This window comes from Calonectris borealis, chromosome 22 (assembly GCF_964195595.1).
Source record: "Calonectris borealis chromosome 22, bCalBor7.hap1.2, whole genome shotgun sequence".
NCBI classification, from domain to species: domain Eukaryota; kingdom Metazoa; phylum Chordata; class Aves; order Procellariiformes; family Procellariidae; genus Calonectris; species Calonectris borealis.
The window spans coordinates 5,804,283-6,955,344 of NC_134333.1; the positions used below are offsets into that span (position 1 = coordinate 5,804,283).

At 46.9% G+C, this 1,151,062-nt stretch overlaps 12 protein-coding genes and 1 long non-coding RNA gene across 23 annotated transcripts in view; 9 read left to right on the forward strand and 4 right to left on the reverse strand.

Moving 5' to 3' along the window:
• The first annotated feature begins 472 nt into the window (after positions 1-472).
• Positions 473-2,570, forward strand: LOC142091845 (uncharacterized). Its single transcript, XR_012676891.1, has 3 exons — positions 473-581; positions 1,835-2,007; positions 2,084-2,570. It is a non-coding gene; the product is annotated as an uncharacterized LOC142091845 (long non-coding RNA).
• A 1,615-nt stretch (positions 2,571-4,185) lies between these two features.
• Positions 4,186-17,015, forward strand: LOC142091844 (alpha-2-macroglobulin-like protein 1). The gene is given in 36 exon segments (XM_075171239.1): positions 4,186-4,625; positions 5,064-5,253; positions 5,657-5,819; positions 6,100-6,152; positions 6,786-6,806; positions 6,976-7,129; positions 7,278-7,362; positions 7,462-7,579; positions 7,664-7,778; positions 8,498-8,607; positions 8,762-8,926; positions 9,080-9,286; positions 9,612-9,669; positions 9,753-9,898; positions 10,177-10,326; positions 10,503-10,706; positions 10,963-11,059; positions 11,298-11,475; positions 11,655-11,880; positions 11,957-12,083; positions 12,372-12,493; positions 12,675-12,726; positions 12,975-13,049; positions 13,202-13,378; positions 13,570-13,651; positions 13,788-13,944; positions 14,087-14,161; positions 14,348-14,504; positions 14,634-14,851; positions 14,952-15,167; positions 15,241-15,365; positions 15,463-15,553; positions 15,730-15,798; positions 15,902-16,004; positions 16,164-16,205; positions 16,666-17,015. Coding segments are annotated over 36 exon segments (4,551 nt in total). The 5' UTR covers positions 4,186-4,434; the 3' UTR covers positions 16,698-17,015.
• A 679-nt stretch (positions 17,016-17,694) lies between these two features.
• FTSJ3 (FtsJ RNA 2'-O-methyltransferase 3) lies at positions 17,695-24,769 on the reverse strand. Of its 3 annotated transcripts, none has more exons than XM_075171235.1 (22): positions 24,481-24,769; positions 24,042-24,165; positions 23,838-23,943; positions 23,577-23,623; positions 23,310-23,389; positions 23,061-23,160; positions 22,715-22,909; positions 22,520-22,635; positions 21,870-21,974; positions 21,592-21,692; positions 21,436-21,516; positions 21,188-21,346; positions 20,702-20,837; positions 20,403-20,608; positions 20,167-20,287; positions 19,976-20,069; positions 19,557-19,704; positions 19,379-19,455; positions 19,133-19,235; positions 18,842-19,025; positions 18,647-18,741; positions 17,695-18,383 (listed from the first exon to the last, which is right to left on the reverse strand). In XM_075171235.1, exons 2-22 carry the CDS (start codon positions 24,106-24,108, stop codon positions 18,194-18,196), a joined length of 2,511 nt encoding a protein of 836 aa, XP_075027336.1. In that variant the 5' UTR covers positions 24,109-24,165; positions 24,481-24,769; the 3' UTR covers positions 17,695-18,193. The 3 variants fall into 3 exon arrangements, with proteins under 3 accessions (XP_075027336.1, XP_075027337.1, XP_075027335.1); XM_075171236.1 differs by lacking the exon at positions 24,481-24,769 and adding an exon at positions 24,366-24,473 and having other exon boundaries at positions 20,424-20,608; XM_075171234.1 differs by lacking the exon at positions 24,481-24,769 and adding an exon at positions 24,366-24,472.
• Positions 24,770-24,850: 81 nt separating this feature from the next.
• On the forward strand, positions 24,851-28,798 carry PSMC5 (proteasome 26S subunit, ATPase 5). Its single transcript, XM_075171238.1, has 12 exons — positions 24,851-24,987; positions 25,476-25,547; positions 25,999-26,068; positions 26,227-26,324; positions 26,707-26,763; positions 26,865-27,095; positions 27,307-27,433; positions 27,607-27,797; positions 27,879-27,977; positions 28,085-28,195; positions 28,273-28,359; positions 28,685-28,798. Exons 1-12 carry the CDS (start codon positions 24,949-24,951, stop codon positions 28,736-28,738), a joined length of 1,236 nt encoding a protein of 411 aa, XP_075027339.1. The 5' UTR covers positions 24,851-24,948; the 3' UTR covers positions 28,739-28,798.
• A 61-nt stretch (positions 28,799-28,859) lies between these two features.
• Positions 28,860-44,287, reverse strand: SMARCD2 (SWI/SNF related BAF chromatin remodeling complex subunit D2). Its single transcript, XM_075171237.1, has 13 exons — positions 44,057-44,287; positions 36,107-36,291; positions 33,913-33,955; positions 33,201-33,323; positions 32,957-33,076; positions 32,690-32,785; positions 31,812-31,913; positions 31,396-31,557; positions 31,043-31,140; positions 30,617-30,752; positions 30,369-30,491; positions 30,177-30,278; positions 28,860-30,070 (listed from the first exon to the last, which is right to left on the reverse strand). The coding sequence occupies exons 1-13, from the start codon at positions 44,216-44,218 to the stop codon at positions 30,017-30,019; spliced, it is 1,506 nt and encodes a 501-aa protein (XP_075027338.1). The 5' UTR covers positions 44,219-44,287; the 3' UTR covers positions 28,860-30,016.
• A 73,174-nt stretch (positions 44,288-117,461) lies between these two features.
• Positions 117,462-624,961, reverse strand: LOC142091846 (acid-sensing ion channel 2). 3 transcript variants are annotated; one of them, XM_075171243.1, is made up of 11 exons: positions 624,383-624,961; positions 167,281-167,431; positions 138,960-139,087; positions 125,941-126,091; positions 125,453-125,509; positions 124,730-124,883; positions 123,912-124,003; positions 122,052-122,131; positions 118,947-119,015; positions 118,557-118,731; positions 117,462-118,186 (listed from the first exon to the last, which is right to left on the reverse strand). In XM_075171243.1, the coding sequence occupies exons 1-10, from the start codon at positions 624,944-624,946 to the stop codon at positions 118,630-118,632; spliced, it is 1,548 nt and encodes a 515-aa protein (XP_075027344.1). In that variant the 5' UTR covers positions 624,947-624,961; the 3' UTR covers positions 117,462-118,186; positions 118,557-118,629. The 3 variants fall into 3 exon arrangements, with proteins under 3 accessions (XP_075027344.1, XP_075027343.1, XP_075027342.1); XM_075171242.1 differs by lacking the exon at positions 624,383-624,961 and adding an exon at positions 221,531-221,632; XM_075171241.1 differs by lacking the exon at positions 117,462-118,186 and having other exon boundaries at positions 118,498-118,731; positions 624,383-624,946.
• Positions 624,962-678,746: 53,785 nt separating this feature from the next.
• CRHR1 (corticotropin releasing hormone receptor 1) lies at positions 678,747-707,069 on the forward strand. The gene is made up of 13 exons (XM_075171853.1): positions 678,747-678,794; positions 687,051-687,135; positions 696,116-696,235; positions 697,449-697,534; positions 698,623-698,729; positions 699,115-699,235; positions 699,505-699,658; positions 699,911-699,971; positions 701,205-701,277; positions 702,426-702,511; positions 704,313-704,448; positions 704,651-704,692; positions 706,929-707,069. The coding sequence occupies exons 1-13, from the start codon at positions 678,747-678,749 to the stop codon at positions 707,067-707,069; spliced, it is 1,260 nt and encodes a 419-aa protein (XP_075027954.1).
• A 62,852-nt stretch (positions 707,070-769,921) lies between these two features.
• On the reverse strand, positions 769,922-770,257 carry LOC142091789 (reprimo-like protein). The gene has a single exon (XM_075171145.1). It carries the CDS (start codon positions 770,255-770,257, stop codon positions 769,922-769,924), a length of 336 nt encoding a protein of 111 aa, XP_075027246.1.
• A 4,051-nt stretch (positions 770,258-774,308) lies between these two features.
• ITGB3 (integrin subunit beta 3) lies at positions 774,309-795,851 on the forward strand. Its single transcript, XM_075171254.1, has 15 exons — positions 774,309-774,550; positions 779,896-779,981; positions 784,279-784,471; positions 786,519-786,771; positions 787,710-787,872; positions 788,502-788,663; positions 788,822-788,917; positions 789,124-789,213; positions 789,599-789,733; positions 790,214-790,643; positions 792,894-793,116; positions 793,311-793,411; positions 793,533-793,652; positions 794,743-794,909; positions 795,656-795,851. Exons 1-15 carry the CDS (start codon positions 774,493-774,495, stop codon positions 795,722-795,724), a joined length of 2,346 nt encoding a protein of 781 aa, XP_075027355.1. The 5' UTR covers positions 774,309-774,492; the 3' UTR covers positions 795,725-795,851.
• Positions 795,852-810,603: 14,752 nt separating this feature from the next.
• METTL2A (methyltransferase 2A, tRNA N3-cytidine) lies at positions 810,604-823,997 on the forward strand. The gene is made up of 9 exons (XM_075171253.1): positions 810,604-810,711; positions 812,533-812,624; positions 816,612-816,973; positions 818,314-818,363; positions 818,835-818,895; positions 820,091-820,230; positions 821,011-821,117; positions 821,330-821,395; positions 822,747-823,997. Exons 1-9 carry the CDS (start codon positions 810,623-810,625, stop codon positions 822,896-822,898), a joined length of 1,119 nt encoding a protein of 372 aa, XP_075027354.1. The 5' UTR covers positions 810,604-810,622; the 3' UTR covers positions 822,899-823,997.
• Positions 823,998-834,428: 10,431 nt separating this feature from the next.
• Positions 834,429-878,529, forward strand: TLK2 (tousled like kinase 2). Of its 7 annotated transcripts, none has more exons than XM_075171246.1 (23): positions 834,429-835,102; positions 837,203-837,288; positions 839,123-839,188; positions 845,934-846,005; positions 848,522-848,591; positions 849,655-849,698; positions 850,379-850,474; positions 853,197-853,364; positions 853,938-854,033; positions 857,001-857,093; positions 858,565-858,675; positions 860,059-860,195; positions 861,589-861,741; positions 865,566-865,632; positions 867,508-867,605; positions 867,932-868,013; positions 869,659-869,750; positions 870,723-870,812; positions 871,300-871,469; positions 872,973-873,111; positions 874,251-874,362; positions 875,348-875,455; positions 875,829-878,529. In XM_075171246.1, exons 2-23 carry the CDS (start codon positions 837,208-837,210, stop codon positions 876,000-876,002), a joined length of 2,319 nt encoding a protein of 772 aa, XP_075027347.1. In that variant the 5' UTR covers positions 834,429-835,102; positions 837,203-837,207; the 3' UTR covers positions 876,003-878,529. The 7 variants fall into 7 exon arrangements, with proteins under 7 accessions (XP_075027347.1, XP_075027346.1, XP_075027349.1 ...); XM_075171245.1 differs by having other exon boundaries at positions 834,430-835,102; positions 837,200-837,288; XM_075171251.1 differs by lacking the exon at positions 834,429-835,102 and adding an exon at positions 835,438-835,452 and having other exon boundaries at positions 837,200-837,288.
• A 2,591-nt stretch (positions 878,530-881,120) lies between these two features.
• MRC2 (mannose receptor C-type 2) lies at positions 881,121-913,119 on the forward strand. The gene is made up of 33 exons (XM_075171084.1): positions 881,121-881,153; positions 884,977-885,075; positions 895,810-896,003; positions 897,293-897,372; positions 897,721-898,119; positions 898,382-898,555; positions 898,788-898,952; positions 899,134-899,247; positions 899,973-900,116; positions 900,652-900,840; positions 902,017-902,171; positions 902,443-902,550; positions 904,957-905,072; positions 905,228-905,376; positions 905,499-905,716; positions 905,959-906,101; positions 906,508-906,610; positions 906,725-906,863; positions 907,163-907,198; positions 907,513-907,673; positions 908,051-908,118; positions 908,354-908,454; positions 908,575-908,720; positions 909,020-909,134; positions 909,217-909,380; positions 909,584-909,692; positions 910,172-910,410; positions 910,498-910,666; positions 910,841-910,990; positions 911,272-911,391; positions 911,786-911,965; positions 912,349-912,375; positions 912,899-913,119. The coding sequence occupies exons 1-33, from the start codon at positions 881,121-881,123 to the stop codon at positions 913,117-913,119; spliced, it is 4,728 nt and encodes a 1,575-aa protein (XP_075027185.1).
• A 79,961-nt stretch (positions 913,120-993,080) lies between these two features.
• Positions 993,081-1,151,062, forward strand: part of TANC2 (tetratricopeptide repeat, ankyrin repeat and coiled-coil containing 2) — a 245,472-nt gene continuing 87,490 nt past the window's right edge. The window contains exons 1-8 of the mRNA XM_075171255.1: positions 993,081-993,200; positions 1,024,102-1,024,164; positions 1,033,946-1,034,045; positions 1,084,125-1,084,196; positions 1,089,682-1,089,861; positions 1,115,677-1,115,787; positions 1,133,094-1,133,242; positions 1,140,572-1,140,758. Coding sequence (XP_075027356.1) covers positions 1,033,979-1,034,045; positions 1,084,125-1,084,196; positions 1,089,682-1,089,861; positions 1,115,677-1,115,787; positions 1,133,094-1,133,242; positions 1,140,572-1,140,758 — 766 coding nt within the window. The 5' untranslated portion in view covers positions 993,081-993,200; positions 1,024,102-1,024,164; positions 1,033,946-1,033,978. The remainder of the gene's footprint in view (positions 993,201-1,024,101; positions 1,024,165-1,033,945; positions 1,034,046-1,084,124; positions 1,084,197-1,089,681; positions 1,089,862-1,115,676; positions 1,115,788-1,133,093; positions 1,133,243-1,140,571; positions 1,140,759-1,151,062) is intronic.

The window sequence follows — 1,151,062 nt, forward strand, 5'->3', positions numbered from 1 at the left end:
CGTGCGGGTGGCCCTCCACCCGGCGAGCAGCCACGGCATCCCCAACGTCACCCTGGAGGAGCAGGGCAGCGATATCCTCCGGCTGAACTCCAGCTTCTCCAACGTGAGTCACGGCCCCTTGGCAGGGCTGAGAACCTCGGGAAGGGGTATCCATCCCCTACCCACTGCCAGAGCCGGGTTGGGGGCACTGGGAGGGGACATGGGGTCCATCCTGGATAGGCAATGAGTGAGGTGAAGAGTGGAGGGACATGGGGCACGTACAGAGACCTTGTGGGCTCTATCTGCGTCATCTTCCCATGCACGCCAATTCCCTGGTGCCTTCATGGAGTAACGGGGTGGTCACGGTGGGGGATGGGTATGATGTCTCACTGGCATCCAACATAAAGGCTTTGCATTTCTGCTGTTTCCCCGGGGGAAGATTTCTACCCCTCCTGCAGTGATCTACGAGGTTGCACATCTTCACGTCTCCATCCAGGGAGCTTCCCTGCAGGTCTCTGAGCAGAAGAAAGTACTGGTGAAAGCCCTGGAGCTGGGGACCTTGGTGCAGACAGGCAAGGATGTCTACAAGCCTGGACAAACTGGTGAGGGGCAGCCCTACCTCACACTCCTCTTCCTCCCAGGGAGGATTACTCAGGGTGCTGGGGGCACCCGGTCCCTCACCCAGCCCATGTCTGTGCTCACAACCATGCTCTTACATCGCCCAAATAACACGCCCTGCCCCTCGCTTTGCCGGCCCGGGACAGACACGTGAAATGCATCTGTCCGTCCAGGCACAGCGGCATTTCGCAGGGATTCGCTAAGCTCTGCTCTTCCCATCACAAATCTGAGCTTGGAGTAAACAGCAGAGATTGGCCTGGCATTCCCCTGCTCTTCTGGGGGCGGGTGTCTCCCACTGGCAGCAAACCCAGGGACTATTTGGGAATGGAGTGGGCAGAGCAGATACACCAGATCTTTCCCAGCTCTCCCCGGTGCAGCAGCTTCCCCTGGCACAGATATTCCCCTCCTGCACTCCCGTTGCAGCGTGGCGGGGGGTCCTGATCTTTGGGAGCTCTGTTCTGGCACGGGGCTTTAAGCGCATGTCGATTCCTTGCTACAGAGAGGGATGGAAAGGCATTTCGGTATCTCTGGGCTTCAGCCTGGTGCTATTCTCTCTTCTGTCATGTTTCGGGATGCAAGTTTGAAAACTGTCACCAACGCTCAGCTGGGATGCAAACATCCAGTTCCAAAGCTACCAACCCCCTTCATACCCCCAGGGCGAGTGGAGAGAATCTGTGACCGCCTCCCTGCTGGCTGCAGGACGGGTGGGGACGTTCTGCCTCTTTCCATCCTTTCTGGCAGCACGTTCAAGTCGTGCCCCTGTTTGCAGGAGCAGGACTGGAGGAGGAGGAGCAGGCGGGTGTCAGGCAGGACACAGGGATGCAGATGGATTTCTTGGGGACGTGGCTGTGGGAGCTGGTCTCTGTGGGGTGAGTAAGGAGCTCCAGCAGACCTCAAACCAGGGGGCTGCCCTTACTGCATCACCTCCACCTCTGGGTGCAGCACCCAGACCTCCAGTTCAGTGTCCGTGTATCCAGGAGTGACAGTGAGACATGTCCAGCCCCTTCCCTTGGACCTCAGCACCGACCCCAGGAGATACCGGGGCAGTCTGTCCTGTAGGCAGGGGATGCCCTAAAAGACAAGAGCACTGATGGTACCTCTGCCCATCTCCGAGCGTGTGATGGCCACCAGTGGTCCCTAGGACCTAAAGGAAGGAGGTTGGCATGCTCCTTCTGCTGGCTCTGCCCATCAGACCCAGCCTGCAAGATCTGTCCATCTTCCACTGCCCTGCAAGCAGAGGGGCTCTGCGGAGGTGATGGTGCCCGACGCCATCACCAAGTGGGAAGCCGGGATGTTCTGCACGGCCCCGCGGGCAGAACCTTCATGGCCTTCAAGCCCTTCTTCATGGAGCTGGCGCTGCCCTACTGCCTCGCAGCCACCATCCTCAACTACCTGCGGCAGTGCCTGCGGGTGAGCGGGGCTGGGGAGGGGGCCCTGGGTCTGGGGTCTGGCAGGGGCTGATGGAGCTGTGGTCGTGGTCTGGCAGGTTCGGGTGGCACTGGTGGAGGCAGAGCTGGAGGTGTCGGCGGGCACGGACGGGGCGTACAGAGGCTGTGTTTGCACGGATGAAGAGAGGACCTTCCAGTGGAGCGCGTGAGCCTGTGGGTGCTGCAAGGTGCGGAGAAAGCACCAGCACCCAGAGCAAGGGGAGAGTCTGTGTCCATGCTCTCCATCAGTGGGATGGTGCCTTCCCTTCCCTTTTGGGGTGAGATTGGTAGATTTGAGGCGGCTGGCTGTGTGATGCTCAGTTTGCTCCCCTCATCACACCGTGCACGGGGCTGCTCCAAGGACAGCCTGGCTTGGCCCGGGTGGTCCTGAGCTCTTCTGGCCCATCAGAGCCGATGGGCTGCTGGTGGGGATGGGTTCCAGGCAGGGCGTTTGTCGGAGGAGGGGAGGCGTTTCTGGGACAGGGAAGGGCAGGCTGGCTCTGATCCTGGTCTCATACATGCTGTATTCCTGGTTTTAAAGCCTCCACAACCGACGTGAAAGAAAATTGCAGCTGCCTGGTTGTCCCTCTGCTCCTGACCCCGTCGTACCCCACAGACAGCCACGGTCTCGAGGGCTGGCAGCCTTTTCCCATCCCTTCATCCCCTTCGCCTGACCCGGTAGGAGCCTGAGGCAACATGGTTGAGACGAGGACTCTGAAACCCAGCAGCTCTGCCATCCCATGGGGGTCGGGGGCTGCCCAGGGAGCCGCCGCTTTGCTGCCCGCTGCGGAATTGTGGTTTCCCTTGAGCTGATGCCAGTGCAGTCCCTCGGAGAGGGCACCAGGGCAGGTGAGCTGACCCTGGGCTGACAAAAAGCCTTGGGAGATCAGTGCAAGCCTGATGGCTGGGCAGGGAGAGGATGCTCAGGGCTGCCCTGAGTGCAGCCCTGTCCCTGTCCCCGCTCAGCCAGGCAGAAAAATGAAGAAAAATGCAAGTGGCATAAGGGAAATGGAAGCAGCAAAATATTTTTCTCGCAAGAAAACTCCCATTCTTCAGGCTCTTTCCCACCATCCCAGACCAAAGCCAGCCCCATGTCCCAAAACACACTTTGTGTTGGGGGCTCAGCGCTCCTGTCTGCCTCAATGATGTGTAAGAGGGGCCGTACCTTCACCTTGCTTTGCTGAATAAAAAGCTGAGACCAAACCAGAGAGAGCATTCATTGCACAGGCAACAAGGCAGCAGAAGAAACAGCACAACATGGGGTCAGCGGTGCCTGGTCAGGAGGGGCTGGGGGACAACGCACTCCAGCTCCTGCTCCGGAGTCACCAGCAGCGCCGAATGACAAATCCTCCCTGCAATATTTCCCTTCAGCAGCCCCACAGGCACCAATCGGAGAGGCAGAGGCCCCCCATGCTCCTGAATCGATCTCCCCTTGGCCCCCACTGCGTCCTGCCCCGTGCCCTGAAGGACTCGGTGTGCTGATGGCCCCGAGCTCCTTGTCACGTTGAACCGGCCCCGGGATGCCTGTCGGGGCACTGACCCATGCCCACATCCTGGGGCAGCGGGATGGGCTCGGGGCCATGTTCCTGCCTCGTGTCCATGGGGGTGGCGGGGACCAGCCTCCTCCGGACACCGACACCGTGTGGGGCTGCTCCCAAAGGGCAGGGAGGTGAGCACAGGGCTGTATCCAGTAACACTCGAGCAGGACAGGCATGGGGACAGCAGCCGTGGTCATCCGAGAGCCCACGGGAAAGAGGTCAGCTGCTTCCCGCAGCACTGCCGCTGCCTCTCCCCAAAGGGAAGGGGACTGCAAAATCCCGGAGCAGGGGATGTGCTCAGGACACTGTGTGGCTCTTGTGGAGCTGCCTCAACTTTCCTAAATTCCCACCAGGATAGAAAAAGGCAGCTCAGCCCATGCCCTGGCTGGTGTCTGGCTCCCAGGCGCTGTGCACAGAGCAATGAGAGCGCGTGGAGCTGCCACAACAGCCCAACACCATCCTGCTCCTGTGCCCATAACTGATTTGATGAAATTGGAGGAACCTGGGCAAAAAGACAGCCTGAGATCTGCCATCAGCCCAAATAGCTACTGTTTGGCTAAATTTGAAATACCTGGAAGCAAGCCCTTCTGCGAAATTGCCACCAACTCAGACTGTTCTCATGATTTGCTGCCTACTTTCACTTGGGGAACTCGTTCCCACTCCCTTCTGCCATCATTTCCCAGCAAACCTGTGCGTGGGTGGGTCCTGCCCCCTGGTTTTGAACCTCTGTAGCCTATGGGAACCTTTCCTCAAATTGCAAAAACCCGTCAGAGCCTTGAACCCAGGAGGCTGTGGGCAGATGGTAAACATTGCCTTGGTTATATCTGCAGGTCCACGCTGGATCCCTCTGCCAACCCTTGTTTGCTCACTGGATGGAAAGCAAAGATCTCATTTCAGAGCCTGCAGCAGAGCAGACCTAGGTCTACAGCAACCCAACACCTGGAGAAGGAGGCTGTGGCCGTCCCCAATGTCTGCTTGCAGCTGGAGACATGAGGTCCCCAGCTGCCCTGCCCATCCTGCTGCTCCTCATCCTGCACCTCGCAGCTAGGGCATCTGCAGCACCGTAAGGCCTCTCTGTGTCTGTCTGCCTGTCCATGCCTGGTGGGAGGGCATTTAGTCTTGGCTCCTTGGCAGTACGTAGTGGGAGGTAATCCTTCCCGTGCATGTCATTGTTGGCTAGGGGGGAAATGCTTGGGCTGGTGGGTTGTCCCTGCCCATGAGCATCGAGGACTTGACAACCGGGAGCTGCTGGGGCTGGTGGCTCTGGGATGGTTTATTGTAGGTGCTGCCTCACTTGCAGCTGATGTGTGAGCAGAGCCTTTGCTTTGCTGAGCTGAGAAGTCAAGGGGAGCCCAGAAGCAGAGCGGGGAGGCTGGGGGAGATGGCCCTGCACCCCAGCACAGGTTTCTGTGTACCCAGGAGCTCTTCAAGACCTCTGTGGGGTCTGTACCAGGATGTGGCTCATCCCCATGCCTCTCATGTCAGCAATTCTCCTTGCCAGGAGTTATGTGGTCACGTCCCCAGCTGTGATCTACCACCCCCACACAGCGATGCTGTGGGTCCATCTCAGTGGCCTCCACGAGCCCGTCCAGGTGACCATCCAGCTGCAGAGAGCAGACAGGACCCATAACATCACCCTGCTGGAAAGGAAGGTCCAGGAGCCTCATCTGTACCTGAACATCACCTTCCCCGTGAGTGTCACCCCACGCACAGCTGTAAGCGTGGAGGGGGATGCCCTGGACACCTCGCTGTCTCCAGGCAGAGCAGTTTCCACTGGCTCCCCTGAGTGTGGGGCTGTGGTCCCACGAGGGGCTGGGAGCAGGCGTGACTTCCCCATCTTTTGGTAGGGTCTCATCCCCCCACACAGGCAAAATGACTCTAGGCTCAGCCCAGTTATTTGGTGGCTGAAATAATCTCCTGGTACCAGACCTGCAGACTAGGGCAGGGTGTTGGGGGGACATTTCTTCCCACTCCCTGGCTTGGGGAAGGTGTCCCTGTGGGTGAGGAGTGCTCTGGGACACTCGGAGTGAGCAGAGCATCATGGCCATGGCATATCCCTCGTCCTCACCCGGTGCCTGGTGTTGCCCCTGACAGGCTCCAGCCCCCGCCAAAGGGAAGGAGGAAATTGTAGACCTGCACATCTCAATCCAGGGAGATTCCCTGGATGTCTCCAAGAAGAAGAAGGTGATGCTGAGAGCCCTGGAGCCTGGGATCTTCATACAGACAGACAAGGCTGTCTACAAGCCTGGACAGCAAGGTGAGGGGAACAGGATGGACCACCCCGCTCTAGGCTGAAGGACCTGGTGGGAGAGGGGTGCAGGAGGCTCAGCCTTGCTCCTACGCTGCGTGGAAATAGGAGGGCTCATCCTGGGATGTACTGGGACTCCCAGCACCGGCCCAGGACGATGCCAGGACACGCTGGCAGCGCTGGAGGCTGTGCTGCTTGGGGGGCAGTGCCCCACTGCAGGGCTCGGGGAACCCCCCGCCCTGCGGATGCACCCACCACTCACTCCTGCATCCCCGTTTGCTCTTTCCAGTGAAGTTTCGAATTGTCTCTTTGGATAAAGACTTCACTCCCAGCAATAAGAAGGTGAGAGCAGGACTGGGGAAGGGGGGAGGTGACAGGGCTCCCCTGCACTGCCCTCCTGCCGTCTTGGCAAGCCATGAGAGAGGTGTGGGAGTCAGCCAGCGCCTTTCCCCTTGGGAATCCTGCCCCAGCCAGCTCCGGCTGTGCTCCCCAGGGCCAGAGATGCCCTGTGTTGTTCACACAGACTTCAGCAGGCTAAGGAAAGAGAAAGCAGAATTGCACGTGTGACATGGGAACGTACCCACTTAAACTTCTGGTTAGGGATGTAGCGATGGCGAGTGGGAAGCAGGGAAAGTGCTATCAATATCCATCAAATCATCAGACGCCAGGATTGCAGGCGAGTTCAGTCTTTGAGCAATCATCTGGGTCTCTGGAAGTGCAGGAGGTTCCCAGATGAAATGGTTGATGGCTTCTTGCGAAGGCACTAGGAGATGCCAGCTCTCCATGCCACGCTGGCAGTGTCCTCGGCTCATCCCAAAATCAATCCCAAAGCAAATTGAAGGGTTGGAAGTTCACAGCATCCCACAAATAACCCTCACTCTACTCCACCCGTGGCTCCATAGATGTCCCCACCCTGGTGAGACCCCAAGGAAGGCTCTGAATTGCTCCTCTAACCATCTCCTCTTTGCCTTGCAGCTGCCCCTTGTGTTCCTGAAGGTCAGTCTGAGAGATGGAGGGAAGCTCCTGGGCGGCGTGGGCTTGGGAAGGCAGCGTGGCTGGGAGAGGAGAAGCACAACGCAACCACGGGCTCTTTTATCCCGGGGTGCTGGGGTCCCCGGGGTGCTGGGGTCCCTGGGGTGCTGACACCACGTGTCCCTGTCCGCAGGATCCCAGCGGGAACCGCATCGCGCAGTGGCGGGAGGTGAGCCCGCGGCAGGGCATCGTGGACCTGTCCCTCCCGCTGGCTGCCGAGCCGGCCCTGGGCACGTACGCCATCGAGGTGGAGGGGAAGAGACACTCCTTCAGCGTGGAGGAATATGGTACGTGGGGACCGGGAGGCGCACGGGGGGTGGGAGCCCCACCTCGGCATGTCCCTGTGGGCAGCATGTCTTTGCCCCCCTGACCACCCCGGCACTATTGCCCTTGTCCTGGGAGCGACAACCCTCTCTCCTTTTGTTTCGCTATCAGTGCTGCCCAAATTTGAGATGACCATTGATCTCCCCGCCGTGGTGCTGGAGAAGGACAAGAAGTTCCAGATGGAGATTTGTGGACGGTAAGCCTGAAACAGGCTACGCCGGGAAGAGGGAGCGGATGGAGGGATCCGATGTGATGTGGCCCATCAGGCACACCCTCGCCACCCTCCACCCAACAGGTACACCTACGGGAAGCCCGTCCAGGGGAAGGTCCAGGCCACCTTGTGCCAGACCTTGACACACAGATTTCACAGTGCCCTCACGAAAGAGAGGAACTGCATCGAGGTTGGCGGGCAGGTGAGCGCTGCCAGGGAGTGTGGGTGCCACTGGGACAGCCCCTTCCCGGGACTGCTGCTAACGGGGTTGACTCTGTCCCTCCAGACTGAGAAGAACGGCTGCTTTTCAACAGAGGTTTTGTTGACTGCCTTCAGCCTGACCAGCCACAGGTATCAGAAGCAATTCCAAGTCCAGGCATCGCTGGTGGAGGATGGGACAGGTAGGGACGTGTTCTCCTGCTTGGGAACGGGCATTGCCGCTGGTCCATGGTTTTGCATTCATCCCCGTTGCACCCAAATGCACGTGGCACGGGGGTATTGGTCTTCCCCGGGGAGGGCCAAAAGCAACGCTGTGGTTTAGAGGTGCACGTGTGCAGGGACCGGGTCGAGGTGGGGATGTGAGCCAGGTCGGCCAGGCAATACTTCTAATTCTGACCAAAGAAACGGTCAGGAGGCAAAAACACCTTTCCAAGATCCAACAACTCTCCCGATGCTATGGCTAGCAGCGAGTCAACTCCTTGCGACACAAAGTAGTGGTTTCACCCAGTCCAGTGGTGTGGCTTCATTCTTTGAGATAATCCACCTCCACCTTGGTCCCACCAGAAATGACTGCCAGTGGCTTGGCTTCAGAAAAAAAGGAGAAGACCACGTGTTGTCCCAGGCCCACCGGCATCGAGGTGGCCCTGCATCATGGTGCTTTGGTGAAGGACCTTTTGTGAAGTCTCTGCAGCCAGCTGTGCCTTGGCTTTAGGTCTAAAACATGCCGTAGGGGTTTTGCTCCTCTTGTAGGAGGTGCGAACCGTGCTCGAAGCTGCCGGCTGCAGAGGGAAAGGCTAAAATGTCCAGGGACCTTATCTGCACCATGACGGGGGAGCTGGCAGCAGCTAACCTGTGCCCTGTGTCCCTGCAACACCCTCAGCTCCCCGCTCCCTCTCCACAGGGCTGGAGCTGAAAAACACCAAGAGTTGCAAGATTTTACCTGAAATCCTCACCGTCACCTTTGAAAACACCGATGATTTCTACAAGCCCGGCATCCCCTACACTGGGACGGTAATGCGGGGGTCCCCACACCCCGCAGGGCTCCCCTGCACCCTGCTGTGCCCAATCCCGGTCCCACTGACCCCGAACACCACTCTCCCACCCCTGCCCTCTGCCCCATGCCTGCAGCCCAACCTGGGGCATCTCCCCTTCCCTGCCGGTGCAGATGCTGCTGAAGGGAGCCGACGGTGCCGTGCTGCCGCAGAAGCAGCTCTTGCTCATCGTTAGCCAGCAAGAAAAAGATATGAGACAGACCTTCCTGACAGACAGACTGGGGAGAGCCTCCTTCGAGCTGGAGACCTCTGGTTGGAATGGCACGGTCTCCTTGCATGTAAGTGACCCATTTCCCACTCCTCGGGGGTCCCTGCACTGCTTTCTCCTGGGCACCTCTCCAAGTCAAGAACCTGCATCAATGGTGCCTGGTGATGGGACCAGCACCTCCTTGGATGGCTTCACCACCTTGATTTCTACCTCCATCACTCAGGGTCAAGTCAAAGACAGCTCAACACTCAACTACCAAAATGCCTACGCGTACCTCAGCCCCTTCCTTTCGGCGAGCAGGAGCTTCCTGCGGATCCGCCGGCTGGAGAGCGAGCTGCCCTGCAGCCAGCCCCAGCAGCTCTGGGTGGATTACATCTTCAGCAAGGAGGCCTTGGGGACTCAGCTGGAGAGCCTGGATGTGGTATTCCTGGTGAGCCCCGGCCCGGGGAGGGAGGGCAGCAGGCATTAGGGCAGTTGTGTGTGAAGGTCCACATCTACACGCATGTTCACGGTTGTGTCCCTGAAGACAAGACAATGAGCAATCTGTCCTGGCTAGACCGAGGCACCTATGCCTGTTGTAGAGGTGTCTGATGGCACTGTTGGACCTGCATGACAATTGGAGATGTTGGGGGGGCTGGAGACTGGGCAAGGTCAAAAACCGTCCTGACATTCTTGCCCTTGGGTCCATCCTCCATCAGGACATTTCGGTTCCCCACTCGGCATCGGTTTCATTGTTCCCATCTCCTTCTCTGTAGGTCCTGGCCAAGGGGACCATTGCCTCCATCCTCAGGAAAGAGCTGCCTGCAGAGGCTGGTAGGTCCTGAGGCATGGACGGGCTGTGCAGGGCTCTGCTTTCCATGCCTGGTCCTCATCTCCCCTCCTTTCCCATGGCCCAGGGCTGAGAGGCTCCTTCTCCCTGGAGCTGCCCATCGGCCCCGAGCTGGCGCCCACGGCCAAGGTGCTGGGCTACACGGTGCTGCCCAATGGCGAGATGGTGGCTGACAGCACCAAGCTCAAGGTGGCCAAGTGCTTTCCCAACAAGGTGAGCGGAGGCTGCTGGAGATGGGGGAATCGCTCCATGGCTTGTCCATAGCTGCATGCCCTGAGGTCCATCCTGCTCCAGATGTATCGCAGTGTCACAGTCTCTTTAACCCTTGATTCCTTGATCCCCAAACCCTTCATTCCTTGATCCCCAAACCCTTCAGCCTGATTTGATCCTTGTCTAGAAGAGATCTCCATGTCCGTGGCTTGGTCCTGCTCCTCCATGGGAGGTGGCTCCCCCTCCTGCCCTTGCCCCCTGATGCCCCTGTCCCTCCCCAGGTGAAGATGGCTTTTTCGGAGGACAGGGCTCTGCCCGGCTCAGCGCTGCGGCTGGAGCTGGAGGCTGCCCCAGGGTCCCTGTGCGCCATCCGTGCCGTGGACCGCAGCGTGCTGCTCTTGAAGCCCGAGGCTGAGCTCAACACGGAGGCGGTGAGTGGTGGCACTGCCCAGGGCCCCTTCTGCAGCCCCAGGGACCGGCCGGGGATGGGGAGGAAGAGATGACGTTGGCTTGGACCTCCCCTACGGGGACTCGGTGCCACGGTGGCTCCTAGGCAAGGGGTAGGCACCTGGCTGGTTTTGTACCTAGTACACATCTTCATTCCCAGGTCTACAAAGTACTCCCCGAATTCGACTACCCTGGAAGCATTCAGGACCCGCATCCCTGTTCAGCATTTTTCTGGGACTATCCCCCCGACTTTGAGATCCCATTTGTACTGAGACAGCGAGACTTCTTTCGCCCTCCAAGGAGGCATCGCTCACCTTTCCTTTTTTGGAGGAATTCCCAGATGGACACCTACAGGTTATTTCAGGTAAAGGCTCTGCCCGCCTGTGCCTCCTGGTTTCTCTTCATCCAGGAACCGGCTGTGGTTTGCTCAGGGTGCCGAGAAACCACAGCAACGTCCCATGAAAGCCTCACTTGTGGCAAAGGTCTCTCCCTTTCCCACGGATGCCAGGCTCTGGTCCTTCTCCACTTCTGCAGCCCTGCAGAGGCCCTGACTCTCCCTGCTGGGATGGAGATATTCCTGCTGGGTTTTGGAGATGGACAACCTCTTTTCTTTTTCACAGAATGCAGCACTGAAACTTTTCACCAATACCAAGACCAGCGATGTTTGCAAAGAGAAGATTGTCTTGCCTGGGATGGCAGGTCCCTCAGGTCCCAGAGGTCAGCACAGCCCTCAGCTTCCTCGCTCGCTCCGCTGAGCCCCCTCGGGAGAAAAGAGCAAAGAGCTGCTGCCTGGTCCGGGCTCCCGTGTCCTCAGGGGGACTCGGAACCGTCCTGAAAATACACTCGGCATCAAAGGGATTGAAAAGGATTTTGGCCACCTTCGGGCTGCCTGCAGGCAAGGTCCAGCTGAGATGCAGAGACCTGTGCACCCTAATTTCTGCTCTGCCTTTTCCAGGTCGCTTGGACTCCCCTATGACCTCTTTGTGGAAAGGAGCTGCTGACCCAGTAATAATGAGACTTAGTGTCCCAGAAGTAGTGGGCCATCATACCCCTGTGGCCTCTGACCAGGAAGAGCCACCAGCACCCCGGACGTATTTCCCAGAGACGTGGCTGTGGGACCTGGTCCCCGTGGGGTGAGTGAGGATGGTCCCCGTGGGGCTGGTCCTCTCCCCACCTCCCCTCCTGCATGGAGGGAGGTTGAGGACCTCAGGACAGCTCCTTCTCTCATAGGGAGAGAGCCAGCCCAGCTGGGGATGACACCAGCTGTGGGTGAACGTGGTGGGATGACCTCATGATGTTCTCCATCCCACAGGGAGGGGGGCTCTGTGGAGGTGACGGTGACGGTGCCCGATGCCATCACTGAGTGGGAAGCTGGGATGTTCTGCACGGCCCCGTTGGGCTTGGGGCTGGCCCCTGCCACCACCCTCACGGCCTTCAAGCCCTTCTTCGTGGAGCTGGCGCTACCCTACTCTGTGGTCCGCCACGAAGCCTTCACCCTCGTGGCCACCGTCTTCAACTACCTGCGGCAGTGCCTGCGAGTGAGTGGGGCTGGGGAGGGGGTCCTGGGTCTGGGGTCTGGTGGGGGCTGATGGAGCTGTGGTCGTGGTCCGGCAGGTTCAGGTGATGCTGGCAGAGTCGGCAGAGCTGGAGGTGTCGGCGAGCACGGACGAGGCGTTCAGTGGTTGCATCTGTGCAGATGAAGCGAGGACCTTCCGATGGGGCGTGCGAGCCACCAGCCTGGGTATGGGACACCGGGACCACGGTAGAACCCCCCTACCCTGCTGCTTGGGGACCCCTCGGAGGTTGGGGTGGGCAGGGAGGATGGGAGCAAATGCAATGCCACCTGGAAAGCTCTCCTCTACTCCACTCTCACCCTTCAAATTGCCTCCCAGCACTGCTCCTCAACCTGGTCACCCCCATCCCAATCCAGCCAGCCCCACCCAAAGCCCCAGGGCTGATGCAAGCCCATGGGGCTGCAGTGTGGGTTGGGGGGCTCCGTGGGGACTGAGTGCCCGGCTTGCATCTGCAGGGGAGGTGAACATCACCATCAGCACTGAGGCCCTCAGCTCCAAGGAGCTCTGCGGCAACGAGATGCCCGTTGTGCCAGCCCAGGGCCGCGTGGACACCATGATAAAGCCCTTGCTGGTGCAGGTCAGATGGGTTATGGAGGAGGAAAGTGGGATGGGTTTGGGGACAGGGTCCAAGCAGCCCTCAGGGTGCAGCAGGAGGACCGGGAGCAGGACAGCACCCAGCCCCGAGCCCGGGCTTCAGGCATGACCCTGGGGAACATGGCTGGTCCCTTCTCACTGACTCTGATGCTGCTTCCCCACAGCCCGGGGGGATCCTGGTGGAGAAGGCGCACAACTCCCTGCTCTGCCAGGAAGGTAGGACAGGCTGGAGGTGTCCAGCAGTGCCGTGGGGATGTGGGGCAGGGATGCTTGGCCACTGGTAGCAAGGGCCAGCGGGCAAGAAGAGCCAAGGACCAGGGTCCATAGAAGCTCTTGGCTGAGATGCCCCAACCCAGCCTTGAGCCCATGGAGGGTCAGAGCAGGAAGGGGGTGGGTGAGGGTGCCATGGGGCCGGGCCGGGAGGAGCTGGGCATCCCCACTGTCGTTGCCCTCCATCCCCACAGTCGCTGAAGAAATCTCCCTGGAGGTTCCTGCAAACATCTTGGAGGGCTCCCAGCGAGCCCACGTCACCGTGATGGGTAAGGGACAGGCAGGGAGGGTGCACAGCTCCATGGCCCAAGCTCAGCAGGAGGTGGGACCTCCCAAAGCTGAGATGATGGGAGGAGATACGGGGTGCTGGTGGCAGGGGGGCTTAGCCAGTGACGGTCCTCCCCATATCCCCCTGGGGCAGGCGACATCATGGGCAACGCTCTGCAGAACCTGGACCACCTCCTGGCCATGCCCTACGGCTGCGGGGAGCAGAATATGGTCCGCTTCGCCCCCAACATCTACATCCAGCAGTACCTGGAGAAGAGCGGGCAGCTGCACCCCGACATCCGCGCCAAGGCGCAGGGCTTCCTGCAGAGCGGTGAGCGTCCCCAGCCCCCGCCTCTCCCTGTCCCACCCTGCCTGGCTGCCGACGGACACCACCGCCCCATATCCCCCCTCCCTATTTTCTACCTGCTCCTCTGGGTGGGTCTGGGCTCCAGGCTGCCTCTGGGGTCCCCCGAGGGTGTAAAGACCACCGTGTGAAGACTCATCCCCATCTCCTCCCTGCAGGGTACCAGCGGGAGTTGCTCTACAAACACGACGACGGCTCTTACAGCGCCTTCGGGAAGAGCGATCCCAGCGGCAATACCTGGTGAGGGGCTGCACGGGGCTCAGGCACGGCTGTGCAGCGGCATCCCTCCGGGCACCGGCCGTCCCGGGGCTCCTCCTGCCACCAAGCCTACCCCAGCCCCAGTCTCCCATCCCTCTGACGTCTCTCCGGCTCGTAGGCTGACAGCGTTTGTCCTCAAGTCCTTCGGGCAAGCCAGAGCCTACGTGGCCATCGAGGAGCAGCACATCACCGACGCGCTGCGCTGGCTGCGGAAGAAGCAGCGGGAGACGGGCTGCTTCCGCAGCGTGGGGAAGCTCTTCAACAACGCGCTGCAGGTGGGTCGGTGGGGTGGGACATGGGGACACGCGGCTAGAGCCAGGTTGGTCCCAGCACATCCCTGGTGTGTGGTCTAGGCAGTGGGGGAGTCCCTGTGCCGGTGGCACGGCACGGCCGGACCCTTTGCTGTCCCCTTTGTAGGGTGGCGTCTCGGATGAGCTCTCGCTGTCGGCTTATGTCACAGCTGCGATGCTGGAGCTGGGGCTGTCCCCCAAGGTGAGGATGACCCCATCTTCCCTGGAGGGGCTGGTGGGGTAGGGACGGGTGCTGGGGCAGGGAGTCCGGCTGTTCCAGGCCACCTCCTCGCCCAACCTGGGCACAGCTGGTCTCACTGGGCAGAACTGGGGTCTCTGAGCGATGCCCGTGCCCGTGGGCTGGCTCCTGACTCTGCTCCCGTGCCAGAACCCAAAGGTGAGCTCAGCCCTGCAGTGCCTGGAGGCTTCGGCCACGGATGACCCCTACACGCAGGCGCTGCTCGCCTACGTCTTCGGGCTGGCGGGGCGCGGGGAGCAGCAGCGAGCCCGCCTGCAGAGCCTGGCCCAGCACAGCGTCAGCGCAGGTACCACCCGGTGCAGGCAGTGGCACCTCCGGGCAGTGCCACCCTCTGCTTGGGTCACCCCATCCCACCCCCCAGTCCCCCGGGACCCCTGGAGCAGGAGGGCTGAGCTCCCACCCCCTTCTCTCCCAGAGGGGCAGCTCTACTGGCGGAGGAAGGGGAAGGCTCTGCCCCCCTCGCAGCCCTCCTGGGCTGCCGCCGCGCCGGCAGAGGTGGAGATGACCGCCTACGTCCTCCTGGCCTACCTCTCCCAGCCCCACGTGTCCTCTGCCGACATGGGGACTGCTTCCCAAATCGTCCGCTGGCTCAGCAAGCAGCAAAACCCCTACGGGGGCTTCGCCTCTACGCAGGTACCGGCACCAGGGTCCATGCGGGTGCTCCAAGCATCCCCCGCCCCGTATCTGCAGTTAGGGGTGACCAACCCTGGCTTGGTGCTTTCTCCATGCCCAGGACACGGTGGTGGCCCTGCAAGCCCTGGCCAAGTACGCCGCCTTGACATACGGCAGCAACGGGGACTTCACGGTGACGGTGACGTCCCCGACGGGCACTGCGCAGGACTTCGTGCTGCACGACAGCAACCGGCTGGTGCTGCAGCGGGCGGCTCTGCACGAGCTGCCGGGGACGTACGGGGTGCGAGCCCGCGGGCAGGGCTGCGCCCTGGTGCAGGTGGGTACGGCCCGGGGTCCCTGTCCCCGCGCGGTGCCCACTCAGTGGCTCTAACCCTCCTGCGTCACCCCAGGTGACCCTGCGCTATAACGTGCCACCCCCTCCGAGCACGGGGATGTTTGACCTCCGCGTGGAGACGGAGCCTGGGGAGTGCACGGGGGACGCCAGCGCCCGCTTCCACCTCCTCCTCAGGGCACGGTAGGGGCTGGGGCTGCCCCCTGGGTTTGAGGGGGGCCAGGAGCAGCCAAAGAGGGAGGGCAGACCCCAACCCCACCCCGGGACTCTGCCCTTGCAGGTACACCGGGGAGCGTCCCGCCACCAACATGGTTGTCATCGAGGCCAAGCTGCCGTCTGGCTACATCCCGGACAAGAGCTCCATGGTGGAGGTGAGAAGCCCCCGCTGCCCCCAGGACCCCCTCTGCCCCACTGGGGCACCCACCCTGCCACTGAGTCCCTGCCCCTCGGGGGCAGCGGGGCATGGAGGGGGACCCACTCGGGGTGCTGGGCCTGGCTGGGGCACCCACCGAGCAGCTGTTGCCCATCCTGAGCCGTGTCTCTCCAGCTGAAGAGGCAGAAGCTGGTGAAGAAGGTGGAGGTGCAGCCCGACCAGGTGACGATTTACCTGGACCAGGTGAGATGGGGCACGGGGACAGGAGCAGGACCCCACGTGCTGGGGCGTGGGGGTGCTTCCCCATCGCGGACGGTTGCACCTCACCCTTGGACCGTCTCCACAGCTGACGAAGGAGGAGGAGACCTTCGCCTTCACCACCACGCAGGACTTCCCGGTGAAGAACCTCCAGCCGGCCACCGTGACGCTGTACGACTACTATGAGACGGGTGAGCCCCGTTGGGGACATGGCCCTGGTGTGCCTGGCCCCGCTGCCACCCCTTGCAACCCCAACGGCTCAGAGAGGGTCTGGCTGAGCTTTCAGTTCACACTGATGAGCTTTGGCTCGTTAACCCTGAGCCCATTGGTCACCATCCTTTCCGTTGCAGATGACCGCACGGATGCTGCCTACAGCGCACCTTGCAGCTCAGGTAGGGGCCGAGCCTGACAGGGCAGAGGGGTCACCCCAGCATTGGGACCCTGATGGGGACCCACTGACCCTGAAGGGCCAATCCGGGCTGTGCTGAGCCCCTGGACCTGGGGGAAGGAGGGCAGGGAGCGGGGATGGAGGAGCCCAGCCAGGAGCCTGGAGCCCTGAATTGATCGATGGGGACTTGCTGGTCAGAGCTTGGGGGGGCTAGAGGTCAGGGAGGACCCAGGCGTCCAGGTTGTGGGGTGCAGAGAGGAGCTGTGCCTCTTTGAGGGGGCTCAGACCCCCATCAGCCCTGGCCTTCCTCCTGCGCACCTTACGGAGCTCCCCATCCACGGGTTTGGGATCCCAGGGAATGAGACACTGAGCTCCCAGGGATGGAGCTCAGCTGGAGGGACAGGGGCAGCCAAGGGTGGCGGCGGGGCTCTCCTCCCACAGCACACCCCTTTTTGATTCTGAAGAGGCTGACGGTCAGGAGCAGGAAAACTTCTAGCACAGCCTGAAGCCTGGCAGCTGGTCCCCTCCGCTCGCCCCGAGTCCCCCACCACCGAGGACCGGGACAGCCAACAGTCTCTGCTCCCACCCTGGCCACAGCCCCGACCCTCCACGGGGGCAGAATGTGGCCCAGAGATGCTCACAGCACCACCGGCACCCAGCACGGCACGGCTCGCTCTGGACTCAGCCACTTCTCCCTGTAGCGCAGCTCCCACCCCACCAGGGCCCAACGGAGCCCCGGGCTGAGACATCTTGCTGCTCTGCGAGCCCCTGCCAGAGATTATTTGACTTTGGTTGAGCCGCCAAGGGGTGGCTTTACAGGGACACCCTGGTACATCTCCCCCCCTGCCACCCCAGGGGAGCTCTGGGGCACCAGGGCTGGCCTCTCCACTCCCCACGGCACGTGAACGGGACCAAGACCTCCTCCCCCCAGACCGACTGTCCCTTCCCCAGCACGTCCCCACCGCCACTCCCCCCGTCTTGCTCTCCCTGGGAGTCCTGGTGCTACCCCGGCCCCCTCCCCGGCACCAAGACGGTGCCACTGTCACCAAGCCGGACCTGGGGACACCTCCACAATCCCACCAAAACAGCCTCAGGCACTCACCGACGGCGAGAAGCCGCAGTCGCCCCAGCCCCTGCCCTGGGTCTAAATAAATACATTTCCTCAAGTGCGTATTTTCTCTTGGTCTTGCTTTTCTTAAACTTGCAGGGTCCCACACCTGGGGGGTGGTACGGACGGAGGGGCAGCAGGGACGGGGTGGCTGCTGTGGACTGTGTCGGCTGGGGCAGGGAGGGAGGACGTCAGGCAAGTCAGCTGCTGCTCAGCTTCTTGGCCAGAGGTAAAAGGAGGCGGGCCGAGGCAGGAGGGCTCCCCAAGGTGTCAGCTGAGGTGCGCAGACCCCATCCACCCTACGCTCCTCTCTCTACCGAAGAGCGCATGAAGGGACATGGCAGCTCGCAGCGCAGGCCCCTCACCTCGCCAGACGCAGGACACGTTCTGGGGCAGCCTCAGGCCCGCGTTTAATTCTGCTGTATCCGAGGAGCTGTTCTGCGCAGGCCACCGACACCCGCCTGCCTCAGGGCTCAGCACCCACCATCCTGCGATCTCGGTGACAAATAGGGCCCAGGGAGCCGTCCCCCTGAGGGACAGCGAGGGCTGGCGTCGATGCTCGTGCCATCTCCACAAGGCAAAAGTCTTCCAGCAGAGCCAGCAACGGTGACAGACGGAGACGCGGCCGCACAGTGAGCACGGGAAGGGGGTCGATGCCACAGGGCTGTGGCCAAATAAACCCTACCTGCCCCACCGGAGGACAGGAGGCAATGTCACATCAAGGCACTAAGAGGAATCTGTGGCTAAGTCACAGCCTTGTCCCCACAACGGGGGAGAGTGGCAGGGCGAGCCAGCTGCTCCCGAGGCCGCGGTGGGAGGACAGGAGCCAGCCCTGCCCCGTGCCCCAAGCAGAGTCCCTCGCTGAGGACGGAGCCGGTCCCACATCACTTATGGTGTTTTTTCTTCTGTTCTTTGCGCTTCTGAGCTCTCACGTCCTTCTTCAGGCGGCTGTCGACGACCTTGAACTGGCCCTTGACGCCGGGAGGACGGCGCACGCGGGGTCCTACGCCTTTCTTAGCCACCAAGTAGGTGACCTGCCGCTTCTCCTTGGCCAGCCCAGCCTTCTTGTAGATGCTGCGGGAGAACGGCAAAAGGTGAGACCGAGATCCCAGCACCCCAGCCCAGCTCCAGCCGTTTGGCTTTGGGACGTATCCAAAGACCAGTATTAGGTCCCACCGCTGGGCCTTTGTGCCCCAAGACAGGGCTCCCTTGCTCGCTCTCCCACCCCTCAGCCTACACCCGGATCTAGCCCAGCCCTGCCGGGTTACGGGCAGGAGCTGTCCCCGCAACGAGCCCAGGACGACACGAAGGATCTGGATCCCAGCTTCACCACTCACCGCCGCAGCTGGGCCACCTTCTCCCTCTCCGAGATATCCACCGTGCTCACCACGGCCTCTGCTTTCTTCTTCATCTGCTCCATCTTCTTCAGCATCTGTGGGGACAGCGAGGGTGAGGGACATGGGGGATGGGAGGAGGGACGGAGCACCTGGAGGGGGAACAGAGCACCCGTCCAGGACCACAGCCCCACTCACCCGCCGCTTCTTGCGGGCCTTGGCCTCCGCCACCTTCTTGATGGGGCGGGCATTGATTTCACGCCAGCGCTGCCGATACGCCTCAACCGTCTGCCGGTCCACGGGTATCTGCTTGCGCCGGTGCTGCTTCTCCTCCTCTGTGAACCACTCCGGCAGCTCTCCCTCATCCTCGTTGAAGGAATACCTGTGGGGGGGACTCAGGTGAGTTGTGAGCGGGACATGGGGTCCCCACACCAAAACATCTACCACCCCCGTGGCCTGTCTCCCTCCAGCACCCACAGCTGCAAGTACCTGTTGAAGGAGTCATCAATCAGGTCCCGCCTGGCCTTTTTGGAGGTGGCGATGACGGAGCCGAGCGCCAGGCCCTCTGCGTCCAGGACACGGGCTCTTTTCACTGCAGCATATGGACAGATTAAAGCTTGGCCTATCTGCAAGCAGTCCCTCCAGCCCAAGTAAGCATGGTCTGACCCTGTCTCCTGTCCCTAAAGAGGGACCCACACCGGGTGCACGTGGGTCCAGACAGTACCCCCCACTCACCTGGGTTCTCAATGGGCACCACCTCAAAGCCACACGGCTCGACACGGCCCCGCGTCCTCCCCACCGGTGTCAGTGGCCTGCGGAGAGGAGCGGTCAGGGCTGGGGTCCTCACCTCCCCATTCTCCAGGACTGTGGAACCGGAGGAGAACATCCAGACCGCCCCCCTCGCAGCCCTCACCTCTCCTCGTCGCTGCTGCTGTCATCATCACTGCTCTCCTCATCCTGCGCTTTACCAGCGCCGGGTCCTGTGTCTGCGGCAGGCGGGGGCTCAGCTGGAGCTTCCTCCTGGGGTACCTTCTTCTTCTGCCCTTTCCTTGTTGCTTTGTCTGGGGAACGGGAACCACCGGCTGAGAAAGGGTTGAGGCAGACCCCACTGCAGATCACTCCTCTAGAGACCCAGCTCATTAACACCACACTAATGGTGTTAATACATTATACAGCTCGTTAAGTGTATAATGACACAGGCTGGAAGCAACCTCTGGAGATCTCTGGTCCTGCTCAGAGCAGCATCCACATGATGGTCTGATCCAGTGCCGCAGACCGGGCCGTGGGGCTGTCCCCCCATGCCCCCCGCCAGCGACGCAGCCCCCCACTGACCTCTCTGAGACTCGCGCTGTCTCTCAGCCAACATCTGCGACTGCCCCAGCTCCAGGTCCTCATCCGCATCGTCCTCGATGCCAGCAAAGGCGTCCTGGGGATGGGGAGCAGCGGGTCAGGAGACGCAGGGCAGACCTGGGGAGCTGCTGGGGCCGAGGCTGCCCTATCGTTTCTGGCCCAGTAGGACTCACCTTCCCGAACCACAGGCTGGCCTGTCGTTCCTCCAGCACCGACTTCTCCTCCAGGGGCACCAGCAGGGGATTCTCCTCTTCCTCCCCTTCCTCCTCCTCTTCCTTCTGCTTAAACTTCACCCTGTGACAGCGGCAGGATCAGTGCTCCCCAGCCAGGTTGGGGTGGGCACACTGCTGGACTCCGGAGCTGCTCCAAAGGAAGCCCCTGCCCCAGGGAGGCCTCTCCCGGCTCTCACCTCTTTGCACCCTGCTCTCGCCTTTCCCGCTCCAGCCGGCGCTGACGGGCCTCTATCTCAACCAGCTCCTCCGGGTCTAGATCACTGGCCAGGGACACATCATCCTCTTCCTCATTATCCGAGACATAAATGTCATCGTCCCCAGCTCCTATCTCCAGCAGGGCATCTGCCGATGCCATGTCCCCCCGGGTCACCTCGTTCAGCAGCTGCAGCGCAAGGGAGATGAGTCACAAGCTACAGTCTGTCACTGTCCCAGCCCCGATGGCTCCAGGAGCCCGGCCTCCCCCTGCCCCACATACCGGGGTCCTGTGGATAGTCTGGAGGGAGAACATGCTGGTGTCACCGTCATCGGCAATGGAGACACCAGGGAGGTCCATCTTCAGCTCCACACGCTCACGCTGCTTCCGCTGTTCCTTCAGGATCTTCTTCTTCTTTCTGGAGAAAGAGGCAAAGGAACGAGGCTACACTGCCCCGCTCCCCACACACACATCCCAGCGGCTCATCCGCTGCCACACCGGTGCCAGACCTCCCCCAGGCCTGGGGGCCCAGCGGCACTCTCATCCCTCTGTGAGGCGTCCCCAACCCAGGGACAAAGGGGGCCCGAGCCAGCTTGGAACAGCTGCTTTACCGCAGACAACCCCGAGGACCCCAGACCCACAAACCCCACCCGCTGTCAACAGAGGGACAGGCTCTGACACAACCACCCTCTGTCCCGATGGCTAGAACTCCCCTGTGCTCTGCTGGCCCGGTACTCCCCCATCTCTCCTCATCTGAGCTCTTTTTACCTCTTTAACTCTGCCAGCTCCTTAGCCTTCATCTCTGCCAACGCCAGCTCTACCTCCTCCTCTTCCTCTTTCACCACCTCATCAGCTGCAGCTCTTGGCGACATCTTCTTCTCCTTTTTCTCCTCCTCTTTGCCTTCCTCCTCTTCACCGGAGCTCAGGCTGCCAAAAGGAAGGAGCTCAGACCGTCTCTCCTGGCGGCACACCCATCCCACCGCGTTGGTGTTCTGGGGCAGCCCTGTTGCTCCTACTTGATATCCAGCTCCTTTGCCTGCTCTTTCAGTTTTTTGGCCAAAAAACGCCGCAACTTCGTCCTCCAGTTCAGCAGGGCTCTGTGCGGGGAGGCAAACTGTTAGAGACACCCACCGAGCCCAGCAAAACGCCCTGTCCCAGTTCCCCCCCAGTACCTGAGCTCTTTGCGTCCCAGCACGCGGATGTCCTTGCAGCACTGACGCAACTCCTCCGTGGTGGAACTGTGATTCTCCAGCTCACCGTCCCCCAGCGTGATCTAGACAGAGCAGAGGGAAAGGGCTGTTACGCCTGATGCCCAGCTCCTGCCCTGCCTCTCCTCCGCAAGAAGAGGAACGGGGCCATTGCTGGAGCACCCGGCTCCCCCTGTTCATCGCTCTGTGCTCCTGGGGACGTCTCAGGGGCCACCAAGGTCCCCCTCACTTCAGGCATTCACCTCGTTGGCCTTGGAGAGGAAGTCCACAGGGTTGGGAGCCTTGAGGAAGTCCATCAGGGTGAAGCGGTGGTAGAGGGTCGTGTCGCCATCCGTGTAGCCTTCTGCCTACAGGAGGAAGGAGCTGTACGAGCTGTAGCAGGGCACGTGCTTCAACCATCCCTAAAGGATGAACGGTGTCACGTAACTCATGTCTTGCTGCAGTGTCCACCTAAATGTGCCCACACGACTTAAGAACGAGGGCAAGTTACCAGGCCCAGCCTGCCAGCTCCACAGCGTTTCCCAGTCCCACCTCAGACAGAGAGTGACAGCAATAGAGGTTTGTGTCAGATCCATGCCCAGTTGAGGCCCCTTGACATGGCCTTTGCTGTCCTGTGTCCTGAAGACACCTCACAAAGACACAAACCCAGCAGCCAACCACTGTAGGGAGGGTTTTACCTATCCATCCCCAGCCTCACAACTTGTTCACCACATCCCCATCAGTAAGCACCTTCTAAGGCTGTAAACCTTCCCAAAACTGGCTCTTCCACCACTTCGCATCCCCAGATCTTTCATTTTCCTGAGCAACTTTGCTTATTACAATCTCCTTGGCCCCAATCCCCAGCCCCTTTAGTGTGTGTTTGGCCCTGCTGCCCAGTGAAGCAAGCTCATACCTTTGGCTTCTTTTTGCTGACCAGCTCGCTAACAGACTTAGTCTGAACCTCCACCTCCTTGAAGGCGTATTTTGGGTCAAAGAACTTGCTGTCGATTTTGTCCGGAGCCTGATAACCTGGAATGGAGGAATCGGAGACCTCAGCAGGTTTTTCCCAGCCCCATCCCAGCGGCTGCAGGTCCCCACGGCCGCTCACCCTGGCACACCACAAAGATCTCAGCGGACTCGTTGCGGGAGGCTTGGGGCTTGGTGGCCTGGACCTTGTGGAAGAACTGCTGGAAGATCCAGAGAAGCGGCTGGTAGTCCCGAGAACGAAAAACCTTGGTGATGAACCAGCCACCTTTGCAGAGAAATTCGCAGGCCAGTTTCAGGGCCATGAGGGTCAGGTTGGCTAGAGGGGGAGAGAAGAGCAGTCACCAGTTGTCACTGTCCCCACCGCCCAGCTCCCCGTCCCACAGCGCACACCGCTGCCACCCTGCCCTGCCTGCCCTCGTACCCCCCAGACCGTGCCAGGCCACGCGCCAGCCCTGGGCGGGCCCCACCTTGGGAGTAGGCATCATGCACCCAGCTGGCTCCCACGTTGGGTGCTCCGTCGTTCAGCACCACATCCACCTTCCACGTCTGCAGCTCCTTGCGCAGGGCCTGAGGGATGGGGACACACGTTTGTCCCACTAAGCCCTCTGCAGGAACCAACAGGCAGCACCCCCATCCACGTCAGCTCAGCTCAGCCCCCTGCCGTGGTTCTACCAGAGCAGCACGTGACACTCGGGGCAGGGGAGACGGGTTCTTACCTGGCGGCACTTCTCGGTGGTGATGTCCTCCTGCAGCGTCACTACGTTGGGAATAGGCTTGATGGGGACCAAGTCCACCCCTGGCGTAAGGAAGAGATGTGAACACCACAACCTCTCAAAACTGGGCTCCAGCCCATCCCACATGGCTTCCCCACCTGCCCTCTCCTCCTCCCAGAATCCCCAAATCCACGATTCCTTTCCTTTGGCCTCACCCGGGGACTGCGGTGAAGGTTCTTGCCCCCAACCCACTCCTCACCCATCACTCACCAATGATCAAGCTGGAAACCGGCATGAATTTGGAAGCCACCTGCAGCCTGGAAACAACAGAACGGATCAAAACTACAGCAGGATCCCAGGAGAGCCCCCCAGCCTTAAACTGAGCTGCCCGGCTGTTTGGGATGAGCTTTGGCAGCGAGGACAGAGACTGAGATGAGCCACCACAACAGCAAACACAAAAGCCACTTCGCAATGAGGTCCCAGAGCAGCTGGCGGCACTGGGCTGTGACCTGTGGCCCTGACACCACTCACCACCCGCCGGGGGCCGCACACAGGTCCAGCAGCGCCCGGGCCTTCTGCAGGAACTGGAACTTCCTATTGAGCTGGAGAAGCTTGAAAGAGGAGCGGGAGCGAAAGCCTGTGGGAGAGAGAGCCACGGGTTACCGATTACCGGGGTTACAGGTTACCGGGGCCGCAGCCCCGCCCTGCCCCGCAGCGAGCAGGCAGGCCCCTCACCTGTCTCCTTTGCGAGGTGGTAAAACTTGTCCCTCCGGCTCTTGCCCAATTTGCTTTTCTTGCCCATGGTGGCGCCAGGGGGGGCCCTCCGCGGGGTCGGGACCTGCTGTCAGCCGGCACGGACCTGGGGGAAGCAGAGGGGGTGAGCTCGGGGCGAAGGGGAGGGACGGCCCGGTGTCCCTCCACGACCTCCCCAGGCGAACCCCAGCGTCCTCTGCGTGTTCCCCCGCTGCCCCGGCCCCGTGTTCCCCCGAGGCCTACCCGGCCCCGTGTCCCCCCGAGGCGCACCCCGGCCCCGCAGCCCACCGAAACCTTCCGGCCTACCCCGGCCCAGGGTCCCCTCAGCCCTGACACCCCGGTCCCCCTTCCTCCGCCCGGGCCGCACCCCCAGCGCACACAGACAGACAGACAGACAGACAGACAGACAGACGATCCCGACCCTGTCGCCGCCGCGTGCCCGTGCCGTCTTCCCGGCGTGCCTCACGCAAGCCACTTCCGCTTCCGCTCACCCTCAGCGCCATCTTGGGAGTGGCGCGTCCCTGCCGCCGGGTCGAGGCGGGCTGCCGCGGGCGGAAGAAGGGGGAACGATAACGAGTCCCCTCGGAGGCGCGTCTACGGGCCTGTCCTTGCACCTCTCGTTCTTCGTGATACGGAGAAATCACCTTTGACCGCACCAAGATGGCGGCAAGGGCCCGACCCGAGGGAGCCACTCTCGCACATGCGCACTTAACCCAACCAGCTCCGTGCTGCGCATGCGCTCTCCGCGGCTCGGGGCGAGAGGGTGTTCCGCGCCTGTGTCGCGGCGGGGAGAGGAAGTGACGCCATCACGCCCCGCGCGCGGAGGGCGGGCAGCGGAAGGAGGGCGGCGGCCATCTTTAGTGCCGGCAGCAGCGGCGCCGGCGTCCCGATGCCGGCGGAGAAGATGGCGGTGGACGGGCCCGAGCAGGTGCGGCCGGGCCGGGCTGGGCCGGAGCGGGGTGCGGCCGCCGGCCGGAGGGTGGTCGGGTCGCGCCGTGCTGCCGCAGGGCTCTGCTGGGACCGGGTCTGGTCGGGGCCTGGCGGGCGCCGTGACTCGGCGGGTCTCGCCTCAGCATTCCCCGAGGGGGCAGGGGCTGACCGGGGCCTGGGGCAGGCCTTGGGGGGTGCGGGACGAGGCTCTGGGAGGGGGTGGGGAGGCGGGGGAAGGGGCGTGCGGGTGGGAACGGTGAGACCCGGGGGGGAACAGGCGCTTTGGGGCTGTTGGGCACCGGCCCGGGGAGGCGGAAGGTGGATGGGAGGGAAAGCGGGGACCCAGGGGGAGGTCGGAGGGGGGAAACGGAGACCAGAGAGTCAGCACAGAGACTGACTGGGAGTAGAGATGGTTTTCGAGGCCCAGGGTGGAATGGGAGGCCCCTGGGGCTAAGGCCCGGGCTGCTGAGCTCTGCTCTCTCACAGATGGAGATGGATGATGGCAAAGGCGGCACAGGGCTCCGGCAGTACTACCTGTCCAAGATCGAGGAGCTGCAGGTGAGCCAGTCCTGGCTGCACAGGAGATGCCCAGCCGGCCTGCCCCAGAACGGCATCGCTGTGGTTCCACCTGGGACTGTGTGGCCGTGTCCCTACGCCTGTGCTTGCCTCGAGAGCACCCACAGCCTTTTCTGTGCTCTGGGTGCCCTGTTCTGGGGTGCGAGGAGGAAGCAGTGCCTCGGGGTGGCATCTGCAAGCAGGACCTGACTTCTGAGTGGTGCGGGTGTGTGAGATGAGTCTCAGTCCTACGAGCTGACAGCGCTGCTGTGTGTGTGCGAGGTGTTGCACAGCCCTTGGCAGTGGGGTTTGGCTGGCCACATCCTGCTGGGAGGGGCTGTACCCCTCCAGGTGCCTGTCCTGAGACAGAAGGCGTTGTGCTGCTGCCCACGCTTGGTTGATGTGAGCGCTGCGTGGGACGTGGAAGACTCAGCAAAGCTTTTCTCCCCAACAGCTCATCGTGAACGAGAAGAGCCAGAATCTGCGGCGCCTGCAAGCGCAGAGAAATGAGTTGAACGCTAAAGGTACGGCTCGGCTCCTCTCATCTTCCTCGCCCGGGGCTCTGGGGCTTGTCCTACCTGCTGGGCTGGTGGCTGCTGGCCACCGTGGCGAGTGCTGCCCCTCCGTCGTGGGCAGGGGATCTGGGCGTGGGTGCCTGCGGCTGACGTTTCCCTCTCTGCAGTGCGCCTGCTGCGGGAGGAGCTGCAGCTGCTGCAGGAGCAGGGCTCCTACGTGGGAGAAGTGGTGAGAGCCATGGACAAGAAAAAAGTGCTCGTCAAGGTACGAGGCTGAGCTGTCCCGAGGGCGACCGGGGCTGGGGTGAGTGGGGTGGGGTCCGACAGACCCCCCTTTGACCCCACGGGGGTTGGAGCAAGCGTGAGCATGAGTTCTGGGGGGATGTAACAATTAAAAGACATGAAGTGAGAGTTCTTTCTCCAGAGGAGCACGGTATGGCAGCTCTCCTGGGCCCAAACCTTCCCCAGGCTGGTGGGAGGCAGCTGGCTTAGGGCTTCCTGGGGGCAGGAGGGGCCGCAGGGTGTTTGGTGGCGGCTGAGCTCTCTGGCTCCTTCCTCCCGCTCCGAGCAGCCGGTGTGGATATCGGGCACGCAGCAAGGGACTTCTCAGAGAAATAACTCTCACGGTGGCAACTGCCGCCTTCCAGGTGCACCCGGAGGGGAAGTTTGTGGTGGACGTGGACAAGAACATCGACATTAACGACGTGAGTGTCCTGGGGATGCGACCGCTCCCTCCGGGCAGCCGGGAGCTGCCTGCCCCCTTCCCTGCGCAGGGATGCTGAGCTCCCCTCTGCTCTCGCTGCAGGTGACCCCAAACTGCCGCGTGGCCCTGCGCAACGACAGCTACACGCTGCACAAGATCCTGCCCAACAAAGTGGACCCTCTGGTGTCCCTGATGATGGTGGAGAAGGTTCCGGATTCCACTTACGAGATGATTGGGGGCTTGGACAAGCAGATAAAGGAGATCAAGGAAGTGATCGAGCTGCCGGTCAAGCACCCTGAGCTCTTCGAGGCGCTGGGGATCGCCCAGCCCAAGGCAAGTGCTGCCGCTGTGGGTCTGCGGTGGGGGTCAGCATTCGGGGTTCTGCGGTGCCGCTGTGATGCTACCTGTGTCACCCCGGGGGCGTCCCCATGTCTCCTGTCGGGGTGTGGCTGCCTGTGCGGGCACGGACAGGGGTGCTGGGCACGGACAGGGGTGCTGAGCCTGGCCCGGCAGCGGTGCTGAGGTCTCCACGTGGCCGTTGCAGGGCGTGCTGCTCTATGGACCCCCCGGCACAGGCAAGACCTTGCTGGCCAGGGCTGTGGCCCACCACACCGACTGCACCTTCATCCGCGTCTCGGGCTCCGAGCTGGTGCAGAAGTTCATCGGCGAAGGTAAAAGGGCGCAGGGAAGGGCGGCTGCTTGCGCCGGAGCCCCAGCGAGGGCTCTCGTGGTGCTGGGTGGCCTGGGGACAGGCCCCTCGCGTGGTGTCTGGGGCAGACGGAAGCGCTGCGGCTGTGCCGAGCTGCGCGCGGTGCCGGGGCTCAGCCCTCTCTGCTCCCCGCAGGCGCCCGCATGGTGCGGGAGCTGTTTGTGATGGCCCGGGAGCATGCTCCCTCCATCATCTTCATGGACGAGATCGACTCCATCGGCTCCTCCCGCCTGGAGGGGGGCTCTGGCGGGGACAGCGAGGTGCAGCGCACGATGCTGGAGCTCCTCAACCAGCTCGATGGCTTTGAGGCCACCAAGAACATCAAGGTAGGAGGGTGCCGTCGCTGCCGGGGGACGGGGCAGTGTCCTGCTGGCCCTGTGCTGGTGACAGTTGTTCTCCCCGTGCAGGTGATCATGGCCACGAACCGGATCGACATCCTGGACTCGGCTCTGCTGCGCCCTGGCCGCATCGACAGGAAGATCGAGTTCCCTCCTCCCAACGAGGAGGTAGGTGGGGTGCCCTGGTCCTCCCTGAGGGGAGCGCCTTGTCCCCAGCCCTCTCCGGGAGCCCTTCCTGTGGCTCCAACCCTCGCTGTGCTGCTGCTCTCCTCCAGGCCCGCCTGGACATCCTCAAAATCCACTCCCGGAAAATGAACCTGACGCGGGGCATCAACCTACGGAAGATCGCGGAGCTGATGCCAGGGGCGTCGGGCGCGGAAGTGAAGGTGAGCCAGGGGCACTGCGGCGGCACCGGGGCTGGCAGAGGGGGAGCGGTGGTGAGTGACGTCCCTGTCCCTCGCAGGGGGTGTGCACAGAAGCTGGCATGTACGCGCTGAGGGAGCGGCGGGTGCACGTCACGCAGGAAGACTTCGAAATGGCTGTTGCCAAGGTAAGTGCTGGGGGGGGGAGGCGAAGAGGGGGGCTGCTGGCAGTGGGGCGCAAACTGTCCTGGGCAGCATCTGGGAGCTGCGAAGCTTGAAGGGGCTCAGCTCTGGGGACAAACGACAGCGTTAAGGGGGTCGTCCCCAAGTTCTTAAGCTGTGACTGACGTGGAAGAGGCCGGGGAGGTGACGGAGACCTTTCCTGGGGCTGTGGTGGAGAGGGAGGCTGCGGTGCCTTCCCCGTGCTTGGTATCGGGGTTGTTTTTGGGGTGATTAGTACCCAAATGGGGGGAGTAGGAGCTCGGAACCAACTGTCTGCTCCTCCCTGCGCAGGTGATGCAGAAGGACAGCGAGAAGAACATGTCCATCAAGAAGCTGTGGAAGTAACGGTGAGGCTGGGGCTGCTCCTCGGGCTGCGCAGTCTCTAATAAAGTGCTGCTATGGCCACACCTGCGCGCTGATTTGGGGAAAGGGCTGGGCTGTGCACGCACACACACACACACAGCGCTGCTGCTAACTGGTTTTATTAGAAAATATCCAAAATAGACAAAAAATGGTTACACAAGAGGCAGAGCAGGCACCCCTGAGCCGAACACCCTGGGAATATGTAAACGCCCCCCTCCCCTCTGCCTGCAACCCGCCGGAGGAGGCAGAGCTGCTCCGGCCGCACCCCGAGGAGCGTGCGGGCAGGGGGCCAGCGGGGTTAAGGCACTTCAGCGGGTCCGGCGGGTGGTGGCACCGTCCCCTCAGCCCAGTGCTGTGGTCCCCTCGCTACCCAGCGGCTCCAGTTCTCTCGGTGCCCCGCTGACCGGTGCGGCGCGCTCAGAGCCCCGGTGACCCCGCTGCCCGCAGGCTCCTGGGGGCAGAGCTGCCCCCCGAGACCTCGTATCGCTCACAAGACGAGTCCCTTAATTATGTAAAACAGCAGGGGGGGGATGGAGTAATCAACTGATTGTCAAAAACTTAACGCTAAAAAACTTGGTTACGTATAAAAAGAACAGCTTGGGCCGAGCCAGCCCTCTGAGAACACCACGAACCACTGCATAGATTGAGGCAATGAGTGCAGTAAGAGGAACTCAATATATTAATCAAATACAAACCCACTGTACAAAACGCTTCCTTTTTTTTTATAAAACCTGTTCACAAAAATAGTGCAAAACGTCGGGCACCAGCGAGGGAGGGGGGCTGGCGTTTGGAATGACAAAACTTTGGTTGAAGAGGGGCAGGGCCGGGCCTGCCTTCGCGGCGGCTGGGAGAGGCTGGGCTCGGAGGGCTGGCAGGGCAGGCAGCGGCTCCCGGTCGGCACGGGCAGCTTTTCCCTGCTGGGCAGCAACTCCAGGAGGGCTTTTGGCCAGAGGAGGGGAGCGAGCAGGAGGGCTGCGTTCAGTGCTACGGGGAAGAGGCGAACGGCACGATGCAAAAGCAGGACGCGTTAATGCAGCAGAAGGGCTGCAGCGGGACTTTGCGGGGAACCGGGGGACCCTCCGCTGTGCTCTGCCTGGGGCTAGAGCTTCCTGGCCGAGGGGAGCCCAGGGGTGCTAGCGGCTCCGAATCCCTCCAGGCACGTCGGGTTTGTGCAAGTGCTGTATTTGATTCCAGTAAGAAGTACCGTCAGGCTCAGGCAGCAGGGAGAGGAGAAGGAGCTCCCGAGCCCCCGCCGGCCCCTTAGGTGAGGCGGATCCCGAGCACTTGTTCCAGTTCCTGCCGACGCTGCTGGACCTGGAGGAGACGAGGGCAGTCAGGCAGGGAGAGGGGGCTGCCCCGGGACCCCCCGGCTGCCACCCCAACCCGCTGCAGCACCCCCGCGGCACGGCACGGAGCCCACCTTGGCGAAGATGTGTCTGCCCACAGCCTCCTGCGCCCAGGGCTGCTGGTAGAACTCGGCTCGCCGCTCCTCCTCAGGGTTCCCGATCACATCCGTTATGATCTGAGCAAAACACAGGGTGGGGGGGACATGGGGTAAGCGCCAGGGCTGGACCCCTCCGGCTCCTCGCCCTGCCCAGCCCCAGGGTTTTACCTTGAGGTCCCTCCTCTGGGATTTGATCCATTCTTGGATGAAATCCTGCGGGTTGTTGCTGAAGCTCAGCATGAAATCACGCTGCGTCTTCAGCTGGTTGATGGATTCGATGGTCTCGTGAATCTAGGGAGATGACAAGGGGTGAGAGGCAGCTGTGTCCCCCCCAGAACAGGACACCAAGCTCCCCCCAGCTCTGTGGTGCAGCCTTGAAGTGCCACCCTGCTGCCACCCTGGCAAGGTCCCCGCACCTTGGCGTCCAGGGAGGCGATCTCCTGCTGGTTGGTGGTGGAAGCCAGGAAGTTGCTCATCTGAGCTTTCAGGGGATCATCCACCTCCACATCGATGTCGTAGCAGGCCGTCTTCTTCTGGTCGTTGGGGTCCACGCTGGGAGGAAACAGGGTGTTGGGGGGGACGGCCTCCGCCTCCACCCTGCTGTAGGGGTGAATCGACTCCCCCGACAGCAGCACGAGTCCCCCACTGACTGCCCCGAGCAGCCCCCAAATTTGTTTGGCTGATTCTTCCCCTCCTAAGTGACTTGTGCTCGCTGCTGCTTTGGGCAGCCCCTGCAGGTACTGCCCTCCCCTCCCGCACCCCGCTGGGGAGGTCCCTGCCCCTCCACCCCACAGAGCCCCCCGGTCCCGGGGAACGCTGCCCAGCATGCCCTCCACCCCTACCTGATGGTGTGGTTGATGATGATGGGGTCTGGGTGCTGCAGGAGCCCCGCCAGCTTCATGGGGATCTCAGAGAAGCGCATGCGGACGCAGTTAAAGATCTGGAGGGGCAAAGCAGAGCGTTTGCTGCCCGTGGCAGGGGCTCCTTCCTCCCCCGCAGGAGGAGGGGACTTGCCCAGCCCTGGTTTGTGCATGGCAAGCTGATGGATGCAAGCCCGCGGGGAAGGGGCATAAATTGAGAGTGGGCAGTCTGGAGTGTCTTGAGCCAGAAAAGATGCTTTTGCTGGCCTTACTGGAGGTGGGAAGGGTGCTCTCCTCCCAGCAAAGCGTGCTGGTGCTGCGGGGCAAGGGCTGACCTGGCGAAAGTAGCGGTTGCAGTTGATGTACTCCTTCTCGTGACTGTCCTGCAGCTTGTTGTGCTTGATGTAGAGCCAGAGCGCCTGCATGATGCTGGCGCGGGTCTGGGTGTGCACCCCGAGCAGGCGAGCCAGGCGAGGGTCCAGTTTGTACTGTGGTGGCTGCAGGGACAGGCAGGATGAAGGGGGTCTGGCACTTGGAAGGGCCCCTCCTGCGGGCATGCTGCCCCACACGGCCCTTGTGTCACCGCAGGCTGCAAGGTCTCTGCCCGGAGCTCTCTGTGCTCCTTTCCAACCCCACATATTAATGCTCTGCTCCAGCCCAGGCCCGTTCGGCCCCGCCGGACCTCCCCGCACAGAGAAGCCGTGCTGGAGGAGGGGCTGCAGGGTACAGCCAGCACCCGCGCGGCCCCTACCTGGTGATCCAGCATGAGCAGCAGAGTGCATTTCACATTGACGTCGCCGGGACGCTTCACTTGGAAGCCATCGGTCTCCTGGGTTGTGGGCAGCCGGTGCCACTATGAGAGACCAAGGGGACACTGGTCAACTCCAGGACCATGACAAGCCACCTGCTAACAGGCTTTGGGGTCTGCAGCCAGGAGCAGAGAGCGCCAGTGCTCGGGCTCTGTGCCGGGGTCTAGCGGAGGCGGACAGCCCGGATCCCACCCCTCCCTAGGAGGGAGGCTTCAGCTGAGACCCAAAAAAGGTTGGATCCACTCACAGGCAGTGCTTAATATCCCCACAGACCTTCCAGCCAGGCAGTGAGCTGAGAGGCAACAGGGGAGACCCTGCTCCCCGCCTGGCGCTGGGACGCACAGAGGAGCCTTTCTGTGCCATCACCACCTGTGTTGGGCCTCACATTTGCAAATCTGTGGGGCCCAGAGCTGCCCAAGCTGCCTCCCAGAGCCAGGTCTCGCTGCAGCCCCACACCGCTCGGCTCTAGCTGCGTGCTTGCGGGCATGAGGGGGTTAAGAGCCGAGGGGGCAGCGGTTGCTGCCTGCCTGGAGCTGTCAGGCCACCAGCCAGCACCAGGGAGGAAAACGCAGCTGTAAACTTCAGCCTGGAAAGCACAGCAGGGTGGTCCTCCGGGGAGGGCTCGGCACCGACGCCCGGCACCCAAAAGCACTTTACTCAACCCCCTCTCGCAGCGGGACCGGCGCTGGGCTGGGGTGCTGAGTGCCTGCAGGGTGAGCGGCGGGACCACCTCCCATCGCCGCTGGGGTTAGCGGCCCTCCCCGCCCTGCCCGGGGTGCGCAGCCAGCCCCGCAGCGCGGCGGGGGGCCTCCCATCTCACCTCCACCAGATGGTTGTCCGGCCCGTACAGCTCTTTGTCCAGCTCGATGACGAGGCTCTTGAAAAAGGAGGAGAACTTCCTCTTCTGCTTGCTCGGCTGCAAAACAGAGCCGGAGAGGCTTGGCCTGACACCACCAGCCGTGGAGGGCCCCAGCCCAGACACCGCCTCCAGCACCCCGCAAGGGCCGTATCCACCCCAGCCAAGCTCTCAGCACAGAGCACCAGCGCTCCTCCCACAACCAGTTCGGCCCTGCCCGTATATCCTTACGTCCTCCAGCAGTTTGCCCTCCACACGTAGCTCCCAGGAGGCCACACGCTCGCCACCCTCCCCTTCTTCTTTGGCTGGGGTGAAAGTGTTGGAGATGTAAATCCTCAGCTTCCGCTTTTGCTGTGGAATAGGAAAACGGAGAGGGGGGGGATGCTTGGAGTGAGAGGGTGGCTGGCAGCACCCACGGTACACCCCCACCCCACCCAGCTGCTCGCCCTCCTGGCCAGCCAGGGCTGCCACGCACCGTCAGCGGTTTCTTAATGGCCTCCTGAATCTCCATCCTCTTCCGAGCGATCGTTTGGTCCAGCTTGCGCTCAAAGGCGAGGAGGTCCATGTAGGCCTGGGATTCTGGGACCAGTTCCCGGATCTGTCAAACAGAAACGATCAGTCCCTTGCGTGCTGGGATGGGGCTGCGTCCCCCACAGCAGCCCCAGCAATGCTACCGGTGCTGGGCTGACACGCCAAGGAGCCACCGAGTGACGTGTCCAGCACAACAGCACCAATTCATCATTTTAAATGAAGACACCAGCCCTGCAAAGCTCTCCCCAAATCACAGAGTGGTACCGTGGACCCCAGTTTGGAGCCTGTCACTGTGCCCAGCAGCCTGCCCGGTGTCACAGGCAGGTAACGGATTGTTAAGAGGGACCCCCAGAAGAGGCTTAGGGTCCTCCTGGGGTCTCCACCCCAAACCACCGCTGCTCCTTGCTTGCCCGAAGTCCTGCTTGTCCAATTTGTGCACACCCCAAACCTCTCCTGCCACCCCACAGGAAGAGACAGAAAACTTCCAGGTTGGTTTGGGACTGAGCAGAAACGCCCGGGGGCAGGAGGTGGCTCAGCAAGATCCTCCTCCTCCTCGCGGGGACCCCATCACCCCGGCTGCCCTGGGAAGGCAGCACGGATGCACCACCTCCCTCCAGCAGCTCAGCTGCTTCCCCACGCACCGAGGCAGCACTCACCCTCTGCGGCAAGACCTTGTCGGCCATCTTCCTCCTTTTCACCCTGCAAAAAGCAGAGAAACAGGTAAAAAACAAACAAACAAACAACACTGCAGCTCTCGTAGGACATCTTGCTGCTGAGCCCTGCTAGTACACAGGAGCCCGGTGCCTCTTTGGCCCCATCCAGGCCACAAATGGGGCCAAGCTCCAGGGAGGGGAGTCACAGTGGCAGTGCCAGCTGCGTGCCACGTGGGTGGCTCAGTCCGAGCCAGGTGTCGAGGCTCCCGCTGCAGCGAACAGGTCTGGGGGAGCAGGTCCGCTTTTGGGGCTGCTCTGTGTGACAGGGACTTTGGACTTGCAGCAGGGGAGCAAAGAAAGGCTGTAAGAGCATCGAGAGCACAAGCCCTTGGATTAGCGCTGGAAAGCAAATGTGTCAGAAATTATAACCCGGTGGGCGAGCCAAGATGACTCCAGGGGGGAAGGTGCTGGACATCTAGAGCCTATCACCAGGGAAGGAAATCCAGTCCCTGGGTCTGGTTTGCTGCCGCTTGCTAAAGGTGCTGCAGGGCAGGAGCAGGGAGAAGGTGGTACAAGGCAGAGCTGCGGCTGCAGGCATGCTCCAGCTGATGCAACTGCAGGACAGTGCTCCGGAGTTTACTCTCTGGAAGTGGCCGTCATGTTCTCCCAATGCTACCAAAGCCCAATTCCAGAAGCTCGCTTAAAACCAGTTTAAAACAAATCAACCTTGCCATGGTGGGGCTGAAATTATCATGGCTAGAGAAAGCAGAGGGGTCTCTAGAGCCACGGCATGGCTGCAGCCTTGCTCAGAGCCATTTTAGCTCTCTCCAACCTTGCAGTACCCTGTCACACCGCAGCGCCCTGGGCTCTCCTCCCCTCCTGCACGCTGCAGGCTCCCGGCCCCCGTCAGCCTGAACCCACGCTGATGCCCCGTTAAATTCACGCTCAATGCCTGGATGCACAAGGAAATGCTCTCCTCCCATTCTGCCGCACACGTGAGTAAGAGACGGGGCAGAGTTCAGCAGGCAAAGGGAAATCCCTTTCCCTTGGCAGCATGTGAAGCAGCGGGGCAGCAACCGTGGGCGTCACGCTGCCATCACGAGGTGTCCAAGGTACGCCGGCTGCCCCACGGCTGCTCCCGCAGGAAGACACGTCGGGAGGGCAGCCCTAGCTAAAAGGGCACTTCTTTGAGTTCTTCTTGCCGCATTAAATGCTTCCTGCCCTGCAGGGTTTGGCCACCCCATTAGCAGCTGGCAGGTCCTGATCCCCTGATCCGCAGCCAGCCGGGTGCGAGGATGCTTGACCAGCCGAGCACGGCTGATCCCACGCAGCCAGCCCCCGGGAATGGAGCCGCAGCCTTATCTGGCCGCTGACGTCCTTGCAAGCTGCCCCTTGTCCTTAATCCCCAGCTTGCTCTGGAGCACCGAAGGGATGCGCAGCCGCTCTGCAGGGGCTGCGACTCCCTGCGGAGGGATCACGGAGCCAACCAAGCTGTTGGCCGCCGGCCCTGCCACACAGCCAGGGCAGGGAACGGGAGCTGAGTATCCATTAGGACCAAGGGACCCTGCCCTGAGAAACAGCCTCCAGTAATCAAGAAACCCTCGCGGAAAACAGAAACGGAGCAAAGGGATTAGCAGCGTGGTAAACAAGAGAGGAGCTGCTGGCAGAGCCTTGCCTGCGGCTTGCTGAGAGCAGCCCCGATGAACAGTCCTACCGAGACCGCAGCTCCGGGGAGCGTCTCTGCAACCTGCCACCCCCGTCCCCCGTTTCCACCCACGTCTGTGCCTGCCAGCGCCAGCACGAACCCTGCGAGAAGGGGAAGGACCCCGAGGAGCCGGTGCTGGGGCCTCTGGCAAGCACAGACAGATGCAGCGAGGCTTTTTGGTTACTGGTGTGGAGACCAGAGACTCAGCTGCAAGCTGAGTGATCTCTGCCCCCATCCCTGCCCCACCGTCAGCACAAAACGTGCCAGCCCCGAGCTCTGGCAGGTTTCCACTGCTGGCAGTGCCAGCCGAGGGGAGTCTGCAGGCAAGCCGTGCCAGCTCCCGTCTCGCTGCAGGCTGCTCGCCCCTCTGCAGCAGGGCAGGGAGCCGCGGGTTTCTGCGGTGAAGTGCAACTGGGACCCAGCGGGTCAAACCAACCCCCTCCAGCCTGCTGCAGGTGTCCGTCCTGGAGCGGGAGGGTGCCAACCCCTTACCCTCTCCTCTGGGTGGCCAGTGGCGGCTGTGCCTGGGGGGTCAGCAGGCGCTTCCTGAAGGGGTCCATCATCGACTGCGGCAGGCCAGGTCTCATCGGGGAAGCTGCTCCGTAGGGGGGGGCTCCCGGTGGTCCCACCTGCAGCCCTGCCATGGGCATCCGGCTGCCCGGCGGCATCCCGGGACGCTAGCAGGGAAGAGAAGAGAGGAAGAGTGTGCGTTAAACACCACCCTGCGAGGGGGCCTGACCTTTGCTGAGGACCAGCGGATGCCATCCGCCCTCTTGCTTCTTCCCCGGGAGAGATTTCTGAGGCCATTCCCTGCTCCGAGGTGTGGGCGAGGGACAGGGCAGGGAGGAGGGAAGGACATCAGGAGTTGTGGCCTTCCTCGCAGGAAGAGTGACGGGAAAGCAGAACCGGGACAAGCAGAAGCCACTGACTGCAGAGGAAGCCCGGCGGGCCAGCCGGCACGGAGCCGAAGCTCTGCATGGCCCCAAGCCACCGCCATGCAGCAGGAGTCATCAGACCTGGAGCTGTGCGAGACCCCATCACGAGGGTCATTGCTTGCAAAGCCTTCACCCTGGGGACATCAAGGGCTGCGGCGTGGGTTGTGCCATGGGTTCCTCTCCAAAAAGCGCCAGCGCTGGCAGATGCAATGCCCGGGAGGGGAGCGGGGCAATCCCACTTCCTAATGGCACCGGTTATGAGGCAGGAAGGAAGCCGAGCTCCTGGGCGCGGAGGATGGAGGCAAGAGCTCACCCCCGCCAGCACACCAGCTCCCGCCGCCGTCCTTCCCCCTCCAGGGACCCAGAACGGGCATTTACAAGCCACAACACGAGACCTAACCGTTCCTGCACGGGGTCCCGACCCAGGGCAGCACTCACAGCCCCTCCCCACCTCCTGGAGCAGAGCAGCTTGGCAAGCCAGCACCCGCACTGCCAGCTCGCAGGTGCCGCCAGGTCTACACCCCACGCAAACCCTCGACAAATGGTCGCAGCACCCCACGACCCACCGGCCAGCCCTACGTGCTCCAGCCTGCTTCACCGGCAGTCCGAGCCAACAGCCTCACGGGATCCTTTGATCCTCAAGCTCCCTACTGCCAAGATGCGAGGCTGGGAGAGCCACCAAGCCAGTAGAGCAACATTTCTCCCCTGCTGCAGGCTCCTTGACATGCCAGGACATCCCCCACAGCTCCCCTCCTGCCTCCCTGCAGGTGGAGCCAGGGTGCACGGCTGTGCCGTGGAAGAGAGCTAACGAAGCCACCTCATTATCCCAAAGGAGCCCGGCAAGGCCACACTGTGAGCTGACGAGCTTATCTGCTTACAGGAATTAATTTCAGCGCAAACCCCGGGTGCGGGAGGGCTGGGGGCACGAGACCACCACCAGCAGCCTGCCTGTCCTCCGCAGCTTTTACAGGCAGGCTTGGAGCTGCAGCAGGGAGGTTGGTTTGATGGCGGCGGGAGCCAAAACCCACTCACCTCCTCCCCGAAGAACTAGTAAACACAAAACCAAGAGCTCGAGTGGCTCCTGCTCCGGAGCCTGAGGCCACGGGCGCCTCTGCAAGCAGAAAATGTACCAACTGCTGCATTGAGAAGCATATTGCAGCTGGGAAGTCAAGCAGCAGCAGGCCACGAGATTAGTGCCGCACATGGAAGTTCAAAAACAAGCGCACGAATCGTGGGCAGAGCCCGTTACACAACCAAATGCTGTCTCCACCTTTGCTCAGCCTCTGAAGGAGCACCTCCAGAGCCTGGGCTCGCTACCCTGCCCTTGCTACAAGGCAGGAGCCTGTTTCTTCCTCCTAACAGTGCCCAGTTTCTCTCCTTTTGATCGGCCACATTTATGAAACTCCTCATGACAAGCGGGACTGCACTGCCATCTCCAAGAGCCAACCATGGCCAGCAGTACCTCCTCTCTTGCCAAAAATCACAAGGCAAGAACCCAGTTTCTCCGGGTTTATCAAGAAATCATGGCAGGGCCGGGAGGAGAGGCAGGGCCAGGAGGAGAGGCAGTACCGAGATCCACACCCTTTGCAAAATTAAAAAAACCACAGGCAGTGGGTAAATGCTGTTTGCCAGTGCAGCGCGGCTACAGGAGGACCGTGCTCCCATAACCGTGCTGACTCACCTGCGAGGGCTTCTGGAGAACAGATAAGCCATGAGAAGAGGCTATGAAACTCTTCATCAGAAATTTGGCAGCCCCAAGAAAAGCTGCGTAGTGCCAAGCCTGCGTGCAGTCACCTGCAGCTCCCTAGAGCCACCAGAAGCATGGAGAAGACAGACGGCTTTTGAGGAAAACCTTGCCCCTGGGTGTTTCTCAAGCCCACGCAGGTGGCAGTGGTCTGTGCCATGGGGAAACCTATCTGAGGTCAAGCAGGTTCCCTACGTGACAACATCCAACACCACAACCCCTTCCCAAAGCACGCGGGCGGGGGAACGCTGTCAGCAGCTTGCTTGGACTACGAGGCAGCACGGCCATGACCAGCTCCTGTCCTTCGGGCAGGGCAGCTCTCACCACCACCATGCCCTGAGGTCTCTCCTACCTCCCTCTGCCACTCCATGGGTCACATTTCTGATCTATCCCTGAAATGAGAGATTTGGAGGCTGGTTGAGTTGGTTGAGAGGGTCTTTGTCAGCTCCACGTGAGTGACAGCATTTTGTGTGAGATCTCCTGTGTGTCCATCTGCTCTTCGGAGGGCCAGAAACTGCTCGGTTACAAGAAGAGGAGACACCTCTGTCAGCAGGGAGAGATTCAGCGCAAGGATGAATGGATCTGACATGCTTAAGACTTTAACGTCACCTCCACAAACATCTGAGAACTATCAGCCACAGTTAAGTTGCCAGGGGAGCGAGCTCCAGGCCACCAGGGACCCACATTTGATCACTTGGCCAAGCAAAAAAAGGGAAGGCAGAATCCTCCACGTGGATGTTTTTTTCCCCTTAGTTCACCATCAAGATTTGCAAATTGCTAACGGAGAAGCCTCTTGGCAAAGCAGGGCCAGCCTCTGCCTCTGTTCAATCAGTGCCTGTATCCCTGTCCGGGGGAGCCTCAGCTCCCTGAAGGCTGCAGGCTTTTAAGACTCAACTCACGCAAGCACGGCACAGCCTTAAATCTCCGGCTAAGCCACGAAGCAGAATTACAGCCCCGGCGGGGTGAAGTCAGCATCCAGGCCCCTTCAGAAGCCCTGGAAATCAGCAGGATGCATGGGGGCTTAAATTCAGGAAATTTTATTAGACCGGCTCAAACCAAGGAGACCTTCCTTAGCTCCTTCACGGCTAACAGAACCCCTCGTCCCTCCACCCACCCCTCTTCACCCAGGGCAGCCCTGCTGCCCCATCCCCTCCGGCTACGGCCTCGTCCTCCCCTCCCTGCCCCACTGGCAGGGGCGGACAAAGGGCAAACCTCGCAAGCTCAGCTCCGAGGAACGAGCTGGACCGCATGCAGCCTTCCCTGCAGAGAGCGAGCAGAGCCATTTGGAAACAGGACAGAAAACAGCTTGTTTCTGTTCCCTGCCAAAGCCGAAGGAACGAATGGGGCTGGCTGCGGTTTAGTGGTTCATCCCAGGTCAATGCACAGGCCGCTTGCGTTTGGGGAGCTCTGTTGAGAGTCAGCTTCAGTTGAATCCAACGGGAGGCTGGAAGGCTTCCCGATGGACATTCGTTGGCATGACAGGAGCCTCCCCGCCTGCCAAAGGCCCCTTCTTGAGGAAGGGCAGGCCAGAAATCGGAGGCTGGTAGCAGAAAGGAGAAACAAGGGGAGCGATAAATTGCAGGATGGATCTGCAAGAAGCAGCTTGCTGGAGAGCAAGCTTGAAGAAAAGCAGCATTTCAGAAAACAGCTTGAGAGCCTCTTCATCTTCCTTCCAAGACCGCAGCTCTTTTCCTGCAGCTCCCGACGAGGGGCGAAAGGCTCTTCCCGACGCACGTCCCGTTTTGCTCCGTCCAGAAAGGCGCAATCTAACTTTGTACACACTAACAGCCAGGGAGCGAGAGCCCACATGCATCCTCGCCTGGGGCTTTGGGAGCAGAGCCCTGGACAGACGCCAGGCGACGACAGCTCTTCCTGCAAGTTCCACCCCGCAAGCCCGGACGGCAGCGCTTCCCATTAGGAGAGATGCAAAAGCAAACCCTGTTCAAATGGGATTTGAGCTCCACGCCAGGCTGGTCTCAAGGAGAGCTCAGCTGCCTAAAGTCACCCCTCAACCTGGGGCTTTGCATGGCTTGGAACCAACCGAGTCACCCCCAGCACACCCCAAAACAGTGCCCTTCCCCTCTTTGTTCGTTCTTATCTGTGAGCAAATCCCTCTTGGGAGGGTGCCAGGAAGAGCCTGGGTTTCTGCTGGCAGAGATCTTCATCCGGGAGGTGGTGGTGTTATCGAGATGCCATTGCATGCTGCAAGCTCTTGAGCAGCACCTTGCTCCCAGCAAGCCCCCAAACTACCCCAACACAGCTCGTCATGCTTGGAAGACCTGCCGTATTTTGATACAGGAGGAGCTCCAGGAGTCAGATCGCTTCTCAGCTAAAAACCATAGACGAGGAAGTAGTAAATTAAAGGGAGAAGGGCAAAGCAACAGGCAAAGACACTGAGCAGATTTAGGACATGTGCTGGCAATGTTTCAAGCAACAGCGGAGATGTTTGGGTCCAGACAAACCTGCCCGTCTGCGGCCTCACATCTGAAGCCGCAGATGTTACAGGTCAGAGAAAGGTAAGGTCACGGGGATTCAAATCATAACACGGGTGCTAATGCAAGCAGGAACAAGGAACAAAGGTCTTGGGTTCCCTCTTGAAAGAAAAACTCCGGCAGCCTCTAACGCAGTGTGGAGGCACGCACAGGAAGAGCGGAGATAGGTGCCTGGTGTAAAACACTGCCTTTGGTGCTGCTGCAGTGCTAAACTGCCCAGGGAACGGCTCTGAGAGCTCCTGAGAAGGTCCTGTGGAGGAAGATGGAAGTGGGGGCCTTCAACAGCAAGGTCTGGAGATGTTTTCCACCTGTTTTCCACTTTACTGTCACGTTTCCCCAGGAGAAACAAAGGGTGCCGTGGTCTCCATTGTTGCCTTCCTCCCTCTTGCTCCAAGAGGACAGCGTTCATCTGCTTTGTATCATCACTTAAACTAACTCGAGGCCCAGCCTGTGATGAAACCTGCCTTGGAAACCATCTCCCTTGGGAAGGGTGGGGTCACTCAGCCCAAGCAGCATCACAGCTTTCTGTGCAGCTTTCTGGTGCAGCTCCAGCCCTGGCTGTTGTCCCCAGGCCCCCTTCAAGCCAACCCCAATCACCCGATAAGCAGGAACACTGTTTTCCTCTGCTCCCACAAGATCGGGGGGATCTCTCCCGTGCCGCACTACACCCTCTCCCAGATGTCCAGGCCACTCCATCTTTCACTTGGCTCCATACCAGCAACCCACACTTCTCCGGCTCCTCCGTCCCGGCTGCCCGCACGGGTTTTTCCACGAAGCACGACTCTGCTTTCCTTCACGTTGCCGCCTGCCCAGGGACAGGATCACCGAGCCGCAGCTGCTTTCAGGGTTAGGAGTTGCTTGGACTGCAGCAGCCCTCCTATCCCACGGAAACCAGGCTCCTTCTCGCCACAAGTGCCAATGAAACCCTTTTAATGGGGCACCTAACGAACACTGCTTTTTGCCACCTCTGTGCACCAGCGTGGGGTAACTTCGAGGCCGGAGCACTGCTTTGCACAGTCCCATCTCCACCACGCAGAGCCAAGCCCGCTCCCTGCCACAGCATCAATCTGATAACTCAGGAAAAACCTCTCCTAAGCCCAAAACTAGCACCTGAATAAACAGAAGGAAGGTTCCTTCTCGCTGAATTTACACTGGCCAGCACAACCTGGATGCTGGGGGTTGGGACTCAACCTTGGCATCCGTGCTGGCACCACCACAGCTACAGGGACCAGGACGGGGGCTCTGCCCACAGACCCACCGCAAAGCAGCCTAACAGCTCAGCTGATCATTCTCCTCCCGGAAAAACCCCTCGCCTTCCTGCTCTGGGCACGGCACCGGTGCCTGGCTGCTCTGGAAACGTCAGCTCCCAAAAGGGTCCCAAATCGGTCCTAAAAGGAACTCCCAAAGGGAGTCGTCGTCTTGAATTTCCTGCTTGAGCCACCAGTAAATAACCAGCAGGCATGCGAGGATGTCAAAAGGACAAGCATATGTGTAATAATCTAGTGATTAAAGAGCCCCTAAGCACTTGCTGACATGGATGAGGGCCGTTGTATCTCCTAGTGCCCAAATAATGAAGTTCTTCATTAAGTCAGGGCATAACGGAGCAGAGAAGTCCTCCGGGTACGGCAGGGATGGCCACCGGGAGGGGAGGGGCTGCTTTCCTCAGCCTGGGAATTGCAAAACAAAGGGCAGACCCTCTGGATCGTACCCACTCTCCCCTCCCACGCGCAGGCAGCCCTGCCAGCGCGCTGCCAGCCAGATGCAGCTCACGGCCAGATGCGAGGCACGGCACTCGCCGCCAGCCTCGGGGCTCAACCGGCCCCGCCGACCCAGCCAACTCCTGCACTGGCTTGCCGGTGCCAGATATCGCGGTGACGTACACTCGGTGTACATCACCCTACGCCAGCCGTGCGCTCCCAACACCTGCTACCATCACGGCGTGATGGCCAGCAACCGGGGGAAAAAAGCAAGCATACGTTAGCCTGTTTACCCGCAGCGGTGAGCGGCTCCTGGCTGCTCCCATCAGGTTCCAGCTTCCCGGCTGGATTTTGCAACCTGCCGCACGGAAGGTCAGGACAAACGATCGAGCGCCCGCTCGGCCCGAAACGCCTCCGAGTCGAGTTACCATCGATTCACGCTCAGAGCGGCCTTGGCTGCGCCATCTCAGTTTTCAGAGTCGCGTTTTTCAGTGTTTTTAAGGCTACAAGGGGAAGTTGTTTCCTCATCTTGTATTAATGAAGCTTACAAGCTGGAAATTCTCTCGGCTTGATTTATTTCTCAAGTTTTAATTCATGCAAATAAGGCGGCAGCTCTGGAGGAGGCGATCAGCGGCGAATGAGAATGTGTTGCACAACTGGGCTCCTCCATTTCAAGCCTGCCTGAAAGATTGTGCTTTACACCAGAAACCAAAACAATCACCGTGCGCCTAAAAGCGAACCGACAAGCTGCGGGTGCAAGGGGGAGGGGGAAACTTGGGTGTGTGTCAGAATATACTTTTTATAAGAGATGTTTAGGCTGGAAAATGAGAGATTTCTTTTGCTTTTTAAGGGCTGCTCCCTGTTCAGATTTACTTTCCCCCAATATTAGCAAGCGCCTGTTCTCCTCGTCCACCACTTAACCATCTCCCAAGCTGCTTATTGAAGATATCCACCCACAACGCCAAACGGTTACCGCCACCTTTGCCAAAGAGGCAGACAAACAGGTTTCAAGGCAGCTCCGTGCTAGGGGAAATGGCTGCGGAGCCGGAGCCGGGCACACGGCTCACGCTTCCTCCGCTCCGGTCCCCGGCAGGATCTCACCGGATAACGGGGCCAGGCACGCCGGCTCCTGCCGGGCGGGCACCGACCGTCGCTGCTGTGGCGGCGGAGGGGATGTGCTCGGCGACGCTGCCGTAACTTTTACCGGGGTTTTTTTTTTTGAGAGGGTGGGAAGCGAGAGCACGGGAAGACGGAGCGCGTGGAGGTATCCTAACTGAAAACGGCAGGAAAATAACGTTATCCGGGGTTTAGGCCGGGAGAACTGCTGGAGGCTGGGCTCCTGGGTGACGGACACCCCGGGGTGATTGCGGGAGCTGGCGGAGGCCCGGCAGCCGCTACCCCGGCCCGCCGCGGGCCCTGAGGCGCAGGAAGGCCCCAACGGCCGCCCCAGCGCCCTCCACCCCCGGGGCGGCTCCGGGCCGGACGGCGGGGCCCTGAGGCGGCCTCCGCGACCTCCCCCCCCCCCCCCAACCGCCCCTCACGCCGCCCCCCCTCCCATCCCAGGGCCGCCTCACCTGGTACTGCGCGGCGGCCGGGCCCATGGGGCGGTAGCCCGGGGCGGCGGCGGCGGCGGGAGCCGGGCTGGGGCCCCGCAGGATGGCAGGGCCGGGCCCCGGGGGCGGCGGGGCGGCGGCGGGGGGCAGCGGGCTGAGCGGGAAGGCGCCGCGGCCGGCCATGGCGGGGGGGCGGCGGGGGCAGCCCCCGCCCGCGGTGTTTACTCGGAAGCGGCGGCGGCGGCGCCCGGAGACCGAGTCAGCGCGCGGCGCCCGCTGGCCCCTCCCCCGGCAGGCTCCTCCCCCTGCGCAGTGATCCCGCCCCCGGCAAAGGCTCCGCCCCCAGGCACGGCCCCGCCTCCCCGTGTGCGTGCGCGCGCATATACCTGTGCAGGCAGGTGGGCGTGCAAGCGCGAGTGCTCGCGTGTGCAACGGGCGTGCAGGCGCGTGGGTGCGGAGGCGCGTGCGGGCGTGCTGGCATGCGCGCGCCTTTGTGCGTGCGGGTGTGCGCGCCCACGGGTGTGAATGCACGCGTGCGTGGGTGTGCGGCCGTGGGGGTGTGCAGGCACGTCTGTTTACAGGCATGAGTGCGAAAGCGCGCGCGTGTGCAAGCAGGCACGCGCGTGTGCGCGTGAGGTGTGTGCGTTTGCAGGTGTTTGCACGGGCAGCACGTGCGTGTACGGGCGTGGGTGCAAGGGCACGCGGGCGTTGGGGCACGCACGTTCGCCCGTGCAGCGTGTGCATGTACACGCGCGTGCGGGTGGGGGGGTGTGAGGGCGTGGGCGGGCCCGTGTTCGCGCAGGAAGGCGGAGGGGGGCGCAGGCGTGGGGGGCGCGGGCACACGCGTGTGCAGGCGAGCGCACACGGGGGGCGGCGGGTGGGAGGCAGGACCCGGGGGAGCCCCGCGGGGGCGCAGCGCCGGCTCCGCGGCGGGACCGCCAGGGGGCGCCGCAGGGCCGGGCCCGGCCGCTCGCTCCGCCCGGTGCTGGGAGGCGCCGGGGGACCCGGCCTGGGGCGAGCGGGAGCGCGGGGCGGTGGCGCAGGGGCAGGGCCCGGAGTGGGGCAGGGAGGGAGCAGGGCCCGGTGTGGGGCCTGGCGCGGCTCACGGCCTGGCGTGGGGCAGGTCCCGGTGGGGCAGGGCAGGAGCAGGGCCTCATGTGGAGCCCGGTGTGGGGCAGGTCCCGGTGTGCGGCAGGGCAGGAGCAGGGCCCGGTGTGGGGCCTGGTGTGGGTCACGGCCTGGCGTGGGGCAGGGCCTGGTGTGGGGCAGGGCAGGGGCAGGGCCTCATGTGGAGCCTGGCGTGGGGCAGGGCCTGGTGTGGGGCAGGGCAGGGGCAGGGCCTCATGTGGAGCCCGGTGTGGGGCAGGTCCCGGTGTGCGGCAGGACCTGGTGTGGGGCCTGGTGTGGGTCACGGCCTGGCGTGGAGCAGGGCCTGATGTGGGGCAGGGCAGAAGCAGGGCCTCATGTGGAGCCCGGTGTGGGGCAGGGCCTGATGTGGGGCAGGGCAGGGGCAGGGCCTCATGTGGAGCCCGGTGTGGGGCAGAGCCTGGTGTGGGGCAGGGCAGGGGCAGGGCCTCATGTGGAGCCCGGTGTGGGGCAGGGCCTGGTGTGGGGCAGGGCAGGGGCAGGGCCTCATGTGGAGCCCGGTGTGGGGCAGGGCAGAATCAGGGCCTCATGTGGAGCCCGGTGTGGGGCAGGGCAGGGGCAGGGCCTCATGTGGAGCCTCCGGGCTGGGTGCAAGGAGGGCTGCAGTGGGCAGGGTGATGCCCCCCCAAAAGCCGTCGGGGTCCTGGAGGAGACACCCAAGGCTGGCTGGACGGTGAAGAGCTCTCTGCCCTGCCGCGGACCTCCCTGCTTGGCGTGGAGGCTGCCGGATGTCTCCTGCCATGGGCAGAGCTGGCCCTCCAGCCCCGGCCTGCGGGGAGCCTGTGTGAGTGCCCGGCTTGCAGGAGGTGTGTGGGGCCAGTGTCCCCCGTTCTCCCTCAGCACAGACCCCCCTGCGAGTGCCCAGCCCATGGGCCCGTGTCCCTTCCCCTGCCCCAGCTGCGCAAAGCCTTCATCCCGCGCTCCGAGCTCGTCATCCACCAGCGCCTGCTGCCCGCTCTGTGCCAAGGGCTTCAGCTGCTGCTCACACCTCACCCGCCACCAGCGCACCCATGGACCTCGGCTCCCCGCCGCCCCCCACCCTGACTGGGGGCATGGCCCTGGAGCTGTCGTGGTCCCTGTCCCCCCCGCCTGGGGTGGTCCCCCAGCCCTTGCAGCCTTGAGTGCCACCACTCGGCCCCGAGGGCTTTCTCTGCTCCTACCTGGTCAGGTAGAGCCCACCTAAGGTGGGATGAGGTTTGCTGCCCCTCTGGGCTTTGGCTCAGCCCTTCTCTTTTTTTTTCCCCCCAGCTCTGGCTGCGAGAGCCTCAGCTGCAGCTGACCCACTCCGTTTTCTTGCTCTTTGCATCCTTTTTCTCTCCTTTTTTCCCCTCTCGCCCCTTGCTGTTCCATTTTCATCACTGGAATAGTCATCTTGTGGCCACTGACCCTCTCGACCAGGCAGACGCATCCCCCCTTCCCTCTTTGCCACCACTGCTTTTTGGCCAGGCAGGACACAAGCGCTCAGCTCCGTTCCCCAATGACCTGCCCCAGCCAGCACTGGGGTAGCAGGATGCCTGCGTGTGCCCAGTTCAACCAGTCTGGCTGCCCATGTGGGGACTAGGACAAGAGCAGGGCTCTGCCTGCATTCTCCTGGCAAGCCGTTTGCAGAAAATGTGTGGTGCTCTGGGGTGTTCCTGTGCCCTCAACGCGTGTTGGGTGCTGGACGGTGGTTGGACCGCAGAGCATCCCTGTATCTTGCTGTCTTGAGTTTATTTTTTGGGACCAAGAAGCGGTGGAGGACATGCTGTGATGGGGAAGGTGATGCCTACCCCATCCCGCAGACGGGATGCAAAGGAGACTTTTTATCTTCTGGCATTCAATGAGGAGTAATAAAGTAGAAATTGAGCAGATCTTCAGCTGAAGTCGCAAATTAAAATGGGCACCCCGAGGGGGATGGGGTCTTCCCACAGCTCCCAGCCCTGCTGCAGTGTAGGGGACCCCATGGCTGATCATGGGGTGGCCTAGAAACCCTGCAGCCCCTTGGTGTGGGGGGGCTGCATCCACGCGGATCAGCCCCAGATGCTACCCGGGGCATCCCTCGGCTTGGGGATGCGGGTGCTGGCTCTGAGCTGGGGTGCACAGGGCTCTCTGGAGGAGCCCGCTGCATCCCCAAACCGCCCTGTGTCTTGCCAGCTTGCCCTCTGTGGCTGCTGATCCCCCGTGCTGGGGATGTGGAGCTGGGCTGGCACGTCTGGGCTTATTTTTGGGTTTTTTTTCATCCCATGAGGCTGGGAGCGGGGTTATTCCTCCCCAGAGGCTGGGACAAGCCAGGCCTGCTCCCCAAGGGGAGCAGAGGGGTACGGTGTCTGTGGACAAGGTGGTTTCCCTGGGGACGGGTTCCCAAAAGGGCTTCCGAAGGTACCACTGACACCTGTGTCCCCTTCAAGCCTCGCTCCATGGGCACTAGATGGAGCAAAGCACCAAAAAAGTGAATTTTCCTGTTAAATTACATCTCCTGCATCCCTGTTGTTTGACTCGGTCCCAGTGGTGACCCATTGGCCGGGATGAAATGAGGTTTTGGGGCAGTTGGTGCTGGGGATTGCCCTCACCCGGGTTTCCAAACCATCTGTCTCTCCCTCCCCGCCTGCACACTCCCACCGCAGCTTTAAACCATCATTAAATCACGTATCTTCCCTCCAGAAGCGCTGACACTTCATTAAGCAGAACATGAAACCCAGCTCTGGTGGCGATCACAGAGCCGCTAATAACCCTTAATGAAATCCCGTGAAAGGCTGAAATACTGCTCCAGCGCGGGAGTTTCTCGGGGGTGGCACAGGGCAGTGAGCAATGCTTGGGGACCGCGCTCCGTGCCTGGCAGTTATTCCCCTGATGAGTCGATCTCTGGGCTGGCATCATAACCTTGCTGCAGATTTAGTTGCTGTCTGCTGTGCCAGCAAGTCTGCCAGTGGTTTTGGGGAGGTTTCTGGGACTTTGGGGGCAATCTGAGCGCCGTGTAGTCCCCGTCTGTTTGGTGAAGGCAGCAGGATGGGCAGTAAAAGTGATGATGTTTTTCCCCTCCAGCGGCTTCACCCGAGTGTCCCAGGCACCGGGCACAGGCAAAACCCATCTGAAGACGATGGTGAAGCCTCTTTGCATCGCACGTGTCACTGAAGATCTTCCCCTGAGCAGATTTCCTACATATAAATGGGTCAGAAAAGGCTCCTTTCAGCCCTTTCCCTCTTACAGGGCTTAAGTCCTCAGTGGGACTTTGTCCCAGTCTCATTCCTGGTGGCTTCTCAGCTCAATGGGACGGCAGCGACGATGGGTGTTCATTCCCATGGAGGACACGCATGGCTCTGCCGTTCATCCGTGCCATCGCTGAGATGATTTTCCTGCTTTGTTTCAGACCGGGCTGCGCTGGGCACCGCTTCATTTTCCCATAGGAAAACCATTCTCCAGGGTGCAGAGCTGCTTTTCCTACGCATAGATAGGAAAGAAAGCTAAACCAGAGAATCCTCACCTCTTGTTTTTTTTATTTTTGCTGAAATGTAAGAGATGCTCCTAAACCCAAATAAACTTCTGGAAATAAGGTAGATAAACAAAAGGCTTAAGATGAAGAAATGCCAGCACAACAGCAATTTAATTTGCCTGTGTGTGTGCTCTGCAATGCAGTCCGTAGGTACAAGGCATCCTGCTGCGATGCTGCAGGGCCCTTGCAGAAGCAATGGGCTTTTGGGGAAAGAAGGCAGGGATTGTGAGGATTAGGGCTTTATTGCTTTTCCAGCTCCGTTTTCGTTCCTGTCGTCTTACCGTGAGCGCACGGAAATCCCCAGGGCTTGGGGACAAGTACGGGCCAGCAGCCAGGACGCCGGGTTCTTCCTCCCGTCCCTGGTTTGCTGAATAACCTTCAGCAAGTTGCTTCTTTTCCTTTCTCCCCGCTTTTCCCACCCCTGTTGCAGGGGTAAATCCTCCATCCCAACCCGCCTGGTCCCACTGCTGCCAGCGGGAGATTTCCCTGCATGGGGCAGAGGTGGCCAATAAATCCCGGCACCGGTTTCCCAGCAGGAAAGCAGAGCCAGGCTGTGCGGGAACATCTCCCCGGGTGTTTCCAGTCCCTAGTGGGTGCATCCTTGCAATCGTTTTGCTGCCCGAGAGCTTTGGCAGCTTTAGCAGTACCTCTCCGTTTCAGTCCATCTCCGGGGATCAGCAGGCGCTTGGGAAAAATCCTACTTTCCTTTTTCCCTTAATGGAGGAAGTCTGGAGCTCCCGGGAACGCTAGGCACCACACCATCTTCTCCGCTTACTCAGATGCTGTTTTTAATCTCCTCTTGTGACATTTTCGGTGGTGTGGAGACCCCAACGATTACTTTGCTGGAGTTCCTCTTAAAATTTTGAACTTTTCCAGCATCCCACCGGGTGCCAGATCATTAGCACGGGGGTCAAAGCCCAAAGGATGCTGATTAAAGGACCTTCTCTTTGTCAGCTAGGAGCAAACGTGGTTACTCTGGTTCTTTTCCTATTATGTGGCACAGGCTGATGCCTAATTAGCGAGACGCTGTTCATCAGCATAGGTGAGGCTCGGTGCCTCTCTGGAAAGGCTGCCTGTTCTCAGCTGTTTGCACAGACCAGGGGGAACTTCCTCTCTGGATGAAAAGTCAGGAGCATCCTTTGCATATTTTTTAATTAAACCTCGTTTTCTGGAGGTCAGCGCAGTCCCTGGAGGCAGATACAATTAACATATAAATTGCAAATCCATGCCGGTGACCAATTCATGCTTTGGGGATGGAAGGGAGATATTTAGCTTATCACAGTAACGCTTCTGGGAGATGGAAAAATCTCCCAGACAGACAGTCGGGGGTGGCGGAGGAAGGCTGCAGGGAGCAATATTGTTTGATGAGCAGCCTTGACAATGTCAAGGAAAGGCACAGAGCCCCCAGGCCAAGACGGCTGCAGAGTTCTCTAAAAAAAGCTGTGCTCCTGAGGAAGAACCAAGGGGAACCACTAGGGAACCACCAACCAAAGTCTGGATTTTGCAAATTCCACCATGGTTAGGTTTTATTTCTTGGGGGATTGAAGTAGTTGGGCTGGTGGAAGCTGTGGACGTGCTCTCTGTGTGTTAAACTTCTTCCCAGGCACCACCAGCTACCAAGAGCCCAGGAGTGCATTAAAGTTATTGGAGATACTGGGATGGAGACGGCTTTGGTTCATGACTGGTGCAGAAGCCTGGGTGGTAGGGACATTTCACAGCAGAGAACTCAATATATGAAGCCCACTCCCACCACACGTGGGACCGCACCACCACCAGATATGACCCTGCAGTGCTTCATCCCACCAACAGCCTCCGGCTGTGACCACGTTGCATCTTGCAGATGTGTTGGATGTGAGCCTGCTCTGCCTCTGGGCCATCCATCAGCCCGTTGCTTCCAGGATAGCTGCAGCCTCAGCCCACGAATCCATGGACAGCTCCTGGTTTTCCCTTGCTGGCAGAGTGACATGGCTAGGGATGATTTCCCAGCCCAGCTGTAGGACCACTGGCTTCTTGGTGCCCCTCAACATCTCAGGGCTCCACAGCTTGAGCTGATTGCTGATGGAAGTCTCCCAGTGGTGTGGACGCTGGTCCTGGGGTGAGCTGATGCCAAGCTCAGAGGACATCGCTCCCTTCACCTGAGCAGATGTGTTTCTCATTTTGGAAGGATGGTTGCTGCTTTTTACGTGATCCTTAGACCGGCTGCTGCAAAATCTTCATCCAACCATGAGTCTTTGCAAGCCCACGCTTACCCCAGTCCATCCTAACTCCATCTGGGTCCACCCATGACACAGTTCTGCCTGCCACCTCACATAAGGCACACGATTAAGCTTTGAGTTATCAGCCAGATAATTCCGGTTTTAAATTATTTACCTGTGCAGGGAAGGTTTCCCTGTCGGGAGGAGTTAAAGCGATGCTGGGAAGACGGCTGCTGTTTAACCTTCTCTGAGCTGTAATGAGATTGAGTTTGTCATCTCACCGCACCGTTATCATTTGGCAGCTGCAAGCTTTCAGGCTGACTCTGGAGCCTGTCAGACTCCATCCACCGCTAAAAGGTTGTGCGATGGGCTCGGGATGGGTTGTGTTGCCTGGAGGCTGGTGACAATCCCTCTTGGTCCCTGCCATCCCCATGGGTCAGGTGGCAAAGGCTGGGCTCGGAGGGCGGATGACTTGTGTGGCATTTGGTACGACGGGACAGAGCTGAGACAAATCCCGTGTTTTCCAGATACTTTGAGGGAGAAGGGAGCCGCGGAAGAATCAGCTTAAGACAACCTGTTAATGCTGAAAATCCCGGATACACCATGCCAGGAGGCTGCACCCACGCTGGCAGGTGAGCCGGGTCTCCCAGCAGATCCCCAGCATCGTTTCCAGCCCCATCGCTTCCTCCCGCGCCTCTCCGGCCGTGACGGGCTGCCCCGCTGTGCCATCTTCACAGGAGTGACCCCGAGTCCCCCCTGCCTTCCCGGCTATGGGCGACTTCCCTCGTGATTCGAGGCACGTGGTATTTAAAAGCATTAAACCTAATTTTGGTGTGGTTTTATCTCTTCATGGGTTTCAGGCATTAGGTCAGGATCAGGGGGATCCTGATGCTAATCCTGTGCTAAGGGGGTTGATCCCGGTGGAAAACCTTCTTTCCTCTTCCCAAAACCACCGAGGAGACCTTCGCATCAGCATCTCTCCAGGCTCAGCCCCTCCACAGACCCTCTGTGCTTGGGCGCAAGAGGGCACTGAAACACCACGGCGATCGGACCGTTCCTGAGCGCAGACAGAGCTGCGGGAGCCGTAAAGTCCCTTCTGCACCTTCCCCCTGCCTCGGCAGGGTCACTGTTCACGGAGGGGCGAGCGGACATATCCAGAGGATGCTCCTGCCCTTCACCGTGGTGTGCGTGCCCATGCTGTGCCCTTCCCATTGAATTACGTTGCTTTAAATGAGGGGAGCAAGAGCCAAGCGGAGCCAGCACCTCCTCCTGCGTGAGCAGACCTGTTATTTCTGGGGCTGGGACCGGCAAGAACAACAAAATCCTTTGAGTTTTGCGCTTGTTGGGGTCAAACACCTGCTTGCTGCCTGCAAAAAACCCAGCCCCTTCACCTGGTGGGGATAGGGGAGGTGGAAATCACCAGTCAGCTGCGCTCTGCAAACCTGGGAGCGCTTAACTGATATTAATCTCATCAATGCAAATCCTATTAGCTCTCCTAGAAACACTGGGCCTTTACCAATAGCAACGCTGACTATTCCATATAAATCAAATTTACCAGCCTATAAACATTAGTACATCCCACAGACATATTCACCCTCATAAAAAACATCAATTGCTGCCTGACTATATTAGTGGAAATAAATTACAGAACTTTATCTATCTGCCGTGATTATGGGCAAAGCCACATAAAAGAGACACTTGGAAGATGCTTTTGTGTCGATTGTTACAGAAGTTGCCGATGCTGTTCAGCTTCTTCAAACCACTATGAATTGCATATAATTAAGGGATTTGAAAACCTTCAATGACTAAATGATAAAAATGTCCTTTTCGCAAGCCCTGAAACATCTGTGTGAGCAATTTTTGTGCAGGTGAGGTGAACAAAATCAACTTACGAAGCATTGCACTTTGGGAGGGGGTGCAGGATAGGTCCTTTTACACTGTTTTTTTCAGTGATGGGTGAACAGGAGAAAGTGTCTGATAGGGGAAAAAAGAGTTCGTGTTATTCAGCGCCTCAAAAAGAAGACTCTGAGGTGGCTTTGTGGAGTGTAAGCGTCTCTGGAAGAGCAAAGCACCCAGTGGAATAAAGGTCCAAGAGGGAAGCAGCGGCTGGGAAGGAACTGGATGAGAAATGAGGCTCGTGCTTCAAGCAGGCAGGGTGATTAACTGTGTGAGCAAACCTCTTAGGGAAAAGGTGGATTTTCCTGTGGAGACTAGATGGTTTGAGAGGTGCTTTATTCCCACGTGAGTTATTGGGGAACTGGGGGAGATGAAGTGGCTTCTGGTGCCGAGAAGGTTGGTCTTGATGATTGAACATTGGATGTGCCCGTGAATCTGTGGCGGGAGGAATGAGGAGTGAGGTGGGGAATAGGAGACTTCAAAGCCATGGGATGTGTCTGCAGGTGTCCCCATGCCAGGGACAAGCTTTATCTTCCCCAGACCCTCCAGGGTACCTATGGGTCTCAAACCATCCTTCCCTCACCACATTGTTACCTTCTTCCCTGCCCTGGACATGATGCCCAGGCTGGTTTAATGTGCTCTGCAGTAGATGAGCTTGGGGACATCATCTCCTTAAGTGTTGGCCAACCTGTTGGCTTTCCTGCTGGTTTCCCACCCAGTGAAGTCACACTGGAGTGCTGCAGGTGGTCCTGTGTCCGTCTGTCCCTCCTGAGCAGGGAGGAGGCTCCCAGCAGAGCTGATCTGCCTCTCGCATCTCATCTGCTTTCTCTGTCCTTGAGTGTCCTCACTCATCAGCCTGGGTGATGGCACGCTGCCTGCTCCCAGCTGGCAAGGGTTAGAATAAGTCTCCTGTTCTTCTGCACCTCACTGCTCTTTTTATTGAGGTCTTCTCCTCCAGGTCTGTCTCAGGTACCTGGTACTCCCGTTACCATAGCAATGTGTCTCACCATCTCACAGTCTTCAGCACATTTATCCTTGTAACATCCCTGTGCAGGAGAGGAGCAATTTTGTCCCCACGATGCTTGTGGTGGAGGGAGGCAGTAGGATGAAAAGCTCAAGGTAGGGACCAAAAAGCCCTTGAAAGCCTCGCAGGCTTGGTGTGGTCACCCAGGTGGTGGACAAATGTCCAGGGCAGAGGTGACCATCCCTGGTTGCTCATCTTCACCCTTGCTCAGCCCCATAGCAGGGTTTTTTCTCTGGCTCCACCACTGATGATGCTTACAGCCTTCCCCTCCCTCTGTGCTCAGCGACAAGAAGTGATTAAGGGGTTTAATAATTTGGATTTATTCTTTGCTTCTGTCCGAGGCTGTTCAAAGAACAATAAAGTGACTCCAGCGTGATTATGGCTGAGTACAAGTGTCCAGGGACGCTTCCCTTGGCAGTGCCTCCGTCGGTGTCTTAATATCTGCGAGGGCAGGACGCCTCCCCAGGGGGACGTCTTTGGGTACCCAGGATGGGCTCAGCTTGGGCATGTGTAAAACCTTCCCGGTGGTTTGCAGTGAATTTGGGATTTTTCCTTTGGGTGAAGTCAAATGCAAAAGAGATGCACGTGCCGGACAGCTGGGCCATGGAGCCTTTCGTACCTCGGAGGTTATTCATCGACAGGGTTTGTGTTTAATGCTGGAGCCAGGCTCCAGCCCAGCCTCTTGTGATGTCTTAATGCTGTGTCTGCCCTTTGGCAAGGAAAGCGTGGAAAGAAAAGTGTGGAAACCTGCACTGCTGCAGAGCAGAGCATGCGGAGGGGCAGGGAGGATGGGGCAGGGCTGGAGGGCAGCGACCTTCCCTCTGGGAAGCTCAGCTTTCCAGCAAAAATGAGACTCCAGCACTCGTAATCGGGGCAAAAACCCCTCCGTGGCAATGGGATACGAAGGCAGCTGCATGATACTGCAGAGGGCCCGAGGTCACAGCTCAGGGAAAGGTCTTGAAAGGGTGTGAGCATCGTGTGACATCGAACCTTCCATCAGCCCAGATTTGCCTGGATCTGCACCCAAATGTGTTGTCAGCCTGCAAAAGCTGACTTCTCTCTCAGACGAATCCAGCTTTTTCCAGGATGAGATAAATCCTCCCCTAAAGTGTAGCTGGGGCAAATGCTGGTGTAGATGTGCTCTGGCTCCTGCCTATGCATGGTCCACCAGATCCCCCCAGGCAAGTCCCCACCAGTAAGTCGATGGGAATGGGATGCTGCTGGTCCTTTATCCCTATGCCAGCGCTCCCCCAGAGCACCCAGGGCCCCAGCACGTGCTTTAGTCTAGCACTGACTAATTACCGGAGCGGTTGCCAGCTTGGGTAGCTGGACACAACCTAAATCCTTCTGTTGAATCTGGACTTTATGGGCAGATTGGAAAAAGCAGGAGGTAGCCACCATCGGGGCGATGACCCGCCTGTCAGCTCCCCTCTGTGGACAGGCACTGGTTTCAATATCAACTCTAATTGACTTATTGCTGATCTTTGCAAATCGCCCTCTTAATGATAGTTACAACTCCAGCATGTGCAAATTACCCTGCTAATGACACTTACAGATGTACTAAATGCTTTGGCTTATTCCTATAGCCAGGGAGGGAAATCATCTAAAGCCGAAAGGTCAGGAGCGAGCGCGGGATGGCAGAGCATCATCTCCTTGGCAACTGCTCGGCTGGACCCCTTCTCCGAGGGGCTGTCCCCAGCATCCCGCCAGCTGCTGCTCCGTCCTGCTGCTCCTCCTCGCCGGGCTCGGATGCGGGACACGCTCTTCCCGTGGAGAGGGAGCAAAGCATGGACTTTCCTCCCGGGGAGTCCCGGCACAGGGATGCTCCTTGGAGCAACGTGTGGAGGGGATGAGCTCGTTTTCTGTGGTTTGATAATTGCAAAGCTGAACTAGAAACCAAGGAGAGGGAATTTGATCTCTACTGATTTAATATTTTGCCAGGCAGGGGCTGTGGTAGGGGAGGATGTTTTCTGAGCCATCTGTGTTGCTGGTGGAGCCGAGACCCTTTGCATCCTCTCCCAGCCCCGTCGCAGCAGCCAGCGCCCTGCACCACGTCCTCCTCACCAGCAATGCAGTGGCTGCGTGTGGAGCTCCCGGACTGGGGGATGTGAATGGCTTTCATGCCTCAGAAAAGCCTAATGACTTTTTAATTGGACCCCTCCATGTTACCTGCGTGTTAGCGGCTGGTTTGGCTCGTGACCAGAAGCAGGGCCAACCTGGGCTCATCGAAGCTGCTATTTCCATGCGAGGTCTGAGTGAAAGCACTTTTCTGGTGCTTTGATGACTTGGGTTTATCACCTACCAAAACGAATCACCTTTTAGAGCTGCAGTGGGTGGTGTGATAAGCAAATAATAACGCAGTGTGATAAGCGAATAATAACACAGCTTAAAAAAGCACCATCTTTGCCGGCATGCCAGCAATCCTTGGGACATGGGGGGACAAGGACAGCATGTCTCATCCCTGTCCACAGCATGGTCTGAGGGCTGATGGAGATCCTACAGCTTTTGTGGAGATTGTTGGGTTAATAGAGAAGAGGGACTCAAATTAATGCCTTGTCCAAGAGGAAGGTGGGCAGCACTTGGCCATGAGATGGTGAGTTTGGAAGTAGCTGGTTGTCCAGCCAGCAAGGTGGTGGTTTCCTCTTCCTCTGGAGGACACGGGGAGGAGCTGATATTACTGTGGGATGCACATTTAAGGGACTGAGCACACTAATGCATGAGAAATCAGGCTCTCTTATTTCCACTGTTCACAGAATATCTTGGTTATCTTTTTTTTTCTTTGATATAACTCTGGATTTTCTTATTATCTGCATAAAATGGTGATCCCTTTTTAAACGCTGCCAGATGATATATGATGGCAATGAGTTTCAGAGGCCAAGTGTGTCACGCTGTTACGAGTTTCTCTGCTGAATTTTATTTAGCCGTTTCAATCCCTCGCTCCTGCTGTGAAGCTTCAGAAGAGCACGATCCTTCCGACGGCGTGGGAAGAAATGCAGTGATGGGGCGACCCATCAGGAAGTCGTGCTCAAGGTGGTCTCGAGCACTTCTTCATCCATTGGCACATCTTCAGCTACATCCAGCCTCAGCTTTAAAACATCCGTAATTAATGCCTCTGCTGAAGACAAACAGTGTTCAGGAAGATTTATCATTTCTTCTCTTGTAATTACCTGTCAAAATTAAAATAATGGCCTTTTAGAAGGAATGGGGGGTTTTTTTCTTTAATTAATTAAGTATGCAGCTTGTCATGCAAAATCAAGGGCATCAAGATTGAGATGAAGATGACTGCCCCACTAGCGCTGCTCTTCTCACAGCCCAGCACTGGGGGAAGAGTGGGGGGAAAATATTTGAGGAGAGCGGAGGGGGTTTATTCAAGCATCTAGCTCCTAGTGGACCTTAATGAGCTGAAACTATATTTTATGTATACATTATTCCCTGTGCTGGAGACCCATCAGCCTGTGCACCCTGGAGGAGGATGCTTAGAGGAATCCGTGCAGACACAGACCAAGACAAGGTTTGCCACCCCCGAAACGTGGCTGAGACCCGCTGGCTTTGGAGCTCCTCTCCTGCCAGTCTGCAAGAAGTGTTGTGAGACCTGGTGTCACCATCCAGCAGCCCAGTCCCCCCTTATAGGTGAGGAGCATTGACCTTCTGCCAGGAACAGGCGACCAGGCGGTGTCTCACGTTTCAGATGTCCTAAGTGTCCCAGGAACCACCTGGCACTGTGTCCTAGTTCAACTGGCCTGAACATCCCTTGTTCCTGCTGCATGAGGGCTAGCTCCTCTTGGAGAAACAGGCGGTAAGCTCTGGATAAAACCGGCATGTCACGGAGGCATGAAACAATCTCCAAATGGAGATACTCCCAACCGAGCCCCGAGGGGCACAAGGGAAGAGGCACGATACTGTTAGCACGGGAAGGATGGAGATCTTGCCCCATTTTCCTCCATCTCCATCCCTGCACATCCTGGGAGGTGGACGTCCCTGCTCCTCCTCCCAGTCCCATCATTTTTGCTTTTTGGGTGGATCCCAAAAGCAGGTCTTCAGTTTTAGCAGCCTGTGGCTTTTCGATCAAGACCTCTGGATCCCTGTGCTTTAAGATGCTCTTCTCTGGGGAACCGGCGAGCTGGCTGTGCAGGCTTATTTCGCTCTGATAACAGACTCTATTAGCATGAAGTATTGCTTTCCGTGCTCCAGTGAAAAATGTTAGCTTTCTTTGTGAGAGGTATCTATTGGGTTAGGATTACACTGCCCATAAATAACAGAGACAGGCTCAATTCCAGGCGCTTTCCCAGCCCATAATTGGAACACCATTATAAATTGTAAACATCTACTTTGTGCTATAAATGCACCTTTAAATGCATCAGAGTGGGGAACGGCACGAAGTGGCTGCCAGGAGGAGAGCAGGGAGCAGAGAGTCCTCTGTCACCGGCTCCAGGTGGTGGGGAAGGGGGCTGCGGACTGGCTCTAAGGGGGTTTTGGGGCAGATCATCAAAATGTGTAAATTTTGCTCTGTTCACGGAGAAGCTCACAGAGATGGATGCTCTTGGGTTTTCGGTGCAGAGAAGTAATCCTGCTCCCGCATCTTGGCCTTGAAGCTTGGCTCTGGGCTTTGTCCCTTGCTCAGCTGCAACCGGAGTCACCCACTGCCTCTAGGCTTGGTCTCAGCATCCCCTTCCCCATCCCAGGCTGGGCATCTCTGAAGCCTCTAGCAAGCACCAGGCTGGACGTGGAGAGTGTCTGCAGAAAATGTGGACTTTTAACAAGAAAATAAAAGGACTTCGGAGAAACCAAGACCTTCTCCTGTAATTTGTTGTTGGATTTTTTTTTTTTTTTGCTTTGTTTTCTGTGCATGTTTTCATCCTGCTGCAATGCCAACTTTCCATCAAAAAAAAGCCATTTGATTTAAATTTTCCAGCCGTCCCTGCCTTTCTTTTCAACTCTTCTCTGGAGGTATTTAAAGGGAGTGATGAGAGTCATGCAGAGGTGACGGGGGCAAACAGCTTGTTTCGTCTCCCCTCACAATACGCAGTGACCTAAGACTGACATTTATTTTAATGTGTTATTGAGCTAATGATTTGTATAGACAAGAGCCTTTTAGCCATCGATGTGTTTGATTTCTCAAACAGAAATACATCTCTAAAGGAGCCAGTGACCTTCTGCTGGCTGCCACAGTTCCAAAGATGCTCAAGGAGACTTTTTTCGCATGGCAGCAGATGGAGGGACCCTACGTTACGGTCATGCAATGGTGCAGGAGAAGACCCAGGAGCCCAGGTTATGGGATCACGTCCCCATGTGGGGCATGGGACAGAAAACAGACGCACATCCATAGGAAACCAGCTTCCATGGTGCACTTCCTAAAAGTGCCTGGGGCAAAGGCTGTTTGGTGTCTCAAAAAAAAGAGGATCTGGAATAATTTCATTGCGGTGCTTAATTATCTTCACAGGGAAAACACAAGCATTAAGGGGTGAGAAGAACAGGGCAGGCAATGTTCATGATCTCAACAAGAGGTGCTATCTCGGAGCAGGAGATGGGGAGGACGAGGCTACCAGATGTGATGGTGTGGAGGTAGCCGGTGGCTCGAGAAGTCCCCAAACCACTGACAGCCACAGGGTGACAGACGGAGTCAGGAGAAAGATTGCTGGGGACATCCTCCCTCTTCTCCTCTTCCCCAGGTAACATCTGCTGCCACGGACCAAGGGGACATGGGGGCTTTGGTCCGAGACACGAAAGCAGCTCTGGTGTCCTCTGACTCTTCGTCCCTTCTTGGCCTGAGGATGTGTCGGAGCTTCCCTGCCAGCATCCGCATGGCTGCGCTGGGAAGCTGATGCCTGCTCCCGCAGAGGGGAGCGGTGGCAGAATTAATTAGCTAGCAAAGTCTGAGCGCTGGGTGCTGCTCATTTTCTTCTACTTGTGTATTAGTATTGTTTATTAATTAGATCATACATACAAGTTTATATGAATCTTATTTCAAATCCCAGCAAATTTGCTGGGCAAATATTAATAGCTATAAACACCAAGAGGATAGCAGAACTGCGAGCAGCTCAGGTTTATTAAGAACAAATCATGCTAGACAAACTTAATTACATTTTTGATAGAATTGCTAAATTAGGGGATGAAGTGAAGACGGTAGACATTCATATATCTTGATTTTTAGTAAAGCATTCAACTTGGCCAAGTGTGAATTGCTAAAAACGTCATACAAACTGGCAGGGAGTTGACTTGTCATGGGAAGAGTGGGAACACTGCTGGTGAAAGGGGATGGGTGCATTGCTGCTGCCTGTTTGTCCTGGTGCTGAGACGCCTCGGTGAGCTGGGCTGTCCCGTGCCGTGGTGGCTTCTCCTTCAACCCACAAGTGGGTCACAAGCCCCCAGATGTGGTGTACCAGTGGGTGTGGGGCTGGTTGCATGGAGGAGGGGATGCTGGGCATGGTGATGCTGGAGTGGGGCAGAGCTGGAGGAAGGCAGAGCCATCCCAGCAGCTCCATCGTCTGCCACCCTAATTTGCCCTAAAACTGCAGAACCTGAACACGATCGTGTCCCTAAGAGGGCCACGAGCCGGCTGAAAATGCAAGGGCTGTATTGCAGCTTGGTGGATTGATGGCTGCAATGCTTGGCAGCTCCAGGACCTGCTGCAGGGCTCTGGAGTTTCTCTCCCTCAAGCACCATCGATTGCAAGCAGGGGAAGATCGGGGTGGATATTAATAAGGGTGCAGTGCCTTGTTGGCAGCAGACTTGTTTTTCTCCTCACCCCGGGCATGGGCAGCTTCCTGCAGTCGGAGATCAACATGTGGTTGAGCTCCACCATCAGCAGGAGAGATTTTTTTTCTTAATACAGCCACTGGGACTGCTGATGCTCTATGGGGGATAATGCTGTAATGCTGGTATCAGTATAACTCCGTAAGAGCTCCACCAGCACGACTGTTACAAAGAGAGTAAGAGACACCGCAATAAGCGCTCACCCTTATTAAGACCATAATCCCAGCTCTGGTTTTTTTTTTTCTTTCTCCCCAGTAATCATTTTGAACATTGACAGAATAAATCGTCAGCTTTATATGTTGATTTTCCACTGCTTCATGCTCATCTCAGGTCACTTACGTTGGAGCGAAGCAGAAAACAGGACACTGGGAGGGCTCTCGGCAGTGGGGTTGCGTAGGCAAGTTGGGATGATATCAGAGGGGTCCTTCTCAATTAGATGGTATAATTTGGGCTCTCCCATCTCCTGCCCACGTCCCTCACCTCTTCCTACCTACATCAAAACACCCCTGCCCTTGCTTCGGTGTTGTACACCCAGGTGGGACTGCTAACAAAGCAGCAGATGGGGACAAGCCACCAAATCTGCACCATGGGAGCAAGAGTGGCATCCTTCCACAGGACCAGGCTTTTGGGATATTTCCATGCTAGCAAAAGTCTTGCAAAAGATATGATCGCTTTGCATGGCCTGGATCAGCTAAAAATGGAAAAAGCTGTTTCCCTGCAATCAGACCATGCTTTGGGAAGAAGAACGTTGCCACCAGCTTCACCAGGAGCATGGTGACAGCAACATCCCTTCCTTAGTTCAGCAGCTACCCCCAACATTGGGAACCATCCTTGGGGCTTGTTGAAAGCTCCTTGATGTGCCCTCGCTGTTTTATCGTAGGCGCATCAGCTTCATTAAAAAGCTGCCATCTGCGCTTGTCTTGTTCGGTGTAATTTGCTTTGTTCCCAGCCAGGAGGACGCATTTGATCACCTGGAGTGGCAGTTCCCTGGGTTCCACAGACGCATGTGCTTTAGCAGGGCTTTCCTTGAAAAGACAGATGGGTTTGAGAGGGAATGAGAGCGCTGCATGCTGCCTGGGGAGGCTTTTCCTGGGATTTGCGCGTTTACGTTGTATTACTGAGGCCATGAGCTGGGCACCTTTGAAAAAAGGTTTGATTCCCAGGAATGGAAATGCAGTCATCGAGTTTTTTTTTTCCTTCTATGCTGAGAGAGGGGAATAGTGTTGGTGCTTGGGAACGAGCGTAGCCCCCATCCACCGTGGGCTGCAGGACCAGCTCCATCCCGGCTCTCTCGGGGTTGCTCCGCTCCCACCGTCCCTGAGTCCACGGCCACACAGAGATCGGGAGCTCAGACCCCCGGATCAGGACACGTACTTGAAAAGCATGAGATTTTCCAAAGGGGGTGTCAGGTCTCTTTTATTCCTTCATTAGATCTAAGCCTTTGAGTGCTGTTTCAAGGGTGGTTTTTTTTTTCTCTGACTCTAGGAAAGCTGGGAACCTGCTTAAAGTAAAAATGAGTGCTGATGTTCCCATGAAATAATGAAATTCTAGGAACTGGGGTTGCAAGAATCAGTCTTGTTTCCTCAGACTGGTGTCAAAGCTGTGAACCAGCAGCCCCGTGGGGGGGATGGGTTCAGCTCCAGTGCCAGGCCAGACGTTCGGTGGGGTCTCCTCTCCTTAGTGGCACAATTAAATAGAATTACCACCACGGGACTTTCCAAAACAGGTCACTGCTCTCCTCCCATTATCAGCAGGATCCCAAGAAAGTAGTGGGTGCCCTGGAAATGGGGCAAAACCAGAAGCTTTTGGTGCAACCTTATATAGGTTTTTCCCTCCCTTTCTTCAAAATACCTTGGTTTTGTCCATTGTTGTGATGATTTTGTCCATCCTCAAACATGGTCATGCCTAAACATCTTCAGCTCACCTCTGCTTTTGCCTTTTATGTCTTAGGATACATGAATGGGTTTATTTCTGATTTACCTTTGGGTTTTATTAGTCCTCTGCTGTTCACAGGGTCGAACTCTGGTCAAAGAGATGCAAAAGGCACAGGCTCTTCCCAGCTCAGCGTGCTCCGGCCACCAACACCTCTCGTGCTGTCCTGGAAGAAGCAATCTCACCTTGCACGGCTGGATTTACACTAGCGACCAGTGCTATACCAAAGAGGGGAAAAACTCTTTGCAAAACAGGGGTTTAAGCCTCGAAACAGCTGAGAGCAGCTGCTTGCAAAATAACTGGGTATAAAGCAGGTCGTGAGATACCTGCATTTTTGAGGGAAGAAAAGCATTTGTGGTGAGGGGCTTTGCGATGTGGTGGCAGAGAGCTGGGTAGATCTGTGCCACCTGCCCGGGCAGCAGTTAGGTTTTGCTCTGCTGCTCCTTTTTTTTGTAGCTGAACGTAACCCAGGTAAAATTGATTCACTGCCTGGAACTTTATAACGAAAATTAATGTCTTTGGTGCATAGCTGTTGTCTTCAGGGTGCATGCAAACAAACAACCAAAAAAATGTAGCGGGGTGTAAAATCGGGGTTATGTATGCTTTGAATGCTAATGTTTTTTAAATTGTCTTGATTTATGAAGTGTTTCTTTACTGAATTTCCCTGATATTCATCATGATTACTGCAACTTTGCTGGAAATCTGGATGAAGTTAATAAAAAAAAAGAGACATATAGCTGGACATAGCTTTTTCGCACACTGAGATACCGTGTGTCAGTCACAGCATGGCTTTGCAGAGACGGGATCACGAAGATGGGATCACAGCTCTGTCTTCTGATGGTTTCACACACATCCTTCAGGGCTAGACATTTCTGTCCCCAGGGATATAAGAAAGAAATTTTATTACATTATCTAACAGCTTTTGGATCTCGCACCTGATCAGGGGGCAGGTAAAGACCATAACCTCTGTGTCTTGAGTAGCATCAGCCAGAACATCACATCTGGCCACAGCTGGAGTCAGCACATCACAGTTCAGATATTCCCATTGAGGAAACACCATCCACACGGAGAACCGAGGCGGTGGCAGGAAGGAAAGCTGAAGGCACCACTGGAGATGACGCTATGACCAGAGGAGCAACCCCTGGATGTAGAGTGCCTTCAGAGTAGCTCAGGCAAACAGCAGCTTGATTGCTTTGGGCCACCAACTATGGAAAGGAGTTTGCAAAGTGTTTTAGGACCATTTGAGCTCGAAAGGCGTTATATAAATGAGAATGAATTGCTAATCCCCTGAAGGCCTCCAAAGGGCTCTCATAAGTGCTGGCAGATTTGTATAGATCCAGCTGGAGAAGTTTAACCTCAGGAGTCAGTTTATGCAGCAAAACTGATTAATTTCTTAGTAAAATCAGTTAATTGCATGAAAACTCCCCGGTGACTGTTTGAGTTTCCATCCACAATAAACCTTATTTGATAAAATGCATAATAATGAAACTAATCTGTGACCCGAGTCAGCTATTCCGAGGAGTTCGTGCCTCACATGAGGATGTGAAGATACTCACTGGGATGAGAAAACAATAAAAAATGAACCGACCTTTAGCACAGAGGGCTGGTAGGTAGGTCATAACAGAAAAGGAACCATTTCTTTTGGAAGACAACAGAAGACAATTAAACTTTGGGTTTACTAGAACATAAAGCTACTCCTATTAAGCCAGCACTCAATTACCATAGGAGCAGGGTATGTCCTCAAACTGCACATCTTCAGGACCGTTGCTGCCCCTCAAAGGTTTCCCTGGGGAAACCTGGGTTTACCTGCTCCCTGCTGCAGCAGGTTAAGAGCCTGGGCTTAGTTTTCTCTTCCTTTTCCTCTTGTCTCTGTGCTGAGGTGCAATCCATGGCTGAAACCTGTCCATGATCGAGGACAGTCTCTTATGGTGACCGGTCCCTATAGTGGCCATTAGCTGGCTCTTCAAGAGGGAACACAACAGGCAATAACAGCCAAGACTTCGCTATTGCTCTGGATTTCCCAATAACCTTATTGAACGGGCTTTCCAGAGGATCAAACCTGCCCGTTGTGGTGAATTTATCCCTACAGGGGTGGAGAGGTGCCTAATTCCCCTCGGGGTACCAAACAGCACGCTAGGGATGATGCATCTACCCCTGGGTTTCCTGCTGATGGTGCTGCCTGTGCTGTCTCTAAACCACTTGTGGGGTAACAGGGTATGGATGTTTTGGGGCTGGCTGGGTATGGATGTTTTGGGGCTGGCTGGGTATGGATGTTTTGGGGCTGGCTGGGGCAGGCAGAGCAGAAGGAGAGGAGGAAAAGCTGGTCCTGCTCCAGGGAAGACAGCGTGTAAGCTGGGGCTGGGAGGAGACCATGGTCTTGACTCATGAGGGAAGAGCTTGGAGAATCCTGTTGAGTACCAGGACTCAGCAGGCTTCACTCTAGAGGTAATTGTCGTTAGCTCTGGCAATTATTTGTTCATCGGTGGGGGCTAAAGGGAAAAAACCTAAGAAACAGCCCTTCACGCACCCGTGCTGAACCAGGCATGGACCAGCTCAGCCTTCAAAGCCAGAAGGGATCCAGTCTGCAAGCTGGGGAGACTGGGTGAGGGGGAGGTTTGAGCATTTATTTCTCTACATTTAATAAAATCAGTTGGGAACACATTTCTGTTCTTCACACTTCCATAGCCGAGTCCCTTTAAAGCTAACAACTTCCCACCACAACAGCAAGGTGAAAACAGCAGGGAGAGGGGGAGGTTGAGCACATCAATATTATTCCTCCATCCCTGCCACGAACGTCGGGATGGGAGCGACGGGGATGCTAGCAGAGGGTTTGTCAGTACACGGGAACCTCCTCTTGCTTATGAGTGTCCTAACCTCACCGGCGGGGACCAGCACCCTGCAGGAAAGGACAGCCGTAACATCCATCACAGCCTGCTGCGAGCAGGGCAGGATCGTGCCCTCTCCTGTCTCTGCTGCTGGAGATAAAGAGACAGCGGAGAGCTGCTGTGAGCATCCTTACAGCAGGGGAGGGAGGGCTGCGTTAATGGTGCGAGGGCGTCCGGCTGCTGAGAGGCTGCACGGCTGCGGCCAGCTGGGCTGCAATTTAAAGCGGTTTGCACTGAATAAAGTGCTCCGAAGAAATATTTCTCTTTTATCACATGCATGCGCACATGTGCACACATTTCTTTCTACTTTCTTTACATTGGCCAGCCCTGCACGCTGTAGGTGAGGTTCATCTAACCTGCATCTTGGTCCCTGCGATGCTGATTTGGGGGCTGAGCTCATGCCAATCTAAGGTGGCCAAGCAAAACTTTAGGACCCTGGTGGCCTCTTGGAGAGGTTTCTGTGGCCAAAAGGACAGACCCAGTGCAGGAGCGTGCAGAGACAGGGAACAAAGCATAGTCCATCCTCTCTTTTCCTTGTTCTGCCTTTCTAAATCCCAACGCACTGAGCTACCAACGTGTCTCTGGCTCTCACCCATGTCCTCATTGCTTGGAAAGTCTTGGCTCCTGGCTGCTCTCACTCTACCACTGACATTATGAACTTTCCAATGATTTTTTTTGTCTTGTTCCTGGCCTCAAAAGTACCATTGCTCCTGCTGCTGAGGCATCACTTAAATTGCACTGGGAACAGTCCTTAATATTTCCCTTGGCTACATGAATCTTGCAGATGATCCTCATTAAATATAGTAGAAATTTTTTGGACACCCTTTTCTTGAGTTTTTGCAATTAAAAATAGTTCCAGGTGACTGGGTGGATGTTCTCAGAGGTTTGAGGGAGGCAGGCTGAGCAGAGGCAATGCCTTGTGGTGGGAGAAGGACATGGCTCACTCTACCCAAACACTGCAGGTGCAGAAGGACTCCAGATCCAAGCTGCCCTTTCCCCCTGCAATACCCAACTGCTCACTCAGTCCAATTTGCTCTTTTTTAAAGACTTTTCTTAAATAACTAAAAGACTTGTTCAAATGCCCCCATGAAATTCATCAGAACAGAGCCACGAGTGTGGCACTTTCTACAGGAGGGCCCGAGGAAGCAGAAACTTCCCTGCCAAGTTCCCATTTCCCTTCTCCTTGGGGATCCTGATGGGATGGATCCACCTACACTTACATTATGCATCCAAGTAGCTGCTTGAAGATTTTATTACAGTGGTTTTAAGAGTGTGGGCTTCGCCAGTCCGTTGAACATCTCCGTACCACCAAGTCCCAGCTCCCCAGCTTGGTCACGCCCAGCCCTTTCAGACAAACTTTGTCAAGGTCCATCCATCAGTGAAGAAAATCACTGAGGCTTTCAGCTTACTTTTCAGCCAACAGCAAAATGTGGCCAAGGAGATCTCTAGGAAAGGTTGGTCCACCTCCCTACGGACCATGCTCCCATGCAGCCCGGCTCCAGTAATTGCCATCTCTTTCAGGGAAGGATGGTGGTGGTCACCTTGGCTGGCTTGCAGTGGTTTTCTTGGTATCAGCCTGCATCTGATGCCTCCTTCTGGCTCTGCCCTTTGTGAGTATGAAGCTATAGGTGGGATTATCCCAGGGCCCATCAGGAGCATCTGTTCCTCTGTAAGTCCCAGTATCTCTGCTGGACCCCTCCCAAACTTTTTGGACAACTCCAGAAGTAAAGACGTCTTCTCTTTATTACATCCTTTAGGGTCTCCTGAGAACCATAAGCTCTTGCAAACAAGGGAATTAACCAAAATTTCCAGTCTTTTCACGTGCTAACAGCTCTCTTAAAAACGAGAGCCTTAAGACACAGACTTTCATAGCGAAGTCTGATGCATTACCCGCTGCGCTGCCAGCCCTGTGGGCAGGTGGGATGAGAGCTTCATGGGGAGCTCACCGCTTATATTTTCCTATACTCCTTTCTTTCTATTAAAGTGCCAAATCGTTAGCGCCACGCTAATGAAATCCATTCACTTCATCTGAACTGTCCCCTAGTCGCTTGATAAATCACTTGGTAGAGGAGTAAATGAACCTGGCTGGCGATCAGTTGATATCCAGCATCAATGCAGCCGGTCAGCAGCACTTCTCTTCCCCGGGGTTACCAGCTGAGATGAACGGAGCTGCCTCCACTTCTGCTCGCTCCTAAAATACCCTAAAAAGCAGGAAAGAAAGGAGTCTGTGAGGCTGAGCACCCCCCCCTGGGTCTCGTGCTCAGCCTCAGGATGTGGGTGAGCGGTGTGTGCAGGGATATAGGTGCTGCTTCCTACCTGGGAGCATGCTTTGGGAGCAGAACTGTTGGTTGGCAACGTGCAGAGCAGGCCTGGGAGGGTGGGAGATGGCTGCTGGGGTGGTCTGATGGATGCTTTATGCACAGCAGAGTAGCAGGATCCTCCCCATCCCACGGGGAGGAGGGTGTAAGTTGTTACTCTCAAAAAAGGGTCCAATAGTTTCACCGTTGTAATGGAGTAACAAAGGGTTGGACCTTAGACCCATGAAAAAATGCCTGAATCAAGCTTAAATATTACAGTGTGAGTCTGAAGAAGCCCCCAATATCTCTGCTGGACCATGCATTAGGTGACTTCTGCCTATTTAGCTGTGAAAGACTTTCTCTTCTCCTACTGAACGTTTGGCTTCCTGGTGATGGAGATCAAGGGTATCAAGGTCTGCGCTTCCCAAAGGACTTCAGAGCACAACTAAAACACTGCTTATTAAAAAGAAACCTGTAACAAACCCAATCCTTACCTTATTCTGGAGATTGCTTTAATAAAGCATGATATATCTACATTGCTCCTCCATTTCTTGCAGACAGACAGCAATCCACATCAGTGCCAGTGACTCTCCATATCAATAATGGGATAAATCTGGGAATTGTTTTTATCCTGCTTGTCTGTTCTGCCTTTGCTCATCTCTCCAGGCTCTCAGGTACCTTGAAGGGAGTCTTACGCTCTGTTCGCCAGGTTTTTCTCCCACCTGTGCCCTGAAATTTATTTGTGCATCCCAATTCTTGGTGGAGCTGACTTGTGTCATTGAGGATGAAACCAAAACCTTGGACTTTCTAGTCCCGTGGACTTTCTAGTCCCTTGAAGGGAGAGCTGATCTCCCTTTCCATGCTCTTCAGGGGGCAAAGTCATGTTCCCCCAGAAGGTGCCCATCTCTCTCCTGTGAATTCAGAGAGGGTTTAAGCTTCTTGAGCACACCGAGGTGCCCAGCTCCTCTGCCTGCTGTCCGCGGACAACGTCCCATCCAGCCGTGGCTGTGTGGTTGACGAGGCTGACTGGCTCCAGGAGAAAACCTGTCTTGGCTGTATGGCTAAAACTGATTTTTCACTTCTTTGTGTGGCCACAAACTCTTGTGTTCCCACTTCCCTTGCTCCTTGGTTTTCATGCCTGTCCTCCTACCACTTTTCCGCATGCTTCTCATCACTCCCTGGCACTTTGTGTCTTTGCCTGAGGCTCAGCGCTACCAGACAGACCACACCTAAGCCATCAGGGTGCATTTTCGTTACACAAGCTCTGCAGCTGCCACAAAGGCATCCTTGAATTGAGAAACAGCTCTTCCACACCACTCAAAGAAACCTTTCCTGCTCTTAATATAAGCACTGTCGGCTTTTCCTCACAATGCTTGGTGTTATGAGAGCTTCTGAATATTCATCTGAAAGCTGGGCACCTGCTGACTTGATGCTCTCTGCTGCCATCCTGCAACACTTTTATTTCTGTCACCCCCCCTCCCTTGCTCCTTTAGCTCTGCTGTTCCCCCTTGCTGGCTCGGCAGGGCTGGAAGCCATAAACAATTACATTGTTCTGCAAGAACAATTGCTTTTCTAACTAAAATATCTGGGAAAAATCTCTGGTTGAATACGAATGAAGATGCATTTGTTTATTTTTCCCTCGCTGAAAGGAATTAATTATTTTGGGCAGAAAAGAAACTTTTCAGTTTCCGTTTGGGAGTCGGGAGATGCAAGGTCCTGCTGGAGGTCTGAGGTCAAGCACAGTCATCGCACAGCCAGAGCAAAGGATTCACGTGAAACTTTCCCTCTGCCTTTGGGCTACGTGGCCTCCGGTGGGGAGATGCTCTCAGGCCGTTAAGGACCAGCACTGATCAATCCCATGTGTTTCCAATGAGGCCAGTGCTTTTTGGTCACGCCCCAAAGGGTATATAAGCCTTGGGCTGGGTAGTCTCTGTTTGGTGGGGTTGGGCTTTTGCTGGAATGGAGGGGTTTTTTAAGTGGATCTCCTTGGTCCAACGTGGACGAGAGGAGTGAGAAATGGTGCATGTGTTTGTGGTGGTGAGGAAGCTCCTTGGGGAGTCAGGGCAAGGATTGCTCTCTGTTCAAGGGGATGTGTAAATGCTTTTTGCAAAGTGGAGCTGCAGCAGAGGCAAGAGAGAGTGTCTCCTGCCACCCGTGAAGCACCCTCTCCAGAGAAGAGCCCTTGTGGGTTCGACCCCTGCCTGGTGGAGGAAGAGGTCCCATGCCAATGTTGGAGGTAGGTGCTTGGATGATGAAGCAGGCTGTGGTGTGGGGGTGTCCAGGGGTGCCCCAAACTCTGCCCTGGGTTTCCTCTTCAGGGCATTGGCAACTGCAAGTGCCCAGTGTCTGAATTCAAGGCTGGGCATGGATGAAGCAAAACTCTGCTTCTTTTCAGCTCATCCCTGGGTCTTTCTCTGAGGCTTTTATTTGTCTTTCTGGGATTTTTAGCCCTTGGCATATACACATTACTTTTCCTGGCACCATAATCATCTCCCCAAGGAACTGCTTGAAGGTTGTGTGGGTTTTTTTACTGCTACATCTGAAGGCATTCTGGTCTTTATAATAAAGAGCCTTGTAAAATCTGTATTCACAGGTCTGGCTCTCTTTTAAATCTTTTACAAACTCCCTTTCTGTTTCTCCCTCACTCTGTTCTCCTCCATCACAAATAAAACTTAGGGAACCATCCTCAAACACTTTGATTATTTCTCCAGATCTTTCTGCCCCTCCCCAGAAGCTTTGGATGTACCCATTGCACTTGTGCCTGTCCCTGCAAAGAACAGAGCAATCATTGCGCTGTCCTGTTCCTGTGCCCCTGGGGTTCATCCATCATGGACTGCCATGCAAACCCTTCCTCTGGGCTGGTGGGGGATTTATCTGCAGCTGCACTGGTTTCTCCCAGAGTCATTTAATGTTACAGCTCCCAGTAAGTTCTCCAATGCTCTGTACCTCTGACTTCAGCGACTCTGTTAAGCAAGATTGATTGCAAGAGACGCCTGTTATTAAGAGCTGAATCGGTGGGTGAAAGCAAGGTAAAACATTTCCCAAGTTTCAGCTGCATCCCGCGAACGCAGGCTGCCCTTTGGTCTTTTCTTTTATTCCTCTGTGCTGAAAACACACAGCGGCCTCAAGCAGAGCATGCACGGAGGAGTAACTAGGGAGCGGCTGAATTTCCTGGAATAATTTGCTTTGTAGCCTGTGTTGGAGGCATAACTTTGGGTCTTGAAGCCTTTTGACAGTCTGGCCGTGGGATTAGCAGTGGAGCTGCAAATGTTGCCTGCCCTGTGTGGTAGGATCTTGGAATGAAGCAGATGCTTTTTTTCTTCTTTCTCATTAAAAAAAAAAAAAAGACAAAATAGAGCAGATTGTTTAAAACAACCTTGTTCTGTTTGAGTTTTTCTGTTTGGGGACTCTGCATGCATCGCTCCAACCTCTGCACTTCTTGCTCAACCTATGATTTAAAAACAAAAAACAAAAACAAACCTACTTTTGTTATGTTAATTTTCCTTTTGTCTTGGATAAATTTATCCTGCCTGAACCCAAGGCAGGCTGCTGGCAGGTTTTTTAGCTTTTGCGGTTAGCTTGATTAAAAAAGTAGTGATACAAATGCATAGACTGAATGTCTTGTTTGGTAATAACAAATAATACAACTCAGCTGTCTATTTTTCCCTACCAGGCAAATAAAAAGAAGGAAAATAAAAGGATAGAAATATTATGAAAGGAGCTTTTTCTGCATTCCTGGAAGTAAATTAAAATTCATCAGGTGTTTACAGTGCTTTCACCTAACGGTTGAAATAACCTCCTTTGTGGAGGAGGCAGTAATGAAATGTGTGTTGGTATGGTATTACAGATACAAGTCTCACAGTGAATCTTTTCCAAAGGAAGAATTGGCCTGGGCATGGGGTTTCAGCTGAAACTCGTGTTAACTGATTGCCGGTTAAAGCAGGCAGAACTTCCACTGAACATTTCTTAAAAGCCCCAATTTTCTATTAAATAATATTTTTTTCCCCCTAGAAAGTATCTGTTTGTTTTGCTGGAAAACTGAAAAGTCCCAGGCTCCTAAAACATCGGAATCTGCTTCTTTAGATGACTTGTCATAACTGGAAGTGTAAATCCAGGTGCTTCTCTTTATATAGAGATTGAGGGGCAGTAAATTCACCCACGGTATTGTGGGCTCACCTGTAGCACCTCAGTAACTTTTCCCAAGGCTTTCTGAGTAATGCAGATGTTTCCAGCAAGGCCAGCTCACTGATGCATTTTATTTCTAGGCCTTTGAGGATAAACCTTGGACTTTAGGACATTCATTTGTTGCAGGATGCTGACTTTATGAAAATCCTATATTTATTTGTGCAGTAGATGATGAAAGATGGACCAGAAAATTCAGGTTTTTCTAGCACAAGGAGATGGTAAGACCTTTCTGAGAAAGGCAGATGTTTTATGCAGCTGTTGATTATTGATCATGGCAACAATAGATTAGGCAGTAGATCATCTGGCTCAGAAAGACTGGGTTTATTTGGCACTTGGAGTAGAGAAAACCAACAAAAGCTTGGGGTCAGGGCTGTGTGGACCTCCCGATAACCTCTTTTCCTGGAAAAACTGGCTTTCTGCAGAAGATCTTGACTTTTTGAGTAAAAAAAGTGTGTGTAAAACCTTCTACCTGAATTTTCCTGATTATCTTTAAAATTATAAAAAGGTGCAAAACCATGACAACATCCCAGGAATGAGCACCACCCAGGGCTGCTGGGCCCTGGAAGCATTTCCCAAGGGGTTTAGGTGCTACTCCAAGCTCTTAGCAAGGAAATATTTGATGTTGATTTGTACCTCGGACATGGTGCCCTACCTGGGCAGGGGACAGCAGTCATGATGCTCTCCCAAAGCAATTCCTCAAGGGCTGGAGGAGGGTTTCTGAGCACTGGTGTGAAGGACGTGGACCTAGGTGTGCTTGCACAGTGTCCTGCTGTTTCTTGCTTGCGTGGAGGTGCCTCTGCAGGCACAGAGCTCTAAGCACTTAACCCGCGGGTTCCCGTCGAACAACAGATGGGAGAGTGATACAGAGCAAATGAAATATGTATATTTGTCAATAAACAGATGAAGATTACTCCAAGGCAGGGAGTGCGTGCTCCAGGCAGGGCTGGCTCTGCATCAGGGTACCAGCGTAGCTGCAAATGAGATAAGAGGTTTTATTTGTGTGGCCATAAAGCGAAGAAACACCGCAGATAACAATAACAATAGGCACAGCACCGCTGCCTTAGGGTCTTGCTTGGGTGGGCTTAAAGTTTGGGCTGAAGTTTGCAAGCAGGAGGTGAAATGTGCAATAAATCTATAAATCCAGGCATGGTACAGATGAGGCTTGGAGGAAAGTGGGGTGTTAAGGGGGGATGGTTATATAGGGAGGGGGTGATGAGGTGGGTGACCATCACTGTTTGGGTGGGGAGTGGAGGTGACCTGAATAACGGACCAGGGTCCCCATGGGGAAGTGAGGGGGAATTGGGGGCAGTGACTTGAGGAAAGGGTGAGATTGCTAATGGGGAAGAGATTTTGGTGATGGGAGCAGGGAAGGGAGCAGCTGCTTCTGTCGTGCATGCAAGCAGAGGAAGGTGGTCCCAGGCTTGAGCCTCCAAACCCCCAGGGAGGTTCCCTTGCAGCAACAATTCTTTTTTCTTTTCTCCCTTCCCTGGCAAAGACCAGTTTTCCCCAGAGTGCTGCATGCTGCTGGTCCGATGTTTAGGAATAAACACAATCCTGGTTGTAGCCTCCGGCTTGCAAAAGCTTGCCTGCCTTCGGAGTGTGCCCTGCCTGCCTTGCTTTGGCTGCTGCTGGGATTTTTCTGTAGCTAGCCCCAGGTGGCATGTGGCATCTGTGCAGTAATTTTGCTAATGGCTCTCTACAGACAGCAGTACACCTGTAGCATCATTAGCAGAGATGTGGTGTGAGAAAGATGATCCCACCAGAAGGATGAGGCTGAGCCAACCTGTACTGGTGTAAGTGGCCATAAAGGCAAAGAGGGGGAGCCCAAGTGAAGGGTTTTGGGGTTTTGGTGGGTCAGAAGTGGATTTGCATAGTGCATGTTGCAACTTGGGAACCAGGTCATGGCCATAGGGAGCAAAATCCCATTTCACCTGGATGTTTCCAGTAAGAAAATGCTGGAGTTGTGGCTCCTGGGACACAGGGTTTGTTTCCTGCCCATCCTCTGCTTGGTGCCACCCAGCCCTGCTCATGACCATCCATGGCCCAAGTATTTGAGACCTCATCCATCAAACTGGAGTGGTTTTTTTGAGTGAGTTTCTGATTAAACCGCCTGATGGGACTCCAGCAGAGGTAGGGTGCAGGCGAGCTCCTGAGAAATGCCTGCAGCTTCTGGTTGATTCAAATCAACTTGTTTCAGTGGAGAAAAGTTTTCCCTGAAGGTGCTTCTCCAGCATTTTTACTGGCATCACATAAGTGAAGGTGAGAGAAATGTTTAAGGCAGTAAAAAATAAGTGGAAAAAGGGTTGTTAGGCAGATCGGAGCTGAAGATGAGGCTTCATTTAAGCAAGAACACAGGTGAAATGAAATTTAAGCTGTGTTTTATGGGAAAAGCAGTAGCGAATAAACTCTGCAGATCATCTTATTTCATTTACTGCTTCCCCTGTAAATTGTGCTGACTGTCAGTGTATCGGGCAGAAGTGGGAAACCTGCAGGGTTTTATAACTTCAGGAAAACCGGTGGATTTTCAGTGGGTTTTAGCTCTGGGAAAGGCAGCTCCTCTCCCCTTTGGGGCACAGGGAAACCTCTTGGTTTTCACCAGCTCTCTGCAGCATCACCTCTTCTGGCTGGGAGTCCGCAGCAAAGACTTCCCAGACCAGCAGAGAGAACTTCATTAACATACCAAGCTAATTATATTTATAAACAAGAGCCGTTGATTTCTATCCCCATGGGAACACCGGCTTTGGAACTCGGCACAACCCATGGAGCCGGTGTGATGTGAGGGGACCCTGTGGAGGGAGGTGACGCAGCCGGGGGGGGGGGGGGGGGGGGGGGGGGGGGCAAACGCTGCTCGCCCACGCTTCCCTATCGCTGAATTGCTGGTGATGGAGGCAGATTGCATTTCAAGTGTGATGTATAATAATGCCGCTGGCAGAATTACGCTGATCCGTTAGCTCCTGAGCTGCTTTGAGCTTCCTCCATCACATGCGGGTCGTGGCGAGCAAGTGCCGCCGCATGCTAATGCAACTGCCATCGTCGCTGGGTGATAAAGTTTGTCCGCTATTGGATTGTTCGGCATTAGCTTCTTCGAACGCGGAGTCATTTTGCAGCTCGTGTTGTTGGACTATCTGGGGACAGGAGATTCATATCTGTTTGTGTGGGAAAGAAAGCGCTCTGTCCTTAATCAGATGAAAAGAGAAGCAAGTAGCGGCTTTTTTCATTGTTTGAGAAGCGCGTGTATGGGGTTCCCCCCCCCCCCCTTTTTTGTTTCTTTGGCTGCGTTTCAGCGCTGGGCAGGGGGTTGTACGTGGGATGGACTGCAGATTTGTAAAGTGCTGTTGGACCCACTTGGGTGTGACACAGCACATAAATGCGGGATCGTTATAAGAACTGATTGCTTGGAGGTAGAGGGGAATAAACAAACATCCAACATGCTTCTGAAAGAGAAATGAGTTCACTAAAAATTCTGGGTAATAAGTTATGCTATGGAAAGCAAAAAAAAAAAAATCTAAGCCTATACAACATTTAAAGCATCGTACTCCAGTCACTTGGAGAGGAGTGATGGCTCTTTCCTTTCTTTAATTATGCTCAGTCATTAGTTCTGAGGGAGGAGGAGGTCTGTAACTTTGCTGTAGCAGCAGGAAAAGTCCGTGCATCTGTGCTGCCTGGAATAAGTGGATTTCTTAGCAGTTTTAGGAGCACGTCTTGTCTCTCAAGGCTCTCTGAAACACCAGTTTGCCAAAAATCTGGTCTGCTGCATGCATGTGGTGTTTCACCCCAGGCTTGGCAGCCCCTTGCAGGCTCCTTATGAAACGGTCCACGGGCAGAGCGGTGCCCTGCGCTGGGCTGGATCCGTGCGTGGACCAGAGCAGCCGCCTGTGCTCTCAACCTGGTGTGGGTGTCCCCAGGATTTGGGGACCAGAGCTCCTGGGTCTACATCTTGCAGCTCATGTGGGCAGGCTCAGCACCCTGCCATGGCCATGCTTGGACCATATTCAGGTCTCAGTGGGTCAAGGTCAGGGGTTTTAGGTGCTTTTGCATCATGCTGCATGCAAGCCCTGGTCGGGGTTATGGGGGCCAAGCAGCACAGTGGGCTCCCTAACATCACCTACTGCTAAAAAAAGAGACTGGGGGGGTCTTATTATTCTTTCTGCTTTTATTTTCTCTTCCTTCCAGTTGCCCACACTGACCCTCTGTGGGATCACAGCTGCATTTGAGATGCCCTTTAGTAGAGCAGCCTCCTTTGAGCGGCTTGTCCTGGCAGCCCCAATCCCCTCAGCGTTAGATCTTCTGTTTAAATGACACTTCCAAATGTTGATATTCTTTTACTTTTAGCAAATTACCATATAGCCACTAATATGATGTGAAGCAGCATAAACATTTTTATGGCTAGCAATAGTCATGGATAACAACTTCATATTTAAACTTCCCAGCCCATTAGACCTTCTTAAATAATTCATGTTATATCATCATTTAAGCTTCTGTGGCATTGCTTTGAGGTGATTATGGCCTGTAACAAACCTCCACTGAGAGTGGTGATGTTAACACAAGTTACTGGTTTAATATAGGTGTTTTGCAAATGCTGTGATGCTGCCTTGGGGTTAGGAGGGGTGAAGTTTGTTATCCATGGCTGGGTTATGTAGTAGGGGTCTGATCAAGCCAAGATGCTGTGCTGGGATGGATGAGGAGGTGATGTGGGGCTGGAGGCGGGAGCTGAGGCCATTGGTGCCTGGCTTGGCAGAGCTGTGCCCATGCCATCGGTGCCACTGATGATGTCTGGATGTATCTCTGGGCTGAGATGCTCTTTTCTGTTAGATGTTTGCAGAGGGACTTTTTCTTGCCCCGTTGCAGATCTGTGATGTGTGCAGCCAGCACAGAGCAGCCTCCCTGGCCGCAGGAGCAGGGCTGGGGTCCCAAACAGGCACAACCTCATGGAGAGAAGGTGGGACCGCAGTGTACCCCAATTGTGCATCTGCTCTGGGGCTGATGGGGCTCCTACGCAAAGCTGAGGAGGGTTTTTTGGTCCCAGATGGTCCAACAAACCAGCTCCACCAAGTGATGGAGGCTGAATGTCTACGTGGTGCCTCTCTCTCCTCCCTGATGCTCTCGGTTAGTACCAGCATTAGTTTTGCTTTGCGGAGTTCTCCTGATCAACCCTCGTGTTTAATGGATGAAAGCCTTTCGCTCCTCCCCTGCCACAGACTGCAAATGGAGAGCTCTGCTCTGACAGCAAATTCCTCCCAAGGCAGATGGAAATCTTACTGGAGTTGTAAAGTTGTCTTGGCGGTGTCAAGTTGGCTGTAGAAAACTAAAATATTGAGCTATTCTTCCCCACAAAACCTGAATAATTAGCTACACCGAGTGCAACAACAGAGGGTGGCTGATGTTTCCATAAGGTCTCATCTAGCTGCTGGGAAGGCACGCACTTTGCTGGCGAGAATTGCTTTGTGTTGTCCAGGTGGAAGATGGTTTTAGGAACTCAAGGCTGGATGTTCCCATGTTGGGTCCTCAACTTATTCTCTTTGGAGCTGAGCCCTTGAAAACATGCTTGTGCTCTTTGGAAACCTGGTACTTGAAGTGCCCTGTTTTAATATGGTTTTACCCCAATTTTCTAAATTGCTCGTCTCTGTGTAGAGAGCTCCAGGATGGCTTCAGTCATGGTAAATAAGGTAGATGAAGTTAGGACTCAAGGCACGTAGAAATCTGCTTATTTGTCCCTAACCTGAGCAGTAATAAAACTAATGTCCCATACTCAAGAGGCACCTTGGCTCTTTCTATCCTGATGATCACCCACAGGAGAAGTCCACAGCTGCTCTTCCCCTCTCTGGAGAGGCACAGCAGGATTCAAAGCCCCATCTTGAGCCCAATCCTGCTCCACCAGCCGCAGCATCCCAGGCAAATAACCAAGACGGCTGATCCGCTTGCGCAGGCGGAGGGAGGTTTGCCTCTCCGAAGCAGCACACGTTGCAGCGAGGCATGCACAGTTAACACCCACACACCTCCAACAGCACTTCACCTGTGAGTTACAGCTCCATTTCATTCATTTCAGGTAGAGGCGCCCACATGAAAGCTCTGACAGTCCCCATTTGCACTTAGGTTTCCTTGGGAGCTGTCAATTTTGCTTCGCCTTCTTGTAGTTTCCCGAGTTAGTTTGGTCAGTGAACAGTAATGGGAAAAATAGATTTTTTTTTTTTTATGAACTTTGGGGTATTTTTGTTATTTTTAAAGTTTCAGGTAAAACAAGCAACCGGGGAGTTTTGCCGTGCCTGGAGTCAGGGAGCACATTCCCCAGACGGCTGCTGCTGTGGCCGAGCTGTTCCTCTGCCCATGCTGCACCTCCCATGGTATCGTTACCATCCGCCGCCCTGTGACAGATGCAGCCTCGTCTGACCCGCAGAAGGACTTCAGCTTGCACAAGACCTGCTGTCGACATTTCCTACACAAAGCTTTGTGCCGAGGGGTCACCGCGTCATTATATCTCTTACAGCAAAAATCAATTCCTCCCACGGGGAGCAGAACCCTCTGTGTGTCTCTGGAGCAAAACGTGTTTTTTCCTGGAGAATGTTTTCAGCGTGTGACTTCAGAGTTTTTGTGAAATTTGGACTGTGGAGCATTTCACTGGGGATTTCCCAAAGGGACGAGAGCTGATCCCAGCAAGCAGCTTTGCTGCATGGGGACCCCAAGCTCTTGGGTGCTTTAACCTGGGTGACCAGCTCCAGAGACCTCGGACGTGTCCTGGCTGATGACAAGTCTCCCCCATTGCCCAGGAATTTGGGCAAATCACCCCAAACCCCTTCCAATCCTTGGAGCAGCGTGTGGGAGCGGCATCACTGCTGTCCATTGGAAGGAGGTTGAGCAAAGTTTTTGGACAGCAGAGTCTGGCCCAGGGACTGAGCTCCTGAGCTGCCCTGAGAGCTTTACAATTCAACTTTGCTTTGCTGCAGGGCTCGGAGCCCCTTGCCGATGGAAAGGAAGGGAAGAGCTAAACTGATTAAAAGATTTAGCAAGATGCTGTCTCCAGGACCAAATCTTTCTTACAGCAAACAACGAGGATGCGTGGTCCATCCTCACCCTTCCCATGTTGTAACCTTTTCTCTTCTCCCTGACTCATCAGTGACCTGGAACATTAGTCCAAAGCTTGAGATGAGAAATCAGATTTAATTTTAGAGTTTCCCCTCTGCCCATGCATAAATCCCCTGTGCAGGGCTGTCTTGTGTTATACCATCCCTGGTGTTTTCCTGAGCTCTGACAAGGGTGGCTTTTCAGGGGCTCCATCAAACATTTGCTTTATAATAAGCTGTGCGTCGACATTTGCCCTGAGCCCTATGGCAGTGCCTGAGCGGCTCTGCACTTGCGTTGGGACTCTCCGAGATGGATGCCTGCAGAGATGGGGTGTGATGTGTTAAACCTGTTTATTTTTATTGCACAGGAGTGCTCTCTGAGGAAGCCTGGGTCTGCAGCTGGGCTTGTGTCTGATGAACAATAAAGGCAGATTTTTGCCAAGACCGGGCTGGCAATTCTCAAAGGTCAGGGTGTGATGGCAGCAAGTTTTCTGCCACTGATGATGGTTGCATCAACATTTTCTTTCCTGGTCCCTTCCTTGGAGGCTCGTAGCTCACATGGTGCAGCCTGGTTGCGGATGCTCGGGGCTGTCTGCAGTGGGAAGCAGCAGGATTTAGTTTTCCACCCAATCTCCAGCTCTGCTTGGGTTCCAGGAGGGGCAGGGAGATACGGGGAGAGCAGCATTAGGCAAAAGCTGCAGTTCCTTGTCCTGAATGTCTTTGCTGTACGACTGAAGCTGTTCAAATGGAGGACCTCTGGTGATGGCATGTCTTCTGGCCGCCAGGTGAGGATGGGGCTGGGGACCAGCAGCCAGTGCTCTGGGTCTGGAGATCAACCTGAGCAGTGGGACCAAGAGCCAACAACCTCCCTGCTCCAAGTACCCATCCTCCATGTCCCTTCGGCTGCTTCCCACCAGCCAGGACACGTTCCTGTCCCAGGTCTTGCTTATCGGTCGCTCTGCAAATATCTAGGGTGGCTTTGCAGCAGGGCTATGTTCTCTTTAAAAAAAAAAAAAAATTGAAAAAAATAATCTGGAGATAGAAGTAAGGTGGTACGTGAGCAATATCGGCACAGAGGAGACCTCGTGGCACGTTTCTGCAGCACCCCCAGCCCTTCCCCGGGTGGGGACCTGCCACAACTCACTCATCTGCGTTCATCCAGTGCCGTGACTCCCTGGGCACGGTGGGGATGTCGGCTCTTTAATCTCAGCTTTGGGAAGAGAACGTCTCTAACCCAAGGGAGGGGATTGTACATCCAGGGTTTAGTCACTAGAGGGAGGGATGCCCGTGGGCACTGGTGGATTTCCAGGCAGAGTCGGCAGCATTTTGGGGGTATAATTTTTTTTTTTTACTCACCAATAATATGCTTCACATCCTTTTTGTAACGAAGCTTAAAACTTTATTTTCCCCCCAAATGACCGTCGTATGTGGGACGGTTGGTCTCTGGGAGAATAGCGGCGAAGTTGAAAATGCACAAATAGCTTCTTAATTCGGGGCTCAACAAGGTATTGCCGAGAGAGAATGCTGGCGTTTCTTGCCTCATCAAAAAACAAAGGACTGGTGGCACTCCCCATGCCAAAACCCCCAAGAAACCTTCTCCATCCCCAAACCAGACATGAACACCAGTTCGTGGAGGAGCAGATCTTGGTAATATTTAGGGGTTAAACAGTTGAATCGGTTGTGCTGGGTGCCTGAATAATAGCGATGGTATCTAAGGATTTGAGTCTGGGCCAGTTGCAGGTTTTATCCTCCATCTCTGCCCAGTTTAACCAGTAAGACAGGGCAGAAAGCTGTGTTTGGTGCCTTACACAAGCACCGTGACCTGCAAGAACAGAATTGCACAGAAGAACAGCTGATTCCTGTTTGCATGAAGTTTTGGAGAATTCTCTATTGAATTGGAGAACTTTGCAGCATGTTCTTGATCCTCCCCTGCTGCCGTTGCATCAACCAACGACCTGTTCACATCCCAGCATCTACAAGTGCTGCCGACATCCAGTGAGGAAAGGGAGAGGTCTGAAAGCCTGAGGTGAAAAGTAACAAGCCCCCAGACACCAGAAAAGTCTGAAAATCATGAAGACTTCTCAGCCTTGCAGATTTAGCAAAAGCACATAAATTCTTCCAAATCATTCTGCTTTTCTTCCCATGCAATTGGAAAACAGCAAGATGAAGGGGAAAGTAGCTTTGCTCCTTGGAGGACATTGCTTCTCCTAGGCTTGGCTGCTCTTTCTCAGCAAGAAAGGATGTTGAGTTGAGGCAGAAAAAGACTAAGTGAGGATGAGAAGCAGGAGAGTGCTTCAGGTTTCCTCCGAGGTAAGTCCTGGGAGCTGTGAAATAGCCAGTATAGTGCGCAATCCTTGTTATTACAGACAAATGGGGAAAATTTTCCCCCAATTTTCCTCTAGAAATGGAGCACAATTTTTGCAATTTGGCCAACTTTTCCCCAATTTTTCATTGACCTGGGATGCTGCCTTGTGATCCTCTATCAGCCTGATAGCAGTGTGTACATCTGCAGTTAATGATTTCAAATTGCACGGCGCGAGGCGGCCGCCATCCATTTACTCAGCTAAAAATGCCTCCAGAAAGCAAACAGCCCCATCCACGCCGCGATGCTGATGGCCAAGCCCAAGCACATCCAAACAAGCCTCTTGACAGGTAAATCGCTCAGGATTACTCCAAATGTCATCGCTAACAGCTCCTGGGCCGTGGGTATTTATTTACTAATCAAAATAAGAGAAGAGAAAATGCACTCTGGCTGGTTTGAAAAGCAAGACAAACTTTAAATAAAGCTTTAATGGTGTAATTGCTAATTGATGATGAGCACAGAGGAATCAAAAAGCCAGACTTCTGGCCACTCGTAAAATGTGCTGCTCCACATTGGAGAAAATGGGGATTTTTTTTTTCAAGGTTTTATTTATTTTAGGTTTTCATCATAAAGGAGAGAAATAACATGGGGATGTGGACCTTGTTGGCATCCTAGGGGGTGAAATCTCACCCCTGGGCACTGGTGACCAGTCCGTGCTTACTCAGTTGGCAGTGTCTCTTCATGCTTGGTCCTTATAAAAATGAAAAATCACTGGAAGAGGATTTTGGACCCTTCTTTTCCAGCTGTGGGCTGTAACCACAGCGCTGGCAGCTTTTGGGGAGCTTCCTCTCCGGCTCTGACTTGCAGCTCAACATCAGCTCCCAGGTCTTTTCCCCGAACTGCGATTTCTGTGCCCTTGCAAAAAGCTTGATTTCAAGGAAGTGACCTTTTCTATAAAATTTTCAGACAAAAAAAGCCTTTCCCTTGTAGCCCCTGGACTTCAGCAGACATCGCTGGGGGAACTGATGGGCACCTGAAGCCAAGGGACCGCAGGACCATGCTTTGCCCACCATGCCATCTCCATCTCCTCCATCCAGCTCCACGGGAGCTCTACATGGTGCAGGGGCTCTGGGTGCCTCTGCCATGCCCAGGGACCTCAGTGCAGCCCCAGGGTCCACAAGAAGGACATCAGCCCAGGGTGGGGGTGAGTAACACCGGGTTGCTGGCACCTCGGTGGTCCCCAGACAGAGAGCGGTCTGTTCTCAGCGCTGGGAGCAGGTCCCTGTGCCAGGGAGTCTATAGCTGGACTTGGCATCGTGGAGATGGATTAATATACTTGTATGTCTTCAACTCCAGGGGAGCAGAGATATGTGCAGGTTAAATCCTGGATTAAATGAAGGCACAGAATGATGGTGTTTAACTGAGGAGCTGAGCTGCTACAGGTCCCTTTGGATGGAGGGAGGGATGGAGGGATGCAGGCGCTTCCCAAGGGCAAGATGGGTGCTTGCAGGAGCTGCGCTGCGCTCCCTGATGGCTGGAGCAAATGCTGGCTGAGAAGTGAAGGAGCGCGTGGGTTGTCTGCTGATGGCTGTGAGTATTTTCAGGCTTTGGGAGAGCTGTAGCTTGGGGCAATATGGTGCTGGAAGTGGAGAACTCTTGGTGCTACCAGTGCCTTGCATGACCCAGCGCAAAGCTGTGTTCAAGCAGTTGTGATGCTCCCTTCATTTTAGCACAGTCAAGGCTCACTCTGGCAAAGCCAGTGACCCAGGGACCTGGAGCTGCAAAGTGTGATGGTAAAGGGGGAAAAAATTCTCCTCTAGCTACCATGAAGAGCTGGGCAGTGGGTCAGCTTGCTTGCAAGTCATGGCTGCTGGGAGAGGGGTGCTGGGAGGAGAGGTAAAGGGCAGAGCTGGGCTCGCCACACACTCTCTTTGCAAGAAGGTTTCTCTCGCTGGTGCTGTTGGGTACCCAGGAAGCATTCCAAGAAGTTAATTAATTTTCTCTCATCAGCAGCCACAGCGCCAGCAAACACAGTCTGGAGGAGAGAGGAGAGCATTGCCATTTTGCAGCGGCAGCTCTCCCCTAAGTTACAGTGATAGTTACTTTGTCTTAGCAAAAATGAAATGTCAAGTGGCGACAGAGAAAAATATTCTTTTAATGCTGAGCAGTAACTGGGTTTCCAAAGCGCTGGGCTCTGGGGGTAATGGGGGAAGCTGGGACCAAGGCAGCTGGGACCACACAAGATTAATTCGGACTCCAAATGAGGCTTCATACATGATGTGTTGCACCATACATCACTGTCACGCAGACAGCAGTAGATTCGGCTCAGAGCTCACTTCTTTGCTCCTGGACCTGCTTCATCCCAGCATGCGCTGCCAGATGCAGTGGTGGGGTGTCACGGATGTCTGCTGCCCACCCTTGCTGTATTTTGGGTAGGAAACTTAGGAGGTGAAGGATACAGGGAGCAAAGCACAGAGCTGAAGCAAATTCTGCCCAAATGGATCCAGGACAGCACGGCTTAGTGGGACATAACCCTGAGGGGGACCACAGCCACCGTGTATTGACCCATATTGTCCTATCTGAGGCCATCACATCATGATACACAAAGCCTGGGGTAGTAAATACTCAGCAAATACTCGTAGATAGCCTGCCTTTTCCCAGAAGCTGGGTCTGGGCTCATGGGTAATTTTCAGATAAATAAGGACTCCGCTTCCTAGATGGCTTATTTGCAAGGGATAATTCAGACAGTCGTGGCCTTGCTGGTTTTTTCCCTTTTGAATTGTCAGGCTGGCATTGTAAGTGCCATACTTTCATTAAAGTTTAATTTCCCTGAAGAGTGAAATATTAATGAGAATAGGCTTAATACTGTCAATAGGAAACAGACCCAAACAGATAATTTGCTAATATAATGACTTGGGATTTTATCTATTTCAAGCTTCACGATTGCTCTTCTGCTATGATCTTGTGCAGGTAATAACCATTGTCGCCTCTGTTCAATGAGAAAACTTAATGAGTTTAGAGCTAAATCACTATTTTGCACATTCACATCCCAGCGTACCCATTACTTCCACAGCCCCTGCTCCCCTGCCCTCTGCGTGCTTCATCTTGCACCCTTGGGTCTGGGGGGACGCTTATTATTCAGGTTGGAGAGAAGCTGAAACAAATTTGGGGTGGAGATCCAGGGCTTTAGATCCATTCAAGCATCTCCCTCAATAACTTACCTGTGACCAGGATCCCCAAATACCCTTGAGGCTCCACACCCTGGAGACTCCCACCTTAGTGGCCATGGTTGGGTGCTGTGCAGACCTCTGGGACCCCAAAATCCTCTCCCTTTCCCCAGCACCGAGAAGCATCTGCTCCATCATGCTCCACCTTTTGGTTTTAACCCAAAGGTCACGTTTAAAGAGCTGCTCTCTTTAATCTCAGCTGCTTAAGGAAACAAAAGGCCGTGAATTACCTGGAGCGGTTCCTCGGTGCCTTGGCAGGTAGGATGTGCTGTTAACTGAGAGGTGCTACAAGAAGGTGCATGAGAAAGCAGATGGGGCGAGGGGCTGGGGTGTGACCTAGGGACAGCCTGACCTGCTCAGTCCAAACGGACATCTGGACCAGCACGGGCATCTTCCCAACGTTTTGGGAAGCGTATAAGAATTGGAGAGCAAGCTGTGATGCTCTCCCAAAATGCTTTCCCAGCCCCACCAGTTTGTAGAGCAGGTGCTTTCCAGGACAGACCTGTTTGCTTTGCGTTTGATCTTTTTAAAATGTTTTTTCTCTTGAAATTTTTCATCACTTTTTGAAGTTGCACATCTTGCAGCAAGGGGCTCCACAGGCATGGTATGAGAACTACCTTGTTGTCTGCAGCAAGTCTGGCTTTTGCTAGTTCCCTTGTTTCCCACATTTTTGCCTTGGAACAGACCATGAACGATTATTTTCTGTTCCCTTTTTCTATGCCATTCGGGGTTTGATGTACCATATCTTCTTTTTGGTAATCTTTTCATTTTGGACTGGCTTTTTCTACTCGATTGCTCCTCATCCAGAAGCTGTGCCAAGCTTTTGCTCGCCCCCGATACCACGCGCTGAACCTTTTCCAGTCCTGCTGTACTCCGAGATGGAAGACCCAAGCCACACTCAGCATTCAAAATAAGCACATGGATTTATACAGTGATTGGAGCTGGTTTGGAGACAGATTTTATTCCCCTGGAGGTAAGTCCCCTCATTTCTTAGTGCAATTCTGCTGTGGCGAGGAAGGGCATCGTGAATGGAGTCTATGCCCAAGAGCTGCTTGTTTTCTCGAGCTCCATCAGCAGGTCTCGTAGAGGATGCTCTCCCTCTCTCCTGTTTCTCTTATCAGCTAAAAGGAAGATTATATCTGGTGCACCAGCTTTCATTCCTGATGTGTTTGCCAGCACCTGGGGCATCCAGCCACTCCAATAATACTACTAATAGTAGCAGTAACAGAGTCATTTCCAGACCGCATTTCCCCGTGGAGGCCAGGAGGAGTATTTACACCCATCTCCAACAGGTCCATGCATTCAAAGCATTGAAATTTCCCCATTACGGAGCTTTTCTGAGTAGCTTCACCCAGCTGTCCCTAGTAAATAAAACACTGTGGTTTTGGTGTTTGGAAATGAATGCAGATTTAGCTGGTTTCGGAGCTGAGCATATGGGCTGTGTTTCAGTGCTGGGAATGTGTTTGCTTGTGATTTAATAATACTGTGAGTCGTGACTGTACCTTCCTCCCAATTACTACCCTTGCATCTCTTTGTTGTTGAGTGGATGTTCTGGAAACTCTGTTTTCCTTGTAAAATCAATTACGTTCCACCCTTTATTATCTGCCAGGTCTCATGCTGTCCCTGCTTGCCAAGAAAACCTCCACAACAGCTCGGGTGTGAGCTGCGGCAGTGATGCTGAAGGCAGCCCAGCCAGGAGGTGGGTCCTGGGGCCAGGCCTGGGAGCTCCAGGGTCTTGCAAAGCTCATTCCCTCCCCCATGTTGCTTGGCTGGAGCAATCCCTGGAGTAAGGGATGCTCCACCGCTCTGATTTCTGCACACCTCTGACCCAGAGGGCTGGCAAAACCTAAACTGTATTAGCTACAGGTTTTTCACTACAGCAGAGCATGATTCTTTCTGAAATGAAGTCAGATCCTCCGAGACTTCAATAAAACTTTAAAAGTATTTAATTAAAAAAGTATAAAGCCTGGGAGGATCAATCCAGTGTTAATGACCTGCAATGGTGCTGTGTGTAGCTTGTTCTTATTGACCCACAAGTCGGCAAGGAACAACTGTGCAACCTGAGGTCTCTAAATCAGCCTCGCTGGGGCTGTCCCAGCCCGCAGGAGAAATGGGAGCTGCCTGCTTTTAATTGCATCCAGACAGCTCCTGATTAAAATTCAGGCAGCACTTGAAAACGGATGGTTTTGGAGGCCACAAGAGATGTGGGGCTCTCAGCAAGTGGCCAGCTGGTTTCCCCCCAGCGATGGGGCCATAGGCGTGTATCTGGGTGGAGAACTTGGAAAACTAGAGTTTGCATGTGAGAAAGGGCTCCTCTTGCTTTGGAAAAATCAACTGAGTGCAGGAAAGCGTAAAAACAAAGTTTTAGGACAGGAAGGTTCTTTCATTTTTAAATCAAAAGTTTGATGCAAGAAAAACAAAGCGGAATAGTTCAAAAACTTGCAGCTACGGGATGGAGAAGGGCTAGAGAAGGAGATAGCTGCTGTCAACAAACATCTCTGCAAATAGCCGTGACGTCTTTCTTGGAGGAACGTATTTTAAAAGACAAGAAAGTGGAGAAGAAACAGTTCCTTTTATTTCCCTCCAAGTCCATCCCTTTGGTCTTGAGTTAGTAGAAAACATATTTTTGTGTCCAGAAAAATGTGAGAAACGTTTGTGGATGTGTGTGTCGGAAGAAAAACCCTTCGTCCCCTCTAGCGGGGAGGGAAAGGAAACTGCTACAAAACTGGACCTTGAAGGGACAGAGGGAGATGTGGGCGAGGGCAGAGCTGCCATTTTAGACTGAATCCTTCAACAAAATGGAAGGGAAGGACATTTTCTACCCGGAGCAGCAGAAGGGGAAACGGGAATGTTTTTCTCAGAGTAAGTGATCAAATATGTCAGAGAAAAGCAGATGTTTTGGGCAGACATTTGCATGTAATCAAACCCTCCGTTTTTTGATTGAAAAAATTGGCGGTGGCAAATTTCCAGCCAACACCCTGTAATCAAAGAAGAAAAAAGCTTGTCAATGGAGAAAAGAGAGCCTGGGAGAGACCTGGTCATGGCTCCCCACCCCGACTTGCATCAGGCTCATTAACCTGGGCCTTCCCAAGCTGGGCTTTGGGGTGCATTTGCCCACTGGGCACGTCCCCTCCTCTGGGCACCTCGTCTTTGTGGTCGTGGTCCCTCAAGACCTCGGGGACGGTGTCTTTCCTATCCCTCCAGCAGCTATGCAAGGCTATGCTGCCCATGGCAAGGCTTATGCAAAATGTCCTTAGGACGTGGGGAGCCAGTGCATGACCCATAACTGCCCAGAAAATGTATTTTTAAAGCTGCATGTTGCATCTTTCTGGTGCTGAGGACGGGTGTCTCTGCATGCCCGACCTGCCCCTTTCACCTTGCGCGCTCTCGGGGGACGGCATCGCACAGGGACTGGTGGGTCCCCAGGGAGGTGGGGGTCTGGGGGCCGGGCTGGGCAGAGGGGATTTTCTGTGTCTCTCCGGGGGAGCTCACTTTGCACCACGGGGATGTTTTTGTCCGCAGCCCAGCTCAGGGATCGCACTGCTTTTGGCTGACTTACACTCTTTTTTATTGGACTTGCAGCAGCCTCCGAGCCAGCGATAAAATGCGTCCTTCTTGTCTGTAAGAGGGTAAATTATTGACATACTTAATAAGCATAACTTATCATTAGCCATAATTCGTGCTGGTGACAGAGATACAGCTGTTCCTGGAAAGCAGAGTGGCTCTGAATTTCAGATTTCCGCAGGCCGGGCTCCCGCTGCAGCTCCGGAGCAGCGACACAGATGTCACTGCACATGGTCCCTTGCCCTGGTGCTTGCCATCCCAGGGCTTTGCACAACGTTCAAGCTCTGTCTGTGCTGGGAGGAAGATGAGGTTGGACACCGTGTGCCTCTCCCCAAGTCCAGGGATTGGTAATGCAATTGAATGAGAAGTTCTTGCAGAGCTGGCAGGGAACGGAATGTCCCTGGAGGCATCCAGCTTGCAGCCACGTGGGGCCAAAAAGCCCTGGTCGAGGACAAGGTCTCATGCTTCTCCTTGCAATGCGCAGCTGCAGCCCATGCTGCAGTGCTCAAATCCTGGCAGGGTGGTTGCAGCCAGTACAAACTTTTTCTCCTTTAACTTCTCTCCTCCGTTCACCCTGGTCCCTAATGTGATAGGAGCGGGGAGGGGATGTTCCCACAATCTACATTGCTTGCAAATGAAGAGCAGTTAATCATTTGTAGGGATGGAGAAAGCCCTGAGCCACTTGTCAGAAGTTTTCAGTGCATTTGTGGAGGGAGAGGAGAGACTGAAGCCTCCCAGACTGAAGCTGGGGACAGAGCACGGGGTCTGGGGCTCTTACAAGTACTGGGTGAAGTTTGATCACTAGGGTGGGAAACCATGCAGGGTGACTGTGTCAAAGATGGGACAGGCATGTGAGATGGGGTCTGGTGTTCACTGCTGTCTGGTGGATGGGTCCAAGCCGATCTCCGTTTCCCTGGTCAGACAGGGTGCTCCCAGCTTCCTTCCTGCCCCTGGCAGAAGGAGAGGAGGTTCCTGGTCCTTGTCTCCCAGGTGGGACCTAAGGAGGCTGCTCAAGGCTGGTGCACACCAGGGAGGATCTGGGGGGTTATTTCCCACACTCATTCATTCTCTTCCAAGCTGCTTGCAAAAATTTGAGCTCCGGTTTGGTCCCTAGAGAGTGACGTACCCCCAGGTGGGAAGCTCACCCCTCACCAGTCTGGAGACAAACAGGTGATGGAGGTGTACAAGGGTGGACAGCAGGAGAGACTATGTGTGACCCTGTGTACACCACGAAGTGACAACGCACCTTCTGAATAACCAGCAAATTCCCGAAGCTTCAGGGTACCTCTCAGTAAAAGCATCCCCTGCTCTTTGCACCCGTGAACTCAGCCCTGGGTGTCAGCCTGGCTTTTGGAAACCTCTCCCAGGAATCCTGGCATGTTGGATGTCTGCAGCGAAGTGCTTGTGAACAGCTGAACATCAGCGCCGGCTGATTCCAAATAAAGAATCAGTTGGGGAAATATCGCTTTTTTTTTTTTTCCCCAGGCAATTTGCAAGAAGTGAAGGCAGTGGAAATCCATCAGGCGATGGCTGCCACGTTGTATATTCGATTTGCTCGATGGCTTGAAGACATCGGCATGTTTTACAGTGACACCGATTTCCAAACCACCCCTCTGGCTCGGTGGCTGCGGGAGCAGGTAAGGCAGACGCGGGGCTGTCTGAGCACGCCAAGCGTGCCTCGCAGCATGTATTTCTCCACTGCTCCAGGGAGACACACGCATTGCACGCTCCCACGACCGAGGATGCTTGCTCGAGGCCCGTGGTGCTTAAATGGAAGCAGCAGTCAATGCAGGACATTTCTCCTTCTCCTCTCATTTCCCTTTCTCACTGGTGCAAGTGTTGCTTGCTGTCGGCTCTCTCGGTGAGGAGGGACTCTTGCTGGATCTCAGAGGATGTTGGATGTTTTAAAACAGTTTATAAAACAACTTTTTCCCAGAGGGGTTAGCCTTGCAGCAGCTGGAGGAGCCAGGTACCCATGGCTGTACTCTTACAAGGGACAGGGAGAGAAGAGGGTCCTGCACTTTGGCCACAACAACCCCAGCAACGCTGCAGGCTTGGGGAAGAGTGGCTGGAAAGTGCCCAGAGGAAAAGGACCTGGGGGTGCTGGTTGAGAGCCACTGAACATGAGCCGGCAGTGTGCCCAGGTGGCCAAGAAGGCCAACGGCATCCTGGCCTGTATCAGAACTGGTGTGGCCAGCAGGAGCAGGGAGGTGACCGTGCCCCTGTACTGGGCACTGGTGAGGCCGCACCTCGAATCCTGTGTTCAGTTCTGGGCCCCTCACCACAAGAAGGACATGGAGGTGCTGGAGCGTGTCCAGAGGAGGGCAACGAAGCTGGAGAAGGGCCTGGAGCACAAGTCTGATGGGGAGCGGCTGAGGGAACTGGGGGTGTTCAGCCTGGAGAAGAGGAGGCTGAAGGGAGACCTCATCGCGCTCTACAACTGCCTGAAAGGAGGTTGTAGTGAGGTGGGGGTCGGTCTCTTCTCCCAAGTAACAGTGATAGGACGAGAGGAAATGGCCTCAAGTTGCGCCAGGGGAGGTTTAGATTGGACATGAGGAGAAATTTCTTTACTGAAAGAGTGGTCAGGCCTTGGAACAGGCTGCCCAGGGAAGTGGTGGAGTCACCATCCCTGGAGGTATTTAAAAGCCGTGTAGATGAGGTGCTTAGGGACATGGTGTAGTGGGCATGGGGGTGTTGGGTTGACGGTTGAACTCGATGATCTTAGAGGTCTTTTCCAACCTTAATGATTCTATGATTCTAAGAGAAAGGGCTTGAGCAGCCCATGCTCTGCTCATTGCGCCCAGCATGTCCTTGGCCATGCAGGGACCTGTGTGCATGTGCACAGCCTGGACCGTGCCCTGAGGGACAGGCAGGCCATGTGTGACTCCCTGCTTTTACAAACAGTTCACTTGAGCAGAGGATGGGCTGGTAGACCCTGTTCTCCATCATGCCATGGTCCGGCCATACCAAAACCTGCCTCAAAGATGCTACGACGTGCTCTAAGGTGGCCACATCTAGATGCACTGCACCAGCCCAGGGGCTCCTCCTAAGGGCTCTGTGGAAGATGTCCCACACCAAGTTCACACGTGCTCTGCAGCAACTAGCCCTCAAGCAGTCTCGTGCTTTCAGGGGGAAATGGAAATGGGCCAACACAAGCTGGAAAGCTCTGGAGGTGGTGAGCTGCTTGCATGGGTGTGGGGGAGCCCGAAGGTGGGGGTCTGTCTTGGTCCATGGCTTAGGCTGACAGTCCCCCTCACCAGCAACACAAGGCTAAGAGCATCTCTTCTCCAAGTGCATGAAACATCACTTTCTTTGGGCGGGGGGGGAGGGAAATTAGAGAGCCACTTACAGCATCTCCAATCTGCATGGCTGGTGAAGTGCTGTTGCTTGAGCTCGGCGAGGGGGTATTAGTCATGCCTTATTGCCTTTAAATCCTACAGTAGCAGAAGCGCCTTCCATTTGCTATTTTAAATAAGAATCAGCCTGATGGAGTGTTCCCAGCACAGTCTATCGGCTTCCCCGTTACCCAGCCAGCCTTTAAAGGATTAAGCTTTCATCTTGCCTCTTTCCCTGCAGTTTGTAAAGAGCAGCTCTGCTTCCCGCGTCTGCTGTTTATAAAGTGCTGTTTGCATGAAGGATCCCCTGCAGAAAGGTGAACTGGTGAGAGCAAGGCCAGGCTTCCCCCTCCCCGCGTCCCCTCTTCCTCCTGCACGCACAAGGAAGGCTCTGAGGTTGGTGCAGCCCTGGTGCCATGCCTGGAGATCTTGCATCAGGGTTTCCTCTGTCGTCTCGGTTGTGCGTGGGCTGGGTGATGCACAGGCAAAGGGATGGGGCTGGTGGGAGGAAGATCTCTGACCCCTGGGTCTGGAAGGAAAGAGGGAAAAGAAAATAGGACATGATGGCAGAGCAGGATGACCAGATACTGCCAGGATGGTTTCAGCTGCCTCTTGTGCAGAAAAAGCCTTTGGCCTCTGGGCCTGCCCCATCCTCTTAATTGGGACTGGGACACGGTGGCATCCAGTGCTGTCACCCCCCAGTGTCTTCGCAGCTTGTAGAGTCCCCAGCACCCAGGAAACCTTCACTTTGGCCTTTCTGTATTTTTCAGCCTTGTCTCAGCATTGAGTCTGGTGGGGCTTTTGCATGCTGAAACGCAGTGCTTTCATTCCTGTTTACCTACTTAAATTATTGATGGAGATCTACAACTTCCATTCGAGCTTAACAACTCCTTTTTGCTGGGGTTTGTTACCAGGATCAATCAAATCATACCCTGATGGCTTAAAAATGTGTTTCCTTCTCCCTCGCATTGTTATTTGCTTGTTTATTATTAGGAAAGACAAGTTTTGGCTCCGGGAGATTTTGCTAGCAGTAAACAATGTCATTAAAACCAAATCAGCGGTCCCTGCTTCGCACGGAGCCGACCTCTGCGGAGCACCCTGCGCTCAGGTCCCTGCCTGCCACCGATGCGTTGGCCAAGGCATGGGGATGGGTTCACGGCCAGGCACATCCAGGTGTTGTCCTACAATTGCTTCCCTGTGGATTCACAGGTTTTTGCCCAGATTTGTGTCTCTGACTCGTGTCCTTGCTGCTCTAGCGGGGGCTTCTCCACCCTGGATGTGGGGTGCTGCGTGGTCAAGAGGTGGCTCATGATTTGGGGAGGTCGCTGTCACCCAGGTCTTTGGAGGCTTTTGGACCTGTCCTCCTGCTTGCAGAGGGACTGAGCTCCCTGCGTTTTGAGGCTCTGAGCTCTCACCTTGGGGCTCATTCCTCCCTTCCCACAAGGAGCAATAGCAGGGCTGACCTTGGGAGGTGGGATGTCACCCATTTGTGATTATAGAGGGGTTCGTGGTGATTTCAGGACTACAGGGGCTGAGGGTGGGTGTGAAGTGTTGCAAGTTTAGAAAACACCATCTCTTCACCCCCAGGGTCCTTCCCAAACAGCCAGTCCACCCTGCGCTCCTCATCCCACTGTCACCACCCTGCTCCCAGCCCTTTCCCCAGGTCCAGCCCCACAGGGGAGCGGAGCTGGCCGTTTCCTCTGCTGAGCATCATCTGGGGGAGCTTCATCTCTCTCTAGATCAGGCTTTGTAGCACTCTGGTTGCACAAACACACAGCCCCCCAAAAAACCACCAAAGCCCAGGTGGAGCGGGCCAGGAGGAGGTCTGCCTGCCGGGGGGGGGATGCGGCTGCCTGTTCCTGAACCTGGGCCACCGCGGTGGAAGGGGTTTTGCATAGCCAGGGTGCTGGGAGAACCGTGGTGCTCTTCATAACTGCCAGCCCAGCTCACAATAAACAAATTGAAGAGTGATGGGGAAGATAAATTGCTTGTTGTTTTTTTAATGCATGCAGTGAAGGAGTTTATTTTTAAACCCGCCTGTGAGTGATGCCTGGTTTGATCTTCTAAATGAAACTGATTTATTCTATTTGCACTGGGGCTTGGGAGAAGAGGGACTGAGCTGGATTTAATTTATGCATTTAACTTCGCTTGGCAGAACCGTGACAACAGCAGACAAATTGAAGCTGAGAAGCTCCCTCCGGTGATCCCAACGATGCAAATGATTTCTCTGGTTTTGTCAAACTATCTTGAGTTGCTGATCCCAGGTTGCCATTTGGGGCAGATATGAATTTCATGGCTCTTGGGGGAGCTGGCAGAACCGGGGCTGGGCCACCTCACAGAGGGCTTGGGGACTCCTGAAGCAGATTTCCACATCTAACCAAGAAATCTGGTCTCTTCTTCTTCATGGACCTGATTTCCCAGCTGACTGGTCTTTCTTTCAGCAGCTCTGCCTTGCAGCGTGTCCCTCTAGAGGGGGTCGGGATAGGACACAAGGACTGGGTCTACTGTTTCATTGGGAATTCCATGCACGGAGGGATTCACAGCCTTTGCCATGTTCCTCTCCCCTGTGGATGTCAGGGAGGGCTTCTGGGCTTGGCCCCGAGGCAAAAAAGAGGTGACAAATGACTTCTGCAGTAGATCGATGACCTTCAGTCCTCCATCCCCCTCAGCTCTTTGCGGGATCGTTAGTGAAACCCTGCCGAGCAGATCTCGGTGGTGGCGGAGGCTGGGGTCTGCACCGCTGCAATCCGTGCTGAATGGAGGCCGTAAAAATCTGAATTACTCTCCTCAAAGTCTCCCTTAAAAAGGATGTGAGCGTAAAAGCGAGTCTTAAACCAGGCTAAATGATGAAGTCACTGGCGTGGAGGAAAACAATCATTCAACACCGCGAAGCCATGCATCACTTGGGATAATTATCAATTATTATAAGCAGAGCAACTCCCCTCCGGAAGCTAATGAAATTTCACATGGAGCACACTCTGAGAGATGGATCGTATCGGCCTGGACAAGATTCATCTTCTCTAATGTGCTGCTTATTCCTGTTTATGCATCTTAAATCTCCATGTGCAAAGTACCTTCCTGCTGGGAGGGATGAGGACCCTGGGACGCTCTCGCCCGCAGGCGGCTGCACCAACCGCACTGCTTGGTTTCCGATGCATCAGACCCCAGGTGGGTATTGGTAGCACTGGGGAAAGGATCCCTTCCTCCCTCCCCCTTCCTAATCCCTGCCTTTTGTGGCTCTCTGCCTCTCCAGCCTTTGGGGATCTGTTTGGCAGAGCTGGTGGTGGGCTCTGGGCCACCTTCCACGGTGCCTGGTGGTCCTCCCCATCCCTTCTGGGTCCCTGCAAACACTTCCCCCTTCCCGAGCACCGCCAGCCCTTATAACCATTTCGTGGTCCCATGTGGGGATGCTCTACCACAAGCTATCAAACGCAAATGGGAAATAATATTTTATGTACAGTTCAGCTACAAATGGGTGCCCGTTCTGGGTTTTTAATGTTTTTCCTAGGTCCTGACACAGTATTTGCAAACCTGCGTGCGAGGGGAAAAGCCAGGAATCTTATCCAGGCAAAAAGGCACTTACTTCGCTTCTAAATATTTAATCTGCAACCCATATGACAGACTGCTGCTTGTAAATAGAACTATTATGCCTTATTTTGTCATACATAATTGAAATGCTGGATCCTGTACTCAGCAAACAAACACGTAGTTTACAAAGATGCTTTCCTCTGGATCCTTCCAGTCTCTGTAGCAGCTTCTCTCCCCCTCAGGGCTGGTGGTAGATAGTGGTGGGGTCCCTGTTGGGGAAGATCTTTCCATCTCCGCTGCTGGAGAAGTCCCTATTGGAGGTGGCTGGAGGTGTCCCCCAGGCTCTGCCCTTCTCCCAAGGTCCTGCTCCCACCCCTCCTGGTTTCTACCTCCAACACCTACTCACCAGGGCCTGGGGCTGCTCTTCTACTTTTATTTTTGCAAATGAGCGTGACTGCACCGAGAACAGACCCGGCTCGTAGCTCTGCTGCTGAGCTTGCAACCAAGGCAACCCCACTGCCCATAGCGTGCTGAGCATCGGGCTGCTGCCCCATCCCCTATCTGCTGCTTTACCATGGAAATGGGCTCCAGCGCTCCTCCCACCCAGTCTGCAAACAAGATCTTGGCACTCTTGGTGCTCTCCGAGGTCAGTGATCACCTTTAATCCCGCTTCGCCTGCTGGCAGCACAGTGCATCATTTATTAATGAGCTGGGGGTGGGCGAGAAGGAAGGTGGCAAACTTTGCAGCTCCTATCACTTATTTAGATGAATCATGATCGAAAAAGGCTCTGGGGAGCTCGGGAAGCACCCTGCCAAGATAGGTGGATGGGAAAGGTGATGGAAAATGAAATTCATGCTTGTCAAGTGAAAATAATGTATGTTGGAAGGAACACTTTTAATTACATTTACAGGTTATCAGGGTCTAGATTAAAAGTAGCTTCTCGGTAGCTTCCTGGGCAGTATGTTTAGCTGGGGACATCCAACTATGACTGGAGTCCCACTGCCCCGGGGGGGCTCAGAGGCTGGTCCTGGGGAGTGCGGGGATTTGGGAGAGGGTAACAACCATAGGCGTGCAGTTTAGAGGAGAGCTTAGGAGCAGAGTGATGCATTGAAGTAAGTGGTCCCTGGGGGCAAACTGGGCACCCCCCTGGTCTGTCGTCTTGCCCAAAGACACTCGAGAGCACTACATCCCTGCTCCAAGCTGTGAACCAGCAGAAGATGCTGTCATGGGGGTTACAGATCAGCCTTAACCGAGTGGGATTAAGAAGAAACATCCTACACAGATCATTTCAATACTGATTTATTGCAACATTTTGTGAAGTAGCCAGTGGTGCACATTGCGGGAGGCAGAGCAATAAGCTGAAAGGGCTATAGTGTCTCCCAGCAACCTGCACTCATTAATAGTCCCAGTGTTAGCCAAGCCCCCAGCCTTTGCTCCGTTCACTTTTGTCTGGAAAGTTGTGGAAACCTATGGAACAACCCTGAGCTTGGCTCAGCTTTCTAGGAGAATCAAAGCCCCTCGCATGGACCACACCACCCTGTCTTTCATTACACCTTTATTTTGAGGCCAGATTGCTGTGGTCTTCCCCTGTAGCTGCTGCCTTCTATTCTGGACATGCCCATGCCAACCCCCAAGCCGTGCATGCCCATGATGGGGTTATTCTTGTAGGACAGCAGACCCTGTTGATGGACACAGCCCAGGATGCTCCTGGGTCTGAGAGCAATGATTTAGGGTTGGTGAAACTCCCAGCTGGGCATTCAGGCACTGCAGCATTACCGTTAATAACGCTAATGAATAAAATCCACCCAGGGGACCCACAAGGGAGACTCACAAAAGCCCACAGGAGCCTTTGGGTGACCAGCGTCCTCCACAGACTCTGGCAGCATCAGGGCAAACCTGCATCTGACAAATCCCAGCCCTGCAAATGGTCTAAAGACAGTGTCCAAGAAGAGCCAAAGGTGAGATCCTCCCCATCTCGGTGTTTATCCAAACCTTCCTCATGGCCAGCTCAGCTTTCCTCTGCTGCGCAGCCCGTGTCTCATGAAAGCCGTTTTGTTCTTGCAGCCCGGACCCTGCCTCCACCCGTCTCTCAGGTTTGGCTTATTCGTTTGGTCAGCTCAGCTCTCGCAGCGAATCTCTCCCTGGCACAATATGCTCCACGTCCCTCGCGTTAATTGGCATGGGTTGGTGCCTTGCATCGGGCTCTCTGCCGGCCACCCCGCGTGAGCCCATCACGTCCGAGCGCATCAAACCTCATGCTTGACAGACGGCCTGGCAGCTTCCAGCCGGGGAGGCTGCCGCAACAGATTGAGCGGCTCTGCCAAGGGCTGGGAGCTGGGTCCCGTGCCGTGGTGGGCTGCCGGGTGCGGGGGCTGCGAACGCTGGCCGGGGCTGGCGGGCACCCATGTGTCTTGGCACACTGGTCGTGTTCCATTTTGCTCTTCTGCCACGTTTTTCTGGGGGAGGTTGGTAAGAAAAGGGGATTTCTGGTCCTGCAAAACATCTCTGCTTTTGACTGTGTTTTCCCTGCTCTTTGCCGAGTCCCTGGGGTGACCGTAGCCACCGGCACTGGGAGTCTCCAAGCAAGGACATGGATCCTGGAGGGGACCCAGCGGGGGTTGCAACCAGACTGAGAAAAAGAGAAGATACAGCACAGAGTGGGAAAAGACATGAGGTGCTGCGCATCCATCTCGGACGTGTGCTGAACTTCTTATCCCTCAACGGAGCCACCCCTGCCTTTCCCTTGGGGAAGCCGCCACAACTGACGCAGGAGCACAAGCTGAACAGTCTCCATCGGTGTTTGCAGCGGGAAAACGGAGGAGCAACCTGGACTGCACAAAAATGGAGGAGCCGCCTGTCCCCCTGAAGGGACTGTGGCATGCGATGGCCGTGACTGGGTGTTCCTTTGTGGGACATCAGGGCCCGGGGAAGCCCCTGGCCCAGCCGCCCTGGATGTATCACAGAGAGCCCAGCAGGCACAAAGCATCTTCGGCATCTTCGGGCAAAACAGTGTCAAGCCGCAGCTGCCAAGGTCTCTGGAAGACCAGAAGGAGAGAGAGAAAAAATTATTTAAAGTAACTGAAATGGCAAAGCGGTTTTGCAGCAGGCAGCGAGTGAGCCTGGGGACCCACTGTCCTGGAGAAGCCAAAATCAGGGACAGACTGCAGGAGTGACACAAAATTAAGGAAACAAAAGTGCTTGGAGGGCTAGAGAGGGCCAAAATACAACTTGTGATCAGGAAGTCTTCAAACCAGTGTCCTGAAAGAGGTCCTCTTCCCTGTCCTACACCACTGCAGGACCCACCACCACCTCTGACCCCAAAGTTCCACCAAGGCAAGCACGGAGATGTGGCTGAGGGCTTCAGTGCTATGGTCCTTCAGGGGCTGCAGGTGGGGTTAGCCTGATCCTCCCTATGCCCAACCCCCTCTGCAGCATTTCCCAGATGAAATGCAGTGATGCTGGCTCGCTCTGGTCCGCGGCCAACGCAGCGTGTGTGCTCTGAGCGTGCCGGTGGCAACTCGCTGCTCCTTGGCTCAGGGAAGAGCAGGAAACCTGCAGAGTGTCAATATTTTTTTTTTTAAGGAGGCTGAAAAATATTTCAGTATCTGGAATAACAATGCAGAGCCAGGGAAACACACAGAGGAGGGGAGGAAAAGTAGCAGCTTCTGATGGTGTAAACCTCCAGTCAAACATGAAACATTAATGTTCATGCGCTTAGATACAGCCAAAAAAACCAACAATGTCTGCAGCTCTCCAGAAATGCTCTGAGCTCTTGGACTGCCATCAACAACTGTGGGGTGGAGAAGGCAAGGAAACCTTCAAAAACCACCAAGCTGTGGGAGAAGCGTTGTAACAAGCAATTCCCATAGGGCTGCGATTAGGCTTTGGCTCTTTCTGTCCAAACTAACACAAAACAAGGACGGTCTTTCTGCTAAAAACATGAGTCTAATTGCTTCTAATTGATCTCTTTGCTGGCGATCTCTGGAGGGAGGCATATGTTGAATGGACCATGGAAATGTACTTTACAGTTTGTGATTACCAGGAGTGATAAAGCATTGGTCCTCAGAGCACCCGATGGGACAGAGGAGCTTTGTGCATGCTGGAAAGGAAGCTGGTATAGGGGAGAGGGGGGTTTCTCTCCACCCTGGTCTATGTGGTTGGGTCACCTTGAGCATGTGGCCATGAAATGGAGGCAAGAGTGATCCTTCTTCCAGTGGGGATGCTGGCCTTGGGCTGCTGATGTGCGACACTGCTGGAAGATAGCAAGGGTTCCCCAAAAATATTTGCTGGATATTTTTCTGGTCCTTGTGGAAACGGCCTAGGAGGCAAAACAGCTGCGATGGCTGGTCAGGGCTATGTTGGCTGTGCTATAAATACAGGGGGTGTGCTCTGTCCTGGAAACGAAGCATCTCAATGCAAAGCTGAGCTCTCTTATTCTCCAAAAGTGCAGCTGCAGTTTAGAAACTGCCTGTTGGGGCTGGTTCTGGTCCTGCTTTTTCTCCTTAGGCGTTTCTGGGCTTCCCATGGGGTTCCCATGGGATATTGCTCATTGTCCCAGGCCTGAGACCTTGCCGCACAGCACAGATGGTCCAGTGCCCCGTGCCTTTGCCCTGTGTAGCTACAAGGGGGGCTGTCCCCTTGGATGCCAGTTCTGGCTTTGCTTTATGAGCCTGTGTGTTGAGGATGACTTTACCGAGCTCCTGCTAGGCCAACCCCCTTGTCAGTCCCACTGAACTTCACATTTCCCCAGCTCTTGCATGGGGGTTTCATCTCCCACGATGACTCTTGATGTGAGGAGTCTGTCATTTTTGACATCAGGATCTCGGGTGTCTCAGAAGGTGACGGTTTGCAGAGATGCTTGGCAGGGCACGGCTGGTGTCTCTCCGCTTTGCTCTCCCTGAGGCATCTCAGATGTAGCTTTGCAAACTAGAAAAAAAAAAAATTGCAGATGCAAGCTTAGCGTTGACTTTATGAGCAAAACCTGTCACCTTCCAAAAGCTTCTTTTTGAGTGGGAATCAGAGAAGCAGCTCCTCATTTGAAAAGCAGAGCACAGAGTCTGGGTAATTTATCAAGGACACTGATAGACCTGGGACAGCCCTTGAGCCAAAGGGCTTGTCGCTGTTCCTCCTCCACTCCCACAACTTCTCCTGTCCCCTCAGCCGTACAGTTTGGAGGGAAAAACAAAAAGCCCTGATGCTGATTCACCTGATCTGTTGAAAAAGACCCGTGTAAGGGCCAGGCTCTGCAACCCTGTGCTGAAGTGGTTGCAGAAAACTCTGTTTAATGCAGTGTTGGTAGGATGAGAGTCCACGCCCCCATCCTTCATTTTGATTGATGGTGTCTCATTTTGGATGGAGTGGCTTGCTGCTCCTCGCTGTGAGTGTTGTCTTCATCACCCAGTAGTGCCCTCGTCATCAGGGTCCCAGCTTTGAGGAGTCCCCTCCTCAAGGGGATGGGGGATGAAATGAGGCTCAGGGCCCAGAATGGGAGACAGCGACACTGGCCACCATGCTAGCAGATGTGGGGATCATGGGATGGTGTATGCAACCCTTGCTCATGCTGCCCCTAGCCCTGCTGGAGGCATCAGCCTTTAGGCTACCCCTCAACCTCCTTGGTCCCTGGTGATGGGGCTACCAGAGCTGAGGTCCCACCAGAGCTACCCCCAGCTCACCATCAGAGGTCAGAAGAGGACACGGTGTTCAGTCAGCAGTGTTTGGTTTCTGAGTTTGCCTTTATTCAACATCAACAAATGGTCACAAACGTCTTTGAAAATTCATAGTTGGATGTAGTTGAGCAGCACCCCAACCTTGGCTGGGAGAGGGACCCTCTTTCTCCACCAAGTCTGGTAGAGGAAGACATTCAGCCTTAGTCTCTTCCTGCGACACCGTGCCACTATAGTCAAGCTATGTTCTTGCTCTCCGCCGCATCCCAGAAAAAGCATTTCTGGACCTTCAGCTGCAAACTTGCTGCACTGAAAAAAACAACCTTTTTTTACCAAAGTTTCACCTACACAAAAAGTGTCTGAGCAGCTCTCCTGGCAGTCCTTCTCATGTTTCCCACTGCCTTCTACTGCTGGAAGAGTGGAAACTCTGACCTGTCCTCTTCACCGAGACCTCCCAGAGACCTGGATTCCTCTGCAATAGGTCTAATCCAGGCATTACAACTTTACGAAGAGCTCAGCTGGGACGAGGATGAAATGGCTCGTTGAAGAGGCTCATCTGCATCGCTCAGCGCTTGTTGCCACTTGGATGACATGCTCACACTCAACTCTCCTGCTGGTTTGACTGGCATGTTGGCTCTGCCGGGCACTCGTGTTGGGGTGAACTGCCAGGGCCTCTTCTTTGGCAAGATGTTTTCTCCTCAACATTGTTGCTACAGAAGGTGGAATTACCTCTGCATTTTGCGAGCTTTGCCAGAAATAGTTGCATCAGCCACAGCTGAGCCTGGAGCAGACACGGAGCTGGCTAAATGCCACGTACTGAGCTCCACACAGGTCAGAGCAGGTCAGGTGTAAGATGGTGGATCTCCCTGTGGTGCTCTCTCTGTCTTCTGTTTGGTTCTGACTGTCAGCTCAGGAATAGAGAGAATTTAAAATTTTTATCTTCAGGGCAAGCCAAGAAATTTCCAGCAGTAATTATACCTGGTACAAGCCAATAATTTCATTTTCAGCTCAGGTCTTCCAGAGGTGCCGTCCCACCTGGCTTATGGCAAGTGGTGGGGAACGCGGCACTTCCACTAGTCAGTTGGTCCAATAACTAATTAAATGCCTTGTTAGAAAAATCTTAGAAAATGTTACCGCTTTGGCTTTGTCTGGCTACAGCTTGACCTTGTTTCATCCTTATTGCCTATAGACTTGTCTACAATCTCTTCTAGTGTAAGATGCCTGTCTTCCTTGGACTCCCTCTGAGAAGTTCAATATTGTCAATTAGTTGCTCGCTTGCTGTTAGCAACTATGATATGCACGTGGCCGTGAAATGGGCCAATTGGAGCCCAGCAATGACTTAAACTTCACAGAGATATTTCTAGATCTTGGGAAAGATTAAACACTTCCATGTGAAATACTTCCCACTGCGGACAGGGCAGAGGATGAACTTTCTTTTAGAGGTGCCCTTCCTTCCACTGGTGGGAAATGCCTCGATGACTCTCAGACTGGAGGCTGCACTTCCAGACAACAGGAATTAGGCACAATGAAGGTCCCATCTCCACTCAGAGTGCTGGGTGAAAAGCATCAGCTTCATCCAGCTGCAACCACCACCGGTGGCCCCTCAAACTGAAAACAGCCTAGGAAAGGCTTCACTGGGATACCAGGAGATCTGAACACAAGTTAAAACAACCTGAGCGAACACAGGGATGCACTTTTCACCTCCGTAATTAATTGCCTCCGTGGGCTTGGGAGGCAAAGCTGTGAAGAGGAGAACTGGGATCATTCAGGAAGCAATTAGAGACTGTCCTCAGGGAAGAATGATATGGAAATTGATATGCGTTGATGGGACAAGTGGCCGTTTCTAATTCCTAGTATCCATCTGTTTATTTAATGTGTGAGTAAACACCGTGGTTATGGGATATAGCATGTGTTGGAGCTGCTGCCCGCAACATTAACACGCCAAAACCAGCACTTTATGGTAGGAACGTGGCTGCGTATCATTAGAAAATTGAGCCCAGAGGGAGCAGAGTGGTGTAAACTGCTCATGTGCAGCAACACTCGTGCCAGCAAAGTGTCAGTACCTGGCAGAACTTGGTCTGAATGTGGGTGAGACGACCTGGATGGATCTGGGCACGTGCCACCCCCCTACCTGCAACCTGCCATCTGTGCAAGCACCAACCCCCAGACGTTGCTCTGAGCCCAAGCGCTGCCCGCCCCCGCTTCGCCGGCGTGGCTTCACCACCAAATGGTGTCTGCGTGGGGTCCTCCCCACCGGACTTGCAGACCAACGCTGCCCACGTGAAGATCTGCACCAGGAAACGTTTATTCGCTGAGCAGGATGCTTGGGCGCGGACCGGAGCTGTGGGTGCCGGCTCTGCTCACAGCTGGTGCACGCGTGGCCACGGCGGTGTGTGCAGGCGTGTGTAGAATCACAGAATGGTTTGGGTTGGAAGGGACCTTCAAAGCCCATCTAGTCCAACCCCCCTGCATGGGCAGGGACACCTTCAACCAGATCAGGGTGCTCAGAGCCCCGTCCAACCTGACCTTGAATGTTCCCAGGGATGGGGCATCCACCACCTCTCTGGGCAACCTGTGCCAGGGTCTCACCAAAGGGACGTTGTGCCTCTTCGCCTGTGCCTTTACTCATGAGCCCCTCCACATGCTGGAAAACCAGCTGGATCTCCATTTATTTGGGCGTTGGGGTCTAGATGCTGCGAGCGCTCGGATCAGCTCCTCTCCCTTGCTCAACCAGTTGCCCCACTGGTCTCTTTGGCTCTCGAAAATACAGATAGCAAAATTTCAGAGTGCCTGAGGAAGCAAATACACCACATAAAACCCCTTGCCAGGGAAAACATAAGATGCACATTTAGCATCACGGGCTCCCGAGGAGATGGCAGTTGCCTGTCAGCCCCCACGCCGAGCAGCCTGCTTGCGATGTTTGAAGTTAATACCTCCCGACGCAGAGACGAGAAGACCTCTGAAAGCACAAATTAATAAGAGCGACATGCCAAGAGGAAGCGTGAGCGTGGCGGTGACAAGGAAGAGGCTCTTTGATGTTATCAGAGCAGGAGAGAAGGCAACAGAGGAGGATATTAAAAAGATGAGAGAAGAGCTGAATTTGACTGGATGGGGACGATGAGGATCAAAATGAGTTGAGATTTTTTACAAGGGAAACTATACGAGAAATAAGTTCTAGCAACTAAAATTAACCGGAGGAAAACTTCAGTTTCCTGTAGACAAGCCGGCTGTATGATGTACAGAGAGAATTTATGCCTCCTGGAAAATCTCTAACAGTTTTGGCGGGTGTTTAAAAAGCAATGCTGAGAGAGGGAAGAAATTGGAGCATCCAGAAAGCTGGCTGTTGGCAGGAGCTAGATAAAACTACCTCCAAAGGTTTTTTTTGTACCTGCTGGAAAAAACTTCTTTGATGAAAAGAGAATGCTCAGTTTGAAGGGGTTCCTCCTGAGAAAGGCTGGCTTAGAAACTGCAAAAAAAAAAAAAAAAAAAAAAGGCAATTGGGATGGCTGGTCTTCCCAAACTGCGAGGGAAGCGTTTCATCTCAAAGAGGCATTTTATCTGGAGCTGAGGTTTGTATTAATGGGTGCATAAAACAGGCTAAAAATCAAACAGGATGGTTTAGTTTTACTGAACTCAACTCTTTCAAATGGCCCCAACAGCAGATAGCAGGAGAGAAAAGCTGCGGTTTATGCTCCTTCCCCTCCATTGCGGAATGACGAACACCACAAATTTTATGGCTTTGGAAAGGAGACTCTGAGACTGAACCCGTTTTGCTTGGGTGCACCCAGAAAATGCTGCAGAGCCTGCTGGTGCTGCCCTGAGTCAGAGAAGGGAAAAATCAACAGGGAGTCACCAGCCTGAGCACGCTGCCAGCGTTGTCCCTCCGTTCTTGTACGTGTTTTGAGTCAGACGTGGTGCGATAGCAGCACTGGCACTTAGAGCTGGCATTTGGGCATCCAGCAAAATGGTTCAGACCAGGGTGTCATCACTTTACTATTCTGAGCTCTCACTTGCACACAAACGCCGGAGGGAAAGATGCGACAGACACACGTGTGCACATGTGCTTTTTAATTTTTCAAGACTTGTCAGCTTGAAAGGGAAGGAACAGCTCTGTCATGTTCCCTTATCAAACCCACAGCAGTGACCTTCTCCACTTTTATATCAATTACATCAGCCGAACAGCACATCTCCATCACGTGCTGCGTCCCAAGAGGGGCTTATTTTGCCTTAATGCTGCGGGGGTCGCCGGGAAGGTTGAGAGTTAGCAGACGAGCTGGCTGGAGGAGGAGGGACGGTCCCCCGGGAGATGCACTGGTGATGAGAACAGAAACCTGTGGAGAAGAGACAGTGCTGGGGGTGGCAGGAAAATGGCAAAGCTGCAACTCGAAGCTGAGACCCATCAGACAAGTCAGCATCTTACCGCAGGACCACGCCAGCGAAGCGCTTCAGAGACTTTCGGGGGGGCTACTAGTGCATTGCAGGGATATTGCATATTTGGAGGGGTATCTTGGCATGCTAACGAAATCCAGAGGCCATGTGCAGTAATTAGGCCACTTGACAGCCATGCGCAACCACCTTTGGCTGCCACAGGCAGCCTCTTCGGCTGCATTAAGTGCTTTTGAGAGAGTGGCATTGCTCTCTCGGGGCAGAGGGAAGTAGGCAGCCAGGGCATCCCGTCGATATTTTATTCATGCTGCCTTGCAAGTGGGAAGCGGCTGAGCTCCAGCATCTTTTTCTCTGTTTGTTTATGCCTGAATTTGCTAGAGGATGCCCATCTGCCTGCTGGGCAGGAGGCAGTGCCCAGCCTGCACCCTTGCTAGCCCAAGGAGTTGAACCCAACGCCAAGGCAAGACAGTCCCGTGGGCTAATACACCGCAGCGGTGCTGAACCCACTGATCTGCACGTTCAAGATCGTGGTGGATCCAGGACATGTTGTCTCAGCTGGGTATCTTTGCCCTGCCTTTGTTAAGGCAAACGGGCCATATGCTTCCCAAAACATCGGCCTGGGGAACACAGGTCAGCAGGGCGATGCACTTTTATCCGGCTCTTCCAGGGGCAGGGAAGGGATGTCCAGGTTTTTCACAGGAGAGCTGCAGCACCAGGATTGAACCAGCTTCTCCCACACTTATAAATGGGAATGGGAAACCTCCCCATACCCCAATATTTTCTGCATATTTGCTGTTTTCGTCTGGGTGCCAAGCAGGGAAGGTGGCCATGGGCAGCCACTTCAGCACACCGTTCCCCAGCTCATTTTCTGTCCTAATCTCTGTTTTTTCATTTCTTTGTCTGCTATTCCCACTCCTCCCAGAGCCAGTAAACAGCAGGAACGCCAGCTCCCAAGGTGCTGCAGGCATCAGAGACAGGACACAGCATCATGGGGTGCAGGTCTGAGATATGAGGATGGAACATGTGGAGACCTGCAGATATTTCTCCTGATCCTAACGGGAAAGGACAGATGTTGGATGGGAGGCAGAAGTGGCCACATACTCAGAAACTGCTGGAAACGACCTGGATAGATGGCCAGGCGCTTCCAGATATCTCGAAGGACTCCCCCAGGCATGGTTTGGAGGCATCTTCATCTGGATAAGAAATGTATACATGTGGCTGAAAGGAGGAACCTTTCTGAATGCAGGATGAACTGAATGGACAGCATTGGCCAAGAAAAGGGAAGTATTTGATAAAGCATAAACAAAAAACTTATTCTGACATTTTCAAAGTCAGTACCCTTTTTCCTGCAGTTTGCAGCTGGCTGATTTTAAAAAGAGGAGGGAGAGGGTTAAAAAACCCATCACAAAGAAATATGTTCTGGGCCACCTGAACTGAGGGCTTTTTTAAAGTCCTTGTTTGCATTCATGCAGGAATTGTGCAAAAAGTAATAAATCCTCTGATATGAGGCAAATCCTCCCCCCTGTCCCACAGCCCCTGCCTTGCTCTAAAGCCCTGAGAAATGTTGTCAGAGCAATAGTGCAGGATTCATATTTTTTTTAGAACTGTTTTCCCCAGGAGCTCTTGTTGCAGCTCCAAAATTTCTTGCCGATCTTCTCTGCTGGCTCAAGCCTTGTTTATCGGTGCCTGTGCTCTTCAACCCTCCTTTTGTCTCCCCCAGCCCTGCCCCGCTGGTGGGCTGAGCTCTGCCCGACTCATGGTGCCCCTGTGCCACCTCCAACACCAGCACTCATGAAATGTTTATAACCTGGGCCATGCCAGCCATGGGATGCGACCGAGTAGAAAGATATTTTTGCTTTTGAATTCATACCCACTGAGGGCTTCTTCCACCAGTTCCAGTCCCTGGGCATCTCTCGCTAACAAACTCCTCCCAGCAAGCACTGGGGTTACCTGCAGGCTCCGCTTCGTACCTTTGTTTCTGCCTTTGTAAACCAAGAAGAAAGGTCTTCGTTTGCTTTGTGGAACCCAGCCCTCGTATGAGCAGCTGGACGAGCGAAGCTTGGCTCTTCGGGGCTGGACCCTCCGGTGGCTGCCCAGGGTGCGAGCTCTGATTGCCCCAGCTGGGGCATTTGGGGCATCTCCATCCTATTTTGTGCTTATTGACCTTTCTCTGCATCCTTTCTCTCAACGTGGGAATAATGAGGATTTCTCATCTCTGTGTTGTCCCTAATTTCTTAATTCTGCAGCCAGGGCACCCAGTGAAGGATTGCACAGGGAACACGCTCACATTGACTCCCTTGGGACCCATGGGCACGTACCAAGCCCTGACCCAAGGGGTTACGACCATACAGGTTTCCCAAAAGCCCTAAAATACCTTTTCACTGCTCAGCCCTGTCCAGAAGGAGCTGGACAAACACTTTTGGGGAACATCTCCCTTTTCCCTAGCTCTGGACACCACCAAGAGCTAAACTGTCTCAGGCTTGGTAGGAAACGTGCCACCTCCGAGCATGTGCTGCTCCGAAAATCAAGCCGTGAGTATCTGTAAGATGTAGACAGGGCTCGTCTGCAGAGACAACTGGGACTGGGCTTTTGGCAGAAATCTCTCCCTGCCAGAAGCAAGAAACGTGCCAGAATATTTTTTTTGAAGTTTTATACCTACTGGGCTTTGCCCGCTTGCTAAAAAGGCTGGGATGCTGGTTGGGAAAAAAACTCCCATTGAAATTTTTTTTTTTTTTTAAAGTGTTGATTGTTTGTTTGTTTGTTTTTTTTAACTCAGGATGTGGAAACATCTTTATTCTTCTTTAAAAGTTGAACCTTTCATACCCAAAATTTTGGGCTGGAAAACAGTTTTGCTCTTTCCAGCTTTCACAGCAGAATGTGTATTTTCAGCTGGTGAGAACAGCAAACCGGTTCCTCTTTCCCTTTCATTTGCTTTTTCCTCCAAGTGCTTCCATTTTCAAACAAAAGCCTTTGCAGAGACTGAACCTGGAGGTGCAAGGACCTTTCCCCGAAGCCGACGGGATTTGCCCTCAGCCCGTGGCCAGGCTGCTGCTCCCACGCCCTGGGCTTTTCTGATGTCTGGGCTCCAGCTGGAACCAAGCAACTTCCAGCCACTTCTGTCTTGTAAATACAGGAGCCTTTGACTTCCCAGGCATTTAAAGTGATTTATTGGTCCAATGACTCCAACCATGTGGCCTGGAGTGTCTATCCATCTTCCACGAGTTTGCTGATGAAGCCTCGTGAGCTTTTAATGCTTCTCTTGGCAAAGCAGCCTCTTCTCCTGCAGCTTCAGCTCCCGGACTTCTGACTTGGCCATCCCCATCCCTCCCACATGTTTTGGCTGAAGTTCATTCACAACTTCTGTTTTTAGCCACTCTCTCGTGTTAATCTCCTCTGACTTTTCAGACATTTCAGCCTTTGTATGTTTTACCCCATGGCAACTTCAGCCTGTGGTATCTCGTTTTGGTGGCCTTCGAGTGTGTTATTTATTAGTCTTGAGAGTCTGGTTTGTGCACCGAAAACCCTGCTCTTTACCTGTCCTCCAGTAGACACCAGAAGATCCTTCTGAGCTGAAATCCACCTGAAGGGTGGTCAAACAAAGACCAAACAAACCCCATCTCACGCTGCAATACCTGGTTGGTGGGGCCAGACTTGGTCCAGAAGATGCAACCCATACAAAACATCAGGGAGCAGCAGCCACAGCAACCAGCATCTCCTCCCATGGCGGAGATGGGAGCTTTGTGAGCTGTTCTAAGTCCCCCAGATGCCTTCAAGGTGGATTTCAGAGAATCTTTTGCAAGAGCTGCTGGAGCATCTTGTGAAGTCTATGCCCATCTAAGCCATCACGTAAAGCAATCCTGACTCCTCCTGCTTTGTCCGCTCACACTCGCTGCAGCTGGATCAGCCAGTGGCTAAGAGCAAAGAGGATGATGTCTCCAGGAAGGAGGCAGGAGATATGAAACCCCAGCTTGCTCTTTAGCAGCTGCTGGTAGTGCAGAGTGGGGCCATTTCAGCTTGTTACCATCAAGCAGGCCAAGAAGATGCAGGCTGCTTGGGTTTTAACAACACACAAAACTCCATCTTCCTTTTAATCTTTTCTTTTTTTTAATGCATGAGGGGAAAAACCCCACTTTGCTGCACTGTAAGGTGGTCCCTACGGAGCTTGGATGTGATCTAAATTTCCATACTCGTGTCCTCCAGAGACGTGTGACTGCCCAGCCTTCAGCTGGCTGCAGTCCCTGCGCTTCCATGAAATATCCAACAGATGAGATGCTTCAATAAAAATCGTGCTGATGGAATCAGCTCAGGAAGAAGTGCAGCCACAAGATGTTTCTAAATCCCCATGCTCTTAAAAACAAAAACTTACCCAGGAAAAGTTTTACTGGGTCCAGGCAGCAGGAGGCTGGTGCCCACAGACTTTCCCGGCGGAGGCTTTCTATGCTGTAGCAAATATTAATAAATAATCAGGAAAGTTGTTTTTCAGGGAAAGGGTGCGATTGCCAAAAAAGATGCAGCCACCTGAGATAAAAATCTGCAGAAGGATCGTACGCCGGCAGCACAGACCTGGACGACCTTCTTTTCCAGCTGGGGAAAACAAGCTGCTGCAGAACAGCCGTCACCTCTGGTCCCCTTCTGCAGACAGCTCAGCAGACTGAATGCAAAGCGTCTTGCATTGTATAGATATATCACAACAATAAATAGACAGTAATAGGGTAGCGGGGATGTGCCGCACCGTATCTTTTACATTCCTTTCTCCTTCTGTTGAAATGTGCTCTAAGCCAGCACGGGGCTAATTTGCAGCAAATAATTTATAAAGTGCTTAGGGCTGCCCTTTTTCCTTGGCAGATCTTCTCACGCTTCAGTATAGCTCTTTTCTCTGCTTGCTCAGCAGGTTGGGTTTGGATGTTTCTTTTTTTTTCTGAAACCCCCAATAATCCCAGCTTTTCTTGATCTTTAATCACCACCCTTTTTTTTCCTGAAAAAAGGACTATTAGTCCCAACAGGCAACGGGGTTTTGCATTGGCAGTGCAGTGTCCTTCCATCCCACCTTCTCCACCGGGGCTGCAGGTCCCTTTTCCAGGGACATCCTCAAACCCTCGGCTGGCTCATTGACTTGGTTTCGTGAAAATTTTGCTGAAGAAAGTGGCCATGCCAGCCATGGGATGCGACCGAGTAGAAAGATATTTTTATTTATTTACTCTGCTGAAGAAGTGGCAGAGCTGCCACTTGGTCTCTGGACCCAGGAATGAAGCCACGGCCAACATGGTCTTGTTAAAGGGGAGGACTTGAGTGGATGCACTTGAATGTCACTTTATTTTCTTGTTACTCTTTTGAGCCAGTTAAAGTTGATCGGTAAAGGAAAAGGTGTAATCACCTGCCAGTGTAGCAATGCTCCAAAAGTCCCAGCCCCAGCTGTGTGGAGTTTCACAGAGCTGCTCTCCCTAAATCTATCTCTTGGTGGAAAGTAATTGCTCCTTGAGCAGCGGCATGAAAGAAATTTGATTTCTTATGGCTTTGTGCCCTTTATCCCCCCCAGTCCACTTTGCCTTCACCGATGTGTGTGCATCCCCCGCCTCCTAGGACAATGCTTCCAGGAGAAGGCAGCAGATGCTGGGAGCAGCTCGGAGCCACGTGCATGGTCCATCAGCCCCACCGCTGCTTGGGCTGTGCCTGTCTCCATCCCAGCAGAGCCGCCAACTTGGTTTCTCCTCTTCTACTCAACCGGCGGTACTCATGTAACGGGCAGGACCTGAATTATTTCTGAGAACCCACTGCCAAATTTTCTTGGAACGGGCTCGTGGGTTTGAAAGCTGCCGGGGGTGATGAATGAGCAGACAAATGGGCTGACAACAACCTCTCATAAGGCGTTTCCTCTGGAGACGGGGTCAAAGTCATGATTTTCTATTGCATCCTTAAAAAAAAAATAGCACGGCTACAATTCCTGGCTCCTTCATCACTCCATCCAGGCGCAGCACATCTGCGCCTGCCGAATCTGCTTGCAGATCTTGGTGGGGGTGAGGACGAGAGCTAGAGGAGAGCCAGGAGGCTGGTTACCGGCTTGAGGAAAATCCTCCAGCGTGCCACGCCATGGGCTTTTAAAATGGTGGGACCATGCTGCCAACCCTTGCGAGCGTACCCGGAGTCTCACCAGCTCCTCGCCGTGCGGGTGGGTGGACGCAGAGGATTTGTGTGAGAATCACAGTTTTCTTTGCATGTTTCCAGGCTTCCTCCTGAGCGTTCGAAACTGTGAAGCGAATGTCACCTTTCTCGCTCGGGAGGTGGCAGGAACAGGAAGAGAAAACAAGACCCAATTTGGATTTTTTTTTTTTTTTTTAATTTTAGAGAAAATTCTCATGATTGTTTAAGGTAATCTCGTGATTTTGGGGTGGTTTGCTCTTGGGTGTTGCTCTGGGGATACAGAGCAGGGGTGAGGATGGAAAAATGCCCAGCTGTTGAATAGCTTCCAGAAGGGGTTGAAGAGCTCCTGTCTGGTGACCACAGCACCGAAGTGTCTAAGCCCTCACGGGATGATGCACCTTCTCATGAAGTTTCTCCCACCTCTCTTGATTCAGAGCTCCAAGATCTGAATACATGATCACCGGGATGCCAGGAGAGGGGATGTGAGAGAATCAGGAAGCAGAGAAGAGCATCAGGATGCAGGTGTGAGGATCAAGAGGTGGGAAAGAGCATCAGCGTGAGGGTGAGAGCATCAGAGTGAGGGTGAGAGCATCAGGGTGAGGGTGAGAGCATCAGAAGAAGGGTGAGAACATCAGGAGGTGGGTGAGAGCATCAGGAGGTGGGTGAGAACATCAGAAGAGTGGTGAGAGGATCAGGAGATTGAAGTGAGGTTTTTTGTTTGGGTTTTTTTTTGTTTGTTTTTTTTTTTTCCCCCCAGCAACTGTGAAACAAAACACATTTCACAGCCTGCAGAATTTGAGCCTCACTTATTTTTTGACATCTTGAAGGGAGAAACACCACGAGGTTTCTGTGCAAGGGGGTTTTGTGTCTATGGACAGCTGTAACACATGGCGCAGTGCTGGATGGGAGCAGAGAAGGATTGCAAAGAGCTTTTTAAGCCCAAGAATGGGACTTTTCCTCCAGACCTGGGCTCTGCAGCTCCTACGAGCGTGGTGGCACTGGGAGAGGTGATGGAAGATTTGTCACCCAGGGGCACAAGCAGGGAAGCAGCAGGACGTGGATCTCTGCTGCCTGCTAAGGAGAACCCAGAGGAACGAACCAGCTCCTTCACTTCCCAGCACCCACGGGCACACAGCGGTCTGGGCGTTAGAGCAGGAGAAAAAACAGGTAAAAATGGGAAAAACTGATCTGGACAGATAGGAGGAGAACAGGGAGAGCAAAGCGAGGGCACACTGTGCTTCCAGAATGACACCAGTGCTCAGGCTGAGGTTTTAAGGCAAGTGTTTAATTTTTCCTTTAGCCAGCTCAGGAGTTTACGTTTCAAGGGCCATACCCAAGGCTTGCGGGTCCTGTGTCACCATCTGAAGGCAGCTCTCCTTCTGGAGGCTTCATGGCTGTTTCAATCCCTGTTTTACAGCCCGGACAGGAGTCGTGGGTTGATGTGCATTGCCTACCCCGCACCACGGGGGCTTTTGCAGCAGCACCAGCCTCCGGGCTCAGCCCAGCATCACCCCATCGTGCCCTCCCGCCTGCTGCCGTTGAGATGCCACTGAGCACAACGGCCCCTAAAAGCTGAGCTGTTTATTAGAGCTTATATTGGTGAGAGCGGGCAGGCATGTCCTCGGCCACCCTCAGGACATGGTATAATGTTCCCTTTCTTCCAGTATGAATTTGGCTTTGCAGCTGATAGATAAGACAGCCGAAGTCAACACAACGTGCGTTGCCTCTAATCAATTGACACGTTAGATCCTTGACAGGAAAACACTTTGTACCCAGTGATAATTATTTGTTCCCTGCCAGTCTTGGAGATCTCACCACTTTCAGTGTGATAAGCGACTGAGATACAGACTTCTTTTTAAAACCACCCCTCCGAGGCTTAAAGTCAAAGACATCAAACAGAGAAATAGCCAGGAGTGCAGGAGTGACTCTGGTGCAATGACCTGTCCAAGCTCTTGTTGTGAATTCCTTGGAAAGACAAAGGTTTGTGGATGTCTAACAGGGAATTAGGTACAAGTCCAACTTGCTAAGGGTTCGGGTGAACAGACACCAACAGGCTCAAATGCAGAATTTTGGGGTCTTCACTTCTAAAACCTTTACTACCAACCATCTGCAAGGGCTTCTCCATAAGCCAGCCCAGAGAGTGCTGCAGGGATGGGGACCTGCTCTAGGAGCACATCTAGTGGAAGAGGATGTCCTATCTTGATTTAAAGACTTCAAGGGCTGTGGGACCATCCATGGTCCCAGGCAGGTGCTTTCATTTGAATGCATTTAGCTTCCCTCTGTCATGACCTTCCTCTCCCTCCCCGTTCTGGCTTTGTCTGCCAGATTAAAGAACCCTTTATTAGAAATCTCTCCACAGAGGAATTTATAGACTGATGGAGCCACCTCTTCACCTTCCCTTGGTTAAACTAAATAACTTGAACTTTCGTCTCGCTGGCAGGCAGCTCGCCAAGCCTCACGTCCGCCCTTGCAGCTCTTGGTTGAACTCTTTGCGATGCACCAGCATCCCTCCCAAGATCCGCTGCCTGAACGGAGCCCGGCATTGCGTGGGACGGCTGCGGTCCGCAGGGATATGTCCTGCCTTAGCGCAGCGTGAGGCTTAAATTTGGGATACATTATACTGACCACCGGCAAGAGATGGCGTGTTTTGACTCCTCCACCCGCTTCCTCCACCACCCATCCCCTCTGCTCCCCAAATACAGGCTCTTCAGGCAGGAGAGGGCAGGCAGCTAAAGGGGAAAGGGTCCTGAATCAGCATGAGTGCTGAGAGCCTGTCCGGGAGCCAAGGTGGCTCCAGTCAGTGCTGCCTCTCCGGGCTCAACGGGCACATCAGGAGCCTTCCAGCTGTGGGCTTGCAGAGAGCCGGGCAGCACGGGCCATCAGCGTCGCTGCTGGAAACCCCCCGGGGCAGACCCCGTGGTAGGAGGTGGGAGCAGGGGAGAGCTTCTAGGCAAGTGTCCTGGTTTCGGCTGGGGTAGAGTTAAGTTTCTTCCTAGTAGCTGGTTTTTGGATTTAGAACAAGAATAATGTTGATAACACACCGATGTTTTAGTTGTTGCTAAGTAGTGTTTACCTTACTCAAGGACTTTTCAGCTTCCCATGCTCTGCCAGGTGCGCAAGAAGCTGGGAGGGGGCACAGCCAGGACAGCTGACCCAACTGACCAATGGGGTATTCCATACCATGTGACGTCATGCTCACTACCTAAACCGGGGGTTGGTCAGGGAGGATGATCGCTGCTTGAGGATGGGCTGGGCATTGTTTGGCGGGTGATGAGCAATTGCATTGTGCATCACTCATTTTCTATATTCTATCATTATTTTTTTTTTTCTTTCCCTTCCTTTTCTGTTCTATTAAACTGTCTTTATCTCAATCCACAAATTTTACTTTTTTTTTTTTCCGATTCTCTCCCCCACCCCACTGGGCTGGGGGGAGTGAGCGAGCGGCTGTGTGGTGTTTGGCTGCCAGCCGGGTTAAACCACAAGAGCAAGCATAAATCCAGCAGTGTTAAAGCTGCCAAAGGCTGTGAGTGCCCCAGTGTGACCCACCTTACCTGGAGGGATGGAAGACGTCATGGCTAAAAGAAGTTCACCTTTTTTCCACCCTCTGCTGCCCTCCTTGCTCAGAAGGGCAGGAGGCAGCCAGAAGCTTTACAAGCCACCAGCGCGGCTGGTTTCTGGGTCAGCTGGCTTTCAGCGTGGGGCAGTGTCTGTCCTTCCATCTACCCGCTACGCTGTCCCAGCCCTGTGGATGTAATGCAGTTTGGTGGAGATCCCTACGGTGCCTATGGGGCTTTTTTTGGGTCAAGATACATGCTCAGTATTCAAAGACCTCTTTTAGTACAAGGCGTCCCCACGAATTTAGCAAAGTAGCCCAGGAGCTGAGATTTCTAGATTTGCCCAGTCTGGTGGTATCTAGTCCAGGCTTAGACGTCAAATGGTACCAGCTTATCTGCTAGGGACGGGCATTGTCGGCAGTGTCTCCCCCCATCCCCTCTCGATACCCACACTCTGTTGGTGAGCGGCTTTTGCATTTGAGGGGCTGGATCCTGTGAAGTCCCAAGTCCACCCTTGGACTCTCCAAAGGTGGAGACACTCCTGCTCCTTCAAGCACAAAGAAATACAGTACAGAGGTCCACCATGGACTAGGGACACCCCCCACTCCCAGCCATTAATGAGCATGAGGGATAGAAAGACCAGTTTGTACGAGGAGCCCGACCAGGCTGGGCTTTGATGGCTGGTTCAACCCCATGGGCATGGCTAAGAGCCTGGAGATGTTGCAATGAGTCACCTTGAGCCAGGCCTGGCACGAATTCCCTCCACTGGTCCAGAAGGGACTACAGGGACCAGGCTGGCACAGGGGGTTGGCAATGGGAGTCGGAGCATGGCAGCTCCGCAGCTTTGCGGCCGGGCTGTCGATGAGCACTTGTTACCAGCTGCTGGGCATCCTGCGGATAATGAACGTGTGGCCAGCGTCCAGGTCTCAGGAGATAATGAAAACTGGTTAACACAAAATGAGCTCTTCAGCAAGTCCCTTGGAGAGTGTGCTCTTCAGGAGCCATCAGAGATGCCAGCCCTCTGCCCGCCTCCCCGTTCAAGTGGCTTTCCTCTATAGGTGGGATCAGCAAAACTCGTGGTGTCCCACCTCACCAAACTTCAGCAAAGACTTCCAATGACTCCACCAAAATCTCTTAATGGAGATTTAATAAATTGCCAAGTGGGGAAATTTATATGCATGGAAATGACTCGTGGAGTCACTGTCACCCTTAACCTCTGGAGGGCACACATCTCAGCACACACCCTTCTCTGCCAGCTGGAGAGGATCGTATTGAAACCCATCTGCTGCTCCTCAGTGTCTGAAAAAACTCTGCCTGTCTCCTGCTTGGTGAAGGTTTTTTTGGGGGTGTTCAAGCCCACAAGCCAGCTATTTTGTTGGGAGCCTTACTGGTTTTATTTTTGTCTCAGGGAGAAAAATGTTGAGGGGCTGTAGACTACCTTCTGCTGTAGAGGAAGGCGAGGAGGAGATTGCAGCTAAATAGCCTGTGGGATGTGTTCATGCGGCTCCTTGGTGCCACAGCTCGTGTTTACTTCAAGGAGGACCCTGCTGAGCAGGGGAGAGCTTTGGAACAGCCAGTGAAGACACCCCAACCCAGCCGCTGGAGGAAAAGCCAAGAAGAACCACGTCCTATGGGCTTGGGGAGGCCATGAGCACTGCTTGGGAGGATGAGCTTGGGCTGGGCTCCAGCCTTTGGTGCTGGGACAGCTCCACAGGGCTGTCTTACAACGCATTGCATTGCTGCTCACGGCTCGGGCTGCTGTGATGGGCAATTCTGGATGGCTCGTGCCATGTCTGTGAGCTGGGTCACCCTCGAAGCAGCTGCTCAGGCTCGGTGACCAAGTGCAGAAGGGAAGAGAAGGGCTTCAGGCTGCCCTTGGCGGACAGTGAGCACGGCGAAAAGCCGGGTTGCGACCCTGCCCCACGTTCTCGCCTCAGCAAGGCTCTCAAGATGCAATCAGCCAACGCCACGCCGAAAGCAGGGAGAAGAGCCAAAAGGGGGAGGACGCATGGCAGCTCCACGGCAGAGGTTATTTTGGGCAGCCGCAGACGTGGGAGCGTGGCAGGGAGGGCAGTGGGGCTCAGGCTGGTGGCATGGGATGGGGGGGGACATGATTTGGGCTTTGCAGACAGGACCGGCCTTTCCTGAGTCACTGCACTGAGGTGGTCTGGGCACCTGCCCCGCTGGGACTTCTCTCCAAGGACAGGGAAGCTCTTACTGAGGTAGCCCAGGACAGACCCACCCTGAGCACCCTTGGCTGGCTGCTTCTTGACATTGCCCTTGGGGGACGGTCTAATCCAGAACGAGCGACGGACTGGACGCCCTTTGCACCATGCTCTGGGCAGCAGCAGGATTTGTCCCAAAGGAAAGCGTATCTGCATGAACATGGGTCCTAGAGATAGGCCTGGAGGATGGATTTGCACCTTCTCCAGGACAAAGGGATGTCCTCAGTCCCTCAGCCGGCCGCAGACCCCAACTCACCTCCTGTCTGCAGCATCCCCTGCAGGTAAATCTGGGCTGACCTCCACTCCCTGCGGTTGGTTTAATGCCCTCCCAGGGTTTGGGACTCCATCAGCTCTCCCAAAACAACTTTTCAAAGTCCAGCTGTGAGTCTCCCTGCTGTGGCCACCATGTTGGTGAAGGTCACTGGCCATACAGCAGCACCCAGCCATGAGCTAGCCGCGGTGCAAACACCCCCTGCCCCGCATTCCACTCCCATTCCTCCAGGCTACAAAACCAGCAGGGTTTGGAGCTCCAGAAAACTCGCCTTCTCTCTTTATTGGGGTAAAGCAGCGTCATTCTGACCCAGTTCTATTTAAACTCCTGGTCGCTAATAAATGAGACTCCAAGAGACAACCACAAGCCACAAAATCAGAGCTGGCCCCACCATCACGGAGCAGACCGGGGACGTAGCTGAGCACAACAGGCTGAGCCCGGCCAGGACGTCACGGCCACCTGGCCAGGAGGAGCGTGAGGACGTGGTGGAAGAGGTGAAGGAGGGGTGAGGGTGAGGAACAGCCCCGGGGCAGCCCCTGGGATGGGCTCGTCCTGGCGCCTGCCCCTCGCCCCGCACCAAGGCTGCGCCGGGGGCTCCAGCTTGGGGTGGGGGGACAAGGCAGAAATGACACAGCCCGGCCATTTCCACAAGACCAGCTTTAATATCAGTCATGAGAACGAGGAGAAAGCACAGAATCCATTAACGGGAAAAACAAAAAATTAAAAAAATTAAAAAAAAAACCCAAAAAAACCAAAGAAACCCACCGCCCCGTGCCCACCCGCCGCAGACGGACTATCCAGGCGCTGCCGACGGAGGAGCACGACACAGCAGCCGGGGGGGACGTTCCACCGAGAGCCACCCGGTCCGGCCCCGCTCCAGGGATGCTCACCTTGGGGTGACTGGTAGCGCTGAGGAGCCCCGGCGGTGGCCCAGCCTCGGGGGGACCCGGCTTAGCTTAAGATTCATCACAGACTGACACGAAGGACAAGAACGTAAGAAGAATCCAAGAGCTGCGACTTTTTGTTTCTTTATTCTAATTCAGCCTACGACGTTAGTAATGGTGATTTCAGGGGATGGCTGGGCCCGCGAGTTCCTTCTTGTAGTGAAAATCAGAGACTGTAAAGAGGAACAGAGCTTATAAAGACAGATAGGAATATATTGCCATAAAAAGAACTGGCATGCAAGTGCTTTATACATTTGGCAGTATGTGAAATGGCAGGGCTTCGGTTTTGGTTTTGGTGGTGGTGGTCTCTTTGTTTGGTACAGTTCAAAAAATGAGCTGCTGCCTTCACGTCTTGAAGACAACCCCCCCACAGGAAAGGACAACACAAGTCAAGTCCAAGGCGCCTCTCGCTTGGTTTTGGCAGAGTATATATATATAATATATATATATTTATTTTTTTTTTTTAATGCATAGCGATTTTCTTCCTTTTTTTTTTTGTTAATTTTTTTTTTTAATTTATTTATTTTTTCCCCCGTTGCAAACCTGAGCTCGGTCCCTGCTTTCCTGTGCAGTTTTCCTTCCTTAGGTGTTGGCACTGTGGAGCGGTCGGACGGTGTCAGCAGGCGATCTCCTCCAGCGTTCCCAGGGTGGCCTGCAGCGGCACGTTCACAGTGTGGCTGATGGTTTCCGAATGATTTGGCATGGGGTCGCAAGTGCTCTGCGGACGGAGAGCAGGGGACAGGGTTACCCCGGGGCCGCTGGATGCTCCCTGTCCCCCCGCCACCGCTATCTCCTTTCTTTGGCCGAGCCAGAGCATCGATCCTTTGGAAATAACTCAAGCTGGGGCCGAAGGCTGCATCCGTATCGAGCGACTTCGCCCGCCTACGGAGCCGACCGCAGGGACATCTCCTCTCTCCCAATGGGGCTCCTTACCACGTTTTCATCATGGCTCCCTTCCTCTTCCTCCTTTCCAAGTAGGTCTAATAATTTCTCCTTGATCAGCTGCAAAAGAGGGAGGTTGGGTTAAGGTGGGGAGGAACAGGGCAACGTCTGCCCTGCCTGCGTGGGCATCCAGGAGGCGTGGGGCAGCCCCAGGGGATGCGCTGGGTTTGGAGGGCACCCTCCGAAGGACGTGGAGGAGGAGACGATCTTTCCAAGAAAACCACCCCATGTGTCAAAGCTGAACTCTTCACGTGGGAAAAAGAAAAAAAACCCAAACCCTCAATTTTTTAAATCTATTTGGGGGTTTATTGAAAAACGGCAGCTATGTGAGCGCCGTTTCCCTTCACAGCCACATTATTTCCCTGTCAGCCGCTGCTGCTCAAGAACGTATTTTCAAGGGAAATCCCAGAAAGGTTGAAAAGCAAGTGTTTTTCTGAAAAACTTCCACTGGAGGAAAAGAAAAAAAAAAGCAGCAAGCTAAAAACTTGAAAAACTGGGTCAGTTCCTAAGGAAGCGAGGTGGACGCTGGCTGGCGTGCAGAGATGCGTGGTGGGGACTCGGGACCCCCCAGGAGCCCAACTCTGCCCTGGGGCAGGACCAAGAGGAGGATTGCGCTGAGCAAACGATGCAAAAAAACCATCTCTAGGGTCAATATTTTTGGTTAACCCGCCGGAAAAGAATAGTTGTATCCGTTTGCTGGCAACTTCGAAGAGTTTACAAACGCTTTGGTTGAAAACACAATGAGTTTCAGGGTGCGCTGAACCCCACTTTGATGAAACCCTGAGCAGATTAGATCAACCGTGTAGATTAGGCATCGTTTAAGATGTTTTATTCCTTTTCTTCCTGTCTGGTGTGGGTTGAATATCTGTCACGGGTGATCATGAAGATGCCCCGCACAAGGCATAGCTGGGTGAACCTGCTGCTGCATCCCCAGGTGTGCACGGGGAGCGTCTCCAAGGAGACAGGATGCTCTCTTAAGCCATGTTTGCCCAAAAAGAAGAAGAAAAAAGGAAAAAAAAAAGAAACACCAGCAAGAGGAAACTATTTGCCAAGTTTTATAAGCAGATGTCAAACAAAGGAGTAAAACAGAGAAGAAAAATCCAAACTTTGCGAGGTTTCTTATTACCTTCTTATGAAAGAGCCCCAAGAAAGCCGGGAACAGGCGATTTTAATGAAATATTGTGTGCATTCAGCCTGAGATATAAACTGAGGCGCAGGTTTTGTCTGCACTCCGAAGCCATTACGAGCTTTATGCTTGTAATTTTCAATATATTTTATTGCAGAATAATGCCACCAAGTGCTAACAGCTGCCCAGAAGGGACTGTGATGGGGAGTGACTGTCTTAAAACATAAAGCCAGCATCCTAACTTTAATAACATTAAGAGGTTTTTCAAGATGTCCCAGCGAGCTCGGAGCAGAGACCGTGGTTGCCTGCCATCCCACCTGGCTCGGCATTAATGCAACAGCCACGAACGAACCCTGACTGCAATATCCCATGGGATTAAAAATCCCTGGTCCCATCGTGATAAGGGGCTGAGACAGGGCTATGAGAGCGCTGGACTGTGCACGTCTAAAATATTGCCTATTTGGGTGCAGGGAGCCCAAAGCCATCGCATTAAAATCGCCAGGCAATGAATAGATGAGCTGAATTAGCAGGAGGCACCTTCCCAGGGACAAAGGCAAAGGACTTGGGCTGGGATGTGCCAAATTTGCTGGGAACTGCCTGTGTCCATAGGTGTTTGCATCCTCCTTGAAGCTATCCCAAGCCATAAACTCATTCTTTCCTGCTATAGAACAGGACATACGCTTGCGTGTTCGGGTCCCTGGGGTCATCTTGGTGCAAGATGCAGCTTGCATCCAGCTGCAGCCCCTCTCCCTGCCTCAATTTCCCCTTTTATAAACAAAAAACACGAGCCTGACCCCCAACACGAAGTCTTCTACAACGTGGCGATGAAGGCTAGGAAGGAAAATCGATGACTGGTGGGGAGGATGCTCCAAGGAGGGTTATTTTGGACCGTGGTCCATTTAGGTGAAAAAACGGGGTGGAAAAAGTCCAAATGGAGGGCGCAGAGAGCGGCTGGAATCTGCCTCTGCGCTCGCAGGGGCAGTGGCGGAGGATGCTGGAGGGACGATGCCCCCAAGCAGACTGTGACAGCATGGGACCAGCGAGGCCTGTGTTGGCACCGTGGCATAGAAAAGCCAAAATCCCCTGGGAGATGCTGGGCTGAGACATCAGCGTTCACTGGGGGAACTTGCTTAGGCAAAAAAAAAATTAAAAATATACAAGGGTTCATAACTCTGCTGCTGGAGGGCAGGAGGAGGGAGGGCTGCCCGAAAGCAACGTCCCCTCCGGACTGCTTATTGCAATAATTCCCATTAAAGAGGGCTTGCGCTTTTCTCCGGAGCAGCTGCTCTCGGCCACCGCGGAGCCACAGGACCACGCTCAAGCTCGTCTCGGTGCTTCCTAGAAAGCTCCTTGCTCCAGGGCTGCTGGCAGAGCTGCAGACAGCAGAGAACAGGGACTGGGGTTTTTCCGCCCCCCGGCAGCGGTACAAGGTCTGGCCTCGCTGCTTGTCCCGCCTGATGGCTGGATTGGGACTCAGGTGTTAATTAAAGGAGTTTTTATGAGAAGATGATAACGGTGTGCTGCTGGGAGAAGCCCAACTGGGGACAGGGACAGGAGGGCGCAGCAGCAGGTCCCCAGCCAGCACCCCGGAGCCACTGCACCTCGGGCAGTGCGAGATCCAGGGTGGGAAGCAGCACAGCCACATGACTGGTGGTGCTTAATTAGCCCAAGCGAACAGCAAACCTCGTTAGCAGAGGCAGGGTGCCAAGCGAACCTGGCTATGCCATGCCATGGCTGCATGCCAGCCCCCCCCCACACGGAGAGCCCCCGCTGATGCAGGGATCTTTGCGCCACGCTGCATAGCCCTGACCGACCAGAGCATTAATTATTTAGTATCATTGAGTAAAATTAATAATCCACGTGGACACATAGGGCATGGAGGGTCCTGGTCCATGCCCACCCCAGCCTGGCATCAAGGCTGGCAAACCCACCCCCCGCCAGAGGAATAAGGCGAAGGGCGAGGGTCTTACCTCGTATATATAATCGAAGAGCTCTAGTATAGTGAGGATGCTAGCACCGATAAATAGCCCCATCTGGCCTCCAATGTCACCTAGGAGAGAGAACAACACGCAGGTGGCTTTTACCCCTGGGGTAAATGCTCTTAGAGGCACCCGTGCCACCGCGGTGCAGCTGCTGTCCCCAAAAAGTGGGGAAATGCATCACCCCCAGGAACACCAACAGCTCTAACGGCATGAAGAGCATCCCGGGAAGGATGTTGCCGGCCACCAAAGCGTTTCTCCTGCTAAGGAGGCCATCAGCTGGAAGCCTAATGAGGATGCGATACCTCTGTAACACACGCACTGGCATCCGAGGAAGCTATCTGTCAGAGTTAGAGAGGTTCCATCCCAGGAATCCCACAGCCCAATTCCCAAACTGGGCGGGGGAAGGAGAAAGATGCTGGAGAAGAATTAGGTAACATCCCCTGGAGCTGAGAAAAAAACCCCAAACCTGCCAAAGAGAGGAAAGGGAAAGGGAAGATGGCCTGCTTTTTTGGGGGAGCATCTCAAGGCTGTCTCTGCTCGAGTCCTGCGATGCCCCAGGGCCGGGGAAGGGCTGCGGAGGAGGCACCCTGGGGAGAGGAGACTTCCAGGGATCTGCTGGGAAGATGTGAGACGCTGTGCTACGCCAAACCGTGCGCTTCAGGGAAGACAAACCTCACGGATTTTGCTGCAAAATGCCCGTGTTTCAACTCTGTTACTGCTCAGAGCAAAGGCACCCGCGGGTGGAGGGGCTACGGGACCTTTGCTGTGGGTGTCCGTGAGACAGAGACAGAAGAAAGAGAGGAAAAAGGGTGCTTGGGGGCAAAGCGCTGGTTCAAAAGGGGCTGAGGACTGGGGGAAGATGAGACTCGCAGTGTCCTGGGAACGAGGGTCATGCAAGGTGATGCTCTTGTGTCAAAGAGCCTTCATCACCAGCCTCCTCTTCCTCGCTGCAGCGCTCTTGGGGAACCCACTGCAGGTGCAGAAGGGCTCACGGCGTGTACGTTTTGCAGAGCTACCGCTGCGGGGTGACGTGGGGGCACCCAGTAGGACATGGGGTGCTCTGCTCCCTGCGGTGTCCCTCGTGCCGGAGCAGGCTCGCAGCACCCAGCCCCACGGGATGGCCCGGCTCCAGCTTTCAAACCAAGGTGCTGATCGCTCCCTGCATCCCAGGAGGGATTTGGGGATTCGGGGTGGCACATGAGGGGGCTGAAGGCTGAGCGTGGGCACACAGCATGCTTCTTCTGACCGAACACCTCCACCTCAAAAACCCAATGGGTCCCAAGCACCCAAATCTGTAGCCAGCACCCATAAAGCTTGACCCGATTTGAGGCTGAGCAACCCAACAACTCCTCCACCTTCTCCATCAAGCTGCGGGGCACCACCCAAAGGCTCAGGGTCCTGGCTGGCCTCCCTGGAAAGGAGGACAGGTTTGGAGCATGTAAGAGGGGATGGGTAGATGGTTTTAAGGGCTGTCTTCCTCCACACACTACCATTCCAGCACCAGGGGCACCACAGAGGGCATCCATCACCCGCTCGGCCCCGGCATCTCCAAATAATAGGGCCCTGGCAGCAAGCTGAGATGGAGCAGCTCACGTTAACCTTTCACGGGTGACACAGGGATTAGCTGTGGTCCCTGGGACATTCCTGGGACGGCTTGGTGTTGGAAGGAAAATAAGGGATGGGGTTGAAAGCGTGCTGGCCTGGAAGGTGGCTGGACCTTGCTGGGATTTTCAAGGCAATGCACATAAACTGTGCACCCACTCGTGGCATCTGTCTGTCCCAGAAACACACACGGACTCCAGCAAAGGCTCACACAAACTCCAAAACGCATCCCCGATCTCTCCTTACCAAGTAAGGCTGCCACTTCATAGGCTTTCTTCTGCTCAATTGTCTCATAGTTGAGCGCTTCAAAAAATATGTCCAGCACAAGAATATTCTCTCTGTAGAAAGAGGACAACAGCATCAGCCCATCAGCCACCAGCAGCCTCACGTGCTTTGGGACAAGAAAAAAAAATGGGACTCTCGGGCTTTATTCCCCTCTCTGCCCTGACTGTTCTCTTGCTGAGGTCCTCAGCAACCCACAGACACTTGGACCTCCTGGAGACCAAGACCATAGGGCACCGTTAGGACTCTGGCAGTCTTAGAAGAAGCTGGAAAATGTTTCGCCAAGATCTCTCAGGATCTGAGCTCTGGATCTCACTTTGATGGTAACAGCAAGAGTCCAAAGGATGCTTAATATGGAATAACTCTTGCTGCCTCCACAAGGCAATAATGTGGCCAGGGCTGGGACAGGTCCAAGACAGCGGCTGCCTGAGGTCCACAGCCCAGACTTAGGTAGAGAGCAGCCGTATCTCAGACAGGGCCAGCAAGACTGGGCTTTCCGGTCAAAATAAGAAGAGTTTTTGCACTTTTTTTGGTGGGTATGGAGTATGGTCATGAAGACAAGGAATAGAAGGAACACACAGTTGTCTGGAAACACGTCTACTGAGAAGAAAGCAACCTCATCTCTTCAAGGGTTTCACCCTAACCCTCCCTGGAGGATACCTCTGTTTGGTGATGGAGGCACTGGCAAGGTCTGGTCTTAGCACAGGTTTAAACAGCCAATGGGGCTTTACAGACCCTCTCCCCCCATAAAGCAAAGGAGATCTGTTTTCTGCAACACTCACGAGATATATTTTTCCGACTTGTTGAACTTCTTCTCCAGGTACTTGGCCGAGGTCTTGCTGGGGATCTTGACCATGGAGAGCTCTTTGTTATATCTGGTCAAGTTACAGGGTGTCCTGCAGATGCAGTAATTGCTGTCCTTTTCAGCAAGCAAACCTGGAGAAGGTCACAGAGTTAGATCTCATGGCGTCAGGGACACACAGCAGATGTGGGAGCAGAGGTCATGCCACCCAGACCTCTCATGCACCTCTCAAAAGAGCTGCAGGAAACCCAGTCCTGGCCATTTCTCTCCCACTTCGTTGCACGGCCACCCCCACCGTCTTGGAGAGAGGCCTTTTGCTGGAGGCTACACTCTGTTACCAGCATCTGCTCAGGGAACGCGTGGTGATTGAGTCTCCTAAATCCAGACCTAGAATGGGTCCCTCCATCCCAAACCCAGACCCAAACCCAGACCCAGAGGTGCTCCCCTCCTACACATCCTGCGGTGCCCGTTATCCCGAGGGTTTCTGCGCTGACGGAGCCCCATGCCCGACGTAGAACCAGAAGAAACTTTACCCCAGGGTGCACAAAGCCCTTCCCAACAAGTTGGATCTCATCACAACCCACTGCCAGGTTGCAGCTGCTCTTAGATCACCCCAGTCCTGCCAGCGAGGGGGACACAGGCTGCTGGAAGTCCCTCCAGCTTGGGGCACCCGTGGTACTCAGGAATATCTCTTGGTACTCACCAAGCGCAGGCTCTGCGCATTCCTTATACTGCTCTGGGGTACAGAAGGGAGCATCCCCTGCATGGAAAGGACACATCCATCAGTAGGCACCAGCACCGCTGCTGCAAGGGAGCTGGGGACCGCTGGGCTCTCCGCCGGGGACCACAAGGACCTCCCTTGGGCAAAGTGAACCCAGGTGGGAATGGGCAGCAGAGGTTTTGCAGCCTCTGCCCCACCTCTGCCTGCCGCGGGGGACTTTTCTTGCAAACCAAGGAGGGGGCTGCTGGAAATACCACCCAGGGGTGTTAAATAAGGGGAAATCAGACCCGTATCCCCCTGCCACAGCTTGCCCCTATTTCAGGGCATTTTGCAAAAGCTATTAGCATCCTTCTTTCCTTAGGGAAAGCTCCTTTAATCCCTGGTTCCTTTCCAGCTCGTTAACCCTTAATGACCCAGGCTGGGTGGAGGAGGGGGTCCCTGCCCCCCCCCCCCCCCCCCGGCACACTGACCTGGCATGTGAACCATTTTGCAGTTGCAGTTTTCCACAATATACCGGGTCTCGCAGTCGATCCTGCAAGCCGTGATACTGTAAACGGGAAAGAAGTCTAAGCCCATATCCGACGAGCGACATTCACCCCACGGCGGAGGCAGGTACGTCAGCTGCAAGAGAGGGAGGAGCGGGGTGTCAGGGGACGCTGGGGACCGGCAGCGAGGAGCGGGGCACGGCATCTCCCTCCTCTCGCCCCAGGGGAGCCCCCAGAGCACAATTTTAATGATGCTTTTAATAAAAGGAGGGGAACCAAGCGGTGTTGTTGCAAGGAAAGGTCACAGCAGGATTTTTGCCAAGTGAGAGCCTTTAGCAAGCTCTTCTGCTCCTGCGTCCCTCCAGCCCAGCATCTCTAGGAGCAGAGTCACAGCAGGATGGGGCACTGGAGACATGCAGCACCGGAGGTTCTCCAAGACCAGCTCTGTGGTCTTTCTTGCACCATCGGGAAAATCCTGCCCATGCAGGGACTGAAGGGCAGGCTCCGACCTGCAAATCAGCTCCGACTTCGGTGAGAGCAAAGGTGGGGTCGTTGGCACTGGTGCGTCCATAGCTCCCATCTCCGGCTTACTCTAATCTCCAGGTTGTGCTACTACGTGCCACTCATGGGGACAATGCAGGCAGCACTGGTGACACTGAGGAGCAGAAAGGGGTGGCAGTGAGATCCTGGCAATGGCTGTGATTGCTCCGGTGTGAGCAAAGCTGCCACATCTGCACCGTTCCCTTCTTCAGGCACTTTTCTTGTTGATAAAAAATGCAGCAGATCACGACCCTCGGAGAGGGCCAGGGACTTGGGAAGCACATGGAAAGCACCAAGAACAGTTCAGCAACTAGAGATTGCTGCAGAAGGTGAAAAATGCCAAGGAAAGGGTGCACCGGTGCCATAAGGAGCCTCCAAACCTTCATGCTCCCCATGGAGGGATGGCTCTACTCAGAGCAGTGCTACCATGGGAGATGGTGCTGGGCTGCAGAGCAGTACCTCGCCTCAGAGAAGTCAATCATGTCCTTTTCCGAACACTCATGGTCAGGGAGAGCCCTGGGGAGCTAGATACACGTTATCCGCACTCCTGGCACCCCACGACGATGAGGAACCCGTTGTCTTCTCCTTGGTTTGCACACCACCTCGCTTGAGACTCATAAGTTGCTCTGCTCAGGGCCAGTCCAACGCAAACCCTTCTGCTGTTACCCCTTTATTTAACACAAATGCGAAGATAAGATAAGCAGGACTCCCACAATCCACCACAGCAACCTTAACTCAGAGCCCAGAACATGCTGGAGGAAAAACGGTCACTCTCTGGCCGCCACGGCCAAATCTACCTTGTTCCTCTTCTATCTGCAGCTTGGCAGCCTTTCCCGTTTCTCTTTATCTTTGCTAAATGCTCTGCACTACTCTTTGCTAGTGAGCAGAAAATAGCATTCTCCTAACCCCTCCTTCTTTGTGTTTTAAAGCGGCATCCAATTTGCTTTGCTTTGCTCCAAACACAGAACGTCTTGTGCTGGCAAAGCACGTTGGCTGAACAAAAACATTCCTTTAAAAACTGTAGTAACATTAATCACATCCTAAAATAAATATGTAAACATATGTTGATGGGCTATGAGCCTAGGACCTAGGGGCAAGGCTCTACGGTGCTCGTTTTGGGTCTCTTCTGGAGATGTGTGGGAAAGGGAGGAGAAAAGAGATGACCCACGAAGTGGAGGCACGCTGCAGATGCTGTTGGATGAATAACGACCCCATGAATCCTTCAGGCATGGACCTGGGGTAACTACGACAAAACGTAAGGCGTTTGGAGCCCACACTCTGCTCTAGGTCTTCCCTGCGAGATCTGCAAGAGCGGAGCTCCAGTTCTCCAGTGCATCCTGTGAGAAGATGTTCACCTTGTGCACCAGCTTGCAATGCTGGGGTGCTGGTAAATCTCCCCATGGCTTTGACTTCTGAACCACTCAGGAGTTAAAAAACCCATAATGAGCTTAAATTGCAGCCAGGAAGAGAAAGATGAGATGTTGGGATGAACGTGTCTTGTGGTGAGGACAGCTGGGTATGGGAACAGTCTGCCTTGGAGGGGCATGAAACCTGGAAGCTAAAGGAGAGTTTGGGGAAGGTGCCAGGCTTCAGAGAAGGTGCTCCTGCCCTCTGGGGCTGGACAAGCTCTCAACTCAGCCAAGCCAACGTAATTCCCTCCCTAGGAACAATTTTGCTAGGAACAGTTCCCATCCAGGAATCCAGAGGTGCTTTGTTTATTCCAGCACTTTGCTTGCTGCATTTATGGGCACTATACTGGTTCCCAGTAACTTCTGTCTCTAGCAGGACAATGCAGGTTTTACGGGACCAGCTGGAACCATGGACTTGGCAGCCCTGTGGCATACCCATCTCCTAGACGAGCCGCAGGTCCTCCCCACGATGAGATGGTAGTTCAAGGTCTTCCCTTGCGTGACCCCAAGGAGAGACCTGAGAAAAGCTCAGACCCTGCCTGCCCAAGGGTGAAGGGGGTCTCCACGTAACGGTGAACCCTTTTTTGGCTCTGGATCCTCCACCAGCCAGGGAAGCAGGGAATCACCAACTCCCTTCCCCTGCTCCTGGAAGCATCATCCCTGGTCTCAAGTGCCAACGAGACAGAAAACTTGGCGGTGATGTTCAGCCACGGCAGATCTGCGTGGTCTGCTCAGCGCCTCCGCGTCCTGGTGTGCACGTGCAAAGAAATAGGATGCTATGCAATCACCCATGGGTGCCCGGGCTGCTCGCTGAGGGACGTGAGCTCTGGCATTCCCAAAATCTGCCTCAATCCGTGCTGCTGCTCAAGCTGCTTTGAAAAGCAACAGCAGCGAGAGCTGTTCAGCTCCGATTTCTGTGCTCAGCGGGTCCGACCAGCAGACGATATCCACAACGGGTGCGAAGATGCAGCAGGCGATGGAGGGATCCCATCTGCAGGGACCAGCTGAGGCATTAAGGGAAAAAAAACCCAGTTCCCAGCAATCTCGGCATCCTCCGAGAAGCAGGCCTGGCTCTGAATGGGACGGGTTTGAAAGTCAGCAAAGCAGCACCTTGGAATGAAAAATATCAAGAGCGCCTTTGTGACAATAGCAAAGTGCTGTTTGAAGGGGATCTCTTCTCATTTGCTTTACACTTGCAATATAATCGAGTACCAGATGCCATCATTTAGTCATCCGCGGTGGAGAAGGGGGCCCATATGTTGCACGTTGTATGATAAAGGAGAATAAATAATCGCGGTCTCAGATGGAATCAGCTCTTTTCCAAGCACAGCTACGCACAAATCTTTTAAGCCCTTTAAATTTTATTCTGAATGTAGGTGATGGGATCAGAAAACGATGGAGTCGCGATCAGATATTTAGCTTACGCACCTTTTTGCCCAGCCAGCGTTGGATTTGAGCCACGATGCTCACAAACTGGCACCGCGGCTGCAGGAGGTGCACGGGCTGAATGATTAATTAAACCCTAATCAATGCAACTTCATTACCAGAGTTATGGCCTGTTTCGTAGCCGGTACCGTGAGCACCGACTACCCCCATACTGCGAAGCAAAGCTGGTTTGCATCTCCCCAAAAGCATGGCGTTCCCCGGGGATTTGCTGCCCTGCCACGCACACAGCCCCATGCACACGCTTGCACGCGCACAAGTGCAATTCACTTTTCTCTGGCTTCCTAAAACGGCAGGAACAGGGGCGACACATCCCCCCCCGCCACGCGCCGAGACTTCTGCTCTCCCCACCACTCCCTGAATCGCTGACGCTTAAGAGCAGAAAAAGCCTCTTGGTACATTTAACACCAAGGTGAAATGTTTTTTGCTCTGCAGTATAAAGGCTTTCCCTGTTTTGGAGAAAAGTCGTGTCTGGGACTGACAGGAGATTCCAGGGAAGCTCCAATTTTTACTTTTTAAAGGAAATTTCCCCAGTGAAACTCCTGGCCACGGAGCAGAGCCCTACGGGGCGCGACACAGGCACCTCGCTGCTGCCTTGCTTTACGTTAACCCCCACCTCTTAGGTCTCTATAACTCAGGGCAGGATTTCTTGCTGCTGGCTATGCCTCCGAGCAGAACCCCGAGATGCGGCGGCCGTAACCAAAGCATCTCCCCCAGCCGGGGGACCGGGGATCCACGCGCTTCCCCCTCCATCGCCGGCTGGGTGGGAAGCAGCGCTGCGGCAAGGGTTCAGCTGAAGTCTGACAGGCAAATCTGGGCTTCTTCCTTACGGGCGAGATTTTAGAGACAAATCTCCCGGGGCTGGCAGGTTGGACCTTCCCTCCCTTGAGCAAGTCAATGAACTCTTCTCTCTCCAAGGGGCTCATCAAGGGCTATTACCTGGAGCCTCCATGGTAATTACAGTTTGAAAGACTCGTTGCTTCCCTCGTGCTCTGTAATTTGTAATCAGAAGCAAACTCTCGACTGATCAGCAGCCAGATACAGATGTGGGACCTCTCTGGAGGAAGAAGACCCATCATTAGGGACCGGGCTCTGCAGAAAATAGGGGAGCCACATTTCCCAGATCCTGCCTCAACATCCAAAGGTCATTTGGTCCCGGGAAAGCTCCCTTCGCCTTTCCCAAGTGCTTTTGGTGAACAGGCACCAATGTACCAAGTCTCTGATGTAGTCCCCTCTTGTCCTGACCTTTTATTTCTGAAGGCAGCTGCTCCGTTACCGTCTGTGTTTGGAGCCACAGCAGCATCGCTCGCAGGTACGAGGCGCCTGCTGGGTCGCATCCTCTGAAACGCTCCCTGTTATTCTTCAAAGAGGAGACCATCCGGCCCCAGGGCCGGGTATGGTTTTACCCATCAAATAGTAAACCTCGCAGTGAGAGACTTAACCCGAGGGGCCAAACTCTTCGCAGCCCACGGCGGGTTTCCTGCCCTGAAGTGCAACGGAGCTGGATCCGGAGGTTCTTCCCTCCAGCCCCCGTGGCTTCTCCCCCCCGCAGACCAGCCCCACCCATGCTCCCGTTGTCTCTCCTGCCTTGGCACAGGAGTCCTGATGCCCTGCAAGCCCTGGGGTCAATACAACGGTGAACCCACCTGTAAGAGCACCCCTTCTTAACCCCCTCCTCACCAACACGTGTGCCTTCTCGGGGCAGCAACCTCAAGCAAAGCCTTTACATCCGAAGCGCTCAGCCCCGGAGAGCTGCCCACGCAATTCATTTTCGATGTTTGACATTTGAATTGCCTGCCCACGATGCTAACGAGGCCGCTGCATCGCCTGGAAGCGCGCACCGGGCAGCCAAGCCCCCCTCGCTAGCCAGCGAAGAGCAGCGCGAGTGATGGAGCAATCCCGCAGACCACGGCCACGTGAAAAACGTAGACGGGAGAGACGCTAATTGGATTTGATTCCTCTCCCCTGCAGCCCCTCCTGGGCGGCCTGCAGCCACGCAGAGGTCTCCTCCTCTTGAGAGAATTGCTTTCCCCTCTTCCAGTGATGCTAATTTGGGGTTGGCGGGAGGGCTCCGGCGCTGGACCAGCGGAGGCTGCCCAAGGATGCTGAGCCGCTCCGCTCCAACCTCTGCTACCACCAAAGATGAGCTACTTCTTTTTGAAGCTGGAGGGAAAAAAACCCATAAAAGCAAAAGGAAAAGCAGGGGTAAAGGCAGCAGGGACAGTTTCTGCCCTCGGTTCCTGCAGCAGAAGAGCACTGAGCTCTAATTCTGCTCCGCTGCCGTGGCAGCTTTCCAAGGGCTGCCCGCACACACCCCTCCCCGGCACCACACGGTCTCACGCTCATAAAAATTCAGCTTCAGCCTCTAATTGAGGTTGACAAACTCGCGTCCTTGCGCTTTCACAATTGTTAATACTTAATTAATTCATGAAATGCTTTTTAAATTCTCTCGATCCCGGCTATTGGGGATTACGACAATCAGTTACGAACTGGCAGGCGCCGAAAGGAAAAGGAACAAATTGACTTGTCTCCTTAAAAGCAGGATGGATCTCGCTTGCCCGAAAGGCAAGGAAAGGAAGGGCTGCCCTCGGCAAGCGAGGCGAGAAGCGGGTCGTGGCGGCGGGGGCCGTTCAGCTCAGCCTCCTCCCAGCACAGCCCTTGTTCCCAGCCCCGCTGCTGCCCTTCGCGCGCTGCTCTTGGCACCGAGCCTCCCGATAACTGCCAACATCTGTCTGCAGCCGGAGAGGTCTTTTTTTATAATTTATTTTACGTGGTATCTCTGTTTTTTCTGCGTGTTTCATTTTATGCAATACAGAAGATGTGGAAATGCGGCGGCGATGTTTCCAGCACGGGGCTGGGGCAGTTTCAAGCCCGGTTCGCAGCTGGGCTCTGCGATGAAGCCGGCTTTGGGGATGCATCGTGCATCGACTCGGCTCTGGGCTCCAGCTCAGCCCCTCTCCTGCCTCCCCCAGGTGTGGGTCCCCACCTGATGCCACCAAACTTCAGGCAGCGATCATCAAGGAGGGATGCAAACCTCGCCCTGAACATCGCAAAATCTAAACGGAGTGTGTTTGCATTTGCTCTAAATGAAATAATAACCAGAAACCTCCGTTCTTTCATGAGACATCAAACAGCATCAACTTAACAGAATTTCAATCCCAGGCAACTTTAGCACTTGTAAAATGCTTAAAAAGCTCGGCGTACACACAGCTCGTTAGCACCATCTCCCAGTTAATGATGCTGGAAGTTGCCTATTTGCCGTCTACCTTTGCTGTGCCGGGTGCGACGCGGCTGTTCCTTCTCATTTGCTCCCTTCACACAAGCACCAAATAAGTTGTCTTTAAGGACAAGAGTTTAACCCTTCCAACATCTGGAAGGTCCTGAGCAGAGCTCGCAGAAGTTATACAGCCCACGAGTCCCCCGGTGCTGGAGGTGAGCGGGCACCAGAAGGGAAACATGATTTTGGAGCTCCAGGCTCCTCCAGATCCCCACACCCTTGGAAATAATTTTGCAAATCAAATAGCAATATCGAAACCTCCTGTGGCTCCCCAAAGAGCCGAGGGCAGCCCCTTCTGAGCCTCATCCTGGGTTTGCTCCCAGGACCCGTTGGACGGGTGCTCCTGGCGTCTGCTGCGCTGACCATCTACAACTTGCTTCTAGCACCCCGCTAAACGGGCTGGACCCTTTGCTCACATGCAAACTCTGTCTTAAATTGCAATAAACTCTACCCTCTCCCTCCTGGTCACCTCCTTGGCGTACCTATAGCCAGCAAAAGTATTCCCCGTCGTTCTGCCGGATGCCATTGTATTTGTTGGACTGCATTGGCCAAACTCTTCCACGGGTGCCCAATTTGGGGGGTGCACGGTGGGACTTGGACTCTCTGAAGCTCTCCTGTCCTCAGCGAGCAGCTTTCCATCTTTTTTAAAAAAATCCTCTTATCCATATAATACGGGGAAGGGTTAGCAGGAGCACCCAGACCGTTACTTCACCTACACCCCTGACGTTTCCTCTTACCGACCTCCTTCCTAAGCGAGCCCTTTCCAGTCCCTCCCCATCCAGACACACCGCTCCCAGCCCCAACCCATCTCCATCACTTGCCTCCACACCCAGCTTTTTACAAACAGGCTGATTCACTCCTAACGCCGGTTTCCAAGCAAAACCACTCTGCTGCCCTACAAAAACAGCCACGCAATCCTTTTCTTACATCTCCTGCTTTGAACCGCTCCTGTGCAATGAGGTTTTCTACGCGGCTGGCCACCGCTGCCTGCCAGTTTGCTTCTGGTTGTTGAATTAATTCAGAGCCTGACGATATACTGGAGGAAATCAATTGGGAGTGGGATTGAGGGAAACAGAAAGAAATCAGAGAGTGAATGTTTTTCCAGGAGGAGGTGTAAGACCATAGGTAGGAGAGGATGCTCTGAGCGAGGGTTAGGAAACACGGGAAATGCTATTTAATTGCTCCCAATTTTCAAATGCTACTGCCTACACCCTGTTTGGAAATAGGGGCTTCAGAGCGATGGCTGGCAGACCCCGAGTCCCGTTTTCCTGCCTCTGTAATTACACTTCTTGATACTGCGGTTGGTGGTAGCTGATGCTCTCTGTCCCATGCAAGCGTTACGAGGGGATGAGTCTCCAAGGCACACTAGAGCCCTATTAAACAATATTGCTCCATCTTTGAACCTGTTGCTTAATTGAAGCCTCTTAAATTTTTATTGCCAAGTTGGCAGAAATTGCCATTTTTAGTGCGCTTTTCATCTTCTCTAACGTGCCGTGCCGACGGCGTAGCGGGGAGCAGCCGAGCTGGGGAAGTAACATTATCTGATCCCATCCGTTATGGGAGAGGCTCGGGTGATGCTGCCGAGATGCGGCAACGATGCTGTAAAACCCTGGAAAAAGGGGATTAAAAGGAGCAAAATCCAGGAGGAATTCGTCTTTCTCCAGGGGATCAGCCCTTCGAAATAGAATTTCCAGTGTGTCCGCCCATGCCTTGGTGCCATGGTCCAGTGCAGGGGGATGGGGGGATACTGCAGCCTCCCCAGGGCCATGCACAGCAGAAGGTCCGGAGAGGCTTGTTATAGCCCCGGGCCCACCCAAACCAGCCAGGAAACGGGAAAAACTGAGGTGGATCCCTCCAAAGCCAGGAGCAGTGGGAGCTGAAGAGCACTGCCCTACTCGGGGTGGTCCTGCCCTCCCCTGGGACCCGTCGGGAGGGTGACGGCACGCCGTGCCCCGAGCCAGCTCCCGCGCAGCTCAGGGTTTTGCCCATTCATGAGAAAACAAACCTCATTCATTAGACTCATCAATTGCCATGGAAACCGCACCCCTGCGAGGTCAGAGCATCTCTCGCTGCAAGGCACAACGGGGCCGGCTCTCCCCGCGTAAAACCATGTGAAAAGCCTAGAAAACAGCAGCTATGGTCTCGCACGTCCAGGTAAACCGCTCTAGCTCCCTTCACGTTGCATTCAGACACAGCCACTGCCGTGGTGTACGGAAAGTCACCCAGAGCGGATGTTTCCCACCCTCCTCCATCAAGACACCCTTGTTCTAATTGCAACCGTCCACCGTGTGTTGCCTTCTGCTGCGCCACCTCCCGGGCTGCTTTAGGGAGCTCGGTCCCGGCTCCCCTTAAACTTCAGGGGATCGCTTCCATCTGAGGTTTCAGACAGAAAGCATCTCCCTTTAGGCACGAGTCCGCAGCGAAGAACCGTGGCCTACATAACCCAACAACCACGTTTTATGGAGGAAACCTCCTGTTGGCATTGCCTTTTGCAGGTTTGCTTTTGCTGACTCAGCACACGCAACCGAGATGCGTGCAACGTCCCTCTTACGAGTGCAAACCAGCACGACATCGTTACTGCATGAACGATGCAGTTCCAAAACCAGTAAATGTATCTTAAAAGTGTCACCCTGCAGGAATCAGAGGGCTCAGCCACTGCAGAAGGAGGAGAAAAACGGATTTTGTTCCTTTTTTTAGACTGACAGCTAATTTTAAAGGGAGATTTAATGAGATCACGCACCATCACGGAGCCAGAGTTTGCTTTTGACAAGAGGCTTTTGGAAAGCTCTCGGTATAAAGATCCAGGATTTATCACCCCGGCACCAAGACGCAAGTCCTCGCTTGCGCTAAGTGGCTGCACACCTGGAAAGGCAAGAAATCCGTAAGTAAAGCCCAGTAAATACTCTTATTTCCAGACTGGGGGGGGACGAAGGGATAGATTTGAGCATGGCCACAGGGAATAGTAACAGAGCCACAAATAAAGCCACGAGCCACGAATAAATCCCCTTCACCCCAAAGCCCGTCTCAAAGACGATGCACGGCTCCCACCGTCGCGCCAAGGCAAGTCTGCCCGATTCCACACCTATTTTTTTTATCGCTGGGAGAAGTGCTTATAACTAACACAGAGGCTGCTCTGAGCTGGGAGATGTGAAACGACCTTCTCTTTATCTTTTATTGCTATTCTTCTCCAGCTGGAGGATCGTTTCATTTATGTTTCATGGTGTAAAACACATGGTTTAGGATGAAAATAACTGGCCGGATTCAGTCCTCCGGGTGATGTCCATGGGCTTTTCCACCTTTTGCTCTGACTTATTGAAGGAGCAGCACGTGCCCGCCCCAGATGTAGAGATTTAGTAGAAAAAAACCAAAAGACTAAATCAGGGGTCTGAATAAAAGATGTGTGTTCAGGGCTTGAGAAGGTGGGTGATGCCCGGCCGGTCCCTGCAGGGTGATTAGAGGAGGCAGTAGCATGTGTATGCCGTCATGGTTGTAATTGGGTTAAAAAATGACCTTATGGAAAGGAGGGATCGGGGTGGGCAGCCCGGGGAGCTGAATGCTGCTCCACGCAGGCGGCTTGAAGAGCCCCCCGGGTCTCCTCGGTAAAGGTGTCGCAGCATTTTAAACCAGTTACAGAACCCCTGGCCCCGAGCAGAAACGTGCCCTTCCCTCTCCCAGCACCAAAGCTCTGGCAAAACCTGCAGAAGGGGGGACACACTCGAGCTAAGAGTCCCCCCCGATCTGCTTTTCTTGTCATCTTCTACATCTTCCCTGCCTGGAAGGAGGGACGTGGGGAGGGACGGGTTTTTCCCCTCTCTCTCAGCTGGCTGTCTTCCTGATAGGAAATCTAATTTTTTAATAGAGATAATGAAATAGTTAATGCTGGCAATGGGATGGGGAAGATTTACAGCAGCTGTCTTAAAAGTCTCCAGCATTGACGCTCTTTCTATCTTAAAACAAAGTCCTTGAGATCCTCGCTGCAGGCTCCAGCTCCCAGCCACGCTCCCAAATCTTACTGAAGCCGGGATGTTTAAGGAAGACAAATCTTTCCAATTACCGCTCGCGCTGCCAGGCGAGTTCGATTCCAGGAGGTGTTGCCAAACTCCTTCAGCAGCAGGCGGCTGCACCGCGCAACACCATACCCTGCCCGGCGCTGCCCGCCTGCTAACGGGGCATGCGAAGTGCCACGTAAACGGCTTCTCGATCGCCAGCCTCGGCATCTCCGCCGTTAGCTTTTCTCCAGAGCTAACGCGGTCTCGCTAAGGGGGTGCTGATTCCGCCGGAGGTATTTTTCACAGCTGACAATTTGCTAAACAAAAATCCCGCTCTTCGCTGCTGAGAAAAGAGGAGAGGGCTTTGCTCGAAGCCGTGTGCATGCTGGGGATGGAAATGCAAGACCCCAACATGGGACCTTCTGCTCCGACATAGAATCATAGAAGGTTGGACGGGACCTTTAAAGGTCATCTGTCCAACCCCCCTGCCACGGGCAGGGACATCTTCAACCAGATCAGGTTGCTCAGAGCCCTGTCCAACCTGACCTTGAATGTTCCCAGGGCATCTACCACCTCTCTGGGCAACCTCTGCCAGCATCTCACCACCCTCATCCTAAAAAATGTCTTCCTTATATCTAGTCTGACACGGGACCCCCTGCTCCGACACTGACTTCCTCCATGACCTTCGGCAAGTCCCTTGTCCCCCCTGGGGTAACCCAGCATCTGCGAGCCGCCTGCCAGCTGCTGGCCCGGGAAGGGCCCCCGCGTGCAGCCGTTGGGGACAACCAGCCGCTGGCCCTAAGCCCAGGGCCGTAGCCAGACCCCACCGCTCTGCACCGCCTCTGCCAACGGCAGCTACGGGCACAGGGCTGAGCCCAGCGCTGCCGCCGCGCTGTGCGGAGACCCCCAGGCTTCTCCAGGAGACGCCCCCGGGAGAGGGGATGGGTAAGGCATTCAATGCCCAGTAATTAGCTGCCAACAGCAATTAAGCACTTTTCCATCCTTCCAGATTCTCTCCCTCGCAGCACGCCCCACGTAAGCAATGCCGACCGCTGCTGGGTCCCCTGGGCCGGCAGAAAGCAGCTGTGGAGCGAGGTGAGGACCCTGGGGACACGTGGAAGGGCTTGTGCCAAGGGAACGGGCGTGAAAAATACCCGCGATGGGTTTCCAAGCCCATTTCTGCTTCGGACTTCAGCAGCTGCTGCCTCAGCCCCTGAGAAGCCCTTTCCCTTTGCTGTTACTAAGGTGTTACCCTCCAAACGAGAGCCCTGCGCGCTAATAAAGCTGCTCATTTTCTCCAGCCTACCGGACTTCCCACAAGATACGAACCGACAACAGCAAAACATTTCTCTGCTTTAATTGAGAAGTTTCCACCCGGCGCTCGCCCACCGGGAACCCACGCCGTTCGTTATCTCCTGGATGATTACACGTAAGCGCGCCGTAACGAAGGAGAGAAGATCTGCATCCAGGCTCGCTGAGATGCAGCATCTTCAGGTGTATTTTTGGTACCTGGTGGCCATGGAGAGATGCCTTAACGCTTGGTTTTATATATATATTTTATATATATATATATATTTGGTGGTGAATTCCTTGCGTTGCTCTGAGCTGAAGTGTAATGACTGCGGCTCTGATCTCCACGGAGGTTTAATCAGAGCAAAGCCTCCAACAGCTCGTGTTCGCCTTCCTCAACTTGATTTATGTCTCATTTGAGGGTGGATGTAAGAGCAGGGAGGAAAATGAGAGAGGCAATGAAGCAGGAGGGCTAGGAATGAAAGCACCGGGGCCAAGCTGGGGGAAAAAATTATTCTGCTGGCCAGCTTTCCGAATGCCTCATCAGGATTTGGGTCTAATGACGCTACGTCACATCGCATCCATCTGCCCCGTGATGATGTGCCACCGTCAGGGAGGGTGATGCATCCCGAGCCATGAGCGTCCCACCACAGGTTATAATGAATACCATGACTATTTCTGTGTTACCTGAAAAGATTCACGCTGATCTACATAATGAAACACTCTCCTCTTGTCTCTTTTTATATCCTTGGAGTGTGAGAGCCTTTTGGCAAAGAGCATCCTTCCTCGGCGGGTCGGAAGGTACCCGACAGCTGAACCATAACCATGGAAGAGCAAGGCAGGGAAACTACCAGGGATAAAGTTCCTTCTGCGGCCAAAATTACAAGGACTGTGGGCAACGCAAGGGAAGCGACGCTGAAAAAGCTGCCCTCATCCCAACCAATTTGAAGCAAGGCATAAAAATAGCTGTTCACGATGAAGGTGCCTCTCAAGGGGCAACGTCTCATATGGACCCACTGGAGGGATCTTGGGGTGTAAATGAAATTTAGGACTTACCCTTTGCTCTTGGGTGGCCACAAAGGTCTGGAATCCAGGGGCCACCCCGAACCCCAGCTCCTGGACGAAAGGCGGCTCAGACTGGCTGTGGATCTGGACTTTGACTCCAGCCTCGAACGTCGTCTCCTCTGGAAGAAGAAGGGGGGAGGTTAGTGGGCTGTAGTGGGTGGGATGGTGTCCACTGGCGTGGGCATGTTTGTCCCTCTGTGGAAGAGTCTATCTGGTCAATCTCTGCTGCTCCAAAGCAGGAGATGAGCAGTCGGGAGTGCTCCACCTGCACGATCAGACTTCTGGGCATCAAGGAAGGAAGGCCAGCAGCAGCGTTTGCCGTGAGCAGAGCACAAACAGGCTTCAGCCCAAATCACCACTGCTGCCCGTCGGGACCAAGGGCATCTGGAGGCTCCTGGTCCTTACACTGCTGCTTATCCCAAGGGCTCACCTCCCTGGCAGGCAGAGATGGATGACTTCTCCAGCTTGGCCCGTACTTCCACGCTACAGAAAAGAGGAGGTGACACCTACTTTCTAGCTGATATTTCATTACAGAATTTTAAAGGCATTCCCATATTACTAAAATAAATAAACTCCTCCTTCCCCCAAACAGAGACGTTTCTACTATCCGTAAGGTCTCCAATGCCGAAAGCATGGGTGCACCCCACGTCCGCTGCCCTGACGCAGCCTGAGGCCACTTGAGGTGATTAAATAACAAAACAAGTGTGTTAAATTCAAAGGAGCTCATGTTTTTGGCAGCTGAAGTTGCTCCAAGCCGGACAAAGGTATTTTGCAGCGCACGGGCTCAGACACATCACCGAGTTATGGGTGACGCGAGGTTTCCACATCCCAAATCTGTGCTGAACACCAAGTGACTCGAGGTCAGTCCCCCTCTTCCCCTAGAAGCTAAAACCAACTCAGAAGAGACTTTCTGAAGCAGAATTATTGGGATGCAAATCAGACCCGAGTGTGGTATCTGAGCTCTTTGGGTTCCTCTATCACACAGGCATCTTCACGCAGCTGGGGCGCGTAACCTCTCCCTCTTCAGCATTGCTGCTGATCTCACATCCCAACAAACCAGAGGCAGCGTATGGGACTAAGGGGTGGGGGGCTGATTTGCAAAGGAAGTCGTTAACTGTGCATAATTTGGCCTAAAAACTGAGTTACCCACTAATACGAATCCATGCCCGCGGCCAGCAATGCCACCTCTACATCTAAAGAGCTTCTGTTTAAAAACGAGTCACCCTTTATTTTCTTTGCTTACTATTCCTTGGTATTTTTCTACTATTTTATGATGCGTTTCAATTTTTAACAGCGTTGTATTCAATCCGAAGCATTGGAAACTCAGCACCAAGGAATCACAGCCGCAGAGCTGTTACGCCAGGGGCTGCCCAGCAGAAGACAACAGCAGCGACACCAGACCATGGGGTGATACGGGCAGAGAAGGACCAGGGAAGAACAAGCTGATACCGGCTGACATGAGGTTTACAGATCTCAGGAACCCAGCGCTTAAGAGGATGCAACTCTGCTGACTGAATCGGGCAGCGAAGGGATCAGCCTTCCTCTCCCGAGAGGACTTTCTTGAACCCAGTAGCTCCCAAGGCAAACGAAGCCAGAGACTGCACGGGTGGGAATGGGTTACGCATGGATTCGTCAGGCTAAACGAGAGCATCCGCAGTGCTCAGATCTACCTCCTTTACAGCTGACCATCCTCCCAGGCTTCACCACTCCGTCACGGCCAAACCGACCAAGTGTTGGTCCAAGAAGGTTGAACCAGAGACCTCCAGAGACCCCCAGTCAGCCATGCTGCTGTCACCTTCATCCCCCAACTGCGCAAACAAACCCTCCCCGCCAACCGCAAACCCAACCACCCATTTAATTCAGCTTTTGGGAACAAACACCACTTAAAAAGCCCCGCTCTGACCGCGAGGCTGCTTTCCGTGTCGGCCACCTGAAACTTCATGCTCCGCGCCCGCAGTGACGTGTCCACCAGCAGCACCTCCACATCTCAAGCATTTTATCTCAGCAGCCTTTGCAGACCGAGCCGCTGGAGCAGGCTATTAATATTTAACCTTTTAAAGCCCAGCTTTTCTATCTAAGGCACAGGAAAACTACTTGGAGATAAATAGGATTTATTAAAACAGTTACGTCCCCAGGCCTTGCATACCCCTGCGAAATTTGCAGGGGGGGGAGCTCTCCACACACTTGCTCTGGGCTTAGCTCCAACCAGTTGGAGTTGGACTTTTAACCAGTCAGAGACGTATCGATCTGCAAGGCTCGCTCTTGAACACACACTCCCATCGACCGACGCCTCCGGTGCCCGCGCTAATCTGCCTGCCTGTGCATTAGCTCTGTGACGCTCCACGCAAGGTGATTATGTATTTTTGCCTCCTTGTGACGAAAGTGCTCTTGGTATCTAAATAACGTCATGCTTTAGGGCATGCAGCATTGCTAATTGCATGGGGTGGCATGCGGTGGATGCGGAGCATGGGTGCATCCGAGATGTGCATCTTCTCTATGGGACACCGGCACAGACGGGTGGGAGTTTATTTTGGCTTTTCCCTATGCTGAAGCCTCCTGGAACAAGACTGGCATTGACCACCCTTGCTTTTGGCCTCCATTTCTGCTCAAGACCCAACAACCGTGACCTGAATCACTCCCCACCACCCTCCCGTGATGGGGGTTATGGTGAGGAACGCAACCCTGTTACTGGGACCCACCATGACAAAAACCTGCCTTGCCTTTGCCTTCCTCGGCCATAATCGGGCTCCTCTCCCTCCAAGAGATGTCAGATGGATGTCGACATCTCCAAGCTCTCTCGCTCTCTGCTCAAGCCCTGCATCTGCCCACCCACGGGGGTCCCATTTGAGGGTCTCCTCCCTGCCAACACCTCCCCAGCGCTGACCCTCCAAAACACCCCGGCACTGAGGGTGAAGCCAGCTTTCCCCAAAACCTCTGGCAATGCAGAGCGTCCCCATCCAATCTCATCGCTCCTTGTTATGGTTTAACCCGGCAGGCAGCCAAACACCACACAGCCGCTCGCTCACTCCCCCCCTGCCCCGCAGCGGGATGGGGGAGAGAATCGGGGGGGGGGGGGGGGGGGGGGGGGGGGAAGTAAAATTTGTGGATTGAGATAAAGACAGTTTAAGACAACAGAAAAGGAAGGGAAATGATGATGATAATCATAATAATAATAATAATGATGATATAATACACAAAATAAGTGATGCACAATGCAATTGCTCACCACTCGTCGAGCAATGCCCAAACAGCGATCGCTACTTTCTGGACCACAGCTCTTATTTATATACTGAGCATGACGTCACACGGTATAGAATACCCCATTGGCCAGCTGGGCCAGCTGTCCCAGCTATGCTCCCTCCCAGCTTCTTTTGCACTTGGCAGAGCACGGAAAGCTGAAAAGTCCTTGACTAGCAGGGTACTTAGCAACAACTCAAACCATCAGTGTGTTCTCAACATTCTTCTCACGCTAAATCCAAAACACAGCACTAGGAAGAAATTTAACTCTATCCCAGCCGAAACCAGGAGGACACTGCTCAACAGCACCGCAACGGCCCTGGGCTCCGCAGCCAATTCAGCACCCAGGTGCCCAAACCCCATGGGCCAACACACACCAGAACGGGTTCAAACCCTCTCCCGAACACCCACCAACGCCTCCAATTTCAATCCGATTCTGTTATCCCCCCGTGACGCCCACTCCTACTGATCCCACCCGGCTCCATCTCTTTGCCTGGTGTTGATCCCCTTCCAACACTTCAGAGGAGATACCATATGCTTCCTGCAGTAATTACCTGACAAGTTGGAGGAGAAAGCTTCTATTTAGTCTAACTTGTCGGGCAACGGGAACTGTTTTGTCGAAACATTTTCCATCCAAAATTATTCTGCCCGTTTCTGTACCCGCCCCGGGTCTGTTCAGCTCTGACTTAATTCCACGTATTTCCCACGGTTGGGTGCTGTGCCCCTTCTGTGGATAAAGCCCTGTATGTCCGTGTCAAGCAAATAAGATATAGCCTGCAAGTATCCATGAGAGACTTAAAAGCAACAGGGTTTGTAATTTTAAATAGAAAATTCTGGCATGTAGCCAGACAGGGAGGGGAAGGCATTTTCTATGCCACAGAAGAACCTTTGGTTTTAAAACACACAGTTATTAATTTTCATCATCGATAATAACAAGAAGAGCAACATAAACAGCATTTTTTTAGAAAAGCTGCCAAAAGCCAGGCAGCATTCCTTGTTTTTCCTGCAAGAAACACATGCAAGGATGAAACTATAAACATGAAACTGGCTTTGAAAAACTGTCACTTCTCCTAAAAATCCATTTTCTACAAAATAGCTGTTTTCCGCTAAGAGAGAAAAATTAAAAGCCCAGCTACAAAACCCTTTGATGGAATATGCCTGGACCAATCCTCATTAGCTGCATCTTAAACGATTCCAAGCTCCACGCTGGGGCTGAGAAGCATTAGCGTGGGTTAAGTATTTGCTGCAAGTGTCAGGAAAAGGAAGGTCTCGTGGGACCCAGAGGCACAAAACCGTCTGGTTTTGGGTGCATTTAGCTTGCTAAAATGAATGTCCCTGGGCAGAGCAAACCCAAAAAGACTCTGTGGCAAACCCTGTCTGTCACCCTGAGACTGGAGAGGTGCAACCAGGGGTGTGAACATCCACAGAGACGCATCCCGGCCATGGTTTCGCCAGTTTTTGCAGTTTTAGCATCATTTTGATGGCTTCTTCTAGCGGTGTCTCCTGGAGGCACGGGGCTGAGCGCCGGTCCGGGCTGTCGCTGCTACTCCGTTAAGCCTGTTTCTTGTAATTACCCATCAACGGGGTGAAAAATAACCCTGAAAACCCTTTGATTGGCTCAGATGCCAGGGAAACTTTAAAAAGAAATTCCAGTGACTTGGGGTTTGGTTCGTACCTTAGGGTTTTTAAACTAACTTTGTGACGTTGGGAAGCCCAACCACAGACCTCCGATCAATCTCCAGTCCCACTTTTCAGAGGACAGCGCCTGTAAATTCATTTCTTCGTGCATCCCAGGTTGGCAATAGAGCAAACACTCCTTGATGATTGCGTTTTTACACACATTAATATATATTACCGTACACAGGACAGTGTTTCCAAACAAATCCTGAGCTGCTCTTTTCACTGAAGGATTAGAGTAGCGTTAATTAAATTGGGGATTAATTCAGCATGTGCTTCAAGCTGGCTGCAGAGCATTCTATGTTGCGGATTGCACAGCTTTCTATTTCTGGCGATGGCTTTCCATGACTTCGCTGGGGCTTTCTGCTTAGAGCATCGCTCGAAAAATCTGAATAAAGCTCCAGCTGACCGTACGCTCGGGTGCGGGCTACGAAGTTCATCCCTGTGAATATGCAAGAAGCTGCAATTAAAATAAGAAATGCTGCCAAAGACTCGGAGCCACCCTTCTCCCCCTGCCTTATTATGTCCAAACTGATTCACTTCCCTGTGGCAATTAACATCTGAAGCTGTGCTTGGCACTAATTTATTGGGAATTGAAGATACAGCCTGAGTCGTGGGTCGTTTCTAGCCGGAGCCATCACCTGCCAGCTCCGCCAGTGGCACCGGCAGCTCTGCGGAAGCTACTCCTGCCCGAAGAAAACCAAAACCAGATCCCACATGGCTCAATCTGAGAAAAGTAGATGGTATTTTCTCAGCTGGTTCACGTTGTGACTGTATTAAAAGGTGGCCTGAAGGTTTATTTTGGGTAATAAGCCTTATCACGCACTGTGCAGAAAGATGGACAGAGCTGGGAGGTTTGGGTTCTCCCCAGACTCTTGTTGTCCTTTGCCTCAGTTTCCCCATCTGTAAAATGGGAGCAATGTCGCTACTTAACTCATTGGGCTGGAAGAGTCACCCGTGCGTCTTCTACCCTCTGCAAAGCGCAATTCAACAGCGACTAGCTCATGGGGACAGTGTCCTTAAGGGACACGGGCAGCACCAAGTGCAACATCTGGAAGGAAGCACAGATGTTGATCCCTGTGCCGGCTCCACTGCATCCGTGAAGGATATGTCGAGACCATGGTTTCTTGTCTCCCTCGGGGAGGAAGGCTCCCCAGGAGCAGGGGGGTTGCCGTGGCAGCACAGACATGCCCAGAAGATGCTGTGAGATGTCGAGGTTCATCTTTAGTTTTTACGGCATCCTTTGCTCAGTATCACCATGGAAACGACGCGCATCAGAGCAAGCGTTCCTCCACCTCCCGCCTCGGCCCCCGGCTGGGTTGGCATCCCCGGCACCGGGGCCGAGCACCCCGAGTTGCTCTGGGTGTGCAAAACAGCATGGCCGTGTCCCCGTTCCCACCAACCCAGCGACACCCTAAATCCCTCCCGCATCCCTCCCACGTAGCTCAGCAGCACGTGGGACCCGGCTGCGTGTCCTCAGATTACCCGCCGGGGTCTGTGCCCGCAGCTCAGCGCCTCCTGAGCACGTCGGGCTCATCACACCAGTGGGGTCCCACAGCGACCCAGCAGACGTGGCTTGTGGTCCCGGACTTGGGGAAGTCCATGGCCGCTTCAACCGGACTCCACCTGTGCAGAAATCTTCAACAAATGTGTAACATTCACATTTTCCCTAGACAAAATTTATAGATCAAAAAAACCCAAAACCCCTAAATCACCATGGAAACGTAACTATAGGAAAGCAGGACCGGCAAGCCTACCGCGAAAAAAATGTGGAATTATAAAGAAACCAGTTTAACGCCAGTGAAACCAGTTTTGCTCCCCTGTGGGTGCTCTCATTTCTGTGGAAGCATCGTGTTTTGCTTCACTTAAAGTTGCTTGGTAACAGGATTAACTGAAGCTGAAATAAGAGTATTCGCAACAGCGTGCGGGCAGGTTTGCTAGCATCCGTTTGACAGGCGACCGAGTCGACGCAACTTTCCCCACTAAAAACCAGTCGCTTGCAATTTGTCCTGTGCATTTTGCTATTGCGGGCTGTGCTTTGGCTGCTGTTTTGGGAGCAATCGGGGACTCCGAATTTCCCCGTGGATGAAAATGAGATGTCTACCATCGCCTCGGGCAGCTGCCGGGAAAAATACCATGTGTCCCGCTGGGATGGGGCAGGAGCGAGAGTTCCAGCGGGGCTGTGCGGAGCGTGTGTGATCCCAGTCTGGCTGCTCACCTGCACTTAAGAGGGACAAATTAAATGTATAGAAGCCACCGTGCAAGGATGGCCAGGGGAGTGGGGAGTCTGTCATGGTCTTGTCCATCCAGCCAAGCTTCGGAGGGGTCCGGCTGCTCCTGAGCGTGCGGTAGAGCCAGCGCTGGCCCAAGGGAATGGGGATAAGTTGATGCTGGAGAAGACAAAAATGTCGCCAAAGCAGCTGGAGAAGAGCCCCTGTTGTAGAAGGGAAAACCTCACTAACTGCTTTCCAGGATATTGCATTTAGGGTGGGGGTGATAGGATGGAAAGTCCTACAGTCTACAGGTTATAGTCCCATACAGAGGACTGATGGAGACCACCCAGCCCTTCATTCTTAGGGACAGGTCCCTCAACCTTGTCCCCTTTCTGCTGGGAGCCCAACAGGCAGAACATCACCTCCAGGGCCGTTCCCCTCTGTAACCCTTTGAGCACACCAAGGAACGTTGTCTTTGCTCTCCAGCGTGATCTCCTTGCCTGGAGAACTCATGGTCCATGCCAGGGTCTCGTGGATGCTGCAGTGACAGCCCTGGGGTCCCTGCCGCTGCTGGAGGACTCACGGCTGCTGCCAGCAAGCCCTGTGCCCAGCTCTGGACACTTAAATCTATTTTCAGGCTTCTCCTGTCATCGAAGGAGCGAGGCAGGCAGCTCCAGAGTGATTCATCCCACCCCAGGGAGATGTCTCCAGCAGGATAGTCACGTCCAAGGTGCTGCAACTTCACTGAGCCAAGGCAACTCCTTAATCTCCGCAAGCAGCTACGATAGGATCCGATAAGCACAACTGAGCCCCAACGGGAAATTCAGGTGTTCCCTTTTCAGAGCCAAGGTAAGCAGCTTCTCCCTCTACAAACCCTTCCCCGCAGCTCTGAAATCAAACCTTGCTGCTTCAAAGCGCTGCTGACAACCTGCAACAGGGACTTCACGTTCCCCTGCTCCTCTCGAATAATCAGTGTCGGGATGCAACGGGGGGAAAAGGATCGTTTCCTGGTGGACCAACTCCTCCTCTCTCAGAAGTGATCTGAGACCTCCCCCCCAGACATCGCCCAGGAGCTGGACAACCCAGGTAGACATGGCTCCAGCACACCAGTGACGATCTCAAGGCTACTGGAGGCCTTGATGGTGATGGAGAGCAGATGAAGAGCAGCATAGAAGCACCTTGCGACAAGCTCCACTATAGCAAGTCATGAGGTACTTCATGTGCGAGGTTAAAGATTTATTCTGGGGAAAAAAAAAAACCAAAAGCCCCGCGCCTGAAAGAGCTACCGGTGTGAAAGGCCACCAGCTTGTGTTAAAGGCAAGCTGGTAGTATTAGCCACAGAAGTAAATCAATTCTTCCTCTTTATCTCTTGGGATACAGTCAGAGTATTTCAGAGATTTTGGTTTTTTTTTTTTTTTTTTTCCCCTTTTTCTTTTTTTTTAATGAAAGAATACTTTGAAAAACCTCATCTCCTTGTACGTGAAAGGTGCAGACAGCCCGGCGCTCGGGGCTGCGACGGGAGCACGGAGGGCGGCTCCCAGGGGCAGGGAGGGGAGCACTGCTGTCACCCGACCGTCACCGCGGAACGGCACCTCTGGTTTCTCTTTGCTTTGGCCAGAAACAGCGGCAAGAAGGGATCTGCACAAGGAGAAGAGAAGAGGAAGGAGAGGAGGAGGAAGGAGAGAAGAGGAAGGAGAGGAGGAGGAAGGAGAGAAGAGGAAGGAGAGGAGGAGGAAGGAGAGGAGGAGGAAGGAGAGGAGGAGGAAGGAGAGGAGGAGGAAGGAGAGAAGAGAAGAGGAAGGAGAGGAGGAGGAAGGAGAGGAGGAGGAAGGAGAGGAGGAGGAAGGAGAGGAGGAGAAAGGAGAGAAGAGGAAGGAGAGGAGGAGGAAGGAGAGAAGAGAAGAGGAAGGAGAGGAGGAGGAAGGAGAGGAGGAAGGAGAGGAGGAAGAGAACTCTCTGCCTGCAGAGCCTGCAAGAGGGAGGCTGAAAGGGAGATTTGGGAAGGGCAGGAGATGGACCTCGCATCCTTCTCTCTCTTCCCATGGCCCGAAGGCTGGAAAAGCAGCAGCGAAGCCTCTGCTGTATAATCCCAAGGGATGAGGGCACAGAGCCGATGCTTTCACCTGGCACCGCTGGGATTTAACCTGCAATTTCTACAGCGTAAACTGGGATAATATATACGGGATATAAATCCCCCCACACAAGCCAACGCTCCAGGATATAAGGCAACAACTACACCTAGCTGGGACCCAAAGCTTCCCCATCAGCAATTCATTACTTAATCCCCCACTGAGCATTTCTTGGGGTATCTTCTACTTAATTATCCGGTCACGGTGCTGAGGAGGAAGAGGCAGGAGACGGGACACGACCGAGCTCCTTCACTACAAAAGGCAAGCCCGGAGCAGAGGTTTTTGCCTGCTCACTCCCTTCCGAGCTCTCTGTAAAGCGCAGCCGCGATTCATTACTCACCAAGTAACAGAAGGTGTTATAACAAACTACATTAAGCATATCCGCTATTTTTAGTTAAGCATATTGCATTTGCATACTAAATCTGAGGGGCCATATGTCTCAACATATATTATTAAAAAGCTTCTTACATAATACACGGGGCAGGAGAAACCGGCAGGTCTCCAGCAAGCCGAGCCCAAAGCTGTTAAAGCGGTTTTGCTGGACAGCGAGGAGCCAGCAAATGAATATTTCAGTTCCTTGCTTCTCTCCTATTAAGCTTAAGCTTTAATCATTAAAGTGGGGAAACAAGTGTCTCGTAACCTGCTTTACTGGCGGGGTCATGCCAGGGCAGGGAGGGGTCCCTCCATAACCTTATGCCTTATACGATCGCTTCTTGGTGGGGAAGGAAAATAAATTCCCTTCCCACCTCAGCATCCTTTGGGAATCACGTGTGGCAGGGAAGGGCGACCGCCCCAGGGAGGGTAGCCAAAAAATCAGGGGAGTGGTTGGAGCCACCCCGGTATCTCCTCCGTCCCCGGGAGCTGCTGCCAGAAATACGGAGCGAGGAAGAGGGAGATATTCCCTCCGGAGGGGAGAAATATTCCCCGCATCCAGAGCCGGGGGTGCCGGCCCCCCGGGCCACCCATCTGCCGGCTTTCGCTTTGGCAAGCTGCTGCCACCGCAGGGACAGAAATGATTAAAAAAAAATAAATAAAAATAAGAAAGGACACATTTTAAAGGCACAGAAGCGGTTCTCGCACATCCCTCCCCCCCTCCAGGAGCTTCGCCGCTTCCCCCAGAACATCTTGAAATATTAAACGGTGAAAGAGCTGCTGCTAATTTTGGCTGGTAGCAGAGCCAGATGGAAGCAGATTTCCCAGGGCCGATGCTGGGTCCTGGCTCTGCTGCTGCTCCTTTCGGGGCGGACGGATGGACGGAGGGGACCGGGACACCTCGGAGGCTGAGCCCAGGGGTCCAGCCAGCTTTTGGCATTGACAAAAGGGAGATGTCATCTCCATGCACTTGGCAGAGGAGTCAGCAGGACGTGGTTTCTCAACCTGGAGGTCCAAAGAGGTGCCAGGGAGATCTTCCAGCGCTGAGCATCGCTGGCCCCCAGGAAGCCCCCCTGCATCCCGACACCTCTCCAGGAATGTGGGTCCCACAGGAAGGCACAATAGTCCCGAAGTGGGACAGAAGAAGACGCCTGAGGTGGGTCACCACCCCAAGATGGTGGGTCACCATCCCAAGTGGTATCCATCACTGTCACCACCCTGACCTGCGGTGAGAGCCTCCATGGGACTGCAAGGTCCATGCAGGTCATCAGACCATCAGATCCAGCTCCTCCGCAGGATCTAGGCTTAATTTTCCAGCCCGGAGGATGCTGTAGAGCTCGCACCAGTCCAGCACCACCAGCAGATAACCAGGATTTGCTCCTGCTGGACCTTTATCCTGCAAGGACAAGAGTTCCCTCTCAAGCCAAGCTCGTGCCTCCCCATCACCCACCTGCTTTTCTCATTCTGCAGCCACTCCAGCGGGTAATAACCCCTTACAACTATTTCTTTTCTCCTGGTCCCTTTCCAGGACACAGAGCTGGAGGCTGAAGCACAGAAGTCCCCACGGGCAGGAGGTCTTTGCTGCCAGAGTCCAGCTCCAGAGCCGGTCCCATTTGCTTCTGCATCCTTTCGGAGAAGAGCAATTTCTCTCTGAATGCAAAGCCGGGCTGGAGGGAAAAGCTTTGGAGTTAGCGTGCAATTAAATAAAATCACTGCGGGTACAAGGACATCTGAAGACAGGCGGCGGGCAGAGAGGTTTCCACCATTTCGAGAAATCTTGACTCCGTGCCCTGCCTGAATTGCACTGACAGCTGTGGTTATGTCTATTTAATTTGCATCGCCTATAAATGTCAGTGTTTTGAATGATGTAATTTCGAAGCACTTTGGTGAACTCGGCAACTAAGTAAACACTTATTTGAATGGAAAAGGATGCGCCTCAGATGCGGTTTATGATTATAAAATGCCCGGAAAGAGCTAGTCTATCAGAGTGGGAAAAAAAACCCCAAGTCTTTTAGTTACATCGGTGAGGGAAATGCTTCTCCTGCTCGTGCATTTGTTGGAGATTTCCAAGTGTTGTCCGGTAAGGACCAAGATAGACCTGAAATCACCAGCTGACTTTTCTGGAGGTGGGAAAAAAAAAAAGGAAAAAAAAAGATAAAAAGAAACCCCAACCCCCTGCTGTAACTCAGAGATACAAGGGTGTAAGTCCTGGTCTTGCATCCAAAGCAATGCTTCAACAACTGGGATGCAGGATATTTTAGAGAGATTGTCCACACATTTCCACAGGAAGTTTCAGTTCCTCCATGTTTCCTTAGAAAACTCCCCACCCAGTAATTTTTACCCCTAGCAGCCAAATGGATTTTAGACCTTAACAGAAGAAAAACTAGAAGTCTGCGGGCCAGGGGAGTGGAGAAGTTCATACTGCCTATTTGTTAGCTTATTTCTGATATCTTATTTTATAGCGATTTTTCAGGATTAGGGTTACCAAAGCGGGGAGAGCGGGTGGCCGAAGCAGGGTCCCTTCTGCTCCTCCAATCTCAGTTTCCCACCCGCAGACCTTCTAAGATGCCTTCACCACTCCCATCAGCCGCACACCAAAACCGAACCCTTTTTGCACCAGGAAAGGATTTTCCCCTCTCTCTATATGGCCCATCTTCAGCCCAAAGCATCACTGCTTCCTCGCAGCATCTCCACCTCCCTCCCTTTGCCCCCCAAAAGCCCCCGGTGTTCCCCCCCCCCAGCCCTCTCTCCTCCCGCCGTCCCCCAACACCGCATATGGAGGATGCTATATATAAAAATATTTGCATTGTGTTGTAGTGCGCTGCCCACGGTAAGGCCGGTGGGGCACAGACAGATCTCATATGGCAGCAGGCAGTCTAATATTTTCCTCTGATAAAAATAACCTGTGAAAATTACATCTAGCGCGGCCTGCAGTGCTGCAATGAATTTTGCTGGAGGGCGGAAAAAAAGGAAGAAAAAAAAAAAAAAAAAAAAATTCCATCGGCGCTAACCTGGAGATTTATGCAGAAAACGGCGTCGCTGATACCGGAGGTTGCTTCTGCGTTTTCGCAAGGCGCAGGGAGAGAACGGCAGCACGCGAGACCGGGCAAGAGGTGAAATACGGCGACGGGATGGAGCACAAGGCATAGCTGGACCCTGCTGAGATTTTGGGGAGATGAGGGGGATTTTGCAAGAGAGACAAAGTGAGGGAAACGTTCGGCTCCTCGTGTTTTAGCCATCTCAGAGTTGACCATCAAGTCTCAGGTGGTCACCAGAGTCCCTCCACAGCCCACGGGGAGGGATGGGTGATTATCCACCCCACCCTTTGAGGGCTGCTTGACTTGTTTAGATGAGAAACCTCTTTTCAATGGGTGACGGAGGGTGGGATGGCTCCGCTCCAGCTTTCAGAGCTCGGTCACCCAAATCCACCTTCTCAAGTGCCAACACACAGAAAGAAATGATGCCTGCAAGCCAGGGGACTCCAGGAGTCTCAGTAGCGAAACCTCATCTGACACATCGTCATGGTTCTGGTCACTGGAGCCTGGTCGACGGAGACGGGGAAAGGAGCACACCAAAGCTGCCGGGATGGGAAGAGGAGCGGGGAACCCGGCATCTGGGAGGAGTCCAACACAGCTTGGGTTGTGTATCGTCTGGCGAGACGAAGGCTATGAACCCTCTCTATAAATACATCAAAGGCAAACACCAGAAGGGAGCCCAGCGTTTCCACTGACAGGAAATTATTTGTTAAAAAAAAAAAATCCAAGCTAGGATAAGCTGATGGTGAATAAGTCTAACCTGGAAATCAAAAGGTCTGGAGCCAACAACACGCAGCCGCGAAGAAAGCGTATTGCTTAAACACCACGCTGCGGCACTGGGGCCAGGCTACCATCAGCTGTCCTTCACGGAGAAACGTTGCCCTTTCAAAGCCCAAAGCAATTTTGGCTGCAAAGGCTCACGGACAGCCCCACAGCTCACTTCCAGGCTGTACGGCTCGTGGTGAAAGGTTGAGGTCCTCCATCCTCCATCCAACCATGCACGGCTGCACCCGCTTTTGCATCCAGAAAGCAAAACCATCGGGGCGGCGGGCGGGGGAACATACCATCGGGGTTATGAGGAAACAACGGCTGCCTCCCGCATCTCCCCACCCTCACCCGGCCCCAGAGACCTGCATCGTTACATTTCACGCACCCCAACGCCAACCCCAAGGAAAGATTTTGCCTCTGGAAACCTCAATTCTTGCCCCACGCCGAGGCACAGCGAGAGGGTCCTTGCACCCATGGGACCCACTCAGCACCCTTACGGCAACAAGCCCTGGGCTCACACAGGCTCCTGCGTGTCAACATCCCGCCCTGGGGCAGCAAAATGACCAAATCCAGCCCCAAAGCCTTGGTCCACTCCTGTCCGAAGCCCGGCCCTGCTCCCTTGGCCGCAGCGGCGCGGGATGGAGCTAACAGCCAGAGATGCAAGCGTTCCTGCTTTTATGAGTTTTCAGCTTTCACGAGTTCAATATTAACTTGCATCCCAGCAATAATGCTTAATTATTGGTTTTATTATTGAAATATTTATGGAAGCCCATGCAACATTATACAAACAACCCCATGAGGCCATTACTACCGTTATAGAAATAAATATCTGCACTGAAGGGCATTACAATGAGACACGGAAGATAAATTGTTCCTGGCTCCCGGGATGGAGTATAACAAACTGCTGCGTAACATTAAAATGTGTCAATTTTTCCCTTGGGAACACGCTCGGATGAGAGCTCGGAGCGTGAGAAATGCATCTCAATCAGGACATCACTGCAATAAAAAGGATTTTTTGCCATTTTTTCCCCCAGAATCGGCTCTGACATTCCTCGTGCTGTGGCTACACCACAGAGCTGCTTCAGCCCTAGCCTGGAATTAGATGGGAGTCAAACCTCCACGACCTGGATGGCTTGGAGGAAGAGGCTGGCGAAGTGATGGAGAGAGGCCACCAGTGGAACAGCCTGGATCATCGAGGAGCAAACTGGGGGGACCTTCTGCTCCCCCATTGGGACCGGCAGCCTGGGCTGGATTCAGACCTTGTGGCAGGTGCTGAAATGTCGCAAAATAAATTAGTTTGGGGAGGATGTTGGCTGGCTAAAACATCATCACCTGGTGCACAGCTCCGTGGTGCTCAGGACCGGTGGAAAAAGGGTTTCTTGCCTGAAAGTGAGCCTTCAAAACCAACGTCCCTGCGAGCTGATCGTCTCTTGCCCTGGACCGAAGGTGACCAGATCACAAGGAAAAGCAGAGCTGGCTCAGAGCCCTTTTCCTCCAGGCTCCTGCATGAATCCTTTGCTATCTTTGGCCTTTCCCCATAAAGAGAAGGACTTCTGCCTCCAGCTGCCCAGCACATTTCGGGCTGTATACTGGACTGTTTAATGGCAGAAACCTCTTTCACATCCCCGCTTCCAAAGATGCCTATTTTGCTTTTTTCACGCTGACCTTCCATTGGAAGAAAAGAGACTTTTCCTTTTGAAGAAAATAGCCTTTTCCTTTTGTACGGCTGTATTGGAGTGAAGGCACTTGCAATCACTTCCCTTCTCCGCTGTTCACAATCTCCAAAACATCTGAGTTAACGGCATCATGTAGTATTATTTGTCACTTGGCCAAACTCTGCAGATGGCATTTCCCTCTCTTAATCTTTATAAGCTTCTCCTTAAATAGTAGCAGTGGAAGTAATAACCACAACAAAAATATTAAAATTAATAAACAAAACACAGTCACGGTCCTTTTTTCTCAAGCTCCCCAGTTTCACAAGGTGTTTGGTAGCGAAGTATACATCGGTGGTGGCACCGTGCCAAAACCAACCCTAGACAGCCCCCAAATGCTTGGGTTTTCTTCCCCACAGCGGTGCCTCTGCGTACCGCGCAGCTCTAAAACAGCTCGGTTTTTATTGCTATGTGGCTTCGTGATCTCACTCTGCTGTCACTGAGCGGGAAAGTCATCCAGCCCCGTCAACAGTCATGACCTGGCACGCCTCACCTTGCCAAAAAATGAGAGCAGCCATCAAAGCATTAGAAACGTGTCCTGAAGAAGCCGAAGAAAGATGCCAACGTGGCAGCAGCACAGGTCACTAGTAACATCACCCACACATCGCCCTGCAGGGCAGGCAGGGCCAGCTCCTGCCAGGGTCCCCATGGGCACCAGGTGACCTGTCTTGACAGCCGGAGCTGGAAGAGCCCTGGTGAGACCATCAGACCCAACCTCCTGCCCCAGGGCTGCATCACGGCAGTCCCAGCCTCCTCTGATGGACCGTCATCTAACCTGTCCCTAAAGCCTCCAGTGAAGATGGGTTGCCCTCATTCCATTATAGGCACAAGGGACAACAGGAGGAGAAGACATCTTTCCAGGGCTTCACCCAGTATCCTACCTACCACCTAAGTCCACTCATCCTTCACCTACCCACCACGGCTTGTCCTTCCCTTTCTCTCCAGCTTAGACTTTCCCATACCTGAAGACTTACCAGCGTCTCCCCTTTGTCCCCTCTAAACCAGACAGTGTCAACTCCTTCCCCATTTCAACCACCTCAAGAAAGGCCAGCACTGCTGTGGCTAAGTCTGCGCAGCAGAAGACCTCACAAGGCAGCAAGTGCCACCACCGTATCATTGCAACGGCTGGAGCTCCAGCAGCACAGACACAGCAGAGCCGATACAGACTCTGCAACTCTTCCTCCCTTTTCATCTTTCCTCCACACATCCAACCGTCACGGCTCCAGTAAATACAGCGGCAGAAATGCACTGCTCACAGGCTGATGAGAGAGGAGCTTTGACTCTTTCCTGCCTTCCTTTTAACCTCCATAAAAGCCGAATAATTAATCACAATTCTTTTTTTTCCCCCCTCTGCTCTTCTGTTCTGCTGAGATAATCTTCACCTGCTCTCCAGCCATCCAGAGGCATGCTCTAGATGCTCTTTGCCATCTCTGATTCCTCTGAGCTCTTTGCATGACTGCAACGCGACACGGTACAACCAGACAGCTGTGCTCTTCGACAGAGATGCCCAACATGGACCGCTGGCCATTTTCTCTTGTAAACAAGCAAGGAGAGAGCCGTAACTGAAAGGACAATGAAAATTTGGTGATGCTGCCTGATGATGAAATGAGATGAGGTAAGGAGCGGCCACCAAGAGTTGCAGGAAACCCTCCCGGAGCACTCCTACGTGGTGCGTGGGCATTGGGGCGCCTCGATTTCTTTCACAAAGTCCTGCATTATCTCAGGAAAGACATATTTTATTTGCTCCATATCTCAGGAAAAGCAGATTATTTGCTCCTTCAGACCTGGCCAAAGCAATGATGTTTTTAAGAGAAGACTGTCGGGCTCTACTCACGTTGCTCAGTGCAAGTGAAACGCTTCCAGAGCATCTACGGGAGGGGAAAACCCTTCCACCCTCACCCTCAGCACAGCTTCACACCGCCCGGGGACTACAGCAATTCGCCTTAGGAAGCACTTGGGAGGCCTCAAATATCAGAGCCCATGTCGCTACAGGCTGGACAAAGTCAGAGCAAAATGATGATCCCTGCACCAAAGAGATTAATACAATTAAATTTAATTAGCACTTGCAAAAGGCTTTTATCTTCAAAGCGCTTTCTAGCCATAAAACCTCCTGGTACCTCCACGAGATTGATTAGTATGTGCTGAGCTCTTCGTCTTCCAGGAGGGAAACGAAGACACTCGGGGAAGGGTCAAGACCAGACAGGGGGGGAATGACCTGGATCATCCTCACGTAAAACCGGTGCATGCAGAGAGCATCCCAAAACCTCACCGGAGTCACCCATACCTCAACACCCAGCGCTCAGAAAAAACAGCAATAAAAATCAGATGTTTGCAGGCACCTTTGCAGCTCCTGGGCCAGCAAAGGCTGAGGCTGCAGACAGCAGCCCCCAAACCTCATCACCTCGGTGCGAGCCACCCAGGCACCGGCCGTTGGCCCCAACGTTGGCCATGCCAGGCTCCTTCTCATGTCTCCTTACTACCCCACAATTCTCGCTGTTTTGAGCACTCACATTTCAGCTACGGACACTTAACTCTACACACCAGCCTCGAGGACTCAAATGAAAGCTGCAGCATGAAATGCATATTTAATTTTAATGCTGCATGGCATTGCTGTGTAACGTGTAACTGTTGATTTTAGGTGCCTTATCTCTGCTTTACCAGATTTCCCAAAGCCAGCTTCTAGTTTTTGTTCCTTTAGTTTTGCCTTAAATGAACATTTCCTGACTTCGGGGCTTTTTTCTTTTTTTAAGAAAAGCTTTTGAAGCATCTACATCCCTTAAAAGATTTTCTCATTAAGCCGGGTTAAATCACGACAGTCATTGATACGTATTTACAGCCTTCGGTTTAACAACATTACGTGACTGGGGACGTCTGACTGTGCCTGCTAATACCAGTCCTACAGAGGATAAAGCCTTGCTGTCACAGTAGCTCAAGCGGGACCACAGGAATAGGAGCAGCTTTCCCAGCCACGTCTTCCCTGCTCTGCACGTACGTGTCTGTATAGGGGACTGGGTGCTGGGAAAGGAGGAGATGAGATACCTGCAGCAGGCAAGCGCTGTGATTTTATTTCCTTTTTTTTTTTTTAATTCTGGGTGTCTAACTGCCAAACCGGCACAAATTGGACCTAGAGGATGTTGCATGATGTGCTGATTGCACTAGGATGGGCTGAAACGCGCTCCTTAGACAAGCGCACGGGCCAGGACCTCAGCATCAAGCTCATCCTGGGGACCAGAGGGGTTGATGGACGAAACACGGGGATGCTACTGACTCGCCTGCGCTGCCCGGTGAGGAAATCCATTGCAAAAAGCCCACAGGTTTCAGGCTCGTGTTCGCTTACCAGCTGCCAAAGCTGTTGAGATGTTCTTCTTGATGGCTAAAAAAAGCACATGTTTTGGGCTCAGAAATCCAACAGCTTAAAGACTGGCTACAAGTGAGCATTTCCCCCTATTTATTAAAACCAAACAACCATCTGATTCTAATACCAAGTTGAAATCTCTCCCCCTACCAGGTCCTTTCATTCCACAAGATGCGTTGGATGGCCAACATCAAACCTTGGGGCGATCCGAGCCTGGCTCAGCCCCTGACAATTTCCTGGGCGCATGGAAACAGCAGTACCTGCTACATCGCAAAAGAGAAAAAAGAGCTTTTTCAACAACTGCGTTGGCTCTCTCCAGCTCCACAATAACATCGAGAGGCCCCGGAGAGCAATTCACCACAAACGGGAGTATATCGGTTATGTGACAATCTTAATGACACAGTCCAGACACAAAAACCCGAGTAACCTTTGAGCTGCCTCTCTTCACTCCGGCGCTATTGATGAGTGTGCTCAGGCAAACATAATTAATTTTTAGCAGCAGCCTAATTTTGTGGATGCTCTGGTTGTCAGGGGGCTGGTGGAATAACGTTGACCTTTTCTCCCCGGGAAACCTGACTAATTGAATGAATTCCTGCTCTCATTAGGAAAAGGTCCAAGATGCAGCACATTTTACGCCTCCCTTCAGGTGACACCAACCATTCTCCTAAAGGTCAAGCTGCCTTTGATGAGTTGATGCGAGATCAGAGTTTCCTGTTGCAAAAAAGCAACAAGTTCTTCTGGCCTGAACCCCTCAGTGTTGTTTATGCTCAAGGCCACCGCTGCTTTATAGGTCCCATTTATCTCTTTGGACGTTCAAGTCTTCAGAAGGATGAATCAACCCTGCGTCATTGGGGCTTGGTGTTTTTCTATTGCCTTGGTTAATTATTGCTGCCTGGTAATGCCAAACCTTCGCATCGTCTCAAATAAAGCAGCATTTGACAGGACAAGGGGGAATGGTTTTAAACTAAAAGAGGGTAGATTTAGACTAGATATAAGGAAGAAATCTTTTGTGATGAGAGTGGTGAGACACTGGCACAGGTTGCCCAGAGAGGTGGTAGATGCCCCATCCCTGGAGACATTCAAGGTCAGGTTGGACGGGGCTCTGAGCAACCTGATCTGGTTGAAGATGTCCCTGTCCGTGGCAGGGGGTTGGACAGATGATCTTTAAAGGTCCCTTCCAACCCAAACCATTCCACGATTCTATGATTCTCCCTTTGCAGCACTGACTGTGGTTCAGCAGAAGTCATTTTGTGGTAGCACATAGTAGCTTATATTTAAGCAAGAGGAGATTTATGCACAGAAAGCTCTACTTCATTTTGCAGAAAGGGACATAAGCAGCGAGGATAATTTGACTCTCTAAGGATGAGTTTGATGTCACGCAACAAATTACTATCCTAGCTCAATCTTCTTCATCGCTTTTACGGGCTCTCACTGCAGAGTGTAATCTAAAGTATTTCTGGCACGGAGGTGCCTGTGCAGGGCTCTGAACACAGCCATCACCACCAGGCAACCTCGCGGTTTCATAAACAGCCGACACACGAGGCTCGTCCTTGGTGATGGGGGAGGCTTGTAGCTCCTTGACTTACTCAGATTTCCATTTTGTGCCTTTCTGGGGCTCCATGCTCTTGCAAAAATTGAAATCTGATGCCAGCCAAAATTCATTGCTCTGCTTTGGCTTGCTGGGAGCCAAGGTGTTGGGTGGGAGAGGAGCCGAGGAGGGATGTCCACCACCACACGACGTTACCAAATCCGTGCATTGCAAACGGCCAGGAGCCAACAGCTCGCAAAGCCCCACGCACAACTGAGGGCCAGGTAGCGCACTGCCACATCCCCTAAAGACCACAAATAAAGCTTCAGCGAAGATGCCGGTGTGTCTTATCCGGCATTCCTTAAGAAAAGATTAGCTGAAGCTCATCAGGAGGGAAAGTTGTTAATTCAGGATCTCTGAATTTTGTAATAACAGAGGGCATTAACCCAAGCGTCCCGGTTAAATGCCAAGCAAAGCCATCCCCTCCGGGCTCCCCAAGTCCCCGCTGCAGTTTCCAGATAAATTCAGTATCATTTTCTCCATCTTAAACCATCACGTATTCTTATTGTGAATAATAAAAGCCTTTTTGGTCTTTCCTCCTTCCAGAGGGAGCAGCATTCCATCCGCCCGCGCTGTCACCCGCACACACACGGTTTGTTAACCCGCTGGTGAAAATGCTCTGGGCTGGAAAGTGCTGGAGAAGGCAAGTTACTCTTACACACACCTTGCCCTGCCTGTCTTCTTTTTGTTTTTTTTTTTTCCCCCTTTCCTTTTTTATTTTAATTAATAAATGAAATTGAGAACCAACCCTTCCAAGGCAAACAAGAGTTTCATCTGCAAAAAAGCTGCCCGCAGGCAGCCACGTCTGCAGGAGGCAACTGCTCGCAACATCCCCCGTAATGGAAAAGAAATTGCAAAAGCTCCGAGGAGCCCTGGAGTCAGCACTAACACTTTTAGGAAGCGGTTTCCCGTTTTAAAACTTGCTCAGGGTTTTGCACGAACACCTGTACGGGATATCCCCACGCAAGCCATCACCAATCCCTGCCGTTGCCCACCACCCTACCATGGCGTGTCCCTGCTGCTACCCATCACTTCTTCCATTCCCAGGTCATTTCCTACTTATTTTGTATTTACAGATGAGTTTTATGTTAATTATAATTATTCCACTTCGAACTTCACAAGCTGTGAATGAAGCAGATGCACCAACCAGCCCCTTGTTTCCTTTTTCCCAAACTCTGCGGTTAAAATCAGTGGCTCAAAGCCTGCAGACGATTCCCCGTGGTGTAAATCCAAACCAGCCCCTCGGAGCACACCAGGAGCCCGGCGGGTTTGCAGCCGTGACCTGGGGGAGCCCAGGCTGCCTCCTCCACCGCTTGAATTCAGATCTTTTGTAAGCAAAAGGAGGCCTGGATTTATGAAGAACTGCCACTAATCATATTAATATGCAGCCGTAAATGACAGCGAGCGCTTTCTGCCTCTCCACAGCTGGCAAATCAAATGCTCCAGGGTTTGGGGTTATTAATGCGCCGTGCACAGAGGCTGCACAGCTGGAGAACGGAGCGCCGGGGCTGGGGAAGCTTTGGGAAAAGCGGGGAGGACATCTGACCCCTCAGCTAAATCAACTGTCCCCCCTTGCTGTAAAACTCCTTGCGATAAGATGCTGCAGTGCAGCAGGAACCACGCTCCGCAGACCCATCTCAGCAGCACCGAGATGCTGTTTAAATCTGGTTTGCTTGGCATGAAATCCTAGAGGGCAGCGGGGGGGGATCAAAAAAACCCCATGGAAACGCTCTCAATTTGTGCCCGCATCAGTAAACTTTTGCGAGATGAATTTTCAGGGTTGGCAGCATTGGTCTTCAGCCACCCCCACCTGCCCGGGGTCATCCCGCCTCCTCCAAGTCCTCTCCGCAGCGGCTCGGCTGCAGGATCCCAAAAGTTATCAGGGCTTTTGTGAGCGATGAGGAGGAGCAGCCCTGTCTCGAGCCAAAAGCATCGCCGTGGCGCTGGCTGCAAGGAGTGAATGTGGATGATTTGCGCTGCAAATCCCTTTGAACTGATACCTGGAGCATCCCAAACCTCTGGCAGGTCCTGGAGATGCTCCACTACAGATCCCAAAACCCAAAGCAGGCAGTAGATCCCTGACAACCTATTCTTTGCCCAAAAAAAGCCACCAGAGAGACACCTTCTCTAAAATACAACCTACCCAAAGCCGTGCACAAAGCGAGGCAGCGAGGCTCGTGCCGGTGTTGGTACGATGTCCCGGCGCACGTTTCTGCTCTGCAGCATCCCACCATGCGCTCGTCCCTGGGGAGATGCAGCCAGAGGAAGGTCAGGGCTGGCTGGGAAGCGCTGCTCCTCACAGCACGGATGCGACCACCGCCACTTTTCCCCCCTTGCCAGACTCAAGGAGGATCCAACCAGCCCTTCCCAGGACAGCCAGCAGCCACAAACGAATCTAAGCTAACTTCTTGTCCTGATTTCGGCTGGATACAGTATCAGGGCTTGCGTCAAGACCCCGGTTCAAAATTAAAGCCACCCTAATTCAATTTATCGAAATTCGATTTGGAAATGCAAAGAGATCAGCGGAATTAAGGCGGCTTTAATGAGGAAGAAAAGCAGCGGCACGGAAATTCAATGCTACCCAAACCACCTCCACCTCTGGCTAATTGGGATTAATGCTACAGACATGCCTCCGCTCCCCCCGTAGCGATGCCCGGAGGGAGGGCGAGCATCCAGCGCCTCGGGCACGGCAGAGGTTGGTCCCCGAGCTCCCTCCACACGCCGTCAGCTTTTCCTTTTCCCAAACCACAAGTCCCGGGAGAGGGGCTTTCTCCGGCCACCAACAGATGGTTTTCCACTACATCCACCATTTGATGGCAGGGGTTGGTACCCACCACTCCGTAACAGCGTGGAAAAACCTGGCTGTTCTTCCATGGAAGCAAAAAATAAATTGCAATCAAAATGGGTTGGGTGTGAAGGAAACAGGTTTGAGATCTTTCTCTGCGTGACCTAGATCAAAAGTCTTGCTCGTAGCCTGTTTTTTATCGAGTTAAATAATAGCAGCCCATAATACTATGCGATAGTCTCCTAAGTGGATTGAAGCCTCAAGCTTTAGAGATTTCATGCTTCTCCTTAGCACAATTTTATAGTGTGTTTCTCATCCCCTTTTTTTTTTAATTCAGCGCGTTACTTGATTAATTGGTATGAAATGTTCATCTTTATCCAACAACTCCTGAAACACAAACGCAGAACTCTCCAATTGTATTTCTTATTTACAGCCCTGTGGCCTGAGTGATTTCCAATTTACTGTGTTGCTATATTAGGTCAATATATAATACCTTGGGCCACTCCAGAAAGATTAACCAGAAGTGGATTCCCTTTCCAATCAAATTAGTCACCGCTATAAATTAGAGTTTCTTTTACTACATTTCATTGCATTTCTGCCACTTTCCCTATCAAGTGCAATAAAACAAACACCCTCCGCAGCCCCGCCACTCCCCGACGCCTGATCTTGTGAGACAAAGATGCGTAACCGCAGAATTTGGGAGACTCCGTGCCATATGTACGACTGGCTGCGGCTTCCACCCACGCTGCTCCCAGCCTGTGGTTTGCTGTTTCCCCCTTGGTTACTGGAAAGAATTTTCCCTGGTATGAATTTTTTTTCCATCTTGCATTTTACCTCCATGCAGGATTGCTAGGTTTTTTGTTTGTTTGCATCGTGATTCCCACCTGGAATATTTAAGGCTTTCTTTAAAGCACAAAGGTGATGTGAAGACTTCAGTCACAAATTATTTTCCCACTCTTCATGTCTAGTATGCTCATGGTTAAAGTAAAATGCTAGAAACCATAAATTCTAGAAGTGCAAAATTCACAAGACAGAGATTTCCAGGCTTTTTTTTTTTTTTCCCCATGCGCTTCATGATTTTGACAGTCCTGACACAATATTTTTGCGCACCCAACGATGGCAAGGCTGCCTGATGCCCTGACATCCAGGCACAGTCAAAATATCCTTTTCTTTGCAGTTGAAAATCAAGACTGAAGCAGTCTGTGTACACTCGCTATTCCAAACTTAGACTGCACATAAATTTAACATGTTCAAATAACGGGCTTGCATACGCAGTCAGTCAAGCAAAAGGTGTATTTTTCTACTACGAGCAACTTGTTAGCCAAGATATTTCAGCTTCCCAAGATATTAATGGATACTAAGTAAGGTCTTTTTAGAATGACAATAAACTTCATTTTGTTTGCCGAGTCAGTGACAATTAAATCACTTTTTCTATTACAAAGCACATGCCAACGTGACGTGGTGGCAGGAGCTCCTGGAGCAGCCCTATCCCAAGCTACGAACCGGTATTTTCCTTCTGCTCTTCTTATTTGAATTGCAAAGAACAGTTTAAAAAAAGCAAGCAGAGATCCTGAGGCATGCAGCCAGCAGCAAAATGAGGATTTTTGAGTCCATGCACCAACTATTTTCACGTGGGGCTGTGAAGGAGAACGTGATTTTATGGCATCTCCAAATCTGGAGCAAAAAGCAAAGCAGCTATGGGACTAAATACAGAATAAGATGCTACCGTTTGGAACTTGGCATTGATAAAAACCAGCCCTGCATCCAACAGAACCACAACTGCCCTGTGCCAACGAGGGTCTGAGGGACTCGGGGTGCAGGAGGAAAGGTCCTACGGGGTGTCCTGGCCATAGTTGGGATGGAGAGACAGTGAACGGGGGCCTGGAGGGTTCTTTGGGTGGCTGTTTTCTATGGGACAGACCCTTGCAGGAAGCATGAGCCAAGGCCACCACAATGGGCCAGAGAAATGCATTATTTTTCCAAGTGAAGAGCTCTCTGTGGTGATGGAGGTTGGTCCACCTTCAGCATCTGTGAAGCCCTAATGGGGTGCAAACACCGTGTCTGAGACAGGAGCTCGGTGGGGACAGCTCCAGATAGCTCTGGGAAAACTTGGATTAACATGGGACAACCAGCTGGGAAAGGAAATGGTTTGAGCAGCCACGTTTGAGGGATGCTGCAGAAGTTGGAAACTGGAGAAAAAAGGTCAAGTAACTCAACCACACAAAAATCATTGCCTAAGAAGCAACTAGAAGAGCAGCTGCTGGGTACAGGATGGCTGCTGGGAAAACGGAGCCGCAAAACCAGTCTGTAAAAGTGTCTGAAGAGTTAAAGATAAGGAGAGAACAGAACAGCTCAAGTTATAATGGAGATATGAACTCACTGGGAAGAAAAAATTCCACTCCTTCCATCCTGGAGGTATCCCCGTGGCTGGACCTCGCCGTGCCTACACGTGGCTTTGGCACTGCAACGCGAAGATCTCACCTCACGTCCGCCCCCATCCCTCTCCATAGCAAGGGCTGAAGTTCACTACTAAGAGCTGCGTGTCCTTGACAAAGCTTTTCATTGGAAAGCCAAGTTTGTGCAGTCCCAGTGGTAGCGGCTGAGGAGATTTAATTCCAAACACGTTTACGTTATTACGCAAATATTTGGAAATCATCAACTCCTTCACTTACCTACTAAGAGCTGAGTTAAGTGTTTCCATGGGAACAGCAACTATTAACCACTATAGTTAATATTTTTATTCTGGTAGTGTCCAGATTGCTCAATGAAGATTGAAGACAGCTTGTACAAGGTGCTGTACGAATGTGGAGGATGAAAAAGTCTCTTGTTGAAAGGCAAAGATTAATGTTTTATGAGCTTCAAAATCAAGTACCGGTTTGACCTGGACATGTAAGAACATGGCCAAATTTGCTTGCAACGAGTCCAGGAGCCTCTCCTACACCATTTAACCAAATCAAGAGCCCTATTTATATAGTTTGGCCTTGAATCCTACAGCATTTCACTGTCCGATAGAGATCTTAATAACTATCCCAGCGCAATCCAGCTCCATAATATCAACCCAGGTCTAGGGACGTGAGAATCCCTCCCTATGCCTCTGACCTTTAGCTGAGTACAAATTTAAGTTAAATACGCGTGAGATTAGCAGTGGTGAGGTCATGGTGGGGGGAAGGACGTCATCAGAGGCATCTTGAAAACCAAAGGGGTACATTGCTGCCTTCCGCATGTGGTCAAAAGTCAAGTCTGGACTCAAAAGACCCTAAAAGCCACAAGATTTTTGAAAAAAACGAATGCACTTGGGGTTGGTTTTTTCCCAAGTCCACAGCCATGGCCAGGTTTCAACCACCTTTGCCACATGCAGGGCTTGAAAGTTGTCTGAAGAGAGAGTGACCAGAGCAGAAGCTGCCATCCCACCTAACCTCTGGATGACGGTGACGGTCACAGACGTGGAGGTACCAGACTGGAAACCTCCTCTCCACTGCCACAGGCTCTCCTGCCCAGCCTCCCTGCCAGACGGCAAGAACAAGACTCAACTGATCCTCCTCCCGCATCTTTTGTCCGCCCAATTTATTTCTCCACTTGCTTCTTTCTTCTTGCCTCCTAGGTAATGAGAGCCTGGTTTACCCAGTCGAGACTGATCCACCTTTCCCAGCATCGCAGCGATAGAAAAGCACAGCTCTAAAGGCAGCGCCTTTCTGGATGGGTTCCTCCTAAAGATTCTCCAAAAGGCAGCTCCAGAGAGCAAGCCTAAAGCACAAGGGCTGTGTGTCCATGGGGAACCTCAGAGGGGTCCAAAACCCAACAAAGTTGAACATACAGAGCTTGCGGTGGGGTTGTCCAAGCCTGCTCTATCTCCAAGCCATCAATGCGGTGGTTTCCTGCCCCCACGGGCTCCCCAAGGCAGTCTATAAGTGATAAAGCATCAGAGGTAGAAGATGCACTTCATCTTCCCACTCTGTATTGTGAGCCTGTTTTGCCTTTAAAAGGACAAGACTTCAAACAAATGCAACAAGTCAGAAATGATTATTTCAAATCCCCGTCTCCTCCCCCACACCAGATCAGGCTGACTTCGAGTACGAGCTAAAAACTGGAAGGCAAAGCTCTTGCTATAAAAGCCTGTGCAATTTTAAATGATTGATGGGACCGTGGGAATCTGTTTAAATCGTAAGAATCAAACATCACACAAATAAATTTTTGAATAAAGTTTTGAATGAATGCAACCAACTCTCCTCTTTGCTATTGAGCAGAGGTTTGAAAGGTGCTCGAAGGGACTCATTTGCACAGGATGAGAGAGCGACGGCAACACAAAACCTTAAGTGATATTTGCTCCTCTCCCTTTCCTGCTACCCAAAAATAAACACAGACAATCTCATCCTGAGAAACTCCCACTGCAACGCTCTGCCTTGCAACTGCCAGAGAAACGGAGCAGCTGGCAATTTTTCCAACACTTTTTTGGATGTTTTGTTTCAAATGTCAATGTGGGTTCATGAAAACCGCAGCCACCACTGCTGAAGAACTGATAAGGCTTGCTCTAAATGGGTGGCTTTGGTGGCAGGTGTCACTCCCCATGCTGTCCCCTGCCCGTGCCACCCCTCTTGCAGGGTCCAGCCTCCCACCTGCCGTTTTTGCGGCAGGGTTCATTAAAGAAACTGGCACCAGCGCTCCCAGCAACTTCCACCGCGGCAGCTCGGTCGGGATGGCGGGAGATGCTGAGCTGCCCTGGCAGAGGCAGCGTTTCCACGTCCACTCCGAGTGCTGCCATCCCAACCCACGGGACCTGAGAGACAACACACAGCCCCAGCCTTTCTGCTCAGCACCTTCTGCCCTTCTCTGTGCCAGGACTAGAGGGTTGCAGGGCAGCACACTGGCTCTTCAGAAGATGCCCGACCCAGTTGGGTTTGTCAGGGGACAGATGCCATCCATCCCAAATCTCCGAGTGCAATGAGCCGAGCCCTTGGTCCACCCAGGCAGCACTAACCCACGCAAAGACAACAATTAGGGCAACGAATGTCCCCAGATTTCAAGGAGGAGGAAGACACAGACAGCAGCTGGAGGTCCACCTTGAATGTGGCCTCCCAAAAATGCCTTTCTAGGGAAGAGGGACGTGCTGGAGCATCTGAAGGAGACACCACACCTCTTGTCACCCACAAGGGCCCACCCTTGTCCCAGGACAGGCGATGACACTCCTGTTAGGCATCCCAAACTTTGGTGCCGAGACACCCAAGTCCAGCACTCACTGATGAGCTGAACTATAGAAATGCTGGTCCCAACTGGCAGCCGCGGACACCGAGAAGAAAACCAACTCGTTTCCGTACAGACTGGGCTCCTCGTGCTTTCAAGAGCTATTAGGTTTAGACATTGGTTGGGAAGGATGGGATGGGATGGTCTTTCCAAAAAAATCACCAGTACGTGCACGTTTGCAGGAAGAAAAAAAAAGGTCTTACCTGTTTCTCCCCATATTGGCAAATATTCATCCTGCTGTATGTCTAGCATGATTTCCAGTCCATTGCCTGTCCCACCCTTAACCGTGGTAAGAAGAGGCCGTCCTTCTTCTCCTGAGTTAAACATGTAGCATTTCCCATATTTTGTAAACACCTGCAAGGAGAGAAGAGAGAAATAATATAATATTTCCCATATAATCAACGCTTCTTCCCACCCGAACGCTGGCAGAGGGATGAGAAACGGCCACGCGCCACAGCTCCAAGGGAAATGTTTGCAGATAAATCTAATCCGGTTTAATCATTTAGTGTATTGTGTTCTCCTTACAGAAAATAAAAGATGGAACAGAGGAAGGGAAAGCCGTTTGAGAGCAGCAAACAAATGTCTTCAGCGGCTCGCCAGAGTCGTATCATGTTAAGTCTCTGAGAAACACACGTACACGCTGTGTTTGAGCTTGTACTAAAACATAACCCCATGCCTCGGTTTCGTGCGAGGGACCTCGGTCCACCACCGCTGCGTGCTGGGGGCTGCAGACCTAGAGGTGGGCTCACCCCCAAAGGATGGAAGCGCCAGGACTGAAGCCCACGCTTACTCCATGCTCATCCAGTATCAAACCCTGTAGGCACAGCTCCTGCCCACCGCTTTCCACCCAAAGGCAGCAATGTCAACGATGCCTGTGCTCTCCCCACACAAAAAATCGCAATACCCCGTTCATTCCTCACTCCACCTCTACTTGGCAAGTAATAAGAGTTAAAAACACTTGGGCACATGAGGAAAGATTTCCTCCATTGCTTTTGCTCTTTCTTTAGTCTCATTTTGGTGCATCTCTTGAAAGAAGCTCTGGGCAAAGTCCAGGTGGGGGCTGCCAGGCCACCAGCAGCTCTGCGATGTGGGCGGACATGGGTTCCCAAGTTGGGTGGACACAGGTTCCCAAGTGGGGCGGACACGGGTTCCCAAGTGGGGCGGACACGGGTTCCCAAGTGGGGCGGCTCTTGGTGGGCCAGCAGAGATGTGAGATCTTTGATCACAGTGGCGTTGACAGTCTCGGGCATTGAAAGTCCTGTGGCTCAGCCTTCCCCTGAACTGGGAGAACATATGGAAAACCAAAGATTAAAACACAAGAAGTCCCTCCTATGCCTTGCACTGACAGATCGGGGGACGTGCAGACGTGCAGACCTTCTTCCTATACTAAAAGAGGATAAAATGGCTCAGAGTCATTTAGAAATCCCCTAACCATTGCACATGGTGACTCCTGACAAGCACCAGTGTGAAACGGGCAGCGTGAGTCGTCTTCGGGTCACTCTGCTGCTTCACGGCTCTGGAAAGTCTGGGTTTCACAATCAGTAAGCAACTGGCGAACACTGGTAACGAATATTCAGAGGGAAGGGAGCCCAACGCCAAGCGGCACGCTGGCTGCAGTCCCATCAGAAATCACAAGTCGCTAATGCGGTTGCTGAGATCATACGACCCCAAGATGATTCATAAAACTAAACAGAAGCTGGAGTCATCAGCAATTTATTCCCCTCAAATATTGACATATGCCTTATAATCACAGCATCAGGGAAGCAGGTGAGAAAAGAGAAATATGAAATCATATTCAAGTTAAAAACCTCCAATCGGAGCAAAAGGGACGCAGAGAATATGAAATGTTTGCAGGGAAAAAAAAATATGCCCTTTAAAAAAGATTTTATAATTGAAGTGAAAATCCCATTCTAGTAATTGACCGACCTATTAAACCATTCCAGCTGGGAAGATAAGCTGAGCAACAGCAAGCCTGCGTTAGCAGCCAGGGCCCGTAGATGGGTTTTCCCAGCGAGGCTTTGAAGGTGGAAGTCAAAAATACCTAATTAGGATAGTTTAAAATACAGCAAGAAGAAAACTTGCATTAGTGCAAATCACGGGACGAGCAAGCTTGTATCGAAAGCAACAGCGCAACGTAAATGCTGAATAAGGATTTAGATGCTGATGTACCCAGCGCAGTCTTTAGCCAAATAAATCCAGGCAATTTTAAGGGGCTTTTTACAGGGCCCTTTGCAGCTGTAAAATTTTAAGGGTAAGACCTCCAGTTAGGGCATGTTTATCCAACAAACAAGATCTAAAGTGACAGGGGCCCGCGGCTCACTTCAGCGGCATGTCTGGGACCCCAATCCCAGAACAAGAAATCAAATGGTGACCTGAAAAGGAAGGGATGTTCCTCCATCCCCTCCACTCCACCCTCAGTAAGCGACCGTCAAAGTCCACGAAAGGCTGCTGGCCATGGCTAAAAGCTTATCTGCTGTGACCTTGGCAGATGTTTCTCTTGCCCAGCAGAGGAAGATGGGAAACCTGTCCAGTCATACGCAACATGAGATGTGTGAAGACACGCATGGAAGAAACGCAACTGCTTCCCAGCCCCACATCTGCTCCTGAGCACCTGCAAGGCCAGGGGACTGAGACACAGCTTCAGTCCAGGTGTTGCTGGCATCATCTACGTCACTCCTAGGACTCTGAAGGAACCATTTCCAAGGAAGCTTGGTGATTTTCTGCTGCTCTTTAGGTCCACCAGCAAGCACAGATCCTCATTGAGGCTCCTGGTGGGTATCCACCTTTCCGTCTCTGCAAATCAGGCAGCTACTTATGGCTTTGTATAGCCAAATACCACACCAGAGCCATGACTGTGATATGATGGAGAACATGAACGCTTGTCCTAACGAGGAATCAGGCACCGTTGCTGAATTACCCAGAGCTAGCAAATGGCATGAGAATTTTGGGGTAGGATCACCACCAGGCTTAGTCGCTAAGCAAAGAACTGGTGTTCAAGAGGAGACCAAGAAGGGATACATCAGCAAACAGCATGGACCAGAAGACCTATAGAGCAAAACAGCTGGGGAGGAGGACCAAATGCTAGACTTGATTCAGGGCTTTTTATTCCTTTGGACCAGCTCAAGCCCCGTTTCATGCACTGGGTGCCCATTTGGGCACATCTTTCCACTAAGTTTCATCCACAAGGAATTGAGCCCAACTGCTCCAAGACAGCTCCTCAGTGCAACCCAAAGCATGGTAAGTGGGGACAGTTGGGAGATTTCACTCCCAAAGCACACTCCTGATCCAACTAAACCCCACGTAGATGCTTCCACTCGGGGTTTGAGCTGGCTGCCCGCTGCTCCCACAGCTCACCTCCAGCAGCCCTCACTGGGCGAGAACACCAGGGCTATGAGGACCCAGGCCTGAAAGCACAGAGAACTGAAAATCAAAGAGAATAAACTGAGGAGGAAGAAATGAGAGCCTTTCCCTGCAGGACAAGGTTGCTCGCAGGGACCCTACGGGAAAGGCAGCCACGAGCCATGAGCAGTGTTAATGCGAGGGGATGCCTTCAGGAATCTTCTGCGAGGCTTAGCCCTGCTCCCAGGCAGAAAGGAGTCACAAATACATCAAACAAACAAACAAACAAGAAAGACAAAGAAAAGGGGAAAGGAAGAAGGAAAGGAAGGGAAGAAAGTCACCCTGCTCACTGCAGCTAGAGACCTCCCTCGAAGCCCCTAGAAGACCTCTTGCTAGCTCCTGCTCTACAGTCCCGGCAGTCACCACCCTCCTATACACAACATGCCCACACATCACCGCAGCTTCACCTCTACGTACAACCTCTCCACGTCCCAGAAAACACATCCGTCCCGCTCCCCACCGACGCTGCATGGAGCCAGCACCTTTCTGAGCGTGGACGTGGTGTTTAACCTCAGCTGGAAAACACCAGCGGCCGTTCCACAGTGATGAGGGCTTTGAGGCCAACAGCCTTGCTTAGGAGGGAGTTGTGGAGAGACAGCAGGCATTAAAGAAAGCCCCGCAGACTTCATTTTTTCTCCACAGCACAGGTCCCATGGGATGCCCATGCCCCACTGCCAGCTACCTTCTCCCTCAAACCCAGGGCAGGTTCCCTCCACCTCCTCTGCTGGGAGAAACCCCAGGCAGCGCGTGCCTATACGGACAGTCTCCTACCAAACCATATATAAATGCCATATATATATGGCATTCCCATATAAAACTTGCCTGCACGCAGCCGAGCCGTGCACAGCAGGGCTTAGCCACGGTGCTCAAAGCCCAACCGCGGCGGCAGACTACGGCACGGGACAGCCGCGGGTACCGCCCTCTCGAGCCTCAACCACAAGGCTTTCCATCTTTCCCTAAGAAGCTATAAAAGACTATTTATAACAGCATTTTAAAAGACATTGCCAAGTTCAAAAACCCATACGCATTCATTTCAACTCACATTAAACTATGAATGATTATTTGGGAAGATATAACTGTTTTTCAGGGGATCCTCTTGGTTTCAGACTCTTTTGGGCTCGGGAAGGATTCAGAGCATTCTCAGATCATCGGGATAAAAGGATAGAGCTATTCGGAAAGGGCAACATCAGTATATACGAACAGCCGTGATACACCTGAGACAGTAAACACGAGGCAAAGCAGAATGATTTAACCTCAGTTTATTTGTCTTAGGGGAAAACAGCACTCCTTGCTGTTCGTAACGCTTTAACTTGCAATAAAAAGAAGGTCCAGCACAAGCCAGAAACAAAAATACAAACATGTGCCTTGAGAATAGTCTACAAAAATACCAATTTTTTTTCCTTCACGGATCACTTGTTACTTTTGACAGCTCCCCTGAAAAATCCCCATTTAAGTACAAAGGTAAACATGTTCAAAACCTGTGAAATACTACTGGAGTGACACAATGAGCCCTTCTTTAGCACGTAAAGGGAAAAATGCGTATCCTGTGACATTCAAAAGCAGAGCATGGGTATCTCAAACAGACTCCATGTACACAACAGAAGTCACCACCATCAAAAGCGCCGAGACACCAACGCGTATCCCGCTGTGCGTCAAACCAATAGGGCAAAAAAGACCGATAGTCAAAATGCAAGCAAGCCTGACCAGAGTAATAGAGAAAAAGGTATTTCACAGTTTATAACCATACACAGGACAAGCGTATCTGCTGATAAATGATCCTTTCAATACGGAGCAAAATGATGGTAAAAGCAAGTAATTTGAAGTCTGTAAATTACTTTTCTAAATCCAGACAAAGACGCAGGCGAGAGCTCAGTGACAAGGCAAGACATTAGTTGTCAGATTAAGGTACTAACCATTGAAAAGAGAGCAAATTAGCATCCTTCACAACCATTTTCTCCACAATTGCTGTACACAAAGGTTCAGAGACACATATCCTATCAAGCCACGTCCAACAGCATCATGGACAACAGAGCAAAAAGAAAAACGAAGGAATTTTCCAGACAGGTCCAGGAGAAGGGGACCTTGAAACTGAAAGGGCCTGGGGAGAACGGAGATGGGTTTGGGCAGGAACGCACAGGAGATGATGGGGAGAAGATCCTGTTTAGGAGGAAAGAAGACCTTATTTCTGAGTTTTTGGCACAGCGATACATTCCCAAGCTACCAGCTCTCCCGTGGCACCTGCTGAGCCAACGGTGGCATCGAGCCATGTCATTACTTCACCCGAGGTGCAAGGAACAGCACGGTCCGGTTGGCTCCATGCAAGCACATCACGATGGTCCATTTATTCACACCCTGGCAGGAGGTAGCGGTACATTATTTAAAATGAAATGATGGCTGCGAAGAGCAAATCGCAATGGATGCCTACAATAAACAGGTTTCTGAAGCGTCAAATCCCAAGAGGATCTCTTTCCAAAGGGGAATAAGACGGCAATGACAGCTTGGTGAGGAGGGAATTCACACCTAATGGGCAGAAAGGACTTTATCTCCCTTCCAAAGCGAAGTGCAGAAGGAAAGAAGGAATCGAGTCCCTATCCCACGCAGAGGGGGATGCAAGCCTAACCAGGGCGTCCTCTTCGTTGGAGAGGATTATGTGCTTCAGTCCTACAAAAACACTGGGGGAATACAAAAAACTCACAGATCCACGTATTCAAAAGGTGACTTGGTACGGCAAGGCACGGCTCTTTCAAACATTAACATAAAGCAGGACGGAAAACGCATGCCGATGACATACTTTGGTATCTTCTCCCCCTCAAATGGATTTCTCTTTAAATTTGTGTTTGTTTTGTATTATCGGAAACCTGGCATAGAAGCATGTCAGACAAGCAAAATATTATCCATCCTTCACGGTGTCAGATTTAATCTCGCAACGGAGAAGAGTAATGGGGATGGAGCTCCGGAAAGCAGAGCCATAAAAGTTGTCAGAGATGTGTTTACAAGGACAGGGTTTTCCTTTCGGCCTCCAAGAGTGAGATATCCCAGCGGGACCTGTCAAGCCACTCTGCAAGGCGAGGCAGGGAGATGCTTCCTTGAAATCAGTTCCGTGTCTGCCCGCACCCCTGGGCATCGCTGTCGCACGACGGTATGGGAACAGCAGGGACGTCAGCTCCGGTTTTATACAAGTCTGCTGTTTTTAAATAAGAAATTATCGAGGTCCTAGGTACCGCCTGAGGCTAAGATAGTCTTGTGCTGGCGTTAATGTTATTTCTTTTACAAACCAACAGCGGCCAGCATCCCAAATGTAATAGTCTACCATTGCTGACAAGCCGCTACATAACGCATAACGCTCCTAATGCATCGATAATCCGTCTTCAAAACCAGTTTTTGCCACGGGACAGGACCAACTCTCTTTATAATTTATTTTATAGGATGACATTAAATGTCGCCCAGTGGATCACAAATTCATACCCCTATATTCTACCCTTCGAGAAGAGTTAAACTCTAGCAGCACTAACGCAGAGGCACAACCGGCTAACACATTTAATTCACTAAGAGATATTGCCATTTTCTTCTTATTTGTGCAATCAGCCACTCCCTGTAATGGCATATTGGCGCAAGCATTTGTTTGAATGGTGAGTACTTATGGAGGGTCCTTATAGCTGGCATAAATCACCTCCACAGCGATCACTGCAATTTAGCACTGGTTGAGTGGATATTTAAAAAGAAATATAGCGCTAATATTCTGGCAACAAATGAATAAACTATAATGGTGAAGCTCCAAATATTTGAGAATTATGTTGGTCCATAAACTAAGAAAACTGCTACCCTCTCTCTGATCCCCACCAAGCCCTAATTACTTCCACACGTAACAAACTGATGCAGAACGATGCGACAGGAGCTCTGTCCCACCAGACCGTAATTTATTAGTCGTAGGAAACAATATCTGCATGTTCCCACAAAGGTTCCTCTCCCACATGAACGCAAATTAACCCATGAACATCTCTTAATTTCCCAGGACTCGGTTTGCACGACACCATCCACCGGTCCTTCAGTAACCCGATGCAGAACGCCATCCTCTGCTTTTTACCGGTTTGGGGTTTTTTTGAGGGGGAGAGGGTGGGGTTTTTTTTCACAAAAAGTTTCTCATCTTATGAAAACCAATGCCCCAGCACAAGCATGAGGCCACTCGGCATGTACAAACACGCATCGTACACGGGTGAAATGAGGTCGACGGCCCGAGACACGCCAGGGGAGTGGGATATCACCGGACTCGGGTTGAAGGAGGTCAGACAAGACAACCACCTGGACGATGCCCTTAGGGAGCAGCAGATGGTGTGGAAGGAGGAGAAGGGCGGGCGTATTGCATTCCTGCTCCGTGACCACCAAGGCTGTCCCTCCACCAGCAGCAACCCGCGGACGAGCTCTGTGCATCCCGGCGGTAGGAGCCCTGGAGCCTTTTAACAGGTGCCAGCATACGGCTTGAAGGCCAGGATTCATTTGGATAATAATTACAATCTGTCTTCCTAACCTCTCCCCACTGATTCATTTAATGAATTGTTCTTCATTACCCTTGCTGAACTCCCTACCGAGCAGCAGCTGCAGCTCCGGGACTGACAAGGGCAATATCGCTGTAGGCCCTGCCAAAAATACCTCGAGAGCGTGCCGCGGGAGCCCACGGGTCCCCCCAGCACTCACCCACGTGAAGATACTCATGCAGGTGCTATGGAGTCTTAGCAAAGAGGGTGGACAAAACAGCTGGACTTGAAATGCCAGCGTCAAACCCAAACCCCTCCAGCTAAGGAAGGATATCACGTACCAAATGAGTTCTCCAGAAAATGCTGACTGACTGTCTTCAGAACTCCCGTGCACCTTAAAACCATCAGGCAGCACCCCAAAGCCAAAGGAGGGATGGGGAAATGCTGTGAGCTGGTCCGTCCCGGTCATCCAGGCTGAGTTTGGCTGGAGACTCCTCAGCCATGACCTTCAGCCCCTCCACAACCCCCCCGAGATACTCAGAACCCACACGACGGTTCCTCCCCAGGCAACGCCAGAAGCGTTTGCTCCTCGCTATAAAATTGTTCTCATCTCTGGAGTTTTCTGGGCCATCCCCTGCCTAGAAAGCCCAGCCTTTCCGCAGAGCCGGCACAGGAGAGAGGTGTCAGCCTCATGAAAAGGACAAACAGCTCCAAATACTCCCAGGGAGACAACTTCATCTCATGCCTTTTCCGAATGAAAAGCGGCAACCGCTCCCTCGTCCTTATGCAGAGGAGGTAAGTACTAAACGTCGTACTGAAAACAGCATTTCTCTGTAGCCAGCGAAGCTTCAAACCCCGGGAGGCTTTTCCTACTTACAGCCCTGAGTGTTACAGCTTCTGCCTGAAGTGAAATATTTGGGGCACAAGAAAAAGCAAAGCCTGTCCTCAGGCAGCACAGGGCTTGGGGTGGAGCTCAGGACCAGCCTGGCCACCACGGCCAGTGGGAACGGCCGCGGCCGTATGGTCAGGTGATGGTTTTACACCCCTTGCACACCAAGGGATTTGCACTGCAGGTTTTCACCAGCATATAATCAAGCCATAATTCAGAGCACCACCATTTAGGCTCTTAAGTTCTCTCTACGGTCAATTGAGAAAGATTTTTCCATAACGCACTTCCCGTTAGAGATGCTCAAAAGTTAGCACAAAGCGCTCTTTTCAACTTTCTTGTGATGAAACACAAGATCTGTGGCTACATCATTTGGAAGAGCAAATGTTGGGGTGCCTGCATGCATGGCGTCTTTCTTCTTGCACCCGTTGGCTGCACATAGACCTCCCAGCAACGTCCCGGTGCTCTCCGGTGCAGAAAATCCCAGCAAGCCAAGCTGTTCTCCACTGCTCGTGCACGCAAAGCAATTCCCCATCACTCGTGCATGCACAGCCACGCTCCATCACTCCTGCACGTGCCATCAGCGCGGTGGGGAGAGTCTCATCTCAAGGACTCCCTTTGGGTGCGTGGAGCAGGCAGGACAGGTAGCCGTCACGTTTCTCACCTCCTGTGGGGAAAAGGCAGCCTGTGGACAGGTAAAATAGGGATGTTGGCAGTGCCGGACTCCGCAGGAGCATGTGAGGACACCCGCGTTCACACCTGCAAGGTGCTCGGAAATGATGGTAATATGAGTTGTAGCCATATTTATACCATCTCGTGCCGAACATGACAGTGGGAGTGAGCTCGATCAGGTCTAATTAGGTAAAACGCTATCGCTTTCGACACGCTATCTATGCCACCGCTACCTCGTAGAGCAAGACAACCTCCAAGCACCGGCTCACAGGAGGTGGCTGCTGCGCTGGTGGAGCAGAGCCATCCCGTGCTTGCTCCCGGGACCCAGCACGTCTGATCCCATCGTTCTTCGCCTCTCTGCTCCCTACCACGCGGACGCGTTATGGTAAGGCAGGTTTTCATCACCCGGAGATACCACAAACGAAGCAGCGTTACCTAGAGTAAGGTGTCGGCAGGTCTATCCCCAGCTGGAACTAAATTATTCCTAATGACACCTGCAAAACAAATGGTCCCCTTATGGCAGGGAAAATATGAAAATTTTTTCCCAGCTAAAGTGGATTTATCCCACCTAAATTCAGGCTTCCACAGTAAAACACGGACCCAAATCCTGCTACCAAGACTCCTGCAATCAGTGGAGAAAGGCAAAGCAGGGAGGGAAGTACATATGGAGGTATGTATATGGGTACAGACAGACATAAACTGTAGCCGTCACGTTTCTCACCTCCTGTGGGGAAAAGGCAGCCTGTGGACAGGTAAAATAGGGATGTTGGCAGTGCCGGACTCCGCAGGAGCATGTGAGGACACCCGCGTTCACACCTGCAAGGTGCTCGGAAATGATGGTAATATGAGTTGTAGCCATATTTATACCATCTCGTGCCGAACATGACAGTGGGAGTGAGCTCGATCAGGTCTAATTAGGTAAAACGCTATCGCTTTCGACACGCTATCTATGCCACCGCTACCTCGTAGAGCAAGACAACCTCCAAGCACCGGCTCACAGGAGGTGGCTGCTGCGCTGGTGGAGCAGAGCCATCCCGTGCTTGCTCCCGGGACCCAGCACGTCTGATCCCATCGTTCTTCGCCTCTCTGCTCCCTACCACGCGGACGCGTTATGGTAAGGCAGGTTTTCATCACCCGGAGATACCACAAACGAAGCAGCGTTACCTAGAGTAAGGTGTCGGCAGGTCTATCCCCAGCTGGAACTAAATTATTCCTAATGACACCTGCAAAACAAATGGTCCCCTTATGGCAGGGAAAATATGAAAATTTTTTCCCAGCTAAAGTGGATTTATCCCACCTAAATTCAGGCTTCCACAGTAAAACACGGACCCAAATCCTGCTACCAAGACTCCTGCAATCAGTGGAGAAAGGCAAAGCAGGGAGGGAAGTACATATGGAGGTATGTATATGGGTACAGACAGACATAAACTGAGACACATGTTTTAAGCCTAAGGCTGACGATGGGCAGGATTCATTGCAACCAAGCATCTATTTCCCCGGGATGGATCCATCCATTTAAACCACCTGGGACAACAGGCACAGCTCTACGCAGCCACTGGTTTATAGCAAGGTATAAAAAATCCTGTGCTTGAAATTTAGAGTGGATTTATTGCAAAAAGAGAATTAGTAACCATAGCCCTTCTTGCTCAGTTGACTGTCTATAGGAAGTCAAGTCTTTTTGCTCTTTTTCCCCACTTTTAGCTGGGCAGAGCCAGCACGGCTGGGGGCAGCGGCAGCCCCGTTTTCTGGCTTGTGTTTCAGCCGCAAATACTCACCCAGGGGTGCAATTGCAGTTTTATATCATCATCATTGCCGAGGACACGACAAACTTAACTTTCTGATTCCAGGGTAAATTGGTACCGGCAGGCGGGGGGGGGGGGGGGGGGCGGGAAATTCATGCTTGTAAACGGGGCAGATTGGATCTCAAAATCACTGAGTGGCAGTAAACCAGGCACGATACGTTGGTATTTTTACAGTCGCTTTTTAGAGCAGAGCAGCGCTGGAGGAGAGCGCGGGATGCGGTATCGCAGCCCAGCACGGGCTGCACCCCGGCATCGCGGTCCCCGCCGAAGGTCGTGTGCAGCGAGATCTCCAGCCACGACAGCAGTGGGGCAGACAACGCTCTCGGCAAATCCACTTGACTCCCGCTGGGTTAATATAAACCATTCCTGATAACTTTCTATGTGGGATTGAATCAGATTTGGACTATGGAGTATATATACTGATATAATCAGGCAAGCAGCAACGGGCAGGCTCTGCTGTTCACAGCAGACATACATGTAGCACGTTTGTTGCATGACAGCTTTTTGGAGATAGCCTTATAAAGACTGTATGAAAAGGACTGGAATATTTTCCAGGGGAAATTAAAAAAAAAATAAAAATACAGCAACAAAATTATTTTGCATTCTGTATTCCCAAACCCCCCCCAAGTACCTGATCCACAGCCTCTGCAGCCAGACCGGCACAGACACTCTGTAAGCATCCTTTGGCTAAAGGATTAACCTCAGTTAGCCTTTTAATTTCAATTACTGCTGAAGTAGCCGATTCAGTGAGAGATTTTAGAGCCGCTATTTATTATTTGCACAGCCACAGCTCCGTGGCTGTACAGAAAGGCGGTGGGACACAGAACCCCGCGGCACAGAGCCGGTGCTTTGAGTTGCACGGGGGATTTTAGGAACTACCTCCGAACGGCTCGATCGAAGCTCAAGGACCAGGCAGAGCCAGCGAAACCCCGGCTCTCGCCACGAGCTGGGGCGTTAATGGATTTGCTGTACACATCCCTCAGCTGAGCAGCAGCAGGTATTTAGTGCAAGACATGAAGCACCGGCCAGGCACAAGCATCTCCTCCGGGGCTGGGGCAACCCTGCTCCATCACTGATGATGGATCAAAGCCCCGTTAGTCCAAAGGCAAGATTTTTTTTTTTATCCCTTAACTCCTTATTCGACTCAAAACCTTCCCAAGAGATCCCGATACATGTGGAATTTCAGGTTAATCATAATGACACTCGCGATCCCGCAGGGAGTGGCGTTGCCCGAGGATGTCCCCAAGCCCCGGGACAGGGACAATTTGCTTTGTAAATGCCAGTGTGAAATGCAGCAAGGCAAGAGAAAGAAAGGCAGATCCCTTCATTGCAGCAAATACAGGGTGTAACAGGACACAAGGGAGCGGGCAGCTCGTCTGCATCCCTGCTTAAATCCAAACTCAGATATTTTTGGTGGAGACCTCCGGAGAGTCTATTTATGGTCTGCTACAGTCTAAAGTCTATCTACCCACTACCGAAGGGCAGGCTTAGGTATCCGCCAGCTCCTTTTTCACATTTTTACAGCACGTTTCACACTGGAGGGGGACTCGAAGCTTTTTAAGCACAAACATAGTTTCCCAGATCATCCCAGATGTTTGTTTGTTTGTTTGTTTGTTTGTTTAAATATATTGATATAGATATATTCCAATATGCACCGCCTGCTACTTGGTGCAGACGAGACACGGACCTGACAGCCTGAACTAGAGACAGACCCCAAGCTTTAGGACATAAGAAAAAGTGCAATTAAACTTTTGCTTGATACACACCATCCCTCAGCTCTCTGGAGCACCCTCGAGCCAGAGATCTGGTACCTGGAGCTGAGCACACGTGAAAACGAAGCCAACGCGGCCCATTTCAGTGCTTTTAGTTGCTTCCAGCTCATAATAACTTCAGAAGATATTCATAACCCGGGCAAGGAAATGAGTTTTTTCCAGCGCACACAGCATGGTTTTAAAGTAGAAAAATATCATTTTAATTAGCTTGCCAAGTGTGTGTGTGTGTATATATATCTATATGTATCTATATATAGAGAGATCTCTCCAGCAGAACCTGCCAGCCCCTGAAATGCGCTGCCTCTTCCAGCTTCAAGGCTGAGACGAGGGTCTTACTCGCACCGCAAAGACCCTTTCTGCACCAAGCGCCAAATCCTTGGTCCAATTACCCGTTCCCCCATCCAAACTACACAGTTTGATATCCAAGCACCTACAGAGACTTCTCTTTCTAATATAAAGGCAGAAGCACATTGCCTCTGGCCAACCCTATGCTGGGAGGGAATGGTATTTGTCGGACAAACCCCACCACCCTGCTGTAAAAGCCATCGGCTGCTGCTGCAGAAGCAGGAGATGGCAATAACGCAGAATTTTGAGAACCTGCACGCAAATTAAATGTATATTTTTATTTCCAAGCACTCCCCGGGATGCCGCTTGACAGCATCGCTTTGCCCTCGCTCCCATCTACTGCAGTGGAAGTTCACGGTGCAGCGACTGAAGTTGCTCCGAAGAAGCCCCGATGCCACCAGTGGTGGGAACGTCCTCTGACCCAAATGTAGAGGACCCTAAAAGCACACTGCAAAGGCTTCCAAAAGCAACTACATAAAATGTCTTTATACCTGTCCTCTTTTTGCCTTTTATTTTAAATTTTACGCAAGCAGCATGCATTGGTTCCTGCCCTCCTAACTAATAAAAGCACCAAAAAAAAACTTTCTCAAAGAGAAAATATCCACTACAAAAAAACCCAGGACCAAAACACCTGAACCCTCAGCGTGTGCGCTCCAGTCGGGCCCCGAAATTACAGATATCATGGCTCCCTTAACAACTTTCCCCGGCCTTATTTTATGGTTCGGTTCGCAGGAGTAAGCCTACAGTAATCATGAACAAAATTCAACTCTTAAAAATGTAAAACCCAGCTGTTCAGAAATGTAAAGGCTTTATTTTGTAATTAATTTGACACTAGCTCCTAAAAGCCTCGGCTCTTTAGCACTCCGTTCGAGCGGCTCACTGAATAAAGATTTTCCTTCTCTCCATTTCAAGGAATTTATTTGATGCAATTTCTGCTCCCGACGACATCCTACACATCCAGCCCATAAACGCACGCAGCTCTATTTGCTTAGCAGCACTAATAAGAAAGACTATTTCATAAATTCCTGCAAGTGGACTTTAGAGAGATTTTGACACCAAACCTACCTATAAAAAGGAGATTTTAGGTTGAGCCGTGCAATTCCTATGCAGGAAAACCAAGAGTCGGTGCACGGCAGCACCCTGCAGGCAGCGGGGAAGGAGGCAGCACCCTGCAGGCAGGCGAGGGGCTGGGAGCTGCACGGAGCTGCGTCGTGCAGGTGCTGCGGAGGGTGGGCGATGTTGCGGAGGGTCAGGATGCTGCAGGGATTGCGCTGGCCGGCACGCTGGGAATGCAAAGCTGCTGCGGCAAGGGACCTGCCTGCAGAAGGATGCAAACGGGGAGCGATGCTCGGCTGCAGCAGAAACTCTTTTGGCAGCCAAAACGGGCTGTGGTTGAAACGAGGGCTCCAAGGGACGTTGCACTCGAAGTAAAGAGCTATTGCGTGACCCAAACGCCAGGTTGATTAATTAAACAACATCGATGGAGACCTATCTCTAGGTAAACAATAGGAAACTCTTAAAATGCAACTTTAAGAGAAAAGCTTTTATGAACATCCTGCTATTGGCAAAGTAAATCCAAGCGAGTCTTTGGGGGCACGCGCTCTGTCCCAACGGGCCAGGAAAAACAAGGGGCAAGAAAAAAAAAATGAGCATCACCGAAGTGGCTAAACCCAGGAGCCCCCAGCCCAAAAACCTTCCCTCGGGTGCTTCGGCAGAGCGGGGATGGAGCATTTCTTGCTGGAGCTTTTACCAGAAATGACATTTCTTTTTTCCTTCCAAAACCATTCATTGTTGTAACTCCAGATATTCATAGTTACCCGCAGAGCCTCCTTCCACCCCATGAAAGTTTCAGCCTTGCCAGGGAAGTACGTGACAGCTTCACAGGGCTCTGTATTTTTAACACAGTCCGTTTTCCCTTTCTTCCCCCTGACTTTGTTACCCTGCAGCTGCCCTGAGCAGTCCCTCGGCCGCGGGCGAGTGGGCACGGTCTCATCACCACCGTCCTTCGCAATGAAATAAGAAATACAGACGAATTTCTGGAAGCTCTCTGCACTTTCATGTCTCCCCGGTGACTTCTTGAAAGCGTCGCCAGATCCTGGAAAGTCTCATATGCTCTGGCAAGGGCTTTTGCAGCTACTTCTTCCCAAGCAAGTCAGCTCTTCAGAGTCAGCCTTGGAGATATTACGTGTCTGAACTAACCTGGCCTCAGCTGGCACGTTTTGGATCACGGCAGCTTTCACAGCTGACCTGTCCCAGACGCCAAATCAATATAGAAAGTAGTGAAGGGAGTCGGCGGAGGAAAAAAATAGCTAAAAGGGGTAGCATGGAGGGTTTCTTTGTGCGGAGATGGTCCTGCATCAACGGAAAAGGCTCTTTTTCCTTTCTTAGCTTTGGCTGCCAGAAGGCAAAACGGTAGCTCATCCTGAAAGACCATTTTGTGATGTTTTCCCCATGATCGCTTGCCCTGCTTCTGCTTTCACCTTTATCGAGGGTAATCCCTTTCTCCACACTTAGATCTACACCAGTAAGGAATAAAGGCTCCAACTGACCCTGCTATGAGACTGATGCGCCAGCGTGAGCTGGCTGCAAACTCCTGAGGCAGGGATCACCCCCGTGCACCTCCAGCTCCAGCGCCGTGGTCCGAGGCTGGGCTTGGAGCCATGCTTTCATGAAGCAAAATGATCAAGTCCTGTAGCCTCAGTCCTGGCCACCGCTGTGGTTTCCATCACAGATAAACCCCACTTCCCAGCCTTTTTTGGGTTTCAGCAAGAAGGGACATACCAAGCATGCTCCGAGCTGCGCGATGCAGCGTGGCATCGCAAACAGCCCAGCGTGGTGGGGCAACACGTGCTCCTCACTCCCTTTGGTTTTCCTCGATCTCAACAGCTTAGCGGGTCTTGGCCAACCTGTCCTGTACCCTGTGAGGAGAGGTTTAGCTCCTACACCAGTTAGGTGCCTGTAGGAAATAAGCTGCTCCATATACAATATAGGCATATAGATCTATACGTCAAACACAACACAGTTATGGGAACCATTTACCAAGGTCTGAAATAACAATGAGGAGGGAAAAGACCAGCTCCAGGGACAGGAGCGTTTCCTTCATCTGCAGCAATATGAGCCAAAAGCAACTCCATAGAAATGGATTGTCAGAAATGAAACCAAAATGGGACCTGCCCTTCAACCAGCGAGGAGATGTCCTGTGTCTCTACCAACCTCCATCTTCAGGGACTAGCAATTATTAGTCAATTAAAAGCAAAGCAGCATTAGGCTAGAGCAGCTGTCTGAAATGCTAAAAGCTTCTGTAACACAGCGTAATAACTCAGGTCATTGTTCCCTCCACACCTTATAATTTTGTTAGTCACCGTATTGGGTTATTCCCCTTGGCTCCTGGGCTCCTTGGCTGCCCTGCAAAGACGCGTTATTCCAGTAACGCATCTGGTTTTGGCTGGGATAGAGTTCAGTTTTTCCATAGTAGCTTGTACGGGGCTGTGTTTTGGATTTGTGCTGGAAACAGTGTTGATAACACAGGGATGTTTTAGCTCCTACTGAGCAGGGCTTACACAGAGTCAAGGCCTTTCCTGCTCCTCACCCCACCCCACCAGCGAGGAGGCTGGGGGGCACAAGGAGTTGGGAGGGGACACGGCCGGGACAGCTGACCCCAACTGACCAAAGGGATATTCCATATGGCGTCATGCTCAGCATAAAAAGCTGGGGGAAGAAGAAGGAAGGGGGGGACATTCAGAGTGATGGTGTTTGTCTTCCCAAGTCACCGTTACGCGTGATGGAGCCCTGCTTTCCTGGAGATGGCTGAACACCTGCCTGCCGGTGGGAAGGAGTGAATGAATTCCTGGTTTTGCTTTGCTTGCATGCGCGGCTTTTGCTTTACCTGTTAAACTGCCTTTATGTCAACCCACGAGTTTTCTCACTTTTACCCTTCCGATTCTCTCCCCCACCCCACTGGGGGTGAGCGAGCGGCTGGGTGGGGCTGAGCTGGGGTTACACCACGACACAGACCTGGCATAGAAGCAAATTACCAATTGCAGAGGCAACCGGCCGACCCCACACAAGCAAACTTGAACTGGAAAATGAGCAGAACTAAACAAATCCCCGCCACCTTCTCCTTCTGACACATGCTGGGATGAGCTGTGGCCAAATCCACAAAGAGCTGAAATTGTAGTGGAAGCAGGGAAGTGAAGCATGGATTTCTCTCCTGAAGTTGAAGGCTCCACGGTGGGGTCATTACATCATTATTTGCTGATCTGCAGGACCTGGCAGGGTGGAGATGGATTTTGTTAAGGCTTCTCTGCCTGGAGAGATGTTCAGGCTGAGCCTAGAGATGGTCCTGACGTGAGGTGCGGGGGCAGGCTGTGCCACGGTGGGATGCTGTTGGGTTTCATCCCAGAAAGCCACGCAAAAAAAGAAGCTTGGGCACCTCAGGAGATGGGTGTGTTAAGGTGAGCAGCCAGGGAAGAAAAAAAATTGAAGATGGTGGGGACGTCTCAGGTTTTACTAGAGGCCATGGAGGAAGAAAGGCTCAAGAAGCAAATGCAAACTTATTTTCAATTTCTACATCACTAAAAGCAACAGGCTCAGCAATGCCACCGTGCGCAAGTCCGTATTTTAGGGACATGGCGCACATCAACTTCAAACCCATGTCAATTAAGCAGCCGAACTGACCTACACTTGGAAACTACACATGCCATTTAATTTAACAGAGGACACAACACAGACCTGGCTCAAACAATGTTTGCTTCTCCATAATTTCTTTTGTCCTTTTTTTTTTTTTAAAAAAAACAAACCACCTGTTTTTGACTAAAAAAAAGGGAAAATAAAATGAAGGAGAACTCCAGTCTACAATATAGAGACCTTAGCTCCAAAGGACTCGGACCGCCAGCTTCTGCCACAACGCAATACAGTAAAAGCAAAACACGAGCAGAGAACAAGCGCCTGGAGTTGAACTTGGAGTGACTGAATCGGACAACAACCGCGAGCGTTTGCAGAGCAGGAGGTGATGTCAGAAGGGACATCAGACGCTGGCCTCCCCGCGGCGGGCACGGAGAGGGTGGCAGTTTGCAGAGCAGTGAGCTGTGAGCGTGAGATAGGGCACGCAGAAAATTGCATTATGCCATAAAAGCAGTATGTTTGCTGAAGCCTTTTATTTCAGAAGCCCGTAGGGTTGTGGGTTTCGGTCCCCAGGAATAGTTTTTGAGCTGTATTTGACACCTCTGCCTTGTCAGCTGCGGGGTCAGGGATGGTTTGGGGGCTCTATAAAATGCTCCCGTCCTGAGCGCTGGAGTTATTGCTGGGCCACAAGGGTTTGGTGGTGGTCCGTGACTACCTGATTTGGAAGGAGATGCCAGGATGGAGGATGGCACTGGCCGAGATGCACCACCCAAGACCGGCATGTCCCTGCCCAGTCTCCCAGTGACGCGGGGGACAGCGCTGCTTTGAAAAGCTCCTTTGCCTGTGGAGATGGCAAGCCACAGACAATCCCCCAGCACGAATCCACTCCCTACTTGGAGATTTAAAAAAAAAAAGTTATTACTTTGAAGACTTTCTATCCAGAAAGTTTTTTTTAAGATTTCATTTTAGTAGCTCGAGCTCTCAGCGCCAGCCAGCGCTCGCTGCCAAAGGGCTGCGGCGGTGGCACCTCCGCCTCCCCGACCGGGATGCCTTCGCTGTGCCGCTCTCTTTTATGTCGCTATTACATCACCCGTCATTTCACGACGTTTATGAGCTCGGATGGATCCCATTAGCTAATCAGTGTTAACGGCCACCTGGTGTATCTTATCCAGGTCAATGGGTTTTGAGGAAAGCAGATTGATGTTTAAAGACCTCCAGGTCTAATAAGTCTTTTAATAATCCTCAGATGCAAGTAGTGGATACGCAGGCACTGGATCGAACAGTAACGCAATGAGCTGCCTTTGGGGTCCATCTCCCCGAGTCTCCACTTGGCCCCATGGGTTCCCCGTGGGGGGGCCGCTCTCCCCTGCATATGGTGGCCGTATGAAATGACTCTTTTTATCCAGAAACGGGGACTAGAAGCATGAAAAACATGGTAAGCCCCCCTGGGTAAGCTTTCTAGGTGCTTTATACATCTTGAAGAGCGACGGGGGTTAAGACAGCAAGAACACAATTAATCTCACTTAATGTTATCTATCAGCAACGTGCCAGGTACAACAACGGATGCTGCAAGGACACAAGGCGCCCGTTCCCTTCCACGTGCAGGATAAGCTGAATTATGCCCGCGTAGCTCTAACTCTCTTTGCTAACCTGTGGCTCAGATATTCTCTCCCTGTGTGCTGCTAACACCCCAGGAGCATCGCTTTGCTTTTATCAGATTTTGCAGATTTTATACCACAAAAATCAAAAATCCCTTGCAGACGTTAAAATCTTCCCCGAGGAAGCAGCAGGCGTTTGGGGCTCCCGCTGTGATGATGCCTTTGGTGCACAGCGATGCTCCACACCCCTTTCCACCGCCCTGCACCTAAATCAACCCCCCGGCGCTGGGCCGTGGGTGGGTACGACGGAGCCAGATCCTCTGCCCATCTTTTCTCCGCCAACTTGTTTTCGGTGAGCACTAGGAATGAGTCACCTGCTTTGTAACTTGTTGCTCAAATTTCAACTCCTGCGCTAACCCCAACCACCCGCTGCCCACGCATTAAACTCAACCAAGTTAATTCAGAAAGGTAATGTCCCCGGCTCCCCAGCCTCCCAGATGCATGGATCGTTATTTACTTAGGAAGTGATTTTTGCAAATCGTGACCATCCAAGGACCGCAGCAGCAATACCAAGGCATGGCAAAAATGGCCAAGTTGCTTTTGCTTCAGAGCACAGGGAATTAATTTATCGTCTCCGCAAGGCAATACCATAGCTGGGGTGCAACCGTGCTCCTAAAGCGGGTATCTGAGATGCAGGAAAGCCTTGCCCTAACAAACTGCATATTATAGCTCTATTACATATATCACAGCTTGAAAAAATATACATGAAGCAACACCTTAAATAGCAATCGCTTCTGCGCTGTACCCATCGTCTTGCCTCCCGCAAGCTCCTGGTGGGAGCTCCATGCCCCGTCCCACACCGCCGCTGCTCCGCCGGGAGCCGCAGCTCTCTCCAAAGGGCTCGGAAGCCGATTTCCCCACAGGTCTCGAGAGCGTCTCCGAGTTAAAGCTCTTGCGTTCTCCACGGCAAGCTGCCGCCCCGCAGGCGAGCGCACGAGCCCTCCCACCCTGCGCCGCTGCTCAGCCGAGGGATAAACGGATCCTTCTGGTACAGCTGTGACCAGTTTTCTTGCTTTTCCCCATTTCTCATCTGAGATTTTTCTAACCAGGGTGACAGGCAACAGCGCTGACATTTAATACACCTGCTTGTTTAAAAGATTTCCAAAATGAAGTCTTAAACTCAGGAACAGAGCAGCCTCCTCACTGTCTCCACCATCCCCACACAAGCAGGCGCTTTGCAAGGGCTTTGAAGGCAGGTCTGCTCAGGGACATTTCCTTTGCCAAATTTCAAGGCACTCGTTTAAGCGTTTCAAAAGCGGACTCCAGTCCTGTGTGTCTTTCCTACTAGGCAAAAAAAAAAAAAATAAAGTTGTTTTGCTTCTTTTTAATTTTTTCCCCTCCTTCAACAGCCCATTGCCAGTCTCCACTTGGGGCAGTCGCCAAGAAGAGAATTTCAGCTCATGAAAAGAAACCTTGGAAGTTGAATCCAACTGACACAAAGACCCTTTACGCCACCCTGACATACCTGAGCATGAGCCTAAAAGCCACGAAACTGCCATCCCTCTCCATGCTCTGCCACAGACTCCCCGCAGGACCTCGGTCATGTCACTTGTCTTACGCGGTCCCCACCCCACCGGTGAACCCCCGAGAGCACCCACGCGCCTGCTGCTCTCACGCTGGAACTCAGCGCATCCTATTCCCATCTGCTATCGCCTGGACGTCTGCAGAACAAAGTTCTAATCCCAAATCCCTTTTGAATGTACGCTAAAAATAAATCAACTACAAGCACTGACCAAATCTGAGTGTTTGCCATGGCGCGAGCGATGCTCTCTGCGGTACAGCTCCTATTTAGCCTTTTGCATCACACCCTACCAGAAGCTCAGGAGGTATCGTCCCGCAACCGCCCGGCAAGCTTCATAGGTAATAAATCCATCCTTCTCCTCCACGAAGGAAAGGGACTGTGTGGCAGCGGGTGAAAAAAATTGGATGGGAGCAAAGGCAGCCTGCAAGGATGGGGGCTCATGGCTGCACTCCAGCGAGGTCCTTTTGCAGGTGTTTAGAAGGAAACAGGGTATTGGCTCAAGACTGGGCTTCATAGGTGCTACATGAACAAAAAGGAAAAGCTCCAACTCCCTAAAGCCAAAATTGAGCTGGAAATAACTGGAAAATTCGAAGTGACAGAGATCATGTCGTTGTCCGGGAACAGGGGAGTTAGGCTTTAAAGAGATTGTAGGATGGACTCAGGTACAAGGTGGCTACGCTCCCCCAACCCACTTTTAATCCCGCCCCAGGATTAGCAGCTGTCAGATCTGAGAAAAAACACTTTTTATGCTCAACTCTTTGCCAAAACCTACCAAAATCTGCATTAACCGCTCTGGCCCACGGTGGCTGTCAGAAGGAGCGCGCTGGCTTTATCCTGAAACTTGGCACAGACTTGCCTGGATGCGCACGCCGCATCAGCCGGCGAAACAGCGAAGGGAATTTAAAGTGCATTGATAAAGTGCATTAACCTCGGAGTGAACCATCCCTTCCAGTCCTGCCATGGCCAGACTTGGCTTTGAATTTTAACTAAACAAGGTTAAAGCCTCTAATTCCAGAGAGCCGTCTCATAGAGAGCTTTAATGTGCTTTAATGAGCTTCTCTGAATCCTAACATAATTTTCCACTTGCAGCATAAACTAAAACATTGAAATCATAATAAAGCATGAAATTAGCCTGTGGATGGGGAGAGAACATGGTGCAAAAATGAAGCTTATTATTATTACTTTGAGTTGTCAACAGTCCCTGCAAAACACCCACTACAAACGGCCGATGCACGGCCCAGCTCTGGGCACGCGTCCCAGGTCTCCTCCTCTAACCAGGTCAGCGCGATGTACGGGCTCTACGGCATCTCTCTATTTAATCTCCAGTTTAAAAACAATAACAGGGAAAGCGCAGAGAAATGTAGTTACTCAGCTGAGAGACGTGAGCCCACGAAGGCAGCGAGGAGAAACGTCCTGGGCCAGCATCCCCCAGCCTGGCCGGAGAGCTGCTCCACTCCGCCTGGGAGATGGACGGGGAAACCGCTGCTGGGGAAAGCTTTTCCAGCAGGAAAACAAGCTGGCCAAGCACCCAGGGCTATAAAGACAGATAAAATGTTTAATCAAGCCCAGCTACTACATAGGTTTCAGTATGAGGCTTTCTATACACCCTCCTTCACGCACCGTAGGGACAGAGTCTCGTTGCAAGCCGACCTGCAGGTAAATCCAGCCAAATGCGATCCCAATTAAACACGGCTCAAAAAGAGCTCGCGCAAACGAACTGCGGGCAGAGGGCTGTTTACCGGGGGCAGCAGGCTTTTCATCACCCGCCCGCGGCAGGAAAGCCTGTAACCGGAGCTGGAAGGAGCTGTATTAACAAGGAGGACGACGATGTGACAGGCACACGTGCTTTGCTCTTAGTCACCCCGAACCAAGGACACAGGCTATAAATTGGGTAACAAATTGGCTAACGGGACGGAGGTGGGAGGTCACCCCAAGCAGACGTGGGTCAGCGAGGCCCCGTTAGCTGTTGGCTTTCCTTATTAATGACTGGGCTAAGTCTGTCGAGTGGAAATATTAATACCACCGGTGCCACAGATTGTCTTCAGGATGACTGAAAGCCACACGACGAGCAGGCACTGGGAAAAAAAAAAGGCGACAGATTTTTGCATGAGTAAGTCAAGAAAGACATGGTTGGGGGTGGGGAAATAAAAACACCAAAACACACCGAGCAAGCAACAGCCTCCCCCGCGAGCCGGTAGCGAGAGGAGGAGAGAGGACTGGGAGCACCTGGGGATAAGCGATTTTTCTCCCCGGGATTGCAGCGATGATGGTGAGCTGGAGGAGAAAACCACCGGACACACATCAGGTCACCTCTGGACTAGTTTTCCTCTTATTTTCTCATTCTACAAGAAAACCCTCTAGCCCTTAAGGACAGGGAGGTTGCTCAGGTCCCCGTTTCGGAGCTGTCTCTGGCAACAAGGCTGAGAAGCAGCACTGAACATCAGTGATTTTCCATGGCGGGTTCCTCTCCTTTTGGGTCACCACGGAGGAACAAGGAGGGACCTTCAGAGTGGTCCCTGCTACCCAGCACCGTAACACGTCCATCATCCCCCCAGCAGCTGGCACCGCTGTTTGCATCGGCCGCGGAGGTCGCTCCCCGCTCAATCTGCGGGACGCAAAGAGCTCCCAAATTCCTCCTTGAACCCAAACCCACCTCCCAAGGCAAAGATGGGCCAAGGAACATCACATCAACCCAAAGCCTCCCGCTCCCATCCATGGACGGACACGAACCGCCTGCGCCTGGTCAGCAGAGGATGCGGCTTTATTTAAAGAGCAGAGGACCGACGCCAGCGACATCTCATCCCTCCCGAATTCACACCGTTTCTGCTGACATTGAGAAAATCGGCCAACACTGACTATGGGCAGATGTAGCATCACTCCGGCTCCAACGCTGCTGCCGAGACAGAGCCCAGAGCGATGGCTGTCCCCTTCTTGTCACTAATGTGTCTAGATAGTCACCAAAACAAGCACGCGATGCATTTGAGCCGCAGGTCTTGGACTCCAGCTCCCTTTCCTAGTTCCTTTGCAATTTAATCTACTTTCTGAAAGTTTGGTTTTAAAGAGCAGTGCAAGGAGATACCTGAAAATGTTAATTTAGAGACAGCACATTTCCAGTTCCTTTGAACAGAAGAACTAAAGCAAGCAGAAACCAGGGACAAGCCAGTCCCAGCCAGAAGCAAAGATCAGGGTGCCTTAAAAGAAAAGCAACTCTAAGACTCCAACAAGGATTTTGCGTGAGAAAAGAAAAAAAGAAAAACAGAGATGTTCAAGACTTATTTTGCTTTGCTCCACAATTGCTATGAAGCGCTGAGAACCGTGCAACCTGCCACTGAAATAACGTTTTGTAAAGAGAAAAAGAAAATCCTAATGAAGGTGAACTTCTCCCTCGTCCGCCCTAGAATCGTGTTTATGGGATCCACGCTCCGGATCCAGCCCCGCGCAAGCCTCGGCAGAGCCGTCCTGCCCAGCAACCCACCGCCGCGACAACGGAAAAGCAGAAGGGAAACCATTGCTCGCCTCCACGAGCCCCGGCAGACGGCTCGGTCTTCCCCTGCAGAGCAGCAGCTCCAGCTGCGCAGCAGAGACCGCATCGTACAGCAACCTGGGGAGCCTCCTACGAATCCGGGATTTGAAATTAAAAGTCTCCAAATAGGGTTTTTCTCAAATTTTTCCCAACCGTTTGGACAAAATTCAAAGAGGTGTTGACTCAAGAAGCAAGGAGTGGGTGTTTTTTCGTGGCACCACTCCACGCAAGCGAGAACTCCCCCAGGCAACGGCGGTGGCTGAGGTGAAAACCCAACCAGACCACCTGGGCAGGCGAAGGGCTCAGCAAGAGCCGCTCGGTTGGGGACCGTCACCGCGCACAAGGGCTGAGCACCGGCAAGCGTGAGACACCGGCCGGACGCAACGACGAGGGGACCTTTGTTCTGCCGAGGCGAAGTGCAAGGTGGAGCAGCCCACGGGGGATAAGATGCTGGAAACTGGGAGCACTGGGAGCAGAATGGCCACCCATCATGAGTTACTTAGACCCACAGCGAGAGAAATGGGATGCTGAGCACACGTTTTAGAGCCACAGCGCAGCCCGGGCCGTGCAGAGGTAAGTGTAAGTCCAGACGTCCCCCGGACCCACGCTCTCCAGAGGTAGCATTAAAGTACCTGGAGGTGGTTTAGGGCTGCAGGAGGGTCTAAGGCAGCTGGATTACAAAATTTGAGGCCAAGGAACGAGCTCTTACATCACATTTGAAATTAAAAACTGAATCCCAACAGGGTTGCACCTTGCCTTAGCACAGACACCCGGTACGGAGGCACCCACCTCTCCAGGGCTTTCTCTGCCTTCCTCATTGGAAACCCCAGGTACCCAGCAGCATCTCAAATAATGAGGTTTAAATATGAAAATCTTGTTGTCATTACCACGTGTAAGGAGCTGCTGGGACACACAGCTACACCAACCGAGACCGGTAGGACAGATCTCCCCTCCGGAGCTTCCTGGCAGTATAATCTGCCATCTGAAACAGCTTATTCAGTGTCTCCTTTAATGAATATATGCTGGTGCTTTGTGCTGGCAGGCTCTGCACATGGCTCTGCAAGGGTCTTTCATTTCAGAGACCGTATCTGCCTTGTACGTTTTGCATTTTATCCAAAATACATATATCCTGCCAGTGACATTTATGGATAAACTACAGCTCCTACAACACGAGAGGACAGTAAAATCCTTGAGACCGATGCACTTCTCTTTGCTTTCCAAGCTAAGCCAGAAATCCTGGTACAGCTAAAGGTAAATAACACGCTTTGATGGGTTTTGTGGGCAAACAAACAAATCATCTGACGAAACATCGCTTCTATTTCTGGGCTCCAGTCCTGGGGAACCGTTTTGCTCCTTGCAGGCTCCGAGAGGCGAGCATCTCCAGCGCTCTCATTAATCAACTTTTAATTGAAAGCAGACAAAAAAAACCTCACACCTAACGAGGAGGTGAGGGAGCCTGGCAGAGACGCGCGCTTCCGATCATCCCTCGGCAATAGGAAGGGTGGATTTCATTTTGAGAAGCAACCAGAATGCCCTATTAGCTCAATGTTACGGATATACTCTGCTGCTGCCAGTGGCACGGAGTTAAGCACAGATGCCCTCGGGGTTTGCATCGCAAAGGATTCGCCTTCGTAGCATTAATACTTTGGGCTTTGGTGACCATCCCTACTCAGAAGACACGGTGCACATCATGGAGCGACCAAAGGCAGCAAGCCAGGCAGATAACCGTACAGACCTGCAACATTTTTCAGGCCATGCAACAAAAGGCATATAAAGAAAAAGTTTTCCTGCAGCTCCGTAAAGCCTTATATTGCCTCGGGCTGAACATACGTGTGCCAACACCGAGTCCCTGTGAGTCCCCGGTGCTGGTGATACCCCAAGGGATTTGTTTTACAGACCCTTTACGTATCTGCAAAGCCATTCCAGGCAGGCAGATGACTTTAGGTGCGCTGCCTTTAAATGCTGGTGGTGTTTTGGATGGAGCCAGGTCTGCCCCTGTGCCGTATAGGACAGCATCTCCTTATTGTGGAGCATTATGGTAATTTCTGCAGCAAAACCTCATATAACTCCTGCAAGCACAAGGAACACCTCTGCCCAAGCAGCTCAAATTCCCACTTTTTCATTGTAATAACGTCTCTGTTTTCGATGAGTCTCCCATACTTTGAAGCAGAGTCCCTTTTTCTGCCACAAACCCCTTTTTTTCTGGAAAATGGGGGAAAAAAAAGAACAAAACAAAAAAAAATATCAAAGTGAGCTGCAGAAGAAGGAGAAAGAGCAATCGAGCACGGAATTCACCCTCCTTCCCAAAACTTGCTGCTGCAGACATTTAAGAACAGCCCAGACACACAGACATATACAGACATGTTATCAAGGTTAATTAATTAAAAAGCATACGGAAGTTCGGGTGAGAGCCCAAGCATCAGCGTGAAACACTTGTGCAGTCTTTGGGGTGTATCATTTGCTAGGAAAGCGCATATTTCTTTATTTAGAAAAAAAAAGAAAGAAAACGACAATTTGCACATCACTTGTCTCTAATGGCAGCATCTTTAATTAAAACATCCTCGGAGCTGGCAACACTGATTGTAGCTCTCAAGGTTTTAAATGCTATTACAGCACAAAGCCCTCCAAAATGCTGACGGATTTCGGCAAAATGCTTAATATTCTCAATTTCACCTCTGGTCCATGCAAGTCCATGCAGATGCCGGGTATTTAATCTGATTGGCCTCACCATCAAATAATAAAATAAAATAATAAAACCTGGCAGTGAAGGGAAGCTCCTTCTCTTCGGCTTGGAGAATAAAACCAAAATGTTTCGGCATCATGAGCGTTTTTTGGGGAAAGGCTGGGATTTTTCTTTCTCTCTTCACTTTCTCTTTGCAAAAGAATTTTGAAAGACATCGTCACGATGCTCATTTCCTGATTCTTTGCTCCCAAAATCATCAGGCTCAAGTGCCCAGAGCTGCAGCAAGTGGGAGGAAACGCACAAAACTCATCGTACAGCAGGAGCGGTTTCAGATCGGGTATTTTAGCAGTGGCCCATCTCCAGAAAAGAGACCAACTGCAGCTTTCCAGAGGCTAGAAAATCATCCCAAAAGTTTAAGTCCAGCATTCAACAAGTGTAAAACATCAAGCCCTTACACTCCAGATCAGCCACAGGAATCGGCTCAAATTGAAGCGTGCGGCTGCAAAGGGAGAGGAGACACATCCTGCGGCACAGAAAGGCGCTGGGAGGTCAGACGTCCCCACACTGTTCAAAACATAACTTTGGGATAAAAGCCTGAAAGTGTTCAAAAAACCAGCAACTCTTTACAAAGAGGTATTTATTTTACCTCCTGGTTGCCCACATGCAGCATCTCCCCTGGGCTGGGAGTAGGGCTGGGGAAGCCAGCGAAGTTTCCTCTCCTTCAATGCAAAAACAGTTACCAGTTAATCCCAAGCCTTTCAGTGACCTCAAAATGCAACACTTAAGTTTGCCATGAAGGTTTTCACGCTGAAGAAAGTTTTGCTTTTTGCTTTTGTTTCACCCAAATGCAAAGGATAAACCAACTTGAGCAGCTCTTGCAACGCAAACAGCACATGTTGACTTCTGCAGCTCAAAACCCGAGCTGTCCTCTTCTCCATACCCCAACAGCTGGAGTTTTAACTCAAAACAGGCACCCTCTCCACACTGCTCGGAAAAACTCAGTAAAATGAGAATATCCTTTTTTTTTTTTAGCCCTGAGATGGGAAGAAAACACATCTCTCGTGAGCACTGTGGGTTTCCCATGCTGGTTGGGACCCCCCAGAGATGTTCAGCAAAGGACGAGCCTCACGGTGCCTTTCCCAACCCGCTCAGCTTAAGCATCTCCCACCTCCGGGTCAGTAGGTGACACCAGCTTAGGACCCGTAGAAAGAAAAGAGCCCCAGGGGTTCAAAACCTGACTCAGTGTGACAGTGCTCGAGTGAGGCATGGATCCACGACCCCCTTCCCTCTCTCCTGAGCCAGGAGCATCCCTGGACGTGAGCGATATAAGGTACCCGTCACCTCCTCACCCAAGAGGAACCTGGTTGAACGCATCAAGACCAGACCTGTGCTGCAAAATCAACTCCCCGTAATAACTCATAACCCGCCAAGTGCCAAAAAACCGAGGTGCGAAGGTGTCTTAATGCCAGCTCTCGCACCACGCCAGAAAGCTGTCTTCTATGGCAAAGTAATGGTCTCGTAGTTCTAAGGTGTAGCGATGCTAAACGATGCATGTGAGACAGAAAAAAGGTTGGTGCTGGGATGGTTAATGAAGCCTTGGTTGTGATCTCCACCGCTGAAAACACTTGGGAGTGTTATTTTTGTTTAGGGAGCGCTTTAATGCTATATCTTCTGAACAGCACTTAGCAGCTTTAACTGTAACTTCATTATTACCGGTAGTAATACAAAGCTGATATCATGAAGGCTAACAAGTCATATTAACGTAGTTATTATGCGATCCAGCCCAATCATCTTATTCAAAAAGTCTCCACTTGGAAATTGCCTCTAAATATATATGTTATTTAATGTAGGAAGGTGAAGAAAGCCTTGTTGGTAAACGACAGCTAGAGAGGCTGGACGGGAAACCCGTGATTAATTGAATTGCTTAGCCATGTCTGTGCTTTCGTTTTCTCTTCTAAGTGCTCATGATTATATGATACACAAGGAAATGAAAATTAATAAGTATATCCTAACCCACACAAACATTCTGGAAAAAAGATGTGCTGCAGCACAGCCTGTCTGCTGTGACAAAGTTCCTTAAATATAAAACACGGAGCTGCTTTTTTAATGTTTTTCAACAAGATTAAGTAGGAAATTACACTCTCAAAGCAAACGCAGCTCAACACGCCGACGCTGGCACGCGGTGCTTGCTGTCCCACGACCCAGCACCCGTTCACTCCGAGCCGGCGCCTGCTCCCATCAGCTCCGCTCGCCATCGCTCCACGCTCCCAAAAAGCAAATCGCTTTATCCGGGAGATTATCGCGGCTGGAAACCTGCGGCAGCCTGAAGCCCCGAGCTACAGGGAGGGACCACGGGATTCCCGAAATCGCGTTTTGGCTAACGCGCTGGTGGAGCTGAGCCCAGCCCAGCAGGGAGCTTTGCCTCCCCTGCTCCGATGGAGCCCAGGGTTTTACCATCCAGCTTCTGGGCTGCGTGAGGACAAGTCCATGCCACCCACCTGGCTACATCCCCAGTAGCCCCTCAGCTCTGCGATCGAAATAAAAAGGCTCCTATGTTCCCCTCTGCACCTGTAACCCCAACATGACATTAATCCCGGCAGCACAATCCCTCCCCTGCCAAGTCCAGACCCTCTCAAGAGCTCCATTTCCCATCTCCATGTCCCACCGATGCCTTTCGCAGTCCACAATTGAAACCCCCCACCGATGCTTACACCGCAATTTTTCTCTGCTTCAGCCTTTCCCCCCCTTTTTTTTTTTTTTTTTTGCACAAATCTCTCTAAACTGGAGAGGTATGGATTTGGTGGGTGGACTGTCCCATGGATGAGGAATTGGTTGGATGGTCGCACCAGAGGGTAGTGGTCAACGGCTCAATGTCCAGATGGAGATTGGTGATGAGTGGTGTTCCGCAGGGGTCCGTACTGGGACCAGTACTGTTTAATATCTTCATCAGTGACACAGACAGTGGGACTGAGTGGTGCACCCTCAGCAGGTTGGCAGATGACACCAAGCTGAGTGGTGCGGTCGACACGCCTGAGGGACGGGATGCCATCCAGAGGGACCTGGACGGGCTGGAGAAGTGGGTCTGTGTGAACCTCATGAGGTTCAACAAGGCCAAGTGCAAGGTCCTGCACCTGGGTGGGGGCAACCCCCGGTATCCATACAGCCTGGGGGTGAAGGGATGGAGAGCAGCCCTGCCCAGAAGGACTTGGGGGTGCTGGTGGATGAAAAGCTGGACATGAGCCGGCAACGTGCGCTCACAGCCCAAAGGCCAACCCTATCCTGGGCTGCATCACCAGCAGCGTGGCCAGCAGGTCAAGGGGGGGATTCTGCCCCTCTGCTCTGCTCTGGTGAGACCCCCCTGCAGTGCTGCGTCCAGCTCGGGGGTCCTCAGCACAGGACAGACATGGACCTGTTGGAGTGGGTCCAGAGGAGGCCACCAAAATGATCAGGGGGATGGAACAGCTCTGCTGTGAGGAAAGGCTGAGAGAGTTGGGGTTGTTCAGCCTGGAGAAGAGAAGGCTCCGGGGAGACCTGATTGCAGCCTTGCAGTACTTCAAGGGGGCTCCTAAGAGAGATGGGGACAGACTTTTTAGCAGGGTCTGTTGCGACAAGACAAGGGGGAACGGTTTTAAACTAAAAGAGGGTAGATTTAGACTAGATATAAGGAAGAAATTTTTTACAATGAGGGTGGTGAGACACTGGCACAGGTTGCCCAGAGAGGTGGCAGATGCCCCATCCCTGGGAACATTCAAGGTCAGGTTGGACGGGGCTCTGAGCAACCTGATCGAGTTGAAGATGTCCCTGCCCATGCAGGGGGGTTGGACTGGATGGCCTTTAAAGGTCCCTTCCAACCCAAACTGTTCTGTGATTCGATGAAATGCAAAATTCCCTCTGCATTCACCCGGGGGATTTACATCCCTCTTCTCCCGGGCTTAACGCACCAGCCCAAAAGCCGAGCACTCCACTGCTTGTTCCGGGCACTGGGAGTGTCTTAGCATCCCTACACCAATACTCGAAAATGGAAATGACTTTCCAGAAGAGCCTGAAATGACAGGAATTAATTTGCTTCTAATCTTTCAGCACGCCTTTTATTTTGCACGGCGATGCCGATTTACAGTCTCCTCAGGCACCCACCTGGCGGGTTTAAATTAACTCGCTAAACAGGCGGAAAAGAAACGCAACGAAGAACGTTCAACCTTTCCAAAAGGCAGCAGAGACCTTCTGAACCAAAGCGCAATGGCAGGCGGACGAGATGAAACCGGGACTCGCTCAAAGAAGAGAAAAAACACCAAATAACCGGAGGAATTTCTTTCTTTATCACTGCGGCTCCTCATTAAATAGCAGGTTTGGGCCACGGCTGCCGGCAACACAGCCACAACTTATTGGAGATTTTTAGGCATCTGTGGGGACTGATAAATATTGAAGAGTTATTATTACTATTTTTACTTTAATAGTGGCCAAAATAATTCAACGGCAGGATGCGAAGCCCCTTTCAAGAGCGGGGGTGTCAGGGACACCCTTCTGTCCACGCGTACTTCATCTGAAGCTCCTCGCAAACCAAAGCTGGCGGCACGTCGGTGCCAGCAACAGGCACCGGCAGCGCCCAGACCCAACCACGGACTTTCCTCTCCCATAAAAAAATATATTTTTTTCCTTTCTCAAATATTTCTCTCTGGAATATTTCTCTATTTTATCATAAATAGTACAGTTTGGATCTTGTCTAGCCGCTGCCTTCAGTCCTCCCAGCCTGACTCCTCAACCCCCCACTCCTGCACTGAATGTGCAAGTGCTCAGCCCCACGCTGCAGCCATCGGGAACTTAGAAAACGAAAAAAAAAAAAATCCCCAACCTCAGCTGCAACCAAAAAGCTGCTTGGAGTGACCTTCAGGGAACGACTGCCCCTGACCCGTCCCCAGCACACGCCTGCAAATCCCATTAGCATTAGCTGGGCTTAACGAAGGCGCTGCACGGAGAAGGGTCCTGATGGCTTCGTGCTGCAGCAGAGCTTGTATCAACCAGCGCGTTGTATCGATGAGAAGAAGAAATCTTCCGCCACGCAGTGAGATTATTAATTACAGCCCCAGGGCTCACACGGAGCCATTCTCGGCGCAATAACCTGCTTTAAACTCGGTGCCCGCTGCTACACACAGGCAGCAACCAGATCTTATCATAGACCTGCAGATGCCAACGGGGCATCTGCAGCCCCAAGGGTTGGTGGCATCGGACGGGGAGGACTTACAGAGTTATCTCCAGCTGGGAGAAATCAGGGTGAGATCTAAGGGTGGAACTTTTCCTCTTTGACGGTGAGGAAGCAATGATCTCAGCCTTCCCGTCAGGCAGGGGCGAGATGCTGCATTTCCCTGCTGACTTAGCAGGGGCTCAAAGCTGGCAGCACGGACAAACGGCTGCCCGGGCAGAGCTGGCGTTAAAGCCTGGTATAAAGCAGCTGGTCAGGTCGGCATTTCTATGACTCAGAAATGCACTTGCTGCTGTGCTTTTTAATCAGCCAAATAAATTGCAGCGAGACCTTCAAGTACATGGCAGGAGGAAATGAGAAATTCTGCTGCGGGTGTCGGGAGAGGTCAGCAGGAGATGCTTTATTTGTCCCTTCCCTGCATCCTCGCGCCGCCCGTTCAAGCAGCCCCTTTTCTATCCATCAGCCCAGAGCTGCGGCTTCCTTCTCCCTCCCGGGCAAATCCAGGAGAGCAGCTTGCGGAGCAGCTTGTCATTGCCATAAATTCACATGGCGGTGTATGAAAGCAAGGCACCTCCATCCCATCAGCAAGGGCAAGGAAAGGCTTTCGTTAAGAGACTCCAAGCGGCGTTTCAACTCGCCGTGTTCTATTAAATAGGTACAACTCCCCAGCCTCCCTCCTCCTGCTGCACACACCACAGGCTGAACTCACCAAGGCGTAAAATAACTGCACAGGTGAGCTATTAGCAAACGTGTCAAAACCCTTCCTTCCAAATCTATTACGCTGGTAACTCATAAGAAAGTACCATTACAGCTGGGGCCTATCACAAACACACACCAAAAAAAAATAGGTCAAGCGAAAACGTGCCTGAACAGCATAAACAGGGAGTGGAAGTTGGAGGGGCTGCAGCAAAATCCGGTCCGTTGTCGGTTGATGCCTTGCACCCTCACTCTGCAAAAGACTGAAATAATGCCACTATTTATAAACTGCCCTTTAAAAATAGAAATGTCAATCTTCCTTGCTAGGAAATTGCCTGATTTTTTTTTCCCCTCAAATACAGGTGAGAGGGAAGGGGAAAAAAAAAAAAAAAGTTATGCATTATACATGGCAAGATTCATTTTTTATTAGATTTCTTGCAGCTACATCATCGCCGCATCATTGCGGAGTAACGAAGTAACGGTGCAGCATCTCTGGAGCGAGCAGCCTCCTGCAAAGCCCGCAGCTGGGGGTCCCTCCCGCAGCACGGCAGCCCCACCAGCGTGAGATGGAGCCACCATCCCCAGCATCAATCACAGCCGCTGTCCCGGTGTCAAAGGCAGAGCAGCGATTTACACGTCACCAACTCAACACAGGCACTCGCTGCCAAGTTTCCACAATGTCTTTATGTCCTTATGCCACCAGCCTCTGCCTTCGCTTGCAGCAGACGGCTGGTTTAGAGATGCCAGACCCCAAACTGGGAGCGATCCATACCCAGCACAGCGTAAGCACCCGAGCATCCCCCCAGCAGCGCGCAGGACCGCAGCGGGGCTGCCACCGCCTTCCCCTCCACTTCCAAGCCAGGTAGTGCAAAACCCCTGCAGAGCTCCTTATAGCACATCATAGCCCCCATAGGCAGAGCGTTACCGTGCCCAACCCCTGCAACCGCTGCCGCTTCCACCCTCCGCTTGACCACGTTAAGGGTTTACCGAAAGCCGTGCAGGAGCAGCTTTGAGGAGCTAATTAGGGGCTCCAGCACTCGGCATCGGTAATTGCCAATGTGCGAGATGACGCACATAGGAGCTTGTTTTGAAACCCAAGCAGTCGTGTGAGCTTTGTGTTAACAGGGAAATAGCGACCGACCTTATTGCGACTGGGGAACAGACAGAAAAGGGCTGTTTGATTGCTTCCAGGCTAAACCCCCCGCGCCTTTGGTACGAGGCAGGCGGAGGAGACGTCTGCCAGGCCAGGTTATAACACCATCCCGATAGAGCAGAAGAGTAAATATGCAAACCAGAGGGATAATATAAGGGACTGAAGGAAATGAATGTGTGAAGTAGATGAATAAGCAGATAAAATGACACGTTTAACTGGAAGAGCCGGGAGCTGTTTTCCCAGAGATGGTATTTTCTGCTCCCGTTAGTCATCGGGTACAGCAGGGGCAGCAGCCAACAACTGGTTTTTCTGCTGCGAGGCTTCGCTTTGACTGTAGCAGCCCAGAGAAATCACTCACATCTTGTTTGGGGTAAGCATACACATTCCTATACTAAGAACACCTCTGCGACTGTAAATAAAGACGCCAGCAACCCTGCCTTTCCTTAACAAACAGCTTTTTGGCTGAAAGACCAGAAGTTTTCATCAGCTGCTCATCTACCTCCGGACAGGTACCCGCACACGCGAACACAGGCACAGCATCGGTGCTCCCCAGCACAGGGCTGCAGGCAAACTTTAACCCTCGTTAACCCCCAGCTGCAGCTCACGAAGAGCAGAACCCCCAGGAAAACACTTCTCTGGTCCAAATGCCCAACTTCGGTTATGCGTGTCATGAGCAAATCTCAGTGGATTCCTTTATTTATTGCTAAATAAATAGAGTAAGTCCTCCTTTGCACGCAGACTTGGATGTCAACACAAGTCTTTAGCTTCATTTAATGCTTATTAACTTCCGATGTCCGATAGCCACGTGAGCCAGGAAAGAAAACAGCAATTCCTCGCTGCCAACGGCGATGATGGCAAAGAAGCCGCCACGCACGTGCGTGGCATCTGCAAAGCCTCCGTGGACTCTGCCAGTCCCCTCGTAGATGCATCTGCGGAGCGGGAGGGCCACGGTCGTTAAGGTTAAATTAAAGCAGCTTGCAAAAATAAGCTTCATTTATTTCCTGATTTGTTCTTCCCTCAGGACATTCCCAAAAGCCAAATTTTTTTAATTTTTTTTTTCCTCCCCTCCACTTGTGAGCCTTACCAAGGATTAATTTGCTTGGAGTATTTGAGTCATTACGGTTTGGTGATTTTTGGAAAGGAAGATAAATGAAACACAAAAAGAGGAGAGAGCAACAGAAACTCTGTGCAAAAGCAACAGTCCCATCTCCATCTCCCTTTTCCTTTTCTTTTTGAATAAAAAGACCCTTTTTAGAAAGGCTCCTGGGGCACAACAGCTCAGCTTTGAAACACGCAGTTCGATCCAGCAAGAGATTATTTAAACCCAGATGCCCAACTTTGCTCGGGAAGAAACTGGGTCTGCTTTCGCCAAGCTGTGGGGGTTCAAACCTCGGAGCAATCCGCAGCAGAGCTCATTGCTCGGGGCCCTGCTGAGTCCGGCGTCAAGGCGAGGAAGAGCTGAATGAACCGAGCCCTACAGCAGCCCCGGGGCAGCCCCCGTGCGTGGGCTCAGGTGCAGTGGTTTTCCCCACCGCTTGCCACCCAGCCACCCCAAAGCCAGGGGAGGGCACACAACGGGGCTTGTAGCCATCAGACCTGCTCCGCGTGGGCTTGTTTTCCCCTGCCAGCCCCTGGCAATGAGAGTCTTTGTGCCTGGTAACAGGCTGGACCTGCCCAGCCACGTTTGGAGCAAATCCCACCAGGAATGGTTGGGAGGACTACGAGCAACTCCCACAACCGCATCTGTTTTAACACTTTCAGAACCAAGCCTCGCAGACAGATATCCTTCAAGATATCCTCCAAACGCCCGAGTCCAAGGTTTGTCCAAGTCCTGGCCCTGCAGCTCAGGTTTATTAATCCAGCAAGAAAAAACTGGGGCAGGAACCCACAGCTCTGGGGTGCCACCGGGGGCCAGCAAGGAAAAGCTCCGCAACCTCCCCTGCGCAACACCTCCAAAAATATAAATAAAAACACAAGGCAAGTCTTCTGCAAGCTTGAAAATCAGACGCACGAACTCCAAGATCCTAGGTCAGCCCTTCAAGGTGTCTGCAATTGAGGGGCTTAGACTCTATCCCGGATTCATTTCCACCCGGTGAAGCTGGCAAAAATCCAGGCTTTGAACAACTGGGACAAGCACCGTGTTGTAAAAAACCCTTACTTTTCCTCCAGAAAGCATCTTCATCTCTGCCAGTCCAAACGGGCACTTGAAGTCCCTGCACGTCCCGTTCTCCCCAAGATGTGCTGTGCCATCCATGTTTCCTTGCGGATGTGGGTAGGGCTGGGTTAGAAAAAGATTTGAGAGAGACTTAAGTTCTCCAATGAATTCCCCAGCCTGCCTATTAGGAGACAAGGGAAAATCGCCAGGCTAGAAGTGTTAAAAAAAAAAAATCTCCAAATTTTATTTGTGTGTATATACATCTCTCCCCAAATTATATCTATAAATTATAATACCAAACTATCCACAAAAGGACAAGGAAATAGAACCACTTGCACTGATGCGTCCTGCCCATCAGTCTTGAAACCATTTATTCCAACCCCTCTCCACCCAGTTCCCATTAAAAATCAACTTTGCAGACGCTGAGCTCATTGCGTTACTGCTCCACACCACGGCAGCCTGTTCCAATAGCAACTAATTGCTAACAAGCTCATTACAAGATGAAAGCAGCAGGAATGTAATGCTGGAATTTTTTTTTTTGCCTGTCTGCAAAGTGAACAGCTGGCCACCAAACCTAGAGGACTAATCTAATTAAACAGTAACAAAAATACCTACATCAATGGCAAAAAAAAAAACCCTTTCACTCAGATATAAATGTTCTCTCCTCAAAGTTCATCAGAACTTTGTCAATTCTGAGACCGTTTCCGACCGTTGCACTCGCAGGGAGACCGAAGATTCGTGATCTGAGCCCAGCTGGGTGCTGGGAAGAAAAAAAAATAACGTGAGGAGGCAAAGCAGATGTTGGCAAGGTAACCTTGCTGTAAGAACACGGAGTCACCGGGGGGTTGGTGCAAGGCTGCTCCTTTGGAGCCACGTTGTCCAAGCGAGGTTCACTCCAGAGCTAAACCAGTTTTGCCAGAAAATTGAGGAACTGCACGATCTGATCAGGTGTTTGACACGTAGGTATTTCTTTTTGCAAGTTCTCTTACTCAGTCATTGCTCTTTGTTTTGCTCTGTGTCATGCTGGACATCGGGGGTTCTACCTACCCCAAACACCCTCTGCCATGGACAACAGCAGAGCAGCAGGAGGGACGTGGGATAGCACCCACCCAAGCACAGCCTGGTCTATCCCCGTTTGGGGGAAGCGTGTCCTTGAGCGCAGGGGGAGGACCTTCGAGCAGTTTTCCACCCACCTTCCCTGCAGCTTGTCACTGCTGCAACACGGTCCCTGGGGAGTTGGACTTGGAGCCCATGCTCACGTGCAGGATGCACGTAGAGTGAGGTGGAACCCAAGACCAGCTCCTCCATCTCAAGGTATAACGGAAAATCAGGGCAGAGATAACGAAAGAAAATTATGAGCAAATCTACAACCGATCACCCCAAGCCTGGGCTGAAGCCCTTGTGCCAACACCCACAATCCCACCCCTGCTCCGCCACGAGAGAAACGCCGAAGCTCTCGCTGATCCATCATTGAAGCTCACGAGCTGCTAAATATTCACCTGCTTTATCACATCACGAGCAATTTGTTTTGCAAAGTTTATGAGTCTCCCCTCAAGGGCCTGGGTTTTACAGCGTTTGTTCAACCAGGATTTTGCAGGCCTGCAACAGCACCAGCTTGCTGCGTGGTTTGAGCTGGGTTGTGCTCGGCTTTTGAACCAAGTCCTCCAACCGCCAGCGCCTCAACGCCCGGTCAGTCCATGCAACAAGGACAGTGAAACACCCTCCTTCAAGGCTTTCCATGCCAGTGTTGATACACTAAATAAAGCAATTTTTAAAGCACTAAAGACACACTAATTCCTGCATCACGGACACCCAAGGCTTCCAAACAACTTACTCAAGAGGCAGAGCATAAACTAACCCACGGCATATCCCAACCCGCTGCTGATCTTCTTCCAAAGCAGCAGCACGTCTTCGTCACGATGAGCTTTAGCCTTATTATACACCAGCTTTTCTTCCACCCATGATTTAGTTGCTGCTGCGTTTTATGTTTAAAAGGTAAGGAAGTATGAATTAGCAAATGAGCTCTGTGCATAATGCAATCAGCCTGCTACAGGCGGGCTGTATCCCCCCACTCCGGCTGGGATCCCCAAATCAGCAGACAGGAGCCTGTTTTCGTGATGTCTAACATCAAAAGGGCATTGCCTTTCCGAACCCAGAGGAGAGCAAGATGAAAACCGAGCAAGTGTCAGACTAATGCTAACAAGCACTGATGTCTCAGGAACGACTTCTAAAACAAACAGGTTGCCAGATATCAAGAATTTTGTCGGGGTTTTTCTCCCTCCTGTTTAGTTGCTGGGAAACCACCTCTTCTGAGGCATCTCAGACCCTTTTGCACTTGTTCCTTGTTCCCCGACAGAAGTCAAAACTCTCCGCGCGAGTCCCTCCAACGCCACGGGGAGGTGAGACGAGACTGTGATCCTTCAGATGGGAAAATTAGAGGTGAAGACCCAACCATGGCACGGCCGCCCCTCGGTGCTGGGCTTTTTAAGACCAAAAAGTCAGCAGTCCCACTAATAACCTGCCTTAACACAACAGAAGGGCTCACGCACTTGGCACTGATGGTTCCGTCTTCCCTTCATCTCCACTGGAGCTCATCTTTAATAAGACAGGCAGGAAACAGAGGCCAAAGAAGCAAAACTGCTTCAAAATAGTGGAGGGGAACCAAAACAAAATGCAGTATTTTCCACGGGAAGTGGAAAGCAGCTCGTGTGCCCGGCTGTATGGAAGGAGATCGCACCGTCTTGGTGCTGCTCGAGAAGGCTGGTTTCTCCAGAGTCACCCAACGATATCTATTTATTAATTTTTTTTCCATTTATTCGTTTAACTCATCTGGTAGCTCCAGCCATGCTCCTGGAGAGCACCCCCATTCACCCCTCGCTGCAGAGAACTCCTCACGCTTGCGCTGCAGCCAGGCTTGCTGCCCTTAATAACACATTTAAAAGAAAGAATAGCCGTTCTAGCACTTTTATTTCACCTTCTTCTCTTAGAAATGAGGTATTTAAACGTTTTGGGTTAGTAGGCCACAAAAACCTCTGAGCATTGCGATGATCATACAGATGAAAACCCTCTCGAGCTACTTTCCTCTCCCCTTGCACGAGCCGCCCAGCGTCACTCAGGGGCACCTGCATGTTTTAAAGTTGCTCCCGTACTTTATTTCTCTGGTTCTTCCCCTTATAGACTCTTTTCCTCAAATCCATCCTCCTCTCACATCGTCCTGGGAGAGACAGCTCGGGGCTGAGATCTCCATCAGCTGCAAGAGGTGAACATGGACTAGATGAGGTGAACGTTGGACTAGATGATCGTTGTAGGTCCTTTCCAACTGAACTATTCTATTCTAACATTTAAAAGCAGCCAACGGTGCCCTCAGTTCTGACCTTCTCCCTACCAAGGGATAATTACTGAATCAAACATTTCCATTAGCCCCATATAAATACCCACCTCCCCGCACCGCGTATTCTGGATTGCGGCACGAACCACCCACGTCAACCCGGAGTTTTAAGCAATGAGCTGAAAGAGGGAGGGGGAGGGAAAAAGAGACAAAAGGAGACAAGTGGGAAAGGTCGGGGGCTCACGAAAGCTCGCCAAAAGCAATTGCCATCGCAGAGATGCAGGCAAGGAGGGGCCCCCGGCCCCTTTCGGAGGTAAGGGAGGACCCCCAGGCTCCCCTCATCCTAGCATGTATTTTAGGATGAGATGTAGACTTTCTGTAGGGATCCCTCGCTGTTTTTTTCCTTATCACACAAAGTTTAACTTTCTCTTTGAAGCCGAGGGTTGTTTTCCCTTTCCCTTACATATATATTAACAGTTATGATTGTGTAGGGTGCTGTAAAGGAAAATCCTCCCCCTTTTCCGAGTCTCTTCTCCATCACTCGCTCCTGGAGCGCACTCGGCAGCACTGAGGCACATCCCACCAGCACCTTCCCCAAGAGGCAATCACCACCCAAGACAGGATGACAAGCCAACAAGGAAGATCCCCAAAACAACGACGCCCACCATGCTAATAAAAAGGTAGACCGATGACTCAGTCAGGCTGAGAAACGCGGAGAGGAGTGCATCACGCGCTATTTTTAATGTTTGGATAGCACAAATCCCACCACCCACCTACCGCAAACTCAAAGCTCTTCCCCAGCGCTTGGCATTTTTCTGCCGGTCTTATCTGACCGTCTGCAAACCTCTCCAGATGTTTCCAGCATCAGGAGAGTTGTTGTAACAGATCAGAGCAGCTTATCAAATGCACACCGCTTCTCTTTGTGCGAGGCAAAAAATAAAGAAGTCACCTTGGCAGATCCTATTGGGATGTTCAAAAGAATCCAATATTTCCTACTAAATCCCACACTTTCTCCAGCCCTAAAGCCAGTAACTTTTTTTAGGTGACCACATCATTAAAAACATGTCCAGACATCACAAAATGACCCCGGGCTTTTGTGGCACCCAGCCAAACCCCTGGACTGTGTAATCCCACAGTACCCGATGTTTAAAGGCCAGCACTAAGGACACCCATGAAAACCTCTATTTTGGGGCGGATGTTTTTTAAATTTAAGTGCCTAATCCTTACAATTGTAAAGGAAAGCTTGGAAATTCCATCTCTAGGAATACCCAAGCCAGAAGGCAAAACACAACTAAGAAAATCTTTAACCCTCTTAAAACGATATTTTTATTAATCTTCAGCCAACTATCAGGATTTGCTCCTGCTCAACCATTTGGTGCATCTTCACGTGCAACAACATCCTCTCCTCTGCCAGAAACTGCAACGGAGTTGCTTCTACCCAGCGTACCAGTCTGTGCAAAGCTACAAAACCTGCAACTCATGGTGATGGACCTCATTCCCACGTACGTATTATCTTTCCCAAGAGGTGGCAGATCTCAAACCCAGGAGTCACTCTAAATGTAACCTCCCCAACCTTGGGAAGCATGAGATGTGGTAGGGAAAAGGGACCTGTAATTTCACCATAGCGCCAATGCTACAACCAATTACTTGATAATGATGGTTTAATTCGGTGGGAGTAGAAGAGCACTGGATCAAATTCTGTTGAAAAGAAATAGCCTCTTGTGCAAAGTCGAAGTTGAACAGTTTGACTTCGTGAGCGAGAGGTCTTTTGAAAAGCAGGAGATATTCATGCGGTAACACTTGCACATCCCGCAGCTATAAATCCCCAGCAGCCAACACAGAGAAACACCAGGAGTCGAGATGAAGCTTGTCCAAGCAGCAAGTCACGCTGTCACAGGACACTAATTAATTTATTGCACTTCCCTACCCAGCTAAGAACGTTATTTATACCTGCCTCTTCCAATGGCTTTGCTACGCGAGTGTCTTGGACACACTGGCACATGCAATTAATTTAGCACAATTAATTTAGCACAAAAAAAGTTAAGCCAGAAGAATCGACACAAGCAGTAAAGCGATGGGGAATTGTCCATCGCTTGGAAAAAAATCAAAGGCAGAGGACTTTCTAGAGCATGGTAGCACTCAGTCAAAAGGTTTTTGTTCAGTATTATGGGGAAAATACTGCTCAACCAACAGTGGGTTGGGCTCAGGCAACCAAGCAGCAGCACAGCCGATGCTCAAGCACCAACCGGCAGCCAAAAACCGGGGATGGCAATGGGAACAGGACGATGGGAAACGCAGCAAGAGCAGCAGGGAGGTGATGGAAAGGAGAGGGAGGACCAGGGAAAGTCACCCGGAGTGATGCAGAGCACCCAGGAAGGAGCCTTCTCCAAAGGCTGTGCCAACGCCGGGGCACGCACGGCGCTCGGGAGCGGCTGGGAGCTTGCAAGCAGGAGGAAAAAAAAAAACCAAACCAGCCAACACAGGAGCATCCATCTGTCCTGTCTCTCTCCTCGCTCCGCTTGCCTGGCAATAAAGCCACCACAGAGCCTCTGCCCTCCAGCGTCATGAAAACATATGATCTTAGAGTCCGGAAGATCATACTTTTAATGCCTAGAAACTGCATTTTAATTATTTAATGAGAGCGCAGCTAGCAGAAACCGTGACACTGAAATAGCCTCCTACAACCACAAACCCACCCCTGTAAAGCAAGGAGCCATTACCTCATCAAAAGGTTGGGGACACTTATGTCCCTAACCCCAGGACAGAGAGGGAAAGAGGGCGTGTGAGAGCAGAGAGGGCAGGAAGGATGGAGGATTATTGCTTCCAACCACATTTGGAGACTGATAAACCTGGATGGAGGGAAAGGATGAGGGAAATCAGAGCTATGTTCAACGCAGGGACAGAGAAGAGGAGGCAAAGTTTGTAAAGATAAAAAGCAAATGCACTTTTCAGAAGAAAACCATCAGCCAGCTTTGCGTGCATCCTTGGCTGGTTGCTCCATCGAAATATATTGGTGGAAGCACGAGAGCGAGTATCGATAACCGCTAATAAAATGCACAGCACAGAATCCAGCCGCAGCCCTAGGTGCAATAAGTCATCCAAGACTTGTAGGAGGTTTCTACAGAGAGACTATATGGATGCAGGCATTATTAGAAACAGAATGATTGATGTGTTTGATATGGAACGTGTTGATTTTATGACGGTGTAGATAGCTGGGATTATGTGCATGCAACGTCTGGATTTGTCACCTTATGCAGTAAATATTTTCAGTATTGTTTCGCAGTGAATAACTCAAGGCAGGGTGATACCTTATGTTGAAAATACACTCTCTGGAAGGAATGCATTTTTGCATTCAGCTGAACATAAACTGGTTTAGAGACCAGGAGATGCTTAATTACCACCCAGTGCAGGGAATTAGCTGGTTATCTTAACTGTTCCACTGCAACTGCTGCTCCAGCCGCAAAGAGGTAGTCCCAACCTCAACGCTCCCACATCCCACCATGAGCAGCATGCACATTTCCATGCATTACGCCAGGAGATGGTAGCACAGGGGGAAGACAATAGAGGGTAAAGACTATTAATCCCTTAGAGAATCCATTGCTATTGCAAAATATTTGTTATAAAGTTATGTGCACCTGGGGGAACCGTACGATACATACTGGTGTGCTTTAGGGAACATTTAGGCTGCTTTCCTGCTGTAGTACGGCAAAACACTTGCCTATTTTGCACTAATTTTGGAGGCATTTGGTAGCTTCTACTAAATTTAGCAAGGAAAGAAGGTCTGAGAGAGATGAAGCCCCACAACACAAGCCCCCGGGGAGCAGGCTGGTGACACGGTAGCTGGTGTCCCTGCGCTCTCCCATGGGGTTGTGCAGGGAGAAGCAGCCTCAAGGGCTCGTTCCCGCTCCCCGTGGTGCCACCACGGAGGTGTGCGAGCACACCCACAGCTTGCCTTGGGACCCAGCACCACCCTCAGCATCCAGCCCTCCTCAGCTCCCCAGGTGCAAAAAGGGGAACCCCTCTCCCCCAGCTCCCGAAGGTGATGGAGGGGCAATTCCCAAGACGAGGGCCATACCCAGAGCAGGCAGGGAGGAGGAAGCAGCAAGCAGGGAAAGGCGTTCCTTCTAACACTCGGCAAGGCCCCAGCTTCCAAAAAAAAAACCAAAACACAACAGTGAAAACAGGCTCACAAGCCACACTGCCTTCCAGACCGCAACAGGAAAGACCCGTTAGACCTCCCGAGCGGCCACCTCTGTCACACAGCCCACTCCATTCTCTCTGCACTCCCCTCCCAGCACCTTGAGAAAGGGCTGGTGAGAAAGTCCACTTAAATTTCACTTGCCGTTTTGCAAGTGATTTCAGACCCGTTTTCCTGGCTATTTTGGCCACTGTGTTTGCCCTCAGGCAGAGTCGGAGAGAACTACGTCTCTTCCCACCGCCTGGTTGAAGACGGCAAGGAAAGAGAGGGGTTTTCCTCTCTCACAAGCACACGCAGAGGAAGTTTTCAAACACCCCATTCAAAAACAAGAGGCACAAAACACCTACGATCTACACAAAGTATCTCTCATTGATGTTGCTGCCTGGATGGAGAAAAGCCAAAGACTCCTGGTTGGAATTACAAGGCTTTAAGGAGCACAAGCTCAGGAAGGACCTGATGCACCCAACTCCGTATGACTTTGGATGAACCCTGAAGCATCCACCCACAAGAAACACAGTTTAAGGTCCCCAGCCCCAAGCAGCAAGCCCTCTAAGAGACCACAAAAATCAAACACAGCCCCGAGCAGACCGCCAGCACTGCACATGGAGATGTTTCCAGCAAGCCCTCAAGCCAGAGGGAGATGCTACTCAGCTTCACCATTTCTCCAACCGCTTGCAAAAAATTTGACATCTCTGAAATCTATGCTGTTTTTCAAGCGGTTTGTAGCTACAGGAATACAGCTCTAAGGTCAAGTTGCCGATGCTTTTGCTCCTGCCCACTGCTCAGACAGATCGGGGTCCTTCCGCAAGAGTGAGCTGGGAAGCACTGATGCATTAAGTCTAATAAAGCTACAAAATGAGGTTATTTATTTTTGTCAGTAACATATGTTGGGAGCCTATAAAGATTTACATGCCCCCAATGAGACACTTCCGATCATTATATAAATTCATTACAAAATATGGAGTGAATTCCCTATCACAGGTTTTCCTTGGTTCCAGTTGTTGAAATGTTTTTAAAAGGCAAAAAGGAAAGAAAAAAAAAAACCTCAAACCGCAAAGGTTTCAGTCTTTTCCAATCATATTATGCAACTTTTCCCCCACGCTGGCGGCAGTAATTCCTGCTTGTGAATCACAGCTAATTGTATTATAATAGGCCGTTCTTCTCGATTTAATATACCATATGAGAATCAGTACGTGAGCGGGTGTGGTCACAAGATTAGTAACAGCTCTAGTTCTTAATTTACGTTCACACTTTTTTATTGAAAAATTTAAAGCTCAAGGGTGTTGAGGAGGATGTTTTGCTGGAGTTTGTTTTATTCCAGAAGTAAATTACAAAATTGGGGGAGAGGGGACTGGAACAATCAAAAACAAATTACAAATACCTGCTCCCACTGCATGAAATTACAGCGCTCTGAGTGAGGGAAAAAAACAGAGGAAGAATTCCCAGGACTGCCTGAGAGCAAAATGAACCAGCTGCATTATCACGGAGGTTTGCAACAGGGTTCCCCATTTTCAAAAAGACAGAAGAAAAGTAGAGATAAGACCATACTCCAAAACAGATCAAGATGCATGGGTGACTTTTGGCTGGGTTACAGAATAGCAGAGACAGGGGACCAGGAAAAGGAAAGGAAATTAGAGAAGGGTGAAAAAGTGGTGAAAACTGCAAAGAAGGTAAGGCAGAATGCAGGAAAAAAAAGAGAATTGTAATGAAGCAAACAGGCAGAGGAGAGCAAAGGAAGAAGAAATAGCCCCGCTGCTAAACCCTGGCCAAGCCTGCCTCTGTGCTTTTATGCCTTTCGGGGCCAACACGTGTCTTTTGAGTTTGATTTTTATTTTTTAAAGCATGGGCAATCCATTCCAGGCAGGATTTCCCCAGCTGGCTTCACGCCCCACGTGCGCACACAGCGACCGCGGTCCCTGCGCTCGGAATCAAGGGCACTGCACCACCCTGCCCTGCAGCCGGCACCCGCGCCGGGGACCGGTGCTACCCGATGGTCGGTGCCCACCCCAGGCTGGCCTCTGCCTGCACGGTCAGGGAATGGAAAATGTGACCTTGGATGGCATCAAGATGCAAAACCTACGGACGAGCAACAGCCCCGCACGCAGGCTTCGCCCTAACCAGGGATAAATGTATTTTCAGTGATACCCCGCGATCCGACTGGAGCAGTTCTCCTCCATCCCGGCTCAGGAGGCAGGAAGCCTGCAGCCAGGATGGAAAAAGCAAGCCCAAAAGAAAAAGCTCATCTCGGCTCCAATTTCAGCCATCCCACTGGGAAAAGTGACTGTTTCTGGAGCCGGTCCAGGATGCTACAAAGCCCTTACGGCCCCGTGCAACGCTCCAGCCGGGAAAAAGCTCGGGCAGCCCAGGGATTTTGGGATAAATGCCATTACCCTGAACTACACCCAGAGTAAAGGGCAAACCCCAGCAGCCTCCGGGGGCTAACAGGCTCCCCACAGCCATTTTCATTAACCAAACTCTCAGCAGCATCTCGCCAGTGCGTGGGGGCAGCAGGGAGCCCGAGTCTGTCTTACTCCCACCCTGCAGAAGACCTGGATTTCTGCTGCATTTATTTAACCTCCCCACACCAGCTTCCTTTGGTACCTACGTAACAATACGAGAATTATTATTCTTTGCGTTTGGTACGTATTAGTAGATGGTCGGTGGATCCTGAAGCAATTTGCAAATATTAATTAAGCCTTAGCAGAATCCCTGAGTGGTAGGTAACTGTAATTATGTCCCTAATTATATTAATTCTGCTGTAGGGCGGCAAGTAATTATTTGGAATCTATTATATAACTAAACCAAATCTATGTTGATGATTACATGTTTAGCATGCGACTAACTGGTATTTCGTTTCCTGACTCATGGCTTCAGCATAAATGGGAAAAAAAAAAAAAAAAGAAAAAAGCTTGTAGAAAAAAACCACACAGTAAAGTCCTGCTAAAAATCCCTCCTCTGTTTCTGCAGTCTGATTCCCCTCTCCCAAACACACTCGTCCCTCCTCTTGACAAACAGCACATCTCCACATCCCTACGCGAGCAAAGGGGTTTGGTCCTGTGCTCCAACCCAGCGACAATATAGGACCAGAAACTGGGAGAAGCTCTGAAGTTTCATGGCGGTAGTGGGAAAACCTTCGCTGAATCCTTTCCCCACTGACCAGATTTTTTTTTCTTTCCTGCCTGAAATAACAGTCCCCATAGTTTTCACCCCAAACACTGGCCCAGATTTTGTTAAAACCTATCAATGCACAAAGTTTAAACGCTTGCATCTGAACCCAGGTCAAGTGGGCTCCAAAGCATGGGATGCAAAGGATCCAGGAGCACGTACCAGCACAAGCACAACCCTCTTTCCAAACCCAGTGAGCCAAGAGGTTACAATCCTATCCCCCTTCACAGCCACACAATCCACAGCACATCTGCCCTCCACCAGTCCAGCAAGGAGCCCCAACGCAAAGGTCTCCTCCTGCTCCAGACCTGAGTTTTGGCCAAACCCAGAGGAAAAATGACCCTAGTGCAGCCCCCCCACCAGAAAGACATTTAGTCTTCAGAGATCTCCTCCACACCAAGCACTTGCAGTGCAGCGCTACCCAGAAATACAGACCAAGGGGCTGTAAAACCTTAAAATATAAAGAACCTTCCATTTTTTTTCCCCCTAAATTAGCAAGGCAGAGTAGGTGTCCCTGAACACCCCCATCCTACACAGTTCACGACAAGAACCCGGGCGGCACATCTCCGCATCAGCTTGAAAAATTTCACCGTGGCCTTCCCGGCGCAGCGTATTGATGGAGCTCGGAGACTTAGTGCTGACCCAGCAGCGAGGTGCATTCCTCAGATCAGTTTTATGCCAGCCTTTAAAACCCAGTGTCATTTTTCAAATCAAAAGCAAAAAAAAAATAGAGGCGAAAGTCAGAGCAGCTTTGCTGGACCAAGCTGATTATCCACAAGGCAGTAAAGGATTGTTCCCCGCAGCCTGTTCCCGATAGCCTGCGTCTCCATAGCTCTACGTCCCCCGTAGACGACGGATTTAGGCAAGTTTCTATCCACCCTCACCCCTGAATCTTCTCAGTCCCTACTTCTCTGCTCCATCCCAAACACATCCTTGTTAGAGACTACCTCCTCAAAGATGCACATCCAGCCCTCACAGCCACCCTTGGCTTGGACAACCTACACAGCTCCTTTGGTCCTGCCTGATAAATCAATGCCCACAGTCGTACCTCTTTTATTGCCATTATCCTGCACGCTCTCCTCAATTTGTCAATTTTTTTTTTTCTTTCAAGGAGATACTCCAAAGATAGAGGGTTGAAAAATACAGTTTTGTGGCAATTGCGTATTATCTTCCTCATGTGTGGAAGGATACTGGTCTGCACTGTGTTGAAAGGCACCTCTATCTAAAATCTGTTTGAGCAAGAATTGGCTAAAAATGTTCTGACAGAAGAGTTTTCAAAGCATCTCCATTTTTCCAATGGAAAATTATTAAAGAGGTCTGCTGCGACTATATGGTCTACACTTAAGGAGAAGATGAAAAGTCAAGAAGACGACACCAAACCAAAATGTTTGCAGAGTTTTACATCATGAAAAGTTCTAACATCATACCTATTAAAAAAAAAAAAAAAAAGGTCAAACTAAGTCCCCCAGGAGATGGGAGCTCTGAATTCCAACCAGACCTAACCCACCTCCTGAAAGCCAGAACTGGGAAGGAGAACCAGCCCCTTCCAAAACAAAACGTACACCTTCGCCACGCCAGATGCCAAGAAGTGCAAAGTGCTCTGGCAGACGGCCACGCTGATGAAGATGAGCACATCAAAGGGCTAATTCCAACCCCGAGGAACCATAAATAGAGATGAAAACGGCAACCCCTTCACATCAATTGGTGTCACTGTCAAGCCAAGCTCCCCGCACCGCTGGGTTGATCATTTTAATTCCCTCCCGTTCCCTGGACTGTCCTGCTCCAACACTGCACCCACCACCTCCCTTAGCTAACCCCGTGCCACCCCTCCAAACACCACAGCAAACAGCCCTTACAAATTCAGTGCCAGCACCAAGGTGACATTTGTCCACTGGTGCTCTGCTGATGTGGTCTATCAATCCCATGAGACAAGATAAATTAGGCTATCTGCTGCAAAAAAAAAAAAAAAAAAAAAGGACTTAGGTACCCACATTCCAGCCACATCCCATTTCAGACTCCTAAATCAAAAAGACGCTGTAATAAAAAGCCCTGCAGAGCTGCTGGCTACTGCCAAAGGAGCCGGTTCTCTACAAGCATTAAGCTTGTAGAGATTAAATAAGGTGAGAGAAGAAGCCCACGACCCCAGATCACACATGCTGCCCAGCTTCTCTTGCTCCATGGATTTATTTATTAAGTTATCTCATAACCTCTCCAGAGCAAACCCGCTTTGGAAGGGCTAGTGCAGCACCAGCCAGGCGATGCTCCTTGGTCCCCACTCTTCTCCTTTAGCAGCTCAATGCTCATCCACAATCCAGCAATTAAGCGGCAATCTCCAAGCCAGCTCATCTCAATTTTTATTCCCCAGCCTAATTGCAGTCACAATCACCTCCACAACCAACTCTGCAGGAAAACAAGAATACCTAACTTCAGTGCAGGGACCAATTGACCCAAACATACATTAAATCGCCCCAAACCCCTCTTCGGAGCCAGCCCACCTTTCACAGCGAGCATCGTTTTGGGCAGCACTTAGTACAGTTCAGTCCTAATTTCTCCTTGGATTCGTTGATGCTAACTAACACAACATTAGTAATATTACTTAATGCCGCTGCAGTCTGGTGAGGAGAGCACGGACTTGGCACTGCTGCTTTAATGAGCGAGACTGAATCCAACTGGCTCCACTCGTAGCTCCCTTAAATGGCAGTTGTACAAATCGGGAGCATATTTAAAGCTTCAGCCCCACATCAGCATAATTAAACGCAACCCACTTCCCTTCCAAAAGCAACAGTAACAGCAAGCCAGCTTTAAGTTATGTTTGGAACTGGTGCTAAAAAAAAAAAAAAAAATAATTAAAATAAAAATATAACAGAATAGGGATCTAAAAAGGAATTGGGTAAAACAGTTTGTTTGCAGTAGAGTGAGCAAAATCCCCAAACAAACAAAACCACACACGCATGCTGCAATTACTGTGCAATTAGTTATGGTGGTGCTAAATATGATGCTTACAGCTACTCCCAGCCTCGGTCCATCCAAGCTGGCAGCACAGCGTTTCCCATCTCAGTCACAACAAAAGCTGATGCGAACCCAGTGCTGGCAATGTCTCATTAATTTAGTTTGATGAGTGTCAGCTTCACATTGGACACGGCTTATTATCTGGTGGGGAAACAGCAAAATAACCCCCCCACCCCGGCATTCAGGAATATTTTTAAAAATGCACTTTCCTGCAGCAAGCAGCACCCGGATCTCTCTGCAACTGTTACCCCATAAAATCTCTGTTCTGGGAATAAATAAAAATGTTTTAAAAAAATAAATGGTGAGCAAATAAAAACACTAACAGGTACTGACTGCAGAGCCTTCGAAGCAGCCCCATAAATCACAGCCTTCACCAGGGCTCGTTTCAGCGAGGTGCAATCAGGGTGGAGACCGAAACCTGCCACCCCCCCCTGCAAAGCCCATCTCTTCCCCTCGCAGCGGGCAGGTCGCGAGCTATGGTTTCCCAGGCAGAGCCACAGGTGACAAGTCTTATTTGGGAAGTTATTAAATCAGGATGAGGTAATTAGCCCATAAATCCCAACTCGTGGGATGCATTAATAACTTCCTCAGAAAGAAAAAAAATTTAAAAAAAAAAAAAAAAAAAGAAATCGATAAGCACAGGACAGGACAACCGAGATAAATATTTTGGAAACACAGAGAGCTCAGTGGAATAAATCAACACCCGAATTCAAGCAATGCAGAGCAAAGCAATCGTCCACTTAATCCTGATACTCAGTTACAGACAGATGGGGCCATTCCTGCAAGGGAAAGCAAACCCCATCTTCAATCATTAAACTGCCCAGCTCTGACAGTTTCGTATTAGAAATTGGAAGAAGTTTCTGAAGGACACCAACTGCTGAGCAGTTGCTTCCCTTAAAGCCTCTGAATCAAGGCGACAGTCGAGCACGTGCACAACCATCGCCTCGTGCAACGGCCGGGCTTTTAGGTCCAGCCTATGGAGATAAGTAAACCCACATACATTGACTGAGGGGTACCAGACTCCTTCTCGCATATACAACCATCCCCATCCAGCTGCAAAACGCTGCACACAGCCGACAAAACCTACCTCGCGCAGGCAAGAGAATAATTCAAAACCGAGTGCTCGTAAATAAGGTAAACACGCCCAACTAAATCGTTTTAGTCCTGCAGCACCGAGTTCCACAAATCAGTGCAAACCCCCTTACATTTACATACGTCAGGGAATAAAAAAGCAATGCTACCTACACATTGGTTTTGCTGTGCTAATTCTCAAGCAGCCCTTTGCTTTTCCATGTTACAGAAGTGCAGTTGCCACCGTACCCCAATGGCATAAAGAAAGCGAGGCTGAAAGGAGAGGCAATCTCTTGTATGAGATGCACTAACAGAGTTGGAAACAATAAAAGGAGACCAGCTCTCCCATCCAGAACCTTTTCTTCTGCTTCAGATCTAAGGAAGGACTTGTTTGCTCAAAAACAAGTCTGGTCTGGCCTTTTTTTTTTTTTTCCCCAATGAAAGATGTAACCCTGCAAGTATTACCTCGCTCTTGCCCTTCGAGACAGAAAATGCTCTTTGAGCAGCTGAGCAAGTATAAAAACTGCAAAATACTCTTTACGCTATCATTTATTCAGTTTGCATTTGTTTTCTTTCACCCACTTTGCTTCATATCTGTGCCCAGTTCAAGCCACGCAATTTTCTTGCCCCTCCTTGGTGCTATTTTCCTCCCAGCTCAGGAGGAAAAGCAGAAGCTTCAAGTAACCCAGACCCAAAGGGATGCCTGGAGCTGCTCAACTCTCAACCCTCACAGCAAACCCCAAGCTCTGCGTTTGGTACCTCGACCCCAGACCACGGGCCCCGGGAGCGAGGACACACGCCAGACCCCAGAGAAGTTGTTTCCAGCATCTCCCCCAGAAACATCTCTCTTTACTAGGGATTCACAGGTGGAAAAGCTCCTCAGCCTTTACTCAAGGACGACGCAGAGGTCACTCCCTTTTGCTTTAAAACAGAGAGGAGGAAGGCCGTGCGGTGACGGAGGGAGTTGGCACTGACCCCCCTCCCCCTGCTTCACGCAGCAGCTCGGTGCAGGGAGGGCAGATCCAGTTGCTTCCCCTGGCACGGAGGGCTCCCACCTCCCCCCACCCCAGTGTCCCCCCCTGGGGCCACACACCCCTCAGGATGGGAAGAAGGGGAAAAATTCCCCTGTATTTTTCCTATTTCCCCAGCTGAGCGATTCCACACGACGGCACAGGTCCGACAGGAGAGATGGGGAGCGCTCCCCTGCGCCCCGGGCCAGGTCCTGGCGTGCTGCGAGCTCCCAGCAAGACTCTCTGGGCTGACACACACCCACCTCCTTCCCTCCCACCCTCCAGAGGCAGCTTTTCAGATCTGTGCAGGATGGTTCCTTAGCCCTCCTCGGTGATATGAAACAGCTGCTGCAGAGCATTTAGCAACCAGTCACAGCAAACAGACTCTGCCCTTAACTCCCGCATCACTCCCCACAGCATCCTTTGCCCACGTCAAGCCAAAGCAGCGCTCCAGGCTTTGTGTTTCCTGGGACAACGTGAATCGTGTTGGCTTGCTCGCCGCAACTTGGAACAAGAGTTCATTAAAACCTGCAGTCAGGTCCTACTGATGACTAGCGAACATCATCACACTTGTAAACTGGGAAACGGGAAGAGGGAGGCACCTTTTCATAGCCCAGAGGCTGAGTGCCTGCTTCTGCCTATTACTCCCAAATTTCCTTATGCCACTGTACTGGTTTGCAGACTCGTCCTGCTAGAAAGGTCCTGTCTCAGTATGATTTTTTTTTTTTTTTTTAAAGCGTGCCATTTCTGCTCATTTTCGCAGCAGCAGCATATGCTAACTCAACAGTCCTGCACGGCTCACTTCATCCCGCAGGGATTTTCTCTGTCCTCCCCTTTACAATTCAGCAACCAGCTAGGCTGATGTGACAAGCCCAAAGAGACAATTTCTTTTGATTTTAGGTATGCATCTCAGGCAGCACTTACAAAACAGGGAATTAAACTCCTCTCCTGCGTGCGGAGCAGCAACAGCTCAAACTAGTTCTCTCTCCCTACAGACACCAGCACCACTAACAGCAGCAAGAGGATTTAATCACAGTGTATGCATCTCTCTCCTGGATATCTGCAAAGATTAGAAGAGCAGAATATTCCAGCACAATAAACATCCAAGTGCTATCAATGAAGTACGAAAGAGTCATTCAAAAGAGTCGAGTTTCAGCTCTCATTTAGAGCTATTGCAATTCAGTATCTCCTCTTACCGCTTGCAAACAGTCCCACAGGAATTTTTTCAAGCAGAGAGACTCTTGGTGGTTTGCAAAACACTGCCCGAAGTTTAGGGGTTTGATCCCATCTCAGAGTCCACAAGCAAACTCCTGCCTGGTGCATCAGCACTCCCACAAAGGGGGCCGGGGGCCTTCTAGAAGGTAAAGGCGGCAGCTCCAATTAGCAGAGCTCATCATTTGCAAACCAAATCACGCTGCACAACACCACACAGCTGCGCAGGGTGCAGCTCAGCTAACCCACGAGGAATTCACTGGGCAGCAAAAGGAGCAGGCAGCAAACTAAGTGCCCGAGCTGACCCCCGGCAGGCAGCCCGGGAGGGGCCCGGCCGCCAGCCCCCAGCTCCGCGGGGCAGAGCTCAGCCCAGGCCTGCATCTGCAGCCAGGGTTCACCTGAGGAAACTTTGCCTCCCAGCTGGGGATGGAAAAAGTCGAGATGCAACTATGCCGAGAGCAACAGGGAAAGCGTGACAGAAGTAGCAGGAATGGCTGCAGCTTTTTTTTTTTTTCCCCAATTAAAAAATAAGGGAGCAGCGAGCCCCTCACCACCCCACTGCTGACGGCCAGAGTCACTCTTAAAACAGAAAGCATCAACTTTGGTCCAGAGGAGAAATAAGCATTCAGGCGCACAGCTCTGCCGGGGAGCCCCTGAGAGGGGGCTGCAACGGGAACTCGGCAGCTGCTGGGGCCGTTCGCTGCCCCGCCCGGCGATGCTGCACCCCGGCCCCCGCCGCCCCCGCGCAGGGACCCGCCACCGGCCCCCAACGCCCCGAGCAGCGGCACGACCGTGGGGAAAAACACGCACCCAGCGGCGCGGAGAGCCCGGGGCGGGGGGTCCGGAAAGGGGGGGGGCGAATCGGGCCGAGGGGAACCGGGGGCTTCCCCGGGCGCACTCACCGCGGAAAAGTTGTGGGGCCCGCAGAGCTCGCCGCGGTACTTGCAGGAGAGCAGCATGTCCTCCAGCTGGTGGCCCAGGCGGTCCATGAAGTCGGCGCTGATGCCCTCGTAGTGTCGGGGGGGCAAAAAGAGCCGAAAATCGGCCAGTTTGGCGAACCACCGAAGCCGCGCCTCGTCGCCGCGCAGCAGCTCGGTGAGCAGCGGGCGGGCGGTGCGGTTGGGCAGCAGCAGCCCCAGCCAGTGACCCGCGTAGTAAAGATCCCCCTTGGAGAGCCGGGGGAAGCGGAGCGGGTTGTTGTTGCAGAGGGTGACGGCGGGGAAGGGCAGCTGCCGGCTCCACTCGGTGCGCACCTGGGTGTGCGAGGGGAAGGAGAGCCAGTGCAGCAGGCGGTTGGAGGACCAGGAGAGCAGCAAGCCCAGCGCCGTGCAGAAGGCCAGCACCCACAGCGCCCGCCGCGGCAGCGCCGCCCGCCGCGAGCACATGTGCCGCAGCCCGTGCAGCCGCGTGCGCAGCGGCGGCGCCCGGCGCCCCCGCGCCATGGGCGCTCCCCGCCGCCGCCGCCGCCGCCGCCCCGGGATCAGTGCGAGCAGCGCCGCGCCATGCCGGGCCCCGCCGGGCCCCGCGCCGCGGCCGGCAGCGGCCCCGAGCGGCGGGGGGAACCGCCGCGGGCAGCCCGCCGCGCCGGCACCGAGCTCTCCGCCGGGCAGCAATTCCGGCAGCGCGGCATGCCGGGCCCCGCTGCTGCTGCCGTTGCCGCCGCCGCCGCCGCCTCCCCCCCGCGCCGCGGGGCGGCCGCACCCCGCGGGGGGCAGCGGGGCGGCCCTGCCCGCGAGCCGGCCGAGCCTCCCGCCCGCCCGGCCGCGCCGCTCACATGCTGCGGCGCCGCTCCCCCTCCCCGCCCGCCGGCACCGGGCGCCGCCCGCGGGAGCAGAGGGCTCGGCGCGCCCCGGGCTCCCCCGCAGCCCCGCGGGCTTCCCCCGCCCCGCCGCGCACCGACGCCCCCGGTACCACCGGGCTCGCGCCCAGGACCTCCGGTGCTCCCCGACACCAACCGCCTTCCCCGCCCCGGCGGTCGCTCCGGGACCCCCCCGGCGCCGCTCCGCGGGGCGAGCGCTGCGGGACCCCCCCCACCCCCGGGCGGCCGCCTAGCCCCGATCCGCGCCCGCCCGCCCCGCGCTCCGCCGGCCCCGGGCGGCTCTCATGCTGCCCCGGCCGGGATGCCGCTGCCCTCCGTTCCCCCCGGGAAAAGCCCTCCGCCGGGCGCGCCCCGTCCGCGGGCGAGGAGGAGGAGGAGGAGGAAGAGCGGGGCGAAGCTTTCCCGAGGTGCAAGTCCCGGCTGCGGCGGCGAGCCCCGCCGCTCGGCGCCAGCCGCGCTGGGGAGGAGGAAGGAGGGAGGGAGGGATGCTCGGCCCCGATCGCGTCGTTCTTTCACAGGAGTAGCCCCCTCCCGCCTCCCCGTTCCTCCCCCGGCAGAGCAGGGGGGAGCGCAGCTCCCGGGCCCGCTGCTGCCGCCGGCCTTGGCCGGGGTTTGGGGAGCCCTCCCCGCCTCCCTCCTCCAGCCGGAGTTTGTTTTGCTGCTTTTCAACATCCCCGGGGGAAAACATCATCTCACAGACACAAGCAAAGCCTCTAGAAATACAGGCAAGATTTGCAGCCTGCTGTTCGTAGCGGTTGTTTTCTGGGGAAAGTGGTTGATTGGTTTTTTTTTTTGGGGGGGGGTTGCTTTTTGCTTTCCGTAGCAAAGCTGCTCTATCGTCCTCCGCTTCCCTGAAAGACGAGTGGAAGCACGGAGAAACGCATTCACCAAAGCATCACCCCCCTCCCCGACCCTTGCTACCCTTTTGCCGAAGGGTCATGCCGAAGCCCAGAGAGCCCTTTGGGGGACACAGGGCTCATTTTGCCCTGCATCAGATACATAAAAAAAGCCCTTTTCCCCAACACCTTGACAAGACGGCAATAACTTGCGATATATGTTGGCATCTCATCGGGTTTGCTTAGCTCTGATTTCTGAAAAGCAGCTCGCTGTTACCTTCATTTTGATTTCAAATAGTACCAAGAAGCATTCCTATAATTGTGTCCAATTAAGCTGTAAGTGGCAATAACTGCTTTGAGTCCCCCCTGATATTTTTTCTCCTCTGAATTCATTTTCCATGTGCATTTTGATCCGTTGTGTATTTTTACCCAATAGATGGAGCCGTCACAGCCTGGTTATCTCCAGCCTCTTTCAGAGAGTTTCTTTTTCACTGTGGCAAAGCTGCAAACGTGCAGCAAACCCCAGCAAACCCCGAAATCCCACTTCTGGCCCTGGGGCCACGGGGAAAAATGTGTTTGGGGGGGGCCCGAGCTTGTGCCCCCGTCCCCCGTGCTGGAGGTGGTGGCAGCAGTGATTTGCACAAACACGTCAACGTGGGCTCAGCTTTACTCCCTCAGATAACTTTGACGATTTGCAGTGCCCCTGCTCGCGGCGTACTTGTGTCCGCGCTCTGCAGAAGTTTTATCATTTTTTAGCACTGCTCATAAGTGTCAAAACCTTTTCAAACTCAGACGGATGGCCGTGACCTTTCTTAAACCGAATGGGAAAAGGCCAGAAATTACTACATTCGTTACAAAGTGATATCTAGTCGCTCCCATTGAGCCTCTCAGCCTGGTTTCAACGCAGATCTCAGCTTTTTTCCTGCCGCCTGTTGAACTCAGTGGCAGTTTTCCCCCCTTGGCTCACTCACAGGATAATAAACATCCAAACCACTTCGCCACGAGGTGGTCTGAGATTGTTATACCCATGATATATTGACACAAACCCGAGGAAATAAAAGGTGCCTGACTATAAACATCCTCAAACATTCCCTCCCCCACAAACCTCACCGCTACCTTGCAGCAAAGACACCCTTGGATGGTGCCAGGTTCCCTGGCAGTGCCTGGGCTGTGGGTTGTGCCTGGCTGGAGAAACACAGCGCAGCCCTGGACTTTGTCCACGTGTTTATTTTCAACCTCTTCCCCTTCTCTAAAGGGTTTTCACTTGTTTTTTTGGATGGGGGTAGCTTGGCAAAAGGGGATTGTAAAGGAAAGTTTGCATGGAAAGCTGCTTTTTTCCCCTTAAATGCGCCCACTCCAAATTATCTGCTCAAATCTCCAGCTTGATTCATCACAGGGAAGTGACTTTTCTTAATTAAAAAAAAAAAAAAGCTGATGGTAAATAGGAGTATGACCAACTTCATCCTGAGCTGAAATTCAAAAGCTTCCCCATGAAAACTTTATGAAGGCAAACCAGACAAAACCTGAGCATAAAATTCAAAGCCTGCATCAGCTGGTGTCACGTCTCGCCCTGCCGGGCCACCCACCCTTTGTAAACCCATTTCCATTTTTCAAGTTATTTGAGAAAGCAGCTCCCGTTACCCACTCACCCTGTGCACTTGCTTAATTGGAGTCCTGGTTAATTCTTTACGCAGCCAGAGCAGCTTAAAAGCTTATTGGGCTTTATGCATGGAAGGAATAATAGAGCTGGAATCAATAAATTGTCAATTATAAATAAATAAAGTCAACAAGTCAGTTTTAAAATTATTCCTCGGGGTGGGTGAGTTTGCTACTTCTGTTGGAGAACAGAATTTGAATGGAAAGAAAACTATATGGGAGAAATTCAGTGAATCATTTCGGGTGAATCCTGCCATTCTGCCCCCCAAGGCGTAACCTGTGTGCTCCTGAAAGGTATGGAAAAGACAAATATTCTGAATTTTTTCTAAACCAAAAGCATTGCCTTCTTTTGAAACTTCATTTTCACTTCAAACATCAACTCAGGTTAAGACAAAAAGGATTAAATAAAAGCTTTAAAACCCCTGGAAAGTAAATCATAATACTTTGTTCCAGCTGGACCCTTTTATTATTATTATTTAATTCATCCCATAAGGGAGCAAAAGGAGTGAAAGCTCAACCCCAAACACTTTTTCCTCTGGACTCGCAGTGTGACTGGCAAGCTGAAAAACCCACAAAACCCTGTTTGCCAGAGCCCTGCAACCCCCCGGGAGAGCGAGATGCTGAGTTAAAAGCTCAGGTCCATAAATGTGAATTTGGCGAAAGAGTTTCTGAGGTTTCCAGGCTTGGCTCGCAGGGCTGCAGCGTCACTCCACCCCTGGGAAGGGGAGTGAGTGCATCCCAGGGGATTTATGGGATTTATTCCGTTGCTCGGTTCTGCAGAGCAATTCCTGGTGGGTGTGGGCAGCAGATTTATCCCCGGTTCGGCACCACGACGACTTACGGGTTGGTCGTAACAGCGTGAGCGTACCCAGGACGTGGATCAGCTTCGCAAAAGCTGCGATATCGCCTGGTTTATAGCGGTTTTAGTCCCTAAAAGCAGGAGGCGAGATGACAGGGATGGGATCAAAGGGTGCAGGACTCTGATCAGCACCTTGCAGCATTGGTTTTTGTGCTGTCAAAGCCCCTGAAAAACGAAGGGCTTGATTTTAGCTCTCGGGAGCTCAAGCCAAGGAGAATGGGGGTCAGATACTAAAAAGCCGGTTGTCCCCAGGCAGGAGGTTCAAGTCACCGTTGGTTGGGAAAGGGACCCTCATTCCCAGCACAGAAGCATCCCCCGGTGCCACTGGAGATGCTGGTGCAGAAAGCAAAGGCTGAGCACAGCTGGGCACCGCTGGCTGGCAGGGCAGCCTGCAAAGCTGCCGGCTTTGCTGGGATAGGATTCGGGCACCGACGCACAACCAACCGCCCCGGCGGGGCAGATCTAATGTTGCAGCCCAGCAGGTTGGTGTCTCACCAAAAAATGAGCGTGCTCCTCTGTTGTGTTCTGCAAACACCAATCTTTCCAGAATAATCCTCTGCTTTGCTTAACTGCTGCAAAAACAATTCCTGCTGAAGACACCATGTTATGAGAAAGTCATAAAATACTTGGAAATAGGGGTTTCCATGGAAGCTACCATCTCAGCCTTAATTCTATTACTGCTGCCTCAAATCCCATAGTATGCGACAAACCCGCCCTGGCGCAATCCGAGACCAGCGCAGCTTTGGGGAACCTGCAGGGTGCTGCCACCCCACGAGCAACGCCTTTATGCCAAAGGGGGTTTGTTTTCTTTGGTTTTGTTTTATTTTCCTTGAAAGTAAATTATTGAGCTTCCAGCTGTGAAATTCGCCGAATTGATTGAGGATTCTCAGAGCAGAACCCTCCTAGGTACAGCCCTGCACGGCATCTGTTATAGGGATTTTTCTGGGTCTGCAGTGTTCCGGGGCTGTGTGTTTTTAATGTAGGGACGCAAAATACTTGATCCATAATAAAATATTGAAGGCACATAAATAATATGTCAGTAGCCTCTTTCTTAATCTGCTGCATGCATTCTAGCATCAGTAGAGTAGTAAAATGGTTTGCAGTTTATAACTCTGCTTTCAGATCCAGAAATAGGGAAACTTTTGATATCTCATCTTCCATGCCTTGTGTGTTTGATCACCCAAGAGTGATCAAACAAATGCCCGAGGGAGTAAAGATGCTGCTGCTCTTTCGGGGATTACGCTGGGACTTGCAGTCTCTGAAAAGCAAATAAAAGCGGGGTTTGCTAGGGTTATGCAGCAGGCTGCTAAGGATTAATTAGAAAGACTTTAGGAGGAGCCACATCTCAGCTGGGGTGGGGGACCCGGCTGTGACTCCCCTGTAGAGGTGTCACATTTACAGCGGCTGGGATGCACATTCGGGGAGTCCCCCGTTCCCAGACGTTTGAAAGGTCTTACTCCTCCTTCATCCCAGTTTTTTGGAGGGGACACGGAGACACGTGGCTGGAAAGGGCTGGTCCGTGGGCTTGAAATACATTTGGAAACCAACGGCAGATTTTCAAAGGTCCTATGCAATGCCACACATGCCAGGGCTGTCCCATGTCCTCTAATTAGCAGAGTCGAGTTAAATTGGCATTTCCTGACATAACCATTATTCACGAACTTTCCTTAAAGGAGCAAAATGGTAATATATACATATATATATGCGCCTGTGTATATATATGTATATATATTTTTCTTCTGCAGGAAGAGGAATGATTGTAATCTATTTTAAACTTCTCAGCTGGCATCCTCCCAATTATCTCCCTTTTTTTTCCCCCCATTTTCCATTTCGCCACTGAAGAAAGGAGGAGAGGGAGTGAAACAAATGAAAATACCTCTGGATGTCTTGAGAACTAATTTTAACATGCATTCTTTTGAGCAAATTAAAAAGCAAAATTCTCACAGCCTCTTAATATCAGTAAGCTCCTTTTCTGCTGCACTCAGTAAATCTGTCATCGAGCATGGGGCATCTTGTACCTACGGCTACCGTGGTCACAAGGGAAGATGGGGACAACCCACCTCCTGCTGCAATGCTCCCCATGCATTTTGGTGGCCCTGTGGCCACCATCCTGCTGGCCAGAGCTGTCAGGGCTGACCAAGAGCCTCCCCTCCATCGCTGGGTAGCCCCAACGCTTGGCCAGCCGCAAAGTTTTAGCTCGGCCGTGGTGAAACATCGCGCGGTCGTGCTGGGCAGGAGGGGGTCTGGCAGCACCCTGCGAGCTGGAGCAGATCACTGCTTCTCTGTCTGGGGGATTGTAAGAAAATGGAGAGAGCCAGCCAGAAGAGGAGGCTGGTACCCGATACCCGAGCTTTTGGTATACTTCTCCCACGTTAACTGGCCCTCCCGGAGTTAGCCTAGATCCATCCAACCCAACACGAAGCACAGATATGAAAAAGGAGAAAGCAATGCCTTTAAAAAGGAGCCCTGCAAGACTGCAGGGAAGGGGGGGGGGCTGCATGAGACACAGCCACAGGCTGGGGAAATTATTCCATCTTCAGGAGGACAAAAAAGAAAATTGAATATTATCTCCTTTTTGGAGAGAAAGCCTGCGTCTCTCAACTTCAGAGCCTTGGGGCGGCTCTTCACAGAGCGGTGCTGCAGCCGTTTTTTTGTGTTGTAATTTCTTTTTCCTTTTTTTTTGGTTTTTTTTCCCCTGTATATGAAGGGCTGAAGTTTGCTTGGAGTCGCCTGGCATTTTGCTGGGTGAGCTCCTGCTATTTTAGCTCACGTCTTTATTTCTGATGGGCTGTGCAGCGCGGGAGCAGGAGCGATGTTGTCGCTGCTTCACTTGGGTGTTTAATCACGCTCCAAAGCTTTTTACCGCGTTGTGTACACCGCCACAGGAGATGTTCTGGCTTAATTAAAAAAGAATCTAGGGAAAGAAAAAAAAAAACTCTATTCAAATCTGTGTAATTCAGTGCTTTGGTCCTGGACTGTGTGGCCATGAGCTGATCCATATGGGGATTAGACGTCACCTACACCTTCATATATGGTAGTGGGATGCAACAGTGGGAAGCATGGGAGGGAGATCCCGGCTCCCTTGTCTTGGGGGGATAACTCTGGATGCTACGTGGGCATGAGCCTGGAGTGTGAAAGTGGGTCTGGAGGCTCTTCTGGACCTCACCTGGCCTCAAATGTCACATCCCAAGCAGCAGTAGCACCTGGAAAATGGGAACCTGGAGCTTCCCGCTGGACATTCGGGGCTGAGCATGGCACCAGCACACCAGCCCCTGCGGTCACGCCAGGGTCAGGGGGAGTCCTGGTGAATATTTCATGTCACCTCCTCCGTCTGGAGAGAAAATTCGCCGGCTGTTTTAATTCCACCCTTCCTGCCTCTGCTGAACCCTTTTTTCTTAGGTTAAATTTACTGGACCTAGCAAATACAGAGGAACGCTGCTCTGTGTTTAGATGCTGAAAATTATATCTCTCCCAGGGAGTTATGCTTCTAAATCAAGTTAAGGGAGCAATTTCTTAAGTTAATATTTATTCTTTGTCTTTCCTAGGTATTTGAAGACTCTTCTGGGAGCCAGGTGGGAAATAGCCCTTTCTCCTCTTAAACCTGTTGCTATTGTCTCAAATACAAGCGAAGGCAAAGAGGCTGCCACAGCCCTGTTCTTTATAGCAGCAGGGAGGGAAGCAGGAGAAGTCATGCTTCAAATACTGAAATACGAGCAGAGCTCGGTCGGGAGAAAAGGGGACGGTCACCTCTTGCGTGAAACAACATCAGACTTTCACCCTGCAGCACTGGGGCCACGTTCAGAGGCTGCTTTATTTGCTGCATGAGGGTCGTCTGCTGGAAAGCAAATATTTCACTCTCTGGGCCAGTTTGGGGTCTCCCCACAGAGGCTTTGGCCAGAGTTTTAAGGATTAAGCAGCCCTGAAGCGGTCCCGCAGCCAGGATCTGACCCAAAAGCTGCCAATGAAACCTTCCCATCTCCAAATCTATTTGCTACTGGGAATGATTTGTGGCACAAAGAATTGCACCATCATTTGCTGCTGCAAAAATTCTAGTTTAGGGGTTTTTTTTCTTTGTTTGTGAGCAATTGGCTCTGCATGGAGAGCAGACATCAGAGGTCCACAGCATGAACCGTCACCTGGGGATAGATGTCTCGAGGACGGGGAGAGAGGCACGTGCACGGGTTGGTGTCTGGGAAGGGTGCGTCTCACATACGCACGCACACCCTCATGCTTGCTCGCAGACCCGTGTGCTCTAGCTGAGCGCAGAGGTCACACTGGAAGAAATCAATAAAGGCAATTATTAGAAAAATTGCCGGTGTACCTGAGGGATGTATGGAAGCATACAAGGGCAAGTCTCCAGCAGATTCAGCTTTGACCTAACTCTGCTCCGGCGCGTTCACCCTGCGGCGCGGCACCTCCCAGGGCGACAGCGGCTGTTTGCAGATACCGGGGGATTTTCAGTGATATTTCCCAAGGGAAATAAGCCCTTTCTGCACAAGGAAAAGACTCCCCCTCTCCGTCAAAAAAACTTCAATTCCCGTCAAAAACTATTTCAAAGGAAACATTTTGACAGCCCCAGAGTTACACGCTTGCTCCAATTCCCTTCAAATTCAATGGGAATATTGCCGGGTATTTCAGCACGAGTTCTTTGAGGTGATTCCCATCCGTGGAAATCCCACGTCGCTGCAAACTCTCCCGACTCCAGCGGCTGCTGCAGAAGGAGAGTTTGGGGGCTTTTACCTTCTTACTGGGATTTGGCCAGGACTAGAGGACACTGGGTCGGTGTTAAAAGACTGTCCCCGTTAATATTCCCGCTGTCCTTGGCAGGGTGAAGCCTGTCCGCAGGAATGCCGGGCAGCACGCGAGCGGGGCTGGCTGGGAGGGCAGGTAAGTGCTACCTGCTGAGCTGCCAAACAGAAAGGATCCGTCTAACGTTTCTTTGGCAGGCTAATGGGTGACAGCAGTTGTGTGGGAAGACTAATGGAGAAAAGGTTTGATAAAATAGAAGCACCATCCCTAAGTTTTTCTGATGCTTTTTTGCAGTTATGTAATTTTAAAATGACATTGATTTAAAAAAAAAAAAACCAACACTGGGAAACTTTGAACACTTAGGGCTGGATTCCGCTCTCGCTGTCAGCAGAGAAAGTTTGGGTCCCTCCCTGTGAACTTCAGGGGAGTTTCAGCACTTTTTTCCAGGAGGGGGAATGAGAAACAGGATTTGGCCCTGCACCCTTGATAGCCTCTAAATGCCACTGGTGCTTGTACAGGGAAGAGAAGAGGGGCTGAGCCGTCACGCTCGGGGAAGCGTCTGCAGTTTGCATCCAGCCAATCCTCCCTGTGCATGTGGTCACTGCGCCCACTGGCACCAGTGCAGACCGGGATGCGCGAGGGGTTTGCACCTCGCAGGGATGCGGCACCGTCGTCCCTGCTGCGGGGTCCGTTTGCGGATGCTGTCCTGGCCTCGCACGGACCCTTGCAGGTGCCTCTTGCAAAGCCACCCCTGCGGTTCCCGAGGAGCTGTGGAGGATGCCTAAATCCCACTCACCCTACTGGATCCGGCCTCGGGGCTCGCTTGGAAGGAAGAGTTGGTGGCAGAGGTTAAAACCAAGGATGACCGCATGGGAAGGAGCAGCAAGCGGTTGGACGGCCAGCAGAGCTGTGAGCTGAGCGTGAGACCCACAGCCCTGGTTCACCACGGCCTGGGTGTGCTCAAGGCTGGGGGCAGCCAGGGGAAAGCCGGGAGAGCACCCCAAAACCCGGCCGGGCTCACAGGGCTCTGCTGCAACACTTCGTTGGGCTCTGAGCTGCCCCCAGCCCACAGGGAAAGGACACTGGGGGTGTCACGCCTCCTCTGACATCCGAGGCTGGACGCCTTGCTCTGTGCCTCAGTTTCCCTGCCCAGCTCTCCTGTGTAGACCAGCAGGTTTCCAGGCACAGGCTGGTACAGCACAAAGGACAATGGGACCTGGCTCAGATCCTCTTGGCCAGGATCCAGCCCCTGGCAAGCTGTCCCCTCTCCCATCCTAGCCAGTCGGGACTTTTTTATTAATGCTTCCCTGTAGGCATGAGCATTTGGCTCATCTGATGGCTGATGACTTTTTTTTTATTAAGAATACCTACTTGCTTCTTCCTGTGGGAAGCCAAAATGAAGGGAGCTCTTAGATGGGAAAAAACCCAAAGAAATAACTAAAACCGCAGCAGAAAGAAGGTTCCTCCAGGAGGGACCTATGGACTGACTCTGCCTTGACACAAAGACAGATGTTGTCAGAATTAGTTGCCCCGAAGAAATGTTGTCAATGCTTTTTGGGAATTTTGAATCGATTCTCTTATCCCTCTGAGAAGGGTGGTTTTGCTCCAGGTATATAATAAGGCACAAAGGTGAAGATTCCTGGTCTTGTTTATTTTCCTCTATAGCAGTCCCCATAAATACTGCATACATTTATATTCAGAATTCCCTTCCCCCACTCTCTCCTACTCTTAAAGTCGTTGGATGTGGCTGGGTGAGGCGGGTGCATGCGGTGCTTTGGTGCTTCTCTGAGCAATGGTTAACGGACTGGATCATTCTCCGAGATGGCACGTCAACGTTTTTTTCTTTTTTGTCTCTTGAGTTGATATTTTTTGTCGCTTGAGTTGCCATTTTAACACAATACACCTGAAGGTGTAAAACCTCCATGGAGAATTGAGAAAGGTTGATTGGAAATGCACCTACCAAAGGCTTTCTGATCTCCTCCGCGCCCTCCTTTTGAGCAGTCCCCTCCGCTTTCTCCTTACATCTGCAAGAATATGAGTTGTTTTAACAACATCACGTGAGTTTTTTTAATTTTACCGTTAATCTTGTAAACAAGATGCTCCAAGGAAGCAATTGCTCTTGTGCCAATGTACCAGGCTTTAGAATCCGGGGAACAAACACATCCCCATCTTCTTTCCCTGCTTCGCCAGGATCAATTCCTTGGTGCCATGAAAAGTGATGGCAGTCAAGAGTCTTCAAATAAGAGGGAATCAGCAGCTGGAAATCTGCCAGTTTGCATATCGCACTCCAAAAAGCCTTCCACGAAAGAGAGGAAAAGCAGGACTGTTTATTTTCCTTCCAGCTACTCCTAAATATTAGTGCAGCATCCTCCCACATTCCCCAGTTAGCCCCTGGAGACAGTGACACATCGGGTTTATCACATCTCTGAGACAGACAGAAAGGGACCGAGATGAGATATTTCCATGTGGACACTAAAAAACCTCGAATGTGTTCCTCGCGGTGGGTGTTTTTCATGACAATAGAGGTTTTTTTTCTCGCGTTCATTGACATCACATTATGCAGTAAGTCCCCAGGGAACGGTTCCCAGAATAATTGCACAAGACAAATAATCAGTATTTCCAATTTATTTTCTTCTGCTCTTCCGGATGAAGTAATGTGGTGCTTCTTGGTGATAATTGGAAACACCTGATGCTGACCTTAGAAAAAAAAAAGAATTCAAAATATTGATCTTAGACCCAACTTAAAGGGAAAACTGGCATCTTGTGCTTGCAAAGCTTAGCCTGGGACAGCTTGCATTGTTCTCCACGAGCTCTCGTGCAGAGACTCAGCTTTTGGGCAGCAAATCGCTGTTGGGGGGGCAATCCATTTCTTGGCAATCAGACTGGCCACCCCCTTGACTGCAGGTCTGGGGCTTACAAGTCTCCCTGCCAGTCCTGCTCAGTTATCTCCGCCTTTGCTTGTCCAGAGAAGTTTACTGTGATATTGTGTTATTGCTTCTCGGTGCTCAGCAAAAGGTTGGTTTGGATACCAGTATCACCAGTGCTAGGATCAGGGGAGGCATCATCCTCTCTGGCCGATACAAACTAGCATCCCTTCTGAGAGCACCCGGAGTCTGGAGTGTACCCAGAAATGTCAAATAAAATTAGCAGGTAGGGTTCAAAACAAGCAGAATAGTGTACTGTCCGCATCATGCATGGTGAAAAATCAGTTGAGGGCTAGCAATACAAAGATACACTTCTGGCTTCGATAGACTGATAGAGATCAGCAGAGTATTTGGGGGAACTCTGTTACACGCTGTCCTCCTTCTTATCCTCTTCTCTAGGTATATGTTTTTATCAGAGACAGGATATTGGAGAAGATGGACTCTCAATCTGATTTAATACAGCTACTCGCATAGTCTTGTGTTACGCTCCTGACAATCTCCAGACCTTGCAAAGTGGGACGTGCCTGAATCCAACAGCTTCCCATTAGGCTGCTGGAAAGCAAACGGATTTCGGCTCAATGACAACTTGGTAAAAACAAAATGAACCTGCGTTTCTCTGCACGGGGACCTTCTCTGCACCTCTAAAACCGAGACCCACGGCGTTTGCCAAAGGCAGCTGTTTAGCTTGCAGCAGAGCACGTAGGAACTTGCATTGCTCAGTCACCTCTTGGGAAGGAGCAGAGGGCGAGCACAGCTCCCGACATGCCTGCGACACCGCTTGCGGCAACAACTCTCCTGCCTTTCACACAGACTGGAAAGGGATTCATGGACCCAGGCATAAACGGAGAGTTTATGAATAACCCAGTATCAACCACATCGTTTAAGCATTATAAAGATTTGTGTACTTTTCAACTGATATCGTATAAAGATACATAATAACGAATTTTTTCGAAAATGCCACCAATCAGCTGCTTGTTATCTGCTTATATCTCTGCCAGCACCTCGAGCAATCACCCACCACAGCCCAGTGAAAGCTTTCTGCTTTACTGGATTTACTGGACTAAGGAGCTGGAGGAACGGCGCTGCTCTGAGCAGCGTGTACCAGGCAGAGCACAGAGCTCGTGCAGCACAGGGAACACGGGAGCAAGGAGTCAGAAATTGCTATTCTGAGCAAAAGCTGCGCTCACCCAAACTTCCCAGCGCAATCGGTGCTGGGGCGGCCGCAGCGCTGCCAGGGAGCGTGTCCTCGGACTCCTCGAGGGTTTGCATCCACTCAACCTTCGGGACGCAGCAGCTCATGAATGAAACACGGATGCTATGCTCTGCCTAGTCTAATACGGCTGGACCTCCTCACATGGGTCCCTTTAGACTCCTCTGGCAGTATAAAAGAGGCTTTAGAGGTAATACACGCCTAAAGCTATGTGGCCTCAGTGCGACCCGGGATCATCTCATCTCCAATAGGTTTCCCTAGATGTGGACCAGATTCCCTTCTTGCTGGTGTAAACTTAATGCACCCACACGAGCTTGGTGGTGAAATTCAGATGAGCACATGGCCCGGAGCTACTATCATGAGTAACAGCTTCATGCATCTTAAAAGGGACTGAATCAGCTACCAGAATAACTCTGGGCTTCTATATCCAGGCAGCGGCATATCCGCCCCAGATTCAACCACGCTTCCTGAGAGTTAGGTTTGTGTACACACGCCGTGCTTGCTTTTATAATTATAATTCCTTGGTTGTTTTACAAGCAGGAGTCGCCTTAAGGGTGATAGTCTGAGCAAATTCCCCTGTTTGTTAAGAAAACAATACGGGCCTGATTATGAGCTGAGATCTACCTATTGCTAAGCCGGATAAATGCGCTGAGTTCAGGAGCGTTATACACATGCTCAACTGGTGGGGAGAGCGCTCAGAAGAAAGGTTGGTCAGTCAAGATTTAGCTTTAAGCATTTTCTAGGCGTGAACCTTTCAAAAATGAGATGCGATTGCAGAGAACCACTAGTTGCTTCCCATTGCGCTGCGCTGGAGGGCTGGGGAAATCCATGCTGTGCACGAGGCTGCATTTGCTGCTCCGGCAGTTGCAAAAGCCTCAACGAATGCAGATGGGCTGAGCAAAGCTGGGCGAAGACGGTGATTTCCCCACCTGCAGCAGCTCCAACCTGGAACTGCTCTCCCAGAGAACCACAGCCCCAAAACACGAAGGGACGACCCTGGTGAACCGCGGGGCAGGTGTTTAAATAATTCAGAATTAACCCTCTTTTTTTTCCGTTGCCCAGCGCTGGAGGATTGCCAGATCACCCTTGGGAGGCTGTTTGGGATCACACCACGGCCTTGCTGAGCCAATAGCGAAACTCCCTTTTGCTTTCCCGGTCTCAGGGTTTCACCCTATTAAAAGGTAGACACTAAACAACAGCTCAGCACAGCCCTCAGCACCCCAAGACCATTTGGCTGTAGCAAGCAATTTGGCGGCTCAGCCTTTCCGAAATCAGGAGTTACATCCTCGCATTGGGATGCTTTACAAGGAGGTCTGGCATCACCACGGATGGAGAAGAGTAGGCAGGGCTGGATGGGAAATCACTGCCCCGTGCTGTGAATATAGCACCTATTTTAAAAATACTTGGGATATTTGGGCTAAGTGTGTTCGCGTGCCCCTATGGATGGACACACGCACTGCTGCTTGCTTTTGGGGAGCCCGGGTTTGGGAGACTTGGTGGCCACACCTGTGTGTTTGTGTGCCACCATAACGCAGGCTATAATTGTTGCTGCCTCTCTCACCTACACCCGCTCCTGCTCCTGCCACGTGTGACCCTTTGCAATGCGGACCCACGGCAATGCCCGTCCCCGTCACTGCAGGGCTTGCTGCAGCCCCTGCATGGGAAGGGCTCTCCATCACTAATTGCTTGATTGCCCAAGGGAGCAGCTCTTAATTACGCCTTGCCTTGCATTGCACAAGCATCCATACAAGCGGTCGGGGGAAAGCCGTTGCTTTTTCCCAGCCCATCCGCAGAGGAGAACCAACAGCTCCGGGGAAGGAGGTGGCGTGTGGGGCTGGCATTCAGGATCAGTCCTTTTGGCATCTCCCCGAGCCGCGTCCCACACCGACAGACGTGTGCCATCAGTGTAGTGGCTTTCAGGAGCAGTTTGCTGCTTAGCCCCAGGAGGGCGGAGGTGGAAATGAGATGGATCGAAATCAAAGATTTCCTTTGCTTTCAGACTCTTTGTCATTTTCTTGTTTGCCTGATGTTTTCTCTGTGTTTGGTTAGAGCCCCTCAGTACTTGAAGAAGGCGTGACACGTGGTCATAAATAATCATTAACTCCACAAGTACTTTCTAGTTTAAACATTTTAAATAAATAGATGTAAGTCTCCTGAAACGCAAACTTTTACATAACTGTATTACATTCGCATGCATGCTGCTTTCAACAAGAAACCCCTGCTGAGAAACAGGACTGGCATGGGCTAGATTGGTATTTCCCGATCCACAATGGGAAGAGAGACTGCTCTGTCACCGCGAAATAAAACGGCAAGATCAAATACCAGAATATTTTGTTTTGCTTGAAAGTGAGCCCTTCGCACCATGAACTGATTTTTCCGCTAATAAAACTGGCTGCAGACTCACAGAGTCGCATAACGTTCGACAAGGTGGTGCTGTCAAAGAAATACGAACTGGTTTTGGCTGTGGGATTGAATGGGGAGGGGGGTGGAGAGATCAGACCCCTCTGAAATGCTCGGCGGGATGTCCTGGCCTGCCTGGGAGCAGACAGAGCTCCCTGGAAAAGGGGGGTGAGCCATAGAGGGTAAAACTGGCAGTTATTTTAAGAGTCCAGCGGGGAGCTGGTTGTGATATTAGCAGCCAGCTCTACTGATCCAGGTGGAAACAGCCCCAGCGATGCCCTGGTTTTAGAGGCATGCCAGCTGATGGAGTTTTCTACGGGATTTGACTTGCTGAGTCACTTCCATGGACGGCCTCATTTCTCTCCTCTTGTGACGAGCATTTTTAACCTGCCTCCTTACCGTGAGGACGTCTGTGTGCCATCGGTGGCACCAACATTTGCATTCATTGGGGTCAAGTTTTCAAGACTGGGGCACTGAAGAAAAGCCAGTGGTGAGATGGTTTTTGCTTTGGGCACGGCCCAAGCAGGACCAGCTTGTGGCTTTGCTGGTGTTGGCAAAGTGGGAGCTGAGTTGAAATTGTAGCTGGGAAAGCCGACTTTCCTGGGCTTGGTCCTGCTGTGACAGTGGGGACTGGCCAGGCCAGAACACGGACCACTGATGCCTTTGCAAAAAGGCAGGGAGCACGCTGCTACCCCAATGACGGCGGGGTGAGAAGCTCGGGGGTGCCGAAGCCAAATTGTTCGCGTCACGCGCGGCAAAGTGCCTCAGCCGCCTTCCTCTGCAGCACGGCCGAGCAGGAGCTCGGCGTTAGTCAGAGCAGACACAATTAGCCAAGAGAAGCGTGTGCAATTAGCAGGGCGCTGCTGGGTTCATTCTGGTTGAGCTGTTTAACAACCGCAGCAAAGCCCTCTGTCAAGACAGAAGGTTAAGCCCAGCGAAAAAAAGGATGCTCACCTGGCACACGGGAAAAGTCACAACGAACCAGAAAATGCTGATGAAGAAAACTGGGTAGTGGTGATGCAACGGGCTACACCACACCGGCGACGGGCAAAAACAGGGCTGTGGAAAGGAGGCAGAGCCCAGCCTGTGCCCGGTGGGCTCCCGGATGCCACCCGTGGCTCTGAACCTCTGCTTTGCTATCAGCTTCTCCAGGCACCAGCAACGAGCAGGAGGCAGGGGGATGCAGGCAGGACACCAGCCCTCTGCGAGCGTCTGCGAGGCCCTCACACATCTGAGGGGCTGGAGCGGATACTAGAGGGTACTAGATCAGTGTCCGTTAGCACTTGGTGAAGTGTAAGAAAGCAAGAAAAATAGCAGTTGCCATAAAAACATGAAGCGAAGTGCTGCCCTGCCATGGTGCGCCCATAGCAGGCCTCTGCCCTACATGGCAAAAACCAGTTTGGCTGCAAAGCGAGCCAGATGCCACTGAAATAAGTGACAGGGAGGCTCAGAAAAAGGAGTTGCTTTACAAACCCCGCGTTTTATCAGCATGACCAGAGTAGCTCAGAGAAACAGCCCTCTATTTCAGCCTATTTCAAGCCTTCAGGGCTTGGTGAACTCCCAGAGCAAAGCAGAGGAGATGGCACCAGCAAAGTCCGCGTTGGCACAATAAAAACGTTGGTGGCCTAAAGAAAGACAGTGACAAAGCAATCTCTGCAGGAGACGGAGCTCAGTCTCTCAGCCACTTTGGTAAAGACTTGTTTAATTTAGTGCACGGTGGTCAAATTAAATATTTCTTGGCCTTATTAAAATAAGGATTTACTCCCCATTCTATTATTCATGGGGCTGTACAATAAGTACCAGCCAGTCGGAGCGTAATTAGCAAGGAATTATTTACAGAGATGAGAAACTGTTACTAAACCCAAGCAAATAGTGTCTCCGTGCTCTCCCGGAGTGGCCTGGCAGCGGGACGGCTGCACGACACGACCCGTCGGGGCAGCACCTCTGCAAGCAAGAGTAATGCTGCCTTCAGAGGCAGGCACGGGAGTAACTCACAGAAACAGCAAACATGCAAACTGTCAGCATGATTCACTGAGTAATTATAGAATAATACAGTGTAAACTATTAGGAGATAATAACAATAAGTCAGGATTGACTCGTCTGCTTTAAAACTTCAGGCGGCCTCCTCGTTATTTGTTATCTCTCAAAGCCTGCTGCACGCTTGAGAGGAGAGCTGAAGGGTGCTGCTGCGCGGGAGCCTGCGCAGGCGCCTTCTTCTGTAGGCTTTGATAGCAGCAAACTTCTGGAGGTGGAGCCCATAAATCACCTGGGCTGATGCCTTTGCCAAAGGTGGATGCCTGCGGGAGGCATCTGGAGAAATGGTTGTGGAAAGGACGGCACTGGGGCACGTCTGGTAGGACAGGGAGTGACGGGGTTATCAGTCCTCCTGCTTCGGGACAGATGAAGCTGGGGGTCAGGGGGCAGTTTCATCTGACCTTTTTTACAAAGGCACCTGTAATGTTCCCTGGGTGCTGGTATTTGCTAAAGTTTGCCCAGGCTGAACTGTTTTTAATAAAACTGCACCCAGAACCCAGCTAAGGGGGCAGCTGAACTCAGCTCCCATCAATCCCAACGCTACATTTTGATAACATTGACGTGTTGGGTTTCAATTTTGAAATGTAACCTTTTTTTCTTCCCAAATATAGTCACCGGGTTCATTTAAATAAATTTTTATTTAAAAAAAGCACTTCAGACTGCAACTTTCTACTCTGAAAATGGCGAATGGAGCATTGAAATAACTGTGAACTCCGTTGCTGCCTCTCTTCTCTCTGCACCAGCTGTCTTCGGGGTGGGATAGTTGTCAGCTCCAGCCCTCCACTACAAGCCACTTTAGTTAGATGAATGACATTTTTAGTGAAAAAACTTAATCCAAATAGCCTCAGTTGGCAGCTCTTGGTATTGCATTGCCGAATCTCGCTTACTATGGGAAATCCTGTGTTCCAGAAAGATTTTTACAACAGGCAATGCCTAAATAGTGTAAAGTGTGGGTGCCATGTGAGGCTTCTGGGGAGCAGTCACTCTGCTCATAAGTAGGGGTTGAGGATTAGACGTGAATGTGGGGTGCAGATTTGCATGCGTGTGCAGACACACATGCATGTGCACACACGTGTGCAGAGCCACGTGCTTCTGCAGGGGGTCAGGCCGGGCAGCCTGGGGGCCCTGAGGCTCCAGCAGCTCATTCTGCCTGCCCAGCACCAGCAGAAACGCTCATGCATGGTATATGGTGACAGGTCTCTGGAACGGGGTGGCGTAAGTTTAATTTTGTTGCAAGGAATGACCAAAATGTTACATTTTTTGGTAAATCAGGCCATAAAAAGCCATTTGTTTGGGTCTGCTGAGCAAGAAAATAGCAGACAGTTTAAGGAGATCTCCTGAAACGTGTCTCCAAAGCCATGTCAGCAGGGCAAGAGTGGTGACCAAGACCAACGTTTTTTGGGCTAATAGCCACAGAGGATGCTTGGCGGGTGGTGCACGGACATTTTGGGTACCACACATCCCCTCCAGGAGGGGCTCAGCTGGCAAAAGACTTGGGCTGTCACAAGAAGGCTCGCTCCTGCCGGCAGCGCGGTATTGCTGTGCTGGAGAGCCCTGTGTCAACACTCAATCCATCACTCGCGGTTCTTTATTAGGGCAGGAGAGCAAGCGGCAGGCGTAACTGTGCTTCGCCGTTAATCAGAAGGCGACACAGCAGGAACAGCTGTCCATCAGCTTGAAACTCAATTATCCAAGCTACAGCTCTCCTCTGTATAGGTGTAATCAGCTCCTTATAGGTTATATCATGCATTCACCTACTGGTTATCATCCTCTATCATGCACTTTCTAGACAGTTCATTACTTCTGCATACACTAAGCAGATATCCTTCCCCTTAATGGGACCTGCATTGCTCCCGATCGATGCCAAACCCTTTTTCCCGCATTGAAGGGCGTCCTACGGACAGGGAAGCAGCTGGTGGGGCTGCTTGCAAGGACCTGGCAAGAAGGTGGCAGCATGGACCTAGGAGAAGCCCTACAACCCTTGCAACCTTTGGTTATAAAAGCCTGTGGGCGTCTGTGATTGAGACCCGGAGGCTCCGCTCTGCACTTAACAGCGGTTCTAAAAGAGGGAAAAAGTAGGCATGGCCCATTCATTTTTTTCACTCCTTCATGATGTTTCCAGGAATATGACTCCAGGCAAGTTTGCAGCTTGTATTCACAGTTGAATTCTTCGGTGGCAAGAGCAATGAGCAATGATTTTTGTTCTCTGGGCTTCAATACTCATAACATTTCCATTTTTATGGCATTTGATTATGTATTAGACATTTAAGATGCATTTATAATATTAACCTCTCAAAAGAGGCCACTCCTAAAGCAGCTCTGTTTGCCTAGTTAAAATGCGACTCTCGCTGTTGTCTGTACCTCAAGTGGTCTGAGTCGATGAGTCAAAGATCTGAAATGCTAAACCAAAATATATATGTGAAAAAAAAACACAGGGGGGAAAAGCCTTCTTTCCTAACAAATGACCTGTGCTGTAACATCAGCCACTTACTCATTTGTCAAAGCGCTGCAGTTCTGCTTAGCTGCACCAAAAGTTGTAATTTGCAAATCTGAATCCAATTTGATGCTTTGTCATCTTGTGCCACCGCGGGGCGGGAGGAGGTGACTCAGTGCCGCTCACCCCGCACGGCTGGTGGGAGCTGTGCTGCCCTGCCCTGGTCTCCCCCAGTCAGGATGGGGCCAGGCAGGGGCGATGCACCCAGCACCCCGGGTTGTGGGGCTTTTTTGAGATCTGGCAAGAAGGGAAAAGCACCAAGCAGGTTGTTCTGCAACTGGAAAGAGCCAAAAGAGGTGAAGGGGTTTGCTCAAGACCCTAGTGTGAGTCCAACTAAATACAGAGCCTGGAGCAGCACCAGAGTTTCCTCACCCCCAGGCAGTCGATGAGCCATTTGATCATCCACTGCCCTCCCCTGCCCTCCAGGCTGGTTCGGACCTTCATTAATTGCTTCGGTCTCTGTCTGTAAGATATAATTTTGTTTGTGTTGTAGAAGCAGCTCAAGATCCTACCGAAGGACACGGACCTCTCGGTGCTGGGTGCTGCCCACCAGAAAAGAGCTGTGACAGCGCAAGGCTATAAACAGAGACTGCAGAAGTCAGATGGCTGAGACAAACACAGGGGAGAGTGAATATCCATCGCGCAATATAACACAAAACTGTCCCAAAATCAAGAGTTGAGAATCTCAGATTGCTCTGAACAGCTCCCTCCTCCTTCTCTCATCTCCCATTACCCATTACAGGGATAAGGATGTCATCTCCTTACACAGTAGTTCCTCATGTTTGCGAAATGCTTCACACAACTTCGGTGAGAACTGTAGAAAAAACTCGGGAGATAACGACTGTCTTTTTTTTTCCCCTAATAAGCGCATAAGGCCTGAGAACCAACGCTGAGCATAACGACAGAGCCAAGGTAGTAAATCCGCTCTCCTTAAACGAGCTCTGTCCATCCTTGTCTGGTACAGGCAGGAGTCTTCCTGAAAGCAGTGTGAAATCATGAAAATACAGACAGCATCATAACTCACATGAGAGGTGAAGAGTGGAAATGATGAATGAGGAGTGCAAAGCGTACCTTCTATTCCTCATATCCGAAGCATTTCATTTTGCAGCTTTAATGAAATTCTGGGGTTTTTTTTTTCCAGCTCTGTACTAAGTGTGTGTACCGTACTCAGGTTTATATTTAACAGTACCAATCATAACCAAGACCAGTGCACAAGCCGTACGACTCCAGCAGTGATGCTAGAGGAACCTCTAGGTTGTTCGTACCCCGCTGTTTGTGCTGTTACACGCAGGCTGAAGGCAGTGTCGTTATCTCAATACACATGTGCTATTTTGCTAGGCAGTGCGGGATCTTAAAGTATGTACACTATAATTACTTTTAGTTGCTCCCTTCTCTTTTATTGTAATTTGCTTGCTAATTATCGTTACAGAATCTTAACTCAGTTGTTCCCATTAATCTTAAATTAATTATAAGGTAGTCCACACTAATTTAACACCAGGGTTGTTTTTTTTTTCTTTTAATCACATGTTTTTAGGCTTGTTGCTGATGTGCTAGAAACACTCGTATTGGAAGAGCAGCTCTGTCCTGAAAAGTGATGTTGCAGAAAACACAACTGCAACCCAGGGGGGTCCTCTTCTGTTTCAAGGATTCGGGACTAAACAGGCTTCATCTGACATGAGAAAAGAGTTGCTTTCCCATCTGCTCCCCGGTCCACGCAGAGACCGCATTCATTTCTTCAATTTTCAGGTGCCGTAAGTGTTTTGACACAAGCCTTTGAGACGACCGGCCTCAGGAGGTAAGGACTAAAACCCGCCAGAGTTGAGCTCCCACCTCCCAGAGGTTCTCTTGCAAATCTCCATCTCACTTAAGCATCGTATTAACGGTGCAGGAACTTAAAAGGACTCGTCAGCCTGCTGGCCTTCAGGCGGTAATGGGAGAAAAAAGCCATCCTCTAATGGATCTACACCCCGGGGGACAGCGTATTTACCAAGCCTCCAGCGAGAAGCATTTCTATTCCTGGTTAGCTGTTAGAGGACCAATATTTCCGGATGAAGGATTTATAAGAATGCCTGTTTTCAATAACACTGCAGGTTTAAAGCTGTATTATTGCACCTATTATATCTCAGCTGGGTAACGAGCTTTGGCTGAGACTTTCTTTGGTAAAAAGACGGTGACTCGGTGACACCAAGGTTTTTACTGAATTCATGTCAGTTGGTAGTTTTTCTCCAAAACCAGAAATATCCCCAGACCCTCCCCTGAGTCGAGGCACTTTCCTTGAGGTATCGTCAGAGTCGGTGGCTCCATGTGACCCCACTGCTCGTCTCCCAGCCAGACATCCACGGCTCAGCGGGCTCCGGGGTGGGACACGCGTCCTCCCCCCACAGTCAGTACAGAGCCAGCCCATACTCCAGGGGAGATCAGGAAGCCACGGTGACTTGCCCACATGCCACTGCCTACCCCAAATGACGTGTCCAAATTTTTATGATGAAGTATTTTGGCCTTTTCAAAATGTCACGTAAAAGACATGATGAAAACTGGAGAAACTGTTTTCTTTAAGTCCAAACAGGATGCTATAGCCATCGCAAAATCATTTCCCTTAAATTTTTTTCAGAATAGTCTATGAGTTGGACAAAATACCATATTTTTCCAGAGCTCCAGTCCTACTTCATGTCACCCCCAGGTGTTTCAGCGCATTTGGAATAAAGTGCTGCATAAAGTTTGCTGAAAATGCTGATGAAATCAGTAAGGTCCTGCAAAACACTTCTATTTTTTTGCAATACGATTGTGTCAGATAAATTTTGGCAAAGTCTGCTGCCCCTCACATCATGGCTAGTTTTTATGTACCTGGACTCTGCCCCAAGCATTTTCTGGGTACTACCGAAACGCCAAATAACAGTGCCGGAGCTGAGAGCCCACATGTCCTCCCAGGCCAGAGGAGCTCCAGCGCTGGGTCAGACTCCGCAGCACGACATGCTCTGTAAACACGTAGAAACGGGACAGTCCTCTGTCCAGCGGTGTACGGTGACTGTCAGACGGAAAATAACAGCTACCTATAGCCAGCTCAAGAGAGAGGCTCTTACAGAAAGAGCGAAGCAGCTCTGATCTATACTATGTATAAAACCATGGGATGCTTAAATAATATTGACTTATTTATAGACAAAGCAGGAACATGAAAGGATTGGGGAAGGATGAGGCTTTGGCAATGGGATTAAACTAGATGTTTTCTAATGCCGTTATGAATTTTGGTTTGGTTTGGTTTTTCTCCTAATTTTGGAGAGCTGCTGCTCTCACGACCCTTGGTTAGGGTAAGCGCAGGATCAGGACGGCGGCGTGCCGAGGAGTTTCGTGCCCCAGGAACACCTCTTATCCGACGCTCCCTTCGCTGGCAGCCACACGTTGCGATTTTATGTCTCGTGGAAGAAAATCACTCTGGTTTTTGGAGGGGAATGCCAAGGACCGCCTGCCCGGCATGCCCCCGACCCAGAGGCGGGCGCGTGGCACGCCAGGCACCACCGGCGGCTCACGGCAGCGGGGTGGTATCGGAGGAGCTCGCTTTGCTGACAGCTGAGGAACCGTGGCCGCTCGATTGCAGCATATTATGGACTCTGAGTACTTCACTCTAAATCTCTTCTGGCTCCAGTGAAATGTTTTATTATGAAGACGCCCCAGTAACAAATTCAGAGGGCAATTGTGTTTCCTCCGGAGTTTTTCTGAGAGATATAAATATATCAGAGGAAACACTATATATATCATCTACAATATTTTTCTCCTTTTCCCTGAAGTCCTCAGTGTGCCTCCGTACCTTTGGGGCCGTGGAGGACTTGCTGTTGCCAATAATTTCTCAGCATCCTCCTCCGAAGGTTGCAATGGGATGCGAGAGAGTGAGTTAGACACAAAGCTCAGCTTTTAAAAATATTCATCTAGACGCTGCTGGGGAATGGCCTTGCTCTGTGTAAATGGTTATAAGTGCAGGGATACTCGCCCCTCTCCTTAGCAGAGCCAGCTGGGATCTACCTAGCACTTCATTTAGAAGAAATGGGGGGTTGTGGCAATACTGCTTGCAAGGCGTGCACAGGACCGTGAGCCCCGGCAAAGGCAGACTGCGGCGATGCCGGGGCTGGAGGGTTAATAAACACTACGAGCAGCCCATAAAATACCCCTTGCCTTCCCCGGCTGCCAATGCACAGAATGCAAATCAACCCACCTGTTAATGTTGCAGCATAAATAGAGGCTGAAGGATATTCATGCCGCTTACCGCTAGCTAAAATGTCTCTCAGGGAGCTCTCAATTAGCCTCCTGTCTCCGAGCCTTCGCTTGATACAGTCCTCGTTAAAAGATACTGCCAGAGCATTGTGATTTTGGATGCTTAAAGAAATAAAGGGTAAATAAAAAAATAGGCCTGCTTGCTAAACTGTGCTGATGGAGGGAAGGAGAGAGGCTGAGCAGGCAGGGGAGAGGGCTGGGCTCCTCTTTGGCACGTGCTCCTCACTCCAGCATCCCCAGGACGTTGCCACCTTTGCGTTTCTTTCCAGAAATTTTCCTCTGGGCTAAAAACTCATTTCAGAGCTAATCAATACAGCAGATGACATGTCACTGGGGAGCTATGCCCAAGGGAAGCCCATGCCCTGCCTGCCGGGGGATGCCAGCTGAGGGTGGCACCTCGTGGGCCAGGATGTTTCTTTGGCCAAGCTGGGGCTGGAGAAACCTTCCATGAACAGCAGCATCTGGATGAGCGGATCCAGGTGAGGCACTTCCAGTGCACGTATGAAAAAACAGACTTTGTCTCCCTTCTGTTTTCTGCATCACTTTTCCAAGCACTTACTCTCCTCCGCCTACCTTGCTTGGGGTCCACGTCAGGCACCCACGTAGGTCCCACGACCTTTGCATTAAAACCCAGGGGGAGGTTAGGTGGCAAATGAGCACAAGCTTTCAGGGTCATGGTTTTGAGCTCAGAGTCCTACCGTCCCCCAACCAACCATTTCAAAGCCTGTTTTAGTACTTTATCTTCATTTCCACTATTACCTGTGTTTATTTTTTAGCCACTAAAAGTGCTCTGCATGTGTTTGCATCTCTGTGTTGTGCTGTGGTGTGCGGGGGTGTATTTGACTCAGGCAGTGTCTCTGGCTACTATTCTAAAGCAAGCAATAATAAATAAGTCTACACCACACTGTGCTAATTAGGGAGCACGGCTGACAGCATTTTGGACATCCTCATTTCAAGACAGCCTGAGATGAGGGCCTTCCACAGCTCATGTCTATAATGGGAATCCACCAGGCCACGAGTCTGGGCTAAAAATAGCCATCATAATTAAAAACAGAATTCAAGGCACAAGCAGAGGTAGCACAGGCAGATGTATCTCCTTGTAAATACAATATTTAAACACCTAATAAGCATTCAGCTTATCACCAAGAAAGAAGTTAGCAGAAGGTCAGTCCTCCTTCTATTAGTTATGCAGAGAAACAGAATGTATTTGATTTGTTCAATATATGTCAGATCTTTAATGGGACTTTCATTTACCTGTAGTATTTATCATAAACTGCTTTGCAAGAGAAAGGCTGGGTGGAGGGCTCTGGCAATATATCTGCAGCAGAAATGTCTTTGTGCCCTCTTTGCTCAGATTTTCTCTTTGAGATGTTCCTTGGAGGAGCTCTGCCAGGAGGAGAGCAATGAGGTTTGAAGCCACTCACGCCCTGACCAAAAGAAGGAACTAAGGACTCTCTGTAAATGGGTGGTCATAAATGTGAATGCTGAAGCCAGCAGGGAAGTGTCACTGTTTGCAACTGCGTGCTATCGAGTAGAGATGTACATCGTGGTCTCAGTCCTACCCAGGCTGTGCTAAATAAGAAGTCACTTTTACTGAACATTTCTCTGAGACTGAAGTTCTAGCTGCTGTGCAAAGCCTTCCTTGTAGGGACACGCCGCAAGGCTTTTGGGGACAGAAATCACCTTTTTCTCCTGTTGATCTCTTGTCTTTGAGGAATCTGAGCTGCCTGGATCTAAGTCAGTGCTTTTCTCACCCTCGGGCACACAGACATTACAGAATTTGCTGCTATGTGCAGTTAGCAATCCCCCACAGAGCTGTCATTGTCCGGACAGTGGTCCTTAGACCACGGGCCACCTCCAGCCCAGGATGACAGATTTGGCACCATGTATTTGGAGATTGCTTTGTACCATGTTGGACTTTCTAGCCAGTAAATTCATCCGGACAGGACCCTGAGCTCTTTTTAGTGGCTTCTCTCTGTCCCAGCATTGCATGAACCTGGGCCACGGGCAGCAAAGCAGCACTGCTGCCTTTATAGCCATGACCCCAGGAGCAAGAGGAAACATTCTGAGGTTCTCCTATGAGCTCATCTGGGGCAGCACAATCTGCTAAAAAGCCAATGTGTTGGTTTTTTTTCCTTACTGCATCCCTGCTGTGTCAGGGTCACTCTCTACTTCTTTAATTGGGGACTAGCAAAAAGTGAAGGCTCCAGATCCAAGACATACATCCTCCTCACTGCCTGCCCAGAGCCCTGCAGATATGAAGCCAGCTTGTTTGCAGGGCAGCCTGGTGCACAGTGATTAGATCACAGCACAAACGAGTCTGAAAATGATGAGTATTGACTTGGGAGAAGTCCAGGAGCAGAGAGACTTCTAGTAAATACTACCCTGAACCTCAGGACTTGGCTCCATTTTCATGTCTTGTCCTTGGTGTACGAGCCCGGGGCAGCGTGCCTGGTGGATGCGTTGGATCGATGTTATCCCCGGGCTGTAACTGTTCCGTCACTTGGAGGAGCAGGCTGCATGGAGAATTGGGGTGCAATGGCTGAAGGCAGGGAAAGGGGATGCTTTGCTTTCCAGCTTACCCTTATTACTTTGCTGATGCTGTCAGTTTGGCTTCCCCAGCTCTGTTACTACTCATTAAAGTTTGCTCTGGGTGGATTTAGGATTCATTTAAAGCCAATGAGAGAGGGGAAATCCACTGGAGTCGGTGGAGTTACACCGCGAAGAGCACAGCAGAGATGCTGGTCCTGGCCCACTGTGCCCATGGTTACATGTCTTCATCAAAGTGACATTTCTTGCCGCTCGCGGAGGGAACAGCTATTATCTCGCTGTCTGCTGCTAATGAACTTCACCGCAGTGAGCAAAGTCCTTTGGTGGGCATGACTGGTGCTGCTCGTTCCAATTAAAAATGCACAATTAACATCTCGCTCCATCCTCTCCAGCAGAACAACTGTCCGAAAATGTCCCTGATCCTTTCTGTTGCGGGATGACCCTTGTGCTGTCACTTATCCCCGTGCCTGGCATGCTGTTAAATACCTGGGGGTTAGCACCGGGTGGCTCGGCCACCCCCCCGCCTCGCAGCCTGGGTGACGCACCCGTCACACGCCACGAAGCACAGAGAAGTCGGAGTGGGAGATATTTCAGCTGAGAGTAGAGACGGCTTCCAAAAACCATTGAGAGACATTGCGAGTCGTTGCTGAGACGAACAGCAGCGGGTCAGAGGGACACCGTAAGTGCTTAGTAGATCTTGTAATCGGCACTGCCCAGAGATGGCTTCATTCTCAGAGGATTTGTCCTTTTCTCTCATTTTTGTTCCCCTCTGGAAATAAGAATTGATATTCTGTCATTTCATCTGGATGTTTTCACATCCTGACAAGGGATGGGAAGGCTCAGGAAAGAAATAACAATTGCTGTTTTTTCTCCAGCTGGGCTGAGCTCTGTCCTTGCTTCAGCAGGAGTGGGTCTGTGTGCACGTCCGTGTGCGTACGCGTGGATGTCTGTCCATGGGGCTGCAGAGGGACAGGGTGGGCTTCAGATGCCCAGACATGGTACCTAGCGATGTTCAGCACGCCCCAAGGCATCCCAGGCAGGCGTGGGACTGCCCGATCACTCACAGGACCTACAGATGCTGGAGGCCAGGAGGAATCTGAAACAGACCCTGGACATCCACAGTGGCATCAAACACCGATGTGAGGGCTACTGAATCCTGCCCAGCTGACTAAGGAGCACTAAAACTCCTAAGGATGATACAGGAGAAGGAAATCTCCACTAGACTTGCTGGAAGAATTACTACTTTCCCTTGAATCTCTCTCTCATTCATAAAGAAATGCAGCTACCAAAGCACCCTCAAAAAGCAAGGCCTGCAGAGAGGGTGGTGACACCGTCCCAGGAGGGGGAGAAGGAGGAAGGGAGCCGCTAATGGACGCTGTCAGCCTGTTACTAATAACTCTGAGAATTAAAGAACCTGCAAAGAATCAGACACAGAATGGCAGATTAATTAATGATATATAGAGATAAAGAGGGAACAGGGTCTCTGATGCAGAGGGAACACACACACATAACCTGCATACACAAGGAAGAGGGAACAAATGTTCCGAGTCCTTAAGAAATGTGTTTTCTCCATAAAATCAGGCATGGGAGACTGCTGCTGCTGTTTCACTTTCTATATAACCCGAAATAAAATGTCTCCTTAAATAAAAATCAACCGTAGATGCGTGTGTGTTTCTGTGTGTCCTGAGAGGCAGAACAAGAACATTATCCTCACCAGGGTGGGGAGAAGGCGGCGATGAATTTTCTGCAAATGTTCATTCATCTTTTCAAATGAATTTGCTTTGTCTGGGTGAGGGTCCGTTTTGGCTGTCCATTCACTAGCTGTTCTAACAAAGGAATTTTAACAGCCCAAAAACTGTTGCCACTGCTTTTACCTGGCAGGCAGGATCTCCACGGTTCATGCTGGAGCGTTTCTAGCCTGCAGTTGGGGATAGAGCTGCTCAGATGAGAAGCCAATTTGTTGAGCCTGAAATACTTAATTTGAAATATCTTAGCTAAGACTCCCTCTAATCATATTCAAAGCAAGTCACTACCAATAGCATTTGGCTGATCTGACTCATATTGAGGGACTGGGATTTTCAAAGACACGTGGTCCCCCGACTTTTTTCTGCAGGTCTGATACACTGCCATTTTAAAGCCCTGCAAAAACATGGAAATCTTTGAAACTGGTGAAATTCCCAAACTCAAGAGCAACTGCATCGTCAGGGCTTTTGAAGCACTAGAGCTAGACAGAGCCCTCGAAGCTGGTAGAGATAAAGTCGGGGAGGATTTGGCTACTGGTAATCATGATGCAGCCAGAGCAAGCCCTGACTCTGCACGCGGGTGAAGAGATCACCCTTAGATTTCCTGCTAGAAACCTCAAAATGCAGCTGTAGATACAACCCTTCTCCTCTGATGTCTGAAGGCAGACTTAAAGGGAGAAAAAAAGTTTAAAGGAATATTTCCTTGGGAGTTCCTGTCTATTATCACGTACCATTCCCAGAGGGCTGAAAACAGAAGGTACCACTTCATCAGTAAAGCCAAAGATCTTCCCTGTGCTGCCTTTATTTCTTCACACTTGGCCCCGGGAGTAAAGCACAGTGAGTGCCACAAGGAAGGAGCTTCCTTCTCCATTGATTCACCCCTCGCTCGCACAGGTATACGCATGCACACACAGCCCCTTCTTTCATCTCCCACCCATAGTCCATGATTTAGTCATTCATAGATACTCATGTAGGACGTTATGGGAAAGGTTTAGTTCAGTGCTTTGGCAGCTTTAGCAGAAAGGTGAATTTATTTAGGCTGATAAGCTGCAACTAAACATTCACCCTGTGCTCCAGGTCCCTTGACACAACTTAATGTCTTTAGGAAAATGGTGCTGAGGAAGCCCGTAAGAAGAGGTTGCTCCTGTTGAGTAAAGTTACTTGGCTCAGCATCAGGCCAGTGTTGCACCAGCACATCGGGTACATGCTGTCCACCCATTGGGGAGACAACTGAGCTCCTTATAACTATGGAACAGCCTCCAATCACCTCCAAAGGTGTAGGACCGGGGCTTTCAGGATGCAGGGGACACGTGATGGTGAACGCCAACGCCACATTGGTACGTAGAAGCATAGAATCATAGAATCATTTAGGTTGGAGAAGACCTTTAAGATCATTGAGTCCAACAACATGGCTCTGTGTACACCGCTGGAGACCTTCAGCCACCGATGTAATGGTCCTCTCTACACCCACAGGCAGCAATGCCTTGAAATGCACTGCCAGATCTCATTGCTGCCACGCTGTCCTCCCCAGGGGTGGAGGGAAATAGAGAATCACATTCATAGGATGTCTCCAAATCACACCCTTCTCTTTTCCGAGGGGACAGGATTCACTTGCCGTTCTTTACTCCTACCAAGAGGTGGCAATAGGCAATTCTGTATCGGCCTCAGCAAGTAAGAAACCCTGAATTTTAACTTCCACCGATCAGTGACACACGTAGGCTCTCCACCGGGTATAGCGTGAGCAGAGTTCCTGGACTGGAAGGGGGAAAGGGAGGGGTGCTGCAATAAAAGCAAAAAAAGGACATTTGCAAAGCAAAAATGACATTGATTTTAAAGAGCAAGAGCAAAACTGCCATTTGCAAAGGGCAAAGCATCTCCAGGGAAAACTGGAGAACATTATTGATAGATGAATAGTTTGGAAGGAGCACAATATAAGAAGATTGTTTAATAACGAGGCAAGGAATGCTCAATTAGCACATGCTAAAAAAACCTCCCATAAGCGACTGCAGATGATGGTAAAGCCAAACACAAGACTTAGAAGATCGTAAGTCAGCTCCCTTTTCCCCTGGGTAGTGATACTGGCTAAATATTACGATACTATCATCAGATGTGCATATATATGTGCAAACATTCATTTCTTTTTCATTTGGCTTCTGAACCTTGGAGGATGCTTGCAGGTCACATTTGCACAATACAGAGGGCCAGAAGCTTAATACAGAAGAAAAAGAAAAAGCAAGAGGTCCTCTCCCACCACATGGCTCCAGCAGGCAGGGATGGATAAAGCTAACAAACGCTGTGAGAGTTGCAATGACACGGAGAGGGGTGAGCAGGGAGCACTGGAGATCTTGAGGGATGCCTCCATCGCTTGCCCACTCAGTCACTGCTCTTTGCAGCCAACTGGGGCTGTTTCTGTTGTGTGTCATGGATATTACCAAAGCTGACTCCTGTATTGCTGGGTTCCTGGGGTAGCAGCACATCATCTCCTCCCTGCAGAAAGCCTATGGGCAGTCTACGAGGACAGTGGGTGACCCCTGCTTGGGCACATGGGTGCTGAGTGCTCCAGTGAAGACACTGTAACCCTGCCTCTGTTTCTTTCTTTGTGCTCACCATCAGCCTAGGAGGTATCTCAGAGGAGAGGGGTCTTGCCCCTTCCACTTATTGACCCTTCACTCTGCAGCTTCGTGTTATGAAAAAGATCCGTGTTCTCCAGGAGACGATGCTGACGTACCAGGAAGATTTATGAGACCGGTAATCAATTCCCCATCCCTCTGCAGCAACAGCTTTCACATTGTGGACTCTACCCAGCAATTACACTCCTGTGCTGACCTTTAAATCACATCTGCTTTCCCTGGAGAGCACTGAGCTGAGAGGTCACAGCCGCACCACGTGTATGCACTGAGGTGCCTGACATTTTGGGAGGAAACATAAAGGCGATTTCAATCTTCTTGTAGCTCCAAGGTGCTATTGAAATAATACAACATGAAATAACATCTCTTCAAGGCCCAGCTGCAGCTGCTTGGTAATGGAAGTATGGGAGAGAGATTGTTCCAAGGGATGGCCCAAGACCTTAGGTGAAAGGCTTGTTAAGTCCAATCTTAACAAGTTTGTCCCCTTGAGCACAGCCCTTTCTTGCCTGCAGACAGCAGAGACGTGGGATGGATGCAGGATGCTGCAGCTGGTGGCATGGGCTGTCTGCTCACCGAACAGGACCAGTATATGAGCCCAGCATTGGAAGAGACAATCCAGGACAGCCCTGGCCTCTGGCAAGGTCAGGATGGGGCAAATCTGTCCTGAGAAAGCTCCACTCCTCTGCACAGACCGGCACCTCCAAGGAGTCACTCAACCCATCCAAAAGCAGCTACATGGGAAAGGGGAGCTGAAACTCCCTTGGGAGGGCTAATTCCTCAGCTTAGCTGCTTGGTTGCAGTCATGTACTGACATTTCAGGTGATTACAGTTCTGGAGAGGGACCTCCCTTCCAGCTTGAGCTGTCCATGCAGCATACAGCATACCAGCTGCAGATGTGGCTGGCTTTGGAGAAACGCACGTTTCCAAGCTCTGTTTGCAAAGGGGAAATCACAGGTATGAGCTGTGTGCGCGAGAGCTAAGTCAAAACCACCTCGGGGACGTGGTGTTGTAAAGCAAAGCTTGTATCAGTTGTGAGACTGCAGAAATCTTGGGCTCTCTGTTTAACGAAAGGTGTTTTTTCTGCCTCGAATCCTGAATTTCCTCCTTTCCTACTTCTATTCACTATGCTGAAAACCCCTAAAGCATTCATAAGCAAGTAGCTAACCAAACACAAGTGCAGATTAGGAAAGCAAAGAGGATTTGTTGGGCTTTGAGGCTACAGATGTCCTCACTGGGCAGCTGCGTGTTCCTCCTTGCTTGTGGCGGGAGGTCATTTGAGAGAAACAGCTTTAGCTGTTTGTTATAGCGCACGAAACCCTGCCGGTTGTGGCCTCCCTTTGCAATCAGTGGAAATCTGCTCCAAACTAGCAATGATTTGAGGTGTGATTCCCAAGGGAGTTGATGACCCTTCCTCAGATGAATCCCAGCTCCATAGCTGGGGGAGATACCTTGACCCAAAGTGGCCTACCCAAGTGGGATCTTTTTTGTGTGTCAGTGCCTTAAGTATCTGTGTAGACATCTAAGGGAGAAAAAGGGCATATATATTTGTGTTCTGAACTGAAATGAAAGAAAAAATTACTGCCCTGGGTTGCTTTTTACTACTCGCAGTTATGGGAAACCACAAGCGCCGCTGAACACGATGTGTGCATTTTTCCTGATGTGTTTCAGTGCAGAATCAAGCAGATTAATTAAACCTCTGCTGAAGGTGATCAAAACTGTTCTACCTTATTTTGCAATGACCTCCACAACCTCCATAACCTTTGGCTCAGAAAGCCTTTGAGCTGCATATGCCTAGGGAAGGAGATATTAGCATTTTTCTACACCTGACCTGTACTTACACTCTTCCCTTAAGCATCCTCTACAAGCCATTATCAGAGATGGGATCCAGGTTTTTGATACATGAAGCTTATTACAGTTCTGACTGAATCTGACTTATTACACTATTTGTATTTGAATGGAAAACTGGGGGCAGTTAGAGGACCACAAGCAGCGGATGGTGACTTCCAGATGAGGTCTCAGCCTTAACAGCTGCAGCTTCTAGCTTCTTCAGCCCCACCAGCAAGATTCACCTCATGCACCCTTTGCAGCAGGGTTTTGCATTCCCTGGCAGTAGCTAGTCAAGCAAATTGTTTATCGCACACGTTAGGTAGGTACATCCTAGGTAGAACAGTGTAAATTGATTTTTTGCTTCACTGGCAATTTCAAACAAACAAATAAGCAAACAAAAAATTGCTTCGGGTCAACTTGAAATTCAAATCCTTGAAATATTTTTGGTCAATCAGAAAGTTGGAAAAAATAAGCTTTGTGTTAAGTGGAACATTTTGTTTGCCCTAATATAAAATGTTCCATTTTGAAGCCAAGTATTTTCTTTAATCATGGTGTAAATATAACTTAAGGAGGTTTCTAACCAAAGACTGTTTTGTTTGTTACATTTTTACCTTTTCTGATGTTTTGTTTGTGTGTGTCACAGGCAATTCTGCAAGGCTGAAATTCATCCAGGGAACAGTTTGCTGCTGCTGAATCTCTATTTTTTTTTGAGACAGAAAGAGTTGGCAAAATATTTCACTCAGGTGAAGCTGTAGCTCTTTAAGAACCTTCTCGCTTATATTCTTAAATCACCTTGTACCCAGCAGACTTGGGACGTATTAAAATGTCTGGTTTACCTGTGAGCAAAGTAGGTGAGACCTACCCTGGGCAGAAAGCCAGCACAGGAGCTATTTGCGGATAAGCCAGGACAGAAGTAATGGGAAGCCTCATTTTCCTCTTGCAGGAAAGGCCTTAGAGTGCAATAGGGAGATTTTGTGCAGTTTCAGCTTCACAAAAAAGGATTCCTGAAGGACCTGAATTGAATGATTTACTTCGATAATGCTGTAAAACCGAGGATAATACCCAGATCCTTATGATCTGTCTGGTCTCTGTGATCTCGGTAACTCAGTTTTTTGTTTCTGCACCAGCAAATTGTATTCCTGGACATGCGTGTTATGGTAGAAAGCGTGCCTTATGCAGCGATCGTGCTGCTCCTTCCACTCCTTCCCCAACCTTATGATGCCAAGATAACACACTTGGGCTGGTCTTGTTAAAGGTCATGCAAAGAGCCACTGGTGGAGTTGATAACTGAACCCAAGAGACCTGACTGGTTGCATGTTTCTTAGAAATAATGTTTACTGTGATATCTGAGTGCCATTACATCAGCCCTTGTTTCTAAGCACTAGATATAAATCTTCCCCACAGGGACAAATAGCAGAGAGAGATAGAAGAAACAGAAAATTCAGATGTAAAAGAGTAGCTGACAGTTTAAAAAATGAACTAAATCCTCATTCTTCTCGTGTTTGTATCATTCCAAACTGAGTCTATGTAAGCCTGAAATGAGAAGATCCTATCAAAGCATTTGGAGATATCTCATCCAACGCTGCGTGAACAGCGAAGTCACCCCCCAACAAAACCACTTTTGAACTCTATGCAGCAGCAGCCTGACTAATTGCATTTCAGATTAATGAGTCTTTCACTAAAGTCCTAATTGCATAATGAGAACCTTATAGTTCACTTTTAACTACTGAACTGTTTCCAAATTAACCAGGCAATGCACATGCACCCAGTGCAACCTGTAGTTGGGCTGATTTGCATACGATAATTACAAGCGTTTCGCTTTATAAGTGGCTCTTTGCTTTCTCTTACAGAGCGTTTGTTTCTGCACCAGCAAATTGTATTCTTGGACATGCGTGTTATGGTTGAATCGTGAGTGGCGAAAAGACCGTGAGTGTTGTTTTGAACTACCTTCAAGCTAGAGCACACAGCTAAATCGCGCTGTAATTGTTCCCTGCCAGCTGTCTGTGTGGGATGAGACCACGCTCTCTTCTTGCTTATTTAAAGGCAGCAAGTCCCATTCTTCCAAGCTGGAAAAGCTTCTTCCTCGTCCCTCGGTCCCGTTAGGTTCCCCAAAGGTTTAGTGATTATGCCCGGTCCTGCTAGTCCAGGTCTTATCAAGGCTCTTGGATTGATTGGGGGAGGAGGGCTGAGCATGAACTGGGATCGGTGAAACGCTGCTTGGCAGGGGAAGGGATGTGGGACGGGGCTGTGGGGTTGGATGGGGAAACAACCGGGGGTTATGCATCGCATTGATCCTTTTTTCATGTATGATAGTGTGGGAAAGAGAAACCGAGAGATGAAGAGGATGTGGCACCTCTCTCCCCATCTTGCCCTGGCCACCTCTCTTCCCAGTTCAGTGGGAAAAGCAGAGGGCATAACGTATTTGTTTTCTAACTACAGCAAAATGAGCATTTCAGTTTGAAACTTTTTTTTTTCCCAAATCAGTTTGATTTTGTTTGCTTTCAATAGTAAACAATGCAGTGGTAAAATTTGCGTTATGAAAACAGTATCTTCCCTAGAAGAAAACCTGTCCTTTCAAGGCTTCTTCTCAAGAGTAATATTTCCAGATTTCTGCATTTTGCCATAATAATTGTCATTTATAGAGAACATTGCCCAGCTTCTTCATCCTCCCTAAACCAGACGGCCCGTTACAAACGCTGTCTGCCAGCCCTTCTGCAAGGCGGGCCATGCACCGGGGTGCACCATGAGACCCTGAACTTCTCTACCACAGCTGGCAGAGCGACTTATTTCTCTGTACCGCTGCACTTATTCTTTCTTCATTCACTGGAAAGTCCTGAGGGGAAAGAAACACGTAACCTTTTTCCGAGGGCCATCGAGGTATCTGTCATTGCATCTGCATTTCCTCCACGGGCGTTACTTCGATGTCAAGCAAAGCGGAACCATCACAGTCCCTTTGCTTTCCCCAGATCTCAGCCCAGCTGGCAGCACAGCAAATTTCTCTCTCTCTTGTCCTTCAATATCACAGGCCTTTTCCTCATTCCAGAATAATTATTTTGGCTTGTCTCAGCCGCTCCTCTCCATTGCCTGGTGCTATGGCTGATTGATTGCTGTTTTCCTCTTGGTCTGTCTTGTCAATACAGGGAAGTCATTTTATGTCATAGACAAAGAGCTCAGGTTTGTTCCCTATCCTGTTGTCTAGGCTGTAACGTGAAGGACTCCCCGCTTTAAAAAGAAGCAACTTAGAAATCTTTTTAGAGACATTGCAACTGCAGATGGCCTTGCAGGTGACCCCTCCAGCTCCTCGTTGTGCAGCCTCAGCTCCTCCTTGCGCACCGGGGTCTCATCCTGCTCCTACGATAGTTTCTCATCTTTAACGCCACATTTTTCTGCCTTCCCCCATCTGCAGTAAAGCTCAGCCTGAAAGGGCTCTCCTGAATTCTTTTTGTTCCTTATCCCATTTTCTGTCTCTTGTCCTTCTCAGCTCCATTGCCAGCCCAGTTTGCAGAGTGAGTGACATTGTGTCCTGCAAATATTAAGCCAACCTAGAGCAGTCCTATGTCCCATCCGACCGCCGCTTTTACCCTGTTGCTCGGCCCAGCAAAGCCTCTCTCCTGCTCCTCTGCTAACAGCAGAATAAGCCTGATCACCCCATCACACCGAGCTCCCGCCTCACCACCCGTTTAGCATCGCTCGGGAAATGCACCCTCCTTAAAACCAGAAGGACAACTTCTTCCTGCCACATCAGCCCGTGTCCTGACTTGTCCGATGGGGAAGTGGGAGGTACAAACTGCCCCACTGAGCCTCCTTTCGGAAAAGACTACGAGTTTTTGAGGACACAGCGTTTTCCTGAGGTACAAAGGGACACCTGCCAGCACGATAACAAATGGACCTTTCATAACATACTCCTAACAACAATAATGAAAATAAGAAGAATGATGTTTGAATACAAGGAACAATGGTAGAGAAAGGCGGATTTTATTATTGATAACTTTACAGTTGAAGAGTGATGTTCCTGGACAATAGTGTATTTTAGTACAATTCTTCCTGGCTGGGAAGCAGATTGCCTTCCACACCCATGTTGTATAGATGGGACAAAGGCTCTTGTTTCTATTCAGTACAAAGAAAATAGAATCCGCTTCCTGCGGCCAGACAGACATCTAATTGAGCTCGCTTGCTGCTGTTTGGGATTGCAGGAATTCTTTGTTTCTCATTAGTGTTAAGTGTTGCCCGCGCAGCATATGACACAAGCACACACTCACAATCATCGGCGCACACAGCAGACTCTGCTGCTTCAGAGGTTAAAAAAAAAAAAATCTCACAAACGCTGCAAATAAGAATCCCATTTCCAATGTTCGGGGTTTGTTTTGTGTTCAGTAATGATGGGCTTTGCATTATGCGGGGGTCCTTTGTCCTCTCCTTTCCTTGACAAAACAATGATGGTAAATAATCTTACACCCAGTATGTGAAGCACATTTTTGCAAGGGGACAAAAGAATTACTTGATTAGACACCGGCGTTTTTTCCTTCCTCTCATGGTACATATTCCTCCTCCGCCATTAGGAATGGAGACATTGTATAGTAGCAAAGACAAAGAAACTTAAATCAGTTTACCCTCCTTCAAAGTTGGGCTATATCTTGCTATATATATATGCACAAATATATATCCTTTCATATCTATTAAATAAATACATATATACACACACACACATTTGGATGCATGTATTCGTGCATGGTGCACGATCACCATTGTGGGTGCTCAGAGGACTCTCGTTAGATTTTACAGCTCAGCCTAACTAAGATGAATCTCCCCTCGCTGAGCAGGAGCCGGTGAAGAGGAAAAAAGGAAAAGCTACTCAGGCAACTCAGAGCTTTGAGGTGACCAAACACCTCAGGGGACTTATTGCTGCCTAAACGTTGCAAAATATTCCTTTTTTTACCCCTCAGGGGGTTGTCCCTTCCTATGGAGATGTGGTGGATGCTGCTGATGCTCTCTTCCTCCTGCCTGCTTTAATACAGCTGCTGCGGGTTTAACGGAAGAGTCTGTTTTGCAGTTGGGGTCAAATTGCTCAGCCTTTGCAGAGAGAGTTTGGCATGCAGGAATCCAAACAGAGCTCTGCAAGTGTTTTTTGTTACTTCTCTGCCCGTCTGTCTCTCACTCTGCCCCAAAGGGGGATTTTCCCTCCTCCTAAGCAAGCTCTAGCAAGATTATGAAGAATAAAACCTCTCATTTATTCTTTACAGACACAGCTTGGCACTCACAGCCCATGGGAGGCGTATTTGGCTTTGTATACCTCGAGACAAAATTCAAACACCTTTGGATTTCAGTCAGTTGAAAATCTGTATTTTGTTTGCTTTGTGAGAATAACTATCAGGATAAAATTCATCTCCATTCAAGAAGGACTTTATAGCACTAAAGTCTTGCTAGCAAAGAATACATTTACCCTGTAGAGAGCATTTAAGCCTATAAATCCCGGAGCCATCAAACACTCACAAGTTCGCTTCTGCAGTTCGATCTAATAGCAACGTTTCCCAGCAGGTTGGGGAAACTGAGTCACAGCACCGCAGAGGGATGTAGCCAAGCAGAAAGGATTGATGTGCCATTGGAAAAGCTCAGCCGGACAGCCCGATCGAGGGACAGCACACGCTGTTCAGACACCAGTCCTTACAAGGCAGGAAGGAATTTTGAAGGAATTATTTTACCCATATGCAACATTTCAGGTTTGGCTATTTTGCCCTGAGTCCATGCAATGACATTTTTGCAACAATTTTCAAGAAAAAGTCCTGGGTTTTCCTAGTTTTAATGTCATGTTTTACCTTTTAAGCCTGAGCAGCCTTCGTTGCAGTTGAAGGAAAACAGCTGCCAGGTGAAAGAATAAAACACCGATTTCTGCAAGAGCAAGCACAGCGTGTCTGTCGCGTTAAAATGACAGCTGCCCCTTGGACACAAAGACGGCTTTGGAAATGTAATACAAGAACGATCGCAAAATCTGAAGCAAGTTTCATAGCTGTCTAGATTATGCAGCCTTCGACGATTTTTGTGGGGATTTTGCTCTATCTCATTGAGAATTCCTTTCTTCAAAACAGTTGCTTCTTTGGGCATGATGAACTCGAACATCACAGCCTGCTTTACATCTCCCCACTTTGGGATGGCACCTGGGTTTTATTTTGGGCTTGTGGCATTTCCGAGTGGATGCCTTGGACAAAGCAACCATGGAAAAGATTTTTCCAGAGGAAAAAGAAATGCTGGAAAGAGCTAGCAAGGAAACCAGAGGCATCGAGTCTTATCAAATCAACCACAATGTGGCTCGAGAAACTCTTTGCTTCAAGTTAGTCCTCTCCTGAAGCTGAACTTTGGGGACAACACCACGGTCCTGGAGGGCTCTCTAGCTACTGATACAGCCCCAGTAATGCTGGCGCCAGCCTGTCCCCTCGCTGTGCTGTGTTTGTCATCTCCTGTCCGCAGTGCCGTTGCAGGGCTCACGTTACGTGCACTCACCAGCCGGCTCCGAGTGGATTTGACAAGCTTGCTGTAAGCCACAGCCCTGCACGTCGGCCTCTCTCGGACCCTGTGGCAACACTACACGGCAGAGCAGCTTTCCAAGGAAAGAGAAGCAGCTCTCTGGGAGGTGTCTTCACATGCATCTCATTACCACTGTATTTATTTATCTTGCTCGGGCCAGGATGAGCTGGATCAAAAGTGCCTTGACAAATACATCAGGCACTCCTGAAATTCCCAGCGACAACCCATGTGGCAGCAAGTCCCTTTTATGCCAGCAAAAGTCTATGGATGGGAAAAGCTGTCTTTGCAGCAGCAGGATGACATTCCTGAATCCGTCTCCCATGCATGGCTGCAACCCGTGAGACTGCGCTCTTCCACATGTATTTTTATTCTCTTGCTGGGCACTACAATGCTTTCTTTCACTGCAGATTCTCCCCGACTTGTGCAGCACTGATAAAAGTGGATCCACTTCTCAGAAATGTCTTTGTCACGTTTTCAAATGCTCCTACAGGCATTTCTGAAACACTGCCTTCTGCATCACGCTATCCTTTTTGTCTCAGTCTAGCCAGTTTGCTAGCATAGTAAATTTTCCCCAAATTGAATTGCATTACTTTTTGTCCATGGTTTACAATTAGAAGCCTTGAAAATACAAGAGTGTATAGTGCTTTGCTTACTGCTGGTACCTTTTGCATTCAAAGATATCTAAGTAGATAATTGACTACACAAATGACTTTCTAACAAGAGTTGGAACTGGATGAGCATTTGGGGATTCTCAGGACAACCTTTAAACCAGCTCACTGGTGAATTTTCCTGCAAAAGCTGGAACACCTCTAGTTTTCTATACATGCCTATAAGTTACCTTTGATAAGTTATCTTTGCTCTACATGCACAAATCCCAGCACTTACAGCCCCTTTGTGAAGCTGCCCTTCACACGGGGGTGTGCACACAGCCCATGTTGTTAGCCATCACGAGCCAAGGCAAAGAATTTAGAACAAAGATTTGGGGAAAAAATCTGGCTGTGTGTAGACAATAGTAACATACTTCTAATAAGCGCAGCAATGAGGAAAACAAACACTTTCATTAATAATAATTTTGCAATCAGCGTGTCAGCATGTATCTAATGGTCCATTCCCCTTAAACGGAGATTAATTGGTGGTATGTGATTTAAATATGATTTAGGCTTTGCTTTGTCGGTGCATGATTGCCATAGAGCATCTCAGAGGAGCACAGAATCAGCACATGGGATCGCTTAGTGCTGCGTCCCACAGCTGAAGTTGCATGAAAAGTTGTGGTCGACTTAGTGGAATTGAAAAAACCAACATTTCTGTGGCTGTTTCCAGCCTGCTTGGCAGAAAACACGATGCAAGATTTCCCTTGCGGGAGGAAGATGCTTTATCAGCAGCTGTTGAAGTTGGAAGTGTTGCTTCCAACACAATCAGTCTCATTTTTAATAGCCATAGGTGATGGCATTTTTATAGCATATTGGAGCCCAGTCATGGACTAAGATCTTACTGTAAAAGTTACTATGCAAGCGTCAAGCAAAAGACAACCTCAGCTACAAGAAAAATGAAGTCCTGTAATTAATCCGTGCTCAAATCAAGCCATTATTCAGAGCTAAGTGATCAAGCACTCCTTTAAATGACTCTTGGGGGCTTGGGGTTCTTTTCTTTTCATTGAATTTCAGAAGTCCTCAGATCAGGGGAGACAGGCCAGGGTAATCTCTCTAATCCACATATCGATTCGTCATTCAGTGGAGATTGGAAGCAAAATGCAGTTCAAAGATGCCTTGTCCCTGCAGCAGCTCGGCGTGTGATCCTCTGGAGCCCACAGCCGCCCAGGGATGGCTGCCACGTGGGTCCTTGCTCTGCTTCAGGTTCATCCCAAGCTGTTCTCTACATGAGTTGCTCTGGATGTTGGAAAATTGGTACAAATCTAAGCTCGCTGCAACCCCCCCCCGATAGATCGATGCTGGAATCAGGATCTCTGAGCAAAACATAGCAGCATGGGCCAAAAAGCCCGAGCTACCTAATGCACGTGTCCCTAGGGCAGCAGGTAGCTTGGTGACCTACTGCTGAGCACAGCCTTGCGTCAGCAAAGGATGTTTATTCTGAACGTCAGGGCTCAGAGCAGTTAAAGCCCTCATCCAGGTCCAGCCTGGGGCACGGCTGCTCTGTCAGTATAGAATCATGGAGTCATAGAATAGTTTGGGTTGGAAGGGACCTTTAAAGGTCATCTAGTCCAACCCCCCTGCATGGGCAGGGACATCTTCAACCAGATCAGGTTGCTCAGAGCCCCGTCCAACCTGATCTTGAATGTCTCCAGGGATGGGGCATCTGCCACCTCTCTGGGCAACCTGTGCCAGTGTCTCATCACTCTCATCACAAAAGATTTCTTCCTTATATCTAGTCTAAATCTACCCTCTTTTAGTTTAAAACCATTCCCCCTTGTCCTGTCGCAAGTATGAAAAGTTGACATTTGCATTTCCCTTTCAGAAAGCTCTAAAAGAGACGTGTCTAAGCTGAAAAGCCATCCCTTCCTCCAGAAATGTGAAATGGGATGCTTTGGCTATTTGGAGACTTCCTCTCAAGAAGCTTTATTTCAGGAGATGCAAAAACTCAACACACTAAGTTTCTGACCAGAAGACATTTAGCTGGAGATTGCCCAGCTCTCTAGTAAATAAGAGACACGCTAAATATGTAGCAGGTCACTAACAACCTGCTGAATTTAATTGCCTGTCATGTCCACATGTTCACATAACTCCGGGAAATGGGGATTTAAAGTGGAAGAAAACATGCTGTGATACAATCCAGTGCTAAGAAACTATGAAATCATGGGTAATGTGGCGCGTATTTTATAGCTTCTGGACAGCTAAAAAGAACTGAAAACAATGTCACTCTTTTTCCCTACTCACCCACTTCTCCCATATGGTGCTTTCCCTCCTCCACACTTCCTGCGCTCAGCTTGGCACCATCTGTCCTGCCCGTGCCTTCCCTGCGTCCTCCCGTCCTCCTTCGCCTGGCACCCTTCCTGGCACCGCCTTCACCCAGGTTTCCTCCGGCAGCAGATCCTTCCCTAGGCTCTGCTCTGGTTTTGCTCCTTCTCTGCTGGCATTTGTGTCTCTTGAGCTGGGGTTGAAGGGGGACATCCCCTCCCTGCGTATCTGATCATCTCCTTGCTGCTTTACAAGACATCAGGAAGGAAATAGGAGGCAAGAATAGCTGGATTTATTCATTTTTTCATGCGGGGCTTGATGTGGGGCTCAATCCATAGCCAGACTCAGCAAGTGTGCCGTGCAGAACGGGCCGATGTGCTGTGCGCCCTGCGAGGATCAGGATTTACGCCATTCCTTGGCGGAGGCTGGAAAGGTCTCAGCAAAAGGCACCACAGCATCCTGCAGGTTCCTGCTGGCCCTGGGACCTCGCTGACCTCCAAAGGCAGAGCCTGGGGCAGGTTGGTGAAAACTCAGCCGTGGATTACCTCCCCACCTCCTCAAAGCTCCTCCACGAGCCAACACCTTGCAATAATCTTAAGGAGGAAAAATCAGACTTAAATTCTTGTAATTTCCACCAGGTATTACTGATGTTCCTTCCCTGACCCCTCCCCTCACCAGGCTTCCAGGAGTGTTCAAAGCATCTTAATGCCCAAAGCAGCTTTCTGCTGCATGAGGCAGCAGGGGAATAGGAAAAGGAATCAAATCTCTGCCATGCAAAAATGATTTCTTTATATTCAGTCACTCTTTACCTTGACAGGAGCTTCAGCTTACAAAATCAGAAGAGGGTATGGAAATAAGATATCTTCTTTAATGCATTTGTTAATGTAGCCCATCTCTTCTCCCTCTAAGAGAAAGGCCTGGAGATCAAATCCATGGGGAGGCAAGCAGGATCTGGGGAGAGAGCCCACTGCCGCCTTCCCTCTTCATCAGGCACTTTCTTTTCTTTCTTTTTCCCTCTTTGCTAATAAAACTCATCTCTCTCCTCCCTTTAATATAGCCATGGAGGGCACTCGAGAAAGCAAACAGCTCTGGTGTGTAGCTGGAGTCCATCCCTGTGATTTCTCTGCGTAATTACTGCCCCGAGGCACGGCGGGCTGTTTGGCTGCCGGTCGCTGACTGAGGCTCGGCACAGCTCTCCGGTGGCACCCCGGCTAACGCCTTCCACATTGTCGAACCGGTGTGTGATCCCGACCCTCGTCTACCGGGTGGATGCTGAAAGTCACTGAAAGTCAATGGTCCCTTTGGAAAAAGGCAGTAGCTCCTTTCGATGGTCAGAGTACATCAAGTGAAGAAAAGGTTTGGAAATACAGATGTTTTCAACCATATTAAATGTTTCATTGGAAAATTTGAGAATTTTGTGCCGGAAGGTATATTATTTTCTTTTTTGTGCTGTTTGCATATCATTTTATGATGCCAAGAGTAGTCACACAGAGGTAGTGTATAACCACGACACAGCCTAACAAAATGCCTGCAGCCAAGGTCATAATATGGCAGGGGGCTGGGGCTGAAGTGCTGCAACGTCTCATTCCTGCCTCAGAGCCCGTGCTTGTCGGCATCCTCCCCGCGGCGTTCACTCCTGCAAGCTGCTGCCTGTAATTCTGCAAACGCCATGTCTGTGTCTCGCCATCCCTTCACAGCAAAGCAAAGCTGGGAGGTGTAAAACGTACGTGGACCGCGGACACGCGGTGATGGGACTCGAGGCGACGGGGCTGAGCCCGTGCCGTAGCTCTGCAGGATCCTGAGCCTGGTTCCCATCAGCGGCTAAGGGATGCTCAGCACACGGGAACACTTGTCTGAGAGATCCTAATGGGAGGAGGCTCTGATTGCATTAATCATCGTTTTCTAAGAGGACACAATTCCCCGGTACAGCACACACTCTGCTATATTAGGAATATCATTTATTCAGAAGATAAACTTCCATCAGCATCAGAGCATTAGTGGGTTTAAACAGCCAAGAGCTGAAAGAGCTTCATCAAAAGAAAAGGATGAGGGTGAACTTATACACCACCCTTAACACCTAGACATCGTGGGCTTTGGTTTAAGGGGGAAAAGGAACAGTTTTAAGATTGGCGGTGTTATCTGCAAACCCTGAATTCAGAGTGTTACTCCAAATACGACCGCACGGCGGGTTGAACCGTGATATTCCCAGCGCAAGCCCTAACCACATAGAGAATTTCTGGTTTGAGATTTCCTCTCCGAATCGCCTGCAGGACTTGAGGATATTTTTTAGAAAAACCAACATATTCCCAGTTGAAAAGAAACAGAAAGTCAAAGTTCTGCGTTTGGTGAATCAGCATTTCCTGATGAAGAAAATATTGTCCAAATCCCCCATGGGCAGCACCTGCCAGGGCACCAGTCCCCGTCGCTGGGACCGCAGGCGTGTGTTCAACACAGCGCGCTCGCTTGGTATCGGCTCGTTCTCAGCACCTCAACTAAAGGACTTTTTACGGTTTCCTGTGAGAAATTAATTTATGGAAATACAGTTCACTGGCAATTCTCCGTGGTGTTTGGTGCAGACGCTCCCTTTCTTAGCATTATTGCATTATCCCTAGTTAGAGCTCCTTGAATTACCTTTCCTTTCCCTCCTTACAGCGTACATACTTTGCATACTTATTAAAAAATTAGTATTGTAATTTAGTCGTAACTGAACACGTCCCTTAAGCACCTGACTCCATTCCTCTGTTGTTTTTTTTCAATTAATCAACACTTACTGTGGTTTCTAGGACTGCAAACACCAGGTTAGGTGGAGCCTCACTGGTACTGCAAACAGTATTACCGCAGGGATCTTCTGGAGGTTAATTCTAATCATTTCTGTTGCCTTGGCTTGATATTGCGTAACCCTGAAAGACAAAGGATTGCTCGGCTGGTTTGGTTTTACACAGAGATGAGGTTACCTTCCGGCCGTCACAGCCCTGGCACCGTCAGCGCCAGCATCACTTCTCCTATAACCTCCTTTAAAATCTCCTCTCTTCCAAAAATAAACAGCTGAAACTGTCATTGTGCTCCTGTCATTTAAAAATAATATAAAATATAATCCAATGCCAATATATTCCCTCTTAAAGAAAAGAGTTAGTAATTACTACGACTCTGAGCTTTTTAGGGCTGCAAATATGTCACATTTCAGAGCTGTTAACCATTCGAACCCTCAGAAATGTTGGAAATGCCCTGAGGGGAACCCAGTCTGTTGTGCACATACTATTCAAATATATTTTTATAAGAGCAGATTGTGGTTTTGTTTATTTAGAGCTTTTTCTCCCTGCATATGCTTTACTATTTTGGGTTAGTCGATGAAATATTACTGCCTCCAGACTTTGGCTACTGCATCATTGTTACCTACACTAAATGTAGGTGTTTCAGGAGCATTATGAAATAGGAGCTAATCTAATTTAGTGGGAGAAGAGGTGGTAGTCACATTTTTCAGAGTTAGAGCCACAGAGGAACAGCGTACTGGGAGGGACTACCAGCACCCCCAGGTCTAATTTCTTCTGTTTCAGGCACGGGTGCGACAGAGATTTAGCCTGGAAAGTCTATCAGCCACAAACACTTCTCGGGGCTTTATAACAAACTTAAAACCTTTAGTGGAAGACCAAAAACCAGACATAAAATCCCACTGTAGAAGAGAGATGAGTTATTTGCGTTTGAAGCAAGTGGTTTACTAGTGAACGGGGTTAATTAGAAGGGGTTTGCCCAACCAGTTCAGGACATTAATGGAACGGGATGGCTCCTATCTGAGTGGGTGACGTTCGTTCGGGTCACAGCAAGGAAAGGTGTCTGAGGCTGGAGAATTACCGTGGGTGAGCACCACAGCGTGAGCCACACGGGGCACTACTTAAGGAGAGCTTTGTTAGAATGAGAACGGCAGTTTAGCAGAAAAAAAATTGGTCTGGGACAGTCGCATCTGGGACAAGGTTTGGAAAACTCATCTGGCAGGATCACGGAGGAACAGCAGTGGGGCAGGTCAGGATGGGAAGGTTTGGAAAACCTGTTCTTGTTAGACACGGCAGCATGTGGGTATTTCTGACCTTGGCTGAGGACACAGGTCCTTCCACAAGCAATTGCTCTGCTACCTAGGCAGCCTGCTCCTCCTCTCAGTAGTCATTCGGGGGCTTTCGGGAATCTCTGCCTCCTGCGCACAACTTTTCATTGCAAAGGAGCCTAATCCTATCTGGCTTACTTGGATCAAAGATAACTCCACAGAAGGAAATGAAATGACTCAGGTACTGAACTGGTGATAAAAAGGTAGTCAGTCTCCAGGGACTCTCTAGAACAGATATTCCCAATAAAACAATGAATTGTTTTATAGAAGGATGGAAAACAGTTAATTAAAGGAATAAAACAAGTTTAAAAATAAATACAGGATGTTAGCTGGCTCTAGAACTTTGCCAAAGTAAATCCTAATTAAATCCTAGTTAAATCAATTTTGTGGATGTGCCTGTATCTAAACCAGGACTCTTTTTGTTATGCAGCTATCTACATAATGAATAACGTTATAAAAGCCTTTCCTCGCACACCACTTGAAAAGACGCCTTTGGAAATTGAGAACTGATTTAAAGCAAACAACAAAACCTGCCAAGCGAGTTCGTCCCCAGCACATGACAATAATCATTCCCACCCAGTAACAAAGCACTTGTCTCTGAACGATCAACACAAGCTGCTGCTGGTAACTTGTCTAATTACCACTTTCAAAAATGATATATTATTTTTAATGAGAATGCATTTCTCCTTTCTCTCCTGCTTGTTTGCAAAAGGTCAGAAGGACGCTTTCATGTTCAGGCTGCTGGAGCCGCTTTAAAAAATGCCAAAATAGCCTCCTTAGAAATTGCTTCAGAGAGATTCATGAGACTTAGAAACAGCGTTCTCGGAGTTATTCCTGAAGGTTTCTTAGATGTAGCTGTCATTGAGTTTCACGGAGAGGAATTATTAAAATCAACCTTTTTTGTTAGTAGCAAATTTGGATTTGGAGACTAATCCTCCTTCCTCCGTCCTGCCGCGCAACGGGTGTCAGCGCATCCACTGTACAGGGGCCTCGGCTGCCTGCCTTCTGCTGTGGGTGAGGGAGTCAAGCCCTTTCCTGAGAGCTTTTCAGCTCGTATTAAAAATGTGGGGATTTTTAGCTGCAGATGTCTGCCTTGCCTCATGTTTTTAATCTCACGTTCTGGGTGGGTTTTAAAGAGCCTGTTCAGTCATTTCTTCGTATGAAGAATTTTTTTCCCAGGGAAATATTGTTTTGAAAAGGAAACACCCACAAATAGGTTCCTGCTTTTCTCAATTTCTGTTCATTTTTAAGACTTATTTCTCCCCCACAGATGGAGATTCATAGCCAAGAAGCATCTTCCCACTTCTCTTCCCTAAAGCCAGATTACAAAAGCCGTGAAGAGCCGCCTCAAGAGTTTGCAGTGATGTCCCTGATGACAGTGATCCCATTCCCGATTTTTTCCCCACAACAAAATATACTCAAATAAGGAATCAATACTCTGCCTCGCAGCTCAGGGCGCACAGAAGATGGTCTCGACGCACATGGAAAGCGTGCCGTTGGGTGGGCTGTAGGGCTGAGCTCAGTGCCTGCCTGAGGAGCGCCGGCAGCTGAGGCAGGAACACGGGCACGTGGCATCAGCAAACACATCCTCGCATGAAAGCTTGGGAGGGAAGAGATTTGCTGCTAAGAGAGGATTAATTTTATGAGTCATCAAAACCTCAATTGAGATGCACGGAAAAGGATTGAAGAGAGAACATTGCAGTGAATGAGATTAGAAAACAAGGAAATCTATCACAAACTCGCTCAAAGGTAGGGAGCACGTTCTTAATTCTTCCTTAAAGGCACCATTCCTTGTGTCAATAGCTCAGTTAAAGATTAACTAGAGGCCTTGTCCATCTGCATACTGAAGAAGAAGCTGGAAATGCTCTTGAGGGTAACTCACAGAGACAGAAATAAACAATTGCTTTTTAAATTTCACCTGCAACAGTTTTAGAAAAAGAAACCATGTCCTACTTTTTGGAAAACTCTGCAGGTAACTAGTCCCTGCAAAACAATCCATCCCGACTTCTGGGAACAGGGAAAGTCTTCTAAAGTAGAAGTTTTGCTTTCTCCAAAGCATGAAAAGCCTCAGACATACAGAAAAAACCAGCCACCGTGTCACACCAGGCTTGAATCACAATAAGTGCTCCCATTTTTCAAGTCAAATGCCCTTGGAAGTGTTAAATTTCCTGACAAATGAAGCTCGGGGTCTCTCAGCACGAACTTCAGAACTGCTTGATTAAGCTTTGCCAGAGCAGACTACTTGTGAAAGACACTTCATCACCGTGTCCTGAAGCTGGCTCTCCAATATGCCTACACTGAAGTCTTCACTTGCGTTTCTACATATGTTTTACCATTTCCCTTCTCTCTCTGCCAGTTCCACTTATTCAAAGCCCTCCAGTACTAGACTGTTTTACTTCGAACCTGAACCTACAAGCTTAGGAATGTGGAAGGAAACCTAAGTAAAAAACCCACCTACTCTGGAGTCAGGTCACCTCAAGGTCCTTCCCATGATACCTTCTGAAGCCTTGATGCCATCTCTCAGTTGATACCATCAGGAAAGGACCCCGGAGCATCCCATCACACGGAAGCAGAAGAGATTTGTGGACACATCTGGCAGCAAGGAGCCTCAGCTCAGGGCTCTAACTCCCACGCAACTGTCCAGTGTGGACAAACTTGGGTGCAAAGTTTTGCCAGATGACAAAAATCTAAATGTTAGAGGTGGAAAAGACCTGAAAGACCAGCCTGCACTCCCCCATATGTTAACAAGTTCTATTTTCCCATCTGATTTTAATCTTTTTCAAGCCCCCAGGCTCTTCCCACCCCTCCTGGGAGATGCCTCCGCAGTCTGGGAGCTTTTTCTGCTGGATGGAGGGCTCTCAGCTTGGTACAACACTATAAGATCCCACCTGGGATTTTACAGCTTGATTATTCCAAGTTGAGAGGATGCAAATTCTGTTGCTGAAGTCACTGGATGCTCAAAAGCTCTGAAAACAATTACTTTTCTCACTGGCATTTCAGGAGATCCTAATGGGAGTGGAAATTCAGAGCAAAAAGTTGAGTTATCTGTTCTAGAAACACTTTCACACCCCTCGGACACTCACATCCTTCCAGGCAATAGAGCCACGACCATCTCTGCATGCCCAGGCTGGACGCAGTTATGCTCTGGAGCGTGAGGTTGTGCGGCTGATACCCCTTCACGTGACAAAAACACTCTGTGTCTGATGATATTGAGGCGGAGATGTCACCTCCTTAGTGCTTGTGATAAATCCCTGCCCAGAACTAGCTAAATACTGGAACTAGGTAAGAAATATGCAGGCTGAGTGTCTATATGTTGAAAACTGTATTTCACTGAAATGCGTTGGGGAAAGGTATCATTATATACTAAATGTTGGGGTTTTTTTAAGAGGGAAGGCAAAGCATTTTGATGATGTCGAAACATTATGACAATATCATAATGGAACATTTCAATTTCTCATTTTGGAATACTTCTATTTTGCTATACCATTTTACAAATATATACCAGTAAAAGAATATGAATAACAGTAAATATCAGCATCAGCAGGAAATTTTTACATTTTATAAGAATGAAGTGTTCAGGTCAATCCTACTATGAAACTGTCTTCAAAATAGGTATTTTCTTAAAATCGTCTTTGTTTTGCAATTTCTCTAAATCTGGATATTATTCGTGGTGTTTTTTTTCACATGTTTTTTCATGAAATGAAACTGTCTTGGCCTTGTCCTACTCTGAGTGTTTTGACACACCCAGTCCTCCCCTCTCCTGACTCTTAACGTTTCAGATCCCCCAGGTTCATCGCGAGCTGTTTGGCTGTTCGCACAATTTGGATGCAGTAGCTGAGGGCATTACTGCATGCACCCCCGACCAGCTGTGCTTCGTGTCGTCTCTTTGCCTTCGGACAGCTAGGTCTGAATCTCACCAGGACTCATCAGCCTCTTCATTTGTCATCAACTGCCTGTCCAAGCCCTGGCAATATAAAGTCTCTGCAGAATTCATAACTGTTAGCCAGCAGCTGCTAATTAGCAGTAATTTCCTTAATATTGGCTATGTAGAAGACAATGAGAATAAACACTTCCATTGATTGCTGTGAATGCCCAGATAAATTTGCCCATCCTTCTGGCCCTCCCGTTCCCCAGCCCTTCGCCGCCTACAAAGCCACGGCTGGGTCGTGATCACTGAAGCCAGCAGTGGCCTCTTAGCACAACGATTTGCAGAAGAGCAGCGATGAGCCAACAGCATTTTGTAGCCGTGTTTATCACCTCCGTGTGAATGACTAGCAGGGCCATGACTGTGCTATGTTCATTTTGAATAAAGAGACCCAGCTAGGAATGTAATTTTGGACACAAGATGTCTGGATACACCAAACTGAACAGTGTGAAGTTAGGGGAAAACTGCAGCTTTGGGATACATTTGGCTGTGGGAATGAGGCCAGGTCAAAGAGTTGCTGCCCATTCCCATTCAAGCCACTCATTTGTCTACACACTCCAGGACACCAACCTCCTCAACATGTTGCAATACCTGTTTGTGTAGCCATGGTGTAAAACACAATAAACTGCTCTGTGCTAACACAACTCTCCCATCAATGCATCTCATCAATGTCTATCCATAGCAGAGTGAGAGTATTCAGTTCATAAAATGCAGAAGATGCACCTCCAAGATCCAGAAATTAGGAGCGACCTGCATGAAGTCCCCAGGGCAGCTTCATTATTGTTTCCTTGTGCACGTCTGTTATTGTTAAACCGGGTATTAATGGTTTTGCAAAAGCCTTGTCTCAGTCAGTGCCCAAGATGGAGCTCCTTTAGAGAAGCAATTGTGGCTGCATTGAGAACGTGGGTTTTTGAAGCCCTGGAGGGAATGAGAAGGTCTTGCTCTGCTGGGACACCCAGGTGCAAGTACAGCCCTTTATTTCTTTGCCATTAGATGGAGAACCTGTATAAAGCGACAGTTTCTCCTCATGCATTCCTCCTGGAGCTTTCCTGCCTTCAGAGCAGTCCAGACTTCCTGCAAGAAGCCAGTTACATGGCTGGTTTGTGCTGTGCCTTGTTTTTACACTCACAGGTCCTGATTCTGAAATAATCTCATCACAAGCTCTTGATTAAAGGGTATCTAAAATGCAAGTAACATTCTGATGAGCAGAGATCACTAGACTGCATGTAGACGCTGAGGGCACTTCTTACTGCGGCAGAATCACTGAAGTGAACATTTTAGATACTTGTACTTCTCACGTGCTGCTATTCTCAGAGATTTAATCTTGTGCTTGTCACAAGAATTGCTGGTTTGTCCCTCTGCAGCAGTGTCAGAGTCACTCATAGACCATGCTCTGTTCTCCACTTGATGGATAGGAAATATGAAGCCAAAAACTTTCTTAATACAAGAGCTAAGCCCTTCTGGATTTCTACCTAGGGATGAATTTACACATTTCAGCATCGGGTTTTGTCCCAAATGGTGGGAAGGGGAGTTGAAATTGTAATGTTCTATTTTCCTTTGTGGAACAGACTATCAAAACAATTTCAATTTGGAAATGTCAAATGTCACTTATCAGGTGAAATATTTAGTCACTTCTGAAGCTGATGAAAAAGCATCTTTGGTTTCCAGCCACTATGGCTTCTATAATTTAACTGGTGATACCTTCCTTGGGAAAGAGCGGCTGGTCCCTGGAGCAGGGCCCAGCACATGGGACACTGTGCACAAATGCACGTCAGGACGGTCAGGCCCCTGTGCGTGCTGGCCCCAGAGATCTTGCATTTCTTCTGCACAGTGATGCCCACACTGCCCAGAGCAGCGGGGAAGGGCAGAGAGCCACGCTGCTGAGCCCTCCCAGGTGGCGGCAGGTATCAGGCAGCTACGGGCAGGAGTGGCCCTGGAGATGCTTTAGCTCAGGCCAAGTAGAAGAGCTCTAAGTATCCGAGTGGGATTTCTGGCACATTGTGGTCACAGAGAAGACCTCCAGGTGCTTCTAAGGCACTGACTACCCCAAAGCAGCTTTCTTCTCTCTATTTTCTGTCCATCAAAGTACCTAAGATAGCAAACTACAGAGAAAGACGAAATGTCTTTTCCAGTTGCAGTTGCAACTGCAAAGTCTGCCATTGCTCTGCTTGCAGGTCTTCCCCCCTTCTCCAACTACACATTCCCAGTGACGGCACGTCTGCAATGAGTTGGTCTGGCCTTGGGATCTTTGGGTAGCTCATGTAATGCCCAGTACAAAACCATCACAGCAATATACCTTCCCTGGCAATGTCCTGTCCTTGGGAGTGCTCCCTCCACTTGCAAGCTGGACACTTAATGCTAACAAAGAAGATAATTCTGTGGTAGTGGGGCCCTGGATTTGCAGACTCTTCTGGTTATCTGGTAAAATAACTCGGCACACAGAGGCGGCTTCTAAGCAACAGGACGGCACGGGGGGCTGATAACTTTTTCTATTATGTTCAGGAGCATCTGAATCTCACTTGTGTTATCTAGAAGGGAATTATAATGACAACAATTGTGTCTAACTGAGACCAGGGAAACACAAAATGATCTTAAAGCACTATTAGTAGCAGGACACTTAGAGGAAAATGTCAATAATTTTACTTCCCCTTTCTAAGGTGTTTTTTCACCAAAAGCTCTCACAGCTCTTTTTAGTCATTAGCTAAGCAAATCTCACAAGCCTCCTGCAAGAAAGGCATTAAACTATTTTACTTTTTAGTAGTGCGAAAGAGGGGTGTCGTGGTTTAACCTGGCAGCAGCCAAATACCACGCAGCCGCTCGCTCACCCCCCCGCCGGGTGGGATGGGGGAGAGAATCAGAAGGGTAAAAGTGAGAAAAACTCGTGGGTTGAGATAAAGACAGTTTAATAGGGAAAGCAAAAGCCGCGCACGCAAGCAAAGCAAAACAAGGAATTCATTCACCACTTCCCATCGGCAGGCAGGTGTTCAGCCATCGCCAGGAAAGCAGGGCTCCATCACGCGTAACGGTTACTTGGGAAGACAAACACCATCACTCCGAACGCCCCCCCCTCCTTCTTCTTCACCCAGCCTTATATGCTGAGCATGACGTCATATGGTATGGAATAGCCTATTGGCCAGCTGGGCCAGCCGCCCTGGCCACACTCCCTCCCAGCCCCCTGCACATCTGGCAGGGCATGGGAAGATGAAAAGTCCTTGACTAGCGTAAACAATACCTAGCAACAACCAAAACATCAGCGTGTCATCAACATTATTCTCACACTACATCCAAAACACAGCACTATACCAGTTAATAGGAAGAAAATCAACTCCATCCCAGCCAAAACCAGGACAGGGGTCAATAAGAATGAGCTTAAAGACAAGGTCGCTGAGAAATGACCACGGAATATGTGTGAGGAAATGTAGTCCTGCTGTTCTCCTCCATGAACACATTTAGTAATTTTTTACTGGATCTTAGACATATCCCTTCTCTAATGACAGCTTGACTGGAGTTCAGCCTTTCTTATGCCAAAATTATCCTCGTGGAAGAACCTATTGCTTGTCAGAGCCCTTGCGGTGGCTGTCTCAGCTGCGATGCTTACAGGTAATTCGCAGGCTGAACATTTTTACCTGCCAGAAGTGTGTCCTGACGGCCCCTCACAAAGGACATTCCAAGAGTGACAATGGCAGTGGCCAGAACATCACAGCCACCTCCTACAAGCCAGCATCACACTGAGACGTCCTCCAGATGCTCATGACCTACAGCGTCTATGGCAGACAGTAGAGTCCTGGAGCACCTAGCTACGTATACCTGATCTTAGTCATCTGCTGGGCAACTTCCAGCCTGTTCTCGGCTGCTTAAAGGTTCCCAGAGAGGAAAAGGAAGACAAAAAGAAAGGGTAGAGCAGGGCAAAAAGGGAAGGTAGGGAATCAGGCAGGGAGAGAGTACTACGTGAAGAAGTACTTGCTGTCCCTTGCAAATTAATTCATCGCAGTGTGAGTCTCTGGTTTTCCAGACTCCTGACCGAGGCTGTTCCCAACGTGTCCTGACTGAGGCTGTTCTAACAGCTAAAATTTGCCTTTGTAAACAACCCCGTTCTTATCTCAGGTGCTGAGATTCTCCACGTGCCCAGGCACATGCCTGCTCCCACGGATGTCAACTCTGACCCCAACCTGAGTGTATTTGTACAAAAAAGTGTGTAGAAGCAAACCCAAATCCTACAGAAAAATCCAACTTTGCAATTTTCTTCCCACCCTTATTAAGCTTAATGATTTATGCCTTGTAATTGCCACAAATGGGCAAGAATCCCTGAATCTTAATAATTCTAAGTATGCCAGAAGTAAATTTTAAAATCCTAAGCAAAAATTAAATGACCATAAAATGTGTGTTCGCCTCCCAAGAGACATTTCTGTTTCAACAAGACAGCTTAATTAAAAGCTTAGTAAATTGTCACAACATTTTTTCATAAACAGTCTTTGTAGACAGTATGCAGGAGAGAGACGGTGCTTGTAATGCAGCAGAAGTAGCTGAAATGATCGGAGGTCCCCATTCCTTTGATGACCTCTGCAGTAGCTAAAATCAGCTTGAACCACTGCTAGGGGGAAGCTGAGGCAGATGAAGAGCTGGAAACCACATTTATACTCCACAATGACCACTCAATGCAAATTAACACATCACCCAAATTTAACTACATGGGAACGCATTTGAAAGTTTTAAGGTGTGGTTGTGTCTTTGAAGCTTCAGTGCTGGGTGTGTGACTGGTTCCAGATGTTCATCTGAGGCTCTGATTTGTCATGCTGGGAAATATTTACACCATGTCCCATTGGTTAGAGTACCTGGAGACTTGGAGATGGGCATTCCTTGCTCCCAGGATAGTTCCCTCCTCCCTAACAAGTGTGTAATCACCAGGCTGTCGGTGAGGTTGGGCAGTTGGGGCCTGGGGTTGGGAATGCCCTTTGTAAAGGATTGCCACACATCCAGGAGCCTCCTGGTCGTTCTCACTAACCTCAAGTCCCTTTTCAACTTCAGGATGCGAAAAAAAGAAATTTGGTTTCAAAATCACCTTCTGTTTTATTTATATTGAAACACAAAATACCCCTTGGCCACTCAAATGAAATGTTTCATTTCAGGAGAAATGCAACACTTCATTCAACCTGAAATGACTTGTTCTTTCCCATCCAGAAGAGCCAGCGAACCAAAAAATTGGTTATTCCCTCAACTCTACTTGTTCCCCATCTCCTAAGCCAGATGGCCCTTTTATAATTTCATCTGAAAACACACGTCCCAGGTCCCTTTCTCGTGCATTTAGTCTACACAGTCACCTGCGCAGCCAACTCACGCTCTTACCACATCACACGAGCCGCTTTGCGTTCCATCTCTGCCATAGCATTGAACCTTTCAATTATTTGTTTATCTGATGTTTCTTTTCCCTTAGTTTAGGGTTGCGGGAGGAGGTCAGGTAGTTCAGAGCTGTGAAGAGAAAGAGCAAGAGCTGCCTCTGGGATGCTCCTTCCCCGCAGCATTACGGGACTCGCTGCAACCCTGGAGGCTGAGTCCTTTGCCCAAGTCCTTTGCTCATCTCCAACTCAAAACTACGCGAGTCGAGGGCTGGGACAGTGCCCTGTGAAGCAGGGCTGTCCCCTCTCTCTCACACATATGAGATGTGATGGGAAACCCCGCTAAGATATTTGCTGGGCTGATTTCCACCCGTTGCAGAGTCACTTGCCTTTGATCTTTCTCTCTTCTCCGCTTCTTTCTTTTCTGAGAGCAACACTCAGATCACAAGTCCTCAAAAAATGAAAGACAAAACTTTTAAAAAATCTCTTCTGTAAATGGTGTCACTCTTCCTAACACTCTGGCAAGAAATCAAACTAAGGAGCTGGTGGCTTCCAAACCTCCTGACTTTTTTTTTTTGCAGAAGTTATGGAAATTAACTTTTCCATCCAGGCCAATTTCATTTGGACTTCACAAAGACATTGAACAATCACTGATGAGAAAAATTCAAACAGAACATCCCCAAAGAAACCTCAGGGTGGGGTTTTGTAAAAGATTACACAATTAATTATGAAATCTTTGTGAATACCCTCCAAAACTCTCCAGAACCAGTTTAAAGACATCTTGCTACCCTTCGCACCTCCACCTACTCTTACAATTCACATCCGATCAGTGATGTACAAGTGAAAAGAATTCATCCATAACACTGTGTTTAACTAAAAGTTGGAGAAAATTTTCTCAATATCCTATTGAGGACCAATACTGTGGACCAGCATATGTTTGTGGATTCACATATTGAAAGGCTAACACAGTTACCACTGGATCTTCAGTACAGCCACCCATATAATTCAAGTTAGAGAATTTTTTCCTCTATTGAGTCTACCAATCTGTAAACATGAAGATGAAGTTTCTTTCAAAAGCTGACTATCTGGAAAGAAGCTATTCAGTTAAGATTTATGAATCATATACAATGCCATCAGGATTGGCTTGCAAATGATTTACTAAACAAAAATGGGGCTGAGTTCATAATGGATGTTACTCAAAAGAAGAAATTTGACTGGCGCTATATATTTCATCTATTGGACATAAAATGCATTTGCTGTAATAAAGTGAAGATATAAATGTTAAATATATTCTTTTTTTCTTTTTCCCCACATGTGGATTTGTGCTTAAGAATTCTTCTCAGCTGCTGGAACTGTGATTGATAACAGCCTTGCTGAAAGCTTTGCTAACACCAGTTCAGTGTTGGGCAAATTTGCTTTGGAGTATACTTGCCTCGAACAAATATACTTTGGAGTCCATTAAAACTGTTTGTGAATTTGGGTTTGAAGCCTTCAGCAATTTCAGCAGCCCCAGAGCTTTCGGGAAGATGGATTGTAGCATCTGCTGGTTCATAGCTCCTAAACCACTGATTGCTTGGCGCTGGGAGGGGTCAACTGGGAAAAGGACTTTATCCTGCTCGTCACCACTGCTGGAGTTGGGGTGCTGAGTTTGAATAGCTGGTCCTACAGCTTATTTCCTAGACTGAAGAGACTAGACTTTGCCTGTGCAGAATTCAAAGACATCCTATAAAAATGATAACAGCAACTTGTCTTCTCCCTTCCCCAGCACAAACATCCCAGGGGCACTGCACAAATTCAACCCCACCCTGAAATCCACTTCGGACAAAAGCTAGTGAGATATTGCCATCATATTTCTGCTGAAAGTCTTCATTTAGGCTGTTCTGCCCACTGCCGCCGATGCTGTGCCCTTTCAGGTCACAGTTTCACAGCCATGCTAAGTCTACAGAGGTGCCAGCTCCTGACACAACAGAGGTCCCGACCTTCCCAGTGGCTGGCACACGTTTCTCTTCCATCCTTGTGTCACCCATACACCCTCATGGGCATATCAGAAATCATCCCGTTGTCATCGTTGTTTTAAATATTATGTTAGAGACAATGGATTTTTTTTTGCAGTCATTTCCACATTTCTGATGGTCTCAGCCTCTTGGGGGGGAATACGAAAAGGAATCCAGTGCCTTTGATGCTGTGGACACAGCTGGATTATTCATCACCTCGGTACAAACAGGACTGTACCAGGAACGCTACCTGCTGCATAAATGATGCCTGAAATGGCCGTACACCCAGATGGACCCACTCCAGCTGCCCCAGAGGCTGTCTGGACAATGCTGACAGCCGTCTTGCTGGGATATTTTGACTTACACATCCTAGAACAGGAATACGTCCAGGGATAAGATTTCTGTCCCATGAGGGACAATCCTGTGCAGCCCACAGCTCATCAGGAGGAAGAGGACCTGCGAGCATCTCTCCACACTGCACTACAGCAGCTCACAGAGTCCCTGTTTAACCTCACACTGCATTATTTTATGGGGCTTTTCAGGATGGCTTCCAGCCAGCCAGGGGTCTGGAAGTGATCAGAGCTGAATCCGAGCTCATGGGCTCAGACATACCCTATATTTATTTTAATCACAACAGAACATCAGATTCTTCTCCTTCAAAGAAAATTCTTTAATGTTTCCCTTTCGTGGGATTCGGAAGGCTTCTCCTAAAGTCTCTATATTTCCAACAGGACAGAAATTATGAGTTTTGTCCAGCTTGTTGGAGAAAATAACTCCTACAGCCCCCACACCCTGGAGGCACCCCCCTACCAGCGTGCCTCCCACAGGGGATGCAGGATTGCCTCGTACCCGAGGGGCCGTACGGTGCTTGCAGAGGAAGCCTGCTCAGAAATCCCTGATCCGCCCGGCTTAAGTCCTGATGCTATTTCATTAAAGGAAGCAATGTTTTCAAAGACCACGCACGATATCACATCTCCAGGTTTGGCCTCAGACCTCTGGAATCAAAAAAAGGAGGCTGTGTTGCATGAGAATGAGATACTAATTAGCTAATAATCTCTAATGGCCAAAGGAAAATGAATATGACTAGCTGTCATTAAGTTGGTTTCGAAAGCCTTTCTTTAGTGTATAAAGCACATTAAAAATGATTTCATGATCCATCATGCCGTATGGTTTCTACGGCATAAAAGAGGAATTATCGGCAATCATAAAGCATACAATGATCATCATTTAGCCTTGTCGTTAACTGCAGCAGCGAGTGAATCAAACTGTGGCTGCAAATAAAGAACAACTTGCTTGTTAGTCCCTAGCGGTTTGCTTTGTCCAGCCTGCGGGACCACATTTCACAGCAACCTCTTTTCACGGATGACAGCTATATGGGATTCCTTCCATGGCCTTTTCAGTCCTTGCAGGGACCGCTGCAAAGTGGCCCAAGGCAGTTGTACTCGGGCCAGAGTCTGCTGCCCATCCTCATGAGAGGAGGGCTGCACCGCTAGATCAAACCTAAATGTTCACAAGTCCTTTCTGCCAAGCGACAGCCCGCTTCTTCCTTGCAAGTGAAGAAATGGGTGTCCTGTGGTTTAGCCTCATTCTGTCTCCAGCCTCTCTCAGCGCCGTTCCTGCCAGACAGCTACAACACAGGTTACCCGACTCCAGTTTGCATCCAAGTTCACGAAGGAATTGATAGCGTGCCAGGCTTTGGAGCCTACTGTCTTTGATAACTTGGGGCCAAGAACCGTCAATGAAAGTGTTTCATTTTAGACCGTGAATACCAAAAATCTCTCAATGCGCAAGAAACAAAGGAAAAAAAAAAAGAAAGAAAAAGAAAGGTCAATGTTTCCTGCAAAAATCCTTCAAACGACACTGGTCCCCTCTGCTTTCCAGCACCAGCTGTAAACTGACATTCAGAAGGCTCCAAACAGCATGAGAAGATCCCTGTGCAAAGAGTGGTCAGTTTAAATAAATCACGCCTTTCCCTGAATCAAGGCAGCTGCAAGCGTAAGCAGCCACAGAGAGCAACCGTGCTCTCTGCTGACAGCAAAGTACCCAAACACAAATGATTTGGTGGGCTCTGACAGCTGCTTTTGCAGCTGAAACAAGTTAGAAATACATCCTATTAACTCAAGGTTTTGGTCTAAAGAGACTTGTTATTCTTCCTACAGCATAGGCAAAGGGATAACAGCAATTGTTGATGTAGCTGTCGGCTCTTTTAGATTGATGAATGATAAATATTGCTCAGGTCTCATCGGCAGCGCAGCCACAGTGACCCTGGGAAGTAACTCCACCGGGATTTTAGCAGCACGGCTTCGAGGAGCAGCTTCCAGAAGGAGCCACCCAGCCCCACGCGGTGCTCGCCTCTTGCAATGGTGGCTATAAGTCACCTCTACAGCCCCATCCCTGGTGGTAGGCAGGCCAGGCTGAGGGCAGCTCTCCTGCCTGCTGTCCCCTGCTCCAGCTTATGCTGGGAGGGGAAGGCAGGTTCCCACAGCAGTACTGGTTGCAGTCACAAAACTACTTTAATTATCCAGGGGGTTCCCTGGCTAAGAGAGTCCCTGGGGGGGACACTCTAGGGTTGATAACAGATGCACTGCATAAGTCCTTGCTCAAACTGTCACCTTCCAGAGTCTGATCCAGTGCTAAATCTTGAAATGAGAGATAAATCCCCATCAGCATGGAAAATCCCATGGACTGGCCCAGCCAACGCTCCACTAAACTTACACAGGCTGACAGACCTAAGAGGAGTACTGCAAGTATCTCAAGGTCAGAAATGCTTTTCTGCAGCCTTATTTTCTTTTATTAGGTCTTTTAGCCCTATTAAAATGTACTAGAGAAGCTTTTATGCAGGAAGTAGCAAAATTTTAAGTCCAGTCTTTTTCTATTACTGCAACTCTAATGACTTCTTTGGAGTTATCGCTAAGCAGAAAGCGGGTTAGTCTACTGCTCCGTTACAAACAAAATAAACCCCAAAGCCATCATTATGCAAATCAAAGAGGAAAAGAGCAATTTAGCTACATTAAAGAGAGGACAGACTTACAGGCTAAGTCTTGGAAGAAGAGTCAAGAGCTTGAAAAAGAGCACCTTGCCTTGCCAGCAATCAACTCTGCAATGCTTCGGATGCCATTAAATAGGGAGGGACTGCGGCTGGGGCAATCATGGGGAAGGCAGCTCAGGTGCTGATCCCGGCTTGCAGAGGAGGAGCAGATACGTAACACCTGAGTTACAGCTCCGAGCTGGTACTGGGGCACCTGGAGTGGGCAGGGCTTCATATCACACCGCTGCGAAAGAAACTTGTGGTTTGGCTCTTGCAGTTGCAAAATTAAAGTATTTTCACCGATCAGTTCAAAGGTCTGCGTTAATGTTTCTCTACATCACCTCCCTTTCATCTCCAAGCCCCCTAACACAAAGAGATCCCCCAACCCAGCTGAAACACCACTTCTCTGCATTAACAGTTTAGACAATAATTTTTTCAGCGCAGGGCACATCATTGCCCCGTACGGTGGATTTTGGGACCTGGGAACATGCAGAGTCTATGGGAAGACTTGAAATGAAACCTCTGCTGATGCACAGCAGTTTGTGTTTCCAGGAGAATATTTCTCTGCTGGCAGGAGAGGACAACTGCAGCTGACTCAGGGCCCACGGGCAGAAGGGGCTGCAGAGGTGAGCATAAGCAGGAGGCAGGGGCTGGAAGGGGTTCACTTCCATGCTTGTGCCCAAGCCCGTGAGCACAATGCTGCACAACCACCTCAGCTGCCGTAAAGGAGTGAGATTTGCACCTGCTGTGGTGTCTGCTGGGGGTCGTCTTTTTTGCCTTTTGCATTCTTTCTGGGGGGTACATCTTCTTTCTCAAACCTTAAAGATCAGACTTTCAAAGATATTCTGGCTCTGCAATGACTTTGAAGATCTGGCCCAAAGCCTTCCATCAGGGGATACTGGAGTGAAGAGAGGAAAATACATTCATTCTGCAGGGGATGAAAAAAAAATCACCTTGCGTTTGCTCTGCTCTTCTGAGCAAATGAAGTGTTGTCTCTTGAAGCAGAAGTGTGAAAGGAGGTAGGGCTGGGCTGGGCACAGGGGTGGAAAGGGAGGAGTGGCATGTCAGGGGAAGGTTACAGATCTGATAGCGCTGGCAGCATGCCCCCAGCCCAGCTCTGACACGTGAAAGAGGATTTTATCCAGCTTGAACACATTGCCTGCAGCCTCAGTGCAGATCACGTGGATTAATGGCTTGAAATTAAACCTCTGCTCATGCAAAAGAGCAGTCTGAGTTTCCAGCAGAACATTTCTCTCCTGGCAGGAGAAAGCAACTGCCGTGTGGCATTTACACAGGGGGCTGCTGGTGGGCAGGCATCTACGGAAGAGCAACTAAATCATTCCTTTCCCAGCTGCAGTAATATTTCTCCCCACTGCATGTTCCAGCTCCTCTGACTCCCACTACAACGGCTGAAACTCAATGAAGACGAACAAATCAAGAAGTGCCTGCTCCGTGCTGTCACCCAGATGCCAGAACAGGTCTACCCAAGCCAGGATTAGAAAAGATGAAACTTCGAAGACCGGTTCTACATACCAAGATGTTCCAGAGCTTCACCTTTCTGCTCTGCTAATGCTAATGCCTCCTGGAGCAGTAAGGCCACAGGAGAAAGAGTAATTACTCTATACAACATATAACAACAATGGATCTTGAGTTGGAGAAACCCAGTTGTGTCCTCCTGCTTCTACATGTCAGCTTTTTTCCCCTGGTATCTGCAGCAAAAAATGCCCACGGCTTTCTGGATGCATCAAAGGTTGGTAGGGTGATGGCTCAGCAAACGCTGCCTAAACAACTCAAAAGGGTGCTTGTCTACCACAGCCAGGGAACAGTGTGTTTGCAGTAGTAACACCCGTCTGTGCCATAACTCACCTCTGTCCTGGTCTGCAGCGCCCAGGACAGAGGAGCAACCAAGAGACAGGGAGGAAGGGAGGGTGAGACTTGTCTTTCCCAGCCCAGTCAGAGACAAGGTGAAGGATCTACCTGGAAACACAGTTTCATGCTTGCTGAACCCTGAAAGGGTCTCCAGGCACCAAAGACTGTAATACAAAGCTCTTCTCAGCTTTTTTGTGGTTCAAGCAGGTGGTGAGGAGTAGCAGAGATAGGAAGAGGTGCAAACCCAACCCACTGAAGCAGTTGCTTGGCCCTTTCCACACACTAATGATCCCAGAGAGGCTGCCTCCAGCAAGAGAAGAATCTCACAGTGTTTCTTAGCTCATCTAAAGTAGCCCTAAACCCCAGCAATAAGCATAAACTGCAGGGGCCTGAGCAGGGGCCTGAGCACTGTAAGCAGGAGCCCGATTTCTCTTTCACTACTACGACTCAAAACCAGTCCCCAGAAGCCCGTGGTGGGAAGCCAGATGCAGACCTGTGCATCTCCTCAGCTGCTCCTGCCAGGCCACTGAATAAGCCTAGCTGGGGTATTTAAAAATAACTGCAGGGTATTTAAAAACCACTTTCAGTTAATAAATTGTGAGGTGGAAGCGCCTGTGACCAGCACTCGCTGCAGAACAAACAAGAAGCTCTTGCTGTTCCAGAGCTGAATCCCAAAGGCAAGAAGCAACTGCAGGCTCTATTCAGCAGGAAGAAATGTCTAATAAGGAAGAACACGCATGATCATCTGGACGCAGTTAAAAGTGTTTTAATAGCTTTCCCCAACACACGATTTTTGCCCAAGGCTGACAGATTTTCTCTTCTTGTCAGACAGAGGAACAACAAAGTAGCCCGAGAGAGAGGAGACTCCACCTCCATGAACTTGCAGAGATGACTCTCCTCTGGCTTACGCCAGCAACAACCAGAGTAACTCTGCATTTTCAGACCCAGTGATGATGCCTCTGCGTTACAGTAAAACTGCAAATGTGTTTTTGCCTTTTCATGGAAGAAGAATAACCATATTTCTGCCTAATATCTTACATTTTCTGTTAGGACACACCATCCTAGGTGCCTGTCAAGAAGAGAACCACGCAGTCAGCACAGCTCTGTAAGCACCGGCACGGGGTTCTTCTCCACTCCCTCCTCCTCTCCACTGGCTGGGATGCAGTCAGATATATTTCTGTTATGATTACCTTAATTTTGCTTTCATCAAAACCAGATGAAAACCCTTCCCCAGAGGCTATTGGCAAGGATAGAAATGGGAAATGCAGATGCGTGGTATCTACTAATAATTACACTGCATTTCCCAGCTCGTGGTTCCCAGTTGCACCACGGAGCCGCAGAGCCAACAAGCTTAGTTCTCAGGATGTGCCTGGGCTGGGCAGTTGCTGTTTAATGCCTGGCTATCTCCTCTCTGCTTGCAGCGGTTCGTTTGGGGTTTTGATTATTCATTGGTTTTGAACTCCAGGGATGAGCTGGGCGTTTTTTGTTTGTTTGTGCTGGGGGGGTTATTTTGGGATTTTTTTACAGATTTCATCTCTGGGATTTAGTGTTTTCCCCAATGACAGGTCTCTTTTACATCAAAAGGGATTTTTCCGCCTCTCTGAATTTATATACTCTGAATCTATTGACTCAATACAGCTCAACCAAGGAGGTCATCCTAAATATTTTTCACCTTTTCCTCTTGCAGAGGGAGAATGAAATAGCAATCAAATATTTATTTTAGATCCCAGCGATCTAACACAGGTGCCTCGGGTTTACCGGGGGCTTTCAAAACCCTTCTAAATAAACTCCCAGATATTTTCTTTTTTTTCCCTCGTTGTATTTGGAAAAACAGAGGCATATGCAGTCCTTTTACAGCGGCACTTCCCAAGCTGTTTCTGACTGTTTACTCTCCTTGTGAAGTTTCTTAGCAATGAGGGCATTATAAAACCTCCCTCCATCACTTCCCCCTCTTCCATTCCTTCTTCCCTCATCCCACCTTCCCTTCACTTGCAGATGCCTCAGAACAAACCGTATATCATGCGTTTAGTGGCTCTGGGCCATTAAAACCCAGATCTGGTATTAGTGCTGTGGAAATGGAGAGCTTTCATCGCCAGTCCAGAATGGTTTTTTTATGGGTAATTGATGGGAAGCCACAGACGGCTGTTGACAGTGCAGAGAGATTAAGCAGTTTACTGCGCAGGGGAAGCCTGGCCAGTCCATCCGCCCTGCTTCAGTGGCCAATCTCTAAAGGAATAAATGATGCTCATAAACACATCATTTTTCTCCAAATCATTATGCACTTCCTTGCTACAGCACGGTCTGCAGGCAGGGCCTGACGCAACACTCACGAAGCCCATGGGAGCCGTTCCTGCCAATCTGGCACAGATGCACAAACCATTTAGAGTCAGAACTACTGAAGAGTGGAGGTGCCCAGGGAGGAGATCGGTGAAATTTAGACCCTCAAATGCAAAATTGCAATTAGAAAATGCCAGGTGTTCGGATTAATCCTCAATGTGCTGGACCATGATGTTCCCTGGGCATCTGAAGTTGTATCTCTGTGCTCCCAATCCTAGTTTCGAGCTCACTTCAGCCCCTTCTCGGTACAGATAGGAAAACAAAGCTGGAGGGACAGTTACCTTCTTTTGCCAGGGTACCCTACTGCTACGAACACCTGCAGAACCAAATCCAAGATCATCTCCTGTTCAGTGAAATTCATACTGCATTTCCTACCAGAAATACAGAGGATGTTTTCCCACCTCCCCTTTTGCTGAAGTCCTGTCATTGTGCAGAAAAGCTTTTAACATAATCAGACCAGAGGAAGACGGAGCAGAAGAAGAAGCAGGACTCCAGTGCTGGGTAATTGGGGCATGCAGGAAAGCCACCCTGTTCTCCTCAGTTTTATTTTATTGGCTTTACTGCTGCTGCTCATTTAAAGTCATGTTAGAAATCAAAACAATAATAAGAAAAAAGGAACAGTGACAGATGCAGACTCTGAAGTGCCAGGGCAGATTTGATGGGAAGCTGGATCACAACAGCTCTGCAGGATTTGGTGCCTGACTTATCTGTGCAGGATGGGGTTCACTGGGGACTTGTAGAAGTTGGGACCTGGTAGAGGTTTAATGAACAAAGGAGACAAATTCAGCCTCTACAATCCTTTTTTTGTCCTCTGATAAATATTGCCCTTGAATTTCATGCTATGCACTCAGCCAGAAAAAAGCTAATGATCCAAGATGTAAACATTTTATTTCCTGTCTCCAAAGCTGAACACAACTTTAACCCTTGCCCAGCAAGCATCAGCAGCTGTCAAGAAAGCTTTTATGGACTTAAAGGGCAAGATCCTGGCCCTGCTGAAGTCAGTGGGACTTTTGTCATTGCCTTGGGGCATTTTTGGAAAAAAGGAATGAAGAAACCACCAAGGACAGAAACAAAATTGTTATTAGATACTCCCCCCACAGTAGATGCAGGCTGCAAGCAGAGACCCTGCAAGTCAGGATGCCCGAGACATTCAACCTGCAGTTACATCGAGACACGACATCCAAACTGAATTAATTAATTTATCAGGCATTTTGTCCTCCAAAAGTGGGCAACCTAAGAGGAAGCGGATGCTTTGGATGGAACTGGGAGGATGTTTAGAGGGGAGATGCCTTGCCTGAGCAGGGCTTCTTTTAAGGTCCGCAGAAATCAATTCAAAGTCAATCCTGTTAACGGGGTCTGGTGCAATTCATCTCGGCCTAAAGCGGATGCCTTCAGTTGACCAGATGATTCCCACCCTAAACTCCACTGCCTATAAAGGCAGCTGAGGGTGACTAGCTGAGATAGCCTTTTATGTCTGTAATGGAGGGATTTTGATGTGAAATGACCCTGACCCTTTGGGGAGGGGGGGAATTAAACCCGATGTTCAATAGACAAACTATGACCACTTTAATTTGTCACTCCCTTTTTTCTCTGTAACCACCTGTGGATGAAGGGGCTGTGCCAGCGATCATGCAACCAACTGCTTGGAAAAACATTCTTTGGCCTTGGCCAGAAGCCACAGCACTTAGTTTAACCCTGAATACGGGATAATGCTGTTGTTTTCACCCTTTCCCAGGCTTTCAAGGATTTTCAGCACATTGGAGGTTTCAGCAGCTTGTGTGTGTACACATTATGGCCATCTTCCCTCCGTCTGCTGTTCTATTCTCAGAGACGTCTGAGAGCATGAAGGATGAAAAATGAGCAGCCAAGCCATTTAATTCAGTCCCAATCATCATAAATAGGAGAAGGGGGGGAAAACTGCCCTTGTATAATTTAAGCAACCGTTTGCTTAATGTTTCTGGTCATGACATGAAAGCGTACGGTTGATTATTCTTAGTAGGTGCAGGATTATTTTTGACCTGAAGGCTTTCTTGCATATTGTGCAACCTCTGTCTCAAGCACTAAGTCCTTCTCTGCCTGTCTTATCCAGACTCCTTTAAGAGATGCAGCCCAAGTCAAGATTGAGCAGCAATGTGTTTTTGTTTACTTGGCCAATTAGGGTCAAGTTAATGAAGCATTGGGTGGAAAACAGGATCTCTTGTTATGTTGCCACAGCAGCAATTACAGTTCTCTTGAAAGAAGGTTAAGGAATTAATTGCAGTGCTTCTTTACATATAAAAAATAAGCAGAGGTTCTGTCTTAGCTGGTTTGAGGAACTCACTAACCTGTCTGGTTTTGTGGGCAACATTTATTGACAGTGGAATAAGTTCATTCTTTATTTAGAATGCTGGTGTTTGAGGGAGGACACATGTTGGAAAAGCAGGCAGCAGCCCTCAGAAAGACAAGTTCTGGTAAAGTGATGGATGTGCTTTCTGGAGCTTCTGGCCCTTGGCTGCCCAAACCTCAACAAGACTGATGGCCTGCTGAGTAAGAAACGCCACAAAAACAGCCTGAACGATTTAGAGAGCAAACCCAGGATGATCATGTCCTGGCCCTTCAGTGACGGTCAACTAACCAAGGGGAGCAAACAGGTGGAGCAACTCGGAGAGCTCTGCTCCATCCTCTCTCTAACCTCCCCTGGAAACCTGGGCTGCTTCAGCTACACCACTGGAATGAAATCAGTGCAGGCTTTACCCTCCCCACCCGGGGTGCATTTAACTCTGATGCGGGTGGCTGATGGAGGAAGCGTAGCCCTGGCTTGATCAACGGCTGCTGCTCAGCTGCTGCTGACAAGACCAGACTGCTCTGATTTTACTGCCTGAACAAAATGCTCTATTGAATTGGAAGTTGAGCTAAGAGTTCGTGTCAGGGGCTTCCAGGTGAACCAATCTTATGGGACCATTTTAATTAGCAAAAAAATGAGACATCCTGGAAATCCAAGAAATTAAAATGGAAAAGAAAAGGCATCATCTGCAGAAGTAAAAGTAATTGAGATGCCAGGCCAAGGGCCAAGGGCAGGAGTCTGGCACACTGGGTGGTGATGCCTTGAGGAAGGGAGATTCCCTAAAAGTTGTTGAAAGTACCTGAATTATGCAGTGCAAGTTTACCCTCTACCCATAGGACTTATCCACTTGTCTGCTGACTTGAATCTTGGTGCCAGATTTGAAGGAGAGGACACGGGAGCAGGTGAGCTCTCTAACCTGGGGAGTTTTTACAGCCAGCAATGAAAAGTCTTCAGGAGAATCCCCCAAAATGCTGAGTGAGACAGTGAGAAGATCAAGCTATCTCATTTTAAACTTTAAAAGTACATCGCCTAACCTGGAACATTTGCAAAACTCTTTGTAGAGATTGGCACCAGAAAATTTTACCCTGCAGGCAGCTTTAGAATAGATGAAAAAGCTACACTGTCAGCCCTAAATTACGTTTTTCTTCTTCCATCAGTGAAGTCACACCACAGCAGTCTTCCAGGGTCACTTAAAGCACGCTGGACGTTGCCTTCACAGAGAAAACTTAACAAAACTGGCCTGGTTTGATTTTGGATTTCTCTGCTCTGGATGATTCTAACTCAAGAATGGTGGAAAGGGGTATTTAGAAGGGTTCACTAGGGATTCATGACCTTAAAAGTAGGCTTTTTAAAAGTATTTTTAGGTAGATGCCCCAAATTGCTAAATCGCTAGCTACTTGATAAAAAACCAGCATTGTGGCTAATTCTGAGCTTCAGTCCAAAGCCCTTGAACTTTCTGTCCTAGCCATCACAGCTAAAGAGATGAAATTACCTCTGTGCTCTTTGCAGTAGCCTTTGTAATATTTAAGGACTGTTAGAAAGTCCCTCCTCGGTCTTCTCTTCCTGCAGCTAATCAGCCCTGCTTTGGGGAGGGTAAGAAAGGAAGCAGAGACAGTCTGTATTTCCACCCATCACAAAATACTTCATTAAACAAAACAGGCTCCGAGAAGCAAACAAGCAAGTGAAGTGCCATGGGGTCCAGTGACTTCATCCGAGGCCCTTTGTACCTATTCCTGAAGACAGTCATTAATTGTATCATCATATGCTATTTTTTCCTCATGGTTTCTGACTCAGTGCACAAGATGAACCTACCCTGGGCAGTGACGGCAGCTGTGGCCTGCAGGATTCTCTTGCATTAAAACAAACAAACAAACAAACAAAAAAACCAAGAAAAGAAATAAAAAAGGCATGTTCGAAATGGAGGAGATATTTTTGAGCAACTGCAGACAATGTTCTCCCCTGCTTCCTCCTGCCACTCAATGCATTATGAATGCGCTTTCTCTGCCGAATGGATGGGGAAAGCAGCCTAAGTCCTGCTGAAATTAATGGCCTGTGTGGTTTACTTTTATCTGGCAGGTTTTGTTTTTCAGAGATGGATAGAAAACAATTCATTTTAAAATTAAATAGATAAAAAGACATTTCTGAGTTGGGATCAAAAGCTGTGAAAAAGAAGATTTGCACAGCATGGCCACAGAGATGACCTTCGTCATTTCTCATGTCCACTCCTTTTGTTGCTTATCTGACTTCATAGTGTGTTAAACATCCCTAGGTACCTCTGCAGTGACCTTCATGGCCTAAGCTGTATCAGTCATCTGCGACAGGGACTAACGTTTGCAAGCTTCAGAGGTGAATCCTCACTTTCAGCTTTCCTCCTCTCTCCCCAAGGAATAAACCTTCTGGGTAATTTTCATAATCATTATATTCTGCTGGAAAATGGTATGTAAATAAAATTTCAACATGCTTCGCAAAGCGTTTATTGATGTTGATGAATTTCTTGGGGAGTGTAATATTTCTTAAACCAAATATCCATTTCTCATTTCTGTTGTTCATTTTCATTCTGATACCGAAGGAAAACCTTCCTCAGGATGGAAACCCCGAGCTTAGGTCAGCTCCATGTGCAGACCCTGCTCCCCTCTCTGAATCTCCCCTTCTCCCGTGAAAGCATCCCTCAACAACCGGCCTCCCTGTCTTCCTGGAGTCTAACTTCACTGCCTCCACCTGAATCCCTCCCAGACCATGGCCTGATCCCATAACTGGTCCACTCTCACCTCACTCCTACTCTACATCCTCATTTTTACTATAGAAAATCCCATTGCTCCAAATTGCCTCCTGCCACTAGGCTCACGCCAGCACCGTCGAGAGCCTTTGGTCAGTTTTAAACACATCGGATGCCTCCTTCCAGAACGCTCTGAGCAACTTTGAAATAAGATGTCCCTCCTGCTGGATTTTATTTTTTTGAAAGAAATCGATCCTCTCTTTCCTTTCCCGCACTGTTCTTAACAGAGCTTGAAATTAATGCACGTCTCTGCACTGGTCTGTTGGCTTTCTCCTCCCCGCTCCATGCTGTGTCGCAGGCTCAGAGGGACCAGATCTCCTCCTGGCTCCTCGGGGTGCCCAGCACAGGGCTCTCCATGCACCGTGGTTGTCTCAGCTGCGGGGGGACACCTCACCCTGCCCGTGGGATGGGAGATCCTATGACCTGGAGCTTCCAGACCAGCTGAGATGTGTCTTGAGGATACCTTCTCTGCCCTAAAAGCCCTTGAGGACAGCAAGGCTGCTTCTGTGCCAACAAACAGCATGGTCCTGGGTCTCTTTTATGGCCTCAATGTGCTCTTCTATCCAGCGGGAGGTGGCTTTGGATGCTGCCACAAAGAGTCACCCCTAGTAGCTCCCGCTTTAGTGCATGGGGTGCACGTGGTCCAGCGAAGGGACCGTGACCGGGATGCACCTTGTCTCAGCCACTGAACCTGCCCAGGGAAACACGCGGGCCCCAAGCTTTTACTGAGAACCCAGCTAAGCAGGGATCCCCCAGGCGGGATAAACTAAATGCAGAAGAGGAAAGGTCAGTGATAGAAGGAGAATATTTGAGTAAAACTCCGCAGGAGCTGCTGGAGCAGATCAGAATAATACCAAAAAATGCAATTTTCCCTGCAGGAATGACTGTCTGTACAGGAGCATTTGTGTGCCAAAATACACCCTGGTGCATCGTTTACTCTGCAGTAGTCTTCAAGAGAAAGCACCAGCGTCTGTCCGAGTCGCAGAGCTGGGGAACATACTAGCTTCCTTTGGCCTTGCCAAAAAATTATATAATAAGGGGGAAGAAAAACAATTTTCTTTCTTATGACAGGGAGCATTTCACAGTGACTTCCCTTCCTATAAGCCAGGTCTCCCCAGCTAGGCTGCAAGTCCCATGATGTGGTCTGGCCATGCTCCCCGTTAATAACTGCTGGGGGGCTGGCTACGGAGCAATTGCCCTTTTGGCTCAGAGTGGTGGTTTTAATTCTATTTTGAAAGAATGAAAAGCCTTCTCAACCAAACAGTGCTCTTGACCATTTTTAAAACCAAAATAAAACCAGGAATAAATTGGCTGGCAATACGAAGTAGAAATTTTCAATTTTCAGGGAAAAAATGTTCAATCTTTCATTTTAAAAATACCTTGGAAATGGAAACATTTAGCTGAAAACACAAAAAGAAGGCCAGAAGATTGTTTTTCAATCTTTTTTTCTTTTTTTTTAACAGAACAAATTAAAATACAAAGAATTCTGGGATAGTCTCCGAAAATACTGGCTTTGCAGAGCTCATACACCGATGAGGACAAGAATGTTATTTAGAAACAGGAAAACATGAAAAATTTCCCTCTGAAATGCTTCACGTTGCCTTCCCTAGACCTGAACATTGCTGTTTTGTTTCTTTTCACATCCTTTGCTGACTGGTTGGGTTGGTAACCTCCTTTGGGGGAAATCATCATCCGATAAGGTCGCACCCCTTATGCCTCCCTTGGCTGGGCAGGTGGCCGAGCGGCCCGTGCTGCGCGGGGATGAGGCAGGGTGCCCGGGCACTCGGGAGCTGCAACCAGAGGGAGGGCTGCAGTGACGCAGGAGATGAGGTTCACTGAATGGAAATAAGAAACGACCCAAACCCATCTCCTGTGCAACACGGCAGCGCACGAAACACACCCGGATTCGTGAAATGAAACGTTTCAGTTCAGGGTTTGGTGTCCTAGGACTCCCACAGCCTTCCGCAGCCCGGGGAGCAGGAGGCGTGTTGGCAGGGAGCACCCTTCCCTTCGTCCTTCACTCTTGGAGGGTGTTTGGCTGGCTTGCCATACTCCCATGCCTCTTGCCCTGCCACTAGCAAGGACGCTTGTCACAGGCTTGTGATGCACAAGCTCCTTCCTACCTCCCCCCGCTTCCGTTTTCCCCTTTACAACCTATTTTCCTTCGCTAGGCTTCAGCCAAGAATTTAATGCACTGACATTTTTCTGTTTGTTTGAGTTTACTGTTCCAATCTGTTTACACTTCTCATTGAACATAATGGCTTGAGAGATTAGGAGAGGAGTTAATCAGACCTAGGTCCCCAAAAAATCTGCTGAAATGCTCCAGTGAGTTCATCGAGTTTGAAGTATGGATTTTAAAGGACCACACCAAGCTGTTTGCTTGAAATGTGTTTGTGATGCTGAGTTCACTTCCAAGCAAGCACGTCTGAAATTGCTGGATGCACTCAGCAGGGGACATGTGAAACCAGTGGGGAACTGATGATCAACAGAGCCTACCTCAGAAATATCTGTAGGCTAGATGCCCAGGTTCAAACGTCTTCATCAAAATACAGAACAGATTTAATGGCGTAAAAGTGGGCACAGAGGCAGCTGGGATCTGAGGAAAGCGGAGAGGTTACAAATGTAACTGCATCGTGTTACCCAGGATGTGTAACAGACTGCACGTATTAATTTGAAGGATGAATGGAAAAGCAACAAAATCCCTAAAATTCCTCCCCTATGCCCCCCAAATTAGTCCATACCTGAAAAACATCGACTTTCACAATCTACTCTAATATAAGAGGGTTTTATTAGCAGACAGACCGCCACTTGGACACTTACATCAAGCCATGCAAGTTGCCCCCCCTTTGCTTTATCTAAAAAAGATTGTTTGTTTTAGATACTTTTTATGCAGACTTTTTTCTTGGCTTGAAGAAGTGTGCCATAGCAGCAAGTTGAAAAGCAAGCATTCACAAACTCATCACGTCCTTGAGCAGAGAGACACTAGCTGGAGATGGCCAAAAAAGCAAATTTGTAAGAAATTCCTTTTTTTTTTTTCCTTTCCCTTGTTGATTTTCGTCCAAATTGAACTGAAACCAATACTATTTTTTTAAATTTATCACAGAGTAGAAACTCCCACAGTTTTGCAGCTGCTCCCGTGAAACTACCATCCCCGTCAGCTTCACTGAGGATAGAAATGGGCAAGGCTGTGAATGGCACTGAAACGCTGGTGGGGAAGATTCTGCACACCCCCAAAATCCCTGGTGCTGCCGCAGACCTGCCTGGCCCGGTGGCTACCAGCCCGCAGCTCCCTGTACTCCTGGCCCTTGAGCTAACTGGAAAGACATTTCCCAGAACCTGGCCTTGGGCTTGGCCAAACAAATTTGAAGCTCAGAGGTGTTAAATGAGGTAATTAGTGCTGCATGAAATGATGTTTTTCATGAGGATACTTGGTTTTGCTGGAGAGTTTTTACTGGCTCTAACGCGAGCCCTGCCATTGCCAGCTGGGATGAGACTAAACTGGGCTTTTACAAGCAGCTCAAAGCACCTCGTTATGAGAAAGATTGGAGTGAGATCAGAAAAATGGGAAGGAAAAATAATTAAAGCATTAGTGGGACTGAGTTAGGAGGGAAGATTAAACGAGCGGAATACCTACAGTGTGGCTAAGCAGCAAGTAGTTTGGAAAGGTGAGAAGAGAGAAATCTGTGCAATTGAAGGCTACGAGTACACAGAAGGGAAGATTGATTTGGCAGATGCTCCAGATCCTGAGGGTGAGGAAGAGGAAGGGCATCTAGAAATGGGGGGGCACAGGGTCAACTAATAAGCGGCTCTGGAAAGAAGGGACACCATCTCCAGGCAGCACCTCTTCCTCTTGATGCATCTTGGGAGATGTGGCAGCGTCCATCCCTCTATGCCAGGCTAGGGCGGGTGCCAGAGAAAGGAGTGCTACCCCAATAGCTCTTCCTCATGGCTTCAAAATTAAAGACTTATGGAGAGATTCATTACTGGTCTGGTTTACATCTGCTTGAACACCTGGACTTGCAGTTCCCTGTGCTGCAGGGATTTTGCAACAGCATAATTCACCCGCTAGCTGCACGCTGTCTGCTGCAGGAAACCGGGTCCCCATCTGTCTCTTCCAGGCCCACCTTAAGGCTCCACCACATCCCTCTTGTCCATAATAATTTCCTGATATTTCCTAGTTAAATGTCAAGCTTGACTTTCCACTTGACAGTATGTTTCCTTCAGGTCACTTTACCTTAACTGTGTCACCCGTGGCCAGCACGAGCCTCCCTTTAGGGGAAGCGTGCTGGAGAAGCCACGTGCCCTGCTCATCCTTCCAACAGGGCTGCAACTCCTTCGCTCATTAAACTGCAATAGATCCAAACACAAAGAGAGTGTGTGCATCATTAGAGCTAAATATGTTTTCTTCTTTGGTTTTGTTTTCTAAGGGATGTGTTTGGGGACTTGTATAATGAGGAGCTCGTTGGCAGGGCAGTTAGAGAGCTAAAGGCAATGAGGCAAAGAGATATAAAAAGAGAATGGATCAACAAGCAACATCCTTCCTGTACAGGAGTGTGGTGATGTCCCCTCACACCTGTACACATAACAACGATAGTCACAAGAGGTCACAACAACCCGTCTTGCTTAACTGGCCCCATTACTATGGTGCCTGAGCATCTCCCGATCCCTCATGTACTCACGCGGGGTCCTGGGGAAGGGCAGTGCCGTTAACTTGAGCCAAAGGAGAAACTGAGCTTTGTCCCAGGAAGATCTCGGTACCAGTGAAACGTTTTTCTGTCTTGAGCTGTGGCAAAAATGGTTGTGAATTAAATAAACCCAATGCAATTCCTCTTCCTGTGGTGCAGGGGGAGGGATTCCAGCAAGAATCAATCAAAATGCTGCGGTGTGTTGTGGTTTCAGCTTCTTAATTTCTTTTTCCTAGTCTAAATAAACTGAAATTTTTGACCAGAAAGCCCCCGACTCAATGCCCAGAAACTCCTTATTTAAAAACTGAACTGTTTGGACTATGGCAGCATTTTTCTCACAACCAATTTCAAGTCAAGCAAGGCTTCAAATCTGCCTCTTATGGGTGTCACAAACTGGCACTTTTTGGTGTTGACAAAAACAACAAAAGAAAATTCACTGAAAAATTTCTGGTGGCCACAGCCTTCACTTCCAGTCTGTGACTGTTGAATGTATCACAGTCATGCAGAAGGTGTGTTGCAAATGTAGAAGCGCTGGCGTTTAAATGATTAAGGAAATGCTAAACATAGATTAAAAAAAGTCCTGAACACTGCCGTGTCTTCCCCTTTTCTCCCAGTGTCCTGCTTCATGCCAGGGTGCTGCTAAACACCTTTGGTCATTTGTAGCTAAAACTCATTTTTAGAAAGATGGAAGCTGGTGTGTGACAATCTGGAGCAATGTCAGCAGTTCCCACGAGCCGAAGTTTATCCCATGTGCAAGTGGAAGTCTGTAGAACAAGCAGCAGTAGCAAAAAACTGGATTGAGGCATCACACTGTAAAACTTAATCTCCCATGTAGAGACTTAGTCTACCATAAAAGAAACAGTGCTGGAGGACGTAAGAAAACACTAGACCTTAGGGATGATTTAATGTCCTAAAGACATAAAGACATAAGCCACAGCAATGCAAAAATGAGCTCAGTAACATAAAGGCTATTACATTTCAATTGGTTATGTGTACTCTACATAAAACACAATCAAAACACTTGTTTTTAAAGGATGTAAATGTCTAAGGCTGAGCAGAAGCAGTGTTACTGATCTAGAATCTTAAATATCATTTTAGGCTTTAAACTTGAGTGATGCTACCTCCGTTCAGCCAAACTGCCCAGTGAATCTGGAAAGGACCGTGCAAACTTTGTTTCAGCAGCATTAATAGGAGACCTGGCAGCTAAGTCAAAGGAAAACCAGGTTCATCTTCTGCTATAGACTTTGTGCGTAGATTGAAAAAAAGCTATTTAATCCCTGGCTGCAGGTTTATGGGCTTTGCTGGCTGGGCGCTGAGTAACTCCTGGTTGTCCTGCTTGGAGGCAGGTCCTGTGTGGATTATCCTACATGTCTGGAAGGTTTCTCCAGGAGTTGAGATGACCAGCCCCAGGACTGTCTTTCCAAAATGAGCAAGTTGCTCATTCAGCAACTTTGAGCCCCGCGGCCTGTGACCTTTCCAGCGCAGAGTTTGCAAAATTTGTCCCTTTAAACAGTGGTCCCTGGTCTTCTGTTTTTTTGGTGGGGAAGGACTCCTCAAGAAAGACAGGTGATGAGTCTCCATGGAGGGCCTCTAGGCAAGGAGTTTAGACTTAGAAAGTTCAGCAGTAGTTGTTGAAGTTAGGAAAGAGTAAAGCCTCTCCCCTCTTCTCCTCCTTTCCTTGATCACCCCATATCTAAAATTATAAAAACAAACCTCCCATCCTAGGTGAACATTTATGAAACCTCTCGCTGGGAGCACTGAGAAGGACTGTACCTATTGCTACAACCTGGGAGGGATGTGTAATGAAACAGTATTTCAGGAAAAAAGCCTTCTTTTTCCAAAATGGGAAGATCTAATGAGAATGAGTCACCCTCGGAAATGGAAATAATCTGTAGTGAAAATGGGGCACTTAATTTCCAGTTTCTTGTTTGATTTAACTCTGGTTTTACGCTATTGTTTTAATGTAACACAGTGAGGTGTAATAAGAATTTAAATAATACAGAATGTGATAAATATTTTATAGGTGTTTAATATTTATACATTACATTTGCTTTTTCAAATCATCCTGCTTCAGTATTACAGAACGAAGCATTTCCAGAAGGGGGTTCTGACATTTCCAAAACGACATTTCCGCTTGGTGAAATATTTCTAAATTTCCCTTTTCATTCTGATGTGAAGGGAAAATGAATTTCAAAACGTTGAACCTCCCCAAAGAGAGGAGTTGTATTTTGTCTCTCATTTTGTAACACTGCCCTTTTCCAGCAGGCTTTGAGAGAAGCCGTTCTCTGTATGGTCAAGGCTTCAAGAACACCTTCGGAGGGCTAAGCCAGAGCCATGAGAGATGTTCAGTTATTTAATTGCCATAAATTTCAGTGGGAGAGGGCTGCCTGAGCGCCTCTGTGGCTACAGCAGTATGAAAGTACTGATCCCTGCCTTTCTACCTTCTAGTGAGGCATCAGGTTTACATTTTAGCTCCTCTACCTTCCTACATCACCAGGCTCGCTCAAAGACCATGAATCCAGCAACATTTTGGGCCGTGTTCGCATAGGGCAAAAAGGTCAGCACCAACTATATTCGTCTCCAGCCTGCAGGGTTTCTGCTCCTGCGGCTGCAGGGAAGCAGGACGGGTTTGCAACCTCTGGCTGCTCAGCACGGAGCTCTGCCACCCTCTGCCGGGGACCCGCTCAGCCCGGGGCCAGCAGCCCTCTGAGCACAGCAAGGCATCCTCCTCTCCCAAACCAGCTGCAGATGAGCTGGTGTCGTTCAGACCTGTGCCAAGCTAAATCCTCCCCATGTGCTGCCTTTTGCTTACCCACTGCAGCTCTACGTGGCCAGGCTTGGTCTTGCCTTACCAGAGTGGCATCAGTTTTGGTTTTGGAGCTGGTTTGTACCGCAACGGCATGGAGGAAGGGCACTCCCGCACCATGAATAGCTGTGCCAAAAGCAGCTGAACTGCCACGGCTCAGGGAGATGGCAATCGTGCTCAGTGCAGGAGGTGCAACCTCGCACCCTTGAGCAAGCAGGTACGTGAGGACGGCAGACCACAGAGCACAGGCCATACCCTTAACTCTGCCCCACAGGAGTACCGGCTCCCTCGCACCTCCTTTGCTTTACTGCCCCTTCCAAGTAGCCCCCACACTTTCTTTCCCTGCACTCGCCATCCAGAGCCAGTGCTGTTACTAGTACTGAGTCATATTTATTTCACCTTCTGGAGCTGGCTTTAGTCAGAAAAGAATAGAAATAGATGGGCTTGCGGGGCTGAGCGGCACTCTGTGTCCCTCAATTATTGCTCAGTCCCTAATTTTAACAGCCTCAGCATCCACCTCTATCTGCTGCTCCCAAACACATGAGAAAGACAGAGAAAACATTGAGCAAGGAGGAAATCTGGAAGAAAAAGAGTGATTAGTCCCCACAGCGAGTTAGGAAGATTGGCTGTACCCCACAAATCCAAAGAGTCAGCAGAGACCCCAGGGAGCAGATGGGGAAGGAAGAGCAGGCAGCGAATCTGAGTCCTGGTCTTGGCAAAAATTGTTCTTGAATAATTAAACAGCTAGGAAACGCCTTCAGAGTCGGAGGAATGACCCAAACCTTGCCATGACTATCTGCCTTTTTTAACATACCCCATCTTAAACTTGGCAACCCCTTCAGACACAGCGTGCATCATTTCATCCATCAGCAGCACTACAGATGGGGACAGGAACCAGCTGTCAGCCCTGGCCACGCCATCGAAGCTCTGCACATGCGGAGCAGGCAGTGATTCACTTCTGATGAGTGTAAAAACCTGCCACTGCAGATTCCTGCCTGGGGAGAACTTCTTCCCTTCAGATCTTTGTCTTCTGGAGGATTTTGTTTTCAAATCAAAATGCAATAAGCTTAAGCTGAAAGATTAGCCAGGCTCTGGCTCAACCGAGAAGGAATTGCTGACATTCTGGGAAGTTCAGGGAGGTTCAAGTCGCAGCAAACCTCCTGCCTCTGACTGCTCCAGGACCAGGCTTTTGCTCCCAGTGTGTCACATCCATCACACATCTCGGTCTCCATCATTTTTGTTATTAGGACCTTCTGTACAATGAAAAGCTCCTGGATGCTTGTTCTGAAGACACCACAATCTCCAGGGAGGTCAAGATCCTCTCCACCCACGGCCTTAAAGGATTTCCCCAGCCACTAGCCAAACTGGATTTATTTATGCGGAAAGAAGAAAAATTACAGGAATTAGCTGCGTCTGGGGTCCAGCAATGGAGGTGTCTGGGCTGTAACAGAGGATGCTCTTAGATGCTTTACAATCCTTCCTGAATAGATGGGTTATCTGAATTACCGGTTTTTTCCATGACTGAAATTACACATCTGTTTGCAGGAACTGCTTGCTCCGTTCTGCAATACCCAGCTCGTCATTTCAGTAAGGAAACGCTCTTTGTAAATCACTCCTTCATTCTGATTTACGTCAGGCAAATATTTGATTTCCTTCTTTTCAGAAGTAACAAAATGCATTAGCGCATGTGGCAGAGGATACAGGATGACTACAATGGAGCAGTAAATAGATGTGCAGCGCTCAGAGAACGGGAATGACAAAGCTGCATTTAGGAGCTAATACAGATCCCAGTCAGCTGGAAGAGAGCTCATTTATGTTTATCTATTTTCTGGATGTTTTGTGGGATTCTGGAGAATTTTATATTAATGGATTTCCCTTTGTATTCCAAAACTTGGCAAGCAAACGAGAAACGTGAAGAAAGGGAGAATAATAAGTCAACAATGAATTTGGGATTTCAGCTTTTCATACTCCTAAGAAAAGTGCAGAAAGCAGAAACCAATCCTTCTCTTCTCAAGCCTGAAGGCAGTCTCTGCTTGAGGGTATTTTCTATGGTTTCTCTTGATAGAAAAAGGAACATTTCATCATTTCTGAGCCCAAGAATCTGCTGCTGCATATTGTCAGCTTGTGGCTGCCTGTCTCTGCCTACAACTAGCCACAATCTTAGAGCTGCAAAATCTTTTCATTCCTGTGCTTTGACTTATTTTTGCCAGAGGAAAGCAGCAAAAGGAATTTGCTATCCTGTTATTAAACATGTTTATTACAAGAATGCCTAAGGATCAACCAGGATTAAGTCCCTGTTGTGTTCAGTACTGTACAGCACAGAGATGTAGGAAAAGGTATTGCACAAAGAGCTCCTCTTCCTGGGTTTGCGTTGATGAAGCAATACATTATGCAGCCCCTGTGGCCCATCCTGTATAAATGAGCTTTGAGGTAGGACAAGGAGCAGTTGGCTTAATTTCTAACGAGAGATTTTGGTTAGACATCGGGGAAAACTTTTTTGCAATGAGGCCAATTAAATACTGAAATAAATTGCCTGGCAAAGGTGTAGCAACGCCATTTCTGGAGTTGTGCAGAATGGATTAGACATGCATCTCTCAGGAAGGAACAACTGGATGCTCCTTTCTTTGGCAAGGCAAACACCACCTGAGGTCCCTCCCAACCAAAATTTTCTCTGATTTTAATGACTGTTATGATCAACGAATGTTTATGCCTTTTATCCTTCATCCTACCCCTGACTTCCCAACATTGTGAAATCGTCCTGGCTGAGCCAGGCTTAGCAAGACCATCTCCAACCTTCTCTGTGCGTTTCCCCATGGAGGAACACACCACAAAGCTCACATTTTTGCTCTGTCTATGCAATTTATTAAGCAGATCTTCGTCTGTACCCATGTCCTGCTTCCTTATGCCCAGGCTCCAGGACAGATGGGAGAAAAAGCTTAGCCCCAACCCCTGGCCCTCCTCACTGGATGTTTATAGGCTACCTGGCAGCACAACACACATCTCCACATTTTTGTTAAAATAATCAGTTTTGGCACCTCTCATTTGTGTTCCTGTACAGGGACGCTCCATTATTTGCACCATAGCCACAGGAAGGGTATTCATCCTCCAGAACTGCAGTAGGGATCAGGGTGGCTTTCAAATACGTGTTTCTGATTTTGGATCAAAGAAATAAGGCTGTAGAAGAAATTACCAGGTCAGAATTTATTACAGTTAATGGGCTGATGAATTTGCAGGATTGCTGAACATCTGGATTCAGCAACCACCTAACGGCAAGCAAGTAAAAATGATCCCCAAGGAATATGAACCTGCAGATCACAACATCAGCATGGCCATTTGAAGAGACTGACCTTGCTTTTTTAATAGCATAGAAGAGGACAGTTTCTGTGCTGGCGCCTGTGCAAAAGAGCATAGAAAGAACACACAGGGATTCTATGCGCGAACACAACTGGTCACGCTCCGAGCTAATACTATGGGCCAAGCCAGTGTGTCTTGCAGACATCCACAGGAGCTGTGCGTGCCAGGTAGGCTTGGCTGTTTGCAGCATTTTGTTCGAAGCAATAAGCAGGTGGAAAACACGTTTCTGCCAAAGCTGCTGTTCTGCTCCCGAGAGGCCGTTATTGAAATTCAGAAGACAAAAACTGTATTTCAGCCCTGAGATGCAAAATGTTGAAAAGTAAGTGGCCTCCAGTGGCTAAGCTCTCAAAACCTCATCTCTGCTATCCTGACTACAGCAAGTGCTGGTGGTTTGTTATTCCAAAGCCTGATGCTGTCTAAGGGTTTAACCTCACCCTCCTCTCTGTGCAGGAAGCAAAGCACTAAACACTTTGAGAGGCTCAGAAGGTACAATCAAACAGAGCTTGGTCCAAGAGGGAAAAGCAATTCCCCCAGGAAAGAGGTATCCAGCTTTGCACTGATTTAAAAGGCCTCTGATCTTGTCTATATTAATGTGTGGACCCCTGTCCATCCCAGCACTGCAGCATGACTGGTCTGGGCTTTGAGGACATGGAGAAACACTTTATCCAGAAGGCTAAAAAAGTCACTTTCAAAGCCAACTAATCAAAGGTAACTGTCTATTTTAGGATGAGATGACTTGTGCCTCTGAAGCATGTAAATCGTGCTGATAAACTAAGGGACAGCAGTGGATCAAGGACAAAAAGTCATAGTAGAAATCAGCTGGCGATGTGATGTGACCACTTCTAAGATTTTTTTTTAATTAAAATAAAGGAAGAAAACAATGACAGGTGGAAACAGAGCATTCCCTCCCTCCACACCTTACCGAGAAACAGCTAATTAGCACTTCCTACCTGCACTCAAGAAGCGTGCATTCAAACCCTGCTTTTACTTAGATCCTGACTGCACATCTGTATTAGTAGAGTTCAAACATTTCCAGGGACTGCCAAACTATCTAAATGGTCCTTTGCAAGCTTTGGGCCCATGGCCATTGGCACTCTCCCAAGAAATTCGCAGGCACAGATCAGCAGATGGGACAGCCCCGTGATGATGCTCGCAGGGCAGTTTGCATTCAGCCTCCCTGCTATGAGGGCTGTGAAGTCTCCTGGCATATCAACCTCGTAACGACCCGTCTCAATGTTGGACAATATTCCAGGCACATCAAATGTACCGACATAGGCAGAGCCCGTATGTGCCCAATGGAAAGCAAAGCCTTTAACCACCACGCTAGTTCAGATGTTTTCTTTTTGGATCCAGAAATGCCAGTCTGGCTATGAGGAGTGGTTACTTAAAATTATGCATATGAAGGAGAAAAAAAAAAAATGTTTTCAAAGAGTTAGCATTTTGGATGGAAAAACTTTTTCTTCTTTCAAAAATGCTCTACTTACTCTCCCGTGCTTGTCAGCTCTCCAAAGAGTGCCCTCCAGACAGCAAGCTAAGATGTAGCTTTCAGAAAGATGTCCTATTCTCATGGAGCAATTTCAGGAGAGTGTTTTGCAGTTCAAGCTAAGCTTTCGAGCTGGCTGAGAGCAGGCAGACGTGCAGTGTCTGCTGCAGATGTGTCTGCTACTCTCTGGGCAAGCCTTGAGCATGATGTTTACTGAGCACAGCTCTTGTACAAACAAGAAATCTTGTTGACTTGGGTTGGATTGCTTGTGTACACATGAAGATTCGTATCAGAGAAAGGAGAAAACTGCCTTCTCCACTGGGTGATGTTATTATTTTTTTCTCCTACTCCCCAAATTAAAAATCCACTGATTCTAGGTAGTTCAATTACTTCTCTTTCTAGCATCTCAGGTAGGGAAACACACATGTCCAAACGACTGCCAGTCATGGAAAAATCAGTTAACTAGTTATTGTCTTTTAATATTTTCCCTGCCTTGTCAAAGTGGTGATACATCGCACCACTGAGACAGCGTTTCTGTACTAAACCTTTGTTGTTGGTTGCTTAAAACAGTCACACCAGAAATACCTTTATTGGTTTGACATTTCTCAGATGTTTTCTGCATTTCAGAAGAACTTAATCAGCTCTTCTTGAGTTACGTGATCATAAAAAATATCTACAGCCCTTCATTTTTTTTCACATCCTTTTTGTGATCAAGTAGCTAAAAAACCTCTTTGTTTTGAATAGAGCTGCTTGTAAAATGTTCCCTCCTACCCCTTCTATCACTGTAGAATTTTGCCTTTTTGTTAAGAGTTATTTGGGTTTTGACTTCAGGGTTTTCTGATGAATAGTGAAGAACATAAGAAAAGCAGGTGCTTTTTCCAGAAATATACAGGAAAATCCAAAACCTGATTTTCCATTTCAAAAGTTTCAGGTTCAGTTGGGGTTTTTTTAATCTGTCTTGGGTTTGAACTCAAACTCACTTTAGAGATAAGTATCACATCAGAGTCTTAAGCTATAAATCATTTCTAACTGCCTGTTTCTTCCCCACAAACTGAATCAAAGCCTCCGCCCTTAGACAGCCATTTGCATGCAGAGATATTTGAAACTAGACCTTTGTATGTGGTATATGGTACAAATGGACTAATAGCCCCAAAATCAAGGAGACTTTCTACATGGACGACCATCTGCTGAAGAGTACATGTTCACTAAAGACGGTGCCAAACTGCCAAACACCGCCATGATGTGACACTTAATTTTATGGGATGTCAGCATGGCGCACTCTCTGCACCAGCCAGGAACAGACCAAGTCTCCTTCTCACTCCAAAGAGCTCGTTACCAAATCGACGTTGCTAAATTCCCACAGGCAAACTGCCTGTTGCCAGCAAAGCTTGACTCATGCTAAATCTCAGCAGTGGCCAGGACTCGGGGAGGGTGCCATGCCAGGGAGCATGCCAACGACATCACTGTGAGGACAAGCACGTTTTGGTACCCAAAAATGTTCTCTGGCAAGGTGTTATCTACCAATATAGATTTAGCCAAAGAAACTGTGTGGTGCCTATAAATTCTCCTAGTTTCTATGGCTACGAGGATGTTGTAAGTACATCAGAGAGAGAGATTCGATTGCCCCAGTAGAAAACCTACAAGACAATCACCGTGATTCTTGCTGGCTTTAAAATCAATTAGTCTGTTGTAGCAGGAGGTCTGTAGGGCAGACCTTAGCAAGCTGCCCGGAGGCACAAGACTGAAGCAAACGGCTCCATGTGCAACCCCGGCAGATGAGCTGACTCTAGCTCGTAGGTCAGACTCTCCCACCGCAGCGCTGGCTCCACAGGTCTCCTCGGAGAAAGTAATACATGAGCTGCTCTCGCTGTTGAAATCGAGGAGCTTTGATTCGGCTGCAGCCACCAGGGAGGAGAAGGGAGAGGACCGCGCTGGGGAGGACAGGGGCTGAGCAGAGCAGCTGGCTGGTGGCCGCTCCACATTGAAGCCCTACTTCACCCTCAGCCTGTCACTAAATGTCAGTCGAGTACCATCACAGTGGACATGAAAAATGGTTCTCTTTACAAAAAGAAAAAAGAAAAATAAAAAGCAAAGAAAGTGCTCAGGATGCCCTGCCAGGAGTTGCAGAGCAGTCATATGTTGTTTGGAGACTTTTATGATCAAAGAGTCCTTCCCAGCCTCTTTCTTCTGCCATCACAAAGTCAAGCCCTTTTACAAGACTAACAATACGCAGACATTAAAACTGTGATACAGAGGAAACAGCAAGGATTATGCATTTGATTAATCTTTACATTGTAAACCTAAAGGGTAGGATATGCTGTTTCTCCCTGCCTGAAAAGCCCTGGCTACTATTGGCTCTGAAAACTATAGATTTTTTCTACTCGTTACATTTCCATTAATAAGAAAGTATAACAGACTCTGCAAACATGGCTGTTTTTTCATGCTTTCAATTCCTGGTGTGATCGCTTCAAAATCCCCTGATCTTGGTAGTGCTACTTAAGGCATTGTCTGTACCAAATGGAAGACCAAGCTCAGACCAGTAAAGAGACTGCCTGGTTTCTGATGACCTTTTATAATCTTTAATACAAATATGCTGGTCATGTAAAACCAGCTTTCTGGCAAACAAGAACTGCATATAAAATAACCCTGGATCCAATTTCTCATTCCAAGACTCCTCAGCACAGAAGTCTCTCTGCATGACAGCTACAGGTAATAAATGTACTGACTCAGACAAAGCTGAGCTGTACTGAAACGGTCTGGTCTCATTTAGTCCTCTCCTATTAGGACAAGTTAAATTCAAGCTTAAAACTAAACTGAAGAAAAGATCTTAGCAACCTAAACATGAACCACACCTCTCGAATAACTGATCTCAAAGTCAGCAGAAATAGGCTCAGCTTTTTTGCTGATTTTGCAAGAAAGTCCAGTTTTATTTTAAGGGCTCTTTCAGAGTAGAATTTGAAAAATGAGGCCCTGCCTACCTTGCCAGCACCTTGGGAAAGCTTTGTGACCAGTTTATGTGAGCAAGCAGAGTTTTATTTCCCCTGTTCTGTCCGAACTCCCATTTGGTCTCCCTCAAGGAATATTCGCAGGCAATTCCACCCAAGAAGCAGTTGCATCTCAGGTTCTGCATCTGAGCTTTGCAGAATTTCATAGCCAGGATCCTCATATTTGAGCCCATACAAATACCGAGTATTAATACAACAGCCTTGACTGTTTCAAGCAACTGTCCTGAGCCTTCACCAGAAATCCCAGAGATTGCTTTGGAGGAGATCAGATTTGCACGAGGGTCCACCTCTGGAATTGGCAGCACCGCTGGTGATTTTACCATTAAACCAAGGCTCCACTCCAAGGTTAAGCCAGAGCATCCTGTCTTTCTCCAAATAAGACAGGACTGTTCCTACCCGCCCCTTTATCCCCTTGCTTTTTTTATTACTGGCTTATCTTTCTGCCCATTCAGCGAGCTGAGTCAAGGAATACCCAAGGAATAAGAGCTTGTACCTTCTTTGTGCAACAACAAGATGGTAGATTTTTTCAGCCTAGCTCAGGGTTTTTCTACACTGGAGCTAGTCGAATAATACTCAAGACCCAACCCTTATTTTCCTTATTATGAGCTTAACTGTACTGATCCATGGAAATAATTTGTGGGGGGCTGCAGAAAAAAAAACCACAGGATGTTCAATAAAATCTTTGCAAATAATGGTTCTTGTCTTTGTCTCATCTATCATCTGCCCCTCCCATGGTCCATTCGTGATTCAATATCTTAAACATTTTAAGGAGGCAAGAAATAAAAAAGAAAAGGCATTTCCAATTCTTCTCCAAATATAAAACCTACACACAACAAAAACTCAGCTGCATTTATTTATATCGATCGAGAAGGTATTTACTTCAAGCACTGAACAAATGTCTCTGCAAACATCAATATTGGTATTAGACTCATAAATGTCATCTATATTTCATAATGCGAGAAGCAATGACTTTTGGGAATGCTCAGGCCCTTCATTCATTCCATCTTCTTATTTATTTTTTTCCTCCCTTCTCTGGAAGGAGGCTGCAGGGCTGTGATATATTTAGTCCCATACTTCTGAGTTTGCTGCCATGGCTGCCAGTGAATTTAGAGTTAGCCAGTTGGCTCAACCCTGAGCAGAGTCTGTTTCAGGAAACGGATGGTGATTTCAAAGGTTCCAGTGCAGTTTCACTTGGCATTAGATACCTAGCCCACGGAGGAAATGTAACAGTCATGATACTGGGTTCTTCCTAACTTTCGGCTTTGGGACATTGTCTGGGTGTCTTTGCTCCAGCATCCCAAAGCAAGGGGCATACAAGAGCTCATGCATCATTTCCAGTCTACAAAGGAAATGGAGGCTCTAAAATTTAAGTAGCTAAATTTGTGGTCAAGAAATTAAATAGGCACTTCAGTAGCGGCACCAGCTCCAACAGCTTCTATCTTCAGACCAGTTTCTCTCCAAGATCCCATTTCTTTTCCCCCCATTCCTTCCTAATTTACCAAATCACTCCTTGTCTTACAGCATCAGATCTGAAGAAATACTGACACAGTGGAGGTGAGGCTTGGGCAGAGAGCTTAAGCAGAAGGTACAAACACTGATGTCCTCAAAGCTGTCCTGGGGACTTTGTCTATTGGGTGTACCCCAAGCTTTCCTGGCCCAGCTGGTCGCAGGCAGGCTCTTTGCCACCACTTTTCTTCACACACTTGAGAAAAGCAGAGTACCATCCCTTTTATAGTACCATCCCAATCTGTTGTTTTAAGAGCTGGATAAATCTAGTCCTCCTAAATGCCCACCTCTAAAGCTGCCAATGCCTTTGTCCTAGCCTTATTTTCAAGTTAAACTGCCTGAAGCAGCTTGGGGAAGTGCTTGGGACCCCAGTGCAAGAGCCCTGCCTCAGCCTGCGCTTCCGTGCCAGTCAGGCATCCACCTTCGAAGTGCTGGAGCTGAAAGGAAGAGCTCCCCTGCACACTTCAGAAGCGGTCAGCCAGAAATGAAGGAGTATATTCTATTTTTGGGGGCACACAACCATCTTCTAGGCCATGAAAAGAAAAAATATGTTAATTCAAAAAAAAAAGGGGGGCAGGGGGAGGACACGATTCTGGTTTATTTCTTGCATTGCCTCGAGAGAGAAATGCCATCTTTCATCTTCTTTCTCTCTTTCTTTTCTTGGTATTTTCTTGCCCTCCTTTCCTACGAGTTTCTGAAGAATTAGGAACAGCCATGCAAGTATCAGCCTGGCTGTGATGTGTCCCAGGGGAACAGGGATGACACGTGGCCATCCAGGCCTGAGTTGCAAAGGCCACATCAGGCCACGAGCAGGGCTATTCTACTCTGTGTCTATCTCAGAGGATACCTGAGATGACAACCATGGCTGCCCTTACGTTTCATTGAGAGTCCATGCACTGACTTCTCCAGGCTCATAAGGGGCTCAGCTTATTAACGATAGTCAAAAAACATGGGCAAGATCCAGTTTCAATCTCTGAGAGGCAAGAGAAGGAGCCTAGGGAGGTTTTTCCCCACCAGAAGGTCCTGCAGAGCTCAAGATGCCATGGGATGTAGCTCAAGTCAGACCATTGCCTCGCCAGGGGAGAGAGCAAAAGCCTATCTCTGCTTAGCTGAGATTATCCTCTTGAGCAGTCATGCTCACCAGCTGCAGAGCAGGCTGGTAAGGTGCGTTTGATGTATGCAAAGTGCTTTGAAATCCTCAGATGAAAGGAGCTTGGGAAGCGCAAAGTATGATTTTGACGAGGTGTTTCAATAGCTAGCACCAAGCACGGAAATTGGATGGGCCATGCTCCGACAACACCGCACACATGAACGCATCCAGCGCTGCAGCTCAGGCTGCTTTCTGACTGGTGCCCAAGGATTTTTGTACAGGGTCTGGGGACTCTGGGATGTCTGTGTCCATGGATGAGAGAGGAAGGCCATGAAAAAACATGGGAAGTCATGTGCCTCAGTTTCTTTCCAGTAAAATGAAAATGATACCATCTTCCTGTGTAATCTACTTCATATTCCAGCCAAGAATTTTTTAAGCCCTATGACTGCCCTCACCTCCTCTCATCTCTATCTCTTCAATTGTCCACATGAGCGTATCAGGACATTGAGCTTATTACATATTCCTCATACTCAGAGTTGGAGAATGACAGCTTTCCAAGACCATATTACAGTCCTTATACTCTTTATACCCTTTACATTCCTTATAAAAGAAGTGGATTAAATGACCAACAAACAAAACTGAAATCTCAATATTATTTAATAGGATTGCCCTTTGATATCCAGAGAAACTTAAAGCTGGCAGAAAAAACAACATTAAAAAATTTAGGAGAAGGCTCCCTGAGCTGATTCATGTAGTCAGAGATCACCTCTCCAAGTTTCATTGGGAGTTGTGGAGTAGCTGTGGTTTTATTAAAGTTTCAAGACTCAGAGGCATCTGATGAGATTCAGCTTTCAGTTCAGTAACTTCCAGCACTGCTGATAAAACCCAGCAACTTAAAAATAACACCTCCCCTCCAGCTTCAAATCTCACAAAATAAGTTAAAAAATAAGCATCTGACAAATTTTCCATTTAAAAAGTTACATGCTTCAAAAGAGACAATCTCCAGGTTTTTTAGAAAGTGACTTCTGAAGTTTTGGAGGTTGCAATACTTTGCAGGTGGTTCTCAAATGAGTGATTTCAGGCTCTGTTTCCCTAAGCAGAGGCCAGCACAGGGGCAAAGTGCTTCCAGGAATCCAGGCTGCTGGAAGGTGGTGCTCCTGGGAAATAGTTGTGTGATGTAGGCAGAGCTGAATGAGGAGTTCTGGATGTTTGGACTTGATAATACCGAAGAAAAAGCAGTATTATTACATCATTGCTTCCTTCAGCTTGGGCTTGCCTTCCCCCACTCCCTGGTGTTTCAACAGCTCTGCTACTCCCCATCGCTGAAGAACGGAGACAGTCAAACTCCACAGAAGATCATAAGAAGGACACCTAAGAAGACTTCAGGTCCAGCTCTGGATCTCCAATACATCAGAAAGCAGGGGAGGTTCCTGGCGGAAACAGCTCCTCCAGCTATGCACACTTGGAGAAGGGGATGTTCTAGTTTCTCAGTACCATGAAAACGCACGCCTTCGATCCCTCACTCATAAACAACAGCCATCGTGCTTACCCCTGCTGTGGGATACAAGAGTTTCCCCATCAGGGAGGTTTGCCGGTCTGTGGGTTTGCACCTATCCTATGGGTCCTCCTTCTCATGCTCCCAACATGTCCCGACTCTGCACCTGAACACAGGCTATGTTCAGGGGCAGTGAGAAGTATCTGCGTGTTGCCATTATGTGAGCAGATACTGGTATTGCAGCTTGCAGAGGACAAAGGGACAAACCAGAACTTCTCTCTCTTGAGACAGGAGCATGCTTTGTCCTGCGCAGAGATGAGAAATGCTCAGCACTTAGCTAATAAAATAAAATGGAATGGAAAACCCACAGCCCTGCATGTCATTAGGCTGCAATTCAAAACCCAAACACAAATAAAACAATTTCCCTGTTAAGTGAAGCTTGCAGAATGAGAGTCCTGGGCAGGTTTGCGTATGCTGTGGCTTCAGATGAAAAAGAGAAGGAAAAAAAAAACCCTCCTTCTAAAGGGGTGAAATAATTTTTCTTTGTAATTTCTGTAACTTACATAGCGACAGAATGCGCAGCGAGGTTGGCATAAACGGCAGTACAAAGAGCAAGGTTGATTGCATCAGGGCATCTCATGATTTTTAGCCTTGCAAACCTCCCCAAGAGCCTGGTCTAGTCAGACTGTGTCCCCTGTGAGGAGGTGATGGCAGGGAGACCGCTCAGAGGATGCTCGAGGAGATGCCCCCAGCGAGCAGCTGCGTGGTCCTGCCAGAGCTGCAGCCGAGAGGCTGGGCTGGGGCGAGACGGGGCTGGGGCGACGGCGAATCTCCAGCAAACACTGCTGGCACCAGCACCTGGGAAAGGGTCCTGTCCCCACCACCCCAACCTTCAGAATTAACTGATCAGAGGAACTACAGATACACGAGGTTTTGGTGTAAAAAGTCCACTCCAACAACCACAATATTCAGCCCTGTTTTATAAAGAATAATGACAATAATTATAATCTAATGATTACTCATATAATTATGAATAACTGCAGATGTCCAACCTTTTCTCCAAATAAAATAACAATAATATTAATATCTGATTGTTATAACTAATGACAAATATATGTGTGATGCAATAACAAGCAATTAACACAATCTGTAGGTTATTAATGTCTCTGTTTTCACTGATGTTATTATCATGTGAAGAACATTTCAGGAACGTTCATTTTTCAGAATGACCCAGGACCTCTTTTAGGAAATTTTGTTTGTTTTAAGCTGAAAAAAAATGACAATTTCCACTTCCTGTACTGAGTTCTGGCTTTCTGAAATGGGCAAATCTTTTAGGGTTTTTCAAGCTTTTATTTTTTTGCATGGAGATACGGTCTTGGCAGCTTTTGAATATAACCAGGGCGGCTCTGCATTATGCAGGAGAAAACTCAACTATTTGGCCTCTTGGCCTGCTGAAAAATCTATTTGTTCTGACTGGAAAGCAAAATATGGCAATCAATGTGATTTGGTGAAACTGGTCAGGTTTAACAAAACCTTTTTTATTAAAATAAATCCTCCCTAACTGATTGTAGCAGCGAGGGAGGCTGGAAAACGCCAGCTGTGAGAGAAACATGCCCATGACGCACGGCTCGAGGAGGGCAGAGGAAGGGGAACGGCTGGGGCACGTTTTTCTCTGTCATTGTCCGAAGGGGATGGCCTGAACCAGCTGCTCCATTAGCTCCGACCCGGAGCAGCCCTCGGGCCTCTGCACTGGGAAGCTCAGGTCCCGGCAGCTGCTGGAGGCGAGGATGAGGCTGAGCTCTGCTTCCTCCGTGCTTCAGCCAACGCTGCAGTGCCAGGCAGGCTCTGATCCTGGCTGCTCGGTGGCAGGGCACCCCGGCGAGCCCTCAAGGGACGGCACCCAAAATTTGTCACAAGGCTATGCTCACAGCCTGCTGACCCTTTCTAGATGAAGTATCTGCAACCTCATTCCCATTCAAGGAAGAGGGCTGCTCTCCTTTTACTACCTGGCCATGTCCTTTTACCAAAAGATCTGTGAATGTGATTGTCATTGGAGAAAAAAGGATGTGGCGCCTGCTCCGAACAATTAATCCACCTTGTTTCTCATCATTTAACTTGTTCTTTCTCCCCCACTGGGAAATAAAAGAGCTGATTATGCACGGTCTATCTGTGCAAACATAAGACATCAACTGGAGTACGTCAACTAGGCATGAAGGAGAAACAAATTCCTGGGCACTGGAAGGCTTTCAGTCAATGTAACAGAGGAGACGGAGGAGGAAGCTGCTAGATAAATTGTCAAAGCAAGTAGTTGGTGCAACTCTGCTCCTCTTTGCAGTACATATTCTTCTCCATTTCCATTCACACTTGCAGCTTAAAAATAGCTGCAAGGGACAGAGTCTCTGTCCCTGGCAAAGAGGTGTCACCCTCAGATGTTAGATTCACTCAGATAACACAGCCTCTTCCTGTGGAAACAGTCCTCTCGGTGTGTTTGGAAATTATAAGCTCTCCCAAGGAGTCTATCTGAACTAGAAGATCCTCTAGAGAGGCTCAAAACCTACTGCCTGGCCCCAGAGGTCCCTTGGGAACCTGACTCCTCCATCCTTGCTCAACTTCACGGCTCTACTCTCTGCTGTCATGCCTGCTTTCCCAGAGGTAGCATGAACCGGACCTAAATCTGACCATAACAGGGAAGATCCACCTGCAGATCCAGTGTTTGAGCCCTTCCTCTGCTTTCCATAGGAAGCTGAAATGCCACTGGCTCACTGGGTGTTTGCAAGAGTCCCTCCTTGTCACCGGCATCAACTTTGCTGTCCTGGGGGTCCGTGTGCTCCTTTCTGTCACCATCCCACACGACACTGCCCTGCGAAAGAGCCTGGCCTGGTTTGGCCCTGGAGGCACCTTTGGCAGCATCAGGGGCTGGGATGGCAGTTCTGCAAGACAGGACAGCAGCAGGCTGGGAGGCAGAGCGCTCCTGCCAGATGCAATCGCATTGTAATGAAAAATGAAGCATGAAGCTAGCTGGGAGGGATGTTGGCTTCTGGCACTCCGGTCCAGTGCCAGATCTGCCGGCAGAGGATGAGGAAGGCATAAAAGCACCTGAAGGTGTCACACAATGAGCAGCTCGGCACCCAGACTAGAGGAAAGCTTGGCTGGCTGTAAGAAGAAAATTAGACAGGGAGAATGAAAAAAAGACATCAGGTTTTGCTGCAGGTTAATTAACCTGGGAGGTCATCAGTACCTTGGCTGAGTTGTCTTCAACAGCTCATTAAGAGGTTTTTGACAAATCGATTCCTCCTTTGTTCTGTCTTTCTTCTCAGAATGGGAGAAACCAGCTCCTGTCCAGAGTATGGGGTGTGCCCCGGGGCTCTGGCCAGCCCCTGGCCCTGCCCGGTGCTGCCCAAAAGGGCCCTGGAAGATCAGAGGGAGCAGCAGCAATGGGAAGAAGTACTCCGTTTAGATGAAAGTAAATGGGCTTTTCATTAACAGCTCTAGTTCTTGATGAAGAGCTGAGGGAGGGACTCCTGTCAGCTAAATGCACATCGACTGCCCCGTGTCTTTTCCAGCCTCTTCTTGCAACTTTTTCTCCATGCTCCAGCTCTCAAGCCGGCTGCAGTAGGAGGAACCAGGCGCTACGATCGCTCATCGCTCTCCTCACCACAGGGCTTGACTCCCCTCTCTTTGCTTTCTGTCGACTGCTGAAGCTCAAGTTGATACCATGGTCTTCCTCATCTGAAGGGATCCTGACTTTGGCATTCCCTGTTCATGTTTGCTGGTGCAGCCCTACTCAGATGGCTTCCCAGGCACAATGCCAGTTTGCTTATTTTATGTATCATTTGATGAGCAGCTATGAGGTTTTTTTCCTTTAATCTCTGTAATTAAAGCCCCCAGCTGCCACTGCTATAGAAGCGATACAAGTAACAGCAATCTAATAATACTGCATAATTCATGCCCCACCACCTTCTTCCTCTCTCCTTGCCTCTCTCTCTTTGTTGATGCTCTCAGGTGCAACACTCCATCTGGGTGGTGGGACTTGTGAGGGAAACAACAGACCTTTTGCTGGTCTAGCCCAATTCCAGGAAAGTCACTGATACAGTGGAGACACCCGCTGAGCCCAGAGAGAGAAGATCTAAAGGCAGAGTCATTTAATTTCTGTGTCTGATGAGTTCGTTTGTGCCAGGATGTATCATATCTCCAACAGTAAAAATCCCTTCTTTCCCAAACCTCATCAACAGCCACAGATCAAGCAACACGGGTAAAGAAAAGAAGTGATGAAGAACCAGAGCTGAAACTATAGTGACACAGGAGTCAGCAATTTAATGAAATTGGTTCATATGGCTTTGGAGCCATTCTGCTGGTCCAAATGAGATCACTCACTCTCCTGTCCTTTTACTTTACTTCTTAATGAACTCAGTGTTAATCAATGGAATGATGTGAGTGGAGTATTACTTCTGCATGGTTCAAGTGATACGGCATGTTCACTCTGTTCAGAAGTTATCTGATGGCCAGGTCTCTGGCTCAGAAAATATGAAGAAACCTAAACTCTTCACAGGAACGCAGTGGGGCCAAAGGCACACAATAATTTAACTGTAATTTTATGATGAAGCTGTTCCTTTGTTTTCTGTCGGCACGGAGGAACAAGGCATTCATCTTCCAGGCAGAGGAACGCCAAGCAGAGATTGAACCCATGTGTCCCACAGCCCAGATAATGCAGGAATGGAGAGGGAACAGGAGCATATGATGCTGCGGCACGGTCCGGAGGGACAGCAAGGTTATTAGACAGCAACGCTCAGAGGTGTCAGCACTATCCTGCAACAGGCACTGCTGCCCTGCTGAGGCTGCCTGCTTCAGGCTGGTCCCAGGACAAGCAGCACTTTGCAGAGCCGTACGACGTGGCTCTTACTGCAGGGCTGCAGTCTGACAAAATCCTATTTCTTTCCCCCAACTTAAGTTCATAACCTTCCTGCCTTAACGCAGCCTGTGGTTCCCTGAAGGCTTCTTCCCTTTCCCTCTGCTGTGAGATCTGACATTTATCTCCTGTCTCTCTCATAAGGAGGAAAGGATCAGAAAATCTCCCTAGCTGGAGCAGGAGTCCTGCAGGGGCTGGGATATGCAATGGCCAGCAGCAGAGGAAAATTTGCGGCCTTTCCTTGTGTACTGTCATACACTTCACTTCTTTTAAAAGTTTAAGGGATTATTTCTCCTTTAATCCTCTGGGTGAAGAGCTGAGTACGGACCTGGGAATGCTGATAAGGATCCAGCTCTTCCAGGTGTTCCCACACAAGCAGCTCAGGAGTGGTTTCTGCCCCTCAGAGGCATTTCACAGTTTGGATGGTTTTCTGTTCAGCCTCCACATCTCAGTGAGCAGAAAATACTGTGGTCTCGGAGGTCTGGCAGGCTGGATGAGTTTGAACATCTTTTTTAAAATGTCCTGCTAACACGGACTGGGAGACACAGCACAGCATCACCCTCAGCTGAGCTGCTCCTGCTGCTGCTGTTAAACAACGGAAAGGACAAGGATGAACGTAGGTGTGTGTGATAAAGAAATATGTCTGGAGATAAGGCTTTAATAGGGTTTTATAGTGCTATTAAAATGCCCGAACATCGCCTATATTATAATCCTTCTTCCACTACCCTAAATAAGATTTCTCTAGAACTGAATTATGGGGGTTAAGTTTTACTAGAGCAGGTCTTTATATCGCAGAGAGAAACGGGTCCCGGGGTGAACGTATCAGGGAAGAGAGCTCCTCTCTCAGGAAAGCACTTTCTGAGCAGGGGTTGATCCTCGGTCTTAGTTTAGACTATCAGTGGGAGCCCAGGAGCCCCCATCATCGCCAAGGAGCCCAAAGGCATCAACCTTCTTTTGCAATAAATACAGACAAACCAAACCAAGTCATCTTCATTTTCAGATGCACCTTTTCTGTTTTCTATTTTATGTATTTTTAAGAAAAGCACACATTTTCAGCAAAGGAGAAAGTTGTTCTGGTAAACACCTAATTCAACTCCCCCCGCTCCAATTAGCCTTGAATCAGCCTTAGAACTCTTAAACATTCTGAATATTTCTTCCTCCCAATCAGCTCCAAACTTTTCTGCTAATATCTACTTTGGTCTGAAACCACCACCAAGTTCTTTCTCTTGTGTCATTTATTTTCTCCGCTTATTGTTTCTGCTTTCTTTCCATCTTTTTATTACACATATGGCTCTGCAGATTACACAGGGACATGCTAGGAAATGCATCACAAGGGAGACAAATGTTTTTGTTTCATCCCAGAGCAGCTCAGCTAGCTGGAAGAAACTTTAGTGCTTTTCCTTCCTGGAGAGAGGCATCACTGCAATTATCACTAAGTTTGATACAAATACGCGATGTCACATATGTGACTGGCTGAAGTCCTACTTCATTTACAGAAATGATCTTATTTCAAGCTCAGGGTTTCCTTTGGGGGAGGAAATTAAAAAAAAAAGGAATGAACAAATAAGTAAATCATAGAGTTTTCATTCCAACCTCCAAAAAAATCCAGAACGTTGGAATTTTCTGCTTCAAACCTTTTAAAGCATTTCTTGACTCTGCGCTGGCTTAAAATTCTTGTTGCTTTTCAGCACAGTAATTTTGCATTTCTAAATCCGATCATCTTCATAAAGGCAGCCACATCCTGTTCTCTCTGGTAGTGCTTTTTTATTTAAGTAACAATTTCAAACCGATTTAATTGAATGTGTAATGAGCAAAATAATTGTGCCAAACTATGCATGCTAGTGATAGGCTATACATGCATCATACCACATATCCAAATATTTCTTGAGTTCTTTAAAAGCATCATCAGCCACCAGCATCAAAACACGCATGTTTGCTTTATTCAGCTTGGATCTGTCAAGACAAAGCTAATGACTTTGGAGCAGTCCTTGCACGAAATTCGCAGGCACATTAACCACCTGGCCTTAATAACCAAGCAGCCACGGAAAAAGGCAGGTTTGTTCCTGGCTGCCACCCATTTCTGAAAGCCTCCACCCTGCGGGTGAGCGGTCCTGACACCAAGCATGGCCTTGGCGTGGGTAGGGAAGGATGCCATCACAGGACAGGTCGGTGGATTCAATGTCAGCACCCAGAAGAGAGCTGAAAAATGCATCAGACAACAGTGGTTGCTGGCATGGAAAAAGCTTCCCTGGATTCTGGACCCCTCCATAGCTGAACAGATGAAGGTACCTCCTCTCTTCTCCTCAGCCTTAACATATGTGATCTTTTAGCCATTGCCAGATAGAAATTTCACTTCCTCCACTCTTATTTCTCCACTGGTTTCCCCTTTCTCTCCACCTCAGTCATCCTTCCTGAACTACTCCTTCCACCCCAAACCCCAGATCTCCTACGGGCACCTGCACCTACCCAAACAACAGAGAAGGAATAATAGCAGTAATTTAGCCTCCATACAGGGCATAGAAACTCTCAAAAAGAGCCGGGATACGTGCAAAGAGCATCCAAGAAACCCAGCGCCCTCCCTCAGTGGATCAAGGCTTCCAATTATTTTTCAATGAAGATTTCTACCAGCTGCAAAGAGCTTTACATGCAAGAATGTCTTTACAATATCAAAACCTAGTTAAATGCTGGCAAGAAAAAAAAAATCTCACCCAGACAGAGCCTTCTATAACTCAGTGCTGTCTTTGTGCCTATAATCCTTACATATATACATATATCTTAATTTACTGCCACTAAAAGCCTTTTAGGAAAAAGAAAAGTCATTCCAGTCTCTTTGTCTATTTTTGATAAGTGCATGAGTATATACATTAGCAAAATTACCAAAAAAAAAAGAAACGTTTTAAAATTATTTTAATTAAAATGTGATCGTACAATTGTTTAAAGAGATAAAAATAATCCTCATTAGTTTTAATTAGTCTTCATTTTTGCATGCCTGGAGCATTTTCTCCTATGCTGGGGCCCTTGAACAGCCCTCTAACTCCTCCTGCCTCTCTCGTCCCCACAGCTCCTTCTCGCTGCCCCTTCACAAGAGGCAAGAATGGGAATTTGGGGCATGGGCAATACAGGCAGCACAAAACGAGGAGAATTTCTCTGCCATTGAGAGTGAAACTGCTCAGTCTATTTGCCACACTTGTAACTGCAGAAAGATGGTTGCAGGTGCATGTGCTGCAACAAAGAAAAGAAGAAAATGGGAGATCCACATCTGGACATGAAGGATTGTGTTGTTGCTGCGAGGGAGCAAAGGGGCTGAGCAAATCCAAAGGATTTGTAGGACAGCACTCTGGGTTTTGACAAAATGGTTTTATTTGGAGAACAATGCTTTGTAGAAACCGCACCTTTGCGCACAGCCTCACTGAGGCAGGGCTCAGGATCTCTTTCTTTACTGGGAATGGGATGTCTGGGAAGGAGAAGGGCGGTAGCATCAGTGGGCATCAGAGGGGAGCAAACTGTGCAGCTCGTGTGCGGCTCAGAGAACCCCTCCATGACAGAGGCTGAAGGCTCCAGTCTGCCTGGATTTGAGGGTTGGGAGTGCGGGGGGACCTGTCTGAGGAGCCTGCCCCTAGACAGTCAAGGTCCAAGCATGTTGCATTCAAAGGCTTTGACCCACTTAGTTCCAAAGCAAAATCCTTGGATTTTGTTACAAACCTGTAACAAACCATAATCTTTTATTAAAGACACAGAAGAAGAGAAACATGCACAAGCATGAAAAAGCAGAGCATTAAGGCTTCATTATGAACAATAACCCTTAATGCCTCTTGCTTTCACAACAGAATTTTTAAGATAAGAAAACATTCAGGTTTGTCAGTCTGTTAGCTGAGATGAGCAATTACTGCTCTTTTTACTGGACAAAACTAGAGAGCTGACATAGCTGCCAGGTCTGCTGTCTGTTGTTATTACAATCTGCTCCTGCTTCACAGAAAACATATCAGGGAGAAGAAAGAATCTGCCAAACTGGACAACACAGCCAGGCAGCAGGACAAAAGTAACGGGGAACATCTCGATAGTCTGTGCAACAAACTGGTGCAGGTACTGGTAAGGAGCACGCACGGGCCAGTACAGAGCAGCCTGTCAATAAGACTGTTATGATATCTCTGATGTCAGATTATTTTTTTCGTGGCACAGCACTGTTCAAGGAGTGGATAAAAATGCAGTTCTCTGTGGCTGCCCAGGAGAGATGCTCCACAGTCTGGAATTTGCCATCCTTCTGTCACCGCCTTTCACACCTCCTCAGACGGCTTTCTTCGGCTTTGTGCACGGAGCTAATGGCACTGGGATCTGCATGTATCTCAGATGATTTAACAAGTTGCCAAGTACCTTATGCAGTAGCCACATGATGGGTCCACTTCATTAATGAACTTAGTGCCAGCAGGATATTGCTTTTGCTGGGATTGAAACTGGAGAGTCGGTGCACTGAGAAAAGCGATGCCCAAAGAGCACAACCCTCCCGCGGGTGCGATCTGGGGAGCCTAGGCTGGGATTTCAGTCTAAAAAATCTAACCATTTCTAACTAGGAATTAAATACTTGCTTTCAGGTGGTGAGGACTGCATTAGTGGAGGGTCTTCGGACTAAATACTCCCACTATAAACAAGGACTGTAAGGTGCCAATGCCACAAAAGCTATTGCAAACCAGGCATCTTGTTCAAAGTTCCTGTGTCTGAGTGATGCCTGCCTGGGCTGGAAGGCTCCCTGAGGCATCCATACCTGAGCCAAGACCATCTTTCCCAACAAATCACCCCCATGTTTAACTCAAATTGGACACAGAGATAATAATGCCCCCCCGTTCCTGGTTATGATGGTTGATTTTGTAGTTCATATTCCCCTTTCTCAGTGGGCATGTTAGAAGCGTTGTAGGAGACAATGAAGCAATAATTTATTCTCCAGGTGATGTCTTCCTGTGCCATTCTCATTTCTTTCTGTTCAGAGCACCGCTCCCCACGACCAACACAAAATACTGACGGGCTTTGCTAATATCAGTAAAATGGCAGTACTGCAGACCTCCCCTCCCACTCCGATTTAATTTCTCAAATCATTCTCCCCATTGCAAATATTTTCTGGTTTGTAACAGCTGAGGTTTGAAAACAATGCTATGTGCACAGATATAACTTCTTTCTCTTGTTTGCTTTTATTCCACTGGATAAAATAGAACTGATTCATTTATTTATTGCATATAAATTAACCAACTGTTTGACTCTTCTTTTTTTAATTACTGTGTCGCAAAAAACCCACAGTTTGATTTTTACAAGTTTACTCATTACTTACACTTGTTAACCAGGATATGTGAACACTAAGGTGTTACTCATTTATTTACTAATCATTAATCTTCACTACAATTTCTCATCCATTTATTGTGGCATTATTTCCGCTTCTCAATTTGATGTCTCAAGCTTTTTTTTAACAGGATAAGGACAAATCATTAGTGGTAAATAATAAACAATTAAAGATAATTGTCCTTGTTTTCAAAAGTAACTTTGTCCTTTAGCCAGAGTCTTTATATTGCTTTTCTTTACATGAAGAACAGCCACTCCCTTGATATAGAGACATACTAGTTTTTATTCTCTGCTCAGGGTGGTGGGGTGACCCTCCCCATGCTACTCGAGATGACTGCCTTGAACCACTGTCCCATCGGTAGATATCCCACTCACCTCACACCAACTTTTTCCATCAGATCCCTCCCATTCTCCTTTCCTTCAAAAGCTGCAAGCCTGTGCTCACCGTAAATCACTCCCTATCGTGATCCCCCCAAAGCAGTTCACCCTGCAGCCCTGCCCACCCGCGGTGGCTTGGGCAGGGGGGCAGCGCGGCAGGGGTGGCCCCGGCACACAGAAACGCAGCTCTCCTCCTCCGCACGGGGACCCCTCCGATCCACCTCAGCAGGGAATGGCTGGGAAACGAGAATTGCCCTTTGCAAAGTATTGTGAGGATTTACACTTTCATTTTCACTCCCCGCCGATGTGAAAACAGGACCCTTCAAAACTTTGATCAAAAAGCTCGAAAGAAAGAAGCTGTTCACCTGCCTGAGGAGAGCCCAGCAGTCAGGTCATTCCACCAGAAAAGTCTTGATTCAGGTTCATACCCTGCCTCTACGGCAGCACGTCTTTAAACAGATACCCCCGGCAGCTGCTCACGCTGTCTCCTGACCATTGCCAAGTAAGTTCATAGCTCTCTACCCACAAGTTCAATCCAAATCCCAAAAGCTTCACTGAAAGGACTTAATTCTATTTTTTTGAAAAATGGTCTCACTCATCAAAGCACCATTTATTGCTGTGTAAAAAAAAAGGGTTGGCTGAAAAGTTGCCAACTAGCTCTAAGAGGGATTGCTTAGAAAGTCTCCGCCGGGATGGCCTGGCAGGGAATGCCTTTTCTTGGGGATGCTCACTAAACTGCAACAGTCACTGACTCAACCAAGGAGTGGGGAATAGTTCGCCTGGACCACGACGGAGCAGAGGGGCGATCAGCCAGGAGCTCTCACGGCAGGGCGCATCACCAGGGCTAGGTGTGAAAACAGTCTCAGCCTTTAAACCAAATGGGCTGGAACAGCAGCCATCCCTATGGTGGAAAATGAGCACAGCACTGGGAAACCAGCAGTGACTGTAACTATTGGTCCTGGGTTGAGCAGCACAGAGTGTGTCCTCCTGGATAACTGCTCCAGCAGGAGCAAGAGATGGATTTCTGGAGGTAAATGAGGAGTAAAAGTGTCTCTTCTGTTTTTCCATAGCCCTTGTGCATCCAGAGTGAGTGGGGCACCTCTTACGGGTTGCACAGGCAGCAGGGAGTCTGTGGAAGTGCTTCACCACTGGGGTATTTGCGACATGGTTGGTTAGATAAGCCAAAAGCAGAGATTCCTCCCACCTCCTATCATGGACCCCATCACAATTCTTTTCTACTCAAGCTTTGCAAGTCAGGGATCAGCACAAGTCTCTTGCACGAGGTATCACTGTGAGTTCACCATTGAACAAGGAAAATAACCCTTGAGTTCTGCATTACTGCTCAGAGCTGCACCCCAAACCCTTCCTCATACAGCGCTGTTGGCAATCTCTTATTTTTCCTTTCTCATTCAGAAGTTGCTAATATCCACACCGAAGCAAAGAAGTGCTATTTCACCGAGAAACCTCATGTGTTTTATGAGATGACAGTTCTCTCTTCCTCTGCAGCGAGGAGCATTCAGAAACACCCCCGGGTTGTAATTTCCTAGATGACCCCGCGTTTAAGTGTCTCCATTGCTCACTGTCCTCAAGCACAATTATCGCCACCCATCCGCAGACACCGGAGGCACTTCTGGCTATAGGTTTTCATCATTGCACTGAAATCAGAGAGAGATCAGCACTGCTGTCACCCTCTGCGTGGAAGTGATGAGAAGGGAGAGACATCTCTGGGTGCCCCCCCGCTGCGCTGGGATCAGTAGCGGGCCCTTCCTCGCTAGCTAGACCATCACATTAACCTTCCTAAAAAGCGCAAATGCATTACTGTGGCATATTCAGGAAAATAAGTGACTCACTGATGGCTATTCCAGAGCGTTTTGTCCATTTCTATGGGAACAATGGCTGTGACCAGCCTCACCTCCCACAGCAGCCAAGAAACCCTGAAAATCTCCCAGGAGCGATGCATGGAGCACAAGGCAAGGAAAAGGCCCATTACTGCTTTTTGTGTTGCGGTATGCAGGTGTTGGTAGTTAGGGGAGCCAGTTCAGGCTTTTATCAGTGAGGCAGGGATCGGTGTTGGATTTGCAGAGGACGAGGTTTTCATGCATGAGGGGTTTGCTGTCTGATTCCCACTGAGAGAGGGACTTTAGTGGGAGCCAGGAACTGGTTAGTGAAATTGTAGCCAGGTCTGGGAGCCTTTGCTCGCTCACCACGCTTGGTCTGGTGAGTCGCAACTTCAACCCCATGGACCATCAATCATGAAGGCGACCTTGCCACCGAGGTACAGCGTAGATGTTTCCATTGCACACACAGGCGACATGAAAGCTTGCAGTGCTGCACAGTACTGCTACCTCCATGGGGCTGGGAAAAGGTGGTAAGTAGGATAAGTAGAGCACCCCACTTCAGAGATTCAGCGAGGAGAAATTCAATAGATTATAACGCATCCAAGTATTGTAGAGCGAGCCAGAGAAAGCCTTGCAACAGCACATTTTCTGATTACATTAATGAGAGCGTGTGAAGCAAGAACTAGCCTCGCATCATGAAGCTAATGTTTGTTTTCACAATTTGCTATTGAAGGCGATGTCTGAAAGACATGAAGGTCTCGTGTCCCATCACGCTCCCTTCCCCCTCATATGCCGTGGAGACAGAGTTAGATCATGTCTCTCCCGGACACGTGAGCTTTGTGACTCCTCCCAGAGCAGACCCAGACGCTTCCTCACAGCACTGGAGGGGCTCGTGCTTCTCATTTTCAACAATTCATCATCTCTGTTTCTTCACCAGGCAGCCCACAGTCGCTGGACCAGAGCAGGGGGAAAATGCAAGCTGGTGGGTGAAGCCAGACCACAGAGACCCCGATACGCCAGGAAAAAGGAATATGGTTTCCTCTGAACTTAGGTCAGCTCAGGGCAAGATGGGTGGGATGAAAATGAATGGCTCGGGGGAAGACAGAAGGTAGAACTAAGTAATTTCTTTTTTATTTTTGTTTCACTGCATGCCTTGGTGAATACTGCCTTTGGCCCCGACCTGAGAAAGGCAGCTGCCGTGGGCCTGAAGAGTCTGGATCAGCATTGGCTAGAAATTTCAGCTGAAGAAGAAAAAAAAAGAAAGCAGAAAGGGAAATTCTTTCTGTTGTTTCAGTTAACGAAACTCTCCAGGGTTTGTTTTGAAATGACCCAACATGAAGCCTAAGCACCCAAACAGAATATAAATTATAATGCCTCTGTTCAAGGGACATTTTAATTCAGTGCCTACCATAGTGCTTCCAAGGATTACTGGGTAAAGGGAACAAGGTAGGAAAGAAACCTGCCTTAATTAGAGAACCTAGAGTGTCATGTGGAAAAGGAACTGAAGAGCCTTTATCCCAATTACCTGGCTTGTGTGATTAGATTTATAAGGATGGGAGAACTGGTGGAAGGAACCGGGGGACTTGGGCTACAGGTGCTGCGGGATGGCTGGTCTCTGCCGCCTGCACACACACACACAAACGTGTTAAATATAAAGCTGTGGACTACTCCCAGATATGTGCTGGAAGAAATGAGAGAAGAGCAGAACAACAAGGAGGGCAGAAGGACAGAGAGTTGGGACAGTTCACCTCTTTTCCTGAGCTCCCATTGAGTTTGCAATGAAGTCCTACAAAAAACAATTTCCCGGGAAAATGCCTATCTTGTCCAAAGATTTCGAAGGGGAAAAGAATATTCAAAGGCAGATTTCCAGCCAGTTTTTTTACTGGATAATGAGACTGTCTCAATAATAGGATGTAAAGGCAGGATTTCTTTGGAGTTTGTATATCAGGAAGACCTTTCCTTTCCTGCTTGGATCGAAGAAAATCTGTGTATCAGGGAAGGAGCAGCTCTTTCCGTCCCCTGTCCCCAGTGCAGGCTGTGTACGTGTATGCTGCACGCACACAGGATGGCTCTGCCTCGCTGGAAAACTCCAGCTTGCCATCAAATGGAAATATCGATAATGACAGAGAGAAAGAGGAGGAGGAGATTGAGCAGAGGATTTCTGCAAGTATGATTAAATGACTGTGGGGCTGGGAAAATCTCTCCTGGTCTGAGATATCTCCAGCAGATAAGAAGCCAGCCCTGATGTTTTCTATGTGTGTAGTGAATTCAGTCTGGAAGGTGTGGCACACAGGTAGGGTCCACCACTGCTCAGCTAATCATTTAGTAAAGGGGTAAACTGAGGCACAGAGCGAGTCAGAGGTGTATCCTGACTTACAGGGAGTCACAGCCAGTTCCTCATCGCAAACTCTGCAGGAACTATGGGAATACGATCACGGGAAGGTGCTCCCAGCCCCATGCCAACCTTAAGCAACGTTATTAAACCCGGGGGGTTAGCCCCCTCCATACCCTGGCCACCGCCAGCGTGGAGGTGTACATCACGTTTTGCAAGGGCCCCCAAATCACCTCGGGCTCATTACTGCGCACTGTTGACATCTCTTCTGGAAAGTTTCTTAGCAGGGAAGTAACACAGAAATGCCAATCACCTCCCCTGTTGGAACAGATATTGAAATGTTTTTCCAATCTGTCAAATTATTCAGTGCTTGTTAATTATACATATCAGAATCTGCTCTCCATCACAGGCTCAGGCCACTGAGCTGAGAAGACTGGCCCTGGCAGGGTCTGGACTAATGAAGCCTTAAAAATCCTGTCTGCCTACATCTTTTGTCAGAAAATAATTCACCTTCATATCTTGACTAATTACAGGAGTTCAGAATGGCTGGGCTGGCTCAGATCCAAGGCCTGTCTGCAAAGGAAACCCTCTCTCCAGCTCCAGGCAGTAACTGAGACTTTGGAGAAGGGACCCAACCCCGCTTTACATCAAGCTGCCTTGGGGTGAGACCCTCAGAAGGGACAACATCTTTGGGGTTGATGCTGTGTCCCTGATACCAGGCAGATGGGGCATCTTCAAGGCCCAGGGTCCAACCACAAATAAATTAATCACATAAAACTTTAGGGAATGGGCTCAACCCCATCTAATTTCCAGGCTCTCCACATTCAATGTCTACCTGGGAATGGGACTGAACATAGCTTAGAAGCTCTCATTTCTCTCCCCGGTGAGTGTCAAGGGGTCCCAGCCACGCTGCTGAGAGGAGAGCCACAACACGCACACCCATGGCTGGGAGATGGCACTCACAGCTTGCAAGGGGGGAACCGAAATCAGGACAAAGTTCTGTAAAATTTATGAGTCCAAGGCATCAGCTGGTAACTTCACTGATGCGAGCAGCACTTCATATTAGCAAGTAAAATATTAGCATGTAGGTAGCCAGAGTCTCTTAGCAGGGAAATGTACTTGTTTCTTTAACTGCCTTCTCTACTCTTTTTAGGATTTATGATCTGACAGAAAGTACACTTTTTGCTACACACCAGCAATTTTCAACTAAAAAAGTGAAAATAAAGAACAGGCAGCTTGTAAATAAACATCTACCTTAAATTTAAAAATTACTTAGATAGAGAAAATCATTATCAAATCAAAATCATTATTTTTTTCCTAGCTCAGTAGCTGGCCTATTGAGCTTCACAGTCTGTATACTTTTGCACAGGAGTGTGCCAGTCACCAAGGAGAAACAGTATATCGACTTAAGAGATCAATCACACCGTGAGAACAGTGGAGAGATGAACAGGGAGAACTGGAAGCCTCAGGAAAGAAGTTGTGAGAAAATCTACAGCCTGAAATACATTCCCAGCAGCCACACTTCAAAATAACAGAAGCTTGTGAACACGTCAGTGAAAAGGAGAAGTCATTTGCCATGATCAGAGAAAGTGGCAGAAAGGACTCAGTAAGTGCTTTGCTTCAGAGAGCTCACCTCGCTCTATTAAAGAGAAAAAACAACTTACAGTATCACTCTTTAACCCCAGCCTTCCGTTTCAGCAGGGAGAGGCAGCCTGGCTGGCCAGAGCAAAGCTGACTTCTGTTGTCCTACGTGTGAGACCCTCACACACAACAGAGCGCTGAGCCATGCGGTCCTGCTTGAACCAGGCTCTGTATCAGACATCCACAACTACCTCTGACTGCTGCAAAGCTTCCCCAAGACCTAAAAGCAAATTCAAACCCACATCTCAACCCAGGGCTTCTGCTGCAGCACATAGATAAAAGTTTAAGCAATTATTGGGTCTTAATGAGTTACCACCTCCAGCTGAACTGCTGTGAGTGATTGGACTTACGTTGTATGGCTTCATTGCGAACGCAAGTGAAACCTTCAGCCAGAAGAGATGCAAGCTGATGGCTTCCACTGGGCAAGCAAGTTGTCCTGAATCCTAGTCCAGGAATCTGATTCTTCTGCAGTTGAGATTTAGGCATCAAATTGAGCCATGAGCATTTTGATTGGGTAAGGTTGAGCTGGGCATTGGGGAAATGAGCACCAGTCTCTCAAACCCCACTGTAGCTACTACCTACCAGGTTGGCCTTATCAGCTGCCAGTTCCAATCAAATATGTTTCCCATTTTAAGCGCAAAAGGACCAGCAAGGTGAGGTACCCAGCTCACGGATGCAGGTTTGGTGAATCCTGCAAATCTGGCTTAGCATTCAGGAGAGGTGAAGAGCAATAAGTGCCTTTATGCTGGCTGGCTGGCTTTTCTATTTCCCTGGCAAAGGGTGCCTGGAAGGATGCTGCAGGCCCATGTACACTTCCCACCTCTGACATCCCTGGGTAATTTAGGCTTTGATTGACAGCGGTGGGGACATGGGGACCTCTGCCGGTATGTGCCCAGACAGCGCAGCCCCCTTAGCCTTGCAAGAGCCAGGCAGGAGGGAGGGAAGTGCTTTATTTAGCAAAGAGCCATGATAAATGACCCTGTCTCTGCAGCTTGATTATCCTAGTGACAATGATTTGTCACTGCAGGATCCCAGGTGGAATCTCCGCGTTGACAGATGAAAGCTTTCACGCCTCTGATGGGGTGGTGGGGGCAGATCTCGCTTCTCCCCTCCCTTGCCCAGCACTGGTTCTGCCATTACCTAAGGATACGTATCTTAGTGGGTGGCAAGGAGATGCTGCCTTCTTTCATGAAAAGCTAATTTTACAAGTGGAAAAAAAGAGGAAAAAAAAAGCCTTCACAAAGCCTTTTCTCGTGATTGCTGTGGTGGTTCAAAGCAGAGGAAAGGCCTTCAGGGCCTCAGTTGCTCAACTTGAAAGGCTGTGTCTTCGGGCTGGCGGGAGGCAGGAAAGCCAAAGCCTTCTGCTCCCCAAGACTCACAAGCGGGTGCTTGTGGGACCCCAGCAAGGAGGCAGGGCAGCGGCACGCATAGCACATCAGGATAATGTTAGCGATTCTACTAGCCCTGGTTCTCTGCTGGATTTCCAGCACATCACCCCGTGCCTCAGTTTCCCCGTCTGTAAACCAAGGCTTGGTGACATTTCATTCCTCCCAGGCTTAGCTCCAGCCAGCCCTTCAGATGGCACCTCACCCTCCTTCCCAGGGGACCAGGGAGGAATGAAATGAAAAGCACATCCTGGTAAGGTTTGCCCCAAAGTGGAGCTGCTCTTGCTTTGGTTGGGGGCTGAAATTTTTAGCTGAAGCAGCCGGTTCTGCTGGAAATCAGCATGTGTGAACGATGCATTGCAAATTTTTGCAGCCAAATATTCACTCTGAAAATGGATAGCATGCACTCCCAGCCACGGATCAGAAATGATACCTCGGGCTTATCAGAGCAATCATAGCTCAGCAGCAGAGCTCAGGTTTTGAATACTGCAGACTACAAACATGATTCAAACACAAGGAAGGAATGAACTGGAAGAAATTGCAGTCCAGAGCAAATTTCAGCTACCAGAGAAATTATTGTTGTGAATTATGCACCATCCCCGGGGCTGACAGATCGACAAAGCCCTGGGTGATCTGTGCTGGCTGGGAAGAAAGTACTGAACCAGTATTCCTCCTCTGCATTTGGAACATTTGGCTTTCCCTTCCTGTTTTTGTCACCTGCCAGCTGAATTACTGCAAGAAAGGGTTTCAGTGTTTTAGATGAGGGCCACAGACCCCTGGAAACATGTTGAGCAGCAATGCAGAGGCAAAGATCTGTACCCTCATAGCCCTGAAGCACACGCAGCTGCAATCCCTCCTTGTCACTTTGGGAAATCCTCCCCTACCTTGGCCCTCAAGCCTGTACAGAGTTCAGCTGCCACTTTAATAAGAAACATGTTTTAGCATGACACAAGGAGAGCTTTTCAGCAGATTTGGGTGGGTTTTTTGATGGAATTAAAGAAAAAAACAAATAAGTTTCGACAGAATGTGTTAGTCTTCCTCCAGACCAGTGGGAATTTATTTCTGTTGGAAAATTGACTTCTCTACTCCCACAGCTCATCAAAATCATTCATTTTCAACCCAACACATACTTGGATTGGGTTTTTTTGTTATTTTTTGAAAAGACTGGGTTTCAACAAAAATTGACACAGCTGCAAATGTCAAAGGAAATACTATGAAGAGGGGAGGTGTTTGGGGGCTTGTTTTCCACAGAGGCAACAAAAAATTCCAGCCTTTTGTAATACTTCCGTACTCTCAAATCTTCTCTTGCTCTCAAGCTGCTCCCTAATGCAATTCAAAGTGCTAGCATCCACCTCGGCACCAAGTGTAGGGGATTGGCCCCAATTCAGCAAGTTCTCAGCCACATGTACCATCATCATATTGATTTTCCTGGCTTGACAGCATAGGCTAAATTCTCTGCTGAACTGAGGTCTCTGCACTTTACCCACTTACTTAGTCTCAGGCAAGTCCCTTCCTCTCACAGTCTCAAGATTCACACTCCGCTGGGAAATTTTACCTGAATAAAGACTTTGGGTTTTGAGTCCATAGTACCTTGGAGCATTCATTACCTCTGCAGGTCTCTAGAAAGGCATCGCTCCTCGCCGCACACCATTGAGCCTCTCTGCATTTCTTTCTGAAGATAAGGAGCCCCGAAGAAACCCAGGGTGGGTAACCAGCAGTGAGCAAGTTGAGGAGAGTAGGAGCGATGGAGAGTTTGCAGGGACCTCGCTCGAAGGCACAGCAGGGGTTATTGAGAAGAGACAGGAGAGGAGGAAGGAGAGGTGGAGTGGACTGTAGGGCAGTATTTTTGGGCTCGCCGTAGAATACAGGCAGCCACCAGGCAGAGGTTGCACTTTCTGCAGGCAATGGGCAGAGCAGTGGTAAAACATTTTGCAGTAAGCTTTTTCTGGTGCTTCCCTTCATCACCTGAGGAGTGTTCCCTTCCCGGCTCCTTCATCTTCCTCACATTGCAATTGCCCCCCTTGCACACCGCATATGACTATTGCTTTCTGTGCGACACATCTGTAATGTTTGCATACAGCCAGACCGAGCTTTCCTGAATTTCAGCAGCTTCTCAGCTTCAGCAGTAAATTGTCAGCAGGACCAGCCATATTCTCTTATCTGCAAACAATGTATCTATATGGATGTTTCCCTGTCTCTTTATCAATAGCTCCAAAATACATCATTAATGAGATCTGGAAGAATAAACCTGAAACATGTGTCAATGATTATCTTATTTTTCCAGCCATACATTGCCTCATCCCCTTTTTGCCTCCATAAGGGTGACATGCAAGACACTGCACATTGTGTCCTACTAGATGAAAGGCATGTCAGACTTAACCTAGTGCACTTTAAAAATTGTACTGAATTAATTTCCCGTAGGTTGGCTCAATGCAGTATGAACCTGTCTGGAATGCAAAGCAGCCTCGAGTTTGCGCCGAGAACTAAGAAGTCTGGGCAGAAAGTGATGATCAATTGAATTTCCTCTTAAATCAGATTGAAAAAATATTATGCACTGCAGAGTGATCATTAGCTTGAGTGATCAGGGAGAGCAGTGCAAGGAGCCAATTCTCCATGCCCAAGCCACGCTGTTTTGTTAAGCCTTCCCTGGGAAAGAAGTGGGTATAGCGAATATATCAAGTAGGGATTGATAGTAAAGTCAAAGACTGTAGTTTGGCTCCTCTTCCAGAGCCCAGGCTGCCTACTTTCTAATCCCAGATGCTTTATATGTTGCTATAGAAATAATACAAAGCTCTTCCTGAGTCTTGCATTATATATCTCCCCCTGCGCTCAGACCTTTTGGGTTACGGTGTGATGAACTGGCACCTCACAACAGCCTTGCCAGCCCCTGCCCTCCCCTCCGCCGGCACTGCCTGGCCACTGGCAGCTCCCCCACAACCTTCAGACAATTTTCCTCTGCTTTTCCTCAAATAAGCCACAAAAAATCCTGCCTTCCTCACCCCAGGAGGAAACTCTCCAGGAGCACTGGTCTGCAATATATAACAGGCATTTTTCAGCCCTGCTTAGTGACATATTTAAAGTCCTATTATTATTATTTATTATTGGATCTTGCAAACACTCCCCGTGCGGAGCCACTGCTTTATGTGCCTGGCATAGGGGGTGAGTACTCCCTTTCCAACGGTGCATGCAACCTATGTCCAAATCTTGCAGAATATGAGATATTGTACCTGAAAATTGCATTGTAATGTGACAGCAGCTTCAGATCACTTTTAATTCCCAGCATTTATCACTTCCAATTTTTACTCTCCTCTCCAGACCCACAGAGTTGCACTTGGCTCTGGGAACCCTTGCTTAGCTTGCAGGAAAGAAAAAAGTAGTCCTATTAAAAAGAATAAGCCCAAAACTCCCAACAACCCTAAAACATTTGATGCATTTCCTACATCCCTTCAGGAGACTACGTAATGTAAATAAGTTATGAGCCGGGGAGAGTTTATTATTGCTGACCGGGAAATGATTCTTAGCAAACATTACTGTGGCTTTAGCTATTGCAAGGAGGAAGGGATCCCAAACTCAGGTGAATGAACCATCCCAGCCACGACTGCGTGCATGTCTGTGCGTGTGTGTCCTGTGAGCACATGTCCGCACCCTGAGGAACATGCAACGTGGATTTGGCATTTGGATTTGGCGGACCGCATTGCCTTGGGAAGTTGTATGAAGCCAGAGAGGGACTGATCTTTACATGAACAGTGAGAATAGCCAGAATTGTAATAGTTAATGACAGACAAGATATCAGAAGTCAGAGTAACTCCACATCTCGAATCAGTTGTCGGTTGTAAAGGATTAAGAAAGTGGAAAACAGATTATTTCCCATTCGTTTGTTGATGATGAAGCGTAGCCTCTCTGAGCTGCAGTAATGGTCTTGATGGATCTTAGGTCTAATCTAATTTGACAGTCCTTATATTCTCAAGTGAAATCTCCAGAAAGTTTGGAAAAATATCCTCTTACACCTTGTGAATTTTTCCACTGTATCATTCTCTGGTTGGGGAAGGTTGCTGCTTCCCTTAGATCCCGGGCAGTTGCTTGGAGTCACAGCTAACAAATATTCAATATGACTTTACCATCCACTTTGACTCTCATTATATTATAATAGAAGTTCTTCATCTGGGCTTTGCCCTCAAGTAAATGGGTCACTAAGCAGTTAATAAGCTTCTCCAAAACTTAATTAATGGTCAGATTAGATGATCCTTTCTCATCCTCTTTATTTTTTCCCTTGCTGGAACCAAAAGAAACACTTGCTCACGTGATTTTTTAAAATAATTGCTCCTACTACAGCTTCACCTTCTTGTTTATAAAACAGTATCTTACGCAGGCAGGAACACATGCATTATTAAAATGAACTATTCATTAGAACCACTTTTAAAAGCTTTGCATTAAACACATGAATTATGTGAGCATTTGATGTGGAAGAGAGAGACAGAGATCTCCATGGCCATGTGTCAGCTTGAGACTTCAATAAATCTATCTGGAGTCCCTGCTCTAGCTGGAGGAATCTGGTTGATGTGTGCTTGGTGCCTCGGTTTCCCTATTTGTAATGCTAAACTTACAAGAACATTAGCATTCCCTTAATTCTAAACTTACAAGAGTAGGTTTATAATTAGGACTTTTGCTAAATCCCATGAAAAGCAACTTGCAGTTGTTGAACTGTGGCTTGGAGCAGCACAAAGAACTGCAATGTAACACAGTGATTTCTTTTGTTATGAAGAACAAAATCGATCTAGACTCAGAAAGAAGTGGTAGCTAAAGACTGAATGATTGAGCAATAGGAAAGGAATACTGTGTGCAAAATGAGCATAATTACTGGATCGGAAACAGTATGCTGTTTATTAAAACACAATATTGTTACCAATTCTGCACCTGAGAAGAGAGGACAAGAGGATTTGATGCTGGCATTTCAAAAAAGAATGGACAAAAGTATTACTTCAAACAATTCATTTTCTTCTGTTATGAATAAGTCAGTGGCTTAATGTGCAGCTTAATTTCCCCGGAGAAAAAGGAAAAAAAGTCTTAGAAACAATTCTGTCCTTTTTAAGCTTTAAAATAAAAATCTGATTCTGTTCAAACTGCTCTTTTTTTATGGTTTCCCATTATAGTCAAAAAACATCTGTGCAGTCTCCAGCTATATCACTTGCTCCTGCGTCTAGTTAAACCCTGCCCTTCAGAAAACCATCCATATTACATGTCTGTGTTTGCTGTAACTCTCCACTGCACAATTTAAAAACTGATTAACGGATTTTCTTCCAATGGGATCTATTGAATGTTCTAATTAAAAAAGAAATTGCTATCTCAGGAGCTCCCACTCAATCAATTGCCCTTGGTAATGTTGGTTACTATTGCTCTGGCAAAAATCAAAAGAAAAAGAGACCAACAGGAAAAAAAATCTAATTATTGTAAGACAAATACAGGCAGTTGGGAAATGCAAAAAGTTCAGCAGAACTTTTGTAAGAAGACATTAAAAGAGCTAGAAGTGTGTGATGTAGTGAGAGCAGTATCTTACGGCTGCCTGATGTGAGAACCATACATCTTCCTCCAAAACATCTGTCTGCTCTTGGGGTGTCTCAGCTTCATGTGGGTCTGGGTCCACACTAAAATGTAGATAAACTCTCAGTCACAACATTTACGTGCTGACTTAGCTCAAACCTAGGACCAGATAAGTGATTCCCCTGGTCTATGGTTTAGGCAACTAAAAATTATTCTCCACTGACTCTAAAGGGTGCCCAGCTCACATCTGGATGTCTGCATGCCTTCAGCTGGGACAGAAGATCCTTGAGGCTTCAGATTCCCTCTGTTGTGTGGATGGACTTACGGAAGGCTGGATGCTACCACCTCAAATATACCCAGAGTTTAGCTGTTAGCAGAGAGCAGATGTCGAGAGTGATGTCCAGCCAGCGTGGACAGACAACAGAGTGGCCCAAAGGCACCTGGGCTTGGACTTGATAGACTTATTTCCCCCCTGGGCCTGCACTAGATTTAATTACAGTGGCTGTATATGGTGATGTCCACTTTCATCCCATCTATCAAGCCCTGCATTCGTACAATGGCAAAATGAGAGCAGGTCACCAGGGGACACAAGCAACAGCTCAGGGGAGGGGGACTCTGCTGGCGCAGGGCTTAGGTGATGCACCAGAACCAGGCACTTCCCTGCTTATTAGAGTTTCTTTGAAGGGTGTGACGCTAATCCTGCTATAATCCTTTGCAAAGAACTTCTTTGCTTTGGGATTTTTGCTGAAATCTGTTAACCTAGGCTTCCGTGTACTTCCCTGTGGTCAGGGCTATTTGGAAATGCCAAGAGGGGAAGAAGGTACTTTGTGAAAAGGAAGGCGGACTGGTTAGTGTTAGCATTTAGCAGCTACACCTGAGAGCATCAGCTGCTTTGTCAGCTTACAGCGCAGTTGTTCCCAAGCCACATGTGGATGGAGAGACAGCCTTTGTGCTCCTCTAAGAGATGCAACTGCACAGTCACTGAGAGAAAGCCCGTTAGGAAATGGGATCTCTACTCATAACTTTGATAACCTTGTAATACAACCCACCCGGCAGAGATACTCCAGACCAAGGTGGGCAAAACTAAGAGGAGAACCTGTGCTTCAGTGCCAGCTTCACCACCACAGGTTTTTTTTAATTAGGTCATGACACATACTATGTTCAGGACATTGCAAGACAGCTTGCTGGATGAGACAGGCCACTGAATACATGCTCTTTCTCTACAGGTGCAGTGTGTATACGGTTTTTTATTTGGATCAAGCTGAGACACTGACATGAAGATGCACGGTAAGACGTGGCATCATTCCCAGGCCTAAGGTCCTGATTCCTTTTCTCATGTAGTCTCAGTGACTTCAGTGCCATCACTACTAATTTACACCATTGTGAACTAAAAAAGATTCAGGCTTAAGACTCAATAAATATTCACGTCTCTGGAAAGACTGGGGACCAATTAACTCTTGAAAGGAAAATCATTTTTGGAAATGAACCTAACAGCCTGTAGCCTTGAGAGGAATAGGTTTTTGAAAGGATCTCTCTCTTAATTTTTGCTCAAGCATCCAGGGAATCAGACAGAGCTTCCAATAAAACACTCTCCGGAGTATTCGGCCCATCAATCGATTCAGTATTCACCATTCTAAGTGCTATTTAGACTTAATTAAATTGTGCTGGTTTCTGAATAAGAGAGAATTGACTGTTCAATATGTGCTTCCCTGATTCATTTATTTCTATAGTAATCAGGCAACAAATATATAGAGTGCTCATGCGTTCCTTCTTCATTAGCAGAGTTACTGGGAATCTCCCTGTATTCCCTTGGGTCTTTCAGCAGTGGTAGTTAAGAAGCCATAAGCAAATGCGAAGTTCCTACCCTGCGAGGCTCAAGGATAGTTGTGGGAGCAGTCTGCATTCCTCATTAGCAAGCATTTGTCGAGCAAGACTTTTCCAGAGACTTTTTATTCAGAAATAAATAACACAGCTTACTGGGAACTGTGGAAACCAGGAGCATCTCTGCTCCCATTGAGACCTTCTTAGTTATAATCATGCAGTGCCTTTTGTCACTGAGAGAAGACACAGAGCATCAAATTCAGTGGGTTTTTTACTGAAATCCTTTTTTGTTAAAAAGGAAACAAAGGAAAAGGATTCGATCTTGCCCAATAATAGAAAAGACACTGAGCACATCTGCTGAATCCGGGGTAGCCACGCACCGTTCACCTCCCTCTAGTCAGGCCAAAACCTACAGAACACCCTCAAGAGAACCCCATGTCCCCAACGTCACAAAATAGCCCCTTATCCCACACTGTTCTGCAATGCTAAGGCCTTCGGTGAAAAGACCAAAAGTCTTAAAAACTCCAGTATCCCAATGGGAGAGAAAAAGCCACACAAGCTGGTCACTAGAGCGCAGAGGACCTGGAGAGGTGGAAACACCCAGATGGAGAAATGTTTCTAAGCTCTTGACTGCATGGGGAAATGAGAGCAGCTCAGGGATCCAGGTCCAGCTCTACCGGTAAGGACCGCTGTCTGCATAAACACACTGGATAACAAGATCTTTTTTCTTTTTTCCCTTCAGCTGAACTAGAGTGAAAATGAAGGTTGCATTCACACCTTCACTTCTAACAAAAAGCTATAGCCTGTAAACAGGACATAAGCCCTTCGGCGAAATTTCCTCTTATCTTACGCTGTTCTTGCCCTTGGAAGCTGTCTCTTTCTCAGGACCATGTTGAGGTCAAAGCCAACTGCAACAGCTCTTTTTTTTTTTTTTCTTTTTAATTATAAAAGAGGGCCAAATTCATCCTAAAAAGGCTACATCCTTCATTCTGGGAAAACTTGTTTACTCATGGAGTACAACCATCCAGAATCAGGCCAATGGTGCAGGATGGGGCAAGGATTTTCCACTGGATAATTTTGCTAGTGGGAAGTGCCCATTTTAGGCAATCAACATTTTCTATGGGCATTTCTCAGAGGAGTTTTTAAGGAGATATGACTCTGGGGAAAGTTTCTGGAAAACAGGAGAAAATTGTTTCCAAGCTGGAAGGAGAAAAAACAGACAAAAATCCAGCACTTCAAAGTGGCTTAATTTTTAATGATCTCCTTCCTCAAGAATACATTTACGAATTTTCTTCATATGTTACAGAAACATGCTGAGTAAAACTCACAGTCCACCCAGTTTCCAAGACAAAATAAGAGGAACACAAAGACATGTAAAAGGTTTGATTTGAAAAAAAGGTCCAAATTTAGCTATACCTGCTTGGTTCCAACTGCGAGACTGCAATGAAAAGAAGAAAACAGTCCCAAGCCAGGGCAGATCCACGTCCCTTGTCTGAAGCTTTGGCAGAAGCTCATCCCCCAGGAGTCTTGTCCCTCCGCAGACGGAATAGATGTATCAGCTCTTCAGAAATCAATTCCTCCTCCTTCATATAGCCTCTTCCAGCCAGACTCTGCCCTTTGACTATGAATCAGGTTTTAATCTCTGCACAAGGCCACTAGATACTGTATTGTATAAAAAGGTTTTGTCATGTGGTATTTTGCTATTCTGCTGAAGATTTTCCTTTTGCACTTCTTTGTTTGCTCGTCCTTGCAAACTCAAACAAAAGCCATTCAAACCAGAAGATTCTCCTGCCTTTCTGCATGTGGGGAAATTCAGGATTAGCCACACACACAACCCTCCCCAAAGCCATAAAACTGACACTGGGCACACGTGCTTTTGCAAAACGAGAAATGTGTTGATGGCATTTCTAGGCTGCAAATGGACATCAGCTGATGGAGTGTTTCTAACTACATGTTGAAACACTAAGGAAGCCAGTGCTGCGACTTGGAATCCTGACACAGCAAATTGGACCACGGATTAAAATTGAATCTTGCTTTGGAAGCAGTAGTGATCTGAGCAGCATATTGCCGTTCTATCACACACTCATTGTAGGCTTGTTATGTAGAGTCGGGGCCTGTGAAAACAGACTGCCCAGAACCTCTGAAAGGAAAAGTTAAGAAACATATTTCCCCATTAAAAAAAAATTCAAAACCAACTTCAAAACTGAACAAAAAATGAAAAAAATCTCTGCTCATTAAAAGTTTCCCACTGTTGAAAAAGTTGTGAAAAACAGAAATAAAGGTCCTTTGATGCACGCTGTCTGAGAATTGCCTTTTCCCCACATTCAAATTAACATGTGGTTCTTTGGATGCCAAACAAAAAAGAAAATTTTGAGTCCCAGGAAAAGTGGTATTTTGGACTAGCTGCTGTTGTCTGAGAAACATTTCTGATTCTGGGTTACTTTATTGGGAGAGTTTGAAGCACAGAGCTGTTGGGGAACTGGCCACAGCAGGCACACAGCGCATCCGGCTCTCCGAGGGCATGGGAAGGCTCGCGGGGAAACTTTTAATTCTTTCACTGGTACTGTGCAGATTGCGAAGGGAAAACCTTCGCAGTGATGGAGTGTGCTGGGCTGAAAAGAGATCTTCCAAGGACAGGTGTGGGGGGCAAAACAACACCCTTCAGTTATTTAGACTGTTACATATAAACCTGGCTTTAAATTTTTGTTTAGACACACGCTATTGAATTCAGGGATAGCAATAGTAAAGTTTTAGTTAAAGCAGGAATTAGAACTGGCCAAACCTTCCTGCTGCCCTGAAATCACACAAGGAAAGTGGGATTTTTCTTGTAAGGTTTTAGGAGTAGAGACATCTCTTATGCTGCATTTCTAACGGGTCTGCTACAATGGGTAGTAAGTTTGATTAGTGCTTCTTTAGTAGAATTGATTATGGTTATTAACCATACTTCACAGTGACATTTTCCCTACCATTATGTCACTTACAATATTTACTTTGCTTAGAGAAAATTAATGGCATATGAGATCTTGACAACAGAGTAAGACCTACATATTTCAAACTGCTTCCAGGTACAGAACATGTTGTCATAGTCTTTTTGCAACCCATCTCCCCTCCCAGCAATACAATTGCCTTGTTCTACAAAGAGCGGTCATATAATTTCCCTGAGACAGCTTCATCAGCAACTTACAAAATCTAGATTAAACTCTTCTAGCTTCTTTTAATGACTTGAAGTATGACTGGGAGCAGTATCATGTGTCCAGAGAGCGCCTTATACCAGTTGCTCAAAAACTCTAGATTCACTTTCAAGATGCTTTGATAGTGTGGGGAAGACAGTTTTAGACACATCCCACATATTTTTCCTGATCCAAAGATGCTCTTTTGCTAAGGTCAAGATGTTGTCTGGTTGAGGGAGATACCTCACCATGGTATAAGTCCCCCATAATATGGCTGTCAATGTTGCCACATCTCATGACACAGTCTTCAGGCTACCCTTTGTTGACATCTGTGGCAGTATTTGATTGCCAACATCCCACTACATGATTGGGAAGAAGGATGAAATATCGTTCCTGACAGTGTCCAAAGAGCTAGAATGAGGAGTCTTTGATCCAGAGCCTACACTAGTGGGAGAAGAAACTTTAGGATCTGACATTATGCAAAAGTTGTAGTAGTGAAATGCCTCACAGCGAGCACTGGCTCCTGCTCGATTCTCCCGGCACTATCCCACTGCATCCATGTTGTCATGCCGCCCTCATTGCTGAGTCCAAGCACTCCCACACTGCTGCCTTCAGCAACACAACTAACATCCGTCTGCAAATGAACTGACATGTGGCCTTGAAGAGCTCTGCTTTGGTGAATACCAAATATCCCCGACTCTTGCCAGTTGGGACAGAAGGAAAAAAAAGGAGTTGAGTTTAATATGGGGTCTAAGTTCTTTGAAAATCTGGTGAAGACATGATCTGAATGTGACCAATGGGCTGGAGAGGAGTTTGCTGCATTCATGCTATGGAAAGCATACCCTAAGAGGCTTTTGACCTCCTGGGTAAAAGAGAGAACAGCCCTGACTCATCTCAGTTCACACACAGTACAGTGGGCTGGCTGGCTCCGTGTATGTAAAGCAGCTGCAGCAACATTTACTTAGCTGTAAATGATGAAGTTTCCCAGTGCTGTGCATCTCCCACCACTCCAGGGTCTTTGGGGAGCTCCATAAATAGGACTTTGTCAACGCTGCAGCAGGGATGAGAGCAGGCAGCTAGCTAGAGGCAGCATGGAAATTCAGCTGGACTGCCAGCTCTCATGGAATATTTTCTAATGACATTTTTTTTTGGCAGAAAATTGATGCCAAATATTGGTGATTAAATATTGGTTTTGGGGGGCAATTTCTCCAGAAAATACAGAGTTTATTGTTTGTTGCAGAACAGTGCAATGCCAGCAATCAAAGCTACTTCAGTGGACACCAGAGTGGTCCAGTTTGGAAAGACCCGGCAGGAGCGTATAGAAGCTGCAGCCTGGCTGTCCCTTGACCCCAGTCTTTGCTGCAGGGAGGCTCCCAGCCCACATCGTGTTTGCCATCATGCAGCAAGATGAGGAAATCCCACGATCCCCTTCTGCTTTCCAAGGCAGGAGGCGGTGGCATACCGCGGGAGATGCGAGATGCGAAGGCAAAGAGATGAATGTGACGTCATAACCGTAATTCTTTTGTGGACTGTTAAGAGGAAAATATTTCAGCAAATCCGTCTTGTCCCTGCAAGAGGACAGGAAAGAGGCCATTACAGCATGCCAGGATAAACCTGGGCCATCGATAACTTACTGCCCTCCAAGGTCCAGATGGACCTTTGCTCTTTTTCTGTATCATTCAGACACAGCTGAATGGCGGACACGGGTCTCTGTCCTCCGGCAGACGCCAACACCGCCCTTCCCGAGTAACAGCACCGCTCGCGCCAGCCGAACCAGCCGACTTTCTTCCAAATCCCCACACAAAAGCTTGAGAAGCAACCAATTACTCTAACGGAGGGCGTGGTAATTAGCACAGAGGTGGAATAAGCTAGCAGGCTGTCTGCAGCAAAACGGCAGAAAAGCCCATGCCCGCAGAGAGACTCGGTGATTGATACTGGGACTGACGATAGCACCATCACGAAGGCGAAGACTGTGAAATGACTGATGCTGCTTTGTACCGTAAATTTCCCAGATATATTTTATCTAGAGCCAGGCCTGCTTTTGCCAGCATAACCAGTAGCAATTTCCCTGATAGATAGCAAGGCCATACGGTGAATGTCTAAAATCCGTCCGACAAAGAGACAAACGCTAATTAATGCGTTTCAAGAGCTTCTAAGAGCTCAGGCAGCCCAGGCCTGGAGGTAACCTTGTGCAAGGAGCACTTTCAGCCGCGGATGGGAGACAGGACTTATCAGAGGCTGCAACGCCGGGGAAAACACTGGGGCTTATTTGCGTGCCCATGGTACAGCAACTACACTGTGGAGCAATCTTTAAGTAAGGAGTCAACCTGCTACAGGACATTTTAACAAATGTAATTAAAAGGAACTATTTTTGCAGAAGACAGTCTCTGGAAGGCTAATTAAAATATTGCTGGCCCCTGCTTAACTTGCTCAGCTTTCTTTTAAGAGCTAATGAAATGCAAAGTACTGCTCCCTGTTTTCATCTGTAAGAGAGTTCATTAATGTACCTTTCTGCACTGGATTAAGCCAAGTGCTCAGAAAGAGAATAAATTGAATCTCAGTAATTGAAGACTAATATTTTTTGGCTGCAATCCGATATTGGAAATGAAATCCTAAAAAAATGGAAAAAAATGGGACATCCATGTGTAAAAAGAAATGTTGTGACTTTGGTTCCATGGAGAAAAACTGAGCAGTTTTGGGGCAAGCAGACACTTCCTTCAAATTTTATCTAAAAAACTAAGAAAATTTTCATGAAAAAATGTTTGGCCAGTCCTTCAACAGGCACTTTGGGTGGAGAAAAGATTTTCTTTGTTTCTTATTTTTCAGCGTTAGTCCTGAGGATACATAATATCATGCACTGCAGGAGTGGATGCTCACTGAGCAGAACAGTTAATGCTTAAGCTAAAAATATAACCTATTAATATAAGCAAGTAATTTTTTTTTGCTGTGCCAGTGGTTTCTAGGAAGTTGCTATACTCTTCAAGCCTTGCACTGCAATTCAGATTTGAAAGTGGGTCTTGCTTTGGATTAGAAAGCAAGTAGTTCCTAGAACAGCAGAATAAAGCCTGGTTTTCAAAGCTGTTTCTTGTGTGGACTCTTTGGTGTCTATGAGGAGGTGAGCTAAGAATATTTTTTCTTCTACAACCACATAAACTAGCGCATCTTCTTGGAATGTTGTTTCCACTAAACCATAATAGCTTTGATTCCTTAACCACGAGGTCAAATTTTACAGAAATTGGCCAAGGCCTTCAGAAGTGAAGGAGGAGGACTAACAGACACACATGCACACACATGTGCACCACCGTTACACAAACGATGTTCCTTTGGAAACCAGGCTACAGACAAAACGATCCCCCACCAAATCCAGCTACATTCAAGCAGTGGAGAAACTTCCTGAAACTGGTAAAAGATTCCAAAAAAGCTCTTGATATCCAAGCTGCCATCTGTAAAAGTCTAGGTCTCATGTTTGGTGAAAGTTGTATGTGTTAATATATGCACAGGCAGTATACATGTCCACGCCTCTGCTGTGCCACTTCTTGGCACAAAGAAACTTTGCTCTTATTAGCAGCATCTTATATCACATTCTGAGCTTCTGTTGCAGCTTTATCTAGGATTTTTTTCTTCATTATTTTCTCTGTAAGGCCACAATCCGCAACTGATAGCACAGATTTTTGCAATGATTCCAATTAATGACAAATAAAACCAGCGAAACAGATCACAACCAGCTCTGGAGTCTGTATGTTAAGCCTTTTTCCTTGGAAATAAGTGTCCATGAAAAAAAGACAAAATTTCTAAATTTGTTGCTCAAAACCAGTGTTGCTCAACAAATATTTCCCTTTAAGTATAACTCTTGAACTGGACACCACGAGTTCTTTATATTCGTGAGACAGTATGTCTCTGTAGTCATCTGCTGTTATTTTTCTCTCTTATTGTGTGGTCTCACCAGACTTCAAAATATATGGAAATATGAATGTGATTGCACTAAAGGAACAAATATGGAAAGTCTAGAGACTGTCTGATTCGCAAGGGCAGAAATAAGGTTGTAGGAGGTCTTAAATTTTATTTCCATACTCTCAGATTGTTATCTTGCTTGTAAATCTAACCAAACTCTGAATTTCCTGGAGTATTACATGTTAGCTCAAATCATTCCTGCAGCATTCTCCCAAAACATTTTTTGACTAGGTTATTGCATTTTGCATTCAACCTTACCTCCAATTCAATAATTTTATTCTCATTTTGGATGGGGATTTCAAAAGATTGTCAACCTAATTTTATTTCCAGCTAAAATAAATCTCATCTTGTGATTAAATGAAGCTTGTCCCACCGGGCATAGGTCACATCCTGAAAAAACTACCAACCAGAAAAAAACATCCGCTGCTGCCAATGTTTCTGCCAAAGTGAATGAAAAGATCCTGCAAAGACAGCTAAGCAGAACGTAGCCCAGGAGTCACCAAGTTATTTGCAAATAATTTTTCTCATTGTGCTGGAAATGTTAGCTTGGATAAATAATTCATACAGTGAGTTTGATGTTCAGATCACTCCTGTAAGCTTAACTAATTACCCTCAGGTGCTGTCTGCATTTAGCTTTCCTTCCCCACTTAATGAACAAGGAAACTGAGGCGCGGCTGTCAGGAGAGTATAATAGGTTGGAGCTGAAGAGCTTCTTGAGCTTTGGAGAGCCTTTTAGAAAATAATTCCTAGTTAATGGTACTTATTAGTTTCTTTTTGACATGCAGCAGGTTGGATGGCACTTTATGATCTTAGGCATGCTGTATAACCCTTCCTGCTCCTTCTCCCCTTTGTGTGCATCGGTAACAAGCTCTTCTGGACAGAAGAGGCAATGGCACCTTTTGACTTAGAAAGAAGGAGAAAACATTTTTGGTGCCAGGAGGGGTCAGGGAGCAAAGGATCCGTTTGCCTTTTCCTTCTGGAGGTGACGCTGCTGGATATTCACTGTGCCGTTCAGGCTGGAGGGGCAATATTAGGTTTTCTGAGAAATCATATGTGACAGTCCTGATTTTCTCTGGCATGCTTCAGTTTATGCACATGTCAACTTCAGAGTTAGGGGAAATTTTGAAGACAGATAATTTACATGCCCAAACATACCAGTGGAATTCAAAATGGACTGGAAGTAGCTGCATATTTGTGCTTACTCCAGGAAAGCATTATAGAAAACCAGGAAAAGGCAAGAAAGAGGAAAGCTTTGGGGCTGGAAGGTGGGATTGAACTGGGAGAGAGTCTTTCAGCCCTCGGTGGGCTGCCTTGCTCCCCTGGTGACTATGTGAAGACAAACACCATACGAGGGGACTCAGGCTGGGACTGTCATTTTGCACACAGGGTCGGGATGAGGCAAGAGGAGAGCAGCGAGGAACAACGCAGATGAAGCCTTGAAATTGGTAGGGCCCTACAGGGAAAAGCCTACAAAGTGCTGTCTCTGTGCTTGCCAGCTGAAAGCCTGTCATGTGCAAGATGCATCATCACTTCCTCGGAGACAGAAGCAGCCCCTGTCAGCTATAAAACACCCCTCATCCTTCAGCAATAGCCTAACTCACTCAGCATTATGCAGAGCTGTGGTTTCAGCTCATGACTTATGCCTCTCCAGCTGAGGGTGAAGATCCATAATGGGGTCAAGACCAATTATCTCATCCTTCAGTTCTTTGTGGAGGGCCACTGACAGGATTCAGTTGCCAGAGGAAGGGAGGGGACAGGCATATCCAAAGACTAAATGCTCCTGGGAGGTGATTAACCCTCTCCAGCAGGGTGATGCAAGTGAGCAAAGCTCCTAGCAGAATCCTCTGCAAGGTCTTGGCCAAAGGATGTCCCTCAACCTGGTCCCTGGGGCTTAGCAAAGATGTTGCAAAAGGCCTAACGTGGGTGGAAGTGAATCTGATTTGGCAGTTGTGGGCACTGTGATTTGGGAAACCAGGCAGCTTTTCACCAAAGCCTCTGTCTCTTGCCAGGATGGAAAACAGGTTGCAACAGCCTGTGGTGAACTGCAAACATGATCCATGCAGCTGGGGCTGGCTCACCAGTACTCGCGTCGCCCCAGCTCTTTCTCATCTCACAGTGAGTTGGCATGAGCCAGTGAATTACAAACAAGGGCAATTAGTCAGACAGGCTGCCATTTACTCTGCATCCCCGTTCTCTTGTATGCATATCTCTCTGCCAAGCACAGCCGGGCTCATGAAAGCAAATGAAAAGGAAGATGAGACAAAGTTCCTCTGATGAATTCTTCTCCCTTTCTCCAAATGCTACCCGAGTCATTTTTCAGCCATTGGAAGGGATCATGATGACAACGCCTCCTTTAAATCACCAGTACTAATGATTTCTAGCTTGAATGGGAAACTTGTAATTGTCAGCAAGGACAGATAGATAGCAAGGAACAAACTCTACCGAGAATTGTCCCAGTACAGGTCTCTGAAATGTCTTGCTTTTGGTGGAGTGCAGTAGTCATCAAAGCCTTTCAGTGTAACTTTGTAGTCCAACTTTCCTTGTCTGACTGAGCAGGAAACTACTAAGCACGTTAAGCGCTTTAGAGCCAGAAACAAGGCTCCTGCCTACCTGCCTGCCTGCCTTTTTGTTGGCAGCCAGTATTCACAGAGAGTGAAAGAAGAGCTGTTTCAACGTCTGCCAGTGGTCTTCCATGTATCTGGGGAGCTTTAATGCTGGCAGAGGTCTGTTGTTCTCCTCGGGGTATTTTCTGAGGTCCAATTTATTCCTTCAGCCATATGGTGATCAAGTATCTCTCAGTGCCTGCAGTGCTTTCAAGAGCTTGGCTTTGTTCTGTGACTGGTTCTGGCCAGCTTTGCCTAAAAAGTTCTCCACGGCTGCTCAGCTGGATGCCTGCAGATGGTGTGACACTGCCTGGCTAACGAAGCCGCGTCGCGTAACCAGCTCCCATGCCCGGGACAGGTACACAGCCCAGCACTGGCCTCTCGGAGCCCATCCTGCTACCGCATTCACAGAACATGCTTCCTCCCTGGTGACTTTCTGCCACAGTGCTGTCAGTACAGAAAGACACCGAATTGTAATGCTGAATATGACTTCATCTTTCCTTGCCTCTAAGGTATTTCCAAGCTCTTATCCTCAGCTCTGATTATTTCTCTAGCAGTTCCCATTTCCGAAGATGTTCACTCTTGCTCCTGCTCTTCAGCTCAGCTGTCATTGCTGTCAGCCCATCTCCAATCTACTTGCTTTTGCTTGTAGCGGAAACAACACTTTGGAATCACACAGCGAACAAGAACCCATTTTCCCCTGGGAGACCCATCCTCATTGGCAGGAACCACAGAACATTAGTCACACACCACCAAGCCGGGAGGAGGAGAGGGGAGGGCTTTGCCTGTTACCACTGGCTGCTTTCCCTCTGTTTGTTTTTGGTGAAGGGCGCTGGTCCCTGAGGGACAGCGTGGGACAGCGCCCAGCAGGACAGAGGGCAGGGTCCTTGGTTGTATTTCCCTTGCACGCTATCTGCCTCTGTCAAAGGGACTGCTGAAATGCAACCTGGCTCCCAAGCTACACAGCATCCATTCCTAAGGACTAGGAGAGACCATAACTTCTCACCAGGCTGATCTCCTGTATGTCAGAGGCCCTTGTGCTCCTCTCCTGACCATTTCCCCCGCACAGCTTTCCTGCTGTGTGACCTGACAGCCACATGCACGTCTATCCCACACCAGAAGTGTGTCCCACCACTTGATGGGAGCTGTGTGCAGTTTTTGTCATAAGACCGCTCTACTCCTGGTCAGAGGATGAAGCAGGGAGGGAGCTAAACAGACCTGGAAAGAGGATGAGAGAAAATGGCTAATGGGTCAGACACAATGTTCTGCTGATCCACAGGTGGTTTGTAAGGTGTAGGCTGAGTACCCTCACTCCAAATTGTCTGTTGCTGCCCGCTCTTGGAGACAGCATCCTAAATCAGCCAGCTTATTGCCCTGATCTGGTGTTTCCTCTAGTCCACAGTTGTGACAACATCAGCGTAAATCTGCACCTCAGCCTCTGTGCAGTATGGACCTGCTAAATTACTAAACACTGGCAAAGTGCAGTGGAAATAGAGGGCTATAATACACCACTGGGGCTTGCTGACTCTCAGCCTGCTCCTGAAATCATTCTAGAGGTCCATTTATTCATGTGTATATATATATACTTAAGTGTGTTTGGGGGTGCGAATACGTGTGTATGGGACGGGAAACGAACAAGTGTATTGAATAATGCATGAGAGAAATGGCAGATTACAATGCTTTTTCTAAAATAACTAATAGCAGCAATAAAGCAAATGCCTGAAAGGGCTGTCATCCCATTTGTCAGCCTTGAGACAGATTTTTCAGGCCTGTACACAAAGCTCCCTCATTGCAGCCCACAAATAAATCACTGCCTCGCCCCGTCCCCCCTCCCCACTTCTGCCTGTTCTGCCTGCTTGTGCTTTGCTGTCCTGCACCCTATAGCTGCCTCTCCTGCTTCAGCCAGCTGGGTCCTGTGTTTAAGAGCAGGATTTCTGTCTACATCTCCACTGTGAGAGGGAAGGTCGGATACAACACTGTTTTCTCACGCGGTGAGCTCGCTCTCCTGCGCTGGGTGCACCAAAAACCCACGCTCTGCTCAGAGACCTACTTACAAACACGGATCAGCAGCTAGATCTCATGCAAATGGATGGGAGTGGTCAGAAAACCAAGGTGGTGAGTTAAAACACACTGTTAGGCGAAAAAGAAATAAATGTCCTTAATGTGCCAAAATACAGACACACACACGGAGAGATTCTGTAACCAGCCAGTGTGAACAGGAGAGCTGGAAAGACAAGGACCGAACACAGAGGGATAAAAGGCAGGTTCAAGAGATGATTCAGACAAAGCACAAATCCTTCCAAATTTAGAAAATTCAACCTAATAAGTGGGCATGTAAACTCTTATGCTGGTCTTATGTGTGTTACCCTCCTCAGCCTGCAAGGCTGGGTCCCTTGGGGACCACACTCCAGCATGCCGGCACAGTCTGAAAGGCCCCCAAAGGCCTCCAGAGCAGAACGGGAAGACCCAGGGGCTCTCTAGCAATACGTTCAAAGCTGATAGGGCAGACCAGTAAATGGAGGGATGGGAATTGGTCCAGTGTATAAATTACGATTCTACTCATGCACATTTTATAAAAAATTAATTACTGATTAACGGATAAAGCTGCAGTCACAGAAATTTAGGAGGAAATGTGTCAGTAATGCATGAGTGTCAACAGATGGAGCCTGGGAGAGCGAGAAGAAAACGTGCTCTAGTGTGCAGATGGCACATCAGTGCCCCCCGGTCTCCACATCAGCTAGGGAGATGGATGGGGAGCACCATACAATTAGGAGAATTTAGTGACCTATTGATAAGAGGTAACAATTTAAATGGCATTGAACCAGCGCTTCCTGCCCAGATTGATGGAGGATTCACAGCAGAGGCCGCACTCCCGTACTCTTCGGTCACCTGCCCTTACTATTACGCTGTCCAACAAATCAGCCACACGTGGTTGTTCCTAAAACTCCTGGTCTAGCTTTCTCGCTAGCAAAATATCTCTTCCCCACACAATGCCAGTTTGTTGAAGCCAAAAATATCTGTGAGAAAGGATCAATTTGATGAATCTCCTGCTGGAGGAAAAAAATGTTGAAAAACTGTTGAAAGCCTATTTTATCATTTTCAACAAAACCAATATTTTTTGTTTGGAATAACTTCTAGCTTAGAAATGTAACTTAGTTTACACTACAAATGTTTTTTAAAGGTCAAATGGAAATAAACAGCTTGAAGACCCAATGTTTTTACTGATTCAAGCTTTTCCTTCCTCAGTTAGTGATAAAAAAATTCAGATTTTTGATTCTTTCTTCCAGTTCAAAACAGGAAAATTATTTAAAGATTCTTTCCAGATGAAAAGACTGTTCCCATGCAGCACAAATTCCACCTGAATTTTGTTTTAGGGCAAAACACAGCACAAATAAGAAAGGATGACTATCATTCAGAGGTGGTCCACTGAGAAACATGGTGTTGCAGGCTTCCTTTCAAGAGACCTGCCTAATCAGAAGGACCAAATCCTTTGTTTCAAAATATCTGTGTCTGTGCAGAAAGAAGTTTCCCAGAAATTTCAGTGTTACTGAAGAAGGAAAAGAAACAAAGCTAAACACATGCCCTCAACCAGTCTGCTAGAAGCTATGAGCCCACACAAATCATCCACACAAGTCCGGCCCATGCCTGTGTCACCCCAGTCACCCATATTGTGTGGATCACCCACGTGGTGTGATCCCACAGTCCACATCCACAGAGGGCTGGAGCAGCTTCATCTCACGGTAGGTGCCTACAGCACAGCGGTCCATATGAATGACTCCTTTGTGTAATACGTATGTGTACTCATATGAATGAGTACAAGGCTCTCACAGTACGGCCTGGGGACCATCAGGAATTAAAAAACTTTTCCCTGGGAATCTATGTTTCTGTGTGAAGTGGCATTTGCCTGTTTGGTAGAAGAAGCGGTGAGAATGTCAGCAGGAGGATGAGCACAACAGCATCTCTAGGGAAAGTGTATGCCCTGGGAATTGTACTCTGCTTCCTCTAAGTCCTCATCTTACGGTGTGCATGTACGTGTTTCATACATGTATGTATGTATTTCATATGTGTATAAGGTTCTTTTACTATTCTTCAGGTCAGGATTTTCCTCCTCAATGTTTTCCATAAGCCACTTGTGAGTGAGCGGTGGATAGGGAGGATTCGGGGCGTCAGTGTCACAATAATGTTTCCTCAGTGCCCGGGGTCAGCGCTGCCATCCCTTTCTCATGCTCTGAACTTCTTTGTTCCAAGTAAGGCACGGGCTTCTCCCCTCCAAAGAGCATTGCCTGGGAGACATCATTTTTACAAAGCATGTTTGCCTTTTCCAAAGAGAATTGCTACGGAGACGCAGCCTTTCCGGAGGAATATGTCAAGCAGTATTGTCTGCAGAAAAAGAGCCTATCTCCTATCTGTGGAGTGGGCAAGGGGCAGGTGGGACATTTCCCAAGCCCTTACAAACTGCAGTTTTCTCTCTGCAGCCCACGTACATGTACGCACGTATCCTGAATAGGCAGCTGAAAGACTCGGGGAAAAGCACCTACCATGACAGTACTTCCAAGGCTTCCAAGTTTCTGCTCAGTTTACCATGGCAGTAGGAACACGACACACAGCCACAACCTGACGTTAGTCCCTTGCCCATTTTGCCTGGAGCCTTCAGTGGTGGAGGCATTTTGCTTAATACAATGAGGTCTTCCTAAACAACATCTTTTGCTTTCTTTTTTCCCTTTCAATCAGCCCATTCTTCTGCAGGTCTGCCATTTATTTCTCCCCTCAAAGAAGGGAGAATTCAGCCTGATCTCTGAGAGCAGAGTCCCTTTATGATGGCAAAAGGCCATATAGAGAATAGAAGATACTTTAAATATTAATGACAAGAAAACAAATGGAGACTCATTAAACAATGTCACTATCACAGCGAAGCCTTGGCTACAAAGCTCTGCAATAATTAGCTGTCAGGAAACAGAAATACAGTTGTATTAGGATTCACCCTAACCACTTATAGACCACTTCTCTTTCAGAGGTCTGCCAAGCTCAGCTTCCTAGAATTGGGGGATTTTTCTCACTTGCCCCGAAACACTCTTGGTGGGCGACGCTCCACCCCGAGCAGGTTGCTGAGCTCAGCGAGTCAGTGAGTCATTCACTCCTAGCAGGACGGGCAGCTCTCAGTGCTCGCTTCCCTGATGTGACCCCTCCACCTTGGCCGCTCATGCCTGCAGCTCGAGGACTGGCCATCCCACTGCTACTACCATATCCTCTTCCTACTTTTTTGGTTCCTTTTTTCCTAGTTTATAACTTGCTAAAGGAAATACAGGAGGTTTGTGCAGATCTTCCAGGGGCAGCTGTGTTCACCCCTGCAGCCTCTAAGCCACTCTTGTGTTCTGTAAAGTCGCTGCTTTGTTTTAGCTGCAAGAAGCTTTTATTACCCACAACCCTAAGTAGTAAATAACCCAGAGGAATTTGCTTCCACCCTGCCTGGAACAGAAGAAGATGCTTTACTGGCTTGGCATGTTGTTGCATCTTTCCTTTTGAGAAAATGAAAGCCTTTACCGGGCTGCTTATAAAAGCCAAAAAGGAAGTGGGAAGGATCCTTGAGGGAGTTTGCAGCTTAATCCACATTGAGAAGGAACTCTTTGAATGGTCAATGAGAATTCACAGGGGTACCACCAGAGCCCATTCTTTAAACTGTCATTTTATGTGATTTTGCTATTTAGGAATAGAGGGTTTCAGTGGACAGCAAAGTATTTTTTGTCAACCAACAATGGAAAAAGTGCAGTGAAAGATCAAACTGCAGAGGTTCAGTTGTAGTTGTTTGAAACCTACTCCTTTGCCTGGGTGAGAAAGGAAAATTTTTTTGTCCCAGATTTCAGTGGGAATATTTTCATCAGAAAACAGCTGCACAGAAAATTCTGCTCTCTCTTGAAAGGTCTTCACCAGTGGAGAAAAAATGAACTTCACTATGATGAAAGACAAGCCATGGGCATGTATAAGGAAGTCACAGACTTTACAGCACGAGCTTGGTGAGGGATCCCAGGATCTCCTGCCCTTGATTACACCAGTATTTGGATTGAAATTTCTCTTCCAGATCAGCCTAGACTTTAGTCTCGCATCAATCAGTAGAACTGGGAGGTTGTGGCTGCTGTAGCCATTTCAGTTCACTTTCTGGATAGTTGATGGGAAGAAAGCACTGTGGTTCAGGGTTACCTTTCCTTTTGCTGGAGGAAGTGTTAGAGCTGAAGAAAAATTGTTCCAAAGTGTCCGGCCTGGGAGTCACACATAGCAACACCATGTGGCAGCAGCTGCTGTGCTCGTGGGGAGCATCTTATCTGTGCTGGTATGTTAACCTGTCCCTTCTCCAATGCTCACGTGAGCAAAGAGAAGGACTTGTTATATGGTTACACCAACTGCTTTTTCTTCCTTCATATTTGGTGCCTGCTGCCCAAGATCATCTCGAAAGTAAGTGTTGTGTCCGGATTGAGCTGCACGTCACATGCACATGTCCTCTGAATTGGTCATTTTCTACTTCACTGTTCTGGAGCAAAAATGGCCCAGACTCCTTTGTCCACTGTGCAAAAAAACCTTCCACATGTGCAGTGTAGGTTGAGGTGGAGTGTCCATACCAGTGCTGGAGGAATGCATCTCCCTCCTCTGCCTCAGTTTCCCAACTTGGGAAACTTCCAGGTTCCAGTCTGAGAGCGAGTCCACGGTGCGAAAATAGTAAGTTACTGGGAACTTTGGGTTTGAACACAATCTCAAGCTTTGGGCATGGTAAAACAGCCACCTCGGGAGAGGAGTTTTCCTTCATAAAATCTGCGTCACTCCTGTGACTAATGAACACAAGTTTCAGCAGCCTCAATGAAAAGAATACAAATACAAGATGAAAACATAGGCCACTATTTCCAAAACCAACCCAGAACTTTTGTTTTTTAAATAAGCACAAAAGATTCACAGTTTTGTTTGCTTGCTACAAAACAACCGAGAAAGATCTTTGCCCAGATATACTCTATTTGCTGCTGGGCTCCGCTATTTTGATAGAGAATCTAATTCATTCGTTTGCCTGGAGAGAAATTCAATAGAGAAGAGACTTGTGATCAATACCTGAGCGGGTGTTGGACCAGCACACTGCAGACAGTCTATGCTCAAAAAGAATGAGGCTCAAAGCAGTGGGACTCTGAGCTTCCAGAGAGCTAGGCAAAACAGCTTGTAGCTTGTGGGTGTAGTTATTATAGTTGCCAGTTATTTATATGATAAAGGTCTGTGAGTCTACGACCCAATTGTGCCAGGTGTGGTACAAAACACAGAAGAAGGATGAAAAGATGGAAAGGCTTTGCACCAAGGCCAACAGCTGGCTACAGCAAGGGGAGAACAGCGAGAGAGCAATGCAGCAGAGCCATTCAGCATGGCAGTAATTGTTCTCTGCTGATTAGTAACTGCTGTCAAATTATTTCACAGATGCCGGGAAAAGGACTTCAGGAAAGGAGGGTTTTGGGAAGACTCTGAAGGCTCTTGGGGTACTGAGCTTGTCTGCGTAGAGTTCCTATCATGTGTAAGGAGCAGCACGGGAGGCAGCACAAACACCCTTGGCTAAAAATCTAACAGATGGGTGATGGGGCATTGTGGACAGGTCTCCAGACGGCACTGAAATTGTCTAAAGGGAATAAGAGATGATGGTACAGATCCCAGGGTGGGTCTCGTAGGCCCATAAAGCCAAGACAACTTACGCTTGACCCAAGAGAGGAGGAGCCAGCACATACATGTGCAGAGACTGGGGAGAAAAGCATCCAGGACAGCACAGCCCTGCAAAGTGAAAGCAAAACACCCATTTACTTCACTGCAGGCCCTCATTATCCACGACAAGCATTGCCTCCCTGTTTACATGAGAGACCATCCTCAGTTACAACAGAGTCAATTGTTTCTTCCTTAGTCTAGCACAGATTAGATTGGGCTTTGCATTTATGTACCCATCTCTCAAATGTGTTTGCAATGACAAAGCAACCACAGACACAAGCCGTTGGTTTAAAGCCAGCTGTCTCCACTCTGAGCCTTGGACAAACAAACAGACACCTCTGCCTGAAATTATCCCGCTGCAGAATACAGCTCTAGCACCAAAAGAAGCTTGCAGGAAAGTCTTCTTGAAGAAAGGAGTTAAGACATAATAACCTTGTTTAGAAGTAAATGGCTGAATAAACCTGGAGACCAGTTTTGCTGAAAGTCTGCAGGAAAAAAAAAAGGGCTAGAACAGAACAGGACACTCCATCTTCTTTCTATACCCACTCTCCCACTTGCCTTTCTTATGTTGCCTTTGTTTGTAGATTATTTTATTCCACTAGAGCTGAAAACCTATGGGTATGTCTGTCTTTCAGTACAAATTTATTAATACGTAAGTATCTCCAGCAATTTCTTTTTAAAAATCTAAGAAAACGCTCGCTCTCTCCCTCCCTCCCAAAGGCTTCAAGTTCAGTACAGACAAAAAACAGACCACAAGAGAAAATCTATACAGTCTTCAAAGAAATCACTTTGCTGATACACAAAGCAGAAGGCAATAAATAAATAAATTCTAGGCATACGTAAGCAGATTTCGTAGAAATACTGGGAGCAAAATCTCAAGATTAACAAACAATCTGGCAATACTTGTGAATGCATGGCAGTGCGGTTGCTGAGTATGTGTCAGAAAGTACCTTGGGGCAAGACAAGAGTTTGTGGGGTATGTGAGTGTATGGAAATACGTATTTCTGTGAGAAAATTAAGTTGCATTTATGGTGAAATGCCTCATGTCCTAACGTCAGTGCTTATACAGAACTGGAATGCGGATATCTGGTTTGTAGGTATCTGAGGTCAGAAGGGAGGAATCCCACTCTGGCCATCTGCCGTCTTGCCTGAAGGTCTCCTCTCTCCTGTTCGTCTGGCATCTTCATCAGAAGACACTGGACATGGGTGGTTCCCTACGTATCCCTACTTCTAGCAAGTCCTGGTGAGCCGGGTTATGGGAAGGCAGCACTGCCTGAGGCTTGGCCAAGAGCAGCCCAGTTACTGCTGCCCGGGACGGAAGTGCACTGGTCTGTGCAAAATCAGAAATGAGAACAACACACACACCGTAGGCCGATAACTGGAGCAGTGACTGGAGGAAGCTGCATGCTTTCTCCAAGGCTCTTGAGTTGTTATCATTCCTTTGCTCTCTCTTGCTTCCAGGAGAATTCACTCACACTCTTCAGAAAGTGAAAGAGGGAGATGACTTGCACATGGAAATTCTATCTGTGCTGCCTTTAATATTTATCTGAAACATCAGAATAGCTGAATCTATAAATTGCTTTCTGCAGCAATTTGCCAGACACTGAAAAGACTTCACAGGGAACAGGAACCTTTCCTGAGATGAGAAGAGTAAATAGAGTTTGGAGGCAAGGAGAAGAGGTGGCTCCACTCCCCCTAATATCCATGTATGCCCATTTTCCTTGGGCTGCATTCAGTGCTGGCGTTCCGTGAAAGGTGGAGAAGCCCAGCTGTTTTGCCATCCCAACTGCCTGCTATCACCTTTGAACTTCCCTCTGTTAAGTGTAATGCTAATTTCATTTATAATACTTCCAAAGCAACGTCTTGGGGATTTTAGAGCACATTAAAAATTGATCTCAAGGCATGCTCCCTAAAGGAGTCTTTACAAAAACCAATAAACACACTCAAAAACAGTCTTCAGAAAAGCCCTTACTCTTACTCCATATGCACCTTCTCTGCTGCTATTTTGCCATATTACCAGACCTGATCTGAAACGGTAAACAAGCTTCTCTGGACACAGCATTTTACAGCTCTGTGCTTCAGTTCCTGCATTCGTGTAACTGGGTATAAAACCACAGACACATCCACCTTCTATCTTTCATTTCTTACTTTCCCTAACACTAAATGCCAATCAAGATCCTGCAGAGAGCTTTGGGCAATATTGCACTGATAAATACTCACCTATTCCTTCTATTTTTCTTCCTCCTGATTGCTGTTCTTCTTGCTAGCCATATTTGCATGAAATAAGGTCTTTATTGCTTATGTCCCTGGCGTACTATTGCATTTAGACACTACAAAGATTATAAAAACTACAGGTTATGAATAAGCCACTGGAACACATGTCCATAGTAATTAAAAATGTGGGAATGTTTTCATCTGTTAAATATAGTGCAATGGACAGTATTGTTTCTAAGCAGAACCTTTCCTGTGAGCTGCTCACAGAGATCATGTGCCTCATACGGCTGTAGTTTCTCAGGGTAGTAAAACCTGTCTGGCTTTAAGGTGGCAGAGATGGATCTTCTAATTTCAGATCCCTCTGCCCCATGTCGGCTTCTCAAGAGCTTGGTAGCCATTTCTGAGTAAGCAGTTTCAGCACAGTGAGTGCTGTACGTGAGACTCTCTTTTTTAAGCACCATGAACTTAGTCCAGCTCCAGCTCCCACATTTTGCCTCCCTCGCTCCACTCACCGCCAGCCTCCTCCTTCATCCCTCTATTCTCATGGCAAGAGCCTCCGTTGCAGCTCCCTGTGCATGCTCTTTTCATGTTGTCGTAACTTTTTGCCAAGTTTCAGGCTCAGAAGGCCTCAGCTGTTAAATCCTAGTGCCTAAAATCAAAGGGCTTGTGATCCTGCCTGTAAAACGCGTACTTGGACTGTAAATTGTTCAGGAAGTAGTGTGTCTTTCTGCATATGAATACTGTGCCTAGGTAGTACAAGAACGTGATTTACAGAGCCCTTAGGCAGAGCCCTAGGGTGATTAATGACACTCTCCTCGTTTCCTTTCTCTGCCTGTGATGAGCATATTGGAAATGCCATGATCAATATAGATTACAGGGATCAAGTCTTCATCTCCTTTCAAATCTGGTCTATAATGTGTTTCCTCTACTTTTGTTGAGCCTTTAAATGCCTGCCTTTTTCCTTCTGCTTTAATTATTTATCTAACATCGTTAGCTCCCAAGTATGTTTTGGATGGCATTTGTTTGTGTTGCAAGACACAGACTAAACTAGCATTGATTTTGAATGCTACTTCTTCACTTGGAAGTAACTGTAGACAAGTTATACAGTCTAAAAAATACAGAATTTGACTCTGATCTTCTCTACATAGACACAGTTCTTCTGTTCTTCATTATCGGCGGTTTTGTTGGAAAGGGAATTGGCCTGTGAAACTTTTGTCCCACTTCTCCACTTGAGGCCTTTTATATGCTCTACTTTTGAGACAAATCTGAGAGAGGCATTGGGTACCGGACTTATTAGCACTAATTGCCTCCCAGGGTAAAATCAAACATCCAGATCACTAAAATGTCCTGCTCTGTTTTCATAATAGCCATTTAATTCAATGGGCAGAAGTGCAGGGAACTTTCCCAGGTAAAGGTAATACATGTAAATTGAAAATGTAATGGGATATTGGGACACATTATACCCAGCAGGTCTGCCAGATGTGATTAAACTCGGTTCCTTTATAAAAGGATAATAGTGCTCATTGTAGATCAGCAAAATAAAATCCTCAGTTGTTCTTATGTTAACACTGAACCAACCCTGTATGATGGTACTGTCCAAATCAAAATTAATCTTCTGTCTCTTGTTTCTAGTGCAGGAAGATCCAAGGCAATAGAATGTGATTGCTCTTGGTTTCCAATGATCCATCCTGATTGAAAGTTTTATTTTGCTTTTGTTTTATTCCTGATATCTGATAACCATCATCTGAAATTACTTACACTGGCACTACCCACTCAGAAAACATCGGGCAAGTGCTGCATTGGAGTTACGCTGGTTCTGGAACATTGTATAGCTAGAAAACGCCAATAAACTCTATGAAGAGAGAGGGTAATTTGTTTTATGCTTCTCCACTGTGTCAGCTTCTTCTGGAAGCCCAAGCAAAGTCCCCATATATCAGTTCGATATCTTGCCCCATGCACAATTTAGTGGCAATGCCAATTTAGGCACAAGAGCAAAACTGAAACATATCCACCACTTAAAATGAGGCATGGTAACCTGAAAGTTTCTTTCTCCTCAAGGATGTCAACCTGAACCTTATCTTAGAGGTCCCTGCAAGAAGCTGCCTTGGGAAACAAATCACAGAGCCAGAAGACAGAGCAGGGATGGAGCCCCGAATATGGCAAACTCGTGTTGCAGAGGAATTGCCTTCAGAGGATGACCAAGGCTGGTCTGGCACTGCAGAAAGGTGCAGCCTGGGGTAGGAAACACCAGGACTGCAACTGAGGAGCCAGATCAGGAATTGAGCAGTGGGGTGGGCAGGGAGCAGGGAGGAATAGGCAGGAATCCAGGCTGTGCAGAGGCAGAATGCACACCAGGAGGCTGCTGCGGGGAGAGCCTGGAGAAGTTTGCCAAAGGAGGTGTTCAAATACCAGCAGAAGCACAGTATTCATGTGATCACAGAGCTGTCACAGTGTGTAGTGCCTCCTTGGGAGAACATTCACAGTACCCCGAGGGAGTGGGGAAGGAACTGATTAGCTTTTCCTTACATCTCCCCCTATTCCCTATTAGCTTTAGTTCAGTATTATCACATTTTATACTATGGACATATGTATTCAATGCTGCTGGATCCAGACCTGCTGCTGAAACCAATGCTTCCCACTTGGCTGCCTTTAAACCTTCCAGTAAGCACAACACACAAATAATAAAACCAGGAACATCACTAGAAGAATCTCAGTGCCCCTGTGGGCCAATTTCCTCCTGGTTTGTTTCCTTTGCACAGTCTGGTTAGGGTAATCAAACAATCTGAGGCTTGCTAACGACCCAGCTTAATCTCTCCTACCAATGCTGCAGGCATAAAATACCATGTTCTGAATCAGGCTAAATCTCCTTAGTTTCTTGGCTTTATCCTCCATCTTCCAGGCTGGATGCAAAGCCAGTGGCAGGGGCAGCAGAACATCAGTTTGAGATTCTGAACACATTATTTCTCTATCTTTGCGTCTTTGGCTCTGTGTATTCACGCCAGACAAAGAGCATAGAGATGCAGAGGCCTTAGGAAAGGTATCAGACTGCTTGTCCCGTTAACATGTTAGGGGAAACAGAAGAGGAAAGGACTATGTTGGTAAGAAGACAAGAAATATTGACATCTATTTACAGCAGAAAACTCAGCACAGGTATCCAGCTTTGCAGGTTCTCACTATTTTATAAGGAATACAGCAACACTAAAGCCTCAGTTCTTCAGCCTTGTGAAATTCTCAGGTAGCATTAAACAAACAAGAAATCTAAATCTCGCAGCTTCTGAGGAAAGCTCTTAAATATAGCCTAAATGAGCCATCAGGGCCCATAAAGCTGGAAGGAAAAGACAAAAGAAACCCTAAAATATCATTAAAAACAAAAATCTCATTATTCTTTCAAGACTTGATTCATATTTTCAAATTTGGGCCAGGACAGGAGTAATTCTCTCCCTTTGGTGCTCTGCAGCAGGTTTGCAATCATTTTGAAAACTGTAGCTCCAAAGGATGCCTCATCCCTCTTGATACCCTGATTTTATGTCTGGGAAAACATAACTGAAAGTCACCTCTCAAGCCTGAGATCTCTGATTCCCTGCACCAGCCTTCCTCCCCGCAGCAGCATCTCTCTCCTCCAAGCACACAGCAATTGGCATCATTTCTGGCTCTGCTGTTTTGGGGGTGTCACTCTTCAGGCCTGTGCTGGTCTTGACTGGGATAGAGTTAATTTCCTCTATAGTAGCTAGTATGGGGCTGTGTTTTGGATTTGTGCTGGAAACAGTGTTGATAACACAGGGATGTTTTAGTTCCTGCTGAGCAGGTCTTACACAGAGTCAAGGCCTTTTCTGCTCCTCACCCCACCCCACCAGCGAGGAGGCTGGGGGGCACAAGGAGTTGGGAGGGGACACGGCCGGGACAGCTGACCCCAACTGACCAAAGGGATATTCCATATGGCGTCATGCTCAGCATAAAAAGCTGGGGGAAGAAGAAGGAAGGGGAGGACGTTCGGAGTGATGGCGTTTGTCTTCCCAAGTCACCGTTACGCGTGATGGAGCCCTGCTTTCCTGGAGATGGCTGAACACCTGCCTGCTGGTGGGAAGCAGTGAATGAATTCCTGGTTTTCCTTTGCTTGCGTGCGCAGCTTTTGCTTTATTTATTAAACTGTCTTTATGTCAACCCATGAGTTTTCTCACTTTTACTCTGCTGATTCTCTTCCCCATCCCACTGTGGGGGGAGTGAGCGAGCGGCTGGGTGGGGCTGAGCTGCCGGCTGGGGTTACACTACGACAAAGCCTTAATGTAAAAGAGGTGCCGTCTCTGCTGTTTTCTGAGTTGTGTTTCACCCTATCCAAGGTTGCTACATGTTTCGGTACCATGGGAAAAACGAAGTTCTCATACAAACAATTACCTGCCCTGTATGGAGGAAAACATCACTGATCCACAGCCATCATTCAAGAGAGTTCTGAATTGGGCATGTATCACTCCTGTGGATATTTATGGGATGATATCTTCAATTGCACACACCCTGGAGGGACCAGTAGAGGGCTGTTTTGCCGCCAGATATCGGGTAATTTAATAAAGGTAAGATTATTGCCTCCTATTTTACATCAAGAGACCTTTTACGTTCACAGAATGGGCAAATTCTTCTATTAATAGGTCCTGAGAAAGTCAGTATCTCCAAACACTTTTCATGTGGACACCAAGCAGCATTAAGCTGCATTTTGTATTCAGTCCAGGGGAAGTGGCTGCTCAAGGGAACTTTTTGATAGAAGCAGCAATGCTGGCTCTGAAGGTGATAATCACACATGAAATTCAGAGCCCTGCAAGGTGCCAGCCCATCAGATAACAACTTTTTAGTTGCAAATGTGGTAATTTGGGGTTTTGCAAAAACTCCCTTGCTCTCAGGACAGGCTGGTGCTGGTACACGTGGCAGGTGCAGCCTTGAATTTCCAGCTACAGAAATAGGTAACATACCCATTTCCAGGTGAAACCAGGCGGCTTTCCCCAGTCGGAACAGGTCAGGCACTGAGACAAATTCCCTGGAAACAAGTGGCCAGTCTGTTTGACTTGGTCAAAACCTGCCACCTGCAAACCCCATCAAGGATGGCATGAAGCTCCACGGATGAAGATTCAGAGGCAAGGGATGCATTAGGCTTGTGTTGGTCCACAACGAGTTTGACAGTAGATGTGGATGGGGTCAGAGGAGCCTTTTTATAAAGCATACAGTTCAAATAATTTCTAGTATGTAAAGAATGATTATGATGAGAAACTCTTTTGTCTCTATGGGAGATGGGGGAATTGTCAATGCAGTCAAATGAAGGCCAAGATGCTATTTATCTCATCCTAAATTGTCTGTGTGATCTGAAATGCCTATCAGCCTGCGAATATGAGACACTGAGAAAACATGCCAAGAGAAGGCAACTCATCTGACCCTTTTTTAACACCATTTTCCAGCTTTAGTCCAGATTTCCCAAACAGTTTCCCAAAACACTACCAACTGAGGCAAGGCCAGGAAATGAATGAAGAATCATCATGACCAAGAGGTCACCTCACTCCTCATACTTCATGCAAGATGCAGCTGGTGGAGGCAATGACTGGGAGAATTGCAGGGCTGGTAACATGGGTATGGGTTTGAGAACTCTCAAATATCAGACTAATGAAACTGAGCAGCTATTGGAAGAAAAAGCCATAAGTGCATTTAAAGATGCAGTGAAAACCCATGGCAGAGCAGGACATTAGATCCAGACCTCCTGATTCTTAGCAGCTTTCAACTAGAAGCTCCAGCTGGACAAGCCCTGAAAGAGATTAATCCTGGAAGACGGTCTAAAAACCACTTTCAGCACATGCCTAAAAGAAGCACAAGCTGCTCTACAAAGGCTCTATGCTTTCCTCATCACTGCAGGATCCCAGCATCTCTCGGCAGTGTATTAAACAGCGTGATTACCATTTATCATGTGGCATTTTTCTTGTAGCTGGAGGGAAAAGTAGTATCTGGCAGAAAATGCCCTTTTGTTAAGTGGTATTTTGCTTCTCAATATATAGCAGCATTGCTTGCACTTTCAACAGTAGACGGTAGAGCTTACAATGGTCCTTAGCCGCTTGAGGCCCACGGTATATTGATACTGCTTATAAGGAGGGATCTTGGGAGCAGCTGTGAGCACAGCATGTTCCCTGATGTGTCCATCTCCTGTTCACACAAGGGCCTGGCAGACACCCCACAGAGTGCTGGCACAAGGTCTGAGGACAGCCTGGCCAGCAGTGTCTGGCAGCTGAACTTAACTGCAGAACAGCAGAGTTTGCTGCTGGGGAGCAGGTGGACACCCTGAGTGCCACATGCTCCTGATGGTGTCCCCAGCTGTGTCTCTACCCATGCCTGCAGCTGTAACCTGGGCAGCCAGACAATCTCTGCTTGTTCCATGGGAAGCTTAGAAAAAAACACCTGAAATATATTGACTGACCTAACGCCCAGGCTGTGTTTCTGAGCACCATGCTCAGGACCGGGGCTTCACAGGCCAAGCTTCTTAGTGCAGTAGAAGCAGAGGGATTTTTTGGGAAACCTTTTATTTGTTGCTCACTCAAGGACAACAGCAGGCAGCCAGGGAGAAGTGTATGTGTGTTCAGCGCCCTAAAGGTATTGCTTTGTTACTCCAGGCAGATAAAAAGTTCTCAGGAGAAGGGAATAGTGACTAGAGGTTGAAATTCACCTTTAGGCTATGTTGGTTTGTTGTTCTCTTTTCAAAGGAAGGCTCCTGGGGAGAGCTAATATCCTTTATTAGACCAACAACCCTCTTTTCAGCCCTTCCTTGGACAATGGGACTGATGTTGTGCTACTATAAAGTAGCCTCATGCAAACCAGACTCCAAAAACAGCAAAACAGCTTCCCCCCTCTCTCTCTGACTTCTTTCTAGTGTGGCTTCAAGAGGAAAAATGCCTGAACACAGAAGAAAAAAGGAAACAAGATAAATTGTATAATCCCACTTCAAAGGCTCTTTTAGCTGAGTTGCACTGGATGGGAACAGCAGCCTGACAGATGCATTTTAACTGTTTGTAGGGTGTGTTGCACCCTGTCTGTGTGCCATGCGCCAGGCAGCCAGGGTGGAGGGAGCAGGGCTGCAGGTCCTTACTTCCAAAGTCTTTTTGTGAAGAGGCCACGCTTACTGAATTCTTTCTTCTTTTTTTGACTGCATGTTAATGATACAATCTTTAGTCCCCTGCCGAAATCGGCATCCTCTCTCTGGACTATAACCTGTAAGTTGATGTGGGTCTAACCAAAAAATCATGTGTAACACCATAGCTGGCAGCTTTCTAGAGGATGACTGTCACATTCACGGGGAAGGTGTGAGATAGGGCAAGACAGGGACCTGGGCCTGGAGATGACTCATGTCCACCACTGGCTTTAGTTTAATTTCCCCAGTTCTCAGTTTCTTTATCTATAAAATGGGAATAGTGTTACATTCCACTCTGGGAGATACAAGTGGAGAAAGTTAGGTAGGAATTAACAGCTTTTCCAAATACCATGTCGCTAAAAGCTTTTGAAGGGACATAGAAGAAGATTTATATTTCAGTGTCTGAGAAACAGAAGAAAGGATGTGTCTGCTAGAACTGCTTCCACCATGCTTTCATTTAAGCAGTAAGAAAAATAAATGGTGCTTTCCAAAGATCCCAAAGGAAAAAAAATAGAGGAGGTTAGGCACTACAAGCTTGATGTTCCCAATGAGACTGGTCAAAGATTATCCATCAAAATGATTTTTTTGCGTACAAGTGGAGCTTTTTGTGATAAAAAAAAAGTTCACAAAGTGTGAGTTGTACCCAAGCAAAGTTTTTTTCTGAGCATGAAAAGCCATTTCCTGGCTGAAGAGTGGTGTTTGGGGGTCAAAAAGCTGTTGAATTTTTGATAAGGAATCAATATTTCCAGTGAATAAATCATAACACCAAAAAAAAAAAAAAAAAAAAGGCAAACAACGAAAATCTCCAAATCCCCATCAGAGCAAAGGTGTGATGTAGAAAGAACACGCGGGGGAAAAAACCCCAAAACCACACAAATATCCTCAAATTCTAGATAATTTCTTTCCACAAGGAACTAATTTACCAGAAAGCAGCGATATAAACCAATCTGGAAAAAAGACAGGAATACAGCCTTCACTCCCCTCTCACCCATTCTGAACTAACTAACTAACCTCTGCACTCCCACCTTCTCTTGGTGAATATAGTGATCTCTCCTTCTTTTGCAAAACTTGCAGACCATCTACATGAGAAGGATATCCGCCCTTTCCACCACGTTCTCTTCACAGGCAGATAGATGCCAATGGCATTCACCTTGCCTTGGCTAGTCTGGAATCTAGATGCTCATTTCCTCAGTTTACCAACAAAGATGAGTCCTGCAGTGGAGACGGGGGTCCGGCATTGAGTGTCATGTCATGGTGAGAGGGACTACCACCAGCGGTTATTTTGCATCCTCTTTCATTGCTATCTTAAGCAAAGCTGTGCTGAGATATGTCTGATGTGTCACAGTTTTGCCCCTGTGATGCAAAGCCAAAATGGCCTAAAGTGAATTCCGCTGAGCATGATGGAAACTAATTTTCCAGCCTAGCTGATCAGGACTGCACTGACAACAACCAGGAACCATGATACAGAAGGTAAATTACTAACTAATAAATGGCAGCTAAAGGGTATCAGCAAGGCAGTCAAGGCTGCTTGCTATTATTTATCACTTGTATTGCAGCACCACCTACACGTCCCTGACACAGAGCACAACTCTGTGGCATCAGGTCGTGAAGAACCACAAAATACAAAGGGCGTTTGGGGTGTGTTGCAGTTCAAGATTAAAACACATAAATGCAAATGTATACATATGAGCTAGGGGCTTGTCTGAATTGCTGAACCTGAGCAGCATGCCATTGGAAATGGCCTGTATCACTCCTGATTTCCAACATCCACGTAGGTCTCCCCCAGGCCTCAGGTCACAACTGACAGCCTCGTGCAGATATCTCGATCTCAGATGGCGATGTTTGGGCAACTCAATCAAGCCCTAGGTTCTCTTTGGCTGTGGTGTTAGCCTAGGCATCAGATACGCCTCTTGACCCTTACACGTGGCCAACATATGTTTGGGTGTCCTCTTTGGAGGCTGAACCTATCTGTTCTGCCCTAACGAGTTTCTAAAAGGAAATACAAAAGCAGATACACAAAGGTTCAATTCTTCTCATTCAGATTTGGGGATGGGGATCATCTGAATAAATGTCAGACAGACACATGCAGAGAGAAGTGCATTTCATCTCTTTCTAAAAATGACACCTATATTTAGACAGATGGATCGTGTTCCGTCATCCATTGCCTGAATTCAGTGACCACCAGGGAACTCAGGACAACTCACTCATTTGGAGACATACTGTAGATACACTCAGTGCCTGAGATGAATCCCATCCCTTGTGAATTCAGACAGAGGGATGGAAAGGATCAAAGCCACAATGGAATCATAACTGTCAGCTCAGTATAAGCAGTCTTAGCCCTCCACGTTTCTTTTCATTCAGATTTGCTGCCTTAGGGGCAGCCTGCCTTGGGGAAGACAAGTTTTCTTAGAAAGGAACTGGACAAATATATCACCCCAAAAGATCAGGATCGATCCGTTAAAAAGAAAAGAAAAAGAGTCAGTTCAGTCAGTTCTCCATAAAGAAGATGAAGATGAAACTTTGAAAGTTAAGTATTGGCCCAGTCATGATGTTCTAAGCCTTATGCTGGAGATGCTATTAATTGTAATCCAATTGCTCTAGCGCTGGGTAGCAGCCAATGCTGTAATGGATTTTAAAGACAAAATAGCTGCTCTTTTGTGTAAGCGATGCTGGCGATGCAAATTGCCCTAATGGCATAGTGGTTAACCAGGATGCCGGAAAGCTCAAAGAATGATTTTACCCTTACAGGGAGTTTTAACATTAAAGAAGCTGTTTAGAAAGTAGCAGCAGTGGAAAGAACGTGCTTCAACTAAGGCAGCCTTGAAAGGTCAGGGGTAAAGCAAAGGTACTCGTGAGAGAAGGGAGAAGGACAGAGGAAGATTGTTTAACAGCATGAATATCAAGGCAGAGAAGCAAAGGTGCCTCTAAGTACACGGAGAATTGTTTGGACAGAGTTCTTCCAGCTCACCAGTTTTCCCATTCAGGAAAAGAAGTAGCATAACCATCTTCCGTGGTCAACCTGCTTCTGGCGTGTCAGAGAGGGCAGGGGAGCACTGGAAGCACTGCCTCCTCTGAACGGCCCTTAGAACTCAGCTGGGGAATGGCTTGGAGGCATTGCACAGAGGGATGCATCTTCAGCCCCGTCTCCAGGTGTCCAAGGCTGGGAGAAGTCAAAGAACACCCTGAAAGTTGAACACAGTGAGAGATGCGCCAGCATTAGGGAGAAGAAACCTGCAGCCAAGAATATGGAGAAAGCATTGATCTTGTTCCACTCAAATAAAAAACGTATTTGGACGTGGATAAGGCATCTAGCATTGCTTCATAGCAACCATTCTTCTATTCTTTGGAAAAGAAAGCCCTTAAAGGGCAACGATGGAACAAACTGCTCCAAGGGCAAGTAATATTAAATGTGAGCCAGATCCAGAAGTCTCTACCCATGCCTGGGAAACATTCAGCTTTAGCTAATGAGCTGTTTGCAAGACACCAGAAACAAAGGCAAACAAATGTAAACAATGGTCTCAAGCTACAGCTTGTAGTGAGACATTTTGTATCTGCACTCCCAGACTATGAAAGATAGATCTAAGGTTATAAGCAGATCACTATAAACTTAAAGTGTTAGTCCCAAAGTTAAGTTTTCTCTTCTCTTCATACAACCTGCCAGTTTAAAGCTTTTTTACAGCTTCTGCTTGATCTGTGCTTCAGTTGTGCTCTCTGAGTTTTTTCATTACTTGGGATTACTTATTAAATTCTTTGTGTGAGCAAAATTCCAACTGGAATTGAACTGTGATTCTCTGACTGCAGGATATTGTGCTTGGTTATAAACTGTAAAAGGAGGCACATTGAATAAATAGTTGCGATTCTGAAATTCTAAGAATTCGAAGGAGGAACTCTGGGCAGAGCAGACCTATGAGATGTGATGATATTTTCCTCAAGGTTTTTCCAATAGCTCCATGAATAGAGCATAGGATTAGGACATGAAAGCCCTAAAGCTGCTCTGTCCTGGGAAGAATAAGGACTTGAACTGTACTCTGTCATTGCAGGTGAAAGATAAAACATTGAAAAGTTATCTCACTGTTCTGAATCACTAGACAGGTGCTTCTCTAAGCAAAAATCCATCTGGACCCATTAAATATAAGACTCCAAGGCCACTGGTCTCAAATCTGGCATCATATGCTCCCATACAGCCATTATGACTCTGATTCAAAACCTTCTCCCAGATCTCCTACTACTGAGTTTATTGCCAATTTGACCATGACCAAAGAACATATTTTTCTAACTAAGTGTATACTAGCCGATAGTGCTATTCCCTCCATATAGTCCAGAGGAGCTGACTTCTCCCTGTTCTCTCTGGCACAAGGCAGGTAGGATCTGATCTGACCTGGTGAAGTCCCCTATAGGTAACCACAGGAGCACAGTAAGGTCAAAGATGATTAGAACTGGCGAGGGAAGGGTGATACTTCTGCAAGGAGCAGTCCCTGGAGCCCAAACAGAGAGGATAGGGCAGATGCTGCAATGGGCAGATAGGTCACCTAAGTCCACGTGTTGTTGAGAGGGATCATAGGATTGGGCCAGACCTCATCCCCTCTGTTTTTCACAGTCTCTGGGCTTTGATTAGAGACTGTTATAAAGCAGATGGAAAATTGTAGGCATATAGGTATCTCCACTGGAGCCAATCTTCTTAAAATTGCCCAGGCTCTTCAAATGCAGTCTATTTTCACAGGATTAATCTAAATGTACAGCATGAGGGGAAACAGGATTCATCCCACTAACACTGCTACTTGGGCCTTTGTGTGTGAGATGTGATGGAAATCAATAATCCCCCTGGACTCCAAAAACTCCAAACTAACTGAGCATCTCACCTCTACAAAGGACATTCACCGTGTTCTGTTATGGTGGCTTTCCTCCCTCAATGTAATGGATAGATGCCTGAAGTAAACACAGTGTCCATATTCCTGTCACTAGGACACTAGTAGAATCAGCATGGGGGGCTCCCGCAGGTTCTGAAGTGACCAGGGAAGTCTTATTTTCTTGAGAGGACAAAAGAGGTGAATATTTATACATTAACATACATAGATATAAATAACAAATGAAGCATGCAAAAATAGGAATTTGTTAGTCACGAAGCAGAAAGGAATACACATTTCATGAAAACAGTTGCAATTTTTTTGCCTTCTATTTTTTTTTAATTTGATTATCTCTGCTGATTAGCTTTTTCCGTGGAAGCCAGAGAATGGCTGGGCTTGAAGGCTGACCTCCTGTTCATCTCAGCAGAAGGACTGCATTGACTCAGACTGGGCAAGAGGCAGGAAACTAGTCCTGTCCTTACTTGACCTATTTTGTAAGCAGAGGACATAAACCTGCAGATCTTTTCTTGGTATTCTTTATTACCCCGAAGGATTCCAGATTAGAAAGAGAGGGTTTTGTTTATTTTGCCCTGCTGAGAAATCCTCCTTCCTGTAGTATTTTATAATCAGTTTGCTCCTAGAAGTGCTTTTGCCCAAAGTCAGGCCCAGAAGACACAAGGTAGAAGAATAAGCTGCAAGCTTAGTGGTGGCTAAGACATCACCTGAGGGAGACCTTCACTGCTAACAGCTAAACTGAGAGATGTTAAATTCTTCCTCAACTTTTATGTTTGTAATCTAAAATTATGTTGCTGAAGAGAGTCTGATTTATGTGTCTAGAAGGGAACATGATTATTATTTTCCAGAAGCACCTGAGATGAAGCAAGGACCAAACAAAACTGCTACATCAGAAGAATTAAATTGTCTCTTTATTTTAAAGCGTCACAGTAAAATTAGCAGGCTTTGAAATTTCACTGCTGTAAAGAGATTGGTTTCTTTCTTTAAATCTCCCCAAAGATAATCTGGATAATACATTTTTTAAGGATACAAAGTAATCTAGTTTCATTTCCTACTCACTGGGGGGAAAAATATGTTTTTAAATGGAAAATTATCCATTTTGAATGGAATCTGGATACAAAGGCCAGTTAAGCCCCTTCAGAAATAATCAAACCCATATTATTGTCAACTCCTTTAAAGAGACACATTTCTACAATAATTTCTGAGTGATATTCTTTATCCCTTTCTCGTTGCAAAGCCTTTCTTTCTGTTGCTAAAACCCATGAGTTTTGTGAGTTATGACGGTTCTTTGCTGGGTGTTTTATGAGATAAATGCATAGTCCTGTGCACGCTGCAACATTTTGGTTGAATCATTTCTGTACAGGCGGCACATTCAGCATTGTGTAATGTCTTTCAAACCAACCTCACATTGATGAAGCTGTCATAAATCACGGTTTGGGCTATTAACCAGGTTCCGTTTATACGGCAGTTCAACCACTCCACATGACACAGAGCCTACAAAATAAACTTAGCTCTTCCTCTCTGCTTTCTAAGGCACTCCCCTTCCCATAGCAGTATACAATAGACAGAAGTGGAGACATCTTAGCTTCTTGTGGATTTGGGATGCTTGAGGAACAAGGCTAAGAGAAGGAAAGGAGGACAATTTTCCTACTAGGAGAGAATTAAAGCTGTGGTGGGTCTCTGTGCTGTGGCTGGTAATGGATCCAGAAATCCAGACCTGACCTGGAAAACTCAGCTGCTTGACAAACCATTAATAATTTCCATGACAGGAAGGAAGAGTCCTCCAAAAACGTCCTCAGCTTTCTCCATCCTCCTTAAATCTCTCTCCTCCTATAATGCCTGCGAGGCTCAGCAGTCCTCAGTGCTAAGGAGCGTGGAGGAAGTCCCAGTCATTAGTATCTGAGCTCTGACTGAGCAGGATAGCAAAAAAGGAGTCTCCAGATGACAAAACGATTGATTCCAAGTGCCCCTAATTTCTGTTAAAGGCCTAGTTCCTTATATCACCTTCTCCTGCACAGAAATAACAACTGTCAATCAGCATTAACATGATACTCACTGTCAAGAAAACACAGTCAAGTAAATGAGTAAGTCACCCACCTCCGAGGTGCTCTGAGCTGTCATACAGAAGGACAGGTCTTTGGTGTGACAGCAGCACTATTATTGCTAGGCAAAGCTAAACCCAGCAATTCTGTCTGGGACATGCTCGGGGAGTGAGTGGTTCAGCTGCTGTTACTGCAATCTTGTCGAGACTTCGTCAGGAGGAACGAGCTGTTTTGTTTTGGTCTCCTCACCCCCCTTGTCAGAGCTGGAGGGAAGGTTCCCTTTTTCCCTGAGGAACCGTCTCTAAGGTACCTGTCTCATCTTACTGGAGTAGCTTGTCTTGCAAAATCCCTGCTGTTTGCAGCCATTCCTTCCCATAAAAGGGATTCTCATCTGTATTTTTCTGAAGTGCAGGGTAACTCTCAGACCCCCAAATCTTCCTTGACATATTTGTTTTCCCATAGCTGTCTCCTTATACATCTGCAGGCCTCTAACATCAGTTTACAGGGAATCTCATATCAGAGAATGTCCAACCTTTTTGTTTACAGGTTTCTGCTAAATAAAAAGCCATCAGGTAGCAACTAATATGTCAATGATGATGTCCTCAAATGTATTAATACAAAATCCAGATCAGAGTATGATTCAATGCCTTTTGATTTTGATAGGGAGCAGGTGTTATGTTAAGTGGAGGTAAATTCACTTGGTCTACTCCTTATCTTGGACAAAATGAGGAGTCATCCATCTAAGGGTAGATGTCTACAGTATAGGCATCTTCACTGGAGCCAACCTTGCTAAAAGCACCACATAGTCATTGGAGATCTAGTCAATATGGTCAGCTGCACCTATAAAAACGAAGTCAGATAACCCCATGCACTGTGCTCTCTATGAGGAACTCAAGCCCTTAAAATTGCAAGGCTGGTTCTTCAGCTTCACAGATTTGTGACTTTTGTTCCCCATTTTCGCCTATCTTTTTTCACTCAGTCTGAGCCATGCATTTCATTCTACCTATAGTGCAAAATTCCTCAAATTCCTTCTACTGCAGTTTCTCTATTAATTTTCCTTCTTGAGACAACAGAAAGCTACTGCAAACAGAAAGTGCTTCAAAATGATTTGGTGTCAGAAAAAAAATCTTCCTCCTACCATCTTCCTTCCCAAGAGAGCCTAAGTACAGCAGGTCTTTTCAAGGATGAGGAAGGGATCTCGTGCTCCACATAGGCAATGCATAGATGGTAGCTGAGGGAAGACAGACTCAGTTAGCCCATCACACCAGCTCCTAGGACCATCAGCTGCAATTGCGGTGGTGCGTGCTGGGGCAGCACCCTGCTATCCCTTACGCCATACTGGGGCACAACTGACCTTCTACCACTCCGTTGAGTTACACTGACTGCATGGGATTTGCTGGGCCAAGGAATGGGAAGAAAGAAGGCAATTTTGCTCTGCTTCCTGAATTGACCCAATTACAGCCTGATCTGGATGCCTTTATTCTGTGTTAAATATACCCTGAGGCACTGCTGAGATGAGCGTAATGCCTTCCACAGGGCATATACCACCTGAATGAGGAAAGAGCTGAGATGGTTTCTAATCAGTGACCATTACATTGGCTTGATTACCTATGGATAAACCCTCTTCAGTCCCTGGCCTCCAAGCTGAAAAAAAAGGCAGAGATGACCTTTAAAAGCTGAGCTGAGATTACAATAATTGGGCAATAATATGAAACAGCAAATACGAGTCAAAATGATCCTTTTGACTTCAGTGAGAGGAGTAGCTAATGCATTTGGGAGTGTTCTCGTTATTTCCACTTGGCATTAAGATTTTAACTACATCTGCTCAACACGTTAGGCTGTTAAGTGGATCACTCTTTCATACAAGGGAGTAACATCACCTGTGAACAAGAGCCAATCAGTGTGATTGAGGCAACCAGATGTCTGGAGTTCTGTGATTAGAGCTGTATAAATAACTGATGTTTCAGTTCACTGACCAAAACCCCCCAAATGGGAAAAAATATTCTTTTTTTTTCTTTCTTTCTTTTTTTCCTGGTATGATAAGCTCTTCAACAAAATTTCTTTCAGGTCAAATGAAATATCCTGTCTGCAATGAATTATTTCATTTGGCTTTCAGATTGTAGCTTCATTGCTTGCTTTCTGTTTTCTCATGTATGAATGGGAGGACCTTGGACACCACCCACTCAAAATATTGTTTAGAAAAGGCTGAAATGGGAAGTTTCAACTTTTAAGTTTCTTTTTCACTGAAATAGTCAAATGAATTTAACACAAATGTGCAGATGCATTTAATCATTCCAATGCCTGAATTGTTACCAAACAAAATACTTGAGCTATTTATTTCTCTTTGTTTTTTGCCTTCATTTTTGTCTGATCTCTGTTAAATTTCCAAATTATTTATATTTCTAGATGAAGAGTTTCATCTCAGGACAAATTGCCATGCTGAACATCCTGAAGGAGTGATACAAACCAGATAAACATCAGGTCTCCATCGCATGATGTCTGGAATCCAGACCTCTTTGCTTCATCTCTGCTTGTCCTACAGCTTAATCTTACTGAAAGAGCCTCAGTGTCAAGGTCCTCCAACACTAACCCGGCTACCCCTTGCCATTGGCAGGCATCTGGAACAGATCAACTACCAACTCTTACAGCATTTCTTCAACTCCAAATCTTACTAGAGTCTCTTCCACGCAGAGACATGATGGCACCAGCAATAACATTTTCAGGCCCAATCTCAGTGAGGTGCATTCAGGGTTGTGGCATCTACATGTCAGCACTTCTATGTGTTGGCTTGAAATATTGGTAGGCTTCACGCATGCTTGATCCTATTTATTCTTACCCTTTGAAAGTAGAGGGACCCTTTGTTTTGTTTCTTGTTCACCAAACCATTTAGAGGGAGAATTTTGAATGACTGACTGCAATGCCAAATGTGTGTGGCTTTTTAATGACAATGCAGTCATTACTGAGGCCATTTCTCTTGATCTTTTAAGGGTAATCCATACTGAATCAAGATTTATGACCCTGTATGTGCAAACACATAATCTAATCATCATATACCTTTAGTCTCCAGTGAGTGCATCTCTTTGGTTCTGAGCAAATAGGCAGGTAACTGAAAGTGTTGCAAAGTTTCGCCTTGTAGGACTGAAATGATATTCTTCCAGACAAGGACCACTGTGTTTTATTACCATGAAGGCCTCTGGTTCATTGGGTGACCTTAAACAAATCGTTTAACAACTTATGTGTTTGTGAACCCAGCTGGAAAACTTCAAGAAAACCATCCAGCAGGCAACTTGCAGCAAGCCACATGCCGTGCTTGCATTTGAGCTTTCCTCAGGGAAATAAAGCACAAATGAAAATTGCAAACCATCATCAACCCATAATAAATGTTTAAAACATATGCGGGAGTCAAGAGAAAAGACTGAAATTTAAACATGAAGCAAGCCAGATTATCAGTTACTTTTTTTAATTTTTTTTTTCCTGTAATTTAGCCCCACTTAAGTCTTCTTGAATCTCAGTTTCTGCACGCATGCTTGGTACTTTTTATATTATGACCATATGGGTTGGATGAACTAATTGATGAGCTGACAGCAAGCTGCACCATGTTCCCCATCTTAATGATTTTAGCCTGATATATCTGTCACCTCGAGGCTTAACTGGAACAACCCAGTCCTTCTTTTACTGAAACAGGAGAGAAGGGCACACATCTCAGCACACTCGCTGACCTGCACCCAGCCCTGGCGCTGCTGTCTTGGCACAGTGCTGGCATGGACCCAGCAGGCTGGGTAGAGCATCAGGGTATATCAGCTTTGTTTGGCTTGATGTTTTTGTGGCTCCATGGATCATGTCAGCCTGGAATATATAACATGGATGTGAGCATAAGATGGCAGATGTTCCCAAAGTGCTACTACTTTGAAGAGACATCAGGATTCCCAGTCCTGTCTGATTACACTTAATTTTTGGCATTTCATTATATGGCAGAACTAGAGACAACACTAGAGTAGGCAGCAGAATCGATTTCGCAGGGAGAGGCAAGACCAAAGGACCACATAAGGATGGGCAAGAACCATATGATAGTATTGGAATGCCGAAGAGCTTGAAGTTAGCCCAGCAGTGGACATCTGGCATTCCCCCTCAATTCCTTAAGTGGGGACTTGATGCATGTGTTAGTTGCATGCTGGTTCTGACCCAGAAGATTCACAGTGAAGCTACAGCCTAGTGCAAGTAGGGAGGGGAAAAGAAAAGATGTAGAAGAAAAAAAGCCTTTATGATCAGAGATTAAGTTAAATACCAGAAATAGTCTGAAAATACATGTTAAAGGATGTCAAGCTGGGGAGAGTGCTCTTAAGGTAATGAAAGAATGAGTACAAAACGCAAACTAATAATGAGACGTTTTCCCCAGAACCCGCCCTGACGAAGAGCTGGTGAAGTGGAGAGTTGTACTTTGTCTTCCAGGGATAAACCCAGAATCAGATTTCGGGTTCAGGACAGATCAAAAGGTAATGCAGAGAAGAATTCATCAGGGAGCTCAGCTCCCAAGGAGGTAAATTATCTGCTGAAGAGGCAATGGAAGAGAAATCAGAGAACAAAAGGTGAGGCAGCTTGCTAAAAATCAGGGACAAAATGATAAATAAGAAAACATTAGCAAAATACATGCTATTCTTATTATGTGCCAGGCAGGAGGGAAGCCAGTAACCTAGGAGTCACTTTTAATTTAGCACAAGATACCAAATTGTGCTAAAAAATGCATCAGAATTCTTTGATTTTTTCACAGCAGAGGCAGAAGCTTTGAGCAAAAAATAAGAAAGAAAGCCTAATCTGAAGTGAACAGCTAATGGCCAGTAAATGTTGGGCCTTATTCAAACAAAAATTCTATTAGATGTGAAAGGCTTGCTTCAAATGCATGTGGGGTTCTTCCCTCGTTATTACTCATGGGAGTCAGTGGATTTGATCTGATAATTTGAAAGAAAGGGATTGCAAAAGTACCCAAAGCAGTGCTTGTCTCACACCTGAGAGTCTGGGGAAACACACCACCCAACCGTCATGAGTGCAGTAGCACGTGTGAACGCTAACCTAGCAGGTCCTGCTGAAGAGTTCAGACTGAATCTTTTTTTTTAAAATTGAAAACTGGATTTTTGCTGATTTGTGTGTAAAATACCTCTTCTCCCTATACAGAATGACTTTCTACATAAATCATAAAATGGCAAACACAAATAAGTTTCTTTTTTTCTTACTGAGGAATATTAACAACAATCATTGTGTGGTAGTTTGAACAGAACATTTGGGAATTCTTATGAAACATTCTGGAGGAATCAAGGATATGTCACTCTTTCTACAGGCAGTCCATCATTTCCTGCTCAGTTCTGTGGTACATATTCCCAAAATAAGCACTGCTGAAACCCAGGCAGTGGGAAGGGTATTGTCTTCACTGGCAAGCTGATAAACGAAGAGGCGAGGTTGTGAAACTGTGCATGGATAAAACAGTATTTAAGGCAGCATGAAGACAGCGGTGAAATTGTTTCCTGCAAAGCAGCAATAGGAAATAAAACAGGACACCAGCATGTGAATTACCCAGTGATACATAGTGCAGAAATTGGGTTTCCTCTTTCTCCAAAGCATTTGAAGAATGGGAAATCAAGTTTGCAGCCCCTACCAGCAGCAGGAAATCTGACTAAACATGGATCAAATGGAGATATTGATTTGCAGCAAGCCAATCGTCACCACTAACATTTCCGTGCTATAAGCTATCGGGCTATAAGCTATCTCCCTCCATTTTTCTCCTAGGAGATAAGCATGCTATCACATCTGTACCTACAACTAACATCCACTCTACTGCATACCTACCACCTACCTTTTCTTTTACAGATGAACTAACTGATACATCTCTAATTAAACTCTGAGCAATCATCCTCAACTTGTATTTAGCTTTCAAATCTGATGCTTCTATTCCAGACCTGAATAATGGCAAGTGTGCCTGAAAGCTTCTCTGCTTTTTCCAACTATACTTGATCTAATAAAAGATAATACTTCTACCTAAAAATCTGGTCTCACTGTAGAAAATCAAACCCTTCATAAAAAGCATTATAGTTGCCCCTGTAGTTTTAGTTAGCATGCTTGTACCTATTAAAATCCATATGGCAATGGGACAGTAACTGTATGGCCACTGAAGACATAAACAAAGGACCAATGTTTCATGCCCTGAGGTCTAAGAAGTTAACAGGCTTTGTTCTTCCAGGGGATTTTATCAAAGTGATCAGGCCTCAAAGAGGACCTCAGATCAATGATCAGCTCAGGTTAGACAAAGCTAATCTGTTCTTGGCCACGCATGTACTCTGGGGTACTGCCACTTCTCACTGTCCAACGATGCACCAGCCTCTGCCATATTTGGCTCAGTAAATCCTGGAGACAGATGCCCGAAAGCTGGTCAGAGCTGCTTGGTTTTCTGACCTTGTCCAGGGTGAAGCTATCTAGCAACGGCTCTAAGCTGAAGCTGACAGTATTCAAGGAGACCATTTATCAGGTGGCTAATTTAGAGGCTTCTGTGCATCAGCACACATCCCCCTCTGCCATACAACACCTGAGAAGGGGCATCTGTAAGCAGGTTAGAGCCAGCAGAGTGGCAGGTACTACTCACATGCCTGGTGCAGTCTGAACTCCAGCCAAAGGGGTACAGATCTAAAATGGAGAACTCACCACAGAAACAGTGATAGGGGTAATAATCAAAGTTAGGGAAGTCTTGGGGGAAAGCTCTCAGCAAAGGGAGACAGAGGACTTCAAACTGCCCCATTGTGCCTGGGAGCCTTTGCTTCCCAAGTGTGGGGAAATGTCCTTGTGACAAAGGCAAACCCCAATCTTGGTGCTGCAGACGGGTGTAGAAGAGCAGAAACAGGCTGGGAAGAGCTGATTTAGGAAGCTCGTGCCCCTGTTCTCGCCATCATGGTGCACTTAAAGCTCTCAGTACACTGTACACCCTTGGGGTCCAGAATCATTCTAGTGAACGGAGGCTGCTCCAAAGACGAGGAGCCCCCAGAAGACCAGAAGACTTCTTGCCTTGATAATGTTATCATTAAGCCTGCCGCAGGGTTAACTGACCCTGAGCACAGCCAGCATTCAACTGCACCCATCCTTGACACCCTGTCATAATTACTATGATGTACTCAGTGCCTGGACAATGCAACAATAGAATGCATTTTGTAAATTAACTCAATTAACGTGCTTCTGATCAGGGCTGCATCTCACTAGGCTGTTGGCCAGAAGGGCTTTCTCTGCCGCCTCCTCTGTAGGAACGGCAGGAAAGACTGTCCTTGCACCAACTGCTGCAAGACTGTTTCACAAGGCTTGTTCTCCAGAGCTCCAAGTCCAACGTGGAGCAATACAGTTCCTGCATTTTCTCTGTTAGACTAACACACAGTGTAATTGCTTTCCCATTGAAGTTATTTTCCTTGCAATTATACTCCGCAAAGTTTCTCCTGTTATTCTTTCTTGTCTCACTTCAATCAGTGACTCCTCCACCCCTCTGTACTCAGTGTATCACCCTTTGAATATAAGGGATGCCCTGTGAAACATAATGAGACTGTTATTCCCACGCACTCCATAGCAGGGCTATCAGTTTCATTCAAACTCTATTAGCCACTTACAATTGCTCTCAGAAGATTTTCTGTAATGAATTCACCCACCTATTGAGAAAGATTCTACAGAACTCAATTTCCTTCCACATACCTTTCTGTCAGCCTACAAATTCCTCTCCCTGCCCATTTCTGCGTTGCCTCATTCATTTCTGCAGAAGGGCAATTGGGAACCCTGCAACCAAACTCCCGTTAAGCACACGGACTAAAGGATTCTCAGCCTTTTCTGGTGCTCAGCTCACTAATGACTGTGAGCCCTGGGTCTCTGCTTCCGAATGCCTGTTCACTAATATCCCCAGCACTCGGCACTCAGCACCCTGCGCTTACAGCACCCAGCACAGCATTGGTGGACAGTGACTCCTCCAGAAGCGTCCAAGCACTGCCAGGGCATGCGGGAGCTGGCAGGCACGGAAGAGGAGTTTGCTCTCCAGGGTTAATCATTCCTTGTTCTCTCTGCTGTGCCTCTCAACAAGGCCTAGTGTGGGGGCTGCTTCTCTGATTCAGCTCATCAGGAACTATGATAGGGCCACTGCTCTCTCCAGCTGGCTCCCCAGAGCAGGCATGAGATAGAAATAACTAACAGCCGTTTATCGCAGCAAGTCACCTTCAAACCAGTGAACTGAAGAAAAGCCCTCCCCTACCAATACCCTTGCCTTGAGCCTTCCAGGCTCTGCTGATTGTATTAATTTCCTTTAGAAATACAGTAATGTCACCTGACATCTCTTAGGGCAAACAGTGGGAAACAATTTGAAGTTTCACTCCTAATGAGAAGCAAATTGCTGTCTCCAGCCTGTGTTCTGGACTAATGATACAATCACATCAGGCACAATTCATAACTTGGGGGAGGAACAGACAGACAGCTAGAGAAAGAGCCACTGAGAAGCCAAGCGTGGTGAACTGTACATCACTGCACCCATTACGCGGTGAAACTGGATTTAGTGAGTGTAAATCACAATGTCAGCTTTTCCTGACAGATGAAGAATGCAATTATCCCTTCACTAAACTGATACAATTTATTCAGCGTGGGTTTACCTCCCTTTTTTCAATTTAAAACTAATTTGTTTGAATGGATTTGATTACAGGCACAAAGATTAGGGCAGAGCTGTAGAGAAGCAGCTGCTCCAGGTGAATACTTCCTTCCACGCAAGAAGGGGAATTCGGATCTCAAAATGCCAGGCCCAGCAATGTTTGACAGGCTTCCCAGGAAGCAAATCCTAACCCTTTATAATCCCTTACTAACGAGCGCTGGTTCTCGCCAACCCTCAGCTCCTGATGCTTTTTTCAAGACAAATGGGTAGCCCTGTCTCCTTGCATGAGTGGGAAATTCAGGCATACAGCAGGGGAAAGACTTGCCTGTGGCCAGAGCCAGACAGGATCAGTGATGAACTAGGAACAGAAGCCAGGTCTCCTGAATTTAACTATTGGAAATTGCTTTCTTGTTACTAACATTTCTGATTAATTGTACGGTGCCACAAAAGAGGGAGAGGGGGTTCATTCCAGATGCCTGTAGCAGTTTATGTATCGAAGCATGAGATTTGATTGTCTTTAGCTCAGCTACCGATTCTAATAATGAGAAAATCCAAGGGCTATATTTAACACACTGCTTCTGGTGAAACTTGTCACAGCTTCTTCCTTTTTGCTGCATTCTCCGTTCTTTTGCTCAGCATTGCTCAACAAAATATTCTTTGGATTTGGTCTCTTCACTTCTACGATGCCTCTGTTCTCTGCCTGCCCTCACCCTGCTCCTGTTCTGGCTGAAGCAGATATACTTCAGGTATACTGTATCTTTATTTGAAGGGCTCACCTTCTGGATCATATTGTCCTGGCCCAATAAGTGACCATGAATCAGCACAGAGCTGCTACAGTGTGCAGTCAGCCTGCAGGATCTTAGGTTACGTGAAGTTGAACTTCACCACAATCCCTCTGAAATAAATGTACCCTGTGAAAAATGGTGTGCTTGGAGCGAGAGGATGCCTGACTAATTAAGAAAAAGCAGTTTGTTTAATGTACTGCAAGGAAAATTCAGAATCAACCTGAAGTTTGGGAATATTCCAAGCAAACATTTCATGAGAAATTTTGCATATTGGCAGAGTTGAAAGAATAGAAGCTGCTCTCCATGAGGTTAGGATCATCCTTATTTTACACAGCCATGCCCTCACAGAGCAGCAGACCTGTTTCCTTGGAAGATGAGGTCTCAGGAGACAAAGGCATCTTGAGCCCATCTAGTTCCTCTTTATGAAGACAATTATTTTATGATTGTTTCCAGATGTTTCCTGCCATATCACTATTGGCAGCGATGAAGCTTTGGACAGACCCCGTGGGAAAACATTACATTCTTCCGATGTCACTTTACTGTTAGGGTACCTTACTAGACACACATCCATCCCTACTCAAACCAGTCCTGTAAGCGAACATTGAGGGCACGGGCTGCAGAAGAGCATGCAGGTGGGGGTGGAAGGAAAGGAAGACCAGCTGCACCGCCAACATCCACATCATTCATCCTGAAACCACGCTGGCCTCGGAGCTGCTCTCTTGCTGCAAAGAGCAGCATCAGAAAAAAGGTGGTTTGGTGGCAGATACGAGTGCATCCCCTCCTAGAACAAAAAGCCCTGATTTTAGGGCCTGCGGGCACTGCAGAAATGAAAAAGAACTCCCTTAAAATTAGACCACCGGCTGTTCTGAGATACAGGGATTGGTTCCTCTCCAACAGCTCACAGCCTTCTCTGTTTTCTCTACCCCAGCTTATTTATTTTGCTTCAGCCACAGCCGCTAAGTAAACGACTAAACCAACCAGAGCTGAACAACCAATTAAAAATGGCTGCTCCAGGCCACAAGCAGCTTTTCAATTATTCGTTTGTTTACACCCCTCCCCCCCGACCCTCTGGCATTGCTTTATAATGGATAATTTGTTGAAAACAACCTCCCAGACTTCAAATCCTTAACAGCAAGTCGGCTGGAAAAGCAGAACTTCCCACAGCAGCTGGTGCCTCTACGGCTGCTGTGAGCCCTGTGCTGGTGAGGAGGACCTGGGGACTCTCTTGTAAAGCTCAAGGACCTGGGGAGTGGGTGGGGGTCATTCCTTGAAGAATATTTGTTTTGTCTCTGTTTAATGAGTGTTGTTGCAACCAGTATCCCTGCTTCATCTACTGGGTGAACTGGGACCATTCACATAGGATGTCTAGCATATTATTTTGGTTGCCATCCAGCCCATGATGGGTACCCATCTAAAGGATGATGCCCTCAGCATGCAGAAGGTGGCTGACAGTCTGTCACAAGAAGAAGGCTTCTCCATTTCCACATTTGGACCAAGCCAACAGTATTTGCTTTCTGTCTTATTAGTAAGGCCAAAAAGTTAAGGGTCCACCTCTCAGTGGCGGATATTGGACAAAATTCCAGCAGCTGCAGTCCAAGAAAATCTCAGAGCTCTGCCAAGCCATGGTTTTAGGGAAGAGGTGGCGTATGGGCCACTTCAGAGATGTCATGAAACCCCATGCAAAGTGTATGGAGATCACATCAGTGATGAGATATCCCAGATTATGGCAGCTCCTCAAAAATCAGACCAGATAGCCAGAGCCAGGACCCAACAAGAGGTCAGAGGGAAACCACGTGTCAACCACAATGCACCTTCAGTTACACCAGGGGCAAATGCTTGTGGAGCTGTGCTGTAACCCAAGGCTGGGAATGGACCTAACTTTCAATCAAAGATACAACTGGAGATCTGGGGCACGAAAGCACAGGGAGAGATAAAACAAGTAGAGGAGGCACAGATGAGGAAAGAGCAGAAATACGCTGTTGCATGTTGTGACAGTGCAACCCTGGCTTTATAGAAAGTCCAGGAAAGCCAGTGCACAGCTGCAAATTCACTGACTGCCCAGAGCCCAGTATGATCAGTCAGTCAGGTAATTAGAGGAAGAAGCTGTCTAAGTCTGAAATACAATTTAAATTACCATCAGCTTAAATGTTACCCTGTTGAGGGCTCACTGGCAGCAAAATGTGATTGTGCATTCTGGGTCCTATGATCAATTGGCCAATACTTCCAATTTTAAATCATTTGTTCTGTTAAGCTAATTTAGAGCCAACATTTTTATGAACCAGTGGTTGGCAGGGAAGCTCTCCTTTGAGCAAAGCTGGGACTCCAAACTTAGCTCTGTGACAGTTCACATGCCACAAAACCTGCCTTTTTTTACTTTTTTCTTTTGACACGTTCTGTGTGTGTTCAAATAAAAAGTTTGAACTGATGCTATCTGAAGGGATTGGAGGTCCATAGACTTAAGCTCCTTTTCATAATATCTCAAGATTCTTCTACCGATTTGGAGTTATAACAAGCTAATTATTGCCAGGGACTTTGGCAGGAATGTCCAGTTCAGGTTTCAGGAGCTTTTGTGATTCCATTAATGGCTTTCTTTTATGGGACATTAACTAATTTGGATCATAGTACAAGAAAAAAAAAGCAGTAGCATAATTTCAACTTCTGCATCATAAGTTAATTTGATCATTAGTTCTTTTTAAAGTTATAGCCCAAGCACTTTGGAAATTACTCATGAAATACCATTTCTCACTCCTATTTCTAGATTCTCTGCTGATGTAACCTCATTGACTTCAAAGCATTTTACACTAACAGTGAATTTGGCCATGCAACGAACTGAAGAAAAAAACCCTACTTTGATATGGACATTTTGCTCTATTACTTGACCCCTAGGGATCATGCCTCTTGCGTATAGCATGCCTGTGGTGCTGCAAAACCCTGAATGAGAAAGTTTTCCCAGAATTAATTTCTGAAATGCCTTCCCAGATGTCATAAGCAAGCTATAGAAAATGGTGTAGAACAAACCAAGGCAGAAGGGTGAAAACATGATGAGACTCTTACTTAAGATATAGTTTTCAATGATTAACCATCAAAATGAAAGGATGCATTGACTGTGTTTCCATGTGGGTCTGTGCTGGGCACCATATTTAGTATCTGTCACGTAACCAGGCGACAGAGCAGAGAAGAGGCTTGTGAAACTGCTAGCAAGCTGAGAAACAAAAGGAGATGGTTCTTCATACAACAGGTAATATACCTCTGAAGCTTCTTGCCAAAGGTGTAGACACAAATCACAAAGGCTCAGGAGATACTCAAGAAGCCAGGGGCTGGGAAGGCACCTATGGAAAGTGTCACATACACTTATCCTTTTCTCATACCTCCCCAGTGTGTGGCCCCTTTTGGAGGCAAGATACGGGGCTGGAGTGATCCTCAGTCAGAACAGAAGAGCATTTCTGTTATTTTCAGGAGAATATAGGCACTCCAGAAGGATGTTTTTGAAAAACTGGAGAAATTAACTTAAAAAAATCAGGATGACATTCAGTAAGAAGTTGTCCTAGGTATTACTTATGCTTAGGCTGGAACATCAACTGCATAAATATGTGCTAGATAAAACTTGTCAGGCAGCAGTTCTGCACAAAAGAATCTGAATGGTTTAGTGCATCCCTAGGGGAACATAAATGACAATGCGATGCTGTTGTACCAAAGGCAAAAACCCTCCTGGGAGGCACCAACGGGAGAACAAGGCAAAGAGCAATCTGTCTGTCCTTCTGCTGCATCAGCACCAAATAGGTCTGAGCCAGAGTCCGAGGTGTGGTACTGGGCTCTACTCTCATGAAAGCTGTGGGCTGGCTGGAGGATCCAGAAGAGAATTGCATGAATTAGCAGGACCCTACAAACCAGCCTACAATAAAAAAATGGAATGAAATTCTTTAACATAATAAAAAGAGAAGGGCAGAGATAATAACAGTCTGCAAATATATAGGGAGCTGCTACAGAGAGGACAGGAACATGCTGTACTATGTGGCCAGTGAATAGGACAAAAAGTTGCAGCTAGAAATATTAGGTTAAATGTTAGGAAAGCATTAAATAATTTTACCAATAAGCACTGGAGTAGATTGCCTGGGGAGATGGTTAGTCTCCATCATCACAGGCGTAAGCATAGACTAGATAAACACATAATGATTCAGCACAGTCAATCCTGCCTTGAGTAGGAAAAAGAACTACACAACCTCTATGGGTTCCCTGCAAACCTTTGAACACTGTTCACAATTTTCCAAAGCCTTGTGCTGACCCTTTCTCTAAACGCTCTCCATGCACTACAACCTGCCATTTTCATGGGTAGGCATCTCTGCATAAAAAGCTTTATAGTGTTAACTCACAATTAGTTCCGGTAATGAGGGTGTGGGTTGAAACACGCAAAGCAAAATACTTATGCCATGCAAAACATATGTAAATTAGGCTGCAGCAACAGATTGAGCACATTCACCTTTGAAAAACTTCTGAAGACATTAACATGGCAAGTGGGAACAGCTTTAAACACCAGTCAGCAGACCAAGAGCTGCAGTAAATTAAATGTGCTCTACAACACAGCTGCTTTGAAGCTAACCTGTTACCATAAATGCTGGAGGAAAACAGGGCACAAAGAAAACACCACATGGACACTCCACCTAGGGATGAAGGATATTTTGATCTAGATGCATCCCACAGAGTATTAGACCCTTAACTGAAGTGTTTAAATTAGGAGCCCTGTTTAGATTTGGTGTCTGAGCTCTGTCCATAGACAGTGGAGAGAGTGAGGTCCTTCCAGAGGGATTTCGGTCTAGACAGAGAGAGCCACCCTCTGTCCCTGGCTTGTACAATGATTCATTGTTCCTTATTTTTACCAGGCTTCTCACTTAGGTGCTTCAGTTACAAGCATTAAGTTAGGTGGGATGTGTCCAGACCTTCGTGACTTCTCCTTGGCTCAGAGCCTAGAGTTTTCAAGTCTATGACATTATTCTAGCACAATAAAAAATAATAACTAAACCACCTGTTCTAGGGACCATCTGTCTCAGGGGAGTAGTACAAAACATGATTAATGAAGAACTGGAAAGGACATTCCAGCCGACTGCACCCTGAGAACCATTAATACCATTTTATGAGTCTACCAAAATTCATTTTTAAATTATATGTATTTCTTAATTTCTTCTGCTTTGGTCAGGTAGCTGTTCCACAACCTCCTTCTCATTTTCTATTAGTCTATTTGGGGTTTTTGTGCAAATTGTGCAAAGTGTCCTGTAACTATAGGAGTTCCCCTGCCAGCCTGGGGCCTGCCCTGCAGTGTATTTATGAAGTTGATCTTATCTTCCTCAGCTGGAAACAGCTGGACTCACTCTTGCCTCTTCTTGCATAGAGTTTTAAGAGAGAAGCCAGATGCTAGAAAGGCTGTGCGTCTTTATCTCTTGGTCTTAGTTGTGTCTCCTTGCACACAAATAGTGGTGATATCTGGAGGTGACACTTTCATGGCACCCAATGTTCAGCAGCTAATAGTCCTGCCTTGCCCGCTGCCGATCTCCACCCCACAGCACATACTTCATGGGCTAGTCCGTGAGCTGCATCAGGCAACTGAACTGGCATAAACAAGAAAAGAACATAAAAACAAGAGAATTATTTCACCGGCTGGTCTGCGATGGCTGGGGCCGCATGTGCAGCATGGCACGGGGGGGTGAATGAGCGCTGAACAGGCAAGAAGGCTGAGCGCCGGGGGGGATTATCTGAGCTGGGATTGAGTTGAATTCTTCACAGAGCGAAACCACAGCCTGAGATGTATTAGTGGCTCCATTACCCAGACTCTACCACAGTTGCGTATCCCAATCCACCCAGCAGGAGCCAAAGTGAGTGTAATAGAATGCAAATTATAGTCAGACCAGCAAAGAGATTAAGGTTAAAGATAATTGTTGTATATCGATCCAGTTAATGGCTTGGAAATAGAAGTTTAGAGACACATGAACAGTTTTCTGCACAAAAACAGTGTTGAATTTAATAGTTGAATCCTGGAGATGACGTGGTCCTTAGCAGGCAGGCCTGTCTGCAAGGGAGCCGACTGCTGGTGACAGCAAGGAGCACTCTGAGCCTGCCCTTGGGTTTCACAGGTGACACAGTCACTACAGGATCACTACGCCTGTTCCCCAGTTTGCTCCCAAATCTGGTCTGGGCCTGATCTAGACCTTATGCTGGGACTGGGGCCATGCTCTGGCAGTATCTCATAGTGTGGCTGTTCCTGCCTCTCTTGCAGTCTTTCCGGAACGAGGAGCTGGCTCTGGTGGGGTGGGGACTGCACTCAGTCCTGGGATAAACTGTAAGCGAAGAGTGGGAGATAACTAAAGGAAGGGTACCGCAGAGGTGAAGGCTCAAGCTGATGTTCCTGTTCCCATCCAAAGCTCTTCTGGGTTCATGTTGTAGCGACACAGGAGGGAGAGCTGAGGTGCTCTGCCTTGGCTACAGAGCCAGTGGGGCTCCTCCGAGGCCTCTGGGCCAAGTGACAGACAGTTAAGGGTAACCCCAGCGGCCGTCTCTCTGAGGCTGACTGAAGTTCTCCCCGCTGTGAAGAAACTTCAAGCTAGTTCTGATCAAAGGGAGTGGATTTGGGCTGAGCTGCCTCAGTCCCCTGAAGCAGGAGCAGAGCTCTGTGGCTGACTGTAGGACGGAGATGACTGATTCAGCGCCAGCATCTACGCATGCTGTAACCTGCGCCTTGGACTCTCTCCTAACGAGAAGAGCTGAAATCAGCTCCCTGGCTCCCTCTCGCAAGTCTAATGTCACGGGCTCTCCTCCGCTCTCTTGTGCTTCTGTCACCACAGGGATAATTCACTAAACCTGAATTTCCAGCTGGTAGAAAAATTCACAGTTTCTGTCTGTTCACTGAGTTTGTCATTGTGTGGTATAAGCTTAATATTAAAAAGCAGTCTTGGGAGCTGGGCGGCACTGGTAAAGCAGCACAAGGCTCCGACTTACTGGTGGAGAGTGTTGGGCTCATCAGGATCATGTGGTATTTTGCAGCACTGAGTCTCTGTCACCCAGATTTTTTTGTCTCTACCAAAAGAGCCTCTGTGAAAAGCAAAAGTCAGCCAGCGAAAGGCCACACCATACAGCAAAGGCTTTTTTTTCTGCTTGGTCTTTTTCTAACCTGCAGTTAATTGATAGCCAATTAACTTGCAAAGCTGGTCACTCCCTGCACATTAATAGCAGAATATAAATGCATGCACTCTGCCCTACAGAGACATGAATGTTCCTTGCCTGGAACAAAAGTTAGGGGGAGGACTGCGCTCAAACTAACCTTTATAAATGTGCTATTAACCATCTTGAGTTAATTGGTTACAAATTAACTCAAGGTCAAAACCCTGCACCTGAGGGCCTTAAGACAAATTTTTTGAACGTTATTCTCAACTACCTGGGGGTGAAGAAAGATAAAATACAATGTCACCAATATGGCTGCTCTGGCATTGGGACAAGCAAGGAAATGCACCTTCTATCCAGCCAACGACAGGATCCTGCTCCCTGATTTCCTCTTTGTACCCAAATGCCTGTGCTCTCTTTTGCCACGTCCCTCAACATGTATGGTTCACACATGCAATAGGCAGCTGCACACCCAGGGTACTTGGGCAGACACAAGAAAATCAATGGGCTTATCACCTTGCAGAATTGCCAGATAGAAAGAGCAACTTCTTCAGGTGGGAGAGTGGGTGTGCTGCGAGTTTTTCTCTTCTCACAATGAAAATGGTGTGAAGAAATTATGTGGGCAAAGGTAGGATGGCAATAATAATAGCGCTACTATGCCTGCAAGGCCTGCCTACTTTTACACACATATATACACACACTTTGCAGTTTTGGCTTGTTTCTGAATCCTGGAGTACAGTAAACACCACTAGAGAGTTCGTAAACTTTTTAAGAAACCATGTGTTAGTAAGCATGCGATACATTTATTTCTATGGACAAACAAAACCTAAATTAGGAAGGCCTCTTCAAGATGTCTTTAGAAGAGTGCCTTGCAGTATTTCAGGCCATGTTGGCCTCAACATGGTCTTGAGGGCTGCTGGGCATCCCCTTCAGCATTTGGGAAAAATTCATCATGGTTCTGCAAACCACTTACAGCAATTCCTCAAACTACTCATCAGAGGGCTATGGTTTAGGAACCACTACTTTGGAGACATCTTCAGCCTTCCCTAACCCATGATCACAGCACTGCTGAGCAGGACTGGAGGAAGCAGAAGAATTAATGTCTTGCCACCTTCCCCATAGAGCCTGAGAGCTGGCCAGAAGTCCTCCTTGTACTGTCTATAAAATTATGTCTGTTCCAAATAAGGACTTTAAGGTAAATAGTTTACAAAAATGAACTTTCAGAGGTTTTTTGGGCAAAACTTTCTTCAGACCAGCCTCTAAATGATGCTATTCATGTAGGACTCTGTAAAACCAAAAAGGAGCTGTTCTCAAGCACGTGGGAGCCTGGCTTAGCTAGTGCCCAGTTTTCTCAGGTTATTCCAGTCCTTGTATTCCTTAGGGAGAGGAACCGGCAGGTTTTTTAGAAGCCAGTATATTGGACCACTTGTACTTCACATACTGTGGAACTACTTATCCATTCTTGAGATCTATTTGCCTGCATTGCCAAGTCGATAATAACCAGTGAGACACAAGAGTTAAAAATGTTTCCTTCCATCACCAGCAACATCACAGGTGGAGGAATGAGAAAAGAACAGATTTGCAAGTAACACATTTGGCAAGCAAAAGATACATGCCTTGGCTGAGCTACAGTGGTTGATATTTGACCACTGGTAGGGTTGAAAACAACTTTAACGTTACTGTGTTAATGTCCAAATAGTTCCAATAATTCATCTAAGAGATAATGGGGCCAAGTCTTCTCAGGAGAGACAACAGTGCTCTGCAGAAAACTAAATCAGATAAAATTACCTGTGAACATAATGGTAAACAAACTCTAGCTCAGCTTTCCTGTTGCTTAGTACTGTTATAATTTCTGTCTAGGAGCACCGCAGCTGCACCAGAATCCCACTGCACTAGATGAACCACTTTCATCCCTAGCCAAAGAGTTTTGAATCAAAGACAACCGACCCCAAGAAAGCAGATTGCAATACCGGTCAGCAAAACACATTGCAACCCCGTCCCCTGGGGTTACAACTGTACACCTTTTAAATCCGCGCCACCGGAGAGACCTATTATACAGAGGTAGTCACTCTTTGAGATAATCATTGCCATGGGAATGATCAGGCCCCCGCCACCTTATACCTAATGGCTCCCCAGAGCTATAATTCGCCTGCCGCTCACCCCCAGGTTGTGCCCTCCCACTGCCGTAATAAGGCTTCTAGAGCAAACAGAGGAAACTCGATACAACACGGTGCTCAGTCACGATGGCTTGTATTTGCTGACAGCTTGCAGGTGATACAAGGCTTCCAGTGGGAATGAGGAGGGTAGGGAAGAAAAGGAACACATATCTGCACAAGCCCTAATTGTTTTGTTGATGGCTTCTTCAATGAGAAGAGCTATTCTTGTAGAGGGATTGTTTAATTTGCAGATGCAACACATTTTGAAGAACCTATTGGGTCAAGATTTTTATAACAAAGCTAGCTTAACACCTGTTTTGTTTCACATTGGGGTTTTTTTCCACAAGAAAATCAGACATAAAACTGTTGTTCGTGGGCGGGAGGACACAACTTACAATGAAACTATTTTCAGAAGTTTCTGAGATATCCAGTATAGAAAAGAAAATAAACCAACAGCATGAAAACACAATAGAGAAGCATGCAATTTTACATGGTCCAAAATGAAATGTTTCATTTGGGGTTTCAGCGTTTCAATACTTTTTTCTTTTTTTACAAATTCAGAGTCTATTTTGAACAGAAATAGAAAAATTGAAGCTTTCTCTTTTGCAAATGTCAACAGAAAATATTGTAACTTCTTCAATCTTTTTTATTTCATTCCTGAGGATTTTTTTAACCAGATAATCCATTACCGACTTTTTAGTTGAGAGTTAAAATGCTTTGCTCAACCTAAATATGAGGCTTCCAGGGGAAAAAAAAGTTAATCTAAAAATATCATCTACCTCTGAAAATAAAGTCATGTCTCATTCTCTCCCCTGCAAAATGTCTTTCAGTCTCCTACAACCTCTCTTTGGGCACTGTGTCCAGTCACACTCCAGGCCCATGTGGACACACAGCAGAGTCCACCGCTCCATTTCTGTGACGCTGGGAATGCAACCTCCCTACCTCTGTGTGAGGAGCGGTTGTGTTGGTGGGGCTCCAGTCACTTCACATTCAGTATTTACAGAGTAGATGTCCTCGGCTGTGCCTCTCAACTCCTTTCATGACCAGGAGAAAGAAACAGGCAGAATTCATCTAAGTGAGTTTAGACATCTACTTAAGGAGGAGCTAAACATGCCCTGGAAGTGCTAGCATCTCTCCACTGACCATGAAGGGTGGTTGGCACACAGCCCTGTGTGTCCCAGGTCCCTTTGCCCACTCATCGAGCTGGACAAACACAAGCCAGCTCCCATACAGAAGCACTTTATATACATTATTACAGCAAGCTGATAAAGCCTGGTGCAGTATAGGTCTAGCACCCCGAGCACTGCACCATGCTGGTACAGCCACACAGCTTCCACATCAGAGCATCCAGCATCTCAGATGAATAAGCTTGTGTCTGTCTGACCACACTGATGTGGCACAGATCCACCTGAAAACCTTGTGGCACAATGTGTTACGTGGAGGAAAAGGTCCATATTGCTTAAATAAATTAAATAAAAAATTTATAAATCTTTAAAACTCCAGCTCCCACCTCTTTCTCCTTCTCCTTCACATACTTGACATAATAAATTGCCATTTCCAGAGGATGTGGAGTTAAAGATCTTGGAGAACAGTGATTTTGGTATATAGTGAATGTTAATCTATTCCTTTCCTAACACATCAGTGTCTGTGAATTTTAAATGAACTCTATTAAATATTGATTTCCTATAGCTCTAACTGTGCCTGAAGGTGGGTATATCCTGAGGTGATCCACAAATGTGACAGCACGTTTCTCAGACACCCCTTCCCCATGCTCGTGGTGCCTTCTCTCCATCGGGTGTAGGGAAGAGAGCGTGCTACAGCACAGAGAGGGTCTCCCAGGGAATTCAAGGGGTCTCGGTTTCTAACCCATAATTGCCACCACCTTAAGCAGTTCAGCTCACTCATCTGTTCCACAAATTATTTCCATCTGTACAATGGGAATACAAATAATGAATTAGACATAACTTCTGTTTGCAGAGTTGCTAGCCTCAACATGAAAGGGTAGTTAATATTATTCCAGGATATTCCATATTGTGAGCAGAATAATTTGCTAGAATAAAGTCCTGAACAGTCTATACATAGGCACAGCATTTATTGCTGGACATCCTCTGCCAGACCCATGCTGGTCAAATGCCCCATACAATGAGAATGCTGTCCAGGCTGTCTATAAATGAGCAGTGTACGTGTTATCTCCTGAGAAGTTAGTCTCAAAGTGTATCTAATCTAATGAAAGTAAAGGCAGGATGGGACATTGCACTTTATTTATTGACTAATTTCAGCCTCTTTCTGTGATCATTACCCGAACTGTTCCTTCCTTTAAATCAATTGAAATTGCTCTCTCATTGCAAACTGGAACCAATGCAATTCACTTTTTCTATTCATCTAGCTTTCAAGATTTAAAAAAAAAAAAAACAAAAAACATAAAACAAGAAAAGAAGAAAATCTGGGAAAAATGGTAAGGGTTTTATTTGTGCACATATAGGCAATAATTTACCCTTGGTTTAACCCCTGAGAGTCACCACGCTGTGTGCAGAGATGGCAGCTGTCTCTAGCTCACACAACAGCTCAGGCAAGCAGAGAGCGTGCAAGCAGTGCACTTCCAGAGTAGAAACTTTCCACACGCCTGTGTGCAATGTGGTCGGGAGAGCTGCTCTAGCTGGAAAGTCACCTCCCCCTTGTTCTTCCTTGAATGACAGCTAAATTGAAAATGATGTCTGAGGATGAAGTTCTGCTGCTGAAAGGTTATTGTCACCTTCAAAGGGAGAAGGGAGGAACTGAAGAGTGTGACAGTTCTCTGGCTCAGGGCATGAGTCTTTCTATTCTGACAATAGAGCACAGAGAAATTAGAAATGGAAGTTGTTGGCTGGGAATGAAAGCAGGATTATTCCTAAAGGCCTGTTCTCTCAGGCCTTCTACACTCCAGCTTAATGCAAAGCAAGCAACAGAACCTCCCTACCTAGTGTCCATGTACAGAATTCACCTGGACCTGTGCTCACAATGAAAGGTACCACCACTAGAGCTGGGACCAAGAAAAAGAGTTCTTCATTTCCTTTCCTTCTGCAACATATTGGGCCAACCCTGTTTGTTTCCCACTGCAGGCATCCACTAGGATTTTGGGATGTATGGAAGCCTCTAGTGAAACACCTAACTTCTTTGCCCACCATCACTTTGCATCACCTAAAGGTACATCTAGAATTTTCAATTTTGCTTGGCAGTTTCATGCTGCTCTTGAGTTTCTCCTTTCAGCAGGATTTCAAGTCCTGCTGAATTGCTCAGTCAGCTCCTAGGACAGGGACCAACATCACTGACTTATGTTAGTATTGGTATCTGACATTCATAGCAAGAGAAAGGAGCTGCCATAAAGCATATATATAGCTTTGTCAGGTACCTTTTGCCAGATTTACACTCTGTTTTCCTTGGGCACTCAGCACAGAGTGCCTCCCTTCAGAGAGCTTGTCATATATCAGTGCAAAAAACACCTTCATTGTAAGAGCAAGGGGAAAACATTTAAGCACATGGACATAGTGAAATGCAGCATGATTTCCCACCCCTTCTTCCAGGTATCAACACAGGGCATGACATAGCTCCCAGAAAATATCATTCAAAATATTCTGAAGTGCAAATGCTCACAGGTAAGCTTTATATTACCAGGCTTCACATCAGATGAGATACTGCCCATCCTTCTGCAGTCGCTCTATAAAAGCCTAACAACACACAAGCAGAGTTGAGTTCTTCTGTACTTCAGCAGGCAGAACCTGTAGCCGCAGGCAGAACCCATAATCCATCGCGCAGCTGGACAGCAGGGAAGCCTCTCTCTTTAGCCTAGACCACGACGCTGTTCTTTGAACAAACGCACTATACAGATCTTCATCCAACTCTTTCCAGTTTTCTCATCAATTAGCTCAAATCCTCATACAGATTTGGGAAAAAACATACATTATTTTCTCACTTTTAGAACCACACACAGAGGCAGAGTTGGAACTGAAGCATCGAAGATGGTGTCAGCTTCCCATTCACTCAGTACAGCATAAATTAGAAAATTAATTTCTTCAATTTTCTTTAAAAAATAACCCTGTTAAAGTGGATTGTTCTGAATTTTTATTTTAAAAACCTGATTTTAGGTTGTCTCTAAAGCAAATCATGTGCTTGTTCCTGGCAGACTGCCAGGGCTAAATTAACTTGATCATTTAATGCAACTGCAAGCTAATAGGCAGTCTGGTCTTCTGTCGAACCTATGCAATCTTTTAAATGTTTAATCAAGAAGCAAAATTAGAACTTAAAAATCCATTGCTTCCAGCATTGTTTTTCTTCTAAGTAAGCAAGTAAAAATTTAAAAAGCCTTCTGCCAGGGCAGCACTTTCTGTGATGCTGAAGGCATCTTTCTTTGGTCAACAGGATACAGTGCTGGAGAATCAAATGCACTGAGACAGAGGGGCAAAACTATGCTGACTGCTGTGGGTGTGAAATTCTCCTTCCCAAGCCAGTATATCAGAGCTTGTGATAAGAACAGACCCAGGTTCCGTACTGGGGATGAAACAAAGAACCTGTTATATATCTGTCTAAATATACATAAGCACACACACACATACACACTCATACATGTAGCTCTGTACATGCTGCAGCCTCCTGATGCGCCAGACCCAGTCTCCAGCCCAAACCTGCTACATCCCTTGGGAGTCAACCCCTGGCATTCCCACATCCTGCCCTGGTAACACCCTCCACTCCCAGCTGTGAGTTCCCCCCTGCACTGTTAAAATGTTGGGCTTCCACGAACATGCTGCCTCCAACATTACAGCAGGATTAAAATGATGTGAGATCTCAGAGCCTATATGCATTGCCATGCCTTTACCCTCTGGACCTGGGTCTCTCTATAGTGTAACCAGAGCAGGGATTTCTCTTGCTAAGAGGTATCATTACAGTATTTTCTTTTCCCTCTCACACATGACAAGAGTCTTGCCTCCTCCAGCAGCAATATAACAAAGCAATAACATAGCTAATATTATGCTCCAAATCCTCCTCTAACTCATTTCAAATGTTCGCTGAAGCCCAAGGGAAGCTTTGTCTTTTTACAAAACATATTAACTACATGTGAGCCTCAGTACATCCCATGTGGAACCCCAAGAGAGCAGCATAAATGTTTCTCAGTCATCTTTCAAAGAGAAAACACAGTAATATCTCCTGGTAAAACCAGAAACACAGGAACAATATATATCCAATAAACTGCGTTTGGGCTGCTGTGGATCATGTTTGAGCAAGAGTTGGCAGGCAGGGGTCTCTCGGGGTGTCTTCCCTGCTTTGTTGTTGTAACTGCCACATCTCAGGTTTCAATGTAAGAGCTGCACCTTGAGGCTTTAGCATACACCTACAAACCAGTTTCTTTCTGCTCTTTCTTCAGGGGTGGGATGTCCATCTTTGCAGCATGCTGTGCAGGTTCTCTTACCTGAAGTTCTCAGAACATGAGAGAAAAGCAGCATCTTCACCCTTTACAATGTTTTGGTAACCTGCCAGCAAACAGGCTGGGCTCTCACAGCCCAGAGGTTAATAACTCAGTAGTCCTCGGCTGCAGCTGAAAAAGCGCTCTTCAGTTTGGAGCCAGTGCTTTCAAGTTCACATGGCTATGGGCACAGCTGGTAAACGCAGGATAAAAACCACCCCCACCACTGAGCAGCAATGAAATGTGGTGGCTTTTCACTGTGCTGGAACCTCATCCTCTCCCGTCATCATGCCCCCTAAGCAGAGAGCTGCTGCATGGCTCTTTCTTTAACCCGGGGATCTTCCTCCCTCTTTAAACTGCAACATGCTCACAAGATCCTATCATGGGGAGACAGGAGACTGTGCAAGAACATGCCCTTGGGAAGGATGCACTGGAGCTTCACTAAGAACAAGTTCTGGGAGGCACTTACAGAGAAGGATGTTATCTCCTGAGATCTATTACAAATAGGATGCCCGGCAGACTTCAGGAGGCAGATGCTCTCTCTTCCCTTTTCACAACGTGTAAAAAAATCCCCAAATCCTGCCTAAAAGTTTCCTCTGGCATGCTGCTAAATTAAAGTGGCATTACTTTTCAGGGAAGGGGCTGGAGATGGATTGTTCATACTGCAGATCTGGATTTGGCAAGCAATAGTAGTATATGGACTGGGTGCAGAGCTCTCCCATGGATTGGGATGGGAAAGATGCACAGAGCTTCCGCCTCTAAGACTAAGAACAAAGTTTTCCATTTGGGAAATACCTTGGGGCCCTCACTTTGCAAAAACTCAATTCTGAACAAGCAGTGGGAAGTAAACTCTGAAAATTACCTGAATTTGCTATGATGACTTAGTTGAAAAGAGGACTGAATTCAGACCAAATAGGTAAAGAAAGTTATCCATTAAAAAAAATTCTGGATTCTTTCACCTTTCCTTACCACTCGGGGTGGGCGGGGGGAAGAATTTGGTATCCAAAGCCAATTTGATAGGACCATCTGCCCTGGCTAATATGACACTGGCAAAGGGGTATTCCTCACAGCTAATTTGTTTTTGTTTTTTTTTTATCATGGCAACTGAAATGAAATGTGTCAATACAAACCTGCTATGGTTAGCAGGAATAATGTCATAAAGAGCAGACACTCTGACAATCTGTGGAAAATCCTTTTTACCCCGGGGAAGACTTGACTATTACATATCATCCCAACAGCATCTGCAGAAGTTGTATTATGGCTATAATTTCAGAGAAAATACAACTAACAAGTTAGAGGAATTGTTTCATACCAGAAGGCAAATAGATTTTCTAAGTCTCACAGCAAACCTCCATGGTTCTGAGTAGCTTGTGTTAGAAAACAACCTTAGTCAAAGCATAAGTCATAGAGCCCCTGTATGCCTTTGCTTTATTCAAGTTTTCTCTGATTTCACTTAGGCATTGGATATTTCCAAGAGCTTCCTGAGCTAAAATGCAATCCCTGCTTCACCACTTACGGTTTCCACTGACTGCAAGAAAATTTCTCCTCCTTAAAGTGGGAGAAGAGCTGATTCACTGGGTCTCAAAATGCCGTGTTTGATACTGGGGCAGATGGAGGATGGTACAGAGACAGGTCAGGATAGTGGGGATTTACTCCAAACCCCTGGAGCCTCAAAGTTCCACCTTGAAGTAAAAAACTCATCTGAAAGCCATGGCTCAGTCCATGCTTCCAAATAAACATCATACAAGACATGCAGGTTTTAAAGAGTTTTCATGATAAATTGAGACAATAGAGCTTATTCATGCCTTTTTGGAGATGACATGCAGAGACACAAAGGGTGTTACGTCATGTAACATTAGACACCTAATTGCTAAATGTCTCCATCTATGCAAGTCACCTGTCCTCCACCACACAAACACACTTTTAAGCCTGTATGTGGGAGCACTAGATGGCAGTTCATCTCCAGGTGTCTCAGATGTCTGTCTTGCAATGGGCTGTACCACCCCTGAGGCATGCTTGTTTCTCTTGACTAGAGAGGAGCTGAAATTATTGTCTTACACATCTGCTCAGCATCTAGATCTAAGGTGACTCCAACTTGGAGCAACTTGCTCCTGGGCCTATTGCAGGCCAATGGAACAGCCAAGTTTTGAACTATTTCTCCAGCATACTATGCCTTAAACATGACAGCATCCTTCCTCCACAGGCAGTGAGAATAACCCATTCACTGCTGGGTCGCTGTGACTCAGCAGTGGGGGATGTGCCAAACCATCTTTAAAGGTCAGTAAGTTCCTCTGCCAAGGCTGAAAACAGCGGCTTGGCCCTTTCATCTGTCAGGTCTGTTTTATATCATCTGCCAGCTGCTGGCATCCCATCCTAAAACAACTCACTTCACCTCTGTTTCCAGTCTCGCAGCCCATCAGGCTGTTCCTACCCTGTCACCTCCTATTGCCCTGTGTCACATCATGGGCTTGGTATGACATGACAGGCTGAGACACACTGAGCCAGGGAAGCCGTAATCATGGTTCAACGGAGAGAAAGAGAGAGGACAGGAGGGGTCAGAAGTGCAATTAAACAGACCACATTTGATCAGCACTCTAAACTCACAACAGACGTGTTTCCTTTCAGCGTCGGGCAAAGTATTTTACAATACTTTATCCCTGAATCATGCTAGTTTCTTACAACTCCCAAAGGCATCTTATTCTACTCTTGCATTGATCATAAAAAATCAAAGAGAACAGATTCCCTCGGCTAGTTTGTGTGGACAGAGCTGCAAGGAACAGGATGCCTCTCAGCCCTCCAGAATGTTTGTATCACAACAGATTTCAAGAATGAATAAACAACTTTATTCTGTAAGGACTTCTTTGTGCCCGATTGGAATGACAGAGCAAATTGGACAGCTGCTTTAGCATCACAAGAAAAGACTTGTAACAGTGAATGCATACTAGGGCATTGCCTTAACCCCTTCCCTAAAAAGCCAGTGGGGTAGCAGTACAAAGAGGTGGTGAAACTCCTGAACAGACACATCCCGCTTTACTGCAGGCTGAAAGGGGCAGTTTACATGTCTTGGGCTGATCAAGAGACCTCATTTGTTGCTAAATAACAGCGTGGATGTTATTTAGCATCAAAAAGCATCATCAAAAATGCATCGAAGTAGCATTTAGCACCAAAAGCTACAGAACCCTCTTTCCCTCCCTCCAGAGACACACTGTTAACCTTCATTATAGGGTGTTATTAATAATTAGTAGCTATGGCAATATCATATGCATGTAGAAGTCCAATAGCTCATAAATCTTGTGAAGAAGTTTAAACTGGTAGATGAGGTTCTTGGATACACTTGTACAGTAACATCTACACTGATGCAGAGAGCTTGAAAGAATGTCTGTTACTCGCTTTGCAGACATGTCACACGGGGAAGGATTTATGCGATGCCCACAAGGCAGATACTCATTTGATGCAAGGAGACAGTTACCTGAAAGCCAGGTGATCACCTGCCCTTCAAGGTCCGAGGGAAGAATGTATTGTGCCCTTGGTTTGGAAATGCCAGATGTAAAGGAGAAAGGAGTGGAAAAACCTGTGTATCTCTACAGTTTCTGTGAGGACAGATGGCTTTGCATGCTCCTGAAAGAATGATCCTCTTCCTTATTATCCCAATCTTGCTTTTTAAAATATCTCATCTTTGGCAACAGGTCAGGCTCACTGGGCTAGCAGAGGAAGCATGGTGCTGCAGCATGGTGCTTCCTTCACAGGATGGCCACTGGGAGAAGGAGGGAACACTCACCCCCTGCACGGGACGTGATATCCCCGTGTAGAGCACAGCCTTCCTTAGCCAGGATAGAGGCACGTTGGCATGGGCAAGAACTGACCCCCTTAAGGATGCACCTCGATCTTCAGCTTCCTGCCCTGCAATAGACTACTCTCAGGGTAGAACTCCCATGACAAAGTGGCACATTAGGGTTTTCCTGTTTCAGCTACGGGCTCTGCTCTATGCCATAGTGCAGCTCTCCTTCTGTTGTATTGTGAGCTTGTACATTCAGCCACAGCAGGAAGAAAAGATGTTTAAAGGTACGCAGGCACTTCATTTGCCTGCTGTGATGTAGGACTGACAGCACTGTTCAGCTTCACAGAGTTGTTGTGAGTACCAGCATTAAAGAGATTAAATTGATGGAGGCCTTACACGGATTGCAGATAGGCAGAGATGCTCTCCTTCAAGCCTGTTGCTACTGAAATAACCAGTCTAGTGCTATGCAATGATGTCTCCCTTCTGCATGATTAGAGATTGCAACCAGGAGATGTCTGTCTCTTGTCTGGTCTGATAGGCTTTAGCAGGAACAGAACATCAATCTGTTTCTTGTGGTTAGCGGCTTTGTCTGTTCTACCTTATCAGGTGTCTTCTACAACCTTCTCCTTGAATGGATGATAGATTTCCAGCCAGTGCTTGCATGTTAATGAGGCCAGAGATTGAATGAAAGCATGTATGCCCCTGCATGCAGCCCCCTGCCCCTGCAGGCACTGTGCCCTATCATCCCGTTTTTACTGAACCCTAGCTTAAAGGTTTCGTTTCCAAATGCACTCACTTTGGGCCAAGAGCCGCATCCTGCAGTCAATCAGAAGACCCTTTGAGTAATTTTTGAAAGGACATTCACTTCAGAGCTGTGGCTGCCTATGAACCACAACAGTCCTACACCAAGCCTTGCTGGCGGAAGGTGTCTTGCTACAGGTGGCCGAGCTCTGCTCTCGCAACCCTGATGGCAATGGACACAGCACTCAACAGCCAGGTGAGCTCATGAAATGAATAAGCTGTGCACAAATCAAACAGATGCAAGCCCCCACCTCAGCCCCAAGTCAGCCTCCCAACTTTTGCGTGGGCCCAACACACTGGGAGCAAACTGGAGTTATTCCAGTGTAAATCCAGTGCAGTTTGCTGGATATATATATATAACTGGAGTTATACCAGCCTGTGAGAGTACAGTCTATACAGACAGTGAAATACCTCCAAATTCCTTTTGTAGTGTTTCTGGAGCCCTGTACACGCAGGCTGCGTGGTTGAGGTCAAGTGCTCCTTACAAGTGTGGTTCCTTTCCCAGAGCTGCTACTGGCTTACTCTGGATATGAATAATGCTGTACATTAATTAACAGGCCTGTGGCCTGGATGAGAAGTACAGCTGGTTGCTCAGAGCCGTATCCAGCCGGCTCTGAGTGTTACCAAGGATGGAGACTCCACAACCTGTCTGGATATCCTGGCCCAGTGTTCAGCCATCCTCACAACAGAAAAGGTTTTTCTTATGTTTAAATGGAATTTCTTGTGTTTTAATTTCTGCCCATTGCCTCTTCTCCTTTCACTGGGCACTGCTGAGAAGCATCTGGCTCTGTCTTCTTTACTCCCATCAAGCATTCATTCCCATTGATAGATCCCCTGAGCCATCTCTTCTCCACACTGAACAATCCCAGTGCTCAGCCCCTCCCCATATTTCAGATGCTCCAGTGCCTTAAACATCTTTGTGGCCCTTTGCTGGACTCGCTCCAGTATGCCCACGTACTAGGGAGCCCAGACCTGGATGCAGCACTGCAGATGTGTCTAACCAGTGCCGGAGAGAGGGGAAGGATTACCTCCTTTGACCTGCTGGCCACGCTCTTTGTAATGCAGCCCAGGAGGCTGTTGGCCTTCTTTGCTGCAAGGACAGATGCTGGTTCATGTTCAGCTTGTTGTCCACCAGGACTGCAGAAGTCTTCCCACTGAGCACTTGGACAAATGCCCCCATACTGATGTCTCAGAAATGCAACTTTGATGTAACTTCCACATTTACACTTCAAAAAACACAAGCTCAGCACAGTACAAAAGGGTATAATTACCATTTCAGAAAAAAATAAACGTTAATTTGACGTTGTGTGTTATGGCTCTGACAGCTCCTAGGCTCTTGTGAAATGAGTGTCAAAGAGACGTTACGAACAAATACAGAAGTGTTTATTTTTCCTCTTCCTATACTGAAGAGAAGGATAGGGGCCAAGCTGAAGCAATGAGTGGAAAAATCGTCTGTTAAAGGAGGAGGCAAAGTAATTACAAAGCAGTCTCTGATTTTCAGAGCAGGCAAGTGTGGGAATAGTTCTTGTTTTGCAGGCAAATGGGAGCTAAAGCCCTTGCAAGAACAGAAGTGATCACACATACAGAGAGATGACTCCCACTAGCAGGAGCTGAGTGCCTCACTTGTTCCTAAAAACCATCTCATATGAACAACCAAAGTCTGCCCTCAGAAACAACTCTCCTCTCCTTCTTTCTCCCATCAGCTTGATGGGAGCAACATTTGCTCAGTATCTGCAGAACAGCATTAGAAGAAAAATGTAGGAGTGATTCTTGGGAGTATTCTATTCAAAGGGGTCTATTTACAAGATAAAACTTCTTGTTAAGGCCGGGCTAAATGTTTCCCTTTAAATTTTTCCTCTCAATCAGAATATTGTTTTTAGAAAAAAATTGAGGTGTTTTTCTTTCCTTCTTTCCACAGGAACTGCATGCTTTCCATGAACACACAGTGCAATCCCAGCCACTGTAGGGTTTGGTGAAGGAGCTGGACAAGCACCATCAGGAGTGGTGCACACGGAGCTGTTTTCTCCTTGTGAGAAAACAGAGACAATCCAAGGGTCCTTCTGACACTCAAGCCTATGATTTTTGTTTATTCATTTTTTGTCATAAGAACTCCTTAATTTTTTTTTTTTTTTGCTTTTATCACTCTAGACCCCCTCTAAGAAAAAAAATAATTTAGAGTTCAGGATTTTCAGCAAAATGATAAAAAATGTCCATAAGGGTGAATCCTTGGGTTTTCCCAACCTGATCTTCTTCCTAGGGAAGAAAGTGCGTGGCACAAAAAGCAAACACATTTGTTTTGCTGCTGAGAGCACATTGACTTGAGTCTAAACATTTCAGACTGAATCAGTTCCAATGGGTCCAGTACTAGACAGGATGGAAAACTAGCCTTGCAACACAGAACAAGCAGAAGTAGTCAATAAATATTTCAGTTCTGTATTTGGAAAGAATTTGGATGATGTATTCATATCCTACAAGGATAATGAAGTACTTCACTTTCCAATGGCCCTAAGCAATGTTTGATTGCATGGAAAGAATTCAATATAATTAAAGAGGATGTTAAACAATAGCTATTCAAGTCAAACATTTTAAAACCTGCAGCTCCAGATCATTTACATGTAGGAATATTAAGAGAAGCATTTCAGGAACATTCCAGAACTTGTTACGATTTTTGAGAAATTGTATATGCAGGATATCTGATTCAGGCACAAGATGGCTTTAAACCTGGATTTTTAGTCTCCTAATGGAATGCCCTGATCAGCAGATTCTTGGCTCTCTTAGCGTGATGCTGACTCATCTTTCTGCCTGATATCACATTTTTTCTGTCTCTCTCTCCTCCTTTCCTCCATCACCCAACTAGACTTCTAAAGGACTGGCCTGTGTCTCAGACAGAAAAGACATCCGTTATCAAAACCTGCCCCTCTTTTCTCCATTGGCCAAGTCCTTGCACCAACCAGGCATCCTAGAGGGAAGAGCCAGGGATGCTGCAGACAGATGCAGCACATCTCAGTCAAAGAGCGAGAGTGGGAGAAAACCTGCACAAGTAGGGTGAGCTGCGTCTTCCCATCTCATACCAGGAGGAGGCACTGGCTGGAAGGGCTGAATGTACAACACATCCAGGTCCAGTAGCTGAACCATGTCAAGAAAGCCACAGACGCTATTGCTGGAGGGAGGCATGTCCAGATGGGGATTCACTTGAAGCCTAGACCGCGACCCCAGCACTGACTTTTCCTTTCCTAGCAGGGTCTCTTCCTCCAGTTTGGACAAGGCTTAACTCAATGAATATCCAGAGACATTCACAATGTGCTTACTTTTGTCTGCTCATGAGCTGTTTGTCTCATGAGCTAGGCTGTCATGCCAACCCCTCTGTATCCTTCTCCAGACACTCCTGCCCTGTATCTGATCTCCAGAGTCCCCCCCATCCTACCCCACAGAGACCCCCCAGCTCTCTCATGTCCTGACCACTTGTTTCCTACTGCATAGAATTTTTTCATGCTTGGATATCAGTCAGTCAGCAGCATGTTTAAATAATTTCCTAGCTTTGTTTAATTCAGGCCCTCAGTGAGTAATTTATTAAACAACTGAGACACAGTTCAGGTGACCTAGATGAACTTTATTAACATAGTACAAATAATTCAAGATTTCTAACAAAAGAAATGGGCCTTGGAAACACTCATTTTGATTCGTAACCTGCTTTGGTGTAGCTGCCACATGGGGTGACACAATGACCTTTTTAGGGGAGTTGTAGGCTAGGGCAGAGATGTCCCAGATTTCTTCTGAGACTGACCCTGAAAGGATAGAAACCTGACTGATGAGGCTAGGATGGCTGTGGGGTCACTGCTCCTGAACTGCTTGTCACTCAGCTGCTGAACAGAGGCACAGCACAGGCGGTGGTAATTCACTATAAAACACTGTGCTTTAAACTACACCTGCTTGGGACAAAACTGACAAGCAGCTCAGGCATCTCAGCAGAGGAGAAAGGCAAGCAGGGGGTTTGGCACCTTCTCAGGTCTGCGACAATAATCGGTCAGAGTCCCAAACCTCACAGTTATTGGTTCCTGAAAGGGAGCTTTCCTTTTTCATCCTTAGGGCACAGACTGCCTGGATGGAGGACAGTCAAAAGATGTAACGTTTCTACATGGAGGGGAAAGCTTCCCAGGCCCAACATACTTAAGCAAGACTGAATGGGAAGTCAGACCCTTATGCCCACATCAAGGTCAGAGCAGGGTGTTCAGGGAGTTTAGTCTTGGAGTTTGATTTACACATGCAACTAACAAAGCAAGGCTTTACATAAAGCAGGATTATCCCAGGTTGCATTCACTGAATGAGCCCCTTGAGCACTCGGAAACCTAATTAAGTAGGTAGAGAAATACTAATAATTTTGTTGGGAGCTACCGCCTCACTCCTGGAGGGAAGAACCTCAGGTAGATCGTGCTGCAGAGCAGCTGACAAGCCAATGTCAGCTATACAGCCCAGAGATAAGGAACAACGTGCATTACAGATGGACGCTGTCACCAACAAGTGAGCCTGCAATGACAGAGGGACGTTGATGTTCCAATACCCCAGCAGCCAATCAATAAGTAATTAGAATGATTCAGTGAATTTACTACACAGAGCAATTGATAAAATGAATTAAAAAATGAATATATAAAGTCCATAGGACAAGTTAACCCTTGTTGGCTCCCATACTCCAACTCCCACTGCTTGATGTTTCATATATTTATAGATTTTTAAGGTACTTAGAGCATCTAGCAGGAACTTCTGCTCCACTCAGGCTCTGAATGCAGCTAGTAACTCCAGCATTGAGCCTGATACCATGAAGCCAAAGACAAAAGCATTTCTTCTAGTCCTCATGCAATAAATTATATAAGATGAGGAAGATGCCACTTAAAATTAAGATGATTTTTTTTTTCTAATTCCAGGGGGGAAAAATCGAGATTAAAAAGAAAAAAAAAACCTTCTTCAAAACAGAAAGGAAAACTGAAGAACTCATAGATTAATAGTGGAAACTATAAAATGTCCCTCCCAAATACACTAATATTACTCAGGCATAAATTACATATTTTATACCAATGATTTTGAAGAGCTTCATTTCACTTTTGAACATTCTAAAAAGCTTTTGTCTATTTATGTAACATGCCAAAGCAAAAAGCTTTTTTGAATGGAAAACCTGAACTTTGTTTTGAGAGCACTGTAGATTTTTTTTTACTTTTCTCTTTCACAAAAGAGAAAAATGACCTTTTACTTTGAAAACCTAAATTGTGATGCATTTTTATTTTCAGTGCACAAAGTTCTAATTGAGAAACGTCAGGGCACTCTAACTACATTTACCTTGTTAGTTTGTTCCAGCTAGGTTAATCAGCCTGACTTTTAGAAATGTGTGATTTAATTCTGTTAGGACTTTGTCTGGCTCTCAGTAACAGGGCTAATGAGAATATCACACTGCAGGCTGCATAAGAGAAAGGTTATCTTCTCTGACATATCAAATCCAGCACATGTAATAACACATTCTCTATTCCACTGATCTGGAAGTTCAGCATGGCAAAAGCCTGGAAAAAATAGTAATATTGGGTATGGCTGGGAGCAGCCGCTGGAAAGAGCGTGATCTGGGTAGACCTGGGTGAAACAATAGGTGTTTTTGGCAATGACTATCAGAACATCTTCTCTGAGCTGGAATGGCAGTAAATGGCTTCAAAAGATACATCTGAGCCTTGTTAGGTATATTATTACCTTCCAGGTCTAAGTCAGTGTGAACGGCTCGTCTCTTTTCCAGGCAGCTGTCCACCAGCAATATGTTCGGCCTGGTTTTCTGTGAAGCAAGAGTTTTGGTCTGGTTTTTTCCCCCCAGAGACAAACTTCAATGGTAATCCGAAAGGAGGATATTTGAACATTTATTTCAGAGACTATTCCATTCCTTTTGCAAGCAAAACCCCTATTTTAATTCCCTTTGCTGTGAAGTTTTGTCTGTACTGCTCAAGTAAGATGCCATTCATATTACTTGGATTATTAAGAATTACATATCCTTTTAACATTTTGGAACACTGACCTATGTTTCCAAAATAATACATCTTTACTGACTCCAAGTCCACCTTTCTCTACTTCCTCAAGTCAGCTACTACTCATAAATATTTGTGGAACTCAGAGCTACAGAAACAGGTGTCAGCTATTACTTCTGTTACGTTAATGATTTGCTAAGCATTGTAGCTATCAGAATTCCTTAAGTATTTTTGATACACTTTTAAAGTAGATCTTTTAGAGAAGCCATTATGGCAAAACAGAATTTTCCATAGACATTTTTTCTAGGAGAAAGTTTCTCAAGCACCATGTGGATTTCTTCGTTAAAATTCAAAAAGACACAGCCTTGAAGAGACAATAAAAAAGTTCAGTCTGTTCACACCGGGGACAAGATTGTCCCTGGCAGATGTGTGTTAATCTGTTCTTAAAATTCTCCTGATCATTTGAGGTTTATAGAAAGGGGTGGGATATAGCTCTCCAGGATGGTGCAGGAATAGTTAATCCCGAGCAGGTCATCCAGATAACACCTTTGGTGTCCTTCCAGCTTTCTGCTTTTATGCTTTCAGCAACTTTGGGTCTCTCTCAACTCCGAGGAGCTTTTTGGCTAGAAGACTATCAGCACTTGCAGACTCCTGCGTTGAAGCCGTTCCACACTCCACTATTCAGAGCAGCAAGTTCAAGGTGTATGTGCCATTTTCCATCTGAGTGCCCTAAATTATCAGAAGATCAGGTGCCTCTCTGACTTTGTTCTTACTGCACTTTGTACAGGCATTAACTATTCCTTGGGGTAGAATGTGTAACTTTGTCAGGCTGTGAAAACCACTTCTCACCCAATTCCTGTGAAGTCTTTCTTCAGAGATCGCACAACGTGACTTTAAAAACAGCATACAATAACAAGCCTGAAGCTTAAGCTCAGACTAACCAGAAAGGCGAAGCTCTTCATCCTTCTTTGAAATTTTGATTCTGTCTCAGATGCAGAGGCTCTTCATTGTCTTTAACTCCAAGCAAAAATTAGGTATCTTGTAAACTATACAAATTAATTAATTAATTAATTCCTCATAACATCTCCTTTCACAAGAAGGCTGGAATATAATCAGAAATATGTTAATGTGCCATTTGCTAATTTCACTCTTACTCCATCTGGGGACAGTAAGATCTTCTCCTCTGATATGTTTTCAATGTACTTGTCAGAATTATTAGATCTTGAAGAAGAAATAAAGTTTCCTACATTTTGCAAGGATTTTTTCATTCCTATCCCTGAGTCCTCACATGAGGCAAATGAAGATAAACTGGGTTTTTTCCCTAATTAAGCCAAGACCATTTCAGGTGCTGCTCATGCTCTATCCTCTCTAGATATCTGGAGTGAATTTTATTGTTATTTTTCTTTCAAGATGTTCTCTTGATCATAATTGGATTCTAAAATTAGCCTGAGAGAGGGACAAATTCAATTTTGTGACTTTAAATATTGGTCCTTCTAACCATAGGTTTCATTACTGCTGCTTATAAAAATAATACTAGACCATTACCTAACAAGAAAGAACTTAAGGGGTGAAAGATACTGCTTTATGACCATTCAGTCCCTTCTACTGCTCACATGCAGAGAAACACATTCTAGCCTAGGACTAATTCAGGTCTTTCAGCCTGCCAAGTCTACACAAACACAAAGCCCGTACCCAGAAAACAATCACCTTGGTCTCCTGGAGAGCTGCTACTTATCCTCTCTGAAACCATGGCAGAGTGCTCACACCATCTGCCATGCTAATACAAGTGGTTAATTTTCCCTGATTCCTCCTACAGTCACTAATGAGAGATTGGCTCCCCAGATGAAGATTCAGAGCACCTGAATTGGGCTCCCACTCTAAACCACTTCCAGAGAGGCTGTCTCTCTTCACTGGCTACAGACAGAGACAGCGAATGAAGTCAGCTGGCAAAGCACCTACAGCCTCCCACACTTCTCCAGTACCAGCTAGTATTCAACTAATACTCCCAATCTGAGATTGTCAAAGTCCCCAGATTTGGGCTGTATGTCTGCCACAATGTTTTCAGAGATTTACATATGCCTCTGGCTCCTGTTCTCCAGGCAACTAGATTACTTTGATACATTCATATGTATTAATTCATAGCCCCGACCATGCTTCCCTTTTCAAACAAGATGGAGTAGCTAATTAAACGCTCTTCTAAATCATTGGAGATCTCCCTGCTGCAGAGAAGGAGACAATGGAGAGATGCTTCTGATTATAATTTTTCCCTTTCTGTCTGACAATTAGATATGTGGAGGCCTGCCCCCTACTTCTGACCTGCTTTGTTAAATTCTCCAGGAGTTTGTAAGTGACGTGTGTGCTACATGCAGGCGATATTGCCTAGGGACTGGAATAGTGGATGTCGATTCAACAGTCAGCTCGGCCACTGACTTTCCATGTGACTTTGGGAAAGCCACGCTTTTCTGTTTCCCATTTCTAAAATAGGGATAATGCTATTGGTCTCCTTTCAAAGTGCCTGTCGGCTATGAAATCAAGACTTTAGTGTTCTTCCTATTTTAATACTTCAGCATCTATTTACTCTTCTATTTTTGTTCTGTTCACAATACATTTTCAAGCTTGCTATCAGCAGAGATATACAATAAAGTCTTCAATATTAGAGGGAATTGATACTGATGGGAGCCCTGTTACAATTTGTTAGGTTTTTATGTTCCATGTAAAAAAAAATTGATGTGCTCAGAATTGGTGAAGTTATTTTTCAAGGGTTTAGTGGAGCTTAAATTATGCTTTGGCCTTGTTCTTCTCAGGGCTGGATTTCACCTGGGGTGAAACAGAATGGCCTGGTTAGTGAGGATATAGATTTCAAATAGTAACTCCTACTGCTTAATGATCACTTAAACTTGTGCTATCATGATACATAACGGCTATTTCCCTTGAAGGTTTCCAGAACAGAATTCAGGTTACCTATTACAGAATTGGGAGGGAGCATAGACGCTGAAACTGCGTAAAGGTAGAAAGGAAATAGAAGCTCATATCGCATATTACAACGTACGAACAACCCTCATACACCCCCATGGTACACTGAGATATTAGCAGTTGCTTTGACTGTGAAATGATGGGGGGAGCATGTCCAACTGTGCGTCACTATTGTGTTGCTTTTTGCCTTGACAGAAGCACTAATTAGAGCCATGGGCTTTGCTTTGTCCAATGTCATTCTGAATAGACAAAAGAGATTTCTCCCACCAACCTACGGAATCAGAATCAGCTGGGAGGAAAAGACTGATTTTTCAGCAACACACTTTGAAGGAAGTGAAGTTTTGCCTCCCTTTTCCCTCCAAATCACAGGAACTTCAATTTCAAACTTCTTACTGAACTAAAAATTGATCACTTGTCCATCCATTAAACTCCCCATTCTTTTACATCCTTATGTGATCCACTATATCTCTTAAGAGGAGGGAAAGAGGGGCATAAATAAATAAATAAAGCCAAAATAAAGAGAACAGTTTTGTTTTGACAGAAATCAAAACATAATTTTTCATTCTGATGACCCAATCAATAATCATGAGCAATGTGAAATCTCTTTAAAGAAACTTTTGCTGGCAGACAGTTCTTGCCCACCTGCCTTCCCACTGCTGTGGTGGGGGAAGGCAGCTTTCCTGGAGGGGAGGCTGACAGACAAGCTGATTTGTATTTTGTCTTTCTATCCTTTCTGTTGCTTTCTTTGTCTCTATCAGATTTAATGGCGTTAACTCACTCGTGCAGCTATCAATCTCCTGGAGTGACTGCAGAGAGCTGCCTTATCTGGCACACTGTGCTGCAGGGGCTCACAGTTTCCCTCTGCATACTCAGGACAGACCATGTATGCTCAAGTGAAAGAAATTTTTGGCTAACTTCAGTCTGTACGAGTCCAGTAAGCACATTTCACCAGTAATTGATTGGTGACAATAGCCAGCCTCCTCTGCAGGAGGCTTCAGTCAAGAGGCCAGAAATAAAAGGACAAATTTCCTTTGGAGAAGTGGGGTCAAGGGACTTACCATGGAGGAGGTTGGAAAACACCGATACAGAATCTGGGGGGTTTTGTATATGGTACGTGAAAACGAGCAGCCCCCAGAGCTGTTCATCTGGAGTAGTGATTTCTTATTGCTTTAGATTCAAGTAATGAAGGACATGTATTTGGGGACTAGGAAATTCTCTTCTTTGTTTTTAAAGCAGTTCTATTTTTTCCCAACTTATTTTTGAGTGTGCCTGGAAATATTTGCTTGGAAGCCCTTAAAGAAAATCTTTACCAAAAGTGTGTCTGCTTCCCACATACATTTTTGTTATTTTTCTTCCTCCTGCCCTTTGCTGCCAAAAAGCAATCCTCAACACAGATATGTATCCTATGGAAAAAAATGAAATAATTAAAGAGTAAAATGGAATATTTCTAGTGACAATGCATGGTATTGCCACAAGGAAGGTGTACGTTGGATGTGAGATGCTCTTTTTTTTTTTTTTTTTTGACTGGAGACTGGCCAAATATCTGTCCTCTGATACTAGACCTGGGGACCTTTCTATTGTATGTCTACCTTCCAACTCAGAGAGGAAGCAGCTGCTCATCACAGCAAGCACTGGCCCAAGGTCCAGCTCATCTTTGTTTAAAGTTTTCTTTGAAAACCAGCTCCTGTTGTCAAAGTAGCTCCAGCTATTTGAACAGTGTAATCCAGCACTGCCTGCTCGCAGCAGCCCACCCCACAGCATGGGTGACACCCCGAGCAGGACATCAGAGCCACCAGTGAATTAGCCCGTGGTGAAGCCACGCCCTGCAACAGTGTCTTGGTTCTCAGCATCAGTTTCTGCAGTGTATTTGATGTTTTGAATTTGTTGGTAAACTCCCCATTCCAATCAATACAAATGCATCTGAAGAGCCAGGCAGCCTGCTGAGACTTGGAGGTAATGCCATTTGGATGGGAGGAGAAGGACAATTTCCACCTTGTGCGTCTCTGCAAGGTGTCCTGCTGGCCATGGGAGAAAGAGGAGGAAAAAGATGCCAATGCCGCTTCATTCTCCTCCAGGATTGAAAGGATCAATAAAAAGCATCAAGGATGAAAGAATTAGAGGGGAGGGAAGCCAAGACGAAAAGAGAAGAGACTCATTTTCATTCTTTAACTGAATAAATGGCACACCTGGCTGCTGCTCCCACATGTTTCAAACAAAATGCTCCACACTTCTTACTCGGTTTCCTCAGAATACAAGGAAAACTTTGAATGAAACCACACTTAGATTAAATCATCATTTGCTTTGACTTTCAGCCTCAAAAATGAGGGCAGACCACTGGCAATAACATGAGCTCTGTGCTTGATGCTTCCACCTCAGCAAGAAGTACGACCAGCTGCGTCCACATCTCTTGCTCACTGGGAGAACCAAGACTCACCGTTGCCGCAAAGAGCATGAGGGGCTGCGTACCTGCACAGCGCTGTACGATGCTGCTGGGAGAGCAAACAAGAAGAGCCAAATCTCTTTCCTTCTGTTCATGCTATAGATGAGTAACGCTGGGCCAAGCGGCAGCACACCTAACGGCACAACATTTCCATGCTGAATTGTTTGCTCCACAAATGTGAGTCAGAGCCCACACATAACGCTGAGAGCTGGACTTCGAGTAATTTACAGCATTACTCCCAGGAAAGGACTTCTGCCGATTATGAGGGTGGCAACTCAGAAGCTTTTGTCAATATTTGTGTTTGCTTGGCTATCATTTCTTTTAAAGGAAGTAACATTTCCTGAGACTTTTTTTCTCTGCTCAATGTTGCTCCTTTCTCCTTCCTCCCAATGCTTGAGTTAAATTAAACATCTAATTTTCAGCTATTTAAAATCTTTAAAAATCACTTTGGAAAGCTAAATTTCTAGACAAAACACTTTCAACAAGTGAATTCAAAATGATTCATTGCAGAAACATCAAAACAAAATAATTTCAGCTTCTCAAAAAGAAATCCCACTCCCATTCCTGTATATGTTTATAGGGGTCAGAAATATTTACCAAATTTGAGATGAATTCTTCACTGAGTCAAAACAAATGCACACGCAGATTTATTTGCTTCTAAATGGGAAATCTGGCACACAAACTGTTTTGTCCAATCCTAGTTACAGGTCACTCAAACCCTGCAGAGACTTCAGGGCTGATATGTGGCTGAGCGGACAAAGAGCCCTACCTGTGTTCCATCCCCAGCTGGATGGAGGGCTGCATGCTGTGCTGGTGGGTACAGACCCAGCCATGGTTTGCAACTTTTAACTCCAAGGTTGCTCATTTCATTACTCAATAGCCAGGAAGGAAGGCAACACGCTCTGAAAGGTTGTATATTAAGGAGGAAAAGACACAAAAACTAGATCAAACTCAGGATCTTCAACATATGGTGGAGTTTAACCACCATACAGTACTCTAAAGAGGAAGAAGTGCAATCACATGACTTGAATGCAAGAATTTGTGCAAGAAGTAGGAAACCACTGCCCACATTGCCCACAGTTACTCTCATATCTCAGCCCTTCAGCCTGAATTTGTCACATCCTGAGACAAAAGGGTATTACAGCACTCTTTGCTGAAAGCACACTCAACTGGCAATGCCGTTTTCTCCGCCAGTGAAAACAGTTTAGTTTATTACTTTTGCCTGTAACAGACAGATGCTCAGATACTATAGCAGTGAAGTACGTAACTGTAAATAAGACAGATAGATAGACTGAACAAAAGAAATAGATAGATAGGTAGGTAGATAGACAGACAGATAGATGGATGCTAAGTGATAAAATAAAACAAGATGTAGAGTCATATTCAACAAAGAAGAGATAAAAGCAGGTTCTTCCAAAGCCAGCGACAGTGAGCCTCTGACACAGAGCTACAAGGTCAAATCCCTTGATAGATGAGCAGAGGAGGAAGACGAGATTAGAAGAAACAAGGCTTTTTCAGATTACCAGATCATGCTCTCAGAAGAAGTGTGGGTGACCCTAAAAATGTCCCCTGCTAGCCCTGAGTTACATGCAGCCACATGTCCAGGTGCTGGCAGGAGCGTGTCACACTGTCTTAGTCACCTTGTCTTTGCAGGAGGTTTCTGTGGCTGACCCATCTGTTTCTGATAAAAGACTGGAGGAAGGCAGTGAGGCCTCTTACTTTTTGCTCTACTTATATATATTTTTTTCCCTACTAAAAAAATCCTACTTAGGTAATAGGCTCCAGAAAGGGGAAAAATGTCCCATTAATGAGGAACCAATAGAGACTTTTCAAAGCACCTGACAGGGCTAAAGCCATAAATTCTCTGAATTAACTAGAGTGGAGTTATGGATGCAAGTGGGAACTCAGCCAGGAATGAATTAAAAGAATTCAGCCTCAAATTCATCAATGTCCTGGTTAATATTTTAGCCTCTCAGTGGTCCAGAAATGATGAGGGAGAGAACAGAATTGACAGTAATAACAAGGCTGTTGAACACTCTTTGTGGGTCTTATTGGCAAGGAGATTGGTGAGAGGTGTAACAGCTCACAAAGTGCCGTTACTCCTCCCGGGAGTCTGTGATCACTGCCTGCAAGCAAGCCTCTGTCCTCCACAAGCAAGTGCTGCTCCCTCTCATGCCTCGGTCTTTGCTGGAAGAGAAGAGTCTTGGGGCCGTTTTGCTCACAGCCCATGGGAGAAATACAAGAGCCAAGGCAAACGTGCATGTGTCGGACTGCCCAAAAGGCTGTTCTTCTAACGTTTGTTTTTATCCACAATGAGAACAGGAGGAGACAGATGTAAAACATTAACAAAGATGTTTCAAAATGGACTATTAAGAGAAAGCAAAACACTTTGCCGTGAAAGGTGGAAGTTTTTTGTTTACAGCCCAAGCACGTCAATCATCCCAGCGCAGAACTGTTTGACTTCATTTGTGAAATGGTGCTTTGGCCAGGTGGACTGAAATGTTTCATTTCAATTTTTCACCATGATAAATGACCCTCCATCATTGTTCCTTACATTTAATTTAAATGCAGGCCCATGGTTACACATCCAGGTTTCAACAATATATTAACCCATCTGTGTTAAAAATGTATGATATATTTTACGTATTTATTTATGTAACTTAGGAAAAAAATGTCAAACCACTTATGAAAAAATAAAGATTAGGGAATTTTCTTACAGCCAGTTCAAGTGGGATCCTTCACTCATTGGTGTGGTGGTCCAAAAATGTAAATGTTCCCTTCTGAACTAATTATGTGTAGTCTCTTGAAGAGACAGGCAGCTCTAAAGCATGATTTACTTCACGCATTTCGATACTGACCCCAAGAGAAGAAAGAAGACGTGCCTATTTCTTTCAGCTTTCAAATAAGACACCAGACAATTGGTGCAGACTGAACTCCTACGCTACAGACATCTAAACTTAGATTCAATGACACCCCTCTCTTGAGACTGTTGCAAATCTTTACAGGTCACAGGGCTCCAGGCACAGAAAAAAAGCAAACTCTGCTTTTTATTCACACAAATATTCTCAGCTACGTCACCAGACAATTCAACCAGCTCTAATGAACACTTGCCTTTTTTTCTCAAAGAAAGCAGGCTGGGATGTAATATGCAGCTCAGTAAATTCACTCAAAGCTTTTAAGGGAAAATAATTTGAGTTTTTTTTAAAGTGTAATAACAGGCTCATCAGCTCTGAAAGCGTAACTGACATTAAGCGTAACAGGAGTGGAGGTTGAGGCGGGGAGATCAGCTACAACCCTTACTTTTTTACAAAGAAGTCGCTGTCTTAATTAAAGAAGTGGCTGTCCAGTGTCCCATCAACAATTCTGCTTGTGTCTTACTGATTCCTGGCCACAGTGGAGCAATCCATCCACCACCTGCCATTGCTATTCACCAATATCAGAAGTCAGAAGGCTAGAGGGAGTATCCACATGCTCCCACAAGGCTTTACAGCCTGGGCTCGGCGCAGTTTCCAGGTTTTCATCTGCACTACAAACATCAACATTTGTCAGATGAATCTCACTTTTCAAGAGGTTAAATAGCTATTGAAAATTCCAATTTCCCTTCCAATTCTGCATTTCACCCAGCATGCAGAACTGGAGCCACAGTAAACACATCCTGACTATCTTTAACAGACTTAGGTACCAAGAACAGCAGGATGGACTTCAGCCCTGCCTGAATGAGCCCAGATAGCACCAGATAGCAATTTAGAACACACACACATGCACGCTCCTGTCACTGGAGATGGAGTCAGAGTAGTCAGCGCCTTGCAGGCATGGCTCACCTCACCACATTTAGCTGTGTAGTTACAGCTGAGCAATCTGTGTCTCATCATCTTTGCTCTCCAGTGGTTGCAAAGGGAATCTAGACTTTGGCGTGGACACTTACATTGCAGACAGCGTAAGTGTGGTGAGATGAATCGAACACCTTTGTCTCCCAGCTTCTTTACTTACCAAAACGGTGCCTCCCTCTCCCATTACCCTGCCTGGCCTGTTCTCACTGAAAGCTGCCTGAGCTATTTTAGGTGGGTTTGAATGCCTTGGGCATCCCAAGGGATTTCATTCACCCTTGCACAAGGAGAAGCCCAGGCTTGAAAAGGGGGACACATCCTTGCTTGTGAATTCAGCTTATTAGCAAGAGATCCAAGCTCTGGCGTATGACAGGACCCACCCAGGTTTCCACAGCACACAACTCTGCTTCTACTCTAGATGTCATACAAACGTATCTGCACACAAATTTCACTCCACGCATTCCCACAGGCCATTCTTCAGGCTGGTGCAGCAGTTTCTGTTTGGATATAATTTCCCCCCACCCCCTCTCATTCTAATCAATCCTTCAGATTCTGTACCCAGCACCCTAATGCTGATGGCTCTCTGGTACGTCTAACACCGTAAAGATAAGATAATGTTAATATCAGTAATGATGTATAATGTTGGCTCTTCTGCTCTAGGATCCAGTTTTATCTACCTGTTTCCCTGCTCCAAAGAATTATCTATCTAACATCCTCAAATGTGTTTTGTTTTGTGTCTGCTCTTGATAATGCTGACAATGACAGACAATGTAATTTCTTCTGCAAGCTTCAAATACAGACTTACCAGAGCTGGCACCAGGCATCTGCCCAAGCATATGACTTGTCAGAGCTTCACTGCAGGAACAACAAATTGTTTCTCATTGATTTTAGCTCCTTCCCTAGCTGGGGATTTAAAATTGGAGGAGGATATAGCTAGAAAACATGTTCCTCAGACTCTAAAGGACAATTACCACTTGGTGGCCAAATCCTGAGGAGCAAATACGCACTCAGATATTTCAGAGGTAAATAAGAGATAAGTACCTAGAGACATAGACTAGATTATGTTAGAAATAGTTGTTGTGGTTGGGTTTGTTTAAGAACCAGTAGTGTAAGCATAAATACACAGAATCATATGCCAGGTCCCGCGCCCCTGTCCAGCAATCAGGATGCTGCCTGAAAAATCATGAGGCCTTAGGGGATGTTTAATAATACATTTTAGGCTCCATTCACTTGGAATCTGGTTTCTGGCCATTTGGAGGGTATATACTTCATGTTGCCAACGTTTTCTCCACTAGCATTTAGAAATGTATGGAAGGGGAGAGCCCCTCTGAATCCTGGAATTAAAAGATATGGACTTTAAAACAAACAAACTATTCCATATTATAAGATTGATAACAATAATCAAATTGTAACTGGCAACTGTGAAGAACTGATCTAAACTTTTTCCATTAAATTTAAGCTCAGTGAAGTCTAATAAAAATCTAATGTAAATAATACCTTTTATCTGAGAAAATAAATATTAAAAATATGTCTGTTGATTTCTTTCCTAACATGAATCAAGGACACCTTGAAAGTTTAAGTTGGTCCTTGCAAGTTTTGGGACTCTTGTTAGCTATTTTATCTGTCCTTAGTCAAAGCAACATCAAGGTGAGGACAATGTGACAACAGTGAATCGCGCAAGCCCTCAAGATAAGCTACAATAATAACAAAAATTATTACAAAATTTCCATTAATTTTGGGGATGAAGAGAAGAGAGAAGGGAGGAAGTTAGGGATCAAAATCCATATTTAAGTAGGTAAGTTATTAATTGTCCAGATATAGATCTTAGTTATTTGATGTCAGTCTTCCAAGACTGAAAATAGGGCCCTGTAGCATTTTATTTCATGTTTAAGCCAGCTCAATGGGAATTCATTTTCACATACACAGAGGCACTGGGTGTCTTAGGCAGAGACGGATTTTTCATTCCCTTCTTTTTTTCTTTCCTTTTTTTTTTAAGAGAACTACATCAGTGCCTCAGAGCTAAAGGAATGTCAAGGGCCATAAAAAAACTTTATTTAAACTCCGCCTCTTTCTCCAGGGAATGTGTCTAATCCTGGCTCTGTGACCTCCCATTGCACGGTACCAAGAGAAACGGTGACAGCTTACTCTTCTAAGTTTTCATTTCATAAGAAGCTTGCACAAAAGATCAAAAAGAGAGCACCCCAGATAGAGAGAAAAGCCAACAGACAGAGGAAACTGATACAGTAGTTCTCTGTCCTGCACTGAATCCCTGAAAAAAAAATCCTTTATATTAGATTTTTTCCCCACTAAGCATCTTCTTGGTGATTGATGTTGCTGGCAGCCCTGGAGACAAGAGCTCCCTCTTCTCTTGCAGCAAAAACAACAAGATGATGTATTTCACTGGTTTTTTGGAGGTAAGGCTCTTCTGTGATGAGGTAAAACAATAATTCACTTTATTTTACTGGGAATAAAGGACTCCGGCGGAGAGGAGTGGACAGCCCAGGAGAGCAGGCATCTTTCCCTGAGAAAACTACCTCCAGTTCTAAATTCTACATCTGTTGAGAACTTTGGCCCTGCAGGAACGAAAGGTGCCACCCTGCTGTGTGGCTTCTTTGTTGCTCACAGCATGGCTAAAGAGACTAGATCCTGAGGTTTTAGGAGGGGAGCAATAATTCCCTTGAGCTGTCTGGAAAACAGCTAACAGCATTCCTTCCTCTGGATGACAAGGGGGGGCAAAACACTTTTTTGGATGCAGTAGTATCATACACTGAATGTATTCAATGTGCCTTGTGCACAGAATGGGGAAAACAGGAGACATAGTTAAACCTCAGGGGGACTCTAAGCCTGCATTTCCACACCAGCAATAGCCGAACAGATCCTACTGCCTCTCTCTCCTCCCCTTCCAACCCAAAACTTACATACACACATATACGTTTACGTATATTTATGCCATACCAGGGCCACAACTCAGCTCTGCACATTCTGTGCATCCTTGAGTCACAACACGAAGCCACGTGCAGATGCTGAAGAGAAGAAACAAGTTCCCACCTGCCTGTCCATTCCCACGGACACAGCCCTTCCTCTGCCCGCACCACCAGATCGGTGGCGAACCTACGGTGCAGCGACCTGGGAACTGATTCAGTTTAATCAATCATTTCTTTTTTCACTGGGTTAGTTTTAACCTGGATCGGTTCTCTGTGCATCCTCACCAGTGCCTGTTGGCACCAAGGAGAGGGCTGCGCCTGTGGCAGGAACCTCTGTCGTGGGAATAGGGGGTAAAAAGGAGCTTTTGGGGCTGGTGTGAATCTGCATTTATCGGTGACAGAATTATAGCTATAAGAATGCCCTGAGTCTAAATAAACAGATCCCAAACACCACACAGCTCAGTTGGAGAGCTGTGCTTAAAATCTTGAATTGTTCATCTCTATCACGGTACTAAGTATAGCTCCAGATTTAAATTACACTAGAAAGCCTTTTTTCGTACACGTACACTCTCACCCAGAATAAGATACACTGTCTGGTTGACATACCCATACACACCAACACCCATGTACACACACACTCTTGCAGACTCAGTCCGTCTTTCATGTTCTCTCCTTTCCTTACCTTTTTAGATTAAGGCGCTAATTTTCTGTAACTAATATGGATGCTTACAGAGCAAAGAGACAGGTTGTCTCTCTCTTACAGATTATGAAGAAACTAGTAATATATGTTTGTATGTAGATGTGTGGTGGGTTTGGAGATAGGGGTTTTTTTGCCACCTTGCTGGTTTGCTGCTGTTTGTGTATGTCCATTTACACAGTGTCACACATGCAGTGATCTCTTTTCACAGCCATTTACCTCTGTGCCATGCCTGTCCATCATGGAACCTCCTTCTTAATTAAAACAATGTCTCTCAGATTGCTTTCTAAACACGGAAACTCAAGCTTAGCTCATTGGAACATGCTTTGAGAGGCTTGGCAAAGGAGAGAGAGGGTTGCAGAGATGACCTGATTTTCTCCTTTACCAGTCCTGTAGGATGAGACCGCAGGATGCCCAGATCTCAGAAAAACTGCTGAGGCACAGGGAAGTCCTGACAGTATATTCTGGTCTGTTAACCTGGACGTGGCTATCCTTCAGTCTGAATCATCCAGGCAGCACAAAGCAGCTGAAATCACAACCTTGACCTTAGGAATTTTTAACTTCTCCTAAATGAATGGCCATGGTAACTCCTCCATGGCTCATCTGTGGATCCAAATCTGGGAAACTTTTCTTTAGACCATCTAACAAGTTCCAAGGGAAAAGCACAACAAATTTTGCTGGACTGTCTAATCTCCATGAGATGGAAGGTTTTCCCAGCCAAGAGATTTGCCTGAAAGTAGCTTTTGTCCTCCAGACCTCATCAGAGACATGGTAGCCAAGCCAACATGGTGAAGTATCACACAGTGGAGTATCACAAACACAACACAGATTTGTGTGAAAAGAGAGAGCTTCTCCAGTGGCCTCGAAGCTCTCTCTAATGATATAGAGAAAGGAAACTGATGGCCCCACCTGTCAGTCTGGGATATTGTGCCTGAGATTATGCTTAATCAGGCCTTGACTCTGCTCCCAGACTGCCTCATGGTTGTTGCACAATACTATGAAAGAGTCCAGCTTCCCAAGGGCAATTTCCTTTCTAAACAGTAAAAAGGTGCTTTGCAAGAGCCTCCAGAAAGAGGCTTTCAGGGGAGGATGAGGAAGGCTTGAGGGAGCAAAAGGTTCTTCCAGTGCAACTGGAATCTTTGTGCAAGGAGAGTTTTCACGAGAGATGTAAGAGCACAGTGCCTTTTTGCCTCCTGCAGGTCTCCTGTGAATGCCCGTCCCAGTATGCTTGCAGAACCGAGGAGCTGTGCAGGGCTCCTGGCAGAGGAGGAAGAAGGGAAGATGGTGCCTCTGTGCTGTGTCTCAGGATACATGGCCTTCCTCCGAGCCAGAGTAGAGGCTATGAAGATGATCACCACATTGGCTTTTGCCTGGTAAGTGGGACACAATCTGCCTGCTAGCAGCAATGGACGGGGGTATTTTCTAGTGCAACAGCCAGCGAGGTGTCTGGCCAAGAGTCCAGAATGAGCTGTAGGCTATAGACCAGCTTAATCACCAGATGGCCAAGGCCCTTGGTAGATGTTATAAATTACTGTCTTCACAAGCAATTTGCACTCATCATCAGGTACTGAATGTAGTACAGGAATGTACTGTGTATTTGACACAAGAGATGTGAAGCAGCATGTTATCTCTACCCCGGAGACTAGCACTGGGAACGTTTTCAATGGAAAGAAATGGAATTATCTCACTTCATATTTCCTTTTGCTCTTTTAGTATTTTACAATTAAACACTTCATTTTAAAGTTCTCTCTTTTTCCTTCCTTCATTTTCTTTCCTTTGAACTGCCCCTGCCTCCACCTTGTATTTCCACTTTCTCCTCTTTTCTTAAGGGGAAAAAGAATGAGTGAGAGAAATCGGGGCTGATAGATAGTCCCACACCTTTCCACTGCGAGTCAGAGGAAAACTTTTCTTTTTCTCCTTCCTCAGATCACTTATTTTTTATTTTCCTCTTTTCTGGATCTGTCCCCAGTGTGATTAGCTCAGAATCATTTTCTTCTCCCGCCCCTCTTCTTTCAAGGAAACTTTGTTGCACTGGGGGGAAGGGGCGGAGCGAAGCAGCTTTTGCAAAAAAAAAACCCACCAAAACAACCCAACCTGTTTGATCATTCATTCTCTGAAGATTTTGTTCAAGTTTGTTCTGCCAGACCTCTCCCAGGCTCAAGGAGTGGACAGGGAACTGACACTTCCCAGTCTCTAAATTTGGGGCTTCAGAGAAAGAGGAGCTCTTTTGGGTGACTTCTAGGGAAAGGAGCTCATCTGTTTTCCAGCTGTTCTCTTAGTTCTGTCCACCTGTGACCAAAGACCTTGTGAAAAATGAGAATCCACTTGTCTCCAGAGACTTGAAACAGAATTTACCATACCCTCAGCAGAAATCTGGTACCCACCAAAGCACCAGGTGTTCCCAGTGTATCAGAGGCCGGCTAGCTTACAAGTGAAACTCAAATTCTGCCTTTCTTCCACAAACTTCTTAATTTGCTAACTATGCAATTAGGTACTCAGCAGCTGCCTTCTAATGTGGCCTAGAGATGTAGTGTGTCCCAGCAGCTGACAATTTTGCCAAGTATTCACCCTCTCTGCCAGAGTGATGAATCAAATGAGAAAACTTCTGCACTCCCCTCAACTGACCTGATGTGCTTTGGAGGTGAAATGCATGTCAAAGAGGAAGGCATCCTGCTGTGAATGGCCCACGCATTTCCTTGGGGAACTAAAATAAGCTCCTTTTGTTCTTTATGTGAGGGATAGCAGAATGAAAAGCTTTTCCTTGCGGACCCCAGAGGCACGGGCAAATGATGTTTCACAGTGCCAGCCGGATGTACGGGAGTCTTGGCTTCTCATTAAGTCAAAGGCATTTAATGTGAAGAGCAGATGATTGATTTTCCAAGGGTCTTAAAACTGAGGGTAAAACTCACATTTGCACTGAGATCACCCTCTGGGGCTGGGCATTCCTGGAGTCCATCAAACTCCCTCTACATTACAAAAGGGTACAACTTTGGTGAACGCTGCAGGACCAGTAAGTGTCTTGACTTCCACTGGGCCAACACATAGTCTTATTTCTGCCACCCTTAGCTCCTTAGCTATTATTCAGTTATTTCAGCGTCTTGGGGGTTGGTGGGTTTTTTTAGAGTGAATTTTCTTCCCATTTTTGGAGTGAATTTTCTTTCCAGTCCCTTCATACCATCTAGTGGGGGATTTGGGTAAAACACATCAGTAAAAGATGAATGCTTAGAAAATACCAGGTGGTGCTAGACCACCTGATATTAACATTTCTGCACCTCTAATTAAATGCAATGGTGATGAAGGTGATAAGTAAAAGGCCTTCAGGTTATACAAACCGATAATCGCCTTGGTCTGGAGATGGAAACTGAGGGGAAACTCAAAATGTCTGGTGTTTATTCTTGATTTGCAGGAGGAAAAGCAGAAACATGTGAAATGTAAAATGAAATAAAGATTGGAAACAAAACATGAGGGTGAAAAGTGATTTTTGGAAGTAAGTGGATGTATTTGATCTGGAAATCGTGAAAAAAACACAGACCCAAAAGGGTTTTTAGTCCTAAGATTCAGCTTCATTTTTACTCCCTGTGCACTCTGGAATATTGGTGCTTAAACTGTATAAATACACTGTGAGAGATGATCCATATCTTCAGAAATCTTCACCATAGATAGAGGAGAGCAAAATGGTCCTGACTTAAAGGCAGAGATGGAAGTTGAGGCACAAACAAAAATAACTAGTAAGCTTTAACTCATGCAGAAATCAATCCAAGGCCAGAATGTGAAACTTCCAGCTGCTACTTTTACCATCAAATTCCATTTTCCTTTTATTTTCTGCTCTTTGAATGGCTTACAAAGCAATCAAATCTGGACTTTGCATAGCTACATCCAAAAACCGTGGCTCTGTCCAGGACTGCCAGAGGAGCCAGACCCTTTCTGAAGGTTTTTGAGAGCTTGTGTTTTGGTGGTTTGAATGATGCTTTCCATGGAGGGCTGCATAGCTATGAACAACACAGGGAAAACAGTAGATCTGATGGAAATCGTTTGACAAGTTTACATGACAAAACACAGAATATTGTCAAAACGGCTATTTCCTATAAGAAGACACTAAGCTAAAGCTTCTGAATCAACATTTTGAAATTTCAATCTGTCAAAAATGACATTTCTCTGAAACTAGGTATTTATTTTGCTCAAAACAGAAGATTTTCAGGTTGCTGTTTCCAAACCAACATTTTCCTGAATAAGTTTAATGCCACTAAAATGTTGATATTTTGGCTTTTGATCCAGTTAGCAGACAAAAATGAATGCCAAAATAATGGAACTCCTAGTCAGAGAAAATTTCTCTGTTTCTTCTAGAGAGTGAAGGAGCTGCCAGTCTGAGGACAGATACTTTCCCTTAGGTGGTCAGAGCTCCGAGCAGGGCGGGTCTTACCAGCTGCTGGGCTGCAGAACTAAAACAGAATGAAATACAGCATTAAAGAAAATTATGGTGGAAATCGTGTTGTCTGAAAGTGGTGGAGAAAAGCTAATTTTCTGCCTTTAGAGGAACAATTCAGTCCCTGGCTAATGACAATTTTACTTTAGATTAAAGGAATTCAAACAAAAAGGCAAGGGGGAGGCTGGTGTATTGGAGGCAATGTACCTCCCATAGTCGCACCTCATGCTGTGAGAGGTGCTATGCTGTTTTCATCACAAATCCAAAACATTGCACCATACAAGCTACTATGAAGAAAATTAACTCTATCCCAGCCAAAACCAGTACAGATGCTAACCTCTACTGAGACTTCATGTTCCAGAAATATCAAAGACTATAGACAGAAGCAAACAGGCACTCAAATGCATCATTACATATTATCCACCCACTAGTCTGAGAAGATAATTCAACAGTTCCTTTCTCCGTGCTTGGGCACCCAGCAAAGAGGTGGGGAGCTTAGAGCATAGCCACTGTACTGGTAAACACAGGATTTCAAGCCAGAGACACAGAGAAACATGTGCAGAGCAGATCATCTGTCGCATCCTTAATTTCTGAAACGCCATTACTTTTTTTAGGTCCTCAAGAACTTTATAAAAGCAACCATTAGTCCCATTTCTCACTTGCACACCAGAAGCCATGTTCAGACCACACAAAGCGAGCTGCCCAACTTGTCATCGCAACCGCTCTCTGTCCTCTGTACAAAAAGGCCACGGCTGGCAGCCTGGGCAAAGAAGCACTGTGAATCCTTTATTGATCTCATGACCTCAGATGTCATGAGTACTCATGCCAGCAGGGTTTGGTTCCTACAAAAGATGGTCAGAGTCTGACACTCAGGTGACTAACTGCTCTGGCTGATAAGCTCTGGCAGCTCTAGCTACAGTCGTTTAAGTCTTTTCTCCCCCATCCCACAGCAGAGCTGACAGCAGGGAATACGTATGTGTACTACAGGCCTTGCTGTTCTCAACCCAATGTGTTAGCTTAAACTGCTGAAGAAAGTGAATTTATCAAGTATTTCAGACAGAGCTAAAGCAATGTCATTTCTGCCAGTTCTGTGACGAAGATACGGAGAGAGCAATAATTTCTGACTCAGAGTTGGAACAGACAGTGGGAGAAAAGGAAAATCTTAAAAACATCCCAGCTGATTGCTTCAGGGCATGTGAATCAGAGATGCAAAACCTGAAGCCATTACATGAGATTCTCAAGAGTCCAAGTCACCTTGAAAACGCATCCTAAGTCACTGTTGGGGATTTTACTCCACACCTCAAACCTTTCAGCATATTCCAAACTGACACAATTTATTCATGAATGTACTCTAGCCACATCACCGGGGCATGATGTCCTGTGGCCGTTTTCCCATCAGATACTATGAAACTAATCCAACATAGTGGCAAGCATCAGTAAATATGGAAATAGGGACAAACCAGAGCCACTGAGCATTTTATTGGCTAGTTTGGGGACCAGAGCGGTGAAGCCATATGCTGACCCACTTCTTTGGTGACTTAGAAAGTTAACTGAAGATAAACTGTAACTAATGGGTAAATGATTGTATATTGTTAACCCCTTTCTAAGACAAACCAAAAATCAAGAGCAACCATAGTTTTATAAAACAGCTTTTAGCAAGGCCTCTGAAATTCTTTTTAATCTTAACTCATCTAGCCCGCATGCTAGAGGCGTTGCCATGCTGGGAATAGCAAAAATTCTCTCTAGATGAAAAATCTTTCTTCCAAAGTCTGACACCAAAATGCTCTCAGGGGCCCTTCTTCAGATCAGATACAGCACCAGAAATTTTCCAGACAAAATCTTACTATATGTTGCCATGACAGGGTAATTTCAGCAGAATCAAAGATGATTTTGCTCTTTATGCTAAATTACTCCCACAGAAACTCACAGCAAACCATTTAGTTCAGATCAACCCAATTGAAAATATTTTATTTTGGGTGTCTGAATACCAGTTTGCCCAGTACGTCACAGACAATTAACTTGGTCATCCCTCAGCCACCCTTTGCTCAACCTGGTTTCATGTTAAGGTAGTTCCTTTCCAAGAACAAAACTATATGGGAGAAGCCACCGCTGAAGCTGTGATTTCAGATACAAGGGAAGAGGCCCATCTACCTACATTCCTGCAACCCTTTCTAGACATGAGGGAGTTCAAATGGGATCTAGACGTGAACAGGCTGCCTTGTTCCTCCACAGAGACAGCAACTCCTCCTGCACAAAGCCCCCAGCCAAAGAGAAAATCAACCCCCAGCAGCCCTCAACACCCTTTAAGGAGTTGGGCACCTAAATTTTTTTTAAAGGCTCTTACCTGCTGAAAAGTTAGGGCACAGACAAGGAGAAATAACAGGGAGAGATGGGAATAGGTAAGGCAGATGGCTAGAGAGTGCAGAGGGAAAGCTGGAGATGTGTACAGGCAGATGTGTAAACTGTGGGACAGACATGTCTCTTCAGAAGAACAGCCAGTTGGTACTTCTATCTCATCTGTGAATGTGCTGTCCCAAAGGATTTCTGTAACACTGTGGTAGTTAAAAGCAATGTTCAGGTAAGCTGATCAAAACCAGACATGAGTATGTGGTGCCTTAAGGTTTCTGGGAGCATCCTTGGGCTTTGGTGTGTGGAATCAGTTCTATGTAATGGTTTCTGAAATGCATCCTGATGCTTATGTATGGTGTCCTAGAAACAAATGGGTTTTATTCAGTGCCTTAAGAAGTGTAACATTGGGGCTGCATTCTAATACGGCTTTCTGTATGACAAGCACACAGCTCCTGAATCAGCATTCCGCTCTCACACATTTCCAGGTTAGGAGAAAAGTGTGTTTTTCAACTTAATAAATGCAGGGGGCTGTTCTGGGTCATAGCAGGAAAATACAGGGTATTGGGGCACTTGGTGTCACTGGGGAGGGCACAATTTGCTGCCCAGAGATGCTTATCTTCTATCTACAGGATACAAGAATAAGCATTTCTATAGCAGCAGATCACGTAGACACACACCAGCTTGCTGAAAAACAGACAGCTTGGTAATACCATGCACAACTTTGTTAGCTATCAGGATTTTTTTTGCCACAGAACAAAGGCAGTCAGAAAATTACCATGCAGACTGCTTTTCATTAGGAACCAGAGTTTTTAACTGAAGAAATCTTTTGGCCAAAAGTTTCAAAGATCCTTTGGAAATTATAAACAAAACAACTCCCCAGATGTCAGAAAACAGAAAGAAATTGTTACTAGCTTAAATACTGTGATTTTAAGATGCAACCAGGTTCCCTTACAGGAATTACAGCTGTCTCCATCCCTTCATTTCTTCTTCACAGTCCCAGCACAAATAAATAGCCACAATGCACAGCGTCCCTCAGTGAAATGTTAGTAAGTGGTTAGATGCAGTCCAGATGCATATCAAACAAGAAGCACAAGCCAACCAAATTACTCCCTATTTCCATTTTAACTTCAATCCCTGCTTGACCTGTTCATCATCAGCCCAGATTGTACCTCTCTATTACCTAGCCTAAAATGCCATAACGCCATCTCTAGCCACGGTCAGGACCAGACACTTCAAAAAAATGCAAGGAATTTCTTCTGAGAGAACCTTCACTTTAAAAAAAAATCAAAACACCTCATACCCAATTGTAATTTTTTTATCTGCTATTTCACTTATGTGTTTAAAGACTCCTATCTGATCAGAAGGACATGTTCTCCTTTGCAACTTTACTCCTATCATATCCTGTTTCCTTTATGTGATTTAAAAGTTAGTTTTAAGCAGAATTTCCAACGTTCACATACAGACCTCCTAATTTTGTTTTTAATTTCCTGAATTTAATCTTAATTTATTGAATAATTGCTTATTTGGGAAGCAGTTCAGGCACTTGAATCTTAAGAACTATCAGTATTATTGTTGACTGATCCAGTATCTGACAGAGTTAATGGAAATCTTTCCACTGGAGACTTAGTGACATATTCAAAGGTCTAGTTAGCATCTCTATTTCTCTCTATATAACTAAAAATACAGCTGAGCTTTGATGTGAGTACAGCAGTGGCTTAGTCAGCTTTGACTACCTACATCTGCCCCAGTACCTGCACTTTTACCAGTGCCCTTCACCACAGGTTGCACAGGAGGTTTTTCTGGTTTTGTTTTGTTATATTTCTTCACGAGAAAATTTCCATTTATTCAAACCAAAGCTTTTCTTCAGTGAGGTTCCTTGCATCAAAGGGAATTTCATATCAACAGTAGGAAACAGAGAGAGAATGAATCAGCAGTTTCAGGCTGCGTTTCTGGTCAGACGATTTCCCTCTTGAGATTTCTCAGTTCCTGGTATTGTCACTGGCCACGGAATGGGGTGGGAAATGAGTCCAGTTAAGGAGTCAGCAGCACAGAAGTGTGGGATTATTATACAGACAACAGGTCACATAAACTCAGTAAGAGATACGCATCTCAATTTTAAGATGTGCAGTGTTCAAATGAAAAATATTTTTAAAATTCTATGGCAAACAGACACTCACAAATTTAACCAAAATCTCCATTTTATGTCAAAAAGCAGTTGAGGAGGGAGAATATTTACCCAGCGTTAGTATAAAATAGGTGACATAGAGTCGTGAATGGCTCTTGGCATAGGCACTACTTATAGCTGCCTAAAGATTTGGGTAAATGAGCCTCTGGGCATAGCATTAGCCATTTCTCCAAGCAAATGCAGATAACCACTTAAGATACCTGCATCATGGCAAAACACCTAGGAAGGCATTATACAGAGCTTGTTTTCCTAAGGCACAAACAAGGCAAACATGGGACTGCAGAGAAGCTGAATTCCCCATTTTCAGTTCTCTGCTGCAAGCAAAATAAAATGCAGAGTGGGAACTGGCCCGGCCCTGCTCAGGTACAGAGGACCAACTCCCTCCGGCAAGATCTGCAGACACAAATGGACATGAGCCCCAATGGCCCCTGGATGGTGCTATTGTTTCACAGCTGGGTTTGCTGCCGGGAGAGCAGTTTAGAATTTGCACTCTCAGAGTTTTGTTGTGAAAAACTGAAAAGAGCCAGAAAAGTATTAGAGGAGGCGAGGCTGTAAGATAGCAAGGGAACAATCTGTCTTGGTGCTGAAATTTACGGATCAGCCAGCTCAGCACCTGAAATTTGTGATTTCTCACCTTAGAGATTTCATACTGCCAGAAATAGGAATTGCTGGGTCACTAGGTAGGATAAGCTAACACCTGAGAGTCGAAGACTTTAAGTGCCATATTGTTGGGACTGCCACCCTTGCCTGCCAAAAAGCGGTTATCCAAACTGGAGGCTTGGGGGACTGCAAGAAGGTCTTTTCTCACTTTTATAAGCAAGGAACAAGCAGTAAGTGGAACTGGGCTCCCAGAAAACTCAATCACACATCAAAGCAAAACAGAGACTTGGAGACATTTTCACACAAAAGAAAACAAAACCCAGCAAAGAATAGAAAACAGGAGTTTTGTAAACACAAGTAGTCAGACCACTTCCCTGAGAGGTGACCATCTTGCTTCAAATATGGCCTAATTCAGGGAAATAGGAAATTAAGCTTATACACTATAAACTCATCCATAGTTAAATTCAGTTCTTGCCTAACAGCTGCCCTGGATAAGCCATTTTTAGGCTTCCCTTTAAAGCTGTTGTGCTTTGTAGGCATCATCAAGTCAGAGGAAGATGAGGTTACTGGATAAGTGATCAGGGCACTGGGATGGGCACTGGAAACATGCTTTATATATATAGTTTTTAGAATTATACATATTTATAAATTTTATATATAATTTTTATATATAATTTAAATCCATGATAGAGTAAAGCAACTGTTTCATTGGTAGAAAGACAGGTAGCTACCATGTGTCCAATCTCTTTGAAATAGAGCAAATTGTACACTTGGCACATTTCATTCTCCTTTATAGGACAAGAAGCCTGTCTGCACCCTGAATTCCTTCTTTGCCTATGTATCCCACAGGCAGGAGGCTGTCAGGAGAGAGCCCTGGCTACAGCAGCCTCTAAGCCTGCAACATCTTTGAAATTCAGCTGAGGCAGCTGCTTGGAAACAGTCTTCAAAGAAACTTCTGCTCACTATTCTTCACCCTAAAAGGAAAGGGAAAAGGAGAGAGGAGAAAGATAATTTCAAACCCATCCCATTGCTTGGCTAGTATCTGTCAATTCTACCTGGCTAAAGGTTTGTAGCGCCTTGTGGGATGGATGTTTTAATGCAAATTATGTAATAAGGTAATTTGCTGCAAATAACATGCATTGAAATCTGTCTTTACAAAGAGAGAAGAAACAGGTTATGGATAAAAGACTTCTGCTGATGAAAGGTATCTGGTGTATGCTTAGAGAAGCAGACAGAAGGGGAAACTGCACTCTGCTCTGCATCCTGCAATGCCGCTGTCTGCTCTGACGGCAGGTCTCTGCCCAGAGCTGAGTTAGGCTGTCTCCCTGACCAAAGTGTCCCTTCACCTTTCTCCTAAGTTTAACCAGTCTTGCAAAGCTCATGGAAAATCATGAAACAGAAAATAGAGACAAGCTAAACTCATTTCATGGAAGAGATTCAGCATATCCATCAAAGGCTGTCAGGCTCACATTTTGCTAGGTAATGAATGGGAGGGTTTTACTGTCCAGTCTGGAGCATCTCCAGATGCCACCCCAGTTTCATGCCTCACATTACAGAACAGCAGAGTGGCTACAACACAAGGCTTCTCCGAAAGGAAGGGTCTTTGCCTAGACTCCTTTGAGGTTGATGCCTCCTGGGGAGAGTCCTGTTATAGGTGAGATGAGGATTTCCTGGGCCAAAAAGCCAGCATTTTAGCCCCACACAGGATGCACAGCCTGAAATGACGTTCTTCCTCGGTAGCTTGACAAAGACATATGTGCAACACAGGGCGATTTCTATTAGCAGAACCACAAAGCTCTTTTCTGCTTCTGCTCTGCATTAAAGGTCATGTACCCGCTGCACAGAAATAGATAAATTACTGGACCCCCAAGGGCAGCTGGAAGAATAAACACTGTTCAAAAAGCGTTACGCTGTGCAGGTGCTGGGCAACGCTTCTTGTCGGGATTGATAGGTCATTTTGTGCAAAACAGATTGTTGGGCTCTACAACTCCAGTGGGAGCAGCAGTCTTGGACTCAGGAGCCTCTGGGTTTATTTTGAGCTCAGAGACTGCGGCCTTTCCTGGCTCCTCATTACCAAAACTGAGAGAACAGTTTTCGCAACACAACGTGAAAGATACTGGGACAGTCTTTGACCAAAGGACTCTGCTATCTCCGGGAGACAACTACAGATGGTCAGATATAGTTCATTTGCTTCTCCATGTTTCCTATGGAACATGCTGACTCTGAACTCCAAACTGCTATTTTCCATTTTTCATCACAAAATACCAGTTGTGACGGATGCACTCGACCCCTCAACCAGACTGGAGGTGGTTTGGTGCAGGCTCTGGAAGAAGTAAAGGCCTGAGCTGTAGCCGGGCCATGAACTCCTCTAGTTTCAATTTGTTCTCTGAGAACCCACAAAGGAGCCGAGCGGCACGGTCAGCATCGATGCATATGAGCTTGGAACGCCGATCCTGCGATCAACACATGAATAGCAGGTGGCTTTTCCAAGACTCATTTATCAAGGAACAAAGAAAGTTGTGGGTACAAGGAGTCTCATGCATGTAATTTGACTACAAGTCAACCACTCTATTCCATAAATACGACAGCCTAAGTGAGCCTTCTTTGAGCTCTCCCTGCTAGGCAGCGTGGCTGCATGGCGGTGATCTCCCCTTGAGCTGGGACACCTCTCAAGGTTGCTCCTTGAGGCAGAGAGACCTTTTACCAATGGCAGATCTTTGGTAAGCGACCGATATCACCATAACCTTGTAGTATGGTAACTTTGATTTTGTCTTGGTAACTTTGATTGCGTACTGAATTGATGTTAATGAAACATTACGTAAATTTTGCATATATAATCCCTTAGGCATAAACCGCTGACCAAGTCTGAGACTAGGTCTGGACCTAGCCATACCTAGACTCCATGAGGAGTTTAGAAAGCAAGGGGGTCCACTCTAAAGCTCGTGACTCAACAGGAGGGTCTTCCTTACCCTTTTCGTCTCCAGTCTCTGTGTGAATCACTCTAACTCGATTCTAACTCAATTTTCCTTTGTTTCTTCCATGCAGTTATTAATAGTGCGAACCTTGCCTCGAACTTTGTTAAGTTGCGCTTTTACAACATCATATTAAAATCACTTTTTCTAATACCTTTGACTGTGATTCTTTAAGCTATCTAAATGACTCAACTGCAACAAATTGGCGTAGTCAACAGGATGGCAAGTAGTATCACTGATTACTTACGGGAGCATGAAATAAGTCCGAGTCCCAAATTCTCAGAAGAATGCGCTCGTGATAACTGGCATGATTGGAAAGCTGTGAGAGAACAGCTAAAGGTGGCCAGGGGACATATAAAGAATGGAAAAAGGGAAGGAATTGTTTGCAAAATGCGAGGTACCTGTTTAGAAGCTGCTTATCAGTATAGGAAGAATAACAATAAAAGGGAACAGTACCTAAAAGAAGAAATAGAAGGCAGAAAGGCAGCTGAATTAACACTGTCCTTAAAAATTGAACAGCTGCAGAAACAGTTACAGGAAGAAAAGGAGAAAAAACAAAAGTTGGAAGACAAGGTAGAAATGATGCTTATGCAGGCTCCCCATCCCCCTGACATGGTACAGATTAGGAAATTAATTGGATCTGCTGAAGAATGGGATGGGAACATATGGGGTAACCCTGACGATAGCGAACAGGGGAAGGATCATCCTTTGCTTCCCTCAAATCCCCCTGAATATGAAGCCAGACCCATCATTAAAAAGAACAGTCTGCAGGACCTTGGGGTGGTGCTCTGCGGTATATTACGCGAATCACTCCCTGGGATCCGTTACAATTGGCAAATTTACAAGAAAAATACGGCAGAAAGCCAGGCGAAACTGAAACACGGTATTTGTGGCGAGCCTGCCTAAGTGGCGGTGACCAAATAATGCTGAATGGAGATGAAGCAAATGGCTTTTGGGGTCCAGGAGTTCTCTTAAATTTAGGACCCAACCAGCAAATGGATCCCATTCTATCACCAGCAGGGTAGTTTATTGAGCTCGGGGAATAGATGCTATGGAGCAAGGTGAACCTTCCATAATGTCTTAACGAGCTCTCTACAGCTATCACAAAAGTTGCCTGCATACAAGCCATGCATAAATGAGAATCCAGTGACATCCCAGTATCTGCTATAATTGATTATGCAATGCTAAAACCACTACTCAGAGGTGTCCCAGCAGAACAACATTTCCTCAAAGTGTGAAAAAATCACCTTTTCAGTGCAAAATATTTCGTTGGAAAAATGTCATGCCGTGCAGCCTGGTTTCCATTGCTGTATGGTCCTTTGAGTTTGGTATCAAACAGGAGTGAGTTATGATTGATGCTTTCTCTCCCCTGTTCGCTGTACCGGGTAAGGGTTAGACTCTATGTTCTCTTACAGCAAACAAACACAGAGCAGTTCTTCCCACAACTGCAGCATGTACAGGGTCTCCGCCTCCTGCTCAACCACTTATTTCTACAGTTGCAAGAACATAATCATCTTTACGTCTCTATTCTGCAGTCATATTCCACTGGAATTGGCCAATTTGCTGCAAAGGTAGCAGAGAGGAGACAGCACAAGTAGAAGTGGAAAAAAAGAAAGACAAATATCCTTAAAATGCAGCCCTGCCTGTACATCTCCTTCCTGCTGCTGAACAGCCCAGAGGTGGTTGCATGCATGCTCTGGGGTCTCCAAAGCACTGACAGTCCAGCTCCCAGTTTGATCAATTACTGCAGCCCTCTTGTGATTAGTGCCTGCATGTGAGATGCTAATCAGTTGCAGCAGTATGCACAGCAGGAGAGAAAGATAGGTGTCTGCTGTTGAGCTTATTAAACTCTTAGATCACAGCTGATTAACTTGGGTGTGGGGATCTTCTTTCCAAAACAGTGAATAATTTACACAAGATTGAAAGGAACGAATCAAGACCTGGAATGCTCATAATTTTTTCAAAGAACTAACTGTGGAGCTCTTTAATTCATTACTGCTCCTGCATGTTCAGCAGCTGACCAGAGCAAAGACACTTGAGTGTGTTTTCCATTCCTCTCCCTTTCTCCATCCATCCAGCCATCCATCTTAGTCTTCCCAAGGAGGCTGGCAGCCCTGTTCTTGTCATGGAGGGGCAGCTGAAGGGACATCTCCAAGCTGAGCACATCCTAGAGGATGCTTTAAAAATTACTTCGAGAGCTCTGCAAGAAACAGGCCACTGCCTTGATTTTCTGTGGCATTTTGACAGGGAACTGCGTAAGTGAGATCACATGGATTCAAAGTAATGATCCTCCTAGCACAGCCAAGGACAAACATACCCCGGTTAGCTGTCTCTATTCCCTTTTCCCAGCTGCTTCACAGGTTTTGGGTTTATTTTACTGGCCTTCTGGTCCATTGCCCCTCTGCATAGATTTGTCTGGAAATTCACATGGCAGATGTTGCAGGAATTTGGCTCCACTAGATCCAGCTCCCTTCTTGATTACACTGGTTTTCTACCAATTCAATTTTGTTGGGTTTAACAAAATGGTCTGCTACATTTAAGTGTTACAAGCCATAGGAAAGTGAGAAGATAGTGGACTGGATTCATCTCACCTGACTTGATCTGAGAGAGATACAAGCACTGCAGGTATTTAGAGTCAGCCAAAGTCTAATCTTAGAGTCAATGGAGGGATTCAGACAGACAAATTGCTTAATTCGGACACTTTGGTATGAAGCAAATCTTGCCATAAAAGTGCCTATTTCTCTCTGCTGCCCATAAAAAGGCTGAAAGGTTTCATCGCTCCCTTTCCTTTCCCATAGAAGAAACTTCTTGTTTTGTAGTTCAAACACTGAGCAGGAAGAGCTGAATTCAGCCAGGATGGTGAACACAGGAGAACATCCTCTCACCTCAGAGATCTCAATTACTTCAGGGATGCTAAAATGTTTCCTCACTTGGAAATCCAATGTATTACCGGTCAGCGCATGCACTACAAGGAGATGCAGATTTAAATCCTTGCTTTAAAAGATGTTTAATCAGCTACATGCACTAGTGGGAAAGGAGGTTATCAATCCCAGAGCAGAGCACAGTGCCCAGAAACCTGCAGGAGACAATCACTGGACTCCTTCTCCAAGGACATCGTGCAGCTCTGACTGAGACAGCAACAGGGATCTAGCAGATGCAGCTTCTTAGTTCCTACTAACAGAGTGACACAACGGTCTTGGAAAAAAAAAAGAAACATGCAGGCTGAAGTGATATGTCTCACTTTGTGTGTGAACCATCTCCTATGGAGTTCAACTCTGTGACCTCAGCGCACTTGGTGCCTTTGGCTCCCATTTCCCTCTGGCTCAAACTGGGGAAGGACGGGATGTATCTCAGCGAGAGTTGGTGTCTGCCAGCTCAGCTTATATCAGTTCCCATCAACCTTGCCTGCAGATCAAAGCAGCCTGCCAGCATGACAGGAGATGCTCCAAATGGAGATTCTGCTGATTAAACAAAAAATCTCATCCAAACACAAACACCAGGAGGGACAAGCGTTCTCACCAAGTACTGGCAGATTCATTCCCTGCCTCTTGCTGCAATGTATAAGGGAAAGAGGAATAACACGCGAGGGATGACGGCCAAAACTAACTATGCTCTTAGTAGGAGATGCTCAGTTTTGCATCACATGCCTGGGAGTGTACGCGCAAGTAGAGGGCTTTGCTGATGTGGGTGCCTCAAAGGGGTGCTGTGGATTAGAAAGCCTAAAGGGCAAGGAGAAACTGCAAAGGCAAATAAGGGAATACTGCACATGTATACCTAATCGGTTTAGTTATTGCAGAGATCAGGCATAGCCCTGTGATCAGTTAAACCTGACACTGGTTCCCCGTTTGCCCCAGCATTCATAGCTACTTGGCCTTGAATCTCCAGATGCAAATGACTGCCTTAAACTCCAATCCTTTAGCTTCCAGCATTTTTTTTCCAGGCAAGTTTCTTGTATTTGCTTTCCTTTTGTTTCCTCCAAAATCAGTTGTAGAGGAACACAGTGCTACAATTCTCTTGCTAACCCTAGATGGTGCAATTTAGTTAGAAAGCCTCAAGAGAAGAAACACTGATTATTAGAATTAGAAAGGTTTCTTTGCAAGTCAGGTAGGATGTGTGAAGAGGTGATGGCAAGAACACATGGGACAACCTGCACCAGCTGCAAGAAGTCATGGTATAGTCAGTATGTCCATTGCTTGACTGCCTTACATATACCATGCCTGCTGTCCCTCCTGCATCAGCGTGGGATGTGGAAGTACAGCTCCATTTGTAGAGTTGGTAGCAACTGTTGTTGCTATACTGTTGTTGGTATAGCAGCTGAGGATCTGACCCTCGATGTTAGGGAACAATCTGTACAGCTCAGCTCTTTCCCTCTGACTTGCTAGGAGATGGAAATCCCCATGCTAGCCAAGGTCTAAACTTAAGGACTGAATGGACCTCCAAGCTCCAAAAGATATTGCTCATTAGGAGTTTATGTTGTGCCAGAGGAATTCTTAAATGAATTAATAAATAAATAAAACCCACCAGACTAAATGCACAGTCTAAGCATAGCAAAGAGACGTAAGAACGTGAGCATTATAAGAAGCCAAAATTACCTGTCCAAGAAGTTTTTCATCCTCCTCAGTGTGTCTCTAAAGTCCTAACTCTGGGACCTCTCATGTTTATTGTGCTTATTTTGTGACTACAAAACACAAAAAGATGGAAATAAAACAAATTCATTCCCCTTCCCAGTGGAAACAGAGCTGGAAAGTCAAACCCCTACTCTAGCTTATCTTGTTTGGATTCCTTGGGGGATATGTTTGCAGCATGTCATCAGGGAACTGGCGCAATGCCACCACCCACCTGATAATGCAGATCACCATTGAGTCTTGATTTTAAGATCTTTTAAATGACTAAATATCAATTAATATCCTTTGCTGCTGCTATAAATCCTTTCATGGGAGATGTGCACGGTTATCTTTCACCTTTATCCACCCCCTCAAAAAAACCCACAGCAAAAGAACAGGTGCTGAAGGGTTGTGGCTCTGGTGACTGCTGTTCAGACCCTCCTAGCAAGCACCAAAGTCTACACTTGTGCCAGCTACTAATAGGACTTGAATTCCTCAATCTCAAAGTGACAAGAACACAGCCTTGAAAAGGTTTTGCAGCATCTTTGGTGCTCCCTTCCCAAGAAGGGCTGCAAAGGCTGACCAAGGTCTGGCATACGGATGTTTAGCTTCAACACTGAATCAAACTTTCAATCCAATGCTAAGGATAGGGCAGCACCAGCATACATTGCTTGGGGAGGCTGTGGAATCACTACCACTGGAGTTTAACAATATAGACATGCTTTGGGTAGAGAGAATGCAAATTTAGAGCAAAATAGATTAGGTTAAATGAACTCTAGAGACCTCTTGCAGGCCTATCTTCTTTCAAGTTTTAAATGAACGGCAACAACCACCTTACTATCTGAATTTAAGCCATGGGTCTAAACCTGCCTTGGACCTACCAGAGAAAGAATCTGATGGAAGGTTTGGAAAATGTCATCATTTTTAGGCCTTACTAAAATAAGAATACCCCATTACCTCAGGGTTTCGTGACAGACAACAGCATGGCTAGGCAAGGATCTGTGACCACAATCAACAGATTTCATCCTAAACAAAGGGAACAGTTACTAACAAGAAGCAAAGGAAGAATATGAACTGCCAGCACAGAGAATGCACAGGCCTTCTTCTCTAATAGATTCTGTCCTAGCACAGCCACAGCATACAATAAAGAATAACCAACCATAAGTACAGTGGGCAGGCTCTCCAATACAAAAGCATTTAATGCTTCCAATAATATACCATTGTAAATAATTTAATAATAATAAATAAATAGTTAATTATAAAAGCTATTTAAAATCACTTTTCCTAAGATGAAATATGACATTTTATACAGACATGAATACATCACTTTAAATGCTTATTAAAAACCCATTTCAAGCTACTTGTAAAATGGAGTGCATAACATTAGTTTTATGTACTTCTATAAACATTTTGCCTTTTTTAGTCATTCATACATTCAAACTGCTGTCATATCCAAGTCACTAAAACTAATATTAAAATAAAACACAACTCTACATTATTATTAGCATAATTGCTCCACTATACAAACAATAGACCCTCTTAGCCTGAATGGCTTTTTCAAAAATAGATGGAAACAAGTAACAAAAGTAGTCTCCGGTAGAGAGAGCAATGTATGTTTACAACTTCTGACAGCCTGCACTAAACTGAACTGGAAGTCAGCTGCCTGTGTCTGCAGAAAGGCATTAAGGGCAAAACCAATTTGCCATTTTAATGATGAGAAAATTCGTCAAGTAATCCATTTCAGTGCACTACTCATAGCATCAGAAAGATTTCACTAGTGTCTAAGTTGAATCTTGCTGCAATTTCATTTCACTACAGATTGTCCTATGTAGCAGGGGCATGGAGAAGAGATTTTTTCCGTTGAAGACCACAAGAAGACTACAAAAATCTTTTTGCATTAGTTAGGCCACGATATACACCAAGAATTACATGTAAGGAATGTAGAATAAGGAAGGTGATTTATGCAAGAAAATGTTAGAAACTGAACTTTTGACACAGAACAGTTTGATCTCCATTAACTACAGGATACACAATTAGGTGGCTAGAAGGCAGTGAAACTGGTGCATGGTATGGTAGTGAAGCTGATATATTGCTCGCTAAACTGGCATTTCTGTAGCTGTAATCAGCAGTCAAATTACATTAGTCTCTGCCCAGAGATGCTGTTCCTCTGACATACAGTTTCTCTTGGTATCGGGGTCTCTACCCAGAGGTGTAAGAAGACTCTTGCATCCTTGTAACTTAAGCCATAGTCCTCGGTCAAGACATAACCCCAGCAGTTGCCTTAATTGTTGTCCTTGCCTAGAAATGCTAGGTGTTAACGTTCCTCTCTTCCCGTTAGGCTTACAGCTATCGGACCATGCATACGCATATTCCCACTGCAGTATTCATCATTTGTGTATTCTTGGTTAAGATTTTTTGCAAGGTCAGCTTGCGCCTCTGAAATGGTTAGTTCTGTCTGGGTTCCTTGAACTCCTCTCAATTTTGAAATGAACCTTTGGTGGTGTGGAGAACCCCTTTGAATCAGCTTTTCATATGCCTGAAGGATTGTCATACAACCCTCCTGAGCTTTTCTTTACACTAATATCTGTTGTAAACTCAGCTGTTCCCCCCTCCTATCCCAAATATGTATTCCTAAATACACATTTGTGCATCTGATGAGTGCTGGCTATTTTGCTAAGCAGTAGTTGCTGTATATTTGTATTCTAATGAAACCATTCCCAGGCATGCTATTTGTCAAGATCATACACACAGTGTTCCTCCCAGCCTTCTGAAAATGTAATAAATGCATCCACTATCACATGGTTCAGATAGTTAATGGAAGTACTGCACAGAACTGGACAAAGGACAATTCCTAATGAAACCTGACTCAATTAATTCTTCCAACCTTCTCTGGCCCACCCTACTGTAGTTTTATCTAGACTCGATTTCTCTAACATGCTCATAAAAATGTCATATTTCTTGCACTTAAGTACATTGCCTCCCACGACATCTGCTTTTCTACTATCCAAAAGGCTTTTCTATGTTTTAGGAGTAAATTCAATTTATTTGACATGATTTATGCTTTTCTAATCCAGGTTGGCTGAAACTCATCTTCTCGCTATCTTTCATACGCTCAACAAACAGTTAAGGTTATTTATTCAGTATTTTCCAGATATTGAGGTCAAGCTGAAACCCTTGTCTCTTCTTTCAAAAAGAAAGCCTTTTAAAAAAGCACCCCAGGTACAGCTAACTTCTCCTTCTACTAACTGCTCATTTCTGCCCCTCTTTCCCCATCGAATGTTGTTCTCCAGCCCTTTGCACCATACCGCTTGCCCCTGCAAACTGGGTAAATGAAAAGGTTTTGGTTTTAATGAAAAACTGGCAGAATTTTAGTGACAACCAGTGTTATCAGGACAGTGGAACAAAGAAAGAATCGGTGTGGAAGTATGGATGCAAGGCCAGGTTGGGGGGGGCTCTTAAACTGGCTGCGCCCATGCAGGAAAACTGGTGTCAGGCTGCATGGGTCCCTTCCAGTTCTCCAGCATGTTTTCATCCTGCAGAAATTAACTCTCTCCTCCTCGTCCCTTGATGAATTTCCTTAGGAGCAGCGTTTTGACCTAAATTGCTTCTCCTCTGATCTCTCCTGGGTCTGGGCCTTTGTTGCCATACGTGTTACACCAACCACTTCCTCACAGACAGCATTTTAGTGAGCGCCTCTTTAGCATTGTGGGACTCATCTGTGAAAGGTTTTTCCATGGCCTCTCATAGTATTCATCGTATGATTTCATTTAACGTGGGATTTCTTTCACCTCCTGTGTCTTATTTAGTGCTGCCTGTTCCGATCGTGTCCCTCCACACATCGACTATTCTTAAAGTCCAGTTTTTCTCATCTAACCCACTTTCCATTTTCTGCAAACACAGTATGGAATGAAGAAATCAATGGAAAGCTTATATTTTGTCGAGCTGCCTTTTATTGAACCTTCTATTCTTCCTCTAAATTGAGATGATTTGTGTTTATAGTCCTGCTATCAAATGAAAAATGCCTAGCCCTCTCCTTAGTTTCTTTTCCCCCGGATCTGCTTCCCATGAGATCTCATCTCCTGTTTCTGAGTTATTGAAAGTTATCATTATTCCATTGTTCTTCCTTCTCCCCCTTATAGGAATCACACTCACTCTCACCCCAGCTGTCCTCCATCTTCACCTTCAGCAGTTCCTTCCTCTATGGGTGAGAATCCAGCTTTCTCTTGGGTTGCTTCTGCCTCTCTGTGTCCCAAAGCATTTCCACTCATGTGCTCCAAGTACTTATTCTTGCATCAGTTTTCTGCTCTTTTCCTTTCCTAAAAGTTTATCTATATAAAATCTCATTTCTATCCTCCTTACCCATTCTCTCCTTTCCATTAGGGGTGAAGGAGGGTAGGAGGGGAAATCAGAAGAAATGAGGGCAAGAATGGCCTGTGTAGCCCTTAGGGTAGTGACATTAATTGAGTATTTCTGCACGCCAGATTGAGGACTGAAGGTCGCTGCCACTCTGCATAAGCAATGTACAATCCAGCCTGCTGCAGTGCCACACTTTATTGTTATGGTTCATAGAAAGGTGAGTGCACATTCATTTTTCAAGCTAACCCAAATATTTCAAATAAATGCCGCTTCCATTTTCTATTCAGTACTTTCCTTCTTTGGTTTAAGTAAACACTTCCAAAGAAGGAAAGAAAAGTATCACTAGCAACAAGAAAACCAGAAAACCAGAAGCCAGCTGATCAGATGAGACAAATACAACTGGATCAGACATAAGGGTCTGAATTAAGGGTAGCGAAGGGAACACTGAGCAGTATTGCTCCTTCCCAATGGCACACAGGCTCCGTGCATGCTGCCCAGAAGGCTCTTGTGCAGTGTACAAACAACTGTAGCAAACTGGACCAAGCTGGGAAAGCTGCCAGAGCAGTCCTGGAGGCTTGTTTTCCATGTAAGCAGCCATGCTCAGGTGTCTCAATCTGCAAACTCAATCCCTCCCTTGCATAGCCTTTGCCTTTTCCTTCCTGAACTTCTCTTATGGGACTGACAGGTAACAACGAGGATGGTCTTGGGAAGCGCGCACTTACACGTCACGCAGCAACATTTCTGTTCACAAATTGTCTTTAGATTTTTTATGTGTATGCCTGTTATCTTCCAGCCATGAGTTTAAATATGGTATAGCAAACTGCTCTCCAATATATCAATGCAATCTATAACCTAATCTTTTAATTAAACTACCTAGGAAGAAGCTCTCAATGAGAGAGAGCTCAGGCAGCACGTTTCATCCCAGGCAGCAGGTTTATTCCCATTTTCAATTCTCACATCAGGATTAGTTAAAAACTTACCCAGTGCCAGATCTGTTCTGGAGCTTAAAACAAGCTCAAAGTCAGAACTAAATATATGCTTCTTGTTCTTTTACCTGAAGGAAAATTAAGATTTCTTTAGCATGGATAAGGAAGACATTGAAATGCTTACATGTAAGAAAATAACATTTATCAGCACTGAGGTGTTGGTGAAAAGCATGATTTATGTCAACTTTTTAACTGGAAATTGAACTTTTTTCAGGTTATCAAGACGGGCTTTTCAATACTTTGGGACAAATATTTCCTATCAGATTTCTCTTATTCTCAGAAGAAGCATAAAGACTTCAGTCCACGGGATTATTTCATTTATATTCCTTGGGAAATTCTGACCTTTAGAATAATTTAATTTTAAGTAAAAAACCAGCAATCCAGATTTAGAAGTTTCACAGAATGAACTTCCCCAAACAGGCAAATATCTGTATATTCCGTGATAAAGTGAAGTGTTTTCATTTTGGTGAAAGAACATATTATTAAAACTGATAGCTTGAGTCCCCCGGACTGAAAACTTATTATCAAAACATGCCAAGTCAGTCATATCTATATTGCCAGGCTCTGAAAAACACTGGGACACAGCTTGTTGTGTCATAAAATGTATTCAGTTTGTGATTTGCAAGGTCTTATAAAGCCAATAAAATTTTTCATGTTATAGGATGGAGTCATAACGCTATTTCAATTTACTTCCTAAGCAGAAGAATAAATCTAGAGGGAAATACCCGTATTGAAGGATATTTTTGTATTGATGTTAATCATTTCCAGGCAAATTAGCACTGTTTTATGTTCATTCTCACAGACAAGGAGGGATCAAAGCAACCATGCAATAAGTCTTCCTTAAGTAGTAGAGATGGAGGAAAGGTTGTCCTACAGAAGCACTTTGAATATCTATTTGCATGCAGCAGCATTTAGATAACCTCCAGGTATAACTGGAGTGGTCAGCAGCAAAAATGAGACAGCAAAAGAAGATGTGGCTCAAGGGGTAAAGTGCTGCTGAGTGAGTTCCTTCAAGACTTCCACCCTTGAAAGGGGTGAGAGGAACTCTTGGTAAGGACTTGGGAGAGACTGCAGGTTGGTTATACCTGAAGTTTATACATCTTATGTTTCCATTGCAACTTAGTAATGAAGAATATAACCCTGAATTTTGCTAGAAGAGACTTTTTGCTTAATTTTGTTTTCAAATAGACTCCAAAATCTGGTATACTCAGAGGTCTGCAGGAGTAACAAATTGCTTTACTTGCAACTGCTAGCAAGCACTTGGGTTAGGATGTACATGCCACCAAGTTTCAAATCCCAAATCTTGGGAGGAAATTTCCCAATAAATACCCAGTAGTGAGATAAGTGATGGCTATAGCTAAGTGCATTTCGTCAGAGAAACATTTGTTTTAAATATTAAAGCAAACACATAGGAGCTGTCAAATTAATATAGTACAGTGTAAGAAGTATTAAGAAATATGATAGCTGTTTATACTTCTTACAGCAAGTAAAAACTTGTGTACTGCAAATGTTGCAAATTGTATTTCCTGACCAAAAACTTTTTATAAGATATATCCAGCTGGTTTCAATAAGGACAAAAAGCAAGAGCTAAGGCAGACACTTGGGTTGAGCTGCAGTGCTCCAGCAAACTGGCAACATTCACATTTTTGGGTTAGGATGAGGGTGAACTCAAGCTCCGACATATCTGGATGGACATACCCCAAAGGAATGGACATGCTAGACCTCCAAAAAAGGCACTCAGCATTTGCAGCTCTACATTTGGGGAAGGAATGCAAATGGTTTGGGGTAGATAAAACATCAGTAAGCTGAAATGAAAGACCTTTCATTATCAGTCCCCCATTTATATGCAACAGACTCCGATCCCAGAGGCTGCCGAAGTGAACCATCACACAAGCAATGAAATGCCAACTTTTGAGCAAGAAGACAAATTAATCACTGGAACAAGCTAATGCAGTTTGGCTTGCAGTTAAAGTGAAATCTATGGGGTCACTTCCTCTGGTTCAGCTGATAAGCAGGAGTAATTTAATCATTTGCCACTGCATATCAGTACTCAAAGTCTGATTAAAAGCTCAAAACTTGTGGTTGAAACCTAAATATCTTCTGATAGGACTGTCTGCACAATCTACATTCATGTAGTGACAAGACTACAGCAAGCAAGGAACGAGGCTTACATTTACCCAGCACTTTTCATCCCAAAGATGTACGTTACAACGAGTACAGTGCATACTGCAGCCTTAGTATACAACTGCTCTTGGAGTGTGAATAAGCAGCCAGGGCACGGCAGTGCATAGCCAGAAAGAAGGTACTTAGCTCTATACATGCAGAGCTCCTGATACTTGGCACTCAGACAACTGTGTGCGTGGCTGGGCTGAACAGCTGCAGAAACCAATCCAGTCTTTGCTTCCTATGGTCTCTTTGGAAAAATGACTGATCCTTCTCAGCAAATAATCTGTCCAGTTTTGGAGGCTGAGATCCTTCCTCTCACACTAGCTTGGAGTAATGAATTTTACTACTCTAGGAACTGAACAGCACAGCCCTCTGCCACCATGCTAAAGCAAGTACTTTGCCAGTAAAGCTCCATGAGAAGACATAACTGCCTAGCAGAGAGCATTCATACTACCCACTTTTCACCAGCATGCTCCCTGCTTGAGGGAACTCCTGTTTGCTGCCGTCCCTACTGCCCTGCTGCTGAAGGAGAGACGCTGATGATGGAAGCAGGCAGAGCTCTACCCCAGACCTACCCCATTTAGCATGGAAAGGAGTAGAAAGAAGGACAGTTACCCAACAGCTCAGAGAAATGCTGCTCCTTATCTCACTGCATCCTCTAGGCAAAATGGGTAGCTACCTGCTCTCCCTCTTCTTCCTGGCATTGCCTAGCCTGGGAATGGGGCTGAGGCTCTTCTGTAATGCAGTTTACCATGTGCCTTCCTCCTATATCTTCTTAAGGTCTACATGTTTAAGAAGGACCTCATCTACACATCTATGAAGAGAATAACACTGATGTTGGAGTTAGAAGTTTAGTAGAGACGGGATTAATTTGGAGGCCGGTGCTGCTCTCTCCCGTTGCCTTCAGGTAGCTACAGTTAAGAGATGAATTCCACCCAATGTAGCAGATATTTTTCCCAATGAAAGCAAGATCATTCCAACAAAAGAAAAGAGGAGTTGAGTTAAAGGATATATGACTGCAATGGGGTGGGAGAGAAAGGAAGAGGAAAATGAGAGATCAAATAAAAATAACCCCAGAATTCTTCAAGCTTCTCTCAGCTAAAACCTGAGCAGAGACAAAGCAAGCTCTGCAGTAAAGCCACTGAAATGAATAATTGCTCAGCGAGTTAAATCTCTCAAGAAAAACAGCCTCCTTTTTCTCACTGCAACTGCAGGAAGGGGGTTTTGCTGTATGCACCAGTGCCAAAGAACTACTTTCCTGCACAGGCTGCAGTGGCTGGTTTTGAGTACTAAGAGCAAATTTGCTCAGCTCCTGAGCAAATGAACACTGTGCATGAGATGTATTTACCAGCCAACCAACACAAAATGGCCTCCTAGTACGCTTCAGAAACCTTGCTCTGTTCTACTAAGTCTACCCTGATGAAGAACTGTCAACATCATATATCTATTTCTCGACTTCTAAAAGCATCTTTCCTGTAGAGTTCACACGTAGGGCAAATGTGTAGTCAGCCTTTCCAGAAATCTCCTCTTTCCCCAGCTGGAAATTCTATACAAGTGGATTCTGTGGGTGTTGTGCATTTGGCTGAGATGGAATGAGTTGAAATGGCCCCTCAAAACCAGTAATAGGCATGAATTTTTCTGCACTGATCAGCAGATTCCAGGGGTTATAACAGGAGTCAAGTGGACAATAAAACAGCCAAGAGTGTTGTGACGATGGAGAACACTTGATAAAGTCTGTGGGTCTGAGCCAAGATAGAAGCACAGTATGATTCATGCCATGGTTCTTGCACTTGAAGTATCTCACCAGTCTTGCATGACACACAAACTAGCATAAAACTATACACCAGTCCCTTGTAACTACAGAAATATGCACACCCCAGGATATTTATGCAGTTTTACACTGGTTGTACATTGCTCTTCAATATGCAATTAGGTCTACCCTGCTAATTACTTCCAAAGGTTTGCCCATTGCAGTTTGACCTGGGTTAGCTCAGCATTGGCTGAACTACACACTGCTCATGTGCTACAGGCTGTGTGATGGCTACCCTCGAAAATGTTAAACGGGAGATCTCCAGAACTGAAAACACGTGCAACTTGCATTAAAAAAGCTTAAAACCCCATGTCTGCGGTTACTAACTGGTAACCCTGTGGGTTGGTTTCTAACACAGACACGTTGGTGGGAGCTGTAAGCCCTGCCAAAAGCTGGTTACACAGACTACTAAAAGTGACATGATCCTATTCTTAGGCACCATGAAACTCCTGATAGATGTTCTCATGGTAGGTTGCAGACACTTGCAGAGTCTGGGAAATCCCCAGGAGTTTTACTTTGTTGGCATCTTACATTTTACCCTGAACCCCTCAGAGAAATCCCTGATCCCTCCACTCTGGTACAAACCTACTCAATAACAAGCCATCATCACAGCAGGTTTCTTCCCCTGCCCAGAGTCTCCTGGTGCTCCAGCCCCTGGACAGCAGGTGCTCTGCTGCTCACCCACCTCGGCACTCCCTGCTAGCTCTGTTTGGGCAGGTCTGCCAGCATACTTCATGCTGCCAGGGAGCATCAGAAAGTATCCAGACAGCGGAAAGCATTGAGCATGCCTCTCCTGCAACCTGCACGCTGCCTGAGGGCGACGGTCTGTCTGGGTCGCTTGTGCAAAAGAGCAAGCAAGGGCTCAAAATGTAGAGAATCAGACATTATAACAACACGAGAGTCAGAGGGAACTTGTCAGCATGAGGATAGGGAGTAGAGAAACCCCAGGCTTACAGATCCTCCATACAGATCCCCTACTCCTGCCTTGCCTTCACAGCCACCTTACCCTCTTGTGCTTTCTGTTCTCACTAAAACCTTTTCTCTGTTCAACCTGTCTGTCTAGCTCAGAAGACTTTTCCCTTATGTATAGATGAAGAGGGCACATCAGAATGGAGCTCTGTGAAAATGACAATTTTACTTCATTAGCCATATCAAAAATGGGTAGACAGAGACAGAAGGAGAGAGAGAGAAAACAAAGCTAGTTTTTTTTGCTCAACCTGAAAAGAAGCATTTGGGTTTGTTTTTTGTTTAATGCAAACTGCAAATAAAAAGAAATCCTTCTGAGGTTCAACAAAAACTTTGAATGCCATTAAAAATGCTTTTTTTAGCCTATTATTTCCTAATTAAACTGGAATAATTTTTAGAATGAAAAGCTCTTTTGAATTGAAATAATGAGAAACCCCAGTTCATGAATACCTAAATGAAACATTCTGATGTTTCAGAATTGCTCAGTCTCACTTTTATCCCACATTTCAGAGTTAACCTCTTGGTCACTGTCCCCTTCTCACAGAGTGGGACTGCAAGGACCTATAAAGATGTTCTAATGTTTGTATACTATACTAATGGGTTTATCTCCAACAGTTTACCTCTACTAAAACATCTCTGATTACTTTTCGGACAGGATCTGAGGCCAGAGGGTGGGTTTCAATGCAGTATGCATGTCCTTGGGAAGGTCTGTCTCTGTACAATCCTCTGACTCCACCAATCCAGACCTGGTTCCCTTGGACTACTGCCAAACGAGCAGCTGGATAGAGGTGGTAGATGTCTCTGCTCTCCCACCCTGACTCTTTATAAACTAAAGGTTTTGTTCTTAGCTTCAAACCTTTCAAGCAAAACAGCTGGGAACTATCTCCCCCCATCAATAAAATACAATTTCCTCCATTTCCCTCACCCCCTTTTCTTGTGACAATTAAAAATTCAAATAACATGTGGCTACAAACTCACAGCTAAATCCCTGGGAACACATTATAATAATTACCTTCAGCAGTATTTCTCTTTCTTTACATCATTCATTAATATTAAAAGACATCATGGGAGCACTTAAGCCAAGCAGTATGAGCACACAGGTAGCAGTCTTGCCCAGCCTGATGAGGTTTCTTTCCACAATGGAAATCCTGCAGTGCAGTCCAGCAATCTAGGGAACTACAGTTCCTGGAAAGAGCCTCAAAGCCATGACTAGAGTGTATATATGGGTATTTTTTTCCCTTCATCCGTTCCAGTAGCAAAGAGCTGTCAGAGATGCAGCAATTTGCCCTGTCACTGCTATTTCTATGTATCAGCAATTGGTAGGGGGAGAAAAATGAAGATAAGGAAAGACAGGAAAAAAACCAATGTGTTATCTCATTTCAGTAGCATCTAGATACTGGCCATTTAATAGCTGTTATTTATCCAAGCATTTAATCATGCTGTAAATATAGTAAGTCCTTCGAGCCACAAAACACTTCAGTTAATGAGATTAAAGAAAGATTTACAATTCAGCTCTACCTTTTCATTCTCTCCCCTGGGCTGTGCCCCAGGTTTTCAGAGTAAATGTTAGCCTCTGTTTTGGGGGAACCTCTGAAACGAGCATCCTCTCCCCCAAAGTCACTATGACTGTCTGCAGGAATAAAGATGTTTACTACTTGCCATTTTGCATTGCAACTGTCTAGTCCCTCTTAGGGAGAGGCTGGGAAGAGCATAGGAAGAGGTGTTTAAGGCAAGACAGTGCCTCCGAAGTAATGGGACAACACCTACAGGATCCCAAAAGGCAGGGAGGATCTTCCAATATTGCTGGAGGCAGTTGATGGTACTGCCCTGCTGTGGTGATGGGGAAACTACCACAAGCCCATTGAAAACCACAAGGATAACACAGAAAATAGCCAAATTCTGCTCCTGGTTGTTAGAAATGCATCTAGAATTGTGCTTAAAACCCTCAGAGCTCTTCCCTGCTTACCCCAACACCACTGAGTGAACAGGTTGTGGCCACGGGGCTGCCAGACTGGCACTTTACCCAGCACTTTTGCATCCTATGGATGGAACTGCGGCCGTAACAACACCCTAGCCTCCAGCAGATTTAATCTGCATTTACACCAGTCTAGGAAGGCTGAACCCTGCACATGTCCTGATCATATCTGCTGACATGATAATCCATTTTTACCCCTGTGAGCACCATAAAAGCAACACAGCTCTAGAGCCATAGTACCCTCTGCCTCAGGCACCCTCAGCACAAACGTGTCAGCAAGTTTCTAATCCTGGAGCATTTATTGCTAGAGATGGGGCAGGAGAAGCAGCACAGCTTGACTCATTAGCTAACGTTTGTTCAGTGCTCTGAAGGCTCCAAAGTGCTGTATAAGGAATAAGAGTCACTATTATTATTTTTCTGATCTCAGGATGAGTTTTCCTTGCTGGTGGTTAGAAATATTTTGCCATGTAAATTGAACTAATCTGACTGGGAATAGCAGAGATGCTCAGCGGAGGGATGTGCTGGCAAACATCCTCTGATATGCATATACTCCCAAGACTGCAGGCAGTTACAAAGCCTGCCTGTAAGCAGTTTTTCCCTCCCCAAATCTGTGCCAAGCCAGGGACCCCTCTCCTCTCTGCACATTCCTGGTGGGCTTTACTCACCAGTCCCATGCTGGAGTCTAAATCTAGGTGCCAACTCCTTAAACAAATGCCTGGAGCAGAACTACATATCAAAGCACTCTCAAGGGACAAGTCAGTGCAGTCACAGCTTTGCCTCCCCAAGCTGTCAGACATTTTGATACCTGGTAGCTGAATTGACATGTTGTTGCTTCTCATCTTTTGTATTACGCAGCCCGGTACAGAAAAATTGCAAAGGTCCTTCCCAGAGGACAGATCGCTGTGCAGATCCATACTGCTGATAGCAATACACCAATACCACGGTGACAGCACAGATCTAAACGTGACCTAGTGTAAATGACATCCCAATGAGTAGGCACTGATACCACTGCTGTGGCAGCAAGGTATCACTATGAGCTGCTGTGGTGAGTGAGGTCTCCCAGGACAGACTGCAGCATCCTACCAAGCAGCATCGAGGTGAAGAACAGCCTAGAGAGGAGAAAAGGATCTTTGCCCCCCTACTCGCCCGCTCTGAAGGCTCCACAACTCCTTTGTCCAAAAGATTAAATGGAATTGAAAAACCTGGTGGCATGATCAAAATTTAAGTAGCTGTGACTCAGACACACAGAGCTCAGAGCTCGTGTGCTGCTCTGACTTCCCAGAGCTGCTAGGAAGGGCCAGTGGCAATCTTGGGCAGAGTGTCACTGTTTCATGTCTGTCTCCTTCAATCAATGTCCTGCCCGCAGAGTTCAGAGGCAGGTCTGCACACACCTGCTCTGTAGGGACTTGGGCTTCCTTTAGGTTTCCTTTTCTTTTCTTCACACAAAGGTCTCTTCTGAGGCCCAGAATGGGACTGTGAATTTTGGAGGCAGCTGCCAGCTTTTACTGGTTAATGGTAAATCCAGAGATTTTTTTTTCTAGCTTTCTTGATGCTCCAGTCTGCTGAATTACGATTCAGTGCTTGGGTTTATATGAAATTAAAATGAGGAGAACCAAACACACTTGTGTGCTAAAATGCTTCAAGTTAATTTGATCAGACTTTGGGGTATAGAGTCCCAATAGACCAGCACAGATTGACTGGAGCTCATTTATATTCCTATACTTCAGAATAGAAAATAGTAGTTAGGTCCAGTCAAAAGTGCTTTTGAGATCTGGAGCCAACAAAACTATAATATTTGAAATAGTTCCCATATCTCCATAATAGCCTGCTGAGCCCTTGATTGACTGTAACAGGGCTCTGGGCTGCTGACAACAGGTTGGTTATAAGCTTGCTGCTGGTCTAGAAAGTTGTTTATACAAAGATGGGAGGTTGCAGTCCTCACGTAGCTGTTACTCATTTACTTTCACCTACCACAAACTGATTTTTGGCAGCTAAAACTGAAAAAGCTTTTGTGAATCTTGGCAGGAATTTCCCTTTGCTGGAAAAGATACTGTGAATCTTCTCCGGCTTTATCATGCTCCATAGGGTCAACCAATAGGCAGAGTTTGTCCATTTTCTAGTAACTCTCTTTCTTGCTGTTTTATTCTGTCAGTGACAAGCCTGTTCTGGATTACACTCAATCTCTTCTTAAATTTATTTTTTGAAAAGGACCTGGCTTTAACACCCAGCATTTGTATTACTGCTTTGCTTTATTGGCTAATTGCCAATTTCCAGGGAGACATCAATGGCCTCTAAAAAGGACCCCACAAATGATAAAGCATTTGTTCCTTTGCAGGAAGTATATGGCTGGAAAGGAGTAGCCCTGGCATTGCATGTGATTACGTGCTCTCTCACATTTGCATTGTGCTGTCTTGGAGGTTTTCAAGATCCAGCTGGAGCCAGCCCTAAGCAACCTGGTCTGAATTCAATGCTGAGCCTGCTTCAGGCAGGAGGATGGACTAGATGATTTCCTGTGGTCCCTGCCACCTTTCCTTCCCACGTGTGCCACTCCACAGATTTCACAGTCCAGGAGGTGCTAATAATCCAGTGTGGAGTTTTTATCTGGATTTGCTTTCCAGTGATTTATTGAGCACTACACTGTCAAACTTTGCAGTAGCCCTTAATGGTCCTCACATCTGAGACCGAGTTTGTCAGTTTGTCAGGGAACATCTGAGCTGGCTGTCTTTGTGATGGTAGAAGTTTTAGTTCCACAAATAATCATTTTCTTTTCCTCTTCACACTAGCAGTTCATTAGCACAATGAAGGCAATCTCTGTGCAGAGATGTAATTTGCTCATCCTGCTTATTGTGAGTCAGTGGTGGCACTGGTCATTATTCTCACAGAAAATAGTAAAGAAAAGAAAAGGATAAAAAATAGCATAAGATGTTTTGCCTTGAGTTGCCATGAAAAGGAATTGGGAGTTTTCTTGGCAGAATTTTCCATGTTAAAAGACATCTGTGAAATGTTTGGTTTTCAAGAGTTCAAGTTTTCAATAGGAAAAAGAAAAGATTTTTTGTGGAAAGCAGCCACTTTTTCTCAAAGCCCAGCCACAAATCCAGCACAATGTCAAAAAGCCATCTCAGTGAAGTAGTTTCAACTAGTCCTTCTTACTCACCTATTCCAGTAATTGATTGCACACCTCTGCAAAGCAGCTTCTTTTCTTACTCTACAAGCATTTATATTTTTGCTGTCAGTGCCCACAAGTCAGATACTATTTACATTTCTCTCCAGATCACTGCTCTGTTTCTTGAGTCTGTTTTTGCCTGCCTTTCCTGTCTGATGCAGATCGTCTATCATTTTTTATGTTTTCAGGTTTGGGGCTGTTTATTTCTCTGCTCTTTGCAACAGTAGCTACTAACAGCATGACCAAGATCCACCTTTCAGTCTGTACCACTGATGTTCACCTAACACTGATGATTTTTGAGGGAATTTGTATCTGGATCTCACTATCAATACATTCGTTAGGGCCAATAGCCCCCAGAGAGTACCAGAGAGTACCTTCCCTAGCTAGAGAGGGGACATATGTACGCTGATGGATTTCAGTGTCCAGACAAACACCTGTTTACAATGCCTGAACTATCACATCTCTAAAAAGCTAGTCTCAATGATAAGTCTGCATACAGCCTAGCTACATATGGGTCTGTGATTTCCAGGTTGTTTGATGAGATGTAGCCAACATTGAATTCCCATGTATTATGTTTCTTTTTAATTGTTTTTTTTCCTGAAGCATCTGAGATTTTACAGAGTACTCTGTTCTCCTTCTCACGAAACTTTCAGGCCATTTTCCAACTCTGCTGGCTCTAATCTGGCCCTATCTTCCCATTTATTCTGGTCCTTGTACCCTGCTATATCCATTACATCTTCACTGGCTCTCTGCAAGTAACTGTGAGTGAGACCACTCTCACTTGATGTAGCACTTTTTATGAGACTGAAGCCCTCCCATTACAGTGTAAGTTTTCAGTGCCACTAGAGCCCTCCTACAATCTCATCCCTCCTTCAAATTAAGACAAAATCACCTTCTAATGGGTCCAACTGCAAGTACATTAAGAATCAGTCAATCTGTCCATCCACCATCAACATGCTGATGCAGATACAGTTCCAAGGAGGATTTTCTCCATGCATTGATATTATAAGACAGGATTAATAATAGCTCAACAATGTTGTACAACGGTCAGCACTGCTCAGACACAGCACAGCTGAGAAGTAGGGAAGACACAGCCCAGAATCCATCAACATGCATAAGACTCTTCCCATTATTACACTGTGAAAATCAGCTCTGCTTGAAGAAACAGGATTCATTTTTCCCCAGAAACAGACTTCGTTGTTCCAAAATTTTCACTCTGTAACTTAGCAACATTTTTCCTCAGACAAGGAGCTGTTCTCAAATATATTCTGAAATGCAAAAGTCCTTGAATTTTGAGCAGCTTTATGTTTCCTTGCATACAGAAATGCACGGCAGACAGACAGACAGATGCATCACTGCTATAGATGATTATGGCTTCTTCCTCCAAGATTCAAGAGAGGCCAATTACTTCCAAGCCATTTTGCCTTTTCCTGTCTGCCACTGTTGCTTAATCGATGGTCTCTGTTTAATGAGGCAGAAAAACAGCAGAGAGAATAGCAAAGGCTTCATTCAACAGAGGAATATTTCACATTTAACCGTGCCTCGGAGGGAAGAAGATGAATTTGCCCTGGAGCTGGGACTGTGAAAGTCCTCAGACTGTACAGCACCCAAGGTGGACCCAGGCTCTCCCTGGTAAATGTATGCCAGGTCTCCACATGAGTCTAAAAGGACTCTAACTCTAAATGGGGAAAACGTCTAGGAAATAAAAAAATTTAAAAAAAAATAAAAATCACTTGTCATTTTTCACAAAGCATCTTCATCATAGGGCAGCCTGAATAGCATGACTGTAGAAAGATCCTCAGTTTTAGCCCACAGACATGATTCCTAACTTCCCCCTCACTCATTATCTCCCTGGAAGTTGTGTCTTTTTTATGAAGCTGCTTCTCCCTGTTCTAGCCCACACACAGTTCTTTCTCCATCAGTGAGAGGTGCCAGGGCAGTGGTGGTAGGCTTGGGTCTTCGAGCGCTGCTGGTGAGCACAACTCCGAGTGGACTGCAGTGTGTACAGGGAGTTACACAGCAACAAGAAGGCCATGATACAGTATTTCAGGGTTTGGAGAGAACATGAAAAGGGAAGGAAATACCCGAGATTTGTCAAGTCTTGTAGCATAACAAAGAGGATGTGAAGGTACTAGAAAAACCTGGAGAACCCTTCTGCACAACAAGGGGCACTGGACCCGACCACCCTATTTTCTCTCCTTCCTAGGAAGGGACTCAGCATCCCTCCCACTGCTTTCTTCCATCAACTTCCAGCAAGTAACACAGGACTCCTCTTTGCTGGAATTTGAGGAAAGGGTCTCAGGGGAAACAGGAGAAAACTGGGAGAAAGTAATGCCCAGCCCACGGAGGCAGCCATAACTTCCCAGGTCTCCAACACTCCCACAACTTAATTTCAATTTTACAGGAATGCCAGGGGGCCTTGAGCTGATTCTGTTGGGAAGTTCCCAATGATCTCTGCCTTCCCAAATCCCAGCACTTCAGTGTTGCTGAGAATCCCATGAACAACATGACGTCTAGACCAGTGGAAAAGCACAAGGTCCTGATTAGCTTAATCTAAATAAAATAAAATGAAATAAAATAAATCGTAATAATTGTGATAGTGTGCTGGTTTTCACTAGGATAGAGTTCAGTTTTTCCATAGTAGCTTGTACGGGGCTATGTTTTGGATTTGTGCTGGAAACAGTGTTGATAACACAGGGATGTTTTAGCTCCTACTGAGCAGGGCTTACACAGAGTCAAGGCCTTTTCTGCTCCTCACCCCACCCCACCAGCGAGGAGGCTGGGGGGCACAAGGAGTTGGGAGGGGACACGGCCGGGACAGCTGACCCCAACTGACCAAAGGGATATTCCATATGGCGTCATGCTCAGCATAAAAAGCTGGGGGAAGAAGAAGGAAGGGGAGGACATTCAGAGTGATGGCGTTTGTCTTCCCAAGTCACCGTTACGCGTGATGGAGCCCTGCTTTCCTGGAGATGGCTGAACACCTGCCTGCCGGTGGGAAGGAGTGAATGAATTCCTGGTTTTGCTTTGCTTGCATGCGCGGCTTTTGCTTTACCTATTAAACTGTCTTTATGTCAACCCACGAGTTTTCTCAGGTTTACTCTGCTGATTCTCTTCCCCATCCCACCGGGGGGGAGTGAGTGAGCGGTTGTGTGGGGCTGAGCTTCCAGCTGGGGTTAAACCACAACACTGGGCTAGTCCTGGGTCCAGTTGGCTGTAGCTTAGCAGCTGCCATTGCCTCCAATAAATATGCAAGGATAGCAATCAGCTGGTATTTAATTAAACCACAATTACTATCTCATTAGCTCTAAACAGAATTCTTATTATGGAGCCTTCTTTTGATCACTGGCACATACTTCCCCAAGAGGCTTTTGTTTTATTTTGGATTGGGTGGAGGGGGGGATAGATGAATCAGCAGTTGTGCTGATGGTAATGACCCCTGGCAATGCCCAGATGCCAACACCACACTAATGTTTGTGGCATCAATAAGAGGGATATTTTGAATATTTTCACAGATCATGTTTTGTGTGCAATCAGTAGAAACATCTAAAGTACGCTTAGAGTCACCAGCCCTTTGTTTCTTGGGGGCGGGAGGAGAGAAGGGGGAGGGTGTTTTGATCAGGTTTTTTATTACTGCTGTTGTCACATGGTTGTTCCAAATAGTCCATCCCTAGAAACATAAAGACAAGGGGATTTGTATTAAACAAAGTACACCAATAAGGTTGTTTGTCTCACACACAAGATAATTGGTGTCAGTCAACTGACAATTCTTTAGCCACTAGTTTTTCTTCTGTTTCTTTCTTTAAAGATCTATCATATAAATTACTTTGTGTTTGTAATTTACATTTTTTTCCTTTATTTTTCCTCTACAGCAAAAATAATACCAACAGCCTTCATAAATCACACAAGAAGGTAAAAAAATCCAACATCTGCCTATGGAAGTGAAAGGGGAAAAAAAAAAAAACCAACAACCCAAAAAAAGACAAGGTTCAATTCACCTATAAAAGCATCTGGCTAGCTGATAATTCTCAGTACAAAACTAGAGAAAACTCATGAGCTCACTGGCTGGGGTACTGACTGCCGACAGGAAAGAGCCACAGGTAAATTCTACCACTAATTGGAGTGCATTTATGTCAGCAGGCAAGAAGTGGAAATCATTGTAAAGGAACCAGTGTAAGTGTTGTTAAAATACTATGTTCCTGGATATTACTTTCCACATCTCAGAGAAATATCCTCTATTTTGGGCTCAGTGAGTGCCTTTCACCCTTAAGAGAAAAAGAAATTAAAAGACTCAGGTTCATCTCAACATAGAACTAAGTAACTTTTGAGCTCCCAAAATTCCGGCAGGATGGGAAAGCTATTTTCTTCTCTGTTACAGGGCCAGGGCACACTGGCGCGTGATTATAGCAAGATTGAGTATTTTGTAACAGCACAGGCATCTTGAGAACTTAGAACTGAATCGTGCTGTCATGGCTATCGTTAGTTTTGGGAAGCCTGGATACACTTGAGACCATGCCGCTCCACCTACAAATTACATACAACATCTCTATCCCCGCGAGATACTTGGTCCCTTCTACAGCAGACTCCAAGCCAACTTGTCAACTCTCTGGTTCCCTCTTCAAGATGGATGGGAAACACATTCATATGTACACAGAAACACAGTTACATGTACTCTCGTATTTTGGCCATATTTAAAGTTTCCCTATGGATTCCTTATTTTGCTCACTGACACCTGCCCCAAAGATATTTCTCAGGTTCAATTGTCTGAGCGTTTGGCAAGTTTGGTCTCAATACCTATATCTAAAATATAGCTTAGATGTAGTCAAACATAATCCCTGACTTAGAGGTAACCACTTCTCTTAATTGACAATCTTTCACTAAAACTGGTATGCTTCTGGGAAAAGTTGATTTTTTGACAACTCAAGATTTCACTGCAAAGTCCTAAACCTCTCCGGAGACGGGACCTGGACAAAATTCCCTCTATTGAGAATCACAGTTTGTGTTTTTCTCAATACCCTGGCTCCTAGAGATATGAAATTAAATTGTCTTCTGCATTTCACTTTGAATGCTTAATTTTTGTACTTAACGATTTTGAAAGAAACGCAACCCTTAACCAAATAAAAAGAAAGATTCCAACAGTTTATCTTTTAAAATATTTCTTGACTGTTCAAGCCATGCCATGAATGGTAGGGGAACGTAGTGACTGAGTCTGGCAAATCTCAAACGACACATGAAGAAACCATTCCCAAGACAATGCCAAAGCTGCCATTTGTTATTTCAGAAGCTGTTCCATAAAGAACAAAGGCCCCAGTTCAGCACATTACATATGGTTATGTCTATCTTTAAAGATGTGTGTAGTAAATCCCCTTGAAATCACTGGAACTACTCATATGCTAAAAATCAGGCACATGGTTAGGTATCTTGCTGATGCCTAAGGATCGTGATAAGCTTAACAAGCATTCATTCTAAACACTGTGAAAATATAAGCTGTGAAATTCTCATCAAAAATAAGAGGCCTCAAGACATCCAGAGATGAATCATAAAAAACAAATTGGCAAGCCTCTTACTAAAGCAAGAGAAAACACAACATCATGCAATCAGAGCAATAAAGAATCTCCAGCTCCACATCAGCTGGAATAATCAAATCAAAGCAACATAAAAGAAATAATGGCAGACAATCAAAACCAAAGGAGCGCAGCACCTAATGACTCCTGCTTGGAATAGCGTGCATCTGTTTTGGAAACAAATTCTTCCCCAACTCATCAGAAAAACTAAAAACTGCTCAGTGTAATTCATGAATGACAATATCTGAAGGAGCTGTGCATCTTGAAACCATGCTGGGCTTACTGGTGGCCCTCACATGCAGGGCAGGGCTCCATGCCCATCAGCAGAAAATCTCTAGACTTTGATCCAGAATATGCACAAGCAAGAGGGTTGCATTTCTCTGAATTAGCCAAAGCATGCAGAATTTCCAAAGCAAAATCAATTATCCATGGGATTCTAGGTTGTGTTGCTAGGCTGGAGTGTTGCTTGGGGGAGGTTGCATATTTCCGATGGAATCAAGACGATTTGAATAATACCGAAGAAATTTGTCAAGTTTCCCATTATCGGCTTTACTGACTAGTTCAAACTAAGAAAATAGAGTTTTCCTTAGAAAAGGGTCTGTCTGCACGAAAACTCCATACCACATGAAAATTCTGCATACTACAGCCTTACCTGGAATGGGAAAGGTGGAGATTAAAAGTTAAACTCCAACATGAAACAAAAAAAAAATCACAGCTCTGGAGGAGTGGCTGGTAATGCAGGGGTGGAAGATTAAAAAGTAGAAAGCCTTGGCTAAGAAGGGTACATTGCAGCAGCGCTTATTGAATGACGAGTGTACTTCATGAAAGGGAATCTATCAGCTTAGCACTTCTTTGCAAGATCATGCAGTGAGGTTCAGTAGCTCCTATAATACAATTACTCTCTCCAAAAGACCAATTCAGAAAGCAATTACACACCATTAGCAATGTATTTCCAAAGGCCTCAGCTCACCCAAGAGAGCTAGCCACACAGCTTGACAAAGCTACTGTTCTGTGTCATTTATACCTGTTGTTCCTGAGTCAGGAAGATACTACTGAGAGCTCAGCTCTGACGATTTTACACAGAGAGGTTTAGGCGACCAGAAAATGCAATAAAATCAAGAGGGACAAGGCTGGACAGGGAAACCCCAGCAGTTTAAATATATCACTTTACAGATCTTTGCAAGGCCATTTTTAGGGTTTGCCTACACCAGAGGCAAAATAAAGGGAAGGAAAGGATTTTTAGTTGTTAGCTCTAACTTTCCTCACAGATGGGCTCTGCTACCACATTATTCCATACTAGTTATGTTTATTAAGCATCACTTTTAAATGGAATTAAACCTTCTTAAAAAGACATTTGAAATACTGGAGTTCACACATAGCTGACCAAGAATGGCTTTACCTGTAGACAAGCCCTTTGCAGCTGAAAGCATAAGTACAGTTAGCTAACCGCAGATTAGCCTCCATCCAGATGCCTTGGCTAGTGTTGGCAATGAAGGCACAGCAGCACGGTTTTCATCATGGATTGCATAGTTTTCCCTGGAAATACAAAGGATCCTGGGACATGGTTATGCTATCCACACCCAAGGCTACACTTGCCGTATGCTATGATTGCTCATCTCAGTCTGCGAAAGCCAGCAAGTCTGTGTCCCTCCATAATACAATCGCTTCTCTTGCATCCACTTAGTTCTACCCACAGAAGCAGCTCACACCTCTAACTCAGGTTCACCAGCAAATTTAACTGGGCTAGTGGAACCACGTACTGGCTCAGCAATGTCCCCCTACCCATATATGAGAGATTCTGTCCAACACAGAAGTGAAGGCTCAGTGAGATTATCCACTGCAGAGCTCCACAATTCATAACTCAGGGCATTCGTGTAAATTCCCACTGATTCCTATTAAAGGTTTGTTAAACCTTTTAAGATAAAAAGTACCTTTCACCTCTTCTACCCTTTACCACACATAATCATACAGACTGAATAACAATACATATATTTACATTCAATTCAAATTTTCCCGATTGCTTTCAGACCTCTGAATTGTAAGAAAATGATAGGACAGTTAAACACCTGATCTTTATTAGATTCATTCTTCATCAGAGTTATATGAAGATTATGAAAGTTATTATAAGAAATATTATACATTCCATGGTTCAAAACGTCAAAATACAGAGTTTATACCCCTCAGTAATGTTCACAATAGGACTTGGTTTTTCAACCAAGTCACGCATTTAGCAGTTTCTATACTCAATAGTTTTCTCTCTGACTTGACAAGAAACAGTTTAAAAGATGTGTCAAAGATCTCTTCTTAGCAGAATGGTTTTCCTGTTTCTAACTACTCTGCTTGTATCCCCAGACCATGGGAATTTATATATGCGTCAGTAAACTCTACCTACTGGTTAGGTACTTCACAGTATTTCTCATGTATCTTCCTCTAGTGGTTACAACTACACTTGCATTTTAATATCACTAGAGGAACTCACTGTAAAGATTAACTTAGCAAACATTTGGAAAACACAGCCTGACTTCATTAATGTCTTACAAGGACACTCACTGGACACCAAACCATCTCTATCTCCTACATTACAAACAGATCAGCTGCATGCAAAAGTGTCTTACAAAGTCAAGTGCTTTGTTAGCAAGAACCGCCTGACCTCTGTTATAGCAAACTCTTACAGGTTTACTATACTTGTTTATCCAAATGTCCAAATTCTCGTTTCCTTTGCAGAATTTATACAAGCTGCAAGGGAGGGATCTCAGCAGGCTAATAGTTTTTCTCTTTCTAGGCCTATTATAGCAAGGCATAAAATGTCTTTAGCAAAGTGCTGCCAAATGGTAGCATAATGAGGATATGCTCAGGGAACTGCAGGCCTGTCAGTCTGACCTCAGTGCTGGGGCGGTTATGGAGCAGATCATCCTGAGTGCCATCACGCGACACATACAGGACAACAGGGTGATCAGGCCCAGTCAGCATGGGTTTATGAAAGGCAGGTCCTGCTTGACTAACTTGATCTTCTTCTGTGACAAGGTAACCTGCTTAGCGGATGAGGGAAAGGCTGTGGATGTTGTTTACCTCGACTTTAGTAAAGCCTTTGACACTGTTTCCCACAGCATTCTCCTGGAGAAACTGGCTGCTCATGGCTTGGTCGGGCATATTCTTCGCTGGGTAAAAAACCGGCTGGATGGCCGGGCCCAAGGAGTTGTGGTGAATGGAATTAAACCCAGTTGGTGGCCGGTCACAAGCGGTGTTCCCCAGGGCTCAATTTTGGGGCCAGTTCTGTTTAATATCTTTATCAATGATCTGAACTCAGTAAGTCTGCAGATGACACCAAGTTGGACGGGAGTGTTGATCTGCTGGAGGGTAGGAAGGCTCTGCAGAGGGACCTGGACAGGCTGGATCGATGGGCCAAGGCCAATTGTATGAGGTTCAACAAGGCCAAGTGCCGGGTCCTGCACTTGGGCCACAACAACCCCAGGCAACGCTGCAGGCTTGGGGAAGAGTGGCTGGAAAGCTGCCCAGAGGGAAAGGACCTGGGGGTGCTGGTTGAGAGCCACTGAACATGAGCCGGCAGTGTGCCCAGGTGGCCAAGAAGGCCAACGGCATTCTGGCCTGTATCAGGAATAGTGTGGCCAGCAGGAGCAGGGAGGTGATCGTGCCCCTGTACTGGGCACTGGTGAGGCCGCACCTCGAATCCTGTGTTCAGTTTTGGGCCCCTCACGACAAGAAGGACATGGAGGTGCTGGAGCGTGTCCAGAGAAGGGCAACGAAGCTGGTGAAGGGTCTGGAGCACAAGTCTGATGGGGAGCAGCTGAGGGAACTGGGGGTGTTCAGCCTGGAGAAGAGGAGGCTGAGGGGAGACCTCATCGCGTTCTACAACTACCTGAAAGGAGGTTGTAGCAAGGTGGGGGTCGGTCTCTTCTCCCAAGTAACAGCGATAGGACGAGAGGAAATGGCCTCAAGTTGCGCCAAGGGAGGTTTAGATTGGATATTAGGAAAAATTTCTTCACTGAAAGGGTTGTCAAGCATTGGAACAGGCTGCGCAGGGAAGTGGTTGAGTCACCATCCCTGGGGGTATTTAAAAGATGGGTAGATGTGATGCTTAGGGACATGGTTTGTTGGTGGAATTGGCAGTGCTAGGTTAACGGTTGGACTTGATGATTTTAAAGGTCTTTTCCAACCTAAACAATTCTATGATTCTATATTTATCCTTCAGTGTAACTGTAGTCATGCATGGCTTTTTAGCAAACCACCTGAGAAAATCTCTCCTCAGAAGATCTCAAATAAAATCCAGCAGGCTGATGGGACAAAAAGCTTCTAGAGGAGTTTTCTCTGGCTCAGCTAGTGAGAGCCCAATGCCAATTCAGAAAATGCTGAAGAGCAGGAAAAAACACCACCTCCTCTAATAAACTCACCTAATAAGCAAGAAGTAAAAGAACAGCACTTGTCCAGAGCCAAGGACCTTTCTGCTATTTTTAACGCTTTGTTCTGCCTTGTTTAGAGGAATGTGGCTTTAGAAGCATTTGAGAGCCAGAGTATTGACTCACAGGAGGTGGTAGATTCACCTGGGACTCCGACACTGTTAGGCTTTTCTCTTCTCAAAGAAGACATGCTGCTCCTCCTCACAAAGATAATTAAGATAATGTAACAGCAGGGAGGAGATAGGAAACCTAGCTTCCAGAGCTCCCTGCCCATGAGCCTTACATAACTCGAGGCCTAGATGGGATGTACCTCTGAAACCGTTTCTCAGATTATCCTCCTGCACTTTCTACTGAACTCTGCCATTTGTGTTAACCCCTTCCTCACAGCCAAAATTAGCCTTTTCTGGTGGGGGGAAAAAACCAAATAAATTAGTTTACTCCTGCCTGTGTCTTCCCAGCCTTCATTTTCAAGTCTTTTGAGGTTTTCCTGAACAATGTGGCAATGTGATCTCCCATCTTGATATTCCCTTTAATTTTGACATGGTTTATTAAAGAATAATTAAGGAAACCTTTTGCTACCATGAAGATGAGACTTTTAAAGGCCCCAAATTCCCCATCTGTCATGAAATCCATAAAGAAATAAAAGCCCAAATGGCAAAGCATTAAGGATTTGACTATCTGAACCTTAGCAAGGTGCTCCCTGGTTTATGAGCCCACCCACCCATGCTATTATGTGTCAGAGAAATACTAAAATGCTTTGCTGATACACTTGCAGAAGTAACACAAATCTGGTTTTGGTACAAAAATAAACACAGCGGCGCAACCTTCTAAATAATTTGTGGTTTCCAGATGAGTTTTCTGCACCAAGAAGGCAGGAGATCATTCAGGGAGAAAAGAAATTATAAACCCAATCTCCTTCTGTTGAAGAGAGGCTGATACTTCAATTATTTATGTGGGCTTTAAATATTTAGCTTGGCACTTATACCCTTAAGGAAACTATAGTTACCACTTCATCATTACAAGGAGCCCATAATTTATTCATGGAATCAATAGGAACACAAAGCAGCAGTAATGCTTCGTTCCTATGTGTGCATCATAGGGTCAGGGCATACAGAGTCTCCATCCTTCTGGAGGGAGCAACCTGATTTTTGTGGTCAGCACAGTTACTCATAAGACAGGTACATTGTCTTGAAGCTGTCTGGTATTGAAAAAGGTAAGTCCAAGAAACAGGCAGCGATCCAAACAGGAGGCTGAGTACCACACAGGTATCTCGGTGGTCAAGTGCGTGCGTGATTGTAGAATGGAGAAAAAGCCACATACCTGCGCTGAGTGTAATAACTGAAGTCACTGAAGATTTTTCATGGACTACTCTGCTTTTACTGACAGGTGATGGTAGAGATGCTGCCTGTGACCAGATTTCTAGCAGCAGGAACTGAAGCTGGGACCTTGTAACCTGAAATCAGAAGTATTTATGGCTTCCCTAAGAATCTTGTTTTCAGCAAAGCCTAAAGCAGGCCTATAGAGAGGTATATAAAAATGATTTTGCTTTGCCCTGGGTAACCTCATTTCATGGTACGGTAGGAAAGTCTAGTTTCCATTGGCATCCTTCGGGGAAGTTACCAACAGGCAGATGCTGCTCAAGTCGTTCCATTTAAATCAAAAATGAATAAAATTGGAGAAATAGTCCAGGGAAGCTGGCACATTAACTTATTTTCAACAACCAGAGTGGGAAGCATCCTTCCAAAGCATGGTAGTAAAATACAATGTTAACCTATTTTTATTACCCTTAAAGCCCTTTATTGCCCTTCATGTCTCTTAAATTTTCTTTATAAACAATGGATAAGGTTGGCATAGAATGAATTCAATGCAATCAACCCTGTTTCAGGTTTAACTGAATGGAGAACAGCCAAGCAAAGGTGTAGACTCAGCTTTTTATACTGTTCATAACTGTGACTCAGAAGCCTTACGTCCTCTTTCTCTTAAGAAACCTACACCACCACCCTGTTAGCCTACAGACATACGTACAAAAGTGCTTATACTGACAATGTTTTTAGAATGAGCCAGTATATTTATTATCCCTTCCCTGAGATGCAGATGGCTACCCTCACCTCTGAGCTGCACTGACTGAAACCTCTCTAACTCCTTGCCTCCCCTAGCTCTGCCACCAGCACCTGCAATATTTGCAGCTCCTTGGTTCCTGGTCTTTTTGCTTTGAAGATCATTGACAATACCTCTGTTGGAAATGTTTGGGCATCTTTGTTTTCTACCATCATTCATCACAGCCGCTTCTTCTGGCAGCCATACAAATATAATTTGACGCGCTGTAACATCTGCATTGCATTTAATTTGTGTTATTTTATTTTGAAACATTACCTGCTCCAGGACTCAGATTGCTCTATGCCCCATTATAAACTAGACAGAAATATAATGAAAATTGATCATTCTTAGATGGGTCTCAGCAGATGCTAGGACACTATCAATGGAGCTCTTATGGGGCAATAACACTCTTATGACAAGAAAGGGCAGCTGGATTAGTAACTTGAATAATAATTGCATTAATACTCATCATTAAGAACTCCCTTGTTTCTGTAGTGTGAATGGGGCTGGTGATTTTGGTAAGCCCACTACTTGTCAGCCACCTAAAGGCCTGCTGACTGGCATCCCGCATCTTAAAAAAAAAAAAAAAAGTATTTCCTATTCAATACAGCTGTGAAATAATATATATATTTTTACATGTGTCTGGCACCTAGGTACCCGCTGAGTCTTCTATTGGATTTACTTTCAATATCCCCTTTGAAAAGGGAAGTAATTGATTATAATATATTTATTTATTTGTAGGTACCATGTTAACAAATTCACTCTCACTGTAGCTGCATTCTCACTCCTGAAATGTAGATTCATGGAGGCAATGCAAATCACCAAAGAAATCCCTGATGGAAGAATCGCAGTTCCACAGACCAGCTGGAAATAACAAACAACGTCAAGAGACAGGAGAGCCTGCTGGAGCCGAGGTTCCCTCACTCCTGCTCTTTTCTTAATTAGATTATAGAGCTGTGCAGTTGACAGATGTGGGAGCGCACCCAGACAGGTCACAGCCCAGACAGCCACAAGCTCCACAAGTCAAATGATTTAAAATAGCTGAATGTTAAAGCCCGAGGGTCTGCAAGAAACCAAAATCATGAATGTTTCTGATCCCCCCTTGTATCCCACACTCCCTCGCCCCTTGGTTTTGTCAAACATTAGTAAATAGTTCTATCACTGACTCAGAGGAAAATCTCAAATAATTGCTAATTTAGCAACAAATACAGCAGTCTATGAAATGGTAAATATTGATGAGGCCAAGGTTCCAATATAGGGCGACTTGGTGAATGAAGACTAATTGAACTTCATTCATTTTAAAGAAGAAAGAAAGGGCATATATCAAAGAATAAAAGCAGAAAAAATATACCTAATGCTTGGTGAGGTGATCAGAAACTGTAGTTATTGAATTCGATTTTACAATCTGAGACTGAATTCTCAAGAAAGGAAAAATCAATTGGGGTCACAAAGCATTTAAGCTTTGGTCCTGTGTACAAATTCTGGATATACAAGCTGGACAGTTAGTGGCATAGAGAATGATGCCCACCTTTTCTTCTTTGCTTGTTACCGTATCCCATGTGTGGCAGAAAACATAAGAAAATTTGATGTTCAGACTTCCCAGTGTAAATGGAGGAAAACAAACGCTTTCCATGAACATTTTCAAACAGTCAAGGAAGTCCTTATTTCATTTTCTATCAAAGAAGTTCTTACTGAAGAATTTTGCCTATGCAATCTCTCTTTATGTACTTACTCTCACATTTATAAAGAAAGAAATTTGTCTGTAAAGAGGCTCCAGAAAGATAAACATCAGTGACTAGAGCCTACTGACTCAAGATAATATTTATCCTGGTCCAGTTGCTCTTTGTGCAAGGCAGCGGTAACTGTCTCACTCTCCTCGCCCTGAAGCTCTCAGTAAAATCTCACTTGTTTTCTGTGACTGCAGTACCATCTCAGCATTGTTGTGTTTACTCCACCAGGAAGTGGGAAAGTTTGAACAAACCAACATGAGAGCAGCTGTAAACTGAGAAGCAAAATTCCCTTCCTGTGGAAGGAACAGTGGTATTTTAACATTTTAAAATGCAAAAACTCCTGGCGTGATGAGAAGCTCAGAATGAGAATTTTTGTTCAGGGATGTTGGTGCATATTGGCTTTGATGTCTCTTCCTTTTCCCTTGCCAAACACAGCAGCAGAACCACTTAAGAGTTTGTATTATTCATCACGATGCTTTCTGGTGACTAAATTGCATCATGGACATCTCATGACCACAGCATAGGGCAGAATATTGGTTTTGGCAGAGAAGTTTTACCCAAAATGCAGTTTAAAAAAAAAATTAGGAGGCACACAATCAAAAACCCTACAACTCCCATGCACTACTGAGACAATTCAGGTCCAGACTGATGTCTAAATCCACACAATACAATTTGCTGGATTGTTTCCTGGCAGGAAAAATCAAAGCTGGAGTTTGTCAGCTTTGGCTGTATTGGTATTTTCCCACATCAAAGTTCCATTTAGCAAGAACCAACACTCCTGCACAGAAACACTGACGGAGCAGAGGAGCTGCCTTCAGCCCCACTGCTCAGCTGAATCCATGCCCCTGCGTAGACGACTCCAATAACCCTCTTTGCCAAAGAGGTTGGAGGGTGAACTAAGACAGAAGATGGAGGGAGCGGGAAATATGCAGTTCCAGTGATTTCCACTTCAGCTTCTTCCTTTTGCTCAGAGATGATCTAGGAATTAATTTCCTCAAATCCTAGTATTTAAAGTATAAACCTAAAATTTTGGTTCATTCCTCCAAATTTCTTTCTCAAATCTGAACCACTCTGTCAGTGAAAGGAAAACCAAGGGAACACAACTGCCAGCAGGCAGCAGGTTTAAACAAAATCTATAAAAATAGCAGTGGCTATAGAGCTGGTTACATCCTTCCTTTCCTCTAAAGAAAATGTCTGCTTGTTGCATTACAGGAATGTATTCTTGCAAGGGAATAATTACATCAATATTCCTTGGTAAGACAAGCCTGCTGTCACTGTAAATTTGACACAGATTAATATTAAACTGGATTTAAGACACTGCTTTTACATTATGGGCTTGTAATTACCTGGCTAATAGCAATGACTGTGATAGAGCAGGTATTGCTAGTTACTCAAGGAAAATTAAAATCAAATCCCAATTCCACATTCACTGAGAGCTTGTCTAGGAAATTCAGTTGAGTTCACGCAAAGGATTTGCTTTCTGTTGCCAATGAAAGCACAAACGGTTCTTGTCTTCAGCTACTAATCTGCAGCACCAGTGTGGATGAGCCTGAGTAAAATCCACATAACCTTTTAGTGCTACAGAGCAGCTGACTGCTGACCCCAGGGCCAGACTGGGCCTTCTCCACAGCAGTAACGATGAATTGTCAGGAATAACAACCCATGACGAGCAGAAAGGGACAGAAGTATCTATGGGAAAACTATCTCAGTGGAGCTCTGTATCTTGTCCAAAAGGGAAACTGAGACAATGCCAGAAACAAGAGCAGTGCTTGGAGGAAAAGAGTCTAAATTTGACTTGTAAACCACTTGTAACAATTACGTTATTCCTGGCTACAGTCAGAAATAAGAAATCAGGCTCAGATTGTTTCTCAGGTTTCCAGAAGTCACTTTTTATACTTATAGCTCGCCTTAAAAAAATACAAACACATACACAAAACAAACTTTCTCTGTATTGAAGCACAGTACCATCAACTCCTGCAAAATTAGCTTGCAATATCGTCACCACCGCTGTTTACTTCTTTAGCATGTCACTCGTAACTTTCTATACTCAACCATCAAATTATCCTTTCACGTAAAGAGAAGAAAAGAGAATTACAGTCATCAGCAGAGAACACAAATAGAAAGGAAGGTTGTAATTCAAAGAAAGCTTCCAAAACTTGAAAGTTGGAGCTTTCCTTTCTAGAAAGCTCCTAGAAAAGTTCATCACCCTCTTGTTAAGGTGATAACAAGGCTGAGGTAGCAGCTTAGATGCCGATTTCTTGGGGTGTCCTATCTTGGCTTGATAACTTGACTTACACTAATTGTCTGACAAGTAAATCCTCTCAGGGTCTTCACTCTCAACCTCCAGTGACACAACCCTGAGCTCAGTGTAGGTAATCTACCCACCTGCCTTCTCCGCACAGCTTGCACACACCACACACGTGTGTCTAGGGAAGGGAGATGGCATTTGAATCCTTCACAATAACCATAGCAAACCCCGAATCTCAGATCCTTCAGCTTTTTAGCTTAGTAATAGTGATCTTTTGGAACTGGGCGCATGCCTTGCCTTGCCCACCCCATCAGCTCAGCAATGCTAAATAGCTAGAATAAGACTATTAGAAAGCCTAGGTGACAACTAATTGTTTTTAGAGCAAAAGAAAGCACACAGAGTACTTGGTCCATGCTATATTCCTACCTGATTTAGGATTTGACTCTTATTTAGGGAAGAGTATTTCTTTCTCAATCAAACAAATATCCACCAGCTTGGTAGATTACATCTCAAACTTTAAATGCTAAAAAAGAATTCGTATTTATTTTCTTTTTTGGTTGGATTGTAGACATTTTTGCTTCAGTTGAACCTTTGAAGTTAGATGCCCTGTATTTAACATCTTTATTGCAATACCTATTACAGATATTACAGAGGGATCACTAAAAACCAAAACACAAGAGCTGAGTACTATACCCCAGGCTGAGCCATAGCATTAACGATTCAGTGGATCAGTACAAGATTGACTCCACAGCAGACATGGGAGTGCAATCTGAAGCTCAGTCCAACTGTATCCTTGAGCTTCCTTCAGTGAAAAAAAAGAGTGTTAGAGATTTAATATGACACAACTGCAATATTCTGCAGGAAAAGCCAGCAGTGATCTACACACATGCACCACACGCACTCAGATGTCTGCTTCTTCCTCAACTATTCACACACTAATCAGACAGAAATTTCTGGCCCTGATTATACCCCAGTAATCATGTAACTCGGGACTGCTGCTAAACGCAGTAGCTCTGCCTTACCTCTGTGCTCCTATCACATCCATAAAGATTTTGTAAGTTCCTTGTTTCACATTACGCTATAGAAACTGCTGGATTTTTACTTTTACATACCGGATTTAGCAGGGATGTCAAACGCAGAGTTGGAAGACCAGATTTAAGAACCATAACTTTCTCTGTCCAACAACCAGTAGTATCCTGCTACTGACTGTATCAGCAGTCATTGGCCTACCCAGATATCAATACGCATGCTGTGATAAGAGAGAAATTTTTATAAAACACAGATGAGCCAAAGGCCCAAACTCATCTTTTTCAGTGCACTTGTATGTCAGGCCACTGTTTAACTGAGAAATAAAAGATCATCCAGCTGCAGTGTCATGAGGTCAAGGACAGAATTTTCTCTCCAATGTCCAATCATACAAACAATGATGCAAGGCCAGTAGCCTTGTGTAGTATCTACATAGTATCAGAAATTATTTCCTTAAAGCATTATACTTCAAAGAATCAGCTGGTTCCAGCAGGTGAAAGAATCTATGGTTTTCTATTAGCGCACTTACTACCATAGTATTTAGAAAGGCATACAGTCTTCAAGAGAATTAATTGACTTTCTCAGAAGTATCAGGTATCAGCCACAGCTGGTGGTAGATATTAGATTTGCTAAGCCAGGTCACCGGTTGAGAAAAGTGATCAGATTCTGCATTCTTGCACAAAATTGAAATGTAAATACCTAGCTGGGGCCAGCCATAAGTACTGCACTTCTTTTTTCCAGAAATGATATTCATAATGGTTTGGATATTCAAACAAATCCTAATTGTGATTTAATGGCTTGCACTTTAATTAGCCTCCAGGGAAAAGTACTTTCAATTAACCAATGTAAACATACCATCTAGTAACACCATTACATGTTCTGCTAAATTTCCTGATTAAGAGCTGGAAGTCATATAGCATGGGGCCAGAACTCATGGCACAGAGGAAAAGCACGGCTGTGACTTGAAATCATCCCTTTTCTCCTCCCCATGAGACTGCCTGGTAGCCCCTAATGTCTCCTGCTACCATGGCTAGGAAGGAAGTGGCGCGGTTCATGAGTTTGTTGGTCAGCACTGAGCCACTGAACTCCTGCCTACCAAGATACAGTTCTCTGATGCACTGATGCCTAGGTCCCAGCAAGAATACAGCACAAAGTAGATCTGCATGTGCTCATGCATGGGGTACGTAAGAGGAGTACTAGAGCCATGAAGCACAGGAAGACTTCACTGCTTTATCTTGTTACTCTGTTTGTCCTCATCAGTTGACAGAACAAAATAATTAGGATGGGTCTCTTTCCCCCAGTGCCAGGTGAACATACATGGCATCATTCTTCCTAGAAGCAATTAAAAAAAAAAAAATCAGAGCAAACATACTTCTGAAATTTAACCAAAGGCCAACAGAAATTGAATCAGAGCTATTGACTCCAGCAGTCTCTGGATGTGGAAGCAGGAGCCCCTGTGGTGTCTGAGAGCTGGTCTAAGACAGATCAGATTTCTAGCAGGGTGCATTTACTATTTTGTCCCTCACCTGAATTGTGTTGGTTCAGCGCTTCTGTAAACTGCTTTTCCAGCATTTCACAAGGGGAAAAAGACGGAGGGGGGCTGGAAGAGGGATTGTCTGAGGACTGAGTTCATGTGGCAGGGGGGAGGTACATACCCCCAACATGCCTGTAAATGCTCTTATCTGGGAGAGGGGAAGCAAGATTTGCCCCTTAAGCAATGGGCAAGGCTTATTGCGGGTTGTTACTTAATTCTGTCCTTGGTTTATTCCAAGTTATGCCTTTTTATAAAGTTTAGTTTAGGAGCCAAGAAGGGGAGCAGAAGTCCAGCACACACTCTTCCTTGCACCTGCTTCCCTCCAAGACAGGTCTGTGTCTCTGCTGAGGACAACCAGGACCGCAGAGCGGAAAGGCCAATTCTGCGACATTTTCCCCAGGCAATTCCTTTCTAGTTCTGCACATAAGCTGAAAAGCCAGACTTGACAGTTTCCTGGAGCTACAGGGAAGTGCAAGACATCCCACTTGAGATTCTAATGTACCTTTCCCCAAGATATTCAGCAACAGGTACAATTTACACACAGCAATAACAGCCCTAAATCACTGAATAAATTGCTGATTTTGAAATCGCGAATGACATGTTAGCAACAATGCACACTGAACAATGTGTGAGAATAAAAGAATAGGTTTCATAGCTCTTTTTATCTTCTCATCATGTATATTTGTGTGGGAATTCTTGCTGCCAGAGAGCTAGCATGTCTAAAAGCATCCTGAAGAGTCTTTGACAAGCAGTTCCAGTTTATAAATAGAAAGTTTTGATGGCTTTTTTCTCTTTTACCATTTCCACAAAATATGGAATTTACATTTTTTACATTTCTACACTTTATTTTCTACCCATCTTTGATTTCCTCCCTCTAACAAAAGTCTAAAAAAGAGTAAAAAGTAAAAGACCAGGACTAAAAAATAGCAGATGTTCAGGGTCCTACTCAGTAACAAATTTTTCAGGAACTGTTTTTACAGAACAAACCTGAAGCTGTTTAAAAACAAACAAACAAAAAACCCACCAAATACAACAACAACAAAAAACCCCACACAAACACACACACCTCACTGGGAAAAATCTGCAGGCAGAAAAAAAGGATTCATGTTCTGCACAGTGAACTTTCTGAAAATGATTGATTCTCTCTGGAAAGTCCTCACTTTTCATCAAAATATTTAAGTACTACTTTAATTAAGTTTTTGTGGAAATGTGACTGCACTTCTCCACTCCAAGTTATTATTAGCCCAGCACTAGTGATTGCAGCTGGCACTCAACACAGCTGACTCTTCACTCCTATCTCCCCACTGCAGCCTTCCCCACTCTGCTGCTGTTCTCTTTCTGTTGTACCAACTGCCTGGAAGACCAATGTCTGCAATGCACAACACTGCCATGCTGTTAGCGATTGTTACTTGGGCTGTTGTTTCAAGCAACAATTTTAAAGTGAGGAGATACAGCTGGCCAAGATCACGAGCAAAGCTTTCTTCCTAAATCTGAATGCCTCCAACTTCACCCTCCTGAGCCTCAGCTACTCCTGTGCAAAATTTGACATTTTAAATTGCTGATGAAGCCATCTTGAAGGTGGAATTCTGGACTATGCATTGAAGATATCAAGTGCAGGTGCATATTCCTTCCTGCCAACCCTATCATGAGAACGCTACATCAGCCAAGGGACAGGACGGAGATCTAAAGGCAATACCACTCCCGACGTGCTTCTCAAAAACCAGACCTGGATTAGACTGTACAAAAGCATTTAGATGTCAATTTAGCCTCTGCTAAAAAGGATTCTGGGCCTGTCTGTACCAGCAGCAAAACAAGTGACCTCTGGTTTTTGTTCACATTTTGTGCCACCTATCAGATCACCATGATGGTTTTGAAGAGCCTTTGCCCAAAGGAGGCTGACAAACCCAGGGAAATTTCCAGCCTTTATGAGAAATTTCCAATAAATGGTCAAAAGACTAAAATATAGATTTTTTTTTTTTTAAACAAAGTAGTGCAATAATTCTTCTCCTAAAGAGAGGAATCCTACTGAAAATAGCGAGTTCATATATATCCATTTGCTGTGCAACTGCATCCTACTTCTCCTACAAGATTTTATTTCACCTTGAATATGGACTATTTAATAAACGAAATGTTAATGCTAGGTTTCCTTCCGAGAGACTCAAGATGCCTCTTTCAAGAACATTTTCTTGTGCCAACTAGAAATAAAAGAAGAAAAAAAAATTACAAAATAAAATGAGGAATAGAGTTTTGTTCCAAGAGAAATGAAGAAAAAATTGAGGTCTTGAAAAATTTGTCAAAAAACAGTTCCCTCCCTCCCTTGTATCCCCTGCCCTCACTTTTCACCTACTCCCTCTGGTCACCCATACGCCAGGAATTAGGGTACACACTTGCAAGACATTTATTGACCAGGATTTAATTGCAAGGCCTCCTGCTGGACATTATTGCCCTGCCAGATAATTGCATTTTGTGAGCTTCACACTCCGAACTAGGGGAAAAAAACATGCATCTCACATCAAGGGACCTCCAAGCTTGTCTCTGCTCTGATCAGGTAGATAGAGCTGGATCTTGAACTTAGAATCATGGAATCATTAAGGTTGAAAAAGAGCTCTAAGACCATCGAGTCCAACCATCAACCTAACACCACCATGCCCACTACACCATGTCCCTAAGCGCCTCATCTACACGTCTTTTAAATACTTCCAGGGATGGTGACTCCACCACTTCCCTGGGCAGCCTGGTCCAAGGCCTGACCATTCTTTCATTAAAGAAATTTTTCCAATCTAAACCTCCCTTGGTGCAACTTGAGGCCATTTCCTCTCGTCCTATCGCTTGTTACATGGGAGAAGAGACCAACACCCACCGTGCTACAACCTCCTTTCAGGTAGGTGTAGAGCGCGATGAGGTCTGCTCTCAGCCTCCTTTTCTCCAGACTACTTGCATCTCCCGGACCCCCAGTTGATGTCTGTCAGCCCAGTCAGCAGGGCTGATTTTACCCCACTGACCCCATGCCCTGCACACAAAGCTGCTGTGCATGGGCAGATCACTGCTGGAACTAGCAATCTTGCACTTCGTGACCTAGTTTGGATTTCTTGGATGTTCTTGTCTGACTTGACTTAAAAATAGAAATTTATCTCCAGACTTTAGAAACAGCCTCCCCCTCCCTGCAAAAAAAAAAAAATTTCCCAAAGCCAACGCTTTGTTTCCCCCCCATTCTTTAACCTCCTCTTCTGTTATTTTGCATTCATGAATTACAATTCTATAATTTAAAGATTTTTAACTAGAAAAAACTCTTTTCAACTCCAGTATTTACTAATCTTCTGACCTTCAGAATCCATTTTCAGTGATGGAAATCAGAATAAAGGATTTGTTTCTATCCATCTTGCTCCCTTAACACAAAGGAAACTGCAATCTCTGCCTTTTTTTTTTTTAAACCAAAAATAAGATGACAACATTATGTTCATATTTGCACCATTCCCCAGTACCGTCTATGCCAAGGCCAATTTAGGATGAGGCATAAACTATCAGTACCAAGAGTTTAAAGGATTTAATTTCTCACTTTCTATACAACATTGCAGGAGAGGATATTTACAATAAGAACTCAGTGACTTATACTGGAGATGAAATATTCAGTTCTACTTGTCATAGAAGCTTTGTAGCTTAAAATAGTCTGATCTACTGAGAGAACTATCCCCAAATAGTATATACACTTCAAATATCAGGTAACATGGACAAAGTGTAGACAGCTAATGTGAAGATGATACTGTCAAACGAACTGCTTGACATGACAAAGATAAAGGGCAAGTAACAGGGACACCGGATAAAAAGTTTAAAGATCAGAGCTGGTTCTGATCTTCATTCAGAAATCAACCTCATCATGTGTGAAGTTTCAAAAGGCTTCACTGACCATTTTCTGCAAGCGTGACATTTGCTCCTGAAGCCCATCCTACAATACATACTTCCCTATGCAAGACAGCCCCCTACCAAAATTGCAGGGCCATGCAGAAGCAGCCACAAAAGTCCAAATAAATCAATGCACATTCTCCAGCTGTGATTTACATCCTTTTTGTGTGACAGGGCTTCATTGCTTCAAGTCAGTCTCCTCTCAGCAGGTATTAGTCAGTCCTGTCTGACTGTTCATTCATCTTGGAATCTAATGCATGTTCCCAAAAGCTTTCGTTTGCTGAGTACACTTTGCAAGCATCAACATTCAAAGCAGCAATCCTAACATCTTCCTTGCAAAGGAAGCAAATGGCCCTGTTGGAGAAATCAGTCCATTCTAGTGAAGCATCCAACCACCTATTTTTCATTTCTTTGAAACATACTTACTCGACAGGTTGGTTTCAATATCAGTGCAGTTTGCCAGACCTATTTTATCCCAGTTACAGACAATGGAAAACATTCTTTGTCTCCCACTCTTGCCTGCTCCTACTGACCTGCTCCTTGAACCTGTCTCCCTAGATTTGTGATCTGTTTGAAGTGTGTGCAGTGGCAGATCTAGCTGTATCACTAATGGGCCATCTGGTAAGTGGCATTATCAAAGGAGTTAGTTTCCTAGTCATGTTCTGCTCTTGCTTGAATACAGAGACATGAATACAAAAGATAGACCCTTTCCTGTCCCCCTCCAGCATAAATATGAACCTAAACAATTTGCATGAAGCATTACATCTCCTCCACTGAAGTCCTTGTTTGAATTCCTAGAATGTGCTCTCTTCTCTTCCATTTACTACCTAGTAACCTATTCCGCTCAGGCGCTGCCTTCATTTCATTTCTCCTAAAGCCAAGTACATTTTTGGCACTTAAAACAATAATAAATATTTTCTGCTCATTTTGACATTTTCATAGCACACACAAATCAATTGTCTGGCATCCACCAGCAGCAAAAATACCATGAGAAAAACAGAATTGACCTCAGGAGTGAACTTGCCACCCCAAGGAGGGATGAATGGACACCAATTTGTTTCAATGGTTCATAAAACACAGCTTAAGTTCCTGCCCATCAACAAGATAAAAATAGTCCTTCAGGAAGTAGAAGCTTCCTGAACAAGACATCTGCTTTTGCTGAACATTTGTCTTTAGAGTAATTCTAGCACTAGCTGAGCAGTTAGAAACCCAAATAGTTCAATGTAAAAATAATTTGTGAAGAGCATGGCAGGTGCTTCCTAGAATCTACACAGGTGTAACTCATACATATGTTTTCAAGCAACCACGAATTTCATGACAACTTTTGGAATTAAGAGTAAGACATTTCACAAGTCTCAACATGAACAATTTCCGCCCCCACCCCCCCCTTTTTTTTTTGGTGTTCCACTTGAATAGAAGAGAAGCAACACATGACTTCAGCAACACAGTACAAGGATGTCCATCTAGAAGGAAGCTGGTCATCTAGGTCGTATGAATACAAGGAATTAAAAAGACCTAAATATATAGCTTGTACTTCCTCTTTAGGCAAAAGATATCAAATTAATAATACATCTCATCCATAGTGAGCTGTTGGAACTATATCACACATTTTTCCATTGGGAATGGGAGAGGCACTTTTCTGGGTGAGGCTTCCAGATGGTTTGCTTGCCTGCTGGATACAAATGAACCAGTTTACGAGCAACCCTTCTTTGAGCTTCACAGGATTGCTTATGCTTCACAACATATGGTCCTTGAGCTAACTTGCTTAAGTTTTAAGAGTCTTCAAATGAAGCTGGGTATGTTAAATTTATGACCAAGGATCATGATTTTCTTTCCCCTTTCTGTTTGCACACGGTTCAGCACAAAGAGGAGTCTAGCCTCTACAGAAAGACTCTTGGGCATCACAGAACAGGCAATGAGCTGTGCAGACCTGTGCCAGCAGATCCAGTACAGGTCCAGTATCACAGTTTTAAATCTCATCTTTCAGCAGTTCCACACTCTTCGCTGCCGACTCTGTCCACATACATATTTCAAAACATCATTATTTTTAACTATAACTCCCTGATGCCAAAGACAGTCAGCAGTTGCCGAAGACAGACAACAGACTACAGCACGAGATAAAAACAAACTCTGCTGTCCAAAAATAAGGAAGAATTATGAAGCAAACTGCCAGTCCCTTCAGTCATGACCAAAGGGTCCTTTGAGCCCCTCTGAGAGACAGAATCAGCAGCGCCCGTATATGTTTTGTATGCTGCCTCCCTTTGCACCTTTCAAACACAATCTCTCTGTCACCCAGAGCATCTCGGAAACCTCTCTGTGGAGGTGTAGAAATACAGATGTCTTCTTTTTGTGAGATTTCATTCACGACTGTTCCATTTAACCTGGTGTTCCTGTGATCATCTTAATTTCTATACAAAGAACATAGCCCTGGTAAGATTTGGTCTTTAATAACTGCATTGTAATTCTGATATCTACATCTATTACTCTTTATTTCCATTGTTTGCATCTCTTCAAAGGCAGAAAGAACCAGGCTCCCAAAGGATGAGATTTTCCACACATCATTTCTAATGATATCAGTGGAGTCACTCAGCAGTGAGCAGAATTAGAGCCATGGTTATAAACCACTCCTGGGAATGGGAGAGAACATGCAAGATGTCAGGTAATGATTGCTTGCTACCCTTAGGGCAGGGGTGATCTCACTTCATTTTATGCATCCACAATGATCCTTAGTCAGTGAATGGAAACGCACTTGTAAGGTGCAGTTCAGCTTACGCTGCAGCAGCTCGGATGAGCTGCAAACTACCATACCTATTCCTCCCCATGGCAATTAAGAGATTCTAAGATTGTGTGAAAGGAAATGCCCAGGTGACAACGCAGACATCTAAACTTGGGGGAATTTCTCTCCTATTTGTGTCCAGTGAAGAAGATTAAGACCTTATGTAAATCTGTCACTTCTCAGTCTTCTTAGACAGCAAGTCCAGCATGGCAGAACTTAGGGAAGCAAGGCACCATTACCTAGATTTGGTTTCCTAACCCTAACCTTATTACAGTTTGATGTCTGTTAGAGATTTCAAATTTAAGGGAATCACCCATTCTGCATACAGAGACATAAGTCATCTATACTCCCCAGGAGATGATGTGCCAAGGATTCAGGTCTTTAGAGAAGAGCCAGATGCTAAGGTCTTACAGTACAACAAGCACCAGTAGACAGCAGAAGGGCACAGCTGGTACAAGCATGCTGAGCATTGTCACTGTTCTCAAAAGATAAGTCTATTCAAATTCTTTCCATATTGTGGGGACCTTCCTGCCAAGCCCCCACTTGCTGGAAGATATATCCAGGAAAGTTTGCCCAGTTTGTACTATTCCAACAGAGCCCCAGTGGGAAAGAGAGAACAATCAATTGTCTACCTAATGGGTTTTAAAAGAATGGAAACATCTGTTAGCATGAGGATGACAGCTTGTTGGCAGCTTCCAACCAACTAAATCCGCTATCATAGCAGGGTATCAGGTCTGCCAAGCAAACACACCACACAATACATGCAGAGGGCACGGTGGAAGCTGGCCGTGGCATCCGTGGGTATGAAATAACCCAGCATTGGGCAGACAAGCCTGGAGGAGCGTAGCACTCCTGTCCTCAGCTACCTACAACCATCACAAGCCACTATGTCCTCGTGAAACTCTGAGGTTGGCTGTAGGACTAAGCCAGGCCCTGCTTCATCCTGAACTTTGTAGGAGTCCTATTGGGGATAACAGGTCAAATTCCTGTCCCAAAGACAACTGTTAGGATCTAAGTCTAAGCTAGTCACAGAGGCCTCATCTGCAGTCAATGAAAAGAAACAGATATTCCTGAGATGTCCCAGGTAGATAAGACACAGTGCTCCCCAGGGAGGCTATCTCTCTTCATTGCCTATAGAAGGGGCATCAGCCTCAGACATCCAATAATTAGACCACCAAAATCAGGTGAAATATCAGGAGGAAGTGGTGAGCTGATGCAGGAAGCCATTAGCATGGTGGTTACCTCGCATCACTATTGCAGTTACATGTTTGCATGCCCCTGTAGCCGTCCCAACTCCCCGTTCCTCAACAAAAACAGCAGAAATTATTCCTATTTGTAAGGCAATGCCAGAAAGAACTAAAGAACCCATTTCATGTTAATAGCAAATATATGGTACTTATCTAAAGTTTTACATCATCTGAACAAACAGTGGGACGTTCCCCTCTGTATAATGAGGATTACAGGCTCAGTAAGTGACTTGTTCACTGTCGGACCAAAAGGTATCGCACAGTGAGGACCTGAGCCCCTTGAACTACATTCATTTCACCTCTTCCTCTCCCACTGCTATAATCTGTTACATTCAAATTCCTGCATAAACAAAATGAAACTCTGGCACTTTAATTAAAGGCCAGCATTCACCCAAGGAATCTCCTCTCTTAGTCTCTACAGCTTTTGCAGATCCTCTGTATAAGAAGCACATGGAGTGCTAGAATTAAGAGGATGTAAAAACAATCCATACAGAACAGCACAGCAAGAAACACACTGAGAATCTCTCTCTGATTCTCTAGTCTGAAACGCATCTGGATACCCTCAGCATGGATGGCAAAGAAAGATGGAATTCAACAGAGCAATACTTAAAATTCAGTTTTCATCCAAAGAGCAAAGCACTTAACAAATTAATTGAGCTTAGCATCCATTTTGAGAGCTCAGCACTGTTATAATCATCACAGGAGAAAGTCTATTTTATGACTGGCTGAAAGAAGCACAACAAGACCTGAACAGACTAATCACTACCCCTTAGAGGCCAGTAAGATAGCAGCCCTTGCAATTTTGGTACAGCATAACTCTGGCCTTTTGCTTTTTACCCAAACATTGGGCCCAACACTGTCCAACTTCTGTCCCCAAGAAGAGCAACACATCTTACTTAGTCCGGTATGTGACACAGTCTCTACTATTACCTTATTTTTACTGGTTGCTTAACAAAATATAATACCCTGGGCACCACAGGCCTTTTAAAAGGATTTTTTTGTTTCTAGCTACACATCCTAATTGGCTACCACAAGCTCTGAGAAGCTCAGTAGCTCTCCTCCGTCACAGTCTACCTCTCTTCTTTTTCCCCCTCCCCTGCCAGATGCTGGTGGGAATGTGTGCGGTTAGACAGAAATCCCCCACCCCCCCCACCCCCCACCATATTGTTTGAATTAAGTAACACCAAGTAGATGAAACAATAGGGTTCTGTTCCAATGAACAAGATTTATCGTCCCTTTAAGGAGATACTGACTTTGCCTTTGCTCAGTCAATAATTGTTTGCAGTCACCCACAACTCCCCTTACAACCTGCAATCCATCAGTTACATTCCTACCTCCAGTCCCAGAGGAGCTGAGCTGTTAATCATTTTTTCTGGATCACAGAAAGAGTAAAACATCCTTCCCCCAAAAGGATCATCACAGAAGGGATAAGAGCACTGGGCTGTGAAAAACCCTAAAGTATATGACCACTTAGTGATACTTAGGCAAGTTTTCCCACTTCGTTGTGTTAACTATTTCACTGTATTCTATGGCATCTAGCCATAGAATATTTTTGATGTGTTCTGCAAAGCATTCAGTATACAAGGATAATTCCATACTAAACAGTACATTAAAGAAACATTACTATTCCAAAACAGCATGCTGAAAGTTGATAAATGCTAGCAGTAAGGTCACTGTGGCTGCCCTTTCCTCTCCAGCTACCTAATGATGTATTTTCTCCATGCCTCATTCTCAGAGATGACTGAAACTGTTCAAAATAGCTCAGATGGAAGCAGGCATATACACAATTTTAACCCAAAAGTGTTTGGCAGCGTGATAACTGGAACTCCAATAAGTGTAAATCAAGCGTCATCGTGTATTACAAACTATCTCAAATATCCACCAATTCCAGTAAGTAATTACTGCAGGGGTCACTGACTCGCCGTTTGTAAACTGAAGCACCGAGCATTTCAGCAACTTTCCCATTGTGACACAGATGGCAAAGGGAGAGCACGGTAATCCCAGTTCTCAGTCCTCCACAAACACAATGAGTCTACCTTCTTTCTACACAGCTCTTGGAAAGGCAAGTTCCTAAAATGTGAAAGGGATTCTATGGAGCAACCAGAACAAGAAAAGAAAAAAATACCAGCTATTAGGAAAATTAGGCTCCATTTCCCAGAAGAAAAGAAAAATCTGACCTAGGGTGGCTGGTGTACTCTGAAGCCACAGTATTCAAGTGCTGCTTTCACAGCAAAGTGGAAGAACACAACAGCAAACAAAGAGTTAAGAGGGTAGTTCACATCAGACCAAACTTTCAAGCCCGAAGTGTTTTTCCCTTCTGCTTCCTCAAATTCCTGGAACCAGTTGGGCCACAACACATTTTCTCAGTTTCACCCCGTATGCAGGATCTGAAGCTGTTTATTTTCTACATCACTGCTGAAAAAGCCAACTGCATACAAGTGATAACAAGCAGCATTTTCAGGATGTCTGGAGATGCTTATCATAAATGCCATAAAGTCAGTTTTGGTTTGATAGAAGACAGCAGCTCATCTCTAAGCCACGATTCCAGGCAGTTGCAGAAGATTCAGAAAGAGTTATTCAGTAAAATGTAATCTCCCATGATAAGAAATACCAACTGTCTGGAGCAGGATTTCTCTGTGTAAATTGAAATCAAGTCTGTGTAAAGCTGAATTAAACCTTTGTCACAAAACTGCAGACCTGTCAGTTATATTCTTCCAGGTTAAGTTGGCAGCATCCATTGAGAACACAGCCTTTGAACAGTACTTTTACTGCAGTAGTTGCTTTTAGAATAACAGCAACAATAAGATGACCTGTTCTTCAGATCCTTAAACGATATTGATTTACAGCACAAAATAATGAACTGCACCATGCTTTGCTTAGATAACTGTTTCACAAGCAATACTGATTTTCTACAATAAAGCTGTTTTATTTCCATAATTGTCCCTCTTGAGAAATTTTGTTAATTGTTCCTCCCTCTTCCCCTAGCTTTAATTCCAATTTTCCCGCTCCAGCCCAAGGGAATAAAACCAAACGGTTTTCATCTAAAGTTTTGAAAACTGGTCAGTTTTCATTATGGCCTCAGTCACTTTTAATCAGCTGCCCCCCCCCAAAAATTGAAAATAATTAACTGATCTTCTCCTGGGCTTTCAGGTTCAATAGAAAGGTGATGAACTGAAGATAGACAAAAGGACAACACTACTATCGAAGTCTGGACACTTTCCAAGATCTGAGACAATGATTTAACACAAAGCTTCAAAATTTCTGTCCATACCAATTAAGAACCTATGCAAAAAGTCTTGCAAGATTTGTATGTGATTTACAAGTGTAGTTTATGCTGCTGGTTCCTCTGGCTTTGTCCTGGGGATTACTTCCCTAACAACACAGGTAAAGTCGGTCAAGTGCTCCTGCATAGAGACATAACCTAATTTTCAAATCTCCCCAGCGCACACTGCAATCATTTACCTGTGCTGTAGGAAACTGATAGTCGAGGTGTTTGAAATGAAATGTGAGGCCTATGGTGGTTATTCCACATGGAACAATGCACAGAACAGATAAGGGAGAAGAGCTCCAGAAGCAGCAGCAGCAGAACAGTCACAGTTTCTAACAGCAGCAGGGAAAAATACAGCATTGCAGTACTTAGCTTAAAAGCTTTAGCTTCACCAGATGGGATGGGATAAGCTGATCTAACAGCTCCTAACAGCAGTCTCTGCTTCCCCTTCTCCCTTTGCTCCCAGAACTCTCATCTCTCCCTTACCTCAAACCAGTTCCAAGCCCGGGGCAGTCCTTCCCTGAGCAGATCCATCTCACTAACCGAACAACAAGCCTTGTTTTTAGCTGGCTGAATTGACCCATCAGACAGTTAATGAGCACCACCAGAACTAGCACAAAGGAAGGATGAATATCTCATTCAACAGTAATGAGTTACGAGCTCAGCCCAGATGCTTGTGAAACAGGCTCCTCCTATGCGAGGTGCTGCAGAGATGGGATAAGCAATGCACACTGAAAGGAAACCAAGAGACAGATCACCCATGGAAGCTATGAGGCTACTGTCCAATATTATTCCTCAAAATTCAGTTTTATGCTTATGGAGGACAGGACTTAATCATCATCTCAATCTCTGTACTGCAGATAAGAGATGGTTACAATAAGCCTTTTGTTATTCAGAAGTAATGTTCTCTGGCTGCAGGATCTTTGTAGCTGTGGTGTGAAAAAGGCAGGGGCCAGCAGGACTGCCATTGCCCAAGGGAGCTGATGGTGCTTGTAGCTAAAGGGTAGTGCTATTTTTCTTGCTAGCTGAGCATCTTCAGAGAGCCAGTCGTGGGGGAATAGCCATAGAAAAATGAAGCAGCCCCATAGCATGTTTGTATGGTGTTATCATCTGAGTGGAACTGTAATAGCAAACTCCTATGAAATGGTCTTCACAAATGGGGAAATGTGGGCAAGGTAGTCAGATCCCCCAGCAGAATGCAGATTAGGACTGAAGTCTACCAAGGCTCTTCCCATCACCCACCCATTACACAATCCTTGATCACCCAGTGTAAATTTGCTTACTGAATTACTTCGCAGCAGAAATACACACTTAAAAGAATCCCTGTTCCCTCTTACGTTTTTTTCTGTTACAGTGAAGAAAAATCACTCAGAAGCTCTTGGCTGTTGTAGTGCAGGAACAAGAAGGTCCAGAGGCAAATAGGATACTGGGGGTATCTTCATTGCACCATCAGCCAGAATTGCCTCCCCAGAGCAAAGCACCATGATGGCTGGAGGGGAACAGCTCTGTCCCAGCTGCCTGTCGCCTTCCCTCGAAGCAGATTGAACGCATATACAGAAAAACCTATCTCGATAGACCGTGTGCCTGGCTTACCAGCAATTAAACTGCAGATCAAAAGAAACATAAATGTGGATGTTGCTTTGCTTATTAGTACCAGCTCTGCCTTTGATTGCCTGAAGGCCTTTTCAACAATGTTGACTTTAATTACTTTAATGAGAGAGAAAATGATCTGAGGAGTGTCAGCTCGATGGGGCAAGGTCCCGATGAAAATACTAGGTCTAGGATCATTAGTTTAGCAGTTAATAGTACATTATCTTATGTTATTGGAGCTAAATGTAAACAGCTACTGAAGCCCAACTGCTGTCAGGATCGAAGCTGGGGAAACAAATTAGAAGCAGCTTTGAAATAAGGTTGTATTCATTCTGCTACACACTTTCAACAGAGTTTGCTCTTTGTTGATCCATTGTAGAAAAAAAAATGCTTGTAGAGAGAAAAGAAAAGCAAATTTAATACGCTGTGGGCTTGTCTTCCACAAAACACTCATGAAAATTACTTAAAATGAACTTTTTGAAGTGACTGAGTTTATCTAAAGCAAATTAAAATAAAGCAAATCAAGGCCAGTTCAATTCTTAAGGGAAGCCCAAGCTGCTAAGCAAGAGACCATACATCTGGTTGGCAGTCCTGTGTGCTTCCTCTCAAGTCATGGGAAAGGAAAGATGGAGCAATTTAGCTTCATTTGCAATTAAAAGAGATTAAACTGCATTGTATGATCTGATATCTGCTGCAGGTGAAAAATGTTCACATCTACCACAACTCAGCTGACACAATTAATTTTAAGCAGGGGTAATGTGATTATGATTCTGAGCCATGAGTATTTGATACAAGGATATAATATGGTTAAATTAATCCCATTTAATTCTTTACTAGACTTGGTGGTGCCTGCACTTATAAGTACAGCCATTCCTTGTTTTCCCATTGTGGAGGATTAGAATTGCTGGTTGTTTCAGCTTGGAATTAGGAAGGGAATTGCATGAAAATAGATGAAACTAAGAATTTTACTTCCCAAGGAAAAATCCCTTCCTGAACTTTCCTCTGATGGCGTAGTCCTATGCATAAGCCAGGCACAGCAGGCATCAAAGACAACTGAAGCCATCCTTGGAGATTCCAGCTCATCTGACACGCAGATTCCTATTTCAGGCTTCATTTTTTCTGTGTCTTACGAATAATTTTGGTTTTTTGTACAAGTCCTTTGAACAACTTTACTGGTTTGTGGCTTGTGGAAGCAAGCTGCATCTTTTAAATAACCCTCGAGTCCTCATCTATTGTGAAAGCCCCCTTACAGAGCAGCCCTCAAATACATAAGTAATGTCTAAGAAGCACAGCCAAGTGAGTCATTACCGAGAATGAAGACTCTTCTGCAGGTAAATGAATGCATTCAGCACTTTAGCGGCCAGGGCTATCATGCTCTTTCCCAAAATAAGGAAGTTCAGTCTTGAAGGACTGAGGTGAAAAGGGACTAATCTCTGGGCCTAGTATTCCATGTTTTTCTTTAAACAGGGATTCTAATGGGTATTTAGCATATAGTGGAAATAAGAACAAGTTGTCAAGGGTGAGGTTAAGTAGTGACCTGCTGACTGCAGAGAGGTAACTCTTTCAGTTCTTTTTTTGAAAATGGCTGATAATTGGTTCCAATCTCTGGTGCAGGCTCACGGGGAAAACAATAGCACTTCAGGCTTAGCTACCTCTTCCCTGTCTGGGAGAATGGGTCTCCATAAATAGTTGCCCACCCCTTAAGATATAAAGCTTGTCCAGGTCTAACTACTAACCCAGACAGCACCTTTTCTACAGTCTTACATGCTTTTACATTTACTAAAAGGAGTGGCAGTATTTAATATTTGTTTGGCAGGCATGAAGAGGAAGAGGAGCAGTCCCAGGTGTGGAAGGACTGACAGAAAGCACGTCAAATCTGAATACATAAGAGAGTATGAGAGCAGAGTGCTGGCTGCATTACCCCTGTGAGAAAATTTTAAATGAGTTATACAGGCTGCCCCCATGGCTCTCATACAGAAAGGTGTCATGTCTTCCCCACACAGGCACCAGCAGAGACCAAAGAAGCTGCTGCAGCCTGGACTAACAGGGCCAGGCTTTAAAACTCACGCAATAGAGACTAATTCTTCTTGTTCCGGATGGTGTAAGGTTTGTACTCCTGTTGCTGCAGGGCTGCCCTGGAGCCCAGAGCTGTCCATGCCTTGCTTCCACATGGTACTGTAGATGCTGTGTGTGGCAGGTACAGCACTGCAGCAAAAGGGCATTTTGAAAATCCATTGGCTCTCTGAAATTACACTGTCAAGATTAATTTTGTTTTTTGCCATTTCTATCCATCTATAAATCCAAGAGCCTGAATTATCACCAAGAAAACTACACTGGGTTTGTGAGGAGCTATAAAAACCTCTTCAAATGACATAGTGCAGCTTTGCTGATTGGAACAATGGCATGATTTTACAGCTAGATAGCTCAAGACATTCCAAGAAAGGAAGCAAGTGGCCATGCATCTCATTAGAAAGCCAGTAATTGGCTCATTCCAGTGAACTTAAATACCTGTTACTACCTCCACATATCAGTGAGATATGAGCCTTCTGTCCCAGCTATGTGCTGTCTGTGTTGAGCTTCAGGATGGAGCCAGGACAACGAAGGACTAGGCAGAAATGAGGGAAGGAAACTCTTCTGCAGATTGATCACTGAAATAAAAGTGGCTGTTGGAAGCTTCTGCGTGCTTTTGGAAGGTGGACAGTGCCAGAGGAGATAGATGAGCAGGCAGAGTGCTGGTGACCAGGTCAAAGCATAGTAAACATAAACACCCTGTCCAGACCACTCATGCTTCTTGAGTGCCTGATACCTTTGGCCATCATCAATCCTGAGCACTTTCTTGCTGCTGTAAGAGGAAAAGCCAAAGCTGAATGCTGGCTTTTACAGTCTTGAGAGGTTTATACTGCAGCTCTGAACTTGATCATAGGTCTATGTGAGTGTGTGTGTGTAATTTGGGAAGTACCTATTGCCCGCTGCATGAAACATAAATGCTACTGTGACAAAGCACAGTTTACCTCTCAGAAGTATGGTACTTTTTAGGTTAACTCCGACCCATTTGTATTGTAGATGAGTTTTAAAGGCATAATTCAAGAGAGAAGACAATTTCCGTGGTGGAAAATCTGTATCTTTTTGTGGTATTTTGCCCATTAGGTTGTCTCTCAAGGCTGGCGCTGGTCCTCTGGTTTTTATAGGTACTCTGCCTGATACTAGCGTGTATGTTACCTGAGAGCGTCACAGGAAGCTCCCTGTTAAGACTAAAGGATGGAAAGGAATTATATGTGCTTCCAGCCATGTTGATGAGGAAATAACACGTGATTGTAGAAAGATACTCTGAGAAGGACACACAGGTGCTTCTGGGGATTTCTGAGCTTAAGAGAATGGGAGAGGAAAGGAGGAACAGACTGCAGAGCTGAGCCCAAAGGATGCTTCTTTGCAGAGCCAGAGTAGCAGAAGAACATGGCACTACCTCTCCCACACCTAGCACTGCGACTGGAAGGAGGAAGAGTGGAGCTAGGGAAATGCAGATGTAGCATGGCTTGTTGCTTTTGGTACAAAAGCAATTTTATTTAACGAAAGAGCTCAGACACTTTCCAGCCTGTCCCTTTAAGACCATGTTTGCCAGAGGAAAGACAAACATATTGTTAACCAGAAACAACAGAAACTGAAACCCTGTGATCTGGAACATGACCCTGATTCAACAGCCAGGAAATCCTGGGAAACCTCCAGAGGCAGCATAAAATCCCTTGCCTTGGGGTGAAGGAGAAGGAAACAACCAACGTATTTATGCAGACTCAGAAAGGATCAGCCATTTACAGAGAACAAGCAGAGCATGTGCAATGACAGGAGTTAGGATCATAATTACTAGGGCACCCAATTTTTCTGCTTCAAGGCATAAGCTGATCAGCAGATGGCATCCAAAGGAGCTCTCCCGTTCCGGTGGCATACACAGCATAATTAGCCAGGGCATGGAAAGTCTCTGACACAGTCACAACAGCCCTAGAGACAACAAGCGACATTTTCTGATTCTGAAAACCTGACTGCAAGAGAAAGCTGTACAAATGCAGCCATGCTTGAATGTGGAGCACCAAGGAGTTGATGACCCAGCCATTTATTCCTGCCTGTGTGGACTGGAAAAAAACATCAAATGATGAATGTGTTGGACTGATCCACCTAAAAGTAATCTGCTTCACTCATAGCAAAATGGTAGTTCATGAGTTGACAGCCCCAGGGAGAGCTGTACCAGGAATCTCAGATATGAGAAATCGTGGGGCTTATTGGTGGAAGCAAGACTATAGAGAAAAGTTAATTTTTGAGAGGCTGGAACTGGGCAGTGTTGCCCACTTCTGTGGTAGTTGATTTTTTTCTTGGAAACCTCAGACAATAAAATTGAATGGGATAAGAAATGTGTGTATCTTTTTTTCTTCTTTAATTCAAGTCCTTACATAGATCTGAATGCAAATGCTGCTGTGCTTACCACTGGAATTGCTGTATACGCCAAGTAGCACCGTCTGCAGGGTAGCGCAAGCATTCCAGATGCCTGAAAGGTGCTTTACAGCGGATATGTCACTGCCTCTTTTCTTTTAGAACAGGGACAGAGACTAGCCCTTTCTATAGTGTCCAAGAAATGCTGAGCAGCCTCAGTTTGTCTTAACTTCTAATCAAGTTCTCTGGGCCTCAGAGACAGACCTAGACTTTCCCCTCTCAAGCTACATCTTTAAACCCATCAGAAACCAAGTCTCTATTTTGCAGGAAATGCCAGTCCTTTAAACCCACTTTGATCTCAAACCCAAGGGAAAACTAGCATTTTCTAATGAAGAAAAGAAATGGCTTGGTTTTTTCCATGCGGAGTTAGCAAGCTATTTCATATGGATGGTGCTGGCACTTTCATGCACATGGTGCTGGCACTGCAGCACCATTTTAATCTGAATGCACCACACAGATCGTATCATATCCATTTTGTTGGGATCAAACAAAATACAGGATTACTCAACCATGATCGCTATTGACGTGTTCTCCTGAACAACTTTTGTTTCAAAAAAATGGTAGCTTCTGATGAAAAAAACTACCATTGACAGTTTTCCTTCTGGCTCCTCTGTCATTATCTGTAGCTGTGCCAGCTCTGCGTTTGGATCAGCATTCAAGCTAATGAAGGAGAAGCAGCTGTACCAACTTAACCTCTCTGCAGTCCCAGCATCTTGGTTCACTCTTGTGTCCAGCATTATGGTTTCCCCTACCATTTATCGACTACATTCAGTAGCGTCCTGATTGGCATGCCAGGGCTGTACATACTTGGGCTCCTGTGGTGTGCTTTAGGGCAAGCAGAACATCCTTGACAAAAGTTATTCCCTTGTATTTATGCCTTAGGCATTGTCTGGTTCCAGCAATAACTGCAGGTTCTGCCATTTTATTACTTAAGAAATTTTGCTGCACTAAATTCAGGACAAGAACCATGGGGATTTCTCATCTCAGGAGTTTAATTACCTCTTTGATTGAAGTAAATGTTGTATCAAGTGGATAGAGGGAGGTCATAGTTGGAATGATCTCCTCATATACAGATGAGAAGCACAGCCTCCTATATCCACCATTGACTTCTAATGAGGAATTTCAGATTCACCAGCTTCAAAGTAATCTCAAAAATACAGATGAACAGTGCCGGCAGAGGAGATTCTACTTCTTTGTTGCTCTGAATTTTGTTTCCATGCCCCTTTTTTCTCTCCTTTTTTAGCTGTTTGAAATTGTCTGTATTCCTTGTGCTCCAGAAGCTCTGCATCAGAGACTTTGGGAGAAGCAGCTCGATGATGGAAGTGATTAAACAAGCCAAAGGAGTTGATTTCTCTCTGCTTGGGTTTGGACGAGGCAAACAAACTTGGCACAGCTTCAGAGAGGAAGGGTTATTAACAGCTCCACAGGGAAGGAGAAACATCTTGTTGACATTATTTATTTAGTGTCCCACCTTCCCAGCCCTGACATGCTCCTCATAACACCAAATCCAGCCTTACCTGAGCAAAGGGTGAGTGGAGAGAAATTACACTAAGAAATGTTGCAACAAAAGAAAGGGAAGAAATGCAGCTTCACAAGTTCATTGAATCTGAAAAGTTTCAATGCAAATCTCCAATGGTCTGGGTGGATCAGGCCAAGGGCTGGAGACTGGGAAACCAGGTCTTAGTCCACTAGCTGGTGTGCCCAAAGCTGAAGTTTTACAAGATGTAGCTTATCAGCCCTGGGGACAGACATCCTGGAAAATGACAGTCTTGAGCTCCAAAGTAGGTGCAAATTCATGCTGAGCGCTGTACCTGCTGACAAAGTTCCCTTCAAGAACATACATCTTAAAAATCAGGAAGGAAGGTTGTTCAGCAACAAAACTTGCCCCTTGGTTCTCATCTTTAAACTTCTTGAACCAGGTCCTCCAGAGCTATAAAACTGATTGCAGAAAATTCAACCCCTGAGTGTCTCAGGCTGGGAATCTAATAACTGAAGGCGTTTAAAAAGTGCCTAAAAGTAGGAATTTAATAACTGAAGTCTGGTTTTGATCATAACTCTGGAGTGTGGGTACCTTCAAGATTAAATTGTTCAATAAGAGACATCCTGGAGGACGGTGTATTTCTTTTCCAGAAGTTTCCTCAAGTATTTAATGAACTAGAATTCCCCTCCACAAATACCCAAATTTCCTTCTGTTCCCACTCTGACACATTGCAGCAGGCTTTCACCTGTGATGCATCAGTGCTTCTCGAGAGTAAAAAGCTAATTCCACTGACCTTTTAGGAAGAATTCAGCTCTTCCAAGTGGATGTTTTGTCCTACATCCAGCCCTCCCTTGTTATTGCCTTCTGCCAGGCTAATTTTCTGAGCAGAAAAGCGCAGCTGATCAAAGGCACTTCAATGCAGTCTTTTAACGTCCTCCACAGAGAACGCGGAGACTCCTTTCAGCTTTAAAGCCACTGCACATCTCCATGCCACCGAGTACGCCCTTTCCCTTCTCCGTATTATTCTGTGTGGACAGGGCCAGAGACATCCTGTCTGCCCCAGGAGGGCAAACAGAGGAGACATATCCTGCATGAAGACAAGTTACTGCAGAGCAGGTTGTGATAATGTCAGAGCTCCAACCCCAGCACAAAGCAGGCCTAAATTCTCCCAGATTGCTCTTTCTCCCCCATCAACCTGCTCTCCCTCCAAACACAACTCCCCAGCAGTTCTTCCTCAAAGAGGATGTCAGCTAGGGCCTAACACATCTGCCTACCTCCATGCCACGTTTGCTTGAAATAGGACCAGTTGCCACCAGAGACCTAGGCAGATATTAGACTCTGTGGGCTGTCATCATATGTGCTGTTCTGGGTTCAGCTGAGGTAGGTTAAGAGCTTACCAGCCTCTGACATCAGCTGGCATAACTGATCATATAGTTGCCGTCTAACCTGGTTCTGTCAAAATGGGTTTAAAAAACTCAACAATCAAAAACCTACTATTAGCAATGTTTTAAGCTAATCCAGATCATTTTGATGGAATTGGGCTAGTGAACAATTCTAGCTGTCAGATCAGAAGAATTGCTAACCTCTGGCAAGGGACACAGCAGTGAACAGGTGGAGAAGGGCAGAGATCTGTAACTTCTCACTCAGCAGCTCTGAAGAGCACGCAGAAGGACTAGGCTGCTCACACAGCCTGTTTCCAAACCCTGGGCTGCCCAGTTTGCTGCCAAGCATATTCCGCAGACAGGTTCAAACCGAGACTGCATCTAAATTAAGTGTAGAACAGGACAGACGGATCTGATGGAATCAGTACAGGTCATACACCTTGCTTTGTTCCTCAAGCCAGTGCCGAAGTGTCCTCAGCCAGCCAGGAATCATGGCTGTTACAGAGATCTGCCCTGGTTGGTCCAGGAGCAAGTACAAAGGAATGCATGTGTGGTTGTGACAAGTCAATGAACCACGCCACAAACACTATTCTAACATAGGGTTTGTAAGATATTATCAGGGTGACAGCAGCATTCTAGTTATGATTCACCATTGGCCTGAGGGGCTGAATAATTCAGTGTTTCAATGATACCACACAAGAGTTCAAGCAGATCACTGCATACTGCCTAGGGCTGAAACAGTGGACTCACAGCTCCCCAGCCCTGCTGTGGGACCTGTATCTAGGTGATGTTTCTTGAGAAGCCCAGCCTTTCCCACCGCGTGACTAATAAAGAATTTGGCTATAATGAGAGGACATCCTTGACCCAATTAAAAATCTAGGTACGAGAAAATGTGTAGGGAATATTTCCCTATTTGCAGATGGGGCACTGAAGCACAGAGACTTTAAGGAGCAGATTTCTAGCTGTGCATTAATCAGAAGTGGGGACAGATTTTTTGTTTCAAGTGACAAGTTCCCAGCAGCTAAGCTTACATCAGTTGCGGAAAGATTTCCAGTCGCTTACCAACTGGCATGTCAGTGCAGGACTCTATCCATATATTCTCAAGTGACTTCTAATAGCAACCTCCATTCAGACCAGCTGTTGAACAATCTCCAGTTAGCCATGTCTGATCATCAGTACATAGCAGTGACCTTGATGTGATATTGCTAGGACTTGGATAAATTCGTTTTGACTCTGACTTGAGAGTGGTTGTGCCAGTGCAGACACTAACATCACCGACAGTCGTAGCTGAGCACAAGGAATATTTGTGCTCCACAAGATGACTCCTTCAGCATTCTCCTTCAATCCTTCTGTTGACTCCATTTTAGTCCAGTGCTACTCTCACTAGGAGTTACAGCTTTTAAGTGGATGGTTTGCTCTGAAGCTGAGCTCCATGGAGAGCAGATTTCTGCAGCTGCCTGGGGATAGCAGATGTGTTCCCAAAGCTCTCTACCTTAACAGCTACTTCAGCATTTTCAAACCGAGTGGACTGGAGGTCTTTACTCAAGATCCTTCACAGATCTCTTACATGCAAACAGGCCTCCCCTGTTTTGTTTATACCTTGCAAACACAAGCATGTCCAGAAAAAACTGGCCTTCTTGACTTTAACTAATTTGGTGTCATAGGCAATTGTCAGACACCATGGTACCATCTGCCACATTCACATGACTATAATTTGCAAGACACTATGCATCACCTCCCTGTTTAAAATAATCCTTTCCTCTGAACAAAGACTGTCTTTAACATATGCACAGTACATCTAAAGGAAAGGAAGAATATGTAATAACTATTTACCATTATCCACAGCAATACATTATTCATGCTTGCCTCCACTAGCAAAATCTTTCTTTCCCAATATTAAAGTGGTACATATTGAAGTAGAATGGCAGACCCTCTGAGATTCCAGATGACTTTGCACTGGTCTTATTAGCACAGGCTCTCAGATCAATCAGTATATTCATTATATAGCAATTTCAATACAAGGACTTATTTGGGAACACGTGCCATGCTCTTTCACCTGGAGTGAGAGCATAGCACCAGTATCAGCTTTTATGGCAATCGCAGAATGAACTGGCACCATATGCCACTGATTGAGATAACAAAGTTATTGGCACACTAATTTCCAGGTAGGGTGCTGAGGGGCTTGGCACTTTAGAGAGTGTTAGTAGTTACTCAAATCAGGAACAGTTTCAGGAGGCAATGAGATACTGGAAATATCCTTCATATGAGATACTATGCAGGTCGTGTCTGCTCAGGGTTATTTAAAAGGAACTTAACTTATAGGAAGTTAAATCCTTGCCCTGCTGTTTTGGCAAAATCTCGGCTTCCTTCCTCAATCAGTTCCTGATTTATGGCATACCATATTTCTCCACATCCCAAAATGTTGCTATGACATACCTCTACTGTGTTTTGCTTTACAGCTGTGTGAACATGGGGCAGGATTTGACTGTATGGACTCCTGCGCAGGTTGCAGTTTTGAGAAAAAAGAAAAGCATATCCCCTTGGGCATGCTGCAAAGCCTCTGGAAACACACATGGCCTGTGAGCCAAGCTGTGAGTCAGGTATGCCAGAAACCCAATTCATCTAAAATTATCCCAAGATGGATCTGGACAGTACCAGCTATTGGCTGCGGGATGGCAGGTGCGGCCGTGCAGTGGCTGGGTTACAACAGGGTTTCGGGAGTTGCTCCCACTAGCAAACCAGACCCCTGATTCTGATCTTGCATTTAAATTGGAAACATTCCTAATACACATGGTGGTGAGAGGCCAAGATGGCTTATCCAGAGCAAAGCTCCAAGGGCAGCAGTCCTCAGCACATGAGCCACCACAACATCACCTAAGTGGACAGAAATAGCCGAATGTGGCTTTGCCCAAACACACCTTTGCCCAAACACATTGCTACTAACACTGCTAAAATAATACATTGTTATTTTACTTGCTGGTGCACCAGAAATTGAGGTGTGTGTCGCAGAGACATTTCAGGGATGTTCACTGGTGGTTATGGAGTGGGACCTGGTGCAGTGGAGTTAATTAAGAGTCTGGATGTTGGCTACTCATGGATTTCTCATCTACAGGGGACTGCTCACTCTGCAACCAACACAGCACCACTTACTGATGGATGCAACCCCAATGGCTGCCATGCAATTTGGACTCATTGGCTCCTGTAGCTCATTAACCCGTCCAGACTGTTGGCTCTCAAGCAGCGATCCACACCTGTGATTATCTGAGCACAGGCTTGGGCTGCCCAGGCTGTCTTCCTTCTGATCTTGAAAAACCAGCACTGCACTGGCAGTTTTGGGCCCCCCTGGCTCAAACACCAATACACAACATATTTCCAGCTGTATCCAAAGCCATCACTGAGCAAATGTGGCAACTGTAGCAGGGTCAAGAGGTGCTCCTCGTGCCTTCATTTTGGCCTTTCATCCATAGACATTAGGTGACAAAGATGTCATTTATTAGAATTGTAATACTGAGCTCTCATAGCAGCGTTGCAGCTGTGATGATCTTAGGATATTAGAGAGACAAGGTTTTCAGGGAGAGGTAATACTTTTTATTTGAACAACTGATGGATTTGGCGGGGCGAGGAATAAGACAAACTTTCAGGTACACAAACATTCAAGGATTTGTTTGTTTTCTTCCAGCTGTATCAGTAGAACTAATAAAAGATATTACCTCTCCCACAAACTTCAAGGGCTGCATGCCTGAAAGCCTGTCAATCTTTTTTCTCTATCTATCAGTTATTGTCACTGCAAACCTCACCTCTTGCAGCTTTGATTTGCACTTTCCCTCCAGACCTCTTACAGACCATGGTGAAACATCATTATTTTCATTTAGCAGGCAGGGAAACAGACGCCCAGAGCAGTGATGTGACTTGCAGCAAGGGCAAGAATATGCTGTGAATCCCAGGGCATGCTCTATCCGTTGCAATATGCTGTTGCAGCCTGGACTTAGGGACTGAAATTGCTTCTCTGCTCTGTGTCATAGCTGTGGGGTTGTCCCATGAGTGTGCATGTTCTGACCATCTCTGGGCCCTCCTGCAGTCCATCACAGGGCTGAAAGAAGGCTGCATTACTGTACTGCATTACTGCAATACCCAGAGTGCAGCAGTTTCCCTTTCTCATTCATACACTACAAATATGCCCTCATTTTGTAACTGCTGACATGTATAACACTCAAGTAACTTCCAGACTTGTCTCCCCACTTTATACCATTTCAGAGTTTTGTGAGATAGTTTCCAGTGATGTTAGTACTTTCCATGTTTTTGACTCAACCACTAAACATGCATTGCTGTAACATTTGAATTTAAAATCCTAAAGTGGACTTTGAGTATTAGTGCATGAATACGTGTGAGTCTTCCCTCAAAGCTCACGATCTAGAACACAGTTCACAGCAAACATAATGTTAGCTCTGATAGGAAACAGCTAATGTCTCTCAGCAGATAGTATTTACCTGCCTTACTGAAGCAGCCAAATGGTAGAAAACATTTATTTGTGAATAATTTATTTTAAAAGCAATGGGAAAGCTTTGTTTCAGGTCTTTTTCTATTATTACGCAAACAGCTCCTGAGCAATTCAATGTGAATTCTTGCCATTTCATGACCTCCTCCTCTTCACATGTGCAGAGAGATGTAGTACGCACACAGGCCATATTGAGCTATCTACAAAGGATTTTGTATCAGCTAATCCACTCATAAAAAATGCAGTCACCTCCAGGAAGTGTGAAGTTCTCCTTTATTTCATCCTCCCTCCTTTCTGTTCCTCTGGGACCATGCATTTTTATAGAGAAGCTATTTTTAAATTGGTTTTGGTAACAGTGTTTCTAATAACATGACAGGGTCTTCATCTCTTTCAACTTATAAAAAACAGCCCTAAGCAAAAATCCTAGTGAGGTGCAGAGAAGGGGGAAGTTCTTGGTGAACTAGCACAAGTCTCACAGGGACTTCTTCTATGACCAGGCTTTTACAATTTATCACCATGCTCCCCTCTGCATTGAGGTCCATATCTCACACTCCAGTATCAAGGCTTCTCTCTTTGTTCAAGGAGCACACATGCCAGACACAACTCATACCGCCGAGATATGATTCACCAACCCACTAGGTCAAAGCCTGCAAGGTCCCTGAGCAGTGAACAGCCATGGAACAGTACTCCACTAAGAGCAATAGGAAAGTGGCAGGCCAGGTGCAAGAAAAACAAATAAAAGCAGTGAGAGAGCTGGAAAGCGGATTCCTTAAGCTAAGCACTGTGTCTGTCAAGGCTGTTATAGCTATGAAAAAGAGATCAAACATTGGTCATGTGAGATCACTTGCACAAAGACACAATACTGGGTCCATAAGAAGTCTTGTCTGGAAATGAAAGACCCACTGAATCAAGATGAAAGCCAGAGAAATTGTAAGGTGAAAGACGACCCATATATTAATGACAAACTGGAAAAAAGGAGCGATCAAGGGAAGTGGTGCATTCCAGTTTTTGTGATGCCTCCAGCTAAGGAGAAGCAGGCTTGCCAGTGAGACATTTTAGCCCAATACTCATTCCCTCAGGAGCCAGATGGATTACTACAGTTTCCATTTCAGGAACTGGGGTGGGAGGGATGATGGAGGATGGCATGCTCCTCTTCTAACTACCACGCTTCAGTGACTTCTCTATAAAATCTTAAATGGCTTCTTCATAAAACAGAAGGTCAAGGACTTAAAGTATAATAACTGTGACCTTTCACAGCCAAACAAATTCCCCAGCCAAATGAAAACTTCCAGCACCTCCTGGATCCTAGAAGCTTTCTAGGTTTACAGCCTTATCCCTAGGAATAAGTCACAGTGCCATTTTTTTCTGCATATATATTCTTGCATATAGCAAAGACAGTTGTTTGCAATACAACAAAAATCCACCCTCTTTAACCGATTTCTATAAAAGACGGTTTAGTAGGCAGCGTTCAGACAGAATGAACTACAGAAAGCTACAGTGACAAAGGCTGGTGCCTCCAGCTGCTACAACATTCAGGTCACAAATCTAAATCCAGGAAAATCAGAAACTAAGGAAAGTGCAAATTGGTCTTATCCCTCCTGCCAAGCCTCACTCAGCTGCTTCTAAGGCAAGTACAAAGGAAGAATTGCGTAAGGTTTCAATGCAATCTAGCACATACAAAAGAGATCTTCTTTAGATGTGAATGGTAGAGGTGAAACAGAATTGCAGATAGTTGGAAAATAGCGCTCACACCCCTCCTGGCCCCTTCTCCATTCTGTCACTAGAAAATTTCTGATCTTATAATGAAAATAAGAAAACTTGTAAACTTGAAAGCTTCTATATATTAAAAAGCAAAACTGTAACTTTTCTCCTAAAATGATTCAGTTGGGAATTTCTGCCAAAAGATAATATAATACAAGGAGAGAGAGAGAGAAGGCACGGTGTTTTTAAACATTCAGCTTGTTCTAATCTAAGTCCCCTTAGACTGTTCTGAAAACCTCAATCCACGTTGTTTCAAATTCCACCTTGTAAAAACACAATTTATTGAAGCTTTATTAAATACAACCTAGTATTCCTGCACAGATCTGCAAACCTTTTACAAGTTGCAAATGATCTTTTATTGATTTTTCTCTTTATACAGTTGTTATTATTTACTTTTTTTTTTTTCCAGGAAAGCCTTTACCCGGGAGCTAAAGCCCTGCTGGAGAGAAGGTTCATTTCACTGCAATTTGAATGAAAATAACTCCAGCAGTAACTGCTTAATTGTTTTGAATTATTATTGTTAATTGGAATTGTGTCTTTGATTTGCTGAAAGGCAATGATCAACGATTTAACTTGCACTGCAGCTAATTAGTAGCATACATGATTACTGTGAGCTTCAAGTGGCACTAACCGTTTGCAAACAGATTCTCGAGTGATTATTTTGCCAAACATCACGGGAGGAGACAACGGCAAAGCTGCCATCAGGGGAAAGCAGAAGGACATCCAATCGATGGAGAATGATACTCAGAGAGTAGCTCAGCTCTGCAGACCGAAAAATCATCACAACCAGAGTATGTGAGCTGCTGATTGCATAGGAAAGGAGGAAGAATTGTGAGCTGTAGTGCAGGTATGGAGGTAAAGTTTAGCCCTTTATAAGCACCATGCCATTATGTTTGGGAGTGGAGATGCTTTTCCTTGTTGCAACATTCATGTTTAAATTTCTGTGCTTTTGAACAGGAACATTCCCATAATCTGAGTGAAAGGGTTTGGCTCTGTTTTGAGGAGATCTAGCATCGCTGGAAGTGGAGATGTGATGTGTAGGAGGTTTGAAATCCAGACAGAAACAGGATGGAATGAGGCCAGCTCTACCCTGCAAAGAAATCAGCACAAGAATCACAAGGAAGAAAAAATGCATATATCCTTTTTTTAAGATTGTGTATTTCCTCTCCACTAACAGCAGCTGCTGCCTTCATGTGTGCTTTTAAAATACCTGATCAAGAATTCTCAATGCTTGCTCCTGTCATATACAGCATGAGTCAGCTGTGCATCCAGAGCCACGGCAGGGCCCTGGGGTTGCGCTCAGCACTGGAAAAGTTTTACAATTCATGAGTGGTTCCAGGGTGCTTCTATTAATGCTCCAGCTCCTGGGGTCACACAAAGCAAATGAGAATTGAGCTTTGAAAAATAGATGTAAAAATGACTGGAAGTAGGTGTCTCAGTTCCTCATCACTGACTTGAAGAACGCGTTTCAGATGTCTCAGAGCTATTGTTTCAGGCTGTCTGCAGATTCAGGAAGAGAGCTCTGCATTGCTTCCAGTCAAACTGGAGTGGGAGAAGACAGAAAACATTTGAACTGAAGATTTACTATCTTTTACAAATGTTTAATTAAGTTTTTGGAATTGAGGCAGAAGATGACAAATCTCTATTCTGACGAGTTAGCTGAGAAGGGAGGGGACATATTTTCTTCTTTTGTACTGAGGGGGTCTGAATTTCATCTCTGTGTGCTCCACTTTAGCCAAGAGTGGGGAGCAAAGTCACTGCTGAGAGTTCTTCACATGCTGAACTTTCCACAGCCAACCCCTCTGGTTGCAGAGGAGCTCTGTGCTTCCCAAGTGTTGCACCAGGCCCGTGGGAAGGGGCAGCTTCCACCACAGGGCCCAGTTCAAAAAAGGTGGCAAACCAGAAGGGGCTCTGGATGGATTAGCGCTGTAATTTTTTTCACACTCTTGCTTTTGCCTCCAATACAGCAATCCAAAAGACTGGCTTTTATCACAACCAGGCTTCAACATCCTTTAAAGTACTAGAACAAGAGGCAAAGAAAAAGAAGCATGACAAATACTAGCTCCTAAATCATTACCAGGCAGGATGGGGACTACAAAGCAGAGCCACTGTGCTCAGTCCTTCATTGATGTTTCAGTGGAAACCCTTGTTCAGGAAAGACAAGCTGCCTTTGGAGCCTGATTTTTCATCTATCGTGAGGACACTATGGTTTTTTCCATATAAGCTGACAATATCTCAGCTTCATTCTACCCTGAAGTTGTTGGCCTTGTTTGCCAATTAGAGATAGGAAACAATTTTAGGTGGGTGGGAGGGAGGAAAGGAGACTGAAGGAGCATTGGAAAGCTAAAAAAAAAAAAAAAAAGATACTGAAAGCTGTTGCCAGGTTAAAAACATCATCTTGCCAGGATGCTTGACTGTTTTTTCAGTAAATCCCAAAGATCTACAAGAAGCAGGGATAAGGTAGTCCAAATGACTGAGGCATATTAAACATATAAAATAGCTACTTTAGAGGTTAAAAAGGCAAGTCTGAGAAACAGTTTGTCCCCAAGATAAGATCTCTAACATTTCTCCATCCTCTTCTTCTGCCAGGTTAAGTAGGTTTAGGATACAAGAAGGGTGAAGGGCCAGACAGACTTTGCTTCGTTAAATTGTTTTCTTAAATCTAGTGAGAAAAGATAGTGATTTGGCTTTGTAACTTACACTTAATCAAAATTGAGACTATGATAATGTGAACGATTCACTTTAAAAGACAACAAGCTGCTCTGAACCAAAGGCAAGCTGCATTAATTGGCCCCTGCCCATTTTCAGTCCAATCTGGCAGTCAGCTCTTCACAAGTTTCTTATTTTCTGTGATTCCTTGAGTCCAGTCACTCAGTGCAGGCATAGAAGGAATGAACAGCCAAAGCTTTGGGTGTTTACATGATGCACAGACGTACAATACACAGCTGTAACTGGGAGTGTGCTGTAGGTGTGGGATTCGGGGTTTCTTTATCTGATGCTACACTGCAGCTCTGCAGCCTTTTCTGTAGGCTGCACCCAACTCAACAGTCAGAGAACCACAAATCTGTCCAATACTGTGCTCAGAGAGAGTAAAAGAAGCCACAGAGCTGTCTTCAGTGCGTGAGCTCTAAATACAACCATGCAGAGACTTCAGTGGACTGATGTTCAGTGAGTGACATTTGACAAATCTCTTTGTATTGCAGTAACGTCACCACTTGCCTAGCGTTCCTCAGAACAGCACTGTGCTAGGCACTGCATATAGAGCTCCCCGTCCAGTCCCCCCCAGAAGACAAGCAGCCTAAATTGCACTGATTTTAGAACAACAGAAAGTAATTTTCTCTGCAATATAAGTTGTTTTATAATTCACTAGCTAGCACTGCTGTGTTTAAGCTACATCTCAGATGATTATACAAGAAGGAAGCCACAGAGGAAAAGGCCAAATGTGTCACAAGGAACGTCCTCAGGGTCATATTGTTTGGAACAGGAGTTGCCTGGCTCCTATCACTGAAGAATCTCTTATGGGAAAGAAAACATAATCACCACAGTATTGAATTTCACTGAAAGATTTATGATCTAATTTAAAGGTATAGGGATTTATTTGTTAATTGTAATAAACAGCAAGTTCATTACACTCCAGCTTCCAAAGAAATAGCATATTGTAGGCAGGGGATAAAATATTAGTTTCATTCACTCGCAGGGCAGAAGTTAACCAGAGAGATGCCAAGAACTGAGAACAAAAACACTACTACCCCCCTGCCAGTAAATTGTCTTCCAATACAAACCAAACACACATGAAAAGAGGCTCTTCCTTGGACTGAAAGAAATACCTGATTCCTAGATAGCACTTTCATCTTGAAGCACCAGGCAATGGAGGTAGCTATTGTTCTCTCCTTTGTACAGACAGACAGAGGCACAAACAAGGTGAATCAGGCTACAATAAAGATCCTCTGGGATTTTGCACAGACTACAATGGTCTGGCTGGAAAGTTGAGCAGGGCGTCCAGTCCCAGAGGACAGCATTTTACCTGGCTCACATCATCTTCTACCATAGCATCCTACCTTCCAAAGTCTCTGAACTTATCCACGGGATGAATCCTACATGCTGCCATTTTGCCAGTTTAGGAGGAGGGGTTTGTGATGGCTCTATGTGATTGAGGTTAGTACCTCAAAACAGAAGAGAAGCCCACAACACAGACAGCACTGAGCCACACCTTTACCTGAACTCGCCAAGGAGCTATTTAAGTTGCCAGTGGGGAAGAACTAGATCTAGGCTTGTATTGGGTTTGCATATTTTTGCAATTTTCATATTTTGCTCAACCCACCACAAGGCTTGAGCATTCGAAGCAAATTTTTGCCTGTGAATAAGACCAAACTTTTGTAAGGAAACAGATACATATTTCCCTACATGCTATTCCTCAAAAAAACATGACTTTTTTTCAGAGGAATAGCACCCTAAGAAGCTTTCCCAGTTAACTCACTTAGCCACTTCAGTGTTGCAGCACACTATTGCCTTTCTCAGCACTTAAACCATTTTGAATATATTTATATAGGTGAACTTCAGCTCTTCCTTGCAATGCAGAGTTAGCCTTGATGACTAAATACTTTTATTTACCTGCTTTTTTTCATATACCTTTTGATGTTGCCTGTTAACAGTACATTTTCCTCTGACCATGAATATTCATTGGAAAATGGCATTGGCCTCTTACTTCAGTCTGAATGCAAAGATTTATGAGCTGGTTCATTCAAGAGCTCGCTTGCTTCAGCATCTGGATGCTTGGCAATGATCCATTATTAAGGGGACCTGCAATTTGTCATGGGCTTTTGTTGTTGACTTGTGCAATTTGCTGATTATATCTGCACATCACAATTTAAAGTTTAATCTGATCAAGAGGATAGGCTCCATATGACATGCTCTAGTGAAAATCAAGGAAGCTTTGAAGTAATTCAGTGAACAAAAAAAAACAATAAAGAAAAATAAAAGATATCAATCACATGCTAAAAAAAATTAAACTTCTCTTAAAAGTTGAAAAACTGCTTATCAGAATTAATTCAGTTCCCTCAGGAAACAGCAGAACATTGTGCCTGGAACATAGGTAGTCAGAATTACTGCTGGGTTGAAGATCGAGGGTGTTATTATTTTTTTCCCTCTGGAGTTGTTGCAGGGAAATTATCATTTGAATTTTCCCACTGGGAAATAATATCCCACTTGAAATGTCAAATAGGAAAGCACAGACAAAGAATACACCCTTCCCCTGTATTTTTCTGGCCGCTTTTACAGTTTTTTGGCTGTCTGGAACACAGCACTGAATGGTAACAAGTGGTTCCTCAACTTGCTTTCAGGCCACCACTTTTGGCTGGGTTTCCACTGGGCAAAACCTGGAGATACATCAGCAAGAGAGGAGTGTACATTTGACAGATTTGGATGCTTTTCAATTCTTCACACTGACGTGGACTTGCCAGCAGTGCCCGGGGCCCCTTGTCTCCCCATTCCCTCTTTTTCCTGACTCCCAGTCTTGCTACAGAACTGGCACCACTCCCAGGTCCATGAACCTTATCAGTTGCATGGCGTGACAACAAGCAATGGGGTAAGTGGTGAGGGTAGAAGCCTTCCCTTTCTCTGCAGCAAGGGGGAAGGATTCGTTTCTCCCTCCCTTCGTTAGTCACATCGAGTTTGCATCTGCCCTGAAACAGTCAACAGTCATTGCAAGTGTTATTTCTCACACTTTTTACCACTCAATACCAGTCAGATTCTGCAGTTCAGGAAATGAAAGTATTGTTCCTAAAAAGGAAAGCAACATCCTACATCTCCTTCAAAAATAAGTTTACCCCAACTTTCCTAAGAAATTAAGATGAAAAACGTTTCCTTTCTTTGGGAGATACAATTGCTGTCCTTCTTCCCAGTATTTTTATTTGATTCCAAAATTTTGTAAAAATTCCAAGTTTTTTTATTCTATTTTCAGTAAAATTCTATTTTTTAATTAGCACAAATTCACTGTAAGAGAAACAGGCTCTCACTACTGAATATGGAGGGTGGATCCACCATCTGGACAACAGACCCAGTATCCACAGAAAACAGAAGCTAAATAATCTGGTATCATCATTCTTCAAAGTATCATCATTTTTCTTCAGCAACTTTACAACTTACTTAGGGAGATTTCTGGCTAGACAGAGGGAGGTTTGATGCTGAAAATTCAGGTACTGTTCAACTCTGCACAGGGTTTTTAACAGGCATCCATAGGAGGACCATGGACTACACACTGAAGTGAGAGCTTCGCTTTAAAAGACAGAGTTTGGTTTTGCAAAGATGTGCACAATGATGCTTAGGGCTCACTGAGCCAGTCCCTTGCTTGTCTATAGGAAACTGCTTTGACTGTATTAGTATGCTATACCTAATTGCATGGCAAGTTCAAAGAAGTCAGGTCAGGCAATACTTGGAATGGGGTTTAAAAGCATTAAACCTCTGCCTCTGTGGGATTCGTTTTCCAGCACATTTTCTACCTTACTCAAAGCATTTTCAGCTCTTTGAAACTATATTAAGTAGGACCAAGTCAGATGTGGCTGCGATTGGGATTGATATAGCTGCCACAGAATGTGCTTATAAGAGTGTGGACATAGATATTCTTTTATCTAAATCAAAGTTGGATCAATGCTATGACATGGAGCTAGAAAGTGCTGTGCTATTACAGATGCTGTAGCTCAGACAAGATGTAAAAGCAGGGTCTGCTTTGTTTTCATTTGTTATGGCCTGTGGCAGCACCTGTATGAACCCTGGTATTAAACCTGCCCAAATTCTGTCACAGCTAATCAGATTATGTTTATTAATCTGTCTATCACAACAGAGGAAAGACAGGATGTAACAATAATAAATGCAAAGGTAGGAGGTTACAGACGCTGCTGGACTGAGACTCATCCTATGGTTCTGCCAGGTTTTCTAGCTGGCTGAGTATCACTGCCAAAAAGCACTGTTTCCTTGAATCCTGAACCATGGTAGATAGGGAAGAAAATACTGAATAAGATAACCTCGTTTTAATTGAAAATATTGATGATGAAGTGGAAGTGCCTGAGAAGGTACTTACACGCTATAATCAAGTCACCTCTTTTAACACAAATCCAGCTAAACTGTTCAGACTCACAACTGAAAAGAGTAAATCAGGAAAACTGTTCCATTAAAAAAGCCAAAAACCAAAAATATTTACAGAAAAAAAGTTTCTGACTTCTGCTTTTGGATCAAAAACGTCTTAAATAAAGCCTGTGGGGAAAAAATCTCCCTTAGTGAAGTTGGAGAGAAGAAAACTAAGTCCACCAAAAAACAAATTAGAAAACTAACAAATAATATTCTATAAAGCACTTCTCCAGGCCATAAAGTCAATCAAAATTGTGTTGGCAAATCCTGCTTCAACCCATTTACTCACATGGCCCTTCTGTGACATTCTCTCTCTGATGTAGCAGTGCTGGTCACGCAAATAAAATAATCGGAGACTGCCTAGAGTTCATGGTGGGTGAGCAGCAGTTGGCCAAAGCACAGTTGTCTATATAACTTTGCGCAACCTTTCAAATATTAACCTGCTCCAGAGATCTACTTAACTTGCTCTGTATCCATGATTGCGTCACCTGCAAATGGAGTTTGTGAGGAGTTTGCTAAATGGGTTAAGAGGCCACTTCATATTTCACTGTGCCTCCCATATGCAACACTCGCTGTCCCTTCTGCTGAACTGCTGTTTCATGACCTTTAAGAGTTCACTGCACCGCAAGACTGCTTAAGTCAGCCTCACTGTCTAGCTGTCTAGGAATCTACAGAAAAGTTAGTATAGAGCTATATGGAGACAATCTAACAGCAAAGGAGGAGAGTTCACAAGTACCTGAAGGTTGCGTACAAAGGGCAGGAGCTGGCCCTCCAGGACAGGATATTTTCAGGTGGCTGAGGAGGATGAAACCACTAATAATGTCAAAAGAAAAAGCTTAGAGGAACTCTACACCAGGACTGTCCCTACCTCCAAGGTAACAGGCAGAGAGAAGAGCCAGTCAAGAGGAGAATTCCCTCTAGAAAGGGTGTTGTGATGGAGAAAATCTTTAAAGAATCAAAGCTTGCATGCGGGAGAGGGAAAGGCATTACATGCTTGAGAAGGTTTTTTCCCAGCACTAAGGTGGAGTATATAAATATGATTGAGGACCTTAGATGGTTTCTGGGACCTTTGTGCATGTACATCTTACACAAGTCGTATATTGTATTCCTACAGAAGGGTTAGCAACTCACAAAGCTACTTACGATTAATGATTATTTCTAGAGCTGATGGAGACTCTACGTGGCAGGTGCTCTATTCCTGCCTCAGAGGGCCCACAGCTTAATTTTAGAAGAAAAAAAAGACTAGTAGGGTGTAGGGAAGGAGAAAGTTGCAGCAGTCTTGCATCCTTTATGTGTATGAGTGCACCACTTGAAAAAACTGCAGCTAAACCCCCTTCCATGAGGTAGCATGTGGGAAATGAGTGCAGACATTTGTCAGAATTCTTTTAGAATTTGTACCTGCTTAAAAACAGCCCAGAGAAGCTGTGATAACAGCTGTCTAAAGCCAAATGTACTGCTCCAAGTGGCCAGGCCACCCTGCTTTGAAAACCATACCTGAACACAGTACTTGCAACCTCTAGGAGCAGAGACTGTCTAAAATACAGATCAGAATTAGGCCCTAATTTGAGGAACAATTTCTCCTCTTCTACAGTGCAATACAAGCAACCATTCTCTGGGATATATACTGCCAGGTCATTCAAATCTCTTTTGGAAGCAACCAGGCCAGGATTGCTCTCTGCTTTTGCAGAGGCAGAGATGTTTGCTCTTTCCTTTCCTCTCTTCCCAGACTTCAAGAAAGCCTTAGAGCAAGTATATCAGGTTTTGGTTTTTTTTTTAAAAACTGATCACTATCAGACTTCAGGTCAGAGCTGATGGATAGATACTTTCAAGACTTTCTTGGGAAACCAGGTGGAAATTGTCACTGAGCATAACATCATCTGTACTACAGATGCAGGAGCTGACCTCGCAGAGGAGAAAGGTAGTTCAATGAGACATACCTGGAAGCAGAATGTAACTCAAATTTTTCATTTGACCCATTTTTCACTGGGCAGAGGGAAGCCAAGGTCAGTAATTCCTCAGATCAGAATTTCATTATCAGACTAAAGCCCTCTGCTGTGATTATGAACTGATGTGAAAGTCTGAATATCTGAATTCAGAATAAAAGGACTTACAGAGTTTCCAGACAAGATTTTCTGCCACTCTGAGTCACAGAGAAAACAGGACACTTCCCTTGTTTAATTCTGGGCAATGAGATGGGCTGTGCATTGCTTTCTTTGAAATTGCTCACCTCATCTATTTGCTGCTTTATCTGTAAAGTATGTTTGCCTAGTTTCCAGCCTTTCCCATTCTCTCAGCCCTTGCTTTGAGTATACAGCTCCTCATGGTTTCCAGTTGATAACAACAGCCCTGAAGACAGCAGCAGGCAAAGGTCAAGCCTGTCCTGAAAATCTACTAAGGACAAGTTAATGCATAAGGAAAAAATAAAACCCTTCTTTTCTATCCTGTGATTTTCTTAGAAATAAGAGACTTACTGAAGCCAGAGGGGCTTCAAGAGAGTCATTCAGCAAAAAAATTCCATGAGAAAACACTGCCTTGGGACCATCTACTTTTTCTGTCATGAAAAACATCAAATAGTATTTGAGAACATCCACAAATCATTCAGCATTAGGAGGTGGGTAGTACCAGTGGATACAAAAACTTTGGAAAGAGCCACACTCTTATTGCCAGGGTAAATATTTACTGACAAATAGAATTAATTTTCTTAAGCCCATCAGCATCCAAACAAAGGCACAATCTACGTGGAACCAAGAGGTCTCGTTAGCTAGAGGCTTCAAATCCTTCAGACGAGATCTTTTGTTTTCAAAGAGAAATAGTAAAAAAAAAATAAATTAACATATCCTCTCCTTCTTCCCCCACATACATCATTGTATTATACTTGTAGACTTTGGGGATTTTGCTCTGCAAGAATGGAAAACAACAGATCTCTGTGGATAGTGAAGGACAGCAAAGTTTGTGTATTTCAAAAAGAGGTGCTTTGATCTGAGCACAAATTGGTTACCTGCCTCTCTGGACAGTTGGTAAAGATTGATAGCTGTTCTCCAGCTAATTACACTGAGCTTGCACAGCCCAAATTCATGTGTTAAAGTGCTTATGAACCCTTCACTCCTTCTGCATCTGGACTGCTCAAGCTATCTCTTATCTCTTCTTTCTTGCCAACTGTGTCCGCCCAGCACTCTGCTCCTTTTTTGCACTTGAGGCAACGAGCAATTATTTCTCCTGAGGCTTTTGACTGGACAGGGCAGTTTTGCTGCTCTCAGAACTGGTGCCCAGCAGTTGCTGAGACACATATTGGCAGGAAAAGTGCCCTTCAGCACCTGGGTGCTGGGATACCACAGCTCCATCTATGCATGAGGCTGACACTTCACGCAGTCTCGTCACCAACCTCGAACTTCCATAGCAGATGCTAATCCCTCCTCAGATCTGCCAGCAGCAACTCTTCATAGCTGATTTCTTTAATTTCAACAGGGTTTTTTTTGTAATTTAAAAAGACACACATAAAATCACCTATCATTCAGGTTTCACTGTTGTTTTTTTTTTAAACTTTAAGCCTTTCTCTTGCTTCTACCTTTCCCCTTCCCCATCTTTAAGTAGCACCACACTAGCACATCTTCAAAAGTCTAATGATATTTTTTGGATTAAGTTATCTGGTTGCTTCTCTTATTTTAGCCAGCTCAGATGAGAAAGCAGACAAACCACTTTTCATTCCCTATATACAGTCTGTTTCACCATGGCATCCTCAGTTTCATAAAAGCTTTATTTTACCTGGCTTCCACAGAAGCAAATGAGTCTTTACACATTTTATGTGCATTTTTCTTGAGAATCATAAAATCACTAAATTCTCAAGTCTTAATGCTTTGATTAGCAAAACTGAGCAAATACCAAATAGAAAGGCATCATTTTATCCAGGGGCTCTTGAACCTTTCAATGTTTACTTTTTGATTTTGGTTTTTCTTTTTTTTTTAATTTTCAGAAAAACAAAACCTTCTGTTTAAGTGTAAATTAATTGGCAGGACTCCTTTCAACATTCTCCAACTCTTCATGTAGCTCACAGCTCGTAATATATGTTCTACATCCTTTGGACTTCTATACTACCTTTCATCTGAAAAATCTCAAAGTGCTTTGCAAAGGACTAATTAATAAGTTTCAGCATAGCTCTCAGTGAGGCAGGTAAACTTGACAAGTAAAGGTGCTAACATTCTTGCAAGAATCAACACAGATAAATTCCCTAGACATCTTGGGCAATTGTTAGACCCACAAGAGTTTTCACACTCTTTGGTTTAACGTAGTATGTTTGACCTTGCTCTGTGGAATGCAGCACGAGGGCAGTCTGTCTCAACACACAGGGCTTTGCACCTGTTTAAGTCTCCATTTGAAATGTCTGCATTAAACCATGTATTGAGCGATTCCCAAGGAACCAGACACTCTAACTGAACAAGCATACAAAATAGACAATTCTCTCAAGCCAAACAAAAAATTTCCAGCTATCTGAAAAATGTGAAGATTGACCCCAGCAGATTTTCCTAGACTTCTGCAGAACTTCCAGCCAAGAGCCTCACACACTCATCTTTTTTATTCATGGGTCTTTTCCCTACCACACATTATTTTACCTCATGTAATACTGGATGTAGGAAACTCAAAATACTGAAAGAAAAAAATTCAACGTGCTTTGTTCAAATACTATTGGCATTTGAATTTGATCAGTAAGGTGGGATTCATCAAACAGGATTGTCTGCAGTGTGACTCACTGGATGCAGACATCTACTCTATGAGAAAACAATTCTTACTCTGAGCTGCCCAAGCATTGGCTAGTCACTCAAAATCCCCCTTAATACATGTCAGATTAAAGCTATTTATTATTCAATACAAACACCATTGTTTCAAGTGTCAGGAAGAAGATGAACAGGCACTAGCAAGCAAACATCCGATATCTGTGCATTAAAAGTGCATATCCAAGAGAATTCTCTCCCTCCTTGTTATCCTGATGACAGCTGTTTGGATATTTATCTAACTCTGTAGTTACCATTCCAGTTCTGGTACACGTTCACATCCTTGGGTGACATTCCCAGAGGAGGATCATTTGGGGGGGAATAAACTTGTTTTTATACCCAGCCTTTTTCTTGTGGAAATGTTTGCCAGAAGTAACGTTGCCCATGATCAAAGCGCATGGGCCCATTCTACAACCAAGATAAAAAGGCTACACCTCCCATCACACGGATGTATCTTCCCTATTTCACAACCGAAAGACATGAGATAGGCCCATTTTATACAACCCTACACTTGGCATAGGTTCCTTTTTCCACAACCCTGTGCCTAGCCCATCTTCTTTTTCTCCAAAAGGTAAACTGGTCAGTTTATTTAAGTCCACATCTGGAAACGTGCTTACACATAATACAGACAGTGGGAGAATCTGGACAAGTGGTCTCTGAAGCCCGAACAACTTGAGTGTAGATAGATACTCTAGGATGATTACTGCCCTAAAACTGCAGGCCCCAGCTTACAGCTGCTGAAACCCATTAGCAAGTATATTACAGCGAGTGTGTGCCTTGTGGCAGCAAACGGCCCTTCATCAGAGATGAAGGAGAGCACAACAATCTCTTGGTACACTTTCACCAGCAAAACTTCCAGTCAGCATCCCAATACTATAACCATCATCCTCAGCTCCTACTGAGTTAGCTCTATGTCCTGACCCAGCAATCCGCCCTGGTTTTGGCTTACAAGCCTCCCTCATCCCCTTCACACCTCCAGAGTCTTTTCAGAATCAAACCTCACTTCCACTGTGCCCTTTGCACTGGTTGCAGTTTATGTGTTCTCACTGAAATCAGTTCATCAGAGCCCTCACTGGTTTAAGCCAAACGGGGAGTGACAGCTCTGAGTCTGTTGAGGAAGCGGGGTTGTCATCTCTGAGCAGTTTGGCTTGCTGACAATGCCGTGGGCTAGAAGACGTTCCTGTCACTTTGAATTACCATCAACCGTACTCCACGGATGCAGAAGCTATTCACAAGAGATGACCGTTAAAACCCTGCTGTGGCAGGAGACACTTCTCCAGTTGTTGAATACATAAAGTCACTTTTGAGAAGCGACATGGCAAAGTGCAAAATAGCTTCACACATGCATGCCCAGTCCCCCATACACACCCTCCTGTGTCCTCAGACATGAAGAGGAATTGCAGCTACTTATGCTCTGTCTGAACAGCCGCCTGCCTCACTGCTTGCTGCTTCCACTTTAAGAATGCAGATCCTTCCCCTGAAGGTTAGTTATAATTCACATTAATGTCTCCATCCTGGAGAGACTGCAAATGAGGAATACATGCTATACCCATTGTTTAAAGAATAGCTGTTGTATTTACAGGTTGATCCAATGCTTTTACATATGGCTTGACATTCACACTTATGGTGGATGGGGGTTCCTAGCATCATGTTGTGTAATCCATTCCCGAGTGTCTCTGTCCTTAGGTGGATAAGAACCAGTGTCTGTTTCCTGAGACCCCACAGCCAGAATGTCAGAACTGGGATTTTGAAAGTAAACCTCCTGAAAAGGTGGGATTCCTATTCTAAAATTTAAAGCTCTCCACATTTACTTTAATCCCAGTGCAGGAGAAGTTCTGTGCAAATATTCTAAATTATGCTTGGCTTGCTTCCTCCTATACGGAGAATGCAGACACTACACGACAAAGCCAAAATATGTTCTCATGATTTCCCAAAGAAGTTGACGAATGTCAACATCATGCCATGAAACCCAGAGTTGGTATTTCCTCTTACAGAAAATTGCTCCAATGCAATATTTTTGGCACACCTTTTTAAATACCTCTGCTAGGCAACCTGAGAAAAGTGAGGTTTGCTGTCTCTGGACCTGCAATGTCTCCCCTGAGCAGTTCTATTGAAACCAAGAGAACTCCTACTATGAGCAGAATCCCCTGAATAAGCCGGAGGCTGGCAAGACTAGGCTTTGTGTTTTTTATGCAACAAAAAGGAATTAAGCTTTTTCTCATTAGTATCTGTAGGAGTCTGATAACTAAATCTCATGCCGGGCTTTGGATCTGAAGCTGTGCTTTGGAACGATGGACGATTTTTGCTGAGATGTGCTAGAAGATGGCACCAGGTACCCCTGCCCACAGCAGCGGGGTTGGAACTACATGATCTTTTAAGGTCCCTTCCAACCCAAACCATTCTATGATCTATAAAACTGGAAGCAAAGAAGGTATCTTAATTTAGAAGCACCTGAACATTTATTACTTCAGAGGACTAAAACCTTTCATAAGATGTACCAAGACCTGCAAATTTATATTTTAATTTTGTCACCTTCTCCTTAATTATACATCCACAGAAGGTTAGAAGAATTATTGGACTCGGAAGTGCCTATTTCCACTAATCCTGAAAACAGCATTGTTCTGAGGTAGATGCCTCACGCTGCTGGTATCTGAAGTGAGATGAGTTGAGTCCCTTCCCCACATTTAAATTCCAGCATGAAACCATTTCATAAGTAAAGGAACAACGTAAGCCTGATTCCCTATGGGTAGGCATTCTACAAGTAGAGCCTTCCAGCAATCACAGATCATATCTTCATGCAAGCTTTTTCCCCTTAAGAATCCTCTTATGACTAGTAAGTGAATTCACGTCATTGCCATCTTCTCGGTGGAGACGCTTATGGGATCTCTTGCCTTCATCTAGCTTGTGATTTTCACAAAATTCATAGGACCTTTATTATCTTCGAGACCTCTAATTCCTCACCAAATTCACTTAAACTTGACTGATGGGTTCAAAACACACTAATGGAAAGAAACAGACAGACATGTGCACAGGCAGCCCAAACACATCAGCCTCATTTTCTTAGAAAACTAGGCTAGAGAATCTGAAAAGAGTCTTATGAAGTTCAGAATTCCTATTTCACCAGAAATTAACATTTGACAATTCATTTTCAAGATATAATACTTCATTACACAGGAATTCTGTAAGATATCAGCTTTCTAAAAATATCCCCTAGTTTCAGAAAAGGAATTGTGTTCCAGTTTATATTAGTTTTATTATTTCCCCATTATTTCATGAAACACACTGCTCCCACTGGCATAGAGAATATGACATCATATAAGAGTTAATGTAGTCTGGTTTTTAGGTTTTTTTCACATCATTAAGTGCTGCTGCTATTCAGCACTGATTGAAATGTCTCATCTCTTTCTAGATGAAAATGTCTGCAGCTTGGTGTAATCAAACAGTTTGACACTTTACAGTATAAACAGGAGATATTTGGATGTAGAAAAGATGAGATTTTCAATCAGTGCTAAGTAACTGCTGCACTTATCTGAAGTATTATACACTTTTTAAATAGTTGTATTGCATATTCGTTAATAGTGGCATCTGTTAAGGTCTCCTATTGACAAACAATGAAATACAAAATAATATAAACAGGAAAAATGCACAATAGAAATGCTGGAAAAGTGAAACAATGTCAGAATGTGCTTATATGAACATATATATTTATTAAATATTCTCTTATAGAATTTTTCGTTCAATTCAAAATAGGCTTTTACATTGGGAAAAGCATTCAGCAAGCTACAGCTGCATGAAACACAATATTGTGCCCTGAACTGGGCAACTGTTTCAGAGAAACTGGTCAGCTACTTGATCTCGTTTCTTCCTCACTTGTAGGAAACCTCCAAACATGTCTGGAGCTTGGGTGCCACTGACTATAGAGGAAGCTGACAGAAGCAAAAGATCAAGAAGATAATTAAAGCAGAGATCTAAAACAGGAGTGTCTCCCAGAGACAGTAACCATCAGCTTAATACCTCTAATTCAGTGCTAGTTCATTAGTCAATACCTGTTCCGCTATTAAAGAAGCTACCCATGTGTTAGGTTCATTTGTGCCCAATGAATATAAGGAGCCTTACAAGGAAACCTGCAAAGAATCTGAATAAATACGAGCTGTGTAAATAAATACAGGTTCACCTAGGCCCATTCTTATAGTTCCTTAAACTGTCACAGCAAGCACTGATGCAACAACCCTTCTGTTGGCAGAAGACATCCAGACATCTCTTCGACATCTATCCCTGTGCAGCTCTTCTTAACACTTTCCTCAAACACTCATCACCTTCCATATTTCAGGGATCTTAAAGTCAGCACTGTTACCAGAGGCGAAATCATCAGCTCTTGTTGATTTATTTCCCCCACACACTGAAGAAAATCCTTTCTTGAAAACCACATCTCTGTCAACATGCTGAGTCCCAAACTCGTAATAGCCAGACCCCTGAGCACAAAACACTGGCCAGGAAGAGGGGCATTTTGTTCAGGGAGGGAGGGATTTTTGAAGGGAGAGGCAGGCATTTACAAAGACACCTTAATCACTTGCAGCATGGAAAGCAGTTATACAAAGGCAAGTCTAGGCCACTTGCAAAGGCAAGAGGAAGTGCTGGAAGGGAACTGTTGGTCACCCAGAAGGGACAGGAGCATCTTGGCATACACAGGGTGAGAAGAACCAGGTATGCATAGAAGCAGCCTTCTTACAGGGTTGAGGAACATGTTGGCGGGGGTCCTGTATCACTCAGAAGGATGAGGCTGTGCGTATGGGGGAGTTCCTGGGTCAAACATTTGGGAAAGAGCAAGGTACAGGTCTGGTGCTCACTGAGAAAGGAAAGGCATGTTCTAGAAAATCACAGCTGGCTAGGAAGAATCAGAATGATTGGGCAAACCTAACAAGAACTGAAGACAGAAACCTGCAGGTCTCCTGCCTTTGTGCAGAGTCACTATGGAAACCTGCAGGCTAGGCCTGTTGAGATTAATATTCAGGTGCTAAATCCCTCAAGGCTTCCCCTATGTGTCTAAGCACACCAGTAATACCTGCACATTTTCAAGCACACATGTCACCTGGAAGCAGGGATATATCAGTGAAGGATAAGACACGAAGTGTGCCTATGAATGCTCTACAGACTGCTCTTTCAGACAGGCACAGATTATGAATGGATCTTACTTATGTTGCCTCCTGCAGTCAGAGCAGCTTGTCCTGGGCCCTTCTTGCCAGGAAACCCAGCACTGCAGGACTGCTCATTCGGATGTGACCAGCGATCAGCATGCTGCTATTGGGTCCTCTCTCCTTGTGACACTACCCTACAGGTCTTCTGCAAACACATCCTTCGTACATTTCGAGGAAGAAAAAGCACCTTCACCTTTCAATGCTTCAACAGAAGATGCCAACTTAATGCAGTAAATAAAGAGGAGAAAAATTACTGGCACTTTTTACAACACAAAAGCACTGGTCCCATACGAAACAAAACCAAATCTTTTCATTTGACCTATTTTTTTTAAATTTATTTCTGAAGTACCAAAAAGTTTAAATTTTGTATGGTTTGTTCTTTTACAGACTTGCAAATTTTTCCTCCGCTTTATCATCTCTTCAAATAAGGATGTAGAAAGATTAAACTCAAAAGTTTTGGAATGAAAATGCAAGTTAAAATATCAAAACATTTGGATTAAAGATTTTAGTGTTCAGTATTTCAGTTTACAAGTGCACATGCACTCCTCCCCTCCAAATGTATTTCAAGTGAAAAGCAAAAAGCTGTCCCATAAAAGGGTAAGTTTACATTAATGAAAAGAGATTGCCATTTATCACTGTTAGCAAAATCAGCATCTTTGCCTGAAGTGATTCACATTCATGAGTTAGCAGTTTCCGGCTGAAGTTTCCAATCCACTTTATACAGTTTGTAATATAGAGCTTTGCTGCAGTTGAGACAGGGTGCACAGAACCTGGGAAGGCTGTGAGGCAATGAGTCTCTCTCTGAATTGCTTTTTAAAGGCTGAAGAGCAACACATACTTTGCCTGTGGAGTTGCAAGTAGTCTGTTTAAATGTATCTCACAGTGAGGAAGCACATTATCCATGATGAATACGGAAGTCAGGAGTACTCGCTAAAAGAGAGGCTTCTTTGGGGATGCAAGGTTCACCATTCATTTGCTTTGCCAATAATGCACCTACTGTGTATATAATTGGAGTAAGAGGGTTAATGTATTTTCTGACTGGTGTATCAGGCATTTCATAAAAGTAAGTGCAAGCTGAACTCCAACAATGGCAGGTTCAAGATGGCACAGAGTGTTTAACAAAAAACTTGCTTATTGTGGAACATGTGTTGATACGGAGTGAAACCCTTGTCGATGATGAGGTAATCTAGTTAGAAGAGCTGCTCCCTGACTCTCATAACTCTCAACAAGCCAAAGACTTATGCATTCTCTCTGTTGAATTTGTGGGAATATCTTCCGTTGAATTCAACAATACACAGATTGACATCATTCAAAATATCACCCTAAAGGCAAAGGAGCAGAGTTGACGGCTGAAAATGCTGCCATAGGTGAGAGAAGAGTTCATTTAGAGCTAGAAAAAATAAAATAAAAAGTATCTACTCAGTCAAAAACTCAGACACTGAAGATTTGTTTTAGTCCCAGAACTGTGGTGTATCTACAGACTGAAACGGACATTTCAAGCTCATCTGCTTTAAGTGCCATGGCCTGAGTGAGTCCAGCAGTGATTTGTATTATCTTCCTGAAAGAGTTATTGCTTATGGGAGACTGTTCAAAAGCCGGGTGCCCCAATTTTTGCAAATTGGACACTTTCTTCTCACCGGACTAAAGTCCCTAAATGCACAGACTGCATGATAAACTCTAAAAGGGGCTTTCAGAAGAAAGCCCATAGAAAACACAGTTTCCCTACATAACCAGCTAATCTCAATAAGAGGGAAATAACAATTCAAACTACAAATCGCATAGGTAACAGCTGGCAGAGAAACACATTTCAAGTTCTGTCAAAGCAAGTCATAGACTTCAGAGCAAAAAGGGATCACAATGAACATGAGATCTGATTTTCTGCATAATACAAGTCATTGGCTTTGCCTGAATTATTTTATATTTCAACTGAAAAATATCTTTCTTGGAAAAGAAAGTGATTTTTTTTTTTTTTTAACTTAAAAATTGCTAGTGGTTGAGAATCCAACACTGCCTTTAGTGAATTGTTCCAAAGCTTGATTAACCTCTGTTAAACATTTATGTTTTACTTGTAGTCTAAATTTGTCTGGTTTAACTTCCACATGCTTGGTCTCCTTATAACTTTGCCTGGTAGGCTGAGGAATCCATCATCAAAGTTTTATGCCTCACACGCTTAAATTTAACTTAAACATTTGAAGAATCTGAGTCTTACAGCCCTGGCTCCTCTTCCTCCTTGGTTTGCAAGAATGAGACCCGATTTCCTTTTAACATTTCATTTTGCAAGAGGTATTTGGTTTTTTTTTTTGTTTTGGGTTTGTTTTGTTTTGGGGGGAGGGCGGTGTCCCCCACCTTTTAACAGGCTCGGAATCTAACTTTGGGAGACATTTAGAACGGTTCCTTTGTAATCGACACTCCCTTCCCAAAGATCACATTTCTCTACTGCAAACATTCACAAGCTCCCAGAAAGATACAAAGAAATGGTGAATGGAAACTACTTTTACAAGTAATTTTCTTGGAAGTAACAATGCGACAGACTCTTAGCTAACATCAACTAGCCCATCCCATGATGCTAAGCTAGGCATGACTGTAGTCCCCTGTGCCCGAGTTACTGAATACTCAAGCAGAATGCAGGGCTCTATAAAGCAGTGTCCTCCATACTCAAATACATTCGTTTAATTCTCCACAATTGGCCTGCTCTATCTGGTGAACAGAGGGCTAGATCCAGCCTAGGCATACTGTCCATTTGCATCACTTAACACCTCTTTAAGGTTTTTTTCACTTTTGGTTTTAAGGTTCCCTTCCGCCACAGCGATACTTTCACATCTTAAAGTTGCCCCATCTGCATCTAGGTTGCTAAGGAGTACCTGCACCCCTTATCCAGCTGGAAGGCAGTGGGACTACATCCACGTGCAACTGGTCTTAGGGAACAGCTTAATTAGCTGTGATATCCCCTTAACAGCCTGACCAGTGCTGAGCAGTACCCCAGTGAGGACAATATGGCTGTGTCAAGCAAGGAAGTTTCCATATTCCTCTGATTCCACCTAAGGTTTTATCATTACCCAGGAATCCCACAACGACTATACAAACAACAGAAGCTGCAAACACCAGATAACTGAGCTTTGACTAAGCTGCAGTTTTAATAGAATTTACTGGAAAGGACTAAAGCTATCCAGAGAGATCAATAAATACAAATCAATCTTTTCTTGGGCAGGTGTTGAATCAGGAAGGAAGATGGCGCAAATCGGTTTGTTCTTAAAGTTACCAAGGTACTGTGTCTTCCTGCAATGAGAGCAAAAGTCCAATCTCCTATCTTTGTTTCTCAGGAAAGACAATATAAATAACAGAGCAAATAATTCCCTATATTCAATTACATCAGGAACAATAAAGACAGTGCTTTAAACCCAAGCTATCTCCATCATATAAACTTCCAGAGTGTAGTTACCAATCTCTCTTTTTAATGACAGGGCACCAGTAAAGCAAGATAACGACCCTACTTAGATTGCATAAAGTTTACTCTGATCTCAAAAAGCTGAAGTCAGTATTAAGTAATGCCACCAGAAACATTTCTGAGACTTCAATTTTCACTGGCTCTGCATCACAAAGTAATTGAGAGAAAATAAAATAAAGTCAAGCTATATCACATTAGCATAAAGAAGAATAAAATAATCTGTGCTCTTATAAATTATTTGAATGGTCTTTATAAGACACCCAAGCACAGTTTAGGCTCATGACTCAAGTTCTGCTCCAAAGGTTTGAGTAAGAGCACAACTAAACACAAGCAGTACAAACTTTCCCACGGCCATTTCTCTTTGATTGTACGCACCAACAAGTTTCTCAGAGGCTGCTCCAACACAAACCTGCATGCAGCTCTGTGACAAGTGTGCATATGTATGCATGTATGTGCACATATGCATGTCTGTATATATATACACACATTATATATGTTTATGTATGTATATTTATACACACACAAGAGACCAGGGCCAAAGGCAGCATGGCCATATATAAATTGACTGGAAGAGTATGAGCACTTCTGCTTGTGTCTTATCACCAGAGTCAGATGGGCCACCTGGAGTGTATTTAGCACTGATAATTTAATGTTTTTACTGCTATAGAGGTAGTTTCATTTCTTCCAGCTTGGCCACCAGTGGAGGAAGAGCTGACTCTCCAGGGCATGATAGCTGTATAGCTATGTATCAACTGATGTAACACAGATAAGAAGTTGAAATGTTGATCATCTTCATCAGCTGAAAAGCCAAGAAAATACTGATTCGATTCAGTCTAAATATTTAATTTTGATAATTTAGAAATGTTGCATTTCATATTCAACTATTTTTTGTGTAGCAAAAAATTAAATTCAAACACTAGCTTCAAAAAGGAAAAATCAGGCCTGGCCAGTAAAAAACATCCACATTTTAACAATTCAACCTCCACTCTCCATCTTTTTTTCTGTGTTGATTAGGAAGTTTATTAGACTACTGGACTAATTAACTATTTGGTTAGACTGAAACCATATCGGTTTCAATGAATTCACTTATTAAAGTGGAAGTTGGCACACCAAAAAATTACCAACCACATCCTGTAACGTTCTCTTTTTCTGAACTCTTCGAAATCCACATATAAAATCTACCAGAAAGGCATGTTTTATGATCAAGAACAGGATTATCTCTTTTCAGCCAAGCTTTGTCTCTTATTTTTAAATTGTATCTTAAAGTCAGAAACTTTAATTTCTTTCAGATCTTGGTCAAAATTCTCCAAAAGAACTCTAAAAATTAAAAACACAAAATAAGGAGTCTTACCAAAAAAAAAAAGAAGGAAGAAAATAAGATGAAAGAAACCATAGAGGAAGTTGAGACATTCCCTTTGAAACGTAATAAAAGTTATAGTTCATAAAATGTTAACATATTGCCCATCAGGTACTTCTGTGAAGAATTAGTTGTGATAAGAGGTATGTATTATTAAGCGATCTGTAGGAGGTTCGTGCAGAAATTTCTTTTGCTACACAGAAGCTCCATCCCTGAATCTCAGAAGGATGCTTTGAAAATGCATCCTCCTAAATGTCTCCGAGTCTGCTTCTGATTTAACAAGGCCCTAATTGCCTGATTATTGATTATCTCTTTGAAGTACAGTAATCATGATATTGCAGCAAATTTGCCATCTGCCTGTCTTGTTAACAACCCGTCTATTTTCACCACAAGCTGTCTTACCAAATGAAAACACATATGGTTTCATTGCAGTGCATGTCCTTAAAAGGGTTGCAAACACAGATGGCTTTGGAGAGGAACACAATGGGGTGACAGCTAGAGTTTGCCACTCCTCTGGAACTGTTGTGACCATCTGCCTCGTATCAGTGGTCTCTGTCCTCCTCTTGTGGATCCCATCCACCTGGGGTGCCTATGGAGGTTGCTAAACGTCCAGGCTTGGTCACCAAGAATAGGGAATTGTGGCTTCAACCGTAATTCTCATAGATCACATATAAATATTAAAAGACCCCTTTCGAGGCAAGCAATTGACGTAGAAGGATTAGGCAGAATCCAGGCCTACCACCTATTTCAGACCTATGAAATGGGATTTCTTTTGGTAACCTAATTACACTCAGAAGATAAATGATTTGCCTAGGATCTCCTAGGGATGAGAGCCACCACCCTAGTTTGTAAAGAATTATTTCAATAGAAAGGGCATATTTCCAGTAAATCTTATTCCTACATCCCAGCAGCTCCTCCAATTTAAAAGGCTTTTGTACCAATACAGTTGTCTTCATGCTGAGGTTGGGATTTCTCTCCATTAAGATTAGATGCCTATAATATAGACATCCATGTCAGAGTCCAGTAATTCCTGGACACAACTTACCTCATTCTAAGGTAAATACCAAAGATAAGCTCAGTTCTCAGTGTCTAGATGTCCAAAATAGCTCTGGAAAATACCCTAGATAACTCACCGAGGAATTCCCAGCCCCAGAAAGACCAATTCCACCACCAGTGCTTTTGCTGCTACTGCCAAAGTGATACACCTTGCACACGTAGACAAGCCTTCAAAGACATTAGAGACAAGCAACAGGCTGATGATGAGCAACTAATAATTAGCACAGTAATTAGAGCAGGCAGTGTCAGGAAAGAACTTGCTGGCTATGCTCCATATAACCCTGAATAGTAAGGGCCCTAGAACACAATTAAGGTAAAATGAGAAAAGAAAGCAGAAGTAATCCATGTGCAAAGCAGAATGGATATACTCCCAATTAGCAGAGTGGTTTCCCAGCACCGACAGCAGAGCTGGGACTACATGTGCTGCTTTGGGCCTACCACCAGTCTCCTCAAGATGGCATTTTGGGAGGGGTGGGAGAGATTTAATCTTCTAAAACATTTCTCCTCCTATTAACAAGAATTACCTTGTGCCTCCATTTTCATTCTAGGTCCACTACAAAGCTTACTGAGGAGGGATCTGTTCAAGACACTGTTTTTTCCATGACTCCGCTCCCTGCAGCTTTCCCCTTTTCCAAGAAGAAAATCTTTGGAAGGATTAGTTCCACCACTGGCTTACTGTTCAGAGCTAGGTGGTTCCAAAACCTGTGTAAGAGAGATTAGCTTGCTCCAGGACTGAGCACTCTGCTGGGAAATAAATTCAAGTAGCTGCCCCGACCTTATGTGATGCACAGGAGCAAGCAAAACATGCCAAAATGAGGATTTAGTTTTTATTACAGTTTTATCCAAATGTCAAATAAAACCTGGTAAACTTTAACAGGTCTGAAACGTGAGCTGCCAGGAAAGAAGTATGTAAAAGCAGAAACTGGTGGTCAGTGAGGTTAGCAGGTTACAGCCATCTGCAGAGCATGAGCTTAATGACTGTATGTGAGGACTTTCTATATAACCACAGCATGACTTTAGGAAGAAAGATTACCTAAAGTTGAGAACCATGCCTATAATAGCAGTGTTTTCCAAAGTAGGCATCAAACTTGTGTGCAACCAGGTGATGCAGCTGGGATGCTGTTTTCATGGAAGTCCTAAAGTTTCACAGCTGAACATCAGGCTATCCCCTTCCTAGATAAAATTTCTACCCTCAGAGTACATTGTTCACTAGGCTGATTAAATCAGCTCCACTACATCTCGGTTCATTTTTTCCTTATCTGCAAATTCAAAGAAAAAAGGCACCCTTGAATGTTCCTTAGAGAGCCTTGGCTAGATTCTTGCTCTACCAGTAGCAACAGGAATGTGGAGCTTATGACAATAACATATTGCTGTTGGCCACATCAGGAGAGATTAGAACCTTTCCCAGAAAATGTACTTTTTAGATCGCATTTCGGAAACATCTGACTCTCTCCACGGACCATATGGGACGAGAGGATATGCTATTTCGTCTCTTTGGGTATAATTAATTTGGCAGAGACCTCAGGCACTTAGGATCCTAAGCCATTTATCAAAGGTCACACAGAAACTTTTCACAGACACACACTGCAACCAAATCACCAAGCCCATCAGTACTTCAATCTCAAGACACTGTTCTCTTTTCAGCAAACCTCCTTCCTACCCCTTAGTTATCCAGCTTGCCCATCTAGTACTTTCTACCAGTACTTATGGTTATAGGGGAAAAAAGTTGTGAGACTTCAAATGGACTTTCATTGTCTGAATGGATTTGCCAAAACAGCTGTGCTGTTTGGAAAACTCTCATAAAGGCTTAACATAATTGCCTCTTTGAATAACAATTTTTCAAGCCCCAAACTGAATCTCCAATGTGATAGCCTAGATGTAGGCATAAATTGGGAAAGTGCAATCCCCCGACACCAGTGCTTGCAAACTATACACAGGGGAAAAGTTTACACCAGAAGAGCTCCACAGCCAGGACTGCTCCCTCACTCCACCCTGCCCTCTCCTCCACCTTTTCACTCATTCCACACACTGAATACTAACCAGTAATCCAGCCGTCCTCCTCTGTCAGCTTTAAGCCCTTGCACAAATAGCCAGTAGCTGGATGAATATACATTATAGCCTGCAGCTTTAACTGGTCCTGAGGCACCTTCTGCAGCTGGTAGCCTTCAAAACTAGGTTTTTGGCTCTTTATGTGAAATGATGCACTCTGGATCAGACTTAAAACACCAGCATACTGCGCTGTTTAGCCTTCAGAGAGATGTGTCCAGTAATTGCTGCCGTCTTAAATCATTGCTGAGCACTTTAAATGTACAGATTAGCTTACACATTTGAGACATGGTTTTTAGAAAATGTTCTGGAAAATGTCCATAATACAATTTGCCTTGTTAAACAGACACAGTTCTTCAGGCAAGACAATCCAAAGACCCCAATTCTTGGAAGAGACAGCACAGAGAATGTAGCCTGAGCACGCCATGCGAGTTACTCCAGCCTTGACCGTGTGGGAGGAAGCCTGTTTTTCTGCAGAGCTCTATGCATCCAGGGCACATCTCCAATGCAGACTGCAGCAGGGATACCCAAGCAAGCTCTCCATTTGTTTGCTGTAATTTTGTACCAGTTACGGTATGTAATGGTTTTTTCTGGCATCTTCTATGTGTTCACATTCAGTCTGGATGCTGCACATTAACAGAGCTCCAGTCTGGGGCTTGTTCCTTCTTGCTATAGCTAGCTCCCATTCCTTGTGGCTTTTACCTTTAAACTGTCCCCCATACATTTCTGCAACACCACATCTCCAGCATGATTGCACAGAGAAACCAATACATTTAGACCTTCAAACACACTTTCTGATCTAAGTACATCTTATCTCAGCTTCCCTATGATTTCTGGCCCCCATGCCATGAGTGATAAATTAAGCATGTTAGAAAATAAGTCTGACTGAAGTTCATTACAACTTCTCGTTAGCTCTGGGGGAGAACTGTAATGAAAGATGTGGTGCCAGTGTTCTTCAAACATTGGCATCTCCTTCCCCCGTGGCCCCTTCATCTGCTATTAGCCAGCTGCTTCTCTGCATAGCTGGCAGCAGAGCTGCAGATTTGCTTCTACTCTGAGATCTCAGATACTTGCTGGAGGTTGTCAGCCTTTAAGCAGATCAGGCACTTGCAATGAGTATTGTGAACTCTCTGTCCCTTGTGAAGCTGGAAGGGGAAAGAGAATCAAATTTTTCAAGAGGGATCATTTGGCAGCAGAGAGGTGATGCTGACCAAAGACAAATGTCCTTCTGGTTATGCCAATTCGCTGAAAAATCCTCTATTAAGGGGTGTCAGGAGCACCTCACAGAGTCAGGCAAAGCTGAAGAGAACTTTCCATCCACAGGTGTTTTACAGTAGCTGAGAAAGCATTTGCTGGTCTTTGAGCAGCATTTTACAACCCTAAGGCCAGACTCAGCCTGGAGTAGCACTTTCATTCAACAGTAAAAAATAAAAGGCCCAGAGAGAAAAGCCTTATAGAGAGATTTCACGCGAGGAAACTTTACATGTTCTTCGTGAGGGCAGCGCGGGCACCAACATCGACGACGCTGAGGAGACCCGTGACCGGGCTCGTAGTTTCTCGAGCGCTGAGGCAGCAGGGCCGGGCGCGGGGGCCGGCCCCGTCCCTGCGCGGCTGGCTCAGGGCGCGGATCCCGCCCGCTGAGGCGGCGCTCCTCAGGGGCCGCCGCGGTGCGGAGTGGCGAGGGCAGGAGCGGGGGAGCTCCAACAGCAGGCAACCGGCCGTCGGCGGGGCGGTTCAGACGAGTGGGGGACCGTTACCGAGGCGGTTCAAACAGGCGCGCGGCGCTGAGCCAGGCGGTTCAAACGAGCGAGCGACCGTTACCGAGGCGGTTCAAACAGGCGCGCGGCGCTGAGCCAGGCGGTTCAAACGAGCGAGCGACCGTTAGGCGAGGCGGTTCAAACAGGCGCGCGGCGGTGGGCGGGGCCCCTGTTCGCGGCCTCTCGGTGCAGGCGGCAGCTCCGGGCTCTGCTCTGGGTTCGCCTCAGGGCCCTGCGGAGCCGGGCCGCCGCTGAGCGGGGTGAAGCACACCCCAGCAGAGAGGGAGGTAGCTGGTGTCACAGCGGGGGGTGGCCTTCTGCTCGTGACTGGGCAGGGCTGCTGGGAGGTTGTTCCCCTGTCACCTCCATTTCCACTTAAGTAGGTGGTAGCACACTGAGGGGAGCGGTCCGTGTGTTGGGGGACAGGCTGGTGAAACAGGCTGAGCAGAACCTCATGAAGTTCAACAAGAGCAAGTGCAAGATCTTGTATCGGGGAGGAATAACCCCGTGCAGCTGGACAGGCTGGGGGCGGACTGGCCAGGAGGCAGCTCCTCAGGAAAGGATCGGGGCTCTCAGTGAACAAAAAAAGTAGAAAAAACTTTAAAAAAACCCCCGTAAGGTGTAAACACACCATCAATATAAGAAGAAGCGCTTGTGGGAGAGGTGATTCCCTCAGACTCTACGTTATTTCTGAAAGCACCCTGAAGGGGCTGGTGTGGTCGCTGCCAGAGTTAGGTGAGACATGGATGAAGTGGCTGCTGAGCTCTGTACCAGTGGGAGTGCCTGGGAAAACTCGGTGAACACAGTAGCTCTCACTCGAACCACAGTTGTTAACACATCTGATAAGGGTGACAAGGTTTCAGACACACTATCCATGTTGAAGAGCTGGGGCTATTTATGTTTCCAGACATGGTGCTATTCATTTGCATAAAAGATTCCATGTAGTGAGAGCATAGTTGCATGCAAAAAGTGTAATTATGGAACTGCTGAATCGTTATTCCTGACCTTAACGTGGCTGCAGAATGAAGTCAGTGTTATCACAGGTTGCATGTTAATTGTCAGCATCCCTGCACTAAGAGTCATTACTGAGGAACTGCTGGGACATTTAATTGCCTAAGCAATTAATTACTGGGCAAAAATGGAGAGATACATGTTCCCATGGGTGACTCCCTGCAAGTGTTAAAAGTTGTGGCAACTAACTGCAAAATGAACCATAGGTGCGAGCAGTCACCATCAGTTATTACACAGGGATACTGAGCAGGGAATTTGCAGAGAACTAGCAGGAATTGCAGTGTGGAGAAAGTCTCTTCTAGGGCCTCCATGAGGAGAGAAGTTTGCTACTCTACCTCCTGCAGCTTGGATAGGAAAGACTGAAGCTGATGGCACAAGTTCTGATATTCACAGGGAACACAAAGGAGACCTTTCCAAGACCGCGCAAGCAGTGCTGGCTGCTACTGGGAATGCTGCCTCCACGTATTCCCCAACACTAAGGTCACCCAGAAACCAAAAATAGCCTTAGCCCTTTTCATTTAGTCTTAAGCGGTTACAGCTCCAGTAAGTCACTCCACAGCCTAGAAATGCCAAGTTACACGGCGGTGCACTCATGCCCTCTGACATGAGTGTGCTGCTTTGGATAGAGACCACTCCTGCGGGTGGATTTGCAGAGGGTGAAATTCATAATGAGCTTGCTGCCTTGTGCTGCTCCGGCAGCTGCAGAGGAAACCAGAGGCCAAATTCTCCATGGCCTCCGAGCATGCTGTGCTAAAGCTGGGTAATCCACTCATGAGGAACATGCTGCACGGCTGTAAATAGCAGTAAATGCTCGAAGATCAGAACAGCCTCGGGAAGTAGATAATGGCTAGTGTACAACAGAGATCCTCTCTGGCATAACTACACCGTCAGACTCTGCTCACGTAGACGCAGTGTATGGCAGTTGCCAGCTTCATTATACAATGCCCCCAAGTGCCATGAGTTTAGCTGACAAAAGTGGTCTGTTGCCAGTATAGCACCATCCGTGCTGGGAGTTTTGCTGGCATCAGCAGGTTGATTTTTTTTTTTTAACATTTCTTAGCTAATGTAGTTATGCCAGCCAAATTCTGCTGCAAATATCAATTCCTTGAATTCAGAATCACATCTAAAGTATCTAAGCCTCTCCTCCCTGCAAACACAGCTCTCAGAGATTCATCCATACTTCATTCTCTTCCACTTATCAACAACACCTCATCAGGGGACCAGGCATAAACAGCACAGAAGGGAACTGGGCATTTCAGAGCCACTAGCCTTCAGTTTCAGAAACAAAAATTGGTGATGGTCATTCCTCATTTATTCCTGAATGCAGTGATCTACCACTCACCAGTTAATATTAAACGAATATACTGGTGCCAGTTATCCTAACAGTCACCAGTAACATCAAGGAAATTTGACTCTTAGTAAAAAATGGTCCCATATATGCCTATTGTGAAGGAAGAGCTGAATGCTGAATCCAAGCACGTCTGGGTCAGCCCCAACTGCTATTTCCCCACCCCTAGGACTTGCTCAGAGTTGATGTAAAGAGCTGCAAAGAAGTTCTTTAAATACCATTTTCTAGCACCTTAGCTATTCGCTATTAAAACACAGAGAGGCAGAAAAACTCTTGTAACTTGGCTCAGCTCAATCAATTGGTTTGTGTTTCTTGGCAGTCTGAAAATAAAGACTGAACAATACACTTTTTGAAGTTTCTCTTCTGGTCATCCCTCTTCTATGTGCTGTGCTAAAAAAAAAAAAAGAAAAAAAAATAGAGCAAGCACGCAAGAGAAAGAACCCAGGTGTTGTATTTTACTTCAGTGAGAAGAGAGAAGGGGGGACAGCTTGTGAATGCAATTAAATCACCTAGCAAAAAGCTGAAAATCAGCATGTGTGAAAAGAATTTGAAACAGTGAGTGTGGTTCTATATTTAGTGGAAAGTTTCCTTTTTCCTTTGCAGCTTTTGCATAAAGCCCAAAGGCATAAAGAGAATAGATCTGTCTATAGCAATCTGTAGCCCAAAGTGTCAGAAGTCTACAGTAAATATGTAATGCCACCAAAGGAGGCTTTTAAAAGATGAATGCCCCAAAGCCTCTGAATTCAAAGAAATGAAATCTTTGTAGTGCACAATACCACATCTGTACAACTCAGGGTAACGTTGCCTAAAATGAATCTGTGTATATGACTCACCTAACTCCCTCCTACTTAAACTAATGGGTTACCGATGCATATGCTGCAGGAGCCCCATCTCCATAGATAATCAGATATTCCAGGAGCACACAGCATAAGCTCAGATTCAGAAGCAGACACTTGCTTTAATCCTGGGTCATTTCTTTTGCTGGTCGAGGACACAGCCCCAAGACCACTGTAACATTCTTTATAGATGGTTATTGTAAGAATTTTCTTATGTACAGCTTTGTGTTAAATCGTTTTCTGAGGAAGCTGCATTGTAAGATTCTCCTGTCTATTTTAGGCACTATATCAGATTAGCTTACTACCTGGTCAAAAATAATTTTCCCACTTGTTAATGATATTTTTTGTAAACAGGAATTTATGGGAGAAACAGGAAATCAGATTACAAGAATGTTTCTGGCATTCTTACTGTCAAACTGTCAAACTCAGGCCATGCTGTATTTGTTTGATTGGGCAACTGTTACTCAAGTCCAGGAGCTCACTGTTTCATGTATCCTTTCAGCCTTGCAGCAGAGCAATGCTATTACCCCACTTTACAGGACAATCATAAGGAAACCTGCTATTACGGTGGTAATGATCTAGCTTGATTTTGGCTATCTAAAAGCTAGGAGTCTAGGTTAATCTAAGCTAGCCAGAAATGCTACTTGGGAGAGAAAGATCCAGAGGGCATTTAATCACACCCTAAATGTCTAACGTAAGTGAGATGTGAGAGGCTGAAAAAGAGAGGTTATATAGTGCCTTCCTGTACCAGGATATTCTAAGTACTCTGAGCCTACAAGGAGGAAGGCCCATGGCCATATACACACTGCCCTTGAATAGCCAGACCTAAGGTCCCTTGCTGGACCCCCATCTGCTAGAGTCTGCTTTGAGATTTCCTGTAAAAGTGACTGGGGACCTGTCACCTTGTGAGGTGCAATGCAGTGGCAATGCAGCACCCTGTGAAAATGTATCATGGGGATTTATACAGTAATGAGACCCAAATTCAAAGCCTACCCTGTGATTGACCTTCAGTGCACCCCAAAACATGAAGGCAGTAAGGGAGGGAAGCAAATTCAGTTGGTAGGTCCGGGTTTGCAGCTGTGAACTCAGGGCAAATGCTTTTATGGTCATTTTTTCAGGAAATCTATCTGAGCTGTGTTTGAACGAGGGACCCTAAAGGACTGGCCTGGTCACAGTAATACTCCTGAAAAACATTTAGATCCCACCCTTAAAGGTCTTTGACCACGTTTATCTCTGGGAACAGACTGGCATTCTTCCTTTCACTCCACAGCTTTAAATGGCTCTGGCTTGCCCTGAGAGCTTGCTCGGTAGCCAGTCTCACACCTCTGATCTGGCAGGACGCAGGGAAGCTGTGAGCATCATCGGTGACTGCCAGACATTGCAGGGCTTCATTTAAAATGCAATTAACAGGCTCTGCAGCTCTCCATAGAGGAGAGAGAAAAGGCTGCATTTAATTCTGCAGACCCTGGTGAGTGAAGAAGTTATGAGTAAAAGTGAGTGCTGGTAGAAAAACTTCTTTCAACTAAACTTCCTCCAGCTGGAGGAAGAGGGAGAATAGCAAAACAGAATTTTATGAATTCCTATTCTTTCAATGAGAAATTCATAGGTAAGCTTTCTTTGGATAGAGTGGGATCGATCCTTGGAGCAGGAAGCAGAAAACATTTCTGGAAAAGGAGAGCATGGAAGGATGGTAGGATCAGTGTGACAAGGCACAAGCCCCTCTTCCAGAGCCAAAATAAAAAAGGCAAGGCTTTATTGCAAACTTACTGTTTGCTATTGCAAACCTTAGCTGTTCCACTGGTTAGAAGATGACCCACATTACCCAGCTCTGTCAGGCTTATCCTTTCTTTTCTTGGAGGAATAGGAAGAGGAAGCTAAAACAACAGCACACTGGACAACACTAGCCAGGCAAACTGCAGCATCGATCTCCAACTGCTTCGTCAGCTGCAAGGATGACATTAGCAATGGGCTCCATTCAGTCCTTTTACTGTGTTATTACTTATTTACTCACACGCAGCTCCCAGAAGACCCCAGTTCAATAAGTACCATTAAAGAAAAGAAGAAGATTTGGGAAGAAAGCTCCTTCCCTACCTCTTATCAGCTCCCACTTCAGTCCAAGTTTTCTCCTTTTAATTCTTGAAATCAGACCCAAGCTTGTAGCATGGATAATATTTGCCTGGTCACACAGTCCCAAATTATTACAGTGACAGAATTAATTGCATGGGAGACTTTCAAATGAGCTTCTAAGGAAGAGTTCATAGCACAGTTTTAAGCAGCAGTTCTCATCCTCCTGAGACTATCTGAATGCTGTGTGCTTCTTCAAAAAGATAAAGGTCCCTTGTCCCTCCTATGTTTTTAGGAAGTGTGGCTGTCATTTGATCTGAAAGAGCCCCTGCATTGAGCAGTGTGGGTATCAGCAGCCACTTGGAAAACAGCTTGAGAAACACAATAGGAATTGAAAAAGAGGGGAAGACGAAAGGGGACTTGGGCAGAGAAAATGGGATGGAGGAGGCAAAAAGAATCCAGAAGGGAAAGAGGAAAAGTGATGGATGACCTTGGCTTTTGAAGTGCTAAAGGATCTGAATTCCAGCACCTTGTCCCAGGAAAGAGAGAGGCTGCTTCAAGTGACATAGCCCCCAACTCCCAGAGACTTTGGGTTGACTTCTCACAGCAGAAGTTCCTGGACAGCTGACCCATAGCACCCCCAGGGCTGTCATAGGGCAGCCTGGGCTGGCAGATTCAGCAGCTACGGGAGCAGAGAGGGAGCCAAGCAGCCCAGCAAGTAGATTAGGAAAACAAACAGGAGCTCATCTCTCAGTTTTACCTCCCCTACTGGAAGGGGAATGTGTTTGCTCATACCTGCCAGCAGAACTGCTCTGGTGCCATCTCTGCCTGCCTGCAGAAAATGTGTATTTTCATTTTGTAGAAGCTGAGAAACACCTTAACGCTACATTACCCTGCATTCATGCAGGGTAAGTCTGGTACCTAGCTCTGTTCATCCTCCAGGCTCTGATTTTGGGTTATCTGTCATTTCCAGACCAGCAGCCTAAAACATCCCTTCTTGCAGAAGCTCTGCTTGCAAATCTGAGGGATTAAGTATTATCAGTGAGAGAAAGAGAAATTTAGAGCTACACCTGCTGCATTTCTGGTGCTTGCCAGTGAGCAAGGCTGCCTAGCCAGTCTGCAACTGCACCCTCCCAAGAGCAAACAAAAGTCTCCCAAGAGCAACTTTTTCAGAAAGCTCCAGATTTTGGACATGTGGCCATGGAAAACTTGAGAATGTGCTGTTAAAATAAAAAATAACCTAACAACAAGATAATTTTGCTGCAAAATTAATCTAAAGTTAAAGTAATTGTATACAGAGTAAAATCAAAAACTATACGAATGACATGAAATAATTTTACTCTGTTTAAACAGAACACTTGGATACTGTAAAGTCAAAGATAAAAGTTGGAATAATTTGTACTGATTTTTCCTTTAACAAATGGTTATGAAAAAACTAATGTGTTCTCATGAAATGATTTGATTTAAATGAATCTCTATTTTCTAACAGAAAGACATTCTGTCAGTGTGTATTCCAGGCACCTCTGACAACAATAATTAATGCAATGTTGAAGAGAGGGATCTAATGACTGAGACATATTGGCTCATCTTTGGTGTATAGAATAAATGGTATATATGTATAGAATAAAGAGGTACAGTGTCTTTACATTGCTTCAACTTTCGTTCTGCTTCCAAACTCTCAGAAGGAGAGTACATGACCACCACAAAACGAGTCTCTACTTTCTGCTTTTGTGACCATTTCATTGCAGCCCATCCACAGGGACAAGTAGTAACAGTGGCAAATTTTAACCTACTGTAAAATCACAGCAGTGACACTTCTGTCCTGCTGCCACCCAAAACATTGCTTGAAAATCCAGGGCCAGATCTCCAAGCTCAACACCAAGCCATTCAACCTGGAATCAAACCCTCACAGTGCTAGTGCTAGATCTTCACGGGAGCAACTGATGATCCCCAAAAGTGCTGAATTATACATTTAAGAGTACTTTTCCTAAAGCCCTGGTAACTTTAGTTAAGTGGTATAGACTGGAGCCCATTTTCCAAGTGCTACAAGTTTTATGCATGGTGAATAATACAGATAAAATCAAACATAACCATATACATAACTCTAATTATTGCCCAGACGTGTAATAAGTATAAGAAATAACAATGCTGGTCATTTTAACTGAGGAATAGTGTGAACAGTTTGTTCATAGTCACGATATAAAATGTCACTTACTTTCTCTGCAAGGAAGATTTGTCAGGCCAGCAAGAGACTTGTAGCATAAACATGGTCCTTGTACAACTGCATAAAGCCAATGGAGATTTCTTTTCCTGCCTCTTGTAACTATCTGTGCACCACAGTAGACCACCTCTTGATGCCCCTCCCTGTTCTCTTCTCTATCATTATTACAATTTCTTCCAGCAATGCTTTCCTGAATTTATGCTCCAAATGCACTTGCATTTTCTAGCTAGGCCTGAAGAGTGTGGCCAAGTCAACAGCTTGTGGCCCAAAGGGTTTGAACACTACTGGACATGGTCCTGCCCTGTTTTCATTCTCCCTCACTTAGGAAATCCCTGCCCCACAAGCCCTGCCCTCCAGAGAGATCAAGTTTGATCTTCTTATTACACACCAAAGAACAGCTTGAGGAGGGAAGGATAGTGTCACTGACGCTCAGAGAATTGGTATAAACACCACGGAGCTGAAGGGACTGGATTTTCAGTTACCAATAATCATTTTATTGGGCTCAAGGAAGAACACAAAACCACATTTGACTATTCATCTGAGAGAGAGAGAGGGTATTGTATTATCAGCATTGCAGGGAACTGGGCTGTCAAATCCTCTTGAAATGTTCTGAAATACAGAAGCAGGAGTGACTCTTTCAGGAAACGTGGGGCTGCTTTGTTGTGGGGAATGGAGTGGGAATTCATGACATTGTATAGAGCATGCCAGTCTTTTCACTGAATTGAAACACACCGGACTCCTACATCTTTGCCTAGCCTTGACATCTGGATCCATTAGGAATTTGCAATTCTAATTTGAATCAGCCACACTAATTGTGCTTTTTTTTAATTGGCTGCACTATTGATTTTACAAGATACGTGATGCTCTTCCACCTGTGTGCAAGGCTCCTGCTGAGAGCTGCTAATGGAAAAAAACACCTCAATTAGCAAGAATTCCCTCTGAAATCCTTGAAAATCCAATATTGCTGATTAGTTTGTTAAAAAATCTTACTAAGAAATGCTTGGTGACTTCCCTAATAATATCAAGAAGCAGATCCTCATGCTGGGCTCCCTAGAAGACTAATGTCTCCCTCTCCTTTTTCCTTCCCTGCCTCCAGCAAGATTCAGAATTTGCAGCATGCAGGAATTAATTTCCCAGCCCCTCCCTAGTGAACCATGGAGGAGGAGAACTATGCTTCCTTTTTTAGCCCCATGTGGGAAATGTAGCTGTGTAAAGAAATTAATGATGTTAAGCCAGATTCAAGGAGAGCGGTGGAAAGTAAAAGAAAAAAAAAAGTCCCTTTTATCCCTTTAGTGCTTCATCAGGCAAATTAGCTGTATCCCTTGCTTATCCCTTTCCTACTTCAGTCTTGAATTCATATTAGCTTAGTTGAGTATCTCCTCCTGACAAATGGAAAAGGTGCATTCTTCCTGCATCTTGTCTTGCCCATCACCTAAACACAAGAGGTGGCAGAACCCAGAGATAAGAAGGCTTAATGATCTGTCTCCCACAAGCATAAGTCTGGCTTCTTTCACTTTAACTTGTGCCCATGGTATCGGGTAACAAGCAAATTAATACAATGCAGAATTAAGGCAATATATGCATCTGCACACAGTTTAGCCTATTCCTTTATTTTCAGATAATCATTGCAATTTCTGTGAGCCAGCCAGACTTTTAGCTTTCTTAGAAAAAGGATTTTTTCTGCCTTTGTGTTTTCTTTGGCCGTATCAGCATTAAAGAGACATACTTAGAGAAATGGTCACAAGTGGGGCCTTACCCTTTGGCTGCATATAACTGCAACCAGAGGTCTGCAAGAGAGGTTTGGCTTCACGATGGTGCTCTCTACAGCTCCCTAATGTGGTTGAACAAGTCTGTGTTGGTGCCACTGTCAACACAGCGGAGACAACAGCTCTATTTCCAGAAATATTGCTAGGTGAAGGAGAACTCAAGCAAGCTAGCACAAACTGTCCTTCCCTTCTTCCCCATCTTAGTTAACATATCAACAGCTTACAGATGTTCCTGTCATGCTGAAGACACATTTAAGTCCAAAGAGATCTGAAGCAATGCCTCCTGTCAGAAAGGCTATGAAGTACATTCCTCATTTCCTTAGCCATGGAGTTTGGCTGAAACATTTCCACAAAGTTTCTACAAAATTACATTTTGTACAAACAATAAGCCACCCAGAGATTTGGGAAGGACTCCCTGACTAGCTCTAAAGTCTACAAAATACCATGCCTGTTCCAATTGTGAGTTGTTTTGTTCATTTTGTTTTAAACAGAATATAGGCATGGTGAAAATGAAAATGGTAAGTCAACAGCTGGCTAGGAAGCAGTGAGACTGAACACAAAGGAGCCTTTCCTACCTTGGGGGAACCCAGGAGGTCTGGAAATGAGTGTGGGAACCTTCATCTTTTCTTAAGTTTAAAGCCTACCCTTTGTTGAGGAGACGTTGCTCCCCCCATCAGTTAATGGGGAAGGGGGACACTGCCACAAGGCCGTTCAGAGCAGGAGCCAACTTTTGGTCTTTCTCTTCTCATGTTACCCCTCTTGAAAAAGTACCAGCTCTGGCAAAAATTGTCCATATGGTGGAGTAACTGCTCTGCGGAGGGCAGGTAGGAGCAGCCACAGTGAGGAGACTATTTCCTTTCCTCAGACTTTCATTTCCTTGCTCTTTCTGAGCCTCTAGACTGGAGCTAGGGCCATCCAGCGTTCTCATTCAGCACATGCTAATTTTGACATTTCCATAATGTCTGCTTGTCATCACCAACTCTTAATTTAACCTCACTGCAGAAATGCCTCCTGCATTTCAACCAGTCGAGCTGGAGTTTAATTACACAGTCAGGCAGCTGGACTGTGTTGTAGTATATCCAGCCAGTCTCTGGTTTCATGTGTGTAATTGCTGAAATACTTCATTTTCCACCCTCCTCTCCCCCCCTACCTCAATCTACTTTTCAATTTAGCAACCACAGTCACTCAAAAATATTTTGCTAGCAAAACAAATTGCTGCTGAGTTCAAGCAGGGCTTTTTTTCCCCCCTTGGATTTCTGTATCAGCCTGTTGACATGGAGAGGGTGCTGCAGGAGTCATTGAGTTAATGGGGCCCAGAATCCCATCTCTCCTCATACCCAGCTGACACCATGCCTCAGCACTGAGCACTGTTAGTCTCTCACATCTCTTACTCCTTGACACAGCACAGCGCAATTCTGAATTCCTCCTTTTGAGACGAGTGGGCACTTGTGCTGCTACAGTCTTTTTTTCAAATTCTGCAAAGACTCCCCTGCCTCTTGAGAGCTTCATCTTTCTTTGAATCCCTGGCTCTGGGTGCCCCAAAGACACAACAGACAGAAGGGTTTGGTTTGGCTGAAGTCCTTGAGTAACCCTGAGCTCTGGCAGCACTCCTGGTTTGCACTTACTTGCGTCTCTGGCTGTTTAGCAGCCTGCTCTCCTGGGGCTGCCCAGTTCTGTGGTCTGTTGTGGAGGCTCTTAGGACCTGACCTTATCCATGTGCAGGAGTTATATCACTCACCTGTCAGCCAAAGTCACTGCTGGCACAGGGCATGGAGAGAGCATATCAGAGGGATGCTTGAACGTGATGGGACGAGGAAATAGTGAAATATACTGTATCCAAATACAAATTATCAACTGTCTCCAACTGACCTGGTGTGTGGAAGTAATTACTCTTACACTCACCCTGTACATCCCATCCCAGATCATCTCTGTGTGACTCAGTACAGCCAGCTGCAACCATCAGGAGGCTATAACAAAGTGAGGACAAGGAATAGGCCTATCTATTGTAAATAGGAGATTTCTGTGTTATTATTCAAATCAGCCTCAATCAGCTACTGCTATTTCTTTTGATCTGCTCTGTTAAACAACAGCTAATGTCGTTAAGGCACATTCAGACTCCTTAGGATCCACAGCTAAAAGTACTAACACCTCTAAGTGGCAGCTGGAATCAAACTGCTTAGGCAAAGAGGAGGAAGAAAAGACAGTAAATGGAAAAATGCAATTCTCCAAGCAAGCTATACTGTTGAAATACCTGACTTCCCACTGCTCTGCCAGGCAGCAGAGAGGAACTGAAAAGGGAATTAAGCTGTCTCCTGTCATAATCTTAACTTGTGCTTTTGCATAATAAGCTGGAGTGACTATGTCTCTACTTTAACATTTTGCTATGTTTAATCCCAAAATTTGACTCATTCCCTATCACTGCTGGGGATGAGAACGCCCCTTAGCGGTGCATTTGCTTAGGGCTTTACTTACTATAAAGATGTCCATATTTCCAGGAGACTCCTGTGAACCTGCAACTACCCCCAAAGAGAGCCTCAGAAATTTGTAAGGACTGTAAGCCTTTTGTCAAGTTATATGGGAAGTCATACTGCTGTGTGGACCCATAGGCATTTTCTCATGGCAAAGGAATTCCATTAATTAATTCCTGTTTAAACTAGAGCACTGATTTTCAGAGCCAGTATCAGCCAGTCCCTCTTGGCCTTACAGCTTGTTACTGTATGAAGTCTTGAAATCAAGATTAAATGTCTTTCTAAAAGCTCTGTGGCCTAGAAGAGGAGAGCAACAGAATGGCATTTGCTGACCTGTTTTATTCAGCATTCCTCTAATGTTCATTTCTAGCTTTAAAATACATAATTCTCTAAAACTGACTCACTCCATATTCCACAGTTAGGAAGTTCATAAAGAAAAGATGGCTTTGCCCCAAGCACTCTGCACCCTTATCTACTGAGATGTCTGCTTTCACTTGCGTGTTTGCAGGAGTGCTCAGTAAAATCCCTGAAGACCTCAGTGGAGGAAGCCTGTTCTAGAGAGAAAAAATAGTGCCTGTAATTGTTCTGCAGAATCCTGAAAAACATTTTGTTTCCATTTTCCTTTGCTAGTATTAAATTTTAATGCAGGAGTGTCCATTGATATTCATCATTCATCTGCCCTTGAATTTTTAACCAATATATGCTTGAGATTATTTCAGAAATTCTGTATTTGTAGAGAGCTGGGAGTGAACAGCTATTCAGCTGGGCTGATAACTGCTGTCACACTTCAGTATCCATTTGCAGTAAAAATAGGTGGCTGATAACCATAATCGGAAAAACTGTTAAATTTCACAAACGAAAGGATGCCAGGAGTCATCTGCTCAGTAAGAGTGAAATTCATCTCTTCTGGGGATCTGTCTCAAGAGCTGTGTGATCTCCAACACCCCCAGTGTGAAGACTCTGTGATACATAGGCCTTGTGTTGGCTCTCAGCATGATGATGAATTTCGCTAAGAGCCAAGTTACATGAGTTGTTACAGAGATTTTTTTTTCCTCAAATATAGCTTATTTCTTCATTATTTTCTTCAGGAGTAATCCAAGTGCAAACTGCACCTTTCTTTGACAGCATTTGGAATTCAGCTTTATTTTCTCTTTCCTTTTTTCACTTTATAAATAGTTTGCAAATCAATATTCACATTTCAGTTGTGTTGACTTGGTATCTCTAGCACTCTTCACTTTTTAAATAAGAATCATGATGTTTAGAGCGAGGTTTTTTTCAGCCACAGCTCTTGGAATCACGTAACTGTGTGAGAATCTCAGTTTGCACTTAGAAGGGTATTTGTAGCTTTGTATTGCAAAGAAAGTAGGAAAATATAACACAAATGTGCTGAGAAGGACTGACAACTGGAAAGCAAATAGAAGAGCTTTACATTTGTTCTCCAAAGAAAATCTGCACAACTTCTCCCTTCCCCCCACCTTTTTCTCCTTTATTTATCATTTTTGTGGGAGAAGGAAATAGAAAATACCTCTCTCCTGAAAACACCTAAGATAGGTGGGAGTAATTTTCTTCTGGAGCTGCCTGTTGCCTTCCCCTGACTATGCGGAAAGGTTAGAGGATGGGATTCAACCTACACAGCCTTGGGGGACCAGCCCACATGCAGAAGCCTTTCTATAGTCACTCGAGATCTAGAAAACGGGCTTTGCATCTTGTTCATTTCACCAAATGTAGATGTTGACTTTGGTGATACAAATCTGCTCCCCATTGTAGTCAGTAGAGCATTAATGAACACAAAGTGACCTGGGGTCATCTATGCTGGGGCAGCTTGGTGGATTTGGTTACCTACTTCAATTGACTGAGTGGGTAAAACCCAGAGCTTGCAGGTGACAATTTGATCTCTAGGAGAGCAAAGCCATGGTAGAGATTAGAAGGAAGCTGACAGGTAAAGTTGAGTCTCCTTTCTTACCTCAGGCAAAAACACTGGACAAGATGATTTCTAATACTTCAACTTCTGATACTTCAGCACACTTTCCCATCATATTCCTACAGGTTGAGTAGATTTTAGACTGGGGCACAAGCCACCAGGTTGCCCTGGTTACAAACAACATTGCGTTCCCTGAGTCCATCCACCTTTAGTTCTTGCTAGAGACCCTTCTGAGAGGGTCACTATGAAAATGCAGGAAAGCAGAACTCCTTGCCCCAAACAAGGCACTGAGTGAATTCTTCACTTAGAGAGGTTTACCGTAGCAGTCTGGCACGGTAAACTGTGTACAGAGACAATGACAGAGAGAAACAGTGCAACCATGCAGATTCCACCTGAAAGGCAAGAGAATTTAAGAGATACAGACGAAAAAATTGAATGGGCAATTTGAACAAATATTTGCAAAGCTTTTATTTCAGAATTCATAGCATTATGGCCGTTTTCTTCTGAAAATTCTGCCTTATTCTCTTTAATAAAACTATTTGGTTGCTGCTGTGGGTCAATGAATAATACAAACACAAAGATGCGGGCATTAGTTTCGTGGGTTGCTCTGTGAAGTCTACAGACCGAGAATCTACAGTGGGATAGAGAGGAAACAGTCACCTTTGTGATTCAAAATGGAGACATCTGTTTAGTTTCAAGTATTCCCAGGAGCCATATCATGAATAAGAGCAGATAAAATGAATTACCCTAAACTCAGATGCCAAAAGTCTGCTGTGGCTAGGATTTAGACAGTATTAAAGGCAATCTGAATCTCAATCTCCATCTAAAGAGATACCCTATTTACAAGGGAAATGTGTTTGCCTGTGAAATAGATAGCAACAATGGAAACCAGAGCACTTAATAGACAAACCAGTGCAAGTGCATGTCTCCAGACACTTGTCTCATGCCTGTTGTTATTCACCAGAACTATCCTTTCTCTGCCTGGCCAGGCTGAAACACTTGCTTCACATGCAGAAGCTAGCAGAGCTTGGACCCAGGGCACTTTTAGCAAGGAACTGATTTGCAGAGGCTCTGAAAGCCAGGCTGTTTATGAAAGTTTTTGTGTATGGATCGGTCCTTGTCAACACATGCAGTGTGCCAGGCTCAAGGATTAAAGAAAGCACTCTCCCTGAGTTAGAAATTCTCCACAGCAGCAAGGAGGGTTCTGTTCAGAGATGTACACGCGATGCATTTGTAGAGCTGGGTGGCTGGGCACTATCCCCTGTGTTTTCACTAAAAGGCAGGCCACCGTGTCTCCTCTGCAAGCTTGATGATTTCAGCCCTGACATGGCTGCAGTCAAGTGGGAGAAAGGAGGGCAGTAAACATGATCGATAACCACTTCATAACAACTCTGTTGCACTTCATTACCCCCTCATCAGGCACTGGTCTCCTCTCCCCAAGTACGCTCAATCTCCCTCCATCTCTGAGGGGGTTCTTGGCCAGGCCAGTGATTTCCACTCAGAGCTAATGCCCTGCTACACCATCATTTTATGACTCTTGAAGTGGTTTTGAGACAACATTGCTGCCAAAAAAAGCTGCCCAGACCTCTCCATATGCCTGGGTGTTTGTTCCCAGTCTGTCCCTGCCCTGTGCTGGGGCTCACGTGGACACGGAATGCACGGAGTCTGGGAATGTGTGGCTGGGAACCAAGGGCACAGGCTTCCATTTCCAGTGGTGGTACAGGACGCTGTCAGTGCCGTGACCAATGCTCACCGTAACCCCGGCTCCGCAGTGCAGTGACTCACAAGCACTCCAGATCCCCCCAACCGGGGGTTACTACCACAGCAGCCTGAGATCCCTCCTTATTCTGGCTCATTTTCTACCAGGGCATAGCACATAAGGCAGCAGGCTGGAGAAACAGGGTCCGTAACTATGATCCCAACTGTAACCACCAGAGCCCGTGGGCCAGACCCCCACCCTTGCAGGGAAAGCCCACTGCAGCCAGCGGATTCTGGCCATCTTAATCATACCCCCGCCACAGCTTCCTCCTCTTTCCAGGAACAACCTCAGTATCGGGGTTGGTTTATATAGCACCTTGCACAGCAGGTACCATATTCATGACTGGTCTTTCTCGGTGTGGTATAAACCGCTGTCACCCCCTCAGCCTCTCTCCTTCCAGATCCTTTTTTCCAGCTACTTCAGACTAATTCCAGCACATATTGATTTCCTCTTCCTGCTATCCTGGACTTCCAGTCCCTTTTTGACTGCAGCAGCAGTTACAGAGCTTAGGTACATGCAGTGAGCATGGGTGACCTTCCCACACATTCCTGACTTTTTAATATACAGCTTCTCCCAAGAAATATCAGGCAGGATTCTGTTGTAATGGACTCAGGGGTGACCCTTTCTCAAGGCCCAAATACTCGGGCATAGATCCAAAAGAAGAATTTATCTAAGTCATACTAAAAATCAATGACAATTATGCATTTAAATGCTTCGCAGAGTTGATCTTCTATCATGACAGCTATTGAGAAATACTTGTTTTTTAATGAAAATCTAAATTTTCCATAACCATGACAATAAAAAGATGGATTGCAGCTAAAGTTTTCAGTGGTTTTTTTTTTCATTATTATTATTTCCCTGCGGTCAGAAACAGAACAAAGTTCTGAGTAAGGAAAGCCTTTTCCAGAAAAAGTTACAGATGCTTAAGTTGGGTGGAGAATGGAAGAGCCATTCAAAAGGATTGTGAATCTCTGGGAAGTGACTGTATCATTTCTGACCAGAATGAAACCAGTATCAAAAATGTGATCTGAAAGAATATTGAGTATACATGTTGCATAGATTTATTAGCATGTGGTATATATTTTAGATCAACATTTAATTCTGGGAATTTTTTATTTTTGTTTTGTACAATAATACAAGGCACTTGGTTTGCACTGAACTTTAATCCACAGATGCCTGAGTATTTCAGAAGATAAATGTGATCCAGCAGAAGTTCATTTTGTGTTGACCTTCATAGAGTATTTTCTAACATTGCCTAAACACACTATTTTATGTTTCTTGATGGAAAAATACTCTACAGATCTTGCTGAAAGAAAAGAAAAAATGTGTGGTAGACATATAGCATGAAAAATTTTTGCTGAAACATGGAATCAGACGCATTCCCAAGCAGCTAAAGGCTGGGTACTATAATGAAGAGCATTAGGAAATATCAATATCATTACCAGAAGAGCACGCGAGAGAGAGAGAGCATCAGTTAACATGGAACAAATTTGTTTCAGAGACTGTTCCATGAGTTTACTAACAATCTTATTCCTATGAGTCTCTTGAATTTACTAGTATAGATACAGCCTTATTTTCTCAGATAGTAGCTTTTACTGTCCCTTGAAATATCACTCTAAAATGGCTGCTTCTATTCACCTTGAAATAATAGTGGTTTGTAAATTCATTTCAAAAGCACAACGATTCCCATTTCCCTGACTTGCGGACTTGCATGTTAAACAAGGCAGATTGTCTTCCAGGCCTTAGGGAACACCCGTGTGTTCAACAGCAACATGGGACCACAGTGACACAGGAGAACCAAAGTAAGAAGATAGCACTTTTCAACAGCTTACAGCTACTTCAAACATGAAGTGGTTTTCCTTGGACCAGCAAAACTGACTTTCCTGATGCCCGAATTATGTTAGAAGTGACAACTAAGTATCAAGATCCTTTTTCAAAGCTATCTGAGGTCTTCAAAACCAGTCAGAAAAATGGACACTAGAAAGATTTATATCTTGGATTCCTGCCGATCTTTGAAGGGTTTTAACAGCTCCACAGCTGATAACAAGCATTTAAAGCTGGCCTTTAGGAAAAGTCTATGCTAAACCTGTAAAAAAATCTATTACTTATGCCTCTTACATGTACTCATGTGTAAGAGTACTCGGTTCCTAATCGTGTTGTTCTTTGAAACAGTCCAAACAAACATCAACTCATCCTTAATACATTATTTTCTGATCTTGGCTAAATAAGCGAAAGATAAATCTACTGGTAATGCAATTAAGTCATAATTATACAGAAATACATATGCAATTACTTTCCCATCCTCATTAAAGTTGAATGAATGCTTAGGGGTTTAACTACCTTTTAACTACAGAGCAAAAGAAAGTTAATTAGATAGTTGCGAAATTTTATGTTTTAACTTTTCCTAGCAGAAGTGTGACAATAACTGCCTTTGAAAAAAGTTGCTCTAGTTCTAGGAGAGGAAAATACGGCTAAACATTTTGTGCAAGGAAATTAAGAATGCAAGTAAAGTAAATTAATAAAAATTCAATTATACACTTATTGCATGTGCAATTTTCAACTAATTGCATTGTAGCAAGATTTCTCTCTTGGATAGGCACCGCATTTCCACCAGAAAAATAAGCTCGAGATGATATCTAATGAAGCTTTGTTAAAAGAATGCAACAAAGGAGATTAAGTCTTGTTAAGGGCATGCCAAATCAGGAGTTTCGGAGTGTCATGTGAGAAAGGTCCCTGAAGTGTGTATACATGGAATTAAGTGCTTACTGAGTTATATTCACCTGTGCAGACACAGGGGGCTCACACAAGTGCCACTAACATGGCTTTGACCAACTCACTTGTCCAGAAGCATGGAAGGGGTCCTGCTGCCAGGCGTGTGGGAACGAGGATAAATTCTAGTAACACCCCCAAATTACACCCTACAGTTAGGGTTTTCTCTTGATCCACAGTTCTAAGTTTGTAGATTTGGGGTGCCCATCCCCTACATACAGGTGGTAGACGATCAGGATGGTACATTGCGCTCCCAGTAAGAATTTTACAGGAATTAAATTAAATCCTCTTAAATCCTGTGTTAGAACAGCGAGAGCTAAAGGGCCTGCAGCAGGGAAGTTGGGGCTTCTCAACTCATTGCTGTTCTTTGGGCAGTCAATCTGCTGAGCTAAACCCAAGGAAAATTAGCTCCAGTGATCCCCAGTCCGAAGGTCCTTGATGATAGGAAACGCTGGACTTGGTGTGAGAGACACCTCTCACTTGGCAGGAGAACCAATATAATACCTGGTAAAGACTGGCATGATGGACAGGGAGAATAAGAAGGGACTAATTTGAAGCACCTGACAAGGCTAGCCAGCACAAGAGTCTTCTCCAGAGGGAACACTGTAATTAGCATCTCTTAGAGACACGATTTGTCATGAAATTGTCTTTCCCTCAGGCAGAAAAATGCAGTACTTTATTATTCTTTCTCCCCTCCCCAGCTGGTTAGTTGGCTGATGAAATTACATGATCAATATGTCACACACAGACTAATCAAAAGTCTGGCTAGGCAAAATCAGTTGGCATGCAATCACCTTTGGTGTATTAGGGGTAACGCACTTCAGCAGGCCTTGCCTATGTTTTAAAAAAAGGCTAACAGTCTAGTGTCACCTTTGCTTTCTGCCAGTTACCATCCTGTGCAGTGGTGAGGACCCAGCTCCCCTCTAAGCCCACCTGAGATGCAGAGAGCAGGCACTTTGCTGCTTTCTCACTTGCAAGCTGTTTTGCTCACTGGGTGTGCAGTCTCAGCACTGCTAGAGCAGCAGCTTTCAGTCCACTTGACTTGCTTTCTGAGAAATGTATTGCACATCGTTTGACTCCTAAGGAACAATAGATTTGTAATGGTGCAACTTGGATAAATATCTGGCCCTTAGGTTCTTTCTCTCCTCCACTGTCAAGTTCTCAGTCGTCACCCCAGTCATCCAAGGTGCGGGTTTGCAGTTGCCTGCACCATCAGTGTGTCCATTTTGCCATGTCCTTTACTAGGAGAAGATAACTTCCAAGTAAATCTGGAGAGGCAAGAAAAAAATCACAGCTCTTTGGTGAGGCTCTGCTGAAAGAAGCAGTAAGCAAACTGGGAGCTCCCTGCGTCAAATGTATATCCTCTGTGCCTTGATCTGGTGACCGTGTCTGCACACAGGCGTGAGCAGCAAGCTGTCAAGCCACTGTACTGGGATGACAGATGAGTCAGCCAAGCAGAGATGTACATTCCCTTATGGCATCTGAAGTGTGGGTTTTTCCAGAGCGAAGCAGCAGGCAACCTCCTTTCTTCCTTCCTGTGCCCCGGCCGCTATCCCTGGCTAAAAGGCATCAGGCAACCTGTCCCAGCAAGCCCAGCATCAGTAAACAGCCTGCTGAGCAACTCCAGGTTGGAGCAGGAGGTAGCTGTGATGGTGACAGAGGGCAGACAGGCTCACAAGGGTACGACATCCTTATCTCTGGTCCTCCTCACCCACAGAATCTTGGGCTTATCCTCAGAGGAAAGAAGATCATTGGCCAAGAACACCAATCACTTTTGGTGACAGTGAAAATAAGCCCAGAGGTATCCACGTCACTCTGTAGGGTCTAAGTCTTAATTTAAGAAATATAGAGGAAAAGCAGGGAAAGGCATTGAGTTACCACAGGGTAAGGACAGTCACTTACTGTGAGTCCATCTGTCCTCATGGGAACTCCAAGGCCACGATATGTGAGCTATTCCCTGGTCACAACTGCAGGAAAAGAGTAAAACATTAGCTTTGGCAGCCAGGTACTGTGACAATTGGCATTTCTGGGAGAAAGATCTTCATAGAGAGATAGCAATAAGTCAGACAGACAGAGAGATTGTCAGCTAGGGGTGTCCAGCTAGACACACATGTACAGTCTCTCAGAGTTGCAGCCATCCCAGAGTTTCCATCCCAGAGACAGCTACCAAGCAGGAAGAAAGTTCAGCGCCATAACGGCAGTCTGAATGTTGGCCATGAGAAGAATGCACTTTATCAGCTGTTCATTCCCATCGCTGGGAATTTATGGCTGAGAAATCATTCAAGGCAAAGCTTTCCAAAGGGCTTCAGGGAGGTGATGATCGTGGTTAAGGTCACAGCTTTGGTACCATGGCTGTAACGGTAGGGACAAAAAAATGGGGTAGGTGTTTGAGTGTATTAAGATGACGGACTAAGAAGTATCTGGTGTATATGAAGCTTTTGTATCACCAGACAGAGTGGGATTTAAGTGGAAGCACAAGAACAGATATCCCTGTAAAAGTACCAGGGCCTGCCTGTGTAGATCTGGGTGATCTCAAGAGTCAGGTAGATATTCATCCTTTTTGTTCTGTTGGGTTTTCTCTATTTTTTTCATTTTTTGCTCTTAAACACCTCAACCCTCAGAACAAAAGGTGACTGAAAGGCACTTGCCTAACACATTTTTGAATATCCCAGTGATCCTTCTGTTGGAGCGCCTTCCTACTCTATCTGGCAGCACATCTTGTTTATACAAGAAAGGCCGATCTAACTTTACACTGGCGTTATTTCATGCACTTCTTTATTTTATTTTCTTCTGAAGCTCACAATTTCAGTCTTTCAGGCTTTTGTCATTTCTACTGCCTGCCCTCAGCCAGAGTGACTTGACCTTGGACCAGAACAGCCTGGCAGAGTGAAATTAGTTTTTTGTTGGAGACAAAGAGCTAAACTGATTTGAGGAAAGGTAGATAACGGAAGCTAGTTCAGGAGATGTTTCTCTTGTTTTTCTATGGAAGCAGCTTAGATGTTATGATGGGTAGCAGTAGAAGTCCTCAATGACAGGTATTTTCACGTGCATCTTTCGTTAGTCTTTGTATTACTGAAAGCCACAATATTAGTATACTTTTATTAAAGTGAGTCAAAGCAAACAGAAGGAATAAATTTCTTACTCTAACTCTTATCCACTCTCTGATCTGCCAGGAAATGGTTATTGCCTTTCAGAAGGTTTTCTGGGGCCAGCTGATTCAGTTCAGAGGCTAAGAGCAAACCAGCTGCTGGGCCACAGATAGATCACAGACACATGTGGTGTTAAACCATCAGCCTTGCTACAAACTGAATTTAATATATTGTCAAAAGCCACTTCCTACTTGCCCTCCTACTTCTCACATGCAAGTAGATATTTATCAGTGGTCACTGGTAGCTGTGAGCTTCAGTGGCCCACACTAAAATGGCTCACACTGCTAAATGGCATGTTTTATTCTAATAAAATAGCACTTTACTGGGCTACTGCAAGGGTTTTGTCAACACCAACCTGCTCCCAGCAGCTTGTATTCCTACCACCACTTACTGGTGGCACTTAACTGGTACCACTGCCTGGGCACATACAACTAAGCAGTTACAAGGATGGTCCCTGTGCGCATTCATTGAGGTCTCAAGGATAGAGAAGTTTATTCTTATATTATTTAGGTCTAGTAATATAACCCTTTTATAGGAAGTCAAGGGATTGGCGTACACGTCTTCACTCAAGCTGTTAACCACTCCACGCCCACCCCCCAAAAGTAGTGTTACCTGGTTATCCTCTCGTTAGCATGCTCAGCAAGACTGAGGACAAATTCATCTAACTACGTGTTTCCCATAGAGGCATCTACAGCCCTGCTGAGAGTCACCTGAAACTCCTGTTATAGCCAGCGTATAAGAAAGCTTTCTCAAGTGAAAGGCCTGGAGTGATGTGGAGGAATTTTTTCCTCTCCTATGGCCATTAATGCTCTGCTTAAAAACAGAGGGATTTGTTTTCCAGAGCTCTCGATCCTGTACTTAGAAGTGGATGGGGATTGTGTGTCAAGATGGATTTGCATTTCAGGAGAAAAAAGGCTGACAGAAAATGTGGCTTTGCTCCATTTTCAATGTTTCAGTGTTTTTCCAGGGGAAATGCTGAATTTTTCATTTTTGGTTGGGGAAGTTGAAGCAAAATAATTTAGAGATGGGTCACTGGGGCTGATCTTGAGTCCATCAGACACCTCACATGAATTTCAGCATGGATACCATGTGCTTCTCTTTTCAGACATAATGCACCATGGCAGTACAGGATGATGCATTAGTCCAAAGAAGACCACAAGTTCAAGGCAGGAATGAATGGGAATAGGGGGCAGAGTATCAATTCTAGAAGGAAACACTCACAAACAATTGAACTGACTAGTATGGAAAGTGTTCTGCGTGGCAGTGTCAAAAAGGTCTTTTTAATGCAAGTCCTTTGACATTTTCCGTTTTTATCCTTCGCCCAAGTACAAACAAGGGAGAAAATATTGGTGCTTCCTGCAGCAGGAAAATACCAATTTTCAAAACCAGTTTCTTCTGCTGCCTTTTGCTCATGCTCTGAGAGAAGCCTGGGTTGCTGCTTTCCTGTGCAGATAGAACAAGGGATGAGATGCTTTGATCTTTCACATTCTAATGGATTAATTTGTTGCCTTCATCTGAATTACAATGAATAATTTGAATTACAATTAGCAAATCTCTGTGCAGAGTCGGCACCTGGCAAAGAACAATACTAGGAAAATAAAGGACCTTCTAGGTGAGACATCATGAAAATATTATAAAGAGAAGGAGCAGCTGGGCACTCGGCATGCTTCCCAAGGAACGCGATGAAGGCATCATCACCACAGGGAGTTGTGACAGGCAAGCTAACAGGCTAGTGTGATTGAGAACAGAGCTATAAATCCTGTATGTCATAACTCATGACTGATACACATTTCTACTTAAGCCGGTCAGTTTATCCATCTCCCTACTCATTTGGAGTATAGTCACTTCTTGGTGTCTATTAACGTGGGCAACGCTATGAAACTTGTTCCATTTCTGGGACAACTTGAGGAGGATGACTAGGATTTCACAAGGCTGCCTGCTGTTGAACGTTCCTAAGTCTCATGGTTTCTCTTGCTGCACAGCCCGTGTAGCAGCTCTGGCAGCTGACTGTAAAACCAGCTGTCATTTATTTCTCCCTCCAACAGCCTGGAGCTGAGGAACAGAGTTAGCCCAGTGAGTGACCCTGGCCTTGGATAAACAAGCAGAAGGAATGACAGTAAGACATGCTTTTCAGCCAAGAGACCCCCCTTTCTTCCTTCTGCTGTTAAATCCAACGCCTTTCCCTGGGGATTCTCCAGGGGATCCTTGCTATGCAGTGATGTCTGCAGAAACATACCACGATGACTATGAGTTTGGATACTGTCACTAAGAAGGCTGGGCCAAGAATACGCCCAGGCACATAGCTACTACCAGATGGGATGCTCCGAGGCCAGGCTGGTACTTAAACTTGCCAGAAGACCATGGGGCCTGGAGAAGGAGCAGCTGTATTCCCCTTTAGGTGTTCATCATCTGTGTAGGTCAGGGGTATATAAAGAGGTCACAACTGAGACAACTGCAGGATCTCCTTTCCTGGAAATGCTGTACTCCAGAGTTTTCCTTTCTTAATACACTGTATCTGAATCAGATTTAAAAAGCTAAATTTCATTTAAAATAATATTTTCAAACAAGTGGATAATGAGTTAACAGTGACCATAATGTTGTTTTCCTGTGCCACTCCTCAAATGAAACTGTGATATGATTCCCAAGAAAGCAACCTCCACAAGCACCCTACATAAATCTCAATCAGAGCAGCTCTTGAACCTGTGAATGAACTCTAACAGGACTACACAACTCCCCAACGCAAGCAGATTCTCCAGCACAGGATTGAATCAGAAACTCTTTTTTTTTTTTTCTTAAAAGAGTCTGGTTTCAGCCTTAAATTCTGGGTCTGTTGCACAACAAAGAATTCACTGCATCAGACAAAGAAAATTAATTCTGTCATTATTTGGGGACAGAATTTCACATGTTTTCATGCATAAGCTTTCAAAAAAGGTTACTGCAAGTGTTAAATTCAATTCAGTGTCCTGCAAGAGATGTGTATGTATGACTGCCCAATTATAATTAGAACCACAGAGTTTAAAAAAAAATCTTTTCATTATAAGAATGTAATTGTCTTTCTTAATTGCCATGAAGTTGCAGATTTTTCTCTTAGCTCCGGCCTCAATGCTTGTCTTTGATTTTAAATAGAGGCATTGTACTCCAGAAGCTTTGTTTAAATGATGTGTGTTTTGTACAGCATTTTTAATACATTTCACAGTGACTACACATGAAAAAAATATAGATGTCAAGGTTATCAAGCGTGCAAAATAACAGCATTACTGAGAGTTTTTCTGTACTGTGATGCTGTGTCTGATGAGAGGTATAGTTCGGAGGCCGAATTCCCCATTTTCCTGTAGGCATGGGCCACCAAACGTTTCCCCTAATAAGCAAACTTGACTGCAGTCCAGGCCACTAGAAATGGATTCAGCTCATGCGGCCTTTGGTCAAGGAACATGAGCACACACTTCTGAGTGCTGGTATCAAAGCAAAGCTATCAAAGCTCTATAGGCTATAGCATAAGGACCTCATCAGAACCCAGATAAGCTCTTATCCATCCTTAACAGCTTTGTGAGATGCTTCAAATGTGCACCTAGTGATTCTAATCATCTAAATTCTATTTATTTAGCTTAGTACTTCAACATAAAAAAGGACAGAAGACACCTAGAAATAAATTCAACCCAAATTGGAAAAAAAGAAAATTGTCTACACAGAAAAGGAGAGTAGACCTGGTGTGTCCTGCCACTGCCATGCTGAAAACCTTCCATTTAAAGCAGCATTTAATACAAAACTATGCCAAAGGCAACCTGGAGATGTTCTCCCATATCTCATTTATGCTCTGATGTCACAATAAAAAGGAAGAATTCCCTGTCAGCACAGCAGTCCTTCTCTTTCAAAGGCTAAACAAAAATCACCGAGGAACTGAAGTCATTGATGAAGGCTATATGTGAAATATCCTTCTTTCTGACCCTGTGGAAAATGTCTTTCTTCAGACAGCAGAAAAATAATAACAGAAATTGTCAGTGACTTTTGTGCCACGGGAAATGGCTAGCTTGCTAATTTGCTTTCAGTTAGCAGGTTGGGGGGACACTGGCTCATGGGTACTGACAAATTAAGCTCAACAAATGGTTGCACCTCCCCACTGTATGCTTGCACCGTTCTCAGGCATTGCTGGAGCAGCAGAGGTGCACAGGGAGCTACTCCTGGACATCCACGTTATAGCTCATAATAGTAAACCTATAATACAAGGGGAGACTGTGAACTACCGGAGTTCAGCAACACTTTGAGAAGGAATCGCCACCTGGAGAAGGAATGAGCCACTCTCCAAGGTCCAGCTGCTACTTCCCTCCCAAATACCACATATAACTATTTTCTTCTTACCACTGAGGAAAGTTGCGGTGTACTTGTCTCTTAAATATTTCAGCCGAAAGGAAGTACTGCTTAGCTTCTGTCCAGTTCATTTCCAGCAGTCCACCAGCCAGGACTTGGTTGAAAAATTGAACACGGTGAATATGGGACAATGTAAACGCTAAGCTGAGCTCAACTCTGCTGTGTTTGAATAGTTGGAACACCTGCCATGACTGTCAGATGGAACAATTATGTTAGTCTGCTAGAAAATATTTTGTACTGAAAATTATTCAAATGCTGTTGTGTTATCCATCAGGAACAAATCTGTGCCAACAATGTAGTTTTCTCCTACATCCCAAATCCTGCTGTTTGATGCATTGAGAAAACATGTGTACGTGCATTAAGCTGCCAAGAGTACTTGTTGTAAACGAGCAAGCAGAGTTAGTGTTTCATCAGCATGTTTGTCGGCTGACCCGGGAAAAGTCCTTTGAAAGGCTTCGGGAACAAAGAATTGGAGAACCTGCTGACATTTTTAGGATGAGAGACGAGAGATTATTGAAGACAAGGCCTGAATAAACAGTCTGGATTTGTACTCAAATATATTTTTCTATGAAAACTCAACCATATCTTTTCTTGTCACTGCACTGATTAATTAGCCTACCTTTTTATGTCAAAACTGAGACTCTTTCAAAACAGTTTTGCTGATAATTTGGACCCTTCATTCCTTTGCAACAGTTAAGAACTGTTGACAAGGATTATGAGAAATATTCCAAAGCAATGTCTTCTATGTTAGCTTCACGAGAGGAGACAGTTAGGAGGTTTTAAGGCAACAAAGGATGGTTTGGCTTGTTCTACATAACCTTTAAAATTTTCTGACACTGACGTCTAACATCTCTTAGAATTTTGTGTTGGAAATGCTGATAGGGAACATTCATCGTGGCCCTGAATGTAAATTCAATAACTATGAATTAGAATCTGGAAATTTGTCCCCTAAACTGTCTCCTCAGATGCTTGATCTCTGCGTGTGAGCAAGAATGGACCAAATGGGTTTGAGTAGTCCTCTCCTCTAGGCTTAGTTGCACACAAGTACTTCCAATGTCCTCAGTTCCCTTCTCAATTCCTCACTTCTAGTGGTGTCAAAATCAGGTTTGCATGATGTCATGGTTAAAAAGGACATCCAGAAATCCCGCTAGACTGCAATCAAAACATCCTGATTACACTCAGATTTATTCTGCATTAATTATAATGTAGTGCAAACTAACTTCCTACTCGCTACTTTAGTGCTTTTTAAAAAATAATCATCATAACATCCAGCAATAACAGTGCAGCAATCATACAGCAGTTCAAGGGTCATTTCAGAGTCTGCCTGGCGGGCGGAATAACCACCATTGTTTTAATATATGCATTATGTATCTTAAGAAGAACAGATCTGAAAATCCTCTGAAATTAAAGTAAAGGGGAAAAAATCTTTTTCAATATGATTAAATGACCAAAATGTCTACATCAGAATTGGAGCTAACAGCATTAATGACTTGAAATTCTAGCACAACTGTCTAACTGTAAATAGCCATTCTGTCTACCACACCTTTTAACAATGTGGTAATGAGCACTAGCAAGTTATTAAAACAGCATAGTGGGAAAATAAAATAATTTGGGTTTGCTCTGTCTTGTGCGCCTGTCAGGCTGCAAGCTGCATACCCTGGTTCTCTTAAGCAGCCAGTTATCTCAGAGGGTCTTGGCAAATGGTTGTGATGGCTCCTGTTCCCTCCCTCTCCCCTGCTACCGCCCTTGTTACCCATTTCTCCCCTTCTCACAGCGACAGTGCCCCGCAGTAAGATTGGCAGAGCCAATGTGTGTAACAGCGTCTTAACCACTTCAGGCAAAAAAGTCACCTCCAGGAGCACAGGGCTCTGCTCAAGCTTGTAGTCACCCCAGCTGAGAGGTATGGGGAGGCTGTGAGAAGAGGAAGGGCTTAAACCATCGTTTGCACATGGAGAGGAGACTCATTTGGAATTGGAAAACAGACAATTACTTTCCTAAAAAGCTCAAACAAAGCTTCTCTTCTCTTCTCTTCTCTTCTCTTCTCTTCTCTTCTCTTCTCTTCTCTTCTCTTCTCTTCTCTTCTCTTCTCTTCTCTTCTCTTCTCTTCTCTTCTCTTCTCTTCTCTTCTCTTCTCTTCTCTTCTCTTCTCTTCTCTTCTCTTCTCTTCTTCTCTTCTCTTCTCTTCTCTTCTCTTCTCTTCTCTTCTCTTCTTCTCTTCTCTTCTCTTCTCTTCTCTTCTCTTCTCTTCTCTTCTCTTCTCTTCTCTTCTCTTCTCTTCTCTTTTCTCTTCTCTTCTCTTCTCTTCTCTTCTCTTCTCTTCTCTTCTCTTCTCTTTCCTTTCCTTTCCTTTCCTTTTCTTTTCTTTTCCTTTTTCTAAGTTCAAGAAGGTCCATTTTCATCCTGGAAGTTTCCAAAAAGGAACCGCCCTATTACCGTAAAAGTTCTTGTCTTGCTCTTCCCCTTGACAATAAATCCTCTCAATGTGTTGTTCTCATGAGATTTCCTAGAAGGGAATCTTGGAGAAGTGATCTAAAACCTGATCTCTACCTTAGGAATCAGCTCCTTCCCCGTCACTCACACCTGGCATGTTGAGAGAGCATCAGACTGTACCTGCAGACTTAATCACATTGATGAAGAGACCCCTCAAAGTTCCCCTGTTTTTCATGACAAGATATGCCCTTTTAATCTTTCAGATCCTGTCTTGGCTCAATCATGTCTCGTGCCACAGGAAAGCCCATTCTGGGACAATTTTCTTGAACGTTAAAGAGACAGATCTCAATGTGACACAGATAATGTATGATTTTAAAAAATTAAGACCATTTAAATATTCCGAGAGAAGCAGAAACACATTAAAGTGTGTTTGCAAAGTACCTATTTATGCCTGGCATACATGCAATAAAAAATTGAAAAATTGCATTAGCTAGTGAATTACTTGCATTCCTTTTCTCCTGCTACAGTTCCTCTAAGCAGTAAACTTGAGTCTATTGAAGTTGTCCTTTCCATTTGACAACTACTTCGATACTCTGACTAATGTAATCAGATACATTCAGAGAACTACACAATGTAAAGTCACTGCCATTACAGCCAAGCCTGTGGATGTATTTTTGCAAATTATATAGTAAAACCAAGCGGTAAATCAGTGTCTGATTAGCTCTGGGATTTGAGAAGGTTCTGATTTGAAAACTGATGAGAAAATTCCCGTCTGGAATGATAAATGGGCTAACTTTTAAGGCCTTTGTTAGTTTTTGGGAGAAAAAACTAACTAATTCTTCCCAAATCACAGCTGTCCCATGGCAGTGGTTAGGGACCAGAAGATGTTGTCATGGGCCTTAACTCCCAGGGCACAGCGGGGCTGTGTTACACTGCACCTAATCCTGCAAGCATGGACTAGATGAGGCAGGACCTAAAGCAGCAACCTTCCCCTATCACCACAAGTCAGTACCTAACCTGACACCGCTCCCAGGGTCTGCGGGTGTGCCCTTGCCTGAGCCTCGACTTTGGTGCTGAATGCGTCAGGGCTCAGCAGTCTGGCATCTAAGATATGCTGGGTCTCAGCTCAGTCTTTCCAGCCCCTCGAGTTCCTGCCTGGTATTCAGACAGCAAACCCGTAGGACCTGACGCCTTCTTTGTTTTCTGTTTATCCAGCATCTAAACACACTGGGATGCTGCGGCAGTACTGTAACAATGCTATTAATAATAATGAAAGCTGCAAATTACCCCTTGGATTTCCATGAAGCCAAAGCTTCCCTGCAGTCAGAGATCACCTCACCTCTCACAACTAAGAGATGATTCACCGCTCTCCTTTAAAGATCACATGCCGGTTTAGTTTTCAGTCGCTGGCATTTTACCCTATCGATATTTTCTGATTAGTCCTCCCTGTTTTGGTGTCCATGGCGACAACTGCTTTTCTTCTGCAGCCAGAATCCCAGTGCCAGCGTGGGAGTGCTGATGAGATCCCTCCGACTTAGCAGTCACTCACACTTACTAACAGGGGCTGATCTTCCCCCATGCTCAGCATGCTGGGGAACCATGCAAGATCAAGGGAAGCAAGGAGGAGGCACCCCCAGCTAGCTGGGCTTATTCATTTAACAAGCCAAGTTCAACGTTAACACTTCAGAGCATATTCAACAGCCCTGAGCATGTTTTGGAAAAGCAGTGGAGACAAACACTGTTTGTTCACTTTTACCTGCTGTCTCCTGTTAAGTAGCAGATGGAAAGGAAGAGGGAGGAAACCAAATATGAGCATTTATGGTGCCTGCTTTTAATTAATTGGACTGACAAAATTTCCACTTACACTGGACTTTAATTAATGACAGTGGGTGGGTTAATATAACTTTGCAACTGTCTTTTCTGTATTTTATTTAGTTATTTCAGTGCACCTCAGATGCTCACTGCTCAGAAAAAAACCACACTTTGAAAACACTAACACCTCCTGCAATGAAAAAAAGGTAAGAAGTGTTGATCAGAGTTGATCTGATCAACTCTGCAGGATCTCAGCCAGCCAGTCAGATGCTAAAGAAAAACATCAGCATCATTTCTGGCTGTGCAAGGCTCCATAACCAAAGCATCTCAGTGCCTTGTCAGGAATACATTAATGTTCAGATGGGTAAACTGAGGCATCAAGAAATTGAAATGAATTATTAAGTGAAAAACAGGATCCTGAAGGTGTGGTTCCCAGTGTCATGCTGTTTCAGTAGAGCGTTTTCCTGTTTAGCCAGGCATTCTTAGAGGATTTCAGGATGACATGTCAAGTATAGAGCAGCCATCACAGATTAGCATAAAAGATTTAAAGCATGTCTACAGTAAAGACAGTGATTATAAAATGCTGTTCTGTACATGTGCTCTATGAGCTGGAGAAATGACTCTAGAAAATGCGTGACCATTTTACAAAGACTTGTTAGAATGTCAGTACACATTAAATGGAAAAAACTTGATAGAGTACACGAGCCATACCCAAGTCACTCTCAGCCCACCATTCAGCCATTCCTCATGGATTCCCCCCACAGAAGGGGAAAGAAAGCAGACGGTTCCATTTGTAAGGGAATAATACATGTCCTGCTACCTGGAACTGCTAGCAATATTTAGAATGTCTGAAAAGAATTGCTGCTAAGCATTCGAGGAGGATGAAAATAGACAGAGACATTTGTAAGAACAGAGGCAAAGGGAGTAAATAGTTTCTTTCCTCTCTCTAACGTGATCTTCAAATGGATTTTGGATTTGAGGAATGAGTTTACAACTGCAACAGACAGCAGCCAGACCGGGGCAAAACTCAAATGCGGAGGTTGGTACAACGTGTAGTGACCCATCTCCAGTGTCTGAACAGGGGTGCACGCAGCATGGGAAATGCACAGGAAAAATTGGAAGGTTGTACCGAGCTGCAGAGCCACAACCTGGCTGGGGTCACCGAGAGGTGCTTGCACGGCAGGAGGGCTATAGTGGATGGTTACACCTCCCTTCGTCCATCTGATAAATCTCCTAATCTTGGATGAAGCAACACTGACTTGGGAGAAATGAGAATGGCCCAAGGTCCAGGGAAGGGAAGGAATAGCAAAGACAAGCCCCATGAAACCATCTGGGAAGGTGAATTCCACTGAAATCTTTTGTGAATCAGGGTCCCTGCCTCCTGTTCTTGCTCTTGACTTTATAATACATGATGTCATTTTCAAGTTGATTTGATTTACCAGAGCATGTACAGCACTTCATAGCCCTGCAAGTGCTTTAATTCCAAAGCAAATACTGTGAGTGCTATAATCGCTTATCTGACAGGTAATTATACTTACAGGAGATAAAACAACAGGTTTTATATTTATATGTCATGCCCAACACAAGCAAAGCCTTGCGTTGGCTTCCAAATCCTCATCTGTTACTGAACCAGGGACTTCATGCAATTGTTTCAGTCTTCAAAGAGCTAAATGAGGTAATCAATTAGCTCAATTCTGCCCACTGCAGAGTCCTACTATGCCCTGTTGTGAAAATCAAGAGAGTAACGGCGTTACCAGAAATCTGAGAAACCAGCAAGTTGCCAGGGTTTGGGTAGCACCAGGTAATCGACATGAACAAACGAGAAACCAGGTGCAAGGCAGCATGAGAAAACATGGAAAGGTTTGTTATTTAAGGGAAGATAACAAGGATGGCCAGAAACAATAATATTTTCAGGGGTAATTGATATTTGTTGCAACTTACGATGAAAACAAGCTTCGAAAAGTCAATATTTCTCATTTCCTGTGGAACAGGTGTGAACTATGTAAATATTTTTGTTTCATTTCAAGCTTTGTTTAAATAGGAAAGTTTTATGGCAATATTTATGTATCACAATATTGCTTTATGTTATAAATGCTCACAGTGACTATGCAACATTCATCATCAATAGGAACAGTCAGGTTTTAACAGGATGCAAGTCGTTTTAGCAAAAGTCAAAATAAAGCCTCTTGGCTTGTCTCAGTGAACCAGCAGCAAGAGGAAACCAAAAGGTTAGAGTGCACATTTCAGTGTGCTGCAAACAGTCAAAATCTAAACATCCCCACAAAATGTTAATTTATTTGTGATTTTAATGGTTATAAATTGGAGGGATTTGAAAGGGAAAACCAAACCAAACCAAAAGAACAGAGTTTTCCATTAGAAATACCAGACTCCTGGTGAGCTGGTATTATCCCAAATCTTCCAGTGCCCATCTGAACCAGTGAACCAGTGAGAGCTGTCAGTCTTCCAGAGGGATAAGGAGCGCAATGAAATCTTAACTCTTATCTATATCCATTATTTTCCATAGTTGACATACTTCAGGAGAGTCAGACCCCACACTCCTGCCAGGTCTTGCAAACCTCTGCTCTCCTCTATGGGAGTCACTATTTAGGACTTTTAAGTCAGGGTTGAAATGTGGCACCTAAAAGTTCCCCCAAAGCCGTGCTCTGTCCTCAACAGCAGCAACATTAGGAAGCCGCAGAAAGCAATAAATAAGCATTGATGCCAGCCCATCGCATTCTGCTATTACAACTAATTCAGTCCTTTGATGTTTATATTGTTGCTGAAATTAACTTAATGAGTGTTCACTTCACTAGAGACGTAATCAAATATTAACAGCTGAATGGGATGAAACTCCCTGCCAGGGCTCACCATAGAGAAAGAAATGGGTCTGTAAGCAAGAAGGATGACGTGAACACCAGCGGGTGGGCAGAGATGACTAACGGAGGCAGCGAGGAGCCTGCATGAACTGGAGCTGGTGGCAGCAGGAAAGCCTTACCCGAGGGAAGCTTTTTGCTGCTTATCCTCACGGTGCGGCCCAGTGCCTTCGTTCCCTGTGTTGTTTTGAGGCAATGGGGATGTTCCCCAAGCAGCTGGCTAGTGAAATCCGAGGGATAGGAGGAAGAGGCAGGGGTGTTTCTCCTCCGCTCCCTTGGCTGCCCAGTGAGTCTGGTGTTCTCAGCAGAAACAGATGACTGAGACGAGACCGGCTGAAAAAGTCCTCATCCCTTTTCAGCATAACACTGTGTTTGCCAAACCTGACACCCACCTTTGCTTCTGTTTCTAACTTGTCTTGCTGATTTTCTGAAGCTCAGCTGCAAAGAAGGTGGGAACTTTTGCTTCATCTGGAGTAATTCCTTTTCATTATTTTTGCCTACTGGGAGTAAAACATGAGCTGCTGAAGGCAATGTGGTTTAATGCAAAAAAGAGAAAAACTAATTAAGTAAACAAAGGTGCATATCAACTTTTGCTGAAAGGACAGAGTGTGCAAAACAAACAGGACCATTTACTGGCTGTGCAGGTTAAATAGGGGTACTTGCTCTTGTATTACAGAAATGCAACCGCTTTAAAAAAAGAAACTTTTATTTCGGTCTGAGCATCCCTTCCTCATCTGGGAATGAAATAACTACAGTGTACCAGCATCATACTGTTTCTTAGTAACAATGGAGCCAGGCTAATGCATTTAATTTCTGTTATGTCCACATGTTTCTACCCCCATTAGACAAAGACCACAGCTCTATTAGTAACTCAAACACACATGCAGCATTTAATTTCCACAAGGATGTTTTGTCTGGTCTTGTAACAATGACAAACATGGAAGAATCTCTTTGCTTCTGGAACAGTTTGTTAACTGGCTGTACATGTGAGCCTTTCATAAAGCAGAGTGGATTGGCAGAGACTGAACATTGTGTCCAGCTGAGATGGAGACCCTTCCTTGATTAGAAAGCCACATCCGGCAGCCCTTCAGGAACGGGGTTGCAAAACCCATGAGACTGCTGAAAATCAGGAAATGGATGTCACAGCTGACATCCTTAAGCATCAGAAGAGGAAGGTTTATCCACCACGAACTGGGCAGGCAGGACCTAACCAGCAGCAGCAGCAGCATGGGCTTGGTGAGAGGCATGGTCTTTGCCCTACCTCTCATTTATCCATGGAGAGTGTGGGAGAAGGCAGGAGACTTACAGATCCAAAGTAAGCAAGAAGCAAATCCCTAGTAAGAAACCCAGCTATCCCATTGAAAAGATTAATGACACACTCCAAGAATCTGGCATGGCTGGAAAAGATGAATTGTGAAACTATTTGAGGTTTGCACATTTGTTTTCATTTTGCATCAGAACAGTCAGAAGCTTTCGAAAAGTTTCATTAAGAACAGAAAAAGACCAATTCATCCTAGAATGATGAACAGCCTGAGCACCGGAGTGCTCAGCTGGGGTGTGGGAGACTCCACTTTGAGTCTCTGGATGCATCGAGAAAACATAATCCTTGGAGTATTAAGTATTTTAAACATGGTGCCATCCCCTCCCAGCTTCAAGACCCACGTGCTGCAATATTAGTTATACAGATGTGGGAATCTTTCATCACTTTAATCAAAGACTTCTTCCAAGGGTAGGTTTAGTGAAAAGAAATGATGCAAAGAAGTTTTTCATTTCAATTAACAGAGCTTTCTCTATAGAACACACAAGATCCAGGCTTTTAGTTAATTTATCTCTTTACAAGCTTACATTTGCCTTCGTATCCATCCCACACAGTCGTCTATTTGCTTGCTGCGAAGAAGTCTCAATTTTATGATCCTTATGTAAATATGAAATCTGTATTGAACTGAGTCCTTTTTTTAAAAACAAAACAAGAACCCCACAATTTTTACAAAGGTTTTTCATGTCACAAGCAGCTCCACTTCTGCTTCTCTGCTGGCAGAAAACCGAGTTCTCCACAGCTCATCCCACCTTGTTATCCTAGAGGACTTTTGTCTTCCTCTGTGCAGATCCAAAATTTATTTAGCCTAGAGAGCCAAAAATCCTTTCAACAGTTTTCTATGAGCCCAGGCTTTGTGTTTCATAAGGTTATAAAATGCAAAAGCAGACCCTGCATGGACTTTCAGGCTTCCCAAGCCTTAAATTTGTCATCAGATTGATAAGGCTCATTTAGATGTTCTGACCTCTCGCCTCCCCTCCGATTAAAACCAGTAACTGATGAATCTCCAAGGAGCCCTTGGGTATATGAGGAGGGCAAGGCATGGCTCTGCCAGCTAAATAACATTTCAGTTAAAACGTAACATAATGATGCTGACCTCCTTGCATGTAAATCTTCTTGATTTATAAAGATTTATAAAGATTAAAAGGCAAAACAAACTTTCTGTGAACAAATGAAGTATTTCAACTACTACAAACCACATCAGCTTCTTGGACCTCATGCGTGGGTGAGGGCAACGGCACACACCTCATCGGTTTCCAATCACTGATGCAAAGAAATAAAGAAATCAAGGACTGAGGGGTGGCAACTGGCTGCTTCCCCTATTTTAAGAACTATTTCAGTCTTCTCACCTTTTGCAAACTACAGAACAGGGAGGAGGTCAGAGAACAGCCTGACTGTCACCTCTATTTCTTTTTTTCCTATTACCTCAGTGCTCTTTATCCTGAGAAGCTCTACAGTTGTTATCACTAGCAGCTCCAGAGCCAGGAGTCTGCGAGGCAGATTAAAGCATCCTTCAAGAAGCTACTTCCATGACACTTACCCAGGCAGACCCAGCCAGTGTTAAACGGTTAATTAATGCAGGTCTTTCCTTCTGAGATGGTCATCCTGGGCTCTGTTGAGGGTTAGTGAAGAGAAATAGGGAGTTCAGCTTATTTTGCCAGGGGCTATCGAGACCTTGGGGAATTTGCCCAGGACTACGAAGGCAGCATGGATTGCTAGCCCAAATGGGAGGGTTGCTGCTGGCAGTACGGGCCAAAGCCCAGGAAGAGCCATAGTTCTGTACTAAAGAATATGAAAGGCACAGGGTGGGATAAGGCTGAAATAGGTGCTAGGTGACCAGGTTTCACTTGGTCTGCATGAAACGGCTTGTATCATAGGAAAAGTAGGTGGCAAGATAGCCATTCCCATGATACAATAGAAAATGAGTCATGAATAGTAACACGGACATTATAATTTCTAAAAAGTCAATTACTGGTGGCCTATAACAATAAGAAGTTCCAGCAGAATACAGTAAAAAAAATAAATCTCTATTGCAATTTATCTTCCTCCTATCAATCAGAAAGAAGCCACAAAATAAATGCATGTGACGATAGAAGTCTCCCCCAGAGCGAAGCTCTTTGGTTCAGGTGGAAGAGCCTTTGTCAAGAACACGCCTATGGCAAGAGCTTTTCCCTGTGTGTAAGCCCTGCTTTGAGTCCTGCTTTCAGCGGGGGCTTAGGCTACAAAGTAGCCTTCCAACCTAAATCTTTGTTTGATTTTAAGTTAATTGCAGGTAAAGAAACAACAAATGGCACTCTAGAATGTATCATAAAGCTTCTGGGTTTTAGGACCACTAAAGCAGGCAGCCCTGTACAGTCTTTTTCTATTACTCCTTAGCAAGACTTCAGCCAAAAAGGGCCCTACAGACTGTCCATGAAACAAAATCAAGGCTGAGCCAAACCCTCCAGGGCACCAATCTAGAATTATTCAGCCACCAAAACACACAATAAGATAATAATAAAAACAAATTTTAAAGAAATTTTTAGGTGAAACGCAAGTGGAATTGCACCCTCCCCTTCTGTGACATTAATGGGTATTGAAATCTATGGATTAACAATGCTGTAAAACAGCTTGATATTACTATATTACCAATACCCTAAACCACCTTGTCTCCTTTTAGAAAGAAGTACTGGCTCAATTCTCTATGGAGTTAGAATAACATAAATTTGGTCTAAGTGGAAGATCAGGCCTATTTTCTTTCAAACACAGTATCTTGCATGTACTTCCCTATCACCTTCTTTGCCAAAACCTAAGCACATGAAACGAGACCACATTGACTTTGCCCATTATGGTTACAAGTGTGTTCAACCGGGGCTACATGCTGCTCCCTTTCATAACTGCCTAGAATTATTCGGTTATTTAAGTCATTAAACATTCAAACATTTTTGCCAGGGGTCAGACTGCCTGTTTCAGATTCCTACCAGATGGAGATTGTTGCTAGGGTAACAGCCAACATCAGCTCCCTCTGTATCCTTGGTGTCCCCCCCAGCAGCTTACTCAGAGGCTTGTTTCTTTCTGAGTGAGCTATTTGCATGTTAGAGATATGGATGCCTGATGCGAGTAATCTATTTGCTGCTAAACTGTTGTGACAGGACATCAGAGTCAAAAGGGCGTTGGATTTTGGTCTTACTATTGCTAGAGTCTGGGGAAAATCAGTCATCAGGTTCAGAAGGACCAGACTCTGGTGATATTTTTTCCCTAAGCCAACAGTAGCAGAGCGGAGCCAGACGAGCTGCTGACAAATGATGATGTGTGACCATAGACTTGGGCTCAGCCATTGCTCTGCAAGTGAGGCACTTCAGTTAAATCCCACCCTGAGTCATCTGCAAAACATGTATTGACATCTCAGCTAGCCACGTTGACTCCGTTTATAGCCAAAGGATAGATTAGTCATCCTCTCTTTCGAACATCTGAGGATGAGTTGTCTCTGTTGAGGAAGAAAAAAGTCTAGATGCCTTGGCTCAGCCATTGACATCCACTGTCTGGACACCTAAAGCGTGAGGAGATGAATTTCACCCCTTAGACACTCTGGACTGATATTCTTTGTCCAAATGTATATGTCCTCAATGTTGACATCTCCATCTGAACAAGTGATCTGGACTCCCTTGACAGTTAATGGAGAAAAACAGGCACCCACAGGACACAATTCATCACCTTGCAAGGGAGATGTGTAAAAACAGGTTAGACAAAGCAGGCAAGAAATGCCTGGTGTTGTATAGGAGATAAAGACAGGAGAACGATAGGAGCTAAAACCAGCTGCTGTTGGTGTTCTTCTCTTGTCACCCATTATAGTTTGGAGGGGAATTTAGTAAATTGGAGGAAGGTTTGGAGAAAGGGGGTTGGATTTCCAAAAAACCTAGTTAGCAGAGGTATGAACCACAGGCATGGAGACTAATGATCAACCTGTAAGGGAAGAGGTACGTTCCCTTCTGTTACAGCAGCTCTCACAGATGTGCGAGGACCCTTCCTACAACTCTGGGTGACCAATCATCGAAGGTGATACAGAGAAATAGTAGAGGCCTCTACCAACTCACTTTTCATTCCCTCTTGTTTTGGTCTCCATCTGCAGGAGGTGCCGGTTGAAGACACAATAAACAGCCAAGGTCCACTAGAGTTGGTTGTATTATTTTTTTCAGTGATGTTCCTGCCAGAATGTGTTTCCTTGGGCAGTGAAAGATGATCAAATTGTTTTGCACAAAGAAGAGATTCTTCCACAGTTTTTAAAACTTGAGTGGGAGGCAATCAGAGGGTCTGCTGCCAGCAAAGGCTGCTGGAAATGGAAGTGAAAATATCAGCGAGGCTTGTGTAGTGGCACTTGGCCAGAGCTGGATTGAATTAACTCAGCCAGGATAACACTAAACACGATGTACTAATAGGCTCTCAGAGTATATTTCAGACAGATGAAAGCAATTGTCCCTTGACCTTATGCACCACAATTCACCTATGGCATTTACAATAGCCCAATAATATGCGTTTTGGAGGAAGATTATTGCTACCTTGGCAAAACTATTTCACTCTATCCAGAGCTCTTTATAAACTCCACAACACAATGGGCTTCTCCTGATAAACCCTGGATGAAGCTTCTCTGTGCTGAAGACATCACACCCCGTGTGGGCCATCTAAACATCATCCTGCTAACTCATTAGGCTCTTTCCACAGTCTACGGAGGAAAATGAGATGAATTCTGCACCTCTGTCTGTTCTGTCCCCTAAAGGTTAACTGCTGGACACAACACAGAAGAAATGCAACCAGAGGAGAGGAAAGCCTTGGGTTGTTTCTCTATTTGTGCAAATTCCCGACCTACCCTTCAAGACTTGCGGCCAGTAACATGTTTCAGCGGTGCAATATTTTATTGGCTGCTCACAGCTCAATGCCATTTCTCCATTGTTCCCTAGGGAACTATCAGTGATTTCCAGGTTTTCCCTGGTGATGAAAGCCATCTGCAGAGTCACTCAGAGGGATGCAAGACAGAACCTCTTTGAAGCATGCATGAACCCATGGCCTCCATTTATTTACCTCCTCTTGTGATGGTTGTAACTTTGACATTATCCGTTGGAGCATATTTATAGCTAATATTAACAGAGTGGGTTTGGAGTGGACTCAGAAGTGGTAATGGGCATGATATATTTTTACAGTGAAGACTTTAGGAAACTCAAAGACAGTCTGCAAAAACTGCGTGTTTGGAAAAGATGTTGTTCTGCTCATTTATCCTAACTCTGAAGCAGCCACCACACGTACAGATTCACATTCGGTCTCCAACTCAATTACAGAACTTTCCTCAGGAGACACTCCATGAGCTCGGGAATCACTCCAGCCAGGACAGAGGTTGTGAGTCTTTCTCAGCACAGTCACTCCCTAGATTTTAACCCTTTACAGATTCATTAAGATTTGGCAACCTTGACCAACATGGACTGAGGCCAGTGAGAAAAACAGCTGTGAAAATCTGTTACTGTGAGCAATTTCTGCAAGCCCGGAAGGTACCTGCTTTGCAAACTCAGTGCAGGAAGGTGGAGGCCCTCAGGTACTGCCCTGAGCTGACGTGTAATTACAGAAGACTCTTCTGGCTCATCGTAGCAGCTCCTCGCCGGGATCAGAATCAAAGCTACCGGCTCAATTAAATTGAGACAGACTCACTGCTGCCTTCTAGCCTCCAACGGCCACACAGCCCTGGGAGAGGGACCTCACTGGAAGTTCAGGGGTGTTGGAAGCAATGCCACAAGAGAGACTTGAAGCTTGAAAGACCAGTTGGATACTGCAGGTACCGGGGCACTTGCGCTGCCTGGTCTATAATCCTGTCACAGCACAGAACTCCTGCATTTACCACAAAATCTCCCAAATACACCATCGGTCTCTGTACATTTTGTGGTTTTCCTTGAAAAATATTACAGCATGCAAGTCTCCGTGAGAAAATAAGCCCCGAGGGGTATAAAGGCAGTTGGCATTTCTCATCAGCTCCTGCTGGCCTTGAAATTGATTTAATGACGGCAAAGTTAAGAACAAAAATAAGAACTCTAATAATCAGGTATTCTGTAAAACTCTTTGGTTGAATGGACCTATATAGCTGACATATTCAAGAAGCAGAAAAAAAAATGACAAAATTGCAGAAGCCTTACAAAACCAGCCAAGGACAAACCTTGCCCAATTCAGGCATTACACAGGTGTGGCAAAGGGCTCAGCCATCGTATAATTTCTAGGTCCCAGAAAATATAGGTTAGTATATCCAAACCGCTGTGAGAAAGGGTAGTCAGAGGTCTCATGCCAATGCATTACATGGGCAACTCATGCCAACAGAGCACCTTGAGACGTTTCTCCACTATGGGAAAGACTCAGCATAATTTGTACGTTGTATATGGCTTTAGCATCTCCCTATGCATCCCAGACCCAGCAGGAACATGCACATGCCCTACTTTGAAGATGCAGAAGATTTACCTTGTGCTAGGTGAACCTTGGAGATTCTGCAAGGATAAAGCCTACTGAAATCCTTCAGAGTACAGATCAGCCAACAAAGAAGTTTATAGATATTTGTTTTGCTAAGACGGCTTTTCTTGGTTGTGCTTTCAGATGGTTTGAATCCTGGGAGCAGAGAGCTAACAGACTCCCAACCTAATCTATGCCTGAACAAGAACAGCAATTCCCGTGTAACACTTTTCATGGCTACATCTCCCAGAAAGTTACAGAGGAACATAGCACTTATCTCCATTTCACAGATGGAGCAATTGAGGCATCAGATCAAGCCATTCAGCTTGGCACATGGCAGATTTAGGAACAGAAGCCACCTCAGTGGCTGCTCGGCCTGTCTTACTTTATGCAGCAGCAGATGACAAACTCTCACAAAGCGATTACTCAGCTGAAGGGAAGCACAGAGAAAAAAAACTTTCTGTGCGGATCTGGCAGGATGACCCAGACACATATTGGCACAGTCTTCGAGCACGATGCGGTGCTCCATCTCACAGCCATCACCCTGCAGTGGCCTGTGGCTGCATTGATACTGGCAAAGCAGTCATGTCCCAGACTGTCCTCTGGCACCAATGGCAGGTGATGGAGAACAGCCCAGGTCACTACAATTTAACTCTTACTCTCCACAGCATGGTGGGAATTGTTCCTTGAACTGCGCTAAGGATTTCTATGAGAAAAACCCATTGGTACTGGTCCAAAACCAAGCTGGGGACCAGGGACTGGTCCAAAACCAAGCTGGGGACCAGGTCTAAACCTACCACTGGGTATACTTGAGTCCTTATGCCCAGGATTGTTCCTTGACATTGTAACTCAGTAGTTCAGATGTTCAAGTGCCACAGCAAAGTGCGAGAAAGCCCTCATGTGGGTAATCAGAGCTGGAGTCCTTCCTGCCAGCTTGCCCTTTTCACCAGCACTGGGCAGATGATGAAGAATGAAGAATTTACAGCCCAGATTCATTTTGCATCCTCTTATCCAGGAGGAGTTTATTGTTCTGCTGGATTGACTTTTTCAGCCTCCTCCTTCTCCTGACTTCTCTCTCCTGGGTGATGCCTCCCAGCACTGCTCTTCGCAGTCTGCAGTTAATTAACGGAGTGTGTGTTTGTTTGCTTTTGAGAGGACAGGGAAGGTGAGAGGCTGGAGTTCACTGGCTTTGCAGTCGGTGCTGGCTGTCTCTGCTCTGCAGCTCCCACGCTGAGGGCATCTCAAGGCTAAAGCACCAATTAAATTCCACTTAATCCCTCTAATAATACTAAGAAGAAAAAAAAAAGTAGCTTCATCCTTGCACCATGCACCACGTCGGGGGGATTTAACCCCGTCCTCCGTGCTCTGCGGCTACCTATCACTTTTAGCCTCCCACATCCACCTCCCAGCTGCTGCATAAAAGCCATCTCCACCTCTGCTCATGTTGTTTGGCTGGACCAGCCCTCTCAATTAAGAAATGAAGATGCTGGAGCAACCTCTCTGCCATGCTCATGGCTCAGGCTGAGCCCCGCTGCACAATGAGCCTCTCCTGCCCGGTGGGCAAGCCCTTCTACGAACTGCTGCCAACGATAGAGCATCTTTCCCTCTCCAGAAGAAGGAAAATAAGTCTGGGGCTCAGAATGGGGGAAAAAAAAGAGACACAAGTCAGAACAAAACGAGCCGAGAGCTGGCACTTGCGCACAGGCTGTACAGCATCTGCTTCCACCCACAGCTGCAGACGTATTATTGCCTGTGCAGCATTTGAATTTCCATCATGGTGTGATCTCACATACAAGGATGCATTGAACAGATGCAAATGGACGCTGAAACAAGTGGAGAACAGCCAAAACCAAACCCTGTGTCTCTGCAAAGACATATAAACCCCCATGCATCCAAATATTTATGCTTTATATTTATATTGTGTTGTAATTGTTCTTAACCCTTCAAGGCCCTCTCTGTAAAGCCCAGACCATCAGATAAGTTGTTGTCCCTCCTGTTACTCCAGCAGAGGCTGAATTTGAGGCTGAACTCTGTAACTTGGCAGTGGATTTATGCAAGACTCATTATACTCAGACTGAGCAAAACATGCTTTTTCTGCTACTGAAAAAATATTTTGGGAAAGATATTTTGTGCAGGACATTCTGGAAGTTTAATGCATGTGAACACCAACACCATTTTCACTTAGGTATTATTTATATATAAACATTCATCGGCTGCCCCGTTAATAAAATCTGAAGCTGCTTTCCTGGAAAGAAATGTAAGTTTTATTTAGGTGTAGAATGTTTTTCCCATATACATTTGAGTTTCCATGAAATGGCCCATAAACTGCCCTGTGTTTTGCCCAGCGCACACGAGAGGACGTTAACCCGCCCCGTGAGAGAAGCTGCACCAGCTCGAGTCCTCCCTGGCAAGTCCACCCTGACCTGCACAAAACTGCTGAAACGTGTGAAAGCTTTGACCTTCCCGAGGAGTTCTGGCAAGCCAGGCCCTGGCGCTTGGATCACTTGGAAAAAACCAGCCCTCGTTTTGTCAAAGTGCTGTCTTTCCCCGGCAGAGAGCAGTAACCATATTTCTCATCTGAATTTCCCCTAAACAGGAGTTATTGCCCATACATTTGATTTGTGAGGCAATTAAGCAGGTTGGGATTCTCTCCTCATACTTTTCCCATTTTCAGGCTCAACTGCTGACTCCGGTAGACGCAGCTTATTTGTTCTTGCAGATAATGTCATTTATACTGCTAAAAAAATAATTTCTGAGCACATGGATTCAATGGCCCATAAGCTCTGATTGTATTTTCACAGATGCATTTTTTTAAGGCCAGAAGGAAATATTATCATCACCGTCTAGCCTGACCTCCAGCATAACACGGGACGTAAGAAATTCACCCCATAATTTCTGTGCTGCGCCTTGTAATTTCTGCTTCAGCTAGAGACGTGAAGAAACATCCATCCTTCCTTTCATTTTTTGCAGTAAGAATATACCATGTCACTAAGCAAGGTAATTCACCACTTTTATATTGAAAGAATTTGATTGACATGTGTGAGTATATTTATATCAGCTATATTACCTCAAACTTTCTTTGACATATATGGTGCTTTTCTGTGACTGATGAAGATTCAGTGTAATATTTTTTTTCTTCCAGCAAATTTATTACTCTTGAAATTACTAAGTTAGAGCTGGTCAGAAAATAGTTGCATTTGTTTTGCAGGCATGATGGCTTGTTGTGCTGCTTGTAATAGAAAAAAGTCTTTGTTCATGAAATCAAGTCCAACATTTTTCATTTCTCCTGCTGGAACTTTCCGATCAATATGAAATGAGAAATTTTATGTAACAAGGATTTTTCTTCTGGTGTGACATTTTGATTTGTAATTGCCAACAGTTGAATGTGTTTATTCTCACCTTTAAGAAGGGGAGCAGAAGGAAGTTTACACCAACAAGAGACATTTCCCTCTCTCTCTGACCAGCACCCAGCGAGCCCGACAGATGTGCTTAGCAGGGCCGGTGTTTCTGGCAAAAGAGGCTGTTGAACATTTTGCTTTAAGGTAAAAAGCTGTAGCGATTCGGAAGTCTGCAGATGGCAATATGCTAATACACACAGGATTTAAGTTTGGTAGGATTATTTTCTTTTCCTACACAATATTTTAATTATGCTGTAGCTATAATTACTTGAGTTAAAATGGGATTTATAATGCGTTTAAAAGGTCTTTTCCTGCCTTCTCACATTTGCTTAGACTTCTCAGGTGCTTGAAAAAAAAAGCAAAAATCAAGACAACTTAGTATGTGTGTACACTTAATGAAGCCAGCGCAGTCCCACAAGCAGTGCTGCGGGCCTGGATCCATTGCATCTAAGCTGCAGAGAAACATGCAGTTAGAAAAAAAGATTCAGAGGAGCCATTTAAAACACTGCCGTACAAGGCATTTTATTGCTCTTACATTGATTCCAATTCATCTCAGCCTGAAAAGCTCTTGAGTCTGTATCAGAGGTGAACAACGGAGCTTTTTAAATTAACAGCAGCTTAAAGACTGAAAGTCAATGAGAGAATATATGACATGCCAAGGCAGAAAAGACCACAGTCATAATACTGTATCCAGCTAGCAGGAGCCTGCCAAGGTACCATCACGTAATCAGTGTCCCCTTCTTGCAGATGAATTGGATGGAATTCTTTGTCTCATGTACTTTTCCACCTCTAGCTACTATGAGCTTCCAAATATTTGATCTCTGATGTATTTATTTCACCTCATCATCTGTCTTATGGAAGTGCAAACATACACCCAAGCACACCAAGACTTGAGTCCATCTTGCTCTTAGCATGGACAGCTCCTGCAGCCCTAAATATTTCCTCTGTTGCAGCATATTGCCCAGCATTGCCTCTTAAAAGTCACTGCCCTGAAAACTAGAGGAGCCCAAGCATGCCCCAGCATCCGACATGGCCAATAGCCCAGTGCCGCATGCCAGGCAGACACCTGAATGTGGCATACTTGAGAGCCATGGGGTAACTGAAGCAGAGGTGGGTCGTTGAGAAGACGATGGAGACCATCTGTCCCTGTGAAACACAGGCAAGTTGAAAGAGGAGAACTGGTACTATGGTCAAGTAATTGCTAAAAACGTCTTATGAAATTGGGTCCCAACCCTAGAGTGGCTCAAGTCTATCTGAAATGCAAGTTCTTTGGAGCTCTTCAACTCAATTTCTAAGTGTCCCTTTAGTGACCAAGGCTCCCAAACCACCTTCTGAGAAACCTACCTTCAGTACCTCTTCATGCTTCAGTTATCCAATAGGGCCAATGCACTTTCCTTTGCACCCTAGGGTGGCATGAAGAGCCCTAAACCTTACAATGACAAGGTGCAGACAAAACCTTTGTGGCTGAGTAGAAAACCAAAAACTTTTCAGACAACAGGACAATGCCTCTGCCTGATTTGTGGAACTTTTTCAGCAGTCTTTGATCTTCATTGTTTTGGAGCAAATGGTGGAGATTTTAACTGCTGCTGCAATGGCAGTTATAACAATGACGTGTCACTTTTAGATCTACTGGTTAAAATCATGCTAGCTGACACTGGCAATTTCTTGTGCGATAAATTCTAAAAAAGCATCTAAAACAAGCTTCTAATTATGTACAGATCCTGCCTTGGTGTTGATTATAATTCCCAGTCCTGCAGAGCAGGGTGTAATTATTATTTTCTCATAAGATGACAGGGGAATAAAATATTAGAAATGTTGAACACATCCCCGTTTATCAGGAAAGAAAAACAGTGTAACTCTTCTGTGCCAAGAATGTGAGCCCATGGGCACGGTTGCAGGGTACTGAGATTTCCAATGATGGACCTCATTTAAGATGATACTTCTAGGAGGCAACAGCCTGATTGCACGGATGGCCATACGTAATGAGACCTGAGACCCAGAAAACGGTTGCTGTGAAGAAAGAGAAATGAAACTGATGTTTTGAGAAGTTGAAACGGACCCTGGAGAATCTTTTCTGATTCTGATTTACGGTTTATCAGAAGGACTGTAGAGAGGAATGGAAATAACAAAAGCAGCAAACTTGGTTTTCATTAAAAGTTTTTTAGTTTCTTGCCAGAACTTTGTGATGTCTTGTTAAAAGAAGTCTGTGAACTTGAGGATTTTTATTTGTCTGGAGAAAATAACACAATCAGGGAAGTCAGGCTCATTCCATGAACATCTCTGCCTCATTAAAACTCCTGGTTTTCTCTTCAGAAACATCATTTTGCTTGGAGTAATGTTGATTTGAAGTACTTCTTAGAATCAGGTCTCCATCTAGTAAATCAACTTTGGGCAACAACTTTGGCCACCAGACCATCCAGAACCTGCATCCAGAACATCAGCTGCATTAGTAGCACTAAATGGAGTTTCTGACAAAGTTTCCTGGCTTCCTGATCAAATAATCCTCAGTCTGTCCTGAATTTTAAACTGAAAAACAGGTCAGAAATGTCCAGCCTTGGCATAGCCCAACTGAAAAGCTTTCACTAGTGATGTGTATTTTCTTTTTCAGAACCATGTTTGGCACAAGAGTGTGGATAGTCCTAATTGAAAAGAAAGCTTTTCTTATCTCTGGCTCTGAAAGAATCAAAGGATTTTCTCCCCCAGCCAAGTAAAATCACAAAATCTACAGATCTTTGCATTATTCAATGTTTTCCATCTCCAAACTGCAATCACTTCTCTTTGCTATTTTGACAAGCATTAAAGAGCTCTCACCCACTGGAGTGGAAAGCTGAAATACTGAGCTATGCATGAAGATAATTTATTGACCTAAAATATCTAGCAAGGTTACCAGGTTTAGATTTCACTCATTTATTCTTTTGCTTGCTACTTCAAAGAGAAAATTAAGACAAATTATTATTTGTAAAAACAGTAAACTAGGTCATTGCAAATGTCATAGAGGAAGCATTACAGCAAAACATCCACCATTAAGCTGCCAGAAGGAATTATTTAGGATAACTTTAGACTTAAGTGGAGTGGAGTGCACTTTTAAAGTGGACCTCCGGGAATTCATTTGTACATTTTTAGCCCTTTTATTCCATGTCATGCATAGGTTTGAGGCTTTTTTTGGTTAATTATACAGGTGGGGGCATTTATCTGCTCTGACTGAGCCAAACAAAAAACCATCTAGGTCTGCGTGGCCACCTTTGTAGTTAACAGAGAGAAGGAGGCAGTCCTGAAGGAAAAGACGTGCCTCTCTTGGGAAGTGGATGCAGGATAGGGAAGATGAATTGCCCTCTAGGAGCATCTGTCTCCTCAATAACTACAAAGCAAGCCCAGAATGACTACTTCACACTGACGCATCTGCATCTAGCTGAGATGAAACCTGTACTCAGGAAAAGAAAGTCTGTGAGAGTCAGGGCAAGGCAGGATCAAAGCAGGAAGGCAACAGCTCAACTGCATAGTCTGCTTCGAAAATGCTCGTGACTGTGAGCTGGTGCAGAAGAAGAAAACACTGGCAAAGGGGGTATGCTGTGGTATTTTTGAGTCGTGCAAGCTGGCCTTGCTTCTTAGAAGTGTTTTTTGGTTGGGATAAAAGTGAAGTTCTCACTCAGCAAACAGTGTACATATTGAAGAGACAAAACCTGAACACCTATCAGCTTTGAAGCTCCTCCAGGCGTGAACAAGGTTGTTTGGGGAAGAGGGGAGGAGACCTGCAAAATCCAGAGCAGCGAAAGAGCTCTGACAGGATTAAACAGAGCATGGGCTCAGGAGGGACAGGGGGTTGTGGTGAAGCTGACAGACAAAACAGCACAATAACAAGGATTCCGGCTTGCAAGCAGTTTTGAAGTTGGTTATTTTTCTTACTATTAGGAACTATATATCTCTATGAGCACAAGAGGTAAAGCCTGCATTCCTACTCTTCTATCTCCTGGGCAGGAGGCATTAACACATAAAATGATATGTTCCTGCTTTTTGGCCAACTGGCAAACAGAATGGATAACCATTTAAGCCAAAGCTTTTTTTTTTCCCAGCAGAGAAAATGTCTCTTCTAAAAACCCAGATGGGTAGCTACATAGGAAAGACGGACATAAAGGGAATATTATGAAAGACTTCTGCAAAAAAAACCCTAATCCAAGAAAACTCAAATAAAATTAATTCAAACATCAGCATTTTGAAGCCATTTTTCAGCAGTTTCACTAGCCGCATTTATAGCCTGGCTGATTACAGCAGATCTAGCTTGGCTGGACCAGGGAGGCGCAGAAACAAAACCCATCATTGTGCAAAGGAACATGAAGATCAAGCTTGCTCCTTTCTGCCAAGAGGTAACAAGGGATGGAGCTTGACCACACCATGGACAGAAAGAGACTCAGAATGAAATTGTTTTGGACATTGTAGAAATAGAAAAGTAGATCTGCCCGTTGTGGAAGGGAAGACTGAGGGACAGGGAGTTAAACGGACAGAGTTGACTTACAAGCAGAGAGCCTGCAGGACAGATCTTTAGCACTCGTGACATTTATTACTAACCACCACGGCAAGTGATGATGACACTAATTGAAAAAAGACCCAGCTGTAGTGGGGGAAGCTGTCACCTGTCACACCCAAGGGCACCCTGCGTCAGGCTCGATGTGAGTCGGTAGAGTCTTGAAGCAAGCGGTCTACCACAGCACTTTCTGGGCAGTCACTGAAAGAGGGTGTCAAACCTGAAGGAGAACTTTTTGCAAGCAACAGCTTGAGAACATCCTTCGATTTCATTATGCCCCACCAGCCTTGCTGCCCTCAGCGGTTCTTCCCTCCCAATAAATCCTCTTGCAAGAGCTGTTTTTTCCCTTTAATCTGCAGATAATTCACGACTCCTTTCTGATAACCAAAAACCTCCAATTGTAACTTTTATTCATGAAAATAGAGACTTAACCTTCAGGTGCCTGTGTTGTCTTGACAAAGTTCCAGTCATAAAAATCTCTCACGCAACTTGGGCGCTGATGGATTGGAAGCCATAAATCTTGCTGTTATTAGAGCCACAGTTCTCCACGCTCATTGCAACAAGTACTCACCAGCCATAAATCCTTGTCTCCTTTTCTAAAAGAGCCCATTTGGAATGCTTCAGTGAGATCTGGATTATTCTTTAGCTGTTTGGGTGCTTCTTAAAAAAGACATTAGAGGCAGTCTCAGAGAGAAAACGAGTCTCCCGGTGAAGCTTTCAAAGGAATTCCAACATTAACACAAACACGATTCCTGAAGCCACAAGGGAAGCAGGTGAAGAATGTTCTTCCTTAAAATATTTCCCTTGTTCTCTAAACACCAGTTGAACAGAACTGGAGACCAGGCACTTAGAGATTCATTGCTTATTTTCAAATGAAGACAGAAATAACAAACAAGCAAACAATTTTGACCAGATGTAGAGTGATATTTAGATGTAGAGATGAAAAGATGAGATTGTCTTCAGATCAGGGTAGAAATATACTCCTGAAGTGATTTTCAAACCCCAAAGCATTCTGTGAAAAAAAACCTTTAAAGCAGCATTTCCTAATCTTTTGTAGACAGTACCAGAATAAGAACTAATTGCTCCATAAAGCAGATAGGGCAAGTTTTTTTTTCTAGTAGCAGTATCAAAAGACAGTTAATTCAGTTTATGAATTGAGAAATGCATTGATCAGTTTTGAATTCTGGCTTGTTGCACTGAGTAAAAAAACATTTTAAAATGTTTTTACAGAGCATTGTTAACGCTTTACAGAGGCTGAATGATGCTTGCTTCCAACTCCGTGTCCCTGAAGAGATACAACACATCCCAGCGTGTTCCCAAGGCCAGAGCTCTGAAAAAACTGTGTGAATAAACCCTTCAAGACAGACGGCAGAGGCGGAAGGAATGAGCAGCAGTAGCACTGACATCGAGCCGCGTGTTCAGGTATCGTCCTTAAAGATCTCAATCATACCTTCAACGAAAGCCAGGAGCACGCTGCCTAGATAAATGGTGCTGGAAGACTTCCATCTCCTGTGTGTATTCATACAGCTCTGAAAGTATGAACATTTATGAACACGCACCTCCCCGCACCTGTGCAAATTCACCTAGGTATATTCACACACTCTACACTCTGAAACATCCGAAAACTCAGTGCCAGCGACCTAGTCTCAACCTCACCAAGATGAACCTTCTCACTTGAAAGGTGATTCATTGGGACCAAAACCAGGGAAAGAAAAGAGACTCGGTGTCATCTGCTTCCCAAGGTAAATGTCCCTTGTACAGAAGAAAGAAGAATCCAGCCCTAAGTCAAGGCAAGCACTTGGACGACTCAGCTGACAAAAATATGGGAATTTTTGTTGCCCTGTCAACACATTGCTCTGTTAAATGGCAACTGAGAGCCTTTGCCAATTCCTGGATGTGTTTGGGTCCTCATCAAGTAATTCTGGGATGTCAGCTCTGGTGGACACGTGTCCATATTGCAGATACAAGTGTGGTGATCTCTCTTCAGTAAGAGGCTCACTGGAGACACCAAGAGCAAAGTCATGCTGTGCCCCAGCAGGTCGGGGTTGGTGGATGGCAGTGAGGTCAGGAGAAGGACAGCAACCAGGGAACCACCTTAGCACAAGGACACAGTTACAGGGAAGGAAACCACCCACCCAGAAAATTTCAAGTGTAATTTAATTGGAAACATTAATGTCTCTAATCTCAAAGTTCTTTCAGACAAACAGACGCACACCCCCAAAATAGCCATTACAAGCATTTCCTCCTACTCAGCAGGAAAAGGCACCAGGGATAATTTAATGGTTGAGTCATTAGTTGCATATTGATGACAGGGGATGACACCAAATCCTGAAGCTTGGCAAGGAGACGGAGATCCCATTACAGTTTCTATTACACTTGCAAGACCAGAGTGTGAAAGCTCCTTACTATAGCATTAAAAAAGGTTTCTTTTTCCCTAGTGAAGGCTCTTGCTGACCAAAATAACATCTTCAGCTAGTGTATTCCTTTTTTTTTCAGAGAGAGGAGAGCAATGTATATGCAACCTCCTGGTGCAAGTCACATAGCAAACCCAATGATGCCCTTGCACGGAGCAACTGGCAGCTCAGCCCCTGCCCTTTGCACCAAGCATGGTCAGCAGATCTCTTTCTCGTTCCCCAGGCTCTGGGCCACAGGGCAAAGAGACAGTCAGAGCACAGCCCTGCAGCAAGCAACAGTCGTGTCCCCAGAACACAAGACTGTTGAGTAAGTATTGGCTTCTCTTGCTTGTTTTCTGGTGCTTGAACTTTCAGGTCATTCCTGGGTCTCAGTTTCAGGCCTCCCCTAGCAACCAAGTCAGTGGAAAACTTACACTGTTGGAACAAAAAGCAGCATTTCTCACCGATTCACAAAAGCATTCAGAAAATCACCAATTATCACAGGGCAATAAAACCATGAGAGCCAGCAAGGGAAGGATTGCTGTAGGATATTGCCTGGAACCCATCACTGGGGACTATTTTTGATGACCATGATTTTCCCCTGCATGAAAAGCAAGCCCCTCACCTAAGCCATATCAGATTGATACCCAGGACTCAAATTAAGCCCTTATTCATTGATAAACACAGATTACCGAGCAGGTGGTATCTGAGGAAGAAAATTCTCTGTTGATAGTGTATGTGGAACTGCCTGCGACCCCAGCCATATTGAGAAGGATTTTCTCTCCAGATGGCAAGCTTTACTTATTCTAATTACAGATATGTCCCCAAACACCTGAACACCCTCCACATACACACTGAAACATCACTTTACAGGCTGGTGATTTGAAGTAAAATTTATTCAGTTAGTTAGCAATTTTTAAAAATCAAAATTTCAGCTCTCTTTGCTGCCTGCTGTCTTTCTCCAAACAGCCTTTTGCAGTCAGCTTGGTGTACAGGTCTCCTTGGCCGCAGCGTAGGGCATCTCTGGAATAAAAACTTTCAGAAAGAGGGAAATAAGCTTTAAAATTAATCCTGGGATTAATTAGGAGGGAGATAGAAGTATAGAGTTCCAAACTGCCTTGCTTCCTAATTAAAGACTGCTCACTTCACAGCCTCATGATCCTGAAGCAGGAGGTAGGGCCAGGTATTTAGCAGCACGAGTCGATACATCCCCATTGACTTTGCAAAGTCAATTTATGCCTCTTCTACCTAACCTGACATCCTCGGAAATCAGTGATGAGACTCGCACTGACTTCCATGGCACTTTGGGTCAGGCCAATAAAAATGATCCATACGTATTAATTCTTACAGCGTTTGGCTGGTCGTTAGGAGATTTTCCCCCTTGCCTCCCCCGCTTCCCTGTTCAAAGTCCACAGAGGCAAATTCTACTTTTTCTCAGCACTGGGCTGTTTAAAGAAATATGTTTCATTTTAATTTATCCCACTGTTTGACAGGATGAGCAAATATAAAGCCTTATTTCTCTGTCAAATAACCGCTTTACTCAATTCACAGGAAAAGCCTAAGTTTTGCTGAAAAAAGAGTGATCACCTCAGGCTGCATGGTATCTGATAGAGATGCACAGAGAAGAAGGAAATGCCTTCCCGTTCAAAAGGATGCTTGAGATGTTACAGCAGATTTTTTTCTTCCCTTTTTTCAAAGTGGCAACTAAACTTTGAAATCTTAAAAAGTCAACCCAAACATTTTCCAGGACATGGTGCCTCCGGCTCTGATTTCAAACTGTGTGAAATGTAAGTTTTGCATAAATTAGTGGCTATGAGTTTAAACTGAGGTGATTTTTTTTTTTATCAGGACAATGATGATTTCATTACATCTCTAAAGATGCTCTCTGCTGTGTTTTCCAGAGGTGGAGACAAGTGGAATTCATCAGCCACAGTTCCCAACCACTCTGGCAGCTCTGAAGATGATAGACACAAAAAGCCAATACCCGAAGTGTATCCAAATGAGATAAAAATCAAGGATTTTTGTTATAATCAAATGCACGCACATACCCTCTGCATGTCTAATGCCAGCATTACTTTGTGGTGACTTGGAATCCAGCAGCAGTTTCTATTGACTGAACATATGCCAGAAAATAATTTTGCAAACATCAATGGGCTTGAAAGAGAAAATGAAAAATTCATCTAGGGAAAGAGACAAATGAGCTTAACTCATTTCTTCTCCCAGAGTTAACAAGTGTTTAAAGGATTTTATTCACCATTGCCAGTGTTAAATCTGTGCAATGTGCTGTAATGCAAATGTACCTTCTCTGTAAATTATGGGACCTATCTGGGAGTTCAATGAAATACTTGCTCAGAAAGTGGTCAAGTGCAGAACTCAAAATTGCTTTCATGCATGAAGCAGTTACTGTGAAAACAAAATGGGGATGCAGAAACTGCTGAAACAGAATACTTGCAACATTCCTTTTAAATGAAAATGTTTCATTTCAGACTTAAAAGGACTTTTCTGTGAAGCATTTTGGAAGAGAAATACAATTTCAGACCCAGACCAAGGTTGAAATCCTTCCATCTTCCTCTTCATTTCAAGTTGATAGTGAAAGCTTCACAGCGATTTTAGCAAGAAGTTTCATTGTGGATGAAGAGAAATTTAATTTCATGAAGCATGTTGATTTTCATGTTTTCTTGTCTGCTCTGAATGGCAAAATTATTTGATGTCTCTAGCAAAAAATGTTTCTACATCCAGCAAGGATCTTGGGTGCAAACCATTTATGTTCTATAATCAGTCATGCAGGGCCAATGGGTTTTACCTTTTTAGGGCAGTTCCACTTTATGTATCTAGTCCTGGCCTCCCAGACCACAGGTAGCTTGACTATAATGAGTTTTTCAAAATATGGCTCTTGTGCTTCACTAAGGCAGAAAACTGAATTATTAGGGTCAAGTACAGTGCAGTTCATTATCCATCCCTGCCCTGCTATGGCCTTCATGATGCTAAAGAGTGACAGCAAAACGGATTGGCCTTGTGACAAATTTAAAGCGATAATGGTGTTGCTGATTTTAGGGCTGATGACATTTTCCACTTGAGGCTGGAAGGATTGTCTGGCCTGATTGGAAGCAGCACTATTAGCTATGGCCCATAAACAGCAGAAGCATGAGGTCATCTGATTCTAGAAGAAATCTGATTTTTCCATACTGTCACCAGCTATGTTTGTCTACAGGCAAGTTATTTATTATCTCTGAGCTTCAGCTGAAGCATTTCTAGGAAGTTGGGAATTATCTAACCTTGACAAATACTGCTAGTCCAATCCCTCAACTCTGATCCTGCCACATATCTGTTCTTCAGAAGGCTGGAAACACAGTAGTATGCACATCTGGCGTTTTTTAAAGTGTCTCTCTTGAATTTTCAGAAAGTGTCCTTGTTCTTATGGTCTGACCAAGGCAGAGCAGAAACTCCTGTTTCCCAAGGTTGCAGCAGCACACATTTGCAGACCCATAAAGGAGCTCTATTCACATTTAGCAACTCTATGGGGTCTTAAAATTGTAGGTTAGCTAATGGATATGAAAGGTTTCAAGGTACCCAGGATAGTGGTTTGTTATTTTTGAGCTCCATGGAGCTAATGAAGGTGCAAAGACTTACAAAAGCACAAGGATAGCCCATGGTAACCTCACCTCTTAAACACAGGAGAAACACCAAGATGTAATGGCTCCTGGCGATCCTCAGATTATTGCTCTGGCCATGGAAAGCCAAAGATTTCTATCACCCCTACCAAGAGCAAAATTTTTGCCATCAGGAAAAATATATTTTTATGTAATCAAGGTTTTCTTAGGAAGCTTCTCAGTTTGGTCAGCAGGGGAAAAGGACTACAGCCAACTGTAGTTCGTACCTTCAAGTTTACCAAAACTGGAATGTTCTTTTATTCTTGTTTATGTCATAAAAAGCAGGAAAAACCCTTGAAACTTCCAAAGCATTTTCATGACTCTCATAATTAGGTTGAATGTTGTGATTTTTAACCTTGGAATCACAGGATTGCTGAAACTTCTTCCAGTCCCAGTTGCCAAAGCCAGCTTGAACAAGTTGTGCCTGGAGGGTATAGCACAAGTGGGCAAAGATCTAAAAGCAATTGTCTGTAAATACCATTTGGATCTACCTCACTTGGCAGCCAAAGTTTAAGACACATGCCCTCTGTGCACATCCTTATCTCCCTCCCTCTCCAGTGATGAAGTTCCCCAGGTGTTTTTGGAGGTCGGCTCCCCTCCGTGCAGCTGGGGTTGGTAGAAAACACAGCTGCCCTCTCTGTGATTACCGGCTCTCAGCCTGGCTGAGCGAATGCTTTGATTCCCGTTCCCAGACGCACTATGCATCAAATTCTTCTGGTAATCACGGTTTAAAATGCTTAGAATTGGAGACTAAAGGGGAGCATGCTCTTTCACAAAGGGACATTGAGACCTGGAAAGGTTGTGGTCATGCTCATTGAGGCCCGGGGCTGGCTACCAGCACAGGAAAGCGTGGAGGTGAGCTTCAGAAAAAAACCCTAAGAATTAATGGGAGTGAAACATGATAAAACTCATAAACTAGATATGACCAGGGCACCTGCTTCCCAAATGCAAGATCAGAGAGGTCAGGGAATGGCTCCGGAGACCTTTCTAAGACAGTGGCAACCCTTTCATCCAGTACATAATCAAGCTGCAACACTCATTGACACAGGATTTGAAGGGTCCAAAGTTGTCTCGGGAGGGGATTAGATAGGCTCAGAGGCTCCTGGATGGAACTGAGCAATAGTCCAGAGACAGCTCCAGCAAATCTGTCTGAGCTGGGGTACTGGGGGAGTGACAGACCACCTACTCCTTGTGCTCTGCCCCAAAAAGCTCATGGCTTGCAAGTGTACAAGTCCTGCCCATGCTGGTGACCTAACAAAAATAGGAAGGATCCAGATAACTACGTGACAACACCTGGAAAAAGGAAGACATGTACAGGAATGAAGGGGTCAAAGCACAGAGGGGAGGACTAGCAGTTGTCATTGATGACTGCTGTAGATATAGTGCCAAGATCTGAACCTGTGCAGACGTCCTTGTGTGCTCAGGGGCAAGTGAGGAGTGGTTCTCCTTGAGGATGGGGCAGATCTTCAGGAGCTAATGAGCCTGGAATCTTTCATTTAAACGCAGCAGCTATAGGATGTTTCTTGATCCTAACCCACCAGCCAGTTCAGAGGATGAGCAGAGGAGGCTGGCATCGGTTCACTACATAGACTGAGCTCGCTTCTGCCCACAAAGTACCACATGGACACCATGCAAGGCACAGCACTGCCTGGAGCATGTTGCGTGGAGGAAAACCCTTCAGCTCTACCTACCCCCTCCACTGCCAATGCTCCCTTGCGGTCTGCTCTCTCCCTCCCAGTCCCGGCTTTCCCATCCTCTCGGCCAGGTGAGCTTGCAGCTCAGCTCACTCACGACAGTTACAAAGGATCAAACTGAGCCCAAAAGATGCAGATGATCTGAAGATGAAGCACCATCTAACCCAGCCTGGGCTGCATGCTAGAGTCTCATGTGCAAATGGGCTCCACTTCTCCAGGCACAGCAGAGCATTTGGGGGTTATTTGCTTTTGGGAAGGGAACTGGGCAATGGAAAGAATCTAAAACTGTTAAAGAAAAATGCAGCAACTTGAATACAGCTGTAAAAGAGTTAATAAGAGAAAAGTACCTTCCCCTCCCAGCTTAGCTGTGGGACAGGGGTTTTGCATCACCTTCAGCATTTAACTTCTTGGCAGCTGTTTGGACTGAATAAAAAAACACCCTTCCCCCATATGATTCCAGGACCCTTTCCTGGGGTTTCTATGGAAACCCAGCTGCTTTTAAAAATATCTGCTCCTTCCTCCAGTAGAAGAGACTCAAACAGCTAATTTCCTCCTGACCAGTTCTCCCCTTTGGATGGGCAGTTTGCTCATCGACCCACCAGATCAAGGGCTCTCCCTCGTTCCGGCTTGGCAGATGCTTTGCTGCAGATTAAAGCAGCAGCTAAATTCAAAAAGCCATCAGAGGACACAAGTACTGGAAACCTGGACCATGAAGAGCCCCCAGCTCCCAGGAGGCAAAAACCAGGAGCTACTTCCATAGTTCTCCAGCGCTTGGTGAGGCCATGGGCTGAGGATCCCTCATCCTGGCCAGTCCCTCACCCACCTGGCAGCTCAGCTTCGTTCGCCGTACAGTCCAGTCACCGGGCAAAATCTGAAGGACTTTGGGGTCTGGCCCAAGTGCATTTTTGCACCTCTTTGGTATGAAAACCTGCCAGAAAATATCCTGATGTGTCCACGCCTGGTGCACCGGCATTGGATCTCAGCAGCATCCCTGCCTCTCCCAGGCCATGCGCAGCTTCTCATCCCGCTGGATTCAGCATTGGGAAGGAAACTGCCCCCCAAGCCCTCTGGCTTCCCGACGCTCATTACTTCTGACAGGCACCGCTGCCTGCCCGTGTTTGCCATAACAACCATTTCCAGGCAGTCGTGCATCCTGGAAGCACAAGTCCCGGCGCTTTAAATCAGTCTAAACAGTTTCACAGACAAAACATCTTGTCAGCATCTACACAATCTCTCCTGATTGAACCAGTGATGGATGTGACACATCAAAAACTCAGTGCTTATCCTTTTTCTCTGCTTGCTAAAGCTCTCTTGGAGGGGCTGGGGAAGCAGCTTAAGGAAGCGCAGGGCAAGGGACCCTTCCTTTGCTGACATACGAAGCACATTCAGCAGACATCCTGTGATTACTAGCTTGCATTAAAGCACAAATTGTTACTTATCCTCCCGTCTTCTCATGCAGCCCTCACAGTTTCTCTAAATAACACCATAGATGATTTAGAGAGGGCTGCAGTGCTTGGCAGAGGTTGGGGGTAGTGGGGTTTGCAGGTGTTTGCATTATATTTTGCCAAATATTTGCTCTGTCTGGCTCTCCAAATTTCCTGGACAGAGTGAAAAGAGAACCCTGGGACAACAAGATCTCTAGGGATGAACGTCAGGTTTTGCATCATTTAAAGGTTAGGACATCTGGAGCCAGAAATGTTGCAACGAGGGTTTTGCTCAGAGAACTGATCTCAGCACTGCAGAGACTCAGCGAGCTGCTTGCAGGGAGTGGGGGGGTGAGCAGCTCTCAAGTGAGGGCTTGAGGACCGGCAGAGGATTTGGCATGCTATAAGGGTTCTGTGGGCAAGCAGCATGCTAGCCCTACCCCTCTCTCCTGCTAATAGCTCAATATGCTCATGCATTTGCAGGTGCGTGTGTACATATGTATGTCTGCGTTTATCTGAGTAGGTACTGAGCTCTCTGCCCCTCCAGAAGCCCTGCTCTGACCGAGCTAGCTAGTTATCCACAAAATAATGAGATTTTTGCTTTAAAGTAAGGAGATTTAAATGAAAGAACAGGAGTACCTTTCATTTACCGACTGGCTTTTCAGCCTTTTCAGTCACGCTTGCAACCTTTCCTCTGCAACTCAGAGCCCAGAGCCGTGCTTTGTAATGACATCGGTGCGCAAGTTCACATTTCATCGGAAGAGCTGAAGCTTTTAGGAAAACATTAAGTTTTGCAAGATTCATAATGAAAGCACTAGAGCTGGCAACCATGTAATCTGAAGTGTACATTTCCAGCCCTTTTCCCTGGCAAAGGCAGCTGTCAAGCTGATAACTCACTGCCAAAGCTGAAGTTTGTGCAGATTATTTAGCAAATACACACAAGCACTTCAGGAGAGAATCCACAAACAAGTCACTAATCCAAAAAAGCTGAATTCAAAAGAATGACTGCAAGTTTGCTATTCCTGGCACGCTTGGAGCACGGAGAGACGAGAAATTTTGGCGGTAGGATTAAACACAATTTGTGCTTTCCATCATGTGATAAAAAGCGTATTAGGTCTGCGAGAAAAGCAACATGACTGAGGTTTTTTTCCATTTTCATAGCATGGGACTTTCACCTAAAGTTTTACTCTGACTCTTGCAGTACAGGACAGCCTTCCTGCCCCTTGTACCACAGCAACATTGCGTATACCCAAACGGGGGAGAGAAAAGCTATTTGCATAATAGGACAAGATGCTGTTGTAAATAACTTCCGATGAGCTGAATCCCAGGGGAGCCCAGGGAGTGGGGCCGAAGCGTAGTACCTGTTGCATGGCCCATTATATATTGTGTTCATATGTCATTAATATGCACCTCCCCGAGGCATTCCTGTATTTTCTCATGAAAGATTAAAGAGAAGGCAATTTCTACTAATCACACAATTTTTCTAGATTGCTCTCTCACATTTTGCTGAAGGGGAAAGAGAGGACTGCCTCTTCTCTCTCCAAACAGCCCAGGAATGGGGTTTATTTCCCAGAGAAGTCATCCCGCAGCAAGGCATTCCCGTGATGCACCCAGGGAGCGACCCAGCTGCCCCTGGGACGGCAGATGTGTGGGCAGCCCCCCTGCTCCTGCCCGCTTTTCTAAATCTTTCCACTTCAGAGCCCTCCCAGGCAGCATGTTTGGGGTGGAAAATCCTCCTTCAGCCTGGTAATACAGCACTGAGCCTTCCCGTCACAGCTCTCAGCTCTTGGTGAGGTTACTCAAGGCTTCTTATTGGGAGGAATAAAGGCAGCAAAGCCACTTTTTTGGCTATTAACCTGTTAAAAGCTGGTTCATGGACAACGTGAAATGATACCTGAGGAGTGGGAGCCCAAAGCATGTGGGTGCGACCAGCCCTGGGTGCGAGCATCCTTGGGGCCGCTCCCTGCGGAGGTGGCTCCGGCTGCGAGCGCAGGGGTTTTGCCTGACCACTTGACAGCGGTTTATTTGCTGCCTCCTGTCAACCACCTTCCCGCCCCACTGGGGCAAAGCCAAGGGAGGGGAAGGGTAATGGCCAACACTCCTGGTGCCTCCATCTCCTTCTCCTGCCAAATGTAAAACAAACTCACAAGGAGTGAAGGGGAGTAAAATACAGTCCAATTCTTTCGACAACATGTTTTTTCCCATTAAAAAAATGTCAGGTCATCAAAACCAAGCTTTTTTACATCATAAGGACAGCGCCTGGTACATAAGGGAGGATTTCTTTTAAATTGAAGCAAACAATTTTTTTTAAGCTCTATAAACAACAAACAGATTGTTTTTTCCTTTTGAATCAGAGTAACTTTTTATTTAGCCTAAGTGAATGATTACATCAAAGATGTAATGATGGGCACCTGCAAACCCAATCCAGCCAACTCCAGGCCTCTCAAGTCCATGCCCCAAGACCGGCTGTCCCTGCAACACCATGCTCAGGACCAGGATCAGTCTTTTCTGCTGCATTGCTTGGTAGACGCAAACTCCCCAGACAGGGAGGTTTTTGCACAATTCCTCTTTCTGCAACAAGCTCTGAGCAGGAGGTGCTTCTGCTTCAGCCGCGAGAGCCCTGCCTCCTTCAGCGTGCAGCCCAAGGGGGAAAGCCCTTATCTTCAGTGAGCACCATCCCCTAAGGATCCAGAGAGAAAATCAACAGGAGTGCAGAGATTTGCTGGCTCTGAAGTGCTAAGGAGACAGGAGCCCACCATGCATGATTAGATGTGCTGATTATCTGCTGATTTTTAGCAGAAGGATTCCCTTAGCAGCTGCCTCTGGCTTCTCTATCCCTCATCTGTCCTTCTCTGCCTCTGCTGTCACCTTTCTTGGGTCAGTACCAGGTGTGGTTCCCTGTTTTCACACATCCCTGAGCTCTGGGACCTTGTGCAAAGGTCTGCTTGTGTTTTTAGAGGGAGAGGGGAAGCATAGAGGAGGGGTGGGTGCTCCTGAAAAGGTCCCATTTTGTTTTCCCTGCTGGGATGCCACCTCTTACTGCAAATTGTGTACCCATGTCAAAATTCAACAGTAAAGGCAAACTGAAATAGTCCGTTTTAAACTGTCCGGGATTCTTGCTCCTTGCTGTTTGGGATGCTCTACCAAGTGTCACCATACTCCAGTTGAAGCTGCTTCTCAGACGTAGTATTTAGTATTTCCCTGAGTCAAGATGACAAGGTTGCCTCAAGGGCTGCAAGTTATGGCCATGATAAAGCAAAGATTCCCCTTGCAGGACAGGTTTTTCTAGTGACGAAAGCAATGGCAATAATTGACAGCAGCATAGAGCTCCACAGCTGGTTGATGCAAGTAGTCCTCTACTTCCTAAGTGGAAGTTATTAGCATATGTGCATGTTCATTTGCGTATGTAAACACTTCCTCTACATGGGCTCTGCAATCTGTTGGATGCAGTTACCATGCAAAGTGGATAGATTTTCAGTTTCTACAAGTTGAGTAAGATGCCTGGAACAGTATGATCCACACCTAGAAATCCTGCAGTCAGATTTTCAGGAGCTTATCATGCTTCCAACCAGGCAAAGCTCCAAGGTCTTCCAAAGGATCTGCAAAGGAGGAAAAGTGGCCACTGGCGTAGAGTTGCTCATTGCCTTTCTAGCCTTTATCTCATCCTGAAACTGTTCCTGATTCTACACAATCTTTAGAGAAGAGGAATAGTAAATGAGGGAATTATAAAAATTATGTATCTTAACAGCTAATAACAACATGATTTCAACTGTCTTTAAGCTTAATAAATCCCGTCTCTTGACGTGCTGGAAAGAATATGGCATCAAGTGATTAGACAGAGCAATCCACTCAAGCCTTCCAGCTGGGCTCTCCTCTTGGCTGTATCACAGACTCGCCGTACAGCCTCGCAGTTTGTCTGAACTCCCCTTGTCTCCATTCTCCTTCGGCAGCGGCGGTTGGTAGCAGTTAATCAATCCCCATCTTTTTCTTGCCTTCTCTACCTGGGCTGCAACATGTTGGGCAAGAGGCTGCTGTGGTCCATATTTAGTACAGCTGTGTTCTGCCCTTCAACCGGGCTTCCAAACATTTTAATGCAAATATCAGGGAATCTATGATTAGATCTGCAATCATTCCTAATAGTGGCTCATAAAGGCTATTTCGTGTTTCCATCACTTTTGTCGTAGTGCTTAGCATTGGATTAAAAGCAGTGGGTATGGTAGATAGCAAAGCATTCCACTGCTAGTCAGAGGTGAGAAAGAAGAGGAAAACAGTGAATTCTGCTTTTATTTCTTCTGCAGTCCATCTACTTTTAAATATTAGTATAAGCAGGTACAATCTGAGTACAGTACTACAACGCGTTTGTCTTTATGATGTTTACAGCTGTAAACCAGCCAAGTATGACATGCAATTTCCTTAAAGAGCTTAAACACTTGCAAACCTAGTCACATCCACAGGAGCCTCTGCTCTTTTCAGAATAAGGCAATTGCACTGGAACATTTCTATCAAACCCCAAAACCATTGCCCAGGACCGACCTCTGGAAGATGCAGGAGGCTCATTGCAGGAGGAACAGAAAGTGCATGCCCTCAGCTGAGCTGTAAATCCCGGCTCTGTTTTTTAGGCTAAAGGAAATGATTTTTTTTTTTTGCATTCTGGAAAGGCAGGAGTGCTATTTGGCTCACACTACTTACGAGATTAGACAGCAGAGGTCCCAACTTCAGGATCCATCTCCTTCACCACGGTTGTAGCCATTAAATAGAAGTAGGCACTGCCTAGCAGTTTAGGTGAGAAGGAAGCTCAGAAGGAATAGTTACAGGTACCTACAATGAGTATCTTAAATAGCGATAGCTAGCACTAAAAAAATTGAAGTTCACCCTAAGGAAGAGCTTAGATATAAGCATCTATAGCTGGATTCATGAATATAAGAAAAACCAGAGAAATCGGAGCCTGCAGCTGAAACCCTGAGCCCCAGGAGGGAAAGGGTCCTGCCAGCACCCTCCCCGCCAACCCTGAGCCCCCCCAAACTCCATCACCTGCCTCAAGGGAATGAAACTTGCCCCTCTTTGAGTCTAATGTACCCTGGGAACATGAGTGTGCCTCAGCGGGAAAATATCGAAAGAAAAGTAGAAAGGACTAAGAGGTCTCATTAGCAGTTTAATTGCATAAAGAAAGTCCCTAGGATTACTAGAAGAACTTTTGCCTAGTGAATAGCTTTTCTTTTCAATTACGGGGGAAATATCTACCTCCTCAGATAAGGTGCGTGCCAGTGGGATGCTCGTTAACCTAGATGTATTTGCTTTGTTGGACTTGGCTGATAATTAAAGTCTCTCCTTTTGCTTCCCTTGGGAATGAAAGGGTCTTACAGTCTCTGCATAGCTCTGTCATGAATAATCCTTGAGGCAACAGGTTTGTCTGGGAGAACATATCTGTAACAGGCAAATTGCCTTTCTGCGGAGGAGCCCAAGCTCCTGGGCAGCGCTCCTCGAAGCTGAGCCTGGATGAGAGGTTGGAAGGAGAGTCTTCCCTAGCTTTAGGACCTCTGTCCTGGCTCTAGATGCTCTGCACAAAGAGGTGGCATCCTTCTGCTCAGGGACGCCGGGAAGGGGGAGGTTCGAGGCTCTGACTTGATAAGCCCGGCTTGCAGCTCCCTCTCGCAAGAGCTGCAGAGCGGTGGTTGGTTTATGAGGGCTGGAAGTGGTGCAGCCCTCCGTGATGGTGGAGGAGGTACAGATCAGCTGAAGGACTGGAGCAGGTTCCTCCAGCATCCCCACCTTGCATGCAGGCACAGCCGGGCTGTCTGAGCCCACGCATGGGGTTGTCACTCCCTGTCCCCAGCCTGGCTGAGCCTTCCCCATCCTACCGCAGCCGTGGGACGAGGTGTCAGGGCTCCTCCCTTGCTGCACCCCCTTCCTGCCATCAAGGGGGGATGTCACTGTCCTGCTCGAGAAACCTGGTCTTCAGAAAGGAGAAAACACTCCCTATTCCTCCTCCCCTTTCTCAAAACGGATGAAAGTCTCTCCTTTTTGCCTGTTTCCTGGCTCTGGCAGGTCCAACGCTTATTTGTCCTGAGAGTTACTAGCTAAAATCTCTAACATAAACCACCCTCCCCAAGACAGAGCATGAAAGAAAACAGCTGGTGTTTTACCCTGGGAGCGTGAGTGGGCTCCCACACTGTGGGGTAGGCAGCAAGCAGGGCGTTTGGGTGTTCCCTGTGTCCTTTAAACCTCAGACTATGCAGAAAGAAAGGATTCAACACAGCCGACACGGGGATCACTGATGAGACAGCCCCATAAACTCATAAGCCTTCGGGGTAGTGCCTGTGCATTCACCAGTTCAGCAACCTCGCAATTAAAATCTTTCCTGCTACCCTTGGCCCCCACCGAGACACGACTCCCTATTTACGGGTGAGACCATTCCGCTTTTAACACAGCGCTGAGGGCTGCAGTTGGGCTTTGCTGCAGTAGCTCAGCACCTCCCTGCGAGCTAAGGGTGGCTGCATTGCTCGTGCAACGTTTAATGAAGCTTAAGTGGACCTGGGATGTGAGGCCCCATAGGTTCAGCTGGGGTCTGATTTCCCCAGCTGTAAAGGGGGGGTGTGAGCACCCCCGCTGCCGTGGGGAGGAGGTGCTAACAGGGTTAAATCTATTAAAGGCTGCAAACGGCTCCAGCCCTGCTGTGGGTTGGTGGCTCATGCAGGTGTGGAGGTGAGCTTGAGGAGGGGGCCAGAGGCAGCCTCGCTTCCCTTCATCCCCAGAGGCACCCGCCCGTGCTGGTTTTTTGGTAAGTATTTTAAAGACTCTATTCTCTGAGTACTTTTTTACCTGGCAGACCCCTCGTACCAAGACGACTGAGCAAATTCATCAAAGACCAGAATCCCATAGCTCTGAGATACCAGGTTTTTCATTTCCTTGCACAGTCCTTCCTCTTTCAGGCTTTCCAGAGGCACCAAACCGGGGAGTCCAGCACTGCCTCTGCCTGTTCTTGCTGCAATGAGAAAGAAGGATCTGGTCCAGAGAGATTTCTTGTGTGTTTGCTCAAAACTGGCCCTCCTGCCTGCGCACCGCTTTCCAGCTCAAGGACTAATGCTGAGAAAGGCACTTTGAGCACAAAGTTACTAGCTAGCTTTCGTGCCAAACTTGTGACTTATACGTGAGATTGATCCTTACCTCCCAAATCTTTTCATGTTAAGGAGGAAAAGAAATGTTCTGTCAATGTCCAATAAATGATTTTCACTGGAGGGAAACAGAAATAAAATATAGCAGCCTGGGATTTCAGTATCAAACATTTAACTCCTTCAAAGCTGGACTGTTCAACAGCCGTCAGAGGCATCGCTTGCTTACACCCAGAGTAGCTCAGCACCTCCTGGTCACAAATGCCATCTGGGTGACAGCACAGGCCCCTTGGCAGGGCAGAGCACCTCCTATTAATCACCAGAGGGGGAAACATCTCCATCAGTTGATAAAGAAGCTGTCTCTAGCTGATGAGCACCTTCAGCCAGATGCTGAAATTTGGCACAGCCAGCTCTGAGGGCTCCAGAAAGCCTCGCTCAGGGGGATGTGTGGTATCATACAGATGTGCCCGCTGTAACACCCATGGGTGTGCAGAGGGGCTGGGTGCTTGTGCAGGATCTGTGCTCAGTGTGTGTGTGTTTGCTATGGCTGAAATCGTCTGTAAAAGGTAGCTGGATGTTTTTGCACAGGTACCTACATGCTGCAGCCTCTGCAACACAGTGGGTTAACCCTTCCTCTCCTCCTCCGCTTGCTCTTCAGGAGCAAGACACTTGTCTGCTGTGGATTTTAACCCATTCCTCCCGCAAAGCTAGGGAAAAGGCTAATAGGCATCCACACACACACATACCTACTTGCCTGAGCTGTGCTTGAGCCCGTGCCCTGGGCTGAACCAGCGGAGCCAAAGAGTTACCAGAAATTTGTAGGTGTAGCGAAAAACCCATCTCTGCCTTCTCCCTTTCTCAGCCCTCTCCTGTTGGGATTCAGTGCTGGTGAAACTTAGACTAAAGTGACATTTTGCTCAGCTCCTTGTAAATGCCAGGGCAGGTGCTGCTGCTTGGCAAGGAGGCGAGCAGCCTCTGGGGCTACTTCTCTGCTTTTTCCCCCATCAGGGTGTAGGGTTGAAAGCCCAGGATCCTCGCTGCGCTCCCAGCACTGCCGGAGCACCGCGGGGCTGTGCAGGGTCCAGCTGGCGAATGGTCCTCGGCATTTCACTCCTTCCCTGCCGTGCCTTAGTCTCCCTGAGGCCATCTCCGAGCCATCAGGGCGCAGCAGGCAGCTCTGTATGCCCACGTCTGTGCTGATCCCAGCTTCTGGGCCGTGTTATTTCTCAGACACCTGCTATTTCTGAAGGGATTCAATGTCAAAATCCCCAGGAATTCAGAGGAACTCAGACTTCAAAAGCTTTGAAAGAGTGATCTCCAGGCAAGCATGAACTCGGAGCGGTAGAGCATGGCTACACAAATGATAAACTCCGCTCCGTGCCCAGACTGTGAGTACGTTTTGCATGCATCTCGCTAAGTCCCACGTGTGCTGACTCCACTTCTGCTCGCATCCTCTCTGTCCCTGTCCTTCTCTTGATACAATGCCTTCCGAGCAGGGATGAGGGAGCATCTGCAATTCTTCTGCACTGCCAAGGCTTATTTCTAAGCCTTCAAGGGGTTTTCGGTGAAAGAGTGGGAAAAGGCATAGGAAGAGTGGAGTGAAACGTCAGCCCCGGCTATTTCAAAGCAAGACTTAGCTGAAGGCACTTACCAGACGCCTGTTACCAAGTCCCTCAGCTTTTCATATAAAGAGGTGAAAGCAGAGCCCGTAGGATTCCCGAGGTCACCTAGGCAATCTCACCCCCCGGCAGGCTCAGCTCTCCCCAAAACCCCTTCAGATGTTTGTCTAATGTATTGTGAAAAACCTGAAGTGATGGAGACTCCATTTCCCAGGCAACCTATCGCAGGGTTTCATTTTCCTTTCTATTAGGAAGCTTTTCTTAACATCTAACCTAGATCTTTCTTCCTACAGCTTAAACCCGTTATTTCTCATGTTATCCCCCATGGACAAGGAGAACTCGTTATTGCCTTCCTCTTCACAGTTCTCTCTCACGCACTTGAAGGCTATACGTATCTTTACATCATCTCTGGAAAATATCTGCCATTATCTCTAGCCAACAGGTGGGAGCAGAGGAGCTAAGGGCGGGGTTTCTTGCTTAATTTTAGATATCCAGAGTTAGGAATCTAAACTAGTTGTGTGATGCTCTCCGTTGTATCTAGCACTGACTTCTCCAGCTGGGACGAGCCTGAACGGGCTTCCCCGTGCCACTCCTCAATCCCACCGCTTTAGTGCTGTGATCTTCAGCTTCCCCATCACAAAAATTTTTGTTTCAGGCTAGGACGAGGGGAATGCAGGGTGCTGCTTTCCAAAACATGTCTCAGTTTTGTGACCCCAAAGCACCCATCACTACTAACGAGGGTAGAGAAGGGGGTCTATTGAAGGGGTGCAAGCACAGCAGTGAGTGCCACGTGTGCCGCACAGCATCTGGGAGAGTCATCCTTAGGTGAAATATCAATTTTGAGGCATGTCTCAGGAAAAGATGTTCTTTTCAAGTTTACTTATAATGCTGTCTTTCATGTGCAAAGCAACTGTCTCACTTCATCGGAGCAAACAGCTTATATTGGTTGCTCCTTCCTTTTCATTAATTTTTAACACTAAGTTTGTGTTATGTTTGAATTTTGACAGGAGCGTAAGACTGTAACAAGTAGGAGGTAAAGCTCAGTTAGTTTGGAGAAAGGGAGATCTAATCTTTTTTTCAGTTTAAAAAAAAATTAGTTTGATACTAATACATGTTGTAAATTCAAGCTGTTAATTGGAAAAAATGAGAACATAAACATTTCAGTCTTTTTAATGTTTGCGTCAATCTGACACTTTGAGGAAAAAACAAGCTTTGATTATTTTTCACTTGAAGTGATGTTTCATTTCAAAACTCCCTTCATTGGACTTTCTATTAGCTGAAAATCACTCAAAAACAGCTAGAATTGTAGATGTATTCAGTTCATTTCTAAAGTATTGTTAAAAATTTTTTTCAATTCGTTAATACTTCAAAGGTCAGTTTTTTTCCCCTCTTCCTCTAGAATCACCAGCCAACAACCAATTGCTTCTTTACTCAGCTCAATGCAGGTGTGGGTTGAAAGGGAATTTCAACCCCTGGCAAAGGGGGGAGCAGGAGGGCCGGGCAGGGCTGACTCGCTGCCTGAGCTTGCAGAGAGTCAAGGCCCGCGTTTGGACTTATAAAACCTTACCATCCCCTCTCTGAAAAATCCCAGCATTTTGCCAGTTGCTCTTTGCCGAGCTTGAACAAACCCAAATTAAAAAAGGAAAAAAAAAAAAATGGGGAGAGGGAGAATTCTTTGAGATGGAATATTTTGTTTTGAGATGTTTTATTCTGAGTAGGGGCTTTCTTAAAATAAAAAGGAGGTTAAAAAAAAAGAAAAAAGCTCACTTAACCTCGCAGTAAACCAAAGCCATCAAGGTTTTGCTGTACCAATGGCAAATAGAATATTCCTACTCTTAAACTTATTTTCTAAAGAAGACTTTTCTCAAACAACAATACATTGCGGTTTAGCCCCAAATTCCCATAAACCAGACAAAACCTAATTGAGCTGAAAATCTCTGAGCCAGCTCTGAGACCTCTCTGAGGTCCTTTGCCAATGAAAGCTGTGCAGGATGGCAGCTCCAGAGCCCAGATAGCTCGTATGGTTTTCTCTATTGGCACATGATAATCTCTGAATCCCAGGACCGCTAGCTTTTGCTATGCAGTGTTAATACGGTCTTGTCCGAGAGCGGTGGCGTACCCCTTCCCCAGAGCTTTGCTGGGCTGCCCGTCCCATGCCGTCTCTGGCAAGCTGCCCCAGGAGGAGATGGGCTTGCATTTGTTGGTGCCGTAGGATGTTAACACTTGCCTCCATCTGCTAACGTGACCCTCTGCCTCCCTCCGAGTCTCCTGCCCATCGCACGCAAAGCTCTGTAATGCTTCAAGTACCAACAAATCTGGTTTAGCAGGGCAGCTTGCAAACCCACTTAATGGGCCCTTGTCACCCAGCCGACCTGCTTCCCTGGGAAGTTTGCCAAGGAACCGGGATCAGGGTAGTGCATCTCAATGCCTGAGTGACAGCTCAGCATCCCACCAAGCGTAACGATTTGTGGTGTTCACGTCTCCTGACTGCGCTAGCTGCGAGTCCTGTGGCAGGACTTGGTAGCAAGAGTTTATGGCTCTTTTTGGCTCACTTCCCAGATCCAGTCCAGCTAATGCAAAGACCACTGCCATGGTAGGACGTCTTTTTTGTTATGAGTTCTATGTAGTTACTAAAATAATTGGGATGTAAAGCAGAACAGTATCTTTCTCTTCCAGAACCAAGCACAGAGTGCTTGGATGATGCCTCGCTTTCTCTGGGAACATGAAATCTCTGCAGCACCTTCTAGCAAGTGTAGTCCTTGGCCTGGGTCCATGCGAAGATTGGCCTGGCTGGTTGGATCCATATGAAGTAACGCTAGAAGGAAAACAGCCCCTCTGTATCTTCTGGGATGGATTGCAATGGGCTTCAGAGCCTGCATCATCTCCTCTAATACCACATTGACAAATAGCAGGGTTGGGAAACGTCTGTCCTCTGCAGCAGAATCCCTCCAGATGATAATGGGACAAGAGAACCATGCTCCTGATTTCCACAGCTTCCTAAAATATTAGGTGATAATGACAAATATCCTCAGTTTTTTCCCCATCCTGGTATCAAAGATCTGTCCTCCTTTGGTTCCATGTCTGGCAGTTGGAGGGACGTTCCCAAAGACTCATGAAGGGCAGACTTCTGGATCCGAAGAGGCACCATGCTCCCCATTTCCAGGTGGTGCTGCAAAAGACAACAGACTGGGAACCATTTCGTTGCTCACAAAGAAAAAGCAGCTTATGTGTGGTGGGGAGAAACACAAACATCATCCAGGAGAGAGAATTTTTAGTGAAGTCCTCTGCAGTTATCATCAGTGTTCATTCACAGCAAGTGAATCATTTGCAAAAGACCTAGATAAATATTTTGTGTTTCCAGCCCATTCTGTATTGAAGCAGGGGAAACTAAATTGCGCCCTTTTAGCACATACCACAGGTGTCTGAGCAGAAATGAAAGCAGATTGCACCCTAACATCTCTAAAGAGGAGTCTCAGCCACCTTTACTAGCGAATTCTGCAGGCTACACGCTCAACCTAGACAGGAACATGGTGCTACGGAGTAAGAGGACAGTCTGAACTGGAGAACCTGATCAAGAACCAGACATGCCTGCAACCATCGGTCAAATCTTGCAACCATCATTCAAATATCACCACCTAGAAGCAACACAGGAGATGTCTCATGGGAGACCAGTTTCTCCTATGCACACTGCACCTGAAGCACACACGCTATGACATTGTCAACCCAATGTACAATAACGATGCAAGAGATCCTACTACAACCACTGAAATGAGGAACAGAGGGATGCATTCAGGAGTATTTCAGTGCCTGCAATTTGGAGGCCACATGGGCCAGAAAAAATGATGCTGAGGAGCTGTGTTTGGGAAAAGTCTTCAAATGAAGATTTAAGTCTGTCGTGCAGCGGCTGGGTCTTCTGGAAGCTGGTGGAGGAGGTCTTGCTTTTGACATTGTATTTTTTTAGGTGTTTCTTAACCTAGAGATGACAACTGTTTCAAGGAATAGGGAAAGATGACATCCAAAGGCTGAAATCCAAAACTGGGTCTAACGTTCTCTCCTTAAAACACAGACTGTGAAATGATTCTTCACGAGACCATGAAGTATTCAGTGTTGTGGGTGCTCTCCTCATGCGGTCACTCCTGAACCACTGTCCTCTTCTTATGGGCAATGACTGAGCAGGTGGCATCTCCTGGGCAATGCCTATGGTAGAGATACCCATAGTGACATCCCTCTTTGGGATGGCTGGTCCAAGCTTGGGATGGTGACAAGTATCGGGTTCAATGCTTCTCCTTCTCCCTGCATGGTCACACCACATAGCTGTGGTGTTTGGTGATTCATGTTACTCCCATCCAGTGGCAGCTGTGGAGAAAGGAAACACATGACACTGACATAATCCTTGCTCCTCCCATGCCAACATCCCGTTCTGCCTGGCTTGGGGGGTATCCATAGTAAAAGGGTCATGATCTCCTTTCCCTTTGGCATAAAGAGCTTTAGCACTCTTCCCTTCCATGTCTTCTACCTCACCGCCCCCTTTCCCTCCAGAGCAAACAACATTCAAAAGATTCAGGCTGATCTTATTAGTGCTTTGACACTACCACAGCGTTCTGGTCTCACACATCAAGGACAGACTGCAACCGCGTCCCTGAGACGCGTCATCGAGAGAATGTCAAACACATCAAGACTTAACTCCTCCTAGGATATACGTTACCGCACGCACTCTGCCTTTCACCTCCTCAGTGGGCGTCAGGACCTCACTTATGGACCTCAAGCTGCAGAATAGCTGAACCTTCAGAAGGAAGTGGAGAGGTTGGCTGCCTACTGGCTCTAGCATTTGCTGAGGGGGTGTTTGGCTGTTCCTGCCAGAAGCAAAAGCTGCTCTGCATGGACCTGTTAAAAAAGAGTAAGTCTGGCTGTAAATAGGCATTTCACCATGATCACGCTGCTTACAAATGTAATTGAGGAGAGGTGACTTGTCACCAACACACATGCAGAAGGAAGAGAACTATCCTAATGTAAATCCAAAAGGGATAAAACTTATTCCCAGTCAATTATTTGCCCCAAATGAACACGACAAGATAGTGAAGCTGTGACAGTGTGTACTACACCAAGAACAATCCAAACCAGTGTTACTTCACTGAGGAGGTCCTAACAACAAAGCTCAGAGTAGAGCCTGCCAGCCATCTCTGAGGCAGCGGGTTATATCCTCCACTGTTGCAGTTACTTCAACAAGGCTGAGAAGGACCTGTTGTGACACCCCTTGAAAGGTTCCCACCACCTGTGCTTGTGGTCAGTATGATATCAGAGAGGAGGAGAGCAGTATGAACTCTCTTGGATCATCAGCCATGATCAGTGTTTGTGGCCAACTGAAACAAGGCTGAAAAGGTGTCGTCATTTTTCTATAGCTCATGAGCTTCAGAGGATGTAAAGCTGCCTTCCTGTTCTTCCTGGCAGGCTGCTGACATCATCCAGTTTGTCGTTATGTGGCAGAGGTCCCAAAGAGGGTGAAAGACTCCCAAATGCACCCAGAGCCTTGAGGCATCCTTCTCTGCTGGGGATCAAGTAATCCAGATGTTGATATGGCTGTGGACAGTGAGATGGAGGAGGTGGGAAGGCAGTCAAAATATCAGTAGCTCTTATTGCCGAGAGCAGAGTCTTGTTCAAGAACATAATGGCCCATCCATCACCTCACCTGGAAACATGACATTGGTGGCAAGTCAGATGTGTCCCAGGCTAAAGAGTTGGAAGTGGGTGAATTGACCCAGCAGAATGGATTGGTCATGGAATAAGGTATAAAAGTTGGCTTAAGTGTGGCATGTTTGTCACCTTCCCTTCCCTTTGGTAATCATGATAAGTATGAATCCCTTTGTCCTCCCCAGCCAACCTTTCTTGGGGCAGGCTTGTCAGGTACTCGCCCTAAACCAAAATCTGGTCATAGCTAAGTGACATGGGTGAGCGATTTTAATATCTTCTTGTGCTCATTCTACAGACAGCAGTCTCAATGACTGGTCACCAGAACTGACACAAGGTGGCTATGGCCCACCCAGCTGCACCAGCTATGGCCACCATGAAGCTCCCCATCTCATGACACTACAGGGACCCTGCCTCAAATTTTAACTGCAGTCAAAACCGTGTGGCACAGCTCCTCTGTCTAGGTGCCTCAGGTGAATCAGAGGGATGGAGGTGGTAGCTAAAGTGTTTCTTTCCCCACGGGCACAGAGGCTTCCTGTCTAACATTATGCTCCCAACAGGAGCACCCCTGAGGTTCAATTTCTGCTCTCAGATTTTCCGTGCAGTATCTGTAGGCTCTGGGCCAACTCTGTTCTTCATGATGCTCCAAAGTAGCTGATGCTGCTCGTTGCTTCTGTCATTGATGCCCGTTGGTCATGTACAACTAACCAAATGAGAGATTTTCCCATGAAACTTCCTAATGTCCCCACTCCCCAGACTCAGATTCTTCCTGCATGCCAACTGTGAAAGAAACGTTTCTATTTTTGGCTTTGAGGTGTTGGCAAGAAATGCAGTGTATGGATCTGCATTACAAACAGTCAGGTAATAGCACAGGCCCTAATCCTGGCCCTTTGTTTCATTCTGCCTATACCAAGGATTGCAAACCTTGGTGCTTAATCTAGTGCCCTAATCGCCTGTCAGCCACTCTCCCAAATGCAAATAAGGTGGAACAATAGGTAAGGTTTTTCATGAGAAAGTGCATGAGGGATCGAGAAAGCTTTATGTAGGCTGTGTTCAATAATATCTGCGTTTAAAGTCTGGAGTGCTTATTCTATCAATTTTCTCCTTTCTCCCCTTCTGAACTTTATTTTCAAACAGGGAGAAATCTTTCTCAAGGTCACAGAGAGGTGATGTTTTAAGACGTTTGCAGTGCATAGCTTCAGGCTAGGTTAAAATTCCCTTAATGATCGTAGCCCGTCTTGACTGGGATTAATTTCTTCTGCTATCTTTATCTTATACCTTCCTGAATCCTGTTAGGGCTATGATGCTGCTAACGTGGCACAACTCCAAGGACAGAAGACACTTTTCTCCCTCTTTTTTTTTTAAAAAAAACCTACAGTAGTGGTTTGTTGTCTCTTTTTGTCTTCCTCCCTCTGCTTTCGCATGACTCCTACTTGGCAGAAATGAGCCCCTTAGCTCTGCGGTCAGGATACTGGCAAAAATGCAGCAATTCTTTTTATTCTAGAGGAAACTGGGTACGTTCTCTGTATATTAGAAAACCCATTCCTTTTTTCCAGTATAACAGATTCCTTTGCACTGGCTCACTATTTGCCACCTGTGTCATCTTCCAAGTTATAACCCCAAAATGGGGCAAAAGCACCACCCCACCCCTCTTCTGGGATGCAAACCCAAAGGCTTGACTATGTTCAGGAATTAAAGGTTTGTGGCTTTGTGCTGTGGGAAAATTAACTGTAAATGTGGAGCAAACACATCAAGCTTTCCTCCATGGTGCCTGCAGCTCCAACCCAACCTTCATCTCCCATCACAAACTGCTTTGATTACAGAGCCACAGTCTGTCTAGCTGCTGAAATGCCTTTGGAGAGGAGAAGGATGCTGCGCACTAATAAATAATAGTAAGTGATGATCCTATCTGGGGGCTAGCAGGGAGGGAGAGCTACAAATTCAATGAACAGGTGCAATCTGCATCCCCAGAGCCAAGTCCATGAAACAACTACAACTAAATTAATTACTACTGAAAGGCCAGGGCCTCTTGTGGGACAACCAGGGATACACTTTGGCTTCTGTCTAGATTTAAGGCCTTGACTTAAGAGACCTTATCTCCACTCTGATGCTTACAACAGGGGCAGATGACCCTATATTTGCAAGGGTAGAATATAGCACATATAAATTGCTCTTATATTAGCTAAGGCCTTGAAGCAAAATCACTGGATAATAGGCTGCCATGGCCATTCATTGCATGGGACAGCTGCCAGGGCCCTGCTCAAGGTCCCTTAAGCACTGTCACCTCTGGGTCTGCATTAGATGCCATCCATCAGCTGAGCTCCCACCCAGCATGGAGCCACCCCAGCCAGAAATTACTTCTGAGCACCGCTGAGGACCCCACAAACAGGGTCTTGCTGCTCCCGCAGCAATGCCAAATGCTTTGTCCGTCTTCCCTCTCTGCCCACGCTTAAGTTAATTCTCTGCTGGGATTACTCTCTTCTTGGACTTTGAGTCCCTTCTAAACTGGGGTGAGCATCAGGGGCATCTCTCTAGCATGTTTCCTTAGTAACTGTCCCAGCTTGCATCCCGCTAGCTTTGTTTGGACACAGTTACACAGCTACAAGTGATTTATATGCTTAAGGGCTCTCCAGACTTTCCTATTTCAGATTATGCTTCCCTCCCACCACCTTTGGCTTTGGCCAGTTTGTCCCAGCAGCAACCAGCTGTGTGCAGAGGAACTGCTGGGTCAATAATTATCCATTTCTGGGCAAACAATCCCTACCGGAAAAATGGTCATTTTGCTTACTGGTCTTGTGTTGCCATTGCTAAAGATTTACTGCTACTGCCAGGAGAGCGTATTCCGGGTGTTGCCAGAGGAACAGGCAACTGAAGGAAGGTCACGGGAAATCCATTTCTTCTATGATTTCTTGTTCATGTGACCAGAATTTTTCCATGTACAAGTGCATTAATATTCTTCTATTCCTATTTGAAATGTTTTGCCTTGGTCTGCCTTTGCTTTTATTCTCGCTCGATCACAACCAGTGTCCTACACTTGTCCCTAGGCCTCTGTTTCTTCCTCCTCTCTTTTCTAACGGGTGTTCTCATCACATAGCAGAAATAACATAAACGTAAGCACAGTCATAAAATACAAATGAAGAGGATAATGCGATTTCTGAATTCAGTGGTAGTCATCAAGACTATATTGGTAATATTATGGCGTTCTGTATCTCAACTGTTATGTAGCTACCATCACCTCTGGTGTTGAATGTTATCCCACTCCTGTAGTACAGGAGGGAATTTATACCTAGACCCGTGCTACCACATCAATTTACAGTGTGTACCGAGCCTGCCCTTCAGTTACTTGCACTCTGCATCCTCTAGTAAATTCAACAAGTGAATAAAAACCACAGGGGAATCCAGGTACCTGATTCCCCTACATGATGCATCTATGCCGTGCTCCAAAATAAAAGGAGAAAGTAGCCTTGTTAACCTTAACTTTTCTGGAACTCAGTACAATGTCTCTAACGCTTTCTCTCCCACGAGCAAAAAAAAACCCTATTAGCAGATTCCTTGTTCTTTGGCATGCTTATACTTCTATTATGCTCCTTATGCCCTGCTGAGAGTAGAAGCAAAACCGTAACCAGCTCACGCTGGGTCAGTGACACCAGTACCACCAACAAGGGAGCGTGAAGACGATGGTGAAGGCAGAGCAAGCATCAATACATTTTGAGGTGGGCTGTTACACCAGGTCTGTAGGACCTGGCATACCTAATTTCCCAGGGTGAAGGAGAAGACTGTATCTGCACTGCAAAATAGCTGTATTATAACCCGTTAACTGCAGGACAGCATCCAAATTATGTCAAGACAATGATATTAGCTAGTTAAATGCCAGTGTCAGCACCAGAGACTGCATGAGGATACAAAAAGAGCCAAACATGCCAATAAATCCTGCTGAAACAGTGTTAACAACTAGAGAACCCGAGGGCTGATGGGACCTGGGTATATTTTAAACAAAACAGTGTAGTGTGGGCAACACCGGTCACCACTCGGTAGCTGACTAACCTCAATAAAAAGCTAACTGTCCTCAATACGAGTAAGAATTGTGTCTCAGATACTGGGGGTCATCTGCAGCATATCCTCCTCTCCTGGACGGTCTGTGCTTTGATGCAGAAATTAAAAGAGTTACAGGCCACAGCAGAAGTTGACTGTATTCTCCAGGTTTCCCAGCTTTGGGAACAGTGAACTTAAACAGGACAGAGACACACACACCAACGTGCTCCCTGAACCTTCTCCATGGGACATGGTCACCATGGGTGCACAAGAGAGAAAGAAAATTTAAACCTTAGACCTATATGGAGAAGGGAGAAACAGCCCTATTTGTGCAAAAGTAAATTGGGAAACAATTACATGGTGCAGGGGAAAAATTACAGTAGTAACCAGTAAGGAAGACTTCTCTTAATCATCCCGTATTAGCTCAGTGAATCGGAAAATCGTGGCAAGTCTGCCAGAGAATATACTGCCCAAACCTCGTATCAGCTGCCGAGCTACATAATATTTAGCTGCTTGGACAGGAAAATGCATTGCTTCCCATAAAGCATGCCTCCCAGAGAATTACAATCTCTTATTTGTCATGCCAAGGTGGGTGTGTGGGGGGAGAGGATTGGAAATAAATGCTACAAACGCTCTCTGTTGTGAGTAGGGAGTTAGTTTATCTCTTCAGCCCAGAACATAAAACCCACAGCTGCGAGTGGAAACAAGGGTTATTTATAGTGCACCTTTTTTGATGAAAGCCTCCTAGAAGGGGCGAGGAAGATGTTTCTTCTTCATCACAAGTCTGACCGTTGCCTTGCGGGGATATGGGAGGAATAAAAAGTGTGAGATCCTTGAAGGGAGAGGAAAAATAGTGTTTTCCTACGAGATGTCTTCCCAGGGCCACGCTGACGAATCTGCAGTGCTTTTCATTACGGTGCCATGGAGCCCTTAACGAATGCACCCAGGAGAATGAATTCCTCCAAGGCTCCAGAGCCACAGGGATTGAGAAGCCACCAGCAGCTCAGGAGAGGAGCCTTCCGGGTGCTTGGACCGAGCTCTGACACCTACCTGCCCCCTTCCTATATGCCAGTATGTCCAGCTCAGCCAGATGTTTGTCTCTGCACTGGAAGCAGCAGTGGTTTCTTTGGTTGTACACCCCCATGGTAGCTCATCAGCAGGGGCTTTTGCAGTGGTTACAACCATCGGGCTGGGATTCAGGGGACAGTTTGCTCTGTCACAGATGGGTTGCAGAGCTGAAAGAAATCTCTTCTCTCTTTCATACTTTCCCCACTGATAAAAAAAAGAGAAATCAATCCTTGGAGTGGAGGGAGGTTTACGGTCCTCTAATTAAGAACTCACATTCACATTAATCCTATTTTAATAATGACAATAAAGAGTCAAAGTTTCCCCTTCTCTTTGGGGAATATCCACTTTAAGGTGAGGAGTTCAGAGATCAAGCACTTCCTTGAAGCAGTCTCAGACCTGCTGGCCCAAAATTGCTTCTCACGCTGGCTTGTCTGCTTTCACAAATGCTTGTCACCAGAGGAGCCAAGAGCGGAGCCTGGATGTACGCGACACCTCGTCGCATGTAGCCACCAGATGAACCCAGCTGTGAGAACTGGTCTGCGGGCAGGATGAATAGTGCTGGGGTACAAGAAAAAGGAAGCTTTTAGCAATTGCTCTTGACTTTGTGGGTGTTCTTTCTTGGGCTTTCTACCTGGGCACCTTCAAGAGCATTCAGAGTTCCTCCTTGCACCATGTGTGTATGTGATTGCAGAGAGAACTGCTGCCCGACTAATTGAAGTATGAGAGGTCCCAGGCACTAAAAGGCTCCCGAGCCTTGCCACCTCTTGATAGTGCCTTCCTTCCAGGAGCCTGTATGCACGTGCAGCTGGGATTAGGATCTGTTCAGCTGAAAATTCTGCACTTTGGAAAAAAGAGCGTATTTCCTGCACAGGGATATGACCTGAAAGAGAATCAAGCTCACAAGCATCTGTTTTATGGGAAAGCAATTCACTGTGTCTTTGCATCTGTGAGCTGGGAAACACGATGCTGTATCTCATGGCAAGTTACTCTTTAAAACTAGCTCATGCATACTCGAAACAAGTTTTTTTCATTTTTTTTTTAATATGCAAGATTGTAAGAGAGAAACTATTTGATATTTAATTTTGCAAGAGCTAAAAGAATGTCTTTAGCAATGCTTAGCTGGCTCCTCTCATGAGAGCATCTCGGCTCCTAAAAGAGTTCTAAAAATCTTTTCTAGAAAACACCTGCCTTTAGAGAACAGCTTCAGAAATGCTATTCTTAAATGTACAGAACTGAGCTTTGTGGATGGTAATGGACTTGTAAGGGTAACTCACAAAGCTGGTGAAAGAGTAAGATCCGGGGAATGTGCACAAAGGCATCGACACTCCATAGTCTTTGGCTGGAGCCGGCTATTTTTGCAGATTTCCCCCACCAGATTGGTAATAAGCAGCAATAAATTGTAACAGGAGAACCTGGAGAGCCTCAGTCATTTCAACAGAAGACTTAAGCTTCTTCCTGCTCCCAGGCCATGGCACAGAGCAGGGGAGGAGAAGGGGAAAGTTGTCCGCTGTGGAACCAGCTCTTGGCTTCTTTCTGTGCTAATTTACCAGCTCAGGACACAGTTTACGGAGTGGGTTTGATGTTAATGGGTGGTTGCATCTGGCTACTCTCCAGGAAACTTCTCTTTTCTGCAGCTCCCTTCTGGGTTTTCAGAACTGCTTAGGGCAAATTAAAAGAGGGGGAGAATGCAGGCTGTCCCCTCCTCCATGCAAGGGAGGGGATGAGAAGAGGTGATGCTGACCCACCACAGCTACTGATGCTTTCAACTGCTTTTACAGCACAGATGCACCTACATGAGTGTGAGAGACCCCAAGCTCCTGCTTCGCTCCCCCCTCCCTCCTCCCGTAGCTTTGGCCATCTCTCCTGTATAGGCTGTGAAACTTTGGGACCTCCCCGTCCCAGAGCCCAGAGCGTGGATGCTGGAGGAGAAAAGAGCCCTGGGCACTGCCTGCTCCCCCGGCAGGGACTGGAGGAGCAGGGACCCGAGGAGCAGTCCCCGCTGCAGCCCACATCCCTCTCTGATGAACCTGGCCCAATTTCTAGCCCAGGAGGTGGGCACCGGGAGCAAACAAACCGGTGAGTTTTGTAGGGCCTTTTTACTGCATCCCTTGAAGGACATATTTGGAAGATCTGCTTGGCCGGCTGAGCCCAAACCTGTCATGATCTGGCTAGGAAAGTCTTCATGGCTCCTTAAACAAACCTCCTCTTCCTCCTGCTGGAAGCCATCACAGCAGAGAGAGGTCCCTGCTGCCTCTCAACACTTCACACTCCTTGCTTTGTTGCTAATTGTTCCTTAGGCTTCCTCTGGGGCCGTGTCTTGCCCAATAAACAGAGACATCAGCAGCAGCCCTGCAGACACCCGGGACAGCAGAGCAGATTGTGCAGGGTTTTCCATAGGGCTCTCACTTTCAGCTGGCAGAGGCAGCCCTCACCGCTGCGGTGTTTGCGACCACATCTCAACCCAAAGCTGCTTCAGAGAGTTTTGCTATTGCTGAATCAGGCCAGATGAGGCTCGTGGAGGTTTTTCCAGGGAGGCAAAATAGCTGCCTGCCTCCCCGAGTTTCTCTCTGCTCCATTTACTCAGACTCTCCGAAGTTCAGCAAAATCCCTCAGCTCTTCTGAAATCAAACATCCAGAGACAAAGCTAAGCAAAATAAATTCCTCCTGTCCCAGGCTGTCACTCTGAGTGGTTTATCCCAACAAGGAAGGCATTAGTTGCTAATACCGCAGGGTCTACATGTATGTTTGTGTATTTTATGGCAGGTTTTTTCACTGTGTGCGCCCGTGGTGGCTGTGTATCAGGAGGCTTAGGTGGCTACCGGCTAACGGAGCGTCTTTCGGGATGTCTGTGCTCATGGAGAGCCCTTCCCTACCTACATGAGCACACACAAATGCACACACACGCACACTCACACACACGGCCCTGCTGCTCTCCAGCTGCTGCCTGGGGAACGCCGATAGCACGGAAAGCCCAAGGGATAAGACCACGCTAGAGGAGGCAGAGGAATAATCCCACACCTGGCCGTTTTTCCCAAGGTGCTGAACATTTTCCTCTGCAAACACTCAAAAACCTTGCTCTGGTGGCTGCTGCTTTCCCACCAGCCTCCGAGAGCCCACGTGGCCCTGGCTTGAAGGCTGCTCGCTCCCAGGGCTGGGATGGGGCGGGCGCTGAGTGGAGAAATGATCAGAAAACACTTGAAAGGAAAATGTGGTCTCATCTCGTTTCTAACATTTCACAGCAAAGTGTCAATTTGATTCAGTGAAATCCACTTCAGGACAAAAGTCTAAATGAATCACTTGGACTTTGTTGTTTAGTTTCAGAAACGCTGAAGTATTTTATTTTAAGTAGATAAAACAGACAGTTCCAATTTATCACTTTAATCCCTTTTATTTTTAACATGTTGCTGAACTGAAATATTGATGGCATTTTATAATAACAAAACCACCTGATTTATACTAAATACCCACTTAATAATATATATATGTGTAGAAACTTATTTAACATCATATTTAATATAAACTCTTTATAATATACAAAGCCTAGTGTAACACAATATAAAAACCTATCATGTTGTAATATAGTTTCATATTTTATGGTAATAAAGAAGTAAAATGCAGACAAGCCCGCATCAGCGTTACCTTCATGTCGCTCTGATTTTTATTCTGATTTATTTTACATGCGTCATGGAGCAAAACAACATTAATTGGTCCCAGCACGCTTTGAAATGCAGGTTTGACTGGGCTCCGGTCCAGCAGGACAGGAACCCATCACAAAGCAGCAGCATTTCCAAGGGAAGCCATCAGACGAGGCTGTGAAACGAACCTACCCCAGCTGGAAGATCTCGACTCAGAAGCACCATTTCCAAGGCCTGTCTAGACAGGGACAATACAGGGCTAATTGCTGCCTGGCTCAGCAGAGATCTGCCGGCTCAAATCGAGCTGGTGAGAGCAGCGGCAGCAAACCCTGCCCGGGGAAGATGTGCTCGCCGGGGTCGTGGGTCCGCATCCCACGCACGGCTGGTCTGACAAATCCTTCTGGTTGCTCTCACCTGGGGAGATGAAGGGAACGCAGCTATGGCTTCGTGTCCTACAGTCTCAGCTCAGTGGAGGAAAGAGGGATCGGGCTTTAAACTGTTAAGAGCATCTCTTTGAACAAGAAAACTTGCTCATCCGGTGGGGGATAGCATACAGCACAGAGCGCCATAAATAATGCATAGATCCCTCACATGGAGTTTGCTTCAGCCTTGCATTCCTCAGAGAGTCAGCAAATATTATTTTTCTATTCCCTTTTGTGTTTTTGTTGAACGGTGGGCGGCTCTGGGAGAAGGGAAAGTTGCTCAGAGGTGCTGTGCTGATCTGCTTTTGCATCTTCCTCCTCCTCTCCGCTCCTCTTCACTGCCTTCCCAAAAAGCCTGCGTACCCGAGCGCTGCCGGCGAGCGGTGTCAGACCGGCAGCGCTGCCAAGCTCTCCCGGAGGGTTGTAGTTGCAGCTGGGTTTGGGAAACAAATTGGCTCAATGTGTTAAATTAAACGGAGATTTTAGAGCACCTAGCAAACAGGGCAAACTGCAGCTCAGCGGTCGCGGTGCCTGGGACTGTTGACTCCCAGGAAAATGAAGCAGAAGGATTTGGCTGCTGGGGAATGACAGGGGACAAAACGTGAATGTCTCTCCAGGCTAATGGAAACACTTCCCTGAAAACAGGTTTGAAACTCCCTGGGACTGCTAACAGGGGAGGATCCAAACCTCACAGCTGCTGAGCAGGTGCCTGAAATCATGATTCATCAGTGTCGCCTTTCCGATTCCCAAAATGCTAACAAGCTCTTCAGAACCCTAAACTGCTAATTATGTGTCTGAGACCTAAAAAGAGTGTCCAGGGTGCCTTCATGCTATTAAAACAGTCCAGACTGACAGACTATCCAAAAAAATCTGGGATTACTTAATGAGACACTAGAGTCTGAGTGGATAACTAGGCTTTTGGGACCCCAAATCTGCTAAAAAGGTTCTGCTTCTCCAAGTCCATTTTTTTGGAAGCAGCTTGAGAATTTGAACCTCCACTGCCATATTTCTCTTGCGCTGTCCTTGTCTCTGCTTGAGTCCATGCCTTCAGAAGGGTTTTGTGATCCATGGGTTGTCCCAGTTGGATGCAGCATTTCCTCTGTGTTACAGCCACTGTCTGAATCACATGGGTCAGTAAATGGAGAGCAACTCTATTAAAAGCCGCTGTACAGAGTGGTGTCACACTGACATGTATTTCTTCTTCTACAGAGCATCCTGAGATGACTTCAGTTCTACAGAGTCTGACCTACTTTAAAGCCAGGCTGATTTTGTCCAACAGCAGCTGCATTTGAGGGCAAAGAGACAGAAGTAAAAGCTTCTGAAATCCGAGTCCAGTTTCCTGGTCACAGGCTCATGCTCCCAGCAAGATACAGAGCTGCTCGACTTTGGCATCCGCTCTTCTGTCTGCTCCTTGGCTTTCCTGACATGTCCTTCCCAAGCACATGCTGTAGCCTTGGCTTTCACAGCACAGAAGAAGGGAAAAGCAGTCTCTATTAGTCATTGCATCATTTGCACAGCCATCAAATGGGAGAAGTAATTAACTCAAACATGTTTACCTACAGTAATTATGAATTTGCATTGCTCTCTCTATCAGCAAAATGGATTGGGCTCCCAACACTCTCTGAAGTATTCACATAGCCCATGCATTCCCTTTTTTGCTTGAGTCCTGGATCTTTAGAAGAATCACATTCAGTCCTGGCTCTGTCTCTATCCTTTCTGTCTCTCAATACCCTCCTGAAGATCTGGGGCTCCTGGGATGTTTCCCAAAGGCCACTCACCACCCCACAATCAATAGACCCTGGTTTGCTTCCATTCTGCATCTGGATGATGGGAATAGCAACCCAGGTAACAAACCTTGTGGTGGGACCAGAAGATGGTGAGGTGCTTCAGCATGGCAGTGACTGAGACTATATTTGGATTTTAAGGGAATTTCAGCGGGGCCATGATTATCCCTGGGATTTTCCACTGCATTGGCAAGAAGTATTCAATCTGCATGGCTGCTTTCTTGCAAGACTCCCATTCACAGAGTCCCCCTCCGTCTCACACCGCAGGCGGTGCGTGTCACATAATATATTCTTGATTTGTTTCCGAGCTTGATTCCTCGCCTTAGATTGCGTTGGAGGCTGCTGGGATGTGGGCTGGCTCTGCGCACCACGCACACTCCCTGGAAAATGCTCCAGTGAACAAATGTTCATTTAAAAAACAGCAAATGTGAATTATAACTGACTGCGTAAAGGTGCTGGTGAATTGACAACATATGCACACAGTCAAAGCAAATGATCTGGAACACAACAGCGAGAGATGGAAAACTCTCTCGCATCCCAGTCTGACACGTATCTCGGGGTGATGCTGAGCTGCTGGCTAGGGCAGATCCTTCACGCTTCTGTCCTGCTGCATTTTCACCACCATGAACCTTCTACTGCTGACCAGGAGAGGTAATTTCAACGTCCAAGGGAGCTCCAGCAAAGCCACCCCCACCCCTTAGAACAGCTTTATTGTACTTCATACCAAGCAAGCAGTACGGATTTACTTTTTTGGCTCTCTCCTTGCTGGCTGCATTGGTTAAGCAGAGCACCCCTTCTTCTGCAGCAGCACCAGCCGAGATCTAGCTGGGCTGATCTGGAGTTTTCCTTTACATCAGGGTAATCCCTCTGGAGATGGGTCGTAGGTGAATCTAGCAAAGCACCGAAGGGTTTCAATAGTACAAGGCCTGACTGCAGCACAAAGTGGTGTTAGCAGGGTCATTGCTGCCCTCGCTTTGAGCGGAGCTTTCGAGCACAAAATTTAGGATTCAAAAGGGGACAAAACGGATTCAGAGCAAAATGCCAGTGCTGGTACTAAATTCAAGAAGAAAGGAGGTTGAACTGCACATTCAGCACAAAGCTGGGATGCCAGTCCCAGATTTGTAAGATAATATCCCCCAAGTCAGAAAGTGAGTCTTAATTAGTCCACATCTGGACCTTGCTTTGTCCTAAACGCATTCCCCGTCACTTGATGCCAGATCTCTGGCTCACTCGCCCACTCCCTTCAGGCATCGCAGTACAGCTTTCAAGAGAGTTGATTTGCAATTTAAGCCTGTAACACAACCCTGCAAGGCATGTTTGACGGGGCTCCAGGTTTGCCTGTGAATGTTTCTGTACCGCTCTAATTAATAGCAACAACAATCACTTTTTAGCCGTGGGAGGGAAACCCCGGTGGGCAGAGCGAATATTTCTCTAACTGCTACCACAGCCTGGTCTCTCTAGGAAACCCGAGGGCAAACTTCCAAATTTCTTTCCTCTTCTGCAGTATATTCCAGCGCGTGCAGCAGCCCTGCAGGGGAGCCATGCTTTGTAATGAAAACACAGTGCATTTGCTCTCGCTTATTTATGGGATAATAGACCAGGTGCTCTGTTTCATGAGGCAATAATCAGAGTTCCCAGGTGGATAAAATCAAGACCAGCTAACTCATTTCTGCAGGGGGAGTGTATTATTGTCTTTTCAAATAAGGTTTGCGTTTCTCTCTCTGTTGTATTATGAGTACTGGAAAGCTATTGGTCAGAGTCAATCTAGCTGATTCTTTCCCCTCTTTTTCTCCCTTGCTGCTCAGAGACCACTTAAATCAGAGAAACATTATATTATTTTTAAGCAATAGAGAGGACAGACCATCTTTCTGATCCATTTTTGTACAACACCTAATACAACAGCATTCCAGGGGCTGACGGACGCTATATCAATTCAGATGATAAACAAAAATCCCACCACATCTGATGCCTTGATTTCAGTCAGATTGGCCATTAGCAAAACCCCCGGGACGTTCTTACCAACCCTTGAAAGTGAAAACATTGAATAACTCTCAGGGATGTCCTCAACTTGACATAAATATGTAAGTTTGAGAGACTGTCAGACCGGAGGTGGTCTGCAGTTCAGGTGTCTTGCACTCATGTTTTGGGTGGATGCTCGTAGCAAGCAGCATGAACACCCTCAACCACAGAAGCTGCCTCAGCCTCCACGTGGGATCTTCACACAGCACCGGACAGGGTTAAGCACCCAAAGGATTTGCATCCTGATGGACTAAATATTAATATCTCCATCCATAGACAGGGTCTGAGTTAATCAAATTTCCAGATCTGACAAGCTGTGTATTAAAATCTTCCCATGGTCAAAAACCACAGAATTCACACTGTGTGTCTCCAAGAACTGAGAGGAAAGAGCTTTCCAGGACATGACTATGTTTTTCCAGGTTTCCCAGGCACCCCACCACCTGGCTGAACCCAGATCGGATGTGCCTAACACCCACGACCCAGGTGTACATCCAATCCTTCAGTAGAGGAAAATTGTGGTGTGCATCAAATTGGAGAGGTCCTTGAACACAGCCTCCTGGTACTGGCAACCACATCATATAATCCCGTCCGTAAGGGATGATCCTGTTTTAAAACCTGCTAGGCTTTTTATCCCCATTATTCCCACTGAGCAGTTACTTCAGGATTTCATTCCTTCAAGCGTTAAAAAAAGCCCATTCTAACTTCCAGCCTAAAGTTATCTATGACCAATTTATACCATTTGCTCCAAAGCCAGCATCATCATTTAGCTGAAATAGCTCTGTTTCCCTCTCAGTGCTTATCCCCTTGACGTATTTTCTACAGAGTAATCACAGCCCTTCACACAGCCTTTGCCTTGCTAGCTTAAACAAGCTAAATTCTCATAATCTTCCTTCCTAGAACAGGTGCCTCTTTTCCTTAATCCTCCTTGTAGTGTCTCTCTGTACCTGTTCCAGTTTGGGTTCAGCTGCTTTTGAACACAGGAGACTAACCATTCACTCTGCACTGAAAAGCATTTACCACTGCTTTCTCCAGTGGCATTAACGTATCCTGATATCCATGAGAAATAGCTCTGTAAAGATCCTTGGCAAGGTACATAAAGTTAAAGCAGCCACTTAATTAAAAAAAAAAACTAGTCGGGACCTCTCCCTTATCATTCTGGCAGTTTACGTATCTGCACAAAATTCTCAGGTATGGACTACTCTGAGCCACCGCGTGCATCAGCTGGGATCGACACGTGCAAAGCAAACAGGCAAGGATGGAGCACTAAGAAAGTCTTTCCTCAGTGATGTTTGAGATCTGTGATCTTCAAAATTTTTTTTTTTTTTTGGTGCTCTGTGATGGTGCCATCTTTCCCGACATTGCGGAGCCCACAGGCCCTGCTGAAGGTTTATCCAACCCGCAGGGAGGACAAAGCTGTGGCAGGATCGATGAGGAGAAAATCCACCCGTTGGCTTAGGGGCAGACGATGGTTTCATGAAGGCAGGTCTGGCAATACCAGCTGGCAATAGCAGCTCCAAAATGCTGTCGTAGACGCAACTCCACAAACCAACAGAAACCTCCTCTCTGGAGCTGAGCCTGAGCTGCTCCACGTGGCTCATGCAGGGGAATTTGGTTTTTGAAGAGGAAACCTTTTATGTTGCACTCTGAGATCTTAAATATTATTGTTCCCCATTGAGTGTGGGTTAAGGGAGGAAAATAGTGGTACTTTTCTCTTTGGCTCTTTTGCAGCTCTCATAAAGGCATATAAAAACAATAATGAGCCACTCCAGCACTTTAAGCAGTCAGGCAATGATGAATGAGACCCACTAAAACACTTCTGTCTTTGCCAAGGGCACTCTGGATTATGCTTGAACCTGTTTTAACCTTAGCACTTAACCTCCTTTTCCACAAAGTTGCCATTGCATGGCAACACCATGATGGAGCTTAAAATAACAAGGCAGAGGAATGGTTCCCTGAAAGGAAAAGAATATTTGCTTCACAGTTGGGGCTGGGTTTTTAAGAAGTGTAATTTATCTACTTGCTAAACCTCAGAATTTTAAAGAAACAGGAACATAATTCTGTGTTACTAGTAAAGAAGGGAGAAAAGCTATGAAATTCAGCATGGAAGTATTTTTTTATGACAGTCTGGCATGAAAAATACACGGAAAGAATAGAGCTAAGCATTATTTCCAGCAATGGAGGCTCAGACAAATGTCCCTCACTCCCTTGAACTCAAATCCTTTCTTGGAGTCAAGATCACACAGGCAGCAGAGCAGGCAGCTGACCTCAGGGTTGAGAGAATATCAGCTGTAACCATCAGACATGCTTCTGCTCGTGCTTTTCCATGGCCATCTGAGCTGCGCAAAGTGATACGGTTTGCAGAGACCACAAAATGAACTGGCATCAAAGAGCAGAGCCTGGGTTCCCAAAGGCACATTCATGTGATGCTGCACTTGGGGACCCATTCCTGCATCTCTGGGAAATGTGGTAACTCGAGCAAAAGCTTGATCTTGATCCGACTATGCTGTGTCTTGCTTTTACTGTGTGGAGCAGAGGAACACACATTTCCTCTTCTTCCTTGGACTCAGCCGAAGACCTGCACATTGCTTCCACCAGTAGAAAGTCTCCCCAGCTCACAGCCACCCGCGTGCTCTTCACACCCAGTGCAGGTCGGTCCAAAGGACCAAAGGCACATCTGACAGCTCCCTGGTGCCTGCAAAAAATGGGCCCCTTTGCCTACCTACAGCAGAGACAGCAGCTTCCCCGACACCCACCAGCCCGGGCACTACTCCGAACAGTGGACTCCCCTTCCCCTGACCTTGCCTTCCTCTCCCAGCCTGCACTGGCTAGGTAGAAAAACCCAGCGTGGAGTTATTGGAAACTGTCTCTCAACTCGGGAGGAAGATGCAAAGACTCCTCTGCGGGTCTGCCCAGATGGATATCTCGGGAACTTGGGTTTCCCCGCAAGTAGCAAGCATCATATGCATAAAATTGGGATTTGGTCCATCACTGCTGTATTAAGTGATAAAAAATCATCATCTGCATCACTGAATCATCGCCATCCTTAACAATCCAGTGAGACAGGAGCCAACATCTTGACTGAAAAACGTCATATCGGTGTGGCCTGAGGGGGACCCCTGGTCGCACACACAATAGCTGGAAAATGTCAAGCCTGGATGTGCCTGGACAGAAAACAAAGAGAAACTATTCCAGGTGGGACCATGGAACACTGCGGGGAGATGGAGCTGCTTGGGCTACAGCTTAGAGGAGAGGCAGACCGAAGCAAAGAAGCTGCATGCTGTTTTCTGATTTTATTGTAGTTAATGAAAGTGTGCGTGTCTTTTTTGAAAGACAAGTGTGATTACAAGAACATACCTGACTCACACATTTATTTCTCCTCCTGATAGAAGAAAGCATGGCAGGAATACACAAGCCACAAAGGCTAACAATAACAGTGTTAACAATTCACTTACACCTCTTCCCCGGCTTCCGAGATTACTTTGCGAATGGGGACTGTGCACGTACCTACCTGATTTGCAACAAAATAAATGCACAATACATTTCCCTATAGCTGGTGACTAAATTATCCTTGCTTGATCTCTAGAAGTAGTTTGCCACATGAATTTACCTGTGGTAGTTGCGCTTTACTTTAACCTCCTGCAAGGGGTACCATTACAGATTGTTTTGAAACATGGGAGGAAAATATTCTGCAATTAATTGTACCAACAAACAGCCAACTGCATACGAAATGGAGGAGTAATCTTAGGCTTAGAAATACCCTTCCACATTTAACAGCATTCCGAAGTGGAAGGGAGGCAGACGTTTTACTTAGGGATGCTGTTTAGCCTGCAGGCGCTTGCAGAAGCTATCTGGGGTTTGCCAAGCTGGGAATAGCTGTGGACACCGTGTACCTGACTTGCAAATATAGTAAGCAAGGCTATCAAAATGTTTTTTGAGTGAAGACATTAGTGGAAAAATCTGTTTGGTTTTAATTCCTTCCAAACGGAAATGATGGATATTCTTGTTTCTGCACAAAATCACAACCCACGTCATTCTCTGAGGCAGGCTAAAACAAATCCCCTCCCTTATTTAATTTTTAATCAATTTTAAAAATAAATGTTTAATAATAAATATAAACCAGGAAGACAGTCCTTGCCCCAAGGAGCTGACAATCTTACCATCAATCCGAACGGAGGCATTCGAACGCTGTACCAACACGGTATTCGGGAGGCTCAGAGCTGGGCGGGCGGCTGTTCCTACCCATGCCCGAGGAACGCAATGCAAAGCTGTGGTCAGATCGGGCATCCTGAGTCCTGCAGCGCAGGTTCACAGCAGCACCGTGGGCCCACTCCCGCTGCCGGGAATTTGGCAGACTCAGAGCTAGCTGGTTGGAGGGGGAAAGCTGTTGCCCGTGGAGTTAAGTTGGGAGTGGATCCCGGTGAGACAAAGCAGCATCACCCCATATGGGTTTTGGGGTCTTCTCCTAGTCCTAGTCCTTCTCCCGGCCATAGGTACATCGTCTTTGTGATGAATATCATGGAGAGTGGTCTGGTCCCTGGGAGGAGCGTGCAGAGCTCCCACCCATGCCATCTGTCCTGTGCCTGCCATGGGGCAAGATATCAGCGCCCCTGTTTTCAACCCAAGGAAATTAGCTGCTGGCTCACTTCAGGTTGGAGACTAAGGGCTAACCACCGTGGATGTGATGGGACCAAATGGATAACCTGGCTGTTGAAGTGAAATGGCAATATTTCTGCTCACAGCCTCCTGTTCAGGCGGTGGATCAGGAGGCACAGCAGGAGCAAGGCTGGAGGGCTCCAGACAGGAGCTCTTTGCCTTTTCCTACCTCTTTGAGCCACAAGTGCAAAAGAAGTCACACCAGGATGGTTAGGGACTATTCAGAATGGCAGAGCCCAGCAAGAGAAGGTGTTAAAATGGTTTAAACCCGTACTTTTCCCACCCTTCCCCAAGTTCAGGAGGGAAGAATCAGATTCATACCATTTGTCTGGGCCTTAGCTTAAAAATAAAAGGATGTCTCCACTCTCCCAGTTCCTCTTCCACATTCCCACTTTCTTTCTGAGAGATGGGGAGTGTGCATTTGCTGCATAAACCACCTAGCACCATAAGGCTCTGGTCCCCCCCAAATCCTCTCTGTCTGTGTAGCCCATATTGTATATACAGCACTGTGTTCCAAAGCCATGCCTCAATAATAAACCAGCATGAGCATCTCTGACTTTCTGGACAACGCGGTGGTTAAAAAATCAGGATGCAGCACCTGTGCTCCCAGCAGGAACTGCAGTGACAGCCCAGCAGGTCGATTCATGCCTATATAGGTAGATTCATGCGTATATAGGTAGACACGTGCGTGTGCATGTTCAATGACCCACACATTGAGCAGAAGAGAACCTCTTCAGCAAATGTAAGGGGGAAAATGAATGCTTTACATAATCTGTGAAAAACCACGTCTACTATAAAACAAGTTTTTCTTGAAACAGAAAAATTAATGAAGCTTGTTTTCCAAAGAATGACGATATTTTGTCTTCTAACCTCTCCCTGCTCTGTCCCAGGTCCCTTAGGATTCCCACTAGGCAAAAGCAGAATAAGCCAGGAGCAGCTAATAGCCACATGCATGTACCTACCTTCACAGGCACACAGATCTACCTCTGGGTTGTTTCTCCATGTCCCATGCATACGGATTTTTTCCTTCGTTGTGCTGTCTGTATTGTCAGAAAAGTGTAAGCTGTCTTGTTATTGCCAGACTGCTTCTGGAGAAAGTGGGGTATATGTTTGTTGGACAGCTGGTTGCTGTCAGACAAAATGTGTAATACCATCGTTGACCCTGTTTTTCCTTGATGGACTTGAGTTTGGGTCTCTCCCAGCTGCCAGTTTTCATGAAAGTTGTAGAAACCAAATGTTTTTTTAGACTTCTCCTGCTCTTTCAAATGGAGGCAAAATTGCTAAAACCTTCCGTTATCAGGAAATAAGGCTAAAACTGAACCATCTCCAGAAAGCTCAGAGGATGGTCTATCAGAACACGTCTTGCTCTGAAACCTGCCCTTTGAAAGAGGGGACTTGTTTGAAAGCAGAGTATGAAATCCTCCTCTTATATACTCAGATATGAGTATATAGCTCAGGGTTCACCCTTACTGACATCAGATGATATCAGGTTTTGCCCCAAAACCCATGTAAAATAGAGCCTGGGGTGCACCTGGCCTACAAGTGCAAGATGTAGAGACGCCACATGGTGGGAAGTTCCCCAGCTCCGGGTGACTTTTTCCATTATTTAATTCAGAACGAGCTGAAAATCAGAACATCCACTTAATGAGACATCCCAGGGTTTCAAGATTTTATTTTGCTCTGAGATTTTTTTTTTAATTAATTTCATGGAAAATAGAAATGCTTTAAGACAAAAAGCTTTCATTTTTCTCATGGGAAATCTCATCCCAGTCAGTGTAGCTTTAGGAAAGCAATTTTTTGCGTTCAGAAAACATTTTTTGATGGAAAGTTTTCAACGGAAATGTTCAGACCAATTCCAGGCTCATCCATCTGTGTTTCAAAAACCCGTGCTTGCTTCTGATCTGAATTTGTTTTTCTTTGAGCCAACCTCAGGGCTCTGCTTCCTTGTGCCATAAATACAGTTTTCTCCCATTTCTGTCTCACCTTCCCTCTTCCTTTACTGGTCTCCCCTCATCCCTTTTCCCCCTCGTTTAACCAGCCACTTCACACCCTGCACAGCACCTCAAGATACGCAACACAGATTAGGAACAAGGAGCTGGAAGCCACGGCTCAACCTGACATGACGCGCCGACAGAAGCAGAGATGTAACACAAGTTTCTGAACACTAAGGTACCCAGCGGAGAAACAGTTTTCAGAAACTTTAGAGTCCTATAGGCACTATAGGAGACCCTTGCACATTTTTCTAGTAGCATGCATGAACGCCATAGAAAAATCCTTTCCCTCTTGGTCTATTTTTCCCTGGAGAGACGCAAATGTACAAAGACATCATCATAGGACTGACCTCTAAGGGTCTTTTTGTCCTACCAGGTGATAATGAGAAGAGAATGATTTTTCCAGGGATGGATGCAATTGTGGGGGCTAACAGCATGATCTCACGCTCATTAATGTCTTTAGGAGGCAAACGCCACTGGGGTTGAATAGAAATAGGATTGGTTTGTCAGCCTGGGATTTGCTTTTCCCCACAGCTCATCCTTAACAGCCGTCTATACCATTGCATCTTCGCACTCACAGCATCCCTCCGCTGTCATTTGTGTCCCTATAATTACATGCTCCCTACAAGGAACTCGTTGCGGTTGGTGCAGAGCAGCAAACGGCACTCATGTTAATTCAACTGCAATCCGTTGTCATTGCCTTGACAGAAACAAATTCATTTGTTATTCATGTGGATGTCACATGTATTTCAGGAGATGCTCCATCATAATTTAGCATTAGTTAATGGCCACTTAGAGTGTTCCTGGAGCATCTGTAGAAGGGATGGTGGCTGTGGGATTCATTACCAGGATGGAGTACAAAAAATGCAGTTCAATCAACAAGTAGGAAGCTTAACATCTGGCACAGCAACTCCTTCTCTTAATAAGGGCGGGATATCCACACCCTGTTTGGTCATGCTGCTCATGAAATCTGGTTCAATTTTTTACATAAAGATTGGTTTAAGTGGGAATATTGTTTGAGAATCTACCACAGCAGCAGTTTTCACAAAACCTTTTGGGAAAACACTTTGTTTCTTTTGTTTCTTTTCATTAAAAGAAGGAAGAATCCCCAAACATTAAATGCTTCAAAGAAAAAAGTTAATACATCAGGATTGCATGACTGCTGTAACCAGCCATCACCTCCCTAGCAAAAGAGGAGACACCATGTTACGTTCTGGGAGATATAGTGCAACCAGTGAGTCCAGAGAAAAACGGGAGTATGGTGAACTGAAACTGCAGTTCCCAGCAGACTTCACAGTAACATTTCTGGTTCATATTTTCAGCAAAAAAACAAGAAACTTGGTGGCAAAAATTCCTTTCTAATCCAAGGCCCCCCCTCAAATAAATCATCACTTTCCAGGTGGCTTAGAGTCCCTCCCATCTCCCAAACCGTAACGTTATCACACATTTGAGGTCAAGCTGAAGCGTCTCTGAAATCCTTGTTTGGCTCTCACAGGTTTCTCCATCACCGGAAAACTGCTGATGAGTTAACAGCACTCCTGACGCTGCCGTTTCATGCGTGGTAGGCAGAGATGGATCACACATGCTGCTCTTCCAAGGCGTAGCAGGTGGCGGTGGAAGAAATACAGAGGCTGTAATGGATGTCTCTGTATATACCATCCATTTTAGTGCCAGGGAGCAGTGGAGTGTGGTGTTGAAAGTTTAGCTAATTAAGGGTTAAGCTTACATTAATTCCTCCCACTGGTTATTAACTCTCCTCTGCAATTAATTTAGTCCTTTATTGTCCCGCCTATGGCATACTGCGATGATGTTTTCTTGCCTGCCATTGAGCGATCCCACATGACAATTATAGTCTCCTCTCCGCTGTACCAGGGCTTCAGCTCATCATTTTCTACTTGAACTGGGGGAAGTAAGCCACTCGTCACGGTGGCAGAGATTTGAGCCCTTAAATTATCCTGCTCGCAGTACATGCAGTTAAGTCATCAGAGAGCATTTGCTTGGGTTTATTTATTCTCTTCTCCTGGCATAAGATTAATTTCCCTCAAACGTTCAGGTGAACAAACAGTTTGAATCACTGTTATGAGATTCAGCCCCATAAAGTGAAGTCCTTGCATGACTGTCCTCCACTACATGAGCGTGGGGTTTCAGAAAGCTTGGAAAGAACACGGATGAAACGTGAAACAAGAAAATGTCTAAATGGGTTCTTTTGACTTTCTTCCTCCAATAATGTCAAAAGCTTTAAAAAGGCAAACACATTTTTAATTCTTTTAATTTCATGCCCATCTTTATATTCCATTCATTTATTACATCAGTCTTCAACATTGTTGAAACAGCATCATGAAGATTCAGATTTATAAAGCATCTAAAACTTCATCCTGCTGAAATCAACCTGTTGGGGTTTTTTTTTTCAGATACGGAAGGAGGACAGACCCAGAACTATTGGTTTCCCTCAGGACAAACTCCATTTCCCAACAAACTCACACTGGGAGTGAGATCTGAGCAAGCTTTGGACTGCCTGAAAGGGAAGCCCTAAGGCTTGGTGTGAAGCTCCCACCACTTGGGCAGAGCCTGGCATCACCTTCTCATGCAAGGTCAAACTGGTCGGAAGAAGCACCTGATGAGTAGATTGAATTTGGCTCAGTCTTTCTCACTTCTGATTTTCTTTTCAAGTTCCAGTCTCTGAGGAAATCATAGTGCAGAACTGGCTCAGCTGACAGGAGCAGACAACTGAGCAACTTCTATTGCACATGAAAAAGCCCCGATGGCCCAGGTTCCCCTGCAACGGGCTCCCCTCTAGAAATCTAACCAAGATGAAACCTCCTTTCATCTATCTCACCCTCTGCAAATATATGTGCATTTCCCATTACCCTTCACTTCACGCTCCCTGACTTAACACACAGGCTAAATCCTTTCTTCAACAGTAAAACAACAACAAATGATCAAAACAATTCAGCTTTTCTTCAAATAATGGAATGTGCTTCAGTTGTAAATATTCATGGCTGGATGGAAATTGTTTCTTGATGGGCCCTGAGCATACCGATGTCAATCTGTTTAAATGACTCACAGTCTCTTTTACTTCCAAGGGGCAATTTTGTTTTTGTGGTGCTGGTCTCATAGATGGTCGGTGGCAGAGGGGGGTCAGACATGTCCACCTCATCTAGCTCATTTTCCATCTTAGCTTGTTGAGCCCGTGATCCCTAAGAGGTTTCCTCACAGCTATTCACAGGTCTGGAAATCCCAACAGGCTTTTAGAAGACCATTCAAGTTGTGCTCATCCCTCAGTAAAGGGAATACATTTAAGGCTTTTTTTTTGTCTTAACCTCTCAGCAGATTCAGGTGGCAAAATAGCTGCTGACTTTTGCAACCTGCACATATAGCCACAGTTCATGTTTTGCTCCCTCTGGAAGACCTGTGTTCTCCCCCACAACCAGCTCTCTCATAGCTGTGCTCATCTTGTAGGCAAGAAAGTTTTTCATGGATCTGTTTTTCCAAAGAGCTCTTCCTATGGAAACCTGCATGAAGGGTCACATCAGCCCAGTAGGCAAAATACTTTCTACATCTTTTGAGTACTATATACAGTTGGTATAGCTGTGGCAGGTATACCTTATCACGGTATCTGAGCAACATATTGCTTTTATTGCCCGCGCCCTGACCATGCATCCCCTCTGACAGCCAATTAATGCATAATTCTGCTGCACCGGCCAAGCTGAGTCTGGCTGGCACTCCAGGTATAAATTCCTTTAACAAATGCTTTTGTGAAGGCGTAGGAGGGACTCACAGACGCTGGGCTCTGCCAGAGGAGATGGAGATGCCTCAGATGACCTTGCTGTCCCTGCTGCTGTGCAGCCGGCTGCGCTCCGCAGGAGCTGCGAGGCACATTTTCTCAGTCAAGAGGAGCTGAATGATGGATTTGAGGGGTTTTTTTAGGGAATCTCCGCTGTCTCCTCCTAAAGCAAACAGGGGTGGTTCCAGGAGATGGAAAAGACCAGGGCTTGCTCAGAGAACCCATGACAGGTTCATTATGGAATCAGAGCTGTGAATGCCTCGGATGCTCAATGCAAACCAAGTTGTCAATAACTGTATGTTTTAGGCCAATTTATTTCCTTAGGTCAGTAATGTAAACTCGAACTTGTACTCAAGGCAGAGTAATGAAGGTAACCATCTTCCAAAATTGGATCTCATTTTTATGCTCTCATTGAAGACTGAGATGAATTGAGCATGAAAAGAATGAGACTCCCAAAAAAGAGCAAAAGGGGATAAGACCCAGCAGGTATGCACCTGCTTTTTATTATAGAATCATAAAATAATTTGGGTTGGAACCTCAAGAGGTCATCACTGAAGTCAGACCTGTTTTCTCCCTTAATCAAGTGAGAACTCCTCCTGTTTCACTTTATGACCACTGGTTTTGATTTGTGTCCATTGCCTTCCATGGGGATCATGGACACTGAACCGTAGTGGTCAGGACCTTGCAAGGAGTGTTTAGAGTAAACCCACAGAGTGGTTTACAGCAGTCACATCATGTTTTTTCACATGGCATCACTGCACTTGGTCGGACAAGCACAGAGATTCTGCAAGAGAGAACATCTGGGAGGTTATTTATTATTTGTCAAGACGTCTCCAAGAGGCACTTACACGAGGTGTACGGAAGAAGGTCAGAACAAGCTATGTTGCTCCAATTTACCTCTCTAGACAGAAACTGTGCTCGTTTTTTTTATAAGTTCCTGGTCTTTCCTGGTCTTCACTTACAGTTTTGGGCATGACTACATTTCAGTCTGGTTCACGTACAAAGAGCACAAGTACATTTGAATGCCTCCCATGGTTTCACCCTTCATCCACTGCAGACAGCGAGCTGTACCCAGGAGATCTCTGTCCAAAACCAGTTGTCAGGGAGACCCTGCGAGATGAAATGTGTTAGTCGCAGAGGGCCACGGGCTAAGGAAACACCAGGGTATGGTGGCTGAAAGACAGTAATCATCCTTGTTCTCTGTTTTTTACAACTTTGCCTCTCCACAGCTTTCCAGCGCTTTAGTTCTCAGTGTCTCTCTGGGAGAAAGGCTATTTCCCCCCATTTTGCAGGTAGGAGAGCTGAGGTGCAAGAAGCCGGACTCAGAGGTATTTCCAATGCAAAGGAAAGCCTCACGTAATTCCCAGAAAAATTCTGATAAAGCCTTGCAGCCCTCAAACATCTCCTCTCTCCTTGCAACTGTAATGACATCCTTCTTGCTCAGCATTTCTTCCTCATCTCAAGGGCGGTGTTTGCATTTTGCTTCAGCTCCAGATGTTGTTTTGAGTGCAAATCCCTCAGCAGGTGTGGTACGGATGGGGGGACAGAGGAGCTCTCAACTTGGCCTTCTGATGAATAACTGTGATGAACGGGAATCACTTAGCAGACAAGAGTGGTTGTTGCTCTCCCTCAAACGAAGCGGCCAGGTGCACGGCGTAAGCTGAGGCCACGGGCAAGGGAAAGCTGAGCCCACAGCTGGCTCTTAAGCACAGAAGTGCCTTGTCTTTCCTTCTCCAGGGCCCCCGCTGTGCCTCATCTCCCTTTGCACTCACAACCCTCCGATCTCCAGCTGTCTCTGATACTTTGGCTCTGCTCATTTCTGAGATACCTCAAACTTTTAGATAATTTCCCATCTCGAACCCCTAGTGATGGAGGGGAGTGTGCCTGGTCGAGAAATGGCTCAAACAAGAACAAAACACAGACCTTTTAAAAGAAAATTAAGGAAGAGTTTATCACCGTGATGCTCAGGTCTTGAGTCAGACCAATGTCTCAAACAGGGGTCACCCACGTCCCAAGTAAATGACCTACAGCCACACTTCTGAATTTTCTGTCCTATGGGAGTTGTTTCATCTATAGAATCATAGAATCATTCAGGTTGGAAAAGACCTTTAAGATCATTGAGTCCAACCAGTGTGAATAGTTTCTGTTTAAAGGACTTAAAACTGGGTTTGCCATGAAAAAACTGCACTGAGGTTCTCTTTGTTAGATTTTAACTCCAGTAACAATTCAAGACCCAGGGAGGTTTTTTCATGAACAGAGGTTCATCACAGCTGGCATCCTCCCATGAAACGTTCTGATGAATTTTAAAGCATTATCCTACCATTTTGTAATAAATAAAGGAAATACAAACCCCAGCAGCTCCACGGGGAAGCACTACCACACTCATTTTACAGCTAAATGCTTAAGGGACAGTGAAACTTAGTCCAGGTAAATGCTGGGTAGAATGAGGGTCTGCATTTCTCAAGGGCATGGTTTGCACGTCAGCCAGGAGCCATCCACCTCATTTTAGACACCCAACTGAGACACTAACGAAGCACCATGATAACCCTGCACTCCCTCCTGTGCCTATGCCCATGCACCGAAACTCAGCAGCATGTGCAAACTCAAGATCTTATACTGCAGAGTGGGAAGGCTGCACAAAGGTTTGGTCTCTTAGTGCAAGAACTATCTATTTGTGTGAAAGGTATCACAGAATTGCAGATCTCATTATAGCATCTCAGATTCTGGAGCAAACTTTGGGAAAAGTCATGATTTTCCAGAAAAATTGTTAAATAGAAAGAACTAATGTTTTCCCGAATCAAGCAGCCACCATCCTGATTTTTTTTTCTTGAGGAAAGTGGAAGTTGTATAATAGGAGATGAGAATGGACTAATTAGTCTAAAAGGCAAAAGCTATTTACTAAACACTGGCCTCATGAGCACGCTAGAAAGAATGGGAGAAAAAACATGCATGGAGAAAGACAGATAGATTGACCGAAACTTGTGTCTCAAAATAGAAATATTCACATGAGGTACTCTCCATTATGCGGACACTGTCTGTCAGTAAGAATGTGTATTGAAAATAAATGAGTTATATCCTTCAATTGTCATGGCCACTGAAAACGAATAGGCATCCGGCAACGAAGGCATAGCAGGCACAAGCTGAGTTATTGTGTTACCTCCGAAATGAATTGGATGTGCGAGGAAGCACACACTACACATTCCATTTAGCAAATGACCCGACTGAAAAACCTGCTCACACACCAGAACGCACACCCACTGCCATCGTCTGAATACGTCTGGCAGGGCTTGGCTGCTGGGGCTAATTTTCTCGGCAAGGCGGGACTGAGATAGCCCGTTTCCCCTGCTGCTCGAATTCTACACCTAGGTCATCCCATCAGTCATTCTGCATTTGCCCCATGGGCTGAAAGGGTTTTCACAGACTTTTCTCCCCTGTTGCCCCATGCGTTTGCTGTGCCACACACAAAAATGTCCTGCGAGGCTCCCCTGCCATTGCTCAGTTCATCCCACGCTGGAACAGCAAAGGACCACGAGCCACACCAACAGGCCCAGGAAAGAGGCTTTGCTCCAGCCCACCCACAGAGGTACCCAGAAAATCACAGCGGTATGTCTAGGGCTGATGAGCCACAGCTTTACCACGCTCAGCAGCGGTGGGATAGGAAGACCTTAATGTCATGTCGAGCAGCATGAGCACAGCTCCTCCAGAAAAATGCCATCTGTGAGGTCATTTTCAACTGAGACCTCCTGGGAGGAGCAATGCAGAAAAAAAGGAGGGGATTTCCTCGGCTGCTGCTGTTATCAGGCGTCCCTCCTCCAAATACTCTAAGGGAATGGGTTTGCTAAAGCGTGTTCTGCCAATTTTCTATTCTTCATTGCTTTGCCTACAGCAGAGGTCTGCATTATCTTATCTGCTGCTCAGTGCATTGCAATGCCAGCTCAGGAATCAGCACTTATTCTGCTAAGACCTTGCTGTTCCCTTTGGATGTATCTCCGCAGAAAAGCTTAGGGGACTCACTCCTCTGAGCAGACCATAATACGGGGAAACGTTGTCTGAGAGGCATTAGGCGTTATCCTGGGGAGAAGGAACAGAGAGCGTAAGGAAAGCACAGCTCAAATCCTGTTAATAAAGCAGCACCAGAGAATTGAAACAGGGAAGTGGAGGAGGAAGGAAGGTAAAGTCACGTTTTCAAAGTGCCAGGACGCTGCCATTCCAGCTTCTGCTTTCCCACGCGGCAAAAGCAACGTGTGCTTTATTCAGGGGACACACTGCACACAGCGCACACACGTATGCATCAAAGGGCACGGCTGACCAGCTGGCAATACTGCACTAACTTCTTTAGCAGTACCTTACTGCAGAGTTAACTGCTTTGATGCAGCCTCCTACTGCAAAACTCCTGCCTTTTCTGCTCCCAAATGCATGAATTTGGGGAGTATAGAAAAAGAGCTGGAGTTCTTTGCCATGATGACGTATTACAAAACTGCTCTGGGATTTACACCCTCTGTTTCCTGATAGGAAAGAAATCAGGCTTCAGTGATGATGCTACTCCTCTTTTTCCAACTGGTAATGCAGCAGAATGGATGGGCTGTCACAGAGCCTATATGCAGTTGCAACAGGTCGTTGGTGATTAAAAGCAAAATTCATCCAGGAGGTGAGGTTCTGATTCAGCCCGGAGGCAGTTCAAAGACCTTTACAGCACGCTCCCTGTGGAAAGACCCACTCAGCTTTCAAGCAGACACCTTTTGCTGCCTTTTATCTCTGAGGGAAAGTCTGGAAGGAAAACAGGGTGGTTGTGTCCCTTTTGAGCGCTGCTCCCTGGATTTCCATAACCTGAGGGATTACCTGGAGTCAGTGAGACTGAAACATCTGCCTCGGTTAGAAAGGCACAGCAGGCAATGCTGGGAAGATATTGTCTTCTGGATCATCTAGGAGCTGCTTTGCAGAATGGAGTGAAGTATTTCACTGTCCTGTTTCTGAACCTCTACAGTACTTTGACGAGGACAAGCACTGTCAGTCCTTAAGATCCTATCTGTTTCTAACTGGCCCTAACCTGATTGAGCAAAGCAAGGATTTATTCAGCAGACAGGGAATGTTTAGTCTTTCTGGAAGCTACTGTATCCCCCTTGGGAAAAAAAAAATCATTGTTTCAGAAGCAGTTACCTCGAAAAACTAAATGGCCAGGGAGATGACACCCCACCGTGTCCCAGGGAGGCTGCCAAGAGCTCCTGTCTTGTCTGAGAACAGGACCTGCTTTTTAAAGTCCTGCAGATGTTTTGAATGTGCTGTTTGCTTGCTGGCTTTGAGGCTTTTACTTTTGGCTGGTGTTTGTCGCATTATTGGGAAGCCCACGGGCAGAATACCTCCCTCTCCCCACACCCTCGCTATGGTTAGGGGAGGTCTGTCCATCCTGTTGGGGTCTGGCCTCACTCCCCAACCCTTCCGGCCCCTGGACTTTTGCATCTGTTTCTCCTTTTCTATCCCATTCTCCAGACTTAGTCACAGATGGCTTTTCTTTAGCAAGCTCTCCTAGTGACTTTCTTGATCCCTTCCTATGACTTGCATGACCCAACCTCTGCTCAGATCTGCCCAAGGAGCAGAAGCAAAGGAGCAGTTTGCCTGGATATCCAGTCTCAAATGGGAAAGGCATCAGGGTTATGCACAGGCAATAACTGAGGCATAAAATTATATGTTCCTGCTCAGATGTTTAAAGAGAGCACGGTCCAGGTGATGGCAATGACTTTGTAGCATGAGTCAGTTGGACTCATTTGCTGGGAGATCCAAAAGCAGCAGAGACAGAAAATATTCCCTTCTAAAACCAGACAAAGACCCTGTTGACAAACCAGCCCATCACAAAACCTGTTATGGCACCTGCCTATCTGCAGGACAGTGAGTGTGAGCAGAACAAGCAGCATCGCTCCCAGAGAAACAACCAGCTGAAAGCTGTAGCGTTACTGACTCCAGGATTACCGAACCCCCCAACTGGTTGAATCGGTGCGAAGGGACTGACCAGCACAGCTTGAAAGCAAAGTACAACTTAGCCCAGTCCCAGCCCACATGTCCACACCTCTGCCAGGACAGGACTCAAACCGCCAGCCTGGGAGGACCAGACCCCTCTGCAGCCCCTCGCCCAGCCCAGCACCCTCACCTGCCCCAGCAGCACACCGCGGGCATCGCTTTTTCCAGGCAACCTACTTTTTATTTTTATTTTACGCTGATACTTTTTGCCAGCCAAACTACCCAGGCCAGCCTGCACTGCCATCAGGGTGTCATCCAGAATCTGTAAACTGAGCAGCGTCTGCTTCTTTCAGGATCCTCAGGCTGCCCGGCTCGCTACACCCCTCCGCCAGCCTAAGAGCAGACTGGGCTCAGAGCAGAGCCTGATTTCTTTTCCCCTTCTTCTTCTTTTTTCCCCCCTCCTCTCTAACACAGCATCAGGAAGGGACCCAGCTGCTGCCCACGCTGCACAGCTAAGCAGGATTTATAACCCATGACCACCAGGAACAAGCAGAAAAATTTCCCCTTCCAAGATTTCAGCAAGGCTACAAACACCCGGGGAAATACAACTAGCTGATGGACATCACTCAGACCATCCCCAACGCCTGTCTTTCTTGCTGGCCTCTTTCCAGCCTGCTCTACTTTCTTCTTGCTGGCTAACATTCACTGGCCACAGCAAGAGACCCCCAAGCCCCCTCTGAAGCTCAGCAGGACCCATCTGATGCCCTGGTCTGACACCAAGCAGCCACCCGAGAGCTGTGGGCCTTATGCAGGATGGAGGCTGGACCTGCTGCAAGCCCCTTGCAGGGCTGGCCCCACGTAACCCCCTGTTAGGACTCCAGCAAACAAACTTCAACTCAACAGGCTGCCTCCTCCTCCTCTGCCATGCCAGAGCCCAGCAGACACCATTCACTCATCATACCATGCCCACACATGTTGACCAGTGACCTCCAAAGCTGTCCTGGTCCTGCAACACCACCACTGTCCGCACGCCCAGAGAAGAGAAAAGCAGAGTGTCTGCTCATACTCACAGTTTTGAAGTCCTCATGGCTGCACTCTTGGCCTTTAAATTTGCAGTAGAGCATCATATCCTTCAGGTCGTGGCCAACCCGCGCCAGGAACTCCTGCATGTTGAAAACTTTTGGTTTATACTGCTTGAAGTTGGCCTTTTCTCGGAGGATGGCTAAGACAGCCGGGTCAGCCAGGTGAGGGTTGGGGATCTGCAGGTTGACGTCAAGCAGAGCCAGGAGCTCCCCAGCGTGGTACAGGTCGTTGGTGGTGAGCCGGGAAAAGCGAAACTCGTTGAGGTTACAGATGGTGACAGCAGGGAAGACCAGGCTGTTTGCCACTACCTCGTCCACTTTGGTCACATGCTGGTAGGAGAAGTAGAAAGCCACCCGGTCTGAACTCTCAACCAGGAGGAGACCCAGCGAGCCCACAAAGGCCAAGGTCCAGAGCAGGCGACGGATGGTCACTGGCCCGTAGACGAAGACGTGACGGATCCCGTGGAGCGTGGAGGTGTTGGCAAAAATCTGGATGCTGGAAGGCTGCAGGCTGCCCATGCTGCCCTCGCTGGTGCTGTCCTTCAGATCCATCAGGGATAGTTAGTTAAATCCTGGCACTGCTTTTTGGGTCAGTCTGTAGCTGGAAGTGGGATCCGGATCTCTCCCCCCCCCTCTCGAAAGTAATTAAACCCTCTTAGGGGTGGGAGACAGAAGGAGAGGCTCAGGCCAGCTGCTGCGAGTTTATCCCACAAGCTCAGCAGTAGCTTCATAGGGGTAAATATTTATATAAAATCCATTCAAACTCTCGCTCTCGATTTCCTCGGTGCGATAAGAAGGGCTGGTTTTATTTAGGGAGACACCAAGGTGATGTGGAAGAGATGTGGGTGGGCAGCGAAAGCTGAGCCAATGGAAATAAAGTCCTCCCCCTACACACACACACATGCACACACACACGCGCCGAACGGAGATGAGATTAAGCGAGAGAGGGAGCTTAAAACAAGTCGAGGCAGCTCGCAGGCTGTTAACTAGTGCGTAAAGCCCGAGGATGCCGCTTCCCAGAGCTGATGTCTTGCAGAGCACTGGGGCTTTCAGACCGATCGGACGATGTTCCCTGTGCTCCGGGGATGCGAGCTGCTGGATTCAGGCATCTCTCCTCCTCCCACCCCTCCATTTTGGGCAGGGCTCCAAGAATTACCACCCCAAAAACCCACCCCATGCTGCCGGTGTTATTTCCGAGGGCTTCTCTCAGGGAAAGGTGGGCAGCTAATTCAGCAGGAGAAGTACGAGAGGAAAAGGGGGAGGGAAAGGCTAAAAAAATAAGAAAAGGGGGGAAAATTTGCTGCTCAGCTCCATGCACGCACGTACACGCAGACTGAGCAGGGGAGAAAGCAAGAGCATGAAGCCTCTCCTCGGTCACACAGCAGCTCAGAGCAAAAAATCAGACAGGGCAGGACTCGGTGGGGAGAGGCAGCGGGAGGAGAGGGGCTGCAGCATCTCTCGTCTCTCCTTTCTCTGTCTCAGAGCTTCCCTTCACTTCAGGACTCTCGACAGGGTGAAGCGCTGAGAGCCGTGAGTCATGCATCGATCCCGAGCCCCGCGGCAGGGCGAGAGCCCGGGGGAGGGCAGGGAGAGGGGGCTGTGATCGGAGACCCCCGGCTCCTGCCTGGGGGGGGAGTCCGTAAGCGGCCGTGCCTCGGTGGGGCCCAGGGGGGCTGTGCCGAGCAGCTCCTGTAGCCCCCGGGCTCAGCCCGCGGGGGACTCGGAAGACTTTTGGCCAGCAGGATCTCCAGATGTTTGTTTGTCACTGAAAGGCAGCTGTGATGGATGTGTTTGGGGAGGATGCTGCCAGATGTGCATTCAGCCGGGAGGTTTGGAAGGAGGAGGGCGGGGGGAGGCAAACTGGAAAAGGTTTCCTACCCAAGAGATACTGCAAAATCCTGTAACGATGCCTCCAGACATGAGAGCATCCTTAGTGCACGCTGCGGGAGATGGGAATGAGCGGGGTTCAGCCCAGAGATGAAAGGTGCTGGGGTCTGAGCAGGGTCTGGGGTAACTCCCTTCCATAATGTCTGGGTGCATAGCAGTATTTTTGCCTGCTGTGCAATATTTTTCTGTTCAGATCCAGAAGAAAAAACCAGTTTCTGTCTCTGTACAGCACCCAGCACTATGGTAGGTGAGAGTCCCAGGGGCCACGGTGGCACCCAGGAGGTGACTTTCCCAGCTTGGATGAGGTGGGAGCAGAGGGTCAAAGCACAGACAGAGCCTGTCACATGTGCGATGCCCGGCGATTCTCAGCCACTCATGAAGTTACCTTAAGGACAAACCCAAAGGTTATCTGGGACAAAATGAGCCCAGTTGTTTCCATGAGAGCAGACCCTTCAGGTGCTTCACTGATGGACCCGAGTCTCCTCAGGGACACCAGCTGGCATGGCCATGAGCCACCCTCTCCTCCCCTGACACTTTTCACCCTGAGATGAGACACTTTCAGTTTTTGCTCCCTCCAAAGCCACATTTGGCGCTGGCAGCCAAAGGCAAGCCCAGCTGTGGCATCCTCCAGCACAGAGCACCCTATAGGAGCATCCCTCAAGCTGAGCTACTTGTCCCGGCACGGCTATATAGCAGCGCAACGCTATTCTCTCCATTTTACACCAGGGAAACTGAGGCAAAGAGTGGCCAAAGGACTTAAGAACAGTCACTCATAAAGCTTGCAGCATAGCCATGGGTTGAATTTACCAGTAGGTCTTTCAGTGTACCAGGTTGCTGCCCTAAAGCTGAACCCTCCTTCCATAGCCAGAAGGCTCCAGGACTGTGCCGAGACCACAGCTGGTCCTCACGGACATTGGGGTGCAGAGGGAGCAGGAGCTGTCACCAGAGGTTGGTTTCCTCTTTGTACAAATCCACATCAGCCCTGAAATGCAAAAAATGGTCCCTCCTCCTGCATCTCTGCTCGTGACTGGAAGCTAGGCTCTCAATGCAAGCCCATTTGTGGCTAAACAGAGCTGTGCCCCTCCTTTATTAAGCAGAAATTCAGCCAAGGTGAGGCCTTACAAACCTCCTGCATCTTGTCATGCCCTTTCCAGGGGGGGTGGAGAAGACAGCGCTGAGCAGACCCAAACAGAATTAAAGCAGCTGAGGACAGAGTGGCCACAGCATCCTTGTTCCTGGGCTCCAGACCTCGCTGCCTGTCTACCCTTGTGCTCACCATCTCCCCACGGCTGGGGACAAGACCATCCCCCCGCCAAAAATTTTCCTGGCAGGAGTGGGCTCCCTTTCCCCCCCATGACCAACCCATCTGCAAATCTCCCTCCTCTCCCCCCATCTGCATTATTTGGCCTGGTACGTTAATGCTTTCATTTGTTCACCGAGTGCGCTGCCTTTACAATCCTGTTTTCTGTAATTCATACCATATACCATCTGCTGCCTTTGATTATTTAACTATGCAGCGTGCTTTGGCTGCAGTCTGGAGGAAAAAGCGCTGTGCCCAGCACTGCTGCCTGGCACCGGCGCCGGCTCACCAGGCTCTGCTCCACTGCTCGTGGGGTTGGGGACAAACCAGGGGGACAAATGTTCTCCGGTGAGTGCCTGTGGCTCAGGTTGTGCCCAAGAGCTGGCATCAGCCTGGGTGTCCTGAGAGCTGAGGAGAGCAGCTGTGGTCGTGCCTGGGGCTGCACTATGGGATGACACCAGCAAGGATGGGGTAGGTGGGTGGCGAGGGACGGTAAGGGGTGTTGGCACCTCTCGCCACCCATGTAAACGACCTCTCTGCAGGTGGATGTGCATGGTAAGGACAAAGCAGTCTGGCCAGACCCATAAATGCCCCCAGGATGGTAGAGCCCGGCTAAGGAAACCTGCAGTCCCTTTCCTTGGGGACACCCAGGGAATGGCAGTGCACCCCTGGGGGATGAGGTAGCTGCTTTGGGAGCTCGTAGCCCAACCTCAGCCCTTGAATATTCCTCACAGACCTCACCGCTTCAAATCTCCTTCAGAAAGAAGGACAGAGGAGCCAGGCAGGGCCAGAAGACATGTCCCTCAGGAAAATCCCGTTTTTTCCCCCTTAGAGGGATGTGGTGGTGGTGGTGGTGGGCAGCAGGACCAGGGTGGCTGAGGGACACCGGGAGCAGAGCTGGATCCCTCTCTCTTTTGCACAGCCTGTGCCTGCCCTCTTGTGTCTCAAGCCCATGCTGCACTGCTCAGGGTGAGGGATCCCAGCCCCGAAACACGTGGGAAACGGGTTTATTCGGGGAGGGAGCAAAGATGGAGAGGGGTCCCCCACCTCTGTGAGCCCCTCTGCTTCCACAGCGCCACCTGAGCCCTCCCAGAAGCATATCCCAGGCAAAGGGTTTGCACTGGGAAAGCCAGGACTGGCCTTTCAGGCAGAGCAATGGGTGGTTTTGAAAATTAAAAGTGATTCTTTGGCCCCCTGTGTGGCTCAGCACATGGTCCCCGCTGCCCTGGGCCAGAGCCCTCTCCCTAGCAGTGGAGGTTGCTGCGTTTTCGGCCAATTTGTTGTTTTTATGTTTCTCTCTTGGGCTTGATTAGGAAAAGAAAAAAGAAGGAAAGAAAAAGCGATGATGGTTGCAGTCCGGGAGAGTGCTTCCTCTTCCCTGGCCCAGCTGCAGATCATTTGTGTGGTTGCACTGAGCACCAGGAAAATGTCCCCATCGGTGTCCCACTGTGTTTTCAGTTTCACAGGACGCTGCTTTTGCCGCATCTCCGTGGGCTTTGCAAAAAAAGAAGGACAACAGGCGTTTGGAGGGGAAGCCAGGGAGCACTTGGCCCATGATGATGACACCTGGAAAAAGAAGGACTTTGCTCAAGATGATCATGGTCCTACAAGTCTCCCTCCATTTCTCAGCCTTTCCCCAACCTTTTTGGACCCTCTTGTCGCCTACCTGCTTCTTGCCAGTATCTTCAAACTGTTGGGGAGCCAGCGCTCCACTTAGCAGAGAGAGCTCGGCTACTTAAATGAGCTTTTCCAAATGGGAACATAATGTTGAATGCTGATGTTTCCCCTGAAATTAAAACCCATCCCTTCCAAAGTAGATTTGGCTCCATTAAATGGCTTTTTAATACATATAGAAAATTGAAATTTTGATTGGATTTCAATGTATTTAATATTATGCTTGGATTTATAATGGGTTATAAAATGAAAGCAATTAAAGCAATTAAAAAGAAAAAAAATCTCCTTGAAAGAAAACCAAAAATATTCCAATGGCTGCGTATTGGGAAACACCTTCTAAAGGAAGGTGTTGGAAGACGATGAAATGCTCCTTTTGATACCCCTGCACCCCAAAGAAAGGTGCTGATAAAAACATCATATTGACAGAGAGTTGAATCAACATTTTCCAGTGGAAGAACTATTTTGGGGGGAAGATTTCTCCACCAGCTGTGTCTGGCATCCCCCAGCAGCAGAGAGGATGCTCCGGGATGCCTTCCTCCTCCTCCTCCTCCTCCTCTGCCTGCAGAAACGTTATAGCACATTAATAGCTCAGTGGTGGCAGAGCCGAGCCTCCAGCCTCCAAATCTGGCTGGTGATGGGGGGAGAGGCTTCCCTGGGGCATAGAGATTATTCTCAGCCCAAATAAGCCCAGAGTCTGCAGACCGAGTTACATCTACAGATTTTATTACAGAAAGGGAATATTGGATTTGCAGTAGTGTTTTTCAGCAATCGGAGCCTGTCCCGCTCGCTCTGACATTCCCGGCTTCTCTGCAATAAGTTAGATTTATCAGCCCTCTCTCTGGGGCCGTGTTTATCAGCCGGGGTTCGAAGATGTTCGCATTAGCGGTGACTCGCATGGTACCTGCTCGGCGTGCAAAGCGAGCTGGCGGGATTGCAGAGGCCGCCGGCTCCGTCCTCGTGTGCCGTTGCTTCGCTGCATGACCCTGAGCAAGCCACAGTGTTTTTTTATTCGATGCAAAATTAAAGTAATGGTGCTTCTGCCCTGTGTCGTGGGCTTAGAGAATTGGGGATGAAGAATGCAATAGAAGAATGACATTTTTCTTTGGTGCCTCCCCATTCAAATAGCCCTTGAAATCATACTTGTTCTCCATTAAGCTTTACACAATTTTATTTTGACGTATATGCATTAGTTCTGCCTGATACTTTTATTCCTCAGAAAGTCTATGAAAGCACTTTGAATTGCTCATGAATAATTCAAGTTTAGGACCCATTCCAGGTCCTTGTTTCTGGATAATGCCAGGCATTTGTTCTTGTCGGCACATGGAACAGGCCAGGAAAATTCACCGAAACATACATTTTCTCATCCTTTTGCCCAAAAATGTCTTCATCAACTTTTCTTTCTTTTTAACTTCTCCTTCAGTGCCAGTGCAGCTCCCAGCTGAAATTCTCCAAAGGCAGCCGTTTTCATGGGATTACGATTCTCAGAATAATTAAGAGAAAGAATTCCACAAATTAAGAAATCATCCTTTCATTGCTATGGCAACCCTGATTGTCCTTCCTCAAGTGGCTGAACTGAGAAAACAAGAAAAAAACAATCTAAAAGATAATTGCTATCCTGCTGCCAAAGGAGCAAAACTGGGAGGGGAGATGGGACAGATGGTCCTCGGTGCTCCCCAGGAGGGACCTCTCTGTGCCATTTCCATTTGATCTCAGTGTGGCAGAAGGCATTTCTTTTAGCTCTCACAGGCAAGGGGTAAAACCCTGGTGGCAAGGATCTGCTTCAGGAGGAGCTGAGTTGTCCTCTGGGCTCCCCAGGTTGGGTTGACCCAATCCCCAGTGTCTGCTGAGGGAGTGGAGACACCCAGCGCATGGGGACATCGTCATGTTTGGGGTGTCCTGATGAGGACATTGGGACTGTTTAGCCTGGAGAAGAGGAGGCTGAGGGGAGACCTCATCACGCTCTACAACTACCTGAAAGGAGGTTGTAGTGAGGTGGGGGTTGGTCTCTTCTCCCAAGTAACAAGAGATAGGACGAGAGGAAATGGCCTCAAGTTGCGCCAGGGGAGGTTTAGATTGGACATTAGGAGAAATTTCTTTACTGAAAGAGTGGTCAGGCCTTGGACCAGGCTGCCCAGGGAAGTGGTGGAGTCCCCATCCCTGGAGGTATTTAAAAGACGTGTAGATGAGGTGCTTAGGGACATGGTGTAGTGGGCATGGTGGTGTTGGGTTGACGGTTGGACTGGATGATCTTAGAGGTCTTTTCCAACCTTAATGATTCTATGATTCTATGATTCTATGACATCCCCCATGCTGACGGAGCATTTGTTTAGGGAAGTGCTGTTGATAGGAAACTCAAAACTTCTTTGGCACAATGAACAGGTCAGGCAAAGAGGGATTTACCCCACTGACATGCTCCTGCCAGAAGAGAAGAGAAGATGCTGTTTGAATGAATTAGAGTGCAATAATGAGGCTGCCTGGGGCTGTCGTCACAGAGGTGTGATCCTCACCGCTGCGTCACGGGGGCTGCGCTCCCATCCGCTTCCCGTCCCCAGTGCCGGCTCGCCCCGGGCTGTGACACTGGCAATGCCGGTGGTGCGGCGGTGCTCAGTCCCAACCGATGCACAAACGGGAGCTGAGACAATGTTATGGCACGAGTTGTGCTTGGCCTCTGCCCTTCCAGATGTCTCTGGAGCTTGGATTAAGTTAGCTGGTGATGCACTGGAGGACAAGTGTGAACCTGAGACCACACCAGTCCTGGGGTGTTTATTTTAAGCCTGTTTCAACTACATTGGACTAAAATTGTTTACTTCCATTTCTATCAATCAGCAGAGATCTCCTCCATGGGGTTTTGGGGGACTGCAGCTGATACGAAGTGACTTGACTTAAAGAAGCCCTATAAAGCCTCCTAGAAACACAATATTTTGTGGGGACAGATTGATACGTCAAGGCTGTGTCCTGTGACATCCTTAGACCTTTCATTATGGAAATCAGAGCCGTGGATAAGGAAGGGGTGAAGTTTGCTGTGGGCCAGCTGAGGCACAGGGTGTCTGGAAACACGTCATTTAATTTGTTTGTGTTCCCCGGTGTGCTGAATGGGCCTAATCCTTTCCCCGCCTTGGGGACGTTGGATGGGTTAGTTAATGCTTACTCAATGGTCTGAGAAGCAGCAGGGACAGGAACTCGATCGGATTATGGTATTTACTCTTCGGTCAGATCATATCCACTCCAGAGAGAAGCTGTTCTTGCACTGATAGAACAAGCCTCATCTCAAATCCTTGCCCTTTCTGAGGAGGAAGTACACATGAAATTTCTGTATTCCTTTGGGATGTAATTTAAGTTAGTGCAAAGCGACACAGTAATAACTGCACAGAGCTTTTCCTTTGCAGAATTGAGCAGCACAGGCTTCGTTGCTGTGCGGAGCTGCCCAGGCTAAACAGAGCCCTTCAAATTGTCGAAGATGTGACAGAAGAGGGTTTTACCATGAGCCATTTGCTCCTGGGGAGAGACATCACAGGTTCCCTGAGATGGTACCTGAGATGTTGGGTGAGAAGAAAGGCCCAGAAAAGCTAAAGGAGAGCTTTGCCTGCTTTCAGTGGGGAAAAAAATGCAGACTGGGCTCAACAGATTTTTTTCCCAAGCTCACCTCTGTCTTTTCAAATATTGTGTGTCCAAATATAAAAAAAAAAAAAAACCTTTACAAATTAAACCCAAACGAGAAGGACCCAAGACCCGAATTGAAATGCTCTGTTCCATCTGCTGCTGACCCTTCCTACTTGATATTCAGGCTTCCCAGAGAAGCAAAACCCAACTCTCTTTAATAACTCTCAGTTATTAAAAACTCTACTTGTGCAATTTGGGCTTCGTGACCCAGCAGTAAAAGGCTTTGAGAGTTTACTCTTACCTGACCAGATAGCAACGCTCACCCTGGCCGTGATGAGCCCATCGCCGGCATTACGTATTGACTGTGTGCTGTGTTGATCATTCTCACGTGCTCATAGAGACAGGATCCACCCTCCCCGCTTCCCCAGACCCCAGGACCTGCAGGCACAACCCCCTGCCAAGCCCAGGAGGAAGCAGGGCTGAAGAAGCCGATCTCCTGCCAGCGTCTGAAGCCCCTGCCCTCCTCTCCCTTTTGTTGATTTGCAAAAGGAAAGGCAGAGCCATAGGTGTACGCATGCGTGAAGACATCCCCTGCAGGCACATCCTTGCTCATTCCCATCTGCAAATGCATCACCAGTTCTCTACCCTAATGTCATTGGTGGTCTCCTGTCTATAGGAGGATAGAAAGTTCATTCCAGAAGATGAAGGAGGGACCATTTTTCCCTGGTTTAATGGCATCAGAGCGGGAAAAATAAAACCTGCTGAGCACTCTCTGTCTGTGGGTGTGAGCTCTGCTGGCCTGGCTGGTGAAGCAGGCTGCTACCAGGTTTGTAGAGACGTGAGTGACTCACTGCGCTCACTTGGCAGAGCATTTAAGATGAATTATCTGATCAGTGGAAAAGCATTTTCAGGTCAGCCAGAGCTATTTGTATTGAAGCTGGTGAGTGATACCTGGGCAAAAAAAGGCTGCCAGAAGAATCAAATGAAAAAACATCAGCCTTGTGTAACGACAACAAAAAATCCAAACAAAAACAAAATATTGAGGTTTTTTTGAAGAATGAAAATTAGATCAGCCTAAGCATAATAGAAGAAGATTAATATCCCCTTTCCCCCATCACCTTCCCTGCGGTCCTTCCAGCCATGTCTCAGCAAGAGCAACATTTCTGGGTTGGGGTTTTATGGACAGAGAAAACCCACTTAAATGTGGATTTCTGTAGGACAAATAACCACACCTAGGAAGTCTATCACTTGATCTACAGCTGAAGGAGACCTGGGCAGCACAGCAAGGCAAAGGCACAGCCCAGTTACCTGTCCACTGTCTTCTCTCTGCCGGTCTGAATACAGCAGAGCTGCCCCTTCGGCGGAGGGTCTCTGAGTCTTTTTTCCTACACGACCCTGTTGTGGTGGCTTGTAACATTGCAAGCTGCAAACTGGCAGGTTCAGGAAAATCCAGGTGTTTATTAGCATTGCTGAGAGTGCTTGCATCCTCCGTCAGAGACAAGAATCCAATTCCCCACTTTCACTTGCAAAGGTAACAGAGATGGCTCTGTAGGCAACCTGATTTAGAGTTTTAATAACAGCAAGCGAGGAACAGCCCCATCTTTGCTTTCTCAGTTATTCATGTTTTAATACAGCAACAAATCAACTTTTAATGGAAGAACAAAGCAAGCGCTGCTCATTTCACTGCCGTGGCTCTGCGTCTGGCCATGATTTTGGCCAGGTGGAATGTGATGAGAGGTTTGCTGCTAGCCTAAAATGAGCCGGGACTCAGATCCCATAAACTGGTCAGGGTAGTGAGGAAGCAGCTCTCCAGGGCAGACGGGAAACTTCAGAAGCAAATCCCCAACCAGCTAAAAATTGGCCATCGCTCATCTTCACTTGGAAGCCAGACGTGATAGCAGTTATCACCAGAGCAGCAGCTCATGCTTTTAAGAATGGAAGAGCATTTCAAGGCTCCTGTCTCTAACAAAGTGGCCAGGAAAGCCCTCACCCAGTGCTTAGGGAAGGACAGCATGAGCAGAGCAGAGCCCAGCAAGTGGGCAGGATCCCCACGGCAGCCGCTGTAGCTGACCTGGAGAGAGCAGCAGAGATGGCGGCAGCACAGGAGGCTGAAGAATCTCCTGAAAGCATCTTCTGGAAAGCATCTCCCGTGATGGCACCAGTCCAACCCTTCAGAAACCCACCCTTGCAATTACCATTTCTGCTGTGGCACCAACAGGGAAGCCCCATCCCCAGGAGCCCGGTGGGGAAGGAGCTGTAAATACAAGACCGACAAGTTTGCAAGCAGCAAAAGCCCTTAAACAGAAAACTGTGATTTGGTTGAGGGAACCTTGCCAAAAACTGCTTTGTTTCGTCCTCTTGAGGAAATTGCTGATAACTGCAGGATAGATGCAGGGCTGACACCCATTAATCAAAACCAGGACACAGCAATGCAACCCATCCTATTGCAGAGCTCGAGGTGTCGGAGTCAATCACTTACGTTTACTCATCATTACATACTCATCATTTACAGCACTCAGGGGCTGCCTGATATGGGGATGGCCCCAGGCGGTGGGGGAAGTCATCTTCAGCATGTCGTAATTTTTGGCTGGCTTTCCACAGGAGGGCTGCTCCGTGGTGGTGTAACTCGGGTATTTAGGAAGCTGAAGCATATCTATGTTCCATCCTCTGCCCAAGTTTTACAAAACCAGTCTAGTTTGAGCAGGGTCATCTGCTGTCTGGATGAATCTGTCCAAATGGCACATTTCCGTTTACCTTGTTTCAAACCAGTTTAAGAGGAATTGACACAAAACCACTTGAAAGCAAAGTCTTTGCAAAACCCTTTGATGATGATTCACATCCCCTCTGTTAAATCATTGTCTTCCTCCAGAGACCAGGTGTAAAAATCCCTGGTAGGGATTTCACTGGGTTTCCCGAGGTACAAAACCTTTGGGCGGTCATGTCGTTTCGTCACTCATTCATTCAAGGATTGCTTTTTATTTGACAAATATCAAAATCAGAAATCAATGAGGATGAGTACACAGAGTGTATGTCTTTGCCAGGCAGCAGGGGATGCTCTTGGTATTCGTTAGTCAGCACACCCTGTTGCCTCTACGCGCTTGTTCATGGTACAGGGAGACCAAATTTAAAGTGCATAGTAATTGCAGAATAACTGCGTGTGAGTACATTTACCCCAAAATACAAATGCCTTGCTCTGGGGAAGGTTAGTTTGGTTTTAAAGGTTAAACCAGAATAAGACTCTTCTCTGCAGCTCAAGAGCATCCAAACCAGGTTATTCCAAGACCATTTATTTTTCAGAAAGACATATTTGGGGCTGTTTGGTAACAAAGTCAATGCCAGAAAAATGATACAAGTCTTTGGTCTCTGATCAACACACCACCTTTTAGCAAACAGGGCTTTAGTCGTCTGCTGAACAGGAGGTTTAAAAAGAGAAGGCAAGTCCTTTCCGAGAGCCCCATAGCTTTTTGCGGACTTGCTAAGTTCAGCTCAAAAGAAAACGGGTAGAAAGACATTGGAAAAGTCAAGACTCTTCATTTTGACACTTACAAAATGAAATGTCTTGATTTCTCATTGCAGTGCTTTCATCTCAAAGACTGCCCCAGTGCAATCTTGGGAAAACCAGGCAACAACAGAATTTGAAGGCCTTTTAAAGTAAATCGAAACATTTATTTTTTGTTGAACGTAACTTTCTATTTCACTTACCATTACGCCTATTTTTAAGGTGGGTAATAGTTCTAATCATATTTTTTTTAGTTCACCTTCTAGGACAAATTGATGCATTTCAACCAAAAGCAAATCAAAACAGTAATTCCTGAGCCCAGATCATAAATAAATGAATATTTTAGTGTTTTCATATGATTATTTTCCAGTGCATGTTCAGAAGAAGGAAACATTACTTTAGTTTCATTTGCAGGCAAAGGGTTAAAATCTGTTAATTCAGTCCCTGCGAGAGATTTGAAGTCTCCCAAACTTTTCATGATCACTCCCCTCTCGTGCAAGTTCTTCCCAAGTTTTGAGAATAGATAGCTTCTAATTAAATCTGGCAGAAACCAATATATTTTCACTGAAGCCGTGGAAAGACAATGCATTTTTCATGAAATCAGCTCTGCCTGGAATAATGTCATTTTATTTCCACTGCTTGCAACTTCTGCCTGACTGTGAGCAAACGGCAGGGATGGAGGGCTGCCGCAGAAGGCTAAGGACCAACGCTGCAAACAGGCTTGGAGCACTCTGCCCCTCGGTTCACTCCCCCAAAGCATGTCAGCCCATCACTACCCCCCGCTCAGGTCGTGACCATGAGTGGGCTGCCGTGGGATGGGGAGAAACAGGGCACATGCCACAGCTTTAGATCATGCTTTACCAGGCAATTCTCCCCAAACTCCAGAGTCGGGGGCCTCTCTGTCTTCTTATATGGGAAAATCAGTTTCCATTTGAAACCAGTGTTGGAGGAGTATCTCAGGGCAAACAAAAATATAAACCTGCTTAATCTGTAGGTGAGTAACAGTCACATTGCTCCCTCTTTACTTAATTTTGGGGAAAGAGCCAGCACAGTAGGAGGAAAAGCAGGTCTTCCAGCTTAGCCTGTAGCCCTTGCAGGTATTAGATCTGAAGGCCCTTAGTTAAAGTCATGCTGTGATCCACTCAAATGCTGAGATGCTTCTCAGGAAAGGAAAAGCCGGCCTGGCTCTAATGAACCTCTCCATTTGCACCTTCCAGTTTCACTTTCTACAACTGATCCAGCTACGGGGCTCAGCAGCAGCAGGAGTCAGTGGTGGCTCAGCAGCAGAGACCTCCAGCATCCTTTTGTAGCCGTTCATACGAAAAATGAGCCAGATTGTAGAAATATGAAGAGCTTTTAAGAATAAACAGGTAGTAAATAGGGTACCAAGCATCAAAGGAGAGGGCTTGTCCCGGTAGAAGGTTCTGACTCAGTGCACCTCGCACCAGCTCTCCTGAGAAATGTCCACACCCTTGACTTGCTGGGTGTGCAGTTCACACAAGCCTCCCAAGAAGTGATGATTTTCCCTTTCCCTCGCCCTTGCTTACGGCTATCCTGCCTGCCTAGGTTGTGCAGACAGGGACTGGGTCAACTTCAAAATCCAGAAAACGTCCCTCCTTCGAGAGCAGCCAGGGTGACCGCTCTGCAAATTCCCTTTTAGAGACAATGAATCCAGCAGCGAGCGTTCCCATCAGCATGGCTGTAGGAATCATGCCCACTTTGAGAACTGATTGCAATGGTTAAGAAGAATAAACAGCTCCGTGTGGTGGCTAATTTATTAAGCACCGATTATTCCACCAGCTCCAACGATGGATTGCAATTGCAGAATAAAATCCAAGGGGAAATCATGAAGTTCCAGTGCGCTGCACTAGATGGTGGTGCATGCAAAGAAAAAATCCCCGAGTGGCTCTCTCCGGATGCTCAGCATATCTGAGCGCCTCCAGGTCACTGCCCCAAATTTAGGATCAGGTATGCAAGAAAGGCACATTCCCCCAGTGTGCAAGGGGACAGGATTTGGCCCTTTCTGGTCCGGTGCTTCTATAGACAAATTTGCCAGCATCATTCAGAAAGCAAACAGCACTGTGCATCTAAGGAGAAGGCAAAAGAAACTTTCTAAGAAAAAATCTTCACCCCACAAAGTAATGAACAACCAAGAAATAATCATCCCTAGCTGAAAGTGTGCACCTTTCAGCAGTAAACCTCTTAGGTCTCCACAAAGCACAACAGTACCAAGAGCTTCGTTGTACAAATGAGGAAGGAAAATAGAGCGGCGGGGGCGGGGGGCAGATACTTTTCCCAAATTACCTCCCTGGCAATGAAATGATGATCTCCTGTGTCCCAGGAGACATAGATGATGACAAAGCTGCAGATGGAAAAATTCAGCTGGCTTTAGTTAGTGGCACTCTCTGGGTTGTGCTGGTGTTTTCTCCAAATCCAATTACAGGAGAGCCAGGTACATCTATCCATCCTCTGCTGAAGACGCAGGGGTATCGATGCTGTCACACGGGCCAGCAGGAACCCTGCGAACTTCTGTCACCGGCCGTGATTCACAAAGGAAGAGAGCGGCTGGACTCCGGCAGCGCAGGCTGAGCTTTTGGAGATGGGAATTAATGAAAGGAGGAATTTTCTTGTAAACTGTGAGCTTGTTTGCTCTGGAGTCACTGTCCAACAGCAAATATTGCTGCCTCTCAGCCTAAACCCACCGACTGAGAGCTGTGCTATGGAGTGGGGGAAGAAACAGGAGTTATTGCAGTAATACCCAGTTCCCGAGGAATATCCTCTCCTATGTCAACATTAATAATCCACCTGGAGAACAGTATTTTACCGTCAGCTTTGCCACATGTTTCCTTACAAAGGGATCCCAGTCATCCCACGTTACCATCTTTTTTTCCTGTGAAGGCCAAAACTCAGTTTAAAAAGTTTCTACTTCTTAACTCTGTGTCATCAGCTGTAGCCCTGGTGAGGGCAGAAATGAAAGAAAAAATAACCAAACATATCAATTTTCTTTGCAAGCTGCTCATTTAACCCTGACCCGCTGTGCCCGGGGGTGCTGCCCCACAGAGATGGGGTAGAAGAAGTGGGTGGGGCAATGGGGGGGTTCACACCTGATGTTCCCGGCCCCCAGCAGTGGACCTGGATGGACATCCTCACCCTGTGCCCCACAACAGCCATCTGGGAAGGCTTGGAAAAGACCAGCGCTTGTATTGGGCAAGAGTTTTCATGAGCAATAAATGGGTGTTGATGTGCTTCAGGGTCATCATAAGTATCTCATAAACAAACCAGCTGATGCATTTAACCAGCTTGTTTCCCTTCTCTTTACACAAATGACCCAAAAGCAATTGCTGGGATGCAGCGATGTGGAAGCATTTGGAAGAAATGGAGGAAAGTGTTCACGTTTGCTTCTGAGCCGGCTGGCAAATGGATCTACCAGAAATGCCCTTATAGCAAGTTATGGGCAATTCCCTCGGTCACGATCAGAGCAGAAGGGTCTTCTGGTATGAAAGTCTCAAATCTCTGCTCTAGCTTTTCACCCTCAATTGAAATTACATTTCTGGAATTTTGAAATTCCTGGCATTTGCTTTAGAAATATCACACCGATTTGTTTTAATAATGTCTAAAGTTTTGGGTAAAGAAAAAAAAAAAGCAAAATGTTCAGTGCTCTTAAACATCTGAGTATATTAAAAAGCACTTCAGTACATCTTACAAAATGTATCAAAAATACCAGCATCAATATAACAGTATAAAAATGTAAATGGAACAAGGAGGGCAAGGATTTTCATTCTGTGGGAGTGAGTCTACACAATTTTTTTTAAACTTTTTCTCCCGTGCTATGTTATCTAACCCAGTGTGTTACTATAAAACATTTCTAACAGATTTGCACTTGCAAACGGGGGCAACTGCGGTTAATTTTGCATCTGCTGAGGACATGATATAGAATTTGGCATTTGTAGATAATCAACTGGGCAAAGTATGGGGAGCAAAGTCATATCTTTTATTAGACTAGCTAGCATAGTTGGAATAAAAAAAAAAGAGGATTTGGGAACAGCAACACAACTGTCACTTAAGAAATGACATTGCTCTCTTGCCTAATTTTATATGATTGAGCCAGTAAGTTCATTAAGTTCATATCTTTCCTTCCTCTGCAAGAGTCTGTTTTTCATATTCAACTCCTACTCAAGGCTAGACCGTGCTGAAAGTTAAACAGGAGAATTCTCAAAAAAGGATTTTTTTTTCGCTCCAGAAAAGTTCAACTGTGTGGCAACCAACCTGCTCAAGTTTCTTCAAATCCACAGCATTTTCAGACCAGAGCTATCGAAAAAATAGAACTGTCCTCAGAGAAAATGCTTTGATGTTCCCTCTTGGGGACTACATAGGGTGGAGAAGCATGTTGGTCTTGGTGTTTCCCACCATAGTGAAAGAAAGCATGGTGTTGAAAACCTCTTTTTCCACCAATTCTGATGGAAATTTTCAAGATCCAGGTAGAAACAATTCATGTGCTGCTCTAAGAAATCCAGACCCATGAGTTACAGAGCCTGGGAACAATTCTGCTTGGTTTCCCCCTGCCTGTTTGACACCCAAGGGGTTATCAGCAGGTCCCCCCACTCAGGACCACCAGTCCCAGGCAGCTCTGGGTCTGCCTGAGCCAGCTCTGCTGGGCGAGAGCACGAGGCCATTGCCCAGGTGAGGGCTGTGCTGTTGAGGTCTAAAGTCCTTCAAATGTGGGCAATCCAGTTCCGTTCCTTCACCAAGAGGATGAAAGCCTTGTTACCTGCGTTGTTGGATGGTGGTGGCTCGGCATTCATTTTTCCCTCTTGACTTTAATTCCTGCAGGGAGCATCCTTTCCAGCCTCGTAGCCAGGAACACCATTGCTTGCATGGCTGTAAAGACCCATATAACATTTATAGACCTGAAGAAGAGGGGGGGGGGTGCCAAAAGCTTTTCCATTTTCTACCTATATCCATCGGTCCAATAAAAGATATTATCCCTCTGAACGTACTCCACCTTTGTCACAACATTTATGGTCTCACCATGAAAGACTGCATATTCTATAGCATCAGGCACGAGCGCTCCCCCAGCGACTGCTCTGCAGAGATGCAATTCTCAGCGACACAAAGGCAATCTTACACAGCTCCTGCCTGGAAGCTAATATAAATTTTCACCCTCTTCAATGCTCCCTAGGCTGACAAGTAATATAAAGCTATCTTGTTGTCAACAGGAATCAGGGCTAGACATTAAGTAAACCCCTGACCATGAAATCGGCTCTGGGATTAGGGATTTGTTGAGCCACAGGAAATGAAACTCGGCAGCTTGCGAGCAGAGGGACCGGGGAACTGGGAGGGAGGATGGGATGGTTTGAACGGTCACCAAGACGCAGCTTTTCCCACCATCAGAAGATCTGCCCCTTTTCTTCTGTGCAGCATACGTTTGCAAAGCCCTCAAGCGATTTTTCTCTGAATTTTCTTTTTTTCCTACTTCAGCTGGGGGTGAATAGTCAAAAGTCAAAAATCTTTCACAAGTTAAGAACCTGCATAAAAGTGCAGAAATTTGAGTGCTATCAAGTGCTGTGTTCTGTCATTATTTTTTAGTATTTTTAACTTCTGCTTTATATAAATTCCTAAACTGAAAGCAATTTTGAAAGAAAATGGAAATTATTATTTCAATCATATCAAAGCAAATATTAGATAGTCTCAGAATTTCTTTTTTCCCAGCTTTTATTACAGATATGACCTTTTCCCACAAGTAGCTGTAAATCCACAGAGGTGGCATCTAGGGAAAAGACTTTCATCAACAAATTCCCAGCCAGCTATTACTCCAGATTTGGAAGCATCACATCATATCTCCAACTGCCCATTCAGCCCTGCTGTAAGAAATCACACAGCGCTGTGTGCCCCATTTCCTGCATTAATCCAACAGCTCTTCCAATCTGTTGTAATCCAGCATGAGTTACCGTAGCATTACATTTAACACCAGGTGATCACTATAAGGCTCAGACCTCGATAAGCAGTATTGGCCGGGCCAAGACGTGAATCCTTCATTTTATTTCTGCACATGGCAACCTCCGGCTTTTTTTTCCTCCTTTTTCAGTAGCGAGGCTGCAGTTTCAACAGCAAAGGGCACAGGGATTTATTACAAGCAGAACAAAAATTGAGTAACGAAGGGAAGATTAACAGCAGCCTGCTTGCTACTATTGGGGACCTTATAATTCACTGGCTTCTCTCAACTTCATGCCTTTAGTGGGATACACTGAAGCAGCTCGACAGAAACCAACCCTCGAGCAAGCATAACAGATGGGTTTGCTGCAAACAAGTATTGCAGAAATTGTGTAGTGGAGGTGGGAAGGTGCAAAAACTTCCTCCGTGTACCCCATGGAGCATTGCTGGCCGGGCGCAGGACAGCAATGCCCCACAGGTTCATTTTCAGGGGGTCCCTGATGTGTCCTTGAGTTTTTCCTTGAAGATCAGACACACTGCAGAGCAAATCACACGGCCTTCTTGCAGATCCCTTGGGAAGGCATCCTTGGCGTGGATTTTGGTGAGGGCCGAGGGGGTGCTTTGGCCATCAGACCACTCTACCATGGGTTTGCATCACTGGAATAGGGAGCTGGGAGAGGAATGGACTGGTGGGGCTGGCCCCAGCTGGGGAGGGTTTCCAGCAAAGTTGCAAAGCTGTTTGCTGAATGCAGACTCCTGGGATTTTCCTAGAGTGAAACCAACCTAAATTGACTTGAGCAGCAGCGCTGTTCCCAGTCCCGGCTTTATCTTTATCTTTTATTCAGCAGGCTAAACGTTCTTGCCAGCGGCGCATCTCATGTTGCAGCATTTGCTTGGCCACTCTGTGCCTCATCAGCCCTTATGATAAAAAAAGAAGAAGCAAACCAGCCTTTCCCCCCAGTCTCTGGGCAATTTGCTATTCTGATTCAGCAGTTTGTTTGGGTTTAACGGCAATTATGTTCTTGTGTGTTTAATTAACCCGGTGCTTTTGTTGTTGCTGCCAGGCTAACAGCAGCACCGAGACACTGCAGAACCAAATGGCTTCCTGGGGAGAAGCTCTGGCAGGTGGGAAAGGAGGGCTGCTGGGCTGTGCCAGCCGCACAGAGATGCCAGCGGAGGAGTTTCTGCCTTGCTGTAGGCACAGCCTCACCATGCCCTCTCCCCACAGCAGCTCCAACCTCCCTTGATTTCCAGCTGTCCTGTGCTGGACCTCCAGAGCCAGGCAAGAGCTATGACTCCCTCCTGCCTTTCTCTAGAGCAGCAGAGGGACCAATGTGGGCAGCACTGATGGAGGAGGTAGAGGAGCAAAGGGCAAAGGGCTCCCAACAGCAATACACCCCTTGGGCGCTTTTGCACCCAGGATGGTTTCATAGAGTTGGGCTCAGCCAAGTTCCCAACAGATCCATAAATGGGGTTTCCACCCTTTTCCAGCAGTAACAAATCCAGGGATACAGGGATAAGAGAGAAAGCACTACAGATGCAAAAGAAAGTGGGGACAAAGAAAGGGTAGACAGCATCATCTGGGACCTTCAGGGGTGGGCATGTGGCACCCAGCACCAGCCATCAAAGCTCTGCTCACCCAAAGTCTGGCCGCTGCATTTTCTGATGCTTTCCGGCTCACACATCCAGTAACACATCTTGTAATCTTCCAGCACTGAGGACAAGTTGAAATTTCTCACTAAACAAAGCCTCTGAAAAGTGTGACGAGTATTGACAAACCTTGAAATGCTTCACTTCACCGTGGCCAGCTGGGTCCATTCCAGCGGCGCCCGTTTGGTTCTCCACCTGAATTTTATAAAAGCAGAAGGAAAGGCTTCAATTCCCACTTCAATCTTTTTCTTGACAAAGTCAGTCCATTCAGGGGCACATTCTAGTGTCTTTAAATCCTTATTTTCAGCTGAAAAAGTGAACCTGTGGGGGACTTCTAGCCAGTGGTGTAAATTAGAAAAAAACTCCTTTGAAAGCAGAGTAAAGCTGCCTTTTGTGTACTTGGCAAGTTCAGAAATGTTGCACACAACAAGAACGTGCAGGTTTCACAGTTCCCTGCCTGGTTCACAGCAATTTTCAGGTCTAACATTTGTGCATTTTGCCCCATTTTTTCCCAAGGACTTTGATTTTCAATTGTCCCTAAACCATCTTTTGGTCTGGCCAAGGGAGTGAAAAATTGCACGTCCGTCCTTTTTTTTTTTTTTTTCTTTTCCTTTTTTTGGTCTGTAAGTTTTGGTCTTCAATACTTTTATTTGCAGTGTTGACACATGTGTTTAGCTCCTTGAGACAGCTTTCCCAAGAAATTCACCAAGTTGCAACAGTCCAACGTGCGTGTGGTGGTTCCATCCCTCTGTGTATATATGCTAATAGAAGTGCAGTCGCCCAGAGACAGGCTTTAAATCAAATCAAAGAAATAAGTAACTAAAGGCTATTAGCCTGGTAATGATGCACAAAGTCTACAGAAATTCATCACAGGGAGCGAAAGTTCTCAGAGGTGGAGACCCTTGATGGGAGGGTTGTCGGTGTTTTCAAAAGCTTTGGTCAAACACAAGAACGTGAGAATCTCTCCGTGAACAAACACTCAGGTGAACCTTCATGTCATTAGAAAGTACCGACTTTCGACTTCCTCGTCTCTCCAGCTATCAAAAAAAAAAAAGCTTCATATTCATCACACTGTGAGTTATTAATTTCTCCAATTTTCTTCTGGCTTGTAGTTTAATAAATTAAAGACTTTTAAAATATACCTCTGCCTGTTTCTGCCTCTAGACAACATTTCTTTGTTTAAAGAGTATATTCAAGAGCAGAACTAATCAGCTGGCAAGAAGGGATTGGCTTTTCGATTGAAGCTGAAGCAAAACTGTATTGGGAACTTTTTTGCATGGTCCTATAGGCTGTGTTTGTTTCCCCACTGCTTAAAAAAGGCAATGGGAGGAAAAGGCTATTTCCTACATCTGAGACAAATTGTGACCATTAATACATTGACATTTATGGGCAGGCAGATAAGAGAACAATTCACAATGTAGAAAAGTCTTTTAATTATGTTTAATATTCAAATTCGGACTTAACATGGCTTTCTCTAGCTGTACTTAGAATAATTGCTGTGAAAATAATGGATTTTTATTTTCAGGGATCAAATAAAAAACATGAGGAAAGAATAAATAACCTTTGAGCAGGTCCAGTGCCAAATCCTTGTTCTGTCCACAAAAAAAACCCCCAAAAAACCCAAAAAAAACCAAACAAAAAAAACCTGCTTACTTTAAGGTGATTAAAGCACTTTTCTCAAGCTGATGTGAAATGTTTTCTCCTCATTTTCAGGCTCACCTTTTGTTTTAATTTACCCAGAGAAAGGATAAATTGATTTCTGAGTCAACATTTTGTTCCAAAAAAAACGAAATAAAATGCTCCAACTGCTTCCACGCAAATCCAGAGGCTGCAGATACATGTGCACGCACGCCTTGTTTCCCTCCTTCGTTATTAACAAAAGTCATTTTGCTTCAAGGGTCACAGCTAAGACCGTGGGTGTGACTTTCTCATTCCTGACTGCAGTGTTTAACTACTGTATCTTCCTAATGAGCCGGTATCATCATTATTGCTTGTACTGATAACACAGATCTTTATATGAGGCGCAGGCACACAAGAAGAAAATGAATCTTCAACCTGTTCTGCCCTTACCTTGTCTGCCTTTCCCATACATTTATTGCCATATTTTTTTCTCCCTCTTCTCCTGCAACACTCTTTGGCATAATTGGTAGCATTCAAATATCTGTAAACACTTTTTATTTGGTTTCTTTTATCTTCTCTCATTAAGTCAATGAGCTTATTGCATTCATAGATTGCGCAGCGAGGAAGAATCATTCTCCTCTGCCTCACACTTTTTGCACAAAACACAAGCTTGGGTCAAACAATGACTTTCAAGAAGGTGATTAAAGTCCACAAACTGTTTTCTAACAGGGAAAGAGTGGAAACCTTTTAAAGATGCCAGGGAACAAAATCTTTCCTCCCCACCTCCCAATTAAAAAATCATTTTCCAAGCAAAAATGACATTTTCTTTGGAACATTCTTCTTTTATCAGAAACCAGTGGGGAAAAGACTAGAAGACGTGCCAGAAGAATTGTCTGAGCCGAGGTCCAAAAAACGCTTGTTCAAGCCAAAGTAAAGTCTTATTAAACTCCGGATCAACAAGTATGTTTTAAGTAATCATACTAGGCAAAATACAAACAAAAATAAGGACGATGACAGTGGTGTCAGAACTGTCACTCAAGTGAGGCCACCGGTTTTGACCCAGCCCTATTCCTGCCCGGTACCAGTAGCCTTGTGCTATGTTTTCATCCGTCTAAGTGATTTTCCTGCTCTGTTGCTCTTGCTGGCCCTGTTACCCACTGCTGGCTCTTCCTTGCTTTGAAAAGCCCAGCAAGGGATCCATTCCGCTGTGGGTTCCCAAGACATCCACCGAGATGAGGCCATCACTGCCCTGCAGGAAGGCTGTGTGTCCAAAGCCTGTCTTTTCCAGCTCCGTCGAGGCCTTTAATAAGAGCAATACCCTCATCCCATTGCCGTTGTCTTGGCTGGACCCGACGCCCAATGTTTTGATGACTAAATTTCATTGAGATTAATTCCATTTCAGTGACTTAGACTGCAAGAGAGTCATGTACTTTTTAATGCATGAATAATTCCATACAAAATACTTTAAAATTAGCCACTTTGCAAATCCCAGGCACTCAATGATTAGGGGATAGCAGACTTCACTGTTCATTAAATATTAATCTGCCTGGCTCATGCATATCCATTCTGATACAGCCTCTCATTATACCAACACACTCTACTTTTCCAGAGTCCCTGCCTGGAATTGCTATTCCCAAAGAACAGCCCTGACGGACATTAGGGCTGCCAAGGAGCTGCTCATGATATTTCATTTTCATACAAAATGTATTGTAATGCCCCTTCCTAATCCAGCCCTTTAAATCTGTCTTGACAATAACATAGCTTGTTTTACAGAAAATAAATCTTGCTGTGCCCTTAATAATAATGACAATAAAAAAAAATAATAATCCTAGGAGAGAGGAGAAAAAGCTGCAGCAGCAGTTTTGTCAGCTAACTTGCGTATATAGAAAAGGGTGGGGAATAAAAGAAATGCTGGTGTGAGCTCGTCTGCTCCACAAAAAGCTTTTCTGAGTGCATCTCCACGATGGAGGGAGCAGCCCCAGATGCACCTTCTGTCTTTCTCCTGTACTGCTCTCTGTTTTGATGACAGTAATCGAGAAAGGTTTCAGGTAGAAATCAGTCCTTGAGACTCTTAAGGTTCCTTGGCAATATGTGCAACACCAGCCTGCGTCTCATAAAAGTGCACTGCGGAAAGGCTTGCTGTTTTGATCCATTTGCAGTTTGAAAACAAAAAGGGGGAAAAAAAAAGTATAATTCAGTTTTAACTTCAAACACCGAAGTTCTCTGAAGGCCTTCTAGGACACCGAGAACAGTGTTTGTCTTCCTCAAGCTTCCCATATAATCACATGGCTGTGGTTCATCAGCCCTGTCCTACTTTTAGGTCTAATACCCAGCTACAACCATGACGCTGGAGCAGAGGATGAGAAGTATTCCCAAGGCAGAACTAAAGACACCATCCTATTTCACGGTGACCAGCATGGTCTATGCAGTCTGTGCCTCAGCAGGGAGCTCAGCCCCTGGCCTGCCCCAGCCCCTCCTGCAGGCACCATGGTCTTCAGCCTCAGTCCGATGATGCAGAATCACAGGACAGAAAGCATCCTTGACATCTAGCGCCCATAAAATGATTTAGCAATTGGCCATTCTGCACAAAAGCATCCACATTCAGGTCTCCAGGACCCCCAGTAAGTGCCCTATGGGCCATAGCCTGGAGAAGAGGAGGCTGAGGGGAGACCTCATCGCGCTCTACAACTACCTGAAAGGAGGGTGTAGCGAGGTGGGTGTTGGTCTCTTCTCCCAAGTAACAGCGATAGGACAAGAGGAAATGGCCTCAAGTTGCGCCAAGGGAGGTTTAGATTGAACATTAGGAAAAATTTCTTTACTGAAAGAGTGGTCAGGCCTTGGACCAGGCTGCCCAGGGAAGTGGTGGAGTCCCCATCCCTGGAGGTATTTAAAAGACGTGTAGATGAGGCCCTTAGGGACATGGTGTAGTGGGCATGGTGGTGTTGGGTTGACGGTTGGACACGATGATCTTAGAGGTCTTTTCCAACCTGTATGATTCTGTATGATTCTATATCCTGCAAGCCAGAAACCCGCCTGGACAGGCATGAATAGCTCTCCTCCAAGTTGCAGCTATGAGCTGCACGGCCACGGCCCTTTTCCAGGATAATTCAAAGGGGCAAATCGAGCTAGCCTGGCAGCCAGAACGAAGCTGCCTAATTTGACATCCCCATCAGAAATGGGGGTCTTTTTCCAGGTAGGTGAAAAGGAGTTAATGTGCCTCCACCGCAAAGGGTTGTGGGGAGCAAGAGACAAATCTTTCCAGTATCAGGTGCAGAAGCTCATTTCAAGGGGCTCTCTTCCAAGAATTCAATTCACAGGTGCCAAACCGCTTCCTCTGTAACCTCGGCTAGAGATAATTAGAGAGCATTTAAAGCAGAGCCTCTGACTTCCCCCAGCTGACGTGGTGCTCTCACCCAGGATAGCAATTCTGCAGTTTCCATAGGTAGATATTTGCTTGGAGGCTAACGAAGTCAAGGCAGCGTTATTGAAACCACAGGGCATTAGTTACAGGGCTAAGGAAACAAATCTCACAGCATAATCCTGAGGTGCCTTTAACGTTCTAATTAAACCTATATATAGAAGCTGCAGGCAGGAAAAATTGCGTGAAAAGTTTCTCATCTGCTGAGTATTTTTCCATCCTTTCCCCCCCCTGCTCCCACCTCCCTTAACCCGGAGAGGGGCTGAAAAAGATCCTTCGCATTGATTTGGATGGAGAAAGAGAACAAGAAATGCCAGGCAGATGGAAATCAGCAGCATTTCCATTCCCTGAGCCCTGACTGAAAGACAGAGCCCTGCCAACGCTCGCCGATAAGACCGACTTCTGCCCTGGTAAGGCAAGGCCAGCCCAAGCCGCTCACAAGGGGTTGAGCACAGCATTGTGAGCATCAGTTTTTGTTCCTTCTCTAATTGCAAGGCGAGGCTGGAGATGGGACAATAAACCTGAGGAGCTGGGGAAATCACGAAGGCTGTCCGGGAGAATTAGTGTTCAGCAAAGGATGGGAGGGGGATAGGGCAAACCTCACCGCCTTTCAATTTAGGAAGGGTCACAGGAGACAGATGAAGAAAGAGGGCAAAAGCCTGCTGTATCTTTTGCCACTTAGCGGAGCCATCAAAGTGATGGATGACGAGTTTGGGAGATAGGAGAGACTTTGCACCGGCAGAGGCTATTTCGTTGGGGTGAGAGCTGCTGGGACACCAAGGCCACCCCGGCATCCCAGTGTCTGCAAGGGCTTGGTGTTGCTCAAGCTGTTAAACTTTTACATCTTGTGCAAATGGTCCTTTTTCGTGTAATTTACCATCTGTGTTTGGAACTTTTCTCCACAATGCAGCATACTCATGGAAGGAGCACGGGGAGATGCAGTGAGGTTCATGCACTTCCAGGTTCATGCGACGTGGGGAGGCTGGAGTTAGTTTAAAGTGCAAATCCTGAAGAAAAGAATCACAGTGCTAGCTGAAACCTCTTCTAATCATGTCAAACATTATCCAAAACCAGTTTTTTGTCACTTGGAAGAAATGTATCTGCTTTAGCAGAGCTTTCACTGATAGTCACAACCCAGTTTGGGGTCTGGCTTCACGTGGGAGCTCCCTGGGTTATCCATGCTGTGACAGACATGGCAGTGAGATCCTATTTTGTCATGCTGGGGCTGTCTGAGACCTCTTGCTCCTTTCTTTTATTTCCCTTCGCAGGGTCCACTTCGGAGCTAACAGCCAGGGGTATCTTTATCCCTAAGGAAGCAGAATGAAGGGCTGAGCCTGCTGACGAGGACGCGAACTGAGATGTTCATTACCGCCCTCTCCATGCCAAAGGAGCCCCTCCCACAGCAGGAAAATTATTCTGTAATTAGCCTAGAGAATAAAGCACTTTTAATTAAGGACTGAAATTCAGCAGGCCATCTGCCTGGTTTTATTTGCAAGCAATAGGCATCTTCTGCTGGCAGCAACGTTTTTCCTGGTTCCTCTCTCTAACCCCTCATTGCATTTCCCCATACACTCCATGGGATTTCCAAATCACATGGAATAAGCCACTTCTCTTCTTTAGTAGCCTTTCTGTAACTGCCATCTTGTACTTCTTACTCATTTCAGCAGAGGTGAAACAGCATTTCATGGTCTTGCAATGAACGCAAAAGAGACATTTCCATTTTGACAAAGCTGAGACCTTGCACGTCAATCAAAAACTGTTAAAATATTTTGACATTTCCAAAATTACTATTTTTTTTCCAGTCCCTCAGAATTTCCCTTTATCATGCCTGTAGAAATAAGACACATTCAGCTTGACTGTGCAGGAAAGAGAAGAGAGAAATGGTAGAGTAAATCCTCAGTTTGAGGTTTGGATCCCACAGGAATGCCCATGGGCACCTTATAGCCAGGAAACACCTCACCAACAGATGCTTTCCTGGTCCTGCCACATCCACCCTGACACACCTTCAGTCCCTGCAACACAGCAGCCAACACTGCAATATTTTGGGGGTGTGGAAAAGAAAATTGCTGACCACCTCATCTCCCTATGCCACCTCTCTCTGCCTTTTGGTTCATTCTCTAGGAGAAGGGCTCAGAGTGGGGCAGGGGAATAGTCATTGGCCAAGACTGAATTAGGCTGAATTAGGATGTTACCATAGTGCCTGATCACATGCAACCATGAAGATGGGTTAAATGGACCTGCAGTATTTCTTACTTGGGCTGATTAAGAAGGGGCAAACAGTTGATTGCTATGTCTTCATAAAAGGAGAAAAGCTGCTAATTCGATAAACAGAGTCTCTGACTATTCCCAGAATGAAAACCAGCTCATTTTGTAGCAGAGATTGGATCAAGTCCACACACAAGCTGCTAACCAGGGCATCCAAAACACCTCTGATACTCATTCATTCTATTCACATGAATTTGTCCGGATCCATTCAGCAGCTACAGTCACCCACACAAGGAGCAGTCCCCTGACAGGAAATCTGCACTGTGTTGTACTGCCAAGCCCCACCACCCAGCCTCATCCCTCCTCTTTGCCCTGCTCCTCACGTCTCATATCCAAACTCTGTCATTCTGGAGGAGATTTCTCCTGGGGATGAAGTAAAGCATCCCGGATCTGAACCATCTCTGAAACTCTTCGTAATATCTGTCACCCAGACTTAGAGGTATCAAGCAGCTTTTCAGTGCCAAAAGATAAAAACAAGAATCAGTCTGCCAGTGATGCCTGAACTGAAATTCAGGCATCTGAAATAGGTTCATAAATATAGTCAACCAATTTTGGATGGTTAACTAATGCACAGGAAACACACTCCGCTTATTGTGTGAAGACAGAGGTATGGAGCAAATCCATCTGATGAATTATCTCCACAGACCACTCGAACAGCTCACAAAAACATCTATCTCGCCAGGCAGGCTTTCAGGCAGACACTAGTAGCACAGCTGCTAATCTTTATTCATTTATTTATTTTCTTTATAAAGGAGAAAATTAATTTCTAACCAGCCCATTATTAGCTTTCAGCACCTAATCCTCAGATCGAAAACTGCTTCCAGAATAATATGAGGGAGGAATTATGAAACATACAATAATGAGAAAATCAGATAGTCAATGACTTAGTCAGGCTTGAAACAAATGATCCCCCTCCTGAATTGAAGAACTGGTACCGAAAAGACAGTGAAGGTATGAAAATAAAAATTAAACAAAAAATTAAAAGGCAGCTGAAAGCTTTCCCTGTTGAGAGGGATGTTTGCAGAGCACTTTCCACTGTCTGTCACAGTGACAGCTTCAAGAATCAATAGGAGAAAGGAGAAAATGACATGTCAAGATATTTTTGGAGACTGGTGAGGCTTACAGGGAAATTCCTTTGAAGGCAAAGAACAAATATTTATTGCCCTTGCTTTACTTCTTCTGCCCACTCCAAGACACAAAGGGCTCTTGCTCAAATCTCAATAAACCAGCGCTGACATACATCCTCTGATCTTTTGCCCAGGTTTAGATCTGTGCTGAAAGCCACCAGGAGCGTAAAAATTATTCTGATTTTAATTGGGGGGCATCAGTGGAAAATACCATCATTAGAGATTCCAGGGGAAAATTTAATTTGTTTTGGGTTTTGTCACAAAGTTTGATGAGATTCTCAGCCAGGGATATTGAATGCCAAAGATGCAGATGCTGGTCCATTCTGAACTAAATGTCCACCATAAGGATCTGCTCCAAACCAAGACATGGAGAGATCCTGTGCAGATCTGGTCCAGTCTGAAGGTTGCTGTTCTGACAACCCAACAATTTGTACTCCCCTTACAGTGGAAAACTCAGCAAAACTCAGTGGCCAAATTGAGTTTTACTTGTATTTAAATCCACAGGCATAGTGTGAAACTGCAGACCCATAGGGGCTGATAAGAAAGGGAGATCTCTCTTGTGTTCATATGGCCCTTGGAGGGCCATAAAATGAGTTGGTCTCACACTGGAAGACCATGGATCACTCTATCCCTAATCCAACCTGACCAGCTCACTCCATGCGTGCCAGACACACAACCAGATCCAGCAGCAGATCCATCAATTGGGTTTCTCAGTCAAGTAGCAGATAGCAAGTGTAACCTTCCTCTGCCATCAGCTGATAACAGCAGGGCAGCGTAAGCTATCCAATAACATAAATGTAACCCGCATCTCCCCTTTGTGTATATCAAACCTGTCCTTCAGACATAGTACCAAGCTGGTTATCTTCTGTCATGTATCTGTTTAATATCAAGTGCACAAGCAATAAGGTGTGCATTGAATTCATGCTAATCCTCCTTAAAAGTTACATTTGGAGATTTCACAGTGTCCACATCCTTCTCCACACAATAGCAGAGGGTCTTTCAGAGACCTGTGTTATTCCTTTAACAGTCTCTAGTCATGTTGTTTGCTAGTCTAGTATCTAATTGCTTTTTACTCACTCTCAGCGTCCCTGTTATTCCAGTTGCACAGCTACAGCCAGCATTTCTCAGACCATTGCACAGCTTTGCCAGAAGGAGCCAGCGTATTTGTTCCAGTCACAGGAATTGGAAAGCCCATGAAGTTGCTGGGGAGGGATGAAGACATCTTTGAAGACCTCAGGGACATAGCACCAGGAGCAGAGAGACAACCCAAAGGGCAACCCACTGAGCTCTCCCCCAGAGAGCTTTGGAGAAGGGGTCATGCTTGTTCATCCCTGGATGAACTGGTGTCTCACACCATGGTTCACTTGGTGTTTGAAGCTCCTGGGCTGCAGAGCATTAGGGACAAGGAAATTCCTGGAAACCAGAAGAAGCTTTTTCTCCCTACAATCCATATCTGCTGAGTTTCTGCCCCATTCACGTGAGATCTGTAGGCAGGAGCTCAGCCTTGTTGTGGCTACTCTTTGAACTTCTTGATAAGGTGCAAATCCTGAGTACCACCTAGGCACACACTTGTAACTTGGCTGCTCGGTACGGGCAAATCTGTCCACGCTTGAAACATTTATGGTTTCCTCCTTCTGCTTCTGGCCAGCATGACCCCAATTTCTGATTGATCCTCACAGCCATGTCTGATAAGCTCTGCTTCCTTCTTCCTGCCAGGTCCCTTCAATGCTCCTTTGTTTCTCTTTGCAGCCACAATCATTTTTTGGGGACATGTGGGGGCACTGGAAAGCACAAGTTTCTTTTTGTTGTTGTTGATTTCCCAAGGGGAGGGAAATCTCTGGAGCATCAGCTCAGTGGGTTCCTTTCACAAATGTAGAGGTATAACGAGATAATGACTTGCCAAATGCTTTGGCAAGTCCTCCCATTTGCTGAGCCCCTCCTCCCTAGGAGAGGCAGGAAAACAGGTACCTCTTCCCACCCTTCGTCTAATTTGGAATATGCTTTCTTTTATCAGCTTCCTATATCTGCTTTGACCTCTCATCATGGCCACAACGTGACCTCTCCCGTGATGATGTGCATGAGGTAGGGAGAGAGAAGCATTCTGTTTTGGAACTGTAGCCTTGCGTTGTGTGGAATGGGACTTTGGTTTAGGAGGACAAGTACGTTTGATGAGAAAATGTCTTAGTTTGATAAGCAGGATGTCTTTTCTGTTTCCTTCACCTGCAGATGACTGATTTAGGGGAGAAGATGAGGCAACAGGTTTTCTTGCAGTGGGGAGTAGCACTGTCAAATGCTTAGAGCTCATCAGTTGAAGAGTCACATCTGTTCTCCAAGCAGAGAGTACCTCAGCCTTTTGCTCCAGAGCTCAATTTCAGGTGCAGTTCTACCAGAACAATGTTTTTCTCATTTGCACCTTGCTAATTTGCATGACTTCTGGCACCTCCCCCAGCTGCCAGACCACCACCAAACAACACATCAGTGGAGGAAAGTACCCCCTCATCCCAATTAGGCTGGCAAAGACCTGTGACAGCCCTGATGAGAAACTCCTATTGAAGTACTATTTATTCCACTGCAAAACCCACCCTCGCTTTCATGGCACATTCAGCAGCACAGCTTTCATCAGCTCTGCAGCATTCAGAGTTGCTTCCACATACTGGAATAAATATTAGAATTGCACTCAGGAACAGGACCTGCATCCCATCGTGTTTTGCTGCATTTGCTCATGTCACAAATCCAGGCACTTGAAAGCTGGGGGGGCTGAGTCATCCTCTCATCTTGGCTGCCAAACACAAGCCGAGGGATTTTGTCCATTTGTTTCTCCTATAAACTCCTGGTGATTTTTTTTTTTCCTCTGGCAGCCTACTTCAGAGAGTGCGTTCATCGCAGGTTCAACGCTGGTAGCTGGCGCGAGGAGCCTGCACGTGTGTCAGCACATGGGGTTGGTGTCTAAGCTTCAACTGCAGAGAGGCAGTGAATGGAACAAGAGTGAGACAGCTCACCAGCCACGTGGGCTTGTTGTGGTTTCCTAGATGGAGATGTCTAGCCCCATGTTTGATGCAACAAGGTGCTCAGGCTGTCTCTTTCAAAGGGTGTAATATTTCCGTCGGTCCTATATTATATTTTCCAGCCCCAGGGACCTTGCAGATAGCTTGCAGCACCTCAGACAGCAATAGCCACCCGTGTTTGGGCAACTGAACTCAAGGTGTCTCTTTTAGACATCCTCGACTGAAGTCATGTGGCAGCAAGGAGCATTCCTCACCCTAAACAATTGGAGGTTGTGCTGAAATACTTCCATTTTCTGCCAGATATTCTAATTCTACAGTTGGCACCCTCCCAAAAATACGGCGTGGGAAAACACCCTGTTGCCCTGGCTCCAGGTGTGTGCCCCCACTTCCCAGCGATCCTCGGGCCTCGCGTTCAGCTGTGCCTCGGACGAGGCCACGGGAGGAAGGTGATGGCAGAAGGGATGGTTGCCTTTTTGGTTTGCGATCCACGGCTTCTGAGCTGCCGAACTTTGTGGTTGTCATGCGAGGAACATCATCGTGTTCAACGGCTGGTGGGCGGCTGTCTGGAAGCGGAGTGGAAGTTGTTTGTGGAATATGTAATGAGGATGATGGGTGTATGCAGCTCACCCGGAGATTGGCTGAGCTTGGCATCTCGTGAAGATGCAACCTCCTCCTTCCCTCACGTTGGTTTTCTTAAACGCAGGAGGGCCCTTCCCCCACCAAACTGAGAAATTCGGGATTCATCCTTCCCCTCTCCACCCTCTTCATCAAATTGAGGTGACTGATTCAAGTCACAATATTTTAGAAATTATAATCGACTCTGCATGTCTTTTCAAGTTGCTTCTTGATTTTCTGAGCCGGGAAAAGTGAAGATTTCAAACTAAACTGCAAGCACAAATTATAACCCGCCCTGCTTCAAACAGTACTGGATTTCTAGCACCATCCCCAATTGGTTTTTGATGGGACCATCGGGATTTGTGAAAGGAAGCAACACAGATTTCCTTTTATTGTCTGTTCCCAGTGCTGCAGCCTGACATATCAGAGCGGCCTTACAAGAAGGCCAGCGATGGCAGAGACACGCGAGGCTTGGGGCTCCCGGCTCCAGGCTCGCAGGGTTAAGGCATGCCTGCGCCCGCCATCCAGGGCTTCTGAAGAGCACTTCGCTTCCCGTGACTACGTTTCAGGTAGTTGACAGGAAGAGGAAAGTCATTTTTTTCCTCAAATCCAAAAATCAGTCTGAAGTTGCAGAGCTGGACTGGGACACCTGAGCCATCCTGCCCCTAAATGCACTTCACAATGCACTTTTTTGGGCAAAATTCCATTTTATTTTGCGGCTGTTTTATTCCTATGTCCCTGTGTGTATTTGTTATTAGGAAGGGGCACAGTATCTGCCCTACTCCCTTCCTCACAGCCCGGCTGGCACCCACCCCCCCCCTCACTCGACATACCTGAACCCATGCTCTGTGCCAGGATCCCTGCTCCCCTCTGTCTCCCATCCCTCTTCTCAAATCCTTCATCCCTCCTTCTTTGAACTGGGCTTCGAGGCAAGTGCTTGCTACAGAAGCGTTGGCTCAGGATGAGAGGTGGGGAGGGTGAGGAGGGTGAGCCTTCGCCGGGGAGGACGTGGGGATGGGATGTCAGCAAGGGGGTGGAGGGGAGAGAAAGGCAGTAGAAGGGCAAGGTGGGAAGGATGTATTTGTACTTTCGCCTGCAAGTTTCTGTTTTGTTGACCATGAAGCCCCTGTCAACAGAAAGGTAAGAGAATAAGTTTTTGCCAATAAATCAGCAGTCCAAGTTCCCATTCGCACAGCTCTGCTGACCCTCAGCAAGGCACATCCACCGACAGACACCAAGATGTCCAGGAGAACCAGACATGTAGCTGTACTCACACCCTCAGCCCTTAAATCTGACTCTAGTCAGCCACAGAGGCAGAGAGGAAACCTGTGAGGTGTCTGCAGAAACTCAGGTTCATATTTCAAACATTCTTTCTGGCTGAAAGGTGTTTCAGAGATGAAGCAAGTCTCACTATCCAAGGCACAGGAATTATTTTGCCAGCCTTGGGTATGAGGAACGCTTACCCCTTCCACCACTTCAGCTGCTTGCTGGGGAGGAAGGGCTTCTGGTGGGTGTCTGAGATGTGCAATGTCCCCCAACAGAAATGAGTGAATAGCGGGGTAGTTACTCCATCACTTCTGTTTCCTTTTTCCTTTTCATTTAGCTTTTCCTGGAGGCTTCAGTTTCTCACATCGTGTGCTATAAATGACCACTTGGGGCTTTAATGTGCTCTGTGTAATTGTATTATTTCCAGAACAAGAGTCAGAGGTTGCCTTTGGTTTTTCTTTTAAAGTCTTTTAAGAAATAGCTTCCTCTCTCACAAAAACAGTGGTAATTTTTTTCCCCTAAGAACGTTAACTGAGTTATTTCCAGACTCATCCTTTGATGAGGTTTCATTCCTCTGTACATCTCCAAGGAACAGATACTGTCAATCTTGAAAAGATCTCCAATAATATTTATTTTTCATATTTGCGAAGAAGCAGCAAAACACGCAGGTATGACATGAGAGAAATAAAATCCTTTCAGTCCATTAGTAACTAAGGCGGTTGTTAAGCAACACCTGATAAGAATAAAACTATATTTATATAATTCTAAATTGATAATCAGAGATAATTTTCATTCAGAAGTCTTCGAAAAGCTGGTCAAGGAGTTCTCCAGTACACTGATATTAAATGGTAATGAGGGAGAAATCCTTCTTATGGGGGAACTTGCAGAAGTTGATGGAGCATTGCGCAGAGAAGACAAGAAGGATGTCCCGGACCACAGCACATTTGCTGAACAGGTATCGGTCAAGGACAAAATAATGGGAAAGCTGATCATGGGATTCAGTTAATTGGGAACTAAAGGCTGGGAATATCTTGACATGGATTGATTGAAGCGGTCTCTGTCAAGCGGATTTTTAGTCTCACACTTATGGTTGATAAAAGCACCTGCTCTGACACAGTAGATTTTGATTTCTGAAAGGCCTTTGGCTTAGTACTGATTAAAAGATTAACACTACGCCCAAAAATGACTTTGACTGCCCAACTGGACTGAGAAAAGATATTACCTCTCCCGACAAAGCCTGGCTTGCCAGTGTTAATGGAGCAGATGAATAAAGGGCTGCCAGGAGGAAATCACCTTTGGTGGGATGTTTCTGGTGGAGTGCTGCAGAGCCACAACCAGACACTTCCCCCCCGTTTCATCACCACCGTTGAAGCAGACAGAAAATGATATGCAATAACGGCATGTGCAAAGCTTGATAAATTGGTGAATAGCAAAGAAGAGAAGACAGGCCAGTGATTACCAGCCTCCCATACAATAAGCCTGTTCTAATCCCTCTGTTTATATCTTCCTTCCCTTCATCTCTCCCCAGAAGCAAAGCTCTGCATCAAAGGACAAGGCAGGCTTACCTATGGGTGTCTGTATCCTGGAATTTGACAGCTCAGAGAATGAACCAGGCTACATAAGCACCGAGCACCAGCCTGGCTGAAAGGGCTGGATGCACTTTGTATCTGTATTAGGCCAACTAATAAGCATGTGCTTCCCTGGCTTTGCCTATGTGGACAGCTCAGGTGATGCCAGCATCTGTGGTCTCTAAGAAGGTGAAAAATCAGAAGGGCCTGAGAGCAGGGACCAGGTGCGGTCCTAGAGAAAATGCCATACTGTGGGGGATTTAAAGAGCTCAATCTGGTTAGCTGATCAAAAAGAAGAAAAAAAAAAGAAAAGAAGCCAGATTGAGAGGTGATTTGATCACAGTGAATAAGTGTCTCCCTGCAGAGAAAATAGAAGGTACTCAAGTGCTCTTGAATGTAGAGGACAGGGAATCAGTGGTGAGGATCTGAACCCCAGCAGCTTTGCATTGGAAATGAGGCACAAGTTTTTTTCCGCAACGAGCATGACTAATCCATGCACCAAGGCACTAGCCATCCTTCTGTTGTTTGCAGAGCGAAGTTGGATGCCGTTCTAGCAAACAGGCTGTGTCCAGCAGAAATGATCAGGCTCACGAGCTTAGTGATGTGAAAACTGAACAGTGACTTTGCAATCCCATCTGCCTGTAACAGGCTCCAGTGGGGCTGGAAATCGTGGGCTCAGCTATGAGAATGAGCCTGTGGCTAGAACAGCCCAGAGCTGGAGTTTGTCCAGCAGAAATCCTCAATACACGCTCTTTATCCAAATTCAGGCTTTCTGCAGAAAATGGAAAAAATTTAAACACAAAAAGGTTGTGTTTTTTTTTCCTCCAGGCGAGCAGGAGTGTCATATTAGGCCATTAACCTGTGCTGCGGTGCTCCAGGTACGGGGAACTGGATGTAGATGTGTGCACCTACTCCAAAAACTCTGCAGAGAGCAGAGGCAGCCTAGCTCCTGCCTTTAGCTTCTTCCTCTCAGAAACATGGGGTTATTCCCAGATTGATACTCCGATAGTACACACGCCAGGTTAACTCCTGCCGAACGGGTGCCATCCTGGCGGGGAATACACGGCAGCGGGGCGGCTGTGAGTGACTCAGCCTGAGTGGGAGAATGTGCTGAGTAAATGGCATTGGGGGGATGACTCACAGCGCAGGAACGGGGGGTGTTTGCAGGTCCGAAGGTAGCAAAGGAATACGCCATCCCCGGCACTGGTGGATGAGATGAGTCGGGCACAACTTTACCTTCTTCATCCATTAATGAAAAGTAAAAGTGGACCAGGTTTGAAATACCTGGAAACTGAAGCCCTCCTTGGGCAGGGCTGACTCAAATGCTGATTTAGCTCATTGCAGCTATTGCAGCGGTGTTCTTTGCTGCTCCGGAGGGTATTTTCCTCCACCTCTTTGGAAGTGGCATCTACGACAAGGGAGAAATTCCTGCAGCCTCTACCCAGGACAGCTGCCAGACAGCAGCAGCCTCCTGCCATTTCGTGGGAAAACATTGCTTCTCTCCGCGCATCGCTTCCCCAGCACTGCCCGCTGCACACCGGGGACCACCCGACAGCATCTCCTAGTCCTGAGGACTCCTAACGTGGTTAAAAAAAGATGCACTGAAAAGCAAGTTCATCAGATACATGCTAGAAACAGCATAAAACTTCACAAAGGAGCTAATATACCCCCTTCCGGAGTGCCGTGCAGTTTAAATGAAATCTTGCCGACTAATTAAAATCCCTTCATCCATCTCATAAACATCCTGGAATCGTTTTTCTCCCTGACTGAATTATTTAAGAGTTCATTCTCTCAGGATTCAAAATGATTGTTTTAGTGTTGCGTTACTGCAAGTTCAGGGCGGTGAAAACCCTTTGGCCTCTAAGGAACTTCGTTTGTATAATATACCAATAAAGAGGTGCTCTTGCTCTGCATTCAGACAACTTCCTTCAGTGAAACCTGCCACCAGTCCTGGAAACCAGTAAGGCAGAACCTTTAGGGACACCTCTCCTGCTGGCAGAAGTACATGAAAGAAAAGGAGAGAAGGGGGCAACTCAAAGCTTCAGTCGGTTTCCCCATCCACTTGACTAAGCAAACCCAGAAATTGCACCTCCAGCACAACTGAGCGCCTCATATGGGACTGGGAGTGAGGATTGGGGTGAGGAGGAGGCAGGAGCTGCTTAATTAGGCACTGCCACCATGGAAAATAACCCTGGCATCATGACTGAATGGGTCACCAGAGACAGCTCAGGGGACTTGCAGGATATAACTGCACAGTCAAACAGAGGAGCCTCTGCTAAACTGCCCCAATGGACTCCCAGGTTGGTCTCTTCTACATCTCCAGTTGAGTTTCAACCATTTAGAAGGTGGCAGCTGGACACAGTAGGACACTGAGGACTGCCAGGGCTGGCTGAACCGCCCAGCAAGCCTGTTTTGGAGGTCTGAAGTCCAACCATACCTGCTGGTATGTGATGGTACCATTGGTACCATGCAGCCTGCCCAGGGGATGCCTCCCTCTCCTGGGCAGAGCCATCACGGAGGGCTTCTCATGGGGAAAGAAACTTCTACACTTATGGTTTAAGCTGTATCTTTACTTGTGGGTAAACTTCTTGCTAGCCCAGTCTTCCAAAATCTGTTCCAAAACCCTTCCCTGTTCTTTTTTGTGACCCTTTTGGTAGGTCTTGACCCATCAGCAGACAGACCAAGGCTTTCAATTCAGGCAAAGCTCCACACCCACAGCAAGAGACAGGCTTAATTCATAGAAAAGAGCAAAACATTTCCCACCCGCTTAGCTTTTTGGCCCATGAATGATGTCTTCGATGCACACTTTCCTGGGCCAGGCGAGTCTGTGCCAATGGCAAGGAATGATGCTTCCAAATGGCTTTAATAACGTGGAGAAGTGATTGAACAAGGCATTTCACATGAGCACTATCACTTTGCCTGTCTCACATTCACTCTGGAATTGCTAATCATGGTACATCAAATGCAATTTAATTTCAATTACAATCTCTCTGATAAAGCTTATGGCTTCTTTCCCTATTCCACTTTGCACACCCTCATGCACTCCTGCTCTCGCACACACAACACAGCACAGAGCGTTTTCAGAAAGGAGAAGATCCAATATATTTCTGTTGCATTGACAAAGCCTTTGTGCTGGCATTATCTCCCCTCCGTGCATATATGGCATATTGAAAAAGTAGGAACATTATTAACCAAACATTACTCATAACATTAGGAGTTAATTGATTCCCGTGGGAAGGAGACACAGTTCTAACTTCAGTCTGACACCTGGGAGGAATCAGAAGGAAGAACATTCCTTTATTTGACTGGCGCTTAGCTTGGAAAGCTGCAGAAAACTGTATCGACTTCACTGAGGCTGTAGAATCATTACAAAGGCTCTGGCTAGAACATACAATGGGTATTTATCTATTCTGCAGATGACACCTGCAGGCCTTCCTATGTTCAACAGAAGCTGGAAGAGTCAAGGAAAGAAAGAAGCGTTAGGCATCTGCACAGTTCCGTGGCAGCCCGGAGCTGGAAGCCCAGGGAGCTGGAAGCAGGAGGTGGGTACGGAGTGAGCAAGGGCAGGTAAAGGATGGAGAACTGAGGGGGACAACCCAGCCTGGCAACTACCCTCAAAACTGGGGGCACTGGAGAAAGCCTGGAAAAGACCAGAGGGGACAAGGCCATGGCCAATGACAACAAGATGTCATTTTTTCCTTGGCCTTGGTGTGCATGGCCTACATTTTTTAATGGTCAGACAAACTTCCAGATGATGGATCTCACTCTGCAATCCCCTTCTGCTCTATCCTAGGCCTGACACATGTACACACATATATGTGTAAAGTTTATAATTAATTCCTACGTTTAGCCCAGCAGGGCTTTGACTCTAGGACTTTTATTTTTCCTTTTTTTTTTTTTTTAATTTGAATTTTGCGGCTGCTCCTGTCTGCTCTAGAAACCCAGTTCACTTTGGAATAGAACATGAACTGTGGAGAAGACAAAAGCAGCAATTAGCCACACGGCCCCACGCACGGTCATTAGACGATGGGAGACCAGAGCCTCCCTCCAAAGAGCAAATTACGGCTGGTGGCTTCGTGGGTCAGAGACTCAGGCAGCTTCCAAGGAATGTCACATTCAGGGTTATTTTCATTTCAGTTCCTTTTCCATTTATTACAATTGACCCTGCTTTGGAAGATGCTGTTTAAAAGAACAATATATGGGAAGCCCTAAGTTTGCAGTCAGCGCAAGGGAAAAAACTAAGTCTCCAGGGCTGGAGGCAAGCTCAGCTAGCTCAGGGCTGTGTGCTACCTGAACCCAACAGGTTGAGCAGGCAGACCACCTCCAAGAACAGCCTTCACCCTCTCCGCTGCACAGGGGCAGGGGAGTGTGGGCTGCACCCTGGCTGGATCCCCCGCACTGCAAAAGGATGGATTTCTGAAGAGGTTCCTGGGTATTTTATTGCATGCCAGCAGAGCACTAGAGCCTTGAGACTCTCCAGAAATGCCCTAAGCTCTCCAGAGGTGACGGCTAGGAGGACAACCTTGTAATTTGTCTCTCTCCCCTTCTGTAAAAGAGAGATTTACATTTCTCTTGCAAGGGATTGAAGGGAAGAGAGGGATTGCAGCACACTGCTTTCTCTCTCACTCCTGCATCTGTCTCTTTTTTCACCCTTGCTTTTTCATTTTCTCTCTATTCCCCCTCTCCAACGCACCGTTTTCCTTATTCCTCCCCCCAACACACATGCTCCAGCTTTTGGGACTTGGCCCTAACTGGTTGCAGCCCTTTGGCACTTCTCCCTGAAATAAGACTTTTTAAATTCATATGCAAATACTTTTCAAATTGCAGCAAAGCCAGGAATCTGCCTCCAATTGAAAGAGCTTCTTAAGCTGAAGTGTGGGCCTCGCTGGAGCTCAGTACCTGCACAAGTGAAAATGGAAGTTGTCAGGAGACAATGAGATTAAATCTTCCCGAAGTGTGAATAGCAAATGACCAGGCTGCTGTGTAAAAGAGAGCGTTGAAGATAAAAATTGCTTCTAAATACCACTTCTACAGATTTTGAAGGTGAGCTATAATGTAAAAAAGAAATGGAAAGAAAAAAAAAAGAAAAAGAAAAAGAAGAAGAAAAAGAAAAAAAAAGAAAAAGAAAAAAGAAAAATAAGAGGAAAAAGAAAAAGAAAAGGAAAAAAGAAAAGAAAAAAAAAAGAAAAAGACAAAGAAAAGAAGAAAAGAAAAAAAAAGAAAAGCATGCTTGAATGAATTGGTTAGCTCTGGCACCGAGCTAACCCACCCATCCTTTTCAAGAACCTAAGGAGAGCATTGGAAAGAGAGCATGTGGGAACCGACTGGTCATGATATACGGACATCAGAAATTACTTGGCTGGAAACGCTGCCCACAGCAAGGTCTGGGGCAACCGCAGCGGCCAGGGCAAGGGCGATGGCACTTTCTCTGCTGTCTCATGTCCTCATGCTTTTGTCAAGTCGATTAGGTGCAGAAATGCTCCACTTTCTAATCCAGCAAAGGTCCCCCCAGGCAGTTCCCTGCGGAGCAGAGCAGTTATCCCGGCTGGTCCCAGGCTGCAGACAGGCAGGGCTCCCCTCTGCCCATCTGCCTGCCCCAGGCGCTGTCGCTGGACCCCGGCGCTCTGCCTGCCCGTCTGGCACCGCTCAGAGTTTCCCAGCAGATCCTTTAGATTTGCTCTTTGCCTCCAGCAATCCCCTCTGCAGCGGCTGCTGTGCTGTCAGCCTGGCTGAGACGAACAGGTCTCCACGCTGTTTGCAAGGCAGCTGCGGCTGCCTGGAAAAGTCCCTCCATCCCAGCCCCTCTTGGGGGACAGCCCTGTGCGGTGAAGCTCAGCCTGACACCGTCCCATCACCATCGGGGGAACATTTGGCACCCAGTGATGTGTGCTGGTTTGCAGTGAGAACATGCAACGCCCACGGCATGTAGGGTACAAGGGGGGTCCAGTCCTTGGAAATGCCAGCTGTGGCTTTAGGTGCTGAAAACAGTGTTGGGAGCTTGTCCCATCCTCATCCCCTCCACCAGCAACACTCTGGGGGCGTAGAAGGGGATAAACTCAGCCTTGTCCACCTCTGCTTTCAGAGGTGGGTTGGACTCTGCCTTGCAGATAATCTCTGTGATGAGTTGAGCTGCATTCAGTTGTTCCTTGGGCCCTCTGAGTCATTCCCCATGTTTTCATTTCATCTGAATCCGATCAGCCCAGGTGAATGAAGGATGTCCCCTCCTTGGTCTGTTGGCTCCAATGACGTGCTGGTTGTGAGGCATCTTCTTTCTGAACACACGGTGCCCCTCCAAACCCTCACAAAGACAAACAGCAAACCTCTGCAAATCATAGTGGAACGAAAGTCTGCTTTTTTCCAGTTCACGTATCACGCTGTGCAATGTGAGAGCCTTTTTTCTCCTGCTGGTACCAACTCTTACATCCCCAGGGAAAAGCTGTTATTGAAATAGTGGAGCTGGGGAAATAAGTTCATACACACCGAGATACATAGAGGCAGAGAGAGAGAGAGACATCTAATTACTTTTTTAGGACCAGCTCTTTTGCTGGTAGGATCTGACTAAGTTTTTTTGGCTTCCAGGTTATACCAAAGAGCCCAACGATGTGCTGTAGCTCCCCAGCATCCCCATGACCAGGGTTTAATCCTGCTTGGCTGGTTTCCTTCATCTCCAATATTTGTGAAGCATCAAAGCTGGAAAACCACCACTCCTACCCGCACCCACCCCCCAATTTCAGAGCAAATCATGATCCAAAGTATTTACTGACACAGCCGGGCTATCTCCTGCCATGGGTCAGGGCCTGTGGCTCTGGTTGTCTTTTTTGCCCTCGCTGAGGTGTCTCGGTGTCACGGCTGAGCACAGGGAACCTCTCTCTAGCTCTCACTCATTCATGCTCTCTCTGTGCTGCTGCATTTAAGTGGGGACCTAATGCATTGCAGCAGGGAGCTTGTCACAACGTATTAGCAGGGTATCTCTGGATAATTCCCTTCCATCAGCTCAACTACATCTCATTTTCCAGGAAAATTTTAGGAAATTTTTTTATGTGCTATACAAGGCTCAGCAAATATCTCTGATTTGCTTTGCAGAGCTTTCACACAGCCTGGCCAGTCCTTCACTCGATGCTTTTGATGCATTCTTCAGGTGATTTTTTTTCCCCTGTACCCAATTACTTTCTTCCCTCTTCTAGCTTTGCCTTGCTGAGGGCTTGATTCATCTGACCTAACGCAGAAGTCTTGTTTGGGGTGGGAAGAAGGGAGCTTTAGGTGCTCGGCCCCAGCGTGGAGGCCTCCACGGTGACAGATGACGACCTTCCCCCACCAAGCAATATAAAAGTTAAACCAAAATGAACTGAAAGGACAAAGATGAAAGATGTGGTTTTGCTTTACAAAATATTTCAGTGCCTTAAAAAAACTCTCCCAATATCAGGATGCCCTCAGGCCTTTTTCCCAATGAACCCATCGGGATCGCCGTTTTCCACTGAATGGCATTTCCCAGCCCCTCAATCATTTTGTGTTAAATAATCCCGGTCACCATTACAGGGCTGGTTAAATGGCAGGCAAACACCCATAGATCAGTCTGTCTCATCCTTACAGCACGGTGATTACATGGAAGATGTATCGGCTCGGTAATATCCGCAGAGCAGCCGTTAAGCTGACTGGGGGCTGATCCAGGTCCTTTGGCTGGAATAACGAGGTTAATCACACAAACTCGTTTCACCACTATTACTTTTGCGGCTCAAGCTCCCCATGCACCTTCATCACAGCAGCACAAGCACAGTAGAGAAACCACTGGGCACGGCATGGAGGAGATCCAGGCTCTTGGCTCATCCCGTTATAGGGAAACAGGGGATGATTTCAGCTTCCACACACTGGATTTAGGGGTGGAAATCTGGCTGAGCCATTGCCATAGTCCCAGCATCCCACGGCCAAACCCTGGTCTGCATCAGCCGGGTTTCCCTTCCTGACTCCTGATGGGAGCTGCAGCCCTATAAAGCTCATGTTAGAGTAAAACCTAAAGCACAGCCAAGCTCTTACAGAGATTCACATGAAATAAAAGCAGCTTGAAGGGACCAGAGCAACCCCAGGATCTGATGGGATCACAGGGAAGAAGAGCTGATCTCAAACAAGATGCACAGGCTCCTTCTCCCCCCAAGCTAAGCCAAGTGCTTCTGGTCCCCGGCTAACTGAGCTTGCTAAATGATAACAGAGTGAGACTGGGGAAAAAAAACGTGTTGAAGACTGGAAGAAAAACCACAGCTCATCAAGATATCTCTGGTCCAGGCAATGCTTAAAACCTAGGTAGAGTTTGACAATATTAACATTTTTCTGGGCACGTGAGGGCCCTGGCAGAGGTCAAACCAGAGGTTTTTGGTTTGTGGTGGTGGACCTCTGCTCTGAGAAGAAACCTCTACTCTGTGGTGTCTGTCACTGAGAAGCAATTTGCCTCTGCAACCCCTGGAGCTTGTAAAAGGTCCTGGATTGCCTTAGGTTAGACAAGATTGTATCAACGATGCTATCTCATTGCAGCATAAACATAACGGCTGTGCACATTAGTTATATTCCTGCATGTTTTTCTTCTTCTCTTGCTAAAAAATTATGTGTGTAGAGATCAGAGTCATGTCTCAGCAGCCAGAAGGTTATTTACTCATCTGTCTTTTTGTACTCCTTTGCCCCCCAAATGCGGCAGGACGTGCCCGTCACGGCAGTGTGTGCCATTCCTGCAAACCACAGTAAAACCTAAGCCCAGATGAAACCTGCTCAGCAGGTATAGCCTGAAACACAGAAAACTCCTGAAAAGACTCACGGACTAGCAAGGAGCTCTTGTCAGCCAGCTGAGCACCAGGTTGCTGCCATGTAAAAACCAGCCGTTGTTTCTGGGCCCCCTATTTTGGGCCTTCTGTGATTATTTCCCGCAAACGAGAAGGCACTGGAGTGAGGTCTTGCTTGTGTCCCCTAGATGGCATCTACAGACTGTGCAGTGACCGTCCCCACGCCAACCCACCGGGGTGGCAGCCCTGGCTCCAGCCTGGGACACAGCCCTCACCCAGCAGCACGGTGCCTCCCAAAACCCCCCAGCCAGGCACAAAGAACATTTCCTTAGGGATACCCTTTTCCTTAAGCGCAGCACGACTCTTGCCCCTGGGCTTGAAGCCGGGCATCTGTGTTTGCAGTAAGAGACCCTGTGAAGTTCCTGCACACGCATCGCATTGGGATCCTGCTCTGTAATTCAGCCTGTTAAAAGCATTGATACCCTCTGCTTTGCCTCTGGAACATCCTTTGCAAGCTGGGCTTTAAGCTTAGTTTGCAATATGGGAAATGAAAGCACAGAGGAGCCCCTGGTTTGCCCAAGCAGAGAGCTCATGGGGCTGAAAAACTCTGGAAAAGGGCCTGATTTCCCAAACTGCTGCTGCTCTCCAGCAGATGCAGGCGGAGGAAGTTGCACGGGGTGATGCTGGTCCAGATCCCTCTCGTGATGGAGGGGTTGGCCTTTGGGATCCAGTTTGGTTTAGCCCAGTTTTCAAAAGGTTCCCATCTACCTGCAGTCTGCTCTTCCAGCCTTGTTGGTCTGCTGCTGTCACTGCTTCCCTCCTTCCCAGCGCCCTCCGCTGTTTTGTCAGGCCTCCTCCTCCTCCTCCATCTCCCCACACTCCCCACGTGCCTCCTCAGAGCCAGTCCCCATCGGCCAGCACCTCTCGGGGACCCCTGCACCCTCCCAGCCGGGCTGGTGGCAGCTGCCCCTCTTTGTTCTGCCCAAACTGGGAAGCGGAAAGGGGAACCGCTGGGAAATCCCAGCTCTTGAAGGCAGGAGCTGAGGAAATGCCAGGCAAGTGTAGACTCCCGCAAGCAAACATTGGATGGATTTAAAGGCACCAAAGTCAGATTGCAGGACCCTAGAAATAATCCTGGAATTTGTCCTCTCCTCCACTGGAGGAGGTCAAAAGGATGGAGATGCCTCAGAGAAGCAGTTCTCTGACCTACATCGCTTCACGGGAGAGCGGGAGGTTGTCTCGAACGTGCCGCCCACAGAGCACACGTGTGAATTTGCTTGGGAGGCAGTTCAGTGCCTTGGGAAAGGATGGGGTGCAGCAGGCTCCAGCGCTGGCTCAGCACATTGGCAACGTGACATAAATCACCGCCGCGCTCTCTGCCCATGCTGCTTTGTCTGCTGAGAGCGCAGGACGCGCGTTCCCCATAGGTGTACCACGCGGGATAATAAATGTTCGATCTCTACCCGGATGCAGTGACAGATTGGCGACTCATTTAGTTCTGACCTCCTCGCACATGGCTCCGCTCGGGAGCTGGGGATTCAGCCCCGGTGGAAGCCATTTGGACATAACTCGGCCAAGGACAAGGACACATCCTTCCTCTTTCAAAAAATTTTACCTTGCTAAGGCACTTCTTGGATCCTTGTTACTAGGCATCTAAGGACACCAAGACCTTAGAGCATCCCTCTGAGGCTGGACCAGGCTCCAATCCTCTTGCAGAGCCTCAGCTGTAAATGCCCAGCAGCTCATCTAAAACCCCAGTAACTCAGAGATTCTTTTACGCTGGTCCCTGCAAGTGTGGCTCGGTCCATAGGAGCAAAATGAATCTGTGGAGGACACCCTCACCTGAGCTGCTTGTACATGGGGAGGAAAAGAGACCTCCTGGCAAACCCACAACTTACTAAATTACTGAACCTGCACAAGCCAAGCTTAAGAAGACCGGGCCGGTGATGCTAAGAGAGCCGGTATGCTTCTGGGCTGGGATTAGCTGTCAGAAAGATTAACCAGCACTAGAAATCCCAAGAACAGAGGAGAACCACAAATGATGTTACTGGAGACCCGGGTGAGCAGCCCGAGCAGCCGCTGCACTCACGGTCTGACCTGCTTCCCCCTGCCGCTCCCCTGCCTGCTGCTCCACAGCTAATTTTAGGTTAAAGGCCTTTTATCAGCTGCCAACCTCCAGCACGCTCCAGGCACTCGGCAAGAACCGAGTCTCCTGCCCGTGGCTTTCCAAAGGGAAATATTTGCGAGGTTTTGAGAGCGGCAAAAGTGACAGCTTCCCACAAAGCAGCCGTAACTCCTGCGATCTGCCCTTGGAAGTGCTCAGGAAAAATATCTCCTGGACCAGAACTTCTCGAAGGGCATTTCTGTGCCTCACTTGACCTGTTTTGGCACCTTCAGCTTCAGGGGAGCCCCTCACCTGAGGCTCAATGGGTCACCCACACTGACTGGAAGGCCCCAGATATTAAAAAGCCTAAATTTCCAAGTGGTTTATAAAAAAAAAAGATCCACTTTGGGGTTCTTATCCTCCTAGATTGGGTGCCTTTGGGTCACATTTTCTAGCCTTCATTTCCTAATTTTCCTGTTTGAATGGAAGGTGACCGGTCCTGCAGGTTCAGAAGCTGGAGCCTGAACACAGACCAATATTTTGGGACTCACAGTAAACCCGAGCTGCACAAACACCTCTAGTTTGCCTAGAAAGCAAACAGAGCCAGTTCCTTCCCATGGGGGAGGAATTCAGGGACACGGCAATGACTTCCTTAGCAGCTGGAAAGCTTTCAAAGTGCAGGGTGCTTTCAAAGGCAGCAGCTCGCTCAGCCTGAAACGGGGCAAATTTTGCATTGTGCATCTTGCTACCTTCCAGTTGGAGGTAGCTTTTAGCAGACCACTGCACTGAAGTGCCAAGCTGGAGCGAAACCTTGCAAAATTAGTTAATTTAGATGCTTATGCTCAAGTTAATGGGAATGTGGAGGCTTTAGCTGTGTTGAGTCATCCTGTGTAGCAACAAAACCCCAAGTAGAAAAAGACCCGTGAGACCACATCCCTGCTCCGGAGTAGATGTGATTGCCTTTCTGGAAAGCTCACAAGCCGGGACGACGGACTGTGCCTGGCAGAGCTAAGCATAGCTTTCGTCTGCTCGCAGGTAAGAGCGCTGCCAATGCACCTTCTGCTGGCACACGAACAGAGAGGCAGCTCCAGCTGCTGCCCATTTCCTTCCTGGGCTTAAGATGTAAACCTGCAGCTATCTGTGCTGCCATCACGGCTGGTTTCTGAGCTGCTTTTCTGGATAATTGGCAAAACACAAGCAGTAAGATTGATTGTAGAATTGAATTAGATGCTGAGGCTGCTAGCTGCACGTCCTGGCCCTGCTCCAGGGTCCCAGCACCCTGGAGGCTATCATCCCTGCAGCAGGCAGGAAAAAACAGGGGAGATGGATGAGGAGGGAGGAATGAGCTATAGCAGACATCTGTCAGTGCATCCGTGAGGCTCTGCTGCTGGATTCAGTCCCGCTGAATTGCAGCGCTGAGTGATTTGGGGATAGTGTCCTGCGGTTCAGCACACCCAGTGCTGGGATATGGCAAGGGAGGACTGCCCTTCCCCAGTGCACATCTGAACCACGCGTGGACTGGTGACCTCGCACAGTCTGGGGCTGACCATGGTGAATTGGGAGATTAGGCTTTTCTGCAGTCCAACATCAGCGCAGAGGGAGCCTGACCCAGGCTGCTTTGTCACTAGTGAGCATCATTCCTGCCAGCAGGCATTCCCTGGTAGCCTGAGGTCAAAAACTCTCCATGCAGAAGCCAGGATGTGAAAGATGCCTCTAGCTTCATACCTGGCTCTGTCCCAGATAGCCTAGGACATGCACAGGGGAGGTGGAGGAGTCAGGCTGCAAGGAACAGAGATCTGCAAGTGGGATATGCTGCTTTGCAGAGAGGTGGGAAACGAGGAAAAGCAAGGTTTTTTCTTCTTCCTTCTCTTCTCTTCTCTTCTCTTCTCTTCTCTTCTCTTCTCTTCTCTTCTCTTCTCTTCTCTTCTCTTCTCTTCTCTTCTCTTCTCTTCTCTTCTCTTCTCTTCTCTTCTCTTCTCTTCTCTTCTCTTCTCTTCTTTCTCTTCTCTTCTCTTCTCCTCTTCTCTTCTCTTCTCTTCTCTTCTTTCTCTTCTCTTCTCTTCTCTTCTCTTTTCTCTTCTCTTCTCTTCTTCTCTTCTCTTCTCTCTTCTCTTCTCTTCTCTCCTCTCCTCTCCTCTCCTCTCCTCTCCTCTCCTCTCCTCTCCTCTCCTCTCCTCTCCTCTCCTCTCCTCCCCTCTCCTCTCCTCTCCTCCCCTCTCCTCTCCTCTCCTCCCCTCTCCTCTCCTCCCCTCTCCTCTCCTCTCCTCCCCTCTCCTCTCCTCTCCTCTCCTCTCCTCTCCTCTCCTCTCCTCTCCTCTCCTCTCCTCTCCTCTCATTTTACTTTTTCTTCTTCATCCAGAAAAGGCAATGCACTGCTCCAAAGGCAGCTCTGCCCTGTTATTAACTGCTCTGCAGAAATTACTGCAGTTGCCACAGCAATGCTCCGTGTGCATGGAGGGAGGTGCGGGCTGCCACGCACGACTTTCCCATTCACACATGATGCCCACCATAAAGACGTTCAAGAACATATGCTGAAGTGGGAAATAGGTCCCCGTCCAAACTGGACCTCTTTCTGCAGACCAGCTTTGTGATTTCCTCTTTCCCCCTGTAATAAACTGCAGTCCTTTGGTTGACCCTCACTCAGCCATTAATTATTCCTAATGAAGGAAAAATCCTGGTTGAGCAACGATGGAGTAAAACATGCATGAGAAACACAGTTAGCAAACTGCCAAGGACTTTAAACTCTATGGAATGGAGCATTATAAGCATATTAATAATCTCTGTGCTTCTCATGGACCGAGGGACTTTATAAAACAAGAGAACAGACCAAAAGAAATGCCCAGTAAATGACTGTCCTTTTTTATAGTTCCCTAGCTGAAGCAGTGAGCTCCTACAGGATCATAGTTAACATGTGCCTGGAGAAAAACATTTGGTAGAAAGAGGATTTTTACCTATGTGGCCAAATTATTTTATCACTGCAAGTAGTAGGCAAGCTAGCTTTCCCATCACTTCCCATAATAACCACCCCATCTGCACACAGGCCACAACTGGCGAAACAGAGAAGGTGGAAAGTCTTTGGACTCATCAAATATCAGGAGATTGTCTGTGAGGTTATTGTAAGGAAAAGATGCGCCAACATCCCCAAACACGCAAAGGAAATGGGCTGAGAGGATACAAAACTGGACAACACTTTGCCAGACTTTTTTTGGCTGCACGTGCAAACTGTTTTGTACCAGCACCATCCACAGTAGCCATAAATCTTTTCCAAGAGCCGTGTTCTTGGGCTTAAAAAGACAGAGGAGCGTGGCTTTGGAGGACATAGTCATGCAGAACACCTCAAACAATGGCTGAGTCCATTTTCAGGTTGCATTACCCTGAAAAAGATGGAGACGGGGCCTTGTATCAGCCTTGAGCTTTGAAGGGAGACATCCCATATCAAAGCTCTTTCCCCGCGAGACTGCCAGTTGCCGGCATGCCAAATGGCGCAGTTGCTACGAGTAACAGCCGGCACCACCTCCATCCACCGTCTGGCTTCCTCCCATCTCCCAGCGCAATGGCCCAAGCTGGCTGGTGTCTTGGCACGAACCCACCCTCTAATTAAGGCATAAGAGAAGGAAGGGGAAACCTTCAAAGAAATCCCACCAACAGTCCTTACAGGAAAGCTGAAGACCTTCCCAAGCAATTGCCTGACCCAAGTCCTCTTCATACCCTTCCCGGTATGCTCTTGCTCAGCCCTCCCAGCCCATGTGCCCTGAGGGCACTGGCACTTTGTCTCTGGCCTTTGTGCCACCACAGAGATGCCTTTTGTAGAATTTTACATTATGTTTGGATTTTTATTTTATTTTTATTTTGCTGCTTTTTGCTCTCTGCATCGAGGCCCTGTGCGTCATTCCTTCTGGGTTTTATTTGATTGCCTTTTGGAGATGAAGAGATTAATATTTCATCAAATGTACAGGGAATAAATAACCAGATTTGAAAGACATCCAGAATCTCTCCTGCCTTGACTGGCCTTTACAGACCTGATGAGCGGGGAGGTATTTTTGCCACAAGCCATTTCTGAGGAAGTCACAATCCTTGCCGTGATCTCTGCAGGACATTTCCATTACCCGTGACATGTCCATGCCCATGATGTTGTGGTCATGCCCAAAGGAAGGGTGTATCGGTTGCAATATGTGCAACACTGTGGATGTGGCCATACCACTGGCAGGTCCCCAGAGGCACAGGCATATCCCTGCATCAGCAGAGCTGCACCCGCCACCATCCACGCAACAACATCGTGTACACCCATGCAACTCATGTACATCCATGCAACAGGATCGTGTGCACCCATGCAACTCATGTACATCCATGCAACAGGATCATGTACACCCATGCAATTCATGTACCTCCACGCAACAGGATCGTGTGCACCCATGCAACGCACGTACATCCACTCAACAGCATCGTGTGCACCCATGCAACTCATGTACATCCACGCAACAGCATCGTGTGCAATGCCACAGCACCTTCCAAGGCAGGGTGGGTGCCCGTGCTGCTAATGGAGACACAGCTACGAACAGGATGGCTCGATGCTGGAAGGGTCGTGCATCTCTCTGTCACACGGTGCATGAAAGCAGAGCACTTTTGGCCTGTGGATTGATGGGATCAGTCTCCAGAATAAAACTGTGGAGTTTTTCCCGACCACAAACTGTGGCATTTTGTTTGATCAGAAATGCCAATCTACCAATTGGCAAATTTCAGTTGACTTAGCTAAAAGCGTTTTGATTGAGGAAAATAATAATTATTACTATTATTATGATTAGTTTAGCATTCTGCCTTGAGGTTTAATTAGCTGTAAAACAAAAGCTTTTGTGTTTCTGTTCTATTCAAAATTGACACTTCCTCCCAAAAGAAATTTGAAAAATATGACAAGCCATTTTAAGAAGCTCAGAAATCAAATGAGACGTTCAGTTAGATCCCAGATCTTTGTGGGTTTCCCAGCTTCCTTGAGTTTGCTTGTTTTAATTTGCAGTTTCGGTGTTTTTGTTAACGCGGTATCTCCTATTGATGCACACAATCTGGGGAGGGGAGAAGAAAGGGCAGGAGGGAATTATCCATGTACTGAAGGAATCAGTCATTTGCTGCATGGGGCAATGAGTCAGAGCAAAACCCAGCCCAACACGTGTTTTAGTTGGGTTTTCCTTCTCCCAGGAGGACACTGGTTTCTCTCCCTGCATGACTGCATGGACAACTTCTGCATCTCCAGCAGAGTTTGATGAGATGAACAGGGGTCTGAAGCGTCCAGAGGCCACCCAAGCCTTTCGCAAGGTCTTCAGGACCAAGAACCCTTTCTGCCAGCCCAGCTCGAAGGTAATAACCGTTAAAGGAGGTTGTTGGTTGAGTAACAAGCCTTTGGCTTCCCTCCCTGCAACGTATTCAGCGGGTCTGTGGTTTAAGGTTTCCTGTTCTTCCTTTCAGAGCAGCTGTAAGGCTTGCAGGGACGAGGCAGGCTATACAGAGCAGTCAAATACAACGGGGCAACCCGAATTTGGGGCACGATTATATGATGCGGAGACCTGGAATGAGGGAAACCTGGTCCCAGCAACCACTTTCTACTGTCAGGCAGAATTTGAGAGCGTGTTCTTCCCCTCACTGCAGGTTTAGGAGGAGGGCAAAGGGTCAGACACAGGACAGAAAGCCTGAAACTGGATTTTAAAACCAGGGCGAAAAGCAAGTCCCCTGGGAGAAACTTGCTGTGTTGGGTTGGGGTTTTTCTCAGGCTGCAGTTGCTCACACAGCTCCACGTGCTGACAGTCCCTCCTCCACCAAGCACCACACTGAAAAGCATCCTCAGCTTTACTGGGTTTATGCAGGAAAGAAAGAATCCCAACACACTAGTAGGGAAACTGAGGCACATGGCTGATCTCAGCTGTGTTTTCAGCTGAGAAGCCAAACTCCACTCTTCCATCAACCTGATCTATATGTCCATGACACTAAGGATTATTTTTTTCCTGCAGATGTCCCACTTGGAAGCAAAGCCCCACAGCCCGCACTGCTACCGATGCCCCTGTGCCACATTCCCCTGGTGCAGGGACCAGCCCCAGTCCCGTCCCCATTGTGCAGGACGGACACATGGAGTTGCATGTTTTTCCCAAACAAGGGGAGAGGATGGCTGCAGGGGACAACGTAGGAGCACTGCGGTGGTGTAAGGTCCCACAAACAGCCCCACAGAGCAGCCATCGTGGAGCTGCTCAGAAACAGAGTGTCAAACCATATGCAGTTACGTAAAATAATAATAATAATATACCAAAGGCAGATAAAGTCAGGCTAAATCGCTCCTCTCCCTCCTTCCTGGAGATCCGATATTTCTCTTCATTCTCCCCATCCCTAATACCCATCTCCCACGTTTGTCTCTGCGCCGCACCGAGGAGTTCGAGATTAACCATGACGAATGGACTGATTTCCTTGTCTCGGGGACTGTTTTATTTTTCCTTTGCCATATCTGACAAGTTGCATTTTACTATAAATCCCCTCAATTAGGCCTTTCAAACAGCACTACAGCCATTTCCCTGATATATGGGGAAGGAATTATCTTCACGTCCCTGGCAACCAATTCCTTGACTAAAAATAGTTGATGTTCACTTTTGCTTTCCTCCCGCCACCTCGCACTTTGGGCATCTGAGAAGAGCGTGGCCATTGCCTGTGTCCCACTCGGTGGCCACGGGCAGGCTGAGATGGCTGAGGACAATCCCCAGGGTCTCGGCATGGAAACGGGCTCTCCGGTGCTCCCCACTGCAAGGTACCTCCTGGGCCCTGGGGTGCACAAAGCCCTGAGCAGCCCCCCAAAACCAGAGCCTGGAGCTGTGTCCTAGACCCAGGATGGACTGAACTCAGGCTGCTCGAGGGTGTGGGAGCTTTCTCAAGCCTTTTTTAGAAAATTTTGCATTTTCGGTTGGGCTTATTGAAGCGAAAGGTAAGGCAAGGGTGGCTCTGGAGTGTATCTCATCCTGTCACTTGTCAGGCGTAGGGATGTTAGGAGGCCTAAGAAACAAAGAGTTTCCTGAATTTATCAGAGCTTTACATATTTTCAAACTTCTTTGCCAAAGCAATGACACAGTTGATTAAATCCAGCTAATGCCGGAAGATTTATGTCTGCGTTGTTTATTCCCTTTAATTACTGGGCCAGGAGCATTTACCCTTTAGGGCCTGGGATGGGTCATTGGTTGCACCCGCGTGCTGGGGTGCAGCCCTGGCCGGCCGCTTGTGCCTTGGTCCAGCAGATGCAGGAAGGACCTTGATCACCTCCTGCCCTCTCCCATGCTTCAGAGACAGAAGGTGGCTCACTGGAGATGGATGGAGGCTTTGGCCGTGAATCCATCAAGGGACACTGCCCTCCTATTTATCTGTCTGTAATACGCTGTGGTCTGCAGCCATTCCCAGAGGCGGAGGCTGTGGTTGGGACGAAGAGGGGAGCATGGTCCAGCACCCCATGAGAGGCTGTTGGTGGATGCACCAGCATCAGGTAGGGGAAACATCTTTGGTCCCCCCAGGATGGTGACTCCAATATCTTCTGTCGTTCCCTTCCCAGCAACACACCTTGGCTCTCCTTATTTTCTCAAGGAAAGAAGAAACCGTAACTTGCTGCCCGGCTTTCTGCTGCCAGGTCACCTCGGGCAGGTGGAACCTGGTTCACTCCCCAGCGTGGGCACAGCAGCCACAGCTGGGACGACCCCCCCGGGAGCCCCAGGCGGGTGCAGAAGGGATGCCCTGAAACTGCCCTGGCACAGAGGAGCAGGTTTCACCCAGAAGGAGATTCATCCAGCTCAGAGATGGACCCAAGCCTGGCCACGGCATCCCCAAGAGACAGGGGATGTGGGGGGACCCCCCCAGGAGTCCAGGGTGGAGGCTGCCAGGGGACAGCAGGAGGTGAGACAGAGAGGCACAACAGAGAGCCCTTAATGTCTGAGGCAGGGCCGGGGGGGGTCATTAGCCAAAACCCCAGGAGCATCATCCAGGCTCCCCTGCACCACCCTCTCCTGCTCCCCACCCTCCGCAGGACACATGTCCCCCAAACCAGTGCCCCTCTCCTCTGACAGTTCAAGCCCCCCTGCTCCTGCCCCATTGCCTCCGCCCCTTCCACCACCCATCCTACAAGAAAAAAACCACCCTCCCAGCAGCACCCCCACCTCCTCCGTGACTCAGTTTCCCCCCTGTTATGACCAAGTGCCCCCAGCACAGCCCCGCTGCACGGAAGGACACACGCCCCATGTCCTCTCCTTGTCTCAAGAGCATCTCCTTCACAAGGAAGGTCTGAAGCCCGTTCCACCCCATCCCTATGGGAAGGGGGGGGTCTCATCTCCCTCTGCGTTCACCAGCCAGTTTGCAAAGGGATTGCAAAGGGTGGCGGCAGGAGGGGAAGCCTCCCCTTCCCCCAGCCCCTCTGCCAGAGCCCTGGAACCAAATTCCCGAATACATAAACCCTCCCGCAAACTGCAGCCCCCAGCCCTTTGCACACCCAGACGGGAGCCCGCAGCCTCCGCAGGAGAGCCCGCAGCAGCGGCTGCAAAATGGGAGTGCGGGGGGGCTGGCAGAGAGGGGAGAGCCTGGTCCAGGGGGAGCCGGGGGGGGGCGGGGGCAGGTGGGGGGTCCCTGGACCGGTGGGAAGTTTCTGCTGCTAAAGATGCTGAGGAAGGGAAGGAGAAAGGAAAAAAGAAAAAAAAAAAAAAGAGTTGGAAGGCACTAGGAAGGTGGAGGAAGGAAAAGGGGAGGAGGAAGAGGAGGAGGGAGAGAAAGGGGGAGTGGGAGGCTGGTGAGGAGGGATGTAGCCCATCGCCAGGCGAGCTGGAAGGTGGGAAGCCGGAGGACCGGCTCCGAGGGAGGTTATAAAAGCCAGGAGCGGGTCGCTGAGCGAAGGGGAGGGTGAAGGTACCTGCCCGCCGCCCAGCAGCCCCGCCGGCCCCGGGCACGCTCCTTCGCAGGAAGCCCCGAGGATTTTATCCCCGACGGCAGAAGGAGCCCAGCAGGAGTGGGGACCGCTGCCAACCATGCCCCGGAGAGCTGGGCGCAGTGGGGGTTAAGGATGGTGCCCAGCCTACGTCCTGCCCTCCTCCTCCTCCTCCTCCTGCAGGTAAGATGCTTTTAAGTCCTATTCTCCTAGAAGGGCCCTTCTGCCTTCCTCCCCACCACCCCTCCGCACCCTGCACCGCTCGCTTTCTCCGCAATGACTTTTCCATTTCTTTGAAGGAAGGGAAAAGTAAAAGGAGAAACCGCTACACAAAGGGCCCTCGGGAGGATTCCTCCAGTGGAGGCACGGGGGCTTGGCAAGAGCTGGCGATGCCCAAAAACTAGCGGGGAGGGGGCTGGAGTCAGTGAAAGGATCATTAAAGGGGGGGAGACTTGCAGCCAGGTCCTCCCAAGCACAGCTCAGCTCCCCGCCTCGCACCTCCCAGTGAAACCAGCTGCCACCAGTTTCCCTTAGGCTGCTGGGAGGGGGTGACTGCTCTGGGGGTGTGATGGATGGGGACAACACAAATGCAATGCCTAATTGTACCCCCCTTAATTGATTTTCTAAAGAAACCTCTCCTTTTCCCCCCACCCACAAAGCACAAGACTTTCCTCTCTAAATTGCTCGCTGTGGAACTGTAGCCACTGCTAATTTTGCAGCTCTGCACAAAATGCAAATGTGTTGTCAGAAGCAATATTCCTCCTCCCCGAGGGCTCATGGAGAAAGGAAATGTTCCCAGCCCAAAGCATGTTTAAATCCCAAACCCTGGAGAAACGAGGACATGAAAACATTTCCAGTGAAATCTTGAACATTATTTGAACAAACCTACGTAGGCAGTTAAACAAAACGATCAGGTTTTTGATTAAACCTCTGTATCAAGAGGGTTAAAAGAAAAAAATTGCCTGGCGCTCTGCAAAACGCTGTCTCAGTGGCCCAGTTGTGACTGCAGACTTAAAACGGCAGAAAAAGCGGAGGGTCAGCCCTCCCCATTAGCACCATTGCGGTTCGTACCCCACGGGCTGGTTTCTCACCCTGCATCACCGGCGGTAAGAGCAGGGAGGAGTATTTAGCTGCACCTTTGGGATAGGAAAGTTCTCACCTAAGCAATGAGAAGAGCTGATACGCGCCAGGCGACCTCCTTGCCAAGTTGGTTTTGCTTTTAAAAGCTCCTCTGCTGAGCAGCTGCTTTCTCCTATAACTGCACATCCCTAACCCTCTTGATAGGAGCTCTTGCGGTTATATTCCCCAGTTCAGGTTTTGTTTGGTTCCGATGTAAGAAATGAAGGTGAGACAGGGCAGGATCTCTTCCCCCCAGCCCAGGTCCTCCTTGGCCAATATGTGGGGACACTGTTGGTAAAGCCGCAGACCCGGTGCAATAGGGGCAGGGTCTGAGATGGGCACAGCCAAGCGAGCATGACAGCTCCTGATAGCTGCTGTGTGTGCAAAAAGTGGTCAGAAAAAAAAGCCCAAAGGTGCTGAGACACAGCTCCCATCCTCTGCTAAACCTCCTCAGGCTTGGGAGTTTCCCTAGCCATCCCTAGGTTTTCCCCCAGGATGGTGAAGACAGGAGGCCAAATCCTCAGAAAGCTTCCAGAGTTTGAGAGCAAAACTACCCCTAAGCTGGGGCTGGGACCAGGAGGGGGGTCACGAAAACCAGCCTAAGCAAAGAGAAGTCTCTCCCAGCCAGCTCCAAAAAGAAACACCCAATCTACAAAACCCCCCTTTGCAGTCAAACTATCTATTTTTTCTTATAAATATATGCATTCAAAATTCAGACCCTTTTCCAGCACAATCCCAACCCTCTCCTGGGGACAGCATGGGCTAAAGGACCATGAAACTCCAGCCTTAAGTGAGCACGTCCCTGCAGCCAGGCGTACCCACAGCAGCGTCCAGCCTGCGAGTGCAGAGACCTGCAGCAGTCCAGCTGCAACAGAGAGCTCAGCAGGGGCGAATCTCTGCAAATTTTGCAGCCTGCAGATCCCTGGGCTGGCACAGCTAAGGTGTTCCCCATGCATCTGGCCAGCAGCTCCAGTTTAGCATCAATTTGTCCACCTTGCCTTGCTGACTAGACATCCCTCAGGGGGTCGGACAGACAGATCAGGAGACAGGCAGCCAAACTTGCTGCAAAATGCTTTCTTGCACCCTGCAAGTCATTTACACAAACTAAACAAGTGGTTAAAAAGAAACAGTTCACCTGCAGCTTTGTCAGGAACTGATGACATTTCTGGGGCTGATAAAACTGTTTGCAAAAGCATTTTATGAAAAAACAGAGTTTGGTGCTGGGGGTGGGGTAGTTTCCCCTCTCCCTTGATCAGCTCCAGCAGCAATAAGCCCCAAAACCAGCCCCTTACCCCTTCGCTGCTGAAATCCTTGCATAAGACGCAGAGCTGCAGTAGCAGGACATGCTGACCCTGGGGATCTCTTCCAGTCCTCGCTTTCCTTAAAAGCTGGAGTTGATTCAGTGTGTATGAAATCATCCCCGTGCTTTCGCATCTCCAGTGAAGAAGTGAATGGAAATGGCACAGCCTGTTCCCAGAATAGCTGCTCTATCGCCATAGGATGAATATATAGAAATACGATGAGCAGAGCCTGCACAGCCGGCTGAACCCTGCCCTGAAATACAGCTCTGCTCACCAGAAATCCTGCACAGGGCTGGCCCAGAAGTTTGTTGTGAGCGACAAGCTCAAGCTGAGGTCCGAGTCTGCAGCATTTAGAGAGGCTGCATCTGTGGTTTTATCAGGGAGAAACAGTATTTGGACCCAAAGGAAAGCACAAATCATTAGCATGGGGTTCCCTCACCAAACAGAGCCCAGGAGCTGTTGTCCAAAGCTTGAGAGCTGTCACTCATGAGCGGGCGGCTCTTTCTGAAGATGGTATAACATACCCCGAGGCCCATCTGCTGTTTTTCCTTTTTTTCCCTAACTGTATTTTGAGCTAATAGAAGAGACCCTCCTTCTCTGCAGTGTCCTGCTTTATCAGAAGCAATCGCCTCCATTCAGATGGCAGGGGGCAAAGGGTGTTGGCCTTCTGCAGATCATAGTCCCTCTTTCACCCTGAAATCCTGTACTATTTGCCCTGGAAAGGCAATGGCAGATGCAGCTTTGGTGTGGCCAAGCTTTCCCTAGCTGTGAATGCAAATAAACTGGAAGAAAATGATAGGTGAATTAAATGGTGGATGTTCAGCCCAGGATATGACCCTAAAAAGGTGATGGGTGAAGGAGGAGGCTTGGGGCAGCCGAGATGCGGGTCTTGGGAGGCAGCTGGGGAAAACAAATCTCCCAGCCCAAAAGGAAAATATCTGTGAATGCACACAGGTCCCACATGTACAATCTGCAGGAGAGTTTCATACCACCACCTTAGAAAAACAGCCCTCCCGTGCACTTGTGTCCGTCGCTCCAACTCTTCTTTAGCAGCCTTTGCTCTGGCAAATCCGGATGCCATAGGATGCTTTGATCCATGCAGTGTCCCCTTCCCCAGCTTGTTTGTGCCTTTAGCTTCCACTATCCGAATGCCATTATTCTTTTTTCACCTGTCCCCAAAAATCCATGCCCCTTTTGATAGATAAATGAAGTCAGAATTATTTATGAGAGAGACCAGAGCTTAATCCAGGAAAACCTTTAATTGCTCATAAATCAGGTTTTACAGGGCATTCATTTAGCCCTGATTGATATTCTTTTGTTAGGGTCTGCATCCAGCACGCTCAGAGAGAGACTCCAAACAGAATAAATACTCACACCAAAGCCTCTGTCTGCACAACGATGGGGGCTGGCCCTCTAATATGGCTAAATTCATAACTTCACAGATTTTAATGCCAGATGGAGGCATTCTTGCTCCCTGCTCTTCCCCCCAGATAACATCAGCCACAGAAAATCCCCCTGTGGTTCTTGCCTGCAGCCTCGGTCTGCTGCCTGCGCTTTGCCTCGGTGCTTTGACGCTAGCAGGGCTTCTGATGTGGATCTGTATGAAAGCAAGGGAAGGAGCACCGGGGTGCTTGTTAATAAAGTGGGGGTCTCGGAGAAACCTTGAACTCAGGGGGTGGGAAAGCAGGTGACTGTCAGGGCTAAGGCAAGGGGTTGGAAGGGGGGGTTTAATGGGCCAGGTGCTCCCTGGGGGTTTCATTGATGGCTTGGACTGGGGATGGGACTTCTCCAAGTGAAAGCCCTCAAGGTGGAGGTGGTAAGAAGCTCACCAGCTGCAGAAGACGGTGCCTGGAAGTCAGAGGAGACAAGGGTAAAGAGATCCCCCATGGTGGAGTGAAGGCAGGGGACAGGGAGGGCTGGGCAGCGGGGGCTGGAGGCACCATGGCCACCTCCAAGCACATTTGAGGGGGCAGCTCTTTCGGTCAGGCTTTTCAAGGCCACCTCCAGCCTTGGCTGGCAAGACGTGCTGCTCCGTGCCCTCCCTTCCCGCGCCGCTGATGTTGCTCTGCCGCCCGAGGTTGGCATCCAGCTCCTTTAACTCTCACTGTATTTAACACCCAAAGTCTGGCACCTTTTCCTGCAGGCTCGGCGCCAAGAGCAGACTCGATCCCAGCCTGAAACCCCGGGGGATCTCAGCAAAGGTCCAGGGCAGAGAGACTGTGTCAGCCCTTCCCCTACCTGTGTGTCCCCGGAGGTCTTTCTTCTTCCACATCAAGTGTCTCAGGGGGCAGCAAGCTCGGCCAAGCTGGGGAGCAGAACCAAGGGGTGAGAAAGGTCCCTACAGCAAGGACAACTCCAGGGTGGCTGGTGTTGACCACCCCTCCCGGGGGGGTGTCCGTGGCCATCACCATCCATCAGTCCCGCTGACCTCTCCAGCTTTGTGCAAAGCCACTGCTTCATCCTGCTAATTGCTCCACTCTCCAATTACAGCCCTGTAGGCAGTGGAAAACCCAAGCCCCATCTTAGATTGCTAATTAGGCCAAGAGCCATCTATCGCTGTTCAGAGCTGTCAGCCCTTCCTGCCACACAGATCCAATCTTGTTTGAGGCAATAAGATATCAAGGGGGGACAAGCCTGTCTCTGGGTAGTACGGGACAGGGGGGTTGATGTTTGACTCAGATGTGAATATATTAATTAATATCTGTGGATTGCTTTGGAGAGGAAAAGCACTGCAGGGGGACATTAATTCCTAATTGTTACTAATCGAATTTTGCTGCTAAGTCAGTGGCAGGTCAGAGGATTGATGCTCTCTGTGTGTGTGTAATTTTGCTGCTCACACCCGTACCAGCAGTGAGACCCCCAGCCTCCTCGTGCCGAAGAGCTGACACCATCTCAGCCTGCTGCGCTGCATCTGCTGGCCCAGGGGACCGGCCACCCCATGCCCCTTGTGGGCTCCAAAAAACCCATCGGATCATGGCATCGCATCAGGGCACGGCTGGGGGTCCGTAGAGGAGCAACCTGCCCCACGTGGTGCAGCACAGCCTGAGTGACCTTAGGCAAGCGGTACTCAGTGCCTCAGTTTCCCTTCTGGGACAGCCTTGACTCGGTGGGTGGTGGGACACCGACCGCAGCTGGCGTTTGCCATGTGTGGCATGCAGTAAACACCGGAGGAGCATCAAGATTTGGTGTCTGAGCCGTGCAGTGAGGACTGGTGGGGGCCGGCTGATCCTGCTGCAGGAAACGTGGGGGTGAAAGGACGGAGCGTGCTGCTCCGTGAGGTCCAAGGTTAACCCAGCGCCATCGGCATCTGCTGCGATGCCTCTCCAAGTGTAAAACAGAGACATTGGCAGAGCCTGGAAGGGAGATGGGTGGATGCTGAGGCAACAGCGGAGACATTGGTGGCTCCTGATGGAAGAGAAGCTGCTATCAGTGTGGGGCCTCATGGGGCCCATGCAGCTCCCTGCAGAACCATCGTCTCCGCGGGAGCAACTCCCCAGGCTGACCGGGACCTCTGTGCAAAGTGGCTGCTTCTAGAAAAGCAGATTGGTTTTCTTTCCCCCTGCAGCTGAGCGCTCAGCTGAAGCTCTCCGGGATTTTGGCAGCCTGAGAGAGGTCGCAGAGGTGTTCTTCACCGCAGAGCATGCTTTGCCATAGCCTATGTCAAAGCAGGGCCAGAAGGGCAGAGGGACACGGCCCCTCTCTGGCCTGAGCACGACCCACTGCCGTTTTGGGGCTGTTGAGGCATGTTTGGCTCCAGCCTGGCCAGGCCGGGACCTGCTGGGCACCATGTGGCATCTTACGGCAGCAATGCTCTGGCAGGCGAAGCTCTTCAAGGACGGAGCTTTGACCTAGTCTCTGCAAAGCCTGGTGAGGGGTTAACGTAGCCCGCACAGAACAAAACATAGACGAGAGCCCGACTGTCAGGGTACCAGATCAGGATGCTTTTGGCTTGTGCAAATCCACCTGGAGCTGCCACCTTTCCCGGCTTATCCCCCTCGAGCTGGGGCTGACGGGAGTGGGAAAAAACCTCTGCCTCTGTTGAGAGCATTGGCCATATTGCAGTGAGACAAGGCTCAGAGCCTGGTAAAAAAGCTGTTAGGGTTTATTGTGTTTTGGGGAACCTTTTTTTTCCTTCTTTCTTCCTTCTGTAGCGGTTTCAGCTCATTTACAAAGCCTGCAAAGAGCCAGAGTCCGCACTCGATCCATACCCCCCTCTAGCTGTAGCTTGGTCCATGTTGCTGCTCAGTGCCAAGACCTCTCCCTGTGTCTGGAAGGAGAACGGGCACTGCCAGGCTGGAGCAGGCTGCGATTAGGAGAAACACATCCAATTAACACTTGAGAGCCTGTTCAGGTAGGCAAACCAGCCCAGCCCCTTTTGGGAGGAACTCTTTTGTCCCAGCTGCCCACGCAAAGAGCCACCACATCTGGTGGGCACCAGCTGCGGGCATCAACGCAGAGGGGAGCTGACCCCGCAACACCCCGCTTACCCCATGTCTGGAGTTTGGCTGGTCTCAGCCTTTGGCAAAGAGACCCATGAGGTTCCCGGCTCCTGCAGGACCAGCACAAGGGGAGCCCCACACAGCACCCGCTCTCGGGGCAGGGTTTAGCTGCCGGATCCCCTGTGCCATCTGGAGCAGTCATAACAAGGAAGCTATTCTCAGCTCCGTTTATACGTCTGCCTGACATCTCTTTTGCTGTCAAAACCAGCTTCCCAAGGCAGTAAATAGTTGTTTGGAAAAGAGCAAGTGGGTGCTGAGCTTGTCTCCGTGTCTGAATAAATCCTGCTAATGCTTCGGTAAGGCGCAGGGTGGGTGCGCCAGCAAGAGCAGCCAGTGTTTATATGGCTAAAGGGCAAGAGGAGGACCGTCTCCTCCCTACCCAGAGCAGTTTTGAAGGTAAATGGCAGTCGGGAAGGGAGATCAGGCAGTAGGGACCAGCCTGGCCTGTGGGGAGGGCGGAGGGTGTCCGAGCCTACCGCCCTGGGGAGCTGGGAGCTTGTGGGCAAGCAGAGGAGGCTGCAGCCTTTCCTGCCTCCAGGCTCAGGTTTGAGCTCAGGTTTTTGAGTTATGCCTCATCCACCGTTGGCATCCGTCCCCTGAGCAGAGGGGATCAGCCCATGTCACCCTGTCACCCTCTCTGAGCTGGAGGAGAAAATGGGCAGCTGCTCTGGTAGAAATCTGTGTGTTTTGCAAAACAGCAGGTTCCCTCCTTCCCCCATCGCCTCCCTGGTGAGCCTCGGGTCTAACACACCATCCCCCTGCCGTCTTCCTCTTGCAATTGCCTTCCTCGGTTTTAGTCTCCCCAAACTCCTGCAAAGACACCATAATTTCCAAAATAGCTCCCCATGTAGACAGAGTTGATGGTTTTCACTTCCAGTGGAACTGCAGAGCCGCCCGGGAGCTGCTTTGGAGAAGGGACGGGATAGATCCTGGTCAATGCTTCCCAATGCAATGGGAATGGCAGTGCTTGCAGACAAACCCTTCTCCTGAAAAAAGGCTTTAGCCAGACCTGGTTGACTGTGGATCAAATCTCCTTAAGGACGTGTATTAACATCTTCCCACTGACAGCTTACAAGGCTGTGATTTTAATAGGGTATTGAAAATCTGAGCGTCGTGTCAGGCTCATCATGTTTCCCTTGTCTGCTCTCAGGATGCAAAGATGCTAAAACTAAAAGCGTTGATTAAGTTGCTAAATAGCAGAAGCTCCGTGGCCTGGCAGGGGCTGTGCAGGGCTGCAGTATGGTTTGCTGAGGGGGTATTTGAGGCAGGAGAGGATCGGTGGGTGGGAAACAAAGCAGAGAGCGTCAGTCTCATGGCCCCAGGCTGGACAAGCCCAGTTCCTCTGGGCTGGGAAACCTGTCCTGCAAATGGGTACGTGTCCATCGTGCAGCTTTGGGGGTGGCATCCACCGAGACGTGGACAAGCTCAGATCTGACCCATGTCCAAGGCGGGATCGGGGGCTGAGGAAGTGGCATATTGCACATATAACCCTGCCTCTGGTCTGCTCTCTCCCCGTGCAGGCGTTTCTCCTCTGGGATAGCCCAGTTGCAGCCTCCATCCAAGAGCAGTACTGCGAGAGCCTGCCGCCTGTCACAAACCACACGGGTGAGTGCCCTGCGTCCCCAGCCCACCCTAGCCCTCCCCAGGGGAGCCCGGTGGCAAGGATGGCTGGAAGAGGGGGTTGAGGGGTATCTCTGGGCTGATCTGCAGCTGCCCGGCTCCTTTTCGGGGTGAGGTGGGATGTGCTGCTGCAGCAGCCTCTTTGCAGGGTGACAGTTGAGGCAGGTAGAAGATGCAGAACTCAGGAGAGTTAAAAATAGAGAAAATAAATGTCTGTTGGGCTGAGCTTGAGGCAAAGAGACATCTGCCCTGTCCCTGCACCCACGCTGCCCGTTCTCTGCCATGCCCAGGGACACCAGGACCTTTGTCCCCTATGCCCACCCCCCCGCCATCCCCCTGCCCAGGGGTGACAACTGGAGGTTGTGACTTTCTGCGGAGACCACATCACCAATGCAGTGTGGCCACCATGTGCTCAGGGCTCAGCCACCCTCCGTCCCCCAGTGCTCCTAGACGTGTGCCATTGAGTTCTTTGGGAGGCCACCAGCCACAAGCTGCTTCTGGGGACGTGGCCATGGCCACGGCTGGCTCAGCCGAGCTGGGTGAGACCAGCAGGGTCACAGGCAGCTCACTCCTACTCAACACCCGTACGTAGGTTTGCACCCAACCGGGTCAGGCCCAAGATGTGTTTGTGCCAAAACTGGCTTTTAGCCTATATTCAAGACGTGACTTGGATGTCACCTCAGCAGTGGCAGGTCTGGTTCAGCGACAGGTTTTGGGGGAGGAAAGGTGGCTGAGGGAGAGGAGAGGAGCTCACAGGGATGAAGAGAAAAATCTTCCCCAGCTCAGGGATGATGCGGAGTTCGTTTTCCCATGATTGAATGAAGACCAGAGCAGGCACCAAGCAATTGCCCAGCTCAGAGCAGCTCTCTCCATCAGGGTGACAGATGGCCGTGGAGGCCCAGCGCTGACGGATGGCTGCCCGCCACCCGGCTCCCATTAACAGCAGCATTAAAAACTCCTTCTTGAAAAATTACAGCTTGGCACCGGCTGATTCCGTGCCTGGCCGAGCCCAGGCCACCATGGCCCTGCAAGGAGCATCTCCAGAGCATCCCCAGCCCAAGAAATGGAGGCAGAAAGCCGAGGGAGGGCAAGGCTGCCAGTGGAAATGGAAATGCCTGTGGGTCTCTGGCCTGGGCACGGTGCAGATAAGAAACGTGATCATCACTCATGTGCTTTGCTCCCTGAAGGTTTCATCACTCTGCTTGGCAATGTGGTTGCCCTTGGCCACGTTAGGCTGCCATAAATGACATTTGTTTTTCTTCTTACTCACCTCCCCTGGTGCAACATGTGTCCAGCTCTGTGGGCTCTGACCCACAGAAGCACCAGCCAAGCGCTGCAGGGCCCTCTTGCCACGCACGGACTGGCGGTGGCACGACCCAGGGCAGCAGGCAGGTCCCAGAGCCTCCTCATGCCCAGCTCATGGCCTTTGCCACCCACTGCTGGAACCTCCTGAGCCCAGGGGAGAGGGCAGAGACAGGGGAGAATTTCTGCCATGGCTTTGCTGATGGATATGCCCTGCAATCGCCACCGCTCTCAAGCAGTGGGTGTTGCTTTCTGCAAGGACTGGGTTTTGCTGAGTAGGGATTAGCAGGAATCCAAGCAGGATTTAGTGCACCTGAGTGCCCAACACCCTGGGACAGGGGAGCACAACATGTCAGGCTTCAGATTTGCAAAATCTCCAGCTCCTCCACGCATCCGACCTGTCATCCCTGAGTAACTCATCAACGTGGGATGGGGCTGGCGCATGTGAGAGCCGCTTCCAGCTTGAGCAGGGGGCTTAGAACAAGAGGTAGAGATGAAACTAATTGTCTTATGTCTGCTGCTTGGTAAGTGGAGCTCAGCGCCAGCCCTCATCCTTGGGGTCCATTTAAGCCCTGCCTGAGTCAGGCAACGATTCCTAGGGAGGGATATTTACAAAACTGGAAACTTTGTTTCGAGGCTGTTTAACACGGAGAGTTGTTAGGATGACGCTAATGAGAATTTCAGCAAGGCCCTGAGACTTAATTTGTTAATGTTTGCATAACCCTTGGGAAATGGCACATGCCGATAACACGAGCCCAGCGGTCCTCCAGCGCGCGGCTCAGCAGGGCATCAGTTGGATGCACGGAGGGGCCCTGCCTCGTGTGCAGCATCCCTCCTCTGAAAAAAAGCCCGCCATGGGCTCTCCTCCTCTCCCGGGTCACCAGTCCCTTCATTATTTGATCTCACACTTTTTAATGAGGATGCATGGCTGGACAGTGATATCACCAGGGTGCCAGCACCCTCCGAGGTGCACACACTGAGCTGGAAAGGTCTCTGCTCACAGGAGTGTGGTGGAGATCCGGGGTGATGCTCACCAGGCTCATGGGGTGCAGGCATTGCAAGCAAACCCTCGTCCCAGGGAGCGGAGGAGCTGAGCCCCACAGAGCTCCCTTGTCCTGCCCTCTTATCAGCATTGATTTACCCGTCTTCCTCTAAGCACACTGTCCCCAGCGCAGGGCGATGTCCCCTGGCATTCAGGCTCCCTGCACAGGTGTGATGGTTCAACCTGATATTTTAGGTATGCATCAAAAATACCTCTTGGTGAGCCCCTGATTCTGGTCAGTGCTGGGCCACATGGGCATCCCCACACAATTGGCCACACCATCAGAAAGGCTGCTTTCCTCAGGAGCAGTGAATATTTTCTCCTCCAGACAGAAATCAGATCAGGCTGGACTTGAGGTCAACGTGGTGCATTAGGAAAGTCGGGTCAGCTGCACCCCCAACCACCTGGAAACCAAGAAATTCCCAGATTAGGCTTGAAAAGGAATGCAGCGAGGAGCAGCGTCCCTCGCCCAGGGTGAATAGGTGCCTGTCCCAAGGGCTCCCAGCCTACAGATGGCCTCAGACCGTGAATTTGTCTTCCTGATGATTTCAGCTCCCCGGGGTCTGTGCGCAGCTGCTTCTCGCCTCGCCCTGCCACGAAGCCCGTCAGCGAGGGACAAGGTCATTTCACCCGTCGGGGCAAAGCATCCCCCTGCAGCTGCAGGACCGCTTCCCATCGTGGCACTTCCCTGGGGAAGGAAGGAGGATCTGAGCAGATGGGAAAGCCTCTTCCTAATTAATAGATGAGGCTTTTCCAAAGCAGCCCAGCAGAAAGCACTCGAGCGGAGCGAGCTCGGAGTGCTCACGGGGTTGTTTTGCCGTTCGTAGCATTCGAGCTTGGATCAGCCCAAGGAGTTGGCACCCAATTGCTCATAGCCCCGGCTGGTCCTGGCTGCATGATTCACTCCTTTAAGCTGTTAGACTGTTAGCACAATAAATTGTTACCCTCAATCCCGTGTGTGGGCTCAGGAGAGAGAGGGGAGCACAGCTGATTCCTTCCCAGGGAAGAAATGTTTCCTGCCACTGCAAGTTCACCTAAAGCAAAGGAAAATGACACCAAAGCTAGGCAGAACTGAATAGAAATGTCTTTTTTTTTTTACCGGAGGTTTTGTCAAGGAGGGGAAGGGAGCGTAGCTTTGCATTTAAATAAAGCAAATCAAGTTAGTCCAGATATAGCAGAAGCCTGTGGCTGAGAAACACAGGAGAGCAGCGAGCGATGAGAGCATTTCCTTCGTGGGCACTTTATCAGACAGGTTTGGAAACACGTTTCACAGCGGGTGATATTTTGACCAAGAGACTTTCCACCCGCTCCAGCTCAGTTCCCCAAACGGCTGATGCTGCTCCAGCAGTCCCTTCTCGTGCCGCTGCTGTTTCATTCACTCACTGAGTCCCCTGGGGAGAGATTGGAATTTAAATTCATAAAGGTCAAATTAACAACATCAGCGCCTCTTTTCCCTTCAGCCCCATTGGCATCTCTCCCACCAAGGCAGAAATACTAATAAAGGAGCTGAGCAGGGGCTAAAGAGGCAGCAATGAGTCCTGGCAGGGACTTAGCACCAAGGGAGAGCAGTGATGCTGCAGCAGGTTTGGGAACCAAAAAATGTGAACTCACCTATATGGAAAATCATAGTGGTTTACGTGTATACTGGTATCGATAAAGCCATTCTGCTCCATCATCTAGGAAACAGGGATATCAATAGAAACTTGCTTATATTCATAGATTTTATTGTAGTGGAGGAGGGACGAAGGTGGTGAGGTTTTCTGGTAGGAAACAGTGTCCTGGCACATCTCGGCGTGAGCGGCAGCTACAGCAGTTAAACTGTACTTTGGACTGGATGCAGTAAGATCCTTGCCAGCTACTCTGTTCAGCTCTAGCCAAACTAGAAGTCTTTGCTAGGAAAACTCTGCCAGCGAGGGATTATGCTTCTTTGCTCACCCACCAGCAAAGCCCAGCCAATACCAGGGAATAAACCACTTGCTGCTACCCTTGGTAATAACACAACTCCAACCACTCTATGGGTCATACCAGGAGACTAAGATATGTCCCATATATATTTCAGTAAATATATATGCTCCACAGAAGCTGTACGTGGATCAGTCTTAAGTGACGACATTGAGCAGATGCATCAAATACCAATGGCAGAAGCTAGGTTTGATGCCTCCTATTTATTCTTCTCTAGAATAGCAACAAAGACCCAAGGGGACTGTTAATGATGGTGAATAGCAACAAGCTGAAAATTCATTACAGACACTTTGCTATCATAATGCTTAATTAGCCTGTGTAATTATTTTACATTGAGGACCATGGAACTTGAATGCTTGGGAGGATTGCTGGGGATTTTTGAAGGACTGGACTCTTACAAAGATAAACAGAAACACCCAATGCCACCAAAAGCTGTGCTGGAGGTAGGGTGTGAGCAAGGATCTGAGTATTTTGAGACAACCACGGTTGCTCCCAGCCATATTGAGTACCCAATGACTCAGGGGGAAGGCAAGCAGCTCCATCACCCCAATTTCAACCCCATGTTAACATAAATTGTCCCCCAGTGGCATTTCCCTCAATGCTGCAAGGTGTTACTCAAGCATTTAGTACCTGAGTGGCTCCGCAGCTGGGATTAAGCCACCCCTCCTTGGCACATCAGTACCTTGAAATAACATCATCCCCCCAAAGGCCCTTGCTTTGGGGCAATAAGGTGTGAAATGGCTCCTTCTGCTCCACCAGTGTAGTGGAGCTGCCTGGGAGGGACAAACAACCTTCTGTGCGCTGACTTGAGTACATTTTGATTAGATGTGGAGCTGAAGCCTTGATTACAAAATGCAAATGCTGCAGCACGGACACCCTCAAGGAACCAGAGGCTTCAGCCTGCTCAAGAGGCAGCAGCAGCAACGCAGTTACTGAGGACATCAGGGATGGACAGAGATAATTGTGGTTGAGTAAGAGCTCAGGACAGGTAGAGATATGAGCTAACACCCTTCAGCTGTTACTCAGCCTCCTGAGACACCTTGGGTAAATAACCCCATCACTCCCAACCACGGGAATGAGCCTGCGACTCAGATTTCCATCGTCTCTCCTGGCCCCTTTGCATTGCACAAGGGGAGAAAGGCTTCACCCTTCGAGCAGCTGTCGCATCGCTGGGGGCACTGCAGCAAGCTAGGATGCTGCGCTGGTGCATAGCTTTGCCCAGAGATGAGGACATGTTTACCAGCACGGTTATATCAGCACAACCTTTGCTTTAGTCCTCTTCACACCATCCCAGCAATGGTTTGATGGTACAATAACACTTCAGACCTCATGGCATCAGCTCAAGAGCACCGTGGCCACACGTCTGGTGGTGCTGACCCAGGATAAACATGCGCCATCCTCTTTAAATTTGCTCAAAATCTTTTGGCAGATCAGCTGGGACTGGAGAGCTTTACCCTGCCAAGCTTCACACGGCTGCGTGGCTTTAGCTTGGAGCCATCTCAGGGGCCTCTGCGAGTGGTGGAAGCAGGCTGGAGAAGGACGTTTTATATAACCAGGAGCGATATTGCTATAGCTATCCTGAGACAGTTATTGTGATATAGTTGTCTCAGTGTAAGTCCCTGGACAGGCACTTTTTTCCTTCAGAAGAAAGGAAATCCTTGGTATTGCTTCAAAGCAGCACAACCCAAAGGAAATAGGGTGAGAAGGGATTTGAGTGACTCCCCCCGAGCCACATTCCCCATCTCAAAGCAGGACCAGCTCCTTCTTATCCCAAATGCCCTTCTTCTGTGTGGGAGGGAGATTCAATCCCAGTCAGGGGGATTGGATGCAGGTAGGAAATTCATTGACCTTTCCTGCTGTAAAGCTGCAAAGACCAAAACCATCTGTGCAGCCAACGGTGCTGAGAAAGCTGGAGCAGACATCTGCAGAACCTGGGAGAATAATCCCCCTGCAAATACGGATGGGCCGCCAAGCAGATATGAAAGCATTTAGCACTGATACATATAATTTCCATGCTAAACAGTGCTCTAAATGCTGGGAGCCGCGTGCCACTGGGGAGCAGCTGGAGCAGAGGGTCATGCTGGGCAAACAGGACATCGCAGCCCTCGTGGCATTCTTTGTCTTCACTGTTTTACTTAACCCTTCCCCAGCAGGAGATTTTTTTTCTTCCCTATATGCTGGAGAGAGCAGAAAGAGCAGCATCTGCTTGCTGCAGCTTTTCTTCATCGAGCATTTCTCAACGTGCGCCTGGGAAAAATATTACAGCCACCCATTAGATTAAAATCTGGTGGGACAGACCTCAAAATGCTGCCTACAGCGGTGCTGGGGCGAAGCCTGCTGTGCACAGGGTGAAGTCCCAGGAGCCTCCTACAGCCTGGCTGAGCCTGATCTCTGCTCACGCGACTGCAGCCCCCAAGCCCGAATGCCATCTCACACCACAACCCATGGGACGAGGAGGGGGCCGAGCTCCTGGTGATGCTGCTCCACCTTTACCCCGCATCCCTGCCGTGGTGGGACTGCAAGACCCATCCATTCGGTTTGTCATCTGGTGGGTGTCCATAGCGCTTTAATGGGAGTGCCAAGCAGCATTAAATCAAATGCCTTGGAGAAATGTGGAGATATTAAATCCAGACTTGAGCAGACGTATAACAGAACGATGCCACCTTTGTCTGTCCACATCATTTCCACGAATCTATCTTGGTTTTGATTATTAATGGCATTCCTGTGGTTTTGTTTTAACTGATGGAGAGTACCATTGCTGCCGTTCTCTGGCTTTGCTGACTTTTAATTACTGAGTCTTCCTGCTTCTCCTCTCTGAGCAGTCTGCATCTGTGCCCCAGCACAGCCCCTGGGATGCTGGAGGGAAACTGAGGCATGAGGGGATGACGAGAAAATGGAGTTTGTGCTCAGCCCCACCAGTCACAGGGAGGGTTTTCGATGACTGCATGACCTGCTCTGGACATTAGCACTGTGCAAGCCCCATTTTTCTGTGCTGGGCTATTCCAAGCGAAGCTTTTCCTATTCCAGATATTCAAGCAGCTTCTCATCTGGGTGGATTCCCAGGTGGTTAACAGGGAGAGCACTTGCAATTTAACTTTGTTCTTAGTTGAAGCAATTATCTGTTGTCTTTTCTCTACCTGGATGAATATTATCATAAAATTTTAAACAGGGACTTCATTTTCTGTGACCCTCTATTTCTCTGTCAAATTTGGGTCAAAACAACTAAGGAGCTCAACAGATGCTAATGGATGCAGATAAGCACAGACATGCACACTACACGTGATTAAATGCACCTTTTTTCCTAAGAAATACAGGCTTAAAAGAGTTAATTTAAAGTGAAGGTTGCCGCAGCAACCATACACATTAGCAAAGCTTAAAGCAAAGGTCATTGTTAAAATTAATTTCTCACTACAAGCTATGGAAGGCAGAAGGTAATGCTCACCACACTCTGATGCTTCCCCAGCTCACACGCTTGGAAGTTGTTTTCCCTTACAAAGATGTTTGAAGAAAACCCTCCTTTTCTTTGCACTGAAAATTTGCTCTGAGAACATCCCAAGAAACCAAGGAGCCAATTTTTCAGATAATCAATGAAAACAAATATTCCCCCATGAAAACCTTCATCATATTAATAACACAGTATTTTCCTTTTTTTGTTCGGTCACTCTTTAGCCGAGTCTATCCATAGGAAGTTTCAGGAGACATTCAAATAACAACCATCAAGTCCGGGTGGAGAGGAAACGCTGTGTTCTCGCACCCAGAGAGCTGTGAATTGGGGTGTTTTGTCTTAGGAAATGGCAATGCCTGTCTCTGCGCCGGCAGCACAAACATCTCTGGTACCCAAGAGTGGTTTGCACTGAACTCTGCCCCTTCCAGGGTCTGCTGCCCATCCACCTGCTGCCTGCCAAGGATTGTATTAAATGGATGTTACAGCCGTTGTGCTTCCTACCTCACTTTGAGATGTAGCTAGGACATATTTAGCTACCGTACATGTTGTTCTAAATATACACAAATTATACATAAAAAAGCCTGCAATCTGGCCTACCTAATGCCTACGTTAGCACGCTTGTGTAGCTGGGAAAAGCACACAAGTCCTGTTTGAAATCTGAAATAGCAGCAGCAGTCTTGGAGTGTTCTTCCCGGGAAAGGCTGGAAGAGACCAACGGGAACGGCTAGGAAGGAGATCTTGCAGCCAGGAGGTGTGAGAGTGTTGGAGGGGCTCTGAGGAGCATCCCACCAGCACCAGGCTGGAGTCACCACTGGGAAAGAGAAAATTTGGCTTATTGCTGGCTGTTGTGGGGCTGGATGCCAAAGACATGGTTGAAGAAAGGAGCAGGGCTGGAAGACCAGAGCCAGGGAACACCAAGCTGACTTGGGAAGCCGGGTCAAAAAACCAGGCTTGTGCCAGAACTGAGCTTAACCCAGGTGCTCAGACAGGACCAGGGCAATAGTCATGGCCAGGATGGATCAACCAACCCTTGGGGACTCTTGGCACAGACCCCGTTTAATGTCTGCCATGAGGCTCTTCTGGGGGCTGAGCCTGCAGCGACCCAACAGCTCAGCCACGACTGCAGCCCCAGCTCTCTGGGCAAACCTTGATCCTTCAACAGCCTGGAGGTGGCTCATGGTGGCCCACTAACCCTTTACCCTTTTTCCTCGCAGGTCCCCAGTGCAACGCGTCAGTAGACCTGATCGGCACGTGCTGGCCCCGGAGTGCGGTGGGACAGCTGGTAGCTCGCCCCTGCCCTGAATATTTCTATGGCGTGCGGTACAACACCACGAGTAAGATGAGCAGCACTGGTGGGGACATGGTGGATGAGGGATGGGGGAGTTCAGAGAGCCACGTGGGGCTGCAGGGGCACGAGTGACAATACATCTCTGGGTACAGAGCTCATTGGGGGTTCCTGTGGGATCTGTCAACCAAAAAAGCAAAAAGCCCAAATTTCAGGGAGGGTGGTTTCGCAGCAGCAGCTTTATAAACAGGTCCTGGATGTGCCCCTGTGAAGGGGGAGAGGACTGATGTCCCCGTCCTGGGGACAGGGGAAGAGGAGTGAGCCTGTTGGAGGTGGCACAGAGGTCCGCAAGTACCAGCTGAGCAAGGACTGGAGGACCTTGCGCTCATCCCCTCCCGGCACGAGTGACTGCACTGTCACTGCCACTGACATGCTGGGAGCAGGGGACGAAGTGAAGGCACTTGAAAAGTGCCCAAAGCCATTCCTACCACACGGTTGAGTTTCTGACCACTCAAGTGCTGCTTTTGATGAAAGTAACATATTGCTTTCCACAGAAAACATCCATTTTTCCATCCCACATGTTTTTGCAGCAGTGGAAGATTGCATGCATACGGCTCCTGCTCTGTGGTGCCTCTCTTGCCGTTGCAGGAGTCTCTTTGCATTAATCCGTACTTGTGCCTGCCTAAGAGCCATTCCCATCCCATCGCCCTGATGAGGCTCATGGTCTCCCCTGTTAATAGCAGAAGCCCAGCATCGCCCCAGTGCTGGCATCACCCCGCTGCTGATGCTAATCAGAGACTGCTCCGAGGTTGTCGTGGCTGTTCCTTCCCAATTAGCCTTGCCGCTCGCTGTCCTTGTTGGGAGGCGAAAAAAGCTCCTAATGCAGGGAGAGAAGTGAAAACTTCACACTGCCGTTGCAGCAGCGCTCGCAGGATGGCATGTGATCGCTCAAGCAAACGGCGCAGCGGAGGGGAAAAGAGTCAAACTCGTGCTGCTCCCACTGCATCTGGGTGGTGGGAGGTGTCGGGGTCCCCCAGTGCCAAGGGGCAGAGCTGGTGCAGACCCAAAGCCCTTAAGCGGGTCTGAAATATTCCAAGGATTTTGGTTCTGCAATTGCAACCAAGGCAGCATCTGAGCTGGCTTCAAAGTAAAAAGATGCCACGGGCTTGATGCCAGCGACCCCTGCATTAGTGTCATCAGGTCACATCTTTGTGCCCATCCCCACGCACCGTTAACCCTTCGACGTGCACCCTCTCTTTCAGATAATGGCTACAGGGAGTGCCTCGCTAACGGGAGCTGGGCAGCACGGGTCAACTATTCCCAGTGCCAGGAGATCCTCAGCGAAGAGGTAGGACCTCGGTAGCCCCTCGGCTGGGCTCTTGGCAGGAGGGTGAGGGACAGACAATGGAGTTTTGAAGGGCAACAGCATCCAGATCAGGAATGGCCCAAGGGAGCTGTGGGCTGTGCACGCAGCAGCATCTCAGACACAAGGTTGCACGCAGCATATATGACCCCCTTCTTGATTTGTATTTTCATTCCCTGCCAAAAATAAAGCCATGCCTGTTTCCTTCCCTGTTAAAAATCCAAGAAGATTTGCGGTGTGAGGTCTGGCCCCATGGCCACTGGGTGCAGATCAATATGCCCTCCAGCCCCATCGCCTGCCCCCAGCTCCCTCCTGACACAAGCACTCAGTGCAAACCCCATCCCTCCCCGCTGGCAATGAAATAAAGGAGATGTTTAGGAAGCTGAAAGAGATAAAAAAATGGCGACCAAGAATTACAAGCCCCTGAGTAGGTCAAGCCACCCCTCTGAGCAGAGGAGAAGAGATATGGGCTGTTCATTTGCAGTTAATACCACCTCTGGTATTTACGATGCTGATGTCTCTTGCTAAGAATGGTTTTCTCACTCAGTTAATTGCTAATTCACAGGTTGGATGCATGCCTAACAGCAGGAGCAATCAATTAATTTAATTATCACTCACACCTTCCTGAGATCCCCTGCTCCCTCTGCCCAAATTCATCCCAGCCTCTCATGTGCCCCCAGGGCAACGGGGAAGGAACTGAGATATCAGATGGCACGTTGCCAGCGAGCTCGGCTGAATTACAGCAGGATTTCCCCAGACAATGGGTTGGGGATGTCCCAGAGCTGAGCAGGGGTGATGTGGGGGCAGCTACCTTGCATGGGTGGGATGTGAAACGCCTGAGCCCTTTGCAGGGCCAGGTTGGTGCCTCTCCTGTCCACGTTAGCCCCATCCGACCAGCCGCGTCCCCCTCCAGCCCCATCATCTCCACTGTCCTGCACCGGGTGGGCTCCAGTTGCTTTCTGAAAAAGGGCCCAAAATTTGCGGTGAGCTCTCAGAGGTGATGTGGTGGAGGAGGTGGGTTTGTGGTGGTACCTGGGGTTGCTGCTGACCCCCTCCCCATCTCCCCCCACCAGAAGAAGAGCAAGCTGCACTACCACATTGCTGTCATCATCAACTACCTGGGGCACTGCGTCTCGCTGGGGGCCCTCCTCGTGGCCTTCGTCCTCTTCATGCGCCTGCGGTGAGTGACCTGACCCGCTGCTGTGCTCCTGCTGGGGGGACGAGCCCGGGGAGGTGACCCCTCGGGCTGGGGACGTACCCAGCCCCTGTGTTTTGCCATATCCTCCCCCATGGCCATTGCTCTCCAGTCTGGAGGGATCGTGCCTATCTCAGGGTTATTTTCCTCCTGCTGCTTTTTTAAAGCACTGGGTTATGGAGGCAGAGGGTCCTCCTTGGTGCTTTCCACCTCCTGGCCTTGGTCCTGTCCACCTCACCCAGGGCATGGCCCCAGCAGGTCACCCTCGGGGTCCCAACAAAGACATTCAGCTCCACAAGCAGCCCTGTCACAGTGTGGCCAGCCCCCAGACACCCACCATGCTGATGGTGCCTTGTCCCCTCTCCGTCAGGAGCATCCGGTGCCTGAGAAACATCATCCACTGGAACCTGATCACAGCCTTCATCCTACGCAATGCCACGTGGTTCGTGGTGCAGCTCACGATGAACCCAGAGGTGCACGAGAGCAACGTGGTAGGTGCAGCTCTGCCAGGCAGCTGGCCTGAGCCTGGCCCCGAGCGGCTGGGGTGTGTGGGGAGCTTGAGGATCCTGGATATGAGGCCACTAAAGCAACTTGAGGGCCCAAACAGGGCTCCGTGGTCGTTGGTAGGCAACCCAGGCTTATGAGAAATGTGGGTTCAATTGCTCTGCTGGGGTCTGTGTTGCTCTGTGCACCAGTTTCACCACTGTAACACAGAGCTCTGCTCTTCACCCTCCATGTCTCCTCCTAACGCCCTCGGCAGGTCTGGTGCCGCTTGGTCACTGCCGCCTACAACTACTTCCACGTCACCAACTTTTTCTGGATGTTCGGCGAGGGTTGCTACCTGCACACGGCCATCGTGCTCACCTACTCCACAGACAAGCTCCGCAAGTGGATGTTCATCTGCATCGGCTGGTGTGAGTACCGGGATTTCCCCTTCACCCATCGGGTACCCAGGGTTTTAGTGGTGGGTGATGCCCACCTCCATCCTCTGCTCCAGCTCTTCTTGTACCCAAATAGCTGCAAAAAGGCTGCCAGAGCAGGAGAACGGGATTTGCGTGGCCATATCATCTCACCCCGCCGTTTGCCCTGTGTGAGAAAATCCCTGTTACAGCATAATTTTGTGGCAACTTTGCATCCCTGAGACTCATCTGTCTGTTCACCTGCAGGTATCCCCTTTCCCATCATCGTCGCCTGGGCCATTGGGAAGCTGTACTACGACAATGAGAAGTGAGCCTGATTGCTCTCATTCCCCATTCTCCTTCCTATCCCAATACCCCGGAGATCAGTTGTGCCAGGGGCTGTGGCAGGCACGGATCCCGCCTGGAAGGGCTGACACGAGGCAGGGTACAGGGAAAAGGTGGGAGGAAAAAAAAGATAATACTCTTCCATTCTTTCTTTTATCCCACCTTGAGGCTTTCTGCCGCACGAGCCTCGCCTGCAGCCGCCTGCCGCTGCATTTTTCTCTTCAAAGGGCAAATGAGACTTTTTTTAAGGGGGAAAAAGGCAAGATTAAGCCAGAGCTCCTACAATGTGTTTGCTAAATGGAGCTGGGATTTAATCTACCAGCAGAGATATAAGCTACCACCACCTGAGCCATTTTCACAGAGACTTGCTAATCGAGGACTTAACAGGCACCTAAGAGTTCATCACGCGGACTGGGAAGTTAAAAGGAGCCCGTTTAGATGAATGGCAGCTTGTCTTGTTTTTTGGTGCTCGTTTTGCCCCCCTGACTTCAGCAGCCCTGTGCTACACATGCAGACACAGCACTGATTTAAGAAAACCCAACAAGGTGCTCCCAGGACACGGATAGACCTGCGTGAGCTCCTGCAGGGTTTGCTGGGGACAGAGCCAACCCGGACCTGTGTGCGTGTAAGGTCGTCCCTGCTCGTCCTACAATAACCAGTTCCCACAGGGCCCATAAACACCCTCACAAGCTCCCATGCACCTCCATGTACCGGGTTCCCTGTGAAGCTATTCTATAGTAGCTACAGCAGTTTAAGTTGTAGTGCTTTCACCCTATGGACAGTGACTTACAGAGATTGTGCAAGGACAGGAGTAAATCCAGGTCACTCACACTGCAGGTTTGTCCCTGACACCAGATGTCCTGAAAGGAGGTTGTAGTGAGGTGGGGGTCGGTCTCTTCTGCCAAGTAACAGCGATAGGACGAGAGGAAATGGCCTCAAGTTGTGCCAAGGGAGGTTTAGATTGGACATTAGGAGAAATTTCTTTACTGAAAGAGTGGTCAGGCCTTGGAACAGGCTGCCCAGGGAAGTGGTGGAGTCACCATCCCTGGAGGGATTTAAAAGACGTGTAGATGAGGCGCTTAGGGACATGGCGTAGTGGGCACGGGGGTGTTGGGGTGACAGTTGGACTCGATGATCTTAGAGGTCTTTTCCAACCTTAATGATTCTAAGTTTCTATGACTCTGTGTCCCTGACACTGTTTGTCCTTGCCTTGCAGGTGCTGGTTTGGGAAGCGAGCGGGAGTTTATACCGACTACATTTACCAAGGCCCCATGATCTTGGTGCTTCTGGTAAGAGCAAAGCTTGCATAAATATGGAGTCCTACCCGTCTGCACGTGGGTGAACAGGGTCTCACCCCCTCCTTCAGCATCGCCCCGCTGCAGCTGGCTACACTGCCCCACAGCAGCAATGCCGCTCGCCCTGCAAGCCCAGCTCCCTGCACCCAAACTGCACCTTGAGCAAATTTGGGCACCTAACCCACAATGAGAAATGGCATGCACGGATCCTGCTGGCTTGGCATGGGCTAGAAAGGGAGCCTGGAGACCTCATCCGATAGGGATGCTCCCATCGGCAGACTCTCACACGCATCAGTAAGTCCCTCCATCCCTGCCCTGACACTATTTGGGTGCAGTTGGGTGCTGTGCCAAGCATTCGCAGCAGCGTGGGGACCTCAACCCCATTCCCTGATCCACATCACTTCGCTCCTGGCCCTTGGCTGAGCAGCGATGCTTGAACGAAGGGTCATATGGACCATAATTTGCTGGGACTTTGCCCTTTTGGGAAGGGACAAAGCGGGGAAGAGGTGGCAAGTCACAAGCAGCAGTTCCAGGGTCCAACCTGTGTTTGTAGGGGGAAAACTCTGCACAAGGTCCCACAGCTTTTCCTCCCTCCTTGCCCAACACTGAGAAAACCCGAGGGAGTACTGATCACCGGCACCGAACAGCCTCACTGAATAATTGAGCCCGCTTCTTATTTCCCAGCCCGTCAGGTAGCCAGGCCACTTCTGATTTGTGTCAATTGTGCTCAGCTCCCGGTGCTGCCTTCCCGTGCCCCCATTAGCCATTCGGCAGCTGGGAAAGTGGCCAAGCGGCTCCTTACTGTGATGGCAGCCACTCTCCCAAAATCCCTTCGGACGCCTTACGTTCCTCCTCCCCCTTGAACTTCTTCACCTTCAGCCCTTTCTCTAATGCTTGCCCTTCCTTGCCAATCTCCTGGTGTGCCCTGCTGCCCCGCTCCCTTGAACAAGCTCCCAAATCTTATTGCTAAAGAGCTTTAAAAATGATAAATGCAGGTGTCCTGTTCCAGTGCATGGAAGGCAATAGATCTGGTTCAAGAGGAAACACTCCCGTTTCCCCTGGCACGGTCCGTTGCCTCTGCTGAGGAAATGGGAGGAAACATTTGGGGAGCAGACACTAACCAAGTGCCCTCTTCCTTCCAGATCAACTTCATCTTTCTGTTCAACATCGTCCGAATCCTCATGACAAAGCTCCGAGCTTCAACCACATCGGAGACGATCCAGTACAGGTAAGAGCGTGAGGGACCCTGCAGAAAGCAGACCTAGAAACTGTGTTAGTGTGATTAGGGGGGAGAGGAACAGACCCATCAGCCAAGTATCAAGGGGATGGGAGCATGGGGAGACATCTAAGAGCACCTCAAACACTTTTTGGCCGTTGCATCTGAAGTTATTGAAAAATCCTGGCCAGTGAGAGCTTTGCGATGGAGAATGTGGATGGCTGGATCTGCCTTTGAAGGGAGCCGCTGGGAGCTGAGTCTCTTTGCAAAAGCCTGTTCTGGTGGGACCCGATCAGCTCACCAGCCTTGGAGCTGCAAATCCTGGCACGGAGGTGAGAATTAAATCGCCGCTTGGCAGCAAAGCAAAGGGCAAGGAAGGAGTAATGAATCGATGCCACCCCAAACACCTCCTCGTGAAGCCGCAAGGAGAAGAAATGCTCTCAGCAGCACGCGGCAGGAAGATTAACCCTTCCCTGCTGCAGAATATTTTGCAGATAACTTGGGAGATGCATGGTCAGAGCAGCTCTCTGAAGTACCTGGAACAGGAGATTGGTCTTTATCAATGCTTCTCTCTGGATCATTTTCTGGGCAGGAATCAGGGAATCTTGCTGTGTGCTGGGTCAAGAGAATCAGGTTTGAGTTGGAGGGTGACTTTTTCAGCTGAGAATGGAAAAATTCAGATGCTATCATGGGGAAATGCCAGCTTTCCTCATCACGGAGTATTGAGCTGGGATGAACGATTCAGCTTAGGGTGAGCAAAGATGAAGGTTATTGAAATAGGCTGGTTGGCCGCAGTCAGCAAGTTTGCGAGACTTTTGGTTTTCCAGTATTTTCCTGATTTTGGCAGGGAAGGTTTTTCACCTTTGGGCAGAACAACATTTTCATTTCCTAGAAACATTTTGTGCGACAGGAAAACTTGGAGAGTTTGGTAGGTTATAAACTATGCAGTCCTGCTTAAACCAGGCAAGGGACAGCCCTGGAGGACTCCTGCTCACCTTAGACAATGGCTTTTGGTAAAAAGCCGGTGGATCCCCCGCTACTACGGCTGCTCCCCTGGGGAAGCTACACCGGTGCATGTGCTGTCCCATGGTTTGCCAGCCTGAAGACGCTGATGTCCTCAGTTATTTCCAGCTCCACTCTGTGCCATCTGCCAGTTTGGTCAGTGGCTGTGGTTCTCCTCCAGGTCAGCGATGCAGCCCAGGTCCCAGGCCCCATCCCTGTCCAACGCTGCCAGGGATGACTTTTCCTGTTTTTTGACTTTTCCAGCTAATGTTGGAATCTGTCCATTAACAGGATTTTTAAGCAAAAAGTGTTGAATTGGCATTGTTCTTGTTCCCTAATCCAAACAAATGAGATGCCAAGCCCCGATCCTTCCTCTTGTATCAGCACTATTACTTTTCACAAACCGCTCTTGTAATCTCATCAAGAAAAGAGATCAAATTAATTAGCTGAGATAGGTTTTTCATAAACCCATGTTGAAGGGTGTGAATTATTTTACTGTCCTTAATTCCTTTTTAATCGAGCTTTAGATCAGCCAAGCAATCATTTCATGCCAGCTCAAGGTCAGGCCTCCACTATCCACTGCCCTTTTCTGGATGGAGAAACCACAGAAGGTGCCCAGTGCTCAAACCAGCCCAGTCACTTGGGGATCGCATCGGAAAACAGCTCAACTCTGCTCTGTCCTCCCCCAGTCACTGGTTTGCCCAGACCCAGCTAGACCAGTCCCAGCCATGCTGGTGCTGGGAGTGGGATGGGGAGAGTCCTCGTGCCCAGGGCTGCACTGCAGCAGCTCAGATCCATGTTTTCTCCCCAGGAAAGCAGTCAAGGCCACGCTGGTGCTGCTGCCCTTGCTGGGAATCACCTACATGCTGTTCTTTGTCAACCCGGGGGAGGATGAGATCTCCAGGATCGTCTTCATCTACTTCAACTCCTTTCTGGAGTCCTTCCAGGTATGGTCCTCAGCATTAGCTTCCATCCCAGTCCCCTCACCAAGGAATGTGGAGGAGCCTGTCCTGGCTGATGCCTCGCCCCGCTTCTGCCCCCTCCCAAAACCAGACATCCCCAAACCCCAGGGTTGCTCCAAAGCTCCTGAGCCTGGGGGTTCCTGCTGGCCATAGCTCCACAGTGACTCTGCTGCTTGTCTCCTTCCAGGGTTTCTTCGTCTCTGTCTTCTACTGCTTCCTGAACAGCGAGGTGAGCACGGGGGCTGGGGGTGCTCGGGGGGGTCTACACCCTTCCTTGCAAGCAGACGCAAGCTCAGCCCAAGGCTCTGCCCCTGCACAGGGCTTGGAGGGTGCTGGCACGCAATTCCCCAGCTGAAGGCATTTGCTGATGATCACGAGCGGTGTTCCCCAGGGCTCAGTTTTGGGGCCGGTCCTGTTCAATATCTTCATCAACGATCTGGACGAGGGGATCGAGTGCTCCCTCAGTAAGTTTGCAGACGACACCAAGTTGAGTGGGCGTGTTGATCTGCTGGAGGGTAGGAAGGCTCTGCAGAGGGACCTGGACAGGCTGGATCGATGGGCCGAGGCCAACTGTATGAGATTCAACAAGGCCAAGTGCCGGGTCCTGCACTTCGGCCACAACAACCCCAGGCAACGCTACAGGCTTGGGGAAGAGTGGCTGGAAAGCTGCCCAGAGGAAAAGGACCTGGGGGTACTGGTTGACAGCCGGCTGAACATGAGCCGGCAGTGTGCTCAGGTGGCCAAGAAGGCCAACGGCATCCTGGCCTGTATCAGAAATAGTGTGGCCAGCAGGAATAGGGAGGTGATCGTGCCCCTGTACTCGGCACTGGTGAGGCCGCACCTCGAATACTGTGTTCAGTTTTGGGCCCCTCACTACAAGAAGGACATGGAGGTGCTGGAGCGCGTCCAGAGGAGGGCAACGAAGCTGGTGAAGGGCCTGGAGCACAAGTCTGATGGGGAGCGGCTGAGGGAACTGGGGTTGTTTAGCCTGGAGAAGAGGAGGCTGAGGGGAGACCTCATCGCTCTACAACTACCTGAAAGGAGGTTGTAGCGAGGTGGGTGTTGGTCTCTTCTCCCAAGTAACTAGCGATAGGACAAGAGGAAATGGCCTCAAGTTGTGCCAAGGGAGGTTTAGATTGAACATTAGGAAAAATTTCTTTACTGAAAGAGTGGTCAGGCCTTGGAACAGGCTGCCCAGGGAAGTGGTGGAGTCACCATCCCTGGAGGTATTTAAAAGACGTGTAGATGAGGCCCTTAGGGACATGGTGTAGTGGGCATGGTGGTGTTGGGTTGACGGTTGGACATGATGATCTTAGAGGTCTTTTCCAACCTGTATGATTCTATGATTCTATGATTCTATGATCAGAGTCGGTGCTTTACCTCCAGCTCCAGGCACATCTGCAGCTACAGGTTGTGCCCAGACAGAATGGCTACTGTCGGTCTCCTCCTTTGGAGGAGGAAAATTCACCACCCAGAACATGTGCTCTGGGGTGCACCCATGTCATTTGGTGCAGCAGAAGAGCCAAGGGTCCCCCCACCCCTGGGAAACCCTTCCCAGGGTGATCCCCATACACACGTGGGTACCCGGCACACGGACGAGGGCACCTCCTGGGCTCTGACCCAAAACACAGACAGCAGAAAGCAAAGGAGTGAGAGTAGAGGCCGATCCTGGGGCAATAATTTGGGCAGCCCTTTCCTCTGCCTCCTCCCAAATGCTCTTGCGCCTTTGCTGGCTCAGGAGAGTTTGCCCCAGACAAGTTTGCTTTGTTACCAAATCATATATAATTGATGCAGGAGGAAAAGGGACTGGACCAGGGCTAGCTGCTGACCCAGGAGCATATCACACCATGCCATTCATGGTCCTTCATCTCTCCATCCCAGCTGGGCTGGCTGGGGATTCCAGTGATCACCCAACTGCACCGTCTCAGCCACCTGCGCCCGGTGCCCATCTCCCAGGGCCATCCCACGCCGCAGTCGATGAAAAGGCATTTCTTCACTATTTACCTGCCACACAAAGCACTTGGGCTGTTACAGGGTGAATTAATGTTGAAGAAATGCCACTGGCATGAACCAGACAAGCCATAAAACCCCCGACTGTTGCTCGCACCTCTCCCAGCCCCTTGCAGCATCCGATGCAGCATGTAAGGTGCTGGCTCTCCTGCAGAACCCCCGCTCAGATTTATTTCTCCCTCTTGTTTCCATGTTGTGCTCAGAGGCACTGTCGGTTGGGTTCATCTCTCTTCACAGCTGCAAGGGCCGCGTTTCACCAGCATCGCATCAAACAAGGCTGGGTGCCCTGGGAGGTGACAGGGGCTCTCGGGACCCTCCCTGCCCCTGGGGAGCTGAGCAGGGTTTTGGTAGCATTTTTGGTTGGAAGACTGAGGATGAGGATGGCTGGTGCCTCTGAACAACTTTGGACAGGTGCGTGGTGACTAAATGTCCCCTCCTCTGTCTCACACCCCCAGGTCCGATCAGCTGTACGGAAGCGGTGGCACCGATGGCAGGACAAGCACTCCATCCGCGCCCGCGTGGCTCGGGCCATGTCCATCCCCACCTCCCCGACCCGCGTCAGCTTCCACAGCATCAAGCAGTCCACGGCCGTCTGAGCCGGGAGCGAGCTGCCGTACGGGATGGGGGAGCCGGCGTCCCCGCTGCGTGGGACCCCTGACATGGCACGGCACAGGAGCCAGGTCCTGCCTGCACCCACCAGTCTCGCAGAGGGTGCACAAACTCGCTGCAGCTACGGGAAACCCTACAGAAGCTCCTGTCCCACTTGCTGGGACAGACCTGGAGGATAGGACAGCTGAGACGCCGCTTTGTCATCTCCCTGGCAGCGGTGTGACCTGCTGGGGTGGCAGAAGGAGCCAGAGGAGCCCGGAGAGGTTGCAGCAGCTTCCCTGCCTGCCTCCATCCTGGGCACGATGCCCCATGTCCCATCACTGCCTCTCTCGAGTTTGTCACTGTTTTGAGGTGACAGGACACCAGGACATTGCTGGGACAGCTTATGGGGCTAATCCTGTGGGAAGCTGGGTCAGCCTTCCAGTGAGTGCACGCTGGATGATGGAGGGTTGGGGGGGCAAAACCCTCTGGGGGGGCCAAAGCCCTCTGGGTTGATGGGGGATGGATGGAGAGCCCTGGACTGATTGCAGACGTTGCTTTATGTGGCTGTGTTTTTGTACCACTGGGGTTATTTGAGCCCTTCCCCTGCCCCTTGGTAGGTCCTTGGGACGTCCTATAACTGCTGCTCGGTCTGACCAGGTCATTTCTCATCTCGACACCAAGAACGTGAGGCAGAGCAATGGGGTGGGAGAGGGGAGAGAACCATGCAGGGGATGGGTCCCAGGGGCTCTGAAGAGCCACACAGAGGGGGCTTGGTCTGAAGGGAGGCATGAGGTTTGGTTAATCCTGTGGTCCGTCCCAGCCCAGATGGGTCTACAGGTCTTTGTGAAGCCCCTGGACCTCAGGCTGACTCCGTGCTCCTACTCAGGGGGTGGAAAGGTGAGGGAGCACTGCAGTGACGCGGTGGCTGAGCTCCCCGAAGGCAGCTACCGTGGGGACATGCCGTGGCTTTGCTTCCCTCCTCCCTGCCCTGCTTCCACCCGTGCAGGCAGGCTTGGTGCCAAAGCTGCTCCTTGCTCTTACGCAGGGGATGGGGCCAAATCATTCCCGCGCTGGGGTTAAGTGCCTTGGAGGAGCAGCAGCCTCCCTCCCCGTGCTGGGGACCTCAGATCATCTCCCATGCAGCTGCCAAGTCCCTGATCTGCCCCCGATGCCCTGTTTCATGTGGTCACCGAAAGCAGCTGAGCATGGAGGTCCATGCAAGGTGGAGGGTTTTGCCCTGACCTCCTCGGGGCCACGTTTTCCCTGCCCCATATGAGGTCTGGGGATGCTTGGGCAGGGGAAGGGTGCCAGAGGGGTTACGGGCTGAGTCTGCTCTCTGCATCCCAGGGATTTCGCCACTGGGACCCTACAGGGTCTGGTATGAATCCCTTCACACTTCTGTGCCTCAGTTTCCCCACTGTAAAGAACAGAAAGTACTTCCTGCCCTGGGGAGATTTAAGCATCTTTGAAATTGTAGTACTCTGTGATTTCCTCAGGATATACCACCAGAAAGGAATAAAATCTTTTGTTTTTTTCTTTAAAGGGAGGCATAGGCAAAAACCTCCAGATTCTTTCGTTAAACATTTGAGAAGTTCAATATTTCCTCCCATTTCCCTCCCATTAAGATTTCCTACCTGCATGTCTACTGTGCAGAGAAGACCAGAAATACCCCATTGCCTCCAATAACATGCAGGGAGCAGCGACAGCTCCCAGTATGACGGAGTGACCACAGCGAGGACCATACCCTGCACATGGGGCAGGTTTTGGTCCTCGTACAAGCTTGTCCATCACCAAGAGTCCCAGAAACTACCCCTTATCCAATATATGGGTGAGAAAAAGACCCCCAGACTTACACAATGGGAAAACTGGCAGCTCCCAGCTTTACAGACACTTTCTGCTGATGCTCTACGGAGTAGACTTGTGTGTCCCCACCGTGGGTCAGTTTGATTTCTCTGCCAGGTGCGCTGGCAGGAGCTAATAAAGACCTGCTGGCTATGGAGAAAGGGAAATGCCCCAGGGACGTTTTTTCATCGTGCATACAAGTGATGTTACCAAAAAGTGATGCGCTACACGTTCAATTCGGATTTTTCTAAAGCAGAGTCATTTTTGGTGGAAAAGAAGCTGGAAATTGAAAAACCAAAGAAAGAAACCCAAACAGAAGCATCTGTGTTCACATCACTGTCTTTTCCTTCTCCTCTTGGTGGTCTGCTCCGACTGACATGACTTTGCTTTCCGTAGCTGGAGAAGTGTGTGTATTCTCAGCCTCATTTGATTAAAATTACTTCAATTCCTCTCACAAGGACTTTTGGGGCACATTTATCTTTTGGAAAAGAAAACCCCAGCATGGCCCCTCCCCACTTCCCATGGGAGCATCCTCGCGCTGCAGTGGGCTCAGCATCCCACTGGCCACAGAGGCACCCGGGGCAGCTGGTGGCTTTTTTGTCTCCTCTCTACCCCAAGTCCACATGCCCATAGCACGGAGGTGGGATGCAGGCTCTCTGTGAAGGGATCAACACCATCTCATCTAAGGGGGTAAGGAGCACCCCGTGTGGGTCTCCCACACAAGTATCATCAGGGCTAGAGAAACTCCTCCAAGTTTTCCGTGATGCTCCCTCTCACCAGCTGAGCTAAGACAGAATAAAAATGTAATGTGCTTCGCAGCAGGAGGGAGAGCCAATTAAACTTGAATTTCATTTCATACATCAATGTTTACGAGTGAAATTCAGACATAAACATCTCTTTCTGGTCAAGCTCTTCCGTTGCAGAATTAATTTGTTCATCACACAGAGCCTTGGAGAGCGCTGTAATTTGGTAAGCACCATGCACATAAATAATAATTACAGGTTCCTGCTGATTACATGATTGTATTTAAAGTTATCAAGTAATTCTGAGCTAAATGACCTGCCAATCCCGTGCTCTTGACGAGGTTGTAGCCTTTTGAGATAATCCTGCATTAACCCTTGATGTTATCCTGGCACCTCTTGGGGCTGGGAGAGGCAAAGTGGGACCCTGAGGATGGGACCTCGTGGTGCTCTGGGACATCCCAGGCTGGGAGTGAGGCAGACTCACAGGAGCCTCTCCAGCACACAGAGATGCAAATTAATTTAGCTTCTTCATTTGATTAACACGTGAAACCTATCACGGAGGTTGCCTCCAGCCCTCGGTCGCTCCCCAGCCTCAGCCCTACCACCTGGGGTAGCTCAGGGGTCCTGACTGCCCTGCGCTACATCCCCAGCACACCGAGAGCTGGCAAAGGAGAAAACCTGCTGTCCAGAGCCTGAACGGAGGGAGGGAAAGGAAAGCTCACGATCCTGACCCTCCGCAAAGGACTTGAGCTTTCATCCCACCTTCCAGCCAGGCTGCCCTGGGCAAACATCCCCATTGCCAGAGCCAGGACCTCCCAATTCCCGCTCCACCGCCATGGGCATGATGCACCGTCCGTCAGCTGGAGGGTTTATAGCTTGTATTTAAAGCTAAGCTGGGACTATCATTCCCCTTCCTCCATCCTGGCTCAGACACTGCATTTCTGTCTGGTTGTCCACAGCTTTGGGCCACTCCTGGATGTTTAACCCTCTCTGTACCTTCCCAGGCTGGCAACGATCCTGGAAGGGGTGGGAGATGGGGAGGGAGAGGACATCTCACGGCTCACTTGTGGCTTTCAGTGCCGTCCGCCCCAAGATGCCTCTCGCCTGTGATGTGTCATCCTTCCAGCGCTGCCAAACCCCCAAATAAATATTTCATCCTTTAACTGCGGTGCCCTCTCGCTCGCTGCTCTCCCCCCAGCGCGAGCCTCCTGCTGACATTTGTCACTGCAGTCACAGTTAAATGGCTTTCAAAAGCGCGTGGCAGCGAGAGACAGGCAGCTCTCTGCCACCCTCATGAAATTTTCAAAGGGCTGTATTTTTCCAGTTGGAGGAAATCTAAAGATCAGAGACGCAAGTGCGGCTCCCCCTGATCCTGTCGGAGAGCCTGTCTGTTCAGCCCTGGAGAAAAGGCTTTTCTGGCTCCTCGAGGAGCCCCAGGGCCGTGCCGAAGGCAGCAGAGGTGTGTGCGTCACACGACGTGCTGCAGATGGGCATCTGCAAGGAGCCGTGATGGGTCAGTCCCACAACCAAGAGTCACTCATGCTTGTGGCTCTGGATCTACCCGTGGTGGTCACCCGCACCCGCGTCCAGCCTCTCAGCTGGAGCCCTCAGCGATGCTCCCATGGGGATGTGCGCCAAGGGTTGTTCAGGTTTTCCAGGTTTGTTTGGAAATAACTCGGTCCCTTGCAGTCCCCAACAGCATCGCAGCACCAGCAATGCCCCTGCAAGCACCATGGCTGGGCTCCCCCACCCTGCCCTCCTCCCTGCCGGCCAAAAGTTCCCATGGGAAACTATTGCTTTTAGGCTGCTCAAATCTGCTGCTGAGCCTGCTGCTAGTAGGGGAAACTGAGGCATGGATTTGCACTATGTTGCACAAGGAGATTCTGGGCTCTGCCTGCTGAGCACCATCCTGCCGGACACCTCTGCTGCAGAGCATCCTCCAGCCCCAGTCATCCAGGTCTGAGACCAAGGCCCAGTGGGGTCCCCCAGCAGTGCCGGTAGCAAGTGCTTGAGATCCAGAGGTCCATCTCCTCTCGCGGTCCCTGGCTGCTTCATTTGCTGCCTCCCCATTTTTGCCTTGAGGCAAATCACAAACGACTGGTCCTCACCTGCTCTTTCCAGCACATGGTGTCGGTGACACGGCCGTCGCGGCTCAGCTGGCACAAAGTCTTCGGGGTTTGTACGCAGAGTGTGGCTGAGGTCTGATCACAAGGTCTCAGGGCTCATGGCTCAGTCCCAAAGGATCGTCCCCGACTGCCAGAGACTATTAGCATCTCTCTGTTTCCAGAAGGGCTTCAGCTTTGCTTGGGATGAAATTAGCCTTCGGGAGAGCAGATGATCCCATTGTGTTGCAACTAGGAGGGTCTCCTGTCCTGTGCTTGCAGCTCCGGGGGTGCCTGGTGAGGTCTTGGAGGCTGGATGAGGTCCTTCTTGCAGGAGCGTGACTTCAGTGGGGTGGCTGGAAAGTTCCAAAGAGCTGGTGGCTCTGGAGAAGCCTGTGGGTATGTGAAATATGGGATAAAAAGGGGAAGCCTCGCTTAAGCGCTTGCAGCATTCCTGATTGCAGAGGGGTTGTCGGCACAACAGGAGCCAGCGACCTGGAGGAACACAAACAAGGAAAACCGCAGCCTGAGAAGCACGTGTAAATGAAATACGCTGCAAACACAGGAGGAGGATCTCAGTACAAGCCCGGAAAAAGCACAGTGACTGTGCCTGCCGGTTTGAAAGGAAAATAAGATGAGATATTCAGGAAAAGCCTTGGATTATAGGCTAGAATGATGACATCCTTACTGAAGTTTGACCAGTGCTGCATCACTAACCCAAAGCCATGGTAACAGAAATGCTTATGATTCTGATGAAAATTATTTGGGTGGCTAATGGGAGCTATATTTTAATGCATTAATATGGTTAAAATGTGCTTAGAGACCATGGATTGACTAAGCAGATAAAATAGCCCTTTTTTTGCTCAGCAGGGAACGGCTCGTTCCATAGAGCTTTCCACACAGGGATCTTTCTGGCTGCTGCCTTTGTGCCAGGCGGTGCTAAGGGAAACTCATCCAATTAGCAATAAAAAAAAAAATGCAAGCTAAAACCAAGCAAGCTCGCACACGGTGACAGGGAGATGAGCTGAGCCACTGCAGCTTGTCACCTGCATGCCCTGGAGACTGCCCAGCCTGGTCGAGGGCAGCCCATGACCACGATTTCGGGGCAGCCTCCAACCCGCATTGACGTGTCCTGTGCAAGTGCAGCCTTGAATTAGCTGCTACCTCCCCTCCCTGCTGCACGGGTGCTGCTGGGACTGCCGGTCCCTCGCTGCGATAGCCGGGAGATGCCACCGTGTGCTTTCTCCTGTTCACCCTCAGCATCCCAAGGGATGGCTGGGACCACCAGGCAGATTCCAGCATTTCTGGTCCATCTCCCCAGGCCAGCTGAGACCCGACACATGCATTATAAACTGGACCTAAGTGCATCTCACCACCTCCCGGAGCAGCCCCACTGCTTCCATGCAGCATCAGGTGCTCCCAACACAATTGAGTCCACCTGGGTGCTTGTTCCCAGCTCGTTATGGAAACTCTCATTAGCTGTGTTTCAGTGGCTAAACCCTTCCCTCCTTGGTGTTAGCCCTTGTGCACAAACCCACCTGAAGATGGGCCAGACCCACACATTTTAATTCAGATCAGCCTACAAACACTTCATCCCTCTCTTTTGACCCCTGGGGGAAAGTTCTTTTGCTTAAATGCTAAATTCTGGTAGGTTGTTTGGGGGTTTTTTTGGTTTTTTTTAAAGGTGTGTTTCCTGCCCCTAGAATTTCCCATCTGTGTGTAATTCCCATGCTTTTCTATTTCTTTTTCCGAAAGCATTGCCCCAATACACTGTGTGATGGCAAGGAACAAAGCCTAGCCCAGTCCCCCCAGATTTTCTCGTATAAAAGCTGCATCTCAGGCACGTTACAGCTAAATTGTGTGGAGAGATTTGAAGGCCCTGACACAACCCGAAGCATCACAAATCCCAGCCTGGCAAAACAAGAGGCGAGTCAAGCACTGCTGGAGAGGAGGAAGTGAGGAGCCAATGCCATGGCAATCGAGGAAAATCTATGCAAAATGGGTAGCAATTAAATGAGAATTAACCGGGTTGCAAGAGGAGAAAATTGCTTCTTTCAAACCCTCTTGATTACAGAGCTGAAATGGTCCAGAGCTCCCATGGCTTATCACTGGCGTGAACAGATGAAGAGGCTGTTAATCAAGATTGTCAGAAGCTTTCCCAAAGCCAAACATCCTCGCTGGAGCAAGGGCTCAGTGGGGACCTTCGCTTTGGCACAGCTTCATCTGCTCAGCTATTAACCACAGAAGCGCTGGCCGAAGAAGGCGGACGGCTTGTGGGTTTCTCCAGAAAAGGGCTGGGGATTTCACAGCGGCCGTCAGGAAGGGGACTCCTCTAGTGGGGTGGGATGGAGTTCCCCGTCGGTGCTGTGGTGCAGCAGGCAAACAGGGTGTTTTGTCAGACTGTCTCACCAAAAGCCAAGCCTTGACATGGGCTGATAACCTGCCAAGACGGGCTGGGGGCCAGGGAATGGCTGGGGGTGGGCAGACGTGTGATTCCTCCCCCTGTCCACCCTCATCCCCCCAGCACAGCAACCACGGACGGTCACCTCTGACATCCGCACAGTCCGGGGGAATAAAAGGCTTTTAGGAGAGGACCTGCATCCAGCTGAGGTCAGATCTGGTCCTCTGACCCCCTAAAAAGACAGACCCCAGTCCTGCAGCTCTGGGAAGCAGCTGGGACACCTCTCATCAGCTCCCCTAAACAGCTCTGGGGGTTTGAAGCAAGGACAGAGGGTGGAAAATTGCTTTGCATTACGGCTGAAGCAAGCAGGGAGCACGTGTGGGTGCACAACCAGGGATTCACACAAAAACCAGCTCATCCTAGGCTTGGAGAGGTGACCACCAGCATCCCTCCTCACCGAGCTCAGAAAAGCCCCGAAATAGGTGCCACTTGGCGCTCAGCAGCTGAGCTGCAGCTGCCTTCTGTGCCAATTAGATACTTACGCTAACGCCACAACGCTAATTGCATTAATAGGAGACTAATCGCACACCTAACGGATGTAAACGGGAGCTAATTACCCGACAGCGACACCGTGCTCCACGCAGAGCTGTCCGTCTCGGCGAAGCGCAGTCATTCCCTGGAGTATCTCCGGGTGCCTGAGCCGCAGCCCTGGGCGAGCGGTGGTGAATCACAGCGTGGCCCTTGGGACACATCTGCTCCTCACCCCCAGCAGGAATAGCTCCCTCGTGCCTCATCTGATTCTTCCTGGGGCAAATTAAGCCTGTTGCATTGGCTAGGAGGTGTATTTAAGCGGAGAGCACCTATAGGCAGAGGCCTCTGACCATGTATCCAGATCACCCATGATGAAGGGTGCTGCCAGTGTCCATTGGGGTCTTGCCCTTGTCCCGGGCCACCAGCACCCTGGGTATGACCAGAGGCAGTGGGTCCACCCTGGAGATACCTGGTATGTCTGGCAAGAGGATTGGAAATGGGTTATTCCTGCCTGCTAGGAGCAAGCAGGAGCCGGGGAAGGCGCTGACCCCACTCAGGGGCTGCGAGGCTGGGTTTTGCACCGCGTTCCCATTCCTGATGTCCGGCCCAGCGCTCCCCGTCCTTTGCAGCCACTCGCTAATACCCATCCCTCGGGCTCCTCCAGCTCCCTGCCTCCGGCACATGAAAACTGAGCCGGAAACTTCGCACGCCCCCAACCACGGCTCCTCTTCCCCGGGAGCATCACAGCCCGGTGCTAAGCAGGCAGCAAAAAGGACGGTCACGCAGGCTCCTTCCCCGTGGGCTCTGTGCCCTTCTCCCCCTTGCTGGAGGGTAATTAGTGCCTCTTGGCTTGATGGTGTGATAAACTAGCAGCAGTAGCGGCGCTTGGCAGTGGCACAGCAAGGGCAGCGGAGGGAGAAGCAGCCGGGTGTGAGGACGCCTGGCTTCGAAATCCAGCTTCAAGCGATTGAGTCGACCTCTCCGGGTTTTGAATGAGTTTAAGCACGTTTACCCACCCAGAGCATTAGGCTAACGAAGGACAGGTCACTCAGGGGATGTTTGTTGCTTGTTTAGATACCATTATCAGCCCACCAAAGGAGTGCGGTCCTCCTAATACCCTTAACTCTGCCCCTGTGATGCTGTGCAGGAACCAAAGTGTTCTAGAAAGTAAAACGTATTTGGGAAGGAGGGCAAAAGTGGATTTAGAGGTAACATTTTCAGATAACTGGACAGCCTGTTTAGCAGGTGGGCTAAAATCTACTGGGGCTGTTGGGCCAAGGCAAAGATGCATCAAGGAAGAGACTGAACAAGGCTCTTCCCAGGGCACATGGCATAATTAAGGTTGGGATGTGCCCTGGCAAACCATGAGCAGGAGGAGCATAATCACCCACGCCGTTACAAACAGGAGAGGCGGTTTTTCCATCAAACATATATTGTTCTTTGCAGTCTTCCCACAGCCCAGCCTGAGCAAGCAGCTCTGCGCCACTGCAAGCAGAGCACACCAGTGCCACTCGCTGCAAGCGCTCCCGTGCTGCAAAGCAATTGCAGAGAAAACCCCGGCTGGGCTCTCACCACGTTCGGAGAGAGCGATTGCACGGCGTGAGAGGAATCCTAATAGGACAGCAGGCGGCTGCGGCAGCGTTTGTCATCTCAGCAGTCCCTCCCAGGCAGCACAGGACTGCACTGGCACTGAAGGCGTTCCGGGCACTGCAGGGTGCTCTCGGGGCATGGATGGCTCAGAGAGTCTTTTTTTTTCATTGCGATGCTCAGCGCATGAATAATGTCATGGGCTCCTTAAATCGAGCAGGGAAGATGCTGGGTTCCTGGTTTTTGCTGCAAAAGGATAGTCCAGTGCCGCCCCGCGTTGATCTGGCAAAACTGGCCACCCAAGCCACCCTCTGGAGCTGCACACTTGCACAAGTCAAGAACACACCTGAGATTTAGAAGAGGGGTGGAAGTCAAGTAAAGCATTTCTTTCCCCTCTTCCCCAGCACTGACTTTGTTTTGGGGTTAGGAATTCCTCAGTGGATGAGAGCAGCTGTCCAAAAAAAAAAAAAAAAAGAACTAAAAAAAGGGTTTGGAAGCAAATTTGCAAATTTCCACTCAAACCAGGATCCTGGGAGAGATCCACATCATGTAATTTTGAAATATCACAGCAAAATATTTCTAGCTTGAAGGAGAAAAAAAGTCATTCTGGATTTTAGGGGAGTCTGACAAATTCCACCAGAAGCCCTACACACCCTGCTGTGTGCCAGCACTGCTCATAACACAAAATACTTTTGCCTGAACTCATATTTCCAGCCCTGAACAGACATTTTCCAGTGGGTACAGACCTGGGCAGACCAGCTGCATTTTCCTCTCGGAGGAACATTATTTATTTTCCCACCCGGTTAAAGCTTTGTGGCTACACCACGCTGCCGATCTCTCTCTAAAGAAGGGGCTGCATTTCATTAGCCAGGGGAAAGCATGCAGCTTGCAAAGGAAAATCAATACCTGTCATCTGTATTTATGTATGAGCTTTTATTAATGTGGACTTCGGAGTCTGGCCGATGTTCTCTGTATCTGTCCCTAATACCCCTGCTCCGCGTGCTCTCCCCGCTCCAGTCAATAGCCATTCCTGTTTCCGAAGAGATGTACTTTAAAAAGCATCTGCACCGCTTACTTTACCCAAAGGAGTTGGATTTTTTCAGCAGTTCAATAATATTCATGTACAATATAAATGAATACAATATCCTTTGATGCCCCGGCCAGGTTGATGATGTTCCTCTCTTTTCTCCATCATCTCTTTCCTACAGTAAAGGGAAAAAATTAGTCAGGGCTCATCAAATGCTCTCCATTGAAAATGTTTTTTTTCCTTGAGAAGCATTTGGGAATTGATTACTGTTTTCTTCTTTAATAAAGTACCTATTTCTTTCTTGTTTTTCTTTCCCACCGGAAGATCAAAACCCCAAGCATTATTTTATTGGGAAAGCTTTCAGCTTTCAGTTGCTGAAAACCTAAGATGTTTTGGCCTGGAAACAAAATAATGGAAGTCTTTCCAAGGAACATTTTAAAACCTCGAAACTCTTCTTAGTTTTGTAAGTTTTCAGTTAAGATTTATTTTTAACAAGTCGTGGAACAGATGTGGTCTGGGAGGGGTTGTGCATTCATCACCTCTGTCTACAGAGGTTCTCTCTTTGGAGAACAAGTCTGATGGGGAGCGGCTGAGGGAACTGGGGTTGTTTAGCCTGGAGAAGAGGAGGCTGAGGGGAGACCTCATCTCGCTCTACAACTCCCTGACAGGAGGTTGTAGCGAGGTGGGGGTTGGTCTCTTCTCCCAAGTAACAGCGATGGGACGAGAGGAAATGGCCTCAAGTTGCGCCAGGGGAGGTTTAGATTGGACATCAGGAGAAATTTCTTTACTGAAAGAGTGGTCAGGCCTTGGAACAGGCTGCCCAGGGAAGTGGTGGAGTCACCATCCCTGGAGGTATTTAAAAGACGTGCAGATGAGGCACTTAGGGACATGGTGTAGTGGGCACGGGGGTGTTGGGTTGACAGTTGGCCTCGATGATCTTAGAGGTCTTTTCCAACCTTGATTCTATGATTCTATGAGTCTATACAGGTCGCATCTTCCACCACGCTCACGGCCATGGCAGGACGAGGGCTGAGGATGCCCTGGCACATCCCTTCCCATCCCAGATCCTCCTGCACAGTCACTTCTGGGTTAATTCGGAGCTCTGAGCTGGTTTCACCTCCCCTAAGCCCAAGCAGGGATCCCAAGATGGGACATCTTGGCAAGGCATCCGCTTTGGGTAGCAATGCGCTAGAACAGGCAGGTTTCTAACTTGGCATCTCTCCACAGCAGCAGTGAAAAATAATCCAAAAAAAATGAAATGGGAAGAGAGAAATCCAGAGACTTGAGTGCCTTCTGCCTGTGGCTGAGCCGGACCTGCCTTTCCCCCATGGCTCCTGAGGATGCTTTGAAGTCCCGGACCCTCCCTGCCACATCTGGATCATCTTTCTCTCTTTCTTTACCTCATTCACTGCCCAAGAATGGATTTAACCTGTGGAGTTGCTGGTTTCCCTTTGAAGAATTATTTGATTTAAGCACCTTTGTCCCCCAATCCTCCCCATCCCTCCAATCCTCCTCCTGTAAAAAGAAAGCAATAGCTGGAAATCACACGGGTGGCACTGCTGGCACCAGCTTTGGCATGCACGGCACGGCACGGAGCAAGGGGTCATGGCAGCGCTGGGAGGCTTGATTGCCTTCAAATTGAAAACTAATGACTGAGCGTCAGTGTCTCGGTGCTGGAGAGGTTTTCTCCTCCTTTACTCAAAAACAAAAATGAGAAGCAAGGTGAGCTTCACTTGCACAGGTCCTTGACGAAACCGGAGAACAAAGGGCTTCTCTTCACTGTGTCACACTCCCTAAAAGGGGTTTCTTCAGCAAATATTGGATGCTGGAAAGGTTGTGTGGGTGTGACCCCATTCCCTTTTTCTCTATTAAATTGCTTTCACCTCCCAGTGCAATTCTTACAAAATTAGTTCTTTTTAATTCACCTGGAGAACTCCCTTCTGCTCCTTTCACCTGAAGGGAAATTGCTGGCAAAGCCTCACATCGATGGAGGAAAGGCTGGGGGCAGACCCAAAGCACCCCATGGTCTTCTCTGGGGCACTTCCATGCCATGCATCTCCACCTCCTGTTGCAAAGAAGGTCTGCTGAGCTGGTGGAGCCGCTCTCCCCCACTGGGACCTGCGCTGCTCTGCGGCAGCTCCTGCTGTGCGGTGGGAAGGGTCCTGCAGCTCCTGGCTGGTCCTCGAATGTCATCTGAAGTCAAAGCTCCTGTTGAAATAGCAGCAGCCAGAACAACACATGGATGATGTGTACCTTCACAGGCCACTGCTTGAGGATCCAGGACAAGAATAAATAGGAGAAAACACCTTCCTGGTGCAACCTGGGTCAAAGCGCCCGTGCTGCCAGGCTCTCCTGGCCGTGACAGCTCCAGGGAGACAGATACACAGAAAAACAACAGCACCGTGACCCTTTTATCCCCAGGGCAGAGCCTCTGATGCCTGCTGGGACTCCCACACCTGGGGACCGGCTGCCTCTGAGAGCCACGAAAGCGGTGGCTGGCTCAAAATGAAAAACAAGAGGCCAGGCAGGCTGCTGACCCGCAGCAGCTAAACACAAGCAGCAGGGCTCCTGCCAAAGGAGACAGAGACTGCTCATTTTTTAAAGCACTGGAGAGATCGACACGTCTCAGTGAGTTCAGGCAGCTCCGACAGTTCTCCTCTCCATTTTTTGGAGGGAGAAGAGCAGAGGTAAAGTGGACTCCTGACCCTGGAGGCTTTCCCCACGCTGTAATTTTGTGACGCAGACAGGACGAGCATTAATCGGTTGGAGGTGGACGCCCGGTATATTTATTGCTGCCCGAGCCAGATGTACCTGCGCGGAGCATCTTTCCTCCCAACGCAGTGCTCAGAAACGCCTGGCTGATTAACAGAGTAAACAGCCGAGCGAAGAGAGAGAGGCCTGGAGATGGGATCTAAGCTTAGAAGGGGCGGCAGCAAAGCCGAGAGGCGGCTACGGCTGACAGAAGCTGCATAGGAAAAGGAGCCGAAAAGGAGCCGAAAAGGAGACTTGTGGAGAGCTGGAGGTGGCATCAGATGGAAATTCCCCCTAGGATTGCTACCAGCCGTGATTTTATCCAGCTCCTGCTGCCTACGCGGGTAACCCATTAACTGTGTGTGGAATAATCAGCTTTTCTAGGTTCATTAACATGCAAAGACGATCTCCATGAACGCACTCCTGCTCTGCAGCAAGCTCCTGGGGGAGCCGTGCTTGCACACCTGCGAAATTAAAGGCATCACATTAACTCGGCATCCCAAGTGCTGGGGAGGGCGTGCGGATGCCTGCACCCGCGTCCAGCCTAACGCAGAGCCTCCGCATCGCACAGCAACACCAGTTCAGGGCAACTTCATTTGCTCTTACTGGTGGCCCTCTGAGGATGATGCCTCCGAGGAAGCCCAGCGTGGTCCCAAGTGGGATGGGGTGGGGGCTGCAGCTGGAGCCTTGCCACCCCAGCCACGTGGCATGGTTGTCACCGGCAAAGGCGTCAAGGTTATTTCAGAGCAAGAAAAGCAGGGCTTTGGCTTTGGGTTTCTTGGTACTTCCAGGCTGAAGCTGCCGCAACAAATCTCCAAGCTGTGGGAAAAGCCCTGCGATGCTTCCTCCCGGCTCGGACCGGCCACGGGTGCTGTGTTCAAACCTCCGCGTGTGAGCTTGCACCTCTCTGCCGAACCTGGTGGCTGCTGAATGCTGCTGTGTCAAACATGCAGGCACACCCAGAGCCATCCTTATCCCCCCTGCATTCCCAGGATGCTGGGGATGCTCTGGGATGCAGGGCTGTGAGCAGGGAGAGGGAGAGAGAAATTACCTGGTTGCTCTGCCAGTAAGGGGTTCAGCAGGGGAATCTGTGACAACTTTGCTGACAGCTGAGAAAAATTGCTGCTGCAGTCAGTCGTCCTGTTGTTTGCAGAGGGACAACAGAGTGTTTATTGTCGGGCTGGTTTTTGTTGGCTTCTCCCCTTCCTTCAGGCAGGAGAATGCCAGCGATGCAAAGATGCTGCAGGGTCTTTAACAGCAGGTTAAATATAACAAATTGCAGGGATCTTCAAATCAAGCCATGCCATCGCTTGAAACCAAAACCTGCGAAAATCCATTTGGGAATTTATGTTACATGGGTGGAGAATTCCTCAGCCTGCATAGAGATATGGGTGAGCGTGACAGAGCATTAAAACACCTCTTAGACGGGTGATAAATAGGAGTGGGAGCAGAAAGCCAGATTCAGCACGCGTAGTGTGATCCTAAGGACATTTTACTGCTACCTTTAGCTTCCTCTAGTAATTACTGAATTTATTAACTTATTACCCCTGCTCATTTTCAATTCCCCGTTCTCCATTTCTTACAGATTAAGTTTATCTTTAAAACATCCTAAACCGGACCGTTCAGGCAGACGTTAATGCAGAAAGGAGAAGCAGCAGGAACACTGGCCATCGCAGTGTGGCCAGAGGAACGCTCTTCCCAAGGCTGCTCCCCCTTTTCTGCCTGGGAAGCAAATGATTTAGACCCAGGCTTGAGCTTTTTTCTGATTTACACTCTTCCACGGGATTTTTTTTGCCCTTTGGTTCTTTGTTCATAGTTATAAACCCAGAAAAAAAGGTCATCTGCTGCAACCCCCAAAAATGTGTCGAATGCAGTGCCTTTTTCAGCAGGTGATCAGCAGCAGCAGGTTGCAGAGATTTCATTTACCTTTATCTACCTCTCTGTTATGAATGTGCTTCACTGGGTATACTTTATGTGTTAATTACAATAACCGCTCCTACCTAATTTTTGCCCTATTATCTATTTTTCACTGGGGCTACAAAGAGCCCACCAGCTGCTAACAAATTGGATTGAACTGGAATTGATTCCACAAGTGTAATCAGAAATATAAGAAACTCCCAAAGATCTATCAAGGAATCCCGCCGCAGTAAATACCCGGTAGTTCATAGGATGGGGTACACATCCATGCTGATGCTCTGTAAGACCCGTGATGCTTCTTAGGTTAAGGTGTCCAGTACTGTCCCACTTTAACCAGCATTTTCCCATGGCTAGAGGAAGCTGCTGCTGGAAGACAGTGCTCCAGTCGTGCCACCAAATGGGGTTGCTGCTCTTCTGCGCCCATACATGGGACAGGTATAACTTCAGAAAAAAAATGTATTTAGAATCCATACGGAAGCTGTGGTGGGAAGGAGACAGGGATGCCTTTGCCACCAGGACAGTACTTGGGGTGTTGAACCCTTGTGCGATGGCACAGAGCCATCCCCTGGTCCATGGGATGAGGCATCGGAGCCCAGCACCTGGATGGGTGCGGGCTGAGCTTGCAGGGGCTGTTTTTAAACAATTGCTCCAAAAACCTTCCTACAGACAAGCTACGTTGAAAGAGTCACACGTGCAGGTGTTTGACTCCAAACAGCTGCCTTGGCTTCCCAATATTCTGGGAATTTCAGTGGGAACTGATTTCAAAGCTGTGGGATTTGCCTCTGAGAAGGGCTCCAGTTCCTGGTGCTCAGCTCCAAAATCAACTGAGTGCTTCTGAAAACCTCCTGCCTTTCCCTAACCAGTAAGAATTTGCTGTTTTGAGGTTGGATCACCTGCCAACCCTGGCAGTCACCTTCTTATCTGTCCCTCTGGGGCTTTCCAGTCTCCTGTTACTCTGCACAGGGAACAGTTAGTCCACCCTGCTTAAGGCTTAATCTGTGGGCTCGACCCTCCTTTACCCAAAACAACATTAGCAGGGGGAAGCAGCATTGAAGGGAGCTGTCTTTGCTCAAAAGCCTCTCAAAACTGCCAGCCAGGTCCAAAAACCAGAGTCAGCCCTGGCCGGGCTCAGCCAGCCGGTGCTCCCACTCGGTGCTGGCTGCCTCCCGGCAATCGCAGCCAGAGAGAATTTGCTGCAGGTCTGATTTAAGTATTTTGTTAACACAGCTAATCTTGGCTAAATCCCTGCCTAGCCTGGCTCCTACCTGATTTTATTGCCTTACAGGCTAATTGACAGGAGCCCGTTGCTGTCTGCTTTAGCAAACAGATTCTGCTGCCAAGAGATGGGCGCAGAGAGCGGCCAGGAGGGACTGGGGTTTGGCTCGTTGCCTCTGATGGAAAACCAGAGTTTTCCCAAATAGGAACACTGGTGCCCCTGGGGCCAAAGCCAAGGCTTGCATAGAGGTTAAGCCCAGTCTTATCTAACAAAAACTGTGTCATAGCTTGTGCAGTCTGTCGATGTGGGGGAGGTCGGGAAGGTACTTGGTGTCCCCAAGAGCTTGTGGCAAGAAGATCCAGCTACATCTGCGGGAGTGTAAGGGGGACCAGATAACCACGTGGAAGGGAAATTCAGAGAGTTATTACACAGAGAAACCATCCCTGTCTCACAAACTCCCTCCACAAATAGCTGGAGGCCAGGAACACACCTTTGTGTGCTTCTCCTGCTCTTCCCCTAGCACTTGCGTTTGGCCACTGACGATGTGCTACGTGGTGAGAAGGACCTCTACTGCGACCCATGAGGCTGCTCTTATGCTGGGCAGGAGCACGACTGCGACGTGGGGACCTGAGCTCCTGGCTCAGCCATCTGCTCCATCCCAGGGCCAAGCTCGAGCTGCCTGCGTGGCTGCGGGAGTCGCTGTCGCCTGTTTGCTGGAGGAAGGCGATGCAGGAGCATCTCTGACGGCAATGTAGAGACTCACAGATGACAGCAGCATCCCCCTCCCGGTGTTAATAGGCCTTCAGGCATCAGGGTAATAACTCAGACAGACAGGATCAATCTTTCTTCTCTTGCTGGAAATGGTGAGGAGCAGGAACAGAAAGATCCTGAGCCTGCATTTGACATCAATCAAATATGCATGGAAATAGTTTGGTGGCGGTAACAAAGCAGCAGGGAGGAGGAGAGCAGGGAGGTGCTCGTGAATCACAAGCCAAGCGTGAGAGGGGGGTGGTTGGCTGTGCGGCTGAAAGCATCGGCCTGAAACCCGCTCCCCACTCAGCCCTGGGGACGGGCATGGGGCCGGGCTATTGCCCACAGAGTCCGAGCATCCTGCCCAGCGTTGCTCTGCCAGCCTAAACCCGAGTGCTGCGCAAGCAGGGTGGGAAGCCTGGAGGTAGACAACATGCTAATGGGCAGTAATGAGCACCTCCTCCCACCTGCCTAACGGGTTGTGCCTGAGCTAAGAGGGAACCATGTCGGACACTCCAAGGGAGTGAGCAGACGCTGTGGATGAAGTGAGAAAATGCACCTGATTTAATCCTGAAACTCTCTGGGCAGGCTCTGAACGTGAAGAGCTTGGCAGCACCATCCTCATCCTCAAGCTCCGCATGGCCAGTCTGCACGGGTGACTTCAGGAGCTGCTCCAGCGTGACACCAGGAACGGAGGCAGAAAAACAGGTCAACCAAACCAGCCCAGCACGGACAAGTCTCCTTCCAGCCTTTCCTACTCTGGCCCTATCGATCTCCAGCCATGCATAACCTCCATGCTCTCCCTAGCTTCTCTCACATTAGTTTCACACCATAGCTTCTCCCTCCAGCTCTGCCAGCACTTTGCACATGGGTTGTGGCATCGCTGCATGTCCATGTGCTTTCTGCTCTCTATCTGCTCCTACGTGCAGCTGCAGAGGAACTGCAGGACCAGGAGCTGGTGGAGAAGTCTTCACGAGAGCGTGCACCAGTGACAACTCCTTAATAAACCAAGTGGGTTAACAGGGATTTGAAATAAGATCTTCTGTTGGTAGGAAGCAATTCTGGGTCCCTCCATCAGGCTGCTCCCCAGCAAAACTGGCACCCACAGCCCTGAACTGACTCTGCTCCAGTTCATCTGCAGTCCTGCTGCTGGGACTCTACTCAAAATGAACGTTTTCCTTCTGATTAGCAAGAGAAAAAATTGCAAAGGTTCACCGAAATCTTGCGGTTGCAAAAACTTCAATCTCCCTCGAATAGTCATTTAGATGTAAATACCCTCCTGTGGATCCAGAGCTGCTTAGAAGAGACAGTTAGTTGACGGGGATTGGGCTCCTTATGGCATAAGGCTGTGTTTTATTTACCTGCCTTGGCAATAAAGTCTGGAGGTTGTTCAGCAGCAACAGTTCAGCAGCAGTTTCTCGTTAAAACTGCCGCACTCACCTTTAATTTTATTTTTTTGTGCGCGTGCTTTCCTCCCCGCACTCCTGTAAAGCCACCAGGTCGGATGCAATAAATCAGTGTTTCCCAGGTGATGTCAATGGTGCAAGGCTGATTCACATCAGCTACGGATCTGTCCTGCCTCATGCATTTGGCTTCCTGGCACAAAACAATCAGACTTACAACTTCTGAAGAAAGCAGTTATCGAATGAGGGCAGAATTTTTTACAAAACAAGGGGATTTTTGTGATGCACATGAAGAATGACCTCTCTAACTTCCTCAGTGCAAGGTCACTGCCAAGGTCACCAAATCAAACCCAGATCAGGGACCTCTCCTCTTTACGTTTGGTTGCAGAGGTCTCTGCAGCCGTATGCAGCAAGGGAGCGTACATCTAACAGGAACATTTCAGTTCATCGCTTTCCATTACGAAAAACCACACACGCAGAGTGTCGAAGTACCTCTTCAGTAACAAATCCACTGATGCAATCAAGTCCTCCTAAGTAATGTTGTGATCATAAACCTTCACCTAGATTTCACTGCCACTGCGCCACCGGGCGACAATTAGGATGAGTGGCCAAACACCCACCAGCGCAAAGAGCACAAAGAACCATCGTTTGCAGCTTGATGCTCTCAAGCATCCGACGCTAACGCACAGCACCTGCAAACCAGCGCATGTCAGAAATGCTGCAGCAAAAAGGAGAAGTTTGACATGACCCCGCACAGCCATGGAGAAGGGTGAAGGGACAGAGAGATGGAGAGTTGCCCCCAACCACCAGCTCCGCTCCCCAAGGAGGGATCAGGAACACAAAAACCACCACGACTGGGGAATCTCCACATATGTGTAGGCACAAGGATGGATCGCTCGTATGTGCGATGATGGTTTATTGGCTCTCTGTGTCCTCCAGTCCTCAGTTTCTCTCCTTCGGTGTTTGTGGGTATATTTTTCTCTCGCTGATGGTTTGTTGAACCATTTCCAGGTGCTGTGGAGCAGGTCTGAGCATACAGCACCTGACACACGGGGCACACCCTGGTATCCCCAGATAGTCCCCGCTGGCCATCACCCTGTGCTGTGCATGGCTAAATGCTGCACTGGCTCTTCGCGTACTGCCCAGGAGCTTATTTAAAAGGGGACTGAGCTCCAACAAACTCATTTCGTGCAAGTTAGAAGGCATTTGCAGGTGGCAATAACTTTGTCACTGTCACTGTTGGTCTAGATGGGGTTGAATCTGGACTCCCACCCCATTCCTCATGCCACAGCTTGGACTTGAAGACAGAAATTGCCACCATTAAGAAGACCAAAGACCCCATGTCCCCGTTCGAGGTGGCTCAGAGGCTTGCGATGAGCAGACGCTGGTCCCAGCCATCCATCCTTGTAATTCCCCATGTCCTCGTCTTTCACCCACCTCCAAAAGAGATTTTAAGGCAGACCCTGTTCCTGTTATAATGTTACAAAATTGGTGTTCTCATAGATTCAGTGCTTTATGCAAGAGCAGAGCGTGAATGCACATCTCTCCTCCCCACCACCGCTAATATCACCCAGGGTGCAGTGATTCAACAGCACAAGCAGGTTGCCCGAGGATAGCCTTTCCCTACCTCCCCAACCGAAGATGATTCAATTATTTACAGGAAAAGGTTACAAAAATGTACTAAAATGACTTGAGATTAGGTGAGGCTTTCTTCAATAACAGGGGCTCTCTTTCTCTGCCTCTATTGATTCTTCAGTAAAAAAAATAAACACAAAGTTTACAAAAAGTTTTCAGCTGTTTTTTTCTCAAGCTTCTGAAAACTTCAGCTCCAGGGAGGCAAGAGATGTGAGCCACAGCTTGAAAAGCAAATGGGGCTGCTGATGTGAGTATGGGTCCTGGCAAAGCTGCATAACGATGCCCCACGGTCCCAACTCCTTGCCCGTCCAGCGGCTGCTCAACCACAACCCCCCAGCGATGCGGGAGGTGTTACACTGCCCTGACCACCCTTGGCCAGCAACAACTGCTCTGCAGGGCTAAACCAGGACCGTGACTTGGACCAGCCCTTATGGAGGGGGTGGTGTATAGCTCATCTCACCGACAAGAGACACGAGAAGGAGGATCTTAGAGGGTTTTTTTTTCTGTACTGACTCCAGCATTGGAGACTAACTCGTTATCGGACCAGGAGCCCAGCAGAGAACCCAGGAGTCCTGCTGCTCCACCACCAGTGATTGCAGCTTGGGGATGAGATTTTCCGTGCAAACTTTCAGCTGAAGCTTATTTAAACTTTTTTTTAGCAAACAAATCCTCCAAGGAGGGGAGTTTTATTCTGCCACTGTTCTCCGGGGAGAAAATATCCCTGGGGGAGTTTGTCTCTCTATCCCACTGGAAGCCGGCTCAGCTGCCAGTTCTGCCATCCTCTGGTGTCTACAAGCTAAAAATACCCCGTGTACAACCAACCTGCCACCCGTTAGCCCCCGGCGATGGGACTGACAGGTGCTCACGAGCTGCAGCAACTTAAATGAGAGCTCCACAAACAAAAACGAGTGAGATTTCAGATGTCTCGCTGCGCTGCACTGCGAAACTCCTCCACGGTGGGCAAGGAAGGGCTTTCGAAGCACCTGGGAAGTTAATGCCAAGAGAACAAATGTCACGCAGAGTGGGGTGCACTGGTAGAGGGCTGGTGCTGGGCTCTTCTCCAGTGCAGGACTTGGATTTACTTGTGCTGCTCAACCTTGAGGGCTGGCTCTGCTCTGTGCACAGGAGCCCACGGATGATCACGGTGAGCACAGCTTTTTGCATATAACACTTCTTGTAGCAAAATGAGGGTGATTCAGGGAGATTCCATGTCCCTGATCCTCGAAGTTATCAGCACCAAGGGCAATGGCAGGGTCCCCACATCCTGAGAATCCCTTTACAACAGGTCCATAGCACTTTTGTGCTCCTCTGACCTATTTTAGGTGGCTGTTGGGGTGGAGGTAAAATCTTGGGGGAATGAGAGTGCTCCATTAACTGGATCTGCTCTGGCAGCAGAGTTGGGGACACCAGGTTGTCTGTGGCTGCCAGCATGGGGCAGATGAATCCCATCCCACCCAGAGTACCAGCAGTCACCCATTGGGATTTTTCCTTTTCCAGGGGAAAAAAAAGGAGTCTTTCAAATCCATGTTGCTGGACAGAGGAGCTGACTATGGCAGCCAGCAAAAGCTGCTCACTGTGTAATGATGGCCTGGCACCAGTTTCCATGTCACAGTCGCTCCTGTTGTCACCCACTCAAAACAGTAGCAACTACTGAAAACAAGAGATGCTCAAAGTTCACAAAATACTGTATTTTGCTCGGCTTTTACTTTATTAGCAGACAAGTGTCTTACAAACTGCCCAGAATATCTGCAAACCCCCGAGGGCAGATCTGCCCCAACTCTTGCCAGCTCTGCCTGGGCTGACAAACCTCCCAGACCCCAGTGAGGAGGCAGTCAAGGAAGATCATCAAACCAGGGCTGTGGAATAAGCTACAGATGAGACGCAGCACATCATGAATCTGTTGTCACGCAATTGTCCCTGTGAGAGCTCATCAGGTACGGGAGAGCAATGGGTCCGTAAGTGTTGTTGTGAACAGAAGTGCTTTGGTTCCAGGCATTGTGATTTAGACAATTTAGTTGTCACAGAAGATAAAGAGGTGACTTGCATACAGCGGAGGAGCACCTTCAAAGGTGAAAATACCAGATTCTGAAAAGCTTTTTCATCCAGTAGAGAAAAGGCATAGCAAGATGTCAAATGGCTGGAAGGTAGGCAGACACACTGACATTAGAAACCAGCATGAGTTTGAAGAGGTTACCATCAGGGGCTTTGCCAGGCCTGGCAGCAACCTGTAAAGAGACCTGCTGCCCCCCAGAGACACCCAGGGGCTTGGCTGGGGTCTGCAGGGGCCCAAACCGGGCCCTGCTGCCCTCCAGGGACTCGTTAACTGGAGCAGTGCTGGACTCATCCCTTTTTGCTGTCATCAGATGGAAGCCAGCAGTGGTCTTGGCAATGATGGTTTCACGCAATACACCATGGACCAGCTCACATTCCCTGCTCTGTGTTCATCACAAAGTCAATTGAAAGAACCGATGCTCCCTTGTAAGGTGTAACATGTAGGAGTACCTCTGTGGGTTGAACAGCTTTGGAGTTGGTCATCTGAAAACTCTTGCCAAAAATGCTAAGAAAACCTCTGCCAGAGAGAATCTGCAACAGAAGCAACATGCCTGGCATCTGCTGTGAGCTTACCTGGTTCCAAATGTCACAGCGGAGCATGTAAGAAAAGCTTCAAGGTCCAGACTGCCACCGTCACCTGCTTGTCCAGTTCTCAGCCCACCCTGGAGGTGGACATCACAGTTGCCGAGATGAGTAGGGAGAGGCTGGAAACCAAAACACTCTGGACTGGATATCTTGGCTTGTTTTTCTTCTCTGCTTTGCTTTGACTCACTGAACAATCCCATCTGGCTTTTCTGAACAGCAGTGTTACTCACCTTGCACTTTATGCTTTCCTGGGCATCAGTAATAAACATCCCTTCAGTTGATAATGAAATAGCAAAGAAAATTAGCAGCACTTCTGCCACGAGCTCAGAGCCAGTAAATCCCAGAGAAATGCCATGGCACTCACCTAGGGTTCAGACACCTGCTGGGACTGATCCCCACATCTCCCTTCTTCATCTTTATCTCTTTACCTGTAGCTATTCTTCTTCCTCTGATGCTGAAGGATGTCCCCATTGTAATACCGGAGCAGCTGCAAAATCCTTCTCCAGTGGCCCAGCAGCAACAGCTTGTGTCCCCAGCCCTCCCTGCCCGGATGGACGTGATTCATTTCAGACCAGTGGCTCCACAGGAAATCTATTATTTCCTGTTCTTCCAGTGAGTGATGTTTCTCCCTCTAAATTGAAGCTTTTCACAGGAGCGGAAGGCTCCTCCATGTATTTCTCACCTCAAGGAGACATTTGGCAAAGCTTTAAAATCATCCAACTATTTGGTTTCAGCTGCTTTGAGGTGAAAAGCTAGTTTTCTGGTTCAAAAGATGTCTCGGCACTAATGGCTAATGACGGTAAAATAAAATAAGTATTTAGATGCAAATGGTCCAAAGCAAAATGAGATGTCATGAATCACTGAACTGTTTGGCCTGATTTGATTTTTTTTTTTTTTTCTTCCCAGTTTGAGAAAAGTTCTGCCTTCTCATCCTGATTTGGAGCATTAACACACTTCGAACATCCAGACCAGTCGACTATTTTCCATCCAGCCTTGGAATTAGTCCATTGCTGTAATGCGCCATGGTTTCTACTACAGCTACAGTGTCTTACTCAACCATTACGTAGAGGAGGAACAAGCGTTAGGTGATTTAACTCCTCCATCCTGGGAGGCAATGAACGGACACCGGCAGCGCTGCTGCAGGACCGCGAGAGTTTTAGTCTCAGTTACGGACACAGTGGGGGGAGCTTGAAGCTTGAAATTGAGAGTAGGGAAAATCTCTAGGAGGGAGCCACAGCAAGCCGCAGCGAGGCAGATCCAGCTGGCTTTGTGATGACTCAGCTTCACGGAGATAATTGCAATCTCCAAATATCAAGGGATGTTGCTGCCAGGGAAGGAAAGGAAATATTTATGGTGGAAGAGAGTTCAAAGGCAGCATGGTTGAGCTGCTTGTGTGAAAACAGAGGTGGGATGATCCAGGCTGAGCAGTAAGGAAAAGTATTAGCCTGTGAAATTAGCCTCCTGAGTGTGGAAGAGTTAGAAACTTCATCATTTGGGATGCTCAGAATTACACCGAACAAGATCTGAGTGAGTTCCCTCCAGGGAGCAATGATGCACCAGCTGAGACAGATCTCTCTTGCCTCCTCACCTCTGCATTTCTCATATAACTGCAGGTGTCAGTAAGGAAATTATCAGATCCATGTCCCCAGCGGTCCCATGATCCCCTCAATCGGAGCTACAAGTTCCTACACCCTCCTGCCAACAGGCTGTGAGATGGCCCTGCCAGTCAGGTGGGATTTGTTTCCCCAGGGCTGTTTGACCTCTGCAAGAAGGGAAATTGGATGCACAGCCTCTGCATCCCTCGCCAGGCTCCCAGCACGAGGGCTGCCCCACGTCATGTCCCTGGGGCACAATTATCACAACACTGCCGTTGACTGCAACCATCTCCAACACCAACTGTTTGAGGACAAGTGAAGCAGTTTGGCACCACCCCTGCCCTGGCACCACCGGCCTCTGCACCGTGTTATCAGGGGAACGGATAAAAAAGAGCAGGAAAGGAAAGGGAGAGCCAGAGGTTCCCAGAGGAGCTTGGCAAGATGCCTGTCAAGAGCCAGAAAATAAATCCAAAGGCTCTCCCTGAACAGCTCAAGGATTAAAACACGTGTCCTGGGGCAGGCAGCATGAAGGCTGGCAAAGGTTGGATGCTGCCAGATGTGAAAAATCTTTGTAGAGGAAAAGCCTCACCATCCAGAGAAGGAAATAAGAGCCTCAGCTCTTGACTGATGTGTCTGCAGTGAGCAGCGGAGGAGAAGGTGCCCTTTGCTTTTGCTGCCAGTTTTTCTCCAGAAAAAGCAACAAAAGGAAGAAAGGTTCACTGCAACACTGCTGGGGTAGAGGTCAGCGCTCCCAGATCCACCCAGCAGCCCTCTCCTACGAAAAGCAGAGACTGCTCGCCATCTCTGTGCTATAAACGCCTGCTGCCACTTTGGTGTGACTCCTGCCCACCTCTAACTTGATGTCCCTGGGCTGCACCACATTCTCTGCACCTTCCAGGTGCTCTCCTGCGGCTGGGACGGCTGCATCACCTCCCTGCTGTAGCTGGACCCAGTGTTTTGGGTGCTGCCGGGTGGGCGGTAATGTGGGAGGATCGCAACACTTTCTGTTAAGAGAACTGATCGCATCCATGCCACGGCCATCTGCACCCGTCTGGTCTCCTGGGCCAAAGTCTTCCCCTCTCCACATTCCCTAGGGAATGCTACACAGTGTACTGGCATTGAGGCCGGTATTTGGTACATGACTTTGGCAGAAGGTAGGACCCTTATCCCCATCTTATAGAGGGAGGAACTGAGATACAGAAAAGTGACTTGGCTGGATTCATCCAAGTCATCTCAAGCAGAGCAGAGATGGAAAACCACGCTCTGAACAAATAACCCAGTCCACAGATCCAACATCCCACCCTGTTTGCCAACCACTATATTTTTGTTTGCGCTCGCTTTCAGAGAGAGGTTAAATTACCCCTAATTACAATTCAAATTAGAGGAACCATGGCTTCTTCAGCCATTAGCACGGAGAAAACCAGCTGGAAGGAAAAGGTGTTATCAGCTATGTCAGGGATTCAGATCAATTTTTCTTCCCATGTAGAATATTTTGACATCAGAGTGAGACCAAATGAGGAGAAATTTTCATCCCAGAAGAGCAATTGTTTGCTTTTAAAAGGTATAAAGCTGCTGGAAAAGAGACTTAAATTTGAAGTGACCATTTAGCCATAACTGCAACTTTGCCAGCAATTTGCTATAATGTGGAATGACTCAGAAATACAAAACCAGGGGGGAAATCTCTTTCTTTGTTCAAGAGGAAAAAGAGATGTATCCTTCTTTAAAACACAACTGAAAGCTCTGCAATATTAGGTTGAATTCAGAGCAAAAACTGCAGAGAAAATACTCCTGAGTATCTGGTCCCAATCCTATCACTGCCTCCCTCTAACTGTTAATACTTGGTCCTGTTATTCACAACAGAGGGGTGTAAAATGTGGTGTGTAGATCAGTAAAGAGCCAGATAAAACAACTCTGAAAATCACCTGCACACTGTTATTTTCCTCCATCAAGTGATGTTTCAAGCTGCCACTTTTCCAGTCGGGCAGAAAGCACTGTATCCCATGGCCAGGGGACTGTGTTTGGCTTGTGGGTTCCTCTGCAAGGAGGGGAGGATGATAAGTCTCGAGCCTAAATGGGGAATATGGACCCTATAAGCTCAAAAATGCATCTCCCACTTGCTTTCTGGTTTGTGACTTCTCTCCTGCTCCACACGCCAGACCCCATGGCCATGGGCCAAAATTTAAGCAGAGCCTTGTAGTCATGCAAGCAGCATGTAAGAGGTTTCCTCCCAAATGCTCCTCTACCGTCTGTAACCCCCTTACTGTGTTAAAGACTCGTCATAGCAATAAGCAATGGGGATCTTATTAAGTGCCACCTATGAACACTCTTGTATGTCTGCAAGAACCTCTTCGGCAGATGACACAAGCCTGAAAACTGATTTCACCAAACCAAAGATGCCTCAATGAGAAAGCTCTGCTCTTGTATACTTGGCAGAGTCATCTACAGTCGTCATAAAAATAACTCAGCGAGGATTTAAAAGATTTTCTGTGAAGAGGAGGGAACAGCCTTAACTTTGCCCTGGGATACCACAGGTGCCACCACACCAGGATCAGCCGCTGCAGCTGTTCCCACCAGCACCCAGGGCTCTGTGTCCTTCTCCATCACTTAAAAATCATAACTCCCCGCCGCAGCCAGAGCCTGGGAATGGCCTGGCACACACAGCCCCGCTCGGCCAGCTCTCTCACGAAGATGAATGATCCTATTTGATGTGATGACATGAGCCAGTAGCTGGGGCCATCTCCCAGCCGCTTTAAGGGCAAAGCAAAGCATTGAGTCTGACATGGATCGTCTGCATCTGCAGGGAAGGAGGGAGACAGATTGCCCAATAATTAGCCCTGGGGTGCTAATGACACTTACAGCATTTACAATCATTCCCCTGCCCAGTCCCCTGCATTAAATGGGGAAGCGGCAGCATGCAAAGGGCAGCAGGAGACCTTGACATGCCAGAGGTGACGTCTCAGCAGGACCAGCTCGCTGGTTTGCAGTGGCAAGATTGTGAGTGGGATTTAGGCAGAGGGGATGGCTTTAGGTCCTCCAATATGAGTGCAAAGTACTGCTGCGCTTTTGATTTGTACTTGGCTGGCTGTAAACATGCAGGAAACCTGCTTCCCCTCTGAACCAGTGAGACCAGATGTGGCCTTTGGAGGATACCCAGGGAAGGGAACAGGGGATCTCCATCCTTGCAATCCACAGGCACGACACCACAGCAGAGCTGGGCAAAGCTCAGACCTTAAAAGTTAGGAAGAATCTGCACAAATAGCAACCAAGATGCAATGTTGCTACCGTTCCTGAGAAATTAAATCCCCACACAGAGAAGTTTCTTTTCATTTGGTCAAAACCTTCTACTCTGATTACAATCAAAGCATCAGATTCTGCCTCGCCTTCTCTCTGGCGGTGATGGGGTCATTGAGGATATCTCAGCAGGAAATTTCTAAAGGAAATGTCTTTCAGAACAAGCTTTTGTGGTAAGAACATATCCATCTTATCAAAACGCCTTGTTCCCTGTTTTATTTTTAAACAAAATCTGCCCAGATGTGCTCTGTGAATCTGTACCAGGCTGCATCACCCAGCCGTGCCTGTGGCTCACACCAGCCCCGCAAGGCCAGGAGAGGAATTCAGGCATTTGCTACCCTCTGCTGTCCTCCTCCTGCTATTTCACCTCTCTCTAGCAGAGGCCACTGCTATTTTCCTCTCTCCTTTATGTCCCTATGTCACCTGCCATAGAGGCATCATCATCCTTCACATCAGAAGACACTGAGCCTTTCCAGGTGCCTTTGGACTGAGCCTGCTGCCCCCCCTTAACCATCTGCTCCCCAAAACACCCAGGCCCGTCTCCCAAATATTATCATCTCCATACGCAGAGTAGCTGTGCTTCCCTCCATCCCCCAGCCTGCTTTTTCACAGCTGATCCCCCTGCCCCAAACCCTACCCCTGGTGCTGCTCCTCCCTCTGCATCGCTCACAAATATGGAACGGCTCACGGGAGAGCTGGACTTGGACCTGCCAAGCACTGAAAGCCCTTCTGCAGGTCTCAGAGAACAGCCTGGCATCACCAGGGTTAATTTTGAGGTGCTATCAGCACGGCTCCTGCCTTTATTAACAACCCTTGACCCTTCACAGAGGAAAACAAGCCAAGAGATAAATGCCAGCCTTGTTGCTTTGGTGCCTACGTTGAATATTTATCACCGCAAACATTATTTATCACAGGAAGAGAGATCACGGCATAATTCCTTCCTAATGAGCCATGTTCAACTGACTCCTGATAGGATCTGAAGAGTGGAGTCCCTTTCTCTGAAATCGGTTGTTTACCGCGGCTGCCGAGCTGTGCCGCTCTCCCCCGGGAAGCTGCACGCCGCTGCCTGTCCCAAGGGCTGGGGGTTTCACGGGGAGATGAATGTGATCCTGCACTGCTAACAGAACTTGTTGATTGCTTATGACAACCAGCACTGCTGTCTTCAGCAGAGAGTGCTCCTGGAGCAGAATATAGTCACCAAATCATCAGTGCCGGTCTGAAACCAAGAGACCTAGCAGCTATGGTGACATTTCTAGGTGCTGCTCCTTGGATCCAGTCTACGTGTTGCTCTGGAACAGTGGGAGCCCAAAGGATCCCTTTAGGAGGCATCACGATCTCCAGAGATCCAGCTCTGGCTTCCACGGGCCCTCAAGGGCTGCAGAAAGAGGCATGTTCCCTTTGTGCTAAACAGCACAGAGGGATCAGATCCTCATGGCTAGGAGCCAGCCACGGTCATAAAGGACTTGTTCCTCTTGTAGCCCTGCAGTATTTTCCTGGATGCCCTTGGGGAGTCCCCAAGGGACTGGGGCACCTTCTCATTCAGTGCTGAAGCTGGTGACTGTTTTTTTTTGACAAGTTTAATCTCCACCAGAGATCAAACTTGGGCACCTCTGCCTCCTTGTGAATCTGGACTTAGATGTACCCCAGCCTTAGCCAGATTTAACTTAATTTTTGGCAATCCAGGTCTCCCCAGCCAAACAAAGCCAATTTTAGGGGACCGAGGTGGGGACATACAGACTGTGAGATCCTGTGAGATCTGCCAGCAGGGGACAGGGAGGGACAGCAGGAACAGTGCCAGAGGCAGCAAGTGGGTCTGTGTTTGTACAGCACAATAGGATGCTCCTCCATCCCTGGGCACTGCTGCAGGATAAGCCAAGGGAAAAGGAAATGATGCAAAACACCCACAAACTCAGAGTCCCTCCCTGCCAGCCACGTAGGGATGCAGAAACTGAAATGCTCCTGTATCAATTCTTATTTATAAATGGAGTTTGCATCTGAGTGTAACTTGCATCGCTTTTTTGGAGGGAGGGAGGAAGGTTAATTCCTAGTCAGAACAACACAGGGAATGATCTTTCTACGTACTCACTGAAGCAGTGGTTGCGCTCTCTCCAAGATAAGCAAAGGAATAACAAATGCTACAAGATGGTAAGAAAGTGAATCTGTATTCTTGGCATTTTACTATGGATGACCCAAGTTCAGCTTCATACGTGAGCCTGAATTTTGCATTTCAAGCAGGCATCCAAGCTCTTTGCTATGTAAGAAGGGTATCCCTTCTCCTGACGCCACAGCACTGCTAAACGCATTTTCTGAGAACTCACAAACAAAACTCTTAATGAGCTGATGAGTTAAAATGAATGCAAAAATAGGAAATTTCAGAAACGTCACACCTGCCTCAGATCATATATATTTTTAGCTTCATTCCCTCAGGAAATGAGATCCATGGAGTCATTCAGAATCTAGCCTTGCTGGCTGCCCTCTTCGTAATGACTTTTGAACACGAGTTTCACTCAGATTTGACAGAGTGGAGATCTCAAAGATACTATCAAGCTCCTACACGTTTAGTAAGAAGAGGTGATCAGGGAGAAAAGCCACAGCTGTGCCATGACTCAGCCAGCATCGGGCAGGAGGCAACGTATAGCCCCATACCATAAATCAAAAGGAAACCTTCCTTGTTCTGCAGCTCGCACAAGTCTGTGTTTTTATCCCAAGCGATTTCAGGCCAGACTTGGTTTATTTATGCAAAAACTGTTAGAAAAACTTGAGAGCTGGGGTGTAGGGGGATTTTTTTTTCTTTTTAAAGAAACACTAAGGATTCATTCATCCCATTATTCACCAGGGCGAAGCTTTCTCCATAGGCACAGCCTGAAAACAAACAGCCTCCAGAGACGCTTGCTCAGCCCTGCCCTTTCCTCCGGCCCTCGCCGGGACAGAGGGGTGAGGCTGCCCTCACTGGATCTGGCCCCCACCCCTCCCGGCCACGGGGCTGGGAAGTGTAAAGTTTTTCACTGATTTTCTCATGATTTCGTCATTCTGGGAGGACAGGGAGGGAGGGCCGCCTTCGCTGGTCGTGATTTTCCCCAAGAATAATTGTTGGTGCTTTCTACTGCCTCTTAAGTTGTTGTGTGCTCTGTATTTCTGTTGTATCTTAAATGAAGGGGTGGGTGTTTTCTGATTTCTCTTGGGTTTTTTTAACTTGTGCTGTTTTTTCATGTATACATTTTTTTCACAAGCCGGTAGGATGATTGAACACATTTACCCTAAAAGCACTTCTCCCTACACCTCGCCTCCAGAAACCCTGGTACAAGTGAGAAGGAGTTTTTAGCCTTACTCTTCCCAAGTTTCTGGCTGACCGTATATTTTAACTGCTCGCTTTTAGTTCTCAATGGACAATCATAGGAACCTAAATCTCATTTCCAGGACAAACAGGAACGGTAAGAAAACACACCCTTTTTAAGAGATTCTGATCTGAACCGAGAGATTGCCTGAAGCGTCCCAGGCTTGAATCCAAACTTCCTGCTGGAAGCTGTGGGCTGAGCTCTTGCTCAGGATGCATCCAAGCTGGGAGAAGGACTTGAAAGAAAGTCTTCCCTGGTATGTGGCCACATCTTGCTCTGCTTTGCCCAGCAATTTATGTTATTTCTCCCTCTGAGACTTTCGGTGTGTAATTTCCCCTCAAAACCACTTCCTATTTCCCCTCAAAACCTCAAAACCAATTTCCTATTTTCTTCAACATGTTCTTATTTTTTCAGATATCCTCCACAGCCAGTTCTAGGCACCCTCTCCATAGCTGGAGACCCTGGAGTCTCCCTCTCTTGAGTTATGGGGGCAAACTCACCTTCAGCTTAGGCTTTCTAGGTTTTCCCTGCCTCTTGGTCTGCTAGGATTTCCACCAAAAAAGCCTTGCATACCACTTTCATCGTCTATCTCCTCCTCCTTCCCTCTGATCATCTCTCCTACCATGTCTCTTCTACTAGGATGTCCCCAGCTATATTTCCTCTAGTGCATCCTGCCCAGATGGTCCCCAGAAGAAGGACCTTGCTACTGTGACTGATGAGACAACTCCTGTGCTGATACTGGAGGACAGAAAGGACACTTTTTGAGGTTCCCTCCATGTGCACAACAACATTGAGGGACAGCATCCCTCCAGCTACCACTGTCCATTTTGTTTGTGTCCGCAGCCACCTCACACTGGCTGAAATATCCAGCAACGGAGAAGAGGGATACCCTTCTTCTCCTCTCTGAATTTTTCTTCCCAAATAGCTCTGACTACAACCATTACTTCTGTTACTACAGTTTGGCTTCTATTTGCATCTCTCTGCAATACTCGATGCTCCAGACACAGCGGGACTTGAGGGGTTACAAGGCGGGGACCTATCATACAGGTTGAACCAAGTCTTTGTCTTTAGTCGTGGAAGTCCTGCACTAAGGAATGACACAGTTTCCTTCCTATACCACTTTTTTATACACCCCTGAAGAAGCAGCCGCTGGGAAGAGCTTAAGCCAGAGCATTTGCTGGGGTCAAGGTTATATAGGACAGGGCAGGAGAAAGCTCAGCCTCAAATCTCTTCATTTTCAGAGCCAGGCCTTGCCATGCAAGGGACACAGGGCTTCGGGAAGGATTCCTCCCTCCCTGGTCTCAAAGAAGAGATTAGCATCTGTAGCTGAAACTTCCCTGAGCCCAGCGGCTGTTGGAGAGTCCAGGAGAGGGCAGCAATGCAGTGCGGGAGGCACCGCTCCAGCACAGAACAGTCTGGGCAGGGAGTGGGTGATTTTTAGCAGAAATAGGTTCTGGATCCAAAATGCAAGCAAGAGAAGGGGCTTGCTCTGCTTCTTGGCGTAGAAGAAGTAAACTCGGAGCAGAGGCATTGGTCCAGCTCCAGGTCTTGTGTTCAGTATGGTAGTTTCAGGGGCACTAAGCTGTCCCAAGAAACTCAGCAGAAAGCGTGTGCTGGCAGCTGTTTGCTGAGGCCCAATGAAGGAAGAAATGGTGCTATTCATCCGTTGCCTGCAGACCAGTCAACCCAACAACGGCCAGTCCCCGGGCAGGAATGCCAGAAACCGCCTTGGAAACGAGAGGAGGGAGAAGAGCGAAGTGGAGAAGAGGCAGAGTAGGGGACAGGCGTATGTGATGTCTGAGGGGAGGGGGCTGTGAGTCTTCAGGTGGGAGGTGCAGGCAGGAGACTACAACAGGGCCACTGGTTAGCTGTAAAGTTCCATGGTTCTTCTGCTCCTCATAGTTCTTCTCCAGCTTGCAAGGCTCCTCTGTGGGACTGCAGCAGGTGATTAAACACAGCTTTGGCATCAGCAAGCTGAAGGTAGGGAAAAAGCCAGTGATGGGAGTGCTGGCTTCCAGGGTCTCTGAAGCAGGGAGAGTGGAGACCTGGAGTAAAGCCAGAGGAAAGGAGATGGTGGGAACGGGCAGGTCAGTTCTGGGTCTGTCATCTTAAAGTTGCTCTGCCAGGCTAGAGGTGAAGTCCCTGGGGGAAGATTGTGCATAGTTTCCTGAGACACAGGGACTGAATGTGGGGACTGAGGAGCACTGGAGCTCTACCCCTCTGCTGTGGAGTCTGAATGTGCTCAACCTCCTCAGTCGCTCTCAGCTTCTCCCCTCTGCAAAATCCTAAAGGGGGCTGCAAACCTCCTTTTGAATGAACCTGCATGCCAGCAGGGCTGCAGCCCAAACCACAATCATGCTAATGAGGCAAAGCTAATGCCCACCCACTGCCTTGAGGAGGTTGTGTACATGCCAGAGAGACCCAGCAATGTGTAATGAGACTGCTCGCTTGGCATAGGCTGGGATGAGGAGGCAGTGGCAGCTGCTGCCCAACTTAGCTCTGCAGCCCAGCTTGGAGGGAATAGATTCCTTCTGACTAATCTTGAGACAAGTGTAATTAGCAGGTCTGTGGCGGGGACTGTGGGCGGGAGTCATTGTTGTCCCCTCTCCCTGGCTGCGTGGGCTGTACTGTGAGTTGGTGGGGAAAGGGTGGGGAGAGCTGGCTCTCAATACAGGCTGTTTTGCCCCTGCAATCAAGGGCCGAGCAAAAAGCCTGGCAGTGAAATTCCCCATACCCAAGTCAGTCCCCTCCAGGAGGGTTCGAAGAACTGGGCCATGGAAGGGCTTTGGGCAGAGCAGGGTAGGTAGCCTGGAGATAGGAGATGATGTCCAGCTGATGGCATGGCTGCAAACAAGCATGTGTCTAGCGCACATGTCTCTGAAGGCTCTGTCACAGGGTTGGTCAAAAGCCTCTTTCAGTTCATCATGTTTTGCAGGTTCCTGGTTCTTTCCTACAACATGTCAGAGTTTAATACCCCACTGCCTTCCTGGTGCTGCTGGTCCACATGAACATGAAGAAAAAAAAGGCTGCTCCCATTCTGGGTTTAATTCAAAAGTCTCTTAAGCACCCATGTTATTTTCAGCATCTGGGGATGTTTGTGTCAGCATGTGTTTAGGAGCTTCCCCGGACTGGGACCTAAGAGAAAGACCAAGGTCATTGGGTTTTTGGAAAACCAAAGGGATTTTTGGTGTGGGGTGATAAGGCAGTAAGTGGGAGCAACAGAATCCTTTGTAATCATCTGCCTACACTGCTATTTAACCAGACTGAGATAACTAATTGATGCTTATGTTTGCAAGCAAGCCTCTTGAAAATATTCTTACTTATGTCAGATTTCAGTCTGGTTGGATCCGAAAAGGTCTTCTGTTAAATCAAGGCAATTCTGTGCATGTGTGTGCATGTAATAGAACCTTTTCAGAAGTAACTCAGGAACGAAAGTTTCATCTTCCCAAGGTCCCTCAGTAATTGCCATTTTTTAAAAAATGTTCTGGTCCAGAATTTATTTTATGCCTAAAATCCAACTAGAACACTGTGATCAACTCTATGGGGGAAAAAGTAATGGGAAATTTTGATTGGCCAGGACGATAAACAAAAAAAGTATTGTATAAATAGAAACACTAATTTCAAATGAGAAATCCAAAACATTTCAGCATGAAATAATCAGACCTCTCCATTTTATATTTAGGGAGATGTTTTCCTCTGAAAATGAAAACATGGTGAAACTTGTCTGCATTTGTAAAACTTCTGGATGTCACAAAGTCAGTCCTACACAGCCCAAGGGGAAATGCTGAGTAAAGCTGCTGCCCACGTTCTCTGCGGGGGCTTGAATCCAGCCCAGAAGAGGTTTAATCTCCCTGGTAAATTCAGGATTAGGGTCTTCTCCCCAAGCTGCCAAACACCTTTCCTTGCACGTACCTCTTCCCTCATCTTCCTTTCCACCATCAGCGACTGGGTAGCCCAAAATACATGCTGGCTTTGTGCGTTTGGGAATATCCGTGCTGGTTTGAGAGGCTGGGGGCTCTGCACTCAAACTGTTGTCCCATTTTTGCCCTCCTGCAGACTTTGAGTCCAGACTCATCCCAGTGAAATGGGAGCTGGGAGGTACAGCTGGGTGAATAAGAGTTAGGAACCAAAGCCACATTCATAGCAGATTTTAATTTTCAATTGCCTTTAGCTCCATGATATGAAATGGGGCCTCCACAGATTCCCACATGACAGGGCAAGGGAGGACAGGAGGAGCAGAGCAGTGCTGAATTGGGCCCTCAATTGCATATTGGTATCCATGACAACCTCTCATTTCTACTTGCTCACAGTAATTGCTGAAACTATCCTCCTGCACCAGAGCACCCCTTGCTGGGTGTCTAATGGAGCCAAGGGACTGCAAATTGTCTGTAGTGAATGCACATGTGAGGAGTCGGGGATGGCACAGAGGTGCGATGCTCACAATGACAAGAAACTATCCATGTAGTGCCAAGGTCGTGAGCGTCACTGTCCTCAGCGCTCTGGCATCAGTGGTGACGGACAGACCCTCCAGAGGGTGAGTCACTCTGTCCCTGCATCTGCCTTGGGCGTCGGAGGCACCCCCAGTGCCCCTGAACCCCAAGTGCAGAGCAGCCAGCAGGCATGGACATGACAGCTCCCAGTTGAGCTTGCCCTCAGCAAGCAGTCGTGTCCCCCATGCATTGTAAAATCATGAGCTCATAGCTGCCCTTGCAAGCACAGCACAATTCCGCAGTGCAGCAGGAGCCACCCTGGTGTCGAACAGCACCAACCCCCCAGTGAATCCCTCTCGGGAGGGCCACCCTGCGCTGCAGTCCTAATGCTGTGCTGTTTTCCCACACCGAGGTCTGCAGACTCACAGGTCTGCTGGTTTTAATGACATGGGGAAATTTTGTCCGCACAACGGAAGCGAGTGGGGTCCTTTGAAGCCCAGTTCCCATCCCCAGTCAACTCCAGCAGGACCACTGGGCTCATGTGATGTCTCATTAGGTAGCTCTCCTGGGTACAGGATGTGACCTGGGGAGGCTGCACGTCGGCTCCAATAATGAGGCAAATTGCAACCCAAACCCCTTTGAAGCGGCCGCTTGTGCCAGCAGGACCAAGCTTGCTGAGAAACATTAAAGACCCCCCATCTGGCTCACAGCCCTCCTTCCCTGGGATGAGGTCAATTTGAAGGCAGAAAATGAAGGTCTGGCTTTTGATTAGCACGTGGTGCTGCCTGGAAAAGCAAAGGCATGATGGGTGGGTGTAGGAGTGAAGGGCAGCGTGTTTGGTGTGTCTGTAGCTGTCTGCGACAAGCTCACTGTTCTCCAGTTGCACAGAGGACCCCGAGAGAGGAAAGGGGGTTTTGCAGGATTGCAAGCAGAGCTTTTCTCAGCTTTTCTTGCAGGCTGCCAGGCTTGAGCAAAGGGTTGTCACCAAACCGTAGAACTAGGCCAGGGAAAGGCCTGGAGCCAACTGAGGACTTCTCAGTGCCACAAGCAACACCAAATTTTGCCATCCTATGAAGGATGACTGTGGCCAGATTCGTGTGATCTTCAGTGTGAGGAGTTTGCTGTTCTTGCTGCTGGGGGTCAAGGAGATGGTAGTGCTGGGGTTGCTGTTCCCAGCCCCTTGCCACCCACATCCACAGAGCAGCGCTTCTGGCAGCAAAGAATGAGCTATCCTAAGTCTGGCACAGGCAGGGCAAGGGGCACCAACATTCCTGAATGGGTGAACTCCATCCAGACATCCTCCTCCTGGCCCCCTAGTTCTCCCTGTGCTGGAGGACAGCCTCCTGCATGGCCTGCAGCACCAATTCAGGAGAGCAGCCTCCAGGTGTGCCCTCACTGAGGCTATCTGCATCTGAGCAAGCCCACAGGTCTCCAGTGGTTGCACTCCACCTGTCCTCCTCCATAGGCATCCCAGGGAAAAGCCCCTCCAAGCTCCTGGGGTGGGAGGCTTGTGCCATGAGGCTGTCCCCGTCTGCAAGGCTCTCTGTGCTGAGAGGTCCGTCTTTCTTTGCAAGTCAGGTGGAATGCCAGGAGGAGGAATTTCCTCTGCTAAGGAAGAGCTCTGCCTCTTTTATGCTCATTTTCTCTCCTCCTCTTCCTCAGGCTTTGCTGCTGCTTTGCTCCTGGTGCCCCCTGAAACTCGGGGCCTCCCAGCAGCAGGCTAAGCCAGGTGAACGTGGCCCTGCCGGTCTGACAGGTGCTGCAGGTGACAGACTACACCTTCTCCCTGTGGATTCTGGGACTGCTGAATAAAACCACTTCTAAAACATATCTGATCACCAACTATTTGATACACAACTGGAGCTTTTTAATGAAAAAAACCCAAGATAATTATGAGCAAATACCGTGATTGCTGTTGTTTGTGACAGTTTATGATGTACTTCCTACCTCAAGGTAACTGCGAGTTCAGTTTACAATTTGCAGTTCCAGTGCCTGCTTGTGTAACCTCAGCCTTAAGCAAGACCTGCTTGGAGTTTGAGCATCTGGGATTGTTTCTTACTTGTTAAAGCTGCCTAAGCCGATGGAAGTATAAACGCCTTGATGACAGCCTTGTATTAATTCACTGCAACTCCAGGAGTATCTTGGATCCCGACTATCCACCGCACAGCAGTACCCCTGCACGTGTGGCAAACAGCCTACAGACAGGGATCTAGCAGGAAAATCAAGTTGTTTCTTCTGCTTATGCGGTGTGAGATGGACTTCATCACAACTCTCCAGGGACCTGGGGCTAGGAAAGAGCATGTCCCCATGCCTCACACAGCATGTTCCACCACAAACCATGAAAACACAGTCCGCCCAGACCATTGCTTCTCACCCAGCACCTACAGGGAGATGCACATTGGTTAGCTTAGGTGCTGAGGGAGAACATGGGAGCCCCCAGGGAGCTGCATTGTGGGGCTGCTCATGCTGTTGTCTCGGAGATGAACTCCAACGGCGGCAGTAGCTCCAGGATCAGTGCTGGCAGCAGGACCCTGCTGTCGGGTCTGTCTTCGGCAGCCTGTGCTCTCTTGCTTGGTTTCCCTTACAGTCCCCAGTCCAGCTGCAGCTGAGGACGACTCCCACCTGACCACAAACCAGCTGTGATTTCCAGGAAAAAGGGCTGCCTAGGTGGCAAGGCCAAGGATAAATTGTCGTGGTAGCACCTGCCACTGTGAGCAAGCTGGCTTTGGGCTGAAGGCCCTTGGTGACACAAGCAAAGAACAGGCTCCCTGTCACAGACAGCTCCTGCCAAAAGGTACCAAGGAAATGAGCAGCTCAGTCATGAACCCTCCCCACAGGAGAAGGTCTCCCTGACAGTACTTGGATCCCTGAGCTGGAGACTGCACTCTTTGAAGAAATGAGATGTAGAGATTTTTCTCTGCAGACAAGAAATCACGGAAGTGATTCACTTTGATCTTATCCAAAATATGAATAAATACAGAGCTGCTCCACCCTCTCAGGTGGAGTACAGAGTTAAATAATTGTCTGAATGCTGATGGGCAAAGGGATGTCTTGCCAGCTGCTGTCAGTATGCAGCAATTAATTAAAAGTGTTCCTGTGTAATTTTGCATCTTTTCTTTCAAGTCCAAAAAGACCATTATCAACTTGGTCTTTCTCCTCCAAAGATATATACTTACAATCATAATTAGTGCACTTTGCTCACTGCTGATGAGTTCTCAGCTGGAGACTGTCCACTTTTGAGCATCATGCCTTAAAAGATGACAAATTAGAGAGGGCAGATGACATCTGGAAAGCCTGAACCACTCCCTCTAGAGAACCGAGTGGTCAAGCATATTCAGTTCAGGTCAGAGAAGGCTAAGGGGCAGGACCAGGCTACCAGTCCCTGAAACAGTATTGAGAAATGGCTGTCTGCATCCACTGAAAGGCAAGCAAGCAAATCAGCGTAATTTGCAGCCCAAAGGCTTTAGGCTGAATATGAGACTATCAAACAACAAGAAAGAGGTACAGTTGCTTTCACTAGAAACCAAGCAGCTATGTATTACCCCCAGACCCTCTTCCATTGTATCAGCTGGGGGAGAAGGGATCCAGGGGACAGCCCAGGCCAGAGCCCAGCCCAGCTGAGCCCAGCGCTGGGGAAGGGCCCTGGTACAGCAGTGGTATGTCCTCCAGCGGGGCCACAGCTCTGAACCACGGAGCGGGGGTGGACCCTACCCAAGGCCCTGATGCTCATTCCCACAGCCTGGTGGCTGTTTGTATGTCCTGCAGATCCCATGGGAGCCACCAACACCCACTCGCAGCTGCAGAAGCCCCATTCTGCAGAAGGCACTTCACCTCCTGAGTGCCTCAGGCACCCACCCTCCCCCTCGTAAGTCCCACTCACGCCTTTTCACCCCGGTCCTGGTGTTTCCAACTTTCCTCCAGTACCTCCACCCCCCTCAGGGAAACAATCTCCCTCTTGTTATGCTGCAGCAGACTCCCAGATCCGCAGCCTTCGAGGGGCGGCAGCAGCGGCCGGGGTGCCCCCCAGCCCCTCCGCTCCCCCTTCAGCCCCTCGCCGCACTCCCGGAGCCTCCCCTCAGAGAAGCGCGAGGCCGGGGCTGTGCGCTGACCAATCCAGCGCCGCGGCCGGGGCTCCTGGCCAATCCCCTTCGGCCGCGCCTCACCGAGGGTATATAAGGCTCCTCCCGTGACCGTTAGGTCCGTCCGTGCTGGCGGCGGTGAGGGGGGGTTTGGGGTAGGAGAAGGGGTTTCTCTGAGGGGGCTTTAGCTGAGGGCGATTGTTACCTGAAGGGGGTTTCTCTGAGGGGTTGCTGCGGGGTTAGGCTCTCTGAGAACCGCAGCAGTTTGTCTGAGCAGCCGATTTTAAGGGGAAACTGCCTGGAGCTCAAGTTGCTGATCCCACCAGCAAGTGCCAAAGCAGGTCTGTGGTTGGGAGCATGTTCTGAGGCAGCTTTGCTGAGAGCTATAGTCGTCCCGGGCAGGAAGGTGCTTGGTTTCTTTGCATGGCCACTTAGGGGCTGTAATTATTTCAGCACTGCGTGGTTTGTTTTGCACTGCACAAAGCTTTAGGGGGGTCAACCAGAAAGGGAGTCTGATGGGGCATGTGAGCTGGCTGGTGGAAGGAAAGGCCAAAGTCATCAACAGCCTTCCTGTTTCGCTGTTCTTTTGTGATTTCTCCAATTAGTGCTGAGCAGGAAAAACAGTCACAATTAAAATAATACCTATTCAAGATGAAGTTATAATTACTGTGGGTTGTTTATGCAAATTTGGCAAAGCACATAGGGGCTGAACAGCTGCCCTGAATCTCCTGGTCTAAAGGCTGTTCTCAACCATAGTTATGGCCCAATGCAATAAGATCTTCACTGTTCTGTTTTTCTTCTTTTTCATTTATTGCCTCTTTTCTGCTTTTTCTTGTTTTTAGGAAGAGTTGCATCCTGCTAAGCATGCTGTGAACTCTCTTATCGTGATTACTCTGTAGGTGTTGAGAAAACACTTTGAACCAGTCGAGAGTGGCAGAGGGCACGCGTAGCTGGATCTCCCTTGGCTTTAGTCGCTGGGCTATGCTGCTTTTCATGGTGCTCAGCTAGCAGGACACGGACTCAGGTGACCACAACTGAATGGTGATGCCAGCAGCAGGTGCTTTCTGAAGCACTCTTCAACCAGCTTTTGAGTTTGCTCTGGCACATTTGAGCCATTAGGTCTGATAATTCTGGAAACAAATCCCCACAAAGCAACATCTCCCTTAACACAGTTGAGGAAAATGGATGCTTTTGTGTCAGGAGCTGGCAGGCTAGGATCCTCAAGCCTTTCCCCATGCTACTGTCTAACCCCACCTTTTTTTTTCATGCTCTTGCCCTGAGTGAGTTGACAGTTTGACCGCTGCACTTGTTTCTGCGTTTGAAGCAGATGTTTCCGTGGTCACACGAGGTAAAGGGGCAGCCTGGCTGGAGGATGTTGCTACAAGTTAGAAAGCATCAACATCATAGCAGTTTCACATTTGCTTATTCTCACTTGACCTGACTGCTTGCTTAGCAACACCTTCCTCATTGTGAGGGATGTGTGGGTCCCCTAAGCTTGGTGGTCATGGTTGTGTGATTGAGAGACTTGATTTGCTTCTGTATAAGGGCAGCAGAGTTTTTCCAGCCTATGAAAAACGGGAAGCTCGACTGATGGGATGAGTCATCCTGGCCTTGCTCTACAGGTCAGGTGGAAGCAGGGTGGAGCAGTGGGAGAGGGTTCCTCTCTGCTTCGAACTCTGAGGCATCCCCAACTAGACAAGGCTGTGCATCCTCCCTGTCCCTTCCCCCTGCACTGAGAGATTCAGAGCTGACGGGGAGGCAGGCGAGGAGACGTTTACTTGGAGAAAGCTGAAGGCCAACTTGACATCCCTTCCCAGAAAGCCATGGCTCCCATTGGTGAGCGGGAATGTTCGTTCTGTGGTGTAAGAAAGTGCAGATATGGGTCTTACAGCAGAAGGTGCAGTTCCAATCTCCCAAGAGCAGGGCAGTAGGGAATGTCTCACCCTGGCTGATGGAGACTTAGGCTCAGTTCTAGCAGAGGCTCCCAAATTATTCAGTTGGGAACCGCTTTTAGTCTGTTAGTGTGGTTTAGCCCCCTGGGAAGCATCAAGTTGAAATGCAGCGCTATAATTAACAACCGACAGCTTAAATAATGTAAGGGAGCTGGGAGGCTGGAAACACATCCTCTCTCCTAGCGGAGGCTGTGGGAGTGGGCAGGCAAGGCAAACATTGCCAGAAGGAATTAGTCCCACAGATGGGGGCATGTCAAATAGCTTTCGGCGCGTGTTCAGCTCTGAGGCAGATGACTGTAGGGAGGAACATGGTCAGTTTGGCACAGAGGTCTCGTTACTGGTGTTTTCCCATGCCATGGAACAGTGTGTGCTGGGTTGAGGTGATACTTTTCTCCTTCTTTTTTGGGAAGGTAGAAAGGACTCTTAATGGATGCAGCTGAGCTGTGATGACTTTCCTGTTTGCTGACCGGTGACATAACATTTGACTCTACTTCCCCGGTGACAGGAAACCAACAGGCTGGGGTTGAGCTGCAGCCGGGCCACAGCAGTTCCACCAGGAGCAAATAAGGTTTGTGTTGGCCAGAGTCCTCTTGAGCTTCTCTTCACCTTCACACCTGGGAGATAATTGGTAATGGGCAGGCCAGCTATCGTGGCCAGGGACTTGGAGGAAGAATTGGTTTAACCCTGCAGGTGTTGTCATCACAGTTGATAGGCTTGGTCAGGTTCATGTCCACAGCAATGTCTTTCATTCCTCCTCCTTCCCTTCACCACTTCCATGACCACCAGCAGATGCATCTCTGTTTCCTTCAGCCAATCCCATGAGGAAGGAGAGAAAGCTGTGGCTGAGCCAAATGGTTGTATTTCACTTGGAAATAAGCAGATGGAACAGACAGATGGGAGAACAAAGCTATATATATTTTTTTTTTTATTGCATAGATATCTAATAACCAATAAAATGGGTCTGGGACCACAAAAATCTCTGGCATGGTTGCCATGGCAATATGCACACAATTCCAGTGAGATGCAGGAAAGAAATCCTTTGTGTTGTTAGGGAGCTTTCTAAAATAAAAATAAATGAGATTTAAATGAGTGATTACGGCTGCCTCAAGGAGTACCTGCCAAAAACCCTGGGCCAGACCGTCTACCAGCGTATGGCGTGTTTGGTTTTTTTTTTAAATTGCAACAGTGGCAGAGTGTCCTTTGGAGCCAAAGCCTGAGGGGCAACAGGAGGACTTACATTTTGGGAAATTTTACATATGAGAGGAGTAGGTCTGTGGAAATCTTTGTCGTGTTAGGGTGGTAGAAGTTTAGATGAAGTCAAAAAGAAACTAGGCAAATTCATGGAAGGAAAATCCACGGAGAATTATTCAGTGAAACCACAGCCAGCTCAGGAAGTCTGAAAATAATTGGGAGAAGAGAGACAAGGAAAGTGTCGTTCTTGGTTATACAAGTATCTGCCTGTGACCTTTGTGAAAGACAATACTCAGGCCAGAGAGGGTTAAAATGACAGGGACTAAATGACATAAAAATAACAGATTTATAGGATACAAGCCATTGTCTGCCCTGCTGTCAGTCTGACATTGAGCTGATCGCTACAAGCGGGTGAAATGCTGAATTTGGTTCTCTATGAATTTTTCATAAATGAAGTCCTGGGAGGAGTCAGTGTGTTGGATGTTTCCATTTGTGAGGCTTGAACATAGGGCTCGTTGGAGTTTCCATGTATTGCCAACTACTCCTGCGAGAAATTGAAATGGGATAGAAGCATTCAAAATCTCACCATCTAAGTCTGTTCTAGTGATGGTAATACCAAAGTCTGTATCTTCTGTATCTGGGCTTGCTGGGCTCTCCATGTGTGCATTCCCCAAATGGCCAGTTCTCTCCCTTTCTCTGGATTTTCACATCTCAGGTTATCAGTCCCCACAGAAGCAGTCTGAAAAACTTGTTCTGCATATTTCACAGTCGAAGTACTGTTGCCAAGTCTTTGCTTACTTGAATGTGTCCTTTCAGAGTAGGATGGTGTTCTGGATCAGCACGTTTCCTTCGTTAATGAGCATTGGCCTGAGCCCTGAAAGCAGGTGAGATTCTGAAGTTGCTCTTAGTTTATGGCTGTGGTTGCCTCTGAGATGTCTCAGGAGAGCGGTGGTTCACTGAGTCTCACTGGTTCACAGCCCTTGTGCTGTGTTGTACTGCTGATGGGGAGCTTTCAGGAAAATTAGTTGTTTCTACTGTAGGAAGGACTGGGTCAAAATCCACAGCAACCAAGGGCATTTGGGCACTGCCAGCCTTCTTTGCATCAAGGAGCCAGAAAGGACTTGGGACTCTTCTCCAGGGAGCCACAAACCTTCTGCTGTCCTCAAAACAGGCATTTGCCCATGGCCTAACACCAGAGTGATTCTGAGAGGTGGGTTGGGATCTGCCTGGGACCAGATCACCAGGTTGGTCCTGAGCACTGAACCCTCTGGTATTACCACCTGGGAGCATCTGCCTCTGCTTGCCTTGGCTGAAAACAGAAACCAAGGAGTGAAGGCCCTGGTGTAGCTTTTATCCCTACCCCTTCTTCCTGCCCTTGGTGGGAAGCAGGACACAGCTGCCCAAGACCAGCATGGTATGGATTAGGCCTGCCACATCCTCCCTTGGGTGTGGGGGGAAGGTAACCCTGGCTTGCCTTTGGGGCAGGGCCCATCTGCAGTGCAGCCTGGCTGTGGGGAGGCAGGCAGGGAAGCAGTGTTTATTCAGAGCAAGGAAACAAGCTGCTGGGTGAGCTCTGCGTGGGAAGGGAGCTGTGAAGTGTGACGCTTTGGGTGGATGAATTCTAGGCAGGCTTTCCTAGAATAGACCAGGTGGAGGTGAAGGGAAATGAATGCTGTGGAGATGCATCGGCCCTCCCCTCCAGGCTGAGCTGCCAGGGGTTGGGATGAGCGTGATGCACACAAGTGCCTTGGTCTGCCCTCCTCCAACGGGTTTCTTCCTCCACTTGCACGCCCTCAGTGGTGCCCTCTCCATCACTCCTTTGGTTTGCAGACACTCGTATTCACACGCAAAGCTACTACCAGTGCTTCAGTGAGTGAAGGGGTTGCCTGAGCTACATTGAACCTGGCTGCTGGGAAGTTTCGTGCTACTCTGCTCTGTGACTGCTTCTGTGAGGAAGAGGGGGGACTGTTTGCCTTTGTGAGCATGTGGATGAGAGCCCACCCTAATTCTTCAGAAGCCACTCATTGAGCCATTCCTTTCACTTTTCCAAGGCTGTAGAACGCCTTCATTGGCAGAAGAAGGGGGATTTGTTTCACAGCACCCAGGACACCTGCAGATTTCCAGGGAACAGGAAAAGAGAGAAATCTCTGTCGGATAAAACACCAGACTCTTTTGCAAGGAGTATTCTGCCTGGGCTCCCCAGCTCTCTGAAGGATGTGCCAGATATGGCTAGAGAAAGCAAGCACCTTTTACCCTGGAAAGTAGGCTAGGAGCCTCCTCAAGCTGGCCAAAAATTGGTGAGCAGACTGCAGGAAACCTTCAGCTTTATGCAGAGCTGCAGGCCTCGCATAGTTTTTCCCAGTCCTTAACCAGACTTCTTCCCTGCACACGGAAAGGCATCAATACCAGGCCTTCCAGGCAATCTCTGGGTCTGGGGCTCACATGCTTGCAGGCTATAGTACTCTTTCACAAAATTTCGTGTTGCAGACTCATTAGTGAAAGAATTGTTCTGAGAAAATCCTTTAAAAGCTGACATGCCCAAATGCATTTCGGCTAGCAACAGTTTGAATCGCAGTGTTCCTTCATGCTCTTTGTTTCCCAGACCGCGTGGGCCAGTGTTTAATGCACAATCTGGATTTATCACTTGTTTATCTTAATGCAGGAAATTGTCCAAAAAAAAAAAAGAAAAGAAGAGAGGGAGGAATGGGGGGGAGGGCTCATGACTGTTGGAAGCAAATTTTAATTTGGTTTTGGCAGATGAGGGGAGTTATTCATGGAAATCTTGTCCCGAAATAACACTGAGCCTGCCCTGCGTCAGTCAAGGCAGGCAGGCAGGCACACACGGAATTTGTCTGTTCTTCCCAGCCCTGTGGCCGAGCAGCACGCAGGGGGTGAGAACAGGCATGCTGGGTCAGACCAAAGGGCATGTGGCTTGCTAGCTGCCTGCAGTCAGCGCTGCTTCTTGAAGCACGGAAGTAACAGGGCAGAGATAGATGGTCTGGCTCTGCTTGTACATGTTCCCTCACCAAGAGCAGATTAGGGATTGTTTTACGGCTTAAGGTCCTCGTGAGGAGATTTCAGTGAGTGCATCTTACCACACACTAAACCTGTCAGTGGCTTTGGCTCCTGCAAACAAAGGTGAATCCTGCAGTGCGAAAAAGCACTGTCATATATTTCTTTTGCACCTGCTGATTTTTCATTTCTTTTGAGTTCTGCCTTTCTAGTTCTTGAAGAGTGAAGAACGAGCGGTATTTGCTCCCTGATCACAATCTGAAGATGTTACAAACCTCAGCCTTTTCTCTCCTGTCACTGAACTCTCTTCCAGACTGAAGATTTCTAGGTTAGTCCATCCCTGTAGAGGAGCTGTTCCACACTTCTGACCTTTGATTCCTTTTAATTCTGTTAGAAGCTGCAACACAGACACCACATCAGTCCCCCATCCCTTCTTGCACTGCCATGGGAGAGAAAGGCTGAAACCATAACATTCCTCTGCCAGCAAAGCCAGAGCATCTGCTATGGCCTGTGGGCCCAATCCATAGGACAGGAAGGAGGAGGCAGCAGTAATCTTAAACAGGGATTACAACTGTGCTGCACAGAGGGTTCTAGGATGTTTCATGCACAGGACAGTGGCTGCTTGAGCCCAACAAGACCTGTGATAGCCCAGAAGCATCAGATCTTCTGTGTGCACAGATCAATATCCATCGTATGCTCTTGTTTTCCTGTGGGAAGTCTCAGGGACCACAGGGACCATCTTATGCCCTTCCTCCCTGCACTTTGTTGCGTTAACGGAGCTGCTGGCTGGCCAGTGGTGGCTCATTCCCAGTATCTTCATCCCAAACGCAGTTTGATAGACCAGTTACAAGTCTAACTTCTCAGGAGCCTTTCACGGGGAAACAGGCAGCCCCTTCTTTGCCATGGGAAGAGGGCAGTGTATATTGTTGTCAGCAAAGATCCTGGCTTTTGTGTCCTTGTAATGGTACAAACGGGAAGGAAGTCTGATGAGGGCCAGAGACTGATGAGGCGAATGGAGAAACAGCCAGGATCAGACCCAGGACTACAGCACAGTAAACTGCAAACTGCAGTACTTCTGCAGAAGCTGAGCATCACTGACGTTATCGATGGGGAAACTGAGGCACCGCTGCCTGCCTGAAACAACTTAGTTATCAAGCAGCCCAGAGCCAGGTGGAAATGATCCTGAGCTCTTTCTGCCCTGGGTTCTCGTATTGTTTAACCATGACTGGGCTCCAGCTTCCCCAGGAAAAGATGAAAGAACCTTACAACGATGGACAGCTGCATTGCTTCAAAACATGACTTCCTTTTTACACAGTCTTTTCTCTTGTGTAACAAACTGGGTCTGTTTCATTCAAGGTGCTGCAGGATCAGGCCCTGAGATGCTGACCTTGGCCAAGTGATTGGCAGTTCCCTTCCTGCGGAGGCTTGCACTCTTCATGAGGTCAGCTCTGCGGAGTGAGCCGTGCTGCAGCGCGGGAGCCGTGTAGGTGGCAGCTCTTTCAGAAGGGCCGAGGAGGGCTGGAAAATAGACAAGTGCCTGACTGATCTTATTTGAGCTTCACTCCTGCCGGACTGTTGCATCTTAATGAACGTGGGTACCATGCAGGAGGGCAGGGGAGGATTGAGCAGGTCTAGCTCTTCTGGGGCAGCCAGGAGGCCACCCACTGGGAACCCTCCCAGCCAGCTCTGCTGAAGCAGGAGGCAGCTGTGTGAAAGATTGTTGCCCTGCTGTCATCCGAGCCCAGACGTGCTCCATCTGGCCAGCCCCACCAGCTATCGTGCTGAGTACAGCCACTCCTAACAGCCAGCCTCTGACCTCTGGCCATCTGGCCTGAGACAGCCCAATTAGAGAACAACCCGCAGGTCTCCAGGCTGGGAACCAGGCTAGCACTGGTACGAGCCATTTGGTTTGGTGTGAATGCTTGGGAGCATGTAGGAAAGGAAGAATAAGAGGGGGAGATGGTTGGACTGTGCCATGTAGGGAACCAAATACCTGGCTGAAAAACCTCATACTTCCCAGGACTGTAGCTTCACCGCTTCTATTGTTTTTTCCAAATGGACTTGTATGAGGCTGCTCTTGTGCTTTGCCCAGGGAGGCAATGCCAGTGTTAGAGTCATTAGCTTCCTTCCTTCTGCCTCCATCCTCCAGCCCTGTTTCCAGTGGGAAAGAGCAGAGAGGGAGTAGTTGGAGGAGCTTTCTGCTTAATTGATTTCACAGTTGCTTTGCTGCCAGCCTCAGCCCCATCCCCAGGGGACAGTTAGCTCTTTCATCATCCAGTCTGCAGAGTGCCACATCAAAAACCTGTGCTGTGGAAGTGCTACTCAGAGTAGACCTGATGAAGGCAAAGAATGGGAAATGTCAAGGACCTCTGCAGGTCAGAGCTCTGCAAGGTGGACTTAATCCCACCATCCCACAGGCCACCAGAGTCACAGGCCAGCCCTCATAGACTTTCTCTGTGTCTTTACAGACCCTTTTCCAGGTCTGGGGCAGTTGTCCTCGGTGTGTGGCAGTGTGGAGAGAGAGGAACACCTGGGTGCTGTCCTGAAGCTCTGTGTCCTCACAGCCGTGCTCTCAAAGGACCCGTTATCTGCTCTCTGCCGAGCACTGGGGGCACATCCCTGTGGCAGGTCTGACCTTGACATTGCTCCACACTCCGGGAAAGCGTGGGCCCAGGAGGCTGAGCTCCAGGGGCCCACTGAGAGGTGGGAGGTCTCCACAACCAGGAGCCGCTGCTCAGCAGCTCAGAGGGAGGGTGCTGGCTCCAGGCACAGCTCAGCTTCAGCTCTTGCTCGCTGGCAGCTGTTGGCAGATGCTGGCCCCGAGGAACTGGCCTGGTGCCTGACTCTTACAACACTGAGTAATTCCCCTGGGGCCAGGCGGGTGCAGCCACAGCAGTGAGCAGCATGGGATCAAGTTTCTTTTCTGCTGCCAGTGCTACCTCTATGGGTAAATGAAGCCAGGTCATGGGCTGGCATTGCTTTTACGCACTCCCCCATGTGTCTCTCTGCATAGCAGAATAATGCTGCAGAATAATGGCCAGGGCCTTCTAGGGAGGTCTGAAATACCTCCTGGCTTGTTCTGCCACTTGGAGGAAACCATGGCTCTGCCCAGCCCCTGTGTCTCCCACCTTGCCTTGTTCCTAAGCCCCTGGATGACTCTGGAGTGGCACAGGGAGATGGTGAGGGCAGGAAGTGTTTAATCATGAGCATGTTGCTCCTCTTCACCGTTAGAGGTTTTGTCCTCAGAGACGATGAGGGAGCTGAGCCTGCTCCCCACTGCATTCTTTAGCCTCACAGCATCCCTATTCCCCACACACACACACACACGTCTGTGGCACAGAGTGCCAGCATCCTTCCTGCTCCCCCAACGGAGCCAGAGTGGGGCCCTCCCTGCCAGTCATTTCCATTTCAGTGCTCCTGCTTGCGGGGAAGGGCTGGGCCTGGGTGTGTGGGTGCAGACCAGCTCCTCTCTGCCTCTCCCTACCTTGTGCTGCTTCTCTGCAGAATTTTTCTGTCACCGTATCTGTCCTGCTCCCTCACCTTCCTATCTGCCCACCACTATCTCTTTTGCTTTATTTTCCTGAACCATCTTCAGATGGGGCTTGAGTTGCCCCCCGCAGGGCTTTGAGGTCAGTGAGCCAGAGCGCCCAGCGCAACACTAGCCCAAAGCAGAGTTGCAGCCAGCTGCTCATCTTTCGCTTGCAGTCTCCTGGTCCTCAGGGCCGTGAGGCTGGAAGCTGCTGTGCAGAGCCCTTTGGGGCTCCCCAGGCCCACGAGGGCTCCCAGCTCACAATGGAAATGAGTCCAGTTATTAGCTCTGTCACGTAGTGTGACATTGGTTTTTCACCAACTCTCTGAATTCAGTTTCCCCTATCTTAGGAAAAGAAGCCCTGGCTGCCTTAAACACCAGTGATCCCCACTGCTCAATGCCAGATCCTTGAATTCAGGGATCCTTGAATTCAGGGAGATTCTTCCTCCATTGCAGGCAGGGAGAGACAGGAGAGTCATTGCTGAGCTGTTCTGAGTCCATATATCTGTCCACCCCTTCTTGTCTGTCTACCCGCTGCCAAGGCAGAGGAGTGTGAGATCTCCTAGTGGAAAAACAGAGGGAGAAGGGGGAGAATTGCCAAGCGCAACAAGGCAGAAGCAGGAGGCAGATAGACGCTGTGCCAAACAGAGATGTCAGTCACTCCTTCCGCACCAGGCAGGCTGCAAAAGGAGCTGGCGTCCTGGCAGCCAAGCAGTGCGGCAGAAGCGGCTCTCTCCTGCCATGTGGAAACGGAGCCCGCAGCGTGGAGCAGCAGCCACCTGCACCGGCTGGTGTGGTTCGTGCCTGTGTCCCTGCGCAGGGCCATTCCTGCTTCCTCCAAGGTGTAACCCAAGTGGCAGCGGTTTACAGTCACCGGCTTCTCTGCGCTCGCCTTCTCTTGGTGAAGTGTGCCTCTCTCCCTGTACGTCAGGGATCGAGGGCTCCATCTCTCACTATGTTTGTGCCTCGGGAGGGGAGGCGAGTGGTCCCTTGCCCAAAGATAGAGTGACATGCGCAAAGACAGAGAAGAGGCAGTGGCACATCACGGAGTTTCAGAAACTGGCTTTTATCAAAGCTTTGGCTTGCCCAGGGTCCTGTATGTGCAGTTGGCGTTGGGTCTGTAAGAAGAAAAGCCACTATTGGACACTAGCGGGCAGAAGGAGACCCTGGCCTAGTTTTCTTGGCCTGTCTGGCTCTTCAGCGCAAAAGAAAACAGACTGGGCCAGCAGTCATTGCAGGCAGGTTGTGGGGGGCTGTTCAGTGGCTCTGCTAAAGCAAACACTCCACCTCAAGCACCGGCCCACTTCCAAGCCCCATCTTTAGACCAAATCCCTGTAGGAGAAGGCCTTGATGTCGGTCATAAAGCATGAGAGAGCCGGGGGAGAAATGTGCGCGAGGTGGCCAGCACCTTGCTCTAACCTTCTGCAGTCTCAGCTCTGGCGCCAGCCGCGTGCTGGCAGCACACACCATCTCCAAACACCGCCTCCAGCGCAGGAGACAGCAGAGGAGGAAACATGGAGGTGACATAAAAAACAGCATTTGCTTTCTTGGCCATCTGTCACAGCGTCGCAGTCGCCTTCCCAAACACATCCCAGCTCAGGGCTGGCTGGGAAAAACAGGGAGTTATTTTGGTTCATCAGCATCCAGCAGGAGCGGGACGATAGATCCCACGTAGCAAGCAGGCAGGCAGTGTTCAGCGTCGGGACTGCTGGCTTCATTGCTGGCATAGGACACAGCACCCTGTGCACCCCAAGCCACTGGTGGGGTTCAGTCACTGCAGCAGTGTCCACCAGCATCTTTGCTGCTCCGTGTTAAATGTCTCCAGCTGCAGGGCTCCTCGCTCTGCCTCACTGACCTCCACGATGGAGAGTTGATTCGTCTGAAGATTCGCCTGCAATCTTGAGGCTGTGGACAGGGAGATGCAGGCCACTGCCAGGTGGAGGATCCCACGTTCCCACTTCTCTTCCCTGTGATGGCACTGGCAGCAAATGGATCCTCGCTGTGAATCAGGTCAGGGAGCTGATCCAGAGAACTGAGGACAAAAAGCCCCAATATTCTGCCAGATCAGCTCCCTGATCTGCCTCACTGACGGGCGCAGGAGAAGGGATGGGAGGAGGGAACCCCCTTCTCTGGTGGCTGCCTGCACCTCCCCTGGTGTGCGATCATGAAGTTGTGATTTCAGCTGGTGTAAGTGTGCAGTCAGCGCAGGACCTGATTTAGCTAAGCAGGGCTTCGCACAAGGAACTGTGCATACTCAGAGCCTGTTCTCAGCAGCTCAGCGGGTTTCTGGCTGCCTGCAGACAAAACAGTGAGGTGCTCGGGGCCAGTTTCAACCCCAGCACAGCACAATGGGCTCCCTGTGTTCAGCTTGAATGTAGCAGCCATGCCAGAGCTCTCTGGCCTTCAGGAGATGTTTTCCTCAAGCCCTGCTCTGGGCACACTTCCCCCACTGTCTTCTCATTTTCCTAGTCACGAGGCAGAGTCCCCAGAGCAGACACAGCGAAGGCTGGCAGAGTTTTGACACATTTCATAAGGAGCATTAATAGCGCAACACTGGAGGCAGTTCTGTTGGAGGGCTTCGGCTCCTTCCGTATTCATTTCTCAGGCAATTCATTACCCAGCTGAAATTATTCCTTGATTAAAAAGACAGGTAATTCTTTTACATTGAGCTTGGGATTTCAGGAGGAAATAACTTGCAGGAGACCCACACAAAGCAAACCATGACAAGAATGGCTTAGAATTGGTTGCCCTAAGATTTTTTTAAGTGGAAGCAGTTCCTTGGAGTAGCCTGGATTCACAGGAAGATTGTCCCAGCTGGGCAAAGTGAGCAAATTTGAAGGAAAATGGGGAAAAGAAATGGGGGAGGGGCAAGAAACGGAGGTTAGACATTTTGACATAGGCAAAGTGACAAGGGCCAATTTTGTAATAAAAAGTTGTTTTCTTGTCACATTGCAATAAATGGGGACTAAAAGAAGGGAGGAAAAGCCTGAGATATGGAAACGACGTGTGGCAGCTGGACTAAGGCAAAGCAAGCCAAGTTTTATCAAGAGATTTTAATGTTTTGTCTCTTTCTGTTTATTTCCCAAGCTCCAAAATTACCCATCAGCAGGAAACCAATACCACATACTCCCACCATCTCTGCATTGTGATCCAAATTCAGAGCAGGAGTAAAACTTCCCGGCTCCACTGCAGTGAACTGATCTGCACTGAAGACTTGACGTTGAGTAGGGAGCAACAGGTCCCATGTAAGTTGCTTTGGGCAAGGCATTTATTCCTGTTGCAGATGGCAGACTTGGTGGCGTGCTACCTGTGTTTCCCAAAAATGCCTCACCACACCCAGAAAAGAAAAGCAAGGGAGAAGCTACCAGGAAAAAAGGGGCTTCTGCACAAGCGACTGTTTGGTGGCTTGAACAAAGGAGAACAGGATGTGCAATACATTTGCAGACACCCCACGCTGGGAGGAGAGGTGTGAATAATGCAAGACAAGATGAGAGTTTGAAAGAAGCCCAGTAAAACAGAGAAATGGCGCTGAAATAGCCCCTGTGATGGGGTTCACTAGGAACAGTTGCAGAGTTCTGCAAACCTGCATTGATCATCAGCTATACAAATTGTGGATGGGGACAATGAGCTAGGCAGCAGCTATACAGGAAAGGTCCTGGGGTTTTAGTGGATCCAAAGCTGAGGGAAGCTGTTTTTTGGGGAGCTTGAGAAATACCTTTCACAATGTGACAGCCTTTCCCTCCTCTTTCCTGTAGCAGGACATGGTTCCTGTTAGTTGTGCGCCTGGGGGCTGCATGGTAAACCAGAGAATGAACTGACCAACATGGAAACCTATCTTTAGTGTTAGTTTACTACGGGTTTTTTTGAGGTTCCCTGCTCTGGTTCATAGCATGACTCCCCTATGTGTGAAGTGGGGAGGCATGAAGAGACAGCAAGGATGCAAGGAGCTGGGGAAGCTCTAAGCTGTAGCTGCCACAAGCTTTAGCGCATGAAAGCACAGTCCTAAATGATCCCCTCCTCCAGAAATGGCCATAACTGCGAGGCTCAGCTGGGCATTTCCACCATAATAAAGAGGGGAGTGTCGATGCTGAGCTTTGGCATTGCTGTTCTTCGATTTCTTCATCCCACAACCCCCTGCCCATGAGGAGGGAGCTATAAAAAGGGACTTTGGCCCAGTGCATCCAAATGGCCAGCTGCGTTTCTTTGTGTTTTGTTGCCAGGTGTTGTTCCCTCCTGTCTGTTAAAGGGTAAGCTGGTATATACCTTGCAGAGAATAATGGAGCTATTAGTCATCCTAAAGCCCTGAAATAAGACACCTGCAGGCAGCAGGCCTGAGCCATTTAAAGTAACTGTGCATGTGGCACATTCCTAAGCAGCCGAGGTTCTTGCTAACTTCTCTCTCCCGTCAGCCTTTGCTGCTCCTCCTAGAGCCAAGAAGAAGGAGCTGGGTTTGTTGTGGTTCATCCAGCAGCGCTGGAGACTTCATCTCTAGTGCAAAGTGCTTTGAAATCAGCACCTCAAACACAAGAGGATGGGAGTGGGCAGAGCCATTCATACCATCACGAAATGTGGTCAGTGCAGAGGAGTACTTTGGAATTGCTTTGCAGCCCAAGGGAAAAAAGAGATATCAGGTCTTGACTTGAAACTGTAGCAACATCCAGAGCACCCAGCCACCGCAGAGCTGCCTTCTTTCTCTTTTCTTCCCATTCGTTTGGGAAGCACATAAAGCTGGAAATGGTTTTAGCCCAAAACAAAAGAAATATCCCTAGTGATACAGCCCAGGCAGATGGAAGTGTGAAAAAAAGCCACAAACTACAGGAATGGTGCAAATGTGATTAGTACCTCCCTTCTGCACCCCCTGCCCACCCCAGTGATTATTACATTTCTGTACAACGAGATGACGAACAGTCAGCGCTGAGTGAAATGTGTGCGTAATTTTTCATCCCCCCATGCCTTGTTTCCCCAGGCACTTTATAAACTCCGTAATGAAATGCAGCCACCTGGCACACAGCATGCTGCCTAGCAGTGGGAGAGAAGGGAAACTTGAGCCAAGGATGCAGAATAAGTCCAGCATTTTTTTAGGCCTGATCCTCCAAGCACTGCGGTGAAAGGAACTTCATGTTTGGTCCTACCTGTGTAACCTCTTTGAACCATCCCTGGCCACTGGGAAACTGCTGTCTGTACCAAATACCAAGTCTTCGCTCCATGAATGTGGATGCATTCCACAGGGATTTGGAGTCTCACAAGGGACTTGCTAGAAAAATTGTGTGCACCTGGGCAAAGCAACCTATTTCCTGAAGCTCCTCAGCCAGAATGATTGCTTCGCTTTGCCTTGTCACGTTCATGGTGGAGATGTTCAGTTTCGTCCCGTAGAAGGTAGCTCCACTACAGCCAGAGGCTACTAAATCTATGGTTTTCTACCAGAAAGCATTGCCAAGGCAGATCTAGAAGTGTCACTGCCAACTCCAACATGTACCCTCGAGATTTCCGTCAGCCCAGGGCAGCCCTGATCATGAAACAAAGCTTCTGGAAACCCACCAGCTGAGACAGACTGAGCAGCAGAGACAGGAGAAGGGGCAACCAGCACAGTTGATTCAGCACTGACCATATGCAGCCAGTCTTTGAGGCCAGCCAGCTGCCTGCATGCTGTAATCATGATGGAGGCAAGTGAAGATTAAACCTATTGTCCTTAACAGCTGAAATCCTCTGGCATGCTGCAGGTGGCCCAGAGTAGGTCCCATCACACGAGGATTGCTGGCATTCTCCTGCCTGGGTGTGTGAGGTTTAGTGACCCACTGGCTCCCCGGTTTGTGAAGTGTGGGATGAAGAACAAGGAGCCTTGCTGTGTACATGGGTCGCTAAACCACCCTCACTGCAGCCTGGGCAGTTTAGGGGTTTTAAGGTCCCTCTGGAGATGAGGAACTGGGCCCTGCAGAGTCTTGCAGGTCAGCGGGTAGTAATGTTCAGTTTCCAGGCTGGTCCTTGTGCAGTGGTGAGGCAGCTGGCATAGCACACACCAAGCTGGATGGCTGGCTGTACTGGGAATTCATTGCAACCAATTAGTCCGATTTTCAATTATTTGAGAGAATGAACTTAGCTAATTAAAGCCTAATTACATTTTGCCTGCTTCTTCAGCTGTCTTGTCCTATTAAACCTGCATTTGGGGACTCAGTGAGGCAAGAGGGGAGTACTCACAGCTGCACAGAAACCTGTAAGATGTGAACATTTGTGGGGCCTGCCAGAAAGGATGGCTCTGGATTTAACTCCCCATGCATGAAAGCTTGAGCCATGCCAGGGCAGAGAGCCAGCATCCAGCACCAGCCAGGCAGCTGTCATGGAAAGGGAACAGTGCCCTGAGCTTGCTTTCATGCACATCTTGTTTTCCTGAAAGATGCAATGTTCTGCACAAGCACCTGCATCCATCCTCACACCCACGCTTGTGTACCAGCCTCGAAAAATACCAACAGACACACTAAGGTAACAAAACTGGCTCTTCAATGAAGAAGCAGAGTTGTATAGCTCTGCAGTTCCAGCCCCTTTTCCAGAAAGGTCACTCTAGTTGCCTGCTGCCACAGGGTAGATGTTTCTCCTGCCTTTTGTTGATTATTGCTTGATCATCTCCACTCCCAGTGTCATATCCACAGTTAGAATGAGGTGATAATTCATGTTCTCGCAGTATTGGACCCTTTCAAAAGAACTGGAGCATCACAGGAAGGATGGATCTTGTCTCCTTTCTCCCTAGAGTCACTCGGAGCAAAACCAAAAGTGGTGGCGTTCACCAAAGGCACACATCAGCAAGGCACAGCTTGTGCTTCATAAATCATAAACAGCCAGTGAGCCCACATGGAAAGAAAAGGCAAATCTGACAAGAGGTTCTGGTGCTGTGTCCTCTACTCTCACAGCTCCTTGCTAGGAGAGTAAATCCACCTGCAGAGGTGATATCTTCAAAGGTTGTCACTGGGACAGGAGAACCCTATTCATCTGAGAAGCAATGTTCAGACAGGTCTCATTAACTCAAAAATAGGAAACTTGTTTGATTTAATAGCTGCTCCCTGACTGCACCCCAACAGAGAGCACTTTGCCATGGCCAGGACTCATGATCCTGACCAGCTGAATACCATAGCCTGACAAAGAGTGCCAAAACTGTTGCCTTCACCTTGAAGTCATCTGTGACCTGCAGCCAAGATTACCACGCAGACCCATCTCTCAGCTTCTTGCACTACTGTGCTAAAATCTTTGTCATTAAAAAGACATTTTTGCTTTGTTGTTTATTAACCTGCCTTAAATTAATGATGTGAAAATGTCATCCACACTAATGAGCTTGTAGGAAGGATGAGAGCTGCAAAGGCATCTCTGAAGCTAGACTTCTGTTATACTTACAACCTGAAATACATGTAGATGAGCAGTGTTTTTCAGATCCGAGACAGTCACTTTAGATACGTGTTCATGTCTGTGAGCGTTGCCAGTGCCCCCACCACTTCCCAGCACGTTGACAGTGATATCTTCGGGGATGTGCCAAACCATACTGATTGTTGGCAACATTCTGATTTTCTCTTAGCTGAATTTTCCATAATCATGTGCTCATGGAACAAACAAGTCCAAGAAATTGCCTGTCTCTAAAATCAGAGGAAAGCAAACTTGACCAGGCTGCTGGGAAATTGCTTGGCTGTCATCTTAATGGGGGAACTAGTGTGAACCCAAAGATGTATCCAACACCATGGAACAGGCAGTTGTCAAGGCTGTTGGGGATGTTTTGTGCTTCCCTGTGTTCACTGTTTTTGCAAAGATGTATTCTCCAGGACTAAAACCAGGGGTTTCCAATCCCTCATTCATACTTGAGAAAACCAAGTTGGATTCAGAAAGCCAAACATGCTTTAAAGACATCTACACTTGTGTGTAAATCCATCAAATCTAATGAGATACTCACCCCGCACAGTCAGCACAGTCCAAAGCAATGCCCTGAATGTGGTCTGTTAACTCTGTCATTTTGCCACTGCCCAGGGACAGTTTGGGTCAGGTTGTTGGCACAGGTCTGAACCATACCAAGAACCATTCTCACAAGTTAACAGGATCATCAGTCAAGTTCCAGTGCCCAGGAACATTCCTGGCGCTGTTCATTTTCCTAGTACAGATGGAGCTGTAAGATCCATGTTTTATACCGAGGACTCTAAATGCTCACACAATCCCATAACAGCTCTGATTTGGCAAAGAGCGAGAGGAACAACCCACACTTATTTGGAAGTGAGGAGCTTTCTGTGCCCCAGGTTTTGTGGTGGGTGCCAGGTGCTCTGCACACCTCAGTAGGGAGCAAGCCCTGTGCCAGGCTAGCCACTCCAGCAGGCTCAAGCACGGGGCCAGGGCAGGACGGGGGATCTGAGGAATTCCAGGCCAAAATGCCATCGGCAGCCACAGCAGCAAAGCAGCTGGGAAGACACAGAAACTGGGAGACGTTTCCCTTTCAAACAGAGAAACTGGTAGGCAAAGTCTCCGAAGCTGTGAGGCAATGCTGGCTCTTTAATTCTGTCATCGTTCGGCCTCAGTTCTCCCTTGAGTACCTGACTCTCATGGGATCAACTTGTCCCTCTCTGGCAGAGCTAATGGACTACAGAGGCTTCGTCTGGAGGCTAATGGCTCTCACACAGCCGATACAAGAGAACCACGCGGAGCTGCAGTGGGGATTTATGGACCCAGGTTCCTGAGTAATTGCACTGCATATTTCAAGCCATCTCTCTGCTAAGTGAGCCCCTACATGCACTGCCTCAGCTTCCTTACTAGAAAACGGGCTCACAAAGCTGCTGATTTAACCAGCATTAAATTAAAATTCAATATGAGGATCAGCTGGACAAACCTGATACACTTGCTGGAGGGGATGGCTTGGGAGGGGAGATGGAAGTGGCTTTTTGTCCATTGATGGGAGGACAGGAGGGGGACACAGGAGGTTTCCATTCTTGCTTGATAGGTGCCCCTTTGGGGAGCACAGCAGCCTGGAGGCCTTGCCAGAGCTCAGGAAACCTGTGTTTTCTTCTTAGATCTGTCATGCGGCTTCAGGAAAAGTCATCTGTTACCTCCTTTCCAACCCTAAACTGCCTGCCTTATCTTGGAGACCAGCTTTGGGACCTTCATCGCTTGGGATGCAGGTAACGGTAGGCAGGCTGTGAACTGGGATCACAGCATCCTTCTGTGGGCTCGGCTGGGATGAGGGCTTGTCCATGACTGCTCTCTTGTGCATATACACTTGGAGAGACACGTGTCCTTCCCGTTAGCCAGCTGGGGACTCGCCTGAAGCCAGGCCAGAGGTCTGGCAGGGAAACCAGGTGGTGGCGGAGCATCCCAGACCCACCCGTGAGAGGGGTCCAGCCCCTCACCCCCATCAGCAGTCGGTTTTGGACCTGCAGAGAACTGCTCCAGCTATTCCCCAGGCTTTTCAGGGCAATGTGTGTCTGGAACAACCTGGTTCCCTCCACCTACCTACAGAACAAGCCCAGAACTGCCAGACGAGAGACAGGAAACTGCTACTTATCTAATTTGATTTTATTTTACTTCTTTTTTATTTTTTGGGCTCTCAGAAACGTGTTCAGTCTGGATTGAGGTTACAACCTGGGTAATGCCTCCCTGCCTAAAAAAAAAAGCTGTTACCATAACAACCTGACTCTGCGCTTCATTACCATGGCAATTCTCAGGAATTATTAAATACTGTGTATGTTTGGTGCACGCGCTCCAGTACATCTGGTGCCAGGCTCAGGTTGGGATCCTCCCTCCCCGCTAATCTGTTTGTCTCATCTTGTTTAACTCTTTCATTGTCCTCAGCCAAGACTGCCAGGGCAGGGAGAAGGAGGTGGGTATCGTTTGGGTCTTGGTTTGGGTTTTTCGCCTCTGCAGGCAGGACTGTATGACCAGGGTTGCTGGGTTTTCTCAGGTGGGTCAAGCCACCTCTTTATTTCTCCAATTGTAAAATCAGTGATTACAGAGGTAGAGGATTTCTGTTTGCAGGCAGGCTGCTCAGGAGGGGGAAATGCTCTCACACTTGCCTTTCTCTGCTGCTTCCCTGCTCCTTGTCTAGAAATAAGAAATTCTAGCTGGAACGGAGTTGCAGCAATTGGCGACCAGCCCAGAGACAGAGAGCTGTTCCTGAAGGATTGTGAAGGTCCAGTGCAGGTTGCTCTTGGTGAGGGTCAAGAAGCAGTTCCCCATTAGCAGGATAACTTGGCTGACCATGTGCTGCCTAAAATCATGATTGTTTTCAGAGAAGGTATGCAGACTAGATGGACCAGTGGCTCAGACCAATGTGCCCCGTCCCACAGGATTGCATTGGTATCTTGTATTCCACTGCTAGAAGATGATTTTAAATGAGACTCCACGGCTGATCCTCGCTCTACCACTGATGTGATGATCCACCTAAGCATGTTCCTTCTCTCCCTGTCTCTCTGCTGTACTTTATAGCCAGCAGTGTCTCTCAGTCATACTCGTACAGCTCCTGGCACCCCAGTGACGTTCTGAAAGCTAACATGCTACAAGCAACATTAAAAAAATTAAATCAAAATAACATTAAACCAGCCTCGTTAAAAAAAAACCTGCTTAAATTTTCTTAGGAGCCAGTACCCACTTGCAAGCTTAAGCTAAATGAGTAGGCGTGAGATGAAAATCACAGCTATTTGTGGGGAAAGGCAGCAGAAAGAGCCATTATGGTCTGCTTTCCTTACACAAGCCCTGGAGTAACCACCTCATCCTCTGGCTGCAGGACTTATGCCTCTGGGGCAGGGCAGCTGGGTTTTCAGGGTCTGAAATGGCAGCTCTTCCCCTGAGATCTGGGGAGCATCATGGTGCCCTCAGCACCCTCCCTTCCACCAGGCATGACCTGCACTGGCATCTGCTCTGTGCAAACAGGATGGGAAGGAATCAGAGCAATTAAAGCAGCAACCATGACTTCACCTCAAGCGGGTCTTTAGACCCCAAATCTCTAACCCAAGGGGTTCCCTCACCATACCAGCCCTCCGTTACCTTCCTTCTGGTCTCCCTTGCTGTCTCAGTGCTGGCATCAATCCTCCAGAGATCTTCTTTTCCCCAAATTCCTCCTCTCAGTGGGGTAATCAGCCTTTTATTGGGAACCTAACGAGATGGGGATTTGTGTGCAAGTGTCTTAAACCCACTGCAAGCAAGACAGAAGCCCAGTACCCCATGAGGACACATGCCCTGTAGTATGGCAAATGTGGATGGTGCCCACCAACTGCTTCACTCTGCAGACCCTCTTCTGTTGGTCCACACGACCTGGTAATGAAGACATAGCCCTTATGGTCAGGAAAGAGACACAGCACAACTAGAGGATGAATAAGCCAATGTAAAGTTGGGCTCTTGCCCCAAAGGGCCATGTGGAAAGTCTTCCCTCTCTAATTGACTCCTGAGCAAGCTCCATCTGTCTCATCAGGTGCCCAGTTCTGCTTTCTGGGGTATTACATTGCTCCTCCACCTCATGTATACATGACCCTACTGTGGTTGACTTTTCTCCTTTCCTCTGGAAGACTCCACAGCACAAAAGGGACGAAGACCCCCACACCCCACTCCTGGATGTGGCCTCCAAGGACACTTGGTGAGTTGGTAGCTATGTGGGATTGCAAAGCCATGTTTCCCCTGGGCAGCAGGACCCCTCAACACACACAGCAGCTCTCATGGCCCCTAGCAGAGCAAGGCAGGTAGGGACAGCTGAGATGATAATTTGATCAGCTTCTTCACTCAGGGCATTGCTGCAGGTCAGAGTTAAGGTGATTTTGATACTTTTTTTGGATTAGCAACTTTTCCTGTGCCTGCATTGCTAACACTGGAAGGTTTCTTCCGTCATCTCGGAATTCTCCCTTGTGCTGGGGCCACGGCTGGTGGATGGATTGGCAAGAGGGACCAAATGCCAGCTTAAAGCAGAAGCTGGATGGGAGTTCAGCGAGTACATCTGGGCTGTCCTGTGATAGCACAGCGACCTGAAGATGCAGTTGCACATTCAGGTTTACATGCAAGTACACTCCTAAGTGTTTGCAGAGCTGGGTTATCATTGGGGTTATTTGCATCTCACCCTGATGTCGTGACCAGGCTGTGCTCCCACAGTGGGAACGGTTTGCACTCATATGCAAAGAGATCAATGGCCATGACACCCCCTTTGGCAGCAGGGACCAAAACCCCCTTTCACGCTGCTGTGTGAAGCCACTTTTACATCTGCCAGCAGGGCAGCAAACCTTTCGTGCTGAGAAGGCTGCTCAGGTATGCAGACCTACAAGCTGCTCATAAAAATCAGAGCCCTGCCTGTTCAGCCATTTCACTGGCACCAACAGGACATTTCAGAGCTTTGAATTCCAAATTCTGGTCCTGCTGCCATGTTGTCTTTGTGCTTTTAAGGTGTTACAGACAACAGGTTAGTGGGAGCAACCAGTGACAGCGCTGCACTAATCTTGCTCTGCATCGGGTTTAGTCCACCGATACCCTGTGGGAACCTTGAAGAAGGTGCTCAGCAAATATTGATTAATTACAAAACGTATTCTAATCTTGTTCCTCCTTCTGGGAAAGGCAGAGAGCTGTTCTTCTGGATTTACATCTAAGCAGACCAGATCATCAGCTCCTCCAGTATCCAGGATTGCTTTCCCACTACAGAAGTGGACCCAGCAGGAATATTGTTGGCGCAACAAAACTCAAATTATTTCCATCTCACACCCACAGACAGAGCTGTAATTCCATCACAGAACAAAGGTCAGGAGTCCTCCTCCTCTCACATAATTTAATTTTGACAGCTCATCAGGATCAGAGGAGCTGGAGATTTTAACTCGGAGGCTGAAATCTTGCTTTGCAAGAGGTGCTCGGTTCATCTTTATGAATCTGCCTCAGTACTGTGCAGGTATTTATTTAACACAAGCCTGATGAATTTATTTGCTAGTGCTAACTGATACTTGCCTGTGAAAAATGTATGGTAGCTTCTGCTTTAAAGAAATATCTCTAATTAGAGTTCAAATGGAAGGTGATATGATTATATCTGGAACTAGGATTGAAATACCTGAACTCCGCACACACAGAGAAAGAAAATGAAGGCAACACAAAATTCTTTTGAAACAGGTTCTTTTCTTCCTGAATGTTCACCAGTTTTCAAAAAACTACAAAAACCTCAAGGACTGTAACAATATAGCACTTGAAAAAAGGGCTGTTGTGTACAAAAACAAGCATGCTTTTGTTTTGGGGTTGGAGTGGTTTTTTGTATTTATCTAGGTTCTTTTCTTCCTTCAGTATAGCGTGAAAGAAGAAAGTACCAGTTTATTTAACAGGATAGCTCAGAAAAATAAGGAAGAACATGCTTTCCCCATTACAAAACTCTACCAGAAGATGCATGCTTGAGGTCCGAAATACAAACAGACTGACACATTTTGTAGCATGCAGACTTTGTTGTAAGACCCACACGGCACTTCCCTTCCCCTGCCCCATGGTCAAAGATGTGGTCCATGCCATGCATTTTGCTTTCCCTTTAGCTTGTTTTTTTGTTTTCTTTTAGTAGTGAGTTATTTGCCTTTTTTTTTTGCCTTTTTTTTTTTTTTAGCCCTAAATCCCAGGTAGCGGTATCCAAGGTAACAGCAGAAAAGAGTCCAGATCTGCACATTATCACTGTTTCTGCAAGTTTCATGCAAAACTTAAGCCATTTCTGCATGCAACACGATGCTGGTCATTTACTGTGCTTCATACAACTCTGGGGAGATTTCCCCATGCATCACGACAGAGTTTGTTGACTGGGAAGCGCAGGTTTGCTTTCCCATGGACACAGACACATTAAAAGGACCCTCCCCCCTTTCCAGTCCCCCCCCAGCTGCCCCAAACACATGGGAATCTGCATCTCAGCACCAGGTCCAGACAGTTCACTTGCCTACAAAAGCCCGGTGGCTTCAGTAAAGTCCCATGATTGCAGCTCCCACATCCTTGGAAGGTCTTCGGTCCTTTACCAGAAAGTTAATCATGCTTTCCGACTTGATGAGCAAGTTGCAGCCCAAAAAGAAGATGCCGAACATGACAGTCAAGGAGAGGACACAGAGGACAGCGATCTGCACCACCCGCGTGATGTAAAGGCTCCTCTCATCGGGCGCCAGGACCGAGGAGCCGCCGTCAGTCGCCAGCACCGAGCCGGTCCCATTGCAGCAGGCCATGAGCATCCCCAAGCCCTGGGTCCTGTTGGGGTAAGCTCCCTGCTCTAGGAGAGTCTGGTTGAAAAGGGATCCATTCATGGTCTACGCGTGATCCCAAATCTCCAGGGAAGGCAAGAGGAAAGCTTGCTGTCCCCCTGCCCACCCCTCACATGCCAGGGCTCGGCGCCACGGGCCGGCGGGCTCCGAGCCACCTCCTGCCTTTCTTCTTCTCACAACACCTCGGATGGAGGGGAAACTTCCTCGAGGCTGTGAGCAGGTGGGAAGCCAATTCGTGCAGCCGAGGGATGGCTCGCTCCCGGATCCCTCCTGGCGCAGGCAGCGCTAGCACAAACCCCCAAACAAGCAAAAAGAGAGAGAGAGAAAAGGCGAAGGGGGCGCGGAGGAGAGGAAGACAGCCGAAGATCGCCCCATGCCTCCTGCCCTCGCCACTGCCCCGAAGCTGCCACCCCGAAGCGCAGGGCAGCGGAACGACGCAGCCCGTTCCCCCGGGGCTCTCCCGCAGGAGGGAGACCTGATTCCTGCCGGCGGGGAGCTCCACAAATGCAAGTTCCAAGCTGAAGTCTTCACTGTGTTCAAAGTAAAAACAGCAACTCCACCCCCTTCCAGCCTCCCCCCAGGACCGCCTTCCTCCCCCTCCACGCTCACCCAGGCTGCCCACCCCTTCCCCACGCGTGTGCACCCCCCCTCTGCCCTGCCACGGGTGCCCGCACCCACCCCCGTGCCACCCCCAGGCGGGGGCTGACCCCTAAGGCCCTGCGGAGCTGCACCTAACTCATCCTTGCTCCCAGCCCCCCCACCTGCTCCCAAAACCAGCCCGCAAGGTCGGTGTTTGCCCTGGACTGCTGGCAGGTCCCTGTCCCCTCCCACGCAGGTCCCCGTGAGCCTCAGGTCAGTGCTGCTCTCGCCGATCCCCGGTTGCTGCTCTGTGCCACCCACTCCTTCTTAGAGCAGCGCTGGCCCAATCCAGCCTGGTCCACCCCCGGCTCTGCTCAGTGATGCCTGCCCTGTGCTTCCAGACGAGAGCTGGATCCATCCCCCTCTCTGCATCCTTGTCTTCTTTGGGTTGGGGGTTTCCTCCCCGGGCATCTTTGTCTCCCTCTTCTCCCCCTCCTGCTCCTTTAGCCCCTTCGAAGGGGAGCGCTGCGATGCTGCACCCTGATCTCTGCCCGATGCCCCTTCCCTGCCCTGTCCCCTGCTCTGGGTCCTACAGCAGCATCCCTGCTGCACCCAGGGCTGGAGCACCGCAGACCCTCCCCCTCGGGCCCCTTGGGCCCCTCAACCCCACCAAGGGAATCCCAGGGGAAGTTTCATCGTCGCTCCCCTCTCCTTGTCTGCCTAAGCTCCCAAAGGGAAAGCACAAGTCGGGGTGTCCAGCCGTGTCTGGCTTAGTCCTGACCCTGCCCGTCCCAGGACTGTGCCTGTGGAACTGCCATGTCCTGGCTTTGCCCGTTGGTGTTTGCCTGGAAACGTGTCTGGATGGCATAAAACAGGAGATCACCCTCGAGCCATGATTTATCTGTGTACATCTTGACTCGCTTTCTTTGCCCAGCCCCCGAAGGGGATTTTAATAAACCTAAATGAGAATTGATAAGTTGCAGCTAAAGGCAGGAGCGTGAGGCTGGAGGGTGGCTTGGTAGAGAGTGTCAATTGATTTTCCTTTTAGGCTGCTGGGATCTGTGTCCCTGTTCTGCTGCTGTGACTTCAGGGGCTCAAAAGCTGTTTGGATTAGGTTTTACTTGTTGCTTTTTCCTCCTTGTTTTGCACAAGAAGGGCTGCCCGGTCTGCGAGTGCAGTTTGCAGCAGAAGCACTTGCAGGAGGGAGGTGGAAAGCCCTGATCGAACAAGAGCATCTGCTCGTGTTTAACCTGAGGGCCAGGAAAAATCCCCACGGGAAACCAGAGCATCCCCGGTTTCATCCTCCTCTCCCCGGCTCGCTCCCCGACTGAAGGAGTTTCTGCTCCCTCTGGTGGCTCCAGCTCCAGCCTCTCCTCTCCCCGCACGCCCGAGCATGGATTCGGGCTGCTGCACCCATCGCTCCTGGGTCACAGCCTGCGGTGATGGGGCAGCCGGAGCCCTGGGGCTGCTCAGCTCTCAAACACCCCTGCCTGCTTCTTGTCTTAATCCAAACAGGGATTTCAATACCCAGAGCATCCCCTTATCTGTTACTCGGTGCCCGGAGTTAACATCACGGCAATGGTTTCAGGACGAGCAGCACCTTCTTGCAGTCAGCAGGGAAATTCAGTCCAAGTGCATTGAATTAAGTTCGTGCCATTCTTGTCCTCAGGCAGGTGCAGGCAGGTAAAATTCTTCACTTTGTGACTTTTTCCTTCTTCTTCAAAGTTTTTGCACCATGCTGGAAGCAAGGGCTGGAGTATCCCAGTTTATGCTGGGCAGGGAGTTTCAGGACACACAGGGCTGTGTGTCCCTTTGGAGCCTGCAGCACTTGCTGGTTCGAGCAACCAGCTGCTTGGCAGGATGAGCCCCCCAGCGAAGAGGGCCTGCGAGATCAATGGCAGGTCGGATCTGGGGTGTGCAGAGCCAAGCAGGGCTCCTACATTTCTCTCTATAGAAACTTAGACAAATTCATCGTCCCTTCCATGGAGCATCAGACGTGCTCACGGGGTAGTACAGGGACTGCCAGGCTGCCGCATGGCCAGAAAACCCTGCACAACAGGGAAAGGCCACGCAGGCGGCACTTCCAGGTAGGGAGAGAAGGACCAGTGAGGGAAAAGCAGGAATTTGGATGCCCTAAAACTGGCTAATGGGGTCTGCAGTGGGAGATGGCTCTGGGATCTGGAGCAGGGCGAGACCTAGAGCCCTCATAAAGCAGGTTTGGGGTTTGCATTGATGTCCCAGCCAAGGTGCAGCCCTTTTTGACACTGCATGAGGGTCGATGGGCTTCTCCTAGGCCCCTTTACCAAATCCTTGTTAACAAATCTCAGGGAGGGAGCTGGCTCCCAGGAGGAAAATGATCCCCCGCTGAGCGGAGCCCACGCAGCCGCGGGAGGGCAGCAGCACCCCGCAGGGAAGGTGGGGCTGAGTGGGGAAGCAAAAAGGCATCAAAACATCTTCTTTTAAAGCCAAGAAAAGTCTCCGGCTCCTGGGGCTGAGTCCCCATCTCCATCTCACCCTCGCAAACACCGTAAATTCTCAATGAGAGCTGCACAGCTCCGGGGCAGATGCTGTTAGCCCCATCTCTCCCGGCATGGGGCTGTGGTTCTTGTACAGCGCCTTGCACATCGCCCCGCAGCTTCCGGCACCGCTGCAGCTCTCGGCACCCACACGAGCTTGTTTTCTGCTGCCTGGCGTTTCTGTGTGTTGGATCACCCCGGCCATTACTGTCCCCAACCCCTGTCACCCGGTAAGTGAGCAGCCCAGGGCTCCAGGGAAACAGCCCTTCTCTCCCTTTTGTCCCCCAGCCTGTATTTTGAGTGCCTCAGTTTCCCCATCTCTGAGAAGCCCCTTGGTATCACAGGGGAACAAGAGGTTTATTAAACCCCTTCGGGAGGCACCCACAAGCAGCTCCAGCATTTCAGCAGGGGGAATTCTTGTGCAGATCCGACTCCCTGTACTTGCTCAGTACAGAAGCAATTTCTGAGGACACAGAGGGGAAAAAACAATACAAGTGAGAAGAAAATCAAGTCCAAATTATCTGACCCAAAGCTGAACTTCCCTCCCCTTGCGACGTCCAGGTTTATACCCAAACTGCTGGTTTCACCAGGTCCAGTTCTTGGCTGGGTCTCACTCAGCTCCCAGCTCCGTTTCAGCAGATATTCCCCTTTGCACCAGTGCTCTGGGGAGGGGAGCTGAGAACCCACACTTTCATATCTGTATTTATTTGCGCTATCTCCCCTTAAATCCTTGAAGTCAGAGGCAGCTCAGACTGGGTTTAAAACCCAGGCTGCCTTTCATGCAAGAGTTAATAAAAGGAGGGAGTGAGCAAGATTTTGCAAGGAATTAAACCCAGGCGAAAGAGCCTATGGGAAAGAGTCTGTTACCAGCCCCAGGGCTGTGGGTCACCAGTGCCGTGTACTTGCTGCCAGGGTTTATTAGGTCCTTGTCTGAGCTGAGAGAGCAAAAAAAAGCATGAGAGCTGCAGGCAGAGCAGGCGGGGGCACTCCCTGACTCAAAACTGAGTGACGAGCCAGCACAGTTTCCTCCGGCCGGCCCCGCTCGCCATGTGTGTCATACACCCAGACTTATGATTCATCTCCTGAACTGCTCAAAACCTCCAGCCGGCCCAGAGCTGCTCTCCATCGCTCACGGCGGGGCCGGTCCAAGCAGCCCCCCACGCTCGGGGCTCGGAGGAGAAGATGGGAAAACTCTGCGTGGCTCTCGGGATCCTCGTGCTCTGCGCTGCTGGCGGCTGGGGTAGGTTTACAGCCTGTAGCGCTGTCGCTTGCTTAAAGCCGCGTCATTTAGTTTACAGTTATTTCCCCAAAATCCCAGGATTTTCTGCATTCCCAGGATCTGGGATTTCCCAGGAAAATCGCTCGGAGGGGGAGCTGGCAGCCTGAAACCTCGGCATGGTTCCCAAATACAAAGCACCGCTCAAGCCGGTTGAGCTTCGGCTGGGTCGGGGCCAGGAGGGTTTCTCAAAGATGTTATAGGGTCAAGCCATGGTTTGGTGCATTATTCTCGCACTGGGTGCGGCAGGTTTATATTCTCTACCTACGCTGTGTTTGGCTCCGGGTACTGGTTTGTAATGGAAGCACTGGGGTGTGACTTGGGCTCCTTCCTTTATAAACAGAAAATACGCTGGGGGAGTTTGCAGGGCAGGTAGTCACTGTATTCGTGTCATTTTAAGGGGATGGGGTGTATTTATGTCAGCGTTGCTGTCTTGTGTTATTTTTTCTTATGCTATTTTGGTGCTTTTCTTTAAAAACTCTGATTTCTGGCATTAGGTGATTTCAGGACAAATGTAGTTTGTATTTAAAAAAAAAAATCCAATGTGTGAAGCATGGAGAAGAAGCCTAGAAAAGCGTTATCTCCTCCCCAGGTGTGTTTCTGGGGCTCAAAGTAAATTCTGCAACTGCAAAATGGTGTGGTGTGTTCAGCTCCTGATTTATAAATCAGTCCCATTGTTTTTGAGGCCAGACTCGAGGGGGTTTGGGGCAACATTGTTCTGTCTAAAGAATTCCAGACTTTGGTGCATTTCCAGGAACAGCCTGAGGCTCCGATCTGCTGCCGGAGCGAGCTGTCATCAGTACAGGACATAGGATAAACCCTGGAAGAGTTTGAGTTTATAGAGCTGCAGTTTGGGGCTGTGCAGGTGATTTCTCTGGTCCTGTGTGTCGGTGCCTGTAATCAGCTGAGCTCAGTTTGGGGCATCCCGTCTCTGGGAAGATGCTGGCAGACAGGGAGAGGTTCAGGGAAAAGACACAGTCCCGGGACGGCGTGGGCAGATCAGCCAGAAAAGCCCAAATCCTTATCGCTGAGTCAAGCAGAAAGGTCAGAGAGGATGTAAGTATGGTTTGTGCCTTTATCAAGTTTTCTAAAATATCTTTATCAAGTTTTCTGCGTGCACATTCTTGCTCAAATTAGCAGAGGAGGAAAAAACAAAGTGTGTGGCTGGCTCAGGCGGTGCGTAGAGGAGGTTATTTGGAGTGCAGATTGGGGACTGAGTAATTTTCTCCAGCCAGGGAAGGGTGATGCTCAGCCACAGACGTCTGGGGTATTTCAAGTGCATCGTTTCACCTCGCTCGGGGCCGCAGCGCTGCCCGGTCCCAGGCGGGTGGTTGCCATTCTGCCCAGTTTATCTCCAGTTTCCCTCTATTTCATGTGCTAGGATTTCTTGTTTTTTGAAGCCTGAGTCTTTAGAATCAGATCATTATATGAGACCAGCTGCTTTCGTAGTGAAAAAATGCAGCTTTTGTACTTGGGTTTATTAGTTTTTATGGCTGGAAAAACAAGTCCCAAAAATGAAAAAAAAAAAACCAAAACACCACAGAATTTATTAGTTTAGGCTGTGCTGGGATCTTGTTAACCTGCTCACAGGCAGGCAGCGTCCTGAGCCTGGGAAGCGCTGCTGGGCACTCACAGGGCCAAAACCTGAGGGGGCTCAGGCTGCAGCATCCTCTGCTCTCCTCCGCCTGTGCTTTTGCTCCTACCCACCCTGCTCCCCAGGGTCCCCGCAAAGCCCTCCCGACACAGCATCCTGCGTCCAGCCACGCAAGCAGTGCTGGAAATGCCAAAATAGAGACATTTCCCCGCAGTGGGGGGGTGAGGCTGCCTGCTCGCAGCAGGACGAGCTGCGTGTTTGGATGGCGATAACTGCCCTGTGTTAATCCCCGCTGGCGCCCAGGGGATTTTGGCCCCTTCCCAGGGGGAAGGGATGGCCCTGCTCCATCCAACCCTGGGTTAAATGCAGCCAAGAATGGTGCTGGAGGTTGGGGAAGGGTCCTCCATCCCCAGGTACGTGTCTTGGTCATGGAGCGATGGAGACCATGGGGACCACAGGGCTGCGTGAGTCTGGGGCAGAGACACCCCTGGGCTGGGGCTTCAGGCAGCCCGAGGGGGCAGGTACCGGCCTGCGGGGACACTCTGGGCAAAGCCACCACTGCCAGCAATGGCATGGTGACACGCTGTGAGGGCAGACCCCAGGGCAGCCTCCGGCATGGCAGCATCCCTTCCACAGCGACCCTCCGTGCTGCAGCCCCCTCTAACCCCGTGTGCTGCTCCCTGGCCATGGGGCCGTTGCTCTGTCCGGGCAGAGCCCAGCTCATGGCCCTTGTGCCAAAATCAGCCAGAAAATTGGGTTCACATCTCCAGCATGGTGTGGGGGGCAGATCAAGGCCCCCCTGGACTGTGGGGTGCCGGCAGGAGGGGAGAGGAGGAAACCACCGGGGCGGAAAGGCTGTGCACAGGCAGGAGGTAATGAGTACCAAATGCTGGGGAGCAGATGAGCTCTCCAGCCCAGAGGGACGGTCCTGGGGCTCATCAGCCCCAGAGCTCAGGTTTCGTGGCATGACCAGGCAAAGCAGAGGCAGCCGGGGGCTCAGCCCGCAGGCACAAGCTCGGAAATCCTCCACGTCGTGTTTCAGTGCAGCCGGGTCTTGCCGGGACCAGGGTCAATGCTGGTCCCCAGGGACTGGTTTTACCCCAGGGGTTGTACGGGCAGAGCTGGTGGCTCTGGGGTCTCTGCCCAATCTCAAAGCAGCAGAAATCCCGGTCTCATCACATGGCTCTGCTCGGGTGGGTGCTGTAGCCGCGTGGTGCTTGTTTCCCTGGAACATCACGCTGCACAGGGGAAACTGAGGCAGGGAGCAGCTGAGGGACTTGGTTCAAGTCACAGGGGAAACCTGTTTGAGATAGGATTTGGACCAATGTGTCTCACATCCCAGATGCTGGTGTGAGCCCTGGGTCCTGTCCCCAGGCTGGGAGCATGGCTGTGGCACCCATGGGTGGCAGGGGCCCCTACCAGCTCTGCACTTCCCCGGCCAGCTGGCTGCTGGGGCAGAGCCGGGTGACCAAACCATCCTATGGCGAGCTAAAACCCACCCCTGGGGGAACAAACCCCACACTGGCATTAAATAGGAGTCTGGGCCAGGAGCGTTGCTGGTGGTACTGTGTGCTGCAACCCAGCCCCAGCCAGCGCTGCAGCCACCGCGGCCGTGAGTCGGACGTGAGAGCAGAAAGCAATGAAACTCTTTGCATGGGGCAGGCGGCTACCTGGCACCTCTCCCCCCGACCCTGACCCAGGGGCCGTGGCGCTGGGCCAGGTATCAAAGCATCGGGGCTCCCCAGGGACCTGCAGTTTCGGGAGCTGTTCCCGTGTTCGGGCATGTGGCCCCAGGGTTAGCAGCTCTGAGAGTTTAATCCCGAGCACCTCGAGCTGCCAGGGCCGTCCCTGTCGGCTGCCAGGGTAATGCCTCCCCTGCCGTCCCCGGAGGGCTGAGCCGCTGCCAGCCGCGCCGGAACTGGCTCCCAGCTGCACGGCACAACACAAATCCAAGGCACGCGCCGGCGCTTGGCAAGGCGGGAGGGATTTCGCACGGACACGGCAGGAGCAGGCGTGAGAAGCGGGAGCCGGCACTGTTGGTGCCGCTGCTGCTTTCTGAGAGCCCTTTGCCTTCTCCCCGGTCAGCCCCCGCTGTCCAGACCCGTCCACCCCGGGAGGCAATACTGCTGTTAACGCATGGCTACGTGGCCTTGGTGCAGGAAGCACCGGAGCTCAACCTGTCGCTCTTTTGGGCAATGCTAAATTTAAAGTCTTTCCCATCCTCACGCACTGCAGCCGGGTATTTTGGTGTATGGCGAGAGCTCTGGGAGCGGATGCAACCCCAAAACTGGTGCTGAGCCAGGCAGTTGGGATTTAGCCTTTAGTCCCCCTGCGTGGGACGAGCAGGGGGTGCGGATGGCAGAGGTCCGATGGGGCACAGCAGCCCCGGTGCCCCGGGGCACGTCCCCAGCAGCCGCTGGCCTTCGAGACAGCCACAGCATGTGACAGCACCCTCGTACAGGCACACACATCCATGACACGCTACACACGCAGCCACTGTGCACACACACATGCACACACATGCACACTCGTGCTCCCAGACTGTGTGCCAGCGGACACGAGCGCTCGGTGCCGTCGCCGTTGTTCTGCCCAAAGACCTGATGACATCGTTTCACCGTTTCCTCTTTCTGCTTTGTGTTGCATTTCCTGCGGCTACAGAAAACGCTGCTTTTTCTGCCTGCAGCTGCCGGGGAAAGCCCTGGGCAGGGACAAGGGGGACACAGGGCAAAGGGGAGACCCCAGCACCCGCTGCTCCATGCCAGCATCCCCTGGGCTCTCCAGCCAAGCAGGCGCATGGCTGCGGTCTGCTCTGCCTGGGCAATCCTAAAGCTCTGCCGAGATGCTTGTGCCCCGGGAGGGAGGAAGAGCCGAGGGTGACGCCACCGCAGCCGTGCCCCCAGCCGCTCGCCGCATCGGCCATCGGCAGTGGGAACCGCAGAGCTGCACGGCCCTGCCTCTGCCGGAGGAGCTCCTCCTGCCCCGGCAGGCGCTGGCGCTGCCCCGGGGTCCCTGTGGGCATTTTGGGGCCCTTTAATCCCCCACAGGGACCCATTGGCCTCTGACCTTCACGACTGGCGTGCCTCTTCCAAAGTCCCCACTGCCACTTCCACCGACAGAGTCCAAACTTTGCCCAGGGCATCGGCGCAAACCGTCACCAGCGTGTTTCTGGACTCATGCCCTTTCCCTCCCCTCCTTTCCCCGGGTTTGAACCTGAGCCAAGACCAGCTGCTGAGTTTAGTGTCTGCACAAGAAGGCACCGACCACTCTGGGTCAGGGACAGTGGGAAGGGGCAGCAGTTCCCCGGCCGCTGGCAGGGCTGTGGGTACCACACTGCGCCCCTGGGAATTCACCCCTTCCCCCTCCCTGCGGCCCCAACACGTCTGCAGGGAGGCACAAGGGGACGTGTCCTCCCCCCCCTCCAACACATCTGCGACGTTGCAGGGATGGGGGGACCCTTTAAGGAGCTGGCAGGTGGGAAATGACGCTCGGTCCTGGGCAGGATGAAGCCCAGCTGGTACCAAGCTGGGGAGGTGGTTATAAAAGGGGCAAGGAGGCAGCACCTGGGGTTTGGTGCTGGGAAAGGGGTTAGAGCAGAGCCCTGGGGGGATGGGGGCTGTGTCTGCTCATGAAGCTGTTGGCCGAGCACTAAGATTTCAGCACACGTGTGGATTTTGGGCTCTGCAGGCTGTAACCGCTCTCTGTGTTGCTGTTCCAGGGGGTAACATCTGCACCACCCGCGGGGTGAACTCCTGCAAGCAGTGCCTGGCCGTGAGCCCCCTCTGCGCCTGGTGCTCTGCAGAGGTAAGAGCTGGGGGGAGGCTGAGTCGGGCTGAAGCACGTCCCCGAGCAGGACAGGGACGTGCAGGAAGGGACGAGCCTGTGGGCTGTGGGACGGGTGCTGGTCCCTGCGTTACAGCCACAAGCTTGGTCTCCATCTGTTCCCACCGTGTCTAAACACATTCCTCGGTGGCATCTGGCTCTGACCGCAGCTCGAGATGCACATCACGGGGCTCGGGCTGCCCGTTCCTGCCACGCTCCAAAAATCTGCCCCTTATCTGGGTGCGTCGGCGGGAGCTACGTTGAGCTGGCTGGGAAATGTTGATGTTTCCACTGGGAATTCACTTTGTCTCTCAAAAAATGTACATTTGAAAACCTAGTTTACTTTTGGTTTGATTCTTCAAAACCCATTGTAAAGCTCTGGCTAAAGGAGTTTAATTGCTGGAAGGGCTGGAAAGGGAAGGGGGCCTGGTGGGAGGAAGAAAAAATACTGATTAGAAGTCAGGGTTTGGGTTGAAAAACCTTTTTTTCATTGGAAAGAGCGGGGGGAAGGAAGACAAGGTGCCTGGTTTTGGTTACTGAGCTAAAAAAGATGCGAGAGCTGAGCTGTGGCTTTAAAATCACCCTGTCTGGGTGGGTGAGAGCCTGGAAGATCTGCCAGGCTCCCCTCCAAAACTGCTGCCCTGGGGGTCAGTCCATGGGGCCATAAAAAGAAGGACTTTCCCAACAGGATGGGAGAGCAGCCCCAGGGCAGAGACAAGGGGAGGTGAGGCTGGGATGGGGAGAAGTGATGAAACCTCCTTCAGGGCTTCACAGCAGTTCCCCCTCTGGCAAGGCTTTTCTTGCTTTCTGCTTCTCCATCGGTGAAACCCTGCGGCTGTGCCCGTGGTGCCCACTGGGACTGGGAAAAGACCTGGGAAAAAGTGATCCAAGCTGGAGAATGCTGTTGGATCGTGCCTGCGTGGCCCGATGCTTTGGGGTCAGTGCGTATCTGGAGGGGTACCATCAGGTACCGCCAGGATCTCGGTGTGCGGTGTGAATAATCACAGATTATTCTTATCTCCTGCAAGGAGTGGCTGAATTTTGCAGCGTGATAAGGGGCCTCGCTCCCCTCTCCGGAGGGGGAACGATCCGGCTGGGCTGGGCTTGCTCCTTCCCAGCCGCCTTCCTGGGCCGGGCTGGTGTCTTGATGCTACAGCGGGGGCTGTGATGGGGTTGGGTTTTTTTTTCTCCACATCAGCAAAGGTTTCCAAAAAAGGAAATATTTCCAGTGCTGCTCAGGGCTGTGCTCATGGACAGACGTGACAAGCAGCGAGGGAGCCGTCCTGCTGCCAGCAACCAGCCCCCGGAGAGCCAGGCTGTGCAAACTCTGCTCAGCAACTCTGCCTCCAACATCTGGACCACATTGTCTTAATTTAGCAAATGAGGTTTTTTTCTGTGGGTTTGTTTAATTTCCCTGGGGTGGGGGAGGTCTCTGATACTGCCCCCCCCTTTTTTTTAAAGGGACAGTGCCCTTATTTGTGCTCCTCCTGCTCCCACTGCAGCCCTTTCCCACCCCTGCTGCCTTCCCAAGGAGCCAGGGGTTATCAGTTACTCCTGCTCCATCCTGGCTTTGGACAGGAGAAGGATTTCATTCCGGTTTCTTGTGATCATTGACCCCACCGAGTGCTGATGCAGAGGAGAATTGAGTTTCATTTATTTTTCAGAGACCTTGACCGCTCTTACCAACAAATAGACATGCCCATCCACTCACTTTTCCTTTTGGAAGAAGTCAACCAAGCCTTAACACTGAGACATGGCTCTAAAATCACTTTGGACATTATTGCAGCAGATCTTCCAGGGTCTCACCCACCCAAAAAGTCACTCGCTCTGGTTCCCTTGGAGGAAAGGTGGAGGCAAGGCTAGACCAGGGTTTGATTTAGAGATGCTGCTGGAAAGTTTTAGCTTAATCTGTGGAGGCATCTGTGCTTTGGGTCCTCCCAGGAGCTCTCCTGCAGAGAAGCTGATGTGTGTGGTTGCCTTCGAGATGAAAACGGAGATGCCCTGGGGATGTGTGACTTCCCGCAGCCTCCCCACCCAGCAGAGAGGGAGCTCGGGGATGGAGCTGCCCTCGCTTACAGGGTTTGGAGGCAGCAATCGGGGGATAAAATCATCAGGTTTCCCATCCTGGAGGGAGCTTGAGCAGATGCTGAGCTGAAACCTTCCCTGCAGCAGGACAGAAGTGGTCAAAGGGGAGGTGGAGCACCTCAGCCACGGGCTGCGGGATGGCGTGTGATGGAGGAGGTGGGAACACGTACACGGACCCCGCAGCAGCTCCGTGGTGGGGAGCCGATGCCGTCAGGGCCATGCTGATGGGAAAGTGGGGTTTGCAGGGTGTGTCCCAGAGGGTGATGTCCCTGCGCTGCGAGTTTGTCACCAGCAAGCCTGGGCTGCCGCCGGCTCGCTCCCACCTGGGGCTGTGTCCAAGTCGCCGAGTCTGCAAGTCTACGGAGACTGGGGGGAAAAAATAGCCTGGGGGCTGCGAGGGCCTCGTGGCCAAATGCCCCATCGACGGCGCAGTAACTTTTTCCTTTGCCTTCTGCAGCAATTTTGTTGCTGGGGAGGCTCCTGTGAGTCCTGAGTCAATCGTGATGTTTAGGGCTCCAGGGAAAGGGGAAGGATGCAGCCCTGGGGTTAAATAGCTTCTCCATGGAAATCTCACAGTAGGAATGATGCTGTTAATCCCAGAAGATGCCACATGTCCTTTGAGGGCCTGGGAGTCCCTCTGGATCTCCAGGTATCACCCAGTGCCACAGTTAAAAACCTGTCTGCCCAGCCTGCTTTTCACCTGCATATCTTTCCAGTGATTTCCCCGCCCGGGACAGGAATGTAGGTGATGATTGATGGGATCTGGAATAAACCAGGCACCTCTTCCCACAGCGGGGAGCCCCGTGGGGCGAGCCTGCGGGGTGGGTGGGTGCGAGGGAGCTAATTTAGAGGGATGACTTGTCTTCTTCGCCGACAGCGTGCTGTCCAGGCGGTGAGGGTGGGAGCGGGAGGCCGTGGGGGAGGAACACGCCTGCTGATGTGTTTTCTGGCTATCGCTTGGCCACTGTTTCCAGAGGGCTGTAAGCCAGCCAGATTGCGCTTTTCCACTTGTTTGCTTAAAACGCACAAATTCATTCCTGGGTTCAGCCAGCCTGAACCTGGGGTTCCTGGATGGGGAACCTCTCCAGGGCTGGGAGGCTGCAGTGTTGGGGTCCAGCTTCCCAGCAGCAGGGAGGGAGCTCAACCAGCCGCACTGGGACTTGTGCCACCCTCCTTTGCTGCAGGGAAAGGCCGTGCCGGTCTGCTGCAGGACTTCGAGTGTAGAAAGATTTGGGCTGTAGGAGGGAGATGGAGAAACCCCTCGGAGGGGAGGGTGGCTGCTGCCTGGAGACAGCAGATCCTGGCAGTGTCGGGCTGGGAAAGAAATTCTTCCCATATTTGTCTTCATGAGAAACCGAAGGGACGGGAGCCCTTCTGAATGCGCCGTGATAACGGCGAGGAGCCGGGAGCTTTCTAGGAAAGGAGGGACGGGGCCGGAGCCCCACCGTGACTCCACACTTTGTGCTTCCTCCCCCTGACGAGCACTTGACGGCTTCTCCCGCAGCCTTTTCGCTCTTTCACTCCTTTTTTGGTTCTTTCCCCCGGCCGGCTCCATCCGGCAGGAAGCTGGAGAGCTGGAGATAAGCCTGAACCGTTCTCGGACAGGAACCGAGCACCGCTTCGTGCGATGGGCTCACCCGCAGCAGGGCTGTTCCTTGCTCACGGCGGGATTTCTAAGGGCACATGTCAAGAAAATCGAGGGAAAAGGGGGCTCACCTCTTGCCAAACTTCAGAAAATAATAAAAAAAGTCCTAGACTCTACCCCTCACCCCCAGCCTGCCATGTTCACATCCCACCTCACCCTCTTCTAGCCATCCCGTGTAGACGGGCTTTCCTTTTAGCTTTGCCAAAAACCAAACCCAACCTGAGTCTCCAGCTGCTAGGAGTCAGGAGGGAGTTTGGCAGGGATAAATTATCCATTGCTCCTTGGCAGGGGTTGCTGAGCTCCCCCGTGGAGCACAGCAGACCCAAACCCACTCTGAGCCCCAGCAGGACTTGCTGATCCTGGATCCCCTCTGTCTGTCACCTCCCTCGAGCAGAGACCGTGTGCCCCAAATAGCCTCTTATCCTGGTCTTGCATTAGGTGTGATAAAGCAGGGGCTCTCCGGGGAAAAGGGGGCCCTCTCTCTTCCTCCCGGCATAACCCCGGGGGTTCCCGGGGGATCTGGCTCCTGATGACATCCCTCTCCCGCAGGACTGGGCGCAGTCGTCCCCTCGCTGCGACCTGCGCGCCAACCTCCTGCAAAACGGCTGCGGGCAGGACTACATTGAGTTCCCCACCAGCACCGTAACCCTCCTGGAGGACCGACCCCTCAGCACCAAGGGCTCGGGGAGCTCCACCACCACCCAGATGAGGCCTCAAAAAATACAGCTGAACCTGCGGCCGGGTAAGAGCCCCCAAACTGCTGTGGGAAGGGGAGACGCAGTGAGAATAACTCAAAGGGCTCAAGCGATGAGTGAGCCATCACTCTGCCTCGCTGGCCAAGGCTGTCTCGTGTCCATCGGGGGCAAGGCCAGGCTGCACCGAATCCTCCGGGAAAACCCCTAATGGGCAGCCGGGCTATCTGCAAGCAGATTTCTGCTGTTCAGTCTCTTGGCTCAATCCTGTGGTACCCCAAGGGGCAGGATGGGATGCAACTTCAACAACGCACGGGCTTATTTTATAAAGCCATTTAGACCTTAGCCACTGCTGCTGCACTCTGAATGCTTCGGTGGAAGTCAGCTCGTGTCTAACAAGCTGTAGAGCAGCTGGCAGCGTTGGACTGCCAACAGGTTCCTGTAATTTCCCAGGCTCGTTTCAGCCAGGCAGACTGGAGCCAATTAACTGTTATGGTCGTTTGCCAGCATCAAGGAGTTTCAAGCGATGCCAAGCAGGAGGCAAAACTAACGGGCGTCACTCGCCCAAGGTCACAAAACTGGTTTGGGGAATGTGGAGCGAGTGGTGCCACCACCGTGCGCTGCCCCACACATCGCCCACCCCTGGCCATCCGCTCATGGGTGCATCTTCCAGTCTCATCAGGAACAATTCTGGTTCCTTGTGCTCATTAAAGCCCTGGGGCCAGATATCGGTGGGTGATAGCACATGGCATGCTGTGCACAGCCAAGAGAAGTCCTGACCCATCTGAATGACAGCACTCTGAAGTGTCCTCATGCAATGGGGACATGTAGCTGCTAAGTGGCCCTTGCTCTATTTAGGTCTAAAAATATTTGGCCGGAGGCAGGTAGGTGAGCTGCTCTGGAGAGGAACAGCGGCGGTGTGCAGTGCCGTAAGTCCCTGTTCCTTGGAAGCAGCAGAAGAAAACCCCAGCTTGATACCATCTCTGCCCAACCAAGAAGGCTTGGCACGAGTCATCTGCCTTGAGTCATGAATCAAGACCAAATGGTGAAGGATATTAGTAGGGCAGGTCACAGCCCATGTCCCACAAGCTCAGAGTCCTCATGGTTTTAGCTCAAGGAGAAACAGATGCTCTCAGAGCACGAAGTTGGGACCCCTGACTACGTGGCGGTGCTCCAGCAACGCAGCTGGAGGGGGGATGGAGCTCTTTGGGCTCTCGTAGATTTTGAAACTTTCTCCATCCTGAAAGTCAGAATGTGATGTGCAGATTTAGAAGGAAATATGAAAACAACAACAACTTAAGCTCAATTAAAGCTTTTTTCTTCAACATTTGAGGTGTTCGGAGAAGGCTGCAGCTGTGCCCCAGCTTACATTTCAAAGAAGCCGTTTCAAAGAACAGCAAGAAAGAACCTTTGTCTCCTTTAAAAAGCAGAAAGAAAAGGTCAACCCTAAGTGTTTTCAGCACTTTTTTTTTTTCTCCCGAAGTTCAAAAGTCATCAAAACTGGCCTGTTCCCCAGAAGGTTCTGTCTAAGGAGGTTTTTGTTTCAATGGAAAACATTTCACTAAAAATTTCCCAGAAGGGGCTGGGAGGAGCCAAGAGGAGAGGGAAGGAACAGGGTTGGGGGAGGCCCCAGGAGATGCTCAGAGTCCTTGGGAGCTCAGAGAAGCCCGAAGCAGCCATGCAGCCCCCTGGTAATCCCCGTAAGACCTGCTGCCCACACGCTGGGTGTTTCACTCACTCCATCCAGCATGTGTTGGTCATACTGTTCGTGCAGGACAGCTTGGGGGGTCAGCTCTGAGCAGGAGGATCTGCTCATGTCCTGGTAGTGAGAGGTTTGGAGAACAGGAGCCATAAGCCACATTTGCCGTCTCCAAGGGGTGCACAGGATATCTCCTGTGCAAGCACCCTGCCCTAAGGGCTTTGCCCCTTTGTGTCTGTTTAACTGTAATGTTCTCCTCCCAGCAGCTTTAAACGATCCGATCTCCTTGGGTTCCTAGTGATCCCGTAGGTTGATTTTTCTCCCTAGTCCTGTGATAAGCCCCCTTTGCTCCTCCTGGGAGAGAATCTCTCTCATTCTGCTGCCCTGTCACATTACAGATGACTCCCAGATCTTTCGTGTCCAAGTGCGTCAAGTGGAAGACTACCCCGTGGACATCTACTACCTGATGGACTTGTCCAACTCCATGAAGGACGATCTGAGGAACATCCAGAACCTGGGCACCAAGCTGGCTAGCGAGATGCGCAAGCTCACCAGCAACCTGCGCATCGGCTTTGGGGCCTTTGTGGACAAGCCCATTTCCCCCTACATGTATATTTCTCCTCCGCAAGCCATCACAAACCCTTGCTATGAGTAAGTCCCAGGGTGAAGGAGTCCTTTAAGGGCCAGAAGTTAATGGAACGGGGCTGGAAATCCATAGCAATGGATTTCAGCAGGGAGTTGGGTGCCTGATTTCGGGCAGGGTTTAAACTTTGCTGCACTGCATGTGCATGCCCAGAGGAGGGCAATGAAGCTGGTGAAGGGCCTGGAGCACAAGTCTGATGGGGAGCAGCTGAGGGAACTGGGGGTGTTTAGTCTGGAGAAGAGGAGGCTGAGGGGAGACCTCATCGCGTTCTACAACTACCTGAAAGGAGGTTGTAGTGAGGTGGGGGTCGGTCTCTTCTCCCAAGTAACAGCGATAGGACGAGAGGAAATGGCCTCAAGTTGCGCCAAGGGAGGTTTAGATTGGACATTAGGAGAAATTTCTTTACTGAAAGAGTGGTCAGGCCTCGGAACAGGCTGCCCAGGGAAGTGGTGGAGTCCCCATCCCTGGAAGTATTTAAAAGACGTGTAGATGAGGCGCTTAGGGACATGGTGTAGTGGGCATGGGGGTGTTGGGTTGAATGGTTGGACTGGATGATCTTAGAGGTCTTTTCCAACCTTAATGATTCTATGATTCTGTGATTCTGCTGGCACAGGGAGGAGGAGCAGGTCCAAACTTTGAAGTATCATTGTCACTGAAAAGCTCTTAAGGAAACAATTTTCCACCATTTTTCAGGAGAGATGTTGAGGCTCAAAGAAAGTGACTCCTAAAAATCCCAGCAGGACAGAGGCTGGGAGCTGACCTGAGCCCAGCATCACTAGAACATGTGATTGATTTTTTAAAAGGTCCTTCACCAGCCTCCGGCTGCGTCCTTGGGCTCTTGGGGTGGTTGGGTTCCTCCAGCACATCCCAGACAGGACCATGGGATGTGGGATGGGAGCTGGAAGAGCCCTGTGAGCCTCATGCCCTGACTGCTCTCCTCCTGCAGGATCGGGGAAACCTGCCTGCCCATGTTTGGCTACAAACATGTCCTGTCGCTCACGGACGAGGTGACTCGCTTCAACGAGGAGGTGCAGAAGCAGAGTGTCTCACGGAACCGCGATGCACCTGAGGGCGGCTTCGATGCCATCATCCAGGCCACCGTGTGCGACGTAAGGGACAAGAAAGCCTGGCTGGGGCTGGGAGAGGGTCATCAGGTTGGGCCTGGTGGGTTGGCAGGGACCACCCAAGCCCTCCAGGACAAAGCCATAAGCTCTGTGGAGCTGCTGTGGGGCTGAGACCTGGACAGGGTGAATGTTCAACAAGGACATTTCTAGGCCAGTAGCCAAGGCAAGGGAAGAGCAGGACCCTTGCGTGGTCCTGGGAGGAGAGAGGAGCAGAGCAGGTGTTTGGGGACTGACGATGATCCCATGTCAGCCCTGCAGTAACCAGCCCAGCAGGGACATCTTCTGCTGTGCCTGCACCTTGATTTTGCTGGAGATGGGAGGGGTTGCATCCTCCAGTCATTAAGCACCTTGATTAACACTCCAGCAAATTAAAACCTGTCTTTCACCTGTACAAGCAGCCCATGCCCACCTGCCAGGTTCCACAGCCCACCCACCCCCCCCCCACAGCACTCCCCTGGGAGACCGATTGCCCGCGGTTCCCTCTGCAGTGACAGCTTGGTCCCTACGGCCAAGCCGTGACGCGGGGTGGCAGCGAAGGCAGCAGCAGGGTGCTGGCACATAGGGCGGCCCTCGGCACGCGCTGCCGCACGACTGGGAGCTGCCTTTCGCGGTAGGAGAAGATCGGCTGGAGGAACGACGCTTCCCACCTGCTCGTCTTCACCACGGACGCCAAGACCCACATCGCGCTGGATGGCAGGCTGGCTGGCATCGTGCAGCCCAACGACGCCCAGTGCCACATTGACAAGGATAATTTCTACTCGGCCTCCACCACGCTGGTAAACCCTGACCCGCACATGGTGTTGGGGAGCCTGGAGCTCCTGTTGAGGATCCCCATGGGATGGGATAGGTGGTCCAGCCCTGGTTAGAGAGCATGATGGGGACCAGGGTGGTTGGGGGTACATGTTCCCAGGGTACAGCCTCTCCCCTTCCCCAGGACTATCCCTCTCTGGGCCTGATGACTGAGAAACTCTCACAGAAGAATATCAACTTGATCTTTGCTGTGACCGATACGGTCGTGGGCCTCTACCAGGTAACAGCTGCTGTGCAAAGCCAGCTGGGGGGCTGGTGGGTCCCGAGGAGCACCCTTTGCAGCTGGCCATGGGTGGCCAGACATACCCAGTGGCCTTTTGTCCTATCAAAGCTCCTTGGGAAGCTCCCACGTGCCCAGACACAGTTTGGCTCGGCGGTGGCATGTTTCCCCTTCGCAAGCAGACCATGCTTATGATATTTCTCCAGAACTACAGTGAGCTGATCCCAGGCACAACTGTGGGCACCTTGTCCAGAGACTCCAGCAATGTCCTGCAGCTCATAGTGGACTCCTACGGGGTGAGTGTGCAGTGTAATGGCCCCACAACAGCTCTCTCCCTCCCAAAATAGCCACTGCTTCACGCTGCAAGCAGCCCACACAGATTTGGCAGCTCCCCCAGCTCCGAGCATCCTCCCTGGACCAGCTGTGAGCATCTGCCTCCACCCCCGCATGCGGGGACCCCAGGGAAGGGAGGTCACCATGTTCGCTGCCAACCCCTTCCCATCCTCGAAGGCATTTCCCTGTGGGGAACGACGTAGCAGAGTCCTGAGAAAGACTCGGGGCACTTGGCTCCTTTCCCAAGTGCATGGGAGCATCACCGCGGTGCTCGGGGAGACCCCTCCCCGGGACTGAGCCCTGCCCAGCCTGTGCTGTCGTCTTCATCGTTCCTCTCTCCTCCCCCAGAAAATCCGCTCCAAGGTGGAGCTGGAGGTACGTGACCTCCCCGAAGAGCTGTCGCTGGCCTTCAATGCCACCTGCCTCAACGACGAGGTCATCCCCGGGCTCAAGTCTTGCATGGGGCTCAAGATCGGGGACACGGTGAGGATCCTGTTCATGCGCTTGGTTTTTCTCCCCCTCTATGTAGCAGCGCTGCCAGCTCGTCTGATGCTCTCCAGCAGCACCGTCTGCTTGCCCCACCACCTCCTGGGTGACACAGACCCTTGCAGGGCACGCTGTGAGCTCTTTGCAGTGGAGAGAGGGGTCCAGCTGGGTGGCTGCAAGGAGGAAAATGCTTTTTTGGGTCTGCTGGATGCAGACTCTGTGGTCCTCTAGCTCAGCCCGGGCTGCTGGCCATAGTGCACGGGCTTTTGGACTGATTTAGCCTGGTTACTGTGGCAGGCAGATGCCCTGACCCAAACCGTGCTGGGACAGCTTTGAAAAGCCCAGAGAGACCTGGTGGGTCCCGTTTCTGGGCTGCTTAAGCTTGGGCATGGATGAGGAGCTAAGCCCAGCCTGGAGCGGGTACCCCGATACCGTGCCAGGGGTACTGACACCCAGATGTGTCCTCCTGCCCTCCAGGTGAGCTTCAGCATCGAGGCCAAGGTACGGGGGTGCCCACGGGAGCAGCAGAAATCCTTCACCATCAAACCCGTGGGCTTCAAGGACGCCCTGACGGTGGTGGTGAACTTTGACTGCGACTGCTCCTGCGAGGGCCAAGCCGAGGCCAACAGCTCGTCCTGCAGCCGAGGCAACGGCACGCTGGAGTGCGGCGTGTGCCGCTGCAACCCCGGGCGCCTGGGCTCGCACTGCGAGTGCTCGGAGGAGGAGTACAACCCCTCGCAGCAGGACAACTGCAGCCCCCGGCCGGGCCAGCCCCTCTGCAGCCAGCGCGGCGAGTGCATCTGCGGGCAGTGCGTGTGCCACAGCAGCGACTTCGGGAAGGTGACGGGCAAGTATTGCGAGTGCGACGACTTCTCCTGCGTCCGCTTCAAGGGTCAGATGTGCTCAGGTGAGTGCTGGGCTTGGAGGGGAGGCAGCTTAGGGTGTTTGCACCAAACTCATGGATGAGGGAGACAACTGTTTTGGGGCTTGTCCCATGCATTGTCCCCACCTCTGGCTTTCTCAGCCGTGGCTCTCCCTGGACCAGCCGTAGGTCTGAAGCAATGCTGGGGGGAATTACTGCCTTTTTGGCAGCTTGTATCACCTTCTGTGCCCAAAAGCCATGGCAAAATGATGGGCGCTGAGGGTTAAAAGCAGACCTCAGTCCCCGCTTAGACTCAGGAGTCCCATTTGGGTGGCCAGTGGGCACCCAGGGAAGCAGCTCTGGGGTACGCAAGGCAGGGACTGGCCAAACCTTGCTCGAATCACAGCCCCTGACACATCAGAAGTATTGTTCTGCAGGAGGAAACCCCAGGGTGGAGGAGAGGGGTGGGGAGAGGCAAGTTTTATCCTCCACCCAGCTCTTGAAGACTCCCTCTTGGCAAAAGAGGTGGGGAAGCAAATCCTCCTCCCTCACTGGTCTTACGGCAATGGCCCTCCTGAATATTCATCTCTTCCATGTGCTACCAGACTCCAGCCCCGGCTGCTGCTCCTCTCAGTACTGGGGAGAGAGGGCCAGGTCCTTGGGTGCTCCTCCCACGCCAGGGACCAGGGAAGGAGCCCCTTTCTGCAAAACACCTGTCCCAAGTCCCAGGAGCGGTTTCACATGTCCTGATGTGCCAGGTTCCCCATCGGGAACCCCCATCTAGGGTTTATCCCACCCACGTCTCCAGCTGGAGGTCTGAGAGAACCCCGGAGCTCTGCCCCATCTCCTGGTTTTTCAGGGGATGCGAGAGGCAGCGTCCAGGGCTGGGGCATGAAGCTGTGGCACGTCCCCTCCAGGAGCAGAGCACCCCAAAAGTGATTCAAGGGGGGGAACGAGAGAGGGGTAGCCAACCTCCTTCCTCTCCCCAGCCTCCCTGCGTGAGGCCAGGCGAGGTGGCTGCTAACAGTGCCAAAAAAGCCACCGCTTTACTGCTGCCAGCTCAAAAATCCTCGGGAAAATATCGGTAGCCAAAGCTGATCCCACTCTGCTGGAGCCCAGCCTGGGTGAGATGAAACCTGCTGGCCAGATGACACTCGGTTCCTGCTCCCCACTGTCCCCAAATCGAATTTTTCGGACCCCACCTGCCCCTCAGCTCAACTTCATGGCTCACGGCTGCCTCTGTGCTGCTGGGCTTGATCCTTTATCTTAACAGCCTGCTGATAACGGAGGTGGCAACGCTGGGGATTTCCCCCACCCTGAACAGTCGGTGCCCTCGGGGAGCCGGGCGCCTGTCCCTGCTCCCACTGCCTGTTTGCACAACGGCTGCCGGATCCGGCGGGTGAAGGGTGACGATGGAACATTGCCCCCAGACTGGGCGAGCTGTTAATTAACCCGATCCGTCTGCCCTGCCGGCATCGATCCTGTCCCACTGAGCCACTTCCCTCCAGCCTCCCCGACTGTTTCCATGCCTTGTCACCCAGCGTGGCACTGTTTTCCTGTGACTCAGTCCTGGTTCCTCATTAACAGGGTTACACATTTATTTCTCATGCCGGTGCCCCCGAGGCCGTGGCGGGGAGGGTGCCCGGCCGATCCCCTGCCGGGAGCAGCGTTGCCGATGTGCCCCGGCACACTCGGGGCTTGGGACGGGTCGGCGCGTGCCGGCTCCGCGGCATTTCCACCACTCACCATGTCTTGTCTTTGAGCTGAAATCAAACCGCAATCCAAATAGCTCCAGGCTTTGGCAGGATTTGAGCACGTCTGTCTGTCTGATTAAACCAGTCTCGGCGAGCGTGAGGAGCTTGTGGGGCTTTTCCCAGCAGTCGGCTTCCCCTGCGTGGTCTGGGGCTGGGATTTGGGGGGTTTGACCAGATGTGCTGACTCAATCTGAAATTAAAAGCCAAAGCCAAAGCTTGACTAGCTCAGAGACAGATCTGACTGAGCATCTCCAGCTGCTGCTGCCAACCTGCCAGAGCTGGGGCAGCTCAGCTTGAAATTCGGCAGTGTCATCTTGTCTGGGTGGAATAAGGGGAGTGGTGGGGACATGACGAAGGTGTGAGCTGCCGTGTGTCCCACCCCAAGGATGGTGGAAAGGGGTTGTCCTGGGCAGCTGGTCTGCCTTGCCGTGCCCACGGAGGTGGAGCTGCCACTCTGGGTACATGGGCATCCCGTATGGGTGATGCTAACGAGATCCAACGGGACACTTGAGGGTCCTGATGCCCTCTGGGTTGTCCCCAGGCCACGGGCAGTGCAGCTGCGGGGACTGTCTGTGCGACTCGGACTGGACCGGTGACTACTGCAACTGCACCACCCGCACCGACACGTGCATGTCCAGCAACGGGCTGGTGTGCAGCGGTCACGGCTCCTGCGTCTGCGGCAAATGCGACTGCACCCAGCCCGGCTCCTACGGTGACACCTGCGAGAAGTGTCCCACGTGCCCGGACGCCTGCACCATCAAAAAGTGAGAGAGGGCAGAGAGGTGGGACGGGCCGTGCGCCATCAGGGAGCTGGCAGCGGTGCTGGCAGGAGGTCTCACTGGCTGCAGCCCGGTTGGGTTGGAATTGCGACGATTTCCGCAGCCTGAGACCAAAAAGTGTGACCGTTTCCCTGGGGAGAGCGTGGAGGAGCTCACAGTACCTCCCTCCTCTTCCTCAGGGATTGCGTGGAATGCAAGAAGTTTGAGCGGGGACTGCTGGAAAAGCAGCAGTCCTGCAGCCGTATGTGCCGCGACGAGATCGAGACGGTGCAGGAACTGGGTAAGAGAGGAGACCCGAACCCCTGCCCTAAAGCGTGGAAATGCGGGGGGCTGCATCCGTCCACTTTCCCCCTGCGTGTGCATCCCCCGGCGTGGGGACTCTGAGCATCTCGCTCTGGCAGGCGACAGGGGCAAGGACGCCGTGAACTGCACCTACAAGGACGAGGACGACTGCGTGGTGCGGTTCCAGTACTACGAGGACTCCAGCGGCAAATCCATCCTCTACGTTATCGAGGAGCCAGGTAGGAACCAGCTGCGGCGGGCTGGGGGGATGCAGAGCATGCCGCGCTGGGTTTCTGTGCTCAATGTGTGGATTTCAAGTCCCCTTTGTAACTCTCACCCCAGCCAGGCTCGTGGGGCACCACGGTCAGGGAGTGAGAGAGGTTCAAGAGCTGCTTTGTTCCCTGCTCCGTGCCACCGGTGCCGTGATTTCCTCTGTCTCACATTTCCCCACCGTGTTGCTCGGTTATTTCACCCCACATTGAGGCCAAAGATGGGGGCTCAACCTTCCCACCGTCCTGATCCTGTTTCTGACTCCATGGGTGTGATTTTTCTCGAGAAGCAGATAAGAGCTGGCTCCCGTTAGCCAGGCGGGAGCAATGCTGCGTCTGTGCCCCAGGGCTGGGATACGGCAACCCCCCGCCACGCAGAGCAGCCCCAGGGTCTCCAGCAACCTCGAGGTCTGACTTCCAGCTGAGCCGGGGGCTGCGTGGCCGCAGATCCTTCGAAAGCGGGGCCACGAAGGCAGCTGCCAGCTCTAATTACAGCTGCCTGCCATCGGCAGGGCTGCAGCCCACCCTCCCCGGCCCCCGCACCCGGAGGGGAGAGGCAGGCGAGGGCCGGGGTGGCCGCACAGCCCCGGGCAGCGTGCGGGGGGAGCAGGGTGGCTGCTGGGGTTCGCCCCGGATCTTGCTGCCCCGGTTTGCTGGCACGGTGTACTCACAGCCGGAGAGCCAGGGCGGTGCGGGGCATCAGCTGGGCTGGTGGTTTGGGGATGAACTTCCACCAGCCCAAGGACTTGGTCTCCAGTGTCATCCCCCGCTGTGGGTGGGACCTGTGGTGCCCCTGACCTGGACTGTCCAGACTTGGGTGCAGACCCCCACCCTATAGACAGGAGCTTGAGGATCTCGGCACGTGCACTCCATGGATGGGATCCTCCTTTTTAGAGTCTGCTGTGCTCAAGAGTAGAGGCTCCTGCTCCCTAACAGGGGAGGGTGAAGCCCTCCTGAGACCAGAGGAGCTCCATGTACCCATGCCAGGCAGCCCCAGAGCTGCTTTTTATTGCCCTGGGGGTGCCAAGCCCCCCTAACTCTGCCCTCTTCCCTCTCCCAGACTGCCCAAAAGGGCCGGACATCCTGGTGGTCCTGCTCTCAGTGACGGGTGCCATCCTGCTCATCGGCCTCGCCGCCCTGCTCATCTGGAAACTCCTCATCACCATCCATGACCGCCGGGAGTTTGCCCGCTTCGAGGAGGAGAAGGCCAGGGCCAAGTGGGACACGGTGAGGGCCAGCGGGTCGGCTGTGCAGGGCAGGAGTCCCTGAATCCCACAGCCCCTGGGTTGACTCGATCCAGATCCCAGTGCTCCCAGCACGAGAGCCCCGTTGCTGTCTGTGGTCCCAGGGCATGGTCGTCAGGGACCAGCTTGCCCCATGCCTCTCTGAAGCATGGCACACTGTCACAGGCAGGACGCGGTGGCACTGCCAGCCTGGACACCCCTTCCCGTAGCCCGCTGCGGTCCCAGGGGCTGTGCACGGGCGATAGCAGATGTCCCAGATGATTTTCCCACCTCCAGCATATCCCAAGTACTTGTCACCAGCGTGACCCTCTTACTCACTGCCCACACCAGTGTTTCCATCCCGTGAGCGAGGCGGAAGGTCCCTCCTGCCACAGGATGCTGGAAGGGCTGAGGCACCTGGAGCACGAGGGAGGGGGCTGGGACCGCACTGGCCCCTGTTCCCCACCTCTCCTCCGCCTCCCCAGAGGGAAGGGATGGGGTGGCTCTTTCAAGAGGCCTCTCTGCTCCTGAGCTCCTGCTGCCTTTCCTCTCCTCCATGGCAGCTTTTCCCTGCTCTCCCCATGAAACCTCACGGGGAGCCGTTAAACTGCGCAGCCGAAGCCTTGAGCGGAGACGTGGATCCACCACTCAATGCTGAAATGGTGCCTCAGTGTCCCCAGCTGTAAAGTAGAGCGAATGCTGGTGGCAAGCACAAAGCCATGACGCTCTTTTTCCTTCTTGTTCTTCCAGGGCAACAACCCTTTATACAAAGAGGCTACGTCTACCTTCACCAACATCACATACCGCGGGAACATGTAAGGATGCCGCATCCAGCACTGGCCGTGGGATCAGCCAAGGATCCGTGGGATCTTCTGGAGTCCGGTTTACAGAAGAGCTTGTGTGTGTCTGCGTGTGTGAGTGTATCTGCGTGTAATTTAACAATCCCTCGACTGCCTCCAAGGCCCTGGTGTCCGTCACCCCACTGTAACTGCAGGGACGTGCTTTCCACAGCAAACCTCTCGTCCTTACCTCGGCGGGTCGCCTCGCGGGAGCCGGCGGCCCCTCCATACACTGAACGCGGAGAAATGGGACTTTCTCTGCTGGCGAGTCTGTGAACTGTTAGGTGCTCATTGGGCCAAGAGGATTTCGGGAGCGGCTGCTCGAACTAAAGGCTGAGCTGTGCTCTCTTCCATGGCCCGTCCTGGTGAAGTTCTGCCTGCTCGGAGAGTCCCCTCGTGCACTGGACAGACGCGGTCCCCTGGCTACAGGAGCCGTCTCCTTGGGGGACAGGGCAGCTACGCTGGCTGCCAGCAGGCAGGAGCCATCGCGTGGTCTTTGTGGGTTGAGGAGACACCGCTTCAGCAACCCGGCGGCCCCCTGCTTCTTGCAGCCACGTGTTTCTGGTGCTGCTGTGGCCCGGGATGGTGAAAAGCGGTGCCCCAGCATCACGGTGCCCTTCCTCATTCCCTCCGCGTGCGCTCAGTTTGCGCCACCGGCCAACCCTATGTAGCATCAGCTGTGCTGGTCCCAGCTGTGGCCTGGCTCAGCCCGTTGGGATGGTGCTGAGCTCCCTGTGTCCCCCTCCACCGTCCCCATGCCGCAAAGCACACGGATGTGCAGGCAGCAGCCTGGGGAGGGTTGTGCTGCCCGTTGTCCCCTGAGCCTGGCCACCGCTCTCCCTTTTGTGCCTTTTTGGGCTGCGTAACTGCACCACGCTTGGTTTTCTGTGTAGCTCAGGGTTCCAGAAGAGCAGGCAGGGTTCAGGCCACGTCCTGCTGCCTGGGGCGGCATGTCACCTCTGGTTTGTCCCCTGGGGGAAGACAAAAACATGTCCTGGTAGCAGAGTTTGGCTGTAACAGTGCTGCTGGCTGGTCCGTGCCCCAGCCAGAGCCCGGTGCCTCTGTTCCCCTCGATTGCACCAAAAAAGCAACAGAGACCTGGTGTGGAGCTGCCCCCAGGGCCCCAGCAGCATGTTGGCCAAGCCGCTGGTGGTGTCCCTGTTCCCTGGCTGGCCTGTCCCCAGCAGCATGGGAGCAGGGGCTGCGGGCAGCAGTCGCTGGTGCTGGGGTGGGAGCTGGGGCTGAGCCCCGGAGCGGGGGGTGGATGGGCAGCACCCAACGATTCACGCCACAGAAATAAAAATAAATACAATACAAAAAACTTCAAATTACTAACGGTGTCGGTGTCCACACCAGCGGTCTGTGCCCAGGCCTCCTGCCCTGTGGGCAGCCCCTTGGCTCCCCAGCATGACTCGGGGAGCTGGGCTGGGACGGGGTGGGTTTAGGGATGGGGGAGCCAGTGCAAGCAGGGCTGGGGGCCCCCATGGGGGTCTCTGCTGTGTTACTGGTGCCCTCCTGGGGGTGGGTAACACATTTAGGGGCACAGGGTGGGTCAGAGTCCACTGCAGACTGTGGTACTCCTGGCAGCCACCTTGCTTCACTGCAACTGGGGTGAACCCCAGCAGTGCCCCCATCCTGTCCCACAGGTCCCTGTGAGCCTCCAGCCTGGTGGAGAAGCCCCCAGAGGAGGGGAGCGGGCTGCGACCGCTGCAGGACTGTCCCAGGGACAGCTGGGGCCTGGGGGTGAAGGGGCTAAATCTGGGAGCAGGGTCCTGCCTGTGCCCCCAGCACCCAGCCCGAGCACCCGCTCAGCACCGCATCGCACAGGGCTGCGGGGACACCCAGCGGCCACCCTTCAAAGCAGCATTTTGGGACCACAGAAGGTGCTGGAAAAACTGTTTGCCCGGCTCTTCGACACCCCCACGCACCCCCTGGGCCCCCAGCCCATGCAGCGGGTCCAGGCGCCTGGGGCAGCACTCAGTGCTCCCAGCTGCACCGGGCAGGGGCTCGAGGTGGGTGTTAACAGCACCCAGGTGGGCTCTGGGGTTGGTTTGGGTTGGGCTCAGCTGGGTTTGGCCCCAGGAGGAGCATTTCAGCTGCAGGGCAGGCTGAGGGGAAGGCAAAGGGGTGCCCAAGGCAGAGCCTGGCTGCAACACGAAGGAGCAGGATGAGACCCCCGAGCTGGCTGGGGCTCCCCCAGCGCAGAGTGAGCCCGAGAGAGAGTTTGGGGCGCAGGGGTTTCGGCTGATCCCTCTGCGCTTGCCCTGAAGCAGCGCTGGATTTGGGTACCTGCTCCACGATGCTGCAGAGCTCGTGGTGCCACAGGGGTGCGGTGTCACCCCCGGGTGCAGGGCAGCCACCCACCCCGGGTGACCCAGCCTGGGAGCCTGCCCCACTCTCCCCGCTGAGCCCGGCCAGCGAGGGTCCTTCCTGCGGGATGCATCCAGCCTGCTCAGGGGCTGATCCTGCTCAGGGCTACGGGCATGGCGCAGGGCCCAGCCGGAGGGGTGGAGGCACAGTTGTCCTCAGGCACTGGCTGTTGTCCCCATCCCTGTGCCACCCTGTGCCTTAGACATCCCATTGGACCCCATCGGATCTTGCCCCAGCTTGCTGGTGGCGGGGAGCTGAGCCTGGGAACGCCACCAGTGCCACCAGGTGCTCTGTGACATCAGGCGGAACGGGGACAGAGAGGTGACACCAGGCAGCGAGCTTGGGGACTGCCCTGCTCCACCTCAGTGCACCCAGGGCCACCAGGGACGTCGCTCAGAGGGTGAACCAGCTGCAGGGTCCCTGGAGCGGGGCAGGGGGACGCGGGGTGCTGTGAGGGGACCCAGCTCTGCAGCACCCCTTGCTAGACGGCCCCTGGCACTGAAGTCACCTCCTGCCCCGCCACAGATACAGAGCCCCGGGTTGCATCCTTCCCAGCTGTGCCCTCGGCTGCAGCCCCACTGGGTGTGAGAGCCCTGGGGGTCAGCGGGGCCCCGCGGGTGCCCCTGTTCGCAGCAGGGCTGGGACGAGGAGGGGATGGACCCCAGCAAGCCACCGAAACCCTGCGGCCCCGCTGCCACCGAGGCTCAGCAGCAGCCACCACGATGTGGCTCAGCAGAAAGTCAGGACACATCTGCCTGCTCCTGAGCCCCATCAGCCCCGAGGATGGTGTCCTCATCCAGCAGGACCTCCACGTCCAGCAGGACATCTACATCCCTCAGGAGTGCCAAGTCCAGCAAGAAATCCACATCCAGCAGGACCTCCACGTCCAGCAGGACCTCCACGTCCAGCAGGACCTCTGCATCCCGCAGGAGTGCTAAGTCCAGCAAGAAATCCACGTCCAGCAGGACCTCCACGTCCAGCAGGACGTCTGCATCCCGCAGGAGTGCCAAGTCCAGCAAGAAATCCACATCCAGCAGGACCTTCAAGTGAGTGAGGGGATGCCTCCTTGGATGGAGGGAGCCCACATTTGCTCATGTTTCGGTCTCCTCATGTTTCCTGCTTGTCCTCAAGGCAGAAAAGCTGCAGGACGGGAAGGGGAGGGTGATGGAGGATGGTGCCAACATTGCAGGGGGGCTGCCCCGTGCTGCATGGTGCTGATGGCCAAGACGTATCCACGCAGGCAGGCAGTGTGCAGGAAGGACGTGCCGAAGGCAGATAAAGCAACGCAGGTGAGGCTGGGCAGCGCTGGCCCCCGCACACATTCACACAAGTTCTTCTGGAAGCGTGCCCACACCCCAAAACTACGTGCCCATCATCCATGCACGCAACCCTCATCCCCAGGGATGCAGCTGGGTCATGCCAGGGGCTGCGTGTCCGTATATTCTCCCAGGAAGCACAGGCAAGGATTTGGCCTGGAGATGGATTTGGCCGTTGCTGAGCACCCTGGTGTGGCCCAGCCTGGGGTAAGCTCCTGCACAGGAGCTGGGGACCCTCAAGAAATGGAGGACTGGACCCTCCCAGAGCCCCCCAGATGGGGGCTGCTGGGTCCCTCCCATTCCCCTTCCTGGGCTCAGCCCATGCTTGGACAGTGTTTGATGGTGGGGGTGCTCCCAGCCCCAGACCCCCTCTTCCTTTGAGGTGTTGCGGGAGGAATGGCAGCCACGGGGCAAGAAGAAGAAGAAAAATAAGGACATGAGCAATGGCCAGGATCAGCCGCAGCGGCGAGCCTCGAGGGCCAGCAGTGCCACAGAGAGGTGCTCCCAAGCATCACAGCACAGAGCCCCCAGCCCCCCCGAGGCGGCTGTCACACCCCGGAACAGGTAACGCAGGGACCGTCTGGGGTCAGTCCCACCCCTGGGTGTCCCCAAAGCAGAGGGACGGGTGCCGGGCATGGTCATCTCACGCCATCCTTCTGCTCCCTTGGTAGGACAGCATGTCCAGCCTGTGCATGAATCTGTACAACGAGGAGGGAGAAGAGCAGGATGAGGCTGTGCTGGAGCTGGAAGGTAACCCCCCTCTTCCCCATCCAGTTCAACTGCGTTTGCTCCATCGTGCTCCTCTGAAATCCTCTGTCCCACCATGATGACTCCAGCAGGCTGGAGAAACCAGAGCGATGCCATGTGTGCGATTCGGGCGGAAAATCTCCATCTCCCGTTGAGATCTCATCTGTGGGATGAGAAAAGACCCCGTTTATCTAAGTTCACTGCCCCTTGATGCCAGTGGGCATGGCTGCTTGCAGGATCAGGCCCATGACCATGAGGACCAGCTGCTGGGAGTCTGGAGTGGCTTTTTCCCCCCAAAATCAGGGCTGTGTCACTGTGTTGGCTGGCGTAAAGGAGTGTGAGCAGCCGGAGGTACCTCCTGGGGCAGGCGGTGGAGGTGGCGGTGGCTCTCAGCTCCCTGGGAGAAGCCATTTGCGAGCGGTAATAACTCCAACCCTGCTGAACCTGCAAATTTTGGGCTGCGTGGAGGCTGTTGGTGTTCGGGACCACTAGATGGTGATGTCTGTACGCGCTCGGTCAGACGCTTTCCACCTTTCTGTGCTGCTTTCTGATCATCTCCCACTGAGGACAGGGATCCCCAGGGAAATTTCCCCCATGGAGGTTTCCAGAGAGTGGGGACACCCTGTAGCCCACCCCACAGACACAGCTCTGCAGCAGGGGATTCTTGTTAATGCTCCTTTTGTTCCTGAAAGCACTGAAGCGCTCCCTCTTCTTGGAGCCCATTAATACCTCAACTCCTTTTGTAAACTGATGTCTGTTAATAAATCCAAGAATGAGCAAAGCGCTTCCTGATGCAGCTAGGAGATGATTTAAGGTGCATTCTGTCCCATTCACAACCCAGAACTGTGTTTTCCAGGTCTCTAGGAAACTTTCTGAAAGGAAACACATCTCCCCATTTATTCTAGGGAAGCAGGTCAATGTTGGAGAGCTGAAGTCTCACCTAGCCCCAGTGGAAACCCACTTACCAGACCAGAATCACCAGGAGGCACTGGGGGACGTGGCTGTGGATGGTGAGTATATCGGCACTTTGGGATTATTCAGTATCTGGAGCATCTGCTGGGCAAAAACCTCAAGAATTGTGGAGGAAGAGGAGAAAGAGCTGGAATTAAAAAAAAAAAAAAAAACCACAAACAAAAAGTGTTGAGATTTCCCAGAGCACGAAATCACAGAATAATTCAGGTTGGAAGGGACCTCAGGAGGTCTCTAGTCCAACCTCTTGCTTGAAGCTGGGTCATCTGAGCGATCAGACTGGGTTGCTCTGGGATAGATCCATTATAGGATGTCCAGGGCAGTAAAGGAGTCAGGGTTAGCCTGGGATGAGAGTGCCATGCTCTGGGGAAAGCTTGGACCTCCAGCCTACATCTGGCCAAAAAGGCCCTGGTTTGGGAAGCAGTTTTGGAGTGAGATTCTCTAAAATCACCAAATCCTTTGCAGATATGAGAGTTCTCAGTGTTGTAAACCACGTTTTTGGTGAAACACTTAAAGCTACAGCCAAGAGTCTCCCTGCAAACTCTTGTCTGTATTTTGGGCTCTCCTTCCTCAAACATATTTCCCCATTGACTAAGCTCCATCTTCCCCATACCCCAGGGGACATGGTTGACATCCATGCCAACATGGGCACCATGGAGGTCCCGTTAGCCAGTGGGGAGCTGCAGAAAGCCCTAGGACACACCAGAGGGGGGGACTGATATTTCCCTCCTTGCTCTCTGCTCCTACATGGCCCCTCCAGCCAGCAACCCATCCCCAGGAGCACGGGGAGCTGCTGGGTCTCTGCAGCTCGTGCTTGGCCCGTGGCTGGCGTGGGATACGCCGTGCACTCAGCAGAGGTTAAATTCCCTCCGTTTCTCCCTTCCCTTTAATCTTGCGTTGAATTTTTTCTTTGCATTATTTGGCACAAGGGGCAGAGTGTGAACTCTGTGTGTCTCGGCAAGATATAACTGCCATCCCTCAGCATATCAAAGGAGAAGGGGGCTGTGTCTAGAGCGTGTTACACATGGTGCAGCGTGGAGGGAGGTGATGGGTGATGAATGGCCGTGGAAAGAGAATTTAATCTTTCTTGGCCTCAGCATCCCCCCCCTGCCTGGGGGGGAGGGAGTTTCATTGCATTATTGTGGCTACAGTCCCTTAGATCCTGAGATGGAAAGGGTAGGTGAAAGGCAAAGGAGTCTCTATTATTATTATTAATAACTTTATTTTGCCAAGTCTCTCCGTGCTGACTGCCAGCATGTAGAGGAGGTTTCCAACAATTCCTGTTACAGAGGACACAGCCGCTGTGGATAATCTGGGCTCTGAGCTGGCCACAGTGCAGAGCCGCTTGACCCCGGAGCCACAGGAGGTGCCGAGCCTTGCTGCTGTGGATGGTGTCTCTCTGGTTGCCCTTTTGCTGTCATTGCCAAGGCCTGAAATCTCCCTGGAGAGCGGTCCCTGCCGCTGGCGAGACGCCCTGCTCCATCCAAACATTGCCCAGGCCCACCCTTAGTGAACAAAGGCAACACCCAGGACCTCGACTCCATCCTGGGCTCCATGGCCAGCGAGGTCCACCTGACCAGCAAGGAGAAGCTGGAAGCCTTAGGACACATGGAAGGTAACGGTAGGTATCTGAGGTCTTTTTCCTTGGAGGAAGCCTAGAAATCTCTGGAAACCAACAGATTAGTTAAAAGCCTTCTGCATGCCTGTGCTGGTGCTTGTCAGATGATGAGGACGTGATGTTAACACAGGAGCTACACAAGGCAACAGATTCCCTTAAAATAACACTGTGGGTTCCCACTCACGTGGGGTAAATGTGGAGGAAAGTCTGTGGTGGTGAGGGACTTGATTGCTCCTCTAGTAGTAAAATCCTCCTCCCCTGTCTCAGCAGGGTCCAGGACCTTATTTTTGTACCCCCACCTGCCACAGAGGCATCATGATGGGGGTTTGTGCTCAATGAAGTCAGTCTGGATTCCCACCGGTGTAAAGAGAAGCAAGCCACAGCATTTTGGCTTTTAACTTTCCCTTTTTCCAATGCCTGACCCTGCCCAAGGACTCCATCCTGCCTTCACCTGGAAGGAAGAAAGTTCTAACCATCATTTTGGGAGAGCCCCTAGCTGGCGCGGTACTGCCACTGGGCTCAGCACCAGCACCAGCACCTCATCCCCTCCGTGCTCTGGTGTCTGTTATTTCCACTGACCCTGAGCTCTGCTCTCCCTCCGCAGCCGCCGGGAAGGTGAATCCGAGTGAACCCATGAAGGCGGTGAGGACAGTCCAGCCACCACCCCTGGGGGAAGGTGAGCAAGATCTCCATAACCCAAGTTGCTGCTAGATGAGAGCAAATGGGATTAGACAAGAGTCCTTCAGAAGAAAACTCCGGAGCCACCTATCTTAACGAGCTGCAAATCTGCTGGTAGTGAGGCCGAGCAGGGAGAGCCAGAGACACACCAGCAGCTGCAGTAGGTTTCCAAAACTCCACTGCAGGGCTCAGCACAGCCATGTGCAGACTCACCGAAGCCAGACAGGCAACACAAATTCCCACATTCACTAGCTTTCCTTAACACGTGCGATTACACATGGCAGTCACAGCGCTTGGGTTGTGCAGCCGAGCTCCCAGTACTGCACGCCAAGAGAAACCATGTTGAACTCCAACTTCTCATCGAGGATTCAAACAGGCTGTCCTCAGTCCAACTTTCCAAGTGAACACGTTTCCCACCAGAAACCCTAATATTGCTCAGGGCCATCGGAGATTAACACATCAAAGCTGAAGCTGCTGGAAAAATCAAAGCACGACGTTGCTCTCAGCGTGCTCCTTGCTCCATGTCGTAACTCCTGAGCCACAAGGGTGGGAAATCACAGATGTAGGACGGGCTGCTTGAGACTGCCAAAGATTTACTTGACACCCTCTGGCTTCTGTTTCCCTCCTTGTTTCAAGATCCGATTTGTCCTCAACCCTGCTTCCCCCTCGTCGCAGTGATGGCAGGGCTTTTCCCCTCCCTGCATGCAGGAGAGATTAATTTCACTAATGTGCTGAAAAGATTTTAAATCCTCTGGAGGATGGAGCTGGAGAAAGGCAAAACATGTTATAACACTGCTCTTATTTTTATATAACCAATCTCCCTCCGTGTCCTGGCTGTGCACAGAAGGCAGTAGTACCTTGTTGACATGTTTAGGATGGTACTTAAAACACTCATGTTTAGAAGGAAATCAATGCTCAGAGGGGCTTTTTTATTTTCACAGAGGACAAAGTTGATGTCACCAGTGAGGGCTCCATCCTGGCCACCCCACGGATCCATTCAAACCCAGAGGAGCTGAAAGGGGCAAAAGGGAGCGGTGAGTGAATCGTAGAAATATTGGTGGGAAGGAGCCTCTGGAGGCCTCCAAACCAGCCTCCCACGTGGAGCCAGCTATTGCCAGCTCTAGATCAGGTTGGTCAAGGTTTTGTCTAGCCAAGCCTTGGGCATCTCCTTTGGGATTTGGAAGTCTGGGCATGGCCCAAAGCGCCTTGCCCAGCGTCTCACAGATGTTCTGGGGAGACAGCAGGAACTGAGCCTGGGTCTTTAGCCACCCATGCCGTGGGACCTTTGTGCTGGGTCACAGTGCTGCAGGGGTGACAGGCTGGCCGTGCTGCAACTGCAGTTGTGTGGTCTCACATCCACCAGCCGAACCAGGTTCTGGATTAGCAGAAGGAGGAGAGTATCTGTAAGAGAGAGCTTGGTGTGATGGTAATTCCCCCCTGTGACTAGTCAGGCTTTGGCTACCATGAGGCACCACGTTCAAGGAGTAGAGAAAGGAAAACCAGCTTGTCCATGAAGTGTCACCTCCATGGTAGCAGTTTGTTTCAGAGCTGGCTAGGCGCTGTCCTAGGCGCTGGCTACACTGGAGGGAAGGGCAAAGAGGAAGGGGAACAAACTACCCTCCGCGACCACTGCAGGTGAGACGGGCAACCAGAGGCTTCAGTGGCAGGAGGAGGAGATTTGAATTAGCCATAGGGAAGATGCTGTAGCAGAGGAGAGGGAATACTGGGAGAGCGCAGGATTTCCATTGCTGGATAGCCTGCTGCCCATGAAGAGGACAAGACAGTGAGTTAATGCTGCGGTAGCACAAAATGGGGACAGGTGTCATCGCAGGGTCCTTCCAGCTCTCCTGATGGCTACAGCCATGAGTCCTGCCTGGAGGGAAGCCCATGAGACTCTCCGCTTATTTGTCTTTCCACATCCAGAAAAAGTTGCTCCTTCTCCTGGCTCCCAAAACCAGCGTGACACTGAAGCCTCTGCCAAAGAAGGAGGTGATAAAACCCCTCCCAAGGGAGACAACCAGGTGAGCATGAAGGTGGAAAGTGGTTGTGTGGAAATGCTGCTGTCCCTGGCCTGTTATGTGATCACGTGCAGGGGTCCTGCCTCCGCACTCATCCCTCCAGTGCTGTGCATGTTGGCATCATCCATCTAGAGAAGAAACGCTGAGGCACGGGTGGTGGATTGGGCCAGGCTCCTGAGCACCAGCCCCAACAAGGGCTGCGGGTCACAGAGCTTGGTCTAGCCAGTGTTGAGTGTGGCAAAGGGAGGTTTCCAGGGCTGTTTCCTCCTGGCTGACGTTTCTGCTTCCCCGCATACACCAGGGGGGCCACAGTTGCCCTCTATCAAAGCTGGCCTGAACTGGGGAAGGCAGCTGAGATCCCATTATTGTTTCTGTGCAGCCTTGAGCAGTTAACGTGAGCTGCCGTGCAGTGTTTCACTCCCATCACTGTGAGCGTGGAGCTGGGTGGTGAGCTCTTCTCCAGCAGTCCTTCCAGCACTGTCTGGCCCATAGGGCTGGAAGAAGGACTGGCGCCCGCATTGCTTGCTCCAGCTCCATCAGCAGGAGCTGCGTATCGGTTGGTCTCTTGTCAGTGCGTGCCTCTCAGTTGTCAGTCTGTCCATCTCTCTTTATGCCTCTGTGTGTGGTAGGGACCTCTCACGCCTCCCTCAGCAGAGGATTGAGTGCAAAGCAGCAAAGAAGATGACAAGGAAACAACAGAAAGGTAATGTCACCTTGTTACGGGCTTCCCCCCTGGAAGGCATGTTGCCAGCACGGCCAGGAGTCGTTTGACCTTTAGCTTGGTCCTAGGCATTGCATGATCCTCCTGAGACAATAACCAGGAGTACGCAGAGGAAGGGACAATCCCCTGTCCCAAGGATTTGGGGACCCAGTGACTGAAGGAAGCATCAGTACCCTTTTCGAGAGAGAGAACTGAAGCCCATGAGCGCAGAGCTAGAACTAAACCAACCACCTCACCCAGCACCTCACGTTAAATACATAGAATCATAGAATCATAGAATAATCAAGGTTGCAAAAGACCTCTAAGATCATCGAGTCCAATCGTCAACCCAACACCACCATGCCCACTAAACCATGTCCCTAAGCGCCTCACCTACACGTCTTTTAAATACTTCCAGGGATGGTGACTCCACCACTTCCCTGGGCAGCCTGTGCCAAGGCCTGACCACTCTTTCAGTAAAGAAATTTTTCCTAACGTCCAATCTAATAAATACAGGCTCACCCTTCCTCTGCCCAGATTCCCCAACTCCCCTGCACCCTCGGTAGCCGTTTAGAGGTAGATGCTTTGCCACTGGCAGTAAGGAACAACCCGCCCCAATCCCAGTCCCAAATCCCCAGTGGTTATAGTTCATTTTTTCCAAACAAATATAATACAGATAGTGCCTCCCTCCAGCCCGTTTAACCTGCTGTCCTCTCCCTGCCTGCAGCATTCTCCAATGCGTTCAACTTATTCCCCAAAGACCCAGATGGCAATATTAAACTTCACAGCCTGGAGGTGACCGCTAAGCAGCTGGGGATTAGCTTAAGCAGTCAAGAGGCGTACGATGGGCTGGTGCGTGCAGATGCCGACAGCGAGCGCACCAGACCACGCGTTACTCCCCTGTGGGTTGTTCCGAGCCAATTTCTGGGTGTGCAGAGCGATCCTGCTCCATGTGCCTTCCCCGGGGCATATTGCCCGGGGCAATAATGTGCCAAATGTTTCCTGAGCCAGGGGCTGTACTTGGGCTGCTGTGGTTTAGCACTTTCCAGGGACCATCCTTCATGAATACGTCACGCTTTTCAGACCTCTTTATGCATGCTGAAGCACCAAGTTCCATAGCCCAGTTACATGTGAAAGCTTTAACAGCTTTTCTCCTACCCTTAGATTTTAGTAGCAAATCTTTCTGCAGCGCCAGCTCCGAGCTGCTCGCCCCAGCGTTTCATTACAGCAAAAAACTGCCTTGCTAACGGAGATGCCACTTGCCTGCAGGAGACAGGACGGTGGATTTCTCTGACTTTCTGGACATCACTACTGACAAGAAGAGTTTCGCCCAAACAATATGTAAGTAAGAGACATTCTACCCCAGCAAAAGCCTCGCTTATCTAGAGATATTTACCTGATTCTCAGACTAATTGGTACTGAGCAAGAAATCAGCATCTGGGACCCAAAGAAACAAAGGCCAGTCTACTCAGACAAGACACTATAGCTCAGCGGGCCATGACAGGCCAGCTCAGGGTTAGCTCTGCCCCCAGGCCAAGAGGCAGAGAAAGGCAGCGGGGAAGGACCATCGCTGTGCTTGCCAGTCTCAGGGACAGGGGCAGGAATCCAGCATTTGGTCCAGATGTTCCTGGCTACAAGAGCAGAGGCCAAACTCTTCTCTTACAAGATGGGGCAGAGAAGGAGTAGACGACCTTAGCTTCTTCGGCTCATGATAAGCTGCAGGGAATTGTCCTCCCTGTTAGATACCTAACCAGCACTCAGCAGAAAATGGGGATGGATCCCCATGACATAACTTGGCCGGATCTTCCTGGGGGCTGCTGGGATCTCTGCTCCCTTTGAGCTCTGTGAAGGCAAGACAAGGCTCAGTCATGGCTCTGACCACTCTCCTCCTCTCTAGCCCCTGGGAAAAATGACTCAGGCAGCTTCGATTCTGTCGATGCCAGAGGAATCCTCCTCTTCAAAGACTTCTTGAAGCTGGTGGAGTTGGCAGGTCTGCCCCAGAGAACCCTGCTTCAGATTATCAGGTGAGCTGCAAGACAGAGAAGGAGGTCCCCATTTTACTGGGACATTTGTGCCTTATATAACAAAATATACCGAACACAGGGGCCCCAAGACTAGATTTCCAGAAATGTTTCATATCTAGTTGGACTTCCAAAAGCACGTGCATAGCTTAGGCACCTGCTCTACAAAGACGCTGTTGTAAATGCCACCAAGTGTCTATCACACACCCTTGCAGTTCAAATATCCTCTTTTATCTTCTAGTTACTACCAGCAGAAGCTTAGGGACTGCACTGGCCAAAAAGTCTGGAGGGATGGTGACTTCCTCAAGTGTCACAGAAAGAAGCCCATAAAATTCGGAAAAAGCCAGTTTACCCTAAGCCTTCCTTTGTAAGCCCTGCCTGCGTCTCAGCCATGAACAAAAGGGAGGCAGCAGCTGACGTGGAGCACCTCAAAAGTAAGGCTTGCACACCGTCACTCCCACCCTCCAAAAGGGAAGTCACTGGAGCTACGAGGGTGACAACCCAGCTGGGGCGTTTGCCACAGCTTCTTCTGTTCCCTCCTGGCACGGGGCCTTCTCCGAAGGTGGAGGATGGGTGCTTCTGGTATCGAGTTCAGCAAGGCTCAGGGTCAGCCCTGCGTTAGGAAACCTTTCCCAAGGTAATTCCCAAGAGGATCACAGAAAACGGAGCTGGAGCAGACCTCGGGAGTCCATCCAGCCCAAAACCCTGAAAAAGCAAGATCAAACAGTTGTAGTGGGTTCTGCGCCAGCGGCTCGTACGGGCGAAGGAATTGCTCTCCAGAGGTGCCTGTGCAAGGTGGCTGCCTTAAACGCTTTGGAAGTGTCCACTGGTGGGTGAGCTCTGGGTTCCTCCAGCACCTACAGGCACCTCTATGCCATGGATTGCTGCAGGTTGAGCACCTCAACACCGCAGCCAAGGCACTGGTGCCGTTGTGGATCTACGCCTGCTAACGCTGGGCATGCCGGACGGCAGCTCCTGCCACTCGTGGTTCAGAGGAGCGAGGAACTCGGGACCGACCGAGTCCTTCCCGGCGAGAGGAGGCAAACCCAGCGGCAGCCGGCTGTCGGCCGCACGGTCAGCGACTGTGGTTCCTACCTCCCTCTGCCCCGTTCAGGCAGCCCTTACGCCCAGGCACCCATCTTCCCCCCGATTTCTAAACAAGACGCGACGACACCGGCAAAGCCAAAAAAAGCCTTGCAGAAGGTGGCGAGGCAGAGGAATGAGCCAACCGCTTCAACTGAGAGCCGCTTCTTCCGGGTGCAGGAGGTGAGAGACAAGCGATGCTTCAGCCCTGTAACGGTACCGAAGGAGGTGCGGGGACAAGCCCGAAAACCCGTGCTTTGTTTAACCAGGCAGCTGCTCTCCAGCCTCCTCTCACCGCAGGAAGCAAAGACGCTCCCCTGACGTCAACGCCGAGCGCCCGAACACACGACATCATCTGACAAGACAGCCCAGGCAAGACACAAGCGCAAGTGAGTGTGAAAGATGGAGGGAAGACGTTACCCTTCGTCATATGGGGACTGCAATTAGAGCAGAACTAAGGTGACTGGTCATTCACCTGACCTACACATTAACTGCCTGGTGAATGCTTTAACTAGACACAGGTATTAAAGAGCAATTTTGTCGTAAGTGCAAGGAAAAATGAAACCAGAAGTATAATAATAGCTTAGTTGTTTATTACTGTTAATGAATTGGTTATAACCTGCCAGCACACATCATAATGTGTCACTGAGGTGCTTTTTGCACGAGGCACGTGCTCCCACCTGGGCAAAGCTGTGTGATTTCCCCGCCACGGTCCTCTGCCTCCTCTTTCAACTGCCCTCCCTCCTGCCAGAAGGCGCAGGCAGCCAAGCGCTACAGGCACAGCCTGGCCCTCCGCCAGCGCCGCAGCCTGCGGAAGCTGGGGCAGATCAGCGGGGGCCAGATGCGCCTGCAGGTGGGTGCTTCCACCACACCTTCTGCACCTACTCCTGGTCGTGGAACGCCTGCCGGGAGCTGGTGACAGCCGCTGACCTCCGCAGACTGGACCGCCAGCTCTGCCGCAGGCGGCGACCCGCGAGGCAGGGAACGGCGATGGGCGCCAGGCGAAGGCCGTGCCTGGACACCACCGGAGGCCGGTGAATGCTGGACAATGGCGGCTGGGGCCGGGCCTGCTCCCACCCCGGTGTGGGTGAAATGCGAAATAAAAGCCAGGTAAAGCGTTTTTATCGCCGTGGTGGCCGTTTCCCGCCCGACGCGGGCGCCCCCGCCCGCCGCCGTTACCGCCATTCCTCTGAGGCGGCGCTGAGGCAGCGGCCGCCCTGGCCCCCCTCGCCGCGCGCTTCCCGCCGCCGCCCCCACGTGACGACGGCGTCCCTCACGTGACCGCCGCCGCCCTCCTAGTCCTCTTTCGGGTCGGACCGCGGGGTGGTGCTTCCGGTTCCGGTGGCACGTGGCCCATCATGGCGGCGCCCAGGGAAGCACCGGAGCGGCGGCCCTTCGGGAGGCGCTTCCTCACCGACCCCGCCCGCCTCTTCCAGCACAACGCCTGGTGAGGGTGGCCGCCGCCTCCTCGCCCCGTTTGTCCCCGCTCCGGATCCCTAGCCCTTTGCTGCCCACCAGGGAGAGGCCCGGGGAGCCGGCCGAGGCGCTCCGGGGCGCTGCTGCCCTGTGGTGCCTCTCCGCGCCCGCCCGCGGGAGTTGGGGTGGGGTGACTGGGGCCGGGGGGACTCGTCATCGCCGCCCCGGCCTGCCGGTAGTCTGTGGCGAGGCGCTGTGTAACGGGGCTCTCGGCGGCCGGGGCGGATCAGCCCCGAGCTGCCCCGCTCCGCTTCACGGGAGCCCGGCTGCAGACACTGAAGCGCCCACCGGGACGCGGAGCAGGCCGGGGGGAGCTGTGGGTGTGGGGCTGGCGGCCAGGCGGAGAGGGGGGGGCCTGCGGCGGGGGACTGACACCCCCGGGCTGGGGCGCTGCCAGCGTAGCAGGCGGTGCCATGAGGGTTGGAGGTGCGGGAGGGCCCTGCCCGCTCGGCCAGTGCTTGAGGGGGGCTAATCCCGGGGGGTCCTGAGCCTTCCTCGGCTCCTCCTGAAGCAGTCGGGATTTCTCAGGCTCCCTCATTTCAGGAGAATGTGTTGCTTTGCTCTGTAGCAATTGTTTCATTGCTATAGTTAATAAATGATTCGATCTCAGAAATCTATACCCCTTCTCTGTCTGTATACATTAGTGACTAATGTGTAAATTGAACTAAGATCATTTCACCCATCTGCTGCCACACGACGCTCTAACAGTATGAGATCGTGCTAGGTGTTAGCTTGGAACAGGAGGTCTTTGGTTGGAGAAAGCTGTTGTTCTAAGATGTGTTAAGCACCCAAAATTCTCAAGTTTGCTGGGAACTGAAGGTATTTTGCATTTTTGAAGTAAATATGTCCATTTTTGGTCTCTGGCTGCTATACCCTGTTAAGAATTGGGCATGTTTAATTTGTAATAAAGTAATATGTGCATGTATCAGCTTGTCATTCATTTTGGGACTATACTATATCAAAGCTGTGTTACAAAAGCATATCCTCAATAGTATTTCCCTGCAGAAACTCCTAGTAATCTAGTTTTTCAGACTTGACATTTGTCAAGTCTTTGTTTTGTGAGTTAATATCAAAAAACTAATTCCTCCTGAGGCCAGAATAGTGCTTCTTGTAGTCTGCTTTTCATTCACTTGTTTTAATGAAAAAAGGTCAAGTGAATCACTTTAATGACTACACAACTGCGTATGCACATTTAAGTTATTAATAGGTTCTTAATGCTTTAAAGCTTCCTGCATATTTTTCTCCTAATTGGATTTAATATTAGTGTAACACTTTACTTTCCAAATAACCCTACTGCCTTTTTTGTTTTAACTTGAGAAAAAAAATGTAGTTTTCTAAGACAGCTAAATCAAATGGCCCATGTTGATGACCTGGTTGAGTGAACACACGCAAGCACCTACCTGTCCGTCACCTGTGTAAGAACAAGTGCTTTCCACCATGTGAGAATGGCAGTTCCTCTCCAAGGAGGCCTGTTTGTGCTGAGTGCCCTCGTGGTTTTATAGTAAGGATTTATTTCCTCTAAATTTGGCTGAGCGTCAAATAGAGGAAAGGATTAGGGGACAGATTTGGTGTCTCTTGGGATCCCTTCCAGTTACATCTTTTGTAATGCTACGAGTGCAGTTCATTCAGAACGGGGAACCGTACGTGCTGATAGCTGTTGTACTGTTGTACTGCTACTGAGCTAGAATTGGAGATCGTGGAAGAGCTCCACAGCTGTCTAGACCTTTCTCTTTTCTCGCTGTCTTTGCCCTACCATTCTCAGCTGAGTAGTTCATCTTATTTTTTACAACAGGGATAATGTGGAGTGGTCAGAAGAGCAGGAAGCCAGTGCCAGAAGTAAAGTTCAAGAGAACAGCTCACAGCTCTTGCCACACGATAAACAAGGTACTTTTGGATGCTATTGTAATGCTGAGTCTTAACTTGTTCATACAAGAGCGGAACAGTCTGGCCAGAACTGCGTATGCATCATCATTTATTCCTCCCTTCCCCCCATGTCTCAAATCGTTCAAAATACATTACCTAGAGGTTGATAATGAAAAATGGAGCAGGAGGAATCTTTCTGGTCTTAATTTACCTCTTTGTGACTTTTCTACCTTCTCCAGAGACTCATCGTACTGCAACAGAAATGATCTTGGCTGGGAGGAGTCATCTTGGGTTGAGCTTCTTTGTTCATGTTGTGTATGTTTAAATACTTGTTAGTGTTCCTTGTCAACAAACTTCTTTCAGTGTAGAGCAACAGCCTCATTTAGTCTTATTTTCTCTGCTTGCTTTTGCTCTCTAAAGCTTAACTTCTGACAGGCAATCTTTTGTTTGCTTGCATGCTGTGGAGCTATCCCTTTTTCTCTTAAGAGGGTCTAATAAAGTAGTGTCCATGTTCATGTCTACCAGGTTAACAAACAGCATGGTAATGATTAAATAAGAAGCGAAGAAAAATGATTTTATCCTGATTGAAGTGTTCATCATCAGAGAGGCAGAAAAGGGATTCCAAAGTTTTTATTTCCTCAAACTTGGCTTAAAGGATATTTATATATCCAAAATGCAAAGCTTACCTGAATCTGAATCAAGCTACAGGTGCACAGCTCTATAGTCAAGTAATGCGGCTGAAGGTGTTCTGAGTTGGTTAATAATGTGTCTTTCCTCCACACCTGTTAGATATCATCCAGTCCCTTAAATGATGGTGAAATGGCTTCCTGTTCTTTGGTATGATAAGAGGCTTTTTTGATGATGATCTTGTTATATTCTGCCAAGTTCTAGGATGGATCTGCCCCTTTTGTTCAAATTAAATTGAGTGTGTCATCTGTAAGGCGATGCTGAACACTATTGGAGCTATTGAGACACTTCCCATATAGCTTCCAGTTGTGTTCACAATAGCAAATTTAATTATACCAAAGAGCAACCCTCCTAATTTCTTGGATTCCCAGAAGTATCCAGCAGTTTCTATTGTGATACCCATTGTGTTGAGTTCATTTTAAAATCTGGTTAACATTAAAGGATGCTGTCTGTCATGCTTTGAGAACCTATATACAACTATGAAATTGTGGAGCAATTTACTGTTAGAGCAGTTTGTCAGGTCTTCATGATGTATTTCCCAGGCTGAACAATGGAGGCCAGTCAGATTTTGGTGGTTGCTATTCAGTGGGAAGCGTGTGGAGACAATGGGATGGCTGAAACGTAGGGAAGCCAGCCCAGCCAAATGTGCCCGAAGGGTCTAGTATTTTGAGAATCAGTAGTGTCCAAGCAGGAGAACAAAGGCGGGCTATTGGTCATTATGGCTGTATTATTCTGTGGACTTCTTGGGGCTGTCAGAATTTGTTCTGAAGGAGGAGAGAAGTTCTATGGGGTATGTCGAAGATGTGTCTCCTGGCTGGGAACAAAGAAAGAAGTGGAAGAGTTTCTTGGTTTCCTTTTGAGGCTCCATAATTAGCCCCCATGCAATTCAGGGGCTCCCTGGTTCTCTTCCTGTCTTTCGTGAACAGTTACTTTTGTTTGCACTTCTTCTGCAATGTGAAAGGGTGAGTATGGGCTTGGCTTTGGGGGTGTCCTTACAAAGACGAGCAGAAAAGTCAGGAGTCCTTATCAAGAAAGTCTCTGGAGGAATCTGGCTCGCACGCCGATGTCCCCATGAGCTAATACCACAAAAAGGATCTTGAAGCAAGTATTATGTGAACTTTTCTGGCATAAGTTGTGCAGGAAGTCAGGCTGAAAAATTAATATGGTCATTTTTTTGTTTTATATCTGTTTCTTGCATGATCTTTGTTAGCTGGCCCTTGATTTCTTGCATTTATATTGTTACTGATCCTTTATTCCAGTGCTTTGAAAACACTAGGCTATAAGGTAAATGAGCTTTAAATAAAGCTTCCACACGTGTAGGTTGGAGTATAACAGCTGTTCAATAGGATCCAACAGAATTTCACAATAATTTAACACAGGAAGAGCACAATGTCTTGTTCAGCGTTATACTGTGGCAAAAATGTGGGTAATCCAAAATGGCTGGGCTAGAATTTTGCCCCAGCACCTCGGGTAAGCATCCCATTACAGTCAGGCTGTCATGGGATTGTTAGGGACCAGCAGGAATCAGGACTTTATATTTTTGTTAGGTGAAAGAGCATTTCCAGCCCCAGCAGCCTTGCATATCCCTACTAGTACATGGAAGAAGTGACAATTCAGGAAGGAGTGTGCCAGGGTATGAATCAATAACACTTCTTCCTCTGACATTAGCAGTCATTGAGTTCTCCTATGCAAATAGTAAACTGGCTTGACCCTGCTTACTTTGAGCTGTGGTGAGGTCATGGCACAAACTTACTGCTATAGTCTAATATCAGACGTTAAAATTTCTTTTGGCTTGGGGTTTAAGGACAAGGCTTCTTAAAAGGAGAAAATCCTTGTACTTGAGGTAAAGAGATTATTTTTATATATAGCTCTTTGTGCTTCAGGGATAGATCTTACTAAAAATATACATATGACTGACTTCTGGTTCTTTGTTAAAGCCATTTTTGTCTATATTTGGCTGAGGCTACGTATTTTTCCAGGTGTTCTTGTTTCATTTTACTATTTCCCTTCAGATATCTTCTAAACACTTGTATGCTTTTCAGAAAGACTAATAAATAAACTACAGTTCAGATAATACTTCTAATCTCCAATTTTAAGATGCCTGCTTTTTCTTTTAACCCTGCTCTTAGTAGATGTTGGAGAGAGGTTATCCATTCTCACATGCAGTCGTCGTCTTTAATTGTGGGATAATCATTTGCATTCAGTAATGCACTTGTTGCTGTGCAAAGATGGCTAAGGAGTTGCATGTTATTGAAATGCAGTTGGGATCTCTGGCCGTGGATGTTGATGCCTCTAGGTGATTACAAGCATAGGATGCTATAATTAGCTCTTGTTTCCCAGGACAGAGAACTCATCACATTGATGAGAATTCAGGAAGCCAGTTGGATTTGTAACTTCCCATGGAAAAAATAGTTCCCCTACAACTGTACTTGATCTGAAATCTGTGAAGGTGTGTGGAAATACTTCTGTGGGTGACTCGAATTTCGTTAGATCATGGCTTTGAAAGAGTTCTTCCAGTTTTCTGTAATACTCATCTTGCTACTGGAATGTATCCACTTTGTGTGAAAACGATAATGCTTGCTGCTAAAGTTAATTCTTATCATCTTTAGTCTATCCACCTTAGCTCTCCACTATTACTTTAATGACAGTGGTCACTTCTGTTGATTCCCCTCTTTTGTTTTAATTTCATAAATGCGTGATGCTCTAATATGCACAAAACTATGGAAAACGAAGTGCTGTAGGCTGGACTCTAGCAATACATGCTGTCCTGTAATCCTGGAGTATTGCGCAAATGTTAATTGAGCTTTCTGCCAGGCCTGTATAGTTGACTAATTTTTCTGTTTCTCCATCTGAAAAAAAGGGTAGCGTGTTGGACAGGAGCTCTTCAGCTCCAGGCAGCTGTCACAGAATTCCTTAGAAGTTGTAAGCGCCTGACACTTAGTGTCATGAGGCTCCAAATGAATTGTTCCAGTGAACTGAACAAGTTAGAGTTAGAGATGGAAGTAAAACCTGGATTTCTTCATTCCAGTCTCCTTCAAAGAAGCCTTTTCTGTTGCCAGCTTCCTTTAAATCCTACCAGGGGACAGTTTCCTCTTCTATCTCTTTTCCCTTTTTTAGCCCTACCAAAGTGGCTGTGAGGAGGCAGGCTGAGTGTTTATGTGGGATGGCACAATTTAAATAAAGGTGATTTTCAATCAATAACCTTACTTATTAAAGCAGATTGCTGAATAGGTGTCTGCAGTGATCCCTCACTGTCTGAACTGATTAAACTCTGAGACCTTCTGATCTGACTGCTGGTGACGTTTTTGTTTGTGTTCACAGAGGAATATGAGGTGAATGCTAAGAGGTACTGGGATGACTTTTATAAAATCCACGAAAATGGCTTCTTCAAGGACAGGCACTGGCTGTTCACTGAATTTCCTGAGCTGGCACCTAACAGGAACACAAGTCAAAATGGGGATTCTGTGCATGAGTTTAGTAACAAAGAAGAATCCAACAATGAAGGGCTGGGAAGCTGTGAAAATGGACATTGTTCATTGGAAACCAGGGCAGAGAATCAGTTAAACCTGATAAAAAGCACGCCTAAGATCTGCAGAGAGGAGATGGCTGCACAGAAGTATAGTGAGCTGAATCAAAGTGATGGAGATTACCCAGGATCATCTGCATCTTACCGTATATTAGAGGTAATAGCCGTAAAACAGAGTGTCACACATCAAACAGTCCCTTGTATCAGTGTTAGTGTGACTGGGACATAAAAATGTATATCATCGGCAAACAGCAAGTGTATGGGATGATTGCTTTAAGTCGGAAAAATGCAAAAAACAGAGGGCAGCTTAGAACTGTTGGGATTCTTTGGTTCAGACTGAATTGGCAGAGTACAAGGACCATAAGAAGTTTCCGAGTTTAAAAGACAAACTATTACTATCAGATGTTGAAACAAGCATTTAAAAGTCATCTTTTGAAGAAGCTGATTCTTTTACTTGTCTGTATAAAGCTTTACCTTGTCATTTATGTTTTGCATGTTTGTGCTGACTCCTGTTTGCCTTGGGAGGTGTGAAAGAAAACAATGAAACCAAGAATGTAAAGATACTGTTTGGTTTGTTCCTTATGGCCCATGTAGTAACGGGGAATCTCAGACTGATACAGGGTTTGTCCCAGAGAAGTCTGTAGGACTTCTCATTAGACTCCTGACAGCTGGTAATGACCTTTTGCTCTGCCACCTCTAGTTTGTTCACTGTAGATACCGCTGGTTTTGTTGAATGCTTCGTGTTCTATGGAAGTTGCACCCTTCCAGGGAGAGTCAATATGAATTGTCCTTTCGATTTTTTTTATTTAATCTGAGGCTTTAAGACTTCCTCAGACTTTGATATTCTTGGGTCGTTGTGGCTTTCAGTAATATCTGTCATTGCGATCCATCAGTGGTGTTTGCTGCTCAGTCTATTTCAATTTTACTGATTCCTTAAACGTTCAGAGGCGAATTCCCCAAACCCAGTTGTGTGAGCCATCTTCTCTTCAAATGGAAACAAGCAGAAGGAATAATAAGGCAGAATCATTGTAGGCCTAGTTGTAACTTGAGGAAGAGCCATCTAGTGAAGGAAACTCTGAAACAGCAGGATGTAATTATAGTAAAGCAAACTTCTTTCTCCATTGCGCTGATTTTCTGTGGAAGTGAATGCAACTAATCCGTGGCCTTTGCCAGTGCTTCAGTGACTCATACTGGTTGTTATGCTTGGGATTCCAGCAATAACAGTTTTCAAAAGAGTAACAGTGTATAGCTTGTTAGTAAGATTTCTACGAGAACTGGCTTAGTGGTTTCCTACAAATGCTTATATGTAAGCCTGCTCCTCAGAGTGAACATATTCAAATCTTGCAGTGAGATTTGCAAGTGGTCACTGCTATGTTCAGTTGTTACTCATGAGTTGCTCTTTGTTCCGTGGCTGTAGAGAGATGATTTGAAATTAGCTGCACGGGACATGCTGAAGAAATTATTTTCACAATGTGTACATCTACTTTGCTTGTGCAGGTTGGCTGTGGTGCTGGAAATACAGTCTTCCCAATTTTACAAACCAACAAGTAAGTAGTTCTCGGTAGGTTTTTACCTGCATGATTACCAGCCTCTGCAAAACAATTAGAAAAATGTTGCATGTGTTCTTAGTTTAGACAATCTCAGAGAAAGGCCAGATGCAAATGGTGCCTTTGCCATCTGCAACTTCAGTTGATTGTGTTTTGAGCTTGGAAATCTTTGGTCTTAGAATGCAACCAACGAAACACGATGTGAGTTTATATGTCTCATTCTGAAAGTATTTTCATACGGGCCTTAGTGTCTCTCCTTTTCCGGAAGGAAAAGTAAGCAGTCAGTTCCATATGAGAATAACTGAGGCATAAAGGAGCAACGTGATCCACCAGATTTTGCACAAGGCATTATTGGCAGAGCTAGACTAAAGCCCAGGATTTCTGGCTCCCAATTCTGTGTGTTTGAGACACTTCTTAATTCCTGTGGAGCACCTTTATATAAATGATAATAGTTTCTTTTATTTATTTCAGTGACCCAGGCCTTTTTGTTTACTGCTGTGATTTTTCTACAACAGCTGTGGATCTTGTCCAGGTAAACTCAATGGTGACTTATGAAGGTAGGAAGTACATGGTGCCAATTGCACATTAACGCAAATATATCACAGCTGCCACTGGCTATCTAGCTGTGTTGGCAGCTTTCTTTTTTTAGCTAGCCCTGATGCTGACCCTTGTACTGGTAAATCAGGAAAATGAGCCATCAAAGATTGTAGAAATGAGGGAAGTTGGAGTTCTCAAAATGTCACATTGGCAGCAGACAAGTCAGCCAGATTTTCTTTCCCCTGTGGTTGGCAGTACTTTTCTAAATCCAGTGCTCTTTTAGCTGAGTAACTGCTGAACCTTGAAAACATTCAGGCTATTTTTTAACAGGAACTGAAGCTGGTTTTGGTTTGTGTGTGTGTTACTGTCACTGCAGTTCTAGGAATGTGGTCTGATTGCTTCTGCACAGACAGCTGAGGAGGGATAATGTTGTCTGTGGAGCAGGAGGCTGGAATTTAGTCAAAGGACAAATACTGCTAACAAATTTCAGGTCAGAACAGAACTGAGAATATATGAAGTATCAAATGTAATCAGTCACTTCATGAGATGAGATGGGGAGCACAGCAGCAGAGGCAGCATGCCATTTCATCCTCTTAAGCTGAGGATGTTTATAGAGGCTACAGCACTGTTTATAGAGGCTACTGCAATCTGTAGCAGCAGCTTTAGAAAAATATACAACTACTTTTAGAAGTCTAAATGTGATTTTTAAGGGCATAACTTTAGGCAGCCAGGTTTGATGTTTGGGGAATAGGGAGTAGTCTGCTTGTAGTTGAAATGAATATTGATTTCAGTGATGCAGTGAGGCACCCTGACATTCTCACTTGTGTAAAGATTTCCAGCTTAACAGTGTAAATCCTTCGCTTCTTACCACTGTTAGTGGAAAATCTGGCCTTAAAATTGTAATCAACCCTCAGTCCAGTTTGGGGTTTTTTGCAGTGCTGGTTGTCTGAATGTAACAAGTCCAAAGCTCTTTGTAAATCTCCCACGTGTACTTATTTTTCACATTTCACCCCTGTTCCTTGTCTGACCAGGGAACCTATCTGACCCCAGTGTCAGATAGTCCAGTGAGGCTGAAACAGATCTCTGGACGCACCACTTTATTATGTGAAAGTTAAAATGCTCCCATGTCCAGATAATATTGAGATCAGAGTCTGCTGCTAATGCTCTAATTTCTTGCCCCTTAAATACAGAACAATGCAGAATACGATTCTTCTCGCTGCTTTGCATTTGTCCATGACCTGTGCAATGACCAAAGTCCTTTCCCAATGCCAGACGAGAGTCTTGACGTTGTTATTCTTATCTTTGTCCTCTCAGCGATTCTCCCAGAGAAGTAAGTTTTAATGATTCCTTCTGGTTGCAGAAGATAATGCATATAGGACTGTAGTTTATTAATAGTAGGTCCTCCCATATCAAGCAAAAAAACCTGTCTGGTCCAGTTTTCCATTAAGCCTCTGACAATGAAATTTGCAGGTACTTTCTGTTGTCACAAATGCTGGTACAGGATAGGTGTGATTTGGAAGCGCTAAGTGACGTCTTGCTGCGCTCACAATTGCTCACCTGTTCTGAACCCCAGCCACACTGAGCACTCGGCACCCATTTGTGGAAAGTGTGCTGCTAGATTTTAAGGCTCAAAGGCTAGATGAATTTCTCATACGGGAGGTGGCAAGAAGGGAGGGGACAGGTTCAGAAAACAGCTAAGAAAAGTGCTGTGATCTTAGTGTGATAGTGTGTTACAACCTACACTAGTCTCTCTTTCTTGTTCCCTTTGGTTTTATTTCACAGCATTTTTCAAGTTCACTTATTACTTGTTTTACAGAAACCAGTGGAGATACTTTTTTAATTAGTAAGAGAGAGCAGTTAATCCCTGCTGTGGCAGGCTAAGTTATCATTGTAAAAAAAAAAGCAGAATCGAGGAGTGTCAGAAATAAGGCAGCCAAATAAAATCAACCCACCTAAGTCTGACAGAGCTCAGAAAAGTGCTAGCTTTTGGTAGCTCTTTATATGAAGTTGAAACATATAGAAAACTTATACCTTCTTTTTGGAAAGTAGGCTAAGGAAACAAGCATCGTTTTGCAGAATGATGAATACTTCTGTTTTGTTCTTTCCTCAGGATGCAATGCATTGTTAACAGACTGAGTCGCCTTCTGAAACCAGGAGGAATGATTTTGTTACGAGATTATGGCCGTTACGATCTGGCCCAGCTTCGGTTTAAGAAAGGTATTTTCTTTTCCTCTGGAGAGTGTTGCCAGGTCACTAATAGATGATGCTTCTCTGGAGTACTGTCTACCCTGTTTAGGAGGCAGCTCATTAATTCCCCTTAAGCACAGCATGTGCTGGGAGAAGTGCCTCTTGTCTTTACGTGCAGTTGGATGGCAGTTGTTGATTTTTAAATGATAGCTGGTAACTGTTTAAATCCGTCTTGCCCTTAGGTCAATGTCTGTCTGATAACTTCTATGTGAGAGGTGATGGCACCAGAGTCTACTTCTTCACACAAGGTAGGAGGCTAGAAAACATCCCTCTGACTCTCCTCACCTCTTTTTATCCCTGTGCCCTCAAGTTTTGCCTTTCTTGGAGCAGTGTGAAATGTGTGAAGTGTTTCTCAATTGCACGGGTATCTGGGCTTGTCACTTGCTGATGCGAATATGGCATGGTGAATTCCTTAGTGGAAAAGTCCTCCTAGAGAAAGACTAGTGTGTTTGGTACACTGGGAGGGGTGGGATTGGAGGAGCTCTCCTTGAATCTTGTTGCCAGAGGAGGATAGAGTGAGGTGGACACCACTTGAAGGAACTTCTCTTAACTTTACTGTTCTCCTACGAGGAAATAAAAGGGCGTGGTTCAGCACAGAGCTGAGGCAGCCTCTCCAGTTCTGCTGCTGCTTGGAGTTCAGCAGGGGTTGTATTCTCCCTGTTTATCACCAGTTGCACCTCCAGTCACTTCCACCGTGGGTCCCTCTGCATGGTCAGTTTTAGAGCAGTGGCACAACTGCAATGAACTATTCCCTTCCCCACTGCACAAGTCTTGTTTATCACAACAAAATTAATGTTTAATGCGTGTTTGGCAAACGCTTCACGATGGCAAGCATCTGATAAAAGAGCACAAGCTGGGACCTGTTAGCCCTTTTCTACAGAAACTCCACACAAATCACGTGCTCCCAGGTTGCAGTTGAACAAGCTCTCTGCTGCTAAGCAGGACTCGGTCTGGCTTTGCCCACGGCCAGTGTGCTGGGGCACTACGGTACTTATTTGCTTGGTCAGGAATACCTGCCAGTGTAAGTGTTGCAGCCCCGAGGGCTCTTGGTGCTTTGATTGGGCCCCAGCAGGGTGTGGTTTTTTAAGTATTTTTTTCCCCAAACTTAACCTTAATGAATCCCGTTCCCCTCCAGCCTATGCAGCGCAGATCTTATTGCCACCATTTAAAAGCGTAGGTCTGATCCCGTTCTTTGCTCTTACAGACTCTGAAATTCCTTTGGAGAGAGGGGGGGAGGGGGAAGGAATGGATCTGTCCCTACTCGCCAGAAGATGCTCCCTTAATTGGTTACTAGAGGCGATACCCATGTCTGAAACTGCTGCTGTTTTCTCTTTGTCGAGTCTCTGTAATTCTAGTTGTCCTCCAAATAATTCTTTCCTTCCCTGGTAGAAGGTAAACTCAAGTGAAACTAGAGAAACTGTGATCTTAATCCCCCCATAGTACAGTAGTCAAGTCCTGTCTGATCTTTACGTTTCCCTGCCAGAGTGAGACCATGAGTTTCCTCTGGTCCATCTTCCAACATAGTTTAAACCTCAGTGTGAGCAGGTATCAGTTAAATGAAAGCTATGGCATCCTCAATCTCCTTCTCTCTGCTTCCAGATGAATTAGATGGTCTCTTCACAACAGCTGGGCTGGAGAAAATTCAGAATCTGGTTGATCGGCGATTGCAAGTGAACCGTGGGAAACAAATGACGATGTATCGAGTATGGATCCAGTGCAAATACCGCAAGCCTGCTGCCCCTCAACTGTGAGGAAACAGGCCATGCTCTTTAGGTTGGAGCCTCTTCATGGCCATGTGCAGTGTGTCCTCCTGGTTGAGATGTGGTTTTACAGAGTTCAGCACACACAGGACCTCAGTGCCTTTTACAGTGCCTAGCGTCGCTTCCAGTGAGTTTTGCTAAGGATGAATGCTCTAAGAGGAGACCAAGTAGTATTTTAGATGTCTTGCTACTGGTCTGAGTTTTTTAAATTATTCGTAGTTTTAACAACTTAAGAAATGGTCAAGCTGTCTTACAGCAGCTGAGCAAGTTGAGTAGCGGCTCTTACTCTGGATTTCCACATGAAACAGAAGGAGAGCTTCGACCTTACCTCTGTGTTGTGTGCTCTTGTCTTGGGAACAAAAACCGTACAACGGGTAAATCTGCTCTTCTTTGCAACTGATCACTGATGCCTAATATGGATCCCTTAGCCAACCTATCTCATGCAGCTCTCTTCTAGTCATTCAGGTTTGTGCAAATTCACAAGTTAAAATACATTGATTGAGGGCAGGAACTGAGCGCATACTAGTTTCTCTGTGCCAAGCTTCCTCATGGATGCCTCATGGTGTGCAGATAACCTGTGGAGAAAGCAGATTATTCTGCTTTGCCCTCACCATCCACAAGGATGTTCATCTAGGGAGCTAGCACACTATAGCTTAGGTGCTATAAGTTCATATCAGGCAAGGTTCAGGCTTTCAAGGATTTGGGGCTGATGCCAGTTTTGGGGCACCTTCAGAGTGCAGAGTAACACGAGCAGCTGATGGGACCAGGGTTTACACAGAATTACCTGCTTTTTCTGCTTGAACAGTGAGAAACTGTTCTTGCTGGCTGCGGCCCCCAGGTCACGAACTGCACTACCCTGTCATGGTGGTGTGCTAAACCCAAGTAGGCAAGACACCTGTCTTTGATAAGAAATCTGAAGAATGTCTACCACTCTTGTTTAATTTCTTAGAGGAAGCCAACATTGTGGCTTTCTGAAGGTGTTTCCCCATCTTTGACAGCAAATATCTTTTATCTCAGCTTGTTTTCTTTTGTTGTTTTTAGGGTGTGGTACAACAGGTATTAGAATAAATTTTGTGGTAATGCTTTTCAATGCTGGTTTGATTAATATAAATCAGGCTTCCACAGAAACTCACATGCTTCTGCGTGCCTGATCTGAAGGATTTGGGCCACCATTAGGTAACTACAGTTTTTTTCCTCTTCTGTTATGAGTCTCACTAGTGCCTGCTCTCGTCTCTCAAGAAGTGAAAGCCTTGCCTGATATCTCCTGCTTTGTTTTAGTTCACGAAGCAACAAGGTCTATTGTGTGTGCACCGCTGGCCGAAGAGCAGTTCGTGCCACACAAAGCATGTATATTTTGTTAGCTAGACACTTGCATTTGTAGCTTACAGTTGCCTAAGAATAACTGTCAACTCTAGAGACACGTAGGTTATGAAATAACTGCTGTCTTGAAACGGGAGAAAGGGTAAAAAGATGAGGAAATGCCATTGCTATCTTTGGAGAGTCTGCAGGAGTCCTGGAGAGTCAAACCAGGAGCACCCTGATTTGTAAAGCGTTGGAAGGGGCTGTAGCAAAACTCTCTGCTGGGCATGTGGCAGCATGATCAGTTCATAACTTCCACGTCACTGTGTCACCCTGCAGGTATTAGTATGTCTGCTACCCGAAGGCTTCTGGGTCAGGACATTTCAGCCCTTCCTGTGGAAAGGTGACCCAGCAAATCCATTCACACCACAAAGGCAGGCTGCAGTGCTGGGGCGGGAATGGAAATGCACCATTGCTTTTTTTTACATATCTAGCTCTTTTAAATAATGTTGAAAGAGAATCAAATAACTGGGAGAGGAATTCTTGTTCAATTTGTTGTACTCTATTTCCTGAAGGGCTAGGAAACTTTCCAGAGTCTGCAAATGACATAGGAGGAGATAAGGCTTGAAGCAGCTGTTTTTGGAAAGCAGAAAAATGAACAGGAGATCGTTTTGCTTCACAGTTACTGTGTGGCCTTTTCTGCTTCTCCGTCTCCTGTCCTTTTTTGTAAAGGCAGTTCAAAAATCATACCTTGCTACTGGCCTGCCCTTGGCACCTCTTCACTAGGGTGCAGGAGGCAAAACAGCACACGGGAGGAGCACATGTTCCTTGGCTCTCCAATTCCTGCTGGTCAGCATGTGAGCTTGAAAAGCTGAAGGGAACCATAGTGCTGAAGGCAGGGAAAGCAGGAGAAAATGTCAATGGGGGTCTTAAATTCTCCTTCCGTCCCTCCCACTTGCCCCTAACACATTTGGCTTCTGTTGGGCACAAGCCTGACTCAATCCAGAAACTGTGCAGCCGCTGCTATGGTTTCGTGCTAGACCTACAAAGTCTGGTCCCCTGGCAAGGTTGGTACCTCAGGCAAGGTCTGGGCAAAACACAGCTCAAGGGCTCTGGGAGCTGAGCAAGCTCATGTCTCCTCATCTTATCCAGGCAAAGAGTCAGGCTTAGCAAAAGAAGTCCTGTGAGCGTTTGACGTGACGTGACTCATGTAACCAGCTCTGTCGCTTTCGGTGAAAGACCTCCCATATGTTACTGGTGCCTTAGGCAGTTCCCTGGGGTCCTTTTCCTCTTGGTCCCTGAAGGGAGACCTCCTTCTGGGATAGCTCTATCTCCCTGGAAGAAAAATTATTGACTGGGGTAAACAAGCAGCATAATTAGTGTGAATTAAAGTAATTTGAAAAATGCCTTATTAATCATCCAAAGGCTTGTAAGCAGCGCAGGAAAATATGTTTTTAATTATAAACATGATTTATTTAAAGTTGATGGACTCCCCTTTAAGTTTAAACTCCTGAATGGGAGAAGATGAAGGCTAGTAATTTATTTGTTTCTACTTTCAAGGCTACATCCCAGTTGCCTGCCTGGTTTTCACTTGGGCTTCATGCAAAAACTTGCAGCCCTGTGAGCCTGCAGCCATTGAAGTGGCTCTTTGCCTTTCTTAAAGCTCTTCATTCCGCTGGAGTATTTAAGCAATCGCTCAACATGAACCATGCTGGGCAGACATGCTTTTGTTTCTAGTCCTGTTGGTGGTGTTCAGAAAGCAACAAGTTAATGGCCTTGAATTGAGCCAGGCCTCCTACAGACAGATACTGTCTGAGCTTCCTTCATTAATCTCCGCCAGCTCCCGTTCTCTCTGAAGCTGCTGCTCTCCTGCGACTCCAGGCCTTGCCTCCCACACAGCTCTGCTCAGGTACCTTGGTCCTGACTTGCAGCAGCTTCTGCCATTCCCACCTTGGGCCTGCTGTGCAGGCTGGGTTGCACAACGGCTTTCTAGCATGTTCAAAAGAAATCCCTGAATTCACTTTTACTGCATTGAAAAACCCAGGTTAAGTGCCTTTATTTTTTTTTTTCCCTCTTCCTTTTTAGCAGTGTAACATTAGCTTTAAAGCCATTCTGAACGTATCTGCTCTGGTTTTGTTCCCAGCATTCCAGTCTTGTGGTCTGTGGCCGACAGGCAATGCCAACGTAGCTTGTCGAACCTCCCAAGCAGAAGAGATGATTTCATAGCTCTTCAGAGGCGCTGCCCCTGCGATTCTGGAGCCAGACATTGTTACACTTCAGAAAGTCTGGTCCTGGCTCTTGCCAGAGGATGGTGGATTTCCTTGGAGGTTCATAGATTGTTTTGGCTGGAAGGGAACTTTATCATCACCTATTCTGACCCTTTGCATAACCCTTTCATGTAGGGATTATGGCATCAAGCCTGTGACTTGGGCTGAGCCAGGACTAGTCCTTCAGAAAGGCTTTTGATCCAGCCATGATGCTGAGGGCTCCAGTGAATGGCAAAGAACCCTTTGCCTCCCCAGGTACATCGTTCCTCTTGCGGCATCCTGATTTCACAGACCGGCTAGAAGCTGGGAGGCAGGAGGGGAACGGGGGAGATAAAGAGAACAAGAGGCTGGAGAGTATTTCTTATACCGTCACTTCAAATAAATAAACTGTAAATTCCACTGAAAATTGGAGCTTTCTCAGGATCTTCCTGACAGCACAGGAGAGTGAGAAACAACAGTCATCCTTATCCTTAGTGACTTCTATTGTTACAACAGTAATCATCAAGTGCTTCTGACCAGAAGCATGTGAGACCAGACACAATTGTCTTCTCTCCCAAATACTTCAGCTCCACCTTCTCAGGGTGTCACCAATATTTCTAATTCTGTAGTTAGTTGTAGAGCTCCAGGATAAATGAGACCTGATTATTTTCAATAAAAGAGATGTGAGCAGAAGGAACCTCCACGTATGCATGCCAGCGGCTTTTGGCATTGCATCGTAACTAAAGCTGAAAGAGCTTCCTTTTGTCATTGGCATTGGGATGAGCCCCGGCTGGTCCCCAGTTGGATTCCCTACAGGAATCACAGACCCAAACTGAACTTAACTGTTTTTCCTGAGTACAAATGAAAGATGTACAGGTTTCAGTGCCTAGAAGTGAGGGCACGGATGAGGATGACGCTGCAGGGATCAAGTTATTAAGGGATTTGGGGAGCATCCTTCCATCTCTGTAAAGGCAGGTGGGGGAAACTGAGTCATGCAGTCTTCTTTGTTCTCCTGATCAGTCAACTGGATCTGATTTGTCAGTCAGAGCAGTGCCACCACTTTTGGTTTGGTGCCATATTGGGAAAATTAGTCCAGAAGAGAAGATTCATGATCAGGATCCCTTTTGCTATTGTAGCTATTCATCTACCTTGACAGGGGTGTGTGCTTGGCACACATCTTTTTGTACAGTGTCCGTAGGATTCTGATTCTAACAGTGTTGTCATACAGGTTTTCAGGGCAAGATAGAATTTACTAGACAAGCGAGGAGGAGGGAGGAATTTTTTGGAGGACTCTCCTGCGAAGCGAGGTGCTCTAGAGGGAAAGGAATTGTCAGCTCTGTGCTTAATCAGCAAAGCTCTGGAATTTGTGCTTAGCTCTTGCTGAAGGCAGTAAGTTCCTGTGCGTAAGTGCCTTGCTGAATGGGAACTTGTATTGCCGAGAAAGTGGGACACAGTGCAGGAAATTACCTATGTAGGCAACAGTGAGTGCTAATCTGAACTCAATAGGATACAGCTACCTTTGCTATGGAGAGCACAAGCCAGACCTGGCGACTTGGCTGGAACACAGGCAGGGAGAAGCAAGAGAATCTCAGCCATGTGTGCCTCTGCTTCTACCTCCTGCCCAAAGGCTGTATGGTATGACAGCAGGTGTCATGCCAGTGAAGGCTTTTACTCTTGAAAATACGGTCTTTGACCCACAGTTGGATGAGGGGGAACTGGCTGTGGTTGGAAAAAATTGATGGCAAAGATCACTAGCAAGTCTAATGTGCCAGCACCTGCCTGGAGCTCCCAGCCTGTTGGCCCATGGCTGTTTCCAGGAAGGAAGAACATCCTGGTGAGGTTTGGACCCTGGTATTGAATAACCCCACGGAGTCTTCACTGCAAGCGCCAACACAGCAACTTGATTTTGGGGTGGAGTGTGAGCATGACTGCTGTATTCAGGTTGTTTTAATGTTTTGTAGTCCAAAGGACTTGCATTTTCATGTTATTTGGGGGTTGGGGAGTTCTGGGGGATTGAAGCCAATTTGGCCTATGAAACTTTCTTTCAGCTCATGTGAAGTGGGAAGTTGCTGTTTGCAGTCCCAGGTCACAGAGGCCAGGCTCACACCTCTGTGGTGTGGTGGGGAACACCGGGGGATCTGCTCTACAACTGTAAGTGGAGAGGTACCCTGCTACCCTGCTCCAGGGGCGCTGGATGTGGCTTTCCTCATTTAGAGAGAAAATTGGCTGATCTCCCCTCAGACTACGTCTTCATCCATGGGACCAAGCACGAGGCATGGTGCTGGGTCCCCCTCATCTGGGGAGCCCCACCTAGGCAGGTACACTACGCTACAGTCTTTAATTACACAGCCGCACGTTTTTTTCCACATTCAGTGAAGGGTGGATGTGAAGAAGTTGATCCAGGTTGCATGGAAAACTAAATCTGGCTTTTCCTCAACTTCAAGTGACTTCTTCCCTACTGAGACAAGGCTTGTTATGAAGGTTGGTATGTTTTTACAGACATTCACACAAAGGCTGAATATACTTACAGAAATATGCACGCAGTAACTCTAGCTTTACAATAGGATGTTGATTTAATTTTCCTCTTACACAAATTTCCAGCAGTTTGTTTAATTGAGGCTTTGCAAAGCCCTGTAAGGTAGGGTGTTGTTATGCCCGTTTTATGCAGGAGGAAGAGAAGCAGGGGGCAAATCCTGCAGAGAATAATACCCTCTTGTATTCTAGGAAGCTGGTAGTGAGTGAGGACAGGGAAGGATTTCCTGGCACGTAAAGGAGAATCACGTCGTTTCAGGTGCACGCAGAAGAAGAACCAGCGGGTTCTGGTTCCCCTCGGCAGGGCCATGGGGGTTGCACAGGTCCACGTTCCCACGCGCGGTGGGCTGCCTCCTCCGGCAGGCAGGACTTGCGCTCCCTTGGATCAGGGCACCGCTCTGAGGTTGCGCTTGGCTTGCTGCATGTGTGGAGGCTGAGCGACCTGGATGCTTTCCTACTGGGTTCGGGTATCAAAGCCTCCCTAATGGGATACCTGAAGGTGTAGACAGAGGGAGGGGCAGGAAAAACCTCCGAGATAAACTCCGTTGTGTGGGAGGGTGGAGGCTCCCCGAATGGCCTCAGGAAGGAGTCAGGCGATGGCATGTTATCTTTGAGTAACTGAGATACCAACTTTCTCCCAGTCTAATGAGAATGAGGAGAGACCCTTTTAATGTTCCTAGTGAGGGAGAGGCTGTGCCGGGAGCCCTACCCTTACTAGATGCTCAATCCACACAAGGGTGAGATGTTTTGAATGCTCCTTCCCTCCTTAGGTACAACAGAATCTGCTCTGCAGACAAGGATTGGCCTCTTCTGGATGTGATGCCGAGAGGTGAGATCATCCCCCAGTGCTAAAACCTTAAGAAACCTGTTGAGTGCTGAACGCTTTTGTTGGTTTTCTTTTTTTTCTCAATGGCTAAATGGTAAAATTTTTGGATTTGAGATCACTGATGCCAAGCTTTTATATTTCAAAGGCTCAGGCTATTTGATGCTTTTCTCGAGTCCCCAGCTCCTGCCATCACTGAGGAATCTCAGCTCTCTTTTTTGTGTATGTGTTACATTATGTCAATACATTTCTAGACCTCATGGCAGTACAGAAATGCTAGGAAAAATGTAATTAGACTATTTCACAAGCCCAGAAAGCAGAGGCAAAAGAAAGTCACCCAAAATACATTAAAAAGATAAGGAGCTTGACTTCTGGTATTTTATCTTTTCAAAATTCAAGACAAAGAACATGTTACATGCTATGTTAAAATATCTATAAAATCTTAACCAAAATCTTAAATTTTGGTCAAATCTAACATGGGTTAACAGCAAAGCTGTGATGCAGGGGTTTGCCCTTGCTTTGCTAAGCACACCGTGCTGGCTGGAGGGGAGCTCTCGGAGACTGCTCGAGTCGAATTCAGTGACAAAGAAAATGGCTGCGGCAGCTGAGTAGTTCTTCAAAACACGATACAAGTGCAACGTGCCAAGGATATTGCTGACATCCAAGGAGACCAATGCAAGAAGATGAGAGCTGCCACAGGGGATGTAATAGGAAGCATTAACACTGGCTGATGGCAGACCTGGGGAGCAGGATGCTGTACGGGAGGAATCTGGCAGAGACGACGGTGTAGGAGGGCTGGCGTGCCCCCATGAATGAGATAATATTTGGTCAGCCATGAATGTACTGCGTTGCTCATAACCATCCCGTTGCCAGCTCTCAAACCAGCTCCTCTAAAAGGACCAGAGCTCAGGGGCTCTTACGAAGTTAATGAAAAAGGGGGAAAACAGAATAGTTTTCGTGTGTCACTCAAGTGTGGGCTGGAAGGAGGAGTTTTTTTCCCGTATGAGAATTCTTGAAGATCCAAATATTCTCTTCTCTTGCTGGGCCAGAAAGTCAAACATACTGAAACTGTTAACAAACTGAAATACTATGGGGAAAATCAAGTTGAGATCAACAGAATTTTGATTTCCTAACCTTAGGCATTGTTTTAGTTTTGATGCTTTATAGGCTCTTAGAAGTAGTATCTTAAAAGATAATTTAATCCGAAATCGTCCTATACAAAATGATTAAATATTTACATAGTCCAGCCTTTGAATTAGAAAACCCTTCCCTGTAAAAACAGAAAGTCACAAGCTGACCTGTTCTTGCCAGAAGCACATTCTAATAACTTGGCTTTTCTTGTTTAGAAAACAGAATTAAAAAAACCCAACAGTTCACCATTTCTCTGCTGAGTCCAAACCTGGGGGGATTAGCTCCCCCGGGAGATAACACCATAACAGAGAGTCCAAGTGCGTGTGTCTTATCACTGATAAATATATTTTTATCTTAGAGACCATTGCTGTTCCAGGGAACCCGGTCTCGGATGCACTGGCACAGCACGGTAAGAAGTGAAGTACCAGGCTGGGACGGGTGGTGCGTCCCTGCTCAAAGCGGTGTCCTGATGGAGTGTAGGAGGAAAACCTCTATTGCTGACTTACAGGCTCTGTCTGCACCAGGAAATCTAACCAGTCACTTACTTCTTACCGAGGCTATCGGATGAACTTTTCTAAAATCCCCTTGTACCTGCCTGGCACTCAGCAGACAGCGAGCGGTACCCTTAAAGGCTACTCCAAAATTTCTGCTTGTGGCCAGAAATACAGTTGCAACTTGTTGATTCCTGCCCCCTTTGCGGCACAGAAAGACGAGCTGCCGTGTCCTGTGTGAGCTGCTGTTTTGGCATCTTGGAAAGGAAACTGCAGCTGAAAGTGTTGCTCTGAGCTGCTCTTCGGAGGACGAAGGCAGAGAGGACCGTATTTGAGTTTGCAGCAGATGAGTCGGGAAGGATGCGACTGTATGGCTAACCAAGGCTAAGAGGAAAGGGTTTGTGAGCACTCGCAGCTTGCTGAAAATCCAGGAGGAGAGCTGAGCCAGTGGAGCCCTTGGACAGCAAGCCACAAGGGCTGTCTTCCCAAAGCTCCCCCAAAACATACTGAAGGGGGCATGCTCGAAGGGGATGTGCTCCATCCCTGAAATCGCAAGTGAGAAGAGAAACCCCAACCATTTTGCCGAGCGTAGAGGAACATGGGGCGGGGAGGGGGGCAAGTCACAAGAGGAGGATGGCGCAACCTCAGCTTATGGGGTTCGTTATCAGAAGTCACCACCCGCTGCTCCAGCCTGACCCCGGCAGAGCCCAGGACTGCAGCCACGGGTCCTATGTCAAGCCCATAACTCGGCGGTGCATCGCGGGATGTCTTTTAGAAAACATTCCTGTCTGCAGTGAATTCTGCAGGAGGCTCTTACCTCCCTGGGCATCTGGTCCTGCCAGAGGAAAGAAGAACAGGGTCACTGATCTGTCCGACTTCAGTGAAAACGATAGCGAGCAAAACGCCATTTAGGATACGACGGCCCCATGGTCTTTTCTGGTAGCCTACGTGAAAAGATCGGTGGCAGTGGGATCCCCAGCAATGCGTGGAAGAGGCGGAAGAACCTCAGCAAGTTCCCTCCAAAAAGCAGGAGAAAAATTAGATCAAAGTAACCCCCATCACCCCTAAAACACAAAGACGGGGGGATGGTGCCATAGATTCGGTGTTACGGTGTCCGATTCCTGTCTGGTGCCCTGAGAGGGAACTGCTCCCTTTAAAGTTGGAGGCGTTTCTAGGGGCGGTGGCCAGGGTCCAGAAGAGCCGAGGGGTACAGGAAGTCGGTCCTTTTATTGGGTGCAACGGCTCCCAGATCTTCTCCTCCCTCCACCCAAAATCAAACCGAAACGCACAAATGAAATTTATACCTCCCCGAACAATGTTAACTGCAAATGGTACTAATTAGCGCTCCCCTAAATGGCTGTGATTAGTTTACCAGCTGATGGAATATTTACTCTAGAATTTTTTCTTTTTTTTTTTTTAAAAAAAAAAAACAACACACACACGAAACGCTATTTATTTATTTATTTTACAAATTCCTGCCGCTGGTCGTGCTGAAAATGTGACTCACGCAGCGGGAGCTGAAACTGGAGTGGCTCTTCTACCGAAAAAACAGATTAAAGCACAGGAAACACAGCTTGTGAGAACAGGCAGGCACTTCGAAAGCCATTTGCAACACCAAGTTAACAAATAATGCCAGGCTCGAAGTACGATAAATTAACAATTTTAAAATAATACAACTTCCCCCCGTCGCCATGCGAGAGCGGTTGTTCCGTGACGCTCCGCCAGCTCTTCTCCACATCATCGCTTTTGCCAAACTGGTAGGTTCCAGTTCGGTCATAAATTGCTCGATGTCGGACGTGCAGTAAAACGGAGGTGACGGGCGTCCCTCGGCTTTCCCTGCCCGGGTGTTTTGGAAGGCGAATCCTTTATAGAGCTCCGGGAACCTCCGCTCCCATCGCTAATCCGCGCCTGCCTCCCCTTGGACAGGCCTGGCCACTTCCTTTCCCAACAAACCTCTTTCCCCCCCCCTCTCCCCTGCTTGTTTGCTTTTCAGAAAGCTGATTCAGCCTTAAAGCCGAGCGGGTTGCAACGCCCGGCAGCGGCGTTTTGCATTCTGCCCCCGCCGCCTGGGAGAAAGGCGAATAAACTGCGATGTAATCGCTCGTTTGCAGCTAGAATGAGCCCTTATTTTTATTATTTTAAATTTTTTTGGGCTTTTTTTCATGCGCAGCCCAGCCTTAGACAGGCAAGGGGGAACAAGGGTTAGCGGGGAGCTGCTGGGGGCCCGGGGTTCTGTTTCACACGCGATATCCGTATTTGATCAGCCCCGAATGAGGGGGCGAGCGGGGCCGGGCCCCCTTCCTGGGGGGTTTCGCAGGGGTCCCCACAGTGAGGGGGTGGGCAGGGATGGTGTATTGGGGGGGTGCTGGGGTGCCCTTGCACCCTCCCTTGGGGGGATGAGGGTGGTTTTGGGAGCAAAGTCGCTCCTGGCTGTGGAAGATGGAGACTGGAGAGGGGCTGAAGAACTGGGGGGGCGGGTGCATGGGCACCCTGCCTGCACCCCCTCTCTGGGGACACCCTGGGGGGGGCAGGTCACCCTCTGCTCCCTGAGGGGGAAAAGCCCCCAGGCCTGCCCTGACCCCCCACCTTCTGCTTGCACCCCCCCCCCCACCTGCCCTGACCCCCAAACCTGTCCACACCCCAAGGCTGCTTCGGACCCCACCTTGTGCCTGCTGCCCCCCCCCCAAAGCCCCCCTGACCCCCTGCTGCCCCCCCAGGCCTATGTGACCCCCCCATGCCTCCTGCTGCCCCCCCCCAGGCCTGCCCTGACCCCCGGGGCCTACTGACCCCCGCCTTGTACCTGCTGCCCCCCCACCCCCGGCCCCTCCCTCCGCCCCTCAGAGCAGGCCCCGCCCCCCCAGGCCCCGCCCCCCGCTGACCTGCCCCCCCCCTTGCCCCCCCCTCCCCGCGCTGACCTGCCCTTCCCGCCCCTCCCCCGCCCTCTCGCCGCCGTGCAAATCTCGCGAGACGCCGCGCGCTTTCACTAGTGTGTGTGCACCAATCGATCCGGGCCGGGCCGGGCCCAGCGCCGCGGGGAGGGGGCGAGCACCGGCCCCGGCACCTGCCCGCGCCCCGCCGCCCCCCCCGGGAAGAGAAGGGGGCCCCGCAGCCCCGTGCCCCCCCCCACCCTCCACTCGCTCTCCCCACCTGCCCGGGCGCCGCCGCCCGCCGAGCCCTCCCTCGGGCCTTTGTCCTGCCGCGAGGCCTTGCGGTTGCCGCTGGCCTGCGCGCACCCCGGCCGCGCGAGGTTTCTTACGCGAGGCCGGGGATCCGCGGCCTATCCATCCCTTCTCGCTCCCCCCCACTCGCCTCGTCTCCTTCCCCGCCCCGGAGCCGGCGAGGGGCGAGCCCCCACCTTCCCCCCCCCTACTGCTGCCGCCGCCCCCCTCCCCTCCGCCCTTCTCCCCCGCGAGGAGCCCGGGTGCCCGCAGCGGCGGCGGCGCCTGGCTCACGAGAGGCCGCGGAGCCGCCCCTGGCCTCCCCCTCCCGCCCGTGCCGCCGCTGCCGCCGCCGCAGCAGGTTCCCTCCCTCCCTCCTCTTCCTCCTCCTCCTCCTCCTGCTCCTGCCCCCGGCGGCGGCGGGATCCGAGCGGTGCCCGGGGAGCGCTCGGCCCGGGCAGGAGGGGAGAGGAGCGGCGGGGCGGCGGCAGGAGCAGCAGCGGCGGCAGCGCCAGGTGAGAGAGCCCGGGAGCGGCGGGGGAAGCGCGGGGACCCCCCTCGCCTCCCTCCCCGGCGCCGGGCCCGAGGCCGCCCTGGGGGCGGCGGGGCCGGCGGTTGGCCGGGGGAAGCGGGGGGGAAGCCGGGCAGCGACCCCGGGCCGCGGTGGAGGCGAGGGGCGGAGGCTGTTAACCGCTCCCCACCGCTGGCTGCGGCGGGGCCGGGCCGGGGTCACGGCGGAAGGGCCCGAGGCCTGTGCCCCGAGGCGGCGGGAGCGAGGCCTGGGCCGCGGGTGCCCGCCTCGCCGGGGCACGGCGCAGCGCAGGCCCCGCGGGCTCGCTGCGCGGCCCGGCCCGGCGGGCGGGGGGTAAGAGCGGGGCGAGGGGGGTCGGCTCAGCCCGGCTCGGGGGAGCGCGGAGGCCCCGGGCCGGCGGGGGAGGTGAAGGGGTGGGCACGGCCTGTGAATCCCCGGCCTGGGAGTTGAGGTGGTGCTGCCTGGGGTGCCGGGGAGGAGGAGGAGGCAGGCCGAGGCGAGGCGGTGCAGCAGCTGGCAGCAGGGCAAGGCTGCTCACTCACCGGCTTATTTTCAAACGCGTGCCTCTGTTTCCCGAGTGGGGAGGGAGGATGGGAGAGAGGTGCTGAAAATCACCCCGCAGAGGAGTCGAGGAGGACAGGGAGGGAATGCCATCCCCTGCCGGGAGGGATGGAGGGGGGTCCAGGGCAGTCCCCAGGCCCCCGGAGGGAGCTCGGCCCTGCGGTGGGGGGGGGGGGAGAAGGCTCGGGAACTTGTGGCAGTCCCTTCCCCAGACCAGCATCCCGGCGTGGGGATGCGATTCCCTCCCGGATCGTCGCCCTGTGCCTCCTAATAGGGGAGAGACCTGGGAGGACTTTAACATCTTTGCGTTCATGGCTTTCTGTCATTTTCCTCGGTGCACAGATTTCCTGTTTTGAAAACTAGGCTGATAGCTTTGTTGGGGTTTTAAAGCCCATAGTAGAAATAGGGTTCTCTAATAACCGTATTTAGTATCGCATTAGTTTTTGAGGCTTGTTACCGAATTGGGAGAGCAGTTGTAAATGCCCCCGGATAGATTCACTTTGCCCCCTGTAACTTAGATCTGCAGCATTTGGAGGAAATGGCAGGGACAAAATGGACAGTTAATAAAAGGAACAATTGTACACTGCCTATTCTAGAGGGCACTTGCTGCCCTTCAAGAACTTTCTTCATCGCATATGCTCTTTATACAGCAAATCTTTATCTTCTGTCTCTTTTTTTTCTACCTTAGTCCAGAAAATGAAACTGGAACAGACATTTCTGGAAATGAACTTGATTGGTGCAGTTGGGAAGATGTGATTCACAGTTATAATGAACATAGAAATTTGTCCCATTTTTTCACAGTTCAGTATTAGAATTGTATATTTCCTGATTTTTAACCTGTTTACACAACTATGCTGTTTGGTTTTTTTTTTTTTTTTAACCCTTCAAATAATGGCATCTGTTGAGTTGGATTGCCAAGAGGTACCCCAGGTACATCTAGTATCTAGAAGCCGCTGTTACGCTAGAGGTATCTGATGCTTTACTCTATGAAGTAAAAGGTTTAAACGAGCATTATTTTCTTCTTATAATCCCTTTCTGTGCTTGGAAGAACCAAAGCTGTTGTCAGTGAAATCTGGAGTTTGGGAAGATCTAGTATTTCCAGGATTGGCCAAAAATAAATTATGGGGTAAAGATTGTTGCTTTTTTTTCTCCTAGTCATGCAGCATGGATGAAAAGCTCTGAAGCTTTTAGTCATAACACTGTGGTCCCATGTTTTCCTTTTAATAAAGCATCCAGTGGGAGAATGTGACATAATTGGTTTCTTGGATTTAGAGATCTTGAAATGGCTGGTACAACAGATAGAAGAGGAAACTCTCCAGCAGGGCTATGGTTTAAATACAGTAATATGGTGGCAAAGTCATGTTATTATTGCATAGTAATCTTGCATTTCTCTTGCAAGAAAATGCTTTCTACATGGTTATGCTGCAGAACAGGCACTTCTGAGTCTCGTCAGTGGCGTGGAATATTAAATCTCTCTCCTTTCCTTGCATTGCATAATCTGAGTGTTGTTCTCCCATAGCAGCAGAAATGATGGAAGAATTGCATAGCCTGGACCCACGAAGGCAAGAACTACTGGAGGCCAGGTTCACTGGAGTCGGGGTTGCTAAGGTGAGTATAAGCACCTTTGGTAACAGGCATGACTGCTTAGCCATCCTGCACTGCACTTTGTTTTTTTCATTTCTAAATTGATAATTTTGCTTTGCTAGCAGAATGTTTTGTATCGATAGTTGTGTTTTGACCACTAATGTGCTTGAAGAATGTTTAAGAGGAATGAAAATGGGATCTCTATGAGCAGATGTTTTGCTATACAGAAGACTTCGGGTTCTAATTAAGTTCTTAGGAGTTGCTCCATCTTAAGGCAGCTTGTACACCCCAAAAAAAACCCATGACAACTTTGTCTTTGGAAGTGGGAATCTCACCTGTCTCTTCCTTTCTCCAAGTATGCATTTGAGAACTGAACTTGGCCACTTGTTAGATACAGTTTCAAGCTTACTGTGTTTGATACAACATGTAACCAGACTTAACATATTCAGGAATTTGTTCAGTTCTTTGCGGGTGCAGCGTGCTAAAATTGTGTACTCGGTCGCACAGAACACACGCACAAAAAGTATTTGAAGGTAAGCTCTTCTATATCAGTGATCCACAACCTGCTAGTAAAATCCCATCTTTGTCCTCACGTACAACTTCGTAACTGTTCGGTAGCTGCCTTTCTTGAGTAAGGCACTTAAGTAATAACATTGTGTGGTTGCTTGATATGCTAGCATTAAGCTCTTAGTTCTCCAGATGTTGTTGGTAGTGTTAATTGATAGTCTCTCTGAGCAATGAAATGGTGGCAGAACTCATCTTAAACTAGGTCATAAGGAGTTTACTTTTGAGGAAGATACTGAATTTTGGACAACATCAAGGTTGATGGTAAACAACATGTTGCTAGATAATTTTCAGAAACCTCTTAGAATTATTTAGGGAAGAAACTTTGTAGATGCTGAATTTCTTAGAAAAATTCAAAGCAAATCAGAACTTGAAAAGGGGTTTCATTTGAGTTCATACTTTTCTTTCTGATCTGTACTTCAGTCAGGACTCAAACGAGGTTAAGTCTTGGAAGGGAGCGTAAGTGAAATGTTCAGCTGTAAGGTAGCGTAGTAAGGAAGATTAACACTAGAAGTTGTTAAAGGGTAACAATTTCAGTTACTGAAGTAAGTGTGTGGGGTTTTTTTGATCTTTTCCCCTACTCTTAAGACTTTTTTAATCTTAAGGCTTTTACTAGCATAAAAGTTTACACTACATAATGTACTTACGATCTTGAAAGACTTGTTTTATACAACACTACAACTTTTTATGTACTTTCTCAGCTGTTTCTTACCTCTTCCCCCCATGTATGTCACTTTAACATCTTTAGCTGTACCAGTATAGATAAAGCCAAAAAACCTTCTAGAATAGCTAAGACTTAGAAGCATAGACACTATCGTTGCTTTAAAACAGTGCCAACACACTCAGTGCTCACAAAGAATGTTAGGAACTATTCCTTTTAAAGGAATAACCTTTGAAAGATACCGGAAAGCAAGTCTTAATTATGTTTTCAAAATGTTTGGAGAAGAAAGTACATGCCCTTTCTCTGTAGGGTGAATATTGAAAACTCATTTTTGTTTCTAAAGCATATCCAAGTGAAAAAGCCTCATTTCTTGGAGGCTTCGCTTTGAGCAAAGCTCTTCTGTTACTGAGTTTTATTTTTACCTGTTATTATGCAGTATAGTGTTTTACTTTGTATTAGTCAGGAAACTGTTAAAGTGCATTACACTTATTTCAAACAATATATATTTATTTACTTGCATACTTGCTAATTTGCAATAGATCAGCCAACCATTGATATGAATTAGCATGACTCTACTATGTTGCAGCAAATCTTGGTTGCAATATTAATCTCAGATACTACATTCCCTCCCAGGTTGGTGCTTCAAATTCCCTCCCTACCCCCCCAAGTCTCCGTCCGTCATGCTCCGCACTGGCATTGGTAGGTCATTGTCTTAAAGGGAATATATTGGGAAAGCTGTGATACAATTTGTATGATTCAACTAAGGTTTTTAGCTCTCTCCAATTAAATGTTGAAGGAAGGCTATGTAGGGTAGGTTAGTGCCATCTAGTGGGACTGGGACTGGCACATCCTCCTGGGATAGAAGGTATTCTGTTGCTGTTTATTGCATAAAAGGAAGAAATGTCATCTTAGATGCTCTCCTATTGGGCGAAGGCAGCAGGCAGTTGTAACTGAGCTTCCTGCCTTCCACTGACTTGGTGTGTCACTTAGTGTGTTCAGTTAGGCTTCTTTAATGTTTAAAAATACAGGGTATGTTTTGGACCTGTGTAAAACTAATGTACTAGTTTACATCCTTAATACAACTGCGGCTTTAAAGCCCACTTTGCCTGCATGTTTGCAAGTAGAGAACAACTATACGTGTTTCTGAGAATGAGTAAGACTACGTTGATCTAGAATAAATTTTTAGACTCGAAACTAGAAAAAAGCTCCAAGCCACCAGAGTCATGGGATTCTGGAAGAGCTTTCCAGTAACAGTAGTAGAGGACAGAAATCCTAAACTGTTTTGGAAACAGCTGTGTGCTGTCACCTCCTGTGGTAGCTGAAGGCAGAATCCAATGACCGAGGTCATTTGCAGTCCCAAATGCCTCAAAATTCTGTTGCAAGTCTGTGATGAATTATCTCACTTAGTAGCTGGAAAATATATTTCTCTAGAAGCTTGGAGTTAATACACGGAATCAAATCTATGAGCAAGGAATGTTTCTAGGCAACTGTTATACTCATGTGGTTCATCCAGGTCACTAGATAGCTTCAAAAAGCCAGTGATGCTTTAGATGTCTATTCTTGCCATATGGTAAAGTGCCATTCTTCCCCAAATGTGCAAAGCAAGTCCTTGAATTAACACATGACTATCTGACACCTACCACTATTCTTGCTTATTTAGCTCCCGTTTATGTTTACTTACTAGGGGAAATCTAAGCGTATTCACTTGAGGCATTATTCTGACTAGTCATCTCAGACATCTTCCTTGGGTCAGTAGGTACAGAAAACAAAATGTAGTTTGTTTCTCTAGATAACATTGTTTAATTTGGTCTGTTCTCATCTTCTGCCTCCCTTCCCTGGGCGCTGCCTTTAAGATATCAGGCAGGTTAACTCCAAAGGATTTGTGTCATTTCCACAGACTTTTCCTGGATAAGAATGGGAATAGGTAATTGTGATGGGTGAATCTGTATTTGCACATGGCTTGTCTCAGGCTTAACCAGAGTGGATCACCACAGCAGCACGCATATCTTCTACAAGTTTGGTCTTTGAAAGATCTTCAAACTAAGTTGTGTGCGCCACTTTATTATAGCTAAACTAAAAAGACTGAAGTTTTTCTAGAGAGAGTAACCTTCTCTGTCGTGCTGTAGGAATCTTATAGATCCAGATGACTGTGCTAGAATTGAGGAAGTATTGGTCTTGGTAGCTGCTGCTCCCTTTTCTCCCTCTTTGAAGTATCTTAAAGAGGGAAATGAAAATAACCTGAAGAGTGTCACTTACATTGCAGAACATCTGCCTCCAAAAAGAGAATTGCTTATTAAAAAGAACAGCATTTACTTGTATTATTTTGGTTTTTACCCTTTCTCTGGCACTCTAGCAGTCTTGATCAGTTCAGTAACTACCAGTTGTGTGGTCTACTTAGCAACATTTTTAGCAGCAAAGTTACGAAGTTGAGAATTAATGTATGAGAATAATCATGTCTTCCTTGGAGGGAAGCAGTGCTGCCCAGTGATGGTGTTTGACGTGTGTCACATGCTACCGCATCTAGTTAGTAAGAGTTTTGAAACTTAGAATTGAATTTATCAGCTACCACAGACAGTGTCAGGACTTTGTGCCAGATACTTGAAAATTGTTTGGATGCTTCCGAGTGCAACATTACTTATTTCAAATGTGTTGTCTGGCTACTAGAGCCCAGAAATAGTTGTCAGATCTCAGTTCTATTTCTGCCCCTGAACTAAGGGCTAGGGTGAGTTGCGTGACCCTTCTGTCCAGTTTGCTGTGAGTAAAATAAAAATACCATTTTTTCATCCTGAGAGAGCTCTTAAGGCATAACGAAAGCCAAAAAATCCAATTGCAAATTTGCTTACCCATCAGATATAGCGGAGGTTACCTATGAACATCTGATAGTAGATTAACTTTTCATGGCAGAAAGACATAGGTGATTCGGGGATTTCATTATTGGCTATAATACCGAGCTTTTCTAAAAGCACAATTCAGAAGCAGGCTGTAATTCTCATATTTATGTGATTCTTGAAATAAGATGAAAATATGTTAATTAAACCTGGCTGATACAGTAGCACTGGACCAGAGTAACTGGAAAACCATTCAACCATTTCACTTTGGTGTAAGCCTGTGTGGAGTCAGCACTAACTTTTAGTGGAACTGAGGATTGACTTTTTCCCTTTGAAATCTCTTGGTTTGCTACAGAACTCAGAAGAATTCAGGTTACCTTGGCTTGAGGCAGTAAAGCACATCTCTGCCATTGAGTTAGAAAGAGAAATTTGCAATGCATGTTGCTGTAAGTCCACATTGGAGACTCTGGTTAAGCAGCTTGAATTCCGAGAGCTCTCTTTCAATATGGAGAGTTGGAGAGCACAAAATGGAGACTGCCCAACAGAAGAGTTGCGGACAGGCCTGAGGGATCATTTTTGGGAGCTCGGAGAGGCTGAGGAAATGCACAAGTCATGCAAGGCAATAGATAGGCTTGAAGAGGAGATAGGTAAAGTCAGTCTGAGTCAGGCTAGCTTTGTTACGGAAGATCCGATGGGAGCTATTATCAGGCTAAGTCGTTTCTCTTGAACCTTCAGCCATTGTGCCTCATTTGTGGCCTTTCCAGGGCTCTTACAAAGGGAGAAATGACTAACCAGCTCGTGTGAGTGGACAGATGTTAAATTCTTGCCTTTGAGTAGGAGTCTTGAAAGCGCCTGCTACTGTTGCATCCACTTCTCAACATGGAGCTTTGTTGCGCATAGGTAGGTCACGGACTTAGAAGCAGCAGTTGATAGGTGAATCACAAGGGAAAAGAGCATGCCAGCTTATCTCGGAAAGAAATTCCTTGCGGAGGAGGAAGCGTGTGCTGTTCTTGTGCTTGTCATTTGGGTAAACACTATAGAAACTATTAGCTTATTTCAGATGACCCACGTATTTTGAATTTTTGCTGGGCCCCATCACCGATTCTCTTGACAGGGTATAGTGGATGAGTGGGCTGTAAGTGATATCAGAGAAGTGCAGTATTATCCCAAAGTAGTCCATGCTAGAAAAGGCGGATGCCAGTGCAGATGAATTCTTCAGGAACAAAATTTATAAGCCCTTCCAGTGTAAACTATTGCATGTTTATTATTCCCTAGCAATATTCTGATGTTAGTATTCTTTGCCATTGCTTACTTGTTTTTTTTCCAAAATTCAGGTTTGTTCCTTTAATTCCTTTTGTGTCATGACCACTTATAATGGTATGCTAAATTAAGTACTGAACATTTATCCAATGTCAGTTGCCGAGTTAAATATAAACAGTCAGGAATGATAAAACATAAATTTGAAGGGTTTTTTTTATACACACACTCACTGACTTAGTTGAGGGGGAGATGCTCAGATGTATAGTTTCTCATATCCATTGTCTAAACCTGTTGCTATAAGCAGTTGATACCTAGTTTCATACATAACCTCATGTTATCTAGCTGGTTGATTAGGAAAACTTGCTTTTTCTTTCTCTTGCATAACTACGTGAGAAGAGGTGCAGCTGACTAGGCCATGTTCCTTAAACATCCTAGGTATTGCATCTTTATTGCTTCGAGTACAGCACGTTCTAATGAACAATTTGTGTTTCCATAGCCGGAATACCTCAAAACAAGACTTTTTTGCCAACTTTGACATGAACAAGATGCTTCAGCTCCTTGCCTGTAAGATAGGCCTAATCTTTTTCTGTAAGAGAAGTGTCAGTGGAAGGCCTTCTAGAAGATCATCAAGGGAGAGGAAAGCTCATGCAGTAGAAATGGGTCAAAACTTGCCTACAAAGAATTAATTCTGCATTGTTCACAATATCAATACACATGACAGTGAACTTGCTGGATAGTTAAAGACATCTGACAAGCTGTTCTTTTCTGGTTCCGTAACCAAGTAGTTAGTTCCTTTTCACCCTTTCTGCTACTGTGTTGAGTTCAATTTTACAATTTTGTCAGTGTAGTTTCTAGAGGAAGTTTTAAAGTAAAGGGAAAATAGGTTTTTTGCTCTTCAAGAATCTGTGATCAGGACTGAACTCTTTTGTTCATGCAAAAAGTGCGTTTGATTCCAACTGCTAGAGCTGTAAATTTCCCACACAGAATAGTCGGTACAGGTAGTTGTGGTACTGGAAGTAAGAAAAACATTGTGGATTTTGTATTAGGTGTTTTTCCAGCTGCTTACATTCTAGAACTTTACATTCAGATGCAAAGAGAGTGGATTTTTTGTGCTGGAGAGGATAAACTTGTATTTCTGAAAAAAATCATAGGATCATTTCTAACTATAGACGACCTCATCAGTTTATTTCTCCAGGTTACCCTGGAATACAGGTCACTGCTGAAACATTGGCCCTTGGTAAGCCACTGCCATACCCTTTCAACCTGTTCCTGAAAAGCAAAAATGCAGCATTTTGGGAGCAGCTGTTCCTTTCATTTGCTATCATGTGCAAAATGGAGGCAGCGAGATTTAAACAAATGCGGAAGCAACTTTCATCTTCATCATGTCAGAATCCCAGCCTGTCCATCTTGAGACCAGCAAATGCTAATTTGTTGAGATGCTCTTGGACCTAATAAAGCTTTCACGCTTGCACAGAAGGTTGATGTCTTGGATGTGCTGCTGGGATTTGAGTTCATGAGAGGAAGCGAAGGATTTTAGAGGACTGCATTTGTGCAGGTTATAAACAAGCTTTTCACATGGGTGAAAAGATTAACCTTCTGTTGCCACTTGCCATAAGATATTACATTCTTTTTTATCAATGAGGCCTTCATGTGGATGTAGCTAAGGTTAGTGTTGGCACTTCTGTTAAGTCCTGTTGGCCAAGCAATAAATCCCTGGAATAACCAAGAGTTGTACCTGGAAGATTTGTGAGCCATCACGTTGGGTGGTGGGGAGCTTCTTTGTTTAAAAAGCAGCAGTTTTGAACTATTTGTGTGATGAGTCAAAGGGGTAATGGTATGGCTTGAAGAGTATAAATCTGCAATTTTTCTTAAAGTAATTTGCTTTTAAAAGGGAATCTTAAATGTATAGCTTCTTGACCTATTCAAGTGTTGGGTTTTGGTTTTTTGTGTTGAAGCAACTAAGCATGTCCTCTTAGGAGAAACAAATTTAGTAGTTAACATTTACACTATAATACAGAAGGTAAACAGAACTTTTACTTTCTGTGGATGCCTGCTTGGAAATTGGGGTTAGTAATAGCTAAGTTGTGTCGCAAGTTTAATTTAATGGTGGTGTTTGTCTTATAAATGGGGAAGGGAGAACTGCTCTCCTCAAAAATAATCTACTGTGGGATTTCTCTGTGGTGTTAAGCTTCTCCCTCACCCCTCCCATAAGTCTTCTGCTCAAGTATATAATGAGAAGTGGCTTTGCCTTGAGGAAAGATTGATTGGTGGGCAGTGGTTACTGCAAAAATAAGAATGCTAAAATAGAATGAATCTTTGGGAAAGGATGCTCACAAGTTATTAATGGAGAGGTGGCTTTATCATGTCATTCTTCCTGTTAATACATTCCATCAGTAATTGTGAATCTTGGTTTTATATCTTTGTCAAATTTGTCTAGATTTCCTAAGTTAGATCTGTGGGAGGATACTTTTGTGTAAGAGCACTAAGCTAAAACACAGTGACTTTGCATGATTCACTTTTCTTTCCTTTTAAAACCAGTTTTGGTAGAGATTTTAGAAAGTAATTTTCAAAAATGCTTGGGTACGTAAAAATGTAGATGTGTAACCAGTATAGCCTGCAAAGATGCAGGCAGACTCTTGTAGGTACCTGGATCCTATTTTGGTAAACCTCTTCCAGTCTCCTGAATTTGTGCTTTAGCCTGGTAGGAGCAACTGCTCTGTTGGCAGGTCAGCCATGGGTCCATAAAATAGCCTAATGGGAGAGATTGTCTTATGGGTGCCAGTTGTACTGCTGTTAACACAACTTTCACTTGTTCACTTTCTTAGTGTTAAAAAAAGCATTAAAAAAATACGCATTTAAAGAAAAATCAGTGATACTGCCAACATCTGATAACAGTAATAGCAGCTGTGCCAGATGGAAGATGCCTCTAAATTCTTAGCCCAGGGTCAAGCAGATGCTTGCCTGAAGAGCTGAGCTTGGAACTACTGCTACTCAACAAATCAGAAGTTTTGTTTCTTAAGCCAGTTATCTTAGACTTTTATGAATACTGCCTTAGCTGTTTGTGGATGTGGTTAAATAGGGCAGTTAGGTTATAAATTGATAGAGAAATATCATTGCAAAGGCTGGATGACTATACTGAGAAAAGACTGTCCAACTGGCGGTCCTACTTCCATCTTGCTCCAAACGACTTCTGAAGTTTTTTAGTGCCCCATCATGTGTCTAGGTATTTGACCCGTGTTGCTGCTGTATCCATGTGACTTAGAGCAGCGTAGTTAGCCTAGAGATGCAATGTTTGATAGGACGTATCTGCCTTGTATGGAAGTTGTTTCTAACAGTCTTTGCTTGTTTTTCACTAGGGTCCATTAAATAGTGAGTCTTCCAACCAGAGCTTGTGCAGCGTGGGTTCTCTGAGTGATAAAGAATTGGAGGTAAGCAGGCACAAATCCTCATGGTAATCGGGTTTAAGGTGGACATGACTGAACTCAAAACATAGAAGGAATTGTGTGAGAGTGAGTGAGTGTTCTTTGTTTGGGGTGTGAAAGGGACTAGTGGAAGTATTTAGTCTGGATCTTAACCCTACAGTCTTTGGACCATGCTGTGAAACAGTCCTCCTTGAAGCTTCCTACCTTGAAGCTTGCCCAGCAGGCAGATTTTACCCAGCCCTAAAAACACAGCATTTGTAAAGCTCAGCTTATGACATTGTTTTTAGCTGCATTGTAATTTGTTTGCTGGTTTTGGATACAGTTTTGGCCAAGTAAAAAGCCAGAGAGCATTAATGGAAAAGTTTGCCTTACCTATCAAATATGTGAATTTGCAGAAATCTGTACAAAGCGAAGCATTTTTATGAATCGCTCTGTGGAAGTGTGGGGAGGTGAGAATTGATGCTTTGTCCCTGTTTAATCTCACTGCTTTAGGATTAACTATTTCAAAACACTTGCTAAAGCAGCAAAATTAATTGTAGAGTTACATTTTACTTTAAAATTCCACATTAATGAAGCAAAGTCTCAAATTTAAATGCATTTTCTTATGCATTTAAAGAACTTTCCACACGGTTATCAGGTAAGTTTTGGATCATATTTCCCTCTATTGTATGGCAATACTGATATGAGGTGTCTGGTGAAGCTAAGTCTTTCGAGAACGCAGTATCTTAAACTCCATGCTAGTAAGTATAGTTAACAGTGGAAAACTTGAGTATTCATTCTTATTTTACTTGGGTTTTTTTAATGAACTTCTGTGGAGTGATTTAAATTGACCAAGCTGACATAATCAGATCTGCCATTCCTTGCTTTTTCAGTCTGTAACAGATAATGTTGTGTGTAATTTTTGTTATGTAAGTACTTGAGTGGAAAAACAACTCAAAACTGACTCTCATTAATATGCTTACAGTTCCATGGAGGCTGTAATGGAGCCTGTGGTGTTACAGTCACGCCAACACTGTTCATAAGTTGCTTTTCAGTACGCAGTGAGGAGGCTAAGTCATTGTCTTTTACACATACAGGAGCTGGTACAGCAAGTCTCTAGATAGTTATGGAGTTTTCAGTCCCCCCATTCTAAAAAGTACTTTGCAGACACAATAGCCATCTTTGTCTTAACATCCCTTCCATCCTCTTACCAAAACAATAACATGGCGGTGACTGCCCAGCTGGTAACATGGGACTGTAGATGTCCAGCATCCACTGGGGACACAGCCAGGTTTAGATTCTGGCTGTGTCAGCTTTATCCTTTTTATCCTATTAAAGGAGGTAGATTGATTTCAGTGCTTACTGTGTGCAAGTCTTTTGGCAGAGATCTTTAAACAGGGTACTTTGGACTTTGGTTTCCAAAGAGCATGAAACTTAGGTTTACCACAAACTTTCTGGCCATGGCTTTCCCTCCCCCAGAGTTGTGTTTTGCACGCTGTGGTTTTCTTCCTGCCCCGAGGCTATAGTTTAGTGGTGGCTGCAGTGATTGTAAAGCATATAGCTCGGAAATTATTTGGGACCCTTTGGGATAAGAGATGTTTTTAAAATGACGTTGGTGATGGAAATGACAAGATATCTTTCTTTCCAGCAACCTCAGTAAGCTGCTTCTAGCGCAGTGCTTCCTAATGTTTTAGCAGGTTTGGCCACATAAGTGACCCTGGTGATGGGGAAAACACCATGCCAGGGTCTCCTCCACTCTCGCGTGTCTAGGCTTGCTAGCCTTGTACAGACAGATAGGCATGACACTTTTGGAGCCTTCAAGCCTCCCACCTGTGCTCTATATTGTGCCTGTGCATAAATATATCGCTGCCCACTGATAAGCTGCCCCTCAGGTCTCTGGTTGCTCACAGAAATGGCAGATGCAACCGACCCCTGACTTTAATGAGAGGTAAGTCCAGATGAATTGCTGCATCTGTGGCAGCTTTCTCCTGGCTGCCATCTTGGGGAGCTCCGACTTGTTTTGTGTCAGGTTGCAATTGTGCGCCAGTAGACAGGATAGTTCTTGCAGCCGTCTGCAAAGAGCTTTGGAAAGAAGCATTAGCTGCCGGCAAGATGAATTGTCCTGATAGACTGTGAGTAGCCACTGGACCGCAGTGGATGTCTGTACTCAAACCTCTTGCCATTACTCCTCTTGTACCAGTACTATGATCACCGTGAAATGGTTGATACAAGTTTTTATAAGTGTTTGAACTTGTTCTGCTAACCGTGTGAGGTACCTGGGCAGTAGAGGCTGGCTTGCTGCAGCTGAAATAAAAAAAAAATGAACCTCATTCCTAACAGTGTTCTCTCCCTTCAGCAGCGCATGTATCAGAAGGTAGTAGCTACTTGAGAGCAGTTGTTTCTTTCAGTACCAGCAGTAGAAACAAATGCACCAGAGAAGTGAAATGGCCACTGGGGATATGGAGCAGATTATTGTGTTTTGGTATTTTCTTTAAATCTTGGAATAACTGCAGAAATGTTAATTTTGAAGTATTGTTTAACAGACTCCTGAGAAAAAACAGAATGACCAGCGGAATAGAAAAAGGAAAGCAGAAGCATATGAGACCAGTCAAGGTAATTCATTCTCCTGACACTGCTGCAGGATTTCTGAACGGTTGGTAATTTGTGCACGTTTTGCACAGTCAGTGTCCTAGGAAACTAATGGCTCTTCTCAAGGGTGTGTCAGGCAGCTTGTTATAAACTGCTCCATGATGGTGTAGTTCTCTTCTGGGAGCCTTGTTATCCTCATTGGCAGGAAAATACTCGTCTTCAGCTTATTCGCACAAACTATTGCATTTTTATGGGACAGACTGCCCAAAGGCTTAATATGGCTTCTCTGAAGTGTTGTTTTGGTCCCGCATCACTACACATACAGCAGCCAGGCTTCAAAATACAGGCTGCGCTCTCTTCCTTGCTTTTTGAGACGTATGCCTGCCTTGTTAGAGTAAGTTCTCGCCACAACAAATAGAGAACAAACTGTGCTCAAGTATAAAGCAGGCAGTGCTGTCTCAGAGTACTAAGAAAAACCCAGCGTGTTCATGTCCAAGTTCAGATTTTCTAGCAAATGGGCATAGGGGCAGATTTCTATTTCTTTTATTCTTCAACAAGAAAGTAATGAGGATTGTGTTGACAGAACTGCTTTGATAATATTATAATAAGAGAAAGGGGCTAAATTTTAATGAGCTGGTATTAAGCCACCACTAATTATCTCTCTCTAACTCTTACGGAATGCTTGTGAGAGATCTAATATGCAGTAGTTTACCCGAAGGCGGAGGAGTAAAAGTACCCTTTGCACTGTCCTTATCTTGAAGGAAATTTTGGAGAACCTATGCAACATTCAACGACTATTTAGTGTTTTCTAAGTACTTTAGCAAGTGCAAATGCTGTTTGATTGGATTTGACATGTTTGGAATTAAGAGTTAATTGAATTGTCAACTGTAAAGCCTCCCAACAACAGCACAAGAGCTGTAACCCTGGGGCAGTCTTTTGTTGTGCAGAAGCTTTTTTTGTGATAGGTGTTGCACCTTTCTACAGGGAAAGGAGTGTCAAAGTATAGGAGTAGTTTTTTAGAATGGTATCATAACTTCTGTTCTTAAAAATGTCAACTCTTATTTTCATCCTTTGTTTTCCTTTTTAGGAAAAGGCACTCCTAGAGGACATAAAATTAGTGATTATTTTGAGGTAAGCATCTTTGCATTGTCTGAGAAATCTGCTTGCAGATTCTCATATGTGCTTGCATACTCACAATACGCAAAATCTGTAGATGGAAGTCTGTAATGTGACTTCTGTTACTGATCCATCATTGGAGTCATTGATTGACGATGTTAACCTGATATGCTCTAATCTGACTAGTTTAGCTAAAGTTTTTTTATAAGCGAGCTACACTGTGTGGTGCAGGAACATACGAATTACTGTACCAACTAGACCAGTTGCTCAGCTGCTTACATATCCTGTCTTTAACAGCGACTACACAGATGCTTCAGTGGAGGTATACATTTCTTACACTTCTGTGGAGCACAGTTAGACACGTCTCCTCGCAGGGGAATGGGCTTCCTAATTCTATACAGTAGATAATTGATCTATATCCAAGTGTGCAGGTTTATAACTTTTTGTGTTAAAAAGAAAAATGTACTCAGTGCAAACGTGAATGTTTGTCTGAAGTACGTACTTCTGCTGTTATTTTTGAAACAGTGCATGAAATTTTAAGGTTTTCCTCTTAGCTTATATTCTTTGTTTAAATGAGTCCCTAGAGCCTATAAGGCTTCATTTTTAAGATTAATGTTTCTTCTATCTCTGTTAAATTTGCTTAAATGTACTATCTCTGTGGAATGACTGATGATCAAATCTGTTGCTTTGGCCAGTTTGCTGGGGGAAGCGGCCCAGGAACCAGTCCCGGTAGAAGTGTGCCGCCTGTCGCCAGGTCATCACCGCAGCATTCCTTATCCAACCCCTTGCCGGTAAGTGTTCTCCCTGGGGACAGAGCTGGTGGCATGGTATTGATTAGATTGGTGGCCGTGCTTCAGACAGGTAATAAAAGGTTATGAACGGGAAAGAAGAGTCTCTTGGTGAGTGATTTGGCTTATTCTCTATTCAATTCTTTTTTTTTTTTTTTTTTAAATCTGAAACTGGGTTCTGGCAGCAAAGCCAGATGTCTAGGACCCTGTAGCAGTGGCTAGTTGTAACTGATATGAATATCTGAGCTTAAAGCATGCAAGATGAATGTTTTTAGCATGCTGTGTGGTGACAGATAGATCACTGCAATAAAAGGCGGAACTGACATGTTAGTTATCTTGTATTCCGTTGTAGCTCATGAACTCCATCGAGTTGGGAGTATGTTGTATGTTTGTATAGCCCTAGTACAATGATATTCCGATCTTGATTGACCCTTTGGGTATACTGAAAAACGTGCATACCATAATGATATTGGAAAGGTCTTTTACTTCTGTTTACGTGCATGTGACTTGTAAGGAGCATTAGCAAAAGCTTGCAAAGAAATGTGTATACATGCACATCTGTTGCTATTTTTTTGTTACATAATTCCATTTTGCTGTCGCAGCATTTCTGCAAGATCTGAATGTGAAGAAATAACCAGTATTTTTAAGCCATTTTAGCACAGAGGAGCTAAAGAAATTTCTTTCAACTAGCAAAGCAATATTCAGAGGCTCCGGTGTCTGATCTGTAGTTTTGAACATTGCCTGGGCCCCTCTTTAAAAATCTTCAGCGTTTGTTGAGTGTCACAAACGTACGGAGCATTGTGGGAAAGGTTAGTATTCCGAAAACCAAATGCAAAGTCTTTACTGATTACATTATTCTGCAGAGACCTTTATGTAGTTCATGAGTGTGTACTGAACTAAATCCCAACACTGAATGCTCTGCTCAGAATTCAGTATGTTGCTAGATTTCGGAAGCTTTGTTATGCTGCTTTAAGGGAGTGCTTCAGATATGCTTCTAGATATTTTTTATGTTTATAAAAATTAAAATATGAATGGCCCTTCTGCCTATCTTATATTAATTCACTAATACACCTCTTTAAAGAGAAGTTAATGAAAGAAATAACATCTCTGAATGTTGCAGATGCGTGAGGTATTAGGGCAGTTCTTTATTCCAGCAGATGAGATACCCTACAGGTTTTTATAATGGGACAAGTTGATTCTTCCTTTGGTTTTCTTCTTCTACACTTGTATGTATTGAATAGGTAAAAGTTTGAACAGAGTATTTCTCATGTGGTGAAGAGTGATGTCACAGTTAGTTTCAGCTAGGCCAGTTTCTCTCTCTCCTTACGCAGGTGCTCTTTGTGTTTCTTATCTTCTGTTCTTTACTCTTGCAGCTAAACCTATAATGTTTGCTTATTCATAACAAACTATTATGTGCATTTGTAAGATCTGTCCTGTTCTTACAAACTGAATATCAATGGTTTGAGCTACACCCAAAAAAATGGGGGGGATGAGTGAAAATTGGAGAAGATTGAGTATCTCACCCATTACAGATGTCAGTACGGTCTCGGAAGAGGGAGTGTTAAAATGTCTTTCACAATGAGACAAACCTCCTCCAAACCTGTGAGTTAATCTATATGGTACTGGAAATGTTCTGCAATCAGAACTTGCGGAGGAATTGTAATGGCTTCAGGATGTTACTTCTTGTCTTCAAATCTCTTGACTGCTTTGTATTGCCTTGCTTCTCCTTTGATCAGAAGAATGATCTGCAGGTCTTCAGACTCTTGCAAGATCACTCTCTTATACAAGCATTCTTTTGGGGAAGAAAGCACACTCTTGACATTCGTAACGTTAGCCAGAAAATATGCTTCAGGTTGCAATTTAGGTTTTTAAGAAAAACTGAAGCCTGACCTGACTCTGCTTTCTATGTGACATATGCCTGGCCTAGAGTTACAGCTTGGAAGGACTTAGATGGTTATTACCCAGAGTGCCAAGTTTTAGCAGTGATGGGCTGGCTTTTAAAGCGAGGGCAATGAGAATCTGAGTGCTGTAATCAGTGTAGCTCAGATGATTCTTGTTCTTATTGAACCCAGTTCCTACATCACAGTTGGAAAATGAGTCTACTGCAGGAGAAAGGAGGTGGCCTTTAAGAGATGCAATGCATCTTTAAAAGATTTTGGAAACGCAGTAGTACTTTGCTTATCTTGCAGGAGATTGGTCCCAGCTATCATGACAGAAATGAGCTTACCGTGAAGTCTGGGTCCTAGACATGGTTAGGTTGCTGACATTTAGCAGTTCTGACTCCGTTTACTTCACCAGAATACGGAAAGTATCGTGACATGGGCTGTTTTAAAATGAGTCCTTAAAAAACATTAAGTAGTATAATTTTGAATGCATTGGCCAAAATCGCAATGCACTAGGATTTTTACATCTACAACCTATTTTGCCCCACTGGCTCTGAAACACGTGTATTTGCAAAGGAAGGGGGTGTGTTAACTGACAAGGAATTCTGTCCTGTGTGTTCATTTGTTATTTTTTTTTAAATTGTTAACTTCATCTACTTTATGATGTCTGCCATTGGAACAATCACTCCAGGAGTCCTGTTTGAGTTATCAGATCCTCACCATGCTGCCTGCCCATTCCTGAGCTGCTGCTTCGCTGACAACAGTTTTGGCAGAGTCAGAGAATCGCTTTTTTTTTAAAAAAAAAAAAAAAGTTCATTGTATTTTTTTTGACTGTGTTACAGCGGCGAGTGGAGCAGCCGCTGTATGGGGTAGACGGCAGCACAGCAAAGGAACCGCAGGAGGAACACTCTGCTCTGCCAACGCTGATGTCGGTGATGCTGGCGAAACAGCGGCTAGAGAATGAGCAGCTGGCACAGAGGGGAGGTGGCCTCTGTTTTACTTTTGTCTCGGTGAGCAGCTCTGAAAAGATTTGAATCCCAAGGGGTGTTTCTAGTTAAGGGATGGGAATTTGAAGCTTTTCTGCTCAAAGACAGTGGTTCAAGTGCAGCCTGGTTTATTGATGACCAAGTCTACCATCTTCTGGTAAGTTCATCTTCCTTGTGAAGAGTTCTAGGTGCCAGGCTTTGCTTGTTTAATAAAATGACGTGAGTTTTAAGTTGATGACTCAAAATCTTACGTAGATCAAAATAATAGCATCCAAGAGGCTAATCTGATAGATGCGAAAAAGCAAAAGAATGAAGTATAGTCTTGCTGTGAGAAGTGTTTGTTTTGGCCTCGCTTAATCTCAGCTGACATGATTTATATTAGGCTTTTAAAAGTTTTGTCTTTTAGCAGGTTGGGCCAGACTTCTTGAAAGAAACTGACTCTCTTGTTTTAATGAACTATATCGTTAGAGCATTCTTAAACCTTAACATGAAAGTATGGTAGCCAGGCCAGGCTGCACCTCCCATGTAAAGATAAGTGCATGGGCACTAGTGATCATGCTGAGGAGCATATAACAATACACTAACTTTCTTTTGCAGGCCCAGCAAGGCAGCCCATCTTCTACCGGATCAGGGAACACTGAGCATTCCTGCACTTCCCAAAAACAGATTTCCATCCAGCACAAACAGTCACAGGTATAGCTCACTAGATGATACATCTCTTGGTTATGAGATTGAAGCTTGATGCAGCTTGTCTTTCACACCAGAGGATGCCACTTGTAGTAGACATAATGTTTCCAGTGAAAAGAGCCAGTAGTTCCAACTCAATTTGTAACTACTGATTGAAGTGAATCACTCTCTTTGTTCCTTATCCTGTAAAGGATGCTTTTCAGTTGCTGCTACTGGAGTTTGCCTAATCTGTTATTGAGGCTTTTCTGTGTCAATACTGCGGGCGGTTCTTCAGCGGTCTGCAAATGTGCTCAGGAGAGGAACACCTTAGCTCTGTCTGTTTCAGTTCTGTTGTATCCTGAACGTTCTTCCTCTCTTTGTAAGCGAAGACATGAACGAAACCTGAGTGATAGTTATGAATACCTCTATTCAAGCGCTGGGTCGTGGGTGCGTCCACACTGCTTACGGTACAAATACCCACAGTCTAGCTGGAAGTTCTTTGGCTTCTGCAGAGTACACCCCTGGTGTGATTTGTCCTGGTGGAATGTGATGTGTTCCTGACAGTGCTTCTCAGCAACTTCACTGACCTGGAGTCAAGAAGAGGAGTAGTTCTTTTGACTGTGCTGCTGTCTTTTTGGTGCCTTTTAAATTGTTAAGATTCTTCTTGTGGCTTTATGGCAAGATTTACTTTTAGCTGTGTCATCTTCCTCTGTTGCTTGTAAGGATGTTCAGCTTTATCTGCAATGCACCTTGCTTATTTCTTCTCCAAGCCTGCTTTTAATCTTCTTTTGATTTTCATCTCTGATTTCTCTGTGACTGACCCTTCCCTTGAGTGATTTTTAAACAATCAGTTTTGTGTCAATCATTTTCTCCCATCAGTCTGTGTCAGAGATGATTTTATTGCTGGGGGAAGTTTGTTCTCCATTTCCCCAGCAGGTGGTACAAGTTCTTTGTGCATGAAGAACAGCAGTTCTACCCCTGGGGATACTTAACTAGCTTAAGTCTCTGAGCTCTGTTGTGTCACTAGGGTCACATTTGTTGTCTGTATTGTTAAAATGCTGGTCTGTGAAGATCCCTGTTTCTTGCTAGTGCATGGAGAATTCTTGTGCGAGAATGATGCCATAACTCAAGAACCTGCAGAGGAAACTTTCAGATTTCAATCTTTGCTGTCCCAACACCAATGCTTAAAATAGTGGTGGTCCTGGAGTGAGCAAGGTGTTTTTATTCTCTCCTGTGCTTAGCATGCCCACAGGGTCCATCTTCCTTGAAAAGGGTGACATGTTATCTGAGCGTGCTTTCTGCCGGTGCTCAGCTTCATGGTATTCTCCAGAGGTCTAGATGTAGCATATGCCTAAGGCAAAGAATCCAGGAAGATGCTCGACTGCGTGATGAGGACATGTGTACATTCTTGTTTTTCCTTCCAAACCTGTTTGGAGTTGATAGGGTTAAAAAAAAAAAACCAAACCTCTTCAGTGACTTCCAGTTTGAATCACTTCTGGCAATGACAAAAGCAAGTCAGCAGGAGCGTGATTCTCCTAGCATTTGCAGTCAGTGCTAGGGCCCTCCAAGTGCTCTGAGGCAAGGTGAGTTGTGATGAAGTCTCATGTAAGAGCATGCATCCTGAAGCATGACTTCATCTGACGCAGTGCAAGCATGTCTGTGCATTTGGCAAAATGACATAACAGTTACTTACTAAAGAAACTTTCTGCTGCTTGGCTGAGTGGATGCAGCCTAGCTTTTCAACAGACAGCCTTCTCGTTGCCTTCAGTGACAAAAGATTTTGGCGCACGTACTTCCTGCAGGCTGTCAGGACATATAAACCAAGTTAAGGCAGAAGTGGGGTGACCTGCCCAGGCCTCCTCTTTGTCTTTTGGGATTTAGGATCATCTTGCTTGATGTACAGTGCTGGCAGGTGTTCTTTTTGATCTTTCCCATACTGGGCATATGTAGAGAAGCAACAGTCTGCCAAGTTTGTCTCTTACTTCATGGTGTTAGCTTCCAGGCAAGCCTGAAATTTGGAGAACAGTTATATAACAACTCCACAGGTAAGTCTCTGCTAACTCTTCTCAGAACCAGGAGAGTTGTGTGCTAGCCATAAATGTGAAATCTGTGTATGCAGTCATGGAGCAAGATTCCCTTGTGTTGACTTGGCTTTTTTTTAGATGTTGTGTACATGTACATACTGGCTTCTTCCCCTTTTCTTCCCCACCTGTTAATCAGAGTACTGAGTTTGAAATATGCTATGTTCTTTAGCAATAAGAATATGGCTTTTGTCTTCTGTTCCTGGGTGTAATTCTCACTTCATTGGTGAAGGTGTTTGAGATGTGCTGCACCCCATAAAACTTTCCAAATAGGTTTCACTCAAGAACTGTAAAGCATCTGTCCCTAGTGGGCACTAATACATCAGTTTGTCAGAAACAAAGTCTTGTGCCTAATATTCCTGCTATCAGTCTGTTATAATATTTTAAAATCAAGACCTGTGTTTTCTGTCAAGACCACCTTGGAACCCACAGGTATTGTCTTTTGTCTAGCAGGTGGTTGTCTGTGCCCATAAAAGATCTCATAAATTTGATATTCCAGCTGACGGGTTGAGATTTAGTGGTTTTTTCTTAAGCCTTTTTCCTGTACAAGCTATGTTGCACTGCAGGAAGAGACAGTGAATGTTAGAGACCACCAAGGAGTGGGCAGAACTCAACTATAAAAACAAAATTTGCAGAACACAGAGGATGTAGCCTGTTATGTCTTACCAGTTTGCGTTCTCCAGAGCAGCTTTGTGCTAGCTGACTGAACCTCCGATGCTGGAGGAGCCCACCATGTAATAAGAAAATGAAGAATGGAGAAAGTTCTTCCCCAGACTGCTAGGATGCAAGGATCAGTTCCTTCTTCTTAGACCTAACTGTTCAGATCAGAGAAGGCTACACTGTGATGTTACGTGCTGCCTGTCTGAAATACCTGTTTTTCTTAAATGCGATTTATGGTGATTTCTCCCTACAGTCTGACCTCACAATGGAAAAAATATCTGCACTAGAAAACAGTAAAAACTCTGACTTGGAGAAGAAGGAGGGGAGGATAGATGACTTATTAAGAGTAAGTATTTAAAGTGGGACAACTTTTCTAAAAGCTGCTATTTAAAGACACCTAGAATGCATGTGCCAGCTAGGTTGCAGAGCAGGATTTTGTATACCATTTGTAGAACCAGCACTCGCAAAGTAAAACAAATCCAGTCATCCCTTACTTGCAAGATAATTGGCTTATAGATACCTTGTTTGGGCCTGCTTGAATCCACAAGCAGTGCAGCAGTGTCTGTGGCTATACAGCGCAGAGTTATTGTAGCTAAGCACTAGCTCAGGTGTTTGTGCCCTCAGCAGCGTTGTTGGCCTTTCTTTGATCTGTTGCACGCTTTTTGTGTATTTGTTAGCTAACCTTACGTGTTTCTCTTCAGAATTATTCCCCTCTTCTAAGTAGAGAGGAGCTGACTCTGCATTTTGTTTAGCAGCGTGTTCAGTAGCCTCTCAGTAGACTGGGAAGTTGTATTCTGAAATGCTCATTCATGAGAGTCAGTAACATGTTTAGAGATGAGGAGAACATCTTTTGGTCAAACGGAAAGAATAAAGCTTCTCTTAATCTATTAGTATTCTTCAGTAAAAGATAAATACCTTTAAATCAAGGATCTTATCTTAATGGAGGAGTTCTAATTGATTTAGCTTTCATCAGCTGGAGAGGCATCTCTTGTGAAGTGTTGAAAAGGATTAGAAAACACATTAAAGGGAGAAGAGGGGAGGCTCTCTGTGTGTGTGTCTGGTCTTGGCACCTACAGGAGCTAAGACAAGCTCAGCTTGTGCTCAGCTAGCACAAAAGAGAGACATACACAGAGGCACATGGGGATTTGTGGAAAATAATCCATGAAGCAGGAAATAGATGATTTTTTTTTCTTTCTTTTTTACCATCCGCTGTTTAATCAGAACGCAGACTATTGGTTGGAAGTGGGATGGTTAAACTTAACTTTTTGTCAATGAAAATGGTTGCACATAAAATCCTGCTGTACGCTGTGGTGGTGTTAAAAACAACAGCTGTTACTGGGAGCAGTCTGTGTAGCAGGGCTGATGGATAGTAGCTTGAACAAGAATTTAATTGAAAGTGCAAAGGGAGTTACCCCATCCTTTTCCTCTGCCAGTATTGTGCCTAAAGAGGGAGGATAGTCCAGAGATGACTAAGCTATTTTGAGACTTGGTAGCTGTGGCAAGGTCTTAAATATTTAGAAAAATAAAAAAAATTCTTTGCACTTAGTCTCTTTGTACCTTAGCTCCTTATGTGTAAACCAGGATGATAGCACTTCCCTGTCCTGGAGGGGTATTAAGATTTGAGTGGGTTAAAAATTGAGGAGCTTGGCTTGGATGTTTTCATAAGAGGAACCTAGTCTTTTTTTTCTTATCCTGCTGGTTTGCTTACTTTAATCTGATGCCTAGAGCTAGCTGGAGAAAATTCTTCCTAGGTGATGCTTAGTTTGGCTCTTTGAGTGGTTTAAAGTCAAAGGCTTTTCTTCTCTGTTCACTTTTAGGCCAACTGCGATTTGAGACGGCAGATAGATGAACAGCAAAAGATGCTGGAGAAGTACAAGGAGCGGTTGAATAGATGTGTAACAATGAGCAAGAAGCTTCTTATAGAAAAGGTGAGCAGGGGACTTTCCACATCTCTGCAGTCACAGTTCACGCCCTTGAAAACTTCTCTATCTTCTTTTGAGCAGTGAAAACCTGCTCCTGTTGCTATAGTGATAAAAGACAACTTGAATTCTGTCTTGAATTATTTCTCTGCAAATAGGAATGTAATCCTAAGACTGGAATGGTTCAGAATGTTTTGGTTTGGTTACTTTTCACAGTCTCAAAGAGTGATCTCCCTTGCTTAAGTGAAATAGTCTGAGCTCTAAATGCAGCAGGCATTACTTGATTTGGAAACTCGTACACCTGAAAAGCAACATTGTCCAACTCTGGCAATACAAGAGCAGTATCCCATTGTGCAGTGACATTGCCAGATATGCTCTGTGACATGGGCAAGTGATTTAGACCTTTCCTTCTTTCAAATGGCAAAGTTGGAGATCGTTGCCTTGTGTAACACTCGAAACAACACATTAAAGACACTGGGGAAAGTACCAGGCTGCTGTTTACCAGCATCCAACCTGCTTCAGTGTTGAAAGATTTCCAGATTTCCTGATGGTTAAACAATGTGGGGGTTTGATTGCTCTTTCACCTGTTGGCCAATTATGTCTATTGTTTGTGGGCACTGGATGGGCAAAACTACTAGGGTGGTGGCCAGTACGTGCAGTCTGTTTGAGTAGATTTTGTCACAGAGCTGATTGTTCTTGGCTGAATGGGACTCCCCTTTCTGGGAGGATTTGTAACTGGGCTAGGTGTTATGTAGACCTGGCATTCGGATAGGTGGTGTATAGCTCCAGTGAGGAGCCTTGCTGGTTCACCTTTAATCCTAACTGACTGAAACTTTGCTGCTCTCATCTCAGGCCTTGGAAATTTCCTCTCACTGGAAACACTCTGTGACGGACACCACCGCTAGTTTTTATGCATGTTGGTGACTTAACTGAGATTGTGTCACTTCTGGGAGTGGTGTGAGTCTAGGACTGAGCTGGCTGATCACCGTATCTTAGTGATTCAAGGTGTATTTTCTTTATCTGCTGTTTGAGTGAATAAGGGCCTGATCAGAGCCACATCTGGCATCTAGCTAAGCTACTGATACAAAGGGACAGTTTTGATCCTACTGCTAGACTGATTCCAACTGGTGACAGAATGGGTGAGCTGCCCAAGCAGTAATGGCGAAGGAAAGGTGAGGCTGAAATGTCAGAAAGGAGGCAGTCAAACAAATGCCTGTCAGACCAGTGTGAAGCACCAGCAATAATTTGGTCAATGATTTTTAGCTGGGTTTCAGATGAACAGTACTGAAACAATGAAAAGTGGTAAGAATTGGTAGTGATTTAAAACACAGGATAGCTCTTAGCTGCTGATTTATGGCTTATATTTTAACACGTGTTTTATTTTGTTTTTAGTCGAAACAGGAGAAGATGGCATGCAGAGATAAGAGCATGCAGGATCGATTGAGGCTAGGTCACTTCACTACGGTGCGGCACGGGGCGTCTTTCACCGAGCAGTGGACAGATGGCTATGCCTTCCAGAACCTCATCAAGTGAGGACAAACAGAGTTATCTTTAACTTCAGAGGCAGAGACGGGAAAACTAAGCAGTTGTGTGTGATGGCTTGCATGTCAAAATGTGAGAATGGTGTGACTGATGCATGAAAGGATCAGATAGAAACTTAGCTACTGACAATGGGGAACGTTTTCACATTGGAGTGAGAAATATGTTTCCACTTAAACCTCCAGAGACTTGAAACTGGAATCAAATTGTTTGAGTTGGCCTCTGCGTTGGAAAGCGGTAGGCTGCCCTGTTGGGTATTCTCAGTGCGCCTACCTGGCTGTGCAGTGCTTAGGGTGGAGAGGTGGACCAAATTCCCACGTGTATCTTGAGTCAATCAATTTGATTTGCATAGTTGCATATATTAGTCAAGGAAGGCTAATTAGCTCCTTTTCTTTTTTAAAGTAGAAAGTAGAGAAGCTTAAAAAAGAAAATCCATACTATTTAACTTTTTTTGCCTCCTGGTAACAGTGATCAAAGGGGCTGCAGAAACCTGGAAGTGAAGATCAGAGACACTTTTATGCAGGATGTTAATGGAAATATCCAGTAAATTCCCACCTGGCCTAGACCTTTAAGCAGGACTTGGCAAATTAATTGCATTAGAGAGCGCTCTGTGTGATCCTTTAAAATCATATCACTTCTCTGTAGTCTGATAGGGAGGTGCAGCTCTTGTTAGGCACAGATTAAGGACTTTATAATTCCTCCTTAGTTTGTGCTGTAAGACATGGAAGAAATATTTCTGGAATATTTACCTGCAGTCTCAGTCTCTTTTTAAAAGTGAATTAAGTATGTAAATGCTCAAGTCATTTAGACTGGAAATTTCAAGAGTGCTTTTATTACTGTAAAATGTTTTAAGATAGTATTTTTATCTTGGAGGAGAGACTGTTTTCTTAGTGAAATTAGGAATGGTGTTGGTTATATTTCAGAGAACTAAGGATAGTTTAACTCTGCCCTTGAAGTATAAGGGTACTTTCTCAGTCAGTGCCAGACTTCAGGAATAGTTTTAACAGGAAAGTCTGAGATTTAGAACAGAACCTTCTAGGAAAAAGTGTGTGGAAAGTTAGTGACTTACCATGGATCCCTGGGTTTTCCGTGAGGTTAGCAGCTCCTTGGTTTTGGATATCCTCTGCATGAATAAAACCTTTCACTTACTGAAAGGTTTCTGTGGCCCAGGAAAAGAATCCCCTTTTATGTAAAAATACCTTTAAAAAAATCTGAGTCATAACGTTTGGCACATCCTTCTTTTCTGTACAAAAATATTTTGTTACTAATCTTACAAATACAACTGAGCTGAAATTCGTTGCTCCGATCTGTTAAGAGCCGAAGACGACTGAGTACATACCATTAGTTATCTGCTTCATGTTTTTTCTACTCTCTCCTTTCCAGGCAACAGGAAAGGATAAATTCCCAGCGGGAAGAAATAGAAAGACAACGAAAAATGTTAGCAAAACGGAAGCCACCTGCAATGGGACAGACCCCTCCAGCAAGCAATGAGCAGAAGCAGCGCAAGAACAAGACCAATGGAGCAGAAAATGAAACGTAGGTTACGTGGCCTTCTTGGTGCACTGCAAAGCTGCATGCTTTGATTAGAGCACAAAATATCTACTGGGAAATGGAATCTTGCCCTTGCCTCTAGGCTTCACTCCATGCACAAATGAATATTGTGGAATTAGCCTGGCATTCAGCAACATCTGGCTGCAGTTCTAAATAGTTTTCATTGGAGTAAAACAAGGATCATTGCTGAGTCCAGATTTTGTATGAGCTTAACTTTTTTTGAATGCAATAACTTTTTCAGTATTCCTGTTTCTTCAAGTTTGAAAACTGGTGTCTGTCTTAAGTGTTGCAACTATAGATTGATCACTGTATGATATGTGGTGCATTTCTTTAAGGAAAAAAAAAATGTACACATTTAGAAGCCTTTATTTCCATGTACTTTCTGGTGAGGCTTTTCACACAATTAATTTGGTATACTGAAGAAAAAAGATGCTCTCTGTAAAGACAGTGTGTTAAGCATTGACCTGTATCTCCAAAGCAGTCCTTTGCAGATACCCGAGTCAGGGAAATGGAAAGGTAGTTGAAGTGCTACTCTTTCTTCTTACAGAAGATTTTTTTTTTTTTTTCCCCTCCTACCTCTTTTGAAGTTAGTGATGCTCTAAGAGTCCTGATATTCTTAGAGAGGAAAGCTGTGTCTCGCAAGAAATTTAGAACATTAATTTTTGGGAAGTTTTTGTGAGTTGGAGATACGTTAAGTCAGAGACTTTCCGCTACCTTCTACCAGTTTCCTTTACAGTCTTTATTTTATTGCTGTTGGCTAATACCATAACTCTCAATGACACTTTTCTTCTTGCACTATTAAATCTGCTGGGCATGACTTGACCTCAAAGTTCCCTGGAGCCCTTTGAATTCTTGGTCTTGATCTTTAAAAGTGCATGTGAAGCAAAAGCTCCCACTGCCTTTTGCAGTCTCAGCAGAGATGGCACATGACTGGGTGAATTGTGGAATTCAGGGTGCTCTCAGCAACCGGGGCGATGCCCCCAAATAGGATGCTGGTGCCTGCTGATCAGGTGTATTTTATTGGAGGGCACTGTGTGCTTTCTGCAAATAAGTAGCTTGAATAGAGACGTTTACCCCTCGTTCTGGCCAAGTGAGCTTAAAAACAGCTAAATAAAGTTTTAAAGACGTCCTTTTGCATTGCAGTGTTTGAGTTTGGAGAAGTAAATTGAATGTCTGTGCATGGATATTTTGAAACGTTGCTGTTCATTGTGGTAACTTGTCACTTCTAAGGGACAGGATGACACTTTCCCCATTTCTGTGGGGATGTTTTTCCCCAGCAGACTGGTGCAGCTGTAGTGTGGTTTATTCTGCAGACATGGCAGCACAGGTCTTGATGTGCCTGGAAATCGTGATAATGTCTGTGATACCTAGTTAGCTTCTGCCTGTGTTGTGAGCCTGCCTTGGCGTAGTCTACCTTTACCTGGGTTTGCTAGTAAGCCTTTTTGTGCTACCAGGTCTTTTTCTCTGTGTTTCTTGCTGGTTTATCATTCTTTGCTGATACATTTCAGGGTTTTATCTCTGTGGTTTAGAACAGCTTCTTGTGGCATTCTTGATAAAAAAAACTGCTTGCCGGTGTATGGATGTGGTTCACGTGGAGTGTTTTAGCTTATGAAAACATTGTATTTGCAAGTCAGCTGAAGCAACTGTATTGACTGACTACTTGCTTAATCATTGGTTATCCTGTAAATGCGTTTATTGGACCGATATGTATCAGGTACAAAATTTTCTGATTTTTGGAGGGAGGTTTTTTCTGTGTGGAATTCTTACAGAGGCTGTCTTTTAGGCAAGTTGAATATAAATGTTTCTGAAAGTTAAATGAGAAACGGACGCCAAATTCCTTCATTTGATTTTTGGTTCCTCTTTGGTTCATGGTTGTTGCTGTGTCTTAAAAAGGAGAGGAAGGTCCCATGATGGAAATTTAAACGCACGCTCTCCTGAAACTAGTTTCTAACCTGTGAATGAAAAAAAGATTTTCATTCAGGAAGATTAATCTGCTGGGGCTTTTTGAGGTTTGTTAGGGCAGCTTGGGCAGCCTTAGAGTGTTCAGCTGCACTAGAAGTAGTGTATTTCAAGCATGCTTCTGTGAAACAGGGCAGTGTTTGTCTTAGAGCCCCCTGGATTTTTGTAAGGCTTGCTGCTAACAGGCAGCTATTTTGGGCAATGTTAGCCTCGTGGTACTCGTTGCATCTGTTGCTTAATGAATAGACTGTTGGTGTTTAGCCCTGTATTTCATTTGTGCACAAGAATATGTGGAAAGCTTGTTGCTGGTTTATTCAATTGTCTTTTTATTCCTTATACAGCAACACCAATCAAAGACCTAAACTTTTGGGACGGTCTTTTAGATTAGCTGAATCTGATTAAAATTCAAGCTGTCGGGGAGGAGGGTGGGGGATGTGTGAATTAGCATGCTTTTATATGAAATGAGACAACATGTAAACATTTATGGTACCGGCTGTGTTTCGTATGTATCTTTAATTTGTAATAAGCAGTTCCTTATGGTCGAGATTCTTTCAGAGGGAACTTGGCTTGTGAGTTTTGCATTAAATCAGCTAACAACTGCTTTAGCACTTATTTCAACTATGCGGACCCTCTGCATTATCAGCAGTGGAGAGAAGTTGGGGCATTTCAAGATGAACACTTAATCAGCTGAAAACTACCTCATCTCAATTTACTGTACAGTGAGCCAAGGTCCCACGGCCCTGCACAGACACAGGACTCGGTCCCCTCTTGAAACTAGTTGTGATCTTGATGCTGTGGAGACCTCATACACAACGTTTGTACTAAGTACTTTGCAGAGCATAACTGCTGCAACAGGAATCCTCCTGGGAAACGCTTTGCACTTAATTTGGGTTCAAAAAAGACATTTATATGCTGCCACATGTGTATCTTGTTTACAAAGTAAACAGATGGCGTTGATATGGGCTTCATAGCTTTATGTTCACATGCGTGGTGCTTTTACCAAACTCCTTGATGGTAGTAGTGAGAAAATTAGTATAATGATTCATTTTTCTAACCTTAAAGATCTCAGCACATCATTGCATTTCACAAGTGATGGGATCTGTCATTATTTTAGTGTAAGGCTGTGCTTTGCCTCTGTCCTACGTGGCACGCTTTGGCTGTAAAAGACATCAAAAACATTATGAAACTTTTTTGATGAGCCACCTAGGATGGAAACTTTGCACGTCATTTACCATCAATAAATTGGGGGTTATTCCCCTTATCCCATTGCTTCTCCTAACTACACATGAGGTCAAAGGTATGGTGAGGTGAAGTAAATTCCCCAAGGTTTCCCTGGAAGCCACTTCACAGAGCCCAAGACAGGAAAAAGTTCTGAATCCCAGGTCATTACTCTGCAGTGGCTCTGTGGCCAGGTGTACTGCTAGTCCCGGAGTGAATAGCTGGATTGAATTATCCAGCATTTATTGCAAAGAAAAACTTGAAAACAAGTCAGTAAAGCAAACTTTAAATGGAAAAATAAGATGTGGAATACTTGTGCTTGAGTCTTCCATATTTAGATTATGGTTTAGCTGTTTTGTTAAAAGTCAGTCACTAGCCTAAATAGGTGTTATTACGGACTTGGATTTGAAAGTAATATGTGCTTTATCAAGGTTTAAGCTTTTGGTCTCCTTTAGATTGATTATTTTTTAAAAAAAAAAAAAAAAGATTGCAGAGTTTACCTAAAAGATTTCCTGCCAGCTGTTGACATACTCTGCATAGTTGTCACTTCCACTGGAGATGTGTATTCTGCAGACTGTCACTTTATCACATGCGTTGAAACCTAATGCATTGTATCTGTCTCTTCTATGCAGGTTAACATTAGCAGAATACCACGAACAGGAAGAAATCTTCAAACTCCGACTAGGTCATCTTAAAAAGGTAAGAACTAACTGCAGAAAAGGTTTTGAAGTAGGCTTTTGATTCAGTGTTCTATGAACAATAGCATTTCTCTGTAGAGGTCACTACTGTTTGATAACTGAGAGCTTTTTGTTGCTTGAAAGGGATGGCCAGGATTTTGTAATAATTTTTTCCAAGGCAGTGGTGTTCAGGAAAGATGCTCTTTGCTTCAATAAATAGATTTATGTGTCCTTACAGTTATGATTTCATGCAGGGAGTTCCACTGTTTTGATACATCTTATTCTGTCACTATGACCTGCCTAGTGCTGGGCTCTGTATGTGTCTAATACGGGGGAACATGAAGGAATGGATCCAGGGAAGAAAATTAGAAGAACACAACAAAAACTGCAACCATCTTTCCCATTTCTTTGCAATATCGAGTAACCAGCACCATCGGTAACAGTCCAATAAAATCTCTTGGGCTTTTGGAAACTAGTTCTGTTTAGGTGGTTGCAATGCACGTTTGTTTTCAAATACATTGGCTTCGGTAGGAACTGTACCTGCAAGTGAGATTAGATAAGATGTTGGTTACCTTTCAAGTGATTGCAATAACTTATAAATAAGTTTTCTGGGACACTTCAACAGATGAAGTACTGAAAAAAAAGAGATGTCTTCTGCCATTTCCTGGTTAGCTGTGATCCCTGCCAAGACCAAAGAGTTTTCTTTCCCGTATGAAACAAAGAGGAAGCATGCTAATGCATTGCTGGAGTACCCCTTCTTTTCTCAGGTGGTGGCTGAGCTCTAAACTTAGCTTTTCCTGTAACCTTGACACACAAGTTCGGTGCAAGGCCTCATTAATGCTACTGTACTCCTTGTTATTTTCAGTGGCGAGGGAAAGTTAATGCACACATGGAATCCACTGGCACTCTGCCCATTGTGTTTTATTGACCTGTGAGCCAAGATAAGTGATACGGGCAGGAATATGCTGAAGGCATGCTTGCTCTACAGCTTCCGCATTGCTAGAGTGGATTAATTGCAGGTCCATCTATGCTGGCATGTAGTGTGCCAGCCTGGAACAGAGGAATCCATTTGGAAATGGACCTTAATGGAAAATGAAGTAATGTTCTCGGATCGTGGCATTGTCTGAAGCTGTGCTTATCCTTCTCCACTTTTGGAAACTGGCTCATTCTTTGTGCCTAAAAATAGAACAAGTTGAGAAGGGAAGGAACAGAGTCCCAAGACAAATGGGTAGCTATGTCCCTTGAGTCATATATACCAAATAATACTGCTCAAGGCACACGTTTTAATTGAGGTTTGCAACCCTGTCCACAGTGATGTAAATTCTAGTGTCGTGTTTGAGGGCACAAGAACTTCAAACTCTATGAACAGTATATCAAAACTTCCACATGGCACTAAGTTACACTCTGTCCTGTTGTACCGCTTGCTGCTAATAGGACCGCATGTTGTCCTTTCCCATTCTCCATCCTCTCCGGAGGCTGCCCCATCCCCGTGTGGCATCATGACATCCCTGTTCCTTACTTCTGAGGGCTGTCCTCTTTCTCAGCAAAGTCTGAGTTCCTACAAAAACAGCTGTATAGCACTTAATCAGGGAAGGAGCAGGACCAGTGCTACAACGCTTCTTAGTTACAGAAAACGTTAAAAGCAAGAAGGCGTAAAGATATGCCTGCTCCTGTCTGTGTGTAGGTGTAAACAAAACTGCCCAGTCAGTTTTCATTCCTGTCACCTTCCACCTGACTCTTACTGACTATGACCATCTCTTTAATCTCCCAAACAAGTTATTTACCAATAACTACTTCACGAGTGGAAGTACATTTTTGTTTCCATAAACCAGGCGGAAATGCTAACTGCACTATCTTACACAGTGTTGTGTTTTCCTTTTGGTTTTCCCTTGTGCAGGAAGAAGCAGAGATCCAGGCAGAGTTGGAACGGCTAGAGAGGGTTAGAAATCTACATATCAGGGAATTGAAAAGGATACACAATGAAGATAATTCACAGTAAGCACATGGGATTCAGGGACAAGAACGTATAACAATTTTTTATTTGTCCCCTTCATAATGGGAAACAATCTTTTTTAAATTGGCATGGTGATATAAGTTCATGTGAGACAAAGGCTTCCAAGTGCATCAAGGTACCATTATATAGTCTTTCATCAGTGCAAAGTGATCAAATAGTATCAAATCTGTCAGTCGTTAACACAGTTTTAATATTTTTCTGTCTTAATATAAAAATGTTGTTTCTAAGCTGTGTAGTAACTGTAATTTATTGTGCAGTAGATTGCATTATTTCTGTCAGTGTTCTTAAACTGTGTCTTTCTCGCCAGATTTAAAGACCATCCAACGCTAAATGATAGATATTTGTTGCTACATCTTCTGGGTAGAGGCGGCTTCAGTGAAGTGTATAAGGTAAAGTGGCAATCTGTGGTGTAATCTGAATCTGCAGTGAAATACTTCAGTAAGCAGAATTTTTACGCTTGTTTTCTCAATGGTGTGTGTGGTCGTGGAGGGAAGAAGGGAGGACAAAGCCCATGTTGCATCTGGCTTGCATTAGACAGCAGGCTTGAGACTTTTAGGTTCTGCCCTTGTCCTCAGAGGTCAGGTTTCCTGCAAATGTATGTTTCAAGAAAATGTTGCACCAAGTCTGCAAGTTTTGTCAGGACAGAGAAACAAACCACTTGTTTCTTCAAGTGCTACACACAAATACCTTCAGTAGCGAAGTTTTATTGAGTATGGCATAGCAAGTCTGAACTTCACTCCCATAATAAGAGCAAAGCCTTCGTTTCCTGGGGGTGGAAAGCTTTTTTCTTGTGTCTTCGTTTTACGCTCTGAAGTAGCAGACTGTGTGTGTCTGGGGACTTCCTTGGAACTGAGGATTACTTGTGTGTCAGCACTCTTGCATGGCCAAGACCTGTGATACTTTGGTGCTTGCTACTTGACTATTATGCTTAGAGCCTCTTCAGTTCTAAGTATTCCGCATCTGTACCCAGTAGTTCTTAATTCATGTTGAATTTGGCTAGAATGAAAATAACTATGCCAATGCAAATATTGGAAACTTCACGGTGATTTATTATTTTGATGCAGTACAACAATAGATATCTAAACCAGGGGGGCTAGACTGCTCAGGTAGTGAAAAAAGAGTGTGAGGTACATGTAAGTACTCTGAATTGCTCTTTGGAGGCTTTGCTGACTAAGTAGAAAGCCTTGACTCCACAGATGAAAGCAAGAGGGTATGAATGCTTCATATCAGACCGCGCTTAAGAGTTGTAGCTATATTATTAAAACAAAGAAATGCTTAGCCCTTCTTCTCCAGGGTCTTGGCCAATCTATTAAGCATTAGGAGTTAAGTATACAACTTTTGAGATGGACACAGTTTATCCTTGTCTGCTTACAATAAGATTTTGCCCTGTCCTATAAGTTATTAGCTGTTGCTGCTCTCAGACGAGGTAAAAGATTTCTGCATTTCTCCAGGAGCACAATTCCAGTGGTCCATTCTTTAAAGATTGCCTAAATAGCAAGAAACTGGAGGGAAAAAACACAGCACAAGATTTACACAGTTCTGCCATTCAATTTTCCAGCTTCTAAATAAGCTGAAACATTTTGCTCCAAGATGGAGAGCTGAGCTACCAGTGTGAAACAGAGTATTAAAAATCCTCTGTATGTTTTGGGTTTTTTCAACTGAGTGTAGAAAATGAATTAGGTGGCTTGGGGGAATAATGGCAGGGTCTTTCCCAGTGTGATTAACTGACTATATTTTGGTAATTTGGCCTTTCTGATCCCATTGTAGCTCTGGTGGTAAAATGTCAGAATAAATGCGGCATTAGTTAGATCCCATAGGGAAGGTCAGATCAAAGCACAGAATATTCAATTGTTTTCAGAGTTGCTTGGTTTCATTAGTGAAGCTAATTACATCAAAATGTGGGTTTGCTCTTCACTCAGTATGTCGTAATGCTGATTTCCTGGGTGGGGATATTGGTTTGTTAGAGCTTGTCTGCTTTTGCAGTATTAACTCGAAGTTGTGATTCCTACTGATTTTCAGCTCTTCTCCCTGCAGGCATTTGATTTAACAGAACAGAGATATGTAGCTGTGAAAATACACCAGTTAAATAAAAACTGGAGAGATGAGAAGAAAGAAAACTATCACAAGTAAGTAAGGCTGTAAAGCAGACAGCCATATTTCCAAACTCCTCCTGTATTTGGTTATCCAGTGCCTGTGAACAGGCTGCCATTATTTGTGTGTGTTTTGCCACATTTCAAAAGCCACTCTCTATCCCAGTAGCTACTTGCAAAAGTTATGGTCAGATTAGGAAGGTTTTAAACGTGCGCGCGCACACACACGGAGTTTTGTGTAAGCACAATGTTTTAAATGTTTTTAATGTTTATACCAGTAGCACTCTATGAAGAAAGCGTTAAAGCAGCTTCTCGTCTGTGAAAAGTCTAAGTTCTGCTCTTGTGGGAAGCAGTTGTTCATGCCCATCTTCCAGGTACACACCTGCACTGTGCTCCCTGAAAGCCTTCCCCTTCCCTTTGTTTCCTTGAATACTTAATCCTTTCACAGATGATCAGAACTATACATATGTCATGGCCTAGAAGGGAGGTACAGGAAGCCTTTTGGTGTTGGTAACACTTGCTCCCTAATGCCGTGGATTAGATAAGCTCTGCAGAATGGCAGCCAAGCCTTCTCAACAGAGCTTCAAAGGTAAAGCTGGGATCTTAATTCCCCGACAAGTCACTGGGACAAACTAAGCTGAATTTGAAGCGTGGAAGTTGGGCTGTTGAACATCATGGAATTTTTCTAGAACTTGCTGATTTTTGTATTCAGCTATCTTGGATCCCTTAACAATTTATTATGAGGTTATTCTATTTTGGCAAGCAGTACCATTAATCAAGATTAGTTATTTTGTAGTATTGCCAGCGTTTGAGATGCACTCAGATTCTGTGGTTCTCAAGAACTGTTCTGCGCGGTTCCTTGTTTGCTTGCCTTTTCTTAAGCTGTCTGAATAATGTGCATGGGTTTGATTGAAGTTGGACTGCTGTGTGGTATGTCTGGGTTCGCTATCTGCAGAACTTAGAATTAAGTCACTTGTATGACTAATGCTCAGACTTCTCTATTTTCAGACATGCGTGTAGAGAGTACAGAATTCACAAAGAACTGGATCATCCTCGAATAGTTAAGCTATATGACTACTTTTCGCTGGATACTGACTCGTAAGTTATGTTGCTGTGTACTTTGACTTGGTTTGACCCATTCACTACAGACAAAGTATTTGGTCTCTTAAAACTTTCCAGGAGAGTCCAGAAAATATCCACACCAATGTTACAGACTGTACTGCAGAGATATCTGAGGCAGTTTCAACATACATTGGTTTTCTAGAGACACTAGCTCACAAACCAGTATGCCGTACTACGTCAGATGTGGTGCGTTACTGGTAAATGCTACTCTTTGTTGGCCTGGGCAAATGCCCCAGCTGATACAGCTTTCCGCTTCTAGATCTAGCGCTTAATGGGGGATCTCTGACCTTTGTACTATTGAGCATTGAGGACTGTGCTCCTGGTAGCTTATTTTTAGAAAGGTATTAATAGGCTTTTAATTTAATATATTGACCAAATAGGTGAGTCTTACAGACAAGCAATAACAAAGTGTTCTGGTTTCTATCAGGTGCCTTAATTACAACAACTACTGTTTTGCCTTCAGGTTTTGTACAGTGTTAGAGTACTGTGAGGGAAATGATCTGGACTTCTACCTGAAACAGCACAAGTTAATGTCGGAGAAAGAGGCGCGATCCATTATCATGCAGATTGTGAATGCTTTAAAATACTTAAATGAAATCAAACCTCCCATCATACACTATGACCTTAAACCAGGTATGCTGTGCTGCTAGCTGACGTGCTTAAGGATGCTAACTAAAGGTAATGGGTTATAAGTAACATGGGAAAGTTTACTTTGGTCAAACAGCAAAAAGGAGACAGGGCTGTCTGGGAAAACTAACTTGCAGCAAGAAAAAAACTAAAATGCATAGAACATGCTGTGAAAAGGGTATTGTCTCCCAGAATTGCAACATAAAACAAGGAAGTAACATTCCAGAAAAAGTAGCCTCCTTGTTCAGAACGAGCCCTTGAACCACCAAGTGCCTGTGCTTGGTTTCTTAATGTCCTGCTTGTATTCTGCTGTTGAGAGCTTCTGTTATTGCTTCATAAAGGTTCCCATAATTACTAGTGTGTTTCATGTTCCCATTCTTCTGGCTTATTCTTTCTGTAATCATCTGCCTGAAAATTTGGTGGCAGAAACTAACTTGAAAGTGTTTGTTTTTTCATACCGCGTGGCAGCTCACAAAGCGGAGGACATACAGTCAAACTGTGTTTGCTCAGCTCTGCCTTTGAATTCAGTAACATCTGCCATGTAGAAGGTCCTCTCCAAACGTTGTTGCAGATTTCCCTTTACCATTGGGCAGAGTCACGAGGGGAAAAACGGAAGTGCTCTTTTTTGGGGTGATGCATATTGGCTACATAGCTTTTTTCCTAGTCCAGAAAAATTCAGCCACCTCTTTGGGCAGTTATTCCTGGCTTGTCTCCCTATACTGGTGGCACTTCATCAACATTGTGTAACTGATATGTGATGTGGTTTATTGCATCAGCATGAGGAATCTGTACGGGAGGTGGTGCTGTTGCACTAGTTCTAGTGACCCTGTTTCTTCCCCCAGCTGCCGACTGTTCTCATGTTGTCTGAGCATGCTGCAGAGCTCTGCCTACAGTTGTCTAAAGCTGTGATTCATCCACTGCCATCACGCACGATTCTGCTGCTTTGTTGTAGGCTTTGAGAAAAACAGTGATGATCTGACTTCTTTATCCTTGATAGATTTATAAAAGACTCTTGCCGAAGCAGTAATTGTCCTTTTTGAGCTTAGAAAGCCACTGGGGAGCACTGCCAGGAAGGAGAGAGTTTCTGGCTTGTTTTGAGGCCAGGGCAAGTCAGGACTTCTGGGCAGAATGAATCATAACTGTGTATGTGTACTTCCCTCCTTAATCCTTCTTTTTGACCTGTCCTTCCAACGGTACCTTTGGGAGGGGTCAAACCATTATGGGCATCAAGCTCGTTTGGCTAATAGGGCTAAGAATCTGGAGGCTCCAAGTAATGTCAGGCCACTGGGTCATTCAAGGATTGGCACATCAGTTCTAGCACTTGGTGGGAGCTGAGTTGTCTCTGGAGCCCAGGGTATTGAGTGTTAAAACATCTACCCCAGGCTGCTGCAGCTCACTGTGTAGGTTCCTCGTCCTCTCGTGCAGAGTGCCAGAGTTCAATGCAATTTTATTCTTGTTTTTTTCCTGCTAGATGTGTATCCTAAGGGGCTGTTTCCTTCCTCTGTCTAGGTAACATTCTTCTAGTCAATGGTACTGCATGTGGAGAGATAAAAATCACAGATTTTGGACTTTCCAAAATCATGGATGATGACAGCTACAACTCTGTTGATGGCATGGAACTGACATCACAGGGGGCTGGTACTTACTGGTAAGCGTTGCCTGGGGCACTTGCAAGTTACAGATCAAGAACAGTTTATAAACAGCTTTGGATCTATGTCAGCTCTGTATCTGCTGCCATTGTCTGTGACAGCTTGAGACATTGGAGGTTTGAGACCTTGGAAACTGCTCTCGTTGTCACACAGCTCCTTTTGAGGCTGGCAGCTTTTTCCTTTTCAGTGGGTTAGTGTTTATACATTTGAAAACCATGTCTTATCCAAAGGGCCTGGTGAAAAACCGCATATGCTGCATGCTGCTGAGATAGCGAGCTCTGGAGTGGAGCTTGGCTGCTATTTCACAGTCCATAATGGCACTGTCTAACAGTTTAAGCAAGGAGGAGGAGAATACCATGCCTATCTGGAAATTCAGGTACATCAGGGAGATGGAAAGAGTATTCCATTGAAATGAAGAGGTGAAAATGCATAGTTAGCTCCTACAAAAGATGTAAATCTCACAGTGCTGTCTATAGCCAGAGCTTCATTTTCAAGTGTCGTGTGAAAAATGTTTTCAGCAATACTTTATCCTCAGTGCCAAGTGTTGTCACTGCATCACCCGTGGCTGAGAGCAAGATCTACGGTGAGTGCCACGGAATGTGATTCTTAGGTATTACCCAAGCTGCAGACTGTCACTATGGGCAACAGTTGGACAGGAGCATTTGCTAAGGCATTCTGTATTGTACAGTTTTGTTCTGTTCCTAAAAATGAAACTAGCTGTCGTTTGAACGAGGCTGATTGTCTCTAACTAGGACGTGGCATCTGGGGTTGTATTTCTAGACATACGTATTTTGGCTGTGTGTTTCTATTGTGGAATTGTTGGTCAAGCCCTTCTAACAACAAATACCAGTTCTGAAGATAAAAGAAAATGGGTTTCTTTTATGTGCTCTGGTGAAAAGAAACTGACTGCGCTGACTAGCTCAGACCATGAGCGGTCTGGAGAGTCCTTGGCATCGCTATTCCCAGAAGGGGTAATGCGTTGGTCATCTTGGCTCAAAGATGCACAGGAATGAAATTGGGTCCCTCGAGTCCCAAGCCAATATCTGATCACAGAAGCTTGTTCCTTCCTTTCTAAAGAAAATGAGTGAAAGTATTTGGAGATGCTGCTCATAACCTGTTGTCACTTCCTTCCAATCAGGTATTTGCCACCAGAATGTTTTGTGGTTGGGAAAGAACCTCCAAAGATTTCAAATAAAGTCGATGTCTGGTCAGTGGGAGTCATCTTCTATCAGTGTCTCTATGGCAGAAAGGTAAGAAGGCATTTTACTCCTTTCTTAGTGGTGATTCCCAAACCTTTTGGGAGGCAGCCCTGGCCTCTGCATCCTTCTTCTCCCCAAGCTTAGAAGGTGCTTCCGCCTTGTCTCCTTGCCATCAGTTCCAAGGCAGAGTCTATGCTAATGAAGGGGGGAGAATTTACTAGGTTGTGTTTTGCTCTGCATGGCAATTCCTTCAGAAACAATGTTCTGCAAAACACTTCTTTCCACTGGGCATATTCCCACTGAGGCCGTTATGGGCAGGACAAGTGAATCATTCAGGGCCAGACACCTGAGGTTCTTGGTCTGGCGTTGTTTTGTGATGCTTTCGGTGTGCTAAGTCTCTGTCGAGCCTGATACCGCTTGATGGCTGCAAGTGTTTTAGAAAAAAATGTAGGTGCAAAGACCTACTCTAGAAGTTTTTAGGATTGCTTTGGAAGGGAAGAGGCTGCATCAGGAAGAGATGATTTGTCCTGAGAAAAGGTAATTTGTTTTGTGACAACAGAAGAAATAGGTTGGAGCAGGAAAAGGATCGCATCAACTCTTGTTTTCACGAGTCCTTGGCAACCAAGTGTTGTGAAAGCCTGGGCTGACATACACGCTGTGTTGCTTAGTGTTGTCAGTAAGACAAACGTTGGACCAGCCCAGCAGAGATTGAAGTGGGTGAATCTCCTGTCAGCTTAGATAAATGAAGGCCCTCTTGCATGTGCTGAAGCTGACCTACAAGGTCTGGAAGCAGGTGGAGATCCCTCCTGAGTCAGAGACACCCCAGACACGTTCCAGATTGGTCCCTTTTGGTCAGTTTAAGTGCGGGAGCAATGTGTCCTGCTCATCTGGCTGGAATCTGCAGCACCTTCACAGCAGCATTTGTGGGCTTCTTGCCCGGAAAAAAGCTGATGTCAAGTGATGATAAACAGTAGCGTTATGGGTTTTTTAAGGCCTGTCACCAACCTTTAACAACTGTCTTCCATTTTTTTGGTAGCCCTTTGGTCACAACCAGTCACAACAAGATATTCTGCAGGAGAACACAATTCTGAAAGCTACCGAGGTGCAGTTCCCTCCAAAGCCAGTAGTCACGCCAGAAGCAAAGGTAAATCTTCTTGCAGCGAGTTTGATCTCACTGTGTGTGTCAGCGATTGGCACTGGCAGTTCCGTCCTCTTGGTTTCCGTAAAACCAGCAGGAGTTCTGTGTTTAAGTTTGCCTCCTGCAGAGTGGTCAGTGGCTTTGCGATGTTGCAGTTGTCAGGCTGAGGACTGAACAGAGTGCAGTCTGTGCCTCTGCCCGTGCTTTCTCCTGATAAAAGATGAGCTTCTCGTGTAGGAGTTGGGCTGTCTCTGTGGTCACTGGGGATTCGGTGCTGGGGTTGTCAGATTGGCCCCGCTCCCAAAGAGTCATCTGTCAAAGAGAGCTTCCTGTTTCTGTCCGTCTACTGATTCTTGTTTTGCCTTCGGGGTATCTGCAGGCATTTATCAGACGTTGTTTGGCCTACCGAAAGGAGGATCGGATAGATGTCCAGCAGCTGGCCTGTGACCCATACTTGCTGCCTCACATCCGCAAATCTGTATCCACAAGCAGCCCAGCTGGAGCTGCAATCGCATCAACCTCTGGATCATCCAATAACAGCTCTTCAAACTGAGACAGAGTAATAGGCCAAAAACTGCTTGAGAAACCGGCAAAAAGACTTTCAGAAACAGCTTTGGAATAGAGGAATCCGCAAGGGTCTCAAGAAACCTGTACCAGGTGCTTTTTTTCTCTTGCTTTTTTCCATCCATAGAGCATGACAACATCAACTCTCATCAAGAAAACCTTCGGCATCTAGGCCAAGCCATGTGGATAGGAGATGGCTTGAGGTTTATCCAGTAAATGACCACAAAAGGGTGGCTGCTCTGAGCAAGGAGGGGAAACTCAAGAAAATACAAAAAGACATGGTTCCATGTACTGTGAACTTCTGAACATGCAGCCTTGGGGAATCCAGGACGCCGTGTGTGCTTCATATGAAGAATGTGGACTTTGGAAAAAGACTGGGCTAGTCCAGTGTTGATATTTAAACATTGTTCTTTTTCTTTTAATAAAGTTTAGGTAACATCTCCTGAAAAGCTCGAAGCACCAAGGTTCAGCTGGGGATGGTATATGACTCTTTGCCCTTTGGAGGGGAAAAAAGTTGATCCTGCCTGTTCATGGCACTAGAGTTAGTGTTTTACCCCTAATTAATTTCAGTTTTTTAAAAATAACAATTTTTTGGAAGAAAACAGTTTTCTGGTCTCAAAGTGAAACCCGTATTAGCAGGTTCATGGCAGTGTCCATTCTGTGGATGGTGCAGCTTTCTGCTCCCTTGGGGTGGCCTCTTATGAATAATTCACCTTCTCAGGAGGGCGGTGAAGCCCGTAGGAGAACAGGCCTGCGTAGACCTCCTGTGATCAGAGTGGATCACAGCTCAGACTGCCACGAGGTTTTCAGCTGCTGCTTCATAGCTCTCTCAACGGTTGCACCTTTTTAATTTATTTGAAGTGCTGTTCTTTTTGAAAACACACCCTGACGTGTTCACGACGTGCTCTCTGCTCTCGTGAGCATGATACCTGTTGACTGTTGAAAAGGCAGGCAGCGAACGGGAAAGAATCGGAGCACAGCTCAGTTGATCGCAGGTGTGATCTGTGCTCACGCAGTACTGTACATATCTTGTTCATGTTACAAAAATCCGAAGCTGAAGACTTGTCTGCTCTTCTCAGTTAGGTGACTTGGCAGCAAAGCTTCCTCTCCCCCTTAACACTTTCCTTTTAAAACTTGCTGACTTTCCTAACTTGCTGCCATCGCTGCATCAGATTTCACATGAGAGGGAATGAGATAACGTTCTTGAAGGGAGCAAACACCCTAATTATTATTTTTGTCTCCCTTCTGTAATCTGCCTGGAGGGGTCTTACACCTTCAGCTGGAGTCTGCCTGCTGTGAAACGCAACCTCTTGTCCCCACTCTGCCCCCTTTTCCCCCCACATTGAAGGAAAACTGAAAACACACACAAAAAGCACAGCACTTGAACATGTGGCAGCCAGGTTGGAGTGCTCCTAACATGTGGCAGGAGTTCATAGCCAGAAATATTTAAAGATGCAGTGTTCAAGAGCAAGGTTTATCTCGGGCGGGAGCTGAGCAATGCACTACTGCAATTCAGGGTGGTGTTTAAAAAACAAATTACCCTGTGCACACTCCCTCACCCAGTACCCAGACCACCGTGGTGCGGACTGTCCTCTGTGCGGCACCTCCAGGATTGCAGCCACAGCTCCGGCAGCGCGTGGTTTGGGGCGCTCGGTACCCAAATGGCGTTCTCGTGGCAAGCGATGTTCTCCGTCACGCACTTTCAGAGAGAACTACCACTTGTCTGCCTTATTGTAAGCCATCGTCTGCAAATATTATGCTTAAACCTGATCAGGAACTTTTAGTTAACTGAAAAATGGAGGAGTCTGTTGAAATTAAGCAATGGACCTGGGAAGTAGAGAACTCTGCCGCTTTGATTTTTATTACTATTTTTGTAGTGACTCTTGGGCTTTTAATTGGATGTATTCACTTGCAGCTGCATTAAGGTGGTCTCTAAACTGTAGTGTTTTAAACAAAGAAAAGAAATACTGCATCTTTAAATCCTCAGCCATAATTTCTTAGCCCTTTCCATCCCTGCTGCTCTATTCCAGAAGTTAACTGTTTAGCAAGCAGCGCTTCGACACGTCTACTCAGCCTCTGTCAGGCGAATTCAGGGTTGATGCTTCATCCTGTTTGCTGAAACTGATGATTCGGTGTCTGTCCACATCAGGGAGAATTCTAAAAGGGTTTTTTCTATCCCAGTCCCGTTGTTTCTTGGACATACAGTGTGTGCTATCTCTGTGGGTGTGATTAGTTTTGTGTCAGATGCATTTATTCCTGCTGTGCGACACCCATCCAGGGGCCTGGGGACAGCGTTGGCCTTTCCCGGGGCTGATAGCAGTGAAGAACCCTGGTAGAATTCTGGCTGCGACACCTTCCTTGTTAATATGGGTTTCACTTCCAATAACAGACCCTATTGCCACACTGTTCATTTACTTAAAGAAAAGTGTATGAAGAATTTGTAACTTAAACCAGGCCAGACTGTTTTGGCTCTACCCAACAGATGAGACATGGATATTAAAATAAGTTTTAAGAAACTGATTTGCTTGGTTCTTACTGTTTTGCTCTCCATAGCATTGGCACGAGCTCTCTTACAGTGGCTGCGCAGAGGTGACACAGGACAAGATGAGGAAGAATGGAGGAAGGTTGCGTTCAGCAGCTCAGAGCAGTGAGATCTCTGCATCCGAGTGGGGAATCGCTCCCTGCACAGGCTATTGCTGAAAATTGCCGAGTCTTGTGTGATCACTGGCATTGATCTTGAGCTGGAATATCGAGACAGACATCTGAGGTGGGTTTGTCCCTCATTTCCAATAGAGTAGCAGCTGCCTTAAGCTATATATCTACAGGACACAAAAACCAGCTTTTTTATGTCTGTTGATGAAAATTTGTGTTGAACTCCCCTGCCCTGCCTGGTTGTACCACTGCCCGCCGGCCGCTCCCCAACCTGCGGGCGCCCGATGCTCCGGTCTCAGTCACCCAGAATAACCACGTTGAGCAGTGACGAGAAACTCAGCCCCTTTAATTTCTTACGGCTGAGTCTTGTCAGCTTTAAAAAACAGACAATAGCAAATGAAAAAGGACCTTGGCAGCTGAAGATGTCGAGTGCTTATATCTGGACTAATAACTGGGGAGCGCCAGTTCACACGCCCAGCTCCTCTGCCGGCATCTCCCAGCCTCTGTGCGGGGCATCCCCGGGCATCCCCGCCACGAAGCGGGGCGGTACCTGCCCGGCAGAGCCCGGTTCCTCCGGAGGAAGAGTTGCTGGGGATCAGGGTTCCTCCACAAACCTGACGTCATCCTCGCTGCACTTGAAGTTAAAGTCAGTTTTCGGCTGAGCGCGAGTGAAACCGAACACCAGAGGAGCTCGGCTCCCTCCCCGCTGCTGCAATTGATTATTTTTCAGCCCCCTGTGCCAGTTTTGATGATGCGACGCAGATTTGGGCAGGGGGAGGCGGCGGCAGTGTTTCAGCAGCGAATGCACAAGCATCCCGCGGCGGCGGCGGTCAGGCCTCCGGGCCGGGTACCCACCACGCGTGCGTGGCGTGCCTGGGAGCTGGGACGTACGCGGGATTACGCGCTCAGCTTGACGCCAGCGGGATCGAGACTTACTGAGGGGCTGCCTCGCTGGATGCTTCGCCTCCTACGTTAGCGGTTAGGAGTCACGCTATGAAATGAGTTTCCTTCTGCCAAATGGGCCAGTCCCAGTTTATTTTGTGACCTGGCAAACCCTCGACACGAGGTTTGCTACCGCTGCCAGCGTCTCCCTGGGGTTTGCTGCCGGAGGATGTTATTTTCTGGGTGCTACGCGAGCCTGGCTCAAGCAGCCTTGACTTAAACCTTCCCACTCCCAGCGCAGAGGAGCAGAGGAGATTTGCAGCACATGGAAGCAGGGCCCGGCGCAGCCCTGACTCCCACCCAGCCCGGAGGTGCCTTTTCTACCAAACGCCGACGAATCTTGGCACCGAGACCCTGAATTTCCGCCGCCGCACGTGGCTGTGCCCACGGCCTCTGCTTCGCCCTGGCCCCGGCGCTGCCCGCGGGTGCCCCACGGCCATCGCCCTGGGTGGGGGCGAGAGGCCAAGCAAACGCGGAGCCGCTCAGCCTCCCCTTGCCACGTTCGCACCCAGGAACAGGCATCTTGGCCACAAGGACGCTATTGTCTGTGCTGGGCGGAGGAGCGGGAGCCGGAACCCGGGGCTGAGACGCACTCTCATTTCATGCATTAATTGCGTAGGGGCGTGAAGGATGGGAAAAGCCGCTGGCGCGTGCTGTCTGGTGAGGAGCCGCGCGCTGCTGCCAGCGCCGTGCGCTCCTCCATGCTCCTCTTTGCTCCCAGCCCTGCATCTTGCTGTGGGATGGGTTACCGCAGCCTTGCTTCTCCCTCCATCCTTCGGCTGCAGCTTGGTGTTTCTGTTGCTCTGTTGCTCCTCATTTCCAAAAGCCGGCCAGCTGCTGGGTCAGCTCAGGGGAGGCTCGGCGCTTCGAGCTGATCCGGTAAAGCCTAAAAATAGAGGTTAGCCACCACCTGCCCCACCAGCGTGGGATGAGCCTCGCCAGCCCGCAGGCAGCCCTGGCCTGGAGCTGCTCTCCCATCTGCTGTTACTTGGGCTGCAGGGACGGGGCAGAGGGGTGCGATGGTCCGGCTGGAGCTAAAAAGGCATGGGATGGATGGAGCTAAAAATGCAGGGCTGCTGCGGGGAGCAGCAGGGTGAAGATGGGGAGACTCGGCCTTGCATGCAGGCCAGATCCCCCATCGCCGCTCGAGCAGCCACGGGGAACGCAGGCGGCGGGTTTATAAGGTGCTTGGCTCTGGTTTGCATTCATGGGAAGAAAAAAAATCAGAGCTCTGCTCAGCCCTGTCCTCTTTTGACCGAAGCCGCCGGCTGTGCAGGAGCCACGAGCCACGTGCTGGCCAGGGTCTGCGGGACGCGGGCTGCCGTGTCGGCAACCTCCTCGCTCTTGGCCTGGCTCAGCTTTGCATCGAGATCAGGGCTCAAAACCTGCTTTGTTCAGCATTGGCTCATCCCGCCTCCTGCTAATCCTGAAAATCCACCCGCTCGCACCCAAACCCAGGAGACCGGCCGGGATTGATGCCAAAACCCTTCCAGGCTAAAGGGACCGAAAGGAGATGGCGAGGGACGCAGATGTCCATGGCTACGAGGTAAGGCAGTGGTGGAGGTGGAAACGAAGCATCAAGGGCCAACTGCGTGGCCGCTGGACCACGCTGCTCCTTCTGGAAAGGGGCACGGGACAGGGTGGGAGCTCCGCTCCCCGGTCCCATCCCCACTTCTGGCGGGAGGAAGATGCCATTCGGGATGTGCTGTCCTCCACCGCTCTCCAGCTGCCTTCCCTCCCTGCTCTGCGACCCGGCTCTGCTAATTTGCTCTTGAGTCATGCGGAGAAAGTGTTTTTCTAAAAGGCGAGTTTCTTGCAAATGGCTGGAATTCCTCTCTGCTCCTTTCCAGGAGCCCTGGGGAGGCCAGGGAGGAAGGAGAGGCAGCGGGCTCGGAGGGCAGCGCTGCTCCCCGGGCAGCCCCCGGCCTCGTCTCGCCCCCGCGGCGGAAGGGCAGGGATCTCGGCGCTGGCCCTCCCAGGGCTGGAGCGCCCTGAAATTCCTCGTGGCAGCTTTGAGTGAGCACATCTGGTTTTAATAAATTATTTGCAGCTTGAACTTGCCTGACTTTTAAGGGCTGCAGAAGAGAGAGCAGTAAAGAGCCGCAGCGCAGAGCACCCACAAAGGGACCCCCTTTGCAGTGCTGGGAGCCCACGGGGTTGGGCAGGGGGTCTGGGAGCCCCTGGAGGGACCCCAGCAGCTGGCAAAGCTCCGTCTGCTCCTTGCAAGAGCCAAGGGGACGGTCGGTTTGGAGGCAGGGAAAGGGCCCTTCTTTTTGGCCAGGATCCTTCTACCCACAGCTGGGTGTCGAGCAAAGCCGGGGCTGATCTTAAATATTGTGTTTCTGCGCTCAGGCGAGGAGCACAGCGAGCAAACTGCAGTGCAGGCGAGGGTGCCTCCCCGACACCCCCCAGCCAGCGGCACTGAGATCCCCCTCCCAGCGCTGAACCCCTCGGCACTTGGGAAAACAAAACCCCCGGGAGCATCAGCATCACCCGGGCACCCGATGGCCACCAACACGCCTGGGGCCGCGGAGGAGCTGAGCCCCCGTGCGGTGTCCCCAGGCTCACCCTCGCAGGGAAGGGTGCAAATGCAAACGTGCTTTGGGGATGAGTCCCTTGCCGTAGCCCCGTGCGGGTTCCCCACCGTGCTGGGGGACGCGTCAAGCCCCACGTCCCAGCGAGGGGGCTGCCGACCACCCCTCGCTGCCTGTGATGCGGAGCCTGCCAGCGGGCTTCGGGGGGAAGCCCTCTCCATCGTGGGACTGGGGCTGCCCTGGCCGTCCCCCGCCTGTCTCCGACGGGTGGAGAGCAACGTGGCCTTCCCCTGCTGCCGCTGCCGGGAGAGAGGAGCCAGCAGACGCCGAGACGGCCTCTTCCCTAAGCAGTGACCTCAGCGCGGCGGCTCCTGCCAGGTGGGTGTTGATCTTGGCCCGGCCGGTCCCGTTCGGGGGCCAGGATGAGGCCGAGGCGGCGCGGACGGAGGGCTGAGCTCGCGGCGGAGCCTGGCAGGTGCTGCCGGTCCCCGGCGTGCGGGCGGTCCCCGGCTGCGATTGCCGCAGCGGAGCAAAGACCGGGGCACCCGCAGCCCCTCGACAGCGGCTGCCTGCAGGCAGAGCTTTGCTCTCCAGCACTGCTCTCCTGGAGCCCCTCAGACCTGCAGAGAGCCACGGGAAGGGGGGACACCCTTGGAAGAGCACGATCCAGCAGGACGTACAGCCTCCCTTGTCGGATACAGTACCCCCCCGTCCTCCCCGGGCTCTGAAAAGAGCCTGCCAGTCCAAAAGTGGCTGACGGGTTGGTGCAGATCCTTCCTGCAGAGCATCTGCCCTCAAGCCTGGTGCTACGGACGCTGCTCTCGTGGTCCACAGGTCCCCAAATCCTGTCCTCTAACTCCTCTGGCAAGAGCAAACACCAAACGTGCCCCATATCAGTCCCAAACTCAATAACTCACAGGGTGCCTTGCTGCCGTGGTACACCCCAGCTTCAAATCTGGGTTTTTTCTTTCCCATCCCGAATGGCTGGGTCCCACAGCTCGTTAGCAACATTTATTTCCTAACCTGTGGGAAGCTGAGCATCCCCGATTGACTTATTTTCTGCCAGTGCTCCCCACCACGGCAGACCTGCAGCCAAAGGTGGGCAAGTGGCACGGATTCATCTCTGGAAATGTTTTCTAAATCCCTCTGCAGGGTGACTTCCACTCGAGCTGATGCAGTTTCACCCTGTCCCGCTGCAGCCCCTCCACTGTCACCATCCCCGGTCGGTACGTTGCTTCAGCCTAAAAATAGCATTTCTTTTTCCAACTGGGGGACAGATACAGACGCTCCGACTGTGGGAATCGGCCGCAGATGCTGAATGTCCCAAGCGCTGGGTAAGCCCGGGAGGAGCCCGTCACTCCCATCCCTCGCCCGGTGCAAGGAGCTCTCCCGAGAGCGTGGCCGGCGGTGCAGGCGGCCGTCCCCTGCACGCGGCCGCGTCCCCTCGTCTAGCAGCAACTCGTTAGGGCCAGAGAGGTCAGACAGCTTGGAAACCTCCCAGGGGAAGGGAAAAATGCATTTCCTCCCGATCCGCTGCGACGAGTAGCAACTCAACTGATACTAAACTGGATTAGGAGAAGAGTAGGTGAGGAGCTGTTGGAGGAATTAATTATTAGGAAGTGCTAATTATCTTCTAATCACACGCAGCGCAGGGACCTCCAAGACACGGGATGAACCAGGCCAGGAGGCGGCGATGCTCTGTGGGATCCAAAGCCTTTCGGCTCTGCCGTGTCCCCTCCCCTGGATGGGATTCGCTTCCCAAGAAAGGGATGTCAGGTTTGTCCGGGACGGATGGAGGGTCCCACCCGTGGGACTTCACGGCTCCATCATGTCCAGCCGCTGGCGCCTCAGTGGGTGGCATCCCCCAGGAGTGGTCTCCAAGGTGTAGGGATGCGAGCGAGGACCTGGGCAATTCCCTCCTCTCCTCCGGGCAGTCACGCTCGCTCCCCGTGGGCAGCCCCCGGCACGCGTCCAGCCACGGAGGGCGAGCGAGGCTGTTCTCCCAGCGCTGCCTCAATTAAAAAATAATCCCTGGCTTAAAAAAACCCAACAGCCCAGATGCTGATGTGCTTAATTGGGCCCCCCCGGAGGGTTTGCATCCCTAAAGCCCGTCCTGGCACTGGTCTGCAGGTCCTTCCTGCCTTGCTGGGAAACAACGGATTCATTTATTTTTGCAAGAATGGCCAAACAACGCGCGGCTGGCTTACACACGTCCCCCCGCGTCGTGCCGTCTTGGGGCCAGATCCTGCTCCCCGCTCGAGGGAGCGCTGCCATCGTCCTGGCCTGATTAAAAGCATCATCTCGCCTGAATATTGCATGGCAGAGTCTGGGGGTCAAGGTCTGACGTGCCTCCCCCTGTGCTGCCCAAATCCCTGGAGAGCTCGAGGAGGAGGTGAGGCTCCTGTGTCCCCGGGGATGCTCCCGGGGATGGGCACCGCAGGCATCACCTTTTCTGCACCGGTGCAACCAAAACTTTGCACGTTGCCACACCACGGGCAATGCCAAGAAAGAAGCTGGACCCTTTCAGCCATCAGGGAAAGGAGTTTGCTGCTTTTTGGATGGATCTGAGTGCAACCCTTGGGTGCGGGGGCACACAGCGGGCGCCAGCCGGCGCCGGTCCCCCGAGGCTTCCCAGCAAAACCCTGAGCAAAAAAAACCTCAACCTACCCAGCCTGGGTCCCACCGCACTTCCCGCTATTCCCACCTCCCCTCTCAAAGCTTTCTTGATTGCTCCAGAAATGGAGGAGAACCAGCTCTCCAGCGGCCGGGCAGGGCGATGCCCGGGTGAGGCAGTGCCTAGCTGCGAAATGGGCATTTTCTCTTCCCGGGTTTCAGGAATTTGGAGCTTTTATTTGGTTCAAGCAAATTGTGAAGCTGAATCCCCTCCAGGTGCCTCGTCTGACCTGCTGCCTCCAGCCAGAGCTCCAGGAGGAGGTGAGCAGCTGCGCTGTTTTGATGCTGATGGTTTTTAAGGTGTGAATGGCTTTTAGTATCGAAGAAACCCCCCCTGAGCAGGAACCCACAGTGCCCGTGCGGCTCCCGTGGCAGTGGGCCTCCTCGCGCGGAAACACGCAGCCCGACGGCCGTACAAGGCTGGGAAAATGCTGATTTCCAGCGTTTTCCACGTACGCTGCCTTCTTTGTGTGGCTTTTGGGGGGCTGGGCAGCCCTGCCTAGAGGGGAGGTGTAAAAAAGAAAAAAGTTTAAAAAATATTTAAAAGTTTTTAAAAGCCTTTTATATTCAGCTCTTGGATATGGGATATATCCACGTCGGATCCTGTGTGATGCTCTTCACCCCATGCTCCTCGGCAGAGTACTGGGAAGCCGGAGCGCTGCACCCCCGCTCCCACGGCTGGAGGGACGAGGCTGCTCCCTGGGCAGGGCGGGTGGAAGGTGCGATGAGCTGTGTCCGACCTCAGCGTCCCCATCCACCGGTGGGAGAGCAGCTGCCCTGTGTGCCGCGGGGATGGATGGAGGAGGATTCAGCTGGGTTGGTTTAGGAATACTTGGGATGAAATAACCCCTCCGAACACCCAAAGGTGCCACCCAAAACGCGCGGCGGCAGCTCGCAGCAGCCCTCGGCTCCTCTCGCCGGTGGATGTGGACTCCCACGCCGAGGTCCCGGGTAGGGGAAGGTGCTGACTCGCGGTGCAGCGAGACCCGATGTGGGACTGGCGGCACCGTGGGCATCTCCCACGCACCCTCGGTCTCGCTCGGGGGCATCGGGGCCGCCCGGGGTGCAGGGGGATGCTGCGTGGCCCCCGTGCGGGGGGAGCCAGCCCTGCCCGGGGGTTTACGGGGCTGCACCGGCCAGGCTGTGCACCGCTCCTGCCATGCCCCTGCTTCACCCCCAAAGCCCACCTTCACCCCCAAAGCCCGCTACCGAGCCCCGGCGCCGTGCAGCAGGAGGGGGAGCCCCCGGCCGGCCCCACCCCCGCTCCCCCGCCGCTTTTTTGGGCCGGGCCCACCGGCGAGGGCTGACGCAGTGTCTGGGGCCGGCGCACACGCTTCGGGTTTTTTTTTTTGTTAATTTAATTTTTTTTTTTTTAACTTTTTTCCTTTTTTTCCTCTCCTTCTCCCCTCCCTCTCTCTTTTTGGTGTCCCTCCTCCTCCTCCTCCTCCTCCTCCTCCTCCGTCCCTCCCCTCCCGCCCCTCCGCCGTCCCCCGGCCCCGGCGAGGGAGCAGCGAGGCCCGGAGCGGAGCGGAGCGGGGCAGCGCCGGGCATGGGGCGCGGCTCGGCGGGACCGCGGCCCCTCCGCGCCCCCCTCTGCTGCCTCCTCGGCCTCCAGCTGGTGCTCGGCGCTGCGCACCCAGGTGGGACCGCGCCTCCCTCCTCCTCCTGGACCCCCCCCTTCCTCCGACCCCCCCCCGCTTTCCGCGTTTTAATTATTATTGGGAGGCCGAGGGATGAAACCAGCGGGGGGGGAGGTTGGGGGAGCCCCCCAGACGGGCTCGGGCCCCCCCCCCAGCCTTCTCCGGGGGGCGCTGCCCGGGGAGGGGGGCGGTGGGACCCCGGCGGCGGGAAGGGCGGGGGGGGGGGGGGGGGCTGCTTCGCTCCGGCGCGGTTCACATCGCTCCGGTTTATTTCCTCCCGGGATGTTTTATTTGGTTTTATCGCGGTTTGTTTTACTTCATCCTCCTTCGGTCGCGGTTCGTTCCGCCGCGTTTTGTTTTCTCCAGTTTCATCGCGTCGTGTTTTGTCCCCGTTCCGCCGCCTTTTCGCTCGCTATTATTATTTTTAGTTTAACTCCCCGCGCCGTGCGGCCACGCAGCGTCTGGCGAAGCCGGCGGAAACGCTTCCGCGGCCGCGGGGGGGGCCCAGGGCGGCTCCGGGGGGGCGGCGGGGGGCCGGGGGCGGCCGCCGGCCCGCAGCGCCCCGCAGCCCCGCTCCGGCCTTTTGTCTCCCCGGGGAGGGCAGTTCGCGGAGGGGGAGGTCGGGAAGAGGCCGAAGTGTTTTGTTGGAGTTTCCTCCCTCTCCCATCCTGACCCCCCCCCCCCCCAGTCTCCCGGCGTGTTAATCCTGTAGAAAAGTGCCCCGCGGGATCGGGTCCCGAGTGGGTATTTGCAGACTTCCTTTTTTTTTTTTCGTAACGTCTCACAATAAAGTCAACGGGTTGGTTTTTTTTTTTTTTTTTTTTTTTTTTTAAAAAACCTTCTGAAGACACCATGTGCCAGACGCCTGAGGCTCCTCGGGACGGCCCCTGGAATTGCCATTTGAGACACTTTTTACCCCAGGATAGTCTAGCACGGAAGCGAGGATCTGCTTTTGTTGCTTCCTTGGATTAATTTGGCCCTATTGAGAAAACTTTAAAAAAAAAAAAAAAAAAGAAGAAAAAGAGCAAAATTGGCTACTTTTGCCTGAACAATAACAACCGTAAACCCTTGGCCTATTTTATTAGAGTACGTTTAGCAAATCCAAAGCAGATTTGGAATCGGGAGGGCACTGTTCCCCTCCTCACCCCTTGCCCCCTGCTTTCCCCTGTGCCCCGCAGCCCAGCATCGCGAGGGGCAGCAGACCCGGCGTTGCCGTCGCCTCATGGTGCGATGCCGTTGGGAGACGGTCCCGTGCCAGGCGGGGGATCCGGCCCGGGAGCGGAGGCGCAGGGCCGGGAGAAACTGCTTGTCTAAGAGATGGAGAAGGGAGGCGGCGGTGGGGAAGGAGACCCCCGTACAGGAGAGCGGTGCCAGGGTTTGCTGCTGGTTGGAGACATCTCGGCTGAACCCCCAACGTTCCGCGGCCAAATTCCCGTTAAACCTCCCCATAATTTCCTTGAGGGCCGTGAATTTCTCCTTTTGCGGGTTTTAGGGGGGTTACTTGATTTCAGCAGGGCTTAGCTACCTGTAAGGACCGATTCTGGCTGTTTCGCCCTGAAAAATGCCGGTGGGATCCAGGTCTGGCGAGTCCCCCTTGCCCACGCGAGCCCAAGGACAGAGGCACCTCTGTCCCGGCGGTTCGTGGCGGCGAGGCGGGAGCGCGGTGGCAGCCGACCCTGCGCCGGGGCAGGGCGAGGAACAAGGCGGCTTTGAGCTGCCTCCAGCCCACGGTGCTGAGCCGCTCCCGCTGAGCGTCCCGCCGGCGAGCGGGTGCAAACACCCTCAATTCTTCCCCCCCCACCCCATCCCCGCTTTTCCGCTGCTCCCCCTGGCATCGGCCCCGACTCGGACCCGGCACGCAAAGGGGACAGGGGATGGCATCGAGGGAGGTGCCACATCCGAGGTCCCCCTGCGCCAGGCTGGCTTTGCAGCTCGGAGAGGATCCTTGCTGGGATTTTGGGATCGGGGTGGGTTAGTCCCAAGCGTCCCTTGAACGAGTGCTCTTTGCAAGGACGCTCTTGGCCGGGGCCTCAAGGGCTGGCCCGGCAGACAGCGTTGCTTTCCCTGGGGAGCCGACGCTTCCTCGAGGGGTTCGTGCCAAATCCTCGTCTCCGGGACAGCGGGGAAGCTGGAGCGGGGCTTTTGGCAGGCGGTTTGTGGCTCCTTGGTGGGATATCGCCGCTGGCTGCCCCATCTCTGCAGCATCACTTGAGCACTCGTGCCCCTGTCTTGGGGAAACTGAGGCAGCAGCTCCCATCCCGCCATGGCTGCAGGCGGGGTGAGGTCCCCACGTTGGTGCGGGGACGTGGCCCTGCCGCTGCTTTGGATCAACTTTTCCACCCGTCCGGTGCCCTGTGCCGGATCAAGCGGAGCTGCCGTGTCGGCTTTGCGGCGAGGGGAGGGGGCGAAAGGGACCCAGGGAAGAATTTACAGCCTGTAAAACAAACAGAGCAGCCTTTGCTTGAAGCTCCCTCCCCGTTTTCCTCTTTGCAATGGAAATCGCTTCTTGCACAGCAAATGCAGCTCCAGGAAATTATAACTTGATCTTCTTTGGATTATTTGGGAGCAGGAAAGGGGAACGGAGGTATCGGCTTTGCTGCTAAAAGCACAGCGGCTCCGAGCCTGGCAGGGCGCAGGGGATGGCCGGGACCTCGCCGCCCCGGCACACTTGCAGCCTCAGCAGCCAGCCAGGCGGGACGGGGACGAGGCGGCGGGGAGAGGGATGGCTGCTTGCGCAAGAATTACAAGAATGAAAAGCAAAAGAGATTTAGCCTTCGGTGCAAAACTGTCCTCTTCCCCCAAAGCCACCCAGAGCGGTGCGGTGGCCCCAGGAGGTTTCCCACGTGAAGGTGCTGCCCCGGGACATCTTGCCGGCACACGAGAAAGCGTTTTCAGGCGTGAGGTCCCGGTGATGGTTAAAGCCACGTTGCGGGTTTCTCTCTTCGGCTTTTTTTCTGGCTGGATTTTGCACCTTTCCCTGCAGGGCAGAGGCACGCTCCTGCCTTCCCTCTTCCTTAAATATTCTCCAGGGGAACTTTTTGCCCCAAAATCAAAGCAAATGGCTGCTGAGGGCGTCTAATCGCTGTCTGCGAAATCACTTTTTCTGGCTGATAAATCCGTAGCGGGAGACTCTGGCAGTGGTGCCTCGGCGGGTGCTCGGAGAAGGGCAGCGAAGGGCCGTTGCCTGTGCCGGCAGCTCTGCCGGAGGTCCCGGTGCTGCTCGCCGGTGCGTCGCACCCTGCTCGGCTCCGGCGCGCGCGGCCGATTCTCGGGTGGGAGCGGGAGCGCGTGCGGCGGCCGCCCTCGCAGCCTGTCCCGCCCCAGCCGTTTCCTCGAAGGTTTTTTTTTAAGCAATTTGTAAAATTTTGTTCTTCACGTGTGGCCGAGGAGCAGGATTTTAATTAATTTGAAGTGTGCCGAGACCGCGGAGCATCAACATTTTTCTCATTCTTAAGATTGCTCGGAGCCCAAAAGAGACCCACGCAGATGCTGTTTTTCTTAAAGGACCCATCTTTAATTAATTAAGGATTAGAAAATGATTATGGATTTGCAAATTCTTGGGAGTATTCTTTAGCCCTGGAGCGCAGGTTTGGCTGTTTGCAGGGGGCACAGGGTGTGTTTCAAGCGTGATGTTCCCTTCATCCCCATCCTGGCGAGAGCTCAGTCCTGCGCTGCACCTCGTGCTGGGATGTAAATGGGATTTTTGGTGTAAAACAACGCGTTTCTGGGATGGTGCTGAGACCAGGAATGGGGAGACGGAGCCACCTCCTCCACCTGAATCCAGACACCGTGACATTGGGCTCTGCAGGGAACAGCCCCATTTACCCCGGTCTTGCCCTCGAGTGCTGGGCACGAGGCAAGCAAAGAGCACCCGGTGAGAAAAGCTTTGTGTTAAACCTCATTTTAATTAAAAAAAAGCAGCTGTGGGACATCAGAGGCCTGATCCTTGCTGTGCAGATGTGCTTGGTCTTGGTGAAAAAGGGGGATCCCCGGTCCTGAGCAATTGGCGGTGCCGCGCGGGGTGTTCATATCAGGAATGGTGCTGGAGAAACAAGGGAGGAAAAAATCTCTGGATCTTTTTTTTTTTTTTTTTAACTTCTTTTTTGGGGGAGTTTCTTTAGTAGTGTTGAAAAACTTCCAGCTCTGCTGGAACCATGTCTATGGGGACGCGTGTCGGGGCTGTCCCGCGCGTCGCATCACGCCCCTGGTTGTGGCCACGAGTTTGCTGGCCGGGGGGATCTGCGGTGCTGGTGGGCGATGCTTCGGGGCGAGCGAACTGGGGGGCGGTCAGCCCAGCCGGGGCCAGGGCGGTCCCCCCGAAACATGGCCGAGGCTGCCACGGCCGGGGTTTTGTGGTTGGGAGAGGAGATGTAGGGGGGACGGGACATTCGCAGGGAGCCCGGCCACCACCTCCTGGGGGGATCGTCTGGCCGGCGGCAGCCAGGGGACCCCTGTCCTTTGCCACTCCCCGCCGTGCTCTCGGTGGGTCCGTCACACTCCTCCGTCCCCGGCTGGAGCCCGAGTGGATGGTGCTGCCCTCCTCTCCCTGTATTCCCAGGGAGTTGGCAAACCTGGGATTTCCACCTCTGGATGTGTGCAGCCGCCGCGGGGCTGGAGCCTGGAGAGGATCTGGGGGAAATTTGGGGAAAATTTACATCCTTCCACCCTTTGCTGGGTACGGGAGGGCTGACGCTGGGGCTCCTGGCTCCCTTTCCCCTGCCACGGCTGCGGGCGAGACACTTGAGCTGCCCACGGGCGAGCATCCCCCGTGGAAAACGTGTATTTCTCTGCATCCCAGGCAGGGTGCGGGGAGCATGGACTTTGAATGTCTGCAGAGAGGCTGAGGTGTGGTATGTGGACCCCATCCAAAATCTTTGCGAGGCAGCAGAGAGTAAGCAGGGTGGTAGGTAGCCTTCGTGGTCGCGGCCAAGTAAGGAGCTCGTCTTGTCCGGCTCCCACCGTATAAACAGCGGCTTCTCGCCGCGCTGCTGGGTGAGCCAAGAGGAATTTCTCGGCTCCAAGTGCAGGTTCTGGTGCTTCACCCCCCCAGCCAGGCCATCAGGAGCTTCGCTTTTCTTCCTACGACAAGCTCCTTATTCCCTGAGGTTTATTTTTAAAAAACAAAAACCAGCAAACCCCCTCTTTTATTCTGGTGCTTGGCTTGGAGCACCCGGAGCCGCTTCTGGCTGAGCCCCGGGGATGTGCTGGGCCGGGGCGAGCCTGCGGGACGGCGGGCGGCATCGCTGTTTTGATGCAAACCACTAATTTTGGAGGGTTGGAGGTGGGGGGTTGGTGTCTGCCATCGGTTCTCGAGCAGACGGGAGCGGTGCCGGTGCCCCCTCCTGAGCCTGAAGCTCACGGCGTGCCCAGAGGCTGTTGATACTGTCTGCATTTCCTTCCCTTTTATTTTTTATTAATCTGAAGTTCCTCTTTAAGGGGTTGCATGGAGTTTATCGATGCCCAAAAGCAGCTCAGAGGGGAGGTGGAGCAGCGATGCCCTCCCTGCGGGCTGGGGCTGCTCTCGTACCCCATGTCGATGGCAGCAGGGATGCTCCACTCTGCTGTCGGCAGCTCCCACGGGTACCGCAGCTGCTTTTCCTACCACTGCTTCCCCTTCCCAGCTCTCGGAGGGATGCACGGGCTCCTTCTTCGGGCCAAAAATTGCTGCTCTTTATGGCAACGGCCATGCGTTCGCTCTTCTCCACGCCGTGACCTTGGGGATGGCATCGGCCGCGCCTGGACTGACTGCGGATGGCAGCGGTGGGAACGCCAGGCTTTGCTGGGAACTTCTTCCCAGGAAGAATTTAAGATGGAGCTGGGGCTTTTCTGTGCCCCTGCAGCATCCGTCAGCAGAGCCAGCTGGGCACGGTGCTGGGGGGCAGCCCTGGGGTCCTGCACTCCCAAACGTCACCGGGGGGTGCATTTTTGGGGTGTCTCTCCCCATCCCAGCAGTTCCCTCCCCTCCTTCAGGGCTGTGCAAGGCTCTCGCTCTGTCCGGTGAAACCCTCCTGTATTCAATGAACAAGACTTTTCGGCTCTTTTTCTGTTGTTTTTTATTCCAGGGGGTTTTGCGTCTCTGTTGCTGATCTCCCCCCCCAGGTTGGTGCATCCCCACCTTTTTTATTGTGAATGAGCTGCCACTGCCCACAGCTTTTTCTCCAAGGTTGTGGTTTGGGTTTCGGAGCCGCCGCTCGCCCTCGGGCAGCAATAACAGGCTGAAAAGGCGCTGGTTTGGAGCAGGAGGCTTGGGGCTGCTGTGCCCTGTTTTCTGGTGGGTGAGAGCACGTGAAACCAGGAGGTTCAGGCTGAGAGGAGGAGATTTCTTCATGCAGCGTGCGAGCGAAGGGTGGGTTTCTTGCTGCAGGATGTTACGGGTAAAACTTTTGCATGGGCTCACAAATCCGAATGAAGGCGTTCGTTAGCAGGTTTGCTTTCCTCGCACGGGGGTCTGCAGCCCCCGAGGAGCTCCTGGGTGTCAGAGCCCCGATGGAGCCCGGTTTGCTGCCGTGGCTGGGGCACCACGCCGCGCTTTGAGGATTTGCTGCCTTTGCTGGGTGGTTTGGAGCAAACCACATCCGCGGCCACGTCTGAGGTGCAGAAACCTTGAGGAGGGGATCGTCCTCGTTGCTCTGTGCATGCTCAGCCTCCTGCACGAAGGGCTCGGAGCCAGGTTTTTTGGGACACCCCAAATAAAGGGCGATCCTGAGCAAGAGCACTGGGCAGGGAGCACCTTCGCCAGGGCGGCAGCAGGATGGGGCTGAGCCCCGATGCAGCCCCAGGGCTGCATGAAGGGCTCTGCCATCAAATGGGTGCTGCGATGAGCCTCGCAGAGGAGCCAAGGGGGTGGCAGGGGATGCGGGCGTAGAGCCGGAGCGGCACTGCCATGCTGGGACCAGCGTTCGCTTTAGCTGCAGTCAGATGAAATTGCGGCCAGAGCCCTGGAGCTGCTCCAGCCTGGGATAACCGGGACCAGGGTCCGGCCGTAGTTTCATTCCTCTCTTAAATTTGCTCCCTGCATTTGTTGCTGGTGATGGGAGGGTGACAAAGGCAACGGAGCAGCGGTGCTCTGGGTGTCCTGGTGTGGGTGGCCAGGCTGGGAAGGGCTCAGGGGCAGGGTGGTGCTGAGGTGCCTGTCCACGCCGTGCTGTAGTGCTTTGTACGGCTGCTGGCACCCGTGGCCACCTCTGTCCCCTGGAGCCTCCCCATCCTCTGTTGCCTCTCTCATCCGGTGCTGCCCACGTTCCCCAAAATTGTAGGTTGCAAAGCTTTCCTTATTTGCTGTGGCGTGGGAAGGGTTGAGCTGAGTTCCCTTCAATTCAGACTTTCTGCTGGCTGAAAACTTGCTTTTTTAATTAAAATAAAAGAGAATCTGGAGCCAGGGGTGGGGTGTAAAACTCCCTTGAGGACTGCCCCGAAGGGTCGCGGCTTCTCCATCTCTGCAGCCTTCAGCCGCTGGGGCCAAGGCAGATTTCTCCCAGGGTGCCGGAGCGCGAGCATCCCGGTGTTTGTCCCGTGGGAGAGGAGAGCGTTTCTGCGGGCAGAGCCGGTCTCAGTCGCGGCCCCCAGCTCCCCGCCGTCCCCACCATCGCGCTGCCTCATAGCACCGGCTGGTTTCCACAGTCATACCAGTAAGCCAGGTGTCTGCAGCATCCCTGCTGCAAGCGTGGGTTTTTGCTTTGCTTTCCCAGTCCCTCTGCAGAGGAGGAGGAGGAGGAGGAGGAGGAGGAGGAGGAGGAGGAGGAGGAGGAGCAGCACACGATGGAGCAGAGCTGCTCTGAGCTGGCCCCGCTCGAAGGATGTAGGGTGCAGTGGGGAGAGGCACGGGGTGCGCAGGGTGCCTACCCCAGCGCTCATCGGATCCAGCCCTGGTTTAATTTTGGTGATTCCAGGCAGAGCATCCAGGAGTTGCATTTTCCAGTGCTCTTTGTCCCACGCTGGCGGGCAGCTCCTCTTTGGGAAGGATCTGCCGGTGTTTGCCGTGGTTGGGTTTCCGTAGCTGGAGGGCGGTTGGGAAGCTCTGCAGGTGGGGTTTTGGGTCCGCAGGTGGGTGCAAAAACCCGAGGAGCATCTCTGAAAGGAGTCACCCGTAGCTGCGCCGTGGCTGCAGGAGAGGGGGCCCTGGAAGGGACAGGGACATTCCCGGTCCCACTGGGATGCTCCTCTGGAGCTGCCACCTGCGAGGGTTGGGTTTGCTCTGCGGGATGCCAGGTTGGGAGAAGGGATTCGTCAACACAAACTCGCCCGTCCCGCCCAACTCCGCACCCACCCGTTCATCGGCAGCCGGGTGGGAGCAGGGAGAGTGCGCTCGGGCGCTTGGTTTCGGCGCTGAGCATCGTCGGTGGAGCTGGAGCCAGCCGCAGCCAGGCCAGTGCTCTGCGGCACGGCCCCTGCGGCCGCGTTTCCGAGGTTCCTCCGCAAGCCAGAGGTGGTCGGGAAGAGCCCGGATTTGGCCGAAGCAAGCGGCACCACGCAAATAAAGACTGGCTGTTCCCTGGGGAGCTGTCTCCTCCGTAGGCGTCGAAGCCCATGGGGCTGGGCTGGGGTCAGGGGGGCTGAAAGCTCCTTCCAGTGCATCGGGGTCTGTCCAAGCGCCGCGGCCAGTGCCGTGGGCACCAACGGGGGCCAAGTCAGCCCCCCGTTCCCTATAAATAAGTGAAAGGAAAGGGTCTTTTGGGTGAAGCACAGCATGTGCCTTTGCTGATGCGTGTTGAGCTCGTGCTGGTTGTCCCCCCCGGGCGCCAGCCTCGCTGGGAGCAGCTCCCCGCCGTCGGCGCACAGCGGTTTCTGCCGGGGGGGGAAGATGGAAGCGCTGGGGAGGTGCGAGGGCTGAGCTGGTGCTAAAGCTTTCCCATTCCTCCAGGACTCGGCAGGGTCTGGGAAGGGGGAGGCACGTTCGGTGCCCTCTTCTCCCTGCGTCGAGCAAAGGGGCCATGGGCTGAGCTGCCCGCGGGGTGCGGCGGCAGCCCAAACCCCTTAGCCTATAATTTCCTACCTCCAGCTCTTCTCTTTTTAGAGTAAAATGATGTTTTGTGCTTTTCCAGCCCTGGGGCTGCCCCCTCCAGTCTGGACAGCTTCCTCTGAGCACCGTGCCGCTGCGTGCCTGCCGTCGAGCGTCGCCCTCGCGTGATGCTGCGCAGCCCCGATGCGGCGCTGAGCACCCTGACACCGACTCCTGGAGCTGGCTCCGGGACTTTTCCAACCCGCTATTAATTTTTTTACAAAGCCAGGTTAGCAGATAAGCGAAGGGTGTCCCGTTGCTGACCCCTGCTGCTAACGGCCGCGGCGGTCCTTGCAGCAGAACAGCTTTTTCTATTCCTAGTGCCGAAGTGCCGGTGTTTGGCTCCTTGCGGCACAGCCTGTGACCCAGGGAGGCCTCATCCTGCCCGAGCGCTGGTACTTGGGTCCAGCGGGTTGCGGCACTGGTGCTACATCACCCCAGAAGTGCTTAAAGACCCCGACCCCGGCGCTGGTGGTGGGTTGCACCACCCCCCGCTGCCTGCGGGAAGGGGAGGGCGATGGGCGGGGGATGCCGTGGATGGTGCTGGCAGGGTGAGTGGGTGTTGGGTGGGGGGACGAGCTGGTCTCCTGACGACCAGGTCAGGATCAAGCCAGTTGGGGAAACACCAGCACCAGTTTAAGGGACCTGAGCTTCAGCCAGCCAAAATCGGCCCCGTCTGAATTTTTGCTCATTTTCTCACTTGCCATGATTTGAAAAATATTTTCCGAGAAATTAAATGTTTCTTCTTCCATTTGTTGCCTTTTTCTGTTGCACGTGCACAGAGTCTGCTCCCTGGAGATCGCCGTGCTTCGCTTTTGTTTATTTGAGGTCATCACTGATGTCATCTCGGCTGGGGACCGGGCCTTTTACATCATTTCTATTCTGGAGCCGGGTCGATGCTGAAGCTCTGAAATGAAATGGGGGTGTCTTTCTTCCTCCATTTCTTTTTTCCTTTGGGAGACAAGTCAGGAAAGTTCACTGAGCCGAGATGTTTGTTGCTCGAATGTGCCGGAGCTGCCTGTAACAACATAGCTGGGGCAGGGTGAGGTTGCAGGGGAATAGGAAATGAAAACCTTTTCAGCCCAAAAAATTCATACAATGGCAAAAACCCAAAGCAAACCAAACCTAAATATAGCGGGGCCCGTGAGTTCGCTTTGACTTCTGGTGAATGCTTGTGGTGGAAAAAAAATGGGTCGCTTTTAAAACAGAAAAAAAAACCCGACAAAATTTGTCTTGTTGATGTGCTGCTTTGGGCAGCTTTTTGCTGGGGCGTTGGGGCAAGAAGCGGCTGCGCGGAGCCCGGGGGCGGCTTTTTAGCTTAGAAACATGCATTTGAAGAAATAAAGTATCTTTTAAAAATGACACGTCAGCTGGAGCTGACGTGTCCCAGTATAATGTCCTGGGTTTACTGGTTTATACAGGTTTGGAGATGGATTCAGGTGCTGGGGCGGCCCTTGGTGATGCTGGGGGTCGGGGAATTGCCGTGGGGATGCAGGACCGGGGGACGTGCATCGAGCCGGGGTTGAGATCAGCCTTTCTCCCCTCGGCAGCTGCGCTAGCGCTTTATCTGCTGGCAGCGATTCCCCTCCCGCTGCTCCCGCCTCCCAGCGCCTGGGCTGGGATTTCGGAGGGTCCTGACGTGACGTTTCGTATTTGCTGGGGCTGGGGCCGTGCCCGCGGGAGCCGCGGCTGCCTGCAGGCGTTTTCCATCACGCCCTGTTCAGGCGATGGGAGACCTTCCCCCGAAGTTCTTGTTTGCTCCGCATTTTTTTTTTTAACAGGTCCCCAAATACACATAAAAATGACGGATGCGCTCTCTGTTTCTCCCCACCCGGAGCAGATGGCCGGTGCCGAAGCCGTTGGCTCCTGCGGTGCGGGGCTCATTGCGATGCCTCGGAATGCTGCGGCCGGGTGCTGCCGGTGGGAGCTCAATTCTGAACGGCTCTGATGGTGCTGTGAGAGCGGGCGAGCTCTTTGCACCGGCTCCGGTGCCCGAAAGCCGCTCGCTGGTGCTTTGCGTGGATCCTCCATCCGTGTCAGCCCGCCCGGAGCCCATCACCCCGAGGACGGGCACTGGGGCAAACCCCGGGGTTATTTCTGCAGGGACGGTGGTCCCCGGTGTGCCGGGTGCTGTGCGCAGGGATGCACCCCAAAACTTGGTGTGCGTGGAAAGGGAGCCGGGATGCTCTGGCGGGGCTGGGGGCGATGTGTGGGACGATGCCGAATCCCCAGCCATGCTTTAACCCTTTCCCCCTGTTTTTTCTCCAGACTCCAAAGTCTTCCTCATCTACAACGCGGGCGCGCAGGGCTGCCTGGAGACGAAGGACTCGCTGGTGAGACTCGCCAAGGGCTGCAACGCCAGCGCCCCGGCCCAGCAGTGGAAATGGGTCTCGCGAAATCGCCTCTTCAACGTGGGGGCCATGCAGTGCCTGGGGGTGTCGTGGCACGGGGCCAACGCCACGGCGGGGCTGCACCCCTTGGCCACCTACGAGTGCGACCGCGAGTCCGTCAACATGCGCTGGAGCTGCCGTGGCCTCGGGGAGCAGCTCTCGCAGCATCTCGGCGCCCGCCCGGGCAATTCCTCCCTGGACAGGGGGGACCAGGCGCGTGGCTCGCAGTGGAGGACGTACGGCACTGAGGAGGATCTGTGCTCCGTGCCGTACTCAGGTAAAGCCTCGGTGGGCGTTAGTATTATCCCGTAATCCAAACCAGTCCCAAAACGTGAGCTGAGGCCACGGTGCTGCAGCAGTCGGGTCCTGCCTGGGGAGCTCGGTCCCAGCTCACTGGGGCTGCAAAACCAAGCAGGATTGGGGTGATGGGGATCAGCCCCAGGGAGCAGGCACCCCTCCACTGAGCCAACCCGCCCCCCAAACCTCCCTCCAGCCCCCCGTAGACGCAGCCTCAAGCAAGGGCTCCTCTTTCCCCGCAGAGATTTACACCATCCAGGGCAACTCGCACGGGAAGCCGTGCACCATCCCCTTCAAGTACGACAACCAGTGGTTTCACGAGTGCACCAGCACGGGGCGGGAGGACGGCCATCTCTGGTGTGCCACCACCCAGGACTACGGCAAGGACGAGCGATGGGGCTTCTGCCCCATAAAGAGTAAGTGGGGGGGACGTGTCCCACGGGGGAAAAGCAGAAACCCCACCTTCGTCCCTCCCGGGGGCTTTCCTGCCTCTCCCCTTCCCTCCTGGCTCATCCCTCCTCCCACGAGCAGCCTGCGGTGCCAGAGCAGCCCCACTGGCTTCTCGTTATCTGGCTTTTGGGGGTTATTGGGGCTTTTCGGAGCCGCCGATGGGGCTAAATTGGGTGCTCACCGTGCTCATCCCCGCAGGCAACGACTGCGAGACCTTTTGGGACAAGGACCACCTCACCAACAGCTGCTACCAGTTCAACTTCCAGTCGACGCTGTCGTGGCGGGAGGCCTGGAATAGCTGCGAGCAGCAAGGGGCCAACCTGCTCAGCATCACCGAGATCCACGAGCAGACCTATATCAACGGTGAGACGATGGCAGCCTGGCTGCGCACCCATTCTCCTCCCCCAGCGCAGAGCTGAGGGCACCTTGGACCATCGCCGGTGCCAGGTTGCGGTGCCTGCCCCGGGTGGTTGCTTTGGGGATGGTGACAGGCTGGGGGTTGAGCTGGGGCTGGGGGAACTGATCCTGCCCCCCTCGGTGCCAGGGCTGCTGACGGGGTACAGCTCCACGCTCTGGATTGGGCTCAATGACCTGGACATCAACGGAGGCTGGCAGTGGTCGGATAACTCGCCCCTCAAGTACCTCAACTGGGAGAGCGGTGAGTTGGGGGGTGACGGGGGGGCCGGGGAACAGGCTGAGAACACTGGAGATGGCCCCATAGCAGGGGGGTGTCCCCTCGCTGCCCGGGGATGGAGAGCCCTGTGGGGCTGCGGAGCAGCCTGGGACATCTGTGGAGCTGGAGGGGGGGACACAGGGTGCTGGGGGGGGGAATTGTCCCTCTGCACACCCTCAGCAGCCCTGGGGATAACCTGGGTTGAGCACCCTGGTTTGGAGGGTCGCTGCGTCCCGGCTCGGTGCGGGAGTGTGGCTGAGGAGTGGTCCCCAACTGCAGACACCCATCTCTAACCCTGCTCGGGGGGTAGAAGGACCCGCTGCAAGGGCTGCTCTGGTCGTGCCCGGTGCCAGAGGCACCCGTGGGGACAGTGATACCCCAGGAGAGGGTTTGGGGACAGGTGGGAAGAGTTCAGGTCTGGTACCGTGTCCCCTCCCCAACTGCTGTCCAACATTTGGAGGTAAAATACACGCTCCAGGTCCCTGTGCATCGAGATACAATAAATAATCCCGGGCATGCAGGGTCATGTCTTCATCGTGCAAAATAACAAAATAAATAGTTCTTCGCTGGGGTGAAAGCAGAGCAGGGAGAGCTGCGCCCTGCCAGCACCGGCCCTCGCGGTGCCCTGCCTGCGTGGGCAGCGTTGGGGGCTCTGCCCCGGCCCCGCCAGCTCCTCAGCAGCGTGTGCCCCCCCTCACCCCGCTTTCCAGACCAGCCCGACAACCCCAGCGAGGAGAACTGCGGGGTGATCCGCACCGAGTCGTCCGGGGGGTGGCAGAACCGCGACTGCGGCATCGCCCTGCCCTACGTCTGCAAGAAGAAGCCCAACGCCACCGCCGACCCCTTCCTGACGGGTGAGCGGGGGGATGAGTAGCACCGGGAATCGGCAGCCCCGCATCCCAGCCAAGTGTGCTCCTGGCACGGCCAGGGGATGCTGTCCAAGTGCCGGAGCAGCCCGTGGAGATGCCCGTGGTGTCCCCAGCTTGCTGGCGCCCTGGATGTGCGGAGCGGTGGTTGAGCTCCCCGGGGTTGCCAAGATTTGGAAGAGCTCCTCCCCGAGGAGCATCCCCCAAGAAGCGCTCGGTGCAATTACGGGTTGGGCGGTAGGGGAGGAATCGAGAGCAGCGGGAGGTCCCCCGTGGTCCCCAGGGGATGGGGTGCTCTCTGCTCTGCTCTGCCAACAAACAAAAGGGATTTTGTTTTGTCCCCGGAGCTCTAAAGCCACCGTTGCCTGCGTCTTGCCATTGCATTTTGGCCGTGGCTTTCCCACCGCTGCTTTGGCTTTGGTCTCCTGAGCACCCTGTGGTCCCCTCGCCGTGGTCCCCTCCCTGCCAAGGAGAGGGTTGGAGAGCGGGACAGGAGCCCTCAGGCTGCCTTGTGTCCTGCCAGACTCGTGGTCGGAGGTGAAGGTGGACTGCGAGCCCAGCTGGCAGCCCTTCCAGTCCAACTGCTACCGTCTGGTGGGAGAGAAGAAGAGCTGGCAGGAGGCGAAGAAGACCTGCCTGCGGAGCGGGGGGGACCTGGTCAGCATCCACACCCTCTCCGAGCTGGAGTTCGTCACCAAGCAGATCAAGCAAGGTAAAGGGGAGCCCGCTGTGTCAGCAGCACCCTTCCCGTCCAGTTTTGGGTCCACGGAAAGGTCCCTTCTGTGTGCTGGAGGCTGCAAAGTTGAATTAATTTGTGGCTGTGAAGGGAGCGCAGACCCCGGGCTGGGAGGTGACGTGTTGCTTGGAGGAGCATCCTCCATCCAGCAAATGTAAAAGCTGTTCCCGGGAGCCTGCAGTGCCGAGGAAGAAAATACGCAGCTGCAGCTGGGAATGGCGCTAGTCCCAGCTGGTTAATGCAGAAAAAGATGAGGGGGAAAAAAAAGTCCTGCTGGGCTTGCTGGAGGAGGCTGCACCTCGTACTGCTAAATCTGCCCGGGACGCCAGTGTCCCCCCCAGCGGGTCAAGGGAAGGGGGAACCCCTGCCTGTGGCGTCCCAGGTTTCTCGTGCCAGTTCTGGCTTCACCCAGGTGTAACTGGGTTGAAGTTTCCCACGTCGGGATGTGTCGGAGCTGGGATGGTACTTGGGAAGTTTCAGCCCGAGCAATCACGCGGTGGTACGGGGGAGCACCCGTGTCACCATCCTCCAGACCCCACTTGTGCCACCCCTCATTAGGGTCACCCTCGGGCTCGGGTTGTGCTGTTCCCATACGAGTGCAGCCAAATTACGCGCTCCCGCCAGCCCGCAGCCCGCCCCGGCTCCGCAGAGGAAGAGCGAAACCTGCCGGGGGGACCTCGGGGGACCCAGACTTCAGCGGGGAGCGGGGAGGGGCTGGGGGCTGAAGGGAGTTAATGCTGAGGGAGGCAGGAGCCATGGGAAGGTGGAGGAAGGAAGGGGACGTGCCAGCACCCGGGAGCAGACTGGGATGGGATGGGAGGGAATGGTTGAAAACCATTAGCACACGGGACCTGAGCCTGCGGGTCCAGACTTTTCCCACTCTGCTGCTGCCAGCATCTCTCGGAAAGCTGCTGGCAAATGTCCCTGTGTTTTCCGCCCCGCGGGTCCGTCCTTGCGGGCAGGAGCTGCCCTGCCCTGCCCTCTCCTGCCTGCTGGCACCGCGGGGCTAGAGGCTGAGCCCTGCAGCGGGGTTTTGGCGGGTGCTTTGCAGAGACACGGTCCCATCCCGGGGAGCTCGTGTCACGGCGGGGGGGTTGGTTTCTGCAAGGTTTCAGCAGAGGGAATTTCACCCCCTCACCCCCCTGTCTTCAGACGTGGAGGAGCTCTGGATTGGCCTGAATGACCTCAAGCTGCAGATGAACTTCGAGTGGTCGGATGGGACGCCCGTGAGGTTCACCTACTGGCACCCCTTCGAGCCCAACAACTTCCGCGACAGCCTGGAAGACTGTGTGACCATCTGGGGACCGGTGAGAGCCCGGGGCGGGGGATTCATCCTGCACCTCCGCAGAGAGCGCTGCGGCATCCTCATGGCCGGGGAAGGGGTGCCTCGGGGAGCATCTCCAGCTGGCATTGAACCTGGTTTATCCCGGCTGTGGGGATGGGAGGGATCCAGCACAGCATCCTTGGGGATTTGATGTAGGGAAGGAAAGTCTGTGGACCCAGCGTGGGGGTGGATGAGCTGGGGAGTTCCCCAGGCTGTTGGCTGGGCTCAATCCTGCTCTTCTCCACCCCGTGCAGGAAGGGAGGTGGAACGACAGCCCATGCAACCAGACCCTGCCGTCCATCTGCAAAAAGCCCGGTCGGGTGAGCCAGGAGAAGGAGGAGGACGACCATGGGTGCCGAAAGGTGAGGGGGACCCTGGGGCGGGAGGTGGCTCTGGCTGCTCCACGGCTCTGCCTGATGCTCGGGGCTTCGGGGTCGCAGGGGACCTCTCCCCAAAACCCTTTCAGGGAGCCCTGATGAGCAGCACCCAGAGCCGCAGGTCTGTGCCCGGGGGCTGCCGGCGCGACAGAGCATCCCGGGACTGCTGAGCCCCTCGCTTCTGTGGTTGCATGAGGCTGCGGGAAGAAATTGGGATAAAACGCATGTCTCCATCCTCCAAGATCCTCCCCCTTGGGCTGGCTTGGTTGCCAGCAGGGCCGTTCATTTCCCCCCCCCCTTGCCTTTCTCCGTGCCAAAACCCGGCAGCAAAGCTGCTCCGTGCAGGAGCCGGCGGGACGGAGGCAGCCGCCGGCGCTGCGATGGCAGACTGCGTTCTCTGGGCAGGATACGGGCGTTCTGGGGACACCACCGAACTGCCGGGTTCTCACCTGGACCGTGCTCTGCCTCAGTTTCCCCAGCTGTCGAGCAGGGCTTGGGCTGCCCTGTTCCCACGCTTGCTGAGAAGTCGCTTTTGTGCCTCTTTGCAAAGTCTTCGAGCGGCGAGGCTGGCATCGCCGCCGCTCTTGAACATCTCCCAGCGTTTCAGAGCAAGCCAGCGCACGCTCGCGCTCGGACTAGCAAGCAGCCGCTGCGGGCCGGCTCCCAGAGGTGCTGCCGGGCTGCGCAGGCGGCTCCTCCCAGGTCTTCACCCCGGCGCAGCAGAGACAAACCCCAGCAGCCGCTCGGCTCTGCGCGAACTCGGGGGGAACGCGGCAGCCGGGCGGGCTGGCACGCCAGGCCAGATTCGGGGGGCTGCCAGCCGGAGCCGAAGGAGCCCCGGTGTCGGCGGGTGCTGGGGACGAGGCGCTCGGTGGCAATGTGCCACCGCCACCCCTCCGCTTGTCCCCGCAGCAGTCCTGAGGGCTAATGGGACGTCCCCATGCAGATTTAACTCCCTGCTGCCTCTTCAGCCACAGTCTTACCCTGGCCCTGGGTGCCCAGCAGAGAGATGTACCCGCTGGGAAACAAACTGGGAGTGATAAATGAACTGAGGAAAGACCTTTTCCCGTCCTTCCTCCCCCTCCTCATCTTCAACGGGGCCATTTGCCCCCCAGATGCAGAGGCTGATGGAAAGGAGGCAGCATCTTGCTTAGAGGATCAGCCCCAGTCCTCTCTGGCCGCTGGTTTTTCTTGGTGGCTTTGCTGCTTTTTCTCCCCATTTCCAAACCCCCTTTATGTTTGGAACAGCCTTAAAGGAAGCGGTGGGAGATGGAGGTTTGGGCGATGGGGAGGGCAGAGCCGGAGAGGGGTGCGGGAGCACATCGGGATCGGGAGCTGGAGGCAGCAGGTGGGGTTGATGGTCCCATCCTGGCCCCTTTTTGGATCTCAGGGGCTTGCTGGGGTGCTCAGTGTGTGGGAGAGCACCCGTGTGGTTTTAGTGATGCTGAGCCCCAGGGCTGGTTGGGGACCCCTCTGGGGACATCTGAACCCCTCTGGGGACATCGGGGACTTGCACTGTCCCATGCCAGGCCCCTTTCCTGGCTGCCCAGGGGTGGCCATGCTGTTCCGGGCAGGACCCAGCCGGTGGGTCCGTACCTGGGTTTGCTAACTTTGGGGAAAGGCTGCCGGAGCAAGAACTTGGGAAAAAAAGGAATGGGATTTGGGGTCATTTTGCTCTTGGTCTCCCAGAGCTGCTCTCCTGTTCCCTCCCCACCGTGCTGATGATGCTGCAGATGGCACGTGTCCCCCACTGTCCGTCCAAAGCCCGGGGACCCGGGGGTGAAACCCCGGTGATGCTTCCTACCGTGCCAGGAGGGTCCCTGAGCCTGGGGCCACTCGCCTCCCTGGCTGAGAGCCCCTTCACCCTTCCCACCCCGGCTTGCTCTTCCATCACGTGCGTGTCCCCTCTCGCAGATGACTCCCCATGTCCCTCCCCGCGCCGCCGCTGCCAGCCCCGGGGCCGCCCCGCTCCCTGCTCTGGCAGAGAACAGGCACTGTTGTGTCTCCAGCCCCGGAGAGGCTCCAACATCAACAAGGTGGGGGATTAAAGCAGGCTGCGGTGGGACTCGCTCTGGATTCAGCCCCGCGGCGTAGAGAGGAGGATTGCGTTCCCCTCCCCGCGCCCCGGCCGGGGCTGGACATTGGCAGGGAGAGCCATTTTGCCGGCTTTGAAGCTGCCTGGGTGTTTGTTTTCCTTGCAGCCACGTCCTCTGGGGCCGGGGGCTTGTTAGAGCTCAAAGCTGAGCCAAGTCGGGGCGGCCGGGGTGGGAGACCTCCCAGGAGAAGGCGGAGGTGGCGGCAGGGGACGTGGGACATTGCTCTCGCCCCCCGGGTTCGCTCCCGTCCTTCTGGGGTGAGCGGTGGCAGACGTCCCCTGTCACCCATCCCCAGGGCTGGAAGTGGCACAGCCCCTCCTGCTTCTGGCTGGGCGAGGACCGCGTCCCCTACAGCGACGCCCGCAAGATGTGCTCCGACTACGGTTCCACGCTGGTCACCATCACCAACAGGTCAGTGCCGTGCCGGTGGTGCTGGGTTTGCCCCAAAACGAGCCCCCCGAGGAGGGGTGTGATCCCACAGCTGGGCTTTGCACGCAAGGGCTGGAGCGTCGCGGGCTGCTTGGCATCTCAGCTGGCAGCATCGCCCGCTCCTGCCGTCCCTCCAGGTTCGAGCAGGCCTACGTCAGCAGCCTCATCTACGGCTGGGACGGGGAGTATTTTTGGACAGCGCTGCAGGACATCAACGAGACGGGCGCTTTCCGCTGGCTGAGCGGCGACGAGGTCATGTACACCCACTGGAACCGCGACCAGCCCGGTAAGGGGGCGGCCGCGGGTGGGATGGGGACGTCCCCTCCATGCAGGACGGGTGCTGGCTCTGCCACCCGGCACGGTCCGACCCTAAGGCTGGCATCCTCCGCGCTTCCGTGAGCGCTCCAGGTTACAACAAGGGCGGCTGCGTGGCCCTGGCCACCGGCAGCTCCATGGGGCTGTGGGAGGTGAAGAACTGCAGCACCTTCAAGGCCAAGTACATCTGCCGGCAGAACCTGGGCACCCCGGTCAACCCCGAGCTGCCCGGTCCCTACCCCACGCCCAGCCTGGCCGCCGCCTGCCCCCCGGGATGGAGCTCCGACTCCAAGCTCCGTCACTGCTACAAGGTAAGGGGTGCTGGGGGGGCTTGCCCTGGCCATTGTGGGGGTGCATGTGCCTCCCCAGTGGTGCGGGGGGGGGTGAAGGAGCATGTTTTGGTGCTTGCAAAGGGCAGCCTGCACCCCAGGAGCCTGGTTCGGGCTGAGCGGTGGCAGCGTGCCCCGGGATGCTGCTGCCTGCGGGGTGGGGACGATCCTCTGCTCCTCTCCCGGCGCTGAGCCCCCTCCGCTGCCGGTTCCTCCCTCCCCAGGTGTTCAATTTTGAAAAACTGCAAGAGAAGAAGACGTGGATCGCGGCGCAGGAGTTTTGCCGGGAGCTGGGGGCCCAGCTGCTCAGCCTGGGCAGCTACGAAGAGGAGCACTTCGTCGCCAACACCCTCAACAAGATTTTCGGGTGAGGGGCTGGCTGCGCCGGTGCGTGTCCCGCTGCTCGAGTGTGCTTGGCACGAGCCCCCACCCCTCCCCGCGCTCTGGCACACGGGGAGGACGTGGACGTGGCTCTCTGAGCACGAACTTGCGTGCAGAAGGTGCATCAGTTGGTGTGGCTACACCGAAGAGGGGATGCGGGAGAAGTGCGGGAAATTGGGTGTAATTTGGGGATGGAGTTGGGTTTAAACCTCCTTCAGCCCTGAGCGGGCGTGCCTCTTATCCCAGCTCCTGCCTTTGGGTGTTGTGGGGACAGCGGGCTTTGAAAACAAACAAAAAAAGGCCAGATTATAAATACATATTTGTATATAAATATAAAAACCTCCGGTTCGGAGGGGGGTTGTGTTCTCACCTTTCCCCCTGGCTCCCCGCAGGGAGTCGGAGCCGGAGCTCCACGAGCAGCACTGGTTCTGGATCGGCCTGAACCGGCGGGACCCCACGGGGGACAGGAGCTGGAGGTGGAGCGACGGGCTGGGGGTGAGTCCGGGGGCTTTCGGCGAGGTGACTCCGGTTGGCATTTGGGATGGGGCAGGGGGGCAAATCCAGCGCTGGTGGAAATGCCCAACACCGCCCATCTCTCTCGACCCCCAGTTTTTCTACCACAACTTTGACCGCAGTAACTACGATGACGATGACATCCGGACCTGCGCGGTGCTGGACCTGGCCTCCCTGCAGTGGATGCCGATGCAGTGCGAAGCCCAGCTGGACTGGATCTGCAAACTGCCCAAAGGTACCCGGCGAAGAGGCCCCCGAACCCTTCAGCTTTGAATAACCTGGCAGAGGATGGGCTGTGGGGTGGTGGAGCGGGTGCAGGGGCACCCTCTGTCGCCTCCCTTCCAAAGGTTGCACTTTTATGGGAGGATGAGTCCTAATTCAGGGGCTGGGGGAGGTGGGAGAGGTGCTGTCCATCCCGGGGGGATTCGGGAGGGCATCTCGCCCTTGGAGCCCGCGGGCGGTTCGCAGGCAAGCATCAGCGGGAGCATCCCAGCCCCGCGTCCCGCTGACAGCCTCTCCTTGCCCCTTCGCCAGGCGCCGACGTGAAGGAGCCGGAGATCACGACCCAAGGTGCGTTGGCCACGGCCGTGTGTCCGTCCGGTGTAGACCGTCCTCCCCGGGCGCGTGCTGCCCCGTCGCATGCGCGAGCGAGGCGCAGTCCTCGCGGGGCATCCCTGCAGCGTTATCCGGAGGAGGACGGGTCGTGTGTAGGGGGGAGGGGAACCCCGGCATCCTGCTGCCCCCTCGCTGCAGGGGCTGCCCGCAGGGAGCGGGCAGGATCAGGCCCCTCAGCTGCAGGAGAGGGGCAAAAGCAAAGCAGCTCAGCCCATGGGGGACCGAGGGACAGGGTGGCGGGCGCTGGTGACACCGGTCCCTGCCTGCAGGCAGCAAAGAGTGGGTGAAGTACCAGGAGGCCGAGTACAAGTTCTTCGAGCACCACTCGACGTGGGTGCAGGCGCAGCGCATCTGCAGCTGGTTCCAGGCGGAGCTGGCATCGGTGCACGGCGAGGCCGAGCTGCGTTTCCTGGGCCAGAACCTGAAGAAGGTACCGGGGGGACGGGGGTACCAGGGAGACGGGGGTACCGGGGGGACGAGGGTACCGGGGGGACGGGGGTACCCGGGGGACGGGGACCTCCCTGGGCGCCGACGGGCTCCGCTGTCCCGGGGCTGCTCCCTCCCCAGCTTCTTTCATCCCTTGCTGGAGGGACGTTATCTGGGGACAGCCGGGCTCTGCTGGGGTCTTGCGCGGTGGCGGCAGGTCCCGGTGCCTGGGTGCGGGTTTGGGGCTCAGCAAGGTGATGCTTTTTGCCACGGTGCAAGCTGCAGGGGGGCTGCCCGGTCTCTGTGCCCGGGGTGGCCGCGGTTGTCCCCAAGGACACCCAGTCCCTGCAGGGCACTGAGGGGTCCTCTCCGGGCGTGCAGTTCTCCAGGGGCCAGGAGCAGCACTGGTGGATCGGGCTGCACACCTACGAGAACGACGGCAGGTTCAAGTAAGTCGGAGAGCAAGCCACCGCGTCCCTGCACGTCCCCACGCCGCCGTCCCCAGCTCTCAGAGCACTGTGGCTCAGCACCTGCATCTCGGGGGTCTCATCCTGGGGTGCTGGGGTGGAGATTCCTCACCCAAAAGAAGGCAGTGGTGGGGCATGCTCCCAGTTAGGGCGTGCAACTGGTCCCATTTGCCAAGTCACCGCTGGGTCTCGTGCTCCCCACCGGTGCCTTTCGCAGGTGGTCCGACGGGTCCCTGCTCAACTTCGTCTCCTGGGCGCCGGGCAAGCCCCGGCCCATCAACAAGGACAAGAAGTGCGTGTACATGACGGCCAGCAGAGGTGAGGGGCCGGATCCGGCCGTGCTGGGGCTCTGGAGGGACTGGGGGCCGCAGGCTGGGCAGAGACACCCCTACCCCAGCGCGGCGGGGGGGGTCGTGCTCAGCCTGTCCCTCCCTGCAGAGGACTGGGGGGACCAGAAGTGCCCGACAGCGCTGCCCTACATCTGCAAGCGGAGCAACGGGACGGCTGCGAAGCCTTCCCTCCCGCCGCTGCCCGCTCCCGCGAGCGGGGGCTGTCCCCGCGGCTGGTTTCCCTTCCTCAGCAAGGTGCGGAGGGGATGGAGAGGGGACGGCCGCCTCCTGGCCCCCCGCCGAGGCTGAGAAGCGGTGGGGTGGGGAGGAACGCGTGCACGTTTTGGGGGAAATGCTGGGGGCTGCATGCACGGGGGTGTGGGAGAGGTGCGCCGCGGGGTGCGGGTGCAGGAGAGGGTGGGGGGCTGGCGGGGTCGGGGGTGCGAAGGGAGAGGGACGGTTGGGGCAGAATGGGGCTGCAGAGGGTGGGTGAGTGGGCAGGGTGGGGGGGGCGGCTGCACCCCCTGGACCGTCCCGTGCCCCCGCCCCTGCAGTGTTTCAGCTTCAACGGCCGCGACAAAGCCGAGATAGTGAAGTGGCCAGAGGCGAAGCAGGCCTGCGAGAGCCAGGGCGCCGTCCTGGCCACCATCGCCAGCCCCCTGGAGCAGGGTAGGTGCCCCCCGCCCCCACCGGCCCCGCTGGTTTGGGACCTGCCGGGGGTGGTCCTCAGCGCCTCGCCCGTCGCTTGCAGCTTTCATCACGTCCATGCTGCCCAACATCTCCTTCGACCTCTGGATCGGCCTCCACGACGCCCAGAGGGAGTTCCAGTGGGTGGAGGGCGAGCCGCTGCGGCACGTGAGCTGGGCGCCCGGCGAGCCCTCGGGCTGCGGCGCCTCCAGTCCCCGCGACAAGCCGGTGGGTGAGACCCCTCCGTAGCATCCCCCATCCCTTGGGAAGGTCTCAGCCCCGTGTCCCACCGTCAGGACGGAAGGTTTTAGCGTGCCGGGGTGGCTCTCTGAAGGCAGAGCAGGATCTGGCGCTGTGGGGTGGGGGTCCCTGGGGTGGAGGTGTCCGTGGGGGTGGGATGACGATGCTGACCTTGCGGCTTGGCTGTGCAGACCAACTGCGTGGTGGTGTGGCACGGCTCACCCCCCCACTTCACGGGGCGCTGGGACGACCGGAGCTGTCTGGAGGAGAAGCACGGCTACATCTGCCAGCGGAGCATAGGTAGTGGGGGGGCGGCGGGGACAGCCCCCATCTCTGCTCACTGGGGACCTGCCAGCACCGCCCCGGTGCCCCGTGCTGTGGTGGGGCTGTGGCCGGGGAGCTCAGGGCGATGGGCTCCGCTTGGGGGGAGCTCAGGGTGCTGGGGGAGCTTGGGGACATGGGCTTGACCTGGTGGGGGGGCGGTCCCTGGTCCCAGCAGTTTGTGGGGCACCCCCAAACCTGTGCTCTGCGTGTCCCATAGGGACGTGCACCCTGATGGACAGCCCCAAGGCGGGGATGGCACCGGGGTGTCACTGCTTGTCACCCCTGGGAACATGGCCTCTCTGCCCTCCCCGGTTGCAGCGGGATGTCCCCCGGTGCCCGTGCCCCGTGCACAGTGCCAGGGACACCCCAGCTTGGGGGGGGATGGACGAGGGAGTGACCCCCTGGGATGAGGAGTGTCCTCCATGCCCTCTGACCATCTCTCTTTGCTCCCCCAGACCCGTCCCTGAGCCCCGCGCGGACGCCGTACCCCCCCTCGCCCACCGGCACCCTCTTTTACCACAACAGCACTTACCGCATCCTGCAGAAACCCCTCAGGTGGCACGAGGCGCTGCTGCTCTGCGAGACCCTCAACGCCACCCTGGCCACCATCCCCGACCCCTACAGCCAGGCTTTCCTCACCCAGGCCGTCAGCAGCCTGCGGGCTCCGCTCTGGATCGGGTTGGCCAACGACGAGGTGAGGGAAGGGGGCAGGCGCCCGGGGCGGGGGTCCCCAGGGGGTTGTGGAAGCCCCCCCAGCTTCTCCTCGCCCTTGGTTCTCCAGGGAGGCCGGAGCTACTCGTGGCTGACGGAGGAGAACCTCTTCTACGCCAACTGGCAGGACGGGGAGCCCCAGCAGGTTGCCGGCTGCTCCTACATGGATGCGGACGGGAGCTGGCGCACGGCCGGCTGCGACACCAAACTGCAGGGGGGCATCTGCCAGCTCCGAGCAGGTGCTGGGCACGGGGAGGGGCACGGGGGCTCGGCGGGAGGCGGACTGGGTGGGGAGCACCCAAGGGTTGGAGATGGCATCCCACTGGGGACCTTCTGGAGCTCTGTGCGTGTCCCTGGGGGACCCTGACACCGTGTGCCCCCCGCTCCCCCCCAATGCACTGTGTGCCCCCCAGGTGCCCCCCGCATGCACAAGTGGAACTACAGCGGCAGCTGCCCCAAGTCGCTGGAGGACTCGTCCTGGATCCCCTTCCGGGACCACTGCTACACCTTCCACATGGAGATCACCCTGGGGCAGAAAGACGCCATGAGGAGGTGCCAGAAAGGTACGGGGGGGCTGTGGCGGCTGGAGGGGGGTGACGCACCCCTGGAAATGGAAGAGGATGGGGACCCCAGGATGCCCGTGGGTGCATGAATGGGACCCCTGTCCCTGTGCCCATGTCCAGCCTTGGTCAGCCATCATCTCCTCCTTGCTGTTACGTGTTGGGGTTCCCCAACTCCCACGTGGTTTGTGCGTGGTTCCTCAGCTTTGTCCTCTTGGGTGCTACTCCTCCCGAGCTCCATCCTCAGAGCTCTGGGCTCTTTCCTGACACTCTTTCCTCCGCAGTTGGTGGCACGGTGTTGTCCATCCAGGACGAGATGGAAAATGTCTTCGTATGGGAGCACCTCCAGGCGTACGAGGGCCCGTCCAAGGGTGCCTGGCTGGGCATGACCTTCAACCCCAAAGGTACAAAGGAAGGGACAAGGTTTTATCCCCTTTAGGCAACATCATGAATTCCCACCAGGTCTGCGGTGAGCAGAGGAAGCCCTTGGTGGTGGCACCAGTGTGGGGGGCTCATGTCATAATGTGACTGGGAGCCCCATTGCCTCAGGCCATGCTGGACGTGTCATGAGTGTCCCCCTCTGGCTTGGTGGGATGGGAGTGGTGGCTTTCAAGCCCAGAGCCTCCTCCAAGGCGCTGGAGCCTGCAGGTTCAGGAAGGTGCCCTGCAGCCCCTGGTCTTCTCCATCACCCCATCACACCTCCCCGTTGCCCCATCACACCTCCCTGTTCTTTCTGAACTGGGGCAAAGATGGTGTGTCCCCTTCAGCCTCTCCAGACTTAATTCTTCCATTTCGCAGGTGGCACCTTGGTTTGGCATGACAACACCGCCGTGAACTACTCCAACTGGGGCCAGCACGACACGGGGCCCAGCATGCTCAGCCAGAACAGCTGCTACTGGATCCAGAGCAGCAACGGCGTGTGGCGCCTGGGCTCCTGCACCAACGTCACCATGGGGGTCATCTGCAAGATCCCCCGAGGTAGGGCCCTCCTGGTACCCCGAGGTGCCTGGGCTGATGTGGAGTGAGCTGGGGGTCTGGGCAGGGTGCCGCAGGGCAGAGCTCTGTCCCGCTGGCAGCACCGGCCACGTGTGTTGGGGGATAGTAGGGGCTGGTGTTGGGGTCTGCAGGCCCCCGCTGGGCTCAGTGGAGCTTGGGGGGGCTGTGCACGTCTCAGCGGCCGGGTCAGCATCTCGGGGCAGGATGAGGCTGGTGGGGTGGTGGTGGAGCAGAACCAGAGGACCCCCCCAGTCTGCGTGGTGCGGCGCTGGGAGCAGTGGAGGACGCGGGGCCGGTGGTGCCGGCGCCGGGAGGAGGGGAGGGTGCCGTAGCCGCGCGCTCATCTGTCTGTGTTGCCGTTGCAGTGGAGGAGAGCAGCTTCTCCAGGGCAGGTGAGTGGCACCGTTAGCCTGGGCACAGCACCGGGGCCGGGAACTGGCACTGGGGGGCCGTGCTGCAGCCCGGCTTGTATTAATAACCAGAGAAATGGTGTCGGGGGGTGGGAAATCCTATTGGGATTTGGCCCTGGGTTAGGACTCCCCAGCAGCAGGAGCCATCGCTCCATGGAGGAGCGTGTCCAGCCAGCCCATTGCTGGGCTCTCCTGCCCTTGCCCGCGCTGCCTGGCCAGGCAGGGGGACGGACACCGCATCTGCTGGTGGGATCCCAAAGATCCATCCCAGGCAGCTGCCAGATGTTCCCGCACATCAGGAGTGACCCAAAGAGGCTGCCCGGCCCTGGGAGCTCTGCCACGGGCAGGACGTCCCCGAAACACGACAGCAGACTCCAGTCCTGTCCCGTTCAGACCCATCCTGCCCGAAAGCCCCCGTCTGGCTGGAGACCCACCAGCCGAAGCCCTTCTTGCGGGATGAGGAGAGGGCAGGCTGCGTTTCACCGGCCTTTTCCCCTGCCTGCAGCTCTGCCGGAGAACACGACGGCCATCGCGGTGGTGGTGCTGTCGACGCTGGCGCTGTGCGCCGTGCTGGGCGTCGCCGTCTACTTGTACAAGCGTCGGCGGAGCGCGGAGCGGGGGGCCTTCGAGAGCGCCCGCTACAGCCGCACCACCTCCAACCCCAGCGAATCCGCCGAGAAGAACATCCTAGTGTCGGACATGGAGATGAACGAGCAGCAAGACTAACGGCAGGGGGGACACTGGGGACGGGGACCTGGGGAGGGGGGAGGACGGAGAGCATCACACACGCTATCCCCACGGCGCACGGGGCAGGGGCGGCAGTGGGACCGTTGCAGCAGGGAGAGGGGCTGGGGTCGGGGTCGGGGTCCGGCCCGGCGGGCGAGCGGAGGGAGCTGGGGTCCCTCCTGCCCCAGGAGTCGCTGCCGCCACCTCCGGGCTCGTCCCCGGCTGCCAGGAATTTGCCTGCAGCAGCCATGGAGGCAGTTTCAGGGCTAAAAAGTTTCGAGGAAAGTTGCCCCCCCAGTTCAAGAGCTTTCTGGCGGCGTGAACAGGCTCCGAGACACCTTCCCCTTGGGAGAAGGCAAGCGCAGGCGTTCAGGGCCCTGCGACGGGCTCGTTCCCCCCATGAAGCGAGCTGGTGTCCGAGAAGACATCCTCCTGGGCAAGAGGTCTCTAAAGCCGATCTACCTCCCCTCCGTGCGCAGCGGCGAGGGCCCTGCCAGCCCCCCAACCCCGCCGCCGTGCCGCTCCTCTCCCCCTCCTCAGCCTCATCCCCCACCTCTGGCAGAAAGCAGCGGAGATGCCGTTGCAGCGATCCGAGCGTGGACCCCCCCGGCATCAGCGATGGGACCCCCTCTCCTCCCTGGCACATCCCTAGGGCTGCATCCAGCCCCGGCGAGGCTGCGACTGCTCCCCGCCCCCAGGGCTGGTAGCCAGAGCCCGCCCCGCTTTCTGTTACTTTGGTGTGTCCCCCCCCAAATAATTGCACGTGATAGCACCGGAGCAAACCGCTGGCCAGGCCCCTCCCCGGCGGGAGCATCCTCGGCACCCCGGGCTCCGCCGGAGGAGCCGGGTGCCGCGGCACGAGGCGCTGCCGGAGAGCCGGGGCCGCCCTCTGTCCCTTGCCGGGCAGGGACGGCGCGGGGCTGGGGTCGCTTGCCGCTGGTTGCCTGGTTCGGGCCAGAAGGACGAGCGTCAGGGCTGTAGGGTGGGGAGCGATTTGGAAGCTTTGGTGGTTACTTTGAAAGTTTGGTGGTTGTTGGTTTTTTTTAAGGAAACGATAGCTTTTTTTGCTATACTGTATTGAGTGCGTGCTGAATATATACGTTCTTTCACACAGCTGGCTGGGGTGTTTGTGGTTGCCTGTTTTATGTGTAGGGTGTAGAGGAGGAGGAGGAGGAGGAGGAGGAGGAGGAGGAGGAAGGTGATGCAGGGCTAAGCCCCTGCCTGGCTTTAGAGCTGTGCAGGATGGAGCGGGGGTGCCCCGGGGCTGCGTCCTCCACCATCTGCCTGCAGCAGCATCGCCGGTGCCGGGGTCGGGACAGAGGATGCCTGGAGACGGCGAGAGACATTCGGGCCCCGAGGGGGGTTCCCTGCTGGGAATGGGACCCAAAGAGCCCCTTAGACCTCTGAAGTGGGGCGGCACAGCCCCTACAAGAGACGTTGCATTTAGCCCTCTGCCTCCGAGGCTCGAGTTGGGGTTTTTTTTGTTGTGACGACAACGGGAACTAGCTAATTTTTGTTACTCTCCTTTTTGACACCTGTGTGGATTTTAAAACCTGTTGATTTCACTTAAGCTGGACATTAAGTGTTTAAGAAACTGTTGGGGGGTGGGATGGGGGAACCAGGGATCGTTGGGGTTTTGTTTACTTTTTGGCAATGTCCAAAAGCCGCCACGACGTTTCAGGGCGAGCGAGAATTTGGAGCGCACGGAGCTGCCCCAGCTCCATTTCTCTCTCTCGGCTTTCTCTGCATTTATTTTCTGAGGTCCTTTCTGGTTTGGAGCTGTTGATTTTGTCCACGGGCCCCTGGCTTCCCGATGCGGGTGCCAGATCCTGAAAAGCCGAGCGTGAATTCCTCCTCATCCCCAGCGGGCGTTAACGTACCAAGCAGGAAGCTTGGAGTGCGCTGGCATCCCTGCTGCAGGGATGGTTGGAATAGCAGGAGGGATGCTGAGCTGGAAGCTGTGCTGCTGGTGGGGATGGAGGTCCTGGATTAACTCCTCCTGGATGAGCAGAGCTTGTTAGGAAGTCCTAAAACATAAAGGTTGAGGTTAGGATTGGTGGGAAGGAGTGGGCAAAGAGTGGTGCTGAGGTTGAGGGGTGCAGCCGGGCAGGGTTGGGGCTCGTTTGGAGAAGTGCATGAGACCCCAGGCAAGGTGGGGGCAGGGAAGCACGGGGGCTACGGCTGGGGCGGTGGCGAGTTACCGGCGCCGGGGGAAAGCCCGTGCCGCGGATCGGCATGGAGTGCTGGGGGTTAGGAAGGAGGTCCCGTAGCCGTGCGGGAGGGATCGCGCCTGGCTTTCACACAGCCCTACCTGGGAATGCCTTGTTTAAGAGAGTTTCTTTTTTTTTTTTTTCTCCTTGATTAATTTGTTCTCTTTTCTTCTTCTCTTTTGCTTTCAAGAAGAGAAATCTGTACAGTCTAGGGGAAATTTTGTATGAGAAGAGTTTTGCCAGCTGTGGGCAGTGATCAGGATTACGGCAAAAACGCATATATGGTTAAGTGGTATCTCCTATCACCATTAGAATAATGTGAAGAATTGCTTACAAGGACCCTGTCAATTATATATATATATAAAAAATATATATATATAGTTTTGCATTTTTTTACTCTCTGTGGTTTGTAAGATCCTTTTAGAAGCTTGGAAATAAAATTTCCTTCCCCACCTATTTTCTTCCTTTATTTCCCCCCCCCCCCTTTTATTTAGGGAAAACAAAACTTGTCTTTCCCTGTGTCCCTAACAAGTAGCAAACATGAAGCTGAAATTACACCTACCTGTCTCTAGCGGAGGAGGCTCAAAGGCTGCCCAGGTGAGGGGGGATGAGGTATTAATTCCTGGCATTGCTTGGTTGTGTGTCCCGTGGGTCTGGTGGCTCTCCTCTGCTGGCTGGTATTCAGAAGAGTCGGCTGGAGGGAGAAGATGAAGGAGAATGGGCAACGTTTACTTGCGGATGACTCCCGAGTTCAAGGAAGATGTCAGGTTGAGCAGGGTCCTTGGAAAAGCACTGAAAGTTTTGTTTCTCACCGAGGGTTGGGAAATGGGGCTGTAATCCAGCTGAACCTGCTCCATCCCGTAGCTCGTTCCGGAGCGGTGAACAGTGGATGCAACCGTCGTAGCACCAAATGTCCTGCAGCGTTCCCGGGCACTGCCGGTGGAGGAAGACTGCGGAGGAAGCTGCACCAAAGCCGTTGCACAAGAGCACTTCTCCTGAAGCAGCGAGGTCGGCAGCGTCCTGCTGGCACAGCGCTCGGGCATCGCGGCGGGGGCAGCCGCCGGCAGCGTTTCCGCACACGAGGCTTCCCCCTGCTCGCGCCGCGTTCGCTCGGGGCTGTTTACTCGCCTCCCTCTGCTTCAGGGCTTCCCCCCAGCCCTTCGGTAGTCGGGGGCTGCCCGCACCCACTGCTCCCTTCCCTGGGGGACAGACAGCAGCCTCCCCGCTCCCCCACCACGCTGATGTGGTTGGGAGAGACAAGACCTCAACGAGGTTTCCCTTGGGTTTGCCGGGGCCATTTGGTTTTGCCTTTCATGTGGTGAAGAGCTCGGAGCAGAAGCTCTAAGGATGCCTTTGAAGGAACAGATGATTTTTCTTTTCTTTTGTTTTTCACCCGAGAGGTGAGAGGAGCTGGCGGGGGGGGGCAGCAAGGGCTGCTCCGTTTAATTGCAAACAGTAATGGAAATAATGCTGCGTGACACCGGGCTGCAGCGGGGGAAAGGACACTCGAGTCATCCTCGTTCTGGAGCTTAAACGCTCTCAGGGTGACCTGACCTGAATTCAGGTATGTGGTTTCTCTTCAAAGGAAGCCCAGTGAAACTTGCACTGCTGATTTTAAACAGGTGAAGTGCAGAATGCGCTTTTTTTTTTTTTTTTTTTTAATTTAAAGTAAATGCAGCCTTTGGAGAAAATAGGAGTTTGTAGAACCAAGGGCCCTTTCTCACGGAGATGAAGAATCTCTGCCTTTTATCTGCTCTTCTAAACTCGAATTGAGCACACCCATTTTAAGAGAGTCATTAGAAAATTCCATGAGGTCTGGTTCAGGCTGGGTTCATCTGGAGAAGGATACGAAATAACCTCGTTATTTTAATCCCCTTTAATTTCCCCACTGACTACTTAGGTACCAGACAGAGGGAAGGCAACACCTCCGAGGCTGGCAACTAGGACACTCTAAAATTAGCCATTGGCAGGTGCGCTTCTCGCCAGCCCCTGGCCTGCGGACGAGTGGCAAGGGTTTTGGAGAGGAATGTCAGGTTTATTTTCAGAAGGAATTTATAGCATGTCTAAGAAGTGCAGCACACCACACCCAGACTCCAAGGTGGGCTTCACCTGATAAATCCGAGTTGACCTGGGCTGCTGGCATAGCCTTAGGCTCCCGTCGTAGTCAGCTCTGATGCACTCACTGGGCACTAGTGGCCCAGATGAATGGTGACCTAAAGCGCCCTTTTCTCTTGAATAAAAAAAGAAGGCTGGGGCAGCTAGCTGAGCTGCAGCATCTACATCGTACCTGCTGTTAGGTGAGCAGAATCCTGCCCTAAGAGGCTAATTCCTTTGATTTTGCCTGCACTGATAGATAAAAGCAGACCTAAGCTGGTTAGGGCTCACTCATCATCTGCGTTGAATACTTTTAGCCCTGCACTGAGATGGTCCCAGTACCCAGAGTGTGTGGGAAGTGCTCAAATATATTTGGGAGCCTTACAGTACGCGCAGTGCAGATGCAGTTATGCCGTGCAGTTATTCCAAAGACACGCCGGCTGTTTGACTAAAAGCTGTAGCAAGCAGTGTGCACAGAAAGGGTGAGGAGTCCGCTGGGCTGAGCCTGCTCTTTACCACTCAGATCCGACACAGCAGTGTTTGCGGAGGTGAGAATTCGGAGTTAAATGTTCAGGGAAAAGAAAACGCTCAGTGGCTGTAGCATATCAAAGATCGAGGCTCCTCAGAGCCGCAGAATGCGTACGACGTGTATGGACTGTGACCAGTGGACACTGCCTTTTTGAAGCAAATTGCAGTTGGTAGCTGTTTTCATTTCACCCCATGGTAAAAACCGCTATTCTGCAAAGAACCAGTTTGTGCAAAATGAGTAACCACAAGATCTTTGTTTCCTCATTCCCAGAATGCAGGCGTAAGTCTGACTCAGAAGTTACTGATCTTTGCTGGATAAAGAAGGAATGCAATGTTCTGTGAATACAGTGTCTGCTTAGTAAGTAATTTTGTTCAGGAATAATCACTAATATGCTGGGTACTCTTCACTTGGGATGGTTATCAGTCATATTATCATGTATAGTTCATGTTTAATAATTACCTTCTAATTCATGCAGTTGGTACATAGTTTGTGAGGACCAACTTGGAGACTAGTGAGCACAGCCACGCATGCGGATCAGGTTTCCAGGGACGGACAATAACCAGCACAGTGTTAGCAAGCAGCATGGGGGATATTAAGTGCCTCAAAACTTGCAAAATTATATCCTCTCATCACACACAGTAAAAAGAATTATAATTTATCAAGCAATACATTTCAAGTTTATGTGGAATTGAGAAGTTAGGAAATACGTTAATCAGACAAGAATTCAGAAGGTTCATGTACAAATCTGAGCGTAGCTTAAAAGAATTATACAGCAAATTTCTACTGATCAATCCAATTTTATGCTGAGATACAAATACTCCAGGCTTCTTGTTGTACAGTTTGGTGAAGCCTTCAGGTTCCTTCCTATCTTACCTTCCAAACAGCAGCAGTATTTTCTAGTTGCTTTGCATGGATTCAACTCAGTGTCTTTGTATGTCAGCATTCAAGTCAAGATCTGAGTAACCGATTTTCTTCTGCCTTCATTCTCCCTTCTAAAACAAAGGAAAAACCCCTCTCTGTTGAGGCCATGCTAGTTGTTAAAGAAAGAGAACATTAAATACAAGAACTTTACTGAAAATTCATCCCACTCAAGCTGAAGGCAATGCACTCGATGGTTTGTTGTCATGTGCGTTCAATCAACAGATATAAAAGTGTGCTTTGGACCTTTTGGCTGTAAGCTGTGTATGGGATCACATCACTTCATAAGCTCAAGCCCTAATCAGAAGAAACCTCAGACGCAAAGAATGTCAGTATTACATGTGACTCAAAACACACAGTAAAGGAACCACAGGCATCTCCATAGCTTGTGACTTTAAAGGTTAAAGGAGGTCAGTTAAAAACCCAACTTACTAGCCAACTGTTTCCAATTAGGTGAGGCAGTTTTAGGACATAATCAATAGAAATGCCATGTTGACTTCACTGCTAGTTACCTTGACCTGTGGTCTTTTAAAGTCATTAGCAGTCAGTGTTTGGACTTCTAAAGACATCAGTAGGACTACAAACGGGACTGTGTGACATAAACACACTTGTTTTGGCTTTAATTAAAGTAGGAGAAAAGTGGGGGTATAAAAAACGGTGAAAAGGGTACTCGATATAAAGGCTTCTTGGAGGAATTCCAATGTCATGAGAGTTTTATCTGTTTTTCTCAGAGTCAGGATCTGTAAATGAAGAGAGAAGGGTGTTTTAGAATACCTTTCTTCATCAACAAGAAAAATACTAACTGAACAAGATGAAATGTCATTGCTTTCTCTTAAGCTTGGAAGCAGAAAACAATCACTGAATAATTATTTTGATTACCAATTATCTGCACTACTAGCCTGCTGTTCTGCTCTCAGAGGCATCTGTGCAATCCCTTCTGAACTCAGTTTTGCTGCCCATCTGAGGCTACAACAGCTTCCCCAACATTCAAAAGATACGTATTAATTGACATAGCCTTCAGATTTATACAGTTTGAATTGCTGTGGGAAAGTGCAGTAAGGTGGAAAGTACGGTCTCCTCGTTGCACATAAATATCTTCTGAACACTGTGGAAATCACCCAAGTGCCCAGTGCCTCAGCATCTTTTTTCCTAAAATGGGAATTTTGTAATTCTCACAACACTGTTGTTAAGTTTTAATATGCAGAAAACCTTTTCAAGTCACCGGGCGCAAATCATGCAAAAACTGCAAAGTCCTGCTTTCTTAAACTACTCGGTAATTTATCGGTAGCTTATTTATTGAAAGTACAGCTGAAAATGCAGTTTTCTTTTTTGATGGGATTGTCATATCTACATATTTGAATTGTTATTTAACTCTTAAATATTATATAAGAAGTAAATCTAAGTCCGTTGAATAAGATAACTAGCAGATGTGTTTTGTCTAGGGAACGAACTGCTGTCACAGTGGCCGTATGGGGGATGATATAAAATGTACAAAGCGTGCAGGAAGATCTCTCTAGAAGTGATACTGTATCACTAATTATTAAAAATGTCTGATTCAAAGCATGATTTTATATTCTAAGGAGTGTGTCAGCATAAGCAAGTAAATTGCTGTTTCTCAGTGCTTAGCCTATTCAGCTCTGAGCACTGGCTCTCATGGCAATGGAAGGCGCCGTGCTAGTAGTGCAGAAGGCAAATCCTGCTGTGGATGAGGAATTTCTCACTGCTGGAGCTAACAGGCCGGATAGAGCCGAGGAAAAAGCTCAGCTGTAATTAACCAAGCAGTTACTAGGTGTCACTGTAGCCCCAGCTGACGGAACTGAAAGAGCCTTCCTTTGGCAAAAACCCATGGAAGAGGAAGCAAGTCCAACAAAGAAGTGAAACCCGCTCCAGCTGAGAGAGGTTTGCTATGAGAGTATTAGCTGTGTTATAAACATAAGATCTGAAGTCTTCCTCTAGAATGAAATAACTCATTTGGCATTTAGCATTGTTCCCAGGCATTACAAGTCTTTTAAATCCTGTTTATACGTGGTATTTTTCCTGTAACTGGTGTGTTGGAATTCAGAGAAACCTTTCTTTAGCAGCAGCATCACGATTTCATACCTCATCATCAGCTCCTCGGTAAACGGATCTGCAAGACAACAAATACCTGTCACTCACTGGTAAAATGTCTATTTAAAATATGCATTCTCATTTTTCTGTTCACTAATCCTGGACAATGACTTGTAATAGGACCTAGAAGGTGAAGGAAGAGTGGCTGGCTTGGTCAAAGAAGGCAATTCACATCTCTGGAGAATATTAACATGCTAAGGTTAATAAATGATTTACCAGAGAAAGTTTCCTTACCCTTTTATTTTCATTTTATTTCTACCTTTGAGAGAAATACAGGTCTTTCCTACTGGCTGAGGGACAAGAGTTCCTGTTCTGTAATGCAATTCAGCAAGCATTTACATCAGAAACAGGGAGTTAATCTCTTCTTAGCCAATAATCGTTGTCTACACAACTTATCTAAAGATGAAGTTTACTTTGTTAAATACCCATTACAAAATCAGAGTTGAGACAAAGAAAAATATCTTTGTAATGGAAAATGGATAAAATATCTCTGTAATGGATAGTTTAACTTCAAGGCCAAAGTCAAGGTTGCGGCTAGAAACTTTGGAGGCAGTAGTTTTACAATTACAAGGCAAAGAGCAAATCTGAACTGAGTTCCTCAGATACGGGAACTGAATGATCCCTAACTTACCAGGTGATAGCAAATAAGTTCAAGTAAGTATCTTAACTACCTTTTTAAATTGTTCTTTTCTTCTCATTAATTCATTTAAAACCCCCATTGTTCGCAGCAGATATTCCAGGGATATTGCTATAAACTTAGAAGTACTGTAGGATTGAAGACGACTTTTATCATGACTAATGGTCATGTTTAGGAAAAAGCTGCAAGGCGATACAGAGTTTGAAAGGGTGGGAAAAGGGGGCACAGACTGAAACTTTTTGTTGAACAAAGACTGTTTCAGACTGCTGAAGACATATTTTTTTAATCAATAGTGCTAGTAGTGCTAGCACCTCTTTAAAATTCCTGTCTGGAATGTTTCACTAAGGTAAGAAAAATTAAAATTGGGGATTTCTTTTTTTTTTTTTGAGCGGGTTAGTAGGAGTCCCAACTCCCTTCTGAGCTCAGGAGGGGCGGCCACCTAAAAATCCAATGGCTTAATATGGTCCTAGCTCTTGAATGCTGAAACAGCAGAAACAAATGCAGGAAGCTTTCTCAGAGGATGAGGCTTCACTTGCTGTTTGTTCAGACACTGAACCTAGCGTGGAAAACAGCTTCGGGCTCCTCAATATTTGATGTAGACACGCTGTTTGACATCACAGGGACCAGCTGCGTGAGTAAGCACTCAATTTTCTAACCCACAGAATCCAAGATTATTTTGCAAGTAAAAGCAAAGCATTTTCTTACAGTTTGTGATTACATCTTAAAAAATAATCCAGTTCATTGCCCTGTTTTACATATGTCAATGTCTTGCTGTTAGCATTTCTCTTTTAAAACTGGATGGGTATGTAGAATTTCCTGATCAGCTCAAAGGAAAGAAAACAGAGTGACTTTGTTAAAACAAAATTAGGTGAAAACAAAAGCCTTATTAAATGAATAAAGTCTTTAACAAGATGCCAGCCTTCTTTTTAGATGTTCCAGAAAAAGCTCATAAATGCTGGTAAAGGCAATTTAACATCTTATTGAATCAAATAATCCAGGGGAGTGCTAGCACACCAAATGCGTAACAAATCGAGTTTTACTGCAATAGACTTTTAAAGAATTAAAGGACTAGAGCCCAACAGCTAGCACTTGTACACTGTGGGGCTTTTCTTTTTTCTTTTCATTGCTTATTATTTTTGTGGGGAACTTCAATTAAATATCTTTACTGTACACTTGATATCATGTAAATTTTCCTAATTTCTGAAACTTGCATTTCCTGAATATTTTCCTCCCACTTTTTGATGTTTAATGTGTCTCTTTTATATCCAAGTCCCTCTTGCCAATTCATAACATCTTGCATATTTAATGAGAACAATTAAACAAGAATTTTGTAAAAGTGAGTTTTAAGCTCCAAAGCTTACTTTCATTTTCCTCTGCTTTAGGCTGTCTCGAGCACTAGGAGAAAGGCAACCAACATTAATAAAACTTTCCCATTTTAACACTGATCAGACATACAATTTAATATAGCTAGAAAAAGCAAAGAGAATGCCTTTTAAAAAAATGAAAGCATGGAAATGCTTAAAAACAGGGCAAGTGAGGAAATTACTTTAATACTTAAGATACAGTAAAGCTTTGTATTACTCTCAATATCAAAATGACTTGTAAACAGACATGACTGTCTGATTTGCCATTAAATTTTACTCATCTATATTTTGCTTTATTTTTTAAAAGATTTGTTCCATTTAAGCACTAAGGTTGTAGCTTACTTTTTGTGATTTCTGATCTTTTTTTAAGTTGTTGCCTACTGAAATAAAATTTATACATGGGGAAAAACTACCAGACCCTCAGAGACTTATATGGATTTAATCATGATTTTGTGCTAATAACACTCAAACTTTCAGAAGTACGATTGAACTCAAACCTAGGAGTAATGCATTCTTCTGAGATACATGTGGGACAGAGCTTGGCATCTGGACTTGCTATTTTTCATTTCCAAGTCCAATCCAAATCCAGACTTTGAAAGAGAAGAGATGCACGAACGTGGCATTTTGCTGATGCAACCTGTGTGGTCGTTTCAGTTAAAGGTCTTTTGCCTCTTCATCACAGCATGGCACCTAGAGTATAGGAAAGCCTCTGTCGTCCCTTTGAACTTAAGAGTGACACTGGGGGGGTGGACAGGATTTTTTTCAAAGCCCAAAGGTCTCATATAGCCAGAGGCTCATGCGTTTCGCGTGCTGTTCCCCATCCAAACCATATTAACGCAGACCTGCGTGGGAGGGAAGGTTAAATAATGCAAGCAGCCCAACAGCAGAAGAGCACTGATGGTAAACGTTTGAAAAAATAGGATCAAACACTCATTAATTGTCCATCAGTGACGCAGCACGTTCCATCTCTGTGCCACCTTTGGGGTGGCATTTATTTTTCCTGCTATGATCTATTTGCATCAAGTGGGCTGACTCAGCTATCAAAACGCACACATAATTCAAAAATGAATGTACATGATTCTGTATCGAAATGTTTGAATGACTAAGTAATGAATGATTGTAAAAAGCTTCACTGAACTGCTCCCATGGGTCTCTGTTATAATTCAGTATTCTCTCTGAAGTGTTTATTTAAAAGTAGTTTCTCTTTCATGTTTGCCTGTTGCTGATAGCCTTCTTTATGGGAGTTTTTAACAAGGCCATCTGTAACCTCTGACTGCTGCAGCATTGTATCATTCGACACTAAAGCTATCACTTCAATTCCTGACGGTTTTAGGAAAATGATGGCAAATAAAAATTTTCAGCATTCTGTACTATTTATCCTGCTTGCAGTAAATGTCCCACATCAGATGAGCTTGGTTTATATTACAGGAAAGGGAGTTCGACTAATTTAGAGCACATTTGACCACGTAATGCTGGGCCATTAACAGATAATTGAGGTCGCTCAGAAACCAGACTCATTCTAGCTGTAATTCTGTCCCGCTGCTGCACTATGCCAGAGAGCTACCCACAAGAGCAGATTCCGTACCTAGTTCTCTCACTCTTCACGTGATTTGGTATCTCGCACCTGAACTCAAATTTTCAGAAGTTGAAAATTTTGCCTATGTGTTTGCCAGTGATTTTAGGTGACTCTCTTTGATTGACTTTTATAGTAACCAGCGTGAACCACTATGACTGTGATCTGTCTGCTCCACTTCATGTCTGCAACATAGGTATTTATATATAACCTAGTCATGCCTTTAAAAAGGCAAGGGTATCTACAGCAAGGCTCGTGTGACCAGTTTAAGGCATCTTTCCCAAGGTAAGATGAACCATATCCAGAATAAAAGAGAATATTTCTGTATCTCGGACTTGGCTTTTTCTCTATGCAGATTATAACAAAATTGTGGCCAACTGATGTTGACTTTGTACTGGGGATGTCTAAAATGAGCAGAGATTAATCCCCCTTCTTTTGCCCGACTTTTGGAAGTGCTGAATTCTTCACTGACTTCAGCTGGCACTGTGGCTGCATTCAGCTTTCTGAACGGCAAATGGAAAGTTTTTTAAATTATTTATTACAACAGATAGTCAAAATGAGAGGTAGCTTGCAGAAATGCCAGGTCCTAATGCACCACAAACAGGTGGTTTATGTGCTACATCTGAAAGTATTATTTCACTTTTGTTTTCTCATCTGGACTGATGATTTGTCATGAGAAAGCTGTTGCTTAGTTCTTTGGGGTTTTTTTGAGTTGTTTTGTCTTTTCTTGTCTTTAACGATGTTCAGCCATAACTACGCCAGAAATACCCACTAATTGTAAGGGTAAACATATCATAACAACAGCAATAGAAGAAAAAGAATTATTCTTATCACTATGTCAGTATTATTTTAGACTGGACATTTCAAAATGGCAAGACTAGAAAGGAATCACAAGAATCCAGCATCTCATAGCCTGGGTTCTAATTAAAATCCCTCCCAACCTCCAGACAGTCAGGACTGAAAATCACTATTCCTGCAGTTTCGAGATGACTGATGAAAGACTTCAGATAAGCCACAAGCAGCCACTGGATCAGTTGATGTGACCCTTTTTTAGATCAGCTCAACTACAATCACAATGCTCCAGTGAAAAGATGTTCTATGAATTTAAAAACATCAAAAATGTTCTTCCAGAGAGCTTTGCAAGGTATGGAACACAGTCCCAGTCTCACGTAGAGTTTGCCTGACAATTAACTGGAAAGTTTCATCTGCAGCTTTGCAATTCATAACAAGCTAAGACAAGGGATATATGTTTTAATTTGACATGTCCATAGCGCTAACCCACTGACTTGGTCACAACCGACAGCACCACAAAATGTATTCTAACTCTTCCTGTCTGTATGCCTGAAATGAGCGGAATAATGAAGTATCTCTCAAGATGATGGAAATAGTATTTACCTACAGCCAAGAAAACCTTTCACATGGGTTGAGATGCTTACCATAAGGAGGAGTACTAGGAAAAAGGCCTCATCAAAACCCTCATTTTCACCCTTAGTTTAATTAAGATTCCCTAATGCATCGCTGCCAAAACTATTGAAAGGAGTTGGTTAAATAGAAGGACTAGTTAACATCAACCAGAGAAGCTGGTAGGGACACATCTTTATTCATTTAAATTAGCACTGTTGAAAAAGTCATTACAGTTCTCATTCCTCGGTCATTCCAGGTGCATTTTCCAGGCATATAATCCTATACGATCCCAAAAGTTCCTCAGGATCTCTTCTAAAAATTTTTTTAATGCTATGACTGGTGAGCAGGGTGAGCACAGGTGACTTTTGTAAAGCTGCCAAAACCACTGTGAAGTTCATTTAAATAATTGGAAGACGACAAGGAAATTAACTACCTTGCATTAGGATGCGGAGGAGGATACAAGGACACAAGGATCAGGTGTGATTGCAGTCTACACCTGTAAAGAAGCTGCACAGCAGAAGTTTACTGGCTGGTTTTTGAAAAGGAAGGTCTGTTTGGAAATACTTTGCTGGTTTTATGTGGAAGAGCTTGACAACAAAAGAGGAATTGTAAACTGCTGTAACTCTCGGAAGAAAGCAGTGGGGATGGGCCATAACTACAAGGTAACTGGAAGCACTGTATTTTCTCTACTTAGTCTTTTTCTGGTGACCAGGATGTAACTTAGTCTCATGAGTTCTGCAAATCTCTATTTGTAAAGGTGATGCAGTCCAAGATAGAGACCTGAATCTGTTAGTTCATGCTGTGCCTGTACATAAAAAACAAATCTGTATTTTCGCTCTTGGTGACTACCTTGTGCTAAACTACACAAAGATGCTAGAACTGACTATAGTCTTAGGTGATGTTGTAGTAGCGATAACCTGTCTAGTGGCTGGGATGGGCTGTGTAGCTATCTATTCCTGTGTTTTAATTGATCTTTTAGTAACGTGACTAAACAGCAGGTGCCCCATGGTTACATGCTAAGCATGTGAGTGAGAGGAGAGCAGTGCAGCCTGAGTGGCAGCTGGCATGCTCCAGCATGTGGTTGGAAAGGCATGCCCAAAATGAAGGCACCGCTGTTGTGTGGCATGAGTGACAGTTAGCTATGGATGCATATGTATGTTCCTGTCACAACTCAGCATGTAGCAGGTGATTTTGCATTTTATTTCTAGTACTGTAATGGGATTGGAGCCTTAAGAAAGAGGCTAGGATGGAAAGGGGTGACCAGAACGGTTTACTTAACGTGTTGCTGCTCCTGTCCACAACTGAGACGCCTTCAGAAAGAAGGAAGTTGCATATGAGCAGTATTCAGCCAAAAAGGCTGTGGGTTGAGTACCTCTGATTTACTGAATGCAATTCACTTATTAACTCTGGATTGTTTTCACAATTAATGTTGTATGTGATAATCTTTCCTACTAGCAATGCTCACAGCTGTTGGCCTATTGTGAGGATTCAGCATCCTCACAAGGGAGGGAGGGTGCTGAGGGAGTTCTCTTAGACTCAGCACCTGCCAGACTCAGTCCTGGCCTGCAAAAATGCATGGTTTCCAGTTTTACTGAGACAATATCCTGTTAAAAAGGAAAGAATGAAGGTTTTGAACATAAGTAACTAGAAGATCAACGTTTAGTCTGGCCTCAGGTATAAAATGGAGCATAGGATATAACACTGTACAAGTACAATACCTGTCCAGAATGGAACTTGGCAAGAGAAATGGGTCTATTCTAGCGAATATTAGTAAAGATTGGTATAGTTCACCAGGAAGAAAACAAATGAGAAGTACTGGTTTGACACGAGCAATGGCAAATATTAGGCAGGAATTAAAAGGAAAAAAAGATGGTGCAATTAAAACTACAGATGTACTATCCAGAACTGTGGTGCATGTGTGGTTTTTGGGAGGACGTGGTTGCTTTCATTTTTTCATCTAGATCAACTACTAATATGAAAAACAAGGAGTGAATTTTCTGCATTCCTAGATGGAAGGTCTCTAAAGAAAATCCTGGCACTGTGGGGAACCAGGTGCAGAACTAGATGGAGTTACACGTTCCTAAAACAGACCATGAAACAGGGATAAACTGCCTCTAAAAGTGTCAGTTCTCGGTGAGATACAGCAAGAGATCTTGACCACCTTCTTTCATGGCACTTGTAACTCATAAAATAAAATGCACCATCCTGGCTGCATTCCACTCGGTGTAATTGATTCTGCCTCCCCAAATTTCCACTCTATGGTTCTAATTGAATACTTTTTTTTTAAATAGCAAATCTAATCAACCCTCAGGACAAAACACTTATTTTGTCTCGCTCTTGACAAACAAGTGTTTTGTTTGCATTTTGCCTCTGTAATTAAAGTGCCAGCTGCCAATAGTGAAACGAACGACAGAAATTAATAATTATTTCCCCTGTAAATACACTGTACGATATTGTTGGCGTGGAATAGTAGCCCTCATTCCAAGTCAGAGATGGCTGTATTCCACCGATTAGAGACAAAAAATTATATGTATACATAAGTGCATTAGTGGGGGGGGGGAGAGGGAGAATGGCAGAGAGGAGAGGAAAGGTTTTGTGTGTGTGTGCACTTCCAGAATGCACATGCTGGATGCTGAATCTAAATCCAAGCTCGCTAAAAGCTATCTCAAGGCTACTAATAGAGTTCCTGAGAAGTACTATCATCTTTTTAAAAATTTTAAGTAGGAAGAGGCAGGACCAGCCAGCATGTGAATGGAAGCAGCATCACCCTTAGCCTTGAATTCTTCCTGCTGCTCAGGACCTTGATAAAAACACCTTTGTTTTGTTTTGTTTTGCTTAGGTGATTTGGGGGTGGTGGTGTGTCCCTCTCACAGGTTAGGTATTGTGGTACACCTGGGAAAGGCTACAACTGGGGTGGCATCTTCTTTGTGCTATAGTATTCTATGCTCTAGCATGTTTATAAATTCTCCTCAAATTGTTCTTTTAACTGTTGCATCTTTGTCCACCCTTTTCCCCTAAATTTCTGTATTCCTTTTAGACATATCAAGCCATGATGTTCTTCTCCTTTAGGCTTTCAATGAGTGGCTGCCAATCTCAGCCTAAGTAAAAGGCTTCCTGTTCATATGTATTTTACAGCATAGTGGCAAATCAATCATCTAGAAAATAGCTCGCTGGTGAACGCTTCTGTCAAAGCATTCTGGGAAACTTTTTTTTTTTTAATGAGTAAGTAAGGCCTGAAGGCATGTAGATGGGGAAATATACACAGTTTACTGCAAATAATTTGAGAAAGACACTTCTACCAGATTGTGCATCTTCTCCTAGTTGATAGGAAAGACTCTGGCACATTGAATTATTTATTTAGATGAGTAGGAATGCTGAAAAGGGCACCTAACCATATGTTTTAGAAGCTTCTGGCATCACTAGGAATGCATCACAAATAATAACCTAAAAGTACAGCAGTATAATACGATATAAACCACCTCAAGAAAGCAACACAACCTATAATCTTAATTACTCTAAATATTCTAGCAATTACTCACCCTTGCAATTCATCCCATTTTTTAAATGCCTGAGGGGGGAAATGAGCCTTGCAGTTTCTCCTTGTGTGGAATGTGTGAGCACCATGCGCTGAATTATCAAACAGACTCCGATATAGGCATCAGTTCAAATTCTGTGAAGTACTTAAAAGCTTCAAAACTGAACTGTGTGCGAATGGTTCACATGCAAGGCTTGTTACTTGACTGCTAGTACTAGAAAGGCTGTGTAGAAGTGGGGACTGAAACTCCTACCAGGCACTCTGAGGAAAGCCGAGACATTTGCAAGACTTCTGGAGAAGGCAACTTCTATTGCAATTTGCTCAAAGGCCTTGTGGTAATATCTTATTTACGTACAGTTTGCATAGTGGGGTCCTATCCATGACTTGAACTCCCTAGGGTCATGGAAACTTGTCAGTAACAATGAAGTAATAGAGTTTGTGCATTAAAATTCAAGAATAGCGTTTTGAAATCTCACCAAAGAAGATTTTCTTTGGTTGCTGAGCATATTGATCTCTTTCCTTGATACTAGCATCCCCTTATAATGAAATCAATACATCTGGCTTTGGTAAGATTAATTTCTCAGGAAACAGGGTATTCTTGGCTATCATTAAAAAAGGAGGCTCTTAGTTTCATTATTTCTGTCCCTCATTCCTGTATTTCTTTCTTTAAAATTCCATGTTCATTTAAAAAAAGAAAAAAAAAAACCTAACAGGAAGATGTTCGATTCTTCTGTTGCTTAGTTTGCTAAATTCAGCATCTCACATAATATTGTTAAGGACAAACGATGAAATCCTTGCATGCTCTCCCTTAATCTGCTTCTCTCCTGCAATGTTGTATCTACATAACAAACAAGAATTTTTTCCATTGCCACACTTAATTACAGGTTTTCTCTATGCAAAGCCTCCAGATATTGGGCAGTTCCATGAAATGCTCTGGGATTATACAATCTGAGCCTAAGATTAGTAAAGTCTCTTTACATTTACTGAAATCTGCTTAAGTAAGCATATCTCTTTCTCACAGTTTAGCAGGTTTCAGTCGATGTTGACATTTCACTACACACCGAAATATCGCAAGGCAGCAATATCAAAATAGGATTATGGACTCTTATCTGAAGAGAAGCATTTTCTTACCCATGACTGTTGGTGAATTCTGTAATATGCATTCACGTTAAAATTGTCCCCATCAATTATCAGGTTCTGCTTGCACAGTTCACAGGTCTTCACAGCCTCCAGATCTGCCCCTGCAATAAGGCAAAAAATTAAGTCTTTAACTTTAAACTACATCATGCCTGTTATAAAATTGGAATGAGGAAGTTTTTTATTTTAAAGGCGTTTTCTACAGATTGCTATCTTTTTATTGGAATTCTTCTGAACCGTTTGAAACTAGGGCATTTTTTATACTAAACACATGTAATAGTAAGGATAATTGGAATAGTCTTTTATGAAATTCTGCTATATGGTATATTCTGGTATATGACTGTGCTGGATTTTTTGTTTGCTTTTAAATGACAAAATCTGTAGCTTTTCTGGAATAAAACTGCAGGGATCGTGAGCCACACTGATGTAAAATGCAATAATGGACTCCATACATAAACCTCCGTCTAAGGCCTTGTCAGTACCAACAAAGCCAAGGAATTGCCTTGAATTGTTTACTTGCGTCTTTACCTCGTTAAGACAACAATGAATTTCATTTGAGTGCCATAAAATAAATGGCTACACCCCCCCCATAAACTAATTCTCTTTTCCTCTTTTCTTCTAAAGGAAGATGTGGAATAAAAACTTCTAAAGAGGAAAAAGCCCTGCTTTCCATGTGCACAGATGACCTGCTTAAAAAAAATAGGGGGAAAAAAAACCCCACAAAAACAAAAACCAAACCAAAACAAAGAAGCCCTCCCCACACACTTCACTAACCAGAAGCAAAACTTCTGCTTGTTAAGATTGATATCTCATCAACCATGCTTCTTAGGACACGGTTCCACTTAGTTCTTTCATTGCTTAACATACCACCGCCTCTTTTCTTGCTCTGGCACCCAAGCTATCCAAGGAACTCTCTCTGAACAGGATCACGTCCCCGTTTTCCGTCAACTAGCACTGAGGGGAAACTTAAATTATTCTATGAGGACAGGATTTGGGGAAGGTTTGGGAAATGTGACTCACTTCCCTAAGCTGGGGGCAAGCCAGGAATTTAAATGAACAAGGCTTGGCAGGGAACCAAGTACACAGGATTTCACTGATATATCATCTGCTTTTTAAGACTGAAGAAACAAAGCTGGCATAAGCTATTATCTTCCCATGTACAGGATTGGCATTTTACACAATCTACACTAGGTTAGGGTGTGTGTATATATCATATACCTACTTATATCCTTTCTGGAGGTTAATTCTCTGGCTATTATCTGATGGTGGCTTTTTTAATTTGTATTTTTAAGTGCTTGCTTACAAGGAGTAAGTTGAAAATTATACAGCTCACTTAGGAACTTCAGAAGCCATAGTATACCTAAGTGCTTAACAAAAACTGTAGAATGCATCTTTAAAAAAATAAAAAAGAACAAATCAACTTGTGTTGTGATTATCTTCAATCTCTTGATAAAGATAGGGTCCATATTGTGAAAATGCCGTTATAATCTGAATTTACAGTGATATAACACCACTGATAATTTTCATTCAGAATGGAACTAGAAATGGCACAGCAAGAATAGTGCTTAGGGAAAAAAAGAAAGAAAAGCATGCTGACATAAGTGAGGGTGAAATCAAAGAATAATCAACAGGAGTGTTCTCTAGCTGGGGGTTACCTTCCTGAATGCTAAAATTCATCCTGCTCATATTCCTTCTTCCTTCCCCATCTGAATTCTTCCAACACTTCACACATTTAATCTCATTTTATGGTTTTTGTCATTCAAACATTTCTCTTACCTATTAGTCTTACATGTGCCGTTTATGATCCCTGCAAAATTTGATGTTCGCCTGATACTGCTAATTGCTGTAGATTGGCTCATTAAATCTTTCAGCACTTAATATCAAAGATCTTGTTTTAATCTAAAGCGAGCACTAGAAAGTTATGGTTTTGGTGATCTGCTCACTACATACTAGTAGCCTCATCAAAGACATTAATATCCACTGTTATTTCACTTAGAATGCTTGTGCTACGGAAAAATACTGCCAAGGTGATCAAGCCATGAGTTAAATGTGTCCTTCGAGTAAATTTAAAGACTTCATCTTATTCAACTCCATTAGTACAGTGGAATTAGTTGAGAGGTAAATCTGGCAGAAGCATCTCAACAGAATGCTTTATATCTTGTGGGTCTCTCTCTCTCTCACCTGACTTTATTTTAGCTACGAGCCATTTTTTTAGACATTCCTGATGAACAAGTTGCAGGCTTCCCACACAGCCACATGGCTCTAGCAGTGGATTTGTAGGAGAACCTCCAGCAATCTGACAGATACGACACTGATCTCCTTCCTCTTCCGAGCCTTCTGCCAGGAGACTGTTAAGACATAACAGAAGAAATCAAACACTGCTCTTGGCAAAGTCTACAGTTGAATAGTGGACAGTATCTTTGCACTAAGGTTCTAGGATGTGGAGAGATTTTACTAAGGACCTTTATCACATGATGGTGACCTGAAAGTATAATATCCAACAGTCTAGAGTTAATATGTACCTTCAAGCTGATAAATGTTCAAAGGAAAAACCTTATAGTCTCTAAATCCCCTTTATGCTTTTGTGTAATCCAAATCTGATGACGTGTTGCTGAGAATTATACAGCCACTGTTGTTTGAGAAGATCGAGTGTGTTTGGATACTGCCTCTCAAACATGAGAGGAGGTATCTGCTGAATACTCTCCCCTCTCAGCTGTGTTGGCATTGCGTGAGTTTTGAATATTTGTCCTGAGTGGCTTTCTTTCTAAAAACCCTTCTAGATTTGTGGTGATGCAGGGGAAGTTCAAGAGTGATATTTTAACCAAACAGGAAAAAAAAAGTTATGTTACAAAACATTTTAATGGCTTTGTATTTATGACTGATGGATGAAAACATGCGAATTATTTACTGATTATGATCTAGTGCTTTTTGCATGAAATCTGATGAGCGGATTGGGTTCCTATTTAATAAATAGAATACTAAACAACAAAAATGTTGAGCCTCGGATTGGATTCTAGATTAACTAATATTGTAAAAGTAAAAATATGAAAATGAAAAAGGAATTTGTGACTTTATCACTTCACACATTCAAACCTTAACCACATGGAGTTACATCTCCATCCTTAACTTGGCCTACTAATACCCTTAGGTGCTACATATATAACACCTCAGAAAACCAGACCAGAAAAATTTAAAAAACACGGACAGTGAACTAGAACAGAGATGTAGAAAGAAAATTTAAAAACCAAAGGCACCAATAAAGACCAGAAATAATTAAAAAATAAAAACAGCAAACAGAGTAAAAGTAGACGGAAAATTTTAGAAGCAAATAGGATTAAGGAAATAAGGAAAAAATTAATAAATAGCAATGGCGAACTAAAACATAGACGTAGAAATAAAATATGAAAATCGATGGCACTAAGGAAAATAAAGAAAAAATAATTAAAAACTAATGACAATGAATGAGATAAAAGTAGAAAATTTTAAAAGCCAAAGGATTAAGAGAGGAAAGCCCTAAAAAATAGCGATAGCAAACTAAAAGGCAGACATAGATAGAAATTTTTTAAAATTATGGCATTTAGGAAAGACAGGAAATATTTTTAAAAAGACAGCAAAGGGAATAAAAGTAGGCATAGAAAGAACAATTAAAAAGCAAGGGACATTAGAGAAATAAAGGGAAAAATTATGAAATAGAGACCGCGAACTAAAACAGATGTAGAAAGAAAATCTAAAAAGCGAGGGCACTAAGGAAAGACAAGAAATAATTAAAAGGAAGGACAGTGAAATAAAGACAGCGAATGGGATAAAAGGAGACAGGAACTTTTTAAAACAATGGTGATTAAGGAAATAAGGAAAAAAATAAAAAATAACGATGGCAAACTAAAATGGAGATATAGAAAGAAAATCTAAAAGGTGATGGCGCTAAGGAATTAAAAATAAAAACATCAAAGGGAAAAAAGTAGGCCTAAAAAGAACATTTAAAAAGCGATGGGCATTATGGAAATAAAGGAAAAATACTAAAAAATAGGGACAGCAAATTAAAACGGATGTAGAAAGAAAATTTAAAAAGCGAGAGCACTAAAGAATGACAAAAAACAATTAAAAGAAAAGGCAGCAAAATAAAGACAGCAAACAGAATAAAAGTAGTCAGGAAATTTTAAAAGCAATGGTGATTAAGGAAATAGCAAGAACTTAAAAAATAGCGACAGCGAACTAAAACAGAGACTTAGGCAATTTAAAAAGCAAGGGCACTAAGGAAAGACAAAAAGTAACTAAAAGAAAACACAGGGAAATAAAGACAGAGAATGGGATAAAAGTAGAACACTTAAAGTGATGGGGATTAGGGAAATAAAAAGAAAAATTTTAAAAACAGGGACAGTGAACTAAAACAGATGTAGAAAGAAAATTTAAAAAGCAAAGGCACTAATAAAGACAAAATAATAAAAAATAAAGACAGCAAATGGAGTAAAAGACAAAATTTTAGAAGCAAATAAGATTAAGGAAATAAGGAAAAAATTATATAAATAGTGATGGCAAACTAAAACGGAGGCATAGAAAGAAAATATAAAAAGTGGTGGCACTAAGGAAAGACAAGAAAAAATAACTAAAAATAAAGACAGCAAAATAAAGGCAGGGAACAGCACAACAGTAGACTGAAAATTTTAAAAGCAACAGGGATTAAGGAAAAAATTAAAAAATAGTGATGACGAACTAAAAGCGAGATGTATAAAGAAAATTTAAAAAGCAAGGGCATTAAGGAAGGACAAGAAATAATTTTTAAAAAAACAGCAAAGGGAATAAAAGTAGGCATAGAAAGAACACTAGGAAAGCGAAGGGGATTAGGGAAATAAAGGGAAAAATGAAAACATAGGGACAGCGAACTAAAACAGATGTGGAAAGAAAATTTAAATAGCAACAGCCCTAAGGAAAGACAAGAAATAAAACATAAATACAGCAAAATAAAGACAGCAAATGGGATGAAAATATTGAAAAATAGTGACAGTGAACTAAAACGGAGACGTAGAAAGAAAATTTTAAAAGTGATGGCATTAAGAAAAACAAGAAAAAATAATTAAAAAATAAGGACAGCAAACAAAATACAAGTAGAAAATTTTTCAAGCCAAAGGATTGAGAGGAAAGAACTAAAAAATAGCGACAGTGAACTAAAACGGAGACGTAGAAAGAAAATTTTAAAAGTGATGGCATTAAGAAAAACAAGAAAAAATAATTAAAAAATAAGGACAGCAAACAAAATACAAGTAGAAAATTTTTCAAGCCAAAGGATTGAGAGGAAAGAACTAAAAAATAGCAACAGTGAACTAAAACGCGGATATAGACAGAAATTTTAAAAAGCGACGGCACTAAGGAAAGACAAGAAATCATTAAAAAATGAAGACAGTGAATGGGATAAAAGTAGGCATAGAAAGAAAACTTAAAAAGCAACAAGCATTAGGGAAATAAAGGAAAAAAAATTACATAGGGACAGCAAACTAAAACAGAGAAGTAGAAAGAAAATTAAAAAGCAATGGCACTAAGGAAAGACAAGAAATAACTAAAAGAAAAGACAGCGAAATAAAGACAGTGAACGAGATAAAAGTAGAACATTTAAAAAGTGACGGGCATTAGGGAAGTAAGTTCTTCAAGTTAATGTCACCAGCAGAATGTTGTTTTGGAGTGGGGGGGGGTGTCTCCCTTTTTCCATCCCCTTCTAGCCATGGTTTGGTTTGGCTAAATGTTTTGTGTTGAGAAAGAAGGAAAAGGCTTTTGTCTGAAAGTTGGAATAATAGGAGACCTGTTTACCTGTAGAGCTTTCAGTTGCTTTCTAGTCTGCCCTTTGGTTATTTTTTCTCCCATTTTCTGGCATGTCCCCCTCTAAATTTCTTGGACAGAACAGGTATCGTTACTACCTCCAACTATTGTCATCAGGAGACTGAGGAAACTCAAGACAAGGAGGGTTTCCTGTTGGCGTAGCAGGAAAGATTAATATTTACAACCTTTCAGTGCAAAATAGGAAAAACCTCTAGATATTCCTTCCATCTAAATTGTTACCTCACAGTAACAGTGCGGCACCCCTAGTTCTGAACTTCCTTAACTTTTGAAGAGAAAGGTTTCATTCTGAAACTTCTGTCTAGCTGTCTGCCGTGTCCCCTGGGATAGCTGACAAACTTTGAAATACAGACAGTTGGTTTATTTGCAGTGAAGCTGGGAACAGAAATGTTTTTCCTGATAGCATCTCTGAATCTAATTGCTTAAGCAGTTTCTTGAGACAGAGCGAGCAGCTTGTTGATTATAACCAGCAGCAGGGAAACCTATTGCTCCTTCACTCTGCCTTTATTTGAAAGTCTCTGCAGTCAAAGAAATTACTGTATTTAGACCACAGACAGAAAATAGGACAAGCAAACAATTAAAAATAACTTTGATGAACAAAGCTGTGTCTCTTAACTTGAACTTCTGATTATGGCTGGAATACATAAAGAAGCTGAGCTTAAAGGACTCCGTGCTGGTTAAATGGGATCTATCCCAAAGGGAAGCCTTATGAAGGAATGAAAGGGCAAGCTCTATGACTATGCTATTAGCCATGTATACCAGTGCCCAAAGAGCACACTTGTGGGTTGTGGTGGACTCTGTCACATTGAGGAATCTATTTTTTGTCTCCAACTCTGTGACAATAAAACCCACAAATCTCCCTCATGTCTCTGCCCAAGAAAGCTTGCTTAAAGCTTCAGTGGTGTTTATTGATGTTCAGGAATAAAGCAAGTGTGACTTGTAGAAGTATCATGATGCAAACACCATCTCCTCACTGAGTGGTTTTCAGTGTCTTTAACAGAACCATCTGAAAGTCACAGCTGCTGTGAATTATAAGGATGGAGATACAGATGGAAGAACTATTAACTTATTTTTGTGTGTTTCTAACTGTATGGAAAACTTCAAAGAGGAAAATGTAGCCCTTTCTTTATAAAATAAGTCAAATATCAAAAAAACTTATGATAAAAATAGAACTTGGAAATCTACCCAGTTTGCCACAGCTATAGTGCAGTTTCTTGCACGAAGCCACGGGTTTATGTATAATTCTAGAGTTTGCACATATATTAAGTAGACTCCTCACCTTTCACATTGTTTAAGTTTCTCTTCATCTGCCTGCAGGCTCTTCACTTCCTCTGTGCTTGTTGAATGGGAGATCATCGTGTTGCTTATTGTACTCTGGTTTTGTAAAAAAGGCACTGCTAGGAAAGTGAATGGCAACTGATCATGCAAAACACGAGCAATACGAAGATCGGGAGTGAATCTTGTCTGAAACAAATTTGAGCTGGAAGAATCCGGGGATGAAAACCTAGGTGAACTTTGTAAGCTCTCCCTAACGTATGAGGTACCACTGGGAGATGAAATGTTCCGACTGTCGTTGATGCTGTCCTCCCGTGAGCTGCTGACTTCAGGTGCTTTGTGAATTGGCAGTGAAGAACCAAAACTTTCTGAATTAGAAGAGTCTCTATAGCGTATAAAGGACAAGGGTGTAGGCGTACTGAGTGTTGAACTATCATCCAAATCCAATGTTTGTGGAGAATATGTTGCTGAGCTCCAGTTTGCTGAGGACTCTGGACTATGTGCAGACCGAGCTGAGGATCCTGGGCTGTTAGGTGCAGAGTGTAGTGGTGGTCTGGGAACAGCTGACAGAACTGACGTAACAAAGCTACCATGACATCTCTGGTTGCTTTCATAAGAATGCCATTCTTTGCAATAAGTATGGGCTCTAGCCCCATCTCTGTAATTAACGTTATTAAGCATCTTTCGAATAGATGAATTACTTGGCCTATCTTCAAATTCAGAATGATGTGCATCTTCTAGACAACTCGCATCTGGAGGGTATAATTTGTCCCTGTCCTTAGATTCTCTCTGCTGTAGTTCTACAGAGGTGACCATCACTCTGTGCTCTCTTAAAGGCCAATGGGACGATTTACCCCCTCTTGATGATGCATTTTTGTAATTTCCACCTTCTTCCAAGATATGTCGCTCACACTGTGCTAAATATATTTCACTAAATTTATTCCTATGTCCCAGAATATTAGGAAATTGGCTAAAGCTCAGGGAAAGACTTTTCTTTAACTGATTGGTGTCTTCAGTATCTTCCATTTCTTTAAAAGAATCTTCCATGGTTAAATACTGAATAGGACAAAAGCTTTTCCTTCTGGACCTAAAAGGGGCCCTTCTATGGTGCAGGAGGGATGAACCACTCAATTTGTTTGCTGTGGAGGAACCGATAGTTCCCTGGGAGGTCAATGTGGATGACTGAGTTAGAGATGAGTGAGCTTGCGCCTGCGTTGGAATAGTTCCTATTTTGTTTTTTGTCTCAAGGCCTCTGCGATCTAGACAGAGGTTAGAGGACCGTGTTATACTCCTCCTCCTTTGAGATCGCTTCCTGTTCTCAAATGCAGTTTCACTTGATTTTCTTGCACAATCTTGATGAACTCCAAGATCTGCATTCAAAATTAAAAAAAAAAGAAAACACAAACAAAACAAACTGTCAAAATACCGTTTTACTTTTGTATTGAGTGTTTAGCACATCTTTGGAGTGGCTTAAGAGTATTATCCTTGTATTGATGTTATGGCACAGTCAGTTGTTGGTAATTCTAATTCTAGTAAGTTTCTTGTTAAAAATATGAATTTATTCATGAGCTTCTCTAGAACGCAGACAGAAAATCAATACTGCTTGTCTGGTAGGACATGTGTAGGAATATGTGAAGAACGCTAATAGATACTACCAAATGATGCAGTGGCGCCTAGAAGGCCAATTAATATTTACCTCCTTCCTGGAATGTGTTCCGACCCACCTGGTCCTCGCTTTTTTGAATATATAGTTTCAGAAGAAACCACCTCTATGCGAGCAACAGGAATTGCATTGCCAACTTGTCTGAGGGTTTTTTACTATGTAATGTAAGAGATGGGATTTTCAATTTTAAGAATTTAATCTCACTTGCTTATTACACAGTAATGTAAACTTTCAGTGAGCACTTTGATCCGCCCCAGTTTGAATGTGAAGCTGAGCTGATTTTTTAATATGTACTCTGGGGGAGGTCTGCTGCTTGTTCTAATTCCCAAGGGCACCCTGCAACAGAACTCTGCTGTATGTTAACATTTATACACAAAACCATATGTTATGGTAACAAAAAAAAAAAGTTCTAGAGATTCTTATTATTGTCTTACAAAAAATGTCACATAAAACATTAGGAAATGTGATAAATCTCATGAGATGACTGCAAGTCCTGTCTTCTTGTTTAGCGCAAAAATATAAGTTGGCTGGGTAAAACCAGTCTGCTCATGCTTCGTGATAGATCACTGACTTCTCAACAAGTGAGAGGCAGCCTACCTTCTTGTGTCTTCTTGTGGAAGTGCCTCATGCAATACAGTCTTTAAACCACAGGAAAGAATATAACTCTAATATAATCTCTCTGACAGACTGATTTAGTTCACTCGGATCAAACCCACACCACTACCTTGGTAGACGATACTATTGTACTTGCTAGTGAGGAATTACAGCCGATGGGATTCTCCCAGCCGTGCTTTATCCCTTGGCTGTTAAGTGTGTGTTTGCCTTTTATCCCAAGGAGATATTTCTGTTCTGCTTGGGCTGTCTGCTCATTCATACAGCATGCTTTTAAATTGCTTGGGGCTGCTTTATCATGTTTCTTCTTGCTACATGGGTGCACTTGAATGTATTTATTTCCAATTTCCAATTATAATGCAGTTTTAAAAACACGCGTGCTCTATCTGCGATTGCCATCCCATATTTTACTGTGGCTATGTCCTTCTCTCTGCTGTCTCAAGTAAACTGCTTTTACTGTGAGAAACTGTGCAGAAACTTAGGAGCAACTTAAGAATTCCCTAAGACATGGTGCAGAAGGCAACATTTCCCACTACTTTTCGTTTTTCTTGTACTTCTTTTGGTCTACTATACACTAAAATATGGTCTAGATGATAAATATATTGCCTCTAACTCCAAGGTATCATAAAAAAAATAATGTAAGAGTAAACTGGGGCCATAGCAATCTCATTGGTCTTGAGAAGTTTGAGTATTTCTTTCTCTTCTTCAAAACAAGATGTTTACTCTCTAGATAGCAATTTGAGAGTTCCTGAAGTCGATGAAAGTGGTAATTCCAAGGTAGTGACATCAAAGAAAGAAAAATGGCTGTGTTATTTCTCACAGTTGCCTCACTGCCCATGGCCCCAGCAGAGACAGAGCTCTCCTAGCCTTAAACAAGTTTTGAGCGGAAAATATAACTGGTACTCAGGACCCTCATGTGGAAGATAAGATGGCTGGATTCAGTTTTGTGCTCTGCTAAAACTTGCCCTATATAAATCACTATGCCTTAGCTTCTCACTCAAATGTAAATAAACAAACCCACGGGTGCTGTAAAGATAAAGTAATTGAAATGGTGGAGGATAGTCAGAAACAAATTGTGAGGGGCAGATAAGTATATAAAATAATCAGGCAAGCATGCCTGCATGCATGTTAGGGATGTTAGAGAGAAATAAAGATGAAGATAATATACATTAGGAATGTGATGGGCAAGTAGGAGAATATATCCTCAGTCTAATGCAGTATAAAAAGAACAGACAGGAAGGCCACAGGGATAGGCCTTTAAGATAAACTTTCCTTTGAACTACTTGTTGCTGATAAATTAAAGGAAAGTTTGAATTTTTTTCCCCCCTACAGACAAACAGCAAGTTACGTGCATAAGAATATGAGTTCATAGTAATATTTAATTTTGCTTTATTTCTATTTATTTTTTTTTTTCTCCCTGGCTGGAAGGACAGGGAAAGACAACTGGTCCTACTCTGCAAATGACCGTCTGACTAAGTAAAGGCAGCCCTTTACTCGGGAGACTCCATGTTGATCTAAGTGAAGCTTTGAATGGAAATAAGATTTTGTCCTTACACGGTTACAAGATCAGGGCACTAGTTAATTTTGACTATACTTTTTCCCCAAATACCTGAGGCCTATTTTCTGTTCTAAATTAAGTCAAAGGCATGAAATAATGCTGATGTAACTGGGATTACCTCAGACCTACATGAATGCACGCTTAAATGGGTTCAACCTTAATTTAAAAATACTTACTTTTGCTGAATAGTGTAGGTTTTGAGTTAGTGGAATGCAAATATGCAATAAATCAGAATTAGGGAAGGACCTATTCCATTTCCTCTCTAAAACCTAAAAAAACAACACCTAAGTCTTGAATATTCAATGGCATTCTTGATTGTGTGGAGAGCCCAGTTTAATTATACATGTCAAGAACAACATCAAAATAATTTTGTGTTTATGCAAGCTATTTCTACAGTGATATAAACCTGCAAAGATGGTCATTCCTGCAAAACTCTTTCCCTGTTTGTATGGGCCTGGTTTTTGTCTCCAGAGATGTAGCTGTGTTCCCACAGTCTCCCTCAAGAAGAGCGAAACCATCCATCTGCTATGATATTTAGTGAATAATCTGTGTTCTATAAATATTTGAAGTTTTGTGCTTAAAAATGGAATATCACTTTAAAAAGCAAATTGCTGGCATACATGCTGACTGACTTCACCGAAACAATAAACTGATTAGCTAATCCTGGCAAACTTCATATTGTTTTCTGAGAATTTACTCATACACATTGTTAGGTTGGAACTTGTTTAACGGCTGCTATGTAAATTTTGGAGGATTTATTTGTTGTTTTGATAAAATTAACTATGATAAGTAACTTTCCTATTTTTTTTTATTTTAAGCACAAATAATCCATTTTAAATTGCCCTTCTTATCTCAACCAACTGCAAAGTTGCATTAAATATGGATTTGATCCTGTTCTCATTAAAAGCCTAGTGAACATGACTCCAAAACTTTGCCTGCACCCTGCAGGAACAGGGTGATCAGAAGATGTGCTTTATCTCTGGCCTTTGATCCCATGATTCACAATTAACTGAAAGGCACATCTGCATATTCTGTGATTCCTTATTCCAAAAGTAATTTTGGGTGTCCTGAATAATACCACTAAGCCATTTCACTTCATTCACCAAGACAAAGTTTACAGTTACAAGTGTAATTCCAATTTAAATTTTCCATTGTGTGGCAGTTTAAAAATTACCTAAAAATGCAAGCGTGAACTCTATTTTGAAACTTCTTTGTTATTAAACTGATTTGTTTATATGAAGAAAATAAAGCAAAGTAATATAAGGATGATTAAATTTCAAAGCATCCATCCAGTTTGCTATTTCTAATAATGGGACTCAATTTCATGTACCCAGTACTCACCTGAGGTGACTTTATTTGGGTCAAGTATACTTTTCTCGACTTTTTTTAAGCTTATGTTGCTTTTCAACTTCTGCTTGACTGATATATTGTCTATAATAGGAAATTTAAGGCCTGGTCTGTTCCCAGAAGATTTGATGACAGATCCATGTTCGCTTCCAGAACTCTCATTTGTGAAGGTCTAGAAAAGAAAAAGAGATGACTGAGCACCACCACCTCTGAGGAAAAAAATTTGCAATACAAACAAAGCAGTATAAGACAAATATTCTAAATAGCAGGAAGAAAACACATGCACAGTCCATAAATAGAAAACCCTCTTCTCCTCCTCTCTTCTCTGATCTCTCCCCCAAGTTGTTTAACATGTACTGGAATCAGATTTTTTCCACATGTTTGCATTATATTCAGGTTCTTTTTTGGAGTATGGAACTCTTCACTATACAAATCAAGGCCTTCTGTTAAAAATCTTTTCTCTATTTTGCAGATGACTTGCCAGAGTGATATCACCATTACAAGAATAAAACTGAAAACTGTTATTCTGTAATGTAAGAAAGTACCAACATGACATAAACAGATATACAAGTGGATGTTTCCAGTTAAGTTTATTAGATCTGTTAACTTGCAAGTCTAATTTGGACTTGTGACCTTTTGCATGTTAATATCATCAGGGGAACTACAATGTGAGCCATTCAAACCAAGTCATGGTGGTTCAATTATGAAACACTTCATGTGTTCCTGTTCCACAAAACAATTCTGTCTTCTGTATTCTAGAGGACAGGCATGACCTTTGTCATTATGATGTTAGTATTTTCATTTAGATGTATCCATTTGTCAATAACACTCAGAAATTAATTCTGGTCTTTAAAAATTCCTCGTAAAGAGATAAAACATAGTAACTTTTTATGTTACTGGATGCTCAAATACGAATACAAATATTGAGTGCTGAAGACAAAATAATTTTCAAATTAACACATCTCAGCAATGCTTACACAGTTTAGGATAAGAATATAACAAGCTCTTGCAGATAATATAGCTTCATTCTTGGAGCAGCTACACTTGAAGCATTAAGTCGAGACTAATGTGCAAAGAAAAGCAGAATAGCTAATGTACCAGTCTTTCAACTTCTGAATTTAAAAAGCTATGTTAATCCAAATTGAAAAAAAGATGGAAAATAATGCAACAAACTTCCATGCACATCCAACTTTTTGTTCCAGTCACAGACAAACATGTTTATATAATTTGCCTTAATATCTTTGGATACGCAGAAAAAAGCTGAAAGAAGAGGCATGTCATATGTTGAGACAAGGGATTATTGGTGGAGTCGTGTAAATACTTACCAGATTATGTCTGATTACATTTACCTGCTTCATGAGCATAGCACTTATTTGGATTGTTCTAAAAAGCAGTAATTGAAAGTAAAATCCTTTTTTCAGAAGCTTGTATAAGGGTAGTAAACAAACATTCTCCAATATAAGCAGGTTAATCTTTCTTATATTAATCAAATGCTACAAGCAACTCCTAAAGCCCTTTTACTCTTGCAGATTCAGAAAGTTCATGTATGGCACTAGTGAAAGTTTAGATCTACATTCATTCCCTGAATGATGATGAGTTTAAAAAAAAAAAAATTTCTTACTACATATATCTGTGTAGGGGGAGAGGAACGTAAAAATGACTCAAATACAGAGACTATGCTGATAGTCTTAATTTTAATGGCAGTAAAGGCTTCCTTTCCCATCTTCTTTCACAGATCTTTAGTACAGTGAGTTGGAACAGAATGAGCAAGAGGAGGATTCGGGTTTTGTTTATCTGTACATAGAAAGATTGAGCCAAAGAGCTGTAGCATGTACCAACATATCCATTACTCACAATCTGGCAAATTCTGTATAAATGTAACCTGCCTCTTACATGCTATAAAGAATGCTGAAACCTTCTTTAGAAAGAAAGGAGGAAAACTTCTGTGGAAGAAGATAAATGCCTAACGATCTCACTAAAAGGCTAGTGTATTACCTGAGATTAATAATTAGAGAGAAACATCTTCCTGTTGGGCCACTGTCAAAATGGTGATAAATATGAAAGCATCTCAGAATGATAATCAATATTATTGTTAATTCTTCCTGAAGTACCATCCCCTAAGATCTCTCCGATCTGATTCTGCCAAGTACTTTCCTGATTGTAATTGTTTTCTGTAGTAACTTGCATATTTTAATGAAGATTATTTCATTAAGCTGTATCACAATTGTACATTCAACATCTTGCATTATTTGTTAGTAGTATAGTAACATTTCAGTCAGCAGTAGAAAATATTTTGTCATCCAGATTAGTGAGCTGTTCCTGGTATGTTTGTAAAAAAATGTTGATATGACACATCTTGCAAACCTCATATTAGAAGTTTGAAGTAAAAAATACTGCAGTGAAAAGAATTAGCATGCCATTATTGTTATGAAATTAGAACCTAGGAGACAAGTTTTATGTGCTTTCTTAATTTCACAGAATTTCCATTTTACCGTATCATTGATAGTTGGTAGATAAGGCCAGTTTTCTTAAAAATATTCAGATAACTGTCTGTTTTTCACTTCATTCTTGGAATATGATTTCATTTTTTTTCTAAGAAGGAAAGGATATTATTTTATTCACCAGTCACTATTTGCTGGCAGGTAGCACAGCAGTGGAGATAACCATCTAGTCTTATATCCCACAGATCATCTACAGAGCTCGAAGCACTGAGGCAGAAAGTGGAAGGGACTCGTTGAAAGATAACGCTCCGTAGCAGCAGTAGAACCTAAATACAAAATAACCTTTCTGAAGTAAATGGTATTTCTGCCATTGATCTGACAAAGTCATTGCTTTCTAACTATGTTTTTTGATTATTTGTGCTGTGTGGTGTTGGTTTGGTTGGAGAGTATTTTGTTTGTTTTTATGTGCAGTTTTTGTGGTCTAAATATTATAATTTAGAAAGATATTCATATCTTATTTAAATATTCTGAAGGATGGAGTGTTTGCCACAATGTTAACAACTTGTTCAATGATTAACTGCCTATCATAAAAACTTTACACATTTTCTTCACATTTTATTTTTGTAACTTAAGCTTTCAACCACAGATCTTACTCTCTGGGAAATAAAATAGCTAAGAACAGATAGCTTCTCTTTATGTAGGTTCTCCCCAAACTGGAACGCTAACCATAGGATTAAGTCTGGTTTTGAATGTGTTGGTGCCAAAGTAAGTCTTTAGTACACCCTACCATAGCTTCACTCTTCTATTTAAACATCTCTATTTAAACATCTTTAGGGACATGGTGTAGTGGGCATGGTGGTGTTGGGTTGACGGTTGGACTCGATGATCTTAGAGGTCTTTTCCAACCTTAATGATTCTATGATTCTATCTCGGAAAAGTCTAGATGTTCACTCTTGCTTGCTACTGCGGGGCTAGAGGTCTCCTTCAAAGTGTTTGATGCTATTTCAAAGCTTTGGCCAGTACAGCTGTAAGTTTGAACGGTCAGTGAAGTGCAGTGTAATTTGTTGTAGCATATGGTACAAATGAGAAGCAGAGTAAGGATGAAAAATTCCTAAAAGCCACATGTGCTCAGTTGTTAGTTTGGGGTATAAGCTTTAGCCAATAAAGACAAACAATTATGTTCTGTATCCTCAGATTAGAAAATAAGAACCACATTATTCAGCTTTAAAATTATTTAGATTCTTTTCTCGGGGGCATTGTAATTTCCTTTCTTTTTACCCAGATATTTTTAATGTTTGTTTAAGCTGAGACCATAAAGTGTGCATAATCTTCTAATCTCACAGTCCATTTTAACATACTTAGTTCCACTGTTTTAATTCCATTTGGCTTTCAATTTGGGATAAAAATTATAAACACTGTATTTCAGAATGTAGAAGTGAGACACCAAGATCAATCTTTGTGTTAGGGGGAGATTTATTTTAGTTTCAATTCCCTGTAGGCAACGAATAGAGCAGAACAAAAACTAGAGGGAGCTGTTGTTCACAAATAATTCACAAATAATCTCCATTATCGCTTATTCTGAAATAAATTAGAAAACTACTCTTTTCACAGGAGAAAAAAATAGTACTGTCCAAAATATGTAGCAACAGCATGGAGGGGAGGATAGATAATTAAGGCAGAAATATGGACTAGCTGGTCTAATGGAAGCACATATATTACGTATAGCAGGGAGAAAGAGAGGGAAGCAAACGTGAGGACACGGGAAAGACTGAATTCATCTGTCCTGTGGTTTAAAGGTATAAGTGGCTACATTTTCATTCAGTTAGCAATGCACAAAACATTATTTCGCTTTTGAAACAGCAGAACAAATGCCTAGACAAATACTATACATTGGAAATTAAAAATACCAAAGCTGTGTTTGATAAAGGAATGATAAACCAGTAGGCAGCTCCATTCATTTTGCGGCTGCTGAATTAGCTCAATAACTAGAAAAAATCTTATTTAATAAACAGAAATGTTTCTTCTGGAAATAAGTATTAAACAATGCAAATAACCTGAATCCTCACCAAATAGTTTGAAAGTCAGATAAATTGAAATATCTGGAGGATAAACTTTGTTTCATAAAAAGCTGCTTGATGTGAAAGAATTATCATGTAGTATAATCCATGAAATACGTACAAGCCAAATATATTTGTTGGCACAAAAGTCCCCTGGCATATTGAAGTAAAACATCCACATATTTTAGGGGTTATCTGGTAAGACTCTTGTGAAACTCACCAGTCATCGGATCACTCTGGACCACTGTTTTTCATTCTGTTCTAATCACAAAACAACTGTGAATTTGCTCAGTTCACCACCCTTTCCTGTGAAGTACTGAGCAAACATAATGTATGTTGATACAGTCTTTCAGGAAAAAAAAAAAAGGTTTGAACTAGCAGATACTCAACCAAGGGAAGTTTGCTTGCTTGTTTCTCTAGAACTATGTTCAGTTACACTAGAATGCTTCCTGAGAGATGTTACTCCATGTAACTCCACCAAAAATAGCATATGCAAATATTTCTTTACTTTTCATTTGAGAATCTATCTTCATGAATGCAAAATAAGCTTCATAGAGATTAGTGGTCTCATTATGGACTTTATAATTTTACAATTTTTAATAAAATATAATCTTTGAATATTCATGCATTACATATCAAGAATCTGTTGATTTTCAGTATGTACACACAACAACAAAATTGCTATGTATCCCTTCCTTGTCTGCAATGTGCACAGGGCTGAACAAATATTTCCAGTCAAGCTATTTGAATAGATGATTGGTATTTAGCAAAGAACTTGCATTGTGAATGAAGTTTTCCTCAATATGCTATTTTGTGCTAGACAGATGGTCTTAGTCTGTCCTGCACCTGAATGAGTACCAGCAACACCACTTTACCTGGGAACCACCCAAATGAATTTAAACACAACTAAGGGACTGACCAGTGGCAAGAAAAATCTTCTAGGTAAATAGTTGTCTTAGGTTCACTTTTGTAATTGATTGATTGCCACTCAAGACAAAAAAAAAAAGGTGTAATCCAGAGTTACCCAAAGACCAGTCTAAAATGATACAATGAACTTCCAGGAGAGTAGGGCCAGTCACGAACCCTTTTCTGACCTCCTTACCAACACTTGCATGGTCTTTTTTGACTTGGCCTTCTCTATGTACTATGAATCCGTATCACTATAGGTATTGGGCAGGGGAAAAAAAAAGGGGGGAAAAGCAAAACAATGTAGTATGTAATTCTCTCGCTGGAACTATGATGGAAAAAATCCGTGAGTCAGAAATCCTAATTGTGTATTATTTTGTTCACCTAATACACTGACGATGGCAGTATAACAACCAAAATAGAAGTGAGGTTGGTAACTGAGCATTGTATTCAAATCACTAACAAAAATATGCATCAAAACCCGAATACAACTATTACAAAAGCAATGTCACTTAAAAGGGAAAGTGTATGGGAGAGGCATGCACACCCAGCCAAAACATCCATCCATTGCATGTTCTAATGCTTGCCAAGTTCAAGTAAGATTGCTTTGCTTCATAGAGTAGGAAAGCCTGAATCCAGCCAAGTCAAAGTAATATCATCTGCATTTGCCAATAGTACGCACGTTAGGGAATGACTCTGACCTAAATGTAATGACCTGATTTGAGAACAGACTCAACCACATAAGAGAGTGTTTACTCTATAGGCTTAATTTCACATTGTAGAAGACACAGTTTTTCCACATCTGAAACAAGGCGACTCACACCCTTTAGCCCTCTCTGGGAACTATGTCCATGCTCTCTCCCATAACACAGGAAAGCACGGAAGCAACATCCCAATCCCATCTTTTTACTAAATAGTTCAGTACGTAGACTGCTTTTTCAGGATGTAGCAGAACTGGGTTTGCTTCTCCTTCATATGAACCCTCTAGCCACTACGCGGTTGTCTTTAGAGGGGGGTTCTTGAGTTTTCCTACTACAGTGTTCACCTTGCATGGAATGTAAACACATACTGGTAGGAGGAAGTTAATACAGTTATAGTCTAGCTGTTGGGGACTGGCAAAGTAGTGCAGGGATCTAAGTTTCAGCAGATTGGAACCAAGGTTTCCTCCCCCTTTTTCTGCCTCAGTGAAATTTCCTCCCTGAAACTCCATTATCCAGACATGTAGGCTAGGGGAATATGTAATGTTTGTAGCTCTTGAGAGGTTTAGGTACAAGTGAGAAATGTAACTGTTCTGAATGCTCAAGATACAGCTGGGCATGGTCAGTATTGTTTAGCTCTCCTGGGAACTTTACTGGAAGATTTAGCCCTTCTTGGCTTTTATTCTCTGGATTGCTGGATTGCTAGCTGGTAAATCAATAAATAAAACAGTGATTTCACAAAGCACTCCCTGTGTTAATATAATTTGACTGTTTTTCTAATGTCTAAAGTCTATCACACAACTTTCAAAGGTACTTTGGATTAAGACAAGAGTTCAATGGAACTACCAAATAATGTTTTGGAAAACAGATTAACCTTTGCTATGAGCCATGTCTGTATTGAGAAATAGCATACTCTGATGAGAGATGCAGCACTAAGTTTTCATGTTTAATGCATTTTAACTCTGAGAATCTCCTTATGGTGATGACAGCAAATGGAAAACAGACTGAACAGCAATAAGCACAGATATCCTGATCTCAGCAGATTAAAAGATATTTGGGAAATAGCATGATGATTGCAGCAGCAGACTCTGTTCTTATGATGTTCTTAGCAAAGCGGGTATCTGGTGAGATACGATGATCAGACATGGTGTACTATGGCTGATCATCCTACAGGTGGAAGTTCTGGCTGAGGGGGAAGCAGTTTACTTTGCAACTTATCTTGTTTACAGCTATCTAACTTTGAGATGTGGTTAACTTCTACTTATTGGGCTCTGTTGTGGTTTAACCCCAGCCAGCAACTAAGCACCACACAGCCGCTCACTCGCTTTCCCCCAGTGGGATGCGGGAAAGAATCAGAAGGGTGAAAGTGAGAAAACTCATGGGTTGAGATAAAGGCAGTTTAACAGGTAAAGCAAAAGCCGCGCATGTAAGCAAAGCAAAACCAGGAATTCATTCACTGCTTCCCACCAGCAGGCAGGTGTTCAGCCATCTCCAGGAAAGCAGGGCTCCATCACGTGTAGCGGTGACTTGGGAAGACAAACACCATCACTCTGAATGTCCCCCCCTTCCTTCTTCTTCCCCCAGCTTTTTATGCTGAGCATGACGCCATATGGAATATCCCTTTGGTCAGTTGGGGTCAGCTGTCCCGGCCGTGTCCCCTCCCAACTCCTTGTGCCCCCCAGCCTCCTCGCTGGTGGGGTGGGGTGAGGAGCAGGAAAGGCCTTGACTCTGTGTGAGCCCTGCTCAGCAGGAACTAAAACATCCCTGTGTTATCAACACTGTTTCCAGCACAAATCCAAAACATGGCCCGTACTAGCTGCTACGAAGAAAATTAACTCTATCCTAGCCAAAACCAGCACAGGCTCATATGTGTAATTTCTCGCACTGATAGAAGATTTTCCTAGTTTTTTCTATGACAGAAGACCAGAGGATTTCCCTGCTTTATTTTGAATCTCTAAGAAATCTGTTTTTTTCTGTAATTTCTAGCCTGCGAAACATAGTAAACTGGTGGCTGGGAAGGCTTGCACAAAACCTGTATCAAGAAAAAACTTATGAGTTGTGGTAGCCCCCTCCATCCTGACTTGTTTTCAGTAAAACTCAAAACCAAACAAAAAGCTTGCTTTTCGCTTAAAGAAAGGCAAGTATTAACATCGCTCAATATGCTATAATAATTTGGGTTTGCCACCTGTAAAACTCAAGAAAAGTTTCTGGTATGCACTGTTCTGTGAAAAAACTTTGGGAATGTTTTTTTTGTAATCTAGTTTTATAAAGGAACCACTCCTTATGTGGTAATAGCAGGTGTTTTTTATGTCAATTCACCCTTGCCCCAGCTTTTGTATTATGGATGAACAACTATATAGGATACAACACTCAAAATAATTAAGTTTTCGTTACTGTTGTGACAGCTGGTGGCTATGGATGACTGAAACTTTATTAATACCTCACAAATAGTAGAATATTTGAGTTACCAATGTCTTACACTAAGAACAAGTTCAAGCAAAAACATAACCAAGCTTCTTTTGATCATCAGTGAGACCTCATCCCATAATGCAGGTATTATGAACTGCAGTTCTGGTCCACAAGGTGGTGAACAAATGTAGAGCGGATAACAGAAAGATAATATAGGCAGCTCTGCATCACTATTGCATTATTGTGATCCCTTGGACTTACTGATGCTAATCCAACCATTACCTAAGTACTTTTCTAACATGTAACATACGATGGCTTCCTGCCTTATTCAGCAATAAGGGGTTTAGGTGAGCTTTATATTTTCCTCATTCTGCTGTGGAAGCACAGTACAGCTTTGTCATGAACACAAATCTGACCCATGTTTGAGAAACTGAAAGATGCAGTGGGTGCAGGCACAGCTGAAAAATATATTTGTTACCTGAGTTAATTTTCCTCAAATTAGTTCTCATGGCTTTTTTATTGTTTTTCCTTCGTATTTTTAAGGCAGGGGCTCTAAAATGGAATCTTTTGCATTGCCAGTTCTGTATGAGCACAATTTAGCTACCTGTCTGATGACTGGTATGCTTGATGGCCACGGTGTGTCATAACTGCCTGTAGCAAAGATGGAATTTTGGGTTTCCTCAGTCTGTTTTTCCCTTGTGTGGTGTTTTTGTTTCTTTTTAGCCCATTCTCTGTTCTGCTTCTGTCGTCTCAGACATGCCTAAGGAACAAAACGTATTATTTGGCTGGAATAAAAGAAATTTTTCTGTGTTGTGCACCTGGGTGATATGATCTCATGTCTGAGTGTTCATAATCCATATTCTTTATGAGGTACATCACGTGATAAAAAAGTTAATCCACTGAATGACTAAGCTCACCACTGATGAGAATAATTATCTGGCCTGGTAATGCAATAATCTCGGTAAATATAAACAACAACACTGCAATGGTTATTTGGAGCTTAGTATTGTATTTAAAGATGCCCACTGCTAAACCCCACAGATAAAAATCTATAAAATGAGGGAGCTAATGCTTTCCATGGAGTTTTCTGTTCTCCTTGCCTTACTTGTGAGGAAAACTCATCCTGGACAATAATTGCTTGTATTTGTTTTCTGATTATTCTTATGCCAAAACACTGCAGAAATGCTGCCATCAGTGCAAGTGGTCTTGCTGTGCAACTGCACAGCAGTCTTGATGATCAGTCTGACTGCACAGCTATTTGGTGTTTGGTTTGGTTTTCCTATTTTTATGCTGTCAACATTAGTTTGATCAAGTGGAATGACCAGAGCCATTAGATTCACCTGCTTCAGCATTCTCCCAAGGAAAAAAGGAATCTCTGGCTAATACCAACGTCACATAACAGCCTCTATCCTCCACAAATACATGGCGTAGTGGAATACAGGGGGAAAAGGGAGTAGAGGCAGAGTGTGTACCAGCAAGGCATAAAGCTTGCTGGCAGCATGGCCTATAAAGCTGAACTATTATGTGCCAGAATCTGAAGCTCTGTCCTGCCAACTGTAATAGGTGTAAAGACACCTTCTGCTTCTGGCCTGTTAAACTTCCCCCAGGAGCTACTTGACCAGCCCAGATCACACGTGACTGGAAATTTAGTACCAGACAAAATCACTGTTTGATACAGAGCACACCGAGAATTTGCACAGTATACAAACATGTACTTTCTGTATTACTGTGGCTCTGAAACCAGAGTTAAGCTTTAGTGTGCAATTAGTAGAAAAACTATTGTAGGAGTTAAAAAACACTGTTTCCACTAAAAATCAGGAAGCTAAAATACTGTTCAACTTAAAAAGCAAGCAAGTTCTCGTAGTTTGGGTCTTATGGATATATATTTCTATGATGCATAGTTTTTCTAGCCTTTGCATCTTGTCTAGGACTCATGGCGCTACGCCCAAAAGAAGTGATGAATAAAAGAAACTCTACGTTTTTCTCACTGGGTCTTTATTTGAATGTATGCTACAAAGTTTGCCCTTATAGCATTTTGTTAGTAGTCTAGCTTGGTCAGAACCAAGTTTTTTTATGAAGTTAATGGAAACACTTAAATTTGATCCAAAGTCTTCAAAAAATGCTAATTTCTGCGACTTTTATTTACTCACAAAACTCTTTCTGCCAGAAATTGGGCTGTCAGACCCAGGTTACAAGTCCCTTATAGATCAGCAGTTGTTTACAGAGAGCGAACAACTGTAACAAAATTGGTGGTAATAGTTCTGTATACCTTCTCAAAAATATAAGCAATAGATTCACGGTCTTACCCATAAATATTATAGTTTGCACCTGCTTGAGTAAGTAGACTTGCCTGCCAAAGAAACTATCTTAATTTATGTACTGGAGACAGACTGTATAATGTGCTGTTCCTAACAAAAGCCCCTATGCTGCTCAATTTTCCCTCCTCCCCTTTAGGCTTTTAAATTATTGACAATAAGATAGCAGCTGCAAACAGATACACTTATTTCAGGATAGCAATATCATATTCTAACATTCTTTCTGGATGTTTCCTTTACTGCTTTAGTTTTCCCATTTTAGTTAGTTTAAAAATCTATTAAAATATAACAAGTCAATGGAGGGACTGTATAAACGGCTCTGCAGAGTTCTAAATTTACTTTCAGTGACTCCATATCAAACTGGCCCAATCTGCAAATCAACAGATAATTTAACTGCCATCTTTTCAAATTTCATCCTGGCTCTAAAATTCATAATGTGATCTCTCTGCCTCTTACATAATTACCAGTAATAAAGACTAGCATTCAGAATTTAGCTGAGAATTCTTTTGATGATGCATGAAGCAGAAGAGGCTCCAGATGCTCTCTTGAATAGCTATCGCTGCTTAGTAAGCAATTAGGAGTAGTCACAGTCTTTTACTGTATTTAAACAGCAAGTGGGCTACTGGGGCCTAATCCTTATAAAGGCTTGTAAGTGTTACTGAATTGTAAATAATATTTTAAGGCTAGGAGCAGGAATTCTACTTGTGATAATGCAGTAAGCAGATACGACTTTAAGGATCCATTTGAAATACATCTATTAAAGTATTGAAATATAATTAAGCCCTGCATAAAATAAATGCAGTTCTGTACAGAACAAAAATGCTGATGGAATGGTCGCTGTGTGACTTTCTGTTGTTTTTTACAAATGCTACGATATAAGAAAATGAAATAAAAGTTATGTAATTTAGAAATAGCCATCTTAAAAGATCTACTCTCAGACTTAATATAACCAAGTGGAAATAACTTTTAACATATGCTGCAGTGGTTTTCTCTATTGCTTTCTGGCCTACCTGAGACTCTGAATCCATCTTGTATGGCATTTCCCTCACATACTGAGCATTGCCGATGAATTTCTGTTTTTCCTGTGCTTCATATCTCACACCAGTTGATCAAAGCCTGTTCACAAAGCAAGTATATTTGTTTTCTTAGAATTGATTCTATTAAAAGGGAAGGCTGTCTTGCCATTGGTGGCAAATTAAAGCTGTGTCTTACTAATTCTAAACCTTGTAGTTGCAAAATTGCCCACTACCTTAAATAAGCTTGGTCTATTCATTAGCAGGAAATTAGTGGCATCAAGGTCTAACAGAGTATTAGTTTCATAGACAGGAAACTAGGAGTCTGATCACAGGAAACTTCATAACGTAAGACAATGTCAGAATCCAAAATATACTATAGACAGAATTAGTGTTCTTTTCTGAGCAGTCTCTAGACCCTGATGATTCATCAAGTCTTTACTAAAATAATAAATGGAAACATTCTAGGATTAGTATGCTAGCAGATGTCTTCAGCCTCACCACAATAACACAGAGAGCAAGGTAGGAGTACAGAGCCGTAAAGACCACTTGAGGATGGACTGAGCTTCCTTTTGGTAAGCTTGCTTAGACTACAGTGTTATAGGTTTATGGGATAATCCTCTTTTTCATCTTTACTCATTTTCACTCTGTTTCTCCTTAGAATGATAAACATGTCCTGGTATTCATCATTCCAGACTGGGTATAAAGATTGTTTTAACAAAATACATTATTATGCCAACACAATGAATTCTGTAGTTTGGTTTAATTCTAATCATAAAAAGAGTATGTGTTCTGTGCCAACTCTTATTAAAGGCTAAATCTTGTCTTAACATGTCTGAGAATGACATTACAAGGTAAGTACAATAACTGGATGACTCAATATATGCAGAACAAAACCATGTTCCTGCCTATAGGCAAGGGTGTGGAAAAGGAGAGAGAAGGTACCTACCAGACATTTTCCCTATGGTTGTTTGAATCATACAGAAATGGTTTGGCAGCTTTGTGGTTTCATATCATGATTTTATCTGTACAAATCACAGGATTGGTTAATACTCCTGATTTACTTTGGGGATTTTAAAGTTGCTAATACCAAAGTACTATCTTTCTAATTGAAAAATCTGGTCACCGTAGTGCAACTCTACCTTGCCCTCTATTTGGAGCATGTTAAAGAGAGAATCCATCTCTGCGTGCTTAGAAGCTCTCTGCACACCTGAAGATTTATTTGCTACCCACTATACCGTATTACCTTCTGAACATATCCAGACGCTTAATCACTTGTATTCAACTAAATTGGAAACAAAGGAGAGGTAATGTGGGAGAAAGGTATAGCAGCGTGATCCAAGGAGGAGTATGCAAATTTCTGGAGAGAATATTCCGACTGGCCTGTAAAAATAGATGTGTTCCACGCACCAGAGGAGATAATGTGAGCTATATTCACAGAGAAACTAGGGAGGTAAATCAGAAGTGCTAAGAGCAAAACTCATAGACTATTGAGCACAATGCAGTCTTTAAGAAAGCACCATGACAACATTTTTCTGAAAGAATCAAAGGTATCTAAGGAGATGTCAAAATCAAAGTTTCTTAGATACAAAATATATATTCTGAGAATGTATTTCAAAAATTGATATCACAAATGATCAAAGGAATCAAGAAAGCTGATAACAAATTGTTAGTTAGAAACCATCTTGAACTACTTCTCTTGCTGCCTAAACTATTTAGCATCTGTAAAAGAAAAGAAATGAATCTTGTTACAGCCTGTGCAAACAAAAGAGGTAAGTGGTCAACTTGGGATATTCTGATAGCCAAAAATATTATATAGACTTACCAATAACTCAAAAGATTACCAGAGAGAGATTTTATAGAAAAAAAGCTATTTATTTTCAGAGGGCAAAATACAATTTAAAAAAAAAGTTGACACCAGATCATTAATTGCATACCTGCAACTCCTGCTCTGTGAAAGACATAATGTATTCCTACTAACATTGGCTCTTTCATTGTATACAGTGATCATATGCAATCTGTAAAATTATCTCAAACACCTCTGCAACAACCTATGCAAGTTTTGCTCTCAGAATTTGTCATAAAAACCTCATAATGCATTTTCATACTTTTGCTATTCTCAAGAAAAAAACTGCAATGACATCCGTGTAAAAGGCCAATGTAACATTGAAAATACGTCAGCTAAGCAGCAGCAGACAAACAAAATACCTCTCTCTCTATGGCATAAATTGATTGCTTGTTGGCAATCTCAGGAAATGGAAACAAGGATTAAGAGAGATGTAAAGAATGACCTTATGCTTTTTTATAACATATTGGGAAGATAGCGTGGACAAAATTCCACTGATTCCAATCATGTCCTACATCTTTAATAACTGAATAAAGATTTGTGTTTTCTGCAGGATTAATATTTACACACAAAAATTAATGATGACTTTTTAGAATTAGAAAGAGAGAGGAAGGACTTGTTTCCATAAAATGAAAATTATACTGGCTAATTGTAAATGTATGCCATTTAGTAGCTGTGATGAAAATACATAATGCTATTTCTGCAGTTCATCGGCTTCCATGTCTGAATGAAAAATGCAGAGTTGTACTCAGTACAGCTACTGCTGTCCGATGGCATTACCCCTTGTAAAACAGGTTCTCTGAAGGTAGGCCTCTTTCGCAAGGAATAAGGTGAGGGAAGAGGTGAAGAAGGAAAAGGGAGGGGAAAATAGGCAGTTAGAGGCTGAATGGTTGTTTAAGAAGAAGAAAGGGCACGAGACTCTGAAGCCAGAAGCTATGATTCTCTGCTTAAGACACTCTGTTTACATAGGCATTTTCAGTGACTTAATATTTTAAGAACTGTGACACGCCAACACTTGAGAATATTTTCCATATCAGATAGCCTAAGTCAACCTGCTAAAGTTATTCCCCAGGGGCCAAATTCGGTCTTGTTGCATCACTGAAAGTCTGCTGAAGCTAGTCTGTGTGCTGGTATTAGCGAAAGGGGAATACAGCTTGGAAAACATAGATTTTTCCATTTTTTCTCTTCTTGAAGCTGATGCTGAAGACTATCTGGAATTCAAGAACTGTCCATGTTTAAGCCACATCCTGCAAAACACATTAAAGCATAACTTAATTCTAGTCTTGTTTACAAATTAAAATCAAGTGTTTTGTGGGATTCAGGTCTGTATTTAGGATTTAATAATCTATCATCATAAAAATGTATACAAATCTCTATTTTAATATCATAATTATAGACAATACCATGTTTATAGTACTGTGTATGAATGTATTTCCATCAGTAAGACAGAAATGAAAGCTAGGTCTGTCAGTTGCCTAGGGACCTAAATAACTTTGTCTCCATATTTTTTCCCTATTTATTCATTGTATTATCTCCTACAAGTGCAAAGCCTGCAATCCTAAAGCAGATCAGTGTTGTACATACTGGTATCAACAAAAGTACCCATAGAACACCAGAAAATACAACAGATGAGAACACAGATCATATGGGTCATTTTCTCTCCCTCAAATGATTATGAACTACTAAAGAAAGAGTTTCTACTATGCCTACTGCATGTCAAACGGAGTGAAAATGCTGTACTGAAGGAAATCTAAATCCTCTCTATAATACATTGCTGCCTCAAAAAAGGGGGTGGGGGGTGGGGCTGGGGAAAGCTTAAGATGGTCCTTGGATACCCAGAAATGAATATAACAAAGTTTCTCTTTTGCTTCTGCAATAAATTGGTGAGATGAGCAAGAGGACACTGTATCTGGGTTTCATCCCTTTTCTGAAAGAAGGATGTGGAATTGCTAAAGAGTTCAAAGAAGGGCCACAAAAATGATCCAGGTCCTGGAAAACAAGCATTAATGATGTAAGATTTAAGGAGCTTAACATATTCAGCTTAATTGAAAAGAAGGTTAAGAGGTGACTTGATCACTGTGTATATCTACACGCACCTTTAACAAGCACCTGGTAGTGAATGGTTTTGCAACAATACTGACAAAAGCAGAACAAGACGCGCTGCCTGCAAAGTTGGCAGGCAAGTGTTAAAACAACCACAATCACATAATTACCTGGTGCTGAGGGTAACAGCGCAGTGGAACAGCTTATCAAGTGATGAACTTGCCATCACCTGAAATATTCACAGCTAGTTATCTACTTAAAAGATACTATTTCACCCAGCTTCTGGGATAAATCGTGTGGTCTATGAATGTAAGGAGATTGGTTGAGCTGGATGTTTTTTGTAGTCGTTTCTGATCTTAGACCATGTGAATCTGTGAGTTTTCCTGTTCATTCCTTTAATTCACGGATGTCATACGGATCAACGGAATTGCTGGCAGCTGCAATCAATAGGCTTGTAATACTTGCAGCTTTGTATCAACACAATTCAAATCTCATGTTCCAGGGTATCATCTGTTCAGCCATGGAATTGAGCAAGATTTACCCTGGCCCTAACCCTTCAGTACATGATTGGCTAAACTTATTCTTAGGACTATTTGCCTTCTTTTTATCTATTAGAGATTGGCTAAAAAGGAAGGGGGTGGCCCAGGGAGGGTAGATACAGCATAAGAAATGGCAGACCAACTCATCTTTTTTGATGTCTGGCTAATCTTCCCACTTCATATGATTAAGGTCAAACTGATTACCCGATTATTTTTCTTCAGGCAGATTATTGTAGGGAAGCTTTATTTTTCCTCAGGAGCAGGGGCATGGCTTACAAGCTGGGAGCATCGGGGTCTATCATCTCCGATGGATATTGCTTGCGTTGCTGGCTCTCCTGTTTTCTAGTTTGTGCCTGTGACGCAAATTTTCTGAAGGACTGAAATGCTTAAGCCTGATGATATCCACAGCTTAACTAGAGGGCTATGAGTAAAACGTGTTGTCTTGCTGTATACGCACAGGGGCACAAAGAAACTTTTGTTCACCTCAGCTTTACGCAACTGGGAATACAGTGGGAGCCACGCTAACCATCACCTGTCCTGCTGCCAAGTTCCTGCAGAGGTTCCTCCACGTTAATCACACTGTTTAATCACAGCCATCTGTCACAACAGCCAGATATGTGGCAGTCCCTCGGGGTGGAGGGGGGGCACCATACCCGGGGCAGCCAGTGGGAGACAGGTGGAGCTCGGCGAGGGGCGGCTTCGCCCCCGGGGTGGGGAAGGTCGGGCAGCACCTGGTAGCCGGCGCGGAGGAAGAAGCGGCGGCCCCCGCCGGGCTGTGGGCCGGAGGAGCGGCGGGAAGGCGGCCGGGGGCCGCGGGAGGAGTGACCCGGCCGAGCTGTGGAGGCCATTTCCCGGCGGGAAAACACGCCCGGGGGTGAGTGACAGCTGCGGGCGTCGCCGCCCCCCGAGGACCGCTGGCGGGGCGGCCTCCACGCTGAGGGAGGCGTCTCCCCGTGAGGCGGCGGCGGGGCCCCGCGGGCGGGTGGCGGGTGGCGGGGCCGGTGGCAGCTCACCTCGCGGGGCGGCGGCGGTCCCTCGGGCGCGGGACGGCGTCTGCCTGTTGCCGCGGCAACCGCGCCCGCCGGCGGGCGGCCGATCCCTTCCCCCCTTCCCCAACGGCCGCTCGGGCGGGGCGGCGCCGCCGTGAGGGGAGAGCGGCGGGGGCGGGGGGAGGCTCCGCCGCCTCGGCCGTGACCCGGGACCGGGGGGGCTTTTCCTTAGCGTCCCGTTACCTGCGTTCTCAGCAGCGGCGACGCCGCGGCCTGTCGGTCCCCTCAGGCCTTGGAGGAAGGGGGAAGGCCTCTTTGGGGATCCCAGTGCTCGCAGCATCGCCAGGGCCTGAGGCGATGGCCGTGCCTCCCCCCGGCGCCTTACAAAGGGCGCCTGGGTCTGTCTCGGGCCCCTTTGCCCGCCCCTGGTGAGCACCCAAGGGCTGGGGAGCTGGAGGTAACCAGGGCCGAACCTCGCTCCAGCTCTCTGTGAGGGGTTTGGGCCTGCTGTAGCCCTGGGGTGTCTGCGGCTCCTGCGGCGCCTGGGGAGGGAAAAGCCAGTCGCGGGTGTGGGAACCGCTTTGGGGCTGGTTTGGTGCAAGACCTCGGCCATGTCATACGATGTTTCTGTGAGAAGCATCCCCATGGATGTTAAGACATGTTTACACAAGAGTAGTACGGGTACGGTGAGGTTTCTGTCCTCTCTACAGAGACCGTACATTTGGGATTTTTTTGTTTGTTTTTAAAGAAGACTAACCACAGGGTTGCTGTGTTTTTAATTCTAAAGAACGGCACGATCCAAATGCACCTTTTATTTGTTTGTGTTGTCTTGGCTATCTTGCAAAGGAAAGCATACTCAGTGCAGCATCAGGCTTGTAAGCAGGCATAGAACTACACATGTTCCTAAACTCAGGTGCATCTTCTTATTTTGCTTAGAAATTAGAAAGGAGTTTTATTAGTATTTTGATATATTCAAATTATAGTGACACAGCGGCATAACTACTCCAGCGCTCCGCTACATGTCATGGCACACATATCAGACATTGCTGTATGACTCTGTCTGGCATATATTAACATTTTGTGGCTTTGTCCTGCTAACAAGGACAAAAAGAACAAAAGGGCAACGTAGATACTAGCGAAGAACAGTTATATTTAAAGCCTTTACCTTGCCCTTAGTTCACCTTCCCTGTTCCTAATATTGTCAGGTTTCCAGAGCTCAGTGGTATCTCTTAATTTGGAATTTCCTTCTTTGTTGAGGTCAGCCCATAAGGCTTATTTTAATGATTTTTGATTTTTTTTTTTTTTTACTGTTCATGCAATGTCTTACTGCAAACGGGGAAAAAAATAATTTTAAAACGTTGAAAAATATTATAGAGAGGGAATATTGCCCAGGAGTATCAGGTTTCAGAGTAACAGAAAGGTCTTCCTTGAGTCAGCGTAGCCATGGCTATTTCCTTCACTTACTGCCGTCTTTATTCTGGTTTTGGTGCCAGCACTGCATGAGGATTCGTGAAGTATAGGAAAGTAAAGCACTCATTGCCCTGGAGAAGTTAAAGACACAACCTCAGGAGAATCTCCAACTGCTGTGATAATATAACCTAAATAAGGGGTGTAACCTTGTTTGGCATTTCTGCCAATCCCATGTGACATGTAGTAATATGCTTAAGTCCCCAAATACTGTTGTAAATCTGGCCCATAATCTACAGTGCACAAGCAGCGGGGATCTGGGAGCAACATCTGCTCAGAGTGTGCACACGAACTACCTCTTAATATGTTATGGTGCTGAATACGGGCCCCACTCTTTTTTTTCCACTGAAATCAAGCTGGTTTTAGTAACAGTTTAGGTGATCACAGACTCACATCCATCATGTAAACCATTAATTCTGTTTGTTTGGCTTTTTTTTTTTTAATTGACTCTTTAGATGCTTTTTAAAATTATTTTTTCTTCTTTGACCTTGTCTTCCCTTTCCATCTGTATTATTTCAGGAGTGAGTTTTCATTGCTGACTATTTTGCTAATGTAGCAATTGTGCTGGGCAAATGACAAAGGCAAAGAGCTAACAGATGAAAGCCAACTGGTGTTACCCTTATGATTTAAAGTTGCTTTTTCTATATATAAACAACATGCCTGAGGTTGCTGTTTCAGCTTGCTTTATCCCACCCATGAATCTCTGGATTTACATGTCAGTCTGTGTTCTGCATTATATCTTTTTCCTTTTTCTTTGTGTGTGTGTATGTGATTCATTATAGTTTAGCATCATAAAGAGAATCTCTAGTGTGCAACACGTACAAGTCAGAGATACCATTATAAAATTGCTGTCCTGCAGTGCATATAATCAGGAATATGCCCTGAGAGGAAGCTTTGGCTTCCCTAAAATGCTTTTAGAATTCTTGTGTGGCAAAATATCTCCAGCATGCCCCTGAGTGAGCAGTATCAAATGACTTTCAAAGCGCGGGTTTCTTCTTTTATTTTAGGAATAAACACTGCAAAATCCAGCTCAGGGCTATGGAAACGGGAAGGTCTTGGCCTTATCGGTCCCTTTGGAATGACATGTATTTAAAATGTCGTATCAGGATAATGGTTATGAGATTCATGACCTTGTTTGCAAGGGTGTCCTAAACTAACAGTCAACAGTGCCTCACACACAGTTGCAGACTTTGATTGTAAAGCATTATCAAAACAGTACAAAATCTTTCATAACAGCAACAAACCTCACCTGACTCACTGAAGAGTCACATTTGAATTCAGATTATTTCTGAAGTTGAATAGCCTGTTATTTTGTTCAAAATTACAGTGTGGCCACGACAGGAACTTGAATGAAGCTGAGAACAGCGGTATTTGGGAAAACCAGAATATCATGGTATTTATGTTCATGCTTTTTGCAGGCCTCCACACTGCCTAAGGGGGAATCTTTTAAGAGCTAGATCTTCACATGAAGATCTGGCTTCATTTTTTTTCACCATCTGGGAATTGATATATTCTTAGAGGATCGCGACTTGTTTATCATGTTCTGAAGCTGGATTCTCTTGTATGAAAACCGAAGTGCAAATATAAATGAGAATAGATGGAGTTCAGAAACACTGGAGATGAATACAAAATTGAACAGCAGCACTTCATCATAGGACATTTTAAGATTGGGTACTGCTGGCTAAAAACAAAACTACATCTTGGTACTTTAATCATACTAAGCTTAAGATTCAGACAAAGCAAAGAAGGAGCAAGAGTAAGCTGATTTTAAAACATTATAATACAGGGCAATGTGTTTGAAATTAGAAGAAATATATTTATTTCATGTATATCTCAAGGTAATTAAAGTGAATCAATGTTTGATCCTCTGAATTTTATCCCAAGAGTTTTTGTTCTTTTTGATGAATAAACTAATGCCACGTAATTAAAATGGGGAAGTAGTTCCATGGAGGACAAAAGTATAAATAGGTTGAAGAAGGGATTCTACACATGAATAGAGGGTAGGTCCATCAGTTACTACTGAATAATACAAAGTTCTTCATGTAACACACAGCTCAGGAAACCTGTTAACTGGTTGTTGCCAGAAGCAAGAATGGCAGATGAGCGAGAGAATCTTTCTGTGCACTGTAGGAGCTCTGCTTTCTGTAACTGTTGGTAGCTTTTGCTACTGGATGTAAACGGGACGGTGGGCTAGGTGTATGTGCAGAAGCCCACCACAAAAACTGAAGTTGTCATAAAGAGCCTTTATTTGTCAGCTCTGTGTCCCTTAACGTGATAAAGGTCATTTGACTAAGTTTGATAATAACTCTAGTATTGCAGGATTGAGGCAATGAAGGCTTTTGGGTTTTGCTAATTAAAGCCAAAAAACTTATATGCTTCAATTTAAATGAGTGACGCTTGGCAGGTCTGAATTATGCAGCTGGAGGAGCTCCAACACTGTTGGAGTCCTAGATATGGGCTAGTAATTGCCTCCGGTCTGAAACTATTTTTTAGCAGGCAAAACACATAATTTGGTGATGTTTGTTATAAGCTATATTTTACTTCGAAAACCACAACAATCCTTTGTCCTCTGAGGAATGTGGAGTTGCATTTGTGCCCTTTTGATGGGGTTTTCTGTTTTAGCCTTTGTTCTTGGATTTGCTGTGCAGGTTAATGTCTGCTTTGTAAGGATGGGTGCATCGTGGGTTGGCCCCAAGCACTAGACAGCCCCTATTTGTGTAAGCCCTGCAGCAGATGAGAAATCCAGTTCAGACCTTCAGTCTGTCCTATGGTTAAAGAAAAAATAGACATGGTCAGTCCTCTGTAAGTAGCTATTATGACTGAGAAACTGAAATGCAGAACCATGTCTACTTCTTACACCCTTGCTTGCCCTCGTAGGGGTCAGATGTGAAGTAGAACTTCTTCAAAGACTGTTTTCATCTCTGCAGTTTCCTGCGATGAGAATCATCAATGCAAAGGAATGCTGCTGCATAAGTCAGGACTTTATTGCCTGGTGGGTATAGCAAGACCACATTATAAATGTTGATGGTGCGAGCCCAAAGTGAACTTTCTGCCCCTCACCCCCGCAAGTCCTCATGTTACAAATTACATATTCCCAATGTATATTTGAATGGGCTTGTTACCCTGTTCTGATTGCTGGCAGATGCTGTACAGCTAATGGTGTCATTTCTGTTACTACATCAGTTGTTAAGTGGGCCAGAAAACAGCCTTTAAGATTAAAGTTTAATCAATCCAAGTATTTTGAGAGCGAGCAAGTATAGACTTTATTCTTCTCGAGAATTACAGTCTATTTTTTGAAATCCCTGGCAGAGATAGAATGTTCTGTCAGAAAATGTCTCCAGTGAGAAATAGCAGGCAAAGAATATTTTCTGTGGGATGGCATGAGCAACCTTGTACTTTAAAGCTTGTATATTAATTGCTTGTTAATGGGCAGCTTTTGGCAGAATTTCTTTTTGGTTTGGCCTCAAGAATTTTAATGGAGCATCAGTGAGTGGAGAAAATATACTTTAAAAACAATAAACAGGATATTCAGTGGTTGTGTCAGTTTGTGACATTGGCTGAATCAGTCATGTTCTAGTTTTGGTCAATTACAAACTCTGCATTAACTTCATTACAAGCAGAAAGATGCGTTACATTCTTCCAACCCCAATGCAATATGTTTTTCTGGATTTTTTTTTTTTTTTTTTTTTTTTGCCCTGCCTTTCAGAAAGGTTTTAAGGAGAGGCAAACAGAAACATTAAAACCCCTGTGGATATTAAGGAGTTAATTTTCTGTGTCTTGCTTACAGGCCTCTGAAAGTGATTCCCAAAATGTTTTCAAGCTCACTGCACATTTTGTATGCAATGTTTTCACAAGCGGAGAGGCTATTGCAAACTTGAGTCTTATAGGTTCACTAGTGCATATATGTAAATATGCACAAAATGTCCTTTTCTTTGGAAAAAAACCCCAGTCTATTTATCCTGTACTCATGAAAAAAACAATGCTGCTGAGGTGATTGAGCTTTTTGGTTTTGATTCCTATGCTTTTTCTTCTTTTAGTGGTCATTGGTTGAAATTTCCCCAAAGTAGGGTATTCTTCCCAGAAAAGAAGGGAAAGCTCTGTTTAACAACATGCCTTAAAACAGCCAAAGGTAATGTGAGGGGGCGAGAGGGGGGAAAGGCAGTGGGAAAACTGTAAATTGCAGGAAAAGCCTTCAGCTTACATAGAGCACAGTCTGTCGCTTCAAAAAAAGGAGTCCTCAGCACAGAAAGGCTTTTCTGTACCCAACCTTTTGCTGTGTCGCCTCCCCTCTTGTGTTCTGGCCACCTCGCTTGAGAGGAGGAAGGGGAATTCTGAATTGCTTGAATGAGCTTTAAATTCTATCTGACAAATTGATGCATGTTTTGGCAATCTGATAACTCAAAGGTGAGAGCATAGAGCAAGTTCTTCCTTTCCCTGATCTGGCACGTTCCCGTTCCAGCTTGCTGAGCATCATTCCCACAGAATTGTCAGGAGTAACTCCCCCTGTAGAAAAAAGGAGGACTGGTTTTTCATTTTCCTCACCTCTTCTAGCTTTGCACCTCATTACTGCTGTTTCCAAGAAGTAGATGCGGTAACAGTAGTTCTAGGGGACGCGTGTTGTAACATAGCGATTGGCAGGCTTTCCTGGGGGAAAGAAAGGGCTCCAGACGGTCTTTTTTTTCTGTCCCAAATTAGATGTTAAATGTGTTGGGAGAAACTTAGAGACATCATCTTTCAGAGAGGGAAGATGGTACTGGACACTTCACTGGTGGTGTCTTGCTTTTTGTGAAAAGCAGAGTGTTTCTGTTGCTGTTACACTTAGAATTCGATGGCAGCCAGAAGACAGGAGCTATTGCCCTGCACAGATGCTTCTCTTGGGATGCTGCAGGTCTCAGGTCCTGGTCCTGCGCTGGCTCTACTGTCTGCTGTTCAGGGTCTATCCTGTGATGCCTTTTGTGTCAGTGCCAACAATTGCCAATCTTTTTTTCCCCGATAGAGCACATAGTTTCATCGTATGTGATCAGTAGAAAAATATTGCGAAGACTTTAGTATTGCTGTATACCTAGTATATCACAAAGTGATATTAGCAAGAAACTGGAGAGTTAAACTACTTACAGATCCTGCTTTTCACCTTTAAATACACACCTTATTGTATAAACATAAGTACTGTACGCACAGCATGCACTGCAACCTTAATTCTGCTGTGTCTTTCTCCTTCTGTACACAGTTACTGCTAGATGGTATTTTCCTTAACGGCAGGAGCTCTGCATGCCTAGCACAGAAACTAGCTGTTGGAAGATCACAATTTAACAGTTCTTATGCAGAGTGGAGATAAGAGAAGGTTAACATCTTCAGGCAGCAAAGATAATGCTGTAGTCAAGGTCTTAATCTACTGTAGGGATGTCGTTCCCCATGAAGAGGATTTTAGGTACAGTCACCAATTGTGCATGTATCCCACTCCGGGGGAGGGGCAGCACCAGGTTAATTAATCATGCTTTTGCATGGGAGGCCTCTGTTAATCAGGTCTGTCTGTGTAGCACACAAGGTTTTATCCAGAACATGGAAAAATACTTTGGAAAAAACCCTTAGCATCTAGCTTTGCAGAATAAATCTACTTGTTACATTGTACCTGTTGAGGATCTTCCTCTCCATCTAGTTTTAATGCCTGGGAGATGTTCTTAAGTAGTGAAGATTATGACAGCTGAGGCTAAATTTTAGCTTGAACCTAATCCCAGCAGTTCTTTCAGAAAGCTACACAGAGAGGAGACAAAACCACATGAAAAATACAAAAGTTTGAAACTAATCCTGTATGACTAGATGCTTAAATTAAAATGTCTGTGCTACTGTTTTTATTTGGAAATACCATTTTATAGCACAGCTTTAAACTCCAGATTCACTATTGGATATCCCTCTAATTAAAAATGAAAAGCAGAACATCTACCAACCATGCCAGGGTTCACTTCACTTGGGCATGTCCTTTGTTTAAAATATCTTGTGTTGCTTTGTTCATCGGGTTCAGATTCTTGATCCATTCCAACTTGATTGAGGCGCTACTGAGCGCGCTCTCCCTATGGATCTTCATAGCTCCTTTAGCTTCCTAAGTCCTGCACAGTTCATGATCCTTCTCTCCCTCTCTCTCTTTCTCCCTCCCTTCTCACTGTTGCTGGCTTTGTGCTTTTTCCTTTGTTCTAAGCCTTTCCATGTGCTTGGAATAGCTGTCCAAGCAGAGTTCACAAAGACCCATTTTTTCTAAAAATGGTTCTTAAGACTGAACCTATTTCTAGCCACTTTCCAACTCAAAATGCCACACATCATCCTGTGTATGTTTTGTATTGATTTGTGTGCTCCTTTCTTGCTGTTAGACCAAATTTTTGGAGCTGATTTTTATTTGTACAGTACATTTTACCTAGCGCACATTGCTCTGCTCATCTAAAGCTCTGTATAAATAATGAAAATGTACAGGGCTTGCTGGCACAAGTCGGTAGAGAGCTGCATTTCCTGAGGCTCTGCTTCAGAGCTCTGCTTTGTTTCCGGGAGCTCTGCTTTGTTTTTGAGTCTGTTGTGCAAGTATTTTACATAAAGCTTCATGAGAGCTTCAGTTCTGAGGCTCATCTGTCTTGCACGTTACGTAAAGTACACACAGACCTGTGTTGCACCAGAGTATGCAGAATGCAAAAAAGGCTTAGACAGCTTCCTTTCCACTCCCATCTCTTCCTCAAATGCAGAAATAAAATAACTGAGAACCCTGCCTAGGGCAAGGGAGTGAATATTACTGTCCTGAAAGCATGCAGAGCTGTGTGAGGAAGGTGTGTCACCAACCCACAGAACAGCTGGTTTTGGCCAACAGGCAAGCTGTGTGAATGAGCTCTCAAGAAATACCTGCTTAGAGTGACTGTAGTTGTAACTTTGGGATATAAGCTTGGGTAAAAAAAGCGTGCATTGATTAAGGAACCCATTTGCCCTACAAACGGTGTCTTAAGGCACGGTCAACGGCAGCAACCCTCCTGGAAGTTTGCCAAGTTGAGTTATTTTTGCATTGTAAAGTGCCTTCAGATAATTTTTCTGAAGGGTGCTATATAAATAAAACAACTGCCTGATTGACTTAAGATGAATCTCTTGAATTTTGGCTCCCCCTTCTACAAATTACATGTGTCTAAATTTCCCTGCTTCAAAAATTAAACCAGATATATCATGGGTGGAATGAGATTAATTTTATTACACACAATAGTTCATTAGTGAAGTAGGAGCAATTTCATGTATTTATGCATAGCCTGCCCAGAATTTTTTTACTGCAGCTCTTTCAGATGTAAATAAAAATATAATGCTCATTGAATTGCTTATTAGACAGCATACAGTAATAGAAAGTGTTTTATGGTATTTTGCTGTAGGTTACATTTCAAAATTCGTAGGGAGCATCAGGCTGCAATTGGCAGTGGGGACCAAACCCATGATCGAGGGCTGACATTTTGGCCAGCAGCGTGGGCTGACCAGAATAACTGCAGAGGCAAAAGGTTGAATCATTGCATCCTGGTTCTGGGCTCTGCAGTGTGCTGACAAGTGGCTTGCACATGCCCTGGGGAAAGCAGAAGCTTGAGCTCCGTTCTGGAAGCCCCGGGAATTCAAACAGAAGCTGAGCCTTTGCAGCCACCGTTCTGACCGAGTCCCGTGAGGACTTTCAGAGCTAAAACCAGAAGCCTCCATCTTTGTCTTGTGCTAAGGAGGCAGCGTTTGTCACCGAGAACTGCAGCAGACTGTGCACTGGATGCAGAGGAGAAGGTGTCAGTGTTGCATAAATTCACGTGGAGTGGTAGCCGTACGTTCCTGGCTGCTCACCGAAGATTCTCCCTGCTTAAACTGCACGATGTTTATGTGCCTGCATCTGTTTTTGTCGAGTAGGTACCATATGTGAATACGCTTTTTTTTTTGACGCCACAAGTATCTTTGTAGCTCAGTTTATTCCTACATACATAAGAGCAGCTGGCAGCTGGATGAGACTAGCAGACCTGTTAATGTCAATCCTGAGTCAGTCGGCAGGATCAATGTTTTGAGGCAGTTCTTTCTCCCAAGTGGCTGATCACAGGAGCTGCACAGAGATTTCTGCTTCTGGAACTGAATTCTTTTTCATTATGCGGTAACATCATGTTGCAACACAAATAGAGGAGTCTATTCCTAATCCTGCCTGCCTTTGCTATTATTTTCAGATCTCTATCTACTTGGTAATAAATACGTGTCCTCTTGAAAGACATGCAAATGGTGATGATGAAATTGTATATTTTCAGCTAATTACAGCATAAACTTGTGCAGCTTTGTCTGGTTTAGTGCAGTGCTCATTCTTTTCTGCTCAGAACTGTTAAGACTGTGCAAGGTGACCTTCTGATATGAAGCGCTGTGCTGAGGCCATCAAACTCGCCTCATGTTGGGCCACAGAAAAATCCGTCTGTATGTTCAGATGTCATTACTGGTCCTGCTAAGCCCTTTGGACCCACTTGAGCACTTCTATAGAGCCTTCATAAATTTGATTATTTCCCTTAAAAAAAATTTGTGTATTTTTACTTAAGGAATAAAGTGGACATTATCTTCCTAAAAGATACAGCTAGGGAATGGTTAAGTCTTTTAATATCTCTAGGTGGGAATTAGAGAACAAGAATGGATGCTTTGTAAGGAATTACTGGTTATTATTACAGACTTCTGAAAAACAGACATGAAATTAACAGTTGTGTGTCACTTCATTACTGCTTTGGCAGTCTGCTTTCTTTTTCTTTAAGGGTAAGATGGTTGCTAGGGCTTTGTAGTGAATAACCTTTTTGTGTTCAGCTCAAGACGGCATATAATTATTTTATAATTTTGGTTCATGGGGCCGTTTCAGGCATTTTCAGGAAAAAAGAACTCTGCTTCTGTTAACCCCCCTCGTACTCAGTTGCCAGTCATTGGCGTGTCACAGCAACAGAAAGAGAAGCTCTGTGTCTGTCCTCAGCATTTGCACTTGGTATTTGCCTGAGGATCTGGCTACCACCAGTGAGATGAATGCGGACTTGACATTGTTATAAGCTGTCACTGATTGACTTTGAAAAGTGACATTCCCTGTCACTGCGCAGAAATGAGGTGGTGGACAGCAGCTGCTGGAAGTAAAGGAATTGCACATTGGGTTAAAGCTGACATCCCGCAAATCCACATAACTCTCTGGCTTCGAGGGGAAATCTTACTTCCAGGAGTCAACAAACTTATTCTTCCACGTGGTCGTAGTAAAATTCCCCCCCATCAGACTGGGTTTTTTGGGAGATAACAGGTTTTTAGTCTTCTCTGTCAGACGGTCTGATATAGCTGTGTTACAACTGCGTACAGTGGGGCAGTGAGATGGCGTAAGGGTAGGATCTATCAGATCAAAAGCGGGTGTCTCAAACACGGGTATCTCCATCTGAGCGGCTTATCCTGGATCAGTCAACAGTCCTGGAGAGCAAGTTCATGGTCAGTCACCCAAAGGTGTGATTTTCCCCATCTGACTGCAAGTCATCCCTGCTTGGTCAGCTAAACCATGCTTTAAACTCTAGACTACGTGGGCTGTCCTTCCGTGGGCTGAGATGGCAGCGGGCGCCTCGCTCAGATGCAGACAACTCGCAGGGTGGGCACCTGCGGTCGGACAGATCCCACCCTCCGGCTGGCCTGCCGCGGCAAGGGGGGCCTGCAGCAGCGCTGCCGAAACCCACGTTTTCCAAACGCGCAGCCCCGCTGTACACGTTACCTCCTACAGCTTCGCTGTAGCTCGCGTCTACCAGGTACAGTACCCTCCTCTGTTCTTCAGTGTGTTGTACGAATGCAGTTACGCGTCTGCTGTGCGTTGTACCTTATTGTTCGATGAACTGCTTGCAATCCAGTGCTGCAGACATTATGTTTTAGTTTTTTTTCCTTGCTAATTGCTTTGCTACGTGTGCAAAGTCTCAAATGATGTGAATGCCAACAAGAAACCCCATGAGTTAGCCTTGCTGGGAGCTGTTTAGGATTGCAGACTCCAAGTATGTATGGGTTGGAAAGTGTTTAAAATGAGAGGAAACATATTCTTGCTTAAGGTGTGTCTCTAACTTGGGATCCATCACTTCTGCGCGTTGCCGTAGCAACGCTGCAATGGCATGGGAGTTCCTTTTATGGCTGATTTCCGAGCGGAGCGTGGCTGGAGCCGGCAGGCTGTGTTACCAAGCAACCCGGTCCTATGCTCCCGTAACTAGGAAATGCAGCCGGTGCTTTTTAATATTGCCCATGATTTTGATCATATGTTCATTCTGTCAACTTTTGTCTTTTTGGTGTGAAAAAATTACTATGGAGTACTACAGGAAGGTCCCTGTTTCGTGGGGATTTTTTCCCCCACTCTGCTTTCTCTCGCTTGAATGTTCAATGTGGGAACATTCATAGGAAGGCGAAGACAACAGTCCATTTATTTAAAAGAAAAAATAAAAAAATGTTCTATTCAACACGTGATGCTGAAGAGTAATTAAAGTGATGCCATCTGCACCGTGTGAAAAGAGATGCATCCTTTGCTTCCCAGGTCTGCAGCCGATCAGATGTCATGTTTCAGGACAAGACTCCCGAAACGCAGGTGTTGAAATGCTTTTTGAAAGTTTTTTTTCTAGTTCCTGCTCTGATACGAGTTCCTTTTGTGGTTTTATCTTCCCTGTACTTCAGAGTGCTTTTGATAATAACCTGCCTCGTGGAGGAGGATGTGAATTAGTAAAGCTTAGGAAATCATTATGAAGACAGATGATGAAATTAAAATGTAAAGTTGTGTTAAATATTTATATTGTAGTCATATCCTACCTGAGGTTGCCTGTCAGGTCCCCCGACAGACAAAAAGATACAGCGGCATAGTCCGTACTGCCAGGAAGAGTCAGTCATCTTGATTTGAACAAGAGGAAATAGTTTATGCAAGGATTAACTTCAAGCACACAACCCCTCCTCGTAAGCTCATAGAACTACGCACGTTGGATACAACAAAGTCGCCGAGTTAACTTTAGAGGCCTGCCAAGGGTAGGTGCGACAGCCTGTGGATGGGGGTGTCAAAGGAGGCGTCTCTTACGAGGCCGCCCAAGCGTGTGCTGCAGAGGTGGGATCCTGCTGAGGCGCAGAGTTGCCCGCCCACGGATCCAGGGTGCAACGTAGCGCCCGTGTTCAAAGCAGCGGAATAAGGCTGAGATGAAATCACAGGGAAACACATTGATTTGCTGGTTTTGAACTGTATTGTGGATTTCCTTGTATTTTGTGGATCTTAACGCTGGCAGCTGGAGAGGAGGAAAGAACGTGGCATGTTATCCCCAGTGGCTGCAACCTGCCAGCGTCTTGTTTTGAGCCAGGTCCCAAACACCCACTAGCAAGTTGATTGCATGCTTTTTGTGACCTCCTTTCATATGGAGTAACCCATTCCTTCTCATTTCATGTGCGACCCATGAGGGCAGAGGATCTTGAAAACCACAGGGGCCTGTACGTCAGCCTCTCAGGTCATTAAGCAGGTAGTTAATGACCTATTGGGGTGGCAGTTCTTTCTGTCCTCTGAACAAGGAAAACGAGCCGCGAGGACTTATTGGTTACATTTGGTGTTGCAGAGAAATTGTGACTTCTTGTCTCTAGTAACCTTCCTGTAGTGTATTTCAGAAGACAACACGGATGAGCGTGCAGAGGATGCAGTTTGGATTGCTAGGCGCTATTTGTCAAGGAGGCCAAAGGTAGTCTGTGAAGTACCAGATTTTTCCAAAAGATTGTCCATCTTTTCTGGTTTGCTGGCTCCGGTACTGATCGGTGCTTGTAACTGGGGCGAAAAAAAAAACAGGAAAAGCAAACCAACCGAAGGCATCTGTTTAACTTTTCAAGGGCAAACCCCATCCTAACCTTGGCTGCGGAATTCGTACATCCCAAAGCCTGACGTTAATTTGTGCACATACTTCTTGAAACAGATGCAAACGTTATTTTTGGTTGCACAGTTTTTATTGGGTTTGGTGGGTTTTTTTAACAGCATGTAAGAATTCATTTGGATACAGCAAGACAAGTTCCTAGATGATTTAATTTGGCATTACTCCACTGTCCTGAAATGGGCAGTATTAACTTGTTACACCAACTGTAGATGTGGACCTTCATATCTTGTATCGATTTTCTTTTAAATAGCAATCACACCTGCCCACAGTGATATTTAACTCAATCCTTATAAAAATGACAAACTTAATATCAACACTAAATTGACTGTGATTAGTCACATATGTCAGCATTAACAAATGATGACACTTAAAAATGCTCTATGTGATTTTATTTCAAATTTCCTGGTTTTGTGCTGCGCATTTACTATTCCCCCAGGAATGCTCATTGTCAGGGGAAGTAATTTCACATCCCACCTGTTTAGCAAATAGATTGTGAAAGTTGATCTTTGTTGTTTTGAGAGAATAGATTTTATCACCTTCAAAATAACTGACCATCCTTATTTTAATCAGGTGCATGTGTCCCAGCCTTCACTGAAGCAGACAAGATTCTAGGTCTTCATACACCGTACAATTTCAGTCCAGTCTGCTGTCAGCTCTAACTGGTTCTTTAAATCTTTTGTGGTAAATGTCAGGTGAGGAACTGACAGTTCTGAAGGTAACAATTTCCCATTTATCCACAGTCTGTGTAATACATGAGTGGATATTTACTGCCTGTGAATGGCCGTTGCTGTCAATCCAATTTACAATCGGTTCTTTTCTGTACTTCTGGAGGGGTTCTGTCTGTATAATTTATCTGTAGATTATAGAGGATAGAGTAGCAGTGAATGAAAGTCTACATTCAATTTATTAGCTGTATTTTAAATATTTGATCACAGTGAGGCTAAAGATTCAATACCAATGTGATGTTGTATGATTATGTATTACAAATGACTGCAGTATTTGAAATGGATCAGATGGAAAAAAACCCTTACATTTGTGAGAAAATTTTAGCTACGCATATACTGCATTTCAAGCCTAAATATCATGCATTGTTTACAATCTAGGGAAGGAATATAAGCCTCCAGATAGGAAAGAGAAGAGAAGGATTAAGATCATCGCCTTGGTAAACGTCCGCAATAGCTGAGGTGAGGCAAGAACGGGAGGTGTCCCTGGGCCAGCAGTGCCGCCCGTGGAGGAGACAGCCGGGGTGCGGGGACCGCGGCTGGGCCGGTGGCAGAGGGCCCGTGCTGGCCCGCGTGCCTCCTGGGGTGCCTCCTCCTCCCCGGCGCGGTGCGGTGGGCCGTGTGCTGCAGGATGAGGTGGCCCGTACCTGAGCTGTTACAGCACTGAAATGCAACTCGTCGTCTTTTGAACTCTTGAGCTGCCTTCAGCTCTCGTTCACAGAATGAAGCTTTTAATATTTGATTCCCTTTCTTGCACTCCTTTCTGCACACGCATGAAGACACAAAGCTGAAGTAAGGGCGTGAAAAGGCATCCTGTATAAAGCAGGTTATGCCTTTATTTACTGTAGTACTTTCACCCTGTTTATGCAACGAGCTTAATGCTGCTTCAGGTGGAATGAGGCCTTCTATTTGTATGCACACATCTGCAATGCTGTGTTCTTTGTCATTCCTCTGCCTGTATTCCCCATAGTAAGAACCAGATTTCAAAAATACGCCAAGCATCTGGTAAAATCAGGACTCTATGAGTTTATTTTAAAATATTTGTTCATGAGTGTCATGGATTTGCCAGGTGGTGGTCACTGTTGAAAATCTGTCCCTAATTTATTCTGTAAATTATGCCATTAGGTTAAATGGATCCGCTTGTAAGTTAGCATGCTACCCAATATGAGTTGCGCTGATAGAATCCATCCTGGTAAGACATATGCATTTCACTAAATTATATTTACATTCTCTGCTGTCTTTATATGGTGGTCATCCTGCTATGAGTCATCTGAATGCATTCCAGGTTATGTGGGAATCTCTTCATGGCAAAATGTTGATTTAATGAATTTTGAGCAAGAGAAACACAACATCAAAAGCCAAGACACACAGGGAATAAGTGACTGGAAATGAGAGTGCTTCATCTAAGGGGAAAAAAAAAAAGAACCAGGACAAATATTTATCTACTGTTTTGTTAAAGGATTCCTTTTCTTCTCAGACATGAAGAAATCGGTGTAAGACAAACATGCTAGGAGCTACTATCCATGTTGGCTCCTTTTTGTGCTCAGTATGTCAAGGAAAGAAAAAAAAGATTTATGACACATTGTTTTCCGAGGATGCTGCTTCCTCTGCAGATATTTACAGGTTGTTTTTTATGAAAACTTACAGTTTACAGGCTGCCCACTGAATTTCCATTTTTATTGCAGGGTTATATTATTACTGCATAATTCATCATATAATCACATAGGTTCTGCACTTAATGCTCGATTAAGGAAAAAAAAGCATTAGCTACTCTTATATTATTATGTCTTTTACCATAGATCTTTAGGATAATGTAGTGATACGACGTGTATCTCTGTATGTTGGTAAGGCTGGTGTTCTTCGACCCCACTGCTCAGGTGAGACTGGAAGGTGTTGAGGTCCCCTCGTGTAAGGAGTCTTCTCTTTTCCATTCTAGAAACATGGCTGTTGGTCTAGAAGAGCTCTAGAGTCTTCTCTGGAGCAGGAACCTGACATTTTGTACCAAAATAGCCTAAAAACAGCCTCGGAGTCATGCTGTCACTTTAAAAATTAACGCATCAAACATTTAACACCTGGTAAGTACTGCAAGTGTTACTTTCAAAGCAAAGTTATTTTCATTTGGAAAGTGTTCCAAAGCTTGACAGTGTTTCCCACACATTTGTACTGTCTTCCAATGGGAAAAATTTGGAAAATAGTAGTGAAGTGTGTGTGTATGTCAGGAGGGAAAGCTCACTCTACAAAAGCCTGAAAACATGTTTGGAAGCAATCTTTTTTCAAGTACAGTTGAAATTAAAGGAAATCTTATTTTTCTAATACAAATATTTTTTGTCAAAAATTTCTGACCTCTTCAAATTCACCTAGTGATGATGAAGCATGGAGGAGAGAAAAAGAATTTGCTTTTCCTGTTTCCTCTAAATAACAAACAAAAGACTATAGAAAATGACATTAAAACAATGAAAATGGTATTAGAATTGTGAAGCCAAGGATTTACGCAATAGGAAATGAGGGAATTGAGGCTCCCATTTGATTTTATTCATCACTTATGCCTGAGCTGTCTTTGCCATGGGCCCCATTTTCTTTTGCATCGCCTCTTGGGTTGTTATTAACACCGAGGCAAAGTATGCATAAAACAGATAATCATTACTTCTTTAGAAATACTGTAAGCTGACTGCACAAGAGTAAGTAACCGCATAAAGCCGAGGGAACAATGCACTGGACTCGCGTCTTCCAGCTGTTATCTTTTCATTATACTTTTAACTTGTTTGCCTGCAGTTGTGTGTTTACACTGTGCTGTCAAAAGCCCCAGCGGTGGAGCTGCAATATTTTTGATGGAGCTGTGGCAGACGTAGCTAAATTACTGGTGTAAAGAACCTTTGGCTTTTTTACAGTACTGAATAGATTTGTCATGAACACTTAGCAAAAATAGCATCTGGAAGGCCAGTTGGAAGTAAGGAAAAAGGGGAGGACTTTGCTGCATGTGAATAAAGTTGTTAGCTGAAAGGCAAAAATCTCTTTAGATGGGCAGCTCCTTCCCACAACTGTCTCAACAGCTCAGCAACACTCATCTGCTCAGCGCGCTGTTCCAGAAACCATGATTCTTAGTCCTGTTGTTGCTGATGAGGTTAATGTATGGCTCATGGTAATGGCAAGTGAGCTCTTGAATATTCCCCGGAAGGTTTAGCATTTGTTTTCTAAATAGAGAGAAAAACAAAAGGGAATGCTGCTGAAATTATCCTTTGTGTTATAAACAAATGCAAACAGCTGTGGGAGCTCTGGCTGGCTTTGATGGCTGGTTGTAGCTTCAAAAGCGGGTTAATTTGCCCCGCTCTCACCTATAGGTGTCACTGCCGTGAATTAAACAAACTATAGGAAATGTCAACGGCAACTGAATAAACAAGTTGCGTTGAAATAGTGTTGGCTGAATAAATTACTAGTTCAATGGCATCCGCTGGAGAATGGTTTTGTCAATACCAGTAATACTCCAGTATTATAAATAAGGAGAGTTTGGGACTATAGGATCAGCGTTTGTCAAATTATGGATTTTTCCTGTATTGAAAGGGAGTATGGAAGAGCCAGTGTCGATGCAGGACAATTAAAGCACGGCTGGGAGGTACCTGATGAGGAGCGGGTTGCCCGGTGTTGCCTTTATTGTGTGGCAAAGGTAGAGCCTACACTGGGAAGCCCCAGTGCCTAACCTTAGCCCACGTAATCTCTGTCCCTCCTCCAGGAAAATTACCTCTGGGTTTTTATGGCCAGTTGCAAACGTGTGTTTGAGAACTTACGCTGGAGAAATGTCCCTAATTTTTGAAGCTTGCCTGTAGGGAAAGAAATTAACATTTATTTTATTTAGCCATTATTAAGCCTATTTATAGGATGGCCATTCAAGTACCCCTACCTGGTATACAGTAGATGCTCTGAAAGCTAATTAACTAAGTAACTAGAGCAAATCCACTGTTAGGTATGCAGGGAAGGTAATGCTGACAGAAACCAACAACAGGGGCGAACAATTAAGCAGATGGACAGTTCTGCAAATGACTCTGGAATTTACAGTGGGAAATGTCTTTTGAAGGCGAGGGAGTTTTGCTGTTTATTCGCAGGGAGCCAGGATTTCACCTTGAGCTTTTGAGGTCAACAGGGACCATGGATGTATCTAGTGTGACCTCTTGAAGAACCTGTGTACTACAGGGTAGAATGGCTTACCTGGGGTGCAAAACTCCTGGAGAAAAGTGTTTATAGGATGCAAAAGCAGGAAGATTGGGCTAAGGTGGTCTCTGATTAGGATCATCCAACCCTTTTTCTTGTGTGTTTTTTCTTGTTCCTGTATGAAGGTGAGGTAAAGGTTATGCTGTGCCCTCAGTCTAATATGGCTGAAGCTACATAAGCTGTGAGAAAGGTTAATTTGACCACAATAATTCTTTTCTGTACTGTGATACAAATGGTTTTTAAAGCTTAAGCGCTTATTTTTAGGATTGACAATACGCAGCTCTCTTTATTGGCCCACAAAAAAGTAAAAATAGATGGATGGGGATTGTGCAGATGTACGTGAATAATTCTTGGCAAAACCTGTTATATATTCCTCAAACGCTAAATCTTAAGACATTTCACTCTTTCTCTCATTTCCAGTTACACGTTTTGCTGCACTTAATCTTTTTTTTATATGAGATCATTCTCAAATATTGCAGTTTGTAAATGGTTTTCCTGGTGCTGGGCTTCCCCCCCCCCCTTAAAGCTTCTTGAGTGTCATAAATATTATTTCTGTAGTTGAACTCAAATGGATTACTAGAACTAAGAATTTCTGTGTCCTCAGTCATTTGCTGCTGTTGTGCTATGTCCTGGTGGACTGTGCAAAGCATGTTTGGAGAACGTTTTCCTCTTTGACTTGCTCAGATATTTTTCTGTTCATGTAAGCAGGTTTCATAGCTGAAACTTGCAGCATGTTTTGAAGGCAGCCAAGAAGGAACTTTAATGGCTCTCCTGGAAGTCGTTCAAAAACCACTCCCATTGACTGCATCGCACACTGTATAAGGCCCCAAAAGCAATTTCCAGGGAGGTATAAGGTAAGGGATGATAATTTGAATACTGAAGGCCTGTATTAAGAATGCTTTTGGAAGGTGTCATTAAAACTTCTAAGTGTATCTTTTTGCCATACAAAAAATGTATCTAAATCTTAAGCTTCCTGGGTCAGTTCTTTTCTGTGTTAGTTTGGGTCCAGCACGTATTGTACCCTGCTCTGTGGCTTTCCAGAAATTCTGGTACCCAGCCATTAGTTTAGACAGTCCCTTTTCCCCAAGGTGTAAGAATTACTGCCTAATGCTTGAAAGAGTAATAATTGAAAAAATACTTCAAACTCCAGCAAAAACGGGCCCTGCGTGCCTCTGTGAACCTCCTCTCTCCCATAAATCCAGCTTGGGCTCCCTGAACCTCCTGCCAGGGTCTCACTGTCCTCCTCCAACAAAGAAAAATCGTCCTGCTGCCTCAACAAATTACTGTTTCCCATCAGAGTTGCTTGGACTCTGAGGTGCTTTTTTTACGTTTGCTTACTTTTCCTATTCTAATAAATCCAGCCTTGATCAAATCATCTCACCAAGCTCACGAAGTCTCCATTTATTAGACTTATGTAAGGAGCAAAGCACAAAGCAGAGATAATGCTCCACCAGGACACATTGAAATCACAGCTTATTCTCTACAGGAATATTCTCGTTCCTGCTCAAATCTGAATTCTTAAGCACTATTTCAGGCTTCTTCCTTTCAGGACTCCCTTAACTTTAAGCTCTTGAATGGTTTGATTTTGGGAATTGTGTTGGTTTGGTTTTTTTTTTTCCTCTCAAGTTAATTGTTCTCACCTTTGATTTAACTTTCAATCTTCTGCACCCAAACTTTTTTAGGACACAACAACTGAAGCTATTGTTCCAAAAGCTGGACTACAAGGTTACTTTGCCTCCCAGGTCACACTCTTTTGCGGTTTTATTAACAACATGACCTCAGGAACACTTAAAGAGTCAATCATTAACTCAATATTAGAATAAGCCACCTCTGCTGGAAATTATTGTTTGAGGGTAGACAGCCGAAGAGGTAGGATAGAGACAAACTTCAAGCACTGTCCATAGAAGAGCATTAGTGTTACCGTGGTTACACTGTCAGATCTCTAGGTGTAAGGACCCATCCTGAACGATTCAGAGTGACCTTTGTCAGCCACTGGCCCAGTACAACTGCTGCTCTGGAGTAACAGGAGTCCTCAGCATTTCCCTAACTGCCTAATGGGCAGTTTATAAATCTCCTGTTTGACTTTGCCTTGATCTTGCCTTTCCCCTTGTTCCAGACTCCACCGTTGAGCTGAGCGTATTACCATGGGGTTCTTTGTTTTGGTCCAACGTTCCCTGTGCATCCTAATCATGGGTGCTTGTAGTAACAAATCGGACAGGTCGCCTCTCCTCCATACCAGCGGCCTGGCTGCTGTTTTTCATTCAGCAAAAGAGTGTGAATGACCTCCATCTCTTATAAAAGTGAGCATAATTTGGGGTGTGGGGAAAGTGAATCTACAGGAAAAACAGGCTGGTTTTTTACTGTCTTTCTCCTGATTCTGACTGGAACAAACTAGTCGGGGCGTTTCTTGTCTGTTTGAGCTCCAGATGAAGCAATGACGTTTATTCTGTCTTCGCACATCGTCTAGTCAAGGGAAGTGTCTTTATTCTGCAAGTGGCAAAGAAAAGATATTATCTTTTCATTTTGCATGCAGGGAGGTTCCTTTGTGGAAGAGGAATTGTTCCCTTGGATTATTTTCATCTCTGTGTGCTTAAAACTTGCTTTTACCATGTCTCATGCTCTGCCCAACTTTGTTGCTTCTGTGCTATACCCGGTTGTTTCCTCGTGTCCTTTACTGTGACTCTCAGTATTCAAGTCCTATTTGAAAGATACCTCCTAAATTTGGCAGACCAGAATGCTGTTGGACGAGCATTTTTGCACCTCTAGAAGTGTCCTAGTGTCACGTGGGCTTTAAAATCAAAGCAAACCCTTGATAATACTTTGTGCATGCAGTCTGTCTTTATAAACCTGTAGAGTGTATGTGTGTTAGCCCTACCTTACAGATCTCTCTACCCTCCTGGTGGCCTGCCTACGTTCTCAAGACTTGTTCTTACCCCAGGGAAAAAAAATCTACATACTGTGGTGACATCAGCTGAAAAGGTAAATACTGAGCACTTCTGGAAACATTGGCTTCTCGTCTGCATCTGTGTTGTTGCTATCCTTTGGGCTGTACTGCCTCCACTAGCGAACTCTTTCTTTCTTAAAAGTCTGTCTTCCTAAAAGATTTAAGTCTGTCTCCCTAAGTCTGCTCCTAAAACCTTTCTTAAATAGGAAGAATTATTCAACAGTACAAATTTATAAAAGAAAGAACTGAATTCAAGCAAGAAGTTGACTGATGTTTCTTGTCAGGGGCTGTTATTGTTGAGTTTGATATTTGCACCAAAAGAAGAGGTGGAAAAAGTATGATGACCTTCTGCTACGGTGACTGAGTATAGAAACATTCTTAATTCCAAACTGGAGTGGATACAAACAGTAACTGCACTTACAGAGCCTCCTCGAGGGAAGCAGTTTGCAGTATGCCCTTTCACAGGAGAGGAGAAAACCTGGCTGGCATTAATTCACGCTTTCTAGGCACAGCAGCCAGTCTCCTTCCTTTAGCTTGTGATGATATCTTTGGGCAAAGTCACTCACGCCACAGCGCGTTGAAGGCATTGTATAAAGGGTATTGCATTACCATATTGTCATGAGTTTGGAGTGTTTTATTGCAGCAGAGAGATTATTAAGAAGTTCCTAGGAAAAAAAAACCAGCTTCAGCTGCATCAGGTCCAGCTGATATAATAGCAGATGTCCCCACGGCTGTGGCTGTGGTGGGAGCTATCAAATAGTGTTGTCATTGTTTATGGTGTTTAGGGGTTGTTTTTTTTTTTTCCTTTTTCTTTTGCCATCTGTTTTTTTCTTTTTTCCTTTTTTCCGTTCATACTACCATCCTGGCTCTGCCGGAGTACTTACTTTCAAATGCCTTCAGAACATCCAGTGTAGCAACACTTGTCATAGGTACAGCGATCATCCTTGATCACAGCACTGTGTTGGAGCTATGGTTTGGGGTCTTTTGGGTGGGTTTTTTTTTTTTAAGTGCTTGGAAACGGCATGCAGATTACTGGTGAATTAGTAATTTTTTATAACATGAATAAAGTAGTCACTTCAGTTCCTCACAACACACAAGCATTTGTTAATGCCTAAGTTTCCTGAAGACCTTATTTCACTAGCCAGTCTCCTCACACTCTGTACCCATTCTGATCAGAGCAGTGATTTTTGAACTCTTTATTTTCAAAAGTGTTCCAGTGGCAATGCTGTTCCCTGAGAAATGCCATGTAAGCAGACTGCTGCATGGACTCGTCTATAGAGCTGGTGCCTGTTAGGGGGTTGCCAAATCCGCTAGCCCTATAGTCGAGGCTGCTGCAGCTCCCTTTTCCCAGGTGCAGCCAGTAGCGCTGGGAGGAGCAGGTCTGGGTGCTCTGTTTCTCCCATGAGCTCACTGGAGGGGTTCTCTGCCTGTCAGTTTTCCTCTGTGCTCCTTTCTTTGTGTGGAGGTGACCATTTTATCACATAACCTAACACTGTCTATGTAGATATGCAGAGCTTGTCCATGTAAAAGAAGAGCACTTGCTTAGTTATCTTCTGCAACACCTAGACATCCGTGGTCACGAGGACAACAGTAAATGGTCGTCGGACTGAGTTGCATTGCCAGAAGGGGTTACTGACCATTGGCCTTGGTCATGCTATAACCTCTAACAGTTCTTGCTGCCTCTCTGCTTAGAGTTATCCGATTACTTGTTCAAAAGACTTTGTAGAAGAAGAGCCAGAAGCTCTATGTATCCTTGCACACATGCCTATATATTTCCATGTAAGAGTGATGTGGAGGTTAGAGTACTGATAGAAGCACCAAGTGCCCAAAGCTGGCCAAATGTTTTCTGTACTTCTCTTGCTGTGCTTTGCTTGAGTAATCAGGACAATTCTGTTAGGCACAAAATGAAAGTAAATGATTAGAATAAAGATGTGCTGAGCTGCTTGACAAGACTTGAGTACAGGGTACAGAATCTGTGGGTGTTTGGCACAGCCCCAGCACTGCAGATATTTTAGCTCTTGCTTATTTTTGATTCTGTTCAAATATGACTTACCTTAAAAAAAATTAACTGCAAAGTATCTGATGTTACACAACAGATACTCATAATGGAAAAAATGGCATGACAGAACTATAGGCACGAGTTGTAGGGCTCAAGTGGTGTTCTGAATTATCCGGGCTTCAACTCATTCCGGAGCACTCAGGCAGTAATTGGTTGCATACAGAGTGGTTTGTTCTATCAAATCACCCTCTTTCAGAGAAGAAACTCACAGAAAGGGTTCAGACAGCCATGCTGTCATTGGTTCCGTTCACTTACAATCCTTTATAGATTTCAAAAGCAACTAGGATGGGATGCTGAGGAAAGCAGTAATATTCCCAGAGGGATTTACACATGGAAATCCTTCCTGGGGACAACTTCTAGTACATCTCTTCCAGTTCAGTACCCAGCCCCCAAATTCCCTTTTCTCGGGATCCCTGCAAGATGACACGGTGATGTAGAAACTGCATTCTGTATTTTTTTGCATCCTAAAGGATACATTTACTTCAGGTGAACATTCCACTCGCTTGCTCTGCTTCTGGCTAAAATAGTAGTGAAAGGGACTGAAAGCTGTGGCAAAGAGCCCTTCCCATCCCAGGATGCATTTTAATGCAGATAGTTCAGAGATATTCCTGGGATCGTTTGCCAGGAGCATGCACGCAGCGAGTCCGGTGGTAGCAGAAGCAATCTGTAGCTCTCCAGGGTTGCCTAGTTAAGTTGTAAGTCCATTACCAAACTTTGTTTCTCAGTTGCAGGTCTAGGCTGCAGGCATCACATCTGGACCAAGAGGAAGAAATTACTCTCTCGTGTGTGGGCTGCTGTTAAGTATCAGTGCAAAAAACAAGAGATGAGAAAGAGGGAAGGGTTGGGGTAATAACTGCTAGCAGACAGCTGGGATCAACTGAAGTAAGGAAACCGTTAAAAAGGAATTGCAGCATCAAAGCGTCATTTTTCACTTTGTAAATTCAGCTCAAGTGTGTCTATGGTGTCATTTGTCCTGAAGATTTGGATTCCTGCGCTGCCTCACAGAGTGCTAACGTCTCTAGCAGAGGGATCTATCACTGAACTGCAGGCATCTCTAGGGTGTAAAACAGCTTGATAGCACACAACAGCAGTTCAGGAAAGCGTAAGAAGGAAGGTTCAGTAAAATAACAGAGCAGTTGGGAAGGACTGTAGGAAGGGTGTACAAACAGAACACAGCATAATAGGCCAAGCAAGCTGCATCTTGATCATGTTCTTGCCTTTAAGATACACGATTCTGAAAAAAGTTGCCATTAAGCGTTATCAGTACTGCACTGGGGTAACACACGAGCTTTGCAGACCTTTATAGCCATCACCTGCTGACAGGAAGCTGTCAAATGAGAAATGCTGCAATGGTTACAGTAGACACTGAAGAGGAACAGTGAAAACGATGAGCATTTTCATGAAAGGAAAGACCCACACCTCCTTTCATAATAAGAAAATCTTTTGAGTATAGCCCACACATGGTTCAGAGGCAGCTGCTTTGCTGATTATTGCAAGCCAAAATGTTATATCAGTACACACCTACTTAACAATACCAGTTGGGTTAATGAAGAGAAGGTTACGTTTTGGTTCATATGCCTTTTGAAAAGTGGAATAAACAACAATCTTTATTCCCTTGGGAGAAAAAAAAGTGCAGATTCTGCCAGCTGGTTTGTAATATGAGAGCGCTTTACATGGTGTATTTTCACAGCTGTCTTATCAGTTTCCTAAAATGAATCAGGGTGGAGCAAACAGTTTAGGAATGTCATGAAAAAAGGATTTGGAGCTTTGCTGTGGTTCATGATAATGATGCCCTCTTGGGATAGTGTATCAGAGTTGGAAGATCCTACTGGAGATAGGAATAATGTTTTTAAAATATTCTCACACAAAATTCAGCAGCTATTGTGTCTAAATGGAGACATCCTCTTCGCTCTTTATGGTAGTTTGACTTGGAGCAGTTTTCGGATGGAAGGCATTTCCACATCTCCTGCTGTGAGAAGCTCTTCTGCAAAATGTGGCAGTTTCTGTCACTGTAACTCGTTTCAGTGGGAGCTGAGGGATCTCGAAACTTTGTGGACATGGGTGCTTGCTTGATCTTAGTTGAGATCATCAGCTCCATCTAAAACGACCGCTGAAGGTCAGGTCTTTTGCCCACTGAGGATGGTGGGAGAACCCTGCCTGATTTCAGTGGGCTCAGTATCACCAACTAAAAACCAGAAATACAAGGAAGGAAGCGTTTCAGTGCTGTTACGTCCAGAAAAAGTTACTGTGCTTTTCCCCTTCATCAGCGTTGCTGTTCAGTTAACAAAATAACCGCTCAGACCAGCGCTGTCATACAGCGCTTTGGATTTTGGTGTAGGCAAGCAATACACAATAAATCAGTATAGATTTTTTTTTTTGATTGGCACAGGAGGCATGCTCTGCTGGAAAAGAATCTGACATGTTCTTTTAGCACTGCTAGCAGTTAATGCAATACGTGGGACTATTTTAGCTGTTTCACTAAATATCATTCACTCCATCACCGCTAAAAGTTAGTGTATTTGACAGAAACAAACTAAGTGAACCAAAGCTTTTTCCTTTCATAAAAATGACTATGACTAAAACTGTACTCTTTAAAATACAGCATGTTAAATCAACTTATCAAACTTCTGACAATTTTAAGTAGTCTTACTTATTTTGTTGGCTTGCAAAATACTTATTTGTAAATAACTTGTAAAATACTTTAGAACTGGTATTTTTCTGAAGATTTCCCAAGTCTGACTGTGAAGTTGTCTTCCTTACAGATACCTCAGGTGTCTGCTGCAAATCGTTTCAATGGCCTACCAACACATGTGCAAAAGAACATCTATGATTTACATCATCTTTATAGTGTCCTGAGTTAAATGTTTTAATGATAAGATTCGTGATCTTCTGGGAGAAATTTTTAGAGTCAATAATTTTCCGTATACCTGAAAAGCTAAAGACGTGCTGATCTAGAAAACAGTAATTTGCAGCAGGCCTTGTGTGTGTCTTCATCCTGTGTGCAAAATGCTACTGCTCCGATCCCTGAGTTGTATCTGTTTTCATAGGCCTGCTATGAATTTCACAAGGAATGTCCAAGTCGTTACCCCCGCACCCAAATCAGGCCCAACGGTATCTATTTTATTTATGACAAATGCTTACTGTTCTTACAGATCTCCATTGATGGCGACATCACAGTCTTTACACGCAGTCCATTTCAATGCTTAACCATCCTTGCAATTAGAAAATTAGTCCTAATTTCCAATCAGAATCATCCTTGCTGCCTTTTAAGCCTTTGTCCTGTTCAGTGCAGTCATGGAGAACAAACGGTTCCTTGCGTCTCCTGTTGACCTATGCATACATGAAGGTTCTTGTCATTGTCTTTTCTTTAGGCTAAACATGCTAATTTGCTCATTCTCTCAGGGGATAACAGGGTAGGTGGGATAGGCAGAAAATAACACAGAAACGGCCCGTCTTTTTCTGGCACTTCAGTTCGGACAAGATTTATTAGTCGAAGTAATGTCTTGTCTTAAACTGACTGGAACAGTCATTAAAACTGTGAGGCAAGTTTTTGGGGTGCACAACCCCTTTAACAGCAAACTTTGTCTGAACTCTGCAGAAGTAGCAAAAGTTTAAAAAACAAACAACCCCCCACCCAAACCCCCCCAAAACCCGAAAAACTTTTATAATTTTTCCGACTAAGCTAGTTGGTCTGCCGATGAGTCTTGTCCTGCCTGTGTCTTGAGACCATCACAGCAAAGTACCAGTCCATATATAGTATCCCTCCAGAATGCTGGAACATAAATTACAAATGTGCTGGAATTTTAATTAATGGATACAGACAAATTGCAGTTTTAGCTGCTCTCAGTGTATCTTTATCTTTATTCAAGACCATAAACGTCACATATAATCCAAAATTGTTACAGTAGCCACTGAACACAGCCTATAAATAGTTGTGCCAAAGCTGTAGAAAATGGTGTGAAGCTTTTCCTACCCCAAATGAACATTTGTCTGATTGCCATCTGCAGTCATTAACGGTGATCTTGTGAACTCTTAAAAAAACTGAGCTAAGTTGGTCCTGGCATAATTGAATGGGGAAAGACCAAAAGCTGGTATTCCAGTTTGGTCTAGCGTATATACAAATTCTGGCATCGTTTGTCTACAAAGAGCATACTAATTCTGTAACAGAAGGTACAATTATGAAGATTTTTCTTTGTTTACAACCGAGTGCTGTCTGCCCTCTGATAGGTGTACCCCAGTGTACCAGAGGTGCATCATTTCAGTCAAGAAGTTATCTTGATCACATGCAATTGTGAAAGCTCCTGCAGTGCCTCTCAAGAGGAAGATGGTGAGATTGGTATTGTTGCCGAATTATGATCTGCATAAATATGACCTCTCTTTCAAAATTGCAATTATAGTTTGACATACAATGTTCTTTTTCTAATAATGGGTGTTTTCTGTTAAACAGACACAGAATTCTGGGCTGAGGCGCGTGCATTTGGTTGGTGGATTAAGGACTCTCACTCGGCTATCTATTTTGAAAAAGAAAACATGAGAAAGCATCAGGCAGTGTTTGAAAAGTTTTAGGTAGGAGGGACATGGCTAGACAGGGGCCATGATCATCCTGCTTAAAAGCACTCTCTGCTCGCTGCTACCCAAACAACGCTCTAACGTCTTGTCTAACACCTTCTTTCACAATGTCATTTGTTGCACTATTGTTCTCGCTGAAAATTTCTTGAGGACAGGGGGCAAGGCCTTCCGCAAAGGGTCTCTGATCACACAGAATTAAATCCTTCTGGAGGTCAGCAATCTCCCGTTCCGACAGACCTTCGGCGCATGGTTCATCATCTCTTGGCCAAACACCTTTTCACTTCATCTAAGACTGTGGCTTTTTTTCTGTACTTCCATCTGCTGCAGGAGGGAAATGGGAACGGCTGCGAGTTGCTTCCTGTTACAGGCAGGACCGTTTGATGTGTGTTTGATATGCTGTGGCGTACGTCACCAGCTCTTTGTTTCTACGTAGCCTTTAACGTTCTTTTTCTCAGTGTCGAAGGGAGTTTTGGTGTTTGGTTATACGTATTTCTGAGAAGACAGAGCTCTGCAAGCAGGAGAACTTTTATCTCTGTTGGCTTCTATTATTGAAAGAACTAGAATCCGGGTATGGATTCTGAGATTCCCAAAATGCAGTTCCTTTCATGTTGTCTGGTCATCTCACTCCAGAACAGGTGTATACGGTACAATAAAGTATTTTTACTCAACCTGTTACTCGTTTCTTCTCTGAAGCTCTGTTAGCAAGCCCCAATTTCAGCCATTGCTCAGGTGAAGGGTAATGCTGGTGTTAAAATGCAAGGCTGGTGGTAGAAGGGTCATAAAGCACACATTTATTTAGATGTAGACAAACTAGAGTCAGTTATCCACAGCTCAAGGTGCTCTTGCCAAAAATTGCAAGAATTAAAATTAAACATCGAGCAAAACAGAAATCTCCCTTTCCTTCTGCAAAAAACCAAACCTATTTCAAAACTCCCCAGGCTACAGAAATAGATATGCCTTTCATTAGTTACTGAAGGGATGGCAGACCTTGTGTTCTTTTAGACTGCTGAGGTGTGAAGAAAATTAGTATCTCACAGTTGCAAGATTATACTAGAATATTTTCTCCACAGGCATATACTTCTTAGATAACAAATATTATGAGCAATATTTATTTTTTATATGGTCACACTTAATAGAATCCATCTAGGAGATGATCTGATGGTATATACATTTAAAACACCAAGTGTTTTTATATCCTCCTGTAGGGATCCTGGCTATTTAAGAGACATCATCTTGTTTATTACAGCCAAATTTTTTCCTTGCTGTTGTGCAAACTTCATGTCAGCTTGCAGTACAAACACACAAAACATAAAGAGTTGATTGAGGTTTTATGTGAATTTTTTGGCTCCCTAGTTCACCACAGATGTTTGAATGAGTGGTAAAAAGGTGTGGATGTGACTGAGATGGAACTTGAGTTGGATTTCCGGACCAAAGTCAGGAATGGTGATCCTGAAAACTCCCCCCTCACCCCTTAGCTAATCTTTGAAGACTTTAAATGCTATAGGTGATTTGTGTTGATGTTCCTGAAATACCTATAGTTGTGCTTCTGCATAGGCACAGACCAACCCAGTCTTAGAGGTCTGGGCAGCTTGGTGGTTTATTTATACCGAAGCATGCCTGTTGGTCCCAGACGGCATTTTCAGAGCAAACTCCCTATGTTCCTGCAGAATCTGTCTCCTTGCAAAACGCAGGGGAGGCTGTCATCGGTCATCACAAGGATGCTTTCTTTTCAGTCCGCTGCTCAGGGACTTCAGACCCAAGTATTGACTTGAAGAAGCCCCTTGCCTGCTGGGGTTCTCGCTCAGGAGGCACCCAGCTTGTATCGGTACGCTGTACACAGAGCCTGCGCGTGTAGCGTAAAGACTTGGGAATCACACGTGCCTCAGGAGGTCCTACAGCCGCAAACGTTGTCGGCTGCCACAGGACTTGGGGGAGCCTTTCTCTACGCCTGCCCATGCTGAAGCATCTGCTTTTGGCCGTGGTCAGATAGGGCAGGGTGGGAAACGGACCCTGGGCGATTGCTCTGGTGTTCTCACAGGTGACCGACACGAGTTCTGGATTGGACGTAAATGGCTAAATACTTAGACACTGGGGCTCCTCTCTGTTTGGAAGCTGGTCTTCTGCTGTTATCTCACGCCCTTTGACTTAGCTCTGTACTGGAAGCATCAGATCCTCCCTCTTTTTCACAAACCTATTTCTTGAAATCTGTTTTCTTAGGAATGATATGGGTACATATATAAAGCAGTTGACATCAGTTCTGAGAATATTTTCTTGTAGGTGGAACTATTATTCCTCCTTGGTACTGTAACTGTGCAGAGTCAGTGATTTGCTATGCTAAGTGATTTGCTGAAGGAAAAATGGGAATTATTCTGGCTATGTATTCCCCGCTAGTATATGTGGTTTAAAAAGACTAAAGGGCAGCGGAATATAAGCAATTGCAGAAAGCACTTCTGCTGGAAGTCATGAAAGCGACAGGAGGCTACAGATTTAGATGAAAATATTTCTGAAATATTTCCCTACTGTGCTTTTTTTTTTAAAAAAAAGTGCTTGTTGCACTGTTTTATGTGATGCCACTCTCCTATGAAAGGAAAACCTGAGGACTGCAGTGATAGATGATATAGATGACATATATTCACTCACTCTGATTCAAGCTTAATTCCAGAAACTTGGTGTCTTGTTTATCAGCTCTGCTAACAAATACACACAAAAAACAAAACAGAGCTACCTCCAATTTTTATTAACACTTCCTAGGTAGGATTCTTTCTACTGCAATTTATTTTTCGTACAAGTAATTTTCTTGACTCACAACTGAAGATTACCCTGTTGCTTAATTTATTTGGTCATTAATTTGGCACTGTGGGCAGATGTGATGTAAAGCTCTTAACCATTCTGGGGTTAGATGGAGGCAAGTAATCTGCACCCAGAAGGTTTAACAAGGCATCCATCCCAAGGGAGTGTAGGTACTTTTAATTAATTTAATTAAAGGGAACATTTTGTACTGGACTAAAAGTTTATTTTGTTGACTAAGACCTAAATATTAATTTCCTTAAAGGGAAATAACCAGATAAAAACCAAAATTCTGTTTACCATATACTTTTTTGTGCAAAAGTAACGATTTTTAGTTTGATGAGAAAATCAAATTTCTGTCACTTATATTTCATTCACAGTGGACAATTTAGCAATGCTGATAGGCTGCTTGGATTGCTAGTTGCAGTGTGATTCTTAAGCTATTTAGGTAATTTAAATAAATGTTTATATTAGCTTTAACAGGTAATACAGCTCTTCTCTTCCTTTGTGTTCCTTTTGCATCTGGTCTTCAACTGTCTGATCTCTTGTAGGAGAGGATGAGTAAAACATTTTGGTTTTCAGGTATTATTCCCAGAAGTCTCCTTTTAAAAAAAAAAAAATAACAGGCGGCTATGGGGGTGTTTTCACAGCAGAGAGATGTGCCTACACGTACGGGAGATACCTGGAGCAGCTCTGCCTACACGGGCAGCACACGGGCACTGGGGCCGGTTGCGGTGATCGTGTTCCCATCGCCTCATTACGTGTCACCGCCAAAAAATCCCTTCGCTCGGCCCCGGTTCCTTCCGAGCGGTACCTGCAGGAACAGGTTCAGCAGTCAAACGCGGCTGTAACACCTCGGCCCTGCCGCAGCCGCTGACAGATGCCGGAGCCGCTTGAGGTCTGTTCCCCGCAGAGCAGCCCGGCCCACGGAGCCGCCCGCCGCCGGCTCCCTCCTTTTCGGCAAACCCTTCCCACAGCATCGCTCGCCCCGCAGCCGCCCGGGCGTCCTCGCCCGCAGCGAGAGCGCCCTGCGCGCGGGAACGGCTCCCTCACAACAGGGGCCCGCGCCCACCGCCACCACCGCCCCTCACAGGGCGGGTCTGCACCGCCTCCCCCTCAGGGAGCAGCTCCGCGCCCACCGCCGCCCCTCACAGGGCGGGTCCGCACCGCCTCCCCCCCGGAGAGCAGCTCCGCGCCCACCGCCGCCCCTCACAGGACGGGCCCGCACCGCCTCCCCTCTGGAGAGCAGCTCCGCGCCCACCGCCGCCCCTCACAGGACGGGTCCGCACCGCCTCCCCTCTGGAGAGCAGCTCCGCGCCCACCGCCGCCCCTCACAGGGCAGGTCCGCACCGCGCCGCCTCCCCTCAGAGACGGGGCCCGCGCCGCCGCCACCAGCACGTTCCCGCTCACAGGAGGCGCTCACGCCGCCGCAGCGCTCCCCCCTCACAGGAGGAACCCGCCCCCGCCCCACACACGAGCCCGGCCGCGCCGCCACAGCGCTCCCCCCCGCCCCGCAGGGCCTCGCCCGCCTCCCGCTAAAGTTTCTCCCGCTCGCCGGGCGCGGGCGCTGCTCTGGCCCCGCCGGAGCCTGCCGGCGCCCTCCCGCTCGCTCCCGACCGGGGTTTATCGCAGGCGGCGATCACGGATGTGATTAACGCGCATCCCGCCGCTTCTCCCCGCCTTCCGCAGCGGCCGCGCCAGGTACGAGCGGCGGGAAGGCGAGGAGCGAGCCGCCCGGCAGCGCCCCGCCCTTCCCGAGGAGACCTCCCCCGGCGCAGGTTGCGCCCCGGCGGAGAGGGGCGCGCGTTTTGCATAGCCACGCCCCCCTTCATGAATAAGAAAGTAGCCCCGCCTCTCCTGGGCGGCTCACCTCCGAGCGCGGAGGGAACGAGCCCGGGGGCGCGCGCACCCGCCCGCCCGCTGCTTCCCTTCCCCCTCCCCCCGCCCGCCCGGGGGGCGAGCGCCGCACGCCGCTCCCGCCCCGCCCGCTCCTTTCCCCTCCCCTCCCCCCTCCGCGCGGCCCAGCGCGCGCGCCCGTGAGGCGGCGGCGGCGCGCTCCGAAGCGAGCGAGCGGGGGGCAGAGGCGCGGGGGCCGCCGCTCCCCGGGGGAGGCCGCGGCGGGCGGACGGGCGGCAGGGAGTGAGCGGGGCGCTGTGGCAGTTGGGCGGCGAGGGAGCAGCGGGGCCGGCGCCGCCGAGGAGGGGCGAGACCGGCCGCCCCCCACCCCTCCCCGCCCCCTCCCCTTCGGGCGCGCGCTCAGCCCGGCGGCGGCTCCCGGCGCGGCGGCGATGTGGTGAGAGGGAGGCGCCCCGCGCTCGTCAGCCGCGGCCGCGGGCGGTCTGTGAGGGGGCGCGGGCCGCCGGGGAGCCCCGCGACGCCGTCGCGACAGGTAAGGGCCACCGGCCGCTGGGCGCCGTGTGTGTGTGCGCGTGTGTGTGTGTGTCCCGCCACCCCCACCCCCCGCGACGACAGATGGGGCGGGGGGGGCAGCCGTGAGGGGGGCGACGCCCGGCGACATGTCGGCGTGCGGCGGGGAGGGGACGGGGGCGGCGGGTAGCGGTGTCTGGGTGGAAATCGCGGCGAGACCCCCCCGCCACGCCCCTCCCCCCCGCGCGGTGCCGCACACGGGTGGGGACCGGGCAGAGCCCCGCACAGCACCGCGGGGGGGGCAGACACAGCGCCCGTATCCGTGCTATCGTGACAGCGGGGCGGGAGGGGGGGCTGGCGCTGCTCCCCACGTCCCCCGCGGCGGAGGCGCCCCCGAACCCGCAGCCCGCGGGCGAGCTGGGTGAGCCGGGTTGGGGCTGACCGGCGCAGGCTTCGTTGATAACACTTGGGGTAGCGGCGTTGGTTCGCTCGGGCGGCGGGAAAGGTGGGGCCGGTAAGGGCAGCGTGCAGGTAGAGTTACAAAAAATCCATCTTTTCAATTAGAAATCTCCTATTTTTAAGAGGGCGGCATGCAGTCTTAAAAGGTAAGTGCTTAATATTTCGTGCGCAAGTCACGTGCTGCAGAATTCAGATCCATCCCTTTAAACGCCCAGGGAGGCTGTAAGAAGGCGTTTTTCTTGCAGAATGGCCCCGTATTTACAGGGGCTGTGCTGCAGGTAGCCTGCACGTGAGACAGACACACACCGCCCTCCGCTCCCTGCCTGCTGCTTCGGCAGGGCCAGAGAAAAACAAGGGTTAAACACCCTCCCTCTTATTCCTCCCATAGGGTGAGTAAGGAGTGTGGAGTCTAATGACACACAGTATCTTTCTATTACAGGCGTGGGTTGAGTGTTGGGGGCTAAAATGTAAAAAAGAAATGAGAGATGATGAGGCAGACAGCTTCTCTCAGATGTATGTTTTGCAAGGAAAAGGCAGATTCTCATCCCCACTTGTGCTGGGAAGTTCAGGAGCATATGTTAGACAGTAAGCTGGTTTAGAGAATGATGCATCGATGTGGATTTTAGGCTTTTATGATGCAGGTGAAAAGAGCATAAGGAAAATGAAGTATCTGGAGAAATTAAATAAATTATGGAGGTTAATTAGTGCTGCTGGGGAGTGCAGCATAGCTACGTTATACTGAATGAAGGCAAATTAATGTTGAATTGGGAGAAGAAGAAGAAGTACAGCGAATGTGCCATAGAGAACAACAACATGGCCATGAAACCCTGCTTGCAGCATTTCTCAGGTTGGAGCTTCTTCAAAATGCTAAAGGTTGGGTGTTGTCTATTTTTCTTATTTAATCGTCAAAACTTAAATACCAAACCTGCAACTGAAAACATCTGTTCCTAATGTATAAATTTAAAAAAAAAAAGAAAAAGCTAGTGAAATAAGTGCCTTTTGGCGAGAACCTGCTGAAGAGAATTCACTAGCTACAGTCACATGAGGCTTTCTTACTGAGTGGTGAGACACCTTAGATCATGGATACTTTGTGTAGAGCTATGTTTATCTAGAAAATGTATGAAGAACATGCAGTCAAATTATGAAAGTACAGTATATTGCAACTCGCTCTAATCAAAATGCCAATTTTTTCGTGCTGCCAACAAACTATCGGGGCGGGGGGGGAAGCAGTAGTGCTTAGGCAAAGACTATCTTAAACCGTTTGAGGTCTGTGGCCATTATGACTCTGGGGCTTCTAAAAAAATAGACTACTTAGTGAAAGTTACTACAAAAAAGAAGCACAATTCTAAGTGTATCATAAATGCAAAAGACTCTGTGTATTCCAAACTTACCGCCAATTTCATTGGAGTGGAGAGGAATGGCAGGGCCGTATCCTGTTTGGATCAAGCTGTGGTCATGGAATATTGAAGCATACTTGCATGCAGATTTAGTCTTGTAATTACAATGTGAATTACTGGTTACATATTCAGTGTAACTGGATGACTAATACAATTTTATAAAATAAACTCCTTATCGATACTGATTGCGTTGTAGCAATTCCTGTCTTGTTCTCATCTTTCTGTCTTTTCCATTGGTTTTCCCATGATCCTATGTAAGCTCGTGTTTTTTTAAATTGAAGTACGTATTCTGAACAAAAATATGTCTTCTAGGGTACCTAACAAATACATTTTAACGTTTCAGGTTACATACACTAGATTTACTTTCAATTAAACCTTTAGAATATGTGTGATATATATGTTGTTGAGAAATCCATGAGCATACTTGTTATGTGCAGTGAATTTTTAAAAGATTAATTTTTTTATGCAACATTACAAGCCAGCATGCCTAACTTTCTGCTTGTAAATTCTCATTTATTAATATTAACGTGCATAAATGCAGTCTGTATTAGGCCCAAATGTGCATCACGTACAGTATTATGCACTCTGTACACTTGAGTTCTGCAGGTTTTTTTTTAATATATATATATTTCCAGAAGAACACTTTATCTGCAAGGTCTTCTTTGGTTTGCCTATGATGCATTTAAGTTTCATTACTATAGAATCTTACATTTTCTTTAATAGCAAAGGGAAGACAATAAGAAGGCAGCCAGAAAGTTCTAAAACAACCCCTTGGTATATTAAAAAAGAAAAAAGTAACCTGCAACTGTCCCAACTTTGTGCATGGTTTTTCTTGTTTTTTTTTTTTAAAAAAAAAAAGATTATGTTCCTCCTTATGTTTTATCTAAATCTACCTTTTCTAGAGATGGTTAAACTTGCGAGGTTTAGTAACACCTGTAATTTCACATTGTGAAATATTAAAAAAAAATCTTTTGCTTTAAAAATTTTTCAAAAAATTTCCCGATTTCTGTCTTTTTGATGTATAAAGCCATGAGTATACACATTGATTCTTTTTCTTTAAACTTTTGAGTCTGAATTTTCTTCAAAGCAGAATGATATGGCAAGATGACTTCCCTTGACATCCAGACAATCAAATGGCTCTTAACTGTAGTTTCTTGACAAGATTAAACTGATTTTAAGAACTGATGCAAGATCAGTGACCTTGTCTCTGTTCTCCCACCCGCAATGCTGTGGCGTTGTAGCCCTCTCCCTTGCAGCAAGTTAAATGCTTGAGCGGCTGCTGGGTGAATGAAAACTATTTATTTTTGCAGAGTTCATTTCTAGCTGGATCAATAAACTGAACTTGACCTGTTGAACACGAGGGTGACAGGAGGAGGATGCAGGAGTATGAAATAGAGTGGCTGGATCTGTCCTTCATGGCAGCCGTGAGCTCTTTGAATGGTTGATGTCAATTGTGAACTCGTGCCTGGAGTACTTGCATGAAGCCTTAAAAATGTCTCTGCAAATGGTACCTTTCGATGTACAGTGAGTGCCTTTCCCTGAGTGTATGTTTTATTTACGCTTAGTACTGCACGAAGAATACTCACAGCCTTACAGCCTTACTTACGTCATTAATTATAATTCTTGTGGTCAGCCTGATCAGTAATTTCAGGTTGTCTTGCACTTTGCTTCCAATGTAATAAATATGTGCCAACCTCTAGCAACATTTTTCAGCATCCGTAGAACGTGCAAAAGCTGCGTGGTCGTACAGGATCTCGTGGCGTTACCAGTAAGGTCCGTGGGAGGTTACCACGGTCTTCAGTGAGAGCAGAACTGAGCCCGCTGGTTGTTTCTGACTCTTATAATTTGAAGTTTTCATCCCGGAATAACGTGTTCATTTTAACCTCAAGGTAGAGAGCATGCCTGTTGCATTCACTGGAGATAAATTAGTGTTTAAAGCTCACTGCATCTGCAAATATTTGCAGTGGTGGAGTGAACTAGATCATTCATCTCTGGTTTATTTGCCAAGTGTATTTTATGAGCTTTAAAAAACAAATTCTAGTTATGTTACTTAGAATTATTCCAGTCCCATTATTTTCTGGGGCTAAAATGCAGTTGTTTGGTTTACTTTCATTTGAAAAGTAATTACTTTAAATGCACACCCTACATTAATTAGAGAAGATAGTGGCTTGTTTTGTGTACTTACATTAAGAAGGGAGAAACTGGGCATTTAGGGCCCAGTCTTGAAATTGTCCTTTGTGAAGCCACCCCATCCAATTCAGTTCGTTGAGGTTCTACTTAAGCGGCCTGTGATGAAAGAATCTAGTTTAATGATGAGGGTGATGGACAAACTGGAGAGGAATTTAGGTTGTTGTCCTAGCGTGGAATTGGCTGTGGGCCTCTGATGAGAGAGCAGAAGTTACTTTACTGGATTTTGAATAAAAATGCTGTATGTTTTGGGAGCTGTGGTGATGGAAGTGTGGTGTTTCAGATCTTCAGGAAAAGAAATCTTTGAATAATCCATGGAGTTCCCTGAATAGTCTGGTTTTCTTCCTGGGCAGCATTTATTACCTGTCTTCCCAAAATGTGTCAAATAAGTGAATTTATACTGTGGTGTGACAAACTCCATCTTGAAAAATACTCTTTAAGAGAACATTAATTAGTAATGATATAACATAAAAAGTATAGTATGCTTTTTTGACTCAAATTTGGTTTTGTGCCACATTGCATGGTTGTTTGATTTCAAAGGAATCATTACTTATTCATGGTGTTTATAAAATACATGTAATAGTTGGTTTTGTATGTATTCTGCATAAAGCAAACCTTGGTCTAAGTTTTGCTTCCTCAGTCGTTGTAATAATTTTTTTGGTAAAGCTTTGTCTTGCTCTGAGTGGAGGGCTTATTTGCTAAAAATGTTGCTTTTTTTGAATTTAAAATTGGAGAGTGGCTTTTTTAAATTTCCCTTCCCCTCCCACCAACCCTGTTGCTTTGTAAAGATGAGAATTGTTTAACTGTACCAAAGAAGTAACCTTAGGTAGTAATCCTTAAGAGCCAATTTGGCAAAGGCACACGCAGATACTTCAGGAACACGAAGAATCCTGGTGAGTTCATGTTACTATTCCTATGCAGGCAAGTCTCCACATGCTGCCGCCTTCTTGAGCTGGGGCCCTCATGCTGATGAAGAATGATGTTGTATGAGCTAATGGGTAGGGAAGTAATCTGTTAGAGTGGTGTTCTCTTTTGAACCGGCATAACTAATGAAGAGGGTGATGAATCATGCATGTTGACATTTCAGCTATTACCAGTATTTGTTATTTATTTGTCCTTTATGAAAAGAACATATTGGTGACTGAAGGAATATCTTCCAGAGCAGACTGATAGCTCTGCGGTATGAAGGCTGGAGTTGCTGTTAATTTTTCTGTTTGGCTGGGGAGTGATTTGTCGTTGGAGATCTTTCGTGCTCATAATTTCGAAGACTTGGAGCAACTTGTTGCTCATTAGTTATTTGGTTGTACTTAATGAGAAGGAATAAAGTGGTATATGTCCAAAGTGAAGATCCTGGTATGTATGAATTATCCTTTCTTGTACCACAAGCAGTTCCATTCATGTTGCCCCATTTCACATATGTTATTGAAAAGTCATCTGAGTAGCATTTCTGACCTTACTATGCGGATCAAAGCAGAGAAAGCTCAAAGCTGTATGTGTTCCTGTGCTGAGCTGTAAGTGTATTCAAGTAGCAAATGTGTATCTTCCACTAGCCAAGCCTTTCCAAAGCTTAGAAGGATGGAGACAAGCTTTCTTGCTTCTCCTTAAGTTTTTTAATCTGGAAGTTTGTGATTATTTCTTTTGGAGTAGGTTGCATGTAAGACAGCAGAGATGTGGTCATCATGATGAGTTATTTGTCTTTACATCCTGTCTTCCGTATCTTCTGTTTTTTTGCCATTGAAAGAGGTGACTTGGTTTTCAAGCATCGATGACATTTTGCAGATTTTCATTGTGTAATACTTAAAACCTGAAGCTTGTATAAATACATCACTAATGAAATTCAGCTGAACAGTTGAACTGCATTTTTTACCCTAACCTGTAGGGGATATTTTTAAGATTAAAATATGGAATAGCTTGACAGAGCAGTTGAGGTAGAATTCCCAAATAACAGCGAATAGGGTAAATGTGTGGGTTTTTTTCTCTGAGTCCCTCACTTTAATGGTGAGTATTCTATTGTCTAATTTTCACTTACATCAGCTTTAATTGCTAATTATGGTTGAGTTGTAGTGATCTCAAATTCGAGATTTGTAGTGATCTCATTAATGAAAAAATATTTTGTATAGGTGACTTCTTATTTCCAATACAAGTCACACTGGGAATTTGTTATTAACAAGGGTGAAAAAAGAGACGGTTAATTTGTATTTTATGATAGGGGATCTTCCTATTTACTTACTTACTTTTAGATATTTTGGGTGTTTATTTCATTTTTCCCTTCATGCCTGTATGATTTCCAGGGCAGGTAGAATAACATTTTGGCAGATTGTTGCTATTTTTCTGTATTCAGATTATTTAAGTAAAATGCTTTTATAAAGCAGTCAGTATGAAACATCACTGCTGCAATTTATATTTTTTAGCTGGCTTAACAAGTGAGGTTTGTATGTGTGTGTGAATGGTTCCCCCCATTTTTTACGTGTTTTTTTCAGTGGGCTGTCTTAAAAATTTGGGTTTCTTTCTTAGTTTGGATGAGAAACTTGATGAACGCATTTGAAAAAGAGAAACCATCAGTGCATATGAAAAGTACCAAAATTAAAGACAATGTAAAATATCTCTTCAGAATGGGAGTATGAATATTTATAGTGTTTGTGGTTCCAGAAAGCTGTTGTGCATTGATTCCAATTGCTGAAAAGCATTAACTGATACTCTTGAAAGTGTCTTAATATCCTTAACCTGCAAACGATTATGGTCTCTTCGGTTCACTGCCAGTCACCTTGATGGTAATCTGAAGTTCCCTGCAGGTGAATTTTCCATCCTTGAATTGCAGAGTATTAAGCTGATTGAGCTAGATCCTGTGGTCACTGTTTTAACGGTTGGCTTAAATATTGGTAAGCTGTGCTCATGGGCTCTTATGTCCTGCTTAGCATTTTTAGTGGGCTGCTTCTGTCTGAGTTTGTGAAATATTATTTCCAGTGAAGTTGAGAAAAAATACCAGGAAAACTGGGAGAAGACTGTAAAGAGAAACAAATGTGAATTAATAGCTTCCTGGTCATGTGTCTATAGGTATAAATATTAGAGGATTTAGATTCTTTCTGCAGTTGTTAAATGGAAACTGGATTATTGGCTTTATTGTTTTAGGGAAGCAAACAAAAAAAGCCTTATCTTTTATTGCTCTTTGTAGAAGTTTTACCTGTCTGTGCCATAGCCAGCTGTTGATTCCTGCTATCTTCATTCCCCTGCTGAAAGCTGCCGGTCTCTCAGCTGTGCTGAACCAGATGTCTGAGTGTAAGGTAAAAAAAAATCCCATCTTACTGCCTTCCTCCTGGTGTTCCTGCCCTGAAATTATTTACTGGTGGTGCTGATCATGTGGAGTTAACAGTCCTGTTTTGTCCCACCAGTTTGGCACAGCAGATTCTGGTGATGCCTTTTTTCATCAATAAAAGCGAGCTTCTGCCATCTTTTTGGTTGTGATCCCATAAAGTTAGTATTTTTAATTAAGAAATATTAAAAAATGAAGGAACAATATGCAACCAGAGTGCAATGAGCAATGAAGTGTGCATCTTTCCTGTTGTCGGTCCTTTTATTTACCTCTTTAATAACAGATTATTTTCCCTTTTGCCTTATCTCCCATTCTGTCCTGTGGGATGATTCTGTGTCGAGAAACTGTTTTTGATAGTAGGGTGCTCTTAATGTTCCAGATAATGATTTGAAGAGGCCTAGTAACTAGAAGATAAAGGTACAGAGCGCTTTTGTAGAAATGAGGTACGTGTTTTTAATGCTGAGGGATGTCAACGGGAAAGCCTACATGTTCTGTAGTTCACCAGGACTTAGGAAGTCACTACGAGGATGGCAGCATGGTGCTTGTAATTTGAAAGAAGTTGGTCGAAATAGTCATGTCCTTTCAGGCCTAAGCCCCCTGTTGACTCTTCTTTCTCTAGGTTCCCTTAATAGTATGCAGATTTTTAGTTTCATGTCTTGGCTCTCTTCTCAGTGGTTAGTGTGGGTCTGTGAACATAAGGGGTCAGTCGCTGAGTAGATAATTGGGATAGGCTTAGGCAGGCTGTTTCTTGTAAGTGTTGCCGAAGAAAGCCTTCAGCAAAGGGGAGATTAGTGGACAAACAGATAAACAACTTTCTATCCTTCAGAGATTTTATGGAATAGAATATGGAAGGGTTCCGAGAAAGGAAAAAACCAAGTAAAATATTGTGAGGATAGATTTTAGAAATATGTGGTGCTTGGAGGAAAGAGCCAAAAGGAAGTGTGTGTCAAACTTTTATGAGTTGTAAAGCAGAGCCTGTGGAGGGATGCAAATGTAAGTGGATATAGTGATTTGAATGATCCAAATAAGCGTTTGTGCTTGTGGATTTTGCTGTGTTGCCCCAAGCTCGCAGGCTGCATTATTCTTCACATGACTTTATTTTTAAGGATATTTGCAAAATGATATGGGTTCAGGCAGTTACTCTGTGCGTATAGCTGTATGTTGCTTAATCTGTTACTTTCTGTAGTTGCTTAAGTTGGGGTCTAATGCTTATTATCTCTTCTAGCAGCTTTTGCATTTTTAAATAATCTTAGTTGAATAGCTAGTTCATACTTCATGAAGGGAGAAATCTCCCATTTGCTAATTTAATGGGGATTTTTTCCTCTTATTCAAATAATTCTCCTATTTAATTTTCAATGTAAGATTTGATTAGAGGACCCCAACTCAATTTTCTGCTGTTTCACACAGTTATTAGTATGAGATACTCAGCTTCACAGTTAGAACATTAGTGTTTGCTTGAAATCTTTGTGAGCAGCTTTCCATTGGCACCAGCCTTTGGTTAATACTTTGACATGTGTCATGGCATCCCTTGCTTTTTTGTCTTCAGGAGTGCGGATTTAGTGTAACAGGCACCGTTAAAGAAAGGAGTATTGTTCTTTGAAGGCTTAAGCTGTGATGGAGCTACATATGCCCACCTGCTTTCTCTTCAGACTGGTAATATTATCTATGTCTTCATTTAAAAAAAAAAATAAAGAGAAAGCAATGCTGACAGCAGGCAGTGCTCCTACACCTCCTCAGCAGAGGTGGAATATACCATCTGGCGCTATGTGGGTAGTAGTTATCCCAAAAAGTATTAACAGTGGGAGTTCTTGCCAGTTACAAGTTGTGATCGCAAGCCAAATGGTGTAGTTCTAAATTAGTGTACGTTTCCAAAGAGAAAGAGATGCAAGTGTTTATTTTTGCAAACTTGAGAAGTATTTTCAGTCACGGGGGTCTATGCTGAGGTTTTAGTTGCTAGCATTTGAAAGAAAGTGTGAGGGGAGTAAGTCAGGGGAATATGGGCTGTGATGCCTGCTAGACCATCTTCTATGCACTGAAAAAAGTTGGGTTTTTTTTGTATTATGTAAGCCTCAATTTCGTTAGCACATGCAAGGTTGAAATTGAGGAATTATTTTAAAAGAGTGAATAATGGAGTGGTCTGTTGATTTGATTTCGACTTTGCCAAATGGAAACGGAAAGATCTCAGTTCTTCATGCTTTGGCACTACTAACTAGTCTTGAACAAATTGCTGCTATCTGCTGTAAGAAGATGAGAAAAACTTTGTAACTAGGTGAAAAATTCCCTATATTGCGTTTAGTAGCACTTTTGGTATGGTGGCCTATGATATTTTTGTCTGAAAACTTAGACATAGCGTAATCAGAACTGCTGTAAAGTGGATGCAGAACTGCTTAGCAAGTTGCTTAGTAACCTGTATGGTAGAATTGAGAGTGTACTAGTTAAACCTGTGGATGACATCAGCTTTCAAGGGGTTGCAGGGATAGGAAGAAAGGATTAGATTCAAAAGGATCTCGAAAAATTGCAAACTTAAAATATTAACAAATTAATTTCTCAGAGTTTATTCTGAATAAGGAGAATGGTCAATAGTACAAATACTGGAAAACAGGAACAGAGGAGTTTGGAACATGCAAAGCTCTGTAAAATGTCCAAAATGAAAATTAAAAAAACTCGGTGCCATTTGCATGCGTGCATGCTTGCATGCGCACAGAGCAAGGGAAATTCAGAGGGAATTGTGAATTTGTGACTTTTTTCAGATCTGGATTCTTATTGCAGACTTGCTCAGACCTTGAAAGTACTATGTATCAGTGTGGACAAAATTCATGCACAGACACAGATAGGCTTTCAAAGAGGGCTTTTGTTGTTCTTTCTCAAGTTATTTGGGTAGATGATGTAGCTTCTCCTATGTCAGCATACATCATCTCTCTGCTAGGGGCCTTTGCCAATATCTTCCCCCCGCCCTGGCATAGCTATAACTACAGGGGCCCTCATCAATTAGATAAGCTTTGCATCGGACTCTTTATTTCTTTGTGGATTTTTTTTACTGCTTCTGCCTCTTGTAAATGTCTATAAGGCTGCCTAACAAATCTAGTCAATAAAGACTTTGTCTAAGTCTACTGAATGCATTCATAGTCCTTGCAGTGAGTTAGTTTTCCATGTTGTGTTGCTACAGTTTTGATCTTCGGAAACAGAGATCAGCATTGAAGTTGGTGGATGCATACACAAATTTTTAAAGTGAGTTAATGAATGTTATTTAGTAAGGACCTGAATATGCTTGTTTAATCTGTTTACCAAGCTATTTCTATTTAGAAATATAGCTTTAAGTGAGATAGATATGATGGCACCTTATTTGAAATAGTTGCCTCAATTAGATTTTTTTTTGTGAGAAATTTCAGCTTTCGTGTAAACCAAATCCATTATATGACTTTTACGTATGTGATGTAACTGTATACTGTGTGTTCTCTTATGTGTCTTGGTTACAATTAAAATTTTGCATTAAAGAAAGCTATTATGATTAACTTCAAACTCTTGCATTGCATTTGTCCTCATAGACAAACAGTTTTGCAGTCAGAAAAGCAGATAAGGCACTACTACGGGCTGCGTTTACAGCTTTGCATGTGCTACGCTTTTTTGTGTAGTCAAGGTTTTTCACTCTAGCGTAAACACTGAAAATCATAGATGCTAATTAACATTCTTCATAAATGGGGGTGAATGAAGAATCTCTCCAAGTTTGAATAAAACCATCTTTAAAGAAAGATTAGATCATATGACATAAGATTATTTAGCTATTCATCACTATCAGGAAAGTGAATAACTAAAAATCTTTCAAGCAATGAGTCTGTCTTTACACCACCATGTTTTGCATGAGTATGGCTTGGGTTGGTTTTCTTCAGTTAAGAGAGTAATACTATATGCAGAGTAAATCTTGTTGTATTAATTATTACCCATTTAGCTATGGATATACTAGAGCTGACTCTGGCATATGTGGGGGATTTACCCTTCTCAGATGTCACATGTGACCACCTGTGTTCTTGCATCTGATGCATGCAAGTGCTTACTGAAATCTGCAGTTTTGGAATTTGGGCAGCTTAAATCTATACTTGTCAAGCGTCTGTACAATAAATCCCCAGATTTATATCTGGTGGCAGTTTGCTTCTAGTCTAGACACTCGTGCTGAACTTCTCCGTGAAGCTAGTCCTGACTGCTTACATTCAAGAAGTCGTCTTTCTGTATTGTATTAAGAGCTTATCCATATGCTACAAGCTCTGAGTGCAGGAAGTCTGCTGGCAGCAGTCCCGCTATTCCATATTCTGATTGCAGGCTCTTTGTGGATCGTCAGGGAAAAAAAAAAAGGATGAAGCGTGACAAGTTGTTGGCTGACTGATTTCTAGATAAGTTTTGCAAGAAAATTTGAATAAATATTAATGTTATATGTAAGAAATGATGCAGTGTGGCTGGTTCTGGTGTGAACTGCAGGGTGTGATTAAAAAGAAGATTGAGCAGTGCACGGGGGTCAGTTTGGTGGAGAACAGTCTCCACTGTGAGCCTCCATATCGCTGCAGTTTAGGAGTGGAAATAATGGCTGTTATTTGGAGTGGGTCGGAATGCCATGAGAAATTATATATGTATTTCCTTTTGACAATAGAGGTGCTTTGTCATATATAATTTATTGTCATTAAAAAGAACATCTGATTTTTGCAGTTAGTTTGGATCGATATGTTGTCCTATTTTAGAACTTTGTAGGAGCAATACATTAAATAATGCGTTTTTAAGAAAGATTCTCACTTTTTTTTCCCCCAGACATCTTTCCCAGAGGAAACAATCATTTTGGTTTCACGTAGGTCTTATACAGCGACTGTTGAGTTCTCTGTAAGAAACAAAACCCAAATCTCCTTGAAACTATGGCTGGCAAAACTATGGCTGCAGCGAAGTATTTATTTCCTGACTGTCAAGGCTGGTTTTGTTGGCGGGATTTCCTAAATCTGGGCTAAACTTTTAAATGGTTTTGGTTTTCTGGATATTTTTGTTATGTTGCGACACCAGCATAGAATGGAAAACTGAGCTGAATTTTGTTCATTTGTGTCCATTTTCTTCTTTCTAATGTAACTGGTTTACAACAGTTTATTTGGGCGCTTTGACACATAAAAATGCGTATAAATGCTAAAGCTATAAATTACCAATATTAAGCATTGCTTAAAGTAATCCAAAAGAATATCCCGTATTTCATAAACAACAACAGAGAGAATAAATTCTGGAGCCTTTTCTAACTCTGTGCAAGGGCACAGAGTCTGGCTCCAATACTTCAGTGTATGGAATAATAGATGTGGCTAGCCCAAGCTCGGAAGAGTTTAAAAAATAAGCCCACAGTAACATATATCATGTTATATGTAAAATAATCTTGGACACATCTTTGTTGTGTTTGGGGAGAAATAGCTTTTAGTTTGATGTAGTAGGTGCTTGTATACATTAAGGCAAGTAACATAGTTTTCAAGTTTTCTGGAGTGTCTGTGTGGGAAGGAAAGTTCAGTCTCAGTCTGGAATTATTTCGGATAATTCAAAGGAATGACGTAATTGTTATGTAGGAGGACTTTTTTGTATTTTTAAGATGCTCTTTAACACATAATTAAAATATAACTAAAAAGAGCCCAGTAGAAAGCGCTGTGTGTCAGTGCTCTCTCTGGTAAAAGACTGAGTTTACATTCCTTCATGTTTATTCCTGGTGTCAGAGTTGTTGCATCTGAAATGCTTGTGCTAATGGGAGCTGATCTGATTTTTTTTTAATAAAACACAAATAGGAAATGATTATTGAAAGTATAAATACTTCGTAAAGTTTAAGTTTATGATCTTCTTCCAAATAAGAAACTACTTTAAATATTAATCACTTTGTTTACATGTTTGATGTGCCTAGTTTGATTGAAAGATTCAATATTTATAGTTGGTTACTTTTTAGATAAAGGAAAGAAGTCTCCAGGTTTCATATTGTGTTATTTGTATACCTCTGTGAATTCAGTGTTTTCCTTTAGGAAATTCCTTTTATCTGCCTGCAGCTTGCTGGCAGGGTTTTTACTAAGTGACGTTCAGAAGTACTGTAGGCAAAAATGTGAAATACTCTGGAAATACTGTAAGAAAGCTAGAGAGATAGCCTGATTTTTTTTTCAAATGTGTTTTGTTTGTTTTTCTACTAGGGTTGTGTTTATCTCTGGTATAGCTATCAGATGGCGAGCTTTTGCATATTACTCATTATAGGAACATCAGGTTGGTTTTCCTTCCTTTATTTTGTGCTCTTCCTCTTCCTCCTCCCTCCCCCTTCTCATCCTGCTGTTGTTTTATCTTTGCAGCATTGTTGAATCGGAGTAGCGGGGCCAGAAATTGATCTTTTGTCCCTCGAGTGTAGCATGAGCTGTGTGCTGGTTTTCAGCGAAGGCTTGAGTTGGATCTGGTTCACAAACACCATTGATTTCTTTTCTGTTCACATGTGGTGAAATCTTCTGAAATGAAACCTTTAGTATGAAATTAAGTCCCCCGCCTTTCCAAGCTCAGGCGATTTTTATGATGCTTCTCATTAGTAGTGGGAAGGATTTAAGTAAATGATCACACACACAAACACTCCTTCCCACTTCTGTTTTCCATCAATGGGGAAAGCTCGCTCTAAGCTTTTAAATCATTACAAAATGGGCAAAAGCAGCCATGAAAAAGTGTTTCTACCCGGTCTTGAGACCATTAGTAAGTGTATGCGAAGTCATTCTTCTTCCAGAGAGGCACCAGTCTTTGCTGGGGTACAGGATTGGGAGGCCTTGAGCGGTGTGTTTGCTGTTCGCAGTATCGTCTTGCAAAGCAGCTTTGGGCTGAGCAAATCTGTGCTGATTGTCCTTTATACTGTTAGCTGCAACAGCTACAGCCTCCCCAGAAGGTGTCTGGTTGGCATCCCCATTCCAAGAGGATCTGTTTTCTGGGAGCTCTGACTCCTGCTCTATGCCTTTCAGTAGGCTGGAAGGAAATCTTTCTCTAGGATGGCAATCTCCGTCTGTTTCCAGTGTCCCTTGATAACCTTGCCTCATGAGATACAGTGCACGTCGTGGTAAACTGGATCTGCGTGTGTGCCGAGTGGTCAGCAGGCTGCCAGAATATCAGAGCGACGTTATTTGCTTTTCCCTTGCTGTGAGTTACTGGTGTAGGTGTAGATCTGTAAATAACGGCTTTTATGTTTCTCAAAACTGTCTTGTGAATTCTGAGGATGAAGGAAGATGTGAAAATAAATTATTGGAGGAGAACTAAATTAGTGAAGATGACATTGAGAAACAGAACAGCAACAAGACGTTTCTGAATTTGTAAATGAGCTTCCTGAATAGATAATTGCATGTAAATAAGTATGCAGATAGGCTGGTGGGAAGAGTAACTGGAAAGTGGTGAACTTTGTAATAATGTATTTTGAAAAGCTTGTGTGAAAAAGGCTACCAATCTCATAATGAAAAGGCTAGAGATAACAAAAGCTTATCTGAGGACTAAGACTGACTTGGTTGAGTGGTTTAAAAGTCAAACAGGATTTTGACACATTTATACCTGTGCTACTACAAATGATGGTCAACAGCCTTTTGAACAGAACAAATAATTGCACTTACGGTGACTGGTTGTCCGAAGATGGATGAGCGCGCAGCTGCTTTTTCTCCTTGAATGCATATATATTACCCTTTCATGACGGCTTGGATTAAAAATTTTAAAAATAATTATTTTAATATTCAAAGAAATGTGAGGAAAGATATTTTAAATATTATTTAATTTTTTTTTTTAAATAAGCATTTATATCAGCATTATGTATGTGGGGCAGTGGGCAAGAGGAGTAGGTATGTTAGTATTAATGCTGCTAGGACTAAGTATTTCAAAGAGTTGTAAGGAATGTATTTGTGTATTTGTTTCAGATGAATATTGGCTGATATTACAGATGCATTTCTTTTATTTGCGAGGTTGACAAACTTGAGATTGAACTGGAATGTGAAGTGGCATTATTTCTCTAGACATCCTGATCGTAAAGATTCTATAGGTCATGTTTTGCATCATCTTTTCAGTGGATTTTTAGTGGATTTTCACATATGTAATTATTAGCTCAGCATTTAGAAGCTGGTAAATCTTCGTGACTATATTTTTTTTCAAGTTGTTCTGAATTTACTGTATTGTTTAGGTATATCTCTATTAAGATCTTTGGGACTTGATGACTAGGTTGATTGCAAACTTTAGTACAGAATTTTACATGATTTCCCTTTTTCTAGCAAATTGATTTACTCACTTTGTTTAAAATTTTGTATGTATGTGTGTGTATTTATAGCCATAATTTATATTTCACTGTAGACTTGGAAAAATGTGGCAAGGGCACATTTACAGAGGACTACATAGCACTTCTTAGATGGTAGCGTGGAATGTAGTAAATTACTCTTCAGTATTAGACATTAATCTGTCTAATTGCTGCCTGAGTTTTCTACAGATGTTTTAGAGCAAACTAATAAAATGTACCCTGACACAAATATTTTTATACAAACAAATATAATTAAGAATTAGAAGAAAGGAGTATTACTAAGAGTATTAAAATTCATTCCTTATCTTCCTCTGTTTTAATTACTTCAGTGGTGTAGTTATTTTAATTTTGCTTACATAAATTAAGCTAAGTGTTCAACTTTACTGCCAAGTATAGTATGAGTGCTTAAAGCACGTGGAGTTTGTAGCAGAAACAACCTGTGAAGAAATTTTTTCTGAACCTGCTGACAGTTTATTAATTGATGCAATAGAGTCATATAATAGTAATTTTGTAGTAGTAATCACTTTCTAGAAGGATTTCAAGTTACGGATCTAATTCCCTACTATTAAATGACCTAGAACTAACACCGAATCTGTATTACTTTTTTTCATATTATTCAAAACAATGTAGGGAAAGTATACTTCTAGGTATAGTTTATTGTGGTAGCTTGCGAACCCAGATTACACAAATTTGACATGAGCAGAAATAATTCAAAATTTCTTTTTTCTATTGGTTTTGGTACTATGGTCAGAACTATTGTGTAAAAGAATACATTCTTTGTCTCTTACCAGAGAGATTATATGCACATCCCCTATAAAAGTTTCATTGTCTCCATTCCTGTACTGTTCCAAGTAATCTAATGTACTGTGCTATGCTGCTAATGAAACTTTTGCAACTTGGTGTGCACAAAGCTGGGCCAGTTCCAAGCTTATCTTATGCGTGTCTGAAACATCAAGAGTCTTCTATTACTCTTTTAAAGATGATACTCAACATTAAAAATGTGTATTCTAGGATTTGGGTAGAATTCATGTACTAATGTGATGACAAATTTCAGCTGCAGATGGATGGAAATGGTTTCATACAGATAGTTATGCCAGATAACTGTTCACATTATACGTAAAGAGAAAGTGGCAACATTTAATTACACCTTTAAAAACAGAGAGTGGGAAGAATTTGGTATATTCTCTGGCAGTAACATTTCTGAAACAAGCAAGCCTGTTGAATCTGACGAAAAGATATTCTTGACATGAAAGAAATCTTTTTTTTAAAGCTCACAGTGCATTCCATTAGAGCCTTTTAAAGCCATTTTAAATGTTGCTTTTCTTACACAGATAAAGTCTGTGGGGATGGTTTTGGAGGGAGGGTCATCTAAGTGGACAGAATGGTACTGTGCTGTTGTATTTTAACCAGATGAAGTTTCACGGAAACTTAACCAATTTCACATACCACAGTTCTCAGGAGGTACCTCATTCGCATGTCTCTATTAATCTTCAGCATGAGAAAGGGAAGATGTGATCAGAATTGGAAGTTACAGAAACCATTATAATTTTACATCTGAAATACTATTCTTTATGGTATTTCACTGTCATTTAAAAGGAGTGACTTCTAGGGTGTAGGAAATGGGAATGGTGGTGTTTGACATCATTATGTGTCTTTGCACTAGTTTTATTTTGGCGTGGCCACAATTTCATCATACTCCTGTTAAATATTGCATTGTGCTTGCTATGAAAGGGTTAGATATACTCTGAAAAATTTAAAAATTGTTGAAAACATTTAGCCTATTTGATAGCTTGAATAGTCTTGATATGGGCTCCAAAGGGAACTGTTTTACTACCTGTGGTGGCGGATTAAAGCAGAGACTTGGAGAGGAAGAGCAATTAAAAAGGAAAAGAGAGAAATAGGGAAGCAGATAAAAGTGCTGTTGTTGAGGAAGGTTATTTACATTGTCCTCCTGTATTACTTGTGTTTTCTCTTTTTAAAAAAAGAAAAGTTATTCTAAAAGTATGTTACTCATGATAGTTAAAGAATTGAATTGCAGAGAATAAAAACTAAAAGCCAGAATATTGTTCCAAAAGTAGATTAAGCTTAAAATTTATTTTTGTGGGTATGTACCATCACTTAGAAATGGAATACCAACTACCACTCCTGAATTTTTAATAACGCTTTTTCTCAGATAACCAGTAGTTACACATAGAGATAGATTGAGTGCTCAGTTACAACTTTAAATTCTAGTTTTTAGAATAATTCTACTTTCTAAAAAAATTAGTTACCTGATGTGTTTCTTAATAGATATGTGCATTTTTCTTCACGAAGAATAGCTCTGGTAGAATGGTGGTGGTTCTTATTTCTAATAAGAAAGTGGCTTCTTTACTGAATTCAAACCCAAACCCCTCCAACCCATCAACTGGAATCACTCTGAACTTCCAGGGAAACTAGTTATTTGCGTAAGGACTGACTGCTCTAATTTGGTACTTAGGAATATCTTTGGCCTGTGCGTTAGCAACATTTTAGACTGTGGAAATGTTGATGTTTCAGCTGTTTTATCTTTCACTTTTTAATATTAAGTATGTTTCAGGAAGCCTCTTTATTCTGATGCAAGTGAAATGATCCATATTTTTCTTGAAGTCTGAGCACAAGGACTACAATGAAACCTTACTATTTTTGCCTATATGTATTAGTGTATTAAAAGTAATTATTATACAAAAAGTCACTCATAAGCGGAGTAACCTTTTAACAGGAGGGACCTCAGCTTGAAACTGCAAGAGTAATTTTAGGTTCAGTGTTGACTCAGTTGAGATTTTCTTTTTTTTCTTTTCTTTTTTTTCTGTTCTTTGTTGCTGTGTGAATATCTCCTATAAGGGGCTGCAAGAACAGCTGAGGAAATGGACTGACTATACCCGGAAAACCAAACGCAAACATGGTGCTATGAGCTCTGCAGAATAAGCTAACTGGGAGAAGGAAGATTTTTCTTTCTGCAAGCTTTATTTATGATAATCTTAACTGCCTGCACTTTATAGAGGAGCGAAATGATTTCTTAGTTGGCAGTTTCCTGTGTTTTGCCTTATTATTTTAATGGTTTCACCTTAAAGGAATTTTTGAGATATGTATCGGTTATTATGGAAGTATATTGTAGTGGCTCAGTGGTCTGGTTAATCTGAAATGACTTGATCTTACAAATAAATTAAAGCAAGAAATTTTCCTAAGAGTTACTTTTATGCCTTTTCAGTTATTTTGCGTGACTTTCAATGACATGCTTACTTGACTTAGAAAAAATGTGCATTTTTCTTTTAAGTGACACTTGGTGTGAGAGAGTTACATTTTTGTTGGGTTTTCTTTGAAAAAAATAAAATCTCTCGCACACCCATCTGTGACACATGACAAACCTTATTTCCATGTAGCATTGGCTGTGCCAAGAGCAGCATGTTGTCCCTCAAGGCTTGCTTTTTGTTGTTTCCACCTCAGGTAGTGTATGAGGCATGGCAGGCACCACCAAGGCCACATACTGTGTAAGCAAGGAGTAACTTGCTTGTTTTAGGTCTAAAGGAGGGAATATAGTGCATTTAGCAGGGTAGAATAATGTTGTTGATGAGGATAAGCGAAGGAGCTCAATGTGAATATCTGAATGTCTCCCAATAGAGTTAAGGTTTTAAACTTCTTGATTGATTTCTTTTTTTCTTTTTTAAAATGGAGACCTACATTATTGTAATCATAACAGGTGCCGAAATATCAGTTATAATTAGCTTAAGTCATAATGCTTCCATTGCTTTAACTTGACTCGTCCTGCATCGAAAATGGGAAGTTGGTTGAATTCTGCAAGTGCAGTCATTGTGAGCAGCCATTAGGACTGCGGATTCTGTGGACAGGTTGTTGGGTGGATAACAGGTTTTTGGGCCCTTTATAGTCAAGTGCTAAAAGCCTTAAAGAAGTTCTGTTGGATTTACCAGTTTCTGCTGGGGAAATTGAAAGTTATCTCAGCAAACACAAACTGTTCATCTGGCTTGTTGGTTTAGAAAGATGGAGGTCACTTTGTACTACCTTCACGTTTGTGTATTACTTCATGCTAGGTGAAGCAGCACTTCATGCTACTTAGATGACAGCCGGATAAATACAGGACGACATGGCTTTTGTAGAAGGAATTCCTGCTTTATGAACTACATGAAGTTCTGCTGACGGGGCCAGCAAGTCATGGAGGAGAGGATTCAGTTGATATAATCCACTTGGATTTTCAGAAGAGTTTCATTCAAAGTGTTGTACCAAAGACATTTTCGAAAACTGAGCGGGCACAGCATGAGAGAGAATGTCCTGGAGAATAATGGGCTAAGATAAAAATGAGGGTAGAAATAAATGGTCAGCTGTCACGGCAGAGGGATGTTACCTGTAGAATTTGGCACTAGGCCCTGCACTGAGGATCATGCTAATTAATGGACTCAAACACGAAGTAGGCTGAAGGTAATCAGTCTTGCCAGTGATACAGACTTAGTGCAGTAAAAGCAAGGGATGACTGAAGGGTTGCAGAAGGGCCTTAAGTCTTTAATTACCGTTTAATAACAGCAAATGAAATGCAATGTAGATAAATGTGTTGCATGTGCAGGAAAAACAAATTCAAGGAAAAACAAATTCAAGTTACAGAAGACTATGATTCTAAACTGACTATTACCACTCAGTAGAGAGTCTTGGCATTATGACTAGTAAGGCCATGAAAACATCAGCTCAGTGCTTGGCAGCTTTAAAATCAAAACAAAGCAAAAAAAATCTCAATGTGAAATGTTAGGGATTAATAGGAAAGAAATAGTGAATAAAGCAAAGCATCATAGAGCCCTCGTAGAGATTTATGGAATGGCCGCGTCTTGAAGACTGTGAAGTTTGGTCTGCTCATTTTCTAAAAGATATTTTAGAGCCGGAGAAGACTTAGAGCAGGGCAACAAGGATGATCAAAGATGCAGAAAGACAAGAAGAGGAGTGCTTGAGCAGACAGGAACTATCCAGCAGGGAAAAGAGATGTGTTTTAAAAAAAGTTATCTGGAAAAGAGTAAATTAAGTGCAAATTTCAAGTGAAATGTAGGCAAATACCATGTGTATCTCTCAGAACACTTCTGCAGACGCCCTTAAATCCTCATTTGCAATACGCCCTTTAAATCACTGCTGAAAGTAAGATCATGCCAGTTTTCTTCGATTGTTTAGTATACGTGTCCATCTTCTTGACGTGGCTACATTCCTGGGAGGTGTTACTGAGCCAGGGAGTTGCTTCACTCATGGGTTAATCAGGGATTTGTTCATGGGTCTTGTGATTTTTAAAGGCTAATGTGTTAAGTGAACATATCACATAACTGGGCAATCGGGATTATGAATATTGCTTTAATAGCAAGGTTCCAAAAGCCAACAGCAGAGTTCTTCTTCCTTCACTTTCCTTGTATGTATTTAGACAACATAAAAGAGCTTTCTGTGGTAGTTGAGGAAATATGCCTTTTTTTGGACTTGTGGTAAGGATGTTCTTAAGTGGTTTCTTCAGTATTGTTTGCATTATTTTGCTTTAAAAACAGTAAACTTTGGAAAATGTGATATCCATACCCAATTGAGATTTAAGATAATCCAATCTAGCTACAACACTGTGAATGTTACACTATCTTTCCTTTCTCAGACTTGTTCTTGTTAAAGAAAAAAGGCTTCCTGATACGGATGGTAATACAACAGTAAAGGTTACTGTATTTTCTGTAACACATCTTGATGTCAGACATGTTTTCCTGCATAACTTGGCCTGAGGAAATTTCAGACCATTGTTTCTTAATAGACATTGTTCCAGAGGGTAATAAAGGTGAATCAGAGACTTTGGCTTTGTTGTGCTGCAGCGAGGGTGAGAATATGCTGCTTTTTAAGCCTAAGGCAAAAGAAGTGGGGATGTATACCAAGAGGGAGGGGGTTCCTCAAGCCCTAAATTCTCTCAACTCTGGAATAAGAGTTTGGGTGGAAGCGGAGTGTATGTATGAGAGGTGTATGTATATATGTGGATATAGTATGCAACTACTGCTGTGGAATACATCCCCATACAGAAACTTCTCTATGAAGAGAAGCTTTGGATCCCTGGTAACACTTCTATTCTGATCCTCCTTCCAGGTACTTACTGTCAGGGTTGTGAGTAGTGATGGTGCCAGAGCAGGAGGGAGATCTAAGTAAGGGTAAGGCTCAGGTCTCCCTCCTCTCACCAGCAAATCTACCTAATGGCTTTAGAGACCAAACAAGTTTGAGTAGGTGTGTATTATTTCTTGACTGTTCAGTTGTTTAAGAGGTATTTGGATGCCGTAGGCTTCAGAAGGAAAGCAAACCAGTTATTTTTGCTGTTTCTTCTTGTTTTCCTTGCTTGTGCACACTCTTCTCTTCAATGACAAGGGTTTTCATTTAGAAATGGGTAGGATTTGGGATTTGCCTCAATGAATGATGACATAAATTGTTCTAGATTATACATGGCAATTGCAATCATTTACATTCTGAACATAGGGAAAAACATACATCCTGTGTCTCTCTGTCTCTAGAAGGCATTTAGATTTCTTCCATGTGACAGACTATAGATAGTAGTTAAAAAATCAAATTCTTTTTATAGTTACGCAACTTTATGAAGAAATCTCACCCTTCACTGCTGAAGTTTTATTAAAGCTAAATGGGGAGGGAGTGAATGCTTTGTCTAAAAAAACAAACCAAACCAATACTGCTATATTCAGCTCTGCTGCATTATCTTTAAGCTTTGATACACACTGATACTCTCTTGACTCTATCCATGAGTCATGGATAGAGCATTTCCTTTGCCAAAATGAAAGAGAACAGTGTCCCCAAGCATTCCAGTACTAGAGAGACTCAGAAAAGCATCCGTACCATAGCATCACTACCACTCATCTTTACTTGGCGCTCTGTGAAACAGAATGAACGGAGCAAGCAGAAGAGAAGGTAGAATGGATATATGATACACTGAGCAGAGCAAAACAAATTTCAGGTCAGGTTTTTCAAACGCTCCTGTACCAGTCTTCTGATGTCACTTAAGTACACCTGAGCCAAAAGCAATGGCTCCTGTGAGCTAACACGTTTTATTTTGCAATTGGGATAAGTTAAGAGGATACTCAGTATTTTCAGCTGACTTTTTAAGCCATGGTAATGTAGTGGATATAATGTACTCTCAGTCACACTGAGAGTAACTAAGTCTGGGCTTTGGGAAGCTGGGAAGTGCCCAGCTCGCTTTGGTACACTCACTATGACCATTTTCTGCCTGCTGCTGTTTATTTCCTTGTGGCTTGAGTTCTTTATGGACCCGTAACAGTTTGCTTTTCGGTTAGCTGGTTTCTCCAGTTAAAAAAAATCTCACTGGGTTTTCAGCTCTCACTTGCATAAAGCTAAGGAACCGCAGTTCTTCATACCAGAACCGTAAGTCTTCATATCTACATTTCCGCTGCCCTTTACAGGGTGAAATCAGAAACCTCTGAGTTGTTAGCTAACAAGAACAGTATGAAGCAGAGCTCGTATATACAACATTGAATTCTTTTGAAGTATGTTATATGCTGTAATTTCGAGGGTGCTCATACAATGGCTTCATTTATAGCTGCTTGTAGTTTAAACACATCGTCTTAAGTAGTCAGGCCTATTTTAAATATCACTTTTATACTTCATAAAAGATAAAAGGTGTATAAATATGCCCTTTCCTTCAAGTACTTACTTATATATGTGTTCCCTTGTTGGAAGGTTTGAAGAAGTGACTTAAAGCGGAATATCCATTTCTGCTAAGTCACAGTTCTCTTGCATGGGATATAGTTAGCCAGCTACCAAAAAAATGAAAGCCAAGTGAAACAAACTATCACTTAAATCCCCTTTTCATTGCTGTATTTCACTCGGGATCTAAGATATGGTCGGTAGTGTTAGCAGATTAAGTTAAGAACACAAAAAATGCTGTTCTTTTTAATGTAAGTATGGTTTCACACATGAAAAATCCTTTGTAATTTATAAGGTATGTTTTTTCTTTCTTTCCATCTTTCCTCTTTTGTTTTAACCCAAAGCCCAAGTTGTTTGTGTATGTTAAACCTTAGTATTATTGATTATACCAAATACAAGAAATGTTTGAAAAAGAAATGTGACTATAAAATATGTTTGAGTAATTGACTTTTTATGGGGACACATACTTTTCACTAAGAAGACTGTCAGTAGGATATTACTTTTCTTTCATTCAACTGTAGATAATTCTATCCTCTGGCAATATAAAAACAAATGAATTCAAATAAAATATTCAAGCTACTTACTTGTAATACTTTTGTTAAAAAACCAAGACCCAGAATGCCTCATTTGATGCTTTTATTGCTCAGATTTCCCCCCCCCCACCAGTTACCTGTGATTCCTGACTGTCATGTTTCATGTCACTTGATTACAGCACAGGAGGTTACAGACATTTTGTTAGTACAATCATGTATGCGCATTACGGTGAAAGCATCATAATGTTCCTTCTCTCAGTAGCTTTGTGTGCTGAATTACAGAGCTCTAATGAGGTCAGCCGGCACCGGTACCGACCGAGGCTGCTAGGTGTGATGCAGGAGAAGTAGGTCTTAGTGTCACACGCAGTCACTGGCATGTGCAAATGCATGTTTGTGTGGTGACTTCCCTTTTATTTCTTGCAAGTTTGTTCCTAGATTCTCTTTCCAGAAGCTTTTTTTGGTCATCATTGCTTGTATTTTTTGTCTTCTATCCTTCATTTTCACATTTACCACTTACCTGTTTTTTTCAGTCTGTCTTATATTCTGTGACACTTTTACCTTGTCCCTCCTTTAGAGATTCCATTCTCTCCACTTCCCCCCGCCCCCAATTTCATTTTTCCAGTTTTTTCCTCCATCTGCACTTGCTTCTCTCTCCTTCTGGTAGCTGTTTTCATCTTGACATTTTTCCGCACCATTCCCACATGGGTGTTTTTACAAAAGGGAAAACAGACTGGGAAGAAGAGTTGTGTCTCTGAGTGCTTCAGTTCTGCTTGCATGCTTCTGAGGGAGCAGAGAAAAGGTTTTGACTTACTTTCTTTGAAATTTGTTTGTTCTGGAGGAGCTGGTTAAGGAAGTTTGGAGTGGTTATTTTATATCGTCAATATCCAGGAGTCTTCTAAGTTAAAGCAGCACAGTAGCAGCTGTTTAGGCGCCCTCTTAGGTTAGGAGCAACAGAAGAAGTTCCCCTGCCGGAGGAGGTCCTGTGCAAGTGTCCTTGTCGCACTCCAGAGAAAAGTCGAACGAGACAACTTGTGAAAATTGAGCACAGTTCCAGCAGGAATGAAAATAAAAGGAAAAGAGAGCAGGGGGAGGGGGGAATCTTTAGAAGTCCATTCTGGCAGCCAACTCCAAAAGGCATTGGCTGATCCTTGCTGCTTCTTAGGCTGCTTTCTTAGCAATAGTGTCTGAAGCAGCATTAGCAATGATGGTGCTGTATGGACACAGGAATTTAAACGTGATTCCTTGGGATAAAGCTATGCTGTAAATAACTCTCTTGGCATTTTAGTCTTTTGATCCTTAAATTTGTTAGGTTGCATACGTTTGAGTGGTGATGTCAGAATTTTTTGTTCGGTTCTTACTGAAATCCCTGGCAAAACTTTCAGCAGCATTGGAAAGATCGGGATAGGTTTGGGATGGTCAAAATGACTGCTGTGTTAGATGTCTTTTCAGTGTCATGATATATGTGGGCCATTAAGTCTCCTCTTCTAGTTATTTGCTGACATCTATTAAAATGTCAGATAATTACAATAAGTCTCCTAACCTTGAATTACTGTGGAAGGAAAATATTTTTCTTGGTGCATACTTAACATAACCCATCATTTTATGGTCACGGCATAAATGAGTGCAGTACCCAAAACAACCAGTTAATAAATAATGACCAATCTGTAGATAGAGCAGAGAGGGTAAACAAACAGGTTGTATTTAATGTTATTAAACACGTTATGGTAATTAGCATCTGAAGGCACTAGAAAGGTGAGGGCTTTGTAGCACTAGTCATTGTAACAACAAAACAATGACAGCTCCTACCCCCAAAATCACTGTGCTAGTAGGTAAATTTGTAAATTTTGATAAACACTATGAAGATGCTGAAAAATGGAATATTCCATTAATAGCTTTGTTTGTTAAGCAGGAAATAAAATGGAGCTCATTATAATTTTCATACAAAGCTAGTAGTCTGGGTTGTTAAGATAGCAGAATGTAAATATCGTCTGAATTTTTAACACACAGAGTGGAGTTTTGAGGGATTTTGTGGTTTGTGGTGGTTTTTTTTTTTTTAAGGCACATGGAGTGAGCAGAAAAATCTTAATTTAAAGCATGGACAATTTTATGATTTTTTTTTTTTATAATTTCATTGATGTCTGGATGCTTTCCCATAGTTATTTAGAGTGATGATCATGAAGAAACTGTTGCCAACTTAAAATATGGTAGAGTGGATGCTTGCTTAATACTGTTGAAAATCAGCCAAGACATCTCTAATTATGGATTGAAGTGTTACGTTGTATGGTTTTATTTGTGGAATTCTTGATTTATCAATGGTATATGTTCCTATATAATGAACTCTGTAAGTACAGTAATTATGTATGGTAACATATGATTCAAATCTTACTTTTAATTAGAGAATAAGAAGTTGAGAAGACAAACTCTTTATCAAGATGGAACCATGAGACTTATTTTCCAGATTAGTCCCTAATAAAGTTAGATCAGCCATATTTACATTACTATAATTTAAAGAATATTGCCATTTTCCCTGATCTTTTGATTTGTTAGATGACAGCCATCATCAAAACACACATTTTGCTTAAAAATGAATTTCTGTGAGTTAGAAGTGGAATCAAGACTATTTTTTGTCAGTATGTATTTTGTTTCCAACACGCATGTATGTGCGAAAAATTTAAGCTGTGATTTTATTTGATTTTAGAATGCCATTCAAGCTTACTCAATTTATCAGATGAATACCAGCTGGTGCAACTGACAGCCAAAACTAGAAAAATAACCTCATTTAAAGATGGAAATCCCTATTCATGAGACCATTTCAGAGATTTTTCTTTCCAGCAGGACTGGTTCAGCAACATGTTCTGATTATTGATGTAGTGTATGGTTTTCAAAGACAGATGATCATTGTGTTTAATGTCTGTGTATTAATGTTCTGTTGATAAAAGTATGAGTAAGTTGTTAATTTCTCTGGGAAAATATAATTAAACTGTTGAGATCAGGGTACATGTGACCTATCCTACGTTTGGTTTAGAGGCTTCAAATTCACTTAGCTTTGCAAAATTGCTGTGAATTTTTACCTGCTCAAATGCAACGTCTGCTTGCTTAGATTATGGGGAAAAATGATTGCTTTGTTTGCTCTAGGATGAATAGAAAACTAGTCTTGTATTTCATCCTGTTAATTGGAAGTTTGCTCAATATGACGTTAAATATTTTCAAATATAGAATGAGTGGTGTTCATCTCAAGATGTCTCAACAGACTTCTCAAACATTACTGTGAAATCAAATGTCCGAGTATCATTTCATACTGTACCTCTTTACAGCTGTAGTGAAGTGGCTATGGAAGGCAGGATTTCTGTTTTGTTTCTTAAAGCTTTAGGTCTTCTTTCTGTCATGGATTTTGGTTTGACAGGAAAACAGTGCAGCTGGAACGTGCGTTGCTGTGCCTGAAAGTATTCGTTTCTTTTGTAGGTACTTGTCTTCTGGGTTAGAACAACAGGAGGGTGCTTAATTCTGTCAGCTAAAAGTGTTGACAGTATTGTGATTTTTTTTTTTTTTCATAAACTGTTCTTCTTACCTGTTTCAATAATTTTTACGTTAACTAGGAGCCCTTCTTTAGGGTTGTCAATTTAGCTAGCGCTTATTTTATACTGTTTTACACTTTAGTTTTTTTTTTACCACGTTCTTCTGCAGAAGAATTCAGTATAGTTATTACCTACACAGGTAATTATTTGGGACTGCAAGTCTGCAGATTGACTGCTTTGTGTTTGAATTTCTTAACTACCTCATTAAGTATGCTAAACTTTAATCCTTGTATTTCTTAACTTTTTGTTTACTTGGCTTTATGACATTATTACTAAATTGTGCTTTTTAATAGCATTTCTTTGTTTTCTTATTTTGGAAATTGCGTAATGACCTTTCATTGACTACTGTTTGAGCAGCTTTGTCCACGATGTGTTCATTCAGAAATTGTCTGAATCAATGAAGAGGTCCCAAATGCAGAGGATTACCAAAAGCTATTTAAAGGGGGCTATTTCTGTTATACTGGATGAAGTTGAATAACGTGATGGATATACCGGAACAGTAAACATAGGAAATGTATGGTTGAACTGATATTGCACTGGGCTGATGATTGCTCAAAAGAAAAGAAATCAACAGTTGGATGCAATGTCAGCGAATGCGATCGATGGGTGAAGTGTTTTTTCATGTTGTTTTGGATCGTAGAGTAGCCTTGTGAGATTCTCAGTGTTTCCTGTTTCTGTTTGTGTTGTTCCTGACATAAATTACCAGTTGTGTGGGGTTTTTTGTTGTTTTTTTTTTTTTTTTTTTTTTTGGCATTGTGGAACTTAGGAATATTCCTATTCCTAGGTCATGTTTTAAATTTGCAAACTTGGATGGCAATTGGAAGTTGCTAGCTGGCTATTCCTAGTTGGCTTTTACGGGCAAAAATCCACATTGACAGTAATTGGCTTTTTCACTGATGGCCAAAGGCAGAATGAATACGAAGATTGAACCACTTTTTGCAGTTGGTAGAACAGTGCTGGCTTGTTGTTCTGCAACTGTTTGTGCCTGTTTTACAGATATCCCACCTTGTGCTTGTGGGGAGCAAACAATCAATTATTTTTACTGGGTTTGGAGATGAGTAGGAGGTAAGAAGTAGGACAATTACCTTCTCTCTGCCAACGCCAAGAGAACTGGCTTGGAAAAACTATACTGATACAATGAAAAAAAGAAAAGGAGTAATTTTAAAAAATATATTATTACTTGCAGCTGTACCACAGGACAGAGGTTTTAAAACCTCAAACTCTTAGAATATCTGGAGAAATCCTGACTGTATGTTGCTTCTGATTGAAACACATCATAGTTGTGATTTTATGTATTTAATCAAAAGGGAATAATTCTAAAATTGATCCTCCCCCCAACCTGTTTGTATATTAGTCTCTAAATGTATTTGTTATGATACAACATGTCAGAATTTATAACTTTCATACAGTTAAATAGTGGAATTTACAAATATAATTAGAGGGTTAAAGGCATTTAACAAATAAAAGCACTTTAATGACATTCAGTTTTTACTGACAACCCACTAATATCTGCTGCATTCACATAAAGATTTCTAATGTAATAATATGAACAGATGAAAGCTCTGCTGTTTAAAAGCTCAGTGCAGAGCATATTCATCAAATATGCTCTGAATACAGATGGAAAGTTATTGAGCAAATTATGGGTAGTCAGCACTCATCTACAGCTTACGCCGCATAAGCCGTATTCTGCTCTTTGTTTTCCAGGGTATCATATTAAGAGAGATGTTTTAAGAAGATAGATGGCAGCAAACGGAAACATTTATAAGGAGTTATTTTTAGTTATTCCAAAACTCCGTGCATATTTTCAGTTTTCCAAAAATGTTTCCAACATTGCTGCTTTTGAAAGAAAACAATTCTCTTCACTCAATCGCCTACTGGAGGTGTTTGCGAGTACCTAGTTTTTGACCAGTTAGAAGAATTGTGGGGAATGCCAAATAAATATTTTAAGATCCTTTCTTCTTCTGTTTCTTTAGGATCTAAGGAATATAGGGGTTTTTTTTGTGCGGTAACGCCTAATAAAAATCTTTCTTGATCTGCACGTGTTTGGGTTTGGCCTCCATACGGTCTCAGTTAAAGTAAGTTCCGTAACTGTGGTCTTTTGCTATATGTGGTTGGACACTCATTCAGAAATTTTTAGCTGGGTCTTTCTAACAGTATAGTTTCTACAATGCAAATGCTCAGGCAGTTTGATGATTTAGAGTGCAAGCAGAAGTTTGCAGAACCCAGCAAGGGAGTTTGAAGAAGGGACGTCATCTTGCAGAGTGGTGTAAGGCAGCCTGTGGTGCAGAGTCCAGGTTGTGCTGTGGGTGAGCTGAAGGAGGCTCCGGCAGAGGTCAGGTAGCCAGGGAAACATCGGCTGAACAGACCCTTCCTCCATGCTGTATCAAGAATCACTTGTAGTGCTGTGGGATTAGAGCTGCATTTGCATGTTTTCCTTGCTTGACTGATTGAAACAGCCACAATCCTGGTGAGAGTCGTATGCTAGTTACTAGCTTTTTAGTTATTTTTCCACAGAAGTGAAAAATTGAAAGCAGGGAGGTAATTGGCAACTCTGAGAAATAAGATAGGATCGTTTCATGAATTTATGGAACGTCTTACAGTTTTATATACAAAATTATTCATCTGAGAAGTTTCTGTTAAGGTTCTGGAGAGCAGTGTGAATTACAAGTTAGGCTGTCAATTACTTTTCAGTATCCTCTTGCAGTAGAATAGAAAAACCATACTGGCTGAAGTGGTTGAACATTATTCTTGCAAACTTAAGGTGGTCTCAATTTACTTTGATTTTTTGGGGTTTTTTTTTGTTTGTTGACAAATGAGATGTGTCTGTTTCTCAAATGAGATTTCTAAAAGAATAGATTGCTAAAGCCTGTGACACAATATCGTCGGCACAAATAAACACATGGTGGTACTAAAATAGATGCTCTGGTCTTTCTCAGTAAGTAGCAGGATACATTTCTCCTGGCTCTTTGTTGATGAACTTGTTATAAGTACATGATGACAGAGCAAAGGGCCAAGTACTGAACTCTTGATTTAGTGCTGAATCCCTTCATGGGAGTTGTGTTTATGTAAGGATTGAGTTTAAAAAAAAACACTGAGGGGAGGTAGCAGGATTTTAGCAGGAGAGCTTGCTAGGTTGAAGGAAAATATTTGGAAGTAACATATTACTTTTTAAATAGTGTACTATATGGTGTGTATCAAAGGAAAGTGGTATCTGCTTTTCTTCTCCTCCCATTTGAAAAGTGATGAGACAGAGAGTGAAGTGACCGAAATTAGTATTGATTAACAGAGATTTAAAAGCATGAGCATTAACATTTTAATTGTGATGATAAAGAGTGGGGGCTTTATACAATAATACTCTGGAAAAGTTGTGGGTTTATTCCTGGGATGAGATTATTATAGTTATGTGTGCGCAGCTAAACAGCATGGGACCCAGTAGTGTTTTGAGAATTCTAACCAAATTCTGTTATGTTTTTTTTTTTTTATGTCTTTCAGAACTTTCAGTGAATGGAGGAAGACACTTTTTACTAGAGATTTAACTTGTCTAAAGATACCAAGGTAGGAGAATGGTGTTTTTTTTTTTTCCCCCGTGGTCCCACATTTTCTTTGTAGTAGTTATTTAGTTGTTCAAATAGAATGAAATTGTCCTCTGTTGTTTCTTTGCTAATCTGTGATCACCTAGAATTGGAACATGGAGCACGGGCACTGTCTTCCTATGTCAGTTTTACCAATTTTTAACCTGATTGTTTCTGTATTTAGAGAAAAAGTTGTAATAGCTTTCATGTATTAGTGTTTGGTTGTTTTCTGTCTTTTCCTACTGGAGGTGATCAACAGGACAACTGATGTAATAAAAATATTTCTTTACATAGAGTCCTGCGTTATCTATTGAGTACATTCTAACTGCTAATTAAAAAAATTATACTTTTTTGTAAACAAAATGTATAATAGTGACACAACATTCTATATTAATATACTTCGGTGTTTTAATTTTTCAAGTTGTTTTTTGTAAAACCCCAAATCTTCTGTGTTCTGAGAAAATCTCCAGTGCTTGCCAATGGATTGAACTTCAGTTCCATATTCAATGTTCTTGAGACTTGAGCAGGTTTGCAGAACAGGCTTGCAGCAGCTCCTTAATTAAGTTTGTATTTTAATATGTATTTTTGATCATTTAAAAATGAAGAAAATAATTCAAGTTTTCTTTAATCTCTTGAAGTAGTCAAGTGCTGTAACATTTCCTGCCACTTTATACATTGTCTAGTTTTTTGTTTTAATTTTCTGTCATACCACTGTATCTTCAAGAATAACTTAAGATTGATAGGAGCCTCAAATAGAACATGCAGTATGTAGCTGGTGTTTTTTTGAGTGACAGATTTTTGGCTGCTCCGTGTCATAGCTAAAAGTTGAAATGCAAGCAGTGCCTGAGGGAGAAGCTTGCTGCGCTTCAGTCTTGTGGTGGTTTGGGGCAGAATCAGGATTGTTGGTCCTGGCAGAACGAGGCTTGTTGATTCCAGCTGTAGAAAGTGCCCTAAAATTTCTTCCAAGGCAGACAGTTTAACTAGTCTCAACTTCTGCAGAACAGTGCCACGTTTTATTTCAAGCTTAAATACCTAGTTCAAATGGTTGTTGATGGAGGCAGCTACTAATAATATTTACAACCAAAGCAGTAATTTTAGCTGTTACGGGCAACACAGAAGACATTTAAAAACGCTGAAGATGAATTCGTGAAAGTGAGGTGATCGTATTCCAAACTTTTCCTCGGTTATCATTTTTCTCAGAGGCAGTATAATTGACATTGTATATGGAGAACGTAAATGTCCCTTATGAATTCAGTCTGTATCATTAATCTAGAATTAGAAACCAGGTTATGCAAAATGATAAAGCCCTGTTCAAAATTAAATTTCCTTAATTTCAAGGTCACCACATTTTCATGTTCAAGAGAGAACTGGTTTTGACTTTTGACTTTCTTCTAGTGAGTGATTGCATTCTTTCAGTAGTGTTTCTGATCTCATTTTAAATAGCTGTTTAGTTTTTCTGGTGTTAAATCCCAACACTTAAAAGGTATTGTTGGAGAAATTTTTTTCCCAGAAGAATAAATTCAAACCTTGACCGACAAGTTAAGGTTGCAAAGTATATTAGTTAGTATTCTGTGATCGGCAAGCTTATCTTACCAGAATTATTGTTTCAGAATGGTAAGGTTATCTAGATTCAGAGTGAATCATAAGCTATCAGTGGCATATCTCTCTTACAGCAGTTGTGCTTTTATTCTTCATCCGTCTTACTAGAAGTATGACTATGTTCTAGACAAAATGAAAAACAAATGTCTTCTATTCACGGAGGAGAGGGAACTCAAGCCTACACAGAGTACATCTGTGCTGAATGATGGAGAATTGCACCTTTCTGGTGGTGTCTTCCTGCTGCTGCCTTACAGCTCCAGAACCAAATAGCTGCTTCAGTCCGGCACTATTGCCAAGCTAATTAGCCCTCTGGAAGTGCTGTCTTCCAAGCACAGTACCAAAATGAGCTGTTCCTCAGAGTAAGTTGTATGGGTTTTCATAATAATACAGTACTTGTCTCATTCCTCTCAGGCCCTAACTGTATAAAAGTTACCTCTGAACATAAACACCACAGACTTTAAGTGAACATAATCACCACCGACTCATCAAGAAATATGTTTGGCCACGTTTACCTTAGGGCTGTTGTTCGGAACTCCACATACATGGGAATATTACCGTGTTATGCTCTCAGAATTACTTTTCAACTGTAGCATTAAAGGCTGCTTTATTTTGCTGAAATAAAAGCAGAGATTGAAGCTGACTTCCTGCTTCCTTGTGAAACACTGTCACGTTGACCTGCCGCATGCTTGTCCAGTGTGAATGCTGTTAGTTATTTTTATGTATTTATTTTTATGTATCTCCATCAAGGATAGTTGGAGAAGCAAAGACAGTAGGGGCATGTCTAGCTGCTCACAGGAGGAAAGGAGAGAGAACAAGTGCAGGGGCTCCTGAGTTATGGGGGTTAGTGGCAGGATCTGTAGGAAAGGTAGTCAAGAGATCTCTAAGTATTTTGATGAGGAGGGGCCAGAGGGCGTGGACCTCTGGGGTCAAGCCCCCCCCATCGTAATGATTAGTGTTCAGGCTTTCATGAGGGAACATAAAATGACATAAAATGATTAATTTTTGTTCATATTCAGTCGTTCTAAAGCCTATTAGTTTAGAGAACTTTGTCTAATAAACTCTTAATTGCTTAAAAACCTGTATCTGGTAGGGTTTAGTCCTTTTAATTCCTTTTTTGTTTTCCTTTTTCCAAATAATCCTAGAAGTTCTTGGCATTTTTGCTAGATTACAACAATGCTTTTTTCATTCCTAAAGTTCCTGGAAATATTTAATCTCTAAATTCTGCTTTTGTGTTTTTAAATGTGCATGGACCAAGCTTATAAATACACGTTTCCTTTGACTTCAGAGTTGTTACAATCAGTTATCCACACTCCTGTTGTGAGTCAGAGCTGTTATGTGAGGCAGAGTGTTTAATGCATTTGATCGTCATGAAGTTTGTGGAGCTTCTGACATACACTGACAATTAGCAGTTAGGACGTGTGGCAGTCTGGTCTTTCTCTGAACGTTGTAGCGCTGCTTAAATGTGCTCTTCTGGGCTACTAGTCCTCGTCATCAGGTTGTCTAAAAACATCCTCTTGAATTTCAGGGCAATTTAAAATAAGAGTGTAGGTTAAACTTTGAATAATTTATTTGAGGAGCATGGGACGTTTCAGTCTAGCAGCTGTTACGAGCGAATGTGGAACAGATTTCTGTGTACAATATACGTTATACATGGAGTAAATGCTTGAAAGCCTAACTCGGTTTGTGTTGTGTGTCTTCTTTTCATTTTTCAATTTCTTTCATCTTGTGATAATTAGCTTTATAAATCTGTCACTTGTTTTAAAAAAGTCCTTGTTACCTATTCCTTTCTGAAGTTGAATGCTCTTTGGAAACAGTTCACTAATTTGAAAGGTTAGATTTTTTGTTCACAAAATATTAGTTTAGTCTTTACATGTTGTTAAATCCTGAAAACTAATAGTCCAAAAAGTACCTTTTTTTTGCATCTTAATATATGCTTCTTCCTATACACACTTCTTGGTTTCTAATGTAGAGAGTTTAGCTTCCATCATGAAAAGAGGTAATCTGGTGCTACCAGGAACTTTCAAAATAGAGTATTTTATGAGTAATAACAAGCTTTTCTGTTATTTTGCATAACTGAGTGTATATTTTCTGTCAGAGGACTCTCTTCTTTTTCAGAAAAACACATAAGGAATTACCCTTTTAAAAAAACCTTCCTTCCATCATTCCTATTGGGAATTAAGGGAAGATGTGCTAAAGAAGTGTGATGCCTCAGGATCTTCTCTGAGATAGACAGAAGCAGATGAATAAAGGAATAAGCAGCGGGATCTGGACTAACAGTTTTCCTGCTTGTCCATACAGAATATTGTGATGGTATTTGTCAGTGGTAAAAGTATAGGAATTAAGGCTTATCTAGTGAGTTTGTTTTTAAAACTTTATTGGTCATGATCTTCTGTGTATATTCCATTGACTTGGTGCTGCCAAGTCCTGATTCCAATTTACAAAGTTTTGTTTCATCTTTAATGATAAACTCCGATAGAAATGAAGTGGGAATGCCTGCCTGCCTTCTGCACTGAATGATCAAAAGTGGTTTGTCACAGAGGGCTTTCAACGTTCACATTAGGGTGGGACTATACCGCTAAGCAATATTGTAATGCTCCTGTCTATAGCTTGGCAAAGCGTTGCGTGGAGGTGGGATGCCATAAGATTTACACTTCTTATGCTCTTCTGAAATTTGGAAGTGGTTTGTCACTTCCAAATGGTAGATGTAGTGATTTCTCAATGAAAAATGTGTTTTGATAGAAGGTTGCAAATACTTCATATTATATCTATCTATCTATAAATATAATGTTTTGAGAATTTTTGACTAGATAGTTTTCATAAACGTCTGCTGAATATTATGAAGGTTCTGGGAGTAAATTCTGTCTTAATTTGCTACAGTATGAGCTGCTGTCTGAACCGGACAATGAGCTAATGGGATCTCATGGTCTGGCACAGACGTGTTCTTGTTTACAGGCTTTTACTTCACTTACTTTTCAACCACAAATTAATATACAAAGAGGCAGCTGACAGAATTGTTGAACCACCTCCAATTTGCAAATATGGGCTTTTTTTTTTGAAGTTGTCCTTTTCATACATTCAGTAAAAGCTCTGTAGTGGCGGTGCTCTGACTGTACTTACTGATCTGCCATCTGAACTACTGAAATCTGAACATCACCGTAATGCACAGGCAGCCGAATTGGGCTTTCTCCTAACTGAGATTTCAAGGAAGAAAATTGTGAACATGTATAAAGAAATCTGTTTCTTTTAAAATGTTTGGAAGACCAACTTGTTTACTGTTATTTTACTTTCTAGAAACAACTTTTGAAATGCTTGTCATTTTACATAGGTATTTTCGCTATGGAGGCAAGGAAGGAACTGAAAACTTAAGGGGGAAATAAAATTCTTAAGAAATGTGCATTGCACATATGATGTAGATTGCATTCCCTTAATACTTTTGTAGTTAGAAACTTTTCATTGTTGGTAAAAACGTAGATTAGAGTTCTACTCTGAAAAGTATATATTTAATAACTTCTAATGCTAACTTGCATGAAACTTGACAGCAGTGGCCAAGCAATGTTTGTACGTCTCACTGGACATCAAACACTTTTTTGAAAAAGAGCTTAGCTTTACTAATCAGCTTTATATAAAAAATAATTTTATTTTTAATGAGGTGATCATAGAAGAGGAAAATACTGGGATCTAGCTGGTTTAGTGGTGGTATATGGGGCAAAAATTACTTGCTTTGATTTTGAAATTCCGTGTCTGACAGTCAGTATCTTTCCCTAGGAAATCTCTAAAAAGAAGCAAAAATTACTTCTGTGGGCTGTAATAATGTGTAGCCACCCAAAACGTGAAGTAGTTTTCGCAGCCTGTCTACAAACTCTGTCTTAAAACTAAGAAAACAAAGAAACAGGCCTTAGTCATCCAAGAGGATTTAATGAGATATTGCAGACTTGTTCAAGCTTAGCATTTGGTGTAAAGTTGCAGCTTGCAGCGTTCAGTCTGTCTCTACTCCCTTGCCTTTGTTTTTTTTTCTCATTGTATTTGTGCTACTGCTTTCTCATGCTCCAGAAACTGTTTTTGTTTGTGTATTTCATTGAAATCTAGCTTTGTTAGAGTATAAAACAACATGTGGCAGAGTCTGTCTATACATAAAACAGAAGATTCTTGAGCTGTTTTTAAAAAAAGGCCACTTTTGTAAAGTGCCATTGATGGTATAAAACAGAGTTCATAGAGATAGTACCTTATTATTTATCTGCTGATACTGTTTGGAGACTTTTACTTGTGTAATATCTTCATTAGATTTGGTAAAGTTACAAGCGATAAGCTCAGTGACAAAGTGTAGTAGCTCTTGGTTGCCTGATTTGATGTTAGAAGTATCCCATGGCAATGGGAGTGTAAAGGATCCCCATCAGCATACTGCGTCTTTAGCTTCTGCGGACACAGCTGCTTGGGAGACTGGAGAGGAGAATTAAGCTGGACTGTAGGATATATTGAGGAGTTCATTGGGGGTATGAAAAAATGCCTGATCCAGCTCCTCCTAACACTGTAATACCATTTGCTATTTAACCCTTCTAATTCCATGAACGAATATTATTTCTGGCTTAGTATTAGCTAAACCGAGGACGAGCTGTGACCACATTTGCTCAAAGCCACAAAATAACGTGGTTGTGCATGCGAAAGAAAAACAGCAGTTGATTTTGGTGACTTGCCGATTCTGCTACTCTATATTGTGAAAACCTTAACTAATTAGGATATAAATTTAGTGAGTACTATAACATCGTCTGTAAGACACAATGAGAAGGCACGTCATGAGTTGATGCTAAACTAGGTCTATTACTAAAAGGCCTTTCTTTCCATCTCCTGCCTGTGTAGGTCACTAAAGGTCTAGCAGTCCTCTGGGGCTTCTAGGTGAGCTCTGAGAACGTGGAATTAGTCCTTGAGACATCCCGTGGCTGGTAACTCAGGGTCTTAATGCAAGACATCAGTTATTTCTGTACTCCATGGTTCTTCAGAGCAAATTCATGGAGGCCCCTTATATGCCCTATGCAGAGACTTAATTCAATCCCAGTAGCAGCACAACAATTTCTGGCACAGGTTCACATGTGAAGGCTAAAAGTAAACATCATTAGCAAACTGTCGTCCTCACCTTTGGCACTGTTCAGGCTCAGTCCAGTTGGCTCTTCAGCATGATTAGGTTTAATTAGGTTATACCTCAGCACTGATGGCCCAGCTCCACTCAGTTCTCTTCTCAGTGCAGGCTGACATGGGGATAGTCCCTAAACCTCCTTCTTAATTCATAGGAACTTTGAAGTTTTGGGCTGTCCACTGCTACCATGAGTGTTTGATTCTGAGGAAAATGCCATTATAAAGATTGATTGTCCTTCCAGACGGGACTCAAAATGGATACCTGGAGAGCTGCTTTTTTAAAACAAATAGATAAATAAGAAAAGAAAGAGAAAATACCCTACACTTTCTGTAGTGGGATTTTAGCAGGATCTTTCTCCTCTACCCTAATCTTACCAAATGCTGTAAGATTGTTATTTATTTACCTTCTTTTTACGTAAATCTGAAATAGCAAGCTGAACACTTTACAGTCCCCTTTTGCCCTTCCACCTGTATTGGCTAACTAGTACACTTAAGGCCACAGGTAAAAGATGAAAAATAGGACGTTATTCTTAGACTGGTGATAGTCAAAGTCTGATGTTACTCTGTCATCAGCGGTGGAGGTGATTCTGATTTCCTTTAGCGTGAACAGAGAATCAAAACTATAACTGAAGTCCGCAGGTTGCAAATGGTATCATTGCTTAATTCACTGGAGTTGCACGCTCAGTATGACGTCTGTGGGAGTGCTTCCAAGATCTTGCTCAAACCTGTGGCACTATAGTCACAGCGCTGGGATAGTTAGGGCAGGTAATTTAAGTTTGGGTAGAGGAGCTCAGCGCAGGCTGCGTTATCTGCCTACAGAAGGGATAAATTCTTAATCAGTTAGCCTCCCCTTTGCTCCGTGCTTCACTGTCGCAGCTACACTTCCAGAAGTACCTCAGTTTGCTTGTTGAAACACAGTTGTGTATTCTTGCAAGTGTGGTATGTTAGCGTGAATCATTATTAACCCTGATAGCTGGTGAAACTTTTTCTCCTTATTTTTACATATTACTATCACAGAGCACAAAGAAACTACCTCTTCTTGTTTTGCCTGTCTTGGAAAAATGTTGCTAGGTGCTAGTTACATTTTTCTGTTCATAAACTTTTAGGAAAAAATTAACTTCATTGTGGCTATAACACTTGGCTTAATGTAAGAACTACTGGAGTCTGCTTTTTCTAAAAGAAAAAAAAAATTGATCAATCAAATGTACACATTATCAGCATAGTGCTGAATATTGTAGAGGAGGAGAAGTTAAGTTACATTCAGACTCAAGCAGTACTCCGAATAGTAGCAGGAGGTGTTTACTGCCTTCTTGTTGTCTTGCTCAAAGCCTAGATAAAAACATCTGGATTAGTGGCATGTTGGAGGGATTATAATATTATCATGTTCCAAAATAAATAACACTTTGAGTTCTGTTGCCTCCTCTTTACATTTAATGTCTACTTCATATTTTCCCCTTCTGATGTTGCAAAGGGTGTTGTATATGAAAGAGTTTATTAATAACAGATTGTAAGAAAGGAAGGATATGTAAACCCAGAAGTTTTCTTTCTATTTTGTGAGCTGGAACATAACAACCATCTAAAGAAACTAAATAAATAGAATTCAAATTTAAGACAATTGTGTTTGTGCCCACATGGAAATTTTTTTGTAGTCCTGTAACAGTGGGATGCTTCGAAGAGGGGCCTAAGCTTTGTTCAGGAGCCCTGGGAATAAGGCTAAATACCAGCTCGTTGTGCTTTGATGTCATTATGCAAGGCCTCAGAAAGATGCCAGATGATACTCAAGCGATTCATAGATGCAAAGTAACTACCAGTACTGTATTTTCTGTTTAATATTCATGCATGCATACATACATGCATGCAGACAAACATACCCCAAAATCTGTTTGTGGAATCTAATAAGTGAACGGAATCTCCTGAAAGTCATGAAAGGCTAAAGTTAAGGTCGTCCACGCATGCTTACTGGTGTTTGTAACGTGTATGCTCTAAGTTGCTGCCTTGAAATGTAAGTATCTCTCCGTAAGTGAGTAAGTCATATTAGAAGGACTTTCAGTGACTTTAAATATACATATAAAGCTCTTTGAACTGGGTGTTATTGTGTTAATATACTTGAAAATATCAGATAAAAGTGAAAAAACTCAAGATCGCATTTATTGAGCATCCTCCTAGAAGAACCTAATATTGTTGCAGGAAAAAATTTCATGATATATTTCTATAAGATGAATGTGTTAGCTTGTAAGATGAATGTGTACAATAGAGGGAACGTTGTGGTTTATTATGTCCTGATCAAAGACTCTCTACTATTCTTTTGGTCTAGTTAGGAGCTGCTTTTGTTGTTGCTGTTTTGATGGTTTACCTACTTTAATAAGAGGATGTTCCACCAGAACAAGCTGTCAGTGTGTCTGGTGAACCCAGAAGCTCATTCTTTTATCTTCAACAGCACGGAGACAACTTTTTTTTTCCGAGACGTATAGAGCGAGGAAAATACATGGATAATGTTTCTGTTTGATTTTTTGCATCAGTTAACTTTGGGTTTGAGTGGCTTTCCTCCTCATGACAATTTATTCAACTCACAGAAGACAGTCAACCAGCCCGGGAGCTAAACACAACAGCTTTTGTAGTCTGTGGGTTGTTGTCAGCAAGATGGACTTTTTCTGAGCAACATGAAGGATAGCAACTCTTTCTGATAGGTTTGGCTTTCATAGTAATGGGAAATGGAGGCAGAGTTTGCTAAATGCTGTGTCTTTCCCAGTTTAGTGGGATAATAATTTGGTCAAATCATTTGATAAAATAGGTGGGTTGTGCTAGCAGTGCTGAAATTGTGTTGGCCTGGTAATAACCTGGATGAATGAAAGGAAGCAGAATGGTAGGCTTTATATGGATGTTGATTTCTATTGTTAGGAAATGTATCGGCAAAAAATCCTCATTCTGAGTTTTTATCTTGGTTTTTTCACTTTCTTACTGTTTCTCTGTAATGTTTCCCTGTTGACCAAATCAGAGTGTTGATTTTTTTACATCTCCTGTTCTTTTGTTTTACACAGTTTTTGGGATACAGAAAGTGGAACAGGATCGCCATGTTTCGAAACAGTCTCAAGATGCTTCTTACAGGAGGGAAGTCAAACCGCAAAAACAGGTCCAGTGGTAAGTAAATGTCAACTCCTTGTGCATGTGTTTTATTTACAGTTTTTGAAAGTATTCCTTTTATGTGTGTTTTGGTCTTACTGGGTCTTTCTTCTTTTTAATGAATAGATGTACTCAGTTGATGATCTTGTAGACTCAAAACATCATCATAGGTCATTTTAATATTGTGCTGTAATTTAATATTTAAAAATATAAGTATATTTATTTTAAAATGTATGTAAACCACAATCTGTTTTTATTGGGGAGATAAGATGTAGGGAAAAACAAATAATAGTTATACAAAATGCTGCAGTAAACTAACATCAAGGTTTGTGTTTCAATTACGGAAATCAAGAAAATAAAACTTTTTCTTCGAAAATTACTGTGATAACTTGTGGCAGTGAAATCTTCTTCATTACAGACAATACTTGTGATAGCAATAGCATATTTTTTTTTTTTGTAAACAGGAGGGAGAGAGAGGGATGGGAAGAGATTTAACAAGAATTAACAAGAAATTGCCCAAATTTAGTCGCCATTTCTGTTAATCTCCTTTTTCTACCATGCCAGGAAAGGAGTTTACAGTTAACACTGGTTCATATGGTTTGGCCTGTTTGATCCATGAAAGAGGTTAGGAGAGATTGTAATTGTGAAGCAAAACATTACAAAAATATTGATATGCTTTAGAAACATTTTTATTTAACTTTTGTATTTATTTCCAAAAACGGAGTGCTGGCAGTATAGGAGCTTTTAATTAGATCTTTCGTTTTTCTTTTTAAGGCCATCTGGCAGTACATTTTGAATATTTTGGGATACAGTGTTTATTTGTGCTTGGGCGTCTGTGTAAATAGTGCATGTGTATATGCCATGGGAAACCACAAGTGAAGATGCAGAGATACAACGGTGATAAATGCAATGGAAAAAACGATCTGTTTTCCCTTGGTTGAAACAAGTTAATATGTATTTCTCACAGTGCCAGAATTTGCCCCCCACTTTTAATATCTTACTACCCCAAGTTTTATTTGGGGAAGGGGAATGACGTTTCTCAGCAGTACGGCTTCGCCGTGTCCTGAAGCTGCCTTGTAGCAGCACTGACTTGGTTTTGGTCCTTGGATGTCAGTAATCTGTTAGAGTCTGGTTTCTGGTGAGAGTCCCAGTTTGTGTTGGTTGATCCTGAAGATACTTGTCATGAAAAGTTTAAGCAGTGCATCATGGTGTTGACTTCCTTGCATTAGTTACTATAACTAGGGTGTATCTCATATAGTGGGAAAAATGTCTCTTTTGCAAAGACGCCCTTAGTAATTCGAGCCTGAGGTGGTGGTTGTCATTCTCTGCTTTTATGACGGAGATTTTCTTTCCTTATGAACTCCTTAGTCTTTTGTTGCAGGAGTGGTTAATCTGAGGAAGGTACCTGCATAAAAAGACACGTAGGTTTTGGGAAGACACACGAGCAGATGGCTCTGTTCTCTTGTGATTTTGTATCTCTGTGAAGTATCACATTTACAATTTAAACCCCAGGAAAGTACGAGTCCTCTGATGATACTCACAACCTTTGGAAAACTGTACGTAGACAAATAATCTTAAATTGTGGTTTCTGTACAAAGCCGTATCTTTGTCAGATGTTCTGTATCAGTCCCTAGTATTCCTTTTGGCTTATCTCCCAAAGCAATATTAAGGATCTTGTATATGCAGACCTTTGGAAATACATGTTTCTTATTTTGTGAATGAAAAATGTCAGTTCTGGAATAATAAGATTTGATAGGGCTGTACTTCTGTCTTTGAGCAGAACAGAAAAAGAGATAGGTCTTCTTGAAAAACAGTATGACAGTATTTGATAGATGAGGTTTTCTCTAATGCCTAATGACTATACTGTATGCTTAATATAATTTATTGCAATTCTGCCTTTGAAATAAGTTGCTTTATTGAGAAGTTCTGTTTGGCATTCTTCAGGGGAGGAGAGGGAATGAAAAAAGGAGATGATAAGGTTTGTTGTATTAATAGTGTCTAAATGGAAAATATCCCTCCACTGGAAAATAATTTTTCAGATAAGTGTTAGTCTATCAAACTGTAACATGACACTAGATGAGTTCATTGCTTCCTAGATTTTTTTTAATAAATATATTTAATCCTGGTTTTCTTTGCAACACAGTAAGGAAAAAATCAATAAATCTTCCATGTGCATTTCTGTGTAGCATACAGTATTACAAGCCTGAAATTTGCTTTGCAATTCTGGCGAACTACAAATTTGATGCTTTAAAAGTTGATAAAAAAGGATAGTACTTATCTAATAATATACAAAAGGAACTTGTCACTCTGTCTCTGACAGCGACAGAGCAGTCCTGTGCTGGTCTGAACAACCCGACTTGATACTCATCATCTTACTTGTTTGCTGTGCTTACCCTAAACCTCCGTGCTCCCTTTCTCTTCATCCTCCCTCCCTTCCCAGTCTCTCGGTACGCGAAGGAAAAGATCTTGAGGAATCCTCCCACCTCCTTGAATAAACATACATGTCTAACAGTTAGGTCCAAGTGTTTCATTCTCTGGAACGTTTTCGCATGGTGAGTGCATACCTTCAGGTCACCTACATAACTATTGCCTTCACTGTTATGATTTTGTGGGGACTGTTTTTGTGGAGGCGTAGGTGGGACACGGGGGGTTCTGGATTTTTTTAGCCAAGTGCTTTAAAAAGATGAGGTATTTATTGAATTTTTAAAATTATATTTATCATTAGCAATATTTAGATTGCTAAATAGAAGTTGGAAGTGAAACTTCCCTGATAGTTTTGGTGCTCTGATTTGCCTCACGGCCTCAGAAGCTGTTTCATCACGGGAGAGTGTGATCTGGAGGGTAGAGCCAGGGGAGGGAGCGTGAGCTGCCCCGGCAGCAGCGGCAGATGTCTCCGGAACAACCTGTTTTCACAGGGAAACTCTAACACAGAGCTACACCCATCTCTGGGAATTGGGAACAAACTCAAAATCAGTTCTATGTTGTGAAAGTAATCTATTAGAGGTTTCAGGTCTGCTGTTGATTCACCTTCCATGTAATGATTTTAAATTACGTGGGTAGGTGACAGCCCACTTGGGTGTCTCTGGTGTGTGTGGGTTTGGATGAAATTGCAGTGTGTGTATCTTAATTTCCTCCACTCCAGCCATTTTGCATTCCAGTGCGCAGGAGTAAACCTTTGAAGCAGGGTTAAAGGTATTGTGGTTTTTTTCTTGGGGAATACAAGTGAGCACGCTGGCCTTTGAAATTACTGTTCTTTGCAGTTTCTTTCATTTGCAGTAACATAGTTAGCAAACAGGGTCAGGGAAGTCAAGCTAACAATCCCTAGACGTTGTGATGTGGTTTTGATAATTCTTCATGATTAAAAGAACACTGGTAGTGGTAACAGTAAAATGCCGCTTTATTATTCCTCCTTCAGAAACTGCTGAGCAACTTCTCTGAAGAACTGTGGTTAAAATTTATTTTGACTCAGCTGGGGTGGGTTTTTTTCTTTGGTACTCTTTATGGTACTGTGGTTCAGGAACACACAAAATATTTATAAAAGAAGAATACCAATTACGTGTGTATGAATGTTGAGTTACATGCAGTAATGCCAATTAAAATAAATGAATTTCTACTGCAGCATCAGATTGTGTAATCTCCTGTGGTTAATTTTGTGTGTGTGTACTTTCAAAACTCTACTGGTAGGATTTCATAGCAGCGTACTGTATGCAGTACAACTGTGCATGTGTATTTGTGCACATATTTAATCTCTTGTCTTAACAAAAATTCTCTTGTGACTCAAGGGCACTCAAGATATTTTACAGTAATGCCTTGAGGACACATTATGACTGCAGTAGTATTTTGATTCGGCTGTATTTTGCTCTGTCATAAACGGATATTCCACAAAGCTACGAGACAGCAGTGTCTTTAAAGCTGAAATGTGATCTGAGTATAGTTAAATATTACCTTTATTTTTCTATTCTAAATTAATTTACAGAGGTATGCAGAATGTAAGTTTTCTGACTCGTAAGTTTGTATCCAGGACTAAATTTACCTAGAATATGTTTGGTTTAAAGCATTAAAGAACTGTGCTTTGCTCCATTGTTTTATTCCTTCTGGCTCAAGATCCAGCACGATCGTTGTGGCCAGAAGCCCTATGGCTGGGGCAAGCACTTGCATTAAGACTTGCAGGTAGGCACTCTGGCCTGCTGCTGCTTGTCAGAAAATTTTTTTGAGGCTTCTTTCCTCCTAATTCAGCCCTTCCAGGGCAATTCTGTTCTGTTCTCTGTATCCAGACACTATAAGGTACTCTATTGTTTTTATCTGTTTTATCAAGAACTTGTCTCATATTTATCTGCAGTTTGCTTGCTTATACTACACATTCATTGATCTGGGTACGTATTTAATTAGTTTACATCAAATCAATCCACTAATATATTAATTCCAGTATCGTGTTAGTGAAATAAGCCTGTGTAATGGATCCAATCTTTCCAGCTATTATAATTATCCTTGTTTCTTTTCCAAGCAGATGGACTATTTCCTTCTTACATTATCGCATTAAATTAATACTACTGTAAGAGTTCAGATTCCCTTTAGAACCTAGTAAAATTCAGCTGCAAAACTGCATGTTTTATTTGGTTTTATATTTCTTTTCACATTGTGAGGTGTAAGTCCAGGAATTTGTGCCTTTTATTTCTGGCGGAGGCTGAAGTTGGTTCTTAAAGTACTCTTGTCTTTTTTTTGCATGTTAAATTTATCTGACACATCTAATCCTTTATAAACTAGCCCAAAGGATCTGCTTTTTTCTTCTGAGTTATTTAGGAATTGTATTTTACTTGTTCTTAACTGATATGCACACAATTTTCATCTCGAGCTTACTAGCTAGGAGCGTGTCTGTCATTCGTAATATTTTTGGTGTAGGGTTTTTAAAACTTGTTCTTCTTTCCTGGTTCACAGGAGAGCCAATTACTTCTAACTTGCAATGTATTTGTAGGGCCTTTTGGAACCTGCCACTTTATATTTTAATTCCAGGACTAAAAGAGCCCTTGTCAAATGCTCTTCTCTTTTGATTCTTGCCTTTCTAAGATAAAAGGCATTTCTGTGAAGGTCTCATCACTGCTTGGCCAGAACTCCATGCAGTTTCTTATCTGATCTCTTTAGGAAGTCTAAGTCTAATTTTTACCCCAAAAAGAATTTTAGAGGGTCACAAATGCTTTTTGGATTTAATTTCTGAAAGAAATTGCTGAGTGATGAGATCCAGCGGGTGGGTCCTATAGATGTTGGGATAACTTAATTTAAGAAAGCATTAGAAGAGAAATATTAAAAGACCTATCAGACTTACAGAATGTATTGTGGTACTGAATGCCGAATGTATCCACATGTTCAGGGTATTCCATCCAAAAAATAATGCAGAGCACTTTCTTCCAAAAAGTTTGCTAGTGTTTCATAAATCTGTTTTTAAACAAGTCTCAAGTATGTGGACAAATTCATAGCCCCTCTGACCCCAGTGAAGTCTTGTCCTTGAATTTGTTAAGAATGAACTGACCCTTCCTGAAAGTTACGTTTTTCATTTTTGTAATTTAATGTATTTCTTCTTAGGAAGGAAGTATATCAGGAAGATATGTGTGTACGCATGCACACATTTTTCTTCTTAGTCAGGCATATTTATTTGGTCAGAATCTGTCTTATTCATATACCAAGCTCTCTTCCCAGACAAATAAAAGATGCTTGGACAATAAAGTTTCTGCTTCTCTCGTGCGTAGCTATCTTAGAGAGAATTTTAGCAGCTAGTGCCCATGTTATTCTAATATGTATTTCTTTACTTCTGATCCACAGATACCTTTTTTTTTTTTAATAACACCACAGATGTTAACCTAACTTGCTTTATAGCTGATAAATAATTCTTATTTGACGGGTCTGTTCAGTCCTTTACTGTGTTTGTAATTTTTTTGTTAACTGACTCGACCGTTCCACTAGAGTTTATCAACCTGTATTGTTTTATGCTTCTGTGTGTGAGTGTATGGGGGGAGCAGGGGACAATCCAGCTCTGTCAGCCTAAGCTTTGCCAATATTTTCACAAATTTGAACATCACCAGCTGTAACGAGAAGTGTGTTGACTAAGGCTGCCTCCATCCTGTTATGAATAGCAAGCAATGGATATCCTCACCCCACCTCCGTGTTTCCAGAGCCCTAAAAGTGACTTTATTACCTGAAGCACCATTCAGTGAGTTTTGTTTCCACATCCTTTTTGTGGCTTTTTCCACCCTCTTGAGATTTAATTTATTGTTTTAATCTTTTTTGCTTTCATCAAATACAGACATATATGCTAATCTTTTTCTGGAGAGGGATTTTTAGTCCTTTCTCAGTGTTTTCTGATTGTCATCTCATAGTGTTATATGGTATTCTTAAATGATTTGCACATGCAGAGTTTTTCAGAGCCATATTTTAAGCCTTCCTTTTTGCCTTGACCCTCCCCTTCTAACGTCCCATATTGTGGTACACTTATAAAACTCGTTTTTTCTTTGCCCCTGTTTTCAAACCCTACAATAGGCCTTTCCTCCATTTTTCTCAACATTTCAGCCCATCGGATTACTACATTTTACTGCACTAGTTCTGGAATCTAGAATGGTTCCACTTCTTATGTTTTCTTTGAGATAAATCTTCTTGAATACTCATGATCTTGTAGTTCTCCTTCTCAGTATTCCCGATTTTTTGGCTTTATTTTTTGTGAGGGAATTGGAAGAATGCCGTGTTTCTTAAGGTCTGATATTTTTTTTTTTTGTATGATAGAGCAGCATCTCTGTCTTTGTATTTTGTGCTCTTTACTATGAGGCTTAAATTTTGGGGACTTCTACAACCTTTTTCCTCACTTACATTGTACTGTTCTCTTCAATATGTAACATTGTTTGAAAGGCAGGCCCTGTGTATCGTGCATATTTACTGTTTTGATACAGATGTAGTTCTTATTTAGTTCTTCCCTTTTCATTAAAGTACCCTGCATCAGAGCTTGAAATGTTCTTTTTTCCTCCCCCAAATCAAAATGAATGAAAGAATCTTCAGACTCTGTCCCATTTGTTCAAAAAGGTTAAATTGTAAAGTTAGGTACATGAGTTTGGGGAGGTGAGAGAAAAATGTTTGATGTATTTCTTCTATGCTGATTGCCGTATTTGTTTCAAATAGCTAAAATGAGAGGAAGGCATGCCCTGAGTGTTTGACAGGGTTGTCTCCTTTACAGCTGCTGGGAGCTAGTTCTTTTTCTTTTGCTGTTTCCCCATTTTTTATTTCTCTCAGTGCATCTACAAGCACTTCTTTTTCCTCAGTCATCCACATTTTATTTTTCAGACGTATTCCTACTTGCTGGTTTTCATCCAAGATTTATCTCTAGGTCAGTGAGCCCATTCTCAAGTTCTTCTGTATCAGCTTTAATCCTTCTCAAACCTTGCCCTTCATTAGCGATTCTACAGATCTGATTGCTGAGATTAATTCACCGAAGTCCCTTCTAATAGCAGGGGCCGATTTGTCCTCCTGCTCTGCTCCGAGGGCTGCTTCCGTTATGACAGCCATCTCCCCTTCTGCTGTCCGCATATGTTGTTCTGAGCTCTTTAACCTCCAGAGAGCTTCTTCTAAGGAAAAGAAAAAGGCTTTTTAAACTGGTCCTTTATGTGGGCATCCATTCTGCAAACAAGGGAATCGATTTTTGAAATTAAAGGGGTCAGGGAGCGGTAATGTTTGCAGGTTGTGCCATTTCCCCTTAGAGCTCTGCCCTTAGACAGTGCTTGGCTCCACTGACACTGCGCCATCGACCACCTTTTCTCACTCCAAACTTACCTGAAAGCCTTCACTCTGTATGCTTGGTTTTGAGCTGTCAGAAACTGCAGAAACAATGATTTGCCTTTGTGGATTATATGTAATACTTTCCATTGAGTGTTGTACTGGCAGAAAGCAGTATTTGACCAGAGCTCATGGAGTTCAGTGGTCTTCTGTATAAGCTTTGACTTCATGCCGGAATGAGCAAGACAAGAAAGTAAGGGGTGCTTGGATGTCTGGGGCTGTGAGTATAGCTGTGGAAGCTGCTCTTACTGGAGACGGTAGGAAGGAGGCTTGGACGAAAAGAGGGAAACGTGATGTTGGGAGTATCTTTCTTCCTCATATTACATGGTGTTTGTTCCTACTGCATTTGCCAACAGTTTTAATGGAGCTGCGTAGTGAATGTTGTAATAAGTTTTAGAAATAGTTTTAAAATTTTCTTTAGATCCTTTTTTTTGTCAAAAAGGTATTTTTATAAACAAAACTGTTCAGTTGTGCAACCTAGCTGCTTAATCCCTGTTGACTAACCACTGAATGCTGCTTAAAGAACATAACTGGCTTTTTACTGTACTGATAACTGCTAATAAACCTTTAAAGAGCTTTGAACAGCCTCCTCACGCAAAGAATTATCAGTGTAGATAGTGTAGTATGAAAGCTGTAACAAGGTTGTTATGAATTGGAGCTCCCCAGTCATTCTCCAGATGCTTTCCACCAGAGCTCGCTTCTGGTGTCTCCGTATCTTCACAGGAGAATGTAGGAAGCTGGAAGGTACGTGCCAAGAAGCATGAGGAGGTCCCCAGGGACTGGGAAAAGGCAAGCCTTATACCCATCTAAGGGAAATGAGGAGGTCTGGGGAAATACAGGCTTGACAGCCTGACAGTCATGGGAAAAATTATGAAGACTTCTTCAAAGGCATTTCCAGGCATGAAAGACAACAAGGTCATTGGGAAAAGCTGACACAGAAAGATTTATCAAATTACAAATTGTGCTTGAGCAGCCTGATTGCCTTCAGTGATGAGGTGACTGGCTCTGCAGATGGGAATGGGGTGGTGGACACAGCTTACCTTGACTTTAGCAAGGCTTTCAACACAGTCTAAGACCCTTGCGGCCAGCTGGTGGGGATGTGGGCTAGACAAATGGACTGCAGCCTGAGAGGAAAGCTGGCTGGATTGTCAGGCTCAAAGGAGAGTGATCAAAAGTTCAAAGTCATAACTGGTGGCTGATTATGAGGAGCATTCCTCAGAGGTTGATACTGGTGTCAGTAGTATATAGCATCTTTAGCAACAGTCTGGACAAGGGATGGAGAGCATCCTCACCAAGTCTGTGGGCAACGCTGTCTTGGAGGCAGCAGCTGATGCGTTGAAGAGCAGGGGCTGCCAGTCTGAAGGACCTTGGTGAACCAGAGGAACCTTACAGAGTTCAACAAGGACAAACGCAAAGTCACACTTGTGGGACGGACTACCCCTGAGTGCAGGGGATGGATGATGGGTAATAGTATGGTCTTTTGACTGGGTGCTCACAAAGAGATGTGGTATCAGGGTTCCAGACCTTCTCCTGACAGGTATTTGGGTATTAGTTATGTGCACAGAAGTAGAAGCATATTGGTAGGTAAAGAAAGAGAAGAAAGAGAGAAGGCAATCGCTGAATGAATGAAAGAGCATATGGTCAGTGCTCTCACATACTACCTCTTTAATAATTGAAGTTGAGGGCCAAAAACTGGTAGAAATTGGTAGACATCTGTAATCTGTGTGCCTTAGATTTACATTTGTAAAATGGGGATAATCCCTCATCCCTTACCCTTGCAAATGAGCAGCCAATTTTTGTACAGCACTTGGATGTGTTGATGACAAGTACTGAAGAAGAGCTCACAGCGATTACTGATTTTGTCAAAATCATTTTACTGCATACTATGTGAGTCAACGTGTTGAGCTTTAAAATGCAATACTGCATAGGTGCTAAGCAGATCACAAGCATCAATTCTGTTATTGAATCTAGTAGAATTTTTTGGGCTAAGGAAAGACATTATCAGTATACTATTACAGTCAGACTGTAGTGACACAGGTGTGTAAGGAGAACAGAATGAAATAGGTATATTCTGTGTAATTTTGGATTTCGTGGTGTTACTCGCATATACTAGTGGGTATGCAACAGCCACCTATAGCTGCCTTACTCTCGCTGAACCAGTAGAGGGAGTAGAAGTTTTCTGACAAATCATGTATCAAAAGCTCTGCTGAAATGCCCCATGCTGATATGCAAAGGAGATAAAGTTATATTTTTCCATGTCAAATGACCTTGCCTTCTCTTTCTGAAAGAAAAAAGTTTTCTCATACACGAGTCAAAAAGAATACGCACACTTGCTTCAAAAGAAAATAACATAATAAATTTGAGGGATTTGTTAAGCTAAACTGTTGGGAAAGCGGAATGTCCTTTCCAGGATGTCTGAGGAAACCTTAATAATTATCATGTATATAGTAGTTTTAAAAATACAAACAAGGCAATTCAGAACTAAAGTTTGTATCTGTGAATTCAACTATTTCATGTGTAAAATCAGTGATGTCTAATGACTGATCTTTGGCTTTCTCTACTGGAACAAGCCTAGCCCCAGTTCTTAGGTAAGCAACAAACTTGGATTCCTTAACTTTAAGGACGATTTAAACAAAATGAATGATCTTATCTGTATGGATTTCTGTTTTTTATACAAGCAAACTAAAAGTAATGTGATTCACAATTCTGGACGCTTATTAAGTATCAAATGTTTCTAAATAAAGAAATTGTTTTAGAAATATTCAACACTTGCATGTTGATTTTGTCATTTTACCTTAGTGTGTTGAATATATAATGTCTATTTTCCTGTCATCAGAACTTGATATGGCACAAAAAAAAGCAAACATCTTCATGTGCAGCAAAAATAGTTAAAATGAGAAAAGTTCAAGCTAAATATCAGGCTTTGTATTTTTGAATGTTGAAACTGTAATTTCTGTTTGCAGTGAAATCCTGCCTGCAATGATTTCAAATTAATTGGTCAATCATAGAAAGCCGTAGGTAATTTCCTTTACTAATTAGCTTGTGAATTTTCACATCACGTGGCTTGGCACAATTTCAGGAAGATTTTCCAAGCGATAAATGACATCGATAGATGAACTGGGCAGATCTCTTTCTCATTGTATAACGTGCAAGTGTGCGGTACTACAGCAGGAGCCGGTGACTCATGGGGGCAGGAGAGCTGAATTCCTCTCTTAAGAATGAATTCAGCTCTTTGGAAAATGCTCTTTCAAGGTGGCTTTTCACAACTTTTAGTACTAAATTTAGCTTTTTTGGAGCCTAAATTATCAGGAGATTTGTGAAGGGCTTATACTTCAGTGTCTTTTCTCTGATTAACTTGTAGGAATAGGTTCAGTGAGGCCACAAGAGAATAATCTTTTAGCAGCAATATATAATTTTTTAATGCAGTGTAGGTAATACAAAGAATATAAAGTAGAAACTCTGAGCGGCAGAGCATGTGGCACAGATGCTACAATGCAAAAATCATGCTTTTTATATTTGTTTGGGGAGGGGGAAGGAAAGTTCTTCTAGGTATCCTTTGAATATTATAAAATAGTATGGAAGGAAGAAATATTAATTGCTGTGTGGGATAGAGGGAGTCTGTATTCCCAGTTCTATTTTAAAATCTCAGAATGCAAAATAAGCCTCTCGTCTCATAATTTCATTTTATGTTTTAGCTTCTAAATGTGATGATAAAAGTCAAAATGAGACTGTAACTGGATGGCGGAAGGTATTATTAGGTTGTTACTTTATTAAATTTCATTTTTAATATTTTTGATTTTTCAACTCTCCAGTTATAAAGTAAGCAGCAAAGAATATAGAAAAAGATGGATGAGGTGTGATGACAGTCAGGAGAGTTGTAGTTATTGCTCTGAAAGAAGCATTAGAATACCACCGTATGTCAGAGACAGCTTTGGAGAGATCAGCGTACTCTTTGGCTATAAGGCAAGCTGAAGTTGCGTGCCACGGTGGTTCTAGCTTGATAGGATCTGAAATGCTAACCTTGAAGAGCTGCTGTTGTGGTAGGAGTTGAAGCAGCTTTAGAAAAGGTATGTCAGATATCGTGAGGAAGTTTCTGGGACTTCACAGTACTGCTGAATTTTTTTTTTAATTCAATTTTGGTTATTTAATCACAGTTAAGAAACAATCTGCAGTTTCGTAACCTTTCACAAGAGGGAAGGAACCTCATGAAACAAATCAAAGACTGCACACTGATTCTGTGCTCCACGTGCAAAACATTTTTCGGATATCAAACACTCCTGCACCGGCTGGACGTGTTCCCTCTTACAGCGTGGTAGGAGTATTCTTGAACAAAATGAAACAAAGCTACTTCATGAGTTATTTTTTATTTCTTTGAGAAATGAATAGTCGTGTTGCTAGATGCTGCAAGACATACGCGGAGTGCAGTGAGTTACCACTCAGGGCCAGGCCCGTGCTGCTTGTGTTTGCCCAGACTGTGCTGTTACAAAGATGACCGAGCCTCTTCACTGCTGGTTTTCTGTGTGCGCACGCGGTTGCTGGATCCCTGGTGTCCTTTAGCTCTTTGGAGCATGACTAGAGGGCAAACTTTGCCTGTTCTTCTGGTCTGCGGTGGGTGTGTTTTAAAGAGGTTGGTTTGTCTTCAGTGCCGTCTCCAGAGAGCTGAACCCTCTGGCCTCACACGTCTGTTAACTGGATCCATTTTCATCACACTCTCCTCAGTGTTATTAATCCTTACTAGTCTAAGCATGCCTTTACTTAAATTTCCACCAAAGACGTGGGATTTTTCCATATCACAATTTTTTTCAGTACCTAAAGATAAATATTATTTATATTCAGTGTAACTTATCCCTGGGAAGTGTTGATACAGATTCTTGCATTTGTTTATTACATTGACAGATGTTGAAACCATATTGCTCTATCCTAGAATTATATTCCGTGTATGATTCATATTTTTATTTTTGAGGGATTTTTGTGCACTAAGTGTTGGCCAGTTTATATAAAACTTACTGATCTATAGTGGATTGTTCTAATGTGTGATGTACACAAATGTGATCAAACACAATTCAGTAAAGGTTAAAATCAGCTCCCTTCTCCTGCATCCTCTTCCCAGCCTCCAGGGCTTTTCTATGGCTTTGCAAGGGTGGCTTTTGCAGCTCCCAATTCAGCACTATGTATGTAAAGTTACTGGTTTTGCAAAGACATATGTTTAACTTCCTTCATATAAGCATCTCTGATGCATGAAGTACCTGTACTAAGTGTTGGCGAATCAATGTCTATAACGTCATTATTACATTCTCTTTATTGCACTTGCTCTTCCTTTTTTCTTTTTTCCTTAAGGAAGAGTAAGTGTCCAGTACTTACTAATATTTTTAATGGAAAAATTATATATTATATATATTATTTCTTTATAAGAGGATTGATTTTTAAGCTGTCATCTCTTTAGAACTTTGTCCTCTTCAGACTGTTTCTATTGCATGCACAGAAACTTTTACTCTCTCAACATGCGTATGAGGACTTTTTTTTTTTTAAATATTGGATATATTTTTAGATAACTCATGGATAATTTTTGCTAAAGCTTCCATTTTTAAATGACCTATTTGAGGGAATTGTGGATCTTTTTGCTGCAAGATCTTTCAGATGTTCAAGGATTTATTTTTCCTTTTATATCATGGGTTTTTTTTGAGGATGTGATTAGTACAGAAACCGACCCATACTCTCAGTGTACAAACCCCCCCCAAAATCTAAGCAAGTTTAGGGACATGGTTTTACAAGCAGCTTTGGCAAGGTGTCCAGATCTTAGCAGAAGGTGTTTTGGGTCATTTAAGCAAGTTTGAAAATCAGTGTCTTCTCTTAGGTGAATTGTGATGAAGTGGTGCATGAAACTATTTGTTACACTTCAGAATGGTTATCAACCACCAACTCTTCTCTGAGACCTCTGTTGCTAATTGTCGAGAGACGAAAGGTAATCTAATGAACTGTACCTTTGGTCCATTCTTAAGAGTAAGAAATGAAGATCACAGATTATCTCATGATTTCAATATAGTGATTTAAAAAGAGGCATTTAATTTATATTTCAATTTTCTTTTGTTACAATTTCAAGTGAAGTATTAATACATGAATTTATTGCTATACTGAATACAAATTAGTCTGCTTTTAACTTGTATTAAAACACTTTCTTTCACTGATACCACAAGAATTAATAGTGCATTTAAACGATTTATTTGTTGCGTTGTTCTTGTCTGATTTAATGATTGGGTCATCCACTTACACTTTTTTTTTAAAGTATTCCTTGAAGTTGTTCACAGTGAAATATCTCATTCTGATCACTGAGTTGCCAACACTGTTTTATCAAAAGGAATAAAAAGCTATGGAAAGCATTCTTGGTGGTGGTTCTACATTTTTTTGTTTAGAAGTTCAAAAATGCGTCTATATTTTTAATTAGTATGTTACATGAACAAAACTTGTTTGAAAGTTTACAACAATGCTGTGTTATTAAATACAGACATCTAGAAAGACTTCAGTAGATCAAAGTTCTAAAATGTAAGAAAAATTTGAATTCTAGGTGTCTAAACATCACAGCTGCCTTTTAGATACTGTCTGCTGATCCACATGGCTGATAAATGATCCTTAGCTAGGAAATGTTGCCCTGAAAGCTGACCTGCAAGATAAAAGCCCACTAACAGTTTTTAAGCTGAATTTCCAGCTATTCTTTATCTTCTCTTTATTGACAATTAAACAAAGCAAGAACCTTTTGCTCACTGCATATGCTCGAGATACATCCTTGCTATTAAATGGAGACATTTGTCTCTGCTGGTTGTTCTTTGTACGACCAACAAAGTTTACCTCTTTTCTTGACACACTCCAGAGAGAAGATCATCGCTTTAAAATACATGTGAAGTCGTGAAAATGAAACTTCGGCGTTTATTTTCTGAAGCGGCTCGGGAGGGAGTGTACTGTTTGTTCCTGCCTGTTCAGCATCGTACTTGGGAAAGAGTGAGACAGGTTAGCTGCAGGAGCCGCACCTGAAAGCACTTCAGTAAAATTAGGGCACAGTGAGACAGAAATCAAATGAAACAGAGGCTACTTTGTAAGTGCATAATGACAGTGAAGCAGGCCTTGCCATAATCACTTGCTTATTAATCCAAGTCAGTTCACTTAATTTTCTTCCTGTTTTCCTAAGAGAAGTATTTCCCACACTGCATGTCGTAGCACTTCCAGTGTTATAGTTGCGGAAAAGCATGGTGTACGGACTTTGAGCTTTTTGAGTCTATATTTTATAAACCCATATTTTAACAAAACAGGGATGGCTGTTTTAGTCACAGTGTGACAAGCTTAAACTGAAAGAATAATTTTCATTTTACTAAACAAATTGATCCAATTTTTAATTGGGATAAATACAATTTTTGGACATGGGCCATTTTAGAAAAAGTATTTTAACTTTACTTTTGTCAGATTTTCCAGGAGTTCTTAAATAGTACGGTGCTTCTCGGGCACTTCTGAAAATCCTGTTGTGTGATTACCTGCATTTTTAAGTGACTAGATTCAATTAATTTGAAATCTGGTCTTCTACCTGGTTCCTTTTAAATTCAGTAGGGTAACAAAAAAAACCACCTGTATTCTCGGAAATTAAAGACGCTTCTTTTTTCTGATTTATTCAAATCTAATGCATACATGTTGTACATAGTTGTTATATAGTTGTTTCTTGGTTGTGTTGTCAGTGGGAAAGTGTTTTGCGTACAGGTTCTCAGGCATCGCGGTGCACAAGAGGTTAATGTCAACTTTGGGTTTTTTTCTTTCTTTTCAAGACAGAAAGTCTGTTAGTATTTTGTAACTATACTTGGCAACAGTAATGATTTATCACAGGGTGCTTTTTCCAAACGTGTCTCTTTAGGACACTGTGCATGAAAGAAATCCAGGCGGCTGGCCTTACTCCAGCTGCTCCAGCAGAGAGAATGAATAACGTAGCAGCTCAGGGCCAGGGAGCCTGATTAATCTCCTGTGAAAGGAAGAGGTCTTTCGGGCTTCGGAGGGGAGAAGCCAGGGAGAAAGGAGACTGGTAGATTCGCCTTGGCTATGTGCAAGGTATCCTTCTGGCTTGTGCTGCTGCTGGCACCGTTGCCTTTGCCATGTGCTGTGGATAAAACAGTGTTGACAACGGAGGGGATGGCTTGACCGTTAGTCTTGGCCAGTATAGCAAGAAGAGAACATTGTGAAAGAGCTCCTGCCTTTTACTTCCTTAATTGTAAAAGCCCCTTTCAGTGAGTGCGGATAAGCTTCCTTGAGTAAATACTGTGTACTGTCGAAGATGTCCACAGATCTTGGCTGTGAATTTGATCGAGGATTAAAGAACTTCTTCACAGAGCACGGTTTCTTTGTGCTTTACTTCCCCCGTATTTGCAGGTAAGTTGGGGAGTATCTTCTGAAGTTTGTTGGCTGAATCCTGGAGATGGGTGTCTCTGTAACAGGAGAATGGCTCCCTCTTATTTCTGAACTCGGAGGTATTTGAAGAAGTCTGAATTTTTAACTTTACAGGCAGCTGGTTTGCAAGCAGTTCTATGTAAGAATTGTAATTAAGATGACTGTGGACCTACATTAACTTGTCCTTCTCTTGATATGCATATGAATTTCTTGTTAGGTATGAACAAAAAAATTCATAAATATCAAGCAACCAGTACATTCTTGACATAAAAGTTACTTTTTACCTTGCCGCCGCCTTTTCTTTTCCTTATGATCTAACTAGTGTGCATTCCTTGTTCATACAGTATTTAGCATATTTGTGAAGTTACAACCAACTTAGAGTTAAAGTAGCATTGCAGAGTTCTCCAAAGTCTTAATGTTTTTAATGAATTTTAATGAATTATCAGTATTCTGAGTTGAAGTTAAAACTAATTTTAAATGTCCAATGCATTTTCCAGCAGTAGAAGTCCGTAATATTTCATTATGTTACACGTTTGTCTGTGCTCATCATGTGTTCTATTTGTAATATAAATGCTCAGTCACATGAGCAGTTTTTCAGGCTGGAAGTGCTTTTCTAATCAGTGAGTGCTTTGTGCTGTGGTACTTGGTTTTGGTTGGGCAGTAATATAAAATATATGTAAAATAATGGCAACAAAAAGGTAAACCCATAAAAATGATCCATTTTCATGATACAGATGATACCAATTCACCAAACATCCTCTCTGAAAATAAATTCAAAACCCCATCTCCTAATTTAACCTGTACATTCCAGAAAACGTTATGATTTTCAGATACTGATGTGAGCTGTAAGACAGGAGTGAAGCCAAGAAACCTTTGCCAAGAGTGGTTGGCTGCCAGCTTGGTCGTACTCAAAGCCCCCTTTTATTTCCTGCCATGTAATGCTGATATTAAAATTGCAGCAGTTGCCTGTGTGCATCAGTGGTACTGGGAATGTTCATAAAATGTGGAAGGTGACTTTTACAGTAACTTAATGGAGTGTAAATAAAGTGCAGGCTGACTAGGATGACACTGCTGCTTTCTTCATACAATGCCCCAGACCTCTGCAACCGTTGGGCAAATCAATAGCCCACGGTTTGGGGAGTCCTGCTTAGCAAAACTGATGGAAAGAGAAGGTAGATAACTTCCATAAAAGTGAGATTTGAAAAAGTTCCTGAGCTGCCAGTGTGCAAAGTGCTTAATAATTGAGTATATGAGGAGCCATGCCACTATGATTATTTTTAAGTAGTAATTAAATCTCTGTCTATCTGCCATATATGTAAAAGTCTTAACTTAGTTATCCAGTTTCCTGTTTAATTTTGAAAAGAAATGTTTCAAGTTAAAAATGACATATACAAACTTTTAAAGGGGAGGTTAAGATTAAGCTTGCTTTCTGAATTGGATGTGTAGGCTTGAGCGGCAGGCGTGGGTTTACGTGCTCCTGTGGCGGCAGTGCCACGTACTAAACCAGGAGTTTGCTGAGGTGGTCACCAAGAAGTCCCCGGGTCTCCTCCTAGCACGGCGAGTAGCAATCCACGACTGTCTTGCACATGGGAAGAGGGGGAAAGGATCTTTAAAACGTGCATTGAACTGGATTTGTAGGTGTGAAAGGGATGCACAAGAGTCCTGATGCTGTTTTAAATGCTATATTGTCACCTTTCTGTTGTTTACAGTAAGCTAAAAAAGGGAAAACATCTAACATCCCAGGTTAGATGTACCTCTTTCTTTCCAGTGACAAAAAAAGGGTTGAGATGATTAAGGTATAGATATCTCTGTCATGGATGCTGAAACTTACTTAGGATTCATTCTGTTCCAAAATACCCCAAATGTTGGTTTATGCGATTTCTTAAGAAGAGTGTGTACCTGTACATGCCAGGAAAAAAAACCCACTTGTCCTTGCGTCTAAAATTCAAGGGAAGTAACGCTGACAGTGTATCTTGTAGGAGTAGGACTTAAGCTAATAAATTTATCATGACGAGGGTTTTTTCTTACTGTGTTTTTGTACAAGCTACCAACACAGTAGGACCCTAATTTCAATTCAGGCTTCCAAGCACTGCAGTAATAAAAATAAACACAAACATACTTGCACAGAAAAAAAAGTTCTTTTTAAATTCTGCAGTTGCTCTTTGTGAGCCTTGCGGCCCCTGGCCATGTGGGTGGGTTTTTTTGTGGTTTTTCATAAGCGGTAAGCAATATGGGTAGTTAATCTAGGATATCTAACAAGCAGGCGATGTACCTTTACATTTTGAGGTACATCTATGAAGTGCATGTACCATCATACACCCTTCCAGCAAGTGTCCATTCTATGGTCCCAAAGAGATGGAGTTACTGCCATAAAAATGTAGCAGGAGGAGGAAGAAAAAAAAAGCCAGCTTTTGGAAGGGTGCTGAGGCATTTTAGCAGCGCAGTCACTTGCTGGGTGATGCTTCGCTGGATCCGTGTTGCAGCTCCCTCAATAAACAAAACAAAGCCATAACTCATACTCTGCTCAAATGACCTTCCTTGTATGATAAATGGATGGACTTAAGTATGTTTATGAATTGCCAAAGCCTCTTAAGCCAAATTGCTATTTTTACTTCATTAATTAGAATGTCTCCATATTGCAAACAGTGATGGTTTTACCCCAAAACAGATGGCTTACTCCGTAGGAAATCTAACAACGTGAAAATACCAAATGTGCTATTCACTGATTAAAGTTTTACTTACGTTTTTATATTGAATGAGTTTGCATCTCTTTTCCATGATAAAATATGAAAAATTACAGCTTACATTTTACATAATTTAATGGCTAAGGCAAAGGACAAAAAGTAAAACATGTAATAATCTGCCTGACGTGATTTTGTATGGCAAGGTTTACTAGCTTTATTTTGTTTTTAAAAAAAGAAAAGTCATTTTCAACTCTGTTAATTTAAGAAATTGCAGGTGGGTAGGGATGCAGGGATAGGAAGTGGCACGTACCGCTTGGGCGGGCAGCTGCCCTGTGTTCTGCTTGGGCGGTGGGTTTGGGGAGGGCGAGAGCAGAGCCCAGGGCTGCTCGAGGAGGGACCCGGGCCTGCCCGCGGCTGCCGGGTCTGCAGCAGCGCCCGGGGCTGGCTGCACTGGAGCCGCAGTGCCCGCCTGGCACCGGCTCCGGCATCTCCTGCTCTGCTGCCTGGGAGACCGGCAAAATGGTGCAGGAGGTTTTGAGTTCAGAAAGGAATAACCTTCAGTGTAATTCAGAGGTGGGTTCGCATCACTGAGTGAGGGAGGAGACGATGAGGAAAGCTGAAGAGGTTCATACTGCTTACGGCATCTTTTGTTTCTCTCTTTGCTTCAGCATGCAGTTATAGGTGTTAGAGCACAGATGTTTAAAGTTTTTAAAAGCTGTGTGGCCTTTTTCTGAGCTTAAAAGTACATGAAAATATGTGTGCCTCTTGTGTTTAAATGTTTACAAAATGTCTTGTGGAAATGTTGACTTGCATGCAGATGAGAGTTATCTTTTAAATTGTTAGTTATGGGAATCAAATAGAAGATTTTTTTTTTTTTCTTTTTAAAATGAAACACACCCTGCATGTCTCTTCGCCCTTTCTTCCTCCTGCTCTTCGCCACCTTTTTTTGTTTGTTAATTTGGTTTTGTGTGTATAATAATGCCAGAGAATATTAACAGAGTCTCAGCTGAGATGTGGAAAATCATGGGAACAAACACTTTATATTTTATTGATGAGCATAATACACTGTTTAGTTTGCATTGTGAATAACAAAGCTTTAAATTATTACTGGCTTTCTTTTTCAGATAAAATACTTACGAAAATATGTCATTGCACCCTGAGGAAAGGAAGTAGGTGTTGGGATGGGGGGTCATGAGGATCCCAAGGACACAGAGATATGAAGGCTTAGATAAAGCTGACTTTTTACATTATGGTGTGCTTATGTACGCATGTATTTTTACCTTTGTGTTATTTAGATCATTAAGCAGTGGTAGTAATAATGTTGCTGTGAAACTTATTAACAACAAGTAAAAGTATAATTCTGTTCTACAGCCTAGGTAGGTCTGTTGTTACGTTATATCATTACTATGAGAGAGCTGTTTATTTTATGAATACACAAATTTCAAAGAGGATTTGGTATGTGGGGTGCTTGGGCTAATATAATGCTGATTCACAGGCTTCGGTCATGGGGTGCCTTGAGCTGAGGGGGTGCGGAGAAGGGGCTGAATTCCCTGGTACAGCTGTGATTTCCTTCACTGGCTGAAATGGATCGCTAGTGCAGTCAAAATCTTCATATCACTGTAACCTGTAGTGCACTGTCATTCGGGGAGAAAACTTGCTGGATTTGACTTGTAAACTTTTCGGTTTCGATCAGATGTCTTATCTTAAAACATATGAAAATGCAATATCTACATAGCCAAAATGTAGGGGGGGAAATACGTATTTATTGTGAAAGGGCGCTTCCCTTTAGGCTGTTAAACCTTGACTCTGGAGAGGGAAGGGAAAGAGGGCTGAGGGATTGATGTCATGAGGGTGTGTGTCTGTTCATGAACCTGAATAAATAGAATGGTTTTTTTATGATGAAAATGCTGACTTTTTAAGTTGGGCTAATACTTGGCCTGACAGTTTTAATATTGTATGTAGAGAGTTTGTTTTATTTATAAATGGATGATTACATGTTTTAATATTTTTACTTACATTACTGAATTATAATCATCTATTTATTCATTCAGTTTTTTTCTGTTTGGTTCATTTATTATGCATACCTGTTCCCCACCCCTTATTTATTGCTGTGTAAGCTATAGTTCAAGGAAGAAAGTCCCAGTTTGCATTTAATAATGTTTTATAGTGCATATTTCTTCGTTCAATTAAATATTCTGAATAAAAAGACATCAGTGCTTCCTCTCTATGCCTAAATCATCATATTTTTTCAGATGCCACTTATTAGTAACTCTGGCATAAAATCAGAATGATGCGTCAGATCTATAGATGCTAAAAATAGTTTACAGTAGCAGCAAGAGTACATCTGAAGGTATATTCTGCATATTGTTGGGAATCTGCTTTCCCTTATTCTTAGTCATTTCATGTCTCTCGGTTGTTTTATAACTGAGATTTGCAGATGAAACAAAACAAGGTGAATTATCCCCATTACAAAGTATAGCAATAATGAGTTCATCTGTGTTCTCTCGCAGCACTGTGAAGGAATTGTAACAGCAAGGCTATGAATTGACTTGTTTTGTTGAAGAACTAAAACGAAGTTTAATAGTAATAATAGCTTCAGTTAGGCATCTCCTTCAGGCTGTTGCATCTCCTGGTTTCTTCTTACCTGAAAAATTCTCCTGAAAATTTTCAACTTAGTCGTTAATGGTATCACTGCACAACCCTAGCATGCTCTGCAGGACCAGATTATACCAGACTCTGGGTTATATGGGAAAAGCAAAGATAAATGGCTTGAAATCTTCCAGGGGGAAAAAAAAAAGTAAGTTTCAAGTTAGTCTATTAAGTGTGAAATGATCACAACTCCTTGAGATTTTTTGAGCGTGGGCTGATGAAAAGCCTTGCAGCAAAGACAGAAGCTCCTGAAAACAATTTTCACCATTAGTCTCAAAAGTATTTAAATTTGACTTTAGAAATTTGTCATTTTGGACTTCAGTGACATTTCCTACGAGAACACTTGGTAATTGGCATTCGGGCAGCAGGGTGTTGCAGTCAAAACAGGTGATGAATTGTTCTCTGTCTGCTCCCGATTGTGGACACCCTTGAAAAGGGAGAATAGCGCCTGTTAGCTTTTACATCTTTATTATTCATGGTTAGATGGTCCAGCGAAATACAGCTGTAATGACTTGATCAAATGAGCGCCCTCTTCCCATTAATTGAAAGTATAAAAAATACTAGCTCTACAGTGCAACTGCTTTATTCTGTTTGAAATCATAGTATTTCAGCCCTCTTTTTAGCAGTTAACTACTCGGGAAGTGTGAAAATAGCATAAGGAAGTTAGTGATGGTGATTTAATAAGGAAAGAGAAATCATGTTGCTGAATCAAAGCCAGCAGTAGTGAATCAGAAAAATCAGGTAACAGTCCTATCTGTGCAAGTATATTTCCCATGATAAAAATCAGCCGTTACTGCTACGTTCTGCTTCTTAGCTGATTTTTCTACATTATCTGATATGCTAATAGAGAAGTAGGCTGTAGACAGCTGTTTCTTGGTGTTACATGCTGAAAACAAAATGGCTGGTATATATTAGTGCTGCAAAATTGCAGATGAAGAGCTAGCTGCAATTAAGTTATTTCTATTGAATAGAAATTAAGCAAAATACAATGATTTTGACTGGTGGTTGGGCAGCTGTTATTGGGATGGAAGAAAGGGAAACAGACTTAAATTAAGTAAATTTGCAAACAAGTCTGCAGTTACTACTGAAAAATAAAAGTTTTTCTATTCAGAAATAGATCTTAGATGTGTTTTCAGCTATGCAATTATGGAATGTTATTTAACTCATCTTGACTGAGGCTCAGAGCTGGGTGCTCTTGCAAAAAAGATAGTGTGTACGGTATGTGTAAGAAATGCGTCAATGGTGTTTTTTTTTTTTTTTTTTTGAAGTAACCCTCCCTTCCAAAATAATTGTCTTCCCTTTTGAGAATCCTCTACCTAGAGATTTACATGGCCATTTTTCATCCGTTGATACAGAATGGTTATTACTGAGCTGCAATAATGAGAGTTGGATGACTTGGGATTAATAACTTTACAGTACCTTTAATTTTAGGTCCTGGTCTGGGTCTATCTCAGATGAATTTGATGATTTTTTGTTTGATAGCCATAGATTGAGTGCTGCAGCCGAGGTGGCCTTCTTTGCAAATACTACATGTGTTGAGTGTATAAATGCTTTGCCCTTGCATATGCTTTTATCCACAACCTGGTGAACAATTTTTTATCCTCGTCTAAGGAAATGTGCATAGTTTTCTAAAGGATAAATAGAAAACGGTGAGAAAATCACAGGTCTTGCCACTGTAAAACACTAACAGGTGGATGCTGTAGCTTTAAGGCTGAAGTGTTTCAAAGTTTAAGTGTTTCAGAACATGAATTATGGTAAAATATTTTTCTTTTAAGTTTGTTTTGTGCAAAATTATGGGCACAAAATTTATGGGACTGTGAAGTCAACAAGACTGATTGAGACTTTTGTAATAACATTTCCTATAATCGGCCCCGTAATGTAAACTGTGGAGGTTCTCACGGTGCCTTTGATTATGTATCCCTTTTGATCTAAAAAGTACAGGCTATATAAAGATTTGAGATTTTAAATGTTTTAATATGGTATGTTCATAATATTGTAAGCTTTAATTTATTTCAAAATACTCTTGAGGGCTGTGCATATTTACAGGAGAAGCAGAGCTTGTTAGTAATAGGGTGTGCTGTAATTTTAGGTGAAATGATTTCTTAGGTGTGATTCTCACTGAATTGTGAGAACTAATGATATTTAGGGAAGTGAGGTGCAGTTTCTAGTATTTGCCGTGAAATATTTCTATACAGACTATCAGAATAGGGATTATGTCTTTACCATCACTCTGAGGAGTTAATTTGCTGCATTTTATATGGGCAATACTTTTTAAATTGTAAGTAATAAAATAAAAACTAGAGATTTTTGAAAGACTTATGCAGTAAAAAATTCCAACAGCTAGACTGCTCAGAAGGATGTTGATACTTAATTTAAAAACACAATCTATGTATGTGTCAGTGTGATGCTAGGTAGATATCCAATATGTTAAATAATTTTTAAGGTCCATAATAAAAGCCATTATATAGGTTTATTTTCTCTGGGAGATGCTGATTTAGTGGGATGTAAGGCAGAAACTCGACTTCTATGTTATAATAGTGCCATTGTAAGGGTAAATCAAGTATATGTCATTGAAAAATAGTTGCTGGATATACCCCAATAAACATACTGTAAATGTCAAGACACTGATGTTAGGTATTATATATTTAAGTTTTTCTTTAGTTAGATTCTGTCAGAAAAATGTAGAATATATTCATTTTAGAAATTACCGTTTTCAAGACTTCAGATTTACTTGAGAGAGAGAGAAAACGGGTACATCTGCTTTCTTAGAAGTGCAAAGACTTTCATAACAGAAAAACTTAAAAAAAAAAGTTCAGATATCTTGTCTGGAAGTTCTTTAACAGCTCTCTGGTCAGCAGTTTCTTAATATTTATTATTTGATGTAAAGCTGGCAAGATGTGGAAGTACTCTCTGAAAAGAAAAATGTAGCAGATAATGTCGCTATAATATGCCAAAATGTCACTTGGTAGCACACGTTCCGTGGGAGCAAGGCTTTAACATTTTTTAAGTGTGCAAGTTATAGATTAACCTTTAGCTGATTATTTCTTCATTATGCACGTATGGTACTTCCAATGACCTCAGCTATTTTTCCCATTTGGAAAAGTTTCTCCATCTCTTGGTGGTGCCCACGTAGCCCTGACCTTTGGTGACACGTAGGTGTCTTCACCATGTCTTCCACCTTCTGCTACGAGAATACGTGCTGGAGGGACAGCTCGCCCACGCTGCTGTAGTGCAGATAGACAAGGGATTACCTGGATTTATTATGGAAATTTTCATTATTTTGCGTTTCTGTGGTTATTACGACTTTATGAAAATGGCATCAAAGGACATGTTCATTAGACTGGATGCTTCTTTCTTAGCCATTGAAATGTGCTTTTAAAAAAGCTTCTTTTGCATGCTCCCGTTGTCTTCATAACAATATTGTTTGGAGAGTTCTGTGGATGGCCAATATAATACGCCAGGGTGGGAGGTGGGGATGTTTTGATAAAAATAAAACTTAATTTGCCCAGTAGCTAGTGAAGGATTGTAATTAGGATCGTCTGGGATTAAGAATAGTTTGGCATGTAACCCATGTCACTCTGCCAGCTCACTCAGCAGGTGATTAAACCTACTCATCTTCCCAGAGATGTGGTGTGAGGGGCTGTGGGCAGAGACCACGGAGGTACCATCAGGGAAACCCAACAGGAGCTTGCCTTGGACATCTTTTGCAGAAGCTGCTGCCCTGATTCCGTTTGGATCCTCCAACACCAGTCAGTAAGACAGAAATCCAAAGCCTTTCTTACAAGGGCTCTCAAGGGACAATGTATTATCACTGATCAAAGTGGGATCAGTGGATGTTTATGAGCATTACTGGAGAAGTGTATTTTTTGTGTCATGTGTTTCGTGGTTGTGAATTAATCATCCAGATGAGAATCAAAGCTTTAGCATGGCGCTGGTGGTGTAACCATTCTCCTTTTCCTCATTTAGAGAGCTGTGGCTCAGCTTTATGCCAGAAACAACTCCACATTTTAGTTTGACTCCCCAAAAGTGTCCTTCAGGTCATCTGCCTGACAGTGCTAGCTACAAACTTTGCTTTGGGCTCTTACTTTCTAAGGAGCTTATCCAGAGTGATGATCTGTTACGGGTTTCAGGGTGTGGGGGGGGTGAACTATGATTGCGTTTTCTCTGATCTGATAAAGCTTTAGCTGAAGGGTTTCCATCACTGTTTTTCGTTTCCTCTCCTCATGTGGTCAATTTATGTATTTCAGCTATTTGGGCTTCATGGCCAACCAAGGTAACAGCCCATTTGCACTGCAGTACAGACTCGTGTCTAACTTGTACCGATGTTGGTGTTTCCCCTCTCAAGAAGGTTTTGGGACATGAAATAATTCTGCTGTTTCTGGTAGGATGATTCAATCTTTGCTGCGACTTCATTTTTATAGTGAATCTTAATGTATGATTGTGTTTGATAACTCTGCAATCTTACCGAAAACAAACAAACAAGCAAACCCAAAAATCCAATGTAGATAAAGACTTTCTTAAAAAAAAGTTGCCCCTCTGTTGTTCCCTAGTGGCTGCTGTAAGGAAGAGGGCAGGCTTCTGCTACAGTAATAAACAAGTCTTTGGTTTAATTTTATGCAGTAAAAGTTCCTGTTTTCAGGTTATCACAGTCTTAAACTACTATTAGCCCGCATGGGGAGATTGGGGGTTTATTGTGAACTGTGCATCGCTGAGATAACCAGGTACCCGGGAGGATGTCTTATCCCACCTATTGTGCCTGCAGTGATAAAGTTCATGTTGGATCCTTGTCCAGGTGGTGTCTGTAGATAGTTCTGAAGATCACGTTCTGTAACAGTTCATGGTCTCAGCCTTCCACATGTACCACGAGGATTGTGTTCAGAATGACTTGGGTCAGAAGAAAATGCCTGTGAAGGACAGGAGAGCAGCTCCCTTCCTGAGCATCACAGTTAGCTGGGTGATGGTGGTGATGCAATTGCTGGGTGACCGAGCAATGCTGGGTGCTGGTAAGGTGATAATGTTTGTGAAGAGCTCAAGGGGAACTAAGTCTAGACTAGAAAGGCCTGTTTTCCGTCATTGGCCTAGATAAACCACGCTGATTTCTGGGGGGGGTTGTTGTGGAAGATGGGTAGGGACTCAGCATGGGTTTGCAGCAGGGCTGCACAAATAAACCACACTCCCCACCAGAAAATAATACCCAGCAAAAACCTTCACCACTGCAGATGTTTTGTGTCGGGCGCTGTTGTTGCAAGGTTTTGCTTATTATTATCTTTTGTTGAAAAGTTGATTTTCTTGGTTGAGCGGTAAAAACTAATGGGGGCCCAAGGAACGGCTTTTCTGGCATCCTGGAGAGCTCATAATCTTACTCATAGGTTCCCATTTGGACAGAAGATGCACAAGCATGAGTGTGCAGGCTTTATTTTTAATAATAGAAGGGGGGTGTGTGGAAAAGAGGTGATTAGAAACACTTACACCTTATTCATTAGGTGGGCGTGTGGAACAGCAGGCCAGCTGGGAGAAGATCTGTGGCTGGAGAAGAATATGAAGTGGTAGTTTGGAGAAGCAGTGCTTCCTTCAGAAGAGGAGTGAGGAAATATGGGCAGGTTATGGGCGGTTATACTGGGACCAAAAGAACAGTTTATTTTTCAAAGAAACAAACCAAATAAAAATGCGGTGAGTTGATAATGACAAAAAAATAAAAATCCACGAACTCAGTAGAACTTATACATATTTTATCTGCCCTCCAGCATAAGACTTCTTGCGTCAGTTGAAATTTTTTTTACCAAAAGCTTCAAGTCTTGCAGCCGTCTCTTTTCCCTTCAGAACAGCAGCGAACCTAAATAATAAAAATCATAAAAAGAAGAAACCCCCTGATCCATACTGTGGCATTATAATACTTAAGTTCTTAAAATTCGCGTACGTATTCTAGCAGGCAAGTCTGTGTCTTCCCTGCTGTGGAGCATTGCTCTGTGGAGCAGCACAGATGTCTGTGCATACTATAGTTATGATATATGGTGGTCAATTATTCTTCTTTAAAAGAAATTCCCTGAAAGTAATTTATTTCAGAAAAGCTGCCTGAGCACATAGTTTTGCTGCTATTTATGTAGATTCTCTTCCATGTACTCTGGATGGTATAAATGACATTTTTCTGGGGTGGTTGGGAGGGAGTGTGCAAAGACACAGCCACTGAAAAGCAGCAAATGGAAGTTTTGCTGTATTGCCTCTCTGCTTTTTCAGTGTTCGTAATTCTCACCTTCTCGAGAGGGATCAAATTTCAAAATCCATTTTTGGGAAGGGGGGGGAAAACCCTTCATTTGTTGTGAGCAATACTTCACTAAATATCATTAAGTAAGTAGAGTAAGTAATTAAAGTAATAAAACATATCGCTGGTTTAACTAGAACATTGTGGTTTTGCATGGCACTATATAAACACAAATGTGGTAGATATACAAACCAATTTTGCAGGAAGCCGACATAACTTTTATATAGAAGTTACAGCACATGTATTCAGTGTACACAATGCTTCATGTATAGCACTGAGTTAGCGAACATGTATTTTAAATAAACCCCAATATGTGCAAACCCCAGTATGTGCAATATTTTGCAGTGGTTGTGTAGGCAAATACAGTGTGTATACAACTACGTATTTTTTTTTTTCTTGTGTGAGATTCAACTTAAGTATCTGTTAGCAACTTGAGGCATTAATTTCTTCATTCGAGGATCGTCCGGTGTTTCTCTCGTGGAGTGCTGTTGCTAACTCCACAGTTGGCTTTGGCACTATCTGCAGTTACCCTCTTTCTGTTGGGGGGGGGTAAGTGATTCCTTGCTGAAAATGAAACTATCTGGGGGGATTCTTGGGGATCTTGCAAGTAAATCCTTTATTTATTTTAACCTGGAGTTAATTTAAAAGGTCATGCTCTAGTGGGCATAGTGTTTATGTAGGACTTTGCTTTGACCTGTAAAGGTTTAAGAATAAAGTAATCAAAGTACATGCTTTTGGGTTCTGCCACATTAAAATGAGTTGCTAGTTTGAATATAGACATTAGAAAAAATCAATTGTAATTAGGCTATTTTATTGACAATGATTTACTCTAGTTGCTTACCTGACCAGGACAAGTTTGAGGGGCTCAGACTTGACAGCCCAGGTGACTGCAGTGGGATCACTGCAATGCCTTGTAGTGTCAGCTGCTGCATAAAGGGGTGTCTACAGTAGGTTCTTCGGGCTCAGAAGACTGTTTAAGAAATGTTGAAACCAAACAAAAGGACTAGTTAGGCTTCTCCTTACTAAAGAACATGTTTTATTATGTTTTGTTCAGAATATTATGTACATTAAGAAACCAGTTTAAACATGGTTCTCTGCTGATTAGCCCTTTAAATTTCTGAAAAGATTTTTGTCTTTTCAAAAGGTAATCAAAATGTAGCTTAAGCTTTGAAATATTTTTAAAGCAAAACTGGTTCTGTCTTCTTTTACAGGTGTACCATGTGTTGGAGTGGGGTTGACACCTAGATTATCCCTACTGGCAGGTTGAAAGATGTATTATCACCCTTTAAACTTCGGGCTGGCTATTGATGTGTGCTCCATTTACAATTAACAAGTATACTTGTCTGTATTCCTGCTATTAGTCATTACGGGTGACACGTAGTTACATCATGGGAACCAAAACATTTCCTTTGAAATAAGAAGTTTTCTTGGAATATAGATGAGTCCTTTTTGGTGGAATGCAGCTCAGTTGCCTGGGGCTAATGCACTTGGTAACTCGGGCACACTGCAGACTGTTTTCTTACTATTGCTTCGATGCATTATAAAAAGATAAGGAGGAATGGCAGGTGCCTAAGAAACTCCGTGGCTCGCTCTGCTTTAGTGCCTTTTAAGTTCATTTTGTTGCAGCTTCAGACATAGTTTGAAGCTTTCCTTTCAGCTTTGGATGAAAAGGGGGAAGGCGAGTCATGCAGGTAACTGTGCTTGCTCTGTGCAGTTTCTCATAAACATGTTACAGAAGGATAAAAATTACGAAGAGTAAAGCTCTAAGTGACCTGATCTAAATTGGTGTTGCTTTGAGCAGGGGGGTTGGACCTGCTGAATGCCCGAGGTCCTGGCATAGATTTCTCTGTACGCCTCAGTTTCTGAGGTCGAGGATATACAGTCCCAAAGTACTTTACTTAAAAGATAAGCAAAAAACGATTTAGGTTAAAAAATTATAACAACATGCATTTCTAAATTCTTCTGTATGTGACTCAAGAAGAGGATAAATAGAGATCTGTTAAAATAAAACTTTTTTTTTTGCACCCTAAGTTTTTTTATTGTTTGAGGAGTGAAATGGAGCTGTAGAAAAGGATTGAGGGATAGATTTGTTCTTGTTACACTACCAAGAGTAATAAGGAATCTGTAGACTGAACTATGCAGCTAGTCAGTATCCCTCTGTCCTTTAATGGAGATGAATAAATATAATTACTGGCCTGGTAATGCCTGATGTCAATTAAGAAGAGAGGATTGAGTTTGGTTGTGTAACATATTTGACTGTTATAGCTAACCTAAATAAAAGACATAGCTATTCGAAAGACTTAATTTTCATTAATTGCTCAAGCAGCTGTGTGACTTGACAAACGCAAGAAGAATGAGGTATAAGGCTGATGCTATTTCTATGTAAAACCAGATATACTAAAACTGAACGTGCAGAAATGATTATTTTTCTTTGTTATCTCTTCCCCTCCACCCCCAAGGAACTGAACACATAGTAGTAGTATACTATGTGTAGAATTTAGGAATAAGATGGGTCTTCTTAAACCACAGGGAAGGGATTCTTTTGTCCTTAGAAAACAAAATAAGTGTATTTTGAAGTGCACTTTTACCTGGGTAGTGCAATTTGCATATAGCTTAGATTGCTAAAAATACTCAGTTCCTATTGGCTTGTGAATCAAATGTGTAGGACAGACGTTTCTGGAGCAGCGAAGTCCAGTGCAAGAATAGACTTCTGCACCTAAGTGAGTATTTACAGAATCAGACTGCAGGCTCCAAGAGTCAGAGTACGTTGGAAGAGCAGCAATTGCTTGCCTGAACGCTGAGTCTAGGGGGATGCTGCAGAGAGCAGTTACGGGTGCAACTGATAGTGGTGGTCTTTTAATCCACTGCCTTTAAACATGAACCACGTGTGCTGACAGGATCTTAACCCATGTCCTGATACTTCAGAAGACTGCCAAAATCGCTTGGATTCTTTGTTCATAGCTAGCTTTAAAAGTAGTAGGTAATTTACTTTACAAGGCTGTGGCTAATGCTGTCTGTAACGTGTTTCCTGCATAGCAAGCAGTGATGCAAAGGAGGCAGGTATGTGTTCTGTGAAGCGCATGAGGTAATGGGTGTTATGCAAATGTTAGCTTAACTTGCCAGACAACCCAGGGCTGCTGTTTTGTCCATAAATGTCGATGTAGGGCTGAAGTGTGGGAGGTCTTATCTCTACAGAATTGAATTCTTCCAGGCAAGCAGTTGGACCGTATCACTACAGTGATGCAGTTGGATTACAGGGTATGTTTACTGTATAAGCAGTTTAGTTCCATTAGAAGGATTGGGGTTTTTCTGTTGATCCTGGGAGAACAGCAACTTTATCGTTATTTGGGGCTATATTATTTACTTGAGATTTTGCCCAGCTTTTTGCCACTGACGTCCACAAAGATCACGAAGTGGGTGAGTTTACGTTTTAAAGAGCAGAAGTGGCAGCGTGCTTATGTTTTATAGTATGAACTACTTCAGTTTTGATTGTTCAATGTTATCTAAATACAGAAACACCACAAAATGACTGTGAATAAGGAAGGGGTTTTATTTGTCAGCATCTGTGTTTAAAGCCTGTGTAAATAGATTAAAGATGTGTATACTCGAACAGAATAAGACAGCGCAGAGATATATAGATAACTCTCGCTCTCCCCACCTCACACAGCTAATTGCTGCTAGTTGGGCACTCACAAGCTTTTACGAAGTCTCCCCCGTTTGTTTTCCTTAAGCAGCGTTTGCCATTCAGCCTGTGTCCTGATTAAATGTGTTTACCTGCAAAGCAGCATGCATGATGAGGGAAATGGGGGGTGATGCTATGCCTGCCTGCTTTTATTCATGTATACAGTTGCATTCAAATGATCAATGTAGTGCAAGTTGTTAACAGTTTACAGCTAAATTCTTTCACTTTCCTCCGCTTTTAACTTTTGCACATTCCTTGTAAGTGCCAGACTGTGTCCTTAACGTGCTGCAACATGGGGTGCTGGGAGCCATAGGAAGAGTCAATGCAGTGGCAGCTCCTGCCAGTCGCATGAAGCACCTGGACATAAAATGCCTCCAAAGGTGGATGGGTTTGTAGTTCTCCATAAATGCACAGGCTGTGGGATTTTTGTTGGTGGAGGAGTTTGGGGATTTAAGTTTTATTTAAAAAGATATTTCAAATGGTCTTACATGCAGTCTGAATTTAAACAAATCTCTGGAAGTCAGAATTAATGCAAAGCCTGACTGATTATCACATGGAGTGTTTTTGCTGGGGTTGTGTATGGATTTGATTTTGATAAAATTCACAGTTTTTGAAGACTCAGAGTGCCGAGTGCAAGGGAAGGTAAGTGAGGCACAGGGGGGTGCAAACTGTTTGATCATACAGTGAGATAATTAGTACTAGCTGATCAGATCTGAGGTCATGTACACAGGCATGCATACATATACTTGCAAATGAGAAAATAATGTCTTGGACAACAGAGGTGGTGAAAAGGTTGCGTTTCCAGTTAGATACTGTGACAGGGCTAATGAAGTATATGAGTATATGTGCAATAAATTCTTAAGCAGGATGAGTGAGAAGGTGGTTTTTATGCAAGACATCGGTGAGGTCAGTAGTGCTGTGCTACAGTCAATGCTGATGTCAGCATTTCAGAAAAGGGGTTGCAAAACTGGGGAGAATACGGAAAGCCACAACGGGCTGCAGGGTATGAAACAACACACCCTGGAAGGCCAGGAGTTCTGGGTGTGAAGGTTATCAGAAATGGGGGGAGCTGACTTAACTGTGCTGTACAGTACTTCGATGAAAATATGGGTACCATAAGGCCACTCAATCTAATACAGGGATATATAACATGCAGCATATAGCACAAACTGAAATGAGAATTGGAAATGATGAAGAAGGGCACAGTGCTTTAACAGGATGAATAATCGTTGACGCTAACTGAATGGAAGTGATTTTTTGGCAGCAGAGGAGCAGATAGCTTCAGTCAAACATGAATGAATGAAAATATGTGGCTTCTACACTGCAGGAAGTCAGGCTAGGTCATCTAATGAGCCCTCCTGGATTTTAACATTAATCTTACTTTAAGAGATAAATAATTCTCAAGTAGAAAACCAGCAATATGTGTCTATGTATATACATATGTGTGTGTATATATATATAAAAAAATTATCAGTCAGTTATCTATGAGGAAAAACTCTTTCAGAAAATGTCTTGCCTGATCTTAACGTGCTAGTTGCATGGGCTGGCTTCTTGCTGAAGACTGCCATGCGCTCTGTTTCAGAGAGGCTTGAAAATTGCCTCTCGGAAGACAATTATTTGTTTGCATTAGCTTTGCAGTCCTCTGTAGATCTGGGAAAATAAGGTACAGTGTTTCCAAATGTTTCTATTACTATGCGCAAAGCACTTGAGTTAATATGTGCTCTTCCTTTTAAAGAAGCTGGATCTGTGAAAGCCTGAAAAGAATTAGATAATCAGATGAATTTGTACCTGCCCATAAAGCCGAAATACTTTGACATATGATTTGGTCATTATGTATTCAGGTTAACTTTCCCTCCATTTGATTTCTGCTCCATCTTTGCTGGAAACCTTTCGAGTTTATTACTGCTGTATCAAATCTTGTTTCATCTTTATGACTAAGCTAAGCGTAAATGTGCTTCAGCCCATCTTGAGGCATTTACATTTTTTCTCTTGACCTTACAGCGTTGGCTGACGGCTCACAGCTCTCTGTGCTAATGGGTGATAATGCCCACAGCCCAGGGAGAGGGTGATACTGTCCTGCCTTCAACACTGCCACCATGTATGAAGCTTTTTTTAGAACATGAGAAATAAATTGGGACAGTTGAGTGGGTTTTTTTTCTCTTTTCTTTTTCTTCTCCATTTGTGACCTACTGTGAACTTGGAAATGGGGTACAAAGCTGAAAAACTAGCTCTCCTTTCATTTCATCAAGGACAGTTTTTTGTGCATTCCTAATTTGCTCATTTAAATTTTCTGATAAGTCAAACTCAAATGTCATTAAATATTCTCTTACCTGAAGTCTGTAGGTTACTCTAAGAAAGGTCATAATGTTAGGAATTCTTGAGAATTTTTCATCTGCATCTCCAAACAAATAGTAATCTTTTTTCTAAAGTCTGAAAGCCACTTAAAATAACGGATGGTTTGAATTCTGCTTATAATTTCACGTGTTTGTGTAATATGCTGCGCATCTTTCTGCATTTCATGAGTTTTATACAATTAGTCTGTCTAGCTTTTCAATAGCTGCCTGCTTGAGGAAGCTAACACGAAAACTTAGTCATAATTTATTTAATCAGCAGAACAGCTGTTTCACTGCAAACTTTCATTAATAAACTTCAAAGTTTGTCTACATAAATAGAATAATTTTAACACTAACAGGTTTCTCCATAATCTTCTGTATAGCAGTAAATTTTAAAGTGTGATTATTTTACATAATGTAATGCTATGCAAAACTTGGCCTCATTAAATTAAATGCTCCACAGTCTCAGTTTTAAATTGCCAAGCAAAACAAAGATAAGTATAAACAAATTTTTTAGCAGATAATTTACACCTCATCCAGGTAGTGGGGCAGCATGAGGGAAACATAACAGCTAATTAAGTAGTGATGGCAAAGGCAGATGCACTGAATGTAAAGTCAGTGCTGAGCCTGGTCACAGGCAAGACTACAGACGTTTTTAACAATACAAATCAACACACAAGTGAAAAATAGCTGTGCATGTGGTCTTGATTTAGTTTAAATCCTAAACTATTGATTTGGGTTATGTCGATACATTTTCAGGTGAAAACAGCTTGGTTTTCAAGCAAGGATGCAAGGATGTCTATACCTACGAAAGGGGAGTATCTCCAGAAGGTTATCAACAAAATTATTCTGATGAAAAATTACAGCCTATAACTGATACAGTCATACTGAAAGAAAAGCTGGCTAGGGTAAAGAAGAAAAAAATAAAATGGTAGCCAAACAATAAGATGGGGTTAAATGGTCCATGTGCAGCACACCAAGGCGAGAGGGGGCTGCTGGGGTCCTGTCTGCAGAGGCACCACGGTCCAGTGGGTTTCCAGTCTGAGATTTAATCTCACTTTTAGCGTTGAAAGCGGGTCTCCTCGGCCAGGCTCAATCCTGTTTTGAAGTTGTTCTTGTGGCTTCACATCACGCTGTGCCCAAGACGTGCCCGCTTCGATGGTGGGTGTGTGGGGGCTGCGCTGGGTCTTCGGTGCTCATGGAGGAGTCCGTGCTCTGCTTGCGGGCTGCGGGGGTTTTCCTCCAAGTCCCTCCGTGTATGTTAATGTATGGAGATCACTTGCAGGAGAAAATGGAAATTACTTAGCCTGACAAAGTTCTCCCAGATGAAATCCTCGGATTAACACTCCTTTCCTTGCCAAGTCCTGCCTGTAACTGTGAACCGGGGTATGAAGGAGCAGGAGGAGTTTCTGCAGCAGCCACTGAGACACCCGGGTGGTTTTACCCACAGAAATGCATCTCCACTTACAGGTCGTGATACTCTTATTAATGGGAATGTGAAGTCCCAGCTAACTAACTTTACTGTATGAAAGCAACAGTGTTATCAAGAGGAAAATCTGTGCATTGCTGAAATGCTGTTGAATGAGCCTTAGAGGACCCACCAGTCCTTGGATGTTTGGGACCCACCAGTCCTTGGATGTTCAGGCGTTGGTTGGTAGATCATAATTTCACCTAAAAGACTCCTGCATGTCTGCCAGTCTTCTCTGTAGAAGCATAGTGCTGTTCTCCAGAGTTTTTTGTGTCTGGGGATGTGACAAATTACTGGGGTGGCGTTGCCTGCTTTTCTCCAGGGAGGGGGGAGGACGTTGTGTGGGAAAAAAGCAAATGCAGCAAAACACCCCATGGCTGATGGTTCTGGGTTGTCCCATGCCATTTCTTGACTCTCAATCTTGTTTCTCATGTGAAAGATCAGTCCGCATTTTGGAAATCTGACAGTTCTTTGCCATGTTGCACATAGTCTGATCAAGTAAATTTTCCTCATGAGCTTTCTGCAAAAGAAGTTTGTTCATGATTCCTTATCCCTGTTGCCTGCTGGAGTGCCACCCCAGCCGTGTGATTTCTTGCTTCTCCAGTCTTTTCCTTGCAAAGTTTCCTGACGTTGTAAGGTTTTAGCTAACCTCTGACACAGATTCTGGGTTTGAATTTTGTACCATCTGCTGTCGTCAGATGCTTGCTTCCGTGGTGGTAAGATACAGGCAGAGCATGTGAAAACAAAGCATCAGACTGTTTTTACCAATTTTTTAATGATTTTTTTTTTTAAAAAAACAAGAAAAACGGCAGGGTGTTTACCATAAGGCAGTTAATTTTGCTTTAAGTCATTTAAAAACATTTTGCATTTAGACTATTGATTATTTACCATATAAATAACTTCTTAATTGTTTCTGATTACATTTTCTATCTCTGTAAGAATCTTTATTTGTAATTTTTTATCGTCTCTCTAATTGAGATAGGATTTTTTTGTTGCTGTATGCATTAATAGCATTATATGATCAGGGTAAACCTCCGTTTCCTTTACATGCCAGGTTGGTTATTGATCTGTGCTCTATGACTTGCATTTCTTTGAGGAGTGGGTTTCTTACTTCACAAAATGCTCTTTCAAATGGATAGCTTACGTAGCAGAATTTACTGGAGTATTGATGCAGAGAAGTTCTTTGTTTCTAAAATTGTTTTCTTTCACTCTAGCATTTTTTTTGCCCTTGTCTGTGAATATTTCATTCTCCTTTAAAAATGATGGAGGAGAAGGGAATGTATTCTTACCTTCTCGGATGTGAGTAATCCACAACATTTTAATTGGCAAAAAATGTTTATAAGCCATCGTGTAATATGCTAGTACTAGATTGATTGTACCTCCTGGTTGATAAATCAAAAAAAAATTACTATAAAGAGCTTCTGTAATTGTATTAATTAGAGAGATTTATGTCTGGTGTCTGCAAAGCAGTTTATGATTTTGTGTACAACTCAACAGCAGCTTGCTTAGGCTGGTGCTGCAGTGACAGACCGACATGGCATCCCTTGGCATGGGTAAACTCGTTCCTGGACAAGCAGAGATGATGTACTAATGCTTTCTTATTCCTTCATTTCCCTTTTTAGACCCTTTTGTATTGTTCCTAACTAAATTCATCATTGTGCAATACTTGAGACGAGCCTTTCGTAGTGGTGCTGGGGTTGCTATGTAACTTCAGACTGTGCGGTGTTGTAAAGTACCATCTAAAATTGATGTAGGAATATCTGGAAATACTTCAATGGATAGGAAATCTGGTACTGGTACAAAATGATACTATATATTTGTGTATTGCTTTTCCTTTTGCATTTTATTTTTCAGGCAGAATTTCTTGAATACTTAATGATTTCTTTAAAGCCTGTCTGTCTTTATTTGTAAATGTGTATGTATATATATTGCTACTCCTGGTTGAGTAGTATCTGGAAAGTAATTTTTAGAAATAATTACTTTCTTCCAACTAAATAGAACTGCTAATCTCTTTTTATATTTTACTGTATAATTGCCTTAAGTAGGAGATTGAGTGGTGTTTATGATCAAAGGCCGTAAGTTGTGACTGCATACATCTGTGAAGTTTTCTCTGTTGCAATATAGAGCCATAGGAGCCATAAGAAAGATGATTCCTGAGGATGTTTGGCTTGCATTATTACTGCTTCAGTGTTTAAGCATAGCTTTTAAAATTTGGTTATTTAGATTCCAGGAGGTAACAGACTGGAAGAAGGATTTTGGTTGCATTTGGTGGAAATACGTTTGATTAAAAAGTTGTAATGTGTTTCTAAAAACATCAGTAGTGCATTCACTGGAAATGGAATGGAAGAATTAATTCAGCTGCAGTATGAGAGTGCAGAATGCAACAAGAGCTGATGGAAAATAATACTCCATGTTACATCTGTTTGAGAAAACAATGAAATGCTAAGAAATACAAGGTTTTCAGATGGGATTTTTTGTTTTCTTTTCCCTTTTGTGTTTCCTTAGTTATCTTACTGTAATTTTGCTAGCACATTCAGACTTAGTAGTTAAATTAATTTCTTCAGTACTAAAAGACACATCATTGTTTGGAGATTGAGAACAGTTCTCATACCAGCCTGTCCAAGTATGTTTAATTGTGACAATAGTACGGTGATTATCACATGCACACGTAAAGCTGGAAGACTGTTAAACTGCATGTTAATGCTGACAAATCCTAACACAGAAGTGCTGGTACGCTCTGCCAAAAATCAGTTTCCTGTAGTAAGTCATAGATGAATCAATACGGTTGACCAAGGTAATTGAATTACGTACATTGGGGTAGGCGAAGCGTTGGAGTCTGCAGATGAAAGCAGGGACTCACTGTCTGAACAGCTGACTGTCATTGATTTACCCTGTGATCTTGGGAAAATCACTTAGAGGAGCGTTAGCAACAGTGCCTCCTTATGCTTGTATGGAAAAATTAACAATTTGGTAGCTATGAAGCTAATTAAAGGTGTAGGGAGGACACACTGGCCATAGCAGTTCCAACCATAAAATATGGTGTATTCGTTGATACAAGAAAAAATGTTTTGAGTTCTAAAACAAGGTTAACTTTACCCTTTGCAAGTACTTGAAATATTTTACTTGGGATTTTGGTAGGCTGTGCTTGTGCTTTCCTGGAGAGAGCCACTGAGCAGAGCATCTCAGAGGCAACAGCAGGAGCCGGCCTTGTCGTGTGAAGCATCCCCGTGCCTGTGCCCATGCGGGCGCGGGTTTGCTTCTCCCATGCCGTTCCTGCCTTCTTTCTCCGGGTGCTGTACAACAGTGGGATATGGGGAGCATCACCCGGTCTGAATGGGTACGGTGCTCTGATTAATTCCTAGGGAAAGAGCTTGGATGGCATTTGGATTCCCATGGGTTCAGCCAAGGCCAAAATGGTATTTTCAATGTGTCGGTTATAGGTTTGGGGGATTTCAGAGCCTTTTTCCTATGCAATAGGGCTTTGAGTCCATAATAAATCCCTTTCGCTGTTCTCTTTCTGTCGTCGTTCAGGGATCGCTGAGTGCTAGCAGCAGACTGCCTGTCATCAGGATAACCTATTTTGAGCTTCAGTCACTTGTACCAATTTCTCAACTAATTTTAGGACCGATGACCACTAAGCCGTTCTAAAAATGCTGTTTGAACTTTTAATTAGAGGAACACGCACAAATGCAAAGACAAAATTTGCCCTACAAAATAGGTAACTTGTAGCTGTTAAGAAAAGCATATGTTGTATATAGTGTTAATTGTTTTTAGTTAATTATATTTTAACATATTCAGTAAATTGGAATAATTAGTATATCTGTCATGCTTTTTATTTGAAGCTGAAAATGCTTGTGGTTGCTAAAGGTCCCAGACAGCCTGATTGGAGTATACAAGTATTTTATAATTTACAGATGGAGAGCAAAAGCATGTTGAGTCAGTGATGACAAGGAGGGAATTTGGAAGTCAGTCATCGCTGATCCTCCTTCACCCTTGTCCCTTTCCCTTGTCACCAACACGTGTACGCTTCCCCACCGGACACCAAAAGCTCTCACATACAAAACAATGGGTTTTCCCACCTTGTAACGAGTTTTTAAAAATGAACGACTCTACTGTCTGTAGAGTTGTTGTTTGATTGCCTTTTGAAATATTCTGGTTATTTTTATATTTTCCTACCTCTTTTTCCCCCCGTTACACCTTTAGGTATTATATCTATTCAGATTGAAAGGTGTAACAATTCATAACTCGTTCTGCTTGTGTGCTAACACCAAATTCAATTCTATGCTAATTCAGTTTGAAAGTAAGACCTCCTTATCCCAAAATATAGCAGACCACATCTTTCAAATGGCTAGAATGGTATTTTCTTCCGCTGCAAGAAAAGAAGCAATTTGTGCTTTAATGTAATGAAAACATGTATGTTTTCGTATCTTTCTGTTTAACTTTTAGCTCTAGATTGTGCCTCGTAGGAGCGGCTGGGTTACTGAATAAGGATAATTGAAGCTGTTTCCCCGCTGTGGAAGCTCCTCTGGGTGTTGTGTCTGAGGCACATTTATGAGTTGGAGAAAGCCTGAGGCATGTTTGGGCAGAGTGGGAGAGAGCCCACGTGCGTGTCGGAGCAGCTGGTGAGGTCCATGGGAGGTGGGGACGCTTGGGGAGAAACAGTGCTGCTGGGAGGCTGAGAGCAGGGCGCCTGGAAAGCACACCTTTCTCCTCCTCCAAGCAGTTATGAAGATGGGTTTCCATTTCACCGTGGTTGAAATAACGTAGGGATAGTCTCAGCAGTAAGTGAAAGGCTGTGCTTTGGAGAGGAGGAAGAGTGAAGGGGTGGTCCCATCTTTCTTGTCTCTGCACTTGAGTAGGGTTGACGCAGTGTCCGGCTGTTAACTACTTCAGAGTGACTTCACCAACTGGCTGGTTCTTCCCAAGTACCTAATTATGGGCATCTTTAACAAAGTTTGTTGTAAGATAACACTTGGTCACTCCAAGCTACAAATTCTAGTATGTTAGCCCAAAAATACCCGGCTATGGATCCAGCTGCCTACTGGGTCAATAGCAGCAGCAGCAAGGAACAAGCAGGAGTGTTGACATCTGGTTGAAACGGTTTCTTTCCATACCAGTTTTCCAGCATGAGTTGTCTGTGCTGCAGATGTTGGAAGTTTGGATTCCAAGGTGTGTTCCTCAGGTCAGAGTTACATTTTTGTTGTATGATATAATGCTGATTTCCTAATGAAGAGCCTGTCATTTGTGAAAGAGAAATGCTTGGGAAAGACCCCTTGGGCTTAGAGAAATTGCCCGGGCAGTGGTGGTGGTGCAGTTTGCTTTTAAGAAAGAAAAACTCAGGGGAAAGAAGGTCCAGGTTAACAGTCTGTGGAGGCAACATACCTCATTTATCTTCTGGGTGTCACGGTTTGTTAACAAAAGGTCTTCATCTACTTGTCAGAACAAAAATAAAAGTTAGCAGTAAAATGCAAAGTGATGCAGTAATAGTACTTTGCTGGATGGTTCTCTGAGGGAGTTATCAGGTCCTCTGATTTTGATAGCGAAGCAGGTATTTTGTCTGAAATAAATGTCTTATCATTGACTGTGTTTTCCTTCTCATGTATATAAGGATAAATTTTAAATTTCTTCCAAAACAGTTAACAAAGTACTATTTTATTTGCTCACAAATTCTGAGAAAAACATGTTTTCAATCATCAAATCAATGTTACATCCAATTATTAAACCTGTTTATTGTCTTGTAAAATAGATAATGCTTACATTTAATCCCACGTCAGTGGAGTTATTTCTGACTCTGGTGGTTTGATCAGCTTGCTTAAAGCCATCCGTCGCGGTTCCTCAGCCTTTATTGAGTGGGTGGATAAAATTCCATCTCTTGTATCCGCATTTGTATTTCCTTGCAATGACTTCTGAAGAGGCTTCTTGTTTTTCTCCTCTCTGAAAGTTGTAACCGTGGCTCCTTTACCTGCTCATCCTGGGTGATGTATTGCCCTCATAGGAGCTTGAAACATAATTTCAGAAAAATAATTATAAGTTGATGCACGTAGATTGCTGCAAATTAGTACCTTTCTGATTCAGTGACAGTAAACATTACATTCAGCTGATTACTTCCTACACTGCCCCATTAACTTTTATGTAGTTTTCAAAAAGACCAGCTTTACATTTATTTAAATGATTAAAATAGTGAACAAGTGAGGCTACTTCTGTCCCTTTTTATAACTAGATTGAAAGATTGTTTATCAAAACAGTTCTGGGGACAAGTACTGAAAATTTGAAGAGTAAATTTAAACAAAATTACTCAACTAAAATGCAGTGAACTTAGATGGCTTATTTGGCTGAATTTTTAGAAGCACTGATGTGATTTAACTCAAATCACACTGACAGTGAATGGAACATAAGGAGTCTGAACAAGTCCAGTTCTTTTGAAAATTAGCTTTGCTAATTTAATTTTATATTGAGTTTGTGTCCTGTCTTTTTTTTTTTGGTCCCGTTTTTAAACGAATATGCTTTTTTAAAAGAGAATTGCTACCGTGTATATTTGGTCTGTTTAGGGGTGTCTGCATTAGAGAAACTGAGAGTTATGGTGAATTTTAAGTTTTATTCTATCTAAAAGATCATGGATGTTTCAGACTTTTTTTTTTTAATAAAAAGGTTATGGATAAAAATAAAAAGAAATCGCTGAAATCTTCAATGTGGAAATGCATGCTTCCAATATACATTTTTGAACAACTAATCTGAGATTATGAGTTGTATAGGGTAGACTGACTTCTGGGTGATCTTTTGTGTTCACCTTGGCTATTCAGAGTCCCTGTACATCTGCTTTTGCCCTTTCTCACAGCTATTTGAACAAAGTAAAGAATGATGTTTTCCCTACAGATTGCTTTCTGCTCTTGAGGTTGTTCCCTAATGAGTTCGGATACAATGCAGGTACTGAGGGTAGCTGGCCTTTGTTTATAAATTTAGATAATGTACTTATTAATGCCATTTTAAAGTGCACGAAGTATAAAGTGGGCACATCTTTTCATAGTTATGGATAAAATCTGTAATGTAATTTCATAAGCTTTAATGGAGTAACCAAGCCAGCATGTGTACTCATATTCGAGTCTTTAGGTGTATTAACTAACTGGCAATAATACTGGGTTTCTGAACTCCATCATGCCGTGTTATAGCCATGACTGCAAAAATGATGTGTTCATAATGTTGAACATTTTATAATATTCAAGGTTATTTTCAAACCACAGACTCAATTGGAGTCAGTGCATACCTTATGTCAGTACTGACTCCTCATTTGCTTACTGCTTATAGTCCAGTGGGACTATATTTAACATATAATGAGGTAAACCCCCTTATCTGTATTAAATATATATTAATTTTCCACTTCAGCTAATGTACTACAAAACACAGCCTGGCATTTCCATTTTCTTAAATGCTAGCATTTTGTTTGCAAAGAAGGAAGAAAATCTTTTGATGACCCATGGATTAACAATTACCAAATGTAATACTATATTTATGAAAACATTTCTGCAACTTCTGTCTCCCATTGCTTTGCATTATAAACTGTTATAAACAGCTGAAAAGCTTTTACTGTTTTGGAGTGGGTTTTTTGTATCGGGGCAGGGATGTAATGAGGTGCGCTTTTTCCTTTTTGACATTCTGAAATTGCACTGCTCAGCTTACCTCTGAAAAATACCTGCTTTTGGCGTGTGCTCTTGGCCGCTGAATGAAGGTCTGTTCATCTGGTGTGTGTAAAAGTCTAGGAATTAGAATTAGTTTAACATTAACATTAATTGCAGAAAAATAATTCTGCACAAAAGTGGTATGCCTTGTATGTCTTTTATGACTTGTGTGAATTATCAGAGCTGTCCATACGGGGATTCAACATGTTGCAAAGTGGTTGGGGAGCTCTTTTTTTGATGATATGGCGATTAATGACCCAGGTCTGTCCTATAGTGCCATCAGTAAAAATCTTCCACCCTCAACACCCACAGCTCCACACCCCAGCACTCCCACTGGGGAGTTGTTTTGGTGGGGGTAGATGCTTTATTTTGTTAGTAAATTAATGCAGGTCTTAGTAATTTTTATCACAATAATAATATTTATAATAATACTAATTTTAGCACAATTATAATATTTATATTTGTTTTCTGAAGTAGCAGGCACTCTCACAAACTAAATAATCAGGAAGAATTTTTGATTAAAATGACTCTTTTAGGTACCAGACTCAGTCCGCTCTCCCCTCTTGCTCCGTTTGGGGACGTTTTGCCTCTTTCCAGGCACAGATCACGCCTGGGAGGACAGCAGGCGGTTGCGTTTGGCACATGTCATTCCTTAGCCTGGCTGGAATCCATCGGGATTGCTGAGAGGAAGATTTGCAACTACCTCTCCTACGCTGGGCTGAGCCGCTGCGGGCTCCGGGGACGGGACCCAGCGCTCCCTCCTGCAGCAGCGATGCCCTGAGGTCCTGGGACCGGTCCGGCTGCCGTCACCGCACACTTTGATCCGGCGTGCTTTCATCCCCTGTGGCAGTTCGATTTTTTTTTTTTTTTTTTTTTTTCTTTTTTCCATGCATCTGTGTTTTGGGAGCACGATGGCAGTTGGGAGCCACATCGCCTTGCGTTACGCCGTGCACAAGGCAGACCTTTCCTTCCGCAGGGATGCCAGGCTGGGCTGGAATCAAATCAGTTTCTAACTGCTGGACTGGCTTTGTGTGAGTCTTCTGTGTTTTCCAAATACAATTTTGATACGATGCAGATTTAAAGTATTGATTTATAAGCTATTATAGCGGAGTGCGCTCTGTCAGTTGCTGTTAGAGCAACGGCAGATCTAATGCAGTCCGTTCTTGCAGCAGATTTCCCAGCATGCGTAAAGCAGGCTGACCCACCCTTTTATTTTTCTGCGTTAAAAATTGCTTTGTCAGATAAAAGAACTGGGAAGACATTTAGTTACGTTGTGTGTTTTGACACTGTTTTAATTAAATAGGGGAACAGGAATATCTGGCTGCTGGCACTTTATTTTATGTAAAACTTGTTGTCTTTACCTTTAATGTGAACACCTGGCAGCGAGGTGACGCTGAAGGTGCTGCGTTATTTGCTGACATCAGATCATACTGTTGCAGATGCATCTTGCTCGTATTTGCAGACCGGTCTTACTAATTGCGATGCAGTGCTTTGTGCAGTGGATTTATTTGGTAGGATTGGTGAAGCCCTTGGGATTTTCTTTTCCCTTCGGGAGCGGTCCGTTCAAAGAATACAGTTGTTCTGTGCATTGGAGAGGATTTGTTGTGTCATTGGTTTTAAATGGAGAACTGGTAGAATAGATGGGGGGAGACAAGCAGGCGAGGAAGAACGGGAAGCAGGCGTTTCTCAGACCCATTTATAGTAGGAGAGACTGCTTTTCTGAAGCTGCTACTAAACATGATTTTGTTGAGGTTACTTAATCCCTGTGTAATCGAGAGAGAGAATTAATAGCTATTACTTGTTTGCTGTATGCTTGCCACATCATCAGCCACTCGGACGGCCCTCTTTGGATTTCTGACCCCAGTTCCTGTCCAGTGCAGCTGGAGGGGTGTTGGATGCTGATGAGACAGCATCTGTAGGAAATTAAAGTAAGGTGTAAATCTTAGTGGACTTTCTTAACACTGATATATTTAAAAATATAAAAACCCCAAAGTTTTCCTTTCTGTCATTGCTAGATGCAAGAGAATATGGATTACTGAGTCAATATTTTACTATGTCATTCATTTCCCTTGGGACATTTGCAAAAAATAACTATTTTCTGCTTCTCGTGGCACCTTTTGTAGAAGCTCCTTAACCAGGTTTACCTTGGTCTGCCCCGATTTTTATTTTAAATTAACACAGATATCTGTGTTTTCTAGCGATGATTTCACAACCAATTTACTTTTGGTGACCTTTTTTAGATGTTGCATCTGAGGCTTTGTCAATAACTATGGTGTTTCACCATCTTGACAATCGTTATAGCAACTGAGTTGATTGTACTTCCATGAGTACAATCTGTCTGCAAACCATTGTCCAAATACTAGGTCATGCCTATGAAGAACAGGTATTGCTAAAGCAAATACTGAAACCTACCTAAAATCATGCATAAATGAAATAACTAACAGTATTGTTGGAACAACAGAGTCCTGATACGTACACAGGGGTGAACACTACCAAGACCGTAAACTCGAGCACTTGGAAGTTCAAAAATATGAGAATTATTGTTCCCTTAGCAACAGTAATTTGCCCCTTTTTTTGCATGTATATTAAGATAACTCTTTAATTATGTATGGTATTGTTCCCTAGTAACCTTGCTCCTCCACTGCAGGGAATGGAGTGTGCTCAAAATTTTGATTTGTAGCAAAGAGAGGAAAAAATTAAAATAGTTCAATCGTTCAACTCTTAACTGCAGGCTGTTCCTTATCTTCCTGCAGTCCTCTGCCTTTTCACCATACATTTTAAATTCTACAGGTACCAGCCTTCTCCACTACCTGGCGTTGATTTGTTTGTATTTTTTTTTATATTTTATTGCAAGTATTCATCACTTCACAGTTCCTGCCTGCCAGGGAGAAGGTGGCCGCTCTTGCCCTGGAGGATCCGTACTGCCTGGATCTGCCTGCAGGAGGCTCCGTGTTTTCTGCTGCTTTTACTTGAATATACAGGGCACGGCAGATGGGAAGGGCCGGTGGTCCGCAGGGTAGAGGGTACAGGGCTTCCCGAAACAGCCCTGTCAGGCTGCCTTATGTTAATACAGTGAACCTGTGGTTTTATTTATGCACATTAAGTGTGCACAGACATGCATTTCCGTACGTTTGTGAGAGGGACAGCTTTACACCAGCTATGCTTGTTCTGAAAATATTCCTCATGAAAAGCCACTGAATGGTTTTGAGAATGCCCATTGGATTATGCTGCGTTTCACCCAAGCTTCGGCCTTTGCTGCAACTGCATCAAATGCAGCAGCAATGGGTGAGCGCAGTAGCATGCCGACTAAAGACAATATATGCTGAGTCATCAGATTTCTTTTTTCCTTTCCCACCCTCCTAAATTGATTCAGGAAGTTAACTGATGTAATCTTGCTCTCCCCCGTAATATATTGTGTAACTTGCAAATTACCTGAGAAATCTATACCAGACTCCAAATCCTGTGCAGCAGTTCCCGTTCTCAAACCTAATGGCTTTGGCAACGAGTTGTCACCATTTTGCATCCCACTGTTCAGTGTTGAAGAGCGTTAGAGAGCAGGACCACTGGCTCTGCAGGCCATCAGCTCTGCTACCTTGGCTAATGCTTGTTCTCAAGGCACGAGTACTGTTTTTGTTGTGTCAAGTGACTGTACAGGAGAGATCCTGTCCTTCCAAGTCCTCTTAAATAGATTAATTCCTGCTTAGGCATGAAGTATTCCAGCAGTACTGTCGCTGGTGGGTTGGTATTGTATCTGCTTAAGCTCCCATCATGTATTTTGTAAATTTACTGCACTTGGAAAATATCTACTTCGCTTCAGTAGGGAAGCTGACTTCCGAGAGACCCAAACCTCCTCATTTGGGGCTAAAAGCTAACAGTTTTTTCTTTTAAAATAAAGAATATGCTTGCCTCTTAGATTTATTCCATTGTAAAAATCCAGGTAGAATTTAGATTCCCGCTAAAGGTGTTGGGTGAAAGCCTTCTGTCTTCCAAACAGCAGCTTGCGTTTCCTCCCTACCAAAAATGGTGTCAAGGAAGAACCTTGTTGCTCCTGTTAAGGGGGGAACCAAATTTTGGAAGAGCTGCAAACCAGCTGTGATAAAATGCAGGTTAATGCTTTGGCACTCTGGTTTCCCTGTTGCACCTCATGTCATAAAAGCAGGAGACGCATTCCCATTCTCCCAGTCTCCAGTGCCCCACTGGGGGATGGTGGCTCTTCTTGCTGAGAGTACTTCCAGGTCCCCAGTGAATGATGTTTTACTTTTCACTAATCTTCTGAATGCGGGGGGTAGGGGAATGGTGCCGGGTCAAGTTTGTCTGAAACAAGCAGGTTTGAAGCAGGTGGGAATTTAACCCGGCTGAGTGAGGAGGAAGGACCTGAGGAGATCTGCAGGAATGGGAATGGGGCTGAACTAAAGCAAAACCATGCTGAGGATATGAGGGCAACGTGTGTTTTTAAAAGAGCCCAGTTATATGGGAAAAAAAATAATTGGAGTGAGCATGGGCGCATATTTGGTCTGTTCCTTCATCTCCAGAATTCATCCCACCCAGCAACATCGACTGGAGAGGTCAGGCATCCCTTACTAAGCCAAATTTAGTCCTTAAAGTCCTTTATTTATTTTTTTTCCTAACTTTCAAAACTCTTCCATCTCTTTCAGACATATAATAGAGTTTTTGGGTATTACATAGCTCTTTGAGATGAATTAGAATAAGGGCATCTTAAAGTTAATTTGGAACATCTGTTTATGATCATGAAACTATTATTAACATAATGAAATATTAGCTGCCTTTGGTGTTCAAAAGTATTTAACTGAAATGAGAGTTAAGCTGTTGTCTAAATCTTATTGCAAAGCACTATGGAAAAAGTTACTCTATAAATTCAAGAAAAACTTACAAACCAGTTTCATGTCACCAAACATTCCTTCATTTTACTGTAGTTTTAAAAACAAAATTTGCATTAGATTTTGAAGTCTTATTTCAGATGGTTTTTTTAAATGTAATTTAACCCAACTATGTTGCATCTTCCTGTCCATGGGGACCTCCTGGGTTATTCTCATGGCAGGATGGGGCCGTGTGTCCATCTCTGCCATGTCACCGGACCTTTGCATGCATGATCTCCTGCGAGGTGGTATCCTGCAGCATCTCCTCCATGAGGAGTCCGCCTCCATCAGAACGAATCCAGCCTCTTGTCCGCTCCGTACCGGGGGGGAAAGGTTTGCCAGGACCTGCCTGTGGATGAGCTGGACTGTCCTGGCAAGGTGTTCGTTTAGCGTCACTCACAATAACTATGCAAAAAAACCAGTTGAGTTTGTCTTTTGATGATGATCATGTGGCTTTTGATAAATACAGGGTTTTACTCCTGATTTTAATGCTGCGACTTTCTGTTTGTAACCCTTGTGTTTTGAAACTTTCAATCCTTATAATTATCTACCATTTGTGTATTTATGTTTGGAACTCAAGGGTTTTTTGTTTTCTTCATAACTTAGAAGTTGTCCATGTGGGCTCGTAGCTGGGGGCCCTTTAGCGATAAGGATTATATCTGTATGCGAAGCAGTGTTCAAAACCAACAGTGTGTATTGCAAGCAAAAATACAGAGACAGTGATCTATTAATGCTCCTCTATGCCAGCCGGACTGTAGGAAGACTTAGTGTAACTAACCCCGAGGGGGTATCTCCAGGCTAATAAGGCTCCTTGAATACGTCAAAATTGCAGTCATATTTGCAATGTCACATCCTTCTTGCAACCAGAATAGAAAAATGAGCAAGGAAAATGTCGTCGTCTGTGGCCTCCTCTGTGACACCTGGCAGCTGTGATGGCTTATAGGGGCGTGAGCAGCTGATATAAAATATGGGACTTCTAGGTTGCTTTAGCTGGCTTTGGGGTGCTGACCTTTATGTGCAGCTGTTGTATGACCAGGGCAAAATGCAAAGGTGACAGAAAATTGCATTGCTGGCACCCATTCAAGGTGCCTGAACATTGCTTTGGGGAAACTGAGGGCTGAAAGCGTTTTGCCAAGGGAAGAGGAAACAAAAAACCTCTCCGCAGCCCGGGCTGTGGTCCTGCTTTTTTGGGGGCATGGCAGTAGACCAAAATCGTTGGTCACCTTATCAGTTCTGCTGTGGTGCTCCAATACACAACTTGCCTTTCAAGCCAGAGTAACAGATGCAACTCACACGTAATATGAGTTGATAAAGTTGGATTACGTGATGGCATAACAGGCCTGTCCAATAACTTTGGGGATATATAGATACATATAGACATAAACGTATCAGAGTGCAGCTGCTTTTAGTATAATCAAAAAGTATAAATGCTAAAATGAACTATTGAATTTTTAAACAGCTATTTAAGAATTCAGTTATTTCAAAATTATTTTTAAAGATTCTAAAAGCTTCCCCTTCCCCTGCCATAAGGTGTAATAACCTCTGAAATACGTCCTGCATTTTAAATGCCTGGTTTTGCTTTTTTACAGTCTGCATAGCTAGGCTTCTTTTTGTTTTCAGCTGGCATAAACCCTGTGTACTGAAGCATCTATATTGACGTGCATATCTGTTGTTTCTAATCTGGTCAGTTGATCAATGAAGACCAGCATGTAATTAATTGTATAATATTGTACACAATGTCCCACTCTACATTTATCTGGATGGATTTGTTATTTGTTGACTGTAGCTGCTTTCCTAAACAATTTCAAGAGGATATAATGAGAGTCGTTTTTTCTTCCCAGCCTTCCCGTTTTTAAGCTGACAAATAATTTTAAAGGGAAACAATTTCAAAGAATATTCTTCAAATGCTTAATATTTTTTATATTTTGATGTAACAGTCCAAAGTGAAGGAACTAATTGAAGATACGCGCTTTGGTTACTATTTCATTCAAATGTCTGTGGGGTCAGTAAGAGAAATTAAAAGCCTACTTATATCCTGAGGACCTCACAATTTCATTTGCAGTGAGCTGGGGAGAAACAGGAAGGAACAGCAAAGGAGTCAGCAGTTTGCCCCAGTTTCAGTCTGCAAGAGGGACCTTTTGTTCCACTGTTCCTACAAGATAGGTGATGGTACTCAAGGAAAAGTTGCATCTGCCTGACCTGTCCAGTATGATGTTCTACTTCTGCTGTTTTGGTTCTCATGCAGATGGAGGGAACGAGGAGCCACCAGACCGAAGACAGGCAAGTGTAGACTCCCGTCAGAGCCGATCTGGGCAAGGTAAACCTTAGTGTTGTTCTGCCTCAGTGACTCGTTTCTCATTTGTTCACCTTTTATATATACGTTTTGTGTTTTTCATAAGACTATGTAATCTTACAGGGTTTTGTAACCATCGTTGTTATCCACATAGCTACAAATTTACTAATATTCACAAAACAGACTATCTTCGTATAGTTTGAAGGAGTTCAGACTAATTCATGGCGCAGCACAGGCGTACCTGCAGAGTCTATAACATCTCCATTTTGCAGACGGAGGGACGGAGCTTTACGCAAGGGCGGTTGTTGGAGCTGGTGGTGTAAGAAGTCTTCAGCACATACCAGCGCAAATCAACAGGCCATTCGCATATGGTGACCGCTTGCCTTCCTCCCTGATTGCAAAGGGGAGAACCCGGCTGGTTCTCAATAACCAGGTTATCCTTCCCCCCAAGCCCCGTGATGTGATGGAGACGGGACCTCTGCGTTCCTGCCTGGGGGCTGAACAGCTGCCTGCTACGTCTTTTGCTTTGTTTTGTTTCATCCTACAGGAACAAGGCAAAAGGTCCTAGGAAGAGAGTAGTAAAAATAGTTTTTATATTATTTAAATAGTGATTCTACAAACTCTTCTGTTCAGTATCCATCATTCACAATAAGCTTGGTGGTTAAAACCACCACTAGAGCCGTGTAGTGGGGATTTCTGTCACTGACAGCAGCAGCTCTCGGATCTGTGCTGGCTTACGTGTCCTTTGAAGTAGCTTACTTAAAGTTTTAAGCATTTGCTCATTTGTGAGAACTGTGAAAATGCTGGTATTTTCACACAGCTCTTGAGACTAAGAAGCATTTTTTGGACGCGTGGCTCTAGTAGGTGCTATGTCCATTGACTTCTTTTCTCTTGGGATCGCAGCAATAATTTTCCTTTCATTTAGGTTCAGGTCTGTTGTTGTCATGTCCTAATGACTTCTTACGGAGACATTTTCTCCAGAGCATTGTTCTTTTTTGGCAGTATTCCAGTGTAGCCTGGGCAAAATTATTGCAAGTGATTGAAGCCTGCGATCAGAATTAGGGGGATTGGAATTTAGAGTTAAAACCCTGAAGCCCTGTGAAATGTCAACAGCTGAAACTGCTCTGTTAACATAGGATTCTTTTATTACTATTTTAAAATGTATTATTTTAAATTTTCTTATTTTAAAATAAAATTAGGAAGGAACAAGGGAATTTATAACTGCACGTACCGCGTGATAGCTTGCATACAAGTAGCATTTCTGTGCTTCGAGAATACAAAATGCATGGTTGCTCTTTTCCAGACACAGTTAGCTGAGATAAAGTCGCTGTTGTGTTACTTCTGAAGGCTGAGCCTTGCCCGCTCTCTCTGCTGTTAATCCCTGTGATGTCCTTTCATTTGTCTGGGTTTTGTCCGTTGGTTTGTTGTTACAAGATACAGCAGCTCAGATGCAGCTGCTGATGGGAGCTGCCTGCTGGGTTTCCGTGCGCTTGTTTCAGACACTCTCTTCTCTCAGGTTACGTTTCAGCCTATTTATTCAGCATGTCGGCTGCTGTGGAAAAGTACCAGTTTTGGGCAGAGGACATGGGGCTTTTTTTGCAAATACTTACTTGCCAAAGAATGACCAACCTATAGCTGTTTGCCTCAATAAGTATGACTCTCGGAATTGCAGTAGGTAGCAAGAATTTTCAGCATGAGAGGGGGAAACAGGTAAAAAAAATACTTCCAACTCCTTGGAGAAACAGCACTAAATATTTCCATTTGGATCAATGGATGTGACTGTAGATGCAGGCTTTCTACAGTGTGGAAGGAGGAGAAGTCTGTTTGCTCCATAGAAGCATTGTCTTTAACTTTGCCCTGTTCGGTGTCCATGTTAACATGTATTTTTTGTAGTGATGGGTTAAGGGGTTTTATTATGCTTAGATAAACCAGCCAACTGAAATGAGGCGGTCATCTTACTCGTGTTTAAACTTTCATGTTGCCGTGTGTGATGCCCAAGTCTTACAGCTGTCTGTAAAGCTTTTTTATCTTGGAAAACTTCAAGAAATAGTTTATTAGTTCAAATATTCACTTTGCATTAACATTTTATTTAAATAGATTTTATAGACAACTGTCAAAATTCCATTTCAGCCATGAATGATCCCTAATTTGAGGGTTTGATAAACCCAATATTCTTTCTGACTGAAACAAATTTAAGACTGTTTCAATTACCTTGTTTGTGTGTTTGTTTACTCGGACAAGGATGAGAGAGAAATTTTGACATCTGTGGAATGAAAATAGTACGTTGTGGATATTTTGTGAGTTCACTGGTTTTGTTGTAAAGCATTTGAATTTTAAGAGGAATTTTAAGTCCTGAAGACTTTGCAAAGATATCATTACTTTTATTTCTATATAGGATACTGCTACTGACCCCAGTTGCCCTTGGTTTTAGATAAAGATTGATAAAGATACTGCGAACTTACACCATAATAACCAGTGAAATGCACACAGACTTTTAGGTCTTTCCCAGAAGATGCCTTGTGTCTATAGTTCCCTCAAACCCCAAAATCTAGCCTGAGGAAATTTGAACTTTGTTTTTAAGAATCAAAATCAATGATGGCAAATCTTTTTTTTGTGTCTGGCGCCAAATGTATTTTGAAAAAACATGGTAGCTTGTTTCTGTCGATGCCAATGCCGATTTTGGCACTGATGCCAGTTTGCCTTTCCTGGCACTCGCAGGTGATTATGAATAGGCTTGCAGAGTCAGCAGAGGTGTTCAGCTCGCAATAACCCTGGAAAAAGCAAGGTCCTTGATCAGCTTATGTCAAGTAAGCTATATATGGAGCCAGTAATTACAATTGGCAATACACAGCTGGAAGAAGTCAATTTTTTTTGCTATATTAGCAGCATGCTATTAAATTATGCCCTCCTGGAAAAATTATGCCCAACTGCACTAACAGAGCCGCTGCATCTTTTGGATGATTAGCAGGTAAAACTTAGAATCAAGATCATCAAACTTGAGATTTCGAGCTCTGCTGAGCAGTAGCACTGTCCCATGTGTCGTGTGTGTGCAAGACTTGGGCTTGCTCTTAAGAGCGCGTGCGTCTCTCCAACATACCTCGTTTGTCCTGTCTGCCTGATGCGCTGCGTGACATCGATGGAAAGAGATCTGAGAAATGGCAGTGTTCCTACCTCTGAAGCTGTGATCGTTGTGTGTAGCTCAGATGTGTGTCAAATGGGAGACCCCGGGGTGGTGCTCGGCTGGCTGAACGTGGGTGGGTGCAGCGGAGCTGCCTGTCACCCTCAACTCCCTTTGTAGTCCATGGAGAGGTGATGGATGGAGTCAGTGGAGTGTCCGGGCTGGGATTCTTCTCTTCCTGAAGCAGAACCCTAAAACGTGTCATTAGATGAGTCTTGTCCTAAACTCCCTGCCTTCTAGAAGCGCTTCTAGACAGCTTACTTGGACATAGACACCTCTTTGGTGGACACCAAAATTACGTGAGGGGAATGCAGTGTTGGCACGCCAAAGTACTGCCGGTGTGTGGGACTGAGGAGGGCTGATGAAATGCTTTGGGGATGGCCATAAGCACAGACTCAGGGTCTGTAACGAAGCAGTGCTGAGGGTAGGTGGGTCACAGTGGTACACGGCCGCCTCACCTGGACGGTCTCAAGTTGAGAAGCAAGGCTGAGCTGCTGCTCACGTAGAAATGGCAGTAACTGCAGGGGAAAGGTGGTAAGGCAGTAATTCTAGTTTTCTCTGACTATAGCCACATTTTTTTTTATATATACACACACATATGTATACACATATACATTAGGCTGTATGTGTAAAAGGCATGATACTGTCAGCAACGGCATCTTTTAATAAAAAAAAAGAACGATGATCTGTTCCCCCTTAAAGGGATGTACTCCGTTAGAGCATTCGTGTGCACACTTAATTAAAGCAGCATGAAATGAATAGAAAAACATCAGTGTCTGGCTCATAGTTGGTGGCAATAATGACAGTCTCTGATGAATAAAACATATCGAACTGCAGCATACTTACTAGAGCATACGGAAGTTAAAGAAAATCACCTCTGTAAGGATTAGACTTTGAATATATATTCAGTAAACTACTGTGAATGTGGCAAGCGTTCAGTAAGCAAGAGAGTAAAAGTCATATTTTAAACTGTCAAAAATAGTGTATGGATAAAGTGTGTGGTTTTGTTTTTTGTAGAGAATGATACAAAAATGCTGAGACATGTTCCTGGAAGTTGGCATCAGTAATGGATGGATATTAGCCAGAAATGATACTACCTCTTAGTACACTTCAGGAGCTTGTCCAAGATTTTTGTCAGTTATTTCAATATAGGTTTTTCCTCCAATCATAAATAATATGTTGGGTTGTTCACATTGTCCTTTGGCTATCTGGAATAGAGTTAGTCCACCATCTCCTCTGGAGTACCACATATTTGAGGCATTTACCCTTTTGTTTTCTCCCCACTTTTGTCTGTCTACCCTTCTGTCCAGGAATTACATTTTCTCTTTTAAACGTATTCTCGCAAGCCATTGAGAACCACACAACTATTCAATGGAGACCAAATAACAAATGTCTTTATGGAGGAAAAACATTAGTAGGCACTAAAAGCTAAAATCCATCTCTTAAAGGTGTGGCACGAGTGTAATCTTCTTGCATTATCTGTAATGAAATACTAACGTTAACAGTTTTAAGTTGGTTTTGGAAATGAATTATTAGTTGTCTGTGTTAGGTTGTTAATCTGACTGACTAGAGGTGGGGAACCAAGTGTTCTTGACCAGAGTTTTCCATATTCTGCAGCTAACAGGAGGAACCTTATGGCTCCCAACTCTTGCTGATCTGGAGCACCTGCCCTTCATTTGTCAATAATATTTATTGCAACAATTAGCAATATGTGCCTTTATTGTTCTATCTCCACTTGTTGTCATGTTATTTGGTGTCTTGCATGTGGATCTGTAGTGATGCGACCCCCATTCAGGCTTTGTGCAGCGCTGGGTGCTTCTGTGCGTTTGTTAGGGGAGAGTTGGCTGCTTTCGGAGGCTTTTGTTCTTCTATTTTGGTGGGGAGGTGGGGAGTTTAGGCTAAAGGTCTTCATGTTGAAATTTAATTCAGCTGGAAGTGTTTTTAGAAATACAGAATCTAAATGCACAAAAAACTTATCAGTAAAAGGATTATTGCTTTGAATTATATTTAAAGCTGGTGACTCTAGGACTCTGAAAGACAAACTAAAAAAATCAAAACAAATTCTTCGTGGTTATGCTGTTCATAATCTAAAGAGGTGTGCTGACGTGCTGTTCCAGAAATATAATTTCTTCAAGGAAAGCGTCAAGACCGTGCAAGATGAACACGAGAAAGCAGCCGTCCCTGCTCCCTGCAGGACCGAGAGCGCGGTGCAGCGAGATGGCTCTGCGCCTGGGCTCACCCGAGCCAGGCACTCCTCTGTCTAGGAACGATAAAAGCAGGAGACTCTCTTGTATTCTGACCAGTTCCTTTTTATTTCTGTATTCCCACCAGGCACCTCCACAGAGAACGACTGTGCTTTTGAACCAGACTACGCTATTCCGCCACTCCCAGTGACCGAAGGTATGCAGCACATTCGGATTATGGAGGGCATGTCCCGCTCCCTTCCATCCTCCCCCTTACTCACACATCAGTCTATCAGTGTTCGGCTCCAACCTGTGAAGAAGTTAACTGGTAAGGACTTTAAATAAAGTTCAGTGGGGCTTTTAAGGTCAGTTGGTGCAAAAATCTGTAAGAAAACGCTTTGAACGAGCTTCTGTACACAAGTCATCGTTTGTTTATTATAGCAGCTACTTTAGTCAAACCCAGGAATGATTGGATTTCATACTGACAGAGAAATCTTTCTATTCTGAAAATGATCTGTTTTACAAATATTCTCTTAATTTTCCGAGAAATTTCTAGCACAGCATGTTTCAGTTCCACTTTGTGTTGTAGTTTATGCATAGTGGAAGTGTTACAGTAATTTTAAAGAACTTTATGCTAAAATTTTTCAATGCCGAGAGAATATATCAGAAAAATGATAAACTTACACAGCAACATGATTTTTTTCATAGTTCATGCATATTTTTAAACTGTTTATCTAATCTGCTGGGATTGTGGTTTGAACATCTAGAGATTTTAAAGTAGTTGGATTTTCAAAAGCACTTGGAGTCTAACAGCCATTTAAAAGCCTGACATCGTATTTCTACTGGAAGCAGTTTTGAGAAACTTGCTTCTTGCCTAAAATTTGACACCCCTCTGTGCCCATCTTTAAAAACGATCAGCCAGTGTACTGCGTTTGTACTGAGGGAAGCCTCCAAAAAGAATTTTTACCCGATATAATCAGATCTATGCTTACAAAAGGGAGCTCTGATACACTTTGTACCTTTTGTTTTCCCTGCCCGCTTGTGAAAGGAGAAATTGAAAAGGACAGGAGGCAGAGATTCCTGAATCGTGACAGAGCCACTTTGCAGGATCTCATGGTGTCTGAGCGCGTTCGGTAGCATCAAGAGGTGCAAGAGAATCAGGCAGAAGGAGATACAAAAGGACATGAAAATAGTTTAAAAAAGAAGTTTCAGTGCTTTACTCGGCTGTCTTCAGCATGAGTTTCCCATCACTAAGAACTTCTAAAATGTGGCTGAAGTTCTGCCTTAAAATGTGAAGGCCTAAAACAACTTTTTAGTGGAAGTGCGAACAGCAGTGTAGTTCAGAGGTGGGTTCTTCAGGAGGGTTGATGATGTGACACTTGGAGGGATTTCTGGGATTTTGTGGATTTGGCGTTTTTCTGAAATGCTTCCTTTTTCAGAGTATCCTTCAGTTTGCAGTCCTGAGTCAGGGCTGTGCAGCTGGATGTTCAGACCTCCTTTCTGTTTGTCTGTCGGCATTTCCTTCTCTTTTGCAGAACAGCTAAGAACACGACATACTGTACTTTACCAGAGTAGCTGCTAAAACAAGCTTGACTTTTAAAAGTTCGGTTTTGACTTTTAGAATCATAAAATTCAGTAGCAGATTACAAAAGGAGTTTCAAAATGCAATCCGTTTCAGCTTAGTGCCTCTAAAACCTTGTTCATTTTTGTTCTAGTTATCAGTACTTTGGTCTGGGACGAATACACTCTTGCAGCAGTTTGCAGGGTGGGAATTCCGTGTGCGCTTGCGATGAACTCTTTTGTTTGTTTGTTTGTTTGTTTGTTCTTGTCATGCCACATAGTAATGGGTAGGTATGGAACCCACAGCCTTCCTGCCACGAAAAGCATAGGTTGTGAAAAATGACAAAAATAAAACAAGGCTATTTTTTTCTTCTCACAGCATGTCTGTACTTGTTTAATTTATTGTTTAATGTATAGCTAGTTTGTCCCTGCTTTTCCTGAGTTTTCTCCCATGATCCTTACATTCATCCAGTCTCCTCTTCCTTTTAGTTTTTTAGTTAATTGCAGGGATTTTCTTCTTTGTTTTGTGTGGCTTAGCAGAGGCAGGTAATATTAGCCAGTTCCATAGACCTCTTTTTCAGTTAGGAAAGGATGAAAAGCATTATATTTTACACATAGTTTAGGCCTTTGTAGTATCTTTATCTCATTCATTACCCTTCTGTTCCCTTCTTTTGACTATAATCCTTTGTGTTTATATGCTTTCCTGTTGTAGCTCTAACATTGTATTCTTATATCTACTTGAAGAGTTCATTACTCTTCTCTGAAATATTTGCAGAGGGTTTGAGCTGTACCCCGTGGAAAGAGCAATTTTTCTTATACTACTGCAGCTCCATTTCTCTAACAGCTTGTAGCCTGTTCAGCAAGCTGCCTTGGTGTAGATCTGCTGGACCTCTGGCTTGTCAACAGACTTTAACCTCCTCCCGCTTCTCAAAATCAAAACGATTCAGCCTCCATGTATTCATAATTATCTTTTTCCGGGTGGAAACAGGTCAGACTCCATTTAGCTCCAAACTCAGAAAGCCTTTGTTGGATTTGGCAGGGCTGCTGTTTGGAGTGTCCCACTAGTTCCTCAAAAGGCCAGGTACTGGAATTCCAGCAGTGGCTTTTGCAGGTAGTAATTCAAAGAAAGCGATGGTGATTCATAGAAACTTCAGGGGTTTGGGCAGCTCGCTGAAACTCGTGCTCAAACACCAGTGAGGTGGTCTTGTAGAGCCACACTGTAGACGTTCAGCTGGTGAGGATGCATACTCCTCTGTCGGGTTGGTTTGGAAACTATATGCGATGAAATATAGACTTGAGCAAGGTGTGTACAAAACACGGTGACGTCAATAAAATGCTGATAATTTTTACTACACAAAAGCAAGAGAAGAAAAGTGTAGGCTCCGGATTTTGTTTGGAGGTCCATTTTGGGGCCACACACAAGAATCTATTGGAAGTTGATTGGGAAGATGATTACGTCTATCTTCTACTTGCATACTTTTCCGTCTGTTTTAGATATCCTGTTCCGGCTAGACCCAATCCACTATAGCATGAAAACACATGCTAATGTTTTGCACATACATGTCTTGATGACTCCAGTGGAGCTCCTGATATGCTTAGAATTCAAAGTGTGTTTCAGTGCGTTGGTGGATTAGCATGATTTTTAAAATTATTGGTTTAATTTACTGTTGGCATTGTAAAAGGAAGATGTTTATTTTACATCCTCATGCAGTCATTATAGGAATTTGTTTGCTTTCATTAAGGTAACATGTAAGGGAACTGGGAAAGTAATGCTTTCCGCTCTTTGTTATTCATAGTATTTACCACGTTTCTTCAACGATTTCTTATCATGTCTCTCTTATTAACTACTAATCTGAGAGATTTAAAAAATCCCTCAGCTGCAGAAAGAGATGGCTGTTGAATGACCATTTACTATATCAGCAAATAAAAAGGTTTTTTTTGTTCTGGGGGACATCAACTGGCAGTTTGTAAAGACCCTCCTCATTTTTATTCATTATAAAACTGCATGATCTGTAAAATAAAGAAAATTTGGAGTTAATATTATATTTGTGAAGACAAATTCACAGCTTTGCACTATTTTTTTATCTGTTTCTCCCCAGTTTCGCCCAATACCCCTCTCTGATTTTACAGAAGTCTTGTAAGTGCCGTCATAGCATACTCAAAAATCTGGTAGAATCGATAAGCAACTTGGTTCAAAAAATCTCCATGTGACTGTGGGAGCTTTCAGATAAAAATAAGCAGCCAGCAGTTTGACAGTAAATGCATGGAGACATTTCACAAAGTTTCCCTGGCTGTGATGGTTTCCTCTTCTGCTTTGTCTCGTTGTGCTGTCCAGTTGTTAATCCTACACAATAACAGCAGTGATTCCTTTTGGAAAAGGGATGAGGGTGATTCTGGGAAACTGAAGTATTACAAAGAGAGGCTTTTGTCCGTCTGACAGTTGCCACATGGATTTTTCAAAGCGACCTTCAGAGCATAGAAAATTGTTGAGAAATTATCCAATTGTAGGGGCTTTTTCATGCTGTTTGCTTCTTACATACATTTGTGTGTGACTAACCCATTCATGTCATAATTTCCATATCTACTGAGTGGCTGGATAGCGGAATGGTACTATTTGTCACATAAAAAACTTAGTTGTCTCATATTTTTTTTTTTTTTTTTTGCTGAAGATTTCATTCCTAAGACCATTTGCAACAAAACATGACTGTACCAACTTCTGCATTTATGCTGTCTGGAATTCTTCTGAGATGAAAATTTAAATACAAAAGACTTTTGAGGCTCTTGGCAAGATGATTTGCTCACGTTTGAGGGCTAAAGTATCTCAGGTCATTCTGGATATGCGTGCATCTGTTCCAGTGTAGTAGAATAGGTTTGTCAGCTCCGACAGGGAGGGGAAAGCAGCGACTGAGATGGCCCCTTTTCATGGGCATCAGAGGGTGTCACGTTAATTTGGGGTTTAACTTAGCCCTTTAAAAAGGAAAAGAAACCTATATCGTGCAGAGAAACTTGCCCAGTACAAACTGCGATGCTATCTATCGATTTATTCATTCATCTATTTATAATATAATCTTTTAAAGTTCTTAACCTGGCTGATTCGTAAACAAGTCAGCTTTTCATCCATGGAACCGTTAAAATGTCCACTTTTGGTAAAAAGCCATAGGAACATGTTATGCGGTGCGTTAAGTTTCTTTCCAGAGGAACTGAGATCACTTGCTAACACGTTGATATCTGGGTTTTCTGTGGATGGAGACTTGGCTGGATTCATAGGTTGATAAATATTCAGCATGGTTGCAATTTTCACTCTGCTGAATAGTCTGGTGATTAAGAAAAACTAAGGTCATTGTGGCTCTAGAGGGTGAAGTAATAGTAAGCATAAGTAATCAGCTCTCCCTCTCCTGCCTGTATAACCTATTGTTTAGCAGCGGCTCAGAGCATATTTTAGATCAGCGTGTTCAACCTCAGTTTATGCTGTTTAATAATTTTTTTTATAACAACAGTGGCTTTATTAGCAAGTGTAAAGTGAAAAATACATAATAAAAAGAGAAAAAAAGAAAAAAAAAACTATCAGCCCAGGATAAGTATGTAGAAGACACCATTTTGATTTTTGTCTGGAATAAAATCAACACTTAAAAATCACCATGCTTACTGCACAAAGAGAGCAACCATTTTCAAAACCATCAGGTTAAATATTCTACTATACATCAAAAGTATTTCATTGATGACTCGAAGCCATGGCTGCAATGAAAATAATCCAATTGGATTGTATACCTTCATTCAGGAAAGCATTGCTTTTCAGAAGGGTGCTTATAGAGATGAATGTATCGAAGTGCTTTCCTGAATCAATGCCAAAAATAGTACCCAGCGTTGTATTAGGTTAAAAGATGAGATATTGGGCTGAAAATCTCAGCTACCGATGCTTTATTTGATTACCGCGGAACCCACCACGTGCAAAGGGTTTGCACAAAGCCCTGTGCTGCACCTAACTCCTCTTCAGGAAAGCTTTTTAATTTACATGCTGTAAATTTATATACACAGGGATAATTTTATTCATCACTGTGCTTGGCTATTTCTATTTTTTTCTATTGAATGACAGATTGCAAGCTCTAGGATTCTTTCAGAAAGAGCATGTGGGTATGAGTGCCCATGCACAGAGGGAGGAGGAGAGAATATTATCAAGAAAACGAGGAAATAAATAATGTTTTTCTAAAAGTGGCCTAGATGTTTAGGTTCGGATTCTCAAAGGCCTCATTCCTCCTGTATGCAGCGTGAATTAGATGCTTCGGTGTCTTTGAAGACATGGGCCTGAGGAACTGGTTTCATTGCAGATCCCCGGCTTTGAGAACATTCCTCCTTGCGCTTTGGGAATGTGGAACTTTCCCTGAGAATAAACTTCATAGAAACGAGTAGGAATGTTCCTAGGTGTGTTCAGGTGATTAGTAGCATCCTCTTCCCTAAAGAAAACATGTGCTCTCTCACCAGACCCTTCAAAGATGGCGAGAGCAGAGCTAAGCAGGATGGAGACTCGCTCTGCCCTGTGACACCAGTGAGAACCCACCATCGTGGTTCTCAACGCCCTCCTGCCGGCTGGGGACACCCACGGGCAGTGTCCCCTGTGGCACCATCACCCATGTCATTTGTAGTGCTGGGAAATGGGAGATCCTGGGGTCTTGTCGTCACCCCGTCCCTCTGCGTCCTCCTTTGTATCTCTCGGGAATAGCCATAAGGATTGTTATTTCTTCCTTCTCTGTATCCTTAGCAAATGGTTAAATATTCTCGATGCTAATTGCAATTGTGGGACTAAACAAGCCGAGATCTCTCTACTTGAAAACTCTAATTGTTTCTTGTTTAATGGTGACAAACCCAGATTAATAATTGCAGCCCTCTGGGACTACTTATTCTCTCCAAAGTAATGCACTAACTCAGCTGGGCGTGAACGCGAGAGGTGATGAGGCAGCTGCTTTAGGTGTGTGAGTGTTGGGGAGAAGCTGTCCGTGCTGGTGCACGTTTGTTCAGATAAAATAGGTTAATAAATGAAAAGGTTTTCTAAAAGTTTAAATTTTGATTGCTGAGCAGAGACTTCAGAACTCCAGTGTTGTGTCAGCTTTTGGTGAAATAGTTGCAGTTCTCCTGATCATGGTGTATTGTCTATTTGAGCACATGCATTAAGTGAAAAGCATCTGATGATGATTGTGTAAATAACGTGTTTTGCTCCCTTCTGTGCTAGCATGGAATATAAACCTTGGTCTTGTTTATAGCTTGCTATGGCAACTGTATGTATGAGTTGGCTTTCACTGCACTGCTTTATCTGGAGATGCTTTAGGGGCACTGCCAGCCTTCGTTGCACAGCAGCGGCTGGCGTACAGGTTAATTTGGGGATATTCTGCTGTCTCCAGGAGGAGTGGCTGGTCTCTAGTCGGTGGCACTGCCGCTCAGGCAGTCAGCCACCTGATGGTGCTGCAGTTTGGTTCATCTCAGGCTTGCTCCCCCAAAGACAGGGCTTACCTGCACGCGGCTGCGCGATGTCTGTGGGTCTCGTTGGTACCCTCGTTTTTCACAGACGTTAGTTTGGGTCATTGTTAGCATCCTGCCATTTTCCTTACTAAATAATTTCAATTATTTCAATTTCAATTATTTGAAAACACTGCAAAATCACGTTGTTTCGTTGTGTTTTGGTGTAAAGCTCCCAATGCAAACGTGTCTTGGATTGATGCGATTGTGCGTGTGATGATTTGTGCCGACTGCTTCAGTCTGAACAATGAAACCTGTATCCAGCTGAGGAGAAGGGGATGCTGCAGCTTTAAAGCATCCAAGGGCTTACAGCCTTTTAGTATAAATTGTTCCCAGAATCCATGTCACAACTCCTTATATGGGGCTGCTTCCCCCCCGCCCCCCTTAGTTGCCATGACAACAGCAGCACTGCACCATTCATCAGCTCTGGTCCTGGGCTGCATTGCTAGCCCTTCGGCTTACTCCGAAATGTTCAGGAGAGCATCAGTGAATCATTCACTCTGATATACTGCGCCATTATTTACCTATTCTTTCAGCAGTTTGCTCTAACAAAAGAGCAAATTAAACTGCGCCATAGAAAGAAACTGTAAAAATACTTCATTTTTCCCCCAAGGGAGGCGTATAGTCTACATTTACTGCAGCATTCTGGAAGGAAAGGCTCTTTAATGCCGAGAGACTTAACGAAGAGAGAAGGCTCTGTGTCTGTAAGCTTTCCTGAAATCATCTTCGAGCCTGCTCCCTGGGGACAGAGAAGATGCAGAAGTGATGCTTGTTAGGGGCAGTAGGCACCGCAGGGAGATGGTGGTTGTGCTTTTGGGAACCGAGCTTGACATCAGCAGCGGGAGGTGTCACCTGTAACATCATCCTGACGTTGTGAGCAGCAATATGGAGCTAGCGCTAGGGAGAGGTGTGGACCCGAGGAGGATCTTTACTGGAGTGCTGCTCTCAAGGCATCGGTACCCATGAATTAACAGGCTTGCTGATTTCCTGCTGCAAGATTGCACGCTCTCGGGTGATGGGGAGAGAAAACAAAGCCTTGTGAGTATTTGGACAGTTTGTCGTGCATGGACTTTGATTTAAATTGTGTTAGGCGTTTCTCAGCCTCCTTTAACTCTGCAGAAAATCAATGTAGAATAAGGGATTCTGATGCTCCTAGTTTATAAGGAAGGCATTATTAGGTTTTTAGTGTCGGTAAGGGTTATGCTGCTTGGGTTATTTTTCTTTTAGTTGTTGCAATACTTTTACATAATCTGAGTTTGTCGCCTCCTTGCTAGGTTGTGCACAATTTCACATACAAAATGTAAAATGAATGAGCAATGCAAAAATGCCAGTCTTCACCATTGCTAAAATAGAAGAGAATTACTTAGGAAAAATACTACAGATATCAAGAGTGTTTTGTTTTTAAAATTTGAGAACAATGAGATTGAGATAAAGTTTTTCTTTTGTATTGCAAAATGACCACAAATTAGATTTGAGTGGATTATAAAATCTCTGTGCTGGGGAAAAGATGTTTGCTTCTCACTGAAAGGGTGAGATTTCTAGTTCAATGCTACTGGGAAAAATTCAAATATATAACCAACTACTTTCAAGGTATAATATGAGGAAAAGCTATTCAAGTGCCCAGTGCTCGTGTTGCACTTAATTTTTGAGTGGTGGTATGGTTAAAATTGTTGGTGTCAGGACAGACTTTCATCCTTTTTAGGTATTTTTATATCATACTGTTTGCAGTATGCCTACATTTCTTTTTATTGCTTTCTTTAACTGTCATACTGTCAGCATGACATGATCTGAAATTCATGTTTTTCATGTAGGAGTGGAAGTTGGATTGGAGATCCACTCTTGCATTTCTGATCTGCACAGCAATGACAAGGACTGAGTTCTCTGTAAAGTGCTGTTAGATTCGGGGGTTTTTCAAGATGCGTAATGTATTTTTTCTGGGCATAATTCATTTTCCATTTAATTTTCCTTGATGCATTGCAATCCATGGCTATCCAGAGATTTAACAAGCAGAAAACTTGTATTTTGTCAGAATTATTGAATTGTCCCTTTTTAAAAAATGACGTAAAACACACACAAAAGCAACATTTCATTGTGATTCACTTGTGGTTTTAGTCCTGGCTTGTACTGTAGTGTGGCAAACCCTAATGTCTCCAGCAATGAAACCTGCTGGAGAAGGAGGATCCTCTTTAATTTACAAAGATGTATGCTGAATATTTTTTTCCTGTTGTGTCAGTTCTTACTATTCATTTTTGGGATGCTTCATCCATTATTTTTGGACTTGTGATTTGTTTTGACAGGCGGATACTTAAATGGAAACCAACTGGGCTTGCAGAAATAAAACAGGTGGATGAATGTTTCTCTGTGCGTACCCACATATGTACGTTCATCTTTATTAAACAAACATAATTCTTTATATGAAATTGGTAAATTTCCCATTTAATTTTTTGTGGGCTCCAAAACTGTTCCTGAAGTTGATACAGATAAATAGTATGTCTATTTGTAACTTCTTGAAGTAAGCCAAATCCTGTGTTGAGGGCTTTTGTTGGAGACCTGTCAAACTCGTGACATTTCTGCATTAATTTCAGGATAGTTTGGATGTAACTTTTATTTTTAAATGGAGGGAAGGAAAAAACTGGCATATCGTATTTATTGGCTTTTGAAAGTCGCTAGCCAGTTTTAGCTTGGATTTTCCCAAATGCTGCTTACAAGATGAACCCTTTTCTGTCGTGTTTTGACACACAACTGCCTTCCATATTGACAGAATAGAAATCGTAATAGAGATATGCAGAAAATCCCACATGCTTTCCCTTGATGTTTGCCGTGTGAGATTGCCTGTCTGCCAGCCTGCCAGGCCTGCAGAACCTTTACAATTTCCTCTTCCCCAGGATTTTTTTTTTTATTGCATTGAGGCTACTTAACTGCTCAGACTTGCCGAGGATGGGGTAAACATGTCATCACAGCACCGTAGCTGGGAAAAGGTGATAATAGCTTTTCATTTCAGATATTTGTGTAAATGCTTAAACAAAGGGAGAACCCCAAAGGTTTATGTTTAGTGCAGATGATAACATTAAAAAGACAAACAAAATAGCCCTGAACCTCCATGGTTTTTCAGAAGCTCAGAGCTAGAAGTCTGTCCTTATTTCACACTGGTGCTGCACAAAATGGAGCATCTGTCATGATTACACTTCTGGTGTGTGAGAATTTTAATTTTTAGACATAGCTAAGAGGTTTCAGTAGCAAGAGAAGGTGGTGTAGGAAGCCTTCTGTGGAGTTAAATCAGGCCATCGCTCTTCCCTTTGCTACATCCTTCCTCCTCCTGCTCTTAGAGCATGCCCTCAAAGATGTTCTCTGCACTTGATCGTGCCACTCCTTGTGAGCAGAGGGGCCTTCACAGGACACTCTCTTTTGGAATAAGCCCTGATCTTCAACTGGTCTGCTTGTTTTCTAATCCTTTCCTACTTCTATAACAACAAGAGAACCTGTTTTGGAAACTCTCCTTCCTGTGTCCTGCATGATCACGCTGGGTTATTGGATTGGATTACTTGTTCGAAGACTGACCGTTGCTTTTGCAAAAGTTAATTTCTGATACGATCTGTATCTGGTTGCCTCTAATTGCGTAGGAAGCTTTGGTCAGGCTCATCGAGACTCACAGTATTATCGCTAAGTTTGGAGCAATGCCACGCATTAAAAGTTCCCGCAGCGCGTGTACGACGTTATGGTGGAGTCACATATCGCAGAACTGCATGCTGGGGTTTCATCACAGATGCCTGACCAATGCCCAAAGCAGACAGAAAGTTGAGAATTGAGATTGATCCATGGCTCTGGACCATTGCTTTGGTGCTTGCTATCTCTTTCCGTGCTCTGTGGTGACTTCCCTTGAGGAGCTGTTGGCGCTGTGTAATTCCATTCCTGGATATATTGCTGATTTAACCACATGCATATGATCTGGAGTTGTATCAAAGATGTCTTTGGCCCAACATTCCAGCTGTGTTCCTATATACCTGCATGCCTTCTGTAGAGAGAGACCTTTCCCAATAGTTCTTGCACCTCAAAATACGCAGTAGTATAATCCATCCCTCTTCCGCGCACTCCATTAAGAAATAACACATTGTTTGTTACCAAGATAGGGTTCTTGATGATTTTTTTTCCAAGTAGATAATGTGTGTATACATTTCTAAGTGAGCTGCTTTCTTATTCCAGCATCAGCTTTTTTAACAGTTTAAATAATAGCCCTCTAAGTACCCAGTTTGTTGAAGTACAGCTACAGCTGATAGGCCTGAGATTTTTATACTGCATGTGGAGATGGGCATTTTTTTCTGTCAACAAAGAAGAAACACCCTACAGCTAAATGAAACGAAAAAAAAAATTAACCCAAACTGTTTTTAAATGGTACTTTGACCGAAGGGAACAAAAAAAGAAAAACAAATCTTCGTTTCCAATGTTTGTTTGGTTGAGTAACTTTGTATTTATTAAACCAGATATTTAGGGTCCTGACATGTGCCATGTTGTAACCGAAGGCACACAGACTGGTAACATTAATCTTGGAGAGCTCCTTCATCACGTCTCGTGGGACCCACCGGTCTGGTCCATGTCTGTCACGGCCCGAACTTGGTCAGGTTTGTGATGGCTGCCCGAGAGCCTCTTCCCTCGGGACTTTGTCCCGTGCAGATGCTGAGACGTCTGATGAGTTGGTGGGTACCAACTTGGCGGAAGACTGCAAAATAAAGGCCTGATTTCACCAAGAGGTTTTGAAAGAGTTACGGTTGGCTTGTTTGAAGGAGCTCTGTGTCTAACAGCAACGGCAGACTGCATGGAGCCTGATGCCTCACCAGGTGCTACTTTAGGTCTTGACAGTCAATTGTTCTTCAGCATTTTTTAAACACACAATTGTCATTTCTTTATCCTCTCCCTCCTCTACACCCCCAGCTAGGAAAAATTCTTTTGGAATCGTGTTCCCAAATCAGCCTGGTTATATAGGCAAGAGGCATGGAAATGGGAAATGAAAATTTTCTGAAATATTAGAACATTTCTGAAAAGTTTTCTGTTTTGCACAAGAGAAATGAGGTATGTGGATCTGTACCTGTTGCTGGTACTGCTCTGGAAAATAGATTCTTGCTGCCCACTTAATCCGAGGACAGGTTGCATAAGGGGATGAGAATGAATAACTCCACATTGTCTTCTAGTAAAGGAATCATTGCTACAGAACTTACGGGCTTAGTTTTCTCTCATACCATATTTGTTAGAAGTTTATATTTGGACAGAAGGCATTTATGCATGTATGAATACATTGTGCTGAAACATTCTTTCTGATTGCCAAATAACCAGCACTGCTATGCAATAACCATCTAAACATTGCACACTTGATTTGTTTATACACACAGGATTAAACTTCTGCTTCCATGTTTGCATCAAAATAGTACTTAGTATATAGCATTGTGTTATAGTTTGATTTCAGAAATAAGAGGTTTTGCACTGTAAATATTTCATTACATGATAATCATGCAGTTATAACTTAGCTTCACGTCAAGTTTGTTCTAAAGCTGTAGTGCCCTTTGTTTTACGATGTCAGGTACCATAAAATTTAAGCAGAGGAAATGTGTAGTGGTCAGCTTTTGTAAATCTGGATTGGCAGATGCTAATTTAAACTTAACATTGTTCTCTCCCAGTGTTTAAAATTTCACCTCTTAAGAAAACAAAGACTTGTTTATGTACCTTTGTTTTCAGCAGGATATGTTTGAGTATCATGTTAGTTCATGCAGAGGTGAAAGATCTGCAGTGTTGCTTGCTCTTCTACCTTCTTCTGGTTTTGCCTGTTTTACAGTGTTTCTGTGGTTTTTCTCCATAAATGTAACATAGACAATTTTTTTGTATACGGATTCCTGTCTCCCCTGTTATTTTAGGAAGCAAGACTTACTCTTTTCTTACTGTTCAGTGGTAGAGTCTTTCAGATCAGGATCTATTTAGACAAGTTGATGGTTTAAGTTCTTTCTTTGTGGGCTTTTCTCCCTATTAGAATGTCCAATTTTCTATTTAATGAGTATATGACTACAGAGAATGATTTCTAAGTGAATTTAAACAGCCCCTTAAACTTTAGCTTTTGTCAAAGGTTTGCTTCTTCATTTCATTTCATGAAAAAAAAAAAAAAGACTAAGCACTTTGCTTTCTGCAGTTCTTCCTAGGGCATGCTTTGAAATTTCTAGAAACAGTTTGAACAGGTGAATAAGCTTGTCCAGCACTTAATTCATCTTACTGTTGCTCTTACGAACAATGTAGATCTAAAGGAGCTGTACCAAAAAGACAGTAAATCCAACCTCTTGCCAAGCTGAGCTTCTACCATAACCACATATTTATGAACAAACCAGTTACTTTTTAAAAAGAACTAAGTGCAAAGCAAAATTAGCTTCAACAAAACCAATCAACTGTCCCCCTCCAAAAAATCCCCAACCCTAGCTTTAAATAAATTACGATGAGCACTGTAATTCTGTATGTTCTAACTGTTAAATTATTATTACTGGCAATGCCGTTAGTGCTGATGGAAATAATTGACAGCTGGGGAAGCTTCCACACTGTCATACCTAACCTGAAGATTTTCCAGCAATGAATACAAAAAGCCCTGGGGAATTGCTGTAGATGTGCACCAGGACATTGCACCAACTGACATTGATGTAGAGAAGGTTGGTACTGCAGGGGCTAAGGGCCAAGGTGGTGAGCTGTCGGACTTAGTGGGATTTTTCCTGTTGTCTCAGCAGCGTTTTTTGGAGCTTTTGTATTGAATTTTTATCTCTTTTTCTCTTTTCTGATTCTGCAAAGTATCGAATTTTTTAGAGGGTCTGAAAGAGGGCTGTAAAGGCAGCTCGCCTGGCTTGCTTCTCCTGATCTGCTTTGGAGCCCTCAAAATGGGCAATAGGAGAGCGAGCAGAAGAGGAGAGATGGTATGATAGGGGCCGGTTGGGAGATGAAGGCATCAGCGTGGCGAGGAGATGGGACAGCTATCAGATACTGTGAAAGCTGGATAGGGAGAAAGCGTAGATGGAAAAAATGAAGCTTCAATTCAGAGGGGGAGAAAGAACACTCAATTTGACAAAGGATAAAGATAAAGCGGAAAGGGAAGATAAGGGCGCTGGAGATGCGGGGAAGGACCGAGGCAGGTGCGAGCTGGGCTAAGGCAGCACTTTTGAGGCAGGTTACGAAACAAGTGTTTGTTCTGGGAGTTGGCTTTGTGGAAAATAGCACGCTGAGAAGCTTACAAAGGAGCAAGATTATCTTTGATCCTTTCATTGTAACGTCCTACTTTAAAATTTCTGTGATGGATAGGAAGATTGCTCAGCAGAAGAAGGAGGAGCAGCAGCCGTGCCCGGTGTCACCAGCGGTTCTTCAGCTGTCAGAGCTGGACCCAGCATCGCTCTTGCATTACAGACTGATTTTTACTTTCTTTTTTTTTTTCTTCTGCTTTAAAAAACCTGGCCCTAATGGAGCTTGATTCTTATTTCGGGCACACAAATGGCACCTATGGCTGTATTTTGTAAAGCCAGCCACCACGCGTGTTTAGTCCCAAGGATGGGAGGGAGTTGTGGTCCTGCGTGTCTGCGATGAAGAGTGCGGCTCCTTGATTTGGTACCGTTTGCAGGTTGTGGAAAGTTGAACCTTGGAATTTCTACAGGGTTTTTCTCTGCAATGATGAAGCCAGGCTTAGGAGAATACAGTTGTTTTTTCCCCTGTTATACTTTTCTTTTTACCTTCTCATTCATGGAAGTGAATAGGTGTAAGTGAGAAAATGTTTTTTGAAGGGAAGTCACCAGATCGGTGCGTTTCTTTCAATAAATGGTCACTGGCCTTGTTGCGTGCCGTGACTGTTGCTTTTTCGGCTTGGAAATGGGCACTGAGAGCACTGCCTTCCCAGCAAAGTTAACATTCTTTTCGCTTAAACGACTAGACAGGACCTGGTCCTTCGTGGGACATCTCGCTGCTGTCACAGCATCCATGTGCCACCAAAGTCTCGTAGAGATTGTTGGGACTTAAATCCCGTAACACTGAGGAGCGTTGCTCTCCTGTGTCTGCCTGCGTTGCTGACAGAGGCAGGTCTAGTCGGTCTGCTTTAACTGTCTGTTCGCACAAATAATCACATGCTCATTAGATATTTTAATTAAATCATTTAGGCATGCCATGTTTCCTTGTCCCTATTCCTCTGTGGAAGGAAAGGCTGATGAGCAGTCATCTCAGAACAGAAAGTTCTAGCAGCTCATTTACTTCTACAAGTAAATAAAGAATTTTAAAGGCAAAGAATAAATTACTGAAAACTAAAGGTGGTTGAATGGTAGCAATTTCCTTAGGTAAAAAAACACCTTGTAAACACAGCATAATACAGTTTTTCAAGTGTTAACAAACAAGTTCAGCTAATTCAGGCTAGTGTCTTGCCAGATAAGCAGCTTCATTTTAAGGATATAATATTCTCTGATGCTCCTACCAACAAAGAAATATCGATCCTAAATACAGTTGCATATCAGTTGCACAATTATGCCTACATGTCAGTGTAATTATAGGTCTGCCTTTATCAGCTAAACTAACTAAATTAGTTTTACCATAGCAAAATTTGAATGACTGAGACATAAATAAAATCACCTTATCTGTTCACATCTTTCACCTTCATTTTAAATGCTGTTATCAAGTAATGAATTTATATTAGCTTGTATGCTATATAGTCCTGGTCATAAACAGTGGTATTGTATAGTGAACAGGATCTAGTCTCATATGTGCTTTAATATGGGATTACTTGGGCTTTGAATGGTAGGATATTTTACAATTTAGCCTTCTCTCTTATAGTGGTTACAATATCTTGGTATGATGTTAAGGATATGGTGGGAGAATGAATTAGATTTTGTTTATGTGCAACTTAGGCCTACTCCTGGCCTTGGCCCCTGCCGCTTCTCTTCAGCTTTAATTTGGCTATATAATTTGATGCCTACCTTTGATCATTCTTGGCTGCTTGTGAAATACTTCAACAGCTTTCTTGCAGCAATGTCTAGAGTCAATAATTCCTTTTTGTTGTTCCTTTTCAGATCCCTTGCAAGCCTAGTACAGTTTTTAATGTTTTACTGCTATAATAACAGAGGAGCACTAGAATACAGAACAGCCCAGCCTCTCACACAGCCTTAGCAGAGGCAGCAGGTACCGACCTCGGAGGTACAGACGCTGCAAAGAAAGAATGACAGAGAGGTGGGTCCGTCTCAGATGGCAGCAACGGTAGAGCGTAAAAACAAACCGTGACAAAGCATGAGGACCAGAAGGCGCTCAAGGATGCTGAATTACTGTCTTTGCTGTGTAACCTCTCGTTCATAACTTCCTTAACACCAGGCGGCTGAAAGGTGGTTATTACGGCTTCAAGTACTAAGAAGGGCTCCGAGGGAGCTCTGGGAAACTACAGACCTGTTGGCCTGATGTCTGTATGGAGCAAATTAATAGGAAGTGGTCTGAAGGGCAGAGTTAATGCTCACCTGGATAAACAGAATATATTAGGGAAAAGTTAACGGGAGTATTGCATAGCGGCATTAGGCTCCACCAGTCTGTCGGGATGTCTTTGGAAGAGTCATCGCCCGTGCGGAGGGGAATCCAAGTTGATAGTTTCCCTGCGTTTTCAGAAATGAGGTCAGCAGTGCAAAACCGGGAAGCGGCTTTTCAAACTGTGTAGTTAAGTTGCAGGAAGCTGTGCTGCGAGGTGTTGTGAATGCTGAAAATCTGTCTCAAAAAGTGACTGGTTATATTAGTGGAAGATGAATTTATTGCGGGCTTCGGGGGATAACACCTCTGACTCAAAGTCCCTGCGTGGCAACGTGCGAGAGACCGTATAGGACTCTCATCACCCCTTTTCCGTGCTCCTTCCTAGGTGTCTGGTGTTCACTGCTAGAGGCGGGTTGCTGACACTCCCATTCTCAGGGAAGGACAGCAGTTCACAAAGGCATACCATCTCCTCAGCTCTCCTGTAGCATCGCAAGCACTAGAAAAAATGTTGGTGTAATGGGGCTAGAACAGCAATTCTGAACACTTTGTGGTTTAATGCGGCTTCACAGCTACACGTTGTGATTCAAGTATTACTGTAGTCAAGTCTCAGTGTAAATAAAAATGAAGAGAAGAGCTGTACAAAGGAGGAAAACATACGCTACCAGGAAGATCAGCCTTATTTTGGAAGTGGTTATATTACACTTGCTCTTTTCTTCTGTGGGAAGAATCTTCAGTTAAATATGTTTTCTTTTTTTCTAGCAACTTGAGATAAATTAAGCAATGTTAAATGTTCAGACAGGTTTCTACAGCCTGACTTGTTCAACATGTACAATTTTAAAAAGCCGCATAAAACAAAAGCCCCTTGTTGGGGACACTGTAGCAACCAGGCATTTTTTTCCTCAAGATCTGTCTTACAATCAGCTTCATACAGAAGAGAGGAAAATATGTAGTAGTTTAATTAGTTTCTGATTTCTCTCATGAAAGTTTATCTTGAAATTTGAGCATTGTATTTTGATGAGTCAGGCTTTATGTTTAGAAAATGGTGAAATGGTTTCCCTTAAAGAGCAAACTAACAGGGTTACCTATAATTTGATTAAAGTGACCAAGCTCTTTGCTGCTTTCTTTAGCATAAATGTCCTTTACAGTATATCCAGGTCTTTTTTTGACAGTTTTTCTCATTTTTAGTGCCAGTGCAGTATTTGAGTCACTGAATTGCTGAAAGAACTACTCCAGGATAGTAAGAGATTGAATGGAAATAACGCCATTCAGCACTCATGTTTTGTTGCATTCTCCTCTCATCTGTTTCAAATTTAACATATAATGAAATAAAACTGTTGGGAAAAGGGATGTGCGGGGGGTGAGGAACGCTTTCCCCTCCAGCTCTGCCCCATCCCGTTTCTGCCATTTGGGAAGATTCTTTGGGTATGTGAGCAGATCTTAGGTAAGCTTAAAATTTTGATGACATGATTTCATCCTGTACTCCCAGGTCTTCATTCACTGTATTTTTTTTTTTGGTATAACCAAAGTCTGAAACTTGAAAAGGAAAACTGACTGCAACAGAAATTTATGAAAAATGTCAGTGGGTGAATTGCTTGTTTTTATAACAAGATGACTTGGAAGGCTGGAGCAAGTGATGCTGACTTCCTTTCTCTTCTTTCATCCTCCTCCTCTTATACACAAGTTTCTACCTTGAGTCACACATGAGGAATTTCTACTAGAAGAGGCAATTTTAAAAGACTTCAGAAGATGCTGAAAAGAAGAATTTTAGATGGGAAATGACGTGGAGAAGTCTAGTACCGTGACACAGCTCCAAAGAGTCAAAACCAATTTGACAAGTTTGAATGGAAAGATGAAAGTACCATATCCTCCTCCTGCCATGTCTATATGTTAATTAAATAACTTGCTTCTCCTCAAAGCTGTCTCCCCTACGGGGATAAAGACTTTTTGGCAGCCCACATTGGAAATAAACTTATCTACAGGGAAAGAGGGAGGGTTTTTTTTCTTTCTGGGATCATTAATAGGAGCAACTTTCTTCCTGAAGGCTTGCCAGAGTATTCTAGGCAACAGCTGCTCAACAGATTCATGCTGGGATGCTCTGACTGGTCTAACCTAAAACTAAAACATTTGGGCTGACCCAGGAGAGGGCTGCTTTGCTGTCTGTTGTCTCCAGCAGTGATAAGTTTGATAACAAATTGCTTTTCCATTTGCTCTAAATAACAGAAAATAGTTGCATAGCAATAAGCAAAATGGAAATTGAGCTAAATTTTTTTTCTGGAAGTGCAGACTGCATACAGGTTAGTATTTTAGGGGAAATTATTTTCTTTCTGAATACAAATTTATTGCGAACATTGTTGAACTAGCCATTATTAAACACTTCACACAGAAATCTGTATTATTTTATTCTGTGTGTATTGAAAATACATGTAAGCCTTTCAAAAACAAGTTATTTTCTCCCTTGAAAATGGATTAGGAGTGCCTGTTCATACAGAAGTTGGTTTTGATCAATTTGTTTTTATTTGAGAGAGGTTGTGATAATTTAAGTAAGATGAGTTATAAGTTGATTTAATTAAAATACTTTTCTACAAGACTCCTTTCTGATGTCAGTGAACGTCTTTTGGTAACGTTACTGCTATGGCTTGATATTATTTTCTGTGCCTTGTACAGAACTGTTCATCTGGAGAGAGACAGAGAGGGCAAAATAATTTTCCAGTAGGTCTCTGTGGTCCCACAGGATCATAGAATCCGCTCCTCCAGAGAAGGTTATTCCTCGTTTTTACAAAAAACATTTTCAGAAGCAGCAGTAGGCAGAACCTTCTTGTTACAGACTTCTTACAGTTTAAAGAAGAATTTTTAAATTAAGACAGTTTTTGGTAGTTGCTTATTTTAACTCTCCTTTCCACTTGCTGTTCTTCCATTACCAGCTTGCTGGACTCTCTTCCTGCTTTTTTTTGCTCTGTTCCTCTTTCCACCTTAATTTCCTTCAATTTTCTTGTTTCAGGACCTTATCTCCTAAACTAAACATATTTTCTGAAAGTTTTGGAACAAGTATGATGTTTCCACACAATACATTGTTCTGACTACTTGTATGTTCTGCCCTACCCACGATGCTGCGATAACCGTGTGATGAAAGGAGAGAGGCTTTAAAACATAATTAAAAAAGCTTTTATACTCTCAAATAACAGGAGGGAAAAAACCGTTACTGTTACACAGTGGTTTCTGTAAAATAATGCTGCATTATCTAAAGAAAGATGTTAACCTGTAATTTTGCCATTTTAATTTTAATTTTTTTTTTTTTTTAGATTTATACCTAAAAACCCTAATTACACATAGCTGGTATATTAGTGCCACAGTAAAAATAATTATGTGGTCTGTAATTTTCTCTTTTTTATGGCTCTTACCTCAGCAAAATAAAGAGTCATGTTGGATCAGAGGCGGCACTGAAAGCTACATCTCTGTGTTTTGGGTGTAGTCCAGCTGTGTTGAATCTGACAGTTATTTGTTCCAGGAGCTCCGTGGATCAATAGCACTGCAGCACTTAAAACATTTTAGTACAAGGGAGACTTCAATAAAGTCTACTCTCCGCAGCATTACGTAGCCATTGGGCAGCTTCCAGCACGTGAATCAGCCTTTGGCACGGCAGCCGTCGTTATTAACTAAAGATGGGGAACGGATGATGCGCAAAGCGCCTACTTTTACTCTCTTTAAATACGCGTTTCCGAAGTTTGCTCTTCGAACCGGTGCTCTGGCTCTTCCCATCACAGCACAACTTGGGCAGGATTTTGTAAAAGCTTGTGCATTTTGGGGATGCGTTCTCTCTGTACAGGATTTATTTTATAATATTGTGCTTACAATATTTACAAATAGAATGTTTTAAGTGCAAAATTCAGCTGCTCTTCAGCTGAACCAGTTGCAAGAGATGAGCATGCAATAAACGCAGAGCGGTTCACTCGTTTCCATCATTCGTGGCATTCTTTCAGCCTGTGATAAAACCAGTATTTTTACACAAAGATAGCAAATTTCACTAGTTCATCCTCTTCTGGCAGAGGAGGGCTCAAAGCATAGTTGAAATTCAGCTGTACCTGTGTGTAAGGCAGGGAGAAGACAAAACTGGGGAGAAAAGCTGATTTTGAGCCGAGCTCCCTGGCCAGACTCTGCTCAGGACCTGCCCCGTCGGAGCGAGTCAGGAGAATTCAGGCGCGTGGCCACGCTGTGTTTGTATTTATAATGAGGCAGCGTGCGAGTCTGTGTAATAAAAAGCTGTAGTGGTTTGCGTTAATGCAGTTCAGGGCACCGTAACGTACGTTTCTCTAATGCTTGTAAGGAGCCGATCCAGGGAGAGGCCAACCCACCGTTCATGCTACAGAAAGAGAGTTGCTGTTCCCTCCATAGAGAGATTGGTTTCTTGTGTATCTTTATTTGTGTATCTTTATGGGTCTATACACACACAGAAAGGTATAGGTATATATGTTATAGTCAAACTGTGGAATGAATTCAAATCTACTGAAATAACTGCCTGAAAAAACGCTTTGTTCAATCAGGTCATTAGACGTTAATAACTCTTTTTTAGTGAAATGTTCCTTTCAGAGCTGAAACTGAATTTAGTAGATGAAGCCTTTTGCTAATCCGTGGTAATTTTCCTTTTATCAATACATTTTAATCTAAAGAAAACCTTTTTTTTTTAATTAAAGTACTAACTAATCTATAAATTATGTGACAATGAAATGGTAACATAGAAAATGCAATAAAATTACGAAGCTCAATAGGCTGAACTGGAACACAGTGCTAATAGAGATAAAATAATTACTCTGAAAGAATAAACACATCCTGGTTTTTCTTTGGTTTATTTTTATTTGGTAGTAGATTAGATGCTTGGCGTTGATCACAAACAGCACCAGAATTGATCCCAGTGCTCCCTGCAGATGAACAAAAGGGTAAACCATCGGCAGCTCCTGGCGTTTCAAGTGTTTTCTGTGTCGGAGGAGCCACGCAGCTCTCCCGTACTGCTCATTCCAGCCTCTGGAATGAGAGCTTCAGGAATAACTAGTACGGGCATACAAGTTTGAGGAATATTATGAACTGGGCTATCGGTTTCTGTTCCTCAGGTGGGCATACTCTGAATCTCTGTTTTTAAGGAGACTCTTAAAAAGCCAGTCTGCAGACTGCTTGACATTGCAGCTTCTCATAAAATATTTTCCCTAGTGTTAGTTTAACAGGGCTTTATTGCAATCTGGTGCATCTGTTCAAAATACGTGTTTGCTTATGTATGCTTTTTAATTCACACCTAGCTGTAGTGCTAGGTGACAGGGTTATTTCTCTTCTGTCATCAGAGAAAGAAAACGGAGCGTCTCCCACCTCCGCTGATGAAGCAGCGTTGTTGGGGCTCAGCAGGTCTTTGGATTTTATGGACTGTATCTTCTGTTGTGTGGCTCTTCTAGTGTAAGAAGCTGCCTACGGATTAATAATCAACAGGCAATCCTGAAACCTGGATAACAGAATTCTTCCTTTTTAGCAGGGCAGTTTCCCTCGAATGAATACTTTTCCAAAAAATACATTATATACAGTTTTTAAACTGTTCTATATTCCTGTCTGTTTTGAAGACTTCAGTCTTTGGTGACAGTATAGTACTTACAGTGTCCATGTGGATATTAAGAAGAATTAGCGTGAAAACCAAGGAAGAAATAATTTACAACTTTGTCCCACTGGAAGATAGACCGCCTGCTGCAGAAAGTGTCATAAATGAGCAATCTAATTAAACTTTCTGAATGCTTGCCCTGGTAATTGTTTTGCGTTACGTGGTTAATTCCTACCCTAGAATTAGCATCGCTTTTCTTGCGCAGGAAAAGTTGCTGTCAAAGTCGAATGAGAATTTCATTTGCGCTGAAGGAAGGATTTTCAGTTTTGCTGTGCTGGCTTGGATACCGATGGGGATTAATCTCGCTAAGAACTGCAGGACCTAGCCCCAAAAATGTGCAGTATTGGTTTTAAATAACTTCTCTAGCTATTTAAATCTAAGGTCTACATTGGCAGTAGCAAGTCAGTTCCTGTATGATGCCAATGTTGCGTTTGTCGTCGAGCCCGTGGGAGCAGGACTGGCCCGTTGAGCGTACGTGCAGCACGGGCTCCTGCCATCAGCTCCTGCGCCGTCACCAGCGAACGGGCGGTGGGACCCAAAGACGAGGTTGTGACTTTAGGCTCCTTGTAATCAGTATGTTCTTCTGAATTAAACGTGCGTTTTGCAGTTCTAGAAAGACAGCGTTACTAACTACTGACATCTTCACTTAATTCATTATAGTTTTATAACTGGTTATTGCAAATATCCTTTTCTCTGCTCAAAAACTTGCAGTTGTGTAACAGGAAAGGCTGTTTCGATGCTGTTTAATGCCTAAAGTCAGTCTGTTTTGTACAGAAAATCTTACAGAAATAAGAGGCCTAACGGACCGAGGCAGGTATAGCATACTTGAAATAATTTTTTCACGCTTTTGTTAGTTTTTATAGTATGTGCTAAATGCTCATCCCGTGACTTTGATCATAAGATTTGCCTGTGCTAATGGGAGGATGCTCAGGAGCTAGGCAAGCTGTTGTGCATGGAAAGTCACTTTTATAAAAAGATCAATTTTATCCTTTAACATTTGGCTAAAAAATGGCAACACAGATTTCTGAGTTTGTGGCATTTCCATTTGTTGTTTATTCCGGTGGAAAATTAATGCCCAAATATGAATCTGTCAGAATAATCTTCATTTGGACAGGACTCAGGAGTGCTTAATTCTTTTACATGAAAATCCTCCTTTCATGTAATCGGGTTACATAGGAGTTAGGAGGGCTTTTTGTCTTTTTCAGGTTCAGAATATCTGAAATAAAAGAAACTATTGCTCTGTGGCTTTTTCCCGATCTGCAGTTACACGGAGAAGATTGTATTGACCTGAGCCTTTGAAAGCAAACTGTTGTCTTTAAGTCATGTTGACATAGCGTATCTTGTCTGCTGGTAACATGCGTTTTTAAGACGTAAGTCATGCTTTTTAGGGAACAAAAACATAAATACTGTAAAATGACGTATATGACTAAACTTGCAGTATTGAGAATTCACCACGTTGTTAATGTGAAGATCTTTGTTGCCCTCCGAAGAAAGCCTGGTGGATCAGCTTGTTGAATCCACGAGCTCATCACTTCTGCTGTCGTAGGTCGGTTGTTTGGAGAAGGCAGGAGTTAATTGGGCGATGGGGTCAGCTCCTCAGTGAGGAGTAAAGAAGATCCAGAAGAGATGCAGGAATAAAACCCACGCTGAAATGGGAGATTGCTGTATTCATTCCTTACAGATGGGAGCTGACCTGTTAGGTGCCGATCTGTCGAAACGTGCAGGTTCTGCGTCTGCTGCAGACTTGTGCGTCCGCACAGAGAGCGGCGTAGTCGGTACCATCAGCCCTCTCTTTGCTTTTTAAATTTCTTCTACCTCTTTGGGTTAGTAGCTCAAATAATCTTTAGTGAATATCTTCTGGTGACAATCCCATTGCAGTCATTAACATCTCCTGAACTATGAAAACCATGGTGGTTCTGTATTTCAGAACAAAATGAGCATGGCCAAGTGTCGCATCAGCTGATTTATGATTCTAGTGTTAGCCCAAAATGATAAAAAAAGATGAGCTGTTTCTAATATATATTATAAAAATGACTGTTGCTGGGCCGTGGTAGAACATTTGAAATAAACATATTTGTTAAAATTGCAATTACAAATGAAATATTAGTAGATTGACCTGTGCAGAATTATTATTCTAAACAATTTTCATGCCATAGTAATAATCTTCTCAATATTTACGTGTTTTCATTACATCAGTATCTGGCACAGGATCATTACTGTGAATAATTTTTTCACTGGTGGTGGCCAATTTGCAAGCTGATAGGGTGCTTGTGTGTGCATGTACGGGGTTTTTTTGGTTTTTGTACGCAACTGACTACTGACTTGCGGCGTTTAGCATCAGGTTGTGTGTCTGAGCTGGGCTGCACATGCAGGAGCTTCATGTGCCGGTGGGACGGCAGCAGGTCCAGGGGGAGAAGGCGGCTTCAGGCTGCCCTTATCTCCCGTCAGTCTCTCGCATTCCTCTTGCCTGGCATGGCTCATGTTACACCGGCCCTTATGGACTCCGGAGGGGATGTGCTGTAAATATATCCAATATTCATCCAGGATTTTCTTGTGCAAAATGGTAGCGTGGTGCCTTTTTTTTCCTCATCAGATCAGGTCTCCTGGGATGGATCATTACGGGAAAGAAAGTCAGGAGGGTGTTTAGCACCTATTCTGGTACAAAGAAGGGGGGTTTGATTCCTTGCCTATATTCAGCCTCACAAGGACTTTCTATTGAAAAAACATACCCTAACCTTTATCTCTCTTTTCCCCACCGCCCCTTTTAAAAATTCTGGTCATCATTTATGTAGCAGCTAGCGAGAGCCAGCTAGTTGTGTGTCGTCCTTCTGGTTCCTCACCATGAGAGTTACCGAGCCTTTTCCATGTTGGCTGCGTGCAGGCTCCTTAAAAGCAAGATTTATTGCTGCCTCAGAGGTCATCATTTGACCTGTTGAGTTTTTATTACAGGAGATGCATGAGAACAAATGTCCCCCCCATCTTTAGTTTCAGATCCCAAATTTAATTTGCAGGACAGAGAACTATAAATATAAATTATGTAAATCGAGGCTATTATGCTGAGAATCAGAGAGGCGTGAAGCGTGCTGACCCATGATACCGTCTGTAGAGTGGCTTTTCAAATTAGCCTTTCACTTTAATGGGCATGTGAGTTTAACTTTGAAATGTAATATAATAATCTCTGCGTATAACTTATTCGCTAGTTCTATTTCTCTGGTCTGGCAGGAATATCTGTTTAAAAACTTATTAACAGAAGTGTTTTGGTAATTATTTTATTACAAACAAATGTTGCACAGAACTTCATGTCTTTTAAAATTCAGACTGTTAAAACATGCAGAAAAATCCCATTTCTCTAGCACTAGTGGTCAATACTGCTTTGTTACAGACAGTTTTACCTTTTCCCTGTTCTTTAAGTCTCTTGAATCTTTTCTGGATTTGCAAGGATAAAAGTGGAGTGCTCGTTTTTTGTCTTGGACAGCATTAGCTTTACTCTGATCATTTGTGTTGAACACCAAATCTGTTTGGTCAGACATTCAGAATGCTTTGAAATTGAAATTTTATGTTCAAAGGAAACAATTACTGAACACAGAATTTGTGTATTCATTTTAGATATTTATAGTTAAATATCTCAAACCCTGATGGGCTCTGTGTACCTCTCTATGATCTTAGCTTTTCTACAATTGCTGAATCCAGGCAAGTGAAGTGTTTAAGAGTATCAAGAATGTGCGTCAGTACTTGCACGCTTTAAAGTAAGACTGTACAGTTTGAAAGTTTTAACAAGAGCCATCTCCTTTGTAAAGAATGCAGATAATTTTTTTTTCTGGCAAAAAAAAAAAAGGGGGGTAACCTGATATGAGTCTGACAGTGTCGTTTAGTTAAGTGCTTCCATCTGTTGCTTGCTATTTCCCTTACTCATGACCTCTCTTTCTCTCTCCCCCTCCTTCTCCTTAGCCCCTTTGAGGAAGGCAAAGTTTGTTGAGAGCCCTCGAATCCCAGAGTCTGAGCTTGGCTCACCAACACTTTCTTCAGCACAGAAACTGGACGTTGATGCATACTGCCCTGGTAAGCTGCATGCAAAGGCTCTGCGTTAAGAGAGGGAGAACAAGCAATTCCAGCCCAGAAGTATTTTTAGATGTAGTATGGCTCCTTTTTATAGAGGGTTGATTGGACCTTCCCCAGCCAAGTTTTATTTACTTGGAAACTTGAATAAGTATTAGTTTCTAATTGATACCCATTTACGTGTGTTTCTTGCAATTTTGTGTGCGTTCCAGGCTGGCCTCGTGGCCGCCTTCCCCTCAGAATAATGTAGAAGATCTAGAGAGTTGCTTTTGAGAAGATAAAAATGATCCAATAAACATACTACTTTAAATTTAATTTTTAATGCTGGTCTTCAGAGAGGCTGGAATAAAACCGCATTTCAGAAATATAATTAAATCAACTAATGCAAAATTACAGGATCTTGTTTACCTGCATCCAAGAATATTGCTTTTTTGATTTTTTTTTTTTAAAGAAATAGCTTCTAATTTATGTATCCTGTAGTAATTGCTCTTAAAAGTATACATCTTGCTAGAGGCCTCTGGTTGAAACATAAATAGAAGTGGGTCGTGTCCCTCCCTGGCTTAACCCCGTATGCGTCTGACGGTTCGGGCAGGCAGTCGCATAAATACCTCCAAGCCCAGACAGACCTCATGCAGATGTGTGAGTGCCGTTAAATCTTTATATAGCTGCCTCTCGCCGCCAACTCGGTATCATTTCCCAGATTCTTCCTAACTTGGAAGTGGCAACCTGGGGAGGGCTGGAGGCTGCGGAGGTGCTGCCCTCGGAGGAGGCTGGGACCGGCGCCGTCTTAAAGCAGCAGCAAGTGTTTCAGTGGATTTTTTGCTGAATTCTGCAGTTTCCTCCCCTGGCTTTCCCTAGTTTATGAACCAAAGGGACCCATCTTCAGCATAGGCCTTGGATGGGGTAAAAGGATGTCGAGTATTTTGAAATGGCATGTGAATATGTGACATCTTCCTCTTAAATTTTACAGCTACAATAGAAAAGGTCATAGTGATAAATGATTCTCTGAAATCAGGGTATCATCTATTTCGGTTGATGGTGAGCTTGTAGAGTGTTCACAATTGGAGGAATTAATTGAATGTTGTCCGAATTTTGAATGTGGGCTTTCTGTAATGTATTGTGTTTGAAAGAGGAGTTGTCTTGGAAAAAAAGACAGTCCCTGTACTTGGAAATGCCTCATTTGAGACCATAGATGCTGTGAAAAGTGCTCCTTCTTTTTCAATCATCATGAATTACAATTAAAATTTTGCTGTTGCAGCCCTTTCTTCTTCTAACTAAATAGCTTCTACTGTCATGTTTATAATTGTTAATAATTATAAACTTACTGTGATTGCATCCACAGAGAATTATAATTGAATTGTAAATTTGGCTTAAAAAGCATAAATTCCACATTCCCGTGTCTTGCATTCCGTCTTGCAGGCGTGCTTGCACGTGTGTCTCTCCCCCCTGCCCTGGCTCCTCTCGCCAGGGTGTTTTGAAGGGCAGGACTCTTGCCAAGCCCAGGAGCGGGCTCTGACAATGGGATCTGCGATTATTTTTTTGCCTTTTGATCTCCTTCTCTTGCTGATAGTGTAGTGATCTGAAAGGAAAAGTGGAGTTTCCTACTGCCTTGAAGTATCATTAAAGAAACATGAAGCATCATTAAGGAAGGGAAAAAGTGAGAGCAAGGAAGAGAGTTGTCACAGTACGTGCTAGCGAACAGCACTAACTTGGAGTAAAGGTAGGAACTTCAGATTAAGGGTTTCAGATTGCTTCAGATGGCTAAACTGTTTGTGCCAAGGGGGCGGCTGGGGAGCCCCTCTCTCCGCGGTGCCCGTGCACGCTTGGCGCCCAGGACCTCCTCTCCCTGGGAGGCCTGCGTTTGCCCAGGCCCAGGGACTGCAGCTTCTGAAGGGCCCGGCCAGGTTTACGTTAGCAGTGTAAGAGAGGCAGGTGAAGATGGAACAGAGGAATCCGTCAGGGAAGGGTTTCTGAAGCTGTTTGTAGGAGGAGGATTGCAGTTTTCCTCTTGCAACGCTGCAGTTCCTCCCTTCTTCCCCCCGCTGAGAGCTGCAGCGAGGCAGGGGTGAGCAGTCACCCCATGGATGTTTGCTCATCTTCTGCGGTACAAATGGGTTATGTTTCACCTGCCTGGATTTATGGTTCCTGCTGTGAAAATAGCGGTAGCATGAGGGCTGAAGGTTTTGCTGGGCTAGAAGGCTGGATTAAAGGAACTCAGGAGATGAGACCTTGGAAAGAAGTAGGCAGCTGAGAAAGGATCTTTGTGTAAAGAAGAAAAGAAAGAACAACTGGACAACTCATAAGGAGCGAAGGACTTTGAGTCTGGGCGTAGCGTCCAGCTCCTGATGGGAAAGTGGAGGAAGAGGGGCCGCGTCCTACTCTGGACTGCGGCAAAGCCTGCAGGCACTGTCTGTAATCAGTTTTCCAAGGAAATACAGCTCCTTTCTTCAGTGTTAGGCTTATTTTAACCCTCTTCTAAAATATGTGCATCCTGTGAAGGGTGTTAGCACACAGTGTTAAATCCCAAGTGTCTCCAGAAATGATGATAGGAATTGAAAGAAGAAAAAAAATAAGGCTGAAGATATGCTAGAGCCTAGCAATTGAATGGAGGTGGAGTGGTTTGTAAGGTGATCCCTGACAAGTAATGTAATTAATTATACACTTAAAGGCAGTTTAAAACACTAAATAGCAATGAGGAGAGAACATTATCTACTCTGCATATAGAAATGATTATTTCAATTTGAGATGCCTAGAGATGAATTTTTGCTCGATGCTAAAATGTTTATTTTGAGGCTTCAGGCAAATTTCAGCACATTCCAGGGAGGTGGTTTCCTGAGCAACCACCGTGCCACCGCTTGGCCTCTCGCGCTGCTGCAGGGAGTTATTGTTTTTGATGTCTTGCGGTGCGAATCAGTGTACGAGGTGATGCACTCTAGACATTTTAACTTTGATGAAGGAAAAAGAAGAATCGGGTGGCTAGTCTCTTTTGAGGGAAGTTCTAACAGGAAGGGCATAGTAAAGCTTGAAGCTTGATATAAAATTTTTTTTGGAACTATATTCTTTGTTTTGCCAAAGGCGACCATTAAATTCCGCAAGATGAATTTAATCTCTTTAAGTGAAAGCAGAAATTGGCCCACGTTTTATAGTTGTTGCATTTAAGATGAAAACAAAAAAGCTGTTTCGTGGCTTTGAGAAACCCATTTCTATCAGAATTACATTTCTGTAAAAGTTTTTGTGATTGCAGTGGTCATTTAGAGTTCAATCGAGCCCTTTTTGACTTGGAGTGTCCATGGCAGAGGAGGAGTTGTTCCTTGTTTCTTGACTTTCTAAGGAGGGTCTGAAAGGAGTTTGATCCATCCTCCCTCCCAGTCTCTGCTCCGATCCTGCAGACACTGTTTGGCAGAGACGTTTGCATTTTCCTTCTTGTCAAACTTCCTGAGGCTGTGGGACAGCTCGGGGGTGACACCTGCACAGCCTTTAAGGGGATAACACGGAAGAACAGGAGTTGACCTTCAAACCTCTGTTGTTCAACTGTTAAACCTTTTCTGAAATGGTCTGGTGATTCTCAATGTGTCATATTTTTTTCCCCAAATTTATCACACCTCACTCCTGCCTAGTGACACTGCTTGTGTACTGAATGGTGTCCTGGCTGCTTGGTTCTGCTTAGTTGTGTATCACGAGGGCATCTTTCTTTGAACTGCTTTTTGTTTTCAGCATGGTAGCTAAAACATGTTTTGACTTAAAAGCGCTCAGGAAACCTGTTGGAAACAGTCTGAGATGGATGGTGCTTTCAGGTAAATGCCTTTTGTCTAGATCAATGTTTGCAGTTGCATTTTGTGTGATTTATTACCTTGTCATTATGTTTCAAAGGCTAGGGATGTTATGACATTATCTTTTAATTTGATTAAATTCTTCTTCAGAAATTCTGGGACACAAATCTTAAATGTCTGGTCAGGGTATGTTTGCTTGTTCCACGTTAGGCTGGCAGGCATCTGTTTCCATCCGTAATTGAGTTAGGTACCACAGCGGTGCCGCCGCCACGAACAGCGAAGGGTGATTTACCATCGCAGCGTCGTTTATGTTCATCTCATCGCTCCTTTTTCCCTTTCTTTGGTTAAAGAATCGTTGAGGTTGACATCTGCTTGCTGCTGCTGCTGCATCTTTCTTTGCATCATGTAAAATGTGTATTTTTCATTTTACACAAACTACACTCTTAAACACAACAAAACATTTCTCAGGTGTTAGAAAAAGCCCTTTAACAGGGAATGCATGAAACAGCGTTGTACTCATTTTTCATGGTGAAAATATAGGCAATGAGCCAAAAAAACCCCACAAAACCCCAAACAAAATCAGCCAGCAGGATCCTTGTCCAACCTCTGTCGTATTGGACAGTGATGAATTGGGAGGAAGGCAAGGGAATAATCAAACCATCCATGGCCTGACAAATGGATCTTTGAATCCTGTGGTTGTCCCAGCATTATCAAGCCCACTGACCTGAAGGGAATGGGAAATCATTGTGATCAGCCCTAATTGCAGAAGAGACTCGTGGCAATTCGGTACGTTGGTTGCTATGGAAGCAATTGACTTTTCTCCTCCTTCTCTTGGGAGGTCAGTGCTGGTTCCTTCTGCCGTATTGAGGGATGGAAACAGCTTCAGAATAAATTCCTGGATTAACCATCCAAAACTTAACCCTCCAAAATAAAACAAACCAAAAGAACCCCCACCCTGGTCTGAAATTCTGCTTCCGAGAGAGGAATAATGAAGGTGTTTTTAGACTTTCAGATGTGTCTCTCTGTTTGGGATTAGCCGTAGACCACTTGCCATTAGGTATAGTTGGGTTTGCTGCAAACTGAAAGCTGCAGCTTGAAGAATGGTGGCTGGGTTTACAATTTAGGGTTTATTGAACGTTCTTGTCAAAGGGGAGATGCTTGAGAAGAACTGAAAATAATATGAATTCCATATACTATTGCCGTATGTTTTAACTGTTAAACAATTTCAGATAACGTGGTATTCTTGAAGCTTCCTGATGTGCTCCACTAACAATCAGCTTCCCTTTACAAACCTAGGTTTTGATTTCATCTATCTGGAGGAAAAATAAAAAGGGAAAAAGAGGGGAAAAAGGCTTTAAGTGATCCAAATTCTGTTTATGTGAAGAATTGTCTAACTTTAAAGTGTTGTGGCTACTGCCAAAACACATAACCTAGATGGCCCCTGGAGTGTGTTTCACATCAGATACTTTAGCAGCAGAATTTCCTGCAGCTTAGCACCTTTGGCTGCCTGTCCGGATGGATCCCGGGGAGTCTAACAAGTTGTTTTGCCTCGTCAAACAGGAGTGCTTGCTTTCAGTTGGCCTGTTGGGAAACAGTAACTTTTTTGTGCTAATACTTTGGCTTCTTGAATATTTATAGCTTTCTGTCTTGCCAGTAAGTAAATATGTACACAAGCAAACCAACCCTGTTGATTTTGAAACTGTTGGTGATGGGCCTACAAGGAACGGTGTAAAGCCTCCTTTTCTTCCACATCTGAGCAGATGTGACTAGGTGCTTGATACGAGACTTCCCTGTACGGATGGAGCATCGGAGACCTTCCCTGTACTTACCCTTTTCATTGCTGATGGACAATGTCAGACAAGAGCAGACGTCTCCTTGACTCTTGGCAGAGGAGTTTCCTCTTCTAGTATATAATTTTTAAAACAAGGGCAGCCTGCCACTGATGCTCCCAAATACTGCAGCTTGGGCAGTATGGCTGCAAAAGCATGATGGTCTTTGAAGCAAGGTACTGCGAGTTATGCGGATTAGTCAGGAATCAGTTGTGTTGGGAAGCTGGTGTGTAGGGTTTGTCTTCAGTGCCGACGTGGGTCACTGTTTTGCTCCAGGATGGTATTGTAATGACCATCCATGCTGCTTAGCTGTCTTTGGGTGTAGAACACTGTGCTTTGGCTGCAAGCAAAATTGAGGATTAGGTAAGTTCAGGGACTGTTCTAATAGGTGAGGTGCGTGGAACGATTGCAGGTCTTGGACGCTCAGCCCAACCAGACCTTCAACGCTGTCCCGATAGTCCTTGCACGCTCAAATGCCTTCTTATCACCTCGTCTGCAAATGGCTCCATCTTCAACTCCTCGGTTGGTCTAACGTAACCGTCTGTAAAACAAAAGTATCAACTAGGGATGGGACAAAGACACGGCTAATAACGAAACATAAGTCACCGTACCTTTCACCAGTCACTGGACCTTCTAATGACAGATAACTTACCTAGAATTTCACTCTGAAGCAACTTCAGTTCTGGCTTAGATAACAGGACATTGATTTATCTCTAACCTAATGTATTTTACAAAGGTACAAAATATCCTGTCTCAGACCAAGAAATCATTCATATTGAAAAGTTGGAATGGAATTTTTTTTTTTTTTTTTTTTTTTTTTTTGCCCTGTAGGTAACAGGTAACAAATCTGTCTCCGTGCTTGCCTTCTGCTTAATTTCTTTTGGACTATTTATTATGCTTTGTCATCAAAGGCATCTGCTTCCTACTGAAATCTTCAGCCATTTCTCCACCTTCAGGATCTCAATTTATTGCTGACAGAATTGGTAAAATGTGCCTTTTGAACTCCCTGCAGTGCTGCTCACATGTTGCTAAAGACTCTGGTGTTTCTCAATGTCTTCATGAAGTGTCACAGGAGCACCGGTCTGCACTTGCATTTTATCATTATAAATTCTAGCCAAAACTAAATCATTGTCCCTAGATTTTCCTTTCTTCGGGAGAAAAGGCCCTTCAATACTTCCAATTTGGGGAAGATACTACCTGTCAAATTAGATTTGGGAAATCATTTCAGCTTTTGTTCATCTTGTGGTAATTCTGTTTCCAGTCAGCATCTGTCAGGCTGAATTAGCTGTGCGTCGGCAACGTGTTGGGTGTTAGCTGCAAGGGCAGCGTCCGAGGGTCCCCGGGCGATGGCAGCCCTGACCTGGCTGTGACAGGGCTCTCCTGGTTGTCGTTGGGCTCCTGCTCGCAATGCTGTTCACGTCTTTACACAAACCTAATCTTCCGTCTTAGCTCCTGGAGCTACTGGTTTCTTTAGGAGCTCTTTAGGCTGAGTTTACTTTGAAGTTAGCCTTTGCCTTACGTTTATGCCTGTCGTAAGTGGAAATGCTGCGATGCTAAGTGAGGCAAAAAGGAAGGAAATAATGGTCGCTGGGGTTCTTCATCATGGTTGTGCTGATTAGTCTTCCCTTTTTCCGTCTGCCTCAGGTATTTATTCCCAAATGCTTTACAGCCTATTCTAACAATTCTATTTCCCGCCCATACAGTGTTTTGAGATACTATTATTTTGTTTCAACTCTTTATGGAGATGGACCCCTCAATGTTCATTTTACCAGCTCTAACAATAGAAGGAGGGGTCGTTGTGTTTGTAGAAAACAGCCCAATTACTTTATAAACTTGGTTCCCATGTCTTAATGTGTACGTGAGGCCGATGGATGCTTTTTTTTTTGTCCTGTGCAAAAAGTACTTGAACTTCAGTGATGCTATGGAGAGCTTCTCATAAGTGAAAATATGTGGCGCTCTGAAAGCCAAACCATTACTTCTGCTCTCTTACCAGTTGCCTTGACTTCCTAACCCTCCTCAGGACTGCAGAACAAGTACTTCTTTATTCTTATCCAGCGTGAATATTGTTCCCCTTGCTGTAATTTGTTTTGATCATCGGTATTCTCCCCATCCTGTCTGTTCCTTTCTCTTGGGCAGCACAGCTGCACTTGTACACTGAAGAAAGGAGATCAATTTGCTCATAACCTCCCGCGCCACAGTAATTGTCTACTTTATTAAGCAGAATTTTTGACATTTTATGTCACTAATTATTTGACTCCTAATTGCTTGAAAAATAATTGCTCTGAATCCAAACATGAAAATTTTGGTCAGCTGCCAGTTTGAAAGTACAGCCTTGCTGGGAAGCATTGATTATACCACCGTATCGTCAGATTCATCCAGTGGTCTGTAACTTACTGCAGGGTCCAGAATTGTTGTATTTGGTCTGAGGCTGTAGCAGCCTTCCTCTCAGACTCCTCTACTTGCTGTCTTCTGTTTTCTCTGAGTTGAGTCTCCTCTGGCTCTTCTGTATGTCTCCATGGGGAGTCCCCGTACCCCTGGGGAAGCGTTGTCCCACCGCACGTGTTGGCATCTGGAGCAAGTCTCTCGTGCTGCTCTTTGCTGCCGGCTGCCAGCAGAGCCTGCCTGCAGACGGGTGTTAGGCACCGCGGCATTCCCGGGCTCCCTGCTGTATTCCCATCTCTTCTTGGCATCTGTTTTGCTTGGCCGGCGAGAGGAGGTGTGATGATGTGTGCGGTTACCTGCACGGCTGTCGCCTGTGCCTCCCCTGCTTGGTAACTTCAGTGTTGTATTTCCACCCAAGTTATATGAGTGAAATTGCAGATCATACGCTGTGTAACTTAAATGCGCTGTGAGGACAGTGTGGTTGATTTTATTTTTGAGTGGTGTAAGATTTTCATTACTATGGTTTACGCTTCAGAGAAACAACAAGTTTTAAATGTATCTCCTCCAAATGGATGGTGGGGTTTTCCCCCACTAGTCATTGAAGGGATGCTAGTTAGCAACAGCCCTAGACATTGGCTCTGTTTGAAAATAGTACCGAAAAGCATGGAAAATATTCTGTTACATTTATGATTGCTACTAGGATTGCCTATAACAGTTTTACAAAAGTCCGTGTGAGTACTGGAGGTGATGGAGTTATTGCATCTTAGCCCACTACTGGATTACCCGAGAATGCTTCAGTTTGCAGTTGCACCACATTAAAAGCATGCCCAGTCCTTCCACTACTGATGGTGTGAACATATCACGTCTCAGCTTTGTGGGGGTTTTTTATATATGTGAACTAATCTATGACAGAGAGAGTAAGAATCATCCAATAATGTTTTTATGCTTGATATTCTAAGTAAGTGGTAACAGCAGATTATTACATCTATGTAGTAATGTTTATATCCAAACAGTACTTTTGAAATCTTACTTAGATATATAATGGCACTAGGTTTTAGAGATTGTTGTCAGTGTTGTAAATGCAAAGGTCATAATTTAGTCTGATTTGCTTTTAATAAAACTTATTCTGGGAATGTGCTAATATATCGGATATAGTAAAAACAAGCCTTTATACTGTCATTGTCTCTTCTTACTCCATTATAAACCCACAACCTCCCATTTTATGCAACGATGGAAATACTACATATATATATATATTTCTGAACGTTTCCTGCAACTTTGTTTGCCACTGTTAGTTGAGCAGGGTTGGCTCGGCCATGAGTGAGCAGGGGTGCAGGCTGCCCGCGGGGAGGCTGGCTTGGACACCCCCTCTGCGAGGGCGGCACGCTTCGCAAAATTCCCACTGCAGCTAGCGTCATCCCAGAAAGTTCAGGAGGAGAGAATTTTTCCAACTTCTGTCGAAGCCGTGCCGCCATCCGGTCGACTGGGTTTGCACCATGAGCTTATTTGTACTCCATCGCAAAAGTAAAACTTGGTACTAAAGTTGCCTGATAGCAGAGATAAGCCAGCGACTGCTTTTCATTTTCTTCCTGGTTCTTAACAGTCATGATGCGTAATGTGCATTTGTGAGATTTGTATCAAGTTTATGATGTGAAAAATGGTAAGAGGAGGGAATGTGAGAGACTTTGAAAAACAATTGCTGAAATTAAAAAAAATTGTTTGGGTGGATGCTATGTGTCATGCCTAATACAGCAAAATAAATGTGCAAAATACTGTTTAAGTATTTTGCTCAGATTTTATCAAACAAATAATATTTGAAGGGAGTATTTGTTCTTTTTTGGTTGTGAATCATATTAAAAAAAACCCTCTGCAGGAATAAAAGTGTAAGATACCATCCTCAAACCTGTCTGGAATAAAAGGTCAGTTCAAAGAGCTAAAAAATAAATGCCAAATAACTTTATTTAAGAGTCAAGCCCTTTGATCAGTCAGTGTTTGATGAGAGGTTGTATGTTTAGAGCCGGGAGAACAGAGCCGTGTTTATGATCAGGTGATGTTATAGAGATAAAATGCCAAACCTGTAATGGAAGAAATAATTGCATCTCTGCTTTCCATCAGTGGGGGGACTTACTGCCTCGGTCATGTTGTCCTTGATATGTTAAAGAGCTCAGGAACCTTTTCAGAGATCTAAGTGTAATCCGGCTTTTAGGAAATGTTCCGCATGCCCAGACTCATATTTATGATAATTGTGGCCTTTTTCTCATTTTTATATATATGTTCAGTGATCAGTGCACTGAATGTCCTCTCATTTCCCCCATTCCCTTTTCTTTGGTACTTAAATGGGAGCTGAAATCCAGGAAAATCCATCCCCAAATGTGCATGCAGAGGGTTTTTTTTTTTTTAAATCTAGAACATGAAATGCATTGAATTAGATTTTATGATAGCATTGAAATTACATTTACTGCCTATCTCTGGCTCAGTATGGTTTCTGATTAAAAATAACTTTTTCTGGCAATCTACTTGAAGGAATATTAAAGGACATTATCAGCAAAGGCAGTGGGAAGGACTGGTTAAGAAACAATATTTATATGTGGTGCAGAGAAGAATTTCTTTTGTTTGAATTTCTTCTTAGAGGAAATGTCTGTGGAACTCATGCAAGAGACGGACTTCGTGGAATTAATGATGGGAATTTTTGGAGTTTCTTACAGAAATTATTGGATAGAGCAGCAGCACTAAAGAGAGCAGAGCTGCAGGAGTCCACAGGGCACAGACTGAGTCGGAGCCGCCGTTTGAACACCTTCATAGTTCAGTGTTAGTTTTTTGGCTAGCTAGCGGGCTTTGGTATCAATATACAAGGAGAATATATTTACTTTGCCACTTGTCAGTGGTGTGATTTAAGTTGGTGGGACCGTTTTCCATTGCTCTCACAGAACTACTGAGTATCTGAAGAGCAGCAGTACGAAAATAGACATTTAAAGCAATGTGTATGGGGTAGCCTTCGTCCCTTATTGGGTAAATTTTTAAAAATCTCTTCGTGATGTAAACAGGACTAATGAAAAAACCTTCCATTAATTCTGAGATTAGGGGGATATGCAGAAATGGTCAAGGGCGTTTTCCAAATATAGCTCAAGTGTATCCAGAATAATTTAAAGCAGATGTACATAATAACGGGGCAGATTCAAGTCACATGGAGAGAGGGAAGTCGTTAGATAAAACGCTACAGTTATGTAATTGGAGATCAAAATCATAAATGGTATCATTTATTTCTGGCGTTCCATAGGTGCTCGCTCTTTGCATATAACTGTTGTATTTTTTTCTTTGCTAATATAAGAATTTTTGATTTTTAAGACAAATCAGTTTCATATTCAGGCAAGTTCTTTAATGGGTGCCACTAAGTGAACTGTTAGCCAGTTCTTCTTGTTAGACACTCACTGAAATAGATTTCAGATGTAATTTAAATTATATTCGGAGTCTGGTTTTGGAAGTAAAAGTATAACCATTAAACCAAAAATATTTTGTGGAGTAAAGACGCATTGTTGGTGTCTCGCAGGGGCGCTACCCTACATCATTTATCTGAAAGATTAGACGATGGTAGCTAAACAAGTCACAGAATTGCAAAATAAATCATAAAGAAATTTCATTTGCTTGTAAGCAATTGCAGCTGAAATATGTGGCAGATTTCATTATAGGAATTGAAAGGACAGAACAGAAACAGTATTTTGAAATGATAATGTTCAAAAACATTGTACATTTTGAATGCTCTCTTGAAAAGAGCAAACCTAATAACTGTGCTTATAAAATGATATATTTGATTTTCAAGGAAATGCTGTGAACATTTATGAGCACTCGTGAACTCCATCCTACTGCATATGACGTTAACAGAGGTGTTAGAGCTGACCCCTTAAAAAATACTAAGGGTATGTGTAGGTAAGACATTATCTGAGAGAGCTGCCAGGATCCATAAAATTGCTCCTAAAGGGCCTAAATCAGGTAAATTCCAGAGTGAATTGCAGAGGTCTTCTGACGTATTTAAAGTGGGTTGAATTTTTTGAAGGGAGGAAGGATTAGAGGTATTAAATTGCTTGACAAGCTTGGGTTATAATGTTTCTAATTTGCATTTTTGCAGTTCAGTGAAAAAAAAATTGTCATTAACTTAAAAGGATGACAAAAGTAGCTGGAAAGCGTGGAGGTGTGCACTGCTGAGATCTGGTGCAACTCTGGAAGCTAAATCATTTGGAGAAAAACCAAACCGTTGTATGTATGTGCCTTAGGTATCTACGCTCTTTTTGAAGCTTCTAAATAATTGAGTGCTGGATTTAATTATTTATTACTACTAATTACTTAAGTGTAATATTTGAAAATTGTTCTGCTGCTGCCAAATGGGTGAAGAATTGGCAGGTTTGTGGCAGAGAGATGCTCTATCTTCTCCTGCACCCTCCGCTCCTCTCCCCTTCACCCCCCGCGGAGCCCCAGTGACCTTGTTGCTCAGCTGCCGATCAATCCCCGCTCCCCACCCCTCCTGCCGGTCGATCGATCGATTGATCGATCTCCTAACCCAGCCCGTCCGTCTCTGCCTCAACAGGCTTTTCTATCCCACAGACCGCCCTGCCTTTGGCAACACAAGCTCTCCTTAGCAAAATGACCTCCCAGCTTTCCAGACCCCTGATCTAATTAACCTTCTGCTTGTCTCCCTGTCCACCCGATCCTCTTGTGGCATCTATTCCAGTATAATTCAATCCAGAAGCAAAATAAATAAGTAAGTAAAAAAAATCATAGTATGCTCCTCAAGGGCTAGAGATGGAGAAATCGCATATTCTCGTTTTCTTGTTTCTTTTACTTTGTCTTCTGGTTTCAGAGTAATTAAGTCACATTTATGTTGGATTTTCGAATTTTTTTCCATTACAATGAAGATTGGACTTCTCACAAGGGAGCATTGGGTACAGGTACAGAAGTCTGGGTGGCCGGTGCTGGTTTGGGATCTCCTTTCTTCCCTGTGGCTCCTTGCTGGGGAATGGGAAGCTCTTGCCTTGCTGATTTCTGCTTCTGTTTGTTCCACTTCTGGATCGCTCCGTGCATGCAGCAATGTTAAGACTGTAGGGTCTGATTTACTGTTTCCAGCATTCTGCTCTGATAGATAAAAATGCCAGATAGCCTAAATACGGGTAGTATTTTAATCTAAAAGGACAACCTGTTTCACATCTCTGTAGGAGCTTTTATTTATTTCTGTCATATAATGCTGCAGTTACCTCTCTCTTCTGAAGATTAAGGATTAAAAGAAAGAAGTATCATTTAGTACAGCTTTTCGGTGACTCTACCTAAAATTCGATTGCATATTTCATCTAGTCTTTTGAGTATTATTCTCTTTCTTTCCCTTTTTAGAAGATACCTTTAATTTATGTATAGCTCAGTACTAAAGAATCTGAATGGCTTATTTTCAAGTTTATTTGTTTTTGCAGTGCAAAGTAAGGCTGGTTGCTTACATTTTTCTTACAAAAAAAAAAAAAAAATGCCTGTACTGCTAGGACAAATTACCTCTCCTTCCAACCAGGCTACAGCTTTTGAGACTAATCTGTCTTGGAGCTGTTCATGGATTTTTATTTATGTTATTAGAAATAAGCAATTCATTGCAATATGTTTGTACTCTGCGGGCTATATCTGTGAGGAAAGTCCTTGGACTAGTGGCAAACATCTAGTAAATCTCTTTTAGTGTTGACCCTGACTTCAGTACCTGAAATGCTGACTCCAGTTTGGAGCCCTTGCCTTGAAATTAAACACAACAAATTCCAAGTGGGGAAAAGTGTCTCTGTTAAATTACTGGGAAATAATTTTTACTAAGATTCAGAAAAGGCATTTATCATGTGGGGATCAGTAAATGCAACAGTGTGTGCAAAGATACGTAATCAGAAGTAATTTCATCTCTGCCTAAGGCTGAATGTAGCTGAGGTGGGTCCGTTAGGGTATCCCGTCAGCGCCGGGCAGGTGCCGGACAGGCCGGGTCACACCGCGGTGGGTCTGGTATTCCATCCATGGCCATTTCAACGGGGCTTATCATTAAAAACCTCTCGCTTAAAACCAAACAAGACCTAAATGACTGAACCAGCTAACTAAAGGTGTCGGCTGGCATGAAAGTACAAGTTACGTGGTCTGATGGCTGCTGGGAACCTGCCAGGAGACCTGGGTGGGTGGGAAGGTGGTAGGTATGGTTCACCTACCCAGCCCAGCAGCACGCCAGCTCGCAAGAACGCTTTCCCTCCTATTGCTTTCTGTGTGAATATATAAAAATACATGCTTTCTGCTGAACATAAAGGAACATAAAGTTACACAGTCTCTAGAACTCCTTAAAATACTTATGCATATGCAATGAGTCAAGGAGTTAAGTTTTTTTATTCTTGTTTAAAATTCATGGCACTGAACATTGTGATACGGCTTTTAATATTACTTAATGTTTATGCAGAAGCACGTGCGCTGATGTAGCACAGTGCAGCAGCTTCGGACTGCAAACTGCGTTGGGATCTCTCGGATCCACTGATTGACTTCAGGTTTGCGTGTGTGTAGCTGAGCCGTTTGTTGCTGTTTATTGATACACTAGAGGTTGCTTATTTGAGTTGACCGTAGTATGTGTGTTTGAGCTGCTGGAGTTTGTTATAGCAGTAGTGTCAGAATACCTAAAAATATCTCAGGCCGGTTCTGTTATCAACTGTGGGCTCAAATTTCCCCGGCGAGGCAGGGGGAACCGAATGTGCTGAAGTGTGTGTAAAATTTGGCTGCAGCATCAACTGGATAGCACACATGGCGAGGGAGGAAAAAAAAACCAGTTACGTCCTTTCATTGAACTTAGAAAGAGAGTATTAGGTCTTACTGTCAACTTTGAAAGGCAAGTTACAGCTTCTTTTCATAATACCCATTTGCAGGCATCTCAGAGCTGTTATGTCTCTTCATTGACACTCAATTAAATGACTGCACTTATTTTTAAAGACCTAAAACCAAAAGAGGGGATAATCCAGTACAATAGTGCTTTGCTCAACTTCAAAGTTATCTGTACTTTGAAAGCCACGTTATAATAAAATAACTGATAGTTCTACATTAAATGTGATGCTCTCGGAGCTCGGCTGCTTCGGTTGCAGCTGTTGGTACCTTGTGCCGCGAGCAGCATCTTGCAGGTGAATTAGGGCTGTTAGCAAAGCAGACAATTATTATCCTCTGAATCTTTTATGTTCTTACACAGTGACCTGGGATAAGCTCGTAATTTTCTTTATTTTACAGGTGAAAGACAGCTTTGTGCCCCTTGGACATATCTTAGGGGTAGTATAAAAGAGGGGAGGTTTAAGGGCAAGGTTAAGCCCAGCCTCCAAGGAGCAAGTCGTTCTGTTTGGTTTGGGAGCGGTTCCTAACGCTGAGCCGAAGGAAACCTGCCGTGCCCAGCACCCTGCAGCCTGCCCCAGCGTAGTCTGGGCGCTCTCCCTAAATCCCCCCTGGGTGGGCAATGCAGAGGTAGATCCAGCTTTTCCTTTCTGCCGAGATGTGTAAGTCAGCACAGTTTGAGTATTATTAATATCATGTCTTCTGAAGACAGAATGGGGAATGCCTAATAAACTTTTAATAATTATAAACAGAGCCATATCCTGGATATGGATATTTAGGATAAATTCTAAAAGTCTAGCTTTTTCAAGAAAAAATAACCTTGGAAATAAAAGTCTATATAATTTTCATTTTACGTAAATGTATCTCTTCTGGATTTGACTCCCAGAGATAGTAAATGCCCACAGAGTGAATGTGGGTGGTCAGCAGTTCAGAAAATTGGGCCATCCGTCTAAATTTGTCTCTATCTTAAATCTATCCTATTCGCGTCAGCATTGTTTAAAGCAGTACAATAGGGATTCAATAACTTGGAAGACAGCTTCTATTATCATACTATATAATCCATTTTCATAACAGTCAAGTCACCATGTAAGGACTGCTCCAGATGCTCATCTCCCAAAGTTGGTGGTGCTTATGAATGCAGACTTGGTTGCATGTGAGATGCTCCAGGGTTTTTAATTTGCAGTAGTGCAGGTGAGACACCGAAAAATTGCTCTAAGCTTCTGTGAGATGCACATTATGAGTTTAAATGGGAATTTCTGGAAGCAGCTGGCTTAAATTTTCTGAGGTCTCATACATATCCCAGATTCTGCGATTTGTGGTTTTCAGTTACAGTTATCAAAAAGCAATATTTAAGTAACATCTTTTTACTGTAGCTTCAGGCTGAGTGCTGGAGCACCCCTGAGCCAGGACGAAGCTGGGAAATAGAGATGGGCTCTTCTCCAGATTGTTCATTATCAGATGAATAATTAACTGTAGACTAATTGCAAATCCTAATTAATTTCCTACAACTGCACTAAACACAGTATTGCTTCAGTGTAACGTGGAAAGAACTTGACCTTCAGGCTTTAATACTGCTGCTGGTGTGAGCAGGGGAGAACTTGACTTTCAGAACCTGACTTAACTTTGTGATACTATGAGTCAAAAACCTCCACAAATTTTTGTTAGAAAATTAAAAAGATACAGAAATGCCAATATGCATGCCTGGCCTTTTTCCCGGTGTGCATTGCTAGCTTGAAGCTTTGTCTGTGCTGCTCTTCCTACAGATGGCAGAAAAAAATTAGGAAAAATTACCTGGAATGGTTTTTTTGACCTATTTTATAGACTTGATGGGGAATTGCCAGGTGGACTTTGCTTTGTATCATGGCCCATACCGTGACTGCACGAGGAGGTTTGGTGTCTGGAGAGCAGGGCTTTCTACGTAACCGTGAGCGTGTCAGAAACAGCAGATGCCAGTGGAAGATGCACGCGGGTTTTCTGTCCTGTTCCTTGCCGTTAACCCCTTGGTAGCGCAGGCTGGCTGCTCTACATCGCGTGGAGTCTTTCAAAATGGCACGTGTAGCCTTGGTTTCTCTGCGAGTAACTTGGAGGTAGTTTCTACATGAGAGAGGAGAGGGAAGGCTCTCCCTTCTCCATTGTTGGTCCAGGAGATCTCGCTCCCCTGTGGCTCTGGTACAGGGAAAGCAAGATGGCTGTGTTGGCTTCCATGGGAGGTGCTGAGAATATAACGTGCAATGACAGGAGAAATAACAGCTAACGTTAGAAGAAACACGTATTGACAGCTGGAGCAATGCATAACCTAAAATTAATGACCAGCATGTAATGTTAAAACAGACTTGAATAACGTGAATAACCTGAAAACCCGGATACTGATGTTGCAGCATGAAAAGTTAGCGGTGTTTTGTTGGTAAAAACACTGAGCCGTAGCCAAGGTAAACAATTCCTGTCTGAATCTGTTTTTCTCCCTGTTTAGGTGATACTGAGCAGGAGCTGGGACCCCCTCCATCCGTAGATGAGGCAGCAAATACACTCATGACTCGCCTGGGCTTCCTCCTCGGAGAGAAAGTCACGGAGGTACAGCCAGGGCCCCAGTACAGCATGGAGGTGCAGGACGAGAACCAGGTACGACCCCTCCAGTCCTTCCTGCTTGTACAGCAGTAACTGCACAGGTTATGATCAAATGCAGCATGTGAGAGAGCGGTTATTTTCTAATTAGATGGCAGCTGAGTGTCTCATAATGGTGAAATAATTGTTATGAGGTAAAAGGTTGTATCTCCTCGTTAAACGGTGAATCATCATTACAGCGCAGCAGTACATGTTTCGGGGATCAGCTGCCACCGTGTGAAACAGCTTCTGTTGTTTTTCTGTTTCTGCAAAAGCTGTGGGAGTGGGTAGCATTTCTATCAGATTATAGTGACCAAAATAATCTGTACTTCCATGGCATCTTACATGCAGTATTTCAAAAGTATTTTAGTAACGTTACATAAAGGCTCACAGTTTCTCCAGGAAGGAGAGGTAAGTAGTAATAGGCTGATTTTACAGATAGTCACAGTTTTTGCTCATGTTTGCAGAACAAGGTGATTTCATGCTTGAAAACAGATACAGAAAGCAAATCATAAAATCTTTATTGCGATGGAGTTTGTTACGTCCCCTCTGGCTGGCTGAAAAGCAAAATAGCAAAAAGCTCAGGGCTACAATGTAGATTTTGTGGAAACTGCCAGAGTTTCTCCCTCCTTCTGTTCAAACCTGGGCAATATACCCGCTCCCAGCAGTGTTGGTAAGATGAGAATGAAACTAGAAGACAGTTTTTCCCTTTTTTTTTTTTTTTTTTTTAATTGAGAGATGGATAGTCAGATGTAGCAGAAGAGCATGAAAGTCAGAAGCCCAGTTCTAATTCTCTCTCCTTTTAACAGAATCATTGCATGACTCTGCAGAAGTCGCTTAGGTATTTAACACAGGCGTTATTCAGAGGACCTGACTTAAGGTCCTGAATTCCTTAAAAAAAGAGTCAATGAAAAGCGGCAGCCAAGAAGATGGTTTCTGTACATTCAAGCTGAATGCCCGTCGTGGCCCCGGTGGCACATGTGAATCTCTCTCCCACCCTGTGCCACTGGGAAGGAACCTCGGAGACAAGTTGCTCCACCGAGCCCAGGACTGCTCCTCGCACAAAGCAGGAGTGCTCTGGGCGCGCAGGGTGGAGGGCAGCGTCCTGCGGTCTGTCGGTCCCGCACTGTAGACTGAACCAAAAGGTTTTTGATCTTCTGCATGGGCTAAAGTATGCTTGAGAGCCAAGAAATGTGTTTTTGTAAAGTTTTTGCCACATTCATTAAGCTTTTAACGCTTTCATTCAATTTTTTATGCAAGTTGTGGTGGATTTGAAATGTATTTTACTATACATTGTGCTAGAAAATGTACTTTTAACAGGCACCTATTTGAACTGAATACTTCAAAGCCAAGCAGAGCTTTCTACTGTAAATGGTTCCTTTTGTGGTTGCCTTTTGACAAAAATTAAAATCCCATCTTTTCTCTAAAGCAAAAGATGTCTTTGGAGAATAAATAAAAGAAAAATCTGAAGAGAAACAGCAGAGAGTTGTCCTCTAAAATAGATTGATATCTTGGGCTGTGTGCTAATTTTTGCATGAAAAAGTTTTACAGGGCCTTTGAATGCTATTCAAGTGCTAGTGAAGATAAAGAGAGGCTGGTTCCTCAATTACCAAGTTAATTTTTTTTCTTTCTTAGTGAGCATCTCCTGCTGTCAGCGCTTGCTTAGAATCACAGAACGCTCGAGGTTGGAAATGACCCCTGGAGGTCATCTCATCCAACCGCCTGCTGACAGCAGGGCTAGCTTCAAAGTTGGACTGTGTTGCTCAGGGCTTGTCCAGGCGAGTTATGAAGATCTCCATGGATGGAGAATCAACAGGCTCTCTGGGCAGCCTGTCCGGGGCTTGATGACTCCGATTGTGAAGGACTTTTTTCTTCTGCCTAACAGAAAATTTTCTTGCTACAACCTCTGACTGTAGTGTCTTGTCCTTTCCCTTTGCACTTCTGAGAAGGGCATGGTTGTGTCTTCTCTACAACCCCCTGCAGATGGTGGAAGGCTGCAGCTATCCCGAGATGCAGTTTAGCTGTCTCTTCTCCAGGCTGAATGAACTCTCTCCATCAGCCTTTCCTCCTGCATCATAAGCTCCAGCCATCTAACAGTCTCGGTGGCCCTCCTCTGACTTTTGCCATCTACCACTGGCTCTCTCAGGGCAGGAGCCGTGCAAAATCCCGTCCAAGCTAAAGCTGCTTCTGAATTGCAGCAAATCTTCTGAAAACCTCTCCAACTCTCCTTCCCAGATTGAATTTCTTCAGCTACACTACTTAAAGTAGTGTTGAAAATCATGCAGTGAGACATTTATGGGATTTCCAAAGATTAATTCTTCCATTAATCATTGATTAATTAAAATCTGATTGAGACTTTGACTACTAGTTTGTACTTGAATTTAAAAATGAGAACAATTTTCTAGGTTTTAATGCGTTAATTTACATGGCCTGGGAAAGAAAACGTTCTTTGTATCAAAAGCTGGGACTCGGCTGCTGCTTGTTATTCTAACCATGCTTTGCCTTCTCAAGCAAGAAAATAATTATTTGCAATCTCGCCAATGCTTGAGCTAAAGTGAAGATAAGGAATAGAGGTGTTTTCACTAAAACTGCCCCAATCTGTAAATCGGCACATTGTGTTTTCATTCAGTTGCCTTATTTTGAACATGTCAAAGGATATATTCTCTAATCCAGATTGCTATGAAATTGCGTGGTTTACGTGCTGTCTCTTTCTTTAGCATGCTTTCCTTAATGAGAGATCACAAATGCTGAAGAATAAATCCTTTTTCTCCTATTTTTTGGGAAACTATTTTTTAACTGTACTGGCTGCCAAAGAAGCACAAAGGACAATGAGACTATGACAGAACAGTTTAATTTTTCAAAGCATAGTGAAAATGTGACAGATGAAACAGCAGCAATAAGAATACAGAATGTTCTGTCAATGGAAATTTATATTTAAAACTTGCACAGAGGAACATTTTTCTATATCAATACAAAAATAAAACATGTCAATCAATGCCAAGTGATATACCATATTATTTAGTAATTTCCAGTTGCAAGTAGCTTGTTCTTAAGGAGCTGCATTGATAACACTACAAATAAAAGAACTTATAAGAATATCACTTTTGGCATTTCATGAAACAATAGTGTTATCAGCTGGAGAGAAAATGAGTGTACCATTCTTGCACTGAATTTTAATTTGCTTTAAGGTATAATGTTTCTGTTTAAGGTTAGCGGATGTTATTTTGTTGGTGCTGAGATAAGTTTCAGCAGGGATTTGTTTAAAATAACAGTTGAAACAAGGACATAGAAAAACCTCACCATAAAGAATTTGTAATAGTAATAATGCTTCACATCTGAAAGATCCCACATGTGAGCTGATTAAATTTTTAGATGCTGTAGTATGAGGTTGGAAGGCACCTCTGGAGATCGTCTAATCCAACCCGCCCGCTTGAAGCAGGGTCAGCTCAGAGCAGGTTGCTCAGAACCATCTCCGGCTGGGTTTTGAGTATCTCCCCATCTCCTATGTCAGATGCTCCAGTCCTTCAGTCATCTCTGTGGTCCTTTGCCGGACTCACTCCAGTATCCCCATCTGCCTCTTGTACTGGGGAACCCCGACCTGGCTGCAGCGCTCCAGGTGTGGTCCCACCAGAGCTGACCAGAGGAGAAGCATCACCTCCTTCACCCGCCGGCATCGCTCGTCCTAACGCAGCTCAGGATGCCCTTGGCCTTCCGTGTCCAAACCTCAAAAATTCTATTACCTTAAACTTGATGCAGTTCATTGTACTGTTAGTGAGTTAAAGAAAATGAGTATTGGAAAAAGCTAATTCAATAGCTCAGGTGTACTTGATGGAGTCTAATCAGCCGTGATAAATCAGAAGAGACAGCCCCACTGTAGTGGGTAGCTCAGTGAAAACATCTGCTTGATACATAGCAGCAGTCCAAAAAGAGCCCTGTGTTAGGTTATATTAGGAATGATAATAAACCCCAGCAATTTTAAAGGGAAAAAATAATGGAATATTTTCATTGGATACTGACACATAAGTAGTTTTTAATTTGGCCACTAGAATTAATGAGTTAGAAATAATTTTGCAAAATTAAAAACAGATTTACAAAAATCAGACATCTGAGAAGATTGCAGTATGAGAAGATGAAAAAGGTTCGTTGTGAGAGAAGGCGCGTGACAGGCGATGTAACAAATGTGTGAAACCAGAATATACAGGGAGCCAGAATTTATAGAGCAGTCAGCTTGCCTACAATTCCTAGAAGACTACTGGGGAAAAAAGAGTTGTATTTGTAAGTACCTAGAACACAAAAGAATGGAGAATAACCATAACCATGACCCACTAGTGGCATCACAAATTGGATGGGGTGGGGAAAGCGTTGTTTTGCTTCTCCCGAGTGCTTCAAAAGACAACGATGTGGTGGCAGCCGTCTCACTGGTGGATATTTTATATGGATACCGGAGGGAGATTATAAATTATCATGGAAACACTCACACAGTTCATTTTCTACTGTGTTGCAGTCTCTCTGTTTCATATATAAACATGCCTATGGAGCTGTCACGTTAGCGCTCCGTCCCTGGTTCGTCTATCTGCTAATCCACGTTCGGGGTACTCTGTAATTAAGTTAAGATCAATGCCGTCACGCTGGCGTGAAAGCAAAGGCGTGGGGTGGTGGAGGGGGATGCCTGCCTCGGCGCTGCTCCGTCCCGCCGCTGGCAGGGATGCTCCGTTTCGCCTTGAACACCGGGGTGGTTACACTCCGAGTAAGGATTTTTACAAGCCCCATTGGGATACCTTGCACAAATTAGATTGCTTCCCAGTAGCTACGCATGGTATCTGCCTTCTAATTTAAAAACTGGTAAATCTTTCACATGTTCTACTGACAAACGTCCGTCCCAGGCATTTTTTCAGCTTCAAGTATGAAATGGTGAGGAAGAAAAAAAATTAGATGTCAAACCTGTTCTGCAGTTTGCAAGTATGATGCTATCTTTGGTCAGCTTGGGTTCATATGACATGGAAGAGGGAATACAAATCCATACAATTATTAGGGAAGTATTCATACAGAATAAAAGAAATCTCATTTAAGCAAATTCCACATGGGGAATTAACCTCTGCTGTTGCTTCCTTGGGACCAGTGTCATTTACAACAATAAATAAAAATACTGTCCGCAGAGGCTAGCCATAGAAAGCAGCAGCGCAAGAGAGAGGTGACGGTGTTCTGCAGTGTCCCCTGAGCAAGGGGGAGATGGGGTCACCTCCCCTCCGCGGAGGCTGAAAGATAAATTTAGGGGCGGATCATATGCTCAAAAGCCCCTTTTTTTAATGCTTACTTTATGCATCCTCATCTACTGGAGGGGAGATGGCCTGACCCACCGCAGGGGTGCCTCTGACACCCACACCGTGAACAGGATGCCTGGCCTGGGGCACGGGGGTTAGTTTTGTGGAAGGGAAGTATTGAAGGTGCCCATTTTAAAGTAATTTCCGGATGATTGCTGTGAAGTCCAGCGTAAGGGTGATTAATTGCTGTGTTGGGTAAACAAGAGCGTCTTCCCAACGTTGTGGTCGGTGAGCCATCTCCTGCGCTTGCCATCCTCCGGTGACTGCGCGGCAGGTTTTGTTGCCTGCAGATGCTCTGGGACATATCTCCAGGGAGGAGGACCTTTTGCCGGGGAAGCTGGTGCGTCCAGTAGCCTGTGGTTAAAACAAGGGCTCTGTCTTGTATCGCAGCTTGTCTCAAATTGAATTCAAGCATGATTTTGTTTTCTTAATGAACTAATCTCCGTGCACAGCATCGGATGTATGAACTCCCCCAAGCTTCTTGCACACAGCATCTTAGAGGGTCTGTCCCAAATAACTTTTAAAACACCATCTTTTGGGTCAGATACAGGCAACCCCCAGTATCAATACAGGCTGGGGGATGAAGGGATGGAGAGCAGCCCTGCTGAGGAGGACTTGGGGGTACTGGTGGATGAAAAGCCGGACATGAGCCGGCAATGTGCGCTCGCAGCCCAAAGGCCAACCGTGTCCTGGGCTGCATCACCAGCAGCGTGGCCAGCAGGTCGAGGGAGGGGATTCTGCCCCTCTGCTCTGCTCTGGGGACCCCCCCATGCAGTGCTGCATCCAGCTCGGGGGTTCCCAGCACAAGAAGGACACGGACCTGTTGGAGCGGGTCCAGAGGAGGCCACCAAAATGATCAGGGGGATGGAACAGCTCTGCTGTGAGGAAAGGCTGAGAGAGTTGGGGTTGTTCAGCCTGGAGAAGAGAAGGCTCCGGGGAGACCTGATTGCAGCCTTGCAGTACTTCAAGGGGGCTCCTAAGAGAGATGGGGACAGACTTTTTAGCAGGGCCTGTTGCGACAGAACAAGGGGGAATGGTTTTAAACTAAGAGGGTAGATTTAGACTAGATATAAGGAAGAAATTTTTTATGATGAGGGTGGTGAAACCCTGGAACAGGTTGCCCAGAGAGGTGGTAGATGCCCCATCCCTGGGAACATTCAAGATCAGGTTGGACGGGGCTTCATCTAGTTGAAGATGTCCCTGCCCATGCCGGGGGGTTGGACTAGGAGGCCTTTAAAGGTCCCTCCCAATCCAAAATGTTCTATGATTCTATGATCTTTTTTGTGCTGCTGCATTTTTTTGTTTTGTTCTGCCTTTGGAGAGCAACCTTCTCCCTGTTATGTTTTTTCTTTTTTAAACTTCTTTCTGGTGAGGAAAGCATGTCTGGGCAGGGAAGGGCTGTCTCATATCTAGATAAGGGATTTTGAGCTTCCTCTTTGCAAGGGTGTAAAAGCATTGTTGTTTTTCTTGAACGGAGGAAACATTTACAGAGCAAAATAAAAGCCCCACAGAGGTTTCTGAGCAGACAGAGACGTCCCAGAGGTCTTTGTAGGATTTCCTGTATATGATGTGTAAGTAAAGGTGAGATCATGCCATACGCTTACCACCCTGGAGATCTCCACTTAAACAGAGGCACAGAATTTACCTCACTGTATGATAATTTTTGCTTATTTGTGCTTTTTTTAAACTTTCAGTTCAATATTAACGAAATTATCAAAATTCCTAATAAAGTACGGAATCGGGCTTTTGGTAAATACCACTTTATTTATGTTTTCTGTGTTTCCTATTGAACATGGAAGCTGGAACCTGTCCTCTGTAAGCAATGAAGTAGCAAACAGGCCCAGCGTCTCTGCATTTTCCACAGATGTGGGGTGGCACAGCAGACACTTTCATTTTGACCAATAAAGCGCTTTTTTAACTTCACCATACAAAGCAAATCCTCAAGCGTGAGCTATAGGAAGACTTTTTCCCCCCCCCACAGCGACTGACTGTGGTGAGTGACGTGTTCCCGGTTCCCGTTTTCCAGAGCTCGGCCGTGACGCAGCGCATCAGCCCCTGCTCCACGCTGACCAGCAGCACCGCCTCGCCGCCCGCCAGCAGCCCCTGCTCCACCCTCCCGCCCGTCAGCACCAGCGTCACCGCCAAGGACTGCACCTACGGCGCCGTCACCAGCCCTACCTCCACGCTGGAGAGCAGAGACAGCGGGATCATAGGTGAGTCCTGTCCTCCTCCTCCTCCTCGCCCTACTGCGAAGCTAGGTAGTCGTCGACTGTGTTGGCTTGACAAGCTTTATTTTTATAATCTACGTGCATTTCCTAATTAATGGGATGGTTTTACATTATGGAAGTTAATACTGCAGTGACCAAGATTAATTGTACCCCTCCGTCTTCCATTCATCATAGGTAAAACTAGGTAGAGTTGGTGGAAGTGGGGATGGATGAGGTTGACAAGTAAATTATTTGATGCAAAATTTTGGAACTTGTTTAAATGGTGAAAGAGGAAGAGTTTTATCTTTCTTCTATTTTTGCATCCCATCTTCACCTTTTTGCTTCTTGCAGTCTTTCTTCCAACACATTTTTGTCTCTTTTAATTCTAGCAAGGTTGTTGGGGTTTTTTTCTACCAAGTTTTTCTTCTGATCTGTATCTTCTCCTTCAGCTGCTGTCCCTGCCCATTTGTGAATGTGGAGATGCTAATTTAGAGAGACGCAAGCTTTTTGGTCTACTAAGGAAGATGGGATGGTCTCAGTGCCAGGCAGTGGCTGTTATTTGGGGCTGCCATCCCCACCTACTACCTCAAGTAATTTGAGAGGCATCTGTTTTTTCAGCATTTTCCTTCCCTTAATGCCATTTAGTCCATAGCCACTGTTCTTTGGTGTCAGAGGAAAGAGAATGGATGATGGCATCACGTTCATAGTTCAAATACTGTTGGGTTATATTATTATAAATATAAAAGACTGATTACCTCTGCACTCCATGACTGTCAGTGCTGTCTTATCGGTGACTTTGTGCCTCAGAAATGACTGCTTCTCTTAAACTCAGCCCTGGGTAGGAGCAGGATTAAATTAACACAAATTTCAGTGAATTTCTGAGGCTGGTTTTTCATTCGAGTGATCTGTAGGTTGCAAGTGTAAAGGATCTGGAGAAAATAACATACACAGATTAATTTCTGTTCAATAACTGTAAAGGCTCAATGGGAGAAAAGTCATGTCTATGTAACATCAGGCAGGATGGTCCCCTCTTGGCTGTCCTTGCCACGTGTTCTATGTTGTGTGTTTCTCCAGCTAAGAAGATTTTACTTTGCCAACAGTTTATGTACTGCCTAAAAAAAAAAAAAAGGAAGGAAGATTGATAATTTAGGGAGTTTAGTTGTACTAGTGATTAATATTTTGCTTGGCTGATCGGGAAATCTGGGCTTAGTTCAGCTCCTGTACGCCACAGCAACCTTTGTAGACCTTCTGCCTGCATGATCTTAAAATGCAAATATGTAAGCTATTCTGAGCTGCATAGCAAAGTAGGTTAATGAATTCTGGGAAAAGTCATTGCAGTATCACACACCCTTCGTTCTCTGCTCACAATGTCCCACGGTCAGAGCTTCACCCTGTCCACCAGCAGCCCCTTGAAGCCTGGTTGGGCTGCAGGATCACGGTGAGTAAAGCGGACGCTTGATTCCAGCTGGGTCTTACCTCTCAGCAGAGCTGCGAATTAAGCCGAAGACTTGAATGAAACCTGAAGTGGAGCAGCAGAATCGGCAACAATGCGTGTGCTCTGCTTTTACGAGCTGCTCTTACTGATGAGATTTATCGGTGCGTGCTGCGTTATTGTGTTGGGCTCGTCTGGCCCTCGTGGTTGGTTGGCAGGTGCCAACCTGGAGGCGATGAAACCGTAGGTTGCCACGGTTTGGTTTCATCTGGAGTTTCTTGTCCACGTGAAAGCCAGAGGAGGTCCGGGTGGCCTTTGTGGCACACCTGTGTGTCAGAGAAGTGTCAGCATGATCCCGATTCCTGGCGCGATAAGGCATTGAAGCTCTTTGCTCAGACTTTCTACCCTATCCTTTTTTCAGTAGGTCTATAGTAACTAATTTTTAAGTCTGAAACATTTTTTTCGCTTGTCACAAGGAAGATTCTCTCTTAGAGGTTCTTGTGTCGGCAACTTAGATTTTCCCATGGAAACTTTGGAAAATAAAAGAAGGTGGCTTATCCCAAGGCTATGTTAATGTATCCCAGATGGAAAAGTCATGCAAAAATATGTTCGTGTGGAGTAGGGGAAGCACTTTTCAAGGCTTTCAAAAAGCAAGGCTTTCCTCTGCTAGCGTTCGCACTCAAAGGAAAACAAGAGCCTCTTTCTCCCCTTCTTTCCTCCTCCGCCTTTACTTTGACAATAACATTTTCAACACCTTCTTATTCTGGCATTTGATAGAAGCTGGACAGCTGTAACAAATTGTGGGGAAAACGCTCTTCTCCAGTCATACTTTCCAGCAGCAAAAAAAATTAGGAGGTTTTCCGCTAAGTCTGTTTTTCTGCACCCCCGCTGTCTTCTGCAAGTGTAAGGTCAGTTCGAGCAAGGGGAGGCTGTTTCCCCGCGGGAGATGGATGCGCAGTTTGGTCATTACCCTCCCGTTGGGATGGGAATTGGGTGTGCAACAAGTTTGAAAGGTGCTCTCTGCATGACAGCAATTCCATAGAATTATTTTCCCTACAGAACAGAGCAGACAAATTGTCCACGTGTAGGAAGCAAAGCCCACCTTGCGCTTTGCTTTCCCCTTTAGGAACACCTCAGCTCCTTTGTTTCTGGAGGGTCAGGGATCAGGTTTCCCTTTCGGTTGCATTCCTCGATTATTGGATACAGATCTTCTTGTGTGCGTATCCTTTGCTTGTGTTTGTTCTCTGCAAGGATGACTGTAATGACGTGGCTTTTGGTCTGAACAGCTTCACGTGGTACCTCAAAAGTGTAAATCTGTCGGAGATTTCCTTGTCAAAACTACTTACGTTTTTGTGCCATTTTTATGTATAAAAAAAAGAATAAGCATTCCCCTAGGTATTTTATGTTTCCTGAGTCATGGTCCCTCCTGCTCCCAAATAAGTGATTTAAATTGTTAGCTCCAAGAAGGTGTATTTTTGTAATAGGCAGCTCCAATATATTTCTTATTCATCTTGATAAAAGTTATGGTTTTGGGAAGATATCTTGATCTTTGCCACCTATCAGTCCTGAGCTGCAACGAACATCACCTCCAAATCTCGCAATCATGAATCGCCACCGAATTTCGTATTTTAAAAACACAGAGGCTTTAACATGTGTCCCAGAAGGTTAACGTGCTCTTTGTAAAATATTTGAGAATTAGCAAAGGACAGAAAACAGTTAATCAGGGTGGGAAGTCGATCCTTACACCATTATGCATAATTGCTTCTCTCCATGTGTTTTTGCTTAGCATAAAATGTTTTTGTACATGCTAAGCTCATTTTACATATCTATATTGCTAGACACAGCATTAATTTGTCAAAGTTCAGAGTGTGGCTCTTCAGACTCCGAATTAACTGCATTAAGAGCATAACTATCCAGTAAGGTGTATAGAGTGGACATTTTGGTGTTGTAATCTGGATGTAAAGTCCAAATTTTAACCAGTCAGGTTTTCTCTGATGACTTGTCCTCTTGGAGTTACTCCTATCCGTTTGTATGTCACCTCTTATATAATTTCAATTATTAGAGAACAAGCATGTCGTATCTCTAATCTGCACAGCACAGGGACTATTTCATGCTTACTGATGACTTTAATAAATGCATCACTTGGGTTAGAACAGACTTATTTTGAAATTTTAGATCCTCTACAGTAAAGGGAAGTTCAGTCTACTTATGTTGAAAGGGTAACAAAAAATGTTACAAGGTCCAGATCTTCAAATTCAGGCACTCTTATTTGTAAAAGAAAAGAAACAGAGAAGTGGGGAGGAGGAGGGAGGAGGTGAGACAAGAGGAGAGGTAGGAGCAAGTCAGCCCTTTCTCCTGAAAGCCACTAAATCCTTTTTGTGTAAAACAGAATGGTTGGTGAAAATGCTGACCTGACTTTAACCTCTGAATAGCTTCCAGGATTTTTTGGCTCTCACTATGTAAAAGCAGCCAACTGTTAATGTTCAAAATCTGCTACTGAAAAGAAAACTGGTCAAAGAATCACATGCTGCTATGGGGGAACTTTGCACTTCACGTCCTCACAAAAGTGGACTGTAAAGTTTTGCTGCTTGAATGCAGCAGAATATAAGAAAATCTCCAGCAATCTTAGCAAGCCTGCAAAATAAAACAGAAAACATTTCTCGTCAGTATGTAAAGCTTACCCAAGTGCTTGTGATGTTCAAGCAGCACTTTGTCATTTAGCAGCAGTCTCCCAAGGGTATTAAAAGCACGGCTGTTTTCTGTGTGGAATCTTCCTGCAGAAGTGCTGTAATTCACTCCGATGTGAAATGGGTTGATGCTTTTCCTTAATGTAGAGTTCCCGCTTAATTGTTAGAGGGATCATCTTGAGCAAGGAATAGGTATGACGTTAAAGCAGCTTAAAGGGAAACCTGCGTAAATCCTCTTGCACCGCTGTCGCAGTGATGTAGATAGGTCTAATACCATGTGGACCAGTTGGCTTCACTTAAATTTTGTGAATTTTTCCAATGAAGAACGACGTGTAAAGGACCCCCGTCCCCTCCTGGAGGCCCCTGGCATGCAGCTTTTTTCACATTCTTTTTTTGCTGTTTTTTACTCTTACTCCTGAGCTTTTAGCAAGTTGCTGCTTTCTACAGATTTATGTGTTTGTGGGTTAAAAATAGATTTGTTAATAAATTCATCTGGAGTGTGTGCTAAGCAGAATAGATGCTGCTGACAATAAAACAAGATAGATTTGTTTGCGAGTTTAACTGCTTTGAGAAGGGAACAAAGAGCAGCCCAAAAGGCACATCAAGATACGCTTAACTCAGGTTAAATATTTTTCTGATCTTACAGCTAAAGCATTTGAATTCTGACATTCTCATCAGTATTATGAAATGCTCTATTAATAATGAATAAGATTTCTAAGAATTACAGATCTTTTTTTAAATCGAGCCAGCTTCCATTTGGGCTCATTCCCCAAAGGAGGAGGAGCTCCCTGAAAGATGTCTGATATTGATGAATAATGAGCTTTTGTTCACTAATGCATCTGCGTATTGCAGGTGATGGGGCTGCCAGTTCAGGAGGTGAAAAGGGAGGCTATTTATGAGGCATCTCACCAGTTCTTGAGCAAAATTAGTGGGGTCAGAAAATCCCAACCACATGAAGCACAGAAGGACACCATCTCTGGATCCCGATTCAGTTCCTTTGCCATTTCATTAAAAGGACAAATTAAGCAGAAAGCAAACGCATGCGTGCACGTGTGACATGCTTCACGGTCGATGTCAGGGGTGAGAAACCATGAAGTCATGATACAACAGTTCTGCCTTCCCCCAGTTAAGGGGGTTGGATTCAACACCAAAATCTGGCCCTTAAATACTGGATAGATAATGGGTCAGCTACAGGTGTTTGTTACTGGAAAAAAAAGGAGAAAGACATGTGTTTAAAGCTGAAGGAAGTGGCACAGAACAGATGTTATACGCGGAACTGTGAAATTTGCTTTGGTTTGTGGTCCAGCCCGATAGATGGAAAAAAAATTGAGTGAAAAAATTGCAAGAAATAATAAACTGAAAAGACAAATCAAAAGACAACTAGAGGAAAATTCAGTGTTGTCAACTCCCACGGTGTTATTTTGGATACTGTGGTAAGTGACTTTTCTTTAATGATTTAGCTGTTGATGGCGTGAGATTAGATGGGACTCTCAGCTTTTATTTTAAGAGCAGCAAGATTTTAACCTTCACGGTTATGAAAAGCTTCACAATGATCCAAGCTTGCCCAAAACGTTAATGCCAAGTATACAAATAACTTCCCTCCCCTTGTGCGCACACCCCCACACATGCCTTCTTTCTGCTTTCTTGTTTAAATCTTATAATTTTAAAACCAGTCTCAAGGCTGTGGTGGACTTAAAAAAAGAAGAAAAATTGTCCTTGCTGATGCTAAAGAAGAAAAAAAAGGTGAACTGATGTTGATGAGACAGGCAAAAATAAAGAAGGAACCAAAATGGTAAAAGGTGGACAATACAGAGAGGATACTGAATCAAGAAGGTGATGGGGGTTGATGTAGGGTTGAAGGGATGTGTACGTACAGGACCTGCATTTCTTCTGAAATTTTAACAGTCCCACTGTTAAAATCCGCTGGTTACCTGTAGCTGACACGTGCAGCGAGGTATAGGTTTGTAGAGGGGAAGCACAGCATACGGGGTCAGGCTGGGCCAGGAAAGGAGCGTGTGGCTTATGGCCACGTCTGCAGTTCGGTAAGCCCTTCTCCATAATGTTAGTGCCTCACCGGCACAGAGATGTTACTCCAGATGTGCAAGTGTGGTTTGGCAAGAGGGATATGTTTAAATAATAGTACTTAGGAGCATGTGGGGTTTTTTAATGATGCTTTGGTAAATCAGCCATCAAGGCTGCTACCTCTGTATTAGATTTGGAATCTTTTTAACAGTTTTCGTCAATGTTTACAATAGTGGGCTGTGCTTAAAAACATTCATTACCTTGTTTCTGCAAGTGGTAAACTGAAGTTTCTAAAGTAAAGCTTGGCTGATCTGTTCTGTCTCACAAGCAGGGTATTTGCAGGGAGGTGTGCTCTGATGGTGGGAGTGTCTCGCTCTGTTGAAATGCTGTTTTACCCAGGCCTTACATTTCTAGTCCGAGTAGCACGCAGGTACGAGCCCTTGGAGGCATTCATACCATTCTTCATCCCGCTTGTCAGCCGGTGCAGCAGGGAATTCAGATTTAGAACAGGACGAATATAGGGTCAGCATGATGCTACTGTCAAGGTATTTTTCATTATGTTTCAAGACCTTTTGTGTGCTTACCTGATTTACAATACCTCGAGGCTTGAAACAGAAATGGGTTTACCTGTTTAATCTCTGTCTTTTTAGAGGATTGTTTATATGAATTAAGCCAGTGATTACTTCTCCCGCCCCCCCATTCGAGACCAATGTTGTAAGAGAAGTTAAACATACAAAGAGCGGTGTGGATTTTGACCTCAAGCCTTGAGCAGGGCAGACTTAAGGGTTTGGGTTTGGTTTCTTTTTTTTTTTTTAACATGGAGAAGCCTTAAACTCACTGGCTGGTGGTGTCCAGCAGAGAATAATGTTCTTCGAAAAGCACCGAGTGCTCCCGGCGCTGTTGGGCCATGGGTTGCGTGTGACTGCCCGAGGCTGCCGCCTTCCCTAGGGAAAGGGTTGGGCTTATGCTTTCTGCCTGCCAAATTTTTCTGTTTGGCAGCCGAGCTCCCTGGAGTGGTCTGGGACGACACGGCTATATTTAGGTGTATCCTTCTTTGGCTGAGTTTGTGAAGGCTTATGTAGATTAGGGTAAAATATTTATTTTACTCCTGGCCAACTCGTACATGTTAGCTAGGACATCTCTAATGCGGAAAGGCAAGTTGTGTTTTAGTACGTTACTGGAGACGAGTGAAACGAGGTTAACTTGCAGAGTTTGCCTGAGTGTTTTTAGTACCTAATTTCAGTGCAACATGTGAAGCTCGCTACTTTGCTGCATTTATTTCTTTAAAGCAACAAAACCCCTATTTCCTACTTGAGACATTATAAATCTTTACATACAATTAGTGTTACGGCTGTTGGTCATCGTAAAGTGGTAACTGTAGAAAACTGCTTTCTCCTGCAGTTCCATCTGAAAGGTGAGCGTAAAGGTTGACGTTTTCTAGGCATGATCTCTGCCTCAGGGAGAATTGGATGGGATGGTAAAAATCCCCTCGCGTGTCTGACTCGAGACAAGTACAGTTGAAAGCCTCGTGCTCCAGGGCAGAGGCCAGCTTGCAACTAAATGAGAAATAGTATTTGCTGTCCTGTAAATACATGAAGCTCTCTGAGAAGTGTAGTACTGGCTGCAGTGACATCTACGGTGCTGTCTTGGATGAATTGCTGCCTTGATACAGTTCTGTTTTTTTCCCAAAGAAATAAAAATATTTTAAACCATGTTATTTGCAAAAAATTCTAATCAAAATGTTTTCACCAAGGGAAACGAGCCAAGTTTGAAAATGAAAGTTTGACGTAGGCAAGTCCTCTGCCAAGGAAAATGCAGGCGTAAATCTTGAATACTAGAAGCCAGGTAGGATTGTAAAATAACTCCAGCATCTCTGGAGTGTATCCCCTTCTGGCATCAAAGTCCACGTGTCTTCAAAGACGCCCAGGCTGTGCTGCTCAAAGCTGATGCAGGTAGTGCTGTTACAGAGGGTGGTGTTGAAATCTTGTGGAAAGAGATACAGCAAATCCTCAGAGAAAGCCGCGGAGAGGATTGCAAAGGGGTGCCGCGCTGCCTGCATCCTCTCTTTTGAGGGTCTTTCCATGTTAACTATTCATTAATGTATTCTACAGCGCTCAGATGTTTTAGATACCTCAAATTTTATCTGTGTCCATATTAAATAGTGTCAGACTGCGTGCCAGCTGAGACTGGAGATACATACATATATATAGAATTATATATGTATAGATACACACAAGCCACACGTCTATATTTATATACATTTGGTATTACTTCAGTGTTATAGAGAACCTCAGATGTTTCTGCATGGCCGTCAGGTTTTGCATGTTCAGTGTGTGACTTGCATGGCTGCCCCTGTCTTACTCCGTCCCCTGCAATAACCCTCTCCGTGCCTCCACGAGGCAGCGACATCTCTTCTGCTTCCGACAGCCGCCGGCACTTGCCGTGGTCTGTGTGTTGGCAGCCCATGGGCTCCGGTGTGGCAGGGCCCAGGCACTGCAATGTTCTGCTTTTTTTCACCAGGGTTGTGCTTTCTGGCTGGATTCAGCATTGAAAAGAGCTTCACGTAAACGCATGTTCTCTCACGGCATCTCTGCAGCCCTTCTCGCATCATGGTGTGTTCCTGTCGTGCCACCCCCAGCTTAACGTGTCCCATCACGTAACCTGATGCGCTGGGTATGTCAAGAGACTCAGGGTTGAAAAATCTGCCTCTCAGCAGATGGCTTAAGGCAAAAATTCCTGCTCTTTGATGGATTTGAGGTCATCAGTTTATCTTTCCCAAATTTAGAGCGTGCTATCTGTTAAGAGGTTGCATTTTTTTGAGCTTTTGGTTGATTAGGTATCCTTATATAGGGTTTAAAAATCATAGAATTACAGAATGGTGGGGGTTGGAAGGGACCTTTAAAAATCATCTAGTTTCAACCTCCCTGCTGTGAGTGGGGACATCTTCCACTACTAGATTAGGTTGCTCGAAGCCCCACCCAACCTGACCTTGAGCCCTTCCAGTGATGGGGCATCCACAACTTCTCTGGGCAACCTGTGTCTCACCACCCTCACTGTAAAAATTTCACCCGTAAGAAATTTTCTGGCAATGCCTGAAGGACCATTTGTTTCTTTTTTAAACCTTGATTTAAGAAAGTGTTAATTCTGTTATCTCCATCAGTGTGACAATTCCATTGTCATTTTCCAGTTTTCCGGTTTCCAGGGCAGGGATGCTGTGAGCCCCCTCGGGGACGGGAGCTCTCCTTCTCCCGAGGCTGCGACGCCCCTCATCCTGCAAACCCCGCATGTGTCCTGCGAGCTGAGATGTTACAGTGATGAAAACCTCAGACACCAGGTTTCTCGCCTGTGGGTTAAGCTGAGTCCACGAGTGCTCCTGTAGCTCCATTTAGCACTGACGCAATTTAAACAATGTAATGTATAATTGGGGTCTATGGGGACTTTTCATCATTGGGACCTCCTGTGAAGGGCCGTCGGCTGGGTTAGCCAGAGTCATAGTTGTGAATTACAGAGCAAAGAGATTTCAAAGGATGAGCAGAAAATACTTGTTTCGTGGTTTAGATGTTCAATCTAACCAAAGTAGTAATATCACAAGGAATCTTAACTTGAAAGTCAATTTTTAGTATAACCTGATATTCTGATGCTCTCCTTCAGTATTCTATGTATACCAAAATCTGCTTAACAATAGAAGTATGGACAGCGATGTCGTCATGTTAGTTTGCAGCTGCTGTTGTCCCTTTCGGTCGGCTTTTCTGCATCTGGATTAAGGCCCAAAATATTCTTAACATGTAGATACGGTTTAGGTACATTAATGATGCAACAGGAGCCCTGTTGTGACTGTGAGTAGGATTCATCCCGAAGGCGGGTCTTCATTCCCCATGCAACCCTCTAAAGAGATTATTGCTGTAAAGCACAGTTAATCCCCCGCAGGGTCCAACGCAGGAGGTGATGGGGAGATGTACTCACACACCCGAACCATACGAGCACAGGCCCTGTGCTAGAATACCCTTTGCAGCTCTGGAAACTTTCGGGTATGGATACGGCAAACTGGCAGAAAGAATGTTATTTTGCAGATTTCCTTCTGGCTGCGGGTGTTCATGGGCTTGGTCCCGTCGGGGGCTGAGCTGACACGAAGTTCTTTCTACCCAAGAAATCCCGGCACTTTATTTGTA

Coding starts and splice junctions, on each gene's coding strand:
- FTSJ3 (XM_075171235.1), bottom strand. CDS start 24,108: ATGGGCAAGAAAAGCAAATTGGGCAAGAGCCGGAGGGACAAGTTTTAC. Junction 21,693..21,869: donor TCCTCTCCAAGGCCAACGAG/GTGAATGCCTGA, acceptor TGCTCTGTCTAG/ATCACGCTGGGGGACGGTGA. Junction 19,236..19,378: donor GGTGCCCATTGAGAACCCAG/GTGAGTGGGGGG, acceptor CATATGCTGCAG/TGAAAAGAGCCCGTGTCCTG.
- PSMC5 (XM_075171238.1), top strand. CDS start 24,949: ATGCCGGCGGAGAAGATGGCGGTGGACGGGCCCGAGCAG. Junction 24,988..25,475: donor CGGTGGACGGGCCCGAGCAG/GTGCGGCCGGGC, acceptor GCTCTCTCACAG/ATGGAGATGGATGATGGCAA. Junction 27,434..27,606: donor GCAGAAGTTCATCGGCGAAG/GTAAAAGGGCGC, acceptor TGCTCCCCGCAG/GCGCCCGCATGGTGCGGGAG.
- SMARCD2 (XM_075171237.1), bottom strand. CDS start 44,218: ATGGCCGGCCGCGGCGCCTTCCCGCTCAGCCCGCTGCCCCCCGCCGCC. Junction 31,914..32,689: donor CGGACAACCATCTGGTGGAG/GTGAGATGGGAG, acceptor GGTCTCTCATAG/TGGCACCGGCTGCCCACAAC. Junction 31,141..31,395: donor GCAACCGCTACTTTCGCCAG/GTCAGCCCTTGC, acceptor TTGCCCCTCCAG/ATCTTTAACTGCGTCCGCAT.
- LOC142091846 (XM_075171243.1), bottom strand. CDS start 624,946: ATGGATCTGAAGGACAGCACCAGCGAGGGCAGCATGGGCAGCCTGCAG. Junction 125,510..125,940: donor CAAAATGGTTCACATGCCAG/GTCAGTGTGCCG, acceptor CTTTCCATGCAG/GGGATGCTCCCTTCTGTACC. Junction 122,132..123,911: donor TGAAGTGGCAGCCTTACTTG/GTAAGGAGAGAT, acceptor TCTCTCTCCTAG/GTGACATTGGAGGCCAGATG.
- CRHR1 (XM_075171853.1), top strand. CDS start 678,747: ATGGTGCCCAGCCTACGTCCTGCCCTCCTCCTCCTCCTCCTCCTGCAG. Junction 698,730..699,114: donor GTCCTCTTCATGCGCCTGCG/GTGAGTGACCTG, acceptor CCTCTCCGTCAG/GAGCATCCGGTGCCTGAGAA. Junction 702,512..704,312: donor TCGGAGACGATCCAGTACAG/GTAAGAGCGTGA, acceptor TTTTCTCCCCAG/GAAAGCAGTCAAGGCCACGC.
- LOC142091789 (XM_075171145.1), bottom strand. CDS start 770,257: ATGAATGGATCCCTTTTCAACCAGACTCTCCTAGAGCAGGGAGCTTAC.
- ITGB3 (XM_075171254.1), top strand. CDS start 774,493: ATGGGAAAACTCTGCGTGGCTCTCGGGATCCTCGTGCTCTGCGCTGCT. Junction 789,214..789,598: donor TCATAGTGGACTCCTACGGG/GTGAGTGTGCAG, acceptor CTCCTCCCCCAG/AAAATCCGCTCCAAGGTGGA. Junction 794,910..795,655: donor CCAGGGCCAAGTGGGACACG/GTGAGGGCCAGC, acceptor TTGTTCTTCCAG/GGCAACAACCCTTTATACAA.
- METTL2A (XM_075171253.1), top strand. CDS start 810,623: ATGGCGGCGCCCAGGGAAGCACCGGAGCGGCGGCCCTTCGGGAGGCGC. Junction 812,625..816,611: donor CTTGCCACACGATAAACAAG/GTACTTTTGGAT, acceptor TTGTGTTCACAG/AGGAATATGAGGTGAATGCT. Junction 818,364..818,834: donor CCAATTTTACAAACCAACAA/GTAAGTAGTTCT, acceptor TATTTATTTCAG/TGACCCAGGCCTTTTTGTTT.
- TLK2 (XM_075171246.1), top strand. CDS start 837,208: ATGATGGAAGAATTGCATAGCCTGGACCCACGAAGGCAAGAACTACTG. Junction 846,006..848,521: donor TGAGTGATAAAGAATTGGAG/GTAAGCAGGCAC, acceptor ATTGTTTAACAG/ACTCCTGAGAAAAAACAGAA. Junction 874,363..875,347: donor AGTGTCTCTATGGCAGAAAG/GTAAGAAGGCAT, acceptor TTTTTTTGGTAG/CCCTTTGGTCACAACCAGTC.
- MRC2 (XM_075171084.1), top strand. CDS start 881,121: ATGGCGAGGGACGCAGATGTCCATGGCTACGAG. Junction 898,953..899,133: donor CGAGCAGACCTATATCAACG/GTGAGACGATGG, acceptor CCTCGGTGCCAG/GGCTGCTGACGGGGTACAGC. Junction 906,611..906,724: donor GGTGGAGCGACGGGCTGGGG/GTGAGTCCGGGG, acceptor CTCGACCCCCAG/TTTTTCTACCACAACTTTGA.